Here is a 1,153,433-nt window from a genome sequence, read left to right as displayed (position 1 = left end):
TGAATACACCAAAGGTGAAGTTCGTCATGAAAAAAATACTTGCATTAGCCGGGATTCGAATCTGGATCTCCCAATTGCAGATCAGGGTTAGAATCCCGGAAAAGTGAAATATTTTTTCATATCGATCTACATCCTTGGTGTATTTAACTATGCACCCGTACGCGTGAACAGTGGCGCAGCGAGGGGGGGTTTGGGGGATAAACCCCCCCCCCAGAGTTCAGATAAATTTTAAGTTTAATCCATTTTACTTAATTGGATTGATATTACTAATAGAATAGCGTAAGGATTAATAAAATATACCTCAGAAAGCCGTAAAACTAACAATTTTTTCTTAAAATTCCGTAATTTATCAACCTCGCACCTACCGCTGCTCCTGGTGGGTATTCCATACCCGGACACACTCCGGTATTACTTGCACCTAAAACCCCCCCAGCCTTAATTCCTAGCTGCGCCCCTGCGCGTGACTGCGTACAAATTCACTATTTTCATGCAGTGCTAAAGCTCTGTGAGCCGAAACACGTCGCTCGCATTAAATAATTATGGAAAAAAGAAAATATCTTTTATTTCTGTTCATCTCCTTGCGTGAAAAATTGAACGGTATGGTATTTTAGTCTGATTAAATCACGCCTGATGGGAGGCGGAATGTGCCCAAGACCTACGCTCGTCTTAGGCCACAGGAAGAAGAGGATTTAGTTAGTTAATCAAGTCCAACCACATTTTATTTCAATATGTCGGCCATCCAATATATCACGCCTGAATAGATTACCTTACTGGGGATATAGCTTATGTCGCAATAATGAAATACGAAAATGAAGTACAATATTTTTCGCTGAAGTTCGATATATTAGAACATTATCTATCCTTGTGATACATTCAAGTGTTTCTCAAAAGACGGCTACCATTCGTAAGCTGAAGGAACTAAGCAGGGAGAAATCTAATCAAAAAGGGGCAAGACCAAAAGATCGAAGTCCTAAATCTGCCGAGAAATTTTTAGAAAATCGTATTGATGAGGATATTAGTCACTTCCTCACGCGTGATAAATCATTTTTCAAAGTTATCGATCACTATAATTAAATGGATCTCGATTTAGATACAGAACACGGATAAATACAACACAACAGCATTAGTGAATAAACCAATATTGTCGACTTTTATCCACATTCGTAGGGTTAAAATATAGTTTTAATTGCCACCTTATGGGCATTTTGAAATTTTAGAACATATTAACATCAGATTTTCCGCAAAATATCTAACCGCTGAATCATCATTAGTAATCATCTTTTAATCGCAGAATCCACAAATTCCCCCTATCGACCTTCTTTATGACATCCCAATCATTCTTGCGACGGAAAAAATCATCAAGCTTTCGTAAATTATGGAATCTAACAACTGCGCCCCTACATCCCTTAGAGGATCGCTATGGAACACAGAAATTTTTGCTCTGTTTCCCTTTTTTGGGAGTAAAAGTCTTTGGAGTATTCTCCATTTCCTCACAATTATCTCAATCTTACCTTCGATAACAGAGCAGCAAGAGCAACAGACCATCCCTGAGGCAGTGATTATTCTTTCGCCCGCTAGTTGTCGCATCATTCAGCTTCAGGTTGGACCAATATGGGTCACATTAAATCCAGGGAAAATGAAACTTAAACCAAGAAGTCTGTATGCATTAACTACAAAACACGGCCTTCTTTTTTCCAATCATTTCATTTTATTATCACCCACGCCGCAGCCTCCATAAGCACGAGTTGAGTATCAGCGCCATAATCCCATGTACTCGGCGCTCGCCTCCATGACTCAATCACCTGCCATCAAAAAACTAGAGCAAAAAGTGCACCAATATCTAAACGATCAATTTAGCGACGAGTTTAACTTTAATTTTAAAAAAACTCAAAACTCTTCTTTTGCCCTTTTTCCTTATCATCCTCATCCCCCCACTTTTAAGCGCTGTACTACAATAGGGTGGTTTCCTTTATTTTTTATTTCCTAAATCGGAAGATCATTACTCCTGGAGTACGTATCTCACGCTTTCAGATTTTTAAATGTCGATATATATTTTTCGCGATTAAAAGAAAAGTGAAAATTTTCAAGCGCGCGAAAACACGACGGCTAAGTATGAATGCTGGGAAAAGCCCGACGTGACTTCATTCTGGTTTCGGCTGCCGCCGTGTGAGATGACCTTGGTGCGAGGCTATGAGCGCCGCTACGATGCAGGCTACTAGCAGTTAGAGCTTGGCTTAAATAAGGATTATTAATACCCTATCAAACTAAGGAAACTTTCCGACCACAGGCAATTTTAAAAGGTGATTATTAAGAAATTTTTACCTGAGCTCTTTGCCTCATGCATGCATTGGTAATCTCATACGATGTAAAACTACTATCTACTCGTATGGAAACTAGGTCCCTGTGACTTCACGTGGAGTGGCATCGCATGGGTGCCAATCTGGCCTTTTTCAAGTGAGGTTAAAATTGACCACTAACATTCGTCTGAACTGGGATTTCTAAAACCAAATAATTTGTATATTATGAATACACTAATGGTGGGTAACGAATTGCAATCAATGCCTTTCGTTTTCTTTGATGAACAACCCTATTCAGATTCTTCACCAGCCATTTCTTTACACTCTTCTCCAATTATCATTTCATCAGAACTTACCTCTTCATTAACCCCTACAAAATTATCTCATTAGTGCCCTATATAGTAATACTACTTTGCAAATTAGGCTGAAACAATTGAAGTAAGTAAGACAAAAAAATTTAGCCGTCAACAAAAAAAGTATTTCACACCAAATCTATTTGAACAGAAAACCCTTCCATTATGTGTAAGTATATTTCTTAAAAGGTTTTGAGCAGCGTGAAAATCACTCAATAAGAATTACAAGACCAAAATATATCTTTAATTATCCGTTGAATGGTTAATAACTTAAAACCTTCCCCGGCTGATACACTTTTCTTTTACCTCGAGCATTTTCGTCAGCATGAAATTCTCAAGGGAAAAAAATATCCTCCCGGATAGAGTTGTCGTACAACTGGTGTTTGACTTTCCGAGCCAGCGATTTCATTTTGCCCCTTATATTGGTAAACCCAACCTGTTCTTTGCTTGCCGATGCTATTCAGTGGTTCCCTCTCGATTTCAGTGACATTGTGCCCTTTCGAAAGCTTATTTACCTACTCTCTTGAGCAAACAGTCTACGCCAGAGGTGTTGTAGTTTGTTTTTTTATTTATTTTGGCCGAACGTTGCGTATATTTCAAACCGTAATTTTTTAATAAATTTACTGTAATATTTGAGTGAAATCGGGTAGGATTTTTCCTACAGAGTTGCAGTCGTGGTGGACTTCGTAATTCCAGAAAAATGGACGTCATATACGCCAACATACTACGGTAGATCAGATCATGTAAATATAATCCGGGAGATAGACTCTAGAATAGATGGATTCAGAATGTCGTTTTTTCCACGATCAATAACAGACTACAACGGTAGCGTCAGAACTCACAAATATATAATCGAAGTCTTGTTGTGTAGCCTACTAACTTATGTAGTAATCTTTAATGCATGTTTATAAATTTTCTTATTATTATTTCCATAAGCATGTTTTGTGTGTGGTCTAGCTTTATTGGCAGATAACCTTAATGAGCAGTTGGCATGTTTTTCCTCTGAATGAAAGTGGTGGTATAATTTCTTAGTATGCGTAATGGTTTTTGGACCGTGTGGTGTGACTGTGGGAATCCCATTGCATACTGGTGATCGATCACCCCCTGCCAAACACCCTAGAGGTGGCTCGCAGAGTATACGTAGATGATATCTTACCATGCCAATTTCAGTGAAAGGAGCATTTAGTAAGCTGAGAGATAAGCGAAAATATAGTCTGATGTCTGTAGACGCACAAGTAAGCGGAAGGCCTATAAACCTATCGGAAGACTTCATTCCATGGACAGTATCAGGATTTTAGAGCTTAAAGGCCTCTTTTGTGTAAATAATCGTCTCCCATAATTTTCTATAGAAAGAATTAGCCCAAATAAGTAATTTTATGTTATCATACCCAGTGGCGCAGTGAGGGGCGTTTTGGGAGATAAACCCCCCCCCCCCTCAGAGCTCAGAGACATTGCTAACATTAATCCATTTTACTTGATTGGATTGATATTGCTAATAGAATAGCGTAAGGATTAATAAAATATCCCTCAGAAAGCCATAAAACTCACCATTTTGAGCCATTCATCTTAAAATTCCATAATTTATTAACCTCGCACCTACCGCTTATCCTGGTGGGTATTCCACACCCCCGCTATTAGTTGCAGGAAAACCTCCCCCAGCCTTTATTCCTAGCTGCGCCCCTGGTCATGTCTATTTCCTTTAACTGTCTCGATTTGCGATAAAAGCAACTCGGCTAATTATACTACACCGATTCACTCCGTACGTGTGCACACAGGTACCCTTATTCTCCGTCTCAGATTCCCTAATTTCATTTCATTCTCTGGTACCTAAATACTACTTTTTCTGCGTCACAAGTTGTTGAATTTGATGCCTCTGAGGTTTAAGATGTCGCTGCACGTGAGCAACGCATGAAATTCAATTCTTCCTCGCACCAAGAACCATATTCCTCGAAATAGGTTCTGCGCTGCGGTTTAGACCAAGGACACAGAGGTAAGAGTGTGTGGGATTGAAAAAATTGACGAGCTCTTTCTGCACTGTCCTCAATGGCCTCGTTAGAGGAAATGTCTTTTCAATGCTTTCTTGTTCCTTCGCCGTAATCCGCGCCCTGAAGGCATCCCCGTAAATCTTTTTTATATATAAAAGAGAAGGTCTGTTTGTATGTTCGCTATGCGTTTCCATACGGTTGCATGGATTGCGGCCAAAGTTAGTACCTACGCGTATCTCATGCTCCTTAATCCCTTAGTGCTACTTTCGGTTGCGTCTAACACGTATTTTGCGTCGTTTTCTCATTTCCGTTTGTTACGTCACGTCATTCATCTTCTGCGGTTGAATATCCTGCCGGGTAGGCACATATCTTGACACGATCAAGGAAAAAGCATGAAAAATCCTTAATGATCATGAAATCATGAAATCCAAGTTTCCCATTTTCTTGGTACTGTTCTTCCCGAGCAAAGCCGGGTGGCCTGCTAGTTTATCATATTCTTCCCCATCATCTTCTGCGCGACATCTCTCAATATGGAGACGGGGAATGTTAGTGATCCTTGGAGGTGCTGGGTCGGTGAAAATTCAGGTCAGAGAAATGTTGCACGAAGAATAAATAGCGATTGGTATTTTTCAATCCGCGTGGGTGAGCACTACTCCTTTTTATATCTACTTACTTTCCGAATGCAATTATTTTGTCACCGCTCGGTTTTGTTTGCTGTACTATTTTAGAGAAAACTACGGAGGTAGTTTGTTCTGTGGGAAGGGTGCTATCGAAGTTCTAAATTTGATTTCATGGACATAAATGACAATGGACTCGCGGGTTATCTACCAATTCGTACATCGTCCATTTATTCAACTCAAAGGCTCAATCCACCCTTTGAGTTGAATAACTGAATGAATGAGTGCATACGTTGATTCACCGCGCGTCATAAGTGTGATTTTTTAATTAAACTATATACACGATTTCTACTCAATATTTAACTCAAGCGAAGTACGTTTCCATTGATTTTTGAATTAAACTATGCACACGATTTCAACTCAGCATTTAAGTCAAGCGAAGTACGTTTCCATTGCAAAGTAAGAGATATTTAGATAAAATCTTCTCGGATTATCACCAGGTTTCACTGTTTATCACTAATTTAATTAAACCGGGACTAGCCACGGTGATAACTTTACGGGAGTCACCCGCAATGCAGAAATTGTGCGAAAATTGTGGATTTTTCGCACTGTTTATCACTATTTAAGGCCAACGTTTCGACGAGAAACTTCCTCATCGTCGTCAGGGCTAATACTGACTTCCGAGTTTGATCCACGCCGGGTTTTTATACTAATAAGCTGCCTACTAACTATACTATACTAACAAGCTGTCTACTAACTAACAAATACAAACAAACTGTCAACGAAGGAAGGTTGAGACATATTGTAGGCTAGCCGATTTAAATTTGGCTCAGGGCGTTTGGAATTTGAATTGTGTCCGGATAAAAATGTATTAAAAAACCCGTCGTGGTCCAAACTCAGCGGTCAGTCTTAGCGCTCATGACGTTGAGGGAATTTCTCATCAAAATGTTGGCGTGATTAACAGCGCTGGCAAAAAAAAAACAAATGTGATTAGACACATTGGGCCATAGATTGATTTGACTGTTAAACCTTACTTAAATTTGAGTTGAATGAATCTTAAATAGATGGTGCCTGGTGCCAAATCCGAGAATGTGTTATCTACAACTATCAGACCACCCGACGTTGCTCGGGAAGGATAAGTACCCAGAGGAGTGAGAAACTTTGAACTAGGATTTCAGGATCATATAGGATATTTATGTTTTCTGTTTGAGGATGTAAAGAGGTGTGCCTACACGGCAGCATGCCAAGGCGCAGAAGCATGATGTGACGTAACGAAGGGTAATGAGAAAACGACGCATAGGACACGTTGAACGCAACCGAAAATAGCATTATGAGGTTTGGGAGAATATACACCTACTATATACAAACTTAAGTCGCAATCCTTGCAGCCAAATGGAAATTTGATGCGGACAGACACACATACTTCCTCTTTTGCATACATAGATATTTTCCGGGAAAGTCTACGTTCTTTTAATCTAAATTTAAACAAGGTTTAATAATTAAATCAACCTGAGGCTTAAAGTATACGATCCCATTGGTTTATTTTTATTTTGCCATCGCTGTCTGTCACGATTGCTTCCGCTGGGAATGAATGAAGCCGCACTTCCCACTAGCCGGGTATTGCGTGGGCGGGGACCGAAGATGTTCCCTTGAAGCACTTGAACATGTCAGCATAGGCATCATTTCGGACCTTCCCACCGGATGCCGCCACGATGACCTCGTTTGGGTCAGCTGCACCCTGCTCTGAAACCCCTCCATCAAACTCCCTCCGTGTGCTACCAGCCCTTCGTCACTTACCCTACTTGCCAACTGAACCTTCATGCGGCCATTTTCGGATCACTGGTGATTAATTATCGTTCAACTATTTTTGTTATCCTCTCAGTGGGAACTAATTCATCGATATTCGAGGAGTCGGAAAATTTCATTTGAAGTTTTGAACATACCTACCTGTTGCTGCGAACTTTTCCTGCAGGGTTACTTGTATACTATGGATAACACATGCATCTTCGCACTTTATCAGGTCAACCTGAAGCTGTTTAAAAACTGAATTAATTTGATGAATGGACTACATTAGGCTGCTTTCAAAGATTCAGAACCAATTTTAAAGCGAACACATTAATTTTTGGAATCAACATGGAAAGTTACTGTCCACCAGAAAGAAAAAATGAATCGAGATAGAACTTTTTAATAAAAATATTCTCTATTTTCTCGCCAAGTATTTGCTTCTATTTAGAATATTGCATATTTTAAATAATACGATTACATAAGTTGCAAGCATTTAATGCATTAAAAATTCCAAGTCAAGACGTTGTATTGCCTGTGGTATGGCCACCTATATTTGAATTATTGCTGGTTTTTGTGGGTAGGAATCCTATATATATGTTACGTAGTTTATGAGTGTTAATCATAGTTTTCAAAGGTAAGAAACAATTTTCACTGGAGTTCTCAATTATGTATCTACTCTTTACTCTTTCCTTTCATTTTTTTATTGCAGAATACGTTTTTGCGAAAGATTTATGCAGAGATGATCATGAATAAAACGAATTAGTTTGTTTAGTTTTCTCCTCCTGCTCATGTAGATATTTATACTGGAAATGAAAATAGTAATATTAGACATTTTCAACAAAAGTAGAGCGTTATAACCGGTTGAATTGCAAAAATATTTCAGCAAAGCCTCCTTTCTATAATTCGCAAATTATTGTATCCACTGGGCTTAGCTAGCATGGGAATGATGCAACTATTGATCCCATGTAAAAGTTCTAGGTGGAAATTTAAACATGGATGTATGGAAAAAAATTATCAGAACTTGAGTATGCTTATCCACAGAAGTGAGGCATGGACAGTGACAGCAGTGGAGAATTCGAGGGTAGAGATCTTCGAAATATGGTGGTACCTACAGAAGAATGATGATGGATGGACCGAGTTAGTAATGAGGAAGTCCCAAGAAGAGAAAGAGAGAAGAGATCCCCCATGAAAACCTTGACAAGAAGACGAAACAACATTTTTGGCCATATCTTGAGACATGATGGCCCATTCAAGACAATCGTCGAAGCACAAGTAGATGACAAGAAAGGGAAAGGAAGGCCTCGACAAAATATATGGAAAAGGTAAAGAAGAGAAGAAATACGCATGAACAGATTAGCTGATGTAGGAATTGGGTGGAGAGCTGCGTTAAACCAAATTTAGCATTTTGGACCACTGGTGATGATAATATATTTTTAAATACCATTAGCTAATTGCATCAAATCCCATAAAGCGAGTGGGCATATCACAATTAGCTTAGCAAATCAATCTAATTAATCATTAAGCTTCTATAAAGCAGCGGTTTACCACGGACAGTGGCGAACTACAAAATTGATTTTATGTGATAAAGCTGTATGGAAAACCAAGCGGCAATCAGACAAAAAATTCGCTTCAATGGAATTTATTAATACAAGTATACATTTGGTGATGACCGTGATAGATTTATATTCATATTTTGGAATAAATATTGATTTTACAAACATTTGCTTCCCACCTGCTGAATTTCCCTTTGGCAAAGCTGGATGGAATTGCATGCTTTATTGTTCCCCGTATCACTTAATGTTTCGCTGCAAAATGAAATATGAGCCGTTAGGACAAGATTCGTGGCTAATTTGCGGAATTAATAAGCCTGAAGTTCTAGAGGCAAAGTATTGAATATCAGAGTAGGATTTAAACTTTCCCTTAGCTTTTTTGTTCATTAACAGATCAAAGCTCCTCTATCGCTATCGATCCAAAGTCCAGAATCCTTTCAGAGCCGAAAATAATGGTCTCTTCCCATAATTGTTTTTGATCAGTGATGAATATATGGCCGCATGAAGGTTCAGTTGGCAAGTAGGGTAAGTGACGAAGGGCTGGTAGCACACGGAGGGAGTTTGATGGAGGGGTTTCAGAGCAGGGTGCAGCTGACCCAAACGAGGTCAACGTGGCGGCATCTGGTGGGAAGGTCCGAAATGATGCCAATACTGACATGTTTATGCATTAAAACTGATAAAAATCGATAGTATTTTTTAAAAAATACTCGGACGTGTGTGCAGATCAAGATGGCATCTTAAATGTGCGGCCTAGTGAGGGTAATTTACAACTTCTAGTTTAACCTTGTGGCTTAGTACTACAGCTTTTGGCTAATTATACATTTTCAGCGATCAGTTCATTAATAAAATATTCCCAGAAGATTTCCGGTAAAATCTTTCACAGATAAGCCTTTTCCCTATTTTCCGGTGATTCCTAAAGCGGAAATTCCAGTCGAGGCGCCCACTCATTTCCATTTCACAATATACGAAAGGAAAAAGAATCATTCGTGATATTGCTGTTATAGAAAATAGTGGAAACATTCTTCACGTGCCGCGATCGGTTCTATCTCTGCTCGTGAAAACTTGTTAGTTACCCTACTTCGGAATACGTAAGTATTAAAAGCCTGATTGTTTGTCTGGTTTTCAAATAGGAGTTTTCCAGCCATCTTCCTATGTATTTTATATCTTTCCAGCAGAAAAAAAATCTCCCTAAATTGGCTTGATGAAGAATTAGCCCGTACATTAGTCCACTGTTCCCCGCCCCTGCACTTGCCATTGATTGGGTCTTTCGATTATATTATGTCTTAGAGATATTTTACAACTGATTGAAACAATGACCAAAGATACCCTTGTAGGATAAGTATGGTGCATCTCTAATAAGTCTTCATGAACCAAGTCTTGAATTAAGAGAGACATTTTACCCGTATTCAAAGTGGATTTGAAGTTATGCACGAAAAAGTCATCTTCGAAATTTCTAAACATTTAATTCGTTTACGATGATATGAGAAAATCGAAAACATTTTCTGGTAGAACTTCACCTGAGGAGCTATGGGATATATTTAGGATTCTTTTTGGCTTTATTTCTAACATTTAAATTAAATATTTGATAATTTCAAAAAATTATTTTACCAAGTGTGAGATAAATCTCTAAGAAAAACATGCTGAGAGGTTTGACACTCATATATTTGTCAAATAATATCAGTTATATTAAGCAAGTACAAAAATGTTGCAAAAAAATCGAATTACCTTCGTATTTTGCTCAAAAATGAAGTCGTGAAGGAATGTACTCCATTAGCCACGAATGGTTGCTAGACGCATTACTACGCTAACCATTGCTAAAATCTGTGCTGTAGAATACATGATGATGCTTAAGTCTAGGTTTCTTCGTTACCAAAATTATTTAACCCTTACTCGGTACGCATTTGCCTTGATAGTTTTATTTAAAAAAAACATTTTTCGTTAATATTAGGTTCCAATATAAAATTATTATAAATCAAATTTGCAAACTTCACTTGGTGAAACCACATACCTATAGTGGGAAATAATTCACTTAGTAATTATTCACAAAAACTTTTATTGTTCCGACCCAGGGTTTCGACAAGTGTATATATACCTGATACCTTGTATTAACTTTACACCTAGCATATGCACTTGACATACATGCTACCTTGATAATAACTAAAAATTTGCCAAAATTCTGTGTCGGAACAATAAAAGTTTTTGTAATAATCAATTACATAACTTTTCCATAGCATACAATTATGATATTCCAGCAATCAGTACCTATTTTTATGGGGGTAATGAGAAACATCAATCCGCACAAATATGTCCCTCCATTCAAAGTCAATCAAGCACCAAGTATTATCGATTTCCATCACAAACCACATGAGCGCCTAGATTCATAATAAGGAATTCTCAAAATTTCCAATTATTGCTAAAAGTCTCGCCATCAAAGGGTTTATTTCAGTCCCTGGAATACGGCTTCTGTTGGATCAACCAATCGTTAATGAACTCTGCGGTTACTGTATCCAGACGGATTATTTGTCCAATTTTCAAGCTCTACGATAGCAGGCCATAATTTGGCCTGTTGGTAAATGCTGCCCGCTGGGTGTTTTTTTCCATTTTTAAATATCAGAATTTTAAAAAAAGGCCTCGAGGAGAATAATTAGCCTACAGTAACATTTACTAAAGGGGCAAAAAATGATGAAAAACCTATTTTAATTTTACTCACATGGTAAAAAAAGATAAGCCTTTCTTTAAACCTGGAATCACAGAGAAAATCTGTGCTGACTCTATATTCATTGATTAATGATTTTGTTACAAAGAATACCACATTCAATTGTCCAGCTCAGAAAACCTGATTTTTTCCTTTGAAATTTAGCTATTTAGAACGGCATTCCATCCTCATTTGCCTCTATACCCATTCAAGGGGTAAGTAAACCCTAGCTCTTTTAATACGATGTCTTGATTGGACCACTAATTATGAAAGGAAGTTATGTACTAGGATCAAAGAAGGCTGACAAAAATGAAGCCAACGCCATACATGCGATCCCCCCATCATTAACTGAGGATTCATACGTATTACTTTTCCATTAAAAAAAAATAATGCAGCGAATGAAACCTTTGAGTGAAAAGGTCGCTGGGGTCACCAACTAAATTCAACATTTCTGCGCGCACGAAAGAAATGAGTTTCATCAACAACAACGGTGAAGACACCACATTCAGTACCTCAAAAGCAATTACGAAGCCGAAAAAGGACTGAATTCGATGCTTTAAAGAATTCTTAATTATACAATCACCATTGACTTCTAAAACATCGTGAAATTAATATTAAATTAAAATTAAATTACGAACGACGAAGCCATAGAATAACCGATACCTTATTAAGTATCCATCGCAAAGTATAGAATTACAAAGTTCCTTAATTTCATTAGGCACAGCAAAAGCCGTCTTGACCATTATGCTTACGAGAACAGGGGAAATTCCCCGCATAATTTAAAGACGGCATTTCTCCGCAAAAGGGCCCCTTGACTCCAGTGGCTGACATAAATCGATACTAATGACAGTATAGTGGGATCATTTATTCTCAACCTAGAAATGCAAGATCACTAACGACCCTTTCGAGTTGCCAGAATGTTCCATCTTTGCATCCCGAGGTCTCACAAAGACGAGTAGCGTAAGAATTACGTACTAAGCAGTTTCTGGCTAACCTATACCCCAAAGCGTTGAAGTGTACAAAAAAATGCCAACTATACGGCTTATTTCTTTGTTCGAGTCACGAAAATCAAATATTCCACAGATCATGCAAAGAAGAAAAACATTAGGTACTTATTGTTGGAAAATGCTGCTTAAAAACTATTAAAAGTAAAAATATTTATTCACGTAAACGTAGTAATACCTCAACGAACAGTGGTTTTCTGAGCACTCTGAGCCATCCCACTAACCTTACTATGCACGCTTAAGTAAATCTCACTAGCTGATAAGAGGGAAACACACCCACAAATATAAATTGATAATTAATCTAAGAGAAGTATGGAACTGTACTTAAAAGTAAATAATTAAAATTGAGATTCACTATACCCCGCGAGATATTAATTTAATTGGGTATGCATTTCTGCTGACAATTTAACCATCAACATCACTTTAAACATGGAAATAAGTTGAATCCCGATAATAGTGGGGGCTATAATAAATATATTAAGTGATATCATCAAGTCCTTGATGGCGAGAAAATAACAGCAAGAGAGGCAATTGAAGAAAACGAAAATAAGATGGGCACGTGGGACAAATCCTCGTAAACCTGAATGTGAGTGTGCCTGTGACCTACGCAGAAATGTGCTCTTATGTGCAAGGAAATATTTCGAAGGCTAAGCAGCTCTTGTTCAGAGGGCACAAACAGACGAATAAAACTGTTAAAATTAAAAGATATAGAATTAATAAAATTGACTGAGGAGGGCAAAATTTAGTGGAAAGAATGCATATTGGTCGAAGGAAACAATATTGCACTTTTTCCACAAGTTTTAATTTGGTACTACGCAGTTCAACCACTCGGTTATCATCAGGCAACACCAAAGTAAAACTCGTAGAGAAAGTACTGTCTTGTTTTCTTCAACCAAATAGAATGAAGGCAAAAACAGATAATTAATTTGAAGAAAAGTAGTTTTTAAAATGAATTTGAAATAGCCTACCGCTTTGAGACGGAGAAGAATGGAACTGTGCATTCATTTCCTTGTCCCGGGTATCAAAGCTCCAGCAAACAAGTCAGGTGAACCTTAAAGTTATTCGCCAAAAAAGCTGATTCTGCCTCCCTGCCTTCATCACGATAACTTTAACACTTACAAGTGCTGACCTAAGTACTGTAGATCTGTACCCCAATGCGGGCCATTTTCAATACTTATTTCTTAATAACCAACCTTTAATGCGAGGAATAGGGGTTTAGAATCGTTTTAAAGAATGGATTTTGCATTTATTTTTTGTTTATATAAAGGTTCGATTTAGAGTTTTAACGCTTTGTTTAAAAAAAATTGTCAACTACAATTTTTCAAAAGACTAATTGCGTAACATTACGCCCACAGCATGCAAAGTGCTAATCACGTCAGGAGCAAGCAGACACTTAAAGCAGTTACCGCAACGCACACGACTCCACGGGGCAGACCACGATGGTGTGAAATGGCTAACTTCCTCGCTGAAACTAGAGGGGTGAACCATTATCCCATATGCAGCGCGGGCTTAACTCACGTGAGCCCCTTGACCGGTCAAACTCCTCGAGTCGGACAACCTCCAACCCCCAACCTCACCCCCGCACTCTTCCTTTCCCCGGCCACCGGTGAACTCAACCGCGGCTGCCGGGACCCATAGCGCACGGGGTCCTTCTCACACCCACACTGAACCAAAGCTTAGCTCGAGTTTAAATTAAAATGAAGCGCCCAAGTTGATACTAGATTTTTCGACACCATCGAATTCATAATTCATTCAATTAAAGGAATCATCAGGCGTTGATTGGCCAGTCAACGATGCGAGGAACATGGCATTTACATCTAAATCTACATTTACGTATCACCCTGTGATCCACCACCTCTAGGTTGTTTGGCAGGGGGTGATGAATCGTCAGCATGTAGCATGAAAGATGACCGCCACATGAACACCACACGGTCATAGAAACATTACGCATAACAGCAAAATATACCTACATATTCTTGCAAAAACAAAAATCTCCAGCGGTTAGTAATTCCTATAGCAAATCCAAGCAGGATTAGAACGATAGCAGAAGAAGAAAAACATGCAGTGATTCGTCCTGGCGAGTAATGCGATTAATTATATTCATTGAGAATCCGTTGTAATCTTTAATAGTACGAAGAAAGAATGACATTTTAAATCTCCCAGTTTTGCAGTCTATTTCTTTTATTTTCTTCTCGTGATCACATATACTACAGTACCACGGTAAGTGTAGGATATGTTTCATGTCGTCTGAGAAAATATCTTCTCCGAATTGACTAGGTAAATTCAGCCTATACTTCGATTTACGTTCCTGTAAAGATTGCCATCCAAACTCGCGTAACATTTAGGAAACGCTGCACATTTTATCATAACAACTCATCACAAATCTGGCCGCCCTACAATGTAATCCATTTAACTCAGCTTGAGGCATGAGGATTAATCAGAAGAGACCAAGTTTTTGCTGTTTTTTAAGTATCGCTTGCATGACACTAGAAGTTAAAAACAAGGTTAAACTTGAGCAGGTAGACTAATTCAACTATTTGGGCAGCACGTTAGAAGAAAACGGATACAGCAGTAACGACATCATGAAGAGAATAGTCTTAAAATGGAGGCGTACATGAAGAGGAAGGAGCTTATGATAGGATCGAGTTTAAAGAAAAGGTTAGTGAACTGAACTGAAAAGGTTAGGAGTCTGATCTTGAGGATAGCGCTTAACCATGCGGAAACATGGACACTTACGAAGAAGGAGGATAGAATACTGGATACTTTCGAGATACGGGTCTGGAAAATAATGGAGAAGGTGTACTGGACGGAGAAGAGGAGGAAAGATGAAGTGTTGACCATGGTGGGCTAGGAGAGGCAGCTTGTATATGAGATACGGAGGGGACAGAAGGTATGGATGGAGAGAGTACTTAGCGGGGAGGGGATGTTGAAAACAGTGTTAGCGAGTAGAATGTTGGGTAAACGAGAAAAAGGAAGAAAGAGAATAGGATTTTTAGACGGAATGAAAGGGAGTAAACCTTATTTTGAAATTAAGAGAGAATTCCATGAAGGGAGGGAAGACTGGCAAAATACTTCTTAAATACTCCATACAAATTTACCTTAATCGGTAGAATACTTTAATAAAATACCGATTTTAGAACTTTTAAAAGACGTGCAGTAGGACATCAAGTCAAAAACAAAAAGAACAATAAAACACGTAGGACAAATTCTCGTATACCTGATTGTGTTAGTGCATGTGACCCATTCAGAAATTTGTTTCTTTAAGCGAATCTATGAGGGTGTGTGAGTAAGTGAGCGTATGAGCGTGATTATTCTTCTGTTATTTAGGTATTTTTCCTTGGCACAATTGTGGTCACTACCAATAACAAATAAAAACTATAAAACACGTAGGAAAAATGTTCGCAAACCTGATTGTGTGAGTGCATGCGACCTATTAAGAAATTTTATTCCTATGAGCGAATCTGTGAGGTGGGTGAGTGATTTCATGAGTTCAATTTTTCTTCTGTTTTTTAGGCATTTTTCCTTGGTACAAATGTGGTCAATGCCGCAGGGCAAATCGTCGCAAATCTGAGTGTTTGAAACCTACGCGGAGATTTGTTCGTGACTACTATTCTTCTTTGTGAAAACTTTTTTGTGTGTTTTCTTTCCATATAATTTAATGAATGAGTGTTTTACGCATTGTTTTTCTTCTTCCCCTTCCTTTACCAAAATCATTCCTTTTATTGCCCACTTAGTAAATTCCTTGGCTTGCCCACTAAAAAAGAGAATTTATTTTCTTCAAATTCACAGAAAACAAAAACTTATTATATTATCAAATATATATTTGGACGCCTTCGTGTGATTATCTAGGGTAAACTGAAATCCAAATGGGTAAATTTACATTAAACATGAAAGAAGGGTGATGTACTTGGGAAAACGTTGGGAAGTTGAGTGGAGATTAAATAGTAGGGAGAAGGAAGGAATGTGTAGAAGTCCCAGTAGGAGACATGCATTTTAAAGGTGGAATACACACATTATACTATAATGGCACAATATTTTCAGGGCCGATAAAAATTATATAATTGAGACATATTTTGCAGAACGAAAAGGTAGAGGAATTAATTTTTTCGAAACAAAAAAGGATTTCAATAAATGCTAGATCGAATTCAGGTAGTAAAATACTTCTCAACATACCCCAAACACCGTCGAATTCTTGTGCACCTAGTGCCCAAGAATCACCAGCTACACGTCTATCGCGGCGGTTTGCGGAGTAGTATGTATATGTACAAGGGCGTACCCAGGATCGAAACTAGGGGGGGCAAGCCATGGTTGTTCAAGTTGTAGGCAAGATTTAAGCATGGAAATGGTGAATAAAATCAACATTTTAAGGATACTGTAACAGCTCTTTATTAGTTCTTAAAATTATTTAATATTATTTTCCTTTAAGACATTTGCGATTTTTGCTTCTAGGGGGGGAGCAGCTGCCCCCTTCTGCCCCTCGCTGGGTACGCCCATTTCTATGTAGATGGTAAAGTGGGCACAGATTAACAGTTCCAATGTTATTTAATACTTCTCCAATCCTAAAGCTTAAACATATCCACTCTTTCCCTTTTGTAATTCATATGTAAAATTTCATCCGAGCATTGGACTTTTGATCGATGTATAAATTAGACCCTATATGTCTATTAATCCTGAAATTATTGGGATGCAAATTCAATTCCGTATAATCTGAAGTTTCCAAACTAATTGTAGCCCATTAAGTTGTCGACTTTAAATACATCCAGCCGACTACCTTCCGTCTGGCTCGCAACCTTTCACCTATCTAGCATGGGTGGTCCTACTGGGAGTAATTGACAATTGATGCCACCAGTGCAGCACTAGGGATCATAGGAAAGCGCACGCCTTTACACCGCGTCAAGGTTGTAGGCCAAGGGAAAAGGCGAAACTAATAATTAAAATTACTATTTGCTTTATGGAGTTTTCATCCATAAGACACATAAGTAATTAACGAAAGTGGGTCTGCTAGTTTCAGTCAGGCATTAATGTAAACTTTTCATTTTTCAATTCAATAATAATAAATTCCAACCACCAACAACTAAGCCATTCATTTTACCGAAAATAAGTTTGCCGATGCATCAGCAAGTGTACGGTAGAATTTTCTACGTAAATATGAGAGCATACGGCGCGGTGGCTTCCGAAGTCATCCAATCTGCGGTACATTTCGGATTTAGGTAGAAACCTCTCTACTTAATCAATCCCGCAATGCGACTCTACCAGTAGAGATCCCATTTAGCATAGCCAACGGAGCCATTGGGGATTCTGAGTCATGTTAGGTGGTTGTAGTGGGCCATCCATCGGATGGATGCCCGGATGAGCAGGTTTCCCGTGAACCTAGCCCAAGATATGCCCGTCGGCGGTGGAGGTGTTAGCATCCCACAAGAGTGATTAATTTAAGCGAGAGGCCTGACAAACAATACACAAGCCCACCTGTTCCTCGACCAGACCTCTAAAAGCCCATGCTGCGCTTGCGCGGACACGCAAGAGGATGAGAAGGGTTAAAGGAAAGACAATGGGATCTCTTTTAAAACAGACGGGCAGAACATCACTCGGAGCTATAAATGCGGGCTCGGAGTGGTTCCTTGTAATGTTGTTTTTTACTCCCTCTCTCTTTTTCGCAAGGATTAATCGCGGTCATTAAGGAGGTGGGATGTACCTTGAGACAAGAATAAGCCGGCTGAATAACACAAATTAGCCGATTGTTCGGATGCTTTTTTTTCTTAAAGGGTCCGCCATCAATTTTGCGTGCCACACTAAATGAGGTGAGGATTGCGGAATGACTTTCCAAGCAAAACGAAATGAAAAATTGTGGTGAGTGACGGAGATCTTCCCCAGCGTAAATGATACTTCTGGCTTACTTTTTTTATAGTCCTCTTACGACACTACTGAAGCGGAAATAGCAAGAGATGAATATGGTAAAGAAAATTTTAGGCGTGAATATAAGTAGTACCTGAAATTGTTCGAACGTATATGTATATATGGATACAAAAATAGGGATTATTTCATTTATGCCAGTTTGTGAATAAAAAAAGAATACATGTATTTTATAATGCGTCAATCGCTATAACAAAACACTTATCACGGTTAGTTACAATGTGAAAATATAAAATGAGTGATAAATCTAATACAAAACTTCGATTTCATTTATGGACAGTATCCATTCCTTTAGGAGCTTTAGATTTTTTCCTTTTGTTTTCTGAAATTAAAAAAGAAAAATGTACCGATATGATAGAAATACGGTTTGACCTATCACACACAAAAAGATATTACACTGTGTCACTAATCACTGTGTCACTGTGTCAAGTGAATTATTACACTGAAAATTTGTCTTTTGAATATTACATTCTATGTATTTCATGGATCTACAAAAGATTCTGTTGCTCCAACATCCTCAAAGACGGGGACAAAATATGATAGGTACACATATAGTCACCTTTTCGGAAAAGAAGAATGCTCAAGATTGAGAATGCTTTGATTATTCACAAAAGATATAAATTCCAAAATTTCCTGAAAATCCACCAATTTCAGATTTCACCTCGTACAAAATTTAAGGTATCACAAGATTTACGCCCGTGAACAACGGATTCGGAATATTTATCACCCGACCACAGCTAATTATTATCCCTCAGAGTGACAAATGACGAGATTTAGGTTAAAAACCATAATTTTATAAATTAAGAATCACAAATTTTTCCGGCACAAATATCCATGTAACTACGGAGGCCATCAATGAGATAAAAATCACACAAAATTCCACCGCGAACAGCTCCTCCGCTGGTTGTTTCCTTCAAAATTCGCTAGTTCACTTTGCAAACTCGCTCAACACGGAAGTAGCCACCTACGCGGAAGGCATTCCAGCAAATTTAGAAATAAACATCCCATGTCCCACATTCACCCGCTCCTGCGAGCGTATTTATCCGTCACTTCGTTTCCAACCTTCCTCCGATAACTTTCCGTAAACATTGACTGGATTCAAGAGTTGGAGATCCATCTATACTCACGCGACTTCCAAACTGCCGGGACGCACTGCACTGAAAGAGTGGGATGCATGTGTACATTTCATTCGTGAACGGGAGCGCAGTCTTAATTTGGCGAAAATTCCAGAGCTCCTCGAGTTTGAATTACGTAAATGACAACTTCGATAGAACACCAACGAGTCCTAAAATTAGATTAAGAACTTTTCCTGCAACTTCCTCAATCAAATATGAAATCACCCACAATATTCCATTCATCTTTACCGTGCATCTTTCCAGTTTGATTTTATATAACTATTTCCCTTGTTAATGTCCAAATACATGCCGCATATATTTAATCGGCATGCCAGCTGGGCGTTGATAATTTTTATGTCCGTGTGGTGTGCATGTGGGAACCCTCTAGCATGGTGCATGCTGGTGATTGATCACCCTTTCAAACAGCTTAGAGGTGTGAAATATGACTTGATGCTTTCCGGGCGAATAATGTGGGTAAAGTCTTCTCGGGATTCCCACCGGGTTAATTTATCAATAACGGCAAACGTTTCAAGCTCCGACACGAGGCTCATCCTCAGGGCTGAATAGTGCGTTTGTGCTCGAGAAGAGTTTACCCACCCCAGAGGCGGCTTGCAGGGTATTTTGTAGATGTAAAAATACGATTTATTTATGAATTTGCACCTTTTAGGACTTAATAAATGCCTGCAAATTATGCATCGCACTATCACCGCTTTTTACTCTAACTTGAGTGTATACCTGGACGACTTGACTGTAGAATAATGGTTTTCACGCTCGCATAATGATTAGGCGGAAAATACCTCAGCATGTGTCCTTTGCCCTCGTGAATTTACTTGTTTGTGCCCGGTATAATGTAATAAAATCTAAGGCTCAATTTATCTCGATATTATGATTAAATGCCAATTTGCACTAGTTCTTTAAGAAATACTTTTCCCAGTAATGGTTTGAATCTTAGTATTTTGATCAAGAAGCATCATTTCAAAGAATTAAACATCCAGATAACTTTATATATTTACTTTTGCGTGAAGCAGTTTGACCTAGATGCAAGACTATCTTAAATCGCCAACAATTTTCTATTCATGTTTAACGTATCTCCCTCTAGTTAGATTTTATATTTTTCCCTTGTTTATGCCTAAATATACGCCGCATCTATTTTAATGGGCGTACGTTCTGTGCGTTAAATATTCGAAAAACAAAAAAATGAAAAAAAGCCGTTGAAGCACATAGGTACTGCAGGGTATTCCTTTCGCGTAAGCTAAATGTTTGGGTTACCAACAGAGTCAAATTGACTGAAGGACCGAGTAATTCGCGAGTACTGGTGCATACCTCGACCGTGCCCCAACGAATGAATCATTTCACCAATTAAACTACCATACGCATTTTCTCTTTATCATCCTCATTTCTGGGTGAACCAACCTCCTTTATAAAGATGCAGCTGACAATAGTGCTTGCGCAATATTTTCTTGCATTTAAAACTATGAGGAGCGCCGAAAACCGCAGCTCAACGCTAAACCACAACTCATGGATCACGGAGATCGAAAAGTATTCGCCGTGTAAAAAAGAGAAAACTTGGGGAACGGTGGAGGTAAAAAAAACAAATGGAAATGAACATAAAGATAGAGGAAAAGATTTCCACGGGTGCCTTTAATGACAGCCTGCCGAGAACCGCAGACCAGAGCGCCATTACGCAGCCAATTTGGCGGGTCACGACGCCCGAGGTAGGCAGTAGGTATGCAACGTGAAAACACTCCCTTGGAGAGACATAAAAAACAAAAAGAAATTTGGATCCAGTAGCTTTGTTATTCTGTTTTCCACTCACCAAGACAAAGCAGTTTTTCACTTTTTTTGTATTGTTTATCCGAAGTTCCCCGCCAGATGGCTGGCTCCTAGGTGTTACCGGAGAATTTGGATTTGTGACGTAGGGATCTATCAATATACAAGATGTTTCAAAAACGACTTTACAACTTTGAAATTTCATTTCGATTTATTTAAAAAAGGTATATTTCTGGTTTTTGTGTTGATTTAAAGGGATTCGCATCAATTTTTGACTCGCCTAGTTTGCTACTGCAGAATTGCGACGCAACAAGCGCTGCCGGCATTTACGCTAAAGATGGGTGCCATGAACATTGTTCATAATGGCTGCCTTCATTGCACCCGAGCGTGCTAGTTGTGTGTTTTGGTTTGAGGAATCGAAGTCGGCGACAACAGTTCAGCGTAATTTTTGTACCTATAGACCACGCTAAAGATCCTCCATGTAGGCCAACAATTTAAGAGTGGCATAAATGCATTGTATTGGGTGATCAATAAAACATAAAATAATATCAGGTCGTCCAAGCATATCTGACGAAGTCGTTGAGCAAGTGAGACAAATTTATATCAATAGCCCCACGAAATTGACTTGGCGTGCATTTCGTGAGCTGCAAATTCCACATATACAACGGTTTAGCGTGAGTTAAGAATTTGATTTTGAATTTGATTTTTCTGTTTTCAACTCCTATTTGTAACACCTTCCATATATAAACAAATAAATTCATAGGTAAGGAAAGAAAGGGATAGGAATATATAATGAAAAAATGACGAGGACAACTGCGTTGTGGTAGATGGAAAAAAAGCCAGAAATCAGAGGGTAAAAATGCGGCCTGACTGGGACTCGAACCCAGGACCTCCTGGTTGCCGGCCAGGTGATCTACTAAGATGTCTGTTTGTTTGTCCGCTATGCGTTTCCATACTACTGCACAGATGGAAACAAAAGCTAGTACATACGTGCACCTCATGCTCTTTCAGTCTTTAGTGATACTTCTGGTTGTGTCCAATGCGTCCTTTGCGTCGTTTTCTCATTACCGTTTATTACGTCACATTATACCACATCCGCGGTTGGACATCCTGCCTGATAGGCGAACCTCTTGACACGCCGAAAGGGAAAGCATAACCCAAAGGACACTTATTTATTAATCCTCCTGGAGCAAACCTTTTTGTTCGAGTAAGCGTTCACAGGAATTTTTTGGCCCACCCACGTACGGACACGCATAACGATCAATTTTGTGCAGCAAGGTATTGGCTGATCCCGTGCGTGTTGTACTGAATGATTTTTTCCATCCTTTGCTGATATATACGTCGTCATCATCGTACCTGCTTTGTTCCTTTACCAAAAAAGCCTGCCATATGACAGTGCATTCTAAGTCCAAAGTTTCCACTTCTCTGGGTACTTTCCTTCTCGAGCAACTGCTAGTACTCACTAAATGTTTTACTCACACATTTATAAGCTCTGAGTGACGACGCGACGACGCTTCGGTGAATTTGTTGGTGGTAAGCGTTCACGCGAACCGGTATCTATCACTTCGAGAGAGAGAGAGAGTCGAGCCCACTTCGGTTGCAGCACGCGGACTCAGTAATTGCGGTCGCTCTGTTCGCATTGTGAGGGGCTGACGTAGGTATAATAATTATGTCTAGCGCAGGAAAAAAATTTTACTCGGGTTGTATAAAAGCAGTAACCACATCTCAAAAGTGGATTGGCCAACGTAATGACGCTCTCTAATTTTAGACCCTTCGCAACGCGGGCGCGATTGGGTCAAGACGGGATGGTGTCATTCGAAAGCGTCGCTGACTCCCTATATTTCGCAAAATAGCACATGATTTCGATAGGCTGATTTACTGCCTCCTTCAATTTCTACCCCGGCAAGCCTCCTCTAGAGGCACATAAGGAGATTTTTCAAAGATCGATAAGACATAATTTCGGCAGGTATAGGACTTACTAATAGAATAGTTAACTTTTAGTGTGGCCTACTACCTTATGTATTCCTTAATGCGTATTTCTGAATTTTCCTAGTATTTCTAACAGCATGTTTTTCATGTTTCAGCTTGCCGACTACTCATGTTGGCTTGGCATTGGTTGCCTTCATGAGTTGACGGCAAGTTTTGCCTAAGCATGAATGTGTATATATAATTTGTTAGTATGCGTAATATTTTTATCACCGTGTGCTGCGCGTTTGGTAATCCTCTTGCATGTTGCATGCTGATGATTAATCACCCACTCCCAAACACCCTAGAGATGGCTCGCAAGGTATTATGAAAATGTAGATTACGACGGGCAACAATCGTGTATCACACTATAAAGTAATCATTTATCGCAAATGGCGATATGTATACATAACGTGGTCGTGATAAAACTTTTTAATAGTCTTAAGAGAACGCATCACTTCTGTCCGACTGATCTTTTTTTCGATTCATATAACATCTTAAAAGCATACGCTATCGTCTAAAAATATTCAGGGCATAGGTACCAAGTGGATCCTTGCCAAAATTTACCTTTGTCTCATCTTCGGAAAATTTACCTCGGTATTGCTTCACATCAGAAAGGTGGATACAGATAGGGGCTAGGGTGGACTATAGCCCCCCTTGTGATTTCCAATTAACATTAGATAAAATGGTAATTTTGTTCTGACCCCCACAATTACCCCTCAGCCCCACTTTTCCCGAAATTGGATCCACCACTGCTTCAGATGTTAATTTTTAATAGTTCAGATAACGGAAAATGTTGAAAAACGTCCTCTCTACACCTACACTGAAATTTTCAGATGATAACCTGAGAATTAAGGTAGTAAAATAGAGCCGGTCACTGGGGAGTGGTCCGTTCTTTTTGGGACATAGTGTTAAAACACAGGATGATAATTTTTTTAATTGGACTTCTATTTCCTCTTTAAAGCACATCGTTCAAATCACAAAATTATGCTGCGCTTCTAAAACTGTCCTATTGGATTGGATAAGAAGAGAGGGGTTAAAGGCCGTTTAACACTAGGAAAGATCTTGCAACAAGGTCATGTAATGATGCGTTGGATATTAAGGCACCATGGGCATCGTGAGCAAGATTATTTCAGGTAAATAGAAATCGTTCCATATTTAATCTCAATGCGGGAGCGAGAGTCCGTTTAGATGGTTTGAAACTAAAATCAAGAAAATAAATAAAATTAAATTCATTTTCCTCCAGTTAACCCAGTCAAGGAATAGAGAAAAAATATTTTCACGCTATTTCAATGAAAAAAAAACTAGAAAATCACTACAAGCATTCAAAGTTCACACATGAATTGAAAAATTCACAAAACAGACTAAAATTCCTCCATCTTATCAACAGACGGCATTTGCGCATTTTTTTCTAGAATCATTAATCTCAATAAATTCACTGCATAAAATGGCTCCAAAAATATCGTAAAATGAGGTAATCAAATTAATAGAAGGTAGATTAATCCGGTTAGAGCTGTATTAAACCTCTTCGTGAAAGATATGAAACTGAGGGTTAACTCTTGACATTATTTCATCAAAATAAATGGTTTTTTCAATTAAGCTAATATTACATGAAGATGATTTTCAAAGTATATTACAACGATTCCGCCATAGTTTCCCATTTAGTACGCAGACAGTTTTCGATGGCCCAGCGAGCAAAAAGTTTTCAAACATCATTCTTTAAAAAATCTGCGTAGTCAAATATTAATAAGTGAATCATGAATAAATAATGTGGATTACATAGCAATCAATCTCTCACGAAGCTTATACTATGAAGGAGGACGAAAATTTCTTCATCTTGTCCATTGAATCAGGCTCCTAATTATCTGTTAAAATGATTCAAATGGAGCAGGCAATTATTTTCGAAAAAGAAGGTAATCTTTGTGACTGGGATCATTAAAGTACGTAGAATCGCTTATTTACGTATCACAGATGGGTCAGGGGAGCCAAAAGTCTTCGTCTTACTCTATTTATTCGTATATAGTTTATTCGTCTTTACTCTCTCAATACCAAGTAATACCTTATGAAAAAAAGTTATTTTAGAGTTGCCAATGGTTACCTAAATCACAATATGTAACAGTCAAATGCAGCTATTATTGCGATGAGATGAACAAAGGCGAAAGTTTGAGCTGAGCTTTTCTCTTTAAAACTTCAAAATCACCGCAATCGAAGTAATAAATATGTTCTAAAAATCAAATGGAATCTAATTTCATGTTTATGACGCTTGCGCTATGATATAACCGACTGCTTCAGGGATGACGCCCCCTGACCTGCAATTAAAGGCCGCTCAATAAATTTCATCGACAAACTCGCTGCCTCAGATGCACAGACAACCTGTCCTGGTCTGGAGAGCGATAAATTACCATGTGAAGCTAATTAGTAGTCTCCATTTTAAGAAAGATCGATGACACTAATCAACTATTGATGATGAAAACTTCTCGGTATAAATAATGAAATATTCATAAAAATGAAATTTAATTGGAATATGACCCCAAAATCAAGCTTTCATACCATCTTCTCTAAAAAAAATTATAGTTTTTTCCGGCCATTGACAAAGATATAGTATTTTGATTCTTTAATATCTTAATAAGCAACGAGGAAAAGAAGTATGAATCGTGCTCCATACGCTTTTATTTTTATATTTAATTCGCATATGCAATTAATTTAATATTTGCGGCTCACAAAAATTCATGGACACACTCATATGCGGCGGACGGGATTCAAATCCCAAAATAACAATTATTTCACACATAGTCACGAAACTAGTCAAGAGAAAGTCATTGAGCTGATCTGTCAAGTGATTATAAGATGCTTTATATCCATATTAACTCTCTTTCTTGATATCACCCTGTATTACGTTTAAATTTCTATAACACCTTCTGAAATATTTCTTACATGCAAGAAAATACAATTATTCAATGATTCATAGTCGCTTGAATACACGCATTTTAAATCTGATATCGTCGGTGTTGGGCTTACTTCATATTTGAGAACTTATTACACGTATTCTCAGAGGAAATTAACGATTGCAAGTTTTATTATATCCACGTACTCCTCGCGCATAGATCCAATAACGTGACCTCTGACATTGGTTCGCCAAAAAGAAGCTAATACCGTGCTCATGAATATTTCAGAGACCACTCGAGGAGAGTTTTTTCACAAGTAGGATTCATACGTGCAAGAAACTTCAATAAATATCTTCATCCGTACGTGATCCACACCTGAGAAACGCCTATGGAAGAGGAAACGTATGCCAATAAATCAAAATTATCAGTTCACCGTTTGCTGCACCAGAGGTAGCAATTAACTCGCTATAAAATGCGATCAAGATGTTAGGAGGTGTCAGGCTAAGGCCCATAAAATGGAATTACACTTTCAAAAACGCTATCCACTTAACTCGCCTGGCGTATTTTCAGATGAAATAAGCCAATAGGAACTTTCAGAAAAAACATTCTGTCATGGTGGAAAAATTACAAGCTCAAGAGCTTGTCAAAAAATAATTGTTTCTTACATTTAAAATGGGAATAGTATGATCAATATCCATTGAAAAGCATGTATAAGACCTCCCATGGATTACACATCCAACAAAATTGCCATACCAAAGGATATCATATCTATAGAAAACCATCATTTTCATATTCGTCAAAATATTGATGGATATCTACGTCCTAATTTTTCAATATGATGTTAAGCCTTTATAAAGCAAATCGTACTGATCTGAGTCAGTAGTTAACCTTATAATCGTTTTCATTGTTCTTGGCTCTTTTTAAGGAAAATACTTCTCTCGTAGGTTTAATTTCGTCATATTTTAGGAAGCGACGTTGACATATTCTTCTTAATATTGCATTCCATTCTCAAAACTACTCATTCAAATAAATTCTACCAACGCGTATAAGTTAACATGACGTTTGCATGGAATTTCATGGAAGGTATTGACAGCACTGCATACTTAGTTTTGAAAAACCATGACTTGCTATAATTAGCAGCAAATGCACACACAAATGCAGGAAAACAGAAATTCAACAGACTACAAGGTAGAATACAATGATTCGTAGTCACTTGAATAGTCATTTGTACTTTTAGACCGTCGGTTTCGGGCATGCTTCATATCTGAGAACGTATAACACATATTTACGGAGGAAATTAACGATTACAACTTTTCATATTATCGCCTATTGCTCCCACCAGAACGGTTTTCCATATTTAAAAAATCGCTATCAATATATACTTCCTATAATTTAACACTCGGAAAATAGGTAATCTCGAATATTTATGGTAACTCAATAAACATTTACCGTAGCAGCACAAAAATATACGAAACGGGTTAACGGAAGTTAAACGGGTGATTTCATAAGGAAAATATCTCACATTTTCCAGGAAGTAGGTCCTTCCCAACCCACCAAAGATCTGAAAAAACCTTAATTTTCGAACGGCAGCTTCCATTAATCATTCCGCAGAGACAAGACCAAAACTGAGAGCAGACGAGAAGTTATATTAAACGCATTGATCCAATGTCTTCCTTCCGATTAATTGATGGGTCAAAGCCTCTCTGAGAATAAAGTGGGTACATTTGGAGGAGAAATTTTGTACGTGACAACATGCAATAAACACCCTTTCCTGATATGAAATGGAGGATAAGGAGACATAATTTCCAGATTGAAATACATAAAGAACATCTTCAAAATATGAAATTTTACACCTTCTATGACATTCGTTACCATTTCATTGAAACCATCAAGATTACATTCATCTAATTATTCAGAAAAGTCTCTGATGCTTTGAAAAAAGTAAGTTTGTAGAGTTTCAGAATTTTAATATTGCTTACCAGATTGAAATACATAAAGAACATCTTCAAAATATGAAATTTTACACCTTCTATGACATTCGTTACCATTTCATTGAAACCATCAAGATTACATTCATCTAATTATTCAGAAAAGTCTCTGATGCTTTGAAAAAAGTAAGTTTGTAGAGTTTCAGCATTGTAGTATTTCAGAGTAGCATTGAAATGTAGCATTGTAGAGTAAAATTATTGAAGGAAACACCAAAACTTTTTAGCGACAGGCAATTAAATAAAATACGGAGAGTATAATTGAGATTTTCAACTGCGGGCCTTTTCTTCCTTTCTGGGTGAAATTTCCACGTCAAAATAAAAAGGCCGAAAAGTTTTGACCAGGAAATTTTCACAATGAAATTCAGGTAAGTATCCTTCTACAATTTACAACATCCCAAGAACAAATAATATTCCGCATTATTATTCACCGTCCAACAGGTGCATTAAATTCCCTTTCGTTTATCATTTTCCAAGACCAAACCAGAAAAAAAGTATTATTTAGTTACGAAACAGGCAAACAGGAAATTACAGTTTTATTCCTTATCTTCAAATCCGGGAATAAATGAGATAACTTAATATAAAAACGAAATCTGTATGAAAATAAAAATAGTCACCCCTGTAAAAAATCATTTCACTGAAAATATGTCTACCTTCAATTAATCAAATAGGTATGTATGTTTTTCAATCTGCATATCATCTATCTCTTTATGCTGGATTCCATGTTGGTAAAGTATGTTTATTCTGTGTTGTCACTTAGAAAAAGCTCTGTCACGAAATTTCTCATCCTTTTACCGATCATATCTTAATCGCAGCCCTCAAATCGACACGCATTAAAGCCTGCGCGCAGCGTACGGTCCTAGCAAAAGCATGCTCCCTCTAGATGCCTCTAAATGGTGGGAGGTGAAATGTGTGGGAGGTAAAGGGCGAGATACGAAGAGGAAAGTGAACGCATAGGTAGGAGCACGAATATTACAATGTAGAATCATTAAGTCGGCCTCTAAAATTGTTGTCAACCACCGCGCATTTAAATGGGTTTACAGAAGTCGCCACTCGTATCGCTGACGGACAAATTGATCCGAGTTTCACAGAGAAATAAGGTATAAATAGGGGTGTCAACCGAAATTTACATTCATGATTATGTGATTTCTCAAATTCATAACTCTTCAATGATATCCTTCGCATGACAAACATGATAATGTATAATATTGGAAAAAGTGGATCGCATTGCCTTCATCGCCGCGCCGCGGACATTTTTGGAACCCGATTGAAATGCGACCGAAGTGGCAACAGAAATCAGCCTTCTATGGGATGGAATTGGGCCTCCTCTCTGCAGTCCCCTTTGGTAGAAGAATGACCAACAAAGCGCCTAAAGTGTAGCTGTGGAATTCCGAGTCGTAATGGATAACTCGACCCGTGGAGGAGCGTGAAGCGTGCATCTGACATTTTCCCACAGTTCCATCACGAAAGAGAAAAATTCCAATCTATAACTAACTGCGGCGAATCTCTGGGGACATTGAATTTCATTGAAATCGAAATTTCAAAGTTGGCAAAGGTCATTGGCGTCATGAGGGAGGGGTATGGAAGGAAGGGAGGAGAGAAACCCGGCGTCAGCATTAGCTTGATCTCAACGAAAGGCGCCTAGTGGACCACAGCTTAACGTCCTATCCGACGGACGGAGTGCTGCGCTTGAAATGTCCTCCACACAACATTCAAGCAGGGATCGGGCAGTCTCTCAAAATTTTCTGCCACCGCCGGGATTTGAGCCTGAGCCCACAGGGTGAGAAGCCAACGCTGTAGCCACCACACTAACCCGATCCCTTGTTGGCGATGAATAATCGTAAACAAGAGCTGGGCGTGCTTTGGTCTTCCCGCCCATGACAACCGGTTTTTTTACAAAATTTTAGATTCCTTTACAAAATTAGATATTCCTAGTCTCAAAATCGTCAACCACGCAACACCGAAGGCTTTCGATAGGGCTGAAGTATGTAAAATGAGGCAAAAATTCCTTAAATATTTGGATACATTACCACTCTTTACGCAAACTGAATAACGAACGTCAAAGCAAACTGACCAACAATTTGAACGCCACGCTTGGAAATGCTTCCGCTAGGCATCGCCACTTGCCCGCGAATGGATACGCTGCCTTTCACGGTCAAAAAATGTTACCCTTCCGTCTCGTCCCGCAGTAGAAAGAAATAATAGATATGTATTTTTTCTCAATCAAACGGATTCGTATAGGTACATACATGTGTAGGGGTCGCAACCTGTTGTTCCTTCATGCAAATGGAAGGGATCGCCAGCGCTCTCGCAGAGTTATGACCGGGCAATAAGTATCCTCTCCTGGGGACGTGGAGACGCAGAGAGATTGCAATATATGCGTACCTACGTGTACATATATATCCCTGAAGGTAGCTCCGTGAGTGCGGGATCGGAGCGGTTACACGCCGCCCACTCGAGGCGTCCGTCCGCCCGCCATTCCTCCCTCTCTCTCCCGGGAACTCCTCCATCCCTCGGGCGGGTCGACCGCCCGTCACTTCGTGACTCCTTTTCCCGGGCTGACCCTCCTCAACTCCCGCCCACTTCTCCCTCGCTCGCTCCCTCGATTATCATCTACCCCATCCTCCTCCCTCCCCGTTCGGTACAGAATCTCGCTGTCCCTTTAAGGTGCATGGAGTGACTTCATTTTTACAGAGCATACCCATGCAAAACTTAAATACACCAAGTTCTATTTTATCACGAGTGTCCTACCATCCAGACATTTAAAAAATGCAATGCGAAAAATAAAATAGAATTTTTTTAATGCTTAAAATTTTTTGTTGCTCCTCTTGTCTTTTTTCCCAAAGAAATTGACTCACTATATACTACACCCAACTCCTTCAATGCGAATGTACCAGATGATGACGTGGTATTACCTACGTATTAACTGTTTGAGTTTATGTGGAATTACTTAGTTTTTTAACATTTCATTATGTTAACTAGCTTCTTTAGAGCAGACTGTGCATACTCAGCTCCGGCTTGTAGCCCAAAGGATCTTTTTCTAATTTAAACTACTGAATAAAGCAATGTTCTTAAAATTAGCCTCGCATCAATTAATTCATACAGTGAAGCCATTTATTTACCAAAAAATCCTTTACGTGACTTAAAGAGGAGTAGCGGTGACATTTTTTCTCAAATTTTCTTTTTACCTTCACATGAACGATGATGCAAGTTAATTTTAACATATCTATTATACACCAGTTAATTTAATGAACAACACATTTAATTTCCTCGTGAAAAAGAAACTTTTTAATTAATTGAAAATTTTTCAAAAAAGAAAAATTGGTTAAGTGAATGTCATCCACAAGAAATAGCATAGTGCATGTGAAAAAAGGCTTTTGCAGCGTTCGATATAATCAGGATGTATATTTAAATAATCCATCACATTTGTTTGATTTTAAAACTACCACTTCACCCTCAGCTACAAAAATAGTGTAGTAAATATAAATCAAACTGTCCGATCAAGTGAAAAATGGCAGCAAAATGTGGTAATAAATAAACGGTTCGCTTTTAAAACCTTGCCTCTTAAGAGTTAAAATGGTTATTTAACGTAATAAAATTATATTCGAGATAATAAAAGTATTTAACTTTTTACAAAGTGCATTATTTTCCACACATATTTCCGATAGTGTAGAGATTAACATCTTTTTAAGCGCAAAGGTGTTAGTAGAACTTTTTCAAACGTTTGGGTTGTACTTGATCACCATTTCCCCCAACCTTTACGTTCAATAGAGACTTGAACTCCGAGAAACAGAGGGAGAAGAACATTAGAACACATGAAAAGAGAAAGGCAAAGAACCGAAGTTCGTCGCTGCCTCCCGTATATGTCATTACCTCGATAATTGGCTATTGAAACCACGAATAATATTGATGCTCAACAGCGTCAATGAGGTAGGACTGAAGCGTATTCCATTCGAGCTTAGAATTCAACCTTCTGCATTCTTATAAAGGTTATTCAGCAAATTATAACTCCATATTAATCTTAAGGCCATAATTATGATATGCTCAGATAGCTCTGCGAGCACACGACGAAAGATGGCGAAGTCATGAGAAAAAGGAAAAGGGCAAAAGCAAAAGGCAACATGGTGAAGTGGTATGTCTATAAAATCAACCGCAACTTCAGAGTCAATTGAGAGATTTATTGCACGGCATTGCTTATTATGGGTTTTTCGGGGACTTAAGTTATATCTCACGACGGTAACTCCGTCAACGCAACAGTCAGGAAAGTAATTTGTAGTTTCCTACCTAAAATACGGCTGTTTTCAGGGCTCCCGCAACGGCTATCGGAAATTATTCTAATCGTATCACGCAGAATGTCACATCCTGCACGATTTCCCATGAATATTCTATGTATACGAATGCGTTGCATCATTTCGTGGAAACTGGGGACAACTTACTCGTCATATCAATTCGCAAAGCATAGGGATACAGCTCGTGATGTGATTGAGGTTGGGTCTACAGCGTGATTGGCTCTCAATGGTGTGCATGATAGAGGAAAACCTCTAACCAATGGAAATATATTCTAGTACAGATAAAATTTTATGACCTATCATTGCATCAACCGTTTCCTCATTTAATTTGATAAAATTCATGTACATACAACAACTATCCTAATATCTCATTTTCATACCTAAGATTCATCTTTTCTATTTTTAATCCCACTACCTACCACCTTAGAGACGAAATGAATCAAAATAAATCGCAACAGATACCTGTAAGGGTTTTTGAAAAATATGTTCTTGACATAACATTGGAATGAGGTGGCCTTCACGCCAATAATTCTGCCCGCAAGCAATTTCCTCTCTATAAGAATACATTTTCCCCACCTGAGTGTTTTTTTTTTTTAAGAAAAAACTAGCTTGGATACTGGATAAAACGTGGAAAAATCTGCTTCATAGCAGTAATGGCTCTGATTTATGGATCTGGGACGGGGTAGGCTTTGAATTATCTCCAAAATTATCATACTCGACTGAAAACTGATACAGGATTTTTACACCGTTCCAATTATAATTTTATATACACTTTAACAAGGATATAAACAACGAAATTGTGAACAGTGATTTTTTACATAACACGTGAGCTAATTCGAGCGTGTATTGAAAATTGTTTATAAATAATAATCCTTTCAAATTACTTTTCGTGGATTTTCAATGCTAATTACAAATAAAATTGCTAATATCCACTGTCAAAGGCAGATTATTAATCTCTAGATAATAAACAGAGCCCACTATTTTAAAACAGCTCAAGAGCGGCACCTGAACATTAATAAAAAACGAGCTCTTTAGTAATTTGAATAAATACCATAAGTTAAAAGTTAATGAATGCTTAAATCAAACCCTAGGATGTAGGCATTACTAAGCGGACTTGGCATAAAAAATTTGATCAGAAATTTTAGTAGAACATAAAAAAATCATGAAAGATGGCATCAGGATTAACTCATTCTACATTGTAATTGATAGTTAATATCAGTGTATATGAATTTTTCCATACAATTTTCGATTTTAAAAAATTATATCAATATACCATAAACTAACTAATGTCATATGTAAATAATTTCTTTTTTACAGAAAACCCAGCACTTCGGGGTCAGGAAGAAAACAACCCCCCGTCATGGTTGATTATACTCCAATAATCTCATCGCTCCCATTTACATATTGATACGAAATTTGAACGCCACCGTGGGCAATAATTGAGAAAATAAAAGAACATCAAATTCATTATGAGTGAGACCTACAGTCCCAGAACTAGGGCGGGGCATAGGCGGCACGTGCCCCAGGTATTATTTTAAAAAATATTTAATTTTTCTCATTATATTAATCGAAAATAATTATTAATTTATAAATTTTTGAAACTTCTTTAATAGCAAACATACGGGGTGTAATTTCAACTACCGCATCTCAATTAAATGGCTTATGGATTTTTTGTATCTAAGTGGTGGGGAGGGGAGGAAAGGATCAGGGGAGGGTGGAGGAAAACTGATTTTCACCCGCCCCTCTCCCCCGTGAAAAAACTCCTAGTCCTGGCCCTGGGCACCTGCGACTCCTACCGTATTTCACATTGTAATAACCAGCTGAAATAGGCGCAGTTGTCCGAGATTTCAAGTCACAAGTGTCGAATAAACTAAGCTTCAAACAAGACAAGTGAGGGCGCCTCCCACCGTTGCATTCGGTGGCGTCATAATGAACTGATCTCAGAGCATAATGCGGCTGAATGCGCCCATTATTCCATCTCCATCGTCTTTCACGGCACCAAATGCGTGAAAGAAGAAATAATCGAAGTATAGTATCTACCTTCCTGGAACTTTTACTTAAACAGAGGAATAAGTCGGAAACCAACATGAAGGAACGGCAAGGGAACTGATTTGCTACACCCAAGAATTTATGTTCTTGTAACTCTAGAGGCCGGCAATTCTTAGTACAACCACAATCCGGCAGAAGGAACGAAGATACTAGCGATTTTCCCAAGAAACGCGTAAACTCTTTACAGGATCTAAGTGGATTAATTCCCACCAAAACTTTTAAGTTCAATAAAAATTAAGTACAATTAATACCCTGGTATTTTGATGTTAGAATTATTCTCCAGGTTTAGAATAAAATTATATCCTCCTACTTTGATGACACTCACTTTTCATTAATTGAATTACATCTTCACCACAAAATATATCATTATCAACACTGTGATCAGTGCCTGAGAGCAAGCGTAACTATTAAATCTGTGGCTTAGCCTCTGATAACACCGATGAAAAAAGATCCTAGAATAGAACACGTAGCATCCAAAATGTGGCATGCAGCGTAGCGCGTTCAGTTCCATCTAGAAAAAAGTTGCAGAAAATATTGTTTTTTTCCATTTCACGTTAGAGGTGCATGTATATTAGTGTATTAACATTATATATTATTATATAGTATATTATATTATTATTAGTATATTATTACACAAACAACTTCCAAGAAAGGAATGACTGAGAGAAAATAAAGAGGTTTAAAACAACTTCAAATTCTCAACTATGAATAATTCTCCAGGATTGAATGCACGGAAATTTAAACAATGTGAACCAAAATTACGGTTGATTTTTCTCTATAGCTTTCTGATATATTTCAGGGCCAGAATTATACAACAATTAAAGCAAAAATTTTAAATTTTCAGATCAATTTGAGGGTTAAATATAATGCGTGAAAGTACTTCAGGCTAACAAGAGCGTTAACAAGGACGAAATCTTTTTTTTCATCCCGTTTTCAATCGTCTTGAAATTTAATGAACTTCAATTCCATTGATGTAACATGAGCTATCAAATTCATGAGACAGTGCGGAACCAGGAAAAAGGGAGAATATATAGATATTGGCTTAAACAAAGGAACAAAAGGGATTACGAGTTCCTCGCATTATTGCAATTTGAAAGTTCAATAGACCAATGGCATTCAGAGCGCCTCATATAAGAGAGTGAAATGAACTTGACGAAATTCTTCACCGCCACGTGGAAGCAGAAAAGAGTGTTCGCATCAAAGATACACCCCTCGAGAAGAACGAGTTTTCCAAAGAACGAGGAAAGGTCTAATTTCCCAAGTTCTTAAGGGCCATTCGCCCATCCGTCACGATCTAATGATTACCTTAATTATATCTCCCGTAGCAAGGAAATGGCTTCCGGATCCAGAGGATAATAAGACCACGACAAAACATTTCCACCCACCCAACACCAGAAGTCCCGCCTTAAAGCTTTTGTCTCACAATTCAACGTCTTAGGAACAGTACGTTCGTATTCCGTGTACACTTTAACATGCATATATTTTTTTTAACATTTAATCAGCATATAAATAAATGATCTCCGGCAAAGATATCTGAAATCAATGCGGCAAAGATATCAGAAAATATACTCCAAGAAACCTACAAACATATTTTCTATTCAAACTTAGTTTCCAATTAATTTTTAAAAGTGTTATCACCTAAGCACATTTTCCTGCTCGTTGACGCATGAATGCGCAAAACAATTATCTATTCTGCCTTGAATTATGAATCCATGATAACAGACTAGAATATAAAATCCAAAATAGGTATCTTTGCCTACATACACACAGGCACATCCCTTGTAAAATATTTTAAAAACCAAATCCACGGCAGACAGCGCAAGTGACATGACTGATTTTGAAAATATTTAACTAATAATTAATTTTTTATAACCAATTTTAAGGTTGAACAATTTAGGCCACTACTGAATTGCATTTTAACGCGAAATTATGACAAAATAAAGAGCGTGCCCGTTTTCTTCGTGAGTTTTACTTTCTGCCATTCGTGTTCCATCTTATCATCCTCAATTCGTGAGGAGAAATTATACCTGAGGCTGAAAATATAAATATATTTCATCCCAGGGAATATTTACAAAAAGACGCGCTCAAAACCGTTGAATGAGAGAACATGATTTCAATTTTGATTTCAATTTGCAATCCTAATAATAGAATACTGCAACCCTCCATCTCTCCTTTTCTCGAGCTACTGTCTGTAAAAAAAAGCAAGACACCCGAGTTTGAGGAGCTACATCGTATAAACAAAGTATTCAATTTCGATTCAACAAAAACCTTACCAAACAGAGCTTGTTTCTACATTGGATCATTTACTTTTAAAATATTCGGATTCATAGAATTTCCTGTAGTTAATATTTTCTCAAAAAATACCCATTTTTGTGCGTTAAATCAATTTGCCCAACTTTGAGCGCTTATTATTTCAATATTAGTTCTTACGCTATTCTTTCTGGTATCTTCCTTTTTTTCTGAAATATTTTCTCTTATACCTCCAGGAAATTTCTTTGTAGAACGGACTTATTGAGAAAAAATAAATACGCGGTATGTTCAGAAAATAACGAGGAGTGGATGTTTAAATTTTTCGCGAATTTGAAGAGTCAGATTGTCAATTTTTTTATCATTTTGTTATATATGCCCCTGAATTTTGATAAAATTTTCAACTGCATTCACTGCTTACTTTGTAAGTGGAGGCCGTTATGTTAAAACGTATTTTTATGAGTTCGGCGATTTACGGATCATACTTAAATGCTTCATCGTGAATTTTTGCCCAAAAACAATACTGTAAAAAACAATACTGGACCCAGGCTCCAAATCCGTCAGACATGGCTTCGTGTGATTTTAACATATTTCCAAAAATAAAAAGAGCCTTAAGGGGTCGTCGTTTTACCAACGTAGATGATTTTTGATGAAATCGCTGGCAAAGCTATCGCAAAGATTGAGTTTGAGCTTTTTGAAGATTCGCTCGAAATGGCATATTATCTAATGGGCACTATCTTGAAGGAGACAACGTTGACGCAAAACGAGTAAATATTTTTTTTCAAAACACTAAAATTCCCTTCATTCTTCACACACCTTGTATAGAGCAACCAGTTGAAGTTAGACTAGTTGAATTCCAAATTGAATTTAATTCTTAAATTAAGTTGAACGAAAAAAGAAAGAAATTTGAACTCAATTCTTCAACTGCTAGCAAAACTTTCAGTTAAAGTTATAATCTTAAGAAAAAGTAAATCGACGATTTTTTATTTAATTAGTCCCGATAAAATCCAAATCCTGGTCTTGCCAAAAATCACTGCACGTGTGGTTCCCTCGGATTAATCCAAACACAAATGAGAACCCCTACTTTATCCCAACACGTGTCGTATTCATATTTACACGTTCTATTTCCCGTAATATCCTCCAAGAAGCCTTGGTGGAGGCAGAAACTTAGACGCAAGTATAACGGTTGGAGAACGGCAAACTCAGAGTGGCTAAACGGAAACCACAAAAATTGTAATTTTAAGCTCATAAAATTACTTTTAAAATCTATTCTTTACCAAACCTTTGCGCGCAAGAGAGAAGCACCAACTTGGACATTGTTTCGTCGAAGCAATTAATCCATTTCTGCATTAGGATAATTTCTATTCCAGATCTCGAATGCTCATTTAACATCCTTCATATTTTCAATTTCAGGAAATGAATTAATAAGATTAATACCACTAAAAGAGTTTTAATAAAAGTTGTTTTTTCGTGCGGCGCGCGTTGAATAATCATTTTTACCACCTTTATCCAGCTCAAGTCTTCGTCGCACTCATAAAACCAATTTTGTACCTCCACTTCCCTGCGTTTTCAATTCCTTACCTGTGTTAGGGATAAAACATCCCCTCGGCACATAATAAATCCTCAACCTCTTTTCTGACGCCTCCTGCAAAGGCTATTATCCTCTCGCAGTTTTCCGAGGAAATAATTACCAAGCTTTGATTTTCATCACACCCTCGTTATTAAAAAAAAGAAAATTTTCCTTCAATAGGTAAGAAATTGGCGAAATAATCCCAATGAACCTGACACTTGTGCTGAGTATTTCTTGTAAATTCCATTGCGATATATTTTCTAAATATGAGGAAAAGATCTTGATATAGCCATTTTTCAAAATAATCTTACATTTTACCTACACGATCAAAAGGATAAACCACTACAATGAGGTGTTTGAGTGTTGATTCTCCCCTAAAAGTAAATACTAACAACATCGAGGTTTCAATTGATATCGTGAATCAGGTAGATACTGACGTAATCATCATAATGACGTATTGACGTAGATTGTTTTACTAGATTAGATTAGTAGATTATTTTAAACATAATGACGTAGATTACGTCATTATGTTTAAAATATTTTCACTTAAATGAAAGCTTCTGGTACTATGAGGGAGTGCAGATTAATATAGCTGTTTTAAGTGTTTATCATCACTATTAAAAATAAATAGTGTGATTTTCATTTTGAAAGTTAGCGAAGGTAGACATGCAATGTATTACATAGTACAGAAGATCGTTGAAGAGAGAAGACTAAAGTTGCGTGAATACACTTTTTCTATGACATTAACTCGTTCTGTTACGCCAATGGTGTATGAAATATGTTACTACAGTATTTCGCAGTCACGGGCATGGATGCAGAGGTATTAAAAATGTTCGGTAGTGCTAATAGTAGCATACCTTACCAGTTATCGGGATTGGACATAGTTTGGATACGAAACCAGTTTTTCGTTTCCAAAACAAATTTCTATAAAAACAGAATATTTATTCCCTCTCTTCAAAACGATTTTTCGCTCCAAGTAATAACTTTGTTCCTAAAGAGGTTTACATTTTGCCGTCCCGTTCTTTTGGACCGAACTCATACATAATAGGTTTTTGGAACGAAATTTCGTAAGTTTACGTTCCCGTTTGAAATAATGAGTCCAATGACATTGCCCGCTTTCTCCATTGGAACGTTTTGGATTATGCGTTAACTAACATTTTGAGGCCTGCGATCCAGAGCTTAATTTCGGCCGGAACGGCGCGGCGCGGGTGTTCCGGCACCTATCAGGGAAAATTGGACTCTATAATTCCGCGCAGCGAAGTGGGAAAGTTTGATGAAAACAGCATTTTACTTTGGAGGGGTAAAGGTTGTCGATCGGAAACGGTCGAAAGGTTGTACGAAATGATCGATGGATTCTTCTGATTATAGAACAATCCTCCAGTTTCGTTGGCATATCAATGGTTGTACTAGGTTTCGCTAGTAGTAGCCCCGTCGTCTTTAATGGCGGCGCACAGTGGTCCCAAATCGATAAAAGCTGGCCAAAAGTCATTTTTTCGACTTTTTACGAGGAAGTTTTGAATTATGTATTCGGATTCTGCAGGATATGGCCTATAATATTTTGTACCTGATAGGTCTATGTGATTATTATGTTGACCTGTGTAACCCGTCAAACATGGGCATGTTCAGCCTACAACGCCCGAGGCGTAGAAATAGTCGATTCAACTTAATAAATGACTATTTTAATTTCATGGGATTCATCTGTCAATTTTAATACGGTAAGTTTGCATATTTTTTCACAATATTATAGTATTTTTTGTTCGTTTCAGAATTTATTATAACTATATTTAATTATTTATAATGTTAGCTATTTTTGGGCCTATTTTTAGTCAAATGTGTCAATATAGTTTCGTGCCCCTCCGTGCCCCTCAAAGATTCCTATGCTTAATCCTTAGGAAGAGTATGTACAACAAGATGGAGAAAAAAAATCTTGCCTATACTTGCCTATCCGACATCTAGAGGGTTTTAAGTTGAGCGGTGCACCGCTCCGCTGAGGGCGGCTGGCCGGCGGCCGCCGGGAGACAGTGGCATTATCGCTCAAATATTCCTGTATCGGTAGTCAAACTTGCATGGTGTATACTTAGCATAATTCTACATCCTGTACGATTACATAAATCAAGTGCTTCACGCCTATCGTATGCACACTTCTCGTTTGTGCTCTCACCTTCAAATATTCATGAAACCAATGAGGGCCGGTTTTCATGCTCTTAATGAGAAACATTATGAGTGATCAAAAGTGACTACTCAAGTCCTCATGCGAGAACCTTACAGTAACCACAAGATGCTTTTCTCTGCAAAACTTTCCTCATATTTTTATAGAGAAGAGATCCCTTGCATGCTTTACAGCGTTGTCAGCACGTTATTCCGAAATAAGGTATTGGCGCTAAGAGAAATAAATGCTCCCTAATGCCAAGAATTATTCACAGAATCATTTCAACAGCTCATAGACGTAGATAGGATTGAATTCGGAGGGGAAATTTCGTCTAAACCCACCAATGGAGCGTGAATCTTGCTCGTGCATTTTTTAATAATAATGGAATGAGGATGACGGCCTCCCTCACCATAGCCATTGCATGGATGTGGTGAACATTTCCCACTCAGTTTTACTTAACGATTTTCTATGTGAACAAGTGCTGTGCTCCGAACTGTGTTAACACGGCTAACTCGAGAAACTTCTCCTGTCCAGATAATTAAAGCACTTGGTTTGCCAATATTTGGCATTCAAATTACAGGATACGCCGGAAACTCAGAGGCAAGTCTATATAAGCTTTATATCTTTTATTTAATGTCAAATCATAATTCCCGTTTATTATTGGTTAAAAATATGCAACTTATAGAAATCACATTCATCGTTTCAGCCGTAAATACTCCTGTTAAATTTGAATTATGGGTGCCGCAAATTTTTTCGTACCTTGCAGTGTACAATAAAAATACAGAGAGGAAAGAATAGTCATAAGCGAAGAAGAAGGAATATGTCTTGGAATATTTGGAAACAAGATTTCGACTGAATTTAATCAAGCATGCAAAACATATTCTGACGCGTTTTGTGCGAAGAATGTTTTCTCGAAATACCTGAGAAAGTGGAATCAAAGCTCGAGGACAGATGAGCATTGCAAAGAAATGTTCAAAAGCTGGTTGCAGAAGGAAATGAAATTCCCTCCAGAAGCATATTAATATCTCCTTCTCGCATCTAGTGAGTGCAAATGATTACCGTGTATGCACAGTCGGTGAATATGTGCAGTGTATAAAAATAATCACTTGTTAATCTCAATCATCATATTTTTAAAAGTGAAGTTTTGATTCAGGATTTCATTTCAGACAAGATGAAATTACGTGTAAATATAAAATTATAATCAATAAGTAAGAAATATTGGACCCGTTTCTATAATTTTGAAAAATCTACGAATAAATGCTTTATGTGTATGAAATGTAATTATTAATGTGATTTGTAATTTTCACGACGGGTATCGATGAAAGACTTATTCATAGACTTTCAGTGATATTAAAATCTCTGTCCTGCGGCTATGAGATAAATAATGAAGCCTTCAGCCAGTATTGCATTGAAATAGCTGAGCTGTGCATCAATTATGCTTGGTATTATATTCTGCTCATGGTAAATAAAGTGCTGATAAATGGAACAGCAATTTCCAAAGAATCTTTTCTTACAATTGAAGTTTTAACGGAGGAAGCATTGGAGGCCAGGAACATAGACATGAGGAAATTCCGAGAGCATTGTACAAGAAAATACCCAAGAATGTTAAATTATGAAGATATCTTTCGAAGACTCCTGCAAATATTTGAATCATACATTTTAATCACATCAGGAGTTACAAAAAAACGAGGTCAGCCTAGCAGGTGAGGTGAAAATTTGCTAATTTTAAGTGATTCGCAGAACGACAATGAGTCCGATGGTGTGACATCGGGAGACGATTATTTTTAAATTTGTTCTTTGTGATACATGAAAGCCGTTTTATTGCAATTCGAACATTATTTCCCTCAATGTTCTTAATACCAGTCATTTTATTTCATCTTATGTGACTTATCAAATATATGGAAGCCAAAAATGAGTGAGTGTGAGCACTTTTTCCGATTTTGGTATCTCACCAACTATGCTGATGGTCGCGGGTTCGAATCTCACCAATTTCATGTCGTAAATTCTATAATGGGTTTTAATAACAATTTATACATCTTTTACCTTAAAATTACACTAATTTAAACTCTCCATGAACACCATGTTATCACCAATCGCAATGACATCTATATTGAGATTTTCTAAAAATTGTTTAAATAATAACAGCTCAAATTATGATAAAATGAAGAGACATCGTAAAAATAATGCCAAAATCAGATTCAGACGATCAAAATCAGTGGGAGATATCCACTTTTGTTGCTGTTTTAGCTAAAATTACGACGTTATTAATTTTGGCCAGCTTTTTTCGATATGGGACCACTGTGCGGCGTGAGTTTCTCCATATCCTATCCCTTCCACTCCTATCCTCTCCCCGGAGACGTCGATGTGCTCCTATCGCGGCGGCGCACAGTGGTCCCAAATCGAAAAAAGCTGGCCAAAATTAATAACGTCGTAATTTTACCTAAATTAGAAACAAAAATTAAAGTTATTTATTGATTTTGATCACCTAAATCTGATTTTGGCATTATTTTTACGCTATCTATTCATTTTAGCATTTTTTGAGCTGTTATTATTTAAACAATTTTTAGAAAATCTCGATATACCTACATGTCATTGCGATTGGCGATAACGTGCTGTTAATGGAGAACTTAAAACAGTATAATTTTAAAGTAAAAGATACATAAATTGTAGTTAAAAGCCATGATAGAACTTACGACATGAAATTGACGAGATTCGAACCCGCGACCATCAGCATAGTCGGCGTGATACCGAAATCGGAAAACTACGCACATTTATACATTTTAGGCTTCCATGTATTTGAAAAGTCACATTAGATTAAATGAATTGACTGATATTAAGGAAATTGAGGAGAATAATGTTTTACTTTCAATAAAATTACTTTTACGTGTCCCAAAAAACGAATTTTAAAAGAATCGTCGTCTGATGTCACCCCAGCTGACTCTGTGTTGCTCTGCGAATCACTCAAAATTAGCAGATTTTCACCTCACCTCATAGGCTGACCTCGTTTTTTGGAACTTCTGATATAATTAAAATGTATATTTCAGATATTAAAAGGAGTCTTTGAAAGATATCTTTATTATTTAACACTCTTGAGGATTTTCTTGCACGGTGCTCTCGGAATTTCCTCATGTCTATGTTCCGGGCCTTCAATGCTTCATCCGTTAAAACTCCAATTGGAAGAAAGTATTCTTTGCCGATTTCTGTTCCATGTATCAGTACTTTATGTACTATGCATCAGTATGTTTATGTACTACACACCAGCCACATAGCTCGGTGTACAGCTCAGCTGTTTACAAGCAATATTGGCTGAAGGCTTCATTATTTATCTCATAGTCACAGTATAGGGTTTAAATATCACTGAAAGTCGAAGGATAAGTCTTTAATCGATACCTGTAATGAAAATTACAAATCACATTAATAGTTGCATTTCATGCATAAAAGCATCTGTTCGTGGATTTTTCCAAATCATGGAAACGCGTCCCATATTTCTTACTTATTGATTATAATTCTATATTTACATGTAATTTCATCTTGTCTGAAATGAAATCCTGAATTAAAACTCCACTTTTAAAAATATGATGATTGAGATTAATGAATGATTATTTTTACACACTGCATATATATGTCGAAATTGCATGCACGGTAATCATTTGCACTCACTAGATGTGAGAGGGAGGTATTGATATACTTCTGGAGGGAATTTAAATTCCTTCTGCAACCAGCTTTTGAAAGTCTCTTTGAAATGTTCATCTGTCCTCGAGCTTTGTATTTTGGGAAAACATTTCTTCGCATAAAGCGCGTCAGAATATTTTGGGCATGCTTGATTTCATTCAGTCGAAATCTTGTTCACTAATATTCCACGACAAATTTTCTTGTTCTTCGTTTATGAATACTCTTTTTCTCTGTACCGCAAGGTACGAAAAATTTGCGACGGACATAATTCAAATTTAACTGGTATATTTACGGCTGAAACGATGAATTTGATTTCAAATAGTTGTCTATTTTTAACTAAAAAATGAAAATCATGAATTGATATTGAATAAAAGATGTAAAATCTTATATATACTTGCCTATGAGTTTCCGGCGTATCCTGAAATTTGAATGTCAAGCATGGGCAAACCAAGTGCTTTAATTATCTGGTCAGGAGAGGTTTCTCGATTAAGCAGTATTAACACAGTTCGGAGCACAGCACTTGTTCACTAAGAAAATCATTAAGTAAAACTGAGTGGGAAATATTCACCACATCCTTGCAATGGTCATGGTGAGGGAGGCGTCATCCTCATTTCGTTATTGTAAGAGAAAAAAATGCACTTGCAAGATGCACGCACCGTTGGTGGGTTTAGACGAATTTTTCCCCCCGCATTCCATCCTATCTACATCTACGGGCTGTTGAAATGATCCTGTGAATAATTCTTGGGGGCACTGGGGCGGCAAGGGGATTAGGGAGCATTTATTTCTCTTAACGCCAAGACCTTATTGTTGAATGACGTGCTGACAACGCTGTACAGCATGTAAGGGATCTATTCTCCTTAAAAATATGAAGAAATATGAAGAAAGTTGTGCAGAAAAAAACATCTAGCGGTTACTGTAAGTTTCTCGCATAGTGACATATGTAGTCGCTTTTGATCACTCGTAATTTTTCTCATTAAGAGCATGAAAACCGGCCCTCGTCGTTTTCATGAATATTTGAAGGTGCACAAACGCACAAACGAGAAGTGTGCATACGATAAGCGTGAAACACTTGATGTATGCAATCTCACAGGATGTAATATTATGTTAAGTATACACAATGTGAGTTCAACCACCGATGCAGGAATATTTGAACGATAATGCCATTCGGTCTTCCCCGGCCAGCCGTCCTCAGCGTAGCGGTGCACCGCTCAACTTAAAACTCTCCAGATGTCGGATAGGCAAGTATAGGTAAGATTTTTTTCTCCATCTTGTTGTGTATACTCTTCCCAAGGATTCTGCATAGGAATCTTCGAGAATCACGGAGGAGCACAAAACTATATCGACACATTTTACTAAAAATAGGCCCAAAAATAGCTAACATTATAAATAATTATATATTGTTATAAGAAATTCTGAAACGAATTAAAATTACCATAATATTGTGCAAAAATATGGAAACTTCCCGTATTAAAATAGACAGATGAATACCATGAAATTAAAATAGTCATTTATTAAGTTGAACTTCCCTAAAATCGACTATTTCTACGCGTAGGGCGTTTTAGGCTGAACATGCCCATTTTTGACGGGTTACACAGATCAACATATTAATCACTCAGACCTATTAGGCACGAAATATATTGTAGGCCATATCCTGTAGAATCCGAATACCTAATTCAAAACTTCCTCGTAAAAAGCCGGAAAAATCACTTTTGGCCAGCTTTTTTCGATTTGGGACCACTGTGCGGCGCCTAATTCCATTTTCCTCCCATTCCCCGGGTGACAGGGCGAATCAGTTTTTGGTACTGGGTCCCGTCCGCAGTGTGTTTTATCCTTGAGAGGGTCCCCCTTAAACCCCCATTCCATGTACTTTGGAGGTATTTTTCCTCATCCAAGTCCGACTCAACATAGTTTTTTTTAAAGCGAATGGTTGAAGTAAAGTTGATACGATTTGTCTTCATTTGTGAGTACAGTATATAACAAAATAATCAAAATTTCATTTTTTATTTTATATTTGGTGAAACATGATTCCTCGTTGTAACTATTATTACAAGTCTAAAAAACTCGGAAGTTTTAGGGGCAGGGGCTTATATATATAAGCCATATGTGGATCAAATGTGTGGTAATGCGTGTCGGTACCTGAAATTTTAGAAATTAATCACTGCTGCAATCCACGGCTACCGCTCCTCCCATCTACCGATTTATCTTCTCGCCGCCAAGTTCACTATCGCGTGTGACCCATAATTTGGGAGCCGAGTAGGCTGTAAGGGAGCAGAGTAGCCTTGTCAGATGCCCGTTCTCAAGGTCTGGCCCTCCTCTCTATCGGAGCGATAGTCTGAGAGACGAGGGAACAGAGCTGCACGGGGCGGATTTGGACTCCTTCGGCTGGCTACCGAACGCCCCAGGCGAGTCGGAAGCCGTCGCAGCCGAAGTGTGTTCCAATACCTCCTCCTTCCAAACCTCTTCCTGCTCCACTTCTGCTTTTACTGCAGTACTGACGCATTTCTCGAGAAAGACTGCGTTCGAGGAAAGCGGCGAGAAACTCCACTACCAGTATGTTCGGTTTCAATTGAGAATATACAGTCACTTTTCGATAGTAATAATAGTAATGATAATGAGGTTAATAATTTGTAGTATGATTGTTACAGGTCCAGTGGTAAAGGTTGTAGTTATGTTATGTGTAATACATAATTCTGTATATTTTATTTTTTTAAAGTATGCAGAACTTATGGAAAGAAAGCATTTGGTTGCACTGGTAGCTTGCATTACATCACTAATGGTGCTACGCAAAAAAGTCCTTCGCCGCTTTACAAAGAGCGACTAAGGTGCTAAAAAAGATTATCTAATAACTTTAGGAACTATTCCCATTGCATACAACTTTTGCAAACTTTTTCATGCCATTTACGTATTTAGGACTGAATTTGTTAATATTTTATCTAATCACCATGAATTTTCTCCCTTTCATCAAATATACCTACTGATGACTTGTTGGATATTTTGAGCCACGAAGATGTTAAAATTACTGCAAGCCCAAATTCCCGGATTTAATGTTGGGCTCATTACCAGGGATTAATCTAAAAACACCTTCTATTTCGATTGATGAGAGTTTATCTAGAAAAATCAACTTAAAGCTATAACATGCAATTTCAAAGGAAAAGTTTTGAATGTAAAATACATGCGCTGATCCCAAAATTAACTAAATTTGCACTTGCTCGTTCCAATTTTATTTATTTTTCCGCCTATTCCGGTAACTTGTTGACAAAAAAATTGTCCAAAGCAAAATTTAACATTTTGCCAGGTAAAATTTAAGTAAAAAAATACAAATTTTATTTTTTGGAGTAGATGCCATGCTGATTTCTTTTCAGGGCTAACATTAAACTTTCTATCTAGAGTTGGAACCCTAATTGCTTTTCCAACGTCAACTTGGCTCACGCACATTAAAGTTTCATGAGTACGGAAAGGGAAATTTGAGTTGAAAAATGAGGGAGCGGAATATATATAATAGGGTGGTTTCCTATTATTTTTTATTGCCTATATCGGAAGATTATTATTACTCCTGGAGTACGTATTTCACGCTTTTAGATTTTTAAATGACGATATCTATTTTTCGCAATTAAATGAAAAGTGAAAATTTTCAAGCGCGCGAAAACGCGACGGGTAAGGAAATCTCTCCGTGTGACGGATTTCTGGTTCCCCCTCCCGCCTTGTCAGGTGACCTTGGTCGAGGATCTGAGCGCTGATAGGACGCAGGATGCTAGAGGGTAGCTGAGTACCTTGCTGTCTGGTAGCGCTTGGCTTAAAAAAGGTTTATTAATACCTTATCAAACGAAGAAAACTTTCCGACCTTAGCCAGTTTTAATAGGTAATTATTAAGACATGTTTCCCTGAGCTCTGCGCCTCATGCATGCATTGGTAATCTCAGACGATGTATAACTCCTATCTTCTCCTATAGAAACTAGGTCCCTGTGACGTCACGTGGAGTGGCATCGCATGGGCGCCAATCTGGCCCTTTTCAAATGAGGATAAAAATGGACCATTGCCATTCGTCTAAACCGGTATTTCTAAAACGAAATAATTTGTATATTATGAATACAGTAATTGTGGGTAACAAATCGCTATCAATGCCTTTCAGTTTCTTTGATGAAGGAAACTACCCTATTGTAAATATTTCCTCCACAGCAGTCACTCGTATGATAAATATTTGAAAGTGAGAGGATTCATCGTAAAAACACACCGGATGAGATAAATCGGTGTTACATGATTTCAGCACGCTTTTGTACCATTATAAGTAAATTAGCAGTCGATTCCATGCGTATAAGATTCTCGTAAGATACGTCTTTCTTAAATCTTCACATCGCAAAGATGCCTCAAATTAAACAACATTGGCAGAATAAATTACGGGTACCAAATTAATAACTTCACTGAAAACACTCTACGAAGCATAAAATCTAAAGTCGATAGTAAATATTCACCCTGCTATAAGACTACTTACTATCATCCTCACTGATCAACTATCCCACGATTGGTTTGAGGCAACTGTCCACTCATTTCTTCTGTAAGATAATCTTTTCACAACTCATTTCTTCTCTTTCATAACCATACCTGTTCCATGTGTCTCATTCGAGGGTTTACTTTTTCCGTTCTTGCCATCTACTTGTTCCTTGACTATTGTCTTCATCAGGCCTTCATGTCTCAAGATTTTTTATTTTTTTATCTCAATTACCCCCGAAAACAGCACAATGTGGCCTTTACATTGGGAGTTTCAATAATCAACAACAGACAATCACACACGCCCATGTGCTGGAAGGGGAAAACTTTCCATGCGGGACTCGAACCCGGGACCTTCAGTATTGTAGGCGAGGACTTATCCCCGTCGCCACCGAGGCCGACAAATACATATGACGTATAAGGTTGTGCCGTCATCTTGTCAAGTGTCCCCAGTAAGTCAGTGATCCAAAAAGAGCAATAATAATAGCGTAGCAGTGTATCCCTTTCGACCTTATAGTTAAGAAATAAAAACGGGGATGTGATTTATCTAAGAATAATGACCACAGAGATTCAACCCCAATACCCAAGTCCACTTCAACATGCCAAACTTCACTAGAGTATTATGCCAAGGGCCGATATTTTGGCCCGCATTATCTTAAAATATGAGTAAAATTGTTAATTTCAATTACCATTAGCAAACATAAATAATGCATTTGATTCATTATTTAACCCCCCAAGCCTAAATAACACGAAAAAAATGAATAAATACATATTAAACCTGTTTCATTATAAAATATTAACTACCACGTAAGAGCCCGAAATTAGTAATGTCATCCGCCGTATAGACTACCTGATGTGGGATGGCACTACCACGGGCTAAAACTGAAATGTTATTAACCTCAAAAATAACTAAAACCTAACTAACGAAATTTCAAACAATTTACGCATGCCCGAAATGTCAAAAATATGGTAATTAAGTCCCATTAAACAGACAAAAAGCAAGTAATACCTAGGGTATATATAGGTAGGATTATAATAAGCAATACCATATCCAAGTCGCCAAGAGCCTATCAAGTCTATAGCGATATAAACACTAATGTTCAGTGGTTACACAGTGCGGCCACTTATATTTTATGTAGTGAAATTACAGAGTATGAGGAGGATGAACCTAATAAAATCACGACTTCGATGGTAGCACCTCTCGCATCTCAGTAAACTGAATTATCTTCCGAGAAAACTATTTCCTATGGCCCCGAGGCATGATTCCTAATCTCCTCATGCCAGCACCATTATGTGTGCTATAAGGAAATCCGTGATCATGGATTCACCCGAGGACATTAACAGCTGTGTAGATCCTTTCAGGACAGCGGAGATATTTCTCGTGATTTCCACTCACGCTCAACCGTTCATTACGTGCGCATAGGTAGAACGTCATTTTACTTGAGCGGGATAGGGAGGCATTCTCTCATTTCACACTTCATCGCAGCCAACGATTCGACCTCCCCTTCCCGGCTCCATTACTCACCCCCACACAAAAGCGGGCACTTTTAGAGGTCACATTGGAAAAACAACTCACGGCAGCATGCAGACGGACTGCACCTTCGTTCGATATCAGATGTACTTTTCCGATGCCCACGGCTGAGTTGAACAATCTCCAGGCTTCGCAACGAAAGCGATTATTATTGTAAGTATTCTATCGATAGAGGTTGTAGATTTAAAGGATGTTTTTAAGAAGTATTCTGATGGTTTTCCCTCCCTTCATAAAGGAATAAAATTTCTTAATAGGTCACATGCTCTCAGACAATCAGGTATACGGGAATTTGTCCTTTTATTTTTTATTGCTTTTGACTTGATGTCCTACTGCACGACTTTCGAGCGCTCTTTGATCGGTAAATTATTAAAGTATTCTATAGATTAAGGTAGATTTGCATGGAGTATTTAAGTATTCTGCCAGTCTTCCCTTCCTTCATGGAATTCCATCTGAAATTCAAAATAAGGCCTACTCCCTTTCATTCCGTTTAAAAATCCTATTCTCTTTCTCATTTACCCAACATTCTACCCGCTAACACTGTTTTCAACATCCCCTTCCCGCTAAGTACTCTCTCCATCCATACCTTCTGTCTTCTTCGTATCTCATATACAAGCTGCCTCTCCTCACCCACTACGTTCAACACTTCTTCTTTCCTCCTCTTCTCCGTCCACTCCACCTTCTCCATTCTTCTCCTCACCCACTTCTCAAATTCCGCCAGCCTCCTCTCATTCTCCTTCCTAAGTGTCCATGTTTCCGCACCGTAAAGCGTAACACTCCATGTCAGAATCTTCACTAATTCTTTAAAACTGTTTCATGATGATCCTCTCATAAGCTCCCTTCTGTTCATGAGCGCCTCCTTTGGTAACGCAATTCTCTTCCTGATGCCCTTACTTATACGCGTTTACCTCTACTGTGCTGCCCAAAGCGCTGAATTGATCTACTGCTCAAGTTTTTCCCCATAACTTTTACCTTGAGCCTCACATGCAGAGCTCGTGCTGCTTTACAAAGCCGCATAACCTTGGTCTTCTTGTGATTAATCCTCATGCAATACTCCTCGCAGCGCTTGTCATAGCCAAAGAAAGCGGACTCTACCCCAAAACTTACCTACATCTAATAAAATAGGAACGAGCGTGCTGCGCCCGCTCCCAGCGGGCTTCCCCCGCTCTTTTCAATGCAGGTCCACAGAGGGATAGGCGCGTTTCTAATTTTAAAATGTAGAAAAAAAGGCAGGGTGTTATGTACAAATTAAATTGGAATATTCATGTATAAATTGAGGTCAGAGGACCTCTTTAAACACAACATTGGAAGTAATTACACTATCCTCTGTTAAACGCACATGATGACTCATACTTACGTATCAATAGGAGACTTGAATGTGGAATCAGCCGCATTTTGATAAAAGTTATTTAAAGAATGCGAGATATTGTTGCAAATGAACAAATGTATCAGTTTGTGCGCCGTTAACGCCAGGAATATTTACCGGTTTTTGTTTTTTTTTATTATTTAAAAACCAATTTTAGGAGACAATAGCAATGTTTAGGAAGTAAGATATGCCGTCGCATGTTCTCTGATAAATTCTGTGCATTTTGGAACCTCATTTGTAGAGTTTGGTTGCGTATAAGTTGAGAAAAAGGTATCTATACAGTAGAAATAATATAGAAGATACATAGAATGCTGATTCCTTCTCAAGTCACTCGACACTAAAAAGCCTTTTTACAAGTATATCGGATAACGATTTTAATTTGCAAAGGCAGACAAGATTCATAGGCTGGAAACCTGGGGCGTACCCAAAACCTAACAAAATGCCATTTTACAAGACTTGGCAAGAATGGCATCGCACAAGACTTACTGAATATTATATTTTCTCATTAACTATTTTCACGTATTCTTCATGAAATTAACATGTCGCGTACGAGGGTACTTAAACGTGGAGGAACGACATACCTGGATAGAGGTGTTGAGGTTGAAAATATATGCTAATTTGGGCTACTTGCCTTTGGTTTAAACATGGTTAAAAAAACTAATGTTTGAAATATAATGTTACCTAATCAAAAGTTACGATACATCCATTCATAGTAAGTAATAACAACTGAAAACGTATTACTAAAAACATATCGATGGCTAAGTTCTAACAACACGTATAGTATCTCAAAAATAGCAAATTTTTCGAAGAGCAACAAAAACGATTAATATTTTTAATTGTACACTGAAATTAAAAACCAGAAGTTCATAAAACTCATTAAGAAGCATTCATTTACAAACAAAGAGTTGTTATTTGCTTGTATTTTATTTTTTTAATGTAATTACACTTTGTTTAAGATACCTATCTCAAACCGGCCGAATTTCAGATACGTGTTGTTACCATCGATATGTATGCTTTAAAATTGTTTAAGTTAACGTGCCTAAATGAGGAGAATTTTCGCCATCCGTACGCAACGTGTTAAGACGGTAAACCAATCACAGTTAACCTGAAAATTTGATAACATACCTACTCATTTTATGATATTTATAATTTTTTTCATGAATACTCATATATATCATCCCGATTAACAATTAGACAATATATGGTATTTTTATGGTATTTGAAGGAGACGACCGAAAGCTAAGGTCATTTGCGCCATGAGGGGAGGATATGGAAGGAAAGGTGGAGAGAAACCAGAAGTCGATATTAGCCTACTCCTAACGGAAGGCGCAAAGAGGACCACGGCTTAACGCCCATCCGACCCACGCGTTTTACAAAGCACACAAGCAAGCACCGGGCAATCTCTGAAAAATCTCTGCCGGTATTTGATCCCGGACCAACCGGGTGGGAAGCCAAGACTATAATCACACCAACTCGAACCATAGTTAGTTAATAAGATTACGCCAATCTACAATTGATCTTATGGTACTCGAGATAAATATGTAATCCCATCCTCTATATCTTCAGTGATCTCTCCGAGCACTTCTCAATGAGCTAAAAGAAGAGCTAATCCTTTTAAATGTGTACCTAACAATACTTAGAAGCGATAACATATTTTCGAAGTCAAGCATATAAATCCTCATAAAAAAAACAATTTTGCTAATGAGTTCTGCGATAATTCGTATGTGCTCAACATTGATGATATATAATTCCAGTAAATGTACAATTTACACGTAAAAAACATTTCCATCACATATATTATTTTCAATTTTACAGTAAAGCGTCTTATCAGTGATAGAATAACACAAGCAATAATTTGAATTACCAAGGCTTTTAAAACATCTCGCAAATAATTTTCAAAGCAAAAATTAATTGATGATAAGTATACTTATAGATGGAAATAGAGGATTAAATCAATAAGCAGGCCAAATCATTTAAGCTGCAATAGCAATAATTAAATGTGTTAATGTACCGTGTAATGAGGCCTTTAGGATTGCTGACCAGTGATGACATTAGCGTAACTAAGGGGGGGAATGAGGGGATAGATCCCCACCAAAGCCTCAGAGAAAAAAATATTTAAAACTATAGCCTAGTTTTGACATTCAAGAACCAAATCTGCTTTAAGTTTAATTTTTAGTGCCAAAATGATGAAAATGTATTTCCTGGCATGTCATCTTTCTTAAATTTTCCCAGACCCCTGGCTGCCTGGGGCGGTCACCATCCCAGGCAGTCCTATCCCCCCAAAGCATATTCCTAGTTACGCCGCTGATTGATGGCGTTGAATAAAAAAAAACATGAATGCGAAGAGATTCTGAGAGTATCATCAAGTAATCTCCCATTAAAGTCTTCTGAGTGGTTTTCATTAATAGTAAAAGGAAAAACACAACATTAGTCTACCAAAATAATACACGAAGAGTTTGAAAGAGAGAGAAAACTCGCGATACAATACTTCTTTCATTTTGTTTAGCATTTGTCATTTAGTTTAACATTTATTTTGCCCATTCCTGGGAGAAACCACCTATTGCGGTAGAGGCTTCCTTTTAATTAACTCATAACATACGTGTTTGCACTTGAAAATGCACACATCCCTCGTTAACCTTCGGGCACAGGCTTTCAACACGTGAAGAATCTTTAACGTCCCTCGTTAAAATTTCACTTGGATGCGTGTACCCACGTACAAGGTTAAAAGGGCAAGCCTCAACATCAGTACATGATTCCAGGTTGAAAATATATACGGCAGGCAAGGATCTATTAGCACTCCCCATTGAAGAAAGTCGATTAGTTTATCCAACCTTGCAACCTTCACTGAGCACGCGCGGAAAGCGTAGTTTACCGTCCGTCGGAAAACTTCAGAAGCCACCGGCGAGCTCTAAAAAGGTAAACAAGAGTGTGCATACGTGGGATTTCTTTCCGATAGGATGGTACCTAAACCTAATTGATCGGAGCGATGAGGTAGAGGGTCTGGAAGGGATGAGGGAGGAGACATAGCGACGCATATGAAACTCCCATAATAGGACTACGATCCGAGATTAGAATAGGACGTGGACGGGTTGGCTCGATGTGGTAAATCCAACCTCCGGAGGAAGGTCGCGGGAGGGGTCTTGCTTTGCACGTGCTGTGTGTTGGGGAGCCTTGCAGTTTTGGGTTGAGTGCGCCCTTACGCCCACCCTGCAGCACGTGTTGCGAAATATACCATATGCGATGAATGTAAAATATCATTGTGCGCGCCGATTCTGCAGTTCTACAAACACAACCAGTATCTCGGATTACGCTAGAATAATTTAAGGATTGGTATTCTGTGGTTGAGGTAATCGAAATGAAATTCGTCGTTTCACTTAATTAAATAACAACTATATTTGTGGTATTACGATACAAGCTCACAAAGCAACACAACGAAAGAGTCTTGAACATGTGACCGGATCGACGCCTTCTCCGTCGGAGTAGTCAAGGTCACAGGTATCTCTCTCGCTCCGCACAACGTTATACCATAGAGTAAAGATATACTTACTCTATGGTTTGACACGGAGCGAACGTAAGCGAGTGAGATGATGGTCAGTCTGTCTGCCGCCGAGCAGCATATGACGTTGCCCGAAGACAGTTGAGCAGCGATATTCGAACAAACATCTTTAGCCCCTTTCGCTGAAGTGACGAGTTTAGCTCGTCATGAATATCCAATGCCAAATAGTGCAATGATGAGTGTAGGCCGTCATCAGGTTTTCAAAATTTTAGCACTGTTTAAGGAAAAATTTTAAATATTTTGAAAGTTTAACAATGTTTAAACATAAATAATTTACATATAGAACTCAATTTCATTAAATATGATGTACTGGAAGGAAAAAAATGATTTTATACGAGTAGCGATAGCTGTGTTATCGATGTTTAATAATAACTTTTAATTTCACAATTCTACGTTGATTAAGAACAACAAAATATAATTTTATTGCCTACCATTCCATTTTGAAAAACCACAGTAAGAATAAATAGAGGATAGGATCACGATATTCAGAAAACAAATTCATGTGGAAGGGGTTAAATAAATACACTTTTGACAAACATGTTTCTCTTAACCCATTGATATGTACATGAGAAATAATCGTTTCTCTTCAATCGTTCAGTATCTAGGAGGAGCCGAAATCAATTCGTCGAAATGGATCGTCAATTGAGTCCCGCTGTCCTGCGGCTCGACCGCGGAAACGATTGAATTCTTCCTATTCAAAAATTATTACATAAAATAATTATATTTTCCAAAAAAAATATTAAAAACTTTTTGAATTGTACATAGGCGCTACTATTTTATTATTATTTACACATGTATTCTTAAATTTAATCACTTTCTAAATCGAAGCGATGATAGCAGTAGAACCCATTATCTCTTGCACAGCCATTTTCTTAATAAACAAATGACTACACCAGCCCTTCGACTCAATTAGCATGTTATATACATCCAAAATAATTCTGTTCGTCAATTATTTGCACAGAAAATGAGTAAATAGATTCAACATAAACATTTTTTTAAATTTTGTTTATTGCTAAATTGTTCAAAGGAATTCAGGGATTTTATTTGGGAAATTTAAACAATCTCTGGAGGTATTCAGAGTAAAAATTTGTCTCCTTCAGCTATTTAATTTTAATACGAATTTCACTTAACACGAATTGGGCTTAGACTTCCTGGTGCGAAACGAGTAAATACTTCTTTGAAAAGTTTGAAAGTGAACATCGTTGAAATTTTAAACCGTTTTGATAGCCGTGTGAAATGCTGCTCAGTCTCACGGTATTCATTGACAACCCTTTTCCTCGCGCACATGAATAATTGACGACTACGCAAACACTCAAATGCATATTAGCATTCTCTATCAAGAGTGTGGACACTATGGAGTGCCCTTAGTCGGATGGCAACGCAGGTACTTGAAATGACTCTCATAAGTGCAGACGCATGTTAGCAATCCACAAGTGACTCCACCATGAGTTTCACCCATATGAGTCCCGTCCGAAGATGCTGAGAGCTATTGCTGACCCACGCTTTTGCGTTATGGCTGCCATTCTCGAGAGGAAAAGGCTTATTACAAACTTAACTCCAATGAAATTTACAAGGATGATTTTTTGATGCATTTTTTTGGGGGAATAAATATCTGTAAGGTAGAAGACAGTGGCGCCGACTCCATGGGGCCTGAGGGGGCCCGAGCCCCTTCAAAATTAGTTATGGGTGTGAGGAAAAAATGTGTCAGGCTTGTCGATTTTCCCCGGAGTATATCTAGCGATTTGATCGATGGATTTTTCTTTCTTATAGGAAAACCCACTAAAATCGCTGGCACATTAATTGCGTAAGCTTGGTTTCGCTAATAGTAGGGCCCTCTTCGCTTCTACAGCGTTGAGGTGTCGTTCCCTCGTCCCGTCCCTTCCTTCCCTTTCCTTTCCCAGAGGCGTCGATTGGCTCCTATCGCGGCGGCGCCTCTATCCTTTTTCCTTCCTTTCCTTCCCCTCCCCGGGTGTCTGGGCGTATAAGCCACGGGCTTGGTTCCCAGCCACGGTGTGTTGTATCCTGGAAGGGCTCCCCTGAGCCCTCATTGGTTGTTTCCCCGGAGTGTCCAAATATCGAGATTCGAGTTATCAGGGTTCTAATGTTGATCACATGACACATCTAAAATTCTTAAAAAACTTAAAACTTACCACTTGTACAATTTCCCGGGACAAGATCCCCGGTTGCCCCCCCCCCTAATATTTTTTATAAGTCGGCATCCCTGACAGAAGATTCATATTAATCTAGGTAAGTGTTCTTTTGAAGGAGAAAAATATTAGAATCTGAGCGATAAGAATATAAAAATAGCTTAACGTATTCCTCAGGTTGAAGCAATAGAAATTTGCAGATAGTGCGTTGAAGTCAAGTCATACGGATAGAAATTCCCCTTATAAAATAGTCTATCTGCGATTAATACATGAAAAGTTACTCTCTACAAAGTTGCTAATTAAAATCCCTATCGTTTAAAGGAAGCCGTAACATAAGGCAACGTCACGTTTCGCTAAGTTAGGTTAATTGTAATTGGCACAAACAATAACGGAAACGATACATGCTCACATTTGAAGATTGCGACATAAATTAGCAATTGTTCCAGAGTATTACGTCCCAGCTAGCATACGATTAATACTTGTAAAATGTTTTAGAAAATACACACGTACCTCCACAGCCGTAGGAAAATGAACGTTTCAAAAGACGAAATAATGCCTCGAGAAAACAGAAATAATGAGTAGAAATTGAAAAATAAAGTGATTTGGTATTAAAAGCACGTCATGTCCAACCTAAGGTTAAATGGAAATTCGAACGATACGTGCGGCGGCGCAGCGAAATATGTGATCAGGTCTTAACGATGTGACGGCACTCAAAGTCACCTTCATGCTTTGAGAGTAATTAACCTCTTGCGTGGGAATATAGATGGCCCACGACGCAGTCACACTGATGAATCCCTGCGCATCAGAGGTTTCTTACAAGCACCGCCACTCATGGTGGTCTTAGCATTAAATCATCACATAACAGAAGCTTACTCAACGCATCCTCCATTCTAATACAATCACAGTCAGACTATTCCTGCGACATAAGCCCTCTATGCACGCCTATAGTATTCATGAATATTACACAGCTCGTGAAACTCAAAGCGGGTTTTCAAGTTCCGGGAAATAACAATCCCATTAGTCATACAGTTGCTCTTCAGTGACGGAACTTTTGCCAGATCAACCGAAATTTCTGATCCCCAAAAAATAGATAACGGACATCAATCAATGATTTAGAAGTAATTTTGACAAGTTAAGCAAATTTACCAACCGATCTAGAACCCCGATGAATGGAATAACCAACATAACCGCTTAGGTTACTTCCGAACGTATAACATGGATTGAAAATGAGAATTTAACAAGCAAAGGGGTTCATCTTTTGAATGTTTTCCTAGTACGGAGAGGTAAAACAATAGGTCATGACAAACGCCACAATTTACCATGATGCTCACTTTTCAAGACTCTGAATAACCTTCATACCTTTTCGTTCGTTGCGTCCAGGGATTCACTTTAAAAATTTGTGTTCTCGGAAAAATGATGCATCCATTTATTAGTGGACGGATCAGTTATGTCATACATTATAAATTGTACAACAGGAGTCCGATGCATTCGATCAAACTCTGACATTCATAGGCGGATTTACCTTCCCCAGTCCCCACCCCACCCAACGCTTAAAAATAGACAAGAATTTTAATGCCGTTATCATCACGTTCATTTTTATTTTTGTATTACGGAGCCTCGAACAATTAATATCATATTGATAACGTTCCTATTGAAATAAAGAGAATATTTCGTAAAGTAATTGTTGTACCTGTGTTGTTTTTAAACTCAAATACGAGAAGACCGTTTGCCAGTCAGACCCTAGTGACCCGCCCAGAAAAAAATCCTGGATCCGCCCTTGCTAACATTATGTCATCACTGGTGAAACACAACATAAAAACTTTTAGTGACTACTTCTTGCAGAGTGGTTACAACCAAGTGAATTTTGGGAGGAAGAATGAACACACGAATGATGAGTGAAACTAGCCTGATATGAAATGTATCAAAAGAAGTAGGTAATTACCGATAAAATCATATGGAATCAACTATTCAATTACGTTAAAATTTTATATTTGGCTCTTCGGAACGATATCATGATTCATGCTGATGAGGAGGTATTTCACCGATGCTTTAAATGCACAATAACTATTGAGAGAAATGCATATATTGAGATATCATAAAGGGAGTCAAGGAGTCGCATAGAATGCCAGAAATCGATGCCATTTCGGCTGTCATTCAATGTAATTTAATGGCATTAATATATAATCTGCCACTGATATAAGTAGGTATCGCAAGAAGGTAAGAAATAATCAGAAATTCAGGCATTTTTATCAACACCTAAATTACAATACTGACGGACTATAGACTCAAAAATTAAATGAAATTGATAAATAAAAAGCGTACACTCTTCCTTAAAGTCAATCTTTCACATATCTTCAACACTGATATAACGATAAAAACCGGTATTGCGATGCGACCAGGAATATCCAGAGCGGTGGAACGAGTTCCTACCACGAATGGCGTGGACTTTCTTACTAAAGTTCGATTATAATACATTCGAAATATTTTCTCAAGCCATTTTCCACACTTGAAACTTGTTAATTATTACTTTCGTCAAATTTTCAAGTTATTTTTTACCAGGGGAAATGCCCATCAACTCCATGAAATATAGACCTGCATGACAACCCACTCCTCACAAAGTTATTTATCGCTAGCTAGTCTCCCTCATCGATGAGCAAAAGTCCCTTTCTGACCTTGTATTGAGAAGCCCTTAACCCATAAAAACACATACATAACGGGAGAAGGCGAATGATTCTAAAGATTTTTGTTCAAGCCACGCGGAGATTTGTTTCTGGCTTCTGCAAGAATTTATCACCGTAAAGTTTCGACGAGGAAAAAAGGAGACCTCTACCACTTAGCTGAAGGATTTTTGAGGATACCAGTGCAGAAAACTCACATGGGAGCTAATTTTCTCCGCAGCAATTTACCTGTCTGGTGGTATCCGCGGATTGAATACAAACGAGGACGTGAAAGATTGAAAAGCGGGACGAGAAAGAAAGGGATGCCGCGTTGGCTTGCAGATGAGGCAGCCGATTAGGCGAGGGCATAATTCAACCACCGTCGATGAGATGGCTGACGTCTTCATTCGGCCTCCGGCCGCGGAAGTAAGAAAACACACCGCGGGACCGCGAGCAGGTAGGCATCTTGACGTTTTCGTTTACTGCCACCCAGATTCAAAAGGCATCGGTTATGTAAGAGAGAACATTTATCTTAGCAAAACGGAAATCTTTTATCTCAATCTACTTTCGAATTTGCGCAAGGATTGCAAGTCCTTGAAATAGACTTTAAATTACCAATCAAGCTTTACCTTTTGGATCATAATCGTGAGGATATTATACTTAAAAATTTTGGTCGGGAAAAATAAAGCGTTGAATGCACGCACGAAGCGGCTTTTGTTTTTTCATCGGTAAGGAAGGGTATTGCGTAAGCAAAGGTGGTAAGTCAGGAACAGGAAGGAGCTTATGAGAGGATTGTTGTTTTAGAGTTTAAGGAAAAGGTTAGTGAAGAGTTTGATACGGAGTGTAGCGCGTTATGTTGCGGAAACATGGGCACTTAGGAAGGAGCAGGGGCGTAGCTAGGAATTAACGCTAGGGGGGGGGGGGGTTTAGGCTCAACTAATACTGGGGAGCTAGGGGGTATGGAATACCCACCAGGGGAAGCTGGAGGTGCGGGGCCCTTCCCCAGAAAAATTTTAAGATAAATGGTTCAAGATGGTGAGTTTTACGGCCTTTTGAGGGATATTTTTATAATCCTTACATTATTCTATTAGTAATATTAATTTAATTAAGTAAAATGGATTAAACTTAAAAATTTCTCTGAGCTCTGGGGGGGGTTTTGGGGGTTTATCCCCCAAAACCCCCTCTCACTGCGCCACTGGGAAGGAGGTCGATAGAAGACAGGAGGCGTTCGAGATGAGGAAGTGGAGAAGAATGGAGAAGGTGAAGTAGACGGAAAAGATGAGGAACGACGAAGTGCTGGACATAGTGGGTGAGAAGAGACAGCTTCTAGAGGAGATACGGAGGAGACAGAAGGTATGGATAGAGCGAGTACTTAGCGGGAAAGGGATGTTGAAAACAGTATTAGAGGGTAGAATGTTGGGTAAACGAAGGATAGGAAGGAAGAGAATAATGTTCTTGGATAGAATGAAAGAGAGTGGGCCTTATTGTTAATTGAGAAGGAAATGAGATGAAAGAAAGGGTGGCTGCCAAATTACTTCATGAGTAGGAACTCCATGCAAACCTACATTAATCGTTAGAATACTTTAATGTTAATAATTCCTTCAACTGAGTCACAGAATGGACTGAATAAAGCCTCATTACAGTTGGTGTTCTGTGACACATACTCACAGGATGCAATAAGATAAACTTCACAATATCAACAATGTAGTACCAGTAATCTTTAAGTTTCCAATTGCACCAAGAAGTAATGTCTATATCACACTCAGGCTGAAAAAAAAACATTACAATCGCGGAAGATGCGAACTCAAGTTAATGAACTCTGATTGTTTCGTATTTAAGCTACTGGCATTTGTGGGGTAAAATTATTCAACATCACCGAAAAGGCAAGCGAAATGTACAAAAAGAAAATCAAAACACCTTTTATGTAACTCTCTATTGCTTCTATTAAGTTTCATTCAGTAACATCTATTAAAGATCCATTCCACTGCCGATTTTTTCCCCATTTAAGCGTTTTAATTCTATTTCCAAGTCACATAAATTTTGTTTTTAAACTCTTTCCATTTTCCTAATATCATTTCCGATTACAGGGTTTATCTAAATCATTTATAACAATACCATCAGCTTGCCATACGCTTCATTGCTTCTCTTTCCAACAATATACCTAGCACTCTACAAGGAAAGAGGTATGTGCATATACATGGATGTACTTGGCATAAGTATATTGAGATAAAGCGGCGATAAAATGGGATCATCGCCTTCATATAGAAAAAGAAATGAAATAACAACGCTTCGAGGGAAGATAAGGATTCGGCACTGTCTCGGGGAGGAAAGGGTATGTAACCCTACCCAGAAAGTATTACGGGCTTAAATCAACACCCTTTAATGCCTTTTATTCTTACTGGTGGTTGACCGTTGAAATAATGATCACTATGTGCGTCACGTACGCGAGGATGCTAGGAACACTCAGCTCCCGACAACAATTCCACCCTTCAAAAACTCAAAAACCGCTTCACTCCCAACTTTTCCTCGCTCTATATCACCCGATCATTCCGGCGCCACCTTTAAGCGAGCAATAACTTAGGGGATGATCCCTTCTGCAAAGGGAAAAAGGCATCGGCGGACCATAAACTTCGCACTACGATTCCACTACAACTCTTCTTCCTACCAGACCGCGTACCCCATAACGTCACGCGCAGCACTTTTGAGGGAGAGAAAACACAAGGTGAAAACAGGAAGCCTTTCCGAAACCCAAAAGAAAAAAAAAGTCTATCGACAATATAAAGCCGTATAAACCTCAGTTCCCTTTATTTTTCCGGAGACCCTGGCTGGGGTGATGATACCCTCTCAAACACACACATCCTCAAAGTGGTGAGCCGAAAACTATTTTATCTCTCCTCTCCCAATTCCGCGAAGTAAAGGGCGCCATCGCCTTCACCCCTTGCGACCTCTATGAAAACCTTCCAGCAGCATCTGCCTGAAAGACTGATTTAAGAGGCGCCGGGAAGCCCTAATCCTCCGCCAATGTTCACGTATGTCTCCCTACGTTTCGCCATCTTACTTTCCTCCTCACACACATTGTATAACCTCTAAGGAAACAAAGAGAAAACATCTCCACGAAAAAGTCCTCGGTCGTCTCCCCTTTCTACGCGAAAGAAATTTATCATTAGTTCTAAATTTTTGCCCCGGGTCGTGACCGGAAATCTCATCGAACATTTACCGCCACCGCGCCAAAGATCGAGTTCAATCTTGGAATGGAGCTTGGCGATATTTCTAGTCACCTACCCACTCTTTACTGCCGCCAAAATGTAAGGAATCCTATAAAAAAACGTCGCAGAAAGTTCATTTTGAAAAAGGTTCCGCCACGGCTGCGTGAATATAAGCTAATAAGTAATAACACCTGATTTTCCTTACGAACGTTCAAAACATGCCAAAAACATCCACGGCATCCTTTCATGTTATGAAGCAAAATAAAGCTACATAAGATACAAATTATGTACAATTCAGGAGGAATTTTCAATACTTAAGGAGGTAGTAGGGCAGACAATTTTAAGCATTTTTGTTCACAAACATGGGGTCGCAACTACTTAGTGAGCTATGGCAACGCAAACATGTTGTTGAATACACTTTGCAGTTACCATGACAACTGTTTTATTGGGTATCCAACGTTTCTGACATTTCATTTAATACTCTGCTTTTCAAAGATATTAAATATGTAACTACGGTTGGACGAAAATGCGCGATTACAATTGCCTGATAAAATTAATCTCAAAATGGGTCAGATTGCGCTTTCGTGTTGTTGATGCTCGCTCAGAGTTCTCATTTAATTAAGGTCAAAGATTAATTGTTTCAGGCAATTATAATCGTATAATTAGACCCCCTGTTTATGGATAAAGAATGCTTAAAATTGTTTCCCCTACCACCTCCTGAAATATTACAGATTCCTCTTGACACAATCTGTGTTCGCGCCAAACCTACGCTATAATCGCCACCCACTTGGTTTGTTGTTTGTTGGGCGCCCGTGTGGGCGAGGGTATGATAGTTGAAAGTTGTTGTTTTCGCTGTTGTTGGTCATGAACGGACGGGTAGTTATTCTGCCGTCGAGTTAGAATTGTCTCGAGCCGACGCTGCCCAAAGAAAGTCATCGACAGGAGCCCGACATTCAGGGTCGGCGTCAAAATGATGTGCCGCTGTGCTTTGCGGATTTATATGTGGGCTTCAGTCCATACTATAATAATGAATAATGCGTCCTTTTACATAAAATTTTAGTCTAAATTCTGATTTATTTATTCTGATTTATAATACTAACTCATAGCGTAGACATACCTTACCTTGTTATGCGTTGTCAGCATAACAAATCATACTGATTGTTCGAGACACTGCACATTAGAGTTCTCTAGATTGCACTCTCAACACTACTCACTTACAATGACGTTATTATACGGATATATAGAGGACTCTGCTGCACATTGAAACTTAATGCCATTTAGTGTAATTTTTCCGGAACCAGCAGCTTTCGCTCTTTCACGCCACATCTTCGTTTTTAAAAAGGGCCAGTTCTTCAATGCCGCATTAGAAATAATCATCTCAACCGTTTTCGTAAACTATTCATTCATTATTTTTCCACTTTTCCACCAAAATGTGCCAAAAAGCATCTTGTCGTCTTAGCTATACATGGTTTGTGCAATGAGCATTAGAACGAATCCGCTGGGAAAAAATACTCAAATAATCATATAGGCGATTAAAAATAACACCAACATTTTTAATCGCCTATAGGTAATAACCGCAAGCACTCATAGTGTAATTCAATAGGGTGGTTTCCTATTCTTTTTTTACCGCCTAAATCGAAAGATTATTACACCTGAAGTACGTATTTCACGTTTTTAGATTTTTAAATGACGATATCTATTTTTCGCATTTAAATGAAAAGTGAAAAATTTCAAGCGCGCGAAAACGCGACGGCTAAGTATGAATGCTGGGAATAGCCCGACGTGACTTCATTCTGGTTCCGGCTGCCGCCGTGTGAGGTGACCTTAGGGTGAGGCTTTGAACGCTGACACGACGCAGGATGCCAGCAGGTAGCAGAGTACCCTGCTAGCAGGTAGCGCTTGGATTAAATAAGGATTATTAATGCTTAATCAAACGAAGGAAACTTTCCGACCATAGGCAGTTTTAATAGGTGATTATTAAGAGACGTTTCCCTGAGCTCTGCGCCTCATGCATGCATTGGTACTCTCAAACGATGTAAAACTCCTATCTACTCGTATAGAAACTAGGTCCCTGTGACGTCACGTGGAGTGGCATCGCATGTGCGCCAATTTGGCCTTTTTCAAATGCGGTTAAAATTGACCATTGCCATTCGCCTAAACTGGGATTTCTAAAACCAAATAATTTGTATATTATGAATACATTAATGGTGGGTAACGAATCGCAATTAATGCCTTTCGTTTGCTTTGATGAAGGAAACTACCTTATTCTCTGCTGCGATCGGAGGAGGAGGAGTCACTTCGAAGGGGCTTTTGAAGGTATAAATAGGGGGGATATGTTGTTGAGCGCCCAAAAGGGGGGGGGGCGCAGGGGTTGCTCCGGTTGACAGTGAGCTTGTAATCCGCAGGGTTGTGATACGACTGATAAGCGTGGTTGATGGTGACGTGCGAGCGCACGACTTTCGCGAAAGAAAATCACGATGGTGTGCCCGCGGGTAAGGTGGTAAGGGGACACAGTACAATCTCGTCGAATTAAGTTTAATTTTCACAAGACAAAATTTCGAACCTTCGTAAGACATTTATCGAACATGAGACAAAGAAAAAACAATGCGTGGTCATTGAAAGTTAGGCTTTTACACAGTAACTTAGTTGAAAAAAAAACACCGGGAAATAGTCTCGCATAGACACTTCCAAACAACAGGAGGGGAATAATCCAATTCTATACCTACTCCTAAACTAGCATAAGATACAACAAAAGAAATTGAAATGAAGAATAATGTGGCTGAAGGCTGTGGTATCAAATGGAGTACTTAAGTTTAAAAGGAAATTAAATTAACTTTACAGGTGTTTGTGAGGGAAATTGAGTGCAACCTCATGAGTCTGTACTATTTTCGTGGTGGGGTCTGACAGTCGTAATAAAATACTTAAACCGCGGGAAATTTTGGGGCAAAGCTAGGGCTATGACGGATATGGTGCAAGTTCACTTGGCACCGACTCTTCTGGGAATTTCTCCTGGGAGGATCAGAGGTAGGGAATTTCGCGAGCAGAACTTGGACAGTACCTACTTATCGTTACTTGAAGATTGGTGACGATGACTACGACTCCCTTCCGCTTCTTAGTTTCACCATCTCCTCCACGTCTGGACGGCTGCTGCCACGAATATTTCCCCTTGGCTGCTGCAAACCATGAGCGACGTATGTGCGCGGACGGCTGTCGATCAAGCAAATTCTTCTTTCGGGTGTAACGGCAGCGCCTCGCATGCAGTCGGAACACGAATAGGAGGGTGAGGGGGGTTTGTGGAATGCATGTCCACTTAGGATAAGCCCTATTTGAATCCGGCGAAACCTTCGCTGGAGGACGGTTGTGAAGGGTGGGGAGCACATCACCGGGTTTCTTCGCATGCACTAAGCCTCACAGCGGGGAGGGGGAGGGAGAAAAACACTCGTCTAAACAGTGGGGGGAGATGAATGGGGGAATGAAAGGAAATGGTCGGGAAAGCACTCACAAACCTGATCACAAACTCTTCGGTTGATTCATACACAATGCTTCCTTCGCCACTCTGAATGAACTTTTGAATTTTGTAGCCCGTCCAATTGGGAACGGCTACAATAGCAGCAACGAAAACTAAACAGTATGACCTTCAGGCTAAGAAACTTACAGATGATTCTACCAGCCCAGTAGCGTAACTAGGAACGTGCTTTGAGGGGATCTCCCTCAGGCAACGGGGGATCGCGGAAGATTTTTGAAAAATTACATGCCTGGAAATACATTTTACATCATTGTAGCACTTAAAATTGAACTTTAAGCAGATGCAGTTTTTATGCGTCAAAACTAGACAATTTAAAATATATTTAATTTCTCTGAGGCTTCAATGGGGGATTCATCCCCCACATCTCCTTATACCCTCCCCCATGGTTACGCCATTGTATTGGCGATTGAACCTTTCAGACATATGAATATGAGTCGCGGCTTGCATACCGGTATGCACTGAACGAGGTCAAAAATACATTTCCAATTTTCCGCACCCAAGTGGCATTTTCTAGTAGAATTTCGATGAAGGAAAGGGAAAAGCATTGATCAAAGGACCTACTGTGAGAGGCGGTGTGTTGGGGACAGTGGCGTAGTGAGGGAAGAGGTCCTGGGGGTCCGGAACCCCCCCCCCCCCCCCGAAATATATAAATACAGCTACTTTGCTTCATAAAAGAAAAAAAAATGAAAAATAATGAATTTCCAAAAATTTCTAAGACAAATGAAGTTTTTCCGATTATTAAAAGTGATAAAATTAGTTTAAAACCCTCTACTTATTATTCTGTTTTTCAAAACTTTTTCCCTCTAGTTTTCGATCAACCCCCCCAAGCGAAATTCCTGGCCTAGCCACCGGATGGGGAACAGGCTCAACGAATGGAGGGGACTTCGTGGAGTGGCGGTGGTTGTTCATTTGGGTAGACTGGCAAGGTGCATTCTCCAATGTAGTAGGCAATGCAGAAATCCCTAATGCACATCCTTTAATGCCGTATACCGACTATCCTGCAATTTCTGCCCTGCCAACTACATTGCAGAATGCACCACGCCAGTCTCTATCCGAATGAACAACCACCGCCACTCCATTCATTGCCCTCCATTCCAAGTCCCCTCCATTCATTGAACCTGTTCCCCAACACGCCGCTTTCCACAATAGTTCCTTTGACCAATGCTTTCCCCTTTCCTTCATCAAAATTCTACCAAAAAATGCCATCAGCACTGAATTGAGAGCCTATGAATAGGCACACAACTGGTTGGAAAAAGCATTTAAAATACCCGGGCTGAACATGGCTCACTAGCCACCAGTCAATCCCTCTCCTCCGCCTACCCCTTCAAACCCCCCCCCCCCCCAAACCTCCACAGAAGACACCAGCAGCCCTCTTTCACTCACTGAGAATGATTGGTTACCCCACCGAAACGTCTGTGAAAAACATTTTGTGGCTATCCCTTTTTCTGTGTTACCACGTGTAGTCCTCTACTTATTAATTTATTTAACTTAAGTGTTACCGCAAGAAACATTTTCCTCAAGACGATGTACATGTACACATAATTACTGACACCTCGGAAGCTTAACTGGCTAAAGCACTTGGCTGAAATCGAGGGATCTGGGTTCGAATTCCGTTCAAGGTAAATGATTTTTTCTCTGTGGATTTTTCGCAAGGCAGAAGTCTTGCATAATAATTATTAGATGCATGTGAAGAACTCCTAATAGAATTATAGCTGTGTCAACTTAAAAAATAATCTTTGTTCATCTTCCATTGTTTGCATTGAGCCCTTGGGTCCATTTGCGTTTCGTGCACGACAGCCATTACAGAATTTAACTTTTTTTCTTTCGTAGTTTGGCTCCCCTACCATTCCCTCTCTCTCTCTGCCTTGCTTTCTTCCTCTCTGTCCATTCCATTCACCCCTTCCACTGCTACCTACCCTACCTCTCATGCAGCCTTGTTCTTTTGCAAGAGCAATACCTATTGTTGGTTTCCAGAAAACACATCGCATAGAAACTGATTCTTAAAAAAATGATAGCTGGTTGACCAGAATGACAAAGAATACATATATTTGCATTTTTCAAAAACGACTTTTAATTAATTATACAGATGCTATTTCACCTAATTATACAATGAAGACGACACATCTATTGAGCTGACCACCTGCTCCTATCCTTCTTCCCTTATTTTACTCCATTGCACAGTTCGGCATTAGGTCAATTATTATTCATTCTATCAACGTACCCCGCATTCATCCTTGCCCATCTCCATTTCATCAAATGTCATACTCTTTCTTGCAATTTTCATCAGCCCCTTCCTCCTCTATACTTGCTACTTTTAAGGCCTTATCTCCTCTAGCAGTTTCCTTTTCTAACCTAACATGTCTAACACTCACTTAATCCTTTTCCTCTGTTTTTTTTCAACATTTTCCTACATAACCACACATTCTGAATATCTTAAAACCATTCTGTTCCTCCTTCCTCAGCATTCATCTATGCCATTCCAATGCATAGACCCAATTGTCACAATTATTTTCATCTGTGTCCACCCTACCCAGGGAATGTTTCAAGTTTTAGGGAGTGTTTCAAAATAACGATTCATCAAATATTGTTAAGTTCTTTCAAACATTCACCAGAGGCCCTTTTGTGACTTATTACTTATACTGTTGGTATCACTGCTGCTATCTCATTTTAAAATAAAAACTTAAAATGACTCACATAATAAAGTCATAAATCTGCTAAAATAATTGCTTGAAAAAAATTAAGTATGATGATATTACAAATTCATGCTTTCCTCTAACCCATGCCTATTATCTTCATAATAATCATTAGGTTTACTCATTTCTCTTTAGTGACAGCCTTTTTTTTCTCAAAATCCATGAATCTAGCCAATACTCAAGCATCAGATGATATCCATCAGATACCAAAATAAGGTTGATATATCCAAAACATGATGTTATTATATTATGGACATTTTGAAAACATTACATAGATATCCCATTTTTAACATCTACGAGTTGTAAAAATAACATCAGATAGATATTCATGTTGTAATATCTGTGATATTGAAAGGATGTTATTCCAAACAGCATCCATAGGTAACATATGTTCTGTATAGAATTGGAGAGTGTGAAAAAATTGAAGAGTGAGAAAAGCCCAAATGTTTTGTCTGTATATCAGGGGATTTCCAAAAATCATCATAACCACACCCATTATCTACTCCTTAAATGAAGATATCTCAGAAATGCTGTAATATGGATCTCCATGTCCATTGCTGCAACGTTATGTATTTTACGCATTGTCTTTAGTAATAGACTAATCATAATAATCCAGGTTTCCTGGTCTACTCAAATTAACGCCATCACCTATTCGTGATTTGCAATGGATCTGAAAATCTTTACCGGCTAATTATAGCTCACTTGGGGGCTTGTTGTCTGGTGGGTTCTTAGGATATTTGACAGATATCCATACAACGGTAATGGGATTGAAAGGACATCATATGTTAACGTCAACAATGTTGTTTGGATGTTGCTGGGATATTGATCGTGGCTTGGGAAAAGAATAGGAGAAGAAAGGGAATACTGGATCACCATACACCATAGAAAGATCCGCTGGGTAGGTCATGTAATAGCAATTACGGGAGCAAGAAAAAGGAGAGAAAAATTGAAGGAAAACACTCCCGAGGAAGAACCTGAGATAAGTACTTGGAACTGATGAATAAGGGCACAAGGAAAAAGAACATCAGGTAACTGAAATAACAATTGTACAATTGTGGGAAAGGGAGAAATGGAGGTCTACAGGATACTAATCTTACGATTAAGAGACTGAAAAGCATCCATACCGTATATTATTTTGCCATAAATAACATCATCATACCTGCTAGGCTAGATGCTAATTTACCAATCTGCATTGCGTAGTTCAGCTTTAGTTGGTTAGTGGTGCTTATCAAGTCCCACTAGATCTTTGCTTCTTTACCTCTCAATCTTTCAACATTCACACTTAAAATTCTTGGACATTCATTTTACTACTATCCCCAGTGAACTTGAATTGGATCTCTACTGGATTCAACCCTCTTAGAAAGTGACTCCACATTATAAGGGTGTCCTTGAATCACAAGATACTTTAATAGGTCTTTTGTTTGGCTGACACAGTTTTGGTTGGATGGACACAGTCTAAAACCATTTCCTTTTCCTCAGTGACCATTTCAAGTTCTCCATTCTTCTCCATGCCCATATCTCAGCTCAAGCACTGCTTCTCAAGCTTATTCTCATATTTACTTTGAAACCATATTTTCATCCCCCAAAGTACTACTCCACACTACTTCACAACCCTTGATAGCCTTCTCTATATTCATACATGGTGATCTTTCTTTTTACTCTTTCATACCCATAAATTCCTCCTTTTTATTGATACTTTCTCACAGTCTTATTGCTGGAGATGGTCATTGACATAAGCAGGTGAAACAATATACATAACTATTTGGACAGCTCATTCGAGGAAAAAAGACTTTTAGCAATAAGACTGTGAGAGATCCTCGAATGAGCTGTCCAAATAGTTATGTATATTGTTTCACCTGCTCATGTCTGTGGCCATCTCCATAATTTTATCTTGATTCTGATTCACTCATGAATCTGACTTAAACATTTATTTCTCAACTACCTCTTTCTCCATTTGTACTTCTATATTTCAATTTGTATCACATTTCTCTTTCCATTTACTATCCATGCATGCTAAGTACCAAGGCAAGCAGTGAACATCCTTGTATTACATCGCACTTAATGCTTGCACACTGTTATTCTCTGTACACTATGCTCAGTTGTGCAGCCTGAACCATATTCAGATTTAGACTGGATTTTTCAAAAAATGCCCATAGTATTTCCTAATTTCCTCCATCAAATCCTTCTAAAAACTATTCATCACACACAAACGCCTTGGTAATAATGTAGGCTGGTCTTGATTTTATAGTACTCATTACTGCAATGGAATTACTGGTTGATATTCCATCCTGAATCTGAACTAATCAATACCCAAGTAATCACCCTCACCTCTTTTGGTCTATCAATTATCTTAAGCATTTTTATAACACATGAGACATTAGGTTGACTGTCCCATAGTCCCCACATTCAACGACTTTCTTCTTTTTCGGAAGTGGTATTAGAACTTTCTTACTGCATTCATATGTCCTCAGGAGTAGTTGGAAAACCTTTCTTCACTCAACCTTCCCTAAATTCTGCAGAAGCTTTGACAGCATTTTAGCCATACCTACCACTTTCTTTGCCTTCCTATCCAAGAGGCTCCCTTATTTTCATTTTTTTTATCAAAGGAGTTTATCATCATGAGCCAATTTTTGTTTCCCTTTGTTCAATCTCTCTGGTCTATTCTTGCGGTAATACAGATCCTCTACCTACTTTTTAGTCTATTAATGTGAGGTGGTTTTTCCGGTTTTTGGGCTCCCCCCTCCACCCTAAGTGAGATATCATGAGATTCGGCTCGACCCCATAACCCCCTCCCATTAATCTCATGTGATATCGTTCAAAATACATATTTTCCATGAAAATAGGTTAACCTGTGCTTCCTTGCATTGGATTTTTTTTAAATAAACAATTTGTTCCATTTTTATTTAATATGAATTAGGAATACTATTTAAGATTACTGAGATCGCAATTACACACTGTTTCTTGAGGAAACAAATTACGTGATATTTGCCAGACTCCCAAGTGAGATTGGGTGAGAATCGGCTTGACCTCCTCTTCCTCTTAAACGCCTCTCACCAATGACACAGCAAGGGATGTTTTTGGGGGAATAAGAGAGCTCAGAGAAATTTTTAAGTTTAATCTATTTTACGTAGTTGGATTAATGTTACTTATAGAATAGTGCAAGGATTAATAAAATATCCCTCACAAAGCTGTAAAACTCACCATTTAGAACCATTTGTCTTAGAAATTTTCTAGGGAAGGACCTCCTGCTTACCCTAGCAAGTACTCCATAGCCCCCAACCCCCTGCATTAGTTGCGCCTAAAACTCCCCTTAGCCTTAATTCCTAGCTGCGCCCCTGCCTCACGTAATTAATGGATACCCCCTAAAGCCTAATGTGAACCTCTATCTATCCCATTAATATTCCTTCATTATCAAATTTTCAAATCCTGATTCAATTTTCAGGTGGTGGGTTAATTCAATGATGAAATAACAATTCTTTCCTCTGGCAAGAATCATGATGGTGATGAACTACAACATTTATCATGCTTCTAATACTTGCTTGAATGAACTTGAATCCCAGCAGTCCCTACAGATTATGAATTAAAAACATCCATTAACTGAAACAATTCATTCAGCTTATTGGTAAATATAACAAATTTGAATATGCTCAAAATCTTTTATTGTGATTTCAACAATGTAAGAAAACATTTTACAAGAGAAAGAGGTTTAGTATTCTTCCAATGTTGTTTGTAAATATGTTGCCATTCCTGAAACTTGTGTCTTCAAAAAAAAAGATAAATTAAAAATTACCTAAGTCACAAATTTCAGCCATTCTTTGAATACAACATGAGCCTGGACCCCTTAAAAATGTGTTCAATACTGAAAGCTACAAATGATCATTTTTTAAAGTGCACAGGCTAGTAATTAAGTAAGTTACTTTCTCACAACTAATCACCTCACATGCAATCAGTCAAGCTGCATTTGCGCAAACATATGAGCTCAACCTAAGGTCACTAATACAATAATCTTTCATTGACGTTCTCCAACTCCGATGTACTCCAACATGATTAACTTCTCAAAAACCTGTACATTTGAAAATTTTTTTGGAATCTACTGCCATAAATAAATATCAGTCTTATTTAAGAAAACATTAAAAGCAAAGAATTTCCAAAATTCCATTTCTTAGTTTAGAATTAACACATTCTCCTAATTATTCAAGGTAATGCATTGATGCTAACAAATGAGATTCTTAATTAAATATATGTAATACAATAACAAAGACTATTTTATTACCCTTAACTGCTTAAGATAATGAGATCATTCCACTATATCAACATGAAAGTAACAGAAGCAGGTAAAATATAGTGGAATGACATCCTGTAAGTATTAAAAGAACAGAGAGATGGCACTTTTCCACAGGTTTATTGAAGGTACGATGCATTTCAACCGTTAGGTCATAATCAAGTACAATTTTTCTGTTTTGAATGCATTCCAGCTTTTCTAGAGCAACTTTTCCTCAACTCCGTACTTTCATTCGAAAATTATCCTCTTCCTCTGGAGTTCTCAAATAATATTTCAGAGAACCTAAGGTACGTGCAGATATCTATTCCGTTCTGTCATCAGCCTGACAGACTTACCACTGGACGAAGCCACCAACGCTGTACTCTCCAAAGGCCTAAACTTTCCTTTGGCCCCTAAAGACATACCGACGGAGCAAATCATCACCGATGTTGAATCCGCTATCAGAAGACTACCGAAGACAGAGGCGGATGCCATCAGGGAGGACGTAGCGGCTACATTGCGAAAAGCTCGACCGCCCAAACAGAACATGATGGGAGCCAAAAGGATGGCATTGAGGAAACTGAAAGAGAATACCAACATTCTGGTATTACCCGCAGACAAAGGGGAATGCCACAGTCGTCATGAAGAGAGAAGAATACGAGAGCAAAGTCAGAGCTCTCCTCCAGGAAGCAACTTACAGAGTGCTGAGGACGGACCCAACGGCCAAAACAATTCGGGAGGCGAAAGAAATTATCAAGAAATCCTCCATCCCCCGTGAGGAGCAACGTACCCTCCTTCTGTCCGCTCAGAAACCACCAAGGTTTTACGGGTTACCTAAAGTCCACAAAGAAGGCATCCCGTTAAGGCCCATTGTGAGTCAAATAGACGCACCTACATATCATCTCGCCAGATATCTCGCTAGGCATCTACAGCCACACGTGGGGAAGACATCATCGCACGTGAAGAATTCAGCGCATTTTTTCGTCGAAATACTTCAAGGAGTGACGATGGATGACAATGACATCATGGTCAGCTTCGACGTTGAATCTCTTTTTACAAACGTGCCCATAAACGAGTCGTTGGAAATAATATGAGGACTACAAAAAAAGGGTTCCCGGAAGACTACACTGACTTAGTGGAATTCTGCCTAAGAAAAACTTACATCACCTGGAACAGACAAATATATGAACAAGCAGAGGGGGCGAGCATGGGTTCCACAACATCACCAGTGGTGGCTAATTTATTTATGGAGAAATTTGAAGCGGAAGCCATGGACAGCAATAGTAAGAAACCTAAACTGTGTCAAAGATATGTGGATGACACCTTTGTTATCTGGCCGCATGGAGAGCAATGCCTACAAGACTACCTCCGACATCTAAACGGCCAACATCCTGCTATCAAGTTTACGATGGAAGTAGAGGACAACAACCAGCTCCCATTTTTGGCTCCAATTTCAGCTCTCCGCCATTGCAGAGCATGCTTGGAGTGAACCCGGACACCAGATACTGCTTGACGAAGCAACAGTTGTTGCAAAAGAAAATAGATATTATCCCAGGCTAGTAAAGGAGGCTATCTAAATATTCAAGACACTAGAAAACATGAGTAGAGAAGATGGCTACCCTCTCCACAACTCCTGGAAGAGGGTCATACGATAAAAAAGGAGGTGGACCAATCAGCCTTCAGCATGAAAAATTGGTGCCAAGAATGCACTACATAAGTCACCAAAAATTGACTCCCGACATCGATCTGAAGACGAAGGTTGGAATACCGGAGAAACTGTTGTCGCAAAGAAAATCCATGTGGTGAAACCCAGAAGCATGGACACATCATCTAGACAACGCCAGGGAAAACTACGCATCAACTTTACACACAGATAATTGTACTTGATAATGACCTAACGGTTGAAATGTGTCGTACCTTCAATAAACCTGTGGAAAAGTGCCATCTCTCTCTTCTTTTAATACTTGTATCAACAAGAAAGCTCTAATGGTTCAAATAACAGTAAATTTTATGTCAGCCAACATAATTCCCAAGCCACCAACTGTATATTTGAACCACTGGCCTTGGAGATAAATACCAAACAGAACAGTACAGTCCTACCATCTCAATAAATTACCCCCCAATGAAGCCAGTCAAGCTAGTAGCATGTAGCATAAGTAGTAGCCTCAATGCATAGAAATCCAGAAAAATCTTTACATTCATGCTTAGGAGCTCAAATTTATGGGTTATTGTACAGTGTAACCATAAAGGGTGTAGATATATAGAGGCAGATCAAGGTGTCTGAACTCATTCAAGGCCAGGAATAAGTAAAGGAAGAAAGGAAATAAACGAATTACTTGTTGGTTAATATAAACGTCACTAAGGGCTAAACCCCCTACCCCTAAAGAAATTATCTCCCTCCCTGGGTGTTATAATACTGCTTTCATTGAGTAAGGATCTTTTAATAGATCTTTTAAGCCATTTGAAAAAATGGCATGCAATTAAAAAGCAAAGGTTATGTTTAGTCCATATTATGGAGGAACATGCACATATCCAAATAATATTTCCCTTTATTGTTTACCGAAAAGAGCTGATTTCCAAGAAACTGTAAGTGATTTTTTGCAGTAACTGGTAATTGAGCATGAAGACACAATTTTCACTTTCATTATGTGGTTTCAAAATTTCAACCATAAAGGTGTACACTTACAGCTCACGCGGAAATTTCAGCGGTAAACATCAACGATAGAAGGATGTATTTTTCCAAACATTGCTAGAGATTAATGAAAAAGTCATCAAAATGATATTGTAATTCATTTTATTTGGATCAGCAGCTTTACCAAAAAATAGTAGGAGAACTTTAATGCTTGCCTCCTCTTTGCAGCATGGGCAAAGCCATTGTGCTCCTGCATAATAACCTAAGTCCCCTAAAGCAAAATGAGTCTGCTTGCGATTCAATGACTAGGTGAAAGCTTTTTGATGAGTGTGGGCACTAACTGGGTAACATTACTATGATATCTTTCTGCAGCCCCATTTTTGTTCTACGACAATGTTACATAATAACTCATTGTTCTGCTTAATGGCAGAAGTAAAGTACAGCAAATATATATGTAAATAAAAAAACTATGAAAAAAATAAAAACTGAAGGTAGAAAACCATTACCTCCAATTAAAATTTTCAAAATGATAGCAAGACACATTTATGCACTCTATCGTATGAACATACCATAAAAGATACCTTTCAATAAGTCCACAAAAAAGTCAATATTTAAGGAAATAATTCCCATGAGTATCATGTCAAGGTTATATCTAAGGCTTGCGTGAGTTCTCACGATCAAATGCATGCAAGACGTAAAAGCTATAGCAGAACTGTACATAGCTCATTGTATTAGACATTAAATAACCATACCAGCACCATAATTCTTAACAATGCTATAAATGACTAGAAGTTAAGTCATTGGACAATAAAACCTTCTTAAAATTCAAAAATTGTTATTTGATAACATGCCAGCGAGTAAAAAAGAGGCCTAGGACCCATCCCCAATAGTGCTTTGGTACCTCACAACCAGGGTACTAGTATACCCACAGTAAGTCTTCTTATTGTTGAAAAACTGAAAATAAATACTCAGCAGTTCTCTGGACTGATTACTTTCCACCAGTTATCAGGATAGTGATATTTTTGTATTTCTAATCCTTCAAATGGCACAGGCAATGAAAAACTGCCAAATGACGCCATTGGTAAACTAGCCTTTGGAGGGTTGCTACTCCCAGGCCTATGAAAACAGAATAGAGGAGGATCAAGGTTAATTTATACACACTGTGCTATAAAAATTATGATATACAGAGTAAATTTTACCATTACTTACTTAATCCTTTTGGAATTTGACTTGAAATTCAATTCAACAACTATTTGTTTAGTTGGTGATTGTTTTTCGGGTTCATTCCACGTTCACTCATATTTTGCAAGCCTCTGTAACAACTATTTGTTTACTTTAATACTAGAGATGGGTCAAATAGTATTTTTCTCAAATTTGAATATGAATACCTAATTTTTTTCCCAAACACCTCACTCGAATATCGAATACATACTGAATACGCATTTTTCCACCAATTTTTTTTATACAAATGACAATTAAAATAAAAAATGCTAAACACTCTGCTTGCCATTCTACTTCAGCACAGCTCCTAAATCCTGTTGCAACTGTCACCCACAATTTTGTCAAACTTGCGCTCATAGAGCACTGCCATTATTCTCATTTTTATTAAATGCATGGAGAAGGTCACATTATCAGTAATGTTTCACCTCATTCATTTCAAACCATAAATTATAATGATGAATTCACAATTAATATAAAATTAGAATATGCAAAAAGTAAATTTCACATGCAACGGGAGTGCGAGATGGAAGTCAATCTTGTGTGTATTTGAAAGTATACACATTCTTATAAGTGTTGTTCCCAAGGAGTCATCAGCATTACACATATTTTAATGTTTAATTTCAGTGATAAGTTTTGTAAAAATATTACTAAAGAATTGAACCAACAAAATGTGCAAACCTTCATATAATACCCAAACATTGTCAATGGATTTAAAGAGAATCATGGACGATCTATACTGTGTATTTGAAATTCGAATAATATATTACTTTAAGTCATCAAATATCAAATATTGTAAAAAGCCCATTATTTGAGGTATTTGGTGATTCGACCATTCAAATATCCTATCCCTATTCAATTCGTAACTGCTTTATCATAATATTAACTACTTTTATAAGGCATAATACTGCTTCAGATATTTTTAAAATATTAGAGAATCCAGACAGCTAATAACCAAAAATTAACAAGAGAAAGCCACAAAAATGTAGCAATATAAATTAAATTCTCGTTAAAAATGGACATCTCACTGCCACAAGTAAGACATTAATTCACACCACCATATCAAATTATCAATGGCTGGTTTTGCTGGTCAATTTTTTCAGTTAAATGAAAAAAAATACTAATGAATAGTCTCGTCGACTACGCCACTATTGCTACTCTGTTAATTACTAACTATGCAGTTCATAAATGACTTAAAAAAGAGATGAGAAAGAAATGATCAAATCATGTTTGCTTTGTAGGAATTCCATATGACATTGAAATCACATCACCCATCTCGCAGCTGTAGCTATGCAGATTTAGCAATGAATTTTCTTTGTGGTTCCATGATACTCACACAGCTTCTTCTGAAGATGCCAGGATCAGTCTCTCAGGGAAGCACTGCAGGAGAGTGTTGAGGCCAGCACAATCTGGAGGCAAGAGACGTCTTTTCCAACCGACTCTCCTCCTCACTGGGCCCGTCATGCCACCTTCCCAACCCCACCCTGCCCCTTGATCCCTCGCATCTTTTTCAAATGCATATAGCTGGATCGAGGGTTCAAGCTGAACAGGTTCTGTAAATAAAGCAATAGTGTTGTACTCAGAAGATATCGAGATTATGAGTTAAGTTCAAGCACAACTAGATTTAAAAATTCAATAGTAGCTCAAAAAGAAAGTGGTCATGTCGTGTGTCATGACCACTTTCTTTCTGAGCTATACTCCAGTACTCCAGAAGAAATGGGACTAAATATAATCCTTAGCAAAAGTACTTGAAATTGATAGGGAATGAGTGATGGTAGAATCCACCAGCAGTAGGCTTAAATAATTTAATAAGAATAATAATAATAATAAGAGCAGAAGAATTCCTGGATGAGGACCAATTCGGATTTAGGAAAAGCAGGGACACAAGGGAAGCAATGTTGGCTCTTAGGATGATCATAGAGAAGAGAATGGAGAAAAATAAACCAACCTTCATAGCATTTGTCGATTTAGAGAAGGCCTTTGATAACGTGGAATGGAATTCAATGCTTAGAATTTTGAAAGGAATCGGCGTACTCTACAATGATCGTAGAATTATTCATAGTTTGTATAAAAACCAAGTAGCTGTGATCAAATGTGGACCAAACGGTGCAGAAGCGATAATAAGAAAAGGGGTGAGACAAGGTTGTGCGCATTCCCCCTTAATTTTTAATGTTTACATAGAGAAAGCCATCAACGAAATCAAGCAGAAAGCTTCGGGTGTCAATATCCACGGAGAAAAAATTAGTATGCTGCGATTTGCTGACGACATAGCAGTCATAGCCGAGACAGAGAAGGATTTGAAGAAGACGTTGACAAACATGGAAAGGACAATGGCCAGATATCAGCTGAAAATCAACAAAAAGAAGACTAAGATATTAGTTTGCAGCAAAAGAGAGGAGGCTAAAACAAACATCAACCTAGGAAAGCATAAGCTTGAAGAGGTGAACGAGTTCTCTTACCTGGGAAGCCGAATTACCAGCGATGGACGGAGCAAGAAAGAAATACACAGTAGAATAGCACAGGCGAAGAGGGCTTTCTACAAAAAGAAGATCTTCTTACAGCTGAAAATACCAGCATAGAAGTAAGGAAAAAATTCATCAGATGCTACATATGGAGTATGTTTCTCTATGGAAGCGAGGCTTGGACGTTGACAGCAGCAGAGAAGTCAAGAGTGGAAGCATTCGAAATGTGGTGCTACCGAAGAATGATGAAGATAAAATGGATTGACCGTGTGAGTAACCATGAAGTGCTAAGGAGAGTAGGAGAAAAGAGAAGCCTCCTAAAAACATTAAGCAGAAGAAGGGACAACTTAGTTGGTCACATTTTGAGGCACGATGGTCTGATGAAGACAATCGTTGAAGGACAAGTGGAAGGGAAAAAGGGCAAGGGACGGCCCCGAATGAGCTATATCGGACAGGTTATAAAGGATGTAAAAGAGAATAAATATGTAGCTATGAAGAGATTAGCGGATAGGAGAGAGAAATGGAGAGCTGCGTCAAACCAATCTTAGGATTGTTGACTAATGATGATGATGATGAATAATAATAGCAATAATAACTTCATTCCACCATTGGCACTACATACATCCGCATAAAGAAAGCAAACTACAAATCTTAGCCTACTATAGTCTAGTCCTTCATAAATTCTGTCCATCTCTTGCTTTACGTGAGTAAACTACATAATTATGATGAATACTTCTGACATCACTTTGTGGAAGTCATACATTTGAAAAATAAGAATAGTTCCTTGAAAATGGAATTGAAGTATTGAAACCTAATACATATATAGGGTAATAAAATAACTGTGGAATATTAATGGTCTATTTTGCAAGTAAAAATGTGTAAACTACATGACTCTTCAAGCTATATCAACACTTCACCTTCCTTTTCAGCCTGATTAGTCTACACAAGTCACCCAGCCCCACAAGCATTGCTCATACATAGTTACATATCCTTTAATCCAACTTTCGGCACTTCCAAATGACTGAACTATCTTTAACTATCCACTTAACTTCACCTTCACAGGACAAGTTGAATAATACAGATGTAATTTTATGGCAAAATGGCCATACATTTTGATGGGTTAATTTTATAATTCATGGCAACGGCAATGAATGAAATCTTATGAAACTACAGTTTTGATATTCTTGCATTTTACAAAATTATAAGCTTTTCTTATTCTCAAATACATTATACCATTTTAACACCGGAGTAACAATAGGCAGTAAGAACATTTCAAACACCAGAAAGTTGGGAAATTATTATTATTAAAGTTTTCTACCAATAGAAAGGATTACACTACCATATATTATGTTTAATTTAGAATCCAAAGCGCCCCGCACCCTGGAATTTGAATCCCACTACCTACCACTTCTGAGGAAACATCTCTAACTTCAACCCCTCATATCTTGCAAACTATGAGAGTGATAGGGGAAATATTTTAAACGGTTCATTAAATAGGTGATAGCAGCTAGTGACAAAAATTTCATTAAAATCCGAGTTGGTGTCATTTTGAAATCTTCTCGGTGATTTGACGTGGAATGACTCAGAGTGTAAATTAGGCTCTCACCGAGTTTCACCCTTGAGCACCGAATAATTTTGCCTCTACAGCTGTTTGAAGTTTCAACTTAAATTCCGTGCAAAAAACGTATTTCTTGTTGATAACGTGTGAACCTCATGATCATATAAGGAGAAAAAGTGGGTTTGCATTGAGCATTTAAGAAGTATTTAGGTAGTCTCCCCCCCTTAATGAACTTCCCTCTTCATTTCATTACAAGGCCAACTCTCCTTTAACCTAACTAACAATCCTATTCTCTTCCTTCCTATGCTTCGTTTACCAAACATTCTACCCAACAATACTGTTTTCAACATCCCCTCCCCGCAAAGTACTCACTCCATCAATAACTTCTGTATCCTCTGTGCCTAACCTAGTTGCTGCCTCTCCTCACAAACCATATCCAGCACTTTGTCATTCCTCCTCCTCTCCGTCCACTTCACTTTCTCCATTCTTCTCCACATCCACATCTTTAATGCCTCAAGTCTTTTCTCATCCTCCTTCCTAAGTGTCTATGTTTCCGCACTGTAAAGCACTACACTCCAGATCAGACTCTTCACTAACCTATTCTTTTAACTCTTACATAATAATCCTCTCATTAGCTCCTTCCTGTTCGTGAATGCTCCTTTGCAATTACACCAAGGTAAAGAATAGACAGTAATAGGGACAGCAAACAAGGAAGTGAGAGAGAAAGTTTGAAAGCGAAAGAGAGCAGTCATGCCTAACACAATGGGAGATAAAAAAAGATAAACAAGTTACAAGAAAGAGAGACGTAAGACAAAAAAGAAATGTAATACAAAGAAGAGAAGAGGATTTAAGAAAGATTAACAGGAACCTAAGGTGCAAGGGAGAGGATCAGGTTGGCAGAGTAGCAGTGGAGACAAAAGGTGGGGAAGGAAAGTAGAGATGTGAAGGTACACTCAGACTCAGCTTTGAGAATGGAGATCCAGATAGGTAGCAAGGACATCTATACCAATATAGGTTACCAGATTGCGATAAACAGAAAATTACAACACATAAAAGGAACTTAAAAATTTCTTGTAAGGTTTAAAGAATTTACCCCATTCCAGTCAAATTACCTGTTTATAAATATGTGTAATAAATTATTTATTTGAATGAATATCCTAAAATTACATTTGCAAATGAATAAGATAATCAATACATATTTGACTATTGAATTGAAATGCCTTGCCTCTGATATATATGCGTTTTGCCTTTGAAAGATTGTCAATAAGGTAAGATTAATTAAGGTAATGGGTAGGATGGCAACATTCCCAAGACACAGTTTTCAAATTTAGATTAGTACTTCACTCAAGTCACCTCAAAAATGGATACTCTACAACTGTATTGACACAGGGGTTCCGACTTACTAAAAATATTGGGGGGCCCAAACCGGGGACCTTGCCCCGTTAAATTTTATAAGTAGTGAATTTTAGTTTTTTAAGCATTTTAGAAGAGTCGTATGATCAACATTAGAACCCTCATCACTCAAATTTCGATATCTGGACACTCCAGGGAAAATTGACTAGCCTGACACATTTTTTCCTCACATCTGTAACTAATTTTTGGGGGGGCTCAGGCCCCCTCAGGCCTCATGGACTCGGCGCCACTGTATTAACAACACTAATTATTAATTTATCAAATACAAAATGCCTTTCAATAAAGCTAAATTGAACCGGGCAAATCCATGTGTAGCTCCATTTTCTTGAATAGTTTTTGATATTTAGTCATTAGCATCAAATGTTAAGTGAGTATAATTTCTGGTAAGAAAGTTGTTCACAATATATCTAAACATAGTTCCCCATCCCAGAGGAAGAGGGGGCCCGATTGTGGCCTCATCTGGGCCAGGTAAAATATACAAGTAAATCAAATCAAATAAATCATCCATTGCTTGAAGTACACGATCACATTGCCACATACACAACCGTAGGTGGATTTGGGGGGCAGGGGGGGCACATTGGCACGTGGCCCCTTCCTCCCAAGACGCCTAAAAAATAGACAAGATTTTTAATACGGTTATCATTACATGCATTTTACTTTGTGTATTAATCGCTTCATTTAATATTAATAACTTTCCTATCGAAGTAAAGGATATTTTCTACAGTAATTTTTTAATGTATTTTGATTTTAATCTAGAATATGAGAAGCCCAGTCAGACACTTGTGACCTCCCCAAAATAAAATCCTGGATCCACCCTTGTATACAACTTCAAATTAAGAGTAATGTAAGTAATATGCAAAAGATATACTGGCACAAAAGTTCTTCTCTAAGTGACAAATAATGTATTTAGAATGAAGAGTTCTCCTGTTACGAATTGGACATTTTTTATAGTTTTAAAATTTCTAAACAACCAGGAATAACCTTGGGGATAGTGATTTCCGTTGGTTATGAGCCTTATGAACTCATATGTAGAATAATTTGGTGATAAAACAAGAGAAAATTAATCAAGTGGCGAAATATTCGTAATATTAAGCAAAAGAAATCATTTATAAATACCAGAATTGGTGACAGGCAATTCCACAACATCGTTGATAGCTGTGTAGACCCCATCAGCTGGATCATATGACAGATAAATACCATTTCTTCTGAAAGCCTTCAATAACACAGCTTCACCCAAATCTGCCAATTCCTCATCCAGTAGACAGAAAGTACCATGAGATGACCAAGGAAATATTTTACCGATTCGAATCTGTTAAAGAAAAGTTGAAGATAGCTCTATTTCCTAACTTCAAGTGATATTTTAGCAATTCAGTAAACTAAAATCCTCACCTGAGCCCAAAGACTTCCATAGCAAAGGAAGTGAGTGAGGGCTAAGGAAGACAGGACTATGTGAGTCCGTTGCATAAGGTCATGTAATCTATCCTGGAATTCATCAGGATATTTACATATGGAAAGGCTCTCTCTACCCGTCCCTGCCACTCGTCTACCTTTAGGAAGCCAAACGTCAGCTCCTCCACTCAGCTGACGAATTATACACCAAAAAACAGCTAACATTGCCATGACACACAGGCTCCATAATATTCGGGTAGGCGTCAAACGCATAGTGCTCAAGTATCTAGAAAAATAAGCATACACATTGAATAAAAGAATCATTGACCTTAGGATAACCAGTTGACGAAAAAAAATGTATGTACTTCAGTTTGAATTTCAATCATCGCCACTAATGTACACGTGTTAGACTGCTTCACGATTATAAAGCTTCTTTGTTTACCACATTATTATGTTGTTTTAGAAAAGTTTTCTTCAATTTTTCAATAGCTCATTTTAAGGGAAACCTTTGCTTGCTACGAGTAAAAGCAGGGTTTAGCAGGATTCCAAAAGAAAAACGAAGTCTCCTGCCAAAGTTTCTCTGGGAGACAAAAAACTAATTACCCGTTAAATAACTAAGAAATAATGCAGTAAGTGATGTTCAAATTTTATACCAAATAATTAAATACCACGTTACCTTCAATCTCAGCGAAAAACCTTCGATCACCGTGGAAAAGAACGAAACCGTCGCCAAAGCATGTTTTCAAAGTTTTTTAAAACTTATCATTTAAACCTTATAATGAAATGAGATAAAATGAATGTATAACTCTGGATGATTACTTCGATCGAGAGCACAATTCGCTCAAAACTAAGTATCCACACATCATATTCTCCTTACTCATTCATAAGTCGCTTGAAAACTTGAAATTTTCCTTCTGCTCTGTTTATTACCTTCATTTGTTTGTGCGTACGACAGATAGCGACATCGTCCGACAAAATGTCGAACTTATTATAATCGGACGACGTAATATGTCGGAGGGAAGCTCAAAAAAGTGCTAAATGAATCCACACCCGTAGGTGTTATCTCAGTGCCATTAAACTACAATACAGCAATTATCACCGTATTATAAGTTATCATATGCGTATTTAGCTCTAGCTTACCGCAGGTACGAAGTGATCTGACGTTCCATGCTCCTATCCGTAACATTCTATCTCGTTTGACCGATATACCCTCTCGAGTAGTCCCGGCCCGGAGATCCGAATGGGGGACTAGTTTACCTCCGGAATATTTTACAAGAGAGAATTCCATCATGGAATTATATAAATTGAGTGGAGTAGCTGTGACTCCTCGGAATGATAATGCACTTGAAGGTGGAGATGCGAAGAATGAACCTCGATGTATTAGGCATCAGCGAAATGAAGTGACCCCAGGAAGGAGACTTTTGGAGTGGAAGCTACAGAATGATACACACGGGATCGCTAAATGGTAATGCTGGAGTAGGCATAATGCTTAGAAAGAGCGCCGGGATGCGTGTTAAAAGCTACCTGCAGTTTAATGAAAGGATAGTAACGGTGAAGATAGATACTAAGCCCGTAGCTACTGTAGTGGTACAGGTTTACATGCCTACGTCAGATTATGAAGACGAAGAGGTAGAAAATGTCTACCAAGATATTGCGGAAGTTATCAAGCAGATAAGAGGGGAAGAAAATCTTATTATTTTAGGTGACTGGAACGCCGTCGTCGGCGAAGGTCAAGACGGAATAATAACTAGGAAATATGGGTTGGGTAACCGAAATGAAAGAGGAGAAAGGCTACTTGAATTCTGCACGGAGCACTGGCTAGTGGTTGCCAACACTTTATTCAAAAATCCCCTGCGAAGATGATACACGTGGAAGATGCCAGGAGACCGTAGAAGATTCCAAATCGACTACATTCTAGTGAAACAAAGATTCAGGAACCATGAGGTGAAGGACTGCAAAAGTTATCCAGGGGCAGATGTTGATAGTGACCATAATCTAGTTATGATGAAATGCCACCTAAAATTTAAAAAGTTGAAGAAAGCCGTGAAAAACATATGGCAGGTTGAAAAATTGAGGGAGGTTCAGCATCAACAGGCTTTTAAAGAGGCTGTAGAAAATAAAATAGGGGAGGATACGACCAACAAACCAATGGAAGAGAGTTGGAAAACCATTAGAAGTGGTCTGGAGGCGGCAGCTGAGGAAGTTCTTGGTAAAAGAAGAGTCGTTATGAAAAAACCATGGATCACGCAGGAAGTATATTAGATCTCATTGAAGAAAGAAGAAAATACAAGGCTGCGAAAACAAAGGAAGGACAGAATCATTACAAGAGAATAAGGAATGAAATATGTCGTAAAGCGCGGAAGGCTAGAGAAACGTGGATGAAAAGCATTTGCGAAGACGTGCAAAACAATCTTAAACATGGAAAAGTAGAGGCCGGTTATTGGATAGTGAGGTACCACTTTAAGGAAAGGGGCGTAAGATGTAATACCCTTAGTGTCAAAAACGGAGAACTATTGATTGAAAACGAAGAAAAAGGGAAGAGATGGAAGGAATATTTGGAAGATTTGTACAAAGGAAGTCGCCTCAGAACAAATGCTATCGAAAACGAGAGGGAAGTGGATGCCGATGACCCAAGATTGGGAGCCCCAATTTTAAGATCGGAATCTGATGCTGCTATAAGAGACCTCAGGATAAATAAAGCGTCTGGCATTGATGACATTCCTGCAGAACTAATTAAAAATTCAGGAGAGAAGATGTTGAACCAGCTATACAAAATCATTAGTGAAATGTATACGACAGGTGAGATGTACCAAAGGATTTCGAGAGGAACATTATAATCCCTATTCCTAAGAAGAAAAGAGCGGAGAAGTGCGAAGATTTTAGGACCATTAGCCTTACTACACATGCATCAAAGATACTGACAAGGATCATCTATAGAAGAATAGAACGAAAAGCAGAAGAGTACGTACTTGGATGAGGACCAATTTGGATTCAGAAAAAACAAAGGCACAAGGGAAGCAATATTGGCCCTAAGACTGCTCATAGAGAAGAGAATGGAAAAGAACAAGCCAACATTCGTTGCGTTTGTGGACTTAGAGAAAGCATTTGACAACGTGGATTGGAGCACGTACAATGCTTGGAATCCTAAAGGAAATTGGGGTTCTTTATAATGACAGAAGAATCAACCAAAGTTTATACAAAAACCAAGTAGCTGTGATAAAATCAGGGCTCAGCTGTGAAGAAGCAAGAATTAGGAAAGGGGTGCGACAAGGCTGTACATTGTCACCCGTAATTTTCAATGTTTACATTGAAAAAGCCATTAATGAAATCAAAGAAAAGGCATTGGGAGTGAATATCCATGGAGAAAAAATTAGCATGCTAAGATTTGCCGATGACATAGCCGTTATAGCAGAAACAGAGAAGGATTTGAAAAATATTCTGGTTAATATGGGTAGGGTAATGAGTAGATATCAACTGAAAATCAGCACGAAGAAAACCAAGATCTTAGTATGCAGCAGAAGAGAAGAAGTCAAGACTAACATTAAAATAGGGAGGCAAAAACTGACAGAGGTGGATGAATTCTGTTATTTGGGAAGCAAGATAACTAGTGACGGGAGAAGCAAGAAAGAAATTATCAGCAGAATAGCCCAGGCGAAGAGAGCATTCCACCAAAAGAGAGACCTGCTTACAGCGGGAAACTTAAATATGGAAGTAAAGAAACATTTTATAAGAACCTACATCTGGAGTATGCTCCTATACGGAAGTGAGGCATGGACAATGACCGCAGCGGAGAAAGCAAGGATAGAGGCCTTTGAAATGTGGTGCTACAGAAGAATGATGAAAATCAAATGGATCGACCGAGTTAGTAACGAGGAAGTCCTAAGAAGAGTAGGAGAGAAGAGAAGCCTCATGAAAACCTTAATAAGAAGACGGAACAACCATATAGGCCACATCTTGAGACATGATGGCCTGATGAAGACAATCGTCGAGGGACAAGTGGAAGGTAAGAACGGAAAAGGAATACCTAGAACAAAATATATGGAACAAGTAAAGAGAGATGTGAAAGAGAAGAAATACGTAGGTGTGAAAAGATTAGCTGATAGGAGAACTGAGTGGAGAGCTGCGTCAAACCAATCCTAGGATTGTTGACCAGTGATGATGATGATATGCGTACATATTAAGTTCACTAACTTCAAATACTCACTTTTCGTTATTTTCCCATCTAATCCTACAAATCGACATTTAAGGAAGACAAAGAGCAAATAAGGTAATCTCGCCATTAAATAATTTATTTCTGTATTATAAAAATCAATACATATAAATCACCACATTGGCTATACTTCCGACAATAAAGTTATATATTCAGTGGTAGATCCCCCTGAATCATATACTTTATAAGAGTACAATCTTTAAACCACAATTGAGTTCTTAACAATTTAAAATTTCATTTTGGGCAACACTTGAAGTCAAATGTGAAACCAAACTGCTTTATATTTAGCAATGAATAAGACTAGTAATATGACTAATTGCAGTTTTCCTACCTCTAATTCTGTGCTGGTTAGAATTTCTGGTGTATAAATTTAACTATAGTTAATTGTAATATTTCTCCTCCTCTTTTGGTTATAAGCCTTCATTGCATATCTTGTAAATGAAAAGCATTGGAGAATTATAAACCGTTAACGTCAAGAATTTCATCCAACCCACATGTATTTTTCACTGCTAAGTGCCTTGGCTTAACACATTTGCAGTGAATAACAGGGATGAGATTTTCTGATCATATGATTTTAACCCGGGAAAGGGCATGCGGGGAGTAAAGGACACCCCATGGTTCTTCATTGACACATGGTATGTCCATCGTTGTATCAACAGTGTTGTTAGCTCTTTACCTTCAAGTCTCATTATACATTTTGACAAAATAAGTACTGCCAGTATCCCATAAAATTTTCATTCCGTTTCAGGACCAGAATGAGTTAAAGTGCCCTGGGGTGTCACCCACACCCCATGCGCCCTTCCACATTCCTCTTCTGAGTCATCGGACTTCCCCCAAGCTTTTTTTATTGCATGAGAGCAAATTATTTCTTTCTCTTTTAGAACATATGTAGAAAATTGTATTCAGCACACTTAATAAAATAGTATTTCATGCCTTGAAACATGATTTTGTAAAGTTCCTAGATAACACAACAATAATGGCCACATGTGGCCGAATTGTGGTTTACCCACGGCAAATATGGCTAAGGCTAGCCACTGAGCTTTCGCCGTAGTTTGGCTTGCCAAACACATTCGCAACTTTGGCCACACTTTGGATTGTCTCAGGAAGGCCGCAGATTGGCAAACCAAACATTTGTAAGCATTACAGTTGCTATTGATACAGGTGTGTTGGTGAGTTATTAAAATGGAAGTTTGTTCATTCTATTGTTATGAAGAAAGTATACTATCCATACTTAAGCCACATTATGGTGGGCCACACATTGCCAAAATATGGCCAGGGGTCAAAACCATTATGGGGCCATAATGGCAACCCACTATGGCCACATTGTTGCCATAATTGCTGTGTTGACAGGGTTAACATCAAATATATTACCGAATGTCAAATAACCAGCATAGAAAACTTCTGTTAAATACTTTTTTCTTCCATTATAAATTTTATGGTATTACATAGTGTAAAAGTAAATAGTTGGTATGAATTTCATTCGGTTGACCAATTTTAAAAAAAAGAACACAACATAGCCATATCATTCCAAGGAAATAAAAAAAAATTTCTTTGGGGTGCCTATCGAACACCCCATGCACCTTCTAACATTACATTTTGCTGCATGCCCTCTCTAGAGTTAAAGGTGATTTGCATGTCATACAAATATTCCTGCATGGCATCACCTACCCAGGATTTATTTTGCTTCCCTCCTCACTCTCACATATTATAGGATTGGGGCAGGACACTCAGTATATAGTATACATCACCTAACCAATAAAATGGGAATGTTATGTACTAACAAAAGTTTCCTGATGGAGGAACAGCTATCCTCTCCCTCTATCCACCTCAGCTTTACACATTTTTAAGGTAATAGCTGCAATAATCATATTTAATTTGGTAGGAAGTATGATGATTGATGTTCAAAATTCAAAATTTTCATTTTTAATGTCATATGGTTGCTTTAATATTCTGATGTCCATCAAAACGTAAAGAAGGCAGAATGTATAAGAAATATCCTGCACTCATGCAATCATGAATTAGTGCAAACTCAGAGTAAGGATTGAAAAGAGCATTAAGTTTTGGTTGCACATCTAGCCAAAATTGGGAGAGAAACTCTGAAATGATATGATTCTCTGCTCCACCATCCAGCCCTAATTATGTTGAGGAAAATGAAGTCCTTCATCATATCTGATACCTCATTCATGATTTTTTTACTCTATTTTTTCCTATGCTATCAAGTCAACTGATATTGAGGATGTTTCAATTGTCAATGCCCATTTCATGAATATACATTTATTTTCATGTATACTTAAGATATTCATTTATAGTGACTCTTTTAGCTCTTGCCTATCGTGGATATTGATAGGAGGTGAAGGAATAGGAGCTTTCTCCCATAGTTAAATATACAGTGCACTGAGATATTGCCATAAATCCCAGGACTTCTCCATTGGAAATAGCATAGTCTCAAGCTCTATGGAAATTTGTTTGATGCCCTTGGTAGAACTTCAGAATCTCCATAAGACATTTCCCATATCTCATGAGATATTTTATGGGTCCTTGCTGTATGGTCCAGGGGACCTTTACTCCAAGCCCCAGCCTGGTTAGAATGGTCTGACACTATGACCAGTTTCATGAACTATTGCTATATGATCTTGATCCAGCATAATATCTGATATGCTTGCAGGTAATGCCTAGTAACACAGTCTTTTGGACCAACGCTGTTTTTTGGTAGACCCAACAATGCCTCGTTGGGCCAACAAACTGTGTCACTAGGGTGGGTAGCAAATGCTTATGTCATTGTGATTAGAGCTGTTATGGTAGATTTTTAAAATGATTATTGAGTTTATGTTAATAAGAACATAATGGTGTTATTTTCTGATAGAGATGCCATAAATGAAAACGCTGAAAATTGAGTAGTTTGTAAAACACTAACTTGGTATTTCTAATGGCTATTGGGTCGTATAGGAAGGTAGTATCAAAATGGGACTGCATAAATTATGAATACTTGAAGCTCAGTAAGTGTAAAATCCACTCTAAGGCTTGCTGATTCTCTTCCATACATTATGTAAGTACATGAAAGCTGTCATGCCAGCAAGTATCTGAAATCTTGTTATTGACAAGTCTTATAGCCAAAGGATTTGAATAAAGATGGAAGTATAAAATTTAATTGATATAAAATAGAAATTCAAATCCTGCCAATAGGAAACTAATCTAAGTTGTAATACATATTTGTGTTGGTTTGCCTTACTCTCAAATTAGCGGTCATTTCATCTCTAATTGTGTATATTGGATTGAGTTCATGACAAATAGATATGCATGAGCTTGTCTTAATAATTGATGCCAATGTTGAATGGGAAGAGAAAATGGAATGGAAACAAGGGAGGCGAAAAATTTTATCTCCAATTAACTCAAGTCAAATGTTGGCCCTACTTTGTGGATGGTCATGACTTAGGCTATTTACATTCTTAAATACCTATATAACCGATTTGAGATAGAAATCATAGTGTCTATGTACTGTATGAGTTTGACTGGATTTTTTTCGGAGATGCGTCGTCCACAAATTTCTCTTAAGCAATTGCCATGAAATACTTAAGGGAGTGAAAAACTTCAATGCTAGTGTCAGAAAGATATTTTCAATTATCCATATCCTACGTTGTTCTATGAATATCAGGTAATTCTGGTTTTCCTTGGCTAAAATGAAAACCAGGGATAAGGACATAATGTAAAATACCTTCAGGATATTTCCACTGGAGTCAACATTTCCCTTAAATACCATTTAAGAAGACTAATGTGAATTAGTGTACTACATATCTCATTTTCAGTTTTTAGATGAACATCTAATTGATCATCCAGCTGTTGAAATTATCAATAAAATAATATTTGAAGTAATGACATTTTGTACCAATTGAATTAGTCTTGAAAATACATAGTTGACTTAGCAATCACACATGAATACCACGTAGCAAATTACCAGGATGTTAGCTACATATAAGGTCATTAAGACTTCATCTGAATAAAGCATCTATGCAAATTCCTTGACTTGACGTTTCCAACCATACACAGTTTTTTGTGCTAAGTTGTCATTTGAAATTAGTTTTCTCCTAAGAATACTTTCCCATCATTGTATAGACCAATGGTGGATCCCGAGAGAGGCTAGGGGGGTTATAGCACCCCAACCCCTTTAGGTATCCAATTTACATTACATAAAATGGTAATTTTGTTCAGCTGCCGAATATATACATGAGAGGAGAACCCCCTATCTCTCCCTTGTCTCTATCCTGGATCCACTGCTGGTGTAGTCTGTTGGTAAATTGGAGTTATAGCAATATTTATAGCAGGATTGATTTTTCAGACACTTAAAGTGTTCACTGCTGCTCAAGCTACCTATGTACCTCAAAATATGCACAAGAAATTAAGTTCACTGTTACACTATGCTTCACTGAGGCTTTGATACTAATTTTAAACCCATGATGCAAAGTTTTCCTCTGTTGCACTTAGTTATGGAATAGATCACCTGAGCACTTCACAACTTCTTCACAATCTTTTCCAATTTCACTTTAGTTTTGACAGGTCAATCACATCTGCCGGTAGATGTCCAAAGTGAGGAAGCATGCAATGCGAGGACGAAGACATCTCATGAATAGATGAGGGATGAAGAAGCGGTTGTGATGATGACCATCCATCTAGTGGTCCTTCATTATAAAGGCCAACTCCACGGGGTTGCCTCATGATGCCATCATATGGTAAAGCACTTTGAGGAGGAACAACGAACTTCACTGGCATGGTGAGGGGGAGCCTTGTGCAATAATACTGGTAGTCACTAGAAAAACATATCAGAAATATTTTATTAACTTTCACACGTTAATATGTAGGAGTTATTTAATTTTTAATTCATGAATGAATATCCAAGCTAGTTCCTTTAGGAAACAGATAAACTGAGTGCTGCATTGTACCAATCTTAGAATTTTAGTGCATGAATAAATTAGAAATAGAAATTTAAAATTAGCCAGCAAATATTGACATCATCCTGACATCATTGATAGTCAAATTATATTAATATCCCGACAGATGCATTCCATGGGTAGTCAGCCATTTCTCAGCAAATTTCAGTTGACGGCAGAATTTCGTAAGGCTGATGTTAACATGTTGCGTACCGGGGTTTTTAAATTCCAAGGAATGCCGATTTGGAAATATGTGCCTAATAGGGCGTGATGCTTTTGGTATAAACATGGTTAAAAAGCTAATGTTTAGAATATAACTTTACCCAATCAAACGTTACGATGCATCAATTCATTATGAATAACGAATAACAACTGCTAACGTACTAACGAATACATATTGTACGATAAACGATTTAAGTTTTTCCTAATGAATACTTCTGACAAATATTTCTCGGGTTTGCATCCAGGTTAAAGCTTTTATGCAAGCCGACGTTTCGGAAGACGACTTGTCTTCCATCCTTAAGGCTGTGCTAAGAAACACAGCCTTGAGGATGGAAGACAAGTTATCTTCCGAAACGTCGGCTTGCATAAAAGCTTTAACCTGGATGCAAACCCGAGAAATATTTGTCAGACATTTTGTATGCTTTAAAATTGTTTAGGTTGACGCGCCTAAATGACGAGAATTTTCGTCATCCGTCCGGAACGTTCGGGAAAAAAATGACGAGAATTCTCGCCATCCGTCCGGAACGTTCGGGAAAAAAATGACGAGAATTCTCGCCATCCGTACGCAACGTGTTAATAGACAGTGAAGAAATTCAGGATGAAATCAATGGTGGCAAACTCCAAGTACCAGCCCAAATCATCTGAAAACTTTCTGTATCAGATTTTTCTTCCTCCAAGAAAATTTATGATTTATTATGCATTCATCCGATCTTTAAACACTATGTTAGACAGGTTCAAATGGTTTCCAATACAATATTTTTCAATATTTCCAGGATGGCGAAGAATATTGCATGAGCTATTCATATTTGATCATTTTGGAACATCCTTTTTCAATAACAGCTGGTGATTTTATTTTTTTACCTATTTTTGATTTATGTTCATCTGGAAAATGTTGCTCACCCCTTTGAAAATCATTATGTTAGAAGCAATTTTACTCTTTCATTGTTTTCATTTGCACAGTGGGCCTTTGGGCCTAAATCAATATCTCTCTATTTTTCTCTCTTCCTACCAATTCATTCTTTAAATCTGGATTCTCTCCATTTCTCTCCTTAATTAACACTCTACCTTCATTACAGAAGATCTTACCTGGGTGATGGAAATCCTGGGATTTGAGGTGGTTGCATGTGGAGGCGATGTTGGGCATCGGAGAAATGGCTGCAGTGTAATGCCATTGGTGGAGGCGGAGATGGAAATGCCATTGGGCCCTGTCGGCACTCCTCCAAGACATCCCTAAGGAACAAAATAAAAACACGTTACATTTTAAATAAGCAGGCACACTTTATCTATTTTAAGTGATTCATACCATTACATACCAATCTTTGAATATTGCAAAGAGAAAATAACTTGGAGGAGTGAGTTATTTTGGGAGAGGAAATTCACCACTAGTCAGCAGTTCTGTGAGATATGCACTGAAACAGGGGCTAAGTGGAATATCTCTAAAAAAAATTAATGGACAAGATACACATGCCAATTTCATAAGCATTTTATTTTGAACTTCTGAAAGAAATATTAGCATCAGGAAACCACATTAAGTACTCATTTTGTAATAAATTTTGTACATTTTTGTACTTACTAATTGTACCTCAATCATTTAATTTAATATTAATAACTATCATATAAAAATAAATAGAATATTTATACAGTAATTGTTGCATTTTATTTTCAATCTCAAATATGAAAAGATATGTGAAACCCTTGTGCCCCCCACCCTCAGGAAAAAGTTCCTGGATCCGCCCCTGGTTGCTATGCTGGTGTCTTTTCTTGTCAAATTGTGATTGCGATGTTTTATACAGACCTGACAATGAGAATGCAGATGTCCTTAGCAGGTTGCTCCTGGAAAAGGAAGGAGAATAGGGTGGTTTCCTATTATTTTTTATTACCTAAATCGAAAGATTATTACTCCTGGAGTACGCATTTAACGCTTTTAGATTTTTAAATCACGATATCTATTTTTTACGATTAAACGAAAAGTGAAAATTTTCAAGCATGGGAAAACGTGACGGCTATGTAGGAATGCTGGGAAAAATACTGATGACGTATTTCTGGTTCCAGCTATCGTCGTGTGAAGTGACCTTGGGGCGAGGCTTTGAGCGCTGATACGACGCAGGCTGCTGACAGGTAGCAGAGTACCCTGCTAGCAGGTAGCACTTGGCGTAAATAAGTATTATTATTACCCTATCAAACGAAGGAAACTTTCCGACCTTAGCCAGTTTTAATAGGTGATTATTAAGACATTTTCCCTGAGCTCTGTGCCTCATGCATGCATTGGTAATCTCAGACGATGTAAAACTCCTATCTACTGGTAGGAGTAGACTAGTAAACTAGGTCCCTGTGACGTCACGTGGAGTGGCATCGCATGGGTGCCAATCTGGCCATTTTCAGATGCAGTTAAAATTGACCATTGCCATTCGTCTAAACTGGGATTTCTAAAGCCAAATAATTTGTATATTATGAATACACTAATGGTGGGTAACGAATCGCAATCAATGCTTTTCGTTTTATTTGATGAAGGAAACTACCCTATTATTCCCTGTCTTAGCAGGTGTCCCTTTACATTTGTACACTTTTGTACCTACTAATTGTACATCAATCATTTAATCTAATATTAATAACTATCATATAAAAATAAATAGAACATTTTCACAGTAATTTTTACAGGCTACAATACCAAGGCGAGAGCCTGCAGCACATCATTTCCCACTGACATCTGAAGCCATCACAGAAGCCATGTGGAAGGATCCTATGGTGTTGAATGTCCTGTGTGGAGTCCCACATGGCAGGGATTTCTCAAAAAATCACCCTGAGGTGCAGTGGTACCTGAAGGGTCCTCCTGATTCCTTATCCTTGATGAAGGGTTTTTTTCTTATAGGCAACCAGGTGATAATTCCTCCCACATATCGCTCACAAGAGTTACGAACTACAGGGTTGGCCAGGAGTTATGCATGGTGGCCTAGGATCGACGAGGACATTGAGTCCTTAATTAAATCTTGCCCCCAATGTTTTTTGCTGCAAATTAATCCACCTAAGGCACCCACCAGTCCATGAAGAGTACCTACCTACTTAACAATGGTCTAGATTTCATACTGATTTTGCAGGCCCAATATTGAGTAACACATTTTTGATTCTTGTCGATGCCATGTCCAAATGGATGGAGGTAGCTTTCACACGGGGTTCACTATCATCACAGACTACAATAGCAAATTTTCACTGCTGGTTTGCCACTCATGGCCTACCAGATGGGATTGTCACTGACAATGGACCTGCCTTCAGGCCTGCGGAGATGTCAGAATTTATCTGCAGAAGTGGTATTTTTCATTAAAAAAACTCCTCCTTTCAACCCTGTGTCTAATGGACTGGCAGAAAGGATGATGCAGAAGTTAAAAGTTTACATGTTGAATTGATAGCCAATGAATGGTAGGGAAAGCAAAGAATTACATGATGAAATGATGGTTGAAATGAGACATGAAGATGCGTTTCGGGGCACACTGAACCCAGGTGAAATAAGCCAATTAGCCCATACACTACTTCATCCATTCACTTGGTGCCATCCAGTGGTGCAGCGAGGGGAGGATTTTGGGGGATAAACCCCCACCCAAGGCTCACAGAAATTTTTAAGTTAAATCTATTTTACTTAATCGGATTAATATTACTTATGGAATAGTGCTATAATTAATAAAATATCCCTCAGAAGGCCGTAAAAATCACCATTTTGAGCCATTTATCTGAATTTTTTCCGGCAGAAGGCCTCTGCACCTCCTGCTTACCCTGGCGGGTATGCAATACCCCAAGCACCCCTGTATTAGTTGCGCCTGTAACCCCCCCTAGCCTTAATTCCTAGCTACGCCCCTGGTGCCGTCAAGGTAATCATATAAATTCACAGAAGGAAAAATAAAGAGGTAGGAACTCATAAAATGGGCAAATAAAATGGTGTTGTGGTTATCATGTTGCAGTAGGAAATCCCATTATAGGTGGGCTGATGAGAAGTGGGTAAGAAGACGGAGTTAAATCTCCTCCAGGCATACATTTTCTCCCCCTCAACCCTGAGATTACACTGCGGATTTTTAAACTCATAAATAAGGCTCATTAAATAAATGTATCCCTTGATATTGATATTATGAGGAGATTTACTACTGCCAAGGTAATTTTGCCATTTGTTTTGTAAGGGAAGGGTAGTAAAGGAATGGAGAGGAACCAAGGGTGAGTATTAGTTCATCACACAGATAGTCTGTAGTTCTGTTAGAAGTGCCCACAGGGATAAATCTGGGATCAGGCTACCTCTAAATGCAAAAATGGGGGTTGAGCTTCTACGGCCTCGGAAGATTAAAGAAAAGAAAATTCTCAATTGGCCGTATAATTACACGGCCAATTGAGAATTTACTTTTCTTTAAGGCTACCTCTACCTACAATGTTCTACCACCATCTGGGTTTGAACCCAGGCTAATGGGCAAGGGCGCCGACTTATAAAAAATATTGGGGGGGCCCATATCGGAGGTCTTTCCCCGGGAAGAGGTTAAATTCAAAGTTTGTCGCAGCACCCAAACACTACCATGATTCACACTACTAATTCAGTTAACCTGCTTAACCTTATAATTATTTGTTTCAACACACATTGTTGAATTTATTTAAAAGGTAACTATCGTCAAACATGGGAAATAAAAATTACCAATATATTTTTGTGATTTCACAAAGCATAACATAACTTAATTATTTTCTTGAATTATTGAGGGGGCTCCGCCCCCCCAAACGAATCTTTGAGGGGGCTCGGGCCCCCTCAGGCCCCATGGAGTCGGCGCCACTGCTAATGGGGTGGTAGGACAACATCCAACCAACCTCTTCAACTTAATGTATTTATAATTTTCTTCTTTCCCGGTAAACATCACGGAACGGCCTTTACAAGGGGGGTTTCAACATGTAAAAAGCACAACACAAACATCCATGCCCTCGATAGGGACCACCTACCCAGGTGGGATTCGAACCCGCGACCTGCAGGCGAGGACTTTATCCCACCGTCACCCAGGCCGGCCGGTATCTTTTCATCTGCTTCCACAAAAGTTTTACTGATTCCTTTACATATTCTCAAATCTGCTAATATGCACTAAAATAATATTATCCGATGAGATTATCTTGAAATAATGGTTTCCAAGTAAGAATGAGATGTTGAGTTACCCTTAAACGTCAAGAACTCATTTAAAACCGCCATAAATCTTAAGGCTCAATCTTGGACGCAATCTGGTAGCAGCACCATCCCATACTATCGTTCACAATATTAATGTAGATATTCCACTCCGATTGTCTGTATTTCCATCTTGGATTCCCACCCATTCGGGTGACGCTCTTTCAAAGACGCGCTCATAATTTTTTCGGTGCTAACCCGCGAGGTTACATAAATTGTCTTCGCCCTTTCTCCATCTCTCTCCTATGCACGCTTACATCATCTCCATTCATAAGCAGCACGAATATTAATACGCTTCGCTCGAAAAAAATACTCGGCGGCAAACCATCGTATCACCCCGGTTTCATGCCGGGAATCGGGTGGAATAAACGAGAACGACAGGTTTGCGTGTCACGTTTATCCTTAAAAAAAGGACAGCAGATATGATCGCGTTTGGTAAAGTAGAAGTTTTACTGAATGCGGGGGCGAAAACTAATTCCGAAACTCTGAAATGATTTTTTTAATACTTTTTTCTCTTCCTGAGAAATTTGTGACGTTTTTTTCCGCTTTAAATCCCTTTCTGTCGGCGGAAAAACAGGTGCCTCCGTAAATTGGAAAGGTTCTCCGCACGGGTGACGGAGGTCGTTTTTTTTTGGGGTGGGGATCAGAAAGGAAAGGTTTTCATGTTAAATCAGTTCGCGCGGTCCCAACTTGATCAAAAGATTAAGTTTTTCGGGCTCCCTCCCCACATAGAGACAGTCGGTGCATTACCGTGTCGATTGAATTAAGATAGGACTGCAGTGTGTGGGTCGCGAAGATGAAGGCATAGGGTTTAGGGTCCTGCTTAATCTGCTTCGTGGAGTAATTTAGATGCTTGGAAAAATCTTCTAGTAGCGTGCGCAATGGGAGTTTCATTTTCAAAAATGGAAATAAAATGAGCTATAAAATTCTAATTCCTTGAGTTTCCACGATAACTTCCTTTGAAAACCACGGAATGGCATGAGATATATTCCATTTCAATGCAATGGGGAAACTTTTTTGAATCCCTGATTCTATCGCGCCTCCTTCGTCTCATAATAAGCTTTAACAGCGTCGTAACGCGTCAATTTATTCCTAAGACGATGATACGTAACTAACGTACCTACTTCGTTTCTGGCGGCATATCTCGGCAAGGAAATCTTCAGACAAAATTGCTGTTTAGCCGATCAACTGCTTCCTCATGTGTAGCCAAAGTCGTTTCCTGGCGATCGCGAATCAAGCACGACATTTCACTCCTACATTCGCTGAAACTTAGATTTTGAGGATCACGCGCCATCCGAGCGTCAAAAGGTAACCTCGTTGATTGGATTTTCATCTCGGTGTGGACAGGGATTTGACGGGAAACCATGAAATTACCTATGACGAGAAAGTAGGTGATTGATATCGGCTTGTACCGGATTTAGCACAAGGCGAGGAAAGACGCTTTGAGGCCACGCAGGCTCAAGAAAAAAATCGAAAAATAATAAGAAAAATTATAGTTAAAGCGACTTTTCTAATGCCTTAAAACTCTACTTGGATGGTGATGGGGCAGGACAAATTACAAATTTTTACTATAAGTAATCTGGGAGCGCAGGATGATGGGGGGTGGGGGGGTGCAGAAGTTTGGCTGGATGGAGTGGCTAAAGATTTGTTTTGGGGCGGCCTCTTTGTCTATCTTACTTTGAGGCATTGAGGTTCTAAATCCGGAAGTGGATATCGCTCTTGCATTATTACCCTTGGTTTTGTGCTTTAATTAAAGGCCAAAGTGTGAATATCTTTTATATCATGGGTGGATTTAGGTCACTGCTATGGATGGAGGCATTCGCAATTTTCTGAAAACCTTGGTGGTATGCAACACGATTAAACAAAGGCGGAATAAGTAGGTATTTAGGATCTCCATTGAGGGATTAACTGACGTGAAATGTATATGCATTACGTTTGAACAGATGAAATGAATGACGGCGATCAGGGACGGATCCAGGATTTTTTATGAGGGGGGGGGCACAAGGGTCTGATAGGTCTTCTCATTTTTCAGATTAAGAATAAAATACAACTATTACTGTATAAAATATTATCTTTATTTTGATATGAAAGTTATTAATATTAAATTAAATGATTGAGGCACCGTAATACACAAAATTAAACGAACGTAATCATAACCGTATTAAAAACCTTGCCTATTTTTTAAGCGTCTGGGGAGGGCACCAGCCCCTGTGCCCCCCTCCTAAATCTGCCTATGACGGTGGTAGTAAACTACGCTTATGATTACGATTTTTCAATTTTCCCTCGAATTACGCGGGTGTAAAGAGCAGTCACCTGAGTAAATCTTTTTGTGGTGACAGGAATGGACTCGGTTGATTTTAACCAGAGTGGTTGCATTCACTCCATATTATTAATTTTTGTAGGCGTCACTCGATGTAAACAGTGCATGCTGAATGTTTCACTGTTGGAAGAATATTTAAAGCCTCATCACAAGTAGTGCTGATAAATCCGACTCACGGATAACTTCTGGAGAGAATTTCATTCATAAATACTGACCACTCCTTCATTCTTTGTCTTCAGATATAATATGTAGTACATTCATTTCTATATTGGGACCATTTTTCTCTCGTTTATTACTTCATTAATTTAAAAATCCCAGTCGGGAAATGATTGTACCTTCACTGGCCGAGAAACAGTCATACAAAAATGCCTTCAGATATATCATGATGTCAGCAAATTTCAACCACAAGTACACAGTTATTATCAATTTTACTTAAACGTTCCTCTGCAGTCCTCCGCAATGTGGACTTAGCAATCCTAGGTGAGTTTCAGCCACTTCATCAGTATCATTAATTAAACTCCTACCGTGACACCGCGTTTGTTTGAACGCAATCAAACAAACGCGGTGTAACGGTATTGTACAATGTATTCACCAAATACTTCAGAAAATTTCAATTGTCGTTTTACATTACGCCGATTACTTTTTTAACGAATGCCTATTCACTTGATGAATATTTAGAGAATATCAGCCTTTCTTCCTGTTAATTTTGCTCCTGTAATAAATTTGAGTGTATTGGGACGCCTTTTTTAATCAATTTAATCAGCCAAGAGGATTCACTCACCGATTTCTCGAAGCCTCGCGGAAGCCCTTAGCAAAAGGATTGCTCGCTATCTTCAGCCTGGTAATCTGTAAGAAAAAAAACTGTTTTAATTATTTGCATATAGTAAATTGCACAATTTACTTGAATGAAACTTGGTTAATCACGGAATCACATCTGAATAATTTTCCTTGAAAATCTCTCAGACCTTATTTTTTAACTACGTAAATGCCTCTTTCTCGCATTGTCTTCATTCGGTAAATGGCATTAACCCGTGTTTGGTGGATTAAGAGGTGGACTAATGTGAGGTCCCACTTTTCCTAATGATGTCCCCCGGAGAGAGGAAGAAACGTTGAATTTAAATCCACCAATCGCGGGATAACCAAAAGTTTTATCCATTAACTACGAGCTCCCTTACCCTGAGCGTGTAAAAATTCACCCGCACTTTGGCTAACTCCGGGGTGAGGTCTACTCTTACCTATCCTAAATAATCTTCGGCTTGGATCGTGAGAGAGAGTCCATGTCAAGTTGCACTAAATCGGGTGAAGCCTTAAGACATCCCTTAATAACAATGGCAGATCTACGGGGAAGGGGGTCAGGGGGCTATAGCCCCTCCCCATTGGATCGAAATATACACTAGATAAAATCGAAATTTTTGGAGATTTGGGGAGATTTACCACAAAAATATTTAGTTTTATTTTCGGGTAAATTTTACTGCCATAACGAATGGAAGTACGAATAAGTTTTAATTAAAAGCATATATGTATGCATCTTTGTCAAAGAATAAGCCCGTAACAGCTGTTTTGGAGCCTTGAAAATCCCAAATTTACAAAATTTCCGAACCCGTTGGCGGGGAGGAGTTCCCCAGACTCCCAGTTTGCCCCGGATACCCTACCCCTGTACGAGTGAAAATTCACTCGTTCTTTGGCTTAATTCGGGGTATGGTCTACCCCACCTATCCTGAATAATCTTCGGCTTGAAACGATGAGAGAGAATCCATGTCAAGTTGCACTTACATCGAAGTGTAGTTTTATTTGATGGCTAAGCATGCCTGCCTTTTCTGCCTCCCTCACCTCGTCCTCACACCTGTCTTCTCCGTAATTTCTCACTTCCAATTTCCTTCCGTGCCCGCGCCCCTCCCACCACCTTGCCGGCTCCGATCTTTTTACCCCATCGGAAGAAAAAAACCCTTTCCCACGCAAGCCGTCCACGGACCACTTTGGTCACTCAACAACGAACCCTCACTCGACACGCCTCCCGCCCCTGACCCTATAGCTTCTCTTTCTTTTCGCAATCTAATCACTGACCTCCACGCCTTTCTCTCTTTCTCGCCAGTGTGACTTGCCGTTAATGTCCCTTTCACATGCTTTCCACTCTTCCCGTTTTCCTCACACCGAAAATACACACGCGGGCGATATACGGTAGTGCGCTCGAAATAAATTGGGTGCGAGGCTGCCTGGTGGGGTGGAGAATGGGTTCGCAAACTCGCCACATCCTCTATCAGTTGAACCTCTCACTCACAGTCAGCGAGAATGAATATTCGGGTTTTATACCGGCTTCATGTCTCCAGACGTTTCGAAGAACGACTTGCTCTTCTTCCTCAGGGATTCTTATGAAGATGAAGAGCAACTCCTTGTTTCCTCCCTTATTATAAATATTTCTCCCTAGATATCCTTTCTCTCTTGACGACACATTGATATAATAATAATAATTTCATTTGCCATACTAGGCTATCCATGTGAGTCCAATTCTGGTAGTTGAAGTATATCAACCCACCCCCACAAGATAATGGGATGTCTGTATTGATTAAACCTAAGGATCGATTGCGGATAAAGTGGAACAGTCTCTGTAAAACAATACACTGTAACTATATATTTTTCCATTATTTAACGTTTTTGCACAAATAATATTTACAGAAAAGTTTCTCGGGTTTTCCACCGGTTAATTTCTTCGTGTCTCCCGACGTTTGGAGGAGCGACTTGCTCTTTATCGTCAGAGGATCTAATGAATGAAATTCAGAAGATCCCCTGAAGATGAACAGCAAGTCCCTGCTCGAAACGCCAGGAGTCATGAAGTCAATTACCCGCTAGAAAACCGTGAGTCCTTTCTGCATTTGATTCCGGGAAAATCTAAGATCGTACCCCTCTCACTCAGTGGATGATTTGGACAGTTGAGGATAGAGTTCTTTTAGTGATGGAAAAATCGATTTAGATTAAAATTGGAAATCGATTTTAAACAGTCAAAGATCGAGAAAATCGAGATCGAGTCTTGATCCTCGAGCTTCGATCTAAACTCGATTTTTCAACTTCGATCTTTGCCATTTAGTTTGATCCCAGCAGCGTCACTACCTGCCATGATAGCGTCATCCGTCCAATGCGAAAGACTTTACTCTAAGGTCGGTAAAATTGGAAAGGCACGCCCGCGATCATCATGAAAGCATCTCAACCAGTTGATCTTCTTCAAAAATTTTAATGAAGCCTAATGGTTCCCTGCGGTGATCTCAAAAATTTAATTTGTGTGCATTTGTAAATTTTTCCTTCTAGTAATTAAAACATTTATACCATGTAGATTTTTTGGGGAATTTTTTCTGCTACCAATGTGTTTATTTTGAGAGTTTTTGGAATGAATAATAAACATGTTGTTCGTACAAACTGTATTTTTATTAAAAAAAAGGACCGTCGAGTTTTTAATTTTTAAAGAGATTAATCGATCTTTTGCTTCAAAATTCGATTCCTGTTGAAAATTTGAGCCTTTCATTTTGATTAAAAATCGACTGCTTGAAAAATCGATATTTTTCCATTACTAAGTCTATCCCTCACCTATTCACAGGATCGTATTTTCGTAAGTTCGTATTTTCATTCATAGGATCGTACACTTAGACCCGAAATCGCGCCGTTGAAATGATTTGGTTGATGAAAGAGAAAGATAAGTTACGAAAAGGAAAATTTTCATTCGGCTATTCTTTCAGAAGTTAAAAAAATACTAACAAAACGCGGAAGATACCACCCACTTCTCATTAGTTGATGACGTCATCGGAGTTCCGGTTCATCGTCTCGTTCAGGGAGAACCTATTATTAAGCAAATGGAAGGTCAGATGATTGCAAACAATAAAGAATCATGCGAGGCCGATGCAAGGAGGAGAGGAGTAGCTGCGAACCGCTCCGTAGGAGTGCTTGACGTCATAAAATTTTTATCGAAATAGTTAAGTCCGTCTATTTTTAGGCCGCGAATGGCTGGAGAGTAGCCAACGGATTGTAAAAATGGAAAAATACGGGTTTCTTTTTCTTTTAAATCTATACTTAATCATCACAAAATAAATTAATAATAAAACGTTATTGTACTTTTCCACACGATTTAATTAATACGACCGGTTTCGTCGCAGAGGCGACATCATCAGGTACATAATCCGTTATAATAACAGTTATTTTGTATAATAAAATAACTGTTAAAAAATGTACAAAATAACTGTTATTATAACGGATTATGTACCTGATGATGTCGCCTCTGCGACGAAACCGGTCGTATTAATTAAATCGTGTGGAAAAGTACAATAACGTTTTATTATTAAGAATGGATTTTCACAAAGTAAAGCCAGAAACAATCAAGTTTACAAAATAAATTTCCTATGAGCCCACTTTACAATTTTTGCACCAAAGTACAGGATTCTCCGTAGGCTTCAGTCGTAAATGTTTCTTTCTAATGGAAGCCAAATATAATCATACATTTATACGTACTATTTTTTATCAAATAACTTTTTTTTCTAGTTATCGATCAAATATTAAATTGATAGTTTTATTGTGTTTTTGTCCATGTTCATCATTAAAAGCGTTTCATTTAGTAGATAAAATTATTCATATCATTATACCATTTTTAGCTTTACCTAAACCAGAATATACTGCGTACCAGAAAAAAAACAAGTGAGAACAACAGGCTACTTGTTCCTCTTTCTGTTTATCCTCTGATTTACCTCTGTTAGCACCTCCTGCTCATTCAAGAACTGCTGAGAACAAGATTCCTTTCCCCTTGTTATTTTTTATGCCCCTTCTCGTGTTGTGGGCATTCACTTGAAGTCTGCATGAACTTGTTAGGTTATCTTCCCACACGTTAAATTACATCTTTGCCTTTTAGATCATGCAACCTGTGCATGAAGAAGTGGTAATAATATATAAATGCTCACGAAAAGGCGTGTCTTTCCGTCCAAACCTATTAAACTTCATGAGTACATTATGTGGGTATTTGCGTGCTTCTGAAGGTGAAAGAAGGAATGGTGCATAAAGATATAAGATTGGGCTACATCGATCTACACCTCTTGGTATGCCTAACTATGGTTGATCAGCTACAACTACCGATTCTATTACTGAAAACTTTCCGGGTAATTATCTCATAGCAAAAAAGAATTGTGCCAATTAACGTCTTTGCGCGGTGGATTATCATAGATAACGTGAATCTGACGGATTCACATGGATGAGTTAGAATTTTGTTATTACGTAAAATTTGTTAAAAACTTTTTTAGTGGTGGGATGAACTTCATTAAATGAGTGAAATTATTGATTTCACAAAATGTACCAATTTTATCAAAGTATCATGATTTTAGGTATTGATAATTTGAAATATTTAAATACTGACACGTGAATTCATTCGCATGAATTTCCATGATAAAAAATTTCCTCGACTAGGAATCGAACCACGGACCTTTAGCTATCCGAGCCACTGCGCTGACCAGAACTGAACTGCGCAGTGGCCCGGAAAGTCTAAGATCCCTTGTTGGGTCCCGGTTAATTACCATCCACTTAAACAGAAAAAATGCATATATTGGTCATAATTGAAATATCTTGAGAATACTTGGCGCGGTGAGTTTGTCATTGCATCTATTTCATCAGGATATTTTCGTGAAGATATATTTTATTGGCATAGTTTTGTGATATGGATTAGATACATGAATTTAGGGATGGTTGGGATGCAATGGAATTTGCGTACCTAATTTTTTCTTCGGGATGATGCTCATGATAGGAATACCGCGATACGACATGATGGTAACACTAAAAATAATTCACCTAAACGATTTTTACTATCATCAAAATCTCACCTACTAACCTCTACAACTTGCAGGATTATATGAATGCATGGCGACAATGCCATCATCATTTATAACTTTTGTTACCTGCTAATCGAATATCTTATAATGGTCATAACTCCATATGATTGATATGTTAAGAACACTTCGCCATTTTGCCATCCGAAACAAATTAATTCTTCTAATTCTATTTGCATGAACATGCGAAATACGGACAATCCGCCGAATTTTCCATTTTACTCTGCAAATGATGTTTATTCACGTCATAGTTTGAATGGCCATACATGAAAAAGGCCAAAATACTCTTTTTGATGCAACATCAACTACCATTGGAAAGTTTTCCACCATCATTTTTTCGGTTTCCTATTTCACTCAAATTATATTCGACTCTAGAAATTTTCTCTTTGAGATAGTCAATTTTTTTTTACTTTCATTGGTATGATATAGGGTTGATCATGGCATTCATCATTCATCATACGCCACCATATCATATATAGTATGTGATATCTAGAAATGACTAAATTTATTACTGTGGGGTTATCGAAATATGTAAATAAATTTTAAGCTCATATTATTGTATCATCAACTGCGGTCGAGCAACATAAGAGATGTTCGAACGACATGCGTAAGTCTCGTTGCATGTTTTAGGTTGCTTGATATGAACATCATCTGCGATTGAATACTATTAACATCAATAATTAGATTTTCTTTTTCCTCTTATCTTGACCTCATTTAATAAATGATAAAATAATTCCTGGAGTATAGGTCATAAATATAATGCAAAAACGTTTTTAGCCAATGGAAAAAGAAATTTCACGAGAAAAATTAATTAATTTAATAATTTGAGAAAAAGACTTTTCAAAGAAATGTTCACATATCTAAATCAATTAACAGCTGTATTGAAAAAACAGACATTGAAAACCTTAGCAAAATTTATTTTGATTTAATCAATAAAAATTAATGTTAAATAGGTTTGGTAATAGCTTATTTACCTACTATCAATAAACAAATATGTGCAAAATTAAGGTATGTCAAAATATTTGTGTATTCTCTTCTTATTTGTTTATTATATTATTGTAAAAAAACTCTTTGCAACATTTATTTATGCAAAAATATTGTATATTATTGTATTTTATTGTGTTCTCTCGTTTTCATTCATAGCTCTGATGAAGGTTTTAATAAATTGAGACTTGGGCTAACAACTTTTTTGCATCATATATATGACCTATGCTCCAGGAATTATTTTATCATTAATAACATCAATATCATGTCAGCGATAAAAAGCAAATTAGGAGCAGTTTATTGGCGAGGATTTCCAATCATTTATGCATTTATTTTGCAAAATATGAATCACGCCTGAAACTTTACATTTTTTGAGCCTCCTTAAAGTTTATGCTTTTGTTTTCTTCTTGCGCGGACAATTCGAGGGGATGGTGATTATTTAGAGACGCAATTATTCTCGTAAATCGAAAAGAGAGGAGAGATTCCCTGGAGAAAAGGCGTGCGAAAAAAGCTGAAGGCGATAGAGGTCAGTGGAAAACAATGGCGAAGGGTGCTGCCGCGTGCGCTTGATCCTGAATCACACCCACTTTTCCATCGGAGCCGCTCCTTCACGGAGATAGTCGGTGAGATCAGATATAAAAACGCCAGTGGCGTTGAAAACCTTTTGGTCGAGGCGAGTGGATAAATCACCGGGTGTGCCGGGTAAAAGGGTGCTAGCGTGCCATTATAAAAAAAAAGAAACAGGAAAATCGCCACCAGTCGACGCCACTTAGTAAAATAATGACAAGCCGCTCCTGTGGCCGGTTCAAGAGTTCTCCTTACCCTGCCACGTAATCTTGTTTTCAAGAGCAACAAACGGAAGAAAATACGTTTATTTTTGAGTCGGCGCGACGGAGTGTTTAGAAACAGTGGATTTTTTTTATAATATTGATATTTTTCTTATTTTAGATCTAAATTGAATGAATAATTCCATGAAATTTTTTGTTATTGTCATTCACAGAGAATTGGGAACGTATATTTTTGAGTCGGCGCGACGGAGTGTTTAGAAAGTGGATTTTTTTTATGATATTGATATTTTTCTTATTTTAGATCTAAATTGAATGAATAATTCCATGAATTTTTTTGTTATTGTCAACCGCAGAGAATTGATAACGTTTATTTTTGAGTCGGCGCGACGGAGTGTTCAGAAACAGTGGATTTTTTTTATAATATTGATATTTTTCATATTTTACATCTAAATTGAATGAGTAATTCCATGAAATGTTTTTTTGTTGTCAATCACGGAGAATTGAGAATTTTTAAAAGTAGCTATCTGAACGTATTTCCTTTTGTCCGTGTTGATTTTTTATTCCTTTTTTTCATCGAAATTTGCAATTTAGTCTTTAAATTCGATCCCCTCCATTAGCTAGTCTTGTGTGAGCGAGGCATTGACGTTTCATTGCGTTCAATTTCCTTTTGAAGATATTTTTTTTGGAGTATTTCTTCACGAGTCCATTTCTGTGCTCTCCTTTTTGAGGTCAGGTTTCTAATTCTATGGATTTATTTTCCTTACTCGACCATTCACCATCAGCTATCTACCATTCATTCTGGTGTCATTTTCCGGTGTCCTCCGGCTCCTCCACTAAACCTTTAATGCTATTTGATCAAACCGCTGCCTAGACATAATGTATTTTGTCTAGTTATTCTTCAAAACTTAACGCAACTAAACGTTTGAAGGCTTGACACCAAAATATCGTTTTAGCCCTCACGAGTCAAATCTCCGTTACTGAATGAAATATGAGTCGAAGCTTGATATGAGCAACGAGTCGTCCTATGTTCTAAGTGGATATTAAATATCCTCAGTAGAAAAAATTAACTAAAGGCAATCGATTATTTACTAAATGCTATCTCTGGTCAATAATTTCTCTAAGTCGATACTCATCCCGCCATAATACTTAAAGAGTTGCCTCGCACCAAAATTCGCGCTCTGTTGTTCCCTTGCATTCCAATTTAAGCTTGATAATGCTATTATTTCCATTTATTTTCAAGTCGTGAAAGCCTTAGTCCATTAAAAAAATATTTTAATTGAATAGTGTTGCTAGGTGCCATCTGACATATACATGGTAAAGTTTGACATTTTTCCATTATAGGTACCCAGAATGTTTTGACGAGCGAGCACTATTTATTTATTTTATTTTATCTATTTCACACACCACCGAAAACAGCACTGTTTGGCCTTTACATCGGGGTTGATAACATTTAACAATCACATTTGTGTTGTTTATAGTAAGTTGAAAATTTCATCTCAGTAAAAAATGGAATTTACTCGTGAGAATTTTCATGCGATGATTTACTACGACTTTCGACTTGGATTTTCTCAAAAACAGTTCATCAATCAACTCAGTTCGGCTTTTGGCTTCAGAATGGTACATCACAAATTTTTTCCAGAAGTATTTGAAGAAATATGAAAGACAACCAGCAACATAGGAATATTCTTCACCATGACAATGCGAGCCCTCACACATCGGCCCAAAAACTAAATATTTAAACGGTTAAAACATTGAATTGATGGGCGATCCACCGTACGGACCTAATTTGTCACCCATTGACTTCTTTTTGTTTACGTCCGTGAAAAAAATTGCGTGATTAACGATTTTCGACGCCAGAAGAGGCTGTTGATGCGCTCAAAATGCACGTTTTAGAGATACCTCAAAAATTAGTTCAAACGTAAGCAAAGTTGTATCGATTATCGCGGAGAATATTTTGAAAAGCAATAAAAATATTTTCAATGAAAAATATTTGGTTTTATTTATAATTCCGGTTACATAAACATCAGCCCTCGCATCGCGTGAGTTGATTATGTTAACTTTGGGCCACGATGGTCTTCGGATCGGTCTTAGAATTTTAAGAAAGCGTGCCACGTCAACACTATAATGATCATTATCATGCTGATACAGTTTCTATAAATTGGTAGAAATGTCTTAGCTGACCGTATCAATCGGCTGAAATCATGAACCCGAGGGAGATTTCTTCAACAGGTAATGCCGTGATTTTTGATAGTGTCTGGCCCAAACAACTCGTTGCCGCTTTCGTATTCCGTAGTATAACAATGTCATGTTTGTGGCTTCCGGGGCCTGTCGATCATATCGAATCTGTTATTCACTCTTCAATTCATCTCCTGAGAAGGTGTATATCCCAGTTTCAAAGCTCGGTGGGCCCGCAGACTAATTCGAATGTTTATTTTATTTTCCTCCCCGTCATCGATTCTCTTTTTCGCTTTGATTCCCAGCTCCTAGAGTCATTCTCCGGATCTAAGACCTTATTCGTGACTCGGAAGAGTTAGAAAGTGTTCTCGGGGCCGTAATAGCGCGCTCCCAGCGTTGGGAATCGATCAAGTTAGGTTCATAGGTGGTAAAACGAGGGTTCTGAGTGCCTCACTTCGACGCCCATCACCTCGGGAAAAGGGGTATTCGTGCGATAATAAGGGTCTCGTTACCAACCCCCGACGATGCTGAGGTGCCTCGAAATATTGTGTCTCATTGTGTGGTTCTATGGAGCGTTAACAGCGGTAAGTCATTAGCGCCTGGGAGTTAAACGGAGGCCAAAAAAAAAAAATTCAAGCGGGTTTGGGGGCGGTGAGGTAATTTTTCAATCGCACGCGGTTAACTTTGGAGGTCGACACGTGAAGTGTTTTTTATAAGGGCTATGTTTTAACGTCTCTTGAACGAGGCATATCACCATAAATAAGGGAAATAATTCACCATAAATAAGGGAAGTAATTCACCCTAAAAAGGCTCCCAACCCGCAATATTTCAAGTATGCTTACGTAATGAAGTGAGTCATGGACAATGCCAGCCGTGTAGAAATCTAGGGTAGAGGTCTTCGAAATTTGGTGCAACAGAACAATGGTGAGGATCAAATGGATCGACTGAGTTAGAAATGAGGAAGTCTTAAGATTAAATGGAGAGAAGGGAGGCCTCATGAAAATCTTGACAAGAAGGCGGAACAACCTCATAGGTTGAGACATGATAGGCAGATGAAGACAATCGTCAAGGGACAAGTAGATGATCAGAACAGAAAAGGAAGACCTCGAATGAAATATATGGAACAGGTAAAGAAAGATATGAAAGAGAAAAAATACGTTGGTGTGAAAAGATTTGCAGATAGGACAATTGAGTGGAGAGCTGCGTCAAACCAATCTTAGGATTGTTGACCTGTGATGATGATGCTGAAAGGCTCATTTGGTTGGTGCTTGTAAATTAAGAAATTAATTGCTTGCAATTTTTATGATCCTCACATGTCTTTATATATTTCCACGTACCACGAAAACAGCTGGCAACCGCACTTATATCGAAGATCCCAACAATTAACTACTGTAATAGCACGAACACCGATGATCTTGTAACTTACCCAGGTGGGACTCGGACCCGAAGCCTTTGGATTAACAGGCGAGTATGATCTGTACGTGAAGTCTATGGTGTATTTGAGGTTTGTAAATTTACAAGAAAAAATCTATCCAAGAGAAGCAAAACACTAGACGAGGTGATAAAGACGAGCTTAAAGCTATTTACTAGACTTAACCGAGCTTGGAGGCAGTCAGGGGTTGAATGATAACGAATGCGTGTTTGCGTAAAATTCAAGGGCAATGAACGGCAAAGCATGACGAATTTTCTGCAAATACTTAATGTCAGAATTTTTTTTAACTTTGGATGCAGCAGTACATTAACCCTCAATTACATTGGAATTTGAGATCTTTATGTCCGAATAGGTATGGTTTTCCACTGCGCCACTGCAACTATAACCCATTGTGAGAAGTTGCATGTCAAGTGTATCTGCTTTCTTAGTAGAGTGCTTTCGGACAGTGTCCTCTATCATTACCTCGCATTCTCCTCCTTGCCAATATTTTCATGATTTGCTTTAAATCTTGGCCCACATATTTCTCACAGCTGACTATTTTAATTGCCATTATTAACTATCGAAACCAGAGGCCATGATTGCGTGGAGAGCGGTAACAAGTATGTAGTTGTTTTTAAAAAGTTTCAGCCACGAATGACGAAATATTTAATTATTTTACGTATATAGTCTGCCATATTCGTTCTCTGTCTTAGCAATGTGCAGAGGCAGTCACTCACTTGGCGATTTATCACGAAGTTTGGTTAGGATAGGTGAGGCTAGAGCTCACCCCAAACCAAGCCACAGGTGTGTGAATATCACGCATTCAAGGTGGAGGCCCAGTTCCTTTCCTTGGGCACTTTGAGGATTTTGTTTGGGGTGTCCAAAGGCTTCTATCGGTACCTGAACGCGGAACCCATCAATCAACAACCAAAGGCCACCTACTAGGCTACATCGCTCCCCTTGAAGGCAGTACTTAGTGGCAACTGTTGGTTAAATATCACGCTTTGCTGTAGTTTGGTCAAGGTATGATATTTAGAGGTGATGATCGATAGCTGAGGTCATTGGGAGTGGGTGGCAATAATCCGGTCACCACACCAATCTGAGCCCGATGTTTCACCAAGTATGGATATAACACTTCTAGGCGAGTTTTGCGATCAGAAATCACGATCAACCAATTCAAATTATTTTTGGGCGTTATTGAGAGTTTTATTTGATTTCTCTTACGATTGCCGCTTTAATTTTTTTGGAGAGAATTTATTAGAATTGTGACCTATTGGTAAATTTTTTTTCTCAAATTCCAATTAAAGGAAATTTTCCCTTGGATTTAGCAATTTCCTAAGTATTCATTTATATTCTTAGGAACAATAGATTTCCTGAAAATACTTGTTCTCAAAATGAAGGTTAGAACTTTCATATTCAATCAAAAACAATTTAAGTGCAAAATGCTAACTAATGTGCTATTCGCAGAAAAAACAATAATGACCTGAGTTACTAGAGTATGATTATGAGTAAAACTATCTTCCAAAGGTAGTTAATATTATTTTTACGTAATATTTCTTTGATCGAGGTCGCAGGAGAAGATGAAACTCGGCAAAGAATTGGCCACAGTCAACCTTAGATAGTAAGAAAGCTCCAAAAATGCCTTTTCGGCTTATCTTATTGGAAAAAAATCTCATGATCGGTAACGTCTGGCCATATTTTTTTACTCTTTTCGATGAAAATGAGAGTGAACTCGAATTACAAAAAAAAATTAACCGTGGAAGTGATTCGATTTCCAGATATCTTCCAGGGACGTCTGATTTGCTATTTTATCTCGCAAATTCTGTACTCAGTAAATGCATGTTATCGTGAATTGAATTGGAGATTCGAACAATCAAGAGAAAGAATCGCAAATTTTTCGATGAAATTACAATTTTTGAGCTAAAAATGGGCATGCGAATATCCCCAAAGCGTTGCTTGGGGAGATTGGTGGAAAACAATTTCGGTTTCTCCTTGATCAAGAAAGCTCATGATAAGTGAGCAATATTCGCAAAGTCATTAGGAGTGACTTAATAATATGCTATCGATGGTGAGAATGAATTTGACGATATTGACGATTTTGCGATTACTCTTACAATATCGATATAGCGTTCATGTCCAACAGCAATCCATTAGGTCGTGTAATGATTTCGTGAACACCGATTGACCTGTCATCCAAATTCTCCTTTTTTTGCCAATCGAGTTTATTGCGCATCATTATATTCATTAAATTAAATGCCTGTACTTTCACTTCCATATCGATTTGCGAAACGATGCAATTTCCGTAAACAGTGGGAATCTAAAAAATATTTCTTTGGGTGAGAAATCAAGAAAATCAATAAAAATTAAGCGAATACCCCGTGCATTATTCGCGTAAGTGGCAAATTTCATTCCAAAATGACTTTTTTAGAGAGAAGTTGTTACTTGGCTTTCGCAAATCCCCTTGGTTTATTATACATTGCGTATCCTATTAACAATCGTTTTAACGTAATTCTGTGAATATGAAACGCGGTTGAGGGCATGATTGTTTTTAACAATTTGAGTTTAGATTTGATAATCACCTAGTTCCTGGGCAAAATTTAATTTCAAATTCACCGATTGCTGTTACCTCTTCTGTTTGATCGTCTGTTACATCTTAGTAATGACCTGAAAATGTTGAAATCTGTAGAGGTTTTAATAAATACTGTGTGGAATATAGCAAAGTTTATTTTTGATTTCATCACCTATTGAGTATCTAATTTGGGGATGCATGAGATATACGAGAACTTAGATGAGTGATTAAGGTATTACTCTGACTAATTTCGTCCATTTCTTTGTTTGGTCTCGGTAGATGAATACCTTGCACTGAATGACAGAAAACACGACACTTTAATGCGTGAAACCATCACTTGAAGCTCGTATTACAACTCATTCTGAGTATTTTTTTTTTAATTTGTAATTATGTTTTTTCGCTAAGTTCGGAATACCAAAAGTTTGACATGAAACTGGGGAAGCGAATGTAGTCTTTCCTCTAATCTGCCTAGAACCTACAAGCAGAAGTTCTCTGACTCATCTTCAAACCGTTTGCATAGCGCTATATAGCCAACACTATTGTGGCTATACATTTGAAAAGTACTATTTGAAAAGTTCTAATACTATCAACGATCTAGTCGCTTCATTTGTGGGCAAAAACTCTGAGGATAGCAATTGTATTTGGAAAGTGCGGCTGTCAGTATCATTTACGTCATGAAGTAAAGGTAGGAAAGAAAGGAGTGACACTCGGAATCGGTATTAACCTGCCCTTAATGAAAGGAGCCACCACCTAACGCCCCATCTCACGGACTTATTATAACATTTGAAGTGTTCCTCACTCAACAAAGAAAACTTCTGAAAACCTTAGGCAAGCCGTGGGAAAATATATTTTTTAATTCATTTCTGCCAAATTTCACCCCAAACTTACGTGGTGGTAAGCTTACACACTAACCTGATCCTTGCGCCATGCAGTATGTTTTTTTCTGTTTCTTTTTTCCCTTCTCCATCCCCTATGATAAAATTACGGAACACGCAAGAATTCAAAATAACTACAAGGTTTTAAATGAATTAATACGAACATTTTGCTATTATAAATAAATATATTATTTACTATATCTGCGACCGGATTAGACTTATTAGGTCGTGCTCAGGCTAATTACATCATTTTCAGCTGGCACAATCAACTGCCTGGCTGTTCCATAATTAATTTTTACATAAGCTCCGTTTACACTTTAAGGCGTCACCTCCAGTGGTGCACTTGACGTATTGGGTCGTATTTAATTGTGGAATAGCTTAGTTAATTTCACTAAGTAGCGGCTGAAACCATTTAAAGGAATTAGGAAAAATTGAGGTCGGCCAGCTACCGTTTCAGCTATTAACCCAGTGAATTTCATGAAAATTGTCTCTTCTCTATCAACCATTGCACGATTTGGCAATATAATTGGATCATTCATCATCCCACTCATCTTCTTAAGATAACATTCACGAGTGTTTTTCTGTCATTCGATGATAAATTTGAGTTTCTTTTCTAAGCCTATAATTGGCCACAACGTGTTCGCTGATTTAACGTGTGAGAAACCAAAATGATGATTTTTATTACGTTAATTATTTTTCATTTGGACAATTTTAAATTTCAATCTTTAGTCATTTTCCTACTTATTGTGATTAGATAATAAAATAGCATTTTCTCTTAGGAGAAATATTCCGACAGAAATTTATGAAAAAAATCAATGTAAATGGAAAAGCATTGCTTGAAATACACAAACTCAGTCGTTCATACATCATGACATTGGTAACCTGAAGAGGTAGCTACTACCATTAAGCGTTTTTTTGAAACTGCTGTAAATGCTTTTTCGATCATATCTGTCGTTGAGTAATTCGTTACTTTTATATCGAGCCCTTTCAACTTGAATTGTAATAATTGCCATCTTGGAATTATATCCAGAAAATCGATCGATGCGATTATAAGGTCAGTCTGTTTCCAGTCGTGATAATTTCCTTCTATCAACTACTGGTCCTTACAATCAGTTATTATGAAGCAATGTGTTGGGAGTTGTCAACAGATTGTGTTACAGTTATTTGAAAAAATTATGGTGTTTGGTGGGATATTATCTTACTCCAGATAAGACCGAAAGGAGTGAAACGATGGCGCACCCAATATAATGTTATCAATCGAGTAAATTGGATAAATTTCAAGGGTTTGAATAATCTGATGGTGTTTTTTAATTTCAGATAAGTCGCCAGGTCAAATTTCAAGGCATGAATAAAAGTTTTATGTTAAGGTATATCATCAGTCAATCTTCATAGGACTATCACTTCGAGACACTTGAGGTTCTTATTTTCGCCAACCACTTCAAATCCAGTTTTCAACGCAGCAGTGATATTACAAAGAGATTGCTTTAGTTTTCAAAGAGAGCAATGCATGCACTTTTTTGATTTTATACACTTGGACATTTTTTCCTCTTCTTATCGCGTGGTTTCGTAATTCTGATGATTTTTTTTTCAAATCAATTACTAGAGAAAATTCATTATGAGATACAGGGCGATCAATTGAATCGTATTATCGGCAATGAAATGCTAAATCTGAAAATTGTTTCAGTACAAGGGCTGGGGTTTTTTTTCTCTATCAAGGCGTGAATGTCAATCAGCGAGGGCGTTGATTTCAGATTACGGGGAGCCCGTTTTTTCAGCCGTATCCTAATGTAATTTTAATTATCGCCGTCGTTTTAAAATGATCTCCATGAAGTAGGGTTAATAAAGATCGCCTTCTTTTCTGATACTGGCTATTTTTTGATATGCTCAACCATTTACAGAGTTAAGTTTATGATTTTTCATAACCTTATCGATCAAAGTGTATTACATATCATATTTTGAAATACCCTAAAATAATCGAATGGTTAGGGCGCTGAATTAACAATTTCTCACATCACAAAAAGCTTTTTGTCACTCATTAAAAATATTGTATACAATATTTTACTAAATATTGAAACGTGGTCGCATATTTTTAATTGATGATGAAAATACAGAGAGAAAGAAACATTTTTTTATCATTAAAATCTGCCAAAAAAATTATAATCTGAACTATCCTATTATTTTGGAAAACAAAAATTGCACTCTACCAGATTACAAAAAAAGAGACTGGTAATTCAATTAAATGCTAGTCACTCAACCGGTTTTAATGTTGATTGAAATTCTTTAAGATAGGTAGCTGAAACATATTTTAATGGATTGTGTAGGTAAAATGTGGGGAAAAGTTTCAGGCCTTTATTGATAAAATAAAAATAAGGATACAAATTCAATAAAACTACGTAAATGAGAACCAAAATTGCTTGTCAGAAAGACATTTTCTTTATCGAATCTACATAGGGTGAATCGGAGCACGTTTACGCGGATTTTTTTCAACAAATTTTCTTACGTTTTAGCTTAAGAAATTTTGGGCATTGTGGTTTAATAAAGCAGTTCATGAAATAAAAATTATACGCATTCAGTCGTTGGCTATTTGCGTTATTAGCTGTAAAAAAATGTTTTTAGGTCCAAGTCTGTTGCATACACTTGGCCCATTCAGGGGGCAGGTTGACACGACCCCAGACCGACGCTTGCTCAAAATCGTGCAAGAAAAGCCCCTATGAAGCAGCATTCGCATTAAATGACTTAAGGCGCGCCAGTTTTAGTATCTCTGTTTGGAAAAAATGCACTGCGTAAACGTACTGCATGCGTAAACGCACCACGGTGAGCCCTACACATTCGGGTTTAATGTCTTGCGTCAAGCACCTTCTGAGAAACAACAGTTTTTGTTTTGTTATCAGGCGCAAGATGAAGCGGATGAAGCTAAATAAATATAGCGAAGCAAAGCAGTGACGCAGCGAGGGGAGGTTTTGGGGGATAAACCCCCCCCCCCCCCAAGAGCTTAGAGAACTTTTTTATGAAAGATTATGTTATTAATATTAGGGGGACAGATGACTAACAAACAAAACATATTTAACTATTCACACAGCCACAAAACCCACTATTTTGAACCATTTATCTTAAAAAATGTCTGGGGGAAGTGCCCCCACACTTCCCGCTCACCTTAGCGAGTTTTCTATACCCTACAGACCCGTGGTATTAGCTGCACCCAAAACCCCCTATCCTAGCTACGCACTTGAAGCGAAGGAAGAAATACAGAGGATGGTTTATCAACTCGTGAACATAGCACGCTAAATTGACCATGAGAAAATCATGGGTTTTCATTAGCACATGAGCACAAACAACACAAAAACTGAAAGAATGACCATGCGATTTTTTAATCGTTATCACGAATGCAACACGAATTGTAAATTGAATACGTTTTAGCTCAAAAGGGCATATGAGTTGAGATCATGGAATCTACGGAATGAGGACTTCCTAACCTTTGAATTTTCCTTTGAGTAAAGTTGCGTGAATCACATTCATCACCAATTTTTTTAATGACCAAACACGTTCCGTTGGATAGTTATGGTTGGTTTAGGCTTCGAAAGATCATGAGCACAGAAACTACATTTATCTGTAAATCGTGCCTTGGTAAGCCAGGTACGTCCAAGGACTTAAAATATTCAGATAGATATTTGGTGATTTCGTCTTCGTTTGTTACACATTTAAAAGATCGAATCCATGCAGAGTACGAACTATTTGAATTTACCTCGTTTTAGTCATCCACATCTTCGTTCTTGCTCGCTAAATCAACCATCTTTGTTTCTTTTGGTGATCAATCATATTCTGGAACTCTTTGTTGATGAGCTCACTGAAACTTATTTGCAATCATTCCAAGGAAATGAGTTAAAACTACCTGATTCCTCGGCAGGAACACGGACATTACCGTTTGTCAACAATTGCTTGGAGATTTGTTTACAAACACGGTAGTGAAGTGTCAACTCGAGCTGGGCCACGGCTGGGCTTACAATCAGCTCGAATTAAATTTTAAAAATGTAATTTCAATTTAATTAATATTTTGAATATATTTAGTAATTAAAATGTTACATTACACGCCTACATTTCTTAGATAACAGTGAGTGCTTGTAATTTAATATGAACTTAATATAATAGCAATAAAGCTCAAATTGATTCTACGTTTTAGTTAGAAAACGTTTGTATGTGAAAAAGAAAAGGGCTGTTTTTAGGGTTTTCCCGGCAATTATTCGATTTTTTCTCGCCGTAAGAACCATCCTTGGACTTCAACGAACATTTAAAAAAAAGAATTGGCCAAATTGGTCCAGGCGTTGTTGAGTTATGCGCTTACCAACACATTTTGCGATTCATTTTTATATATAAGAGAAGATATGTAAAATCGTATATTCAATTATATATAATTTTGGAATAGTGCAACTACCTTTTATGTCAACATATCGAACTTCCATTATATCACGCCTGCGTTGGTTGACTTAATTGAAAATAGTATAAGAATTTCTCTTTAAAAATTGTGGTGAGATTCCATACCACAAATACATATGATATGTGTTCTTGAAGTCAGGGCATTCCAGCCGAAAGGTAGATCATATCGTCATAAGGGTTCCATGCCATACAAGTCAGAATGGACTATATGCGCCTCATTGTGCTCGCTAATAGTTGAGTTTCCGTCGTTGACAAGTATTTAAAAAAAATAATCTCATAATGCTCCAAGTTGCTACTCGCAATGAAAAAAATAAGGAAATGGAAAAAGAAGAAAAATCATAAAAACTGTAAAAAAGAAAATTTTTCTGATCTGATTTTCAGTGTACCAATTTTTTCAAATGTTTTCAGTTTAGTGTTTCAGTTTCTTTTAGCACGAACGACACACCACGCAAACATTTGCGCATAATATTTATTGTTATTGTAAACTGGCTGGTGGTCGTGAACTTGGGAACTGAATGACGTGCGGACCCTCAAATATTAGAGATATTATATTCGGAAGTGACAAATTATGAATTTCATGTAGCTTAACATATAGAGCCGTATTTATCTCGTGAAGCAAGTGCGCCATTCAATCCCCTCATATTAAGCCATAAATATTACGTGCGCGGTGAAATGCAGCCGAACTGACGACATGAAAACTTGGAAAAAATACGTCACCGTTGATAAGACTCGATTACGATAAGAAAGCGGGTGGACGGTGAGTTGGGGTTGAAGTGTGAGGCGTTAAGAGAGTAGGGTGGTGGGGCGGAAATGGTGTGAGACAGTACGTGAAGACGGGAGGGAGGGGATCTAGGAGGAGGCGGCGACCCCAATTATCGCTACGAGCCAAAGATTTCAATCTTGTCCCCCACACTCCGCCTCGTGTTCCAAAGGGGGCAACCCTTTTTCCAGTTACCCGAACGCCCTCCCCCCCGATTCCCTTTTTTCAGCATAACCCGGTGTTTTACTCTCTGATCTGCTCTCCAGCAATTAGGCCGCGAGTTAACTGGCTCCCTTCTGTTCTCTACCTCATTCACTCCATCGGTGGTAAGTTTTTATCGTACTTGGACCGGAATCCAAAAACGACTTAGTGAAAACAGGACGAGAAATTTAAAAAATGTTATTTTTTTATTAAAATCTGTCACCAAAATTCATAATTTGAAGTAGCCTATTATTTTGGTGAACACAAACTGCACCCTACCAAATTACATTAACATTGAATGGTAACTCGAGCACGTGCTCTTACTTTAGCTAGGTACCCAAAAAACATTTATGTCGATTTATATTCTAGTCAGCCTCTCAATGAAAAAAATTCTGGTTCCACTTACCAAGGGCAGCAAAGTCGGTTACAGTATGGTGATCACTGTGCTTTTTAATGAAGCCTTGACCTTTATTTTTCTTCCCAAATAACATCATTACAGTATTTATTTCTTCCCAACGAAATCTGAGGTACGTGTCAATTCAGCCATACGTCGGGGAACAAGGCAAAATACGACCGGCAGAAATCTTTAGTGAGGTTTTCACCTTGTATCCATTGGCCTTTCCTACCTCCATGTTTCTTTACATTCCTGTTATTTCCCCTCTCACCCCACCAAAGTTCTAACGTCTAATTGGCCGGAGAGGAGCTGCTGAATTCGCGGGTATTGAGGAGGTGTAAGCGAAATTTGGAGATAGAATGCCCTACTGCTCCCGTACACTGGTCATCAGTACTACAAAATGTGAACCTTCCTTCACTTTCCCTTGGATTTCTGATTGGGTACGTCACGGATTCATCAAGTGGGCGCCATGCATAGGATTTTCCAGTAATGTGTGAGTGAATCAATCATCATCACGGATCAACAATTCCTAAGTTTGAATGTAACAAGTGACTTTGTACGCAGTCATTCGCACGGGTGTAAATTTGTATATCATACTTAGCTGGGATACTGGTTAAACCAAATATTTTTTCATGCCAAAATCCATTCCTGATGTATATAAATCCTCAGTTTGGTTTTGACAGAGCTCTCCACTCAATTCTCCCATCAGCTAATCTTTCACACCTACGTACAACGTGTGATCAGTGGCGCCGACTCCATGGGGCCCGAGCCCCCTCTAAAATTTGTTATTGATGTGAGGAAAAATGTGTCAGGCTTGCCGATTTTCCTCGGAGTGTCCAGATATCGAGATTCGAGTTATTAGGGTTCTAATGTTGATCACATGACTCTTCTAAAATGCTTAAAAAAACTTAAAACTCATTACTTATACAATTTTCCAAGGTGAGATCCCCGGTAAGGATCCCCCAATATTTTTTGTAAGTCGGCATCCCTGCGTGTGATCAAAAAAAAAGACCGGACTTATTTTATTATGCGCAAATCATTCAACGGATCGAAACCAAACAAAAAGCGCCAGCTTGGGAAACATCTGACGGCAAAAACGAGAGGTGTTGCTCTTGTTTACGTCGTGTGTTACTTGGCAGCAGCAGTATACGACTTAAACTGTTCGTCGCCGCGTGCAACGGCAGCAAAGAAGGAGCCAGAGGAACGGCGTGTGTGCATGAAAGTTTGTTTCAAACTTGGAAAAAGTGTTACGGAGACATTTGAAATGACTAAGCAAGCCTTTTTTAATGAAGCAATTAGTCAAAGGATAGAGTAAGTATCGTATATACTTACTCTATGGTCAAAGTCATTGTTGTGAGTGGTACAGCCGTTTTAAATAGGACAGAATCTCGACAGATGAAGATTCGCGAACGGGTCGGCCTTCCACATCAACCGTCTCCAACTATGTCAAACTGGTGAACGGTTTGTCGTAGGAACATTGCCGCTTAAATGTTAGGGAGGTAGTCTAAAAAGTGAACATTAGTTTTGATTCCTGTCAGGCATTTTTGATAAACGCTTTGGGCATGACGCGCGTCGCATCAAAATTCGTTCCTTATGATGGCGTTTCCACCACGATAACGCGCCGGCTCAAATGACGACCATGACCGAGTTTTTCTCCAAAACAGAACTTCCGTGATCTCGCGGCCACTCTACTCTCCAGAAGAGTCTCCATCACACTTTATTTTGTTTCCAAAGTCAAAATCAATCTTGAGAAGGCACCAATTCGACTCTATTGCGGACATTAAAATTAATTGTACGGTATGACATGAATAGGATCCTTGAGGTGGCTTACCAGGCAGGGTTGAGAGCTGGAAGAAACATTGGCAAAGGTGTGCCGTCAGTCAAGGCATGTACTTTGAGGGTAATAAGTTTGATTAAGCTGCAGCCGTCGAAATAAACAAGTTATAAAATCATTCCGGTCTTTTTTAATTACACCTTGTATTTATTCTCTTTCACACCCTTCTTTACCTGTTCCATATATTTTATTCGAGGTCTTCCTCTTCCGTTCTTTTCATCTACTTGACCTTCGACGATTGTCTTCATCATGTCTCAGGGTACCTATGGCCTTATAAGGTTGTTCCGTCTTCTTATTAAGGTTTTCGTGTGATTTCTCTTCTCTCCTACTTTTCTTAGGACCTCCTCATTACTAACTCGGTCGATCCATTTGATCATCGTGATTCTTCTGTGGCACCACATTTCAGAGCACTCTACCAATAATTTCTCCGTGGCTTTCATTGTCCGTACCTCACTTCAGATGAGAAGCATAGTCCAAATTTAAGGTTTGAAAAACTGTTTCCTTACTTCTACAAAAAATTTCCCGCAGTAAGTAGATCACGTTTGAAATGCTTGGCTTGCGTTGCGTGCGTTTCTGTAGCTTAAAAATTGTGCGTTTTCGACCTAAGTAATTGGTAAATTTGGCTCTCACTGGCATCCACGGTTATAAATTCGTGACAAATTTTTTCTACGCCCTGAATATGGTTTGGGTAAAACTGAAATTTAACTTTCCTCAGCGTGGTACGAACCCAGGTACTCGGGATGGGAGACTAACAACTTAACAGCCTCACTAACCCGATCTCTGCTTACCGTTCCATCACCCCGAGCGTGTTTCCCCTCGATCCCTCCATCCCAGCGTGGAGGAGGGGCCTCACACCCTGTGCTTTCCCTTTTGAGATTGAGATCGCACGAAGAGAGGAGTGTGGCTGTACGTGACGGGCGATCGTTTCCTTTGGTGTCCAACCGCGAATCGCGTGCTCTATTCAATACCGCTTCCACCACCTCCTTTCCCGAGAAACTTGCGCGTTTGACTTCGATGAGGAGAAATTTCTCGCGTTAAGAGCTGAGATCTCGAACGGAAACGTCTTCAAAGTAACAATTCTCATCCGCACCAAAGCAATGGTACGGAGGGCTGGTTGTAAATGAGCGGCTAAAAACTAATCCTCATTTTCAAATGTTCGTAGTTTTACAAATCCTGTTTTCACACGTGACACAATTCGACGTAAAAAATAAAAGTTAAGCTAGTTTTAGATTTAGATAAGATATTTGTAGTTCAAGGACTCTTGTCCTCTAAGAACAAATACAATTTACTCATACAAATTCATAGAGTAGACTTAAACATAGAATTGATTAAACATAAAATAATGAAATCAACTCAACTTACTCATTTTGAGCGATAAACTAACCGGAAAATTTAACAAAATAGTTCCGTAATACGAAGAAATTGTATCATCTCTACACTACAACAACATTATACAAAGAAAAACATATGATACACAATGTTCCAGTGACAAATCACAGAACCAACGAGCAATAAGTAACGTGAAGAAAAGAACAAACAACCAAAGCTACGTAAGTATCATTGACGGAATCTAAGTTTTCAATTATTCAGCTTGATTAATGATAAAACATAATAAACAAATTGTAATTTCCACTCTTCATTATGTATCTCCACTACCGACAATGGTTTCGACATTCTATATCATTCCTAAGGAGATAAAGCAGACACTCTCTTATGTATTTATACCAGAGCCAAGGTAAAAGGAGGAGGTATATGAAAGTGGCGTGAGGGGGGAAGGGGGAACATTTCACTTACCTCCTCCTCTACCCTGGTTCTGGTATAAATACACGAGATAGTGCCTTTTCAATCACCTTGAAAATGGTGAAGTGTCGGCACCATGGTCGGTAGTGAGTTACACAGGGTGGAGAAAAATTGCGTAGAGAAATTTGAACCCTAGATAGCTGATGCTAGTGGGAACCAAAAATACCAATGATGTTTAAGTCGAAAAGGCACCATTTTAAACGAAAGGAACTTTGCTGTCTCGGGGTCTTCCGTGGCGTACAGAATTTGTGGATTTCTCCATTTTCCGGGTTATCGCCGCGTTTCGTGGTCAGAGGTGACGACAGTTTCGCCATGATTCCACCAGGCGTCTTCAGGTCGTAGTGGTGCTTTCGGTGTTTTTGCCGCGTATATATAGCTCTCCCTCCTCGCGGCCGCGGTGTGGTTGGCCGGTTACCCTTGCTGCTGCGCCGTTTGGTTGGATTTCTAAACATCATCAAAACGCCCAAAAATTTCAAAAGAGAAGACGGATACAATATAACCAACGCCTGGAAGAGAGTGTTTAGAAATCCAACCAATCACGGCGCAGCAGCAAAGGTAACCGGCCAACCACACCGCGGCCGCGAGGAGGGAGAGCTATATATACGCGGCAAAAACACGCGGCGATAACCCGGAAAATGGAGAAAAATACAGGAAGCGCCAAGTGCTCCGATCGGCCGCGAGTTTGCCCCGTTGCCGGATGCTCTGGACAAGTCATGAATACGAATGCTTTGTTTGCCAGAGATCGCGATGTATCCAAGGCAACCGGCAACAGAGAAAAGTCAAGGCCAGTCGGAACTCGTAATGTTTCGGAGAAGATTGTCCGTTGCCTTTTTCTCAGCCCATAGCATACTCTTTGGGCGTTTAATATTAGTCAACGAATGCAACATATCCATCCACGCTTTATTTCAGTGCTTTTGCGATCTTTGTCGCAATGAAAGCTCATAAAATTCTTTTACGGTTTCCTTAGTCAGCCGACCATTCGTGTCGGCAAAATGTAAAAAAAATAAATGGCGTCAGCTGTGTAACAGTCGTTCTAACCTCGTAAAACAACTCATCATCTTTCGCTATCTTTTGATGAAGGAGGAGTGATTTTTTTCCTTCCAGAATGAATGCTATCATATAAATGGTTCTTTTTGTCCGGCTTGCGCGTTAAAGAGCTGATCTTTGGCCGACAAGATGAAATCTCGTCCCATTTAAATACCTTCTCCGTAAATGCGTCAGAAACTCTGTTATGAGGCAAAGATTTTTTGGGACAGCCGTGATTGGTGCTATTTAAAGCATGCAGTGAGAGTAGATGTTTCCATTTTACCCGTCTACTATTCCCATTTCCACAACTAGTACATCTATGGTAGAAACTCTCAGCTTTGACTAGAATTATGATTAATTACAGTTATGAGTAGAATTTATAAATAACTAGAATTCTAGTCAAAACCAGATCTTATATACGGAAAGACTCGAACACGACTGCATGGTAACTCATCAGGCTTGGGTTAACTGCATAAGTCTTCTATCATGGTAACTTAACCTAGTTTCTTGATTAATTTGAATTATCTGTATTCATAGGGAACGCAGGTAGTTATGTATAACAAAGTTACTTGGGTAGGAGTGATGGTAAAGGAACCGGGACGTTGCCGTGAGAGTTGTCGTTTGTGATACTAAGGATTAGAACGAGAACAAAAATAAATATACCTCTGATGTGAAGTGAAATCTTCTTCTAGTACTTTATCAATGGCTTTCCGAGATTTTTTGTAAAACTTATTATTTTTTCCTAAGTAAGCAGAAAGGGCTGCATTGTCCCTGGGTATCATTGATGATGAACTCAAATTAAACGTAGTAATATTACTTTGAGGTTAGTAACTTGGGAGCCATAATACTTAATACTGCTAAGGAATATGTATTCGTCCTAAGTACCTATATGGAATATATATATACTGGTATATATTATTGAAAATGGTATTTCTGTGGATTTACTTAGAGTGACGAAATTATCTAAATGATACAGAGAAGGATTTAAAGCTTAAGACGTTCCATAATAATTATGACTATTGATATCCATTTTTTTCGGCTGCACCGCGTCGATTGTTGCCATTAACAATAGTTTCCTCTGTGATCCTCCTAACGTCTTCAGGTCTATGGTGCTGCTTCATGGTATTGAATAGTCCTAATTCACCTCATTATTAGTCTATCTGACCGTTTGTTGGTTGCCTCTCTAAGCGCCCTCTTAGGAGAGCAACCCCTCTTGGTTCATGTTTTTTTTTGTACTTTGGATCTCAATAGCTTCTTGTCTCAATCTCTTCAACTTGGGGTAAAGATTTTCACTCGATGCAATATTTGCGCCTCCTCGAAGATAATGTTCCCCTGAATAATCACTGGCGAAACTGTTATCAACGACAATAGTGGACGCGGTGCAACCGAAAACAATGGGAAATCATCATTGACTCCGCGGAGACGTGAGAAGTAATGATGAGTGATAATGAAACCACATATGGTAGAATTTAAGTAATTATTTTATTTAATCGAGCTATTGTATGACCTAGTATTCGCATGCTTGTCGAATTTTTATCCACACACGTATTAATATAATTTGGCCATTGTATTAAAGCTGTTATTAACTATTTAAATCCTTTTATTTCTAAGGTATCTATCGCAATTGAACAATTCTATGAATAGATTTCGTCATAACTCAAAAAAATAGGATGATGACATTCAGTTTTTTATCATGATTTTATGCCATGACGCACCATGTATTTTTGTTTTATCAAAACTATTTTATATTCCAGTTCCATTCAACCATTTAACTTCGCTTACACATGTTATGCCATTAGAATATTTACATTTTTTTAAAATTGAGATTCAATTTCCCGAAAATATAGCCTTCAAATCCCATTATTTATTAATTCTCACATTTTATTATTCTTTTACTGACTGCCGGTAAAATATAAAATAAGTGCATTGTTAGAATTTTTCATTGAAATAACATTCACCTTAGTTTCCCAGTAGACTGTCTTGGAAATCAAGGCCGTAGCCAGGGGAGGGATCAAGGGGGATTGATCCCCCCCGAAATGATAAAATTAAATAGATACTTTATGCTCGCTTGGTGCTCACACGACGATATTTTATAGCGGCGCAGGGACATCTAGTAGTCCAATGCGACTGTCAAGTCAATAATTATCTAAGCGAATTCGTAGGTGCAGTGTGTGTAGTTGTAGTGCAGCGAGTGAAATAATAGTGCTGTGATTTAGTAGAGATGTGAGTGACTTATGAGCCTCCTGAGGGACCGCAGAATTGACATCTACACCGAGGAGTTAATTCATTTGGTCGCGGCAAAAAAAAGCTAGAAAGCTAAATTCAATTTTATAATAATATTTTTATATTTTCCTTTAAGGGTTTATAATAAATATGTATATTTAACCGTATACGCTATTTTATTTATCTCATAAAAATAATTTTATGTTTGTCTACTATTCCATAACCCCCCCCCCCCCCCCCCCGAAAATATTTTCTGGCTACGGCCTTGTTGGAAATGTTTCGAAGAACAAACTTAGGATAGCATCTATTATACTTATCCTAATGTTGTAGCGCCCGCACTATGGAGACCTGTGGAGAGTCCAAAATATAAGAATCAATTGCGTACACGTACACACATTAGTGTTGTGCGTCAAATCTTTTCACTTCCCTTCTCTTTCATGCGGCTTCGCGAGGATCAAGAAAAAGATTCGCTGGCTCGTTTGCTCGAGGATCGATATACTCTTGGGTGAGGTGGAAGGGCCAGTTTTTTTTTCAACATAAGAACTCCTGGACACCCATATCTGATTTGCTTCAACGCTTTTATTGGCCACCGTTGGAAGATCATAATCGGTCTCATAAACGAGTGTGTTAATGTTCTCGTGTTTTTTAAAAGGTTCGCCGTTTAGGATCTCCAGCTAAAGGACCCTTCTTCCCCCAACACGCACTTGCGTCTTCTCAAGCCGCCACTTAGCTCAACGATTTTCCGTTTTCTCCGTTGCATATAGCGTTACCCGTCATTACATGACCTTGCGAACGTATTGTAGCGCTAATATCGCTTGCTATGAGTTCATCGAATGGCACTCGTAGCGAGAGAGGATTGGTTTGCATAATTTGTTTAAATGAAGAATTTTTTGCTTCATTTTTTGCTTTTGCAGTGATTGTGAGATTATCAGTTTCTATAAAATTATGCGTTTATTTTTCGAACAACACACCAAAAAATTTCGTGTAATCAATGAAATGATAATTTATTATTCTTGGTTAATGATAATTATAATAATGATTCTATAGAGTCAGTTATGGACGTAGGAGTCGTCACAATAATTTCTTTTTGAGATATTTATTTCGTATTTGAATTAAACATTTCCCTTTGAACGCAGTACATTTACAGTTCGTGTTAGCCTCTGTAATTAATAATTTTGAGCTCCAAATTGTCGAGTAATTCATGGGGTTTGGGGTCATTATAGCATATAGTTTTCACTAGTTCAAACCCTTTGATTTAATTTATATAAACCAACAAATGGGGTGAATATTCATTCAAATCTAGAGGCATCGTAAAACTAAACTGAGTTATATCCGCTTTTTAGTTTTATCTCGTGAATACAGGTAATAATTCAAAATTACCTCAATAAAAGATCGAATTAAAACATAACACTTTAAATACCATTAGAATTACAATATGAATCAACAACTCAAAGTAGGATCATCTGTAAGGGCTGATAGGGCCCCACTTACGTCAGGCTTCCTGAAGTACTATAATTGTTAGCTCCGTTAAGACAATGTGAGTCAACATTCAGGGGCCGTAGCTAGCAAAAAAAACTCCCGGACGTTCTCTTGGAGAAGGGGTAAATTTCAAGTGATTTAATTTAGAGAGGTATTGAAATAAAATAATTATAAAAATTATTGCGACATAGGTTTCGATGATACTACAATGATGTAGTAAAATCGAAACTTTGATTGTTATAAATTTTATAATCGTGGAAAATTGCAAACATTTATTTCGATGTGGAAAAAGTAATTACATTCCATTGGGATTTTATTCGTTTAATAGGGGCTAAGACCGTACCTCCGACTCATTTTTGAAGGGATTTGGACCCCTATAGACCATCTCACCCGCACGATACGGCCTTGTAGACATTCCTTTAAGGCCGTTTTACACGGTACACTGAATTGCGCAATCTGACGTACGTGCGAAGGCGCGATCAAAATTGCGTCGTGTAAAGTGGTGAATTGCTAGAACACATGCGAGGATGCGTGGATGCGAGACGGCAAAATAGCCCCTGTTCTAATTTCGTTCATGCAATTCCACTCCATTTTAGAAATTAATGCAGCTCTAACCTGCGCAATTCCGTGCCCCGTGTGAAACGGCCTTTAACACTCTGATTCATTTTCCTACCTGTTGGTTCTGGTATGCGGTGACGGTGGTGAACGTCGTCTCCGGGAATGAGAAGACGGAGTGTCGTCTCCGGATGCGCCTCAGCCGCTTGGGGTGCACCGGGGGGCGTTGCCTCCTCTCTCCTCCCTCCCCCGACTCACCTCGCCCCTCCTCCGACTCCAGCGCCTCCAGCGCTTGCACCTCCGCGGGGGTCTCTAAATCTTCCGTCCGCAGCACGTGCACCCTTGGGATGTATTTGTGCATGGAATGCAGCGACACCTGGGGAATTATGACGGAAATGCTATGAGCCTATTTCCCAGGAATAATCATGTGATGAATTTTAGCATCATTTTTTGTCCCCCATTAGTGACGGAAAAGTCTTCGGTTTCGATTAAAATCGAAAATAGAATTTTAATGGTCAAAGATAGAGGAAATCGATATCGAGCCAAGAACTTAGAGTTTCGATCGAATTTTGCTTTTTTAACTCCGATCTTGACCATATCGTTTGATTTCAGCGGCGTAACGGCCTATGATAACGTAATCCTTCCCGTGTGCACTACTTTCCCATGAGGTTGGTAAAATTGTCATAATTTTTTATTGATAATTATTGGGCCCCCATTAGTGATGGAAAAGTCGGTTTGGTTTAAAATCGAAAATAGAGTTTTGATGGTGAAAGAGAGAGGAAATCGAAATCGAGCCTTGAACTTAAGAGTTTAGATCAAAGCTCGCTTTTTTAACTTCGATTTTGATAATTCGTTTGATTTCAGCAGCGTCAACAGCCCTATGATAACGTCATCCGTCCCGTGTGAATTACTCTCCTCTAAGGTCGATAAAATAAGAAAGGAATGCCCTCGATCACCCACAAAATATCTCAATCAGTTAATCTTTTTTAAAGATATTAGTGAATCCGAATGGTTCCATGCGGTATTCCCTAAACTTTAATGAGCGTGCAAATGTAAATTTTTACTACTAATAATTCCGGAATGTATTCTACTACGAGATTTTTTCTGTTACTAAAATGTGTATTTTGAGTGTTTTTCGAATTAATAATGAAACAAGTTTTTGCAAGAGTTATTTTTAAAAACCGTCTATTTTTTCGATTGATCGATCTTTTGGTTCAAATTTCGATTCGATTGTTGAAAATCCCACCTTTCCATTTCGATTAAAAATTGATTGCTCGTAAACTCTATTTCGACCGACATTTCTCCATTACTATCCCCCATCTTCGTCTTGATATTTGGTACCATTTTATTATTTCCCAACTCCCTCGCTCCTCAGGGAAGGGTTTTACGTCGATTTTTATTGAAGGAAAGATTTAAAGGGACATAATTTTATAGCACAAATAGTATCATTTTGATAAAAGATCGTAGGCTTTCCCGGCGAATACAATTGACGAAATCTTCTCCAGTATGGCACCGGGCAAGACTGTTTAGGGAAAACGTTTTGATGAGAAACACCCTCATCATCATCAGGGCTGAGATTGACTGCCTAGTTTGGTCCACGACGGGTTTTTACACGAAATATATATATTTAAAAAATATATTCCGGCATTAAAACTCAGTGTGGACCAAATTCCGTGGCCTGTCTTCGCCTTAACCGATGCCAAACCCGAGAATATTTTATCAAGGTATTATTTTGTAAAATTAATTCAATAGGGAACAAGCCAATAGTTTTGTGTGAATTGTATTGACTTCTGTTTGTAATATTACAGGCATATCATTGGTGGAAGTTATACTTATTCTTTTCCGTCGCCTCTTCTAAAATTAAATATCCCCCACAGTATGTGCCCCCGTATAAAATTATTTTAACGCATGTTGGACTCCTGCATTAAAAGGGGAAAAATTGAATTTAGAAATGACACCAAATGGAATCCGGTGATATCAATTACCGTGTGTCTATAGTGTGTTGAGTTAATCTGCGTAACGCATTAGTAAGCCTGTTCAATTTCATATAAATTGAAGAATCAACAGAAAAAATTGCCACTTCGGAAGCGGGATACTTTTAGCAATGTTGGAGTTTGTTCCCTTTTCCAAGATTATTCAGTCCAACCCTCTTGTCGCCTTCCTCTAGTTTCTCTGTGCCTATTTCATTTGAGGTTCACCAGGAAAAAATGTGCCAACGAACCAATAAAATCCGTTGCTGTTTCTGCGTAAAACAGATTTCAAGTTATCCTATTTTTTGTAACTGGACTTTACGGGATCCAAAAATATCCACCAGGAAAAGAAATGTAAGCCCCGAAAAAAATGTGGATCTGGGAGATAAATTTGAAGAATGTTTACTCTCGAAATCAGTATCTTCTATTTGTGAATTGGTTTGACAAACTCCGCAAGGCTTTTTTATCTCCAATGTTAAATAAGATAGCCATCATCCATCACATGTGGTGAGTTCTCGCTTCTCATCGTGTTACACCCTACCCTTTGATGATGGGAACTCCTACTGTGAGCAAAGAATTCGATTATATTATTAGAAAAAACACTTCAATAAGCTATGTATCCAATAGAGGTAGAGTTTATATAATACGTCATCACAATATAGGAATAACTTTTACTCCCGTAAAGTGTAAGTCTGGTGGAAGTTAGCAAAGAAAACATCAAATCACTCTAATGAGTTGAATTTTCAATGACCCAGCGTCTGCAGCAGAATTTAGAGATAGCCTTACGCTTCAAAGCATAGTTACATTGTCAGGTCAGTCAGTCATCAAACCTATAGGAAGATTAACTATGCTATGAAACCCGGGTAGTGCTTCATCAAATATATAAGTGAACCTAACGAAGTTTATTCTTTCGTTCTCTATAATGAAAAGGTTTCACACGGTCAAGCCTAAAGTCAACGGTTATAGCCTTACGTATTTAGAGATATGAAATATGGAAGGGTATTTGACTGGATTCGATCTAATGCGGCGATATTTTTGGCTTTCGACGCGTTGAGTAGATTAGCAGGTACTGCAAGAAAACCTAGAAGATTGAGCTAAGATACGCAGTATCCCATTTCTTAGACACATAGACCTGCGGTTTTATCATGCGTGATATTGACCTCAGAATCCGTAAAAAAAACTCTTCAAATCGTGCAGATAACTTTCCTTGTCCCCAATATCTAATTGATTCCATTGCAAAAAAATCTAAATTCATTCTCAAAGGATAAGAGGGCTTCATACATTTCTTTAGAGATTCTCTCTATTTGGAAAAAGCCGCCCTCTCGGAAGAACTTGTCGACTAACATATTTCGATTTTCTTCAAAATATCGCTCTTGAAACTTCGCAGTGTTTTCTTCCATTCGTCAGACCTTAAAGGCAATCGCTGACGTCACAGGGGAAAGAGATATCCTTCTTACGACTGGCTTGCATCACACTCATTAGAATGAACAAAAATTAACCTTCGGATTGAAAACTGAGCGAGCGATCCGCATAGCCTTTAGGGGGACCCTCACCTAATACTTACTCTCGTAGTAAAATTAAGGTCGTGGAAGGTTTACCGTCTTCGTCGATCCTCAAATTTGATCGAGTTATATATACCCGTGGATGGTCCAGCTACCGGTAAGTATATATACCACCTCTTCAGCCGCGATGATTGTACGCAAAGGGCGTACGCGGGACAATTTTGACATTACAAGTGTAAAAGGCCCATATTCTTTGTCCTGTATCTCATTAATCCTTCTTAGCTTTTATTAAATGAGCAAAAAATAACTAAAAAGCCCGCAAATCCACTTCTTTCAGGCAGAGAGCCAAGGGATTATTCGATCTCAACCCCAAATATGCCTCTACTTCAAACGTAATCCAAAGATCATAAGGCCGGCTCAATTTCGAGTACAGGATTATCTTCAGTATACATTGCCTTGATAGTTATCGTTACACGCAGTGCGACATCTGTCGTTTACTTTTCGTTCCAATTTGGTGCCGATGGAATAAGAGCGATAAGAATGACTAACCTCTCAACGCACAAATCAGTCCGTTTCCTCTCGATATTTATCATTTTTTTAAAATTAGGTAAGCCAAAAAATTAAACTTCAAAAAAGGTATCCTAATCCTTTAAGATTTCCTAACATTATCGCTGTCTTTCACAAGTCATTTACGATGACATATCAACAGATTCACAAATTAGATACGGTATAGGTAATCATTGCCTAGATTTGCTTAAAGCGTTACTGAGAAAAAAAGGTGGATACATCTACTTAATGGCCTCTTACATTTGATTACATATGATATGAGTGATCCAGTGCAACGTAATGATTATTTCTACTTTTAAATCGAGCTTATGGTAATGAATATAATCGGAGGATCAAAATTAGCCTTCTTAAATCCACACTGATTGCCTAGATCTATCGATGCAGTTAGCGAGTCTATTATATCTGTGTAATTTCATACAGCTCAACAATCCCAGCTAATTTCATACATCTCATTTCATCAACGATTAAGGTGGGTTTACATCAAGCATTATTGGAATGAACCCCGTCATTCCCGCTTTGCTTATTAAACTTGCCTCTTCAATTCCCAATAAGGCCTATTCCCTTTCAGTCTATTCAGGTTGGAGAAAAATTGTGTAACGAAATTTTATCCCTGGATAGCTGATGTCAATAGGAACAAAAATGTCTAATGGTGCTTCGGCCAGAACGAAACCCTTTTTAAATTGCAGAAACTTTGCACCAAGCTTGCCGATTGGCCACGAGTTTGCCCTGTTGCCGGAGGCTCTGGTGACTCATGAACTCTAATTGGCATGCGCTACTCCATGGAGGAGGTCCGATTTCATCCAATAGAAGGCTGACTTCTGCTGCCACTTCGGTTGCATTTTAATCTGTTTTGAAAAATATCCGCGGCGCGGTGATCAGTTCAATGCGATCCACTTTTTTCCAATATTTTAAAAAATTTGGTTTTAAATTCTGAGGAATGGCATTGAAAAGTTATGAATTTGATAAATTTCATCATCATGTATATAACTTTCGGTTAATACCCATAATTATACCTTATTTCCCCGTGAAACTCGGATTATTTTTCCATCGGTGACAAGATTGGCGACTTTTGTCAACCCATTTAAATGCGCGGTGGGTGAAAACACATTTAGAGGCCGACTCGAGGATTCACTTTTGTAATATTCGTGGCGCTACCACTGTGCTAGCGAGCTGCCTCCGATATACAGCGATCTCCGGCAGGCAAAGCTCAGAGCATCCGGCAACAGGGCAAACTCGCGAGCAATCGGAACGCTTAGCGCAAAGTTTCTGTAGTTTAAGAAAGATGCGTTTTCTGCCTAAGCACCATTGGCAATTTTGGTTCATACTGGAATCAGCTATCCTGGGTTAATATTTTGTGACACAATTTTTCTCACAACTGCATACTGCTCCCATTCTCTTTCTCCCGCTTCATCGCTCACCTAGCAGTCTTCCTTGTAACGCGGATCTTAATATCCACTTCCCACTCATCACTCGCTCCATTTGAACACTTTTATCTCTTTATCTCATCATGACAATTCATCTCCTCATCCATATTTTAACACTGTGCCGTCCCTTTTCATCTCCGTCCTCTTCACCTTCTCTTATCTCCCTCTTACCAACATCTCCAATGCTCCACTCTTTTCTCTTTTTCTTTTCTTAACGCCCTCAAGTCCGCACCGTATCCAGACATGACTCTTCACTTGCCTTTTCCTGAAGCCTTTTCCTTACGCAGCAATCATGTCATCAACTTTTTCCTAGACATTATCTCCTTTGCTTACGCAATTCTCTTCTCGATATCCGTTCTTCTTTGTCCATTATCTTGTAATGCGCTGCCCAAATAGTTGGGCTGCACCACTTTCTTTAGTTTTCGCCCATTTTATCCTCCCCACTTACTCACTTTCTGAGTGTCATTCACGCCAAAATTTACGAACGCAATTGTTTAATTCCCTTGAGAAGAAAGTTCCTTCCCCTTACCACCCTTCAGTTCAGTCCTCTTACCACCATTCTCCTATTGGCATGCTTCCCATAGCATAGTCATGTCTAGCGGAATCAAATTGCGAGGGGAAATGACCGTAGCATTTGTCGCTGCAAGTGGAACGGATCAGGATCGCTAAGCCAAGCGACTAAATAAATAGTCGTAACAGCAGTCTTTGGTGAATATAAAAAAATGGGAAATGTAAGCGAGCGAGTAATTGGCTATTTATTCATGTCCAATCATCCCCTTCCGACCCCTCCTCGCCACATCGCAAGCACACTAACGCAAGCATTTGACTTCCTCCTCCCCTCACTTCCATATACTACTTCCTTCCCTGCTACCAGTCCCTTACTCCACCTCGCCTGCTGGAATTTCTCCGCAGCGGAAGGGAAGCGGAGACCGGGAATGGGTGACCATGGTTATCCTCTGCGAGGAGAGAAATGGGGTGGTCGAAGGTGGTTGGGGGGCTTATGGGAAACGATAATCGGATGGGTGTGTAGCCGTTATTGGCGCTATTATATCGGCGCTCCCCAGGATGTAGGTTGGTAGGAGGAAATGATTCCCAGATGTCGGGCCGTGTGGTGGTGTTTATAACCCCTCCCACTCTTCTTTACTCCCTCTCCTCTCACAATAGAAATTGAGGTTCACTTGCTAGCTTACTACAGCTCAAGGGAACTGCATAGAGGAGGCCCAATTCCATCTCAAAGAAGGCTGATTTAAGCTGCCACCTCGGTCGCATTTTAATCTGTTTTCAATAATGTCCGCGGCGCGGTGACTCTTAATTACAATATTTTGCTGAATAATGTTTGTTATTGCGAGGAATAGCATTGAAAAGCAATGAATTTTATAGATCACATCATCATGAACATAAATTTCGGGGGTCTTGCCCCAGGAAATTTTATTAATAGTGAGTTTTAAAGTTTTTATCTTTTTTTTAGAAGAGTCATATGATCAACATTAGAGCCCTGAAAACTCGACTCTCGATTACTGGACAGTCCGGGGAAAATCGACAAGCCTGACACATTTTTTCTTCACCCCATAACGAATTTTCGAGGGAATTCGGGCACCCTCAGGTCCCATGGAGTCGGCGCCACTGGTCAGGGACACGAATGGCGACTTTTGTAATCCCGTTTTATTGCGCGGTGGGAGACAACACATCTTGTGGTAGACTTGAAGATCCTCTATTGTAATATTCGTGCTCTACCTATAGATTCTACGGTGCCAGACGAGATGTTGTGAAACATGTTGCGAGGATTAATCAAGAAAAGATTTTGCAATGCCCACTTAGACATTTAATTGAGGATATAAATTCTACCTTTTAAAAACCAGTGTACCTGTTGATGACGCAGTAGCGTTTAAACGCGTTGCACTTAATCAAAAGTCTATGTGGACATTGCAAATTTCTTTATTAGATACTGCTAATATATTTATTTTTTTATTTATCTTCACTGCCCCGTAAACAGCATATTTTTGACCTTTGACAACGAGGAATCAACTATCAAAAAAGAAGGACTTTCACAAGCGTCCGTGCCCTGGTGAGAGCAACTTACCCAGGCGGGACTCGAACCCGCGACCATAGGTCAGGCAGGCGAGGACTTTACCCCACCGCCATCGAGGCCGACGAATTAAACTAGCTACTCGTAAAAATAATTACTATAGCTACCCATAAATTAAAGGATCGAAGAGCAATAACGTAGGAAGATAGTGTCTCCGAGTATGTGTCTCTGGTCCAGGGCCACTGGTCACAGATAGTTCACAAAATGATATCTAGCACTGAAGAGGACGCATCAATCCCTTCCGTACGGTCTTGTTTTTTTCTTATTTCGCAACTAATTACTCGTTAGTTATTTATTTTACAATCGCGTCATTTCAGAGAACATGAGAGGACCATTACCGACATTTTCCTGTATCTCAAGTACAAAACATTTACTCACAAGAAGATACAGAGGTAAAATTTTCGCATTTAATAGGTAGGAAAATGTTGAAGAGGGTACATTCAAAATACCCATAAATTTTCAAGATTACTGCATAAGTTTGGAGCAAGTAATGCGTCAAAAAATGATCGGTTCAGGAGTGATGCACCGTCTTAATTCGTTGGAGGATCATCTAAATTGATATTTACTAACCTGTTGCTTCTTATGTTCAATAGAAGAAAAACATTGCAAATTCCTTCGCGCCGTAAAATAACTTTACTATTGGGACTATTCAAAGTCATTCAGCTTCAATATTCGGCTTATGAAACTAGATGATGATATTAAATTGACTATAGTGAATGCTTATAACATTTCTATTATATTCGATTTTATGACAAATAATGAAATTTTTCATTGTGATTAAGGGTCTTCATTTTTTTAATATGTCTCATTCCGTAAACCAGATTTAAAATGATTAGATGTTGCATTCAAACGTCTATCTATCATGTCTAAACATATTTATCTATAATTCATAACTTTTTAAATGTATGAATGGATATATGTATTCAATAGTTGTTTATAGACTATTCTTGTAAATTTTGTAAGTTATTGTTAATCGAGAGTAGGAGTTAAACCAAAGATGAATGACACTTAGTGAAAATTCTGTGGAAATTGGCTCACCCCTTGAAAATGGCGCTAAGTCGTTCAAATCGCTCAGGAGACGTATAAAAAGCTGTGAGGGAAGTACGAAGTTGTTTTGTTTTTCACCGTCAGAGTAAAAGCCGCGTAAATGAAATAGTTAATTTTCAGGTTTTTAGTCGGAATAGAAGCAGAATCATAGGAATTATATAGTTTTGCGTATGTACTTTCCCTTTCATATTTCCTCTCTGGTAGTGGCTTGGATACTCTAATAAACTAGTAAGAACCAAATTCAAGCCTCGAAACATCTCACTTGATGTAGATTGGGAAACGAAAACAAATTGCCAAATTTTTTACTAAGCTCATTCTAATTTGGCACGATCAACAAATCTGTTGCATACATTTTTATATGGCCACTTTGAAATCAGGTCCTTTAGTTTCACGTTGTTAATGCTGATCCAAAGTAGTTATCACAACGCGCCTTCGCTCTTTGAGTATGTTAATTGGCATTGGCAGGTATGAAAATTTGCATCATGTTTTCCTCCGGTCTAGTTTCTTGATACCTATGAGAGGAATACGTGTAATGTAGCATGCATAGCCATTTTCCCTTGTGCCATATTAGTAGGGATACTGAGAAGATGGCAACAGGGGCGGGTTCAGGATTTTTTCAGGGGGGGTCACAAATGCCTCACAAGATTCTGACAGGTTATCTCATATTTGAGATTAAAAACAACGTACAACAATTATTGTAAAAATATTCTCTTAATTTAAATATGAAAGTTATGAATACAAATTAAATGATTGAGGCTCCGTAATACATAAGATAAAATGAACGTAATGATAACCGTATTAAAATATTGTCTATTTTGAAGCGTCTGGGGGGTGGGGAGGGCTCGGGTGCCCGTTCCCCCCCCCCCCCCCCCCCCATAAATTCGCCCATGGATGCCATGCTGAACGGCTTCCTCGCTTTTCAACTTGCTTCATATAATTTGCCAAGGCTCTGAATTAATACAATTTTGCATGATTTCTACTATAGATATCTCCTGCTGCACTAATTGCATCACCCTTCCTGACGTAACAGCGCGAAGAAATAACAATGAAGCACGAGGGGCTGGCTCTGACAACTGCGTGATTGAGTTGGCCTTAATCTCCGGGAGGTTTCCTCCATAGTTTCTTTCCGCAGCGTCTCAGGAAAGCGAGTAAAGTGAGGGACCGCCTGGTTCCCCGTTAGCGTCATCTGTTCCGCACCAACCGGGTTCAACCTTGACGAGGGAAGATGTTCTCAAAATTAAAAAAAAAAAAAAACTGAGACGGAAGGCTAAACGCTTAACCTCAAGTGGAAGCATCGGCTGGCCTGAGTATGGAATGAGCTCGTTGAGAGCTGTGAAATTTTTTCTGCTTTTGAATGGTTGTAATACATATGAACGGAAAACTGTGGAAGGGGAGAGTGTGTTGGATTTGTGAGCCAGAGGGGGAAAAGATCGTCGCCGATTGCAAGGCAAAGCTAATCATAGCCATTATAGAGTAGCTCGCGTGGCAGATGCCATGTGTCTTGTCTGCGTGCTGTCTTGAGATGTTTCTCGTGATCCATATAGATCAGCAGTGACACAGAGAAGGAAGGTATAACGTAAACGGGGAAAAAAACTAGAGAAAAGGTGGACAAAAAGAGATGATCTATGGAATAGCATTTCATCCGGGATAGTTTCAGGGTTAATTGTACGTTTGATTTATTTTCCCACTTTGGCAACTATTTTAATACAAGATTTTAATTTCGTTGATTGATATAACATCATTCTGCTCAATCTGAGAAATTGCACTCGGTGGTTTGACGTATAATTTAACATTAATTAAATAGATTCGATTATAAAATTAGGAATAATTCAAGTGTCCAATTTCAAGGTATTTTATCTATTTTAGGGTGAATAAATAAGTACAATATGTATATATTTTAATGAGTTGTTATAAAAATAAGGATGTAGCAAGTTGTCAGCGATCTGGAATAATTTATTTTAAAATACATCTTGAAAAACTGGTGCAAGTGAGAATTATAATGAAAGATATTTTGTCATAGAAATTGATTTTTTTTGAGACGGTCACTAAAATTAGTATATCTGACGTAGGAATGATGAATAATTGGCGTGAACCTCACAGAAAACATATACAAGAGGTCTCAAGGTGGCTGCACGTTAACCATAAGATGATTGTGAGGCAATCATTGGACCACCAACTTGTTGGACCACCAACTTCTGCTGTACGTACTGAGGAAGCTAAGCTTCCTAATCCCCTCAGAACATCTCAAGTCCATTTACTATGCTCTTTTCAACAGTCACTTGAGTTATGGGCTAGAGATCTGGGGTAATGCCCCAGCTACAAAACCTGTTTTTCAGTTACAGAAAAAAGCCATAAGAATAATAACTCATTCTCCCTCTACTGAACATAGTAGGCCATTATTCAGGAAACTGAACATACAGTCTACAGTCTGTTTGTATATAGAGTACTTGTACATACGAAAGACAATCCCGAGTCTTTCACAATTAGATCCGACATACATGACCACGACACTAGAAGAAAGAATCACCTATTTGCAGGTCAAATGAGACTAAATATAACACAAAATCCCTTCTCAAACATGGGTATTAAGCTCTTCAATCACTTACCTGCGTCTGCAAGAGGAAGCGACAGTACTAAATTTAAATCTGTTGTACACTCCTGGTTAGCATCTAAAGCACTGTACTCCGTAAATGAGTTTTTTACTCAGGATACGAAGCAGATATTGTTTTCTGAATAATCCTGTTCTTTATTTAAGTATGCAAACTGCAATTATATGTATGTAACACTGAACTGACGAGGTCAAGTGTAAATTATTTACTTAACGACCAATAAATCTATTATTATTATTCTTATTATTACCATGGGGAATTGAAAAAGTTAGCCAATAAAATACTTAAAAATAGATGTATAAAATTCTACAAACTTCCCTCTCTCCTCGAGTACCAAATGTTCGGAATGAAAATTTACAATCGAAATATACTCCATGAGAACAAGCACTGTTGTCATACTCAACCAGTCAGTCCCATCACATTATCTCAGCGATTGTCATTCCAATCATGTTCAGGCGCACAGAAGCTGAAAATCGCGCTAGTTTATATTTTTTCCGAATTATGGACATGCCTATAAACAAGGACGATATGCTAGAGTGCGCATTGGTTTATGCGCATGGGTAAAAGATTGAATTGCCAGAAACCTATACATCTCATGATTCTATCTGATGGGATGATTGGTTGATTACGATGATATTGTTTTTTTTTCATGGTGTATAATTCAATTTGTGATTATAATTCCAATAAATTTTATGCTTACGAAGAAAGGGAGTTTGAGTATTTCCCAAAACCATTCTAAAGTCGGGGTTTCATCATTGCTCTCAGATTTTGGTTCCAGTGCAGGCTACATTCGCACTATTTTACATATGTATATATTTCCTCGTAGAATAGTATTCACCCTCTATAACTGACCTGTCCACGCACCAGCGGCCTCCGGTTGTTGGTGAGCTTGAGTTTGTCAAAGGAGACGACCCCTTGAGCCATCCAAAGCTGGCCCGGCGCCGGTGAGTCTGGGTGCACGAAAAGGCGAGCCGTCCGGGAGGTAGTTGCCCCTGCGGTGGAGCCGGTCGCCGCGGCACTCGACGGCGCTGCCGGTGGGGCCGCGAGGCTTTCGGCGGCGGGAGTCCCCGATGAGGAGGAGTATTGGGGCACGGGGGAGTGGGAAGGTGGGCGATTATTCGAGGTAGACGGAGAGGGAGTGGTCCGCGTTTGGGAGGGCGAGGACGGAGGATCCCCTGGGCCAGCCACCATCCACTGCGAACTGCGAGGACGAAAAAAAACACATTTGAATTTAAAAGGATAAGCGGAGTTTTATTTGCTAGAGGAGAAATGTCCCTTGCAATATTGAAAGACCGACAAACACTTAACTTAGAGACTCCTTATTTCTTTACACGATACATATAAGTTCAAAGTTTTTTTTAGTTTGCAGCGACGTAAGAAAAGATTAAGAAGGGGGACCACGTACCTTGGCAAACCTTTTTCAATACCATATTCTGTATGGCATTCGGAATACGGAACTAGTCTCAGAACTGGTAGTGATTTCATTGAGTGGGCCCTAGTTTGGCTGTAATTAAATATTTTTCTCGAGATACTGTTAACGAGCGTTATATTGTTCCAAAATAAAATATACCGACATGATGGAGCCCTTGTACCCTGGTCCTCGCCGTAGGAGTTAACGATGCCAACCACTACACCAACTGACACGCATGTATAATGGACAGATACTTTGGAATAATTTAAGACATGTTACAAGTACCGCATGGAAAATAACTAATCACAGGCAAATTAAGGCCCATTAGATTATACCACCACCAGTTCCGAAATACGCTCGGTATTTCGAATGCCATAAAAAATATGGCAATGAAAAAGGCGAAGCAAGGTACGTGGTCTCCCCTTGTTAGTTAGACAAACTCACACAAACGCACGAGACAATTTTTTTTACAGCAACACAACGTCAGAGCCAGCATTTTGAGTATTCATTCAGAATTGGAATCCTAATACATATTGCTATTCTACAGCTCTCCTTTTCTCCATTTCCCCAGCATAGTTCCTTCAATTCCCTGATCTTAATCTTCCTAAAGTCTTTTGATAAATAAGACTACAAAAAAGGCTATTAAAACACAAAAACATCTCCTGTGCTACATTAATAAAATCGTCATCATCTACCATCATAACATCGTCATCAAAACATGTCTTCTTGAACTGTTCTCTTTTTTATTTAAACCATATCACTCCTAATATAAAAGTGGATTTGTTTTGATATTTTCACCCATCAAGGAGAAGTATTAAGGTATAAATTCAGCAGTGATTGTGTCTCGTTGATGTAAATAGGTTGAGCAAAGTGGTCCAGCCATACAATATCACGGGTGAAGAGATCCGCTGGACTCCACAAGAGATTACCAGTTTCATGACAACTATTGCCGTAAAAATTGGACATTAAGGTGATAGTTAGGCTGAAATCAATGGATTGAACATCCAATCTCCAGGTTATTGGCGTCATATTCCAATTCAGCACCGCGGATCATTCTTCTCGTTTCAATTCCCTATATTTTGATGTCGTGTTATGGATACTCTCCTTGCATTCAATAGTTTTGAAATGAATTTCAGTTGTAGATACCTAAAATATTTTATTTCACGCTGAGTTTTTTAAAACTTTTGTCCCTAATTTTAAGTGTGCTTCTGTCAGGTCTAGTGAACTTAAAACAAATGCAAGTGCGTTCAAGCTGCTCTCTGGGTAGAGATGTAAAGATAGCATGAGAACCGATAAAATAATTGTCCATGTTGCTGGAAATTACATCACAAATATGTCTCAAGGTACCTTTCCTTTTTTATTGTTAGTAGTTGAACACCCATCAGCTTTTTTTCTTGTTCTTAAAGGAATATAAATGAGAATCTTAAGATTTTTATCGATTGTATTCTTGCCTGTTTTCCTGGTTCTTTTTTTCTGCCACGAAAAAACTTGCTTGGACATTTTATGATGATAGGTTCAGCAGCATTGTCTATTTTTTCTAAAAAAAAACAATTCCCTTATTCTTTTCTCTTTTATCACTCTTAATTAAATTGAATCGTTTTACGGAAGATAAATTCTCACGGTTTTGTTCCGATAAGAATCTATTACCTACTGTGATTTGAATGTCACTTTTGAAACAAGATTATCTGCTTTCAATGAAATTATTTTCGGCCGATTGGCGCCAATCTTCTCGAAATCATTATAAAATGCTGAGATTTATCAAGTACTTGGAGGTAATGGTGACGAGATTCAATTTAATTTCCCCGCAGAGCTCAGATTCTTATCAATGAATGCGAGGTCCGCCTCCAAATCTAAAGGTTCGAGATTGGTGATTAGCGCTCAAATTTGTACGGATGACACCTCGTCCTTGGGTACATGTTCTAATGAAAAAGATAACGCAAGTGCCGAGTAATTGAAGTTGAAAGCAACATTTTTCTCCTCAATTATTACACGGTGATAAAATAGTTTAACATATTTTGAATGAGAAAAACAATGACTTTGACCTCAATTGCATGATTAAGACTAATATCATGTAATAATTACGAGACAGATGAGGGATATCGCAGAACGGAACTGCTAAACTAACATGAATGTCTCATCACCGCTCCTCCCCTTGTCATGAACGTGTTGATTAAACGATATCATACATGTGTATCCACTTTATTTGCACATCTTCCAATGGTTTTCTCTTTAAGAGGACTTGTGATTCATAATCTTTCCTGTCTTTACCTTTTTGGTTTTGTGGCAAAACATTCGTTGAAGAGTTATTGAAGTGTTACGTTTTCTATTCCCAGGACGTAGTTCGTTATTCATAAAATAATGACTAAGTGATCCATCTAATCTACGGCCAAATGTATGACGTTAGTCAAAAATTGTAGTTTCCGATCCGACTGGAATTAAAATATTTACTTTACTTAACCATTAGCGTAGTAGTCAATTACACGTTAGACCATCACTAAGATGCGCTCAGTGATTTTTAAAGTTAATTATTTTTGGGGGATGGAAAATATCATATAATCGTATTTAATAGTTGATATTGGAATGCCTAACACGGAAGTATTTCTTATTAACCTACTTCAACTGAAATATTTCTTCGGAACCTCTTTTTTTAATTGTAATCCTTCGCCTGTTTTGCTGCCGAGGTATACGTTTTATTCTTGATAATGAAAATTATTTGGTGATAAAACTAAATTTTCAGTCATCAGCCACATAAAATTTTCCTATGTATCTACTAAAATTGAAAAATTGATGAAATACTTGCAAGAAGAGAGGTAAAATATGTTGAAATATAGGAGGAAATTGTACAAGGCCTAATTAAAGAAGCGGATTCCAGCAGTCACAAATATTTCCCAGTTCAAATATTTGTCTGGATCCATTACGTTACTAAAATGGTCCAGTTTCCTCAAAGGATTAAACTCTTTTAGTTAGCGTGGATTTTTAAGTGGTGGGAGAATGAGGATCGGTGACTTATAGCTATAAACGTTTCATTTCGGATCATAGATTCATCGCGAGTTTTTGTTTCTTTCTGTGAGATTCATGTTGATTCTGTTCCGAGAATATCAATTAATCTCAATTATGGTCTCCGTGTAATACTCAGTTTAACATTTGTGATCTTTCCTTATTTCTCTTAGCCCGCATCTATGCCTCGTTGGCTTCTCTGTAATTATTTTCCCTAGATTGAGTTAATTATTTTAATAAGTCACTCGTAGAACTTCGAAATTGGGCCCTTTTATGTGAACCAAATTGAGAGAAATTTTAACTTATATCTTTTAGAAAAGTTGAGGAATTCTGGAAGAGAAATTTTTTATGTTATTAATCTCGATTCACGTGGTGAAGTCAATATGTCTACTGCGCAATACTAAGAAACCACCTGAGAAAATGGAGGATTTTTTCGTGAGATTCTGAGTATGCGATATTTTTTAACTCAAGTACCTGCAACGTTTTGGCTCCTAATATCTGAAACATAAAATAACTGACAAATCTCCGACCGTGAATACTCTCTGACATCCACTTATCCCATTCTTGTAACCTTGCTTTAGAGGCTGAGGACCTTCGTTTTTATGAGCCTTTTCTTCTCGTAATGCCAACCAGACGTGTATTCTGAGACTAACTTTTCAAGTTGCCTCCATAATATCCTATTTAAGCGTGCATCATCTCACAAGAAACATCTCGTATGAAATGAAAAATTCGTACACACCATCACTTATAACTGCGCCAGCTTATAATTCAACTTCCTAATGGGAAGTAAATTAGATTCTTGCCACAAAAGTGATGAAAAAGTCATCTAATTTACAAATAAATGAAGAGATAAAAATATTATTCATGTAAAGAATAATATATCTAAAAACGTCTAATCGTTAGATGTAAATTTTGCGATTGAGCTCTGTGTTTTTTATTAATTAATTTTATCAAAAATCGCGAAAATATTGAACAAAATCGTAAATAAAAACCTTTTACCGTAGTCATAGAACTGAGCACTAAAAACGATATGGAGAAATTCATTCATCATTGAGGCGGTATTTAAGTGAGCGTACTTAGGCTTTTTTCTCATGGAATTGCCTTGCATAGAAAAAGTTTTAAAGTTTCACCATTGAAGGAAAATTGAAAAATGACAGACAAGCACTCTTAAGTCACAACCAGGTAGAAGCAAAGTGGATTTAAAACTTATTGTGCGCCACTCACAAAAGCTTCATATTCAAAATGCAGAGGAAAGTCTTTTGACGTCGATTCGTGCTATTAAATGTGAAATTTTCCTCAGGTACCAGTCCATACATCTTGAAAGTTTCGTGACGGCAGCGCAAATTTTAATCAAGTAATTCCATAACAAAAAAGGCCGCTCCAGCGAGAGTGACGCTTCCTTTTAACACTTACCGTGCTGATCTTAGTACTGTATATCCGTACCCCAGTGCAGGCATTTTACATTACTTTTGTGTCATTTCTTAACAAATAACCTTTGATACGAGAAATAAGATTTGGTATCATTTTAAAGAGTGAATTTTGCTTTTGTTTTTTTTTCATTTGTTTATTTAGAGGTTGAACACTTTGTTAAAAAACAAAGGAAAATGACGAATTTCAAAAGACGGATGGAGTAATATTACGCCCGTAGCAAAATCGAACCTTTTTACGTGGCGTAATATTTTAATTACTTCTGTGCTATTTCTTAACAGTCAACCTTAGATGCGAGAAATGCGCAATTAGATTCATTATAAAGAATGAATTTGACTTTTGTTTTTTTGTTCAATTTTTTGTTTAGAGTTTAGTACCACTTTGTTAAAAAAATGGCTAACTATAATTTTTCAAAAAAGACGGATGGGGTAATATCACACTCGTAGCAAAAGGATTTCGCGTGGCGTAATATTATGCCCATAGCAAGCCAAGTGTTAAGGACTATTTTTCCACAACTAGTCATATTCATCCCAGTGCACTATTTCCGCTCCTCTCCGGAAGCTAGTGCGGTTGCCGCGTCACCCACCTACTATGCTCATGCCTTGGGTGATGGGCACACTGGGGAGTTGGGGAAGTGGAGTTGGGGGATGAGGAAAGTCTCTCAGCGAAGGTGTGTAGGGAGGGAAGTCGGGTAGGAGCGAGGCGAAGGCGGTTGAGTTAGTGGAAGGGTAATAAAAGTGTTCCGGGATGGGTTTCGGGTTTGGTGGTTGCCAGAGAGAAACGTAACTCTTTCACTCCTTCCGTTGCATTAAATACTGCTCTGTCGTAGAGTGGAGGTGAGGCGATAGGGGAAGTGGCAGGAGCCGTGTGCATATGTGCTGCGCTACTTTTCCCTCGCCCCCTCCTCTTCTCCTACTTAGTTTTCCGACAAAAAGCATGCTTTGCCTTCATGTTCTTAACTCTTTCATGGATTAGTACACGGAGCAACATGTTCTCTAACCGAATGTGTCTAAATTGTAGTTTTCTTAGAATTAAGGATGAGTCGATTCCAAACGTCGATTTTCGATTCCATCGATTCTCGGTCACAGAATTGGAGAAGTCGATTTCGATTCCATCGATTCCAGGGAGATAAATATTTTGAAAATAGACCATAAGCTTGGGGCATAATGCTAAGGTATAGAAGTAATTGAAATTTTAAGTAAAAGGCTTGTACCTGATTCATATAAAAATATTACTTCATCGTTTCTTCCAATTAATTATTTTAATTATTTCAAAGACGATTCGTTTTCTAAGCCAAATCTGTATGAAATACCAAACCTAATTAATATACAGGGTAGAGAAAAATTGCGTCAAAAATTTTAACCCTGGATAGCTGATGCCAGTAGGAACCAATAATTAATTACTGACGATGTATAGGCTGATAACGAGCCATTTTTAGACCACAACATCTTTGAGCAAAGTACTCCAATTGCCCGCGAGTTTGCTCTGTTGCCGGATGCTTTTCATTCATCGCGATCTCAAGGTGCGTTTACACTACCTATGTAACATGTTATATAAAACAAGTTAGATGCGGGAAACCAAAAACTTGTTGTATAACACGAACGTTTATTTTTAAACACAATGTTACATGTAACAAGTTACAAGGATTTGTATATCTCTCGTAAAACATGTTATATGTAACTTGTTTTATATAAAATGTTACACAGTGTAAATAAACATTGGCAGGCAAAGCATTTGAAGTAGGTAATGAGTTGTCCAAAGCAGTGGTTAACAGGGAAAACTCATGGCCAATAGCAGCGCTTGGCTCAAAGTTTCTGTAGTTTAAAATGGTACGTTTTCGAAATAAACATCATCATTAATTTTGATACCTAATGGCATCAGCTATCCAGGGTTCAAATTTCGTAACACAATTTTTCTCTTCCCTGTAAGAGCGTGAAAAAAATGTTTCTCGATTTTTTTCAAGTAGAAGTTTCGAAAAGACCAATTTGTAATCCCTCTATATCGCCCAAGTGTGTGATCTTGTGCATGCATTAGGGGCGGTGCGATGAGGCGTTGGGACGACCTATGACCGGGAAAACAAGCAATATGGGTCACTTTTATGGTTGGACGTGAGTTGACTGATTGTAATGGCCCACGCGAGAGATATGCACGTAGGTTGGGAGAATTGACACTTGCCCGTCCTGCCTACAAGTCCACGTCACGTGTTATCTTGTATAAAAGCGTTTAATTTTAAATTTGTCGGATAAGGTTAAGGTATAAGTGAATGTCAAAATTGAAAATATTTTTATTTAAAATTTACAACTGTTTTTTCATCTACCTCCACATACAATAAATAGGAGCAGTTTTTCGTCCACTGGAACTAATACGACGGAACAGGCACCGAGGTGCCTGTTCCGTCTCGAGTTGTTGTGCGCGGAGTGATTCAATTTCTTCATGCCCGTGGTTTCAAATCGGTTGAAATTCATTAACAGCTTCTTTCTGTGTATGGAGAGGGTGTAATGAGTGAATCAATGGTGAGGAGATGGGTTCGTGAATTTAAGGCGGGAAGACATTCACTTGAGGACGAAAGTGGAAGAGGCAGACCCTCAGTTGTCACGGACCAACTTGTGGCAAAAGTCGACAGTGCTGTACGCGGAGATCGCCGTTCCACTGTGGACGAATTTCATGAGTGTTTCCCTGAGATCTCACGATCCTTTATTCATGAGATTGTCTCAGATAAACTCGATTTTCGAAAAGTTTGCGCCCGATGGGTTCCGAAAGAGCTGACGCCCGAACACAAGTCACAACGAGAGGCTGCAGCTCGTGAATTTTTGGGCTGCTACAGAATGGAAGGGGATCCTTTTCTCAAGTCCATAGTCACTGGAGATGAAACCTGGGTATCACACTATACCCCAGAGAACAAAAGACAATCCATACAGTGGAAACACACCACCTCCCCAAGTGCGAAAAAATTCAAAGTTGTCAAGTCCACCAGGAAGATCATGACCTCTGTTTTCTGAGACCAAAAACGGATACTCCTGATTTATTTCTTGCCTCAAGGAGAAACAATTAACGCCTCCCGGTATTGTGAGACTCTGAAGAAGCTTCGTCGAGCAATCCAAAACAAGAGAAGAGGAATGCTGACCTCTGGTGTGTGCCTTCTCCACGACAACGCAAGGCCTCACGTCGCTCGATCCACTACGGAACTTTTGGATCAGTTCGGTTGGGATGTTCTGACCCATTCACCTTACAGTCCCGACTTGGCCCCTTCAGACTTTCATCTGTTCACCAAAATGAAGGAGGGATTAGCCGGAGAACGTTTCACAAGTGACGAGGAAGTGAAAGAAGCAGTCACCAACTGGACCAAGGTGGTGGCGGGAAGCTTCTATGAGGAGGGGATTTCAAAGCTGATTTCTCCGTATACGAAGTGTATCGAGGTCTTTGGAGATTATGTGGAAAAATAATGCATATTGTCAAAAACGTTTCCTGCAAGTTTGAATTTTTTTCAATAAAAACTCGATTTAAAAAAGAAAAACGGAACTTATTTTCCGGATGACCCTCGTATATCCCCTCAACAACGTCATAAATTCATGGATATCTTTTTTTGATGCATTTTCTCCCCACTGTGTCGTTGTACTTATTTCATGTCGTATTCCATGTTTCACGCGGTGAATGTGGTAACACTAGTAAAATTCCCGTTGTTGTAGAGGCACATATGTTAGACAGAGAATTAGAAGATAATAATAAGGTTTATGCTGAATGATAAGTTAGCGTATCTCCGCGTATTGATGTGGAAATTACTGGAAAGCGATTGATTTGTGAGGGAGATGTACGAAAAAATGGTGGTGGATTCCTTTTCTTTGAAAGATCAAGGGATTGAAAATTTTAATAATACAATAATTACAAATACCAATTTGCAATTTTATGAAGTAGCGATGCATGATTGATGGAATTTGAATCTAGATCAGCAGATTCGTGTCTCTGATAGTCCATATTTTTCAGATTTCTATTCCAACAACTTTTTATTTGAACTGGAATGGAGCATCACATTGATGTGCGTCTGAATCCGCATCTGCCGCTGGAATACAGAGATATTTCCCTGTGCTACTGCTATCATATTCCTATTTTCATAATATGGACAATGTTTTATCTCCTTGTACATTTTGGACTATACCATTTCGCTCCCTTCCGTTTGTTAAATATAAGCTAAATCCTTAGTATTTTAATGATGATTTTGTGCTGTCTTAAATATATTTGGTTCCTGCGATGGAAAGGCATATTTCACATAATGAAAGCACATGTCTATTTCCACTCTTCTTTATTTCTACCTACCTACGTTTCGGCAAATAATGTCATTTTCAGTATGTTAAATATCAAAGATTTCCACCGAATTACACCGGTAATTGTACCTTTAATCCAAAGGCGTATTCCTTCTGAGAAAGGTTAGTTTGTTTACCTTTGTTGCTTTCTCAATATTTCTGCACAATACTGCTGGATGAGTTTGAGTTGTATTCCGGAAATTATTCTCGTTCATATCAAAAATGGAAGTAACGAAGAGGTCACACATGAGCCAAATATTTTTCTACAAGCTGGAGTAGAACTTGGAAATTTAATATAACGTGATATTGTAATATGTTTTGATTTTTCCAACGCTTAATTTCGAAGTTAATGCTGCTTCCTTTGTTGTGTTTCAATGTGGTTTGAAGTACTCTATTCGTGATACAGTTGAAATGATGTGACGAAAGGAAATACTGAGAGACTTAAACGCTAGTCATTGCCCAAACAAAGAGAGTCGTCGGAAAATTGGAAACAATCCCCGCACTTACGAAAAAGGGTCAACTGTGGACAAAAACGTTAAAGTATCACATGCAAGTATTTGTGTGAAAGCGTAAAATTAAAATTAGGAAATAAAAAAGAAAGCCAAATCTGGTTAAAATTAGCGATTATTTATGACCATATTTACTCCAATATTCTTCTTCAGTACAAAAATATGGTGACGATTAGAATTTCAACAGGATGAATAACAGTTTCTGTAGCAAGAATTTTTATGAATCGATTTCGTCATTGTGAAATCATTTTCTTCCTTCGGCAATAGGATTTTTTTGCACTAGCTACAATCCCTCACCTCAGATACTAGGAAATTATAGAAAATTTAGTGTTGAAATTAGAACAATTATTCCTGTTCGACAATAATCACGGCTGTTTTTCTGGTGCAAACCTTTATGTAAAAATACGCTTAATAATTGCCATCTAAACTTAAAAATAACTATTACCTAAATATTCTTTTGTTAATAGAGTTTTTCATTGGCATCAATGAAATTGCTAAAGAGAAACAACAATTTAAGTCGACGGTATCAATATAACTTGTACGAAATTATTATTTTTCTTAGGCATATTAAATTGATTGTCTTCACACTTACTGAGCTTTATTTCCGATAAGTTGAGAAATGATTAACCAGTTAGCGTTAGAAATGGTTAGTTTTCTGCTACTTCCTTTTCTGTGTATCAATATTGACAATCCGGTTTGAAGGACTGTATTTGTGTGGCAGTGGAAACGATGAGAGGAAAGATCTTATTGCGAGACTTCAACGTTAGTCATTGCCCAAGCGAAGAGAGTCGTCAGAAAATTGGCACTGCCCGTGACAGAATCGTTTTCTAGGTATATTTTTTGCAAATAAGTTAGATATTTTTACCTGATCTGATATTACACCTATATCTGCCACTGAGGGCGTTGTTGTGATGACTGTGTACACCATACAGTGAAATGTGTATTTGTTTTGGATGAACCTAATTTTTTGAATAATTTTCACACTCTCGTTCCTTCGGGTTAAGGTGACAAATCTCACTTCGCATTATTATCACAGAGTTATTTATTGTAAAACCGAGTAAAAAAACTATTGATGCGTAGAAGAAACGCTAAAGTTATTTTTACATACGAAGACACATTTTCTTATGATTTTTTTCATTTAATTGGTATTTATGAATTAGCTATCGAGATGCAGCACTTCTAACTGGAGAGTCTCTTACTATTTCACGGATAAGTACTATTCGTTCTTCACCTTTGAGAAAAGGAGACGGATGACATTGGGAAATTGGAAGCAGCGTTGCTGCCCCACCGCCCGAGTGCTTCGCACGAAGACGGCAAAGCGTCACAAGTGAAGGGGCTTAGTTACCCTCGGTAACGCCTCCACGAAATGGAATGAGCCAGGGAAGGCGTTTATTACGGCGGCGGCCGCGTCCTCGGAAACGACCGCGGCAGCGGAGCAAGGCAGTACTGCTCCCCCATCTCCCTTTGAAGGACCCGACGAGGTTACGAATGTTTTCCGCCACTTGTCCGAATCCTTCGGGGTTTAGTAATTGCTGAATAGGGGTGGCAAAGAGCAAGATGGGATGCGAGAAAGGCGGCATGTGGTGAGGGAGAAGAGCAAAACATTGACACGGCAAGGAATAGTTACATGAGCACTTAGAGCAAAAAAATTAGATTCGATTAAAGTGAGATGAGCATAGTGACATATAATGGTCTCTAAAATGGTTTCCTAAACCAAGTTCTTTCATTCAGGACAAATTCTTAGTTTCAGGATATGGTAAAAAAGAGAGAACTTCACATTAATGTGAGAAATTCTTTTTCTATTGTCTTAATTTTTTTTGTGATATTTTACATAATCATGTTGCCATGCGTGATATAAAGTTTTCATCTTCAATCGCTTTATTATAATAAAAAATTAGAGCCATGACTGTCAAACCAAGACCGCCTCTCCTCCAAATCCAGTTTAGAGTATATCCCTATTTCATTGCGAGAAGCATCGCGCCATTTTGTTTTCAAATTGTCATTCATCTTTCAGCCTCAAATTGGCAGTCTGATATAGCCTCTTCATAGGTATTCATCTTTGCGAAATATTAGGTAAATATCTATCTTAATAAAGACTAAGTCAAGTGGTGATAAAAAATCTCAAGGCGTTCTGATTATCTTACAGTCAGTAAAAATATTACTTCAAAACAGCTGTAAAATAAAAGGTTTAGGTGACAGCTTACCTGTGGTAGACGTATCGATAGCGCTTGTCATCGACGGGTACGACGTCCAGGAACAGTATGTAGGATGCCTCTGGATCAAGACCTGAGATCCGGACCTTTACCGTCGGAAACATTCTCCTGAAAGAGCAGGAGCAATTGTCAGATAAACCAGATTATACAACATTTTTGATGCTTAGAAAATTAACTCAAAAACAATATTTATTTTAGAGATTATTCCCGATAGTTGTAATAATTGTTATTTTTATACTTGTTTTAATCATATTCACATAATTTATCATTTTTATGTAACCCAATGTAAAGAAATATATAGGGCCTAGTGTAAAAGGCCTTAGTGCTGTATATGGTACTAAATAAATAACTAAAACCCTGGAAAGGTTACAACTATAATACATAGTTTACATTTGATGTATTTTTTTCAGCAGTCCGAATTGAGGTTCTAAAAACTTTATCATCACCAATGTAAATTGTTTGTTACGGTGGAGATGATTCTATGATTCATTTTGAAAACATACTGTCATAAGGTATGAGTTACGTAATATAATTTTACAGTATAAAGTCACATTATTGGCCATTTCTGCAGCTTATTTGTTTATTTATTTGTGTTCTTTGTTTGTGATGCATTGAGGGGAGTTTTATTTTGCAATACTTGTGTATTTTACGAATTTTCTACGGGTAATGTAATTTCTAGTGCAAAATGTTATTCCATAAGCAGTGTTCAGTTTAATTTTTACATTCAAGCAGTTTTTCACTAGATACTTAGAGTGCGTCTGTATAGCCTTTCCCCTAAGTACCGGCCAACGGTATCACCGAGATTGAATTCCAGTCACAGCCCGCGACATTCTTCGCGATCGACCCCGTAACAGACGGAGCGAGTGAAGTCGAGAGTTTCGTTCGATTTTTTTTCACGGTCCCATTGCTTTGCGAGAGAGATCCGCTCTTTCCGCGAAGATATTAAAGAGGAGAAAAGCGAGACCCTCAATTTCGCGCCGACGAGAAGGTTTTTTAATCGCTCCTAATACCTTCCGTTCTGGCACCTTCTCTCTCTCCAACCTCACGCCGAATGAGCGGTCCATTCGTGTGGACCTATAAACGTTAAGCGTTGGTCTCTCCTCCGACGTTCTCCCATCGGTGCTACCCAAAAGCTTTTTCGCCTTTCCATCCCCGCTCTCAATAACTACCCCCCCATGCCTTACACACTACCGTGGAGCTAACAGCCCGCTGTTAAAAAAATCTCGCGGGTACCCAATAATGAGAGAGTCGGCATCCATCATTTTGGAGCCGATGAGCTGGAGAAGGCGTGTCGATACCCATCTTTTAGTGAGATGATTATTGCCGCGCGTAATTTTTATTTCGTCGAATTTAATGTTTGCGGTAATCTTGGGTTGTTGAGTGCACATACAAAAAAAAGTTTCAAATAAGTGGAAAAAACGTATGACTACCTTTCTTGTAAGTAGAACTGCTTTTATCTGTCTACGTATAAAATTTTTCGTTTATAAAATTTTTCGTTTCGTAATAAAATCGTTTCAGGCTCGACGTGCTGGAATATATCCATAATAATATATAAACATTAATATCACCACACTTTAACATATAACTCCTCTACCGACCATGGTTTCGACACACAACGTCATTTTCAAGGTAAGCAACATAGTGTCGAAACCACAGTTGGTGGTGGAGCTCTATATTAAAGTGTGGAGATTACCGTTTACTATTAATATTTTATCATGGACTTGCCTCTTTTCCCTGATGACAATGCTATATGTATTGAGAAGAGACCCGTATTAAAAAAATTATACTTCATTTTATTGGGTTAGTTAATGCATGAAAAGACTTATCAAACTTGTGTCGTGGTAAGCAATATAGTAGTTCTTTTGAATACGAATAATATATAAGGTACTACTTTAAAACGTTAGTTTCATTAAAAATATTTTACAATTCATTTTACACTGTGCTTTTCTTGTTACATTCCCAACAGAAAAGTTTTAAAGTTCACTAATTTAATTTTTAACTTGGTCGTTAAGAACTGCGCAAGAGATCTTGAAAAGTTTCAGTGCGCAAAAATGAAAAAAGTTTTCCTTCTCCCAATTTTTTAGTCAGGAATATATTGTGATATTTTATTCAGTTTTCAGTGAGGCTAGAGTTAATTTTTTTATTTAAGGGAAACATTAGAACTTATTTCCTAGAATTTTAAATAATAATCTTTTCTCACATGGAAGGAGTTTGTTGCGCAGTCTCTGAAAAAAATCTCGACCACCGCCGCCCGTATTTGAAACCAGACCTCTAACTACTCTCTAACTACCACATCAAGGCTATGCCGCATTCGGGTTCACGTTAAAAATTTATTATTGAATTTCTAGTTAATGTCTTCAAGACGGATTTTTTTTCTATATTATTCCCAGATATCACTAAAATGAATGCGTAAAGCATGACTCACAAGTCAGTGCGTGGCAATAAAACTCTTCAATAGATATTTAAAATACTTTATTCTCCGTTTTAATTGCGTAATTTTCTCTCATCATCTGCAAGTATTTCGCATGTTGTCGACCCGAAGGACCTTGCCTACCTCGCTGCCGTGAACGACACCCGCCCTTTGCGGACGGGTCCCGTTCGATGAGATTCCAAGGATCATTTGGTTATACTCAGGTTTGTTTTCAGGGAAGAGATAGTTGGTAAGGGTTTCCCACTTCCATTCCAACAGTGTTTTTTATAGGAAGCCATCACGTGGACTACATTTCGTCTGGCTACTACCCTTCGATCTATCTGGAATGAGTGGCCCTACCGGGCATAATTTAGAATTAATCCTAAATGATTGTGTTCCTTTTTTCCTTTTCTACGTCGATTAACAAGATCGTAATTCCATCAAAGGAAGTATCGAGTAAACAAAACTGTGAGATATCACGATGTTTTCACTGCAGTCCGCAGAACATATAACTAACCGATGAAGCGTTAACAATCCCAACGTACTATTACTCAGCTCCATCCTCCGCAATGAATGGTTTCGCCATTACATTCACTTATTTTAAATTATTTTTATACATATGAGAAAGACTGCTTGAAAGAATAATAAAAATTCGACGGGTTAAGGTCCGGCGAGAGAAGATGCGGGCTGCCATTCTCTGTGCGACTCTAATACTTACGGTTGAGCAATAATATAGATAGTAATAATTTGTATTTTGTCCTAAATGCGAACTAAATCAGTATATACTCTAGGTCTATCGATATTACATAGAGGACTTTCAAAAATTAATAACCATTGACAAGTAAAGATCAAAGGAATCGACGAAAATGTGTACACAAAAAAATCGATGAATCTACGAAAATCCACAATCAACTTTCGATGCCCAATATCGAAAACGGAGAACATGGATTGTTTCAGCCATTAAATCTCCATTATGTAAATTGCCAATCGGTTGTCGACGGCCATCACCACTGTAAGACCATCTAGCGCTTTCAAAAATCAATAATTATTGAGCTAAAAATCTATGCAATCGACAATCGAAGAAAATGTATATACGATGAGCATCGAAAATCCATTCTCATCATTCGATGCCCAAAATTAACAACGGAGAACGTATATTGTTTCATTCGTTGAACTCACATTATGTAAATTGCCAATCCGACGAGCCAACTGCAACTTTGTTTTTAGTGAGAGGAGGTAGAGCCTAAGGGGAAGGAGGGTGGTGGAAGGTAAGGAAGGAAGGTCCCTCTCCAGATGGGTAATATACCTGGGGGAGCGGCGGCTCAGGAGGAGGAGGAGCAATACCTTTCATAGCTGTCCTTTCCTCTGGCATTGCCGCCTCTCTCTCTCTCTCTTTCTCTCTCCGAGGCGAGCCATGAATTTTGTTAAGGTGTCAGCAAGACGCTAATGAAGACGCAGGTGGGGAAGAGCGGAGCAAAAGGGAAGAAGCCGGAGAGGGTTGGGCACCCCCTTGCGGCAAACTTCCCCACCGGGTGGGTGCGAGAAAGTGTGGTGAGGAAGTAGAAGGTGGGCTCTTAAGGTTAGAGAAGAACGGCGGAAGTCGGGGGTAGATACACAAGGAGGTAGGAGGTGTGGCTTTTACATGGGCACGAGTTGAAGACACGTTTTGATGCTTGGAGTGGGACAATAAAGCGCCCAATTTAATCCAAACAAATCCATTAATTTCTAAAATCAAAATAAAAATGTAATCATACTTGGCATGATAAAAAACTTTACGACCATGGGCGGAGTTAAAAGTTGGGAGGGTCAGCAATCCTTTTTTTCAAGGAGTACAAGGGTTGTTGAATATCCCCAGTGAAATGGAGGGGGTCCCCGGGGAGTTCCCCTGGAAAATTTGTTTTAATTATCCTCGAAAAACAGCATTTCAAGTACCATGTAAAGCCGAAATAATTTGGCATTTCTACAGGTTTCGTACTTTTCACGTACAAATTACCGCCTAAGTTGGGGGGAGGGAGGGAGAGCTCCCCTAGGTTCCCCCAAAACTTCGCCTGTGGTTACGACGCAGCAGGTAATTTTATTAGAGCGTAGTAAGGAGTGCTCCTCATGCATCCATATCAGTTGGAAAATAGTCGAATCCCAACACGGAATCTGGCATTAAAAATAGGGCATATCTGAGTAATATAATTCCTCGCTAAAATTAAAATTATTCTCACTTCTCAAATGATGACAAGGTCATGTTCTAATAGATTGGATTATATGAAAAGAAGTGAAAACAAATGTTGAGTAGTATCGTAAGGTGTGAAAGTATAATAACTAGAAAGTAATAAAAATATGTAATGTCCAATATTTTATTTCAGGATCAATTACGTCCGACACATCAGTACTTATAACCATCTCATGAGTATACGATGATGTCACCAATACACCGATACTAGCGATATCTAAAACGAAATCAGTGTTGTAAAAAATAGCTTCCCTCTCTGAACATGACGTTGAATTTCAAAGCGCAGACAAGAGAATCATACACTATGTTTGAGAATATCTTCTTTATCTCATTCGGGGTCGTCCTAACCCTTCTTCCCTTCCTGTTGTCCGTCTACAGTTGTTTTCATTACGTCATCATGTCTCATAATGTGGCCTACTAAATTGTCCCATAATCTGCTAAAGGTTTTTAGAAGACTTCTCTTTTCTCTCACTCTTCTCAGCACTTCCACATTACTTACATTGTCGATCCATTTTATCTTCAACATTCTATGGTAGCACCACATTTCATCTCTTGACTTCTCTGCTGCTGTCAACGTCCGAGACTCGCTTCCACAGAGAAGCAAGCGCCATGTTTAGCATCTGACGATTTGTTTCCTTACTTCTATGCTTGTGTTCTCAGTCGTAAGAAGATTTTTCTTTTTGTAGAAAGTCCTTCTCGCTGGCGCTATTCTACTGACTACTTTTTGCTTAGTCTATCGTGGGCAATTCGGCTACTTAGATACAAAAATTCTTTCTCTTCTTCAAGTTTTTTTCTACTGAATTATTTTCATAAATTGGTATTTTGAATCTAAGTGAGCGACCCTATTGCCATCAAAAATGAGTAAACTATTGACGTATGACAGGCAATTATATTATGATAAGATAAAGGATGTTTGAGATTCCTGCAATCGCAATTTCAATGGCTGTGTCAATGGTTTTATACGTCGAATAATACTACTCCCTCTCGTGTTCCCAAGGTCCACCTGCCTCCCTGTGCGGGGGAATCTACCTACCTTTCAAGGCGTGAATGCGGCCGGCCTTAAGGGTCTTTAAAAGGCGTCGTGTGGCCTATAATTACCAGGCATTTATTATGCAAATGAATCCCTTAATGATTGCCACTGGACACCTCCCTCTCGCCTTTTCTTTGTGCCATTTCTCACGTGGTGTGTGGCACACGGGAGAGCCTCCCCCAGGCCACCCACACTCCCTTCTTCCAAGTCCCTCCCACAAGCACTGCAGATATTCCTTCCCTTCCTCTCCTCATGCACCTCCCATGTAAAGGGGTTATACCTATCGCCGCAGTAGCCAGGATGAGCGACGCTCGCTGAACGAATCATGCTATCTTCTAGCTGGGTCCGGATTCGAATATAAGCATAACGGAAAATGGTAGGAGTAGGAAAGTGGGGTAAGATGACGAACTTTAGCTTCAGATTTTTTTCCTCGGCTTATTTAGAGGTTTAAATTTCTGAACTTTGATAGGACAATTTGTTTAATGAAACCTTTTAACCTTATGTTTAATGAAACTTATTTACGAATTCCTAAGATGAATTACGAGAACTATTTCACCAAAATAAAATAAAAAATTTAGGGAGCAATTTTAAGTCATCATACTCCATCTCATGGGTAAGATGACGCACAGATAAAATTAGTACGTTAAGATAGAAATATTTTATTTTAAAATACAGAAAAATACGTAGCTTTCTAAAATGTGGAATGAGGTAAAAATAGTCAATTTAAAGAAAAAATCAAGAACCGGTTGATCAGAATGAAGGAAAACATTTAAAAATTTGGAACAACAAAAATTTTGAAAAATATCAGTAACTAGACAATTTAATTTACACACAAAAATCACATTTCCAGTGCGCTTCTTTCGCTTCCCTATTACTCCAGCCATATCATGCAGCAACTCATCATCTCAAGTTCGATTCAGCTTACCCTACGTAGTCATTATGGTTATAAGTTATTTGCAATAACCCTAGATTATCTTAAAAACCTACCGCAGACATGGTTATTTACATGACGAGTTATATTCTGAGATTATCTCAGAAAAGAGTGAAAACAGAATACCGTAATCGAGTAATTCCTTTCGCTAGGAACTGCAAAAATTACAATTGCACGGGGAAAAAAACATGTCTTTCTCGCAACTGCTCGCAAAACAATCTGGCCCGCCGTCCTTTGCGGTGAATTTCGTTACAAGTCGCCTGTGTGCCATGAAGAGCCACAATTCACTTGCCTACTGCACGCTGATGATTGATCGACCCATGCCAAACACCCTAGACGTGGCAGGGTATTATGTATATGTAGAAGTAGACATTGGCGGATTTAGTGGGAGTAACGGGGGCACGTGCCCCCAGTTGCTCAAAAAAAAATTTTTAGCAACTTTAATTTTAGAGCGAGAATTTTAATACGGTTATCATTACATTCGTTTTATTTTGTGAATTACGGAGCCTCAACCGTTTAATTTAATATTAATATTATAACCTTCATACCAAAATAAAGAGAACAGTTTCCATAGTAATTGCTGTATTTTGTTTTTAATCTCAAATATGAGAAGACCTGTCAGATCCTTGTGCCCCCCCAGGAAAAATCCTAGAGCCACCCCTGGATGTAGAAGAGCTAGGACTCATCTTACCATTTATGAAACCGATTACGTCATCTTACCCGCTTCGTTATTGTCCAGGACTTTTCCTTACGTTGTTGTCGATGTGGATGAAATAAAGAGCGGCAGCTGCTTGTGTTTGTTGAACATCTTTCTTTAATATACTGTCAATGGGAGGACCGGAATCTTGTGCTTGGGTTGGGTTCTTAAATTTGCTCGAGAATGATAGATAAGAAGGTACATGCAAGAGGAGACCGACAGCTTAGATCCTTTGCGCCACAGGGAAGGAAGGGAAGAGAGGAGAGAAACCCGGCGTCGACATTAGACTATTGCTGAATAAAGGTGCCAAGTGGACCGAAACTTAGCGTCCCATCCGACGGACGGAGTGCTACATTTGAATTTCCTTCAAAATTGCAGGATTTCAGAGATCGTACGATCTCTGAAGTCTCCAGAATTTGAACCCGGGCCCAAAGGAATGGGAAGCCAATACTCGAGCCACCATATCAACCCGAACCTCCTCGATAATGATTCCCTCACACAGCGATCCCGAACGCACATTAAATCAATATTGGGTGAGCCCATAGTTACGCACCGGAACTAATCTCGAACGATTAAATTGCTCCCCTTCCCTGGAAAATCTGGCCGTGATCTCAAAACTTTAAGGAGCGTGCATTTATCAATTCTTAATACTAATAATTCAATCATGCTTTCGTGATAGATTTTTCGAGATTTTTTTCAACCACTCAAATGCGTATTTTGAGTTTCTAATGGAATGAATAGCCTTTTTGCATGAACCGTTTTTTTTTAACCGTCGATTATTTTCGATTAATTGATATTTCGGCTCAAATCTACATTTTTACTGAAAATTCGAGCTTTTCATTTCAATTAAAAATCGATTGCTCGAAGTTTCTTTTATGACCGACATTTTTCTAATACTACCCCTGCGTTTTTTTCTATCATTTCCTCATTTTCCCCTTCTCCGATTAGCCACCCATTGGGCTTCCGAGTGGGCCTACCCTGTCCCATCTTCCTTTCCCCATCTCTTTTCCTCGTCTCCCTCGGCGATTCTGAATATTCCCTCCCACGCCTCCGTTTCCTCTCAGTCAGCGCCATCGTTCATGAGGATTTGCGGTTTCCACCCCTCTCCACGTTCCTCTCCAACCTCGTCCTTTATTTTGCTCACTATGTAGCTGCCAGACCGGGACGATTTGAATCGCTCGCCCAAGTGCTGTTCTCACGAAGGTGTAGAATGGAAAGAATGAATGAATGATAGGAAGTTTTTCAGAGTGAGGCCCGGAAAAGAAGGGGCGTAAAGTCATTGAGTAGGGTACGTCAAAATATTCAACGTGACTTCTCGTGTGTGAGTAGGAAGGAGATGAAACAGGGAAGCCTTTGTTAGCTGGAATGTTTTCGCGTTTTATAGTCTTGAAAAGCGTTGTACCAAGAGCCATTCCAGGCCAGAGGCACCAGAGCTAATACTTTCCCGCTATAACTAGTACGTTCCAAAGGAAATGAGGAAAATTAAGTTTTCAAAGCGAATCCTGCGTCCGTGATAAAATAAAAACATATGGTAATATCCGCACTTTGGTACCTATATAACTCCACTACCCACCATGGTTTGGACACTCTATGTGATTTTCAATATTGTTGTTTATATTTCATCATGGATATATTGAATTTCCACCACGTTAAACCTGAAATGATTTCATAAAAATCCTGCGGTAGTTAATGATTATTATCTGACGACATGGTAGCTTTTAATTCCAATATGAAGTGTCTGATGCCATAATTTTGACAGACTATGGTGGTGGGTTGCAAGAATGGGATTTATGAGATTTTTGTGGAGAGTTTGTCCATTTTCTGGCACTGAAGACTGCATTTTTTAAGTATTTATTACACTTCATTACACTTTAGGTCTCGAAGTCTCTATGATGTCAGCTTTTTGGGCATTGTTTTGAATTAGGTATCAGTGAACGAAGCTGTAAATTGTTAGTAATGAAAAACACTTTGTTACTTCCACAACATTCGATTTAATCTGTAAATTGTTCTTTATTCTCCTAGTATTATGACTAGATGAAATTTGTTTTAAAATGTATCGCACCTCATATAATTATATAGAAGGCAATCATTAACTAAAATTTAATTCTTTGGTTAAGCATAACTTTACCCTAAGTGGTGAAATACCCATCCTTGTGGGATTCTAAAGCGCTTCTTCCAGTTTAGCAAACGAAGAATTAACCACGCCGTCACTGAAACTGCGTAGCGTAGTAATCTCCTCAGTGATCCGGGAAAGTCAAAGGGTCGCCGTTCGATTCTCTGTCTAGAGGATTTTTTTCTCGCGGCATCTTGTTTTCATTGCCCCCCGGAATCGACGTTTACTTAATGAATTCGAATGATTGATTATAAAATAATTTGCCACTGAAAATAATCATTCCCCGTGCAGATACTCAGTCGTGAATTAAAGATAATATCCGTGAAAGTCAGTGACGCCATATCATCTCTGATTCAGTTACCCATTCGATCGCTGGAAAGCGATGATAGAGATTTCCAGCGAGCCTTCATAATCTTTTCCTATTTATTTCCTAATACTGATGTTCTGCGCATGCCCAAAGTGAGTCGGAGCGGAGGAATGGAAAAAAAAGGTAAATAGTCCAGAGTAATTGTGCGTTAGGAGCCAATGACGTCAGTAACTTCTCGATATCCTTTCCGTAAATGCGTTTTAACTTAAAATGTTCCCTCATCGACTTCTCGTAGAGCAAGAAACAGGTCAAAATACACTATTTTACGGACCCTATAATTCGGCAAGCGGAAAAGATTGTGCAGGTAGGTGAGCGAATATTTCTTTCTTTCAAAATATCTTTATCTTAACGATCGATACATGAAGCCCCTTACTGGCAAATGATTTTTGGTGTTTGCTCCCGACTAACCTGCGATCCCACACCACGAAACATTTTTGTTCCTTTCTCATTTGTTGTTTAAATTCCTTTCATCAGGTAACTTTTCTTGACCCTCTGTGGGTAGGATTAATGTTAAAAGTGGCATTTTTAACACAAAAACATGCGCTTATTTTAGTTTAAAATTAGTGAAACACGAGCCCTTGAATAAGAAGCGACCCTTCTCAAGGCAATTAATGTGAAGCGAGAGATAATGCTTCCATTCTTTGAGATCCGACTCCTTCACTCTCTTTGGGTAATTCATGTAAAAAGTGGAATTTTTAACACAAAGTATACGCGAGAAGTTTAAAGTTTGCGCGAATGAGCCCTCTTGAATGAGTAACGACTGACCTCAAGGCAATTAATGTAGAGCGAGAGATAATGCTTCCACTCTTAACATATTCGATTCTTGCGTCATTTCGCGGATAGGTACGCCAGAGGGGGCGGAGCCTCTCTCTTTGGGAAGAGGAGTAGAAGGGGAGGGGGGGTTCGGTGGCGAGAAAGGACTCGGGGGAAGTGGGTGTCGTGGAGTAGCGGGAAGAAGAAGAAGAAGAGCAGAGGTGGGCGGGGACGAGCCGAAGGTGGAGTGAGAATTGGAAGGGAAGGGCCACGTTTTTACGGCCACTGGCCGGGGGCGCCGGCGCGCTGAAAGGGAGGCGGTGTGAAAATAGATCTCGAGAGAAAATGAGAGCTTGCGGGGAATTGCAGAGGGAACGGTGAAGGTGGGAAAGGATTGAGACGGGAAGGGTGGCGGAGGGAAGTAATGGGGGAGTTACACGTTCCCTGGTAGTGAACACTTTTCGGGTCCCACACCGGGTATGGTCCTCCATGTATCCTTCCGACGTTCAGGGCCGAATTTACCCGAATTTACGCTGTATGCACCTCTCCATTGAGCGTCCCTCCTCACTTAAGCACCCCCCTCCCCGATTTTTATGATGAGGCATAGTCACTCGCATGAGGTAAGGTTCGGAAGAAAGGAATATACAGATATATGGCTGACAGTATAAGTTTATGCTTGAATTTTTACGCAGAGAAAACATAGAAAATTCAATTAAATAAAAGCATTGTAATTGTATTGTAGTAACATTATAATAAAATTGGAGTAAAACTACATGAAACAGTTTAACTTTTATGCAACTAAAACACTTTATGAATACCCTTTCCAAAATAATGTCTAGCCTTAATTCATACAACAAAAAGAAGGGTAAATTCAAAAATAAAAACATTACGGACTGCTGTAACTGAATGAACTGCAGCCCTTGGACTCCGACGCCCCTAGGCACGAGCATATTTTACCTTACGGTAAATCCGGCCCTGCCGACGTTTCGATATGCAACTCGCCCACCGTCTTAAGTGATTCAGGAATCCAACGATTCGTTGGTAAATATTGTGCCGTACCTACGGAAATATTCAGCTTCACAAAAAAATTTAAGAAAGATCAACGGATGGAGATGCTTCCTTTACGGTCAAAGGCGTGCCTTTCTAATTTTACTGGCATTAGAGAAAAAGACTTTCACATGGTATGGATTACGCTATCATAGGCCGGTGGTGGCAATGCAGAGGTCAAACGAAATGGCCAAGGTCGAAATTGAAAAAGCGAGTTTGGATCAAAAATCGAAGTTATGGGCTTGAAATTGATTTACTAGATCTTTGAAAATTAAAACTCGATTTTAAATTTTTATCGAAATCGATGTATCAAGCACTATGTGCGACATGCAGATTTAATATAAAGTGAAATTGTAATATGTTTTGCTTTTTCCAATGTTTTATTTTGACGTTATTGCTGCTTCTGTTGTTGTGTTTCAATATTGACGATCCGGTTTGTAGAACTGTATTCGTGTTACTGTGGTTACGCTGCAGATATCAAAGGAAATCGCCAAAATCGAAGTTGAAAAATCGAGTTTTGATCGAAACTCGAAATTCATGGCTCGACATCGATCTATGACTATTAAAAGTTCAATTTCCGAATTCAGGTTTGATATGGTATTTGGAGGAGGCAACCGACAGCTAATCTCATTTGCGCCATGAGGAAAAGCTAGGGAGGGAAGGGTGGAGAAAAACTCGTTGTCGGCATTAGCCTATTCTTAGCAAAAGGCGCCTAGAAGACTACTGTTTAACGTCCCATCCGACAGCCGGAGTGTTGCAGTTGAAGTGCCCTCCGCAAAGCACTCGAGTAGGGATCGGGCAGCCTCTGAAAAATCTCTGCCACTGCTGGGATAAAAACCCGGACCCGGAAAAATGTAGATGGGAAGCCAGCACAGGCTCTAGCCACCATACCATCCCGATACCCCGCGGAATTCTATTAAGGGCTGAGCAAAATACAACTTGACCCTATATTATCCAGATAAACTCAAAATTTAATTGAGTTTTCATTCAGCACGCTCTGAAAATGAGACGAAATCCGGAAATATGAATATGTGTTCCGCTAACCCTCTGTCGCTATTCGTTTTACATAGGAAAATAAGGCTGTTAATATTTTTCGTCTATATTTTCTCTTGATTCATTGGACTCCTAAATTCCTGAGGACGATGGGCGAGTTGTACATCGAAACGTCGGAAGGAGATATGGATGTTCATACCCAGAGTGAGACCCGAGAAATCTTCGCTTCCATTTTTCGCCGAGAGAAAAACCAGACATTACATCATACGTTCCTTGTGGAATGGAAAAGGTGTAGAATAAAACCTATCTCAGATCACGGGGGTTAACTATAGTAGCAAGAGACAAAATAAAGATGAAATATATTATCAGGCTTATTTCATTAAAACGAATAGCGAAAGAGGTTTAGTGGGAAAAATATTCATGTTTGGGGGTTTCGTCACATTTTCTCAGAGTATTGAATAAAAACCAAATTAAGTTTTGAATTTGCATGAATTAAATTAGAAAATTTCTAATTCTTTTAGCCATTAATAAAATTCCGAATACTAGGGTAAAATTTTCTGTGAGGCACTTTACCATGCAATTTACGGCAAAAGATGAGCGGGAAAATATGCCGAGGCCAGACGATTTTACAGACAAGACAAGAAAAGATAAATTTCTTTTCTGGTCCGTATAAATATCTGATAAATATCTCTTCTTTTCTTTCCTGTACATATGCACGCGCCCTTTTTACAGTTTTGCCATCATAACTCTCCTGACCTAAAAAAAATAAAGTAAAACGGCCGAGGTAAAGCTTGTATTCTCGGTTGAAAAATGGCTTAAAATTGTATTTAGTATTATTTGAATGAGCACCAAGAAATCTACCAAGCAATCGTCATCCTTTTTTTCTCCCCTCGTGATCCACACCTCACCTTCCCTTGGTTATAGCCACGGTGTTTCCAGAGAGAGAGAGATTTCCCCATTCATTCCTTCCGTCTGCCAACTCCTCCCACTCTTGTTTATCTATTCTTGTTGTTATGCGGCCCTTTCTCACTTCTCGTCTCTGACCACTTCAAAGCACGCAAGTTTCACACTCTCCCAGCCGAATTGAGAGAGAAAGAGAAATACAGGGTGGAATTCAGAGGGTGAATTTAGAGGAGGCTCACAAAATCACCCTCGTCCTCTGTTATACGCGCTCTCGTTATTCATTTCTGCCTCGTTCGTGAGATATTCAAAGGAATCCTTCGCCTCCGAATCGAGATTTATCGCGGAGTGTAATCGCTCGACGAAAGCCGAAATTGTTTCCTATCACGTGTAACGTAGTCTATTTTACGCGACGGCTCCCTCTGGATTCGTCGGTGGACTCTCATTCTGGGGCTGAATGCAGTCATTTCTCGTCCGATGTTGCTGATGCATTAACACTTTGCGTACTATGGCGTAATATTACGCCGCGTAATATCCTGTGGTTTTTGCTACGGGTGTAATATTACGACATCCGTATGTTGAAAGATTGCAGTTTACAATATTTTTTAACAAAGTGGTACTAACCTCTAAATAAAAAAAATGAAAAAAATTAAAACAAAATCATTCTTTAAAATGATATCAAACACCTACTCCTCGTATCGAAGGTTAGTTGTTGATAAATAGCGAAAAAGTAATGAAAGTGGCCAGCACTGATCTAAAGTACTGAAGTCAGCGCGGTGTTAAAGGGATGACTACTCTCTTCTTTATTGCTTCCAAGTCTAAATATCACATATTTTCAGATTAAATAAAATCACATGAGGGCGCAAATTCCCATCACCAATCGTAGATAATATTTAGGGCTGCGTGTTATCTTGTGGTATTCTAATTGTCTAAATTTTCGAATAAGTCGGAGCTTTTTTAACGGCGTTTATTACCTCATATAGTAATTACAAAAATTTTGGAGTTCTCCATAGTAGTTTTGAATACGCAGTTGTAACCGAATTTTCATTAACCGGGACTAGGTCATAATGCTATTATTCCAGGCGATACATGGAAATATAGGGAAGGAAAAAAAACATTTTGATGAGTACCACGTTACCTGATACTATTATACTCAGACTGAGGTTGGAGATGAATGATGACTGTCAGCGAATTGGATAAAATAATCAGTGAAAAGATTACACCGACCTGATGATACTCGGTCGCACTAAACCCTCCAGCACGTGAATAGTGATGGGAAAATGTCGGTAAAAATTTCGATTTTTCGAGCAATCGATTTTTAATCGAAATGAAAAGCTCGACCTTTCGACAAAAATTACATTTTTAACCGAAAGGACCGTTAATCGAAAAAACGACGGTTCTTTTAATTGAGTTTTCATAAAGATGTTTCCTGTTCATTCGAAAAATAATCTACATTCACATTTGAGTTTTATAAAAATATCTACTCAGAATGCTTACTTGAATTATAAGTAGAAAAAATTAATTACAAATGCAAGCAATTAAAGTTTTTGGACCACCGCCTGGAACTATTTAGCTTCACTAATAATTTTAAGAAAGATCATCTAATGGAGATGCTTTCTTGATGGTCGAGGGCGTACCTTTCTCATTTTACTGGCCTTAGAGAAAAAACTTTCACATGGTATGGATTACGCTATCATAGGCCGGTGGTGACGCTGCAGAGGTCAAACGAAATGGCAAAAGTCGAAGTTGAAAAAGCGACTTTGGATCTCAACTCGAAGTTTTTTGCTTAATCGCGATTTCCGCAATCTTGGACTATTAAAATTCGATTTTCAATTTTTATCGAAATTGATTTATCAAGCACCTTGAGCGACATGTAGATTTAATATGAAGTGAAATTGTGATATTTTTTGCTTTTTCCAACGTTTGATTTTGACGTCATTGCTGCTTCCGTTGTTGTGTTTCAATATTGATGACCCGGTTTGAAGAACTGTATTCGTGTTACTGTGGTGACGCTGCACATATATAAAACGAAATGGCCAAAATCGAAGTCGAAAAATCGAGTTTGAATCGAAACTCGAAATTCATGGCTCGATATCGATTTCTTCGATCATTCACTATTAAAACTCCATTTTCGATTTTAATCTAAATCGATTTTTCCATCACTGCAGGTGAAGCTGAAACCATTTTAAGGCGCATTGGTAAACGTAGTTGCATTCGACCCCTTTACTAACAGTCAGGGAAACTTTAGTTTTCCGATTCATCCCTCATTAAGTTACCTTGCAATTATTCGTGTCCGAGAGAGGACCCCGCAATGTTTTGAAGAAGGGCTGTGGAAAAAGCGAGCATAAATATCCCCCTTACTCCCGGTGTCAAAGCGCGCAAAAAAAATCGGTGAATTTCTCGCGGCACAAAAGCGCCGAACAGAGAGCTATAAATTCACTTTCCAATCAGATCCTTCTTTCAAATTGATAACTCCTCGGCCGCGTTAAGGAAAGCCATTAACTAAAAGCCTACTTAATTTACGAGGACAGATCTTCCCGGGGCCGCCTCGTAGTGAGAGAAGAAAAGCTCTCGCGGAAAGGCTTCCTCCTAAATGGACCGTAGCACGCCAACCGCGAGTGTTTTATTCTCACCTCCTTTCCCCTCCGCTCGAGCGAATCAAGATGGACGCCTCACGCCTAAACTCGATCGCCTTAAATCAAAAATGAAGCACCCTTTCTCCAACTCATTCACTCCATAGGTTTCAACCACTCTCTTTCTCCTTGACGCTTACAACTGCTATCCAAGCGGCTACAAGATCATTCCAATTATGCTAGTACGCTCAAAGCCGAAATCGTAGTTCACCGAACCAAAAATTCATCTACATACTACCCATCAAGCCGCTTCAATATACGTATGGTGGGGGGGGGGGGGAGTGCTAGGCCATTTACACATAAGAAGTAAATGCTCTATGGAAATTATACTTAGCATTTTATTAAGTCCTTTATGGATCGGGGAAAAAACGAATTCCCATATCTATCCGTTCGGCAAAACCTCTCTTTAATTATCGTTTCCGTCCGACCTGGAAATGTAGAGGGGTTTCAGTTTAATGTTCTCTGAGTTGCTCTTTAAGATATTGAGTTGCTCTTTAAGATATCTCTTTTCAATTACTCAAGCAATCTAAGCGTATTGCGAAGTCTCCGAGTCTCTAGCGGTTCCCAACCTAATTCGTTCAACATTTGTACAACGCATTCTGTTCGCATGGGTATTTAAATAAATCTTGTCTTCGAAGTTATTTCCCAAATTTTATTATTTTGTGTTTTTTGCTTTTTTTATTTTCCCGCAATAAGCTGATTTTATCATCTAATAAATGAATAAGGTATCTGATTTTAAGTGTGAATAACTAACATAGCATTCGATGACACTGGTAAACACTCGTTTTGGTGCCAGCGTTTTTCAAACTCACAATAGGTGTAATTGACCTCCTGAATCTTAATCTGGCACTATTTTTTGTATAAAAGCTGTAATTTTTTACGTATTTGACTATTTTTGATAAATTTGGCTCTTGACCTTACGAATGGGAAGGTGCCAAAGGCATATGAAATAAAAATTCAGCAGTTTCTAATACTCTTATATTTTTATCTATGTCTGTAATGGTTATTGGAGTCTATAATTATATTTAAACAGATATATTATCTTCAATTAATTGAGAAATCGGGCATCTCTTTCTGTTCCATCGGGGCCTCTTATTCCTCGAAGGTTATAATTTATTTCTCATTCCCCTTCTCTTAGGTGCCCCTCCCATCTCTCTCTTTCCTATCGAGTATGTATAAATTTCGCTTCCCGTCGGATATGATCCATTCCCTAATAATCATCACTCTTTTCATCTTAGCGTCATATCTTTTGTTTCACTTGGCGGCAAAGACCCGTCCCACCGCTCTCTCTCTCCCATTTTTAACGTTAACCCTCACGATTCTTCCCAAACCTCACCTCCTCACTCATTTGTGCCTCTAACTGCCGCCTTCCACTCCATCTTTCCTTTCCTATTCTTCCGCCAAACTCCACCAAAACGGAAGCTCAGCATATATATTCCACAAATAATTTCTTTTCGCGCCATATAACGTGTTTATAATAATCAATAGCTGAGCATTCTCCACGTCGACGGCATGGGAGTGAGAATGGTATGTTTATCGCGTGTTAATCGTTTGCTACGATTTTGGGATTCCACGGCTACTGGCGTGTCTTCTAAATAGTTCTATGGTTAATAGCACTTGTCCTTGCTGAGTAGTAGTACGAAATATGAACTAAAATTAGACCAGTTGGTGATTACTCGACGACATTGAGACTGGTTATCTGTGCCATTTTATCCCAGCTGCTAACATTTATACTTTCAATTGGAACACTGAGATGCTGTTGTGCTAGTACGAACAAATGAACAACACGGGCAGTAAATCATAGCATACTTAAATTTCTAGAAGGTTAAATCTCAAGAAACGGTAATTAAAAAATATCTTGGATAAAATTGGAATTTAAAATGCGATGGTGGTTAGCGTAACATGGTGGAACTCCTTCATGATGCACAAAGGTTAAGAAAAAGACTTCGCTGTTCCATAAAATATATTTGGCCAGATGATGATACGTTGTATCGAAACCGGTCGCAAATATATTTTATGGAACAGCGAAGTCTTTTTCTTAACCTTTGTGCATTGGAATTTTAAGCTAAATTGCACTGAACAAAGAATCGCCAATAAATGCCATTGTCTTGCCCGCCCTTTTATGCTCTTTCAGCCTAGTTTCTATCTTCAGTTTAGCCTTTCCAATGTAACTATATAGACCCACACGAGCACCGAACCTCAAATATCCTCTCCGTTTGGAACGGGGGGATAGCATCCATGGTTTATTGATGCTAGGACGTTCCCAGCTGAAGGGGCGAAACGTTGAGCCTAGATATTAAGAGTTACCGTCTAGATATTTTTTTTCTAATTCCCATTGATCATATATTAGACAAGCAATTTCATTTCATGAGGATAGCGATCATAAGATAATCATAGAATATCATGTAATTCATTCACACTTCAGAAATCTGATGTAAATGTGGCAAAGCCCTCATACCTGAGATAAATCGCCTTATTTTTTGAATGAAATCCATTACTATTTCCGCTATTTAATACATAACACAATGCTTCATTCATAAGTGTACCGTGTTAAGTTCATCTTTTTTTTTTGGTAAAATATTAAGTACATTCTTCTGTTCTGGACGACTTGAGGCAAGAACTGTATATGGTCATGCTTTTAAATCAGCCAAAATGCCTGTTTTTAAATGTATTTCTCTGTTGAATACAGCATAGTTTTTTTTAACGCCGCGCCGTTTTGAGAATGAAAAGCTCCAGTTGAAAGTAAAAAAGTGGAATCAGTCTCGACTTCTCTTTTGTTGCAAACTAATGTCTTGGTTTTCTTCGTGCTTTAATTGTTTTTATCTCAATACTCGTGCTTTATTGGATGAAGGATATGTGCAGCGAATCAAAAAACTAGCTTCTTCGATTTCATTTTATTTATTATCTTGTAATTAAAGTGCAGGAATTCCAGACATAGACGTTTCTTCGAGCAAAGAAGGGATGTACAAGGAAATGAAGGAAGATATTTCTTAGAGAGGAAATAGGTTTTCAGGCGGTTTAAGATTAGGTCAAAGGCTAAAAAATAGCTGCAAAGAGCATGTACTGCAGATGTTCAAAGAAATGTTCCAAAAGCAGGAATTGGAACAAAAGCCACGAGGAAAAAAAGTGTTGGAAGACCAAGAATGAGATTGTGATTTGAAGCCGGAACAGACTTAAGCCTAATCCTGGAAAGAAGGCTTTCGAAGAAATTCTTCACAGGAAAAAAAATCATTAATCTTGGACTGAGCTCAATTCAGGATGCTCCAAATCTGTGTCTAGTTCTTGAAGCAATAGTTTCTTAAATTCCGAGAAGGAAGCGATACCTCAATTCACTTTAACTTTTCCGATTACGCGCCCGTTTCTTTCACCAAATGTATGCAGTCCTTGCTGATTCGAGAGAATATTGCTTTGATCCAGGCAAAAGCAAATTATATATTATTTCCGAAGTTTTCGCACTTCGACTGCACTTGATGGTGACTTCGTCAAGTTTCACCGCTAGACGGTACGCGGTTATTTTCGAGAGCCAGTAAAATTGAATTACTAAATCGTTACCTTGCATGTAATTAATAATTTATGGTAATTCACTTCTCACCCACAGAAAAAGCCATTAATATTGATCCTTCAACCCAATGTAAGTAGATCTTTCTTTTGGCGCAATGGTCTCTTCGCCTGTACCACTCTGCTGATAATTTATTTTTTGCTTCTCTTATCCATAGATATCCTGCTTCCTGAATAACAGAATTCATCCACTTTTTCCAGTTTTTGTTCCCTATTTTAACATTTTGAATTAATAGCTAAATTTTCTTTTTCCGCAGTATTTTTTATTAAATCACGACCATGGTTTCGACGGTATTCTTCATTTCCTGCTGATGTTTCCAGACCATTATATGACGTTAACCGTTGAAATCATGACCATGATTTAATAAAAAAGTTCAATGGAGCAAGAAAGTTTAAGTAATTCATTCAAAATGTTCAGCAAATTCCACAAAGTATCACCGGAAACCACCTATTCCCCATTTTGTATCCTAGTCTTGACTTATTCTCTTCTACGGCGTGCTAATATCTTCGTTTTCTTTGTGTTTACATAGGGAATTGTTCGTTGGACTCAGCCCGTAGAAGCATTGAACAAAACCATTCGGTGTTCAAAACGCACCTACTCGTCAGCTTATTTCTTGCTTTGCGGGGAACGATTCCCACAAAAGCCGCCCCCGCATCCAGTCCAGAGAGAGCGTAGCAATGTTTGAAATATTCCCGAGCATCCCCTGCCCAACACCTCCCTCCACCACTGCCCTTCTCAGGCAGTGCACCCCTACCACTCCTGCTGTACACCTCACCCCTCCCCCACCCCTTCCACCCGGCCCATTTCTCTTCTCTCCAGCCGTGTCGGTCACTTCTTTCCTCCTATCGAGCCGAGAAATCTCGGCTCACAACAGAACCACACAAATTACGTCACAATGGACCACGCCCACTTTCCTCCATCATCACCTCCGACTTCCTACCAAGCCGCGCCATCCCTTCCCCTCCTCCTCCCTCTCCTTTCACCCCTATTAGTTCACCCTCGAGTCTCCAAGAATTTCTTTCTCCCATTTTTCCGTTTACTTTTGGACTCTCTCTATCCCTCTTTTGCTTCGTCATCTTCGCTTCCCGGTTTTTATTCATCTTCCGGTGGAATTCCAACATTGTTTTTGGGTAAAATATGTCACGAAAAGAAGTTTTCATCGATTTAGGTTCCTATTTTTTTAATAAAAGATACATTTTCCGGCGTAATTCGGTGGAAGTCTTTGATATTTTTATTTGCTTAACTGGAAAACAAGCGGTAAAATGTTTTTTTTTTCATTCCTGAGTGTTAGAATAATTTTTACCTATTTCAAAGGTGATTGGGTAGTTTTAACCCAGCTTATTAATAAACAAAATTACATTTAATGTCAAATCGTTAGTTCTTTATTATTACCATACCACCAAAAATTTTTAATATTTCACTTCGCCAATGGTCGCGATGAGAGCACACACCATAAATACATATGAGGCGGTGAGAAGCCAAGAGATACAAATTATTTTTTACTTAACATAGTTAGGTACAGAAATCAGGTAAAGAAATCCAACGAGATAAACTAGATGTAAAGTAGTGCATTTGATTGTTCACACGATGCCAGCAAAGAACAGAGACTAACTCGTATCTCTTGCACACCAAGTTTTTGTATATTTCTTCAATCAATTTTTGTACCTATCTCTGTTCAGAAAAAAAATCACTTGTACCCCTTAGCTTCTCATCCCCTCATATATAATCGGTAGGGTATAGGGCACTTGTATAAAAATTTTCGCATCCGATATGTAATTATATTGATTGGATGGATATTTTATAAGAAACAACGAATTTCCTTTCTATCTTCCTTCCAACCATTTCTCCTCGTTTCCTTGTTTCTCTATCGCTCTCTTTCTCACACCTTTCTTCCCTTATCTTCCTTCCCTCTCCCCTCGAAATTCTCCACAGGAGGGAAGGATAAGGGGAGTGGGAAAAATTATACGGTGTAAAAAAAAATTGAAAGAGGCCGGCCGCTCCCTTCATTTGCACCTCCTCCGCTCAAAATCCGCTCCCTTTCAACTTTTGCCGACGAACATCCCTTCCCCCTCCTCTCCCTTCTTCGTTTCTCCCTCTTTCGTCTCCCTCACGTGCTTCCTCTTCCCTTTCCCAAAACACCTCCCCCCACTCCTCACTCTCCTTCGTTCCCCTTCCACCTCCTCGCTTGTTCTCGGTTTGGTGTGCAAGATTGTACACGATTCCTTCCACCCACTCCCATAATGTCCGCGAAGAGTTTCTGCGATGTGCACTACGTTTTGTGAGTTCCCTGGCCAGCGTCTAAGTCACCAGTAATGTATTTTCTGTGTCCAGAGGCGTATACTGAGTGTTTCAGGGGGAATCTGTTATATTTCAGGAGGTGATAGGGGAGATAATTTTAACATTTTTACCCATATTTTACAGTTTCTTTACAAATCATACTTCAGATTGATCTTCCTTCGGGCTACCGGTTACCGGCGGTGCTGGGTAGGACTCGACTGAGCGATCGAAAAATAAACGTGAAACGCAAATGGTCTAATAAATTATATCCTACTTTACATGGAAGATTCGGGTTTTTAAATTTATCTTCTAGAAGCTATGTGATTTTATAAAATATTTTCCCACATATATCGTCGAATTTACTTATTTAGGTTCAATCACGTTGTTCAGAGATTACTTGAAGAAATTGAGTTGGGACATTTTCTTGGGGAACCTATTGCTTCTAGGGCTGTTTTTTAATCAGAAATTAATTAATAATACAGGATGTTTCAGTAGGAGTCTGCAATACTTCAGAAGATGGTAGGAGAGGTAATTTAAGTATTTTTTTCCATTAATATGGGGTTGCAACTCCTTCGTTACTGAGCCAAGGCAACGCAAACATTTTTTTAGACGCACTTTTAAGTTAGGTACCATGAAAACAGTTTTTCTTGAGCAACCATCATTTTCGACATTTTATTTAATACCTTGGATTTTAAGAACATTAACCCCTTAGCTACATGCGCCCGCGAGGATAGCGCCTGCGTACGCTTGTGGCTTTTTTGTCGCTCTTTAATATTTTTGGTTTTCTTAAATATACATTTTAGGGTATTTTAACGCATTTGGATAACTACTAATATTTAAAAGCACTTAAAATATTTTTCACTTTCATTAACAAACGTAATAAATCATATTAATATGCAAGTTTCGGGGTAAATACTTTGAAATTGTTTTCTTTAGGAATTGCAGATGATAATGTTCTTGGTCGAGGAAAACACGCAGAAATAGAATACAAAGTGTGCCAACAATGACCTATAGGTAGATAGTACACGCGCTATTTAGAATTTTCTAAAAATGCGGCAAAGACCTGCTTAGCGTGTAACTAAGGGTAAAATAGTTAAGGTTGCGAGGGCGTACCAAGGATCAAAACTAGGGGGGCAGGCCATGGTTGTGCAAGTTGTAGGTAACATTTAAGCATTGAAAAGGTGAATGAAATCGACATTTTAAGGAAACTGAAACAGCTCTTTATTAGTTTTTAAAATTATTTGCATAAAAAAATATTCTTTTCCTTAAAGGCATTTGCGATTTTTGCTTCTAGGGGTGGGGCAGCTGCCCCCTCCTGCCCCTCGCTGGGTACGCCCATGTAAAGTTGGATGAAAATATGCGATTATAATTTTCTGAAACAATTGATCTCAAAATGAGTGAGATTGCGCAATCGTATTGTTAAACCACCAAGCCCAACCTCGCCCTCTCCACTTTCCATCGTTATCCTTCCAATACCTCGCTTGTTCTCCGTTTGGTGCGCCAGGATGTACTCGATGCCTTCCACCCACTCCCGTAACGTCCGCGAAGAGTTTCTGCAAAGAGGTGCATTACGTTTTGCGAGCTCCGTGGCCGCAAGGCCATATTTGGAGGCCCCAAAGCAAGACAGGCAATGAGGCCCTCCAAACAAACCTTTAACCCCTCCATCCCGCCAAACTTATCCCCCCCCCCCCCACCTTACCTAATCATCCTGTGTTCCCAGATCACTTTTAATGAAAAGTTTTACTCTAAAACGGTAAAACTTAAATATAAACTGCAATATTTTTTTGCGTTTTAAACGGAAATGAGTTTGAAATAATTTCAATAGGAACGTAAACAAACCATTTATTTTATTAAAAACAGATTTCTTATTATTTCAAATTAAATTTCTTTTTTTCTTGAGCCTGCGAGGGCCCTTTCTAGGGCGAGACCCCAAAGCAGCCTCATTTCTCGCCTAGAAGAGCTAAATGCGGCTCTGCGTGGCCGACATGTAAGTTACGAGTAATATGCAACCAAGCAAGCCCTAAGGCAATGGTTAATGCATATTGCCCGCATGATTCAGTCAAACGCTTACACCACGTTTCAATGTTGGGATTGTTTCAATTGATTCCGCAGCATATGTAAAGAGTTCTTCCTCTTGCTGTCAGACGGGAATTTTTCATTTATTTTTAAGGAACACAAATTGGCGTAAAACGGTAGTATCTCTGTGGAGAATCAATGCTAAGTTTATTGAACTAATTTAATATGACACTTCACGATATTTTGTATTAAAATTTGCAAAAAAATTATAATATATAAGACATAGGGTCACCGTATGCCGCGGCCATGCTCTCGTGCGTGATTTAAATAAATTTATCCAGGCAGCGGTACGCAATTTCGTTTGATTCTCCTCATATTGGGGGTGAAGGCAGGTTTCCTCATATAGGTACAGATTGTTACAGCAGGAATCGGCAATACTTCAGGAGGTGGTATGGGAGACAATTTTGAGCATTTCTGTCCATAAATATGAAGTCGCAACTCATTAGTTATTGAACTATGGCAAAGAAAAGGTTTATTTAGTTGCACGTTGCAATTACGTTGTGGTAATCCAGCCTTTTCGACATTTTATTTGATACTCGGGGTTTTAAGGACATTAAATAATTAAGGTTGGGCAAAAAAGTGCGATTACAATTGCCTGGAACAATTAATCTTTGAGCTTAATTAAGCATTAATGAATGAAATCTTCGGACTTAAATTCTCAGTGCGTTCTAAATGTTCATTGTAATTTTTGTTTGACATTCTGGGTGTTTCATTTTAACATCCGAAGTACAGTCTTAAATTAGCCACTTCAGCAACCGCACTGTTCTTTAAGGTGATCGTCTGTTAAGAAATAAAAATGGGTCATTCAATGTGATTTCATCGCACCACTCATCGCGAACTTTTCCGATTCCATTGAACTTTCGGCATACTTAGTTAGCAACCATAGTAAGTAACGACGAAAATGTCAATTTTTTGAGTCTTACAAGAATTAACAAGAAAGATACAGGAAACCAAAGTTGAGGATTTTTGTGATACTCGAGCGTGCCTACACGTCTATTAATATGAAATAAAGGCACAACATTTGTACACATATTATAGAAATGGAAATAAATAGATCTTTGAGCTTGTACCCAACGTATTTTTAATGCCATTTTGTTTGGATTTCCAAACCAAAGGTAATTAGTTTTAAAATTTGATTTTAAATATATCAAACATCATACATAACAATAATAACAAATCAACATTCGTTTTTTTATCTATTGTATTGCTCCAGTAAAATGCTACATTCTCTAAAAATTTCAGTAGGGCTAATTAGTGGCATAACCTTAAATTAATTCACAACATTATCGCTTTCGCAACCATTTATTAGTAACTTTTTTTACTTGTTCCGTGGACCTCCCCTGGACCACCGGTTGAGAACCACCGGTCGAAAGCCATTCACACGTCCCTTGTGCCGTTGCGGCACGCTCTCGTCTTTCTGTCTAGGCCCGAACAAAAGGCCCGCCTCGCATCCGTGAGAGATTATGGGTCCTTCGAGAACACGTTCCGCTTTTTATTTGCAGCCATCGGGCGTTGTAAATAAATCATCGCTCAAATGGAATGAGGCTTTATCCGCCGCCTTCATCGCTATCCGAAATCTTTTATCGTGCGCGGTGAGATAGATTCTAGCCCTCGGCCAAAGAAAGACGTACGAAAGAGTCGAAGTAAGGGTTTGAGGAATCGAAGACCTCTTCCGAAAAGTTTTAATATTCATCATCCAGATGCATTGACTCCTCAGGTTCTGTGACTGTATCGCCATTCTGTATTCATAGCCGGAGGGCAACGCTTAATTGTTCGGTTTAGTTCTGTAATTAAACGCTATTTAATTATACTGTTCTGAGAACGCTGCGTGGATAAAATTTAGGCAAAAAAATACCCATCAATTTTGTATTGATCAGCGGTAGATCTTTACGGAAAAAAGTCAATCATCATATTGCATGTCGACTTAACGTGTTGAGGATCTATATTTCAGCCAGGGTAATGAAAAATTCATGAATTTTTCGGGGGGTAAGAAAGCGATTACGAGGTAATAAAACCGCTTTTGTTGATCATAAGAAGACAGTCTTATCTACATATGTACACCTTAAAGCCTAATTAGATGAGAAACATTCTACTATTTCCCTTGTGCTGGTATAAATCCAGCACTGGTGCAATCAATTTGTCACAAATGGGGCGCGATTGTTATCCGAGGCGTTTGAGCAGATCTCCGCCAGCTGGCTCAAGAAAATTAAGTCACGATAATAAAAAAAGGATATACAAGAGGGTAGCATCCCTTCCACCTATTTCTACTTACATAAATGTACGTATTCGTAATTATCATTGAATGAACTGAAATTATTTTGAAATGCTAAACTTTTTCTCTATACTGCGGTACGATAATATTATTCTACGAACAAAGTGTAGGTAAATATTAAAATTTGGCGTCATACAATTCTACTTAATTTTGAAAATAACCATTTTTTCTAAATCATTCTCATTAATTTAGTAACGTAATAACCTAAAAGTGGCTCCAAATTCAATTCCAGTAATAACATTTTAAATGGAAGAGTTTCTATCATTTGAAAGACATTTTTGAGTTTACGATATATATTTATGTTATTCCTATCACTCATACCATTAAACTCAACTCATATTATATACTGTATTGTATGAATATACCTCTGTATAATCATATAATACAATATATAATATGTATCTCACCAAATGTAACACACGAATATACCAGTGCATATTCATATAGGTATGAATTACATTTTGTGAGACTTTAAAGAATTCAAAGTGTTATACATCTTCGATTTGTAACACATTTTGATTGCAAAAATTATTTGATATTGAAACTTGTTGCTACACGTCTTTTCAGACCCTTGTTATATAAATATCAAGATAATACTGATGAAAACGGCTTCATCGGGGTAATATCGAGATTAGAAAGTTCGTCATTCTATCTAACTTCTCGTCATTCAATAATCGTTACAAGGTTTAGTTTATAAACATTGCCAGTTTAAATTATTTTATGAAAATGACTCTTAAACACAAAGGAAAATAAAATAATTTATTACCTAAGAAACATTGAAACGTATCAAAACGGCATAATAGTATAGATCAAAAAAAATTTTAACACAAACAAAAATTAAAAATTAAAAAAAAAATGTTTGCATTTTTTGAGAAATTCATTGCATTTTTAATATACCATTCTGGATTTCACAATGAAAAGTCATCATGTAGTCCAACCTGGCGTTACCCAGCTCTAATGCTAGGGCATAACATGGCGTTAGACTTTTTCGATGGTTTTATAATTTGAAGTCCTGAAAGATGTTTTACTGAACTAAATGGGAAAATTTGGAAAAATAGAATGCGAGTGACTTGATTTTTGGGATGCGTAACTTGCCATGAAATACCATCCAAATCGTGATTCAATTCTACCTACATGTTCCAAGAGAAAGTTTTTAAAATATGTATTCGCTTCCTCTTGTTTGATTTTGTTTGTTCCCATTGTTTACCTGAGGTAATTTTTTGCTTCTGGTGTATTGTTTTTGCTTTTTTCCGCAAAAAGAATAGCGGCAGGTGTATTTTTTATTCATGCTCTTTGATCATAAATTTTCGCATTTTGTATTTGCTCTTTCGAGGAAACCCAAAGCATTAATTAACTTTCATTCATTATTCATTTCTAACGTATTCTAACGTAGCACCATGCTCAGAGGTAATTTCTCGGAGGTGCATTTTTTGGCTTCACTCGAAGATGTGCTATCCTCAATCCATTGTATGGAGTGCAGTGGGAATAATGCAATATCAAAATTAGCGTGTAAGAGTGCGTTTCGCGTGTTCTCTTGAGGGAATGTAGAGAGCGCGGAGGTAAAAGAGTCAGATGATGAGAGGGGCGTGGGCAGTTAAGTGGTGGTTGGAAACGTTTTAATGTGAAGGACAGGAAGTGGGAATTTTTACGGAAAATGGCGGCCGAACGTGCGAGAATGGGAGGAAGTGGTAATGCTGGAAAACAATTGCGGGAAGGGAATAGATGGACGACCGCAAAGGAGTGATGGGTGGGTGGGAGGCCGGCCGGTGGCCATGTTAGAGCCTCCTTCCGACCCAACGGCTCGATATGATAGGTAGCACCAGATGGCTATCCAAGCAACTGCATTCATTTCACTTTTACGTCCTTTTTGAGAAGCTTACCTTTTGAGAGTGCCACGTCATGCTGTGCTTCCCTCTTTTCTTGCATGCACATTCAGTGTTGCTAAATTTAATTATGATTTCAAGAGAGTAAGTATATATGTATAGAGGGCTCAACACACGTACAAAAATCTTATACGTTTTTGGTGTAGTTCTGGAACAATTAATCAGATAGCTAGGAACAATTTTTTCCGATTTTTTTTAATTTACTCGTTACGCAGGTCTAAAAATATATTCTGAAGCATAAAGGGTTGCTACGTTTAGTGGAGACATTAATTATTCGATTTTGTTTATAACAATTGTAATAAAAAATATTTTCTCGAATTTTGGCTAGTTACTAGACTTTTCCGAGTTTATATCCCTAATCCATTTTCCGGCAGACTGTTCTTAGTATAAAGTTGAAACTCGCAGGAAACGTTTATTGCACATTTTTTTCCATACTGGTAAACTTTAATTTGTTCATAACAGTTTCAACGTTGTTATGTGTGTTTATATATCTTTCGGACGAAAAATCTATACTTACTCTATGATTTCACTTACAATCTACTTAGTCACCACGTACACTTACATCGTAGTTGGGTAAAGGGCAAAAGAAGTGTCAATTTGATTTACATAACACTGTCAAATGATAGAGGGGTAGAGGAGCAGGATCAAATTAGATACAATTCGTGGTAAGTATAGATTATTAATTCCCAAATCGATTTACTCCATACGAGCATTAGGAATGAAGCAATGGATTGCGGCATAATAAGTTGACTACAAAAGGCTATCATTCTTAGTATGGAGAGACTGTATACTTCAAACTTAATTTACAGCGTGCTTATATTAGGGATAAAGTCATGAATTTCAGCTTAAGTTGATGAGAAATGCGAGAAAAAAGGTGTACCCCAAAATATAACCGAATTTTGCAGTTGAATTCTGTCCATTCGATTATTAGGAAATGAGTTTTCGGATATAAAGTTTTCCTAGCGAATGGTGTCCACGTAGGTCTCCTAAGTTTACTTCCAGGCTAATTACGTAATCCGGAACGCATCGGAGATGTCTCCACCGAGGAGCCTATCTTCATCATAATAGAGACGTGCAGCTTAGAAATAGGGAATGACAGTAGTTTTGTCAGTTAGACTAAGGGAAGGTGAGACGACAGTTTACGAGGAAAAAGGACATAAAACGTGAAATGATGGAAACAGGAGACAGAAAAAAACGAAAGCGATGGACTAGCTTCTGGAGACACATTAACAACTCCGACAGAAAACAACGGTATATGTGTAAGTGTGTGAGAGAGAGAGAGAGAACTGAAGGACGACAAACAATTAATTCGTTCGCAACGTTTACGATACTTAAAAAGGTTCGTGTCGGTGTGAAGTTTCCCTGACCACGGTCTCAAATGAGTCGGTTATAAAGGTGTCAACGTTTGATTTGTGGGCTGGTTGGCGTCCGCTCTGGGGACGCAGGAGAACGGGGTAAATAATTCAAAGCGATTGTTCCGATCCTTTCAGACACCAAATGAGAGAATGAAGTCGCGTTTGGACACGCGGCAATGCGGCTAAACGAAACGCTTTTGTTGAAATGGATTGAGCAATGAAACACGCCCATATTAGAGGCTCGCTTTAACAACGTTTCTGCGTCCGCTCGCAGTCTCGGCGCAGTCGTACGTATTATGCTCTCGATAATTAATGAACGTGCATTCGTATTTGCTGCGCAATACGCCCTAGTGCCCTTGCTGAGATGGTGTATGCTGCTCGCTCTTCTTTCTTGAATTTAATGCAAATTATATTATTGTCCTTTTCTTAGGAATCGTGCCATGTGTTCCCATCCATTATCCGATACTACGAAAGGTATGCATAAATTGAGGACCTACCATTGTTGAAATTAGGTTCCTCATACCATGCCCACCTAATTTATTTTTATGTTATACATACAACGCCTTTAAAGTAACATATATATGAATATTTTCTATATATTATAACATAATTATTATTCTGGTCACTCCTAATTTCATCAATAATGCAATATGAAGAATAAACTTCAAAATTTCTGTATTATGTCGAAATATCAATACTATTACCCGAGGTCCTTCCCTTTTTCCTGATTAGAAAAAAGATTTTGTTGTCTCCTTTGAAATTAACAATTTCAACTGTGGTGACTATATTGTTGCTAATGATTTAAATTTCGGGGATATGCCTGTAAAGTAAAAAGTTCTTCTAGGTACAACTAATTGATTATTTTATACCATGCAACCCCTTTGTATAGGTAAACATTTTGGCTTGAGTATCATTACAAACTTCTTAACAATTGGTATGAATTTTCCTGAACATCAATTCGCAATAATCTTTTACACCTTTAACTAACTCTCCACCGTGCAAGTGTCTATTTATATACGTAGTGCGAATAGTATAACTGAAGATGAAAATTTTCATTAAAATACTGAAGCCCTTATGAGGATCTACTTCGAGCCGTATTATATGCATGATATAATCATATTTTTACTAGTAAACCTGCGATAGAAAATCTATTAATTAGTAATGTGAGAGCATATATATATAAATTATTGTTTGTTCAAGCCATCGAGCCATACCACCTTGTCCGGTATAGTCCACTTTCCACAGGGGAGAATGACGCCTCAGTAGCTTAACTGACTAAAGCACTCGGCCGGAAATCGAGGGATCCGGGTTCGAATCCCGGTCAAGGCGAATTATTTTTCCTCTGTGGATTTTTCGCACAAATATATTTAAGCTAAATAGGGATGAATTATGAATAGAAAGTCTTCTGCAAAGGGAAAAATGTAATTCCTACGATTTCTATACTACCCTAAGTATTATTTTGTACTACCCAGTTGTATTTCAACGGATTACCGTTAAAAATGGTAACTAAATAACAGCAAAAAAATCCTGGAAATGACGATTATCTCTTGGGACTAGATCGGTGGTATGAATAAATACTGTGGGGGTAAATAGTACTAGCATGAAATATTTCAAACTTAAAAGTATTTTCTATCTACACGGTATATCTATAGATTTTTAACCTTATTTTTGCGAACCGTAATTATTTCATCACTCTCAACGGAATTCATGCAGTTGCTGTGGTAGTAACCCATGGCTGAATATTCGAGGTCCACCCAATATTCTACATTTTCGGTGTAAATGACTTCAGATTTATATGGTTATTGGCAAATTTTTGTTTTTTGGCCACTGTTTCGTGAATTATGTTATCTCAAAAACCTTGGTCCCATACCCTTTTAACGTGTTTAAGTGAAATAAAGTGAGTTATTTCTCTTTTTTCTGCCGGTGAGGATTATTTTATATGGTTTACTTCGTAATCTAGTAACAGAAAAGGCTCTTTATGAATGTGGCTTATCTGGAATCGAAATTCACTTCGAACTTTTATTCAAATAAGTCTTCACGGCTCTAAATGGCATAATTATGATGGAGTATAGACGCAGCCCTTTCAGAGCATACCGTTAACTTAGCACCAACCTAATTTCCTGTTCACTTCAAATTAGCTCAGTATATCCACAGGTGAGATCCGGAAGGTATTACTTTCCCAAAATGAAATGAATGGAGCAATGAAGCGGCCCGGCCATATGGTAATAATAATGGCAGCCGAATTCGGTCATCGTTGAGTGGGTGACTTCAACGCCTGGTGCCGTGGGAACTGGCGATTAAGCCAATAGAAGAGTCAAATTGGATGAGTACGTTTTTCGCTTTTAATGGAGGGTGGAATCGTGATCGTTTGAGAAAATTGGAGAGGTGGGGGGGCAAACGTATGCACTCGGCGTCCGTCTAGTCCTCCCTCCCACCCACCCATCAGCTTGTTATGACTCCCTCCGCCAAACCGATCCCCACCCACCTCTCACTGCAGACGCTTCCGTGTGTCGGGGGTCGAGGGTTGGCCGACCGCGATCGCATTATACGGTCCGTGAGGATGAATAAGGTGAAGATATTTCACCGCAAGGCGTCAGTGACCTTATATCAACGTGTCTCTACGTCCCTTGTCAACTTTCCTTAACGTGACGCATCAATCTCGCTCGTGCGGCAATTTTAGCAAGGTGTTACTTGTTTAAAACGAAAGTTTACCATCATTTTGAAATTTTTAGAGTCCATAGAGTAGACCTGGTCCGTGAAGATGAATTAGGTGAAGATATTTTAACAGAAGGCATCAGTGATATGTCTGTAGTTAAAAATGCTTTCTGCATAAAATTAAATGATTGTTTATATCATACAGCGCTTGTGTACAGTTATACATTTTGGCTTGAGTCTTATTAGAAACTGGTTAAAAATAATAATTTCCCTGCAGATCATTTTACAAATATCTTTGACACCTTTTCCTAACACTCCAACGTGCAATTGTTTATTATGTAGCTGTAATGAATTAAATATTTCCAAATATATACAACCTGTAGAGTTCAAATTTCTTTTATTCCGTGTAAAATGCTATTATTTATGGAAAATCGCATGACGTTATTTTCTCTTCTTTTATTCTTTGACCATATTATATGTGCTCTAAGGGTTTTCCAATCCGGCTCGACGCCTAAATCTCATCTTTGATGCCTGTAACTTCTTGAACGCTCTTTCTTTAGTGTCAATTAAGCATTCTTTAATGACTGTTTTCAATTATCTTTGATATAGTTTGACGTTCAGTGTCCATACTCAACCTTACTAGTAAAAGAAACATTGAGAAATGTGTGACAGGAAATATGTTCGAGACTGAATTGCGGAAACTAATATTTTGTAATTTTAAAATCTATTAATTTAGTACTTCACCAAGACCCCTCACTTTACGCTCTTCTGTTTTCTCCCTTCTCGCTTAATTTCATTTATAAATATCCTTAATTCCCTAGACTCATTTAACGCTCTTAGTACCACAGTACTAAGTTACCATTAGTAAAATTTAAAAAAATACATTGATATCCAACACATTTGTAGTATCATATTGTGTTTTTTCAAAAAAAGTAAAAAAATTCTTAAATTTACGCTGGCACTTTTCGCTAATACCACCACATTTATGTGGCACTTAGCATATCCAGGTATATCCACGCCTACTCTTGTATTTTCTCATCTCACTCCTGAACTCTGTTCTAGCTACCACCGTCCATTTTGTCTGTTTCTCTTGTTACCAATGCAAGCGGATCGAAACTTGTCGGCCGTTAATGAAGGTTTGCTCCCGAGGTGGGAGAAACACACGCCCCTTTAGCAAACGGAAGGGTCGCCCGCTATCGCCGAAGGAGCCGCAAATTCCCGCGATAATGTGTCAGAATAGTTGACCCAAGAGGGACCACGCTCTTTCCGTGACGGTATGATGGTGAAAAATCGCTTTGCGAATGCTCCAGAGACAAGTGTAAAGTACCGCTTCACTCTGAGTCCCGCTCTCTATTGCAAAAAAAGTCTCAAAAATTTTTTTCTTAATGATTATTACACTTAACATAAATTCAGAAAAAATTATTGAATGTACAAAAATTTATAAACGTCACATTGTCACTAAAAATGACATTTATAAGGGGGTTAGTGAAGTTGGTAATACAAGTAGATATATTTATTATTACTATGATACAGTTTTTGGCCAAAGCTTTTATTTTTGTGGCTTGGAAAGATCATCTAAACCTTTCCGGGAGGACTTTGGAGCTAAGAGCTGCAGAAATGCTATTTTTTCACAATAACTTGGCGGTCAAAGCACAAAAATGAGCAAGTTATAAACCAAGACCAAGTGATCTTAACTTGCTCTTATTTTCTATACATAAATTGCATCTAAAAATTCGTGAAACGGACCTTAAACATTATCTTCCACACTTTGCTTTAAATCCTCCCATTATTTAATGTCAGTATTATCAAAATAAAATAAGAATCTTCTTTAATAAGACAATGACAAAGTAAGGGTTTTCTCTTCGATGCGACAACTGCTTTTTAAGCGCGACTACCGTCTCCTGTGAAGTAAAGCTTGGAGGTACAACTGGTACCATATCTGATCAGCAATTGAGTAACCTGAGTTTGAATCCCAACCAACTCCTAGGCTTTTTTATCCTGAAGTGTTTTTATGAATTTTATTCTGAGTAAAAATATATTTCTACCCAGATAATGGCCTTTCCGCCTCTGATGATTGATTCAAACTCACCTGTCGAAGTTAAATACGTTGGTGTGAAAAAATGATCTGATAGGAAAATTGTGAAGAGAGCGGAATTAAACCAATCTTAGAATTGTTGACCAGTGATGATAATGATGTTTGAAGAACTTTTGCATTCACTCCACCCGTTTTTTCTGCCTTCCGGTTATTTTATCTGCTCAAAATTTATTCCTGCCACAATCTAAAACTACGCAGTTTGCGGTACTGCAACATGTGAATGGGAAGATGTCATCGAGGTTTTCAACGGCGGTGAGGCGGAGGTATAATTGGAGAGGAAAGGCCGAGTGTTGGATTTGATGGTGAATGGGTGGCGGTAAAGGAAGAGATAGTCTCGGGTGAAGAAGATGACTGGGCACCACAAATCGATGCTGGTGCAATATTATGGGTGTGTTGTATCGTGAAAGAAACAGAGTTGGGAGGGAATGTTAGGGAGATTCAATCAATCAGCGCGGCGCCAGCAACCTAGCCGCCGTGGTGCGCTGCTACATCCATATAATACCCTGCTAGGAAACTCTAGAGTGTTTGGTAGAAGGAGACATTCGATATGCAATAGAGTAGTGTATTCATTTTATACAAAATTTTTGGCTTTAGAAATACCGATTTATACGAATGGCAACGGTCAATTTTATCCTCATTTGAAAAAGGCTAGATTGGCGCCCATGCTATGCCCCTCCACGTGACGTCACAGGGACCTAGTTTCTATACGAGTAGATAGGAGTTTTACATCGTCTGAGATTACCAATGCACGCGTGAGGCACATACTTCAAGGAAACATTTCTTAATAATCACCAATTAAAATTGTATATGGTCGAAAAGTTTTCTTCGTTTGATAAGGCATTAATAATCCTAATTCAAGCCAAGCGCTACCAGCTAGCAGGGTACTCTGCTACCTGCTAGCATCCTGCGTCGTATCAGCGCTCAGAGCCTCGCCCCAAGGTCACCTCACTTGCGGCAGCCGGAACCAGAACGACGTCATACGGAGATTTCCCGGAATCATACTTAGCCGTCGCGTTTTCGCGCGCTTGAAATTTTTCACTTTACATTTTATCGCGAAAAATAGATATCGTCATTTAAAAATCTAAAAGCGTGAAATACGCACTCCAGGAGTAATAATCTTTCGATTAAGGCAATAAAAAAATAAAAGGAAACCACCCTATTGATGATGTTCTTTCTGACATAGCCGTCATGACAGAGACAGAGAAGGATTAGAAAAATATTCTGAAATATCAGCTGAAAATAAGCAAAAATAAGATCAAGATATCAGTATGCAGCAGAAGAGAAGAATTCAAGACTAGCATCAAAATACGGAAACAAAAACTGATAGAGGTGGGTGAATTATGTTATTTAGGAAACAGGATCTTCAATGAGGGGAGAAGCAAGAAATAAATTATCAGCAGAACAGCCCAGGCGAGGAGAGCATTCCACGAAAAGAAAAAGCTACTTACCGCGGGAAATTTAAACATAAAAGTAAGGTAACAGTTTATCAGAACATACATTTGGAGTATGCTTCTCTACGGAAGAGAGGCATGAACAATGAAGGCTGCAGACAAATCGAGGGTAGAAGTCTTCGAAATGTGGTGCTACAGAAGAATGATGAGAATCAAATGGATCGACCAAGTAAGTAATGTGGAAATTCTAAGACGCGCAAGAGAGAATAGAAGCCTCAAGAAAACCAAGACAATAAGACGGAACAACTTTACAGGCCACATCTTGAGACATGATGGCCTGACGAAGACAATCGTCGAGGAACAAATAGATGGCAAGAACAAAAAAAGATATATGGAACAGGTAAAGAAGGATGTGGAAGAGAAGAAATATGTAGGTGTGAAAAGATTAGTCGAAAGGAGAATTGAGGGGAGAGCGTCGTCGAACTAATCTTAGAATTGTTGACCAGTAATCATGATGATTCTTCATCCATTCCTCCTTCATTGAGGTGGGCTAATTTGGGCTGTGAAGCATTTTTGATGGATTCCTAAAATACATTCTTTATGCTGATGCTACCGAAGATTGGTGAAGATAAAATGGATCTGCCGAATAAAGTATGAGGAAGTAATGAGAAGAGTAGAATAATGGAAAACTCTTCTAAAAATCAGGACAACTTAGTTGGCCATACTATGAGGCCTGATGAGAACAATCGTAGCAGGGCGGGTGGAAGGGAAGAAGGGAAAGGGAAGAGCCCCGAGTTAGTTAGTTTGTTTGTTTTTTTTTGTGCGTCGATAGCAAAGGTCACTTTGCACCGCAACCGTCCTTATGTAAAACAAATTTTGAGTGCTTAATGACACATTATTTAGGGTATTAATATTTAAAATAAAAAATATGTATACATCTGTTTAAATTAATTTACAGTATCTTAACTTCATCCCCCAATGAGTTACATAGGAGAGATAATGAAAGAAGTGAAAGAGAAGAAATACGTTGGTGTGAAAAGGCTGGTGGATAAGAGAGAGGGATGGAGAGCTGCGTTTTGTTGTCCCAGCTTGTGTTTTTGTTTTTTCAATTGTGCTTTAAGCATTTATATAAGAGACCATAGCGTAAGACTATACTCGATATCAATACGCTTATAATCGTTTGTTAATATTTTTTGCAGAGTTTTGATCTAATGCGATTGAAAAGATCAATAAATCTATGTCTTTGCCATGGTTTCTCTTTCCCGAATGCTAAATTCTCATATACGAATTTCGCAAACGTTTCTCCTTTGAAAATTCACCGATATTTCGCAGAATTCCTTTTCAATGTGGCCGACCCGATTTTACATAATCCCGCACCCGTGCAGCAGCTATTCAAAAGGTATCACCTCTGTTACATCTCTCTTCTGTTTCACATGCCTCCAAATCAAATGCCGAATCGTCGATAGCCCAGCCATTCCTGGTAATTTGGAAAGATCGAACTTTAAAACAGGTCACTGCGCTTCTAGCGTTCATAAGTTTCCGTAGGTATGAGAATAGAAAATGTGTACGAAGAGGTCAGAAAACGCCTGATCCATAATATATTTTTATTACTCCTTAATCATTTTAAAAATACATAGATACAAAACTCGGCTGGATACATAGGTGACCCCATAAGCTTTTGACATCTAGTGAGACCACCTTCAGAAAAAATCTTAATAAGTTATATATTTGAATTACAAATATTCTTATAGATACATAAATATAACATTAGATACATAAATAATATAAAGTAGTGATATCTCGGCCGCTTGCTTTCAAATACGCTGCTCTGCTTGTTCCTAATATGGCCGCAGCATCATCAGGCTTTTAGGCTGAGATTGTTTGAACAATTGAGAATTGATATCTTTAAAAGCTACACGGGGAACATCATTCTAGAACCCCACTATATTTCCAGGTCCGCCAGAAGCAATAAATTAAGAGAGATATTTTGCCGAACGGATAGATATGGGTTTTTCCCCCGAAACATAAAGGTCTTTAATAAATGATATAAGTAATTTTGTTTGAGCATTTGCTTTTCATATGTAGACGGCTGATATCTTAATACCCCCTGCCACACGCCTTTATGGGCAGCTTGCGGGATAGTATGGAGATGTAGATGAAATACTGCCTACTCTGCTTGTTACTAATATGGCCACCGCATCATCAGGATACAATGGCAAAGCCCGTGTTCCTCCTTACTCCCCCTCCGTGGTACGGGTGTGAGTGCTATATGAATTGGCGAGGGAGTTGGTCGGCAGGTGGTGCTGGAGGTAAAGGTCTCTGTGGGTGGAGAGGGATGAGGGAGTGTAGACTAAACGCGGGAGTGGCTTCCGAGGAAGTAAGGTGCGGTTGGGATGAAAAAACAGGGCACGTTTTTCTTTCGCCCATGGAGGGGATAAATGAGGGGGAAATTCGTAGGTGGGAGGGAACCACGCAAGCTCCGATAGCTTCCACCGCACCGCTATTCCCAAGGTTGGGAATTAATATGATTCCTAACTCTGAAATTCAAGTTAGTTTCCGTTAGTCGAACCAATTCAACGATCAATTGATGACTCAAATTGTGGTAAACGCTTGCTGATATTTCAACCCAATTTGAAGAGTCATTCTTCTTAATAGGCATACAAGCTCACCTAGCCCATACAGGAGAAATTATGCCAAGTTCATAAAATGGATCAAGTAAATTTCGCATCTCATCCTGCCTTACCTCCATCTACTACTTCATATGGAACATTCCACGAAAATTGGGACAAAACTAGCCTCAATTAAAATAACTAATATACTTATGAATTAAACGATTATTTTTTATTTTATTAAAGTTCAAAAGACAGATCGCATGGAAAGAATTTGACTCTATTCAATTTTGGTTCACTGTAATATGCTTCTCAATTAAGGTATTACGAAATTATTTATACCTGAACCACTGTTTAATCTAATACAATTTTTCTACTCATAGTTATGTTCTAGTTATGATGGATATTCTCGATGATTCTAATTTCATTAACAGTCTTTGATGATCTATCTAAATTATGATCTAAACTGCGGTGGCAAATTTTCACTATTAAAGGGATAATGTAAAGAATTTTTGGATGCCGCTTGTGAAATCAATTTCCTCATATGATGACACAAATTTCGCGAGAATCATTATTTCCCAATGGGTTAAGGCTACTTTAAAAGAGATTAAACATTCCTTTGTATGGAATTATTGTTAGTCGCGTACAACATAAGCATCCCCCAAGAGCACTTGCCATTTCGCAAACCGAGTCAACAAAATATGTTGGACATAGTTGATGCGAAACTGTAGCTTAGCGCGAACGTTGAAAGGGCCCGCCCATGGTCCTCATCCCCTGTAGGTTAGCCCTCCTATTATTAGTGATAGTCCAGCAAAAAATACTGGTATTTTTTTGATCGCGCTCCGCAGTAGACCGACAGTAAAATCTTGATATTCAGTTTAGCATATCAATAACCAATTAAGAGTAGTTTTTTTATTAATATCAAAGCGCCTACCGGATGACCTATGCCTTTTTTAATGTATTTTGGGGACCGCAACCATGCAGGTGATAAATGCAAGGCTGCTGGTGTTGAGAAAATGTATTTGCTGTTGTATGTGGAGAATGATGGAAGGGGTAGCCTTGGGCGAGGCGAAGAAAATGGCGGTCGGTTCGAGGGAGTTGTCTCTTTCTCTCGATATTCTTCGGTCGAAGACAAAGTAGGTGAAATCACCGCTCAGCCGATGCATTGCTGCGGCGCACAATGCCTTTCTGAGGTCGACAAAGCCATCCGCTTATACGTGATTAAACGGTTATCGCAGCCAGCCACCGAGAGTTTGGGGAACTACTCCTGCGGCCATGAACATAGAAAGAGAGGACGATCATCCAGCGATTTGACTGCGAGTCCAAAACGTCTGCATTGAGGTAGGCGAGGCAACTACTAACGATTGGCAAGCATCTCCGCGGGCTGAAGTGGAACCGCATTTATAGACATGGCTTCAAATGTCGTTCTTTTGATCACGTCAGAAGAAAGCAATGCTGAAATATTCTTCCACCGGGCGGTACATAGTCGACAGTGCTGTCACTGAAGACGTGAAATGCGGAATTTTGGTATTTCGTCCCGTTATGGAGGCTACACGGGCCTGCTCACTGGATTTCAGTGGCTAAAGGTAAATTTTTATTAGGAATGAATGCCTAGTTTTATCATCATTTCAAAAAGTCGAACTTCCACTATATCACACCTGAATCAGTAGACCTCATTACACTGCATACGAATTTCGGTATTGCGTCCCATACCATCGGCCGGACAATCGTCCATATTCTATCCTCGTGCCTTGCACACTGAAATAAAGACATCTACGTTTCTCGCACCTTGAACTAAGTCGAAATTATACTCATGAAAGATGAAAAAACATTCTATTATTGCCCATTACATGGCCGGAATTGTCTCTAGAAAATGCATAACGGCTGCGCATATCTCGATCTGATATACTTAATTAAATTTGGTGAAAAAGAGGTTTGGATTACGACATGGCCTCTCTCACTTATGGAGGGCACCCTTCAGGAAGAAAAATCAACGAAATCAATCAAAAGAAAATTTGAGGATAGTGAAAATAAACAAGTAGAATTTCAAAAAGCACAGTAATAAATGAATTTCACGATATATTAAGAATAACAAACTTAGACATTTTGCATATTAGGTGTACGTGTTTTTCTCACCATTACATGACAATCACCGCCATCGAATTTTAGACGGTTACATAGCTGCAAAAGTTACTCTTTCCCTGCCGAAGGTACTTCCAATGGGGAACATGCACAATTTTTTTAAAGTACTGGAATAAGAAGGCCTCTACCTCAAATGTACGCGTCGAAAATTTCGCGTATGAATAATGCTTTTTAGCTGAGTTATGAGACTTTAAAAATTGATCTTCATCGGCTGATTGAAAACACGACGTCATCGGAGCGTGACGTCACGGAACGGCATCCACTGATGACAGACTGAGGAAGTGGATAGAAAATCGATCTACGAGGGCTCAAATGCAAATTTGGCGATAGTAATTGCAATTTTTACTTTAAATATCTTGCATTCAAGCCTCTAACACTCTACTCTCTTTGCGAAGTGAATGGTGTTCCGTGCGATGACGTCAGATGGCGTTTCAGATCACGTGACTTCAAGCGATATTCGAGCATTTTTAAATAGCATTTATTGACGTTTGTGGAGTACCAGGAGAGTTTTGGCTTATATATTTGGACTCGTGAGAAAATTTTCTATTCAATGAGACTAACTAGGATGATGAACAAATTCCATGCATGTTCCCCATTGGTATTTGGAGGGCCGGAGCAACTGTCAATTCGCGATCAGAACGTCTTGATGACATCCACGTGTTATCTCATCACTTCAATCGCCCAACTACCATCCGACGCCCCGAACAAGATTTCCGTTGGGCGTTTCTCCGCTAGAAAGCATCCTCTTCGCCTCCCTCCTCCGAGTAGGCTTCGTCTTCAGCCGACCGAAAATGAACCCTATTTGAGCTCCGGCCGAACAATGAGCTATAACGTCGCTGGGTCATTTCTTGCGCTTGATGACTCTTCGCGGCAATAATCGAGATTTTCTCCTCCCTCTCTCGATGGCTCACCGTCTTTCCCGGAGCCATGTCGACGGGGATTGTGGGAAGGTTTTTGGTGGGAGACATATCGTAGGAGGCGTCGAAAGAGACGGATGTCGTCCCTCAAGACTTTTAATTTCGCGGTCGAGTGCCCTGATGGCGAGGTGGAGGAATATCGTTCAAGGCGGAAGGGAGTGGCGGGGTTAACCCACTCCCTTCTATCTAGGGTGGCGACGGCGAGGGGTTTCTCATACGGTGGATGTGCTATGTCCCTTTCCGAGGGCAACTTGGTAGTCGAGAGTCTGTCGACACCTTCACCATCCGTCTCCGCCGGGGGAATCGGGAAGGTATTGCCTACGAAGGCGTTTCCCCACTATCCAACTAGGTGTCCAAGAGACAAGGCGCGTCCCGAGCTGATACAGGGTGAAGAAAAATTGTCACGAAATTTAAACCTTGTATAGCTGATGCCAGTAGCAGGCTAAAATTACCAATGATGTTTAGATACTAATAGCGAAAGTCTCGGATACTGGTGGTTTTAATTCTTAATTCATTGCAATTTAGCTTAAAACTCTCTACATAAAATATGTCTTTCTTACCTCATATTTAGATTTTTACATCCTAGAAATCTTAATTAGGCTCGTATTACTGCTTGTGTTGTTCATTGATTCGTACTCGCACAACAACATCTTAGCGTTCCAATGCAAAACATAGTCGTTTACAACTGGGATAAAATGATTATATGCTTGGTGGAGAAAAATTATGTCACGAAATTCAAACGCAGGATAGCTGATGCCAGTAGGAACCAAAATTGCTAATGGTGCTTAGGCCGAAAACCGTTTGTAAACTAAAGAACCTTTGAGCCAAGCGCTGATTGGCCGCGAGTTTGCTCTGTTGCCGGATGATCTGGACAAAGGCAAAGCCAAATAAGCATTCGAAGTCATGAGTTGTCCAGAGAATTCGGCAACAGGACAAACTCGCGGCCAATCGGAGCGCTGGACTCAAAGTTTCTGTGGTTAACAAATGGTGCGTTTTCGACCTAAACATCATTGGTGATTTTCGTTCCACATGCCAGCTATGAAGGGTTAAAATTTCGTGGCACAAATGTTTATCCCCTCTGTATTTTGAATGAGCGCTGAAATAAAAGAGTGGTTGAATCCACTCCGAATGGGTGGTCGTAAACAACTCGTGATAATGGCATTTTAGTATACCCTCTAATTTCTTTGATATTGCCATTATTTTACATAAGCAAACTATTACCAACACCTTGATCTTTCGTTAAATCATAAACTCATGCAACTATAAACTGAAGAGTGAGTTTCAAATGTCGTTTCCCCACTCATTTATTATTAGCCGTTTTTTTTTAAGGCGTTAAATTCATAACCTCCAACTCAATCTTATTTGCAACTACCAACGTCAAGAATTTCATTTAAACTCCTTAAATCTCACACAAAATATGAGTAAAAATTTTAGCAAGGGTGTGATACCCTCAATAAATTACAACCAATAATACTGATGATCGACGATCATCGGGCTTGATACTGAAGAAAGGTGTAATTCGGAATTGAATCTTACTTTCCACGACTAGGGAAGGGATTAAAACGGCTGCTCCTTCCCTCCCAGGTTTTTTAAATATTACATTTGTTGCCAATTTTGGTTGCATGTTTTATCGAGGAAGAGCACTTTGATTTATTTGGAATAGCCTTGCGTTTGTTCTCTTGCAGATGAGCATATTAGGACAAACTGGCTGATTAGTGTAACAGAACGGTCGTATTTGATTCAGCATGACTAATATTTACGGATGAGAGTCATAAGGCATTTCACTTGCCATATAATCTTATTATTTCGAGCAATGCATATGCTGTTGTACTTTTAGTGTGTTGTGTGAAATTCTACTCGTTAATTTTCACTATCCAACTGAAATAATTATATAAATTAACGCTCGATATCTTTCAGTTTGTTTATAAAAACATATGTTACTATAAAATTTAAAATTTTGGCGTCCATCTATTAGGCGAATATGTCTATCAAAGTTTAAAATAATTCTCTCTTTTACGAATGATAGTAAACGTGCTTCAAAGGCCATCCAAAATTAATTTTTTGCTACCTTTGGTGATCTCGCATAGCATTTGTGGGCGTGCGGGATACAGGTGGAAATCCAGGGCTAATTATTGCAGAAAAACTTACGGTGCGCCATCAAATCAGAATCAGTATACTTAATGAATAGTTCTGAAAATTACATCTTGTTTTTATACCTATTCATCCTTTTGGCAAAAATATTGTCTAAAATAAGGCCTGCTAATTAAATATCAGTGACTAAAGGAGAATGTTTATTAGGTATAAATGCCCTGTTTTATCATCATTTAAAGAGCATGCAGGGGAGGGTTTAAGTTAGCATTGTTTTCTTCTGTGAATTTCATGAGAAATATTGTTATAATTGCTATTTTCGCACAGAATATGAGATTATTTACGGGAAAGAGTACGCAATGGCTACAGATACATGATTCTTTCATAACACCTACACTCAGTTGTACAAAATTATAGTCATAAGCTGAATTTATGCGATGATTACAGCTTTATGATTCAAAAGTTGGGAAAAAACTGGGAGTTGTGCCGGCATATCATCACTATCCATTTCAAATATAATGGCTAAATTTCAATACAGAAAAGTGATGTTACCTCATAGGTATTACTTTAGAATATTAGCACTCATGTTTAAAGTTAAAATAAAAGTATCTCCTTTAATATCTACCTTTTATTGTAAATATCTTATCATTATCAATAATGTCTCACAAACTTAATCTCCTTTTACAGATTTTAAATTTTTACTCAGAAAGCAAAGCATCTTCACTCAGTCAGGATCAAGCCTGTTGCGTTTTACATCACATATTTTTCCTGGCGAACTAAAAAGTTTTTCACTGAACGCAGTGGATGGCGGTGTGACAAGAAACTTTTTCGCTACTGCTTTCAGCCTTGGGTAGGAGATGCAAGTCTTCCAGTATTTCCCAGGGAAGGAATTTGGTGGTGCATTCATCTCTGATAAAAGAGCTTCCTTTTCAGCTTCAACAGTGTTTGCTACGGTGACATTGGGTGCTTTTCCAAATGCATCACTGTATCTTGACCAAATACCTGTCACAGACTCCCTAGTCTGCATTTGCTCCTCCGGAAGTGGTGTGCCACTTAGAATCCATATGTAATATGTTTTGTTATTACGAATACGTGGCTCGAAAATTCAAATGACTGTTGGAAACGCAGTCGTACATAAATTTGTGGTTTGAAGTACATACTACTGGAATCGGAATCGATTTTTCACCTTGGCAAGTACTCATTTTCGATTCCAGTTCTTGGCCAAGAATCGAGGAATCGAAGAATCGAACCCATCTCTAGTTATACCAAAAGGACCTTATTCCAAGACATATATAAATTTGGTAAAGTTAGTAGCGCACGTATTGCGTTGGCCAATGTATAAATTTTAGGTTTACTAAGAAAGGCTAAAAAATCTGTTCTTTTTAGTTAATACAATAATATCTATATTCAACTACATAGTAAGGTAAAAACTTTTCAACCGTATTAATCAATGTACAATATAACTAGGTATGTAATGGTATCAATAAAGAGTATGAGGGTTCAAGGGGAATCCCTTCAGGGATACAACACACCGGGGCCAGGAACCAAGCCCCTGGCTTATACGCCCGAATACCCGGGGAGAGGCTGGAGAGGAAGGGAAAAGGAAAGAGGCGCCGCAGCGATAGGAGCCCGTCGACGCCTCTGGGATAGGATAGGAGCGGAAGGAATGGTATGGGGAAAAACACCTCAACGCTAGAGAAGCGAGGAGGGCCCAACTAAATAGCGAAACCAGGCAAAGCCATTAATGTTCTAACGATCTTGGAGGATTATTCTATGAGAAAGAATAATTCAACGATCAAATCGTTAGGTAAATCAATTGATATCAATATAATTAAATTAGATTAAAGGATATAGTTTTGAAACTAGAGTCTATTTACTTTTTGTAGGGACAGTAGGTAGCGAGTTCCCTTTAGACGCTAGTAAAGAGTATTTGGTGGCTTCATACTCACCTCCCAGCTTTGGTGATGATCATCTCAGTACCTAATGAGTGAAACTTCCTCCAAAGTTCCTTGGAGCAGAGGTCAACACGTACGCTCTCGGGGCTATCACAACCAGAGCTTCCTTTGACGTCTCCTGAAGGTCCAACACTTTCTTTCCATCCAATTCCAGCACTTGGCCCAGCCAGAGTCCCACTTGTGAAATCATCTGTCAAGAATAGAAAATATTTTCTTGGAGTTTAAGTGAAATTATTGACGGTGGAAGTTGCAAATAAGGCGAATGATTTTTCTCAGAAAAATTTGCGCAGAATTTGTGCATTGCAGGTGACTCCGTAAAGTTATCACCGTAGCTAGTGTTGGTGTACTGAAATTATGTAATGTCGTCTTTATTTTACAAGTGAATTTAGGACTATATAGTCCTCTCTCACAATTAACTTGTTTGACAATCACATACATCCATGCCCTGGATGGTGGTCAAACCACCCAGGCGGGATTCGAACCCGCGACCTTTAGGTTAGCAGTCGGGGACTTTACCCCGGCGCCACCCAGTGGAGTTGAAGGTAGTGAATTTAAGGTCTTACAAAATAAATGAGATGGTAAACACTGTATGGAGATTAAAAAAACGGAGATTTGAAGAGATTATCCTTGGAGAGCAGATATTTAGTAAAAACTTTGTTAAGCTACTATGAAAGGAGACGGGTATTGAGGTGTGTTTAATGTAGGTAAACAAAAAAGGGAGAAAAATGGCAGTTGGTTACCAATGAAGAAGATTTGTAATGAGATACTAAAGGAAATTATTCACATGCTCGCAACAATATTAGGAAAAAATTGAATTCTCCATTGAGGATGAGCTGAAAGTTGCTAAAGATTGCTTTTTATACTGGTGAATTTAATTGCCGATGGTAGTTGTAACAAAATTATATACATAGCTTAAGATTCCAAACTTAGTCGAAAACGAATTCGGTTCCTTATTTCCTCATGAACTAAGGCTTACCATTCCCCTTTTCTCGTACATATCTAACCATCGCCACACTTTCCGATAAATAATTTCATATTCCGTAATGGAATGATTGATTCGTTTATTGATGGTTAAAAGGTTAGTGATTCATTACTTGTTTTCAAGTAAGATTAATATATACGCTACACGATTAAAGGATCGGAAGTTTTTGATCGCTTATGTTTAGTCTTTCATAATTTTTATGGCACTGCTTATTGCGTGTGTATTAATTCGGATCGAGGTTTTTTTTGCTTCGGCAGTGATTATGGTTCGTCCATTTTCTAAAATAAGCCACGGCAAATTTGAAAAAGTGCTAAGAAAAACATTTCTAGCATGTAGTGATATTTTAATCGACCATTTTTCGCTTATCACTTACAAATAAAACATTTATCTAACTTTCGCGAATGTCAAGTAAATCAAAAACCTAATTTAAAAAGTCAAAATCAGAATTTATGTTTAACCTCAATGAAATTAAAATGATAGTTACCGTGAAATCACTTTAACCTTGTCCACAATAGCTCAGCGTGACTTAACATGGCGTAATTATGAAGTTGAAAATTAAAAAGTGTTTCTTGGTTCGTAACATTTGCGTAACTCGACCATAGATGCTTCGTTAAATTGAATTTGATAGGAGTTTATATCAGTTATTTGGCTCATGATAAGTGTAATTAATTCAAGTTTATACGATGTGAACGGGGGATTTTAGGACTTTCCATTTTGTTTTCAATCGCAATCGTGCCCACCAATCAAAATACTCGTTTCTTAGGACTCATCGTGACAAAAAGTGCGTTGCATGGAAGATTCAAACTGAAGAGTGAAGAATGAAAAATTCATGAAGACAGTAACAAAAGTTAAACGAAAAAGTCGTGGCAGTGGAGTAAACAATGATACGATATGAATAAGTGTCTATCCGTAATGGTAATTTTTTACCATTGAGTCGCCTCAAGCTTCCGTTTCACTCGAATTTCTGAGTGAGTCATCCTCAGTGGGTCGCTCCGTATCTTTCTCCCACCCTGTATTTTTCCCTCTTAAGTTTAGAGCCAGAGAAATTAGGTTTAGTGCTTTTAACGCAAATTCTCTATTTTAATGATTTGGTTTCGCCTTAGGAATTTAGGCAGTTGATGGCGCAGAGCAAAAGGAAAAAAATAGTATTGAAAAACAGTGAATTTTTCATGTTTATTTGGCTGGAGCATTTCTTTACTTGTTTAGTTAAGAATACGTGACTTTAATTTATGCTTGTATCAAGTCAGGCTTGGCGCATACTTCCATTTGCCGGTTTTTACTTGGATATTATGCATTTGCTATGCTTGGTTATGTCATGAAATGGAATAACATTATGCAGAGAAATTTCAGTTTATTATCATTATAATCATTTATCTTGTATTTAATGCGCAATAAAACTGTCATTTATTAATGAAATATAATTTTATTTTTGTTCTTTTGGAATTTTTTCTGAACAATAAATCTTTTTCCAACTACCTAAAGAGAAATCAGAATTTTATGTCTTCACAAGGGAATTTTGTTTTAAATAAAATTGCTCTTCGTGTATTCATGTAGATTTTAAACCGTCTTTATTTGTCTATAAGATACTTCACAATTATTTATCAGTCGCGTCCACCGCATTCGAAAGGGAGACTTCGAAGATTTCTCGCAACTCTTTCCTTGGCTAAGCATCCTGCCACGCGTGGCTGTTTGAAAAAAGTTGGCAATCTCAGTTGCCCTTGTACAACAGCCTTCTTTACGTCTGCTAACTTGCTATCTTGTGTTGTCATATCTCTAACTTTTTCGTTTACTCTTCTCTTACTCTTTGCTTACTTTTCGTCACTTCGACATGGATCTTATCTTCATATTTCGTGAGAAATGGTGGTGAGACCTCCGAAAATGTTAGCTTCAGTTAAATATATATCGTGTGGGTGCTAAGCCTTAAGTCAACACAATGCTTAAATTCGTAAAAAATGGGTGAGCTCCTTAGTTAGCTTTGGAAGGGTAGAGAAGATTTTCCTCTAAAACTAGTTTAACTCCAGGATAGCACTGTATTTTTTATGGTCGCAAGCGCATTCACAATTTTTTGACTTCACAGGATAAACGTTTAAATCTAAAATTCGGAAAAAAATACTTTTAAAATGCCCTATTAAGTCATCGCAACAAAGATCATTTGAAATTCTGGCTAACTTTACAACTATTTTCAGAATGATATGCTAGTGCACAAATTTTATTTCTAATTAATTTCAATGGTGATTGGGGTGAACGTTGCATTTCCGATTGCTCAACTTATGCATTCAGCGCATAAATTTTCATGCAATGTTTACAAAAGGCCACAACTCTCATGATTTCGTGACATTTTCAAAGTTCTCATCTCAAGTGCCTTGTTTTTGCTTTGATGATGAATTAATTGTGCACATAACCTTTTCATTTATCATTTTCGATTTCTGAGCCAACGTTACAAAAATATATATTAACACCTAACCCAAATGGAGATGTCTCAGGTAAATTTTCTCAACGCTTACATTGTTGTCAAAACAACTGTTTCCTTTAGGCTTTCTAATTTTCCACCTTTTTCTTTCGATATACTTTGTAAGAATCGGCATTTGATAACTGAGCATACGCCAGGGAAAATTCTTTGACCATTAACACCAGGCCGCCTCCTTTCTGGAGTGTTGGTAAGGTATAGATCATTTCACTTCAGGATAATTCCAACGTTTCGGTTAACTTATTCACCTTCATCATCCTAACAAGGATAATTGGGGAAGCTGCCGCTGAGTAACTTTACACTTATTTTCACCACGTTAAGTAAGAGCACAAATTTTATTTCTCATTGATTTAAATGGTTATTGATGTGAACGTATCATATCCTATCACTCAACTTATACATTTGATTCGTAAATGCTCATGAAATTTCCGCAATAGCCCATTGAATCTCAGTTTCCTATGACAGCGTAACATATTTCGACATTTTTACATTCATCAGGACTCATTCAGGTGTTTTACGATGAATGCATTGAATAACTGTGAGCAATATATCTGTCGTTTGAAATGAAAAATAACGAAAAAGTGAAAATAATAATAAATAAGAGTATTTTTCATTTCAAAATTAATTTAGATTTTTTCACAGTAGTTCAATGATTTTATAATAAATATACCTGTATTGTGTGCCTTGATGAAGGTGAAAAGTTACTGAAACGTAGGCATTGTTCTAAAATGATAAAGACAATTTCATGACCAGCTCTGCGTTTCCCGACCGACAGCATTTCGCATTAAAACTCATTATTGATTGTGCACACAGTTTTGTAAGCAATTAAGCGTTGGTTATACTTATGCTTCGGCATACTTATACTTATACTTATGACAGCCGCACTTTTTGCAAAGGAAGCATGAGCGTGACTTATTTCCATGAACTCCAAAATCGAGCTGCCCCTTAGCTTTACTGTGAGGTATGGAGACATGAAAATTGATGGTACTCGGTAATATTTTCTTCTAAGCGTAGATGAAAATGTTTTTTGTTATTATGTAACTGAGAAATTTTTAAACGTTAAGCACAGCTAATTTTTGCCAATCGCTTCGAAATAGAAAAAAAGCTCATAGGACACCTTGGAACACTGACAAAGATCTAATTGCATTAATGCAAAAAGAAACCCAGCCACCTTTTGCTAATTCGAACATAATATCAGTCTTTCCAACACGCGATCGAATCTATCTTCACTGTGTAGGTGACATATTCTTGAAAATATCTTTTAATGACCCGGAAATATATTCTGTCGTTTTATAATACGACAGTTTTCGCCACGCGGCTGTGTTGAGGCAGAAAGTGTATGCGCGGCGGTATAAGTTGTAAGCTGGTAACCTCAAAACAGTGGCGGATACATATGGGAGGCGCGGGGGGGCGCGCCCCTCCCTTGCGGGTCCGCCCGTAATGCCAAGATTGCAGAACCACAATTGTGACCTTTTCTAATAATGAGATGGCATTGTCTTTCATATATGTATAATCACTTTAGTTAAAATTTTCTTTCACTCTACCTGTGACTTGATTATTTTTTATTGCGATAAAAGTAAAAGCAAACTCTAGATATCTTTTGCGCCCCCCCTTTGAGTGTTTTCTGTATCCGCTACTGCCTCAAAATGCATTTATCCCGTAGAAAAATTGGTAATCGTTTTCCCTTATGCTGCACTTATCATTAAAACGGAAAATTAAAGTACTGGATGTGGTCATTCTGTTTCTTAAGGCCTGTTTACAAGATAAATTAACCCGTACAATTTAATGCCTAAATGTATGGACGCGAGAATGAACGCCAAAATGCACCGTGTAACCAGCGATCTTGTGCGAATGCATGAAAATAAAATAGAACCTCTTCTTATTTGATTGATGCATTTGTACATGATCCGTTCCGGTCCACAAAAACCGTTCACGCAATCATTAATTAACTCGTACGTGTTAATTTATCGTATAAAGAGGACTTTACTCTTAGTCGCACGGTCATGGTATCAGTATAATAATGGCGGCCTTCAATGCCTTGACGAACCAATTCATGGAAGAGGGCGAGGGATTGATCACGGTCTGGGTAGCACATCTCACCGAGCATGAGAGAGAAAAAGGCGTGTCTTTGGTTTACGGCTGCGAGAGGAAGAAGACGGCTATGATATCGCCTTTTAAGGTGAAAAAACTGCATTTTACGTGTACGTAAATTTAAGGCTTACTTGAGTTAATGTAATAAAAACTTTCACCCAGAGTCATTGTTCAAATCAGATTGTTTTGGAAGTATTTCCTATTTCTCTTTGCTTTTTTCTTTTTATTGCGGAAGAGAAATTCATTTCCACTGAACGGCTCTCCATGATTACCCTGCTGTTAATATTCACTTGTGACTGCGAATCTGGCCGCTCTCTAGGCAGCATAGTGCATTTTATTTTTCAAAAATTAGTAAAGTTTCATTACTCAAAATATTCATTTTGATATGAAAATAGGTCAACTGTGATTGAAACATTTTGTTTTTCAGATAATTTCCCTGCCTAGTTGACATGTTCTTGAAAATATCTTTTAATGACCAGGAAATATATTCTGTGGTAGGTATTATAAAACGACAATTTTCGCCGCGCGGCTGTGTTGAGGCAGAAAGTGTAGGCGCGGCGGTATAAGCTGTAACGTACTCGGTCCAGGACCCTTCCAGAGAAACCACTTAATCTGCCATTTACAATAATTCTTATTGTAAACTCTTATTGTATTGCCTCAAAGCAAAATTTGCTGTATATATACAAAAATTGATTTGTAAAATGCATTGGAAAAGGTTTTGAGTGGAAATTCCGAAGAAAATCAAAGCCCAATGTGTATAAATCCTGAGTGCATAGGCAAAATATCCTCGGCGATGCCTGTAAGACCTATGAGAAAGTCAATAATGGGAGGACCTCCTCGGACACTACCCTGTATGATTTAAAAGAAGTAAATTTTACCAAAAAATCATACTTTCATTCATATTCCTTCCGTCTATATTCCAATTTTACATGGAAGATTCGGGTTACATAATTTCTCCCCGAGAAATATTGTGATTTCATGAAGTCTATTTCCACGCATATCGTCGAATTTTACTTATTTAGGATCAATTACTCTGTTCAGATATTACTTGAATAAATTGAGTGTGGACCTATTTTGAGGACTCTATTGTTACGATGGCTGTTTTTCATGCATAGATGAATTAAAAATACAGGGTATTTGAGGAGGAATCCGCAATAGTTCAGGAGTGGTGGGGGAAACAATTTCAAGCTTATTGTTAAAATAAGACATTGCAATATTTCAATTGAGTTTTATTAATACACAACGCGTTTCGTCGTTACGAACAACATTATCAAGTGTGACGTTGTTGTAATGTTGTTTGTAGCGACGAAACGCGTTGTGTAATAATAAAACTCAGTGGAAATACTGCAATTTCTTATTTTAACAATAATAAGAACTTCCACCATATCTTTCCCAACATCATACAAAACAATTAAAATCATTTTTTATCCATGAACAAGGGGTCGTAATTCCGTAGTTACTGAGCTATGGAAACGCAAACATGTTTTTGGATGTCCGTTGCAGTTAGATTGAACACGGTTTTTTTGAGTATCCAGCCTTTTCGACACTTTATTTAATACTACGGATTACTAAGGACAATTAATAATTTAGTTCAGACAAAATTTTGCTATTATAATTGTCTTAACCTTTGAGCTAAATTGAACGAGAGCTTCGAGCGAGTATCAATAATCCATTGCGTAATCCCACCAATTTTGAGATTGCATTCCGAGTACATAAATCTCGGGTATCCGTTATACTTATTGAAGAAATAATAAAGAAATAGGCGGAATGAAGGCATTCCATGTGAAAATAAGGTCCTGTTATCAAAAACTTTTAGTTGCTACTAGTAGAATTTATTCGGCACTTTTAGAGCAGAGCATGCATCTGGATATAAATACAAATATTTTTATCGACGAACAGTACGGAATCCTCAAGATTTTACATCGTCATGACGATGCGATTTTAATATAAATACGTTTTCTATTAGAGAATTTATTTAATCTTAAAACCATCAAATTATTATTAACTTGATTAGCATATTCAATGTAACGGTGCTGCTCCTTCCATGCTATTGGACTCCCCAACAATAAAATTATTTCATGTTGAAAGTATTGTAAAAACTCACAAAGTATTGATTTAAATCGTTTTAATATCCTTTATATTCCCATTCCCTCATATTTTACCGCTCAATCAATGATTGATGCAAAAGATGAGGAAGTTTTTTTAGGTTTTTCCATTAAGAAGAATTTGAATCACATAATTTTTCATCATGAATTACATAAATTTTTAAATCAGAAATCATATCTCTATATCATCATTTATGGTGACCCAGCCTGCTTTTAAAGCTTATCGTGAGGAATTTTGGCTAATAGTTGGCGCGCACCTTAAAAATATTCATATACAATTCTTAAAAATGCCAACTTTTTTGTTGTGCCTCCAAGGCTTTCGTACGGAATTGGTTTGAGTCCGCGTCTTCAAATTCCTGTGGGTCTACGTCATTTTCATTACTTCACATCTCCAAGCCTATCAATAAAGCCTAAGTAAAAACCGTCGCTTCGACTTTTCCCCATGAATTCATAATTATATATTTAAATGATTCTTTAAAGTCAAAGCAACATCTAAAAAGCCTTAAAAAGAAACACAAAAACTATTCATTCCAAAATCCCGCCAGGTTGAATTAGTTCCTAGTTGAATACTTACGGCCGTTATGTAGTTCATCCTTCAATTGGAGAATACATTTTTTCAGGGATGGATACTGCGCATTTGTTTATCTTACTAATTTCAGTCATGTAGTAGCCATTCATTAATGTATTTTGGTTATATTTTCTTCGCTTTAGGTTTGGTCAGATTTGGCAAGAACAAAAACTAGGGTGGATCGACGAACGTATTGACCAATATTTATATCGCTGTATACCACTTTACCATTATATTGTAAATCACTATATGTATTGCATTTTACTAAGACCCTTTTTACAGTTGACCGGTACTACATATCCCTACCCAAAACACCAGAAATTTTTGATGGCTCCCAACGCAATAAGTGGGGGGAAAACAGCCTTTCTTTTTCATTCTTAAGTTGTAATTTGGGAAAATGCCGTATACTCTTCGTAGGCATGGCCGATTTTTTTAATGATCGATAACTTAAGTTTTTTGGTTTCAGAAAAATTTGTAAATTATTTAATTTTGTATCCAAATTCCGTCAGGTTTGCATTTGTTGTTACCTTGGTCGATGGCCGCTGAGGAGCCCATCAAACTGACTTGAAGCCGAGCACCGAATTTGGTGGGAGCAGTGCATGACTACGACGCGTCAAGAAAGAACTACGTGCGTTGTTTTATATCCAGCTGTAGGAAACTGAGCAGTTACAGTGAACTGCATAATGCCAATTTTTGAAATTAAGGTGTCCCTCTGGTAAAAACAGTTAATGCACAGCGTTATGACAATAAAGTAATGTAACTCTCCTCATGAAATTTAGCGTCCTAAGTACTCGACCATTATTCTCTCAATAGACAACGCCGAGCACATATTATTACACAAATTAGATATTTCATATGAAATAACAGTGCTGTATACTATCAGTAAGAGTTTATTGGCTTCCTCTGCTGATTTCTCGGTAAGAAACGCCATAAGCAAAAACGTATGAATGGGCTCATTTATTGCGAGCTTCAATCAAGGAAAGAAACTACATGATTGTGATGACTGAATTTGGTTTCTCACTTAAACCAACCTTGGCAGAAAGTCATCCTTCAGCGTGCGTTTCCGAAGCAGGTAAAAACCCTGTTTTTTCCTCTTTTTAATAATTGTCAAAAAATTTTCAGCTCCTTAGGATTACAAATGTACATAGATTAACGTATAGAATATGAGAATTCTGGGCTGCCACTCCCCTAGAAAACCTTGAAATCCAAGGAATTTCATGGAAAATGAAGAAAAAGTTTAGAAAAATCATGTAAGTCTAGCTCTTAAACCAGTTATTCCCCAATGGGATGTAGCACCATTGGTTGCCTAGAGAAATAATAAAGCTAGTTAAATGAACAGATCTTATAAGCTATTATTGAAGTCACAAGTGTGGGCAGTGTTAAAATAAAAAAGGTGCCGATATACAGTTCCGCTGTTCTTCACGGAAAGTAAAATGATCGAAGTCAATAGGGAGCATTGATGCATATTGGAAAGTGTTTGATTACTGGGTGACGGTGTTTCCAGGGGGTCAAGTCAGGGTGAATCCTGTGAATTACATAAAATTCCTTTCTGTTCCTTGTTGCCCAAATATAGTCACTTGCCACCATATTCTGCGTATATATGTCACTACTTACTATATCTTAGGTTGAGTACCACCCTCAACTATCATAGCAACTTTTAACTTAAAGCACTGTATTATTGTAATAAATATCAGCTATAGAGTCTGTCTCAATGCAATAGGTGAGGCACTATATACGGAAAACATTCCACGCCTGTTTCACATTAAGAGAGCATTTTGGGACAGAGGCTAGAGCGTTAGGCTTGTGATCGTAGTGTCCCGGTTCCAAATCCGGGGTGCAGCCCTCAGGGACACCCTTACCAGAAATCCCATTAGAGCGGTGTAGCCCAGGGAAATGTCTCCATATCCTGAATGGGTAAAAATTCAAACGCCAATGAATTAGTCTGAAGTGAGCTATACTTTGAAAACCAACCTCCAGGGGGGATTGTGTGATCACTGTGTGAGTCATGGACAACAAATTGGTTCATTACCCTTTTGGTTTTCCATACTGAAAATGGATATAGTTTCATCAACACACTAACCCGCAAGCCTCCACAATAAGTGTGTGGCGGGGGATATTAAAAACACCAGCTGTTTACACAAAAAAGGAAATGCTCTGAAAGCATTAAGCCTAGCATTTATCAAGTACTTTATCGTGCGGGGAAAAACGAATTCCCATATCTATCCGTTCGGAAAAATATCTCTCTTAATTTATAGTTACTGTCGGACTTGGAAATGTAGTGGGGTTCTAAAATGACGTACTTCGTGCCGCTCTTTAAGATATCCATTCTCAATTGCCCAAGCAATCTAAGCCTAGAGTTTAGGTCGATCCCCTTCTGTATCTATGTTTGTTAATGGCAATGTTAACGCCGGCACCGGTGGTGGCAGGATAAGGTCCTCGCCTGCCAAACCGAAGGTCGCGGGTTCGAGTCCCGCCTGGGTAGGTTGTCCCTATCTAGGGCATGGATATTCGAGTACGTTTAATTATTAAGTGTTATGAATAACCCGATGTGAAAGGCCAAATAGCACTGTTTTCGGTGGTTTGTTATGAAAGGAAATATCGCTTTCATAAAATGTGCATCACCATTTATAACTGCTTTAAGAAATGGTCTGCAGCAAGTTCAGAATTAACTCTCCCCTCTCCTATCCAAACCAATCTTAGAGTTGAATCACTGTATGATTGAGTTTCAAACAAAAGCGTCGTTCGTTTTGGCAATTTAGATGTCCAGCTGATATCGAGAAATCGCTATACCACCGCCAATCTAAATTACCTTCGCGTGGGCTTAGTGAGTGAGTGAATCTATAACAAGCAGGTATTTACCCTTTTGGTCACTTTGCTGAGTAGCTCGTTCCAAGTCCGCCGGTGTGTCATCCACCGTCGTCCGGTGTCTGCCCACTTCCACAGTCTCCTCCTCCTCTTCCCTCCTGCTCTTCTTGCCGATCAAGGCCTCCACGCAGAAGGCCCGGGCGCGGCTGCTCATCGACTCGGGCGCCTCCCTCTTCAGCGTCATCTCGGCTTGACTTGGCCTACGGCAGCGCTCACTTTGCAAGCCCACGAACTGCCGGCGAAACTTGCGCGGATTCAACTTCTTCAAGCGCGCGGACGCATCTTAGTTCACCCCCCACTTTGAAGTGATCTAAAGGGTTTTGTCCAGTCCCAGGCCACTCAGTACTTGTCACAATAAGTCGCAAAGAGATGGCGAACTTTTTCTTAGTGATCGAAATTAGCACGCGGGTGTATTATCATCACTTTGAGAGTTCTCTTGCGGAGGTAACTCGAACTTTTAAACATTTGACAGGTCCTTTGTTGGTGAGAACAGACGGTAAGCTTGGTAGCTTGCACTTCTGGGAACACTTGACGAGTAGTTCGCGGTCGAGAGACGATCCCTAAGTAATGACCGAGTCAATATTATTTGAGATGTGGCTCATTTGAAATTCCGTAAATTGACGTTTGGGATCGGTAGGAATTTTGAGGAACAATAACCAAGTGGCGCCTTTGCTATTTGTGTTTTCATAGCAACTCTCCCTCACAATTCCTCAGCCTGGCGGTGACCGTGACTCTCCTTCCCGTGTTCGTGAGCAGGAACAGTTCGCTCCGCGATCACGTGCGAACGGCGGAAGCGCGGTGCCGACAGTGAAAGGCGGTCTCAACAAGCATTCTACAGCACACCTACCACCCCGGACTCCTCGTGATCCACCTCCACCTCCTCAGCGTCCACATGTCTGGTTCGACCTCCACCTACCCGGAGCGGAAGCTCCGCCCAGTTTTAGGAGGAGGTTATCCTCTCAGAAGTACCCGTCATCACGTCCCGCCAATTAAACTCCTTAAGTAGGTAGGATTGTCGGCGCGGAGTCGGCCTCTCCCGTGCTGCTGCTTCGCGGGATAGGTGAGAAGCGGTGGCGATGTGGAATGTGTAGTGTTGCGTGGGTGGGGGGGTGAAGCTTGGGGGGTCGTTACCTCCTTCCCTCCTCCGCAGCCCACCTTCCGTTTCGATTAATTGAAGAGGTAGAGGGAGGGATTTTCCGCCCCTACTCCCACAAGGAAACTCCCTTCCCAAGAGTGTATTCACTGGGCGAATCGAAAAGCCCGCTTTATATCTCGTTTTCCGCGGAGAGGGGAGTTGTCCAATCGTGGAACGCCGAGGTGGCGCGGGCGACGCCCACTGCCGAGAAAGGGGCGCGGTTCAGGTGAGAGAGATGGCGGCTTTCTCGAAGGGTTATCATACATGCAACAGTGCTGTTGCTTTCACCAAAGGCAGTGACGGATTAAGTGGGGGATTCAGAGGGGAAGAGGGCGGCCGCGACACCGTAATTTCAGGAATAAATGTTAAAACGGCAATACATAAGGTGGCTCTCCAGCGAAAGTTTTTATTTTACCCACTGAACGAACAAAATTTAAAAATTAATTGTAAGTAACTAGAAGCCACCTTTCAACGTACGTCAGAACTCAGCCGCAATATTGGTGTGCTATATTTGAAGTGATTCCGGGAGGTTGGATTTAGACGCAAAGACCGCGGAATAATGATTTAAGGCCGTTTTATATTTACAACTAATTTGTACGACGGTATTAATGAAAGGCAGCATTAATATAAATTTAATAGTTGTATTTGAAAATGAATTGCTTGTTAATAAAAGCATAATGTCACAAAAATGGCTGAAATTACTTACTTGGCGAAAAATTATGCTGCGGTGATGTATCCAACACAATAGGCTGGCCATGTTAGTGCCATGTAGCGAAAACCTTTCATTGTTAGTGGCGGCAAAATTGACGAAAACCTCATTGTTTATTTTTTTATAATAATTTATTAGTATACAAAAGCCACTTTTCAACGCATATCAGACCTCAGACGCATTATTGCTTAGATATGTTGCATATCGTCATGCGCTTTGGAAAGTAATGAGCCGCCCTCCAAAATACAACGACCTTAATTAGCACCAGATCAATGATTTTGAGAAGAGAGTAGTAATAATTGTGCTTATGATTTATTTTGAACATAATGATTAACTTGCTTAATTGAAAATTAATGGAAAATCCTAGCTTCAACTTTTTATTTAAACCAATAAAATGGCGTAAATGTAAAGTAATGGAGATCACGGGCAAAAGCTATGGGAGTGGTTCACGGGGGATCGGGTTGGTATGGTGGCTATGGCTTCCCACTTCATGGGTATTTCATGCGGAACACTCCGTTCGTCGGATGGGAGGTATAGCTTGATGAAGTAAAGCCTGTATCACACGATCATTTATTCCATCCCTTTCGAGGGACAACTCCAGCGATAGCTCCAATGATAGCGAGCGATACCGTTTCTCGCCATCATTTTCCGCGATGGGTCCAGGGATAGAAATCCTATCCCTTTTTCCGTCACTCGGCACGTCCCTTTTTCCGTAGCTGAAACCACAGCTGGCACGCACGGCCGTTAACAGCGTTTATAATGCCACGCTTAGATTTTTATTGAACGGAAATGAAGAAAGCGAAGAAAAAAGGAATGGCTACGACCTTGTCATTTGGAAAAATGGGTCGGGAAATGATGGGTCGAGCGATCACCTCTGTGGTCCCTAAAAAGTTATGGCAGGATTACTCGATAGGGATGGAAAAGAATGAACGCATGATTCAAGCTTAACTTAGTTCACAGGGTACTCTTTGTTCTTTAATAAAATTGATGCTCGAAAATGTTTCTAACTAGAGAAGTCCTTATGTATCCGTGGACGCTTCGTTTATATTATGCATATCGATATAAACCACCCGAAAATCCCCCTAGAGAAAAACATTTCACAATCAGAATTTTCCGCGAGGGTTTGGAAATTTAATAATCCAGAGAAAACTTCAATAGAGACAACGGACAGAAGATAAGCGAAACGTGTCTCTCAGTCATTTTTTTAAAAAGAAAGACGTCTAGTGAATTCTCTGTCAGCACGCACCACCTATAAATTGATGCTCAATAAAGCCAACGCGATCGCTTGCCCTGATGAAGTCTCCAGCATAGGAGAGGAAATGTTGGTTACTCCCAAAACCCATTAATATTGACAATAATGGACCACAAAAGTTATAGTTATCTTGTAGTTTTTCAATTAATCTTATATCGGCGTAATTGAATTTGATAACATTGCACATTTCTCTTTGTAATAGACATTAGCAACGAAGGTGGTGATGACTATGCTGGTGATCGACGGTCATGTGGTCCATCTTAATTCATCTTCGTTAGATTTCAGGTTTGGTACCCGTTTATGGAATGCTATTTTTAGAAAAAAATGTGTATTTATATGATATTAATTTACTTTACTCCGTTTTTGTGAACAGGACATATACCTCCAAACCCTGGCCATCTTCTTTGGTGATTTAGCTCCATGATCTTGTGTCCTAAATCATCTTCTCAAAATGCTTAAGTTCTAGCACGTAGCCTCACAATCAGCTGTTATTATCATCCCAATCCCTATAAAAGTTGTGTAATGCTCTCTGTTCGTTCGTTGTGGTATTTAAACGTATCCCACCGCTTTCATTTGCTGTTGTATTTCTTTGTGTGTCTCCGATATGCTTGCTCAGGGAATCTTCAAGGGAATTTTGCAGATCTCTGAACGCCTTCACAACGTCATATCCACCCTCATTTCCTAAATTGAGTCCCATTTACACTCCCAAATTTGCGTCATCAATTTGGTCCAGCATACCACCCAGGGTTGTAGTATAATCTTCTTTTTTCCCTAACCTTGAGGTTCCAAACCTGTAATTCTGTCGATTATAGCTTACTACTTTAATTTCAGTATTGATAGTATTTTTTATTCTGATCATAAAACAGCAATACTTTCCTCTCATTCTATCTTCTTTCCTACCCCAATCCAGTTACTTTAGTTTCCCGAGGTTCTTCTTCCTCTTGTATTTATTGATCTGCCACAAATACTTCCCTGTTGGCCTCCGTTGAGGGATTTTTCTTCAATTTTTCCCACCATTACGTATCTCAATAAATAAGGTATCTCACACTCTCAATTTATTTCTGTCATCTATTAGGATGTTAATCGTTATGACTAAATATTCCGAAGATTGGTCTGACGCAGCTGTCAACTCCGTTCCCCTATCTGCTAGTATTTTCATACCTTGGATATATCTTATCATATACATCCTTAATTACTTATCGTTTGCGACTCATTCGGTGCCGTCCTTTGCCTCACATCTCGTCCAATCGTCGTTCCACCGTTGTCTTCATTAGGACATCGTGTCTCTTGATATAATCGAATAGGGTAGTTTCCTTCAATGAAGGAAACGAAAGGCATTGATTGCGATTCGTTACCCACCATTAGTGTGTTCATAATATAAAAATTATTTGGTTTTCGAAATCTCAGTTCAGACGAATGTTAGTGGTCAATTTTAACCTCATTTGGAAAAGGTGCGCATGGTGCGATTGGTGCCCACGCGATGCCACTCCACGTGACGTCACAGGGACCCAGATGCTATACGAAAAGTCAGGAGTCTGAGATTACCAATGCATGCCTGCGGTACAGAGCTCAGGGAAACACCTCTTAATAATCACTTATTACGAAATTATTACTCGTAAATTGCCTATGGTCGGTAAGTTTCCTTCATTTGATAGGGTATTAATAATCCTTATTTAAGCCAAGTGCTACCTGCTAGCAGGGTACCTACTCTGCTACCTGCCAGCAACCTGCATCGTAGCGGCGCTCATATTCTCGCACCAAGGTGGCCTCATACAGCGGAAGCCGGAACTAGAACAACATCACACGGGCTTTTCCCAGCATTCATGCATAGCGGTCGCGTTTTCGCGCGCTTAAAAATTTTCACTTTTCATTTAATCACGAAAAATAGACATCGTCATTTAAAAATCTAAAAGCGTGAAATACATACTCCAGGACTAATAATCTTTCGATTTAGGCAATAAAAAAGAAATAGGAAACCACCCTATTCAGTTCTCTTGTCTTCTAGGGGTTTTAAAGGCTATTCTTTTCTCCAACTCTTCATAGCACTTCCTCGTTACTTACTAGGTCAATATTTTTAATTGTCTTCATTCTTATGTTGCACCACGTTATGTCTCCACTCTTGGCATCGTATTTCACAAATTCTACTTAAAATATGGTACTACCTCGTACATCATGAGACAATTTATCGGAGAGGTATCTGGAAAATAAGGATTTTTTCATCTCCTACCTTTTAATCGGAAAGGAGCACCATCAAGGCAGCCAGTGATCAATCGCTTTGAACTCAACTTTCAATGTTTTGAAGAATAATTTTTTTGCAATTAACTTACTACGAAGGAACAAGAAATCATGATCGAAACTCAAATCTGTCCTTCTATCATGATCTTAATCAAATCACAAATTGATTCATTATTTATTTTTTACCTCTGATGTCTTATTTGTGACAATATTTTATATAAATTTATATTGATTTTTATTGAGCACGGTAGTCGCGTTCTTCACTATATTTTCTGCAAAGGAAACATAAATAACACATGGGATCTATTAAATTACATACCGCATTATCTTTTTCTATAAACCACAAAACTAATTTTTTTTCACAATCTTTTACAAATATGATGAAAAAACTTTCTGTCAATGCAAAATAATCACGTGTCATGAAAAGCTTTGAAAATTGAATTATGACCAGCCAAAAGTTGAACAATGTAAATATGTAAGTGGCAGTTGAACACGTCCCTCATATTCTTGAATTTTCCGCATTACAGAAACCGTATTAGTTAATTAAAATAACGACAGCACGTCAAAAATATTAAAATCATATTTAAATAGAAGATACTAGCATGAAGTGGCAATCAATAGTTCATGCATGACTTTAATGTATTAGGTAATTAATTCTGGTATTCATCGACAATTTCAAAATTAACTTAAAAATTACAATTTCATTATTTCATGTATTTCAGGTTGAACAAAGGAAACTGCATGCCTGGCAACAAAGATCGTGTAGTTATTTGAAGTATTATGAATGCTGACAGAATGAAGTATTCGCAACGAAAGAGATAAAATATGCATCTTCAACTATGGAAGGCGTGTTTGCAGCAGGTGGATTTTCTACCAAATTGGGTTTGCAGCGATGCGCAGGACTCTCCAAATCGCTGAGGGTGTTTTTTTTATATAAGTAATTCAGTGATTCCTACCATAAATATTTTGCGTTTTCCCTTCCCTCTCCCTTCCCCCTCCCCCAAGGGTCATCCGCTGAAAAACTCAGGAGTATGGTATATACCGAGGTATGAACGAAGGTCTCTCTTTGATAAGAGTGTTTCGAGAGTCAACGTGATTATATGAAATAAGGTTTATGGTGATAACCAAAATGGTATAGACTCGTAAATTGGGTCTTTCTATGAGATATTTCGTGAACTAAAAGTTCACAAATAAACCTGGTAAAAAGAGCATGCATGGAATATTCCATACATTGGCCAAAAAAATAAAAGGTACAAATACAAGAACAATTAAGCCCAAAAATGCAAATAATGAAGCCGGCATAAGGTAATCAAAAATGCATGCTCGAAGGTACTGTATTGAGCTAATTGATGTGTACGAATACGATTTCTTTCATTTTTCGATGTCTTACCGGGTAACTAACTAAATTGTATATAAAAGTCATATGTACTAACCCACTCTATTACAGGTTAACGTAGAAGTAAGGAGACAGAGATTAGCGCAAAAAGAATAATAAAAATAGAGATATGCGTATAAACCTAGCGTTTATCCGATTAGCACGATGGTCGAGTGAAAATTACCAATTGAACGTACGAACCGACGAAAGCATGCGTGTGATTCGTGTGACCTCCAACTTTGGGGGGAGAAGAAAGAATACACCAGGAGAAGAGGATTACACGAAGAAGAAAGCGAGTGAATTAGCTTTGCTTTGGGCCCTTAAGCCTGTAATCAATGCGTCGAGTAAGGCTAGGTTTTTTATCTTGCGTGAATTTCAGTTTTTTTTGTCGAACAAAGGTTTGGCATGCGCTGTATACCATTGCAGTGTACGGGGATGAAACTGTGTCACTTGGACGGTAAAGTGGTATTTCCTGCTGGTGTCATTGTGATTTCCCGTGTACTGTAATGGGGCGTATGCAATTCCTTGGGGGAAGAGTCATTAATCTTTTTTTCGTGTACTAACCCGCTCTCTTCCTAGTCTGGAGTAATTCCCTTGGCCGAAGAAATGAAGATTTCTAAACTTTGATACCATGAAACAACTAATTAAGGGTCGTCTCAATATAGAAAATCTTCTTGTTGAATACGGGAAGAACTGAGTTTTAATACATTTTCCACTGGCTCTTTTTGTTTATTTTTTTTTCGATTTTTTATCTTCAATCCTACTATTAGGATGATGGAATTTAATTTGGTAGATGAGAAGAATCAAATGTCCCCCCGTCTACTTATTTGGTCCTCACCTTTCTATGCATCTTAGTTTCGATGTTTCTCTATTACCTCCTCTGAATACTACTAAAACATGATTCACCGTCAACATAGATGTTTTTTATAATATTTTTTTAAATATTTTTTACATTTAGAGTTATAATCAGTATTAGTTCACGGTAACCATTTTCAATTTTCTTTTATTTTGAATCACTTTTTCCTTTTAATCCAATATTTTACTAAACCCGAATGTTTTTTTTTAATTCGTGATGTAAATCCTACCATTTAGTTCATCTAACTTATTTTTAGCCTTTTTTCTGCAAGTATTGCGTATATTACCGTATTTATTTGCTCATTTTTTTCTTTATAGAAGACATCATTATATTTCTGTTTTACAAATAAATTTACATTCATTATTTAAGTATTAAGATCTCTTTGCCAAGCATCACTCGTACACGTCATGGTAATTGGATGTAATCAGTCTCTTTTCGTTTATATTTATTTGTTTCTGAATTTCTAAGCTCTGTATAAATTCATAGTATCCATAATTCATATTCGTGATATTTTTCCATTCGTCATTTATGAATTCAATTTGTTCCCAAAAAATTTGCAGAAGTTTTTTTTTCAAAATAGAACATTCTTATGCGAATACCTACGTTCAATTTATTTTCTCGCAGGTGAAATCTTTTTAACCAATACTTACGCTCGATAGCATGTAATTTTCGTCTTTCTGTAAAAATTTTATTTGTTGATAAAATTTATGGTGAATAATTTTTGTTTCGGAACATCAGTTCTTAAGAATGTCCATATTTGTTAAGCATAAATACTTCTGTAATTTCCTTGCCAATGGAAGATGCCCCCTCCATTTTATCAATTTATTCCGAAAAAATACTTGATTTATTTAGCTTACACTCAAGCTCTAGCCTCCATGGTGACTCATAAGTAGTAAATTATATTTTTTACGAAATCAATCAAATTTAAACAGCAGTAAAGCATACGGATGAGATATCTTCAGGTTTGAGATCACCATGTGTCTATAGCTTAGCTAACCAATTTATAGAAATTCCCTGCAACGTTCTAAATGAAATTTTTAATTAGATTTTCATGCGTTACAGTAGAAATGAAAAAAATTCAACTTTTCGTGCAGAGGTAAGACTTTGCCTTTGTATGTCATTAAAATTTGAGCTTGACCGCATACGTAGTGATTACTCATGTCGTAGTGAATATCAGTGTACTGACATGAAATATATGTAATTCCAAGAGGACAATTCAATTTATGGATTTTTTTCTCCTCAGCAGCGAGTCATATCGGAGGATGTGGTCTGGAAGCTGGTGGAAATCAGAGAGCTAATCCAGATTCTGTCGGAGCACCTACCACGCAAAACGGTAAGAAAATCATTTCATTGCGTCTTTATGTCGTTCCGGACATTATTTAAAAAGTATGTTATAATTAGTTTTAAAAAAAGAATTATAACATCTTATGTGTATATCAAGAGTATTTAACGTTTGAATAAGTGCTAGTAAGTTAGTGGGATGACAGTATATTTTTAGTTTGAATATGGGAATGAAATTGAGTGTGATGGATGTTGTTTTGTGTGAATTAAAGAATGAAGTATCATGAAAAATGAATGCATGCATGGTAATGAGATGGGAGAATATTTTTCATGCGAATAAAAGTGTGTATGTGTAATTTAGTGTGTATAAGCCAATGTAATTTGGTAAGATGTGCACGTATTGTTTAGTGTGGATCAGGGTATGTAAGGTATCGTGATTTAGGTACGTTGTTCGGTGTGAATGAGATAATGTAATTTTGTGGGAATGAGGATGTGTAAATTAGTAAAAGGGAGGTTTTCCTAGTTATTTGTATGTGTAAATTTATAATTAAGTGCAATGGCGTGGAGTAAATTTACAAATGGAAAATTGCCTGGAGTTAAGCGAAAAACGTAAGTATAAATCTAAAAATCTCGGAAATCGTTTTGATCCAGGTGATCCGAAAAGAGGTCTACAATCACAAAAGTTGTAGAAAAAATCGTTTTCGTATAGTGGTTAATAATTTAAAATGTTTGGGTGGGAAAAAGTTATAGTATCATTGTGTGATGTCCACAGGTTATGAAATTCGGTACTTATCAACGATATCTGTAGATTTTACTTATTTTGCAAAAGAAATTAGTAATGTAAGCGTGAATCGCGCGATCACTTTTCCATAATCACCGATAGGTTATCATGGACCAAATTAGTGACCGCTCATTGTCACATCATTTTGTTAATCACACGGTCCTACGCCGCCTCTTTTTCCATCACTTCTTCGGGCGCTTTTCGTGTCTAAAACTGTCATTCCATCAAAAGCCAAATAGGACGATACAATTGCTAGTAGCGGCTGATATTACTTTTGATTGACTGAATTCAGGTTTCAGCAATGGTTTCAGCGACCCAAAATGTGACATACTGGAAAATGCGGTGGGATTTCCATGCCTGGAGCCACGGCGGGAAATGACCGCGTGAAGCAATCATTTATCATCGGTCATCATTGGACCGATCACTGCAGCTATCACTCGAAACGGACGAAAAAAAAACATATTATGATCCACGCTTTCTTTAATGATACCAAGGACATGTCCGATGAATTTGTCTCTCACACTAAAACTGTTTTTTATGCTATATTTTTCCTTTTGCTCTGCGCCATCAACTGCTAAAATTCCTAAGGCGAAACCAAATCATTGAGATAGATAATTTGCGTTAAATGCACTAAACCTAATTTCTCTGGCTCTAAACTTAAGAGGGAAATAAAGAGTACCTAAGTACCTAAAAGGTGATTCGACCAGAGCTTTGGCGCGGAAATCGAGCACCGTAACTACTAATTCACAGTGGCATATATTCACATGTCGTTCTGAAGGCAATACATTTCGCTTGCACATGTTTAAATGGGGAACATGCATGAAATTTGTTCATCATGCTAGTAAGTCTCACTGAATAGACAATATCCTCACGAATCCAAATATATAAACCAAAACTCTCCTAGTATTCCACAAACGTCATTAAATGCTGATTAAAAGTGCTCGAATATAGCTTGAAGTCACGTGACCTAAAACGCCCTCTGACGTCAACGGACGGTACACTATTCACTTCACTAAGAGAGTAGAGCGGTAGAGCCTTAAATTCAAGATATCGAAATAAAAATAGCAATTATTTTCGCCAAATTTGCGCTTGAGCCCCTGCATTGACCGATTTTCTATCCACTTCTTCAGTCTGTCATCAGTGGATACCGTGCCGTGACGTCACGCTCCGATGACGTCGTCGTATTTTTTGAGCACTTGCGATGTCTGATGTTTTCCCATTTTTTCACACAGAAGCTTCCTTTGAATTATGTATTTCATTTCCGAATCGCAACACGACGCATTTTTAAGGTATACATGCATTTTGTTTCCTTTTAGGTTGCAATTTAATATTGTGGCCTTATTCTTACAATTCATGCCTAGGTTTAGAAGTCGGATTTCGTTATTAGTTGAAGTTTCAACACCCTGCGGAATAGGAAAAACATAACCGGGAAGCTGTAATCTTTACAAAAAATGATAATTCTCTTGATGAAGAAGTAAAAGCAAAGTTTACCGCCAAGACGCTTCTGTGGAATCTCTTGTTACAGAGGGCTTTTATTCAGATGAGTGGACGCTTGCTGAAAAGATCGTCCCTAACTCCGGATGAAGAGCCCATTCCCCTTAGCTCACCCTCTCTGAATTTCAACGACTCTTTTTCAACTATTCGAAAACTAGACTTGAATTGTAAGAGTCCATAGTACCGTATTGCAACATAAAAGGAATGAATGTGTGTATCTCAAGTATTCGTCGTGTTGCGACAAGGAAGCAAAATAATTTAAAACAAAGAGTGAACAATAGTGGTCGGAAATCATGTTTGGCGACCTTTCCGCTTGTGTGCTGATAGTCTGATTCTGCAGATTCTGCACGTGGCGTTTGTTTCAAAGTATTTTACTACGGTATTTCTAGTTTAATTAAACCCTCAGAAAGAGGGTGCTGTGTCACCATTTTAATGGCATCTAGTTTAAAGTATTGCATTTACTTACGTTTGCCATTTTCCGTGATGAATTTGGAGGTTTCAAGATAGTCCTCAGTTTTTTGCTTCTGCTCATGCACTGAGTTTCATTACTGCAGGGAGGACAGCACTCTCGGCTAATAATGTGGTTCACCGTGGACGCCGCCAGAACTCGATTGAGAATGATAGCAGATTGTTTGGCGGACTGTGCTCCGCAGCCCCCCATTCGATTCTGGGCACTTCCCTCCACCAGTCAAGTCTCTCTCATATCGCCATCGAGTATGGATATCCCTACCCATAACACACCTTTGTGGCATAGTCCCCCTCCCCTCCATTATCATTCCTTTCCGACTTCTCCCCTCTTTCCGTACTCTCTTCCCCTCCTTCGCCTCTCTGAATTTCGCGCGGTCGGACCCGCAGCTGAGAGACCGCGGTCCTGCGGTCATTGTTATGGCTTTGTGTAATCACGCTCGTGTTTCATAGTGATCGGGTTAGTTTAATCATTTTCCTGTTTCCTGAATTACATTTTCTTGTGTTTAGTGCTGATGTTGATCGAGGTTGTTACTGTAGCTGAACGCTTAAACTCGGATATCCATGGTGAGTAATATTTAATGAAATCAAACGATGAATTGAACACAATTTTTAGCTTCCTTGCTACATGGCGATCGAAAAGCTTCGTGACAGTAGCCCACTGTGGTTGTTTCATGGGACGATCAATGAATCAACAAAAATATAAATTCTTTTCGGAGCTGAAGGGATTCTGTATTGAAATCAATCATCCACCTCCTAGATGGAATGCTGTCATTTGAGATTGCCTTCTAGCGTTGGACAACCGGCAAATGTTTTTCGAGGCATTTTTCGTATTATCAATTCCAACTATTTACATTATTATTCCGGTAGCCAAATTTAGGATCTAGTTGGCTTAACCAGTTGTGCGTGCACTTGGAATTTTAGGACGTACGGAAAAACTCCTCGGTGAAGCGGGGGTCCCAAGTTCATAGTGAAGGCTCTCCTGCGATTCAGGGTAGGGGCACTACAAAATCCCTCCCCCCCAATCGTGGGGGGGTAACGCCCCTCTCTGCCCTCATCCAGATAGCGAGGCCAGGGATGCCAACTTACAAAAAATACTGGGGGGGCCCAAACCGGGAATCCGGCCGAGGGAAATTTTATAAGTAGTGAGTTTTAAGTTTTTTAAGCATTTTATAAGAGTCATATGATGAACATTAAAACCTTGATATCTCGAATCTCGATATCTGGACACTCCGGGGAAAATCGACAAGCCTGACACATTTTTCCCCACACCCATAACGAATTTTTGAGAGGGCTCGGGCCCCCTCAGGCCCCATGGAGTCGGCGCCACTGAGCATGGCAAATTGGAATCAAGCTTGATTTCCACATGACCAAACAGGACAATCAGGCTTGAATCAAGCTGGACAATTCAAGCCGGAAAGCTGGATTCAAGCTTTAATCATATGGACTAATCTTTGCCGTACAAGTTTGACAATAAGCTGGAATCGAGCCTACCAATTGAGATGTTTGAATTTGGCACCAAAATTCATGCTGAGGGCAAACTGGCCACTAGAGCGCAGAACTGACTTTTATATTTCACTCGGCTAAAGGGAAGCTGCAGAGGCCTGGCTAATCTTGCCGAACTAGCAACCTTGACTCAAATTTGAATCAACCTTACCAATACGGCTTGGATCATGCTTTCCAATTCAAACTTGAATCAAGCAAGCTAATAAACTTGAGTCTCAAGGGAGAGCCAAGTTGGACGTAAGCTTATATGCTATCTGGGCTTGTTAATGCGCCCTTGGATCATTTAAGTAAGTGGAAAAGTTTTTCCTGAACTATCTTCCATATAATGGGGTGGGGAATTGAGTTTCAAATTCTCCTTATAAAATGTTGCCTAGCCTTCAAGTCAGAGCGGAGTGGCTATTATATGGATGAGGGCACAAACAATTTTGTTAATCGGGCTGTTTACATGAAAGAGTGAGTACAATCTCTGATTTCTGGGTAGGGAGGGTGCCAGCCCACCCTGACCTTGCTACCAGTAGGCTCATAAAGCAACTGTTAATTTTACTTTTAGTGACTGATATTATTATTTTTCACTGTACAGAGGTTTCAATGGCTAATAAACCCAGGCCTAAGTCATTTTTGTTACTTAAAAGAAAGGATCAATCCAAGAGTAGTTACATAGTCGACTTAATGCTTTATCATAACTAATACCTTTGACAGGTAATAATGTTGCACAGCTGTGAATTTGTGCATCCACCCACTGTCCACACCCAGGTGGTTGGTGAACCACTATTTCTATCCAGTTCCTAACTGCAAGAAGGTTTAATGCAATAAAACCATTCTTTCTGAAAGGATGTTTTAGCTAGCAGTATGTAACAATGTTACGGGTGATATTTGTTTAAAATAAACCACTTTTAATTCCTTTTATTCGAAAAGCATTCTTTCAATCTTAACAACCCCCTTTGCTCTGCACAATTGAATCAAAATTTACTTCAGAAAAATATACGTCGAGATAGGATTATAAAACCTACAGAATACAGTAGAATCCTGATTTAAGGTTTTTCAGGGGGGACAAAATTTAAAACACTAAATGCGGACAAACACTAAATGAGGACCTGCCATTTTTTTCAGATTTTAGGGTCTGTAATGATTGGAATGGCTTTTTATGAATAAAAAATATTATTTTAAGTAACTGAAAGGTGCTGAATGCAGCAAAAAATTCGGAATTCTGCTAAAAAAAATGGGTAGTAAAAATAAGTAATGAGAGGATGACAATTGTTTTAATGAAATATTTTAAGAAAATTCTAATAAACCTCAACTCAAAAGCATTCCCACACGGATTATTATGTGGACATTAGTGATTCCATTTTTATGCATATTTCAGTGATCTCGATGAAATTTAGAATTTTTTCTGTAAAAGTGACCTGTAGGTGACTATAGCATTTCTAATATAATAAGAAAAGGTGTAAGTAGGTACTCGAAAAATCATGAGGAATGAGTGAAATAAAGGGACAGCAGAAGATCGCTAATCCCGAATTCTCAACTACCGAATATCTAGTAAAAGGGAGGTTTTCTGGAATTTTGCCAACTTAACGTTTTCTGTTGCCTCGGCGAAACAAGGGATTTATGAGCCTTTAAAAAGCCTCCTATGCGCACATTTTGGATTTCGAGGTCATCCAAAAAAGCAGAATCTTAAATGAGCGTAGTTTTTCCCGGCGAATCGAATGAATAAAATCTTCTCGGGTTAAGCACCGGGTCAGGCTTTTTGAGGCCAACGTTTCAATGAGTACCTCACTCATCGTCTTCAGGGCTGAGACTGAATGCCGAGCTTGGTCTACGCCAGATATTTATAGCGAGCTAGCCAACGGACGGTTGAGGCCCATTGTTGACCAGCCGATTCAAATTTGGCTCAAGGGTTTTGGAGTCTGAATTGTGACCGCGACCGTTGTATTTTATTTATCAGCGGTCTCCATATTTGGCTGATGTTCTGCCCATAGTCTCGGTTAAGCCTTTTGTCTTCGAGACGTATTTCAATTCCCTCCTTCACAATTCGATCCCAGTACCCATCAGAACGGCAAAGGATTTTGGTGCCGTCAAAATTTATGGAGTGCGCCATATCGAGGCTATGTTCTGCCAAGGCCGATTTTTCTGGTTGACAAAGTCTTATGTGCCTCTTATGTTCTTTTATTCTTGCTTCTACCGTACGAGAGGTCTCTCCAACGTAGGCAAGGCCACACTCACAAGGGATGTGATACACTCCAGGCACCCTGAGCCCAAGGTCGTCCTTAACTCTCACGAGCCCATCCCGAATTTTCTTCGGAGGTCTATGGATCACCTGTAGATTGTGCCGAAGTAAAATTCTCCCGATTTTCCCCGAAATGGTGGATACATAGGGAATACAGGCTCTTCCTAATGGCTTTTCATTATCTTCATCCGTTGGTTTACGGGGTCTGATGGTTCTTCCCAAGGCCAAACGAAAATCTCTGTCACTGTATCCGTTACGTTTGAACGTAGTTTTTAAATTTTTAATTTCAGCGGGGAGATTTTCTGCATCAGCGACTATTTTGGCTCGGTGTATTAAGGTGGTCAAGACGCCTTGCTTTTGGGAGGGATGGTGGTGGCTTCTCCCATTAAGGTAAAGATTAGTGTGGGTAGGTTTTCTATACACACTATGCCCAAGAGTCCCATCAGGTTTCCTTTGAATTAGGATGTCGAGGAAAGGAATGCAGTAGTTATTTTCCTCCTCCATGGTAAATTTGATGTTAGGATGCTGTTGATTCCTGTGACTTAAAAAGTCATCAAGTGTATTCCGTCCATGTTGCCAAATGACGAAAGTGTCGTCCACGTACCGGAAGAAATACCTCGGTCGAAGTGAAGCCGATTGCAGAGCTTTTTCTTCAAAATCCTCCATGAAGAGGTTGGCAATAGCTGGAGAAAGAGGAGATCCCATAGGAACTCCATCCATCTGCTCATAATATTTTCCTCCATAAAGGAAATAGGTTGATTTTAGGACATGTCGGAACAGTCTAACTGTCATCTCGTCAAATTTACTTTCCAGGATGTTAAATGTGTCTTCCAATGGAACTCTTGTGAACAAGGAAACTACATCAAGGCTCACCATGATGTCTGAAGGTTTAAGCCGTATACCTCCAAGTGTCTTCACAAACTCGGCCGAGTTTTTAATATGATGTACGCAATGCCCAACTATAGGCGACAACACGGAAGAGAGATACCTTGCCAGATTGTACGTTGGGGCGTTGATAGCACTCACGATGGGCCTGAGTGGAATGCCATTCTTGTGAACCTTAGGTAGACCATAGAACCTTGGTGGAACGGCTCCCCGCACCGTAAGGTTGGATTTTGATTCCGGCTCCATCTTCGTGTCTTTGATGAGTGCGGAAGTCTTCCTCACGATAGCATCCGTAGGATCTCTGTCGAGGACTCTGTAGGACCCATCTTGAAGAATCTCATTCACTTTTTTGTGATACTCTTCAGTGGACATCAAAACTGTTGCGTTCCCTTTGTCAGCGGGTAAAACAACGATTTTAGGATCCCTTCGGATGGCGTGTAGTGCATTTCTTTCCTCTCTTGTGAGGTTAGGCTTCGGTGGAACTGCCCTTTTTAGCGTCATTACGACGTCACTTCTAATCTCATCGGCTGCCTCAACCGGAAGCTTCCGAATTGCCTGCTCAACTCCTCCAATGAAGTCCAAAAAAGGAATTGATTTTGGAGCCGGGGCAAAATTGAGGCCCTTGGAAAGCACTGACGTTTTTGCCGAATCAAGAGGTTTCCCCGTTAGGTTAATCACCACACGATTACAATCCAAAGAGGATGTGAACTCTGACCTGCTCGATAGGCGTTCGAACTTTCCCTTCTGTCTTCGCGTGTCGTTTTGGAGCTGAAGTTCTCCTTGAGCCATAGAAACACCTCATAATATTTTCCTCCATAAAGGAAATAGGTTGATTTTAGGACATGTCGGAACAGTCTAACTGTCATCTCGTCAAATTTACTTTCCAGCTCGTTTTAAAACGAGCGAGTTTTGCTCTCATCCGAGAGCGGATCCATCAGAAGAGGAGTGCCTTGGATGCCAACGCCAAGGAGCTATTGGGTCTACATCTCAGCTTATCCGTTACTCTCTCGCCGCTGGATTGGGAGTATGTTGATCGGGTGACTATATATACTAACACCAGATTCGTTGTCATATATCCGCGGCCTTATGCAGGTCAAATGGAGCCGGGAGAAGTTGCTTACGCGGCGCGCTGATCACCTTGACTCCGACTCGCCTTGTTTCTCGGCAAGTTTTAATAAAATTTGGTTGGACCTTGAATGACGATTAGCTAAACTCTGTTAAGTGAAAAGGTTTGATCTTCAACAGAACTGGATTTCATCCGAAAAATTGTCAGTGCCTCTGGAGTTTGGCGATTTCGTCAGGGTTATGATGTCGAAGTCAACCACCAAGGGATACCTGCCGGATTTTCGTATTTTTCCGCGCTCATCTATTCTACCGTGAGTATGCGGTGATTTTTTTCCAGCATGAGCGATTTATTTAGAGTCATGGACCGTGATAGTTCGTCAAAACTCCGATTGTCATTATCTTTTGACATTAATTAGCACAAGATAGATATTTTTGAATCGACATCGATATCAACCAGGCGCATGTCGATAAATTGGCTCCGGGATATCTAAATTACGATGTAAAATAATGTTGTTCCGTTGGGAAAGAATGCTCTCACTCACGGTCATGACAGGGGAAACACTTCCTCTGTTCTTTCGCTGTTCCTCCGTGGAAAGTGACCTTGGAATGGATATTAGAAAGAATCTTCTAGTGAACTGCGCAATTGATATTGGGCCTCCTCTTTTGAAAAGAGAAAGTAGCCGACTGAAAAAATATTGGGCTAATAATCGACTGCCCGTAGGTAGTAGAGTTGAAAGGGGCATAAGCCATCAATTGAAAACATAACGAGAAAACCATTATTGTAGCGGCCCTCGGAGGATAACTCGTGTCATCAGTCGTCACGTATCATCGAAGTCAAGTTCAAGAAGTGAAGGATAAGGTAGTTCGAGGTTATTAAGGGATGACTTTGCTCCATTAGATCGGATCTGATACAAAAAGTGCCTGGTGTTTGGATCAGAAGGGGAGCGAAACATTACGAGAAGACAAATCACCCAGCTTGCGAGTTGAAGGTCGCAGCGCTGCGCTCGCGGAAGAAAGCAGTTGAAGAAGCGTTCCCCGGTAGATTCTATCGACTCTTGGTAAACTTTCATGAGACTGTTCTCGTTGATGAGCATAAATTCGAAGATTTGGATGAACCGTCATAAAAAAACGTTAAATCGGCCAAAAAAATCTTGAGCGGGACAAATTTTTACGACCATAAATGCGGAAAAACGCAAAATGCGGAAACACTAAATACGGATAATTTTTACATTGTCCTAATAAGGAATGAATCGGGACCCAAAAAAATAAACGCTAAATGCGGAAAAACGTTAAATGCGAAGACGTTAAATCCGGATCCGACTGTATTGTAGAAATTACTAGTAGTTAGAGTTACCACCAACAGTTTTTGTGCCTACTTGGACATTTTTGATTACCTGCCTTTCTGTTCCATAATTTTAACAAAGGAGGGCTATCTTTCGGAGTGTTCTGTAGCGAGCAAGAGATAAACAAACTAGAATACATAAGGGCAAGATTATCAGAATAAACAATGCTGATATTCCACCCTGGGGCGCAGCTAGGAATTAAGGCAGGGGGGCGTTTAGGACCAACTAATACCGGGGTGTGTGGAGGTATGGAATACCCACCAGGATATGCGGTAGGTGCAAGATTAATAATTTGCGGAATTTTAAGATGAATGGTTGAAAATGGTGAGTTTTACGGCTTTCTGAGGGATATTTTATTAATCCTTACACTATTCTATTAGTAATATCAATCCAATTAAGTAAAATGCATTAAACTTAAAAATTTCTCTGAGCTCCGGGGGGGATTTTATCCCCCAAAGCCCCCCTTGCTGTGCCACTCACTAATTCCACCAACCTCTACTACCAGAATCCTATCAAATACCGGATCTATTACTGCTATTTTCTTACCCATCTTCCCGTTTGATACTAACGTTACCCCTCGTTGACTTTCCTCCCCACTACTACATATAATCTTACACCCATTACTACAGTAGTAGCCACCACCCTTCAACCTCACTTCACATATTCCTAAGTTATCTATCGTCATTTTTCTCCATTTTCCCATATTATATTTTCTAGTCTCCCTGCTCTCATCATTTTCCACACATTCCACGTCCCTACATTTATTGCTGCCTTCTTCTTTTCCATCCTCTTGGTCTTCTTTTCTTCTTTCTTCATTGCTGCTGCTGATGATTATAAGTCACAGCAAGGATTTCGCATGTTGATGACCCCGAGGACCTTTGCCAACCCCATTACCGTTAAAAACACCCATCCTTTGGGACAGGTCCCATTTGATGAGTTTCCGAGGTTCATTTTATTGTAATCCATTTTTTCAGGGAAGAGATAGTTGATAGGGTATCCCATTTCCATTCCATAAGTGTTTTTTACATGACTCCACTACCACTACTTACACTTCGCACTACCATTCATTTGGCTCCTGCACTTCGACCTATCAGTGATGGGTGGCCCTACCATGAGTAATTAAACTTTAATGCTACCAGTGCAGCTCTAGGGGTCATGGGAAGGCACAAGCCTTTCCACCATGCCAAGGCTGTAGCCCAGGAAAGGGAAGGATTCATGGTGTTATAAAACTTATGAGGAGGATTTCTTATTTGAATGTTACAACTTTCAGGTGAGACTTCGGAAGCTCCTATGATCAAAAGAATCTAGCTGCTGGTTATTGTTGAGGCTTCTTGCTTCAATGGTAAGTGCCATTTTCTTCAAACTGTGTGTTTAAAAATTGAATTTGCCCATTTTATGAATTATTTGGCATGTGGTCAGCTTAATTTAAGAGAGGGCATCTGTTTGGAAATGTTCACAAACCTTAAAATTTTATTATAATGGTTTCTTTTTGATGAGTGAAGCCAGTGGGGTAGCCAGGAAGAATTTTGTTCTGGGGAAGAAAGGGGGAAGGGGAGGGCCCAAAACCAAAAGGAAAATTAAAAAAAAAAACAGGGTATGAAGTAGGGGTTCTTTTAAATAATTTAAATTTTTTTTGTAATCTAAAATCTTCATTTTTCAAAGAAGTATATTTTAAGTGGTATTTTTTTGTATTTTGTTTTCATTTATGAAGCAAATTAACTGTGTTTTATAGTTTGGGGGAGGGAGAAGATTTCCAGAGTGCTGCTCAAGAATCCATTGTTTCCATAAAAAGCTGTTACTGATGAAATTACCTACCTCATTTTTGGCTGTGCTTATTTTGCAGAGGAAAATGAGTAAAGTTCCCACCTCAAGTCAAGTAAAATTTATTCTTGCCTCTTAACAAACATATCACAACAATACTTTCATTTTCAATTTAAATTAATTTTCTTAACATCAGCCGACTTGAGAATTTTACAAAAATTGTCTTTTCTCATAAAAAAGAGCAGAAATCTCTAATGTCAGCATGTAAAAAGTCATTTGTAAAAAACATAATGCCAACTTTTAAGAATGGAGTACATAGTAAATGTATTCTTTCAGAATTCTCACAATTCTTCACAGATTTCATTCAAATGAGTCATGTTGTTTCAAATCCAGAATCAGATTTGAAGGATTTTTTAAGTGTCTTCTCATGATATAACTGAATAAAATTAATGTCAAATTTAACTTCAGGGTATTTTGGAAGCACTTTGGATTATCAATTTGAGCAAATGCTGTATCATAGGCTCCTTTGGAAATGAGAAGGCAGTTGTGGATTTGCGTCTGCTTCCTATCACTCGATGCCAGTGATAAAAATAAATTTCTGATGGTCTGGGTCTCTTTGCAATCTTTCGGTATTACAATCCTTTTTAGTACGAAATTGATGATAAATTTAATTTATAAAATGTTCCTCCATGGCCTACGCCTGAAACTTTGGCTTATACATATTCCATTTGTTACACTTGAAACTATGCAACTTAATCCAGTCGCTGTTCATGTTCTACATCATTTATTCAGTAGCCTTTATCGTGGACTTGGAATATTAATGGTGATGCATATGATGCTTCAAATAATTTATACACTTGAAAACCATTCCATGGTTTGGTGAAGTCTAATATACAAGTCTCATAGATTTTTCACTGCCATCTTTCATGCTGATGCAACAACAGTTCTTTTCAATTTAGTTATCATTTCAATTTCTTAAGGACGTACAGAAATGCAGCCAAAACTGCCGTCCAAAATAGTAATGCATGGTGGAAATCCAAGAGATATGATTTTTCAAAAGTACTATTTCATGCCAAATATAAAAGGGTGAAACCATCAGAAGGGTTTTTTTAATTCTTTCATTTCTACATGAGAAAAATAATGGATACCTATTTTAGAAGACATGAACTTCAATTTCTTACACCTCTTTATGATTTTCCATTTTTTTTATGATATATTTAAAAAATGTAAATGCTGGTCACAGCCAAGGAGATATTTACTTCAATAGTGGCTCGCCAGTTTTGGGAGACCTTGGTGGCTTGCTTAAATTTTCAGTGCTTGGATATTTGCCTGGCTGGTCATTGTGGAAAGCCATCCACAAAATTCAAGAATTTTTTCAAAGGCTTTCTTAGTTTAATGTGAAGTCAATCTTTGATTTTTCATATTAAATGTAGTCAAGTAAAATAAGTAATATCTAATGACCAATGTAAGGAGTTACTGTTTAAAAGTCAAACTATGTTGAGGACTGTGAAGCCAAGCATTAGTGGTTATTATCACAGTTCGCTAACACCCAAGACAGATATACATATCAAGTCTTCAGAATGACTCTCGATCATGTGCTCATCTTTCTGCTAGATATCAGTTTTCCATGATTTAGTTGGAGTGGAAACTTTTCTTGTTTCCTAAGCTTGTTTTTATGTGAGAAATCTGTAGTCATCCACTTTAATCATCTGATCCATCTCTATACTGATGTACACTCTGAATGTATCGCCACTTAACAGAAAGATCTTGTTGGAACTTAAGATTTAATGATTCCATCATCTGCAACAGTTGACACACCCCTCTTATCACATATAAAGGCTTCCCCATCGTAATCACCGGACGGTAGGCGCTGCTGACAACGCAGGCAACGGGGCTCAGCAAAAATCATAGAAACTTGCACAGGGTCAAGACCTTTGGTTTCTGGTAAACGAGCATTCAAGAATAATGCTAAGGCAGCAGTGGTCACAACAAATGGAGCAAATGCCCATGGTCCAAGCCATTGCTGAAGGAGGGGGAATGTCATGCCAACAGTAAAGTTTCCTCCCCAGTTAGCCATACTTCCCAGAGACATAGCAGCCGGGCGAGGCCCAATCTCAAACAATTCTGCAAAAAATATACATAAATCAATTATCTTAATAGGGTAGTTTCCTTCATCAAAGAAAACGAAAGGCATTGATTGCGATTCCTTACCCACCATTAGTGTATTCATAATATACAAATTATTTGATCTTAGAAATCCCAGTTTAGACGAATGGCTACGGTCAATTTTAACCTCATTTAAAAAAGGCCAGATTGCCACCAATGCGATTTCACTCCATGTGACGTCACAGGGACCTAGTTTCTATACGAGTAGATAGGAGTTTTACATTGTCTGAGATTACTAATGCATGCATAAGGCACATAGCTCAGGGAAACATCTCTTAATAATCACACATTAAAAATACCTAAGTTTGGAAAGTTTCCTTCGTTGATAGGGGAATAATAATCCTTATTTAAGCCAAGCGCTACCTGCTAGCAGCCTGCGTCGTATCAGCTCTCAAGCCTCGCCCCAAGGTCACCTCACAAGGCAGCAGGGGGAACCAGAAATACATCACACGGACATTTCCCATCATTCCTACTTGGCCGTCGCGTTTTCGCATGCTTAAAAATTTTCACTTTTCATTTAATCGCAAAAAATAGATATCATCATTTAAAAATCTAAAAGTGTGAAATTCGTACTCCAGGAGTAATAATCTTTCGATTCAGGCAATGAAAAAATAATAGGAAACCACCCTATTCTGTTAATTTTTTTAAATTCCTAGTATTAACACTTTCGAGACGGTGGAGATTTCCTATTAGCACGACTGCTGTACTGAGCCGCAAGAGACTTCTTTCCCCTGGTATGGAGCATTTTTGCGAGACATTCGTTAAGAAGGATCTCGCAGGTAATCAAAAGCTCTCAGCTCAAACCTTTTTCGACCTCTCCCACCGGGGACTCCGAGAGTAGTTGTACTCCCTCCTTTCCGGGTTTACGACCCTACCTGCGGCATTGGTTCGCGGTCAACTTATGGATTGCTTATAGGTACTTGTCGCATGGATAATTTTTGCTTGCACGTAAATTGCAGACTTTGAATTGGTTCCTCATTTTTTTTACGATTGTCAAATTTTAAACGAAGCTCTAATGTCAATATTAATGCATTTAATGCAGCAACAATTTCCATGTTGATGTTTATAGAGACTTTGAGATATAAGCTAATATTTATCGTAGAATTTTGTTTAAAAATATGTAGTAAACGCTGCTGAAATGACAAAGAATTCAATTCTTAGTTTATATTTCTTGAGAAAAGAAGAAATATTTATTTCGAAAACTGAATGGATAAACAATGTATGGCCATGGTCCCTTACCGCTAAGAGGGGTAATATATGTAAGACGAGGGTTCTGGGTACCTGCTCTCGGATTTAAAGGGTATAGCCTAAAACCCGCAGTGTTGGGTCCCAAAACAAAGACGTCTTACACCCCCGACCCTCATAAATAGGGGAGAGCTAGCAAATGTATATATATTCGGCATTCATTTATTTACATAAGAAAACCTCTAACTAATATATGCAGCTTTCGTCTTGGGTCGCGATACGTCCACACGTAGATTTTTGTCTATAGTAGGGTAAAGGTTAATATTGGGCCTCGCTATTGCACATCATAGCTTTTCATGCAACCATGTGATAGAAGTCATTTACAGAAATGCTTCATTCATTTTAGAAAGTCAAATTTTTCATGAGACATTGATTTGCATAAAAATGCATATTAATTTTTTTGTGTAATATGTACTAAATTTCTGTAACTCACTGATTTTTTTTATAAATAAAGGCTCTTCAACTTATAGACATTCAACTGGAATACCCATACATTAATAAAACTTAAAATTAGTATAGACTTATAAAAAAACTATTCATTACCTGAGCCTATAAAGAAAGGAATGGGCCCCAGCCCAAATGCAAAGCAGACTACATACGCAAGTACTGCAAAAATGGAAAGGTAAGGCATCCACCAGAAAGCATCCTGAAAAAAATCAAAGTTCCTTTAATGCACCTTAAAATAAAACTTTCATGCTTATGGTGGTACCTTTAATCCTCGTTGATCATGTGCAGTGTAACTGTTTAGGGGCATTTTAAATTGGGGTATGTAATTGCCCAATCTGGCGTGTGTATGAAGGCATTGTCAAAATTGCATCGTGTACAGTGATGAATTGTTAGAATGTATAGAAGTGAGATGGAAAAATAACCCATGTTCTTGATAATCTCTATCGTAACAGGCTCAACTTTGTGGAGGTTCATTCTAATAAATAAAAGCGAACAAACTATGTATAAATCCACCAATTTATTTTTGTGGTACTACTAGTTTCGATGCAGCGGCGTCATCATCAGGAACAAAGGCTACAAAGAAACAAACATCCTTATATATCATGTGGTATCGGGAGGAAGAAGGTAGGTGGAAGGGGTGGCTGGGAAATCTGAGGTGTGTGATTGGGCGTTGTGGGAGGGTGGTGAGAGTTGGAGAGGGGTGGGGTGTGGAAGACCATTGGTCGGGAGTAACGGAAGGTTTTTGGTGACTAAGGCAATGACGGGGGTGTCCGTGGGAGTGGGGGAAGGGGAAGGATTATGGGTTGTTGGTTTTTCCGTGAGGTTCAGGGAGGCTATTAGGAGGGGGGAAAGGTTCTCAAAAAGGATATCATTAAGAAGGGGACGTTTCTTGATGAGTCTTCTAATCTCCAACTCTTCTAGCTTGTTCATTCTTCTGCCTTTTTCCTCCCTGTGTAAAATTCTACACCCCCGTCATTACCTTAGTCACCAAAAACCTTCCTTTACTCCCGACCAACAGTCTTCCACACCCCACCCCTCTCCAACTCTCACCACCCTCCCACAACGCCCAATCACACACCTCAGATTTCCCAGCCACCCCTTCCACCTACCTTCTTCCTCCCGATACCACATGATATATAAGGATGTTTGTTTCTTTGTAGCCTTTGTACCTGATGATGACGCCGCTGCGTCGAAACTAGTAGTACCACAAAAATAAATTGGTGGATTTATACATAGTTTGTTCGCTTTTATTTATTAACCCATGTTCTAATTTAGTTTGTGCATTCCAACAATCCATGCCATATGAAAGAACTGCAGTTCTAACCTACACAATTTCATGCCCTGTGTAAAACGACCTAAAGGAAATGTCCTCATTCAGGCAAAGAACAGCTCCCGAGTTACTCAGGTTAATTTAATGGATTTCTCTGAGCAGGGGCGGATTCAGCAGCAAATTTGGGAGGGGGGGGGGTAATGAATACCCCTTGGGAGGACTGAATGTCTGGCTATTTTGCATAGTTATTCTCTCAGTACTTACTATGTAAACAATCACAAAAATGAGTAAAATAAGACAGCTTGCAGCAGAGATACAGCTTGCCAAAATCAGTCCTCTTCTGGTAAATGAACCAACTAATTTTAAGGCCAGAAATGCCATAGCCAAGTTGACTGCTCCAGCTGCAACACTTGCCATTTCACTGCCTGACTTTCCCAGACCTGCTTGCTCAAATATTGTCATAGAATAATAGAATACCTGAAAATAAGATGAAGATTGAATATATAAAGAAGCATGTAAAAAATATGTGTGCTTTAAAACAGCTTGACTTTGAGCACATCAATGCTTAGTGAATTGAATAGAAAGGATGCAAACTCTTCATTTCTCACAAACATTTTATCGTTAACTTAGTGCAGCAGTTCCCCACCTTTACTTCCTCCCCTATTCATTTACATGTTCGTAACTAATACTCTACCTCCAAAAATGTAATGTGCAGATTTCATTGCATAATTTCACAATGAGTAGGTGACACTTTTAATTATAAAAAATTTTATGAATCGAAACTTTGTTTTAAATACCCCATACAAATTGTATACATATTTCCTGGTTAAGACTTACAGTCCACCAATGTTGCCAGGCTACTATTAGAGAATGTAGCATCGGACATTACCGATTATTTTTGGCATACCCTTGACTGGTTAGTGGTGTACCCCTTGGGGGTATGCGTGCCACTGGTTGGGAACCACTGACTTACAATTAGTGTATTCTGCTGGCTTTCATTTGATGAAATTCTGAACACAAAATTCTGTTTTTCAGTTTGTTAACACATTCAGCGTGGAGCATGTCAATTGATGTGGTCCCGTCCAAGCCAAGATACGGAGCACGTCAATTCACGTGCTCTGCCGGTCAGGCCAGGGGTCCTTTCTCCGCCTCCGTACGTGACTAATATTAATTTCAATTTATTTATTATCGTGGGCCATTTGGCCCATGAGGTAATTTACAGGTTTACAACAATTCAGAAAACATCATTTGACAAAGGTTCAAAGAAAAAAAACACTACATCAAGACTCAGTAAATGCAAAAAATAGAGAAAAAATAAAACTGAAAACAAAAACAAAATATAAACCTATGCAAGCGTATACATACAATTGCATCCCGAATTCGGATACCCGGGTGTCTAGCCCCACAACATTTTCAGACATTTTAAATACATTTGAAACAGTATCACAATTTATTCAAAGAAAAATATTCAGGTGTAATAGAAAAATGTCAGACGAATAGAAAATTATATCATGAATACAGATACCCGGGTATCTAGCCACACAACATTTCGGAGTCTTCCGATCGTGTGCATGGCCTTCAGCAAGCTTTCCTCTTTTGACCCGTGTGCACCATTTGTAAACAGTAGTACACATTTGAATGGAAGTTATGGCGCAAAAACCTCCCTCTATATTTCTTTCTTATTTTAACGGCCGATTCTGACAACTTTCCAGAAAATCGGGCTCGCATTGAATGTGTTAAAATGGGAAAAATAATCTTTAGTGAATTTAATGTAACATCAATGGTTAATTATCTTAAATATTTTAACCTATAAAAATCTTAAATACTTACTGCATTGATTCCACTCAACTGCTGTCCAAGTTGCATTAACACTACCAGTGAAAGTGGGAGCCTCAGTTGCGGAGACTTAATAAGCTGTGCGATACCAAACTGTTTGCCAATTTTGTTCTCTTCTTGATGAGCCTTCTCACGAAATAATTCTTCTAAATCATCCTTTAATTCATCACACCTTTTATTTCTTAGTCGAACCAGTTCTTTAAAAAGGATACAAGGTTAGATGTAAGCTTTCATTTACCATCAGATATATATAGATTTCCAGAAAATCTTTGTATTTAAAGATAAAATGTCAGCGTGAAGTTTAAGTAATTGAAATAAAAAAATTCTAGTTGGGTCATTGTGAGTGATTCCCAGAGAAACTGAAGTACAGTCGAGGACCTCAAATCCGGAAAGCTTGGGACCAAAGGGTTTCTGGATTTCTGGTTTTGGTCTTCAGCACACAGAAAAAGTGTTACACTTTTTTTTGAGAATTTTAATGCAATAAAAAAATAACTCAGAAATTAGCTACATATGAAAGTGTGGATGGTCTGTTGAACAACCCCTAGAAGAATATTCATCACCTTAGATGGATTCACATACACTACATTGAAGGAGGCAAAAAACTTGCTGAACAAGTCGTCAAATCACGACTGTAGCTTCCGCAGCGTAAACTATATGTGTTTAATGCTGGATAAAAAGGTGCAATAAATACATCTTTTCCTTCATGCTCAATAGCTTTTGCTGGCAGACGTTATGATATAGATCATTACCTTCCTTAGTCGGACAGTAAATCTGTGCAAATGCTTCTATATTTTGTTAATTAATTAATTTATAAATGCATTCAGGCTTGATTGTGCTAGATATTTGATATTCCTACGTTTCCCTGCCTAGGTTGTTAGCATATGTTCATAGGATGTGCTAACTTCCTACTTGTCATAGCACAAGACTCGTAGAGTGGTGCCGTGAGGTGGCAAGTTGAAACACTACACAGAGGAATTTTCATACATTCCGGATTTCTGGTTTTCCGGGTTTCTGAATTCTGGATTTGAGGTCCTCAACTTTATATAATTTGACCACTAGACTAATAATGCCCATGACAGCTGAATTTATTATAATTAATCCAATATCTAATAAATTTTACTTCCAAGAACATAACTTTTTCACTTACCACAAAGTCCTTCGTCTTTGAGTCCCTTTACTACAAATAAATACTTAGGGCTTTCAGGTAGATAATAGAACAAGATGATGGATGGAATGGTCAGAAGAATATATAATCCTATTAAATAGTGCCATGATGATTCATTGCCTAAAATATAAGAAATAATGTTGTGATGTATTAATATCAATATTTATTAGATGTTGTGAAGTCCACATACATTTCCTCTGACTCAAAACCAAAAAGTTAATTTTTAAGATTAAAAATTACTTCAAATAAGAGAGGATTAAAAGATGAGAGATGTCATGTCCCTCCCTTTTTACTGGTAACATTGCCAGCAAAGCAGTTTGTTTACACCGAGATCATTGGTGGCTAGTCGCCTGAAAATGTCTGCAGCAATTTCAATGGTATTTCAATGGCACACAAAATCATAATTGTTAAAATATTTTCTTGATTATCTTTTAGTAGTTACATGATGCACATAAAATTTGTCTTGGTATGTTAACGCTAGTCGTTATCCAGCATTTTAAATTAAAGGAGAAAATATTCAAGAAATTTAATAGGAATACTCTGACTGAAATGATATCATTTTTCATTTTTTTTTTTCAGGGGGATGGGATGGCGACCCCTCCCACCCCCCCCGGGCAAAATCTGGTGAAACTTTTGAAATATATATGATATGCCTGGAAATACATTTTAAATCATTTTGTTAGTATATATTTCAAAACTAGACAATAGTTTTAGATATTTTTTTTATTTCGCTGAGACTTTGGGGGGATCTATCTCCTCATCCCCTCTCATAGTTACGCCACTGGTGGAAACCTTTTCACGGTGAATTATTAAAGCCCAGAGAAGAGTTGTCATACGTAATATAAATACCACATGAGCAACTCCCGAATTTTATAATCTTTCTGTGCATTATGATGAAAACTTACCCAGCATGAAACTGAATCCAAAAACCTGTGCCACAAGAACACCTGCACTGAGACCCAAAGGGCAGAGCACTCCCATGAATCCTCTCAAGCCAATTGGTGCTATTTCAGTCAAGTAAAGTGGTGCAACCCCAGTCACCAAACCTTTCAGAAAGATTAGGAATATGTTCATGATTGGGGAAATGAAAAGTTCATAATTAGGAATATATGTGCAAACATGGTTGCTAAATATTTGCATGCGTGCACTCTATGTGAGTTATGAGTTGATCATGTTCACTAAACAGATGAGAACTTTCCTGAAAATATGAAAGGGACAAATATACATGATATCATGAATTCCCTTACATTTACCATTTTAGGGGTGTCTGGAAGAGATTTCGTGGAACTGTGAGCCATCAGCAGCTTATTTGGGGGGGAGGGGAAAAAATGTCTTTAAAAGGATGACAGAAATAATGGTAATAAAATAAATGCATTGATAATAATATCCCTAAATAAAAAAGAATTAACGTTACTTGCTTCATTGTTACTTTTCATTTTAAGACCTTACATCAGCTGCTTTTGGTATAGGTAGGTAGTCAAGCTGGGATGTAGTGACTATTTGCAACAATTTGGCTATCATTTTAGTGGGTGATACAACTTTCAACTCTTCTATATCACTCAACCCTTAATTAACTTCTATATTTCAACTCTTCATATCCATTTAATATCAGTATGAGTCTTTGATAGTATTCACGGAATTTTGATGTGTGATTCTTTTCAATTTTTTCAAAATAGAAGCACGTAAAGCCAATTAATGTGTGGTATGTGAATGCATAATGGTGTGAATTGAATAGGAAAAGAGAGAGTTAACTCTATTGCCTAATTACTTAAATAATGCCGACAGTTTACAGTGGGCATTTTAGCTATGCAAAGTATACAAAACAGGATTTTCACTAATGATACTACAACATTTCACCACAACTTATCACCTAAAATGGGAAAAGATTCTAGTAGTATGTTCATATATCTTACTTAGTAGTCATACCTTGCACCCTAGGTATCTGAAGTTTACCAAGTAGTTTGGAAAAAAAAAGATTTATTTACAGCTGGTGCTGTTGAGTTAGATACTCTTGAATTGGAGAATTAGTTTTAATTTTTTCTTCCCACATTTTATGTGTTACTCTTTTTACTTTTATCAGTGCATAGCTTGTAGATATTCATGCACTTCTGTGATTTATATGTATCCATTTCATTATTATGAAAAGCATGCATACATTTTGGCATGAATGATTCTACTGTGATTAAATTGATGACTAGATATTTTTGGTGGGTAAGCTGAACTAGAAAATAGAATAGCAAAACCTTTCAGTTATGAAGCAAATGTGCATACTTTTTGCATTTCCATTTCAGTTCCCGGAAAGAATCCTATTATATTCCATTGTTTTTCTGACATGACATCCTTAGCTATGGAAGACAGGCCTAAAATTTGTGTGGAGGAAGTAGGTGAAAGATTCTTAGCATATACCTTTATCAAGACCATTTATTTAGATCTATTGTGCAATATGTGATCTATAGTGTCTCAAAAATTCTATTTCTCTCAGAATCCTATGCAAGAGCTACCTTAATCTTATTGGTATGTTGTCAGGCATCCAATCTCAAAAATTGCACTACTGCAAATGCACTACTTTATCGTCTCTGTAACAGTCTCTCATAATGTATGATTTAACACTTTCCCGGCGAACAACATGTAAAAACTCTTCTCAGTATACTGCGCGGGTAAGATTATATGAGAGCGCCGACGTTTCGGGTACCGACTCGCTACCCATTCTCATGGCTTTTGACAGAAAATATGAAGTGACTGCTGAAGCTCAGCATTAGGAGGGGCCGGATTGTTCGAGTCCGAATTGTTGTCGCAAAGGACCGTGGACCAGCATAGACTTAGCTCTGGCAAGCATAACTCTTTTAAGGGTTTTAATCCAAGAGCTGCTGATCAAAAATCCGGTGTCTCTGTTGCATTCTTATTCTCAAGTCTTATTTCAATAGCCTCTTTAGTTAAACAATCCCAGAATTGATTTGATCGCCATAAAACTCTGGTGTCATCCTACCGTATTGGGATGGAGATGGAGAGAACCAAAGAGGCTATTGAAATAAGACTTGAGAATAAGAATGTAAACAGATACACTGGATTTTCGATCAGCAGCTCTTGGAATAGAACCCTTAAAAGAGTTATGCTAGCCAGAGCTAAGTCTATGCTGGTCCACGGTCCTCCGCGACAACAATCTGGCCCCTCCTAATGCTGAGCTTCAACAGTCACTTCAAATTTTCTGTCAGTAGCTGTGGGAATGGGTAGCGAGTCGGTACCCGAGACGTTGGCGCTCTCATATAATCTTACCCACGCGGTATTCCGAGAAGTCTCTCATGAACTTCTCTTCCGGTATAACTTTCTACTTATCCTCATTCTTCCTCTCCATGGAAATCTATTTCCTCTCCTGTTTTAGAACTCTTTTTTCCTCTTTTTATGACAAAGTCTTTATTTTACTAACTATAACCTTTTTAAGTAGATTTCATGATTTGATATTCAATATTATTCTTCTTTATACTGAACCAACTGTCTCCAGCCATCATATAAGATACTACCATCCTATGGTGCATATTACAGAAACGCTTGACATTGTGGGTAAACTCCACCCACACTTGGAAGGGGAGGGGTGCTAGTTTGAGGGCAGGAATAATTAAATTTTAGTTTAGTGATTCTCTCAGAGTAGGTAGCGACATACAACTACTCACTGGTTCATACACCTGTTCATCACTGAGAATCAGGAGAGGACGGGAAACAGGACAGGGTGATGAAAGAGGAAAAAATGAAGGAAGTAGAAATACTTGGGCTCTCATGAACCTCGAATGCTGCAAACCCAAACGACGAAGTCCGACTCCAAAAATCCCGACACCGGCTGACTAACTGACATCTCCTATCATCCTACCTACTGGAGGTAGGTCGATAGGAGATGTCAGGTAGTCTCTCCTCCTCTGGCGGTCAACTGAGGTAACGCAAATAAAAAGAAACAGGGGGCACTCCCTAGAGCCAGCATAAAAACGTCACAACTTATCAATCCCCTTCAGTATTCTTTAACACATTCCCTGCCATGGATTTTTAGACAAATTCACCCATTGCGCCTAATGCCATTATTTTTCCTTTTGCTTTAAAACTCGGATCCTTTCCATTTGACTTTCGGTATTCTGCGTCGTCGGTCACGTCAAATATGTGGCACTAACATAACTATGAGAGGTCAAAAAAGTGACTCATTCTTCGGTCATTATGACCAAAGCGGAGGTGAACATGTTAATATTTGAGAGGAGCGTGAAGTTTTTTGTACAGCAGATTGCATTGAATTTTCCTCCTCCTGTGATGCAATTATTCTAAGAGTAACCCCTTCCCAACACAATTTAAATGTAGTTTTAGAGTGAAAATGGGGATTCTTTAGATTTCTCAAATGTTTGATAATACGGTCCTAATGTTGGATTCTAACCTTCTATCATATAAAAGACGGTAGACAAGTGGTCAGGGCAAAATACTGGTTCCAACATGGAAGTTTTACCATGAGGAATCATGAGGAGTTTGCTCTAGACCACTAGCGTTGCAATCCTTACAAGTCGCTCTGCACCAACACATTTGGAAAAACTACCTCAAAGCCATGTAATGAATGGGCTCCTCAGAGGAAAATATATATGTAATAGTGTGACCTTAGTGGTAAGGGTTATTGTGACTGACTGCCTCTATGGTAAAGTGCTTATAGGGGCCTATCTGTTAACATATTTGATTTGAGACCCAAACTGCTCCTCTTGTAAGGAGTTTCCCTCACTGGCAGTGGAGTTATATCCCTTTCCACCCTGAACATTTTTTTTGCTCCTCAAAATACCGATGTTTACATGATCCTGCTACCATCTGTAGGTCACTGAGGGAAACGAAAAAAAAAGAGAGAAGCTTAGACCAGAACTTACCACGATCATTACAGTCAGGTTTGATGAACAAAAGTAATCTGAATTGACCGGGGTTAATTTTTAAACAAACCCGCACGATCGTGTGGGGTCAGGTAGAAAGGGTTATAGGCTATTACTAGTTTTATTGAATTCCTCCTATTCCTTTAATAACGGCCTGTCCCCCAGTTATCACTGTGATTGAACAATATGATTGCATTCAAATATTCACTATTTAAGAGGCTTTGCTATCATTTCAAGGGTGAAGTGATGGCTTGTTCAATACAAAACGTACATACTGAAATCAAAATATGTACATGCACAAGTGATAACAAAGCATAAACCAAAGCAAGCATTTAGGGCTGACTAGGATATACATTTATGCATGACAGAAAATAATTCCATCTCCTCAGCATACCTTAGGTTACATCAAATTCCTCTTGATGCACCTCCAATACGTTATGCTAAGTAAACAGACAGCCACTGACAGCACCGTCATGCGAAGCGGAATCATATTCAAATCAATTACTTAAGTGGGTAATGGCTTCAGTAGATTTCCTGCGTACAGAAAAATGTAAAGAGACAAAGTATCTCTATTGTCTCCCTTAAAAATTCACTATTGCTACTTAAAGAAGTTTTCTCCAATGGCTTAAAAATCCTTCGTTTGGGACTCATTGGAAAATCTGCAATTGGAGTGAAGATAGGTATTCGTTTTTGTCACATTTGAAGCCATTCACTTTCTTTGATCTCTCACCATTGTGAGCAAGGGCGGATCTAGGATTTTTTTCTGGGTTGGGTGAGTTACCAATATTTTCATATTTATACATTTTAGGATAACTGTGGTGAAAGAGGAGGGAAAACTGTTGGAAGAGAAGACAAGGAGGATAGAATTAGTGTTGATAAAGTTAGTGCAAAGCAGAGTGTGACTGTTAAAATCTGAGATAAAGGGATAAAGTTTGGACGGGAGAGGGATATATTTGTTCAAATAAAATATTTCTATAGGCTTATTTAACAATTCTTTTCCCTGCTGGGAAAAATTGATGATCTCAACTAAAATATGAATGTAATTTTGACAGACAGCTGACATAGTATTTGCAAAAATTTTCGGTCCTACATTATTTCTCTATCACTTTATTTCACTAATTGCTTAAATGGGACAACTTAAAATTAATAATCAATTGAAATAAAATGGGAATTAATGAAAATAAGAGGAGGCCAGATATTTCACTCACACACACTCAAGGTTTTTAAGAAGGGGAGGGATTAGGGTGTCCCAAAAAAACCGAAAGTTTGAAAGTTGAGGGGGCATTTCCATTTTCCTATGCGAATGCATGAAAAAACATCCCATAAAAATTTTCAGCTCAATCGGACAATATTTGACCCTGCCGAAACGCATTCAAAGTTTGAATTTTTGAGTTTTCCAAATTTCATGCAATGTTGCCTAGCTCTAAGGGTCTTGGGGGATTTAAATTAGAAACCTCTGAAAGAAAATGCTCTCTTATTATTATACTGTCACAATGCGGATACAAATGCACACTGAACAACAAGCAATATGAAAAACTAGAGTTTTTTGCTACTTTTTTCATACATTTTCCTATGCCGCCTAACAACTAGTAACAGATGTTGCCTCTGAGCCTCATCATTTGTCAATTTTTTCTTGACTATAAAATATTTTATTAATTGAACTCCTCTCTCTGCAGTATCATTAACAACCTTAAGGTGTTAAACTATAGATAGGCCCTTCTGATAGTCTACGTCACTTTTCCATTTGCACGGATCTCGCAACAAAAATGTCGGCGAAATACCAATAATTTTGAAAAAATTCACAGAATTTTTCGAAGCGAAGTCAGCGAGAGTCAGCTCACTAATAAGTCGATTAGACGGAAGAGTAACCCGAGGTGCGTCATCATCAGACCCCTCATTGTCTCTGATTACTTCACGCTCATTCTGGCCACCGCCGAAACAGCCTCGACCTCGAACCACACGACAATACCTCTCGGTCTCAGTTAGTGCACAACACTAAATTCCACGAGTGACTGATAGACTAAGCCGGGATACTTTAAACATAAACAGAGCGATGTACTGAAAGCGCATAACTCGAATCTCAACGCGACACGGCGGGGCAATATGCACTCGACTGGCGCCTGGCGGCCGCATCGGCGAGCGGGACTTGTAAACACACCGAGTTGTGGCTATGAAGCTCATTTTGACTCAAGTGTTGCTGTCAACGACTATAGAGCTAGAGGAGATGATTTGAACTTAAAATTGGTTGTTTTGTAACTCTCGAGCCTCCTGCAGGGTAGGCAACATTGCATGAAATTTGGAAAACTCAAAAATTCAAACTTTGAATGCGTTTCGGCAGGGTCAAATATTGTCCGATTGAGCTGAAAATTTTTATGGGATGTTTTTTCATGCATTCGCATAGGAAAATGGAAATGCCCCCTCAACTTTCAAACTTTCGGTTTTTTTGGGACACCCTAGGGAGGGATACATACAATGGTGTACTGGAGTAGTTACAATTCAAATCATATTTCATCTTCACTCATTCATGCAGGTAAAAATACTAAGTGCATAAGTACAACATAGGGCTACTACTGGTTGCACCCTGAGATTCCAATGGAATTTTAATTCATTTTGAGTCCTTTTGATTAAATTTTAGATCTTTCTCGGGCTGTGGCCATGACAACTGATTTTTGAAAGTGACTTTACGTCATAAAAGTTTAGCACTACCTCAACAAAAATAACTTGCAAATGCATGAATTTTACTTCTTTGATGCTTTATAGAATCCTATTGAGGGATTTTCAATGCTTGCAATCATTATGTGGTGGACTCAAATTTTATCTAATTGGTGAAATTGGTACTTTGAAAATCATTCCTCATTAAATATTTTTAGCCTGCAGTCTTGAAACTCACATTACTTAGGAAATATGGTCTGGAAAATAATTTAAGAATAAAAATTTCATACCTCCAGCATAACCGAGCAGAAGTCTTGCCAAAAGAATCATTTCGATCGAGTAAGCCCATCTTGAACATGTTAAGAAAACAGCAGCCACGGTTCCAATTACTAAGCTCAAGAGAAGTGTTTGTTTTCTGGAATGGAAAAATTGTTATCATAATCATTCTTTGTCAATCTATTGCTTGCATGCTCATGACTACATAAAAACAAAATGGCCATTGGACTAAGGGTAGGAATTTGAGCATAAATATTCGAATTTGGAACATTAAATTGATTTTACAGAGTTGTATTTTGGAGTAATAGGCAACTCATCCCCTGTTAGAAGGTGGAATAAAATAAAATGCATTGTGTCTTCTTTATGCAAAAAATTCCTCTGTTGCATTCTATCAAGTTGCCTACTATACACAGGCTCATTTTGCGAGGTGTGAACCAAATATACACAATGTTCAATACTGTTAAGTTTTACCCACCACTGGTTGAAAGTTATTCACGTACACCATTCTAACACATTATTGTGGCATTGGCCAGCTGCTAAGAGTCGCTCACATTGTTAAATTATGTCTGTTTGTGTTCAATGGCATTCAATAATTGTCTGGTGTCAACATAATTAATTGCATAGTGAGTAGCCAGTGTTTCATTTAAAATTCTTAACGCCAAATTTGTATTTCAATAATCTCCTTCATTAGGCATTACCAGGTTCCATAGGAATTATTGATCATCTCGGTGCCTTCAGCAGTTATGGTGATATTGTATTAGAAAGCATGATCAGTTCTTGTTTTATTTCACCCTTAATCTCAGCTCATGATTGGTAGGAGTCACTAATTAGTCGCTTAAGCGAGTTGCCTCTTAATGAGTTTGTATTTTCCATCCCTGATCCTCCCTCTCAAAGGCCTCCAAGCTGTCTGATAGCATTTTGAGATTATAAATATTATATTTTAACATTTTTACCGGCATGAGTTATCCCTGTGGTCTGAATGACTACTGAGAGATTCTAGGTTCACCAACCATGTTCATTGTGTAGTGCTTCCATCTTCAACTCAAAGGTGAGATGAATGAATTTTCATTGCAAATATACAGTGCTGGTCGTACTTCCATTGGTTGTTAATAGGTTTAAAATCTTCCATACATTAGGTACTGATTAGATAGCCATTGTCTCTGTTGAAGTTGTTCTTTTTCTAAGGCTTCCCCATCTGTCTAGGTGAGCTGGCAGCCATTTTTGCCTTCCAAAATTAAATTTGTGTCCTGTCTCACACCATTCATTCTCTGCAATGATGGACAAGTTGAACTATTTCTTGTTGCAGGCCCTTATACATCTTCAGTTGAACATGCTCTCCACCTTGGTGGCTCCTCTCAGGACTATCCGATGATTTTAGCCATTCTTTCATAGTGAATTGACCAAGATTCTTGGAAATTTCTTCTTGGAATCCAATTAGTCAGAATCAAAAATGGTTGAGTCATGGTAGAATAGAGTGGTAATAATGAAGATCTTTTGGGATGGATGGTTGTTTGATGTGTTATTGAGATATCAGTCCATATGAGTTCCCATCCTAAACATTGCATGTCTGAATGTGACAATAACTTTTCTTTCCATCAATACGTCTACGAAGGGAAATTTGCCTTCCTTCATCTTTTACATTGTAATTCAAATGTCCAGATGTTGCATGTATAGGTGTGTGGTTGGTCCTTCCAATTCCTTTACACCCTATGGCCAGATGGTGAATGTATCAACAACATCCCTCATCCATAACTTGCGAGTTGCTTTTTGTAGTATTCACAAGTGATTTTTTGTCTTTCAACTTTATTTTAATTGTGAAGCCCATTATTTTGCCAATCCCAACCCCACTTCACTCACTCACAAACCTTGACATTGTCACGTCAAGCTGATTAGTATGCCGATTGTGACAGAAATTTTGGTGAGAGAGGGTGTGGGAATAAAATTTATTGGTATTATAATTAATATGCATCATGCGTTTTTATCATCATGCTTCTGTGAAATTATGTATAACTACTATGGAATTTTTATTGATTCCAGCCTATATTTAAAAGTTGTTCATAAAGTATCATTTCAGGATCTGAATGCAAATAAGGCATTGCTCAAAGTAAGCTATTATGTATATCTTCACTCACTTTCTCAGTGTTTCCACTGGATTGGTTTGGATCAATGAGGGTTGAGTTATCGCTGACTAAGTCAATGATGTATGAATACCACACATATGGAATAGAATAGTTCCATTCCCTGGTTCATCAATAATTGATCAAGAATTGACCTTGTTAACCTTCAATAAGTAGTAAAGCACTATTCAATAGGTCACCATTTGTGAACTAGGACTCATGAATTTTAAAATGTGTAAATAAGAGTGCTTTGTTCCATGCATATAAATAAGGAATACCCACCGGCCATATTTGTCAGCAAGGCAGCTACAAGATAAAGATCCTACCACTCCACTTACAAGGGAAATGGATACAATGGCTGACCATAGGACATTCATTTCAGATAAACCCATTACTATGCCATATCTGTATTGAGCTGTTGAATTACAAAAGTCACGAATGATCTGAAATATCAAACAAATAATGCTCTTTGAAATAATCAAAATACGACAAGGGAAATTTACTTTTGGAAAATGACAAAGTATCATAAATGATCTGATAAATTTGAAAATGGTGAAAGCAAGTTTAGTGAGAAAGTGAACATTTTATAGAGATTGGTGTTTATATTTTCAATTCATTCCACCAACTAAGGATTTTAATGATCAATTTTATTCTAATGTGTACTATGCCACTTTGAGACAATATCTATGTATCGTGGCTGGGGTACTGAGGCCGTAAAAGTATGCATTACTTCATCCCAATTACAATTGTGTATTATGCATTACTTCATCCAAATCCCAAAGGGGTAGGGAATAGATGTGAGTGTTTATTCATGCTTACAGGACAAAACACAAGGACATTTGCTTCATCCCCATGGTAGGTTACTCATTTGTTGAGGTAGTTGAGAATGGGCACTTCAAAAATTATAACCTGAAGGTAGCTGCTTGCAAAAAAAGCTAATTATGTGTACATCATTTAAGTCAGTGCTCAGTGATATTTTAGACATGCATTAATCCATTTTCATGCATGTGGGTATCTACTCACATTAAGTGCTAAGGAAAATTGTAGATGGTGAGACTCAAAATTTCAGCCAATATTGATTGGTCAAATCACATTAAATATGTAATTTGATTTTCAAAGCAATATCTCTCAAATCATTTAGCTTTTTACTTATTAACCCTTTCTCTGCGGCAACCTCTACGGAAACCTACCCATTACCTGCAGCAAAAGTGCTAAGCTAAAGCATGGCAGGTGGAAAGAAAAGGTTCATTCACAGCAGCTTGCCGTGCGAGCATACGAGGTACATTATCGCAGCCCTGAAAGGGTTAAATTAGTGATCAGTTTCCTGGTATTCATCCCTCTCTAGTGCCTGATGTTTCTTTGTGGAAATATATCATCCACGGGACACTGAAGAGCCAGGCAGAGGTTCAAAATGTTTTCTCCAGCTTTAAGACTGAAAATTTTTCTCTGAACCCAAAAATTTCAAGTCTTCATCATTTGAGTGAAATTATTTATGCCTTTGATGTTTAAATGGATAAAAATACCATGCATTACATTCACTCATTTTCTGTGAATTCCAAATTTTATTTAAAACTAAAGGCAACACTTGCACATTATCACTGAACATAAGACACATATTTGCTTGTTGAGATTTCAACAACTTTTGTGATGATAGTATACATTTGGCACCATTTTCCTATGTAATTATTGCACCTCTTAGTCATTCTTGATTTCATTTAATCAAAGATTAGCTATCAGTGTGATCAAGGAAGAAGAGAAAACTTGATTGCATATAATGGCATTTTTGAGCTGTAATTAAAATAATATGGACTTATATTAGCAGTAGTTTTAATTGCAAATGACTTAAATCAGTTTTTACCAAGAAATATTTGCTACTTGAGTCAAGTTTCTTGGGTATGGCCCTGGATAAGGTTTCATATACATTTCGATGAGTGATTCACTCATCTTCACCCACTTATTTCCTAACCAGTTTAAACATGGTTATAGCCAGTTGAGAGCAGTTGTAAACCCATTGCTGACTGGCTAATTTATTATGGTCGAGGTCGTTTGAATTGTAATTGTTTTCTGCAACTGTTTACTTATCAAGCAATGGCCTTCGTATCTCTTTGCAGGCTGCGGTGGCGGTTCTTGCCTTCCACAGAATAGGTCATGGGTTCCAGTCCCACCTGGGTAGGCTGGCCCTATACAGGATATGTGTATTCATGTGGTATGTTTAATCGTTAAGCTAAAAACCCCAATGTAAAAGGCAAATGGTACTGTTTTCAGCTGTACAGGGATAAATAAATATATGGCTGATGCTCTGCTCTGCTCTTCTTATCCATTTTTATTTGAACAGCTTCTTTCTTTAGATGATCCCATTATCCAAATAATTTGCAGTAGATTTTGGCATAATTTGAGTCACATTTTTAGACCACATAGAGGCTATGCTCCACCAAAGTAAATTTTTGGTTGATACGGTGATGCATGTCTTGTATCACTCTTTCATTCCATTTGCTGGGCCTACAATCTTTCATCTTCGCAACATGTTTGTTGATAATCCATAACAGTGGCGCCGACTCCATTGGGCCTGAGGTGGCCCAAGCCCCCTCAAAAATTCTTTATGGGTGTGGAGAAAAAATGTGCCAGGCTTGTCGATTTTCCCCGGAGTGTCCAGATATCAAGATTTGAGTTATCAGGGTTCTAATGATGATCATATGACTCTGACTCTTCTAAAATGCTTAAAATACTTTAAACTCACTACTTACTTATAAAATTTGGCGGGGCAAGATCCCCAGTTTGTAAGTCAGCATCCCTGATCCATAATGGTTCAGATTATATAATCTTGATTTTAAAAATCACCAGATGATGATAAATCTGGCCACTTTCAGCATTTTATGCTCACAGGGTCTTAACATAAGCTTTGTACCTCTGGGGAAAAAACTTTATTCATAATAAGCAATAGAGCTCTAGGCTGCACCCTTGTGTAACAGCTAAGCAGTTACTTGCATTTTAATTAATACCTGTTAAAAATCTATGATGTGGGAATAACAATAAGCCACATTTTTGCGAATTTAAATGTAAACCATCCATGAGTGGACCCTACGTCATGCCTCAATTGCCCTGGCTGTAGCAGGCCTTCGATGACCAATATTTGTGCTGTGGCATTGTTGGAAATAATATTTGACTCCCTTCCTTTTATAAATTTACTCTGATTATCCTTAAATAGCTCTGAGTATTCATTTTCAGCTCAATTTTAATTGATTTTTTTCTTTAGTAAGTGAAGTAAATTTGAAAGTGCATGCAAAAAATTGAAAGAACCACTGGTGCATGATTATACGAATGAAATATTACTTAACTATTGCTAATCTTCGTGTAAGTCTCCCAACCTTTTCCTAGAACTGAGTGGGTGTAAACCTAGTGATAGATAAAAGGCAGAGGCCGATTTGCTGCTCGTTGTTATGCAACCCAACAAACGCTGTAGTGTTGTGGGGTAATCTAACTCCGAGTTACGGAGGAGGCGATGGAAATCCGTAACATCCATACGCTTCATTAAAAAAAGCGTGTTTTTTGTCCTGATACCACCGTAGGTTTTTTTGGACCGCAGGATATTTATAAAGCAATACTTACTGCTTGCGGTGTGTTCAATACCCCAATAGAATATCCAATAGGTATGCAGGCTCCGACGTTGGTAACGAATCCACACAAAAATAGCATGAAGGTCCATTCTTCGTTCCTCTAGAAAAGAAAAATTAAAATTTATTTCAAAAGTGCGGATAGTTTGAATAAAAAAAATCGCCATATGGTGATCTAATCACTGACAACATTTTTTTTCACAGGGTCGTGACTTAAGCTTTGTGCCTCTGGGAAAAAAATTATTCATAATAGGCAATGGAATTATTAATGAAAATGCAAGTGCCTGGTCAGCTGTTAAATAAGGGTGCAGTATATAGTCGAATAGCAATTGCGAAAAAAGTTTTACTCCAGAAGCACATCGTTTAAGCTACGACCCTGTGAGCATTAAATGTTGTCAGCGGCCACATGTATCACTATCTGGTAATTTTTTGATTAGTGTTTCGTATATTAATGTCAATTCAAGTTTCTGATTCTAACCGTAGCAGATTTGAAGTTGGAGAAACTTCATGAATGAACCGCGGAATTAAACCGAATAGTTTTACAGCGCTGAAATGTACACCTGGGGATTGTATTCTTAGTAGGTACTCATTAGCTCACCTTTGTTTGCGAGATCAATGTTTTCCCTGGTCCAGATGCGCGCAAAGGGTCCGCGGTATTTTTCGTAACGCCTATTTTGCCTTCGTTATCCAATAAAAACTGTTGATGGAACGTTCCCAACGATCCGTTTTTGGCTCCCTTCCCGTCCACTTGCGATGGAAACGTCGACGAAGGCATTCTTGTGCCGATAGACCCTAGGTTGTGCGTGAAATACTTGAGCAGGCGGTCGGATGGAACGAACAAGTGCGTTTCTGAGCCCCTTCCCGGTGTTGTTCCCCGGCGAAGTGATGAAAATCGCCTATTCTTTCGTCTCCGGACACCCTGTCATGCCTTCATGTTGGCGAGCGACCTGCGCTCAAGTGCGCCTGCGCGATCATTAATAAGTATGCGCAGCCGCTTGCCTCACCTCGACGAATTCAAAGTAAAATTCCGCATACCTCAGTCCGGAACACCAACCTTCCATTGAATTCCAGACAATCAGCCCGTCCCAGTAATAATTTAGGCGCTTCACGTCCGGCAAGGAAAGAATAAAGATGATTTTTTTTCAACGGCGCGTGCATTACCGCACCCGCGGAAAATCATTATCATCGTAAAAAGCCTCGGGGTACTCCTATTTTTTACGAAACCTTGCTTGACTATTATGGGAGGCGATAAATTTTGCATGATTTAGCACTCACCGATCACCTATGCCTGCATTTCCACCTTGATAAAGACGCTCGCAGCCATAAACCCCAACTTGAACTTGCTGATAACGCCGCGAAAAAAATTCTCTCGTCCTTATGCTAGATACTCAGCATCTATGATCAGGATCTCGTTTAAATCACTCAAATCGTACAAAAGGAAAACAGTGAATTACGCGTCAGTACCCTGAAAGTCCTTGTTTAACCTACGTACCTACGAGCTGAGGATTGGGGTAGTAACCGTCGCAGTATTTATATTTTCCTTGTGATGATTTTACAGGTGCTGGAGAAGGACTTTTAAGATTACTTCTTTTGTGTAAGAATGGATAGGTCTAGTATTAGCATGTATGATTTTAACTTTAGATATTATTATTTTACACTCATTAGGAAGAATGTTTATGGATTATTCTTGATCATGATCATCCTTGCATATTTCACCAGATATATCTTATTACGTGTGAATAATTGTGTTTAATCTAAACTGACAACACTTTGAAACATGTTAGGGGAGGTCAGTGCTTATTTTGGGAAGCGATCTAAAGTACCTAAAATCTTTTAGGTGCACTTAATCAGCTTCTTAAATGTGCTTAATTTAACCCCATATTTTATAAATAAAAACATTTCCAATAGAAAATAAAATGAGACTCAAGGATTGCACTAACTTTTTGCTCTTTGCTTCTGCCAAAATTCAAATTGGGAAGGAAACCATCAGACATTGCGCAGGGATTGGGCCTTTCGAGCCTTTAGGTTTGGGATTTTATGTCAACCTTTGTCATATTTGTCAATTGAGTGTGACATTTATGAATAAAAGATAATAATGACAAAAATTCAAAAGCATGATTTAAAAAAATGCTAAAATATTGATAAGACATCAGAATAAAAATTATAAATAATAGTTCTTTCCAAATGAATCAAATTTAATTGTTGATCAAAGCAAAATGTGCCTTCCCCAATGACCATTTCCAATAGCCTATTATACTGTTGGCTACTCCCACCCAGTTTTCCATGATTTTTAAAATCAAGTTTTCATTTAAATTAAAATGTATCAAAGACTCATATTCAAAGTCAATTCGATTCATTTGACCCTATCAGCACTTCCTTATTGACTTCAATCTTATTTTGTGATGTAGCGGCTATCATATATAATCCTGTTTCACCATAAATTATCATTCTTCAATGTCCCATGCATGTACATACCTCAATGAAGTACTTCCTAATTGCACTACTTGTGTATCCAGATGTGAGCAAGGACTGAACAGGGACTTTAGTCAAGAGGGGGCAGAGATCAGTTTGCCGCCCCCGTCCATTTCTCTCTCCCTCCCCTGCCTGGTTGAGTTTGTGCCTATCTTAATTACTGTCAAGCCTAGAGTTTTCCACTCTTGAAGCTATGATAGTCAATGTGATGTAAACTTTGGTCATCTTCTGATTACGTAATATTTATGTTGCACAGTAGCGTATCCAGGAATTTCATTCGGGGGGGTTCCAAAACCAGGGGGGGAAATTTTTGAAAAACCGGGCACTAAGTAATGAGTTTTAAACTAATTTTAACACTTTTCATAATCGAAAAAACTTAATTTGTTAAAGAAACATTTTGTAAATTCCTGATTTTTCAATATTTTGTTTTCTTTTATGAAGGACAATAATTGTGTTTTTATATTTTGGGGGGGGGGGATGGGAGGGGTCCGGACCCCCCAGACTCACCCCCTGGCTACGCCACTGATGTTGTATCATATATTGCTCATCCACTAGAGTATTCAAGCCTTTCATCAACTGGCTAATCAGTAGCAAGGGTGATAGCTGAATTCATTGACTTAGACACTGCCCTCTGTGATGGTCTACTCTGCTTCTTTGTCAACTACCATCAATTGTGCCATCCAAGCCATGCACAGATTTGAAGGACTTGTCCAACCCATGCCAATTGAATAACCATTAGCTTTACCCAGTGCAGTCAATTGAATGCATTTTCAAAATTCACAAAGCTAACAAATAGTATGTATGTCAATGAAACATTCTTGGTCCCTTTCCACAATTACAATTACTGAAACAGTTATGAATATTTTACTTTGGAATCTGGGGTTAATGAGATCAGTGGTGTTATGGTTCCAGAACGTGCTGGAATGCCGTGGTTAACAAAAGACATAAGGGTCAAATAACACTTATCAATTTTGATACCATGCTGTAAAGAGATACACTCCCATTGTGACTCCTTTCTAGCCTTTTCCTTGTACTCTTATATTATGATCCTTGCATGAGCTCTCTTCTGCTCATGAATACCTCCTTTTCTAAGGCAATTCTTTCCCTGATATCCTGACTGCTGTATCTACTTTCCTCTAATGTGCTGCCCCTTTTAGTTGAATTGCTCCACCTACTCAAGTTTGTGATCAATTACTTTTATCTTGAGCCTCAAATTACTTGCTAGCAATGCTTAATGATACTTCATTAATTTGGTCCTCTTGCTAGAAATCTTCATACCACAATCCTTACACTGCTTTTGTAATGTGTCAACCAGTGCTTGCAACACTTTCGCTGACTGGTTAATCAATGCCTGATCATCCATAAACCTCACTGAACCAACAACAGTCCTCCCTCATCAACTTTCACCTCTATTTAAATCCACACTTATGTCATCATTTCCTTAGTAAACACAGTATTTAACAAAGGTAGAAGTGGGCAGCTTTGCTTCACAACTCAGCCAAGGCTTGCACATCCTGATTTGCTGTGGGTTGCCCACAATGGTGCACTTTGAACCATATTCAGACTAGAAATGATTTCCTTTCACTCCACACCTATTTTATTAAGAGTGCCCATGGGCGTACCCAGTGAGGGACAGGAGGGGGAAGCTGCCCCCCTCTAGAAGCGAAAAAGTCCTTAAGGAAAATCAGACTGAATTGAATCAAAAGTTTTCAACAATTTTTTAAAATACATATTAGTTTAAGACATGCAACTAAAATGTTTTTAAGCAAATAATTTTAAAAACTAATGAAGTGGTGTTATAATTGTCTTAAAATGTTGTTTTCATTCACCTTTTCCATGCTAAAATGTAAAATGGTACAGCTTGAATGACCATGGCTTGACCCCCCCTCCCTAGTTTTGATCCTGGGTACGCTCTTGAGAATGCCCACTGCCCATGAACTTAAGTCAGTCCGTTCTTTCAAATCCTTTCTCAGATTCACAAAGCAAGCACACTGGTCCAGGTTATATTTATGGTTCTTCGCCATTAGGGTCATAATTACCACTAGGAGTTGTCTTTCATGAAACTAAAGATCTATGCCCAGATAGTCATTTTCCATTGCAACTATTCATCTATTTATAACCCTCAGTACTCCTTTTGGCTTATGGCGGATGAGGACCCAGGGTGGCCCCTTTAAAGTTTACAACACACCAGGGGAATCAGTACCAGAACTGATTCGCCCAGTCGCCCGGGGAGGGGATTGGAGGAGAAGGAAAAAGGAAGGAAGAGCTGCCACGATTAGGAGCCCACCGACACCTCCAAGGGGAGGATAGGGATGGAAGGGTGGGGATAGGGAAAAAACTGCACTGCCATTGCGATGACAGTGCTAGGGAAACCATAATTTAATTTGCCAATGGAATGGAAAGATTATCCTATATTGAGAATAATCCATTGATAAATCTGTTGGCCTCTTGACTAACAGTCTTATTGTGTCTTTATGCTTTTCTTATTGTGTCTATATTGTGTTCTGCTTAGGGCAAGATGCATTCATGTAGATCATGCATACCAGTAGAAAAAACTTCACCTATCAGCCCTCGCTGAATGCTACAGAAACTCACATGGGATATTGAACAGTCCCACCACTCTTTTGCCTTTTTGCTGTAGAGGGTTCATACGGTTCTCCCTTCATCTTTTGCCTCTTGATAACCATGTTAACTTCAACAGCACACCTGCATCTCTTTCCTTTTGAAATTATTCCTACTCTTCCCACTGCCTTTCTCTCCAAAGCCCTCTTGCCTTCATTTTTTCTTCCCGTTACCTCTTGTGTATTTATTTATTGTGTTCAATATCTGCCCAACACATACATGATTATTGGGTGAACCATCCAAACGTTAAAGTACAAAAAAATAAAATTATTATAGCCCCAATATAATTAATATCAAGATTTAAAAAAATGAAAGTTCTTACTTAATATGTCACAGTTGCAAGAAACTCAACAATCAATCAAATTCACTTCGCAAACAGATTCTTAGCTTCTTTTAAAAAGTAGTATTTCCTTATGTAAAAGTCCATTTTGTTGAAATATTTGGTATATGTCACTCAAATCCTTTGTATTGACGAATTAGCACTATAATTGGTATACATCATTGGTATCTAAAGGTTATTTTCTACCTGCTATTAACATTAGGAACTACGATTGTTATTCCCAACAATAACTCATTAGATAGTCCCATATTGATGACATCATGAAGAAATAGCAGATCATTCACCCTTCTTCTGTTTCTTGGGGTCTGGATATCAAACTTTTTAAGACTTCATTATAAAAAACATAATTGTCAAAATGCAGATACACATTGTAAAATACAAAATATAAAAATCTTAAAAATTTATTTCCTTATACATCCTTTTAGCATGTTGCATGTCCAAATTTTTCCATCGATATCTTTCCTCCATTTTCCAAATCATTTTTTATGTTACCCGTGGTTTCTTTATCCTCATACTCTTCAAATATCCAATAAATGCTTTTATTAAAATATAAATCTTTTCTGCTTTGATCCTTCCTGTTTGCACTCTCTGCCAGCTTTCCTCTTCAGTATCCATATCCCTTATCTCTTGCATGACATTCTCCACTAGTTCCAGCAATTCCCTTCTCAGTCACCATCAGAGGTTCATTGTTAATTTCCTTGTCTATCTGATTTTTCTCATTCTTTTGAATCTTACATAGCATCTCATAAGCACTAGGTTATGATTTTTATTTGCAGTTGACGTAAGGAAGCAGTATGAGCTATTCGTACTATTCCTTCAAGCCTCTGTCATACCGAGATGCAATCTGCGATATCTCCCCATCCTCTGGATGCATCCATGGACAGCGGTGCAGCGAGGGGGGTTTTGGGGGATAAAACCCCCCCCAGAGACCAAAGAAATTTTAAGGTTTAATCCATTTTACTTGATTGGATTGATATTACTAATAGAATACATAAGGATGAATAAAATATCCCTCAGAAAGCCGTAAAACTTACCATTTACCTTTAAAATTCCGCAATTTATTAATCTCGCACCTACCGCTTATCCTGGTGGGTATTCCATACCCCCACACACCCCGGTATTAGTTGCACCTAAACCCCCCCAGTCTTAATTCCTAGCTGCGCCCCTGTCCATGGACTCCTATATCTCTGGACTCATCCATGTGTACCTTCTCCCTTAATAATGTGTTTGTGCTAAGTGAGTAATACATATTTATCATAGGCAAACATGATTTTGTTAGCCGTATTACTTCTCTTAGAAATTTCTAGTTTTTCATTGTTTCATCATTTATTGTCATTTAGCATTACATCTTACTTCCAAATTCATGAATTATTTTACGTCCTCGAAGATGCACCAATCAATTCTTGTTAAAGTGATTAGTTGACATTCTGCTCTAGTGCATGAAGTCGCTTTGTCACTTACTTTTAGAGCCACTCTTTAGTTTCATGATGTAGGATAGTTGTTTAAGCTGGTTCCATTTGTCTTCTGTGAAGAAAGTAATATTGTTGGCATATCATTATCAGCATCAAATCTGCAAAGACTTTCTCTATTTTCATGGAGGTACTTTCTCAGCCACTCCACATGATCTCCTATCTTATTTTGACATTTGCATCCCCTAACACTATCTTGAAGTCATATTTGGGGAGCTTATTCATTATTTGTACTAGCCTTTCTAAGGGAATGTCCTTCTCCACTCCATCATCATCCTCTGTCCACAATAAAATGCTTTAAACATTGTAATAGTTTTGGCTTTCCTTTGATCTTAATACTGTGCACTATTGAAAAATGAGATTATGGAATTAGCCATGTTTGGTCTCAGAAAACCTGTTACATGCATGAAATCTGTTCCCCTTAGTTAGCTTTGTAGAAAATGAAATAATTTTTCATGTTCATTTTTTATGTCAGTGGTCATTAATAGTGCTACAACATCCATTTTGGATTATGTCAGTATATTTGATTGCGTGTTGCTTGATACTAACGGTTCTACATTCCATGTGACAAAACTCAATATCCTTTTGGGCTCTTTCATAAACATTTACTCCTATCCACAATCTGAGGCATATTTATGGATTTAGATTCTAGTTCTAGTTCAGCTCTCTATAATCTAATCTAATAATTTAATTCTAGAGGAATTGACCCTTCCTTAACTGTATGATTATTATCATTTGAACACTTATTCATTCAAATCACTTGGGGTAATTCGTCTCAATCTCTTTGAGTATTTGATTCTTACAATGTGAAAGGTTGGATGAGGATAAATAAATGGAACACACTAGATAAGATTCTAACTCAAGAATTGTATGCATTGACAACCTATTTTGTACATATTGCACAATAATGTAATAACAACATTCATCTTGAAAAAGTACACAAGCATACCACACAACATACAATTTTTCATCAAGATATACAAAAAATATTCACACCCATTTCTATACACTATCCTTATTTACAATCTTCGTACACATGAAAACATTTGAACAAAAGTCAAATATAGGTGCAAAGGCTAATTGAAGATGTGATCATGCCAGCAACACTTGCATTTAGGTGGTGGGGAAACCTAAATGTGTGTGCAATTTGGGATGGTGTCATGGTCTTCATTTGGGATTTTTAAAATCATAAGTGTTATAATCAGTATAAAATACTTCAACACAATCGTGAGGTCTCATTGCATGACAGTAGGCATTAATGTATTTTGGTCATCAAAGGACATAAAGATTCAATTTTGGTCGTAAGGTATTCACTGTTTAATTTCGGGATGTTGATTAATAGATAGCACTCTGTAAATTAATGTTGGCTAACCATTATGGAAGTTAATATCTCAAGAAATTTTGAAACTACATCCATGTCCATGATTTGAAAGAGGTTTTTGAATTTATCTCTATGAAGGCTGAAATAATATTAACGCACATAACACAATAGTGAGTTTAAAATATCAAATGCTTGAGGCTAATTGCCAATGCAGCATTTTTCAATTAAATTCAGTATCACATTGAATGGGGCTTATTTACAGGCTGCAATGTTTCTTTATGTAACCTAATATAATTTCAATTGGTGTAAAAACCTTCCCTCTTGTTACTATTTACAGACCCAGGTACCCTAGTGAAAAAACATAGTATATCACACGTTATGATTCAGACATTTGAAATAAATACATCAGCACTTCTGGCAAAAGACACTTGTAAACTGCAGCACTGCATTTGGTAATGCTGCACATTAAAAAATATGTATTCTGCTTCCTCAGCAACAAGGATAGATGTGATAAACATGGTCAGCAATTTTAGTACATGGCAAAAAAACAACAATGCTCTTTTTTGTCAAAGGCAGCATTTTTTGGTGTGATTGTGGCTCCAGCACTGATGTTCATTGGAATAGCTGAATTTTAGAGGGGGTTTTTAGCTGTTTTTTTTACTGTTTTTTTAGTAATATTTATCAGTTTAATGAAACTCTCAGATTTTTTTATCAGATGACTTTTGGCAATTAAGTTTTCATGAATTTACAAGCTTTTCATTTGCATGAATAAAAATTTACAAATAGTACAAAACAAATCAGTTATACTGGTATCAGACATTAATTTACAAGTTTAAAAATCTTAAAAAGTGACAGGACTTAGGACAATATTAAGAACTTTGTTCTCAGGATAATTTAATAATATTATTGCTCATCTCATACATCATGAGAAAACTGGAGATAGATAGGTCAATAAAATTCCTCTGCTCTAAGAAAAAAGCAGGGACGTATCTATGGTGTTCATATAAAAGGTTCTTGTAAACAAAACAATAACTGCATTAATTAGGAAATCGGAAGCCAATGCTTCATGTAAATAAATCAATGTGTTGGCAGTGGTGTGTAGATGACAGTTTTTGTGCATTAATTTGCCTCTGAAAGGACAAATCAAGGACCACAATGAGTATGTTTGAACATTCCCTCATCACGAAATTGATGAAGAGAGTTGCTGAACATACAAAGATAGAGAAACACACACACATTGACAGCAAAAGAACAACACAACCTTAGGTCACAGACATCTTTGTGGGACAACTACAAGAAAAAAAGAGTTAAAACTACAGGTATCATGAAAATTTGTTGCACTTTTGATGATCATTTTTCAATAACACTAAAAAATTTAGAAAAACGGGGTAGTAATGTAGCTACAACATATAGGCAGTATCATGTGCTGCTCTGGTGTGTAATTGATGCAAATGAGTTCTCTGATGTTCAGAGAACTCTTTTTCACACCAAATAAAAATGCACCCAGGCCAACTTCACGTTTAACTTCTTAATAACAACAATTGGCAGCTACTTGAAATGGATGTCATAAATATTTTCAAAGGAATTTTTCATTACAACTTCTGGGACAGTGATGGCAGTGCAAGTACTTTCTGCTTCATACGACATTATCTCCAAAGGTATATCTCACAATTGATAAATGCATAGGTAAAATTCAAAACTTGCTGATTATTGAAGCCTTGACATCCTACATATTTAATGTTGAAATCAATATCATCCTCTCCCATCTATCAGCTTCAATTAGACAGGATGTAGATTTTGCCAGAGAAATTTTTCACGATGCGCACAATTCCTAGTCTTTTCTGATACCATAACATTGAGAAGAAATGAAAAAATTGAATCCAGCAAGCGGATGAAAGATTTGAGATTATATAGATTGTTTAAGGAACAATACAAGAAGAAAAATAATGAAACATACTGAGAATTTGTTCCTTGAATCATTCATTCTGAGAATTGCAACATTTACAAAGTTAGTCCTCATTTGCCCTGATCCCACTCATGCCACGTAAACATGGTCATACATATCTGCGAAACATTTCATTTGTTTTTTCCTCTCCTCTTTGCCATATACATAAATGCCCATGTACTCATGTTTAGTCCTTGCTGCTCTATTTGATCATGATTATTTCCCTTAACTGTTCTTCTTCCTGAAGATCCGTTATCAGAAAATAAAAAATATGACACATTCCAACATATATGTATTGTACAGGCATTCAATTAACCGTCCTCCAAACATGCAACCTTTGGAAAATGCATTATCTTCAATTTAAATCCTGTTGGGGAAATTAACATCCACTTTCTTGCGCACAAAAGTCCACGACACAGGTACACTATAACTCGTATTTCATTTCACATGCATTGTTTGGTCTTTATCACTATACACTATAATACAACAATTTGTTGATCAAATGAAGATTGCTACTCAGCCTCTATTTGCATGTTGTGAATTGAAATTTTTTCACCACATTTAATTCATATGCAGGTCTACCTGAATTGGAGGGGACGGTCGATTAAAAAATTTTCACATTAAAAAAACTTTCTCAACAGTCAAAATGAACCATACATGCACAAACAGCTTGTACGTTGAAGCAGCACCCATTTTCACATAGGGAATAATTCCTTATGTATATTTTCTCCTGCCTCAACCTCATTAGTCTTAAATGACAATCACTTTCAGCCTCCTTTCATTCTCTCTCTCCTGTACTAAAAAGTTGCATTTTCAGTTTAGTGGAGATAAAAATGCAACATCCAACCGAATTCATTGTTTTCAAAAGGCACCAAACTGTGTCCCAAGTTCAATGGTATTTCAAGTTGACTTCAATCAAAAGCTTTCTAATTATAACATTATTTCTGTATAAATAGGTCTCTGGAAAAAACAAAATTCAACAACAAATCAATTTTACATAATTTCCACTTTTACTATGGAAAACTTTATAATAGACTCTTCAATTTCTTAACTTTGTGTTTGCTTCTGATTGATCTTTCTCCAAATCCCATCTACCATTTTTTATGCCAAGAAATTGTTCATGTTTCACAGCCAGTGTTTTGGTGGAATAAAAATCAAGTATTCATTTGTTTTGATGGAAATATAATCACAACCTAATTTCCCCATCACTTCTGCATCATGCACTGCTGCACGTAAACAAACAGATGTAAATCAGAACTGCATGGGGATGACTCGAGTCTCCTTTTGACCATTCTAAAACAAATGCTTTAGAGCAGGCTTCATTGGTTGACAACATCTCCCTTGATTATAGGCAGAAAAGATAAAAGAGTAACTTAATTAATGCTGATGGGATTTTTGGATGATCCCAATAGTATCCCAACGGCCAAACCTTCACAAATGAAGAAAACACCATTGGTTCAGGAAAAGCCAAAGCATAAAATTATGTATGCTAAAACACCCTTTCAACTCAAAGTCTCTTTTAGGTTTCAAGGAAGAATTTCATGAGCCTTGATCATGCACATACTCATCTTCTTTCCACCACTAACGTCATTCAATAAATCCAACTGCGACACCACAGAGAGGAGTTAAATAAGGAGATATAGAATGGCTTATGAGCAATAGGAAATAAGCCACCACATCAAAGAGTCCTTGATTAAAGATGTAAAAAACACAGATGAAGGAAGGGCCATTTACTTTTAAAATGGCATCTTTGAATGACTCTTTTTGTGATGAACCATATCATACAGGAGGAGAGTTGAGTTTTTTCAAAGGCAGGGGATATTGTCACATGGAACACAGTTGCATGCTGCTTCACTTTCCATAGAAAAATCATCCTAGTCCCTGTCCAGCACATAAAAAATATATAAAACAATCGCAGTGCTTCCTCATTTTTTGGTTCCTGTAATTGATAGTCTCCTCTGGAGCAAGGATTTCACGGTATGACATCCCATATTTCGGCCAAGAAGGGAGGCAGTTTCTTGTTCTTGAGCTTGAGGGAGAAGCACATCTCTGAGTTTTGATTCCCGAGAGTTCGAAGCTCAGTCAGAACAGATAGTAATCTTGCAAAAATAGGACCCGACCGTAGTCTCCTTCGGTTGTCCACATATGCCCTTAGAGCTTCTAAGTATATTTCCTGTATTTTTTCCACCTTCCAGCCCTCTATCAAAGCTGGTCTTTCTGCAAGAATGAAAAAGAGAAAAAAATTAGTGATTAGTGGCACTTGGCATTTATTTCTATGCATATAGATTGTGTATCACCCCTAATATGAGGTTAAATAAAAATGATCTTAAAATATTTTGACTGAAGTAAAATCACATCTGGAAGGTGCTCAAGTGATATGGGGTGATTGCTGATCAAATAAAGAAATGTAATTATGAACAATGGGCCTGAGGTGATTGGACTACGTTTTTAGTCATATTTTCGTAGTTGATCTTTAACATAGTCCTAAAATGCACTCAATTTTTGCACATAAAACAATAATTTGATGGGTAATTTTTTATTAATAATGGTGGCATAAGGTTGATGGACTACTAAACATTCGGAAATGTTAACTTCTTGACTCATTTGAAAAATAGACGAATGGAGAGCGACATTAAACCAATCATAGGATTGTTGACTAGTGATGATGATGATGACTAGTTTTGGTTTTTTGAATTCCAGTATAGAAATGGGTAAAATTTTCATATGCTCATTTAGTAAATATGATAACGCTGATAATTTAACAGAAAATCATAATTACCTGAGAAGATAACGATGGCTGTGAGAAGGGCATATTCTGCATTATCGACTTTCATTGCATACATTTGACGACAAAAACGCAGCAAATCTTCAATAGTTTCTCCCATCCCTGCTAAGCTGTAGGAATCCCTTGAGTACGGCTGATTGTTGGCAAAAACAATGGAATCTGTTTGGACATCATACCTCCTTGCCATACGTAACATCATCACCTCACTGGAACATGCCTGAATACAAATGAAATGAAAACAATTTTATATTGACAGCTAATCTTAGAATCATGGAACAGCACATAACTTAGAATAACAGGGTAATTAGTGGCTAAGACTGTTTAGAATAGCAGGCAGGGCCGGCCTTAGGGCGGGGCGACCGCCCCGGGCCCCGCGCTTTGGGAAAAAAAATTAAAATATAGGATAGTTTTGAAAACGTAATTTCAGCTATTACTGCATTGTTAAGTCCGTGCTAGATAAAATCCGTGCTGAAAAAATAATATTATGAAAAAGGAATTATAATGCAGTAATTTTTATTGTGCAATTGCGTTTGTCACATACTTAGCCAGAGAGTGGTAGGGATTCAAAATGGTCGAATTTGTAGATGGGGTATAGATTTTAATATTTTAAGTGAAGGGCCCCGCACTGAAGGTTCGCCCCTAGCCCCACACCTGCTAGGGCCAGCTCTGATAGCATGTATACAGTTCAGGAAAAATGGGGGGAAATTAATATTCACATACAAACAGTAAAATGTTCTAAGTTCCACCTAATTTATCCAACTCTTGTCATTTTAACACTCTGTTTTGATCATATCTCTTTAATTTAGACCTCTCCGCTCAACTGTTTCAGAATACAAGAAAAAAAGTCATTTATGCTCAAAAATAGCCTCCAAATTACTTTCCAGCGGAAGATTTAGGGCAAAATTAGGGGGAATATGTTCATGAAAATAATATGACTGCATCTCTTAAACCAAGAATATTGGAAGAAGTAACAATAAAAAAAGTTGCAACAAAAAGAAAGTACATAAATGAAGGAATGATCCCAATAGTATTCTAACGGTAAAAACTTCACCAATGAAGAAAAAAACCATGGGTTTAGGGAAAGCCAAAGTATAAAATTATGTACGCTGAAACACCCCTTCAACTCAAAGTCTCTTTTAAGTTTCAAGGAAGGCTGTGTATGCAAACCTTAACATTAAAGACAGTCAAAACTGCCTCCCATCTCACAACTAATATGACCCAGGGACAAAGTTAAATTGCTAAGCAAGGATTCAGCACCCTGCAAGTCATCACCATTATTTGAAAAGAAACTTCCTCAAGTACAGTATCTTATTCAAGGAATGACAACTTAAGTCGATGGAGAAAACATTAAAGTATTTTCAGCACTGATCACCAACTTTCTTACCTTTAATAGTGCAATTTGATCTTCTCGGAGTAATTTGTCAAACCCTGGAAGCCGCTTTGCAAACTCGACAATCAACTGCACTGTCAAGATGGTGATTTCTGTGATATGCCTGAATCTAAGGTCACTAGCATCCTCTCCATCACTAGGTTGATTCTGGAAAAGGATGTAAGAAAATATTATTATTCGCATGTTACCTCGGCGATTGACCACGACTATAATTTCACATAATCAAGGCTTTAGCGAATTTGAAATTCTATTCAGATATTTGTCCCAGTTATCAACGTTTGGTAACTATTCTAGGCCTGAAAAGTCTCATGATTACATTTGGGTAACATAAAATTACTTTTAAAAGAGTACCATAATATATCCCCTCTAGATAAATAATTTACTGAATGCAAGGAATTGCTAGCATTTCCTTTTGCATTTACCTTTCTGCTTCCATTACACAGCCTAATGATTTTATTGAACACAGTTTTCCTAAAATCGTGGAAGCTTACTATGATAGATGGTCATTGTTCCACATTTAGCTGTTATTTGTACAAGACTAAATGCTACATTTGCTAGGCTCACAGCATTGTGGCCCACAGGAATTGGAAAAGATTTTAGTTTTCCCTTATGGTTATGAGGCTCTATTCTACTCTACAGAGGAAAAAGGACTCATCCCCTCAAAATTATTTCCGCATTAGTATCTTCAATCGCTTCTTGGAATGATCAAGGGAAGTACTGACTCTCCCCATAAAGAACTTCTGTCCATGGAAAATGTATTGTATGGCTGGACTCAAGACTGGACATTTCAACCATTTCTTTTCATCATCTAGTGTTATTTCACCCAGGAGGAAATAGCTGCCTGTTTATACACAGCCTATATTTATGAGATTTTCCACTAGAGCAATTGTTTCGCAAACTCCCATCTTCAAGGAGGTCCTTCCTTCATGGTGTCTTCTCCTTTAGGGCAGGCAGAATTTATCCTTCTGGAGATGAACATAGTAACTGTGATATTTCTGGAGTACTCTGCCAATCTGTTCTGCTATTCCCCCGATATGCTGGAGATGGAGATGTATGCAGAGAGGTTCTCTTTACTGATGTTCTCCTTCCAGCTCTACTCAGATCTGACAGTCCCTTAAGGACCAATGTTGAGGAATAGCCATTATGTATTCTGGGCATCTCTGTACGTTTCCCTTTCTAGGCTGGGTATGAGTTGCTATCAGCAATTTAGTACATTTTATGCAGAAGTGAATCAATTAATGCCTTTTTAGCGTAGGATCATGATGCAAATCTGTATTTGGTCACTGTTTGTGCATATTTCTTTGCGATATTAATGGATTTTCCCAATCAAAATGCTTCAGGCCTTTGTTCAACTTATCTCTTTCCATGAGGCCAATTAATTTTGGCATCGGCATACCTACCCAACTCTAAGGTTTCCTTACATAACTTTGCGTTCTAATTCATATAATTGCAGGAGTTGAAATTTTGCCATGCTATATGTTAGGAACAACGGGAGAGAGGGAAGATGTGATGACCATCCCTTTCTCTTGGTGGTATTGTTTCTCTGTTCAGAGAAAATAAGAATATTTGAAGAAAATCTCTGCTAGTTTTTCAGTAGCTATAGAAATTATTGAAATGACTTTCATTATAGGGTAGAATAATTCATCAATTGATACTAGGGTGAACTGGGATATTACATCTAAGCTTACTTTCATTGATGAGAGTACCTTTCAGGCCATGGATTAAGTGTGTTAGAGAGGGCAAACATGTGTCTGGTTGCTACGAGAATGCCTGTAGTGCTCTAAGAACATATTATGCATGCTAGATTGTTGGCTGGAGAGCCTATTTTTCTTGCAATTGACCACAACTGCATTCCATTCTTATAAACTTTAGCTAATCCACACATATACAGAGGAATTTTGGCAGCTAGCTATAGCTTCTTTTATTTTCAGCGTAGCGATGATTTCTTGAACTTCTCTTAAGAGAGATTCTCTAATGACCCACTTGGGTCCATTTCCATTTTAGAGCAGGTATGGCCTTCACTTTGAAGGAAATAAATATCATTGTCATTATTCTTCTCACAAATTTTACCAGCAGGCATTTTCCTTGTCTGCAGGTAGCTCAAGAAGACTTTCAGTGTACCAGAGGTCATTCAAGGATGTTTTGAGCCCAGCCCTAGCACAAAATTTGCAGATATGAACGTTCATGGAGGGTAGAGACGATATTTCCTTTGATCGATAGTAGAGGCTTTGATGTAACAAAATTTATAAATAATTGCAAGCAAGAGGATAGATATCTAACCTTGTGGTACATGAATAAGTGCATTAATTCCCATATGTGGAAACAAACATGGTGTAATGAGTCTCGTACACTAAAATTCAAAAAAGAAGGATGCCACTAATAAAGCACATATAACTACATTCCAAGAGTCAATCAACAATTTGATGCAAAGTTTTATAAAATTCAAATCAAAGGTAGGCAAACAAAATATAAGTTATCGAAGCCAAGGTGAATGAAAAATGAGTGGTTTGAAAAACAAGGAGGATTACTGTAGAAGGGTGGATTTTATGCAGTGAAATTTATACAGTGACAAAGTACATAATCTATGCAAAAGAATTTGGAATTGTGTTTAAGCAGGGATGCAAACTGGTCCCTCTTCCCTTTTAGGACAGAACGGAAATGGCACCTTATGAGGTCATCCCTTATTTGTGAAATCTTTATCATTGCCATATCATTAGAACACATGAAGCAGCACAAATTCCATTTTTAAAAAATACGCAATTACAAGCATTGAAAATGCTGCAATGGGCGAGAGATGCTCACCACGAGTCCCCCTTAAGCTTATCCAGCTTGGCTCACACACATGATCCCCAAACATACTTACAGTGATTCTTTTGAGATCTTCTTCCGATGGCTGCTCATATTCATTTTGGAAATAAACAAGTCTGTGAATGAGCTCTTCCTGTTCAGGACTCACAGGCTTCACCCCATTGACAGCAGCCGGAGAACCTGCCTGAGCTTGAGGCTTCTCATCCTGAAAATTAAGAAGGCAAATATTAATCAGAGATAGGAAACCAAACTTCAGGCCAAAACAAGGAGGCATCACCTCTTCAATTCCCAAGGCAAACTAAGAGGGCAAACTATTTTAGAAACTATAAAGATTTTTTATAATTGTCACAAAACATTTTGTAATCCTTAGACTAGTTTGGCACAGTTTTCCATGCTCTTTGTCTGAAAGTTTGTCATCCATTATTCCCCTCACATAGTCTTCATAAGGCCATAATGTTTCAAGATACAGCCAATAAGTCAGTGATGCTTTCTTTCTTCTTTAAAGGATTTTCATGAGAATTCTCATTTTCATAACTCTGTTTTGCACTTCCTTATTAGTCACTGAGTTGATCAACTAATTTGAATGGTTTTTAGTGTAACTGGTAAAATACTAGTAAAACTCATATCTGTGTGTGATAGCATGGCTCTTACTGAGTTTTCAATGAGATTGGCACATAAAAGGAGTTAAGTAAACTAGGGTAAGGTTAGGAAACTCCGGAGGTAAAATCATAGGCTTAAGATTAGAAACGGGTCATTCTGGGATAACTGAGTGACCTTCAGTCGCATGTAGCCAGAAGCAGCTAATGGGAGTCATGTTCCATGTCTCACGGATGGAATTCAATCTAACTTCTTTTCCTTAGGGAGACTTCCATCTCATCATTACCACTGACGGCTTATTCAATCACTAGCAAGAGATGGTCTCGAGTGAGAGTCTTACTCCTTTCCTTTAGCTTGCTTCTTCACCACTCATTACAGTTCCTTTGCTTTCATATTAACTGGGATTATTCTCAGGTAAGAATATAGTACGCCAATTTATTTCACAATTTGAAGGCTTTCCACCACCTATTAAATGCATGTTGGTTTTCCACTTCTATATTTTCTTCCTACTGGTAAACTTCAGACCTTAATTTGTATTTTTTATACATTCTCATTCGTAGAATCTGACTGGTCTTTATCATGGAACTTCTCTGCTTTGTGTTCTATTCTCTTGTAGATGACCCTTGCCAATTTTTTATGCATATTTAAAAGTATACATGGGGTGTTTTAATAGATGTCACCACTTCTTGGGGGTATTTAGAGCACGTTTTTTAAAGCAAGGTATGGCGCACGATGGAATAATGGGGCTGCATGCATATGTGTGGTACTGCATGTGTATGTGTGACTTAAGTGGAAATAAAGCTTTAAAAATACCATAAAAAATAAAACCTTATGAATAAAGTTGAAGAATGTTGAATCATCACCTTGTGCTATGTAATGATCAGTAATCAATCCCTTCATGAATTTTTAAAATGTTATCTATTTTTCCACATTGCTATTCTTGGATGGTGTATCAGATGTATCGTAGCCTTGGGCCCTAATTAAGAATGTAAAATTGCCTTGGAAATAGAATGGTCACACTTCAATGCTTTGAATTGTGGGGATTTTTTTGGATCGATGAAATACTTACAAAGATTCTCATTACCTTTGTCTCCGGGTCTTTCATTTCTGGTGAGCCATTAGTTGTTGAATTTGGCTTGTCTTTATCCTTTTGTGCCTTTTTCGCCTCCCTCTTCACTTGACACTGATACTCAGGTACTACACCTGTGTACACAGATACCAAACCATTACTAATTGAATAATAAGCTTTGAGTACAATTTTAGATTCTCAAATAATTATTGGTAATGATAATTCATCAGGCACTAAACAAGTCCAATGGCATGACTATTATTCCAATAACTTAAGAGTACCAAATTGGTTTGACTTAGTAGTTTCTCTAAGTAATTAATGAATTAACTAGAATATTTAGGCAAAACATCTAGACTACATGGGAAGTCCTGGATTGACTATTCATGGATTAGCTCATCCACATCCATAGTAAGAATTAGCCAGCATAAAAAAATGCCATTGAGTTGAGAATAATGGTATCACTGAAGTAAATGCTATAATGCTAAGAAATTAAAAATAGCAAAATTACCATGTTAAACCTTTTCAGGTACTACAGAAATAAAAATGAGCAAATTATAAATTTACTATACAACGATTAATAGGGATGATGTCAACATCCAAAGGTCAGAGTTGCAAACAATTCGACAACTAGGTCGACATACTTACATTCTGGTCTCATCCCAACGCTGAGACACTTCTTCAGTCGACATTCTTGACATTTTCTCCTCATATACATATCTATTTCACAATTATTCCCATATTTGCACTGGTAGACAGCATTTTTAGTAATACTTCTTCTAAAAAACCCTGCAAAGGACAATTTTTTGTGTCAAGGTAAATACAGGAAGGAATGGGCAGAAAAATACTATAGTGAAAATATTACATGACTGCTATCATACAAATGTATGAAACAACAGTTCATTTAGAAATGATTCGTTTCCCAACAAAGGCCATTGGATTATGTAAATTATAATTGTATCTTGTGTAGTTTGTTGCTTCGGATGATTCCAAGATCCATGCATGATATACAAATTTAACATGCACATGTTGTTTGAAAATATGAAAAATGAGGGCATATAACACAATTTGAGGATTTTCCTTTTTTATGATTTTGCTGAAAACTTTTAAATATATTCTTGGCACCTATGGTGTCTAATTACCGGCTACAAGGACTTAGATTAGCGGGCTGTTACAAATGTGACGGCTATTCAGCCATATGCTTAGTTTAAAGATGAGATGAGTAATGAATTTGGTAATAGTAATCACTAATAAAATCCAAGGCCAACAAAACTTTATTTTCCAATTTCTGACATCACCCGTTTGTACTATTTTGGAATTTTTGATTTTGTGAAATAAAAATTTGAAAACTCCGTATCCATTATTTTATTTCCATCTTCCCCATAAACAGCACAAAACAGCCTTTACAACGGGGGATCCAACATAAACCAAGCACAACACAAGCATCCATGCCCTAGATAGGGACCACCTACTCAGGGGTTCGAACCCACGACCTACGGTTAGGCAGGCGTGGACTTTACCCCACCGCCACCGAGGGCAGCATTTCGCGGCCGGTCGGTATCCACTTTAATTGCTTTATCTGAGCCTTTATCCTCAAATTTTCACCGGTTGCGTTCTCCCAATCCTCGAGTACTGCTCCGTTATTTACTCCACTGCCAGTCCTTCCAACCTTAAAATTCTTGAACGCCCAGTTAATTTCTTTTTTTCAGTAGTCCGACACCGTGTTCCCCACCTCCGTAATTCTTCTCGCTCTGAAGTAATGTCTGCCCTGTCATTGGTCCTCAGATATGATGCCTTTCTTTTCACTCCACATTCCCACCCGCTCCTTCCGTAATAACCACCTACTACACCAACCTAAATTCCGTCTTTCTCTCTCTCAGAGATCACTTTTTTACAGACTCCCTACCTCCTTCAATGCCATTTCGAGTACTCACCCTTCCCTGGATCTTTCAATGCCCATAAGATTATTCAAGAGGCAGCTTCGAAAAGCCATCTACTGAATCCCTTTTTTTTCTTTTTATATCCTTTTTATAGTTTTTTTATAGTTTACATTTGTTAAAGCTGCATATTTTATGTTTTGTATTCAATGTAAAGGCCATTTTGGCTGTGTTTGAATAATTTAATAAATAAATAAATTAATAAAAAAAATGTCATAATCCGATCGTCTCCGAGGCAGGAGCGGATTTGGGGAGTTCACATGAGTAACAAATTTTTATTTGTTTTATAGTTTTTGTATACTGGCATAGGATTAAAATGATGCATGCAAATACATGGTCACAAGTCCCAAACGCGACAGAAGTTTGAATTGTACTTATCGTACAGCAATGCATTCCCTACTGTGAAAACGCCCCTCTTTCCGAGGGGGAATTCCATACTCCCCGAACCCAGGTCAAATTTGATGCTGAATCCGAGTCCCAAAGAATGATGAGCAATAGACGCTGCAATCGTCGACACGCGTACCTTTGCATCCTTCGCAGGTGAGGGCGTTGTAGTGGTATCCCGACGCCCTGTCCCCGCACACGAGACACAGCTCCTCCTGCTGCCTAGGCGCCGGGCCCTTCTTGGCGCCCGCGCCACCCATGGACATTCCGATGCTGCCGCCCATCGACGAGCTCTTGCTGCCTCGCCCCACGCCTCCATCCCCCGAACAGCTGTCCACGCTGTACCCGTTCAAGCTGCTCGGCGGAGAGAGGTCTTCGCGACCTAAGGCGGAGAAAAGAGAGAGAGGAAGTTAAACAAAGTGTTTAGTAATAAACTGAAACCTTGATATGCATACATATTATTGCTCCAGATGACTCCAAGATCCAAAAATGGTACGCAAATTTAACATGTACATGTTATTTGAAATTATTAAAAAAATCAGGGATTATAATATAATATGAAAAATTTCATTTTTGTGATTTAGTTGATAACTTTTAAATCTCCTATCGGGAGATGAGAGAACCGAGGGCTATCCATATCCCGTGACTTCGTGAATGGTGCTTATGAAGAAACGACAACACGCGAATGGTTGTGTTGAATTTGTACGCACATTTTTCCCTATTTTTTTAAATTTCATGTTCTACAGCTTTATTAGTCCGTTCATCCAAATTTTGAGACAAACACTTTTTCTGTATAACATCAAACCTAATAAATGCATCTTGACTAGCACCTTAAGACACCTCACAGGGCAGCGAAACATTGTATCAATCACACAGTGTCCAAGGAGAGCAGAAGGTTTGCTTTGAATGCCACTGTTTTTATCTGATATTACCTATGTATAATATCACTATACTTTAGGACATAAGTACTAACGGTTCATTAATATAGCGTCCAATAAGTATTGAATGTGAAGTATTGACGGTGAGCATTAACCTCTTCATGATGTTTCGGTGCGGTGAAACTAGTCGTGAGTATAAAAAACCACTAAAAATTGATTCCAAAATTATATTTTAAACTGCTGAGATCAGACAGGTTCTTGTATGATATATTCCCAAAAAATCTTTTTTTACATTGACTTATATTCAACTCTTGAGAACAAAATATTCATAACCCGTAATCTACAACCTTGCGTCTTATTTCGCAATTTTTTCCGTGGCACATGATCATTCGCCAATGTCATACTTGCGGCGAATAGGCTCGTATGGCCTTCGAGGTAGGGAAATAAGATGATAACTATTTAAATAATAACGATACGTTGAAAAGAAGTCACTTTCATGAATTCTACTTTCAACAAGTACATAAATTGCTCCTTCTCCTTTTCACAATCCTAATTTGCAAGTAAACGCAGAACACACAGACAATATCGCCAAACCAGCAGCTTCTCAAGTCACGCCACATTCTTCACCCCGCTCGTCATTGCAGACGAGGAAGTGTCAACATAGGCTAATGACGAAATAAAAGGGACGCAGTTTAACGGGGTTGACATCCTCATGCGCTCCTACTCAAACATTCACCTCTCAGAATCACAGCTATGCTTTGTGCTTAGCGAAGAAAAACATTTCCATGGTAGCAATCCGTTTATGAAATCCAACCTGGGGTTGCTTACGGTGAAATACGCTCGCAAGCCCATCTCTTATGTTGAGATTTCAAAATACACCGGGTGTATGGGCATTGAATCAATGAATGAGTTTTACACCCACTACATGAAACCTCATAAAGGCGTCGATTACTACCGCAGGGATCTCCGAAGCGATAAAGTTATAACGATACTACTTTCTACCTGCATTATCAACTGTTACAAGTATATACTAAGTAGTACTGATAGTCGGATTTAGGGGGGCGACAGGGGCACGTGCCCCCATCCCCCCAGACGCTTAAAAAAATAGACAAGATTTTATACGGTTATCATTAAGTTCGTTTTATTTTGTGCATTACGGAGCCTCAGTCGTTTTATTTAATAATTAATAACTTTCAAATCAAATAAGATAATATATATTACATTGCTACAGTAATTGTTATATTTTTTTCTAATCTCAAATATGAGAAGACCTGACAGACCCTTGTGCCAGAAAAAAATATTGTTTCCACCCCTGGTATTACGTACTCTTCACGTGCTCTCACCCGCACGACATAATGCTAATTACTCTCACAAGCTCTCGGCGAAGAAATGTATCATAGGCTATTAGATAAGGAATGTTTCCAAAATCTTAATCCCTGATTTTTCTATATAGTGGGCGATTCGCGACAACAGTCATTTGTGCCAGTTAAGTGAACTGATTTTGATCTATGAAAAAAAAACGGATTTGAGGTAGTAGCTGTCCGACGAAGATAGGTACCTAACCCAACGCTCATTTATTACCCATTATCTTAATTTATTAATTATATATTTGATGGGAAACAGCTCTATTTCTTTACATATTCATAGCAGCTTTCCTCTTACGGGGTCCTCCTTTTTTACGGGCGGAAACATTACATGCGAATGTTTTACTGCTGCAACATACTTATTTTTACCAGTTATTCAAAGGGTAATGACAAGTTAAATATCTAAGCATAGTCGTGCATGTAAAGGCTTAATTTCATCCATATGATTATTTTAGAAGCAAAGTGCCATACTTTGATGTTAGAAGCTTGGAATAGTTGCCATAACAGAAACTTATTTTTATTATTAAACGATTTTACACAACTTTATTTAATAATGCTCCTCAACCTTCCACTCTCTACTCATCGGAACTGTGTAAATACAGCTCCTGATTTAAACAATTTCACATTGTAATTGAGAATGACCCGACAGTCGAAACGCGACGTACATTATTAAAGAAAATTGTGAAAAATTACCATCTCCCTTTTTCATTAAATAGACATTCGTCTTCCTAGAATGTGGCCGAAAATATGAAAATTACCAATACAATTTTACGCGTCTGCATTAAAACTATGTATTATTGAAGGCCAGAATTTTTCCGCGAATTTTCTTGAACTTCCATAAAGTCGTGGAAAATGTCACGTCCTGATTTATTCATCATCATTCCACGAACCGATGTCCCTTTCAACGGCGCAATGTAAAACTGCGTTTAGAAGTGCCTCGCCGACTTGAGGAGCAGGGACTCCCGGGGTGCATTCATCCTTCGCATCCGCCGGAACGACTTCCCAGTTTAGCGATTCTTTAAGAATGAGCTTCCTCCCCCCCAACACTGCCCGCGACCAGTTCGCCACCGGCCGCCCACTCCGGGGGACCTCCCACCCGACCGCCCTGCGACTGCACCTGCTAGCACCAGGCACCATTGGCCAACGATGCGCCCCCATCTGCATTCCGGGCACACATCAACTCGAGAGGGGAGAAGTGAGAGATCCGTGGGCAATCCATATTCCGCGACTTCGCGAATGGCGTTGATGAAGAAACGACACTGCGATAATAGGTGTGTTGCATATGTACTTTAGTACTGCAGAAGTACCAAGAAGAGTGGAAAAAAAGAAGTCTTCTAAAACCTAAGTACGAGACAACTTGTAGCCACTTTATGAGGCATGATAGCCTGATGATGACATTCGTAGAAGGACAGGTGGAAGGGAAGGAGGGCAAGACGCGGCCCCGAAATGAATTACATAGGACAGGTTATAAAGGATGTAAAAGAGAAGAAATACGTCAGTGTGAAAAGGTTAGCGGATAGGTGAGAGGAGTGGGGAGCTACGGCAAACCAAATTAGGGTTGTTGACTAACTATGACGATGATGATGCATTTGTATGCATATATTTCATTTCCCCGTCTTTTTTCATTTCTTGTCTTCCTGGCACTGCCAATAATGTCTTGACGTGAAAAGGCAAAGTGAAAATCCATAATCACACACCATTCTTAAGGTCCAAGTAAAAACTTATCTGCCGGAAGTCTTACCTTCTGGAGAATAGGTTGTATCATTCGTTCAACACATCGTCCTTGTGCATATTTTTTTCCTTTTAATGATATACCATGATTCTTCGGTAAAGTAAAAATTTTCGACTATTAATGAAATTTGAAATACTCTGCAATTTTCTGAAATGAATAAATACCACATGTAAACCTTAATTGCGGCTATCTTCTGTGAAGAGATTTTTTGCTTAATGCACGTGTATTTTTCTGAAATATCGTATAGCGGAGATTACATTACATTTAGATATACCAATTAGTGCTCTGTTGGTAATCTCTTATGGTTAGTTCCGTAAAACTGTGACGGACCACGGGCCGCAAAATGCGATCCTTTTTCATCTATTTCTATGGGATAGATATTTAAGGTTAACTACCCGTTATTTGTCTCAAACGTCTTATTATGCTAGTCGTCATAAGTTTAACCGATTCAGGCATGATACAATGGAAGTTTAATTCATTGAAATGAATGGTAGGTAGTTGTGGAAATAACTTTCATTTCAATGCGCCGAACTTCCAGTATATCACTCCTGAATCGGTTGAACTTAGAAAGACTAGCATAATAAGAGGTTTGAGACAACGCTTAAAACAGGTGGCTAGCCTTAAATATCATTTCCATGGAATCTGATGAAACGGAAACAATAATTGTGGAAAAGTGCAACCATCTTTCATTTCAATGCAACTAGTGAGATTGTACTACAATAGTACAATCAGTAGCGTAACTAGGAATATGCTTTGGGGGGAAAGAGATGGCCTGGGGTGGCGACTCCCCCTCCCAGGCAACGAGGTCTGGTAACATTTTTGAAAAATGACATGCCTGGATATACATTTTGCATCATTTTGGCTATAAAAATTTAACTTTAAGCAAATACAGCTATTATATCAAAACTAGACAAAAGTTTTAAATAATTTTTTTATTTCCCTGAGGTTTTGGGGGGGGGGGATCTATCCCTTTATCCCCCCCATAGTTACGGCACTGGTGGTCATATTTCGATTGAATTCGAGCAGGATAGCGCATACGCTTCGAAAGTCAGAAGCAACAATCTCCTGACATTGCGTGACGACGGGAAACAAGGTGAACAAAGGAGAGGGAGAGCTTTCTCCTTTTCCTCCGCCTCCTCTCCTACGTCATCTCTCCCCGCCCCTCTTCCCGCTATCACTCTCACCATTCCCAACCCGCATCTTTCTTCCATCGAAGACCGCCTTCCCCTCATTCTTCCTCCACTCCCCTCTCCGCGCCATTCCCCCCCCATACCCTCCGGACTCTGCCAACCCTCCCTCCTTTACCCTCCCCTATTATATTTCCTCCCCCACCCTCCCGATCGCCACGTAGAAAGTCAAGGTCGCACACTGCTCCCAGCAGCGAAGTAGCTTAGGCGGCTGCGAAGCGCGCTCCTCCTCCTCCTTCGTCGAGGAAAATGTGGTTCTTCTCTCTCTCCTCTTTCTAGGCAGTAGACTTTGCCGCAAGGTGTGCGTTGTTGCTTGAAAGGGTTAAGAGGTGGGGGAAAAGGAGGAGGAGAGAGAATTGCGAAGTGGAGGGAAAAAAAGTCGCTGCTAACTCCCGTCCCTCCCCCGGTCTTCTTTCGCGCCAACATGGCCGACGAGTGTGTTGCACTGGGACGGCGAAGAAGCGGGGTACGAAATGCACAGCACAGTGCACCGACTTCTCCAGAAATAAACGAAAGCAAACTCTTTAACTCCTCTCATTTATGCACGTTTCCGCGCTTTTCCAGATACCCATCGAGGATTCCATGCTAAACAGGGGGAAATAAACAACTTTCATTCAGAATTGCTTAGGAAGCAGTATCTATAACCCTAAATCTTGTGTACCGTTTATCCGAAAAATGTTTACTTGACAAATAATTTGACATACTTAATTTAAAAAAGAAGTAAATTTTCAGAAGAGTGCTTAAGAGGCTGGCAGACTGTACACGACAGTGCTGCTGGTATTATCCTCAATGCGCGAACTACGTGGTTAATACATACAGTCAACCTCTATTCAATTAGGTGCCATTTCAGCCAAGAAAATTTAAAACCCGTCTAAAATATGTTGTAATGTCGATAGGTTAATAATTGATCGATAGGCACGTACTTGAGTAGTAACTTTCGATCACCTCTAAATAGGGATGATTTCTACCTTTAAAGATAAATCGTCCCCAGGAACAGGTCGGTAGATGCTTTACCTTCGGTATGCAAACAACTCTTGATCCGAATTAAAAGAATTTAAGCCAAGATTAACGTGGTGCTTACTGATTCCCTTTTCAGAACTGAGATGAACCCAATTATAAAGGGATACTGAGATATTTCTGGACGGCCCGAATGTAACATTTCGTCATTTGCTGCTTAGATACGAGTCCGTTTCTCGAGATTACGTGAGGTGAAGGAGAATCACCACATGCATGACTAAACTGCCTCCGCGATTGGAGGGAGGGCGGCTGGCAGCCATCTTGTGTGCGATGGCGCAATGCTTGCTTCGGAGGACCGCGAACGAAGGGCGTCTGCGAGTCGAGCGCGCGTTCAAGTCATCGGCTCAATGCACTGCGCCTAAGCTGGCGATGCACAGATACGCATGCTAATATCACGCCGCTTCCCAGAACGTAACGCTGCCTTCCGCTTAGCAGAACGATACTAAAGCCAGTCTTATGTTAATTTATGCCATAACCATTCGCTCTTAATCGGTTTCTTAAGTCTCAATTAAAGCACTCGAGGTTAATTATAAATGACTATATACTTCGAGTACAGGTCAAGGCAAAAGATGTTTCCTTATGACACAACAAAGGCGGCTTTCGAGAAGAAGTAGTGTTATGATTTAAGTGTAAAACACATGATCTATGGACAGGTTTTAGAGTTAGACCCGTGTTCGCATATTCAACATTTTCGACGTTCCCGATTTTCCTATTTCCAGCTGCGGTGCTGTAGGTCAGACTGAACTAAGTGTTTTCGGAGCAGGGTAAATGAGGGTGAAACGTCGTCAGAGTCAAGGTGCCGACGCGGAAGAAATACGAAAAAAAACCTGTCCGACAGATCGCTATGGCACCACGAAAAAAACTTCTAAAATACACTTGATAACATTGGATAATTGAGCATATCACCTGTATTGATGGTTAAGTACCTTCAATACTTCCGTTTACCATAAGGATGTGCATTATCTAGTATATCTTTAAGATATAGATGCGAGTAATAACCACGATAAGGCCACAGTACTTATCTCCGCGGGAATCACGAAATGAGTGGGCTGGTCTACGCTATGCTTCCATAGAGGCTGGCGCAAAAGCTGAAACGATGGGTTAAACTGAAACTTAGGCCTATCGTTTGATAGTATTGTAGATTCCTGAATATAGCGTACCTGTAATCCTCATTCGGATTTCAATTAACTATACAGTTGATTCGCAACTATTGAGAAAGCATTAGTATTTATTAATAGTCGACGCCTTTTGAAAAACTGCTGCTTACAGCTCTGTTTTAGCTGGAGTGCTGTTCGCTATCAACTCTAATACAACAAAATTACTGGGCTGCAATAGAAGATAACTGGCAAAGACCATCCTGAAACTAGAAAACCAGCTTTGACGTTAAATACTCAATGACTAGATACACAGCCGCTGTGTCAGGCTGCTTAGCTAGTTTACACTCCAAGACAGAGAATATTTCAAGAACTTCCACATTCAGAAGAAAAAAATGCAATTGTGCATGAATGAAAGTAGAGAAGCAGAGCAGTAAACCGTGGTACAGCACGACGAAAATAATTTTCTGGAAAGGTGGCTGGATTCACTTTCTCGGAGTAGAAACCGTTATGCTTCGATAGCAAATCTTTTCTCAAAATCCGGAGGAAGAGTGGGTTTAATTTTCACAAGGAAACTAGGAGGGAATACTCATTGCGCATACAAACGAAAAGACACAAAAAGCGAAGGAATTAATTGAACATTAGCCTTCACGGTTCCACGAAAATCCGAACATTTGAACGAACAGAATGGCACCACATGAGACAAACTTGAGCGCTGGTAAATAGTAACTAATGGAGTTAAAATAACATAATAATAATAATTATACCTAGTGATCAAAACACGGATATTTTTTCTCAAAACTGAGCCGTCTTAGTGCAATGAATCGTAATGCCAATTCAGTAGTCATCACAGTACCTTAAAGGGTCAAAGAAAGAAATATTGAAAATGACGCCTATTCTATGACCACTAACTTCCAAACGCCTAGTCCATGACCATTGACAGTGGAATGAATGGACCGAAAAAGTTTAATACAAGGGCGACATGTCTCCGAGAAATTCCAAGGTATTAAAGTGAATTAAGGATAGCTGCGTGGTATAGAAAGACTAAGGACCGCGGTTCTGTTCTCACGACTACTTTAAGCCCCCCGTCGCATCACCCAAACCATTTTTCTCTCCTTACTGCAACATCTCTGACCCTACCTTATTTGTCCTTCTCAAATAAAGTAAAATTTGTAGTGAATTTCCAACCAACGTATTTGCAAAACATTTTAACACCATTGATCTAAGTTTCGGCACATAGTATCATTATCAATTTCCACCATGGAAAATGGAAGAATAAACTTCCTTAGGTTCATTTATACATTTGAAAAAGCAAGACCCAGGTTTCATAAAAGAGTTACATTGTATTGCAACCTGACGGTGCAACTATGTAATGAAACCCGGGTCGTGATTCCCCAAATATATTAGTGAACCTAACAAAGGTTATTCTATCATTTTCCATAATGGAAAGGTTTCACACAGTCTGAAGCATGAAGTTAACAGTTATAAATGTCCACAAAGTTAAGCTCGATACGCTTTTATTTGTCCCGTGCCTCTGACTGCAATACTGCTTTCATGAGGCTCGCTAGGACCTAGTTTTGATCGGACAAGAGCACAGACGAAGTGATCGACGGATCAGCGGCGAACCACCGTGATCGTTGGAAGAGAGGGAGATTTACGAAGGGGACGAAGCCGTGGAATTGATGGATGAACTCTCGAGGAGAACGAAAGAGAGAGAGAGAGGGAGAGGATGTGAGGGCGTCCGAAACCCATCCTCTTAGCTGCCAGTGCAATCATTTTCGCTTCCATCGGACCATCCCCTCCCTCCACCTGCCCTTGGCGGCTTTTGAAGGCGAACTCCGTCGTGATAGCCCGGGAGGTGTGCGCTGAAGGGATGGAGGCTACGCGGCGGCACAATAGGGACTATCCTTCTCACGGGCCAATCGGGGGAGTGTGGAATGATGTTCGGGGCCGGAGTTAGTGCGGAGAGTGTGTGGCGAGACAATGAAAAGGCTTGGAGGACGCGCGCGGCTCCGTGACCAGCCACGTCACGAAGCGGAGAACCCCTCGTGATAATCCCCCCCTTAGTCTTTTTGCTCTCTTCCTCGCTCTCTGCCATTACCGCCAGAATGTTTCATCCCCCCCTCTCCCACAACTATAAAGACGATCTTTTCCTCTTCCGCCTACGAGGATGCATCCAAAAGAAATAACTTCTGCTGATCTGAGAATACTTGAGGGTATTCGTCGGCATGTGTCGGTTTATTGACAGCAGTTTTGCTAACTATTCATTCTGCCAAAGCTTTCAAGTCGGAGCGGTCAGGATCCGGTTAGGAGTGATCAGTGAAAACGGTTGACCGACAACTTCGACTCGAAGACGCTGACAGGATGGTTAGCGAAATATACGCGAACTAAAACTAGAGAAGCGACCCGAAGTTGCAGAGACCTTCGACATAACATAATTATGTCATCAATTGGAAGGCTAAATAGTTGAATCCGAAAAAATTTATTTCCGCTCCCTAGCCTTGAAAAATTCAACATTTATTTAATATATAAGGAGCTTATGAGAGGATCGCTATGTCAGCGTTTCGAAAAAAGGCTAGCGAAGAATTTGGAGTGTAGCACTTTGCGGTGCGGAAATATGGACACTAAGGAAGGAATAGATAAGACCGGAGGCGTTCGAGATGTGGGTGTGGAGAGAGATGGAGATAGTTAAGTGGAGGGGGAACGACGAAGTGCTGCATTTGGTGGGTGAGGAGAGGCAGCTTCTCGATGAGAGACGGAGGAGATTGAAGGCATGGATGGAGCACATGATTCGTGGGGAGGGGATGTTGAAAACAGTGTTAGAGGGTAGAAAGTTGGGTAAGCGAGGGAGAGGAAAGAATATAATAAGATTTAAGATGAACTGAAAGGGAGTAGCCCTTATTGTGAGTTAAAGAGGAAAGTCCATAAAGGGAAGGAAAACTGCCACAATGCTCTTCAATTCTCCATGCATGCCTACCTTAATCGGTAGAATACTTAAATAAAAATAATAATGGAAATAATGCAATGCTAGCATCAGGCGTTACTTATTTTTTAACCGGTAGCTTTAGCACTCTCAACTAGAGACTGAATATCGTTAAAATTTTCTGTAAAGCATTAAACTCGTAACTGTCACCGAAGCAATACACCGCGACCTCATTTCTCTTAGAAATCTCCTCGTTACGTTACGTTTCCCACAACTCCCTTTCCCCGCTTCACTTACGCCATTTATCTCATAAAGCCGATCAAAGGGTTGTTTATATCAGGAATATTTATGATTCCTCGACTTTTTCGGCCATACTGCTGGGGGAACCTTTATTTTCGTCAAAAAAAGACGAAGACATGATACTTTAAAGCAAAAATTATTTGACGCAGATTAAATGGTCAGCTGATGCCTAGGGTTCATTTTAAAATTTCCATTCGTTCAAATCTCTCGTTATCATTCTTGTAACATGCGTTAAAATCTCACATCAAGAATAGAGCGTAGTAAAATAATTTCGCAGTTAATTCGACCATGCTTGCGTTCTTAAATTCCACAATGGCGATATAAATACTGATGATAGGAGTTACAACTTTACCTTATTACAATTAGATGACAAAAGTATTATACCATTGACTCATAGTTTATTGAAAATGATTTGATTACAAACTGCTAAAAATAATGTACATCGATAGAATGTGCAGCGTCAATACAATTCCGATCATGTCATCAACAATGCTTTTCTGGGAAAAGTGATGAGTCATACATCTCCTATAAATGCTGCATCGAATCGTTAATCGTTAACAAAGTAGCTGTGATGACGGCATAATTTCAGAAAATAAAATCTTTAATAATGCACAACGTGGAGACTTTATTGTCTTGTGATAGCTCTTGAGGTACTCCATGTAATTATACAAATGCAAACTTATTTTTAGCCCAGCAATATTTTGAGCAGGCTTTAGAAACCAACATGAGAAGCGTCGACTATCGTTAAAGTCTCCACCGAGCTATAAAAAAATAAGCCTGTGGTGACTGCGAGCTGAGCGAGCAAGCGAGATTCCATCGTCCCATTTGCCGGCGAAGAGAAATGGAACAGGTTCGCAAGTTGCGACCGAGTTGGCAGGGCGAAGGAGGTATCGGCGAGAGGCGGAGTCATCGAATGATTCGACCCCACGACTGCTTAGTATCTCTCTAACTAACAAGAGTCGGGAGAGGAGGGGCGGGCGGGGAGGAGAGAGTGTGGGTGAACAAGCCGCCGAACGAGTCGTCTGCAAATGCCAGGGTTACCTAAGTTTTCAGGTAGCGACTGCTCAATGGAAAGTCCCTTGAGGGGAAAGTCAACTGAAACGCGTCTACCGGCAAGCATACTCAACACCACTCCCCGCAAGTGAACCGACTGGAAGCCAAGAAGGAAAAGCTATCTCTCTCACGACATTGTAACGCTTTGAACTGTCCCACTTGCAAATAAATTTGGAGATTATTAGTGGAGCTATTGACGGAGAATTGAATTTCTGCTCGAACAAAAGTTTTTGCACTACAACGGTCCATGCGGCCTTGGTCACCGCTAAAATACACATCCTCCTTGCCACGCCAATAAGACAAGTTATGTATTTTTACGACAGATATAAAAATACAATGCTGTCAAGCAGAAAAACACACAAACACCGAGACGTAAGCCTCAGCACCCAGTTGTTAGTAAACTTCAGCAGCAGGTAGAACTTATTTCATTCCATCATTCAGATTAATCGACAAAGAAAGCCATTAATTACTAACTTGCACTCCCTACTATATTATATAGATTCGCTTAATCATTTTCAGATCATTAAAAACATTTTTAGGTACCAGCGATTTATAAAAAAACAGCGCTTGCAAGGAATAGTTAAAATTTCTTACGAGTAGAGGAGCAACAATGGTAGCAGACCACAAAGGCGAAATCGCTATAATCGTGCATTGTCCTTAGAGATGATACTCATCAGCACTGACCAAATGACTGTAATGATCGAAAAGTAAACCCAGTGTCACGTAAACGAATTCGAATTCCAGGAGTGAGTTCACTACAGTTACAAGCATCCACTCCATAAATAAGGGAAGATTGAAAAATCACTACGGAGCGCACCCATTTAAAGATGTCATTCTGGTACATTTAGGCCAAGAATTTCGACCCTTCACCCTGAAAATCAACTTATAAGTACTTATGTCAAAGCAAGCTTTCGGATTTGAAGCTGTTTAATGGTCAACCGTCTCACGCCGCAATATCTAGGGCAAAACGTCCTCTCCCTTTCTCTCCTGCAGTTAGAAACGGGCCAAGCGCCTCACTGTTATGGCCAGCGGCGCTCCCGCTAAGACCACTTGCTGACAACTCACCGATAATCTTCATTCGTACTCCTAAAATAGATCGATTTTAAGGTCGACAAATCCGTCACGCTGTGTATGCAATACGGGAAGGGGGAAATCCAAAATTTAGTTTACGACTAAACGTGCAACATTAGCGATTTAATAACGAGGGATAAAACTACACCAAAGTATAATAATAATGATGACGTAATTATTTCACAAGCGAATTTAGGACTAGATAGTCCTCTCTTACAATTAACTTGTATGACAATCACATACATCCATGCCCTGGATGGAGGTCAAACCACGCAGGCGGGATTCGAACCCGCGACCTCTGGGTTAGCAGTCGGGGGCTTTACCCCGGCGCCACCAAGGCCGGCGTATGATAATAATACAAAAGTATGAGGATAATACAAATTCAATCAAGTGGACTGCTCTGTTTGTGCTCCGAGACTTTGTTAGTATCAAATTCCTTTGGACATCTCGAATTTAGAATATCTCCGGAATTGACTATTTTACTACACCATCGATTGTGATAGCCAGGTATTTGATTAGGAACTTAATTGAGTCTGCTAGATAATCCCCACGCTGCTATGTACAATTTCACCTATGAAACTCGCAAATCATTTCGCCCTGACAGAATGCCTTACCTAAATGTCTCAAAAACAATACGACACGATTTATACATGGGGGCATAGATTTCTATTTTATTTGAAGAAACACGGAGTTTCAGGGCAAGATTAAGCGTATACATAATGAATACAATATCAAATCCCAATAAACTGCGTTTTCACCCACAGATGTCAGGAGTAAACTGTACTGCTTAATGAAAATTGATCTAAGCTTCAGATAATCCACAAAATATACACATACCCAATGGGCCAAAGGAGAGCGAGAAAAAGAAAACAGGTGTTGAAAACCATTTATAAAGAACATTTATCAAGTGCTTTACTTTAAAAAAATAAAATTTAACGAAGTTTTAAAGTTGAATTCGTCGCAAATGAGAAGCAGATATTCGATGAGTTGGTTGCACTGATTGCGACTCTGATCCAGTTCTTTTCGTCTCACATGAGTGTGCGCTGAACAAGTGGTGGATTTCGGATTTGAGTTTCCTCATAGGATCTCGGGCATTACGGCCAGTTCTCACCTCCCCTCTTTAAAATTTCGGTCGCAGAATGCAAGGCACTCACGGCAGACCCAAAACCCGTTCCCACAGCTGACCACAGGAGCACTTTAACCCCATGTAAGAACTCTTGTCCAGTTTTCGTCGGGACTCCATAGAGCGTAACGGCGAGGATCCCCAGCCAAACACCCCGGTGGTGACTCGAAGGGTGTGATAGACATATAACTGATTCTTTATTAGATGCCACCGACTCCACTGCACCCTGTTCGGAGTCACACGTGAAGTCACTGCGCAAGTTAACAAGATATAAAAATGGAAAAGACCATTTTGTATACTGGTAGCATAAAGTAAACAAAAAAACAGCAAAAAGTAAACTTGGTATCGGTAGGGTTAATAAAAAAATGGTATCTGCAGGCTCAGGAATCAGTTTCATTCTTAGAACGTCGTTATGACTTCGAATTTTTTGATTTATGGCAATAGAAGTTGGTCAAAAGCAATGGTATGACGAGTTATCTAAGCAGCTTGTAGTGTGTTATGTGGTCCTTCAACAACGAATCTATCGCTCCCTACTTTAAATTAAATTATTAAGATTTTAACTCTTATCCCCTGAGTTTCTCTACAAATGATGCCCCGTTACGTGTCGTGAAATGGACGCGGACTAATAACATTCGCTCTTTTTCTTTTATACGCCATAGCTTATGATTGCGCACCACAATCCTGCTTCTACAAGTGGGGGCTATGATGGAAAATTAATTAGCGAATTCAACTAATGGGGGATGAAATTTTTCATGACTCTTAGGGCTCGTAGAAGTAAAGATTTATTAGTGAACTTGACTGAATGGCGAAAGAAATTTCTATCGCCATTGCACTTCTGGCCAAATAGTGCACAATCGGTTAGAAGAAACACCAATATAAGCATTTTTTCGCCTCCGCGATCCCATCCCCTCCCCTTTCCTTTCCTCAACCGCCTCCGCATAACCATACAACTCGACGCCGCAAATACAGGCAGGCGCTCATTGCGGGGTCACGTGACCCAGGTTGCCTCACCGCGCCACGCCATAGCGGTGGACAACGATCGACTTGGCGCCGCAGCGGCTTAAAAGGGGCAATAGGCGACCGAGATAATATCCACGGGTAGCAGTCAGTTGTTTCGAAGAGATATGCGGACGAAAACGATCAAATATAAGTATCACAATATACCTATTACTTTAACCAAGCGCAACCAAATATTTAAACTCCAGTCATCCTCACATTACGCACAAATTGGCTGCCAAGATATGACTAATATATATAAATATAAGTAAAGGGCAGTAATACTTTTTTCTGCCACTCGACGTTTTTAGAACAAGCAGTAGCTGCCGTTTACTCTTTTTGCATGTTTCTACGCATGGTTTCATGTTACTCATTAACTATATTACTTCTATAATGAAGTAAGTGTTAAATTATAATTGCCTGGATGGAATAAGGCCGGCTTTATTCCCAGCACGGGCAAACAGTCCATTTTCATTCAGCCCGCATCAACTTCGACACTATTTGCCGTTTCACACGGTGCATGCAATTTCACTTACACAGGGGTCCAACTCAGAATTTGTGACTAACAAACAAACCATATGAAGTAGCCTTCAGAATATACCGATATCATTAATAACTGTTACTACATGGTACCTACTTAACGTCCCTACAGCCATTTTTTGAAGTATAGCATTATGTATGAATGACTCCTTCAGCTCACCGTTCAGTTAGGGAACATTTGAAAAGCTGTAGAAAGAGTAAAATTCTGAAGAATCTTCTAGTTTATAAACTATATCATTTAACTAAATTGTACACGGTAAAGTGATTCTTAGCGAATCGAAAGTAAGCATTAATCTGGAGAGAAGAAAATTGCAGGCAAATTTATGACAAAACGTTTTCCTAATATTTACCTCAAAAACTGGAATAATCATATACAGTTATGGTAAAACAATATCTGGCATTCATATTAAGGTAATTTGTAGCTAGATACAGAGTTTTATGTTTGACAGCAGAATAAAATTGAATAATACGTTGGAGGGGAATGCAGTATTGTCCTAAGCCTAGCCCGACCTCAACATAGATCGAAGAGCTTCTATGTTTCTCAACAAAACGTTTCCATTCATCGGTATGCTACGGGGGAAAATGTAAAAGAGAGACAATGTTAATGACGTGAAAAATATTTGTGATGCGTTAACATTTCGAGGGATGTTTCCCGTCAACATTACAAAAAACATATTTTATACTGGGGACTCGGCAAAACAGCACCCAATGTTTTAGACAAAAAATAAGCTTAAGTGTTTCCTGATTACGTGATGCGGTGAGAATGCACTGATAGACGGGAATTACTTTACGTTTCACACGTAACGAGAAGTCCCTGGAATGGGTCAACTGACTAGATTCACAGCTCGAACGTTGACTGCTATTGCGCCGGAGGAGTTCTGAAAGGCCAAGGATAACAACAATCGCTGAATTTCCCAAAGAATATGAGTTTTACATTAATCCCAAGGTCGATTTCTTCAAACGTTTTGTATTCGAGTAAAGAAAAGCAGTTAAGCGCTTAATGAAGGGCAGAAGATCCCAGCTGGACGGTCAATCAGACGAATGTGGCTTATTTTGAGGTGATCTTTACCCTAACCTATCCAAGTCAACCTCCAGGTTGAATAACAGAGTGAGGGAGTGGTACAAAAATCAAATTCAATGCCCAAGCAGCTGCTGAATATTAAATCGAAATTTAAAGAGATGAGGAATTAAATCAGGCGATCTTATTAAATAAAATCACAGCCATATCATGACAAACAATGGGGGCATCAATCAAGAAATTCAGATGGAAACAAAATGATTAAAAATTTGAACGTAACATTGGATACTCGGCGTCTGACACAAAGCCAGTTGAAGTACCATAGCTACAACAATATAAAAACATTTTTTAATAAATGAGTACCCTGCAGTGCATGAGCATTTTCGAAGATCAGGCCTCCCTTCAAGTTTCTTTTTTATTAGCCGCTATCACACCACTCGACAGATTCATTTCCAAACCTCAGCTGTCGAAGGCTCATTGATGTTTGGGAATGAGGATGCTTTGACGTGCCCAGTGCCATATATGTGAGCGCGAAAAACTCGAAATGGGCAGAAAGAAAAGCGTTTTTCGCGAGAAAACGACGCGTAGCCGACGGCGGTATCGACTCCGGAAAGTGTAGGGCATGGCAGAGAAATATGCCTACCGCTTATGCGAAAAATCATCGACTCAATTAGCGCGACCCGCTCAGGTAAGGAGAGAAGGAACGGATGGTGCTAATCACGGCTCTGTCCCAAGGAAGCCACTTTTCCGAATCCTACATAACTGAGCCGTGCGCGCCATTCCGACTACGGTTCATATTTTTCGCGAATTCTCTCAACACATCCGCGACCCCCTTTTGGCTAAAAAAAAAAAAGAGTGGCGACTTATAGAGAACAAACAACTTCTTAAAGGCCCTCCGTGTGCGAAGAGAGCACACACATCAGCGACGCTAATTGAACAGTCATCGAACGATAACTGTATTTTTCGCCAGCCATATCGATGCTTCCTATACCTTGCTCAACCGTGTGAGGTCGGTCCCAACAGAATACAAACTTCCTTGTTTTTTTTAATTTCACTCCATTCCCCCCTCGCTACACCATTAGGGGGCCACCGGGCCACATTCGCGCACGACCCAGCATCAGGGGATGAGTATTAGTGCGTCGCAAAGGACCCCGAAAAAAATCGTTGAATGAGGCTCACTCTGCATGCTAATGCCATCGATTGTTCGCACCCTTATTAAAAACCAGTCGCTGGAAATTAGCGAGATTCGAATGGAAATTCAGCGCCAAGAATGAGAATGTGTCACCAACACCTCCTGCGGCTTCGCGAAACACGACCTTACTTATATCCAGACCGCTACGAATAATCTAGTCTGATGAGACTTGCGAAATGATGCTTATTACAAGGTTTTGATCATGGCGGTTGAACTTAGGTAACAATGAAACGACCTTAAGGCAAAATTGATATCACCTCACTTGCGACCATTAGAGTACCTGTATGCAAAAGTATGTAAAAATGCAGATTATTTGGATAGACATCGCCATCCCAAAATAGCTAAGCTTACAATAGCATGAATGTGATGATGCATGCACTATCATGGATATGTTAAAGTACTTGCTCACTGATTCAACTGCGATTTTTAACATGAAATAATTATTTTTCCCTGTCTTTTGCTCGTAAGAATTTTTATTTTCCTGCCATTTGGCTCGTAAGATTTTACCTTCCGCCAATTAAGGCTTGGTTCGAAATCTGGAACAAAACACACACGACTACTTATAGTCGCCCTGTAGCAAGAACAGCGGCGATTTAATGTATTTTGAGAATTTGCGAAATTGTGGAATTATAAACCACGTACACTTAACACAAAATTTAAATATTACGACCGAAAACATTACAATAACATCAGTACGGTTTAGCTGCGAAATTGCATCATTAACGCAAGGCAACTGTGTAGTGGTCAGTGAGGCAGTGCGTAAGAAAGAAAACATAAGCCTTTGTAACCCAATGCGTCGGTGGTGGTATATTCGAGCCATCGTGATAACAGGTTCCCGATGAGAAATTCATGCCAAGAGGTGAGAGACAGAAGCAGCAATATGCAATCATCGATAGCGGAGACTTTGCGAGGCAGAGTAACGCACCCAGAGTGGGGAGGGCAGCTGCTTTGAGAATATGCCGGCGGACATAGCCATCGCCTAATAGCCCCCTTCCACGAGAAACGCCGGGAGCGCGAGTGAAAAATTTGCACCAATTGACGCAGTCGCGAAATGTATGCACGAGGAGAGCACATGACACCCTATCCAGGTCATCACGGGACTTCCTAAACATACAGGCAAAAATCGAACATCAACGCATCACGGTAAGAAATAATTGGCTGACGAGGTCGACGCCCGTACCGTTTCCCAATTGGGACATCGGAGCTATTTTTCTATATCGAAATCCAATCCTAAAGCCGTAAGAGCTCAAAATCGCTCGGAGACTCCCTATGTACGATGACCGTATGATAAATAAGAGTTATTTGTTAACACCAAATGACCCTATTTAACGATTATAAGGAAATGTTTATGATATTTTGCAAAGAGTGGTTGAATGAATATATGAATAGGAAAGGAAGCTTCATAGCCAATTGAAGAAGATTTTTAAAAAATACCCGAGTCAGCGTAAATAATAAGACAGCAAACTTCGTATGCCGCAAGGCAAAAGCTTGCATGAACTCAATCGATTTTTACTACGCTGAAAATCATAAATTTTTAGCATTACAGCACCTAAGCTAACGTCTTTTCCTAAATAATTTATCATAAACATATAAGAAATAGAAAAAAAAAAAATATATATATATATATAATACCAACGTGAAAACACATACGGTTGTGAAAATACCATATATATATATAATCCCAAGTGATAATGCTGAAATTTACTTTTTTGCGTATGAATATACATACAATATAAGGCAGTAGTTCTCACACGCCACAGTGACAATAATAGGGAAAAAGGCGAGGTTTAACAGCGAACTGGGCTAAAATTCGCCTTGGGAGCCGATGAATTCAACGACAAGAGCAGTCACCATAGAAAACCCAACAAAGAGCATAGTAATCGACCGAACTATCCCTGGCGCTCATCTAACACCTTGAAATTGACGTCATTCAGTTCAACGACCCACCAACGGGGTTCTAATTAGAACGAGAGGCAGCGAGTCTCTTTTCTTCTGCTCTCAGTTGATGGTGACACACGCTTTTCTTGCTCCAGGAAGAGCGCAGAAATATAATGGTTTATTCAAATGCGATGCTCCGAATGAAAAAGCATTCTTCACTCCTTAACTATAATCATCTCCATAACGCACAAACGCCCTCAACGCTTCGGAGGAAGAGGGTGACTATTCATGAGTATTTAATGTCACCATGAGCTTTCACCTTTCAATCTTTCCAAAATCTTCCCGACTGACGCGCTCTGATTGTACCCAATGCGAAATTCTTTTTCCGTAAACAAACATATCTACTGAACGGATCGTATGGTTTGATTGATGACGATATCATAGTCCACAATGCTCTTTAAATAGCATTACAGACCTTAATAGATCAATAATTTAACGTGAAGGAATGAGGAATGGGTACGAAAATTATTTAGTATCATCTTCCAACACTGCTTACCCATTCGTTAAATGTGTTGGTTTAATATGAAGAGACTAACGGGTTCGGATAAAATGGGTAAACCTGTGGTTGTGATGAAATTGCCGAAATGTGTATTAGTTATGAAAAAAGTTTTAAAATCTCAAATAATAATTATTAAAATCTAAAATATTAAATTATCGTCGAGAATCATCTTCGTGAAGGGAATGAAAATATAACTTTAGTTCGAAAGAACCGCTAAAACAAGTTTGACCACGTAGACTCATTTTGGATTACGACGACGACCAAATTCACGGACGCGCGTCGGACTGATGGCAACTGCTAATACGTACGTACGGCAACAATTAATCATTCATAACACACCATGACAACATAGGATAATAATCAATCAGATAATAGAAATACTACAAGAGTGGAAAAAAAATAAAATATGGATCAGAAAGATAACTGAAAATTATAGATTTTTAGAGCCTATGAACACTTTAGATCAATTTGAGAAATTTCCCAGACAAACGTAAAAATATTGCTTGTTTATTCACCTCTAAGCAACTGGATTGGATAAGAAACAATTTTATCTCGAAAGGCGCGAAAGGGAAACACCGAGATAACAGCAAAATTTCAAAACTATTCCACATTTCAGTCATTAAATCTGCGACAAGACTGAGCTGCAAACGACAACCGATCCCCTTAAGGAATTTGCAAAGTTTCCCTTGAGAGAGTCGCTCCCAATTTAAGAAAAGACTGACTGATGGAATGGAAAACAAGCATCAACTTGTACTGCTGACTTTAGAGAAAACGCGAGAAATTCCAAACATAAAGCGCATTGCAGATGGGGTTAGTCAATCGTGACGCCGATGAGAGGAGAAACCCTTGAGTTCAAAATAAGCATTCGTAATACCCCTTTCTCAAAAGGCAGGTGGCTGCCAGCATCATTATCGTATGTGCCATCACCTACCTTTATTACGAATTTAACATACCAAGCGAAAAGTTGAGGAGACACAAAATATTAGCAAGTTACGTTAACAAAAATGTTGAAAATAGATTTATCTGTCCTAATTTTTTATTCCACATTCTGATTTGTTGCCACGGTTTAGATAGAGAAATCTTCCACTTTTAAAATAACGACAATATTCTGACTTGGTGAATTACGAGTTACAAGGGGAAACATATGCGTTCGCATACACTAGACATTACTACCGTTTTGGTTACGTATCAAAATCGTAGGAGCAATTTTCTTGGCAATCATAGCGACCATGCATATTCCAAAGACAACTTTTTCACGTATTTCAATGGCAGCCCCATGCCAATTGAGTAATTATCATAGCTAACAATTAAGAACTAACGGAAATAACTGGGTTACGAATTGTAAGATAACATATACCCATAATACATGCAGCAAGAGATAGACAATAAGTTAAGGATTTCCCTTTTTCTATGGCAATAAGTGATCGTGATGACGGTTTTTAATAAGTGATAGTACTCTTAATTTATAAAAAGCAGAGGTTAAGAACAACAACACGGTTTTGGACATAATTTCTAATGAAAATTCTGAAGCGACACTAGCGCAGTAGCATAGTTAGAATATTTAAACAGTATTGAAAAAGATGGCTTATTTCGCTGGCAGAGAATTAGTAATTGATCCTTTCGTTACCTTTAGGAAAAAGACGTAAAATTAACAGACGTTGACAGAATCATTAGAAATTTATGAAGCTAACTTATTAAAATCAGATGGGATAAAATTCCGAATGGATAATCATAAGGGGAAGAAAAAACCCAAAAATCATGCTAAATAGGCTTTCTCCAACTATCGAGGATTATCGCTCAACTTGAATTACTTGAATGCAATTGCGGTTGACATAGGAATAAAATTAATCGCGACCATGTTCTGTGCAATACCACCGAATTGCTATTCGGGAAAGTGACCTTACTTTTATTAGTATTTTCATGTTGAAATACATATGGAAAAATTCTACACCATTGGGGCTTGAATCTTCGGATTCATTCATTAGTATTGATTTGCAAGTGAATCAGGCAGGAAGTGTTGCCTTTTTAAATATTTGCTTCTTAGTTATTAAGCTTATAATTCCAGGTTTCATTTTAAAGACGATTCTTATTAAACTGAGCACGTTGAGTCTAAACTACTACTAGTAATTCAAAAACCTGAAAAGATAATAATAATAATAATCGACATTTGAACTTGTAGCCACAGAAACTTACAGAGTGTTTCTATTTTTTAAGTGTAATTTCAAGATAACATTGAAAAAAACAGTGTGTTTTATCGTCAGTCATTTAAGTAGAAAAAAAAAGAAAATATATCTTTTCAATATTCACGAAAATTCACTTTCTTCGTCCCGCGGTGGGACCTCTTCAGGTATGACGTGAGCGCGGAAAAATGTCATTCCACTGGGTAAGAGGGGAGAGCAAAAAGTAGTATGGTGTCCGTTTCGGCTCCGCCCAATCCAAGGGCGCATGGATACCAGAGATAGGGCGTTGTTGGGAGTGAGAACGAGGTGGTGAGGAGGGAGGAGGTGACGGTGCGCGGCAGACAGGTCCCGGGGAGGTTTTGAGAGACGCCGCCGAGAGAGGGGAGGGATTGCACCCCTCCAAAACTCCAGCCCACTTTCCCTCCCGCGAACCATCAGCACCACTTCAACCCGTCCCACCTGTCCCCTGGCTCGGTGGCCGATTTTTTTGGCGCGTTTCGGAGGTCCCACTGAGAGACAATGTAATTGTGATTTACGCGAAAATTATAAAAAAGATTCCCTTCGGTTTGAGAATTTGTCGCCGGCCTCGGTGGCGGCGAGGTAACGTTCTCGCCTGCCAAACAAGAGGTCGCGGGTTCGAGTCCCGCCTGAGTACATTTATGTACGTTAAATTGTTACATTTGTTGAACACCCTGGTGTAAAATGGCCAATAAAAGCTGTGTACGGTGGTTTGAAAAAAAATAATACTCGTACTTATCGTCTATCAATCAACATAAGCATGGACATACCCGCGCTCCATAATTTGGAAATCGACACACTCATTAAATGACTGAAAGCTCGTCTCCTGATTGTGAGGGATTTGCTTGCATTTCAGCAATCTACCACCAGCAATACAAGCTCACAATTAATTCGCTAAAAACCGTTGGTTAACACAAATTATGCTGTTCTAAAACAATTGAACCTAATCTCCCGTATTTTTACGTTGGACTTCGATTCGATGATTATTCGTGCTCAGTTGGAATGTAGAATGCCGTTAAATCACGAAATGATACAACGTGCATACAAAAAAAGACAATCATAATATAACGAAACGTAAGCGCCTTAAAAAAACTTCTTCCCAAAAGTTATTACCTGGGCAGAGGGCAAAATTTGGCGAAAATGTGGCAACTGAAAAATACATTCGTTGAATAAATATCCGTGCATTGACACCGGACTTCGATTTTAATATCAAAGACGGTACAGTTGAAAGAAGATTTAAAAAAAACACTATCCGAGAAGTTGGACGGAAGCATTTGCTTTGAATCGCAGAGGAACATCCTTAATAGATTCCCGCCACTTCCCACGAGCGATCAAGGACGGAACATACGCCTCAATCTTCGATGGGACAATCTGACGTCCTCGTCCGTACGAAAATGAGCTAGGCTCACTGTATGCATGATGGATTACGACAGTCAAGTTTCTCTACCAAGAATGGATTCACCTCTGAAAGCGTCCCTAACTTCCTTCAATACACAGCATGAGTATCCGTATAAGTCGTTGGCGTGACTATATAGATTCCACAATCACTCTCCTTAACCCTTCTCTTCAGTTAAGTTATTTTTAATTGTCCTATCTTTCCCAATATTACACAACATTCCGGCATAATTCGTGAAAAGCAATGATGTCGAATTCATGCCCATTCGAATTTACTCTAATACAATTTGGACAAAAAAGCGGGACTACTGTACCATAGTATCACTCGGGAAAGAAACTTATTAAATGACTGAAAGCTATCTTCCGATTATGAGGAATGTACTTGCATTATAGCAATCTACCAGATAAAATTGCGCCACAAGAAATTCCAGCTCCCAACGTATTCACTTAGAAACTGTTGATATACATTACTCATTCAGTTCTAAGAAATTCAAGGGTAGGCCGTTACGTTGATCAGCAATCCAACATCCCGCGAAAACATTTCTAGGGACCTGATTGCAATTTCAGAGACCGATTCCCAACAAAATGAATCGTCAATGTGCCTTTCAGATTAAGAAATCAGCATTACATATTGATGAAGCCATCAAATTTGAATCTCGTGACGTAGTCAAAGATTCGACACCCAGTGAATGGATTATACCGCGTTCGAGCCTTTTCAAACATGTACCCGTACGTATTGTGGACATTAACAACATGCGATAGAAGTTGTCATGGTAATTCTTTATGAATTCGAGGAAGAATATTTTCTAATGTCATCAGTAACATCCCCATTAATTAGAGTGGCTTTAAGATTTCTATTAGACAGCCAAATGGATTTCAATTCAAACTTCCCCTTTATGACAACAAAACAAAATCGGGCATCTATTGAAAAGCATTAATCGGAGAGGAATACGATTAAAGTACTAAAAACATGGTAAGTAATTGAATAGTAATGCGAGTTGCCCGCGAGTCTGCGCACGCCAGTGGGTAATATATAGCTAAAAAACGAATGCATAGTAAAATATAAAAACAAGAAATAAACATTTTGAAAATTTTCAAGCTGACTAAACGGTCCATTGGAGTAAACAAGTCTTCAAACAATTTAAAATAGCAGGCACACACTATGCAATTTTTATATAAACGGCCAATGCAATGTATGGAAAAGTTTAGACTGCCTAATATTTGTCTTCTCCCTCATTCGTCTTTCCTACCTCATGTTTGAAGAGAAAACATAAAGTTACTAAGTATGTGATCGATGGAGATTCGAAAAATATAAATAAACCAGAGCTTGAATCAGAATTAAACAAGCCACGACACGCCGTGATGAGGCATTTGATGGGAAAGTTATTTCATCAGGTGTAAAGGTTCTACTGAGCGAATACTAGTTGTCTTGTGATTTTCGACGAAATTACCTTCAGAACGAAAAAAGAGCCAAGAATTTCTCCCACTACACATCGCAAGACAGTAAATTTAATACGAAATATACCTTCATTGTATTATATCCAAAAATTTCCATTTAAAAATAACTAACGGTAACTTAAACTCTACCCACGGATAACAATTCCACAACTTCACGCCACTTAGTCGGAGCGTTTCTAGCCTTCTTTTCGGCCTTCATCATGCTAATCTGGAGGGTCAGAACCAACTCCCCGGTCGAAAGCAAAAATATTATCCTCGTTAGCAAGTTTTCTACCTACGAACAAGTTCCTACTAAGCGGTTTGAATTAACATACGACTATGTAATTAAGGTTTTCAAAGCTCAATCTAAGCTTCAAGTTTCTCGAAAAAATATAAAACGATTCCCCGCTGACGAGCTCGAAGGCTTCCCTAAATTTAAGTACTGGCAACCTCGGACCAACCATGCACGTCAGCAGATATCAAAAAGGGTCGTCGACTCCCAGACGCAACGATTTTTTCGATGAAAAGAGGATGACATTATTTTGACAACAATAGGAATTATTAAAGATTAAAATAATTGCAGTGAAGATTTCTAGGGCCTCACACCGGGCAGAGTCCTGCATATCTCCTTCCGAGGATTCGTTTTACAACTCGCCCATCATCCTCATGGATTCAGGAATCCAAATTCGAATTCATTGGATTCCTGAATCCCTGCGGACGATTGGCGAGTTACATATCGGAACGTCGGAAGGAGATGTGGAAGACTTCACCCGGTGTGAGACTCGAGAAATCTTCACCGCCATTGATCGCCGGGAAAAAAGCAGACATTACAGTCTAAGCAAATGATACCTACAACTCGGGTAGTAGATAATTTGGAGGAAAAACATGTGGGATTCTGTCCCATTGGAAACCAAAAGAAATAAACACTGAGCGGACGGCGAAATGCGGGTGGCAAAAACAAAAACACGAGAACGGCGCGCGACCTCTGGTGAACTTGAGGGGTGAATGTGGTCTCGGGCCATAAACAGTGGGGAAGGGGGAGAGTGGGGTGGGGGCGCGCTGGGGCAGAAGGGAAGAGGGGTTGGGGCGGGGTCATGGATCTCACGCGTCGCTCCAAGGACATAACATGACATCGGGGAGAGGAGCCGTTGCGATCGCGAATCGCATGATGCGCCGCAAATGACACGCGGGTCCACTACCTCAACCCTTCGCCGCGGTACGCGATCGAAACTTTGATTCTCCACCAAAATTATTTTCACACTACTTCATTTATCCTCTCTTTAAAAACCGCGCGTCTCACCGCATACTACTCCGTTAAAAAATAATGGTGAAGAATTTTATAAAAATCCCGTTGACGCAGGACAACCTGATTAAAATCCAAACAGGGCAATTCCCTCATTATAAACCATAAAGGCATGGTTGTTCGGGGAAAGGAATAGGTCACTGAATCTAAGTGCGGGTGGAACTCACACGCCTACGACCAAGGAACGAGCTAGTTTTATCCTAATAATCAAATCAATAATCCCATTGAAATACAGGGTGGCATGAAATTTGATTCCAATACGAATTAGAAATAATATGACGGAATATCACGCAAGTTCGCACCGTAAAAAGTCATCGCAAATTGAGGTAGCTCCTTCACATAACAGATAAATATCAAATACAGACAGACTTATTGTAATATTTATAAAAATGCTACCCTTCACTCTTCCAAATCCTATAATTTATAGCATAAGAAAAACTAAAAGCGAGAGCGCTGTAAAAATTTTGGTTATGCAAGAGACAGCGCATCGAAGTAACGGGTTTAGCTGTCGGCAAAGGACGCACCCATCCATACGGGTCAATTATTTATGTTTGCAAACATTAGTTTCATTTTTAAATCCCTAAAATCACTCCTGGACTCCCATCCAGCTCCCTCCTATTTCCTTCCGCTATAGAAATTCCTTCTATTAAATGTTTGGTAAATTTTAGGAATAAATTGGTATGTACGAATATACAATTTCACCAGACAAGAAGTGTGTCCTAATACAGCCACATTCCAGAGGCTAAGTGTGATGTGAGAGGCTTTAAATCTGCAATGATAGGTGAGATTACATGTCTTAGATCTTACATGTGATAAAGGTTTTTCATGCCATATACTTATCAATCAAACGACGAGGCAAGATACGCAGTAGACGATCGACTTGATTTAATTAAATCCAGGGCCGTTAAGTACAAAGGACGCTTTTAAAAGAAGAAAAAAACAAAGAGTCAATATATTATTGAATCAAATCGTGCATTGGGCGGTGGTAAATCTTAGCATTAACAGATCACCAAAATATACTGTGGAGAAAAACCAATACCGAAACTTAGTCCTCATTTTAACACTCACACATAGTCAACTTAAACTATGATAGAGGACAGACTTCGCACAAGGCTCAAATAGAATTTCATACTCAAAATGCATCACAACTATCATCCAAAATAGATGTTTTTGGTTTGTGTTTACCATTTTTAAATCTGATATTCAACAGGGGCTATAAAGAAATCGGTACTGATTAAGAATCGAAATCGTAAGAGAAAACGATGTCATTAATTGCAGGAAAAGCTAGTGTAAAATGAATAAACAACTTATTCGGAAATAAATTTTCTATGGTTTCAATGGACCCTTTCAGGTACAAAAAAGGTTTTTTAAATTATTTCCATCATCTAGCTTTGCTATACATGCCGACTGATGCATGAAAACCTAGCACTTTCAATGAAGTCTATACGAATTTTTAACCAACCGATAATAAAATATTATTTTTATGTATGTATCAAGGAATTTTCAATGAAATACACCATAAAAAATTCAATGCAATACTCATACGGCTTGTCTTAATGTTATGTCGATAAAAAAATTAATAGGTAAAGAAATAAATGATACAAATTTCCAAGGTTGATGTGGTGGAACTGTTCCTCCAGTAACTTTTGAATTAATTACCAATTTCCAAATTGTTAAACAATTTAATGAGTACACTATTTTCAAAACTCTATCATTTTCGAAAATTCTATGCTAAAAATAGTGGAAAATGTTAATTCATTCAAGGTACAATAAATAATACATATGATGATAATTAAACGAAAAATATTTCTGTTGAAGAATACATTCTCAAGACATGAATGACGACATTTTTAACAAAACAGTTGAACAGCAGAATGATCCTAAATAATTTATACTCTTGAGCATATGGATAGTATTTTACACATATATTTACTTCCCTCGCTTGCATGCATCTTGAGTAGCATATTGAGGAATAATTACGATAATCGTATGATGTGACTTGAAAAAATCTTGGAGAAGGATGGAAATTCGCATGTTTGACTCACTCAGACTATATTAATATATAAATAAATACAGCTCATATTTTGTCAATAATTTCTTATCGATGGGCTGTTATATTTTTTTTTATTTTGAAAAAGAAAGAGATAACCTAAGTCAGTACAGTGGAATACGACACTTTCGTACAGAATGCGTATATTTCGTCAGGCGAGGCCATTGAAATTTGTACCTCTACTCCCTCTACTGCAGTCGCCAACCAACGTCAATACTTCGGCATCCTTAAGACAACCAAAAAAACCCTTTATCATAAACAAAACCAGCTTCTTCGAGAGCCAAAAACTTATAAATAAAGGCTACCTAGGTGTCAAGTACTGCAGGAATGAATAAAAGGATAGTTTTAACATAAAAAGTTGAGGCTACAGTTGAACGAAATTTCCGGCAGAAAAACATAGCTACCGTCATAGTCTCAAAGACGCGCCTCAAGGGCGTGAGGCAGGGGAGTACAGGCTGCGTTCATCTACCTGAGATGGATTCGTTGCTCGTGTCAGAAGAAGACGTCCTCCTCAACCTCCTCTGTCTCCTTGCGGCCGCGAGTCCCACCGCACCCGAGCTACCCACACTACTTGCACTGCTGCTGCTAAATCTCCTGGGCACCATGGACACGGGCGTCGGAGGCATCGTGATCGTCAGATGCGCTGGATGCATCCCGGACGGCGTCAAGCCAACACCCCCGCCCATCATCACGTTCTGTCCGTTCAAGTCTAAGTCCCACAGTTCGAGGTCCACCTCGCTGATGTCGGCGACAGTGGCGGTGGCTGGGGCCGTGGTTGAGGCGGCCGCGGCGAGGATGGGCGGCGGGGGCAGGATGGTACCGGCGGTGGTCATGAGCGGGGGCGGCGGGGGCAAGGGGGACGCTGGCCCCAGCAGGATAACGCCGCCCCTCACCTTGGCGGACGCGGAGGTCGGCGTGGTCGAGGAGGTCACCTCTTCGTCGCCCTCATCGCCCAGCTGCATCGCGGACGCCGGGTAGGCGCGCATAAAGGCCGGCAGCGCGGCCACCGCGCCCAGGGACGCGTCCTCGTCGCCGGCGCCCGCCGCCTGCTCCGGCCGGCACTTCAGACGGTGCTCGGGCCGGATGGGCCCATGCCTGACGCCCAGGGCGCTCTCGCGGGTCGGGAAGATCGGACCCAGGGTGACGGGTTTTGTGGGACGTTCGAGCACCAACAGGTATGGTTATTGGTTGGGGATGGTCCCTTTTCGGGACAGGCAACCGCTGCGCAAGGTCACCTTGGGTCCAGAGGAGCGGCTATCAACATCCAAGGGACTCCCACGTTGGGTGGCACGATGTTTTAGCACTCCAAGGGATGGATAGAGGTCTCTCACCTCTCGCTCCAGGAAAAGTCAACGTCCGTCCTTAATAACAAAACACACCGAAGCGACACTGGTGGTCTACGCGCTGATAAAACAAAAAGCCCACTCCACTTCCTAATGGAAGCACTTTACTCGCCAGGTTAATGGCCACTTCGGTGGGATACAAAAGCACGCAATCACTAATGGAGCACCAAATATTATCGCCAAACAAATCCTGAGATGAGAAATCACAGCGGAGGAGGCAAGGCACTCCGATGGAATGCCGTGAGGAAACTAAAAGAGGTGACTAAAACTTTGCGATGAATCGACGCGCGGAAAATCCAAGAAAAGTCCGCCGCGAGGATTCGCAAGAATTGAAACGGTGCCGTCCACGATACGCGAAGCAGAGAACTTGACCGGGATTACCCAACAATGCTCGTCGATGACGACACAAAATATGCACGTTCAAGCGAGCCGTCGCTCAAGCGTTCTTGGCTCACCCCCGTCTCCTAGAGAGGCATGCACTAATGTCGGGCGTTGAAGTCTCTCGCCGCGTAATCCTCGTAAGATCGCTAAATTCGGATCCTAACTCGGCCGTGACAACGCGGGACACAAAACAGCGATCGGGCACTCCTGATATCAGTTTCCCATTCCATAGAACTGAGCACAACACACGGTTCGGTCACCGAAGAAGTCACTCAACAATAAGTGTCACCTTGGATGGATGGCAGATCCACACGTCGGAGATCACTGGACGAAAAAATCCCAGCCTTGTCCTCACGAAGCACCACTGCGGAGCACCAGAACGACCTCCTCCCGCAACCGGCGAACAACTTTCACTGCCGACGAACTTTTTCAATGTCAAAGCCCCTCTCTTCACTCGCGGAGTCATCCCCCCTCCTTGCCTTCCAACTAGAGGCCCTCTTCCGAGCGCATTTGCCTCCTGCCCCTATCCACCGCACTACACTTGCCCCTCCCCTCCCCTGAATGTCCGACTCCTACGTCACCGAACAGCAAAGCAACCTGAGGCTCCCTCACACACAAACCTACACCGCATCGCCACACACGCCGTCCTGCCCGCCGCCTACCGTCCAGAGTCGAAAGCTCGACGACGGGCCGGTGTGTGCCTCTCGGCCGGAGGAGGAAAGCCAAAGCAGGCTAAAGCCAAAGGATACCTTTTTCTCTCTCTCCAGAGGAATCTTCCCTACCCACTCAACAACCTCCATCCTCCCCTTCGGACCTTCCCCTCCAGCGGTCAAACACTCCCCTACCCCCGACAGACCACCTCCTCCCCTCTACAGGATGACGATCACTTCTGGCCGACTACACCGTTTGTAGAAATCACGGTTTCGCTTCTCCGTGCCTCACACCTGAGGCTCCGCTCTCTGGACGACCGATATTCTACGTGCCGTTTACGGAATACATGAAAAATGTAATTCAGGATTTGTGATGACGGTTTAGTTCGGATAGTTTACTTATATCTACTCACCAGGTAATATGATTACTGATATTTGATTTAAGAGAGAAAAGGAGATTGTAGTTCATTAATCCCGGGCGCGATTAATTTCATTTAAATGGAAATGAAAAAAAAAGTTCAGGATAATATTTTCGTTGCTGATTCAATGCCGGTTATCACTAGCTTCTAGAAGGGCAATGATTCTGTAATAGAACACTGTGTTAAAAGCAACATTTTAATTTCCATGCGATTATAACAATAAGACCGTATGTAGTTGCTCGGAAGGCTGGTTTCCATATCACGGAAATAAAATCATTGTGCTAATTAATTAGCCTAATCATTGCTTAGTATTCAATATTTCTAAAAATGTAAGCAAATGTGAGTTTTTCGGGTGAAACTTCATATTAAAGACGTCTCATTTATTCCTCTCAGCATAAAGATAGAGCCATTTTGAAAACAAAATAGTGATTAAGCAGTATTGAGTCGATTTTAGTGTCTATAATACGTTCATTAGTAAGTCTTAAGCAAAAACAGTTCAAAAAATGAAAATTGTGGAAGGGTAGAACGAAGATAGAGCATATGGTACAGTATGACAGCGTTTTAAAAATGAGTTTTGATTACGGGGATATTATATGTTGCAGATTCACTATTAGATATTTTAAAAACGGAATTAATAATGACCGTTCAATAGTTCTATGAGTATTCTATGAAACTCCCATTTCCACCCGAGGTTTTCCATGGCAAATGAGGCCATGAATAGCACGAAAAATCCACGAATGGAAAGCCAGAATACTGAAGCGAATTAAAAATTCTTTGGTGGAAGTTTCAATCAGTCAATACCTGATAAAGCATAATACTTTGAGATGTACAAAAGCATCCATTACCTCACGTTGGTACATTTGGGACGTGATGAGATACGCTGGGCGTTATAAAAACATTACCGGCGAGCACAACACCAGATCTCAATCCGTTATTATCTTAGCATACCATTAAAGCGCAGCGTTATCCGTCACGCGCATCGCGGCTCATTTAGCCGCTGGGAATCACTTTCCAATGGATTTGCTTCACTTTTGGGTTGGCACCGCGTTTTCAATTTCTTCGCCTGCGAACAGGTTCATCATCTTCTCCCTTTCTGTTCATCCTTTCTCCCGCCACCTCTCTCAACCCCTTATCCTACGACACTCCTTTTCGCAACTTGGCAGCCCCGCCCTCTCCACTGTACTAAACGCTGATTGGCTGGCCATGACGCAAGCGCGCAGACGACTGGTAGGTAGGTAGGTAGGTGCCCTGCTTCGACTAAAGCCGTGTCCCAATTGACCATTTGGCTATGCCAATTCCAGGATTTAGCCATGACGCCATCTTGGAAGGATGTCCCAACTCGTTAGCCAGCATAAGGGAGGGAATTTAGGCAGCTAACGCGGCCGCCAGATTTAGGCATCGAGGAGTGCATCCTTCGCCCCACTTTTCCCATGATTCAAAGCGTGCAAAGCGTCTTCAGGAGAAAGGGCATCATGGCTGTCAACAACGGATAGTACTTGTTTGCAAGTAGTGTTGATATTTTGAGACTTGTTCGAATAATTATTAATTTTTATTTTGTTTATAATAATGAAATTGCGTTAATGGAAGTGTAATAATTACGGAGAAATTAGTTAAAGAGAAGGCGGCGTTAATTTTAATGCTAATTAATGTTTATATGCTTCTTGTGTATGTATATGTTATTTTATAACTTTTTATACCGATCACATGTTATCTTTTGCTACCGTTTACTTTTCTAACGTGTTAAATAATGCTTATTGATGTTTATATGCTTCTAATATATTCTTAATTATGTAACACTATGTCTAAATTCTTATTTAACACTTTTTGTACATTAGGTTAACACCCGTAAGAATAAACAATTATTATTATATGTTATTGGACAAAGTCCCGAAATTGGAATCGGAATAAGTAACAAAAATTAAAATGTATGGTGATTAAAAGATGATACCGAAACCTGATTTTTGTACGTAAACCATACTTCAAATAAATTTTGAAAATAAATCCCAAATCAGACGGTAACCGTTTGAATAGACTAAATAGACCTGTTCTAATAATACAAAACTAAAAATTAAATTGCTAAAATATAAGGAATTCAAAAAAGTACTTGGTTGAGAGACTATTTAAATATTTCAAACCAATTAAAAGGGATATACGTTAACATTTCGCCACCAACTTAGCTAAAACCTCTTTAACAAAACCATACGGAACTAAAAATACGAATTTGAAAGTATACCCCTACTTTACTATTACAAAAAGGTTGTCTAAGATACTAAAATTATGATTAAATACTCTTCTCCGACATCTAATACTCAAAATCACATTTTAACAATTTAGGGTGGGTTTTGTTCATCATTTGTTCAAATCATTCCGATTATCTCTTGTTTTGCATTGGCTTAGTGCCCAGTAGATGGCAGCACCTCCGTAAGGATGTCCCAATTCATGCTCCCTTGTGGTTGGCTGCCCAGAATCTGGCTGGCTAAATACATGATGCCTAATGGCTAACGAGTTGGGACACGGCTTAAACCAGTAACACCGCCGGCCAATATCCTTCCCCTTCACCGCTCTAGGAATACCCAAAAATGGGTCGTCGCTAGTTATACAGGATACCGTTCCAGAAAAAATTCACGGCGCATGAATAATTCCGTCTTATTTTACAATTCCCGCGATGTTATGAAGTGATGCGCACTCATTTGACTTCATTTCGTTGCTGCGACACGATCGAGATTGCGGAGGCGCCATTGTATCTCAGAAATGGTCCACCGACAAACGCATTTTCTAATGCGTTATGTGTATGTGTTAATGAGAAACAATTGCTTGAGCCACACTCTTTTAGAATTAGGGGGTAATTATATTTTTGTTAAACGATAGCGTTCGCCAAATACGCAATGATCAGATGCAGCCAGCCTAAACGTATATGTGAACCCACAGAAATTCCTTAAAAGCGGAAAATTGAATAAATTTCCTTCGTTTTAATTCACACAGCACCCTACAAGAAATCAATTTTTCTACGATTTCGTACGACATTAATGCCCATTGTGCATAAGTCTACCAGTAATTGCACAGTAAAAGCATACAAACGCAAGGAGTAGCTTTGACCTAATTAGATAGCCTTTTGTTTATCTGTGATTGCATTTCACATTGACGATTATTTATTTGATCGTCATTGTAACAGCGGAACTAATAAAACTGTACCTCACAATTTTTTCGATTACAAGTGAGCCATTTAATTTATTTCTTCGATTGTGAAACATTAATTACATGTAATCTTTCCTTTCGGTTACCCCGGATTGCCTATCAAGAAAAGACCAATGACTGCCGAGGCTCGTAAAATGACATTCCTTTCGGTTAGGTGATGTTTCTTCACAACATACCATTTCAAAGTCACGTACTTCAACACCAAAAGAAGGAGGAATAGGTCACCTGCGAGTAGACTGCAGATATTTCATTACTTAGGATTCAGAAGGGAATAATTAAAGCCGTTGCATTAGTTGGGTGGATTGATCACTATTTTTGGCAGCACCTGGAGGACTTTCAACATACTCGAATATATGCGCACGAAAACAACGCTTATGATTACCACTTTTCTACTTCTACAGTAATTTTATGTGGATCGGTCTAACCCCATTTAATAGGCTAGCGGGATTCATAAATTCTCAGCAGCGGATGAACTATAACTCTAAGTTACTTAGACGCCTCTTTGGCTACTAAACCGAGAATAAAACAATAATTCACCGGGCATTAAAGCGCTATTGATAGATATTAACTGAAGGACCCTGATTCCCATTGAAAAATTTATTTTTCTACAGCGTTTAAGAAAGGTGACGATTAAACTTCCAATAATTATTGAATAGTCTTCATACTTTTGACAATAATGACAAACTTAAGCTCTCCTCGAATTGAAAATGCTGCCCAGTTGTTGAACAATAACGCTGCAGTATCGTGGATCAAAGCCTCCCGAAAAATTGAGAAACTATTGGACGAATCTTTTGATCTGCAGCGTGAATGCGACTATTCACAAAGTCTGGCATGATCAACATTCAATATTTCCAATAACTTGAGCCTCGTATCCCTCTGCACGACGTAGGGTTGTCAAGGGACCATCTGATGGAATCTCAACACTTTCCAAAGCCCATAAATGCCTACCACATGCTTCACAATCACGTTCTAAGACTTTAATAATCATAAAAGCCATTTGCGCAAACAATCATTCAAATATGAGCCCGGTAGGCTTGCTCGTGACTGCTAACTCAGCTTTTGTGGCGATGAATAACTGGGGGAAAATATGAGTAGATATTCCCTTATATAATCATTTGAAACTGAATCTTTTAGCAACAACATGAAACCTACGAAAATCAAACGACCGTATGGGAGTAATGGCATCACATCTCTAAGGACAGATGCAAGCCCCAGGGATTGAATCAATCTTCTCGCAGATAATTACCAGTAATTATTTTCCACATCACGCTGTAAAGAATAAATCACCTAAAACGTGTCCCTCATATGAGTTATTACATTGAATGATTCATTTTTCCCCACAAGTAGAGCTACTCAACTATATAATTTCTGCTGCCATGATAGGATATGCCTTTTATCAAAGAAAAGGAAACCCACCAGTAATTACCTAAGTCCCACAACATTCAACTCTACTGAATTAACGGAAACGAGAAATTCTGAGTGAATGTCACATGTTACGAACACACAGGCATGCAATTTCGTTGAGAGCTTATCAATTAAATCTAAAATTCAAAAGTAGTGATGAGCGAGAAAACAGTGAAGAAGTTAAACAAATATTAGAGATCAAATGAATATCTGAGCGCTCATAACGATAATACTTATGGCATTGATGTTTGCATAGAACCTAATTGCGAATTTCCATTGCAATTTTCCAATTTGATTATTTGAACTATTTATTCAGGATAGCCTCCACCTACTACGAATTGCTGTGACTATAGTAGGAATAATTTAAATTGTTACCTTGGATAAACCAATCTATATTATCACCCGACCGAATGGTCGACGTGTAACTTTATTATTAATGATAATATTATCAGAAAGATTTCCCGCTGACGGAATGAAATGAATCCAAACCATCGGCACACTATTGGAGGGACGCCTGCCGTGGAAATGCGGTAAACTCATTACTGCGCTTGTCTTAAAATCGTTGCCGACGAATTGGCGCTTGAGAGCAAGAGACCTAAAGAGAGGGAATACGTGTTAGCCGCCAAAAGAGGATAGGACGCCTCTAATCACAAGAAATACCTGAAAGTGGGTCAAAGGAGAGAGGAGAAGGGAGGTTAGTCGGAGTGGAGGGGACTGGAAGGCGAAAACGAAGACACCGAGGGGAGAGGAATTAAGATGCGACCTCATTTGTTTTCGGTCACGACCGTGACCCGCCCATATCACTCCGGCATTCAAAATTCCCCCGGCCGCCTCTAGCCTCTGTGGACCCGAGGAAACGTGAGAACTGCGCACGACAAATCGACGTCAGCGGGGCAGTCAGTCAGCATCTACATTTACATAGTATCCCGCTAGCCAATCATGGTGCCTTGGGCTGGGATGATTCAGCCGATTAGTCATAAACATACCCATGCCCACGAAATATATTTTCGAATGTTTCACTTTTAGCCACCTTTCGGGAAAACGTTTGGCTGAGGGAATTTTATACCCAACACGCACTCAGATTCCTCAAGAGTCACAATGCTTTGTTTTACATCACCACAGCACATAACGGTTAGATATCAGCTTCCAACTTGGGTGAGTCTCTCTGCCCTTAGTAAAGGATTACTACATTTATCGTGATTCTTATTCTACCGCGAGCGGTAAAAATTTATATTTCACATATTAACAAATTTTTCACGCTTAACTCGATGTTGAGAATGAGTGTTACACTTAGGAACCTAGGACGGGGTAAGTGTGATTAAAGTGCGTAAAGTTACAAGAGTTTGCCTGAGTTCTACCATCAGGAGATTTTGCTGTATCATCCGTCGACAGCATTACGTTGGGTCTTTCAAAAGTCTTGATAAAGTTGTCGAAAAATATTTCACTTTATTTTTCATTTCAAAGTTTAATCTAGGGCTCCAATTGCAGTATGACTTCAGGCTCCATCCCTTTGATTGCCAAAGACTTGCATTATTAACATGAACAAAAAGTGAATACTCGGAACACAAAATCCATCCTTTACCGATCTCACATTATAGATTTATGAATTTCATATACGTCTTTTCATAAACAAGGAGAAATTTGCATTCTTAAAGTAAATAATTTCTCCAGCGTGAATGCTCAAACTTGTACCTCTCTACGAATGTTGTGGCTTGGTGCTTTTCGGGGAAATATTAGACTTCGATCTTCAGTACAGAGTCGATAACTGTACACCCACTGATAGCTCACATCTTACTGATGACAGCAACGCCTAGAAAAATAAGGTAAACCTTAGCAAGATAATGTTTATTACTTGAAGTCTTATGATAATTTCAAGGAAACAGCAAATTATGACTAGGATTCTTAGAATTCAGGTCATCAGAGCGATATGATAAATAGGAAACTATTAGTTACTTTCGCGATTTCTACCAGTTTTATCCCCATTGTTATCAACGTTTCAATGCAAGAGGCGGGCATCGGGAAAGCTCACGGTCAAATTTTACGGAAATCGCTCCTTTTTACCATTTATATCAAGTATAGTTATGATATAAGTCCAAGTGGTGGTACAACAAGCCTGCTTAACATTTCTACATTTCCAAGGTTGTAGTTCAGTTATCTTCATCAGTTACTTTCATTGGCGTCGAATCGTAACCACAGAATTCCCTTTCATTACAAAAGGTATGCACGGTTGTCAGGCTGGACCCAGCTACTACAACTCTAAAGTTTTGAATCAAGTCTGGCACGATTAGCAGTGATTGCTTTAGACCTCAGCTCAGATATCGACATTAAACTTCATCGGTCAATGCACCCATCCACTAAAAAAAGGCTTCTTACACCCTTTCGTCATATTTTCGTTGCTTATCTTAAATTCTACAATTGCAGCATTGCAATGCTGCTGCTCCTCAAAACCGCGGAAAAGTTTCGGCAAGGAAATAAACTTAAAATCAAGTCATACTAGTGGTCTCAAAGTAGAGAATTGAAAAATCTTTCATCCTTTTACAGGCCTCCATCAAAAAAATAAACGCCGATGAGGTTTCTTCTGCATTACCCAATTTTCCCTCAACTTCCCAACCCATGGAAGAACTTGGCCGTCAAGAATGCCCAAAGGCCGCATCTCCCTCTCATCACGCGGCCGTGGAAGTCTCCAGCGAAAGCGGCAGCGGCTCCTCCGCAGCTTGGGTGACTTGGGCAGTTGCGCAACTACCCATTCGCTTCCAGGAGAGAGAGAGAGAGAGAGAGAGAGAGAGAGAGAGAGAAATATGTATATACATACAGAAAGAGAGGGGAGGAGAGGAAGAAAGATACCTATACAAAGAGAGAGACGCCAGCTTGCCTCTCGCTTCTTCCACAGAACCTTGAAATCACTCTCCACGCGTGGGTTGAGGCGTTCTCACCACGTGACTTTCTCCCCACCCCTCCCCATCATCCAGAAGATACTCCCCACCTCCCTCCAACCCATTTCCCATGACGTCTTCCTCTACATTTCTCTCTCTGCCTCTCCAACAGAACATCTCCCACTCTATAAAGGTACATGTCCACCGCTCCGTCTCTCCGGGCCTGGAGAAGTAGAGTGGGCATACCACCAAGTCGCCTTCCCTCCCAACATATATTTAAGGATCGATTTGTTCGAGGTGAAGGTAAAGGATCGCGGCAAGGCGGGATTCAGCCTCCCACGCGAGAGACCGCGACAACTTGCACTATTACAGTAAAATAAAGAAGAGCAAGCCCGATGCGCAGTTAACCAAATCTGAAGAAATATTAATACTGCGAAACATCAGAATTATATTTTGTCAATATTTTGATGGTAACTGGAAGAATTAATAATAAAAGCTATTTGAAAAAAGGTTGCTAAAATAATTATATAATTCTCTGTTTAATAGAGCCTAAAGATAAAAGATAGTTGCTATTATTCTCAAATAAAGAAGTTGTCAATATCGAGAGAATAATCGAAGTAGTCTCTGTCGAGAACAGGTGGAGAGGACTAAGTTACACTTATTCGGAGTTCTCTGTACTGGTACCATTAGCAGAAGCCGATCAATGATTGCTATTACCTTATTTCAATATGAATCTGTGCCTATTCGAATGAACCTGAGTAAAGCCCCTCCGAGTGACTACATTTCATAGCGATAAATACATAAGTTATAAACCAAATTCACACATTACCGTTTTCAGCTAGAGAAAATTTAAGAGCATTAAAACTATGAAACAGTAAGTTTTGTATTCAGGTTAATATATGTCACATGCGCTAAAGCGTGGGAAACTTTTTTGAAAATCCACCTGCTTTACTTCTAATTGACTGGTTTCATACAACAACAGTTATTTACGTAATATGATGTCTTCGGGAGGATTTTAATACTAATATTAGCGTATGCCATGATGCTCTACTGTTCTAATTATTAATACTTGTTTCACATTTATGAGACAAGCATCAGAATACAAACATGTAAACTAGCCTCCATGCCTAGCATGCTAACAACCTGAACCATACATGCTCGAGATGGCTGCAAACTTATTCAATTGGTTGGTATATATTTTAGCTTTCGATGCAACAGAGTACGATGATGCATAATTACTATAAATCCCATTTTTATCAATTTTTCTCTTTTAAAGTAGTTTTTAAATTTTTTTTCTATCGCAATGAGCAATTTTCATAATATCATTTTTCTCTCTTCTTATTTTTTCATATTTTACATTTTTGGACACTTTTTAACAGAAATAATAAAACAATTGAAATTTATCAAAACCATCCATAGGCATTGAGTGTACACCAACACATTCTGATAGGTAAACAAACGTTCATGACTTAGTCCCCAGGCCAACAATCAGAGAGCTGGAATGTATATTCCAACACGCCCGTCTTCCTGCCTTTTCGCGCCTTGTTTGCTCAAGTGAGATCTTCGGAGTCCATCGTCGTGGCGGTGATACTCCTCCGGCGGAAGGTTTCTCTTGAGGCAACTGGACTGCTGTTTCTTCCTAAGACGTCAATATTGTGACCAGGAGGTGGACGATCGGGGAATGTCACCACCGTGCTACCCATCGAGCAGCACAAAAGATACGCCATTAAAGTTGGAATGTGAGATTGGCCAGCAGCTTAATGCGCTGAAATAGACGTCCAGGAAGCATAGCAGAGGTTTCTCGAAGAAACCAAGAAAACGTCGCACTCGTGAAAATGCGAGGATATTTAAATCTACTCTACCGACTACCGTGTGAAACAAATGGGCCTAAGAGTCATGATGAAATATAGTGTAAGCATTATACTAAAATACTTACTTTTCATTAGTAAATTAATGCCGCAATTGAAGTAAAAAAACAGGCATTACTTGAAAATGGCATTATTTCGCCTGAAACGATGTGAAAAAGTGTTCATTTAAAAATCATGGATTGAATTTTCCACAACAAACCTATGTTTCCTTTCCCTTGAGGCACAACCTTCTTGATGAGATAATGAGGAGACAGAAGGAATGGATGGAGCGAGTGGTTAACGGGAAGGGGATGTTGATAGCATTGTTGGAATGTTGGGTAAACGAGGGAGAGGTAGAATACTTGAATAATAATAACAAAATATGGTTTTTGACATTCTAGCTGAAAGAAATGAAGCCCGCTACATGATGCCCTCCATGAAAAATCGCAGCTCCTTCTCGCCCTTTGGCCTCTCCGATCCTCTTCCTCGTCCTTCCTCCTCCAATTGCCCTTCACCTCACTCTTCCACTCTTTTTCGGAGGACTCTCCAATCTGCGCCCCCTCCTACACTCCTCGGCTCAACCCCTTCCCAAGCTTTTTGGCGTTCCTCTCCAGACGTTTTCACGGACACCGCATTCTATTCGTCACGCTCCGTATGACACGCGTTCTCAGAAATTCGTCCGGAGGCTGAAAAAACTATAGAAAACTCTTTCCATTGCATCATACTGATAATTTTTAACAAATTTGTTAAGCCTTTTTTTTCGAGTTACTGTAGTATTGCATTTATATTACAGGTTGGCGTTCTCGATTTGTTACAACTAATTCCAAAAATTCTGGTGATTCTGGCGATCTTCTGTAAATGGCCCTTTATCGAACTGAAAATAATACGTCCCAAGATTTTACAAGAAATGGAAAAGAAATAAATCTGTAATTACTAGGCTTTTCCCTGACCCCATCCTTAAATAAAGGCCTGACGTTCGCGGTTTTCCAATCTTCAGGGACAAAGTGTTCTGTTAAAGATTTTTCAAACACTATCTTCAAGCAAGGACCCGATTCCTTATATACACAAGCTGGAATGAGATCAGTTCCTGGAAATATCTTCAGATTTATGGATTTGAGATGTTTCTCTAAACCAGAGAGCAAAGAAAGCAAAAAAATGCGAAAGACAGCAAAGTATTAAGGGACTACAACTATGGGGTTCGAGTAGGGTCAGTCTGCTTCTTGCTTTCTTTCACTTCGTTTTCGAGAAAGTCGCGCTTTCGTTGCCGCAGCAACAGAGTAACAGTTTCTGAAGAAAGAAATGCATTTCAACAGAGGTATGTTATGGTTGGACAGCTTAAAGTACCCTACGAGATGGAATTTGACGCGATAACAAGGAAATACCTCGACCGGGCGATGAGGAAAAACCTAGTGCCCCGTTGTTAAATTTCTCTTAGACACAAAAAAGCAACTAGGACGAGCTCATTTTAATTGCTCAGAATACAGGATCGAGTGGGACGCGGAAAAATGGACAGTTTTTCAGGAGGGAAACATCGTAAAATAGTATAGGAGCAACCAGGAAGGGAAGAGCCAGTCCAGGCCGGAAGAGAACAGAGGATGAAAGAGTAGTGCCGACGAAAACCGTGCCGTATCGGGACTGTGAGTTGTAAAAGCGAAGAGGGTCCGAAAAGCGAGGGATAAGGATATAGTATGAGCAGTGGGGGAGTAGGCCAGGGACCTTTCTTTCCCTTCCTACGCCCACAATCACACTTGCGTCCGAATGGCTCTATTGAGGTCCCCGGAAGGGATGTTCAAAACATCGCACCCGCTAACACCACCACCACCTACCGACGTTTCCCTGCACATGCTCTGGGGCTTGTCCTTGCCCACTGCGAGATGGTGCAGGTGGTGCAGGTCTACAGGTCCCAAGGAGGTTCGCGGCTGTGTTGCGAGGGGGAAGAGGAGAGGATTTTGGGGTCGGGGGGCCAAGGATGTCCGCGTTGTTGTGTCTACCTGAGATCGGAAGATGGGCAAGGACGAAGGGTAGTAAGGAAGAGGCTAAAGATACGCTTCGGAATGACTGTCATCTGGTTGCAAGGAAGAGGGAAGGGAAGGAGCAAAGGCCTCTCCCTTAATAATGTATACCTCCAGTCGCCGATCCCATTTCGGCTCTTTCCTTGAGGGACGCCCACGAAAACCGGCAACCCTAGGTTAGTGATCCATACGTTCACACATTATTTATTAGTTTCTGGAAAAGACATTCTCAGATGGGCATAATAATAATGTAGCGCGATGTTTAGACGGCAGAGAAATGTTAAATTGCAAACGAAAGGTGAGACACACACAAATGTCACCTTGTAAACCCTTCACCCCACTTGAAAAATTTATAAAAAAATTTTTATGAGAAGTAAATGCTTACGTACAGATGAGGTACATCGGTTCCTGATAGATTCAAGATAAGTGAATTCACTATCGATCCGCAATTTAAATTGTACCACATATCTTGACGATTTTTCTAAGATTTCCTTGATTCCCCTTACGGGTAAATTATTCCCTGAAAAAAATTACCTTGCTAGTTACATCTGCATATTACCACTGCTCTCGCATAAATTTTACACACTAGCATTGCACTAAAACTGATCTTCCCATCATCTCATCACACCATCTGACCAAGCAGCTAAAGTAAGCTACAGTATGTACACGCTTAATTACAACGAAAAACGCCTATGATGAGGAGAGAGATCCTATTAAGCAAACATCAGTCTAAGCTCCCCGTAGAACTAGAGGACAGTAATCTACACTCACTCCCCTAGCATTTCGCCTAGATGGGGTGAAATTCCTGTTTCTAGGCCACCTTGAGTCGTGAGGAAATCGTTAGGGGGTGTTCGAAGGCCTCACCATGGATTTGAGCCAAAGACTTATCAATCGCACTCCGTAACGTCGGTAAAATTCAATAGTCTGTAAACCACTATTTCTTTCAACTCGTTCAGAATCGATGCAAAACAGCATCCTTCATTTTTCTACAACAATCCACTTCCAAAAATATACACGCCAAAACGAACCTTGAGCCCAATATTCAAAACTAAAATCTTTTCAAATATCGTATTTAAATACACAGAAACAAATAAATACAATGAATTCGTTTAATAAATAAAGCATTTTGTTAAATGTCAATCCAAACCCTCTATCTCAGACCCGTTAACAAAAATATCGCCGTAGTAAATCAAGAAAACTGAGAGTCTACAACCATAGAAAGACCATTAATACATCTACATCTACATCTACAAATTACCCTGCGAGCCACCTCTAGGGTGTTTGGCAGGGGGTGATCAATCACCAGCATGCAGCATGCATTTGGACTCCCACATGCACACCACACCGTCCAAGAAACGTCCCGTATAATAACAAACTATACTACTATATGCTGTTAGAAATAGAATATAGAATAGAAATTCAGAAACATGCAGTAAGTTTTACATAGGTTAGTAGGCTACACTACAAGTCATGCAATCTATTTACGCGTTCTATTGCTGCCGTTATAATCTCTTATTGATCGTGGAAAAAATGACATTCGGAATCTGTCTGTTCTGCAATCTATCTCTCTTATTTTATTTATATGATCTGATCTTCCGTAGTACGTTGGCGTCCGCAAGATATGGTTAACTTCGTCAGAAAAGACACTGCTCTTGAATTTATCTAAAAGGTTTAGTCTATTTTTCAATCTACGGTCCGACAGAGATTCCCATCCGAGTTTATGTAAGAGGTCAGTTACACTAACAAGACTATCGTAACGACCTTTCACATACCTGGCAGCTCTTCTTTGCACGCGTTCTAACTCTGTTATTAAGCCTTTTTCATGAGGGTCCCAAACACTGGCAGCGTATTCCAAATGTGGTCTAACGAGGGAAAAGTAGCTAATTTCTCTCACTTTGTCGTCGCACTTTCCTAATATTCTTTTAACAAAACCCATTTTACGATTAGCTTGACCGGTTATTTCTCGAATATATTTATTCCACGATAGATCATTATTGAGTCTAACCCCTAGATATTTCACAGATTCAACTGCCTTTAACTGCGCGCCCCGAATGACATAGTTACGCTGTAGGGAGTTATTCTTCTTCCAGATGAGATGAAATATTTTTATGACTGTGGTTTCCATTAGGGGATCCTCTCGCATGCTAGTCATTGATCACCCCCTGCCAAAAACCCTGGAGATGGCTCACAGGGTATAATGTAGATGTAAGGAACAAGCTGGGACAGGCAAACTGGTAATGAATGGCGAACGGCCCGCGCAAATTACGCTTACTGGCCCCCAAATGGAGAATCCGAAAGAGTTGGAATCGGACAAAGGAGAGACAGCGGAGTCGAATATTGGCAGGTAGGAAGGAAGAGTGTCTCAGCGGGAGGGAGAGGAGGAGGAAGAATGTGGGAGGGGAGGCGACACACAGTCAGGGGACAGGAATGCAGGAGGGAGGGATGTTCGAGGCCCACGGACGCGGAGGAGACGGAAATGCTTCCTCAGGGAACTACGAAAGAAGCGTGGAGGGCGGAAGGGCATCGGGGGTGAGCTGCTGCGGATGGACCATGGGTTCATAGCAAAAAAAAATAGAATCAGCATCTTGATGCTTTTTGTGAGCATATTTTTCAATGTCCACCTTAGGTTTTTACAACCGAAGTAGTGTCCATTTGCATTACTGCCGGGACCAATTCTTTCCCGGCCTCGGTGGCGGCGGGGTCAAGTCATTCCCTGCCAAACAAGAGGTTGGGGGTTCGAGTCCCACCTGGCTTATCCCCAACAAAGGGCATAATTTTTCATGCGTGTATTATTGATGAATTTGGCGAAAACCCCGAGTTAAAACGCTAATATATGCTGTTTAAGGTGGTGTGAAAATGAGTAAATAATTGCAGCCCCTAACTACCTAACTAGGCGTGAGTGAAAGGGTGCACTAAGGGGAGGAGTCTTGTAACAAATTTGGATGCGCGAAAATAATAAAATTATAAACGATTTTAATTTTTCCGGGTGAATACTACTGACGAATATTCCTCGGGTTCTCAGCCAGGTTAATGCTTTAATATAAGCTGACGTTTCGGGAGACGACTTGTCTCCCATCCCATCGTGATGATAGGTGCCTTTTTAAATATTCTAAAATTTTACACACGAGAAGGAATTTGATTTTTTACTAAGCTATATCATTATATTGACTTAGAAATTTTCACCCATAATAAGAATCCGTCCAAGATTTTTACAATTGAAAATTTTCATGTGTAGTTCATACATGATTGCCCTGCCCTGCGCATACGTAAATAATGTAAAAACATAAAGAGGGATTTTGCTGCGATGCTTAGGTAGCTTTAAAAAAAGGCGTTTGAGTAACATGAACAAAATTGAAGCATGAAGAATAATTTTCAATAAGGACACAGTTCACATTTGGAGACTTCAACGCACGTGAAGCAAATTAAAAGGGAGCAATTATAGAATTCGACTTTTAAAGTTCTAAACTCGTTTTAACTTTTCCAAACGATGTAATCGTTCTATACTATCCCAGTTATCTTTATTTGTAGTATAATACACAAAAGTAAATAATCATGCACGCAAAATCAATGCTATTCTAAAACACATATTTTATATCATTCTTAATTTCATTATAATCGACGTAAAAATAGATAATGTTAGCATTTAAGCTTGTGAGATCAGTTAGGTAAAATAAAAACAAGAATAATTTTACTACGTTCATTGAATGGAGGGAAAAAAGAGTGCGCCGACAAAATTCACTGTTTGTTAGAAACAGCAAAATTTGGGACGATACTGCGTAATACCACATGCTGTAAGAGAAAAAAAACCGCGGAAAAATACTGAAACGTCCTTTTAAGATGAATAAGAAACTACCATATATACATTTTGAGCTTTGTGATTCTCATGGTTCCAGCTCTCGGTCGATAAATTGGAAGAATTAAGTTAGAAATACATTCTGTTCCTATGAGGACCGGCCTTATGAGGGGAACTCGACGTTATAAGCACCTATTCGACAAATGAACACCGAACCACCTAATTACAGAAGACATTTCCGCACTGCAGATAACTGCAATCACCTTTCTTCCCTTCCCAGAAGTACGGAATTGTGAAAGCTGAGACCCTTTCTTTAACAACGGGGCAATAACGACTCCAAAACCTAAGCAAACCATAATACCTCATCTTTCTGGGAAGGTATGAGAAGGTAGGCCCTTGGACGAGAGCGTGAATGGTCAAGTTAATTGAGATTGCAGCAGGAACGTGCTTCATTATTTGAGTTTGCCATATCCACTCCACTCAATACCGGCTGTTTTCCAGCTAATACCTTAGAAAAATTTTCCTTTCGCTATTGTTGTTGCCCTTTGCAAATAAAAATCCAAATTGGCACAAACTTTTTAAGTAAAAGGCAGTGAAAAGGTATACAAAACGGTTACTACTTCCTAATCGTGGTTATCAAAACTAATGTTTCCAAAATCTCACTCCACCCCGAGATACGGTATTATTTTCCTTAAATCAGCTACAAAATAATTTTAAATAGCGTTAGCACTGTTTGCCATATGAGTGGTACATTTCTGTTCATGCATGTCATTCACCCCATAAATAGTAAAAATAAATGGGGGCACTGACAATTAACTAAAATCGACATTAAGGTTGAGATGCATATTTTACGAGTAAATCACCATTTTCCCTTCAAGGACACAGAGGTGCATAATAATAATGATGTATCTCGTAACACCTTTTACCCCTCACAATTGCCTCTAGAGCGTCCCCGAGCCATCGGTAGCACTCACGTGCATGGTTGTTGGGCTGCGGGCCGAGGTAGTTTCCGTGTCTCGACATGTAACCCGATCGAAGAAGCCTTGGACAGACTACCGCGTTCAGCGTCGCCTTACCAGAGGCTCGCTGACGCCCAAATGACGGCATAATGCAGGGTTTTGGCTGCTAGGTGGGGTCCCAAGACGGGGGAGGCAGAAGTGATGGTCGTCTGCGGAGGGCACATGGCTATAGGGACCCCTTTCTTCGGTCCAATAATCAAGACGTTGAAGGGCTACGGGTGGCAGAGGTCTGTGGAATAGGCATGGAGTGCTATGCGGAATGAGTGAGCAAATAGGTCCTTGCTACTGAGTTGCTTTACCGAAAAGAAAATTCCTCGCTGAAGAAAGATTCCCTTCTCACGTGCAACCGAAGTTTACCCCGTCTTTTTGGCGAAGTGAGGCAAAACAAATTGCTTAGCGTGAAAACGGACAATTACAGTTCATCAAATTCATTCAAATCTAGCCTTCAGAAGTTTGCAAACTCCCAACTTTAATACAACCATTAACTGCGAAAAAAGTGATTTCCGTGAAAATAGATTGATGTAACAGCTTCATTGAATTTTGATTCATCCGTCAAAAATTCATCGATTTTTATAATGTATTTTGTAACTTTTCTGAAGCAGATCGACGATGAGCGAATGCATTAATATTAAAAGTACTGCTCTTATATAATTTCTGATTCCACTAACTCAGTGTCTCTCGTGGAGAAACAATGCCCCAACTATGGAGGAATTACGAGGCCGAATGAGCACCACTACCGAATTTGAACTGAAAATGGTGATGAACACGTATACAATAGTGGATACGTGCACAATGCATTATTATGCATTTGAGACTAACCCTCTCCCGATCCGTTTAACATACAGTTTAAATACTTTGTACCTGATATATCCTCCCCTTATTAATTGCTATCTGAATTATGTTTTCTCCAGTAATTGCAACAATATGTGCTGTGCATATCGATAGAATTTAGCGGCGGGTAGCTAGCTATGCAGGTCTGAGCATAGGTGATAGATAAAGCTCCAAAACTGTAAAGAAAAATCTTGCAGCTAATACCTCCTCAAACAAGTACGTGTTATTTTATTACTGTATTTATTTAACGACCATGAAGTGAGAAGATGGTTGTTGTGATATTTATAGCTGGCTACATGCTGGTGATTAATCACCTCCGACCAAACATCCTGCAGAAGGCTTGGAGGGTATTATGAATATGTAGATCAGAGATAAAACGTGAGATAAAAGAGATAATCAATTTAATGCTACAGTGGATTACTTAGGAAGACGTTTGGAGAGATAATTTAGGATAGTAAAATATATAAGGAGAAGAAGAGATTTGAGCATGTGATCCCATTAAATATCGAATAATGAAAATCAGAGATGAAACTAAAGGGATTATATTTTGACTAAGGGTTTAAGAGTTGATGACAGACTAATGGTTAAATAGACTTGATCACGGCACTTCTTTGAAAATTTTTCAAATGTTAGAGTAAATAAGAAAAGTTACAATTCTTTGCCCCCTTCCGAACACAAAAAATTACGCGTAGTTTTCAAATTTAGTTTTCAAGTTTAGAAATTCACGTAGTTTGCAAATCCATGGCAAAGAATTTATACCTACCTTTGGACTGGGGATGACTTGTTCCCGCCAGAAAAGTTATGCAACGAACCACATTCTACATCGATGTGGATTACCCGTGGAATAAATTTAAAGGGAACTCCTATGTCAAAATTAAATTTCATAAAACTCCTCGCTGACCCCTGAAACCTGCTGGACCCAAAGCTTAACCAAACGGTCGTTGGTTCCGCAAAACCGTTTGCAACAAAATAATTCAAGTCTGGATTATGGGGGACACCAGCGAACTATTTAAATCACACGCCGGAAGCTGCGAAAAAAACATGAAAGGGAACCTAAAAGAGGAATAACTCCTCCTGAGAGCAAGATAACTAACCGGTCCACTACAACTCTGCAGGACCTCGTCCGCCCTGCAATCTGCGCGCTCGCAGCGCACTGCACCCGACATTCAAATTATAAGCAGAACTCTCTGTGCGGGGGAATTCTTACACATCCCCTCCCTAGTGGAGACCACTCCCATCTGTTTGCGTGTGTGAACCCGACGTTAATCGACCCTTCTCGACACTGACCTACACCTACGTCCCCTCGTCAAGAAAGGGAAGGAAGCAGAAAGGGATAAAAGGAAGGGTCGTTTTACTCTCCCTCGGACCGCGAAAGGGGGGAGGGAATGGTGTGAGCTGGGGGGAAGTGACGACACGGCATGGGCAGGGAATCTCGGGCTCTCGAGAAGGAGTTAGGTGCACCTGCCGGAGGCCATGAGGTGGGGCAGTGGCGTATGACGAGGGGACAAAAGTCCAGACAAAAGAAGGTCGAGCTGCGAAGAGGATGGGGGAGTGGAGGCTGCAATGGCAATGGGGGGAGGGGAGGGGGCGTTTCCATGTGTCTCCGTGATTATGCGGAGGGGGGATTGACTCCGCCGGCTGAGTTCCTCTCCGGATGTGGGAAAGGGTTGGACATCCCACCGTTGAAATCTCCGCGAATCGCGGGATTTTATTAGAGTTATCGAGAGAGAGAGGAAAAAAACTGACGGATAAATACGTTTGGATTTCAAAGAAATAACCACAAGAAAGGAGTTCTAAACAACTTTTGGATAGGAGGGTTAGTGAGGGAATATTGAGATAACAATGGAAAGCTATTTCCACAACTAAAATCTAGAGACAAGTGACATTCAATCTCTCAATAGATGAAATTCATTTATCAAATAAAATCTTTATATATCAAAGACCAGCAAACCAACATTGTATCTTGTTTTGTAATTGCGACGTTACGTCAACTGGAGATGATTTTCTATTTCATAATTCAAGGCCTTAGAGCTCACCTTACCCGTTCTAAATTCATGTTTCTCTTATCATCATAGTTTTACCGTCGATATTTGCTTTCAATGAACTTTAAAGAACTGGGGACCGCTTGAATTTAAAATATTGACTACGTACAACACATTATAATATGCTACTTGGAAGCCATATTCAATAAATAAACTACTGTACATCTATTTATCAAAACTCTCATGGTCCAAACTCCGCCGCAAAAAAAACACTTTCTATGAAAAAATGTTTATAATTCATTCGAAAAACATTATAAAGACACATTTTAGTAATAGAAAAAATCTACTCAGAATAGATGCTTCAATCATTAGAAGTATAATTAGCAATTATCATCAATAGCACGCACATTAAAATTTTGGGATAAACGCCAGGAACCATTCGGCTTCATAAAAATGTTTACGAAGTACCAACTAAATGAGATTCTTTCTTGATTATCGAGGGCGTGCCTTTTTAATTTTGCCGGAAGAAGTCTTTCACATGGGATGGATTTATTTATCATAGGCCGGTATTGACGCTGCTGGAATGGTTAAGATCGACGCTGAAAATCAAGTTTGAATCGAAAATTTAAGATCATTCTCGATCGAGCGAAGAAAATTGATGCTCGATCTCTATTTCCTCGATTTTTGACCATTGAACCTTAATTTTCCCTTTTAATCGAAATCGATTTTTCTATCACTTTTCCATCCAGCGCACACCACTGCATGGGATTCGAGATGCGAATGGGGAGAAGTGCGTATGCAGCTGGATGGGAAAATGAAGGGAAAGGCGCGTTAGTAGGAATAAGAATGGGACGAAGGGGTTGCGAAGCGAGGCGCGCGATACAGACTCGCGGGCGTTCGTTTTCACTTGGCCGGTTTCGCCGGCGATGGCTGCCACAGTCCAACTGCAAAGCTCATGCGTGCGTCACAGTCCTGTGCTCGCTTCCCGACGACTTCAAGGGCAGAGGGAGGCTTAATCCAGCCCGCCATTCTTCCCTCCGACAGCGCACAAGAGAAAGGGGAACGCTTCATTGCGAAGGTCTTTTGTGTTGTACCTTCCTTGAAAGAACAGACGCACATCTTTTACCTCCGCGGACCAATGTCTTTCCTTTCAGTTTCTCAGATTTCATATATTTCCGGGATTAAAAAAAAAATTCCAGTTTCTTTTGACTGGCTTGAATACCGGTAGACTATCACTATTGATTCGCCCTCCAAACTATTCGGTGAAGGACCAATTTAAACATTTAGACACACACGCGGCCTCCGTCGGGCTCACTGTCGTCTAGGGAGGAATGTTATACACTAACTATTTTACACATAAAATGTTCTCTGTTAATTTTAAACTTAAAAGCAGAGCTGAAAACTTTCAAGCATCTTTCAGCGCCGGCAGTGAAGCAAAATCAAAGACAAAAGTTGAATCTTTGCAACAATTTAACTCTAAGCTTATCAAGTGATTATTTCCTAGCAACTCTGAAATTGCATTGAATTGTTGAGGCTTTAACCTAGTACAATTCCGTTTTAAGTTAGAAGAAATAACAAACTTCTCTCTCTCATTCTTAACTCTACTATTCTTTATAGTCCAAAATACAGCCATATTCTTTTCTTCTATCCTCACCTTCGATGCACCCTAATCCGTGAGAAAACTCGCTCTTGGCGGAAGTCGTCGAGGACAGCTACTTTCCCGCCTTAATGCACTTTTGATAAGCAGTCAGCCACCACACACCGGGTAACCCGCCGCTTAATTTGAAGCTTCCCACACGGACGCAGTGAGCGAATGAGATTTTCTCCAGATACCTCCGCTAAGCTTAGAAAAAACGCTACCGGTCATCTCTTTGCCAATGCTCGGCTATACAGTGAACATTCTTCCGATTAACAAATTACTCATGCGACACAATTCAAGAAAAATACTCAGGTGATATTACCACCGTGGCTTTAGGTTAAAAAAATGGTGCCGATCGGGCAGAAAATGGCTACCAATCCAGGAGTACAGACTCGGAGACCATCATAAACATTACATCCGAGAACTTTAAGCAGAATATTATACAAAGACTAGAAAATCTGCAATCAATATTATAAACCCGGCTACATCCAAAGGAACTTAGCCACAAAAATCTCACGCATTCGTCAACACTGAAGGTGTTTTTTTCTTCATTTGGTGAGGAGAAAAAAGATTTTTCTCACAAAAGGAGACAGTAATTTTGTTGACGCGTCCGTCCGATTATTCTTGACATGCCGCAACAGTTCGATCAGCTCTCCCGATCTGTTTTTTCCAGGAACTATGATAATCATTTCATTTTACCTAGCATCCGCAGGTATCATCGTGAGAGAGACCAAACCCATGAGCTTCCTCTTGGTTCGCCATGAAAGGGAGACAGAATCGTAGAAAAGGGCCGACGGATATATTAATCCGTGAAAAACACAAACCAAATATATTTAGTTTTTATTCTCGCGCATGACATGGGCAAAAGTGAATGACCAGAATGAGTACCTCAGCAAGGAACATTAAGGGCCGATTAAGATGGGAACAAGGAATCTCAGGGGTGTTTTGGAAATTACAAAGTTGACTTTCCTTATTATGAAAATAACACACCTTTTGCGCAGCTAATAATGCAGACGACCAACGTAATAGGCATGGTTAAAAATTTCCAGCAATATTGCTCCAGCATTGAACATTTAGTAGACGTTTTAAATTGTACAAATGGCCAACTGTTACATTAGGAGATTGCAATGAAGAAGAAATCGCTATAAACAATACTTATCTATACTCCTGCCTCAATATAGAAGTATTCCTTGGATTACTCTAGCGGACACTCACCTGAAAGAAAGAAAGACAAAATCAATAAAACATACACTCAGAATTTCTTTGGCACGAATAATAATGAATAAGGTACTATGATTTGGGACGAAGTCATAAAATCAACGAGATTACATACATTGTGAAGATGAGAAATTAATCAAAATACTTGAGATTGGGATAATAAATTCAAACAAATAACTACATGAAAGACACATTGACAATAAGTGAAATCACATAGCAATAAAAATAGTAGATATTTAAAATATATTAGAAAGTAAATATTTAATTTTTTTAATTTATGCTTTTAATAAAATCTTGCAACCAGACGAATTCCTCTATTTTGCTCAGCGAAATAATCGGCAGAGGTTGGATGGCAACCTAATTATGGGGTTAGAAACCCCATTTTCAATGTTCATGAGGAAAATATAATTATTAAATGAAAAATATATGTCCGACGAGAGTACTTTTGATACAAGATACACGTTAAGTACACGCTTTGAGGCTACCAGCATCATTGCTTTTTATAGCTTTATATAACTGTACTCTCATCCCACGACAACCCATCATAAAGATATCGTAGCGAAGTGATGAGAGTATAATGTTATTAAGTTATAAAAAAGCCAACAGGAAATAACATGAATTAGAAATATATTTTGAAAAGGTTCATGGAAGCAGCTGATTCGACGAATATTGGGAAGCACTAAGATACTTGTATTCGCCTACGGAAAGGTAAATAATTATTAATAAAAAATACGCTTGAGTCTGAAAGAAACAATAAAGGCGGATATGAGTTCAAAATAACATTATTTCGCTATGAATGCATTGATTGCTGATGTTAAATAAGTACTTTATTTCATGCCACGGCAACTATTTAATGATGTATTTTATTATTGTACTGTTAAAAATTGCACATTCTATTTAAAACACAGCAGTATTTTCTCTTGTGTTACGTATCACACATTCTGTCTCCTCGCAAAGCAGTCAAAGGGGAACAGGTTCCTGACCCGTCTCACCGGTTCTTGGACGAGACGAGTGATAGCAGAAAATGAGCTCTAAAATTAACTTCTTTCCAATACTGATTTTTGCCGGACGAATTTTGAAAGTCAGGTTGCTAAAAATTTGAATACCGAATAATATTAATCACGAAAAACACTCAAACGATTTCTTTAAATATACTTCATAAATTTTTGCTTATTACAGAAATCGGATACAATTATATTGAATTTATGAGAAAAATCGAAGGCAACTTAAACATTCCAAGAGTTTCCTTAAGAGAATAGCTGTTTCTGTCCAAAATGTACCTGCACAAAGAGCGTTGCTGCACAATTCAGAAATGATACTTCGAAAAAAGTCCTTCAAAATTTAATAATCGAAGAATAAAAACATGATTTTTATTCTTTTCTATAAAACATGACTTACACTTTACTGATGATCGTGAAAAGTTAGCTGATATAGAGCTCGGATTTTGCTATATGCTGATAAATGTCACCGAGCCAATGAAATTTTTCCTATCCTAGGGTCACCTCACACGTCGAGAGAGGATTTTGGGGAGTTCGAAGGATTGAAACCCAGCCCGTCAACCCGAAGCCAGATGCTAAACCCCCAAGGCTAGACGCTTCAAATATTCACGTGATCATCGTTATCACCACTGATCGATAGTCTAACGATTGTCTTGACGGACCTCTCAACAAAATTCTCCGATTATCTTATCCTTTCGCGCTTAGGGAGAATTTTAAATCCTTCATCACAAAATAATCTTCTAATTTGTCCATGTTTAAAACAATATATAACTGGAATATATAACTTTGTCGGTCTCGGTGGCGGTGGCTAAAGTCCTCCCCTACTAAATCGGGGGCCGCCTGAACGGGTTGCTGCTATCCAGGGCATGGATGTTTTATTGTATAAATACTATGAAAATCCCGAAGTAAAGGCAAAGTTCCGCTGTTTTCGGTGGTGTGGCAATAATTAAAATAAATTATTCAATTCATTTTCATTGGCGGATTTTTCCCTAAAAATACATCCACAATCCCTCCGCCAAATTGTGATCAAAGTACAACGCGATGTACATAAACGCGATGCAAGGAGCCTATACCAGGCGAAAATAGTTTCCCATGACTGTTGGAGACGAGGCCATATCGCGTTTCACACGGGCCGTGGCGGTTATTTACATAAATAAGCAATTCATAAAGAACGTCGGAGACCTTGACAACGAACTATTTAGAGGCGAGTGTATCAGAAGAGGGGGTGGGGTGGGAGGAGGAATGAAGAAGCAGTCACTCACTCGCTTCCTTTGTTACAATGCAGAAAACGGACGGCTATTTACGACCACAAACGCCTTGGCCGTCGAGTCAAGCGTTGAAAAAAGGCCGACTAATAAAAGAATAAACATTATTCAAGGGCTTGAAAATGGAAAACGGCATGAAACGACTCGGGAGGAAGTAGTAATTATTTCAAGTGAATATGAGTATTCACACACCATGAACCCTCAAGGTTTTGAGTTGTGGAATAAATACTTCATCTACACTGCTAGGTACGAAACTTTTCTCGGAGTAGTTATTTTTAACTTTTTCGTAAGAATTACGCGGAAACTTATGTGGAATCAATCGTTATGCTCGATCATTTTTCGATAAAGTACGAGGTTATTTTGGCTGTAAATAATTTGCTAATTTATTTCACAGTATTAAAAGTTCGCCATTCTATTGGCATAGACGGTTAATATATTTTAAATACATTCAATACAATAGCGTACATATTGAAAAATTACGACATAGATATTTTACAATTAGAATATAAAAGTAGAGCGGAAGATAACTAATGTAAGCTCTTCATTTCTTAAAAATGACAACAACGTATGGTAGACCAGGCAAATTCTCGAACGAATCATAATTAGCCAGCAATATGTTCTATGTTTGAGGAACGTGATACAGCGCGGCATAAAGACAAGAAAAAACGTAAATACGAGCGAAAAACGCACAGAGACAAGCTTATAGTCAACTCGCAAATGAGTAACACTGAAATACAACTATATTCTCTGCATGGCCACCGCCGAAATATGCAGGATAATATTTGAGGGTAAAAGTTCCACTGGCCGTCCTCAGAATCCGATATCTTCGTCTTTTTTTCGACGACACTGATGTAATAAGGGGGACCGTGGAAAAAGATAGCCGTCCACTTCCCACAAACACTAACGAGAAGACAGGCTAGTGGCCGATATATATTCCGGAGATCGTTCCGTTTCCTTTCCTTCCCTTAGGGCTCTCTCTCTCTACAACCACACCTTCCCCAAAAAGGCTACGGTCCACGATCCTAATACACTCCTGCCGGGAGAGAAAGATGCGTCTGTCCACTCCTACCGCATTCTCACGTCCCTTCCTCAGCCTCCCGCCTATAACCCGGTCCCATTTTGACTGTGGTCACGGTGACACACGAGCAGGGAAAAAAAGGGAAGCTTCTACTTTTGTCTCCGGTCCCGTCTGTGACCGTCCCTCCCGAAACACGAGGAGGCGTCATTAACCTCTTCCTCCTTTTTCTCCGGCGAGCGACCTCGTCCGGAATTCCCACAAGGTTCATTATTTGAGGCTTAATCACTTTTCAAGGAGAGTGAGCGAGAGCACCGGAAGTCAAGAGCGCGACTTGAAAGGTCTCATACACGCCGCAACGTATGAACACATAGCGTTATCATCACGCCTCTCTTTGTAATCCAAATAATTTAAGCAGCACATCAACGGCGAGGTCAAACCATGGTTACGTATGATGGATGCACCATGATAAAGATTACTTAATTGCTTAGTTCATAAGTGCGTAACGGAGAAGCGACTACGTTAAACAGTTCACCATGACATATTTTATTTTTAATGCAAAACAGCACTGGGAAGAAAATTTATATTACCCATTGAAAATTTTCCTCTAATACGTAGCGGAGTATTTATGCGTCATTGCCCTTCGAACTTGCTGAAGACAAACATACAACTCCTTCCCCTCTTTGTTTAGTTCAACATTCACATTCTTCTATACAGTCCGAAAGCGGCCTCCAACATATCATTGGTCCTTTTAGGTAAAGCTCCGCTATATCAATTGATTTCTCTTCGATTTCTGTCCGGTGGCTAATTCGCTAATTGATACCAGACCGTCCTTCGCTGAGAGTTGTTAAACACCTCTCTGTAAATATACTTTTCATGGCACTCAATTACTATCCCTTCAATGGTACCAATTAGAGACCCTGTCAGGCGCTAGTAAATATTTCGCTGCTCGTTAATCTTAGCCCTATTTCTCAACAAGGCATCATAAAATAGGCCATTCCGTAATTGGAGTAGCTATCTAGAGAGTCTCTTTTGCAGTTACAATCACTGCTATCAATATTTAGTGCGATGTCTATTAATCATGCATCGTCTTCGAGGAAATTATTTCCGACATTCGTTCATGATTCTTTTACCGATGACCTATTTCCCCAGACGAATATAACCATATTAACAAACTCATGAGCGAACATCTGGGTTTATAATAGAGACTACAACATTTTGTCTTATATTCTCCAAACGTGTCCGAACCTGCTATGCAAATTATAAAATGCTCACCTATTCATTTTTTTTTCAAACTATCTCGTTAGTAAAGCAATAGTATGTAACATATTATGTGCTAGAGCAGTAAACCAAGTACAAAGGAAGCTCACACCTTCCAGAAACGCTAGCAGCAGCGTTCGGTACGGCCGGTTAAGCCAGCTATCTAGAGTATTCTGAAAATAATTTCCAAATTGCCAGTACAACATGAAAGCATTCACGAGGGCATTTAGATGATTTTTTTCATGAAAGTTAAATAATTAGCACTCAAGTATTAAATTTACAAACAGGATTCAGTTCACACAGTAGAGAAAATTGGTGCAAGTATTTATTACCTCGTCTAAGATCATATAACTATGTTTATTTTCAGTTTAAAAGGCATCACAGCAGCATAACTCACTTCCTACAGCTCATACTAAATTGCTAGTTAATTTTAGGGCTAAGAAAGCTGCATTAATAAAGAAATGCATCCAACGCTAGGTTAAAGCCAAGTCATACTCATTGAAGAGCAACCACATTCATCACCGTCAAGATTGCGGTCTTCAGAGGTAAACACGTTCCGGAGATACAGGCAATGAATCTCTAACACTTCCGCATATTTATCTTCATTTTTTGCAACGCTTGGAGACCAAAACTTCTCATTAATAAAGCTAATTTTCCAGGCAACTAAAATTAGCTTGAATAATGGAAAACATTTTTACTGAAGAGTACGAAAATTAAATGTCAGAGGAGAAAACACACAGAGCACGCAAATTTTCTCTGGTGCATTCCTTTTCGAAAACGGAAGCTCCATAACTTTAATCAGTATGAACTACGGTTGTACGGAACATTTGTGATAGTGAGCTGTTTCTAAAGAGCGTTTGATTGAAACTGCTATTACAGTGAATAAGCCAGCAAATGTTTTCAACCGCCAGCTTTGACTATGATCAATTTTTGCGTTTGGACCAGCAATTCTGAAACAGGTGACCGCCCGTATATAAATCAGGTGATGATGAAATTAATAATTGCATTAAGATATAAATATATAAAACTGAGTATATTATTTGATGACTACAATATCATTGCATAAAAGTAAATGTGATAGTACCGTGCAATGCACCCATGTAATCTTTATTCTGTACGCAACAAGAAACTCACTCTAAAAATAGACACGTTGCGACGCGTTGCATCGAAATTCTTCATTATCCGCATGTAATATAAAGCCGCTCGAAAGAAACTAAAGCGGTGATAACAGCCGAGAGCATGAGAGACAAACATGCCCTGAAAGAACCTCCAACAAGACATCACGATTAAACCGAGAGCACACTATATGGATTTCCAACGCCCTTCTCGAAGAGTCACAGATGACGAAACACGCAACCAGAAACCAGAATCATTCCGTTTCCCGTAAAAAAAAACCCACGGATGGCTCGGAAGGAGGGGGGGAAGGCATGGGGAGGATGAAGGCCCTCAAAAGATTCGGGTGGAAACTGGAAAAGGCGGCGGTCGCAATCGGTGTGGGCGGGAGACAGGGAGAGGATATCCCGGAGGGTGAGAGGTGGGCCAATCGTTAACGGAGCTGGATGCGAGCAGGGTTAACCGTAAAAAAAAAATAGTTTCAAATTGGAGGGATGGGACTGGTGTGAAGGACCAGCCTAGAGGCGGAGAGGAGCGACAGGCTAAGAACCTCAACAGTTCCATCACGATCTATATATCCTTTGCTTGGGTGGCCCACAAGGGTCACCCACTCCTCCACTACCTTCACACCTGAGCCCAAACACGAAGCCCTTGGAGGTGAGCGAGAAGCTGCTGGTTCCTTTCGGATTCGATTGTACGACAGCTGAAGCCACTAATGCCATTGAATTTTATAGTTTTGTGCATTGGTGAGGGTTTGAACGGTCGATGAAGTTCATCAATCCACCTCAAGCTAGCTTGTTATGCTACTTTTGACGGATTGTCAAAGTGATGTGAATACTGAGAAGTATAATAAGAAATCAAACGCTTTGAAGGTTGATCGGATATTCTTCAGGGCGCAAAACTCAATGTCGTTTCAATGATACTCATGTAACTGCGGTACATAGTAGTCAATTTCATACCCAGTAACGCACTGGTTTTTAGAACACAGAAACAGAAATCTTGAGCATAAATTCTGTTTTAAGCGATTTTAAGCTAAACAAAACGTGAAAATTGACTAAAAATGAGAGATTTTGTGAGGCAAAAAATCCGCTGACGCAACGACGCAAACGGATATAGTAGAATGCGTCTCATGAAGCGTACATGACGCGTACTTGTCTTGACGGACACCTACGGCAGTGTTTGGCCATCACCAACATGCACCAGAGGATTAAAATTTACTTCGACTAAATTCACTACGCAATCCTCTTTAGGGGGTGAAATTTTATCACCCGGAAAGAAACTCGAAAATTATTTATTAATATAATTCGCCGAGAAAAAAGATACCTTATACTACTTCTTTGGGTGGCTTTCAGGGTAATATGTAGATGTAATAAATGAATATGACATAAATTTCCGAAAGAATCCAGGCGTCGACCGAACCCAATCCCTACGGCGGCATGACCAGCGGCTGGTCCAGCGGCTAGTGATGGTCAAAGCAGGGAAGGAGTGGACATCCAAGATGGCGGGCGATGAGTGGGAAGAGGGCAAGATCCTCTGCGCCCCTTTACCTCTATAGTGTATACCCTTCGTGGGGCCCTTAAACACCTCACGGGGCCCCTACCCCACTCCAAAGCATCCTTCTCGTCCATCCACTCCGACAGCACAGGGGGAGGAGGGGGGCACAAACATCCCGGCCCCAGCGCAGCAACCCTTTCTCAACCCCATTCCTGTGGACCCCTGCTTCTAGACACACAGCTGGCTCGCACGGAAAGGAAGGGGGTGAAAAAGAAAATAAGGGAAAAATTCCTCACCGGACGCTCCTCTCTCTCTCCTGCCAGACGATTCAACCCTCCCCACCCGAGCGACTCACTTCCTTTTTACCACCGCTCATCGACCCAACCACCCCCTTTACAACAACGGCTCTTTCCACCCTTGCCCCGTAGAAGAGGCCACCCTTAAGGCTTTTATATGCGCCATAGATCATGGATGTTTCACCTCAAAATAGCTTGTACATGCATATTTTTTCGTATAAGGACTGCTGGTACAAAACCCTGCTTGAGGTTATCACCTAGGCATTTATGAATTATGCCTTACTAACTCATTTTCCCTCCAGAAATTTACCGTTAGGTTCAACAGTTTTGAAGACATGTAATAGGAATTGATAAGGCAGTTTAATGCCTGATAGAAGGTAGCACTTACATCACTCGCAGCCGTTGCAAAAAAATGGTCCTTGTTATGAAGTATTAAACAAACGATAATTCAATACTACAGCTGGACTTGAGTCTACATAAATGTCTCCGTTCCTTGCCGTAATAATGAGCTAGCTCAATGGTAGGGCATTGATATTGGCTCCGAGAGACAGATATCCAAACATTTGTAAGTGCTCTCTGCGTTTAGCGAGAATATTTTGTATTTACTTTTGGTTTACACTACCTATTTATTATATTTTTTCATAACTCAATCGATATTTGGGTAGTCATAACAGCAGGTTTAGCGGAAGAAACGGCGTCGAACACGATGGCAGTAGGTACTACAAAGTGACATAAATAATCCTTTGAAATATAATAATAAAAATACGAATAAATTAATTTCTGACTCACATTAGGAAAATTATAGGTATTTGATGCGGAAATTGTAATAATTGTACATTTAAAGTCTCAGTAACTAATCTTCCATTCCTACGGCATATAATCGGGAAAATTGAGGGATTCACTTTTGCTTGGTAGGCCTTTTAAAGACTTAAAAATATGAATATGCCTTAAAGAATTAAAGATATGATACTTATGCCTCTGAATATAGTACGCTTCAATAATTTATTATAATTTTCCGCAGCGCATGCGAATTTCTCTCGCTTTTAGGGGTTGCATAGATTATTCAGCCAAAAATAACTAATGGAATCCTCAAACCTCGGCTAAAATCATTTATTCCATCTTCTATCTGTGACACTCACAGACTCACTCTCATTAACCTAGGTTACGTAGACACGCGAGTAGGACATCAGTTTCTCATTTCTCGACTGCTTCGAATATTTCCATTAAGGACGCCAAGTCTAAGCGAAAAGTCAAATGATTCAAAGATTTATAGGAAGAGGTAGGAAGTCCATAGTAAATGATAATGAAAATGAATTTTAGAAGAGGGCGGCTGGTGAAATAACCGATGTAGGATCTAATACATGGAGCCCAAGCAATGAGTCGAAATGTTTCAATTATTTCGGCTTTTCAGTTTTGTTGTGGTGACTCAGAAATATATGACTGTCAACTAAAGCTTTTACGGCCTCGGAATTTCTCTGTTTACAGAGGCCCAAGAAGCTTAATTGTATTGCACTCGCACGTATTTTCAAAGGCAAAAACTACACGTCCCCGTCTCAACTCCCTATACGGACGAAATTAAGCCACAAACCAACGTGACTCTTCATAAGCTTGAAAAAATAAGTGGAGCGTCACGTAGAAGTGGGTGACCAAACTCCTAGACCAAAACGTGACCGCAGATGCTCCTGGAGCAATGGGCGACGCCGGTGGGTGTAACTCAAGACCACACGAAAGATGACCTAGGAAAATCACCTGAAATCACGGCGTTGGGGCAAGGGCACGCCACTAACAGACGCAACCACACATGCTCTATGGAATATGAGATGACGGGGGAGGCAGATGGCTGGACGCTTATTCTAACAAGGCGATCCTTATGGCTCCAACCCTTTAAACAACGGTGAGTTCCAAATGCGGCCGTGAACCATGAAGGTGGGGTAAAAAAAGCTCTCGCCGCGAGAGAGGAAGTAGCCGCCAAGGGAAGGATGCTCTAGACAGCTGAGTTCATTTTCGTCCCCAATAATGGGATGGTAGAGAAAGGGAAGGTATTGAGCACACATGCAACAAGCAAGTGCAGTCGGCGCGGAAGTGAGGGATTTCAAGAACTGTATGCATAAGACAGCGTGATGCCGTAGAGGGCAGACCCTCTGGCTACCAACGGAGGAGTCCCGGATACCCGTCCTCCAGGAAGCCTTCAGTCACTCCCAAAAATTCTCAAACTTGGAGTAAACATCTCTTCCATGAATAAGTGAACTTTGCCTGCAACGAGTTCCGCCCTGACCTATCCAAACTAACCTTCGGGTTGAAAAACAGTTTGAGAGGGATAAATTAAAACACAAATATATGCAAGAGATCCGAGTGATATAAATAATTTAAACATCAATAATTTAAACACCTGAGATAACTTACGCATAAAAATGTAGCTGTAACGAGAGAAAAACTATAAAGAGGGATCTATCATAGCTGTCATTTTTAAAAAGAGTCATCTCCAATTCCGATGAATAATTGAAGACCAAAGGAAGATTTTTGGTTATAAAGTTGAATGCCGAAATAGCAAATATATTAGGTAGATATGGAAAAAGCGAAAATAATCCTCAGCTGGTCATTAAGAAGTCTTGAACATTAGAGAAATATCCACCGTCGGACACCTAAATTCTATGTAAAGGAGATTCTATGTTGAAAGCAACCGTCAGATACTCGAAGATAGTCATTGCAACTACCAATAAGATAGAATAGACCATATTATAAGTATTTTGCTTTCCTATTTGAAGCGTACGCCCTTCGAGATTACCTCTCCAACTTAATTTTTACCCTTTTCAATTGCATTAATTAACTAACTGGAAAGAAAATAAAAATTCAATGGCATCCATGCGAGCATCTTCCATTATATCACAACTGATTCATCCACTTCCATTTTCCCAACCTCTCATCATTTTGCCACCATATCCGCTGAGAAGAATTAAAAAGTAACTCTTTCATGACAACAGCAATTTAGATTTATTTTTGAAGCAACTCCCCGTCGTTTTACAATTACATTAAGTACTTACTGTAAGCATTATTTTTTCTTCATTCATGTAAAGGATGCTGATTTTCGTGGGACTTCTATAACTCTCTAGGTGCTGTATCATTTAGCCATATCTGCCGCCTTAACCATCAAGAAGCACTTCATTGTAATACGCTCGCAGACGCTTCTAAAATAGGAGAGTTAATGATGGTAGCATCAGAAGTGAAACATGCCTACCTATTTCCACACTCAATTAAACGACGTGCGGTCAGGAGAGACGCTAATAGAGTCGAAGGAGAGAGACAACCGCATTTACTATCCTAGACTAGCGATGAAAGTCAAAACTGCGCACGGTTGGCCGGAAAGATATTTATGACCCAATGAGTCTTCCTTTCTTTCTTTTCTTTAGAAATGCTCGCAGAGTCAAAGAGGCATCGGGGCTCTTTCCCGGAAGGGACGACACACAGCGGGCAATAAAAAATTAAGCCGCCCTTTTCGTTGTGACCACTGGGTTGTCCCACTTCGGCTCGACGCTTGCACATACATACATACACACATCCGCAGGGAGTCTTGCTACGGGCGACGATGCCAAACAATTTGTTTTCTGTACTCGAACAGGATTTATGGCGAGGCCCGCGTCACCGTGGCGATCCAGTGGACCAAAATATTGCCGCTCGAGTGCATTATGCGTCTGAAAAGCGCTGGGGAAAATATAACGAACGCGTCCCCTTGGCGCTCGATTGCTTTATAGCACAGGCCATTAGGGCGGTGCAAGACATTCTGTGCGGTCACAACATTCTGCCACGCGTGAAAAAATTACCTCCCCGGCGTTGTGGAAAGGAGGAGGCGAGAAAACTAGGCAGGTGGTTAGAATTATCGATATACTATTTTGAACTTAAATTGGAAATGTGTTTCGCAACCAATACATCCACAATTATTTTCGGGGCACATCAATATACAATCTGTTAGTTCATTCGCAATTTCATTGAAAACGCCAATACCGAGGGAAGTTAGAAGATAGAGCGAGTATTATATAAAAAACTTTAAAATTTAATTCATTAAATAAGTAAACGCTAAAATGAGCCCTGTTTGAATAATAAAATCGCCCATTTATATAAGTTCTCAATGACCATTAAAAGATGTACCGAGTTTACATGTGATATTCTGTAAACATTATTCCTCTATTAAAGTAAATTTGTATCACAAGGTTTCATAGAGACTATCATCTATAAATCCGTCTAATGGTACATCTAACAACTTGATATCACCCGAAAACCAATTATTCCATAATTTCGTTCCGTAATTTAGCTACGTAGGATATTATAATAAAATTATCCAACAAAAAACAGAAACACCTAACGATTTACTTTTCAATGAGTGAATTTTCGTATCCGTCTCCTATTTATATGGTTCCGTTAATTTTTAAATGCTATAAACTACTGCACGATACAGAGGACTATTAAAATATTATTACGAAAAATCTACAATTTTAGGAATTCCCATAGGAATCAATTATATTGGGAGGGCAGCATAGGACTCGAAAATTAGTCCGGGATAAAGAAGCGATTCGGTTGCAAACGCGCACCAGCGACTTCGAAGAGGTTTCGTCACTAACTTGGGCATCACAAAGAGGATATTACCACTATCAAAAGACCGTCCTACAGCAGGAAATACCAGATGCCGTACATTTACCGTTATGTTCGGATTCTGGGAAACCCCGCGCCGACTCCTCTTCCCAAAACTGAGTCAGAGGAATAAAGGAAGGGACTGTGAAGGTCGAAATGATGGGATCTTTCGCGTAGGACTCGGGTACAAAGGGTGAGGGCGGAATGATAATCGACCCTTTCGTCCACGGGTGGTTTCCCCCTCGTAGATCCGGAAAAAATACTCGTCGTTACGTGATGCAGGAGAACTGAAGACTCACCAAAAGGACTGCGAATACGTCCTTATTAGTTCCACGTAACCCCTTAGTTAGCCAGCAGCGGATGATGCTGAAGTGACGTATTTCGAAGGAAAAACGGAAAATATCCGGAAGATAGAAATGCCATAGACGCCCGTTATTGCCTTATAACACCCTAAATAGAAGTTCTCATGAGTTTCAGAGAACTTTTTGAGAGTGAATTAATAAACGAATTCCACGAAAAGACTTTGAATAGGATGTCTACATAGCTGTAATTCGACGGATCAATGCAAGTTTTTAAATACGAGTTTTTAATCGTACGATTTCAACAGATGTTGAAACAGTTTGGAATGTGAACCCGTTGATGCAACCATAATTATTTCAAGCAAAAATGTCACGAAAGCGTTTGAAATTAATTGCCCACAAGTTTGAAATTTGCAATACGTGATTTTGATTATTTTCCCTTCAAACCCCTTCCCAACCACTGGATAAATAACTAAGAATTTTTCACATCTATCCATACGGATGTTGTAATTCTATCCAAGAACTGGGATTCGGCAATCCTCCATACTTCACAATCACACGCTAGTTCATTTACTCTACAGTGGTTCTTTTCCTAATGCCTTTCATGACTATCCCTTAGTACCTGCAGCATTGTCGTCTGGCATTCCTCTGAGAACAAATCCATCATTTTAGCTCCGCTATGCTTCAAACGCAATTTCTCTGTCCCTATGCAAGCGTACCTTCCATTAGTTTATTTACGGATTTAGTCAGCTTTTATGTTTATATTTTTCTAAATCGCACCCTTTCCCACGAAGCAATTGTTCTTCACCACGGCCCAGGTCCCTCTATTCTTTCAATGAGCCTTGATTTCTTCCTCCTCTTCCCCCGCTCATTCAACTTCCCTCCCTTTATCGTTATTCCCTCTCTTCTTAGTACATACTCCGTTACACCCTCTCTTTCTCCTCACATCGTAAAACCATCTAGCAGTTACCTCTACTTGCCCTTGCCCCACATCTATCCATGACAATCACATAAATGAACATGTATTCAAAGTTTCACGAAAAAGTCTATGCAGAAATATATTCGCTAAGGTGGGTGAGGAGAGACAGCTTCTACTCAGAGGAGACAATACAAACGAAGGGGACAGTGTGTATGGATGGAGAGAGTACTTCTGGGGTAGGGGATGTTGAAAACAAAGGTAGAAGGTAGAATGTTGGCTCAACGAGGGAGGTGTAGGAAGAGAATAAGATTTTTGGACGGAATGAAAGGAATTGGACCTTATTGTGATTTGAATAGGGAACTCTATGGAGAGTAGACTACCAGAATACTTCTTAAAAACTTTATGCAAACCTATCTTAATCGGTAGAATACTTTAATACAAAATATCAATAATAATAGATTCTTGATAGAACGCAATACTCCCACTCAACCATTCGCTAGCATGACGTATTATACTATTAAAACCAAAGCTCTCATCTTGAAATGTTTAGGGTATACCATCAAGGATATTACCTAAATATCGAATTTGAATCTTTCGCTAGTTATTTCCTCAAATGTTAAATTTTTATGCTTGATATAGAGGCTAATATAGGTAAAAGTCTGCACAATATCAGACTCCCCTGAAGCTTTCCAAGTATTTAACAGGTAATACGTGACGAAAAAAGAAAAGATGCAATCAAATATTATTCGGTCCCTTCCGGGTGGAAAGCCCCCCTACTCCCGGCAGTCCACTACGCCCCTCGATCATCAACTCTGGAGAGCGGGCGGGTGTGGAGAGTTGTCGCGGTGAGATCTCCTTCGCCGGGGGAGAAATCGGGAGAACCCCGTTCTTTGTCTGCAGCCTTCTCCCTCTGTTGCATCGGTCGCGCTCTCTTTAGCAGCGCGCCCGTTGCATAAGCGTCGAGGTCGACATCTCAGGCGCACAATGGGCGGCGTCGGACGGTGCGAGTCTCCCGTCGACTCCCGGTCGGGGGCGGAGGCGAGACACCGCGAAACCTTCTCAACCTGTCTTTAACCCGCGAGACAAAACACAGCGGATATTGTTGGGAGAAATGCTTTCGCGGCTTTATCGTGTGCCAGGACTAGTCATCGAGGTACGCGAGGGGGAAGAGCAGTAAAACCTAAGCACGCGGATAGACGTGTACGGTGTACGATGAAGCTGATTCATGGCGATGGAATTTAGCGGAATTTTTATCTAAGATGAAATAAAGAACGCGATTTGCCATACTTATTAATAGTCCTCAAACTGCTTCGGCACCACCATTGTGTTGATAAATGCAGATTTTATGGTAGGTTTACATGAAAAGTTTAACTAATCACCTGGGTCCGTCCCCCTTCCACATAAAATTTCTCTCATCAAAAGCAATGAGGTTGAACACCATTCAATAACTGAATCCTGTTCCCCTGCTCCCCTGTTCCCGCTTATAATATCCTTCCCTGAGTCATTATTTTTAGCATCTAATCTTCGCTTAGTATCTTCTCCACACATTCTGTATCTTTCCTCTGACAAGTTTCTGTCTTTGCCAACCATGCATTGAGCTTCCTTTTCCTCTCCGTCCGTTTCGTCACCTTCCTGTACATCTCGAACGCCTCATGCCAATTCTTACCCTCCTTCCTCAGCATTTGTCCACGTAAATCACTACATTTCATAGCAGACGCTTCGCAATTAAAAATTGTTTATTACGGTCTGTTATCCGAGTGTTCCCGAATATCTATCGCAGGAATGAACAAAACGCTACCTATCTAGACAAATCATTTTCATCAGGCCTCAACATAATGGAATCATACAACTTATTTTCACGAAACAGTGTAATTTCAAAAGGCAATAAATATTCCTCCCACTGGGCAGACGCATGCCTATTATTGACCGACGTTAATCGCGGGAGAGGATAACGGCGTTTTAAGAAATTATTAGTATTAATTAATCTTCTATTTATACTCCTCCACAACGCACCTTTCATCAGCTATTTGCCTCTCACATTTACTTCGAATATTAATGGGGTTCATGCCCGTATAGCATTGAGGACCTCTCAGAATGAATGATGAATTTCCTCTTGTCAACAAAGCTTTCACTCTAGTTTATTTCTATAGGCCCTTGGATTTCATAAAAATATCGTTGGTAACTCCGCTTGATACAACTTAATAATGATCATTTTTTCTCTAAGAAAGGAAATGAAAAATTAACGCCAAAATAGAAGTAAAATGAAGTGCCACTGTCGGCAATGTAATGCACCTTGGATGTTCGTTTCACTTTTCACAAATTACCAAAAATCTCGAAACGAGAGTGATATTAGTGTTGACATACTTCTTTTCAAATTCCGTGAAGAGAGATACTCTTTTCTTTTCATTCAGTTGTATCATAGTATCATCTCTTCAATTACAGGCATTATGATATATTATAGGTATTTTACTAACCACCTGAATCAGAATGACAACCCAGAGCATCTACTGTATTTTTATCACAAAGAGATTTTACTGAACTCGAAACACACGCGTGACGGTGACTGAACATAGTATCATTTTTGAATCAGAAGCACAGATAATATCACTTTTTCATTCCTCTCGTAAAATTTGTGTCACACGAAATTCTATTGAGAATGCTACAATTTAACGCCATTATTACAAGAATATGCTCATTAGTACTCAACATTTTACTTTTATGGGTACCAGCTAGTAAAATTCACTGCAGGAAAGTAACCATTTGAGCCTCAAATGCATACAAGTTACCCAAGATAAACAGGGCTTCACGAATGGACTTACTGGGGACACTTGATATTTTAACAGGTTTAGCAGATAAGCAAATAAGCAGTTTGCTTGGCTTGATACTGCATTGCTGACGATGGGCAAGTTTATGTTGTTATACGCACGTAACTCGATAACTCATGGGCTTAACGAGAAAACCGTTCACGGGACGCATTTCCTTGACCTGGAAATTATCGAGAGGAAGGAGGCTATCGCGACCGCTTCCACTAAATCAGCCCTAGATTCCATGCGGCAAAAACTTGACATAATTTTGCGATTGAATAAAGGAAACACTTTGGTATCTGCATCCATGGTGAATTAAGCTTGAGTTTTCACACAGCTGCGATAATGCCAATTAAAAACCAATTACCGATAAGCAATAGCAGAGGGCCCATACGGCAAAATCATAATTCAAGTTTTAGTCGATTTCTTTTTACGTTCTCGCGTTAAAGCATAATATATCTTATTCTTTTAATGTACGAGGGTCGTTCAATAAGTAATGCCCCTTATTTTTTTCACAGAAAATATTTATTGCAAACCGTCAGAATTTGTTGAGAATATGAATAAGTATGTCTTGTCCATTCCATATTTTTCTGCATAGTACCCATAACGTCCCAAGGCCGTGCGCCAACATTTTAGGGGAGCTTGTACTCCCTGGTGGTAAAAGCTCTTGTAGGCATTGCCATGCCGAGCGTGGCTGATCATGGACCTGTCTGTTTCTGCATCTCCTGAGACTGCAACTTTCTTTGCCCATCGCCCAACTGCAGCGTCGCCATACACTGCACACAAATGTTTATGGATGTTCACCAAGGTTTCTTTTTCTGCACCCAAAAGTTCAATAACAGCAGCTGATTTTAACGTGAGTCGTATTTAGGTGCCATTTTGACGCTGTACTACGGTTCTGCCATCTGCTGGAACGGTGTCAAACTTCATCAGCGTAGAGAACAAACGTCAAATGTGAAGCACCAACAAGGACATTGATATGTGTATTAGAATAGCTTTATAAAAAAATGTGGGGCATAACTTATCGTACGACCCTCGTACATTATATCATTGGAGCCACCTAAATATGCATTACGGAGGTTAAAACCCCCGTAATACTTTAACGCAGTTAAATTATCTTGCTGGAAGAAAGGTACTGGACCAGTCCAAGCTTATTCTAGATTTATAATAAGGCTTTTGAGGCATAAGTACATAAATCAGAGGGGTTTTCCCATAAAATGACGAAATACCTGGTCTGCTATGCGAGTATTTCCGAATAGCTATCGGTAGTATGGAATAAACGCTACCTTACTACTTCGAATCGTCACCTTCATCATACCTCGACATAATGGAATCATACAGCTACATTTTCACGGAACGGCGTAATTTCAAAAGGCAATAAATATCCCTTCCGTTGGGTAAACGCATACCTGTTACTGACCTACTTTAATCGCGTGAGTGGATGACGGGGTTTCTAGAAATACGCACTCGGCTCTATACGGGCGATGGCTATGGAGATGTGAAATAACGTGAATCACGACGTTGCCCTTCCTTGCAGAGTTTTTTTTTCTCCTTCGATCGTCTCGCAGAACGGGAAGAAGAAAGTCTTCGGATCGCCTCTCGCCAGCTGACTGACTGTAAGGGGGGGGGTTGGGCGAACGGAAGCCGGAGGGCAGGGGGTAATTGGTAGTACCAGGGAGGGTAGACTGGGCGGAGGCGTAGTATCATACTTCCCAACCACCTGTAATTTCTTGCCCTCTTCCATTACTAGAATTGATCCATGGCAGGACTTCCATATACCTCTCCGTTCAAAGTAGCTTTTTTAAATCATAACGCGCGACATGGAATTCTATTATCAATATCACGATGCATTAATGTATAACATATTTATTGCTCCTTAAAAATTGTAAATATTTAAGTATCATAGATACAAAACCAATTACGGAGCTTTAGGTGACCCCACATGCTATTACCTGTTGGGGGGATCACCTTCATACTTACAATCCTAATACTGTACATATTGTTGCTTACACAAATGCTTTCGGGATGAAATTTTGATACATAAATATTATACAAAAAATTTATCAGTCTATTGAAGAAATGGCATAAATAATCTAGCAGTAATCAACATTTTTCATCGCCTTAGACAGGTATAGCCATGAGAACTGGAGTAAAAATACGGATTTTCTCATGTGAATTCCGAAAATATAAAACAATAATTCTTTTTTTAGCGGACGCTTGCCGATAAGGGAAAATTAGAGGGAGGCATTTTGAAATCGTCACGAGAATAACATGCACCTCGCCCCTCGGACTTCTTAAATACCGCGGCAAGTGATAGTAGTAGGAGCCAGGCATCAGTTGACACGGGAGGGTTGGTCTTGAGGGTGGGCCTTGCAAGGAGAGGGAAAAAAGAAAGCTCCTCACCCCGGCTAGAGGTCTCTCTTGAGAGGAGGAGACCGGAGTAGGGGTTGCGTACTGAATAAAGAAGGGCCGGAAGAAAACTTTTAAGGGGGCGTTCGTTAGGGGGGGTTCACGGATTTTAAAAGGCCCTTGTGGCGGGGGAGGGGTTGAAGGTGGTTCCCTGTTGGGGCCATAAACGGCACGGGTATGTGGGAGCGTGGCGGATCGCCGTTGACCTAATTGACGCTCCTCACTCCGGGTCGTGAAGGGAGCAGCCGGGAAGAGCTATTACGGCCACGAGCGGCCAAAATTTGAGCGTGTGAGTTACAACAAACGGTGTGAGATATGGGACGGCACGCTCCTTAGATGCTGCCACGGCACGGAAGACTTTAGGCCTACCGACGTCCTACTTTTGACAAGAGGAAGCGTCGCCACGTCTTATTTGCTCCGATTCGATTGAACAGTCAGAAATAGGCGTTAAGAGTTTTATGTTGGGGGGCCAGCATTCATGGAAAATTCTTAAAAATTAGCCCCTGAAAATAGCATTGGAAGTACTATCCAAGTATATTATTTATTTAAACACTCAATTTTTTGTTTTCATTGTACTTGATTGTGCAAGTTTCGTACTTTTTTCGAATAAATTACCATTTAAGTCGGGGGCGGGGGGCAGGCTCCCCCTGGCATACCAAAAACTCCGCCCATGTATTCTTCCAACCCCATATCATTCATCACCTGTTTTTCACATCTTCTTCTAAGTGGGGGCCCTAAAAATGTGAGACATGAAGGACGTTATGTACTCATGATACCATATCACATCTTTTATACCACTCTTGATAAAATCGATTCACTTGGCAAAAAGAGAACATTATCAAAGGACGAGCGAACTTGAAGAGCAGCTAAGGAAATCTTCGAATGAGATGCGAGAAACAGGTGATTAATGATATGAGGTTGGAAGAATACATACATATGAAAACTTTACATTTTATGTCCCCTGGACAAATTTGGGTATCGGCGTAATTTTAACTAAATTTTTCTTCTCGTTGTAGCATCTATGTTTAGGAGTAAATAAGGCATATAATCAGGAAGATGACGTTTAGTTTCAATGAATATTAGCTCATTACAGTATTTGCTTAAAAAAACATTGTCTCTAACATTTTGAGGGGAAATTATCCCTTCCCCCAATCCTTGATCTGCCACCGGTCGCAAAGATGCAATCGCACCCGCGATTATTTCAATGATTAATGAGCATGACAACCCCAATAGGGGTGGTGATCATACTAAGAGGAAGGCTTAGCGTTTAAGCTGAACGTGAATACGGAGGAGATGAGCAGAAGAAATGAAGAGAGGAAGAGTGACAGTTCCCTTGGGACGAACGGTGGCATCTTTCAAGGTGAACTTTTTCCCACCGCTGGAGACTTCAAGGAACTTTAAAGGAGTTTCTGGTCAATAAGACTGCTTTTGAAAGTGAATTCGTTCCAAGAAAAAGTGAAGAAAATACTGCCACCATTGGAGCATGTTATCGAGCCACCAGGCAAACACAGCACCGTTGAGGGAGCTTTCGGGTGAAGAGAGCCATGTCGGTTGAAAAAGGGAGGATATTATCTTCGGCCTCACTGAGAACTTGTCTCAAATCTCTTTTCGCACTGGAAATCCCACTTCTAGTCTTTCTCCCTTTCCAGTGCTTTTTCCTCTCGTTGAACACCTTCCACAGCACACCCTTTACCAGTTAGTTAACATTTATAAATAACGATATCAGTGCGATATTGTCTTTGAGGCAGTGAAATTATAAGTGGCAGAAATGGTGTTATCCTAGCTATGAGACTAAAGTCATATTCACGAATTATAGAGAGGCAGAAGCCTATCGCGACCGCTTCCAGTAAATCAGCCCTAGATTCTATGTGGTAAAAACTTGACAAAATGTTTGCGATTAAAGAAAATAAACAGTTAAGTATGTGCGTCCATTATGGACCATAATTGAGTTTATACGCAGCTTAAATAAGGCCTATTAAAATCAATAACTAATAAGCAATACGAAATGGGCGAATATGGCAAAATTGCAATTCAAATTTTATACCGTAATATAATCTGATTGAATAAATAATTTCCGTTTCATGTTATCACATTTTGCGATTTTAGGTAACTACAATAAAAATCATTAATTACTGCTTTTTTTTTGGCTAAATCGCCAATAACACATTATCATAGGTATACGTGATCTTAAAATCTCTTATTGGGCATCGATTCGATCTGGTCTTCCCCAACGATTCTAAAAGCTCTCTAGTCGTTGCTTTCTTCAGAGTCAATAGCAGGTGGCCTGAAGCATATTCTGGATTTCGCCAGTAATTTAGAAGATTACGAGTCTCATAATGCCTATTAGGTAGTTTGAAGAATGTGAACGCTTCATCAAATTTTCCGCTACTTTGTTTCCATATCGTTTTTATCAATCGAACGACACACTTCAATTTCGTCTGAAATGTCGAAGCCTGAAAAGTACTTGCTCTCATTAAAATTCCGTTCCGGATTATCACTCATGCACTTTGATGTCTATGACTATAAGTACAAAATTTTAATCAAAATAAATTGAAAATCGTAATACGGACTTAAGTGTGCCCATCATACAATAAGAAACGAGACACTTTAGTGTGGGGACGAATTGAGAAAACGCAGATTTATTTTTGAGCTTGAAAAACGACGGCAAATACAACATTTCAAAGGTAGCAGATGCGAAGGCCGCCGAAAGGTGGACAAGTCATTGAAACTTCGGTGAAGCGGAACAGTTCCAGGGACGTGAACCGGGAAATGATTTCGAGACATTTTGGGCACACGTCACGCAAGGTCGTCTGATACATATTAAGCACGAAATTACTCAGAAAAATAACACGGAGAGCGTTTTCCATTCACTTCATCCCATTTTTTCAGCAGGCCTTCGATACCTTGGCACGAACATTAGGCTATCATTGTTTTTGCTTGAGAGCCATCCAGTCACCAGCAGACCCCTCTCGTCATAAAGTATGCAATGATAACATTAGAGCCGCCATTGGGCCACTAGTAGTCCTATATATGTAACTGGAAATAATAACACCCCAAAAAGTATTGAAATTGTATTTGCGATAATGTAAACTGTCTTGATGATATGGATATGAGCTAGCAATAAGGGTGGGAACATGAGTAGGTGAAAATGAGTAATCACCTTCACCCATGCGTACCCAATTCCTAATTCTAGTAATATTAGGGAGTGTACACCGTCTGCATGGTGTAGAGGTTGAAGGGGTCCCACGGTGGCTGAAATACTGGTAAACTAGTCTAACATTTATTTTCACTGTATGGGGCCAACTAGAGGCTCCGTGACGGACAGTGAATGCGGACTTGGGTATTCCTTACAAGCAAAGACCCAAACGTTAACACTACCCATTCTTATGGGAAAACGATTTTCAGGGATGGCAAGACTAATGCACAAAGGGAACTCAGCAAAACGGAAAAAGTGCCGAGCATTTGGTCAGCGGAGCGAAATGGCATTGGGGACGACCCTGGTTGTAAAAGTAAGAGTCATTTCAAAAGTGTCCTGAAAAAAGATGCAAAAGAAATCAATGAAAAAAATACCTTAGATGAGAGGAGAAGTGATATATGGCATGTTAGAGCACGATTAACTTTGCAACAAAATCAGAGGCATCAATGACCATACAAATAAAAGTAACTCATAGCGCCGACAAAAATTTTAGTCGCTAATCATTACAGGGCTCACAAATATATAGCTAAGTTTTGCACAATTGACTTCTTCTGGTAAAACTAAATTATCATTTGTGCATTGCAATATAATTATTCAAATAGTAATTATTACACTGATCGGTCATAAACAAATATAATTGAAAGTTACCGACTGAAATCGATTATTATCGGACGGTATACGAAATTATCGAGTTTCATTGCTAATTGAAAAAAATGAATCAAGTCGATGTTTCTCTTTTTCGATAAATACTTATGTAATCAATGAAGCCAATACAAAACTGCCTGCCGCCGCAGAAAAAGTGAAACGTATTGGTTTCATCAACACATTATATATACATCAGTTTAATACCAAGAAGTTTATGACTTCAGCCGGAGAACACCTCAACATAAAGCAAAGAGTTGGCTACGCGAAGAAATCTTAGACGTTTCGGGTAATGAATTAAGAGGGGAAATGAGGAATGGAGGTAAAGATGGGGGGGGGGGGGGGTTTCACGAGGGTGAGGAGGGGAAAGCGCGAGACTGCGAGCGAGAACGAATTTTCGATTCGCGAGAAATGGGGTCGACCGAGAGCAGCGCGGAGAGCGAGTCTGCCGCACGCACTACACGCGGCTCTGACCCACTCTCCCTCTCGAATAAAGGTCCCCCCGACTCCATTTATCCAACACAGATAGATAGATAGACCTGTGCGCCAACGACTGAAAGAATCGACGGCGGCGGCGACCACGTTTCTATTTTGCAGCGTCGGGCAGCGCGCCGCACCGGCTTCCACGCCGACAGCATTGGTACATAGATCATGAACACCCTTATTTTCGAGTTAATTTAATTCCTTTTTGATTTTAATAATCAAGAAATAGTGTTTTTACCACGACCAAGTCCATTTATCATTGCATGCAGCGTGAATAGTCCGCGTTCGCGTATTTTTTACGCATATTTTTAAACACAGGAGCCCTCGATTTTCAACTAAATTTATATTAATTAAGTAAGTAATTACGATTATTTTATGGTTTTGAAGAATTGCCATACGCGCGCTCGTGCGCTTATTCCTTCAATGAGAAAAGACGAGGAGACATTTTCATAGTCTGAAAATTCTGAATGAACGTCAATTTTATCATGACGGCGGTCAAGCCGATGAGAATACGTTTACGGCGCCGCATATTAGCCAGCGGCAGCAGCGTCGCGCGGCGGCGCACAGGTCGACTCACTACCAACCGCCATGCCGCACCCTACACTGCGACTCGATCAAACTTTTTATATGCCCCCACTCTCCACGCCAATATATCCCGCACCATCACTTTAAAAACGTCCGTTCTTCCTTTGCGCGCAGCAAAAAAATGCGTGTGCAAGGATGAAAAAAAGACAACTCGACGAAATAAACTGTAGCATAAAACCTTATGGCACATTATATGGGTGAATTGGTGCCAAAAACACTTTCCTTAATGGAAATTTTATGGCTGTGTGTGTTAAACGCTGATAAACATAAAATAACATTTACTACTGCAATCCTGTCGACTTGAGGATCATCTCTGATAGACAATCACAATGGCTGTCTGCAGGAAAGAAGGCACCAACAACAAAGGATTGGAGAGAATTACGTACATTCCTCTCAGGAAAATTCGTCCCCATTTACTAGCAAGAGAACATTGATACCTCGAATTTGCGTCTTGTCGTTTGCGAAATTAAGCCACCACTGCATCCTTTCTAAAAATTAGAAAAACACTCGTGGAAAAAGGATGCTTGTTTGTTTAAAGCACCCTTCGCGAATTTCTTGAGATACTGGACTTGTAATTAGGAAGGACTACACCTGGGGAATCCTTGGAATTTCTATGAGCGAGACGAACTCTTAACTTTATAAAGTGCATTTCTTTGCATTTTGAAGGACCAGACGTCACTTTCGCGGATCGAAAGGTTCGTGAACTGACAGAATAGAGTTCTTGGTTGCAGTGCAGGTCAAGGAGATTAATATTACTACCACAGAATTATCGCATTTACAACAAGTACACAGATCTGCATCCCCGTTCTACTTCGCAAGCCACCTGAATATGCATGCGGCAGTTCGTGGTGTACGTGGAGTCAATCTGGCATTTATGAAAGGGTTTTACTATTCGGGGTAAAAATAACTATCTATATCCATCCACTAGGCAATATAGCCCCTCTTAGTTGATACTTTCTGTCATGCCTGGAAATAAAGCGTTGTTTTAATACATGCCATCCGTATCGCTAGGAAAAATATGAGCTCTTAATTGAACACGGATTCAAAGCCAAAAGCACTCAGCCTAGGAGTTACCAGCCAAATTCTTGTTAAATATGTTCCAAGAAAGACTTAGGCAAAAGATACGTTATTGTTGAAACGAGAAGTACTACTCACTATTCCCTTTTTTATGACTCACAGATCGTGTCGCATCGCACGCACCGGAGGTGGCTAACGTGATATTTCGCCGATGCACCCGGACGAAAAAAGTGTCTCATCCTTCCAAAACATTAAAGGTCGCAGAGGAGGAGATTATTTCCCCCAGCCCCCTCTAACCTCCCACCGCCAGCAATCTTCACCCACTTTTGCGCCTCCCCCCCCCCCCACCACTTCCCAGAACACCCCCTCACTCCACTGGCATGCACCACAAACGTGTGTTTGAACGCATTTCCCCCACCTCTCCGATACCTCCCCACCTCCTTTCTCGAAACCCTCTCACTTTCCCACTGACCTCCATTACTCGCCCGACCCGATCTCGCTTTTTCTCGCGTTACCAACGCACCAATGTAAGACCGCTCGCTCCCCTTCCCCCACAACACATCTCTAAGGCCTCCGAATGAAACCTACAATTATCCAAGATACTTACCGCAAAAGGCGAGTGCAACGCGAACGCTAGGAGAAAATCTATTCTGCGAGTGAAAGTAATCGCGCACCATTTTTCGTTTCGTCGATGCATTCTCGTGGATGATAGTACGCCCCTGAAAATTGTATGCATGGGTCCCGGGTGAGTCCCAGATGATTCCCAAGTTCAGATAAGGTTGAAGCATTCAGTAATATATTTATACATTGGTCTGGATTAAAGGGGTTTGTTCCTTATGCATTATTGACACGCTTCGTATCTTATGCTATAAAAAAATGCATACAGACTGCTTCAATAGAGCCTTTATTTACATCAAACTGTTACATGAAATTACCTCACGGTCCTCGATGGATTTTGTCAAGCGCCACCTCTCCAGGCAAAATGATGTCATAAATACAACAAGCGAATACACATGTATTCATTCAGGTAATACTTCACCCAAAAAACGAATCAATTGCACTAGGTTTTAATGCATGGCCGAGGAGATAGCAGAAAAGTGGGTGGAGCTAATGGTTGGTTACAGGTTATGGGTGAACCAATCAAAGAGTAGTAACCATTTTTATGGAGTGAAGGGCTATCTTTTAGACCTATGGACGAGAGAGAAGCTTTTCTGACTTGTATCAATTTCCATTCGTAAGAAACTTCGAGCACAAATCCTCGCCAAGTGTTCGGATGCTCTGACATAACAAAACGCTTCACAAGGACAGTAACGCAGTGCGATTTCAAACAACCTGTAAATCTCCAGCGGAATAATTGATGCAAATCAGTGGTACCCCTCGTTATGCAGACCGTGCAGATGTGTATCATACGCGTTGGCTTCCTTCCAATACTGAGAATTTCCTGAATCGCACGGCGTGGCTTGGCGTAAGTGAAGCAAATCGTAGGTTTCCACCTACCCACTATAATACACTCCTTTAGGCTGGCATAGTCCGTGGATATGGATTGTGAGGTAAATGCGTGACCTAAATTCGCGATGGCATACGTTTCGTTCACTTTCGTTTTCAAGATTTTTGAGCGTTTGAGGGATGATTGCATTAATTTTTAGCATACAAAAGGCGTATTTTTTAACAAAAAATTACACAATTCGGTTTAATGTTTTCATGGATCCAAAAATGATAGGTGCTACAAAGTTAGTACGATTTTATGGGAATGGAAGACATTAATTCGATTGGCATACTGCCATTTTTTTATTTAATAAGAAGGAGAAAAAATTTCAGTATCTCATTCTTAAGGAAAAGTCGAGGCGCGTAATTTTAGGCAATGTCTTCTATTTCTGGTGAATAAAAATGTCTCTTTTTCATTTCATCATTCAATGAACTAAGTCCAATTAAGCTACTTGGAACCTGGTCAATGTATGACTCAAGCCTTCAACTTCAGTACTCGTTGATTGGAAACATATGAGCATTTAAATCACAAATTACATAAGATTTCACCACGTCGTAAAACTGAAAGAAAACGGATGAATAATCATTATGAACAAAATTAACACCGACGATAGAGATCAAGCTTATTCATCTCTTAAAACCAAATAGACGAGAAATCAAGAAAAGCACAGTAATAAGTGTCACTGGGAGCATTTTTTGATGATAACATTTATTTAAAATAACGTCATTTAACTAAACTCATTATAAACACGACCAAAAGTAACGCCAAGGATAGAGATCAAACTTAAATATATGGTTAAACCGAATAGACGCAAAATAAAGAAAAGCACGGTAATAAGGGTCACTAGGTGCATTTTGTGGAGATGATAACTTGTGTTATTTTTTGCAAAGGCAAAGAAGAACCATTTTCCGACAAATCACAATAAATCAATGCCTTTTTTCCCTAACCCGAGCACAAGCACAGGGGCACACTTCGAACAACATTCGCCAGCCCCGTCTTCAGTGACCACATTAAGGAGTAGTTGGTGGGGAGGAGGGGAGGTGGAGGAGGGGAAAGAACGGTCACGCTCTTTGGACCATATTTCAAGGGCTGTGGGTCGCAGACTGCAAATGCCACAGGGGCTGTCCCATCCGTCAACCCTTTTTCCATCTAGTCTCCAGGGATACGGGAGGAAAAGGAAGGCAGGTGGACAGCAGAAGGGTTTGCAAAGCAAAGCGAAAAATCCCGTTAGGACCCCTCCCTTTTTTTAAAAGAAGAGGAAATTCGGGCACGGCATCACCCATTGAAAATGCACCCAGAGTTTTCGGGGGGGAGCAGTAAAAATGAAAGTTACACACGCGCTCCCCTTCCGAGGGATGGGGGTGTCTCAATTTTCCATACTTTTCCCTCAAACACTCTCACCAAAATGTCTCTCGCATTTTTCCCACTCTAGTAGGAGTACTCCCGAAACGGTTCCTTTTCATTTTTTTTCGCAACGCTCTTCTTTTCTTTCCCATATTGGGGGTGCTAGTAACTCACTCGCTCACTCACTCCCGTCCTCTTTAGAGAGCTCCTCACCTTTCTCTCAAGTTACATGAATGAGTCGGTGTGAGCCACATTCATCCGACGACCTAGATCCCGTCTCGAAAGTTGTCTCTGAAAAATCATCTTTCTGGTCACGTTACGCAACCCAAGCATTGTTGTATACCACGGCCTGAGAAGGGCAATTTAAAGGAAGGAATTTCACTGCGCGATGGAATTAGTCGTTCGCTGTTATTTTGTTCGGCAATGATCACAAAACTCATTTTTCGACTAGTTGCGACAACTCATCAGGTACCATGCCAAAAAAGGCAAGAAAAAAGAAAAAATATATATTATAATAGAGCTAAAAACAGTCGTAAGAAGAGATTATCTCGACAAAATACGCTCATGTGTTGCTTACCTCCATGTTTTATCATCCACTTATGCTAGCGGATGAAATTACAAGGAAATAACTCACATCAGGGCAAGAACATGACGCGGGCAGGGCAAGAATTGTACATCGATTTTAATGCTGTCATATGATTCCATGTCAATTTTCATTTAGGTGAAATGCATATCCACCCCTTCTATGCGTTTGCATCACTATCACGATCTTGCGCATGAATGTCCCAAATTGCTGTTACTTCTGTACAATGCACTTACGTGGACGATTTTGAGTGAAGATAAACCACTTCGCACCCTCTAAAAAGATTACAACCCGCGGATAATATTATCGAGAAAATTTTTCTATTAAATCACACAAAATCTCACGGTCAAAATAAAAAAAAAGAGCTTAAACACGATAATACAGATTTTTTTCTTCGCAGTGGGCCAAATCAAACAGGGAGAGGGTTTTCCTTAAAAAACTGAATTCATGAAAGTAAAATTTCGCGTATCGCGCATTGAGTTTGCGATTCGTTTAAATAACAACAAGAATAGGAAAACTAAAAATTTGGAAGAACCTAACTTCGTCATTACCAGCGAGAACGTACTATAATAACGATTTGCCACTTATCAGCAGCATAAAGATATATTTAGGAACTAGCAAGAAAATGAAAGACTGATGAGGTTGGTAAAACAGAGAAGTTTCACAGGCGTCTTCGGTGAATTAAAAAAAATACTATTTACCTTTCCGAGCCTTGCTGAGAAACCCTAATATGAATAAATGGAATAAGCGAACGTGTATTAATAACCCGGGTTCCAACCTTTCACATCTTCTGGTTTAAAATAGTCAATCAGTTTCGAACTTTTCTATAAACTTAATTTAACGAGAGCTTTGAGCGAGTATCAAAAATACGAGTGAGCAATCTCACACATTTTGAGATTATTTCAGACAATAGGGTGGTTTCCTATTCTTTTTTTATTCCCTAAATTGAAAGATTACTACTCCTGGAGTACGTATTTCACGCTTTTAGATTTTTAAATGACGATATCTATTTTTCGCGATTAAATGAAAAGTGAAAATTTTCAAGCGCGCGAAAACGCGACGCGTAAGTAGGAATGATGGGAAAAAGTCCGTGCGACGCATTTCTGGTTCCCCCTCCCGCCTTGTGAGGTGACCTTGATCGAGGCTCTGAGCGCTGATAGGACGCAGGATGCTAGCGGGTAGATGAGTACCTTGCTGGCTGGTAGCGCTTGGCTTAAAAAGGTTTATTAAAACCTTATCAAACGAAGAAAACTTTCCGACCTAAGCCAGTTTTAATAGGTGATTATTAAGACATGTTTCCCTGAGCTCTGTGCCTCATGCATACATTGGTAACCTCAGACGATGTATAACTCCTATCCTCTCGTGTAGAAACTAGGTCCCTGTGACGTCACGTGGAGTGGAATCGCATGGGCGCCAATCTGGCCTTTTTCAAATGAGGATAAAATTTGACCCTTGCCATTCGTCAAAACCGGTATTTCAAAAACCAAATAATTTGTCTATTATGAATACACTAATGGTGGGTAACGAATCGCAATCAATTCCTTTCGTTTTCTTTGATGAAGGAAACTACCCTATTGTAACGCACAATTTCGTCCAACCTTAATTATTTAATGTCCTTAAAAATCCAGAGAATCAAATAAAACATCTATTAGGCTGGATAATCATTCACGGCGATAACTGCAAGGAGCCAAGTGGAACTAATGGTAAAGAATATGGGAGGGGGAATATTAGCATTTACTCGAGAACCGTGTTAAGGCCGTTTTACACGTAATTGCGCAGGTTTGAACAGAATTAATGTCTCATTATTGCATCTACGCGATAGCAATAGCGCGAATTGACGAAATTAGAACAGAAGATATTATGCCATTACACTCCATGCATTTTCACTTGCGTTCTAGCCACTCGCCGCTTTACACGACGCAATTTTGACTGTCACTACGTGCATACATCAGATTGTGCCATTACGTGCCCTTTAAAAATCCTGTCGTCATTATTTGTTTATTTCATGCCCTTAAAAATCGTTAAAAATTCAACGCCCAAAAATCCAGTGTGTTAAATAATATGTATAAATGCCTGGATACCAAGAAAAATTTTTTTCATGGTAAATATAAAAATGTGTGAGATTACGCAATCGTATTGTTTCTACTCGCTCAAAGCTCTCAATTAATTGAGCTCAAAGATAATTTAAAAAAATCATAATCGTATATTTTCTTCCAAACTTAATTATTTAATGTCTTCAAAAATCCAGAGTATTGAGTTAAATGTCGAAAAGGTTGTATACTAAAGAAAACCGTTTTCATGATAACTACAAAGTGCATGCCAAAAATACTTGCGTTCCCATAGCTCAGTAACAAAGGAGTTGGGACCCCATGTTTATGTACTGAATATGCTAATAATTTTTTCCTCTACCAACTCCTGAAGTATTGCACATTCCTCCTGAAAAACCCTGTACAATGCGAGTTTCTAAAGTCTTTTATTTTTATTCTTATAAGTAAAGAGAGAGAACTTCTACCATTATTCTCCAGACGTCTTTGGAGGAAAAAAGTGATTAGATTACTAGTGCTAGATGATGATGTCAATAGATGAGATCCTGTCAGGGAGGTTGCCGGAGAAAAAAAGACGATAAAAAGTGAACAAAAATGAGAGGCGTAAAGGGCAAAGACTATCACGAAGAAAAAAAAGGCGTCTGGACGGAGTCTCCACCGCTTTGGACGAACGTGCAGCAGCTCTGAAGAAAGCGAAATTCAAACGATGTAAGAGATGCGAGAGAGAGAGAGGGGTGAGGGGGCGGGAGGTTTATAAAAGACTCCTACTCTCTCCTCTCCGCCCTAGACTGACAAAGCACCTAGAGAGGGGGGGAGGGTAAAGACAGAGAGAGTGATAGGGGAGGAAGGAGATAAAAGGGGCGGTGGTGGAGTAGTAGTAGGTGGGGAGCATTAGGCAGAGAGATCGTGCCACGGCGAGAAAAGAGGACAGTGGGACACACGGGTTACACCGCCAACCCCCTTCCCCTCCTGAACACTCTCTCTCTCTCGCCTCCCACCCCGCGATATCCACCTCCTCCACAACCTCCCATACCGGGAACCGCGGCCAAAAAACAATTGATCCGCCAATGGAGAGGGAGAGTTGGTTTTGAGTCGCGAGAGCGCGAAATGTCGGTCACAGCCAAACGAACCACCACAAAGATAGAAGCACTTGATTCGCGGACTTCGGATTGCGAATCGTGAGCCCCGATGGTATTATAATACTATAATATCATCGGGGCTAAGACTGACGAAGTCAGTTTTGACGACGATGGAGTTTATCAATGAAACGTTGACCTTAAACAGCCTCTGTCAAACTCGAGAAGATTTTATCTATTATAATACTGCGCACCGTTGTGAGCCCATGCATACCTAATGCCCCTATGAAACTTTCAGCCATGAATTTCGAATTATAAACAAAAAGTATCATAGGGAATTATAAATACCTTAAATATCATAAAAAATGCATTACAGTCAATCCTCTGGGTACTTGGTGCTATCAACTCGATGGGAGTCTAGCATCTTGCATTCTAAGTTGCATAGTAATAGCGGCGATTACGGGGAGGCGATGACGGGATGGTAACTATTATAACTGAGTTGATGATAATGAAAGGCCTAGCCAAAAAATTCGAGAAAATGTTGTTAAGAGAAGTCACAATAAAAATACTACTTGATCCTCTGAACTCTATGTGGTACCGCATCCAAAATATTTTCCTTATGAATTATTTCCTCCACAATTCCAACTCCCAATCGCCGTTTACTGTAATTCCGCCATATGAAAAGACAACACCAGAAATCATCTTCACCTGCTACGGATATATTGTTTTGGGGGAACCATACGGAAAATACGATAAAATGAAAACTATTTACCAAAAGGGAAAGTACGAGAGTAAGAGCGAATTCTGAGAAGAAAGGTGAGCGTCAGTGGAGCAGTGAGCGTTTTTCCCGTCCCGAGGCGTGATTAAATGGGACGATGAGATGACGACGGAAAGCATTATCTCCATCAATCGAGACAAATTTCAACTTTCCCATTATTACATGAAAGAGTCGCATTGGAAAGCGCTTCCTCAGCAACAGAGAGCATTAGCAACATGCGTCGTCTCGAGAGAGTAATACACGTCATAGTAAACAGCTACTTCTAATTTGTGGCAATATGCGGTCGGTAATACTTTAAGAACAAAAGATAATATCGATACAATGACATTTAACGGTGGAATTGAGCTCGGGACCCGCTATGAAGTCACCCTTTGTTCGCCATTGTTCCAGTTAAGTACTCGATAAAAATCCCTTTTGAAGTATAAATCGACTCAAATAATGTTCGCAATTGCTTTTTTACAAAAAATATGAGGTGTGTAATCAAACGAAAAAAATCATTCTGATTAAAATGCAGCATAGTCATAATAATAATGCTTACAGAAATAGTAGAAAATAAATGCTGTAGCAGCAGTCAAAATATGTTACAGGAATTAAATTAGTGACGCCTGAAATTGAAGGAAAAAATTTCGATAGGAAAATCTAGAGCCTATTCTGTACGTCATGTAGCCTTAATTTTTGTTATGAACATCGATGGATCACGTGATCTAGTAAAATTTTCTACATTCACTATTAGCATCGGTAATCAGGCGATTAAGGAAGTCCCGACTATTCGCTCCACTCTAAGCCATGAGCCTACTCGCGTGCAGGCGCACAGTTAACAAAATTCACTGTCGTCGTCGAAAGGCAAAGAAAAATCTATTAGCCTGGTACTTAAAAAAAATGGTATAATTATTGGATAATTCTATCACTATGACCTCATCGTCAATAGCGGTGGCTTGGTAAAAATATTAGCCTATTTATTCAGAGGTTTCTAGACCCAACTTGGCATTTCTCGGCTCAGACATGCACTTCAAAATATCACACCTCTATGAAAAGTCAGGCGAGAAAAATAAGAAAATCCGGATGAGAAACAAATGTTTACTTGCTAACTAAAAATAAATTTTTCGTCTGCCAAGTTTAGACCACTGAGCAGAATGAAAATACTATCCAACAAAATTGGTATAATTGAGATGGGTATTATGCTGGTACGTTCGCAAGACGAGCGTGACGCAACAGACAACAGGTAATACTTTTCTGAGATCAAAACCAAAACTGTCTCCGACGTGGTCCGACCTAAATTCAACATTCGGCGGGCGGATAAGAATGGAGAGAATGCATTATCCCCAACTGAAGGACCACACCCACACGAGCTCTAAATGCGGGCTCAGAATCAAAAGGCCAACGAGAATAATACGTAATAAGTAGAACAACGTCGGAATCGTACCCAGAGACGAACTTTACGTGGACCTATGTATTTTTTATTTTTTTTGTTCTCATTCATCTATTGTCCTTCCTTCGAGCAAATTCATTTGAAAATGCACAAAAAAACCATCACCCAGGAACAGTTTAAACTACTCCTGCGGTAAATAAACCCACGGCCAATGGTGAGGTCTCTACCCCACCAATACCAAGGCCTTTTCATGTCGACAACCTGAATGATTTCAGTAACTAATGCATCATTAGAAGAAGCTCACATATTTTACGGATTAAGTACTTTACAAGAAACTCAAATTAAAGATCATGACATTGTCACCGAAGGGCACCTGATGTTGGTATTAGGAAGGAGGAAGATCTTCTTCAACAAAAAGAAATATGTTTAAAGAACCATTCCGAAGCATGTACACTTTTTACTCTAAGAAAGTATTTCTCAAGAAAATATGAATGACTAAATTGAAAAATAATAATGCCAACGACAACTAGCATAATTATTTTTCATAAATTTCGTTGGGATTTTTAATTACATTATCTCGGGAAAAGGTTTAATCCAGAATTATTTTGGAGGATAAACGCGAAAAGAGTTGTATTTCAGAAGAGTTTTACGAGGAGTACATTTGGAGTGGGTATACCTGACTATATCTTCCAAAATATTTCGAGGGGGGAGAGATGAAGGGTTAGATCTTCTATAACCCCCTCCCAGCTCGTTACTGATCCAGAAACGTCGATTACAATGGGCCAAATGACCGAGTTAATACCAAAGAAAAATTAAATAAGTTACCTGGATGAAGAACTAATTTGAAATGCCATTATCTCTTCCAAAACATTAATTCCGGGCCTACTAATAATGGTGACCCATGGGGACTAACACGCAGCACGTGGGGAAACAGACGGACGCCATCTCGAGAGAACGCACGTCTCCCGAGAGAAGAGGAGGAGAACATAGTCAAAAATTAAAATCCGAAGAGGGGAGAGAGCAAAGAACCGGACAAGAAAGAATGGACTCAAGGTAAGCAAAGCAATCTGGGCAGGCAGGCGAGTTCTCAGAAGAGAACTCTCCTGTTTCTCCGCCATACATCGCCCGACGAGCAACGTAAGCTTGTTCCATGGTTTCATTCACCAATTTTACAAAGAGGTTTCTGCAGTCGGTGCTGTAACTTAAATACTTTATACACTGGGTAATAAAGTTGCCAGAGATGTTCAGGAGCCTGGATAGCGTAGTGGTCTGCGCAGTGGCCCGAAAAGTTCCATGGTTCGATTCCCGATCAAGGGAAATTTTTTCCTCATTGCAATTCACGTACATTTGGTTGGTAGATACATTGATTGGATTTAACTGTCGACTTTGGCGACGCTGACAGCAGAGCAATAAATATATCTCGGAGAAATAAGCAAAAATTCGGGCTGTCAACGAAAAACTAATAACCGAGATAATAAAATTCATCGAATTCATAGCTTTTCAATACTCGAGAGATAATACTCTATTGGAAGCATTTGGAATAAATGGATCGCTCTGAGGTCATAGTTGGGCATTTTTTTGATAACCCATTAAATAGCGAACGAAGTGGCAGGATGAATTAAGGTTCCACGGGACGAACTACGGCTATGCAGTCCCCTTTGAGTGTTCGATGATTTCAATCATCAAAACCATGGTCAATTGTTTAGATTGATTTTATGCTTCAACCATGTGACGGTGACCTTCAAGATCGGTTATAAGCTATGGTTTTGGTCCCGTCCAAGTTGTACCACTACATGTTGCGTCATGCTTGTAGTCTGCGCGTTTCACCAGTTGACACCACTTCGGAGTTGGTGCGCTAGTTTTTTCATACCGATAAAGTTTTTAGAGATACGAGTATCCAAATTAATATCCTAATTTCCTGTTTTTCAATACCTTGATCTACATGCTCACTCCTAAAATTATTGTCAACTTTAATTTCTATAGCAATTCTTCCTTGAAAATTTTTAACTTGAAATTATCAATATTTACACTTAATTTCGATGATAATATAGAAAATGATCAACTGATTGTCAACAATGGACCAATTTGGACTGGTTTTCGTAGATCGATCCATTGTTGATCGAAAATCGAAGACCGGTAGTCGACGAATATCGAAAATCGATTAATATGGACTTACGCATGGATATTGCAGACCTGATTCTAAGAGTATTAACTCTATGAACTTTTACATGACGTTTAAACCCGATAAGTCGATCTATGACGGCTCACGTTTCGAGGTCCTTGTCGTTCATCATCAGAGCAAAGCATTTCCCTTACTCTGCATTTACCTTAGTGATGAGGATAGATCCAAATATCTAAAAAAAACGTTGCTTACGACTGGCCAAATAACATGGTTAAGAAACCGAGAAAAATCATCCAGGCACGAGCAGGCTATCATCGGCTACATAGACAATCGATTTCCATCATTTTATATCCAACACCGACGGTGGAGCATATCGAGTGTTTTCCGATAGATATCGAATTTTAAGGTATAAAATCGCCCACGGAACGAGTCTAACCCGGCGGATGAGGGGAGGGGTGTCGACGTGGCATGGCGGCGCTGCCACCGAAAGAGAGAGCCACTTTCACCCCCTGGAGCGGGGGCTGGCATCACTTTTATGGGAAGGGGAAGGTTGGGAGGGAGGGTGGGGGAGAAATTGGTGGTAAAACTTGAATTCATAAAGCGGAAAGCCTCTGAGAGACCCGTGGCCCAAGACTCCTATGAGACGGGAATTCCCAAAATGTGTGTGACGGGATGAGCGCCGCTGTGGTACCTCTTATGCTATCCTCGACATTAAATTTCTAAAGGCACAAATGAAACATAACGCTTTGTATTTTTGCATAACGCTTAACGCATGAAAACCCATACGCTTTTTTATCAATATTTCTCCCTAAATAGGTTCCACTACGGATTATAATTAAAAAAATATAGACCAGTTAAGGAAGGTTTCCCGTCAGATTATACGAATCATCCCGGCCTGTCTCCATTCCCACACTGAATTCACTCTTTAATTTAATTAATACCTAAATGGGCCTTATGCAAAAAAGAATCATTCAAAGAGGTTATAAGGCCGAAAAAGGTTTGTAAGTAAAATACTATTCCTGTTGGGTACTATCCCTGAGTTAGTTTCCAAGCCATATGGTAGCATATGATTAGAGTATAACTTCAATAGGACTTGATAAAAATTATATGATATATGATTTTTGTAGTAAACCTTATCTTAAAGCTGATAAATATACATAAGGATTGTATGAAAAGGAACAACATATCGTTATTAGAAGCGAAAGAATACCTACCATTGATCCAAAAATCGTAACAATTTAGCCTATCATATAAAAATTTTAAGTCATATCATTAAATTCTAAATTTTCGAGCCAATAGCGTGTGCAATATTGCTAAGGAAAGAAACCTATGAGAACAAGTAAATAGCAAAGCACGACATATGTAGCTAGCTGATGTACTCTAAGGCTAAACATTTTGGAGTATTATTTGAGCATGCGTTTGAGAAAATATATACATATTCTGTTAGATCAGCGACCAAGCAGCACGAAATATAGGCATTTCTCTGGCCGTTGAAAATCATAGCTTAACTGAAGAAGGGAATGATTCAAGACTCATGGATGACTGAGAAGACTAGAACATATGAGCGCAAGAGAGGTGACTTCAAAGGCGAAAGGGAAAGGATGACCTCCAAGAGATACAAGTCTCTCCCGTTTTATCGCCTTTTACGGACGAGAAAAACTCGGCGAGGGACTGTTGAGGTCTCGCTTGCCGGGAGGAAGAAATAGACTTGAGAGGTGATCCTGGGAATAAAGATAGAATATTTCTAGGAGGGACGGTCTGAGAGGATATTCTGGATACCCAAAGATCCCTTAAATTCAAGGCGTACAAACGGCCAGCGTGTAGGGACGTAAGATGAATTGATGGCTAGACGGTGATACCACACAGCAAGCTGTAAAAAAGAACGACGGGCGAGATTGCCGTATGATGATCAAAATTAACCGTGATATTTGAGTCTTCAAGACTTAATCGTGAACGTTATAACGGAGAAGTCAACGGGTTGGAAATAATAGAATGAGTTAACTTTAACTTTATATAAAAATCCCTTTTTATTCTTATCTTTCAAACATTAGGATAAAAGAGGTAAAATCAAGCATCTCTGCGATGTTTCTTCTCCCATATTTTCGCAGCACAAATATTTCTTGAAGGTTAATAATATTTTACCCTTACACAGGCAACGCAAAATAAATACTTTTAGGTGAGGATAACTACCACAGAGTCTAGAGTGTCCCTACATGCAATCAAGAGTCTAAAAAAATGCTTAGTTTGTTGGATACACTCAAAAACGTTTGTTACACACCGCAGGTAGGCATAAAAAGAGATGTTTCAACATCTTGATTGGCACAAAAACTTCGTTTTCCAACAATTTTTATGATATGAATGGTCCTTCAAGTGAATTAAGTTAATAACCCATTGAAAGAGCCAGTAGTCATTTCCGTTATCAAGCCCCAAGAAAAAACGACAACGAAAGATGGAATTGAGGAAGAGGGTGAGAGGGACGCTCCTCAGCAGGCCGGGATAAGGGAGAAAGGGGAAGGAGAGAGGGAGGATTTACGACAGATGAGAGAGGAGGCATCGAAACAAGTGAAACGGGGAGACAAAATAAGGGTGTCGTACTTCGGATCGAGTCGGGAGATTATGGGGATGAAGACGAATGGCAGATGGTGTGAGCCAATAGGGAGTAGATATTAAGAGTTAGAAATAGGAGGGCATAATCTCATTTATACATATTGCATAGATCGACTGCCAGAAACGTAAGGATTTAAAGAGTATAATTAAAGCTTGGTTCACAATCAAGCCACTTGATCAATTTTGAGCCGAACTTATAAATGATCTGCCTATCCCTTCAATCACAGCAGAATCGCGTCAATCGTGGAAACGAATTTTCGATGACTTTCCCTAATTAAAATGGCTCTAGATGGACATAACTTTTTCTTTTCGTTAATTTTGAAAGATATTTGAGCTTTACTAAACTACGGACTTTTCTAAGTCGAGCTACGCCGTTTGAAGATACTGTAACATAAGGACGGTCTTTTTGAGCATTAAACTCCATACTTATGCCAAGCTAAATTAATTTAAGTTTAGAAGAATAGCTGTTTGTTTCAAGCCACTTAATGTGCCTCGATTAAACTTTATATTCTCGTATTTTCAATCAAAAATATTTGCTATCAATATAATCATATAATGCATTCACATTAAAATCATATTGTACATTGCGACTCTTCCTTGAAGTGCCCCAATGTTTCTAAAAATCCTCTGAGTCGAAACGTATTGGCTATTCCCCATATAAGCTCTACTTCTTCCTTGTCTAAAGCACGGAAGACCTATATTAAATATTTTTCCGTAAAAAGATAAGTAGGAGAGAGATAGTGCAAAAACTAATGATAAAATTCGAGGAATCAAGCGAGATGGAGTGGAATTGATTCATAATGAAACAATGACTTGCAATTTTCCACAATGCTTCCCATTCTGATGGACTCAACTTCTGACAGAAATGGAGATTTTTTCTGAAGAAGTCCCGATCCCAACTTCTAAGCTATGTAGTACAACACTACAAGGGTACGCCTGTCGGATGTGCGCAACGTATACACCACCCCTGTGCCGTTCTTCAACGCCGATTTTTCTGAACCATTCCTTATTCAACAGCGCCAATGCCTTTCGCTTTCGGTTAATACCTTCTAATTTGAATACCAATGCCAGTAAATAGGCGTATAATAACGAAGGATAGAGGAGAGGATAAATGAAAAAAGAGCATAGAACCTCAGTGTTTGCTTCAGCATGCTGAGAATGGTCCCATTTTTCAAGATACCGTCCCAACATCTGATGATTCCACATCATCCCTTAAAGGTCATAGTTTCCACCTGAAGGTATCAACCACTCCTTCAATTCGAACTTTAAGAAGGAAGGTATTATTTCAGCCATTTCATTAACTCGATACCTATTCCTGTTCAGATTCGTAGGCGACAAACAAACTTCACTAACTAAGCAACGTTTTTTTCTCTCTACTTCCCTCCTGTCCTCAAATAGGATTGGGTATTTTCTTTAGTCTCTTGTAATTGTCCTCTCGTGGTCAGTTTCTCACAAACCCTCCCTACCCATGCCGCAAGCTTCCTATCCTCCAGTCTACCTAGTATCACGCATAAAATAAACCTCGAGTAAATGTTTTGTTAAACTCTTTCCCTGTTTCCCTACTTACATGCTATTCATTATAGTCCTCTGTTCCTAGAAGAATGTTTGTCCATCCGTGGGGAAAAAGAACATGAGGGGTAATTGGACAGGAGAGTAAGGGATTGCGGCGCGATAAAGTACGTCTTACAGTGAAGAATGTGACAGATCCTTGAATGGAACGACGACGGCACAAGAACAGAAAAGGGGTTCCAATGTTAGGGTCCACGATGGCTCAAAACAAAATGTTTAACCAGTGATAAATTTCTCACTTCCCTTTTATCAGTTCGGGGCGGAGTGATTGTAACACAACCCTTAAAATACACGTCAATTATTTTAAGATAAAATTAATTACCTAATCAGTAGGATAAGTTGTGATGTAAAATGACGAAAACATTTTAAGATCAGACGAGATTTCACGAAGTCACGAGCGGTAGAAGGAAGACTATGGACTCTTTGAGCAAATATATTGCTCTTTGCAGGCAAAGAAAAGGTTTAGTTCCCATTTTGTTGAAAGTTAGGTTAACAAATCGCTTAATAATAATAAAAAAATCCTGAGCTAGTGGCTAAGATAAAGGAAATGCTACCTAATCCTGCAGCAGATGATAGCTAGTCCCACGAAAACTTATCCATTGCTAGTTATCTTTTTAATATTAACTGTAATTTATTGGATTACCGCGTGATGAAATCATTGGCTCAGACGGAGGAGGTGGGGGTTGGGTGTTTTAAGTTAAAATTTAAAACCACCAAGAGTAACACGAATTTATTATCCGATTTTATAAAAAATGTAAAGGGGTTCGATTGAGCACAAATATATCTTGTTTGAAAAATATTAAAAATTACTCGATTATTATGCATTTACTTCCATCATAATTTATAATATTTATGAGTTCTTTGCTTAATTTTAGCATAAGGCCCCATTCCAAAATCCGCAGTCACTATACGTCTGCGCTAGAGGTAAATTTTCACGTAAATTAATTGAAATTATAAACTCGATCACAGAAAAACAGATCGTAATACTGCACAAATTAGCTGATTACTATTTTCGAGATTTTCCCTATTGCCACCTCTCAAGCGCAATTTAATGTCATTGGAATACGGAGGATAGAAGATTATCGCTTGGCTACGTCATCCCAATAACCGTCCTTCAACTTCCACCATTCCATCTCGCATTCTTCCCACCTTTCCCTTTTCCCGAAGTTTTTCAATCCTCACCTTCAGATTCTTCCGTCTCAACCTCTCTCCCCACTCCCTTTTAAACGCAGCAGCTGTGGACGAGAAACTCGATTCCTTTTGAAGCTTCCGTCCCACTGCCACGAAGACCGATTAAAGAAACCAAAACGGAGAGGCAAACTGCTACTGTCAATACGGAATGCTCAATACAGGAAAATAACCTATTGCCAAGAGAATCAAGTTTCCCCATACTCCAGCTAAATTATTTATTTCTATTTTTACTTGAAATAATTTCATGAAACAAATGCGAGAGAAGATCAACAGTAGAAACATTTAAGCAAGGGATTCTGGGAGAATGAGATTAGTTTCATATTGGCAAAAAGTGTTTCTGTCGTAGACTTTCAATTATCCTTATCAGTGCTTGTAGGTATCAAAAGGAGATACATTAGCATAGAATGGTACGATAAAACCAAGGTTGACTCATGACGAATATTTTTTATTTTATTTTAATAATTGACTATCTCGGTCATAGAAGAAACTCTCATCAAAAATACATATAAGCATACAGAGTCGTTAATGGGTTACACGGAGCTCACAAAATTTTTGAGGTGACAGAGAAATAGCCATAAAACTGAGTCGACAAAGGAGAAAACATGAAAAAGCTATGATTACATGCGTCAAAACGTCAAATAATCCGCACTTAATAAAGTCACTGCAATGCAACATATTTTTGCTAGATAAAAATCTTTGTAACAGCTACATGCCACATAAAAGGACGTATACAGCATTGCGATGTTTCTATTGCTCCTTTCCTATTATGGCGTACACTTAGTTTTTTTCGCCACCAGAAGTTGTTTTTAGTTTCATAAATCTTGCTATAGATGATAGTCGGGAGAGCTCGACTGCCAAGTCAAAAACAGCAGAAATCTTACGACCAGAAAATCTCGTAACCTAGTGGAGTAGTCAACACAAGAAAAGCAAACAATATTCCACACTTATCAGAATGATTTGAACGATCCTTAATGGTTAACCATTGTCAGCACATCTTGATAATACGGTACAATGCCAAAATGACGTGACTAATAGAATTGAACAATCAAGATACGAAATGATATCATTGATTCATTTTCATCTAATTGTAAATACTCCGTTATCTAATATTTTAATGACACTGAAAAAAAAGTAACGCAGATACATATGGGAAAATTTCTATCATACATGCAGTGGAAATACATTTCTATTAATATTTGAAAGTACTTTGAAAGGACACTCTTTTCTTGTAAATGAAATATGAAAAAGTATTAATACCTAGCATAAATAGTCGTAATTATTATGATCCTAATAAACATGTAAGCTACCACTGTCATCAGAGTTTACGATTCGGAAATATTCAAAACTCAGAAATATCTCAGTCACAAAACTTCTGGGTCATTAGTCCTAACTGCGCTTAATATAAGGATTCTTATTCACTAGCGCCAATATACAATTCTCTCCTTGTCAGCCTTTGATGGCGGTTCGCTGGGCACTAGGAGTCAAAGTGGGACGGGACACGGAAGAGAGAGAATGCACCTTGGTCAGGAGAAGGCATTGGAGAAAGAGCGGGTCGCGGAGGCCATCGGAAGAATAATGGGGAACATCCCACAGAGCAGTGTCGACCAAACGAGACATCACGAGAGGGGGCCGGAGGGTCTTATGACAGGGAAGAAACGAGGGGTATGTGGGTACCAGGAAAGGGGCGCGCCCAAAATACCTCGTTACCGTCTCCACCAACCCTGTCCTACTATGGGAAATCACTCGTCTAACCGACTTATCTTGATCTCAGGATCCACCTTACGGTAAATCATTCGTTTATAGAAGCGGGCACTTGGTTCAACCGATAATTCAAACCCATTAATAGACAAGTTTTATTTGATTCCCTTTACTATTGCAGCCAAAAATCACAAACCTGAGCAACGAATATGAACTAAAAGAATGTGACATACTACGTTCGCTCCCACAAGGAACTTGTTAATATAAAAAAAAACGTACCACAAAAAAACATAAAATGACAAAATTAACCAAAAATGACGAACTACGCAAAAATTCATGTATGCACACTGGCAGCATAGAACATAAACCTTCGTTCATTTGAAGTGTAAAATAACCATCAATTATAATATTGGGCCTCGGGTACTAAACCAAGAAAAAAGTATTAGTATTACGCAGTTGACTTCGATTAATTTCATCGAGGTAACATATAGTAAAGGAATTTAATTTCAGATGGAAGACACCTATAGGAATACGCTATCAATGACGAAACTGATGGAAATGCTCAAAATATTTATACTTCTACAAAAAATATTAATACCCTAGTAAATATCATTATAATCACATACAAAGATATGCTCCTTCAGTATCGTAGAAAAATATTAATTAGCATGGAGAGGGTAGCCATGGAATACATACGGATGTTGGAAACGGGGTTAAAGGGTCCGAAGAGGGAAAAACTAGGGAAGGATGAGGAAGAGTGCGGGGATGCGTGAGAAGGGCTCGTAAAAACACTAGAGTCGGGGGTTGCAGTGGGGCATCGGGGGCGACGGACGCTGGCTGCTTCCCTTCCAACCACTCCGGCGCAGAAGAAGATATCTAGCATTTCTTCTCCCTTCCTGAGAGGGTTTTTTTCTACCTCGGGGGATGTCTCAGGACCCAGAGTAAATTGGGACTCGGCAAGGATGGATAACCACTGGGGATGAGTTTAAGATTTTTTTTAAAGGTGCTAGAAGAAGGATGGGGCAGGTTGATATTTTCGTAGCCTGTTAGGGAGACCATCGATACTGTCCTAAGGGTTCAATATATTAATATAGAAGGTAATATGACTCGCACCAGAGGCGTATTTAGAGGGGTCACAGGGGCCAAACCCCCCTTAAATTTATCAAACATTTTTAATTTTTATAAGTTTAATAGTTTTTGTATCCTAAAATGTCTACAATTGTTCAGTTTCATCAATTTTTAACAGTTAAAATTAAATTTTGGGCTCCAAAATGCGTAATCAATGCTTATTTTAAAAACATTTACACGGGAGAACGCCCCACTCTCTTGGGGGTATTCCATACTCCCCGGTCACAACCGCCCCCCAAATTTGATGCTGAATCCACCTCTAACTCGTACAGCATCCAAAGACGCGAGACAGTACTTACTTTTGCAAGGATAGCGTGGGATACATTGAGTTACGCTTGTCTTAAAATTTAAATAATCTGTTACTATCGATGATCAGAATGATTAAAATGGAAGATTAAATGAATGTAGATATGATTTTTCCTCCCTTTGAACTAGCCATGTTAAGGGCTACACGACTCTTAAAGAAACCCGTATCAGTTTTTCATTCATTCCATTCCATAAATATACCATTTTCCATCAATTTCTTTGATTAGCGAAGATATTTTTTTTTATTAATAACGAAACAAAATTTTTCCGCTCTAGCATTTGTTTTCCACTGGCTCTTGTTTTTCATGATTACCTCCCGGATTTCCTCAGACTTCCTGAATTCCTCGGCGTTCTCTCAACTCAACTTCAATTTATCAGACCTTCATGGCGGGCCGCCTCATTTTCCTCTGTCTCTATATCTTTACGCTCCAAGAATTCCTCTTCCACTCTAAAGTATATTTTTTCCACGAATTCCATATGCATTCTAAAAAAAAGGTTAAATTCTTCAGTTACTTTCATCCAAATGAAGTTGAATTTACGAGGCCAAATTTTATTCACACGAAACAGAATGATGACAGCATCGATCATTTCAAAAAATTCTTGCATTAATAAAAGGCTTTTTATTCGTACAGCCGTACGTGATTTCTATATTTTATAAAATTAAAAATACAAAGAAACAAAATAAGTTTAGGCTAAACAGATGGAAACTCATCTTTTAGTACCAAACAAAGAAGCTAGCATGAAAAACGTCGCTTATAACTTCAAATTTTAATATAACAATAATGGTACGAATAAACGGTAACAGCTAGTGCGATTCAAAAGAAGCCACATGTGCCACAGTTCCAAGAAGGAGAGAATATAGCCTGCCGATTATGAAGGGAATATTTGTATTCAAATGCGGTTTGCCAAATCTATACGTTGCTGTCCAAAAAAATTGAGACTTACTATTACAAGTAAAGAATGTAATAAATGCTCTCAGTTGTATTTCTCACTCAACAATACTGCTTTTGAAAAGTCTTAAGGCCATATACGGAAGCCAGTATGATAAATTTACCGCCCAAATTATCGCAAAATTATTCCCTAGACTTCTCGAAAAGCACTTGAGGGCCATAAACAATTATTGGCACATAAATATGCAGACAAATCATTGGTTCCATTTAAAAAATAACTATATTCAGACTTAATTGATAAGAAGGCTCTTGAGACACATCCGGTTACCTACGCATTGAATGAACAGATTGAATGATTGAATATGTCATTTTTTTGAGAGTAATTTGAAGGTCACACTGCCAAATAATGTTGAAGGACACGCTTCAATTGTTTTATAAAATTGAACTGTAACGCTATTATATAAATTAATTCCTGCATATTAGAAGATACTTTTCAGGAAGTATAAAAACCTTAGAATCTTGTAGAACAAGAATTACATGGAACGATCAGAATAAATGAATTTCTTCTATTTAAATTTGAAAAAGAAAAAAGAAAATTGGAAGTACATGCTTCGAATTACCCCAATCCTTCTGGGTGTGAGCGTTGAGAAATAGTCTATTGAGCAATATTAGAGTTTGATGATGTAGATCATTTAACGCATAGAGAGACAGAAATCTGTTCTAGTGTGTAGAGAAGACTGATTCACTTTTCCACGACAGAGCTAAGCTTGGAGAAGGATCGTAAAGTAACCGCCTTCGCGGATAGAGAAAAGAGATACAGAGCGATAGGGGAGAAGTAGCTGGGTCTGGATTGCTGACCATGGTCCCAGCGCTTCCGTGGCATTTACGACTCACCACGGTGTAGGGGCAGTAAAGATAAAGAGAGGAAGAAGGCTGCAGCTATTGGCTGGTTCACGATTGGAGGACCAGATAACCACTAAAATAAATTATATATATACTATCCGTATTACCGGATGGCCAGACTTTGAAAAAAATTAACAACGAAGATACATTAATACGCTTTTTATACCAATTGAGAGTAATTACTGTCACCAACGGCTTTAAAATTTATATGATAAAAAACTAATAAAGAGTACAAGAAAAATATTCCCACATTTTATCAAGCGTGTGGAAGTAACATCCAAAAACGGAAGTTTTAGCTTCGCAGTTTAACGATTATCATCTATGTAGCGTTACTATGCGTTGTCATTTCTTTTCCTATAGTCTAGTGCTTTCAGAAAAGAATTACGATTGGGTAATATATGAAAATGAAAAAGTAGTACATAAAGCAAACCAATTTCACTGCCAAACTTAAATTGGTGCAGGTTTATGATTTTGAAAGACAAAACTAATTTCACGAAGAGGTTTCTTAAAGAATGAGTAGAACATTTAAAAGAATACAAAAGAGATAATGCAATCGGCGTAAGAAATAAATCCACAAATTAATATTTACTGCTGTTTTGAAAACCTCTCGTTAATATTCACGTTCCTAACTACCAGCAGAATTCAGAAATAATGCGTGCAAGACCATTCTTACGTAAGATTGACGTTTTCTATATTCCTAGCAGACAAGAAGGTTTCATAGTGCCCTTGAATTTCCGATATGGGAGAACACACAATTCACCCAAATAAGCTACATCGGATATGGCTTTTCCCCTAAGGAAAACATTACCATTTTTGTCTCTTCAGTTTCTTGGATTCGAATCCGCAGTTTCTAAAACGTATATTCATTTATTTACGATGTTCTGTAACACTAATCAGTGTAATGAGTATTCAAATGAGGATTAGGATTAGAAATAAAAGCAGAGCATTGGGTATAGTAGTATGTTATCTCGAAATAATAGTCGTTCAATGTCACAGTGTTTCTAGAAGCCGAGACATAACATTGGCCTCTTACGGGTGAGAAAGGTCTAACAATTGTCAACAAAATTTTCTGGTATAAGCTATATCTGGTAGAAGGAGGTATAGAGAAAAGCTGGCAGACAAGAGGAAATACGTAAACGGCGGTCGACGTACGAGACGAGGAAGAGGCGTTGTTTTGACCCCCACACAAATCCCCAGCGATCGAGAGAAGGAAAAACAAGGAAGACGAAGAATAATTTGCAATTGTCCAAGTTGTGCGCAGAAATGACAGCGCAGGGTTGGAATCTCAAACTGCCACTTTCCTGCACCGAGAGGATTTCTTTCCCGAGACGCCTGAACCCTAGACCCTAGGGATAAAGATCGCCCGCGACGTGGGATAGCAGTCGAGGGTTAAAAAAGGAACAAATCGCTGCTTCCAAGTTTCCGTCGAAACGGAACCACCAAAAATCGGGATGCGGGATCTGTGTAATGCGTACAAGTTAAAAGGAATACCAGTACCGCTCTACCAGTCTTTTTTCATGACATATTATTCCTTTAAAATGAAACAAAATTGGGTGAAGATTGTGCAATATTTTCATTAAGGAAAAATGAAGATTTGCTTAGTAAATTACACTCTCCAATTCATTCGTAATGATTCCGGTTTCGACGCTCGCATATAAAGATTGTCTTTTAACACTCAAAAGCCTCAGCCTCTTTCCTATACATTAACATTTTGAAACTCAGAGATTCGTGGACGTAGCGGCATGAATTTATGACCCATTTCTAATGCTAGAAAAATAGAAGAAAATAGCGACCAGACAAGGGAGAAAATATCGCAATTTTTACAGTTTTTATCGAGGGAATTAATTTTTTTCACCTTCGTTATCATCATAGAAAAACTTACTGATCTCAAAAGTGACATACTGGCCATTAATGTACTAAATTTCGCACCTATTCCTATATATTTAGGATTGATAATAAAAATATGTGATACAATATGTCAACAAGAGTCGACGAACGCGCTATAAACAAAGAATTTTAGAAGAAATGACGACTCAAGTCAATGCAGTTATTTCTGAGCATTGCTGCTATTTCCTACGATTCCCAGAAAATTCATTCTAACTTTGAAAATTGTTCTACAATATTTTCACTTAAATAACTTCCCTGAAAGACAAAAAAAACTAATCCCCTAAATGTCCACTTTTGTGTTCAAATACCTGTAATTTCGAGTCATCTATACCACTAAACATTTATGAAAGAGTGAACACAGTCATCCGCCAGTGTATCAGATAAAAGTTTTTTTCGTGACAAGTAAAAAGGGAAAGAAAAAATAAAACATAACAAATGGCTTTTTTTTTAGCTTGCAACGCCCAAATTGAATTATCGTTTTCCGACTTAACATTTACCTCACTTCGTCCCAAAGCATACAAACAGTCTCTCTTCTGGTTCTTTCGGCCACCTCAAGCAGGTTTATGTTGAGCTAGGCTGTGTTCGCGACAGGATTAGGCGCGCGCGGACCCGCCTATAAGCGGCTCTAGCAGAGCAACGGGAAGCTTCAAAAATGCTGCTCCGAAACATGCCGGCGCTCTTTTGCGCGGGCGTTACGTCAGGAGCTGGCGGCTCTCCTCTACCAGAGGCAAACCTACCCCAATGCTCCCAACAGAATAAATGGAATTAACTCCCTAACAAAAGCGATCGGTTACACTTTACATGCTTGTAGCGCTAAACTGAACGCCATGGTAATTTTATTTTTAACCTTCACATATTAACTGCTTAGGCACTGCAGTTGGACACAAAGGCAGAAGCCGAGTGAATGGCCATTAGGAGTAAATACAACAAAACCTGGCCTCGGTGGCGGTGGGGCTGTCTTCACCTGCCAAACAAGAGGTCCCGGGTTCGAGTCCCGCCGGGGTAGGTTGCCCCTATCTAGGCCATGGTTATTCGTGCATTCGAACTATTAAATTAGTAAAAAAACTTCTATGTCAAAGTGTATGCAAATATGTGAAATCACCATGCCATACCTGGTAAATACGTTTCATAAATAATACTTGAAAACCACTAAAACATAAATTACCATATGTTATTATGTTCTTTTTTTACGGCATAGACCAGACAGAGAGCATACACATTGGCAATTAAATTTCATATTAAGGGTATAAATTTTACTTTATGGACTTAGATAAATCTTTTTAAACACGCACGTACCGCTTGACGTCGACGATCAACGCAACCAGTTTCACGAGGTCGACAGCAAAATGAGCATACATTCGCTTTCGTGTAAGCGGGTAAGAAGTCACGCGTTCTTTGCGTCTTGTTGAAAACATCAATTATGAATAAAAGATGCAAAAGCATTAATTTCTCAAAAAATGCCTCAACAAGAGCACTGCGTGAATTAAAACGTCAAAAAAATGCCTACAAGACACTGGCCGCAATCGGGAGAGTTAAAACATGACGCCACTCATAAGAGTACAAAACAAAAAGAAAAAAATAATAGCATACACGCAACAAGGAGCAAAATTTTTCCGAGCAGGTAATATAAAGAATATGGTCGTTACGTACGATGATGGATAAACCTGTTTGGTCTCGCATGGAATCGCATGAGACAGCGGAAGTTATGGAAGACAGGCGATTGCAGAGCACATACTTCCACACTTGAAATTGTACTCCCAGCGACTCAGGGCGATGGGAGCGTGGAATGACTGATGAAGACTGTCCACCACAAAAATAATTGCTCAATTTTATCCGTGTACTCATACCATGATATTCTGTCTTCGATGGAAAATAAAAAAAACCTTAATGGCTACTAATAAAACATGAGACAGGATAAAAAAACTTCAAAAAATCATGAGTCCTCAGGGTACTTTGAATTGAGGCTCAGAAAATTACTCCACTTTCCAATGCGAGCAAAGATTAGTACATTTGCTTAAACACACCAGCAATATTTCCAATACCTAGATCCACAGTCACAACAGAAATGCTGCACTTACGACTGACCAATTTTTATTAGATGGATATAAAAGAGGCATGATAGAGCAGCATAAGAAATCATGCCTGGGGTAAGAATTGCATCACTACCCGTCAAAGCCAAGAAGCCTTTTGTTCTCAGGGAATACCTTCTTTCTCATTGATTTCACAGCAAAATTTGAACAGACTATTTAAATGAACCAACTACAAAAGAGAACTATAACGTTGATTCTCATCAGAATGTAAAAAAAAATCATACCCTAATATCTGAAAATCGCTAATAAGCGTACTAAAATTCTCCAAATGCAACACTAATTATTCTCGCTTCATATTCATTTTGTTCAGATTTTGAGTACTAGGTAAATTATAAAATCATATCTTGGGAAAACAAGACTGTAAGAGCTACAAAATTTAAAAATACCCAGAAAATTCATAGAAAATGCATTTCCGAACACGAAAACTAGTTTCGATAGGCTAAGGTAGAGCAGATCCCGAACGAAGCCAATGACGCACTAATTCATGAAGGAGAGCTAGTCTCTATCCGTGTAAAAACTGCGATTTGAAAAGAAATTCCGTCGAGTAGAATTTTATGAGAGTACGAAATGAAAAAAACTAGAAAAGCCAGCACGCAACAAGGAGCAAAATTTTTCCGAGTATATTTTGGCGTCATTGGCCCAAAGGCTTTGGACAGAATGAACTCCGGACCATTGAATCGGAGGCCCAACGCTCTATCCACTAAGCTCTCACACTCCCTGCCCTGGGATGGGATGATAAGGCCATATAACCTCAAGATAATGGGATTTAAGCGCTTGGGAATAAAACCAAGGGAAACAAAAGACTAGTGGGTGCGGTGCCTCGCAGACTGATCGCTTTAAAGCGGTAGAGATACACCGAAATTTTTGAGCGCAAGATTATCCTCACCGGGCAACCTCCAATCGGTGAACAGCAAACTTCCCAACCTCGGGGCGATAGAAGCGGAGACCTACCCGCTTATTACAAAAAATTTGAATTTTTCGCAGTTCCTTCCGAGGATCCTCGTGAAGGGCCTCTGTTCCACCCAATACCACTAGATGGCCATGGAGAACGCTTAAAATCCCCAGACACACCTATTCCTTTCCTCTCGGCAAACGAGGAAAATAATACACACTGACCACATCGCCCCATCCCGCGCGGGTTGGTTTCCGTAACGCGGTGGCGTGACTGGCGGTATTTGGAGGGAGGGGGGCTTTGGATGGATGACGATGCGATTATTATGCACCTTCCGCTCTCGCCGTGTGCCTGTGTGGCCGGGTGTGGGAGGAAGGGTTGGCCGTATGGCATATGGAGGAAGGATGATGGCGACAGAGAACGAGGGAGATGAGTTGGATTGATATAATAAAAGAGACGACAAATGCAATTGTATATGAAATATAGAGCAGCTTCGGAGATAATAAAATATACACTTTGCCATGACATGAAGAGGTTTTCTCATAGAACTAGATAGGTATCCAATGAGGACCTTAGTGCGTAGTAAACGGAAGCATCTTTGAGGAAAAGTAAGGGTATGGAACAGGCCGAATGACAAAAAATATTAAACGGACCGAGGGATTAATTCACTTTTATATACCAAAATTTAAATAAGCTTCTAATCATAACTACCGCGAATCAATAGCTGCAAAATACTTACGGAAAATATTTCCAGAAACATAGGTGGTGGCTGTAAAATCACGTAACAATATCATAATATTTCCTGAGAAGCAAATTGAATGCACCTAAAATCATTTTCCTGTTTTCTAGGCGGCTCAAATGAACTTTTGGTACAAAGATTTAAGGCATGGAAAGGTGAAGAGTCACAGCTATGTAATGAAACTCCTCTACGAATCACGCCGAGACGACAAAGGACCGGACGTGTTACTGGACAGGCAAATTAATGTACTCGCACGTAGCAGCACCTGAGTGGAGAACGTACAGGAAAAAGGTATGTCCCAGCATGTACCAGCCGAAACACTAATCCAGGGTCTTATCCAAACAAATTATACCACCACGCTTCATCATCATCACTGGTCAACAATCCTAGGATTGGTTTGACGCAGCTCTCCACTCAGTTCTCCTATCAGCTAATCTTTTCACACCCACTTATTTCTTCTCTTTCACATCATTCTTTACTTGTTCCATATATTTTGTTCTAGGTATTCCTTTTCCGTTCTCACCTTCCACTTGTCCCTCGACGATCGTCTTCATCAGGCCATCATGTCTCAGGATGTGGCCTACAAGGTTGTTCCGTCTTCTTGTTAAGGTTTCCATGAGGCTTCTCCTCTCTCCTACTCTTCTTAGGACTTCCTTGTTACTAACTCGGTCGATCCATTTGATCTTCATCATTCTTCTGTAGCACCACATTTCGAATGCCTCTATCCTCGCTTTCTCTGCTTCGGTCATTGTCAATGCCTCACTTCCGTATAGGAGGATACTCCATATGTAGGTTCTTATAAATTGTTTCTTTACTTCCATACTTAAGTTTCCCGCTGTAAGCAGGTCTTTCTTTTGGTGGAATGCTCTCTTCTCCTGGGCTATTGTGCTGATCATTTCTTTCTTGCTTCTCCCGTCACTAGTTATCTTGCTTCCCAAAAAACCGAATTCATCTACCTCTATCAGTTTTTGCTTCCCAATTTTAATGCTAGTCTTGACTTCTATTCTTCTGCTGCATACTAAAATCTTGGTTTTCTTCGTGCTTAGGTAGACAAATTTCAAGAAAGGGAATACTGCAGAGTGTAATATATACGCAATACATAATTAGGTTGTACATGCAGATTTCTTATCAACGGTGACATCTATTGTCAGTGATTCCACTCCTCCTGACGTTGGCACTGACCACCTTTCATGTCATTATTCGACATTATCATCAGTCAAAAATCTTGTGATTAGTTCCACGCCACCCTCATCCCTCTTCTTCCCTCATCTACGCTCTTTTTCTATTCTACTTATTTCATAACCTGATGCATTAGTGTCATCCGAGAACTTCCTCTGCCGTTATACCCGTCCATTTGCTCCCCCATTTTTATTGCACACTAATCGCTTCTTACTGACAATCTTGTCATAAATCAAAGCCACGCAAAAAATCTAACTCAAATATTACTCTTAGTTATATAAAACCACCAGGATATGAAACCCAGCCCTGGGTAAGTACGCTTGTACAATCATGGCACAATAGGCATATTGAACTAAAACATGATAACACTCGAGGCTTTTTTCATTGGGTTACAACCTTGCCGCGGTGGAAAGTTTAGCGCGTTCCAATGACCCTTAGAGCTGAACTGGTGGGATTAATTCTCAATTACTCCCGGTATGACCACCATGCCACTAACGTCGAAGGGCAAGACCCAGAAGAATGATAGTCCACGCGATGCTGTCACATAAAAAATAATGTTGGAATGCAAATGGAAACCCCACCAACTACCCCTCCCTGAAAACATGGAGTATAAAAAATAATAAAAACACTTGAGGCTCAAACCGACCGTCATAGTGAGCTCAAACGGCTGGACCCCTTAGCGTAAGAAACCCTCTTTGCGTCCACTCTGCTAAGAAGACTGCAGGTTGAGAGTCGGAAGGAGGCATGGGAGCAGCGGGCCGCCATTCCCAACCCCATCGCCATCACTTTTCCGCGGCAGAGGAAAAGAGGGGAAAGGGGGGGGGACAAAAAGCAGCCGCGGGGTGAGGGAAATGTTATAGCAAGGGTTGAGAGAAGAAGGGGGAGGGGAGAAACGAATGGGATTTAGAAAGGCGGGGGTGGGGCGGACATGATCAGGGAAAGGAAGAGTGGTGTGGGGAGATGGGAGGAGAGGAAAGGGGTAGCGGAGGAGGGGTGAAGTCAGAGCGGATGGCCTTGGACAAATGCCGGATCATCAAGATGGCGTGAGCGATCGGCATCGGAAGCAGAGAAGGCGAGTGGAACGAAAGCAGAGCGGAGGGCACACACTATTCCTATACTCTGCTCGCCCTCCCCCCTCGGGGATTATTGCGGATCCACGGGACAAGGGATGTTCGGAATGTATGGGGCCTGGAGTATAAGGGGAGACGGAATTGTGACTGGAGGGCTATTACAGTTGTTTCCGCGGAATGATGGAATAAAACAAAAAGACGGTATCTAAATTGATGAGAGGTTCCATGGATAAAATTCGACCTAATAAAATACGCCCACGTCAAATTCCCAGTGACTTCATGTGAACACACTAATTAAATGTTTCGCATTCCACACCACTGGTCAAACTGTTTAAGCACCGGGGAGGAGACGAAATTTAAATGCAAATGGCATATCATAAACAGCAGATATTGCACTGAAGTTTTTGGAATTAAAAAATACAAAAAAATCTTAAATTAATTAACAGAAAACCTTCAAGATTCTATACATACATTAAGCAAAATAAACCAGGCTTTAACTGTGGGCAACCCGTAAGACTTACTCAAAAAAATAAATACTCAAAAATTGGAAAGTAATCGCGCAATATGTAAACATAAGTCTTAAAAATTAAAATAAATTAAAATTAGAGAAATGGGTCTGCCGAAAAATGTCAAAAGTTGGTAAAAATTGGAAATTAAAACCAAACCTTAGCTGTATAGTTGTGCAGACGCTGCTGCAAAAAGATGAAAATAAATTAAAAATACAAGATTTAAAATAAGATTATGAACAAGAAGACAGGAAGGTTATTCTAATTATTCAAAATTATTCTAATCATTACCAATAAGGCCGCAAACATCTCAACTAACACGAGTACGGCAAAGAAATAATTTCAGCTATATTCTGAGACGTTAATGGGAGGAAGGACGATTACGAGAATTATTTTTCCCCGAGTGAGGCTTCATTTCCTCCTCAACCCCGGTACATAATCACTTGAGTGGAAAAATATTGAAGTTAAAAACAATCTTCACAATAGAAAATTACCTTAGAGCTAACAGTTCTAAAAGTTTAAAAATAATCTCTGAGTAAAGCGATTGCTAAATCTGCAAACTTGACCGCGTTTCATGTGTTTGCATTAAACCGATACGAAGACAGAAAGAAATGATAAAAGAAGAGAGAAGGGAAAAGTGAAAGAGATGAAAAAAAAACCTCGCCGCAACACTAACGTTTTTACGCATTTTAGCGTCGCATCTTCATCCTAACGTTTTCGCGGGAAAGTTCAAGTTTTGGATGCCTTATAACACCTCACAAACATTCCAGTGGATGTCCTCTGTAACAATGACTAGCAAAAATGCCTCGACTAACAACGGAAAAATAATGAAAATGGAAGCCACGATGCTCTATAGGGTGCAAGATGGGAAAAAAGGCACAGTAACTCTTTATTGTATGCATATTCAAGGATATTCGTGATGTTTATAGCCTTGCTCGCTAAACGTCATCCAAATAATCTATGTAATGTATGGGAAAGGCAGAGAGTAATTTTGGATACGAAGGAGTTTAAGTACAGCAGGCTTACTAACACAGTAGTGACAGGTAAAGCTTTTACTTTTTACTACCCACAGTCTACAGGCATTAGTAGGTGCACATTAGTAAAAAGTGGGTAGTTTACAAATTGGCCTAAAATTCAAATAGCCATATTTTTGTGATGAATGGTGCTGTGAAATTTTAGGTAACATTAGCCATTCTTTCAATAATTTCCGTGATTTTTTCCTCGAGATAATGTCCCTACAGAACTCAACTGCGTTTATTGCTTACAAATTGTGCACTCATAATCTCAGAGTTAAGGTTGCGGTTCGCGTGGAACTGACAAATAAGCAATCTTAGCCTACATTCCAGGATAGAATGACCAGTAATAGTCCTTATGTCGATCTACAGATGAGCTTAATGAGGAAAGGGGGACAGGACTAGATGAACAGAAAATTTTTCCGCGCAAACGTACACTAATCGGTAGACCTAGACGTAATCTTTGATGACGAAACAAAACAACAAAAAACCGAGTCAACATGTAAAATGTAATGTACCTTTCTCTGAGTACATAGAAATTTGCAAGAAAACACGACATTTTCAATCGTATCAATTTTATGTTTACGACTTCATTATGCCTTATCGATCACTGACTTTTTTTAATAACCCGCTTGCATCCTCAGGTGACACCAAGGGGTTGACCGACCGATGGGGTTGTGAAACGATCGTAATATCTATTTATCATCATCAACCATTTTTGTTCTATCAATCTTATACTTCTTGCAGTGTTTTCCTCGCAACGCCACCGAAGATTCGGTCAGAGAATTAATTTTCGCTCTGATTTATTCGAAGGGCAGTTTTGGCGGAGTGGGTGGAGCAGTGATTACGTTGCCAACGGCATGTGGGTCTCGAGAAATTGATTACAAAGATGATTTTTTTCCCGAATGGAAACTTGTCACTTCAATACATTTAAAATTCAAATAGCGCCCTCCGTCATCGTTCATTCCTCCATTTGAAGAAGGTTAATTACACCCCTTCATCATTTTTATCTATTCAATGTAAATTTATCACACGCTTGGAGGTCACTTCACATGCCCCTCTTTTAACTTCCGACTTAATTGAAGTAATTATTTCAGACTATAAACTTCCTCGAATGGTTAGCTCTTAATTACTACCCGTCACCATGGTTCTATTGAAAGTAAATAAATTATAATAATAAATACTCGCAGAGAGGAAGAAAATAGGACGTATCGTTGACTGATAGCATTAATTAAAAGAAATATTAGCAGACTACAAGTCAGCTAGGGACTAGATGCGCTAGCTTTATAGACGGCTATCGTTCAACTATCAAGTAGATTAACTTCTAATTGAGAAGGATAACTCATATTTCCTGAAGAACCTACAATAAATGTTATCAACGTACTAAAGTACTTATCTTGTAAGAATGAATTACTAGAATTAATAGAATATTTCATAAAATTACACCAGTAGACGAGTAGGATTCGACATAGCTTTCGATATCACCAGTTGACACTTCATAGTTATAGATTATTACAGAATTGCTCGTAAATTAACACAATGATACCTTGGCGTGTATATGCGCTCTCTCAATATGTTCACATAAAATACTGCGCAAATGTACATAATTCATCAAAAAAGCACCTCGTATTTTTTTTATATTGCCATTGCAAGAGATAATCACGTAGGTACACTAATAGGCCCTAGGGTGCTACTTAATGTTATACAAGTTCATAAAATACAAATTATAATGAGAGCTTCAAGTATTTGTTGTGTATTTACTGTTGCTTAGCTATCACCAATCTTAGTGCAATGTGGGCTTAGTGTCAAATTAATTTTGAAATATTAAAAATTACTAACGCTTAAAACACATTCATCCATGTATAACTTTTATTCTGTTTCAAGACATTACTTTTTTCGTCCTTTTAGTCGACCTAAACTGCAGGAAATGTTTGGAATTAAAATTGCAAGGCCTTCAAATCCTCACGAGGTGTACATTGGGTGAATCCTCCTTAAGAACATCGGCGACCACTTTCATCCTACCCCATTTTCCTCCCCAGTTCATCTCGTCCCATGATGCCTTGCTCCTCCTCCTCCCTCATTCCCCGCCATCTCACCTCGGCGCCTCCTTTCTGCACGCGAGGACATGAAGCATGACGGGACGCGGGGGAGGGCGAGTCGGCGGCGGCCTTTGGAGCAAAGAACCGGCGGGAAGTGGATGATGTGCGGGGAATCGACGAGGGAGAAAGGACACGAGGAGGAGGAGGAGGAGGATTGGAAGTAGAGCGTGCATATGAGGATGGATCGGATACCGGGACCATCGGAAAATAGCAAGTGTACATATATGTGTATAGCCCATAGTTACTAGCGGGGATCGGGCTTGGTAGCTAAGGCGTTGGCTTCCTGCTCTGCGGGATCAGGTTCAAATCCTGGCGGTGGCAGAATACTTTCAGAGACTGCCCGATCCCTGCTTGAATTATGTGGCGTGTGGAGAACATTTTAAGCGTAACACTCCGTCCGTCGGATTGGACGTTAAGCCGTGGTCCCCTTGGCGCCTTTCGTTAAAAAAGCAGGCATATCAACTAGAATTTTGATTCGGGTGAGGGGAAGGCAAAGTCTAATGTAACTTCTAAAAACAAGTCTTTGTCGAAAAAAGCAAGCATTAGGGGATAAGCATCTCTGGGCTATTGCTCTCCTTCGCGAACATACAGCGTGCGGTCTCCGCAAAGGGAAAATTCCGGGGAGCTGAAGTCCCCCAAAGCCTCTCTCCTTCCCCAGATGTGCCTGATCCCTTGCAGCACCGGAAGACTAAATTGCGTAGTTTAGAGCTTTTGAAAACCCTGAACGCAGCAGTTCAATCATTCAAAATCGCACTTCAGGCACGCAAATGAAGCTTGAGACAGTTCTCTTACATATTTTTACCGTCTTTGAATAAATTTTTACCTTCTTGAAGAAAGATTAAATATCGCCTTTAAGTCTTACATGGATTAATTATATGTTAATATTGAGAGTAGATTAAAACACTGAGATAGCTACTGATTCTGGTATTCTTAAAACTTATGCCAGAAAAACCATTGTGATTTAAGGACTAGTAACCATAAAAACTTCACTGGAATGTGAATGAAACATATGAGCACGATTTTGGCCATTAAATGTTGCCGAAGGGGGTGTCTAGAGATATTTAGAAGACCGAAGATTGGGGGTGGATTCATAGGGTGGAGGAGATTTGCAGTGTGGGGAGTGGAGAAAACCACTTAATCCCGGCTCCTAATCATAGTGGCGGGAAGCGATAACAGGGGCAGCGAAAAGAGCTCGAAAAAAATGTAAAACAGCACGGGGGATGAGAAGCAGTAAAAGCTGTTTATCCGGTGTTGGGGGAAGAGAGAGATACAAAGAGAAGGGGTCGGATCAGTGAGAAACCAGAGAATGTAATCGTGTGCGTAAGAACGCAATCAGGCTGTCCAGCCAATCAAATAAGAAAACTTCAAGCATAATTCCAGGTATTCCAGGGAAATTTTACAATATTCCTGGTTAATCTTAAATTATCACTGCGATAGATAAGAATTTTTAAAGGCCCAAAATTACTTCAATACTTCTCAATTATATTCATGCATAACTTTCCGTTCCTAATTTCATTTCTTACACTTAGTAATACACATTTTACTCTTAATTCATGAATGCCTCACTTGGCCACTCAAAAAATTCGTCAAAATTTTGCAGAGTTATATGGATAAATATATGTTTCCAAAAATAACAATTTAAAATGTAATCAATACATTGTAAAGACTACATGTACATAAAATAAGCCATAAAATGGGCGTGAAACAGGCAACATTTTATGTGAAATTAATATTAATATAAAAGATATCGAAATTCCAGATTGAAGCAAAAATTCACGCAAAATTATGCATAATTTAAGGGACTAAAAATTCTCGCACAATTCCCGATTCTCACGGTTTTGCCGGTCACTCGGCACCCTGGAAATCTTCCACATCTCGTCGAAGATACAACACCGAAATCACTCCCCGAGCTAATTAACAATCCTAGTTCTCTCTAGGACGACAGAATTCTCGAGAGCCTTTTTCCGGGACGTTTTGTGACGTATGTTGACGTAGGCGATCCGGAGTATTGCAGTCAGCGCCAGCATCCAAGAATTCTCGATGACTGCTAATTTTCGGGTTCTCCAGCCGCGTCTGTCGTTTATGGTTGACAACAGTTTCGGAAGCCATCCTGCTTCCGTCTTCAGGTCCTTCGACCTGCTTCCGTCTTCAGGTCCTTCGACCTGAAGAAGGAAGCAGGATGGCTCCCGAAACTGTTGTCAACCATAAACGACAGACGCGGCTGGAGAACCCGAAAATTAGCAGTCATCGTTAACAACGCTGCGGAAACCTACGCACAAATTTCATCCAAGAATTCTGTACGATACTGTAACTAAATATTTTTAAAAAATTAAAAAAACTGGATCTTACTCCAATGATATGAATATTTTTATTAGCGTGGCTGACTTTTGTTTAATTTCTTAAGTATAACTGGGAACATTTGGCGCCATTTTTACAAAAGCCTATTTTTTATATACTTACCGAATACATTCAGATTACTAATACTTAATCATAGAGCGCAAAGAACCAGAATGGAAACAATATTCAAAACAAAAATTATAAAAATAATATACCTCTACTTGCACGACCAATTGTACTAAATTCAGTTGTATCCTATACTGCAACTATTTTTTTTACAAGTACGGAAAATTAAAGAAATGACTGAATGAAAGCCGATTAAATAATCCAGTACCTAGGGCCCTGGTAGTATATTTTCGTTTGAGACGCAACCTAGGTTATCTCGTCAACCAAGGTATCCATACGAAAGTACTTTATCAGAAAAAAAATATACCTAGAAGCGAGACACAGGCGTCTTTCCTGGAATACAACCGAGTTGCTTTCACATCGAGAAGGACCCCGAAATTAATAAGTCGAGCGCGTCACCAAAGAGTAGAATATCCACTAAGGTCACTCCCACTAGTAGTATCTATATGAGCGAAGATATTTCAAACTACATTGACTCGTCATCAACTACGAGAATTTCGAGTCACGGACTTATTTCTCACCTCAACAAAACAGGAACAGATCCGGATGATTTAGCGAGTGTTTTTCTTGGAAACCCATCCACAACTTGTATATAATTTGATATTCGAATCGAATCTCAACTTAGGCATTCAAATCTAGTCGAGTCCGAGTCGAAATGGAAGGTTGAAGGTGCGTGGCCTGGAATGCTTAAAAGATCGCATAAAAAAGGCACACCAAGGCCGCGATGGCTCTGACCTCAAAATGGCGGCCAAAAAAATGAAGAAGTTGGAGGGGAAGACGCAGTTCGGCTCGCGATTTTCGTTCCCATAGGCCATCGCCAGAATACAAAGCGAAACGACAGCCCACTCCCTTCAATCTGCTCACTTTCACGGACCACGGAATTCTGTAATCGCCCAAATGAGAACGCTTAGGTTTCCGAGGAAGATTCTCTCACGGTTTCACGCGTTTCAAACTTGAAAAATGCAATTGGAGTATTAACTTCCAAACCAGCTACAACCCAATACATTTTTGAGTCTCTGCCAATTAAAGTTCTCTATCCTGCTTTTGTAGTTAATTATCCTCATAAAAATAATGTGCCGATAAAGGTACTAGTAAAAAAAAAATTTCGATCGTAATTCTACGAACAAAGTGCACACCTCCCTTGTGCACCCATTAAATTGAAACAATCGCCGAGGGACAAATAGATGGCACGAACGGAAAAAGAAGACCTCGAATGAAATACATGAAACAGGTAAGGAAGGACGTGAAAGAGAAAAAATATGCAGGTGTGAAAAGAATAGCAGACAGGAGAACTGGATGGATATCTGCGGTAAACCAATCTTAGAATTGTTCACCAGTGATGATGATAACAGTATGTATTAATTTCATGGATTGAAGAAAAAATATTTATTCGTACAGCTTACGTATCACCTGTTTCCCTTCTATTTGGTTCGATCACATCAAATGAAATGAGTTTTTTAAGCCGAGATTCTGTGCTTACAAATCACCCCTGTTCAAAACCTAGCCCTCAATTTATAAAATTGCGACCATCTTTTTTTCACGCGGACGATCCTCCCGCGAGACGCGAGGCTACGGAAGTAACTCATTAGCGAAAAGCTGAATGCACCCATTTCAGCAACGCAAGCCATTCATTTATGCCGACTCAAAAGTCTATTTCGCCGGCACGTTTAACCGAGCACGAGGAATTTTCCCACTTCCGACTCATCGACATCGGGGAGTCTTAAAAGAGACAATGCCTTTGCGTCCACAAAGCTTATCGCCGCTGTTTGGTACGAAGGTTACTCGCAAAGCAGCGGTCGCGAATGCTTTCTTTCCTTCCCGGCCTCGAGACGAAGACTGGTCCCACGTGCCGACCATTTAAATACTTAGAATTCATGCAACATGCGGACGCAAACCTGTCAAACCATCGGAAGAAAACAATTCCATCACAAAATCACGCAAACGATTCCGCAGTGAGTAACATTTGTTACAATATCCTTCATAATGTGGCCGTTGTATTAAGTAGTAGTCTCTAAATTAGAAAAAAACTAGCACGTGGGCAAATGTGCGACATCAAGGTAACAAAAACGGATGGGGAATAGCGTCTGATACGCTGGATTCACAATTTACGATCGTTTCCATATTTTTAATACATTAATAACTACACCATAAGATAAGGTCAATAATTTGATGTACTCACATTGAAAGAAAAACCTCGCAAGATATTCTTTAACACACCATTAGACCCGGAAGAAGACTTACCTGAAATAGAATGAAAAATTACATCAATAACAATTTATTGTAAAACAATTAACATACAATTTTTTATTAAAAGCTAATTACTTATTTAAGGCATCTATTACCTATGCAATATTACAATAAAAAAGGCTTAGACAATTCACGGAACTTCTGAAAATCTAGAAACAGACGATCTAAAACATCAAAACCGCTAAAGCACCAAATATACTGGCTGATTATGCAAAACCCCTTTCATAATTATCTATAAGGTATAGATTTCTACATTCACTCTAGGAGTACTGAGGCCTATAGAATATGCCACACCAAGAAAATAAAGAGTGAATTTTGGATTATTCACTAATAAGTAGTGGCCCGAGGGAGCAAGTGGTTTGGTGGTTACAAAACGCAAACAAGTAAATGAAAAGAGAAATTGAAAATTTGATGGGAATATTGTGAGTTTTTCATTGAAACTCATGATTTTATTACTGCCACTTTTTATACATGGAAAAAATAATTTTTTGTCCGCATCGGTTCGGAAATTAGATCTTCCTCACTACATCGTTTTTAAGGACCAAGAGCTACCATGTGGCAGTCGCGTCATTGCCCAGGGCTCTCTAAGAAAAAAAGGCCTCAAAAAGCAAAGATAAGATTTTTTAGCACGGCATACGCGTAATATGAAAGTTCATTCATTACGGTTCGAAGCTGGAGAACATTTCAAAGTAGTATTGTTGGTACATTTACAGTGTTTCATTCAAATTCACGCAAGCCTTCATGAAAATGAAATTACAACCATTAAAAATAGACCAAAATGATCATTAAAGGGAGCTAGGAGAAAACACTTTTACCCTCAATAAAAGCAATAAATGAATTTATAACAATAAAAATAAACAAAATGCCCATTTTGGTGAGCTAGGGGAGGGTATTTCTCTTTTTTCCCTAAAAAAAATATGAAACGAGCAATCAATATTATAAAAATACCATATTCTGAAAGAAGAATAAATCGAGGTCTCAAGTCGGGTATCTCCCCAAGTACTCCCAAAACATAACTACACCACTTACAACTTGCGATTACATTCGTAATCGCACACCGGAGATTTAGCAACTTTCATAGGGTAAGCATGACGTGAGTTTCGGACCAAGTCAGCACATCCTCCTTCGGAAGGACATCCAGCGGCACAAAGGACGACCACCTCTGGAAAAGAACAACTGCCCCTCAGTGTTGCCAACCGGGCTCCCTTTCCAGAAATATAACGACCATTCCACCTGCTTCGAGTCACCATTTTATGTTCGTCCGCATTCGGAATTCAATTAGTTCCCATCCCTCTTTCTGATGCGTTTGACATCTCCCAAAACGCTCGAAAATGGAACAAGACAGTCGTCACTGTCACAATATATGTAATTTCAAACGAATTCGGCAAACTCTTCTCGGGATTCCCTCCGGGTTAAATTATCCATATTAGCCAACGCATCAAGCTCCGACTCGGGACTCATCGTTAGGGCTGCTAAAAGCATCAAATCATATTTCAAACGAATTGCTGGCGGAAAATTTGTCGCACTGACTTAAGGATGCTGAGGAGTCATAAAAACTCGGATGATGTGCAATAAATATGAAGAGAAAGAGGATCCATTCATGGAGGAAAATGGGAAAAACATGAGGATGCAAATGCTTCCACCGCATAATATCACGTTTATTGAATCCACTCATTGTCAGCGATTTTTGCCTGACGATCGAGTCTGCAAGTTGTAACGGAGGAGAGAGTTTTTTCATCGATTTCTAATTTATAGCTCAAACACTGCGTGATAGGGTATATATGCCTTCGTCCTCATTTTATGCAATATTCGATATAACCCCGAAATATAAAATTCAACGGTGCAACATGTAACGCTTCCTACTAACTCTTAGGAAAGCGTTTACACAGCCTTCCATCAATCATCAAAATGTACCGGACATAAAAGACTTTCACCTGATAGTCACTCACGTAATATTTGTAAAATGTTAGCATTTCTTTTCTCAATGCCATCCCAATGTAATGTACATATTATGCCGAAGCACTACTCGTTATTGCCAAGCAGGGAATTTCTTCAATACGAAACCTCGTTCCTCGATGCAATAGAGAAATCGTGGGTGGCTCTTTCCAATCCCATCTTCATGAGTTCGTTTGATTGCGAAAGCAGGAAAATGAAAAATCCTCACCCGCATGACAAACATACCGTCGAGTGGAGCAGCGCCAGCACAATTATCGCGTGGAGTTTACAGTAAACCCACGATAGAGGGCACGGTGCGTGAAGGCATTTAGGAGCAAAGTTCAACGGTTATAAGTGAGCAAATCACTTTCACCATTCGCGACTCGAGCAACTAGAAACAGGTTGAGTGCACAGAAAATGAGTGGAAACAGGTTCTCTCGAGCGCGCAATCATTCTGTTTATAACTTCAGCACGGGAAACTAGGCAAATTCTTAGCAGAGCTCACCTTCGCAACGTTTGTAAGATTTAAGAGTGGAAGGAGGAAATTCCGATTTAACCAATGGATATTCCAGTATATCTATCTCTCTCAAAGACCTTACGTAACGACCAATCAAGTAAGAAACTGGATCATACTATTTTCACTTGATCCCGAAAAATTCGCTCCACGTTCCAAGAAAAGCATGAATGAAATAATCAAATCAGCCACCGTGTTAAGCTGAGTGTTGAGAGACTCTCAATTAATTATGGAGAAAAATCGTATGTTTATTACGGTTTTAACTTTTCTGAAGGATAAATACTTTTATAGCAACTTTATAGGAGAAAATATCACGTTAATTGCGAGGAGGTACGTGTCTGATGTCCCTGCAAAAATTAAGAACTTAAACACAGGATACTTCAACCGATAATAAACATGTAAGTATGCATGAATAAGACCGTAGTCGACTCATAAAGGCTATAACAAACATATTTGATGAAAGTAGCTGGTTCGTAAAGGTAATTTCCGGATATTCCTAGAACATATATAAACGTTGATGGCCACTTAAATAATGACAGCGACCGACTAAAAATGAGTGCCAAGATCGCACATTATGAAGACACTCGAGCTGAAAATAAACTGTCAACAATAATGATACAATTAAATCCGGAGATTAAAATAGGAGTCATCATAAAAAGCGTATTTCCAGATAATAAAATTCTCATACAAAGAAAATATTCTCTAATTCACTGTTCAAAAGTAAACTTATACGGTAAGAAGAAGCAATAAAAATGATTCATAATATTTAAATTGCTTAGGACCTATGAAAAAGTGCCACTTGAAGCGACTACAGCATAACACTATTATTTTCCACGGTTGTACGTCAATAGCTATATTTGTTTTGCTGATTATTGATTTTCGTACTCAATACTTGCAATGACAAACATAAAATATCATTACAGAATTCGCCTTGATAAAAACGATAAAAATATAGGAGCCAACTCGGGTTAATGCTTAGCGGTTTCCTAAAAGTTTCGATTCGCTGCATAGTAGGCATGTTTCATATTTTATTACAAACGATAAGAAAAGCAAAACTGATCGGATCAAAAGTTTTGCCCCTGGCCAGATGGGCCCCAGCCAGCAAAGCAGCAACTAGATTTTAACTCCATAGACATTCCCTCGTAGCGCATTAAAGGATGCGAAGAGGAAAAAAGATTCCGATCGCCGAGTGCACCTGAAACGCATCCGGTTTTAATGCAAGCGGCTAGGGGCTCGGACGGGGGAGGCGGACACGAAGGTTAAGTGCTTCGCGACCATGGCCTATTATGGTAACGGCGGGATGTGGACCGGGTTTAGATACGCGACTCTGGGGGGAGGGGGGGGGGACAACCTCGGTTTTCCTTCCAGAGAGACCATTGTGCGCATCCTTCCCTGAAACTAGGTACCAGAATTTAATAATACATACCTTCCTTACTTTTTGGAATGGTACATGTTATTTTACTAACATGAAGCTAATGATATCCGACTCGTAATTATGAACACCCATCCACAATGCATGAAACCTTAACGGTAATTAATCTTATGAAAATCTTAATCTTATTCTCAGAGAAATATCATAACGCGATATTTAATGCTTAGTTAAATTTAAGATAGGGTTATGCTTCCAACAGAAAGTTAGCGACAATAGGAGAGATTACAAAAAAACGGCATGAAAAAAATAAATGACTGAATCATTAAATTTATCGTTGGGATATCACTATTAACATTTATTAGGTTATCTGACAGCTGCGGTAGGCTTACATGGGACTAATGGCATCCATTGTAATAAGCACCCTCTCTTTTTCCCATTCCCCAGCGTTTTTTTCTCTTAAGTTCGGTAAAGAGCAATTGCTCCTCAGTCTATTCCTGTTCTCTTCTTACCTCTGTCCTCAGTGATCCAGCATCATTCCCTCTACTCTATGACACCCATTTATCTCTCTAGTAATTTCTCCTCGTCAGTCGTCCTGCATGAAGCTTAGTTACCAAACACTGATTCAATATTATCAGCTATCGTGTATTTCTTCAACAATGCAAGCTTTTGTTTTACTTAGAAGGCCAAGATATAAGTGCGATGACTGCATAAAGGAAGATATCATCTTTATTAATGTCACCTTTATTACAAGTGAATTTAGGACTACTATTTTTTTCTTATACAGGGTGGGCAAAAGTACGAACGGGTATTCGGTAGTAGCGAGTGCTTTTGATTTTTTAATCCAGGAGTGACCGTCTTGAAATCGGCACCACTAAAGCCACCGGTGCTGAGCAGCCCTGAATCCTGAAATTCTAAGTAAAACGAAAGCTTGCATTGTTGAAGAAATACGCGATGGTTGATAATACTTCGTAGTGAATCAGTGTTTGGGAAGGAGGATTCAGGAACGCAGAACCATAGGGAAGAGAAGGAACAGATAGGAAGCAATGAAGGAGTGTTGTCACTTTATATTTCCTTGTATTCAATGTTATGCTCCACGAGTGATGTAGCGAACTTTTGGTAGTGACTCCAACAGGGTGGGCGAAAGTACGAACGGGTATTCGGTAGTAGCGAGTGCTTCTGATTTATTAATCCCGGAGTGACCGTCTTGAAAAAGGGCACTTCTAAAGCCACTGGTGCTGAATCAGCCCTGAATCCTGAAATTCTAAGTAAAACAAAAGCTTGCACTGTTGAAGAAATACGCGATGGTTGATGACACTTCGTAGTGAATCAGTGTTTGGGAAGGAGGATTCAGGAACGCAGAACTATAGGGAAGAGAAGGAAGAGATAGGAAGCAATGGAGGAGTGTAGTAACCCAATCCCAGGATTGCGATGCGACGCACGGCGGACTGGAGCGGTGGCCAAGGAGGTGGCGCGTAAATAAATTGAGGCGAGAGGGGTGGGTGGCGGGCGGGTGGAAAAAGCGAACCAAATAAAACAGGGGATGACGGTGGAAAGAAGGGATGGACGAGGCGAGCGAATCGCACGCCAACCGGAGAAGACTTTCTCCCTCCCCTGCTCCTTTCGTCAGTCTCCGGCGGAGGCGAATGAGGAAAAGAGGAGAACCGGTCAAGGAGGAAGAAGGCAGACAACAGTAGGCCTCTCTCGAAAAGGAATGGCAGAGGAGCAGCGGAGAAACGAGGGAAAACAAAGGAATGGGAGTAACGATACTTATAAGCGATGATAGGGTGAGCTCACTAGCCTCAGATGCAGCCATATACGACTGCTACGCTATTTTTGTATGTTCCACATTTTTTTAAAATGCTTGACCTAGGTTTCGACATTATGTCATTCTGAAACAGCCTTTCATGATCTATAATTATATTTCCTGTTACACAGTTACACCAAGTATCGCCATCGTTGATTTCTCTGAGGTAGTTATCAAAATATTTCTCATCGCGGAGCAGAACGAAAGGCAGCCAAATGACTGAGAATTCAAAATAAATGCTTCCCTCCAATTCCATAGTTTATGATTTTAGAGGAAAACCTTAATGATTATGAAAATATCAGACTCTTAAACGAAATTTCAAGAAATAAAATGGCACTGAAAACCAATTTCAATTAAATTGACATTCAGAGACAGAAGAGCATGAAGTGGACTTTACTTATGGAGATAGCATTTTCTTCCCAAGCAAAAACTTATGTTCTTCAAACATTTACACACAAAATTACAGCGTAATTACAAGTTTAGTACTGTTCATTTTTGTTCTTCCTTAAGGAATTTATTTATAATATTCAAATAGTGCAGTGATTCCTTCAACTAATCTCTCTGAAGCCCCCGTTCTATTTCCTCGGATGAATTTCCGTCACTTTATTAGAGCTTAAAAATGTTTTCCCCAGGCAAAGGGACCGCTGCGTAGAATTGCGATAGGCAAGGAAGAATCTGCGAAATGAGGGGACGAAGATAAAGGGCCGAGATTGAGAAAGGTGTGGATGGACCTCGCTGGGAAGGGAAAGAAGGTGAGCGAAGCGAGATAGAGGGCGTGGAGAATCTCTTTGGGCCGAGGCGACCGTTCCCACTACGACCGGAGAACTCAAAAGACACACCACCCGCAACTTCCCACACGATCGCCCGCCCGCCGGCCCACCCACTTGTTGTGTGTTGTCCTCTCCTCCTCCTCGGCCGGCGCTCCGGCGACGAACGAGAGAGACGCAGAGGGAGTCTGACAATGTAGAGAAGAAGCGGAGCAAAACTGTTTGCGGGGCCAACGGCCTCTACATCGCAAAAAGGAAGGGAGAATGGGGAAGGGGAGGGGGGGAATCCCTTATACTCAGTCCGTCCTACCTCCCTTCGCGTGTTTCAAATTTTTATCAAGTCTTCCTCCTCCCTCTATCCATTCTCTCTCTTCTGCCCAGACGGTGAGCCACGGTCTTTTGTCCGGCCCATGTTCGCTGCTCCCCCTGCACGCCGAGATGGGATAAGTCTTTTAATCGTTTTGTGGAAAGGGGGAGGCGCCGGGAACGATCAGGAGAGACCGCGGAGGAAGTTTCCGCGCGTGAAAAGCTGTTATAGAAAGGGAAATTAGCCGGCAAGACGAAGGAGGAGGAAAATTGGGCTTAAATATCGGGTCCAAATATGTACCACCAAACAGGCTAGTGCCCGCGAAAAACAAAAACATGAGTGAAATAATGAGCGGATAACTCCCATTACCAAACCATAGGGTCAGATAAGTCCATGGAAGAACCACTTAAGCGGCTAAATTCCCGTCAATGATAAGCTCCCTCAAATTAAGACAATTTTACTGGGCATGGGACCAACAGTATTTTCAACCGGTTCCTTGTTTCTTCTTTTCCAACACGGATTTTACAACACTCTTTCTAATGTTATTAGATGGAAATGAACAACAGCAGTGGTCTTAAGAGACACTATGGGTAAGCTATAGTGAGTGTGAAACGTGTCGTTGCGTAGAAATGTGTCGCAAGCCTAGTTACAAAGGGAATAGTTACACGAGTCATATTAGATATTTTTAAAGGTAACCAATGAGATTTTGAAAAGTGTAAAAGTAGGATAAAAAAATATATATGAAGTGGTAGTTATTATATATAATATAAATATTTTTAATGGGTTGCGAAATTTACAATAGGTCTTAACCGCGATATGATTGATGGTGTTGAGTCACAATCAGCGATGAGATACATTTAAGGACACTGATAAATTTATCTAACATGCTGATGAAATTGGTGATATATACGGAAGGAGAGTCTCCGTTCATTATTCAATTTCGCACTAAAAATTAAATACTCCTCTGATCAAATTGAGTCCAATGTCCTTCCATCTAAGAGCTTTTTTTCCTCGTCTTACCATCATCCTAGCCAGTAAAACACTGTACCTTCTCACCAATAAAAAAAGGAAAGTTTTTCAACGTTTATTATCATAATTATCTTTCTACTACATGAGCTTTACAGCAAGAAAATCAAACTCAGGACGCTGAAAAAATGTAATTAGATAATCGAGTTACCTCGAAAGAAATTGCGATGGAGCAAAAAGGAGCCCTTTGGGGAAGAAATACAATCTGAGCGGCTGTATTTGTAGATTGGTTTTGAGAGTCATGGTGTGCAGACACAAAACAAGAGGACCGGGATAGGGAGGAGGTAGAAGAGGGACAAAAAGGAATCTGCCCGTGCCACTATCGTCCTCGACGCATCAATCACACACAAAGATAGGGACAAACAGAGACCTGAACAAATGGCAACGCAAATACTCCCAGAAGGGACAGAGATTCGCTGAAGTACGAATGTACTTCTGCGGAGGAAAAAATTCTGCCGTCGATGCATAATTGCCAAAGGGACACCGCGCGGCCCTTAACTACTCGAAGAGCGCGACCGACGTAATATCCACCCACGCAAAGGGTAAATCCTCGCACCCAGAAGCAACGTGACGCAGCTTAGCGTAAAATTTTAATGTTAGATTTACGCGAATTAACTGTCGGGTTTCGATACAATAAATAAATTCTACACGCCATACGATCTTCACTTTCTTGGAGACTTTAACGACCGATGATATTCACCATGCAATGAATTCGAGGCAAAAATGTTTCTAGCAAAAAATTAATCAATAGTAGGACACTTTTCCCGTAAATTATGAGGAAAAGAGATAAAAAGTGTGATACAGGACTTTCATATTTAGTCTTAAAATTGATTGGAAAGATTTTTTACGCTGTAATAAAATTGATATACGAATAGATTTTTTCTCACTCAAAAAGTAATGAAAAACTTGAAACAGAGAATAATGAGAGAATCGAACTAACGCAAAAGAAATATTTTAGGGAATAGAAAATACCTTAGTTCGTAAATTAGCTGATTTGGACAGTGGGAGTGCATCAAGACATATTTTACTTGTTTAATTTCTATTATTATTAATCTACTTAAAATAATTTCTAAAAAATATTTTCATCGTGTACTTCATTAAATCTAGTTCATCACATACTTCTTGAAATATATCACAAATTAACTTCTACACTTTTGTTTACCATTATAACACAATGACTGAATATACATAAACTAGGCGGAATCTGTAGCGCGAGTACCTACTATTGAAGAAAAGTAATTCATCCTTTCCACCCACCCAAGATGAGGCTAGCACAAATCTATTATAAGGAAGATAAAATATTTGTGTAAAAACTATGCTGGAAATTGCATTGAGATTTGAATGTCGCTTACCCTCAGAAAATATTGCTTCAATGTTCATTAGAATTGATACATTCTTGGTCACCTTTTGCCGATATATAAAGCCTACATCAATAACTGACATGAAATTTCATTCAGGATAATTCCGAAAATTTTTAATCTATCAATATGTCACGACAATGTCTATTCGTTGAGTTTTTGCTAAGCTCATTCACTTCAATCTGTGATAAATCAGAACCTTCCTGCCACCATGAATATACTTCCTATCATCATCATAGGTATTACAACAGTTATGTTAAGTTTACATGGGCAATTTTCTGACCATTTCGAACTGTTCCCATTCCTATATGAAATTTATTTGTTGAATTTGGCATGGTGTCTACTAACCTTTATTCTATCCCAGAGCCCTTTTCCTCACCCTACGAATGGAGGAAGGATATGAGCTTCAAAAGATACGAAAGCATCAGTCCACTCACTAAGAGTAGGTAAGCCCTTTTCCTCGCCCTACGAATGGAGATAGGATATGAGCTTCAAAAGATACGAAAACATCAGTAAACACACCAAGAGTACACAAGAACCATCTAAAACATAGAACATAGAAAAAAATTAACGAACAGACGGCTTACTTAGAGTTATATCAGATCTTTAAATATTCAATCAAAAAAATTTCACTTGACAAAATTGAAACCGACAATCTAGCATTCTTCCCACTCTCACTGCCATTCCCTCAATACCTACCGCAATACCTCTGACACAGCCGACAACTCCCCCCACGTTTCCCTCGTCCTACCATTCTTCTCCCCCGGGATCCAGCCAAATACACATCCACGATCACACACGTCCCACGCCTCATTAAGAGCGACGCTTTATACAGTCGGACGGACGCTGCAACCAAACTCCCCCGAGTGAGTGCACTCGCTAGCTCGTGCTCTTACCCATGAGTCGCACCAATTCGAATCATCGCATGTTCTCTCCACACTCTGATGAGCATTCCCCCATTTTCACTGCTGCACAACTGGCGCACAAAATTATAAGCGAACGCAATTTCGCGAACCCGAGCGAGAATGACCCGAGGAAACAAAAAACGTAGCCAATTATAAGGAAAGTATATACTTTATAGTCGCAAAAAGAAGGCAAAAGAGTCCCAAAATCCTCTCCAATTGTACGCTATGCTATTGAGAGAAGGCTTTTATTTAGTGTGGAAAATTCCAAAATGAAACTCACATCACGGTATTATAATGAGCATGTACGACACGCTAATGATGTAGATAAGCGAGTCGGCAAAGAAGGACAAAAATAAGAACATTTTTTTAATAAAAAGGTATTATAGGTTAAGCAGGTATATAAATAAGCTAGACCCTGTAGCAACTTATTAATTAGGCCATCATCATTAGGTTTCAAAGGTATGAAGAGTTAACATGGCCAACTTTTATCCAATCGCCAGATATGGCGAAAGTTATGTTTACAATAGAACAATTATGAGCTTGCTAAAATTAGTCGAAAGAAAGAAGGTCGCCGTGATATGGCTAATTAGATAAGACTGCCATTACTACTGAATTATTTTTAGGGTACTAAGAAATGTCACCGTAAGATTGTAAGGAGGAGAATAACTAAATTTCGACACCTCTTTGCTGTTTCGGTAGCATAAATAAATAGTAATATAGAACACTATCAAAGGTTGGAATAAATATATCCCTGTAGATAATTAAAAAAGAGTTACACAAATACGTCTACAATTTCTATAGGAAAACTTCCGTCACTTTCCCGATGGAATTCAAAGAAGTAACTGCTAATGGTGAATTTGCGCTGCGATCAAAAAGACGATCCATGGAACAACGATTGGTTATTTTCTGCAGTCCACCAGGAATAGGGACGGCTCACGGCGAGGGAATGGAGAAGAGCCAAATAGCAACACCGTGAAATTGAAGAACAATTGCTTTACCAGGAAACGCGGCAGAAAATTTATCCCCGCCGAGCGCTCTCGGAGATTCCTTTGTTTGGTACGCAATACAAGAGTACGATCGCGTTTGCAGTACTCGTCCCTCCGCATAGACAAATCCGACATTCTGTAGGTCGCACGAACGCAAGACACCCGTCGCTTTTGTCGAAACGCAATTAGATCGTTTTATAACTTGATTATTCGCGCGTGCAAAGGGATCGTAACAATTTCTGCAACCTGCTGTTCTTGGAATCAGGCGAAAGAGAGCAGCACATGCTTCCTGAGAAATGCGATTAGAATTTTATGAAGATAATTCATATCGTTATACACCGGTTCTAAGAAACGATTGAACCCCTATCGCCATCCTGATCGAAGCCACTGCCTCACGCATCAACGCTCTTCTCCTCCTCCATGGGAGAAAAACTAGGCAGCTTAGTGAATGTAAGTAAACGGAAAATATTGCAAAGACAATACCGATTAGGAATAATAAAAAATATCGCTAAAGAGAGAAATATTAAAGAGCCAGTGGGATGGAATATGAAAATATTCTGCTAAATTGATTGAAGTACATTGATTGAGCCGAGGGGGCTGCATCCCCAAATAAAAATATCGCTAAAGAGAGAAATATTAAAGAGCCAGTGGGATGGAATATGAAAATATTCTTCTAAACGGTACATTGATTGAGCCGAGGGGGCTGCATCCCCAAATCCTTATCATTCGGTTATTGTAATAGCTCAGTTAAAAAAAAACACCAGCCCCCCTTTCTTAACATGTAGCCAGTAATGCTTCAGTCATACCCCTGACAGAGGTATTTAAACAAGAAATTAGATGTCAAACTCTTGACGGATAATATGCCAGTGTCATGTAGAAAATTAACAATTGGTTCGATTTATTATTACTCATTCCTTTAATTCTTTCACTCGTATTGTCATTCACTTAAGGGATCAATCTTACTGTACCAGTTTGGTGGTCGCTTAAGACAGATTTCACTGTATTACACTCGTGAAACGCATATTTGATAATAATATACAAGTTCCACGTGCATGGGAGCCCTCTACCCCTCCTAACTATTCCATTTAAGCAGTCGACAGACGTTTATCGCCGAAGCATCGCGGAGGGCATCCATCAGATAGCGATGGGTTTCAGAACGGGGATCACCGCCCGCAGTTCAAACGACGATTCCCCGAAGCCTTGAGAGGGGGCGTCGTGCTCTCAGCCCGCTTGGGGTCCCTGCCCACTTAATAAACGGCGAAAGTACACAAATGAGTCGGACAGCACCTTGAGCCCGCAGGAAGGGCGGGCGGGAGGGGAGGGATAAACAGGAAGAGAGGGAGAGGAGGGGGCGAATGGTGTGGGACGGAGTGTGCGAGTCATTATCATGGAAAAACGAAAGGAAGGCGCACCTATACGAGATGAGAGACAACTCACAGCGAGATTACTCGGTTTCCCATCGGGCTCTAATTTCGTCGAGCACCAAAATTTCGAGGACCGGCTATCGTTTTCAGTATAGAGTTATTAATGCTAAGCAGATATATAAATAAGCTAGACCTTATTGCACCTACATAATTCGGCCATCATCATTGGGTTTCAAAGGTACAGAGAGTTTAGCGAAGTCAACTTTTATCCATTCGGCTGAGTATGGTGTAATTTACGTTCCGACTTCCTCAGTACACCCCACACTGGAGACGATGGCGAACTAACAAGCCAACGAAAAGTCGGCTTCAACCGGTTAGGAACCCGAGAAAACTTCCTACCAATCATACACTGGGAAAACTAATTTTTCCGCTAAATACCGCTAATATCTTTTACCTATTTTTCATGACCTAGAAAACTGAGCATGTCTGCAAAAAAAATATTCCCGAATTCTGTTAGAAGAAATGGATATGGTCCTCACTGGTACTTCAGATAACAATGGCGGTCACCTATAGGGAGGATAATATAAAAGAACAAGCAATTGAGCAAGATAATAACCAGTAAGTAGTCAGAGTAGCATTTTCATACCGTTCCCGAGAGTACAAAGGACATTATTACCACTACATACACAGACTCTTTATTACGTCAAAATCGAGTCATCGCTAGCCTAGTTCTAAAATTAATCACCTAGAAATTCACTACATCCTTTTGATATAATTAGCGTGTAGTTATAGAAGATAACATCTTTGGAATTTTTGAAAACGGCCTAAGTCTTCGCACTCGCATAAAAGATTTTTAGTTTCCCTAGAATAATGGGATAATCGATTTTCGTAAAAAAAAAATGATTCTACTTTGATTTGATCTTCACGTTAAATTCTCTAATCAAAAGACAGAATCAACAACAATCAATCTACACAATCTATGAGGTAATATGAACAAATGTGGATATTCCCAAGGTGATGTTGAATTCCATCATGCACAAATCCAGCCAATGATTTAAGGTAAGTATGGATAAGAACCAAATGTATATATTCACGATCCTTTTGACTGCCACAACAGTTAAAAGGTCAAGAATTTCCCTGTGATGATCTGCAAAGCTAAACCGTCAATAGCAGCATTGCGGTACGCCCAACCTCAATTACGAACTTGGGGAGCGTTGTATCAGTTGCGGAGGAAACATGAAACACGAGGAGACAAACATTTGCTAACGATACCCTCATTAACAGAGCACAATCATAACTTCCACCAGCGTTAAATCCTCATATCACAACTTCGACTCACCTAAAGGAATCCTATTCGCGGGCAAGGTGATAGGGGAATCTATTCCGAATTAAGGGGACAAATTACCCCGCCTCGATCTCATTTGACCGTGCAGCAAGCCTTGCGATACATCTACATAATAACCTGCGAGCCACCTCTAGGTGGCAGGGGTGACGAAACACCTGCATGCACGGGGATTCCCAAATGCACACCACACGGTCATAAAAATGTTACGCATACTAACTAATTATACCTCCACATAAAGCAAAACTTGGCAACTACTCATTAAGGGAATCTGCCTAAGAAGCTTAAATATAAAAAACATGCTGTCATAATTACTAGGAAAATTCATAAACATGCAGTAAGGAATATACAAGTTAGTTAGAAAATCCGAATATTCAGGCGTGATGGAGAGGAATTTTTCCATTTGAAATATATACATACAATTTTCCACGATTGTATAATTCATTACGACCAAGTTTTAATGTTGCTACACCTTGAAGATGATGTAGTAACATTGAAAGGTTGGTCGTAATGAATTTTTATAATCGTGGAAAATTGCAAGAATTTATTTAAATACGTGAATTAGTAGGCTGCACTGCAAGTCAACAAATCTATTTGTAAGTCCTAAAATTATTTGCGGCCGAAACTCATCTGACGAGAGGGGATCAATAAACTGGGAGGGAACTGCAACGAGAGAAAAATGCAAAGGACAGTACGAGAGAGAGAGAGAAGGAAACGAACAAATATGCGGATGGTGAGAGAGGAAGGGGTCGGCAGGGGGAGCAGGCAGGCGCTACGTGAAAATTGGACTCGTGCAGTCTACGTGCCGCACTTATTGCTACACCCTCGCTCCCATCGACGCTAACAACGAGCACTACAGAGGGGTGTAGAGGAGGGGTTGGGGAAGATGGAGGGAGGAGAGGAGGAGGAGAGGGGGTTGGTAAGCGTGACGTGACCGGGGAGGGAGGAGAGGAATACGCTCGTTCACGCATTGCCAAAGTATCAGGTGGAAACGGGGAAGCAGTGGTGCCAACCTCTAGGCGACGGATGTGGACGAGCTGATTTGCTGGCGGGCAGACCTAGGCTTCGTTGATGGTTTCATTCATCGGAAAAGTAAACGGTAGCAGTAGACGACGACAACGTGATTATTATGACTAAACTATTCTAGCGATTAAGTCATGTTTGCATGGAGTATTTACGAAATATTGTAGCAGTCTCCCCTCCCTTCATGGACTTCCCACTTCAATACATAAAAGGCCTACTACCTTTCATTCTATCTAAAACTCGTGTCCCCTTCCTTCCTCTCCCTCGTTTACCCAACATTCTACCTTCTAACACTGTTTTTCAACATCCCCTCCCCGCTAAGTACACGCTCCATCCATTCTTTCTATCTCGTCCGTATCTCATGTAGAAGCTGCCTCTCCTCACCCGCCATGCCCAGCACTTCGTCATTCCTCCTCCTTTCCGTCCACTTCACCTTCCCCATTCATCTCCACACCCACAGTAATAGCAACATTCAATATCAAGGGGCGGAATCGACGACGTGTTGCATGTCGTACACTTTCCATTTTCTTTGCCGACCGTCATCGCTTGCAGATGGTTGTCGAATGTATTCATTCGATGAATCGAATAATTCAGCGGCTTCGATGGAAGAGGGATACAACCCTTATCTACCAACCTGAGGGTCGTAGATATATGCAAGACCTATCCAGTTGTGCTCCTCCATCATGAGAGTCAACCCTGGTTCTGCAGCCCTATCCAATGGAAGAATGTTTCTTGTGACTTATTTTGTCTGAGTTATTTATGTATTTACTTTCTGAATACACTGTAACAACAATATCAACGGCACGCGAAACATAGTCAAGTCACACGTTATCAATTTTGGTGCGTCATAATTTCTATTATATACATTCGTCACCGAAACAAAATTTTTGTAATAAAATGTAAATAATATCTTGTAATAAAAACACTTAGAGTGACTAGAGTATCACTTGTATAAAAAGTTAAGGAAAGTGCGCTCCGGCACTGCTAATTTTGTCATGACACCACAGTACTGGAAGTGCTCTTTTTTTGCTGACAATCGTCTCGCAAGCGTTAAATATGTTGTTTGTATGTTTTATTGGCTCAGTTACATATTACTGCGTCGTATTCGCTCGTGAAAAGTGGATATCGATGACTGTTAGCGCCACGAGTGGCGATTTTGTAAAGCTGATTTTAGCGCGGAGCGACAAAAATTCTAGCGGCGGACTTAAGAATCATCTAATGTAATATTCGTGGTCACGAGTTGGATGTGCAGGGAAGCGAGAAGCTAGCCTGAGAAATGCCTCGGGTGAAGCAGCGTTTATAGCGCAGAGGGAAACGGCAGAAGAGTAGGTAGTTCAGGGAATAAGAGAATGCTAAATAGGGAGGCTAGCACAAAGGGACTGAGGCAATGCTTAGATCGCGCAACCAGATTAAGAAACAAGCCAAAAAACACGAGATAGCAGGGGTCGATGGCAGGGATTGCTTCCGTTCAATGCTCAACCCACAGCGTCAATTCACTCAGGAACACTCGTAGGAGTTTAATTCGATCATAAAAATGTTAAGTCTATTACCAAGACGTTCTCACAATTCGCAGAAAACAAAGGTGGTTCCACAGAGAGAAGAAATCGGTTCAGCATTTGCACTCAATGCGGTTTTTAAAGATTGTACTACTTCGATTAAAAAGATCGAATCAGTTATCACCAAATAAAAAAGTCGGGATATCTCGAACTGAGAGAATCAAAATACCTAGGAATCGTCTTCAACATATAAAAGGAAGAAAGATGAGCGTACGGCGCAAACATTAAAATGCATAATAGGTTATGCTGCAAAGATAATTCACCAAATATTTTCAATGCCCGTGATTCCTACATTTAATAAAATATAACTTTCAGGGATTCAATGGACATTGGTCTTAGGCATAAGGCTATACTTATTAGGAATCTAGGAAATGCAAGGAATCACGATTTTTTTTACAAAATGCAGGTACACGCAAGATAACGCTGTAACACAGACACAAATAGAAAGGGGCATTATAAGCATAATCAGAGCCAGAACGATAGTGCGGGCAGGGGTAAGAAGTCTAGTAGGAGTGTTTTTTCGCACTCATAAATGCTGAAGTTCATCGGCCGTTCAAAATAAAATGAGAAGACTATATTCCATCCATGGGGGTATGTTGAAACTGTCATTAATGCGATCAACTTTTTCATTGCGATTTCCAGACTTACATTGAAGCAAATACTTTTGCAGAAATGCATTCTATTTCACCAAGGTATAACTTAAGGAAATCATTTTGTTTCGTCAGACACAAAACACGTTCACATCGATATTTGGAACCCAGGAGACCACGTATTTCAGCACTACCACCGTGAGAAAACCACGGGAAGACACGCTTGACCTTGACCTCTGAAAACATTGAAGGAGCGATACGCTTTATCCTCCTTAGTCCGAAGAGAAAGTGCAACGGAAGATGACGTTCACCTATCCCAGTCAAGAGCTGCCCTCCGAAACTGCACTGAAATGCTCCTCTAAACTTGTACTATCGACAGTCCTGGCATTCATTCTTCGAGACAGTTTTTTTCACAATATAGATGTTCACATTCGAATGTTCACGTGCACAATGCGAACTCTTGCTTAATTCACAGCCATCAAAGCAATTACGGAAGAAAAGGTATTCATTTATTTCATCGAGGTAAAGAAATACAGAATATTTTTGAGAGCAGAATACACCTCGAACATATGTTTTATTGCGAAATTACAAAATTCGTGAGAAGACATCAGCAAACAGTAAGTATTTCCACGTTTCTTACTCGCCAAAAAAGGGTCAATTACATTACTGATTTTGAGGAGAACAGTAGGAGGGACGCGTGGGGTGTAAACTTGTAGTTTACTATACGTATCTGAAGCATTGCCTCCACAATGCTTGAAGTTTTGTTGCCATTATATTGCTCACATTTCAATCTCCTTACGAAATAAGTCGCGACCAAGCCACAAAACAGCAGTCTAAAATGTGACATTGAAGAAGGATTACGGAGATAGGTGAGAGCAAGCTATTTTTACTAGCTGATGTAATATTTTTTAATTTTAAGTTTCATTCGTAGAGATAACGTCACATTTCGGAGTTGATGGAGGTCTTGTGAAAATACCACCGTCGAAAAAGGAGAGAGGAGATAAACCCCGACAACGGATGTGAAGTTATTCACGATCCCATAGTCGGCGCTGAATTTACAGTGCAGCGACCGGTGCCTACGTTCGTGTTTTCCTGACGTCTCGCTATCATTTTCTTCATTGCACGGGCGTTAAATTTCAGAGCCGCATCTCTCCCCGAAAGATGGAAAGTCCTTCCTTATCCTTCCCCTGAATCCCAGACGGACCTAAAACTTTCGCCGAACATCTTTTTACGGAGCCGGTTGCCAAGGCGGGACGGGGCAAGTGCATCCGCGGATGGCATGAGGGGGGGGGGGCGGTCGCCAAGATAACCCTTCCTCCCTCTTTCGCTGCAAGCGGGCGGGGACTTTTTCGCGCAAACGGACAACTGCAGACGCAGTACAGGAATTCCTCTTCCTCTTGAGCGGTGCCAACGGCATGGCCGAGGACCACTCTTTTGGAACACGAAATAAAAAAATAACTCAAAGAACCCCCACTTCTTACCTCTCTTCCTTCCCTCCTAACCTTTTCGCTGGGGTGGGAACATAACTCCGAGTCCCGAGGTAGGCAGCAGGAATGACTCAAGAGAACTGCATGCGGCGAATGCAAACGTGATCAAATGGGGGGGCGAAAAAAATAAACAAATGACGTGCGGAATCTCAAGCAAGGATGAGAGAAACCAAGCGATGTGGAATGGGAAAGGGAAAAAAAAGGAAATACCGGAGATTGCGAGCACCGCAGATGTTTTGCTAACTCGAGTTAATTTCTGAAGTAGGGAAAAGAATTATGTCCCCGGCAAAGCATAAAGGGTCAACGAATTGAAAATTTATAATTGGAGGGGAAAAAATGCATGGATATTTGGTGGAATTCCATCAAGTGCAAGCGTAAATCAAGCTGCAGTCCAAATAAAAATTCGAAATCGTAAGTTTACTTTTTCTGCTATTATGCTTGTAACTCTCCGTTTTGTTTGGAGATGTCTCACAGCAGCGAAACCGGTCTCGGTGCATTCACGCACAGAGATTTAACAAGAAAAGAGATGAGGTTTCCTTGGGAAGAAATTAGTAAGGAGGAAACGGTCACACCTTTATTCGGCTAATATTTTACCTGAGGCAACTGTGCCGAGTTAGCCGCACATTTACCTTCTAACCCACTCATTCCAGACACGAAATAGCAGCCACTTGCCATGCCGCGGTCATTGAATTCCATACTGTGAGGGATTGGATGGGCAAGGGTAGGCCTGAAAGCTGTATAAGCTACGCCTTTATTCCTGTGATGAAATGAAAGGCTAGTTTGAGAATTGAGTGGACAACTGCGTCAATCCATTCTCACGATAACTGGCGTAAGCTATCACACAACCGAAAGATTTTCCGAGGCCTGTTCCTTGAAATAAATAGGGAAAATTAAAGGTTTAGAAGTTATTGCAAATAAAACGGAAATATCTGATAAAATTAACGGAACACAGCGACACAAAGGTCAGCTACCCGCGGCCCGCCAAGCCGCTTCTAGACCTGCACAATTAATAGTTGTTGCTGATCACCATCATTTAGAGGACAGAACTGCTTTGCGGAATTGCATGCATGGCTTAAATTTAGTACATTTATCATTCTTTCATTTTCATAAACACTAATTTATCAATTAACCGCGTCAATTTGAATATATCGCGCATAGGTATCAATACACTGCCGGCGACAGTGGAGCAATTTGTACGACCACACGCTGCTTTGGGAATAGCACTCTTAAAACACAATCCTCCGCCAACTCATGAAGCTTTCCAGTCAGAAAGAAATAAAGAAAAACTGGTAGTACGAAATGGGATGAAGACGTTAGCGGAGCGAAGGACTCGCAGCAAATTGAATGCGCGGAGACACACACCACCGAAAAGGGAAATGGCAAGCTGCAGCCAACCGAGGCGAAAATTTCGCTCGTATGCTCAGAGAGGGCATAACGCACAGCGTTAGTTCCCTCAGCTTTCGCCACCAGAGGGGAGCACTGCTGGCCGGATGAGACGACAGGTGTTCCTTTGCTTGCGGGGCGGATAGCTGGAAATATGCTGGTCATAGATAATGATGAGGCTCGTGCTCAGCTCCCTTGTAACAGAATACAACATTCTCCGAAATGATAACGCGAGCAGAGTTGATTAATCGCGTCCGGCGGCGTGTTTATTCCCGATGGAAAGAGTTTTAATTTTATTCACGAGATTATGCATTCAAAGGTCAATTATTAATATAATGCCCTCTTATCATTTACTGCTTGAATTACAGAGCATCGTTTGCATTGCAGTCAGTGCAAAGTAATTTATTCGCATCAATTTCGAGAAGAAATTATTATAGTCTTGTCCTAATTAATGGAGTAAAGAATAAGGAATTCTAAGAGAGACCAGCCAGAAATTAATTGAGCGAATTGAATGCAAACAGCCCGTAACGATCGTTAATCTTAAGAGCGTCCGCAAGGGCAAATTGCGCTCTCCGAATTAAAGCATTAGAATGCGAAGGTAAAGCGAAAACCCTATTGCTTACTGGTATATATAAATAAGTTCAACATTTCTATTTACAATTTACAACCAGATCCACGTCTGTGATCGGGAATAACTATTCACTAACGGAGCTTCCTAGTTTTAAGTCATACCTAGTTTTAAAAGAAAAAACATAGCTCAATGTCAGCGATCGCAGCTTGGAGCCGCAGTTAGATTTTACATCGTAAAACGAAGCATGAACCACAATATCCATGAGAATTGGATAACTGCGACGAAGACAATGAATTTCTTGAGCGCCTTAAAAATGAACAGAGCGAAAAATTTGGGATTTCAAAAACAAGTGGAATGTTGACAGATATAATTACCAAATTATTCATAATTTGACTGAACAAAGAGAAAAACAGTTCATATGGAAAACCTATGTACGGAACAATCCAAAGACCACCATGAGACAATCATAATTTGATGGAATGAAACAAATAATATCAAAAGATAACGACGCGTGCCTCAGGTTAGATTTTTTGGACTCCTTTGTTCTCCTTCGGTGTTGCTGACGATTCACCCCCTGACCGTAGGTGGCTTGCAGGGTTATGTGTAGATATAGATGAATAATATTTTCTGCGCAAAGATACTCTGAATTAAGGGTAATATGACGCAAATTAAAGTAGAATTAATGCTTGATATTCGAAGAATTCCAATGCTCGTTCTCCATATTCAGCACATATATTTGAAACGATTACGAATACAAACAGAAAATATCTTTTTACGTTAACTAGGCTGGTAAATTCGATATATTAGATATAAAAGTTTTCCATGGGGACGCAAAAAGAGAATTATAAAAGTGCAACAAAATCTTTCCAGATAGATCTAAGATCTCAGGCCAGTAAGGGAAAGTGGGCTGACTCAGCTGGCTTCACAGGTCGCAGTGGCCAGGCCGCCGCTGCGTTCACTAATTCGAGATGAACAAGGTAAAGAGTGTGATCACACTTCACTTACACTAGTGAACGAGCGGTTGATTCCGAGTGGTGGTCAAGGCGGTTAAAAATTGGTATGCTCGAGATTTTTCACTCAGACGACGAGATGAGCCCTCGTAGCTAGTCGTCGGGGTGAATATTTTTAGACGCGCCCAAGTCCGATTGCACTCACTTGAAATCAACTGCTCGTGAAGAGAACGCATGGATCAGAAAAATTCCGATTAGTGCCAAGAATTAAAAATGTAGGACGCTTTTCATTCATCTTTCGCTATTTTCGCATTTTTCAAATTAGCGTTCGCTTTAAAAGAATCGAAAAATATCGATTTTTACGACGATTTTTATTCGTTTTTCTCATCTGGTTAGCTAATGTAAGCAGTATGTAAACTTCAGCGACGAAAAAAGCGGTACATGCGCCCTGGGTTAGCCAGAGCGCTTTAACCCTCACCGACCCATAGCTTCTTCTAGGAGAAGTAAATTTTATAACTTCTCATTTTAAAAATGTGAAAATTTTCTACTCAATCACTGCGGCAGCTACACTTTTCGCCATTTACTTTGCAGCACAAAACAACATTTAGTTTATATCTTTCCTGAAAAGAGCTGAAAATGTATACATTTTTGATGTTACTTAGAAGCAATATTGGGTTACTATGGATTAACTGTCGGCGGGTGTGCAGGAAACTGCTCAGTAAAGCGGCATCGCTGTGAGGCACGGGATGGTTTATGCAGCCAAGGACGCGGGACGTCGCCGAGACGTTACGCGGTTGTAAGGGGAGGAGGGGCGCGTGCAGAGCACGTCTTGGTCTCGATTCGCCATCCACATCACGTTGCAGGGCGACGCTTTCAAAAGAGTTTCGCAAGAGTGGCAAGGGTGGGACTGAAGCAGCAGCCATAGCAGGCAGAGCAGAGAGGAGTGAGAGAGGGAGAGGGAGCTTCTGCTGCTGCCACTGCCGTCTTCGTTTGCGAAGCGGGAGCGGTGCCTACGTGCGGACTGGATGTGGGCGTCGGGTTTTGCACTGGTTGGCGATCGCGATGGGATGGGGGCCAGGGAGCAGCGCACATAGTAGCTAGCGGCTGGAAACGAACCGATCGGGAGAGAGAGAGAGAAGAGGAGTGTCTCGGATTCACGCGACTGTGTTAAGGTCACCTCTCGCGATATTGCCAAACGGTCGCGAAAGGATGAAGCTCAACCCCTTAGCGAGGAAACAGGATGAACTGCATGCTGGCTGGTAACTGGTGAGGGCAGCGGCTCTCAGATGTAAGGTCTCACATTTTAGGTCGACCGGAGGCTATCGGTTTCAGAAATATGGACAATTACCAGGGCCGTATCCAGGATTTTGTTCTAGGAGGGGCACAAGGATACCTCGTAATACAAAACGAACGCAATGATAATGGAATCGTATTAAAAATCTTGCATATTTTGAAGGGTCGTGGGGGGGGGGCACGTGCTCCGTGCCCCCCCCCCCCCCTGGATCCGCCTATGACAATCACCATTGCAGCTGTAAATATCTCTCGGGCTTCCCAAAGGGTAAGGCTCTCCATTTCTGCTGACGCTTCGATGAAATCCTTTTTCATTGTCCTCAGAGATGGTTGATGAAAACGTATTCCAGCGAAACGTCGGCAGACATGGAGTGCCAAACCCGGTGGGAAGCCCAAGAGACATTCACAGCCACCATTTTCCTAGGAAAGAAGCAAATCCAAAATGAAAATTGTAGTAGAAGAGGTGGAAGTGCTACAAAGGTAGGAGGTGAAAGATTCCGAGGGGGATCAACGGTGTCAGAAATGAGGCAGGATGGTGAAGAATAGACGTAAATGATAGATTAGGGAGGCTGCACAAGGATCCAGATCATGCAAATGATGCAAAATGCTAGGCTGCTGACCGAGGGGTCCCAGGTTCAAATCCTGGTGAAGCCTCCGGATACCTCAAAACAAAATCCTCCAAAATTAAAAAGTTTGAAGTGGCTCAGGGAAGGAAGCTGGCTCCCCTACTCTGAATGAGTGAAATTCACACGCTTGTGGCTTAGTCAGGGGTGAGCGCAACCCTCACCTATCCAAACCAAACCTTCATGTTCGATCACGGAGAGAGCAAAATGAGGAAGGATCAATTAGGCAGGAAATTCACTGAGAATGCCTGAAATTGAACCTTTGAAACATTTATTGGCGGGTGTAAACGGGCAGACGATACCCAGTGAAGATAGCCCAAGAAAATGAACTCAGCGATATACCTGAGAGGACTTACAGCAAGAAGAAGGAGAACAAAGGCTAGGAAAAGAGGTTTGCGAGTGAATAACTCCGGAGAATCAGCCTCCTCGAGAACTAAGATACCCAAAGTCTATGGCTAGGTACACTATGGACGGTGGCTATCGTGTATCCAGCTATCTTAAAATAAAATACCACCATACTAGTAGGGTAGTAGGTACAAGGAACTAGCTCAATCTTTAATGACAACGTTCCATGAAAAAATAAATCACCCCATGGATAAAAGGTGTCTGTGCTCTTCATGCTGATTGTCAGCAAAAGGGACATCTTTTTGACGTGGAGCCCTTGTGGAGGAAACAGTCAGGGGTACGGACGCAATAAATTAATTTGGAGAAACATCACGGCAAAATAACTCATAATATGGGGGCACCAATAATGATCCGGATCCCGTCCTCATCCCAACTCCACGTCAAATTTTACATCGCAGAAAACACCTCTGAAGGCATATTTCTGCAAAAGAATACGAATTGGTTGCGCCACGAAAATATCCTGCGACCTCATTGTTAAATTAATTAACTAAAAGTTACCACAAAATCCCTCACCGTAGCTTATAAAATAGCCACGAAAAATAAGAAAATTCCACATGCGAGAGCACGAAATAGCTTAAATAGTTCCTCGAAATGCATGGGGACTTGCGGTGCAGAAATGGCTAGAGTTGTCACGCTCGAACACTTACAAAACGACGAGGCGTTGTTTCGTGTGGAGTTGGTGGATGGGTGAAGGTGAAGGGGAGGCAGATCAAGGCCGAAGTGAGTTCACGTGGGAGTGGAAAAGCCAACACATTTCACAGAAAAACGATATAGATGTACCTTACACCTATCGAAGGAATGCTGCTTCAAGAAAACAAAAAACGAACGAAACCAAGGGAGAACAATACGTTGAACTTACAGATAACAGGTAGATGCGTCAGTGTAACCATAAGGAATTGGAAGATAGCCAAACAACGCCTCTCCCAAGGGTAGCAAAGACGTCACTGCGAAAAAGGCGTAAATAACTCGGAGAGACTCAAATCTGGTTTAATGACGAGAAAAGAATAACATACGCACTGGAAAATATACGTTTTACGTCACGTCATTGCGATTAAATAGAAAAAATAAATTGTGCATCATCAAGGGGTCTGATTATACATTTTTTTAAACCATACAACTCATAGAAAAATAGAGACTCATAAAACCTATCAGAAATATGTTTTATAGAAATAAAGAGCAATAACTACAAAGAAATAAATCGTTCCACGGAAAAATTTCAAAGGAAATATTATGTTTATACGAGAATAAAACAATATATTACTAAAGAAAAGAAATCATAAAACCTGGGATGATGTTTACAAATGAAACAATTGGTGTTGCATGAATTAGGAATTTCAAGTGTTTCAAATGGAATATGATTTAGACTCGAAAATTTTTCTATCCGACACAAAACGAAATACGAACAATTTTTCTAGCCAGTAAGACATTGAACTAAGGAGATTAATTCGTTGACGAGTCAAATTCGATTTGCAATAAAATTTCAAATCATGTTTACGAATTGTAAGAGTTGAAATATTTAATTAACAGTTTGGGAAATTTCTAAGTGCTTGGGAAATCAAGTCATTCCATTATCTGATGAATTGCATGGAATTTTTCCTGTTATTAGCCAGTTATATTTTTAAAATTTCCTCACTATTCCTGTAACTCATAGTTTTCATGCAAAACAGTTGGGTGTTTCAAGCAAAGGAGAAGATGGAAGTCGTTTATGAGACAATGTTCCGCTGCCTTTCATAACGCTTGAATGCATGCAATACTCATCATCTATGCAGTGGATTTCGAGAATCTTCGAAAATGACTGTATATTGAAAGTCTGCGCGACACGCATGAATACTATACAATGATCTCGCGGGACAATAACTTATTTTAAAGCAAAATAACTACTTGTAAAACTTATACACCATCTTCTATATTTATTCTAGAAATGGTTAATATTAATTGCCTCTAACGCCAATGGAACTCAAAGAATTATACATCCATGGTCAAGGGTACTCTTTCATATTATCATACAATCCCAAATTCGTCGCTGCTTGATACGGTGTTAGGGTCAGCGGCCTTATAGAATCCAGAAAAGAGCTCACGCCTTTATGTAGCGGACTAAGTGGGACGGAAGTGACCAGGGAGGCTTGTTAGAAAATCGAATGACATACGCCTACCCCAGTGATGGGAGATGCAAATGAATCGATCCAGAGCGGAGTGCGATAAGCGATCAGAAAGAGCGCGAAGCTTCGAGAGATCGACTAGGCGGGATACACGCTCCAAGAATCCTATGCCGAACAAAAGAGAAAGCTCTATTATTTTTTTTATTTTCACGTTCACGCAACCCAATCGCCACACGCTCGAAAGCGAAGGTCTCTCTCTCTCTCTCCCTTCTTTTGTTCTTCTCTCTCACACGCCGCTTTTGTTTTCTTTTTTTTTTTGTTTCACTTCATTCCGACACACACACGGGAGCAACAGCCATGCGCTTCGAATGGCGCATGCGCGTGCGCTGAGGACGAGGAGAGCGAAGGGGAGGGGACCGGAAGTACTCGGCAGAGAAGACTGGGAATTTCCAGTCCAAATGAGCCCGGCACCCGTGACCGTGAAATTGGGGGGAGGAAGAGAAGGGGTTGCAGGAGGGAGGAGGGGGGCGTTGGCGAGGAAGGGAGGTGTGGTAGAAGGGGGGAGGAAGATTGCGTGAAGGGGAAGGAGGGGGATAGGAGGTTTGCGACCCTCGTACGGAAAGGGTTGAGAGAGAGAGCGTCTTTCTTTTTGGAGGATTAAGGTAATACATAAGAGAAGGGGACGGATTATGATTTGAGGGATTAATTTTTCCTGATTTCCACAGCATTCCAAATGAAAATCTGCGGTCATTACACCTTGACGCAACATAACGTGGTTTAGGTCTTGAGAACGTGATAAGAGGGTCTCCTAGTTCACTACACAAGTGATGTAACATCCTCGCAGTGCCATAAGTTAACCAAAGCTCCAGCTTTTCTCATTTATAGCCATCTAGCGTATAGAAAATAAATTATTGATGTCTATTTATTTTTAAGTATCCTACCTATTGAGTTATGTTTTCATGGCGTATTTAAGTAGCATTCGGGCAGTCTCACCTCCCTTCATGGATTTCCCTCCTCAATCCACAATAAGGCCTACTCCCTTTCATTCTATCTTAAAGTCCTATTCTCTTCCTTCCTCTCCCTCGTTTATCCAACATTCTACCCTCTCACTCTATTTTCCACATCCCCTCCAACAAAGCATGTAATCCATCCATACCTTCTGTCTTCTCCGTATTTCATCTAGATGCTCTGGTAGTCTCCCCTCCACGAAGGGAGGATGGACTATCAGAAACCTTCTTAAATATTCCATGCAAACCTATTTTTAATCGGTAGAATAATTTAATGATAATGTTGCATACTCTTCCCCCCTCAAAAAAAGTTTCGAACCTTACCTCTGGCATACCTAAAATACGTAAGCTCACAGATATCGCACGTCTGTGAGAAATCAAGAGTGCTTTCCGAAGGGGCGAACATCGCGTGCTCGGAGACCATGAAGAAAGGGGTGAGAGTGCTATTTCCGTGCGGGGCGGGTGCGGGCTGTCCGCTGAGAAAAATTTCGGGGATGAATGCAAGTGCGTGGCCAACGTGTGATTGGCCTGCCACATCCGACACACTCCTGCAATTCGAGAATTCGGCGAAAGGAGGGGGTGAAAGCGAATCACTTACGTAATTGCCCCAGCGTAATGGTCTCCATCACTTTCCTCGCTTTTTCTTCACCTATGCTTTTCGCTTCGTACAGTGCAAGATAACGCAATCAGGGTGACGTTCCGTAAGTTAAAAGATATTAGATAGACAAAATTGTATTGCGAAAAAATATTTCGCACATATAAAAATAGTTTAGATAAAAACAAAAAAAACGAATCAGGGCGAAAAACATGCAGACCCTAACCCAGTTGGAAACCCGAGAAGAATTAATCCAACTCATTCACTGGAAAACTCAGATTCTTCAGTTTAGTTAATTTTGCGTTTACAAAAGAAATAGATCCAAAAGGATTGCCAGTGTAATTTTTGACACATCAGATGTTATCACATAAGACCATATCTTTCGGTTAAACCAATGAGTAGGAGTAATTAATCCCATATTACAATCTACCACGATAGGAAGAGCATAACTTCATCAGTGTGAGCAAAAGGAATTCGTTCGATACTTCAGAAGAGGGAATAACACCCGCGTAGGAGATGACTCCGTCCAGATGAAAAAAAATTAAATGCTAGAGAGATAAACTGAAAATTATTTATTCGACCCGTAAAAGATCAATTACTCTCAATAATGTATTTATGGCTTACAACTTACGTTAAATAACGGGTAATAAAATTTTCATTATGATAACAAAAATCACGCAATTCGCGACCTTCATTATTAGGAAATAATAATAACGGCATCAATTCCCAGCATTGCATACTTCGTTACAGGTCCAAAATCGTCATTTTCGTGATATAATAATCGCAAAAGTTCATTAAAATTTGATAAAAATTTCATGGCAATGAATTTTAGAAATGTGCATATAAAAGACTTAAAAACGGGCATCATGTATTACTCGCAAACGTTACATATTTATCGGGTAATGGAACTTTGCCGAGTCACTTGAATCATGCGAGGCAACACGAAAATCAGTATTTAAAAATGATAAGATATGCATCGTAGACGAAAAATTCTATCTTCGAAAACGAATACTATTCTTCACCAAAACCTCCAACCCTAAATATATACTTCGGCCGGTCGCAGGAGTACTAGCACCAAAAAGTTACATTGTGGGACTGCAAAAAATTATTTCCCCCGAGGCGAGGGTTAAACAACCAAAATCACTCAGCATCTTATGAGCCTTCGATTACCGACGCAAAAATTGCCAAACAAGTGCCACTAGCTTTAACCACTTGAGGCATTAAAACCTCCAAGAACAAGTCAAACCAGGTAGCCGAGCAATAAAATCAAGCTCCGTCTCAAAGGCAAGTAATTTACAGGGAACGGACGCAGCAGGGGTAAAGAAAAGAGGGGCCAATGAAAAGTCTACGAAGCTGAACGTAGCGAACCGCAAAACACCTAGGGGAAGGGAAAAAATAATAATTTAGACTTGGAGGCAATGAGGAGAGAAGCTTAAGGAAAAGAAGAGAGGGGTACTCATCCTCAAGGAGACAAGTGCGAATTTAAGGGAGTTTTCCTTTATTTCAGAGCGTAATATCTTTATTGTTATATCTAAGTTTAGGCCGCTTTGACGTCTTCTGGCCAGACCGGGAACTTCCTACTACAACGAAGCCGTAAGGTCGTCATAATTATGAAGAAATCGAAGGTAAACATCCTCAAAAAACTCATCAATTCGAAATAAAGTAAGACGGCTGCGGAAAAAAGGCTAATATGCCGCCATCAAAATTTAGCACTTTAAAATACAGAAAAACTATCCGAGAGAGAAACTTTAAGCATCTACATCGCCATGCTACTCAACAAGCCGCCTTAATAAGGGTGGTGGGGAGGTATAAATGAGTCTATCCGATAGCATGTAAGGGAATACAAAAAACATGTAACAAAAACAAGGCACACGTTGTGGGATTTGAAAGTTTGAGATCAACCCAAAAATTATTACTGGGGGAAGCGCACTCCTTTATCAATCCATTCGGCAAAATATCTCTTTTAATCGGTCGTTTGTGTTGGGCATAGGAATATATTGCATGAATTATTCTGAACAGAATACAAGGCAACTGCAACTTGTCAAAACTTTGCCGTCAACTCAACTCCAGCTCTATGTGCATCAAGGATTAAGTTCGCCGTAAAAAATACTCGAACCTGGACCTCCAAAGAGATCCTGGTTCGAATCATAGCTAAGCCAAATATTTTTTCATGGCGAACTTCACCATTGATATATTTAAATTTGCACCCGCCCGCATGACTGCGTACAAATTCATTCGTTTCATGTACTGCCTACCAACTCAAACTCCTTCGTAAATTCGACGCTGCGAGAGCCTACAGGAGAAAGACCTGTTGCGAGTCGTAATACCTCTGCGATCTTTTCGCGTTCGAAGGAGTGTATGCGAGTATGTAAAGAAGAACCAGGAGGATGGCGATTCCGGCGGCGGGATGAAGGGAAGCCGGGGGAAGAGAAGCAAGAGGAGGGAAGGGGGGAACTCTACAACAACTGTCTGTATCGCAGCGGGCTGATCTCTTGTGGGGGGTGGGTGGGAAAATGTGGAGAACATGGAGTGGCAGAAGCGAGAGGGGTATCCAGGGAGAATTCTAGCTTTTGAACGCCGTTGGTGGAGAGGGAGGAATGGAAGCGATGTACCGAAGCCATTCATAAGGAGAGCATCAGATAACGAAGTCGAAAATAAAGTCCAAAAAAAAAGGCACAAAAGCAGGGAGCGAGTCTCCCCCGCAGAACCAAGTCACCGTAACGCACGCAAGGCGGACAAAAGGAAACGCCACATTCTTTCGCGGGTGGCTGCGTCGTAAAATTAAGGAGAACACAATTTTATTCCCGCGAGCATTTATATAGTTATATTTTTTTCTGCGAGGCCCACCGCGGGTGGACCTTTTGTTGGCTCCTTTCGGGCCCCGGCCGGACGATGTCGTTCCCACGCCGATAGCTATATGGTTCGCTCGTAACCGCCCCCCCGCCCTTTTCCATCCTTAGAACGAAGTATCATGCGTGATTTCTGCTCAGTCGACATCTTCGCCACAATTCAATCCCATATTTTTACGCGACGACTTCGCCCGATTCTCTCATTTTTTTTCTCGCCTCTCCATCACTCAACTTCATTTTCACCGAAATTTTGCCTTGTACTGAGAGACAGAAAGAAAAGCGCCAGTAATTTGCTGTTTTTTACACGTTCGGAAATAATAATTATGTAATAATTAGAAATAGGGAAGTGAGCATCGCAAATGAAAGGAAAAACTTAAGTTTATTATACTTAGTTATATTCCATCGATTAATTTTCAGGTGCAACTAGTTTCGACGCAGCGGCGTCATCCACCAAAGCTTGCAATATATGCCATCCTCAAAATATAAAAAAAAAATTACTAAGTATTCTATACCGAGTGTCGTTCAAGTGTTTTTGGACTATTCAAAATACTATTTTTGTAAATGAAAGCAGAAAACCCACATTTGTCGGTATTCTCTCATGGAAACACTTTTTCATGCTTGGAGAAATGAATTGCCACAGTGTAATTATTTTAGGTCAAAAAAACGAAACAAAGTACATACAATATGACTTAAGTCTATAGAAATAAGTATGGATTCCATTGTCTATAAATTCTGAGTTATCAGTAGAGTTTTACCATGACTGAAATCACAATAGGTTAGTTGATTAAAAAAAGACTCCAACAACAACTCGAACTTCTCAAAAGGGATTAAGTTAATAACATATTTTTCAAATTTTGTGAATGGTATGAAGGGTAACTAAATGCTCTGTGAGAGTGGAATTTTTCAGATTTTACTCTAGAGATTTTGTGGAGAAGCAACTGCTTTCTTTAATCACATAGTGGCTAGCGGTGGATCATCTTAAAAGAGATTCCCACTTTGCCTTTCGGCATGAGCAAACCCTTTCGCCTTCATATCTCATCTCGCGAAATGAAACGAGCTCCGGATGGAACTAATGGCGGCCGAGTCCTTGCTTTTCATTTTCAAGGGTGCATTTGCTCATGCAAGCGGAGCTGCGTCGATTGTTTCTTCTGCTTCTGCTGCTGAAGATCAAGGGCATCGGCGAGAGCGGGATGTAGTGCCAGCGGTCTGCCTCTCTATTATGGAGTAGGGAAATTCTGCGTGGGGGAGGGAGGAGGAGGGGAGCGAGGGGAAGGCGTGGAATCCGGTCTCTGCGGGGGAGGGCGTTAGATAAGAGGAGAAGGAGTGGGAGGTGGGGGTGCGTGGGAGGAGGGGGAGGAAGTGAGAGGTGCGGGAAAAGGTTGCAAGAGGATTAGGGGGTGGGAACCTCCACTCCCACTTCGAAACAACACACAGGGCGACGGGCCGCTTCTAGAGCTGAGAATAGTCCTTGCAAATCATCCAGCAGTTGAATTTTTTGAAATCAGGTTTTTCTTGTTTATACTCAACTGACCGATTAATAGAAAAAATATCAATGGTAACCATTGGCATTTTTTTGCTCATTCAACTAATACACACCAAAATCCTGTGGATAAAAAGTAATTGGTACTTGTACCTTCAAGGCTGCCTACAGCTACGAATTATTTATGCTAAAATAATGTAAACAGTTATGGAGTAAATATGCATTACAGTACATTGCTTTATTAATCCAGGATTGTTGGCCATCAATGACGTTATTGTAACTGAGATGATAACAGATATTAAATTATTAATATCTGTTATCATCTCGCAACTGTCTATGGTTGAAGGTTGAATGCTGAAACAGTTATAGTCGGTATATTTCAGTTGTTTATGAAAAGTTAAGGATTATCGAATACCATCGTTTGTTGACGATCGTCAGCTATGAGCTACATGATATTTGATATTAATAGATCATATATATTATATATGATCTTTCACAGTCAACAATTGTTTATGGTAGATAGTCAATAATTAAAAACTCAATGCTCCCTGCAGTTCAAAAAATGAATATGAACTGAAACAATTGACGGCCCTCGGAAACAAGCGACCTTGGACAATCGATGGTCGATTAAAGGAAATAGGATAGCTTTGGGTTCCCATCGAACGGGCTCGGTTTCAAATCCCGGGAGGGTTGCACAGAGATCACTTTAAGTATAACACTCCGTCCGCCGGATTGATCCCTAAAACATTACGCCTATCGTTAACAGCATACCAACGTCGGATTTCCCTCCATTCTTCCTTCCGCACCCTTCTCCAAATGCACAAATATCTTTAGAGCCAGTCGCCTACACCGCCTACACCTAAAACCATATACTACTGAAAATTGAGGGCAATGGGTAATAAAAGATAATCTGAAACACTCACTCACTATTCATATTCTCCAATGTCGTCTCGTATTCCACAACCTCTTCTTACATTTGCACGATTCGCATCCGTGCCACACAAACTTTCTCAGGGAGGAAATGGAAATTTTTGGACGCATAGAAGAGGAAATCAAAGTAAATAAAAAAACGTAAGTTACGAGAAGGGCAGGAGAATAGTCATTAAAAGAGTGCGAACTGAATGGAAAACGAAAGAAGGATGGCAAAGTAAAGATCCCAGTAAGATATTTAGATCAAGTTATGAGGATAAACATTCTCAGAATCGTCAACGGATGATGATGGTGAACTTTATAGGAGCCGCCAACATTTTCACTTCGCTGGAAGTTGTTAAATAAATGAATAAAAATGTTTGAAATACTACGGAAGAGGCAACGTAATATTCTGTCATTTAGTCGGCGAGAAAATGCCAAATTCACCATGGAAAAGAAATATTCACCTCGACCTTAAGTATAGATCCATCGAAAAGTTTTTAACCTAAATCCAGCACAAGTTTGGCATGGCCATCTGAGATTTAAAAACGGCTTCACAGGGAGACCCGAATAGACTACTTCTCTCGAGAGTTAAAGTCTCCCATATTCTCACATGGACTATTGCGGAAATAAGTATGTAATCATGAATATGAATGGCATTATTACGACCACCAAGATGATTGAGGAATTCTGCTTCCATGACACGCATTCGAAGCTTAATACCGGTATCTATATTATACAGTTACAAACGTTTTAACGAGGTAATGGACTTAAGATACAATTTGGGACAAGGGCTTATTAAAATAGTATAGTACCTTTCTGTTTGATGGATTCATTTTATACGTTCTTTAAAGTAAAAATAAAGTTCACAAGTACTTTCGCAGACTTTTTCAGGTTATATAGTAAGATATTCGAAGCTTACACAGAAAAACATAATGCGTTCAAATTTGGCAAATTATGTGCAAAAAAATTGGCATTCAAGATAATGATTCGTCGATATCTTTGTATTCATCAACAACTGAGGTAAGACCAAGTTTGATAATCCTAGGTATTTCAGCTCCATTCACTAATACCATTAGATAAAAGAATCAAAGTATTGAATTTTGTGCTTCGAAGGTACTTTAGAAAACGATATTATAAATACATAAGTTAATAACACTGAGTTTATAAATGCACAAACAGAGAGGCATCTTGATAAAGTCAATATATTATCTTTGTCTTATTTACCATAAATATTAGATTCTAACATTAAGTACTGACTATTAATAGAGAAAACGATATCAGTAAAATAGTATATAAATAGGGCTGCCTCACGAAATTTCCAAGAAAAATTTTTCAGATAACTGCAAAGTCATAATCGGTAGGCGTTAAACTTTTCATGATGGAAGAAAGCACACGATTAAATCGCGGAGACGTACACGCCTACTATTTCACAATCCTCAGCGAGGTGAATCACACACTGGGCAGAGTCATTTTCTTCGTGTCCACCAAACTCATAAGACTCACAAGAACCTATTAACTTCAGCTATTCCGTGGGAGATCTGGCATGGCTGGAGCTTAATGAGCTTCTAGTGACCGGAAAGATAAAAATCGACTTGCGCACATTTTTCTTGGAAAACTAAGATCGTTGCTCCACTTAACATTTGCGACAGATAGACGAATAAACCCAAAAAGAGTGGTAGAAAAAGAAGCAAGAAAGAAAACAATAGATGGACTTATATTTAAAACAAAATCCCAGTAGTAAATTGATGAAATTTTCATGGCTCTTAATAGATGGAGAGAACAGGTGAAGAGTCAGCAGGCGACAAAAGAAAATTTGTTTTACAAGATATAACCTTCGACTTTAAAGTAAACAAACCGTTCATCAGCGATATATATCTCTCCTCATTATTTTCCCCGTCACATTAAGAAACTTTCACTCTGAGAAACAACTTAGGTAACCTCAACTATTAACCTTCATCTATCCCGCAACCCGGCGCCTAGATAGGAGAGGATATTAGGACACCAGACGTAAACTTACGAGAATAAAAACAAAAGGAAGGAGAAAGTATAGATAAGACTGCCTGAGTTTGACTTAGCATTAACATAAGACCTTAATAGCTCGGGTAAAAATTAGTTCCTATACCTATCCGTTCGGCGAAATAAGGTCCAATCGATAGGACACAATAACGACACTTCTAGGACTCTTCCATTGCCCTCAGAGCAGAAATCATTATTGCCCCAAGGACAATGGAAAAGTGTTCCGTTGAAAAAAGGCAGCCGAAATTTTACTTATTCTTTTGGAAACCGGGTAATTATTTATCAAGATAGTTACCTGAGAAAAAAACTAAATCTTAAAATACATGCCATGCACGAAAAATAAACACACGAGAGCCTTATTTTGGTGTTTTGACCCGCCCTCTCCCCACGCGGGTGAAGTAGTCACCCGGGCCCCCCAGGTCGGACACCCCGAGGAAGACTTCACTTTTTGAGAGGACCGAGGAGTGGGTTTTCGGGTGAGGAGGGAGGAAGTGAGGGAGAGCGGAGAAAGGTGGGAGGGAGAGGAGATTACCAAGATTATATCGAGGCCCTCCGCAGAAGAGTGAGAGCGCTGTGCTTCGCGACCTTGGATGGAAGCGAGAGAGAGGTTTGGGAGGAATTGGGAGGGCCGGGAATGGCTAAAAAATGAGAAGGAGCAAGAGGAAGGAGAGGGAATGATGGGAAGGAGAGGGTGAGGGAACGAAAATTTTCCAGAGGAATGAAGAGAGCGGAGGCGATTGATGAAGAGAAGAGGGGCCGCGAGACTATTTGGGAGGGCGACTCGAAAACTACGGCTATCGGTGCATTTGGAGGGCAGGTTGCAGAGTCTATTCATCATAAACCATTTGGGAAAAAAAATTCAAATATTTGAGAACGGAGATTTCCGCGGTGTCCGACGAAGTTCTTGATTTCCGGTTACTACCGCGTCGGTTGTTGTGGCGATGACAACAATTTCGTTGGCACTAATGCATCAGTTTGTTTAACGCACATTTAAGAGGACTTTTGTGAATATTTCTCAGAAATGACTCTCAGTTTGCTTAAAAATGGAATCAACTTACAGAGGACCCTCATAGCCGTAGCGATAACAACCCATCGACCTGTTTTATTCGGAAAAATATATATGCATATATTAACTTCACAATTAGAAGAGAATTTGGAAAAATACTCTCACGAATCTCCCCACTTAGCACATTGGAGGGTAAGTTGTTGAGTCAGATGTCTATCCATGACAAACCCTTTGGAGAAAATATAAAAAAAATGTACGAATGCATGCGTTTATTGCATACAGGCACGTTGCCGGAAATGTCGCTCCCACCCAGCACTACCAAAAACATCAGAGCGCCCTATTTTATTCAGTCTTAAAACATTTCACCTGATAAATTTACAATTTCAAGGTCATATTTTGAAAAATTGTCGAAAATGAGCACCACCAACAACAACAGTGAGCGGCCTGATAAGTGTGATTCCGCAAAAATGAGAGGAAACAGCGTGGACATTGAAAGAAAGATCGACAGGTATAAGTAGAAGTGGGATGTTTGGTGTGGGGGATCTTCATGATAGACGGGGGGGCTGGGTGTCCGCGGACCGAGCGGCCGCTGGTGCGGGGTGTCCGGCGCGGATGAGGAAGGGGAATGGGGGATTCCGCCGCGTTGGAGGGGGGGAGGGTGAGCAAGGGGGCGATGACACTTGCACGGGCGCCACAAGAAGCGAGAGCGTATCGTCTCGCTCGGCCTTGAAAAGAACCTCTCCTTCTCTCACTCCCCACACCATTCTTCTCCCCCACCCCCTCTACTCCGCGCTCGCCTCATAACCACCGCTCCCTCCACAGGTGACTTCATTCCCCCTTTCCCCAATTCTCCACCGCACCCACAACACACGCTAGAATAGCAACAGACAGCTAAAAAAAAACTGTTGATATTACAAAATTTGGTTCTTTTCCGTGCGATCAGCATTAAGTTCTCTAGGGGACTCCCAACTATTGAAAATTGTAATTATTAGCCAACGTTTAAGCGTATTTTGTGTTCAACTAAGGAGCACAGGCATGCTAGCTAAAACTTATCATCATCATCATCATTAGTCAACAATCCTAAGATTGGTTTGACGCAGCTATCCATTCCGCTCTCTCATTCGCTTGCCTTTTTATTGCGACGTATATCCTCTCATTTACATTCTTTACAACCTGTCTTTTGGAACTCATTCGGGGCCCTTCCTCCACCTTTGTATTTCTATGGTTGCTTTCATTATGCCTCATAATATGGCCGACTAAGTTTTCCCGTCTTCTTAAAACAAATGTATAGAAAGATTCCTTCAAATAAATAGAAATATTTTTAAAATGCCAAAAGGCTTAATGATTTATAGAATGGAAATTGAACTAAAAACACTGCAATTCCACAAATATCATTATCCCCAGTTTCTCCACTGCATAGTATCATTTCGTGACCTGACACAGTTATGCTTCGAAATTATCAATGATCATTTGATCGAATACACACTACGAAAGTCCCATAAAGGGACTTAACGATTCTTAACTAAATAATGAAAAAAAACCGACTGAAATGCAGGAGCGCAAAGGATTCATTTGCAAAAATACTCTCGCATTATTAAATTAAATACAAATTTCTAAAACTCCTTCTCATTACTTTGTATTATAGGCACCACAGCAATCTTAAATTAGTTGCATGTTGGTATTTAAAACAAAGATTAAAAAAAATCCGTGTATCTGAAATTTTAGACACAATGCGAGAAACAATCTCCATTTTGTACTTTCCACGCCAGTTACAAGAGTAATTTTTATCCATTCACTACTTATGTCGAGCCACCTTTTTACGAGCAGACGCTGGTTGCTTAATTATTTAATATAGCGGGTTATTCAATACAGCATTAGAGAATGAGGGGGCGAATTCAATGGAGTTCAAAGGCCTGCGCTTGCCTCTCGCTTTGGCAATCACCTTCATCGGATGCCTCTTTAAACTTCCACGGCTTGGTGACTCGCGCACCCACCTCCTCCGCGCGCGATCCCAGCACCACCTGAGCGGCCGGAAGAGGAAGGAAGAAATACCCCATTCCTCCCTCTCCTTTTCCCCCGCTTCTTCCACAACTTCCTCCCAGCGCCCCCTTCCACCGCCTCGGGAGATAAAAGAGGGCGACCCCACCCACCTCTCCCTCCTCCTATCCCACCTGCTGAATCCAACCTACGAAGCCTATCACGCGCACATTGACACCACTTTCATCAAATCTTGTCAATAGGGTAGTTTCCTTCACCAAAGAAAACGAAAGGCATTGATTGCGATTCGTTACCCACCATTAGTGTACTCATAATATACAAATTATTTGGTTTTAGAAATACCGGTATACACGAATGGAAATGGTCAATTTTATCCTCAATTGAAAAAGGCCAGATTGACGCCCATGCGATTCCACTCCACGTGACGTCACAGGGACCTAGTTTCTATACGAGTAGATTGGAGTTTTACATCGTCTGAGATTACCAATGCATGCATGAGGCACAGAGCTCAGGGAAACATCTCTTAATAATCACACATTAAAAATACCTAAGTTCGGAAAGTTTCCTCCGTTTGATAAGGTATTAATAATCCTTATTTAAGCCAAGCGCTACCAGCTAGCAGGGTACTCTGCTACCTGCTAGCATCCTGCGTCGTATCAGCGCTAAAAGCCTCGCCCCAAGGTCACCTCACTTGGGACAGCGGGAACCAGAACGACGTCACACGGAGTTTTCCCAGCATTTATACTTAACCGTCGCGTTTTCGCGCGCTTGAAATTTTTCACTTTTCATTTAATCGCGAAAAATAGATATCGTCATTAAAAAATCTAAAAGCGTGAAATACGTACTCCAGGAGTAATAATCTTTCGATTTAGGCAATTAAATAATAGAAAACCACCCTATTGTGATAAAAGGGTGGAGAAAAACTGCCACACGAAATTTTAATTCTGGATAGCTGATGCCAGTATGAACCCAGGGCTGGTATAAGCGGTAATCAAAGTACGCGGCTACGTAGGACGCCGAGCGAAAGGGGGCCTGAACGCTCAGTCTAATATATATACAATTGGTTTTTAAGCTCTAAAAATATCACATTCCATATTTAAGAGCAAGCACGTTTAAAGTTCACGCTGATATTTAAGTCTCAACCCTTATTCCCTAAGTATTTGTACTTATTTTAAAATGTATTCAGAGAGAATCACTACAACCCCTCAGGTAATTTTTGAGCTTGAGGCGGAATATTGATCGCTTGCACTGGAAAAATGTCTAAAACCGGCCCTGTATGAACCAAAAATTACTTATAATGTTCAGGTCAAAATCGCACCATTTTTAAACTAAACCTACTTTGAGCCAAGCGCTCTGATTTTCCGCGAGTTTGCCCTGTTTCTAGATGCTAACGAGATGGACAATCTGAAAAAAAATCGGTAGCCTTAAGTTCAATTCCCATCGAAATCGTTTATCAGCTACTTACAACCCTTTCGTAGATAAGTTGATGACATCACGCACATCTGCAGAGCGTGTCACCGACTCTCGCCTACTCCTCGACCTCGCGCTTCTGGTTCAAGTAATTAGTAATTGTTCCTTCTCTTTTGGGTGATTTATGCTCTCAATTACTTGCCTTGAAGGATTTTAAAGGTTATCACTCACCTAGGTGGCAAAGACACAGACAATTTACGCAGGATAATAAATGAACAGAACACAGCGAGGACCATCACAAATAGGGGCAATGTAAGTAATATATGTTTCACAGCGAGAGTTGGTTATTTTCCGATGAATAATTAAGCTCTTTCATCATTATTAGCTTCTCATAATTGTCCAATTTATCTCATTATTGTCGTCGTATTTTCTAGCCCTCTTCACTCTGTAACCATCTCTTACCATTTACCTTCCTACGCAGTATTCTTTGTCAACCATTAAATCTCCATTCCATAGAGAGTTAAGAGGAGAAACAACTATTGAAATCTAAACGCAGATGAATTTTTAGGCAGGTATTATAACGACTTTTAAACTACTAGCATATTTAAAACGCCAACAAAATTACTAAGTTTTTGCCACACTTTAAAGTAACGACTCAAAGATAGAATATTAAAAGTACTTCAAAGACTAATGTTATGCTGATAGTTAAGGACTATCTAGTATCTCGTTGAATATAGAGTGTTAATCATTTTAACCCATCATGAACAATTTCACCGATAGACGCCATACATACTTCTTGAGTTTAGAAGTATTAAACGCCTTAGTATAGGAAAAGGGTATAATTACAAGTAATTATGTGGTTGAAACTAGAATATCACTTAGTGTATACTGATAATTTGTTCAATCTACGGAGAGAGATAAAAAGCATTTATTAACTATTTCATTGCTACAAAATTGGCACTAATTGAAAGAAAATTTCTTGAGAAATCTCTATCGAGTTCATTCTTAATATTACCAACTAGCATTGCGCAACAGAGCAAAAAACGAGTTTACAACAATGACGCTGGGAAACTTGACGAGGAAAAGTTATAATTTGTCACCATTTCCACTATCGAGTGAAATACGCTATCCCCTAACTTCAAGGTCCTCTCACCGAGAAAAGCGCAACAGTGGTTCCGAGCCACTAATAGAATCGGGACTTGACGACCCGATTTACATTTCCTTGAATGGAAGACGTAAGTGCTCTTAGAACTCGTTCAACTTCCGAAACACGGAGATAGCAAGTCGGAGGGGACGGCAGCAATCTGGGGTGGAAGTATCCCAAAACCTGCAACGAGTGGGATTTCTGTTTCACTAACTGCAACCGTTTCGAGTCATTCGACCACATCATTGCTTAATTTCGGCCGCAACGCATCGGAACGACGTTTTTATACTTGGTAAAACCTGATTTCTCATTACAACTAAAATTAAAAGTTACATAACATCATAAATTAAAAAATTAAAAAACAATGTTTTTCTCTCAACGGCTTCGTTTGAACCACCAGAAATAAATTCGATCTAGTCGAAATAATTTAATAATGAAAATATGATTTCACGATCTTGAAAGAATTAAAATTAAAAGAAGAGAATTAACAACACAATGAAAATTAAAATATATTTGCATTTATCATTTTATATGCGCTTCTAGACTAAAAAACAATGAAACATGCCCATTATTGAAATTCAACGGTTAACATAAATGCCGCTCCTCCAATTAAGATACATTACACGTAAACTGGAAGAGCGTCATAATAATTGTATGAAAATATCCGCTAGTTCTGTCGTCAGGGAAACAAATTATTAATCACCAAATCTAATAATTAAGATATAGTAAGAGCAAACCCATGCGAGAGCACGGAGATGCAATTATCGACTTCTATCATCAAATATCAAAACTAAAAAAAAACGCGAGTCGAAAACATCCAAAACATGAGAACAGAATTAAGTTTCCATTTCTACAGGGGTATACCAATTCTCACGCAACGTGTCCTAAAAAAAGCCTTTAGGCGCGGTAGGAAGAGCTAAACACCGTCTTCCTCTCGACTCCACCCCGAATTAAATGGCGGCTTTCCCACCTGACGATCAAGGTCCCGCGATAATCAATACAGGCAGCGATTAATTTCCTCCAATACCCCTTTCACTCTCGATTTCCGAGAGAGTCGAATTCCGTCGCCATGTGAACCGACAACAGGTTTCAGCGGCAAGATCTCCCGTTCTACGTTCGATTTATCCCTTCTTTCAAGGAGGTTGGCCCGAGACATAAATTGTATGCCATTTTCGTGAAAATTTTAAAATCACTCTTCAAAGTGTACTGCACTGACTCACGGACACAAAAAACGCTCTCCATGTAATGTTCTAGTGATTGCATTTCAAAACCCGCATGTTCATACGAGTTTTTATGGTAGCGCTAGTCGAATCATTGGAAAAATGTTGACAATATCCGAATATATATGTCGTTTTATCAGTATCTTATGTTTCTAAAAACTAACGAATAATGATAAATATTATAATTATGAATGGTTACCGCACCTCTTTCTGGGAAAATTAATTCTGTGACTACTTAAATTATTGCTGACTGGGAGAACCTGTGAGAACCTTGGAGACATCAACAAGAGGCGAAAGGCATTAAACCAGACCCTTTCATATCGACCTAGCATTTATATGCTAGATCGCCGTGAGAGGGGATTTATTAGGAAAAATAACTAAATGTTAACAAGGGACAAAGGAAGGTAAGGTATAAAATATGTAAGACAAGTTATTAAGGATGCGAAATAGAATGAATACGTAATTATGAAAAGTTGCGCTGATAGGAGAACTGGTGAGCCATGTCAAGCCTATCTCAGGATCAAAGGCCATCAACACCAATATAATGTCCCGTCGTCGCCCAACACACATCTGCTCCAATCCGGCTGATCATGAGAGGGTTTCGCGAGGCGCGGAAGAGACAGCGTCGCGAGAGAGTATTTTACAGCTCCCCCATTTAATTGCCCGTTTGTCGGCGTCGCGGGATCTCAGGCGAAGAGGTTACTTGGGCACGCGATGACACGGTGAGAATTGCGCGTGAATTACCGCACTCGATCGTCTCTCTTATTTACCGCGTGTTTACGAGCATTTAATGTCCATTTTCCCATCCACCTCTCCTAACGAGCTCCGTGCGTTTAATCTTCGCGGCGGAACAGAAATGCGCGATGAGTCGCATAACAAGTAAGCCTCGAGGCATTAGAAAAATTACATTAAAATTAGATGAAATAAACACTTCGTCGAATCGTCCAAAAGATACCTCCGTTTCTTCATTAATGCACAATCGCTGCTTACGGATAGGACGACATTGGAAAAAAACCGGACAAAGAATATGGATTAATAGTCACGAGCAGTTATGGGTACTGTAAGAGGAGTTTGTTTCTTCAACAAAGGGGAATTATGACGTTGAGGGTGAATCACTACCTACAATAATCTAACTAGTTTCACGTTTAAATGTTTGTAAATATCATCTTCATGTACACAAATCGAGCAAATACGCACGAATTACGCATATATTCATGTGGTTCCATCTTTACTTGCTCGGTACTAAGGCAAAAAAAAAATTAATGGACAATTAACGTGCGATAAAAAATTATACAAAACCTTTCAAAGATAACTATTACATAATACAACAAACCCATGTCATAAACATCTACAGCAATAATAATGATCAAAAGTAAATAATGAGACAAATGTTACTACAGCACGATAAAAAACGACATTTTATCGCAAAAAATGTAAATATAAAAATACTTAGTTGTCACGAAATTAAACGAGTTAAATCGGATACATAACAACAGCCACAAAGAGAGCAAAATTCTACCCTCTGACAAATTTCACAGGGAACAATTAGGAAAATGAGTACATGCTCTGCATGAGTCCGTCTTATAACCAGCAGCCTAATTTTCGCCCGGAAAAACAATATTTGGATCATTTTTCAACGTTGATTCGCCCGGATGAGAGAGGAAAGAGGTGGGGGAGGAGGAAAAAATAAAAACGATAGAATTACGGCAATCAATTAGTTTCACCCGACAGATACCGACAAAGCTCAAAGAGAATGAAAGTCCATGAAAGCGCACTTTATCACTTCCGTTTGGGAACGAATCCAGACCGAAATCGAGTAGGGTAGATAATTTAACTCGCAAGCCGATATTTACAACGAACAAAAAATGCTATCGGCAGCGGTGAGTTCTTCCCCCGCGCACTCTGCGATGACTACCCTTGCAGAGAAGGTTCAAGGGCGCCGCGTTGCTCCGATACTCGACTTCTTGTGGCGACTGGGTTTTAAATTAGCGCCGCCTCCTCGACTGCTACACTCTTGTAAGTAAATGAGAAATTCCTTATCTTATACTTTATAGCCGGTCGAGAAAATTACGTCTTTCACTTAGAGGATTCCCCTGGTAATTGAATTTAGACCAGAACCACTAAGTATTCTAAATAAGCGATCGTTTCCACTTTTCCCATTGATATCCTATTCCGCCAGTCTGGAGAGAGAATTTAAATCCATGAAGAATCGGTAAAACTCTGCCTCCACGACTCTGTAATAAATGACTTTATAATTCATGACTGATTATGAACGTAAGGTTGGCTGATGTGTTCACTAGGATACTATCGTTTATTTCGAAGTAAGTAATACACTTTGCGTACCACTTATTCCGAAACTTAGCGCAAAAAGTAAGAATGAAAACATGTTTTTCTAATTGAAAGAAATATTATGTTCCATGCATGAAAATAATGCTTTGATACTATTCTACTGATGGTGCGACTCACGACATTGTTGGGATAATTAGAGCATATTCTCAGCTGAGAATCAAGGAATACATGTTTAAATAATGGCATTTGATTCCCCAGTTAATTTCCGGAATATAATTTCAGCACTTTCAACTCCGCTGTAATAAAGATAATCCTCATCATTAATGTTTCAGGCTTAATCAATTTCCCAGAATAATTCAATAAAAACCAGTCTCGCACATTGCATAGTAGAGGCGGTTTGATGCAGCCACGAATATTATAATAGAGTATTCTCCGGCAGTGGCGTAATTAGGAATAGGCTTTGGGGGGGGGGGATGAGAGGGCTTAGGGGAATGAGGGGACTTTGGGGGGGGATGAGGAGGGTTATTGGGAGCTATGCCCCAAGGAAACTGAGAGTTCAGGAAAAATTTTGAAAAATAACAAGCCTGAAAATGCATTCTACATCATTCTGGCACTTAAATTTCAACTTTAAGCAGATGCAGTTTTTATATATCAAATATAGACGAGATTTTTAATTTTTTTTAAATTCATCTGAGGCTTTGGGGGGGGGGGAGGGGATACATCCCCTCATCTCCCTCCATAGTTACGCCACTGTTCTCCGGTAAGCATCAGGATGAGCTGTCAATCACGGCGCAACTCAATGGGTTTAAATTGATACGCGACGCGAAAAGTAGAGCGATCCGAAGTATGATATTTGGAGAATACGAGCGACAGCTAAAGTCATTCGCGCCATGAGGGAAGGGTTGGAAGGAAAGGGTGGAGAGAAACCAGAGGTCAGCATAAGCCTACTCCTGACGCAAAGTCCTGACGAAAAGTGTCAATTGGATCACGGCTTAACATCCCATCCGACGGACGGAGTGCTTCACTTGAAGTGCCCTACACAAACCACTCAATCAGTGATCGGACTCTTTCTTATACCACCGTCGGAAATTGAACCCGGATCACCTAGGTGAGAAGCCAGAACTCCATTTACCATAACAACCCGATTCCCGAGCCATCATTTCACGGAGAAAAAAATTAGGGCAGTTTACAGGAATTTATTTGCAGGATGATAAATTCTCTCCTATCGATTCCACGCTATTCCTTGCAAATGCAAAAACTCTATTGCAAACATTAGAAATAAATGGATCGCTCTGAGCTCATAGCCGCGATGCGCATATTTTTGCAAAAGCGATTACAAAGCAAGCCAAGTGTTAGCATAAAGCAAGCTTGTATGGCACTTACTCTGGCCTCCTCTATTTAGTTTGAGCAATGCTAACGGATATAATCCCAAAGGCTTCCTTCATTCTACTCTAAGAAATGGAAAAAATATGGATGATGAAACGAACGAGATGGCGGAAGAAGACGAATGCGACCATCTTCATTTCCGCACCAAAAACACGAGTCGGAGTGGAAATTGGCCCCATGGGTGTCGGGCGGCGAAATCTTCCTCTCAGCTCACTGGCCAATGCCGATCGTGGGAGCCACTTTGAGACGGGTGAGTGAATAGCCGCCCTCGCCGAGGCAGAACGAGCAGAGGAGAGAAAATGCATGGGAAGAATGGGAGGAGAGGCAATAATAGGGGAATCGAATGGGATGTGGAAAAAAGTGGATAGAAAAAGGCGATAATGTAAGGAGCCAAGCACAACTGATGATAAAGAATATGGGAGGGGACATATAGGTATTTACTGGAGAACCGTGGTAAGGCCGTTTCACACGGAATTGCGCATGTTTTAACTGAATTAAATTTCTCATTATTGCATCTACAATTGCGCGAATGCACTAACGAAATTAGAACATGGACTATTTTGCCACTTCATTCCATCCATTCTAGCAATTCGCCACTTCACACGACGCAATGTTGACTGCAACTTCGTGCACACGTCAGATTGTGCAATTACGTACCCGTTAAAAATCCTGTCGTTCTTACATGTTTACTTTATGTCCTAAAAATTCCTTAAAAACTGAACGTCCAAAAAATCCAAAGTATTGAATAATACGTAGAAATGACTGGATACCCAAGAAAAACCGTTGTCATGGTAAATATCAAAATAGGTGAGATTGCGCCATCGTATTTTGCTACTCGCTCTAAGCTCTCGCTTAATTGAGCTCCAAGATAATTTTTTTCAGACCATTATAATCGCGCATTTTCGTCCAAACTTAATTATTTAATGTCCTCAAAATCCAGAGTATTGAATTAACTATCGAAAAGGTTGTTTACTAAAGAAAACAGTTTTCATGGTAACTGCAAAGCGCATCCAAGAAAATGTTTACAGGACAAAAAATGCTTAACATTTTCTCCTCTACCACCTACTGAAGTGTTGCAGATTCCTCCACAAACACCCTGTACTGTATCTAAACTACTGTACTCGTAAATGTGGTCAAGGGATTCTTAAACTTGAGGGCGTTGAATAAAGTGTAAGATGTGGATGAAGATGGCCGCCACGCGCAGTTCAACCTTCCCATTGACACGGATCTTCACCTCCGAGGGCGTTTCTCTGTTTCTTTCCCTCCTCACCACATGCACCATGCGCACTTGTTGCGTAACGCATGCACTCCACGACTGCCCACCCCCCCTGTCGCTTCCCGTGCACTTCACACCTCGCAAATGCCACCACGCCCCTTCCCCCACCATCGACCTCCACGAACATACTTTCGTACTGAAAACATAAGACATTTAAAAAAACAGCGGCGTGACCTTGAGGAACCTCTTCCAATAAATAAAAAACATTGAAGATGCGTCAAAGACATATTGAAGCCTGGGAATTAGTGAAATCAATTTTTTTGTGGAATAAAAAAAAGTTGCAAGTGTTCCATTTAAGACGGATATCTATTTAACAAAAGTATCCCGCATTGAAAAATTAACCGAAAATAATTGAGAACTAAACGCATTCCATCGGTAATTCAATGAAATTCCATTTTAATGAAACTGTCGCACTATACTCTACTGATGGCATAGGTTATCGACAGCAGTCAAAAAAAAAAAAAAAAAACTTTATACGGCATTTTTATTGGGGGTCAAGTTTCAAAAAGTCAAAGGTTCACTAGATATTATGAGGATGCTTGTCTATGAAGTAGCTATTACGAAGAAACCCGTCTTGAAAAGTTAATATATCTTTTAGAAATTTAACAACAGCTAATTTCAACTTCAATTAGGAAGAACTTTAATTGGCCCATTTGATTGAAGGACAAAAATACCACAGGAGCAATCACACTTCTGAATTTAAGCAGCATCTTTACGATACGGTCAATTCATCATGCTCTACCACTCAATGCCAACGTGTCTCAATCCTGTCGCAACAGCCAACAATCGTCCCTCTCCCGACAACACCTCCATGCTCGCTGTTGCATCGCATTGTCTCACACCCTTTTCATCTTCATTCCTCAGCCATTCACCAGATGTTTTGACCGATAGCTCTTACTCCTTTCTCAACATCGATTCTTCTCCTTCTTGAGCGAGCAAAGAATCGCCTCTCTTACGTCACCTTCTCCCGTCAACACGTGTACGAATATTAGTAAAACCTGCGAACAGTACCACGGGCAAAGCAGAGAGGCCCTTCCCATACATATTAACTACGCTCAGTGTGGTTTACTGGGAGGGAGAACTAGGGCTCAGTCAGTCATAAAAATCTCCATGACCTTATGGCTGCTATACACGGTGAATGTATTAGCGAATGATCATGTTGAATGATCACGTGATCATTCACAGGATCATGCGAGAAAAATAGAACATGTTCTAATTTTCACTGAATGATCATGCGCATGAAGGTTCATTCACGAATTGTTCCGCCATACACAGTGAATGATCATGCTGAATGATCATGCGAATGAAATCATTCGCCGTGTATAGCGGCGAATATATTTACAGGTCTGCGGGATAACTCCTTGGAACGCCTCGATAATAGAATGAGTTGATGAACATGAGAACAAAACTATGAAGGAAGTCGTATTGTAATTGTGATATCTACACGATGTGCTGAATGACATTTTCCTTCCCCACACCATTCACTGAAATGACCGGTCTCAATGTTAATCAAATTATCATAATAGTTACAAATATAAAATACATACATAGGGTATGATATTCTACAAGAAGAGCGAAGATTTGTAGCATCCTTGTCTCTCATCCTTGAGAGATAGAACCCCTTTATGCTCTTTCTAATCCCAAAACATGGGAAAGACACTCGATAGAAAGGTTCACTTGGAAAATGGACACATTTTCCGAGCTCTTACCGGATGAAGATCATTTGCAATTGCGCCACCACTTTTTTAGCCAATTAAAGTCAGAACCTATCATAGAAGGTACTATAACATATTTACGTAAAAATAATCACGAAAATGCAGCCGACAAGCTAAATCATGCCTTCATGGACAGAAATGGAGACACGCCAAGGGGACTTTTTTTACTTAATACTACCGAATAATGTGCCCTGTCAAATTTATAAAGTAGTTGAATACTTAGCAGTTCTTGCATCCTCAAAGTTTTTCACGTCAGTATATTTGGGCTTCGATACTGCCGTAGCGAGTGGAATGAATAAGGAAAGCTTGAGCCAACTCCTATCGCATTATTGAAAGTGCCATTCTGGCAGCACCAACAGGTAGCTGAGAGAATGTTGGGCGACATCACCCCATGCCATACACCACGGAGGTAGCTCGCAGGGTATCATATAGATGTAGATGAGGACAGAAGGAAAATAAATAATCGTACGACTCAGGCATTATATGCGAACAGGAAGCAAGGGGCCCCATCATTCGAATCAAGTCGGTCGCTAATTTTCCAGCCACGTTCGTGGGAGGAGCAAAGAGGGTATCGGCCGCACTGGGTGGGCCCCGTCCCAACCCCGCGAGTACGAACAATACATTCGTAGTTATAACGAGGCGATGACGACACGGCACACAGCATCTCGTCGACTCGTCCCGCGAAAAAACAACTCGCTACTTCCTCCTGCGGCTCATGCACCCAACACCACCAAGCGATTCTATATTCCGCCACGCTTATGCCCCATCAATGACGTCTTCCCCCAACCCGGCACGCACCTCTCGCATCCATTCCCCATCGATCAACAGCCGACTATTCACAGTCGTCAACACTCGCCCACTCACCTTACTCCACCCCGCCTTCCTTCCTTCCTATCCAACACCCCAGTCACCCCATTCATTTATACACCGTTCTCTCCACGCCGCGTCGTTTGGAACGTGGTCGCGTGATATGACACGGCTTCGAACCCACCTGTCTCGCCACCCGACGAACGAAATGGTGACTGACGGAGTCTGTATCCTGTATACGGCATTTTAGTATCCGCGGTGACTGCTACAGTCCTCTCCGAGTCGGAAGTTGGCAAGAGAGCTATTGGATGCACAAACACACAAAACGCGTGTGAGTCTCATTGATCGACGCTGAGCAGCGAAACCCAGCAAATGAGTATATCGAGTTCCAAACTTTGGGTAAATGTAAAGGGAAAATTCCGAGACCTAATAAAAATTTCGCTTTAACACATGAGGTTAAGAAAAATAAAGTAATTTAAGCTGAATGATAAGTCGGTGGCATTATTGGTGACTTGATTCAAATCATGCACTTACATGCGAAAAAACAACTATCCGAAGAGTACAGAAACATTAATTACAAAGAACCTAAACACAGAAATAAAGCATTCGAAGCAGTCGTCATAAGGCCTACAGACTTCCGAGACTGTAGACTCATTCTTAAACTAATTCGATGGGTAAAAGCTCTCTATTGAAAACAACTCACTCATCGCCTTTTCATTGGCTGCGTATAAGCAAGAAAAATATATTCATGTGTAGATGAATTCATGCGGAAGTACAAATGTATTGCAATCTTAACGATAGGTAAATTCAACGAGACACGCCTGATACTACAACATTGTTCAATTTTGGTGTTTACCAAGAATTATTATCTTTTCAATATAATCTGGGAATACACAGGATAATGTACCGTCACACACCTTAAAAACCTCTGAAAGGGAATTTAAATCCGAACGAACCAGTTTCACTGGAGGCCGATGAACAGACTCACAACAAAGAATTTCTTTCCTTGCTCCTTCGCTCGCTCTGCCTTTCCCAGCAGACTTATCATTCCCTCCCAGCCCGCTGACTTCACTCCTCCTCCAACTCCTTCTCGCGCCATTCCGTTGACCCCTTCTCCGGAAAGTATACGTGCCTCCACTTACTCCTCCTCTCCACCCCTTCTCCATTCTGCCGCTAATTCCTTCTCCTCTTTTCTTCACCCACCGCTTCTTCCTCCTCACCTCCTCCTCCTCCCACTCACTCGCCGGCGAAGAGCGAGAACCTGCGCAGGAAAACAAAACGACGCATCCCCTACTAACCTCCTGCTTCCCTCCCCTCTATTCCTAGTCCCTCAATTCCTTCCTTTCTCTCTGTCTCTCGCCTTCCCACCACTCTTCAACCACTCGAGTCTGACACGATCACGAAAACTCCCATCGAAAACAAAAATATGAAGGCAAAAACTAGTGGAATGACGTCGAGATTCTCACATGGCGTTGGGTGACATGGAAGACTAGCACTAAACCATTTACAGGATTTTAACATAAGGAAAAATTTTGCCTTATGTTATTCCTTGCCTAATTTCGTCATTATCACAAAATATAAATCACGAGTTACATAAGGCTAACATATCATACTTTTACATACTATTACGAACAATTTATAATTCTTTTACTATGATAAAATACGACCCATAGGAGACTTTTATATGGGAGGAATCTGACGAGAAATAAATTTAAGTGGTTTTACGTGTTTATCGTGGGAGCTACTGCTCATAATTTCAGTATGAAAAAATGAGAAATTATAGATAACATATACAATGGAATATTAGGCTCCCATCTTTTATGCCAATATATAATAAACAGGCGTAATGTAGTTCACGTATTTTATCAATCATTTAATGTACATATTTAAGTTTGGTTCTCAAGAAAAGAATTCTTTTTTCCATTCGGTCGAATAACGATTGAAAGGATAACTTACTGTCGTTTCCTGCAAAGAAAGAGTAAAAGAAAACACGGCTATGAATCCACCAAAACACTCATTCATTTAATGACTGCATACTAAAAATGTGATCTAAAGCTAAAGTTTTAAATAACTCAAAGTAAGAATAGTTGGAGAGTAACAAGGACGGATCGTGTTATTTCTTCTCTAAATCCAGAATAATCGTACCATGCGCTCGTTGGAATCTCCAAACATTTTAGAAGCATCGCAGAAGTATTACTTTACCCATTTTTCTCTATTCTTCTAACTTCCTCTGTAGCTTTCATTCTTAAAGTAACTTTTATATTCCACCTACATCTCCAATACATGGTTGGTGCTGATCTAGGAGTACAGTTAGGATCCTGAGTAAATCGGAAGGAATGCATATTCCAAGCGCTGAGTCTAATCAGAATTCTGGCGACGATTTCCGGCAGACATTGCAGCGCCATACTGAATGTTCGGCTCTAACGGAGAAATTCAGCTGAAAGGTAGTCGCAAAGCCTTTGGGGCACGCGCACTGTATTGAGAGATGCAAACCATAGCGAAGAGAAGAGAAGGATAAGTAAACATGTAAATAATCAATTACATCGGCGAAAAGGCCGACGAAACACATAGCGTTGAGTGACATGGAAGTACTTCAATTTTGCATATACATACGAAATTGAAGAACAGAAATAAATTATTAAAAGAGTAAAAAGTAGTGGTAAAAACTGAATCGCGTAACTTCGCAGGAGTTGTAGTCCTACAAGGTCATTACGTCACACGAGTGATAAAATTGCTTGCTCCTGCTTTTAAACTTCAAACCAAGATTTTCAATTGGCTACCAACAAGGCCGCATAGAGCTGGGGGAGGTCCAAGGGGTTTTAACCCCGTCAATAAAATTTTTGAAAGATAAGTCGTAAGTGTACCCCTTCGAAATAAACCCACCCACGAAATTCATACCCCCCACAAGTAAATCCCCCTCCTCCCCCGACATTTTTTCTGGCTTCGGCCTTAACTGAAAAATATACCATTTCCCAGCCAGGGAGGGAAACAGTTAATTCAAATTCAAATTATTTATCTAAAATTGCTATAATACACCATAATTTACGCAATCACACAGGGAAAAATGAGCGGTAGGTAATAATCCAAGCGAACACCGAAACATATGAGTACCATCCATTAAAACCCAACCTGATCAGCGGTAAGACAATTAGTTTTGATAAGTATTAGGAAATCACGTATTTTACATTAAAAGAGAAAAATAAAGGGCTCATTCACCCTTATAATCAAATAATATATTAATATAAATACTCAAACATCACTCACAATATGCTATAGGTACACAAGAGATACGATTGTGTTACTACTAGATGAAAACAGCCATGCGAGCTACGATAAATTTCCTCAAACGCAGTTTGAACAGGAAAGAAATCCAAAATTGAATCGAAAATAACATTAAGTAAGAAAATTTCAAATCGTAATTAGACAAAGCCTCAATAAGGGAGCGACGGGAAGACCCATAGAGATATAATCCTAATGAATGAGCGAGAAATCGAATCCAACTTCCACGCCATCTCTGAGCTGCAAATGTAACTCGGCGCCCAACCTCTGCGCGCGGGTGATTTAAAATTGCTACGAAGGCCTTTCGGTAAGTATGGGCTACAACTCCTGTCATCAAATGGATGTTCAACGCATTTTATTTGTAGATGTACTACATGCAAAGCAATAAAAATTATTCAGATCGTATCGGTACTTCACTCACATCGATGTAAAGAATTTTGAGCTATATGACAGATAGTTTGAATAAAATTATAACCAGGACAAATAAAATGTATAAAGCAACAAATAGGGGAATTTTTTGAAAGATTGTGACCGTCATTTGCGGAAAGAGAAGCTAAAATTTACACAGTGATGCTAAGGCATATGTATTTTCTTAGCAATGTCCATAAAAATCCCACCAAAATACAAAAGGAAAATAACAGAAATCGAAGTAGAGGTGAGAGCCATTAGGCAACCGGAACAGAACTGCAAAAACGATTACATGCAAGAGCACACCGCATATAATACACCCGCAAAGGAAACATGTTGAGCTACTAATTCGATAACAGGGTTATTACCCAGAGTCATTAAGGTAAAAGAGAGAATAATATAAATAATAATAACTCGTGTTTTTTTGGGCGAGATTGGAACTATAAAGTCCGATCTTCCATCTAATCGTAAGCCTCGCCATACATTAAATATTTTCAGAGGACTACATTTTCAAGTTACTCTTGAAACTGAATGCAGTCAAATTATGACAAAAGAGACATAGAAGTATGATTTTAAAAAACAACAAAAAATGAAAACTGAAAAAATTACATTAAACAGGTGTAAAAAGACGTATATGAACATGGTAAAAACCTAAATAAGCAGTAATAAGAAAATATTAATAATAAAGGCATAATAGACTACTGACAACATTTGACTTGTTTTGGGCATTTTATTCACTCGGTGGCCATATGGGAAGTATTTCCACTGTTCCCTGGCCAACGAAGAAAGTCGCGGGTGCGGCCGGCGAAAGAAGACAAATGGGAGAGAGGAGGGAAAAAGAAACGTTGGACGGGACGCAACTGAAATCGAGATCTGCTCGGATAGCCACCTCGCATGTGATGCGAATATGCGACAGAGGCCAATGGGAAGGGGAGCTCTACTCCCTCGGAGCGGAACCGGACGGGAGTCAGGTTCGGTGCGTGCCCATCCGAGATAGCCCAGCGATGGGCAGTCGCTAACAACGAAACCAATAGATCAGGCCTCCAACCAAGTGCCAGAAGCGAATGGTCTTTGCACGTGACACACGTCGGGATACGGGGGAGAGGTCATCAAGTTTAATCCCCATTCCCCCACCCTATTCTCATGAAAATAGTAACAAATAAGCACATATGATAAGATAGATATTGAAATATACTTTCTAAACTCACCTTTTGGTGATAAAATTAGTATTTTTGCTTCCTATCTGTTGTGTGCAATGACTGGCTCAATGAGGCATGCTTTTTATTTGTATGCATTTCATAAAGAAAGATTGATGTATTCGCCTCTTGGAGCTCTGTTCTCTTATTTACTGTGACAAATAATAAAACGCTGTTAATTACACACTAAAAATATGAAAACTTTGATACATCAATAGGTAATTATTTCCTGCACTATTTATTTATTTACAATATATTCGAAAACAGACTAGAAGACCTTTTATATTGGATTTATGAACAAAGGGTTAAATGTTAAAGAGCAACAAGAAATAACGATACACATTTAATACACTATGCACACATTAAATACACTCTGAAATCACGTATTATTTCACTTACATACGCTGCCCCACCTATTATTTCACTGCTCCATCACGCAAAAATTTTGGTATTACAAAATAGCAACCCCTAAAGGTAGGTTTACATCGAAAAAAATAGCCATGTAATTCTTAGGTACTGTTTTTAACATCTATTGCCCCTCAATAGCTCCTAAAACCATCCACTCAGTGGGAATAATTAAACACCAATATTTCACGTAGGCTATGCTCCTAATAAATCAACAAATGACTGCGATGCAAGAATGTCCAAACGAAAATTCTTCAATCACAAGAGTTTTTCATGCATTTTTACCATAAGTAGGATGCAAAGAAACTGAAAATACTTCGACAAAAAAATCGTGCATCCAAATATCCTAGCACTGGACGAGAACACTGGGGAACACCAGGGAAAAAATTAAACGGCTTCTTACTGGTGATTTGGTTGGACCCCTATGTTTCAACCGCAGTACAACACCCGCGGGACATTTTCCACCAATGCTACAAGACTATTTTGTCTCAACAGACGCAGTTGAATGCCATTTTCGGCTCTGAATGCAACTGGAATGGTGCACAGAAGCTATGACTCAATTTAAAACTGAAATAAAAACGAACTGCCGAAACCGATACCCATGCATTCTAGTGCTAAATCGCGCAGGTGAGAAAGAGGAGGGACACGCTCAGCTGGGTTTCAGCTGCCTTGTATTCCTGGTACAAAATCGTTCCGGAAAATCGTTTGTGGCACAAGGGAAGAAACTAGCTAGCCATCCCGTGTGAATTTCACCCTTCGATGGGCTTGGAACTTGGCGCAGTTTAATATCAATTTTTCATCGCTGGCATCCGGTTTTATGTCAAAGTTTGGTACGTGAACAACTTTCGAGCAGGCTTCTACAACGGGCCACGACCGGGCGGAAAAATCAGAGCCATATAATACCCACCACACCAGACTTCCATACGTAAAAGTTCTTTCAATTTAGCTCATTCAAAAATATAGAAATCTCTTCAGAAAAAATTTGAAGACGCAGAATCCCATAATCAAAATTTACAATAACCAAAGAGCTATACGAATACATAGATAAAATAAGCAAATGAGGTGCGCGTCATAAATTATTTCATGTACCAATTATCCAAAACAAAACTTTTTTATTTATTTAATAGTTTTTTTTTCTCTTTCAGTAACGATGTAAAAATCAATTAAATATTTTATAAATTTATTATTATATATTTATATAATAATAAATATATATATTTAATATAATAATAAATATATATGGATATTTTCACCGCGAATTATTACTGCACTGGACATGGATATCTTACCAAAATATTATTGGCCCATTATTTAAATGGACAATGCATGAACCAATAGAAAAACTTATCAGAATAAAATAAAGCCTAACACAGCTAATGCCGACGGAGGATGAGACAGATTTGATGGCGAATAATGCGAGACACGAGTCGACACATTTAACGAAGAGATAGAGAAGGAAGGGAACTTTGGAGCACTATATGCCAAAAAGAGCATTGGTTATGTCATGAAATAGTACTTCGGTGGCAAGCATATGAAAAGAAAGAAAGTCAAGGGAGGGTTCCCCAAGGAAGACCAAGGGACAAGTTCTGTGGGCAAGTGAAAAAGAATAAGGTATGGCATTTTGAGGTGGCGACCGACAGCTGAGGTCATTTGCGCCATGAGGGAAAAGCATGGAAGGAAGGGTGGAGAGAAACCCGACGCCGGCATTAGCTTGTACTTAACGAAAGGCGCCAAGGAGTCCACAGCATAGCGTCCCATCCGACGGACGGACTTTTGCGCTTGAAATGTCCTCCAGACAGCATTGAAGCAGGGATATGACTGGAAAGTCTCTTCCGCCGCCAGGATTTGAGCAATATCAGTTCTTTCAATTCTCTATGGTTCTTATTCTTTATTGGGGATCGAGTTGTTGTGGTGGCTACAGTGCTATATCCCGTGATTTGAACCCGAGCCCACGGGGTATGAAGTCAACACTCTAGCCACCATCGACCCGTTATCCAAAAAAAATAAGAAAAACAACCACAGGAAAGTGAAAGAACTGATATTGTTTCGGAATAATGGAAGGCTATAGTGTACCAATATCATGATTGTCATACTATATGGATAAATCTAGTAGCAGTGGTCAATCAGAGAAAAAATATATTCCATTGTATTTTAATTTAATATTCGACTAATTCCAGTATTGCATAATGAAATATTGATATCATAATCTATTTTCCTCCAACATATATTGAGTTATGGTGGTTAGAAGCAGCGCTCAGCGGGGCAAGCATTCATAGAAGTGGGTGCTAACGGAAACAGACGAGGAGGGTTCGGAGGAGTGGGGGGAGAGAGGACCGAGTACGAGCTGTGAATTCCGCGATGAAGTTCTCGGTAAGACCACTAATAGACTGTTCCCGTGAAATGCTGCGGTAGCGGATGAGAAAGCGAGGGGAAGCGGAGAGTTCTGCCGGCGCAAAGAGAGTGCGTCGCTTTGAAACTCCAAGGAGGGACTCTCCTGGGGAAACTTCAACGGCGAATCCTTCCGCCCCAGCGTAGGACTCGTACTCCGCGGACACTAGTGCATTGAGGACTTATCTCATATTTACGGAGAGCCCATTTCGTGATGTCATCTTGGCGACAAATACGCGGGCAATAGGTGAACAGGAGCAAAATTCTTGGGCAAGGTAGGCAAAGCGAAACGATGACAGAATCTTAGTCACGGGCACTGCTCACTGCTAAGGGCGCACAGAAAGCTTTACACAGATGTTAAACGAATTAGGTTGGGAGCCGCTAGAGAATTGGAGGCAACACGCTAGGCTTAGACTGCTTGAGAAATTGACACTGGATGTCTTTAAGGGCGACATGGATAACATCGTATTAAAATCCCACCACATTTCCAGGTCTAACAAAAACGATAAACTAAGACAGATATTTTGCCGAACGGATAGGAGTGGGAATTCGTTTTTCCCCTGAATGATAAAAGACTTCAATAAACGCTAGGCGTAATTTCGTCTGAGAATTTCCTTTTTCTAATTAAACGGCTGATGTTCTAATACCTCCTGCCACACGCCTATTGAGGCGGCTTGCGGTGTAGCATTTACATGTAGACTCCAACAACATAGAAAAAATGCGTACTTATAAACGCATAGAGCACAAAAAATTAAATATTAAATGAGAATGGCCATCTCTAGAGACCAGTGGTGTACGGACACTATGAAACACACATATCATTGAAGCCATGAAGGCTGCTACAAACATCCACCATGAGGAGATGAATTTTCCGTGCTCTGGTCCGTGGACGAACATCTTTGAGCCCCAGGTGATGCTGGATGGCCTGCATGGAGGCAGAGATTTGCAGTGGAAAAGAAGCCACTCACTTGGTGATGGAAAAATAGATTTAGATCAAAATCGAATACCGAGTTTTGATAGTCAAAGATCGAGGAAAATAAAATAGAGGATTGATCTTCGAGTTTCGATCCAAACTTGATTTTTCAACTTCGATCTTCGTTAGATCTAAGCAGCGTCACTATAGGCCTATGATAACGTGATCCGTTCCTTATGAAATACTTTTTTCTTTTAGCAGGTAACATTGGATAGACATGCCCTTGATCATCAAGAAAGCATCTCAATTAGTTGCTCTTTCTTAAAAATCACAGAGTAGGTGAACGGTTCCAAGTGGTGACCCCAGAAGTTTAATGTGCGTACATTTGTCAATTTTTACTACTAATAATTCAAGCATGTGTAGTAAGTAATTTTTTACTTCTCTTGTAATGTGCATTTTAAATGTTTTACGAATGGCTAGATGATAAAAAGTTGAGTTTAACACTTAAAAAAAAAGAATCATAGATGTTTTCATTTAATCGACCTCTTGGTTCCAATTTTGATTCGTTGAAAAGTCGAGCTTTTCATTTCGATTCTAAATCGATGGCTCGAAAAATCAATTTCGACCGATATTTTTCCATATCTACACTCACTCACGCGTGCATCTACTTTCAGCACGGATAAATAGGGCACAGGCTCGAAATCACGCACGATGCACCTTCCGCAAGGGTGCACCTACCAACGAGGGTGCAGCGTTTTGTCGGGAGTTGGAAACTAGCGAAGCTTAGTGAGATTGAGGACCCCATCTCTAGGAGACTTACTTGGCGGAAACTTCGCGAGACAAAAAAAAGACACCATCTCCCTAAACGCCAAATGATTTTCGGTTGGGTGAATAGGTAACCCATCTTGGATAAGATCCGAAGAATGTTAGAGCGACGTGGATTATTCATAGAAATACTCGAAACTGGAATTAGACAAAGTGAACCCAGCAATTTAATACCGTCTAGGACGATTGAATTGGTCATACCATGCATAGATTCAGTTGCCAGCATGGTAAGCTCTAACACAAGTAACGTCCTCTTAAATTGCTACGAAATTCTATTCATTCAACGTAACACGAGAAAACCATAAGTACCCCAAAAAATATCATAAAATAAGTACTGTTAAAGTTCACATAAATAATATTAAACATACAAAATAACGCTAGAATTTACTATTAAAACTAAAATTTATTGTTAATTAAATTCTTATTCTAAATCCAACATCCATAAACCACGTAACCAATGGTGTCTTCAAATTTTTAATAAATAAATTCGTAACTAAAACAAAAATTTATTTTAAAAATGCAGACGTAACTTGTGATAAAAATACACACAGAATAATATTTAGCTTGTAAATAAGTTAAGGAAACTGCGTTCCGGGACTGCTAATTTTTCCATGACACCACTGCACGTAACGGATCAGCTTTGTTATAGAATATTTGTGGTGTGAAAATTGTGATAGCCCTTCAAGTTTGCAGCTGTATCGGTAATAAACCCCCAATTTCAGGCTTAAGGGCTTTTATCGCCTGATATTTCACAAGATCTCGATAAACGATGCATTAACCCAGGCGATTCTCTTGCAAATCCTTCAAAACAGGGATCATTTCCAGTCAAAATCATGTTGTAAATAATCCAATGACGATAACCATTACCCTTTCAGACTCTATCATCACTAAGAATTATAGTGAAGAGGTTATTAAACATCAGAATTGAGAAGGAATTATTGACGATAACTTCCGAATTCAATTTCCCGAAATGGATCTAATTTCCTATCGGCATTACTATCGTTACACTTACTCTATATTCCAGGCATTTTTACCTGAGGAAATCCTGGAAGCTTATGGAAATGAAAAGCTTTTAAAGCCAATCCTGCTTACAGTCGATACGTAGTGTCGATTATATCGGCCTAAGTCGCTCAGTAACCATAATGAAGGGAAATAAAATTCAATAGGATGACTATTTTAGCGTTCACTTGGACTTATTGATCATCTACATCGAATTTTCACGGATATAAGAACTAAGGAAGAACTATAAACTAAAAGGAAGAAGAGAAAATTATCCTACAAAAAAATTACCTGTTCGAATCCACTAAAATGGGAAAAAGTTTAAGTCACCTAACCCAACGAACCATCTAATCACAAGCCTTTGCTTTAACCCATAAACAAACGCATGTATAGTGAGGAAGAATGTGGTACACGTGATGAAGGAAGTAAACATAATAATTATTTTATTGGGAAAAGATAAGCTGATAGGAGAAATGGGTGTCGTGCTGTGTTAAATCAATCCCTGAATAATTGACGGACGATGATAGTCATGATGAACCTTTCATATCACTGATATTAATGATTATCACAGTAAATATCATAGCAAATACAGGTTTCATCAAAATTTATAACGCAAAAATGGGATAGGTCAAAATGCAAATAAAATTAAAATTTAACAATAAAAATTCCCCAAGAAGTATTATTAATCAATAATAAAAACATACTCAAAAATAGACTTTGAAAACTACTATTTTAGTGACTTAAGAACATAACGTTGTATTTAAACGAAAACAAACACTTACTGAAAATTCCGCAATCAACGGAAGAGATTTAAATAAGAAAATATATGATATTTTTATAAATAGAAAAGTTATTACCACATCAGAAATACTACATTTCTTCAACGAGATGTTGCCTCGTACATACACTTTGCGTACATATTAAATTTTACCATGGATAGTTTCAAAGGCTTAATTAAACACCTGGGTCGCACATAGAGCATACATTCTCAAGAAGAATATCCCAAAAGCCCAAAAATTCACGAGATACGCAACAGAAGTGTTGCCGGAAAAACTAATGTGAGAGACTGGTTTATTCAGGAAGATAAAGCTGTACCTTGAGAATAACTTCACATTGAAACCGGTCTGATAAGAGGTTTGATAGATTACACAGTGGCTTCCTTTGCAGTGTGCACAATAAAACATGTTCCTCAAACCCGGGACAAGTATAAAATATTAGAAGTGGTATGTGATGTTAGAATAGTAAACTTCGTGGGTTTCTTCAAGAGGCCTTTTCCATAAACACTTAAAAAAATAATTTATAGTCGGAAAAGGTTGGTCACGGTAATTGAGGAAAATTATTAAATCGGTTGTCTCCGTAACACCTACGCCAATAATCCACACTGCAAATCAAAACAAAAAGTGATGCGGCATATTTTGCGGCAAAAACTTTGAGTCCGGATCTAAGGATGCAATTTTCCGGCTATTGAACTCAGTCATCTTTGTTAGACTTGTGCAGTGTGTTCCAAATGTTTTGTCTTCCATTCGTCTGCTGTGTGGTACACATTATAGGCGATGGGGACGTTCTCACGGTAGAAGTACGGTGCTCAGCGGTTCGCTACTGCAATGCAAGCAACTCAAGCGAAGAGTTCATCACATTTCCCCATCATAAACTTGGCTCATTAATCGCTAACATTTCCATAGTTAATGAAAGACGCTCCTCGTATCGGCAGTAATTATTGAAAGGCTTACTGAACCAAGATGGCCTCTTTCATTTACCTCGAGCATCAAAATTAGGTCTTTCCGATGGCAATCAATGTATTACATAGATTCCATGCACTAAAAATTTTCGGAATATCTGATACATGGTTGTTTTTAGGCAACTTTTATACTCTATCTGCAAGCCCAAGAAAACCTGAGGATACTTAAAGGACGGGAGGAGAATGTGTGGACATTTTCACGAAAGATTGGAATAAGTCGCGAAAATTACAAAATTATCTTTATTATAATACAAGAAATACTGAACAATTCAAGTTTTATAATGTGTCCGCTTTTATTGAAAAAAGGGTAGATTTCAATAGAAACCTCTACTTGAAGAGCTTATTGAATTATGGAATTGTGATATGAAAATGAACAAGATATAACGACCATCGCACAGCTGAATTTCAACATGAGCCTTATAAGTATTCTGATGATGTAGTTTGAGGATGGTAGAGATCACTATTGTTAAATTTAGGGAAATGTTAAGCACTTCTTTCTTTAACAGGCGAGTCTCACAAAAATTAGGATATTGCTATTTGATCAAACGAAATTATGCTTTAATAATTCATCATGATTGATGATAACAACGTGAAACCCATATACAGCTACTTAACGCTGAGGACATTTCAGAAAAAAACTACGGGATAGTATTAGAAAACGAAATGAAATTATTTGATAATGACTTTAACCGACTCAAAATTCATTAAAAATCCGTACCGATCACAACTGTAACTTCATCTCACCAGAAATTTATTTTCGCTCGCTCAATATAGCCTGAAAGAATAGGATGTATATTAGGCGAGAGTCGGAATGTACAATCATACAACAACAGTGCATCAGAGATGAGGAGCAGCGAGATAAACACCACACGTTTTAAATGACCAAGAGATTCAATGAAACCACGCGGCGGAAACGGAGGTTTTACAAGCTCGGCACAGGTGTAGGAACACCAAAACAAACTCGGCATGCTAATCAGCGGCATCGAGAACCGGAAACTCATAACGCGCGGTGGCCATGGATCTGGCGACGTCATATCGGAGGTGCGGAAATTCATCCCCAGTGGTCAGCAGCGCGGGGGCGGGGGGAGGAAGGGGAGAGGGGTACAGGGGAAGGAATATTGGTAAAGTGGTGTGGGCCAACCGATGATAGGTAGGCGAGAGTGGCGAAAACGTAGAGGGCCAGGGGGTGGGGAGACCGCAGGATAGACGAGCCCGTCGAACATCCTCTTTGTAATTGTGACCGTGAGCCAGTCCTGTGCTTCCGGGCCAACGAGGCGATTAGCAACGAGTGTTTCAACATTGTTATCGGCAGTTGACAACAATTCCACCCGCCTAAAGCCTCTTTCTCTCAACTTAAGGCCACTAAAAGTCAGAACTCCGAGATTGAACAAGGATCGAGTTATTGGCATGAGAATTGTACATTGGATGGGGAATTTCCAAACCAATTGCAACGAGTAATCGGAGAAGGCATCCATTAATTTATTATTTAATAATATAAAGGGTTATTGCATAATTTCCGTTGATTTGGGAAGTATATGACCTGATATTTCAGCTTTTCACGCAAACTTTCTAAATCTATAAAATATGCAGAAAGCCTGAATATGTTTACTTAAAATTAAATTTGGACAACCAAGGTTTCCCTGAACAGGCGATTTTACTATGCAATGATAACCGGGTAATGGGAATTTAATAAGATTATCACTACACTTCAAGATGGGTAGTCTTCATTTTCCGTCAATAAATCTATAGAATTGTGGGGAAAGGTCAATTAATTACGTGACCGCGAACAAAAATTGCAGAAATAATTTTCAATAATTATGTAAATAATAAATGTATTCGAATTATTTTAATAGTAACTGTCACCATTAATAGATACCACTCAAGAATGAAACATGCACGCATACAACGAAAGTGAACATTTTAGCGTACGAAGACCGTCTTCAAAAGCGGCGTAACTGATCACAAATACATTGATTAATCTTGTGCATTATCCCATCTAGCTTTATGGGTAACATAATTAAAAAGTCGCTGTTAATGTAAGATAAAAAGGAGTAAATCTTTCTTCCCGCAACGAAAAGTAACATAGTAATTACAACTAACTTAGGCGAATTTATCAAGACAATGACTCTACTAGGACTTCGTAGAGACAGTCGAACTAGGCCAATGAGCACCAGAGAAATCATTGAAGCCCAGGACTAAATACTGTTATACTTCACACCATATAAACACTGATTTAACCTTTTAAAGTCCGAACTAACTAGCCAACTGATTTTTATGATTCTTTGCGTATCATAATTATTTTACTACTAATTAAGAGATATTACTAAAGAAAACCAAAACAAAATTTTTTAAATGCGTTTCAAGTAAGTATGTTCCCAAATAGAAACACGCCGCAAAATTTTGCTATTGCTTGAAAAATAAATACACTATTGACCAAAAACTATGTTTAACATTGTAATACATATTGATATTTTGAATAAATGAGCATTTGTTTCTGGAAAGCGAGTGTAAGGGAAAATATCGAATAACCGCATACTCACTACAGAGGAGATAAAAAAACTAATTTTGAAAAGGTAAAATTACCGACCAATTTACATAAAAGTCATGCAATTCACTTAAAAAAATACTTCCATACTTTATTTACATAAAAAAGCTATAAAAGTAATCACAGATACTGAATATAATTTTCATGAATTTTTATAAAACTGTACCCAAATTGGAGCATTGGTCTGTAAGTGGTTAAAAAATGATACCATTAGACGTCGTCTGATAAGGACAATAATGGATACCTCAAGTTCAGGGACAGCGTACTTGATCTTGGGAGGATCGAAGATCGCTTCGTGGGAGAAAATAGGGATTAGTATTTTTCTTTCCTCCGCGCCTACCTCCCACTATTGACTTCTCGACCACCCCCGTTCCTTTTCCTCCCCCCGAGAGCCTCCTCCCGCGGGTCACCGCGAATAATTAAGCATTCGCGTCTCGCCCGGCGTGCCTTCCGTCGACGGCGGCGGAACCTCGGGATATCGCGGCGGTGGCGACAATGGCGGCTTCCTGTCGCCATTGAGACAGGGGACGATTCAGAACTAGGGACGTGTGTGTAACGCGTGAGCATAACCACTGATCCAAGGAGAAGAAGAGACACAACCACCAACGGAGCAAAGTAACCGTGGACTCAAGGAGGGCCTGTGCTGTCACGGCACCCACGCACAAGAGGAACCAAATTTCACCTCGCATTTGACGAAATTTTTACTACGACTTGAAAAAATCTACGCGCAACATTCAGAGATGATAAAGACAACTTTTTTCAGTTTATTATCCACAGTGTATTGTTCCTAATGTGTTAAAAATTTCATGATTAATCTCGTGTAAGCATGAATGCCATATGCTATTCTGATAGGTCATGGGTTTAAGATAGCGCATTACGTTCATTCATTCATACACGCGGAAATTCTTCTATCAGCCCTCAGCAGCAGTAAGGACTCAATTCAAGATAATTCACACGTTAAACTCATGCTCTGGATCGTCAATGGGCATGCTAAATACAATATTTAAAATACATATCCAGTGAGGTAAAAGATACATGTATACACCCCTTAATAATAGGACTAGAATACCGGATATTTTCCCGGACAGTAACTTTAAAGCGCCTCGTTGACAGACAACAGGACCATGGGAGACACAAAGAAACCGATTTTGTTTCAGTTTACCTATGAGTATAACATAGAATTGTCAATTATCTTCAAATAAAACAACTCTTACTGTACGGCCTACTTCATTTTTACAAGCATCAGGGAACATAATTCACCCCAGGTAGAGACGGAGTGGGAAAAGAACCCGGTCGAAAGCGTCTTGTTGACAGACAAGAGGACTACGAGTCCAAATGGGGTACAAAGAAACCGATTTTCTTTAACTTTACCTTTCATTATAATATTAAATCGCCCATTCCCTTCAAATAAAACAACCCTTATTGCACGGCCTACTTCATTTTCACAGATGTCAGGGAACAGAATTTACCCTACGGAAAGGACGAAGTGAGAAAAGACGCTGAAGGCATTTTCTCTCGCCATTTCACTATATACCTGATAATTAGTGAGCCGCCATGTATCTTCTTGAAATGTTCATGGACATCTCTTGTTCGCTCGTCAACCTCAATGGAACTTGTAACTGACCCATGACGTGTCCAGTAACAAGGAAACACTAAAATTTACCGAGCTTTTAACACTAAATCCACCGAGGTGAAAAGAGAGCCCATCCCAGGAAAGTCCCATGCTCTTTATTGCCGGCAATGCGAAAGGTGAGGGGCGGGTCCCACGCATGTCGCCTAGGGTGCTATACGGCAAAAGGTTTAAGGTCACCACGATAGTGACCATCGTTATGACGAGAGTGAAGGGGAAAACCCCGCGTCGCGGAATCTTCCCATGAGTGCCAGTCATCTTCGCAAAGGGCCAAGACGAACCGGAAATCGATAAATTAAATGGCATGACGGATGAATGCGATATAAATCGGCAGATCGTGAGATTGCCGAAACCCTTCTCCACGGTACGGAGCGGTCCGCAGTAATTTTATTTATTTCTATCACTTGGATTTTAGTCTTTGTTCACTTTTTTTAACGGACCAGTCAAAGACCGATGGAACACCAGAAAAGCCTGCCGTGCTGAAAAAATATAGAAACGCGTTAAAACGGAAGTGATAGAAGTACACCATTGTCAGCAATTAGCGACTTGCAATGATAAAGGCTCCTTTATCCTATATTGCCAACGAGATATTATTGAAAATACCTTTCATTTAACTGTTCATAGCCAAAACGTCGGGAAAAGAAACTCATTTTCTTATAAGGCATTTCTAACAGCATACTACCTCTGATATGCCAAACTATACATGTGTTCTTAATTGTGCACAGCGACAACGAGCCATATCACCAAAACTAATGAGCTGGTGCCGTTATTTTGCGTAAAAGCAACTTCTCTATTAAAAAAATGCAGTAGCTATATGTAATTGCAAAAATCCATTTCTTCCATAGATAATGGGCACGACGCCTAAATGAGATGAAACGCTTGTCTCGACAGTAACGAATTAATTACATGAGGATCAGAGGAAAAAGTCGATAATAAAAAGGCACTTTGTTAGATATCGCGGCCATTACACCGAATTGAAAGGAACAAGACTGTGATTAGATTACAGAAGATAATGGGGATAAAGGATACTCACAGATGGGTGGGCATTTTTGTCGGTCATCACTGCAGAGCAAAGGAATCGTTAAAGAGGGGAGGCCAAGTAGCATTGGTACTCACCTAGAAAATAAAAATAAAAAAATAAATCAACAGTAAATCACATAGAAAATACTAAATTTAAGTAACAATAATTCACTGCTTAATAAGGCTTTCTTGCAAGGTTTTTGTTATTTTTAATTCAATTATTTTTGACCGAGGAAAATATCTTTTTATTTGCAAGATAAAAAATATTTTACACCACTATTTCCCTATAATTTTCCAATCACATGGCCAGACAAAAACTTCATCATTAATGAATTTACAAGATGAGTTAAATAAAGAAAGATTCTTTGTACTATGAAAACAAGAAAAAGCTCTTTGCAGCGTTTCCTAAAAATCAAATAACTTAAAACTGATACAAAGACAGCATATTTTAAAGGAAAAACTATTTGCTGATATGATAAATTTTCAATTAATAGCTAATATTAGTAAGTTGAAATTTACAGGAACATAGAAAAATAAGACCCAACCTTTTATCTCACACAAAGGCAACTTGTATTTGAATTTGAAGAATTAAAAAAAATAAATAAAATATCACGAACGTTAGAGGCATAAAACCGTTCATCCAATAGTTGACGAGATGTGTGATTCGTTTCCATTAGCATCTTAGGCACTGCAACGTAACTATTGATTTGAGGAAACAAACCTCACACATGATGATCGTGGGGATAATTTCCCTTCGCTTTATTCCTAAATTTTACTATAAATTATAAAATGAACATAAAAATTCACGTTTTCATTCGAAAAACGTGGGCTTTCAATTAATGTTTTAGTTTATAGTAACATTTTTTAAATTTTATTTTAAAATGAAATATGTTTTTAGAATAATTATTAATTTATCAAGCAGCTTTGTAACAAACCGCTGCTCATGTTAATACATTTTTATAAAGTTTGCTTAAAATCATAACTTTTTGCAAAACCTACTACACTCGATTGCTTACATTGGCTCAACGCCGATTAGTCGTAAACAGTTTTGAATAATCGCAAAGCGTAAAAAAATATACTGCAGCTGAGCAATAAATACAAATGATAATTTGAAAAATGATGACTCATAATGCCTAAGAAGAACAAAAACAAGCGTAATAATACAATGCCATCTGATTCTGATCTGCACCGAAATTTTTAAGTCGGGAAGAGTGTCAAATTTGAGCAGCAAGATTTTACCCGGAAGGGCAGAAAAGCAAGCAAAAATGAGATAAATTGAATTAATAAAAGCGAGGTAAAAGGAATTAAATCCCCCTCTTTTCATTTTACCACCTCCTTTCAAACAACGCTAGTAAATTTATTCTATGTTCATTGGATAACTTAGAGCTAATTGCGATAACGTCTACTTAACACTAAGAAGACGTTACCGGAAGAAATTCGAGTGAACAAGGGTTCCTGGACTAGAATCCAGACTCTTTCCTTCAGCATGAGAGCACACCAGTCACCACTCCAGTATGTGGGAATAAGGTGAGAGGGAGAAGAGTGATATGCGAAGCATTGAGTAACCTCAGGGGGTTGTGTTCAGCGCTATTGTTCCCTCACTCTTCCATCAGCAAAAGTGATTCTCGGAATGAAAAAGGAAGGGGAGAAACATTTTTTCAAGCAAGTATCGGCAAGCGTGATTGGACCATTACGTGAAACTCATCCATCGCGGAGGGGCTTCCTTTGACGTTAAAGATAATAAGGAGGAGGCTGGAGGCTGGGGAGAAAAGGGGAGGATATAAAAGGTTGCTATGTGGATACAATGGATTACTTGAAGGAAACAACAGTAAAGGCCATAGAAAAGTATTAGGTGTGGGTGAAAAGCGAGACATTTTCCGGTAACAGGAAGGGTAAAGGATACCAAGCAACTTAAAACGGAAAGAGAAATAATGGCTCGTATGTTATTTATGATTTTCGCTTGTTCTTTAAGAGACGAAAAGATGGCGATAAAAAAATATGCACATTTCTTTAAATTCGAAGAACGATCGATTAAAAAAAAAGATACCCCATCGGTGTTTTATTCCAGTAAGCGATATCCTTTGATGGCCCAAAAAAAAGGACAGGGGTGGCGAAAAATAAACCCGGTAGTAAAAGAATCCGCTTTGGCATGGCCTTTACAGGAAACTACAATAAAACAGGTGCCTTCATCCCTTTCTTGGAGATGCGGACCTTCGGAGAAGAACCTCCGAGTGACTAGCTTGATGAATGCAGCCGTAAAAAAGCTGCCTTTAGGGGAAGAACACAAAGATATTCCGAGATCAGTGGGTCAGCTCTTTCAGTTGTCACGAAATCAGCAACATCATGCTCACCAGAAGGTTAAATGGGACACATAAAAACAATAGGGCGTGGACGAGGGCTCATAGTGAACCCAGGAAATACGACGTCACAATTCTATCTTCAAAACGATCAGAAAATTAAGATTTTCATGCGGAGAAGCCCCATCGAAAGAAACAGCCAAGCCACAACAGACCAATTCATTCAACCATGAATTTGGGATCGATCCAACAAAAATCGATTAATTTATCATGCTAACAACGTTCTTTTCAAGTAGACATAATATTCTTCACCAAATTATTTAACAGTACATTACAACGGAGAATGGCTAAGTACGGCATAAAAGCTTATTTTCCAAAGAAACCTACACAATGACCGCTGTTTAATATCCAACAGTCAAGGTTACGGTATAGACTGGGAGCATTATATTAAAGAAGGCTGCGAGTTCCACAAAGAATTAGTCATTGAATTGACATCGAACTCCACAGAGTCACGCAAAACGCACACCAATTAGTTTTTACGTGAAAATGGACCAATCATTGATGTTTAAAATTTTTACAACTAGGGATTTTAAGAAATCAAACCAACGTTATAAGAAGCAAAAAAATCACAAAAATATACATTTGAAGCGGTAAAAACTATGTAACCACATAAAAATATGACTCGAAATATACGTGCAAAACCAAAAAACAAAAATTTCAAGTCGAAACTCGCAAGAAATGAGGCCAGGAATTTAAAAACTGCTCCTCCCCTGTTCAATGGATAGCCACCCAACAAATTACGTACAAGACTGGAGATACAAGATTATTACGGGAGTTTTAAAAGAATGCGCGGTACAGCCCTTTGCAATCTCCCCAGGCACGGTCGGCGAGCGACTGATATCGTATTCCGAAAAGCGTATCTCCGAAGCGAGGTAAATGCGAAAAGCCCCCCATAGTCTAGGCTTAAGAAACTGGAAATATTTACGACAAAATAACTCATGGAAGGAACTCCTTTAAAATGCAAAAAAGTATCCCCGAGAAAGAGGGACGCAACGTCTTGGGAACGATAGAGCAAGGTAGTCAGAGACGGGGGCGGAGGGAAAAAGAATTTAAAAAATGAGTATCGCGGAGCGCATTATTGTTTTTATTTTTTCTCGGAGAATAATAACCCTTACGGAAGATGTAGTTAGAGTTTGCGTTACGGAGAAGGGGATCCTATTTACGAGAGGAAGTGAGGGGGCGCTCAAGCATTGAAAAGCACTTTTTGAGAGTACTTTGAGAGACGCGCGAATACGGGGAGAGTAAAGCCAGGAAAGATTCGGAAATAAAAATGGTGCATGTGTATTATACGAGAGAGGCCTTTGAAATCAAACGAGAAAAAATCTTCGAAAGGAAAGTAGGGAAGATATGCGATGCACAGAGATGGCACTGAGCTCGGCAAGAGATAAAGTCAAAACGAGCGCGACTTCGTGGGGAGGAGTGCTACGAGATGGAGGAAGCTAGCTGCGACTTGGGAGGGCGAGGAGGAAGAAAAAAGAGCACGGCGGAAAAATTCCGTGGATTCAAATTGGAGAGAAAAAGAACACAATATGAAATATAAAATGTACGTGCAAACCTTAGAGAGAGGGATACGGGGATGGGATGCGATTCACAAAACAGTCACGCAATGATGGTCTGACACGGGGTCGTAGATTCTTTCGTCCCCGCCTTTGGTAAGCCTTCGTGCGGAGGATTCAAAAATTATTTAGCTTCGCGCAATGCAACTGGCGCTTTTATTCCGCCTAGCTATTCAATTTGTAAGTTAACTGGGGGAGATAAACATGAAGCCACGAAGAACTGTTTTTACTCATCCTAACGAACCGTGCATGCTAAATCCTACAACATTAGTCCTCCGCTTTCTCAAGTAACATCGTCAAATACTCTCTGGGTAAGGAAAAAAGCGAATACCTACACCCACAGATATTATTTAAAAGGAATGAACGCCTCACCCATCCGATTTTTGCAAGGCATATCTTTTTACCTGCATTAATTGGTCTCCTCTGTTAACACATCACTGTTTAAGTGTTTCACGAGAGCATATAATAGCAAGAACAACTCTAAAAGTGCGCCAAAATTTCCGCATCGGCCTAATTTACACACGAAGTTCTCCTTTCGGTGCACAAATTACAGTCTTACAAGAAATGTAATAACTTGAAGGAGGACCTGTAGCTAAGTATTCAGAGAATGGAGGGTACTCGATAAAATTCATGGCGATTTCGCACTCAATATTTTCAAATATAATTTGTTAGTTAATTTTTTTTATTTCTGGGAATTTGCACGTAAAAATTAATTATTTTCATAATTTATGAACTTATGTGAGCCAAACGTTCGGCTATCAATGAAATCGTGAAAGTAGTAGGATTCCAATGTACCAACTTACATGCACCACGAATGTCCAAAATTTATGTCATGCATATTTATTTTACTTTTTTAACATTATAAATAGGATAGGAACTTGGCGTTCACTGCAAGCACTTCAAGTTAATGTGATATTTTCATTCTCTTCCCATTCCGTCGAAATCCTAATGCGGGGGAAAGATTTCGTGAACAGCAGTGCAAACAGCCTCGTTGACAACAGAAAACTCTCTTAAAAATTTTGCACGTCTTCGCCACGGGGCATGGCTCGCTTCTGCTTTCGAGTCTTCGCAAACACTAGCACGACATAGAGAACGGACACACAAGAAGAATTTAGATGCACTAGGATGACATTCACTTCGTCTTTTTTTCTTCCCTCAGCGTCCCGCTTCAACAGAGCGCCGCTGCGGGTGGAAAATAGATTTCTCTGTCCGTCTGATTTCTTCCGACGAGCTCGACACATCCAAGGCGAGAAGGTGTTTCAGCGAGCCTGTCAAACAACATAGCATCTCCTTGCTCCAGAAGGCACACGTCCCGTGCACCTTTGTTGGCGAATTCACCAACGCCGCGAAAACCTAAAAATTCGCCCGGTTTTGGTGGGTATTGTGCCACGAAAATAAAAATATTTTCCCCCTCCCCTAGAAAGGAGGAAGATTCCACCCTAAAAAGACCTCCGTTGAAGACCTTCCGTTCCGAAGACGCTAAGAAGACAAAGCCAATCCGCAGACATTGGGAGCTAGACTAAAAGAACTGCCTTAATACCGCACGGAACCTTGAGTCGGAAAATGCGATTCGAAACAAGCGGAAACACATTATTAAGGGGAAGACGCATTTTTGTACCCGAAAGGCAACGTATATATAAAATAATATCGGCTTTACGAGAAATATTTTTATTCCCCATTAAAAAAATAAATTTATCGGAAATTCCAGCTGCTGGTTCGCCGCCAGGTTAGAACGGGAACTCTTTTTTTTCGAGATGGCTCATTTGGGACCATAATAGAATAATGCTCCCAAATGGACGTCCTTTGCAGACGACACGAAAAATAAATTCACCAAAGGCTTTAGCGGCGGAACGGCGATCATCACAGACGTGCACTTATGACAGAAAAGAAAAGGTAGCAAAGGTGTCCCTCAGGTTTGCGCCGCCATGGCTAGGATTTCGTTCCCAAGATATGGAACAATGTGAGAAAGATGTGAGAACACGCCACCTTTCATATTGGAAATGAGGAATGTTGGTGAGTCGGTTCAAGTCATACCTTCCCTCACGCAAGCCTCGGATTATAATTTCGGATAATACCGGGAAATTTGTTGATACCCCAATTTTTTATTTAGAATAATTAAATGCCATAACCATTGCTAAACTTCAGCTTCTCCACAAGAGTGAAAAAAAGCATTCATTTGTAACGATCATTTCGGGTTATAAGAAACCCAATCTTGTAAGGTCAATGAAAAAGTGGTATTGAAATTTGAAAGAAAACAGCAAGCCCAAAATGGTACTAGAATCTTGGTCTCCCAGGATCTTAGACCAGTAAAATCAACATGCACACAGCCTACGATTCATCTATGGTGGTACTAAATAAGTCGAAAAACTGAATGCTACCTTCGATTTAAACTGAAAAAATGATCAATTTTTAGCCTTCAATAAAAATGGGCAGTTACTGGCGGATAAAATCTCATAGTAATTTCCATTGCATCTCAAAATCTAAAATTATTACACAGCATTATTAACAAGTTAAAAATATAACTACAATTTTAAAGCTTCAATTTAGTCCGGAATAGAAAGATATGGAGGAAAGTACCTTGATTGAGAAACATGATAAACATCCACTTAATATAGAAATTATTTCCTTCAAAAACTTAGTAGCATTATTACAAAAACATTATTAACACACATATTATTAACATAAAGGTTACTGCAAGAAAGGGAATCCAGAAGTTGAAGTGCCAATTCTTAAGCAGACATTTCGTTTGGATAGGTTTATCCTGAAATATAAGATATGCTACTCGAAAAAAGGGAGGAAATAGAGAGTTCAATTGAGGATTTCGACACTTCATTTTCCGCCCCACACATAGATATTCAGGCACTTTCACTGCCGTCATCTGCTTAAGAGATGACAAAGATGAAGGCCTCAGGTAAACACATCAAAATAGGTACACAGAAAATCAGAATGTTTTTCAAATTATTGGAATCAAAAGTGTTTTCGTAAACAGTAGTTGGTAATAAAGCATTTTTTACATTATTTGTTCAGCTATTTTGCTATATAAAATTGAGCTTTTACTCTTCCACAGAAATTTGAAGAAAGGGATTATTTCCGCAGCTATTTTCATCGAGTGAAATAACTGTTCCGATTCCAATACACATATAGATATGAAAAAAGGTTAAAAAAAATTCTAAGCACGTTCAAGTAATGCAAGAAAAAAAATGCTATTGTTGGAATCCGATTAATAAATATAAATTTTGCCAGTATAATATACTTTATTGAAACGGTATTACAAATGGCGCATCAGTCTTATATTTCAAGAGATTGAATGAAATTCTAAAAATTTATTTTGTATTTCATAGAGGAAATGGAGTAGCTGAACGCAAGGAATGCGGATACTCCCTCTCAATGACGCTAAATGCTCGGGTCAGTGGGCTTCTCTGAATGATGAAAAATTCCTTCGAGGAAAAATTGAACTGGGAGGAGTGGGAGGATCACGGAAAGGAAGTCTAGCCCCGGGATAAAGGAAAAGAATTTGAGAGACACGAGATTGAAAGGCATCAGTCCATCTAAGGCCATCATTTCCCCAAAATCACAATGACCGAAGAAAACGTTTTTGTATCATGATTTCGAATTATGCAAAATCCAAAGAAAGGCAAGTTGATGCAATGACGATGCATCATTGAGTATTATAGTGTACCATTGACTACGGAAACTCTTGTATGGAACAAGTACCTTCAATCGATCATAAAATATAAACTACAAATGGTAATTTCCACACTTCTAAATAAACTCCACTAACGACCATGGTTTCAACATTCCATGTCATTTTAAAGGGCATAGAATGTCGAAACCATAGATTAAAATTTTAGGTAAAATTTTATTATGGATACAACTAATTTTCACCACGTAAATCTCGAAATAATTTCAAACGTCATTACCTTCAGCTAAGAAGAAATTACCGATCGATTAGTTTACAGATACATATAGCATGAAAATATTGCCAGTAACGGCATTTTTCGGTCCACTTTCTCCAAAAATGTTATGAAAAATATTAAGTGAAATCTAAATGCCGAAATACAAATATAATGGTCATTCAGGAAAATTATTCTCCACCTATTAGAATAAGTACTAATTTTGAGCTAACATGTATGATTTTGCAAATAGATCGACAGCCAAGAGATAACTTGAATGGAAAAGATCCTCATGATAGAAAACGGGCATTTTTTGTTTCAAATTAATTAATATTTCCGTGATGGCATGAGTAGAACAAGTAAATTGTTCGTTTCCTAAATGTGTGAAGTCGAGATGGAGACGAGACATGAGAAAGGACGCTAAGGTATCTTTGGACTGTGTCAGGAATAGGGTCTCCGACGCGACGACTGTGATAGCTTGGGAGATGGAATAGAGACGACGTAGAGGGATATTACTCTGAGGGAGAATGGAAGCAGAAGACCCACTCTGTAGATTAAGGCGGCCATGTGTCCGGACGCGGGCTTCCCGGTGCGAGGAACTCAGCCTGTTGAGAGAACCTTGACAAATTTGCAGAGGATACCTATCTTGAGTGGGGAAACAGAATGAAGGGAGTTCAAAGTAGAAATGACAATCGTTCTATGAGTCCGTTGTTAAAAATCTATATAATAATAAGCATATTTTCAACATTTTATCTTGGATTTATTTAAGGAAAACTACTATCACAGAATAAGTGAATACGCTTTCTAGCAATAATTTTTACTCCAGAGATGCTCCGAGAGCAAAATGAAGCAAAACTAAGCAAAATACCTACCCTATAAAATAAATACAGCAAGTTGGGGTGGAAACAGAATAAAAACTTGAAACTGGGCAAGATATTGTGCCTCAAGAAATGAAAAATAAATTTTTCTGAGAAACGTTTTAAAAGATGAGGGATACTCGAAGTGTATCATCAAAAAACAAATTTTCTCTGAGCTGAAGTCAGCTCAATTTGAAAGTAATTTGGTATCAACATGATGCAAGATTACTAGGACACGGTGTAGCAAAATTCCATTCGTTACCTACATGTAGATGCTAACATCGAATATCAATCTATATATAACCTATAACAGGAAATGAATTTTAAAAGTTCCTCGGATTACAAGGCAAGAAACTTGGATCAAATCCTGACATGATTGCGCAACAATTCCTCCATGACTTTATTGCAATATTTGTTAGTGTAACACACGTTTGTATTGATATATAATCAACTCAAAAAGTACGGGCAAAACACTGACCTGCTATTATGAAACCTCTATAGTATTTTCAGTCAAATGATTTAACCATAAGACGAAATTTTCTTTTTACTTTTCGATAGAAGACAGAAAAAAAGAAGTTTTGAAAAAGACAGTAAAAGGAAAGGAATTTACGGTTGAAAAATAGCCAGTTAAAAGAAATACAACAACCTCCCACGCAAACCATCGGTCAAAACCCCGAGACTTAAGAGAATTATCCGGTTTTAGGACAGAAGGGAGAAGAGGAGGGTGAGGAAAGAGGAAACAAGAGAAGAAAACAGGGCGATGTCCCCATGTTCTCCCCGTGGTTGAATGTTTATCTTCGGTGATGGGACGCCCCCCACTGAGGCGTGTCAAAGGAAAAGACCGAGGCGATGAGATAGCGCGCAGATCTTATTTTAAGGAAGGTAGAACTATGACTACGTGAATTCAGATATAGAATGAGATCGTTCGCTCTAATCCCTAACTGAATTTCACTAATTAGTCCACCCGATCAGAAAATGGATTGTTGGTGAAAAAAAAAGTTTTCTGCAAAAACCCACTCACTCCTGATAAAAAAAACGCGTAATTTGGCACCCATTTGAAAACCTCTTGATGTCATTCTTGCCCTGATAGGCTACCTGAAAAGCTAGTAAAGGGAAACGCAGCGTATTTCTATGGCCACCGTAATCAATTTCTCTAGAGAGAGAAACCATTGGTGGAGGAGAAAAAGAAATAGAACAGAATGACTTGATGTCAAGGATTCGAGGGCAGATGCTGAATTGACGGCTGGTAGGCATCCAAAAAGAAAAGAAGAGAGAAGCATACAGACTGAAAGTGACAAAGAAGCCATAGTCCTCTCCTTCTCGGGTTATTTCAATCGTAAATGTGACGTTTTCACTACGTCTTTCTTAAAAAAAATATATTCCCCTCTCGTGAAGAAGAGATATCTACAGCGTAAAAAACTGCACATAGCTCATTATACATGATACATCTATATGAGAATGAAGGTAATACACTATTGCCTGATCGTTAATGGGATTAATAGCCTACTTGAAGCAAAATATTACGATAAAATCAACAAAAGCTCAATTCAAGTACAATTTTTATAAAATGATAACTTAATTAGCTATCTGGTTTACTTAATTGCTAAGAGATATCCTTTATCAGAGGGAAGAAGTGGCTCACAAGGGAGTTAACAACAAGAAGCCAAGCTAAGGCATAACACGAAGCCGAGGAACGGTTGAAAAGCGGAGACCCTCTGGCATGAGCTCGTGACGTCATCAACTTACATGCGAGAGGGTTTATGCGAATAACATGAGAAGTAATTAAAAAACGAAAAAAAAACATCTCTTTAATACCCAAACTCTAACACGATCGGGAATTTACAACTAGCGACGAGACGATTAATTGAAAAAATATTCGTGCGAAGGAGTAAAATCGATGCACGGAGACTGAAAAGGACGTTGAAGTCGACAACAGCCAATGCCTCTACCATCCCTTTTCCCTCATATAGGACACCACCGAAGCGTCATTCACGCGTCGTGCGGGTGGCCCATCGCACGGCGCTGACTCCTATTTCCTTACCTCATAACCTTGTTCCGCCCCACGTCGCAAAGGGATCCGCTCGATCGGACAGAAACGTGGGCGCCGATGTGGGGATGAGTTTGGGACGACCCACCCACACCACCAAAGCACACGCGTAAAGCAGGGGAGGAGAAAGGGAAAGTGGAGCATCGTCTCACAGACGAGTACGGGGCTCTCACAATCAGTGATCTCTCCCCCTTTTTTCTGTCCCAGGGGACCTTTACCGATATCAGGCCGCTGATGCACGGCCACAAATCGATTATTTTGCTTCGACATTCGATATCTCAATGGCAGACATAAATCCACTACGCACTCGTTCACTTAATTTTTCTCATTGCTGAGGGCGATAAAATAAATTGATATGTAAGTTGAATAATTTAGTTTTCCCAAGTTTTAAGGAAAATTTATCAGGCTTCCATCGGGTTGTAATGTCGTTATGTAACGACGTTTAGAGAGCGAGAGAGAACCAGCGTCTTCAGAGTAGATTGAGCATCTCATTTTACCTTGAAGATGATAGTAGAATTAGCACGCATTCACTTCTTTACCCAACGACGTTACCTTTTCCGGGAGCTCTCAAAGTTATAAGTCCAGGTTCCTTCGGACCACCTCGGTCAAACTCATCTCTAATGGAATGAATGTGAAAGCTAGTGGTAATACCAGCTACTAGTACCAGTTTTCCTGTTAATTATAAGCCGAATGCCGACAAGAAATGAATAACTAACAGCAAAAATCCACTACATTTGAAAGAGCATTACTAGGGTAAAAGGGATAGCTTTAACTTCAAGTTCAAAGTAGGCATATTAATTTAAATATGTTTAATACTTTTAAATGAAATTAGCTAAAAACTGAGAGAGTAAGTCGTGGTTAAAGCGTTGTTTCAATCGCTCACATCTAAAATAAGAGAAATTGCCTCGTTTCAATAACACTGCACCATTCAAAACCATACAAAACCTTCACCTAACCTTTAAAAAATTTAGTTTCTTATCTGTAACATAAATCTGAATTACAGGCATTATGATAAATAAATACGAACAAACACTTATCTGTACGGAGTCATTTCCCGGCTACTCAAGCGATCTATACAGGTACCTCTATACGGCACCGAAAATTGAATCACTCTCTCTATTACGGTCCCCAAGCCACCGTGCATCCCATTCTGTGGAACACCCACGTATCCTGCACGTGCGACCATCCGAGTCAATTAGACGGAGACTCCCCCCAACCCACCAGAGGGTAGTGACGAGGATAAGGGGGGCAAAGGGGGTGCGTTTGGGCAGGGAGGTCTCGTCTCGCATCTCACCCTGCCACACGACCTCAAACATCTTCTCTTTATTCCTCATTTTTTGTCACTTTCCTTTACCCGCCTCTCTCTGCAACTTTCGGCAAAGAAGACGAAGAAGAGTGAGGAGCTCATCTTGCGAGTCATCCCTCATCTCGAGTTCGCGTCTGGACGTGAAATCATCCTTGAACCGACCCGTGGCTGTCGTTAACACCTTCTCCCGAGCCATTTTGTGCGCAGTTTTCGCTCCATCCTCCATTAATATTCCCCGAAAAATTAAGGTCATCGGATTAAGTAACACGCATTATGAAGGAAAACAAAACAGGGACGCCAGAATTCATCTTCTCAAACTCTGCCTCGTTCAAAAATCGCCATTGCTATTTTTATTTCCAGTTTATACATAAATTGAAAATCGCTTATTGAGTGACGCCTGAAACACTTACCGACTAAGTTGTTATATCGCCGGAATTCATTGCAGTGGTCACATCATACTCTCAGAAAGAAAATAAATCGAGGTAATATAATATTTTTTTTAATGCAAGGAGATATTAAGGAGCTCAACGTAAGCAAAAAATAACTACTGAGAAAATTGGAAGAGAATACAACCGAGAAAAAAATCTCATATAAAGCAAGAACTTCCACAATGCTTAATCTTCCAATTCAAAGTTTAAGATCCATACGGTAAAATAGTTTACACATATTTATGCACAATAGTTTTATGTACCTTTAAGTAGTCTATTTATAAAATCTTTCTAGTTAATAATGCAAGCACAGAGGAAAAGTATAACCACTTTGACTGTTTCTCGAGTAAGTATGAGGGAAATAGGGTTTGTAATTGGATACCTCCGAGTTAAAATTTTGTCCAGATGTTCGTGTAAGCCATTTTTTTCAACGTAAACCTGGCATAAACGTTAAGACTACCCCTAGGTTATATAAATACTCATGATGATGGCACTATGTGCGGAAATAATCGATTATATTTTTATAATTTATTCCCTGAAACATACTAAAAATTTACCAAGTAGTTTCTCCAAAGTCATAGGGCAGAAATTTAGTTAACTCCCATTGAAACAGAAAAACAAGTTCTAAATGTAACCTGCTCCTAGTCCGTGTTCAGTGAGCAGAACATTTCAGGGCACTGGCTACTCACTTCAAACTTCTATCTCCAAGAACCCCAGAAGTGACTTGCGTCCCCCGGGATGAGCACTCCAGGGACAGGGGTATCGGAAGTGATTGGGGTCAGTGTGCGACGGTAGCGGACATCTCATCAACGAGACAAATATGTTCGAGGGAGGAAATGGGGCGAACGAAGAGGGAGATGGGAGGAGGCCTCTCACGGGGAGGCGGCACGTGGATAACAGACACCACGGGGCGAAAAACAGAAGCGAGGAAACCACGCCTACGATTCCGTTTGATAAAATCGCCTTCGAGTTTCTGAAATTACATTTATCCATTGGGAACGACGACGGAGTTCATTCGTCCATTCTCTAACTCCTGAAATAAAATTTAAGCACCGTATTCCAGAACTTGATCCCGACTCGAACTCGACTCGGTTGCTATGTTGGTAATTCAAGATCTCACTCAACTCCAACCTCAAATGCAGTCGCCTCAAATTTAGTACCAAATTGTCCGCCGCTATTACCTCGCGTTTTTTAAATTAAATATCCCACGTAAAATACTTGTACGTGTGATATTTTACTCCAGTAATGCTAGTTTTTTAATGAGCAGGAGACGATAAAATGAAAATAGTCAAGGAACACGCATTACTTTGTAAATTTTACCGCAGTCAACCTAGCTCATCTGAGTTGAGTTTTCTAAAATACAAACTCCAACTCAAAACTCAACTTGAGTGTGAGATCTGACCCACCGAGGTAGAGTGAGGGTTTACGATTGAGTCAGGTTCTGGAATAAGGTCTTTAGTCTTTGAATGAGGAAAATGGGTGAGAAATGAAGTTTCAACCGAAAAATGAACTTCAGTCAGCAAATCAAAATGAAATTAAAGAAAAAATAACCAAGAGGATCGGAAATTACGCAGTCTTTAGTTCATTCATATATTAGAAAAGTACGCAGTTTTTAGTTCCAAAGACCAGTTCCAATTCGATTGCTAGACAGCGAGGGTCGGGAATTCAGCGTAGTGCATAACTTGATTGGACGGATGCGGCCAGTGACGTAATTAATTTTCCAAGACCCTGCTATTGAAGGGTGGAGTACTAGAATATTTAACCGCTATCACCGCTAATAATATATCCGCTAATCCGAATATCACCGCTAATAACTTGAAAATTATAAAGTTCTACACAAGGAGATTATGTGTTTTTTTTAATTTTCAAACTGTGTACGATTCAGTGAATCAGCTGAAGTAAACGTTTTACAAAACAGGCAATGGGACCCGAAATCATGTAAATTTCAACTCTTAATTTAAAAAAATAATATATAATTTACAAGAAAACAATAATTTTTAAGCCTAGGATAAATACGCTAAAATGTTGGTAGACGAGTAATCAAGTTGATGATCCGAAATTAAGATGGATTGCGTATTACCAGCCCACCGCACACCATTGAAATTTGAATTTCGTGAACAATTCCCTTCCACACCACTAAAGTCATTTCTTAATTTACGGTTACTGTACTTGCATGCGACAGTTAAAGGCCCATTTTACACCCTGACACTATCGAGATATTTTAGAGGGATGAAATTGAGGAATGGACGAAGGATGAAAATATGAACAGCATCTATATTCCACGCATTGTGAGAACAACAGCATGGCAAAAGTTAAGACCTCCCAATAAACCGTAAGTAATTAACTATCAAGAGCTCATACGTTCCAATTCGAGGGAAAAGTTACTACCTTCGAAGAGGAGAGGTGGAGCTCATGGCAACTAAAATTCAACGAGATGATGGTTGATGATGAAAAGGTGAGAGTGAAAAAAAGTTTTTAACAACACTTGAGTAAATTTTGTACCGAGGGTGACTTTAAAAAGGAACAGGAAGTGACAACCAAAAATATAAAAAACATCGTGACATATTGCAATATAATAAAGCTGTGTCTTTTAAGACGAAAGAGAAAATATTCGAATAATAATATAAAAAGGACACAATTTCGCTCTATAACAAGAGTATTATTGTCCATAATACTTCCATGTCACCAAAAAATTTAATGTCTAAAAATATTAGTAATATATTATGAATAAATTAACGACTAATGGGAATAGAAAATTCAATCACTTATAAAATTAATTAAAATGAACCAGAATTTTTTTTTTCAAATTATTCCAGTTTTACTTCTGCTGGATTAACAAATACCTAAGAATTCGTGAGACACAATAAAATAGTAATATGTGGCATATGCGTAAAGCATGGAAGTGAGGGACAATCTTACCTTTAAAAAGCTAAGAAATGAATACGAGCTTAGGTATAAAGTACTCATAAAACACATTCTCATAGTAGGTACTTCATATTTCTAATATTCGTTTCTTCCACACATGCAAACTCCCTATACGCGCAAAATCTACTGCTGGCATGTGTGAACTTCATCAAACAAAGTCTCTCAGAAATAATAATGTAAATGAATCACAAGAATTATTCACAATCGCCAATGACTTGAAGGCGGGAAAAGCTGCCTCACCTCACCCTTCCTTCTCTAGTGCGTTATTGGAATGCGTGGGCTGACGCCAAAAACATTAGCTCAGTTTTCTATCTTGGAAGCAATCCAGGGGGCCGAAATACCACCGGGATAACTGAGAAGGCCATGGGTATTCAACTCTCCCCGCATTCAACAGCCCGATTTTGGAACAAAGAAAAGAGAAAGGTTATTCGCGGCAAAGAAAGATGTGCGCCAAATACAACTAGGTGGGGCAAAATATCGATGACTAACGGACAACACCTGAAGAAGCTGTAACATAAAAGTAATCAAAAACGTAAATATAGATAAAAGGTATAACTGATAACTTCAGGCTTTACTTTGTGAAACCTCTCCATATTTGGAAATAAAGAAATAAAACTTTGTAAGGTTTACTATTATTCACTAATGTTCACTATAAGGCCTGACGATGTAACCACGTTACGAAACCCGGTTCGTACCCATAGTAAAATAATAGTGAACCTTACAGAGTTTTATTTCTTTATTTCTAATAGATAAAAGGCTTTTCAAGTACAAAATCCAACAACAAAGGGACCAGATACAGAAGATTAACTAACGCAGATGCATCCGAAAAACGGTCAAATAAATCACGAATACTAAATATTACGCGAAGAAGTAACAATTAAGCAGAAGAATCGCGTTTTCTGAAAAAATTCTCGTATTCTGATCAAGAAAACATTCTGAGCTCCTTACTCCTCACCAAATACCTGCAGTGCATCAGAATTAGAAGTGATTGAACTGTTGATCAAAATGAACACTGATATTGAAAATAAAAATATTTCCTGCCACCAAATAGAAGAATAACGTTGTATCAAGCTACAGAAAATATACCAAATGCCTTCGAAAAAAAATACATACTATGCGAAAACTCTACGAAAACTCATGGCTCATTATTCAGCAGTTCATATAAGTAGCAAAATCTTATGCTACAATCAATCAATTAAATCAGCCTTATATATTTAACTTCAATAACGAAGACCCTATAAAGCATGTTAAAATGCTGCCTTAGTGATTAATAAGTCATTCATTAGGCGATTCCCGACATCAGAGCATTCTTTTAGCACCAGAGGACGTTTATTTACTATTATATAATACCAATATTACTTTAACTATTTCTTCCGAGGATATGTTAGAGAAAAATTAATGATAAAAATCCCAGAGACGGTGATGAACACGCTTCTGGATATAAGATCTAATGAGTCTGGACGAGCTTGCGACCCCGCGGATGAGTTTCACCGGCCGCTTTCGAGGCGGCAGTAAGAAAACTTTCGGCAGGAGAGAAAATAAAGGTCTTGCGAAGAGTCAGAGGATCTCTATAAAGAGGAATACAAAAAATCAACAAAGAGGAAAAAGGGAGGGGTAAAAAATGTTGAGGGAAACACCAGAAAAAGGCCCCGCTAATAGTAGCAATTAATTTTTGGGGACGAAGATAATGATGATAACTGAGCAGCGACGACGGAGACGGGGGAAAACAAGAATAATTAAAGAATGTTTCCACGTCGAGCAGTTTCACGACGCGCTGAAAAAAATCTCGTTTTTTTTCGGAAGGGAGCGGAAAAAAGCAGATCGGTTAGGAGCGTTTGTAAATACGAGCTGAACGAAGCTCCAACACGAATGACACTCCGAACGCAAGTTTTCCAACCACTTTATCCTTTACCACGACACAGAGATTTCAGCTGAGAGCCGCTTATAGCAAAAAAAAAAACTACTTAAAAGAGGCAGCGAGGTTACAAAATGATTAAAGCTCCAAGAAACAGCGCTAATTACTCTATATTTACCATACATAAGTAAGTGGGACAAGCACCCGCAGATATCGCATTCGTTACAAACTTATTTAAGCCGGAAATACTTAGAATTAGCTTTTAATTGCTCCCATTCGAGACGGCGTACTACCGTTAGCGAGTTCCTTTTACTTAGGTACTGTAATTTTTATTTTTCGAAAACTTGAGTGTTTCAGCTGTCATAAATGGAAACAAGAATATTTGAACTATGAAACGAGCAGTTAGAATGGCGTCAAAGGCAAACTTCAAACATGAGACTGTTCATTCCAACACGTAAATAATTAACAGGAACAGCCCTTTAAATAAAAAAATCCAAACTCTTCTCTTCAAGTACTACATTTTCAGAATACTTTGGAGATCGGAATGTATACTCTAATATAAAGAGTTGGTCCTTTCTGAAAAGTGAGCCTAAAATATGCTCCAATTATGAAAGGGCAACCGAACGACAAATTGACCTGTTTTCCACCACCTTCCCAAAAATACTCAGTTTTCCTCGGAAAACGCGACGGAATGGATGGATGCGGATTGATGGAAAAAGGTCACATTATAATTACCACCCAGGGTACACGGGACAATGATCCAAGGACGAGAGTAATCAAGGATAATTTCAGGCCATTCGACATGAGTCAAAGAATACGACTGTCCAGGGCCACGACGACAACGTCAGAAAATACTCAGCAAAATTGGCAACCAAAATTAATCCAACAACCCTCAACGAAACCGAGAAGGAAGACAACATATTTCGGCCCGGGATACTTAGGGTTAGCAAAAGCGTCGTTAAGGGGGTTGGGGAGACGCGGAACGAGGCAATAGGCCCGTCAACAACGATCAAATTACCCTTTCGTATGGATAGTGAGGAAGAGGCGGGCTGAAGAAGGGGATGGAGACGAGGAGCCGAGGAGAGTGTGGGAAGCCCAAAAGTTAGACATCATCTTCGCAGTAGTCCGTCTGCGGACCACGAGAAGACCATTCATGGAGACATTCATCCTCTTTCTAAGAGTAAGAACCAAGAAAAGTTACTTGGAGGACATGGTAAAGGCAGAGATGCCACGTTTTCAACATTCAGGACATTAGTTCCCATACGCAAACACGGGGACGTTAGAAGAAATTCCTATAGAACTGTTTCCACAAATAGCGGCGTCACTACGGAGTCACAGAAGACGACCGTATGACAAGACGCCGAAATGCAAAATATGCTGAATTTTGTTTTTAATAATTCTACATGTTTGTATAAATATTGTTATTCACCAAGAGACTGCAAATGCATTTCGCACTATAAAAAATTGTAATAGATTTGTTCCACTTTGAAGAATAAAGTCTTGATTTAGATATAAATCTCCATAGTAAAATGGTTAGAAATAAAGAAACTTGTAATAATTTTGGTATATAATCAATCCTACACAAAGTAAGAGTGTTATTGCCCATGGTGACCCTTGTGACGCTAATGGCAATGTAAAATATAAATTCCCAGTGGCTACAGTTTATTTTAAGTTACTTGTAATATACAATACCCGTGAAACATGATTGTAGTAACTCAGCAAGAAGCGTTAATAACAGCCGATTACCTTTGATGAAATTTGATGAATAATAGAGAATCATACATATATTAACTAATTTTTCATCCATTTATTCACACAGAGAACGAATTTTCACTTTGAATCACTGACACCCACGCACATCGGCCAAATTACCTATTTGAGACGAAAAATAATGTACTTAAGTCGTACATTTTGTAAAGGTAGTCTATATAATTATGAACTAAAGAGAGTGAATAGAATTCCAATTTTACGGAAAGAAAGAACAAATTTCCCCTGAAATCAAACTACGATGTACGCCATGAAGGGGGTACACGAAGTAAAACTGTTTTTGCCAGTTAATTTCGGTGGATGTCAATGAATTCGGGTGGACCGGACAACTATCACGAACGGGATAAAGAGCAGGGGGAGCGAAATGATCGCGCAGAGTCGCCTCGCACAACAACGTTGAGGAAATAAAGCGAGAGAGTAAGGGGAGAAGATAGTGGAAAGGGGCAATGGGGGCCCTAATGAAGGCAGGACCTGGGATGCCCAAGCAATGCCGCGCAGACAGTCTTTTGCGTCACAAATCACGCGCCCCGATAGCCGGGGGGCCACCTCAACCCCCAAGACCCCGTGTCTCCCTGTCACTTTTGGGACGCCGATGAAGAGACGACTTGATTAACAGACGAGCCGAACCTCCTTTATTCGCTTTTTTTTCGTGGAAGGTCCTTTGCCACTCCACGGGACTCCCTCTCTCCCATTTTCCCCTAAAGATAAACACAAATTCGTTCATTTGGACACAGGAATTTTGTCGAAATAAACACGGGTTCGTGCTGCCACAGTAACATAATTTATGCAGATGATGATTAAGTCATTTATGAGGCATTTATAGAGACAAAAATGTGAAATATGATTCTTTCATTATTTACTTCCAACACAACGAATAGGTAATGTTTCACCGTGTCTAATTTTTTTAGAATAAATAATATTTATGGCAAATAAATGAGTTCAGGATGATCATTCTGACAGAATTCATAACAAAAATGAAAAAAATGATATGAATTACATAAAAATTACTTTAACAAAATAGTGTGCAATCTTTCGTCAGATAATAATTTCTCATTCACTCTATTTCACCTTATTACCTAGCCTTCTAATGACATGATCTTAGGGTTGTAAGATACTTAGAGGAAATCCAACTAAACTGTACTGAAGTAAAATGAAATTTATGGACTCATTAGAAAAAATAGTAAAACGGTAACTCAAAGTACACACGATCGTCTTTCCAATCATGGCCGCCGAATCCAGCCCCAGAGTCGGTAGCTGGAATAATTTCTCCCAACTTCTTCTGCGTCCTACTTTCAGAATAAATGCGGGCGTAGCGTGGAACCTCAAACAGACCAAAATTCAAACACACCCGCACCAATGGTGAGATCACCCCCGCCGGGGGCTTCTTCCAGCAGGGATGTGAGGTTGGGTGCGAGAAAATCGGAAGCCCCAATCGACCGATCTTGGCGGCCTCCTTCCGTCGACGCGGAAACCCCAGTCTTCGTGAGACGCTCAAATATTGAGTGGCGGGAGTTAATTGAAGAAGAGGGCGAGTAATTTGATGAGAGAGTAAATTGGGAGCAGGGAAAAACCGACGGAGGCACTGACTTGTAAGGAAGAGAGTCCTCTGACGGGTGAAATGAAGTCAAAACGAGTGGCCAAACGTCAAAAAAGGAAACATATGATTTTTTAAAGTACGGGTTTATATCGTCAATAGATATAAGCACCAAACGAAAAAGGCAACATGGAACGATAATCTAGACTTACCTTTTAAGAGAGTTCCGAATATGTATCGCAACATAGCGCATTTTTCCATAGCTGAGAGTGTAAATTTTAATTTTCTACTTGCAACTTTGTTTTCCTCGCTAATAAAATGGAATTTCACGTGCTCTGTTCTTTAAACAATCACCCAAATCTCAACGGTGTTAATCTGTATAGCCTTCAAAATAATGGAGTTGAAATTTCACTTTTTTGCAGATTTTTCTGACCACTTGATTAAAATATAACAATTCTCGTATGCATGCAATAGTGACAGCTGAGCATATCATATTTCAACCAGCTAAATTGAAGCTAACTACACCATAATGTTCAAGCGAACTTTTGTGTACAAAAAATAAATTCCGATTTCTTACAGCCGGCATGAAGAAAACTAATAACATTCCAACCATTTCTCACATATTATTTATATCAATTGATCGATTTTTCATACACCTCCATCGGCATAAAAAACACGACATAATAGCTTGACTCCATTCATTTCGGCGTGGCTTCCTGGAATGTTGAGATATTCATGGTGGAAAAAAAACAGTACTTGCCCCTGACCTAATAGCTTGCCCGTGAAATCTCAGGCAGTAAACAAGACTTCCCTGAGGATCACAAAAAAATATTGAGAGTCATTTCAAGGAAAGAATCACGAAGGTATTGTCCGTCAGTAGCAGCAGCTTGCTCTTGGTGTCCAGGCGACGAGCTTCAGGCGCCAAGTGCAACGAATGCATCGCGAGCGCCAGAGGCGCCAACCTCGCTGACGCCGTCTCGTCGCCAAGTGCGCGCGCCAAGAAGCGACATCTAGCCATCTCCCGCGGATGGAGATGCCATGGGAGGAAGAAGGAAGGAACGGGGCTAAGAGAAAAAGAGGGGGCGACTACACATGAGCAAGGGAAGGGATAACTTATAGATGACGGGATAACGCAATCCAACGGTAACAGTGCCTGTTAAGGGATATTAGTCAAAATATCATATGGGAGGACTATCATCTACGTTGAGACAAAAGATGGTCCAAAATCCCCTTTCAAAATGCATATAGCTACATTAACAAAACCTTTCATTTTTCGCGCCTGTTTCTACTTATTATTGTTTTTATAGTGACGACTCTCTAACTCAAATCTTTAAAACAATCTTACAAAATTATCCTTGCCGAGCCAAACGAGAAGCTCTAAGCCTTCAAAGATTTCCTTTATTTAGTCCAGATCCTTCCGAATGTAACTCTAACGGCAAGGATTCATTAATAACAACGATGGAAATATCTTTTCACTCCTCAAGATATTAATGCAAGTTTGCCTGATAAAAAAGACTCTCTTCCTAACTCAAAAGGCAACAACATAAGTTATTTACTGGATTGCACAGTGAAGTTTCAGAAACCCATAGTAAAACACCTAACGGGATCAGTCATTTCCGCTCAAAAATTACAATACAAAACCGCTTCACGTATTTTACTATTGCCAATTTACGAAAATAATTAACTGATACTTCAGCTATTACGCTCGTAAATGTAGTTGATATTAAGCCTAACATTACTTTTCTACTCTTCTCCTTGATAAGTATTGAAAATAGAAGCCTGAAAAATTGCGTTGTTACGCGCCAAAATGGGCAACGTGGTGTATTAAACCAAGATAAGAGCCCAACGGATGCAGGTGTTTTATGCACAGCTAAAAATAAAACTTCAGGGAAAGCGTTCTTAGAATATTAAGTAGAGGAATCATGGAAGAAAAATATCCACTGAGCGGTGGAGTACCATGCAATTCTTTGGGCGTGATTGAATTTCCTAAATCAGCATTCATCCATCCTCATCTCTAGTCTTCGGGTGTCGGTGAGAGCAAAGCATTGCTGATAATGCAGGGAGGTTTCTCCGTTCTCGACGGATGAGACGATGGAAGCGGAGAGGGACTTATTGGTAGTGGCACTGGAAGTTTAGGGAACAGTGCCAAAGATGAGATCGCGTCATAAATAATTAGGCACCGGAATAAGCAGCCATACGACCGTAAGAGTTCAAACATCTATGAGTCGCCATTTCTTCTTCTTGACTGGAGGGAACGCTATTTATGAGATTATCAGACGTGGATCACGGGTGGAAAAGAACAGCATTCACACGCATTATGCAGAAAGATTTTTCAACCAAAGATGCAGCGAACTTTTCATACGGTTTTAAAATAATAAAATTCCCTGCTCAGAAAATTACGTCGAATGATGTGAAAACCGTTTTACTTCTTTGAAGGTTTTAAACTAAAGGAAAAATGTTAACCGAAAAACTAAGTTATCGAAATCATAAAATATCTCACTGGATACTTGATGAATTAAAAGAAGTTATATAAGCAGCACTAGTAACGAAATAATCTTTTGCGATTAAATGGAAAAACATTTTGACACTGTTAACAGGTAATTACGCCACAAAAATCCGCCTTGGGCAGAAATTAGGGGCTAGCACAAACACAGACTTTTACATGAAACACTTTTATATTAAAGAATTTTTGCCGCAAATAATCGACTTTAGGATGATCATCTGACTGTATCGTAAGTAAAATAAAAGAAAAGAGATGAATTACCTATAAATTACTTTATCTTTATTACCAGCAATCTTTTGACGCAGAAAAATTTCTTATACACTCTACTTTCCGTGAGTAAATAGCCTTCAAATGACATGATTATAAAGGATTCTATGAAATAATACGCATTTCTCTGTGTACCAGCGTAATGGGGAGTTTCACAGCACACGTACGGATACCAATAAATGATTTTAACCTCAAAGCTTGGGAATAATGCATTAAAATGCCATACATCGGCATCTTTTGTTTCGCAGCTTATCATCATGGCAAACCACGGGCTTCCAAAACCGTGTTGGAAAATCAAAGAGATGAACTAACCGCAGTTGGTCCGAGCAACAACAACTCACGAACTTAGGACGATGTTTTGTTGTCACATGGCGCCTAAAACAGCCCTCGCTCCCAGCGCAAGGTTCCACAGAGAAATCCTTAGAAGTGCACTACCCACCAACCCCACCATTCCCCGTCCACAACCCCCAGACGCCCTGGCGTCAGGGAAGCCCCGAATACACGAAGCGCGTTCCATTTGCGAGTAGGGGAAGGGAGTTGAGGTGAGGTATAGAGAACTATATACGTGGTCAAAGTAGAGGCTGCAATACAAACCACGACCAACTCCCAAGACCACGAAGTCCGACGAACACCAAATTTATGAGTCTGTTTCTAGAGAGTTAATTGAAACCCATTATTTCGATGAGGTTGTATTTCTCAATGCAATACTAATTTGTTTCCAAACATTTGGATTCCTTTATAATTCAAGAAAAGTAGAGGATTTTTCTACATCAAAACTTAGAGGGAATTTAACAAGCTTCAATTAAAAAATGATAGTGACAAATAAAAGGGGTAAGTAGCGAAGTCTCATTTTCAATAAAAATTACCAGATAAAACAATCTCGTATAACCATGCACACCTTACCGCATTAGTAGATGAAGCAACAAATAAAATTTGAAACAAATTAAATCCTCAAAAATGGATCAGTAATCTTTCACTGCGAAGTTAACGCCATTTTCCGCTATACTATTTCATGATTCACAGATGTTTTGGAGAAGAGCATGTTCTCAAAGTGTACGAATTGCGAGTTCCTTCATTCTCAGATTAAAAACATTCACATTTTGAATTTTCAATTGTGCCCGACCTGCCCAAAACAACAAATTCATTCATAGACGATTTCCTTGATACTAGCGCAATATGCCACACAAGCTAGTATTAACACTCGATGATTTGAAAGATATTAAAACTGCAATTTCTTCAATAGATTACGCACGCACAGATACAAAAAAAATATACCTTTATAACACAGGTTAACGAAATAGGTTAAAAATTCCCATAGTACAAGCCCTAGAGTCACGGAGCAGCAAAGGAACAAGCGATAAGGCACAATGCACACTCCTTGACCTAACCCACGGAGCATGCAAAGAGTCCTGACCGCATCGTTCGCTTTTACGACCCTCAACGCTCGTTCCCGGGCGATTCCGAACAGGCGGGCGCGACGTTAAAGTCATATTCCTGCGGGGGGTCGTAAATTGAGCAGCGGGAGAAGGGTTGGGCACGGGTTCATGCGGTGCATCGTGCACTCAATGGGAGCTCCAAGTCCTTCCTCCGTGCGCGGGATCAACAGGAAGAGCGCGCGGAAGAAACGGGGCCGACACTGCAAGTCGTACGGCCGGCACGGACCGAAAATGGAGAGATTTCGAAAGAGGCTACGAGGGGCAGAGAGTTTTAAGGGATTTGGGAAAGAGAGCGAGGCGAAGGGGCAACAAAATCCGCGTTGACCGTGGTCATGGATTTAAAAAAAATAAATAAATATCCTCTTCGCGAGGAAGAAGCCCCTGATCGACCGGAGAAGAGAGAGCCGGTACATTTTTGCGTGCCTCCTCGTATTTCTTTAATGGACTCCCCTTTTTTGAGGATTGCCGTCACAAAAAGAGGAGTTTAACATAATAGTTGGGATGATAGACGTTAAAGCAAGGACGATATTCGCTAGGACATACATTCGGGGCATGATTCTGTACGGAAGTGAGGCATGGACGATGACATCAGCAGAGAAAACAAGAATATGAAGCAAAGATACTTTTTACTTTTTCAGATAAATATTAATTTAAAAAGGAATTCACATGTTTCACAGCAATGCAGCATCATCAGGATTCCTTCAGACTCATTTTAAACAAATATTTATGCGCAAAAGTGCGTACATATTTACTTCATATACTACAATGGATTTCCGCAAATTATAAGCCTCCACCATTCATTTCCTCAGAGACAACAAGACTAGATGCTTTCAAAATGTTGTTTTACAGAAGAAAAATGACGATCAAATGGATATATCGCGTTATTTATGTTGAAGTCTTAAGTAGTGTTGAAGAGACACATTTTGGAAACCATGGGAAGAAGAAGGAGAAATATAATGAGCCAAAACATTAAACACGATCGCATAGTGAAAATAATCGTTAAACAACAGGTGCGAGACAAAACAATAAAGGAAGGCCTCGGGTGAAGTGCAGAGAGTGATTGATGAAGGAAGTAAAATTTAAGAATAATGTTAGCGTTAGAAGACTAGCTGTTAAGAAAATTGGGTGGAGATCTGCAGACTGATGTAGGAAATTATCTCCTTATTCCTCGCAGCTAAGTTTAAAACCACCGAATGCGTCCACCGGGTAGCGGAAGACGGGTATCCCTATTCACATGTAGGTTAGCTGCAAGATAAGCGAGTTGACTATACGAATAAAAAGTCGCTGACAAAAAGCAAAGGCAGTCGAATGTGATACTGCTCACTTTCTGGGTAACGACCATTTGCATGATACACAAACTATTTGATGATGACAAGAAGACGAGGTGCCGTCAATAATTATAATTATCCTTCTTATCACCCAGAGGAGAAGTTTGCCGCTCTTCATAGAAGTGAATGTGGAGGTCAACGTCGTTGAGGAAAGATTTTCTTTAATTATTGTAGCACTGTGACGTGGAAAGCAAAGTGAAACCACCATATTACCATCGAAAGGGGTCACCGCTCCTTAACTCATGTTTGTAATATCAGACCTGATGGAATTCTATCAAGTAAAATGTTTCTCCTATTTCAAGTAGAGTTGGGCTCGAATAGAGGAAGGCAAGTGACAGGTGCGTGTTATGGAGGAGAGGATTTGAGGTGTGCGGTGGACCAACAAATACTTTGAACGCTACTATGAACGTCATGGTTTCAACTTTACGACAAGATGTCCGCGAGCCATAAAAAGGAGAAGGAGATTCCATCTGAATGCGTAATGGATGTGCTAACCGTTGAAATTCAACGAGAAGGCAAGAGAGGATGCAACAAAGTTTTGTTACGAAATAAATATTGAAAATGCATTGTCGAGGATTCCATGTACGATAGACAAAGATTAGGATTGGTATGAAAACAGCTAAGAATAGGTGTGATACGCAACATTGGCTTAATAGAATAAAATTAAATTTCTTAATTACATTAATATGTTTCGAACAGCTATAGCCTAACTGGGCGCTCAATCCTAAACAAGTTTCTTAACATTAAGAACGTACACATTTTTGCTTATAGAAGAGGTCTCTCAATTAGGATTGCAGCATTATATGCGATATTTTAAACTAGGCCAAGAGAGAAAATTTTATTCTCTTTTATCGATAAATACCAAATATAAAACAACTATGATACCCAAAAAAAATACTACCTTTCCGGGACGAAAATCATGGAATATAACATCAGAGAGGTTCAAAGTCAATTTAGTATCACATGCATCGATTTAATGAGTAATTACTCATTTGAACCATTCCGCAACAGGGTTAAGCGACATTAGCAATAAATATCGTAAAATAGGCACCCCTGCAAACGATGATGTAATGTGTGTTGCTCGTGACAATATTTTTCTGTTAGCGATGCAAACTGCAGTAGGCGAAGAGGAACCACGAGAGAGAGAATTCCATGCTATCTAGAAGATCGAGCGGCTGGAATAAGAGGTTCATTGCTCCTCAGTCAACGTAATTAATATCTATATTATCCACTGGGAGAATTAGTACGCGAACCGTGAACGTGCTTTAGAGAGAGATAGAGAGTAGCTAGGGTACTGGGCCTGGAAAACTATTATCCGTCGCGAATTCGTAACAAACCCGCAGAAACAAAAACAAGACAAAAGACCCTCTATCCAATTACGACGGATCGTTGAATCGGCTAAAACGAGGAGAATATAAGAATCGAGAGCACGTAAGCCTGCATTGCGCGGAGCAATTTGTCAAGGAGCTAAACACCTCGAAGGACTCATGCATCATCCGAGCAGGAGGAGGCACGAGGATTAAAAGGACGCCATTTGCATGGAGAACAGATGCGCCCGATTTCGCTCGGCGTACGTAGTAGCTATTGCCGGCTACGATGAGGAGGCGGGATGGGTGCTCAGACGAGACCCACAGGGTGCCTTCTCAGTGATCCCACCTGGATTAGTGTAAGAATTTGCGGCAAAATGCACCAATCCCATTCCAGCAGCCTTCTCTGATAATAAAATGCGCAAATCATAGAAGAGATTTCGAAGAACGCGATTTTTACGAACTTTCACGCATTTCCGAAAAGGGTCCCAGAGTTATGGGAGTAAAGAGCATATCAGGAGAGGCCCTCTCACGAAAAAATGCGAAATAAATTCACACCGTCTATGCGAAAGTCTTTGGGTTAAATGGCGACTTTCGAGCGTATTTGCATCCGATTATAAATTAAAACATTCCGGAAATTAAAAATTTATTTGCACAGACTGAAGGTCGTTTCACTATAGTTTTATTCAAAAGGTTATTTTTAGTGAATGCTAAACGTCTCCCAATTCAGATAGGAATCAAAGGGCCCCACTTCCTCCTTTTCCTCAAAGGGTTAACTTGCGACAAAAGTTATGATAAAAAACGTCAATACAGCCGGCGGCGATACAGAACTCTAATCAGAAATCAAAAAGATTTTGCCTTGTAACATAAAAGTGGTTTTCGAAGTTAAAATTGGAGCCTGCTACCCATGTCTGGCTGCAGAATTTCGAGATCGCGCATGAAAATTTAGATATTCTGAACTAACGGCGAAAAAAGCCATTTCATGGTGTTCTCAGAGTCAAGTGCGGTTCGAAGAAATCTTCTAAGCCGAAACCAAACTCTTACTCTTCGGAGATTCCGCTTTTAATACCTGGGACAGGATGTTTACGCCGATGTACAAAATACGATAAAGATATGTTTTCTCTAACGACGAAGATATTTTAGACACACCTTTCCGATATTTCTTAACTTAACAGCCTAATATTTTTTCAAATAAGATAACTTATGTGTATGAACTAGTTTCAAAAACAAATTTAACCCTTATATTATTATATGCATTTTACATATTTGAGCACCTACGATGCGCTCGAAGATAATTTTGGCGGTCACTAAAAGGCAAAAAATGATTTCTTTTGACGCTTACACGAATATATGCTTTTGGGGGAAGTTTTTTTTAAATTAACCCAGGTAAGTTGATCTCTGTACGATGTTTCGATGGTATTGATGATTTCAATGACTTTTCCCAAAATGAATTCATTCAAATCGTACACCAGGAAAGCGTTGTTTCTTAATGTTACACTTTATTATTTATAAGCTTATTCCATAAATGTTTCATAATCTGGTTATTTATAATTTGATGCACTCAATAATTACTGGTATTTCAAAGGAAAAAAACCTTTTTCAACAATTCCTCTCAATATACCGAACGCGTCCTTTGTAATTCAGAAAATTTTTCACAATTTTTTTCTATGGTATAAATTTCACCATGAATCCCAAATGTGAGCGCCACTGTTCGTGCTAAACCACGGATTTACGCACGATTTTTGTTACGTGCCTGACAAGGCCAAAAGAAAACGATGGTCCAAAGGGACGAGATGATAGAAGTCGCCTACCCCTTGAAATAATTTACTAATAATGACACATTTTCAGCCATAATTAGCACAGTATCATCAAGAATTAAATCCAAAAGATAATAAGATGGAAATTCTGACTAAATTACTGATTTCACGAGGAATGTATCGACAAAAATGAGAAAAGCCATTGCCACTTTGAGTACATAAATTGTGAACACTGGTTGAGGGAGTCCAAACTACGATCGTGTACAATATTATCGCCGACAACCGCTATTTAAAGTTTTAGATCGCGCAAGCACTGCATAAAAAACAAGAAACACCTCCACGTTAGAATGCATACTGAGTTGAGAACTTTCACGGCCTCCAGTGCTTTCAGACGAGCTATCGGAGGGGAAGTGAGCGAGCGACAAGTTTGGCCATCTATCGGCGGAACGACGAAGCCGTTAGTGCCGAGTTCAGGAGGTTGAGGCGCAGCCAATCTAGGACGTTCTCGTATCCTCTCATTTTGAACGGAATTCGCGCCACTATTCACTTTTAAAATATCCCAACTTCACGATAGAGGTATTTCTAAATAAGAATATTGAAATATAACCACAGTTTATATGCACAGCTGTATTTAGAGACAGTGGTATGTTCGTTACTCAAGTAGCTTTCTCTCACGTATTTCCAATATACATCAAAGTTAGATATTCGTAAGATATTTCGATGATATTATCTCACTCCTGAATATTAACGATAGCAGCTTAATCGTGATGACCAACTGAACGATTCAATACTATTACGGTTTTCAAGTACCCGATCCTCACCGCTAAATGGGTAGTACCAGCCAATACAACGAGACCATAATTATTTATCCACGACTTAGGAATTGGTAATAGCCACTGCTTTCTGGTGATACATTCCACGAAGTGGATTGGTCACATCTTAACAAAATGATAAATTCTTCGCCATACTGGAGAAACACGTCGTATAAAATGAACAATTGTTGAACTTAGATAAGGAATCAGCCATTCTAACTACATTTTATGTTCATATGAAATTAATTTTTAACGCTTTGAAATTACTACTGAGGGATTAAAAATAAAATATAAAATCTGAACTGACACCCACAAAACTGCAAAAGCTAGTGGCTATGGTGATGACCCATACAGTTATTTTCAGCTCAGTTATCAATAAATGCAAGATGAAAATTAAAAAATGAGAATCCATCTCAATTTTATGAATTTTAACAAATTAATACCAAGAAAATGTAATACATGTAAGGATATCTTCCTATATCAGCTTTCAATTTCCTAGAACTTCAAGTTCATAATGAGCATCGCGTTACATGCTTTGAATTATTGCAAGAGATGAACGTAAGCCATCCGATTATCGACTTCAAAGCAAAGAGACATGATCTCTATGCACCCAGCTAAAAGACTACAACGCTAGGCACTACGTCATCCTATGAGAGTGAGAGTGGTTCCATTCACTTGCGCAGTTTTTGCCGTCCCGCGAGATACGCGGGAAAATAAGTCATCGGCGCCGCCACGCGGAAAAAGACTTGACGACGACAAGAAAGCGCGGGCGCGCAAACAAAAGACTATCGATCAATTTTCAGCCATACTTGTCCCCACCCTCGTCTCTCTCTTCCGAAGCGGTGGCGTCGTTTAAGCCACTAAAGGCGTAGAATCTATTTTCGAGAGAGGCAACGGCGGTGTAGGGAAAGTAGAGCAATTGAATGTTAGCAGGGCCACGAGAAGGGCTTTGATCCCACCAGCTACTACCCACGCATCCGTAATTGAAGACTGAGGAAGAGGAAACGAAGACGAGGACGAACGGACGGGTTATGAGATAGGCTAGGAGGGATAACGGAATGGGGGTGGTGCCGTAATCACAACTACTGATTATTTATACATTTTGGGCGTGCCGCCAGCGAATATATTAGAATAAACTATAGTGACAGTAATTCACGGGTCGTAAGTTGCATCCGGTGAGCCAATGGGACGGTTGGGGTCTTTTAATCATACGATTTCATACAAACAATAATAAATAATAACACTGTTCAATCACAATCAGCGACACCACATGCACGCGCGGGTATTTACAAAAAAATTGGAATTTCCTGGAATTTGATCACGCACCTTTTCTCTCCTGTTTTTTATTATGAGAAACGGCCCTGAGTTTTGTTTCCGGATATTCTTGTTTATATAAATTATTCTATGTTAATATACATTTTCTGTAAATAATCCAAGAATCCGTTTTACGGGATGTGTAATAATATAATGTGTATGATTATTTGTGGTTCTCTAATAATAATAACTAATTAAAGAATTTTTTCAAAATCATAGTTAAGTTTACGGAAAGTCGGCAATAACTTTCAATGTGCATTTGCAGATAAATCTCAGTTTTTATGTGAAACTGAAAGCATTTAACATATTTTATCATAAAAATAACCGGCACAGGATGTTAATTTTGAAGTCAAACGCAATGACTGTAAACTTTTGTACGACTGATAAGGAGGGATGAAATGGAAATTCACCACTAGAAAAATAACACGTGCATCTTGCGTCCCTCAAAGATTACTTTCGCTATTATGAAGGCCGCGCATAGGAACTTATCCACTAAAAATTATAAGAAGAACCATTAATTCTGATTCTTGAGATAGTGAGACTGTTGGCCATTTTCAAATAACATAAAATCAAATTCACATACTATCCGTAGTTTATTTTTTTGCTATTATTCAAAGTTAGTTGTACGATCAGCTAATATGAGACCATGCATTGTGCAATAAATACTTACTAAGAATACGAGGAGAAAATTGAAAATAACACAAGTAAAATAAACCATCAATAATGGGAATATTTTAATACAAAATGCCTTCGATTATACTCAAAGACCTTACTTAGCTGTAGTAAAATACAGAGTTGCAATTTATAGCACCTTTGTGAATAAGAATATTTCATTTACACTTTTTAGGAGCATTGGAACAAGGCTGCGAGGATATCTACAATTTTGCGTCGAAGTATTCAAAGTACCCTACCCCACGAAGCGGTACCCGAGGCTACAAAGGATATGAGATTAGGGAAACGATTTCGTACGATTGCAATGCACGGCGTAAGCATCCCAAGGCGTTCATAAAGGAAAGGGTAGGTTGAAACGCATAAAGCGACGCCCGAAGGCTCCAAAAAAGGGAAGATTGAGCAAGCCCCGGACATCAGCCGCAGACAGTAGAAATTCACGACTGGAAAAAGGGAACGGGTGATTGTAAAACCAAAATCGCCGAAGGCCATATCATGATCCCGCAGCCCGCATGTCAATTGTTCGGGCGTGCACGTGACACAGTCAACCGAGCAGCAGGAGGCCACAGCTGCCGGAGACGGCGGCCGGCAAAAAAATATTCTCTTGAAGCACAGTGGAATAAGGGATGCACTTATTATAAAGCCTCAGGAATAATGCAACAGCGTATGCTTCCGAGAATTCAGACACAGTCAAAACCATTCACTGCGAACGAAATAAGCTAACCCCCATATAACCATGAACATATATATAAGGAAAGGACAACCTCCACTGCAAAGGAATTCATAAAGAGGGACGCAAGAATATGAGCTAAAGCCTTGTAGCTCTAAGGAATAAAGCATATATTACTATCGTTTAACACTGGCACGATAAACTTGGCCGTGGATCAAAAAGAGGACCACAGAATAGAGAGAGCAATAATCGGGTTAAAATATTAATTACATGACCGAGCAAACTCAACTGTCACTTCAAGGTATTTAGAGTTACCACCCAGATGAGAGCATTTGCGTTTGCATTGCTCTTAAATATTTATTGAGAACAAAATTCCATCCGAGTGAAACATGATCGACAGTCTGTCACGGCGTATCTTGATGGATATAGAGAGAGGTAGGAAAGAAGAATCACAGTACGGACAAGCGTCAACTATATTGGTCACCTAATTAAAGTCTTCGGCTAGGATACAACCCTTTAGCCAATAAATGCATTTCGGAACGCATTCAGGCTTAATAAAAATAAATTGCTTTTTCATAATATATATATATATTTTTTTTTAACAGGGTGCAGGTATGACACACGAAATATTATTTTTTAAATACTACATCCTATCATCTATTTATGGGCTTCAAATTGCACAGCTAAAGCAATAAAATGTACAAATGAACTGATATAGCAGTCGAAGCACTAAATTGGGCGAATGAATGTATATGCCAGCCTAAGGGAACCAAAAATATGGGCAGAACTCTGAGGCATATTAAAACATCACATTTTGAAGCTAAAGGAGGCTTAAAGCGAGAAAATTGTAATTGTTTTGATACATTAGCTCATTGAATTTACAAACTATATTCACATCCTACTCCAGTCAAAAAGCTTTGCGAGGAATTAAAACGGTAAATAGTAACTAGTATAATGCAATTCTCTGTGAAAGAAGTCTTGTTCCAAAAATAAAAACGATAAATTATAAATTTATTCTTGATAAATAAAAAAAGATACTCCCAGTAGTCGCACATACAATTATTTTAGTTCCCTGCCCTTGTAACGTAAGAGGCACCTAAGAGGACTAATAACTTCTGCTCAATAAATCATTTTTAGTGACCCTAGTCAGCCTAAAATGGTACCTAAATACGAAGATTTTATCTCATTGCAAAATATTCTTACATGAGATGCAGCAAAATTTTACTTTTTATATTCGAAAAATTACCAGATGATAGATCAAGTCTCAAGCCAGTAATGAAGAATATAATTAGAATGAACGACGTCACTTTTATGCATGTTTTTATATACGTTTCCATTCTGTTTATGTGTTTCATTTTCTGAAGTTCATTTGTTGTTTGTAGTGTTTGCCTTTTGATATTTTGGTGTTTTTTGTAGAGTTGGCACCTCGGCTACCGAGAGGAAAACAATGGATTTTTGTGAAGGAATCCATACGTGAGGAATTAAGAAGGATAAAATTGTGCCAAGTGATATTAAAGTTTATCTTTTATATCATCGCTTTGACAAATTAGGAATAAAGTTACGAATGAAGAAAACAAATACGACTGATCGAGCGGAGTAATATTTCCTCTTAAGTCACCAGCGAATAAACAACAAAGAGCGGCAGCAGAAATGTGCGAGACCATCATCGTAACAGAAGCACACGGGGAGCAAATTCTGGAAATCGCATGTCAAACTCCAATGACGGCTAGTGAAAGGAAAACAGCGGCGGGAGGAGGGGAGGATAATTGTTCACCGGGGCCTCGATAGGAGGCCAGTGGGACCGGAGAAGTTTTGATGAAGAGAACGGGAGAAAATGACCTCGTTCTGACCAAAGCGAGGCGACCCAATCCCGCTGGGAGGCTGCCGGAGGGATGAAAATACACAGAAGAGGAAAAGGAGATACGGGAATGAAAGGGAAAATGGGGGTTGGACATCGACGAGGAAACAATCACACGAAGAGATAGTAAATGATGCCCACGTGCAAAAGCTCAGGCAAATGATGGCGAGGAAGAAGACAGGGTTTTTCACAAAAAATATACATAGACATAAATTGCGATTTGGGGGGAGTACACAAAGGGTGACTGATTGTGCGATTCGTTGAAAGCCAACCAACGAGCCGCCAAACATGGAAATCAACTCAAATATAGTCAATTGAATCAGGATAAGAGACAACTACGTGTTTGGCCCCCACAAAAAATTTAATTGACCTGGAGCGGCGCACGTACGCAAGCGGCAGAGAGGATAGAAACTATGCCCGAGGTCACCCGCACCAAAGGTAATATTCAGGCTTTCCTTGGAAATAAACGCCCGATTTGCGGATGAGAGTTTGGAAATTGAGAAAAACAGAAAAATATGAAAATGACTGCTTACGCAGGGACGCACAAACAATATGACCTTTTTTGAAAATTATCACAGCACACATTAGGGCGGAGTGCCAACACAAATAGATGTATAGCAATACTAAACTAATTACTTTCATTTTTCATTGCTTTTTCTGCACGCCGAAAAAGAAAATATAAAAAATGTTTTTTTATTTCTAGAATAAAATTTTCCATAAACATAGTGTATTTTAAATTCAAGACTTTAGCTTTCCCCATAATATCAAAAAGTAAAAGTAGTGATTCAGAATTTACATTAAAGTTAGAGCGAGTAGAAACACCGCGGTTGTAAGCTGAGAAACTGTCCAAGATAAATAAAGGATGCATGCTGAATAAGCACATAATTCCCCGTTCTGAAATCTTTTCTTCATTGTTTCGGTGAGAACACCAGGAGCCCAGAAATATTTATCGCACAAAATATAACAATCGGAAGAATTTTGATGTAAATTTCCAAAAACATGACGCAAACACGTTGACTGAGGGAAAAAACAAAGGAAATACAAGACGCGGAATCCAGTCATCGTCAAATAGTTTTCCCCGCCAACAGAACACAGTATTTTGATCAAATTCTAAAGTATTACTCCACATTCCCCTCGCCTAAACACTGTTCAATAAAAATTAACTAACTTAGCCATCCATATCCTTTGCCATTCAATCTCTGAACGTGGAAACCTGGAAATGAAATTTCCACAAATCGAAAATTGCTCTTCCAGGACAGTTTGAATGGAATTACAACATGACGTAAATAAATGGTTTTAAAGCAAAAGGTGAAACAAAATCTAAAGAAAATAGCTAAAAGTCAAAATATATTTTGAAGGGTGGTGACATGCTGACAAAATGGCTAGAAGTGAATCACCTTTCAGTCATCAGTGCCCTCCCTATAAGATTTGCAAAGTAATCTGCAAATTTTACGCGATGCAAAACGAAAATTTTGCATTTTCGGTAGCGTTAGGCAGTAAGCAGTTGGGTACGCTATATCTACTACGTTGTGATGATACCATGATGTAATTAAAGGATAAAACAATTAAGAACTTCCAGAACAATTGAAACCGAAAGCTAAATTTTGGAAGGGTCACAGGGGCTGTAGTGATTCGCAAATTTTCCAAAAAAAGCTACAATAAAAACTGTTTATTACCTGTGGTAAAGTATTAAGTAAGTAAACGAAAAGCCAAAATCATTGATACACAAGCTAGCCCAAAATACGAGACGTTAATTTTAAAAAGGAAAGGAAATATTAATTACAATAGAAATTAATCATAATAGCACACAAACTCATCCACAAGGCTTCGGGAACATTGACTTGCACCATCTTTTTCCCCCTTGATGGGAGGGGAATAATACGCGTAATAACGGCGCGGCGATCAGACTTTTTTTTGTCAACGAGCCAGCCTAATTCTGAGAGGCAGTCGGAAATGCCTATTCCACGAGAACGAGGGAGACCAGACTGATGAAGGGAAGGAGGGAGGGAAGAAAATTAAGCGAAAGGAAGTGTCGCTTATAAGTGTTTACGTGTGTACCGGAGAGGGCGTTATCATGAAGGAGGGGAGGAATAGTGTGACGCCAGGCAGAGGGAAAAGTCAAGGGCAAGGAGAAGAGAAGGCGGCGAAGGAAAGAACTGAAGGCAGGGGGAGGAAAAGGGCGGATATATTAAGGGCGAGGGTGAGAAAGCAAGGAAGAAAATATGAACGCACGTCGAGAGAGAAGAAGTGGTGGAAGGAAGGAAGACAATGGGCTCTACGCTCGACATAAAAGGGTAAACAAGCACCACCCACACTCAAACCTCGACCCGACGCCGAACGGTGAAGAGGGAAAAGTATTAAAAAAACACACGAAGGTTTTCTTTTTATTCATTCGAATCGAGAATGAAGGAGGAGAGTCCCTACCGCCAAAAAAAAGGTTAAAAAAAATCTATCGCGGGTGGGTCTTGAGGACGAGACGCGGCGAACTTGGACCACAGGTTCGACTTCACGGTCGGTTCGAATGAGTTTGACACCCGGCTTTACTACTTTAAACCTGCGCATTGCATTAGCATTGATCATAACATTGGAATAGTACAGGTCGATCATTGACAGGTGAAAAGAATTTTCTTCTCGTAATTTTTCTATGCAGAGGCATGGAATTTAGTTCAATTCCCCTCGATCCATGTGCCAAATAGTAATTATTCTTATATTTAACGCACACAACTAACACATACCTAGGAAGCATTAAACCATTTCTTACTCAACGAGAAGAGTTTTCACATCGACGCTTTTTATGTCTTTCATTTCACACTCTTATGGTTTTCCAACGAAAAACAAAGCATTCAAAACTAATTAAAAAAATGTTTGGAGCATTTTTCTCTGCACACCAATTTTTGTATTCCAACCAACTCTATAGCCATTTAAGCAATCGTATCGCAATGAAATTATGTTTCAGTAACGAGAAAGGCAGACGAAATATATTAATGAATGCACTGAACAGAAAGGAATAACGTCTTCTTTGAATTTGGCTTCTATTTCTGAGCTAGAGCGTAATCTATTTAATTAAACTGGCCTTAAATATCCTATGTGAAACGCGGAATGAATATATTGGGAGCTCACAAGCACTTAACATAATGGGGAATATGGAAGAAGCAAAACATGATCCCTATTCAATTTAATCAAGACTCGGAATACCATTAGGAAGATCCACTATCATTTCCATCGCACAGCAAGAACCGGCCTTTCGTTCCATTCGCCATAGTCTCCCATGTCCTATCCTTCGCCCAAAAGAAAAATCCAGGAATCCAAAACGAGATCGCCAGCGTCGCAGCCACCCTTCCGAGAATTAATTTCATTATACCCCATAGAGGAAAAAAATACATCGGCGGGAGGGGGAGGCGGTCGCCTTGATTTTCAGAAATGGTCCACCATCAGTCGGTTTTCTTTCTTTAATGCCTGTTCCTCTTCCGTTCGAATGCGATGAAGGGAAGAGGGGCGGAAGGGAGACGGAATTAGAAACGGGGGAAGTGACAAGTCAAGAGGGATGCAATCCGGCCGCCCTTTTGAAGGACTTGATGCCACTCGTTCGCCTGCAAGGCGGGAAAATTACCACGGTATCCGAGGAGAAAAGATGCTTCGAACATTGAAAACACGACGCGCGATCGACTTGAAAACGCACTCTCATTTAGGGAAACGGAGGAATTCGTCGATCAGGGCGAGCGCGAATTTGAACACGTGAACATCCAGCGGGCTGGAAGCTTAGTAACGTACAATATTCACCAACTTGGACCACGCGGCAGATAATATCCCATGGGAATGTCAAAGAAGTATTTATAAACAATAATCACAATATGAGCCACTTACTAAATTGGAGGGGAAAAGAGAAAAATCAAGGAGGAATAACGAAAAAATACACACCACTATTGAAAGATGAATTTTATGCGATAAAATTGCAAACACCGACACAAAAAAAGTTTAAGTTCTTAGGTCGATATGGTGAACATTCGTGAATAAAAAAACGATTTCCCCTTTTAATATTAACTAATAAACTAGACTACCGATTTCGTAGAAAAAGATACTGTATTGAAAGCGGTCGCCTAATAAAATGGTTACGTAATGAGTAGGCGAGAAACACGAAAGTATGCATCAAAATGTTGAATTAAGCAAATAAGTTCACTTCCCCAGACGCGTCTCGCCCTAAAGTGTGTCCGCTCCTTCCTTCACCCACACATGTAGAAGTTAAAGGTCAAGAGTATCTTACTGACAAAATATTTTCTGCCTTAGATACACAAGTTCATAGGAAATACATTGTAATGCCCGCCTTCTACAGTAGATCTGAAACTTTCCCAACATCAAGGATGTTTACTGTATACATTACTGGAACAAATCTAATATGGCGGGCCCTAATAACCTACTTTGCAAATTTAATCGGCAATAATATAAATTGAGGTACAATCGGTACCACAGTATTTAATTCGCATTAGAACCCAAAAGAAAAGTTCGAAATTAGAACAATAAATGAAGTTAAAAAAACAGAAATTCCAAATTCAAAACAATGTGCATAATGACACATGACCAGGAAGGAATCTTCTGTAAGTCATCCACAAACTGGTATCAATTTAATTACTAAATGACGATGAAAAGATACGCAAGACCTTGAGTAAACCCAGTCGCACCACCAAAGCGTTACTTTACTTATTTAATTCCAGGCACGAACAGCTATAAAAACGACCGGAAATCATTTATAGCCCCGGGAATTCCGAGACGAATCCAATGCTCCTCCAACTTTCCCGGAAAAACAAGTCAACTACTCTAATGCTACCCCAGAATATCGAAGTTTTTCCGCTACTTAGCTGCATACCTACAAATCTGTCGTTTCACGTCAAGTTCGGCCACAAATTTAGCGGATAAAGTACACACATCTACGATTATGACTTGGGGCAAAATTTCTCATTTGACAGAACTACGCGGGCAAGTTATGCTTCGAAAAAGAAGCCTCCGTTTAACTTAATGTGACCCATAAAGCATGAAGCCCCCAATAAAACGGACGTTTTCCCCGAATATCTCCAACGCCTTCAGGCATTAACTTTGTTCGTGCTGAGCGTGAATGACTCTCACAAAAGGGAAATAAACCTTATGGTCCAGCCTCTTATTAAAACTTTAAGAGCTGAATCAGAAGCAAGGTATATACAACGTTTCTTTTTTGCGGCATTAAGAAAGGGGTCAAAACAGGTCAGAAGAATAAAGGATAGAAGTAATCAGCATAAATTTTCTGTTCCCAAGAAAAATTTACTGATATTCGCTAGGCGGATGAGGCCTGGGGATTACAAGTGATTATATTAAGAAAAAAAAACATGTTCGACATCATTTGAGAAATTTTATCGTAAAAAAATGTATTGAGAGGAGCCACGGCACTAAAATGGCTATAAAAGGGAAGAAAATGGCTAGGGCGCGTAGGTTATAGGGCACAATGTGCATTTATTTCAAACTATGTAACGTTTTATTAGAAAATTTTGTAGGTAATAGCAACTTACTCTGCTAAATTGGTTTAGTAGACCGTAAGAATAATTTTCTTACAGGAAATAATGAGCAAGTGACTGCTCTAACACTTTGCACTATTCCTCAAGAGAATAAACCATGAGGCAATATTCATAAAAGCACTCAAGAATAATTGAGTCGACCGAAATATTTTACAGCCTCTACGCTCTAGCACTAAACTACATACTCGTGAAGATGTCATTAAAACGCGGTGAAAGAGTTCGAACTACAAAATGTAAAGGTGCTATTTTTTGACAAAGCGTGGTTCTTCTCTCGAAGGAATAAATAATCACTACTTTGTTTCAGTATAATAAGCATTAAAATACGTACAATTTACGCGCCAGAGAAAAATACAAAATATTATAAAACACGACAAATGAGTGATCACGTTGTTAGTCAATAGTCTATTGAACAACGTAAATAGAAAAAGTTCGTAGAAAAACGGAAAATCACAGAATGGAAGTTTATCCACCAGAAAAAGAGGTTGATGACCGAAAAACCATTTAGGAGGGAATTTAACAGTCATGGAGACTATACTCAATTCGTTTCACTCAGCAGCTGAATGCTCGATGGCTAATTTGAAGGAAGTTTCTAAGCAATATAATGAAAAATGGAGATTGAAATTATAAAATGTTGCCAACTTAACGACAAAGAAAGCACTGAAAGATTTCTTTTTTTAAGTATGCCCATTAGATAAATGCACTTCGGTGAGGACTTGAGATCGTAAACCTTTTTAAGTGTACCCTCAAAAACAACTACGCCCGTAGTCCTTCCGCTTATAGATTTCACGGGTTTTTAAACGAAAGACTTTTGACTATGGGGGAAGTTGAGAATTATAAATTTTTTACTATCTCATGTCATTCACAGTTTACGATGGTATGTGAACTGAACTGAAAACGCTTGGCCTAAGAATAATCTGAGTGATTTTCTGAGTAATTTTGCCTCCAAATTTCACGTTGATTTCTAAATAACGACTAAATTGAATAAAAACATCAGATTAATGGAAGAAAGAAGGCGTAGAATAAAAAAATTAAAGCCGTAAAACAAATGCCCCAAAATTCTCAAGAGAGTAATAAATTAGCAAAATAATTAACTGGAGCGTGCGTACATGAAAATTTGAGCAGCATAAACTTCCCGAGAGCAAACATAGAATAAACTCAAGAACAACCTTTCTTCTGAATTTTCAAGCACCAAGTAAAGGGCGACAAATTGTTTTTTTACAAGTTTACAAATTTACTTTCAGTGAACACTTTCAGAGTTAGCATGAAAACTCGAGGGGCACAATTTTACCGAGTTCATTCAATTAAATAACTCCGTAGAGGCTGATGAGGAACAATGTATGTAATTTTACCTCAGTCAATACTCCGGGGAGTACCGGTTTAGCCATGACCCGAGATGCCGGCGTTTCATCTAAGAAAGCCGAGGAAGGGTTGCCGATTACGACCGTCGCGACCTCGAGTCCCTCCAAATCCTGAACTATCATTATAATAGTTCCAAAAAACAAATTTAACCCAATTTTGTCCATTTCATTGATCGATATGCCCAGGGATAAAACAGGTTCCCTGGCATTTATTTTACACCCTTCTCGGTCTAATGCGCCAATCCCAGGTTTTCCCCGCCTGCCACATGCAGAAAGCAGACCAGAAAAAGGACTGAATGATCACCCGTCCCACCTTCGACCGGATCAAAGCATAAGTTGAGCTACGCTTAACTTAAGCTTCGATCATCCCGGAAATAACGCGACAATTAAGTGATAATATAAGGTTTTTCCACAAGAGAAATGCAAGATTTAGCCAAAAAAATTGGTGAACCTGAGAAATTGCAATAAAATCTAGCAAGAGTTTCACAATAACTTCACAATAACATGATATTCAAATGAAGTTATCCCCAGCTATAATTTCTCAAAAAGGTAAAAGCAATGGAACACTCACCAATTTTTCCGTTGGGGCTGTAGGGGTCGTAGCTCCCGGACGACATGGGCGAGGCGTATCCGTTGGACATGGTCGTGTTGCTGTACGGGTGGCCGTTAACGCTGCTGCCCCCGCCGCCCCCAGGGGGGTGCACCCCGCCCCCGGGTCCCGACGACGGCGACATGGGGTCCACGATGGAGGCCTGCCCCGGCGACGGTAGCCACTCCTCGTGGAGGCGCGGCCTCTTGCCGCCGCCGGACCCAGTGCCCGACGACGGCGTCGAGTAGGACGAGGGGCTGAGCAGCTGCGCCGTCGTCTCGATGCAGAGCGGGGGAGGTACGGGCCCGGAGGCCGAGAGCTGCGGAGCCGCGTCGCACGGACTGTGCAGCCGCGGCTCCGTCTTCACGGGCAGCAAGAGTCTCGCGGAAGCCGGCTCGCTTGCCGCCTCCATCTTGTCCAGTAAGGTGGCGTGGGATGAGGGGGCGTATACCAGAGGCGGGCAGCTATCCTGCTCCCCGTCCATCGCACACACGCACTTCTCTTTCGTTTATTCGTAAAAAATAAAAACAAAACACCACAACTTAAAAAAAAACACGCGCACTTGATGTAAAAAAGATGAACCTTGTCCGATTCACACGGTGATTAAAAATTTTCAGCGCACGAAAAAAGTACGAGAATTATCTTTCAATTAAAAATTGTTTTTTCTTTGTATATATTTATATATATTTTTTCGGCAAACACTTTTGAGATGGGCGACTATGGAATGATGGGCAGTGTGAGGGTTTTTTTTTCCTTTGCGAGTTAGCTCACTGTTATGAAGATCTCTTCTTTACGATGGGCACTCTTTAGACGTCTTAACAATGACTTTTGCGGGCGCGCCGCCGCGCTACCTTTCCCTTAGCCCACGCGGGGGCCGCATTATTCCTGCCCTCCAACCCCCGCAGCCACGGGGGCAAGGCTCGCGTTTAAGTCTCCACACCCTCGAGGGGGGCCGGGAAAACCCTCCCCCTTGCGGAAAACAGCAAACCTCCCTCCTCGAAGCACACCGTCTCTCTTCCGAAACGTCACCCACCGCAATGTTCTGCCGTGGTTCCTGCAAGTGTTCGGTGAAAAAAAATAAACCCCCCAATGGAAAATGTCCCCTAGTGCCCTTGGTGTAGGGACCTCTATCCCTTCGAGATAAGGGACCGGCGGGGGAATAAAAACACACTCACTCGGTGGAGAACGCAAGAGGTGGGGCTATTCGGGGGGTCCTCGGGGTCGGGGTTGAAGATCGGGAGCAGTGAGTAAAGGATGTCCGCCCACAGGCTCGGGGGATTGAAAAGACAGCACCTGTTAGAGAGAGAAAAGAGGAAAAAGTGTTAGAATTTCTAAAAATAATCAGAATTGCATTCGACTATTCTAGCGTAGTACACATGAAAATGGCATACTTGTAAAACTACAGCTACTTTTCGACAAGAAAAAAATGTAGTTCTGTGCACAAAAACGATTCTAAATACAGGAGAAAAGTCTTATGTGATACGCAGCACGATGTGGTGGAAGTTCTTAAAATTATTTAAATGAGGCATTGCAAAATTTCATTTCATTAATAAAAAGCGGAAAATCCAATGAATGATTTGCACACGTGGGAATGCAAATCGCTGAAAGAAGTAAATTTAAATGTGCTAAGCTATGTGCTATTTTTTCAATTTTTTAAATCGTATCCTACCTTCTGGCATTAAAATATAAAAACTCAATTGTACGTGCATAACGATTTTTAATACCATCTATGCTGACATCACCATACTAGTCCAAGTGAGTACGTGGAGTAACCAGCTAATATTCGGGAACGCAAAATATCACATAGTAATCACGAGATAGTTTTAACTTGAGGGCAAAGCAGTAGGGGCATCAGTTCTGGAAACCGTTCGCTTATATGCGTATAGAATCCTCCGTAATCACACCCGCATTCATTTTGATGAGCAAGGTCATTTTAATTGATATTTTTAACAGTTGTAAAAAATTTCTGAGCATTGATTGGATGATTGAAATTATGCCGTTTCGGGAAGCAGAAGCACGTGAGAAAAATGAAGAAAATGGATACCCAATTTCATTAATCCACAATACGCACGCAAGTGTCCTAATAAACAGATAAATTTACTAATTAACCAGCATCACTAGCTATGAGAAATCGCCATTTTATTCGTAATTGAATAGATAAATTGTTTTGATAAATCTGTCACCTGAGCCAGAATGAAGGTAACAACAGCAAAATACAAACTCCAACGGACAGAATGGGATGAGTTTAATTAATTGGCGTACCATATTATGAGAGGATTTCAGTCACCTATTAATTCAACTGAGAAAATGACATGCATAATCCGATTTCCCTTTCCAACGCAATGCTTCCGCAACTAGATTTCTGTCAGCAGTCCACTATTCTTAATGACTACCCTAGCCGGGAATACTCTATGCTCTAATTAAATAATTACCTCTTCTAAAACATCACCGTGTAATAGCAACTGAATTTAAACCATTCTCACGTTCAAAGGACGTACAGCGAGAATATGACCTAAAACTGCCATTTGAAACCTCACCATGATCCTCTTTGCGGCAGATATTTTAGTTCATAATTTACTAAGCATATTCACATTAATGATGAACTAATTAAAGCCAAAACGCACATTCAGCAAAGAGATAAACGTTTGCTTTAAAATGTGTAAGGCAGTACAAAAAATGCTGTTCTTTTAACCTTACGACCACGTAACTTTCTCTAATATTCATTTTTCAATTTAAAAATTCTCAGCTTTAACTCCTCCGCATTCATATTTCTACAATTTCTCATAGGCTCAAATAATCCACACAACATCTACGTTTTCAATGGTATTTACGTCACTGGCACATTCTGCAAGTAAGTGATTCTGTCTTCTTTTCTCAATTCTAATTGCCAGCTTATTTTGGGGCTAGCAATATTTAATTCTACCACAGCACTATGCGCAGCAAGGGACTGTGGCCATAATATAGCAGAAAAAGTATGCAACAAAAATTGAAACATAGAAGACATGTTTTACAACAAAGATAACTTTAACCTACAGTGGTTATTATCATATAATAATTAAAGGAAAAAACGTTTCCTTCATTTCCATATTTTTGTTACCAGATGGTTTAAAATTGGTATCATCGTGAGAAACTTATGATAATTGCAAATTTAAACGCTTGATTTGTACTAAGTGTATTTGGTTCTGTTGCATACATAACGACTAATTGTTCGCACAAACGTAAAGGTGGCAGCCCGTAGTACGCTACATATTGAATACACATAATTGTTGAGATAAAGGAATTCATTCAACATCAGATCCAACTTGGGATGCACCGACCAATGAAAGCCCAACCTTCATCATAAACGCACCCACTAGTGACGCACAACCTCTTCGGCCCCAAACAATTATTGCACCTTGAGGTCGTATTCCGGGGAATTTTTCAAATGTATATTTTAGTCACTATATGGTTTCAAAATTATTTCATGGTATCTTTGTGAGAAACATATGAAAATTGTAAATTTATACGTTAGATTTCTGCTGAATGTAGTTATTTCTGGTACATGCACCATGGCTACTTGTTTGCACAAACTTAAGGTTAGCTGCTCTTATTAAGATACAAATTGAATAAACATAAGTTTTCCTGGATATACACATTACTTAAACCACTTCTTTTTATCAGAGCGCGGCCCGGGATTCAATGAATTATCATCATCTTCAGGCGCATATTATGATAAAAATTAAATTATGATTATTATGACTATTTTAAAATCATAATTTGCGCCTGAAGATAGTGATAATTCATTGAAACCCGGGCCGCACTCTGATAAAAAATAAGTGGTATAAGTAGTTGTGTACATCCAGGAAAACTTATAATGAAATACCACAAATTAAAGCCAGAGTTAGTGAATTTTGAATAAACATAACTGTTGAGATAAAGTAATCCATTAAATTTAAGACCAAATCCAACTTGGGAGAGGCACCGAACCAATAAAAGCCAAACTTCCATCATAAACGCACACTCTGACGACTCACAACCTCTTCGGTCCCAAGCGATCACTGCAGCTTGACGTCGTATTCCGGGGAATGACCACGTACAACTTTGACGTGGGTAATTGCATCCATCGAGAGGGCAGACGAGACGCGCCCGAATCGAGTTTGAAGGACCCGTCGTCCTCCCGAGATTGCAGCCAGCGACCCACCACGCCTCAGTGTCCCTTGCAGTCTCGCTACACATTGAACGTCGCAACCCGCACACGTCCAAGTTGCAGTCCTAATCTTCCGACCCTCCCCCAAACATCCCAAAACTTCAAAGGACGCAGCCAAGTATCTCTAAAGCGACCTGAGGTAAAACACTACGGAGAGAGAGGTCGTTCCTATGCCCCCATCAAGGACGCGTATTACTGTCCTCCTAGCAATATTAACCGTTCGCTTCGGCAAGCCATGTTGAGTGAACGAGGGGGAGGAAGAAAGAGAATATGGTGTTTAGACAGAATGAATGGGAGTAGACGTTATGTATTGCAGAGGGAAGTCCATGAAGGGAGAGGAGACAGCAAGAATACTTCTTAAATACTTCATTCAAACCTACCATAATCGGTAGAATACTTATATAATAATGACAGCAAGCCAGAAATCCGAGTTAGTACTACGCTTACGGCCTCCGCATGCCTCACCACCACATGAAATCGGCAGCCCTCGATAATCAACGATTAAATGTAAAGAAATCTTCACTATGGTTAAAAAAAATAATTCTCCGAATTAGTGGATGAAGGTTCTCAATTTCAAAAAGTCGCATTTGGGACTTCAACGGGTAGAATTACATTTATACCGGAATGGGTGAAAGCTCCTTAACTTTTACACGGAAAATTTACTTTTACCGGACAAATAGTCGAGTATTTATCGGTATTGTTTGCGGCACATAAAATCTATTCATTATTATCTCATCGGATCCCAAATATCTCTCTCCTTTCTAAATTTTTATGACTCTTCGAAGAGCAAACTGTTTCCACGCAAGTATCTACAGAGTAATCCTCGTATATTAATTATAATCTAAAGAAAACCACTCGGAATTTTTCATCAGGGCAGGCCCTTTACAGAGCAGACCATCCTTACGTACACTTCTAGCCGAAGAAGCAAACGAACGCAACAATTAAAAAGAGTCCACGGCGCTACGTCTACCACGACCAATGCTAAGAGCTTCAAACTCCTCCCGATAGATGGCCACTCTCACCTCGCCCACCGAACGCGACCGCGACTAAATCGCAATCAGACGAGATTGAGCCCTTCCTATCCACAACAGTCGACTTGTCTAAGCAAACCCGCTAAGAGAGATACAGGCAGATATCCCGCAGCCACTTAAGGTTGCACACAATCTGCATACATGGTCATAAGATAGGGTAGTGTAGCTAATACCGAAGAAAATACTACTCCACTCAGAAATGCAATACGACACGATTTATATGACGCATCTCTACCATTTGATCAGAAGTATTTAATATTTTTTCGAGACGTTTTTGTCGTTGAAAACTTATGCTATTATTTTGAAATTTACAGAGTTCAGGGAGAAAACCCTCGAAAATATTTGCCAGTGTCTCCAATGCAGACAATCGAGAAATTACTAGGGCAGTGCGAGAACTCGAAAATTCGAGTCGAGTCGAGTAGTTGGTACTCGAGTCGAGTGTTTCGAGCAGCATTACGAATGTCGAGTCGAATAGTTTCGGTTACACAGCTGTCGAGGCAAGTAAGTTCATAAATCTACATCTACATCTACATAATACCCCGCAAGCCGCCTAAAAGGCGTGTGGCAGGGGGTGTTAGGACACCAGCCGTTTACAGCTATTAAAAAAAAAAAGAAGTGCTCTAACGAGGTTGGGACAAGCGTTTATTAAAGTCCTTTATTGTTCGGGGGAAAAACGAATTCTTATATCTATCCGTTCGGCTAAAAATCTCTCTTAATTTATCGCTTCTGTCGGACCTGGAAATATAGTGTGGCTCTAAGATTATGTTCTCTGTGTCGCTCTTAAATATATCCATTCTTAATTGTTCAAGCAATCTAAGCCTAGCGCGCAGCCTCCGAGTCTCCAACGGCTCCCAGCCTAATTCGCTTAACATCTGGGTAACACTGTCTGTACGCCCGTAGCGGTTTTTGACGAAACGCGCAGCCTTCCTTTGTATCTTATTCAGCTCGCAGATTAAGTCTTTCTGTACTGGATCCCATACACTCGCTGCATATTCAAGGTGCGGTCGGACGAGAGCGAAATAGCACCTTTCTTTTACTTTCTCATCCGAAAATCTTCCCACAATACGCTTGACGAATCCTAATTTCTTCAGGGCTATACCGCAAATATTCTTTATATGAGTTCCCCACGTGAGGTTCGAGGTTATCGTAACTCCCAGGTACTTCACTTCGTCTGTTGCCTTTATGTTAATGCCATCCACTGCATAAACATTGTTAGTGTTGGACGAATTCCGCAAAAAATGTACCGCCATGCATTTGCTCAGATTAAGTTCGAGTCCCCACTCTTGACTCCACAAATGAACGTTGTTTAAGTCCGATGATAGATTTCCATAGTCAGAGTGATCACTAATTTCGCGATAGATGACAGCGTCGTCAGCAAATAAACGTATTTTACTGCTAATGCGGGAGCACAGATCGTTAATGTATATAATGAACAACAGGGGGCCGATTACGCTACCTTGTGGAACACCTGATGTAACTTTTACAACATCAGAGCTAAATCTGCTGACAGGAGGCGCTAACAGGAAACTAATGTGATCAGATCGTTTTTAAAGTCGATAAGTCGTTTTAGTCTCTTGACCTAGGAGTTTCAGCTTGTTGCATACGTAGTAGACAACCACTATAGTAGTTGACACGGGCCCCAAATACCTTTCCGTCTGCCGCGCCGTCTTCCGACCCGGCGGCATATTCGGAGTCCCGGTTCTTCGCTCATACTTTCTTACGCGATACTTTTATACCCTACCCCATTTAATTTACTCAAACTCTGAGAAAATACGTAAAATTGTTAAGATTTCTATGGAAAAAATGCAACTTTAAGGTTTTAGCAGACAATGCCGATTTCCTTCTTGAACTTACAATATAAGAGTTGCTGTGGTTGATTAAATGAAGTAAGAAATAAAGAAAACATTTTTTGGTCTACAAAGCTAAAGCTAACTTCTATAGTTTGTTCGCTTCGTCCACTAAATAACATGAAGATTCAGGATCCATAAAAATCGCTCACACAACTTTTAATAAAAATTCCTTCGGTTCCCAAATCTTGCAACTTCGGAAAGAAAGTACTTGTCCAGCAACACAAGTGTGCTGCAAAAGACAATTTTCTGCAGGTAATACTGGAACACGTAGACGTCAAAACCTGCTGCCTGAGCACGTAGAACAAACGTTTTTCTGGATGAGAATTTGTAAGGATCAAATATTACATGATTCATTCACGTGTATAATCTGAGTAAAATTATGCAAATGCATATACTGAGGGCTCTTCTGTGTAGTTTGGATACATATATTAATTAAATTGATAAAATATTATTACAGGTTAATTCATTTCAATTGTGCTCATGGAACTGTTTAAAACACATTCATTTTCATTCACCTCCTAATTCTGATACAATTTACATCAACGTTCCTCGTTACCTTTTCCATATTACGTTAAGGTAAGCATTCAGAATAGAAAATTGGGTATATGAAAAATGAGAATATGTTGGAGCATGCATTGCTGTATTGCCTGGTTCAAAATTGCCATACTCGACTCGACTCGACTCGATACTCGACTTGAGATCAAAAAGCACTACTCGCACATCCCTAGAAATTACTGAATAAAATTTATCTACAAGCTAATATTAAATTCGGTCCAATCAATGCACTGCTAAATTTTCTAGACGGCAGCGTTAGTATTGATCTACAAACACTTTACGAAAAAAGGCCGACAGAGCTGCAGTTATGCGTCCACTTAATGGTGCAGCGCAGTGGAATACTTGGTATAGTGAAAATACTGCAATTCATTGACTACAGCAACCAAAAATTTTCTCGGTATTACGCACCTTTGAAAAAAAATCGACAGAGTAAAATATTATTGCCTAGATAGAGACTAGGGTTAAAATCCTCCAAATAAGCACCAGGCGTTTTTATAAATTACGCTTCATAAACTTATGAAATCGTTTCCGGCTTGACGTGGTGGTAATGCGATATATTCATGACAAAATTTAAAAAACAAATTGTTATTTCCACACTTTGGTATATAACTCCACTACCGACCATGGTTTCGACACACTGTATTATTTTCAAGGTCCTTAAATATTAAGTGGAGTTATATGTTAAACTGTCAAATGACCATTTGTGGTGTATATTTTAACATGGATACACCATATCTTATTTTTCCCATTTGTGAAGGTTTTCTCTTCATGGATACCCATTATCCTTCCAACCAAGATTATAAAGCAAACTAGGTAAGTATCATTTATATTTCTGGCCTCACTTCTGTCCCCAGCTCCCCGTTATCTTCGCTGTCCTCGTTCCCAGGTGAGTGGCGAGCTCTTCCCGTCTCCCCCCCCCTAAAGAGCAATATCATCCACCCGCATACGCCGACTTTCCACTCGTCCCCCAAACTTTTTCAGATAATGACTCTTACCCTTTTCCAACCTGACTGAAATGAAAAGAAGAGCTCTTGCGCTCAACATCCAGGTTTCACGCCTTTCACCGGTGATATTTTTCTGGAGGCTTAAATATTTCGGTGCTCGGACTTTCGAATGTTTGGGGAGGGAGTCTGGAAACGCCAGTATTCCACAGCAAATACACGCAGTACTTTCACAGAGGAGGCACAAACCTATACGAATAACTGTTAACACAATTTTTAACGAATACACTCTGTGATCAAACGACTGTTTCAAAGCAAATAGTTACGTTACTATGAGGGAAAGCTCAAGTTGAGAAATGGTTATACTTCTTCATACTCCAAGAACAAGAAAGTCACATACAAGAACTCCCATATTTACTGTGCTATGCCTCCACAAATAAGATATACATCTTCACTTCTTAACGGAGATATCGAGATACCTCAACGCTTTGATATCACATTTTCCAGGATATAAGACGCCAACGACTTTCAGGATAGCAAAACACAGCCGGAATAAAGGGAGACTAGCAAACAATTCGAAGAAATTTCCCCGGGGAGAGCAAACCTACAATTTGCTCTAGGGGTTCCACTCGTTTTGGCGAGAACTTCTTTGCATAGAGGAAACCTTTGGCAAATAGGTGACTTGTTTGCAAAAGAGAAGGTTGGAAAATTGAGTAAGTGGCACGACATATGAAGCTGGAAAGTGGGATAAGAAAAAACATAAAAAGGGAACGAAAAATTTAAACCTTGACGAAAGTAGTTAGGAGACTGACAATGATACAATTTTCAGTCGCTGCCTCGATGCTATCTTGTCTTAGGTATACCTGTGAAATGGAAAATAATTTTCTATACGCATTTCATGGGGAAGGAGGACGAAAGAAGACTGGATGCGTTTGAGATGTAGTTGCAGGGAAGAATGGAGAAGGTGAAGTGGACGGAGAGGGGAATGAACGACGAAGTGGTGGACATGGTGGGTGAGGAGAGGCAGCTTCGAGACGAGATACGGAGGAGACAGAAGGTATGAATGGAGCTATTACTTAGCAGTAAGGGCATATAGGAAACAGTGTCAGAGGGTGCAATGTAGGGTAAATGAGGGAAAAGAAGAAAGAGAATAGGAATTTTAGATAGAATTAAAGGGAGTAGGTCTTATTGTGAATTGAAGAGGGAAGCGCATTAAAGAAGGATAGGTTGCCAAAAAGCTTCTTAAGTACTCCACTGAAACCTACCTTAACCGGTAGAATACTTTAATAATAATAGGTATTTTAGACACTATGAAACCTCTTAGCGTTTTCTGTAACTGATAGGAGACCTATACCTACTGTAAAAACTACTAAGGTAATTTTTATTTCAGCCATGTGCAAATTATCACATTCATTTGTAACTATCTCTTGGCCTTCTCACTTAATTCAGACTTTTTTATTCATGAAATGCGTTATTCAATACGAGATACGGGAATTTCCAACACGTTTACAGGTTTCACTTCGTGGAATCACAGAACCTTTCTATGCCTTGGCTTCAGGCCTATTATGTTCTGCATAAGACGGCTCGCGATGAAATATTGTCCCCTTGATAATTATCGCTTAAGTTGAAACATATAGGTCGGTGAAATAAATCTCATTGTAACTTTACAAGCGACTATATTTTTGAATGACGGTAGTATTCGACTTCTGGTAAGAGTTTGAGTCGGTATACACACGGCGCGCCGCGGCGGCTGAGATTTCTTAATATCATTCATTTTCTAATTTAAGAGTCTGCTATGGGGTACAGTACAGTACCAAATTAACTCCTAGACAACGGATATGAATGAATGCGGCCCTGAAAATGCACAATGGAAGCGACCAAAAGGCAGACGTGGCGGCGAGCGATTCACAGCAATCTACGGTCGTCTCCACCCCGCCCGGATATCCACTAGATGTAGGGGAGGGGGGGGGTCTGTTCAGAGAACTGAAGAGACGAACCCCGGAGGCCAAGGGAGAGGGCGGACAGGAGAAAGGGAGGGGAGAGGAAGAGAGAAAAGGCGAAGAAGCACAATGGGGTGAGAGGGGTATGGTGGAGAAGAACGTTCGGGGAAAACTTAATCAGAAGACGAAGCTATTTGGGACAAAATCTAAACACACAATCCGTCAAATTATTAGTGCTGAATAAGTAATTAGGTTCTATCAGATGTATAAGGTTCAATCACAAGTGATTGGGCTCAATCGCAGTCACTTCAATCAAAAGTTAATTCATTGCAAATTTTAAATACCTAAAGGCAAAGCAATTGACTACAAGCAGATTAAAAACACGATCGTCAAACGGATAGATAAAGGGATTCGCTCATCGGGCAATGAAGGGGCAGGATACTTCTTTAGGGTTCTTCCCCACGTTCATACACATTTGTTCAATTCTAACCCAAACAATTAGGTAGAAACACCTTCCAACACAGAAGAAAAGCCGGAAGACTCATGCCTTTCAGGTATTCCACACGCCTTTTTCCAACAACAGAGTAAAATAATTAAAATATAATACCATTGTTAAAATACTAAAATAGCACATATTTTTTAACACTACAGACATTCTTACAGGTAAACGTGTTTTCATCTAACTACCCGCCACGCAATTATTGAGACAGCGGGGTAGAATGTCGAAGCGTATTTGACGAGATAAATATTCCGATATGGAATTCAAAATCGATCAAACTTAGGAATCCATCTACCTCAAAAAATAACGCACCAGGTGAAAGTGTATTTTCTTCACCCGAATTTCAATGGATAACTAAGAAACGCAGCCCAATATTTAGATATTTAGACGGTCAATTTTTATCAAACGCGTTGCTTAAAGGAAATTATGAAGTATACACCTCCATCGAGAGTCGGAAAGGATTCCAGTATGGTTAACATATTCATCGCCTTACGTACTGCGTTCTAGCGACAAATTTGAACATATTGCTTAAATAAATAATAAGAATTATTCCAATTTTTTTCATATGAGTGGACATTTAGGATAGCTAAATTCCCAGGTATCTATTTAGCGGTACAAATGTGTATGTGTATTTATATATGTATATAATTTTTTCATTGCTTTTCCCTTTTTTGTAGTTATACTAATTGAACCTTATTGTCACTTTTTCATTCTATTTTTATTCATTTCCCTGTACTGTAATATTATTGTAAAACCTCTCGTGGGCCAGAAAGTCCCACGATCATAAACCTATTGAAATTGATACTATCGACATAGCATACGGCTTGGGGCTGGATATACCCAAAGAAAACGGCTATGAATGCAGCAGCCATATCCGCCGCGGTTGCATCGTATCGGCAAGGGGCGGGAGGGAAGCAGAGGACTCGAGAAGTCGCCGCACGCTCACGGGAATCCGAAATGGGAGGATTGGGGGGGCGGGGAACCTTATCGAGTCACACTGCCGCGTGGGCGGGTGGGTAATTTTTTGTTGTTCAGCGGGGGGGGGGGGGGGGGGGGGGGGGGGGAAGAAGAGAAAAAAAAGGAGCAGGGTAAAGGGAAAAACAAAAAAAAAACACGCGTGCATAGCGGAAGTCCGCGCACGTGCGTACAGACTGCATTTCGGCGACGGTCAAAGTCGATTGGAGGTTGGATTGATAGGAGGATGGGGGAAGGAGGTAGGACCTATCATAGCGCTCGTGTTCAGTGCACGGATGAATGAATGGAGAAGTTACAATCTCGTCCGCCTCTCACCACTCCTCCAACTCCAATCGCTATCTCTCTCCCTCATCCTCCCCAAGCCCCCTTCCCTTGAAGGTATGGTATGAACGAGATGAATGAATGGATAAGAATTCATCAATGTTCTGGGTTTCCCCATATGAGCAAATAAAAACACATACAACACTTTCTGCTCAAACAACAAAAATAAAATACACCCGGCACAATTCTATTTGCTACGAGAATCAAAACAAAATACAACGAAGCAAAAATTACCCCAAGTAAACGACGAGATCATACAGAAACGAACAAGAGGAAGAGAAAAACCAGAAGAAAAAACTTCAGATAACTTGTGTCAGAAGACCATTGAAATAAATATAATTTACCGAAGAAAGTTCTCTCGGAGATAATAATTAAAAAGACTTTCTTTGAAAATGAATAGAGACGGAAGAGAGGAGAAAAACCCGGTGTCAACGGAAGCATGTTCTTAAGAGTTATCAAAGATACCTTATCATTATCAATACGCATTGCTGGGTCTTAAAAAGTGGCGCATTACAAGTTATAACCTACTCTATCATCTTAAAAAATACAGGGCACATAGAGTAGACCAACGTCACATATGCTCAATGAAATGAAAGGTGGAGACCGATACTTTGTGAAAGTCTATTGTAGATTATGAAGTAAAGAAACTTCGCAGTCTACCACATATATGTTTATTTAAAAATGAGTCATGTTTCACTGCAATGAATCATCATCAGGAGACATCAATCAGCACTTATTCCCATGATCTTAATATTTTCAGTCATATAGAGAATATCCCAGCCAACATTCGCCTGTTTCTGAAAAATTAAAGTTTCTTCTCGGTATTTTCTCGCAGGCGTATATATATTCTTTAAATATTTCTGATACAAGCAAATGGTTACAATGGGTTAATCTATTACCCTTGAAGATTTGAAGATGACAGCGTGTTTTCAATGAGTAAAGCGTAAAAATATGCTTCGAAGAAAACTAATAAGCTATTGTATAATGCTTATATTAATGCTTCAATATCCGAATGTCGTAGATATATTCATCTCTTTTTGTCCCATGGTCACTTCAATTCCGAATTCGATGACAGAAAACGATTAACTTGGATATCAATGATGGGCATTGAAAAATCAATTACTCAATCGAAGGTCATCTTTTCATTTGATATTAGTCTCCCACTCATCCCTAGACTCCTTCCCTCACTGAGGACTCATTAATATATTCGGCACCTCCAGACCTTCTATAATGTTTTTCGACGAACAAACGTATGAAAACAGTTCTTCGTTTCAGGGTAGAAATGCGCTACATAAGATTATAAGCTGAAAGTGTGTCCTATCGCAAATGAGGCACCAATTTTATTTGAGTAGTTATTCAAAACATTTTTCTCCCTTTCTTTCTTCAAAGCTACAATACAGCGAAACCAGAATCCTCAATTCGCACAGAAAAATTTAAAGTTTGATCTTGCCTAAGTGGAGAGACAAAAAATGAAAAAAACCTGTTCATCGGTGATAGATTTACTTAAACTCTTGATCGGAAGGTTCCTTTAATTAGCGTCAGATAACCATTGTTTTGATGATTTCAAAGGACAAATGTCAACCAGGAGGCTTTCGGAAGGTCAACGTAAAAATATCGAAGAAACCTTACCCCAAAGCTCTTCTTAACAAAGTATTCTCAGATGCAATATGATACATAAGACATAAAGAAAAGATAAAAAGGCGTTAAAATTTGGAAACTTAGTATGCTACGGCAACATCATAAAGACGTTTATGATTTCACACAATCGACGCGAAAGTGATGATTGCAGAGGGAGAAAATAATGCAAATTACCAAAGAATTGAAGCCAAAACACGGTGATTGAATCAAAATAACAAAAGGCATCACGTATATGAATTTGGGACGCGGGTGGGGAGAGAAGTCTCCCACGAAATGGAGCTGAGGGGGTGGGCGTGGTTAGAGATCAATCTTCGGAGTCGAAGACGAAAGCTGCTGGCTTCCTATTGTGGATTCAAAACAGACCTTTTAAGAGTCGAAGGTAAAACTCATTGTGGAACGACGCCATCGCAACGGAAGAAATGAAGAAAAAAATAAGCGTAGGACGAGGCAGGAGGCAAAGGGCGATGGCTATTCAAGAAATTCACGCAGGCTTTTTCTTTTTCCTTATAGCGGTCAGCAGTCCAATAATAATTCTCCGATTCCCCAATAACGGGACATGCGAAACGATGATGAAAAATTAAACGCTGATTTCAATGCGTTGACCTAAAAATATGACTAAATAGACGGGCGGAAAATTTTCCGAATACATGTTAATCTTCCTCATGTGTTTTCATTACGTACAATTTACATCCATCAACACCAGAGCAGCGGGATTCCATTAACACAGGTCATTTTTTGCACTGCACGAGATTTCACTTCAATGGTTCCTTTAAAGTTTACTGAAATCTAAAATAATATGTCCGCGTGAATTTTGCTCTCTTGTGCCACACTATATGGTTGAAAAACAATTTTATAATGCTATCTACCGTCTCCCCTCAGTTAATGAGGCGGAGATTACGAATAATATTCGATTATAAAAAAGTAAGAATACAATTTTAGACAAAATTATAAAAGTATAAGGATTTTAATGAAGAACGAAATTTTACAAGGCCAAGTTGATTAACGCGTGAGAAACAGCTGTCAAATGAAAGTACTTCAAAATTTTTTTTATTCATTCTATTCAGTGATATAGCTTTGGACAGAATAGAAGAGATGAATCATTGTTTCACTTTGTTAGGTAATTACTCGAGTCTAGCGAAGTCAGCGATCCTAGGAGTATTACGCAAGCTTAACGAAGATTATCGAGAGAAACGCAACTTCAGCATTCACGGCCAAAACACGAAACAAAGGGTAATGCCTCCAAACGAGAGGGGCAGTGGACTCCCTTGTGGCCAAAGCAAACTGTAGCAGCTGAGAAAATGACTGCACCTGGTAATGGGAAGTAAATATAGACGATGCCGGAGGTGATTAGAGAGGCAGCATAATCCGTAATAGCCTTCTCTTCGACAAAACTAACGTGATATCCAACGCTTGCTTACACAACACATCTTTAATCAGCTAAAATTTAACGATTTTGGATAAATTGAAATATAATTAGCTCGAAAATTTTACAAAACTAAAATGTACGCGGCATAAGAATAATATGGATATTCCTTTGATCAAGTTTTACTTGCTCGTACTTAATCACTAATATCAATACCTAGGAGTCATTAAATTAATTGGCTGTATTCTTTCCGTACATTCCTATAAGAGCTGATTTGCCTCGTAACATTGGCTACGCTTTCCAAATTAAAAAACCTCGAAAATTTAACAATAAGAATACCAATCTCGCATCACCTTATTACAAATCATCATTATTTCCAAAACTAGTAGAAAGCGCAGAAAAACATTATCTCGACTACTTGCAATATATAGTCGTTTCCTCACACAATTTAGAGATAATTAACTTTTAGATTCTATCGGAATGCATTTAAAAGTTCACATAGCAAAAAATGAAAAAAAGGAGAGATAGAGAGGAAAAGAGGAAAGAGGGCTGTGAGGTGATTTTCGTTGAGAAATGAGCCCCACGATCGTCAATTGTTTCCACCTTGAATGTCGTTAAGTAACAATGGTTTTCGAGAGGAGAAAAAATTCAAAGTTTGACCCCTCCGCGGACAACTCACTCGATTCCTTACCTTGCACCACGCCACTCCTCCCCCACCCAGGGTATTGACCCCACCCTTCCTGACATAGGGGGTAATTTAAGCCAAGTGCGCTCATGCATGAATTGCGCCAAGTCTTGATTATTAACTAAAAGCCGAGTGCATAATGGCAAACGTGCTGATACGGAAAAGCACAGTAGGCCGCTGCCTTTACATCTGTGAAATTAGACGAGAGGAATATAGGTATGATACTGCCGCGCCAGAGAGAAGAGAAACAACTGTGACGGTTAAGGTCAAGAGTCTTCAAGATTGCTAAAAAAAAGTTTTACGACTCGCTTCCAATAAGAAAAAGTAGACACTAACCATTTCAGGGATCGATATTGGGGTAAGCTCATCAAGTTCCAGTTGTGAAAAGTATATAGATCTGTAAAGCGGAATTAGCGGTAACGTGAACTAGTTAAGATACGATTAGCATGTTCCGCATATTTAAAAAAAGTAATAGTTACCCACTCCTTAGTCAATGCGAATCATCGCCTCAATACGTTTACTGTTAGCTTTAACAAATTGTATCCATGATTATGAAAATTTTAACTACAAATAATTCAAGCATGTCTTTCTAAGTGGATGATTTTCTACTACTCAAATGTTTATTAGGGAGTTTTTCAAATAAATATTAAACATTTTTTTCACAAGCTGTTTTTTTTTAACCGTCGATTTTTTTCAATTAATCGATATTTTGGTTCAAATTTCGATTTTTGTTGACACGTCGAGCTATTCACTTGAATTTAAAAAATCGATTACCTGAAAAATCCATTTTTCCATCACTAGCCTTGAGAGGTATTTGGAATGGGAGAATCCCGACGCCGTCATTGATGCGACCCAGTCTACCAGCGAAACTGAATTTTCTGTACTTAAATAAATGGACGATTATCCTAGGGTAAAAATGAACGTTAGATTTTTATCTAGATAACTGAGTGGGCCACCTAGTTTGGCGCATAGCCGCCACGAACCCTCCTCCACCTCCCAAGATTTCAAGTTTTACTAATTTCGTGGAGGCCGCTTTTCCTTATTAGCCTTTTTCATGTACCCCGATAATTTTTGTGCGTTTGTGATTTTGATTACCCCGGTTTTTGTCGGGCTATCAGCCTCCATCGCTTGCCGCTACATGTGGCGAGGTTATTGGGAATCGGCTTTCTTAGTCTATTCTGGTGTATTACCAATTTATTCTGCTTGCGCTTGGTTTTTCTCGATAACTAAACTTCTGGTCATTGATTATTTAGTGATTAATGGTCTTTATAACTTTTGCACTTACTCATCATTTCTGTTTAGGAAAGTCATTTTTAATAAATTCATTCTTTAGGCCATTTCTCATCAATTCCACCTGACAGCAAATGCCATGCGGTCTCATCCTAAATGCTGCAAAATGCTGCAGTTATGTTTCCTTGAGTCTAAATGAGAGGGCCATAGAGATTGTAACGGAGGTAAATAGAACCTTTCAGAAGAATAGGGTAGTTTCCTTCATCAAAGAAAACAAAAGGCATAGATTGCGATTCGTTACCCACCATTAGTGTATTCATTTTATACAAATTATTTTGTTTTAGAAATCCCAGTTTAGACGAATGGCAATGGTCAATTTTAACCGCATTTGAAAAAGGCCAGATTGGCGCCCATGCGATGCCACTCCACGTGACGTTACAGGGACCTAGTTTCCATACGAGTAGATAAGATCGTCTGAGAGTACCAATACATGTAAGAGGCACAGAGCTCAGGGAAACATGTCTTAATAATCACCTATTAAAACTGGCTAAGGCCGGAAAGTTTTCTTCGTTTGATAAGGTATTAATAATCCTTATTTAAGCCAAGCGCTACCAGCTAGCAGGGTACTCCGCTACCTGCTAGCATCCTGTGTCGTATCAGCGCTCAAAGCCTCGCCCCAAGGTCACCTCACTTGCGGAAGCGGGAACCAGAACGACGTCACACGGAGTTTTCCTAGCATTCATACTTAGCCGTCGCGTTTTCGCGCGCTTGAAATTTTTCACTTTTCATGTAATCGCGAAAAATAGATATCGTCATTTAAAAATCTAAAAGCGTGAAATACGCACTCCAGGAGTAATAATCTTTCGATTTAGGCAGTATACAAATATTAGGAAACCACCCTATTCGTCCAAGCGAATGTGGATAAAAAAGGGAACCCCGCGGCGACGGCCATAGACGCGCAACGTTGGGCAACCTCGATTCCACGGGAGGAGGCCCTCCGCCGCCAAGCCGTCCCCGGGCAGATGAAGATAAATTCATCGCGTCCACGAGACGATGTGATCCCGCCCAGCATCCGTCCTCCCAAGGCAGATACTAAGCGCCACGCACGGGGACGCGACGGAAATATATCCCCGCGCGTGAGCGTGCCTCCGTATTCCGCGCGGACTCTTTCGACCCGGACGCTGGTGGCTTGTCAGCATTGCGACCACGCACGGGGAGCCAGGTGCCCCCGCTTACATTTCAATTTCCACACCCTCGTCTCGAGAAAGTGTCGCAGAAATAAACCCGAGTGCTCGCTAGAAGCGGCTCCGAAAACAATGCGGGATGATTCCCAACTCCTCGTCTCTTAGTTTTAGTGGTGCGGATCGAATAACGAGTCCAATTGGATATTTCGCGAAAACCTTCCAAGACACTTCTTTGCAATAAACTTAGTTTGGGGGACTCCGTCGGTACGCTTTGGACTGCGACTCAATGTATGAAGTAAGGAATCTTAGAAGTGAAATTTCATTTTTTTAAATTGAAATTCAAAAGGAGGACATCATAATTGTGTATTTTTTTATTTACATCGATGAATTTTCGAAGCTTCATGTACTAACTTTCGGAATTTAAGTCATCAACCGAATATGTTTTTAGAGTGTGTAAAAGTATAACGAAACATAATTCAATGACGGATAACTTTGTGGTGATTTCTTCAACATCTGTATTCAATGTATTTATTTAGTGGCTGAACAATGAACAATTCAGTACTCTCACAATAAATCTGAACAATAAATCTAAGCTATTCAAAGCAATAATCGCTACCGCCAAGTATCAGAATATCCCACCAAGAATACAGAGTGTAGATAACAAGTATTTTTACAGTCAAATATTAATTTTGTTCTACAATTTATAACATAATATTTACCAACACTGTTTTCAACAATCGCAGGAATAATTTTTACGTGAAAACCCATATTATAACGTTGAAATATGAGATTCCATACAATTAAAATTATAAAAAGGAGAAGATAAAGTAAGAAATAGCGTATTTTGCAATATTAGATAACATTCGCGTGCGTAGGCAATTCTCAAATTTGCCTATTTAACAGAACTAAAGCAGTCAAGCATGATACGGTTCCACTTTGAAAGAACGCGACACGACGGTATGACAATAGTAAGCACCTACGGATCCCGTCAATAAAGCGCATTTTTCACTCATCGGATAAGATGAGGTTGCCAAGTCATCTCCTTAGCTATAGCTGGCGTTGCGGTTTCACAAATGTTTTCTTTAACTACGCAAAAACCGTCACTACAGGTCTCCTTACGTCCCACATTATGCCATTCACAAGAACGTTCTCTGGAGCATACCGATAAAACTTGCCTTTTCTCATGTGCCTTAAATAAGTACATCAAAAAGACTGTAGACCAAACAAACTAAATTAAATCAAGGAGATCCACGATGAGGAAAAAACATTATTTTCAGGGCAATGTACAAACAACATTTGTTTTAATGAGGAAAGTGGATATGCCTCTGCAGAACAAAGCATTATGCACTATCCTCAAAAATAAAGCACTCGCAAAATATTGGTATTTAATACGGGAGGGGGTACAAATTCCTCAGTTTTTCTCACAAAACCCTCCATTGTTTTCCTTGATATAGAAGTCAATCAGTGTTCATATTCCTTTAACAGAGATGTAGGAATCAACATCAATTAATCTGGAATTTTATATTTCAAATTAGCTTATAAGAACGTAAGCATCGTAACGCAAAAGATGTCATAATTACTAAAGATTATAAGTCGGAATGCCTAGGGGTGGAGGATATTGTCTTAGAAACTGACAATGAGAGCCATAAGGCAGATTGGAGATCAAGAGACATTAAACCATCAAGGAATGCCATAAAAATATTAATGGCCTCAACAAGAAGAAATCTGAAGTACTTAAGGAAGAAGAAACGGAAGGGATAAACCGTTGCGATATAACCAGAACCATCGGGAGGGAGAGTTTCATCTGCTAGCTCCTATCTCGCGAAAAATGGTCTCGGCTTGGGACGTCATTTGGTGATAATTTGTGAAAGACATGGCTGAATAGCGAATAGAACATAGGAGAAAGAAGGGGGAAGAAAATATCTTTACAAAGGAACAAATGAAGTGTGAATACAGAAATGGGCAGGAAGTGGAAAATAAAAAGGTAGGGGCGTTGTTTCGCCCGAAAATCATTGACGGAGCGATTCATACGGAACGAGGCCGCTGAGATAAGAATAGAAAAAAATAAAGAGGAATTGAGTCGTTCCGATTTTCCATTTCATAGATAAAGAACACCATCGGATGAATAAATCAGAGAAAATATTGAGAAATATGGTGATGAAAGGACAACGCACTTCTGAAAATGGGTGAGATTGCGCAATCGTATTGTCGATAATCGCTCAAAGCTCTCGTTTAATTAAGCTCAAATATTCACTGTTTCAGACAATTATAATCGTACATTTCCGTCAAACTTTAATTATTTAATGTTTTTAAAAATCCAGAGTTTAAAATATAATTTCGAAAAGGCTGGATACCCAAGAAAAACCGCTTCCATGGTAACTGCAGAGTGCAACCAAAAAAAATGTCTGCCTTGCCATAACTCAGTTACTAAGGAGTTACGGCACAATGTTTATTGGACAAAAATGCTTATAATCGTCGGCCCTACCACCTTCTGAAGTAACCCTATGCATGAAACATAGAAAAATGATTGATTCATTATTAACTTCACATGAAGAGGACATCAATGGCTGCAGGAAAAGCTTAGAAACGCACCAATTATTTAAATAGCCCATCATACTGGCTGCCTTGGTAATTCAACCGTTACATTGACAGCACTGAATTATTTACGAATGGACGGAATGATAATACATTTGCGACGGAGGATAGCCTGATATTGCTGTTATTCAAAGTTTTATGAGGCATTTTAAACTGCAGGAGGCACATCATTCGCGCAATAATAGCGGAGATTAGAATTAATATAACTAGTCAATACTTTCAGGTGTTATTCGGTGAAATTGCTTCATATTACACAAAATCATATAGCTAAAATATTCCGCCAGTATTCGTTGGTCCTAACTTGCATTCCTATATTGTCACCTTTCACAAAGAGCAGACTGACGTGGCCCCGGGTTTCCTCCATCCATTCTATCAATGAGTCCGCCTTATCCAAATAACACACCAATTTAAGAAGTATAATGCGAGGAGGATGGGAATATGAGGCTCAGAGTAAATATGAACAAGAGAGATAATCGGCTTCTGCACATGCGAGATTGAAATGTCAAAATCCGAGATCACTTAATAGTCCTTACGGCTCTGATTGGCTGATTCCATCGACATTTATTGTTTCCATGTTGTTCATTTCCATCGGAAATTTTATTCTCATTAAATGAAAAACTCACAAATAAGGAGAGGTGTCGGTATTTAAATTAAATACTTCCGAGAGTATTTCATTTACAGAATTTTTCCATTTCCCATAGTAATAATAGTGGCACTGAAGTTTGGGTTGTTCATGTTGAACTCAGATTTTCATTTTTTGCGCAGCCACCTCCAGCTTTTTAGTGCATTAATATATACTTATCCGTTTTCTAGCCGAGCACGAAAATTTTTGGCTAACGTTTCAATGGAACACTTGTCTGCATTTGAATTAATGACATGACGTCACCATAATTTTAATTATTTTTGAAACTAACTTTAACTGATATTCTCCGACAGCTGCAAAGCTGGGAACTTGATTACTTATAAAACAACAGCGATATTTCAGTGTAGCGTAGCGTGGAACACTTGTCCATCGTCCTCAGAGATTAACATTTGAATTGCAGGTCCTCCTTCCTGCGCTTATATCTTCATTCAATCCGGGGGGCATTTTTGTCTCCTTCTTTGCGATATTTTTCGAATTAATGGCTTCCATTCCCTACCCAGTTCATAGCTGGAGTCGCGATTTAGGCCGTTCTTCTTCTCCAGCCTGATATCAAGCAAGACCTGCAATTCGTTACAACTCTGAGGACAATGGAGAGACCTTGAACATCCGATGAATAGCTCAACAAGCATCCTATGATAAGTAAGTAATTATAAGGTATTAGAGTAAGGTAAAAATATATTCCCTATTCAGAAAACTTTAAAAAATTCCCCGAGATTTTAAGGCCGCTGGATACCCTGGCAAACATACTGGATACCAACATTAAAGTTTCAGTAATAGGAAAAATAAATTGGTAAACCTGGCAAAAATACAATTCAAAAGGCAGTCTAGTTTATCTTCACGGTGATGTTGGTAAATTTGGCAACAACCCAGTGTTGAAACACTGTTATTCTATCTCTCGAAAAATACAAGCTACACTTTACGAGTGAAAACAAAAGAATGCCCTAGGACAAAATAAATTTCATAATTCATTCCTAGGATAATATCGTGTACCGTGTAAATTATCCTCCATAGACACTCCCAATCCCATGCTTACGCACTACTTCCATAATATTGGCTAATAAGCATAATATTGGGTCAGATAAAGGAACTTGTAAAACTTTATTTCGTAACATTCTAAAATTCCAACATTAGATACATAGAGAGTCCATATTCCACTGCAGGATTTCACTGACGAAATAAAGCTTTTAACCGATAAAATTTCACGTTGCTGACGGGCAGGAGGGAACAGTTGAGATCTAGTGGGTAAGGCACTCAGTCATTCATCATAGGGCACAGGATTCAAATCCCAGGTGAAACCTTCAAATCGCGGGGTGGCCCATCAAAAGGAACTTGCCACTCTCACCCTGAGTCAATTTCATAATTTATGCCAAGGACAATAAATTATATCTTTGGTCAACTCTTACTGAACGCGGCTACGAAATGTCGTCACTTATTTAACACGCACCTTCAAAGAAAGCAGTGCGGTAGGTAGTTTACCCGACAAAAAAATGGATTGAGCATAGTGTAAATAATCCTCCATAGACTCTCCCATCCCCAGGTTTACCCACTATTACCATATTATTGGCCAATAAGAATAACCTTGGATCAACTACGTCGACTCGACTCGTAAAACTTTATTTTGTAAAATCCTAAAATCAAGGAAAAAAAACTTCAATGAGAGCCAAAAGAATTGACGCATTTTATCACCCTTCCATTCTATTTTTACGCAAGTAAAGTTTTCTGCATCCACAAATTGACTGCACTAAAAGGGAGGTTACAATGTCATGATGGTCAGGGATTAAATTCATTGTTATCCGCGTTATAAGCGTACACCGCGAGAAAACACTATTTTGGCACCCCTTCAGTGAGAAAATAGGTCATGAGCGTGTTTTCCGACCACTAGTTTGTGGGACAATATCCGCGAAAAGATCTGGCAAAATTCCATGTCGCTCAGCTTGACGTTATCTATGTGGGTAAATAAAATGGGAGGAAAAAAAGTGGAATGCTCTACAGGGTAGAATAAAAGCGTAGAGTAAATTAAATGCAAAAACTCATTTTGTAAGCGCAGTAAAAAAGAGAAATCACCTAGGTGCATACGATGCGTGCATGAACTCTCATTGTGCAGCAGAATAGTACGGTTGGTGAAACGTTTTTGGGAAGATGCATTTGATTTGAGGTATTTTAATGATCTCGATGGTGAGTCCTGCATTGATCATTATATCGAAACAGTGTCGACTCCTTCGATGCGAATGTCACTGGACACCGCTTCCATTACTATTCACTCAGCAGCGATTCGATAGCATTCTTCTCCCACCTCTCTCAATATTTATGGCAGATATCGCAAACTTCAGCGAAAATTCATGAATTATTTCAGGAAACGAGACAAGTAGTTCTCCACTAATGCGTGCCTATGCTGAAGAAAACCGATCAACCTTCTCATGAATGCAAAAAATAGAAATTACATGGAAACTATGTTATATTCCCATTCTTCATAAGCTTCCGAAAAAAGTAGCAGAAGCCTTCTTGGCCAAAATTTATCTCTGTTAGAAGTGATATATCTCAGTGAAAGCACATAATTACTGTTTGAACTTTTCCCATTGAAAGTTTCGAATAGAATGTACCACCACGAATACAAGTCGACCTTCAGTAAAGTTCACCTCGGATGGCTGGGACTATGCTACGGATGAAAAAGTCACATCTTTTTAGCGTATCTTCCTCCAAGAAAGGTGCCTTCTAACTCATTGATAATAAACACGCTGAGACGTAAGCCATTGCTAAAAATAATAACCCATAGTAAAGGCAGAAAATCCACCAAACATTTTGCAAGGTTAAAAACGTTTAATCCCTTGCATCAGCGCCGTAGGTAAAATATGTGCGAGAAATAATGGGAGCAATTACCGATGGCTGGGATATTAATGAATCAGCAGCATTTGAAAGCTGAATGCAAAAACAAAATATCTCGATCAAAGGGTTATAGGTTAGCTTGTACCACTAGCAGTTTACAAAGGCAACGTAAATATGATTTTACATTGAATGGAGACTATGGGGACTGAACCGTGCAACATGAAATACATTGATATTCCATATTTCACCGCAGGATTTCTTTCCACTGACGAACTAATACTTTTAACTGATAAAATTTTGTGTTTCCGACAGCCAGGAGGAAACTATAGAGGCCTAGTGGGTGAAGCACTTAGCCACTCATCGTGGAGTACCGCATTCAAATCCCAGGTGAAACCTTGGACACCCTTACCAAAAAGCCTCAAATCGCGGGATGAACTATGGAAAGGAACTTGCCACCCTCACCCTGAATTGATGCAATTGATGTAATTCAGGGTGAGGGTGGCAAGTTCCTTTTCATAATTCACCCGCCCACTGTCCTTTTTTTCTAAAATACTCGAGTTGAAGCAATACATACTGCTACGTTCCGGCCTGGGAAGTTTATGCTACTGTATAGATAGACTTTTTAAAAAGTTATTCTTGTATTTTGAACCTGAAGATAGAGCTATCTGTCAGTAGTTCAAGCAGTGATTCACGAAACGTGCTCTGAAGAATTAAATAGTGGATCTATTGCATTAAATTACCTTAACCAATCCCCAAAAACTCTGCACTAGCCCAATTTTAGTATATGTGACAAATCCGAAATAAATGAAAAATCACGACGCTCAATGACCAGGAAAACAGTCGATTTCAATACCTCTGGTGGCACGAGCCTTGAGGAGGAAAGAGAGGCGTAAAATATCTTCCTCGGGGAATCGACCAATGGGTGAAGAGGACCTTTTAAAAAATATACATGGCTGAGAGTGGAGCGTCGACCGGAGGAGGAAATGGTATCTCTCCGAAGCGACCAGCTCCGTCTTCAGGTACCCACACGAGATATGGAGAGTCCAGCAGTGCTCGGGAGGCGGGAATGCCGAGTGGCAGGAGGCGTGGGAGGAGAGCGGACCGACGTGACTCGGGGATTCTGCCTACTTCACATCGAATGGACAAATGGGTGCAGAGTGTGAGGGCGTATATAATACACGGCGTGTGAGAGGGAGTACGTAGAGGGGAGTGGTGGGCGCGGGAGGAATTCCAAGATCGCCTTCACTTCTCATTGCTAGGGCGGCCGACGACGTCTTCGACAACGGTGACCTCGACGGGCGACCGCGGCAAAGAGAGTCTTTACTTCAATTCCACGAATGAAGGCTCCCAAATTACGTACGCACAATTTTATTAACATCCGCTGGACAGTTTTTCACAAAATCGAGAGATATAATAATAAATAAACAAGTGGGGAACGAAAATAAAATTTAGTACATTTTTAGGAAACAATCGCTGAATAGACCTCAAAGCAAATACCTAAAGCAACAGGCGTGTGAATGTCACACTTTCAGGATAATGGGGCCAATCCCTTTTCCTGGACCACCTCGCACATTGAGGATTCATGTTTGAGGTTAGAGGGCTTCACCCGAGATATGAACCAGGGGCCCCTCGATCAACCGCCAAACGCTACACCCACGAAAATTCTACGCACCCCCATACTTACATGAGATATAAAATGATCTGATGATGATAAATTTTATAAAAATCATGATTCCTCTCCTACTTCGTGAGCATTAAATTTAGTGAAATAAAATTTCTAATGGATTTAAATAACATGAAAACAAACTCTATCGTCGTAGTCAGCCAATCATAAGTCTCTGATCTTTGTCATTTTAATCTTGGCCGAGCACGCAATAGCTGAAAATCGCTCTTGTTTATATTTATCCTCATCTCCGCATCCCCTCGTGCGTAAACTTCAATTAACTTCCTTTCGGAGGACAGGGAGGAGCATGAGTAGTGGCAGGAAAAGTCGATTTCAATTTAAATTGAAAATCGAGTTTTAATAATCAAAGGTAGAGGACATCAAGATCGAATCATGATCTTCAAGTATCGATTCAAACTCGATGTTTCAACTTTGATCCGGACCATTTCGTTTGATCTCAGCAGCGTCACTACCACTGGTCCATGATTACGTCATCGCTATCCGTCGTGTGAAAGAATTTTCTCTAAGGCCGTTGAATTTGGGAAGGCACGCCCAAAATCATCATGAAAGCATCCCATTCACTTGATCTTTCTTAAAAAATCAGGATAGCCGAATGGATCCAAGCACCTGTGATCCCAAATGTGCTTGGGATCACAGCCCACCAGGCTGTGATCCCAAAACTAAAATGTGCTTGCATATGTAAATTTTTACTGCTTTTACTAATTCAGTCATCTATTCTAATAAGATTTTTCCTACAACTCAATTGTGTACTTCCGAGTGTTTTTCGTATAAATAATAAGCATGTTTTTGTACAAACTTTTTTTAAAGACCGTCATTTCTTTAATTACTTCATCAAGGTTTAGATTTAAACTTAGATTTTTGTTCAAAAGTCGATTTTTTCATTTCGATTGAAAATCGATTGCTCGAAATATCGATTTCGATCGACATTTTACCATCTCTAAGCATGAGTGGCTCGCTGTGAGGGAGAGAGACGACCAGTCCCATTCCTCTTCAAACTCACTTTCTCCTTTAGGTCCGATGAGGTCACCGCCGAAAGCAGAGCTAACATTTCCCTCACGACCTCAGCACCGGTCTCCCCGCCCGCTTAACGACCGGACAATTACACTCATATTCACGACCACAACATGCCTTCCTCCCTTGCCAACGTACATGCGCACAAAAATTCCAGTTCAGGAACGTTCACACGGCACCTATTTTTTTGGGGATAGAAAGAACGCTCTCGTCCGACAAAAGAGTCGTGACGACGAAAGAGGATGGAACCATTAAGAAATCTTCAGCAGTTATTTTAATATCAATGACGGTAGGATGTTGGGCAGGAGAGTTAAGGAGAGGAAATGACTGGGTTGATGGATTGAATGAATGTAATACGTAAGTATGAGAACGAAATAAGGAATGGAATTCAGGGACGCAATTGGGACAGGCAGAAAGGAATCGTGAAGTTGCAGGGTTTTCCATGTGAATCTATTGTTACCGGTAGGTTGCCAGAATTAATTCTTATTGCATACAATGTCCAAGTGCAATTTTAACCATTAAGTAACATATTTGAGCGATCATCTGAGGACACTAGAGTATCGATAATTTGGCGATGATCAATTAGTCTAGCCTGTTAAGGTAGAACCTCATGGTTTCAAGCCTAGTCAAGAAGGCAACCCAGTCAAAAAGGAAACTATACGGCATCCAATGCCTCAATTTCTTCTAGCACATCTTCTTAATACAAAAAGGCAGATTAACTCTTTAAAATGTATTAAATTTTTCTTTTTTTATTTCTTATTCATTCGTTAAATTTCAACTTCAACATTAATCACCAGATGCGACATCAATGATACTCAACCCTCCTATTACTCATATTAGTCTCACACGCATACCGATATTTATCCTCTTCAGGTCCCGACATTGCATCGCAGCATTAAAAATTGGTAAAATATGTAATGGTAAAAAATGCTTCATAAAGCAACCCTGAGATACATGACCCCTTGTTTAAGGAAGCGAGATAACGACATGGCCTTCCAAAAATTAGAGGGATTATATACCACAAAAAAGTGAATCAACCCTGAAGTGAAAAAAGCGATTCTATTCCATCCCATTTCCGTTCCTCTGCTGTCGAAATCGATTTTTTATTGACACCCGTTTCTTAAGGATGATGAATACGTGGATGCGGATGAAAGTGGGACCAAGTTTTTAAGAAAAAGAAACTTTTGAAGTCAGCTAAAATAATTGTAAATTTGTTCTGTAAGACCAAATGTTGAGGAAGATTCTCTAATTCAAATTTAACCATAAACATGGACTGAGAAAACATGGATCAAAAGAAGTGATAATAAAAAAGATATTTTCTTTGAATTGACCACAGAGACCCGACACAATGGGGAGAGGGCGTAAAGAGTCACGTCTAGAATACATTCCGTGAAAGTAGAAAAATTAAATTATATATTACGTTTTTAGTTCGACAAAAGCCTTATCCATTACGATAGATTTGATGACTTAAAGCACTATTTTGGCAAATGAAATCCTGTGCTCAATGATTCATAACCTGCGTTGTTAATTTGAAACCAAATAAGTTATAGCTGACTGATTAATGAAGTATAATTGAGAAAGAAGGCTAGACATATTATTTAAAATAACTTTCTCTGAGTGTAAATTCGGCAATCAAGTTTCCACGGGATAAATGTTGCGTCGTAGTACCAAGAAGAAACAGGAGTGGGAGTTTTATGGGGACATTAATTAAAAAACCACTTTCCTTGATGAAGAATGGTTAAATATTAGGGATCTATCTCGTTTGGAAAGATATTTTATGAACTATAACGGGAAACCAAACGTCAATTGAGGGGCCCGTGACATGCGTCACGAATAAAAGAATTGCAAATTCAGTGGCATCAAAACTTATTATAGATACACTAGCGAATACTCTTTTGCGAGTGTGTACAATAAGGTCTAATTCGAGCACTTCTCGTAAAATAAAATATCCACCCAAGTGTCATTATTCCTTTGCCGAAGGTAGAATTATGTGTCTCTTTTTGTGACGGATGGAAATGCGCGGAAGAACGATAATTTTCCACGGTGGATGCGCTCCGTAGCTACGCTAAAGAAAATACAGCGGCAATTTCAAACAAGATGATGAGACATTGACCCGAAATTGAGAAAAATAAACTAGAACTACACAAAAGACAAGAAAGGCCAAAGTAAAAGAGAGAAGAAAAACTACTGCCGCACTTTTCAAAGGATGGGATGATGCCTTCGAAATGTGGTGCTACAGATGAATGATGAGAGTCAAAAGGATCGACCGAGTAAGTAACGAGGAAGTCCTAAAATGAGGAGGATAGAAGAGAAGCTTCATGAAAACTTGATGACTGAAAAAGCTATAGGTCATATATTGAGACATGGTGGTATGATGAAAACAATCGTCGATGGATAATTAGATGGCAAGAACGGAAAAGGTAGACCTCGAATGAAATATATTGAACTGATAAAGAAGGATGTGAAAGAGAATAAATGCGTAGATGTGAAAGTATTAGCTGTTAGGGGAATTGAGTGGAGAGCTGCGTCAAACCAATCTTAGGATTGGCCACAAAGATTTCTCGGGTCTCACACTGGTTAAAGGTGCTCCATACCTCCTTCCGACGTTTCGATGTGCAACTCGCCAATCATCGGTTACCTGAATCGCTGAGGACGATCGGCAAGTTGCACATTGAAACGTGGAAAGGAGGGCCTTATCCAACGTGAGACCCGAGAAATCTTCACCACCATTGTTCGCCGGGAAAAAAACAGACATTACATCAATCTTAGGATTGTTGACTACAGTTCATTTCGAATACCTTTGCGGCTTAGAGGCAAGCCCCAAGTTTTCTATAAAGTAAGGGCGGAGGGCATGCGACTTCCTGATAACAAACCAAAATGCGATAGGCGGAGCCTGGCCTCCGTGAAATTCAGTCACCTTTAGACCTCCGTGGTGTACGCTTCGCAAGTAACTTAACTGTGTTGTCTAGAAGGAAGAGGGTTTTTGAGACAGTATTTTGTTTCAATACACTAAGTCTCTTGAGAAAACATGGCAACGCCCGTCTCTCTATCTCCCCATCCCACATCCCTAGTATCGCATGTCCCGCCTTCCGCTGCGACGCCGCTCGAAATATTCCGAGCTAGCACGATTGGGCCAGTCGCAAAGATATCTGAAAAGGATCATAGTGGTGACGATGATGGGATGAAGAAACTGAGTCGAGAAATCGTAAGGCGAAGGGCTCGGGAAGCAGATGGGAAAAGCGAAGAATGAAACGGGGGGATGAAACCGGAAAGGAGAAAAAGAAAGACGTGGAATTAGGAGGATGACGCCGAGTTAAAAGGTGTGGATAGGTGAAAAATAGTCGGGAGGGTTGACGCTATATAGAGGGGGCTGTGCAGACTTCGAGTCGAGTGGAGGGAGCGAATGGAGGGAGGGCGAAAGAGTTAATGGCGGTGGTGGTGGACATGGGGAGGAAGAGAAAGGGGAGGGAGGAGGTAGAGGGAGGGGGGTGAGAGGGGGAGGGGGGCACACTTGTGCATCCGGATGGCTGGCGTGAAGGGCATGGAAGGTCGCGGAAGCTGCGGAAGGGGGGAGTGTGGGGAGGAAGAAGTTGAGGTAGCATGCGATTGGCAACGAGAGAGGTAAGGGCAGGGTGGGAAAATACAAATCAACAATAGATGTGGTATGATCTCCAAATGTTAATCACTCGATGGCATGAACACGAGATTACATGTTGAATATTAATATCATAATTAGAAAATTCAGCAATGGAAGCTATAACGTTAGAGGTTAAAACAAATTAACATCAGGCGTAGTAAGATATCCAAATAGTAATCACACTATGGCATTTGCACGTGATAACAAATTGAATATTAATAGTATAATTAGAAAATTCAGCTATGGAAGCTGTAACTTTAGATATTAAAACAAATTAACATCAGGTTCAGTAACATCTCCAAATATTAATCACACTATGACACTGAAACGAGATAACATATTGAATATTAATAGCATACTTAGGAAATTCAGCTATGGATGCTGTAACTTTTGATATCCAAATACTGATGATGTTTAAAGAATACTTATATCTAATGTTGCTAGGGAGTTGTTGATGGAAAGAGTGGGAAATTGCTGAGGAGAGAAAATGAGGGGAGGACTTGATCAGAGGACAGTTCAGCACAGTTCCACCCAGTTTCAATACGGTTAAATCAAAATAACTATTAAAGCATTCTACCGATTCAGGTAGGTTTGCATGGATTATTTAAGAAGAATTCTGTCAATCTTCCCTCCCTTCATGGACTTCCCTCTTCAATTCATATTACGGCTTACTCCCTTCAATTCTATCTAAGAACCCTATTCTCTTCCTTCCTCTCCCTCGTTTACCCAACATTCAACACTCTAACACTGTTTTCAACATAACGTCCCCGTTCAACATTCACCGCATCCATACCTTCTGTCTCATTCGTATCTCATCCAGAAACTGCCTCTCTATAGAGAGGTACTCTATGTATACACCCACCATAACCAGCACTTTGTGGTTTCTTCTCCTATCCGTCAACCTCACCTTCTCCTTTCTCCTCCACACCCACATCTTGAACCCCCAAGTCTTCTCTCATCCTCCTTCATAGGTGTCCACGTTTCCGCACCGTAAAACGCTACACTCAAGATCAGATTGTTCATTAAACTTTTCTTTAAACTCTTACGTAAAGATCCTGTCATAAGCTCCACAATATCAACCGAAATTCATGATAGTTAAGACAAAAATCTCTTCACTGAGATTGGTAGAACGACCGCGTTTAGTGCATGGGAGGACGAGAGGCCAGCCCAAGGGGTCAAGAAGGACTACGGGGGTCATAGGAAAGTTAGGGGCGGGAGGGTCAAGAGAGATGGTTACTGATCCGACGGGGGAGACTATGGCCGCAGACAGCAGCCTGGCAAAGAAAAGGAGTTATGGCGTCGGGGAAAAAAGACGACTATCGCGAAATAAAATGAAAAGACGCCCGCCCTCTTCTCCGCTGATTGCAACGAATCTCCGGACGAAAAAGACGTTCGGTGAGATTAAGGGAATCTCGGAGAGATGAGAACAAGGAGGAAGTGTCTCTTTTTTTACACCCGACGAGGCAATTAGGTAAAAAGTGTGCAAAACAATGCCCGGAGCGGTTTTGTGGCGTGTAGGCAATAATGGAGTTCTTCGACGAAATAGGGTGAAACGATAGGTGAGGGGCTTTAGAGCATTTAATCCGGCGGATACTACTGCGGTTATGCTTCCATATATCCAATAATGCAACCCATCCATGCGCAAAATATTGAACGAGTTAAAGGTAGTGCTTGAAGTGGAGCCCATATTCTGACCACACCAGTTCATCAGCTTTGAGGTTTTGTAGCCATTATTATATTCATAAAAATGCAGCATCCAGTTTTTTTCCCGTAAATTTCCTGAACTTATTTTTGAATGCCTAAAATGCGATTCTATTTTTCAAAAATCGCACCACACAGTGATAATCTATTCAAATTTTTAAAAAAATATCAACATCAATGAGTACCTACCTTCAATCTTGATTCCACTAAATCACGGAACAGCCACCAATACCACAAGGAACCAACCCTAATCGCCCTCATGCTGTCCGCCAGGCATCAAGATTGTCATCGGGACAACTTCGGCACAAGTTGTTCTCAAGTTGTAGTAAGCCAACAAACGAACATTATGAAGAGATAAAATCGATTCAGGTATCGTTTCGCAGGGATTATAATAATATGAATCGGTTCAGAAAAATACTCTTTAAGCAAACATTAACTACGAGTTCTCTACACAATTTACTGTATCCATTATTTCAATTCAACATGTTACTACGTCATCGAGTTGATAATACAATCTATCTTTCACAGATTTTATAAACCGAAAACATATTATACGGCTGAATTGCTATCCACTCGATGTTGAGGCAAACTATTTCCTAACACGAATTGAAATATTTCCAAATCTTGATTAATTTAATTATTGCAAATGTAACATACACAGCCTTTAAGAGAATCAGCGTAATCAGCCTCTTAAAGCATGAAGTATAACAAAAAAGGACAAGGTCTCCAGGTTCAAACATTGACGAGCGCGGACGAGACAGCAAGAGTAATTAGAAAGCTCAGCGTAATATCCTTCAAGGACTGCGAAGGCCATTCAACAGAATATGCCCCGGATGAAGTTAATCCTGCAAAGTAGATTCCCAGGAGGCAGCAATTGTTTTTTTTCTCTCTCCCCTCTCTTTACGCTACCAACCGGACGTCGAGTCACTCAGATTAACGTCCGCAGAGAAGCCTAACCGCCTCGACACCATCCCAACCGCCCCCGTTGCGGCGCGGCTCTAACCGTAAGTCCACATTAGCGAGTTCATTTGAGACAATACGAAGGTGTTCAGAGGGCTCGTCGGCTGCACATAAATCGCCCTGAGAATGATGATGGAATGGGTCGATAGGGGAAAGGGAGTAGGCTGGTAGGAGGGGATTAAAGGGAAGCCTCCTCATCCTTCGTGATTGCCAGGGGGGGCACTCCCCTCTCTCTGTAGGGATGAATCGAGAGGGCGGGGGCGGAGGAGGCGTGACCTCGGGGAAACCAAGCATTATTCAATCCTTCAACTATCCTCCCACTCCAGCTTTCATTTTCCTTGGTAGGCTAAATTTTTGGCGGCAAAGCTAAGGTTGCCGGCGCTTTATTGGGCGAAGATAACAAACATTCAATGGATTTTTCAGAACAAATTTAGATTGTTTTGCCGGCCTCGATGGCAGCGGGGTAGAGTCCCCGCTTGCCGAACCGAAAGGTCAATGGTTCCAGTCCCACCTGGGTAGGTTGCCCCTATTCAAAACATGGACTTTGTGCGAAAAAATCATTCGCCTTGACCGGGATTCGAACCCGGATCCCTCGATTTCCGGCCAAGTGCTTTAGCCAGTTAAGCACTAAAGCTAGTTGGCTAAAGCACTCGGCCGGAAATCGAGGGATCCGGGTTCGACTCCCGGTCAAGGCGAATGATTTTTTTCTCTGTGGATTTTTCGCACAATTGTGCATTGCGGGTGACTCCCGTAAAGTTATCACCGTGGCTAGTCCCGGTATACTTAAATACATGGACTTTCTTGAACGTTTGTTAGATGCAATGAAAACCCCAATAAAAAGGCGAAAAAGCGCATTTGTCGGTGATGTAGCAATAATATAAAAATAAAGCTTAAAACTGGGTAAGGTCCACACTCCACAGGTTACCTGAAGATTCCTTAACGGTAAAACCTATCGTAAGAACAAATTTTTCTAAGAGGATTGTATAAACGTTTTTAATAAGTTTTAATATTTTAATAAAGGCAACATTCAACAAAAATGCCTGAGAATGTATATTTTATTTCATGAAAAAATTTATAACGATTTTTCAATAATTTTAAGAGTTTTTCCTCGATATATATGCAACTTAATCAGGTAAAAATCATCATTTACTTAAATGGAAAATAAAGATCTAGTCCATTATCAATTCACTCCTCGGATAGTGATAGTTAATTTAAAATTGATAAGAAGAAAATGAAGCAAATGAGATGCATGAAAATGGATGGAATGAACGGAAAATAAAAAAAAAGGATTAATACAAAGAATAAAGGTAGAAAGAAATAAAATGAAGAGTATTCCACGCTACCCGAGGAGTGATAGTGCTTTTCTCTGCGAACTGAGATATAGATGATAAATTGGTAAATTATTGAAAGGTCAAGAAGTAAGGAACACCACAGAGGATAAGAAATTAAAAAGGAAATACATAAAAGGTATTCACCGTCAAAACTGTCATTCTTTCTAACGTTTACTCTTAACCAGTGATAGCAGTTAAAAATTGAGTAATAACTGCAGCGCGGAACCTTACTGGGCATATTATCCTCGCCAGAGATCGAGCATTTGTTTGCCATTATGTCTACATGCTTTGCTGAACCGAGAAATGTTTTGCTCACATCCAACAAAAATTTTAGAAATGATATTTACCCCTAAGCGTTAGCTTAGGTTTTAGGTTTTCGTATAAATTGGCTCTCACGCGACACTGTTCCTTTAGTATATCGTCACAGGCATTATATACTAGCTTACGTAAATAAGGAAAAAGATGAGTTACTATTCCTCACTTCTTAACTTAAAAATGTCTGTATTTCTATCGTGCTCGATGAAGAAGACACTTCTATCTTTATGCGGAATCCATAAGCTTATATTTTTTTATTATAGTATTATTCCTACTCAGTTTCTTTTCCTTCTTTCATTCTCCAAATAATAACTATGAAGGAAGGTATCTTCCACAACGCATTTCATTCTTAAGAATCACCTCACAGAAATGTGGCCCTGCCCACGTCCTAAACTTTAAATACCGTCGAGCTATTCGCTGAGATCGTCGTTCATCCTCGTCTTACGTACTGGCGTTCTACTTGACGACCAACTTCCTCGCTCGAAATAAACTGATTTTACTCGAGGCTCTAATTCCTGCATGAGAAATTCCTGGGCCGGAAGTGCAGATAAACTTAGTCCACAAAATTTTACAATCTTAAAAATAGAAAAATGCAAGGAATGGTGAAGGAAACTAGCGGTTCTTTATATGAAGTGTTAACAGTTGAGCTAGATTCCTACTCAGAAAAATAATAAAATAACTCGATAATGGAGATTTTTTCAATCAAAACTACAGTGTGGTAAAAGAACATAGGAATAAATACAATGAATAATACTGATTGAGCATTTTTAAATTAAAAGACCCAGTCAAATTGTTATTGATTAAAAAGATGCAAATAGTAATTTTAGGCCGCTTTTCTTTCGCTGCACTGACAAGTTTCGTTCCAAAAATTCATAAGAAAATTGCCTATTTTACAGTAACACGCATGAAAGATAATTAGTAGATTCCATCAAGATACTTTCTTTGTGGAGCAAAAGAGGAGTTTCTTCTGTCCATAAATACTAACAGTATGGGGAAAAGGGAGAGAAAATGGGGTAAAAACGTCAGGTTTTGACTTAAGTTTCCAAACGAAATATGGAAAGGATCTATAATATAATATTATGGAATGATTTCAACCTATCTCACCTGAAATATTCAGTCTTTTCGCTCAGTAATATATTCTGTTCCATAATGTTTATTCTCCTGCTCCATATATGGAGCCCAAAAATGTCTGATTTTACCGCCGTCGACATGTGAATAACACATATTCATGGTAGGTTTCCATCCCTTAGTCGTGAAATTCATCGATTTTATTGAAAGTAATGTAGCCAAATGCTAATACAAGAAGAATAGAATGAAAGAAAGGAATAGCTAAGGCCGATAGAATGTTTTCTACTGCAGATAACTTACGCTTGTGGCACCAAAGGCAATGTTATTCGTCTTCGGCAATTAATGTTCACCTACTATCACTTTCAACTAGACGAGGCATTTAATTACGAATAAAAGAGAGTGAAAAGAAATAAAACTCACTCTTTGAAGAGTTCTAAAGCGAGGTTGGTTTGGACGCAGAGAGTTGAGCCTGGACTTAGCTACTGGCGTGTGAATAGCATATATTCAGGGTGATATTTGTGATAACTCACTTCTATTAAAACTTATTAAGTGAAAACAATCGTTCTCAATCACACAAGGTCACCATGGTGTTGTAGTTAAAAGTACAAATATAGTACAAATTACACATACAGTATAAAAGTATAGATTACACATTCTTCCTAGGTTAGGTACTCTCATTTGAGCACCAGTGTCAAAAACAACATATTATTTTCCTTTTCTTTGGCTATCTCACACCTAAGGATTTTTCGATCATCCAGAGTAACAGATCTAAATCCGTAGTCAAGGCCCACTCAGAACGCGAGTTTTTTCCAAGGTACCTGAAGGTGTGTTTCATCCTGATTAATACCGGAACCCCTAGATCAGTTGTCCAAAGCACTATCCACTGAGCTACCTCGATCCCGCTTGGTGAAAGAAAACTGGCGAACAGTGGTGTGAGGGGAGGAGACCGAACATGGCTTCAGAGAATGCCTGACCTCAGGAGGACAAAACGTTTTTACGAAGCCAGGAGATAAAGAAGTCAGTTGCCAAGTCGCTAAAGGTCACCTACGAGGGACTCTTCTTTCAATTGAAGTTCCGGGTCAACCAGGAAAAGTTATCTGATGAGTATATCTCTCCGAAACGTATTATTCATTTTAAAAAATTAAACGAAAAATGGATGTCAATCATAATTTTCATATTATCATAACATTAACAGCCAAAGAGAAAATTCACCCCGTAATAATTCACTTTCTACACACCGTATCAAGGCATAATACTCGTTCTCAAATACAAAAAGTCGCCAGGGTCTTAACAAAACCAAATTCCAAAAGAAATGAGCCAAAATTACATTATACATATAAGAATGCATAACATAAAAGTACATATTACAGACATTTCCTAGGTTATTCTCATTTGTGTACTAATGCCTAAAATAGAAGACAATTTCTTTAATATAAAAAATTATTTTCCGGTTCTTAAGCTCTTGTCATACCATCAATATTCTAAAATTAAAACTTATGCTACCGTTCTAGTATCTAGAACCACTGCTCACTAGCTCGCATCCGGTGGTTTATTCCTAAGTGGACATTGGTGGTTCTCATAGCTTCCGAAAGATAAAGATGCAATTACATCTGAAGTGTACTTGAATATATCTTTCCTACTATTCTTGAAAATGCATCGCTAACATTGTCTAAAATAACACAAGAAATGAATCAAAAAGATGACGAAATTCCAAAAAGAAACTAATTGTAAATCCAAAGAAACTATAAAAAATCCCATTGCATTGAAGCGGAATGGAAGCACTCCGATGACATGAAAATATATCAACCGAAAAGAAAATGTCTTCGGTAAATATGATGAAAGTCATCCCGTATACCACCTTCAACATCCTAAAATTTTCCCAACGCAAAAACAAATTACATCACCCACAAATTCATTTCTAATGAAGTGTTTCACAAATCCGTGGAGATGATTTTTATCCCTCACAAAAGGCTACTATGCAGATAACAACACGTCTCCCACGAACTGAAGGGAACTAGCAGTAGAAATGACCTCTCAGATGAAAAGGGTAATCAATATGAATTGTGAATTTCCTTCACTAATTATAATCAGCATACTGTTTTTTTAAACCTCTATATAATACATTTTCTGTCCTTGAACATACCAAACAAAATATGGGCTTGATTAATAATGATATAGTCTCAGTGACCTTACCTAAGAAATAAATAGCAAGAGATTACGTAGCGGTAATACCAACCATTTGGTTCGACAGTAAATGAGACGCCTATTAAGAAAAAGTAACAATACATTAAAAGAGGAAACACAAATTTCCAAGGATAAATTATCTTTATTAACCTATGTAACTTGAATTCAAATTTCCAAGAAAGTAAATAGACGCGTCATGGATTAACAAAGAAGAACAATCTGAAGAAAACGACAAGGAAAGAGGAAAATCAACTTCTTTCAACACACCTCGGGTAGAATTTCATCCCTGATGGCAAACATGTTTTCGTAAACTAATTTAAAATCAAACATTGGAAAGGAAATCTGCAAAGTAAAATGGGCTAAGAAAACACAAGTATCAACCTTTTCTAAATATAAGAAGATAAATTTGTAATGATCTTTAATAACGCTTAGCAAGCTGTTTCTGAGCTACAAGAAACTCAAATTTTCAGTTTCGTATTACATAAAAACTTCAACAAAGGATATCACAATAAAGGCATTAAATTAATGGCTTGAACGCAATGATCAATTTTCCAACTCTACTAATAGTATTCAAAGAATGCGTATCAAGATATCTTAGTCACAGCCAGAGGCAGATTCATCATTAAAATGGGGGGGGGGGGGGGTGTCATGAACTAATACCAAACGAGTGGGCACACAGCTTATTTTATTTTTGAGCTTGTTTTCTACAGAAGAGAGTGCTACACTCTACGATAGATACAGCTCAAACATCTCTCACACGTGGGACTTGTAGCTATGCATTTCCATAAACACTCCCTTAACACCTTAATAAGGATACAAACACTATAAAACCAATAAAAAATTAAAAATTTTAAATAAAATTTGGGGGGTCATGACTATGCCCCCCCTAAAACCACCCGTGGTCAAAGCCATGCATGAAATTCAGCTATCGACAATTACTGAAGAAAATCGATACTTAATACGACTGCAGTTACTTAATACGGCTCCGTTTTCAGAGGCGGGCCAATTCTAATTTCCATTACTAAAAAGGGGAATTCCAACTGTTTTCAAGTAATCCCTTTTTGTGTATGGCTTATTAATACGCTGAAATAGCGTCCGTCATCACAGGTCATAGTTATAACCAGGATCCCAAGTATTTTTCATTAGATGCAGGGTATTTTTTCGTCTTCCAAGTCTAAACCGAAGAGAAAACCTTCCCATAAAAGTAAATACTAGGAGGTCATGATAATGGCATTTTCAGACATTCAAACGGCACTTGCACAAGAAAATGGACGAAAAATTGTTAATCAGGGAAGAGAGCAGGAAAGGAATTCATAATATCGAAATATAAAAAAGCAAAAAATTAATGATAAAACCAAGAAAAAAAGGGCTAAAAGAAAAGCTCAACATGCAAAGACGAGCAACGCGCGAATGTAAAGAAGATCATGTGGTAAAAGACAAGCACGAAATGTAAGACATAAACGAGTTTTGAACGATATGTTGTCTCAGATATCATAAGGCAGTTAATAACAGAAAATGGACAAGCCTATGGCTCAAGTACGAAAAAGTAATAAAAGAAAATGATACGTGATATCGTCCACAGACTATCGATTAGTAGATTGGAAACCCGCATCATGATCTGTCACCATGAGACAAAAGAAAACCAAAAGGCGCTTATCACTGGTAAAATGAACCACTGATTCAACTTTGCGTCCGCTACCACTCTCATAGAGTGTATGCTAGGACTCAATTTTCCACGTTTTTAGACACCCATAAGGTGAACGCACTTCCCCAATCCATTATCGGAGCAGTATTTCGAAAGAAAGCGTCTCATCGGTAAAAAAATGATCCCTCCTAGAAAGGGTGCTCTGCTTCCAACATTACTTTTCTTTCACGGGAGGTGGATTTCATTCCGTCCTCGAGCAAGGCTTTCGAGAGCACCTTTTTGCAGCTCACGCATTGCTATCGACAAACCTTCCCTCCCCGCCGGAGGCCAATCGGAAAAAATCGCGACTCTCCAACTCCACGGAGGAGACTCGCGAAACAAGAGAATGTACCAGGAAAATTGACTTTACCGCAAGCGTTTGTCTGGAGCATTTTTCGGAAATATAATCAATCCACGCAAAGCGATGAAACACCTTGATTGTGACACACAGCTTGTGGAAACCCGGATCGACCAAATAAAACAATGGAAATGACAAACGCGTCCTAGTTTGTGACTATGTTACCTCACCTCACGTAGTTTGTGTGACTAATGCAGAATGCGTTCTCCGTCGAGATTTTCATCTACACCTACACCTACGATGTACCGTGCAAGCCACCATGATGGTGTGTGGTACGGGGTGATTCCACACCAGGCATGCAGCACTCATCCTAGCCTCAATCGCGCATTCGTGCTCGATTGCCGGACACAGTCTAAGCAAACAGGACAGCGAGATGCGGTCAGACCAGAAACTAGGAGAGTGATAAGGACTTAATGGATGGATTAAATCTTAGAACACTGTACACGGCGTTAGTCGTTGTCGATTCCTAAAAACGGCTTTTATAGATAATAAGGAATTCCATCATCCTATAAAGCATCCACAAATATTGTTCAAAGTAACAGCGAATCCTTCGAATAAAGTTCTTACAATCCTTGCCATAAATGTGCAATAAATTTTATTATTTTTTCTGAATCTTTAACAATTCCACATTAACGCTAGCTAAGTAATGTTGGTTGTGCTAACATGAAACTAAAAACACTAGACAATTCTTTTAACTTAGCCTTGTAGCTGAAATCTTGTGCTACACGGGTAGATCTTAGCGAAACCGCTTACAAGATATAACAAGCGAATTTATCGGGGTAAATATCGTACTGTTCGGTACCTACCTGGCCACTGGAAGAAATACAGGCTACGCGAAGTTAAATATTAAGCGCAACAAACAAGGTGGAAGAAAACAATACACCCGGGCAAAAAAAATCAAAGCGCTCAAATCGACCCGATTAATTACGAACTAGCGAATCATCAGGCCTGGGGGATAAACCAGAAGGGATTATACGAACCAACTCCGGGTCTATGGCCGGCAAACTTGAAAGGATACGAGAGGAAAAAAGTAAAGGGAGATACCTCATTCCTCTCGCCGCGCTTAAAGTAATGGGAATCGGAAAATATTTTAAGTGAGGACGACGGTGTTGAGACGCTTGCGGAATCCACAAGGTGCTATTCCATTTCCGCGCGCTGGAAATCTGAGGATTGGGTTCTTGTGCCGAGGGAACGACCGCTGAGAGGAGAGAGGGAGAGAGAGAGAAAGAGAGGAATCTAATTTTTCAGCCCGCTTTTGTACTCAACGCGGAGTTAAAGAAGCTCAGTGTGCGAACACCAAGGAACTCCTCGCGGGGTCTCCGTAATTACTCGACTACTGAGGTAGAAATGAGTATGGGGGAGGGGGGGAATGGACGCATACGATAGAAACTAGCTCCGAAGGTGAGCTCACACAACTCTTCTTACAGACTACCCCAATGCGACGCTATTACTTCCAGGTTAGCTCCCGGGCGAACAAAAGATTCCGAACGAAACGGTTAGTTGTTCGTTCGCCTTTGCCACGTCGACGCCGGCAAAACGAGGATTTACGGAGGTTGGAGGCAATCTCATCCAAAACGGAATTTGCGAAACCATTGCATTTTCTCGAGGATGAGGGAGAATCTCGGAATGCTGTGCCCCATTGATTCACACCTTTTGTGAGATTCAAGTCAAGATGGGAATAAAAACACAACCCGATCGGGAGCATCAAAAACATACGGTAAAAAGAGATTGATTACCTACTTGATCTCGATGCAAGTATCTAAGGGTTATCTCAAAAGTAGAGAGAGGTCTCTTAAACCACATGTGATTTTGCTAGGAAACAAACACACACAATTGCATAAAAACACCTCGATAATTGCATTAGAATGGCAACCAAACTTCCGGACAGAGCATTGGGTCATCTCAATTTTAATTCTTGAAGTTCAAGCCCACTAGTACATTACATTGATAAAACTGAAACGATTGCAACAGGTGCTGAAGCCGCTGCAAGAGAAAAACCTGGGTATTCTTAAATCACATTATGTTGGACCTTACTCTTATCAGGTCAATGGTCAACGAGTTTAGTAACAAGTTACTCTTATATTAATAAGGATATAGCATCATTTATCCCTAAAAAAAATACTAATTACGATTAAAATAAATCTTCATTATATACTTTATATAATCAACAGCCGTTCGTTCCAGTGCGCGAGATATTTTTTTTAATATTTCACCAAATGTTCACAAATTCTAAATGCATTCATACGCTAAAAACATTGGGGATGAAGACATTCACGAATGGTGAGCAGCATATAAGTGTTAACTTTCGCGCGACCCAAATCTTTCACATGCAATGTGACTGTATGTTATGCGTAAGCAGCGTAATTTTAATATAAATAGTAGATACAATGCATGAATACAATTTGTGAACTTGAAGGAATAAATAATAAATCCCATCAAAACTTGGTTAGCAATACTAATTTTACAATTTTATGAGTAAATAATAATGTTACCGCATTCACTTCACAATGCTACACAAAATCCACAAAGTTTCACCATACACACAAAGCGACCCTATCTCATTTCACTGGTGAAAGCAAATAAGCCAATTTACAACGAATTATTTGCTTAAAAATAAAAGAAGTAAGGAATGAGAGAACTATACAGATTAACACTGGATTGATCGGGGGCGAAAGGAGAGAAAAGAGGGGTGACTCTTCATCAATTATTGTAGATTTGCACGATCAGTCGACAACAATCTTTGGCGACGCGACGCATCCAGGGGAGACTAGGTGGGTGGACAGGGTAGAAAGGTGAGGCGATTGCGAATTGAAAAGGAAGATAGAATATCGAGAGACAGAGAGAGAGAGAGTGATAAAAGATTGGATCGCGAGGAAAAGAAATGATTTGGAGAGATTCCAAGTCGCGTGCAGACATCTGGCCTCAAACGCAGGCAACACTTTCCCATGCACAGCACCGTGGCTGCGAGAGAAAAGGAGGAGTCGGACGACGAGACTCGAGTTTACGATTGCCATATAGCGAGAGCACTGAAGAATAGTGCAAGAGAGAAATGGGAGCTGCATCTTTGGATAAGAATGACACATTAATGAAGGTGACTGGAATTCACTGCAACAAAATCAAATTTTGAAGTGAATAATGAAAATTACGACGCATGAGCAAGCAGTGCCTCCCGGAGCTTCGGTACAATTATAACTGGATTTATGATGCGGTACAGGTAGTGCAGCTAATTGGACAACGATTTAACCACAGAACCCCTAATAATGTCCCGTGGAGTACGAAAGGTTGATGAGCATGAAATCCCGCCACGCCTTGGTTACGAGCAGTAGGCAGAGTTTCATTACGTTTGTATCAAAATGAATAGTGCACTCCTGATGAAGGGTATCTACAAACGCAGTCAGCTAAATATAACCACAGACGGAAGGAGTTAGATTAGACTAATCTATTAGATTAATTTTCTTTCGAGTTATTATATACTACACCGAAATAACTCAGAGAACATATAATACACCATCGAGTCCTGATAAAGATGGTGATGTAAATAAACATAGACGCGTCACAAGTACACAAACTATTCCAATGAATACACAAAAAAGGAAATAAGACAATCAGGAGACCACTTCATGGAGCATGTATTTAGGTATCAGAGAATCTTATAACACAAACTAGAGGAATATACGAACGTTAAAGGGCCTTAAGAAATACGGCTGAAATAGATAGATAAAGTTGGATGAGTTTGGAGTTGAGATTTTCTCAACTAGTGGCACCGCAAAGTCGACTTACTAGTCGTCCATTTGGTATCAAATAGACGAAATTACAAAAGCACTGTTTTGAATTAAATCAATTTGAAGGCTTTGTGATGATAATTGACTACTTTCTAATAGTTTTCTTTTTTCACAATTCTCAATTAGAAAGTACTCGGTTATTATCACAAAGCCTTAAAATTGATTTATCTCAAAACATTGATTTTGTAGTTACGCCTGTTTGATCCTAAATGGACTAAGTGGTGAAATAAGTAGAAGACACTCCTTAAAAATACTCAACTTCGGACTCCGAAGTTCGGAGTCACGCATCAAGCTAAACCTCTCCGAACGAGTCCATACTCTGTCATCACAAATCCCTCTCGAAGACCTTCACAAAAATCCCAGCAGTCTAAATGAAGATGAGTTTGGGGGACGGTGACCTCGTAACTTGCTCTTTGCAACGCGACGTCCAGACGAAAGGGAAAGTGTAAGTTGATGAAGGTAGCAGCTCCGAGCCGCAGTGCCTCGTCGGGGCGAAGGCCGGGTGATGGGTCCAGCGAAATTCACACCCGTCCCCAAAAACACCACCATCCCCAACCCGCTACCTAGCCACCCACGCGCCCCGCTTCCCGTGTCCTCCTTTCCCAGACCCTCTGCCATCTTAGGAGACGACGGCGCGTGGGAGAAGGGAGGAGACAGGCCTCCCCGTTACACAGAGTTACGTCGTCTTTCCCCGTCGCTCTTCCTCCCCTGGATCGCTCTCGCTTTCGTGGTGTGCTCCACTTATTCCATCAGGGATCTTACGCGAACATTCTCACACCTGAAATTATGGTTAACACCATGATAAAATATAAACAACTTACGGTAATATTCAGCTTTAATATATAGCTCCACTACCGATCATGGTTTAAACACACTATGCCATTTTCAATATCAAAATCATGATAGCAAGGACGAATGCCAATAGCAATATTTAATTTACATCGAGCTGAAACTGGGAATGTTCATTTTGGAACTTGTTCTTAGGGACTGAAGTGAAAAATATCATTAAAAATATAAGGGTGGTTGAGCCCAAAGAAATGAAAGAAGTTTACTGTAAAACTTTGAAGTTCAATATGAACCATTCAAACAACTCATATGCATTACTAAAATTTACAATTCTACCCATTTTTACATAAGACCGTGATACCACATGGAACTAATTTAACTCATGTAGTTATTTCAAAGCCATTTGAAACTCATAAAATACTTCATTTGATATTTTTAACTTTTGGAGGTAATATCCACACTCGAATATATAAATACACAATTAAACATGTTTTCGACACCCTGTGTCATTTTCTCTTTTTCCACCACGTCAAGCCTGAAACGAATTCATACGGGGTAAAAACTTTTAAATAGGTTCCGCTAAGAAAGGAATTGTCTCAATCGTTCAAAATTCAAAATAAGTATGAACTAAAAATCGTGGTATGAGATCGCCGAGGGAGGGAGGGAAAAGTAGTACATTGATCACACATACCAATGCTGGCTTCAGGTCAACATCATATTGAAAATTTCCCAAGCCTGAAAGTCGGCCGCTTATTTCACCAATACTTTACCACACACAGGCGCCACCTACATGCGAAGTATAAGTAAGTCACCTTGATTTAAATTTCAAGTCTTCCTAAAAGAACTTAAACAGCTGACGATAAAAAATTGGAATTACTGGCCTTGTCTACTAAAGATATTTGGAAATTTTATTAAAATAAGAAATCCGTTGGTTAAAATTATTCTCATTCCGGTCATTGTTAAAGCTAGGCGATTGTTTAACCTAAAAACTAGGGTACGAATTTCGCATTAAAAATGAAGGGCATCAAAACATTTCAGCCACGTAAATATAAAATACAAGCGCCTCATTGCATTCGTCAAATAACTAAAACTTTCGTGGCTCATGTTAATCAATTTTAATGGAGTTTAGGGGTAACACACGTCAAGACTTTAAATTGGCCAACGTTTCCTCTACAATGCGAGAGACCTTACCAGGGAAAAAGATCGCTATGCAAAATAACTAATGTAACTAAGCAATGATTATTGCCTCATTATATTATTTTTCGAATAATTAGCATATCACTGATGTCAATGCCGTCAAAATACACGATTGTATGACCATGGTTCCACAACGATTCGAGCAGCAGGAATTCGTAAAACTTGAACAAAATACTCACCGACTAATCTTCATGGTAATTAATTAATCATGAGTCGGAACGATTCCCTATCCAACTCGCCACCCCTGGAGCACTCTCGCTTTCCAACTTCGTCCCAATTACTCCCCGTTGCCACGAATATTCTCACAGAACGACAGAGGCCCCTATTTCTCTACGCCTCGCTCGTCCTCCGTATCCCTCTCGCCGCTTGGCTCCTTTCCCTTTCAGCCCACTTCCTTCTCCTCCCTCGAGCCACACTTAAAACACTTATCGCGCTTCCAAGTCGTCAAGTTGGCGACTCAGGGTGACGGCGATCGACGTGAAACTGGAAGGGCTGTTTATCTCTTCCACCACTGCCTCCCTCACCTGCGGAAAAGGAGGATAGAGGTTCCGGCATGGATACCTCACGACCAACGGGATAACACAAGGGAATTTGTTATTGAATCTACCAATCATCATTATTACGCATAATCTAGTGAAAATTAGGAAGGGTTGGCTGCACAGCAACGCCGTCGTTCCCCCAAACCCGAAAGGGCGATTCAATGAAAGAATGCGGTCGACGGAACGGACATGTAAGTTAGGACGAAAAAATCTACATTCAGCCCATCCCTCAAAAGTTTGAAGGGAAAGGCTGCCACTTTTCAAGAAGCGATGACGTCATTAGAGATACGATTCATTCAATCTCTCTGGGAGAACCACTCATTGAGAGAAGGAAAGGGAAAATATGGACCGCTTTATTTTTCAAGCTCCAGCACAATCAAAACGAAAATCAAAATATGTAAATAATGTAAAAATCCTATTCTGTCCTTCTTAATTAATTTACAACTGATTTATTTTTCATTTAGTTTATTATTGTACTTTTTAATAAATTTACAACTGATTTCTTTTTCTATTTTTATTTCCTTATTGTAAAAAACACCGTTATAATTTTTTAAGTCTTTAATGCATCAAAACTATGCACTAATATTCGTTAAAAGCCCTGATAAAGGTGTATAAATATCCCGAAATGTTGTCAAAAATTTGCATTTAAAATTCTTCAAGACTTATACTCCAAGATATCTTCAAAAGTTGATATCATATGATGATCATACGATGTGCATGACGATGAGACGATCATATGATGTGCAAAAAAAATATAATTGAACGAGCCAATTTCACCATCAACACCGCCAATCTACTACCACAAACACATGTTGTCTGGAATCGAAAAGAAAATACTATTCCATGAAAGGAACGTACTCGATGAACCGTAGAAGCCTCAAGCGTCATCAATCATCGAAGCACCTCAGGCCAAGCCAACCAATCTCATCGGAAGCACAAAACTTTCGAAAGGAAAAACTTGGTGAATGTTGAGTACAACAGCGGGATGTCGCGTCGCTTCTTTCTGGAATGTTATGCACCTACGTGTCTATTTTAACACGAGAATTCAATTTTCCGGAACGAATCCGGCAAGTCGTAGTATCAAGAGCATGAAATGAAAGCCGTTTGTATACGGTGGCAGAACTTTTACAAATAATTTAACAATTTAAGCAAAAATAGTAAGACAAAACTGAAGGAATAGACTTATCATGGATTCAAGTCCATGTAAACTCCTGGCTAAGAGGCTTGAGAATAGCAAGAAATCTTGCTTCAGTTCGAAATATCTGCCTTGATTCTATGAGTTACTGGTTCTATCGAAATTCGACCAATTCTGAACGAAAATAAATTTCAAGAACTGTAATTGAGAGGAGGATGACACACAATATAACCAATACGCAGGTCAATAAAAAAACTGAAGTTGAGCTTCCCCTACAGCGGGTCGCTGTCTCCAAACCAAGTTTAGAATGGATTTTTAACTCCGGGTATTCAACACTTCAAATCTGAAGACGTTTGCTTAAAAGAAAAGAGAAGAGTCGTCAGACAAATGGTTAGAATAAATCGATTAAATTACAAAGACTTTCCTCAATTTTATGAACTCGCTGGTAAAACGTAACAATTAATTATAAAAGAATCTTTAACTGGTGATATATCTCCATAAATCTAAAGGCCTTCATATGAATTTGATCATCAATACACGAAATAATCATTGATAAAAGATAACTTGAAAATCAGTGAAACACAGAGGTATAAAAATTCTACAAAACCAATTCAAGCTCATGGCATAAAAATTCAAAATTCACGCTATCAAATAGGAAGACCACTTCCACCATTTACGAATGAAACCACAAAAAATGCAATCATGAATAAAGCAATGGCGAATGCATGCTAACATGCTTTTTCGCCGAAGAATCCACCTAAAATAAAATAAAAAAGTAAATCGTTGGCTAGGGATGACGTTTAACGTTTCACTCCCATTTGAAAAAACTAAAACAAACTTAACGTATTTGATCAACACATCAAGGTTCCGTTTGCCTTTATAATTCGTAGTACCTTGTTTGTCAAACCAGGTTTTTTGCCATAAATACGACGAAAATGTACCTTTAGTCAACATTTTTTTTCTACGACTAGAGCAGCGTCACCATAAGGGTTGAAGAAACGATAACATTCTGATATAAAAACGCCATTCCCAGAATATTTATTAGGCATAAATCACATTTTATATAATCAGTCGATGATGTACAATTAGAAGAGCGTAAGAAAAGAAACCTTGCTTCGAGCATTGCACACTTTACTTTTACCGACCATGGACACCTTACCTTATGTGTATTTATCATAATTTAACCTTGATAATGACGCAATATATCGGAACTCACAGGCAGTAAAAACTACGTGTGGAATGTATGAAGCGAAGTTTCTTTTCCTTTTCAGCGATTCCAGCCAAGTAAAGTACGAAAACATTTAACTGAGGTAGAAAAGTGAATTTCCGAATTTTCATAAAAATAAAATTTCCCTCGTTTCTCGCCGAAAATCTTCTATAATGAGGGGTAGTCCTAAAACTGAAATATAAACTACAGAACATCTGACTGCGGAATCTAAAAACGGCTTAGCCATGATGAAAAGGGAATATCCCCCCGCACGGCTCAAACTTTCCAACTCCAGCACAACGCGCTTCCAAGCTCGGTAATCTGCGACTGCCATTGAACTAGACTTCCTTTCCGCAGTGTCGGCGGCAAGACCGGAAGAAGCGGCCTTTTTACGGAGAGCGCGGGGGTGGGGAGGATAAAAAATATGTCGAACGCTTGAGGTCACGGGAAGGTCAAATCGTGCCGGTCAAGGTCCACGAGGCGTAAATCAAAGCGATTCGCCAACAAAACAAGGAGAAAAGGCAGGGGAAACTTTCATGGAGGCGCGGTGCCGTCTCCTGCAACCGTGACGAGGGATAAACAGCGCGCTGCAATCGTTGCCTTGGTTACCGAGGTACGGAGTCACGCGAGCTCGGAGAGAGGGAGAGATCACGTTGGAGTACTTATTGAAGCTATCCTGGCAGTGTGCCGAAGACCTTAATGGCTGAACTAAATGCGCGATTACGTTCACGAGAACTATGTCTACCTCCTAAAATATTGTGCTCGAAGAGATAACTATATCTGACATCGAAATAAACGAGAATAACCATAGGTAAAAGACGATTGAATGGATTAAATATTCAATATAAGAACCTATAAAAGGGTTACACACACTCCATTCTTGTGTAAGTCCCTATAGCTGCATAAATTATCCCGTAGTTTTCCGCTACGTCTAGGATCAGCGTCCATCTTCCGGGTATACGTCGCATCAGTTGACATTTCGGGATAATAGTTTCGTGCGCTGTCCTGGAGATGTCCTCGGGTCGAGTCTCGCGTTTAGGCCTAAACTTATTTAGTGACTGGTAGTCCTCAAACTAAAATATCACATAAAAAACACCCGACTGCGGAATTTAAAAACGTCTCAGCGCTTATGCGGTTAGTCTCGACATCTCAACTCGATGACGTCTCTAGAGCAGGGGATGAAAATCTTATCGCGAAAAGTCAACTGACGCGACGTGTACCCGGAAGATGGAAGCTGATATCTTTTAGCTGCTATCGAATTAAGACTTGGCTACGATAGATACTAATCCCGGAATCATGTAAATTTTGATATAACCTTACATAACGCTTCTGTGGTTCATTAATATTTATACAATGTCGATGGAAAAAAATTCCACCTTCATATCAAAGTAGAATATCGTCAATATCAATGGTAACTCAAACGATGATTTAACAGCACTTCCCGAATAATTATCAATCGATTAATAGACTTGATCGAAAGTTATAGAGTGCCCAGCTTCTGCACAAACTGGCCGCCATTAGATAAAGTAAAGCGCACTCCAAGGAAAGAAAAATTATCAACGCATGTGCATAAACGTGGGGGAGAAGTACATGACAATGTAAGAAAAAAAAGAGCTGAAAGGGAATGGCTTTTAATTCTTTATTTCGGGATCAGATAACCTTCAGTTTCGCATTCGCAGCCGAGACTGCGGGAACGAAAATAATGACCCCAAGGCACCTGAATGGAAGGATTTATTTGCCGCTTGATCCAGCGACATTGGAGTGCTTTCTAGGGATTTGAGGAGGATGGGTTAGGAAGAGGGAATCCCGTGCAAACTCCCTACCCACAACCACCCTTTGAGGCCAGCTTTATATTTTAAAGAAGGAAGACCATGATGTACAGAGACGCACATTTTATCACGATAAAAAAGTCCAAAAGACACAACGAACTAAAATTTTCTTCCATTCTTTCTTCCATTCGAGAAGGGCAGGTTTCTTTCTCCGACGATCGCGACGAAGTGGAGGAGAAGAGTGTGCCATTAGGATCGAGGGGAGGGATATTCAAATGAATTATTACGCAGGAGAGGCAAATCTGCAACGAGATGTCCACGCATGGTGACATTTCAAAATACATGAGAGCCTGGTTCGGGGAGATTTGGTGTCATAAAAATGCACGAGTTGACTATAGACGACCATAACTTGATTGTAAACGCAGAAATAAATTTGAAATGATTGAAGATAAATATATGATTTTGTAAATTTATGAAACCTCACCTATGGTTACTCAGTTTCAGCTACGCCTCAATAGGCAGAAAAAAAGAACGAAAAAACGGTATTTTCCATGTCACAAATAGGCGTTCATCTATCAGCATACATAACTTAATTATTTTTGGTCTCAATTTGTTTATTTTATAGTACATCAACCCGTTGGAATTTAATTTTACGGAGAAAAATATAGAAAATTATTAAAATGATCAACCATGGCTGCTGTTCAATTATTTTATCGGAACAACTATTGCTGAAAGTTAAGAATTATTATGAACGCACATGTAAATTTCTTTCAGAATAGAAGCTTTGACTGTGACAGAAAGGAAGTAATTTAAAAAAGCACTATGTTTATAAGTCAAATCGAAACGCTAAAAAAAGAGAGATTGTAAGTAAATTTTACTCACGGACAGAAAAAGGACCACAAAAAAACAGGATGCGATCTAATGCACGCCTTATATTTTATACTTTCCATCCCAAATTAAGAATACGCATCATTCCCGCTCGACCATTTGTATATTCTCTTTTCACGTGCCTTATGGTACTACTCGTATAAAATAGATGTTTCCAATTTTTTCAAGGTACAACAACGTGCCTCCACCAATTTTGCCGCACTTCACATAACAACAATACATTTTATTTTAGATTCAAAATTACATACGAGTGGGTTGTAAGCCAAGGGATACAAGTATTTCTCTTTTCTATACAGAGTTAGGTATAGAAATTAGGTAAAGAAAACAAACGAGATCAATTAGATACTTAGCAGTGCATTTGATTTTCCACTGGATGTCAGCACAGAACTGAGACTCACTTGTATCCCTTGGCAACCAGGTTTTTGTGTATTTATTCTAACAATTAACTTTACCTAACTCTGTACAGGAAAAAATCACTTACACCTTGGCTTCTAACCCACGTATATACAGTTACGATTACATACACTACGTACTGTGAGATTTTAAAGTTTGGGATTGAGGAAAATGCTGACAAGGGAACAATCTACAATATCTTGAACTTTAAAAAACGATTTTATAAATTTTAAATAATCTATACGCCACTAAAAAAGCCCGGGCGAGGGGGAGATACGCTTCTTCTTAACGGCTGGCGTCCTTAACTCCTCCCGCCACACGCCCGTTGTGACGGCTTGCTACATGGCAGCACGTAAACTACATTTCGAGAGGTGAGGGAAATGGAATGGGTCCCCATGAATGTCGAATGCATTAGTAATCCATAACGTCATGCAGATGCGCATAATTTCAATGAAACAAGAGAGGCAACGCAGCGAGGGGCGCCATTCTGCGATGTGGATCACCCGCGGCGCGAGAGAGCCAACACACGCCAACGCGCACCAAGGAGGGAAGAATGCGACGCTGCGCGGACATCGATCACTTCCACGCCCTTCCCACAGAGCAATGAATGAATGGCTTCCTTCCCGCCGCCGTAGTACCTCAACTCACATGGACACACACGCAACACACACCAAGGGGCTATGCGGCACCGCTCAAGCAAACGTGGGTCGCCGCCGACAGCTCAGCGCATGTAACTCTTTTACCCGCTAACTCACTCCGTGATTCAATCCGAAGGTTGGTTTTGATAGGTGAGGGTAAAGCTCTCCCCACACTTGGCCACAGGCGTAAGTTTATCACAAAATGAAGACGGGGCGGGCAGTTAATTTCCCTGCGCCACCTCGCACTTCCATAATTTTATTCGTGTTGTCCATTGAACCAGAAAATGGCAACAGAAAGCAACCTTCTACAGCACGGACATGTACATCTACATACTACGCCGAAAGTAGCCTAAAAAGGCGTGTGGCAGGGAGTGTTAGGATACCAGCCTTCTACATATGAAAATCAGATGCTCAAACAAACATTATTTACTACCATTTATTAAAGTCCTTTATGGCTCGGGGGAAAAACGAATTCCCATGTCTATCTGTACGGCAAAATTTCTCTCTTAAATTATCGCTTCTGGCCGACCTGGAAATATAGTGGGGGCTCTAATACGATGTTTTCCGCGTCGCTCTTGAAGATATCTATATTCAATTGCTCAAGCAATCTAAGCCTAGCGCACAGCCTCATAGTCTCTAGTTTCTCCTAGACTAATTCGCTTGACATCTGGGTGGGAGAACCCTCTATGGAGCCCCCTTGTTATCATCTACCGGAGCTTTAGGCGCTGAAGCCACTTAAATAATTGTATCTAGTAGGTCTGGGTGTACTTAATTATATATTTAATGTAATTTACACATATATTTAACTACTCCTTCGCGCCGACGGGGCGCGGCGAGGGCCGCGAGCGTCTCTCTCGCCGGTGGGCCGCAGAATCTCTTCTCCACGCACGGGATGCCACCATCCATTAAATGAAAGGCACACACACAGTACTGGCCGTCCGACGGACGAGCAGCCGAGCCAAGAGGTGAACAGCACGTTAATCAAGTTTACGCGTGGGTCGGGTTTCGCCGTTGCATAGGTGGTCCCCTCCGCTTCCCCCACCCTCACACCCTTACTCCTTCCCAGAGAGTAAATAAACACAAAGACAACGATTAGAATTACTCGCAAGGAAGGGTGAACAAAACCTGCATTCCTCCCCTCCCCTTACTACGGCTTGGGCCATCAGCACAGCAGGAATATGACCACGGGGGAGGGGGGATTTTACGAATGATAATTGAAAGTTTTCTCTATTATGGCCATTTAATTCCATCATCAATATCACAGGGTTAGAATCCTAATGTCAATTTGACGCATCTCTCCACTCAATTCGCCTATCAACCAATCTTTTCACACCGTGACGTATTTTGTTTTCTTTCAAATACTTCTTTACCTGTTCCATATATTTCATTCGAGGCCTTCGTTTTCCGTTCTTGCTATCTACGAGTCCGTCGACAATTGTCTTAATCAGGCCATCATGATTGTATTTCATTCAGCATATTTTCAAATACCGTATTATAATTACTTAAGTGATAGCTGATGATGGTATGTTCACCGGGATCATTTTGGAAATAATAAGGCACGATGACAACACCCAATAATTTAGGCTTCCCTTTTCAATGAGATCTGCTCCCTTTCATTCCAGCTACAAGTCTAATTCTCTTCCCTCCTGAACAAATGTGACACTCAATAAGTAAAAAGTTTCTTCAAAATAAAAACTGCTACTACTCAATGAAAATATAAAATTGATGACGCCAATGTTGTTTAGTGAAAAATGGATCGGCCATTTTCAATTAAATTCAAACCCTGTAACATATATTGACTGTTAACTGCATTCATAACATTAATGAATAGTCATCAAAGAGACTCTGTGTACTAAAAACGTTTTCATGAAATAAATTGTGATATGACAATGGAACTATGAAAAATTATCCGGTATCCCAAAACGGTAACAGGTAAAAATAAAATAATTATCAGAAACATTAAGTTAGCGTGAAGAAATGATTTCGAACTTATTAATAAAAATCGTACTTAAAAGAACACGAAGGATAATTTCGACGCCATTCTGTGAGTAGAAAGCATCGTTCCAACAGCGCAGTGATAAAACTATTAACCGTCTCCGTCAGTAAACTTGAGAGGCAAGAGTGGGCGTATCATACCGCGGCAGTCACTTATTTACCTCTGAGGAATACGCCCACAGAGTTGGGCGTGGGGATAAAAGAAAAACAGGGTATAAAAGAAAGTGAAGGGTGAAATGAGAATGAAAGTGATTATAGTACTTCATCAACCAAATTAAGATCTCTTTCCCTTGCGCACTAAAGAAAAAACTGGAGAAAAATGATCATTTACTCCAGGAGCACCGGCTTGTCTGCATAACAGCCAGAATGATATATTCTCATACAAATGTTATATTGGTCATTGATGCATAATGGCGTTAATATATGCAATATTTCAGCAAAAGAATACTTAAATTAAATACATAAGCCAACAACCATATAGAATGGAAAATTAAAGAAAAAACTTTGTTAGGTTCAATAATTTTGAATAATCATTTGAAAAAGTACGATTTGGGTTTAATTGGATAGTTACATACGAAACACGGGTCGTGATTTTTCAAATATATTAGTGAACCTAACAAAGTTTTAGCTTTCATTTTCCATGATGGAAAGATTTCACACCATTAAACCAGCAGTCTTTAGTAACATTCATAAGTTATTTATGCAATAAGAAGCTCTTCCAATTAAATGTGACGGGAATTACCTATATGCGTTCAGAGAAAATACTGAACGAAAATAATAGCGCAAAATGGTTGATATGAAATCGAGAATTAGTGACTCCTGATAGAAAAATTAGCTCCTTTTGCCATTTACATATGGGAAAAAGCGACCAACTACAGACAACCACCGACAAAATAGTCGTTAGTGAAAAATGCGTCCATAGTGGAAGCATATTCCACAGGAGCAGAAAACTTTACAATTACAAAAGTAGAAAAAAGGCAGCAAGAAAAAATAAGGACGGCATAACGGAGTTGATAAATAAAATACACTGTGTATAATGATAATATGTATATAATGTGTATAATATATAATAATGTGTATAATAAATAATAAGTGTGATAATTATCCATATGTAATCCGATTCTGATAGTTCAGGTGTAAAACCATCGTCATATTTTCCATTATGCCCCCTGCATTAAAAAAATAACATCGGCAGACTAAAGCTAAAACATTATTTCTTTCAATCTATTAACGTACAATTATAAAGTTCATTAATTAAGAATCAAATAAATACAATAAGGTCAAATCTAGCGATAAAACGTAGCCACTAGTTTTCCACATGCATGAAAAAGGACGATAACTTTTACCAAGGAAAAATATGTCAGTTATAAAGTAAACTCACGAAATCGCTGTTAGTTTCGTTGACCAAAACATTCGGTATTTTTGGATACTTTACAGGAAATGAGCTCACCTGAAACAGAAAGAAAATTATGGTCAGCAAAGGAAAATATTGACGAAGTAGTACCCAAATATTAGCAACACAAAGAATTGATTAGGAAGAAATCAAATGCATATTTCACCTAATGCTATTATTTAAGATGTAATATATCAAGGGGCAAGGTAACAAGGAGACAAAATTAAAAAAAATACATTTGGCAAATAAATCCGGTCAACTGCGAATATGACGAAGCACAGCTAATTTGATTTCTTGGTCAGATTTCATGGAGGGTGAAGTTGGAGTGAAGGGACGTCGAAGTAAGCCTTTTGAGACTGAGTTCAAAGCCATAGGATTCACTTCAGCAAACTTTCAAGATACATTAGGAAAACGTGATCGCTCAACGATCGAAGGGTTTACGGAAATCAAACAGAACTTGAACTCAGCAAAAGTAGCTGAAATGAAGCACTCACAAAGCAAACGCCAAGAACAAAAGAAAACAGGACCATGTACATAGATATTGAACGGCTTTGAATTATGGGCTACATAACAGGCCAAAAAAAGCTGGCCATATTAAAAATGATTAAGTTTAGAAACTGAATTTATGCATCAAAGACAATTATTTGCCACAGTCGCTCCAAAATCCAATCATCAAAAAACCTACATAAAATTGCGCATTATTCGAATGATGCTTATATTAAATAGATACTTATGCTTCCTTGCTTTATTTCCTCTAGTAATAAATCAATTTTAGCGGGTGAAAAAAAATCTCGCTTACCCTACGCACATGACCTGGATGTGTCATTTGCAGCGGAATTGGATAGCCCTTTATTGGTTTCACTTTTCCGAAACGCCGATAAGGAAAAAAGGGGTATGATAGATGGCGACATTATTGTGGATATGCATCACAGCCATATTGGCTCATGAAAAAAAATTAGCAAATGGCAAAAAAATGAGAGAGGAGACGCCTGAGGATTTTTTCAAATACTAATGAAATTGCGGAAACTTCAATAACACCCAGCGATAAATTAACACGAAACGCTATCATCTCAGATATTTTTGTTGAGACAGAAAATTACTGATAACTTAAAAAACAGCCATAAATTTCAAATGCTTTTTCTAAGTTTCGGATAAGAGCCACGATGCCACTGGAGTCTTTCAAGATATAAAACGCTGCAAAACGAAAAGTGAGTATGCATAACGAGTTGAATGTCACAAACATAAATTTACATACAGATCAACAGAAAAGCTACATACATCCTGAAACATAAATTTTGCGCTAATGGAAGGCTGATATACGCCCACAGCAATATTCGTGAGGTTTCCATTGGTAATGGGTCTATTCTATTCTCGATCAGGAATCGGATTCACTGGCTTAACAAGGTGAAAAATCGATTCTACTAATATTTTAAATCATGAGCATATTTTCAATGACTTCATCGTATATATTGCGTATTTTATAACCATTCACTTGCGTGAATAAAACGACGGTGAACGGAAATAGCTCGAAAAACATGATAAATATTTTATTAACGTCACCCACATTTAGCCTGTTTTTAACAGAGCTGTAACTTTTTGATCCAAAATAATTCTCATTATAAATGATTTCTTTCTGAAATTAAAGCACTCACGTAATTTAACACGATCTAAAGTAAACACCTATGCTAATTTGTTTAAATATTACCTGAGCAGGTTAATCCATCATTTGTAGCTATTTTTGGATAGAGGATAGGAATTATTTTTTGGAATCCCTGGCGCATGAATCAGAGAAATAGAAACAGAATGAGAAAACCGAAATCGGTAAAAATACACGACCAATCAATCTCAATAGTTTCAATCGAATTTCTCAAAATGCTTACTACACTTCCGGGGGCGATTCACGGATCCAATGACGCGGAAATCAAAAGAAATTGGAGAGGACTAGGGTTGAGCAAAAAAGATGGATGCATCAAGAGCTGCGGAAACTACAGTAATGAAGGAGATTGTCACATAGGATTAAAATTCTCTCCGTCCTAGCTACGTTGATTAGGTACGAAGACAGGGTTGGGACTGTCCCACTTTTATAGATTATTTCCGGATGGAGGGAATCTAGCAGACGTGCACGTCTATCTCGAGATAGAACTGCGGCCAAATTAAATTCAAGAACTTCAGGGATAGGGCGCCCGACGTGTAGTGAGGCATTTCAGAAAGATCGTAAGAAGAAGGAGACCAAGCGAGTGAAAATACGATGAGCCACCGATGGAGAAGGAAGAGACATCGATCAACATCGGGATTAAGCCGCGAACGAATAAAGCAGCTAAGCGCCTTAAGGAAGTTAAAGAGAACCCCCTCCAGAGGGCACTTTAAGATGAAGATATTGCGGGAGACAACGGCTGGATGAAGTAGGTACGGGAAGATGCTACGACCTTTCCATGGAAAGGCGTCATTCAGAACTATTCCCAGCAAAGGACTAATCAGACTTTTCGGCTTTGTAAAATCATTTTAACGTTTATCTACACATAAAGGTAATAAATATATCGCGATGACTAAAAAATTATTATAATATTTACCTTTTGTCGTTCTACACCAATAAGAATGCTATAACCATCCAAAAAATTACAAGGGTCACCAATGAATGAGTAGAAAGGTTAATGTACCATTTTTTAATTTTTATTTTTTTTAGGAAAACCAAAAAATAATGTTAGTATTATTACTTTCTTAATCTAACGAAATTGATTAATTTCTTAACCAAAGAAATCGCGAGCATATCGACTGCGTAAGAATGGAATACTTGTGGTTGCTCTGGATCAGCCAATGCGAACGCAACTGAACTATAGACTGAAAAAGATGGAATACACAACTTTTGAAAGTTACTTTTTATTACATTAAATTTTAAATTGAGATTTTTTCTCTTCATATGTACCAGTTTTTTTAGAGACGGATATAATGCTGAACAACTACCGTAATTACAGAACTTAAAGGGTTTATGATGCCATCTGAAGCAACCAAGGACAAAAATACATACTCCATGACTGGAAATAGGTTATACAATGAATTGGTGACCAAATATTTGCCAGTGAGCGACATTCTTGGCCAGACTTTTTCTTGTAACCAAATTATTTTTATTTCGATTAAATTTTAGACGCATTCTGCTTCCCTAAATAGTATTTAAGTACGTCTTTAATTGAAAATAATGCATTAGTATCAAAATAGAAAAGTTTCACTTACGGTAAGATATTAGGTTTTCTTTAACTAGGAGCTCAATCGGACACTACTTTAACCCGAAGTTTAGTTTGAAACGATGAGGGTAGACATCTCCACCGTCTCGTGAATTTTACACATTCGAGGAGTGCAAATTCGCTTACCTGCGTCACCTCACTGTGCGTGGATTTTTGAAACTAAGATAAGAATTTTCTAGAGAGTAAAACTACACGAAAAGATTAAAGATAGAATTTTTTAAACATTAATTTTCGCACAAAATTCTCACGTCTTGTGGACAAAATTGAACTGGGGACGGATAAGGTAAGAGGAGAGTGTAGGCTAAGGAAAACTTTGGGCATGGTGCACGTGGCTAGACGCCATGCTCCTTTCGCTTCCCCTGGGTCATCAAAAGGACAGTGTGGAAGGAGGAGGGGCGGGAGGAGGGTGCGTTGAGGGCGTTATGAGTTTGGCGAACGACGACCCCTATCAAAAGGCCCAAACTTAATAAGAGAGGGCCCAGGGAAGGGAAGTTTCGCATCATCCCCTCAAACTTTTTTTTTAAAGATCGGTTAAAATGAAGGGCTGAAACAAACGCATACGTCCAAGCGGTCTCCATGGCATCCACAAAGACTCTTTTGTCGCCATAGGATAGCAAAAAAAAATGTAAAGGAAAAAGCACTGTTGTTTTTACTTTACGTCGAGGTTTGGTCAATAAAAGAGTATTTAGCTCTTTACTAACTTTTAACAACTATGGCAGCGGGGTTAAAACCTCGCCTGCCACACCAAAGGTCGTGCTGCCGGGATAAACTGTCTCATTCCAAGTCATTGGTTGTAATCGTTCTAAGTTTTTACACGTAATATTCCCCGCTGTAAAGACCTTCAAAGAGCTGGTTTCGGTGCGATGAATTTCGATAAATATTGTACTCTACGGGGCTTACAATATATTTTAGTAACTCGCAGATTATATTTAATATATTTTAGAGACACGCAGAACTATTTAAGTGCGAAATTTTAGAACAATACCATGGAAAAATTATTCGACATAAACAGATACATAAAAATAGTAAGACAGAATATGACGAATTTTAATATTCTTAAAACGTGAATCTCAATTAAGGTGTATTTATAGACATAATACATTTCTTAACACAGAAAATTTTAAATTATTTAATCGTTATCAACAAAACGAAGTCGTAATTACAGCCAACCAAGTGTTTCCACTCCTAAAGAAGATTTGCCAACATTCTCGCAGCCAAGACGGCATATAAATTCACCACCGACTTTTATGCTCGCAGTTATAGTCGAAGAGAGTTAAAAGGGAACTGTTAAATCAACTTTGTAGCTGAGGCGAGGGAAGGGTAATTAGGACTGCTGAGAGCATGTCGGAAGGGGCGAAGCGAAAATTTTCATGTTCTCGTTTAAAACGGGCCCAAAATAGAAGGGTATCGTCAAAGTAAACGGCCAGACGATTACTCGACTTTTAAAGCATCACCACTGATCCATCAATTGACTAAGTGATTTCATACCGAAAAAAAAAACTCCCACAGGCGATTAAAAACAAATATTTAATCCACTGAACATTAATTATATCAAAGGAAAGAAAACCTAATTTTCTCTTTTTCATGACAAAAAATTCCAAATTATCTATTATGGCTACGCCATGGTAATATTTCATCAACTAAATTTATAGCTTTGCCTTTGTGTCCTCCATAACCTGAATGATCATTGCCATTATCTTAGAATGCAAGAGATGAGTCAATTTCACTTGCATTTGGAAATGACAATGGGAAAGTTGACGATGGCAGCAAAATAAATTTTAAAACTCCCAACAATGACGTAGATATGGCCGTAAATTCACAAAGATTTCAACCAGGAATTCGATCACCATCATTCTCGAACGAGAAAAATCAAACATATAAAAATTAAATAAAATCAGAAGATTAAAGCGTGATGGAGTGGAAGTTTTCCCTAATGAATTGAATACTTGCAACTTTCCTGGATAGAAAAATTATTACGGCTTAGGTTTCAATGTCACTACATCATCTTCGAGAAATTTCATGATCGCGAAAAATTGCAAGTCTGCTACATATTTATTTAAATGCATAAAAATTGCATCATCTACATTATGCAAGCATATCATAACCGATGGCATGAATACCACCAGGTGGAGAGACCAAGCATTATATTATTTCCATTAAAAGTATCCGAGAGAGGCGAGAAGCAGCATTCTTGGGTGGAATGACATAAGAGAATCCTTCCACACAGCATCACAACGGAAATTGGAACAGGGGATTGAAAGGTCAAAAGAGCACAAGGGAATTACTTTAAGTCTTCGGAGATCAAGGCACGAGTCACAAAATGGGGAGAAGAGCACGTAAAAAGTTTACTGCAAGATAATAAAATCCTCCAAGAACCTCTATTTACCTCACGATCCCTTAAAATAGTATGAATTCATCTTCTACAATGAGTCGTTCGCGGCAATCATAAAAATCAAAAGTAATATCTTCAGGGGTAACTAGTTTCTAAAAAAATCCTCAATTATTCCTGAGAGAAAAGCTATTCCGATATTCATTGACACTTAACATGCTGACCTTAGTAATGTATATCCTTACCCAGTGCTAGCCATTTTCAATACTTTGGTGTTATTTCTCAAAAATTAACTTTTTACGCGAGGATTAAGTGTTTGGTATCATTTAAAAGAATGAATTTTGCTTTTGCTTTTATTCATTTAGAGGTTAGTACCACTTCGTTAAAAAATGGCGAACTACGACTTTTCAAAAAACTGTTGGCGTAATAGCCCGTAGCAAAACTCGAATAATTTCACGTTGCGTAATATTACGCCCATAGCACGCAAAAAGTTAAGTACACAGTAAGGGTTGCGATCATTAGGCATTGCTCATTCCGAAATCATTCTTGGGAAACATGTCTGGAGGACCTTATTTGCACCTGGTGTGACGCAACATAAGCACAAAACGAAGACTATGGTTCTAAAATAAGTGATCCCGACCTCAGTGTTAGGTATCAGGGACAGAAAATCAACGCAATGAACCGAAAACTACTAGTGTTCTCAAGTTACCACCTTCGCCACATTGAATCAGGCAACTCAACCCTTAGCATCTAAACTCAACGGTGAAACTCAACTTCTCATTATGATTCTCTTCCGCTCTTGCCTTCAGCACAGCGAACATTATCCATGCTTCCACGCAGGCCTCAGTGAAATTCTCGTCACGAAGGTCCGGATCAAGCTCATGACATGGTCCGCATCCCACGGGGAATACACTCGGAAAGATGGGAGTGGCAAAAAGAATTCCGGGGATCAAAAGCATAAAACGAATTATCTTTAGAGCATTCGCAAGTGAACGTATTCCCACGAAAATTTGTCAATTAGCAAGCAGTATTCCGACCTGATGCAAGTCGCGATATAAATGAGAAAAAAGTATTTAATCTTATTATTCATCGATTTTTTCAGGCAAAAATAGCATTAGTGGTCAGTAAAATTTAAGCTTCAAATAATTAATGAGAGGCAATAAGTGAATTAAACATCCAGAATTAATCGAAACAAGAAAGTTGTCATGGAAGCTCCCATCGCGTATAAAACTCCATACATTTCAGTTAAGTGTAAACCTTCAAGGGAGGAATTTTAGTGATTATGACTCACAGGGAAAGGCAAAGACTAAGAAACAGGTGAATTTCTGAAACGTCCAAAATGCTTGAATACGATTGGAATTGAAGACTATTAGGACATTCCTAAAAAGGATATTTTTAACCGGGGAAAATCATAAAACTTTTTCCAGTATTTATTTACAACTACTCATAGAGTTCTGGATGTTGAGGATGAGAAACAGATCTTGTTTTCTCCAATTTAGTTCATCTGCTGGCTGATATTTAATTGTCGCATTTAAAAACTAATCAGAGCAGTGAAAATTCACAGCAACAGTAATATAATAATGATTTCTTAAATTCAGTAAATTTAAGGTAAACTTTACAACGAGTCCAGCATTGTAGTAAATTTAATACGGTAAAAGCATGAATGAATACCTCTCTTTCACTTAGCCAGCTGTGACCTAATATAGAGGTCCCATGAGGAGGAGGCAAACCAATGACCCAGAGTGCCTTTAAAAACACGAAAACTGCCATCCTGAAAACGGGCTACCATCCGCGGAATTAAACAGGGCTGAAACAGGTCGATGGAGAGAGAGTAGTAAGGCACGGTTAGCCGCCTCTTCCCTTTGATTAAATTGCCTCGTCGTAGATTGATGGATAGCAAGGGCTGAGCTGGTTAAAGACGGGTCGCAGGGAAAGAGAGATTGAGAGAAATTTAGACTGGAGTCGGCGATTGTGGAAGAAAGCCAGTCGAAAGAAAATGGCACCAAAGTTCGAAGGGTTCTTTTTTTCTTTAACACTCAGGCGCCGATCACGCCAGAGGGTGAACGAAAGCAAGGCGAAGTCATCCAAATGAAAGCTAAATGAAGATATCCGATAATGGCCAGCAAGCTCACTCTCTTTCATCCTTGTCGCTTGAAAGTAAAAGTGCTTAGTCAATGAAGCTGATTGATCGAAAATGGAATAAAACACTCAACAGAATTGCCATCCTGCCATTAAAAGGCTAAAATACTTCTTCCAGACGAAAAATCCACATAGGAAAAATCATTCGCCTTGCCCGGGATTCGAACCCGGATCCCTCGATTTCCGGCCGAATGCTTTAGCCAGGTAAGCTACCGAGGTGTCATTCTCCCCTGTGGTCCGGGTTCGAATCCCGGTCAATGATTTTTCCTTTGTGGATTTTTCGCACAATTTGTGCATTGCGGGTGACTCCGTAAAAGTTATCACCGTGGCTAGTCCCGGTATACTTGAATACTTCTTCCGGAACCCTCGGAAATATTAACATGTTGATAGTAAACAAGCTTAAGGTTTACGTTGAGAATAGATTTTTGGCAAACTTTTATACGGCTCATTGAGGAGCGCACAGGGTTCTAGATCACAATCATAGTCCGCAAGAAAATTTCCATTAAAAATTTAACGGGAACATAAATATATCGAGATCGATAGCTTTTCTCCGACGCAATTGCATACTTTTTCACATACGAGCATTTAACAGTTAACCCTACCCACACAATTAAATCAAATTCCAACTATTTTCGGATTATACTTTATCCTTTGAGATACCTAGACGATAACTACAACAAACAAGAGACCAAATGAAGATCAAAACTGAGAGTTCCAGGGATCATACAAAATCCAAACGCCAGTGAGCGTAGAACAGCAATCTTATCCTTTCATTTCGCCTGAACGGCAAATTATTCTATTTCGTTACTTTTAGTGATGCAAATCCTATCCCCTCACTTGATGTCACTTGCTTTAGGGTTTTGGGCAATATGGTTAATGCACGACCCCCAAACCTCCTTGGCATACCCTCTAAAGCATGCGAAAGAGAGTCAGAAAATGAGTATCTCTAGTCGAGCTGATCACACAGAGACACGAGGGAAACAGGAAGGCTGGATATAGGGCGCAGAGAGACGAGGCTTGTGGGGCGATGGTGAGACTGAAAAGAGTAAGAGTGAAGAGGAGATGTTGGAAATTGCGTCGAACGACCCCATTTGACTCCACCCCCACCACCCACCGCCGTAGGCACCCCTCCACTCCTCCCACGGGCGAGCCCGCGACGGAGGGGAGAGTGGAAAGGAGGGAAGGGGGATTGGGGTTTCCCCCTCCACCCTCACACCCCCATCAAGCACTCCCCCTCATCAAGCGACACACCCACCTTTGCCAACCGGGTTCCATTCCACCCAAACGAGAACAGTAACCACCCAGACGCCTGCCTTCCCCGCAACGTCCCCACAACCTCCCTCTGCAACCTTCCCTCAACGTCAGCGACACAGGGGCTTGCGGGGGAGTTGAGGTAGGAGGGGCAGGGCTGGAGCGACGCAACAGCACGCAAGCTAAGCATGCGTGAGGTAAGGGAATCATTGTCTGGGTAGAGCAGAGAAGGAAGGACGACGCAGATGAGACAGGTAATATCCTCCACCATGGGCGAGGAAACGCGTGGTACAGAAACGTAATTGGAGAGCCAAAATGAAAGGCATTAATCTGAACATACCACACAACATTTCATGCCAGAGTAAAATAAGAGTAAAGGTGCACGGATATTATGTAATCAATCAAGTTTGCGAGCTGCAGTCTACCTTCGAGTACATAATTCGTAATCCGTCGTTATTCTAGTGCATTAAGGTCGATTTTTCAACATAACGAAGAACATTTTTCTTCTAAACGCAACTAACTCCACGCTGAATGCCATGCCAAATCTGCAGAATAAAGCTTTTTCTGCTTGTCTACTCACTTCGATTACGTTTCAAAAGTAATTTATCTGTCACGCATTTCAAATATAAAAATTATTATGTATTCTAAATGAAAACAATAAGCGAATCCATATGTTTTCGCTTTTCGGTTCGTATTTTCTTCTTAAACTAGATCTGCCTAAGTCATCGAGCCATGCGGTAAAGCTAACCCGTGGGTTTTCATTTCGTAGGGGCTGTGAAATAGCTGAATGACTTGCAAAGATGTTTTTCTAGGTGGGAAACAAAAATCGCAGTTAATACTACAAATTAAGAGAAAATGCCAGAAAATAAACCGAGGAAGAGACGCAGCCGCTCGGACCATTTTCTATAAATAAATATTTTTTGTACATTTCATCCTACCGTTAATGCCAAGTCAAAGTTTAAAGATAAATCTTTATTAACAGTATTAGCAATAAGTGACGAATAAAGGTAGCCACAGGTAAGTTAAGCCTTATAAATGCTATCTTCCCTCAAGTACACAAAGTTATAATTTCGTGACGTGACTTTCCTATACCCTCTATAATTGCCCACCCCATCAAGATGGACGGTCCACCCTCTCGAAATTTTAAATCCTGGATACCTGATTCCAGTATGATGTTTAGGTTGAAAACGCACAGTTTTTACTCTACAGAAACTTTGAGCCAAGCGCTTCGATTGGCCCGGAGTTCGCCCTGTTACCGGATGCTCTGGACAACTCACGACTGCTTTACCTGCACTTGCCTTTACCTTTTCCCAGAGCATCCGGCAACAGGGCAAACTCGCGGCCAATTGGGGCGCCTGGCTCTAAGTTTCTGTAGCTTAAAAATGGTGCGTTTACGACCTAAACATAATTGGTACTTTTGGTTCCAACTGGCATCTATCCAGAGTAAAATTTTCGCGAAAAAATTTTTCTCCAATCTGTATACCCCTGCGCATGGTATACTTAACTGTCCCCAACCTTTCTATTCTCTAATAAAACATGGGAGTCACGGCGAGAAGGGCAAGAACCACACAGGTGCTACATCAACGGTATAACTACATAACCAACACACCTCTGCCCTTCACGCACACTGTACAGCCGACTTTTCCTACCGCTCTCACTATCGCACGCATTCTACACATCCCACACCTTCTCTTCACACGACACACGTCGCATCCGTCACACCATCTCCCCTCCCCAGCCGATTTACGCGCTGGCCCCATTTTCCCTCCGTGGCGAGGCGGTCCCAAAGCGCTGGTGAGCAGGGCGGCGGCAGCGGTGCCAACCAGCGCCACGGCCACTAAAGGAGAGGATCATCACCGCTGAGGTGGAAAACGAAAGGAGGATTCTAGGTGGAGACTGCACCTGTTGATAGCCGGCCGGACATTTCGGCGAAGCAGGATTCAGTTCACAGCGAAGTTTCATAGATTCTAGTGATACAGGTCTAAGATAGGAAACCGAGATAACATACTTGCTTGGTGCATACCTAGGCGCAGCGAGGGGGGTTTTGGGAGTTAAACCCCCCTCCAGAGCTCAGAGAAATATTTAAATTTAATCCATTTTACTTAATAGGATTGATCTTACTAATAGAATAGTGCAAGGAATAATAAAATGTCCCTCAGAAAGACGTAAAACTCATCATTTCGAACCGTTTATTTTAAAATTCCGCAATTTATTAATCTCGCACCTACCGCTTATCCTGGTGGGTATTCCATACCAACACACACCCCGGTATTAGTTGCACCTAAACCCCCCCCCCCCAGCCTTAATTCCTGGCTGCGCCCCCGCATACGAATACTCTCGCTTCAAAAAGGAACGACCTAATTACCTGATTACCAGATAATGAAAAGGGTCTCCAATTTCCGTAAAATTTTACTTCCATTGAAATTTATGTGGAATTAAAAAGTTTTTACATTTCATTGCATTAAGTCGATTCCATGAAGTCAGGCCCGAAACAACGAATTAAATTAGCATACTGTAGCCCACTATTTTTCCCTGTTTCCTAAGCTAATTGTATGATTTAGAAGGCGGTTCTAGGTTCGGTATGGAATGACATTTCTTAAAACACATGATGATGCCCAGGTCTCGAATCCACTACCTTATCCTGAGGATTTGTTTGATTACGTAAGATGATTTTTTTTGCGATTTTCACGATTTAAAAAAATTAAGTTTAGATAATTTTATTTATCTCGTTTTTGTCCTTTTGACCTTTTTCTTCTTCATTCTCTGCCCCGAGTACTAAGTGTGCCGCCTCCTGGCCCTCCTATGGGTCTTTTTCTTCTATTTATCACACCATTATGCTTCTTAAGAGGCCACAGTATCATATAAGACCACAGTGCCCTTGCCCACCGTGTCCTTTTCTGGTGTATGGTGGTCCACAACTCCTTTGTTTCTCCTATTCTTTAGTAAACCTCTTCGTTTATCACCCTCTCTATGTGTTTGATCTTTTTGACACCCGCCGCCACCACCAGGTCTCGAAAGGTTCCATTCTATTTCAACTTTTTTGAGGAGCTGGGAACTTAAGCCGAGCAATCGCGATCAAAACCGAAATACTCATATATTCAGTGAACACCAGTTTAGGCTAAATAGTAAACTGAAATGCTGAAATGCCATAGAAGGAAATTCAGACGCGCTAGGTATATGTTCGAACCAGAACCCTGAAAACGCTAACCGAGGTCCATAACAAATTTAATTAGCCCAAGAATTACTGGTAGAATCATCCAAAACGAAAAAGGAAGAATACCTTTACAGACCATATCAAGGCGAACTATTTTTTATCCGTAGAATGTCCGCACTACACGAACTACATTCACGGGTATCTCCGCTTAGTTCAACCGCAGGATACACCGTTGCTGTTTCGGAGCATATTTCGGAGATATCTTAAGAGAATGAGCGCGCAAAACCTTACGTGGGATATGATATTTCTCACCCAGGGAGTATAAATAATGACCCAGTAGAAACGAAATATCTGGACAGCCCTCGGGAGTGGGAGGGACATCCGAAACGGGTTTCTTACATAATACAAGCGGTCTTTTGTGACAGCGGAATTCTCGCTCGGCGAAGTTGCCAAATGTTTACAGTGGTAAAGGGCGCGAGAAGGACTGACTTGTGAAGAGCTGATGAGAAGTTCGAAAATAGTTTCTTTCTTCCACATTTTCAAGTTTGAAGCCGTTAAATTATTTTTATTACATTAATTACACATATGGTCGCCACTTAACTATAACTCAGAGGTAAGAGCGATTTGTATATTCTATTACCCGAAATTTCAACGTGTGGGGAACTATACCGAAGATAACACCCGAATTATTTCCATCCTATCGCATTACTTCCCTTTGGTGGTAATGGTATTTCGGTCATTTGATACATTTCTGCCTTGCTTCCAGATCACGAGACATTGACCAAAACCTGGGATTACACGAAGCATGAAAATATAAAAACACCTTTAACTATTGACCGTATTACACAACCAAAAGCAAATGTAGCCTCTAAGACACCATGTACTACCCTCCGAAAAGATTACATCCTCCAAACTGTCTCTAGAGCTGGATAATTCTTATGGTTGATAGCTTCAAGTAAATCTATATGGTTCATCAATATATGTATTTTATACATACTGTAGCATATATGCATTAGTCAGTGCCCCACTACATCAAAGAGGTCATTGATCCGAAGAAATACCGAAGTATCGAAGCCCTTCGCCCAATAGAAACATCAATAAAACTTTCTCTGATAAAGATGTGACATGTAAGCACAAATCATACTTTAAGGAGATATTTCAGGGGGAGTAAGCACAAATCATACTTACATATTTTAGGGAGATATTTCTTTCTAACCATTTCCGAATCCAATATGGCCTTCGATTAGCCCCTGCGTAACAGAAAGTGACGACATATTTTCATTTCATAATAACTTGAGTATAAAAACACCTTGCCTGCATTTACTGACAAAAGTAAAATGAAATTCAGGTACATCAAAGCTAGAAATGATACATCAGGAGAATAAAGGACGGTGAGCCGTAGGACCTCCATGACTTTTGACGAGAATTCTAATTCAAATGAAAACTGAGACGTCCAAATATAAATTCAATTCATACATATATAATGGTGCTGTATCGTTAGCATTTCATTGGGCACCGATTGATAGATAACGTTTTTCTCCGTGAATGGTACGGATGCATTACTTTCACGAACGTCCCTCTTTAGATATATAGGACAAATAGCTCCAACCATCCCCACCGATTTATCTTCCCAAATGCAAATCGAATTTAGGAGTGCAAACATGCCATGAAAACTTAATTCACCCAGCAGTCGGGATTATGACGCCTTTGATAGATCAGACGGGTAGGCTATTGGAACAGATCCAGAGAAGCGCCTGCCCACAACATGCATTGAGGTCGTGAATCTTTTACAGCGCCTGAGGCAGCGGTGTAACCGCAGCTTTTGCGGATGACATTTTTTCGGGAAGCACCGAAAGGAAACGAATGACTAAGTCAAGAGGTTATATAAGGATTATTTGTTCAAACAACGCCATTTTTTTAGGAACCTGGTGGCGCACAAGGGCGGAGCGTTGACCAATCAGGACTGAGGGTCTCGGGTTCAAATCTGCAACTAAGCTTTCGGACGCCCCACACACACATAATGCTACGAAAAGGAACTGCCCCCCTACAATAATTAGCTCAGGCCTGCGGCTCAGTCTGTGATGAACCCTACTTTATCAACTCAAACCAACCAACAGGTTAAATTAAAGAGTGAGTGAAAAATTCCAATTGTTTTATGGGACACTTGAAAATACGCAATTTTAAAATATTTAATTTCCAGAGATATTAAAAGTCAGTTTGGAGGCAGGTAAATGACTTGCGTTGGTGGGCGATTTTTGTGACATCAATTATGCATACCATTACCCAGAACCGTCTTCTGTCACGGCAAAAATTGAGGAAATAACCTCGCTACTAATAAGGACGTTTTCCGTCGACAGGTAAATTTCTATTTTTTGCGGTTAAACGATTAACCTAATTGACTATAAAAAAATCTTGTGGGCAACGTTAAAAATGGCTACAATTTATTCCCATCGTTTACCACATAAAATTCGGTGCACATTTTTCATGACAAACCCCCATTCATACACACAGATGCATAAGCCTCGTCCCCTTTCCACTGCACCATAGTTCTTCCCACTGTTCTCTCGTCTCGGAGTCAACTCGTCCCTCTACTGCGACCGAGTGCCGGTAATCTAAACATTGCATAATGCGAGGGCACGGCCTCGATGCGGGCAGGGAGACAAATATGATAAAAGCAAAGAAGCGAGTAAAGACCCGAGATATTGGCTGGCAACATCATCATCATCGGCACCGTCTCACTATTGGGGGCAAATGCACACAGCCGGGCCAGTCGTCTACAAGCCATCAATAGGCACCTGGACAATGGCCTCTTGTACCGGCAGCTATACACGGTCCATTCCGATCCTCTGTCCACGTCGAGAGGGTATTGTCTTCCGGGACGGCAATGACTCCCGATCCATTCAACCCGCCCTCCCCTCTATACCAGCAAGTCGTGAGTAAAAAAAAGAAAGAGACTGCCCAAAAATTAAAAATATAATCGGTTAAAAAAATATTTTTTTTATCGGTCATTTATTCTCGTTTGTCGTCGGTCGGTCGGCATTCCAGCCTGGTCGTGCCCCAAATCCTTCCCATCCCTCTCCACCGCTTTCTTTAAAAAAGAGATCTGTCGCTCTCACTTATCGGACAGCGAGCCCGCAACCCAAGTCAGCCGCAGACTGACAAGAAGGAGAAAAAAAAGACACATTCCGACACTCGTCGCTCGGCCGCTGAGTGGCGACACTGATCAAGCGAGCTGCATGTGATTCACCAGCGTCGGAGTGGAAAGGATTCCTTCACGTGGACAAGACTTAGAGTCTTATTATAAAAATCGCTCAATAGTATGAGAAAAATAGACATTTTGAAATGCTATTTATTGTTATTTTATCGATTCCAAACTTAATATTTTCCGTTAGTTACCTCTTCGTTATGTGTCTTGATAATTAAAAAGATAATTAATCAATTAGCCGGGGTCTTTAAGTACCAGGATACTTGTATGTATAGATAATCCAAGTAGCTTCAAAATTGTTCAAATATCAGAGAATACAATTTATGCGAAAAATTTTTCAATAGATGCATGAAATCTCATTTCTACCTTTCACGATGGGGCAACGAGACAAATTTTATTTCAGTAAACAAGGCAGGCTTTCAAAACTGAATCTTAAATTGCCCGCCATGATTCTACAAAACTAACGCCATTTCATTGGATGCACGGGACTGAGGAACAAAGAACAGTTACGAGATAAGGACAGCAATGTTCACCCTACCCAAAACCCCGAAGCACTTATTAGCACTTATATCATTTCTTTTAATTTTCTTTACCCACTCTAGTACCAATAGAGGCCAGGAAATGTTGAAATTTGATTGAAAACAAAACACGTTAAAATTCGGGCTTACATAGAGCCCGTAATGTAAAATGAAGAATTCAAGATAGCCAAACTTCAAAGGTAAAAGTATGTTTCAATGTTCATCGCGCAGCACAAGCATAATGTACGTAACGGGTAAAGTGAAGTCCACACTTAATACTAGAGTCATTAAATCCTCTTCGAATTGTGTCCTGCCTAGTAAGATGACCAAAGAATAAGCCGTTTCCTTACACTGTAACAGTATCAGAATCGACTTTTTCTCCGGTATCTCGCGGACCAAAACTTTCAGGCACGACTGATGCTCCATCAACAGCACATCCTTCATCTTATTCCCTTAAGTGTCACCACCAAAGAAACATTAGTGGCTCTATTAATACATGAGTAATCCATTATTCACTTCTCCTCTGGCACTCTGAGCCGTGCTTTCAAGAGAAGAATTCTACGAGATCAATTATCCTAAGTTTCAATTATTTTTAGTTCCCTATTCCGTGATAAGATGGATTTTAAACCCTTCTAATTACGGAATATTGCCATAAAATAATGTAATACAATTCTAATCTAAATTTCATACACCATCGCAAGATATACTAATGATAATTTCGGGACGTTTAATGTCATGAGGCCATAAGATTCCTTACAAAATTCTAGTTATACATGCATTCTCCAAGCACGCAGGGGATACCTTACTAAACACAGTTCTTTACAATTCAGAGGACTATCCAACTTTAAACGTTAGTAAGTTGAGGCAGGAAAAACTGAAAGACTTTCGAACTTTCATGGGAAAAAAAATTCGCGTTGTAAAAGGTCAGACCATACAATATTTTTGGAAAATTGTGAGACCAAAATAATATAATATGGGGAAGTTGTTTTCTTTTCAAGATCAACAATGGGCTCCTTTCAAGAGCACCTTAGGCTATATCATTACATCGGCGTTCATGAGAGGATTCACGTTGAATTGGAGTAATATATATCATAATCATAAAAAAAACTTATTACCTACCTATTTTTCATAAACTCGAGCTTCCTCTCGAATAATAACATTCCCAGAATGAGCATGGCAATAGCAAGAGAAGGCAAAAAATGTGTAACACCAATAGAACACGAGGAAAGGTAATAAATTTACTGAAAGCAAAAGCGATGGATTAAAATGCGCCCAGAGATAATGACCATACAAAAACCACCATTACACAAGATCATAATAGGCGGAGAAAGGAGAAAAAATATATTAACGCAGGGAGTAGCAAAGCAGCCATCTACGAGGAAATAATTAAATATGTTATTGAATTAGGGAAATATACCCGAATTCTAAGACGCGACAGATTTTTTTTCAACATCTTGCCATGGAAGTTAAAGAGATTGTATAACTCACTGGAAAAAATAATTTTATGCTACGGCGAATGCCTGAATATGGAATTTAGGAGAGAGAAGCTCGTCGATGAATATTACTTTTAGCAAAAATCATCTCCATATTAAAGCTTAATAGGCGTTTTATGAACGACGGAATATTTTTGCATAATATTCAAGTTCCTGTGAAGTCAATACAAGGTCGAATTCACGGTCATGTATAAGATTTTTTACGAAAGAAAGCAAACATGAGTGCAGGGAGAATTTCGAATTAAAATGGGAAGTCGAATTAAATTCAAACTCTTAACTAAACTTCAAACCGTCACTCGCCCCAACCGCTGCTTTCAAATTCAATAGGAGTTTCTCCCCTCTACACACCTAAGTTCTCACGGATAGGGTTGACTTCGCAAAGCGTTTCCGGCCACTAAGTGAAAGATCCCTCGAGTGATAGCAGCTAGCAACATTCGCAAATTAGGCATAGGTGGAACACATGTCTTCGCTAGAAGAGGTGAATACCCCTAACAACTGTATTAGACACCTCTAAAATCAACTTAAAAGCGAATAGTTTCATATGCTACCCAACACAATAGAGCGGCAAATAACGGACAGTTGGAACACCGTTGAGTATTGAAAACAGCACCAAAATTATGCTAATGTAACAAATGTTCAACTTTAACCAAGAAAGTGCAAATTTTCTTACAACAGTCCATGAATTTTACGTAGCTTTTCACTGAGAAAGGAAAAAAAACGAGAGAAGGAGCAACACACGATAACTACTTATCCGTTATTTTATTCCATTTTTCTGTCATAAAGCGGCACCATATTAATCGAGTTAGAGATGCTCTAGGAACGAATTCAGCATTAAAATAGAAAAGAAGTAAATTAATATATCACTACCTTACCACGCAGGATGTCTGCAAACTCCAGCATACATAACAATTACCTATTTACTATTTCAGCACTTTCAACGGTAAAAATGCTTACAGAGAAAGTGCACCATTTAAATTTGATCTATCATTTTACAACTATATCTATTAAAATTCCAGAATTACCGCCATATGCAGCCATGTGGATTTCAGCATATGAAATGCTATAGTGAGCTAAAGCTGTAGTATACTTTTAATACAGTACAACTGCACAGGAGAAAACTATTTTTATCAAGAAATATTTCCACGGAGAGAAATTTGGACATGATAGATAACATAATGAGAGAAGCATTTCGACCCGAACTTTAGAGGCATAATCTAAAAAACTTGACATAATATTTTACGGATAATCTTTTTAACCCACATCAGTTCGTTCACGACCTAATTTAATGAGGTCAACATTTAGCGGCGAAAACACTAAGTATCATGAAAGAAGCACCTTAGCGTCGAATATTAGCGGACTCATAAATCAGTAATAATGGATACGCACGAAAACAAAAATTAGTATGCAGCACGCCTTTATGGATACAGATGATAGAACACACCCATAATGGCTTTCGTGCGAGTATTACAATGGAACGGATTCAGGCACAAACCAGCAAGATTTAAAAAAGAAATAAAATCCTTCCAACACGGCTTGGCCTCTTATGAGGGGGGAGGGGAAATTTTGCAACCCTCGAATGGTAATCATAACTTTCTCGACCGGGATCCAGTTGCGGTAAGGAATAAATTGGTCCGCGAGACCAGTGACGAAGGAGACAGCGAACACGACATTCTATCAGTTGAGTGACACTTGGTGGTGCAACAGTCCCTTACGCATATATGCATATCCGAATGAGCAAGAGCCTTTCTCGTCGCGGAGAGATTATTTATAGGTTTGCGTGTCACCCATTCCCAGCGCGGGAACAGGTGTAGCTTCGCACTCATGGGTTGACGTGACAGCAGAGAATGACAATACCTCCGGGGGACAACGTTCGCACATAATAAAATTGAGAGAAACAAAGTTATTGGCATTAAGGAATCTCAGGAGAAGAAGGCAAATGGGCTAGTTCACTATTTTTACCTACGTCGATTGTGATATTACATGATAAAAGCCCCGTATTTTTCCGTTTTTCGATCCTTCGACTACTTATCGATTCACTAGTGGTGGTAAATCGACGGCTTTAATCCTTTCACTGACAAGTTGATGGCGTCACAAACTCGTGCCGGGCATGGCATTGCTTCCCATGTACTCCTCCGGCCTTATGCACAAGCTTCGCGCGGTACGTTGTTGTTTATGCTCTTGCAAGGGGTTCCTTCCCAATGAAAGGTTCTCCCTACATGATATAATAAATTGAAACTCTAGTAACGCCACAAACTGATGAAAAGTGAGAGGTAACTTTTGCGCTTTCTCATTTTAAAGTGTTGATACAGAATAGCTGAATGGAGAAGGAGTACTTTTTTCGCCAAAACTCATCTTTCGATTCTCTTTACCGAATCCGCTTGATGAATCGCCGGCCTCGGTGGCGGCGGAGTAAGTCCTTGCCTGCCACATAAGAGTTCGCGGGTTCGAGTCCCTCCGGGGTAGGTCCCACTGTCCAGGGGAGGGATGTCCGTGTATATTTGATTGTTAAATTAAATAAAAACACCCGATGTAAAACGCCAACGGTACCGTATTCGATGGTGGAAGAATAAATAAATAAAACGCGATTTCGTGTCTGAGCGGATGACCTCATTCTGCTAACCAGAAGTTTACACGAAAAATTTACATTTTCGTAAAAAATGAAATTAGGAACGAAAATTAGAATGGTCCAAATCGTCAAGCTGGAAAAGAGGAGTCAACAAAGTACAATTACGCAATATTCCAACCCGAATGGCTGTAGAAGTAATTGAAGGTAGGCCCACCCTGGATTAAGCAGCACCGATTGGTCGATTCCTCGAGGAAGCTTTTTGACACTTCCGTTTTCTCGTCCAAGCCCGATCAAAACTTTTCAAATGTAGAAATTTTAGTACTCCACTTATTCATTATTTTTCTACTCCTTTTCCATTAAATAATAACGCGGGAAAATCAATGGTTTAGAACTGACACTTCGGAAAATAATATTCACGTCGACTGCTACTCCTCTATAAGGATTAGTTTTCGAAATAAATACGGTCATGTTGCAATGATTTAGAAAGCTGACTTCGAAGTACGAATGAGCTAGGTAAACCTCAAATGGCCATAAGCATGGTAACCCTCTATGGAGAAACGCACTCGAGAATGCACTTATTAAATTCACCTTATCGATATTTGCAGCGTAAATTAGAGGACAATGCCGCACGTATGACAGAACCATGCATCAATTTTCTAAGCGAAGGTCCCTGAGGAATATATATCTTCACCCAGGATGTGCTTGCAACCGATTTCGTGAGCCCGCGCCAAGAAAAAAATAATAATATAAAGCCTTTCAGAGGAGGATAAATTAAGCCAACGGGAGAACGAAAATGACCCTACGCGACCGATGCGCCGGGAGACTTCCGAGCTCGTAGAGGGAGGGGAGAGAAACAAAAACAAAAGCGAATCGTATAATCCGAGCCTAAATAAAGAGGGGGGAGTAAGGGGAGACGACCGGACGGAAGGGAATTCTCGTCCCCGACCTATGCGAACTGCTGCAAAAACAAAAGAGGGTGAAAAACGGGCCCAGTCATCTCGAAAGTGGAGGGAAAGGGGATTAGGTGTGATATATTTACCGCATCATATCAAACGGGTAGACGCATGCATTGGTGCGACACCACGCCGTCTCCACTCTCAATCAGATCTTTTCGCTCTACACCGGAGAGAGAGACTTGATTTTCTATTTTCTAGGTCAGATTTGGCGAGGACGCCAAAACGATGGAAATGGCTCTAACGGCGCCGGATCATTCAACTTACTTCTCGGACAGACCCTGTATGTGAGGGTGGAAGAGCGGTAGAAGTAGTTGAGGATAAAGTCGAACCTGGACTAAGCATCACCTATGGTCGATTCCTCGAGGGAGCTATTTGACACCTCCCTTTCTCCTGCCTCTCCCTCCAACCCAGTTTCTCATTTGCAAATTTAATCAGTAACAATAGTAAACAAAGTTATTCTAGGTACATTAAAATATGAGAAAAGGGCATAGATTAAATTAGTTTGTAAAAGTTCTGCACCCAATTTTTTTTTATTTGTAGGCAGAGAATCATCAAAATGCAATGAGTAAGGACAATAATTTTGAAGGCTGTATTTTTTTCAATAATTAAAATAATTCAAATAAGATGAAATCATTATCATAATTTCGCCCTGCGAACAAAAATACTATGAAACATCACATGCTTAGAGTAGCGTGCGAGGACAGTAGAAACAAGCAATAATGGGTAACTTCACACCGAGTAACACAGTTCTTCCTGGTACCGGAGCATGGACACGATCCCGGTTGTTTCCAAGGTGACCATGTAGAGGAGGCCCGAATATGTCCCATCGAAGCTTTATTTATACTGCCCACTCGGACCCATTTTTAATGGTTCTTAAAAATACTCGCAGCGGGGCAATGAGCGCAGAACGATCTATTTATTCTCAATATCTGCAGTATTGGATTGTATTACTGTAAGTAATAGCGTTGAAAAGTTACGAATTAGACAGAATGCGTCATCAATAAAACAAATTTCAGAGAAAAACGCTAATTATGATTTACTATCCCGTGAAAATCTGCATTTCTGTTCGTACTATCCTTCAGAGACACGAATGGCGAATAGTGTTTATTCCATTTACATACGTGGCTTATGGAAGCACATTCAGCAGCCGTCAAGAAAATGCTCTATTATAATAACCGTGGCCCTTCTCACACATTGTTGATACAAATGCTCGAACTTCCACCTTTTTTGCTCCAGTCTTTGATATATTCACAGCCTTCGATGCTAATGTACCAGCCAATGTAAGTGCCACATCGAAACCTATGTCCCTTTTTTACATTTTTAATGTTGGGTAGGTTCCATGAAGTCAACAGACAACGCCCGATACAGCGGACCCAACTTGAGTGTTTTGTAAAGGGCACTTCAATTGCAGCACTCGGTCCGTCGGATGGGACGTTAGGCCGTGGTCTCCTAGGCGCCTTTCTTAAAATGTCGTCCCACGTCGAAACTTAGATCGTACAGTATTACATGTATGTGGAATTAAAAAGTTTTTAACATTTCAATACTCCAGTAGGGATCGAGCAGCCTCTTCTGCCACCGACGGGATTTGGACCCGGACCATCTGGATGGGAAGCCAGCACTTCATCTACATCTACATAATACCCCGCAAGCCGCCTAAAAGGCGTGTGGCAGATAGCGTTAGGACACCAGCCGTTCACGCATAAAAATGAAGTGCTCTAACGAAGTTGGGACTAGCGTTTATTAAAGTCCTTTATGGTTCGGGGAAAAACCGAATTCCCATATCTATCCGTTCGGCAAAACATCTCTCTTAATTTATCGCTTCTATCGGACCAGGAAATATAGTGTGGCTCTAATATTATGATCTCCGTGTCGCTCTTAAAGATATTCATTCCCAATTGTCCAAGCAATCTACGCCTTGCGCGCAGCATCTGAGTCTCCAGCGGCTCCCAGCCTAATTCGCTTAACATCGGGGAAACGCTGTCTGTACGCCCGCAGCAGTTTATGACGAACCGCGCAGCCTTCCTTTGTATTTTATTCAGTTCGCAGGTTAAGTCTTTCTTAACTTAAACCACCATACCGACCCGATCCCATCGCCAGGCATGAAGGAAATCGGGATCGACGGGACGAGAAAGCGAGAGATACAGGTACATTGGGGATGAGGACCACGGCGATAAATAAATCGCTAAGAAAAGCAGGGAACAACAAAGGGGAGGGATGAAGCCACCGCGGCCGACGTCTGAGTCCATTGGAATGCACCCAGTCGCGTACACCAACACACCCGAAAGGCGAGTGAGGCGCCTCCGAACGGCATGACGCAGAATCAGGAGTGAGAGAGAATGAGAACTCGACGAACTGGACTGGCCGAAAAAAAAAATAAAACATGACTCTGTGGGAGGATGGGCGAACCGATAAAAAGAGCATCTAGAGAGACAGAAAGAGAGAGAGAGAAAATAGCGCTTCCATTCTGCGCTGCGTTCAGGATGCGGAAAATGTGTAACGTTCGAGCACCGGCAGGCGATGCAACGTGAAAAAAATAAATCTCACCGCTAATCCAGCTTCCCAAAAAATTCAAGTGGCAACAAAATTAAAAAAAAATAAAGGGAGTGAGAACTAGCCCTTAGTGGGAAAACATACAAAAAAATCACGAATTGAACACGATTTGAGCGGGACGAAATAAAAAGTATTTTTCATCCAAATCGGAAATTAGAATGTTCACAGGGCCAAAATTCCCACGATATGGCTGAGACATAACCCCAAACCCAGCATCCCAAAGAGTTCAATAGCACGTAATGACGGGAGGAAAAAAATATACAGCGTCCGATCATCGGAAGAGGTTTTATCCACCCTCTCAACCGTGAAAATTGCCCTCTTCGCACACTCAGGTTTTCCTCATAATCCCCGACATCAATTTACCACCGTTGATGAGGGAATCTGGATTCCTAGGCAGAAAATAGGCCGCGGAAACGCAAGGGTGAGCTAGTATCACCCCAAAAATAAGAACCGTGTGAAAAAAAATTGGAAAGTCGACCGTGCAAATGCATCGGAGCACTGAAATGGAGGATTCCATGGAAATAGAGCACCTAAAGTTGGTAGAAGGCCAACCAACGCAGGCTGCATAAAAAAAGACTGCAGCAAATTAAGTAGGAGGAAGATAGAAATTTCGGAGATGCAGAGAGGCTACAGATATGACTCATATGACCCGTGACATATTGACACAATCTGACCGGTGCAAAAGTTCTATTTCCCGGAGAAATGTTTCAAAAAGAAGAATCCAGGAAGCAATCTAAATTTCTCGAGCCGCCTAGTTCACAAAAGCCAAAGGATAGATAATAGGTAGTAGGAATTGATGTAAATGCGACTTTTAAGGACCAGTATTCCTCTAGAAAAATGGGTTGGGACTATCCATATTTATCCTCACACACAATCTATGTTTCTGTAGAAATATTCTATTTTCACTCATTGATCCAATCCGAAGGTTGGTTTGGTTGGGTGACAGTAGACTTCACCCCGGACTTGACGAAATGCGTGTGAACTTCACACGTTCAGGGTAGGGTGGGGCGTTCTTTTCCCTGGGACACTTGGCACTTATATAATTTCTTTGATTTAAGATGTCCAAAGGCTTAAACCGAGATTGACACCTATCGATCAGCAACCAAGAGCTCTACCCAGTGGGCTCCAACGCTCCCTATGCAGAAGAAAGTTTTTGAATCCAAGAGTTTCACCAAGTCAAATCAACGAACGGTACTTTCGAAAGATTAACCACCAAATTTGGCCGCATTAGTTAATAACCGACTGCCAAAGGAGATTCGTAATGAGAAACGTAGGGGGAGGTCAAATAAACGCCGAGAGCACTGCAACCAGAGGTAAGTATAGGGAGGGAGAAAGAGAGGGCCGAAAATTAACGGGGAGAAAACAACCCGGAGAGCGACAAGTGGTTCAAGTAAGTTCTTAAGACTAAAAAGGAAGAGTGAAGACTGAGAACACCACGGAGCGAGAATTGAGAAAAGGGGAAAATTATGAGGGGAGGGAGGAGGAATAAAAACTTAATATTAAAATAAGGGACCACTAAAACTGAGGGAAGACTACAGAGGTGGGAGGGAGCGTGGGAAAGAAAGAGCTTTAAGCAGAGGGAAAGGACGACGAAGGCTCAAGAGTCGAGTGGCCTCGATGGTGCGAGAAATAAAAGAGCTTGATGATGGAGTGGAGAAGAAAAAATGACGGGCGAAAATGAAGCAGAAAAAAAACGCGTTTAGACCATAGAGGAAATTTAAATACGATCACGTAACAACTTCAGCTTTTGCGTACGGGACTAAGATGGAAATGGTAAAAAAAACCTAGATCACTTGTCGCATCTGATTGGCTGATCACAACAGAAGCGTTTGTTTTAATTTTTTAAAATTTTTATTTATCTCAATTACCCCCGAAAACAGCACAGTGAGGCTACTTCATCCGGGGCTTCAAAAACTAGCAATGGAAAATTACATACACCTGTGTCCTGGATAGAGGCAACCTATCCAGGTGGGACTCGAACCCGCGACCTTCGGTCTATTAGATTATGTATTTCCATTAAATTTACTATTGACGCGGGTAGAAGTACAGAGAATCACACGTTCACATTGTTCCAACGAAAATCTAAAGTTAGTGCACCAAGGAAACGAGTATGGGCGCACCAAATAGCCAGTTTATAGAATGAAGATGGGGCTAGCCATTTGATCGGTTAAGAAAATTTATGGGGCAACCATTTAAGCAGAAATGAATACCAAATCATGGAAAAAATAGTTCAATTAGTGGTAGAGGCGGAGAATGTCACGTATTCGCTTAAGACAAAGTAATAATTACAGATGATGCTAATGAGTGGTATAGCCACTCAACTGATTAGCTCCCTTTTCAAAGCCATTTCTCAATATTTGATCCAGCATTAGAAGAAATAAGCACCGATGTTGATTCTTTATCATTCACATTACGACCATTCTCCGATCGATTACATGACAAAATTTCATAAAACATCAAACGCAAAAACTTTTTTACCCAAAACCATAGCAAAATACATTTTTACTGAGTCATAATGATCTAAAATGTATTTTTTTAAACAAATGAAAACAATAACTTAGTAGCTGCAAACAAATTTATTTTCGTCCGGTTTCGACTTGTCAAGTAATTTACATCTTCTTGCCATGTTATTGCTATAATTTATTCAAAGTTTTAAAAAAATTTCAGTAAGAATCGCCTCACAAATCATTTATTTTGTTCTCATTTAAATCTGTAGTTGATTTACAAGAAAAATGATTTTAAATAGCATTTCTTTCGGACAATATTCTATTGAATTCCTATATTTCTGAATCCTATTTCATTAAAAAATTTACATTCTCCATCATAACCAAACAGAACCTACGATACTCGACCTAATAATAAAGTAATCATCTTCTTAACTTTGGGATGGTTTTATGCATCGGAATTCGAATCGAAGTCTCGCAACTACCCCATATTTAAAAGAATCACTGAACTGGTTAGGCACGGGCTTTTTATGGATGGAGGCGTGTTTACTGGTGGAAAATAAATCAATGGAAACATAAGTCATAATCTCGATTATGCATAAACTTACACAATTCGACTCAATTTTCAAAGCCTATCCCATTAACCTTAAACACAAATCAAGGTTCCAAATTCCCTTCGTGGATGCTTCAGTTACATAGCGGTGACACGAATACCATTCCCTAACATACCCACATTTCCTAAGGATGTGAGAGATAGGTAAATACGTGTTTTTGGAACATTTAAAACCCCGACGCGAAAAGAAACGAGGGTAGATTTGGGGAATCTGAAGGGGAGCGTTGAAGTGAGTTGAGGCAGAAAGGGGCGGAGGGGGGATGAGGAATACGTGGGGCAGATCGCAGGGAGTAATTGACATTTAAAGAGTGAAGCCACCCGGAGAGAGAGAGAGAGGGAAAGAGTTTACCGGTTACGAAGAGGGTGGGAGTGAAGAGGAGGAGGAGAAGGAAGGGAAAGTACGCAGCAAGACGGAAAAGGGTTTGGGAAAAGGAGACTGAAGGTCAACTACGTCTCGCACTAAGGTTAAAGCCAAAAATGCCACACGTGGATGTGTGAAGAAGGAGCGGGAAAGAGAGAGAGACGAAAAGTCGTTAATTCAAGGGAAATCGATCCACGACCTTCAAATTCCGAGAGAGAGGAGAAGCCACTCTCTGAAGAGTAGAAACGGGATGATGGAGCACGAAAATGAAAATAAACGCCGTTTTAAACGAGTAACGTAATTGCGCATGTTATAACTGCATTAATATCTCATTATAGTGATCAATTTCGCGAATGCACGAACGAAATGAAAAAAGGGGCTATATTGCCATCACACGTCCCTGCATTCTCGCAAGCGTTCTGGCAATTCACCGCTTCACAACGAAACTTTAACTGCGCCTTCATTTACATGTAAGGTGTCCCATGTAAAATGGACTTTAGACGGTATGGAACAACATGCGAGGTCAACTCACGGATATATCCTTCTTTATTAGAAGAAAAAAAAACAATTCTAGTTACTATCACAGAGATGAAACGGTGGATAAATAAACTACGTCCCACGCGACCATCATTATTTCAAACAATAAAAAAATCACTAATTCCCAATTAATTTTGATTAAAATGTAAACAATTCGACGGAAATTGTTATTATTAATAAACATCTCTCAGCTTATGGGTAGTATGCGATATTTTGTGGAACTGTGAGACGGGTTTCATAATCACAGATACCCTTTTGCATTGTCCTCAGATTTTTATTTGCCGACCCAGATTTCGGACATCATTATCAAGATCATAGTTTGTCGCTACTTAGGACGGTAAACAAAAAAATGTGGACATAATAGTGGGTCCTTGATTATACTACCTCTCAAATATACGGTTCAATATGCTAGTTTAAAAATAATTTGATAACAGAAAAAGTACTGAGAGCGAGAGAGTGTAATCAAAATTTCATATCACGAAATAGCACCACAAAGCCGCATTGACAGGGTTTGTTACTATCCTAAAGAAAGAATGGCAACCATGAAGAAGTACAGTTTCATGAATACTAGGAGTATTTGTCCTTTTTCCATCGCAAGTTTTTCCAAGTCATTCATTAAAATATTCTAAAGAACAATGAAGACTCTTCTGGCAATGGATTTAAAAAATAGTACCACCATGTACAATGGCAACTGAAGCCGGAAAATTCAACAAAAACAAAAAAATTAATATCTGATGTTTCCAGTGACGTGCTGCTGGTGACAGATCCAATTCTCCACTGGATGATCCTGCAAAACGATACAGTCCACACCTAAGTCAAATTACCCACGTAATGCAGAGCATAACCTAAGTAAAACACAAATTCATCAACCATAACTTCAGATTTCTAGATATCCCATAAACATATCGCAATGAATCCTGAAGGCTTGCCTTAAACTCGGTGAGTTAATTACTAAAGAAACAAGTGATAGACTGTAACTTAAATATTCTACACTTAATAAATTCTACTAAAATTAAACCCGATGACAGAAAATTCTCACGTTCAGCAAAATTTTTTTGCATAATGAGAGAGGTCCGAATTATACAAGTAGTTAAGCTTAGGTAAAAAAATATCACGAGTAAAGGGTAACCTCTCCACCGCTTAACAATGATCACACAACCGACGGCTTAACATTTCAATACTATACTGCAAAGACTATACAGCATGGGACAATTGCTACGGAAAATGAAATAATTGGACAAAATCTTACACCATGAACTCCAAAAATATCCCACTCTTCAAAACTTTAATACCACAAAGTAACTTGATAATTTTGATTAAGGCAGTTGGGGAAGATAAAAATGGTCTCCAGGGGAGAGACAACTTCCACGAGGCAAGAAAGAGATTAAATTAATAAATTACAGCTTAAAGGATTAGTCCCCGCGACACAGCCACCACAGTCCCGCTTGCTTGCTTCGGCGGATAAAACGCTCGAGGGGGAGAGCCGTTTATGCCTTAACCCTCACCACGCTTTCTTCTCCCCAACCCTTCACTCCCACTCCAACCAGACGCGAGCCCTTCAACCACGCTCGCGAATATATATATATGCTTGAGGCAGTATTCTCCACTCTCCCCCTTCTCTTAATTTGATGATTAAAGATGGCACGATGGCGGCCGAGGCCATAACTCTACCTTCGCGAGCACATTCATTCTCGCGCCGAGGACTAGCGTGGTGGCTTTGGCGGTGCTATACCAGTCCGGTCCCTCCGTCGCCTCGGCTAGGTCGTTATTCTTCACGGGGGGGGGTAGCACGGGCACTCACTTCCTCCGGGATAAAACGAAGGAAAACCAGGGCTTTCGAAGACCTGAATTTCAACAAGGCGAGCCAACCAAAACCACCATCCATCACCGGGAGGTAAACTAGAGGTATCACAAAAATCTCTTATTTTTCTTTTTAGCTGACAGCTATCCATTGCTTCAGTTTCCACAAATAAAATCTCATCAATTCATAAAAATCCATGGGTTAACCCAGTCAGTGATTCATTTAAAGAATGGAGTACATACGAGACTTCACGCGGATTTCCAATACATAAAACTATTCCGAAGTTTTGAATTAATTCCGAAGTTTTGAATTAATCAGAAAATGTGGTAGATCATCATGAATTGAATTTTGACAGTTGCTGAAACCATTAAACTTAAAAGAAACAATCATTTTGATTCTTAAATACCCCAATTATAAGGCTTATAGGATGTATAAGTAGGACTCCGATTTCAATCACAGGCATCATTCATTTCTGGAACACAAATTAACATTATGTATAAACTGTGCAATCGTATGTAAATGACAAGAAAAAAAACTAAAAATGCTTCTTCTATTTATTCGCCGCCCATTTCAATCCTGCGGCAAAACAGAGTTCAATCTATTCTCGCATTGTCGGCTCCAAGGGCAAGTTATCTCAAAATAATGGTGGAAACCTTCATGCTGCATTGAAATTGCTATATTACGCCGAAAGTCGTGATGGCAGATCTTGTCTGTTCTTCATACCTTCAGAAAAAAGGATATTCTATACCATCAGAAACAAGTATTTTTGTGTAACTACGTGAAACTAGGCTTGATTACGATTTGAGTTCATCAGCACAACCTTCACGTCAAAACTTACAGAAAATTCGAAAGAGTTTCTAAGCTTTCACCTCCGAATTAAATGAAAATAATTGCGCGAAGATATAATTAGATTCGAGAGGGCGAATAATTAAGCTATTCCCCCCCCCCCCCCAAAAAAAACGCACGATTAATTAAGCGTTTCCAATCTCAAAGGACATTTTTAGGACCTCAAGACATTTAGTGAGTCATAGAGAAACTGACTTCTCGAAACGTAAGAGAAGCAAAAATCATGTCAGTAAATTAACCTCAATTTATACTTACCGCAATAAAAAAAATACAAAAAAATTCCATCCAAGCATTCTCATAATTCATCTCGAACCGGAAATTATAATGAATATATTAATTCAAGCAAGTAGAGAAAGTTATGGATCGGAAAATATAACAAAAAACGGCATTTTAGTGATTTAACGCAACATATGAGTTAATGACGACAATTAAGAACTCACGTAACAAATAATACATAATAAAAATTTGAAAAGAGATGGTTATAGTATAGATTGATACAAAAACTTGAGGTAAAAACAGTCTTCGGTAAATTGACCACCAACAATAGAAGAAACATAGGAAACGAAACCTCAAGGACAATATTTACGTGCATAAAAAAAACAAAAAAATTAACAACTCACGTAGATTATTTACGGATCAAGTCTGTTCAGCAGCAATCTGAACAGGAACATTACCTAGAATGAAAGAAAGTCACCATTAGTATAAGAATAAAACATGGGAAAGAACATGTGATTAAAACAAGAAAATTTAGTTCAAACAGTACAACACTTATTTGGCTTCCTTAGTTCCCAGCCAGACCTTCCGACTGACTAAAGCACAGACTACGCTTTTAGACTTAATGACCATTAATATTCGTCAGAATTTCGGGTAATACGCCGGGATAAAACATTTACATTATAAGCATGATTATTCATGTATATGTCATCAATTCAATATTTAACAGAGATATTACCTAACTTTACCCCATTGCACCAACTAGAATGGTCTTAAAAAATTGAAAAAGACACTAGAAATGCGAATAAGAAATTCAAAAATCTTGACAGTTCTCCTTCCGAATATTTCCGTGTCCAACCTAATGACATGAATTTAGGCCTTAAAGAGAGGTGAGGGTAAGTAGGTTCAAGTAACCAATATTTTTGGGAGATACTTTCTTAATTGTACACCTTCAAATGAGCCCCTCTTTCCCTGAAACCCATTACCACAACAAGGAAAACCCGAATCCGAAAAATTTCACTGGCCACGTGCCGCGCTGGGAATGTTACCCCAAAAAGAGCCACATGAACCGCGAAAAAATAACACAAATGACGGGGTGAGAAGCCAAGGGGTACACATGATTTTTTTCAAAATAGAGTTGGGTATAGAAATTAGGTAAAGAAAACAAACGAGGTTAACTAGATATTTAATAGTGCATTTTATTCACTACTCGATGTTACCCCAGAACAAAGACTCACTCGTACCCTAAGTCACGAAGTTTTAGTATATGTCTTATATCAACACCGAACTGTTTAGAAAAGAAGTCACTTGTACCCTTTCGCTTCTCACGCCCTTATTTTTAACACAGTCTACTGCCCAAATTTTCTTTTAAAAAGGAGATGGGATACGTCAAAATATAAAAAGGGTATTTCACCCCAACTCCCTAAAAATAATACCTATTCATTACTCGTCGTTTCAGCTGCTTCCGAGAACTTCCCACGTAATTCTTGCCCCAAATTTTATTCCATGCAGTCCTTCTACCCATCTTGAATACGCAATTGAGACGGAACACAATTAAAGCACGCGACTGTCATCGTTATTATTTCAAACGTAGAGACTCCCACGTCCTAGAGCACAATGAAGAGGGGGTGACAAGAGCAGGAAAGCTCATCCGCACCAATTTATTACGAATCTAGCTGACTAATTGGTGCACTTAATTAAAACCCCCTTCCACCACCACCCTCACAAAAACTAACACTGAGCCCTGCGCTGTGCGAGAAAACAAAAAAAATAAATTAGGGCTCACGGATCATGAAACGTCCGGTCGTGTTGGCACTCGGCGCCTAAAGAAGAGGGAGATTTTCCTCCAGAGGAGAATACGCAGTCAAATCTCAAATTCACTCCCCCATGTCGCGTCGGATGCACTGCTCAAGGAAGAGAGAGAGGGCTTCATAAAAAGACTCCACAAAGATGATAGACTCCGTGGAAGGGGAGGACAGGATCCATGGCGACATCATCGGGGCGCAAATGTAAAAATAACAAAATAATTGAGATTGATGAGGGAATAGGATGAGAGAGACGTTCTGAGGGTACATGAGGGCCGCGCGATAGAGGACTCGAAGGCCCTGTTTTGGAAAGACTCAAGGATAGAGAGCTTGGTGGTACAGATAAAATAAATAGCAAGATTTTCATTTTTTTCTCGGTACGATTGCCACCAACTAGCCGAAAAACCACTCGGTAAAAGATATTGAAGCACCAGGATACCACTAAAGCTGTGTTAGCTACTTTAGCCAGGATACCACTAAAGCTGTGTTAGCTACTTTAATTCATGCAGGTAATTACTTAAATCCTGCTCCATCAACATCTTTGGCCAATGAGAATTGGGTGATGCCTTCCCATGGAAAGAGGGGCGTGAGTAGGGGCCCTCCTATTGGGGGTTGCAGGAGATTGACCTCAAGTGTAAAAATCGGGCCCAAAAGAATACGAAGACCCCTGCTCACGCCCTTCATCCCACCCCACTATTATGCGGCCGCACGATATTCCCATTAGCCAAAAATATTCAAGAAAGAGTATTTAAGTATTGCCTTAATTCATTCTGGTAATCAATACAAGTTTTAAGTTATCCTGATAATGGTAAAACCTGATCGTAGAATCGGCAAGCTCAACCCTTCAACCAACCCTCCAAGATGCGGCCTCACTCTTTACTTCAGCTCATTTGCGAGGATGGAAAATTCCATTCTTATAACATCAAGTTTCAGGAAGAGAGATGAGCACTGAAATGGCATGAGAGAGAAACGAGGGTTAACAAGGACCACCAAAGGACGAAAGAGGACGCGAAGGCCCAAGCACTGAGGAGACCAAATGACGGGAGAGCGGGTGGATAGAAAAATAAATAGGGAGAAGTAGGAGGAAGGCGATGATGACGACAGCATCGTTTCCTTGAGAGGGCGTTTACCTTGGGCAAACGAATTCGGAGTACGAAGACCTCGGGAATGAGAAATAGAGTAAAGGGAAGGGGGGGGGGGTAGTCCCCATCCTCTATAACTGGTGGGAGGGAAAGATGGGACACACTGCATCGCATCGCGCACTCACCCCCCCCCCCCCATCCAACCCTCTAGTCGCTCGAGTGACCCCTTTATTCGGAAGCAAAAGAGGAGATGTAGGAGATCTCGGAAAAATTTTCTGGAGGGGAGGGTATATTGGCCACTAAAACAAAGGCGCCCCATTAAACGTGTCCTCTCCTCCTCAGTCCGGGGACTTTGTTTTCATGTAAGAGGACGCGTCGCTGCATTTTTTTGACGACCCTGGCTAAAAGAGATGGTGCTGAATTTATTAGATCGGCGGCTCAAAAAAGTGGGCAGAAATCGTTTGATCTGCGGTGGGTATTCAAATGCTGGAGTTCGAAGTTGTACCGTTGGAAGGCACACACAAAACAACCGCTGAGTTCCGGGTAATTTATTCCTTAAAGTTCGTAAGAGCTCCGCGCCGAAAATAGCCAATGAATGATTCATACCAAACAAAGCAATGCGGGTTTAAGTTTAAAAAAAAGATTTTCAATCAACCTCAAGAAAGCAATGTAATTTTCGATGAGAAAATGACAGGCACACACCGAGTCGAAACAAATTAAAAGCCTCCAATGGCAACTGCCAATACTGAAATCCTTAAATTCAATTTACCTCGTAAAATGTGTTTACTTTCCTCGTAGCATAGTTACGTGAATCGAGATTTGGGATACGGGGAAAATATATTTCGACACGCAATTCCTAGAAACGTTAATAAGCCCAATAAACAGAATTGTAAATGCCAGCTTGAAGAAGGTGGATAAATTGGGAGGTAAGGAATACCACATATTGGCAGATTTAATCATCAATAGGGCTGCGGAAGGGTCAAAAAACAAGGGAGTAGTGACCTAAGTCTTCCTTTAAGAGAAAAAGTATTTTTCTATCGGTGCATGTGTAGAATGAATCACGTTATGCAACTAACTTGCGTTCGAAAATGTGGCCGAACTTTAAATCAGGTATTACTTTTATATTTTTCCTTCCTATGGTGCCGCCTCAATTTTTGACACATTAGCAACAGAATGTTGTTGCAGGTTCAAAATGCCACTGAAGCTCTAACTGGCTGCCTGAATGAATGCAGCCACTTCACAGAACAAGAAACGATATTGCTGGTAGGAAACATTATTCAAATCAATCAAATAGAATTAAGTAATTTAGCATATAAGTTTGGACACTACCCCAAAACATACAATTTTTCCCTTAAGCACGTTGAGAAGTAAAAGAGGCACCAACGAAATGCAAATGCTTGCAATTTAAAGAGAGAAACAGTACGGTTTAAAGTACAACATCTGAGCGAAATACTCGATAAATTGAGCTGCTTACTGAATCAGTTTTTTTATTCATGTTAGATCAAATAGTTCGCCTATAAACATGAATTAGCCGAGGTAACCATATAATCACGGGCACAGTAGAGTATTGGCAAAACTATTATTGATGTGCTTCACCACAACGACTTCATACACCACTTTTCTCACTAAATGACGTCGCGTTTTGAATGGCTCCCACTCAAAAAATGAGACGAAAACATAACACCTTTCGATAAATGCATAAGAGGCTGAGTCCCTAACCTACCCTCGATCGAAAGGGAGCAACGTACTTCCTGCAATTAGAATTCACCATCTTCACCGAACATCATGAGATACCATCCACCTGGGAATATTGGTCCGGCTGCATACGAATGCAAGATCTCCGGCGTGGAAATTCAGATGATCGCCATGGCAACGTCCCCCGAAAAGGCGGGATGATAAGAAATAAAATTACAACTCTACGCCTGAGGAACTCCACCGTCTGCCTCGAAGGATTTGCATATTACTCAGGATTCCACGAGCCTCCGAGGATCATCATCTTCAGTCAAGAATCGAGAACTACGCGCCTGCAGAGACTTGGATTTGGTAATGTTGTCTAAATAATTCATAACACGAGGATATTTGCGATATTACATGGAGAGAAACCAAAAACCACCCCTCAGTGTCACACACAACGCTGCCTCATAAAAACATAAGAAAACTAGATTATTTCTCCCTTATTAAGCATTATAATGCTCCTATAATTATATATCGAAGTGGACTTTTAACTTAAAAATTCAATCAGATGAAAAAACTTGCCAAGCTCTCGGAATTTAAATACCCACCAGATAATCGGACTAATAATTTGAGGACCCGTACAATTTATTATCCTCAATCCAGAAAGCACAAAAAAACGCAGCAGAGTAAAACTGAAAATAAAACTGCAGGCAAAAACACAATTAGATAAAACTGCGATAAGATAAAAACTATTCCCTTCATTAGCTCATGCGACATTAGCATAAATTAAAGTGTGCCTTCAGGCACGATGTGAATTTCATTAAGTGAAATGTAACTATCCTTTTCTCTCTTCGCACACCTTCGCACTATACTGTTTATCATTTTCCTTCGTCTAACCGGTGGACTTCCAGGCGTCTAAAAAAGTCGTGACGTTAAGTCTAATCAGTGACCAGTTTTGAGGTGATCCAACGGTAGACGGAGCTACGCAGATTGCACCCTTCTCCCCATCCAAGTCTTGACAAAAAATATAGTTCGTCCCCGCCTAAATGCAGGTCTTTTCCAGCCTTCCCTGAAGTACCAAGAAGAATGTGAAATGGCCACTTCCGACAGATGCAGAGCCAGGAACGTGGGAATCTGAGGTGCAGACGGCCAGACCTCCTCTTCACACACTGCTCTTAAGAACTAGGAACTCGAGAGACGACTCGAGGGTAATGGGTCTATAAAGCTATGGCATTGCATTACATCCCCAAAGAACGCTTGTTTTCACTGCCGCTGGAGGCTAATTACTCCACAAATCAAAATTTGAGCAAGAGTAGACCAACTGCTAATTTTAATAAGCACTTTGGCATGAAAAAGAGAAGAAAAGCGCATATTTTCGATGTAAAAACTAAAATATAATAATTAACATAAAAAACCCCAGGTTGGGCAGAATCACAGTACACAAAAGATAAAAAACGCTCATGGTAAGTACTAAATTTTCGGTGGCGTATTACCACCTTCCTCAGAGTTAGGTAGGAGAATTTATAATAAATATAATAATTTTCATTTAGTCATATTAACTCACTAACTTGCTGTATATCTCACTAATTAACCCATTTCATAAAATTTGCGGAGAGAAGGTTTTATTCCCTGCTGCCAATTTTTGTAACTCAAGAACCTAAGAATGCACGTAACAGCGATAAGACGCAGCAGACTAATCAACTTAAGATGCTGAGAATATGAATGTTTTAATTATGCTTCAAGTTTGTCTGGTGATGACAGCAGAACATTTCCATCTAAGTTATACGCCAGGTATATCAAGGGTTTACAACGAAAACAATCGGGCAGAAAATCAATACAAGCGAGCAAAGTACGAGTGTAGAGAGAATTTAGCACATATTTAATTCAAATTCTATACGGTAGAAAAAAATTGATAACTCAAACACAAGAACGCTTAAAGTACATCACAAACATGACTTGCATCTGCATATGGTTAAGCACAATATCTCATTCCTACCGGAATTTTGCAATTACCATTACGTCTAAAGTAGTATATTTAGTGCAATTAAATTGATAATTGCTAAAAACAATTACCTCACCGGTGTGCGTGACACTTTCCCGGAACTTCACTTTAAAACTGCGTACCCATGAAAAAATTCTGCTACAATAAAATAAGGATTCGATACATTAAAAGCTACCATCAATTATCTATAAATAAAATCACAGCGCTCATGTGACATGGGAAAAACACATGTACAGTCTCACAGAATTATACGACATGAAACTAATAGCTACAAAGAAATTAAATTTATGCAAAGAGAGAAGTAAGTAAGGAAGACACTCACACTCAATGATGAGAAATGTGATGCTAGTATTACAGAGGACAGCGTGTCCTATTGATAACATGGAAACTTGAGACTCCACACAATGATGAATTCTTCCATGAGAAAATAGGGCCGTGCGATTTAGTCTTCGCAAATATGGAGCGTCATGTAATGGGCCAACGCTTAGCGTTGAATGTCAGTGGAAATAGAATAAAAGGAAAATCTAAAAGTAGAAAGACAAGGAGAAGGAAGAGTCTCGTAGTGATGAAATGGTATTTATTAAAGGCATTCTTCAAGTTAAGGTATTTTTACCGGTTAAGGTAGATTTACCGCAAGATATTTAAGATCCGACCTAGCCTTTCCCCCTCCCTTATTGAACTACCATTTTTAATGCTCAGTGAGTCCTATTTTCTTTCACCTTATCGCATCATCATTACCATTATCACTTGTCAACAATCCTAAGATTGGTTCGACGCAGCTCTCCTATCAATTCTCCTATCAGCTTATCTTTTCTCACCTACGTATTTCTTCTCTTTCACATCTTTATTTACCTGTTCCATATATTTCATTCGAGGTATCGCTTTTCCGTTCTTGCCATCCACTTGCCCCTCGACGATTGTCTTCATCAGGCCATCATGTCTCAAAATGTGGCCTTTAAGGTTGTTCCGTATTCTTATCAACATTTTCACGAGGCTTCTCTTCTCTCCTACTCTTCTTAGCACTTCCTCATTACTAACTCGGTCGATTCATTTGATCTTCATCTTACTTCCGTAGCACCACATTTCGAAGACCTCTGTCCCTCCTCTCCTCTATCACTTTATCTATAAATTTTATTCTCTTTCACCCCTCATCTAACATTCTTCTCCCACTCCAGTCCATTCATTCTTCTCCCTAATTACCCTCTCCCCGCTTCGAACTCGCTCCATAAAAACCTTCTGTCTCTATCGTATCTCATCTACAAATTACCTCTCCTCGCATAGAGTCTCAAGCTATTTGGCAATCCATTTAGTCTCCGTACACAAGAACTAAAAACAAGACACCCAACGAGGCAACGAAAACGCTTCAATCAAAATGACAGGAGATGAAACAGAAGGAAATCATTTTCTCCCCCCAGAACTACGGGTATGAATCGCTCAGTTAAAGAGATAATGAGCCTATGAGCAATTCCACACCACAAATCCCAAGGCCGGAAATACTGATACTAACGTCAGAAGATCCCACAGCACTTGTGGATCATAACTGAAAATTGGATGAACGTACACTAGTAACTTCATTGCTGACTTCGCGGTATTCCATCAAATAATATTTTAGAGTGATTAATACTGAGATAGCTATAAATATAAATAGTAAATAGTTCACTCTATCGTCTTAGGCTCAGCCTTGTGGAAGTTAATTTCATCGTAAATAAAAATAAAAGCTTGTGTTATATTCCACCAAATCATTTTCAAGTACAACTAGTTCCGACGCAGCGGCGCGCCGCTGTGTCGACACTACTGGTACCGGAAAATAAAGTGGTTGAATATAGAAATTTTTTCTTTTCATTCAGGATAAAAATAGTACATCAAACTCATAGGTTAAAGTCTAAAACAAAATGGTAATCGTAAATATTATTAATTATACATGGAATCCCATTACGTATTCATCCTGCCCAATTACGAGCAATGATATATTAGATCTGACCTAATCTAGTAGAAGCCACAATATCCATTGAGTATATATATATATGTCTACTATAGTAATAATGTACATATATTATAAATAAATGTCATAAATTCAAATGGCCAATAACCTCCAACGGAATCACTTTTACCACGTTTTTATGATGCCACTTTTTGTTTGTCCGTCCGGGAAAAAATTTTGCAAAGTTGCAAGATAGCAAAGTTGCATAGTTATATATTGTTACCCACTTCCTGAAGAGCAACTGACTAAATTTTCAGTAAACGCCAGAACCAGATGAGTTCTTACACCATCATCGGTTTTTTATTGGCAGTATGAGCCACAGTTTCCGACAGTTACCATTTGGAGTGATCACTCAGCAGTTTGCTAACATAACTTTCAACGATTTAATTCTTCACTGAGAGCTGCACAAATTAGATAGTTATCTATGCCCTTCGACGTTGCCTTCGAAGAAAAACTTTTTCAACCAACAAAACTGAAGAGGCAATACCTTTTAGGAAAAAATAAATATCCACAATTTATACTAACACAAATTATTTCCACAGAATATCATTATCTCAGCGCAGCGAAGATCACAAACAAAAATCGGAGAGTAAATTTTGTCAACAGAATTTTCATCTCTAATCGAAATGGTTCCAATTTCATTGTCCACCGAATTGATCCAAATACCTAATTCTGCCCATCGTTCAAGTTAAATACAAATTAAAATACGAATGTTCAAAACCCATCCTTTTCATTTAAGCTGGCCCATGTTCATTCTTTTAATTTCTGAAATGCTTCTGCAGCCTCCGCATTCACGAGTGTACCTAATGGGAAGGTTAAGGTCGGCGTATGTAATAATAATGATAAACATTTATTGTCGTGGAATCATTGGTCCTTAATACATTGATAAATGAACAACCAGAAATATGTTAACATAATCAACAAATAAATAAAACAATGAAAATAAACTCTATACTTACAGGCTAAACTTTGTACCTGAGGATGACGCCGCTGCGTCGAAAATAGTCGTACCGCATACATAAATTGGTGGATTAATACAAAGCTTGTTCGTTTTATTCATTGAAATGAAAATAAAACTCAAAAATCCTGAATGAATTTGTGCATAATATTACAGAGTGAAAGAGCAAGTGTACATATGTAGAACTTATTTACATACTTAGAACCTAGAAAGACGAGACAGCGTTTTTAAAGATGAAATGCGGTGCATTGTGGCTGGTAGAGAAAACATGTGGTGCACAAAGCATTGGCCAAGACGAGAGTATGGAGGTCAGGAACACCGTCACCCCAAATGACAAGAGTGTAAATTTCAATTCCAAGCCACAACAAGCACCATTCTCCACGGCGACCTCAAAGAGCCATCCACCTTCCCCGCCCAGACGACTTTGTGGGCGTCACGAAATAGGCATGAGGCCTCATTAGCGGAGCAATCGCGCATAACGCCCGACACACGACCGCATAGATTACGCCCGACTCGGGGCAGGAGGAGTTGCGGGAGACGCAGGTGGGCGAGGAAGGTGGTAACGGAATGCCTTGGACCCAAGTGGCGCCGACCCACGTGGACCAAATCCAAGTGAGTCAGTCAGCTCGGCTAGAGTCGGGTGCAAGGCCGCTCTAGGGCATTAACACCACTCCCATCACACACCGAGGAAAGGTAACAAGTTGAGCTACGAGAAAGGCGTTAAGACGTCCAAGACGCTGTCGGGGTGTTAAACAAATATTCTGCTGCTAAGCAACCTTGACGCTCATGATGATTCAATCATTAAGGGTGAATTTTTATCCCTTTCGATTAGCGCCATACTTTAAATCTTTAGGAGCCTTTCCCTTTCACAAAAAATATCCTTATGTAACCCATATTTCCACCACATATTACATTATTTTTCTAGTTCATGCTTCCTTAAAATACACACTCAAAACTCATCTAATTCTCTATAAATCCTGCTTGTATAATTAAGTACCACGTTTTACTCCCCTTCGCTTCAGCTACCGTCACTCTCTTCAATAACACATAATGACCAAATCACATTTCACTAAAAATTCGTTAGCATTGAATTTGACAAAATGAATGAAATGGAGTTCCTACAATGAAAGAATACGCATATAGAAGAGTACGCTCGGAAATGTAGCCCTCCATGGTGCGGAAATGTGGACGCTGAGGATGACGACAAGAAGAGACTAGAAACGTTCGAAATGTGGGCATGGAGGGGAAAGGAGATAGTAAAATGGACGAAGAGGAATGACCAAGTTTTAGACATGGTGGGCGAGAAAGGAGAAGGTGAAGTGGACGAAAAGAATGAAGCAGTTCCAGACATGGTGAGCGAGGAAAGGAAAATTGTAGAGTGTGTAAGATACGGGAGTAGCGAGTATTAAGTAAAATCACGATACAGGAGAGAATGTTAAGTTAGCGGGTAAGGCGGAGGAAGACAATGTTGGAGGTTCAATTTGGACTGCAGCCACTGAAGATCAGACGTGATATGTCCGACTTGATGTTCTTATTTAAAAATGAATGGTATTATAGACTACCCTGATCTTCTGGTGAAGGTTGATATCAAGATGCATGCAGAATATGTTCCAGGAGAATCTTTACCAGAAAATACCAACCTGTCCTCCTTGCTTATAACAGTGACTCCTCAAGACTCTTCTCAAATCTTGGTGAAGATGCAGCATCACATGTAAACGTTTTCGGAATTAGTGCTGTCAAGTTCAAGGGTGAAATTCTTAAATTATTGGATTTATATTGATCGGTTGCATGTATATTTAAACCACCAATTTATTTTATTACTATTACATACAATTGTCATTTATGTAACGTGGTTATTGGTTGTTGAGTTCAGCTTTTTATTTATTTTGTTTGTGTTCTACCTACTGGATATATTTTGCATTTCCGTTATGTTTCTTATATTAGTATGATTTTTTGTAAATAGTGGATCCATATAAAAATAAATAAAGTTAGTAGGATTAATAGATAATTTGAAAGGAAGTATCCCTCATTCTGAAGTGAAAAGGGAAGTCTAACTTAGTAGAGGAAAAACTCTAGGTTACAGTCAAAATTCACCTGCTTGAACTGATAAATTACATTAATAAATATTACTAAGATACGATATTTGGTTCGCGCAATTAAATGATAAGCAACACGCATTTACTTAAATTATTTTTGAGAAAATTGCGAACAAATGATGAGCTACAAATTTGAAGCAACAGCGGTGATACTCTAGAAATATGAAGCTTCGACGATAAAATCGCGGGATAAAACATTGTGAGCAAAACTGACAAATGATCGGTATCGATTCACCAACATGAACAACGGAAAATACAATCCAAGGGAATGAGAAGAATAACCAGATTAGCTAAAAGATGAAACTCCCACAAATGAATTGGCACTCTGCTCTGTCCTCGGGGCGAAACACACAAATCAGTACCAATTTCAGCGATGGGGAAAAATATAAAAAATACGATTCCGTCATCCAATGGAATCTCATATTAGAAGCATTGGAAGCTCACTTATTTTTTTTTTTCATTCTCGGATTAAAGCTGAGGAAATGATTGGATTTGGAGGTTCGGGTCGCGCGGAAGCGGGCTCGTAGATTACGAAGAAAAAAAGAATAGAATTCCCAGCTATCAACTTTCGACGGAGAAAAACCTATGTAGACCACCACGCATTTTAGAGCTAATCGAGTACTTTTTTCATCCCTCTGGCCTTCCCCAGCAGTCGGTTCACCCTACGTTTTATCCAATTTCCTTTTTTTCCTGCTTTCAGTCGAATTGGGCGAGGATTATGGCCAACTAGAAAATGTTTTCAAATGCTTTCCGGGTTTGATCATCAAAAAAAGCTTCTGTGGGTTTGTTTCACAATTGGATTCTACTAGTATTACCTTACTAAAAATTTCTTGCAGCAGACAATTTTAAAATAAATGAAGTAGCATATGAAATCACAGTGGTTCAGTTTGAGTATATATTCATCTATTTTGGCTTAAGGTCACAAGCGATCAAATTTCATCTAATTTTCAGGTAGTAAGAAATTTTTGCAGAATATATTTTTCACGTGAATTCTTCGAAGTAGGTAAAGCATTAAAATACACATTACAACAATGTCATAACTTTCTTAGTATATTACATACGGAATAAACGATGAAACAGCGGGCTAAATGTAGTTTCAAAACAACAATTCGTGATTGATAGATTTGCAGTACCTGTGAATCCATTTCATACAAATAAATAAATGTTACCAAGTCCAATTAATCCGGAAAAAAAGATCTCATAAAAATGAGAGGAACAAGAATGTATTTCAGGACTATAATAACCCATGACGAAAGCTATCACAGAAGTGATCTCACCACTGGAACACGCAAACAACACCTCATCACCAAAGGCCCAAGTTTTTTTTAATCAAATCACAGCATATTTAGTTTCAAATATTCTTAGAGTGATATATCAAAAAAAGCAGACGAGATGCCTATGCCATGAGAAACGGGTGACTTCACTAAGCCGCCATACGAGATAAAGAGCGTGAATATACGGCGATGCCCATGCATACTATAGTAACAGATTTTTACACTGCATAAGTTCCCATTTTAACTGACATGCAGATGTGCGAAATACCTTCTAGACGCATTTTTATACTTTTAAATATATAGTAATTAATAAAAGAGGTAGAAAATGAAATTCAAAAATATTCAGCTTAGGAATGTAAATTGATGCACTTGATGTGGAATGAAATGTGAATAGGAAGATTCAGAATTCCTTAAAAAAGATGGATTTACATTGTAAACCGTTGTATCATTGTTTCCTGGCTCGAAGTTTAATAATTTCACAACAATTTCATGACAGCTCTGTTCGCTGCTCAATTCACTCCCTATAATTCTTATTCCCAAACTACTCAATCCAAATTAATACGGGATAGTGGTAGCAGTTTTAATTTTTAGCATCCGAGAGTTATTAGGCTACCCGAATAGAAAAAATTGGACGGCAAGGTGATAAAATTTCTGCTGCGCCCTCTTTTATTAGCGTGTTTCTGCCAAAAAATAATGAAAATTTCAACAGAGGACGCAGAATACAAGACCAATGGAACACGTCGTCGAGTCCGAGAGCAATTATGCATCCGCAGTCGCTGCGAAAGGGGAGATTGGATGACCCTCCTTCCTGACCCGCGCCTTCAAATCTCTCCTCGACCAGAAGCAGCCTCTCATTCAAGAGCCCCAAGGAGAGAGAGAGGTGGGGAGTTTTCTGCCACCACCGTCGCAGCCACAGGCAAGGAAAATTACGGCGCATCTTCAGAGAAAGGCAGAGACGCATTCGCGACCCGCACACACGCACGGCAAGTTCCCCGAAACTTGACGACTGACATTGACCGCTCGAGTGCGAAATTGATGCTGCTTTCCAGCCTCCTCATTCCCGTCAGACCTCGCTTCTTTCCTCCACACACTATATACTACACCAACCTCCTTCCCGGCACCACCGCACCTACTACAGCACACACCCTTTCCACCGATGCGTCTGTGACGCCGCCCACTCAACCCTCCGCCTTGCGGGATAGGAATTTCCGGTAGGGACATGACTTCCACACGGGGGGGTTAATGAACCCTGACCCGTGCCAGTGTGTGTGTGAGTAGGGGGAGAAAAATGGAGTCGTCGGAAAATGCGTCCGCACAGGAAGTTATGAGAGGAGAGGACTGCGTGATCAGGTGAGTGCGAGGAAAGAATAAGGCGAAATAGAGAGACTCTCAACAATGTCCGGAGGAGTAGGTAACCACCCCTTTTATACCTTCCCGAGTTTGTCATTACGGCTGTCCGATGGGAAACACCCACACATTTTGAGGAGGAAAGAGACGGAGGAATGGCGAAAGACTGGCGCGAACGCGGCCGCGTTCCTTCTTATTACGACTCGACATCGTCATCGCGCGGAGGAGGAAACTTTATATGCTTTTCTCGGCGCCGAAATGGGCTCCGGTTGCCATGGGGCGGAAAAGAAGACGTCAGGATAAAGGGGGAGGGGTATTCTGGGACGTGCTCATGCACCGGCTTCATTCTGTTGCACTCTCGCGATAAATAAATACGGAAATGGTTTTGCCGTGAGAAATACGACTCCCGCGACACAGCGCGCGATACTCATCGGCCTTTTCAGCTCGACAATGGAGGATAACAAGAAGTGGAAAGGATAGTTGGTAGACGGATTAATATTGTTGAAGGATGAATGGATCTCACCTAAATGGTTTACATCTGCATTTTACCCTCTTAGCAAGCCTCTATAATTACTCCAGATAGGTGAAAAAATTCGTCGCCGGTTGCCCTGGATGAAATCACCAAATGAGCTGGTAAATACTAGAATAAAAACACTTTCCCTTTCACAATGGCTAAAATTTTCAAAACTAATTTGGCTGTAAAGTTTTTTAGAACCACTTTTCATGAAGCCCGCGCCATTTGAACAATCCAACATAAATATGAAAAGAATGTCGACCCATGTTTCACTACAATTAATGAACTCAGGGGAGGAACTCCATGGAGATTCCTCATTATTTCGCAGAATAATGCAAGTATTTTTATTGCACAAACACGTCCACAGTTTACATTAGCTTTAAAAAGCAGGATCCCTACAATAAGGCCCCTCCCACTTGCAACTCATGTAGCAACGAGACCGCAGGATGTTAAGCTCCGCAATGGAGGCGCGATAAATAAAACCGAGTTTGGCCGAACATGAGGGCTGGAAACACTACCACGCTCCTCCTCCACCATCGCTGTCCCTCGACAACAACACGGCGAACATCCCCCGGGTTCCCTCAGTCCCTCCCCGCCCGTTTATCCTTCATCTCTGGCACTGGCCGCGGAAGAGGGTAGACGCTCTAGGAACTTCTACCGCTGAAAAAATTCCTTACCCCACAAATCTCGAGGGCCCCAAGCGAGGGGGAGAGGTTTCGACTTGACCCGGGATCGGCAAATGCCTCGCTCAGACCACCTCCAGCATACAAGAACTGTAGGATTTCCTCATATAGATGTTCCATCGTGGAAGGATGTGGATGTCCTTTCCATGAAAACTCAAAACTGTTGCTCTTTTGACCGTATTTATTCTCTTGACGATAAAAATTAGTCATAGAAACCCATGCTAAATGTTTCGTAAATTGACTCTACATCAATAAAGGGCAAACTCTCCCACTACCGAAACATACACAACATTCGGCATCGAGATAAAAATAACGAAAAAACAAAGCCACTCGCATAACATATATTTCTAGAATGGGCGAGTGAATTTGAATTACGCTCTAAACATTTGGGAACTCATTGTTTTAAGCATAGCTAATGAGGAAAAAAAGTTTACCAAACAAAATAATGCACGAGCATGCTGGCTCGACACAACAATTTACTACAAAACCTTAAACTATACAAGTAGGTAAGACAAATATAAGCTCACGATTTTCCATCGTGTGCGTTTCAGGGAGATGGTTAAGGATACAGCAGGACACAAAGAAAATATTGACAAATTAATTCCATTGAAAGGGAATAAATATTCAAAATAATAAAAAAATCTTGGCACAAAACTATAATTCCAGGAATGGAAAACCATGAGGAGCGATACCACGATTAATTGTTAATCACTTATACAATTTTACTGGTAATTGGTTACCAAATGATAGAGGCATCCATGGATTTGTGTTCTTCCAACGTAACCGCAACTAATACCGCCGATGTATGAATGGTTAAAGTGAGCCAAGAGGCGGCGGAATCCGATAAAACTCGCCACACCATTTCTTCCCTCAAAGGAAAAGAAGGCCCCATCCATGCAGCTACCCTCCTCCATCAAGCGCTGAAGGCCCATCCCTTTTATACGAGAACAATGCGGGGAATTTGGATGTTGAAGCCCGTTCATTTTTTTGCCAAGTGGATGAGATAGGCGTTGTAGGAAGGCGTCGACCAGACGAGGTTTGCTAAGGTCCAAGAGGTCGCCAGAAACGAAACACGATGGCAAAGGAGAGATCTGTTTTCAACAGGTGTATACGGGTTAACTTTTAACAGTCTATAACAATTCATTCCATCTTAAAGGAGCGATATATTAGCAATAATCTTTTAATTGAATTTTACGCGCCGAAGAAAAATATTGTAGACAATCTATGGAATGGACACGACGATATCTCGGGCTAATAATAGCTAAAAATATGTAAATGTCTTGTGGGATATTACGAACGACAAAATAATATTAAAAAAGGATTTTGAAACCTTCCCCATAATTGTGCATTAGTGTTGCATACAGAAACTGGTTTCATACCTAGGATTCTGTGATGAGATGGCGTAAAATCTCTCACTTGAGACACCTAGAGCAATAGTTCCTCTAAATCACACGAATATGGGTATTCATTATTATGTATAATTATCATTATGGCAAAGAGCTGGTAATTTTCATACGGTTCAAATTCCCACACAGTGAAACATTGCCAATTAATCAATTATTCGCACATTCTATTACACTTACAGGTCGGTACTATTGCATTAAAAATAGTACTCGCCATCGATCTACCAAATCTTGCAAAGGACTGCAACTAAAATATTACTTTAATTGATTTAATTTGTATGTTATATTAGATAAAGCCAGCTAATATAAGAAGGCACTTATAATTCCAATAAGGAGACACAATAAATAGAAAAAATACTACGGATATGAACTGTGAATAGCCGGTGAATAGTTATAATCAGTTACGAAGGTATTTAATGGGGGCGCTTGGTCCTTACCTACCTACAAAACCGATATTCCAAGATGCGCTAACCGAATACCAGTTTTTTTATTCATCCTCGGTCCGGAGACGCAAGAGGCTGCCACATCTTATGAGGAGCTAACACGAGTGGTTCGCGCGTTCTTTTCGCTTCCTTCTACCCTATGACCCTCGTCCCTAGACCCAACCACCCTCCTCCATGTAGGCAAAGCCAGAAGAGGGTGGAGAAGGTCAGGGAGGCAGGAAACAGAGGGGTGCAGGAGGGGTTCTGGAGGGAGAGAATGGCGAATGACCGGCCTCCTCGCAAGAGGAAAGGCCTCGACTCATTTAATGACTCTCGCCCGGAAAAGACTGGGATTGAAGCCATAAACACACACGGCTGTAAGGTTTTCATCACGATCAACGAGGCGATATCTTGCGGTATAATTGAAGAATTAAAATCTTTAATATGAGAGGGGAAGGATTGGATGGCATCCGAGCTCTTTAATTACGGACGCGTGCTCCAATATTTTCCCTCATTTCTGGTCATTTCACTGATGCCAAACAATAACGGGGATAACCATGATTAATGCAACTAAGAAGATCCTCACACCACCATTTAACGTACGGGGCTTTGAAGAAGGCAAGCAAGGACGAAAATGCCTCAGGCATTTCGACGTAGTTAGGATTTTAGGCCAACTCTGAAAACCCCCTGAACCGAAGAGAGAGAAATAGTTGAAAAAAATAGCAAAAAAAATATTTTTTTCCCCTCAAATGGTAATAATTCAACAACACGTTTCTACAGAAAAACGAAGATCTGAATTCAAAAAAGCCTGAAGTTATTCTAAGGGCTTCAGTGAAGATTAACGCGGATCGATTTTCATTTATTTAAAGCCATGATTGTGACATGAAAATGGGAAAAACAGATGAAAAGAATTATTGTAAAACCTAGTTATATAGGAAAAATATTCTAGTGAAACATGTAAAGGACAAATCAGAAACACCAAAATTTTGACGGTAATTATGATAATTGAGGATATTCACAAGTCCATGTCATGATGAGACAAGCAATATTTCATTCTTAGAGGAGCAGAGCATTGTTTGATAAACAAAGCAAAGACTCCAATAGTTTGAAAAAAAATAATGCACACTATCACTAAAGTTTTTGAAAAATCAATGAATGAATCTAATCATGCCCAAAATGGAGGAACGAAATCCGGTGAAGAACAAACCTTAAGTTGCCACTTTCGACTTCCTCTCTCGGGGAAACTTATCACATGGCAAGTCAAGGGACGACGGGAAAAATGAAAGCAAAAAAAGAACACCAATAAGACTGAAATTAGCCTCCCAATTACTTGGAAGGCTAAGTCGCCGGGTGTGTTTGACCAATAGTTTGTTAGTACAAGACGATACTTCAAGTAGAAGAAGAGAGAGATTGATAAATCGGAAGGAGAGAACGCAGACTTGAAGGACACGCGATAGCAGCGGGACGGATACAAATGAAAGATGCTGATGAGAGCGTGAAGGAGATAGGAGAAGAGAACCTTTCCGAGATTAGTTTAGAATGGCCGAAAAAGATGGGAGAGGGTTACGCTCGAGGAAAGCATGAAAGGAGACCTTTATGAAAACGCTGGAAGGAGGAGGAGAGATCAGAGTCCTGGCTGAAAGGGGGAGGGGAGAATTCAGTAAAAGGCAAAGGAGGGGAGGGGATGATCTGGGACGTTAGAGGGCGCGGATATGACACACACTTATCTCTGGTCCTGCGGGAAGAACGTACACACATCTCGGAAAAGGTCGGAGGGAGAGGTCAGAGGAGGAACGACAGACGGAGGAGATCTATAAACAAACGCCAATCACATCCCGCGAATTTCAACGCTCTTAATGGACCGTGGAGATAGGCTACAATGTCTCGAAAAAAAAACCTAGCACGAAGACACACTTTGTTCGTCTTGAATCAACAAACATATGAGGCGGACCGGCCGGCAACGTGAAGGACGACCTTTCACAGAGAGGGTATATCGGAGAGGATGAGAAGAAGGTCCGGCTTCCTGACCGCGAGTACAGAGCTCGACGGAGAAACAGAGGGTACTGGACGATCGTCTACAGTATAAACTATCAACGTCCCATTTCTTCCAAAGATTTGAAGTAAATAAAGCCATTGGCGTGTAGTCAGGAGTACCAGCGGGTAAAGGGAAGCGAATTCGAGAACCTCGGGGCCAAGTTAAGAGCTTTTCGCATGGATATATTCTAGATTTGCTCGAATAAAATCTCCCACGACTCATCACATGAAAAAATAGTTACTAATTTTGCTGGTCCTCTTTTAAACTGCTCAAAATATGATTAGCGATATAACTCTCGAAAGCTTTCCTAGGTAGAATTTTGCTTATAGATATCAATGTAAATATTCAATCAAAAAGCATTTCTTTCACATGAGACATCGTTCAAAGTCAAAAATGTAAAATTAGTGTATCTGGCTGGGTGATGATTAAATGGATGAAATTAGAAAATTTGTAGCTCCTTCACCTGATTAAATTTCATTATAAGCACGTCTTTTGACTTCAAATACAGACACAAAATATGAAGAAATAGTAAAATATTAAAGATCTTATTCATTGATATAATTAATACCAGAGCATACATCTACTTTTTTTAATCCTACTCATATGTTTATCATGTTGCTTCTTAACACGTTGGAAAGCGTTGATGTATGAGCAAGCATCTATCACAGAAAATGTTTGGTAAAAATATTAACCATATGGGAGAGAGATTTCCACATACGTAAATGTGGTGGTCATTTTTATGCTGCATAAAGATGTGAAAATCTCTGGACTATACCATTTCATTCCTCTTTACAGTGAGTGCACGATTCCGAAGATTTGCACCTACCGAGGTCGAAAGAATCTCAAGTACACTTCAGCAACATGTACGTCAAACTTAAAATACGAACGCGAGGTTCATCTGAGGCCATAATTTTAACTCTGAAGGACTTTGGGGGAACCATTCACTCGCGATACCACGCCGCTGCGCAGTCTTCGCTGCCCCGCATATCGCTGGACGCATATCTGAATTCAACGGACGCGTAGCCTAGCAGTCGGCCGTGACACAATTCCTCGGCCACGTTTTTGGGTGAGCACGAAATAACCGTCTGTCCACTTTCCTCCCATAGCGTGCCGTACGTTCCCGCCACCCAAGCAGCCGGATATCAACTAACAGTTGAACCAGCATTGGCTGTCTGACTGAACGAATAACCGTGAACTTAGTGGATAAAACAAACGAAAGCTGCGCGATTCCTCTAAAACCGGAACGGGCGCACAGAAAGCGAAACACAGATGTTAACAGAATTAAGGTGGAAGCCGCTAGAGACTCGGGAGGCTGCGCGCTAAGCTTATATTGCTTGAGCAATTGAAAATAAATATCTTTAATTGCGGCACGGAGAAAATCACATTGGAACTCCACTGAATTCCAGATCAGACAGAAACATTAAATTAAGAAAGATATTTTGCCGAACAGACAGGTGTGAGAATTCGTTTTTACCCCGAACAATAAAAGATTTTAAGGTATGCTAGGCGTCATTTCGTTAGAGCATTTCCTTTTTTAGGTGCCCTAGCATTCCCCACCACACGCCCAATGAAGCGGTTGGCGGGGTAGATGTAGATGGTTGACTGGTAACTGGATTCCATCGTTATCGTGCGATGCGATGTACAAAGTGGACGCATAGAAGAGAGATGCTGTCTCAGATGGCATATCATTCCACAGTAGGCAACACCACCGTTGAGACGTAGGTTCAAATCTCTCAAAACATGTAACAACATTAAAGTCGAAATTGATTTCCACAAGGCCATTTCTACATTTCTTTTACGACGATCTTTAAAAATCGGAATTACCAAGGCTGATAATTTCCATGAGTTCAAAGTGATAAAAAAGCGAAATTATAAACATAGGCTAAATGTTAAAATACCGTGAAAGAAAACATTTTTGATATAGGAGGAGTATAAATATCACAAAAATTAACAAATTTGAAATAAAACAAAGAGAAAATATTAAAGATGAAAAATATGATAATTGACAAAGGAGTAGGATAGGAAATAGGCTGGAGAGCTGTCATTCAACTCGGTCATTATTGCATCAAATGTTTTAGGTATTCAGCAGAAACCGAGGGATATTTTAGATATCAGACACTTCGTTCACATGCAAAATTAATCGCTCAACTAAACTAAGGAATTCCACACACATTTCCCTGGGACTTTTCGTACGCAAGTCTGGGCTTCTCTACGTCTCCTCTTCCATTCCCCAAACTTCTCTACTGCACAACTACCTACTTCTCAGAGGGGTCGACGACCTCGGTTGTCAGTAGCTTCCTCGATAACCAACATTATGATTTGCTGGTTGAACAAGAGGGTGCGAGCTTTTGAACAGGTAGTTTATCTAGACCGGATAACCAAGGAACCACGAACAATAATCACGAATGGTTTGGGATTGTAAAACCACTCGGAACCATGCAACAAAGGCCCCTGATAGGGCTTCCTTCCTTGAATTTATGTCAACCGGTTTGAAACGTACCCACCTGGACTTTATTATAGGGTAACTAACGATAATATCACTCAATTCCGCGAAATACTAGCATCAATTATAACTGATACATTCCAAGCATGACGTTCTGATGCTATTTTAACTAGAAAGAACCGGTGTAGTGGAACGTATACCGCGAATAACACAGCATGACTACCACCCAATATACCCAGTTACTCAAAGTGGTGAGCCTCGCCATGCGCTGGATTCGGCGATAAACCACAGAGTGAAATCGTGGGCGAAAAAATTTGAAGCGATAATGAAGGACAAAGGCGGATGAAATTACGACCACTTGCGCGGCCTCTCTTCAAGGGCGCAGACAATTTTTCGGACTTGGCCATACACCTGCAATCGCAGTTTTTTTCCTTGATCAATCATGAAAAGGAAAGGAAGCCACAGGTATTTTATTATCACTGAAAAATTATTTCTAGATCTCAACTTGGATAGGTAAATTGCAGTTTCTGCGCGACGGGTCGAAATCAGCAAGAATGAAAGGGTAGCAATAAGCAACGTAATAAGTATCGACCAAAGTATCGTAATAATGATGTCGAAGGATATGTAAGGCATGACGGCTACGCTACTAATCGGAGAAAGAAGATACGGCATCCCAAGAATTGTATTAACACAAACGAGAACATTAAGAGCGAACAAAGCTGAGGATAATGTGCCACAATGCTACCGAAATTTTGTAGGAAAAATATTTCCGCAAATGACTCGATGGTTGTGAATAAGAAAGCAATTGCAGTAAGCGTATCGTAACTAGCAGTGCGGAATACATTGGATATCCATTATAAAGCCGAAATCCATGTAATTGAAGATAAAAAGTGTCTATTGGTAACGTTTCTACTGAAAGGGATTTGATAATTAGAAATTTCTCGATTGAAATCCACACTACTTATCACCTCGGGTCATACTTAAGCTTCAAAATTAGCCCTCACATTGATACCAAAGGGACTTCGACCGAGCATATGTTGGTCCCTATGCGTTGTACTAGAGAGGTGGGATGGGAGAAATTTGGCGGGAAAATCCTCTACGTGGCACGCGCGAGCGGATGGTATACGGAAGAGGGGAAAGGGACAGATGGGGGAAGAGGGAGACTCGAAAGAGGGGAAGAGATCCAGCTGTTCAAGTGAATTGGCGGGCTCCACATGAGGACGCTACATTAAAGTGAATAAATATCTCAAATCTCCAAGATCTGTTCATAAAACTGATAAAACCAGCCACAGGTAATACCACTTCAAAAACTAACACTAATTGTAAGTATGACTTGTATCACAAAACAAAATAAGGTAAAGTATACCTTATTATGTTGAATGATCACGAAAATTGTAGGAGGGTAGAAAAATGAAGCAAGACACGAAAAGACGCATTAAAAATAGTAAAAACTATTTCCTTCTTACATTAGATACTATGACCAAACAAGACAGAGCTATGATGTAATCAGAAAGAGGAATGTATTTTAAATCACATAACATTCCATCACCCAACAACTGCCCGGCTAGCTCAGTCGGTAGAGCATGAGACTCTTAATCTCAGGGTCGTGGGTTCGAGCCCCACGTTGGGCGAAATTTTTAGTCAATGCATTGCAATGCATTTTTAATGCATAGTTAATAACGAATTTTTCATCTAGGGATTTCTGATGCACAACAAATCAATTCTTTTAGATACTATTTCTGATCACAATTATCCCTCAAAACTGGCCCTCACAAATATCGAGCGGCAACTGACAGAAATTCTCATATTTTTCACTGAAGAGCTTTTCAGGAGCCCAAAAATATATTAAGATGCCCTTTTCCAAGCGCCACAATATCAGGAAGTAAGGAAATAAAACTTTGTAAGGTTCACTGTTATTTAACTATGGGCACGACCCGGGTTTCGTAATTTGGTTACATCGTCAGGTGACTGATCTTGCACGCATCATACATTTATACACTAAGTACACAAGTTTTATTTCCTTACTTCCAGTATGGAGAGGTTTCACAAAAGTAAAGCCTGAAGTTATTAGCCACAATATCACTTACATTTATTTCCTGAGTTCACATGAAACATTTCCGTCACGTACCCAAGGACAAATTCCTTGGAGAAAAATACTCTCCATGCGATACAATCTGTAGTGACTACAAGTTACGAACAGTAAGCTGTGATGAAAACGTAATCACAATCCTCTGCCAAGAAATAAATTGTTATTAAGAAAATATCATTTTCTCCATTTTTATTTCACCAACAGATCAATTCAATCTAAAGTAATTAAAAATGGGTATTGTATTTGTTAACCAACCCCAGGATCCAGGGTACGAGTCCTGAGCGAAGAATTTATACACCCCTACTAAAATCTTGATTGTGCGAGGACCAACGAGGTCAGTAAAGGGCATTATACCCTGGAGATGGCAAACTCACTCTCCTTTGGCTTTGTAAGGGGTAAGATTTACCTTATCCTATCCACACTAACAACTACGCTAATGACAAAATAATCGTAATTTTGAAGAATATTTGTTCAGCTTCGAAAAACCTTTATACATTTCGCTTGCCTTGTACCAGGCAACCTTAACTTGTCCCATGTTAATGGGGGAGACTAGAATGGCCTTTTTCAAAACCCAAGAGTGTCAAATCAGTGCTATTTCTTACTATTCAAAACCACGACTTCATATGTCCCACGTTAAATAATATTGTATTCTACGAGTAGAGAATTCTAACCCCATTTTTCACATGACCCTAAGTTATATTTAAATTGCACTTTTTCAGTGCAAAAAGGGAGTAATTTCCGACTATAACCATTACACTCTTTCACTTCTCCTTAAAACCAAATCCCTCTTGATACTTCTACGCCAACATTTAAGCGCCAAATGTTTTCAGTAAAAGAGCAGTCACGATTCCTCCATTTCTCGAACTTTCCTTAATGCCTCAGGCACAGAATAATTTCCTCAAGTAGGAACCCTTGAAAATATTACCAGAATGCCTCGAAAATTGCTTGTCCCAAATTCCTAGTGTTTTAAGGATAATTTAACGCCAGGGCAATATGACACTACCACACGCCATGGAAACGATGCAAGAAAAGCCAATGGGGAAATAATTTAAATGCAAAATATCTCAGGAAAAAGATAAATTATATTATACTCTTCACATACTATTGAAATAGGGTGGTTTCCTATTATTTTTTTATTGCCTAAATCGAAAGATTATTACTCCTGGAGTACGTATTTCACGCTTTTAGATTTTTAAATGACGATATCTATTTTTCGCTATTAAATGAAAAGTGAAAATTTTGGGCTGCTAGCGGGTAGCTGAGTACCCTGCTGGCTGGTAGCGCTTGGCTAAAATAAGGATTATTATTACCTTATCAAATGAAGAAAACTTTCCGACGTTAGCCAGTTTTAATAAGTGATTATTAAGACATGTTTCCCTGAGCTCTGCGCCTCATGCATGCATTGGTAACCTCAGACAATGTATAACTCCTATCTTCTCGTATAGAAACTAGGTCCCTGTGACGTCACGTGGAGTGGCATCGCATGGGCGCCAATCTGGCCCTTTTCAAATGAGGATAAAAATGGACCATTGCCATTCGTCTAAACCGGTATTTCTAAAACGAAATAATTTGTATATTATGAATACAGTAATGCTGGGTAACGAATCGCAATCAATGCCTTTCGTTTTCTTTGATGAAGGAATCTACCCTATTATGCACCATTTTCACTTGAACATAATTTTACGCAAGAAGAACTTGTGCAGCAGCTAATCATGTATATTCATCGCTCATTAAAAATGAACCATATTCCACTAGTGGGCTTTCTTAAAAGGTCAGGTTTCACTCCCATATGTCAATGCTGGCCGCAAAATGTTTTATAAACTTACCCTAGATCCTGCTCCCAATCCTGCGATCACATATATGGGTACATCCTTCTCTTGCCAATAATAAACCCAAGTCAAGCCCCTACCCAAAAAAAGAGCCGTAACGGCCATCGCCGTCTACCTCGGTCTGGCGTAACGCTTTCAGCTCAATCAAACGAGATACGACGAACGGCTTCGCGTGCCCCTTATTGCAGGACTCGAAAGAGCATTCATTCCGAGCGAAGCTCGACCTCGAAGCCGAGGCTGTAATCTGAAGTCCAGTCAGACGGGAATTTCAGAGGGGGGTGGGAAGGAAGGCGGCATAATAATAACCAACACGATAAGCCCGAGATTCCTTCGCGTTACGAGGCGCCGTTTGAGAAAAGGTGAAGGACGCCAAAGAACAGTGCTCGTCTTACACGGATAGGTATTCTCTCTCCTCCCATTCTGCCTCCTCGACGCCCGACGTTAAGCCATTGGGGGTGGTGGGGTGGGTAAGGAGTATCGTGGACGAGAGGAGGAATATCAACAGCCTACACCGCTGCGCTCTCTCGTGTAATCGAGATAAGGATTGCTTCCCCTTCGCCGGATGCTGCCGCGAGATCCAAGGACGATACCTTGCCAACGAGGAAAGTTATTTAAGGGGTGAGGAGGGAAGCCATGACAAAGGACCGGGAAATACATGTTGTCGTCGTAATTGTAAAGGACTGAGTACATTGACGATCTACCGCGGCGACAATGGCAACTTGTGCGATTCCTTAAACTTCGATATAAATTGAATAACTGGGAAGTCCGCGATTGTTTCCACACATTAATGCGCACCAACCAGAATACTGGATTCAGAAATTTTGGGACTTCTGTTTAGCAGATGTCGATTTCATGAAGGTAATCTATTGAAAAGCTAAATAGAGCACCATCAATATAAAAGAAGTTCGATTTTATCGAGTTATAATGAACTTTTTTATGAATAAATACAACATAGCTAAATAGCAAAGTCCTGTAGGCTCTGTATGATTTATCAACATTGTAGTTCTTAGAAAAATAAACTTATTACTATGGCATCTATACATGCAATTGACTGTTACATCATGTAAAAGCATCATTCCTTAACTTGATCCAATGAGATTTACAGTATAAATTATAATCATTATTCTATGAATTGAAATTGATTTTCTTAACTTATACTATAAAAATTCACTAATTCTAACCTTTTTTTATTCATCAACGTATAATATAGGCCATTCCAAATGATTTATCCAGATGAAACAGGCTTCACAAACTCTATTAACATGAAGCTAAAATGATAGCCTAGACAACAAAAGCCGCGAATACCACTCCTAATTAGTTCATTTTACATTTTACAAGTTTCATATTCGTAACAAAATGTGAGAACATTATAAAAATTAACAACATTTTTTACAACTATACTTCTTTCTTTCTAGTAACTATTTTTCCAGTATATTCGCACATTCGACTCACCATTCACACAATGAAATGGAAATCTTGAGCATAGATATCGACAAGTATACGTCTTCATGGTGAAACAACTCAGTGCTATTCCACAAACTTTGAACATGAACATTTTATCGTTCCACCGAGTAACGCCCGAATCAGTTGATTTTAAGTATATGTCTTTTACGAACAGTCACTTTCAACCGGCAACAAAAGCCTAATTTCCTTATTTCAACGGTAGCTCATGAAAAAAAGTCATGCCCGCAACAACGAACGGATCATAAGCCTATTTTCGTCTAAAACGAAGCCCTGGCTATAGCCAACAGTTGGCGCACGGGATCCTTCAATTCCGTCGTTTTATAGCTCCATTTCGATTCCGGCTGCGGTGGAAAAAAAACAGAGGTGAGACGCGATGATAGGCTGTTCCCGTTTACGTCCTTTATACCAATCGGGTTTGTAAAGGACCGAAAAGAAATTCTAGAAGGGAACAGGCTACGATATCACATGAGGATAATCAGGCAAGACGAAAAGTTTGTCAAATGGAGTGAAAAACAGAATGGCGGACATTTGGATCGAAAACAATAGATAGACCGGAGCGATTTAGCGTACGATAGATCTATTTTTCCCAAAAAAATTATGCACTCACTCAGGAATAACCTATTGTTCCAGGGACGTTATGCTTTTTTTGGCATGATTACCAGAGCTACCTTTAAACAAACTTCACCGACTCCAAAAAATTAATGAGGGATAAGTTTTCAACTCCATTCGCGAATTTTTTACAACCATGGAGCAGTTGAGAAGCGAATAGATAGAATAGAATATAAATCAGTCAACATAAAACATTTATTTTTAAACAATGAACCAATGATAGTGCTCGCCACTTGAAATCAAAGCAATTTGTGACAGAAAAACAGTCGGAGTTGAACATATGATACGACTTGCTCGGCCACAAACTAGCGACCTGTTTTGCTGTATAGTGATTATAATGAGGAGGGTAAAAGAGTACAAAATGTGTTTATGGGAAACCATTAACACTTGACTTTCCACTATTTATTAAATATTGAACAAATAAATTGAATGAATATGATAATTTTAATAAGAATTGTATTGAATGGTTTGGAATGTTCTATTACTTTACAACAACGTAAATGCATTAACCTACGGGGGAAGAGATTACTAAAACTGACGATACGATGCATATTAAAGGGATTCATAAAATTATTACGATATATCGTTCAAGGAGGACAAATTCAACAGTTCCAACCCTTGAAAAAAATTGAATAGGCCAATAAATAGTGTCCATTTTTTCCACTTCGATGATTCTTTTCCTTGTCCGCCATTACAAGATAAAGACGATCACACAGGTTTCGTGCCGCTCTAACCTTGGAGCTAAGGCTATGCAGGGGATAGATTTCGGCATCTATTTCGGTTAATTCTAGGCGGTAACCCTCAATAACACCGAGATTTATTCACACAATCCATGCGATCTGAGTATATTACTCCTTCACATTGAAATCATTCAAAGAATATCAAAATATAGACATCAAATTTTCAAATTAAAGGTTTTATTCAAATAAATGTTTGGTAGAGTGAGCATAAAATAGCTTATTTTTGAGACGCAAATAAATGCTTCCTTTTCTACACCATATACCAGCGACAACCGCCTTCTCCGCAAATTCTTAAACTATTCGAGTTATGCAAGCTATCATTTGTCACATAGACAATTTTAGGGAAATGAAAACGTATTACCGAGACAATGACTAAAATTCAACAAAATGAAGATGGTAGCCTTACAATAATGAAAACGACAGCCTAAAACCTTTATGAATCTGTGTTTTAAATTCGCGACTCATCTAAATAAAATGTGACGTTCAGAGTGAGCACTGACATGAACCTCGAGAAGTAATGACGCGACGCACGGGAAAAAGAGGAGGACCAGCGTGAGTGCTGCCCCACACCGGCGCCAACCGTAACTACTATTTCCTGAGCACCGGCACCAAGCGTGAAAGAAAAGATGAAAATAGGAAACGAAAATAAATAAGGATTTTACAGCCTTTCTTTAACATAAATACGTCTTTACTACCCACGCATGCAGTCCGCTACACCAAAGTCAGACGTGACGCTCATCAACAGATTGTGATGGCAGTCCTGCCGTTACCACCACGTAGAAGGGGATAACATATCATAACACTTAAGGACGTACAGCTGCCTTTTCCAAGAGGAGACGAGAAGAGAACGCGACGACTAGCGAAACGCACGATGATGCCTTTCGGCCGTTAAAATGAAAGTAAGAGCGTAAAACGGGAATGAGATTTGCAGGGGATATAAAGACGGCGAAATTGAATGAAGCCAGCGTTTTTGCAGAGCTCGCAGTTAAAAGGAAGGGTTAATGGCGAAAAATACTCGATGAGATGGAAACGAGTTTCAGCACTGAGAGAAATGCGGGACAAATGAAACTGCAAGGGAACAACTTGCTCACGATGGGACTGTGACCACAAAGTGCGCTCTAACGATGCCTCAAAATGCACTCCTGAGATTCATGTGCGATAAAGGTGCAAGAAATAGAGAACAAAATCTCAATTCAGATAGGAACGATGTCGAACAGAAATGACATTGACGCGTTGGAATTTATAATTCAGATACGTAAACATGATTATGCTTGTTGCTTCTCATATACAACCATTTTTCAGGAAATAATTTATACTTCAGCACGGTTTAAGAGTTCACACATCATTTTCAGGACTTACAGGTGACACATTCAATGAAACCAGGATCAGAAATCAAGTTTACATCTCTTTGAATGCTAATTGATATTACGGATGAATTACGAGAAACTTCGCATGAATCTTCGGACACTCAACGTCTCAAATGCACGATCAACATTGCAAATCAGTAACGATATTTTCGATGGCTATAGATTTTGAGCCTTGCATGGAGTTCAAAAATGACTTTCAAAAATAACTCCGAGCCAATGCTGCCAATATAACTGTGAAATAAAAATAAAAGGAATAGGTACCAAGGAAGGACATGACAGCGCCAAATATATATTCACGAGCACGTAGTTACCAAACGTAGGGAAAAACCTGATAGAGGTCATACAACACATCGAATTGTTTGCGACAGATGAATCTTACTCCTCAACCGCTACATCGCTTGTGCCACTGAACATGTTGTTTGTATATTATCATCAGGGCAGAGTAACTACGTTTTATTTCGGGTAAAGGTATTTCATTTCAGAAAATGGATGCACACGACCCGTGAAAGCTAAAATAATTTACTTTTAGCTAAAAGTACGCTAGGATAACCAAGAGAGGATGGAGAAAAGTGCTCCCTCATTCCCGAGGTCCGGACCACTGAGGTCGATTTTGATTGATTGCGGTTAAGCAGAGATCAGACAAACAGGGATACAACAAACATAAGCTGAAGTCAAGTACCATTGACGACGAACCACGCGATTTTTGTCTGATATCACAACAGATCAGTTAAATACCAAGGTAAATACTATCACTGACAAATATTAAGCTATTTTTAGTATTTGAATCATTTTAGCTGAGTGGAAATGGTAATAGCTGAAATTGATTTATTTTTATAAAACCGAGAACATCTAACAATAAAGATTCACGAGCATTCACTGGACAGGCCGAACCTCCATAGACGGCATTCGAACCCATGACCTTCAGTTTGATATGTGAGGACTTCGCTCCGCCACCAAGAATTTTCCAAAGAGATGTAGGTGGGTGAAAATATTAAGAACAAAAAAATAATTAAAAATTGACTGAGATATACGACAATTTTCATCATCAAGTTTACCGCTGCACACACCAAATTTTTACCTTTTGGCCCAAATTGCTTGAACACCCAACACCAAAAACCTTTATAAAACCTCACTGCTTGATATCCTTATTCTGATGTACCACATAGGAAATTCACACATTATCGACTATAATGCTGAAATTTGTTAGTCTTCTGAGAATGCTAAACAGACGCTGAAACCTGTGGCATTAAATCAGAACTCTTGAATAGTACAAAAGTATATTTTTATCGAATTTGAAAGAACTTTATTCAAATATTTCCGTTTTATGTTCCATCTGAGATACAAACGAGACACTAGGTATGGATAGATCGAGCACTTTGTTTGAGGGTAGAATGAAAAGTGTTAAGAGGGTGGAATGCTAGGTAAACGAAGGAGAAGAGGGAAAAGAATAGGATTTTTCAATGGAATGAAAAGGAAAGGACTGGGAATTATTGTTCATTGAAGAGGGAAGTCCTAGAAGGAAGGGGAGGCTGCCACAATACTTCTTCAGTACTCCATGGAAACCTCAATCGGTACTAGGAATAAATGAAATAAAAACTTGGCTATTTCCACATGGTATTTTATCGTGATGGACCATGGTTTCGTTACAGCGTAACATTATCAAGGTAATCATTATCAGCCTAACATTATCAACTTGATAATGTTACTCCGTAACAAAACCATGGTCGGTCACAATAAAATACCATGTGGAAATAGTCAAGTTTTTATTTCATCTATTCCTACTATAAAGGATTTCCACAAAGTCACGCCCGCTACTATTAATTATAACTTAATCGGTAGAATACTTTAATATTTATAATGTTACATGCTTTCTATACCCTACAGACTCGTGAGAATGAAACGAGGAGATAAACGCTGATAAATAAAGCAGAGCAGAACGGATGACAGGCGAGAAGTATGAGGATGTCAAAGCATCGGATGTGTGTGGAAACTCGACGGACACCAAAGTGTGGTTCGGTGTAGGTGTGCATCAGAGCAAAGGAAGGGAGAAGGAAGTCGAGATGGGAAAGTGGACGGGGACATGAGTGGAGTTCGCGTGGGAGATTTGTGAAGAGGGTGTCCTCCGTCGAGAGAGGAGGTGATTGAGAGGCGGCGGCCGATGGGACGGCGCCCCGTACGCAGCACCCGGCTGGCGCCACCGCGCACTCAAACAAGTGCCTGCGCGCGCACGCCTGAATGCAGCTATAATGGGAATCGTACGCACTTAGTTACCTGGATTATGTGCTCGGATTGGTTTAACGACCGTGCAACCCTCCTCATAAGTTTGCGACACATACCGTGTACCACTACGTAGAGATAAGTACCGGCACCACCGAATGAAGCACGATGTTAGCGGAGTCTTAGAAACAATCCACGGTGATTTCCCAAATACTCTTGCCATATTATTTGCCTTTCGTAATTGGGAAACGATGACGATGTTATCAGAAACTCAACTTTTTTAAGAAATCATGCATGCTTGTTCATGTGCGTAACATAACAGCTACGATAGATGCAATAACTCTTTTTCTTCGGGTAACGAATAATAAATCAAGAAGGACTAGTGTTCCTGAAAATTTTGTGAAAACGGGACGTTTGATACGGTATGAGACCTGAATTGCACTCATGGATGTAATACGCCAGGAAAGCTTCAGATCATTCCCTACACTTAACTGAGGCCCGTGGCTCCGATTAGAATTCCGCCACGGACAGAACTATTCGATATTGAACCCGTGCACCCAAAAACGAAAGCAATTTGAACTGGACTTCCTATTCCCTAAATTGATGCTAGGCCCATAGTCGATGAAAGGATAGCCCTAGCGCCAGACGCGCAGCGGCATCAAAAATCGGTCATTTTTTGAATTGGTGATCGACAGCCTCGTGTTTCCCGACTATACCAAAATCCAAATGTGAAAAAAGTGCCTTATCCAACTCATCACTGTTTCCCCGTCTACGAGCCGCGGTGACTGACATTCTTGGGCCATCTGTTCAACGAACCAACGTCTTATATCTAAACAACGCACAAACACACTCCCCAGTCGTCCCGATTCCTCGACTCACATTTTTTTTGTCAGCAACTGAGTCGCCAGTATATATTCCATCGATGCGACACACTATCCGAAAGCGCATTCGGGTACTTCCAAGTATTCTCGAGAGCTTTTACATTCCAATGAGTCAACAAGAAAATAGGTTCCATGAATTATCTTATCGGTCAAAAAGCGTGTCATATACTGTTGCGCCATGCTCGCACCCTCGAAGGAAACCCATGAATGTTGTAGGGCAACAACTTTTTTGAATGATTGTCTTCCGAGGTGTCTTTTAACCCCATTTTTCGTTTCTGTGGAGGAGATAAGGGCGACAAAGATGATGCGACTATTGCTGGAAGAGGGAGAGGCTGGAAATAGCCGCCAGATAACGTGTACAAATGCCTCAAAAATAGACAGAAATAAATCCAAAAGTCAGCGATTCGATGTTGACTGTAGTTGAACGTGATAAATAATAATTACCCTGATCTTGCTATCCGCCAGAAAAGCTACAAATCATTATTTATACTTAACTAAGGCCTCTGGCCCAGTGTTCAAATTCAGCCATAAAGTGGAGGATTTGAATATTGAACCAATACCCCTGAAAAAGAAAACAATGTGAATTGGAATTTTTACTGTGGACCACCAAAACTAATCCCTCAGTGATTAAGTCCTAAGTTTGGTTTCGTTTGGTGAGGGTATAGCTCACCCCAGATTTTGCCACAGGCGTGTAAATTCAACGCACATTCAGGGTAGAGGGGCAGTTCCTTTCCCTGGGACACCTCGCACATCGAGGACTTTCTTTGGGGTAGTCCGAAAGCTCGAACTGGGGATTGGAAACAGGAACCTTCGATCAACAGCCTATCGCTCTCCCCACTAGACTACCACGATACTCTATTCTCGTCCCGTTATTTGTCACCCTATGACAAACAATGCGGCGAAAACCCAATATACGGAAAGATCAACGGATGAAGAACGCCATGGAAGACAGCACACTCTTTATTTTAGAAATCTGAATGATTATTGGACATAGATGATTTAAAAAAAATCATTTCCGAACTATACATACATACATCCATCCAAACTATTCGAATAACTTGGCGATATTTTCGGTGTTCACACAGCAGAGAGAACTCCTAGTTCGGAGATAGGATAGCTAAGAGGAAAGACAAACAGACGGGGTGGAACTAGGGGAATGATGGATAGTGGACGGGAGGGAAAAAAAGGAATGAGCAACCGGGGCCGATTTCAGTGACTCGTGGAAGGACACAAGGAGGCCATTTTGATTGCGTAACTCATTTCTCTCTCGCTAGAGGCAGTCAGCCAGCCAGCAGGCCCCGCGCGCGAGCGGCCCGGCAAGGGCACCGGGAGCAATTTCATCACGCGTGCTTCCATTCAGCCACTCATGCACTCACTTGCTCCCTAACGACTGCCCTTCCCAACGTGCACGGAACACGCCAGCGTAGCTTGCTTAAATTACCCCGCACGCTCGTGTCTTCTTACTGAACGAACTCTGATTAATAACATAAGGGTCCGCAAAAAGCGACGGTATTCCAACGTGTTATTGGTCCATCTAAGGATACATAAGCCATTTAAACTGTCGTTAATAACCCAAACATTTGGTCGTTTATTTCCAATACGAGTAAAATCAATGAATGCTGCACACATGATGATTAGTTGGAATGATTGGTCCACATTATCATCATGGACCAAAAATCAGATCCACCAGTGGCGTAACTAGGAATATGCTTTGTGGGGGGATGAGAGGGGATGGGGAAGGGCGACCTCCCACCCCCACCTCCCTTTGTGGGAAAATTTTGGAAAAATGGCATGCCTGGAAATACATTTTACATAATTTTAGCTCTTAAAATTTGGGTTTCATTAAAAGGTTACGCAAAAATTTATTATGCGTCAAAACTAGACAATAGTTTTTAATATTATTTCTCTGAGGCTTTTGGAGGGGATATATCCCCCTCATCCCCCCATAATTACGCCACTGAGATACACTCTGCAAAAAAAATCAACGACAGCTCTGCCACATGGAATAATGAGCCCAAAAATATTGATGAGCTCCGTCGTTAACCATATTCAAGAGAAAAATCTTTAGAGACATGAAAGACAAATCGGTTGGTCTAAAATTATTTAACAGGTAAATCCTCAGCCATTGTCGCATGACAATTTGTACCCGCTGATACTGATTATGCATTATCACTTTTTATACATGTGATTTCATGTTTGCCAATTTTCATCCTATTCATCCAGATTTCCTTATCGTTAATATTTTTTTTCATTATTATTGTAACCTGAGAGTTATTGATATTGACATTTTAAAAGTTTACAATGGATGTCAATTTTCAAGGAAATTAATAAAAATTATAATTACTGCTCAAGTGATATAAAAACCCGAGGTTGCGCGATCCATGATTCACCCGCCTTACTTCGCTAGGTCCGAGGAGCACAACATAACTGGCCCCTATAGCCCTCAAGTCTCGCGACACGGTCAACATGAAGTCTTCTCCCTCTTAAAATCCTTCCAAATCGGACACCGCGATGCAGCGAACACCACAGAGCCGGTAAAATAGCCCAACCTCCCCCCACTCCCCACCCCGCACGACCAAGATCGGTTGTGGCGATAACAATCTCTTTTGGAGGGAAACTGAGGTGCAACCGGTGTGGAGGCAGAGAGGAATCAAGAGGACTATTGCACAGAGGGAGGGAATGACAGGAAGAGGTTAATGATGAAAACAGCTTGGGAAAAGGTAGCATACAGCAATGTGGAGGAAACAAGAGGTAGCTGAATGAGGGATCCAAGCGATTGCTATTAAAGGTCGTATCTTCTGGGGTTTCCAACAGTGCTCGTTGATTATAGAGACGACCGTTTCTCAAGTCAAATCCACTTCCGACCTGAGGAAGACTGCTGGAACGCAAGCGAAACTGTTGTCACTATAAACAACTAATACTGTTGGAAACCCCAGAATATGCTACCAATCATCAAGGCTACACCGTGGAAGCCTTCGCACCTACTATTGCAAGTGTTCTGCCCAAAAGATTGATTTTTATCGAACATGACAGCAAGTTTAAAAATCACCCCCCCCCCCTGTTTTATACTACCAACTTTGATTTCCGTATTCAGTCGGGGCTATTTTCGGCCTTCGGGTCTAATAATTATTCATAATATCCATGAATCCCGTTCTCTTCCCAATCCTTCCCCGCTAACCCAAAATCAATTTCTCCATCACGGATTTCAGCATATTCTATTCTTGTATTCCGAATAAAATTGACATTGCCGAGGCAGGCGAGATTTAGTGGTGTTCATTGATCACCCCCCGCCAAACACTCTCGAGGTGTCTTGCAGGGCATTATGTATATGTAGAGGTTTTATACAAGTTATCTTACCGATTTTAATAACCCTTCCATCAATTTTATCACAAGCATGGTGAGAGAAAGGTGTCGACGGCTACATAAGAGGACATGCTAACAAACATGTGGCTCAAGTTATATCCGTTATTTATGTTTTTATGCTGCATGCTAGCTGGCTCGATGGGTGAAAGGATGTAAGCGAGTGGAAACTGGAGAGGAGAGACAGATGGGAGGGAGGGTTAGGGAGGGAGCAGACGCCATTGAAACGGCGACCTTGAACTGAGACATAGGAGGAGAGTGCAGGAAGGGGGGGAGGAGAGGAGGAGGAGGCAAGTGCAGACTGGCAACGAGGAAACAATAGACGAGAGGGAACGCGCAGTCGGTCTAGCGCGGATCTAATGGCAAAATAGGTGCCGCGGGGGCGGTGGAGAGTGACGAAGCCACCAGGTTGGGAATGGAGTGGGTGGTGTCCACTGATTCAAGTCGAGCGACCTCGAAATTATTGAGTTATAGTGAATCGAGCGATTCTTAGCTATCAAAGTTTACACTTTAAAAAACGACACTAACGACGACAAAATTCAACATAAATGATAGAATGAGCAGCAATTTATGTAGCACCAAAAAGAGCACTAAGGCCTTTAAATTGGGTCATTTAATAATAAATATATAATTTAATTATGATAAAAACAAGTAAAAAATAAAATCATAAATAACAAATATGTTTAACAAATGCAATATTTAAAAAATGTGGGTATTATACTGAAAGGCTAGGCAGTTGACTGTAGAAACTGGTGCGGGAGGCAAAGAGGTCAAGTGAAGAAGTATTCGAGAGGGAATTGAAAACGGAATGTAAAATGTAGAAAAGGGATCTTTGGGAAATTGACAGTCGGAATTTGGGCTGGTGTTAAATTTCTGTATTGAGGGTCGTACGTTCTGGAATATGGAGCGAAAAAAATGAGAGGAGATCAATGCATCTCTTGTTGGAATCCGACGGCTTTCTCACAAAAAGCTAATCCTGGGCGATAACACTGATATTAGGTGAATCAAGGTTTTTCAAATTAGGTATATTCCCACCCTAACATTACGCGTACTACTATTTCTGCGACAAACATTTCTTAATAATAAGATATAAATACCCATTGGTGTCGGCGACTGATTTAATTAAAAAACTCCACCTCGAAAGCTATCGAGCGATTCATCAAATTCAAAGTTTACCTTTTAACAAACGACGCGCCAATTCATTCATTTAACATAAATGATAGAATGAACTCAAATAGAATCCGGGGGCTTCCTAACAATTCCTGGGCGATAACACTGGTCTCGGTGAAATGTGATTTTTAAAAGTAGGTAAATTTCCACTGTAATATTACGCGTACAGCTATTTCTTGCAACAAGCACTTCTATAAACCCGGATAACTATGATATTCTGCCAACTATGGTGACAAAATTTCATCAAGTACCCCGCCTTACATAGAAGATGGTTGGAAAGGGTTTTTTTTAACTACACAAATAAGCCGCTGCTCAACCGAATAAGGAGCGATTTAGGTTTTCATATCGAATAGAAACTATTTAAATCTCACCAATCGAAGTGACTGAAGCGCGGATGAGAGAAAGAGAGATAAACGGCGAAAACAAGCCTATAAAGGAGACGAAAAGGTCATGTGTCGGAACAGGCGCTTTAAAAAAATTCTCGAACGGGCGAGGAGGGCGTAGCGAAAAACGGCGCGGCTTTAATCTCGCGAATGGAGACGAAATAAAAAAGGAAGGATTGAGAGGAAGGAACGTGGAAAATGTGGCCTAAGGAAGGAGGAGGAAAGGGAGAGAGGATGAAGGTCGATTCAAGGGCTCGATCGAGTCTTCTCAGGAAGGAAAAGTGAAGAAGAGAGAGAAGGAAGACTCGTTTTGAGAGCCGCGCAGAAAAAAAATGACGCAAGGACATTCCCAAAGGCTTGGTCAAGGAGCGAGCGACAGACTGGTCGGGGCTAGACATAACCTGGTCTTCAGCATGTGGCATTCAACCTACCGTTAACTAAAGCAGACAAATAGAAACTGGATTCCCCGATACCCACGAAACACGTATGGAATGGAACTGGAAGGATAGAACCGACACCTAAGGCCACGTGCGCATTGATGGAAGGTTGGGGGGAATCCTGGCGACGGTATTACCTTATTCTTGATGGAAGTCCGAATTTGCTATCCGATGTACGAAGTTCTGTTCATGGAACGCCCTTCCGACAATAACAACACCAAAGGAGAGATAGAGCTTCTTCCAGAAAATCTCCACGACCTCATGGATATGAAACCGTGCCCTCAGGGTGGAAAGCCAAAAAACTAACTACCAAGACAACACTCCCAAGGAACATACCATACAGTAAATTTTCCATGACATATTACGACAGACACATATGGTTCGGTAAGGAAGACCAAATAGTTGACTAAACTATATTCATCGGCAACAGCTTTTTCCGAAATGCCTGTCAAACTTGTATTTGTACAATCCGATGTCCATAAAAGCAAAAAATGGTAAGTAAATATCTATCAAACTCCGAATTTTTTTCTCAAATAAAAAGTGATTTCACTCATTTTTCACGAACGTGCAAGGATGCAGTAACGTGTAGCTTGGCTAAACGTGTTCTTTTCACTAATTACGTATGCAGGGATAGAGATTTTTGCACGATTAGAAATGTATCTCTGAGCACACCAAATGTTGCGAGATTAAAATTATTTTCCATACAAAGCCATTCCCAGTAATGAAATTTCCATAATCATATCCCCACCGAAAAATTGTATTTGCTCTCAAGGGCCAGCAATTATCAATAAAATTGTAAACTAAACCTTTGAAAAGAAACTCACAACTGAAACCAAATGCGATTGCGGGCACGGTATATTCTACTTATTCACTAGGAACTCCCGCGCACAATTTCTTAAATTCTCAGTTATGTAAACCCATGACTCAACCAAAAAACGAAGTGGAAGGCAGTTAAAGACTAGTCGAAATACTTGGTTACTCTACGAGATAACAAAAGTAATTGAAAGTTGTCCATACACTTTTAGAAAAAATAGTTAAGAATAATATATAAAAACGCTAAATACGTTGAAACGAAATCTTTTACTCCAAATTTTCTATGACTTCGGCACAGCCGTTAGTACAATTGTAATACACTACTCAGTACACTGTCGAACAAGGTATGCTTAGAAAAAATATTTCCATTGACAACCAAGATGATAGAAAGTCATTAACATCGAAAATTACTTTAAAAAATCACGAAAACTCCTTTGCGTCACCAGTTCTATACGCCTTAAAGTGCCACGTGAAGTCAGACTGCCACAACTTATACATGACCGTTAAACCAGAAGAATAATACTGCACAACTTCTTTCAAACATATATTTTGTACCATTACTTCCACACACTGCAAACGGCATTGCGCATTAGCTAATGTGCCCACGCACGAAAAAAAATGTCTTTAAGTAGGAACACTTTTCTCCCATAGTTGTTGACCAATGGGCGTTGTCCAGGAGGACTCAAAAGCGAGCCGTGGTGGACCACACCCTCCAAACGACGAAGTCACGTTCTTGGGCGCGTATCTGATTTTCGTCACTTTTGTTTTTCTTCGTTCCATGCCGCGTGTGGCGCTATCGAGGCGGAGGAGAAGGGAAGCGACCAACGAGGAATCGGAAAAGGCGAGGCTTGATACCTACACTCGCACTCCGCACGCATATTTTTCGAGCCGCGTGCCCGGAATGCAAGAGGAGCGGAATACCAGGAATACCCAGGGAAGAAGAATCGCTCGAAAGGGAAGCAATTAACGACGGAATACACGGGAATAACACCACGAATAGGGGATTCACATCTCGACAAATGAGCCTCTGCGGGGCGAATAACGTCGACAGACCTTCGCGTGTGGACGGCTACTCCTGGAGTTGGGGGTATCTGAGTGTACGAGAGGAATAAACAAGCATTGAATTCCTCTCGAGAGGAAGTCGAACTGTGAACAGGTGAACAATTGAAACACACAACTTTAACCGCCGCATTACATTGTATCGATCACAAACCAAAACGCGAAATGATAAAGATATCATCATAATCATCATCGTCATTAGTCAACAATAGATAAGTTTGACGCAACTCTCCATTTGTCTCTCCTATCCGCTAGCCTTTTAATAGCGACGTATTTCTTCTCTTTCACGTCCTTTATAACCTGTCCTACTCATTCGGGGCCGTCCCTTGTTCTTCTTTCCTTCCACTTGTCCTAAGAGCGTGATATTCTCTCCCCCTCTCAAAAGAAGGCAGTAAACCAGATTTTTACGGATCTTTTCGACAGCTATTGAGAAATTCTCACAGTTTACGGTAAATGCGTTCGTCAGTCGAATGTAACCAATCAAAAACTGGCCTTCTGATGAACTGAGCCCTCAACGAGCCATCAGAATGGTAAATAAAACATTTCCAACGAGATTATTGAAATAAATAATATATATTATATCTTCAATTTATCACAATTATTAAGTTCATTGTACATTACATTTGTACCTAATAATATATTTCAATGGCACAAGAGTCAAAAGAGTGCTCATTGAATGCATGTAGTTTTAAAGAAATTTGTAGAAAAAATATTTAAAAATTTAAATATTGGCATATTGAAGTTCAATTTTTAATCAATTACAGCAGTTAAAAAGTAAAAACGAAGCGATTTTATTGTTACTTTCTTAATTATAAAAAGAGAAAGAAATCTCCGGAGGAGGATCCATAATTTCTTCTACAAGAAAGCATACGGAGATAATATTGGTAAAAAAAATTATTGGCACACGCCAAGACAAATTCCTACCACATACTTGAAACCACTAATCTCTTTCTCATATCAATCAATTGAAACTGCCCTAAGCACATGGAAAGTCGCCACTCAGCGCAATGACTAGTAATGACCCAAACTGCTTTCCCAAAAAAAAATATCTCGTATGGAAACTCAGAGGAGAAACTCAACCTACACATGATGACAGACACTCTGAAAATGCCCACCGCAAAAATTCCCTAATGTACAAAATGACCACCACACGCTTAATAAATGGAGGAGAAAACTTTTCGCATCCGATTGGAAAGCCCCCTCCTTACGGGCACAAAACGATGAACGGTCGTGATTTCACGACTCCCAGGCATGAACAAGAAAAGAGGAGAGCCGAAGAACATCCCGCAGCGACGAGAAGCCACAAAATTAACAACAGCGCGGCGAAAAAAATCCTAAACGCGCAGAAGTGGGCCAAGTTGGGAGGGAAAGACGGAGCCGGAGCGCACAACCTCCAGAATACCGCCCGACGCGACGGGCCAAGCAGTGACGCAACCACGGGACCATGCTTGGGCCGTTCACAACGCGGTTCCTTCTCTGCTTTTCGTGCGGGCGCGCTGCTCGCAATCAAGTTTGCAAAAACTTTCCCCGGTGGGAGGATTGGCAAATTCCTTTTTCACAAGTGGGCCAAACGAGAACTGCGGCCATGGAAAACTCAGTGAAGTCTCCCGCATCGTGGAGGGACACTGACGAGATTTACTAATAGGGCTCCAGTATAAACTGCGTAATGGTTTTCGGCATTTTTCACCCACACCCCTGCTTTAGTCAACGGATCCAAGTTGGCTTAAAATATAAAAATAACTGTTTTCGCGAGAAAAAATGACAAATTTACGCCGGTTGACGATAAATTTAAAGAAATTAATTTGGTTCTGACTTCACAAACCAAAGGCCTCGCGCCTCGATTGGTAGCCCTATTTCAGTGCATTGATGTTCGTGAACGTCTGTAGTTGGATTGTTACGAAACCCAGATGTAGGATACCTATATAGTGCTGCCTTAGTTGGTATGGAAATAGATGAATATGAGGCCCGATGATAATAATAAAACACCTGGGTACTGAAACTATAAAAATATTTTATGATGACTTAGGTGCAACACCCTCCCGACTCTGAGAATTAATTTCCGTCACAACATGATAAATTTTTCCAATATAACCTTTGATATAACACTCGATGCTAAAATATCGTCCAAAACACTGGTTAACTGAAACGACCAGAGGTAAACACTAGAATTCGCTCCGTAATTAAATAAACCACTGGCTACCGTAATGATTTCAGTCGCAAGATATAATCCTCCCTGGAATCACAGCTTTATCTTTCAAATTGCAGACAGTGCAAAAAACTGTAAAGTACTGTGAGCATGATATAAAAAATGAACAGCTAAGTCACGTACTTTCAAACATTCGTTTAAGCAATTATTGGCCATTGAAAAGAATCCCATGACATTTGCAATTAATTAAAGTATTAAATGGTATTATTTCTCCTGGCACAGGGCATAAGACACTCACAAATCTCTTCTTTAGTTCATTCTCGTTTGGTTCCCACTATGTATTGAACTGAACCAGTTTCCCAACTTTCAAATGATGGAAGAAAGTGATCTCCACTGCCAAACCTATCACGTCAAACCTGAGGCTATCGTAATTACTTCAAAATGAATGAAGCGGGGAACGCTCAAAGGTGACTCGTCAAAAATAATAAATAATTGATCAACACTAAAGCTTAAGTACGTAGGCACTTCCACATGTTTACGATACTATCTTCCAGCCGTAAACGTCGGGTGAAGATGAAGTAAGGCGCTTCCTCACTGAGAAGAGGTCGATTTATTTAAGAAAAATAAACATAGAAACACAGAAAATACTAAACATAATCAATTATGAGCAGGCAAGTATCAACCAAAATGCAATATCCTCATATAATTATTTCACAATAGGGCCATTGACCGCGATAGCTTTCTGCAACAGACATACATACAACGTTGAACGAGCGAATTCATGTTTTTTATCGCCCATATTGGTATCAAGGGGAGCATAGTGCCGCGTGGCTGCTGATCGAATGGTCTCGGGATCAAATCTTGAAGCCTTCTCACCTCAAGCATCAATCCCCTGTGTTCGAGATGGCCCAGAGAAAGGAGTGTACTCTATGTGTGAAATACACACGCCTGTGGCCAAGTTCGGGGTGATCTCTACCCTTGGGAACATATCCACACACCAACCTTCAAGTTGATACTCTTGAGTGACTGGTACCAAACTCATACATAAGCCTTATAACGCCAAGAATGAAATTCACGATTGTTACAATCAGGAGCGGATCCATAATAGCGAGCAAAAATTTCCATTTTATCTAGGGTAAATTGGATGCCCAAGGGGGGGAGGGGGGATATAGCCCCTATAGCCCTCCCATACAGGTTACTTTAGTAAGTAAGTTTATTAGTAATAAGATTAAACATAATGAGCGTAAAACTGGTTTCGCGAAGTTTTGCCAACACTAACAAATGCACTCATATTTTCTGCGAAATTCACAATAAAAAAATTCATTAGGCTTAGCCGCCGGGATATCCAAATCACCTTCTCTAAAAGCTGTTTCCCGAATTATTACCGTGTTATTAATGATCACCGATCAAAGTGCTTTTAATTTTCACACGAGCCATGATTCCCACTTACATCCAAACCGAGGAGGACGAGATGCAAAGAAAGGGAATACTTGAAGCGTTGTAACGAGAAAGTCGAGGCATGACTCATTAGTTTCAGTGAGGCCGTGACGAAGTAAAAACACGACAACAATCAAAAGAAAGACAAGGCAAGGAGCGCTGCTCTTTCAGCTCGCTGGCTGTTTTCTCTCTTCCTTTCGCCCGTTTTTTGGCGGCCGACGCATTCAAAAGCAATTGGACTGAACACAACTGACCCACTTTAATACCCAAAGGTCATCTGCCAAAGGTTTTTACCCCGTCTGCTTCGCGGAGCCGAGTGGATATTTATGCCACCAGAGAATAACCACGAGAAGCAAGACCCCAAATCAAGATCAAGCAAGTGAACATCGACATCCTGGCCTTCGTAACTTAAATCGATTAAGAGAGAGTTTGTTTTAAATATTATGTTGAAGTCCAAAAACTTTGAGAAGGTGAAGAACAGAAAAAATGTAAGGCAATAACTTTGTTTCAGAACGAGACAGTCAGCCTTAAAATTATGCATGAGTCATTTGTTGAGCACTAAAAGATGATGAAAGACAGGGTGAAAATGATTAAATTATTCATCCCTATAATAACCACCGCAAAACTAAAAAAAACACTGAAATAAGTAAAAAGAACGCATTTCGCTTCACTGTTTCCTCACGTAAAACACTCAAAATTAAATCATTACGAAGATAATATTTCATTAAAAATATTCGGTATCCAACCCCTAAAGTGTATACTTTTATATATAAAAGGGATTGAGACTGGGGTAAAACTATCCCCATGTCTTAGGTAAAAAAATGTCTTTCAAAACCACAAGGACTTATAAAGGGACCTATAAATATCACAGAAATAAATATGAAGGCTAAGGATCTACAGCATTAGTTCTATTCTGTACGTTTCTAAGTCTTTTATTATACAGCTCTTGGTAAAATAAACAAGCCAAGCTGTACGAGTAACTAAAGGAAAAATTGAACATGATTCACCATTAAAAACTATTCCCGAAGCGGACGAAAGAACGAAAACAATAACCTTTTTAGATGGAGGAATGATGACTTCAAGCCGTTTTAATAATGGAAGCGATTATATCACGTAAGGTATAGTATAGTCTTTTTTCCTAACTTCACAACAAGGGGTCACTGGGGGTCTCAAGGGAACACAATGGCATAGACGGCGAACATACACACGCTAAATAATAAAACGAATGCATCCCTCAAAGGAAATAACAGAACTCGTGGGAAGTATGATTCAGGCGGACAGATCGTAAACAAAAAAGTTAAAGACACAACGGATTAGATCGGCAATTTTTCTTCTAAATGAGAAATTGTCTTCTTTCGAAAAAAAAAGCGAGGGAAATCAAGCTAACGGACATGAAATTTTGTTTTGTAATTATAAGCAAAGACTTCCGGCTTCTAAAGCAACAGATGCAGCAGGCTAACAATCTCTGGTCGTAAAGAACGCTTGTGACGCGCATCTGAATCAATTTCGGCCTGCCACGCCTGAGTTGAGATTTCATAGACCTATCACCATCGACACAAAATCCCATCTCAAAGAGTGTAAGAGTGTTTGAATGAACAAATTATAATTATCAATAAAAGTACAAATTCGCTTAGCGACCACTCGTTCAATTCGTGATTTGCGACCAAGGGGGTCTGTACGTTTCTAAGTCTTTTATAATACAGCAGGGGGATAGAATACAGTAGAGGGATACTTTCAAAAATACTTCGTGGCACATGGCCTTTAGGCGGTTTGCTTTGTGTTGTACGACGCTAAATGGAATGTAAATGACTCACGTCAAGACAGGAGAGCGAGTCATTTGCTCTTCGCGACGCCAAAACCTGTTCGGCCGTACTGAGAGTGACAAAGCGCCGATCGAAGCCCGATCGTGGGACGAAGGAGATATTGAAAGAGAGGCCGAGGAGCGGGGAGAGAAGTGGGCGGGCAGAGGGAGACGCTGCCGGCGGGCAACCCACGCTCCCAGTGCCATCCGCGGACGACGTGGACCAACCGCAAGATAGAGGCCCCGAGAACAGTCGCCTTCCATCGCTCGCCTCCATCGCAAATCACAACAACACGTCACATACGTCCACGTGCACTCGGTCCAACAAGCTACCCAAATGATGCCTACCAGGGAGTAAATTTCTACATTTAACGTTAAGCCATTTGAAATGAAACATTTTATTCGAGAGGCCGGGGATTTAAGACGAGCACGGTATGTAACTTCCCGAAATACGATAAGGAAGGAAAAACTCAAATAGCTGTATAATATCTCCCAATACTCGTGCACCTTGCAAAAATTAGCCAATGTGTACATGAGCGGGAAGGACGAGAGATTCACTGCAGGAACCAAACCTCAGCCCCGAAATACGAGTTAAATTAGTGGAGCTCTATCGAAGCCATTGTGTTATTCAGAAGAGAAAAGTATTTTTTTATGTAGAAAATTCAAAATGGTTTCAATGGAGGACAATTTCCTTTGAGCCCCTTCAACGCTTCCTCACCTAAACTTCACTAAATGCTACATAGAGCAAAATCCCAAAGATCAAAAACCCTAATTATGGGTACGGCTATCTGCATGGCCAGGGTAAATAGTCAAAGCAACTGGAAAATTTTGCGTGCTGGATATCCATGAGCTATCCATGGACGTAACCGATTGTAATATTTACTTTCCATTTTCCAGCTTGGCTGGGGCAAAATCGGCTTCAAACAGATGTATCGTTCATTTTTAGTTTAAATATTTCAGTCTGATTTAACTTAGACTCAATGATTTCTAAAGGTTAGAATCGCCACCTGAACTCATCTTTAGTTTGATGAAAATGACTAATAGGAAAATGAACCACCCTCCTAATAAAGGTAAATGGTACTACACAGATATAGGCTTCGCCAAAAGTTAAATAGAAATTATTATGCGGGGACTAATAATCACTTTCCGCCACCAGTTTGGCGTAAATTTTAAACCTATTTCTTGTATTAGGCAGATGATATGAACAAAATTTTGCGAACTACCTTGTACGGCAAACATTAACACGATCACGTGCAGACTCCTTTGAAATCAGGCAATTGTCGTTGATCACAGGCAGGGCAGGAAAGCGTACTATCGGCGCAGTTACACATACCTGAAACGAGAGAGAGAGAAAACAAGATAAAGCAAAGAGAAACGGAGTGCCAAGGACGACCACCTTTACAAAAAGGTTTTTTTTCCAACGGCTATAAAAGGTGGGCTGCCGCGCCATTTGAGCACTGAGCGTCCGGTAAAAACAGAAACGGAAGATATTCCAACAAGATCTGCCCTCCCTGGACCCAGTCCGCCGAGACGGGAGGCAATAAAAATGGGAGTGAAATGCTGAGGAATACTCACGGCAAGACAAGTCAGCAATACATTAAATTACATTAAGACGAGACGAAAAATAGTTACCAGCGAAAATCTTAGACCTATTGGCGGTAGGTCAGAGGACGTATCTGATTGGTTGGGGTAAAAATTATCTTTTAGAAATGTGCAAGGATGGAAAAGGAACTCGGGTGTGACTAATCGTCATCCGTCATTCCTACTTCAATCGTCACAACAAATCAAGATGTTTCTGTACCACTTGATGGATAGAATGCAACGGATGACATGCTTCCCACAAGTCAGGAAATAAGGGCCAGGGATTCCTATAAAAAAGACAAACCTCAACAATACGTATTAGAGGTAAACTCGAATTCGCTAGATTTCGACCAGACATAGAGGACCGACTAAAGTTCAAAACGTAGGAATCTTACCACGCCCAACGTTAATCATGATACTAAATGTAGGATACCGAGAATAGATACCGAAAGAAGAAAATCCGGCTCTCTATAGATTTTAATGCTTAAAAACAAAATTTCTCAAATCTACAAAATAGCCACCTTGAAGCCGTAGGAAGCTTTCCCTCTTAATTCAAAAGAGAAATGAGCATGCATATTTATTGTGAATCAACCTCAGCAAACTTGCACATTTGAGTAATTCACTACATTCTTTGCCCATCTTAAACTGCTTCATTAGACATTATGGGGTTTCGGGGTTTGGAGGGACTTTTTTCGAGGTTTTGCACCTTTACGCACTCATTTTCAATATTCTGACTGCATTTTCTTAATAAACGTGTTAAATCAATTTTTAGCTACACGAGAGAGCACAACAGACATGGGTTTCCCGGAGAATTAACACGATCAATCACCCTTTGCTCCCGCATCAACGTATTCCCGGCTTGTAAAGTCATAAAGTTTGAAGTGGGGCGGGAAGACGGAAGTTGATATCAGATATACTCGATAACAGGAATCAATGGATAATATTCTTATCGCACACCTCTCCATCAAAAGCATCACATATAACAAGGCCAGTCACTTGCACGAATTCTTTATCTTCTTAAGGAAATTACATACAAATAGAGCATTAAGGAGACAAAATATAATTAACAAAGCCATTCGGTTATTTTTCTACTTCCTATAGTTTACACATGCCACGAATATACTAAACCGCTCGGTCAAAACCACCAAATAGAGTAAAATAAGTTACCTCAAACCTATCAACCAATCAAGCACTTTGCCCTCGGCAATAAGCGGTAGAAAATTTGAAGATTCTATATCGCTTTCAGGGCCATTTACTGCACATCTACTAAAAAATTTAACTGATTTCAGGAAACTTGACCAGCGATTTTCCATATTTGAGCTTGAAATATGGCAAGGCAAAACCTTTACGTTGAATCACGACGATATTTCCGCTGATTACCACTAAATTCGGAATACATCAAGATAAATCCGCGGCGATAAATCAAATTATACGCGATGGATATGCGATGAAATGAACAGAAAGACGCCAGCTAACGATGCAAAAGGTAAGATATCACAAGATCGGAGCTTGAAAGTCACGTTGCGAACATGCAAGTTGAATTAAAACAAGAAATTAGGTAATTAGTAAACTCATCTGCATATTTCTACGAGGAAAAACCAAATGGATTGTAATTTATGAAAATACTTCTGGAATTCATTTATGCATCAAAATTTTCACGTTAATAGTCCATTATTCCCTATTTATTGTTATGATCCATAGTAACAATGAGAACAGAGCTCTAAAAGACCAAACCATCAATTATATTTAAGAAATGCATTAAACACCTTGAATGAAAGAGAATTAAGGAAAATTCATGTAGAAGAATAGTTCAAATAAGAAATCATCCCCTCTCACGCCACAAATCGCATTGCAAATAATGCCCTGGCGGCGTGCTGTTAACCCTGCAGCTGAATATCATAACACAGAGGGGTGAATAGGCCACAATTGGAGCCGAAGACAAAGTTATATGATGCATTTAACGCACTGGACATTTTTTATGAATTTTATCAATAGCGAATTTTCTTACTCTCAGAGCATGACTAAACCGTGAAGCGGGAAACACACATATCCACGGCCTACCTGAAGGCTAAAGAAAGTAGGAAAAAAGAAAGGTATTTTCGATATTCCCATCTACGTTGCCTTACAATGAAATCAATTACGACATTTTTCTACAAAATAAATGTCAACATGTAAAAATTCTTAAACTGGTTAATTAACGTACCAATGTCTAAACTACGGTTCGGAATAAAGCATTACAGTGAAATTTATAAAGTGAACACGTATTACATAAGTCTAAATGTTCATTAGAGCACAACTTTGACTAAAGCCGTTACAAGCGAAATATAGTAACGTCTGTATTGTCTGAAAGTGAAATATAGCATGCTAGGATGACGGAGAAAAACCTGAAAATGTTAGCTATTAAAAACGAATTTCTAAAATACGGTAGAAAAAAAATCCTGAATTGAAATTTAATTCACTCAAACAAAAGCATTGAATACAGGACTTCACTGTGTAAGTCGCGGCTCTACTTCGAGGCTTTCATATGAGGCCGATATATTTCCTACGACTGGTCATTTCGTTATGTAGGTTGATGGACTAAACTTCCATCACAAAAGAGTGGAGTGACAAAATGTGGGACACCTTATCTTATCGCGCGTGTTTTCCTCCGACCTCCGATTTGAAATTCTTTGTGACGAAGACATTGCCCGTTCCTCCCCAAAGTGATAGAACTGCCCTCCTTCCCAATCTTATGACTCGCAGCGTGAGGTTGAAACAGCGCTTTCGTTCGGAAATAGATCCCGATGCACAAGAATAATTCCACGAAACTCGCGACCGGCTTGATCATCTCTTGCATGCACTTTTGACTAGCTAATCGGATTCGACATACTGATCTCCTGCGCCATATTCTTTAACTGATATGAAAGACTACGCAAGAAGACTGTTATGAACACACATTATGATCGATTCGGTGAAGACAGTTAAAACACAGTTAACCTTATACAGATACGGAATAATTTGAAAAGAAAAAATAGGAAAGAAAGGAGGAGCTGGATTAATTATTGAAGCAGGGAAGAAAACATTAAATAAACAGTTCTCAAATGAAATGCCAGTTTTTGCTTCGGTAATATACTCAGGAACTTATAAAATAAACTCGAAACGATACTTAAAAGGACTTTAATTATTAAAATAAATAAAGATAAAAACAATGCTCGGTAAGCCCTTAAGTCGGATTAATTCATCAAGGTTGCTGACGTTTCGGAACTCGACGACTAAAGTAAGAGAAAATTAACCTCTAGAGAATACCAAAAAGTCGTTGATTAAATAGCATAGTGGAGTGGCACGAGATCATACAATACACGAAATATTTTGTAAAATATTTGTGGAGAAGATGTTTTGTATAATATCGGCAAAGAAAATATGTCCGATTATACCTACACCGTACACATCTCAAAAGAGGAAATTACAACTCAAATCATTACACCCACTAATTCCTTTCATTGAGTGCCCAACTCACTTGAAGTATCGAAGGGAATCAACCAGTAATTTTACCAGGATTAAAGTGTCAAGATAAGAGTCTCAAGAGGGATCTAATAGAATGTCTATCGTAGAACACAACAAGTCCAATCACGATAGTTACCCAAGACGACGAAATACCACGGTTGGGAAAAGTATAGACAATGATTGAAGAAAATTCTATTATAATTCAATATTTGTTATTCTACTGGCCTATAATTAAAACTTTTATCCAAAAGAACCTAACAACAATGCGATTTCCTAAAGAAACATTCGCATTGTCATCCAGATTAGCAAAATTCAGTGCTATAGAGAAACCGCATTTTGCTTCCAGCGGGGTAAAGATCTATTAACGCTACGAAAACATAATCACATCTCCAGGATGATTGATATTTTTTCACAGCGGTGAGATATAGTTAAGTAAAAGTTGAAGAAATTGGTTTCTTCGGTAATAAACGGATGATTTTGAATGATTGTATGAATATACATCTGTTCTTTCACCTCCTTACCGTAATGGTGATTTTCACGGTAATCACGCTTAGTCAACTTATCACAATAGTACACTATTTGAAAAATATTATAAGATATTTTAGCCGCGGTATGTAGGAGTTTAAAGAACACGAGAGGTTTGTTAGGTACTTTGTCAACAATATATTTAACAGATAAGGTACAGTAAAGAGGCAATTAGGACCCTTATGATCCATTGCTCCATCTTCCATATTTATTTTCCCACGACTGCACCACACAGAAAACCCAACTGTTCTCACTATGCTTCTTCATTCAAATCTTCGAATCTTAAGAGGACATAAAACTGGGAGGGGAGGAGAATACGATTAGTTCTTCTAGATCATCAGTGAGGAGCGGGTAGGCCGTCTGGCTCCTTCTTTGAATCTCCCGGGTTTAAATCTTAGTGATTCCTTTGAACACTCCCAAATAATTCTCGCTGTGTCCACGATCCACGTAAAAAAAAACTTCCCCCATCCCCAAGCCCTCTTGATATATTTATTTAATTGATACACGCAACTGATATTAGTCTACATCTACAAAATACCCCGACGAGAGCGACAAGTTTAGATGCTCTTTGTGAAAGATCGAACTGCATCAGTTCGACCCAACATTTTTTCATTGTTCGGGGAAAAACAAATTGCTATACATATCCGTTCGGTAAGCCCTCATCTTTTATATGCAAAATCTCTTATATCTTTTTCATCGCTATTATCGACCCTTTGATTCGTAGAAAAACGCCTCACGTATTCCCTAGAGATAATAAGAGATTAAGTAGGAATGTATTTCTGAAAAATAAATTCCATTACTGGGTAAACACCTCGCCCCTAAAACATAATCTACTTGATACACAATAAAGCTAAAATTAAATTCCAGCAAACGGGTTATGGCATCTGAAGTTTGAAGAAAGGCAGTAGAAAAGAGATGAAGAGAAAGGAGAGTCGAGGGACGAGCTCAACAGCATTTTATCACACGCGAGGGGTAATTGTCACCAGCATCGACGAGAGGTAACACAAGCGTCGACGGAATTGTCGCGGGGGCGTCGAGGCGGGGCATAGAATATTATTATTTGATATCGATAAGTGAAAGAAACATTGAATACGTATTGAAACGTTTTTATAAATGACATTTAGCTACGTATAAATTTTTCGGTATATTTCATGAATAAAATTAGAATCAGCAGAGTGTTTTCTAATGTGAACTTACTATAAAACTGAGAATAAATTCAGCTAGAAATTTGTGTGTGTATCTTGATAGTTAATCGATGCCTCAGGACTATTTTGCAGGTGCGAGTGGGCTTGGTGAGAGCTTATCCTAGCAGGCTTGCAAAATTTATATATCTGTGCCTCTGAGGTAAAGGACACCATGTCTGTTTTCCTAATTTCTCAGGATAGCAGTTTTAATTTTTTTTAATTCAACCAATAATTACTAGAAGGTTACGTAGTCAGAACTACACCTATATCCTTGGGTATAATTTTTTTGTAAACTGTTTCCTAACCTTCTAGTAATTACTGGTTAGATTTTTAAAAAAATCTTAAAATGCTCTCCTAACAAATTAGGAAAAAGGACCGAGTGTTCTTTAGCGCCGAGGTAGAGACATAATTCGTCTTTAATAGGCGAGAATGTGACTAGGAAGTCCCATCTAAACCCTCGTCATACGAGTTCAACAGCATTTTATCACATGCAAGAGGTGTTGCACAAGCACCGCATCGACGGGATTGTTGTGAGGGCGCAGACGATGGGCTTGGAGGACGTGGTCATGAGAGAGAGAGAGGTTGAAAGGTGCGGGCGGGTAGAAAATGGAAGGGAGGATACAGAAGCGGAGGGAGGGACGAGGTGCAGGGGGTGTTACACGGGAGGGATGGTCAAGAGTGAGAGGCAAGATGGAAAGGTTAGAGGGCGGGTAGGACCAAGAGAGAGGACGAGTGAGAATTTGCGTGGGCTTTTTCAAAAGAGGGAGGGAGGGGATGGAGGTGAAGTGGCGAGCAGTGGGAATGCACGCGTAGTCAGAGCGTGTTAAAAGAGAAGGCTTTTAGGACATGAGGGCCTTGCTCTCACCCACTCACTCACTCACTCCGAAGGATTTTTATATAAAACATATACATTTTGCCTCGGCGGCGGTGGGGTTAGGTCCTCGACCGCCTAACCGTAGATTGTGGGTTCGAATTCCGCCTAGGTAGTTCTATCTATCCAGGGCATGGATGATTGTGTTGTGTTTATTTTTTGCTTTTGCTGAAATGTTTTGCTGAAATTTGTAAATGCTGAAACCCCAGTTGTAAAGGCAGTTATCGGCGCCTTATATGTAAAACCTCGAGAATCAATAATTTCATTGTTGTAATACATTACATTGTTGTAATAATTTCATAAGAATTAGACTTTTATGCTGTTTGCTGTAAAAATACGTAATTCGTATAATACAGCTGAGAAAAGTTCTATTTGCAATTGAATTTAATGAATTTAAAAATGATGAGAGTTATTTAAATGTTGTATGGCAAGAAAAATAAACAATTTTTGTTACTACATACTGTAAATTTTGATATTTTTGATTTACGAAGTTTTACATTTAAGGTGACGTTATGTATTGTTCACGGGGAAGTGGGAAATGAATAAAATAAATAAATATGCACCTATACATACACACAAACTCCCAGTCTGCGTAAGGCTCGTGCTCGTTCCTTCCTCCATTCTCTTCCTTCCCGAGACAAATAGAAAGAAGAGTAGCGGTACGGAGAACTGTGCGAGTCTGGTGTTGTTTTTTTTTTTAATTCGTTTCACTTCGCTTTGAACGCCCAGTTTTTAGTGCATTCGAAATGTTCGCCCTGCCAGCGTGGTGGTCTCTCCGACTCCAGTGGTCGTTTGTTTACTGTGTACTGCAGTGGCAGGAACTCCCGAGGGTCGAGTCTGAAAAGTACCTACAGTGCGGGTGGTGATTTTTTTCCGAAATCTCCGCCATTGTCTCTCGGTAACGACCGCTCTAACTCTGAATGAGCGCTATTTAAAGTTCTTAGGAAAAGATGGCGAAACATAAAATGTGTAATTTACTGCCTTTGATGAAGGATCGTGCAAACTAGTAAATATAAGAAGTGCTTCCCTAGTAGAAGCATTCTTCAGCAAGACCAGAGCAAGTATATTCTTGACCGTGCCTCATTTGCAACGCTTTATTACAAATACTGGTCTGAAATTGAAACCTTTACAGGAGTTTAGAAAATAATATTAATTTATTGAATTAATTCGTACCGGATATATATTAATAAAAATCAATAAATTTATAATAAAGTATATTTATGTGACTGGTAGATTTTCAGCACAGGGAAATGTAGTCAACTATATGTCATCTACTTGCCTGGTACCAGCAATGATGGAAGTCATTGGGGATTGATTCAAGGCGAAGATAAAATATAAAGTAGAAAGCGGGATTAATTTTGCAGAGGAACACTCGACACTGCCAACATTCTGTACAAAAATGTTCATTCTGAGGTTCACTAATGCGTAAAGAAAAGAGTAAGATAACATTTTATTGAAACAGATCAAGGATAGTAAAAAGAAATAGTTAAGACTTAGCTATAAAATTACCGATGGCATATAATGAATTGCAAGGTGAACAATTGATGACAGATAATCACGATTAATAAAAACGAGATTCTCCGGGGGTCACCACATCAAACAGTTTAGCATATGTAATGTGCACTTAGTCCTTAGCTTCACGGAAATGATAGAATACGCCATTATTCGTCACTGGCATAGAAACGGCAGCATTATGGGATTACTCAACCAAGGCCATTACTAAGCTTACAGAAATTGTGGTGGGGAGAATTCTACGCGAATAACAAATGCAAACAGGGGTCAACACACTGATGGACGACACAGAGAAATGATAATGGAGAAAAAAGCTCTTAGGAGGACCTAAACGCGGTGAAGCGCGACTCGATGCACACATGCATTAGCATCACAACCTGCAAGTCAGCATTTAAGGTGGGTGTCTCCAAAGATGCCTCCTCGTTAAACATAATTTCCAAGCTTTCCCACTTAAGATTCCAATCCTCCGAATACCCTTTCTTTCAGGAAGTCGTTTTGTGCACACCATCACGATCTTTAGAACTCAAGTCTGCTGCTCATTATGGTCATCAAAAACAATCTGTTATGGGATGTTATCATCACTGGTCGTTCAATTCAGAGATTGGTTGACTGCATCCCTCCATTCCACCATATCTAATCCTAGTAGGCTTATTACTCGTATCTTCGTAATTTATTCTCTATTTATTTTATGTACTCTTCCCTTGGCCTTCCTCTAGGGGAATTTCCATAGTTTTCTTTCAGCATTCTTCACGAGTCCATTGTGCCTCAGGGCGTGAAAAATCAATCTCGTTCCCCTTTTCTTTATATTATACTTTTCCATTTGATTCATTCTTCTTCTACTCTAGTTTAAGCATCTCCGTTACTAATTTTATGCATCGATTCCAACGCCGTAGCCCTCATTCCCTTCTCCAACCACTGCGTTCCTCTCTTCCAGTATGATGAGATTCCCCATCTCCTTCACCTCAATGAGGTGTTCTTACATTTGTTAGTACACTCCTATTTCTTATGGCTAAAGGTTGGCATGTAGACCTGCATTACCACGATGTCCGAAGGTTCTCCTTCCAGCTTCACCATCAGAATCATTTCGCTGTACGGCCAGACTAATTTCGCTTCCTTTCCCCATTCTTTCATCTGTATGATTCCTACACATTCGATCCTTTGGTTGTCTCCACAGTAAATCACTCGATATCCGTTGCCTTAGTAGTCGTCTGGGTTGTAATACTCCACACGAATTCACTTCAATTACAAAAAAGGTACGAGATTGACATTGCAAGGTATGGTCAAAAAGGGTGTTCCATAGGCTACTAAAAATTTGACAACCGTAACACCGACGGTTTCATGAATAGTTTCCGTCATCGGTCGATGGGAATTTTAAACACCTTCTTCATTCCAAAGCTATTCGAATTTTAATGAGTTATAATGCATAACACACACAAAATTTTGCCGCCTTAGAGTTTACAAAGTCACTAGTATTAATTACTCAGACCGCTTACAAAATAACACTTTTTTTTTGAGAGAGAGTACAAACAGGCGTTGCTCACGCATTAAGTGTAAATACAGCCGAGAAGCTTCATCCCTCTCATTAGAAAAAAAATTGTAAAGAAAAATCACTTAGAGCATGTTCTAAAGAAAAAAAAACAAATCACAATCCCGAAGCATTAATAGAAGATCGTGAAGATCATCGCACGGATATCTTCGCATACGACAAGAAGAGACACAGCACATTCCTTGTTCCTCCACGATCGGAATCGCACATGATTCGGGACGAGTCATCCACCAGTCAACGGAGCATTACAACCGTTTCAATCCTTTCTGTGCATTTTCCACGTGGAAGAGAGGGAAAAAAACAAATATTCTCCTGAAAAAAGTTGACCTATGAATACAAACTAGCCCCTCCAGATTCCTGGAAGCCAAGGAGACGGAGAGAAGGAGTCGAGACGAGAATGCAAAGGAGACACGCGGGGCGGTGGATGCAAGCAGAAGGAGAGGGAGGGGGCGGGGGAAGAAGAACGGGCGCGTGACCAGAATATCGGTTAATGAGGGAAGGAAGGAGAGACGCAAGGGTTTTGAGATGGGCGGAAGATATTGAGTCGTAAAGTCGCAGAGGACTGAGAGAGAGAGAGAGCGGGGGAGGGAGGGGGGATTAGGCGGGGATAGGGCGAGAACAAGGTGGGGACGGAGCGGAAATGAGGTGAGGATTCAGCAGGGATAGGGTGAAGATATATTAGGGATATTGTAGTGATACAATGGAGATAGGGTGAGGATGTGGTAGGAATAGGGTGGCAGGGATGGGTGGGGATAGGGTGTGGATATGGTGGGGATATTGAGGTTATATAGCGAGGATAGGGTGAGGAACAGGTAGGGACAGGGTGGAGGGTGGTGATATTGTAGTAATATATTGGGGATATGGTAAGGATAGGGTGGGAATATTGTAGCAATACAGTGCGGAAACGGTGAGGACAGGCTAAAGCTATGGTGGAGATACTGTGGGTAATACGGTGGGGAGAGGGTGAGGATATGATGGGGATAATGTGGTACTACAGTAGGATTAGGATGTGGATATTGTGGCAATATAATGGGGATAGGGCGGACATGTGGTGGGGATAGGGTGAGGATATAGAAAGGATAAGGTGAGGCTCGAGTGGGTATAAAATAGAGTCAGAATGGGGACATACTCGAGGAGGGGATGATGCAAGGTGGGGACAAATGACAGCCACCAGTTATACGCCGCGCCGACGCCGCCGTTACGCTCACGAGATGGGAATGGCGCGTTCTTGCGCGGAGGGACGGATCGGAGGAATTTCCTCCTCCTCTGAGTCACGCACTCACAATAGCTTCACACATCGTGCCTCGGTCCCTCGAAATGAAGACTCGGGGCCCTTAGGAGAGGGTGGGATGAGGTGGTGGAGAGGAGTCGTCGGTCGGAATCACTCAAAAACGAATCACTGGAACTCGGCAGTGGGAGGAGAAGAATCCCTCCCTTGGGAAGCAATCACGTGCTGAGGCGAAGAGGGAGGAGGTCTGCGATCGGCACGAGAGACTGAGGGGGGTTGCGGGGCAAAATCACCACGGATTCTACTGGAGATACATTTTGAGGTCTCGCTGACATCTGTAAAAAAACGTATTGAAATGAAAGGCAGTTGCACTCCCACCGTTTGTATTAGTAAATGAAAGAATAAATATTTGAGAATACGTTTTGATATATCTTTTTATAAAGGACACCTAAAAGTAGCTACGTTAAACTGTTTCGAACATTTGATTAATAAAATTAGAATAAGTAGTGCGTTTTATACTGTGATCTCATTACAAAACTGAGAAGAAATTAATTAGTAGGTTAAAGCACCACAAAAGAAATGATTTAATTCATACGACGCATAGGCTCACAGAGCCATCATTTGGTACAAGAGTTGTCACATGAGACAAGTACAAGACAGAGCTATCGTATTGGGCTAGATGATGGCTCTGTGAGCCGAAACCGCGAGACAAGCATTAAATAATAGAGAAAAAGTGCAAATACCTTTAATTTAAAAACGTTGAAATTCTACTATATCACGCCTGAATCGGTTGAACTTAATCTTCGCAATACGTAGCTGTAAAATCCGACCTAACATCAGCAACGGGTACGGTAGGGGTGAAACTTCAAAAACTCAACGCACACCATTTAAATTTTTAATGGGAAGAAAAATTCTTACTATAGGGCTTCAAAATTCAAACAAAATTAGTGATTTGAAATTATGAAAACCTCATTTCACGCAACTTAGATAAACACCTGAATCTGCTATAATATTTATGATATTTTTTGAATTTATGATATTTTACAGCAATTATGAGCGGTTATTCACATTAACGCGTGTTCCCCCAACAACGACATGCTTCAGATCCTAGTCACCGCTGTATATCAGTTAAATTGAAACTGATCACGCGATGCTGAGCGACAGGCAGTGACAGAAAAAAACTCGGGCAGCTCGAACCCATACGAAGAAGGCAGGCATTATCATCGCCCCGCGACAGTCCCTCGAGATTTCAGCGATGACCCCGCGCTTCCTTCCTCCCTATAAGCATTTGAATCTGGGTTGAAGTCTGCAGATGGTACTTCGACCCCTTGGAAAGAGAAGAGGCCACCAAGAGATAAGTGTCATGACCGCAAAAAGGGAGAGTTGGGCGATGGGGTGGGAGGAGGAGGCATATAAAGTTCATCACCAGCTTAATCACAAGATGAGAGAAAGAGAGGAAAAAAACTCGAGGGAGATAATCGCAGTCGCGGGAGCGGGGCCTCGGATTTCGGTTCCGAAGCCCTCCCCATTGCTCCGAGTGTTGCGCAAGGGTGGAAGCTCAAGTTATTGACTGATGACGCGCGTTTACTTCAACCCGTTACACACCCATATGGTTACTAAATTTCCCTCTCCACTTATTGAGTCCTTATCGGGGTGATCAATCAGAATTATGGCAGAGAGGCAGACATAAATTCAAGTAATCTCAACGGCTCTTCCATTACAGCTCCGTAAATAAGAAATTTTATTTCTGCTATTCTTGTCTTGAACTTCTTCACCAGAGCTGGACAAAGAACTGTTAACATCCAAAATGTGATAACGTTAACTTTCCTTTCGAAGTGAATTTTACGGCATTAAAATTATGTTCTCCAATAGTTAAAAGCTCATTTGTAAGTGGAACAATCAGAGGTGTGATCAGAAACGTTAATTCAATAAAAACTGCAAGTAATAAAATACTTTCTCGATTGAAAATCAATTTCATTGCCTATAGTTTTATTCTATATAATAAGAAATATATAGAAGTAATTGACGCAGTTTCAACTATTCTGGTAACAATACATCCCCATTCGGACTTACATTCTCGAGTAATTGAACTTTTTCTTTAAACTTTCAAGTAGACTGACAAATGAAAGCCAACAAAGCCGGTGTTTCATGCAAGGGACATGGAGTACAATTAATGATGTACTCTAATGAACACTGTAATTACGCGAACAACTTACAGGGAACGTTGGAACGGAATGTATTTCAGAAAAAAACTATCTCGTAACACGACTCCTACACAAATTTATGATCGGTTAAAAATGCTTGGAAAGCTATTTAACCTTAGAAAGGTTGGAAAAGAAACAACGAACCAGTCTGCAGCGTTTACGCGGACGAGACCTCAAGAGATTACCCAGCCGCATCTCCCAAGCAGTCAGTCACTCACCTCCCACCATTGCAGTAGTACCTTAACCGCCTCTCGCATTATCAGCCGCGAGAGAGGGTAGGGGGGGGGGGGCAGGGGAGCACAAACACTTGGCAAAACGCAAAAAAAAATCCCCTCAGACTCTCCGCCGCGGAAATTCACACCTTGGTTTAACGCCTCGGGAGAGGTGTCGCTTTGGGAGCTCGATCTGTGAGTGATGGGACGACGCGAAAAAAATGAAGAGAGGAGGAAAAGAGCTACAGGCTAGAAAAAGAGCGAGAAATAGAGGAAACCTTCATGGGAATATACTCAGCGGGAGAGGACATGTAAAATACCACTGGAGTGTAGCAGAAGTGTGAGGAAGGAGAGGCTTTCACGAACGTCGGGCCTCAGAAGATTCAGTGAGCTTTTGTGCTCGCCGAAGACGCACCAGAGAGAAAAAGTCCCCAGTGTGTACATCTACTTTTTAAGGCATACTCAGGGAGTTGTCACAAGGGTATCCAGTAGAAGTTAAGACGTCGGGTAAGGACTAAAACGAAAAATGAGTTTGAGAGGCTGAGAATAGTGTGTATAACGGAATCTTGTCTTCCTCAAAAGATCCCGTTTTATTTATGCTGCAGTGAAAAAAACATTTCTCCAGAAATGAATAAATGGAGTTAATTTAAAAGAAGACTTCGGTAGAACCTAAGGCGTAACACTAAATTTGATGCCTATATGAGTCCTGGAGATTTAATCAGAGGGTGAAATGATGCGTCCCATACCATTTCGTAACTATATTTTTGGCCGTCACATATCTCTTATTTAAAACTAGAATTAAATCAATGTGAGTTAAGACAGAAATAGAAAGCTACAGTTTAACAAACTCTTTTCTTCCGGATAGACACATGTGTTCCAAGAATAACATCCAAGAATCTGATCGATTTTTGACGAGTTCACTTTCTGGAAATTCATTGTGATAAGATACAGACAGCTGTATTAATTTTCCACACAACTTTATTCGTTCAATCGGTTTCAACGTTTAAGCGTCACTAGCAGAGAGTTGCCTGAATAAAGAGCAGCTAGCCTTGTGTACATACTGCTGGGAGTTGTAGGTAGGTTTTAATTTTTTTTTTAACTACAGCTGTTTGTATCTTATTACGTTCAAGAATATTTTTTCTCCCATTCTCCTCCCCAGCTCGCAAATGTATACTTCCAGCGGTGGGTGTAGCACCAAAAGCTCTCGTCTGCACCCGAAACGCAGCGTCGAACATTGCTGAGAAATGACGCAAAGGGAGTAGGAGGGGGAACGAGGAAAAAGGCATGAAAATATGAAGTGCCGTTGCGGAAAGAATCTCAGGTAAAGCTTTAAGGTAAATGCACTCCTTTGCGTTACACACAACGGCACAGGGTGAGAGGGGGGAAGTGCGGAGATGGTTTGAAGAGCATGGGAGGGAGGTTCCATTAGCACATCCTCGCGAATCATCTCCTTGGGGAGTCGGCGGTGGCGGCGGACGGATAGCCAAGACGCTGAGAGAAGAGTGAGTGGGCGGTGGAGGAAGAAAGGAAGGAAGCATCTACCCTTTACCGGGAACGCGTTAAAGCGACCAAGACGACGATGTCCTGGGGAAATGGAGATGGTCACGCCGCCCGCCCCCTTCGCTTACAACGCAACCACCCACTCTATACCTCAGTCCAAAGGATCCCGATGCATTATCACTCCGTGCGGAAAGCCCAGGAGGGAAGGGGTGTAGAGGAGGCCACGGGAAAAGAGAACCACGGGTTTGCAATTAGATTAGCAATTCTAGAAATAAATTTTCGAAGTTCGACACTATCTAACGAACATAAAAGGATGGAAAATTACTGTGTGCTAGTTACGTCACCGACTCATAGAAATTTCACGACAGCTTTCACATTTTCTAACTACTATTTCTAATTCATTTTTCATGCATAACTGTTCTGATTTTTTTCCCACAATAATCCTCTGGATGTTTTTTTCTTTAGGCAATGTGTACTTTTGGTTCTGTTTTTTTTTATTTCCCCATTCTAAGAATTTGATGTTAGCCTAATTACAGGATTATTGCCTCACAGGCTACCGTACTTCCCTGAATGGAAATAATGACCTTTCTGAACATAGGTATGGAAGAAAAAAATGCATATAATATTTTCCAATTTTTTCACGCTGTCGATTGAGATAGAACCTGAAAAATGAAGATAACGATATTTATTTCGTTTTTCGTCAACTACTGCTCGAGTAGTTCGGGAAAAAATTGACAGCCTTAACTGTTTAGATGACGTCACGAGATCACATGCCGAGCTAACCACTGCATCTCGGCTACGTTTCACTTCCTCGCACTGTCTTCGCGTGGATCATTGTGGCTTACACTCTTGCGAGCAATACGTTCCCTTAATTAAAGATTCTCACGGAGGGATTAAATTAACAATAACTTTAATGATTTCACCAACCCATGAAAAGCTTTCGATAACTTTCGCGTTCTCTAATTTTACGGTAGAATGGCAGAATAAAGGGATAATTTTCCTCGTAGGGTATTTTGGCTTTCCATTTACCGAATTTTTAAAATAAATTTTGCAAAATGTGCTAACGAATCCCTGGCTTACAAAATTAACTAGTCACTGCTGAACAATTATCCCTGCGTACTGAGATTTATGGTACTGAGGTGAGCGAAACGGAAGTAACCGAGGCTACGGGGAGGGAGCGACGATAACCTACAGATCATTGATTCTTGAAGTAATATGCCGAATGCTACAGTTTGATACAAGGTCAACATAGATTATGGTGATTTGAGAGGAATAATGAACGCCTTTCTACGGATTTCGAAGGCGAAGACGCTCTAAAAATATCTATTTGCAAAAAAACAACTTATAAAGTACTTAAATGATGTGCCGTTTCATTTCAATCATTCCTGCTACAGGCACGTCGAACTAAATATTATTTTTATTTCGTATAAACTAAATTTAAGACCTAGTTTTGACCAAATTTTCCCCTACATAAACAGCATCGATTGCATGCGGGCTCCCCAGCACTCATTACGGGAGCAGCATCGACACTCCGTTGAACGGGGCGAAATAAATCGCCTGGAACATCCAGTGAACACGACCCAAGATCTTATAATGCCCAGATGAGTTTTTTCACGCTCTTTTGCTCAATCCGTCCATCACACCCTCCCCGTCCTAATATCAACCTCCCCTCAAACAACAACCACCCAGAAAACCCAAGCATAAAAGAAGAGGAATTTCCTCACCATGGCAACGGAATATCGGTCGTTCAACCGTTGCCAACGGCGCTATAGGGAGGGGAGACGGGGGTCGGGCAACAGAACGCCATTGCCTTCCACAACAAAGGCCATAAATTGCAAATGACAACCATCCCCCCCTCTCTCTACCCTGCAATACGCCCTCTCTACTCCTATACCCCATACGCTCTCCATACACACGCGTTTACTACTCGCAGCAATGTGCTCTAGAACGTTGCGTAACTCGGCTGGGCGGCGCATATGAGCTTACAGAAAGGGGGGGGGACAAGAATTGGAGATCTGATCTATATTTTATGACGTCCCACTTGCGAGGAGAGGCAATTTTCGACTAAAGGGGGACAGGAGCTCCTGCTGACGAGCGTAAACACTGGAATCTTAAAAGGAATGGACAAAAAAAAGAACAAGAAAAGTGTTTCAAGCGTTTCAGATAGATTTGAACACGCATCATCTAGGGCATCGCTAGCCAAATCTCTCGTCAGCCACATAGTGATGGAGAAATATCGGTTAAAATGGTTTTTTTTTTTCATCAATCGATTTTTAATCGAAACGAAATCTTCAATTTTTCTACAAAAATCGAAATTTGAACCATAAGATCAATCACTCGAAAAAATCGACGGTTCTTTTTTAATAAAGTACAAAAAAATGTTTATCAATCATTATATAAACACACATAATACACATGTAAGTGATCGAAAAAATTCCCAAAGAATCTGCTTAGCATACGAGCTGGAAATTTTAGCAGGAAAAATTTATGAACGTACGAATATAAAGGTTTTGTGGATCACCGTTTGGATCCATTCTGCATCACTAAAATTTTTGAGAAAGATCAACTGATTGAGATGCTTCCTTGATGATGGAAGCTGTGCCTTTTCAATTTTATTGGCCTTAGAGAAAAGTCTTCCACAAAGGACGAATGACTTCATCATAGGCCAATAGTGATTCTGCTGAGTTCAAACGTAATGTTCAAGATCTATGTTCAAGATCTAAGTTCAAGAATCAAGTTTGTATTGAAACTCAATGATCATGGGTCGATCTAGATCTCATCGATGATTGGTTACTAAAACTCGATTTCCGATTTTAATCGAAATCGATTTTTTCACCACTACACCCACCACTTCTCTTCGCGTTACATTAAGGCCTCCTAGAAGTCCACTCATGCGGCTATCGTGATTATGTGAGATACCATCTTCCGGAAATGCGATCACCGTCTTGCCTCAAGTTTGTATCCTTAAGACGTAAAGATAGAGAAAGAAATACATGTTTTGGGGCGGTCATAGAAGCAGGCCGTTCCTCTAAACTATTAAGAAATGCATACCTTATCAGGATAATTGAGGTATTTCCAGCCACTGAACGTCAAATTCATAGGTTCCGATGGTGTGAGAAATAAGAAATTCTGAAGCAAAATCTGAAAGCGAAGCAACCGTCTTAAAAAAACGCTCAAGAGTTCGTATTATATTTAGTGCGCTAAAAAAGCATTCATTCACTACCTAGGAGCTAATTAACGACAATCACATTAATAGGTGACGCTAAAGACCACGCAGCACTACTTAATCGACATGTGAATTCCACACATTCAGGCCAGTTTCTCTGCCTCTCCCAAATACAATTTTCAATGATATTCCAGAGACAAAAAATCGTACCACGAGATATTCATCTGAGCTCAGGAGCTCAGCTCGGCTCTGAGTCTACCTATACATCACGTCCTTATAAAATCGCGTTGTTTTTAATGTGGTATATGATTATGACTACTGAAAGGCTCAATAAATGTTCAGATAGAAGCATTTAAAAATTCATCACGGCTACACCCAGACCGATACCTTGTTGGATATACTCAGTGAAATCAAATCTTTTCGCGAATAAGCACCATAACTCCTCATTTACAACATCTACGAATTTTATTCAGCCATATGATTCCCCGGCATAAACAGGCGTATTATCGATCTACCCACATTGCCAAAATGAGGGCAAAATATTTAATTGCTCTCCCTCATTTCCACTCCAGTCAACATTTCCCGCATAAAATCCCTCACAAGTGATAAGTTCCCCACTTCCACTTTTTCCCAGAACTTAATTTAATATTGAATAATAACAAGCATGCCTTTCGATAAAGAAAAGTCCTTGAGAATGAAGTTGAAAGGAAATACCTGCCTGATTTGAAAGAGTGTGACTACTGGGGAAGTAATTTTTCAATGCAGTAAATGACAGCTGTGAGAGTAAATCCAATGACCAGCCACCAAGCACAACTGAATTTATGCATTACTGACAATAAGAACTTGGATACGTAGATTTTAACACAGAAAATAGATTATATTTTAACAATCAGCCAGTTTTCATCTCTAAGGGCCATTGCCAATTAAATAATACAAAATCACGTTCATGATGAGCTTTAATATTCAAAGGCAAAAAAGACATAAAATAAATTTGAGTTGGATAAGAAGCATATTTTGGAAGTGCTTGCAAACTAGAATTCGTCCCGTTATCAAACTGGACCAAACCGCATTGGTGAGGGACTCAAATCAGGAGAGCATACAATAGAACGTCACCCCCCAGGATTCCTTCGACAACAAGACGGAATCCATCGCGATTACGAAAAAATAATGAGGAAAAGAAGGACAAACAACAGGTGATGACCAGCTTGCGGCGAAAGGACGCAGATACGCATACTCTACCTTCGCCGCAGAGACAAATATTTATTTTCCATGACTCACCTACTTCGAAAGCAATGAACTCCCGCACAAACACCCAAACAACTATAGTGAACCAACGCAACATTGCATAGAGCATAGCCGGCAGGAGATTAGACGCATTTCCTTAACGGGTGGTAAAGAATAAAGCGCGGCGAATATAAAGAGATTGCCAACCGTCGCGGTTAGAAGACGAAAAAAGCCAATCCGTTTATTTCCAAGGTTCCCTCTCTAAGAGTACGACACCCTCACACGTTACTCATTGATCATCACGGCGTCGTTAAATGTGTTGCGCAAGTGAGCGGGGACGTCAATCAACTCGACACGCAAACAGAAAAACACCACTGGAGCTCCCTCCCCACTCTGGAGAGGTCGAAGCACTTTCCCTCCCCTGAAACGGCGAAAAAAAATTACATATTCACTCCTGGCGCCTTAGACTTCCCCGCTAGACACGCCATCGACGCATCGAGGCATAATCGAACATTTCTAAGCTGCACGGCACGACGCGAGGGAGCGATACATGGCCTTCACAGCACCGACCGAGACCAGTATGACACTAGTGGGATGGATCTCGACCCACATACAGGACGTTTCAGGAGGAATCTGCAGTACTTCAGGAGGTGGTAGGGGACACAATTTGAAGCATATTTTTGAAGAATTACAGATTCTACGGAATTACGGAAAATTCGAATGAAAGACAATGAAAATTTACGCAAACTTATAGTCAATAGTCTCGTAAACTACCATCCAAATTACACCAAAATTAGGTTAAGTTATCATACTAAAAGAAGTAATGCTTATTTTCATATTTTTATACATATATTGCGCCTAATCAAAGGAAATGAAAAATTGGTACTTCCAATAGCTAATCCTAAGTACACATACGTTGAAGTGGAGAAGTATAATCTATTACACTCAAACAGATGCAGGGATTCCTTTAAAGCACTCGCGTAAGTAACCTTGCTAACTTGTTGACTACAGACAATCTATAACCATACATATCACATTAGTGGTGACGTAAGTATTACCGAAAGATTGATAAGCATGCAACAGTGTCACTTCAGTTAAGAAATAAATGAAAACTTCAAGGAGATCTAAAATAATACCCATGAGACAATATCAGAAAAGGTTACGAGACAAATCATTATTAGTACATCAGAATTGACCAGTCGAAAATGAAATATCTACTATTGAGATAACACCAGGGCTCTGAAAAAAAATATAGGGGAACTCGGGGTAGAACGGGGGCCGGGTCAGAATGAGGTTCGGGGTTTTTTGCGTCTAATTGTAAGAGGGGCTGTCATCTATTAAAGAGTATTGGAAACACATTAACCTGTTATTGCTCATCTTCTGCTGCCATGTTGGTTACGTTAATTGAGTGTTATCACGTGAAATGTGAGATGCGTGAATTTTTGCTGTTGTTTTCTAACTTCAAAAGATTTTTATCGACGATAAGTCATGTTTTAGCGCTTAAATTACAGAATTTCTTGATATCTATTTGAAGTACGTCTAATTATCGTTAATTTCGTATAACTGAACGTCTGACTAAACGTTGTTTTCGGGTGTCAGTTCCTAGGTAAGCGTAAACGTGTTCTTGGGGCAGAACGGGTGGGGCGGAACGGCGAAGTAAGAAAGAATAAATGGAAAAAAGTATGATGGGATGAAGAGACAACTCTAGGTTTATACTGCGGCGATTTCCATCCAAAATCAAATGATGGATGGATCGTTTGTTCCACTTGCAAGAAATTGACTCACAATTCGTGAGCAGGAGTGGAAATCGAGGCAGATGATTCTGTACTTGTGAGTGAATGTTGCGATCAGGCTTCAAAAAGACTAAGTAAAAGTGTGGTGCACCTAAAAATTCATTCAAATTAAAAGAAAAGAGAATACAAGTTGAGTTTTCCTTTTGTTTGACGTACTTAATTTGTTTTTGTAATTCATTGCCACACTACCTCACTCCGCCCCGTACCTGGGGCAGAACGGGGGGAATGACATAATTTTTTGTTTATGAGAAAAAAATATAATTAAAAAATTTCCACTAAATTATTATATTTTTGTGTTAAATACATTTCAAAATGTCTATTAAAATTAGAGGTAATTTTACTAAACAAAGAAGTACTTGTTTTTTAATGTTTTGAACTTGATACCCCATTCGCCCCCGGGTTCCCCTACCTATTCGGGTAGTAGGCAGGCCTCGGGATGGTGACATTCATGGCACACGGGATGCAATCTGTACTGCCAGAGAGTTAAAGGGATACGTGGAGCAGACGAGGGGCCAAGCCATGAGGGTCATTACTCCAAGAGAAGAAGATCAAGGTAGCCAAATTGGTTGCTCAGTAGACACAAGGGAAGGAGGTCACCGGGAGAGAATAGAGGTGACTTCGTGGCGGGGTTAGTAAGAATAGCGACTCCAAGGACAAATACCTAAGTCTTCAAAAGGAAATATAATCACAGACACATTGTGCGTTCTACAAATATTTTAATGGTCTGACCCAGGTTGCGACACTACATACTGCGACATCCTCAAAGGTGAAAAAAGGTCTTTAAACACACACGCCATAGTGTATAGTATCGTAGCCTGGGTCAGACAATTAAAAAAATTGTGGAACATACAATATCAGTGTAATTGTGATTATTATATATGATTTCCTGTGACACAGTTCCAACAAATATTGCCCTCCACCCTTAAGTTTGCCTAAATCCGTATTTTACGAAAGAACATCTAATCCAATTTAACTCCATACTTGAATACTTACATTTTATTAAAATCTGAATCAACTATTTCTGGACCCATGAATCCAAAAAATTAAATTCTATCCGCATTGAATAAAAGATAACTTTAGCATCTACAAAAGCCTTCTGCATGGTTTTCACGCCTACCACATTTTCTCGGCTTTAGGTGCATACCTAGTAATAATAATCGTGGAAATATTGATCGTCATTTTCTTAAACACGTAACGTTGGAGATACCAACTGTAAAGCGAAATTCAAGGAAATATTTTAACCGATGGAAAAGGTTAAGCTATACACACTGGACTCTCAACGTCTCACCCTGTATCCAAGTTATTTAAGGGAGTGGAAAAAGTACGCTAACAATTTATACCAAGAGGAGGGTTGATTGGTTGGCGAGGAGGGGGAATGGCAGAAGAGAAGTATAAAGAGAGGGACTGCAGCCACCAGCTAACCCTTCCTCAACTGGGTCTCTGTTAAGCATAAAAAAGGGATATTTTGGTCTCTAAGGGAACAAGACCCCAGACGAATTCCTTCCTCCCATACCAGTGGACGCAAATCCAAAGACGACGCGGCGGGAAGGCAACACAACGCAGGAAGAAGAGCGATAGAGAAGTCTCCGTGGCTACTTGAAAAAAAACTAAAACCAGAATGCTGTGTTTTCGATCTTGATTGGAAAAATCGATCATAATTCCATAGAAGGAATAGATTTCATAGAGAGCGCGGGCATGGAGAAGAAATTTTACTTTATGACAGCAATACTTGAGAGATGTGAGGAAAGCACTAGAATAAGCCATGGTCTTCCTGGCGCCTTTATCACACGGAAGCTAGAGCTGTGAGAAATGAAATCAATAATAAAACCAACTACATACTTCATACTTGAGTTCTGAGTTCGTATGACATCACAACCATCCGTTGATGTAAATATAAAGCACTATAACATAAAAGGCCAATATCAGCTACGAAACTTTCAAGAACTCGATTAATTTCTACCTTTCTTAAGTATATCTTCAACACTCCATCATCGTAATAAGAATTTATTACCTCGATATGCACAAAAAATGACATGATTTCTGAGTGAGGATTCGAAGATTTCCGTGGCGTTGATCAGATGATTTCTGCATTTTCTTCGGGATCTCACCACGTCCGTTGATTTTTGTTGACAACAGTTCCGCTGGCATTCCAGTCAGCGTCTTCAGGTCGAAGGTCATTCAGTCATAGCATTCAGCGAAACTGTTGTCAATAAAAGCCAACAGACGCGGTGAGAACCCGAAGAAAATGCAGAAATCATACGATTTCTGGCTCTCGGAAAACGGTAGGTCCACTTTGAACGCTAATTCTTCAAACACTTCTCCGTGAATAGTGAGTTAATAGCGAGAACTGTCGAACCCCCTGCACTAAAAACAAATGCACGTATGTACGCAGACTGAGAGCCAAGAGAGAGGGGGAGGGGAGGGACAAAGACGGGAATACGCGAGAGACAGACAATGGGATGTCGCGGAGGCATGGTCGGGTTCGCTAAAAGGGGGGGATAAGACGGGCGGCTGGCAACGAAGGGGATAAGAGAAAAAGTAGGGGAGGAGGGAAAGGGAGAATGCCTTACGTGTCGCCCTGCATCGGAGAGAAAAAGAACTAAAGAGAGAGAAGGAGAGAGAGAGAGTGTATGTGTTTTTGTTGGTTGGCAGCGAAGCGGATTAAAATAAAGATGAGCAGAGAGGAGGAGGAGACGGGAGGATTGGCCGAAGGAAGAGTGGGGGGAATGGGGAGAAAGCAGCAAGCAAGCACGCCCCCCTTCTCCCGTACAGCAGCAGCAGCACCTCGCTCACTGGGGGAGTGAGTTAGTGAGTGAGTGAGCAAAGCGTCGGGAGCCAGCGAACCAGCTCCTCCTCTGCCGCGTTGTCTAGGTCAGGGATGCGGTGGGTGCCTATTATGGCTTCCCCGCTCCCCACCACCCACTCCTTAAGCCCGTCTGCTGGTGTACAGATAGACCAACCGTGGGGGGAGAGTTAAAGGTCGCTGCATCCCTGCCTTCGTTTGCCGTCGCTCTCGCTTCCTGCACCCCACACACACACCCACACCCAGAACTCCAGACTGGAAAGTTCCTGGAGATTTATTTTTTTGTCTGGCGGAGACAAAAAAATCGCTATCCTATTTCTCTTCCCTCTCTTCGTCCTCCTCCGTAGAAAAACGTACACAACACGACGACACGCAACCTCGTCTTTTAAAACCCTCTCCCCCTCATCTATGTCCCTTTCTTCTTCGCTTTCGCTAAAACCCTCGCTCAGACACCAAAGAGAACGATACAGAGAGCGTTCCCCTGCACGTATTACAAGGCTAAAGGTACTGTGGCACATGGCTCAACAACATGCGTAGATCTATTTTCCACAATATTCTTTACAAAAAGTTAGCTATTTATGAATATTTTAATTCATAATAAGCAATTCGGAGCTCATAATCGATCATTAGTCAGATACCCGAGACTGGAAAATGGCCTCACAAGATATTTCATATCCATATTTGATGAAATATTGCGGGTATTTCAGTAGGAATCTGTAAAACTACAATACAATTTTTTAAATGTTTGTGCTGCCATTTCTCAGTAACTAAGGAGTTGCAACTCCATGTTTACGGAAAGACAGGCCAAAAAATGTCTCCTCTGGAACATTCTGAAGTATTGCAGATTCCTCATTCGAATGAAATAAATCACATAGAAATCAGACATATTGGAGACTGAGTACGCTAGAGAATTACGCCTGACTGAATTCAAAGAACTCTTGATGAACGACAATGGAAAATGAAGAACAAACTCTTAAAAAATGCAACAGAACATTTTCTCCTTATTTTCCCCACAAGGAAAAATAATCATTAGGTAAAATATTGAAGGTCAACCCTAACTTAGCGTTTGGTTCTAAAATATTGCGGATCAAAAAATTTAATTTTCCAAGGAAAAATACTCTGGAGGAAAAAACAAACGCTAAAATACTCGGAGACATCCCAAGAATTTACGAATAACGGATTTTTTAATTTATCCCTTCATTTTCTCTAACTTGCAGGGGAAACTTCAACAAAAATTCTCCATCATATCAAATTGCAAATTAGAAACGAAGAATTTCCATACTGTACTTTCCGACTAGGGAAAAACAATACACTGTTGGCGACCTGATACCGTACGTGCCGGCTATTCGACGAACAAGGCACGAGTAGACAAAATACTTTCTCCGACTCTTCCTTTCCACATTCATTCCATCCGCGGGCAAAACTGGAACTACGGCACGCGACCACGTTCCTCTTAACACATCCCAACCTCCTGACCGCTCTCCGCTAAGGCATCTTTCTTGGCTCGTCCTCCACATTCCCCGCTTCCATACCCCTACGACAGCAGGGGAACAAATAGCCACACCCTAGAGCTGCACCTTCCAATACCGGCGGCTGAATCCTCTTGAGAACCTAACAATCGTCGCCGGTTACTATGAGGCCAAGTTGCAGACAAAATGTGTTAGATTAAATTAGAGGGGCGAAATTAATTTGACTAAGTCGGGATGCAAAGTGAATGATGACGACTACAACTTTTCCAGATGCCTCGCAATCGTCCAAACGGGTGGTAGAGTGGATTGATCAATATTCATTATAATACAAAGTGTTATCATTCTCGGTGCATCTTTGCTGACTAGACACTACGAAATTAGAAAAAAATGTAGTCTGACATTAAGAAAAAACTTGGGAAATTCAGATGCATCATATATCACAGAATATAAATACAATATTTACGGTTTTTTTCATTTCAGCAAGATGCATTTTCAGAAATGACTCCGGAATCTAACAATTTAAAAAATGCTAGTTTTTACCTCAAGTATAAATATGTAAAATAAAATTTCTTCTGATAATAAACATACGAACGAATTTTCTTGAACAATCGTTAATTTTCGATTTTCCTATAACACATAAATATACTAATCATTCAACATTACGATTGAAATAGCCAATAATTTATGGAAATACATGTAGGTCAATCCATTAATAGCTAAAGGAAAAGATGCCATTATGGACTGTGATATATGAAAGTAAAATTTAGACATAATGCATAACTGAACAGAGATTAAATGAAATACCTCTTCAAACATAATTGTTCAGTTAAAATCACACGTTCGTAAAATATGGCTAATGAATGATAGATCCAATCAAGAAAGAGCTGAGATTTAACATAATTTCACCGTTACGGCTTTTGGAGCAATTTCACAAAGTGACGCCGCAACCTAATGATTTAAAAAATTAATGTTTTTACCTCAAGTATCATTAAGTAAAATCAAATTTCATTAAACCATTCGTATTCAAGACCGTAGACATTACAATTACTCATTCTGCCAGAACTCAAATTTCACGGTCGAGAAATGTGTGAACTCATTTTTTCGTTTCTCACGTATCTCCCTAATTTTAGGGCTATTTTCTGCCGTTATTCTAGTTAACTATAGCATAGTAAGTCGAGTTATTCCATCACTGCCTTGTATTATATCAGAACTCATGCGTAAAAATATCACCCTGGGGAAGGATAGCACCCAGAGAAGTGGAAAACCTGGAACTTGGATTTCTGTGTTTTCTCTTGGAGCATGTCAAGAGGTGTGCCGACACGACAGGATGTCCAACCGTGGAAGTTGTACGACGTGACGTATCAAATGGTAATGAGAAAACGACGCAAAGGACGCAACCAAAAGTAGCATTACGGGGTTTTGGAGCATGAGATGCACCCATGCACTAACTTAGGTTGAAATCCTTGCATCCGTAAGGAAACGCATAGCGGACAGACAAACAGACATCCTCTTTTATGTACATAGAGAGGTTTGGCTTGGAGTCCTGAATTCACTGTCTCTAACACAAGTTGTTGGAAGGAATAGATGAGAGGACGATGGAGAAGGAGAGCCAGTCGGGGGAACAGGCCATTAAAAAATGGGATCCACGCCGAGCTACCACAAAGCGGGGAAAATCCAATTGAGAGAGAGTTCGCTAGGGTAGTGGGGAGAGAGAAAAAAATTGGAAAATCGAAAACTGGCGCGAAGTCGAGGGTGGAAAGGACTGAGCGGAACAAATAAGAGAGCAAAGGGGTCCGTGAGTTCTTTCTCGGCGTCTGGAGGTCGAGGGAAGAATCGAGAAATTCCTTCGCCCGCCGTGCGCAATAAACACATTGGAAAAGGTCCTTGGGAGATTGAACCACTCCGCCGAGACTCCTCCAGGCTAGCAGCGCTAAGCCCGCGCAAACACGCAAAGTTATTCCGTTTCTCACGCGGGGTATACAACATCTCAGTCTTATTTCCTCGCCGGATAGCAATCGTTCCGCTTCCTTGGCATTGATGCTTGGAGAAAATGATGAGACCACTTTAAAGTGGGGACATTACCTCAGCGGAAGGCATTATGAAAAAAATTCTCTTATATTAATTATTTAAAAATGTTCTATTCACACCGCTCGAGAAACAGAGCAACGATTGGTCCGCCATTTATTATGGAAACTCTATGAAAAACTTTAATAAAAGTGCAACAAATAAATTAATTATTATCTTGCTCCATAAGACTGCATGTTAAAATGTCAACAAATGTACATACAAAAATTAAGGCAATGAAAAGTATTTTATCGCTGTTATCCTGCGAAATCACAAAAAAGAAATATATAAGCTAAGTTTCATACAAACCTGGACATCGTCATAAAAACACCTCGGCCACCACAAAAAAATACCTCCATCAGCAGGGAAACGTCGACGAATGACAATTGAGAGTGGTAAGAGGGTTATTCAAACGTTATAACAAGAATCCGACAAATTCATGCAATAATATCAAATTTGATTCGCAAGCACGGGAAGCTGGGTCATAAATCCTTACTGTCTGTTAAGACCTATCAATAACATTCCCCATACTCCATGTCTTTGGCTTGAATGCAATCCTCTGGAGGACATCTAACTTCAAAATACAATACCCGGTAGCAGGAAAGAACTGGGGAAATTGAAAAAAAGAGATTAGATGGACAAACTATCCACAAATTTCTTTCGCTTTCGAGAAACGGAACACAATGGCGGGGAGATAAGTATAAAACTGCATTTGAGAGCCAGCGAAAAAGTTTTCTGCCGCATTCCGGCAGACAATAGGATATGGAGGAGGAGGATAGGAGAAAGACACAGCGTGCAAGCCACGTCGCTCTTGAAGGACCGTTCCGCATGGAAATCTTCATCCCAAGACCACCCCCACCACTTTGTCATGCATTCCCCCCTACCACTTACTTCCCCTACAACACCCCCACCTCTTTCCACCACCCTCACTTTGATCCCCCTTCCCCATCTCTCAGGCTTTCCGATCCCCCCCCCCCCTCATCTTCCCTCAGAGTCAGTCTTACACTCAAGGCCAGAGTAGTCGCAAGAAGTCTCCTCGCCGTAATAATGGAATGCACAGAGAGAGAGGAAAGCCAGCGTGAGGCTGCAGACTTGCATTCCCCGACGTCCGTGGAACGAATTCTACCAGTCGCTCGTCCCGTGGTTTCAGTCCCGTGACTCTTGACAACGCCTTCGTATATACATCGACTGTGCTCCTTCAATTTATCGAAATGATCACGGGTACGATCAATCGAAAAATTTGACTATGCATAAACGATTCCGCTGCAGGCACAAATGTATGCGATAGATTTTTGACGGTGGGCCATGGGGAATCCCGAAACTTGCCTATCATATGACGAAATTTATTTTATTTTTATCACAATTTTGCTAATAGTAGGCTATTTACTAGAGGCCGCATGGGATTTAAATAAATGAATGAGAAGTCTCACTATCTAAGAACAAAGTAAAGTACTAACAAATGAAGTTTGAACCAAATAACCCAATTTCCAAATCTCCATTAAAAAAATCACAATGACATCAACCAAGAATCGATGAACACTTGCTCTTAAAAATTGTAGCATTTGCGGGGAATTCTTAAAAATATTTTCAGGTAGGTCGTTCCCTCCGTTATATCCCAATGTAATATCGTTGTGATCGCAACGCCGCCAATACGGCATTAAGTCGTCAGAGTGTATTTGTGCCTAAGTGTGAAACGGTTATTGACTTCAAGACCGCCAAAGTTGCTCATTCTTCACACTGCTCTTTTTCCCTGCTCTGTTGTTTTAGTTCTTTTCATTTCCCACCCACTAAACGAAGCTCATTCAAACAAATGACAGGAGGGGCGCGAAGGCTGCGTCGCACTCGTGATTGCCACTTCGTTTTTTATACCCAAACAATGATTATATGATTCTCTACTTACGCTAACGTTTTTGACCTGAAACTGACTGAAGTGCCCTCTTGAGACGAATTGCATGGTAATATTCAACTAGATATTTAAATAAAAATAACTAAAAATAGCCTTTCACCAAATGAAAAATTACGAAATACATAATAAATTAATCCCTACGTTTACTAATTGCGTAATGGAATTTGGATTCAATACGGTTCACGAGGAATACGGAGAGCGGATATTGCAACAGCCTGATTGGCAATTGAAGCACCGTAAGTCGCTCAAGCAAGACGGACATACATAAGGGCACAGCTGAGAGCCAAAGCGATGCAGGCTGAGAAGTAAAAGAGACCTGGACAAAGGGAATCAATGGGTTACGTGACACATAACACAATCAAATACGTAACTAGACCATGAAGTAGAGCATGCCACGCCAATGCTTGTGATTCAAACACATAATTATAACTTCGAATAGTTTACCGCAACCAAAAAGGATAGAGGGATAACCAAGTATTCAAGAACAACCAAACATGCGTCAGAATAGTTCTAGGGATTCCCACCGCGTGAGGTGATCTAACTCTAAATGCAAATCATACCATCAATTTCGGAGACCCATAAATATAATAAAATATAAAATGGAATGTTAAATACCTTTTAATAATAATTTAATGACCTGTAAATTTTTCACATCCCTAAATACATTCAATTTATTTCCGAAGAAGTAGAAAAAGATAAAATAATTAGTAGTAGTACTAAGAAGTAGTATTTCAATGGCCGCAGGAAAAAACTATGCGCGCGGACCAATTTCGACCACAGCTAAATAAATGATAGCATGAGTTAAATCGAAACTTGAAGCACGTACGTGGTGGGAGGGCTCCATATTAATAATGAAACACATTTTGTTTATTCCACAAGTTTATAAAAAAAATAGATTTTATAAACTTGTGGAGGAAACAGTGTCTTTCATTATTAATATAATAGCATGATACGAAAAATCAAACGAGATCATCATCAAAAGACAATGAGTTCCATCAGAGATCATACTCAAAGGTTCGAACACGTCCAATCAAAGAGCAAACAATAGAATCGGAAGATGAGTGGCTTAATGTCGACGTAACCACCACTGAATGAGCAAGATAACCATATTTCCCTTTCTGTTTACAGAAGGTACTCCCAAAGTTTTACCAATTAAAGTTAGGAAGTGGTAGGCCTATGACTCACCATTCATCAAGGATCGGATTCAAATCTGACTGGAAAACGAAACTCTAGTCAGTTCCTACGCAAAAAGGACGCCGGCCGTTGATTTGGCTAGAGGGCAACGTCCCTTGGTCAATCAGCGGACGACCTGATACGCCACCATCACGGACGAACTTGAGCACTACCCCTTTAATATAAGGATACGTCGACGCGAGTCCACAAGCCAGTGGCACTAGAAGCTAGGAAAAAATAAGCGCGGTCAACGAAGGACGACGCAAGGTTGAGGCCGACGGAGAAAAAAGACAAGGAGAAAGGGAACAGCTAGATACGATGAGATGGAAATCCGGAAACACTGGATTGGAGCTCAAATTTATATAATCACGCGCGTAATTACGTAGTCAATTACGTATTTAGGAGGCGTGATAAGATATCTTGCTGTAAATAAAACAAATAGCAGGAATTTGTACGTATCAAAGCGAGAACAAGTGGAAAATAAAAACCATCTTAAAAATTATTTGGAACGCTTAATGGAAATTTGGTGAGAAGGTCATCCTCTGCCACGCGCTCTTTATATCTTTGGGTGGCGGTGAATTACCTTGCGGGTGTTCAGATTGAGGTTTCATTTGCTCCTTGCAAAGGCGACCGATTCAAAAAAGGATCGTTCGCAACACACAGCACATGAGTGGGATAGGTCAGTATGAGAACCTTACGTCTGAGGGTAAACATTGTAGAAGATAGACTTGCGCTGGATGCCCTGATCGACAAATCGCGCGAAGTTATAGGTATTCAAAGTTGGAAATTTTTATTTCACAGATAAGGCCCTTTCACCACTAGGCACCTTGCCTTAAAAGTACCAAATCACAGATAGGGGTCCTAACAAAAAACTTACCATATCACCGAGATTCTAACCCATTCTACTCGACTGGAAGTCTAGAGTTCCCATTATCCCAACTCGATTCCCCAGAGCAATGGTACCTGTCTAGAACTAAAGAACCACATTTTAACTGCACCATGTAAGGCATTGAAAATGGTCGCATGGCGTAATTTCTTTCACAATCAATGATTTTATTCACAACCACGACAAAAACCGAAGGTGGCAACTATGATTAAAAAACCCGCAATACATTATAGGGACTGTGACATGAATTGGAATCAAGCTTTGGTATTGTCATTTGACGCAGATAAGTTAAAATGGAAGCTTGAGGCAGCCAATTTCTCAGATAAAATTCGCATGCTTGGCGTAAAAAATCAGAAAATATATTACTGCGACAATTAAGAGGGCAATAGACGAAAATAAAAGCATTTCTCCACTCACTTCATAGCGTTCACTAGTTGACGTCACGCGAGAGGATGAGCTTTAGGATACATGACGCAACCTACCGCAAGCAGTAGCATCGTGACTACGACGACGACACTAAAAAGGAGTTAAGCATATGCTCGCCAAACTAGGGTCGGAGGCATGGCATTGTTATTCGACGTTGAGAAGTGTATATGACATTGTGAGACACCAAACTTCTAGTACAAAAATGCGCATGTTTGGCGAGCAATTCAGCAGAACTTCACGGCGACAAGTGAAAAGAACACTAGATGAAAATAAATACATTTCTCGGCTCATTTTCTACCGTAGACTTACTACCGCGAAGCGAAAAGTATTTCCTCTCGTCAGTTCGCCAGTTGACGTCACGCGAGAAAATGCTGAGAGGGGAGGATGCACTTTGGGACACACGACGCGACCCACCCCAAGTAACATCATTGTGGACCAGAAGACATCACTAAAGACTACGTAAGCATATGCTCTCCAAACCAGGGTATGGCATTGCTATTCGACTTTAAGAAGTATTCAGGAAATGTTGAGACACCGAACTTCCCCGACAAGAATTGCAAAATTCAGCGGAACATCACAAAGACACTAGATGAAAGTAAAAGTATTTCTTCGCTCATTTTCGACAGTTGACACACTACCGGGAGGCGAGAAGTACGGTATTTCATGTCATAAAGTTCACCAGTTGACGTCACACGAGAAAATGCGCAGAGGGGATGCGCTACGGGACACATGACGCGACCTACCCCAAGTAGTATAATAGTGGACCAGACGACGACGATGAAAAGTAGGAAAGCATGGACACAAGGCAAACCACGGTCGGCGGCGACGGAGCAAGGTTGAGGCCGACACGGCGGAGAACGAAGACTGAAGGTAAGAGCGGAGGAAAAATGTGGGGTGGGAGAGTGGAGAGGAAGAGGAAGGAAAGGCCTCTGAACGACGAAGGGAGATGAGGAGATGCTCATTGGAAGATGGAAGGGAGGGCGATATAGGGGGACGTCACACAGAGTGACATTAAAATTGCATGCGATGGCTCAGCAGTGACGGTGGATTTGAAAAAAAAAAAACAAAACTATAATTCGAGTCCCACAACAGGAGAAAAGTAATAGGGATGAGCTTTATTACGCGAAGGGGCCTCCCGCTAGAGAGAGAGAGAAGATGAGGGAGAGAGAGAGAGAGAGAGAGAGAGCAAAGGGGGCATCGACCCCGGCGAGCCAAAAATAATGGCAGTGCGCAATACACATACACAGTGGAGGCGGAGAAAGAGAGAAACAGAGAGAGAGAGAGCGCTTGTGGCATAGCAGACGGGAGATGGCCACACAGTGGACGGTGGGCTGCCTATCTTCTCAGGCGCTGAGAACCCGTAGCACCGTGAGAGAGGTTGCGATTTCGAGATCCCGGAATAAAATGAACATGAATCCCAAAAAAAAAGGGATTGGAAGAAAAAAATTCCAGATTTTGGGACAGCTCAGGCCGAGGAATATGATTTTTATCGCGCTTCGAGAGCACTTATAGCTTACTCCGTAAAGTTACACTGCAACCTGTTCTACAGTAGTTCATTAAACCTAGGGGCCGTAATTATTTGACGTCACATAATTATCTTTTAATAACTGAAAATTGAAAATTGATGAATATTGCCTTGGCAGGCGCTGAGAACCCGTAGCCCTGCGACAGGATTGGTTGCAATCTCAGGACCTCGAAATAAAATGAACATGAATCCCGATAAGGGGGATAGGGAAAGAAAAAAAACTCGAGATTTTGCGACAGCCCATGTCGAAGAATACGATTTTTCTCGGCGCAATATTCGTGCTTAAAGAGCACCAGCACTCGACTCCGTAAAGTTACACCGCAACCTGTTCTACTCTTGTTCATTAAACCAAGGGATTGAAAATGTTTGACAACACCTATAATTATTTTTTATTTAATGAAAATCGATGCCACAGTAATTTCAATAATAGTTTGCCAATAGTTAACTCGTTTCCACATTTTTACAAATTTCAAGCGTTGTAATCATCGAGGTCAGTCAAGCGTGTCCACCATCATTAGTGATAAATCCTCGGTCGGATAACTGTAGTTCTCCGTTTGATTCTCAAAAGCCAGCTAATTCACTAATTTTTCGTTCTTGACTTGTACTACATACTTGAATCACAAAAAGCACGTGCAACACACATTCTCTGCGCCGGAAGAGTACTCAAGCGGCAGTCGAAACCGTGAGTCTAAATGCAATTCCGTACCGAAAGATACTTCAAGTAGGTATGGAGCACATTCGTTCAAATAGGAGGCGAAAAAAATATTAAAAAATGAATACTATAAAACGCTTAAAGGTTACCCTCGTAACAAGTGTTGCAATAGAAAGAAGGCTCACGGTGATATATGGCCAAGATATACCTACGCAACCTGTCCAGGCGTAACCCGCCACTATTCGATTTGCTGGAGTCCTGCAGACGCCAAGGTGGGCATTATTATTATTATAGTATTCTACCAATTAAGGCAGGTTTCCATGGAGTACTGAAGAAGTGATTTGGGAGCCTCCCTTTCCTTCCAGCGCTACCTTCTTCAATTCACCGTAAAGCCTACTCCCTTTCAATCCATCTAAAAATCCTATTCTTTTCCTTCCCCTCCCTCGTTTCCCTAACATTCTACCCTCTAACACCATTTTCAACATCCCCTCCCCGCTAAGTACTCGCTCCATCCATACATTCTGTCTCCTCCGCACCTCATCTAAAAGCTGCCTCTCCTAGCAAACCATATCCAGCACTTCGTCGTTCCTTTTCCTCTCCGTCAATTTCACCTTCTCCATTCTTCTCCATACCCACACCTCGAATCACCACTCTTCTCTCGTCTTCTTTCCTCAGTGTCCACGTTTCTGCACCGTAGAGAGCTACACTCCAGATCAAACTCTTAATTAACCTTTTCTTTAAACTCTTACAAAACGATTCTCTGAGAATCTCTTTCCTGTTCATGAACGCCTTCTTTGGTCATGCAATTCTCTTCTTAATGTCCTTACTACTGTATCCGTTTTCCTCCAACGTACTGCCTAAGTAGTTGAACTGCTCAACCTGCTTAAGTTTTTCACCACCCACCTTTATCTTGAGTCTCACATTCCTCGCTCGTGATGCTTTACAAATCCGCATAACCTAGGTCTTCCTGTGATCAATCCTCATCCCATACCTACTCCTCGCAACGCTCATATAACGCCTCCACTAGAGCCTGAAGCCCCCTCGCTGACTGGCTAATCAATGCCTTATCATCCGCGAATCTCACTGATTTGAACATCATTCCTGCCACTTTTATTCCAGCTTCTAACTCATCCCATGCTTCCCTTACCATCTCTTAAGCGTACACGTTAAAGAGCAGCAGCGATAGAGGACAGCCTTGCCTCACTCCTCGGTCCACGCTTGCCCACCCAGATTCTCCGTCCGCTACCCTCACTTGCGCAGTCTGGGACATATACAGATTACGAAAGGTGGGCATAAAGCTCATTAAAGAATAGCACACAAAACACTTCATTCCTGCTTATTTCATATTAATTATTTTAGTTCTTACTGCATAGACGAATAGTGATCTCCATTTCACTTTGATCATGTGAATAAATAATAAAGCTAATACTTTTACCGATAGGAGCGTTGTAGCCTTCTAACTGCATCGTTCTGTCGCTGATCGAAGAGTCACTGGTTCCTTTCCCGGGTGAAATCTTTGTAAACTCACAAAGAAAAATTCCCGAAGCGCAAGTCAGCCCAGGGAAAGGAACTGGCTGCTATACCATTAATATGGGATTGACACACCCGAGGCTTATCAGGGTCATCTCTACCCTCACCCAACCAAAACTAATCCCTCACTAATCCCATTCTCGACACAACTTCTGCGGGAAGTTATGGCATCCTGGAAAAAAAAAGTAATTTATACTCGTTTCCATGTATTCGATAAGGTGAAACTTTCCACTCGGTTCCAATGGTGTTTACCTGGCACATCAAAGATCTTACGTACGAACGACGTATCTTTGGTGTATCAGGTATGTATCAATCGAATGCAATAAAAACAACCCAACTAGCGAAAACCTAATATCCAGAAAATATCTCTGAGTACGTGATCAAATAATTTCATACCTAATTACTTTTACAAGTGGCATTCTAAAATCGTCGAATTAATATGTAATTATTTTCACATTTCCTGGATATTCAGAATGTATTAACATTATCTTTACATATTTCCCTCTATTTCATCCCCGGGATTCCAGGATTCAGGAAATTACAATCCCGTAATTCCGGCACTGAATAATTCCTGCGGATTTGCGATCCCTGGCCCTTCTATATCCCTGCTCTACACGAGCGCCACCGTGCGGGGCAGTTCATTAGTCAAGCAAGCGGAGGAAGCGCACGGAAGGAGGAGTCGCAGGGTTCCGAGAAATTCACGACTCCCTGTCCGTACGGTGCAGAAAATAGAAGGAAACGCGGCGGCGGTGGCGGCGGCTTCCGGTGCGGGAGCCGAGTTTACAGCACTTTATGACTCCCTTTAATGAAGTCAACGGAACATCGAGGACGAGAGGAGAGAGTCGCTACACATGCTCTCCCACGAAATTTTTCCAAACCAAGCGTATCGCCCAACTTCGCAGAGTTTCTGGAATTGCCGCCTCGCCAGCGGGTTCGTATGGTGGGTTTTACCAAAGCAGAATTATGGAACATGCAAATGGAGCATTATACATTATGAATCAATTAATATTATTACGTAAAAAAAAGAGAAGGAACGAATTAAAAAATGTAGAAAATCACTCAGTGTGTCAACCAAAATGTAGGTTTTCATATTCAAAAGAATTTTTAAAGCCTTTTCTTCAACAGAGCCGTATGTGCCTTCCAGTCCATACAAGGCTTGCATCTCACGCGCATCACTAATTTTATCAAGCTCTACCACCAATGCCTCAAAAAACTACATCCTTTCAGGCCTACTGTCTCACATAAACGTCACAAACTTTTGAAAGGACCAATTACTCAGAGCAAACGTGCCTCTATCACGTTTGCTGGTTTTATGGCCATCAGTTCTTAAGAATGTAAACCTACCATCATTTTGAAACTTAAGAAAGAATAACGTGAATTCGTGAATCATCGGGGCGAAAAAACTAGTGAATTTAGACGAAGTACAGCAGCGGGAGCTTTCCTCACCTCGATGTCACTACATATGTCTAATAGACTACAGCAAATAATGCAGCATCATTCTCAAGTGTAAAATCTATTGCCAGTTACAAGATAAAACTACTCCTATGCACGTTTAAAATAATCGAAGATGATGAACAACACACCACTACAATGGGTCAATACTTACATGAATACCTAATTCCAAATTTTTCAAATCTATACATTGCAGAAATTAAAAACTCATTTTAGGCCATTATTCGAAGATTTTTTTGAAGAGACTGCCGTTCTTTTCCCATCCTGTTACCTTCCTGTATGGAATTCTTTTAGGATGAAGTTGAAAAGAGACTCTAGATTCCCACAATATAATTGATTTATGTCATAAGGCAGGTACATGCATCATGGAATCTTATGGCGCTATACTTTAAATAAAATGTGTATCTACCACACTATATCACTGGAAAAAGGTTTTAAAAAATCGATCGTATCATCTTCAGCCCTGGGTGGCGTTGCAATAACGGTGGTCAAGGTCATTTTATGGAAACTTTCCTCCGCGGGAGGGGGAAAGTGTGAGCTAACTTGCAATCGAACGTGCCAATTTCACGCCTACCATAATGACTGACGACCCAGAAAAATATATTATCAGTTCAATATAATATGTATCCCAATATTTCAAATCAGAAGTTCATATTCAACAATTTCCTAGTAACCATCATATGTCCACCTCCCTAGTCTTTTCAACGAATTCCTAACTTAGTCTAGAATTACTCTTATGCTACTGAATTCCTGGCATCTTATCATTTTACGACCACTAATAACACTGATATAACGCCATGATCAGTTCGTTGAACTTAAAAACTGAAAGAGTAGCGTCCACTTTACTGTCACCAGGCCTCGTACAAGCCTGAAGAGACCATCAGAGGTTAGTTGGACGTCGTTTATGACGAAAAAATAACGTTACAACACGACCAAGCGGAGAAAAAAAAGGAGTCAATCGACTGAATTAGATGACCATTTATTGGCATTGACGTCCGTCAATAAATGTAAATTCAAAAAATTAAATTAAAAAAAATAAAAGACGAAAAAAGAAGGAGAGGATGAAAAGAGATAGAGATTCAAGTTCGCAGATTAACATTTTCCGAGGGCACATTCTCTCGAATGCAATCAAGTACCCGATGAAATGTGCACTGGAAAAATCGAACGATGGTTCAAGGCTATGTGCAGCGAGCCAATAATCCGAACGCCCGGAGGAAGACGGGGGGTGGGAAGAGGAGAGGGGGGGGGGAGGTTACGAGCGGGCGGTCGTATGAAAAACGGGAGGAGCGGACGCAAAGGGAAGCTAACCGAGCACAAGGGGTTGGCGCACTGTACAGCAGGCATATTCCTGACCTTGACAACTGGCAAATGGTAAAGGGTTATGAACCCGTCGTGGCAGAACAAAAGAACGGCGCGGAGAGCGGACGGAACAGATAAACAGTGGAGGAGGAGGAGAAGGAGGCGGGGGCGGTGGTGAGAGCATTTTGAGAAGGGGTGGGGGTGGAAGAGCGTGAGGGGTGGAGTGGAAGAGTTGAGCAGAGAGGAAAAGCAAGGCAACCAGATGGGGACGTACTCAGGGTGGAGGGGGGGGGAGGGGCCGGGAGAGACGTTTATCATTCACGTTCAGACTCAAAAAGTAGTTTACGTAACTACTTTTTGACTTGTTTAGCACGGCCCGAGAGGGAGAGAAAGAAGATGCCCAGCTTTCAAGGAACATTAAGCCTTCTTTCCTCCCTCCTCTTCATCCGTTGCTCTTTGTCTTCGAAACGCAATGCGGTTATAGTTGGCTATTTTCGTCAGCGAGATATAATGACGGAGATGACAACTTCAATTTTCTTCTCCAGCTGCACGGTTCAGTTCAAAAGGATAGGCAACGAAAGGCATGCATTCCACTCGGCTCGAGGGATAGTCACTAAATCGAGCTTGGGGTAATTATTCATGAAAAATTCAAAGAACAGCAAAAAACGGATGAAAAAAATGGCGATATGTTAGAAGGGTAATTCTAAAAGCCAAAGCGAAATGAAATTTTCTAAAAATATTTTTCGACAAACTAACGTCAAACACAAGGATTTGAAACTCATTACAGGCCATGCGTGTCAAATTTTTGGGTGATTGACAATGGGTGCCAAATTTTACGAAATGATTGAATACACTGTAGGCTTACGTGCCTACGCATAGAAGAATATAGATTAAGGTATTTTTTTACATCAAAGATGCATTTCTATAATCTGGGTCTTATGATTCCTCTTAACTACCTTAGGGATGGTCTGCTTTTGCAATAAAAACAGTAGGAAACATTTTTAGGACAGCATGCTATGTACGCCTTATAAACCTTTCTAAACTCATTGCGCCAACAACGAAAGATTAATATCCGGCCGATAGGATTAGCAATGCGGGACAGAAAAAAATAAGCAAACCGTTTGATGGAAAAAATATCGAGAACGTAATTCAACATGGCAATGCAGCAACAAACGCCATATTTTTTCATTCGACAGCATTCTTGCCCAAGGGAGGCGAAAAACTTTTTGCCCGTCGAGCAAGACAGTCTATATAATGGGAATCACTACTTAAAATGCTTCTCACATAGGGTGATCGCATCAACAGAGGACTACCACCCATGGAACGTGTTAATAAAAATCACGATGAAAAAAAGATGAGTACTCTTAAAAAAAAACTTAAAATAACTACTGCACAATCTTCAATCATATCACGAGAGCTCATACAGGTATTCAGTTATAGACAGCAAAATGTAGGCAGCCTTCAATGAGCCGTAGTTCTTCACGAGGTTTCCGGAATTCAAATTCAGAATAATCCCCTGACTAGGTGTTCGACGTTCTCTTGAAACCCCATGCGACTTAATCGGCGAAAAACTCCTCGTAAAAAAAACACGCAGTTGCAACGGTAGCAATTGGAGTCGTTGGAATTACAACAATGACCAATTAGTCCATCCAGTTAAAGTAAAAAAAAAACTCAACTACCTTATGTTGACATCACATCACTCAAATAGGGAGGAGATAACTCGAGACAAAGATCTGGGGAAAGTTAAATATACCGCGATGATCGCAGAAATAAGAAAACAACACGTAAAGATGAGCATTTCAAGGACTCGGACGCACGGAGACATGCGGAAAGCACGCTAAAAATTCTGGGAATGAAACACGAGAATGTAACAAGCGCCACGGTATTAATGGGTAAATCAAACGTCCGAGGCATGGAAAAAGAGAATCTATTTTAGAGCACTGAGCCTTATCGCACCCGGATAGAACGGCGAGGAACTTCCCATACCGGTGGCTGATTCCTCTTGAGGTAACCCTGCAAACGTCGTCGGTAACTATGAGGCCAAGTTAAAGAGATGATGTGTTAGATTAAATTAGAGGCGACATAAATTTGCTTGAGTCAGGATGCAAAGTGAATAATGACGGCTGCAACATCTCCGGATGGATTCCTATCGGCCAAACAAGTGGTAGCGTGAATTGGTAAAGATAAATAATAAAAAAAGAGTGTTGTTATTCGCTGTGTATGCGTGTGATTACTCGACTCGGAGGAAAAAGAAAATAATTCATGCTGATATGAAAAAAAAACTTCTTAACTTTCATATCCATCAATTTTCACAGAATATAAATACAAGAATTACTGTTTTATCTTCATAGTTCACAGTGTCCGGCGATATATAGTGGAAATGTTTTATATTCATGAGGATAAAATAAAATGGTTAACTTCCACACACTTTTTTATTAACAAACTACCGACCCGGTTTCGACACGTAGTGTCATCGAAACCGGGTCGGTAGTTTGTTAATAAAAAAGTGTGTGGAAGTTAACCATTTTATTTTATCCTCATGAATACTGTTTTATCATTCCAGCATGATGCAATTCTCAAACTGACGCTGGAAACTAATGATTAAAAAAAAGACATGTTTTAGCCACAAGCATAATTTAGTAAAATGCAAATTTCTCTGATACAAAACATAAACGCGATTTTTCTTTAACAAACATTAAATTCCTTATTTCGTATCTCATTCAAACGTCCGAGGCATGGAAAAAGAGTATCTATTTTAGAGCACTGAGCCTTATCGCACCCGGGTGGAACCGCGAGGACACCACCAGGGCCCTTCAAACGATAATATTTAACGGAGTGCATTCCTAATGTCAAATCTTTCACCCAGCAATAACGCTATTAATGGTAAAAAAATATCTCGTCCCCTGTGGTATGAAGATAGACGAGAAGGATACAATTCCACATACATTTGGCATCGAATGATGTGCAGCAACAAACAATATTAAGAAAAGCGTTTGAATTCGTCACTTTGAAGAATCGCTAAAAACTTTAATGAAGTGCATCTCATTGGCATTATTTCTCTAAATTCTGTTGTAGTGTCATTAGAATATAAAAACAAATGATTTTTTTTATTTTTACTCTTTTTTTCGATTGCATATGATCCAATTTTGTCGAATTATCCACGAAAATGGCTCGCTCAAGCTAAGTGATGTGCAAAAAGCTACGTACCAGCATCTTCAAAAACGCTATGGCCACCACAACAACACCATTATTGGACATTAATGCGATAATAAAAAAATAGGGTGAGATTTCAATGGTATGATAGAAAATGTATACTTCTCAGGGTATTTTTACCGATCAAGTTTGTTGTTTTAAGCTTTCGCACGGATCGAATCGAACAAAAAGTGAGCAGAAACCACAGGGTAACAATTTCATTTTAATAACACGAAATTCACTAAGTTATTACGCTTGACGCCATTAATTTTATGACGAGAGGAATCGTAATTATGGATCCTTGTCGCAGTGAAGACTGCAACCATGACAAGGGACCGTAATGAGGGCCGTAAGCCGGGTAAGGGTAAGGTTACACAAGCCTCAAGCGCAGAAAATTCAGTATGAGAAGGGGGTGGAAATGAGTTAGGCGGGTAGGGCGTAGTAGAAGTGCAGCGAACAATTACAGGAGGCTGGAGGGGGAAAGTAAAGTGGAGAGGGGGAGAGGAAACGAGACCAGAGTATACACAGAGAGAGAGGGTACGAAGGGGAAGTGGAAAGGGTCACAAATGACATTGAGTACGGGAAGAAACATTTTCGAGTGGAGAGTAGAGTAAGGGGTTTCCTACCATAAAAAAGCGGGTTCGAATCCCGGCAGCAACGGATATCTTTAATTGAGAGCTCGACTTTTACTCTGAAGCAATGGGGGAATAACTTGATAGGAAATACCCGTACGTATATTTTGGATTGGTAAATATTCTTATCCGCCGATACTTCTTCCTAAAAATATCACTATTTCTTCGATAGGTTACTACCTCCCATCATATCAAACATTATGCAATAAAAAGATGTCTAAGACAATCAGGTCAAATTTCTTATCAATTAACATTTTATTGCACTCCCAAAATCGAAATTGAAGACGTAGATTAATGCTTCGTTGAAAAAAAACACCCCAGGGTGGCTAGAGACTCACCGAATGATTAATAGCGGTCGTATAATTATGATGATTTTTTTATGACATAAATAAGTAAAACTAACATCGTCAATATGCCAACTGAAGAATTTACTGCAGCTCATTGCACGGACATAATACCTCCACTTCGTGCGCTTGAGCTGCGATTAATTATTTTATACAAAAAATTGAATTTGAACATCAATTTCTCCGCAAGGATGAAAATGTTGTGACAAGGAATAAATAGATTCCTACCTTAAAACACATTTACATACAGCAATAAATACAGAGCATATTCTAAGCCGCAAGAAGACTTCCTGAGTAATCATCGAAGAAGGGAATCCTTGGATTGAAGGCTAACAAACTATGCATCGTTTCCATGACGCAGTTCCCACGCATTCCATAGCTCACTCGGTCAAATATTAACAAATAATTGCAGACGGCGCGCCACGGCAGTTGCTACCGAGAGATGAGAAAGTGATGCACATCTTACTCTTCTATCGATTTATTTACCGGTGACAAGGAACATTTCCTTATCGAATTGAAATACACATTGCCTATAGGTGGAAATAAGATTCACCCCCTATCGTAGTAGAAGAATTGAGAATTTGGGTGCGTCGACGGCTAGGTCATCTTGCACCCATTCCCATTTATTAAATTCAAAATCGTATGTTGTAAATCGATAATAATAATAATAATAAAGGTACTGTACACTTTAATTGAATAAAATTGGCGGGTCTGCTTATTTTATTAAAAAGACTTATGACTCTTTGACAAACAAAATGGTATTGTTTAAATTAATAGGGTGGTTTCCTGGAAGGCATTAAGGTCTCCCAATATATATTGAACCGTTTCCGCGCGTCATGGTATTTTTCCCACACTGCCAGGATATGCCGAATACTTAAAGGGCACCTACACTCAGGAGGAAATTAGATTCATTCCCTAACGTAGAAGAAGAATTTTAATAAAAGACTTATTTCCTTGAGGAACAACATGGCATTACTTAAAAGAGTAGGGTGATTGAAATACACATGTAGGTACTTTTAAAATCATGTGTATAACTTCCTATCACTTCAACTTTATCACTCGCTTGATTTTCGCGATAACACATCGACGGCTTCGAAACTACGCGAAACAGGTAACACACTCAATCGCGTGTGGAGGATCGTCATTTCGACGGCTTCGAATGCGTGCGTCTCCGTTCCCCGCCGCGGTGCCACATCCGTGCCGCTTGGCTCCATCCTATTCCCTTTCTTTAAACTATGGATCGGGGGAAAAGACTAGAGGGTAGGTCGGGGACGGGCAATATGGCGGTCTCGGCTTGGAAGCGGCATGCGTTTCGGTGTGGTGAGGAGGGGGGGAGGAAGGGAGATAGGGGTAGGGAGGATTAAAAGGAATGGAATTGGGATGGAGGAGGGGGGAGGGAGGGAGAAGGTATGGAGGGGAAGGCGGTCTCGGGGTATTTGCACGCGTGTGAAAGCAAACATGGCAGAGGGGTGGGGGAGGAGTTAGACGGAGGGGAATGCGAAAGTGGATAGGGGAGGGAGTTGGAGGGGAGGGAAAGGAAGGGTTGGGGCGGACTCCCTCCTCCTCTGGGTCTCAATCGCCCGCACCCCAAGCTGTGGGCACAGTCATGAAGCAGACGCCAGGAGTAGATTCCCCACACACATATACTTTTCAAATGCATACATACGTTGATTAGTGCCATCGAGTTCAGGGCTTTCAGTATTAAATGCAAAATTTTTGCACAACGTTTCAGTTTATTTTATACCTCCTTTAGGGTTTTTCTGCAATGAATATGAGCAAAACATGATTAGGCTATGTTCACTGCAATAAAGCCCTAAAGAAGGTGTAAGCGTATACCGAAACGTTGGCAAAATATTTTGCATTTGGTTTACAATGAATATAATTTGTTCATATTCATTGAAAAAAAAATTAAGAAGGTAGAAACATATACTAAAACGTTGGCCAAATATTTTGCATTTGGTTTGCTATGAATATAATTTGTTAATATTCATTCTATAAAAGCCATGAAGAAGGTATAATAAAAATATACCGAATAGATGGTCAAAACATTTTGCATTTCATTCTTAAAGACAAACATTCCATGGCACTAATCAATGTTAAAATTGAGGTTGAGAGAAAGAAAAAAACTCAATGCATGTATACCTAAAAACTGTGTACGAATTGAAATGAAAGCTAGTAGCACTTTTCCACAGTAAATTTAATGCGTTCAAAGTGGAACTATCTTCATTTTCAATAAGTCGAAATTCCAATGTATCGCGTCAGAATCAGTTGAGCTTAGACTAAATCAGTTGAACTATGTACGAATATACATATTTAAAAAAAAACACGAAAGTTTTCCATACGAATAATAGACGTTTGGGGGCGGGTGCAGGCGGTGGTATGGTTGGGAGATTAAGGGGTGGCGAGAGTGTGGGAGCGTTGGTGAGAGATGTGTGGGACCAATGGCTCCGCCAAGCGGCAGACTGGGGAAGCGGGCGGCGGCACGGCGCGGCGTGGCGTGGCGCGGTGGTGGAAAAGCCACCCACCGACCCACGGTCGATACGCGATATCAGAATATCGATTCCGATATTCCTATGAAATGCATATTTTTCAGCGGCGAGCAAAAATGGATATCGGATTAGGATATGTTTTTTTCGCGACACCACCTAACCTTTTCTCATATGGTATTACCTAAGATATCGAAGATATTGTAGCTGTTTATGCATGATGACAATCTTTGCATAAAAGCTACAGCGATGGAGCAAACGTAGCAATGGATAAAAACTTGGGACATCATATTGCTCAAAGTTTTACCAAATGAAAACAAGGCCAAGCATCTTTACGTATGAAATTGATCAGATTGATACCAAACTTGTTCGAAGAAAAATCTACACAAAATTTACCGTCAACATTTAAGGAGACTGCACAGGATATTCAAGGTCGAATAAAATATTCGAAGCCATAGTAGACTACGATGAAAACTACCATATGCCTTCAACTATCGGATTTATCCATATTCTTTTGCTAAAATTTTCTCACATGCATCAGCATGACCTATCCCCAAAACCTTATGGATTTTTAAGCAGCTATAAAACTCAATTTATCTTCGCATAGTATCCGAAGTCATCGTGAAAATGCTCGTAGGCTTCCCCGGTGAATTGTATCGTGAATGTTTATTCCGGATTTCCTTCGGGTCAGGTTCTCCATCTCGGCTGATGTCTCGATGAACGAGTCTTCCACCGTCACCAGGGAATGATGCTCATTGTCCTCATTTCGATGGATGACTCGTTCATCGAAACGTCGGCCATAATGGAGAACATGATCCGGTGGCAATCCCGCATAGCCTTCCACGATAAACATCTACATAATGCCCTCCGAGCCACCTGTAGGGTGTTTGGCACGGGGTTATAATAAATCACCAGCATGCAAGAAGATTCCCAAATTCACACTACAGTGTCATAAAAATGTTACGCATACTAACTAATTATACTTCCACATTCATGCGAAATCAAAACTTGTCAAATACTTTTGAAGGTAATCTACTTGTTTGAAGTCTTTGTATTCCAGTTTGAATTCCCAAGGTTATTCGTTATTCTTTTGTTCAGAGTAAGTCAAATTTGTGTTGAATAAGTAAGTCAAATTGTGTAACTGCCCCCACGTGTTCCGGTGCCGTGGGCAGGCAGTCAGCTCTTAGTCGCCAGACAGAACGATTGTACTTAAGATTTCTTCTTGTTATATTTTTTGGCATAAATTATCTATTTGACACATTGCCTTTTCAATTATCTAAACCGCCTGGTCCTTCGGAACATTATCTTCATAACTATCGCGTACACAACTTATGAAGCTAGATAGAGTCACTGTGCATCGCCCGTCATTTCAGTACCATGGTGCTTGACAAATGGATAAGATATAACCAACAGTCGCATCGCAATATCGCACGTTCTCCTGGGAACAACTCGCAAGATTATGAATTCATGGCGGATGGGAATGATGGAGAAGCAGAGGCAACATGAGGAGACGGCGAAGAGAGAGAGACTGTATGGGAAGAGAGAGAAGGAAACGGTTGGCAGAGGAGAAGCCAATGGGACGCGACAGGAGGAGGAAAGGATGAGCGGGCACACTGCACAAATAATTCACGCTAATCCCCAGGATTTGAGCATTGAACCCCTTTTAAAGCCTGCAAAGTCCGCGACGACGAAATTGATTGTTCAACGAGGGCGCCGCGATTGAAAATTTCATTGGCATCCCCCCACATATCCCTCGTGGAAAGAAAGACAAAAGAGAAAAATGAAAACGTACGATTGAGAGAATGGCCATAAAACGTAGGTATATACCACTAAAAAGGTTTTTTTTCGTGACCTCGTGAAAGGGCCATGAGGGTGAATAAAATAACACACCGCGATTCCACGGAAAATACCGCAGATTAATACGGTTATTTTTCCACGGTTACAATTCAGGATACGAAAATGAAATGGATAACAACGACGAATACTCTTCGTTTCATTAGCTACTGCATGACTCAACATCGCAGTAAATCTATCAAACACCAATGTTTCCTATACTAAGGTCAGTGATCTAGTGGTTGCTTGAAAATTAAAATTGTGAGAACGATCTTGATTCGCTTAATGATCGGCTCAATGTCGCAGTAATTCTTCCTTAATACCTTCCGTAAGTTCCACACGTACGTGTTATGGGATGGTAAATTATTAATGTCAGCGGAGTGCGAATACAAATGAGGAGATCATGTCGTGAAGTTACTTAATATATTACTTCTTATTTAATTCAGCGAGAAAAAAATCACATCTCTATCCTCTTGGTAGAAAAAAATAATGGACCCTTCCAAAATTAATAAAATACTTACTCATAACCTCCCCTACTTCACCCAACAATAACCGACAACTTAGCCCGTAATTCAAACCTCGAAATAGCTCAAGCTCAAAGATACGGACTCAAAATAGAGGAGACCTAATAAGGACGCTCGACTGGTGTCAAAGCTTGAGTATTATCCAGCCCCAGGAGCGACATTGCTCGAGTTACATCAGAGAGCGGAATCACAGCAGCCATTAACATAGAGAAACGTTGAAAGAAGCTGACAAGGCAAAGTGTGAACTCGAAGCATTGGCCGCAGATAATTGTGCCCAAGGATAGACGCACATCGAAGACGACCGCCCATTACACCACAAGTTAACGCCCCATCTCAAATGAGTACATCACGCGCCGTTGCTAAGCGAAGCTAGAAACAGACAGGCAGAGCGGTGAACTATCATCGCGTCACGCGGATACGTGGGAGGTTGGATCACGTACCTATTCAAGGCGATTCCACAAACGTGAATGAACCCAACAATAAATAAATAAATAAGCAAAAACAATAACTAAACTGAAGAGATGCCTGAGAAATGGTATTCTGTTTTGCGTGTCATAGTATACACTAAAAGTATACATGTATATGCCAATAACGCTCTTTCTCCGAAGGTTCAAGCCTCGGAAAAATGGTAATAAAGATAAAACGGGTGTCTCACTATGGCCATGAAGAAAGTAGTAGTAAATAGTACGTTTAACGGAAAAAATAATTCCGAAATCAGCCATAACAGTAATCATTTTCTCTAATGCCTATTTTTCACAATAAATGATCAAAAAATGAGCGTACCTGCATACACGAATAAATATGAAGGATTAAACTACGGATTTGATTCTCTCTCGGAAAATGGTGGCTGTGAATGTTTCTAAGGCTTCCCACCGGGTCAGGCAGTATTTATCGTCCTGAGGGGTGGTTGAGTATCAATCAGCCCTAAGAACGATGAATAAGTATTTCATCGAGACGTCTGCAGAAATATAGTGCCAAACCCGGAGGGAAGCCCGAAATAAATTCACAGGCAGGAGAAAATATACTTTACTCTAAAAGTAACCGCAGGCCTAATACCTTTCAAGAGTGCGTCATGTACCCCACCCTTCACCGCCCGCAATCCGGTTTTACAAGAATAAATACCCCACACGTTCCCAGAATGTTTACTTTCCTGTCCACGACCACTTCAAACTCCCACATTATTCTCTCTTCCTTGCCCAAATAAAACCTTCACGTCATGCGAAACATTCACGAGGAAAAAGAAAATAAGTGTCATTGGCACTGGGTGCAGTGTATCACAACGGGCCTTGCGTGCTTCCCTGGTGTAATACACTCCCGGCCGTGCAGCTCCGACGAAAAACTGCGCTCTGGAAACGAAAAAGACACAGCGATAATGGCTGGGATGCAGCAGTCTGCCGGGAAACAAATACTTTCGAGAGAGGAAGAGGAGGAGGACAGACAAACAGGCGGATGGGAATGCTGTGCATACGGACGGGGCAATAATGCACATTGCACATGAATCGGTGTGGTCTAATCAGACTTAGGAGGATGATGGGAAGGGAAGACGTGCTTAACATGACACACCATTCTCGCTCGAACTGTGTTTTTTTCAGTACGCATTGCCCGCTTCAAACTTACTCTCTCTTTTTAAAATTATTGTAGTATATAATCATAAAAAGGTATACCAAGGCTTACTCATTATACTCATGAAATTTTTAGATGATTTGAATATTTTTAATGAGTAATTCAACGCAAAATTAAAACAAATGCGAACAATAATGAGGGAGTGATCAATCACATTCGGACGTTCCCCCGCAACTGCTGGACTCAAAAAATACTAAAATCTGAAGTCAGTAAATTGATTGCCAGCTACTACATTCTAACGGAAGAGTATCGGATTCAAAATTCGGTTGAAGCCTTCGTACACGAGGCGTACACGAGTTAAACATGAGGCCTCGAAGCGCGAGGTGGCCCAGGGAAAGTAAGTGGTCCCCAAACCTTGTGTGCCATTCACATACCTGAGTATTAGTTTGGGGTGAACTTCACCTTTCCAAAGGAACTCTCAAGTTGAAAGAATGATTACGATTGACATTTACCCAGACCAGATTGCACGATAAATCGAAAATTGAAACTTTGTCCTCTATTGAGCCAAATGTAGCGCCATTGTCATTTCGCAAACGTACATTGACTTTTTTAACGGAACTAATTCAACAGTAACTCGAAAACTGGTCCGATGCACTACATGCGTTATATTTTGACCAATAATTTGATATTATGCAGCGATTTCGACCAATTTATAGTCAAAATGTCATTTATATCTTGACAAAGTCGTTATTCGTGAGGCTAGCCTAAGCCTACTAGACAATTTTCACGACATCAACACTTTTTTTGAATCTCAAATTGATAAAGTGGAATGAATGTAGCATGAGTTACCCCAGGCACATGACGTTGTGGCAGCAACAAACACACTATGTAGCACTTTGCATGGTGCATTAGGGATAGAAGTACTTCCTCCCGCCATATACCCTTGAAGAGGCTTGGTATGATGATGATTTTCTTCATATTGATGGAAACCCAAGTGTAGTTCGCATCTTGAGCAATGATGTAATTTTTTATACAGTTTATCCATCATGCAGGGAACATTACAGTTTAGAGATTAAAAATTCACTCTTTGTAGTCCCACACTCGAGGATGCTCCACGGGTAGATGTACTTTGCGTACGTAGGACCGTGAGAGAGAGAGAGCATATACGTACATGGGGAGTTCTATGAGGGGAAAGAGTTGGAATTACTCCCCATGGGGCGAGGATGTGATGTGGTAGGGGGGGAGGAAGTAACGACCACTCTCACGGCACATCGCGTTGAGGTAGGGAAGGGTGGACGGAGGAAGCGAGCGCAGCACCGTATAATGGATGACTTGGGGAGGAGTGGCCACAGGAGAGGCCGGGGGATAATGGAGGAGAAGAGGGGGTTGAAGGGGGGGAAAAGGATGAGGGCATGGAGTGCCGCCGCGGGTAGTTAACGTGGACAGATTGAAAGGAGGAGAAAGAGAGAGGTGGGGAGAAAATTAAAAATAATGATAAAAAAGCATTGGGGGCGTAGCATGAGGCTCAGAGAACAAAAAACTGCGGACAAGCTTCGATGGGGCATTATTTCAACCGCTAGGTTTTCAATACTTTCAGTCATTCAACTAAATGTGCGCGACGACGCTGAAAATTCGATGCCGGAGCGTCCACGTCGAGAGTCACCACGGCGCGAATTAATCATTATCGACTAAAAATTGAACTCCAAGAATTAAAGAGGAGCATAAATATGAGTTAATATTAAGTATGGTGAGTATTTAAAGTAAAGAAAAAAAACATTGTAAGGTTCACTATTATTTTTATCACCACATAATAATAGTGAACAAAGTTTCATTTCTTTATTTTCAATATGGAGAGGTTTCACGGAGTAAAGCCTGAAGTTATCAGTTATATGGTGAGTATATTATACCTAATATGTATTACTATAGGTAACTCTTGTGGGCCAAAGCAAAGAGGGTTTTCTGTGCATAAATCCCCGTCGAAATCATCGAGGTTCTGGGTTCGAGTCCCAGTCAGGCCATACTTTAACCCTCTGATTTCCGACTATTTCCATCTACCTCAGCATGTTGTCCTAGTCACTTTTCAGTTATTTGTGGCCATCCAATTATTTGTTATTCCATGAATTTATTTGTATATTTGCGCTCGTGGCGTCGTGTGAATATAGGAAGGAATTCTAAGCATTAATACATCGTAATTCTGAGTATATTCTTAGAGAATCATAATCTTCTGCACTGCAGGCTTTGGGGCGGCACCGAGGCGAGCCCTATTTCTCATTTATTTCGTTTCAGTTACTTCTTTCTTCTTGGACAAAGAGTGAGAATAAGAGAAAGAGGAAGCGAAGCGAGGGGGGAAGCTTTTAAAGGGGGCAGGAGACATTTATTAATTGAACAATGGCACGCAATTAAGGAGCGGGGACTAGGATGAAGGGCAATTCACGCATGGAACCTTCACGGTTCACGAAGCATCGCTTCCAAACATAATTGGAATAACTAAATGGCAAGAAAATCGTGAGGAAAACTGGTACGTTCACTCTTGATCCAACAGTATCAAGTTATAAGAATTAATTTTACTAGATAAGAACGTTTTATGACCTGATGATCTCTCCATGCAATTCTAGGGCATCACAAGATCACCAAGGACAACGAACTACAACCTTGAACAAGCCATTACCTGTTGCCAGTGCAAACTAAATTGGAACTCCAACTCCCTAACTGACTTTAACAATTAAAATACATGAAAATATATTATAGTCTGAGTAGCTATTTGAAATGTTCTTTATATCGAGTCGTGATGGGCCTATAGTTTCCTATTTTCTTCTCTAAGCACGTGGAACTCTATCACCAAAATTTCATTTGTATGTTTTGTAGAGTATTACAACGCTGTTAACATTGCTTTATTGAATTTTAATGGCAAATACTTCTGCGGCTCGATCCCCGATATAAAATATTTACTGTCTGGTTACATTTTAAGGACATTCTATCGGTTAAATTCCATCGCAACCTGGCATTTATCAGTCTAATTAATGGCAAATGGTTGTTTGACATAGTAAGTTTCTAAGTTCATCGATGAGAAAATACCAGCAGCTCATTCCACAAGATGAGAGAGAAAAAATATTGCCGACACTGGGACTCGAACCCGGTACACCCACTCTAGGTTAGAGAACTAGTGCGAACTATAAACGATAGATAATGCATAAGCGAAGACTAACAATCAACATAAAAGTGATGAAATGTAATAGCCAAATCTTCGATGAATAATATTAACGCATGGGCATTGCATATTTACGACAAGAAAAATAAAGTGTCTGAAAGAAACTCTCTACATGCAAAAAAATCTTGAACGAAAAATGCTCCAAGAATTCATGCAAGTAAAGCTACAATGCAGGAAACTTTCCAAACGAAAAAATAAAAAAAGGCCAAACAGGGGTGCGGAATGGAAACTCGGGGATTGAAAACGGATTGGGAATTAATATGCTGCAGTAAGGAGGGAGTCGGGTTTGAATCATAGGTCTGGCATGGGTCTTCTTCGCAATGACAAATATCACATCGGATAAATATCCACGGCATTGAAACCAAGAAGAGCATTTGGCTGACGAGGCATTGAGAGATACGCCAAGCGCCAATATTCGTTTCATTCGTACAGAGTGAAAACGTTCCATTTGCGATTGCCTAATAGCGTCCTAATGGGAAAGTTCATGCGAACTGAGCTCGGAACTCTTGGAAATTGGAATGCAGCATTCCAATGGTTAAAAAGAGTTCCGAAATTCTAAATGGAATGACAACATCATGTAACGTATAAAATAATTTCACGCTTGATTCGGAGGAAGTTCGACATTTGTTGAAACCATGCTCGGTAGTTGACTATTGCAAAAGTGTGGAAATTACCATTTGAATTTTTTATCATGAATCATCATTTAAGCTCAACGGTAATGACAAAATACTAATAAAACGCTTACTCAAACAAAAAATAATTTTTTGGAAAACAAAATAAAATTTCCGTGATTAAAAACAAGATTATAAGAGCAATGGTTTCAATACTTTGATATTTTATAAGTTTTCTGCAAATGGAAAATATCGCTATTCATAAGATTTTATGCAGCATCACATACGTTCTTCAATCCGGAGTCCTCTAATATACCACTAGGACTTAATTAGATACGATTACAGAATTTGAGGCTCATACCGATTTTTACTCATTAATTGGACGGAAACATAACAGTCTCCGTCCGTGAAATGACAATATTTAATTCTAATAGACGAAAACATTACTTGCAATGATATAGAGACTAATTTCATACATATTTTACTTCCTTTGCATCCCATCAAGCTGACGCAATGTAAGCGGTGCGATAGTTTTCTTCAAAGAATCGGTTTGGTAAAGAGTGTAAAATTCCTGAAACAGGATTTTATCTCAAGCAAGCAAGCAAGCGACACACTTAATTAACACTTAAACCTATTACAATACCCTTCGTTGATTATCATAAATGGTGAAAATATTACAATACAATGGGATATGTGAAATAAGTGATTTCCCTTCTTCCGACACGGTAAAAAAATACAGGTGTTCCACTTCCAAACTGCGGCGAAAATTTATAGCTATATTTTTGTAGATATGACTGTAAATGAAAACAAAATTTCTTTTGGCAGGAAATGCCCCAAGGATACATCACCACAGTCACATATCATCGTTCGGAATCCGTGCCCTTATATCATTAGGTATTCCTCCTCCTCAAGAGAGAGAGAGAACCCAGCTGGCTATAAATGCGCCCGGCTGGAGATGGAGGAAGAAAGCAAAACCATGCAATGGCACGACTGCATCCAACGGCGGGGAGAGGGGACGGAGCAGTCGACGTGAATAAATAGACCAAAGGAAGGTCAAGGAGAGTCAAAGAGTGAAAACAAGTGAAGCGGGAATGGCGAAGGAAAGACGGAAGACAAATGCGCTCGACACGCACACCGAGGTATAAACGATGAGAAATGGAATGGTGGGGTGGGAGGAAAAAGACATTAGAGAGAGATAAAGCAAGGCGTATAGAGAAAGGAGATAGTTTGAGAGAATTAATTCGTGTTTTAATGCTGGACATAAAAAGTTTTATTCTGGCCACAAGGACGGGATTAATTTAAAATGGAAGGGGATTCATAAAAAAATAGAATAGGGATCTTTCTATTTCTTAGATGTGAAATTTTCTTTTGAGAAATTGTACCAAATATTTAGGAAAAAATCTTACGACTGGCAATTACCTCAGGGATGGGAGCTATGGAATAAAGGTAGGAAACGCAAAATTATTTTTGAATGATATCAAGAATTTCACAAGATTTTCTGCACCGAATGTTCGCTAAGTTGACAGATGACTCTTCACATTAGGCTTTATTCCTCGTCTCAAAGCTACGCCTTGGCAGTAAGCACCATGGGGACTGAATGTTTTACGTTCCAATCGACAACGCAATATTGCACGTTGTGCCTATCATGCAGTATCAAGCAGCGAATGAAAAGTAGCTCGAGAAATCTCTGCTGACGGGAGTAGAGCCCGAGCCTTCAAGATGGAAGGTCAGCAATGAAAATACAGATCACAAAATGGGCCTTGCGTCCTTTCTCTACCCTATTCTCCACAGCTTCTGTGCAAACAATCCCTAGCACATACGCACTTCCAACAGTGGCGCCGATTCCATGGGGCCTGAGGGGGCCCGAGCCCCCCCAAAAATTCGTTACAGATGTGAGGAAAAAATGTGTCAGGCTAGTCAATTTTCCCCGGAGTGTCCAGATATCGAGATTCGAGTGATCAGGGTTCTAATGTTGATCATATGACTCTTCTAAAATGCTTAAAAACTTAAAATACTCTACTTATAAAATTTACCGGGGTAAGGTCCCCGGTTTGGGCCCCCCAATATTTTTTGTAAGTCGGCACCCCTGACTTCTTAAGACTTTATAAGTGACACTGTGCACAAGAATACGTACTCGGCCAGCGTGCCGCTATGGGCGGTATGGGGCGTTGGAATTGTTTTAATCTCGCGTCACCGCTCGCAACCGAGCAAGCATGCATGTTCTATGCTGATGACTGAGGTCACGTCTTGATGATCAATCACGAGAGTCGGGCTTTTTTTACGACGACGACGCCGGTAAATGACGACATCGCCAGCGACTGGCAAGGGTGGAGCGATGAACCGAGCTCCACGCTCAAAAGAAGAGGAAATAAACGAAGAAAGTATTGCGTAAATTGCTTTTGTAGGATGCGTATTCCTTATAAATACGAGAGTGCATAAGATCTCGCTGGCAGTAAGTTATGAGAAACACGTGTAACCACTCGTGGGGATGAATGCTCCGCGCTCCTATCTTTCAATTGAGATTCGCTCAAAGTTATTCTAAGTTTCCCCATAAGTTTCACGGGGTGTGTTGCACTGTTGCACGGAACAAGAGTTATATGCGAATCTAGCTGTTGGAATGACGTGTGATAACGAGATATAGCAGAGGTAAGAGGGAATTCATCCATTCCGTGTCATCATAATCTACCTTCAAACGAGCAAAACTATGCATACAACTTACAGAAAGTTTTCTTATGTCCTAGCAGGAACTGTTCACTGGAAAAATCACATGCGAAGCATACCTGTGAAGAGAGAAAGAAATTGTTAATTATGTAGCTGAAAATAGACCTATAACAAAGGGGGACAGGGAATCAAAAATCCCTAAACAAAAAACATGATTTTTTTAATCATTAAAAATTGTAGTTTGTGTTCAAACGAAGGTAATTTAATCTCAAACTTAAGTTTTTAAACAAAAAATTAGCTATGTATGATCGAAGAACTTTTACATTCAATCGAGAACGAACCACTAGTGGATTATGACAGTGTAATTCAGTAGATTTTAACGCGAACACATGAAACTGCATATATAAACAGTACCATTTAATTCAACTTCAGGACACAGGCATAATGCCTAATTTGATACATAGCTTCGTGAACTAATACAATTTTGAAATAATGAAGATTTTTGTACGTTTCTCTGAAGGAGACCCCGCCAAAATTTTCCAGCTCGTAAAATCAGAAAAGATGTTAGAATAATATAAAAATGCTTTCACTCATTTGCACCACAGACAATGCAGTGGCTACGAATCGTTTAGTTGTAATAAGAACCTATCGATAGAGTAACATGGAAATTCAGAAAAAAAACAGATCAATCTATATTAATTAATAGATAATAGATACATTGGCCGCAACGTATTAATGTGGAAGTCGAGGCCTTTGAAAATTACGAGACTTCAATGGGGAAAAAAATAACGGCAGCAGCACTCGCTCCGTGATTTCGGCTGTGACGCAGTCTCCAAACGGTTGAGCTGCGGACGGCAAGGCAATGGAATCATTTTATGCGATCAAGCATGTCCGAGATAACCATTTTTCATGCAATAAATTTCATAATCCGATACACATACCATTAAATAAACACCAATTCAAATCAACACGTACAAAGAGCATCGATCTGGATTGGATTTTCGTCCATTTCTGGGAATGGAGCTAATCCCACGGCATTTCGGATCGGCAATATTAACGTTCCCAAACTGGAATGACCGGGTCGACACATATTCCTTCCACAGCATGGGGTCCAAACTACATCCTGACCAAATATATTCTGAAATTAATTCGTTCCCGGTCCAGCTAGCGCGGCCGGTCAATTTGAATTCCACAGTGGGTCAACTCTCGCAACCTCTCCTCGGCTTTTGACGCCTCTCTTGGCATTAAAAGCAGAAAAACGGGGTCGATCACAGCGGGACTTGAATGGACCACTACTGCTGGGCCTCGCTTCCTGACCACGATTTCTCCGTGTCAACAACTCCTCATGGCATACGACCCACCAGGGGCCCTACCACAGCTAACCAGCTCCCGCATATCTTTTCTCATACGTATGCAGAAGAAATACTCCTCTTGAAACTTCCCCAATCCTCCATTCGGGTCCAAGAACAGGCCTTATTCGTCAACAATAACAAAAAATATAGAGGAAATAATTTCTAATCCAGCATTTCTGTTACCGATAATTTGACCGTTTAATAAGATTCCGCACTCATTTTCCATGTTTTTCCTCATTTCACGTTACGATCCGAGCATAGGCGGATTTAGACTTAAAAAATAAGACAAGATTTTTAATACTGTTATTATTGCGTTAGTTTTATCTCGTGAATTACAAAGCCTCAATAATTTTATATTATATTTAAAACTTTCATATTAAAATAAAGATAATATTTCGTGCAGTAATTTTTGTACGTTGTTTTTAATCTCAAATATGAGGAGATCGTTTGCCCGCCAGACCCTTGGGTTCTTTTCTTGGAAAGTTGCCCCAAACTAGCGTTTACTCCAAAAATCCGGTAGCCCATGTAGCAAGAATCTTCTGTAGTTGAACTAGAAATTGGACGGTTTGGTAAAATTGAAGGATACGTCTTGAACAAAGAGTGAGCAGAGGAACCATGACGCCTTTTTGGTCACAGGGGGATGAGAGAACTTTTAAGAAGAAACGGGGGTGTCGGACGGAATGGGTGGCATTCCACAGGGAGAGGGGTTGAAGGGTGATTAGTAAGTATTGGGGAAAACCCACGGTTATGTGGCCCCTTTAAACAACTTTCTGTCACAGCCAACTGGAGAAAGGTCTACGTAAATCTTCGATTGGGTTCTTTTCCACGAGATTTGTCCCAAGTGAGCTGCCTCCCCTAATATCCGGTAGTCTAATTAGCCAGAACCTAGTGTAGTTGAACTAGAAATTAGACGATTTGGTAAAATTGAAAGATACGTCTCGAACAAAGTGTAGAGAGGGGATTATTCGGGAGACCGTGACATCTTTTTGGTCGCGAGGGGATGAAAGACGCTTTCAGAAGAAACAGAAGTGGGTGGCACGGTCCACAGGAAGAGAGAGGGGTGAGGAGTGATGTGTGTGCGTTTGGAGCCGCAAAAGAGTGAGACGTATGGGTGAGAGGGAGGCAGGATAGGAGGGAGAGGAGGGAGACTGCTCTATAAGGGCCGAATTCAATGTCTGGATCACGATCGGCTCAGGGGCTCAAGGGATATCGGGGAGAGAACGCGGTGGCGCGCCGGCGAAAGACATTGGGGGGGGGGGGGCGGAGTGAGGGGAGGGACGATTAACTTATCGGTTAAGGCCGCAGCGAGAGGGAGAGAGAAGCATACATATCCCAGCCGGTCGCCAAAAGCCTTTTAAAGCCGTTCTCACGAATGAATGGCTCCGCGGAATCCCTCTATACGGTGAGGGAGAGGCAGCTTTAAGGGTTGAGGGGAGGATATAAATAAAGGAGGAGGCGCCTGACTCGACGGAGAGAGGCGATATTTAAGTGCATAAAATACAAGAATAATGAAAATTAAATGTTTCATCGAGGGAGCCGCGAAGCACGAGCTGCGAATAAGAAGACCAGAATGGACCCCCGGCAAGTAATGTCCCGCTCGAATAAGGGAATGGAGGCGGAGTGAAGGCGATGAACGATGAAGGGGACATAAATATCCAGTCGGGGGAAAAGGAATGCGCAACACGGAGACGTGATAGGCGGGGAAGCTGCCTTGATGCCATGATGCGAATTGAGATATCAAAAGATATTTCTCTCTTATCTACTTAAGGAGTCTCAATACCACAAACCGGGCACAGTCATGTTGATGTACTTAATGTGCAAGGATAGCGACGGTAATTCAACAAGCTAATAAAGAGCCATTATACCGCAACTATATATTTTCTAAAAATCAAAATACCGCTCGCCGTTTAAAAAAATCCAGATTCGTTTACACTATTTTAGTACATTAAAGTTTAATAGAGAACGTGTAAATTACGCATAAGCACTTTCATCTCTCTCTACAGTATAAAAGCGATTTTCTTAGCTTGCGCCGTATACACTAGCATATGCTATGGACAAAATTTTAACTTGTCTGAATTAATACTTTTCATCAATTTATTTTAAATATTTTACATTAATCACTTAAAACACCGCGTATCACCTTAAGATCCAAGCACAAAATTTACCAAATGAAAGAGAAGAAATAAACAATTAGGGTGAAAAGACGCGGTGAGAAACGTTCTTACCTGAGGCATAGGAAGAAAGTTTTGCTGCGCCATGATTGCTGCCGCATCACGAGAACCACAGACTTCCTAGAAATTTGAATAAACCCACCGGGGAACACAATGAGGAAATCCATCACCCATGACGGCGATTTCGGTAACCACAGAATAAATGCACGGCCACGATGGCCACTAAATCAGATGCAGTACAAAACCTGACTCGGGGCAAATAATTTCCTCCGCTAATGATCCGTGCATAATGATTAACAGCGGATCGTTTACCCCATTTTTACGAAAGATGGGACGATGGACTCAAGGCGCTCTCGAAGAGGTGAAATATAGTACCGAGCGTCTTCGAGAAGCACGGATCGACCTGATTTGGGTTAATCGACGCCGCCGATTTTCACGGCAGACGCGAACCGAATTCGCTCTTAGGGATAAAGTCGATACCATTTTATGAGAAGAGCACGAGGATCGTGATCCGAAAGTATACGACCCTATTAGGGACTGGAAGCCAATTTACGACGAGGCAATCTTTAAATAGAGTTTCTCCTTTCCTTCTCGCATGCCTCAAAAAGTGTACAATTCGAGCCTGCAAATGTGTCTCTGCATTTCCGATTATGTTCCTCGGCGTCATTTCCTACAACAACAATCGCGAATACACAGCTTTTATTTCTATACGACCCTTGCCTGCAACTCACCGAGTAATGAGTTAATTCAGGATATCTAACCAGCCCACTACAGTTAGGGTTGAAAAAATCATAGGAAAGTTGACCACGAGGAATAAATTTGAAACTAATATATGTATCAAGAATCCACATTATCCATATTTAAATTGAGATAGGATGAGGTAGGTACTAATTTTAAAATTAAGTTGATCATGTTTTCTTCTCCCAAAAGACAATTGATTGGTCTAAAATGCATCACTCACACTTCTTATATCCTAAGACTTCAGGTTACTATTTGCTCTACACAAAAGAAGAATGAAAATTGTATGATACTTTTAACCTTATTTCTTCCCTGCATGCCGGGAAAAACAACCACAGAAAAATAAAAAACGGCCATGAATCAGTTATATGTTCTTTGTAACATTCTCTGTGCTAAAAAATGCGGTTGAAAAAATGCACGATTTCCCGCCTAATCCATTGCACTATCCAAGTAATTCTGACGAGTACACATACTAACAAATTTTCTTTCCTTCTTTTATGTCAACATCACTCCCTCAACTGCATTCACTGACCAATTAGGATCCCCATTTTCTCGTATAACGAGAAGGTTATTTTAAAGTGCTGACCTCTGTAGACTACACAAGTTAGAATGTTAAGAAAGACATAAAACTGTGCAAAAGGTAATACGAATTGTATCACTTGAAGTACATTTACGTTCAAAGCTGGGGGAAACACAATTACACCATTATTTGGAAAGACTCCTTTCGTCTCATTCCAGTTAGCCATCGCTCTCGTCTAACGCTAGATAAAAACCTGATATATGAATGGCATAGCAACAGATATGAGGGTAGTTTTCGGGATGGAGAGCCAGCATTGTACACCAATTCATTAGCATAGCTTGTCAGAGCGAGGGAGGTTCAAGGTATAATTTCAAGAACCTAAATCGGAAAGAACACATTATTAAAGATAGGTAGACATTTACGGTGCTTTTTTCCTTTAAGATGCGTTAAGGATCAAATGTGAGGTATTTCCGGTAGTCATTTAAAAAAAATCGATTACAATGAGTAATTTTATAAAAACTGTTGGTCGTGTACCACAAACGCCTAAATTCTCACGTAAAAGGGAAACGCTCAGGAAACAAAGTATAGAAGGAAACTATATTGGTATTTTAAAATAAATAAAAAAGATAATAGAACCAACTTATTTAAATTTTTAAAGAATTTAGGCTCATGTTTTTTTTGTGAATATATAAAATCAATTCTGAAGAAGTAACGGTTTCATGGCCGAGAAATATTAGTTGATAGCTCCATCTACGGCACTGATGATTTCTTATTCATTAACATTGGTGAGAATGAAAAGCAGCCCACGAATTATGTACTAAGAGCACTGAATAAAGAAAAGCTCAACAAAATAGTGGGAAAACAGCACATTAATATAAATACCTACACATTACTGGCATGAGATTTCAACCAATTCAACGGTAAAAATAAGATTCTAATTGAAAATTAAAGCCCACGATGAAAGTACGAAAGAATGAGTTAATGACGCGGACGTAAGAAGAGTCAATAACTCCCACGAAGAACCTAGCTACCATGTACGGCTTGGTGTTTTCGCCACGGACTAAGTTGCACAGAGGGATAATTTCGATGATCAATATGATGATTAATCATTAAATTATTCCCAAAGTCGCTCATTCGCGTGCACGAAAATTTACACCTGAAATGGCCGAGGTCATGGGTCAACAAAAATATATACCGCGATTGAACTTTAGGCCGCATTGATACTCCAAGAGATGGAGAGAGATTTGGATAGCAGTCAAAAGCACCACCACGAACGTCTGCGATAAATCTTTCAACTTCGGCTATATTCAGGGAGAAGGGAGCGATGGGTCTCTCATATGCACAGAGTGCTATTCTCTGCAGGCATCAAGGACTTTCCAAGCGACTCGAGCACATCATCGCGGCCTTCAATTAGACTCGAACATCGAGGGCGGGCGGCATCGATAAAAAAAAACGAAGCGTCTGCAAATGCTTTCGAACGCATAACTATCGCAGCAGGAAAGGGATGTTCAAAACGGAAAGAAGACCATGTGCCAGTCCAAATGCAGATTTCAAGCTAGAGTAGAACTCCGGCAATCCCTATCAATAGATACCGGAACTTAAAACAGAGCTGGAGAAAATGAAAACTCCTACAACGTGTTCTCCTTCGTGTAGTATATACCGTTTAAGAATCTCCATGAATATTTTGGGTGACGCGGTGGTTAACATTAGATACTTAAATTTAAAATTTCAATATTTCCATGGAATTAATTCGAACACGACGCGTTTCGTCGCTACAACAACTGATAATGTTGTTATGACAACGAAACGAGTCGAATTCGAATAAATCCAGTGGAAATCTTACAATTTTACATTTAACAAAGAAAATCTCTTTTAAAATTATTTCCCAGTCAGCTTGATCCAAGCAGTGCTCTCGAGAAAAAAAATGAATTCGTTTTTTTTAAATTGAGTCTTCTTTTCAAATGTGATCCGAAAAATACTCTATCGTCTTCACGCAGTTAAGATGTTTTTCATTCCAATAATAGTACAGGTGTAAATAGAGAAGAAAAATACCCAAAAATGGGCGAAAAAAATTAGTTGAAAAGGTAATTCCGATTATAGGCATAAAAAATTAATAAATGAAATCTACAAACGCGAAATCCAAGGAGTAACACTTAATTTTTGGAGGCCTAGTGACAATGCGAGGAGAGGGTTTCGCTATTAGTTCAAGGTTGACGGCTTCCAATCAGAATGAAACGAAGGAACTGACCAATCTACCTTGAGTTAGAGTAACTCTTAGCATATGGCTCAGTCCAGTAGACCTCCTCCTCACAAACTTTCAGGCCGAAGCACCTAATGAGTAACTCAATTGCTGAAGGTAATAATTGCAAAAGGATCGAGGCTTATAATTTTTACTATTACTATAATTACGTGCGTCGTTACTTTTTATATTTACCATACATACCTTTTATTACATATTTTTCAGTCAATAAACTTTTTTGGGTTCAGGATTACAAAAATTAAGAGGTGCTCCTTCCCCTAAAACATGATTCCAATACTTGAAAGTTTGATAAGATAAAGTTCAAGATCAGCTTTTCTCGATTTGGCAATTCCAGTTCGGGAATGGGCACAAAATCACACACTTTCAATAATTTTGTGGGCTTAGAACTCAAAGAAGCATTGACGATTCACTAGAACCATACATAACCGGTAAGAAGGCACTTAAATAATTCTTATCAAATATCTCTCATTACAACTTCCAGGAATTATGGATGAGGTATGTTTAGCGTTTGTTAAATTTTTCGTAAGATAGTAGTGGTAAAAAATTTCACGCTCGAAAGTGAATTGTTCCCGAGGAGCTAATGCGAAGCAGAATAATTAAAACGAGTCACTTCAAAAATTAGTCACTTCAATGGAAAAGAAGAAAATTAAATAACCACAAAAGTTAATATTCCAGCCCTACGAAATTCGCAAATTTGCTACCGCATTTTGGAACCCACCCCATGAGAGGGTAGCGAAATGTACGCCAGAAGAACCTCTCCCCCCGGAGACCGTGACGCGAATAAAGACGAGACATACTTACCACTCTTCCCCCGAGAGAAACTTCTTGAAACATTTATTCCCGCTGCCACTCGACGGTACACCGCGATATCTCGGAATAACTCTCCTAATAAAAATCTCCGACACGCACTCCATACAGTCACGGCGGACGGGACGTAAACAGAAAAAGAAAAAAAACGTGGTGGAGAGTGCGAAATACAGATGTAGAGAGAGAGAAAGAGGTACGCTTAACCGAGGAGGAGTTCTTACCCCTTTTCTTCCCAACTAAGAACGAACCGACCGGCTGACGTCGCGGTCCCCAACATAAGCGCGTGCACTATTGTGGCAGCGGCTCTGGCCGTAAAAGTCTCGCGCACGAATAAAATATTTCACTTTTTTTAAGAGGACGACAATCGGAGCCGGCGGAAGTGCAGGTTATGGAGGGAAGAAAAGACGCTTCGGGATTGGACCATTTGAATGAAAGAGATGGGCGAGGCAATAGCGTACTGTGCAGAGAGAGGGGCGCCTACCATATTCCAACGCCGTTTCCGACTGCAAAAATAAACTTGGGTGCGAGTGAGTACTCCCTCTTGCCCTACCTCCTCTCTGCCTTCAGTGCCTCGCCGTCGGTGGCGAGGAAGCAACAATGAGATTCTCATCCTCGGGAGACGACGCTCTTTTACGATCGAGTGAATAAAAAAACAAACGACGCGAGCCATGCGAAGCGAAGAGTGTGTGGTCCGGACGACCCTCTCGCGCCGCCGCCGCGGCCCCTTGAAACTCCGACTCGCGTGCACGCACGCCCATATTCCTTTCACGAGAGCAGAAACCGCGAGTACGATCTCTAACCACACGGAGAGAAAGAATGCGAGGGACATACGTGGCAGGTGGGAAGTTGGTTGGTCGGTTGGTTGTTGAGAGGCGCTAGTATCGTCCGCGGCTAGACCACCCAGTGTAGTTCCCGAGTCGAAATGCGGTATAAAAAAGTTTAAAGTACACATTTGAATCAGCATCTATCAAATTTTCAATTTCGATAGAAAAGAAAAAAATAGGAGATATATTTCGCCGAACAGGTAGGAATAGAAATTCATTTTCCACTTTAAGAAAAACAGGCTGCAATAAATGCGTGGTCGAAATCAGGTAGTTAAATCTCTTACAACATGCACCTAAAATTTATTGTATATGGTTAATTGCTGCTGATTTCACCTCCCAACTGCTAGTTCAAGTAGCTTGTGCGGCAGTAACTAGATACAGTTAACAGACAACGTTGCACTTCTCTATTTACATTTTTTATAAAGAAAATCGAAGCTCACAGTCAATCCAAAGTAAAAATGACAACAAAAACTATAGAAGTTAAACTACAACACTTTGTGGACCAATACTTCATTCATCTCGATTATGGATCGCTTATGATGTCTTTAATGAGTGATAAACAAGTGGACACTGAAATTAAAGCAGCTAAAATTCACAATCAATTATCCCCTTTCAACGTTGTAAGGCATCGTGAGGCAAAAATTATTCCCAAGCTTAGAGTTCAGAAAAGACACAGCAAAGGTGTAAAAAAAGAGGGTGATAGTGCATTTATTGTCAACTACATCGAAAACATATATGTTATGCTTCACAATAAGAAGGAATAAAATTCCAAAAACACTATAAGCGATTGACTTCACGAAAACTCGGTCTTGTCGGCATCTTTCGACACACCTAAAACTAACAGACGAGACCACCTGGGTGGGATATAAAAATTAAAATAATCGCTGACGGTATAAGGGGTGAATGAAGAATGAGAGACGTGAGCCGTGTGAGCCGTGTCGATATTGCGTAAAGGCACAAACTAGGCGGGCACCGAAACAGGCCCACGGACAGGTGAATGTAAAAGCGAATTCAGCCCCCTTCCGTCTCCACCTGGGAGTTCATTATTCATTGAAACGAAAGGGTCCCGAACACACGGTTTCGAGGATCCACGCATCGTTGGAAAGGCATCCCCATTTTGCTTGCACTCGCGAGACGGAGACACCACTTCCATCAATATATTCCTATTGGGATAATTCAACAATCGATTAAACAACGAGTAGGTATAACAATAATTTTATATAATAGAGCATAATCTTTTCCACTTCAATCTAATATTTTGGGAGGCATACTCCGTAGAGGTTAGAGAATTCACCTCACAACCCAAGGGTCCCGGGATATAATACCGCGTGAAAAAATAGGACACACCGCAAAAGTGTTGCTCAAAAACGCTGCTAACGGAAGGAAACATGTTTCCAAACGCTCAACGTGCGAAGTTCTCATGCTTGTGGCTTTAACTCTTAAGAGCTCTGGCAGTATCGTTGAAGTGATGACTGAGTGCTTTAAGATTTATAAATTTTTTATACGCGAATGACATTCATTTACGCCTAAATTTAATAAATATTAACGCCTAATTTTTATCCGATCAGTTTAATCAGAGAATTGTCAGAATCGCCATTATCACTCGCGACCTGCAATCAGAAATTTAAGTAAATCATTGAAGGGAAAAACATGATCACTTCCTAACAACAATGGACCATTCTGCGAAGACCAAAAGGAAAAAAATCGATTAGTAAAAAAGAAGCTCACACACTTGGTAGCAAGCAGATTCATTTCACCCCATTAAGGACCACATGTGAACGCTGGCGATCAAGCGAGTGCTTAAGCATGTGGACAGCACATTCCGCGTTCGACGACCATCGGTGCGATTGTCCCGAAAGATCAAGGAGACCTCAAATGGAGCGTGGAGAGGTTAAATCGAGTGTCCCTTCTGCACATGAAGAGAACTCGACGAAATAGCACAGAGGGAGAGGTAATTCCAGCGAATTCGCCATGTTGGCGTCATGAGACTACCTCCTGTAGTTATAATGAAGAACGAGGTTGAAAATTGCCATCATCGATAAAAAAAATAATTTCTGAGAGCCACCAAAGCTTAGGATTCAAAACAAATAAATGCAGATAAGATATTGAAGACAGTAGTAAAGCACATGTAAGGTAAGGGACGAGTTCATATTATTCATAATCACTGTTTCTTAGAAAGAAGGATGCCTAGTAATTGTAATACACTTTGGTTGAGAATTTACATACAATTTATAATTCACGTTAATGATGTTTTCCGCAAATAGAGGGGATAAATTCAAAAAAAACAATAACTGTTCGCATCCCTTACACACTAATCACGTAACATTTATGTTTCATTCATATTGCACTTTGCCAACGATTTGAATTCTTCCACTTTCCCACAGTATAATCTACTTTCAAATATTGAGCATGAGTGTTACCAGATTATCACCTCAAAAAACAACCCCTTTTCAAAGACAGTTCACCATGCCATATAGAATAATGAAAAAAGGAAAATAAGACTTTCTGGAGTAAATAATGATTAACCTATGTAGTTTCTAAATAAATAGATAAATATCACTTGCGAAGGGTTAAACAAGATCGAGAGGACAGTCATGAGAAATGGGACAGGAAGTGCAGTCACTTAGAGAAAGAACGTCGAAGAAGAAACACAAAGAAATTTATAAGACGAAAAGGTGTTACTCGCAAAGGGGGGAGCAAACGGGGGAGGAGCAAGAGTTAAGCTGCAACGGATTTAGACGTGAGTAGAAGTAATGATGGCCCATGGAAAAAGGGTCAGGTTGAAATGGTAGAGAGAAGAAAAAATATAAAGAAGGATGTCAGAGGTGACAGAGTTGGTCCGCAAGACCCCAACCTAGCTTTCTCAATTATCCTGGGATTTTTTCCTAAGCTATCGTCGTATTACGTCCTGAATAAGTTAATCGTCCATTCCAATGCAGAGAAATTTTTTAAAAATTAACAGAATTCCTAATTCTGGGAACAAATTTTGCTATACCATGATATAACCAGCTTCAAAAAATTAATTATGGAAGCATATTTACTAAGATACCTATCATTAGTATGGTAATTTAATTCATACACATACCGGAGCATGGTTCGAATGAGTGGTCGGACAGAATCAAGGAGAAAGACACTTGCAATATCCTGAGAGGAGAAGGTAAAGGACTGAAGGGCGAACTCTTTTATACTCCGTGACTGGGTCGAACTCCGAAGACCAGAGACGAGGGGTGGAAAAGAGACGGGTAAGGTTACCCCACGCTTCAGCGACGAAAATTTTTGAGGCATCACACGGAGAAGTTCGTTTACTTCGTTACATACTGCCTTCGGAGTCAGGAGGTGATGCGCCAGCAATAGACGATGGGAGAGCCCGTAAAAAGGTGAAGGATGGATATATACATGCCGTGACCCGATTCGCTTCGCAGAGCGGGAGAGCTATTAAGAGTTACACTATCGACGGATAGGGGCGGAAGGAATTCAATTCAATTGGGTGAGCGGAAGTGGAAAGAGTTTGAACGGGCCGACTTGGGTGGAATGACAAGGGAAAGCTTTTGGAGAGAACTTCCACTGGATTGAAGGAATACACGAGATGACAAAGAGGGGATAACTCCCGTAAGCTGGTGAGGAGATGAAACTACCTCCACGAATATCGTTTTCCACTTAAGCTGACGCGTCTGCGAAGACTCATTGCTGCGCACGGATATATCAACGCCTTAAATTCTCTCTGGGAAAAATTTAAACTTGTGATTGCAACATATAGTATAGCATAGGAGCCTAAATATCCAATAATCCTTTAACTAAGAGTACCTTATCTACCCCGAGAATATCAAGGTGATTATTTATGTTCTAAACAAATAGTTCTCCGCAAAAAAGAAACAAATACGACCGTTTCAGAGAGATATGTCATCTTAAATTAAAAACTAAACACAATAAGGCATAGGCGCACAAGGAGAGGGTAACAATGATAAGTGCTCATCCGCAATTGGTCGTGTCTTTTTCACTAGATAAATAGATTGAGCATGAAAAATGCTTAATTAAACAATTCAATACTTTCCTTCATGATTTCAAGATCAAGTACAAGCAGCGCACTGGAGTAATTTAAAAAATTGGCATCAGAGTGATCTATAAATGTAGGAAAACTGATGACGTCATTGACCAAAACTTGAGCACTAAAACCAAAACCTACAAATGGTGTGTGCATATTTCGGTCAGTTAAATTAGAGCACATAAAACGCAGCCCAATTAAATGAAGGGAGGGGAAACATTTCAACACATCCGCCTCTCCCGTGGAAGGAGAGACGATAATTAGTTCCATAATTTAATGATTTCAAGATCCAAAGCAGATAACCTAAGTAATTTGAAAAATTAGCATCAGGGATATCTAGAAATGCAGAAGAACTGAATGCACATATACATTACCTCTTCTCAGTATATCTTCCTACAGTTTGCAATTTTCCACCATTAAAATATCGATTTGCATGTCAACAGTTCAACACATGTGCATCTCCCATGGAAGGAGAGAGAGACGTCACAAATAAATCATCCTCTAAATATCTCGTACCTTCGCCTCGTTTCAATTTGGAGCGACCCCTCTATAGAAGCAGCAATTTTCGACCCACACATACACTTTCCCTTACAATTTCTCTCCTTTGGGTTACGACCGAGCACTCGCGCTGCTAAAGGGGAGTGCATGCATGTGTGGGTGCGGCGTTTTATAAGCGACGACCTCGGGGACGTCACATGTCGAAGATTTATGTGAGTTGCATGCACGGTCGTAAGAGGAAGGACTGGCGAAGAGGGGAGGTGCAGAATACCCGACGAGTAGTAGTAGTAGTGGAAGAAGAACAATGGCGAGTCGGCGGAAGGGGGCGTTGCTAGGGAATCGCGGGTGAGGGCCGAGATGAGGAAGGATTACGACCGATTAAGGCGGTGCGAAGCTCCCAATGCCCGCGGAGGGCCCCACGAGCTCTCGCGAGGGTAAGTTCCGGACCTCCCCCGCACACAAACCTCCGACGGGGTCACTTCTGGTCGAAACTCACAAACTGGTTGAAGTGGTAAACGCTTGTCTCACATAGAGCTCATATAAATAAGTTTTACGAAGTCCTCCGCCGATAAAATATTAGATCCGCATTGCAAATGAGAAAGTGATAAGCCAAGGGGTACAAGTGATTTTTTTCTAAATATATTTACTCTAACCCTATAGAGTTAGGTAGAGTAATTCAAAAAGGAAATATACATAAACTTGGTGCCCATGGGATACGATGAGTCTCTGTTCTGTGCTGACAACGAGTGGAAAATCAAATGCACAACTAAATATCTTATTGATCTCGCATTTTTCAACTTTACATAATTTCGATCCCTAGCTCTTCTTAGAAAAAAGATCGCTTGAACCCTTTAGCTTCTCACCCCCTCATTATAATAAGATACCCCGGCCGTATTACAGCATAACAGGCAAGCATAACATGGCCAGAATATTCTCACAGCAACTACAGACAAGGAGTACTCGTGTTTTAAATTTATATTTTATTTTTGTTTTAAATTTATATTTTTCTTCTCACATACTCAATAAAATCGCAGAAAAGAAAGCGACAAAATTGCATAGCCAGAAAACTTTTCCCCTCTATGAAACGTGGTAAGAATTATCTATTGTTCATGGTGACAATAAACATTTAAATATCTCTTTTGGATACCTGCAATAGGAGATATCATTCATTTTCCTTGGGAACATTTACATTCGTTTTCACGTATTTCACTGCTTAAAGAAGATTTCACTCTTTTTTAATAATTTAATTATACAGCGATAAATACCATATTCTTACTCTGACACATTCGATAAACTCAGACACATTCGACAGAACAGCGCGACGGGGTACTCAAAAAGCCTTGTGCTACCGGCACTAATAAAAGATCCCTTTTCTCCATCCTTTTATAAGCTCTTAAACTCTCGTCGCTAACATTTCCCATTGCAAGACATGTTTCGGACGGATTTCCCTCCGTGGATGTCCACCTATTTAATGCACCCTGCGCGCAGAAGAGCAACAATAAAAAGGAAATCCGTGGAAAGGGAGGCAGAATGGGAGGAAAGGGGTTGGGGCTGACACCGTGAGTGCCAGAGGGAGGGAAAGGTCGTGGGACGGTTCGCTTTAACGACGGAATAAATCCACGGTCAAAGATCACGCCCACAACTGCTAAAGGCACGCAAATTTTTTCCGATCACGCGGGGTCGTAATTCGCGGGAAGAGAATATGTATGCCTTGCATATTCTTGAAACTAAAACTGTCGTGGTAACCGCAACTTTGCTATGAACGAAGGCGGTTCACTCGAATAGCCACCATCGGGTCGAGAAAAAACTGCATAGTAGCGAACCAAATTTTTTGGCGGACAGGGTGAAGGACTCCATAAATTTCAAATTTCTTGCACCAGCGAAGTAAAAAATCTAAGTTATCTCAATTTGTCCGGGAAAAATGATAATTCATCCGTAGAATTTTCGTATTTTACATGCACTTGCGGGTGGCATGGTAAAGATATACCGCTCGTAGTCCGTAGTTATTTCTTTGAATATTATGATACTTCACTCGAGATTACCACGTTCTCCAACAGTGGCTGATAGAGCGTTTGAATGAATGTCGTTTAAATATTCAAATTATCCTACAATTCCCAACGAATAAAAAGGATACATTATGTCTTAAAAATATATTATTGAGAGGACTGTGCCAAAAAGGATGTCTTAGTAAAATGAGAAAATTTTAACACTAAATTTAAGTAAAAATCAAAAATTATTTTTCTAAAGCCGTACCCAATCATAATTTTATTATAAAATTTTTCAAATATTTTATTGGTTGGAATAGATGCCCTGCTACAGGCCTACCCAACAATCGTTATTGACTGCAAGGAAATCAAAATTGCTTAATACAATGGATGTAATGCATCCATAAATGATCAGAACTTAACCACCAAACAATCCAAAAGAATTTAACAAAGCTTCACTTCCATCCTCTAAATTAATTATCGAAACGGAGGACAAAACTCAGTTAAACCGATAACCTGAAGATGCTATGGATATTACTGGTATACGAATACGCTGAAAGGAGGGAGAAATATCACAGAGCAAAGGGACAGCATGGATCACGATTCACTGACTTCGCGTCGACTTTATGGAACAAGAGAAGAGGAGCGGGCCACTTAAAACGAAGAGAAATAGGGTCGCGGGGGAGATAGTGCAACAAAGACTTTAATCGGTAGAGGAAACAGCTCGGCCTCCTTATCAACCAATGACAAGCTAAATGGATGACCCCAGGTGCGGAGTGCCTCTGGTGATTGGGCGGTAGGCCGAGGTAAGGACGCTATAGGGGTCTTGGTTTTTGATGCGAGCGGAGTTGCTATGAGCACGGAACGCTTCAGGAAAGCTAAGGGCACTCGTTTTTAAGAACTACCTCACCATGCTAGCGATCGTTCCCTTACATCTCTTGACAAAAATCTAATATTAGGGGAAAATAGCGGCTCGGACACGAGAGTATAACCAACTGCGGCGTGATATCTTAATAAAATTTACGTTAGCCGGCAGGTATCCGGGTGGCAGTGTCATGATCTGGATCCGGGGAGTATGGAATACTCACGACAAAGTTGTTCTCCCGCGTTAATTTTTTACTAAATACTTATTTTTTACCCATTATGGAGGCCAAAATTTAATTTTTATTCTTAACAACCGATGAAACTGAACAATTAGAGACATTTATGGATACAAAAACTATTAAGCTCATAAAAATTTATAAAATTTGTTGGGGTCATTACCCCTGCGACGCCCCCTGAATTCCCACCAGGCCAGAGGGGAATATAGAGGGTATACTGGTACAGTAACCTTTAAAAAAATTCCAGCTTCTAATTAATCTATCAATCGACACTTTGGTGTCATCAATAGGTACCTGTAATTATTAATTTTATTTCCTACATGGTAATTTAATGTTTTAGACCCTTTGCATGGCAAATTTAATGTTGAGACTAATGTTTGGGATTGGAAGTAATTCTCGCATAACATAACAAGCTACTGTTTCATTTTCGATTAAATTTAGGTTGATGTAGTGGGTGGTTATTACGAGGGCGGGGGTTGGCATATGAAGTGAAAAGAATGGGAGTATTTCAGATGATCGGTAGTTACCATTTAAGGCATTGTAAATAAAAGAAAACAAATAAATCAAGAGCCAAAGAGTTGCATTCTACGCAACGACAAGCTGAAATAAAATGGTCAATAATCTGCTGGCCGAATTTCCGACACCAACCCACTGCCTTCTTCGATTTCAGCTTTCACTTTCTCGGGCCACGGAGTCAAGAGTTCATAAACCAGATCACGTTTAAAATTGAGTAAATACGACCCGACCGGCTTTATCTCGCACGAAACGAGGCTGCGGAAATTTATTTTTCCAGGCTACTACGGCGTTAACACCCGAAAAATGAGAGAATCGATATTCGCTGAATATTTTACGAGATAAGATTTCAAGGCTATTAACACACGGAGTAGGGTAGACATCGATCCTTCAAAAAGACGAAGTGTTCGAGTTTATAGCGGGTCAGCGCCCTCGGCATATCTGAAGGACACCCAAGGGTCAAAAATATTCTCCATTAAAAAAAAACACGTTAATTTGCGTAAAATAAAAAAATACAAACACACCCAATTTTCTTCTAAATTGAAACTGTTTCTTAATTTCATAAACAAAACAGAACAACGACTTATCAACAGGGGTCACACCTAATTTTAAGAAGCAGACCGAAGTACCGTAATGGATAATCCTGCGTAAAACAAGTTATTCTTGAAGAAAAGCTCATTTCATACAAGAAAATACCAATAATATCGAAAAAAACATCCATATTAAAAAAATTTGAAGTAAGAAATAATAAAATATGAATAGAAGTTATAACTCAACGACCGGTTTTTTTATTTATTACGTAAATTACCATCTAAGCTTATTGAAAGGATAGAAAATGCGATAGGAAGAAGAAATTTGAAAAGTAAGATGCGTCGCACCAAAATTCCATTTATTACAACGGTATCCATCCCGAAAGAGAATTTCTGGACAAATATGGGCCTTCTTATGCCGGTGAAATTTTTTGTGAAGTATAAGTTAGGAAAAGCATAATTGCACGATTATCCCGTAGAAGATTTGAAAAGGACGAGAATGGGAAAATGGTAAACCATCAGGGGAATAACATTACATCATTTCCTAAGTGTGAGCCACTTTGCGTGCAGCATACCAAAGGATAGAGCCTGATACGGTATGGGCTGGAATCTGTGGCTTCTAGACAGAAAAACAGTTACTACAGTACAGTAACTATCCTACCACTTGATTTCCCATAGGATTTGGGGCACATATAATCGACACACAACTACGTGCGGATAGTCAGCCATTTTGGGTGGGTACGGACTTCAGGGAGAAGAGAAGATATGGAATTTAGGAATGAAACCTTGGAGTAAGTGATTCAATCGCGAGCAGCAGTTACTTTGGATTTCAAATTGAGAATTTCTTAATTAACTTGGATTTCTACACAAACAGATAAGAACGTTATTTTTCCTGCAAGTATCCAATAAGTACAGACTTCACCCAGATTATGATCTTCTCTACTTGGACATATACCGCGTGCCATCTATACACATATGAATCTCGGTTTTACCATTTTATACTCTAAATCAGACGATGCAAATTTTTTTCTCTTGGATTGAAGGCGAGGATTTCCTTCGGTCCCCTCTCGTGGGTCTGGCACTGAATTCAAAACCTCTCCAGTCATGCTATCACACCGACAGCACTAATAAGAGAAAAATTCGCAACATCCATGAAAGTCCAAAATACACAGAGAGCACTTTAAACAAAGGCATGCCACGATAATCACTAAGTAAGCGGAGGGTGGCAAGAAACCACTAATCTTCTCCTCATCAGACAATTAGCCTTAGGTTGGAGAAAGGAGACCTGGTAGGGTCTGGCCATCTTCTCCAAGATACCGCATCGCGTGGTCAACGCTCGCCACTCATCTTGCCCTGCGGCAGAGGCGGCGGTTTTAGAGGCAGACCTGCGGGGGTGGAGGGAGACAAGGGTTTGGGAAAAAATTTAGCCGAACCCTGAAACCCCTGTTCCCATTTATCCCTCACCAAATCACCTTGCCCTATAAACAACCTTCCCCTCCCGGCAACAGAATTTTCTTCTACCTCCTCCTTCATGACATTCTCTGTATTCATATCATATAGAAATCGCAAACATTAGCTTCCCTATTCTATGTGGGCTCAAGTGGCAAAGGCTTTAATGCACTAGGTACGAATTTATAAATTTGACATAATTAAACAGAAAACAGAAAATATTATAGAACATTGCAGCAGTGTTACCTATTTCTACAAGTTTACTGATGCGGAACAATCAAGTAGTTTGGTGATTAAAATAGATTCATGTTGAGAAAATTAAACGTTTCCAATTCCAATTGTTATCATAAAGTATCCCAAATTCGAAAGGGTAAATCAATCAGCAAGCAAACGTGGGTCTATTAGATATGTACATATTTCACGATTAGATACTGAAATTGGCGAAAAATATTTCCTTAGTTACTGATGACGATAACGAAATATTTCATACTTTCTACACAATAACCTTATCACTACAAAGCTATTTAAACAACAATACCCAAAAATCCAGCACATAAATCGCAAATCATGAGTTCATAAAATGAACGGTTATTTTTATTATGACCTTAGAATAGGATCCGTTCTTTTCTCTATCCCCTCCATAACACCAAGGAAAAATCGCGAGCATGGTTGAACTATAGGCGCCAGGGCAATGCCCCACCCTACCATCATTAAAACGACCGTGACGATTATCTTCATGGCTCGACAGCAATTCTCCACTGAGTGAAGAATGATTCCATTTGCAAGCAAGTGCACTAAGCTCATTTTTTCCCCGGGCTGGAAATCTTATCGATAAGTCCCTTCCCGGGTCAAATAGTTGGGAGCATGTTCCAGAAGCTTTCCTTTATGATTTTCCGCGCACGTAATGACGGCAAAGGTAAGGGTACCTCGGGAGTCTATGAACTGGACATCTTTATCTCCTTGCTAAATCGGTCCAACCTCTAGAAAAAGGACCGGAAAATCGGGACGAAACAAAACCGTGGAGTGAGAGAGAGAAACTGGATTCATATAGCAATGGCGTGACTACGAAGGCGAGGTGACCGAAGAGAGAGGGAGGGAGAGAAACAGAGGGCAAGGGACGGGAGAGAAGGTAGAAAAACTGCAAATTAACAGAGGGTAGGTACGGGACAGGACACAAAAGCAAATGAGGCCAACCTAAGGGGATATTTTATATTCTTACCATTTCATCATTCCTTTGCTTAAGATACGCGTCCATTAATCCATCGCATGCCAACATTTCTACGTCCGAACAGGAGAGTATTCAACTCGGGACACCCACTAACTAACCTAAAAAATGAGCTTTAATAACAGCTGCGAGACAAACCTTCATATTACGCAGCGGGGTAGGAACCACTCCAGTACATTAGAACGATGTTAACATCAAATAAGTCAATCTGTTTTCTGCTAATTAAAGTTCTTTACGCAGCACTAATTTCCACAGAAGGGAGATGAATGTCAGTGAAAATTAATATGAGAGGATAGACGAAATATGAGATGCAAACTACCAAAATATTATGCAGGAGTTGCAAATTATTATTATTATGGGTTTATGGTTTTATTATATAGGATTATGCAAATATTTGCCCCGGGTAACAGTCATGGAAATCGAAATAACTTGATTGGGTCAAACATATTTCTAGTATAAAATTAGGGAGAATGGACTCAAGCAGTAAAATTGAGAATCGATCAATTACTCTGGTATGAAAACTTCGGAGACACAACAAAAACAAAAGCCGGGGAACAATCACGCGACAAAAAAGAGTAATGAAGAAAAATTTAATTGGCATTATGCATCTCGTTGATAACTGCCACAAAGCAATTTTTCTGTCACCATCGTACTATATAATTATCAGTAAAGGAGATTGAAAATTATATACTTAGACGAAAGATGAGAAAGAAGATATTACTTTACATGGTTCCTGCTCATAAGTGTGAACTGAAGGATGCAATAGTTAAGAGGCGGACGACCACTTTATTACACTAAGAGATATGTACTCCATCGAGGATCCCAAAAAAAACACTCAACAGGAAGCAATTTGCAAAAATAAGCCGCAACGAAGCAAATTAAAAATTAACAGTAAAACTGAGAATATTTTTTTCCACGGAAGATAGCACAAAAACCGAATCCTAGACGACCGTGTCCGGAGTTCAAAGTCAACACCAGCTTCATTTGAGTTGGGACAAGAAATATGCTATAGCACTCACTAATAAATTTCAATGCTTCTTGATAAATGAATTTCAGAATCACAAACCTCAAAGTAGCATCTAATATTTTGTCGCAAAAAAGAAAAAATAAGGTACTACCGGGACTTTAAAAGGAACGCATTAAGAAACGATTTATGAACACAATCAAAGATCAACCGACCACACACCACGCCACGTTTAAAACTCGCTTATCTCCACGCCAAGTAAGAAAAAAACACAAGCCCCGTTGCAAGTTACTAAGACTCCCATTAATGGCACTTCAACAGCATACGAGCGAGAAAGGTCGACCTCCAGATCCCCCAACCTGTCCTTAAAAAAACGCCAAAAGCAGAGGAGACGATAAAAAAATAAAACAATTACGTACGCCAAAAATCGGCAGGCCTTTTAAAAAGGAGGACGCATTCGAAACTGTTCCCATGACAGCTTGTCTACCAGTAAGGAGGGTGGAGAGAGCCGGGACATTGTTGAGGGAGGGGATAGAGGGGTTTAGATTAGGACTTCGCGTGAAGTAGCGTGAGCAGTGCGGGGTGGTAATGATGGAGGTGGGAGGAGTTGGAGATTAGGGGTGGGGGAAACCTTTTCCACTCCACAGCACCAAATGGCGCCCGAATGACGTCACACGCCCCCCTCGCATAAAAGAGACACTCTCTCCCTTCTCTCCTATTCCCACTGCGGCCATCGAGACTAATAGACGCCTTCTCGACCACCCACTCCTCACCCAACTTGGGCATGAATTAGGGTATGGAGCAATAAAACAAAAAAACATGAAACACCAGCAGAAATACCCGTCGATTTTAACAGGAAGAAAATATTAATAACTCATTGCAAAAAATATCTGAAAAAGTTCCATTTCCGGTTCCGCATAGTTGGCTTTCGCATGATTGAACAACAAATATATGAAGAAAAGAGTACCTATAGTGTTGAAAATTTGCATTCGTGGCTGACACAGTGATTTTATATAGCTTTCAACCAAATTTGTACGTTTACTTGATGAGAGTTCACAAATTTTCAATGACGACAAAATTCAACCTTCATCAGGGAAGTAAAAAGTTTTCAATTTTTAAATGACAGAAGCAATAAGAAATTCACTGCAAAGAAACCAAAATCACGTAAGATGGTGCAATTAACATAGTAACTAAACCTTCCTACATTGAGAACATTAACAGTGAAGATGCTATCCTGAATCAAAACGTTTGAAACTGATGATGGCCTAGTTGGGCTATGGCGGTGGTGTTCGGGAAAAATGAGAAGACGACGCTGCATTGAAACTGTCTTCACTCCTATTTTCTAGTAGGTTCCTCTCTATACAAGTATAACTCCATATGCCCAACATTAAAATCTCCGCTACCCTTTCCTGTAAAATCTACCCAACGATCGTCTAATTAATCTTTCTTGTACACCCTTTTTCAACCCTTTCCTCTCCCTGATACTCAGAACTGACTCGCCAGTTTTCATATAATCCCCGGACATAGTGGTTAAATTGTTCCCCCTCCTCAAGTTCGTGTCCATCTACTGATATGTATTTTGAGCCTCCAGCCAGGGCCGTGACTAGCGCGGGGGATCTAGTGGTTCAAATCCCCAAGAAATGATTGGGATATACAATCTTGAGCTTATCTCCGGTAATTGAACCTCTCCCCCCTCCCTCATCACATACCCTTCCCTGACGAACCCAACCTACCTCCCGGAAAGGTGTCTCATGACGGCCTCGATTACTTGATTAAATACGCATTTAATTAAAACCCACAAATTTTCCATCTTGGCTTATGAAATTTTTCCTACGATCTGCATTCGGGACTACAATCACCGATGACAGCGCTGACGTAATTTGACAATACGGCCGACGCATCGAGGAAAATGTTGTAATGATAAAATTGGTGCAAAGGAGAAATCGGAAGCCACTGCTAAAAAATAAGTAGAAAATGTCAAAGAAGATTTTTGAGGAGGCATTTCGATACTTCCATCACAGTAAATGATGACTTGTAGCCATGAATGGCAACTGGCAGCCTTGATAAATAAATACGAATGCATAAAAGGTATTACTTACGACGCTAAGATAGCTTAATACCCACAAAATAACAAGATAACTAAGAAAAAAATCACAATGCTAATGCTTTCTCAACGGGGTTTCCTAAGAAATTTATTGGCGTCCTAAGATCTCTACTTCCGAAAATTCGGCCGATAGTTGGCGACTCACTTGCCTGGATTCTCGAATAACCCAAGGATTTTGACGACGGTGACGACGGATAAGGCAATACTAACGATGTGTTTCGAAAAAACAAACGCAACGCGGACCCAGAAACGGGAAACCAGAATTGGCCGTGACGACAGCTGCTCCGACGACGGGTGCACAATGAACAGAAACGGAAAAGGATTGAGCGAGGGGAGTTTAAAAGTGAGAAAAGAGAACGCATAAGAGGAATGGCGGGGCGTTGGAGAGGATCGGAGCCACGTGTTTAGCGCACTAGGCGCGAAAGGGGTGGGCGAAAATAAGTGTCTGAGGAGGGAAAAAATGGAGGCGAGAATAAGTATGGAGAGATGCGGGAAAAAGAGTGCAGCCATCGCATAGGGCTCTAACGCTGCGTCGGTGAAAAAAAAGAAATACGACTTGCGGCGAGGAGAGCGGGAAGTTGTGTGGAAGAATTGAATAGCAATTGAATGAGAAGCGAAAAGGTGGACTTTCCCGCATCACATTTCAACGGACATAAACTTTCTGAAAACAGCTGACGATGTTGCCATATCATTGTCTCGGCCATTTTCACCTCATATCCGGTCTCCACTTGTTGTAGGGGCGGGAGGAGCCAAAGGTGTAACGTCCACACCTGACAAAGGCCGCCCTACTCCGACGAGAAAAGACAAATCATACACGCATATCGAGTGAAGGTGCCAAACTGGACATGAAATCGATTCCATTGCATATCTTTACTGGACCCTGACGGGTATTATGCCACGGGCCGATGACAGTCATACTGGATCAGGGAATGAAAGCATAGCCCTTGCAAAATGCAAATAACGGAGTTAACGGTCCAATGGACAGTACTCATTCAAAAAGAGAAACTGCAGAGGGAGATCAGTCAACAATACCAAAAATGTAAATAACAAAACCAGGCATCAACCAATTCATCACTGCCTATTTTACGCAAACTACCGAGGAGATTTATAACGGCTAGTATTCCGATTAGTATAGTAGATTCCACTCACTAAGGTGGGTTTGGATAGCTGAGAGTAACGCTCGCTCACCCGGGACTTCGCCACGGCCCGTCAAGTTCACGCATTAAGGGTAAGGGCCTCACCTCCTTTCCCTGGGCCACCGCCGGCTTTCAGAATTTTTGCTTGGGGGTTTCCATCTCTTAGTCTTTCCATGCTGATAGGAGAACTGAGTGGAGAGCTGCGTCAAACCAATCCTAGGATTGTTGACCAGTGATGATGATGAGTCTTTCCATCTCCAAGCAAACTATTTTAAGTATTAGATTATTTTCTGGTTTAATTATTTGTCAATTTCATAACTATTTTATCTATTATGGGAACTTCTGCCATATTTCTATTTTTTCACTTATTTACTGATATTTATTTATTTCCTAACATCTAACATAAAGTACGTAACCTGTCCTTCGGATGCTGGCGATGGAGGGTGGGAGTACGCGCCTGTGTGACTTTTATCGGCCTGCGCGCCTAAAACTTGCATTAAATACAAAACCTGAAATATCTGAAACTCTGCAAAAGAGCCCTGGGGCCGTATTCTGTAACTCCAAACCGATCGGTGCGGCACCGATTCGTCGGGTGCGACGTCACACCGACTCCCGGTAAGAAGTCGTGCGATTCTGTACGAACCCGGTCGGTGCGGCACCGACGAGAGGACGGGAGATCGTCGGTAGCCGTACCGACAGCAAAGAGGTGTCGGTACGGCCACCGACTAGTGGGTTTCATGAATTCCCCGGATCGCATTGTACGTTTTATTTTGTTTTTACCTCATCACCGAGTAAATAATGAGGTTTTCTCCAATGTTATCTTTTTCTGCCCCTTCGAATACGCCTCTATAATTCACTGTGTCATCATCTATATTAATTACCTTGACAGAAATATAAGATAATGGTTAATAAAAATGAGGTTTGCTAACATATAACGACTTTCTCTCATTTATGTTACCGCACTTTCACTCGCTTGTAATAGGCTTTATTTCTCTCTATCATCATTTATTTGCTCCTTTGACATAAAAAAGATATTTTTGATTAAATATGATTTTTGCCGCAATGTTATCACTTTATATCACTCTGAATAGGCGACTGTATTTTCACTCGATCATCAATTTGGCGTTTCTCTCGGCATAGAAATAAGATCTTTTTATTTAAGTATGAAGTTTGCCACAACGGTATCAGTTTCTTTCATTTGTAACGGGCAACTATATTTCATTTCATCGTCAGCCATTGATTCCCTTGACGATAAAAGAAGATATTTGTTAATAAGTGTGAGGTTTACCGCAATATTATCATTTTCTCTCACTTGGAATGCGCAACTTATACATATGTATTTCACCCAATCACAATTTATTTACTTCCTCGTCATTACACTTCTTTTAATTGCACCCAGCTCCATATTTTTATAACAATTTCCTAACTTGTTCCTCTAATATTACATTTGCATTTGAATCCTACGTTCACGTTCCATGGTATGCTATTTTCGTCTGCTACGGTGCCAATGGCAAAACCTTCCGTTGATAACATTTATACGGAACTTACTTAATGGCAACTATATTACCAAATCATGAATAAATAGCATTATACGGAACCAATATTTAAAAAAAGAAACTACGATCTCAAGGATAGTTTCAATAATTCATTCCAGCAACAACAATCTCCATCACATACAAACTTTATTGTGATGTTGTAATATTGTTTCCTTCGATTCTGTAGGTACAGCATTACTACCACACATTATATAAGCATTGTTAACAACTTATCCAATATCGTTTATCTTAATCTAGCAATAAGTCGTAATTTCCGCAAATAAAAAGATTGAGAATGACGACAACAAACTGTGCCAATGAGTCTTCTCTTGTTTTTACCCTTCTTTCATTGGTGGAGACACGTGAAACTTCGGATATAGTCGGATTTTCCCTGTTTGGGAAGGAGAGGGAATCGTACCGACTGGTTTGAAACCGACGACCTTACAGAATTGCTGAAAGTGTCGTCGTCGGTGCGGAATCCGTTGTCGGTACGGTTTGATGTCCAGTCGGTGGGCTTGAAAGGGAAACCGACCGGTGCGGCACCGACGAAATACAGAATACGGCCCCTGGTCCATGAGAATAGGGGAAGTCAAGGCTGAAGGCTTTAGTCAGGATTAAAACTCGGTATCCTTCGAACAGTATCCCGACTCCTCATTAATGCTTCCTCTTTCTCGCCATATAATTAAACAACTTCGTTACATTGACATTACAGTCTTGACCTCTTTCTTTTGTTTAGAAAAATATAACTTGAGAACCAATTCGGCTCCTGAAAAATAGATACGAAATTAGATATACAATTACTATTGAAATATTAATTTAGTATAAAAAATCTCACCACCTTTCACGCCTTTGTGCTCAATTTTCACACTACCAAACACTCTTGGGCTCAATATACATATACGCCCTGATGAACCCCTGTGTAATCCAAATTTATTCTAGGAGGATGAAATAATCAATGGCAAAATCGATAAATGCACCTCAATCATAACTTTCTGGCGAATTGAATGCCGCACGTATCAATTTCATTATTAATGGCAGTGATTGTACACGCTATCATTTATTTATTTAACTTCACCGCACACAAAAAAGCTCATTTATAGCCTTCACAGCGGTGGATGGAACGAATACAACATGAGAGGATCAGAAACACCATTCCCTGGCTAGAGCAACTTACCCAGGCGGGACTCGAACCCGTGAACCTTCGGTTTGGCAGATGAGGACTTTACCCCGCGTAATTATCACACCGTGAACTCGCATATGGGTCAGGTATTAACAGCCTAACGAATTCTCAGTCATGCTTGTACCATTACGTACTCAAAGGTACCAAACGTACCATTCCCTTGTGTACGTCCCAAGTATGACCGAAAAGAACATCGAGCAACACTGCATGGAGATTCAGATAAGCCAACATACATCAGACTGATAAACAAAAAAGACACTCGCGGCGTTAAGGTACTAATTTAGACAAATTGAGGACACGGATGAAACATTTTTCAGGCACCTGAGCCCTTTGAAACAGAAAACAGGTAAACTGGTATAATAATGGTACCAGCAGCAGGAACAACCCGCACGTCAACAATTCTCCGCAGCACTTTCCACGAAAAAAAAGAAGGCGAGTTAAGATTGCGCAATAAAGAGTGAGAGAACGTCAGAGAGAGGGAGGGAGAAGGTGGGGAGATGACACGATAGCACAAAACGGGAGGGAAGGGAGGTAAGACAGTAGGAAGAGATGAGACTAAGCAAGTAAATGGAATAGGCAAGTTCCTCGAGTTATGATAACGATGTGGCTATACAGTAACTGAAAATTGGGGCCACTTGACGTTCGCATTATTCCGATATTTTGTCATGCTAGGTATCTTTCGGTTTACGGCCGCGTGCATATTTTCCGTGCTTACAGACGAGCATGTGCGAGGCAGTAACCCCAAAGATGCCTGCTTGACAATCGATACAGCGTCGCATAAATTTGACACTACACGAGCCGATATTTTGAGAAAAACTAAATAAAAGCATTGTAAACAATCAAGATACCTACTCTTCAATGTTCTTAACTCTTGTAAATACTACTTCGATGGTTATGAAATTTTTAATCGGAATACATGAACTGGCTGTTAGAAATCATATTAAGACATAGTTGAAATCAGCGTTTTCACCTAGTTACAAGTGGTGGGGTAAGAAATGCAAAACTCTCGGAGATATCAAATCTCTATCGCATGGTAAAATACAAAAAATCACTCTCCAATATCAACTCTGACAATGCATGGCAATGAGCAGGAGAGGGAAGAAAGAAATCCTTCAAAATCATCCGTCGCGATATACTATTCAAAACTAATACTTTCATTTTCAAAATCAATTTTTTATGAAACATTAAATGCAAATATTTATTTTCAATTACTCATCCTTCCATTCTGGAAAGTGACAGCATGTTCGTAAAACTTAATTTTCAAACCTCACTTTTTTCAGTAATTTGAGCCGAATGTTGGGCCGCTTTCACTATATTCTTCGGTTGCATCATTAATTTTACCATAAGTACGACAGAAGATTGGTCCCACAGTTACGTTTTATTAACTACTAGCGTGGTTGTTATGAATTAAATAAAACTTTTTTGGTAGTCTTTTTGGCTATAATGCACTTTTCATCAGAATATTGCCAAAATAACACTCATAATTCCTATGTATATTTTATGATCGCAAAATGAAGGCAAAACAAAATAATTAATGGATTTTTAAGGATGAAAAAAAACTGAAGAGTGGATAGCGCATTTTCGTATCCACCGTCGACGAAGTACCAACAGTCCGGCAGAGCAGCATTGGAAAATTTCCTACTACCGACCTTCACTTCCTTTCCAAGTATTAGGTACCTTCCTCAACGTTTTTGAAGGGAGAGAAGAACAAATGAGGAAGATGTTGCGCGGATGGAGGTCGTTGACTCTGAAGCTCGTACATTTGCAATAGATGACGAGAAAAGAGAGAGAGAGAGGAGGAGAGGTAAGGGGAGAGAAGGGAAGAAAGGAAAAGAGAAGGATTGATTGACAAGCATAAGGTGGGCGAAAGGTGGGAGTGAGGGGAGCGGGAGCTGACGGAGAAGGGACTGACGCTCTCGCGACAAAGAGAGAACACGCCATTGAGCAAGGCGGGACTGGTTAGAGCGAAGAGGAGGAAGAGCAAATGGTAGAAGGCACGCTAGGCCTCGACAGCAGTGCAGTGCCGCGATACATCGACCGCTCATTATTCCACCAAGGTCATTACTATCAATACATATTTCAAAAGTTTGCTTCGCTTTTAAGTAACACTTAAAATAGAAATTGCAAATATTCTCTACGAAGGCTTCAACATTAAATAGCATGTTAAAATTCATCATCATCACAGGTCAACAATTCTAAGATTGGTTTGACGCAGCTCTCCACTCCTATCAGTTAATCTTTGTACGCCTGCGTATTTCTTCTCTTTCACATCCTTATTTACCTGTTACATATATTCAATTAGAGGTCTTCCTTTTCCGTTCTTACCATCCACCTTTCCCTCGACGAATTGTCTTCATCAGGCCGTCATATCTCAAGATATGGCCTCTAAGGTTGTTTTGTCGTCTAGTCAAGATTTTCATGAGGCTTCTCTACTCTCCCACTCTTCAAAAAACTTCCTCATTCCTTCCTAACTCGGTCGATCCATTTGATCATCAACATTCTTCTGTAGCACCACATTTCGTAGGTCGCAATTTATGCCATATTTTATTTATTACCTTAATAGCGAGCTTGTTTAGACGCGCTTTAATCTGCAAGAGGATTTTGAATTTTTCAACGATCTAATTTCTCTATGGTGCAATTCACCCGTCAAATTGTCCACAAATCTTCACTCTCACCATGGAGGCATGAGATAGGGCCAAGGGTATCACAAAATAGTACGTACTATTATCAAAAATAATGCACTCAACTCCACAAAAGGAAAGATAGTACCTTTTCTTAGAGCGATTCGGTACACGGGTAGTGTATTACCAGTTAGGCAGAAGATGAATAATTTTTTGCTGATATTTCAGATTTTCGCATTTTAGAAAAAAATGTCAGCCTTAAATAAAAATGTTAAACAAAATCATCACTTTCAAAGTTAACACTAAACAACTGGCTTACTTAACCATAAAATATACGACTGGTACTATATTGTCAATACAGGCGTCACGCGAAGTCAGATTCTTCTCATAGCCTTCAAACAGGTGTTCTAGTTCTACAAACGTTAGTTCATAATAGTTTTTCTAACAGTCATAATAGTTTTTTACATTGCAAAATATCCACTTTGACAGGGTAAGAGACGAAGGAGGCGGCAAAGCTAAATGCATATAGAAGGCATAATAACACAATATCTCGGTTTTCTAACGACTTCAAATTCTTATGCAGTAATGTCACCTTGTTTCCAAGGTCTTCGTCCTTGAAGTTACTCCTTCGCGGAGATTCTAGAATCTCATATAGCTGCCAAGTAATGTCAAGGCCGAGGAAAGGAATCAAAAACGCAAAGCTTGCGTGGTAGGGTAAATAATGTACACGCCCAACACCACTACCAATTCAACATTTATAACAATTCGTGTATAAAAGCGGATAAACCACACCAATATGCATATTAAAAGCATTTATACACCACTGAATGAGAATTATATACTTCGTAAATAACATTTTCTCAATTTTATTACAACATTCGCCAACGAGCAAGTCATAAGGTAATAAAAAACCGATTAGGCGGAACCACTATTCAACATAAAATGAGCAATTGTTTCATAATTGACGAATAACATACAGCACGACCTGCCTAGACTTCATCTTCAACTATTTCATTCAAGTCGGTGAATGATGAATGAACAACTTGCCAATGGAATAAGAATTTATCTTGCAAAAGAAAATAAGAATTCCTACACACGCCATAAGCAGGCAGAAATAAAAGCAAAACTTTGGCCACAAACTTGTTACGTTCGTGAGAAAAACGATTCAAACCCCCGATGGGACATCAAATGATAATGGATGGTGGAAAAGGTAACGTGTCAATGTCTGCGAAATGGATTGACTTGCATGGACTGCGACGGATATTCCCCGCCAGAATTCTATTGGGAAAAGGACGTCACACCAGTAAAAGGTTACAGGACACCATCTGTAGATTTGAGTTTTAGGTTACAAGAACCAAAACAATACAGCATTAAACACATACCTACCAACGATAAATATTCAGATAGTTAATTCCTCATACCTTGAGAAATTCGAGGTAAAAGCTAAATAAAATATTTTTGTACGCAGATACATAATATCACAGCGATATGACCCAGTCACCTTTCGGGTTCATTCACTAACAAGACCTGTCGGCCCATAGCAAAACCTATAACGAATGTCATTTCTCTCATTTAACTCTTTTAAAAATTTGACACTCTTTCATCTGGAGAATTTTTAATAATGACGATCAAGGAAAACACACAGAAGAAGAACTTGAATACTAATTGATAAATTTTAATTAAATAACGACGTAAAGATATTTGAATCCTCTCATAGTGAATACCGACCAGGGAAGAATTCGTGCTCGCAACTTAATCATCTTGGGTAGCACGTTATAAATTTTGTTTTTAAAGAAAGGCATATCCACAAAGAGCACAGGTGACCACAATGATGAGGGGGAGAGAGAAAGCAAAGGTGCAAAATTAATATTTAATTACGGCGAAAGTAAAGAAATGTAATTCGAATGACAATTCATGTTAATTTTTGTTTGAACAATGGTGAATTGTTATACAACTACTATAATTGTTTTCCTCGAATGAGATTTATCTTATTATATGGAATATAATGTTATATTCAGTTGGAATGGAATAAAAAACATAGTTTATCTAATAAATAGTGATACAGGTGGAAGCCAAAATCTCAGAGTTATTCTTTTTTCACTTTTATTGACATACACTAACTCGTCTCAAAAAGAACCTGTGATCCCGAGTAGCATGATAATGCTGTATTGTCTAAAAATGATATTTATGAAAAAAATTTAAATTTTTATAACATCCGCATGGAAACCTATTTTTCCAAATTAAGATAAATCTTCCAGACAATTCCTTTTACTACAGTTCTAATTCGCCATCATCATTCAATATTTCTTTTCGGTAATGATGGCTGGAAACAGTGCCAAGCCAAGGTTCACTTAGATAAACGACCCAGCTTGGGCAATACTTTTCACCATAGCCCAGAGAGCGGTGAGTTGGGGGTCGAGAAGTAAGTGTAGTAAGTGAATAACACCTAGAAATAACCCACCTCCTCTTAAGCATCACATGTGACATATCAACTGACCCATTAAACTCATCAAACACATAAGATATCGAAAGCACTGACTTCATACATTCTATCATAACACACCCAAGGAAAGTAATTGCAGCGTTTACCGAAAAGAGATATGATTAATATTTAGCTCATCTATGACTGAAATGCTTGGTATAAGTGAGGCAAAATCATAAAAAAAAGTCATCGAAATCGAGCGATGAAAGTATTCAAAATCGTCCGGTGACCTGGTGGGAGTTTCCCGCTATATTTCCACAAAAAATCGATCACTTTCTCCCTTTTCCAAAGAAAAATAATTTGATATCGACTCATGTTATTGATTTGGTTTCGTTATCCCTTTGGTGGACAAAATACCCCAGGCGATAAAAGAAGAAATACTATGCTTAATGGACGAATCGAAAAGGTTGTAAGATAAACCTCGATGGTGATGAAGTGGAGGAAAAGGGACTCGAAGGCACACGACCGGTCAACTTATGTTGACTTGAATTCAGCTCTTTCACGTAGAATGAATCGAAGAACGGTTCCAGGAAACGAAAATTTGTAAAAAAAACACGAGGCTAGACTGCGGTAGCATTAAATTGCACTACATCATTCGTGATCCATCAATACCAATACTGACGGCGAAATATATTTCAATACCAAATAAACATAGTGGGATTCATAACTACATTAACTACACTACACCAGGTCTAAATTATTTCAGGTTTTCTATTCCTACTCGAAAATATAATACTTACAGACCGAACTGTAAATTGTACACAACCGTAGAGGACATCGAAGACATGAGAATGCAATAGAGAGCGTAGGAAGAGTGAGAAAAAGTTATTAAAGGGAGGAGAGAAAAAGGTGATATGCGCAAACTTCGTGAGGAGAATGGAGTCAATAGTGTTATATCCTGCATTATCGGCTATTAACGATGAATGTGATGGAGAGAGAACTAATTGTAAGATGCATGGCTACTCAAACCTATTCACAATACGTAGCATATGAACACAAGTAATAGCTAAAATTGCTATTTTTTTAAAGTTATAATTAAAACATTTAATTTTTGCGCGCTCTTTGCCCAACCTGGGAACAATATTCGCTTGAATACTTGCCCTCATCGAGATAAAATTTCATCAAATTATACATACATTAAATTGTCAATAAATGTTTGGGTTCAAAAAATATATGACTTGAAAAGTTTTGACCACGGATGGAGAAAGAAAATTGTCACTCGGACAGCTTTGATTGATAGCTTAGTGTCTTCACATTACTCGACGAGTATCAGATAGTGAAACTATGCTATGAAGAGATATGATTCACTAATGAAGTAATTAGGCACAGATACAATTATGGCCACTTGAGGATAAAAATACCAGTTTTGGATGACTACCAAGTTCGAAGTTTATGACTCATAAATGAGCTGTGGCTAATGAGAATAACTCATAAGGTGTGGTTAATGAGAATCCACACCACAAAAATACGCGTTACAACAATAATACAATGGGAAAATTGACATTTTTTTCCGTTTTGTACATCCTTTAGTATTCTACGTCATTAGCATCTTGGTGGGAACAAGCGTGAAGCGAGGTAAATCTGGTGTAGCGACGGCCTTCGCTTGGAAATTTAGTTCGATCCCTTGAGAGGACGGATTCGTCTGGCTTCCGTGCGACCCACTTACCACCCGTCGATAAGGAGAAGGGCGAGATGATGGTGACAGACCGAAAAGGAAGCAAAAATACAGAGCGGCATATTCACGTTGACGGACGGGTACTTTTATATCTCGGGATATTGATGTCATCAGGATAATTCCACAGCACTTACTAAATGCGATTGATGGTCAAATTAAAATTTGGTGACCCAACTTTAGATATAAATGGTAATAATATTACTTTAAAATTTACGGACACGAATTTCATTATTTTAGCAATATGGGATGCATTAAAACCTAGACGTACGTCTCACAAAAAGTTTACATTTATCAACGATTTAAGCAGTAAACAATTTTTAATAATCTCAAATTATATCGGAAAGATATTTTCAGTCGCCAAGGAAAATAAGTAGAAAACGCATGGGTAAATTTTAATACTGATTTATGACAAAGATTAGGGTAGCGAGGGGTGACAAAGTTTTTTTCTTGTTTAGTTGTTGAAAATGAGTAATAAAAGTTTTAATAACATGAAAATAGAAATACAACTATAAATACTTAAATGGATTTCAAAAGATCTACTTCCAGGTAATAAATTGTTAAGAAATGCAACGAAAACTCTAACAGCACCACTTTTACAGAACTGACATCATGAATAATGCACTGAGCGTCTAACAAAAAAGATCTGGAGAAGTTTGATACAGATCACACCAAAAAAACAAACCGTTGAAAGGCCACCAACAATGAAGAGGTAGATTTTAGCACAGCAGGAACTAATGAATTAAATTAATCTTCAATGACGTTAAAAGATGATCAAGATAGTATTATAAATATTGAAAAGGAGAAAATCGATAAGTTCCCGAAATAACTTTGTTATTATAGACAGTTTCTCATTTTGGTGAAATATGTCTCAATTATGGAGATCTTTCTTTGGATCTCTACTCCATATAGGCGGCATTTATGAGAAGTTTAAATAAAATGAAGCACGACTTTCGAAGCTGGTATCTCTACTGAGCATAACCATTTTTTCGCACACAATAATTTTTATCACAAAAATTATAATTCAACATCAGCATAACGAAACAAAATGACAGCACTGACGAAACAAAAGATAATGTAAAGCAATAGTCACCTGCTCAGCGATCATCGGAATGCACGTAACAAAAAACACATACGCCAGATAAGTAGATCAACGCCGCAGACACGCCAGATCGAAAAATAGAACCTAGAAAACTTAAGCACGCTTCCGTTTATTTTCCTTTTAACTTGACCTGAAACATTCATATGACCGCAACCCGCCTTCGTTAAAGCGGCGCGACACGATAAAAAAAATAAAGAGTTGAAATAAAACAATAAGAGGAGAAAAATTAAAAATGAAGTGTATGAAGTCAGATGAGAATATAACAAACGACATTCTTTCTTTCTTTAAATTTTTAATGCCCATGGATATTTTTTCGTTTATACCCTCGAACTCCCACTCCCACCACGCGGCTCTAAATTTGCATACTCTCGGCGGGCGAGGGTCGGGAGGGGGGGGGGGGGGGCAGTGGAAGGGGTCGAAGTCCAAGCGGTCCGGTCACGAAATCTTGACGCACTCGGAAGGGTTGGGAAGAGGTGCAAGCGGTCTGGGAGTGGGGAAGCTATATGTTAACTCAGAGCAGGAGAGAGGGAGAGAGAGGGAGAGAGAGGCAAGTGGCGGCACGCGATATAACCAACCAGCCCAGCGTCCAGGGGAGGAGAGAGAACACACAGTTTCGCTCACATCAGAACACCCTACACTCCCCCTTCCCACTTCTGCACCCTTCTTATCTACCCTCTTCATTCCAAGCACCTCACCAAAGACAGGGAGAGAGAGAGAGGGAGAGAGAGAGACACAGAGAGAGAGAGAGAGAGGAGGGGGAGGACTCATAGTGGATATGGAGGGAGGAAGGGGGTTCTCAATTTTCTCCTTCTGGCAGAGCACGCGACTATACGAAACATTGATTTACACGACGACGGGCAAGAGGTAAAATAATAGCGAGGGTGGAGGGGCGGATTTTTACATCCCTTTTCACGAATGCAACGATAAAATGATAAGAGAGGAGGAAGGGAAGGGAGGAATTGTGAGCGAGAGAAATCGCACTGAGTTCGTGTGCGCCGGTCTTAATGCCCAGGGAAATGTTTCGCGGAATCTTGGCGACTAGGTTCCCAGGGGCTAGAGAGACACCAGAGGGGAGGGGGCGTTGGTGACAATACGAGGGAAATTGGGTTACGAAATCTGGTCCCTTAGACCACAGAGGAATATATAACACTAGAGGTGTCTGTACGAATATCACCAAAACAAAACGATTGCGATTAAGGGGTAAATAACTACCTCTTCACCAGACCATCCGACAAAGGGACGCTCGTGCTAAGCTTGCGGTGGCAAAAATCACTTTAATATTAAATAATGAACTTAATTTCAATAATTTTAAATAACCAAAGACTTTATGAGGTGAATTATTACGCTAAAATAAAAAAGGGAGCTCACTCATTACGTGATCCATGAGCATCCGCAAATGTAATCTACGAAGTTATTCTTAATACAAACATACTGTTAATTGTTCCATTTAATGAATCACTCTAGGTCAAGGGTCATTTTAGGAACACTGTGAAGTCATCACTATAAGCTCTACCAGGATCAAGCAATATATAAACTCGAAGAGAAGAATTATATCTTCTTCTGTTTTAAAAGATATCCAAGTTCCCAATAATAATAGAATTAATAATAATAGAATTTGCACAGATTTGAAACAGCAATAGAGTTTTTTAATCTTGAAAGACTTATATGGAAAAGGAATATTTATATAAAGTAAAACAAGTACGAAGAATTAATGTTCGTAGGACCTGAAATGTTACATTCACTTTAATAATTAAAATTAAGTTTACTTAATTTAAGGCACTAAATTTCGCAGTTAATAAAAAAATAATCATGACGGAAGTGACCCAAGGTGTAAGAAAAAGAAAACTAGCGGATGTAAAACACGTCAAAAAAAACTATGGGGAAATCGGAGGTGCAATAAAACGATCACCTTGGAAACGTTCACTTTCCGAAAGATAAGAAACCCTGCTTCCGTAATAACTACCATTCCCGAACAACAAGACTTGGAATAGTACGGTTGTCCGCATAAAATTAAAACCGCAGTACTGGAAATCCAAATAAAACCTCGATCAAATGCGGCCGCCAGATAAAAAAGAAACTGAAGCCTTGGAGGTTCGCGCAAAATTCGACAGTTATTAGGACACGAGTCGACGAGTAATTCCAAAACGAGAGTAGCTGGATTCTCAAGCCTTGGGAAAGAAAGAGAAGGAAAATAAAAAAATGAAGAAGAAAAACATTTGAACCCGAAAGTTCTCTCTCGGAGGAAAATATCACACGGACCAATAGAGCCGGGTGAAGCCCGCAAATAGAGCGCGCAGAAGTCGGCTCGCAAACGGAGGAGATCCCCGAGAGTCAGCACGCACGACTTACATCTCGGGGGTGGTCTGTCGATAGAGACGGTGGAAGGGATTCCACAATTCCGAAAATTGGTTATTTTTTCCTCGGAGGAGGCGAAGGGATGAATGGAAAGGAGAACGGTCTCCTCCCTGCCTCTCGCGGTGTTGTTGACGGAAGAGAGGAGGAAAGCCCACGGAACTATCCCCGGTCCGTGGGGAGGCCCAGACGCCGCCCCGTCAAACTCCCATCACGGTGAGAGAGAGAGAGAGCAAGCACTTCCTTCCGCCAATAGAACCCAATCTACTCAGACGACGGACGGGGGTACGGCTCCGACCCAGAAATCTCCACACTCGAATCCGCGAGGAAAGAGGATACGAGTAGAGATGGGAGCTTAGCGATCGAAAAACATGAAGAAAAAGTCAGGGAAAGACCTCAAGACCTTTATCGGATATCCATCGAGAGATATTGAACAGGGCGAATCCAAGGTGGTGCTGGAGGCAGACGACTCGGGGGTTGAAAACTACGCGCGATTCGGTCTATCGAGGTTCATGGGGGAAAAAAACTCGGGTCGGATGAGCGAGAAAGGTGATGTTCTCAGGTGAGAATTCGCGGCTTGAGGGATATTTCCAGATATCACACCTCCTCCGAGAAGCCAGCGGAGATTTTCGCAGGGCTTGGAGGAATAGAACTTCAACCAGACACTCAGGCATTCCCAATGAGATGAGGCTACTTTCCGTAGAAGAACTGAGGCGAAGAATTGCTCACATTATGCACGGGAATTAAAAGAATTAGAAATGCATTTAGATAAAATTTCGAGTAGAGAGCTATTCTCAAGTTTTGAGCACAAATTCTCAAAAGTAATTGGGTCGCTCAAACGGATAAAAGTAAGTCAAAATTTCTGCTTAGGTTCTGATCCGAATATCATTATTTATAAAGCAGTTGCGAGGGCGACGTAGCATCACATGGCGAAATCAAAAGATTAAAGGGACATCATAAATGATGAAATGATTAGTAAGAAGAAATAAAGTATATACGTTAAACGATTTGAATAAAAAATTAATAAAAGTGAAGTAGGGCTAGGTTAAATTTACAGACTGCACGAGTCAATCAAAAAGTGTGATTTTCAATACGCCTCAACAGTCCCATGAGTGAGAGAGAGGTAGTTCAATGGAGGTTATTTAGGGACCTAAATATTAATAATAATGATGACGATCAGAGTAGTACTTGAATGAATATCACGAAGAAATAGGGAGTTAATGAAAATGTACGGTTTTAATCAGAAATACGGACAATTCAAACAGGACCCCTCGGGAAGGAGGATTAAAGTGACATGGGAAATATGGTGAGAAATGGATTAAAATGGGATGGATAATCCGACAATGGTGTAATTTTAGTCTCACAATAAAAGCTAATTCAATAGGAAACTCTCTGCATGAAAATGATGACCAGCGAAAACGTTAGGATTCTTAAATTAAGCAGCGCTGGTCTAGTATGCTCAAGAGGGGCCTAACGTCGGATTCCTTGACGACTAAGAGAACCAAAATTACTCAAACGTGAAACAGTTGACTCTCCATTTGGATCGAACAGTAAGTAGAAATAACGAAAATTAAAATATGCTCCTTTGTAGTTCTCACGGTTGTGAATAGAAATTAATAAATTAGGAATAACAAAATAAACCCTAGTTCAGTCAGTGTGATAATTATTCTCCAAAACCTTAAAAACGAAATATGATTAGAGAAAATAAACTTCCTGTTCCTACGATTAAAATTCCTTAAACACTACCTTTCCTCATTAAATTCAATAATATTCCCTGAAGTCCAAATATATGAATACACAATGGCTTTAAAAGAAAATTTCAACTTCGCTGAACTGATTCTGAAATGCCATTATTAAATTTTCACAAAAAGATGATGTCACACATTCATAAGAAACTATTTATACCATACAATCTTCAGACCTATAAAATATACTTCCATTTAGGGTAGCTAATAATACTTCTAACACAAATACAAAGCAGTCTTTATTACAACATATACCTGCTTTGTAAAAATGCAGTATATTACTACAAAAAGCCTATCTAGAAATTAATTATTATCTTCTTTCAACACAAATGATACAAAATTTCAGATTCATGAGAATTAAGATAAAAAAAGATTAAGTACTTGCCCATACAATTATTCTGTGAAATGCAAAAAGGTGTCTACTGAGAAACATCATCACCAACCTGGAAATAAGAGAAGAAGTATTCTATCATTATTTTTAATTTTTTGAAAGAACTGTAAAGATAGAATAAGAATGCCATTATTTTATCAGTAAGCAAACCCCAATTGTTTTTTTGAAAAATACTAGCAGCAAAAAACCTAATTCAAGGACAACAAAATCGCAAAAAATCATTTACGAATCAAAAGAAATCACTTTGAATCCATTACTCTAATGTAAAATTTATATCGAAAACTGAAAGCACAGCAACTTATACTTAGTGAAAACTATAGCCGAATTAGCGACAAAAAGTTTATTTAAATTAACAATTACATAAACAGGAGTTTAGAAAACAAGAGTGTAAGGTGCTTCGAACGGAATTAACCGAAGTAAGAGGCTGATGAAATATGATAATAACACAAAACGCTACGCAGGTAACTACAGGAATAGTGATTTTTGAGAAACAAGAAGTAATGTAAAAAATATCTATTCTAGCTTCTCATAAATTGAATTCTTGCTAGAATATTTATGCTAATACTTTTTATCAAAGTGAGCGAGTATTTAAGATAAATTGCCTTTTAATTATCCAGACATTACGTGAGAGACTGACAAGAAGCATGAACTATAGTTCTCAATGACAGGGAACAAAATAGCAAAATTAACAGGCAAATGAATCAACTTTTGAGATATTTCGAAAAAAATTAATAAAAATATTAAAACATATTATAAATTCCAACAAAAAAGTAAATTAATGCACCATAAATTTTACAAAGTAAAATATATGGTGCATTAAAATATATATATACAAATATAAAATTTACCATTTACAAAGTTTTTCATCCCTCGAAGAATTAAGCGAGGGTGGTGATTAGGTTTATTATAAATGCGTGTAGAAGAGCCCGACAGTACTGAAATGAAAATATTTATATTTACTCAGAAGCCGAGCAATCATTCCAAATGTTAATTATCGAAAAAAGGTGGCAAATACTGCCTCTGAAGGCCTAGGAATAGTTTAAGAATGGGGATCGGGTTGGTGTGGTGGCTAGAGTGTTGGCTTCCCACCCCGTGAGCTCGGGTTCAAATCCCGGCGGTGGCAGATAGTTTTCAGAGACAGCCCCTTCCCTGCTTGAATGTTGTGTGGAGGATATTTCAAGCGCAACATTCCGTCCGTCGGATGGGACGTTAAGTCGTGGTCCCCTTGGCGCTTTCGTTAGGAGCAGGTTAATGCCGACGCCGGGTTTCTCTCCTCCCTTCCTTACCTACCCTTCCCTCGTGACGCAAATGACCTAAGCTGTCGGTCGCCTCCTCCAAATACCATAGCATATGTATTCAACGGTGTTCGGCGAGATGTTGTGTAATATTGCTGTGATAAATGAAAAAAAAAAACTGTGTACCTATGTCCACCGTTTTTATTAAAGTACGACGCGTTTCAGCGAATCGACTTCGCTATCATCAGGTTTCTGTATCTGATGATGGCGAAGCTAATTCACTGAAACGCGTTGTACGCTAATAAAAACTGTGCACGTACACAAAGTTTTCTTCGTTTATCAATGCCATTCCATATTTTAAGAAATTATTGTCATCTGGTCCTGATCTGTACTGAAAAAGGGGGGTGGGTCAAAAATCAATTACAAGATTCCATTAATGTAACTTAAAGTCGAAGTAAATTACAAAAAACGGGCGTAACACCTGATAAGATGTAGCATCAAATACCACTAGGATAAAATTCAGATGAAACGGATCCCTGAAACATCTGCCCCGGTGTCCCAGCACCTCATTCGTTGCCATCCCGGCCACACATTTTTTCACACGGCGAACTTCATCCTTGGTGCATATTCCTCCCCATTTTTTCGTTTTATTCGTGAAGGACGGGAGCATCGGCTATGCACGGATCGACCGACGGGAACAAAACCAAAACGGACGAAGAAAAGCGGACACACTCCCCCCACCCACTCCGTGACGACCTCCCTCATTTCTACATTCGTCCAACGAACCCTTGGCTGTTGAACTAGCGCGCGAATCGATAAAATCGACCCTTTGAGAGAGACCCTTTTTTGTTTAAGGTTTAAGGTGAGGACAGCGGGGAGGGATGTGTGTGTGTGGGCTAAAGCGGAGCAGTCCGGTCCGCCCGCATTAACCTTAAAACGAGAAGAGGGAGAAAATGTAAAAAAGAAAAGAAGAAACTTATTTTAAAAAACGAAGAAAAAGTCGTATCAGGAGGCCAGCAAAAACGACCCAGTGGCGATAATGGCGAAAGAGGAATAAAGTTGAAAAATAAAATAATAATAACATAAAGGAGAAACGGCTGTCAAGTGGGACGCTTGGAACGAAATACGGCGAATCACGCACCTCACGTGACCTGACCTCCCGCGATCCCTTATAGAACGTTGCCCTGCTATCCCCCCCATTGCCACCACAACACATACCTGACTCTCATCACACAACCAGCGGATCACTCACAAGTTAAAATAGGAGGTGGGCTAATAAATTCGAATAAACATAACATTTAAGAAAACGGATTCCCCTTCTATCCAGTCGAATTACTAGCCTTAAATAGGGATACATTAAATGAAAATAAACAAAAATAAATCCTCATCACTGAGAAATATCGATACAGTTTCATTGGTATCAAAACATCACTGAAAATTTTCCGTAAAGCCTGAAAAGTTTTCGGAGAGAAATTACTTTTTGTAGTTGCCATTTCGTTCATGTGTGCACAGAGTGTCGATTTAATATTTTAAATAAAATGACTCTTCTAGGATTTCCAGGCCAGCAATAATATTTCTAAGTCGGAAGGTAATTTTAAACCATACACAAATATGAAATTAATAAAAAAAAACCTAAGGCTTAAGTCTTGCCCACGGTTGCCTTAATATTCGATCGGAGTGGATGGTTTTAACGCAAAATGAAGAAGAACAATATTTCATCCATTTTCGATATCCGAGATGGAACAGTATACTTGTATCCTATAACACTTATAGCGAGCACAATATATTCAGGACTTTACCATGAATTACATTTTTCTCCAAATTTTTTGGCGAAATAAATTCCAAGATCTAACCTCATGCAGGCATTATCGCAAAAGTGCGTTATGGGGATCGTGAGCTGCGTTCCGTCGCATTTTGCTCGAAATTTAAGTGACATTAGGGCGAGGTATGTCAGTATTTCAGAAATTGAAGAAATTCCTCGATATCCTCGGATGCCATTGGTTTACGATGTCAAATGACGCCCTGGTTCCACGCCACCCCTTCGTCCCAAAACCCTTCCATCGCTCCCTAGCGAATACAGTGACCTATCGGCCCAGTGACTTTGAGGGGGCACCGTGCCCTTTACTCATGGGCACGGTCGGCCGCTCTCACACATTCACCACGGGGCTTGGGCGGAGTTTAATCCATTTAACCACATTTCACGTAGGTACACAAAGAAGTAGTTTTGAATAAACGAGGAAAACGAAACGGATCAATGGGATACGCAGGAAATAAGAAGGACAAACGGCAAGAAAACGATTGATGAGTGGCTGCAGTAGGAGACGAGGTTGAGGCATAGAACTAGCACCCAAATAATACAAAATAATCATACAAATTCAAATTTGCATACCAGGCTCAGAGTATGGGGAGATTAGTGATCTAGTGGGAGGAATGCTTGGCTACTGATCGAAAGGTCCTGGTTTCAAATCCCGAGGGAAGCCTTCGGACAAATGCTTAAGTAGCCCGGGGAAAGAATCTGATCCCATTACCCTATTTGTGAGAATGTCACACGCTTAGGTCCGAGACCGAACTTAACTCTCTCGAATCCAAACCACCCTTATTACTGAATGATTCAGTAAGCGTAAATCACATCGAAATTGATCCCAACAAAACCAAATCGATATTACAAACAAATACATTATATTATCATAGAGCCATTTCAGCACAAGCGAAAAAATACACCACTATCACATTATGAGACAGCATAACAGTATACTGTGATAAATAAAAATCGGAATACCACATATGAGGAGGGAAAATTTTCTTCTAAAGGCGACTCTCAACGTCGATTTCATTTCTCCTGTGCCATATCACGGAAATCTTCATATGACGCGTTGTGGAGATTCAAACTCATTACCGTTACTCAAGGACACCGCATCATTAATATTCCATCTGACCTAATTTTAAGAAAGCGGACGAGTAAAGATAAATGACTCCTTAGGATATGCAACTTAAAAAATCACAAGGTTCATAACGTGGTGCTAAACCATCATATAAGCCACATCCGATTCAACAGTGAGTGAAATAACTATTTCTAAGGTCAGCGCTAATCTTTTGTATACTTCAATCACCTCTTTCACGTCACTTGATCCCTCATCAACTTATTGAGGCCTCCTCAAGATGGAAAATCACCACGCAATGGCATAAAAAATACACCAGCCAACTCCGCCGCTGGAAAACATTGGGAAAGAGAGAGAGGAATGAGAATGGAAGAGAGGGAAGTGACCCCGTTGGAATAGAGCGTCGATGACATGCAGATGAGGTAGTTCCTGCTTTCGCCGCACTACCCGCCACGATCGCCGCCGTCCCCTTCCATGTTACATAGCGGCTAAGGCCCCACCCCGTGCCCCTGACAATGGGTCACCATGGCAACGTGGTAAACCATAGCCGGCCGAATTTCTCTACCACCGCATTGGCCAAATCAAGCGACTGTGAGTCATTTGCGAGGTGAAGGAGAAAAATGGCCAAAACATAAATGAATGGCCATATACCACTCATTGTTTCATATAAATTGTTATACCATTCATCTTGAAATTCAGCCGATTGAAATTTATAAAAAAACTATAAAAAAGCGTGCTTTTAATTGTAATCGACCAATTCCGGGCATCATTTCCTCTGATACGTTTTCCCTTTGATGAACAAAAATGGCTGAAACAGGTCTGGTCACATTAAAAGTCTCTTAAATCAGCTAAGTATTATTTTAAAGGTTTCTTACTTCCATTAAAACTCCTCGCAGACCAATCTCTCTAACCCTTACAGACTCCACCACATCCCACAATTCCATCCTACACAATTACTTCGGGAAAGAATACAACTAAAACGTACGTTCACCCAACACTTGGTGCTAACAAAAATATGCATTTAATAGCTATAAGAAAAACACACCGCTAATACACCACTCAAGCACTCAATAGGAAAATCAATTTCCAATTAATTGCCTCTATGATTAAGCCTCTGACATGAGCCATTTATTTCCTATACTAAGAATAAAGTATAGGAAATTTAATAATAATGAAGGGCACTTTGTTCCTTCCACAAGTTTATAAGCATTTATAATTGTATACATAGACTTGGGGAAGAAACAAAGTGCCCTTCATTATTATTATTATGGAGCCCTTCCACCACGTACGAGCTTCAAGTTTCAATTTATTATAGGAAATTTTATTACTGCTAATAACAGACTAAAGGGAGATAAATATATAATCATGATATTGAAATTACCACGTCAGCACAAATAAATTCCATTAAGGTAAAAACTCATCCTATGAATAATAATGTTTGTCAATTGAAAATAATATAAATAAAAATTACCTCCGAGGAATTCACCTCAATGAAAAAAGTAATTCCCCTAGTATAAAAAATACTGAGTAATAATCATCCATCACACGGACAAAAAATGGTAAGTATATTTCATGGAGACCACATTATTTGCCAAGGCTCATCTAGTGCCCGGTGGCGATTAATTTTCTTGAGCAGATAAATGATTCAAGCGCTTCTGCAATTGACGTGTTTTATTACCCTGCATTCCCCCCTAAACTCACGCACTCCTAGGAATTCTCCACTTAATGCCAATAATATCCGTTCACTCTAACCCATTCATTCATGTAAGACGATGTGGAAAGGGAGATAGATGCGCTAGGATGGAATCGCCGATACCTCGAGGATAGATACTGCAGCTATATTCAACGACAGTCCATAGAAAATCCTTTCCCAATCAATCACGAAAAGATAATACGACTGCTTTCCCGACTATATAGCACTAATAAAAGTTGAGAGCGGAAAATTATGCTTTCTTTTAAAACGATAATTGAATTCGGGGTGGCCAAAGTAAGCCATAAGTTCATCTCCGTTCTAATGATTAATGTTCTTTTGTTTTTATACCTGATAAGCAAAGACTCCTTTAGGCCTATAGCTTATCCTGAAGAAGTCCAATCAAATAACGCATTATTATGATACGGCTATTGCTAGGCCCAAAATAGGACACTATAAAAGCGTTTACTCTTCTTTATTAAACGGTAATTAACTTCAGGGCTGTTTGAATATAATACAATCCCACTAATACGTTTTTATGATTGCTACCAGATAGTAGCTGCTAGCAGTAGTTGCTATAAAATAGTAGGTATTTCTTCCATCCACCAGCTCGGTGAATTTTACTTCATAAAAATCCTCTAGATGCTACGAGAGCCTTGGAGATCTCACATTATTTATCGTTCCCGCTGTACACCGGTAAAATACGTTTACCACAACCAGCCAGTAAACAAATTAATAATTATTTTGCGCATACATTTGACTTGTATGGGTAGTGTGTTGTTTGTGTTATCAGAAGCTTAAATACAAATCCACTAATACAGAGAATAGGAAAATAATTCCAATTTGTCCATTTTTTATTCATTTCAGTAATTTATATTTTTTGTACTGTGAGACTTTTACAAAAGTTGAAGGCCCCTCGTCCGAAGAGTGTCCAGTGTTTATATTCGCGCATATCAGACAGCCCTGAGGTTGGACGCAAGCCGGACGAATACAGCTGGACGGAGGATGGCCTCCTCGTACGTTCTCATGTGGGACGAAGTCGGGTCTCCTTCCCTCCTTCGACCCCATGCATTGTATGACTTATGCACTTGCGAGAGGGGGCGGGAGGGTGTGTGTCGGCAGTCCGGGTCAAGTGCGGGCGATGATCTGCTATTAAGCCGTCGAACGGTGTGACGCGATCGCCATCCCCATCCCCTCCATCACTTGGCCACCCCACCTTCCCACACTCCTTCCCGAACCCGTCGACACCCATCCTCTCTGCCTCATACGTCACGGACATGTGGAGTCGTAAAAAAAAGTCGAGGAGAATAGAGGGCGACGCTGGTGACATTTTGACTTATTTGCTAGGTGGCGGGCGCTCTCTCTCGGGCGTGTGAGGGCTGTGAACGAACGGGTGGACACACGTAGAGGTGCGGAAGTGAGGAAATAGCATGAGATGGGGTGGAATTAACGATGGATTATGGCCCAGTGGGAACTTTGGGGAGTTAAAGATGAAGGAATGCTTTAGCTTGGAGGTTAAGAGGATGGAAAGGTGCGAGAAAATTCGATTCAGGCTTCTTTCAACTTATTTTTCTCCACATAAAAATATAAATAGTCAGGAAAATTGGATTTTTAAAAAATGTTTTGCTTGGCACACAAGGTGATTGACGGAATGAAATTTTTATCGGGTGCCAAGGTACAGTTTGATCATCATCAGCCCTGAAGATGTAGGGAAATTCTCCCAACGAAACGTCGGCCAACAACATCCAGACCCTAGCGTGGTTGGAAACCTGAGAAGAATTCATTGAAGTCATTCACAGGGAAAAACTCATTATTCGTCGGTGTTGAACGAAGTCTATTTTTGATAATTATGAGTGAAATGGACACAAATAGAGAAGGAAGTGAGAACTAAGGGAACGAGATAAATATTTACGATCAACCCTTTACATTCGATGACAGCTCGACAAAAAAACGGCCTAACTTTAAAAATAATAGGAACGTTTAGGTCCTACTCTATCAAACTAAAAATCAAGAAGAGGATTTAGAAGGCACACGCCACTTGCTTGTCTCCATATGTTTACACAGCCAACAATAAAGACGAGGGCAGATCTTTTGTGCTTCTCTCCCAAGACCTCCTTCCCTTGTTTACCGCTTTGGGGCTGCCGTGGTCGGAATCGATTTGGAAGTTCGACCTCTCCACTATATCCACCCAACATTCAAATTGTCCCCCTCCTCCCAACCCCTACTCACCCGCTCCGACCCATTTAACGATCTACTTCCGAAAAATCCGACCCGACCCTCCATGCGGCCCCTTCAACCCGAATATCTTCCGCTATAATCATCCGCAGGGCTCCAATCAATGACGAATATCAAATCCTCACACCAGACACCTTGCTCCCTCATACATGGCCCAGGCCCTTCTTCGCTCGGTCACGCTTCCAACATTAGCTCTCTTTCCTTACTCTCAACCGACAACAACGATAATTCCATTACCGACGATGGCTTTTTCCCAATGAAACAAAGTAAATCTTTAAGCCAAGGTTTCTCAATGCAAGTACTGGCGCATTTAGGTGCTCTTGTTATCTTGGACATTGTATCATGACAACACTAAAATTTGTCGCTTTTTTCAGTTTTTTCCTCAATGAAAAAGAATGCCCGTCAATTGTTTGCGATACGTAGTGATATTAGAAGAAAAAACATAAATTTTTCCTGCACAAAATTAGACCAGACAAGACTAAAATTACCTTCCTTAGATCATGCACTAAGGGAACGAGTGCTAAGGGTTATTAACTACGCACAAACATGACCTCAAGGGACAAGACAGAAAGGTCACATCATCGATGAAAAAATGAAAGTAGGTATATACAGCAAAATCTGGTTCGATTGTGATTTTCATTATAAATGACACGCATCTATCTAAAGTTTTAGTCACTCGGGCAAAAATAATGGACTGCATTTATTGCTGAAAATTATAAAATTTGAGGAAAATATGATAAAATAATAAATAAATGAAACATTTCCATGCACATTATCGAGAAATTATCATGCGTGCAAGGTGAATGATACGTACTCGCAGCATGGAGCGATGAAAATGAGCAACTTTCCCCAGTAATCATGGCAAGCGTTTTTTTGCAAATCATCGCTACCTCCTAGGTATTTATGAGGCCTAAGAAATATGCCATACAGCCTACATCTAAAATTTACAGTAAAATATCCAAGGTATTAACCATTATCCATTTCATGAAAGGCTATATACATTCCTCCATCATTTAACGGATGATTCTGGGCAATACGTCAATGCATACATGCGTACGTAATGCATACGTACGTAATTTATGCATGCAAACTCCTTTCCCCTGATTCCGCGAAAAATAAAGACGCCACAAATTTAACTTCAGATGTGAACGAGAAGCATTAAGGGAAAACAATGAGGAGCTTCTCCCTCCAGGAATCTTTAAATATGTTTTTCTGCGCATCATCATTACCTCCCACGCACCTTAAAGGTCGGCTTATTGTGGTGCCGAGTCATTCACTAGAGTCGCTTCAGAAGGAACTATCAGTGATGTGTAATAAACTAGAATCAGTGGAAGCCGAGAATAGACGTCTTCAAAAGAAAATATGTGACCTTGAAGTTAAAATTAACAAAAACGAACAAGACTGTAAAAGAAACGTTCTTGAAATTCGTGGCGTCCCGGTTAACACCGGTGACAGTTTAACCGGTACAATCCTAAAGCTAGGATCGGTATTAGGTGTCCAAATGAAACCTGAAGATATCGACCAAGTTTTCAGACCGCGCCCCTCTCACAATCCGGAAGGTCTCACCAGAATCCCTCCTATTGTTGTTCGTTTCACAAGACAACTTATTAGAGATGAGTTAATAAACAAGCGACGAACACGCAGGGATCTCAATACCCGAGACCTTGGCATGGACTCCTCCAGCCCAATATACGTAGATGAGTCACTCACAATGGTCAACAAAAAGCTGTTTGCGTTGACGAGAGATTTGAAGAAAGCTGGAAAAATCAAGTTTGCCTGGGTTAGGGGTGGGAATATTCTGGCAAGGAAAGAGACGGGATCCCCCGCAAAAGTTATTTGTAAAGAGGAAGATCTTGATCATTTTTTATAGATACTCAAATAAGGGTACCAGTACAATTACCAGTAACATCCACCTCGCATGAGGAAATGAGAATTTCTCATGTCAACGCCCAGTCATTGATTGCTCACATCGATGATTTCAGACATTACTATTGTACAAACACTTTTCATGTAATCGGTGTGAGTGAAACGTGGTTAAACGAATCAATTGACTCTGTAATGGTTTCCTTACCTGGGTTTGTACTATACCGAAATGATCGTGAAGGAAAACGAGGAGGAGGGGTCGGCATATATGTACACTCATCATTAAAAGTCAAAGATTTGGGTCGATCTGCTAATGTAATTGATAATCAACTGGAGTATATCTCTCTTGAAATTAGCGGTCCATTTTCAAAATTATTAGCGACTGTTGTATACAGACCACCAAAGACAAATGGGTTGCCCGAACTCGAAAGTTTTCTTGTTAATACTGTTCCTAGTTATGTAAATCGAGTTGTCATGGGTGACTTCAACATCAATCTTTTAAAAGAAACAGCTGATAAAGATGCCTTCCTTAACCTATTACAAGTGTGTGGTTTGAATATTGTGCCAACTATGCCAACCTGTCATACGAAGAGCTGCAGCTCTCTCCTAGATATTATCTGTGTTGATGACCTTAATAAAATTACGTCCTCTGGTCAAACACCGGATCCGCCACTCTCATGCCACGACCAAGTCTTTGTTACCTACAAAATGTTAATTCCATCATTTACGCCAAAAATTGTAACCTTCAGAGACTTCAAAAATTTTGACGAGGAAAAGTTCATCACCGATCTATGCCAGATTAACTGGTTTTCCATCAGTAGACTGATTTCTGTGGACGACAAAGTTAACGAGCTAAACTCCCTCCTACTCAACACACTGGACTCGCATGCTCCAATCCGAAGTGTACGTGTCACCCATCCCCCGACACCATGGCTCACACCAGAAATTAAACTGAAGATAAAGGAAAGAAATATTACTCGAGCAATGTTCCGGCGATATAAAGTTCCGGCTACTCTCACTAGATACAAAACCATACGTAACCAAGTGAAGAGTATGATACGCAATGCAAAAAAAAATTATTTCAAACGCACTCTAGGAAAAAAGGGTGATCCTAAATCTATGTGGAAATCCATTCGTAATCTTGGAATTTTACCTCCTAAAACCAATAGCAATATCTTAAATATCCATCCAGATGTTCTCAATAATCACTTTGTCAAAAGTGAACCGCAAATCTCTCTCGAACCTCATATCCCACCTCCAGCGAATCATAATCAGTTCTTCTTCTCACATGTCTCATCGTCCTCAGTTTTTAGCGCGTGCAAAAAAATCACCTCCAATGCCAAAGGACATGATAAAATTCCCATTTCTTGCATTAAGAAGGCTCTACCTGTCATTTTGCCCTCGCTCCTAAATATAATAGATGCCTCACTTCAAACAGCACACTATCCTGCGACCTGGAAGCACTCCCTTATACACCCAATTGCTAAATGCCCCCAGCCCTCTACACCTGATGACTTCAGACCGATAGGAATTTTATGTGTTTTTGCCAAGATATTTGAGCGGATTGTATTTCAGCAATTAAGCTCATATACATCCACTGCTAACTTACTAAACCCCTTGCAGTCTGGCTTCCGTGGTCGACATAGCACTCAAACTGCACTCTTAAAAATTACCGAGGACATTCGTGAGGCAATGGACAAACGCCAGGTGACGATCTTAGTATTATTCGATTTCACCAAGGCTTTCGACTCCGTTTGCCATGAATTGCTCCTCCGCAAGCTGAGTACCCTAAATTTCTCAAAGAGTGCTGTTGACTGGCTTAGATCTTACCTCAGCGGTCGCACTCAAGCAGTGGTGGTCAGTAGTAACCTACAGTCAAACTGGATCCCTAATCCCGTGGGGATGGTACAAGGCTCAGTTCTTAGCCCACTTCTTTTTTCTCTCTTTATAAACGACCTCCCTGATGTCCTCATGCATTGTGACTACCACCTTTACGCCGACGATTTTCAAATTTATCGTCATTCATCGCCGTCCAATATTATTAATTCAATCGCACTTATCAATGAGGACATCGAGAGAATTAACAGTTGGGCGCAGGCTAATCATTTGGTTCTCAATGACAAGAAAACAACAGCAATAATTATAGGGAGCAATTATTTCTTTTCCCAATTAGACCATGAAAATCTACCTAAAATAAGACTCGGTAGCCACAATATACCTTATGAGGAAACAGTAAAAAACCTTGGAGTCATATTCGATCGAACCCTTAGTTGGAAGCCTCAAACAAACTATGCGAGGCGTAAAATTTTGGGATCACTACATCAACTTGTCAGAGCCAGAGAAATACTTACACCCGACATACGAATTTCATTAGTTAAAACACTAGTCTTCCCTCACTTGGATTATTGCGCAGCCTTATTCACTAACCAAGACGACGCAAACAATAATAAACTCCAATTGGCCATGAATTCAGCTGTAAGGTTTATTTACGATTTAAAAAAATGGGACCATATCAGTAACTATTACATTCACCTCAACTGGCTTAAGTATAAAGAGCGTCGCACCCTTCACATAATAACTCTAGCCTTCAGTATCTTAACGACCGGTTATCCGCCATACTTGTATGAGAAATTCATTAGAAAATCTGAGGTTCATGATATACCTACCCGAAATCATAACATTGACCTCCATATTCCAAAACATCACACGCTACATATGAACAAATCATTCATAGTAACCGCCTCACAAATATGGAACTCTCTCCCAGCCCAAATAAGAAGCAGTACAAATGTCAATAGGTTCAAACACAGCACATATGGGTTTCTGAAGAATGCCTCCTTATCCCCAAGTTAAATTTCTTTTGTTTATATTCACTTTCTTATGTTCATATTTCTTGTTTATATTCACTTTCTTATGTTCATATTTCTTGTTTATATTCACTTTCTTATGCTCATATTTCTTGTTTATATTCACTTTCTTATGTTCATATTTCTTGTTTATATTCACTTTCTTATGTTCATATCTCTTGTTCATATTTCTTTTGTTTGTCACCTTTAATTTTGTAATTAGTGTGTTATATCGAAGTGCGATTATTTATTATTTTTTTTTTGTCGAAAATATTGTATTGTTTCTTTCATGTACTAGGCGATATGCACTGTTCAAATTTGACTGTATATGTATATATATTTATTTACTTTTTATTTTATTTATCTATCTCAATGTGAAATGTAGAAAGATGTACTTATATTTTCTTATGGGCCCCAGTGCCTACGAAAATAAACGATATTATTATTATTATTATTATTATTATTCACGCCGTCCTCACCCTCCCTCATGCAACCACCCTTCCTCGGAGAATCGATTTTCCTCCCCTGCCCCTTTTCACCCTTTCTCCTCTTCTTTTCTTTTCCACTTTTCCGGTCGGCGTGAAAAACCTTGAACTCTCGTCGTCCCACTGGACAACGACCCACCGCGGAGTTATCCTTTCCCTCTCTCACACATCCCCCACAATCACTAATGTTTATTTCGTACTCGAGTTCCTTGAAAACGAACTGTTTCTCTCTTTCACCAGTGATTACCTTTACGCAGGGCCTCACTGCCACACGGGGTAGCGATAATGGTTATAAGTTTGTTTTATTTGTGACAATACAAGCCAATATGAGGTTGCAACATAAGGCAATAGCATGGGGAAAACGTTTTGTGATGGGTAACTGATAAATTAACAAAGCAGAAATCGAATTCTAATACGTCTTAAACGTAAAAGAAAGTGGAAAAATTGGGAAAAAATGAATTAATTAACCATAGCAATGATTACAACAACCAGGAATAAAACTACAGAAAAAGACGATGAAATTTTCCCTAAATGACAACTTTTATATGAGGAAACCTGTGAATCATCCCGGAAGTCGTGAATTGATAAAAAATAAATAGAATGAATATAATTCAGATGTTATCTGAGATTAAATCGCAAAACTTTTCTGAAAGATTTATAAACCAAAATTCAGCTTCTCTGCCAGCATTGCCAACAAGAAAACCATGACGCCTTGATAATAGTAATACTTATAATGAAACCTTGGTCAGTATAATGACTTCAAGTTAAGATTAAAATGTCTTTGTGTAATTAATTTACTAACCGCAAACTTCAAAAAATTATCGCAACAACAAATCCAAGTTTATTATGACTCCTTTGGTATCCTCAGCGAGATCGAGATTAATTTATTTTCACTACGCTTTAACTACTTGAAATCTATGTTTTTAACCCCGAAATACTCTCCTTATTTAGGTAATTATGTCGGTTTCGCCTTCAATACACTTCAGGTTGTGATAGAAGCATGCCACTTGACATCGATGCCCAGAAAGCTACTATACCATTTACATGGCACCATTTGTGATTTAGACAAAAAAAATCATCTTTTGCCTCTAAGGATACTAAATGACGGTCAACAACCAATATGATCCTTTACGAGGTTTTTGTTCTTTTTAAAAAATATAGACATTCAAGGCGTCTCTATCCCCAATATTTGGGAACACAATGACGACATTTAAATTGACCTAAGGCGCGTAATTTGTTCAAAGTTCAAAAATTTTGAAAAAAATGCGTTATGTTCTCAAATTAGTTCGGAATTGCGATGGCTTAGGACCAAGTCCGTTGAAAATGGGAGCGCGTTACGCCACACGAGTACGCACCTACATGGCTGAACCTAAGTGGGAGTGGAGGGTAGAGTGTGAGGGGCAAAATGGCTATGATGAAGTTTCCTTCCGACGCGGCGATGGAGAGGAAAAAAATATCCTCGGCTCTCCACTCCATAAATCTCTCGCTTCGCCGACACTTCGAGGAGGGAGGAAGTCGATCCGCACCTTTCTTCGGAGAAGCAGCGGGGGAGTGCGCGACCGAGGGATGAGGGAATTCGTTCGCAACGGAATAACCTTAGATAGGACGTCGATACTCGTGAAGCTAGTCCATGTTGTAATCTGTATTGGTCACAGTTCAGCGTGTGACGAGTGATGTTCAATACAACAGCGCACATGCCTACAACATTGAACCCATGGCCAGTAAATTTCACTTTTTTAATCCATTTACGATGATACATAATCGAAATTAGCGATATTTTGCACAGATAAGAGCAATTCCCATCATCATTATGTAATATAAATGTGAAAAAATATATGCTAAGAAATTTTTCACGAATATCATAAAAAACCGATTGGTTTCACACACTGAGAATATAATCAGATATAATCGAGATCAGAAGGTCTTTGATGGATGATAGTCAAAAATTTTAAACAGCTGCTCACGATCGCTTGCATTGAAAAGGAGATTTTCACAAGAAATTATTAGTACTCAAGTCCGTAAAACATATTCTATGAATCCACAGCCATTTACTTTAAATTTTTTATTCATTTAATACGATATAATCGAAAATAGAGATATTTTTGTACTGATAGGAGCAATTAACTTCATAATGCACAATATCATGCACAAGCCGGTAGCGAAAATCTTAAAAACAACGATTTTTCAAAAATTTACAACTTTATTCTGAATACAGCAAGAGAAGCGTCATTTAGTCAACGGTAATATATAAGGTATCACTTGTCTTCAACACAGAGTAAGCGTTCCTAAATTCAAGGCATCATTCCGGCCTTTGCAATGATTCATATTGCTTCCCCTTACTTCCGAAAAACCTCCGAGAGATCCAACACTTCCGTAAATTATTCCGATAGCTATTCTCAATATAGAGATTTTTAAAAATGTCAGACAACTCAGCGTTGCGAAGATTTTTTTTGGGGAATAAACATTCCTTTAGCAAGAAGCCAATACGATAACACGAACATCCAAAGGGACCTCAGAAGATGCATAATTTAAAGGTTATTGGGGTCACAGGGTATAAGAAGTACCACAGAGGCGGCCATCACACGCAAATTATGATTAAAAACTGAACAATCATATCCACTGTGAGTCCAGAAAATCTGCCTACCGTCCTTCTAGCGAACTGCTAGCAGCGAACGCGAACTCTGTCGATCTTAAAGTCCTTCTTGATGGACAACTAGCAAACCACAGCCTAACCGGCAATTTTTTCTTACTTTACATTCAGAGTGCTTGTAAATTTTCGATTTCCCTTAACTCCATCACATCGTGGCTGAATAAAAATAGACGCACATCATAAACACAAAAACTCAATTAAACGGCAATAGTGGTTGAAATCATTCCTGCAGTCGTTCACTTTGTTCAAACATTTCCATAGTCAGAAGGAGACTTCATTAATCAACACCTGCATACTATCCCGCAATCCGCATCAATACACTTGTGGAGGGAAACGACGTTAATCTTTAAGATAAAACAAAAGGCCTAGACATAGCATTTATTAGAAGATGTTCACTTTTAGGAAAAAACCTGTCTATTAATTGCTTCTGTCTGACCTACATAGTCCTGATCGAAGATTATATTCTCTGTGATACTCTCATTAATACATGTTCCTACAGCCCATGCAATGAGCCTAGCACGTAGCCTTCGATACTGTAGCGGCTTCCAGCTAAATTAGTGTAAAAGTTGAATAAAGACGAATTTAATAACGAATCGCAGCTTTCGAAGAGTCAAGCAGCTTTCCTTTCATCCTCATTTCCCGAAAAAATAAACATTCCGTCATTCTGTTGCAAAGCAACCTGGATGAAAGTGTGAATATGCACTTGAGAGACGCCCACAGCGACAACAGTCACCTCGCTTCTCATTGTGCAGGTTGCGACCTTAAAGACGGGGGCAAGTCCTAAGGGGATACGAAAGGGTGGTTGTGGAGGGTGGTAAGCGAATAAAAAGAGGTCCACCATATAATGCAAAAAAATAGTGGCGTTGCGAGGCGGTAAAAGGATCTGAGAGCGTCTTAAGCGCCTAGGGACGCGGGTGGAGGTGTAAAGGAGTGGATGAGGAGTTTATGACACTGCGGTGGGCGGAGAAGAAGAAAATAAGGGGAATGGAAGTTTCGCAGCGGTATGCGCAGAGAATGAGAGACGAATGAGAATAAGAACGTGGTCCAGGGGTAGTTCCAGCGAACGATATACGAAGAGAGAGGGAACGAAAAACGAGGGGAGATTGGGCATAGCGCTTCGAACAATAAAGAGAGGTTAGGGGCCGTGGATTTTAAGGGGTGGCAGGGGGTGTTTCCACGTAGATGAAAGAGCGGCCACCCCACCCGCCCCTGGAATACAGCGTCCCACCCCCCATAAGGTGAGAAAAATACAGCGAAATGCTCTCCCGGATTCGAAGAGGAAAAAAATAACATCGCGCGGAGCAGCCGACAAGGTGCATAAATGGTTAATAATGCGGAAAACTAAAAAAAAAAAGTTATATGGAAGCATTTACGACCGAAAGAAAGGAGCACTTTTAAGAGGGATCAAATAATGAATCGTTAAGCTGCGGCGTATCTACCTACTGATCACGAGAGCAGATACATAAAAATTCATTACACTCAATGGAAAAAAAAATTCTTAAAAGAAGTATAGTAGATACTCCGGCAGAATGAAAACGGTAATGGGTACGTTAGTGAATGGGGTAATGTGAGAGGAATATGAGTGAATAACATTTTAGTCCCACACAAGTGTACCTCCATCTCAATTTCAGCGAAAAGCTTATAAAATAAACTTTCTCCGCAAGAAGAATGTATAAGAGAAGTTAGTATGCATCAAGTTCTTAAAACCACTAATTGAAAAAAATCACCGGACCAAAAATGTTTCGACTCTAGTCGTAGTGTTAAATACGGAGCTATAAAGATTAATAATCACAAACATCTAATGGAACTTCAAGAAACAGCAAAAATAGTTTGCACGTATCATTAATAGAGGAACAAATCTCATACAAGCAAGCATTAATAGACTGAAAGGAAGGATTAATTATACTCCTTCCAAATTGCAAAGGTACCGCTTCAATCTTTCTTTATTATAGCTAGCACATGACGTGAAATTATCAAATGCACCCTATCAAATATATAGCAGCTTGCAATATTCGTCGCCCTTCATGAACTACGAATATCTACCGATTACAAGAGCATTGCATTACATTATAAGAGGCAAATTAATATTTCTTTTTTAAAAATCCAGGAATATATTTTTATAGCTTTCTCGTGATCGCCAACGCAGGGTTAACTGCCAATAGAATATAATTTGATTTCTATATACGCCAACAACACGACAGAAACAACAGGTGCTACAATCAAAGCAGAAACGAAGGATAAAACGTAGTGAATGGCGATGGATGACGTAATTTTTCACTCGTGCATCGACATTAATTATAGCTGATTGTATTTTTAATTAATTTAAATAAAGCAGAAAATAGTACTACAACACAGCAGCGGATGCAGGATAGCGACAATGGGGGCTAGGGGGCTCTCCTGTATATATCCGACAATAGAACAAAATTGCCATTTCAGCCCCACTCTGTATCCGCCACTGACAACCCAACACCTTAAAGGAAGAAACCTATGTTGCAAACTTAATCTACTATTGTCATTCTCACAACCCACGATTCACTCCTAAACCAGCTTGCTATCTCCTCGGTTAGTGGGCATACGCACTTCCGGCGATAGTTGTGACGAGTTTTCGATGTCATTTCCGACATATCCTGTCTCCCAATACAGTTAAGGTAACACCTGATGGCAGTTTCGGGAACTGATAAAAGATTAAAACGCAATCCATGCGTGCAGCTGAGACGGGACCCGTAAACAACAGGGCAGAAAAACAGACTCACAAAACCATATGGATACGACAACGCCTATTGAGCCGAGTAACGTAGGTTATCTTTCCTCGTTTCGCGTAGAAGAGTTCCGCTACAAAACACGAGTCGGTGGCGAACCAGCCTTACGTCAAAAATATGCGAAGATGCAAGTATAAAAAACGTTCATTTTCCTTCCAAGACAGTAAACACGGTCGTGCTAAGGAATTGACGCTTTTGTCGAGACATCTTACAAATGTAATTCCTCACGCACGCAGTACGAACAAATAGCCTGGCACTTTGAACGAGCCTCGTCACCACGTGCTGTGGAGTACTTCTCACTTCCTCTCTGAAATATTTGAAGCGAACGACGATGCTGAAACGAGTTACAGGCAGTTAAACGCAAGACACGCACACACACACAACACACACCACGCACGAGAATGCGTGTGAGGTAACCGCCGGTGAGCGAACCTCTTTTTGAGACGGGCGGTTGCGAGCGAGGAACGGCGCCAAAATACTTTAGCCGTGCCTTCACCCTCGTAATACCCCACCCCCAACCCCCACCTTTCGCTTATTCCACTCGATGGCCTACGCCCACGCCCAGAGGCATGCGACAACGCACCCAACGCACTTCCCGGAACGATTTCAAATCACGTGCCGTAACGAGAAAGAGAGAAGGAAAGAGAACACCCACGGGTAGAGTGCATGCATGCATCCATCCAATGGTTGCAAGGCGAGATGTGGTGGAACGCGCTGATAACCTAGATGTCTACCGCCAACACTCTGCAACTTTATGAAGGACGATTTGCATGAATGGTATTCTTCGACAAGACTTCATACGTTTCACGCCATATGGAAAACACTAAATCAGATTTACGATTTTGGTGAAATCTTCTCGGCTTTTCCACCGGGTGAGTTGCTTAAATGCCGACGTTTCGATGGCTATCTCTGACATCATCTTCAGGGCATGACAATCTGGCAACAGGGAAAATCCGTTGCCAATCGGAGCGATTGGTTTAAGTTTCCGTAGTTTTAAAATGGTGCGTTTTCGACACAAAAATCATCAATAATTTTGATTCCTATGACCATCAGCTATTCAGGGTTAAAATTTCGTGACATAATTTTTCTCCACCCTGCATAATAGCTCAAATCATTTATTTTTCGTCGAAAGATTATAATTCCCTTGTATCTACCGAAATATTTTAATGATTTTCGATTTCTGGTCTTAGTGAAAGACCTCGTTCCGAATGAAAAAGCATATTACGGTCATAATACTTACTTTCCATTGATTTCATGGTGTTCAATTTTCTTCTCATTTCAGGGAATAAAGATTCACTATCACAGGCATAAAAGAGGAGGAGAAGTATCGAAGGAAAATAAATGCCAAACATTATCGTTCGTCCGTTCAAGATCATTCTAGCCAATTCAAGTTAGGAACCTCGTTTGGATGGGCAATCGTCGACTGAAATATACGTCAGAAGATAAAAGAATAAAACAAACTACGTTAAATATGATTAATTAGGCAATTAGCTCCCCATTCGAATGGAATTTAGATTAAAGCAAGGAAGAAATAGGCCGAGGGCGGATTAAATACTCAGGTATCCAGCGAGAGGGCTGGATTTTTATATGAGAACACCGTCACGAGAGAACAGTTGAAGAGGCTGGAGCCAAAAATAAGAAGAATTCGGCTAAGCCATGGCGGTGAACACAAAGAACAAGGCGCAAAAAGGCGAAAGATTTGATCGAATATAGACTAGCAATATTTAATACTTGAGCAATCTCCCATCTCATTAATGTCCAAATTCTCGGAGAATCCGATGCACGCCAAATTTTTCGCCTTAAGCCGATTACGTTATTAAGGAATTTTTTATACGTCACAACCAGCTTCGAATCATCAAGTTCTCAAATTGTTTCCTTTGTTGCAATTAAAATTCAGAGGAAATTAAATCGCTATAAATGATGCACAATAGTACACAGGAAGAAGCTAAATCAACATTACATACATACTTTTTTATTTATGTTCACTTGTTAAATTTATTTTTGTTCACAGTTTTATATCTACTTCCAGGTGCGAAGAACTCACTGGGTAAACGACTCTTGACTCTGCCATCCACATCAATTCGCATTCATGAGCTGTCACTCATAGCAAAAAAATAAACGCAATCTCATAAATCTGGGATTTTGAGGAAACATCCCAGAAATACATCCATGACATTTTTGCTTTATGAATCATTATATGCTTTATGAATCATTATATACCCATAAACTTCATTTAATTTATAGGACTAATCGAAGAAAGAGAGCTTGGTGAATACAGAAAACATTGAATACAGAAAACATTAAAAAGGACCAAATACAAGAGCGATGGTTCCCAGTTTTATTAGTGCTGTTCTGTAATTTTTGCTGTCCTAGACTATACTACTAAGTACAGCCGCGAACCAGTTATTAAACTCCCCCGCAAGCCAACATGATTCAATCCATTCAACAGTAAGCGTTCTAAACCGGCTAGCACCATCAGAACGACGCAATTCAAACGGCAACTTGAAATTTCAGGAAGGACGCAAAATCACCGAACCGCGACATTATCAAGGCTGTGACGTCAAAGCCTTGAAGGAATCCCCATTTCTGGTTGCCAAAATCGCCAATCCTCAAGGTCGTTGCTTGAAAAGTTTCTTGTGGAGGGCCGACGAAATGTAGTCGTTAACGCGGTCGGTCAAGAAATAAATATTTAAGATACACTAATTAAAATTAGAGCCTTGAAAACACCATAAAAATGTTCACTACCGACAATTTTAAACCTTGCGGATCATCTACAGGAATAAATATATCAGTTCTACGCTTTAGGTCCGCTTATTTTGGAAAAATTTAATAGAATACTTACATATTTTTACTTCTAATATTGTCTTTAAAGAAGTTTTGTGAATTTTGTGCTATTATTCAGTAACAGACGACATGATTGTGCCTACCGGAAGCAAACTCTCTTGCCTGTATTGTATTCATATGTTTTGCATCATTTTGCACGAGAAGACGTATAAAGAAATTACGTTACACCATCTCCATTTAAAACTAAATTAAACCGTTTCCTTAACATATTTATCCCTTGATAGCGTGAAAGGGCAAAATTTTCGCACGAATTGCCCAGTATGGATTTAATGGTACTAACGGCGAATACTCTCACGGGTGGGGAATAAGCGAGATGAGCGAGCGAAGGGTAAACGCGGGCGGGAGAGGAAAGGGGGGCCGAAAGGCGCACCTGTGGGTCACCGGCAGAGAAAACGGGCCACGAATCCACGCGCAAGGCCGCCGCCGGTCTCCAGCCGCATAGACATTCTCCGGCACACTGCGCGCAAACAGAGAAGAGAGAGGGAGGAAGGGGGATTCCAAGGGGAACGCGCTCACTTTCTCGCTAAGGCCTTCTCTCTCTCTCTCTCTCTCTTGGGCGATGGGAGAAAGGAGAGAGAGGGAGAATGCTTTTGCTCCAATGGGTGCTCCCATCTAAATACACGAACCGAGGGCGCCTACATTCATACATGGATATTATTGCAATCCTAAGATTACTATACTTCACCCCTTTATTTCTCACTAATCCGTCGGCCTCGGTGATTGCCGGCCTCGGTGGCGCCGGGGTAAAGTCCCCGACTGCCAACCTAGAGGTCGCGGGTTCGAATCCCGCCTGGGTGGCCTGACCACCATCCAGGGCATGGATGTTTGTGAATGTCTAACAAGTTAATTGTAAGAGAGGACAACTCTGTCCTAAATTCGCTTGTATAATAAGGCAAATTATTATTATTGCGGGGTTCAGTCCTATTCCAGGGGTCGCGGGTTTCAATCCCGCCTGGGTGAATTCGCTCCCAACTAGAGCATTGATGTATGCACATAGATGCGTGCCCATCAACTTAATTCTAAGTGAGGACTATATAGCGCCCTAAATTCAGTTGATATAGGACGATTTATATATAAAGACGATTTTGTAATTATTTTAATACCAACCAAATTCCTTTACCTCCCTGAGGCTTGTATCCCTGTATCCTTGCTGATCTGTCCTAGGCACTTGAACCTTGGCTTTTGAGCACTTGAACTTGAACCCCAAGGGACTTTTCAATCAATTTTTCATTGCGTTATGTTTCCCACGTAAATATAATGTCTCACAACGTAGCCATGGCCAATCCACCGTGTTCTTCTTTGGCGTAAAGTGATCCATAGTGCTCTTTCTTCTACAAACCGCCTTATTTCTCGCTTTATTAGTCCATTTTATCTTCAGCATCCTCCTCCAACACCGGGCCTCGGAGGTCTTAATTATTTTGTAATGGTTTTTATTTACGAGGGCGACTATAGTGCTTTATTTCAACTACCATATAATATAATTCTACTTAAGAGGAAGAAGCATCACTTCCGCTCGACCGGTCATTTTTTCGATTTCCAGTTAAAAATTTAAGCTATCATTTTCAATGTTTAAGCCTGAATAATTTAGAATATTTTTCTACATTTGTCTCCATTCCAAATTTGAAACTTCTACCTCAAATATTTATTAGATACATTTTTAAATTGAACACACAAGTAGCTACATGTTGAAAAAAAGTTTATACTCTGTACCCTGAAATCTAAAGATTTTTAGATTTAAAGATAACGTTAGGTTTTCAACTAGCAAATAGAAGCGGAAAACGACTAAACACGACATTTATGTAAATCAGTCAAGGCCGCTCGATAGGTATTTTACAAGACGTAACACAGTAGAGGGTAGCAATCTTTAAGAACGGGTTGAGAGTAAGTGATGGGTCCTATGAAACTGCTTCCCCCAAGAAAAGAGGTCAATGTCATCTAAAAGAAAATTTGAAATTATGTTCATCTAACCTCACATACTTTCCCGAGCGTTAAACCGAGAGATTGGGATTTCCATCTAAAAATTTTCAGACATTTCATTTGAATTTCTGTAGTTTCGCATGGGCACAATTAACATGGTGTAAAAGGTTGGATGTAACTCAAATTAAAACTAGAACACAAATGTCGTGATTACAAAAAACAAAAGTAAAATACATCATAAAAAACAATTCTGTTTAATTATTAATGTGAATGATCTGGAAACATTACTCCTGGAACCTAAGCTGGGCCTATATGGATTGCTCGAAATATTTTTATTCCATGAAATATTTTGCGTGCTATAGCCTCCATAAAAAAACAGCATGACAGCAAGCAGCAAGGCTGAGGGACGGTGATAAAACCAGCAGAATATATTCTCGACGAATTTATAACGAAATCGCCCATTTCAATTTAGATAGCCGAATCATAACATCATGTTTAATGCTGCTCTACCGCCTATCTTTGAGAACGCTTTCCGCCATTATTTATCATTTGGCCTTTGGGTCGAGGCCGCAGTCCTTCAGGATCAGGCCCATGTGGCCATGCGCAGAATATATCAGTCGACGGGGCGCACATCGACACGTAGACGGGTAGGACTGCCAAATAAACAGAGAGGAAAGAAATAGAGGTCGTTTGAAGAAGTATTTTTGGAAGGAGATTCCCCAGCACCTCGAGCTCTTGGAGGTTTCCGTACACCTGGAACGCGGGAGAAATACCACACACACATCACATAGCGGCTAGGAGGATATTTTTCAATGACAAGCTCGTTCAAAGGACTTCGTATGCACGTGATTTATCAAATAAGCAATTTAAATTATTCAACCAACAGTAATTAATATATGAATGTTATTGGCAAAAAAATACAATTGAGGTAATAAACAGAGTTCCTATCATCGAAGACACCCAATATTTCTTATTCAAAACGTGGAAGTACCAAATGATAATTAGGTTTAAGCAATGACAAAAATAATTCCTTCCTCTACCTGCTTGCAATGAAAATTCACAGCGGGCGATCGTCATTGATAATTCATCACATAGCCCTCATATAGTCTTCTTAACTAAGTTTCAGTGGCTATGCACGCATTCTTCGCCTAAACATATAGTTGTAACCGTCAGGGAAATAGTTTTTATTGAAAATGATTTGGAATTAAAGCAACTGAACAAACTGAAAACTAATTAAAGAAAGCTGGTATTGTAGCTTAAATTGGATAAAATAATGAAGTATTGAATACACAAGACATAATTTACAGAAAACGGGCATCACTACCCAATCACGCATCCAGGGAACTTAACTGAAGTTATTTCTAATAATAAGACATTCAAAATTATCACAGAAACTAAAGGATGAAGGAAGTAAATCCCATCCTATTAAATCACGTGTGGGCCACAGAACCTTAGGACTGCCTTCAGCCAACGCAATACTTCGCCACGAGAGAAGAGGTAGGCAAAGAGCAAAGATACGATTCCGATGAAGATAAATTTTTAACATGAAACGGATTCTTTCCTCGTCGACAGCAATGGGGAGGCGAGTAGAGTGTTGGAGGCTTTGGCGGTAACCATGGCATTCCGAGGGAAGATCAAAGACCACACCGCGAGGATGACATCATGCACGGGCACACTCGTTGACTTGTTGATACGCGACAATTGAGCCGTGAGAAAAAATGAACTTTAAACGCTCATCTCCCACATGATGCACCGTGGGTTGGAGAAATAAATAAAGAGGTCGACCACACGGCTCGCGGGTGCGGATACGAGAGGGACAGAGACTTCAACTTCAAATGTGCCACTACACGAGGGAATGCGACGTCGCGGAAACAACGCGGGTAAGTCAGGAATCTCGCAGATTTTGGTATTCGAGCCTACATCCATGTAATATATGCTAAAAACGTGAGTGAATGGCTACAGCATTGAGCCGAAAGTTAAAGACATGCAGTAAAAATAGAAATTTTTTTCATTTTGTTTTCCACCGCAAGAGAATTCTCAAGAAGTGAGTAAATATATTTACCAATTTTTTGTGATTCATTTTTCAAATATGTAACATACAAATAATTTATAAATGGAGATCGAACTAGTTCGCGGTGAGAATATCACTTAAAAATGAAACTCCAGCTCTCCACTAATGTATTACACTTAAGTATGACCTAGCCGTTCTAGTATTCGGCGGAATTATAATAATAACAACAAAAAAGCACAAAACATATTGGTTCTAAGTATAATCATGAAGGGACCACATTTATAAATATGGCCCAATATTTATCGCCTGGATAAATCCTTTAAACCATCCGATGTAGTTTAATTCTTTATGAAGGAGTAATTACGTTTTTTCACAAGTATTTTATCAAAATTTACATCACGACGATAGATTGGGAAATTTGTGGATAATATGACTCTTATTCAAATAGACAAAAAAATAGCAATTCATCGCCATCACAGGCCGGATTAGTGAGTTCGAAGAACTCATGGATGATTATATTTTCCAAGAACGGGAGCGAAAGCGCTCAATTATGCATCAACAGTTGGTTTTGCTTTTAATAACTTAAAAAAGGACTTTATCGACGTATTCGAGTCCAAGACCAGGGAAGAAAAGGAAAGCTTGAGGCGAATCCACTTCGGCATCACGCGGGCAATAAACGAACAGGAGCACGACGGCTTTCGAAAAACTCAAAAATAGGTTAGATGGTGGACAGATTGCGTTACCGCTGCCGCGTATTTCCGCGTTAGAAAGTTCAATCATGGCATTTCGGTAGGGCTTCCCTCAATGAATGGGAGGAAATCAGGTCAAGCGTATTCTCTCTCCCTCACTTGTACGCATGGGCAACGATTAAGTCATTACAAATACTGTAAGAAGGGTAAGGGACGGAAAACTTCTACGACTGAAATTTTTTAAAGCTAAAGAGATACTAAAGACTACGAGTTAAGGAAAAGCCATGCAAAAATGCCGAAAATAAAACACTTTAGGTGCATATTCAACTTGCGATATTGCCCCAAAATATGATTTTTTGCTGCCGTCCATGATTTCCCCGCCAAAACGTAAGTGTAAAATGACCGTGTGGTCAGTCGAACCAACCCCCAGTAACTCAAATGGAATCCATGCATAATGAAATAAGAGTAAAAAAATAATTGTCATTCTATAGTATGCAAGGACAATCCAGTGTATTTTTGTCGCTGTTCTGACATGCGTCTTCATGTTTTAGACTCTTCCGCTGAACACATTCCATCTTTACCTTTTATCGGTGATTAATAACCACTTGAACACCGTTTTCAGGAGAATCAAGGGCATCATAATGACTTTAATAATTATTTCGTCTCCTTTTTCTAAGAGATGCACAGAAACTGATTATACCCCCAGTTAAAAAATAAATAGTTATGGTACTTTTTCACATGACTTATTCAAGACGACCGGTTTCGTCGCAAAGGCGACAGAAACCGTTATTTTGTAAAAATAACGATTTCTGTACCTGATGATGTCGCCTCTGCGACGAAACCGGTCGTCTTGAATAAATCGTGTGAAAAATTACCATAACTACTTATTGTTTACAATGGATTTTCACAAAGTAAAGCCAGAAACAATCGAGTTTATATCCCCAGTTGCTTGTAAAAGAAATTCAGCAATCTCTGATTATTCAGTTTTACTTTACTTAACGTCAAATATAGATACTTTTCGCATATACCTTTACTCTACGACTGACTTCCCCCGGCTGGCTTCACTTACATGCAATTAAAATCCCGTCAGATCTCATGTATACGGTAAGCAAGCATGTTCTTGGAGCTGCGTCATTTTCTCCAAGCCAGTCCCGCTCACCTTTTCTACACGGCGCCCGATCGCTCGTACAATCGATCATTTTCGGGACTGGACCCAGTCTAAATAAGGAGAACTCTTGACAAAGTGGGTTGTCGCCCTGAATGAGCAAATGCCAGCACACACATTCGAGGATCAACCAACATCCCTCTAGCCTTTCAAAAGGAGCACGAAACAGTTTCCTTTTTTAGAAACCACCAGCCAGTGCGAGATCCTCTGGGAAGTGGGCCAAAAAAAAAGAAGAGCAGCAGATTCCGCGAGACGAAGCGTGAGGCTTACAAACTAAATATCACCCCGGAAACTCTTGCGCCCCCACGAGCTAAAATTGAACAAGATTAAACTATAATTTCGGTTAAAATCTAAAATGAGCATGGTCCGATAAACACTGGTTGGTAAGAGACATAATTTCGATGTAAGTCCGTGAGTGACTTGCAGGCAGAAAAAAATATATCATTGTTCCTCTGGGGAAAAGTTTACATTTAACTTTTAAAGGGAACAAGAGGATAAGTTTATTTCACAACCGTAAAATTAAAACCCAAGAAACCAGCGGAAACCTTACTAACCAGGCTAAGTACTAGTATAATTTGAACCTCAGGAGTGCCCATATAACTTATACGCCCCAGTTAGTAGAAGTTGTCCCTCATGACAAAAAATGCTTTAACTTTGATAGCAGGTGGAAAATACAGTGTGGGAAGTACCAGGGTGTCTATTTCTAGGGCATAAACCATGAATGAGCTTTAATTAACCATGACATCGAATGCCTTCCCGATGTAGCCAATCGATGAAGATTTCTCTTGCTGTTCGCCGGGATAGATTGACTCGGCGACGAATCATCTACAATAATGGACCAATTAAACCGGCATGAAACCCGAATAGTCACGCTGGTGATTTCCATGATTTTCACTGACTTTAAGACCGCGCAGTTCGAAATAATTAGCCTTCACCGGCATTCGAACCAAGATACCCCGATTTCCGGTCAAGTGCTTTAGTCAGGTAAGTAGGCGTCATTCCCCTCTGAAATAGGGAGATCCGCATTCGAATCCCGGGCAAGGTGAGTGATTTTTTCTCTATAGAATTTTCACACAATTTGTGCATTGCGGGTGACTACGAGAAGTTATCACCGTGGCTTGACGCGGTATACTTAAAATATTTCCTCTGATATTGGCACCAATATTTTCTCCAAGCAATACATCAACAGTTTACATGATCGGAGTGACTACCACCAAAACAAAACACTCTCGCCCTCCCATGAGCGGCGTTGCCCTCTCATTGTCAGAAGGCGATTAGAAAAACCCGTTCGCTTTCACTCGCCTCAGAACGAGAAGGGGGCAGGAGAACTCGAAGAGAGGGAGTGAGATATAGAGAGAGAAGTGAAGAGAGGGAGAAAGGGGAGGGAGGGTGAAGGAGAAGGGGGAGTTTTGACCTACATACAAATTTGGCCGGGCCTCCCATTTTCGGGTCGGTTGGCAGGGGGACGCGATTGAGGATTGGCTCGCCGTATCAACGAAACCCCGCAGCTCTCCCGAAAAAAAAATATACATAGTAAAAAAAAAACAAACGGAGCTGACGTAAAGGACCAAAGAATTGAGGATAACAAATTAATTTCTAAATGAAAAGATAGTAAGAATGATCAAATTATTTTAAATATGATGCAAATAGGACACGTTCGACCGGGTTCCTAGCCGGGTGAGAGAATCCATTGCATCCGACGTTTCAATGTCCGTCACGTTCCATTGACCTCAGGTGATGATTATCATTCCCAGCTCGAAACGCCAAATGCGATGGATTCTCCACCTCGATGGTGGACAATGGCGGCTCAATGGTGAGTTTGTACATGGGCATATCTGTTTACTTACAAAATGAAGGGTCGTGCATTCGATCACGTGAACAGTAGCTACGTTGCTAAGGCAAGATATTGGTCCCACCATCAACCATTTTTTGTGTGAAGTCGTGAAGGACTTGATCTAAAACACTATTGGGAACCCGGGAGACATTTTTCAGTTGATTCGCCTGGAGCGCAATGCATCTTTCACAATGACATGAAAAGTAAAGCTATCACAACAGTTATTACGAGAAATACCTTAATTGTGTTTTATTATTAGACAATATTGCCCAGGCGATGTTGTTGGGATTGCTGCAATAGACTCGGTACACCAACCTGGAAAGAAAAGATATCCTTAATTAGTTTCATTCATTATTGCAATATTGTTAAGAAATGGTCATTAATAGCACTCATAAATTAACCGAATCATCGGCAATGAAATTATTACCAGCTTAAATGACCAACATGAAGCCACAGCTCAATCACCACGAACTAGCAAAAATAGGGGAAGGTTATCCAGGCAGTGCTGGCACAATCCCACTTCAATATTGAAAACATTCCATTTTCTATTTTTCAACAGAGTATATCATTACTTAGGGTATATTTAAAATACTTTAATTGCAACATCCTATTTTAAAACCGTAGCAAGTAACTAAGAGAAAAATAAAGAAAGAATTATTTATTTTTCAGAGCCACTATTCCATAAAGTGTAGCCAAATATTTCGAGTGCCTATTGAAGAGATAAATGACCGATGTGCAGGAGCATAGAGGTGAACGGCAACGTTCGAGGCCACTATTTCATTTTAAGTTCACAGCGTCCATTGAGAGCCTTCATAAACTTCAGAATGCACTGAATGAAAGTGGCGAGGTGTGGGTCGGGCGCCCCTACGAAGATGATGCCAAGGATAGAGCGTTTAAAGGGTAGGGACCAACTATTTATAAGGACTGCAGAATCAAAATTACGTCACACACATTATGCGAGCCAATGAGACGGAGGAGAAATCTCCCTCGAAGAGCCAGGAGAGACAACGACACTGGGTTGGGAAACACTCGAGGAAGGGAGAGGGAAATCTTTCGAGCGACAGAGGGAAGATATTATGAAGGTAGCTAAGCTTCCAGCCATGAGTGCAATGCACAACTTGCTTTCTTCTCCATGCAAGCGACACGAAACATTTCCGATGAAATGCCTTTAAGAAAGATTTGCGAAGGGACTATTCGTGTTGCCACAAGTTATCTTAAAACGATCGACGAAAGTGAATTTTTCCTTTATGGGTGAGGCACCGGTTCAACAACGCAATCATAGCGATACTTCCAGTACGCGGCTCACCCATCGTAATCAATGCTCATGTTGGCGACTGAGCTGTGACGCTGCGATGTTAGCTTAACAAAAATAAGCATGAACCATACAGATACGTAACAGTGATGGGAATGAACATCAGTGGCATACAACAAGATTCCTCTGATAAATACTTGTGGTTTAAAAGAAAATGCCACTCTTAAGAGCATAATTAATGGACGCCAGATATTACGCAGGATGTCGATAAAATACATAGGAGTTCAAAAACTGTTACAAATACATAACTAACCCTTGACATCGCCATCATAATAACGGTCAAGTTCATTAAATTACGATTTTGAAGGTAAAAATTAACCATCATTTTTGGAAAAATATGTACGAAACTATGAATATATTTAAAAAATAAAAATCAGTTTCAGTATAAGCACAATTATTTCTCACCCATAAAAAACGTACAACATAAGAAGGATAAAAAGAGCAGGATGCATGTAAATAATATTAAGGTTATCCCTGCTAAAATCCAATAAGTTCAGTTACGAATCGCTACTAAACTTATTGGATTATAAACTTACGACCCCCAAGGGAGGCTAAAAATGAAATAAAGAGAAGTCGACGAAGCTGAACTTCATTCCACTCGAATCCTTCTGCTGTTTACACTACGTATTTTTTTCTCATTTCACTTGCAATCCGGTGTCTCACCAAACAGGATCGACCTTTACGACGAAAAGTTTCATAGGTATTCAGGGGCCATCAGAATGTCAAAACGAAACATATCATTTTATTGTGCACACGTACAGCTGATGATGAGAAAACTCGTAATTTCCCTTTGAAATTATGACGAAATGAACTTCGAATTTAAATCACGGAGTAGTAATGTGCAAAATTATGACACTATGTACCTGACGATGACCTCGCGGTTGAAATGCGCAGTGCCAAAGTAAAAATTTTACGGGAAAAGGGCTATGGTATTTTCTTCAACCAATCACGGAGTAGTACTTCTAAAAGCAATAAGACGATACGAGAACCACTGAAGAGGATCACCGCCGTGGAAGGATATCACAAGTTGAAGAACCTTTTTAACCGAAGGATGTCTGCCCTTGATTCAATTCCATCGAACAATGCTACTGGAGCGATCTCAGTGGATGTGGCGGCTTTCCTCCCCCCTGCAATAACAATCCTCACGGAAAACAATGGCATGGGGTCATTTGGCGTGCTAAAAGGGCTCCGCCCATCTTATGTGGGTCATCGCCGAGCACATTTGGGAGCGAGTCTGGGTTGGAGAGAGACGACTGGCATGGAGCGGTGGATGTGGCTGGCTGCTCCAAAAAAAATGAAAGGCCTTTCCTCTCAACGCGCGGAGGGAAGGTGAAAATCATAGCGGGAACGTACTCGCACAAAATCTCAAGGAAAGAAACCAGGAGCACGACTTTTTTAAATTATAGGTAGAGTTCGGGGAAAAATACGAAAAAATTAAGCGAAACGCGCGAGAACGAGATATTTCCCATTTTATAATCACTGATGTTTTAAGGATTTCAATCTAATTGGAAGGAATTGAGTTGGAATTTTAAGGTTCACCAGAGCTGTTGTATTAGCTCGTCCAAAACGAATATTTTTAAGTATTCTTCAACCGGGTCGTAAACATATCATAATCATCACATTAGCCAGCGGATAATTATCGTTGACGGATAGGTAGAATAGAAGAACGCCAGACGTAGACAATGTTTCAATGATTACTGCAAAGACTATGGAAAATTAGTCACCAAATATATAGCAGGGTATATAATAAAACTATACCCATTCACAGATACAATTATCACTGGCCTACAAAGAAATGCATCAGTAAGTGACTACAATAACTTGTCTCAATATGCGGAATCATTCAATCTAATACTGCAGCCGAGTAAACACTTCAAAGCACATTAACACAGACGCCAAGCTTGGTGAAAACACTGTTTGAAAAAAATAATAATAAATCCTTTGTTCGGAGGCCCTCGAAACATAAAAATTACTTCTTTAATGCTGGTGACCTGATAATTAATGAAGTCTTACGATCTGTTGATCATGAGGAAAACTTCATTGATAAACAATTAAGTTCAACCAGGACACAGATAGGATATAGGACACGCATTCAAGGAAACCTTGTTTAAGTCATATTAAACAACTTCGATTGAGATCCTTATCAGTTAAATTTACAACGTCCATACCACAACAACCTACGGAATGAAAAGCTATACACTGAGTTAACACATCCACCGACATCACTCCGGTAAAATTTTCAATGAAAGCGAAAGAAAGGCAGACACACTTCCAAAGTAAAGGGTCTTTAGCTTCTGATATCCTCCCGTGGGCATGATCCTCTACAGCCTATAACCTACAGCAGATAACCTATCGCCTTATGCCGCTAATTATGGTAAAATCCCGGGATTTGAAATGTTATATCATTTGGTCATAACTTCAAGTGAAAATTCCGACAGTTTTCTCATGAACACAAGTGTAAATGTCTTCCGAACGAAAATGCAACGCACCGAATGCTGTTCACTATTGTGCTACCCCGTAATTAGAAATGTAATCTCATTTCGTCATAATTTCATGAAATTTTCAAGTTTATTCATCAACACTTCATGCTAATATCTTCAGAAATAAAATGCAAAGCACCGAAAGCTGCTCACTATCGTACAACCCCGTGATCCGAAATGTAATATCATTTAGTGATAATTTCAAGGGAAAATTCCGACACTTTCCTCATGAACACTAGTGTATTATATTCAGAAATAAAATGCAACCCACTGAGATCTCGTCTGGGATCTCCAAGAAACGCCGTAAACTTTGCACCACGAAAGGAAGAGTACCTGGGGTAGGAGGAGAGGGGGTTGGGTACGAGTCTATTATAAAAGGAGATGGTGGAAGGAAGAAGACGAAGGACAATAGCAGCTGTATAGGAAAGTCTCATGACCTGGGTGGCAAAAAAAAAAAGAGCAGAGCTTTCGCGGAGATGGGAATGAGGATTGCATAGTGCTGGCGAGACGTGAGGGGGGGGGGAGCGGGGAGAAGGGAGAGAGTGCCGCTGACGTCACTCGAGTCTGCATCTGAAAAGCGTGCGGCGAGCCATCTGAGAAGCTCTGCTTTCCGCTGATTTTTTTCCTTACTCTACTTCCATTTCTTCTCTTTTTTGCCTCAGATTGCACTTTTAGCGCGGATGCACACGTCTCGAGAGTGAGAGACTAAGATTTTGAGGGTCGACAAGGATCAGACAGGTTTGTGAGAATGGACGCGAGCGGCCCGTACACAAAGACGGAAAAACGAAGGCCGAGGGCGAAAGGAGGGGGGAAGAATATGCATGCATGCATGCACTCGCATCTCATCGATATGTGAGATCTGCGCCGCTCCGACTCCGGAAACTTAAGGCGACGGCGCGCGGGAAATTTCCGAGGAAAATACGTGTTTTTTCGAGCTTGCAAGGCAAACTTTCCGAATGAAACTGCCAGAACTTATTCGCATCCGGTAGAAACGAGCCATTTTACGGCAAAGAAAAATGATCCAGGGAAGACAAAACCGATTCTCCCAAAAAAATACGACGAAACGTGAACTAACTTGTAGGGAGGTGAGCTGAGCAGGATATCAAGTGTCGCATGCATGAAAATATGGATTAGTCCATGGAAAAAAGGAGCCAATAGGAGGGAATATGCATGAAACCAACTAAGTATTCGTGACCATTGATTATGATTCTACGTCAATGTATTTAATACATTTCTTTCTTATGGTAAGCAAGAATAAAAAAATTCACGATTGTAGTATAGAAAATCCACCATTGCAATTTAGGACCACACGGAATTTAAGGATTTTCATAAGCAAGTTGCATCATCGTAAATATTTCTGCATTGTAATAAAATCTGACGCCTTCCTGACGATTCAAGTGGGTAAACTTTTCTCTGGATTTCTCTAGCGGGTGACTCCGTAAAGCTATCACCGTGGCTAGTCCCGGTATACTTATATTAGTCTAGAGCAGGGGTTCCCAAACTAGGGGGCGCGCCCCCCTCGGGGGGGCGTGGAGAAAGTCCATGGGGGGCGTGACATCCAAATGAAATAAATAAAAAAATTACAAAAATAATTTCCTCAGATCTTTGAAATAAATTATTTCTAAGTTTTCATAATTGTAATCTTTCCATTCTGCGTTACCGCATTCAATAGTGAACAAAAAAATCTACCTACTCACCGTATCAAGTAGGCACATACTTGTACGAGTACAAGTACTTTGCAAGTAGGAGTTGGTATGTACGGCACCGTGGAAATAGGGTATTGCAAAATGGAAAGCTGATATGCGTAGCGGGGGGGGGGGGGGGGCGTGGTACAAAAAAGTTTGGGAACCCCTGGTCTAGAGCGAACACCTCTTGTTCAAAATTCGGGCTTTTCTCTCCGGCTATGGCGCCGTTCGCACGACATCGACTGCAGTTCACATCACCTTGTCCGGTATAGTCCGCAGGGAAGAATGTCACCTCGGTCGCTAACTGGCTAAAGCACTCGGTCGGATATCGAGGGATCCGGTTTCGAATCCCAGTCAAGACTTTTTTTCTCCGCTGATTTTTCGCAATATTTGTGCATTTTAAGTGACTCAGTAAATTTATCACTGTGGCTAATCCCGGTGTACTTAAATTAATTTCCTCTTGATTCCCACCGGATTTCCACGATTCGAGCCCTGAGTAGGCTGAAATGGAGTGGTGGTTACCCGGTGCAGAAAACTTTACTCATATAGTTTGAAATTATTTACATACTTACCCTCCTAAAGTATGAGACGAGATCGGATGAGACTTTTAAGCACACGCTACGCTACATGATTCAAAATAAAATTGGGTTAATGTTTACTGATATGTGGCAAAAATACGAAAACCAATTTAATAGTTATGAATGAGTTAAACATCCATCTCGACTTCAAAAACTAGATAACCACTTTATAAGAAAATTTTAATGTTTTCCAAAAACTAATTTAGGTCATACCGTTGAATGGCGGAAAGACAGTGTCTAGCCTGAGAAAGATTCAAAATTCAACACTGAGCTCTATTTTTTTGCAATGAATTGGATTTGCTTATTGATGGTAACCAAGCTAACTCATTCATAGTTACCTATCAATAAAAAAAATTATGATTAATTTTGCCTAAATTTTTAATGTCTGATCTTTCATTGTAACTATTTTTGTTTTTGGAAATATGTATCATTTCTTTGAATAATCTTTTCGCTAAATTCCTTTCAGCAAGTCATTTATGCATTTTCGAAGTCAAAAGTATGGCTATTGTTTATTGACTGTGGTTAGCAAGGGGCTGATAAAGCACTGACCAAGGCAGGCTTGAAGACTTCTGAAAGGACCCACTGCACTCTGGCCACAAATATGCCACACCGGCGTCCGTCTCCATGACTACGGGCGTGACGTCGAAATTCGAGAGCAGCAAGGAAGCGGAGGGGGAGGAGGAAAGGAAAAGAGGAGAGGGAAAGGAGTTGAAAGTGTGTGTTTTGGTGCGTGCTTGTTTGCTCCCAGGCGCCCGCGTCCACTGCTCGCACGACGCAGTCTTCGGGCTTAGTAGCGATTTATTGAAAGTGAAATGCGATCACTGACTCCCCTCCCGATGATGGAATAACCATATCGGAGGGAAGTCGGAAAGTTGCGTATCAACACGATACCGATATCAGCCAGGATCTAATGGTTTAAATTGCGGTGCAACAGAGAAAAATATGATAGAGCAATCGAGTAATTCTCGACATGGCTAACGTCATCATGATTCAAAAACCATTTCAGATCATCTTCTAGTGTTTCAAATGCAATTTTACAATTTTTGTAATGATTCTTAGAGATATTAAGTTACAAGTGTAAGATATTAAGTGTAAAATTGTAAATTTCACACCAGTAGATTATGAAAATTATCCAAAACATCGATCTAAGAACCCTAACATCAAATAGGATAAGGGAAACACAGGAATCATTTCCCGCAGTTTTAAACTGTTAGCCCTTACTATCAAATCAAATCATACGTTACATGTTGCTGGGATAATGACGTCAAAAAGCGTAACTATCATCACCATCAGCGCCGGATCCAGGCCTGGGAGGAAACCTCCAAACAGTAGGGGGTTCAAAGAAAATGAACATTTTATCTAGTGCAAAGTATCCCAAAGGGGTGGGAGGGCTATAGCCCCTCTCTGTATCCCCCAATGATCACGATACCCTTTCGTTTCCCACACATCCTATTACCTATCCGTAAACGCCCACTCCTCCCAAAATACTCACCGAATTCGCCTAAAACTTCGACAAAAAATTGCCCGAAGTAGCAGCCAACTTGTAAAGTTTTACATCGCCAGAAAGGATTAGGTTCCATACCCATTTTACTCGTGAAAGGATGGTCGCTCATACTCAGGAACAAAACAGATCAAAAAGCGAACAAAATGTGAGGTTTTAATTTTGCGAATCGGTTCAGATTCGCGGCAACAAATATTTTACCAAACTTCCCGTTCTCCTAATCAACATATGTATACAATTGTTAAGATTGACAACAGCATCAAACATAATGTAAAATATGTCTACAATAATAGGCGAAACTATGCATGAAAAAAAGTTAACGAGCAACTCAATCATCTCCTACGTACTACCAAGTGCATTCCCCAACCATTGACAGCTCCCACTCGCAAGAACGCACTCACAGAATGAACGCGTGCTCCCGTGGCTTGGAAAGAGGGTTCCGCGGGCAAAACGCTCCAAGAAACCCGCGACAACGTGGACGAGAAACACGGCATTTTTTTGTGCCGAGTAACGCATAAAAATTAAGAAATAAAATGCAAGGAGAGGGGGGCTTGGGGATGGGAGGAAGGGAGAAGAAAAAAAAACTTGCAGACTCGCAGGCGACGGGAAAAATCAAGTCACGCCACTCCTCCCCTTCTCTTCCGCGCGCACAGTCCACACAATCACGCACGCGCAGAGCTCAACTATTTCGCCCATTTCGCCGAGGAAATGGGGAAGGAAGGAAGCGGAGAGGAGGCGGGGAGAGAGGCGAAGAAAAATGCGTACGCCATGAAGAATATGTACTCACTCCATCTACCCTCGCTCGTCCCAAACCGTGGACGCGAAGCAAAAAAAATATTCACTTTTCTGCAAGTCGGAGCTGTAAGCGGACGCCTTCAGAACAGACCGACACGTGTGACACCATCTTCTGTAATGTCATCATCCACTTTGAGCGAAAACCTAAGGGTAACGGATACCTTTTTTCTCTTCAGAATAGGTGCATTTTTAAAGGCAATAGGTAAAAATTAAAATAAAGCGGTGCTTAAGGAATAAAAAAATCGTTAAGAAAAGGTGGATTAATTTAAATGTACCACAAAATTAATCGGCGTCATTTGAAATTTCAGAAACGACAGTGGAATACACACCGCTGAGCTCTCACATATTTCTTTTTTCTTTCCATTACTGACCCTTACCGATAACGAAACAATCAAGCCTAGCCAATCATTGTTTTATGATCTTAAATAAAGCAATCATATTCCTTTCACATCGCCTTTGCATTCTGATACACTGCAAATGCTCAGAAATTGCCTCAGTATATGAATGGAAAGGAACTTGTGAATAATGACTGAAGAGTGAATTCCACTCTGTGTTGACCTGTGTATTCATGCATACATCAATCCAAGAGATTCAATACAAAGTGAGGTGCACAAGTGCAATTTGTGAGTTGATCGGTCATACGGGTAAACCAAGTATTAGGCATATGGAAATCTCTAAGTCATTGTGTCTAAAAAAATCATTCTCGACAATAAAGATATAGTTTTATCTCTGCATCTATGAAAACATTTTAAGTTTACATGGCAGTAACGCTTGAACATAAAGCTTCGCCATTGTTGATTCCAAGAGCAATAACGCAGACCTTCTCGCCGTTTGCATTAACTCGACCTCTATACTCAAATAGTAGGGATGAAGGCCGGCTGTGAATGAATTCTATTGCTTCGCGCTTAGAGACCCCCGATATTATCTCCAGCCTACGCTTACCAAGCGATGGTTTACTTTACCCACGCACGAATAGCTAGTAAGACTAAAAAGGGCGTCGTTATGTCCTGTGGATATCGAACTTGGACTGTGAAGGGAACTGAGAGTGGAGTGAGAACGAGCGTTAGTAATTAATCCATCGGAGCGTGCGACACCTGGAAGTCGTCAGGAGAAACGTCCCCTTTATAGCACTCCGGACCGAACGAATTTCTTCAGCGCCATAACTCTGGCAGTTTTTTTCTCAAAGCGCCTACGGTGGGCGTCTTAATCTACTTAGTTATTCACTGGATGGGTTCAAATGCTCTAAGGGAGGAGAGCGGCAACGTGTTTTAGGAGGGTAATATCCCGTGAAATCCAGGTTTAAAGGGAACAAACCGGACTAACTGCAGGAGATCAAGGCCGCGCGATGGGATATCACAAGACAGCGCTTTGTAAAGCTTCCGACTCTACCTCTAAACTGCTGGCTAATAAATTTCACGAGTGTTACATGTTCGTTTCGTGCGATTGGAGCGGTTTCGTGCTAGATATTAAGCGCGTTAATAAGGTAATAATAACTCTTTATACGCCAAATGTTTAGATACATTGATAGATTCGCTGACTAAGTTCGAAAATCCACGGCATCTTGGGATGCACAATAAAAATATCCCAAAAGGTGACTGTTTTAAAGTTTTTAAACAAGAACACGAACTATAAAATTCTACAAATTAAACAAGCCACATAAAAAATGAACACAAAACACTGAGGTTATTTTTAACCCCAAATTGTGTTTGAAAAAACTATTGAGGTCGCATTTCAATACCGAAGAGTGGGCGCTTAGTGCCGATTGCCCGTTATAACTTCATCTTTCACCCTTCAACAGCTAACACTCAACAAACATTCCCTGCAAAATGCCCTAATCACCGCTTGAGCGGTAAAGAATGCCCACGAAGACAATCCAAAACTTAAACCTGGCTCTTGACCTATTTTCACGATAGGACACTCTTGGAACGGGGGCTCAAGATGATTCAACAGAGAGGGAGCTCCCCCCCCCCCCCAAAAACCCCAAAAGAACTTCTTAGTTCACACAAAGAAGAAGCGTAGGTGATGGACAACCTGGCCTCATCTCAGGTGCAGTATCCTCAGTAGAACGGGAGGAGAGGGGAAGGAGAAGATGGCGACAGGTAAAAGGAATGGAATGAATTAGAAACCAGAATGGAGCCAAGTCGAGAGAGGAGGAAGGAGAGTTACATTTCGGAACCTTCTGGAAGCACTCGACAATTCAAAGCACTCTCTCGCAGCTGATCTCAAGACGAAGCGTCTCCTTAGGATGTAATGGCCAAAAGCTCTCAATTCCGATATCAACAATGTGTCTCGAAAGACCCGAGACGTTGGAGCGGGAGACGTATGAGGATGTCCGACTTGATTTACCTGCGATTCGGAGCGACGTTAAATCAAGCTGAGCGTCTCCCGGCATACTGAGTGAACACGTTAAATCGAGCTATCGCATTCACAGCCGTCGCGCTCGCGCGCCGGAAGACTAGGATTAAGCCTGACGACTTTTCAATTGGATGGAACTGATCGACCGGAGAGAAAGTTCATGATAGAAATAAAAATAAGGATAATTTTTTAAACTAGGTACTGGTAACGTAGGTTAAATAAACAGATTTTAAACCATACTTCCGCAAAGCATAACATTTGGCAGAATAGAGCATATTTTTTTCTGTGTTTCCTCAGAAATACAATTAAAAGATTATCGAGTTCGTTTATAGGCATGAGGTTCCAACAATTGCTGAATTAACTATGACTAAATTCTGATTTAATATAAAAGTACTAAGTGTGAAGCGCATAAATACATACTGAGGATTAGTTAATATGAAATCATGAAACTATTCAGCATAAAAAATAAAAATGAAGTCATAACAAGTTTCGCATTCGAATGAAATTAGAGAAAAGTTTTCTCCTACGTTGTTTGGTGAAAATTTTCAACTATTTTCATAACATTATGAATATATTGGTCCTGGAGCAATCGGCACTGATTTTACTCCGTTCTGTATTCATCCCATATGAGTTAAGCATCCCGTTTTCCCTTACTGCACAGTGGCTTCTCGGGGTAATGACGACCTAGCAAATGGGACAGTCATTAAGGTCAAGTTCCGATAATGGTAATCAGCACACCATGCCTGATCTTTTCTCCATTGGAAAGCAGCTTCAACCCCACTACCTTGAATCGGCGAAGACACTGCTCACTATTTCCAAAGAAACGATTAATTGTAGATTCGCTGAGAAGATAATGACGGAAAATTTCTTGACCGTAGGATGAGGATAAGCACCGAACAAAATCCTCAATTGTGGGAGACAAACGTTGAAAACAAACGAGGCGTTCAATATAACTGCGACACGTTTCAGCGTTATAAACATTCAAGGCACAAGTGAGCATTAGTACAGAAAATTCCGAGTCAAAATTTCATTTGAAGTAATCATTCGGATTTCATGAAGATAATTACATATGGCTGAGGTATTCATCAAAATTTGAAATATGAATTGCATAACAAAAACCAAAATTCTAACCGTTCCTGTTAAGCATGGAATGGCTAATGAATTCCTGACTTACCAGCAGACCAGAGGAGAAATTATTCGAACTTAGTTTATTGTTTTAAACCACATTGCGAGTCTTACTTCTAATTAGCACTTTTTATTTTGCAAGATAGCAATAAATTACTGCATTGATTCTCCGTCGGTTGTATCAAAATTAATACTAGTACAATATTTATCTCACTGTTTAAATAAGGACAAAGAAGTTTTGTGTTCTTGAAGCTCCTAAGTTACGCTGGAGACGGTAAGAAAGTGGAGAGGAACTCCCCTTGGCTCGATCAGCTTTAACTGAAAAGAATATTAGCTTAATTCAATTGTTCCAATAGAACAGCGCGCTGTGACAGTGATTGTAACTGCACGTGAACGTCTAATCACCCTACACAGTGGCGGATCCAGGATAGGGACAAGGGGGTGGGCTAAGTAGGGGGTAACCTCCCAGCAGTATTGCGGGTCCGAACAAAATTACCTTTCTATATAGTGCTAAATGGATATTCAAGGGGGGAACCCCCTTAGCTCCCCCCAATGATCCGCCACTGACCCTACATCTACCTAACCTGCCTAACGCTTCCAGCAGATATCACTAAGGCTATAACTATTCGGCCCTGCTGGTACGATAAGAAATTACCTAAAAAAGACGAGAAATTACCTAAAAACAATACAATTTTCGGGAATGGAATAAAGTAAACCACTTCAATTTTTCTGCGATATGAATTCGCTGGCGAGAACAGGCCGAATATGCAAGTGGGAATCCCAGAAGTCGACCACTCCCGCACTAAAGAAATCCCCTCGCAAAGAGACCGGCCACACGATCCCCCTTTCCATCTCCAACCTACCACCTTCTCTCCTCCACCACCGCCGTCCAATAGGTGTCAACACAGAGAGGAGGACGCCACCCCAGACGCCACCAACACCACAGCGAGACACTCCCCGAGAGACCGTTAAAAAAAATTCACGAACCCCGCGACGACAAAGGAGGTCAGCGACACCGTAAATTCGACATTCATTTGTCTGCGTAAAACGTCTCCCGCGCGGCGAGAGGAGGAGGGTGGGGAAGGCGATGAGAGGCGATTGCGCGGGAATATCAATGTGGCGAGGAAGAGGAAGGAGGAATATTTAGAAGGGAGAGGACTATAAGAGGGGAGTGAATGTCGAGGAAGGGTTGGGAAATATGGGTTCTAGGAGGAAGGGAAGTGCATGACGGCGGAAATAATAGGATGACGGCCGTGGGGGAAGAATATGGAGAGGTTTTTCTACATAAACATACTGCCCCGCGAGGCCCTCTGTGGACATTTGGCTCTGGTGGGGGGAGGGGTAAGGACACCTGCCATGGATGCGTGAAATGGAAGCGAAACGAGATGGAAAACGAAAAACATGGCACATACATGACGAACAGCGTGACTTTAATGCGAAAGAAAGGCCAAATGATTTCTCTATCAGCAATCACATTCTACTCATATTTCGCATATCAAAATAAATATAAAAATAAAAACAATTGGAGTAATTGAAACAGAGAACATCATCTTAGAATTGAACTATCTTTCCAGGTTCGACAGAAAAGATAGCAAAAATGCCAGTTATTTTGCAACACGGATAGGCATCGGGATCCGTTTCGACCCTGAGCAATAACGAGCTTTAATTACATCTAGTTTGAACCAAGGCAGTCAAATCTCACCACGCGCACCGCATTATTTCAGTATTGTCGCACATATTAATAGCTAATTTCTTAACACCTCCTGAAACTCCAAATAAGGGGGTTGCTAGCGAGTCATTATGTGGACGTATATTCTATTTTTATTCCATTAATATCTTATTTTCGGAGATAAAACACCCAAAGATTACAACGGGTCATCGACGAACAAGGCAATGGAAGCAAATCTTCATGTGCAGTCTGTCTTGATTTCTGATAGAATATACCTACCACTGACAACTTCAGGCTAAACTATGTGAAACCTTTCCATTATGTAAAATCAAATAAAAAAAACTTTATTAGACTCACTAGTATATTTAATTAGATACGACCTAGGTTTCATATCACGTTTACATCTTTAGGTAAATAACCTGACAATGTAACCATATTACATCTTCATTGACCTAAAGATGTAACCATGTTATGAAACCCGGGTCGTGCCTATTTAAATATAGCAGTGAACCTAACGAAGTACCCAGGAACACCCCCACTGTATTGGTCATTTCCATAAGCTTTTGGCCGGTTATTCCGTGTGGTGGACGATCGCCCCATATCCTTGGGGTGACATTGCTACGAGTTTAATGTCGTCTGAGCGGAGGCGTAATCTCATGTAATGAAGGCGACGGCAGTTCAAGGCAAGGAAACAGAGAGAGCGGGAGATGGAGGGAGGGGGAGGAAGAGAGAAGATTTTGGCAAGCACCGTCGAGGAGCGGAATTGTGGGAGGGAAGGCCGCGTGGGAGGAGGGGATCGCGAGGGGAGAATATACATCTCGAGAGGAAAAGAGAGGGCGATATTCCAAAGGTTGAGGTAGACGCACTGGCTACTTGTATCCGACTGCGAGTGAACAAGATTAACCCGCTTACTGTTAGTGTAAAGGCCGTTTTAAACGGGGCACGGAATTGCCCAGGTTAGAGGTGCATTAATTTTTAAAATGGCGTGGAATTGCGCGAATGCATGAATGAAATTAGAACAGGGGCTATTTTGCCGTCTCGCATCCACGCTTTCTCGCATGTGTTCTAGCAATTCACCGCTTTACACGACGCAATTTTGATTGCGCCTTCGCACGTACGTCAGATTGCGCAATGCCGTGTACCGTGTAAAACAGCCTTAAGGGGCCGATTCTTCGGCTTTTGCTCCACGGGCGAAGAGTACCACGAGCCGATACAAGAATTCGATTGTAGATCGGATTTAAGAAGGAAAAATGAAGAGTAAAAATTACGCCCAGCAAATGAAAATGAACAAGAACTCTAACGTTGTCACCGACTTATGATAGGTGGGCGGCAATTCGGTGGACGACAAGCACAAGGAATGAAAATAATCAACTGAGGGAGCATCAAAGGCCAACAATAACTCCATCTCACAAGAGTAGAACGAAGCCAAAATGATTACCATCACCGAGACATCACAGAATTTTAACTGGGTAAGATATCCCTCGGAGAAGCCGAGGAAAATCAAAATCTCAAGCCAATGAGAGGAATCGAGCCCTTGAGAGAAGCCACATCTAATGAGTTAAATTGAATACTCTCGGCCTCAACTTTGAAACCATTACTGGCTGATTTTTAAAATCGACTTGTTCACAGTATTCACTGCAATTTGCCTTCGATAGAGGGTAGATTTCACCCAGAAACCGGACGCCATCAGGTCTAGGTTCTAAGGAAAATCCTGATAAAGCCCACTGCTGAATGAAATCAATCCTCCATTATGGACAGAATTTTCGAGAAAATTGAGAACATTTTTTTTTATTATCATCAAAATAGTTGATCAATTTTTCATACTCTTTAAGCTGTTTACTTCTGTGTATGTTCAATTCTTTTAAATAAAAAAGAAGAAAATTGATACCCTTCGAATAATATCTCACTTGAACCTTTGTATAGGGCAGGTAAAATATTTTTCGGTCGCTATTTATTTCACAGTGCTCTCACTACGCCATTTCAAAATCGTCAGAGGTTGAAAGAAGCGAAGAAGAAATGTGGAGGGATGGAAATAGAACGAGAATAAGGGAAGGAGGACGAAAAGCAGAGGAGGAGGAGGAGTAGAACGGGTAACCCATTTAAATTTATAAAAGGAGTATGTTTATTTGGGTCCAATGCGGCGGCGGACACCAAACTCAAGCATAACTGCCCAAAAATAAAACAGAGACAGGAGGGAAAATAAACAGCGATTTATGCACGATCCTATGCTGATGGAAATATAATTAAGGGAAAGTGGTTTTGCGCGTAAATGAGGCTAAGGCTTTAAACCTAATAGAAATAAAAAATTAGAGAAAAATAATTCCCACCATGTTAGTAATAAGTTTCAACCGCATTAATGGACATAAGTCAATAAAAAAATAAGTTTCCAACAATAGAAGTGCACATTAGATCACAAAAAATTAAGTTTCCCGTAAGTTAAGCGATGATGCAAGGATAACAATCCTAGTCACTCACATAAAATCTGGGTCAATTAAAGCATTTTCCTGCTCAAAGCGATTTTACAACGGCTCAGTAACTAGTATATGATCCGACAATAAAATATGAAGTCAAGAAAATATCAAGAATAAGACTTTCACTACTAGGTCATCAAGGAAACGCGTATGAGGAGGTTATGGCGCTGCCACATAATATTTATGTTATTAATTAATTGAAATAATATTAAAATAGCTTAGCCACAAATTTACTGCAAAAGTACAATAAAGAGGAAAAGGAGTAAAAAGACGGCGATTTACGGTATTTATTATAAATATTCTGCATGGATAGTAAAAATTATTTAATATCTGCAAACTAATGCTAATAACGACACAACCGGCGCATACTCCCCTTATTAAGTTGTCGTTGATCACATGCCAAAATAAAATTAAAAATATCTTTTAGAAGGAAACGGCAGAGATGTTGACTTCAAATAATTTGAGTTTTGCCTTCTGTTTTGTGTTTCCCAAACCCATGTTACCCAAGTGACCTTGCCTTCCCAGAAACAGATATATATGAACGGAACATTCACTAAAAGGACAACAAAGAGGGAAGAAAATACGGATGAGACAGTTAGTTGAGGTAGGAGGGAAACATTCCAACAATAGATGATCACATTCCGTTCTAACGGGCTATACAACCAACAAATTGAGTAAACTAAATGCGTAATAGCGTATAATCCCGGCCACATAAAATACCACCCCAAATTGGATCCATTAACACATACGGTCCCTTTGAAATATTAAACAAAAATAGGAAGACAACACACAATCTGGGTACATACAACGTTACACACGAGGGGAAAACAATAATAATAGATCAATAATACGAGAAACTTAACATTAAAAACAAAATGAAAATGAATGAACTCCTCTCGGATAAAAACGCGGGTCAGAAAAATTGAAGCATCCAATACTTCTGACCCGCGCGAAAAACCGAAAGATGTTTTAGTTTTAAGGTTTTCGCAGCGATTAGATGCACTATTATAATCCATTTTCGGGTGTACGTCTGCGTGCTTAATATTTGTCTCAACGTTTCATTCCACTTACTGGGAACCTGACGACGTTCCCAGTAAGTGGAATGAAACGTTGAGACAAATATTAAGCACGCAGACGTACACCCGAAAATGGATTATAATAGTGCACCGAAAGATGTTTATTCATTGTATTCGTAGGGAAACTGTTAAATCAAACATAAAATCAAAATGGTAGGTGAGATAAAATTTGCAAATAATACAAAATTTTGAACAAAAATCAAATCCTTTAAGAAAGTTAAACAACGCTCTTTTTCCAATACCCACGAAGAAAGTCAACGCCATCGGGCACGCGGAGAAGCCGAAACACCGTTCCATCCATTACGACTCCACGCTCTTGAACATCAACAACAAATATCCCTCGAAAAGAGGAGACTCATTTGCCGGAACGCTACACTAAGGAACACAGGGTGCACGGTAGGGGGTGAACTTGATGGGTGATAAAGACGGAGAATAAGGAGGCGAATGGAAAGAGCGGAAGAAAACGGGAGAGGGCAAAAGGGAGGAGGAGACTGTATTGGGGGTGGTGGTGGTGGTGTCGGGAGATGAGTCAAAAGGACGAAAAGGAAAAATTGGCCGTGGGAGGAGGAGGCGCTGGAAGACTTCCAAAGGAGATGAGTGGAAGGAGGAAGATTGGGGGGGAAGAAAAAGTGAGAGGAGAGAGACGGAGAAAGTTAAAAAAGGATGGAATAATTGAAGGAAGGAAAAAAGGGGATGAGGAAGGGTTTGCATGTTAAAGCATCTATATATATATTCTCATTTGCCGGAATAAATTAAGTCGAACATACGGTTTCTCTTGACACTGATTAAATGGAGGACGATTGCCAAATATCTATCGGGAATGACTTCAAAATGAACAGGAAATGAGCAATTATTTATATATTGATGAGGGCAATGATTGAGGCAATTGACTACATTCCAAGTTTTGTGTGAATGTCTATTGCCCTCGAGAAATCAGCCAATAACATTTTAAAGGTCATCTATCTATCATTCTATCATTGCCGTGTAGATATATCTCTTCCATTTTATGAATAATGTCGTGAATCTTTGGAAACTTTCAAATGTTTCAAAGAGATTTAACTTACTTCCTCCAAATAATCTTTATATCTTTTAAATGAACCCGTTCTGATTGCTGCTCGCCCCATTGACAACACCGGCCTCCTGTTGAAGCACGGAAGAATTATCAATTCTTCTAAGTAATGTGAGAAAAATATTATTCAAAGAGGATGGATCCCAAAGTAAATATGAGCATGAGCGATTGTGGACTATCCGCCTGCAACCGAGAATGAAATGGCAAAACCTGATAACAAATGATTCCCATGTCTCCCTTCCCACTTACGGACATGAAGATATATGAAAATTAATAAAAAGTAATTGCTAAATGTTTCACTATTTTTTACAAGAACAATATTGAACTAGAGCGTTTAATTCTGGGCCTTAGCTTTAGACTGCAACGCAGCCACCTTGAACGCTCGTGAATGTATTTAATCCGAGGGATACAGAACGAATACTTCATTCCATAAGCTGCAAGCATTATTCATTCCGGCGTGGTCCCCGCTCGCGCGTTGATAACGACGGAAAGTGAATGGGGCGACTAGTCTCACTCTCTACTAGTACCATCCGAAGGAAGAGCAGGAAAGCATTCATTGCTCTCCAATTACGTCGCTTAAACGTGCGCCTAAATTGCACCCTTCTGTTGCGGTGCTTCACTAATTCGCTCACGAGGAAACTCCGTGGTGGCCAAGAGGTGCAATTATCATCCATGGTGTGTAAGAGACGCGGGCATGCAGCGCCTGCAACGGGAGGAGGTGGTCTGTCGGCCTTCCTCTGCGCGAAGGTCGCTCGTACAGAGCACAGCGGCCGGTCTCGGGAAGGAAGCAAATGAATGCAATTAACCATCGGCGAGACAAGCTGCGAGAGGCAGATGACGGGAAAAAATCGTATCGTTAGTGCATACATCTTCAAGTCTCTTGAAGGCCACTGTAAACACAATGTCCATTCCGGTTACAAAAATCGAACTGAACTGTAAAAGGCACGAAGAGGACCGCGTAAAAGGTGAGATTTCATCCAACCGCAGACAATTATTCGAAGATCAACCAAAAGAAATAAAGTATGATATGAAATGCCAATCCAGTTTTTTTGGTAAAAGCGTATGATTTAGCATCTGAGTAATTTGCGCACACGCGCATAACTCCGTGAAATTTTATAGTAAACTAGTGCGCAGTTACTTGATAACATTGACAATGAGTTCCCATGTTTGCCAGTAGCACAGACAATAGTGCCGATACCAGCCTTAGAATATAATTGAACGTATCTTTATAAAATGAAAGTAATTTTTATATAAAGAGAGGAGCTGTAGGTATAACACCCACTTCATCCAAAATAATCCGCAATGAATTGATATCATTTAAATTGGCTGACAAAAACGAAGTTTAACTAGGTGGGATCGAGTGATAATGATATAGAAGTCATAAGAACATAGAATCTACAGAGGAAAAGACAGAGGTTCAAAACAGGAAGAGGGGTTCTTTTAATGCGGCTAAATATCGTCCAATGAAAAATCTACATGTCCCCTTAGAGCAGCGGTTCCCAAAGTGGGGGTCGCGACCCCCAAGGGGGTCGTAGGCCGTTCGGAAAGGGGTCGCGAGATACTAATAATATGGTGAACAATGTACTTAAACTTGGACGACCATTTTTAGGGGGTCGCGGCTAAAAAGAATGAGCTAAAATGGGTCGCGGAAAGAAAAAGTTTGGGAACCGCTGCCTTAGAGCAAGTAAAAGTTAGTTGCAATTATACTAAGGTGGCGCCACTCAGCACAATTTTGAGGATCGCATGAGAAAAGGCTCTGAAAGATCGAAATAGTCCCGTTAGGTTATGAGTTTTCTACAATGGATTTAATATTGGTATTTGCGTAAAACGGCCTAAAAATCAATCGAGAAAATTGTGTTACCTAGAATGAACGAAATTTAGGCATAAATTATTACAAAAAACCTTGAGGAAATAAACATTGAGCATAATGTCCTTGGTAGCAGCCGAAACGGCGAGGAATTTTCGAGCGGAATCTCGCTTGCCTCGCTCCGCGATAAATCTCACGGTCAACAGGAAAGCTCCGAAGAGAGCGTCTTCAGCATTGGGCAACGGTGTGGGATGTGTACGACTTAAAATCGAGCAAATAGTGACCGTCACCGAAAGCGATCAGTAACCAATGCTCAGGTCGAGATCCCAACACTCAGTGTAACACTCCACAGGTAGGGCGGGACAGAGGAAACCAAAAAGAAACCGCCGACATGAACTTTAACACGAATTTGGAATTAATTAGCCAACGTTAACAGTCCTGCACGATAACATATAACTGATGATTTCAGGCTTAACTATTTGAAACCTTTCCATTATGGAGAATGAAAGAATAAACTTTGTTAGGGTCACTAATTATTTGAAACAGCACGACGATTTCAAAACATACCTGACGAAGTAGCTATGTTATAAAACCCGAATCGTGCTATTTCAAATATATTACTGAACCTAACGAAGTTTATTCTGTAATTTCCACACTGTACGATGGCATTCGACACCCGTGACTTGAGAACACTGATGCTTGAGGAAACTGCTTTCAAGAAAAGTGTTATAGATAGTGACCGAGGTGAATTACCGTCTTTTTAGCACGCTTGAATATAATTGATAATTAGTAACACATAAACCTTCAATTTTTCCATTGCTAACTTTTTCTCTATCGCGATCTTTAATGCAGGGATGATGAACACTTACACAGTTATTGTTTAATTATGTTGATTGCTAAAAACGTACTAATAAAAAACGGATACTATCCTTCATCTACCTCACATACATTTAACTACGTAATTTAATTTCTTTCTTCACTTATGAATGCCCCATTGATAAACACTTTCAAAATACCCCCTTGAAGATCGCAACTGGTTCATGGCACGCCAGTGAACAGTAGAAACTGGCTGGCATGATGATACGGATCTTGAGGGTAGAAATATTGACGGTCCTAACCACCCAACCCAATCATATATAAGAGAGTAACATAGTAACTAATGTTAATTTTACATTTCTCGATTTACTACATGAGATTTTGACATGTTTATGAACGCAACGGGGAGAAAGTTCAACCGATTCAAGCGTGACATAGTGGAAGCTCGACATTGAAATTGATAGGTAGGTGCACTTTCCACTATTGTTTAATGCGTACGACGCGTTGCGGCTCACAGAGTCACCACCTGGTACAAAACATATGGTGCGAAACGTGTCGTACGCAATAAATAACTGTGGAAAATACAACTAACTTTCATTTCCATAGCAACTGGGAGCGTTGTATTCTAGTGGGCAGAGCATCGGTCTATTTGATCGGAAAGCCCTAAGTCCAAAAGAAGCCTTCGGTCACTCACCAACAAAATCTTCTTGCGGCCAACGTAAAGAGGGACCCCCCTATCTTGAACGCGTAACTATCGCACGCCCACGAGGCAATTTTATTTATTTATTTTATTTTTATTCTCAAACCACCGAATACAGCTCATTTTGGCCATTTTACATCGGGGTTTTCAACAATTTTATCAAGTGAACGTTCACAAATAACCATGCTCTGGACAGGGGTAACATACCCAGGCGGGACTCGAACCGCGACCTCTAGTTTGGCAAGCGAAGACGTTGCCCCGCTGCCACCAAGGCTGCCAAGATCTGGAGTGAGCTGAAACCTCACCTATCAGCCCAAATCCACCTATGGGTTGAATCTCTGAGACAGTGATGAACGCAAATTGAGGCGAGAGGAGTATAAGATATTTTTCAGTGAAACGTGGGTGCCTCCACCGGGAAGGAAAAGAAGAAGATGGCTCGCAGCGGCTTTGGAAGCAGGGCGCGTATTACAAGGCTGTGGAGGGGGGTCTCAGAGTTTTCCCAAGGAGGAGGAGGGAGGGGCAAACAGCACACGCCACGTCTAAAACTGAAGCAACCCCCTTGCGCTCAAAATAGAAGTCGCGCGCTCTCTCTCTCTCTCTCTTACACGAGACGTTCCGTCCATAGAGGATCACACACGCACACATGCGGGCGGTGTTCCTTCTAGACCGCCCTAGCCACCACTAGAGGATGTAGTCTTCAAAAGATTGGGGGGAAGCAAGGGTTCTCCCGGGAGTGCCACGTGCGCATTGGACCCCTCCTCCTCCCTCTCCCCCAAGAATCGGGTGGGCGACAGTGAATGATAGGGAAAAATATAGAGGCGGGGAAAGGGGAGGCGCCACCACGCATGCATCCACCGAAACTGTAAACGAAAAGATCGCCTGCGGAAGATATCAGTCGCTTCTTTTTTACCAGGCGAAGGCCCATGGCAACGCTGCTTCAACTCCCTCGTGTGATGCATCCCTCTTTTTACCGCTCACCTCCTGAGATATGCCAGTCTCAACGCACAAATTCTCGAGGGGAGCCCTACTTTCCACCACCGACAAGGTGGACCAACCCAAGTATGATGATAAAACCCCACTGCACATATTATGTGGAAAGTCTCCAAGAATCAAAATTGGCCGGCATATTATTTTTCCTCTTTCCATTTTTAACAGTATGTTTTGCATGTTCGAACTTCATAGCCAGATTGTCTTCGTGAGTAGTTGGCAAGTTTTGCCTTCGCATGAAGGTGGAAGTACCATTTGTTACTATTCTTAAAATTCTTATGACCTTGTGGTGTGGTGTGCATGTTGGTATCCTCTTGATTCCTGCATGCTAGTGATTGATCACCACCTGCCAAACACCCTAGAGGTGGATTGCAGGGTAATATGTAGACGCAATGTTTCTTTTAATACTCCGAAATTTTTCAGTTATTTAGCTGCTAGGCTCATTTTTCCACCGTTTGACTCATGTTGATAGTTTTGCTATCATACTCAACTGATGTTTTCATTCAAAAAATTTAATTATTTCTTATCGAGTCCCCTAAATACTTTCATGAAATACAACCCCTGAAAATTTCAATGGTGAACTCAGACCCACTAGAGTACCCCATTAACACTTCTGATATGACCGACGTACATAGTAAGGAAGTTATTACGAGTGGATTTGGTTCATTCATTATACATTTACTCAAGTCTTTTTTGTCATGAACTACTAAATTAGTGAGCCCTGGCAACACCTACGTAGTGTACAGGCATTCGAAATTTCCACAAAAATGTAGAAAATTAGGAACCTAAAAATTGAATTTCATCAATAAATTGATTAAATAAATTTTACAAATAAAAAGTAAATCGTTTTCTTTCTCTAAATTTCTTAAGTTTTATTAGCAGCCAATGTTAAGATGCTATGGAGCAAGCATTCTGGGAAAATATATGATTTAGTTAGTTTCTTCACTATGAGTAGTGACACAGCATTTTTGGAGATAAGCGTAGGGAATTGTATACAAACTTTACAAAGGGGGCATAACGCTATTTACAATCGTCATTAACCGCTAAAAATATAACTTTAGAGAAAGCAATCCATCGGCTTGTTCATAAGGAGACCCCCAATGAACGGTACTGGTAATCAAAAAGCATTAAAAATTCCGTTTCTCACGTAGAAAAGTAAAATTTCAAGAGTTTCTGGCGTTTCAAATGTAATCACAAAATATATTTTTGAACCTGTTTGCGTAACCACGGCTCGATACCAAAGGAATTCTAAAACAATATTCCTCGGACAAAAGCGCCAAATAAATTGCCTCCCCCATCACTTAATGAAGAGTTCCCTAAGAGAAGAATCTTCCCTGAATCATCCAACCTAAGGAAATGCCTTTCTGATTTTCTACAACGAACTTATCTTCTATTTTCGTTCGGTTCAGTACTCCTAGAGCGAAAATGGCACCCGATACCCACATCTTGTTAATGGCTGGGGGGGTCATCGGCTGCACCGTTGATTGACGACTCGAGAAAGAGATCCAACGAGCCAACAAGACTGGCGCAAGGGCGTTGTGAGGGAGGAGGAGGAGGCAACAGGGGAGAGTCCATTAGCGAGAGAGTGGGTGAAGAAGAAGGCACTCTTACGAAACAACGCAGGAGGCAGGAGGTGGCGCTTCTCTCTCTCCCACGCGCCCATACGAGTCACACTCGGCGGCACACCTGGAAGGTCCCCGACTCTCGCACACGATGGTCGTCAATACGGCGCAGTGTTTTCTCAGGGTTCGAATGAGGATGCTACCGCATGCTCCGTCGCCAGCACCGAGGCGAGCCAAAAATCCCACCGCCCGGGATGACGGAAATCACGCACAAACACCACCAACTAGGGCGTGAATACTGGGTCCAAAAGATTTATCATGTCACCCTATTCGTACGGAACGTGTAAACGCCCCTTCATCACCATCATTAGTAAAAAAATCCTAGGATTGGTTTGACGCAACTCTCCATTTCTCTCTTCTATCCGCTAACCTTTTCATTGCTACATGTTTCTTCTCTTTTACATCCTTTACGACCTGTCCTATGTAACTCAATCGGGGCCGTCCCTTGCCCTTTTGTCTTTCCACTTGTCCTTCAACGATTGTCTCCATCGGACCATCGTGCCTCAAAATGTGGCCCCTTCATCATTGGTATTATTATAAACGGTATTCTACCACTCAAGGTATATTGAGATGGTGCATCTTAGGAAACCTCCCAATCTCCCATTTCACTAAAAATTTAATTTTTGGCTCGGCTTGATCATCAACAAATCACCAATTAACGGTAGGTACTGGCATTCACAGAGCACACGAGTTCCTATGTCTCACGTAGAAAAGTAAAATTTCACATTCCACGACTTTATGAAGTTTAAATTGCAATATCAAAATTTATTTTTGAACATGTTTGCGTTACCACAGCTCGGTAACTAAGGGGATGTCGAACAATATTCAATTATTTTAACTGAGCTTACGTCTTCTATTTCGATACATGATATCAAGGTATTCCCACTCAATCTACATATCTGTATTTCACTGTATTCAAATAAGACCGATATAAGTATTTTTAGATATCATTCAAATGCGTGGTATGAATGTAAAAATTTAAAATGAGATATAATTAAGCATAAGTTGTCTAAAAAATTGAGAAATTCAATGAAGACATGTGTTAGAGGGTTGTCCTAAATGAAAATTAATCGTTTTCAGTTAGGTATAGAAAAATAAATGATACGACTGTCATCTTCAACAAAATACGGTACCCTAGAAGAAAGTCAAAAGCAGGCACAAAATACTCATGAAAGAAAAGAGGTTAAAAGTTATTGGATATTCACATAGGCCAAGTAGACAAAATAATAATTAAGGGAGAAATTAACAGTATGAATTGAGAAGAAAGATCCCATAAAGAGGGTATGAGTTTTGAGTTTTGATGATATACAATGCACTCCAAATGTACGTTCAACGAAACGAAACGGATAGAATAGCACAGGAATGAATAGAGCCTGCTGACAAAAGCATTAAGATTAAAACGGAAGATGGTAAGGATGTCCTTGCTGGTGGACTTGTAGGAGCTTAGAGGTACCTATAGAAACTCAATCGAAAATATTGCGTATGGGCAATGAAATACGCAATAAAAAACGCGATATAAAGTATCTTCGAAATCACTTGAAGAGTCACAACGAGAAAAAGCTTGGCAACCGAAATTCAGAGTCCCTGAACGAGTAATAAAGAGACAATTTCATTCCTTACTTAACAAAACAGATAAATCATTTCTCCTCGCCTGATGTTTTCGTATATATCATATTCAAGGAATAACTCTGGGGTTTATGCAAGTAAGCCGGGCAATTACAGGCAAAGAACATTTGAGAATAAGGAAACGACCCAGAAATATAAATGAAAAGGCATGAATTAAGCGGACAAAGACAATTCAGTCCTTAAGCAAACGAGTTCCTAACCCAATAGCTCACATGACTGAGCAGCCTAAAAAAGACCTCTCTTTCGACACACGAGGTCCAAAATTAAAAAAAAATATACATCTATGTTTGAACAACGATGGTGAAACAACTCATAAATAAAAAGGACAAAAGCCGTTTCCCATATTTAACTCGCTTCCGCTCCCAATCTACGTCGATCTCGGGTCAATACAAATATTTCCCCCACCAAAACACCTGCGGGGTGGGGTGGGTGGGCTCTCGGATCCAGGCTTGTGCCGCGATAAAGGCGCGTAGATATGGAGCAACGACCGATAATGGAACTCAACACACGAAGGAAGAGGCCGTGTGCGGGAGGCAGGCGGGCAACACGCTCCAATTTGACATATATTGCGCCCTTTCACGTCGTCGGGACCGATTGAGTTCACGCACGATTTTACGACAGAGGCGAAAAAAATTAGACAAAGAGAGGGACAAATCTATCGAATCGTGCGGAAATGATCCCGGACACCCAGAAGAACTCGGTTCCCACCGCCAGCGAGACTTCTGGTCCATTCCAGATTGTGATCTAATAATCGGGAAATGAGACAGGAGGGAGGTCGTTCGATGCCCCCATACACAGCTCCTCTCTCGACTGTTTGCGCTAGCACGTTGCGCGGAGAGATAAGGATTCACCCAGAGTCAGAGCGCTGAAATGAGGCCAACAATAATGTTCCCGACTCCAGCGTTTCAAACTTAAAGACGCATGCGTAGATGGGTGAAAAAGAATCGACAAACCTCGACGCGGGTTATTTTCGTATCCACCATTAACGTTCATAGATACAAATCATGGAGAACTACTTCGTCGCATTAGAATTGCTTCCTAACAACTCATGCCGACTCGATTTCGTCCTTCTTTGATCTGTCACTCATAAAACGGCAGAGGCGGGGAGTTAATGAGGCGAGGTTTCAGATATCCGAAATGGGTTCTCAATGTTGGTCTCCATAGAGTCAGTAAGGTCTTGGTTACACGATACATCAACACGTTCGAGTTAATGTCTAAATGAATGAACGAGTGAATGAACACGAAAATGCATCGTGTAACCACCCAACTTGTGCGACCGCGTGAACAAAAAAATAGAACCTGTTCTAATTTGGTTCATGCCCACCAAAATCGTTCATGCATTCGAGCATTAACTCATACGTTTTAATGCGTGTAACGTGTAGCCATGCATGTATACCAGAGTTTCTAACTAATATTTACGAGCACAAAGAAGAAAGTTTCAAGAAATTTTTTCCTAGGAAATTAACAACAATTACAAAAACTGAGCTGCAATCTCGTCACCACCGCTTTCTTACAACTCACTCGCATCTAGTCCCAACCCTCCGATACACACGCCCATGAAACGGCTCGAGGGGGAGTTTATAAATAAAAATACGAGCAAATTAACGGGGATCTTCCAATCGAGTCTCATTTTCAGAGAAAGTGCAAGTTACATCATGCTCTGGCGAAAACAATCCTCGTTTGGGTTCGCAACATGCGCGAGTTTGCCGGCACACGCCTTACTGGAATGCACAGCCAAGGGCGTCGTACACGCGCGACAATAGCCTCGCAGCTAGTCAGTTCCTCTCTTGCATGCCAGCGACTTCATGACACCGCGGCCAAACCGAGCCCAACACCCGGCAGAGAGGACCGTTCCTTCGCCTACTGCCGCAAAGCGAACATTCCGCGACGCTACCCCAAAAATAAATGCGGTAGTGGAATGGAAGTAAACATGGAGAGGGGGAGATGGACACCTTGAATGTGACGAGGGACGGAATAGTCACTGGAATCTGGAGAGACGATAGAGATGTACGAGAAGAGGAAGCAGGACTGAAAAAGTCGTCCAACGAGGACATTTAATGCAGACGTTTTTGAAACCTGCGATAAGGCCGGAGTTCACTGCTGAAGACAAGAACACACGACATTCAGGAGGTGATAAAATCAGGTTTCACACGATTTGGGCCAAATTCTTGCCCGGGACTGCAAGATTTCACCTACCATATTTGTCCAATTATCAAACTGTTGACCCATAAATTATCCTGCGATGAAATGCATTCAAATAGCAACACATCACGTTAAGGACCATCAATTTCCACAAATAAAACATACCCTAATCATTATAAGCTCACTTTCCAATTTTGCAATTTCGGCATCAAATTACCAGAGCATTAATACTCGCTGCCCAAATCCTACAGGAAAATTCAAAGTGCTTTGGATATTATCAGATAACACACAAAAATGTTTAAAAAAACTAATGAGGAATTAAGCATCAAAGAAAAAACACTCAATCGGTACATATTTATGCAATATTTAGCAAACAAGAGACGAATTCCATGTAAAATAAATTGATAAAAATGTTTTTCACTAGACATATGACCTTAGGATTATAGGCAGCTGCATTTTAATTTCATTAATTAAAGACGGAATAAAAATATTCACTAGACGACGATAAAATATTCAGTTACTTAACTTCGTGGTCTTAATGAACTAACACTTCAAAAACCACGCAGACAATTGCAAAATAAAAATATATTAAGAATAGTGTACTCCGTATATTAACATGTATATGAAAAATATTTCATTCACACGTCTACTATGTATTTCACTCGAATAATATGAAAGTGCCAGTCAATTCTAAAATAAATACCATGAAATATTACAAGTTAACTAAGTACCTACTGTATATGAACTAAATATTGTGCTGCACTGTATACAATCAAATATTTTTATGTGTATTCATACACTGTCTTCCTGTTAAATATTTTGTTAAATATTACTTCTGATTCTGCGATATTGATACATCATGTAAATCTTCCTATTGCATGCACTACTTGTTGCTTCTAAGATATGTTTAAGCATGTATGTGCGAGCGGGCGTGGAAGTGGAAAGAAACATCTGCGATAGAAAACACACTCAATCGCACATAATAGCTCAACACCTAAGACTCACTTGTCCCGGATTAATAAATTTCATTTTCTAATAAGTCAAGATGAAAATGAATTAATTTAATTCGCGACTGCATGGTTTTCATTAGGACCAACCCACTTGACATTGACGGGGTGTCCTTTTCCGCAGGACGACTCAGGACAGCGACGAAACGACTAGCCGCTACAAGCGTGACGGCGCTATTTTTCACATACATCCCTCGCCACTCAGGCTGATTGCATCGCGAGATGGAAGAGAAGCAAAAAAGGAGGCAAGCGTGCAAGTGCAGAGACACACGATGGAAAACAGACGGGACGAGAGGAATGAAGGCGAGCGGGCGTGGAAGTGGAAAGAAACATCTGCGATAGAAAACACACTCAATCGCACATAATAGCTCAACACGCACGTAACCCGAAATAAATATTGAACTATATCGACTTACGAACAGATTCCGCTAATAACTCATAAGCGGGGTCACAATGGAGGACTCTAGATCAAGGGACGGGCCTAAAAGGTAGAATGTGCTTAACAGAATAGAACTCAGTTTTACATTTCCATCAATACATCATCATCATCACTGGTCAACAATCCTAGGATTGGTTTGACGCAGCTCTCCACTCAGTTCTCATATCAGCTAATCTTTTCACTCCTACGTATTTCTTCTCTTTCACATCTCTCTTTACTCGTTCCATATATTTTGTTCGAGGTCTTCCTTTTCCATTCTTGCCTTCCACCTGTCCTTCGACGATTGTCTTCATCAGGCCATCATGTCTCAAGATGTGGCCTATAAGGTTGTTCCGTCTTCTTATTAAGGTTTTCATGAGGCTTCTCTTCTCTCCTACCCTTCTTAGGACTTCCTCGTTACTAACTCGGTCGATCCATTTGATTTTCATCATTCTTCTGTAGCACCACATTTCAAAGGCCTCTATCCTTGCTTTCTCCGCTGCGGTCATTGTCCATGCCTCACTTCCGTATAGGAGCATACTCCAGATGTAGGTTCTTGTAAATTGTTTCTTTACTTCCATGTTTAAGTTTCCCGCTGTAAGCAGGTCTCTCTTTTGCATAACTAACAAACAAATGAGCGTAAATAACATGTCTTATTACAAAAGCCTCTATGACCTAAAATTTTTTACTTTTTTTAAGATATAGAAAGTAAATTTCGATATCTCACTCAGTTTTTTGGTTATAGAATCGAAAACGCGATTCATTCGCGCGGCAAGCAAAAACAAAATGGGCTGAAATTCCTCATCTGAACGCACAGTAAACTTATTACTACCATAAAAATAGCTTGCATGGCATCAGCAAACGCAGAAATAAACAAGCTTTAATTTGATGTTCTTGGTTTTAAAATAGAACCAGCGGTCATTGAGATAATGGTCTTCAAACTCGGTACGGAGAATTTAGCGAGGGATGACAGAGTAGGTAGGACTGATGTGAAGGATTATAGGATAGGCGGTCGCGGTTGATTGGGCAAGCGAGGATGCACCGCACTCGCGTGCAAAGAGGGCCAGGGTCAAAACCCGACGGGGCGCACAGCATTAAATTATGCAGGTACCGATCGGGAGGACGGGGTTTGGGGGAGGGAAGATAGTCGGGTGACGTCATCCGGCGGGCGACGCTAGCCGGAGACAGGCCGCGAAGGACGTCACGACAATACATTGGGGAGAGGAAAGTTAGCGCATACCAAAGCCTCTCTGTAGAAACGAACTCACTCGCGGAGAGCGACGGAAGTCGAGAAACGCTCCCGGAATGCCGATAGACGATTCCAATCACAAGGCTTGAATGACACTCCACAACTGCGAGGAGGTATAGAGACTAAAGAGGGAGCAAACTAAATGGAACTATGGAACGCACCTTAATATTGTTTATACCGGATACATTCCATTATATACAAACCGTGCATATTAAATTATACTGACCTACTGAGGGCATTAATACGCGCTTCAGACCAAAGAAAACTTGAAGATTCCATGAAATATGAAGATTCTTAAAGTAGGAAAATGATTGTAATCTCTTGCATCTTATGATTGCAATTCAAACTTCTGTGACTTCCTTCCGTGCGAGATTTCAGCTATCCAAACAAACATTCTGTTTGAGGAGCTCAGCGAATGAATTGAAAATGAGAGCACAGGGAATAACTCGAAATTGAAACGAATCCGTTAAATAAGGATTCTACTTACCACCGTCTCATACGGAGTCAATTACTGAAGATTTGATACATTAAAATTTACTGATTTCATCTTAGAATCATAATACGCATCAGGAACAATTTAAATGTTCAATCGGACAAAATTTCCCCTTCCAGATTGCCTGACAGAGGTTGATCTTTCACTATGACCCGGATTTTAAGCTCTCTTTGATTGTAATTTGATTATGAAATAAATCCATGCAGCTGGAATTAAATTTCATCTAAAATGTACAGAAGTCGCTGCTTTTTCATTCTCAAAATGTTTAAATAAACTGCTAGGTGAAAATTACTGCTATTACACATAGTAGGGGGAATTAGAAATGATACCACAATCCGATCATATTAATATGTTTCTAAAGGGCAATGGTACTGGGTAAACAAAAACAACCGTAGGTACTTAGATAACGCACAACTAAAAGTCATGTTAAATGAGAGCATTGTGCCGTAAATATCAGTATTATATTTACGACATCTAACGTGGTTTCTTTAAGAAAAATCAGAGTTGAAGCACTTTTCCAAATAAGAATACAAAATGTTCCTGAGATGAAATCTTAAGTCTAAATGTATAACCTTCGCTGTTGAAAGCACCTTGACCGAATTAGACCCCGGATTCTCCGCCAAGGTAGGGATGTCCCGCGTTTGATAAGCAGAGGGACTACTTTTGAAGTGCATTCCTCCAAACCCGATAGTGGTTTAAGCGGACCTATCTCATATCACTTTTCAAAGCCGATCAGGATATATACGTGACGTGAACAATTGCTCCTTAAAAGGAATTCCATCAAGGAACAAGCATGACATAGGTAGCTTATGAGAAAATACTGAAAGAAAACGCTAGGCATATCACAGGCATGCACAGATACGATGAAACACCAAAGTCTACTTAAAAAAGATAGACTCATGACACTTCTACCTCTTAAATAAGACTTGGTAATATCAGCAATAACAAAAACACTTCACATTACAAAGGCAAGAAATTTACGGAGCACACTGTAAGCACACAATAATCACATTTTCTAACGAATCTAATGCGAATAATGTTCTAAATAAATACATTTATGTATTATCAACTAAATATAGCCATGATTTCCAGACAATAGTATAAAGGAATTCTCAACGGCATAGGCACTTAATCCGAGAAATGAAAAAATGTATCCTGGAGTGAGAATCGTATCCATACCCAAAACATAATGGAGAGAGCTCTTCTTCCGTTCTCGGTGACATCAAAGAACGAGGAAAAGCGAACAAAAAATATTTGGCGGCAGCAGAATACTCTCACGTCCGCCGCATAAGCAAGATTTGCCGAGGAGGCAGTTAAGCCAACCAGAGCGACTGCCGAGGAGTAAAAAGTGTCGCGATGAGACAAAAGGACGAAAAATGATAACGAAACCTGAAAATTTGGGGCAGAAACCAAAGGGCCTAAACCATAGCACTAACTAGTAGCGAGGGATGTAATAATTTAAATCGCCTCTACTTTTCCAGTCTTCAGATATCAAAGTCCCCAAGTAGCTGTAGGTTCTCACATTCTGTATTTCACCTTCTTTTGTCGCCACCCTCATACCACCTACATTTCTCACTTTTATCACTTTAGTCTTCTAAACGTTTATTTTCATTCCATATGCTTCCATTCCTTCCTCCAACCCTGTTACCAATATCTACAATGTCTCTGTATCCTCGGTTAAAACCACCATATCATCAGCAAATCTAATGCATATTATTTTTACTCCACCAATACTTATTCCCTCTTCTCTTTCATCCAATGTTACACTTATCATGTCTCCAACATACATATTGAATAGAGTTGGTGACAAACAACATCCTTGCCTAACCCCTCTACCTAGCTCCACCCATTCAGTCATGTTTTCATTCACTTTCCCTGCTGCCTTTTTTCCCAAATACAATTCACTTATTAATCTTCTTTTCTTCCAGTCTACATCCTTCATCTTCATAATTTCAATCAGTTTCTTCCAATTTACCCTATGTAAGGCCTTTTCCAAATCTATAAAACACAGACTTATTCCTTTTCCTCATTCCATATATCTCTCACCAACCATCCTCTGTAGTACTATGGCATCTCTCGTTCCTCTTCCTTGCCTGAAACCAAACTGCTCCTCACCAGCATTTTCTTGCGTTATACTTTTTAACCTTCGATTTAGCACTCTTCACAGGATTTTAGCTGCATGCGAAATTAAGCTGATCGTTCTATACTCTAAATTTTTTTGTTCCAGCCTTTTTTGGAATTGGTATCATCACAATCTTTAAGAGGTCTTTCCGGCCATTTCCCAGTATTATATATTTTGTTGCACAAATCCACTATCGGATTCAATCCCTCTTCTGTCACACATTTGAAAAATTCTATTGGAAGTTCATCCACTCCAGTAGCACTTTCTATATCCAATGCTTCAGGTTTTTCATCTGTTGCATAAATCTCCTCTACATATTCTTTCCATCTTTTTCTTACTTCCACTTGTTCGCATATCACTTTACCTTCCTTATTAAGAGATCAAAATATTAAGCAGTTGGTGACGAATGGTTGGGCGAACACTAAACACAATAAGTAAATAAAAAGAGAAAATTCACAAAAGACGGTGAAATGTTCCAAAATATATTTTAGTTGGAAGAAAATTGTCAATATCTCGCAAACGTGAACAGAGAGACAAAATATAGGCAATAAGGAGGAAAGAAAGCAATTTTTACAAACAGCGAGCTAGGATGGTATAAATGCGTACAAACAAGATTTCGCGTCGTCGTCGCCGACAAGAAAACGAGCCAGATTTAGATACGAGTGGCCACTGGCACGGCCGTCGGCACAAAACTTCTTTCGGGTCGGCCTTGAGACGGCCTCGCATTCAGCCCCAGATCCGTGCGAAATTAATGTGGGCCGACGGGGGCGCCGCATTTCCATTCTAATTATAATCGTAAAGGTGATTCGATCAACGCAAATGCGTGAGCGTGGAGCCGGAATAAGAGGGCCGCGGAGAGATATGAACTCCTGGATGTAAACAGATGGAACAGTCAACGTCCGTTCTAAAGATAAGCGCTCTCTTCTCAACCCATCTATTTCACGCAACATGTGCGTAGTATCAAAGGGCAAAGAGCTCTCATATGAAATATGGACGACCCGAAAATATCCAGCGATCACTACCAGTATTGTTGTACGAATAGTTATTGATAACATATGGATGAGATATTCATATCCTGACTCAAAGAGACGGCGTAAGTCCCAATAAAACAAAAATATAAACACGCTCAAAAAATCTACAAAGTAGCACTCGTAACATATAACGCTAAAACTACACTAACTTCTTCAAATTATTCTCTTCATAAAAATTTAAGAAAATATCATTAAGAAGTTATTGATTTCTCAGGAAAATACGGTAACAGAAAAGAAAATTCAAGCATGAGATCACGATGGACAAGAGATTTTAGGACACGACAGTTTCTTCTTTTTTTATTTAGAAAACTTCATTATTACCCACATCATTTATCAACAAAATGAAAATTTTACCAAATGACAAAAAACCAACGTAGCTGCGGCAGAAATTGTTATGGCTACAATATTGTCAGTTCAAATATTCTACACGGCGTCCGAGAAATGTTTTCCACGCAAATAAATACGTAGTAAACAATACCTCGTCACCTCCCGCTAGGTGACCTAAGTTTCATTCATATAATATAGATTGCAATGAGCTCATAGTACTTATCAATTATATTCATTACATGGTAAGAAAAAAATCAGCAAAACGTATAAAAAATATACGACAGCCATAAATCTTTGTGCTTGCAATGTCGACCACATACACACTATGCATTGTGCTGAGGGGCGCAAATTATAAATATATACGTGCATGCGTAGTAGTCAGAATAACGGCCCCGACAAGTGTTTCCATCTTTGAGTCACTTTTTATTGAATTTAATTCGGCATTAGCATTCAAATACGAATAATATTTTGCATGAATTATTTTGATTACCATTTTTATTAACCCTAACCCTAATAACTAAACTGAAAGCGGTAATTATACCATCCACGTAACAAAAACTTCTACGTCCGAAGGCTGGATGCAACCAATCTCACGTTTGATATCTCATCATTGTCGACAGGAGTTGGAACCCGTCCTGATTCCAAACTCCAATCTCACTCACAGTCGGGCGCCATCTTTTCCCCAAACACATTCGGGAGAGAAAAGAAAGAAGAGCTCCCCGACCCGCCTCCTCCATCCCTTCCCCCAACCAAACACACACTCCAAGTGCAAGAAGAAGAGGAGAGAGGAGGAGGGAGTGAAAGAGGAGCCCACACGTGGGCACTGACCTACCCCAAAACGGCTTCGTCGCCCGATAACCCAGTGCGCCACAGAGCTCGCACGCTGCTCTTCTTCCCTCGCTGCTGCCGCTTCCCCTGGCGGACCGACAACCTCTCTCTCCTCGGCGACCCTTCGTCCCCTCCCCTCTCTCTCTATATATCCCTTCCAACACGAGCGGCATAGCGCCCGGCAGCACGCAGCTGCCGCTCCAACTACTTCTCTCCTCTCCCCTCCCTGTGAAGTCCAAATAACTCGTCCTCTCTCATCTTTCCCTAGCTGCCTCCCGATCCTCTAACATTCTTTCTCCCTTACTTAAAATGCCCAGCACGCACTGATGCGTATTTTAACGTTGAAAATCGCTGACTGGCTGATAACAAACTATCAAGGGTATTGAAATAGTTTGTCTACATCTACATATTACCCCGCAAGCCGCCTAAAATGGTGTGTGGCAAGGGGTGTTAGGACACCAACCGTTTACAAATAAAAACAAATGCTCCAACAAAATGACAATTAGTATTTATAAAAGTCCTCTATGGTTCGGGGGAAAAACTAATTCCGATATCTATCCGTTCGGCAAAACATCTGTCTTAATTTATCTTTTCTGTCGGACCTGGAAATACATTGGGGCTCTAATATTATGTTCTCTGTGTCGCTCTTTGTTGAGGCGAGTTGAAAAGGTGGAGGGCATTGGTCTTTACAATACAAAGGAAATACTCCCGCATCAGCTATTCCCGATTTTTCTCTTTAAATGTTCAATCACAGCTATAATCCTATGGTTTAGAATGTCTAATGACGAGTAGCTCACAACCGAAGCTATAAAAGGAATGTATTATCACCTCACAAATGCGCACAAATGAGATGGGTAAGGGTTTTCTATAATTTACTAGGCAGACTACAGAAATATAGGTACTAATCGCAAAATTAACGTCTTTATTTCTAACTGGCAAAAAGCAAGCAATGGACAAGGTTGTAGACCAAGAATACCACCGTTAGACTAAATAGAATAAATAGAATAGAAACAATAAAATTACGCCTTCACCACCGAAACATTCAATTTACTTTAACATGTCAGCCATCACAAGTGTAGTTTGAACATTAATAACTTTTAATCAATTTAAGATAGAACGCTGACTAGTCATAAAGGTAATTAAAATAAAAGAGATACAAGCAGAAACTTATATAATATATTTACCATAGTGTTACAGCTAATGTCAATGACCTCCAATGACCTCACATTCTTTTCTGTCCGAGGGTTGAATCATATGCTTTATAAGCAGTACGAATCAAAATTTACACGCGCAAGGCATTATCTCAAATAAGGATGTCACTTACCAGTGTCCTACCAACGCAATGGAGGCTGATTTTCTTCGTCATTTCATCAAGTAATTTGCATTGTACCACTGAAAACAAGATTTCAGTATTTAAAAAATTAAAGCATCAAAAATGAAAGCATTCCTTATTGGCCCTAAAATCTCTCCAGCCATATATCAGCGGGGAGCCGGAATGGGAAGGAATTCGCAAGCACTACACTTTCATGCTTTCCGATAAAAATCAATAGGATGCATGAGAAAATGCCAACTCTCCCAACATCAAAGCATCCCTAAAACGCCATGGGTAAGGGATGAACGCATCCACGGCAACAGACCCTCTGCTCGGAAAAGGGTCGCTACGCTAGAAAAGGGAGGAAAAAAAAACGATCATAACCGGCCGGCCCTCAGGGTCGATCCCAAACGGGCGCGTTGGCCTGGAGAGAGAAATGGGAATCAGGGCCGGCTCTGAAGAAAAAAGGCAGCAAGATAGAGAGAGGGCATAGGTTTCGGAAAAGGGAAGCGAGGAGAGGGATAGATGGAGTGTTTGTTGTCGCTAGAGGGGAGTAGTTTATGTTCCAAGGGCTTTCGGCGCCTGAGCTGCGCCTGTGTATTTTAAACCGCGAGACAGAGAGAGAAGCCCAAAGCGAATGGAATACAATTACCGCCTACGCCCTGCATCGCAGACGATTTGGTGCGGGGTACTTGACCCCGAAAGATTCCCTTTTTCACTGCCACGGCGGGAAATGCGAGGGTTTCGAGCCATCACCGAACGGCGTTGAAAGCGCTTTCGACAAAAACAACTCGTTTTCCGAGAGCCGAGAGGAAGACTGCCGAAAGTCGATTTCAACATCCACGATTCAAATATTAATGCAGTAATATTTAAAAAATAGGAGATCAGAGAAGCCTCATGAAAAACTACATACGAATACGGAACAACCTTATAGGTAATACCTCTAGATATGAAGGCCTGATGAAGGCAATCGTCGAGGGACAAGTAGATGGCAAGAAATGATAAGAAAGACCTCGAATGAAATACATGGAACACGTAAAGAAGGACTTGAAAAAGAAGAAATACGTAGATGTGAATAGATTAGCTGATTGGAAAATTGAGTGGAGAGGTGTACCAATATTAGGAATGCTGACCAGTGATGATGAATAATAATATAAATTTATACCAGATTTCATCACTAAATAGAAAAAATATTTTGTACAAGCCCTTAAATAGCAATAAAAGCTTTGTAATCAAACACATTACCATCGATCTACAGAAGGAAAGGATTAATACATCCAATTTACTTTTGACCCCTATATTTTAATTCGAGGATAAATCTTCCAACTCACGCAAAAAGGTGTCAACGCAGAGAAAGTGAAAACTGAACACGCAAGCCAAAGAAACTGATCCGGAGGAATCAATGCCAATTGTTACCTTTAGTACGTCCATAGTATGAATTAAAAAAAAACACTACCAGAACATGAAAACACATGATAAACATAAATACCACCTCCTGGTCATTTTGATCGTAAGACGTTGCAAAGAATTTGTAAACCGCCATGTTATACGGTAATTGTTCACTTTCATACATCTATATCTCAGACAATACAACTATTGCAGTTGGTCAAGCATATTACTGAGATGAAGTAAAACCTAATCAAAGTTAGAGCGCAAACTCTTCATGTTATAATGTAAGATGGGAAAATTACAACCATTGAAAATGTTTGCATCACAGTCAGCCATTACCGTTCTTTCGAAAAAGAAAATGAATGATCAATTTTATATATCAGACATGCTGATAAATGCAATGACAGGTTCTTTTTCCACCTTCCTCATCATATGTCTCTGCTTCTTATCCACAGATATGCGTTCGTTTTTTCTCCAGTTCATGAGCTGCATTGTAAACTCTGCATATTCCATGACACTAATATATTAATTGATCACAAAGGCAAGAAACCGCTAATGAAATGATATTGACAAATCACGTTTCTTTGAAAACTTTTGTAGTAACTTTGGTAGTGACACCAGATAGGGGACATCGTTAAAAATGGTTTATGTATAAAAATTAAAACATTAATAAATATGATAAATAGTAACGTTTTCAAAATACCGAGCTTTTAACATGATGCCATTCAGACAGTTTTTGAAAATTTATAATAGGGCAACGTGAAAATTGGAGTTTCGTCGAAGTTGAGACAACGTGCCCGAGAAAAATTCAAAGGCCCTTGACTTCTAATTAATGCTCAAATGATAACTATTGTTATTTACACATAAGTCTCAACTAGCATTGATAATGGAAGGAGGAGGTGAAAGGCAAGAAAGTAACGACCATCAAATCGACTTGGGTACAGTAGGCGGGTGCTCTGTATCTAAATTCACTGATTTAACGAAAGATCGTGCACTGAACCAAAGCAAAATCGCGGAACATAAATGTGGAGTTGCTGCGCGGCGAAAAGAAAAAGATAGCAGACACTAATGAATTCCCACGCTCAATGAACTCAGATAACTTTATCCGCTCGCTCTCTCACGTTATCTCATGACGGAACGTATGCAACGAATATTCTCGTTATTCCGGCAAGAATTGACCCAGTTTGAAATTATTTATCGTGCGGCAAATAGGTCTCGATTAGAGCAAAAAACTCAGGCAAACCAAGTATAAGCCCCCACTACTTTTTGAATGATTGATTTGTAGACTGATGGGAGACATACAAACGGTTTAAACAGTTTAAACGGGGTTTAACATGGGATGCGTTTACGCTTCAGTCATCATCTTAAATCACCTTTCTGAGTGAAATATCGGAACATCACCTAGTCTGACGCAGCGCACTTGTGCCCAATGGTTTTAAAATTTTATTTCAAGGGGGAATACCATTCTTGCCAATCAGCCTCCTATATTGTGGTCTGTTATGCTACCTATTTCATATCCTTTTGTTCACGTTCATTCGATTAACACGATAATTCTTTAATGAAGGAGATGAGCCTTTTCGAAAATACTCATATTTCTTGTCAAATACTGCGGCCGAAAGGGTTTCCCAGTTCCATAGGCTAATATTTTCCCAAGCTCATCCAAAGTAGCCACACATATCCATCAAATTCATCCACCCCATGCTGATGCAGTTTTAGCCGATTTTTTCACCCTTCGACCTAGAGACACACTATCATTTCATTTATTTGAGTAAGAAACATTAAGGTTTTATAAATAATAATGAGATTACTATACGATAAATGGAAAAGAAGTTCGATGTTTCCTCCGGGAGAAAATAATTTATGCTCTAGCATTCGCGGATCAAATATTTTTCCAGTAAACACTTTAGTCAATTCATATAAATCACTTCAACATCCTCACATTAGAAGTATTTTCAATTACCAGTCTCTAGATAGGACATCCAAATAATTAATAAAAATTGCGAATTTAATTTTTACGGCTAAAAACGACAAAAAAAATATACAAAATATGAAGCTTCTGTTCTAAGCATTAAGAACGCGAAAGTATTAGGTATAGACAGTGTACATCGACCCTCATAATATTGTCGATCAAAAATATATATCAAAGGAGAAATTAAACTTTGAGCAGTTACTCTAGCTCATGTACGTTGTTTGGATATCAAAATCGCGACAAAAAGCCAATGACCTACTTTGGAGCGATGCACGAGAAAAGCACAACGTCACATTCCTGGTCTCTTATCGCTTTTAAAACCACACAAGCCTTCCGTTTCTCGCTATAAAACACACTTGCCTTTCACAATATACCGACTTATTCAGCAGGAGAGTAAAGGAACACATTCAATTAATTCATCCTTGCATGGACTTGCTCCCTAATCACCATCCAAAGCATCAAAAAATGTTATTTTTTTTTTAATAGAGAAAATATTTATAAGGAAAAGCGGAAAAATCCGACACCATGTGTCTCGCTTAAGGCTATGGTGATGAGAATTACAGAGTGGAAAAATTGATAGCCAATTACAAAACATAAGATAAATAGTTTAGTAAGCTATTCCCGCAACATACTTCCCCGGGTAAAATAGGAATATTAGATCAAATACCAAACTTAGTGGGAATCATGAAGAGTAAATATTAACAATCCAATGGTTTTTAATTCACGAACACGTTTCCTAATGAAAGAAGCGTCGCGGAAATGGTGACCAAGGTCTGAAAAAACACGTTGGATGAATTCTCTTTCAGTAAAATGAGTTTAAAAAAATCAACTAATAATGACAATGGGTACGAAGAAAATGGGTATGAATACGAAGAATCCAGAGAATAATGAATTAAGCATTCCACGAAAGACCACGCCGGAACTTACTGATTTGTCATCGACCTAGAATTACATGGAAAGTAAACGGCCCCCAGGATAACTATCCCAGTAAAAAAAAGCGCCTGTAAAAGGAGACGAATGTACGTACTTCATCATATACACCGAACAACTCTCAAAATTACTGCGTAACTACTTCCAGCGTAGTAACGTAATTATATTGATTTAGTTTGACGTTACATCAAATGCACCACAAACTCAATCCCAAAAAACTTTTCAAGACATACACTCAAATTGATCATCTACCAAGAATTAATGACGAACTAATCGTCTGCCTTTTTCTTCAAACATGAATACATTTGGGCAACGGATAACATCTGCAGAATACCTTTATTCAATAGATTTAGCTATGTAGTAGCCATCGCAATACGTACGAGCAGTGGCCTAACTAGGAATATTCTTTGGGGGGATGAGGGGGCCTAGGGTGGGCAACGGGGGAACAGGAAATTTAAAAAAAATGATATGCCTGGAAATACATTTTACATAATTTTGGCCAATAATATTTAAATTTAAGCAGATGCAATTATTGTATGCCAAAACTAGACAATAGTTTTAAATATTTTTTTATTTCTCTGAGGCTTTGGGGGGGGGGCACCTATCCCCTAATCCCCCCCATAATTACACCACTACGAAAGTGCACGTTAAGACCGCAAAGGAATACACCAAAAACTAGTGGCCTGACATCTCTAGATCTATGATTCTCGCCGACTTTTTTCCCCGTAGCGTCCACGACAACCATAAAAACGATACATTTCCAACATATCTAGATGACAAATTTTATAGATACCTCTTGACAAGTATTCCTTTCCAACTTGCCCCATCCAGTATTTCATACTCTTTCCATCTGTCATGGCTAACGGCTGCTGAAGAAATCGTAGCCCAGGGTCAACAATAGACTCAACTAACCTGTTTGAGGCACGAGTTACATTTTCACAAATCCGTCGCTATAACACTAGCCGCACCCTAAAGAGTGGTCTGGATGGTCCAAATCTTAATACCAGCTTCGTAATACCGGGGAATACCACGAGTAAAGAGGACCAGCCGAAAAATGCACAGCGCTTAGAAGAAGAATGCCAAGAAATATATCCCCATTACAGGACTGGTTTCTGAATCAAACTGCTCCTGAACGGTAAGCATCTCATGTGCGGCGAAAATCAACGGAGCAATACAGGTCGCCATATCCTTTCTCTCAACTAGATATGAATTGAAAGGACTCAAAGACTTTTCTCTTGAACTTGAGCGGCTGTCCATGATTTATCGCGCATTGCAGCTGGCGCGGAAAAAGTATTTAACCAATGTTCCACGAGAGGGAGGGGAATATAACACAAGAGTGACCCCGTGGATGTGGCAGAAATGGTAGTTGAAGAGACTCAGTTTCCCACGCCCAAGTGCCCGGGTATGGATTGAGGAAATGGTGCATTAGAATTTTTAAGGAATCCCTACTTGGGAATAATGAAGATTATCAACCAATTCACTCAAAATTGAAGTCATTGCCCCTGTAATTCGATACAAACTATTGATTGGGCATTTTACATAAAAAGACGTAAATAGAAACTCCTCTAAATTAATATTTCCCTACCGTTCAGAATGTATTCAACTCCAACTAACCTCCTCAATATCGTAAATAATTACGATGGGACAAAATACGTAAACCTTCGTTATGAGCAAGCTAACTTGGACGCCTAGTCTCTTCTCTCATTTCTTCCTTTCCCACAAAATCCTTACCTCATTGGCCTCACCTGAAGAGACAAATTTGGACATTCCCACAATAGTAATGGTGAGCATCGAGCTATGACCGTTGGCTGTTGATGATCATCGGATTTTGATCTACTACGATTGCTTATGGTCTTACACTTTCAAGAGCAACCTTCACCATCGATGGCTTTCTACTTCCCACAGCCAACAAATCATGAAAAAAACCTCCTTCGATATTCGCGTTTATCGAAACAAATCAATAAATCTCACCATCAAACGAACTGACACTTATTCGCCAATGCTTTCCGGCACATGGACCTCCACCGGTTACCACCCCCACTTAAAAAAAAATAATTCTTACCAATATGATTATTTTAACCCTTGACATCTATTGCCACCAAGAACGAATATGACTTCAAAAGTTTTGGTCGCAAACAAACCATTTTTAAACTACAGAAACGTTTTGAGCCAAGCACCTCGATTGGCCGCGAGTTTGCCCTGTTCAATGGCTTGGATACTTTACGATCTCCGGCAGGTAAAGTATTCCAATTTATGAATTGCCCAAAGCGTTCGGCAACAGAGAAACCTCGCGGCCAATCGGAACACTTGGCTCAAAGTTTCTGTGATTTAAAAACGGTGCGTTTTCGACCTAGAGGTCATGCGTGATTTTGGTTCCTACTGGCATCAGCAGGAATCCAGGGTTATAATTTCGTGACACAATTTTTCTCCACCCAGTATAAATATCACCAACCCACCCGCCGTGGAAACACAGCTTCACGCAGAGACTTATCTGGCCCGAGACATTTGGCAACGCTGAAAAAAGGGGATTCATCAAGAGAGCGAAGGATCTCCCTCTCACACTATCTCTCTCTCTCTGTCTCTCCCTCTCTCTCTCCATACCATTTCCTCACTCCCCTCAATCTGACTCGCTAGAGTTACCTCCTCTCATCCCCCCCCCCCCGCCCCCTTCCAACCCTCTCCAACCTATCTGGTCTCTTTCCCCGCTAACACGCGCATCTAGGACACGCCACGAGAACGTTCTCCACTGCCAGCAGCCAGTTTATTATAAGGCCGCGGAGAGGAGAACCGCGGGAGATGCAGGGAGGGAGGTAGTCGCAGGGAAAGAGAGAGAGAGAGGAATAGCGCTAAGATGGTATGAGGAGGGAGATAGGAGAGCAAAGAACAACTACGATGAGAATAATCAATATCAGTCCGCGTTCCGGCATCAATACTTACGGATGGTTTTTACGACCGATGCTTAATGCTAAACAGCCGCTTCAAGAGATAAATACCCTAAGAGCCGACCATGAATCCCACTCGAACCCATCATGAAATATAACTACCCTGAATTTCAATAGCAAGATGAGGAAAACTTTATTCCAAACCAAGCAGCGCATAATATTGAAAATTACTTTAACAGTTTTTCTAACACGCATATGCCTCTAAACGTTCCATTTCAATGAGTCACCAATACACGATTACCTTTAATTATGAAAGAAATTTACCGTTCAAGGTAATTATCTTTCACAATTAAAGATAAGATAATTAATATTCAAGGTAGATACATTGGATACTTATGGGGCGAATATGATTACAACTGCAAGTGGATGAGGAAGAAGAAATATAAAGATTAGGATGAGAGATACTAGATGATGAGCATGCAGATCGAGATGACACAAGATGAAGAGTATCTGATCTAAAGGAGGAACTTTCTTTTAAGTCGTTACTCTTCTATATCCTTTTGACTAGAGCATTCCGTAAATTATGAATATTTAAGAATTACATTTTCTAATATAAAGTTCGAGGTTTCTAAAATAATGTATCATTTTTGCCAAGTTCAAAAGGGGACAAGGTCAAGAACTTGTTCCGTGAACAATTAGGGATGAGAATGTCTACCGCTATCCGCGAATCGCTTAAGGTCAGTTTGGAGAACCAGAAATAATTTGCATTAACATCAAGCTTATCAAAAACATGTAAAAAACGGCAATCAACCGAAAACAATCCTTTCCTAGGCATTTATAGTGCAGAGGATATATAGATTAAAATTTGGTGACAACCAGCCCAGGGTCGCGCACGTTGCACGGTGAATTATCAGCGTGCAGCCGTGGTTGAAGTAATGGTTCAGTTTACTCTCGAAAGAGGCGAGAGTGAGAGATGCTCCCGAATCACTGGGACGTAAATCATGTCAAGAGGGAGTTGCAATAGGGACGATAGCTCTCCACTTTCCTTTTCCAGTGAAAGGCGGCGGGTGGAAATCAGCCAAGCAGAAGCAGCAGTATGCCGCGACGAACACATTCTGTGTGCATGCATACATACACACTCTCTCTCTCTCCCTTGAAGTTTCGACTCCATGACCTAACGCGAAATCAGGAAGGCCTTCTAGACATTACGTGTTCCACTCATGCAGTCGCCGGCATCGCCCACGCAGGAAGCGGCGCGGTAAATACATGTATGTATACATGAGGCGTATAAATGTCAAGGGCGGTTAGAAAATTCTAACGCGAACGCGGGACCAATACGCTCCTAAGTGCAACAACCCTCATTGCCTGATGCAAATGCATACATACAACAAATTTTTTCTGGCATCAATGTGAATTGGCAGTAGGTAATGTACGAATTTAATCCACAATGAACACCGCAAGATACTTACTTCATGCCGGAAGGGGAAAACTTGGCAAAACAGTAATAGATACTAGGGACGGAATACTTGTTGATTGGACGCCATGCATGGATGAAGGGGGAGGGACAGAATCATCCCACCCCGAAGATAAGACGTACACTGACGACGTACCTGACAGCTATATTCCTTTTCAAATATCTTTGCCCCTGGCTCAGTCTTGCAACCTCGACAGGCTTCGCGGTAGGAGGTGGGACCTGCGACACTAGGACTGAGGGATGGCGAGAGAGAGAGAGGCGGGGTTTTCCAATGTTTCCTTGAAAGACTTTGCCAGTGAATGGAAACTAAATACTGTCTCAAAAATCCTCTGCTCACTCGACAACATAGCTAATTTACTCACGAAGCGTACACCACGAAGGTCTGAAAGTGCTCCTCCTCCTCCATTATCGCCCCCAAAAAACTTGGGCCTGCCACTCAGTCGCAAAGATATTTGAAATGAAGCCTAGGTAGGTATTTTGGAAGAGACGACCGATAGCTTAAGTCATCTGGGCAATAGGAAGGGGGTGAAAGAAGGGTGGAGAGAGTGTTCTTGTGAAGAAGTAGCGGCATAAGCGGTATTTTTTAATGGAGTGGTTGTGAAAAAATTCCCGGAACATTGATTCAACCATGTTTCTTCAAACAATTAAATTCACAAACGATCTAATTCAATATCTCGCTGTGTTTTAGGAATAATGTATGGCCTGATGAACACGTATACTTACAAAAATTTGTTCTGCCATCAACTTTAAGCGATATTTGGTAATATCCTTTACAACAGGCGAACACGAACCCACAACGAACACCGCTATGAGCGAGTAAGAGTAAACTAATTTTTTTTCTTTAGGCTAGATGCAAACCTGGTATCCTGAACTGGTGTACAACAGTCTACCATCAAACGTATACAGGGCCATAAACAGAAATAAGGTCTATCAAAAGAGAATAGCCCATGCAGAAGCATAATTCAGCAATAAAATGCTTGGGAGGTACTTTCATGGGATCGATTTCAAAGAACTTTTAACATAGATTTAACTACCACAGCAGAATAGGAAGTTCATCGACCTACTGCCTAAGAATTTACCTTACATAAGGGATCCTACAGAGATTGCCTCAAAACAGCTTCAATTTAAGACGTACTCAAACGTGCCCTCAACTCATAAAAACGAAGACTGTTTCCAAGAGAAAGAGTACTCGCTTAGTCGTTCAGCTCATGACGGAGCACACAGCACTAGTATAATAAAACTCAGAATAGAGAAGGCTCGAAGATTTTCGACGATCTAAAATGAGCAAAGTTTTCCTTGTGTGCGCCGCAAACTTGTTTGCAGAAATGATGCTTTATTACGATAGCTCTAACAGAACTCTAGAGGAATGTTGCACCCGAGCAAGCACTTTTGGCTAGTATACCATTCCGAAAATTGCCACTTGATGGGAGCGAATTAGATAAATAAGCTTACTGAAAACCAATAAGAATATGCTAGTAGATAAATCGCTATATATACATAAATATTTCAGCAAATAAAATGGATAAAATGATTTACGGCACTTATGCAATTGGTTCAAAAAGGAATCGTCACTGGCGGCATTTACATGTAATTAAATCTGAATATAATATCATTACATATAGGGAAACGAACTTGCACAAAATAAGCAAATCTTTTGACTCCATGTAGTTAACGTTACTTCGAATATTATGTGGTAAAGTCTCCGCCATTCATTAATGGTTTAAAAGGGAATTTCAGTCGCGAACACGAAGACTTTGACACGAATACATAAAACCACAAACGAAACAGGATGTTCTCTCTTTAAAATTCTCGACGTGAAATTAACATGACCTCCAAAATGAGCTTAGTCCACCCGGGAGCGATTTCTCGCTATCCATTGGCCTATCCAGCTCGGGTAAACTTAGTACGGTGAACTTCATAATGACAGCGATGTTGACACATCAAGACACACAAGGACAACCACGCAGTTTTGAAAGGCAACATCAATACTTGGTAGCATGGTTGCGGGCGAATCGCTTTTCATGCTTATAACGAGCTAAAAGCGAATGCTGGTCCAAATGAAATCCTAGAGCTTCTTTAAAATCCAAATAATTTAGACATAGACAGATGAACAAGCTTATCAAAACACTCGTTGATAAAATCATATTCCTCAACCGCAGACACTAAAATGATACGGTGATATTGAGATTTATTTGTAAGATAAATCATTTGCTCATAAATACTATCATATAACCATGGCTTTCTAATCATCCCATATAAGCAAGATAACAGCACCAGCAAAGAATGAGACGAAGCACCCGTATTTACTGAAAATGAAGTTGCCATCACAAAATGACGATAACTTCACATCCACTTCTCAATTCTCTCCAACATGTAAGGTAGTGTTTATAAGTGAGGTTGGCACAAAAGAGAATACCCAAGGGCATTAAATGTTATTCTTATATCATTTTACAACAATCCCATCCTTCTACACGGCAGGCCTCGGCAAAGGGGAAGAAAAGAACACTAACTTAAACTCACATCCACATATAAAGTTTCCCTTACCAATCATTCAGACTAAATTCGAGACGTAACACCAAACACAATGCTCTAATATTGATCGAGTATAATGCTGCAAGAAGAACCCACTCCAATCGGAAAAAAACTTATAAGGCATTGAATTACTTGCATTACTAACTAGAAGCGACTACCCTTCCCAGCATGACGGATGAAAATTACATGAATAAAAAAACCTCGGTTAAAAGAGGAAGAGACAGAGGGGAGGGTGAAAACGGGGGATAGGGGGGGGGGAGTGCGGGAGGATCTGGAGTACTATGGAGCGAAGAGTATCAGACGAGAGAGGTATCAGCGGGACGGATTCGAAGCAGAGGATGGGGTAGTTTGAGGGTAGTTTGGGGGCCGGGAGTGGGTTAAGGGGTGGTTTAGTAGAAACCCCTTGTGGACGTGTGGACGCTGAGGGAGGAGAGGAGAGAAAATGGCGTGTGGAGTTAAAACCAGCGCTATGCACACACCATACACAGATAGACTGGAGGAAACGGAGACAGCACCAGGGGACGAAGGGAGGTGGTAAACACACGAAGAACGTATCGATCCGGCGAAGGAAAAAGAGGGGTAGAGACGTGTTCCACGCGAGCCTACACCTACGACACGCTCTGTCTGGGCGGGAAAAAAGTACTCCGCGCCACCTGAGATCGATATATGTACATAGAATGCGATACTTATAGCCGTTGGGAACGACAATATTCACTGAATTGTCATTTTTCAACCAAAATTGTTGGATTTTCGATCCATTTGGAATTATTACTACTGAAGGTTAAGTTAACATTATTATCATGCCGATCAAGGTATAATTCTCTTAATTCTGCAATCACCGCGCCTGCCTCTAGGCCAAAAGTGAACTTCCACATGCAATTATCAGTAACGCGTATTCTCTTTCATTCCATCAATTAATCCTATTCTCTTCCTTTCTAACAAAATTCTCTCTAGCGCGGACTTAAGCATCCCCTCTCCGCTTCATACTCGCTCCATCCAAACCTTCTGCCTCCACTCGGTCATCTTGTTTAGTACTTCGTCTTTCTTCTCCCTATCCATCCATTTCATTCCCAACACCCACATCTCGAACGCCTTCTGTCATTTGTCGTTTTCTTTCCTCAGTGACCAAGTACCCGCATCGAAAAGCGCAACACTTCATATCAGACTCTTCAATAGCCTTTTATTAAATAATCTTAAACTCCCACGAAGTGAAGCCCGAGATGATTCTCATCACCACCACCATCACGATTTGAACATATCACTACTACCTCAAAGACAAGGCCATCGACTATTTCTTCAAGGGAAAACGATAGGTAATGATTACAATCACAGTTTTTTCCTTAAACCAAACCTAATTTTCCCCTTATAGATTAATTTTAGAACATCAATTTTCTATACTTTGTTGATTAAATAAATTTCTGCGATAATACTAAAGAAATGCTTACTTGCTACACACTGTGCATGTTTCTCTATGGACGCGAGGCTTGGACGTTGACTGCAGCAGAGAAGGCAAGAGAGGAAGCATTAGAAAAGTTGTGCAACCGAATAATGAAGAAGACAAAATGGATAGACCGAGTAAGTAATAAGGGAGTGCTGAGACGAGTCGGAGAAATGAGAACTCTAAAAACCTTAAGGAGAAGACTGGACAGCTTCGTTGGCCACACTGTGAGACATGATGGCCTGATGAAAACAATCGCAGAAGGACAGGTGGAAGGGAAGACAGCCCCATACATGAGTTACATAAGACACGTCCCAAGGATGTAAAAGAGAAAAAATACATCGGAAGGAAATAGCAGAACTAATAGGATTGTTGATTAATGATGGTGATGAATGGTAAAGAAATATTTTGACAAATTAGCGCCTTTGATTACCTAAAATTTGAAGGTAACAACTGAAATGTGCATAAAATTGAGGAACATTTCAGCGAGAAGGAACAGAGGTACGTGACGAGGCGATGGACGGTGAAGAACAGTTAGGAGTAGGCGGACGACGGAAAGCTGACGAGGCAGACAAAGACTCGCAGGCAGACCAAATGCTACCACCCGTTCGTGGAAGAGTGGGGGGAATCGATGGATGAAGCATTCGATTGATACAACCCCCGCCATTTATGAACCATTAGCCAACGGGATGGGCGGTGGGGCAATAGGGGAAGATGCGGGAAGGAGGGGGTAAACGGACAGAGTACGTACGATTAACGTGAGAAGGGGTGATGCACAGCCTCGCCAAGCAACATAGAAAATCTATAGGCAATCAACAGCATGGACGAATAATAGACGACAAATTATGTGTTGCCGAATAATTATCCAATGCATTGGTTATATTATACATTTTAATAATATTTTGTCATAGGTGGTGGAAGGTTTCAAATTAATACTGATCCTACCACAATCACGAAACTCCAAAGCAAGTATTAGTGTGTATTTATAAGAAGATCTACGGTAAACAATTAGAACTTAATAATAAATAGCATGGAATTGGATACAGTAATTAGATCCTCAAGTTTTCCCTCAGATTTCCGAACTCATTCAGGTGGAAGTCACTTTAAGCCAAACTACATGAACGCAAAAACCGAAAAATTTCCGGGCATCCGCATTAAGATTTTTCTGCCCACTTAGGCAACATAAAAGATAGAGATTATTAATTGCCAACCACTATGATCGTGAGATTCAATAAGATACGATGGCCACACCCGGTTTAGTATTGATGTGACCGCCGGTGGCTAAGGTTGCATCGTTTTAAGAACAAACAACTCTAAAATTAAAAAAAAAGATGTAAAAGATCGGTAGACCGGACAAAAAACACACCACAGAAAACCCTTAAAGTTCGCACAGGGAAGATGGAAATTAAGACAGCGAACGGAGAAGCTAAGTCGTGGACATGGCGAAGACGAAAGAGAACGGCAGGGGGGAAAGGAAGTAAGAGAGAGCTCTACTAGAAACTTAAGGGGATAGGGCCGTGAAGGAGCAAGATTACTCGTCTACTTCTTCGTTCCAAAAAAATGAAAATAAAGACCCCAGCCCCTATAACTCCTCCTCCTTTTCTCATCCTTCGCTTTCATTACTAAGACGACCCCTCCCTACCCATTCCGGAGGAATAGCACCATCAGCATAGGGACAGGGGTGGGAAAGACTCAACTCGAGCTACATCCTTAATACTGCACGAGACATCCCGAGCGAGCGAGCAACCACGGGTTACGCTTCGCAACACCCGCCCTACTCCTACCCACCCCGCTTTTCATGCAACACACCACTACCACCAACACCACCGTCTCGACCGCACAAAAGGAAGAGGAGGAATGGAGGGAAGCGCATATAAGGGGTCTGTATGAGACTCCTGCGAGAGGGGTTCGGACTACCTCCCCCCACTTCACTAATTCTCTCACCCCACTGCACCAATATATCCACCCAACAAACGACGACTCCCCGCTTCCACGAACATCCACGTAGGCTCCCAGCATCGAAAAACTCTTTGGCCGTAACTGACCTATCTCGTGGCGACAAGCATTGGGGCTGGCTCTTCGTCGTCTGAGCACTTACGTAAAAGGCTGTGGCGAATGTTTTGCAGAACCACCGTCTCTCAATATAAATTCCCCCCGTGAGCACGTTACGAACTGCTCTCCCATTATAGCCACAGAGAGAAGGGAGACACGTCAGTTTATCTTCTCCAGTCAATTTTTTAAATATAAAAAACACTAGGCCGTAAATACTACGATGTGCGGCGCGCGGGCACCTTCCGTGAACGTAGATTATTCAGAAGCGTCCTTGATTATCATGGAGCACGGGGAAGAGACAAGGTGATCCCACGCCCATAAAAAGATGACGCTACCCTTCTATCCGGGGGTAGTCGCTCTGTTATGCGACCTGTTCAGTTACGTAACGGTGAGAAAAAACTTCAGTGCACTCAAGTATTACAAACTTCTCTGAGAATAGGTGACCACTATAGTATGCCATCAAATGTACATTAATATCCGGCCCACGAAAAAACGTGTAACTTCTAATGCAGAAATAACAACTAATGATCAACTTCTGGCATTCTTGTTCCAGCCACACAACGACCTCTATTTTACAATATAATAATACATTATTTCAATTTTATACTTGTATACTTGAGTACTTGTAACTTGAGTTTTTTCATAAGCCGATGGTGTAAATATGCTGTCATCAAGGCAAGAATTGAATGAATAAATTGGAAATAAACCCAAAATATTAAATAACAATAATCCATTAATTGGAAAACGATACAATGTGACCAGGTCTATATCTCCGACTACTATTGAACTCCTGGACATTTTTATTTGAGGGAGCCATTTCACTTATATGCAAAGCGCAAAAAAACTATGACTACGCTTTAAAAATGTATCTGACGAAAAAAAATCAAATAGGGTCCAAAGTTCTAATTCTTACAAGTGTCATAACTGCCTAGTTCAATTTTAACAAAGCAAAATGTTTGATAACTTCAAATATTACAATAATTTTCACAAAGAAACATATGAAAAATCTCTTCGGCAATTACTGGGAAAATCGGAGACAAAAATGCGGGAAAAGCTAATAAAATTTCCAGATACAACCCCCTGATTAACACTTAGTTCAATACGTCCATTAGGACGACGTTATTGCGTATTTCAAATATGACAGCTACCCAACTCGGCAATAACCACGCCGTAACCACTAATTTCAAGAACTAAAGGCGTGCTGGAGACCCTCAGACCGGTTTCATATAAGGCTTCTGCGCGGGATCGTAGTTCCACCTACTTTTACGTAATAGAGCGCACACCGTAGGGCGGCGAAGAGCGAGTGGTAGTTGAGGTTATATATCTCCGAGGCAACGCCCGGAAATGGTGGCGGGGGTGGAGGGGCTGAGGCGGGGGCGTCATCATCAAACATGCTCCTCGTTCCCGAGGCAACCCAGCTGGAAGCGTTAAAAACAGTCGAGTGATCCCAGCCACCGTCGATACCCCTGGCGGCAACAAAACGCTCGAAAAGAGGGACTGCACCCTCATGGACCAAAAAACTGTCCAGCATCCAGCCCTCGTTCGCCCAATCCACTCCACACTCTCCTCGACATTTGCCAGTGCATGGCTAAAGAACACCGAACGCCATCCAAAAACGAGAGAATTCTCGCAACATAGAAACGTTATTGCTGGTGGCTGTTTACTTTGATTATTAATTTCTGTACCACCGAAAACAGCACTTCCTTCCTTTGGCCTTCAACATCAAGAATTTAACAGTCAAACGAATGCACGAACCTGCGACCTCTAGTGTAAAAAGCCAGCCCTTTACTGCGCCGCCACCGAGGCCAGCAATATGAGCTAGTGGATGGTCATTCCAGGGCAATACTTTGCAGCTTTCTCCATAAATACGCTCGCCATTTCGGCTACAATTGTCCGAAAGGTAGTCCACGAGTGTATGACACCAAATTGCGAATCACACGTTCTCTTTTGATGATGAGGTGACTTTGAATACCTTCAGTAGGTCTAAGGCCTCGCACCGTACATCATAATCGTAACTACTTCACCATTGAATAAACCTTTCACTAATACAACTGTCAGTAGGAAATTTAACGAATAAATGGAATTTACACAAAGAGATCAGGACTCCTAGGTGGGTCCTCTGTTGCAGTGGCGTAACTATGGGGGGGATGAGGGGATAGATCCCCCCAAGGCATCAGAGAAATAAAAAAGTTATTTAAAATTATTGCCTAGTTTTGAAATATAATAACTGCATCTGCTTAAATTTAAATTTTTAGTGCCAAAATTACGTAAAATGTATATTCAGTAATGTCTTTTTTCAAAAATTTTCTCGCCCGAGGCCATCTCATCCCCCCCAAAGCATATTCCTAGTTGCGCCACTGCTCTGCTCTGACACGTCCCCGAAAACTTATACGTCCGCGCTCCCTGAGAGGGATTTGGATGGGAAGGAACAAAGAAAGAAGCGCCGCCGCGATAGGAGCTCGTCGACGCCTCTGGAGTAGGGATAGGGTTGGAATGGAAGGGACGGGGTAATTACCGCTATAGATGCGGAAAGGGCTCACTTACTAGCTAAACCCGGCATCAGCCATTAATGTGCCAACGATTTTGAAGGATTTTCCTATTTAAGAGAAAAACTCAGCGATCAAATCGTTGGATATGGAATTTATACAGAGATTAAAACGCAAAGGGGCCGGGAACCAAGTCAGAGACTTATACGCCCACGCTCCCGGGGAGGGGTTTGGATGGGAAGGAAAAAGGAAAGAGGCTCCGCTGCGATAGGAGCCCGACAACGCCTCTGGGATAGGGATAGGGAAGGAAGGGTGGGACGAGAAAACCCTCGCCGCTATAGAAGCGACCAGGGTCCACTACTAGCTAAACCCGGCATCAGCCATTAATGTGCCAACGATTTTGAAGGATTTTCCTATAATTAAGAAAAGCCCATCGATCAAATCGTTGGATATGGAATTTATACAGTGTAAGGTTGTATATTCGTGTACTCGAATCATCAAATAAACAAAAAAATATGGCGGAATAATGTAAAATTTTCGTGGAAGTACGCCAGTTTCTCGGGTTAGATTTCACTCACTGTGATCGAAGTTACTGTAGAAGACCTGCTGATACAATATATCTGAGATGATTTCGATATAGTTCTGGATATTCATTACCCCTCACTCGTTCAGCCATTCATCCCACGATTGGTTTGGGGATGTAAACCCATAAGAAGGGTGAAAAAGTCCCACACCTACCATACAAACCTACGATAGGTGCTAACAATAAGAACGAGGCATACATAATCACTAGCCCTTTATTAAGATATGTTAACGATGCTATGAAAGTAATATGTTAACGTCTTGCCAGAGGGTCAGGGTAAGGTAATTGTTCAAATTTTTGCCATGAGAAGAACGTGAAAATAGCAGCACAATACTATTTCAAAACGGGAATAAATCCTCTAAAAGCTTCACCAAAAATGTAAACGTCAACTAAACTGGTGGCCCTTGTGCATTGACTTTTTTCAATTGACAAGATGAAAGAAGTTCAAATCGGATTAGCAAAAATGATACCAAAATTAATATTAGAAAAAATTGCTGGCCGAAGATGCGCAGGGACGATGCACCTCCAAGGAAGCTCGCATCGGTTTGCGTATGCATTGAACTGAAGGAATAAAAACTTAGGTATTTCCGCATGGTGGTTTATTTTTTCCGACCATGGCTTCGTTACAAAGTAACATTTTCAAAGGTTTCACCGATTTTTTCACCGACATTATCACGAAAACATGGTCGGAGAAAATAAATCATCATTTAGAAATGGCAAAGTTTTTAATACTTACCTCAACTCCTACGATAAATGATTTCCACCATATTACGCCCACTACAATTACGTAAACTAAGGCTGTCGTTTGATGTGAATGAACATCGAGATATCCACTACGGACATTTCAGAAGGCAAAGAAAGAACGGTCACCAGGCATAGTATCGCGATGTGTGGCGGGCTAAACGCAGGACCAAAGCATGTACCCACTACGGGTGCGTGAGTTCTCAAGAGCGGCGGGTTCGTCGGTGGGTTTTATCGACCAACTCGCATGGTTTTGGATCCCTACGCTCCCACGGCAGGAAGGGGGAAAAAATATATATATATTGGGGTAGATAAGAGGGGTTCAGAGAGAGGTGAGAGTAAGCCAGGATATCGTAGACTGGAACGACGAATAAAATAAGAAGGAAGCAGAGATTATAGAATGGATACAAGCCAAGACGACAATTAAGGTAATGTATGCATTCTCAATAAATAATGTCGCTGAAAAATTTTGTTCCACCAGAGTTTTTTCGGCGAGTAAATAATTATTGGAGGTAAACATATTGATGCGTACTAAGTATGTTGCTATTAAATCTTATTTCAATCCCAAAACTTCTGTAGAATTCCACAAACTCCTAAAGACAAAAACCTGTAAAGTCGTATGTACCTTTTAAACATTATTTTATTCCCAGCACTTTTGTAGCTACCTACATAGTTTTGTAGTACCTACAATTCCACTAGCTACTCGAGACAATAGCCTAATAACTTGTCCATGTTTCATCAATCATGGTTAACAGAACGAATAATAAGTGGAGAGAACTATACACGTTCTTTAAAGTCCACGTGAAATGAACTAGATTAAGGCTTCTTTCCTAGTCGTTCCGGTTATTTACATATTTACTTCCAAAAAAAGATAGTCACGCACATATCATAAAATCATTAATATCGATCAGGCCTGGGCATTTTTCTAGCAGTTGTTAAAAACGAAAGTCAAGGAGAGGGACGCGACCGCGAAGCGCCGCCACACGTCCAACGGTGGCGCAGTGCTGCCATCGGGAGGGATTGCGGACGACAACGAAATGAAAATGCATTCCGTTCCTCATTCGCGCAGGAGAGGAATAATTCACTCTTGTGGGCCATGGCGATGCCAGTATTGCAGTAACTCCACGTCATGCATGAGATAAGGCAGGCGCGCGGGACGAATGTTTCCGCAGCCAACCTTGGGACAATTCTCTCAGAGCCGCGATTAGTGAACCAAGAAACTCGTTTGAAAAGGGGCAGTCAGTAGTGACGACGCCCTGCATCGGGGATAAAAACCGTCGCAAACAAGGACGAGCATGGCGGCGACATATCAACGCGTTTTTCCGACAAAGACGACGAAATAACAGCTCCCATCAGATGATGACTTCACATGCTCTCAAGCATATTTTCTCGCATCCCTCCAGCTTCAATTCAAACTCGGCGATTGGACAAATTTTCGACTACAGTTCTGAGAAATTAGTAGGTTAACAACGAGATTTCATCATACTTTCCCCTCTCCTAGCAATGCTTTTTTTCAGAACCCGAATATGCAGTATGAATAGAATATTCTGTAGAGTAGAATATTCTGCAGAGTAGAATATTCTGAGATACGTCAAAATAGCTATTCGTTACATTTCTACACCTTATAAGGCTGGAATAAGTAAACAAAGAACGGACGAGTCAAAAAATAATTTCCTATTCTGTACATATCCATTAAAATTACGGATACACATCCACGACTGTAATGTACCAACAGTAAGGTCTTATTCATTATGCGTCCAAATTTTTTAGAATTATTTATAAACCAGCACATTCCGTATTGACCCATCATTTAATTCAAGTTGCAAGTCTGTAGGAATTTGAAATAATAGGAAAAAATGCAAAAAAAATTGTTCGGAAAGCTTTCCAAAGTGAAGAAAGGAAATATGCACCCATTTATTTTAAAACTCTACTATCACGACCAAATTATCAGACCAGACACAGGAAGCCAAAATCGAGAAGAGAAGGGGATAAGTAACGGAAACGGAGAACGATATTAAATCGGAGGAGTGAGGATCACGGACAAGAAAAGGTGGGCAGATACCCAAAATAAAAAAGGAACGAGCCCGCAAACACACACGCAGAACTTTGAGAAAAATTAATGCGGTCGCCAGACCCAGATAGACGTGAAAGACGAATAAAAAAAGCGAGAAAAAAAGAACAAAGGGGATAAAAAACGACGGCCGCCATTTTCGCGGTCATAGTGTCCGTCACGGGGTCACCGTTTTCCACGATCCAGAGTCGAGGCTACAATCACTGCACACGTAGAACGGCGGGAGGGGAGGAGAAGTGAAGCACGGAGGGGAGGTATACGAGAGAGAGGGAGAGGGAGGAAGCCAAGGGGAAGTAGGGGAAACTGACGAGGTGGGAGGGGGAGAAGGAGTATTGCACGTGGTGCAGTCCGACGTGCATTCATAGGTACGATAGTTCCGTGGTAAGACGAGATTCTGCGGCTACAAAGTGGTTTACGCTTCGAAATTGACTGCCATAGCAGTCTACAATTACGCTACTCTCGTAGTACGTGATAACCGTGACTAGGAAGTGCAAATTAGTCTCTCCGTTGCCAACTTCGACCTATAATTCGTTGTCTCGGGCGTGACTGTATGGAATCGACTAAACATAATGAAACGTAAAAATCTTTATGTTTCCACATTCATTTGTTACTGTTCAACCTAGGTTTTGATCCAGATGATGATGTGCCGCGTCGACTTTAATGTTGTGAAATTAATTATATTCGACCGGTAAAACAGGCTTAAGAAAAAGCAATCACATTCGATGACGATGGAACACATTTTTTGAAGATTGTACCATTCTCGGTGGGGGGGGGAGAAGAATTCATATTCCTATTCGTTAGACCTATACCTATCCCTCTTATTTTATCGTTTCTATCGTTGGATGGATGCGAATTGTTATGTACGTCGCCCCTTCTTCTAGCTGTAAGTAACTGGGTGGAAACTGTCATGGTACTTTATGGGTTCTTGGAGGCTGGCGTGGGAGCGCTTGAGGGTCCACGCTTAGAGTGAAGGGTAGATTTTTAAGGTCCGGCTTTATGTAATTTCAAGTACATTACTTTAACGAAGGGTTCTCCAAACCGATATAGCGATAGAACGATCCCGACCACCCAATCCTTTCGTGGAGCTAGGATACAGAACGGGATATTGCACATGGCGGTGCATTCGGTTTGGGAGCGGCCGTACATTCATAGTTCCATAGAGCATTTTAAAGGGACGAAGGGCATAGAGAGAGTTTCATGGGGGAGTATAGAGTCGACGGTGGGAAGCGGAACGGGCCGGGGAAGGGTGGGTAGAGGGGGTAGGGACCACCCCTAGGGGGTGGGGGAAGGGGGAGGGATTGAGGGAATGATGAGAAGGGAGGGAGTCGGATCAATACGCGAGAAAAGGGGACGACGAACCACGAGAGAGAGAGGAAGAGAGGCGAGGGAGGCAAAACACGCCGATAGGGGGGGCTGTGTGCACATTGCACTTACACAGGGAGAGAGAGACACACAGGCAAGGAAAAGTGAGGACACTCCAGGGGGAGTGGAGGGGAGATAGGAGGGCGACGGAGAGTAAGTAGGAATGGTTGCGGAGCGGGAGAGCCGTACCGTAGCAGACGCGAGTGAGTGCGTACCACCGAGTTGGAGGACGAAGCGATGACGGTCGTGCCGATCACGGCCAAGGCGAAGTCTGGGGATCTAGGGATCACTACTACTACTACAACACACCCGTGATTTTGGCGCATGAACTTGTCCTACAATCAGTATAGCCGGCAGAGGGGATCGGTGGTGGGGATACTAAACTTCTCAACGACTGAAATGGATCTTCAACCGAGGCCGTTATTGAGATTGCATCGAAGGAAATGTCTTCGATCATCCACAAAAACCTAAACGAGAGTATAAGCAAGTCGAACGGGATTGATTAAAATAAATTACTCAAAAAACTGCATACTTCCTAACGTAACTTGGTTACTGATCATGGCTAAGACTGAGGATCAAGATATCACCACCACCGCTACTGCTACAACACATCCGTGATTTTGGCCCATGAACATGTCCTACAATCAGTATAGCCGGCATCTAAATCCGCTAATGCCTGCATAGCTAAAAGCATTTATGGAACCTAAAGGACACAAAAAAATTGCAAAGCCCTGCAATGAACCTACTTACACGCATGGAGTTTAAAACACAGTGGGCGTGTTTTAATATACTTACGGTTATTTCACAATGAAGTCTTTCCCGGTGGTTTGATCGGAGGGAATGAAATAAAAGAAAACATGAGATTGGCCTTGCTCTGGTTTTTACTAAAAAGGACTACAGGTTCATTTGAATATATGATATTGAATTGCACAAAACATTTAGGTCCTCAGGAATTCGAATATTTGAAGAAAACCCTGCTCCCATTTCCTTACGCAAAACATCCTCATAAGCTCTCTCTCTCTCCTAAGAAATAATGGCCTTCATGACAGAAAAATAGCACGACAGTATGTACATGAAAGAAGCTTGTCCCAAACGACGAACAGGAGAAATCATGGAGTCTTTGGCACGGCTAACAAGCAATCTCAGCATTGAACGCAGCTCCCTGAATCGACCCAGTATTTTTCAAATTGATATGATTGTCCAAGCCATTATCACTGACTTCGAGAGAGGAAAATATAATGCCTTTTGGCCTGTCATATCTGAAATATCAACTACTAACGCCGCGGCGCGCCGCCAATATAAAACGTTAACGCAAGCCTTAGATGCCGCCCATCACTTTCTGAATGGATGGAGATGATTACATCCTACACAACACAGAAACCCCGAGACAGACCAATGAACCGCGGAGGACGTGGACAGGAGTTCGGCCAGAGAAGTAAGGAGTCCTCCCACGCAGAAGGGTGGCATCGGGGCGCGTGCGCAGTGGGAGTGGAGTTGGTAGGGAAGCGATGCAGGAGGTGGGTGGGTATACATACGATGCACAAACTCACGCACAATCGAATGGAGGGGATTTCGACAGGGGAAGGAGAGGGCAGTGAAAACATCCCAACCCCCCCCTCCCTCACCCGTCGCAAAAAGGAAATGTCGACGAACTCTATCCCCCTCCCTCCCGCAGTGTGTGTACTTGCGTCGGTGCGTATACATCTATTCTACGCAATAAAGTCCTCCTCCACGCCCCCCTCCTCCTCCTCCGATCCCCTCACGCCTCTTATCCTCCCTCCCGACCCATTCCTCCTCCCTCCAACTCATGACATTTTTGGGTTGCATCCTCGGCGCGACGATAATAGCTGTTACGGAAACTGGATTACAGCCTTGAGTCGTGAAATAAAAAGGAAGAGGAACGAACCCAAAAAAAAAACTTTATCGCGTATCCTGAAGAATATATTATTTCACACAATTGGAGCGACGTGGTGCAGTGAATCATTAAGTGACAAACTGACATTAGGGTCTAGACCGACTTTGGACAATTCGTTCAATCACAGGCATACAAATACCAAATGTCCAACCAAAAATTACATTCGTGCAACATACAAAAAAAACTTTGCTTCGCAGACATGATTAATCACTACTCTACCTTACCAAAGACTAAAATGAAATTTTTACCATTTTTAAAACGTTGATTCGTGAACAAAAAAATCCAATTCAAACGAATCGATCCGCAAAAATGAATTTCTCATGTGGACTGTAGTCATAACGAAGGAAAGAATGCCTAAATATTATATCAATTTAAATGCAAGTTTGTCTTCTCTATATTTCAGACGAAAAAATATGAATACATCTCGAAGCATATGCACTCTGAATTTCCTCTGTAACGCATAACATACAACGGCACGGTATAAAGAGTAAGGAATAATTAAAAAACGTTACTAATGGATGGGTAAGGCATAGGACAATATAAAAACATTAACATGGAATCTTATTTCCCATACGAAGCACGTAAACCCAAAAAAAGATGAAGTCCGGGATGTAATACACCTTACCCTTTTTTAAATAAAGAAAAAAGCTAGTGTAATACACCTTTTACACTTAAACAGTCCTAAGGGAAACAATTACAACGACAAACAAAATCACCGATCATAATATTCGACTTATATAAATAATATTCGACTTTCCGTTCCCTACAGACGCAAGACTAAGTCAGCCCCTCTGGCTAGAAGGATTTCGCGAAGACGAAAAGAATGCGAGTGAAAGTTTTCGCGAGAGCCAAAAAACCGGCACACCCACCGGACCCGTAAAAGAACGCCAAGGAAAGCCAATCACAAATGAGGACTGAAAAGATTGATTTATTCCCGGCATAACAATTCATTAATAAGGCAAAGTATACATACCCATGCGCAGCCCCTCATCAAACAGACATGCTCTTGATTGCTCATGCTGAATATTGAAGGACATGCTCATAATTCAATAATCCAATACTGCCTATTTTAAGCATCATCGCAACACGCCGATAGATGCTGTACACTATTGAAGTAGACCTCAGACCTGGCAAAAATGCCCTAAGATTGTTTATTATTTACAACTACTATTCCTCAGGACTGGAAGCATCAAGAACGGTCCACTCTTTATTCGTGTACTTATCCTTGATCATCGTATCGAACTAACTATTTCTCTTTCTTGCCTACTTAGCGATACCTCCAAAGCGTCCCAAGGTGACAGAATACTAACCTATGTAAAAATTAATGCATGTTTCTTAATTCAATTATTATTATTAACAGCATATAGTAGTGTAGTTTGTTAGTATACGGGACGTTTTTTGGACGGTGTGGTGTGCACGTGGGAGTCCTTATGCATGCTGCATGCTGGTGATTGATCACCCCCTGCCAAACACCCTAGAGGTGGCTCGCAGGGTATTATGTAGATGTAGATGAATATCCGTAAACTCACCTAACTCAGTTTTATATCCCAAACGAATTTTCTTCCGCCTACCTTAACCCACAGAAAATTGAAACAACAGTTTCCATTGGTCATTCCTTTCCCTCTATGGAATTCATCAACAGGAATTAAATCCTTGACATGTACATTCGTTCCCCATTTCTTTGCCCCGCAATACAAACCTGCTGCTAAAAATTTTACTATCACTACGTTACCTTTTTCAAGTTCTATAATACGGAAATTCAGAGATTCACGTCTAGTTAAGCGTTTCTCCATCATGGAAAATTGTAGTCGATTTTACCAGATGGAACTTTTATTTCTACCGTCGCCGTCACACCATGCCAGTACAATGTGTATCTGAATTTAAAATCCCCTTTCAGGAAAAGAGACGGGGTATATTTAGGTTGGAAAGTTGTGAAATCAAGCAGAAAGCAGAAGAAGAGGAGGCGGTGCGAATTTGAGCGAAGAAGGGATGGAAGCCTGAAGGAACGCCCTCTGTGTTTACGAGGCTATTCGGGGAAAAATGCTGTCAATGTTGTGGATGGGCGGGATGATTGAAACTATCGATTGATAAACGGGAATGGGGGAAGAGTGACAGGACGTCGGAAGGACGTGGGCAGGTGCGCGAAATTCCTGACACATTGACGAAATCAGGTCGATGCCCCCAGGACTCATTCAGTCTGAAAAACCTGACGCCACACACACCAACCCAACCGCCTCAAGATAAAATACTTCTAGGAGACAGTAACACGAGCTAACATAAAATTAAACGAAATGAAAAATTAATTAAAACATAATGAAAGTCATTGACTTTTTCCACACTTATTTATTTCATCCTAGCCCGGTTTCGGCACGTAATGCCGTTTTCAAGGTGAAAGGTGAAAATGGCATTACATGCGGAATCCTGCTTTGACTGAAATAAGTAAGAGTGGAGATAGATAATGACTTCCATTATGTTACATATCAAATATTTCCACCGAATTACGCCGGAAACTAAACCTTTCATAACAAATGAATTCAACTGTAACGGGCGAGACGACAAACAAAACACCTTCTATTGATGAAGGAAGAATAGAAAAAGTACTGCACAAAACGGTATAATATGCACGCGTTTTAACGCCTGGGCGACGTCTTCGTAATTAGTGCAAACGGTTCAAGTAGCACAAACACGCCTTTTAATACACGGAACGTGTTTTTTTTAATTGAGAGAGGCTTCAAAATGGAGCTTATTTAAGTTAATTAAGTAAATTCCTACGGAATGATCTTCGAAATTTAGGAAAACATTAATAGCTAGCATATGGTCCTAAGGAAACATTGACCTTTTTCATATTGCGCCATAAAACACTAGAAAGCATGGCAGTAAAAAAAGGAGCAGATGCATTGTTCGTGATGATGATGATCATGATCCGTTGCAAGGAGAGATAGCTTTATTAGAATGATTAACAATGAAATTCAAAGAAACAAAACTAATAAGGTTGCTGTACAAGAGAAGACTTCGCCGATAATGATAAAATATACCACAAGAAAGGAATTAAGTCTTAAGGAACACATTCTGATGGAAATTATAATGAAAAGATACTTTAACGATTAGTTCGATGAGAAAAACCGCGGTGTAAATGCGGCAATTCACTAAAGGAATATGGACAAAAGAGAGGAAATAGGCTATGATAATCATTTCACACAAAGGAGAATGACTTAGAAATTTAAGGAAGCAAAAAGACCTACCTAGAGATGATTATTCATCATTTTAAAGGTTCAATAAGCCACGACCTGCCCCTTCGAACAGCCCCAGGTTCGCAGAACGTGCGATGAAAATTGCCACCACTTGAGGATATTTACTCAGCAACGCAAAACGACTTCGAGAGGAATGACATAAAATTTGGATATTAAAAGCAAACACCGTTCCGTTTACTCTTAAATAACGTCTTCTTCGACAAATTATTCCTGACATTAGCTCGCTCCTCGCTCGCAAGGCACCTCCTACATTCCAACTCTGCCTCAGGTTATGCCAAGCAAAACAACCGCAAGAATGCCATATGCATACCATTTAAAGAACACAAAACGGGTGGAAAAGTCAACTCTTAATGTGAAAAACACATCTCCAAAACTTTCCATTTGCGTGATTCGACCTTTCCTGCCTCAAGGGAGCCAAAATGCCTGATAAATGAATTGAGACGAAACGCATAAGAGGACGCATAATTCCCATAAAACAGACCGTACGTACTCCGCTTCTTTTTCACGACAAATTACCCGCAAAACACTTACGTTGCCTACTTTAAATTTTCAGGATTAATAACCTAGACATGTTATTATTATTAAACTGTTACAAGTAGGCCACTGGCTTGGTGGTAACATGAACATACGGCGAAAACAATTGAAAACATTTTATGCGTGAAACCTACTTCTTTAACCGATTTTTAAAACTACATTTTTTTAAAAGCATTTAACTGCATATAAGATTAAAAATTTTTACGTCAGAGAAAGCAAAGAAGTAAATTTTTCCATTTTGAGATAGAGACAAATATTAACCAGTTATTATAAAACCTGAATTTTGAAAATGATAGCATAAGTTTTGAATGAGAGATTCATCGTAAAAAAAAAATAAGACTGGCTGTGCGTGAGTGATGCGAACCCTCTCAAGATTCCATAGGGAGGCTTTAAAAATATCGAGAGAATTAATAGACGAATGGGGTATGTGCGTTTCGCAATCTAGTTCAATCTCGTCCCGCCTGCCGCGGGCGTCTCTCCAATGGGAATCATGTGAACGTCCGCGGGGGAGCGGAGGAGCCTTGAGGTCGGGGAGTGCACTTCAACACTGAATGGATGGACGACGGACCTTCCCTATTCATACCCCTGGGGGGCACACGGAATTAGCCGCGCATCCTGTATTCAGTATTAGTGCACAGAGTCGAGGCCATTAAGCGAGCATCATGAAAGGGGATTACCTCAAAAACGCATCCGCGAATGAGGTTACGACATGAGTTTAATGTCGCGTGCAACTATAACGTGAACAGCCCATTTTTCGAGGAAATAACCGCGGAATAGCCAACGGTATAAAACTATACGACGTCACCCAAAAGAGCACAAGCACAGCAGAATATTCAACGAAGGTAAATTCATCTAAAAAATCCAGGGGGATGTACAAGTTTAGGTAGCTAAATTATGGTAAAATTAGTAAGCGCGAATTTGGAATATCCTGGTATGACTCTTGGTCAAGGCGAATGATTTTCTTCGGAGCACATTTCGTGTCATTAGCCAAAAAATCCTCACTAGCCCCGATGATGTGCTAGAGCGACGCGGTCAGCGAAAAGATAGCAATAATGCAGTGCCCAACCCAGTGGGGGAACCATTTAGAAAATATTACGACTAATTGAAGCCACTGCTTGATGGAAATGCTACATTCCTCTGCAAACAAAAGAGTGCCATCAAAAAATTGAAATAAAGGAATTTCCTCGGCCAGAGGTGGCGCACCTTTTGGCGGATGAGTGCCGAAGTTCATAAAATGCAGAGTGTAATAGCTTTATTCGCGAGCGAACTCAACCATCGCCTCAAGCAGCCTCGAAGCAATGCGTGCCGAAATAGTAGCTCCGCGTGCAACTTTGGACACGTGTGACAAAGGTTACCACTCACGTTTTAGGAAGTCGAGAGTTATGAAGATTTTGGATAAATTATGGCATATTAGCGGAACACTTCAAATTATTATTTATCAAAATATTACTGACCATATATAACTTTTTCGAGCTCATGGAAAGCATTGCAAGATTAAGGAAATGTCTTGATCGTTTTCGGATGTAATTACACAAAACTCCCTCGTTTGAATCACGTCGCAAAAGAAAACCGAGATAGCGTTTTCACACCAGGACAGAAGGATATTTAACGTCGGATTCGCCGATGCAAAACGAGCACAAATCTTCCACTGCCAATCTCACCTATCCAAAAAATACCTTACCTAGCAACCGGAATGCGAAAAAATGAGAACATGAAGAGGTCCTGATGGAGACGAAAGAAGAATTTACGCTCCAGAGGCGATGAGAGTGACATCTGGCGGGCGAAATCGAAAACTAACGGCAGAAAGTAAAATGTGAGGCATTTTGTCTGCCTCTGCAGCGATGATTTTCGGGAAAGAGGAGGCGAGAAGTGAGGGGAGGAGGAAGCGAACCCTGAAGATGATTGGTGGGGGGAGGGAGGATATATGAAACTACAGCAAAAGAGAGATTGTGGATCTACGTATCGGGGTGAATATTTCTTGTACGACCAACAACTACCCCGAACATGCGCTATAGATATAAAAAGTTAGCTAAAAGCTAAAGCATTATTGAGCCAAGGAATACCATACAAAAGTGTTATTGACCATGGTAATCAGTCGCATAAGAATAGATAATCTCGAACACCTTAAAATATAGGTTCCAAAATGCGTTCTACTTATCGTCAACGCTATCCTTGCAAAGCAAGCGAAAGATATTGCACCAAAACAATGTACATAAGTCGTCCAATACTTTATAAATAACTTCGAACTAAGCAAACCAGGAACCGAGAACAGTTACAGAGGGAACAGAGCAACAATGGAATTACACAACCAAAATTCCTTTGCGATAATTCGTCGAATGACTGCAATCGCGCCCCAAATTTACATCTGTAACGTTTACCTCACGGGTAAAAGTACTTAGGAAGTTCACAGTAACTATCTGGTATATAGGTACCTCAGACCACCAAGGCGAAGGGCACGTAAGAATAAAAAAAAAACCTGAAAAATAAATATGTAATCTTGTCCGCGAAAATCCGCGAACAAAAGACGTCGGAGAAGGGCGAGGGACATGCAAAAGGGCGATAGGGGAGATGTGCGAAAACCGGGGGGACGCCGAAAAGGATCGTTCATTCCCCCCTGGACCACCGTGAGGGGCGGTTGAGGGGGTCGTGCACGGAGAGTGAGGGTGGGAGGGGGAAGGCTCCGAGAGAGATGCACGCGCGCAGTCTCCGCTGCCGACCTACCGCAACAACAACAAGAGCGAGTGCCGCCGGAGGCAGCAGCAGCTGCCGCCCCTTTCCACTCGCACATCTCCGCACGACGGAATGAACGAACGCATCGGATCACATCGGACGCGGGAGAAGTGCAGCGGCATTGCGCAGGGCAGTTTCGGCACGCAGCAGCACGCCGGGGAATCAAGCGGCCGTCTCCCCCCTCCCTCCCTTCTGAGCGAGACCTTTTGATCAATGGGAGGCAGAGCATGGGGTGCGCAAAACGTAGCAATGCTTGCAAAAAGGAGCAATGATGCCCAAGGTCTAATTGATGAATTTAGGACCTAAAAAAGGCAGACAAAATGAGGGGAGGAGACGATTTTCTCATTCAGGCCTGACGAATAAGAACTATGCAAAGAAAATGTACTTTTAAATTAAAATGAACGATGCAATAAACATTTTTTATTTGCGGAATTATTCTTCGAAATACCTTTATTTACTTAAGCTAATACTATTCCAATAAAATTCTGCCGATGGCACTTTTAAACCTCAAACAGGAATGATACGGTGATGCTTGTAAAATTTTTCCCGAAAAAAAACGACCTTCAAAACATGGGTGGCAATAGATGTAGACACAGGTAAATTGACAGTAAGTACCTAATTATAAAACGTAATACATTTAGCTTTAACAAAAACACACAAATTCTCCTTCATTGAATAAAAATACACTAACGTAACATTGGAGAATCGGGAATTTAAGCATATGAGGCAAAATATGAACATTTCTCGGGCCCCGGTATTTTTAAGTAAATGTGACTAAATACTAAAACTGAAACGTAAAATCTAGCAAAAACTCGAATGTTTCCTTACCATAAATACCAGTCCTAATCATACCCATTCACTATACTAATGGATAATGACAGGAAAATTTTAATTTAGGCTGAAAATTCGGCAATACGTTTTTTCCTGGATAGGATTGTTATGGCAAATAAACATAAATAGAACATTATGAGCTCTTACGAAAAAATATACTTATATTAAAAATGATGTTTAGGAATTCATTACCACAACACTAAGAGAAAAAAACTATGTGACTCACCTGATAAATTCGGGTGTTGGCGGTGCTCCTCCCAGCATCCAGGTCTCCGAGGTGGTATCGCTGCCCTAGCCGCTGACAGTTCAAGTATCCACAAGGCATGTCAGTTTCAACACAACACTTAAAGATGGGATTCTGTGGGTCCCGACGACTTCTTCTTAAGAGGGAACGCGGGACTTCTTTTTCTTCCGATGACGAAACAATGAGATGCCTCCTGCACGTTTACAATCACTCAAGATTGCTCAAGGGGGGGGATAATGTTGCAGTACTGGGAGGAAGACGAGGATAACAATATGGTGGAGCAATATGTTTTTAAAAAATATATTAAAAAAACAACACCACACTAAGTCGCTGCACGTTTTGGAGAAAGTTATCCTTGCCCGAGCGCTGGCGAGAAGACGAGGCGTGAGGCAGCAGTCACGTTATGTTTCTAAGTCGCGGGCATCAGCGCAAACATCCTTAGAGACGAAATGCCACTTCTGCCTTGGGAAGGTCACTCTCACATAACACACGGAAGGGTTGGGGGGGGGGGGTACAGTCTGAGGGGTAATGGGGTGGGGGATATAGGGGGGCGTGTCTCGGTGCCTCAACACGTGACGTCACCACTTCACCCCTCTCCGCAGGAGACTCCCAGGGGGGGCGGCATCATCGCCACCACCAGCATCTGGGGCTATCGGCCCTTATAGCCGCCGAGGGGAAGACACGTGGACCAATGATGCGGCTCGACAATGATCCCTTCCTCGATTCAAAAACCCCTCGCAATCACACACACCGGCACCAAAATCCAATTCCTCCTCGATTCCTTTCTTTTTTATATATCTCTCCGGACGACCAAGAAATTTTCCTCTTCCTTCCAAACGATTGGTACTCAATGACCCGAATTCACCCCAGCAGCGAGTTGAGATAGAGAGAAAAATAGAGATATATCTTTTCGACAACGAAGTATCCTCTTCTCAAACTCCCGTTTGACCCCTTTGCCAGGCCTCGAAGAGAAGGAGGATGAGACTACAACAACGATGAGGTAATAATAAGAGATTGTATTCGGGGGAGGAGAGATGGCTTTAATTCCGATTAACAAGAAAGGGCATACGAACTGCCAGACTCAACCGCGGGCGGGGGATGAGGGACACTTCTTTCCCGAACTGCCACGCAACTGGCCGAGAGAAAAAGATGGGTCAGAGGGCAGAGAGGTTCTTGGGTCTCTTGAGGGGAGGAAGGCACTCGACTCAATTGGGAAGAATGGAGAGGGGGTTTTGAGGGGGAGGGAACGAACCGTGGAGGGTCAGAGTACCCGCGCGCATGTATTCAAAGTCCCGGGGAGGGAAAAGAAAGAGAAGGAATGGTATTTTGGGCTGATTGGAAGCCGCCTGCCGCGGACCAAGAGGGATAGGCCGTCACACAGTCAGTCCTCCCAAGGAGGGCGGCAGCAGCCCACTTGGTATCGAGCGACCCACTTAAGGGAAGAGAGCCGGCAGGCAGCGCGTGCAAGCTTTGTATGGGAGGAGGAAAGGGGGCGTGGTGGAAAAAGGGGGTGGCGGAGGAGGTTGGTGGAGGGAGGAAGATCCCCTTCGCCTCGAGGAGCAGGAACTCGCTGGAACACAGAGCAGCCTCAGCAAAACCTCTCGCTATTCCTGTTCCACACACAACAACAACAACAGCCCAAACCCGAAACGGCCTCCCGAAATGCGCGCGTATTTATTCAAGGACCGCGTATAGCCTTCCCCGCGAAAACCTAAAGGCCACGCGTGAAGGGCTTGAACTTCGCGCGAAACGCGGGAATCTGTCTCTCAGTGCCGGATGAACGGCCTTGGCAGTGCGCTGTCTCGCTCTTCCTCTCTCTGGGGAACACTGTTTACATTCACCTCGCCCACTGAGAGAGATTCTTTCACAGCAAAAAAAGATATGGCAGCATACAAAAAATATTCACGATGGTAATCTCCCTCGATCCCGCCAAATAATCCTCCTCCCGTTTTTTAACGTGCCACCCTTTTCCAACAAAAATATGCAACAAACCACCCGATGTATCTTTTTCTCAGATTCCCCCTCTCCCTGTTTCGCCGACAGAGATCTCTATTCAGGGGACCTATGGAAGATCAACGCGAAGGGGGGCGAACGCGAGTGGTTACACCCACGCAACAAATTTTTGTCCCCCTCCCTTCGAAGATGTTCTGCTCTCGCCTTTTTTTGTCGTAGGGTGAGGGATGAAGTGTACCAGACAACGCTCCTCAGGGCACAAGGCGAGACAAGTGCGGCCGATCTCACCCTTGGCTTTGAAAGGATAGGAGCAGCCCCCAGCAGAGGAACCTCTCCAACCCACCGAAAAACTGCGTAACAAGAGGAGGACTGTGCTAAGGTTTTACGAGAGACAACAGGTGACGCGGGGTGGGTCTCCCTTTCCTATTATACTTCCGCACACAAAACACGCACTGAGCAGGTGGGGAAATCCTCAAAAGGGACCTCTCCTTCCTCCTTCGGCTGGTCGGTCCCCCTTATCCTCCCTCTCCCACTCCTTACGAGGTTCCCCTGAGAGGGAAGCGTTGGGCGGCGCGTTCTTGAAAGGATCAGCTTCTCCGCAGAGGGACCTTGCGAGGCCTTCCTCCTCTGGCCTGCGTTGTTTTGGGTGGGAGGAACGAGGTGGACGACCCTAAACACAAACTATCAGCGAGCCGAGAGGGTGAAGATGATGGTGCAACAGCAGCAGGAAAACCCACAAAAAAATAGGACAGAGGACGGTGATTATGATCCTCTAGCTTTAACAATGCACTTCCTCTTTAGGACACTGGGACACCCTGAGGTTTCTGACTCTTCCTTCACCTTTCACCTGTAAGGAGAACAAAACAGAGAAAAGGAGTTGAGAACAAGATTGAGACAATTACCACAACAATGAGTAGCAAGTATATAGGTTTGTCATTTTGGAGGAGGAGACCGGCAGATAAAGACAAGTCTTGACGTCCTATCCAACGGGCAGTGTACTGCGCGCGAAGCCAACTACTTACAACTTTCTACAGTTCCTCTAAATTTTATTAGTCATTAATTGAGGTTTCGGAGGTCGAGAAGTAATACACAAGAACAAAGAACACGACAGATTACGGTGATTTTAAAATGGTCATTTCCATTTTTACATGATCACATTCAATTTGATACATCGAAGTTTATTGGTGACTTGATAATACTTAGATTTGAAACGTTGAGAAGTAACATAAAACCACAGAGTAGACCCAAGACTCGGGTCACAAAATGACCATGAGCAATTTTCAAATGATAACCATTTGAATGGATCTCACAAATTTTACTAGCAGCTTATCACTACTGGTTGTTTCGAAGGTTAGGAAGTAATACAATACGAGGGCAAGGGTGACGTTTACTGATTACTTTACAATGAAAACACGCAAGCACAAGATAAAAGTCCCAGTAAAAAAACATGAACTTCGAAAAAAGAGTGGGAGAGGCATGTAAAGCAAGCACACATACACAAGAAGGCTAACAGCCTCGCTGCGCGGACAGTGACGTCACCAGACGTCTGAGAGATCTTGGAGGGGTAAAACGATGTTAATGGGAGCGAGGGTGCTCCCTAGACCATAGCGGAAAAGTCTGCCTTTTTATTTCGAAACCAGGAAAAAATCTTCCAGCTAGAAAACTTTATACATGGAAAGCCAATAATTATCACGCTTTCAATAACTCCATTCAAATGTCGAGGCGATTCCCCGAAACATGAGTTTCTAGAGGATATGCCAAAGGGTATACAAAGTACATTTTCCAGGAGGTTAAATAAGTTTCTTTTCGAACGCAACCGAAAAAACAATATGATCCAGGAAGAATTGAAAGTATAGCTTTTTCTAGTCGATGAATAAGATAAATTGCAAGTATGAGAAACGCTTGAACAAGAAAGGCAACTCATTTGGACTTATTTAAGTAATCAATAACAGGAAAATGCCAAAACAAATAAATAAATCTAGAAAATCAAACCGATTTAGTAGAGCATTGAACAGCGAACAAAAAATCACCGACGCACGCGAAAAAATAAAAGAGAAACTGATGCCCCATGAGATAATGACGGGCCATAAATATGACTTGGGTATTTACCTTGCCTCCTTACCTCCCCCAACGTCTTGCCAAGAAAGAACGAAAGGAGACCGGATTATTTATGGTCCATCACGCGCTCTCGCACTAATTGGACACCTCGAAAACGAGTTCCCGACCGTCTTCAGCATCCCAATTCCGCCAAGGCGATTCGCGGGAAAACTTATGATAACACGATTCCAATGGTCTGAACATGTAGGTGGACATGAGAAAGGGGGTCCTTCTCTGGAATAATGGCAAAGGAGATTCGGTTTGGTAATTTTACTTCCATTTCCCCATGCCGATTGACTGGTTTCGAAGACACAGGTGATCTTCAATTATTTTTTAGCGGATATCCACAATCACTTCATGCAAATAAATAAGTCAGGCATAGCTATAAAAATCTGAACGAAAACGTGAATTTCTATGAATATGAATTATCTACAAAGACACCACGAAACATAGACGGTAAGAGGAAAAGGAGCGTTACCGTGTACATAGTTTATATAACTACAAAATCATATTTTAACATGTTCACGTAAATATTTCGTGGTATTGACATAAAAATGTTTTGGAGAATGCTAAAGATTCGGATCCTACGAGGCCTTCCTGAAATGAAGCCTCTAACTTCACTATAAACTCAACAATAGGTAAGACTAATTCCATATAAAATTATATCATGTACAACGATGCATCAATTACTGTTCCACAATCCTGGATACTAAAGTTCATTTCGCTTATATAACCTCGGTAGCTGCTAGTCTCCCAGCAAGATCCCACAAATATCATTAGGTGTGAGCATGTCAACACATTTTTACGGGACCACAACGCTCTTTTAGCGATTCCCGCGCTTCGGACGGAGAGGAGCCGGCTTTCAAGCCGCTGACCGCGTTTACTGAAGTCGAGGGCGAGGAGCGAGGCTGAGTATCTCTCTCTCTCTCGAGTTACGCCCGCTCCTCTCTCTCTCTCCTCGCCTCCTCAGCCAAGCTAACTGGCCCAGTCGCCACCGACGCGATGGCACACTTTCACCGCCAGGTTACGATAGCCGCGAGCGCACGAACCGGCCGCGTTCAATTCCCACCGGCATAGCAGCTCGCTGCTCTTAGACAACTCCGCTAAGATTCAGCCTCCTACCATTACTACAAATAGCCGAAACGCACGTACAACTCAGCCCCACAACCTAACTCTCGCCCCCCCCCCCCAAGGCAAGACTCACTCTCGTATAAGAAAAGACCTTATATTCCCCGCGAGAAGCATGCATGCAGTAACACTTTCAATATTTGTCAAGAAGGTGACGGAACACGTGCGCCTAAATTCCAAAACATACGATGCATCACATTTGAATGAAAACGTCGAAACGATAACCAAGGCGACAGCGCGAGTTATCGGATAACAATCAAATCTGACGATTTCTTAAATTAGCCCAATCAAAAAAAATACATTATGGTGGACGAAATATCATAAAAATTACACGAGAATGCTACACGCCATACCATCCGCCGAAAGTAAGGGTAATTCAATCAGTATGAGTGGATACTACTAATGAATGAAGTATATATTAACAGAGGCATATTTGTCAGTATATGAAATGCTCCGCAGAACAAGCGATGTTTTGGGGGAAGGCTAATGCCATGTGCCCGTAGCGAAGCCACAGATTCATAGGATGTCACGAAATAATCGGTCAATTTCGAGAGAATCTAGGAAGATTTCAGGGAAAACACGCTGTCTCTAGTCGCGAAGAAAGATAACACGACCATGTTTCCCGAAAGCATGCCTGCGGAAGATGGAGTAACACATGTCGAACGTTCACGTGGTAAAGGCAATAATTGGACCACGGGCAACGACACAATCAATTGAATGAGGCAACAGACCGCATGCCAATCGCATCTGTCCGAGTTCGGCCATTCCCGAAGACACAAAATTAAAGCCGGACGCGGTTATTTACGTTCCCGTCACCATACAAGTCGACAATAAGAGGATAGGCCACACATTTGAAACGAGCGGGTTGCCCACAAAATATACCACGGGCAAAGTGACACAAAAGAAACAGAAAACACGCCGAGCGGGTCAAATGATCAGAGCGAGAAGGCAAGGAATAAACCGATGATTCAGTGGTTGAGCAATACCCACTGCCAGGCCAGTGAAGTGGGCCGGCGTTTCACTAGCATACCTCAGGAATGTAAGACGGCAAGAGAGGCACAAGTACATAAATACGCATGATTCGACCGGCGCGGGAAATGCACACATGCAAGAAATATAAACAAAAAAGGAGCTCCGCCCATTAACCGAAGACGTAGGGAATGTTATTTACATCAGAGATCACTCACTCTTCTCCGAAATCCTTCGTCAACACGATATCTCCTTAATGGGCTGCTGCGCGCGCGAAGATCACTCCCAAAACAAGTGCCACTGTACAACTCACTTGATAAAAACTTTTCGCCTTTTGCGGCGCGATGTTTGGTGACGGTGATACTGTATGTTCACTTCAATCCACCACAAACTCCGGCGCGAAGACACGAACAAAAACAACAACAGCAGCAAGCAGTAGGACAAGCAAAGCGGGCTCTTTGAACGAAATATCAAGAGCGATGGGGCCAACCAGCAATACGTGCGATTCAACACAAAAACAGAGGCGCACTCGAGTAGGTAAACTTGAGGGTACACACACAGAAACGCGGTTTGTGTTGTCGTCGAGATTACAAAGAGCAGTCAGAAATCGCTCACACACGAACAACGGAGGCCCCCCAAACACACAGACGTTCGCCCGCTGACGGTCTTGGCCAGACTACCGGCTCAAAGGGGAGAATGGCTGGCAGGGGGGGAGGGGAAGGCGGGGAGAAAGGGGGAGGGTAAAATGAGGGGAAGGCGTCAGGGGGAGAGAAGGGAGGGGAGGGTGCAAGAGAGATAGAGAGAGTATGAGGGAGAAAGAGAGAGAAAGAGAGGGAACGTCTGAGTCGGTGGGGAGAAGAGGAGAAGGCCGTGACTCTGCGAGGGGAATATTGAGGGGAGGGAGGGAACCGCGAGGGGGATGGGGAGGTGGCACGCCGCCGCGGGTTCGGAGGGGGAGGACGGAAAAGCATCGTAGGGGAAGTCTCATGCGGGAGAAGGGGAAAAGACCTTGAGAGTCCTGAGGGAGGGGTAGGCATCGTTATGAAGAGGGAGCGTGGAGTGAGGAGGAGGGGTGGGCAAGTTTTGGGAGGGGAAGGGATAAAATGGTCGGAGCATGCGTGCAGAGCTGCGGCAAGCCCCACGGGTTGAGAGAAAGACAGAGAGAGGGAGGAGGTGGGGGAGTCAGGAGAGGGATACGGGGAAGGGAAGGGGTTAAGGAGAGTTAAGAGAAGTGTGACTGACTTGATAAGAGTGGGGGGCGGAGGGAGAGGAGGAAGTGGGGGGGGGTTACAAATAAGATGAAGAGAAAAAGGAAGATCAAGGGTGCTTGCTGCTAGCGTGTATGCAAGTGTACGTGGGTGTGCGTTGCCTATAGTGTGTTCTCCTATGACTTGGCGTGCAGTAGGGAGTTGAACGGTCCTCCGTCGCTATGCCACGGCTGTTCGCAAAAAAAGAGGGTTGGAGTTTTTAGGATAACCCAAGTCCAACGGTCGTAATATCATGGATATGTGTTTCAAGGGCTAAGGGCCTGGCTGAAAGAATAACATTATAGGAGACTGGTTAGGGACTCAGAATTGTGCGCAAATCCGTCTTCTGAGTACAGATTATCGCGGTCAAGAATACTCGGAGGAATTGAGGAGCAAATACGTGTTCGACACCAACGATAATTTTTTCTAACACACTTGGCAGGAGATTCACAGTGCGTTTCTCACACAAACACGCTTATACACTGCGCGCTACGTGCGCTACATGATTTTGCATTGCCACTGCACTAAAAATATTAGCTACATGAATAGAGTCATTCTCGCATTAACAAATTATACTCTCAGGATTAATTTAGGAAGTGACTAACCCACTTAGTTCTATCGCCAAACACGAGAAGTAACAGCTGACTTCTCATGCATGTAAGGAAATAGAATTGTAGTTTACGAATAACAGAGTTCAACGCTGAGCGCGTTTGCAATATAGCAAAAAAAATATGACCCAGACCCTCAATACAATGACATGATTATGTACAGGTTCTATCACTGGACACAAAAAGATTTCTTGAATTCAAGAACGTATTCACTCCAAATAGTTCCCAGACAAATAAGATATGATATGACTAGTAATCGTAAGGGAGAGCAGGGATACCCGTAAGTAAATCACTGCAGCGAAAACCGTTCGTAATGCCATTCAGAAGAGCAAAAAGCGCTGAGGCAAAGGAAATGAAATACTGAAAATGAATCTCTTTCTGATTCAGAGCTGTAAACCCATTGGAGATCAAATGCCGTCACGAACTCTGTGAAATTCCTTTATAACAACCTGGGTATTTAAGATTCAATTGATGATTATGCACAGTTATTGTTACGATATTATAAATACACCACCCTAGAGTAAATAATGGAGACCAACAGATGATTAAAACCACTGGTGCTTTAGAAGCCCTAAATCCGTCAATCCACCAGATAGAAAATTCATTTTTAAGACAATTTATGCGAGAGTTACTTCTGAGTTTCATGGACATGACTTTCCCATATACAGTTAATAAAGGTCATAAACTATATATTTAAGGAAAAAAAGCCAGCGTCCGTAGAAATTCGAAGTCATTCGGGCAACTTAATTCGGGAGAAGGTCATTTCCCTTGCTACACAAACACAATTTATGAAACGATTCAAATGATTTTGCTAGAATTGCCTCCCGTAGTGAATGAAGTTTATCGTAGGTGATGGACTCTACCAACTTTTGGGACCTCCTAACCATCAATCGGAGTCAATATTCAAGCTAAGTAAGGGCGAAAGCCGGCAAAAGTACTATCTACATGCAAGGCCAGGATTACCAGCTCTAATAACAAAACACTAACGAGCGGAAGCAAATTTTGTAGGGGAAAGAATTTGGGAAGCCTATGTTACGATTTTTACACCAAAAAGAGAGTAAGACATTATAATTCGTATTACAGCAAGTACTAGAAAGAAGAATATCACCCATATTGCACGTAGGACCGGAGGTGTTTGAAAACAAAACTCGATAGGCATTATAAGGGTATTAACAAATACAGTGCTTGTTGAAAAATATTTTGCTGTTTAAATAAATACAAATTATGCAATTACTGATTCAATTGTTGTCCTCCATTACATTCCTACCAATCAATTTTACTTGGTTTAAAAAAAATCGAGCCAAACATTGTTATGCGAACACTAACGTTATATGCAGCAGAGCGTGAAACTAAATATATTACGTAAACGCCAACTATACTTATACTGAAAAGAAATTCTTTATAATTTTTCGAATAATTTTACTGCCATGAGAAATACGCATTGATATTTACTAATAAATACCAAATTTTTGAAGGAATATTCAATTATTCAAATAGTGATAGGTTTTATTGCATCAGATCTTAGATTTTACAGCTCGAAAATACCACTTTAAGTAGTCTTCTAGCAGTAGCGGATCCAGGATAGGGGCAAGGGGGGGGGGGGGGCTAAGTATGGGGTAAAATCCCAGAAGTATTGCGGGTCCGAGCAAAAATTGCCATTCTATCTACTGTAAATTGGATATTCAAGGGGGAGATATAGCCTCCTTAGCCCCCCCCCCCCCCCCAATAGATCCGCCACTCTCTTCTAGTATCTCACAAATTAACATTCTTTGCATGAAATATTATCATCCCTAATGAATAAATAAAACTATCAAATAATGCTGAAATGATTGTCTAATCGTGAACTTTTCGGTATTTCAACATGACAAATACTGATGCCAAGTTTGTACGATTTCAATTGGATGACCAAAGTGACGAAAATACTCGATGGATTTCGAATGCTATCATGGTTGACATACAAGCTTTTTAAAATAAAAAATATATATGTCCTAAATTCTATTTTCTAGCATCCATACTTGAAAATACGATCTTCGCACGATTAACAAGTCGTGTTATCGTTGAACCCCATTATATGTTTATTGAACCGCCTTTCAACCATCGACAGCAAAAACACGATGTGTAAACTCCAATAATTGAGTGTTAGATAAAAAATTTAAAAATGACAGGCAATTCGATAAATTTATTTACACACTACTTCTCATATTTTATTAGACTTCATTTCGTTCTAACCACCAATATACAATGCTCCGATTGTGTAACCCTTGGTGAAAGTGCCATGTACAGTGGACATCTAATTATTATTACTCACTACCTCTCCAAAATAAATTTTTACTTCTAACTACCAGGGAGTTTTAAATGATCTAAATCATGGTTTAAACAATGCAGAGAGGATAAACTCCTTTCACCGAAATGTATCTGAATCACTAAGATTTAGAACACTAATATAGGACTCGAAAATAATTTAAAACTTTTCTTGTTATTCAATTTTGCACCTTACTTCTCATGAGAACAGGAAATTCATCCTTCTAAAAGTTCCACCGTCTTACTGCCACGAGTTTGCGGCCTCATTGCGTGAGTCTTATATGAGTTCAGTGCACATATTTCGAAAGTTTCGTTCGGTCAGCCGTACTCAAGCAAATATTTACCGGTCTTCACAGCGTTGAAAAATTTGCATAGTGCTCACGCAAAGGGCCAAAACTCGTGTTCTGAGGGCCGACACAACCATTTCTAGTTCAGCAAGACTTATAATGGTGTTTTGATACGCACTGTGGGCGTCCGTGTCAATTTGACCGCATAAACTTCTTCCAAAGATAATTGATTCCCTATGCAAGATCATAAAGGTTGAATAATCGCTCATACCACACACTATTACGAGCGTAAAGTGGGCATGATGAAAAAAGATTCAAACTTTATTGCGACACTAATTGATATAAAAAATAATATAAATTGGTATACATATGAAGTAGCTTTTCCCTTCTAACCCGATGGACAATGAACAATTATCATAAATATTTACTGATTTCCTTTATAAAGGAAAAATAACTATAACTCAATTTCCTTTCAAGATACCTACATACTTGTAAATGAAAACCACAAGGACATATTTTTGCAATAAAATTTGCATGAAAAAACTAATTTGTGGAGTACAAACCTTTCCGCACTACTTTTCAACATAATGAAGGCGATATATGAAATAACAAAACATACAGGTAATCAGATCTTAAAAATATACGAAGGGAATTATAACCTTGATTCTAATAGAAAGAGCCCAATGATAATTGATAAAAAAGCAGTAATGGTATTATTAATTCTATTGTAAGATTTTTCATTTAATATGGCAGGGAAATTAGCGCAAACCTCATATACTTCTGCGTGTACCAAGCTGAGGAACTAATTGAAAAATCCCGTCTTTAAACTTTTACCCTCGATCATTTGATCACCACGGATTTCAATCTAACGAGACATTTTATGCTAAAATATGCTATCCTAAAACATTATCTAAATAGCCACATAGCCAATGAATGGATGAAGACACAATATCCTAGGATGAAAGAAGATTAAATCAATTATTAGGGATTCTTACACACAAAAAGAGAATAACTACTGATAAATTCTAGAAGATGACCTTCAGAAAATATATATTTTAAATGACGGCTGTTGATTATTACGATGATAGTTTAAAAATTAATTTTACAGAAGTCCTCCGTTATTTTTTTATAGATAACGGCGCAGATGAAATAACTTCACCATCACTCTGCATAGACTCTCGCCGGACATTTAAAAAAATCGTTGATAAAAATATCGGAAATCTTAGTCCTCGCAATCCGGTTTCACTGAGTATTTTTAAAAAATTGGAAGTAAATAATAAAGAGGAAGAGCAATTTCTCCGGATACAAAGGCAGTAGCCAATAAAAGGAAGAGGAACACGCACGAGCGAAAAATAATAGGTACGTATAGGCCACAGGAAGGTTTAAAAGAGACGGGCAAAAAAAACGAAGTTTTCGCCGTAATATGCCGAGGGTGGTGTAAAAATCTCAAGGCAGCACTGCAAGGATGGAGTATAAAAGAAAATGTTATCGCGCTGAAGCCGAAACGAAAGGAGGGTAAAAAAATAGCTAGCTAGACGGCGACGTCTTGGGGCATCCAAACCAATGTTACGATGAGAGCAGACGCAAGGATAGGAGAGTCGACTTAACGAAAAATGTCATGTTCCTCAGCAGGCACCCCTAGAGTTAGAAGTCGACGCCGGTGAGACGTGCGAGGCACGTCTACCCATAATGCATTGCGCCCTGAAAGGAGATGGATATTCGATTCCCTGATGAAGGAAGACAGCACTAGATCCTGTGAGAAGGCGAGCAATAATTCGGGGAACGCGTAAATAAAAGTGAACCTATTATGCCTGAACGAAAAACCACGTACATCTGAGCGACGGTGCTCCACCATAAGGCCTATCAAAGGCCACACTTTTTAATCTTGAAGCTTACTCCAACACTTGGGAGATTGTGGTGGCCCAAGTGGTTATACTGCATAGTGGCTGTTCCTGATAGCGATGGATTTTGGGTTCAAATCCGGGTGAAGACTTTGAACACCCTAAATAAAAATCCGCAAGGTGCGTGGTTACCCAGGGAAAACGGTAGGGAACTGACTTACATAACCTAAATATATGAATTCCTCGGCACCATATATTTAGAATTTAATTTTTTTTATTACCCACAGGTGAGCTCCAACCTCATAAATTTAAGTAAATCTAAGTATAATTAAACACTGGGAGTGTCTTGCTGCTGGTATAACAACATGGTTTTTAACTGAAGACGTAAGCAATATTGTTACTAAAAATAATTTAAGTTTTTCCTAATAAAGGCACTTGAGTTGATGCATCTACCTAGACGTTTTCAATTATCGTATTTAAAGAAAAATCTTGAATCAAGGGCTCCATGACTTCTTAAGTTACGTCACTTAATTTGGTTGTGCACAGAAATCTAATTCATTCAGAAAGTATTGTTACGGGAAAAATCAGTGATTAAAGTAAATTTATTTGAAGGACAACATATGAGATCCATGGATGATTCCCAAAATCGTTATGTAAAAAATTTCATGGTCAAATATACTAACTGGAAATAAATAGAATAGATATGCAGTGAAGAAATACATACCTCCCCATGTCGCGACTTTCCATTACCCAAGGGATATTCCAAAGGCAGCGATACTCCGTTTATACCGTAGTCGATTTCGCAATTAAACTGAATTGAAAATGACACAGCATACGCTATCGGGACTTTAAATTACTTCGAGAAAATGACCTTGAGCAATTGCGCTCATTACAGGCCAGTACCCACTTACAGACGGTGTTAAACATTAGTTTGCAATAAATCGCCCAAGATATGGGAAACGTGAGCGTGCATACAAAAATTAGGGAGAAATATACTTCTCAACGCATTACACAGTCATGCTTAATAATGAAACTTCCAAATACAGCTGAATATATGGCGCCTTCTGACGCTCACGATATCATTGACTATAAAAATAAATGGATAGGCAAAACTGAAAGTAAATGATGATAATTTATTGCCATACCTTACGGTAGCATGATTTACCTAATACGATACTCTCACGTATATGCAAGTACTAATGAGGCATTATTAGATAACATACCATCATCCTTGTTCTAACCAAACAAGTTCACAAGGTGCAACCAAAAATTATTTGCTTTTCATTCTCTAAGACTAATGTCACAGGTTGAAAATGCATTTTATCAAGACTAAATGTGTTGTGACTGCGAAGTTTTTTAAACAATGATTCAAATTTAACACGTGTTAAAGTAATAATACCGCGGAATTTTCTGAAGAGATAAAATTAATTGCGACAGTGGATATACAAATAGAACTTGACCAATTACAGACGACTGTACCGATAGGAATAATTAAATATTACACTTTATCTAAATACATTTCATAAAGAAGTTTAATGTAAAAGAATAGGAAAACATTACGAAAAAATCAATATTTATCGAGGCAAAAAGTAAGGAGACGTAAATTAATTCCCTAGGACGGCGATATAAATTATATCCACCTAATTGTTAATAGAATAAAGCATGCATTTTTAAAGCACAAATTAAAGAATTGTTTTCATTCCATTCATAGAAATATAAAAAATACTAATATAAAACCCAACCATATAGTGAATTATGAATGAAATATAGTGAATTATTCCAACCATAATTGGAATAACTCACTGCATTACATTTACATCACAATTTACGTACCAAAAATTGATAAAATAAATTTAGATCCAGTATTGTAGGTAAATATACAACGAGCGACCAATAAAATCAATTAATAAGTTATTATATTTCCACTATCTATTCACTCCCAACGTTAAGGGGCTTCCTCCTTTTATGCTATTTTTACAAGCGTTTTAATTAATCATAAAATACATGCAATTTTTCAGAGTATGCTATACCAAATAAATCTTTCATCTTTTAACTGTATCTTTTCAAGAGATATTAATCATTGTGGCGCAAATAAATTACAAACAACATTTGATTTCAATTATAAAGCAAATTAATCCCCCTCCAACATATTCTCTCGCTGTTGGCTACAATTTTTCTTACTCTTGGAGACTGCGGTGAAGATACCCCGCGGAGTCACGATGTGGAGTGAATAATAATCAAATAGGAAAAAATAATTTTGTCTCGCTAATGACTCCCAGTCAACCTTTCAAAGCTAGTATCCAGTAGAAGTGGCACGGATTTTTTCCGGGTAGTACATATGAATTATTGAGTTCATTAGAGCATGTATTCATAGTAAAATTCGAGGTTATGAAAGTAATTATTGCTTGGTTTTAGCACAAGCACGATGAATTCATTGCACACCACCAACTTTATATTCATTTACCCCCCATAAAATTTATCCGCATATGAAAACTTCCTTTCTGGAGTAAAGATCTCTCCCAAGGACCCGCATGTATAGCAAATTAATGAACTTGAAAATTGCGTAGTAGTTTACTCACGGAATTATCTTAGGAGAACTATAAATTACCCGCACGAAACTATGAACCAGGAAGTACCTACTACGAAGGTCATAAACACAGCAAAAAAAGGTTACCAACAGAATCTTCCAAACAAATTCATAAAAAAACTGTTCTACCTCAGCCTGTATATCCCCACAGGTAATTAAGTAGCTAAATCGCTCAATTCCTCATTATTAATACAGATAATATAGCTACCAGTTGTAAAATATACTAAGATAACACGCAGCCATCGACGTCAGTAAAATATGACTGCTCATAAGATTGATTTTTCCGACTAGCCCGGTGTAGTCTATGAACTACTAGGATGGAAGGAAAATACTGCAGCTAAAATAGTTTAAGACTGCGACATCATCGAGGGACATTTTTCAAAATTGATATGCGGGCAAATGTCGACAATTTTCTACTTCACAGAATTAAAAAAAGCCAAAATTATTGCATAATTTTTAAAGGAGTAATATGCCGCGAAAAAGCACGCGTCAAGCGGGAGTAATCGGTCCTCATATAACACGTGCCAGGAAGTTATTACTCTTAAAGTTATTCGCGTAATAAAAGCAAGGCCGTCGGATTTCTTTATGGCAAGAACTTACGGAGGCTACTACGAGAAACGAAGTAAATGCCATTTTCGTGAATATTTAATAATATGCGCTTCTAATTATATCACAACCAATGGCGGTGACAAAAATAGGCATTCAAGCTATAATCTCCGAAAATGTCATTTGATCATCAGAGTTTTCATACTGGTTAATGTGGCGGTGCACGTCAAGCGGCAGGAAAAATGTGGATTATTACTGGAATGGACACGTCGATTTGATAAAAAAACAGATATAATACTCGCAATGCCACAATAATCATGAAGAATACAAAATGTAGAACGCCCTTGTACAACTTTATTATTTAATTGCAAAAGAATGTTGTACAAAAAGTCAAATCACGTTACATGAAAAGAGCACAAAGGTTGGCTCAAATATCCGGAGAAGTACGAATTTTGAATAGCTCAATGGTTGTCATCGAGTTGAGTAAGTACTCATAGTCAACTTCGAGATAAGTAATAAAAGTATCTATTGCTTGCTTTAAGCACGAGCACGATGAATTCATTACACACTACCGAATTCATATTCATACACCCTTCATGAATTTTAGCCGAAAATTAAAATATCGAAATAAAAGGTAGTTTCTATGTTCTGTAAGTATTTAATGCGTGCGTCGCGTTTCGGCTTACAGAGCCATCATCTGGTACAAAACCAGATGATTTTGTACTAGACCATCTGGTATTGTACCAAATGATAGCTGTACGAGACGATACGCGTCATACGCGTTAACTACTTACGTAAGTTCAACTAACTTTTACTTCAATATGTATATCTTCCACCATGACACGCCTGAATCAGTTAAGCTTATTCGAAAATGAAAACCAACACTCATGAGTAAAAAAACACTTTTTTCGATAGCATACACGAAAAGTAGATTTGATTTGGATCGCGTAGCCGCAAACCTACCTCCTTACGGTCGTACGCACTCACGGCGAGAGGAATGTGTGAGCGCTGGAGAGTAATGAGAGGGTGTGAGGCAGGGGAAACGAACGCGGGGGAGAATTGGGGGAAGGAGGAAGTGTGGAGAAGTGACGGCGGATAGAAGGACCCCCTGGGCGACTGACGAGGTCAGCCAAGGCGAGGTTACACAACGCCTCGCGAATACACCGAAAAAACGAGAAATAATTCGGCCGTCGAGTCGGCTCGGCGGCGGTTCCTAGGCAGCCAAAAGGAAGAGGGGGGTGCGGGGAGGAGAGGGGGTGTCTTGAGGAGAAGTAGGAAGTAGGTAGGGGTGGGAAGCGGAGGAGAGAGAACGGAAAGACAACGGAGCACGAAAATAAAAAGAAAAAATAAACAAAAGTGAAACGAAGGGCAATGAATCAAATTGATCCCTTCCCCCAATCTCGGAAGGTGTCGCAGATTTTTCACACCTCTTGGCCGGGCTGTTTTTTTCCTTAAGTGAATTGCTTTCGTCAAGGATATCACCCTCCTATCCTTGCTTTCCCAAAATGCGGACATATCAATCCATTTTATTTGCCGAGATCCTCCCATTCCGATTTGTGGAACCGCAAAGGATAGACAAGTACACTTGCACCGAGGATAAAAAAGAGAAAAAAGCGCAAAAACCAGCATCTAATTCGGCTCAGGACTTTTTTCAAGGCCATTAGTTTCTAACATTTTCAAAAAAACTGTAAATCAATTTCACAACTAACTTAGACGTTTTTTTTCCATTCGATTATTCGTCGTGTATTTTTTTTCGATTAAAGCGCCATGCCTGAAGTTGAGAGAGTTAATTATAAGTTATGAGATACGAGTTATAGATGAGGATGATAGGATTAGGAGTTATAAATGAATAAAAGAATTACTATTTAGAGAAAGAAAGGGAAATTATGGGGGCGAATAAAGCCACACCAACATCATCATTCCCTCCCACCTCTGACCATTACCACTCTTTCGGCCCACCCCCCTTTCCCTCCACTTTTCTTTCTCTCTCACCTCACTGTTTGGTCGGGAAAAGTGGGCCACTAGGTCGCCCCGAAGGGTGAGGAGATTGCCCGGGTGGCGGGGTGGGAGGAGACATGAGGGGTATAAGTGTACGTGTGTGTGTAAGTGAGCTTTGGTGGCGATGGAATGGGAAGAAGAATCAAGGATAATAGGGACCACTGCGCATGCGCAGTCGATCAAAAGAAAAGATGGTACCCATTTTTTAAAGGAGGGTTGGGTCGGAGAAGGGTTAGGAGATCCTTTCCACCTCCCGGGGAAGGAAACGGACGGGCAAAGGTTGGGGTCAACTCGCGGTGAAAAATTATACGAATAGTGCTTTTTTTTCATTCCTCCTCCCATCTTATGACGACCCAGCACTCCTCAAAAAAAATATATATAAAATACTCATTCCTTCGGGCACCCTGATGAACACTTTTTTATTCTCTGTGAGTGTCGCCCTCAATTCACGCCCCGTGATGAACGGGAGGTCAGAGACATTGCTGAAAAGGCCCAGTATCAATATTAGCTCTGACTAGCCTACATGAAGCCGGAGACCTTGGAGAAGTTGGAGAATAACTCTCGAACTTGGAGACGTTGGCTCAAAAATATGAGCCTAAATATTATTGGTAAATTTCACCTTTCTCAGACACTTTTGTAAAAAATATTATCTAAATAAATTATAGAAAATACATCAATTTAATTAACAAATTTAATAATTATTACTAGGATATGAAAATGAGTTGTTGAATCCGAATATGAGGCACATAATCTATAGGACAAAATGTGTCTGTAACATTTAAAAAAAATATCTGAATCAAGCTCTAACCTATACCTGCATTGAGTTATCAAGGTTGTATTCACGGTAAATATCTTCACAAGCTCCAAATCCAATAATTCGGTTTAATCCTTTCAGTGCCAGCCTATTTTTCCCTGTATGCTGAAGAATGCCAGGGCTTTTTTGGGGCGAATTTGTCGGTTTGCGCAAAAAAAACTTACATAAAGCCTAATATGCATTTTCAGAAACTTTTTTTTTTTAATTTGCTCCCAAAACTTACGGGTGTGTTTAACCATGACAGACACTAAAAATAGTTACCAAAGCGACAGGAAACACCAAAAATAAAAGGCGTGAGTGTAAAAAAATCCCGGCCGATAGATCGGCCCTTGGCTCTCTTCGTACATACCCCCAGGGCCGACGGATAGGCCCGCTGGCACTATAAGGGTTGCGTGAATTATAATATTCTGTGGACTTTAAACAACCGTTATCATAATTGGCATAAATTCCTGTACAGAAAATGCTTTTAAATAACTTTATCCGTAACAATAACAAAAATGAGGTAGGTACTCTCTCTTGTGGAATGCCTAGAAGATATTCTTTTGTACATAAATTGCATCACTACTAATATGTATGGTATACATATAGTACTAATTTTTTAAAGGGGATATTGATACAGTATATGGCACTTTCAGTTCTAGACTTCGGCGCAACTTATGAAGTTCCTTTTACGAAAAATGCCTTTCGAGCGGAACAGAAGCTACATGCGCTAGCAGACATGAACAGTTTCCTGAAATCCACATTATGGCAGCTCTAACGAATCGGAGTTCAATCGCTTTTTCGATATAAAGCTTCTTACTGAAAAACAACATGTCAGATAACATAGATACATATAATGATACATATAATGTAGGGTATTTAAGAACCGAGCTAAGGCAGATATATACTTTTAAACATGCCTACATCCATGACATGTAGCTGAAATTGTAGAGAAAGAAAGGTACCATTTTATTTCTTTTTCGGCGAAAACAGAACAGCGTTAACGATGAAAAATAGGGAAACTTTCCCAACCTAGCTCTTACATCTCTCCATATATCACCGAGAGATTTTTGCGTCGACTAAGCCACCCTGGAATATTCGAGGACTCGAGCAATCCAGCGTAACATGATGGAAAGCTTCCGCTAATTACGGAGAGATAGTTCGCCAATTATTGCGACCTGTAACCCGGCCGCGTCGGAGAGGACCGCCTTCAAAAGCGATGAATGTATTAAATTTCGTTCGCACAAGCCTGTTATTGCGGGGCGTCACTACACCTATTCGGTAATGAATCCTCCTTTGTAGAACCCGGAAAGCGAAGCAGAATGTAGAGAACGTTCAAGGGGAAAGTGCGACTGTTGTATCGCTAGTTTAAAGAATGGAATTTGACGCAGGTTCAGAAAAAAAGTTGAATACTTTAAACTAAGAATTTTAAATATTTGCAGACAAATGGGAATATTTTTACAATTTCGAGAATCTTTGAAGGATATTTTGAAGGAATATTTTACGCATTAAAAATCCGATGGAATTCAACAACAAAAATGTTACGAATACGATCATTATCACCGAACATTTAAGACTATGTCTCCACAATCGCCCCCGCTTGTATCAACAATGGAGAATATGATCAAATGACTAAATTTCCTACTTGAAGAAGATACCAACGAAAGACCGAGAAAAGACAAAAATTTAGGCATGTAAAAGTTGCAGAAAGGCAATGAGGTACTATTATTGAAGATAAAAATTTACAAAAAAGTAGTAAATAAAAAAAACTTGTGGTCCCCAACTAGTTTATAATATTACAATAATCAGCAACATGAGCCAAGAAAGCTCTCTTATTGTTATCACAATACATAGCCTATTAAGTTTATGAAATAACTATCAGCTTGACCCTCCAATAATCCTTATGAGGAAACAAGCATAAAAACCTCAACATTATCCAAAACATATTTCCTAGAAAGTCTTGTGCATCAATAACAACATGAAATTTAGACGTGCCGAAATACGCTTTAGTACAATAAAAAATAATTCAATGAAGAGCAAAGAACGGAGAATGTAGAAAAGAGCACAGGGAAGGCATGTCCAGGATTATTGAGTTTAATCTGATTTACTGCTCACAAGCAGAATCTAACGTCTTTTCATGCCGGCATGGGAAGACTCGACTACATCGATTCTTTTCAAAGGAGTCGTATCAATTTAGCATATACCGGCTGCTATCCTAAATATCACGAATCGCGTGATTGAATTCCGTTCCCCTTTTTGGTAAAGGTAGGTTTACACAGTCAACGACATGCCTTGTCCAAACACGTACGTTCAAAGACTTTTATCAAAGCAGGATATTTGATATCTTTATATACTTTTCGTCTAGAACATGCAGGCGAGCAATGAACTAAATGTATTTCCACACCAACAGATCTACGAACAAGGTAGAATCTACCTTCAGGCTATTCTATAAAAGAGCCAGTATGATCTCCTCTCACACTGAGCTTTTATTTTGAACTTCTTCAGTCAAAGAGGATAGATAATAGTTTTGGGTAATTTGGAGGTTTTCATTCATGTTTACCCAGTTAGATTATTGAAGGGTCGATCTGCTAGTTCATTCATTGGCGATAGTTAGCTAAATATCGTGATAACAATCAAGAATTGATATTTGGAAACTTATAAGAATTTTGGTGAATTTTAAAATAAATATAAAACAAATGCACTACGATGAAAAAAGTTCTACGTTGGTTCCTTTTATAAATTTACGATACTAGTAATTTGGTTAATCAATTATAATTGAAGTATTCTAACCATTGAAGCATATTCACATGGAGAATTCAGGATAAAATTTTAACTCTATCCCTGTATCTCCTCCTAAGTTCGACTTCCCCCTCTATCACAATAAAGGTAGCTCACTTTCATTCTACCTGTAAATCCTACACTTATCCTTCCATTCCTCTGTTGTCTAGCATTCTTCCCTACTACGATGTTTCTCACAGCCCACTGAACACTCACGCCATCAAAACTCCCTCTTCTCAGGATTTCTCCTCTACAATTTTCCATGGATAATGTTTTTGAAACGTATGGTTATGAAACATTATGTGAAGTGTCTCAAAATATTTTATGTATATTATGCTTAATTTCATGTGTTGTTCCTTCTGCATTGTTATTCATTTTACAGTCACTGCAGTTTTGAATTTTTTAGCGCACAAAATCCTTTAATTTTTTTCTTTGTGTAATGAGTATTTTTAGGTTTATATTTTTTTCATTTCGGCATTAAGAATATTTTAAGCTAGCCTAAGTACAGGCTTTTTTCCTTACAGGGCACCTTACTTACCGGAATGGAATTAATTTATTGAATGTACATATGTATGGAAAAATATATTACCATTTATGATGGCCCGGTATTTTAAGTTCAAAAAAAAGAAAAAAAGGCATTAAAAAACGGTATTGAAGGGATCTAAAGAAGGATGACGCGGGAGCTATAGGTACAAGATATTTGAGGTGAAATGGCTACATATCATGATTGAGATCGGATATTTTACGTGCTAGAGAAGATAATTCAGAACTCGAAGTAACAAACACGATATAGGTCTTGCAAATAATCCTTATTGCAGAAGTGTATAGCCCCTCGATCATTTCTCCACCTACATTGGCAGCTTTCGAGGTCTTTTTACCTTCATTCCTATCTCCAAAAACACGCATATAATATTCTTCGATTATATTTCTAAAGAGTACGTGCTGTATCACGAGATAGAAGTGTGTTTCAGTATTTCCTTCATTGATATTACTTTCTTTGCACATTAGCAATTTTTATTTCTTCTCATTCTTAAACGTCTGATGTCCCCATTGGTTTAATTACTATTAATAATGATAATAATTATTATTATAAAAAAATTGTTACAGTTCAACCATTCCGTCGGGTGGAATTATGGATCGGTTTTTCCCGAGTTAATACAAGATTTTGAAAGGGAAAAACACATTAAAATGGAGAAACGCATACACAAATAATAAAATGTAAAATTTACCTTTAGCATTTTAAGCATACAAAAATGAAAGAGACCCTTATAATTCAATTTCATTTAATTGTCATAAAGGTGTTTAGTTTCCGCGGAAAGGGTCCAAAAACTACCTTTGTTAAACCATCCCTTCTCCCCCAAAAGAATATTTCACAGTGTTTGAAAACTGTTTCAGAGGGTCTAATTTGTGCTTGTGATATTTTCTTAAGGGGTAGTCCAGCTCTTTAAATCTCTTTGCTATTTCTATCCACGCAGTATCACAAACATAGTATTTGAAAACACCTTTAAACCGTGCTATCTTTTTCCGTTATTCAAGAGATTCCCATAGTAGTACGTTAATCACCTCCACTACACTGACCTTCCTTTTAAAATTCCCAATCAAGATTCTGGTAGTAAAACGCTGAACTTTTGACAGTTGTTTTATATCCTGTCACACGTAAGGATCCCAAACTGACCCCACATTCTAAAATAGGTCTTACGTATGTCTCCATAGCTTTTGCTTTACGATAGTACATAAATATATAGCCAAAGGGATGGAATGGGCGATACATTGTACGGAACGTGACACATTCCGATGTATTTGCGTTTTATTAACCACGGAGATGATTTGATACCTTTAGTGAATACCGCAGCTGAAATCACCAAAACTGTAAATCTAAACGCGACATTTATTGCTTGGCGAATTGCCAAGAACCGCGGTCAAGAATGGAGGAAAACGAGGATAACTATAGTCGCATAGCTGCTCCATGGGAACAGATGTCCACAGTTCAAAGCTTCAACACGGCTCTACTCACTCTCCGACATAAATGAAAATGAAAAATAAAGAAAAAATCCCATCCCTCTCTCGAACGTGTGAGGAGAGTAAAAATGCTGTTCGAGTGAAGCGTCAACGCAGGGCAGGAAGGTACGTGCAGCATTTATTGCGGCTTCGCTGTATCCCACGCCGTCAACACCAAAAGAAACACATCAGAATATAGCAAAGGTGGGAGGGAGGCTGCCCAAAGCATATCAACATTAGAGGAGGTGGAATAAGGAGAAGGGGCAGGATGTAATTTGGAGAACAGCAGCGGCAATATGCTAGGCAAAGAGAGCGTAGTCTATTGTGCCTCAGCGGCCGCGCGTAAACAAATCCCTTTGGGAAGCGCGCGCAGAAAATGCTGAATTGCAGTCAAATAAACTGGCGTGCGACCAACAATAACCAACGCAGAGTCTTCCGAGAATTTTGTTAGCCATGAGTTAGCCGTGCAGCAGCGCGTACTTTCCCCCTGTTCCAGAACTGTTTAATACCAGGGGTAATTTTTTGCATTTTATTGCTTGGAAACACTACAATACTGCGTGAAACTTAAATGTTGATGCAGGCAATTACGAATGGTCCCTTATATTTTTCAAGAAAAAAAGTCCTTCTACAGCACAAAGCCATACCGAAAGAGGTACGTCAAGAGGTTTAAAACCCTCGGAAATACATGGGAAATAAGTCTTACAGCTTACAACTTCCAACTGAACTCTCCTACAACTCCCGGAAAAATTATTTTCTATCAATGGTATTGCTTCAGCGGTTGTTTAATAATGCACCCTTGTAGGTAAAATTACAAAACCCACAAAGCTGAGTCTCCCAAAACTAGTTTTTCTTACATCCCCCTCATCGAGGAATCCTGTCATTAAAACTAGCCTCAATCATTCTCTAACACTCAACCATTGGAACCAACCCGCTACCTCTATTCGTTGTCATTTACAAGACACCGATGTCATACACGAACATGAGACAGAAAAGGTTCTAATGATGGAATGAATCGGGAAATATGTGAGCTTTTCAATGGTGTTCTCCACAGAGGAATAACGGTTTGCATTCAGCGGTACAAGGTTTTCATTTCGGTGGAGGAAAAGGGAGGATACGTCACCTAGGTGATCTCAAGGTCGCTAACTAATTATCCTGCCGCAAGAATCACTCAACCGCCACGGTTTCCGCTCACTCACGGACAAAAAGTTGAAATTTGAAAATAATATCCCTCCCAACAGCCGTTTCCGGGGCTGCGACCACGAATTGATCATTCAAAGAAACGTATACACTCCCAGTTCTCTATTATTCTCGTTATAATCGCTTAAAAATAACACAATCGCATTAAAAATGATTCCTAAGAGGTCATTCATGGCAATTTATGTCACAACTGAAAAAAGACTACCAAAACACAAAAATTAAAACGCTAAATGTATTCAATAACCGATTCTTTGATCATGAGCAAGAAATTATGAATTTCGTATTAGACGTCATATTTAATAAATCCTTAATAGCAGTATAGTATATTAAAACTGGACTCAGTTCACATCGCTTCAACTAAACTAGCGTGTATTTGACTATTTCCACCATCTATAACTAGTTTGCTTTAACTGATGATACCATCTAGGCAATTTTTTCATGGTTTATACAGAAACCTCTGTCAAGAATAATCTGTTCCTCAATTGTAACAAATATACCCCTGAAACGTTTCTGAAATAGATTTTCACATTTGAAATGTAAGAAAATAATGGCCTAATAATACCCCGAAAATCTGAAGATGATACCATCAATTGCATGTAAGATCCTAAAGAAGAATAATAATCCATATCTCAATAAAAAAATACACCTCCGAGAAATTGCTGAAATAGGTTTTCATATTTAAAATGCAGGCAAATGATGACCTTGCATACACCGACAATCTGAAGATGATAGCGTTAAACAGAATCAAGTCACGAAATAACACCGGTCTAGTGGGAGTGATGCGTTCTTATACAGGGACGGTTACGTGGGCGGTCTAATGGTTGAGGAATATGGGGGTGGGGGGTAAGGCTGTCGTCCGCCGCATCTCGCCGGTGGGTGCATTCGCGAGTGGGAAAGCAATGCTGCGTCATTCGACGTGAACTCAACAACGAGAGTGACTTCATCTGACAAGGTCATGCACTGCCGGTTTGCTCACTGTGAAAGTGAACGAGAGCATTCCATGCACAATGCAATGCCGCTGGAGGAGGGGGAGGGATGAAGTAAAAAAAGAATAGCGTTGGCGCGCATACTCCGCTCTCTATTAGGGGGCCTCTCTCAAGGGCAAGGGGAGTGAGCTCTTCGAGTCACACACGGCTATTCGCGATCTTTTCTCAGAGATTCAAGGCGGTCGTTAGAGGGATGATAATTTGAGCTGCAATGACAAGGTGATTGCGTAATGATGGGAGAATAGGAAAGATCTTTAGAGGAAATTTTAAGGCTAGCCTCGCGTTGGCGGGACTTCATTAGTAAACAAAGAAGCGACAATACAACGCCACAGAATCGCAAAGACATGTTCCTAATAACATGTAGAAAATTGCGACATGTTTATCATATAATCTACCACTATTGACCCTGAAATACAATGAGCACTGGCGATAGTAATGAAATGATACACATAGTAACTCATTAGTTGCCTTTCTACTACCGATAAATTACTTCTGAGACAAATTTGCGTGATCTCCGGAACGAAGGAAATAAAAAGCAATGCCTTGGAAACACCTACGGATGTTTGATACTCTTGAGTAAAACATTAACTTTTCTTTACCATTTACCGTGACACTCAGCTCTTAATGAGGATTACCAAAATACATGATTTAATTAATCATAACTATTGTAGACTATCGTTCTACTTGCTGAGTTTACGGAACTGCTCCGCATTTGAGCGACAATAACCATAGAAAATCTCTTCCGGGTAAAAACCTGCCAAGAATTCATTCTACGCTGAAATTAATCATGCAAGTACCAATTCCATGAGACTAGTGTCTGAAAAGTGAGCTAATCCACAAACTCCAGAAAAATATCTTCCACTTTCCATTGCTTTTTACCATAATTTATTTTGAATTTTTGTGATAGCAAATATGGTCATATTTATATGCATAAACACATGCTTAGTGAATCCTTCAGAGCCACATCTATACTCAAGTAAGCTTTACTGGATGGTAGAGATGCTTATCAAAAATGTATGCATAGATCAATCTAAAATACACTTTAAACATCAGTCATCAATTCAACCGCTGAGGCAAGTCATTACCAAAGTGAATATCATTTAAATATTGAGATATTGAATATTAATTTTCAAGGTTAAAGCTGATCCGTATTCACCAGCGCCTTTAAAATTGTATGGTAGGTTTACTTTTCTCACACAATTCGTGCAGGTCACTGAACGTCGAAGAGTAAAATTCTTTTACGTAACATCACAAAATGGAGTTTTAGGGTTTCGTAGCAAGAAGATAGCTGATTGGAAATATGAATAAAATGCAACAAATACTATAGAGGATGATCTACAACGTTCTCCGAGAATTACACTCACAACTAGTTGCCCGGAAAGTCACGAATGAATGTATCAGCAAAATGGGTTTAGTTATTATTCATACTTAAAAACACCGGTCAGATAACTTCTTATAGAAGATACAGTCACGTAAGATGGGTGAAAGAAAACCATTGTGATTGCTCATGAATATAAAATATTTTGGGCATGATGCAGAAAATCCTCCGGTGGAATACTCATGCGATTAACCCCATGATATCCTAAAAATGTAGAAACGCCACTACTTAACAAAAAGCCTAATCCCCGTGAAAAGAGTACAGTAACCTGATTTTTAAAATTCAGATGTTGGATTGCTCACTTTAGACATTAACATTTAGCATTAGAAATTTTTCTTACCGCACTAAAACAAAAATATAAATGTCTTCAAGAATACCACCAAAAGTATATTATTTACCATTATATTTCCATATCTTACTCAAGAAAGATCAGCCATCGCAGTTCCCGCATTAGATTAACCCGAACAGTCAAAGAATTAAAAAATAAATTATGAAGAACATACATAACAAGTCAAAAATAGGGAACAATACGATGCATGTATCATAGTAACAGAGTTCGCTTTTGCTGAATACATGCAAGGAAATTTTGGAGAGACAGTACCTAATAACGCAGAATATAGTATTAACCATATTGTATTGCCATTAAGTATATTTCGTATGGCTATTTAGTTGTCAGGGACGAGAAACGGCGAGACGGACGATGAAGGTCGATTTCACTTCACCTAGCCCTTGAAATAGGAGCAGGGCTCTACAGAGACTTTGTTCGATCAAGGTCCAAGAGATACAGAGGTAAAATTTGTACGTGTGATAAACAGTAAAATACTGACAACGGTTCGCTCTACATATTCAGAAATTTTTAAGATCATAGGGAAAAGTTTCGAACATGAAAACAGCATACAACCAGACAAAATACGACGGGATGATCGGAAGCAATGAGTTTTCTGAAGTCAATGGTAAAAATAAAAAAAGGAATTCAGTACGTCTTGCCTCGCAGTTACTTTCGTGGACTATTGCTATACCTCATCAAATATTTCCACGACGAATGAAATATCCGATTAATTCACGCACACAAATCCAACCAGAGTCAAGGGACTTCGCGAGACGCAAATGACAGGCACACCACCGCTATTGAATCGTCCAAGGCCACGAAAGAATGCAGCAGGGGAAAACAAATCAAGCGAATAATTCTACCCGACCAATAGCAGCAAATGACGAGAGAGTCGCTTGCCTCCACTCTCCCGCGTCCCCGGGACACTGTCATGAGACAGCAGCAGGCGAGAGGTGGGGAGGAGGAGAAGAAAACGTCCAACAGTGACTACTGCTTACGCCGTTTATACCTAAATTAAATGAGTGATTGCAAAAAATGTGTCAATACTTAAACGAAAAATCTAAGAAGTGAGTTGGAACGTACATTCGTTATTACCGCTGCCAATGATTTCGAAAGTTACGGCAATTTCAACGTTTAATTAACTTTTAATTTGAGAGTATTTCTGTTCGTAAGGGCTTCCTCCCCAGTATTGCTACTTGAGTGGTCGAGGCAGCAGAATAGGTTCGTGTACATCCCTATCAATGTCCGCTGGGATCGAAAGCGCAGACAACCATGATTTTCACGATTCACACTGAATCCTTTCTTTCACATCATCAGCAATCATTGGAGAAAGTCTAATTGATTTTATACCAGTTGTTGCAATTCCAAGGAATTATGCATGGTATGCTTATACGATGATTTGATGTTAAATTTGGATAATAAAGGCATATATTTTCACAAAATTTTATATCGAATTGCTATCCAGCTGAATGTTAGGCAGATGATGAAGGCTGAGTTCGCATTACGTAGCCCTTGATATACGAGCAAGGTTCTATGGACATTTTGAACGATCAAGCCCCAAGAAGAAAATAAAAAGATAGAAATCTGCATTATTAAATAAAATAAAAATGATGCAAAAGAATGCTTTTAAGGCGGAAAGATTGCAATAAAATAATCTCCACACCAAGATAACCCCCTACCGTCTATTGCACCTTTCAGGGCATCTCCGCGATCTTGCGACTGTTCCCGATTCCACCGGCCAATAGTAGAGGCTACTTAGAACCATATTATTTTGCAACACATGATGCGGTCTTGTTCAACTCCGATTGACCTATGAGCCTTAAAATCCGGCTTTCGCCTGTAAACTGAAGATTTCACTGCACACTTATGTCCGTTTCTATCCACTGCATCCGTTTCTGAGGCATGGATGTTCTTACTAAAAATTAGCAAACGTTTACATTTGCTGGTGGGGTAGAGTTGCAGGCTCAGCCGAGTTAGGCTTAGCGTAATAAATTTTTATATCATATGCGTCACTAACTAACTTAGAAACTATAATAAAATATTATTTCCAACCCATCGCACTTCTGGGTCGGTATTTAAACTGTTTTTTACTATAAAAAATAGAATCAGAAATATCTGGCATTATTGTAGTATATTTTCATTGCTCCTATGTATTTCATGAATATAAATCAGCATCAAACATTACTCCATCAAGAAGGACTTTGGTACAGTCTATAAAAAACCACGTCGTACAGTTAACTTCAATATATACATATCATTGTATAGCTATTTTTCTACAAAAATCAAAGGCAAACGTTTACATTTCTTGGTGACGTAGAGCTTTCTTAAACAATTTTTACATTAAAAAAGTAAAAGTAAAAATACAATTAAAACGAATGAATTTAATTGCTACACTATCGGAATTGCTCCTAAGAAGTGTCCGACTGATAAACAATTTCGGAAGTGTAAGATTTCACTTTTTCCCGGCGTATGATGGCGGTGAATTCTTCTCGGGTTTCCATCCGGGTGAGCTCCATCTCCATCGCTGCCGACGTTTCGATAGAATCGGCGATGGAGATGGAGCTCACCCGGATGGAAACCCGAGAAGAATTCACCGCCAATTTCGGAAGTGAACTGAATAAAAATCCGTACTTGAGCGATCCATGCAATCCTTCCATCTATTCTATAATGCTTCTATTTCCATCGGGGCTGCATCGTAAATGCGATATAACAATAACTTGCAGGAGGCGCGTCACTTTAAAATTCGAGATTGTAGCGTCCGAAATGTACCTGGCAGAGAACTTTGCATATAGATCGATGGGAATGGATTAAGTTACCGTGCCTAAGTGAGCACGTTCGCTGAGGAAGGCGTCTCTAGGAAAGAAGTACCGGAAATAAAACCGGAGAAACTACCCCAGTGAGCGCAAAGTGAGGAAATGCGTCGGAAATTTAATTTACGAGGAAATAAATACGATTCGCTGTCGGTAGCGAAAATGGCTACCTGTCAAAACCTAATATTCAACGGATGAAGTACTACGCTCATAGATTTGGTGCGAAATGAACTTCAGCATTCGAATGGGACAGAACGTCGAGGCGAATTGACAAAGTTACCCAACCAGTCGGTTGAATTAACTCCCTCAGGAAACGGAAAAATGCTCTTTCTAGAGTTAGGTAACCTAACACTATTTCGAAGCTAGCTGACGGAATCGTTATAAATTGACGGTCAGGCAGAATTTCATTTTTTCAGCTGGCTGGAACAGATATGCAGTTTATAACCACTTACAGATTATCACTCGCATGCCTACAGCACTTGGAAAATTGTAAAGCGTTATAAAGCCTCTTTCTATTCTGCTATTCTCAAGGTCAGAACTTCAAAGCTCAACGAAGCTAATTTGCGATCAGCTTTTGTGATTGTCACAAAAGAATTGATATGCATAGAGGCATAACAAACCTGATATCTCAATCTTAATGGTGTGAAAATATAATTCGGGCACAAACGTCACAATTTCTAAAAAATAAGGTAAATTCAAGGTCAAGCCGAGTCACAAAATAAACGAGCCAAGCTGGAAGTCTTGATTAATATGCATCAAAATATATGCAAAGCAAGAATTTACATCTATCTCTGCGCGTATTTGAATTGAGATGAATGAACCTCAAGGTCGTGATACCATATTCATAAAGATACAGAGGTAATACAGCAGGAATGCAGCGGGATTTTTTTCTGGGGTTACTACAATAGGCGAAATGAGTCTTTTATACTTGAATTACAGTCGTAAGAATCACTACTAGTTCATATTATTTCCTCATACTATTACGATTCTAAGTCTTAATACTGATAATCTCTTGAAATAATGTCAACCACGAGTGAGAGGGGCATACACGATAACACATGCTTAGATTTCTTACAATTTACAACACACACGTCGAATTAATTGTACGTTTCAGGGACTTTTACCACTCAATACCATAAATTCACGTTTAAATAAATTCCTTGCATTCCAATGTAAAATACACTTGTAATAATTAGCAATTACCCCATCAAATTCACGGAACGATGGTCGTATAATTACATTTCGAACTGGTAAAAGCGCAAAAATGCTTCCTGATGCAGGACTGGCATTTATGAGACCCTCGATGATCGCAGAGCTTAATGCAACAGTGAAATAATCCATGTAAAATAAATGAAATTAGATTAGATAATTCATACCTCGAGGCTTACTCACGAAGAGCAACAGAAATTCGGAAATGATTTTTCCTTTTTTTGTACGTTTTTTATTACGAAGTTCAATGTATGGTAAAGAGTTGAGTCACTAATGAGTCCAGAAATTACTTCCAGGGAAACATTATAATTTTGAAAAATAAAATAACACTTGTCTAAATAGGGTGTACTTAGTCACTAAAGGTTTCGACACATGCTTAAAATAAGCGCCGAAAAGGACTATTCTCACTCAAAATGATCAGAGGGAATCAGATGATTAATTATTATTCTAACGAAGGGAATGATCCTTGTAAGGAACGAAGCAAGAGAAAGATAAAAAACAGGTACTCCAGAATTTATACCCACAGCATCAACATGAAAAGAAGGTATATTGCGGAACATATCTTTGTACAGCTTCTTACAGCTTTGCTAAAAGTAGGACGGCACGAAATAACAAACAAATTGCAATAATATCTCTACCATCATACACAGAAAAATAATAAACATTTGCCATAGATAAACCTGTTGAGAAATTCAATGGTTTCCAGCTCAACTTTGTGGAAGTTGAAGTTCACAAATGGCCTCTTAAGGTTGAAACATGTTGCACCAAAAAAAATTAATCTGTGGAAGAAAATGAAGTCGTTTTGTCATTTCTGTTACAAATTACTAATTATGGCCTGAATTACATTTATTTTCCGATAATCATAGGCGATAATGAGTATGGAGAGGTTCCTTAGAGGTTTCAAGACAAGACACGTTCGCCAACGTGACTAATCAAAAACAATAAAGCATAACGGCAAAGTTCAGAAAAGGCTAGACATTTCTATAAGAAATAAATAGAAAACAGACGCAGAATATAAAAGAATACAAAGCACGACACATGTAATCGTGTAAATTTGTTATTTCATCATTCACGGTTCAATATGAGTAAAACACACCTTTTTCGCTTCGGAGATTGGAAAAAATCGATCGTTCGTACTTCAAGCCTAGATTACCAAATGAAACCCTTCCTACACGATATTTTTTTCAGTTTACAGAATTTATCTGGCGGGTAAAAGTTCAGTTAACACAAAAAAAACTGTACTGACAGAAGGAGAATAATAATGGAGGATCTATGCTGTTTGTACACCAGAAAATAAAAATAATAACAAAATGCCAAATCCAAGGCGATATTGACTTCCACAGGAAGAATACTAAGAAATTGAACGCTCCCCAAAAGGAAGGCTCTTACAATATTGCGCTTGGCAGGGATTCATTGAACTCTCAGGTTTTTCCTCCTGCTTTCGGATGGGCTCACTGAGAAGAGGAAGAAAGGAAGAGCAATCCTTTCTATACGCAGGAAAGAAAACTCGCGGTGCACTGAAGCCTTTTCCACACCTCGAGGCGGACGAAATGGCGATAATTTGAGACTCCGCCTCGCAGTAAAAACGGCCCGTGAGCGCCAGTTTTATGCGCCCGCCGTGGAGCCGACGTTCATAAGAGCTACGAAATGCGAAATCCTGAAGGACGACGTGCCGGTTGGGAAGGAGGAGAATGCGGTGTGAATCAAGGTGCGAATATGCGGTGGAGTGCAAGGTATTGTTATAAACATCTAGCTTCCAAGGCCTAAGACAAATTATTTATACCTATAAATTCCTTCCACGATTGATATGGTGACGGAAAAATGTCAGTCAAAATAGATTTTCGAGCAATCTTATTCTAATCGAGATGAAAAGCTCGACTTTTCAACAAAAATCGAAATTTGAAACAAGATCGATCAATCGAAAATATCGAATGTTCTTTTCTGACAAAATTACAGTTCGTACAAAACGTGTTTATTAAAAATACGAAAAAATGTCGATTATTCATGCATTTAAACAGTAGAAAAAATCCCAAAAATCTACTCGAAATACACGATTGAATGTTTCGGTAAAAATCAATAAATTCACGTGTACAAAATGTTTTGGGATCACCGCTTGGAATCATTCGGCTCTACTAAAATTTTCAAGAAAGATCAAGTGATTGTATTTTTATTGATGATTGAAGGCGTGCCTTTCCAATTTAACGGCCCTTTGACACAATTCTTTAACTCGAGACCAATGACGTTATCATAGGCTGGTATTGACGCTGCTGAGATCAAACGAAATGGTCACGATCGGAGTTGAAAAATATAGTTCGGATCGAAAATCGAAGATCATGGCTCGATCTCGATTTTTCCATCACTTGACTGAGAGAGGCATTAAAGTATGACAAATGGTAGTAAAAATAAATAAAAGCAGGAACAAATATCAAAAAATTTAACATACTGCATTAAAAAAACGCATAATACGATTCAATTAAAATATTTTGCTTATCAGAGTCGCTGAAAGATTTAAACTATATGCCTACAAGACAAGAAGAAATTATTCCATTCCTGCAAAGCAATTTTCATTGAAGCACTTTAAGAGCACTTTGAGGAGCGTCCACCTCTGCAAGAGAATTCTCAGATCAGGAAACCTGAATAAATGCAGACATAGCAAAGCCATAGTAAACAATTTCATTCAAAAATTTGTTAACGCGATTATTACTTGAGACTTCATGCCGTCGTCAAAGATGCCAGCGGCAGTTTTATGCGCTCAATACGATTCCGACGATGAAAAGACGCACGAAATCCGCGATTCTGAGGAGAGATGGCGGTGGGAGAGTAAAACTCCAAGTCATTATGCACGTGAAACGGTGAGCGAGAGGAAAAATGGCTCGAGGAATGCGGATTCCTATCTCATCTCAAGAATATGGTCTTAGCAATCCAGCACGCACGCGAATTTCATGGAGGAGATTTGAGAATTTCGGGGATGAGGGGGCGCGAGAAGAAGAGGGGGGTACAAGGTTATCATATAAGAAAGGTGCGGTATCAGAATTTCATAGGAAGACAGTAAGGATAGGGGGGCAGAGATTTTTCAGTGGCTGCCCGATCCCTACTTGAGTGCCTTGAGGAGGGCACTTCGAGTTCGTCCGTAAGCCCCTCCGCGCCTTTCGTTAGGAGTAGGCTAATGTCGACTCGGGGTTTCTCTCTTGTCGAGCGACTAAGGGCAGACGTATTGAAATTTATTTATGATGTAAAAAAAATGCTGGAGACGAAAATTCGAAAAAGATAAAAAAACATACGCATTAAGTAATCCTAATTTCATTAAAAACATCTTCAAAACCACCCATTCTTTTATGGTAACCTTTTACAAAATATTGTGACGCTATTGTTCGATATATTTACCTGTCACACACAAACATACCATTGTGAAGGAAAACGCGAATACGTCAAAATGTATATTTTTATTCAATTTCGCTCAAAGTAAGTCAAAGGCGTCACCAAGACTCGAAATGGTAATATCTTTAAAAAATTCAGGGGAGCAATCGTGAAAAATATCAGTCGCGAAAGATAATAACTTCCACATTCAGCAAATCCCCCGAAAATTAAATAAAAATACTCATGAGAGCTTATCCCCCTCAAAAAAACTAATTGTAAGTAGCGTCATCAGATCTAACTGGCAGGCAAGGGTGGTCCTGAACTGCTGCGAAGGTCGTTGTACGAGATCGGCGTGTGACATGATTAGACCAAGTCATTTTGCGTTGAGCGATGGAGAAATTCTAAAATTCGTCGTATTTCACTCGAAAAAATAGGCAAATTGTACGTGATCAGTTTTTGGGAGATTCCTGTTTGAACCCCCGTCAAATCAATTGTTTTTTACTGAAAATTGTATTTCAGGATTCTTAAGTTACTGCAAATAAATTCATTGTATTGCTTTTGTGGTAGCAAACGCATTCAGAGTCAAAGCACCATACCGACTGGATTTACGACGCAAGGAAAAAAGACTCAAAAGGAGAGAAAGAAAGAATAGAATTCGAGGGAGGATTTACCGTATAGAGAGAGAAAAATATAAGGCTGCTCCAAGATATCTGAAATCTTTGACGTTTGCGTTCTCCCGAGAACATATGAATAAGCCGAGATGAGAATTTTTATTCTTTCTTTAAGCACAATAAAGTCAATAGCGCATTATTCGATGCACCGGAAATGACAAAAAGATTTCGAAGTCCTCCAGAAATAAAGGGAGAATATGAGTATTGGGGAAGTATATATGCATAAAAATAAAAAAAACTCCGGATGCAGCCAACGCATCTTCCATTTCAAAATCATTCACTCCGCTCAGTTGATTAAGGAAGTTGTTCATAGACCTGACTATTGTTGCATAGTTAATTATACCGAGGTCAGGTCAACTACATCACCATCGTGATAAAGCATCTTTGAACAAAATAGTATTTTCGGAATATTAAACAGTTATAAGAATTGCACATTGATTCGCCACGCGGAACTGGTAAGCTCCGCTTTTATTCCTGAATTTCTAAAAATTTAGATCATTTCAATTCATTGACGATACTCATTTAGCCTCTGCCTCCGGATATTCAATATTTTTCGGTAGCGGTGAGAACGACGATACATCAGAGCGTAGTCATTACTAAGCATTATCCCGCAATCAAAGACGCACGTTGGAACATGGCTGACTCGGGTACGAACTGAACATCAGTACCAAAAAACAGGCGAGGTATTTGTGAGGCGAGATATTATGGAACATAATGGTGTAAAATAAAAGATGCAAGGGATGCAATATACGTCCACTTCACTGTTGACTCGAAAAATTATTTTCGGCACATTCATGCGTCATCTTCGGGTACCTGTGCTTCATTTCCTCGGGTTGTGGGAGTTTTCACACCTGGAGTAAGCATAAACAGAGGGAAGAGTGACGAGGGGAGAACTAAGGCAGAGGACTAGTATCGGGGAATGTGTTTGTGGTTCAATGTCACACACCGTGACATTTGTGGTTCAATGTCTTTTTTCCTCCTTTAGGCGATTTCCCACAGTTCGAGGGCGTCCAACCGTCACGACGCTATATTCCGAATTAACGACAACGAAAACTGTAATATTCCAGATTTAATGCAGATTATACGATATTTACCTATTATGACCACCTTTTAAGTATTTGACCTCACTCTTCGTCGTCTTTTTCATGTCTTGAATTCACCCTTCCCTTTTTTTTTTGCTTGCGCCAGATATAAAACTCCCACAACCCTGAACCATGAAGAGTACCCAAAGATGACGCATGAATGCGTCGAAACTAGTGGTAAGAGTCGGCCTTAAATTAGGCATATATTGCACACATACCATCATCTTTCGTTCTACATCAGTCCCTACTTGGTGAGTGTGACAGGGATGCTGTTTGAGTTGTGCAAACAAAATTTTCAGCAGACGTTATTATCCACGTAATCAATACGACAAACGGTTCTAGCAACCGCTAAACCAAAGATTAATTGCGCTCAGAGCGATAATGGAAGCAATAATAATTATCATCGACTCCATACGTCAATCGCTGGATGAATATAGCTATCAAGTCGAGAGATGCCGCTCGTTTGTTAAATCATAGAGCCTCAGTCTTTGGCGACTGGACTAACGATCACCTTGGCGTCGTAGAAATCTATGAAGATGAGCTCAGGAAAGGAAAGAAAAAGGTCTGAAGTCTTCGAGTGGCAAAAAACACTTAAATACGCGAAAAAGACCTAAATATACTCGATCAAAATGATCAGAGGGAATCAGTAAATTAATTACAACTGTGCTAACAAAAGGAGCCTAACCCTAAGCCTTGTAAGGGACGAAGCAAGAACAAGGTAAAAAACAGGTAGTCCAGCACTGCGGAATGTATCTTAGCACGACATATATATCGCCGGTGTAAATATTAAAAAGAGAGCATGAAACAACATATAAATGACAATAAAACCTGCAACATGATTTACAGAAAAAGTAATAGAAATTTGCCATAGATAAAACAGTTGATTAATTAAGAATGTGAATCTAGATTATTTTTATTTTCCGACAGTCATAGGCGACAATGAGCCCGAATAAACCGAAAAGGCATCTTCGCCAACGTAACTAATTCAAAATAATAAAGATATAATAATAACTTTCTCTCCCTGAAAATTTTTCTTTCCTCTCCTTCCCACCTCCCTGAAGGAGGGTGGAGAGAGGGGAAAGAGAGAGAAAGGGGGGAACAAGACGAGAAAATCTAGGGGAAGGGAGGGAGGGAGGGTGTGGCTGGTGGGAAGAGAGAAGGGAGACGAAGACATATGGAGGTGCTGGAATGCAAAGAGGAAGGAAGAAACGAGTCGCAGAGAGGAGGCGGGGGAAAGGAGTGGGGAGGTAAAAAGGGAGGGAGAAGAAAAGGAGAACGTAAACGTTGGGGAGAAGGATAAACACAACGAGGACCAGAGTAGAACTGCACGCAGTAAGAGAAGAGGAATAGAATATCAGAAAAGGGACTGGAGACTAGAGATAGAAATTCATTTTTATTAAAAGTAAAGCACATGAAACGCGGTAAATACGGTAGTGAATCTCCTAGAATATACTCAGAATCGCCATATAATAATAATGAGTATAATATATTCAGTAAACTTAACATAATATCTTAGTTTTAATGGAAAACTTGAAATATTAGGATGTCCTACGTATATTCATCATCGGACGACGTAATGTAACAATTTCCTTTTCCTCGTCGTCATTTTCCGATTCCTCGATCTTAACGGGCGGTATTAACCACGCCCTCTCCTCAAAATACACCCCATTACACTGAACTACTTTCAATCTACGAAAAGGAGCGTCACCATAAATTTTCAACGCATTACCTACAAATAACACTGGTTTTTGCCATGTAACAACTTGACCAGAAGTGAATTTCTGTGGAGCCCGAAATGAAAATCCGTCTAACAATATTTTAAACATACTAATGCAATGGTAATGAGAATCAAATTCTTTCAAAACAATTACTTTATGAAAGTCAACATCACCGAAAGTAAATTTTTCCGGCATTTGGTTTCCCCCTCGCTTTCAATAAGGCACAGATGACCTTAGCTGTCGGAGGTCGCTTACTTCAAAATATCACACCACGAAGGGAGGGTGAAGAGCAGGAGGTGGATAACAGAAAAGGAAGAGGAGGAAGGAGTCGTGACAGAGAGAGGGGGGAAAAAGAGAAAGGATGGATGGAGAAAAGAGGGAGTGAGATGTAGAATAAGGAGGGGAACAGCGAGGGGAGGGGGAGGAAATTTTTCCAGGAAGCGGCGGGAGGGTGGGGAGGCCGGGATAAACGAACTCGGATGGAGAGAGATAGAGAGAGGGAGAGAGGAATGAGCGAACCGAACCTACCCGAACATAACCCAGTGACTCCGAAAGGGGTCTGCGAGAACGGAAAGATGGGTTGCTTGTTTCATCCGTTTACATTCAAGAAAGGCGTGAAACCGAGATGGGGGGGATAGGTGGAATGCAAACGGCCTGCGTACCCCCGCCATGACTGGCTGAAAGACGAACGGGAGCGCCGGCCCCCCCTGCTCATACAACGTTCTCCTTGAACGCGGGCGTGGGTGAAATAAATTCGTAATGACAGTCGAATAAACCACCCAAGGATTTAAAAGTTCCAAGCCTCCGAAAGCGAGCACACTGTGCAATACTCAATGTCATTCGGGTCAGTCACTAGGGGCCACACTGAACCAAAAGCATCAGCGTAAGATTTCGCTCCCAAATATGTATGTATATATCTAAGAAAACCAAGAACACTCACGGCATTATTAATAATTAAATTAAATTATTAAGAACAACATTTAATTACTGGAAACTATATTATGCAGATTTCTTTGGAAATCCCCGCAGACTAGCATCCAATGTGGATGAATGGACTCAATAAATAGAAAAAATTGCAGGGCAAAGATGATGCAATGGAATACATCAAATGCCGGTCGATCAGAGGAATATTAAATGGATAAAAGAGACAGGTACGATACTTACATCAATATCACTAGCTTGTAATTATAGGATTGGTATGAGATCTAATCCCTACTAACTCTCCTAACGGATAGGACACCGCTATTTCAATAGAATATGATTAACTTAAATCGCGCAGTTAACTTCTCGCCAATGCCATTTTCAAAAGCAGGCAATGTAACTCTACTCACAGCTCATTTTGTATTACGTTTTATATATGATTTATGTGATGTACAAATTTCACCTTCATAAAAGAATGAATAATACCTGAAATCACTTTAATGATATTCACCATAAAATGAATAACTAATCACTGTTCTTTATGGAACGGCACAGCCAAATAGATTCCCCAGATGAGTACATAACTTTGCGGAGTATAAATAAACCTCTTTTTAACAGTAAATCAATTTTCGTAAGAAGTATCTTCAACGGCATTGGGATAGTTTCCGAAACAAATACTTAATATCTAATAGGAGATTAAAGCTGACGAAAGCACGTTGAGCAAATGTTAGTAACTTAACCACGGTATTATGATATTACAAGTAAAATCTCTATGTAAAAAAAATATTCCTGAATATTTATTTGTCGATATCAATTAAATTGAAATAACATGACGACTGAATATATAGCAAAGACTTATAATATATATATTTCACATCTCTCATCAGACATAAAAAGGAATGAGGAATTGTTAGACATGATATATGAAGATAGACGGCTTGGATGAAGCGTGTATACTAAATAGGTGACCCTGAAAGTAATGATAGAAGTAAGAATTCTTGGCTGGAGAAGAAGAGGGGAAAAACCAAATCCAGAGATACAATGAAGAGCCTTTAAGATGAAATTAAAAAGGAAATTCAATGTTTTAAGGAGTCTGGGTGATTAGAGACATGTTCTCAGTAGACCTATATTGATTACTTGATTACCTGATGAATGTCATGATGAACAGTCAAGTCATGACGATAAATACGGTTACAGTTACGCAATAAATGCAAGACTGTGCGTTGTTACGGCGAAATACGAATATATCGAGCGAAAAAGAAGTGAAAGAAGAAATAAGGCAACCCAGAATGTTGAAGCAATGTAATGATTACAAGCAGCGCTCAAATAATTACCAAAATGGAATGCTGTATAATCGCAAGCTGATGTTATTCATCATCGGTTCATATTTGCAGCTTCCAGCATAATCAGAAGGGAATGAGGCCCATTGATATTTAAGTAAACACAGCTTTTCATATTAATCATGCAGCGAGAAAAATAGAATTTTCTTCGACCAAACAAAGTTAATTGGGAATTGAGACACTAACGCTCACAAGCTGATAGTATAATCGTATTTATTTTTTTCTTTGATTTGGCATAGAAATACCGGAAATGAGAAATATAGGCAATTTTTCCGCTAATAAACGGTGATCGGAAAAGTTTTCTTTCAATTTTATTTCTTGCTGCTGTAACTCTTATCCGAGTTGACGAGATAATTAGACGGGATCAGCGGTGCTTAATTACCAACAATGCTTCGAGATAGACATTTTGATAGAACTAAAAATACATAAGGAGGGATGAGGAATGGCCATGTATTTTATAATCCTTAACGCAGTAAAAAAAAAAACCTATTTATTTACATAATTCTTGCTACAACAAAACTAGAGATAGACAGTAAATAAGCCTAATTAGATAGCTCCAATAATAGAAGAATGAGGCTTTTGATTATTCATCCTCTTACCCAATTTAAAAAGTCTCAATATATTCCAAAATAGGAGATGCAAAAAAGAAAGCACTGAATAACGTGAACAAAGGGTGACGAACGACGGAGAAGTATCTACAAGACCATTTTGAAATTTCCAAAAGATTTTTTTTGTCGAAATACAAATTTCAAAGTGCCACAGAAAAATAAATTGATCTTTTTCACGGTATTGACAGGTTAAATAAGTGGCCTTTGACTTTACATGGGCACGAGCAACACGAAAACTAATGATGGACACACAACTTGATTCAATAAAAAAAAGGAACACGAATGTGCAAAAGAAATTAACCAGTACCACTGGACACGTAGGGGGAACACAGAGGGTACATTTCTTTCAGGTCTAAAGTTAAAGGACAATAATAGTAAGCAGATATCACGGACAGAAAGGCAATTCATTCACGGGATCATCCACGACTTAACTATATTTCATGAGTAATCCCACGACTCCAATTTACCCAGGAGTCGGTTACCACGCGATAATTAACAAATTTATCCCTAGACAAGGTGGGTGCGTCAATTCTCTCTACATCATTTGCTTTTGTCATCGCTCGAGTAGCACTAAACGATAATAACAACGTAGCGCAAGATAGAAGATTACTTCCGGCACCCACCAACGGGATACTGTTTCCACCGAACACCATTGGAACTGCCACTGAAGTCATATAAAAGATAGATAAACCTCCCACGCATGCAATATACTTGGAATCGAATTGAAGGAAAGATATTGAAAGGGGGATTACATCAGTGGCGCAAAGGGGCTTACGGGCAATGCTCCCCGCAATTTGAACATTATTTACGAGGTGAAAAATTGAAATAAAGCCCTACATCAAGCAAGAACAAATAGACGGCTCGTTCGCTGCATCCGACGGATGGAAAATTAATAATAGGGGGATCCTGAAGACCTAGCAGACAACATGATTACACCTGCAGTACGACCCAATCGATCAAAATATCGATGAGCACAAATTTACAAGCCCGCAGATAACTTACGTCGTGGCATGGTAAGAAAAAGATCTTTTGCGGGGGAGACATAGTGAAGCCACACGGGCAACACAGGGAATCCCCGGATAAGTTGTCGCAACATCACGTCAACGCCATTCGCTCGAAAATTAAAGTCATAAATAACATCGTAGAGAGAGTATGACGGAGGGGTATACGAGCACGGGGCCGAAATGAGGAGATGAAAAAAATGGACTCAAAATAAGGAGACACAATAAGGACAGGGTGGAATGCATTGAGGCTCCTTCCTAAATTGAGGATAAAAAATGCCTCTGGTACGATGCGCTCCACAAAAGATTCGGTGGAAAGCAAGCAATGCACACATGCATCAGACTATACGCCTAACTAGACGACTACAGTGTAACAAGGTCGTTGACCGCATGAATTTCTCAGCTGATTGAATTTAAAACGATTATTAACAACGTATTTTCCGTTTTTTTAATAAGTTGCCTTTATTTCGATTTACCATCGATGGTGCTACGTAGTTCTTCAGCTTGGCCTTTTCATGATTCATGGTGTTTCAGGAGGAATCTGCATAACAATTCATGAGGTGGTAAGGGAGACATTTTAAAAGTATTTTTTGTCCATAAACAGGGCTGCAACTTCTAAGTCACTGAGGAATGGCAACCCAAACACTTTTTTGGATGCAATTTCCAGTTACCATGAAAGTGTTTTTCTTGGCTATCCAGCCTTTTTGACATTTTATCAAATGTTTTGGATTTATAAGGACATCAAATAATAAGATTGGACGAAAAAAGTTTATCATAATTGTCTGAAACAATTGATCTCAAAATGGGCGTAATTGCGTAATTTTATTGTTTATTCTCGCTCAAATCTCTCGTTTAATTAAGCTATTAAGACTAATTGCTTCGAAAATTATCCATGATGAGTCCAAAACGTTCACTTGGGTGCCAACACATGGGTCAATTGGCAGGGCAAGATCATACACAACTAAATAATGAGTATTAATAAATTTATATGTAAGATAATTATAATGAGGGCAAAGGTACTGGAGAGATTAACATCAAGTTGGTGAATCTGCATTGCTATGGAAAAAAGGAGTTAGAGCAAAAAATCGGTATCGGCAAGGGCTTTGTATGAATATATTGATGAAAGAGATCCGCGGATTTGCCAAATGCTATCTAGCTGAGTCACATATACCTATGGTGGCGATCCAAACCAATCGTTGGATTTAAGCTCTGAGTTAGTGAGTACGTGATAAACATTCTAATACGTAAATACACTTTTATCGGACCAGTAATTCAATTTCTTTCTTATGTACATAAATATTTCCTCGTTCGCGTAGGGGGTCAGGCTACTAACAAACTCCTTCCCGCTCCGCACAAATATACGCCGCTGCCTTTTAGTCATACAGCACCAGAATATTCCAGCAGTCAAATCGTCACTGCAATCGTATTTCTTAGGTAAGGATCTGAGAGAGACGGAGATGGAGAGAAAATCAAGAGACAGGAGAGAAGAAATGGGGTATGACTTTCAGGATGCTGGGGGCTGGAAACACTAGGGTGGATGGAACAGGGAGGGGCTCGCGAAAAGAGGAGGCGAAGGAAGGATGAACCCTTTCGGTCCCACCTTAAAGCCTTCTCCACATGTTAATGTGCGTGGGCACGGGTGTGAGTGTGTGTTTGCCTGGTTGGGAAATCGATCCGAAAGGAAGAGACAGGAACCGATCTTGGCAAAGGAGAGACTTGACGGTTTTAAAATAGGAGGGCGAAACGGTGTGGCTTCGGTGTTGCTGCGGAGAGGTGGTAGAAAGAGAATAGTTGAAGGAAGAGGGAAAGAAAGGGTGAGTATGAGTAGTAGGAGAGACGAAAAGAGGAGGAAGCAAGAACGAGGAGGAGAGAGAGAGAGGCAGTGATTAAGTAGGAATTCAAGAAGATGGCTGTTGGGGGACATGGGGCGATTGCTCTACAGTTTGTGTACACATAGGCGCGCACGCATCCCTAAATACGTAATTGACTAATAGCACACCTCATCGGCGGGTTGGCTTTTTGGATATAGGTGAACGACCACTTAGGGTTCTTGCGCCACAGTGGATGGGTAAGTAAATTGGATGGTGAGGTACTGAAAGGTGTACGAGGAATGGAGAAATAACAACCGGGGTGACAACTTAGGAGTAACCTCAATGTAATACGACGTGAGGATGATGGCTTGTCGTCCAGCGAAATAATTTCCCAACTTTCCAAACGTTTGCTAAAATGATGGATTCCCGGGAAAAATGTATTTAAAGTGGGAAAACATATCCGCAAAGATTGCGGAATTTCTACATCTAACTTAGGACCACCATTATCAAAGGAGGAATGTAGAATTCATGTCTGAGCACTGTTATATGAAAACGTTAACGACTGAACATAATAAGAAAGCAACAACCTAATGATGCGAGGAAAAATTGACACTCATATCAAGTTAAAAAATTATTAACATCATACAAAGCGTAATTTATGTCATGTCCCACTTGGAAATCAGTACACTTAGTAGACTTACACACGGTATCAGCGTTAATAAGTACTGAAGATGCTAATTAAAACCAATAACATGATCAATATGATGGGTGACTAGAGTTTTTACGAAATATCGCCAGAATTTGCTATTCTCTCACGGCCAAATTACCAATATTTATGCTTTTCCTCCGATAAAATAACTTCACGGTAAAAGGTTTTGTACGTACAAAATCGTTTCAGGCTTGATTTTGTGGAATTTTGCTATACCCATGATAAAAACACAAATGGTAATTTCCACACTATTTAATACAACACTCAACGACCGACCATGGTTTCAACACTCTGTGTCATTTTCAAGGTAGTGTGCCTTTGTGTAATTTTTGCTCCTTTTTGTACATCTTTTATGTAAAGAAATAACACAAGTACTTAGAGCATAATAATTGGCAATTTTAGTAAAAATTAAAAACAGGTTAAAAAAATGCTTTCCTAATTCATTAGAAATCGGTCGTTCCCACTTTAGAGGTAAAAGAACAAACTTGTAAATTTTCATCATTGTTCATCATCAGTGAACAAAAGCCAACTAAAAATAACAATGCCTTTCTTTACCTCTTATGCCGGCATTATTTTTCCACGGCTATGTGTCTATTTTTTCTTTCAAATTAATTATGGCCTGCCTGGTAATATGAACGCAATTTCCAACATACAATAGACAAAGACAATAGGCGTTTGAGCACTCATTTGACTACCGAGTGCAGTCGGGTCAAAAGGAGTCAAGCTCAAGGGAAGACTGGAGCAAGGAGGAGAAAGAGCCAGAGATCACGCAGAAACCAGGAGGACAACTGCGTCGGGGAAAATTGAGTCTGGCTCGAGGAAGGCGAAACAATTGTTGAGATCCCTGTAAGATAGTGACCGCTACCTTACCGCGCACAATCTACGCTCCACTGGATTAACGCTCACCCCGAACCGTAGCTCCGAACAGGGCATACGTGCTGCACAGTCGCCCGGTGCAAAGGGCACAGACAGAATTTGGCAAAAATGCTCAGCCTCGGCTTAACTACCCGGGATCCTCCGGATATAGCAGGGGGTGTGGATTCGCAAGGATTTCCGACCATAGCACGGCCTCGTCCTATTGTGTCCTGAATTAAGGAGAACACTGTTCACCTTGCAAGCCGTCTCGCAATCCCCAATCCAAGCAGGGTTCAGCTTCCTCCGAAGGATAAGACCCATCTCCTAGTACACAGTTTTTCCAAGGATTACTACGGAATTTCGATCTTTATGTTGTGACCTGTCTATATTTCATAAGCTGGGTAATAAACAAATTCATGAGAGACAGTGGCAGCTATTATGGCGTGGGGATTCGAATTTCAACATTGACGTTTAACTAATGACAATATATTTCTTGTTGATTTAGTGACTTGGAGCATAGGTCTTAAAGAATATTAAATACAAATTTTTGCCAACGTTTTGGTATATTTATGCACCTTCATCAGGGCTAAAAATTCAGCAATATAAAAATTCTAGTCTCTTCTGTTTAATTAATTTGCAACTGAATTCTTTTAATTTTATCATTTTAAAGGCATTTTTATAATCTTTAATTCCTTTAATGCACCAAAATTATGTACTCATATTCTTTCTTAGCCCTAATGAAGGCACATAAATATACCGAAATATTGGCAAAATTTTGCATGTGAAATTCTTCAAGACCTATCCTCCAAGACACTGAATCAACATTAAACATAGAGGTCAAGAGAAAGAAAAAAAATCAATTTATATATTTCTTCTTCAAACAAACTCTAAGAAATTAAGATTCATTTTGGTACGTCTACAAGCCAAAAAAACTTTCCAGCAAATTAAGAGTTTCCTCATTCGCAATAAATTATTTTGATTTTGCCCACATTCTCCCACTCTCTTCTCTTAAACACTTCTAAATACCAATCACCATTTCTGATGACGAGCATGCCATTTTACGAAAGCTTCTATTTGAAATTATGATTTAATGCTCACATCCTATTTTTATGCAGGAACTTAACATAATCATAGAGCGGAAACTAGGAAAAAATTCAGAGGTCTTTTTGAGAAGTAAGGCATCGATGAGAAAAATAAGTATAATAATAATATTAAATACGATAAATAAGCAATAAAACTGCCAAAATTTTGAATAAGTCACACCTAAAACTTTTTTTTGCAAAATTGTTCTTTCAATGGATATAAAAATCCTGCAACAGAATAATTAATGCAGAATCTAAAATTACTCATCTCGAAATAAAGAGTTCAATATCTGTTGAATTTGCTGGATTTTGGTTCCGTAGGAATGCACTGAAACTATTTTCATAGAAGTCCGATAATCGCGTTCGATAACCTGTCGCAGAGGAAATATGTTTCTACAGCGATGAGACTCTCAAAGTTCCTGAGGGAGACACCGAAGTGTTCTTCGCCAAAACAGCCAAGGCCTCTCACGCTGGCAGGTGATGGTGATGCAAACCGTCGCGCTTGCCACAAATGTCAATGTCTTCTTAGTTAATTACGCGGCCCACCTTTCTTAACCCGTCTCTCCACACTGTCATCCGTGACGATTTTTTTTTCAACCACCTCCACATTTAGCTTAGCAAATTTAGACCATGAGACCACATGGCCAAAGACACCTTTGTTAAATCTGCTTTAGTTCAAAGATAAAACCATTTTTATATCACTTTGACTAATAGTATTGGACGGTTTTGCGGGAAAACGCAAACACCGTTAGATGTACCAAAAAGGGTTACATTCAAATACTAATCCACAGGATGTAAATCAATCCGTTAACAGGATGTATAATATTACATGAACGATATAAATAAATGTTCCTAATTTTCCAATTTTTTTTTAACGTCCCAGGACGTCTGAACCACCCAAAGGTACTTCTACGCATAACTTCTGCCGCAAACGTCGTCTCAGTATCCAAGCAAGTTTTTAATGAGTAAAGAGTAAATGTATAGATTCAATTAAATTAAATTCAAAACGCATATGAAATAAAGCAAGACAAACCATGCAAAAAAAGCAAAGTACCGCCATTTTTTTAATAAAATAAACACTTTTTCTTGTCAGAATAATCTCTCCATCCCCTACACCAGGTAGCATTTTCTTCGATCTGACGACCGATTTCCGATCTCTAGACAGTTCAAAATAAAAATGTCAACGAAATCAAATATTTGGATAGGTTACGAGCGCTCGGAAAGAATTGATGCCAGACGTGTGATGCGTCGTAAGAAGTGGAGCGTTGTAAGAAGAAAGTTAGGTGCTATTAGAGGTAACGAGAATTCTCATTAGTGGTGTGATTTCGGAAAAAGAAACCAGAGTGGATCCCAACCTTTAAAGTGGGGATCCCACTTTGTATCCTCAGAAGATAGAAGCGCTCTCAGCTTCTTCGCGAAGGCGAGGAAACACCTACCACCCCTCCATTCAAATGCTTCCGAATAAATAAAGCTCCCCGGGAGTGAATATTTGTCCCGCTCCTCCAAGTCCCTCGGGGAATTACAGGGAGGTCGGAAATTCGCGCCCCGGATATCTGCGACTGGAGTTCGCGGCGTCACTGAGGAAGGAAATCTCAGGTCACCGCCCCCTCTCTCTCTCTCGGTTACCCCGAAGAGACCTTCAAATTTTACCGAGAAATTGATGTAATTGAAACGAGCCGAGAGGAGGGAAGCCTTTTGAGACATCCCCCAGCGTCGAGTCCTCATGAAGACTGCGATTTTGTTTACCGATGATGTGCTTGGTAAAATATTGCCGATGACGACACGGAGACTCATCACTAGTATATTTGATATAACAGTAGTTTGCGTAACAAAGGAGAAGGACTACTTACTGTAAAGTAAGTTCAAAAATACGAGCGTGCAGCGCCCGCTCCCAGCGGGCTTCCCCCGCTCTTTTAAATGCAGGTCCACAGAGGGATAGGCGTGTTTCTAATTTTGAAATGTAGAAAAAAAGGCCGGGTCTTATGTACAAATTTAATTGGAATGTTCATGTACAAATTGAGGTCAGAGGACCTCTTTAAACACAACATTGGAAGTAATTACACTATCCTCTGTTAAACGCACATGATGACTCATACTTAGGTACGTATCAACAGGAGACTTGAATGTGGAATCAGCCGCTTTTGATAAAAGTTATTTAAAGCAAGCGAGATATTGTTGCAAATGAACAAATGTGTCAGTTTGTGCGCTGTTAACGTCAGGAATATTTACCGGTTTTTTTTTGTTTTTTTTTTTTTGCTTTTTTTTAATTATTTAAAAACCACTTTTAGGATACAATAGCAATATTTAGGAAGTAATATATGCCGTCGCATGATTTCTGATAAATTCTGTGCATTTTGGTACCTCATTTGTAGAGTTTGGTTGCGTATAAGTTGAGAAAAAGGTATCTATACAGTAGAAATAATATAGAAGATGGCAATGGATTCGCATAGACAGTCAACGAAGTAAACAGGAAAAAAAATATCCGCCTTTGCCGGAAAGAACTCTTTTATCACCTTCCTCGTCAACTATTTAAACGAAAATACATTCGTGAGCCAAGTAAGCTCCCTTCCACTCATCTATTTCCTTGAGTTCCTCTCTTTCACAGCCATAATAGGCACTAAGTCCATAATGATCTTCCACTCTACTCCGTTGAACTACTACGTTACTTTTCTGAGGAGTTTGGGAAAAGTTTTGGCCTTCATATATATACTTAAGAATAAAATGTGCTGTTTCAGTGGGCAGAATGGAATTTTCCATACTCATAAAAAAAACGGAAATAATTGTTTCAAAATCTTCAGAGTACTTCCTCAACAATGGAACTGGACATTAGCCACACTGTGCAATAGCTACGAGATACATACAACAACAACATACGCTAACTCGTATCCTAAGATTGGTGTGACGCAGCTCTCCATTCCTCTCTCCTATCCACTAGTCTTTTCATGGCGACGTATTTCTTCTCTTTTACATCCTTCATAACCTGTCCTATGTAACTCATTCGGGGCCATCCCTAGCCCTTCTTCCCTTCCACCTGTCCTTCAGCGATTGTCTTCATTAGGCCATCATGCCCCAACAGACCGAAAAATACAGGTAGAGAACTTTTTCTAGCCTGATGAAGACGATTTCAAAAAGAAGAGCGAAACGATGAATAACAAAATAAATATCCAATCAGTAGATATCCGTCAATGATTGTCATGTAACCATCGATGTCATCTCACAGATATTTACTCCTTCGTATTTTTCTTGCAATGGCAACTGCTTGTCGTCATTACACCTAAATTTAAAAAAATTGACCCTTAGAGTCTTACATTTAAATCAAAATTTAATGCATGTACATTTACTGCACCGTAATTTCCCAAGAAAATTTTACGAGATAAGGGTATTTTTGTGAATAATTAGCCCTTTTATTTTACAATTAATCAGAAAAATTACTTTAAAAATATGAATCTTTACCTAGATATCTCTCATCCCGATAATGGTTTTTGACTTAAATTAAACTGGTTATAATACAAAAATTAAAAGTTTTGGCTTTGAACATTTTATACCAATGTAACCTCCACTCGATGAAGGTGAACAGACTTTGTAAGTTTCCACAGAAGGTTAATTATCACATTATTATAAATTTTGTTTATCCTCATTCAGCATGAATTTCACCAAGTGAAAGCCTAATCTATCGATTTCGTAACTACTACTACTTATATCCCCAAATTGTATCGCGGTGCAATGGCTTAAATAGAATATTTGGAATAACAAAACATCATCAGCCTCCGGGTTATCCTTTTAGAATGGCTCGGAGAATAATGTAGAATGGTGCATTGAACAATTTAAATTTTTTCGGAGGACGCAAATCCGGAAATGATTGGAGTAAATCTACGGAATCTTCTAAGGGCAATGAGGCACTTGACTTTTCCTAGAACAGATAATCTACGGATTGCTTCCTCCAAAATTGTCCACTTTTAAGAATCACATCAACCTTCCTAAGGAAAATCCTCACCGAGAACGTCACATCTACACGTCGGCACCACTGCAACTCTCGGCGCCGAAGAACCTCACGCAGATCCGCGAAAATCGAGGAAACTGTGGCCGAAGGGAAAGAAAGAAGCGAGAGAGAGAGAGGGAGAGAGTATTGAGAACACCCAATGCTAGCGACATTCTGGTGTGAGGAACCTCGCGTCCTTCAGAGAGGGCGAAATGGAGCACAATTTATTTTTATGTCCAACTCTGAAAGGGATTTCCGCTGGAATTTCTTCAGCACCGCGCAATCCCCTCCTCTCTCTCCCCACACCACTCCCCTACCCCCCTCCCGCACTTTCCCCCACCCCTGACACATTCCTTCCACTGCCTCCACCCATCCCACTTTCCATGTCCAACCCTTTCCATCCCCCAAGGCAGGCAACGCCTCAATCCTCTTTTCTCTCTCCTCCCTTCCATCCATCCCCGTCCACATTCTCCCGATGGAATAGCTATGGGTGCTCCCCAAGGAAACTCCCAAACATTTTTCCTCCCTACCCACACCAGCGACAACGGCCGAATCGAAGGAGGACGCGGAAATACCGCCAATAGGCGAGAAAAATGCCTCCTGTCATTATTTCCATGGGTAGGGAAAATGCTCGGTAATATTCCATATAATGCCTACTCCCTTCCCAATGAGAACAATGCTCTCGTATCGTCATTAGGATTTTTTTCGACCCTGACGTGACCCTTACTTAACTGATATCGCTAGAGTTGATTCCATTTACTTACTCAAATATTCAACCCGCACAAAAAGTTATATAATGACTTTAGACCAATAAATAACCTTGATGATGAATGTAGAGCAGTCAAAAATCTAGCTCGTTATTTAAAATAGGTAAAAATATAAAATTTTAATTATTTAGGATTTTAACTGGACTTCAGCTTAGTAAAAACAATTGTCTGTTTCCACACACTTTTATATAAACCGACCATGGTATCGGATATCAAAGATTTCCACCGTATCACGCCGGACACAGTGTCTTTTATTTTAACTGGGCTGTCAAAAGGATGTGGATACCAAGCCATTCGATGGCCAGCAAAGAGCAGTAAAAGCCACGACGCTCTCCACGACCGAGAAAGAGTTTAAGGAATCAAAAGGATCGCATTTTTCAAATTTTTGAACGGATTTGAACATCTTGATTTGCCAATGGCGAAACGCCCAGCTAATTTTGAACCAATAAACGAGAAAAGGGGTGTGAAAAGTAGTTGATGTCACTTGCTACTCCCTTCCACTCAAAATCGACGAAGTTTAGAATTCCCCTTCCTATCCTTTCTATTGCGCGAATCGTGCTATCAACCGGAACTCTTTTTACGCATAAAAAATTTCAAACGGCAGTTAATGTAGCAGATATAATATTAAATTTTCAAGCGAGAGCCTGTACTATATTTTGAACAAAAATGTTTCCCAAACCGACTCAATCGTAAAACTTTAGTTTTGGATCGGACGATTTTCGTGAATCAGATGAAAATACGAGTACGTCGAAACCGACAGGAAGAGATTATTTACAATTGACAAGACAAATTTATTAAAAATGAATCAAGTACCGAACCTCACTTTTGTTGAATGCCGTACATTTGAAGCAATATAGAGAAAAAATGAAAAAAAGATAAAATCTCCTTGATAAAAAAGTATTTTTCCATCCGAAAAGATTCCGTTCCCAAGTCGTTAATTTATGGAGATGCATTACACGTGAAAAGTAAATGATATACGCCAGAGTCATTATATCAACGTTGAGAAATGCGTTTTCAGGGTCCATTAGTGCATAGAAGTCTACGGTTTACAGCAGTAATGATAAAGCAACCTGAGGTTGAAAACGCACAATCACCACGGACATTAAATTCGTCGAGGGACTTTAGTCGAGAAGACGCCTGTTTTGGAAAAAAAAACATTTTTGCAAAAATGGATTTTTTCATTCACGATCTTTAGAGGAATAACATATCATGCTGCAAATAAAAAATGCTGGTGTGAGATATGACTGATCACAGGATTAGTTTGACTGTAAAAGATCTTACACAGCCAACCTTCAGGCTGCAGGGTCAAAATAACCACTCTTAAATATCCAGTAGATGAAATTTGTCACATAGAACTAGAAATTATTCGGTTAAAAATGAACTGTGACAGAGGAATGTTTTAAATTTTTTTCACGGAGCTTAATGCAACCAAGTAAAATGGCTGGTCCTTACGCGACTTTACGTCTCTCTTCATAATAGGCACTACTCATGAGGCACGCGAGAGAAATGTTTCCGCCGGCGTAGAATGCGTCTAGCATCCGAAAAAGTCGCATTTTCCGGTTCCCTTACGCTGAACGGAACACTAGGAACGTGCATTACAAACATTTGTCTCCCGTTTTCATTTCCGCAAACAATCATTGGAGATATCATGGTTTCTTTAAGAGAGTTGAGCTATCTAATACAAGCAAATGATTCATTCACGTCTAAAATAATGGCTATGAAGCACTAACAATATTTTGCAGCCACAGTGGTCTGCTCATTGGCGCTTCAAACCTGATTTCCGGGTTTGACTACCAGTCACTTCAAACGATTATTGTCACGGAAAACTACACATAGGCTCCCACGACGCTCATTTAAGTGTTCAACACATTAAAGGCAGAAAATCTCTATATTTCTCTCTGTAAAAAACATTTGGCGACCGTTGGGAAAAATTCAACTATCTTCTATATCATTTCTACTGTATAGATACCTTTTTCTCAACTTATACCCAACCAAACTCTACAAATGAGGTACCAAAATGCACATAATTTATCAGAAAACATGCGACGGCATATCTTACTTCCTAAATATTGCTATTGTTTCCCGAAATTGGTTTTTATATAATAAAAAAACGGTAAATATTCCTGACGTTAACGGCGCAAAAGCTGATACATTTGTTCATTTGCTACAATATCTCGTATTCTTTAAATAACTTTTATCAAAATGCGGCTGATTCCACGTTCAAGTCTTCTGTTTATACGTAAGTATGAGTCATCATGTGCGTTTAACGGAGGATAGTGTAATTACTTCCAATGCTGTGTTTAAAGAGGTCTTCTGACCTCAATTTGTACATGAACATTCCAATTAAATTTGTACATAAGACCCTGCCTTTTTTTCTACATTTTAAAATTAGAAACGCGCCTATCCCTCAGTGGACCTGCATTGAAAACAGCGGGGGAAGCCCGCTGGAAGCGGGCGCATCACGCTCGTAAAGCCTTAATTCTGCTGAAATTCTGATGATTTTTAATCTAAAAAAGATAAGATACCACCAAAGTTTCTAATAAATTCCAAATATGTACCCGTAAAGATGCATAATGTGACAAAGCTGAAAAATTATGGACGAAAGACGTCCTAAATCTGAGCAACTCGGGGTTGCGATCAATAAATGAAATAGGGCGCCGGATACTAGAGTTAAAGAATTCACCAATTTTCAAAACAGGAATTCTGAATATTTTTTAGCATGATTACCTACGCAAGTACCCTGAAGCATCTCAAAACCTAAAATAACCACATAAATAGAAAAGGAAAAAATTTCCTTCGACCTCAAATCGCAGGACTAAAATTTGACTTTCCGGTCCATTGCACACACAATATCGTTAGCCGGAATCCTTGATTCTCACGGAAATTTTACGCTTGATTGTACTCGACTTAGTTCACCGCAGTTAACGAGGCTATTTCGAAATATTTGTAATAAAAAAATGATAAGTTACCGCCAAATATGTACCTATAAAGGTGCATAATGTTACAAAGCTGAAAAATTACGGACGAGAGACTTCCTAAATCTGAGCAACTCAGGGTGGTGATCGACAAATAAAAAAGGGCTTAGGATACTAAAGTTCAAGCAAAAACAGGAATTTATGCATTTGATTACCTACTATATGCAGTTTCGACAGACACTCTGCAGACGTAGCGAATTTTAGTGCTCTCCGTAGCACGTGGGCGAGAAAGGTTATTACGTGGGCAGAGGTATCAGTGAACTCCCAAAGGATTCCCTCTCCTAATTAATTTATTTCGCATGATTGTTTCCCATGAAATGGAAAGGGAAGCTAACACTACAAACCAATCCCATTTGAATATATATCGACTCATCCATTAAAGCAATAATATAAGTCGTTTTTCAATCTTGTGAGTACAAATATTTCCAAGCTGCTCCCCATCCTCATTCATAAATCATATCGGTAAAATATACGTCCTTCTAAAAGTTAACTTTGCATCAAAATAATAATTTTATTTAACTTGATGTAATATTCCAATAAAAGAATCAAAGAAACGTGAATGCTACAGACCACGCAGAGAGAATAAAATGGCTTTAGATGAGCAACGTTTCCAGTACTAATAGGACATAGAAATTTTTAACACAAATTTGGAATACAATTAAAATAATAAAAAATATATTGGAAATATTTTCTCTATAGGGCCTATAGAGAAAATATTTCACGCCAATAATGGTAATTTTTTTATTTAAAATTTCAATTTTCAAAGCATTAATTTATACTCTTATCCAATATTGATATTATTTAATTTGTGGAGGTTTTTGCGTTACATAAAACCGATCTATTCTCAACGGCCGACACTCATTCCATTAGATCGATCAACTGTTCACTAGGATCCCAAAGATTCAGTTTTCCAAAATATTTCCAGCCTCCTCTTCATAAAAAATTACGAAGTTATTCAAACATAATTAAAGAGTAAACCAGTGCGTCCCGATAAATGCCTAGAACCATGATAACAATACACTGCAAACATACTTTATTAACCTGAGCAGTGGTCTGCCTTCCACAAGCACGATTATCCTGCGAGAGCAAACATTCACTGTAACCCTATGGGATTAAGGTACATTGCAATGCAAGCATTCGCATCGCCGAAAATTCTTTACTTAGCAAGCAATCAAGTAATATATTGATCGCTTCTTCCCACAAAAAAATCTTATTTGCGGCGCCTACAAACTCTTGATACAAAACCGACTTCGAGTGTTCCTTGGCCTCTCCTGAGGCAGCAGCAATTCCGTTTGCATGCAGGCCTCTATGATCCGATTACGAAATTCACGCATGACTAGTGACCATGCCCACATCGCATAGCGGCGTATACCTATACGCACGAGAACTGGAGCTGTTATCCCAAGACGCGAACGGCAAAGGGTCGATACACTGAGTTTAGGCAAGCGGAAGTATTTGGGAATATCTCCAAAAGGAGAGAAAGATGGAATAAACTTTTAGTGTTCACGAGAGCGGGTAAGACGCACGAAATACTTTGCCTAGGATAGAAGGAGGACGGTATGGGATTCGAGGAGAAGAGCAGTAATAGAAAAGCAGGCACGCTAAGCCTCGAAAACGGAGCGCAACGAAAGAATCGACATTTTTATCTATTACCGCATACACAGAGGTTCGCGGTAGAATAATCACTAGAGCACTCGCTTCTGATCGGATGAACTAGGTTTCAAATCAAAACAGGAAACCCCAAAATAAAAATCCTATAAGAGCGAGGAGGCCCAGGGAAGGAACTGGTACCTTACCCTTGCATGTATGATAATAAAAAAAAGCCATTTGTTTAATCTGAGGTGAACTCCACCATCACCAATGCAAACCGAATGAATGAGTGAGCGAATATATATATATGCAGGCAAAGATGAATTTATTGGGTAGGTTCTGGCAAGAGTGACCGGATTTGGGGGAATCTGAGTTCGACTACAGTTGCGTGAAGTGATTTCTTTAGTGAGAATATATTTTAGTTCACATATTTACGATGAGGTGACATCAAAAATCAAGGTTAAATAGCTCGGCAATGCCATAATCAAAATTGATACAACCATTAATACAATAGGAAACATACCAAATCTGAATAGTAGCAGACTATTCAGATTTGGTATGAGGAATAAAAAAAGAAATTATTTTATTTACTAGATCGAATTTAAATATACCTGCCTTTTTTGAATTTTAATCCTGATGCTTGGCAAATAAATTTTACTTTCACCATTGTTTAGTCAAATTAACGTTTTGTACAAAGTTACCGTTAATATCTAGATTCTTTTAGGCTTATTGGAATGCCAATATTGAATATGCCCAAAATGTGTCAACGAATTTACGGTGATTTGGCACTGCTTAAAGGTTTTTATAAAATAGTTTCATCAAACCATGGTAATGATAAATATGATAATACAATAAATAATTAATTTCATCATTAACCAGCTGACAAAAATGATGAGCAAATCTTTCTAGGGGTAAAGCTAAAAAAAAAGACTTCAAACGCTAAAAAATTCCATTGACAACCCTGCCTCTTTAATTCCATAGTAATCTACGTTAGTTTACACGATCTCCTAAACTTGCTTCCCTACTCTGCAAAGCACACGTCATACCTACCTCCACTGTCTCAAAAATCATTTTTTAACGTCTCTCCAAATGACTTTCAGTATTCCTACTCTTCGAAAGTTGTTCCAGGCACCAATTTTGGCTCCTCTCTATTTCCTCTAGCAGCAGCCATTCCCAATTATGCTAAGTACTATTCAGTTTGTCTTTCCTTCCGTTTACCTTACGCACACTGGTGTGGTGCTCACCTCAAAGTACATAGACATACTCAATAGTCAATTCTCCTCAACATTTCCTCCCCAGTAGTCTCCAGTTTTGTTACTCTTAAGAGTTATCAACTTGCCACAATCATCATGGAATTTTCTTCGGTGCCATCCTATATAGCACATCAATTGGTAAAAAATTGTAGACCAAAATGAAACTGTTATCCAATTTCTTCACATAAAGTCCCTTGCAGTTCAAAATGCCACCAAAAATTTCCAATTCCTATGCAACACGATTTTTGAAGTAGTCCGAATATCAATGACAATAATGAAGTAGCCTGAATATCAATGGCAACGGCAAGTCTAATAAGCATAAGTATTATTTGGTTATTGTTACCATCTCTTCTAGTAATTTTATGTTGTATATTTTGAGTTGCTGTTAGTTTTATAATATTTATTATGGTTATTGTTTTCCTCGCATGTTATGTAAAACTTTGTCAAGCAGCCATGTACTGTTAACAATTGTTATGAAATGGTGTCGACCGTTTAATAAATAAATAAAAACAACATGGACGAAGGGGAAATAATCTTCTCCGTCAAATCAAATACAACCAGCAGGGAACATATCCTCCACGCTAAGCTTTCACGACAGATTTTAGATTAGATGTGGAGAAAACTAAAATTCCCCTTGTTATAATTGCCCTTCGTACCCAGTTCCCTCTCCTGTCGTCAGGGAGGTCACAAACTCTATTAGTAAATACCACGAGCCCTCCCATTACCGATGATGTAGCAGCTACACTGCCAATGGAATAGGAAGGCTGTAAAACCTTTCAATAGGCTTAATCATCTCAAATTATACAACCCGTATCTCCCCAAATCTATCCACTACACTGGACAGCATTGACTGGATCAGACACATTCAGGTGAGACACATTCAAGTGAGCCACAAAACGTATTCCTACTCTTTCATCCGCCAGTCTTTAGTCCCTTTGTCTTTTATTTCTAGCGCTATCTGTTTATTAGTCATATAAATACTGGATATTGACTGTAAAATGAAACTTAACACCTAAAAACTCAATCCAGGTTTGGAATAAAATGAGAACGCTTACAGAGGCCAAATTTTGGCATTTGACAAACATTAAGAACATTAAAAAATGGGCTAAGGAGTATACTATACAAAAAAACTTAAACATATTCGTTAATTGACTACAAAATATACGTTCTAAAAATACACCAAAGCCATTTAATTTTTCTCAATTAATCGTTGTAACTTATAGTGGAAGATGAATACCTATTGTAGACGCGGTAGTTTCCTTATGCTGAATTCCAAAGTTCATGAAGTTGACAAAACGGCTAATTGTACGGTGCGCGACGTCATTTCTTGGACTGTCGCGACTACATTTTTGAAAAAAATTAATCAGGATTTGGAATAAAATTTTCTTTGAAATGTCATATTGCTTATTATTGCATGCACATATGCATATATTATTGCATGCATATTAGCATGCACACAAGCCCAGATATAAATGCGCAAAGTACAGCGGCCCTTCATTTCGACGCCGACTGCAATGTGAATGTTAACAATGTAAGGCTCTCCCGTGTTAGACACCTTCGAGGTTGTTCTCTGGCCAAAACTCCTTTGATTATGCAAACAGTGGATGCGTTGCGAGGGCAATATACTGGTCCCACGATTAAAATTGTTCCATGAGTAGCCATGAGAAGCTTGCCCAGGACCACTAACGTTGCACGCCTCATGAGTCCCACTGCGCATCCGCAACCCGAAACTATTTTCTGAAATGAATGGAATCATCAGGTGGACGTAAAACCCGCACGACGCAAGTGGCCATGACTGACGTTGGAAAAAACAGACTCAATAGTAAAGCATATAAAAGGGAGTATCTGCCTGCATATATAATAGAATTTGAAATCAGGGAACGAAAGAATGGAAGGGACCTCTGTGTATCCAATATTTATGCATAAAGGAGGCAAAAGACAATGAAAAGACGAGTTGAGAAAAAGAGTTGAGAGATGAGAAAGGAGAGAAAAGACGGAGTGGTATGAACACTAAGCCCCTAAAGCTAGATAGAGTGAAGACATTTTTGAGAAATAAAAAAGTGAATTGCAAGTTGTAGGCAAAGGCAAGAAGAGGCGAAAAATACAGCTTACTTTTATCAGGGAGGAAGATTAAAAACATCATAGGAGAAAAGCAACAGTCATTAATGATTGAATAAAGGCCACTTAGGCTCTGCGTTTAAGAAAAAATCATAGAGATTTCATGGGCCTTCAAGAGTGAAACAGCAGGAGAAATATATCTCCCATTTTTCATTCAACCCACTCCCACCATTAGATGATTTAGGAGAAAATCATAAGAGAACTTCCAAAAAGTAAATCTCACCGACCGAGCACAATCATTACCAACTTCATTTAAATCGAGACAAACCTGATTCTTATGGATACTCCCCAGCACATTTGGGTATAGATCTCCGCACATTATCAGGGGATCTGACGCTCGATATATCCCAACAAATGTTTCCATACCAAGAGACTATGCTAATACCCTTCACAATTATTATTATTATTTTTTTTCCACCGAATTTAAACTCTAAATATTTGCTCCTCCATGCTAGATCTCTAAATTATTAGGCCACCAATGCCACAGCGGCATACTTTACGTATCGGCATGCTCTCAAGAGATTAACATTTATTCTCTCGTTTCATGTATGTCCTTTTCAATAATCTCAATGGAATCCTAATAGGAATGGAGTACAAGATCTGACTCTGAAGAGCAAAAGCCCCTTCCTGCAAGGACTGTTTCACATCATTAAATTTCAGTTATACAAGAAATTCTGAGTTCAAAAAGATGAGCCGAAGAGAAGATGTATCTGGACAGCTGTTCAAAAATTCTTGATATCAAGTACTTGATAAAATTTTCAGATGAAAAAAAAACGTCGAATGTGAGATTGAAACGTACGAGCCGAATAGGCAATTAAAACAAGAAATGGATAAGCAAAAGCAAACCGACAATGCATTTACATTTACGGTCTCTGAAGCACAAAAAGGGGAATTCCATGTAGGAAAGACGCAAAAATTAGTTGCGAAGCTTCAAATTAATGATTAGAAGCGTTTTTGAGCGGCTCGTCAACATATTTTGAATTGTTGCGGTGACGAGTTTTTGCTCATTTTTGATGGAGAGTTTTACCGCAGTTGAATTTATAACTCAGGTTGGAGAAGTATCAGGCTATGGTATTTTCAGGGTATTTTTCGGGTTTTGCTGTGTCGTTGGATTGTATAGTGATCACGACGTTTCGTAGCCAATTGGACTTTCAAGGCCACATCTAACACGCAACGATGTGACAGTGCACGAAAAACATGGAGATACCGTCATAACATCCCTTAAAAACAGCCGAAAGAAGAAAGCTAACAAAATTATGATGAAAAACATTTTTGTGAAGCTTCACGTTGTGAGCTTTCACAAACTTATTCCAGTTCCCCACGACGACGTCGGCGTTTTTCATAGGTGGGGAGGTTTCCATACTGGGCACAGCTATCTTTTTCTACACCGCTAAGATAAAAGAAAAGCTTGGAGCAGTGCTTTCATTCAAAAGAAATATACAAAAACAGTAAAAAATTCATAAGAACTCATCCCTACGTTCTATTGATCCCACACCATCGGACAGAGATACATCATAGATCGTTCATAATGCCAATTTCTCGCAGATGGAATTCACTGCCTTATGGTGTTAAAATACGTAGATCCATCGCAAGCTATAAAAGTTTTCAATTAGTTAAATTCCAAAATTTTAAAATGAAAGGAGAAATTTTCTGTTGTATCTTTTCGGTTATAGTCTATTATGTGATATCATGTACACATTCTCATTCACTCTATGTAATATTATATACACATTTATTCAGGATCTTTGAGTTGTATTTTTTTATATTATGCTTTATTTATATGGTTACAAGGCTACTGCATTTTCATTAATTGTTAATTTATCAATGTCTTAAGGACCAATGAGTACATGAAAATAAATGTTTACTATCAATTAAGTTATTGAGTAGTTATGCTATTTCTGATCCCCTCCACGCAAGGATGGAAAGCAAGATAAAATACAAACAATCCTCCAAATAAAAAACTTCACCCATCTAGTAAAAGGGTACAGACATACAGATAAACAAGTAAGACCGCTTCCCGGGAATCCCGTCGCGGAGCAAACGCGTGGGCGGCGAGGCAGACGGGAGAAGCCGGAAGTGGAGGGGAAACAGTAGCAATAAGGGAAGTCATCAAAAATTAAACGGGCTACGAGAGCGGTCAAAATTTCATAAAGAAGACCTGCTATGTGGTGCTAATATTTTATGGAGGCTGTGGGCACGTTCCTCGACTTGAAAGATGTTTATTAATTTTTGATTGCGTGTTTTTATGGAGTGGTAACATATTTTGCTGCACCGACCAAAGTGAATTCTTTCGCTTCATGGTTAAAAAGTGTGGGAATATATTTTTTCTTATTCGCCTCGTCTTGACTCTCAGTCTTGCGTCTAAAATGAAGTATGTAAAGTGATACCATGGGTTGTTAACCAAAAATGGTTACCCACTGATGCAACTTCATAGCCGCTAAACAAATGGAATTCGCTATGCCTTATTTTACCTGGTTTAATGGTTTGATATAGCGTTTCTCTAATGGACCCAAATGTACTCGCAGACTTTTGATGACGATAATGGTTTGAAATTGGTATCTTACTGCCATTATGATGATATTTAGATATTTTATTATCAAATGATAATTTCTACAAGCATTAAAACATTTTAAAATTTACCCCTCACTAAGTCTTTCATATACTTTTACAAAGGTAATGATAGATTTCTAAACAAATAAAGCTATCTTAAAAGGTAGTCGCCAGGAAAAATAGGTTTTGAAACATTGATTAAGAATAATAATAAAATACTCCAGATAAAGAACAGTAAGCTTGGTTGCTAAGGTAGTAAATTTTTTTAAAAACATGGGTGACGATACATAAAATTACAGCTAAAAAGAAAATGAATGAAAAGAAACAGAAGGATATGTATGTACATGAAAATATAATGTGCTAAAAGTAATCACCTCATGACCAAAACGATAGAACTGTTTCATAATGCAGGGAGAATACATTACATACGATTATGTTTACATGTCAATTAAACATAGATTGAAAATAAACAAATTGAATAGTCAATTTAATTGAACTTTGGATAAATTTTAGGTTGATGATTAATTTCTTCTTTTTTCCAATAGGCCTCTTCCAAAAATTAAAAAAAAAATTCTCTCCATACATTCATATTTTTCACACATTTCTGATAATTAAAATAACGATTTGGCTACATCAATACATAACGAGTAAGGTGTCCATTCACAGACTAAGTGCTCAGTAGATACGTGCAAAGACTTCACAGACACTAAAATAAATGAGTAACGAGGCCGACTCGTACTTGAACGCAGGGAGCAAAGAGCTGTCAAGACGGGGTGGCTAATGACACTCCTCATTATAAATTTAAATACATTAGCTTAACATCCCACTCTAATGGAATATGGAAAATTAAATCACAATGGAACCTTTAAATAAAAGTAAAAAAAAATCAAGGGCTGTATTCGCAGTCGGCTCAAAATCGGTTGGAATGAAATCGCCGTCACGGCTACCAAACATAACCTCCTTTCTCTAAGGCCATCGGTCGAATCTCGTCACGGTCACGACCATGAATATGGACCTCGAACGGCCTTTGTGCCGGGGCGAGGTTAAGTGGTCGGCTGCCAATTCTGGCTGGAGTGGAGGGCTAACGCCTCGACGGGGTAAGGATTTTTCAGAATGCAAGGTTTTATTTCGGTGCGGCGACAGCTCGTTGGTCTCTAGGAGACAATATTTAAAACCAATAAAATAAAATACAAGACACACGTTTCGCGTCACTTTTGACTTTCTTACCTCGTAGCATTGGGAGACACACATGAATGTCATTCCATGTTTATAAAAATCGGAGTACAATGAAATGAAAATATAATTTGCAATATATAATAATTTTTCAGAGTAATCTTTAGCACAATATTTAATCGCTTTAAACTTAGAAAAAAAACTTGATCCATGAAATTGAATTTTACATAAACTTTAGGAAGATTGCACAAGATTAAGAATGGAAATTAAGTGTACCACTAATAAAACAAGTTCAACAACATTAATTATCATCACTTATAACCTAGGAAGCCTGAAAAAGCGAGCAAAGTTTTATTCGGTCTGTTATTTAGCAAAAAGGCACTCCAGGAACCTTAAAAAGCATCAATAAAAAAACTAAATTAATCTGCTTCAACTCTAAATATACCTGAAACGAATGATAAAACGAGTATTGAGAGGATTGAAGTGTATATTTATGAAATAATCCAAAATGGTATAGAGAACACGTGCCTCAATTTGTAGAGAATTTCTGACTGTAATATTTATTAAATAACAAGAGAAATCATTATGCTTCATTAACCGAAATTGCTCTTCTAAAAAGCAATCAAACAAAAATTTTTAAATGATAACGACCTTAATTGAGATGCACTGCCGGAAAAAACAAATTAGACAATTCCAATAGATTTTACGCACCAGTAATTCTTCGTCAATGTAATTCTAAAAGTGTTTTGTTTTCCCTTAGAAAGTAAAATCGCAATTTATCTGGACGCATCTGTCATCGTCAGATGGTACGCTAATCGATATCACATTGAATTCCGGGAGAATGCTGACCTTGTGTATTAAATGCATAACAGAGGCCAACTCCAGCATACACTAGGCACATCACACCGGAGCTCCATTGCAACTTGCAAACCGTGTTTAGGCCATCCCCACTAAATGCTACGATTTTTCTTTTAAAAAATATCCGCAACTTTCAACTTATTCCAAAGCTACCTCAAAAAATTTAAAACTTAAGAAACGATCTCTTCACGAGCCAGAATATGTCGAGCGCCTAAAATGGTCAAATTTAAAAGGAGGAAAAGGTAGGCATCAATATAAGGCCTACGTATGATTATGTAAGCATAATCCGATTTTTATTAGACAGCAGTTTCAATAGCTATGTTTCCAGCGTCTTTATATTTGACGCAAATATGCAGGAACCATCAATTGTTTTCATTTTATACCTGCAACCTAAATTTTGAAAATTTCCAAAAACCCTTTCAGACAAGAGAGAGTATCGATAAAAAAATTCCTCAGTAGTTCGCAAGTATACAAAGACGCATCCTCTCCCTCTCTCTAACAAAACTGCAAGCCTAAAAATGCCATTGAAAAGCTGGCGAATCTCATGTCTACAATGCAACGGATGCATGACTACAAACCCAGACAACTCACCTGCAAAGCAAAGCCTCTGAACACAGAGAAACTATTTAAAAAATAAGACGATATGATAACTGGTATGGAGAAATGACGAATGAAGTGACAGGAAAATGCCCATTATAAGGCGAATACTAAACAAAGAAGGCCGATATGCGTGAGAGAAAAGACAAGGAGTAGTTCATAGCGAAAGAGAAATATTGGTAAGAAATTTTAATGAATGATGAAAGAGGAAATTTAAGATGATGGGGAGGGAAAAATAAAATACCTTGATAATCTCATAAATTTTTACTATCAACTACCCCCTCCCTGATTTTCCCCACTTACTTCACCACTCACACAGAATGTCTTCGCTGTAAGCTAGACTAACAGATAAGGCCGCGATTCAGGATTGAACTAAATGCAAACCACCGTGAGCTGTCTGGTTGGGTAAATTGCGGCTAAAAAGGAGGTATACAACGGGATTACACGAGATGAGAGGGACAACAAATAGAAGAGAAGGGAGAGACAAAGATGAGATAGAGAGAGAGACGGAGAATTGAAGAATGGGGAGCAGGATGGTTGCACCGTGAGTCACATGATTTGGGATAGATAGGTAGTCTAAGACATTAGGGTGAATATAATAAGTCAATTTCATTCGGGCAAGATTGAGGCAGTGCTACTATCCAACTTTGAATTACCATAAATGTATCAGTTTTATCTTCTTTAATCACAGCTTGCACAAAATTGAAAAGGTGATGCGAACATGAACAAAAAGATATTATATTTGAATTGAAAAAAAAGAATCATTCATAATTCGAGAGAAAATACTTAAAATCATAGGAAATAAATCCTTCAAGAAAATAACTGCTACAATAAAAGTTGTAATTATTCACCAAAATTTGAAAACCCACTTTATCGAGAAATAGAACCTTAGAAAAGAACGTGCACATAAAAGAATGCACACACATTGGTCCTGTACGAGATAAAATTCACGCAAAGTAGAGAGCAAAGCAAGAGATGGAAGATAACGATATGGATAGAAAAATCGGGCCCTCCAGTCAAATTTGAACATGGAGGTTATGTCACTAAACTTAATCACATATGCAATAACATTATATGTTCCACAAAATTTGTGGAGCATACAATATTAGTGTTTCTGTGATTATATTTTCTGCTACAGAGTTCCATCAAATATCGCCAACCATTTCGGTCATTTATTCCCTTACCACAGAATAAAGCACATATTGGCCATATCATAACGGGGTGTTAAACAAATGTATCAATCACACGAGCACCAACAACGATTCCCTAGAAGGGGGAACCTACCCACACGAGACTCGAACCCGCGATCTCTTGTTTGGCAGGCGAGGACTTTTACCACTTACGTCACTAAATTGCGAAAATATTGCCCCCTGCATTTGCGGGAAAATAACGAGAGGGTAATGGTAAGTACACACCCTCTCTTTAATAGGATAAAAATCTGCTTCAGGGAGAGAAAGGCGAAAGAGGACCGAGAGGAGGAAGAGAAAAGAGAATAATAGAGTTGCGCGCAAAGTGGGATACAGCGGCGGCGGCAGCAACACGGTGTTCCTTGGGATAGGGCGTGGTCCTTCCCCTCCCTTCCCCCACCCCTCCGCGCGGCCTCCCTCCCCTCGTCTAAACCTGGCCGAATTGGGGTAAAGGCCCTCAGCCTGTCCGCCCACCCACGCGCAGCGCCGTCGCCGCCGCCGCCCAATTCCCTCCTCCCACTCCCTTCCCCAGCATCGGCAGGAGGAGCAGCAGCATCAGCCGAACTGCTGCTGCCAGCGCCGCCATCTCCCGCCCGTCGATACTCGGAAGCTCCCACATCTCGCCAGCACTCGGAAGAGGCGCGGTTGCGGTCGAACCCCCATTTCTCCTCCCCCCCCCCCCAGTATTTCTTCCCCCCCCCCTCTGGTGGCGTCGGCGTCAGACGGAGGAGGAGGTTGGGGGGGGGGGGGGCGGAAGTGGGAACAATAAGCGAGGACTGAGCAATGCACTCACTCACTCTCCCTGCGCATTTCGCTCGCACTCCCTCTTCAAGTGTGCGTGTCCCGCAAATTTGTCGACCGTGCTCTTGTGGACGACGCGACGACTCGCTTTGGAAGCGCGGCAATTGTTTCGGCGTGTCTACGCGTAAGGTGTCCGCTACTGTGGACATTCTGAATTTCGGAACTTTTAAGGACTTTTTTTTTAAGGAAAAAGCTAACAAAAAACTTTTCCCCGGTCGCCTTGAATTAACTGTTACGTATTTCTTCAACTAAAAGGTTCCGAAAAGCTATCATGGTCGATCTCAGTTTTACTCAACGGCCTACGTGAATAAGAAATACTATTCATCTTGCTCTGCGCTCGTTGGTTCGGAGGAAACATGGTAACCCATGTTTAAGATGATAAATATCCTAACTATTTATTTATTTTTATGACGAAGTGACTGAATTCCAATATATATTTAAGCCTGAATCACACAAACCTTGTTTCCGTCCATTTTGAGCGATAGCTGCAGTGATCGCTCCTATAATGAAGGGAAATTGACTGTTTCACGCGATCATTCTCCACAATACCTTCAGGGATGGGAATTCCGTCCCTTTTTCCATCAGTCATCACGTCCCTTTTTCCGTCTCTGAAGCCATCGTTGGCACTATCTTTCAGCAAATCAGAACGCACGACTACTGACAAAGATTGTATGACTCGTTTGACTTTTAATGCAGTTGATGTTTTAAACATTAACCACTACGGAAAAACTTATGGAAAAACGGAGCAAGATGACCGAGTGATTCAGAAAATGATGGATGGAGCGATCCCTTATATGTTCCCTGAAATGCTAATAATTAATACTCTTATAAAGTTTTACTATCAACTACCCAACCATTTTCAGGTCGTGTGATACTTAACATTCATAAGCGAAATTTGCAAGTTTTGTTTTATTTCCATCGAAGACAAATTTCACAATATTACCTCTGAGATAGTTTGATTTATTAACAGGTTATAAAGGTTAGTTCCTCTACCTGTGCAACCTCGTAAATCCAACATTTTCGCTTGGGTTGTGTCCCACGGCTTCAACTGATATTTGAACCCGAGACCCGACTAATAGTAACTACAAGGTCACTAGGCTCCTTCATAAATAATGCCAGAGCACCTATAAAAGTAACAATGATTTGATTGAGACTCTGTGTGTTCTTGAACTCCCTCTCAACAATCTGGGAAATAGCATCAGAAATAAGAAATTAAAAGAATGACCTCATCGTAAAACCTCCATAACTTCTACAGCTTCCATCCAATATTTCATATTTTAATTGTGTCAGAAAAGTATGATAAGGCACTTCTAGTGAATGAAAATAGAGGAATTGGCTCGATGATATTTTTCTTAAGACATTTCTTCAACTACAAGGTGCCAACAAATAACCATGATCGATCTAAGTTTGACTCGTGAATAAGAAACAGAATGGGTATTGCACTATGCACGTTGGTTAGGAGGAAAAATGATAACCCAAATATCATATGATGAATATGCTACGAATTAATTTATCTTTATGACGACGCGTTTGCATTCCGACAACATCTTCAACTCCAATAATGACATTTTCCCCCTCCAAACCGTTGTGTTGAGAACGATCTGATGACGGACTGCATGAAGACGTGTATGAAGAAGTTTCCAGCTCCTACGGTAAATATTACATCAAACACGGCACACTAGTAACACCAAAGGGCAACCAAGAACAAGCAAATCAGAGCGTCCACAATAGCAGAGAACCTGGATGGAGTAAACCAGTACACTCAGTCATTGCTGAGGAAGCCAAGGTCATCGCGAGGGAAAGAGATACTTCCCCAGGCTAACTACTAACAACGCGGCGAGAACCCGAAAGATGGAGAGATCATCGAAGCAAGAACGCCACGGAAGACTACGAGATCACTTCCCCAGGCTAATTAAGCAGGCTACTGAAATACGAAAAACACCCAAAAACCTCTATGGAAAATGTACCCAACCCTGGATCTGGAGTTTGGGAACGACTGCTACACTTCCCACGCAAAAATAATGTAGCACCAGGATACGCCAGCAATTTCGCGTAGTCTGGCGTCCGCAAGCTTTCATAAGATCGAGAGAAATGCTTCCTCATATGATTCTTCTCCTAAAGGTGAGAGCAAGAAGGCTGGCGAAACTATTGCACCAAGTTACACATACGCGGAAACAACGCTACCGCCTGAGAAGACACTGCAATACTGTCCCAGAAACCTAAGTAAAACATGAGCTGATAGCAATCATATTGTGGTACGAGCAAAATGGTAGATTTCAGCATTAAATCATGCTAAAATCTATCAATTTGCTCGTACATACTTGTGTTAGGAATCCCGACCTGGTTGGCGCCAAGTTGACCTATATGAAAGTAGTCCTCCGTGGCGTTCTTGCTTCGATGATCTCTCCATCTTTTGGGTTCTCGTACATATTTGCATTAGGAATCGCGACCTGATTGGCGACAAGTTGACCTATAGGACCTAGGATTCATGCACCGAGATTTGGATACAAATGAAATTAGGTTAAGTTCAAAGGACGGATACGAAAAAAAACTAGAAACTAAAAAACTTCTGAACGAGATGTGACGGACGGGCAGCAAGTGGTTGAAATAGGTTTTAACAATCGATGGGATGTATACTGAAGTCCGATGTTAAGAGAAAGAAAGACGATAAGAAACTGAGTAAAGGAAAAAAAACAGGTATCAGATGAATAGGAAGAACCTCTCGAGATGGTTCAATAAATATTTTTACTTGTATAGAGAAAATTTTAAAAGTACCTGGAAAATGGAAATAATTGACGATAAATGCAAAATATTGAAAAAAAGGATTTGATATTAGTATCTAAGCAAGAATTTTTTTTCCTGCGAGTGACGTCTCAAAGTAAATAAATTAGATACTAATCCAATGACTCACAAAAAGAAAATGTGACAAAAATGGAGCCAAAGCGGGAGATACAAAAAAATGACAACGTAATATTCTTGCAGGCAATATTAACCGAAAAAATAATGAGACCCTCCAAAACACACAAAACGCGCACAAAATCTCTGCCACAGCCCGTTCAATGGAAATAATACAAAGCAACAAAGGGATCTCAGATACGAATCCCTTGAATCGGAATTTTTGCTTTGGTAAATATCCACAAAGGTCCTCCGGACCATATTGCTATTAAAATAAAAAAATTGAATTCTCCCTTTCATGTAAGTCACAGATTTTCTTTGCTTTGATCGTGTTTTTAAGACTGCCGTGCAATACCATGCAAAGAGTGAGACAAGGTGATCAATAAGTAGTCCTTCACGAGGAACATCGAGATTTTGATTATCACTATTAAAAACATATTACGAATACACAGATTTCGTCAAAAACTATTCCAACAAAATTAATGAAATATGAAATAATGTTTATTAATGTGGTGCTAATATACAAACAGTTAGACATAATTTAAACGAACAGTCGGTCACCACGAAAAACATCTACTAATTCATAGTTTTCACCTAAACTTGGGAAACCATTTCATTTTCATTGCTGTCGCATTTGATTTCACGAACAATACTACTAATGGTAAGCTAGGGGATCAACTAAAAATTGTCAACTTTTTTTCCTCATCACTATTTGTCATGTAAAGTATATGTCACCATATCGCTTCATAATACCAAAAATATCAATTTCAAACATTTACCCTATATCTAGCGTATGCCCATCATAAATATAAAAAGGAGTCAGGTGATGTCCCAGGATCTGGCTGCTGTAGGGACCACGGTCCAGTAAGGCGAAGGCGAAGGATGGTTATCAACGTACCTTGAGGCAAATATGGACCGTGAATCCTCAATGACTCTAAGAATGAATGATCAGTCCACTAATGGTGAAGAGTGTGAGTGGAATGAAATTGGCTCTTGATCTAAATACACGTCCTTCCAAGTATTATTCATGTCCTATGTTATCTATTAAAGGCCGGAAATTAACTGGAATCGCATTAAATGGAAAATGACTGCTGCAACCTCAAATTGAGAATATTTGAAAGTTAAAGTAACGAAATTCGCACAATTCAAATTTTCCGCTTGTAATTTCAGCAATAATTATTTCAAAAGTAATAGATGAACTTCGTCAGTCAAATATTGTAAGGTGAATCGCTGGCAACTTTTGAATCACTGATTGGAATTCAAGAAATTTATCTTTTGAATTTAAGGGAATCGGTTAATTTCCTTAATTTCCAGGACGTTAATTAATTGCATAAATTCATTCATGGATCCAGCCGATATTAAGCAGCATTTATCTTCAATATAATGGGAGAATACATTAATTTCTGGTTCATGATGGACCAGAATAAAAGAAAGCACGCGAGAAACATTAAGCCCACTGTAATTGTAAAACGTCGAGGATCTTGCCCTTCGACGTTTTTCCCTTATATTGCATGCACATAAAAACCATAAAGGTAAAAAGGGCGCACGATTAATGAAGACAAATAAAAGTACCCATCAATGATTTCAATTTGAGAGATATTTTGACAAAGGTAAAGTAGAAAATTTCTCAAGGCGAAAGGAAAAACGCTTTTTCCCTCGGAGGAGAGATTTTATTTCATCTTGAATTTCATATTTTCCGTGACGTGTATAGTCCGTTGCGCTAAACGCTTTTAAGACCTCAGGGGATGAATTTGGAGGGAGTATCTGTTTTTCTGCCTTTGTCCCAGTTGTAGAGAAGCTCTCGCCCGATTTGAAAGGGCGCTCAAGTGAATAGGTCCATGCGAACGAAATCGTTCTTTTTTCGCACCACCCTGGCGTTCCTTAGACTCTTGTGTTTAAAATACTCATCATGCAGATGGATGGAAATAAATTCTAAACTCCAACAAACCACGCCACTGAACACGGAAGAGTACCTCAGATGTTGAAATTAACATTAAATTTCTATCCAAATTTCGAATTTTTGTTTTTTCTTTGGGATCAATTCTGAAAAGGAGATATTTTTATAGCAGTCCTATTTGAGATATGAGCTCCTGAAAAAGGGAATCAAGTTATTCATTTGATGCCCAAGAAGAATTCTTTCCATGTGCAAACGTAAAATTTCATTTTGCATGAATGCAATTCTTTAACATTAAAACTAAAACGATTCAAAGGAACTCACGCACCCATTAATGTACGATGAACTCATGCATAGTTACGTATGGAAATATGAATTTTTAAATGCTACATATAAATGAAGGGGATACATTTACATCTTCACTTTTTATTTGATCGTTAGATAGAACCTAGTTTGCTGCCAGATACACGGAAGTGTTTTAGAGTGTTTCATTGCGACTTTACTGATAAGGCATATTTTTTAACCACTGATACTCAAGAATGTTATAGGAATGAAGGACCACGTACGGACGGTTCGCGGATCATATCTTCCATAGCACGCGTCATGGCTAGCAAAAGATAAAAGCAAATTCTGCACAATGGTAAATTATTCAAAATGGTAAAAATATTCTAATAAATCATACTAACATACATAATAAAGTAAACTCATCATATAAACAAACCTACAAGGAAATATACGCTCTCCAAATATAAGCATTATTACCTCCCACTGGCGGTGATGATAATCCTCGAATCAATCTGCCAATGGAGCAATCTTTCTGTTCGTAGGTTGCTGATTGAGGCGCTAGCACATAATTAACATAGTCTCTAAGAGCATGGCGTGGCAAATGAAATGAAATATTGCTTTACAATGTCTTCACGTCTAATAAGTATGCAGAGGTAAGAACAAAAAATTCTGTAAAAACCTAGCATTAAAGCAATTTGATATAAAAACAAGGAATAACAGTCAAACCTCTATACTCGCCTAAATTCCTAATCTAGCAAAACTAGTACAAAATTGCGATGCGATATGATCAAGCGGAAAATAATTCTGCTACGTATTTATGGTAATGTGTCTTTTGACTAATGCCTAAAATTGTAACAGATAAAGCGGAACAATGATAAAATTTTACGAAACTCATTTAACGAAAATTGCAGACGGCGATTACTTGAGTAAAGAGGTTGAAAAGTGCTAACCTTCCCATCTTACATTTATTTTATTAAAAAACTTATGAAGGAGTGCTTGAAACTCATTTTGATAAAAAAAATACATTTTGTTCGTGAAATATTGGTATTCTGATTATTTGGACCAACAAGAGAGAGTAGAGGTCATTTAAGGATATTTATTAAACGGCTAACATATCTGGACTAATCAAATTCTCAGATGCTAGATGCTCTTTTCTCCGAGGAACCAGTAAGACTTCCAAGGATATAATTCCAACATTCCATCATCAGCTGAATAACTTGAAACGTCAAACAAGGGTCTTGTAATCGAGCGCGGAAAGTTCCCAAAAGTGTATCAGGCCTGACGATCAAAGACAAGCACGTAAGATAAACTAACTCGATTGGCATTTCTGTCGGAATGATACATTCGACGATGGACAAGCTGAACATGCATTTTTGGCAACCACAAAGATCCGGGGCGTGATCCATAAGGATGAGGCCGACGCAAATAAATGAAAGGGGGAACAAAATACAGGAGAAAAATATAACGATGAAAATATTTGAGAGCGAATGAAAAGGAGGTAAGAACTGGTAGAATTTTCTCCGCGGAATTTTTTCAAAGAGACACACTCAAAGAGTTTTCCCTCTTTCGGAACGCCGGCAATGGGATAAAATGAGGTATGAAGGCGAGACAAGGTGGTTAAATGAACTGGACAGAAAGGATCCAGAATGGGTGAGTTGCGGGCACCAGGGATTGCCGTCCAAGCTCACGATTTTGGCTGAAATTTTTTCTACCTAGATGACTCCCTACTCACAGACCGGCAAATTCTTACTGCCCCCAACTAGACGAGGCCGAAGTAAATGGTCCCTAGGTTTCGAACTGCTGGCTTAGGTTTTCAATTTTGTATGAGGACAGAATTTTCTGTGCCCGCAACGCCTTTGAGAGGATTTTGCCAGCATGGGATTCGCATGATAAAAGTTTGAGCTCAAAAGGCTAGAGGAAAGTTACCTCTGAAATATTTTTGCAATTTTTTCACGATTTTATTTTTTATTATTATTTATATTTATATTATTTTCTCCTTATCTGTTGGTTAATAGTAAGTTCCGTTTCAAAGGCAGAGCCATAATCAAGGTAAGGATATTAGGAGAATGGAGAACTAGTTCAAACATTGTGGTTAGGGAGAGCGGAACTTACTAATAACCAATAGATAGGGAGAGCTTCTCCAATACAAAATTGTTAGCGTGAGAAAAAATAGCAAATATATTTTAGAGATAATTTTTCTCCAACCTTTTAAGGTAATTTTTTGTCATGCGAATTAACCTGAAGGGTTTCAATGATATCAAACCAATGATAAATATTTTTCGGGTTTGCAAACAGGTTAAAGCTTTTATGTAAGCCGACGTTTCGGAAGACGACTTGTCTTCCATCCTCAAGGCTGTGTTACTTGAATGAAGTTCAATTTCACACTGAACAGGATCGACCGTTTACGGAAACAACAATACGGCTCAGGTGTCGTCCGATTGGCTGTAGGTCTTTTGAAATTCTTCACGTTTAACCCTTATGTTTTTCATACAGCTGAATACAGGTCTCCATGTAGTGCTTAGATGAAAGCCGGTGTCTCGATTGAAATTTTTGGGATTGAGGCGGATCTCTATTGCTTCCTTAACTACGCGGTCCCAGTAACGTTGAGCATGGCAAAGGATTTTGGTGTCGTCCCATTTAATAACATGGTCTTCATTAATGCTGTGTTCCGCCACGGCCGACTTTTCTGGTTGCGCTAATCTGAAAAATCTCCGGTGTTCTTTCAGCCTCGTCTCAATCGTTCGGCCTGTCTCCCCCACATACATTTTACCACATTCACAAGGTATTCCATAAACCCCTGGTGTCTTCAACCCAATCGGATCTTTCACCCTAACCAAGCGGTGCCTTAATTTAGGTGGTGGCAGATGGACAGTTTTGATATTATACCGTCGTAGAATGCGGTGGATCTTACCAGATATGGTTGACACATATGGGATTAAGGCTGTTGATAGCGGTTTTTCAGGCGGCTCATCCGGGCAACTCTTTTGTTTTATGTTGAGTCTGCTTAGGGCCTTAAAAATCTCTTGTTTTCCATAGCCATTCCGTAAAAATGTTGTCTTAAGGTGGTCTAACTCGGCTGAGATGCTTGTATTATCTGATATTAACTTGGCTCTATGGACCAAGGTAGATAATACAGCGGCCTTCTGCGATGGATGGTGGTGGCTCTGTCCGTTGAGATACAGGTCAGTATGCGTTGGCTTCCTATAAACGGAATGACCTAGGCTCCCATCTTCTTTCCTATGTATTAGGATGTCCAGGAAAGGAAGTCGCCCATTCTCTTCTACCTCCATGGTAAATGTGATGCTCGGGTGTTGGTTGTTCATATGTATCAAAAATTCCTGCAATGCAGCTGTGCCATGTGGCCAAACTAAAAAAGAATCGTCCACATATCTGAAAAAACATTTTGGACGGCAGGGAGCGGTATCGAGGGCTTTTCTCTCAAAATCTTCCATGAAGAAATTAGCGATAGCCGGTGATATTGGTGAACCCATTGCGACACCATCCATTTGCTCATAAAAAATATCCTCAAAAGAAAAATAGGAGGAAGTGAGCACATGATGAAAAAGTTTGACCGTCTTCGTATCAAATTTACTCTCTAGCAGACTCAAGGTGTCAACAAGAGGGACCCGCGTGAAGAGAGACACCACATCCAAACTAACCATCAAATCGGTAGGATCTAAACGAATATCTTAACGTCGGCTTACATAAAAGCTTTAACCTGTTTGCAAACCCGAGAAATATTTGTCAGAAGTATTCACCAGGAAAAACTTAAATCGTTTATATCAAACCAATGATTACCATAAATAATGACGATGAAAACAGTCTCAAAAGATGACCTCATGAGGGCAAACGTTGAAATTAAAGAAGGTAAGACAATTAATTACATTGTAGCTGCTATAAAAACGTGAACAATTTTTTACATGTAAAAAATGTGAAAGCATAGGAGAAAAGGAGATATGTCATTTTCAACCCATTCAAAATCAATAAGACCATCGTAAATGATAGCATTTATTCTAAAAGATAGCCTTTGTTTCGGTTAAACACATTTCTGTCGTTTAAATCGGCAAAAAGGCGAATCATCCCCCTGAAGAGGGTTTCTTACACAAAGGCCTGACAAGTTCAAATGCGGTTCGGCAGGATCAAATAGTATGCCACGAAAGTGATTTGTTAAGCTCTGTTCATTAATTGTATATAATTCATCAGACTGAGTGTCTCCACTGATAACTCTAAATAATATTGACTCTAAAAAATATTGATTTTTTTCACCTTAGAGATGATTTACCCATCCCCGGCTTTTAAGCGAGGGAATTGACGATCCGCCGGACCCATGAACTGGATCTGTTGTGACGTCACTAATTTTTTTACAAAGCAGCGATTTCTGTTTTTTTTTCTTTCTGATTCACTAGCTAGTCGTTACATACAGAATTAAATTTTCGCCGAATTTCCCCTCCCATTCACCTCCCAATTTCAGCAATTAAATTGCAATTTCGGGTTAGAGTACACAACCCTTATATTGACGCGGAAGACGGGTAATTAGTGCGACGCGTTCCAAAAAGTCCATGCAGAATTTTTTCATTTTTTTCGCAAAAATAAACCATCCAGCGCTATTTCACGTACATTTTCTATTCCATAAACCAGGATGGAATAATTTGAGCACGGAGGGATATAAATTGGTAAATATTTTTAAAATCAAAGTTAAAAATCTATACTATAGATAAAATGAGAGCGCATATATCTTTTGCATTGAAAATTAAAAATCTTATAGAAAATCTATGGAAGTGATGGAAAAGCCGACCTAAGTCTTTTTAAACGTCTAAGCTCTTCCTAGAATTTCCACCCTAAAGCCATCGCCACATACAAGGAACAGATAAGTTTTTTTCAACTCCAAAGAAAGGTTTTGGTTTTAAGGTTTCCACAGCGATTACTTCTACAATCCATTTTCGGGTGTACTCTGCGTGCTTAATATTAAAACTCAACGATTTGTTCCTTCTGCTGGGAACGTCGTCAGGAGACTGACGATGTAAATATTTTTCCCCGTACCGTTGCAACGCGTTGGAATACTGGTACGTTGTTGTCAAGGGTTAAATAAAAATAAAAAAAAGTAAATAAAAATAAAATAAAACAATTTCTTTAAAACGTCAACTATAATAACGGGAGAGAGTATTGGAATATTGTTATTCAATTTTTGGAAAGATATCTCTTCAAAGCATGGCGTAAATTGTATCCATCATCCCTATTAAAATTTATAGCCTATTTAGAAATTTCTATCGCCTCTGTAATTAGTGCTCTCTTGCAGGTACACCCGAAAATTGATTGTAATTGTGCACCCAAAGAAAGGTTTCAATACGTTTTCTGTTAAAAATTCATCATCCGCTTAACTCCTTCGAAGAATCTCAGTACCCTTATAAGAAGTGTGCAATGTATCAACGAACTTCGTCAGCAGATACCTAAGAAGCGCAAAACTCCGCAAGTGCTCAACAAACCAATTCACAAAGCTTCATAGCAAGACCATCCCGAAAAAAAAGAACTTTCATTGCGCTCAATGAAGAGCGTAGTTGTTGGAAAACTCGGACTCCAAAACACACTCCTTCTATGACTTCCACGGAATCGCACAGAATAGGCATGGGAGAGCAACAACACACTGCCCCGTCAATAGGGAGAGGCGGCAGTACCTGGGAAACTAACCGAACGACGTAACTTTGACTCTACAACCAACCGACACGAATGGAAGGGAGAGAGAGGGAGACCGCGGTTAGCAAATTTGACGGCGAGAACTTGAGGACTGTGGAGGTAGGGGAGGACGAAAAACGCCTCTCAAAGCCGGGCGACGTGGAAAATTGAATCGGTATCAGCTCATAAGGTTCAAGCCTTTTTGCTCTAGGACCTCTCCGGGAGAGCGTAATGGGCTGGCCAGGAGTGTGGAAGACCAAGACCCCCTCGTCGAACTGTCAACAATGGAAGTCCACCACTACGAACACTATTCCCCTCCCACCCCCCGAAACAGAGAAGTTCCAAGAGTGCAGACGAGGCTCCGTGACAGGTCTCTACGGGGAGGGAGAGAGGGCGACCGCTCTCCTCTTGAATATGGCCGCTGGTAAGGATAAATGGAGTTAATTAAGGCTCCAGTGGGGAGGAGGACACGGATCAACCGTCCATCGGGGGGTTGCGGCGTTTTAAATTGTTGGGAGGGCGATGTACTCACCAATTTGGTGAGAGAGAGAGACCTTTTTGCGACAGCGGAAATGGTGTCGCATAGTAGGAAATATGAATCTGATAGCAGAGAGAAACATATTTTTTACGAGAGCATACCAATAATTTTTCTAAATGACCAACGACTATATCGTATTGCCCACAGTTTAATTCATAGAGTACTACACTTGTTTCAATAGTTATACAATCATTATCAGGAACTTACACAAACTTATTTTCTGTTATTATAGTATATCTGATGTTCGTTGATCATTAGTTATGTTGCTCCATGACATCTATCCACAAACAGTTGAATTTTTCGAAAGCTGTGATACGTTTTATGATGATCGTGAACATAAAATAATGGCGTGGAGAATGAACAACTTAAAAATTAAATAGTAGTTGAAAAGGAAAACCAATCTGAAGACCATCTTAGTTTCTCAGAGTTAACCAATTATTTAAAACGGTTACCAAATGCGTTCATTAAGGCTTCAAAATGGACGACATAAAACCTTCAGTCGGAGAATGGAGGCATTTTAAGTTTGTTGGAGAAATGATCCTACAGCAAGGGATGCGTGTCAGATTTGGCCCAGAGCAATGATTTTTACCGCAAGAATTATCCTAGTTTTTCAAAACCCGTGCATTGTTTTAAGATGATGAGAACATGAAGAATGTTCAATCCAAAGTGTCGAGGGATAGGTCACGGAATAAAATGAAATCTTTACTCATTCGTATCATAACGTTAAGCAATTGTAACACCTGCAATCAAATTGCTCAAGTTAATTCGTTCACCCAGTTGACCAAGACGAGTCGTACGTTTAAACGCTCATGATATACAACGATTTAAACCGGTGGAAATCCCAGAAAAGACTTCACAGAAATCAACAATTTTAGTGATTTATTATAAGCTCACAGTCGAAATTATTGATTTTCATGCTATATAAGGTAAAACAAAGTAAAGTTTTATAAAGTTTTCTCGCAAGCCAATATAAAGATCAAAATAAAATTTTAAAGTCAACCTGCAAACCGGTATCATTGCCTGACCTTTTGAATGTACGCATAAAAATAATTTTCTCAGATTTTTCACGCTATGCTGAAACGATTATTTATTAAGGAATATCCTAAAAGCTTTTTGACTACTGGGGGATTTATCTTCCATTAATTCAGCACATGTGAATGCGTCCAAATCCCAGATGGTGAACCGAATAATTACCACGTGAAGCGAAGGTCATTCAACCCAGTTATTTACACATTTCCCTTAGCCACGGGAAAGGTAACCACGACGTAAAAATTATCAACTATTCTTTCGTTATTAAGCAGTAATTTATGGAAAAAGGGTGATAGAATTTGAACACCGGCCGGGACAGCATTTATCCATTCAGCCAAAGCCAATATACCTCCACTAATACTGTCAATATCATCACGTCAGCCGTTCAGCTCGAGGAATGAGAATTAGGGGAGATAGAAATTTCCTGGGCAAACACCGGATGCTAACGAGATCCCTCATAACAATCGTCCCGAGACCAGTGGCCGCTCCGCGCTAAGTAACGAGGCGAAGCAAACGCCGCGCCGCCGCGCCGTGGCTCGTAACTCGCCAATAGCGCCGCCAGCACACCGGGTTGACGTGAATAATCCAGAGACTATACGAATCTTCTGAAGACTGGCTTCAGGGACGATAGAACTAGTAGCCATAGCAGCGGCAAAAATAGAGAGGCGCCGCTTTTAGAGAGCAAGCGACTTCCCTCTAGCGGACGGCGAGAAAACGAAACACGGCTGGCCAGAGAGAGATTTTCGTCCACGGCTCGGCTAGTCTCCTCGCCCGCTCGATCCTGTTACATCTTATTTTAACTGCTTTCCCGAGAGAGGGGAGAGAGAGAGAGGATGATGCATCCCCAGGTATTTCACGGAATAAAAAGTAAAGAGATGCTAGGCGAGTAGGAGGACGGAAGCAGGGCCCAACTGTCGGAAAAAGGATGTTAGGTACCTTGGCAGACCCGTATACAAGGAGTAAGCTAGTGAGGCAGTCGCACCTGGATCGACTTTCAGCAAAATAAAGAACCATAATGATACATCTGCATGTATTTGCAACGAACTATCCTCAGTAAGTTTGGAAAATGAAAACTTTTCCAACAAAATGAAAAAGCTTCCAACAAATTAACTTTAATCGCCGACTAGTTTCGATACACTACCATATTCAAGACTAATCTTTGTCCGGATCCGCTATTATTCCTCTATCTACCTACAAACATAACGTTTAAAGAGACAGATAAAAATTAATCATCATTAAGATTTGGCAAACTTTGCTTCTAGTCCAATATTATTCTTGAAGATGATACAGTGTACCAAAACAAGTAGACAATTGAAGTTAATTTGTAGAAAGCTAAGTTTTTTTATTTTAATAACTCATAATGGAATTCTACAAGGTAAAGGCCTCCACCATTTAGTGAAAATATTCTCATTTCACATTACACCCATAGACAACATTTAAAATCAAACCAATTCGTCCGATTCGAACTCAAATCCGTAGCGAAGTGCCTTAGGCCAACACGGAATGAAAATCAACAAAACCCCTAGGACTTAAGCAATAAACAAATCATCTATAAATAATGATGAAATTACTGAGTGCATAGCAGCATAAAAAACGGATTTTAGATGTAAAATATTTGCAGATTATGCCTATTATTTGGGAATTTGTTTTAACAGTTAATAACGTTCTCATCATATTTACTGCAGGTTGTCCGCCGGTAGACGTAGGTTGACAAGGAGAACATCATAAAATACCAATTCTACAATCCAACCCCGACCGTCTCCTTCCCACGCAGAATTTTATTTATGATTCCCGGATAATGCCCGCTATGAGGCCTCTTTCTACCCACAAAAATGACGTTTAAATGGAAAAGTACGCACTGTTCAAAGTAAAAAAGATAGAAAATGCAACCGCATTGGTTGGAAAAAAGAACAAAATAAATAAAAGAAATGAACAATAAAGTAAAAAAGCAAAGTAAAATATATAACTTTGAATTGGAATTCAATTGCATTGTTTAACACGTTGTTGCTGTCTTTGTTTACAATATATTGGATTTCAGTTTTCTTATTTCACAAAAACAACAAATGACACCGCCAACGATACACATGCGCTAATTTGTTAATTGCATTCGTCAACTGCTTGGTTGGGGTGAGTTTTTGACTCACCGGTACAGCCCAATATTTAAGATGATTATGTGAGACCGAAAAGTAAAAATAAAAAAAATCATAACTTAGATAAATGTGACTAAGAAAAATGTGTATTTCTCATTATGAAGGAAGAAGGCACCAAAATGTCTAAGGGTGTTTCACGGAGGCAGGGGAAGTCTGAAGACGGCTCTGCTCCTTATGAATGAATGGAGGAGGACTCGATATCCACAAGGATTTATACAGCACCCTACGCGCTGAGCCACCACAGCGTCTGTCTTTGAACGGCGAGAATTATAGTTCGAGGAAGGAAAGTGCTCTCGTGGATGCAGCCGAAAGATTTGCTCGCTCGGCCATCTTCCGCTACATGGCGCCGAAAGGCAGGGCACTTTAGCATGTTTCCTTTCGCACTTGCATGGGCACGATACATCCGCTGCATCTGGCATCCTCCGAAGTGATATGAAAGGAGTGGACGCTGGGACTTTTCGCACTTACATTCGAGAGGGAGGAAAGCTCGCACCCCGGAGTGGACGCAGAGGTAAATGTTGGATTCATGGAAACATCGCAGTTTGCGGCACCGATATGTGAGAAATGAAACGTACGGATAGCGAAGTTTCTGAATACTTACAATGTAATCCTTCACTACGTCAGCAACCGACGAGTAAAATAAATAATGGAGAAGGAATAAGTTACTTGCACTCTGAAATAAAGCACAGGAATTTTCCATACCGAACCAAGCATAGAAACTTAGATTATGCTCTGAAGTATAATTTAGAGCGATTAAATACACGCTATCCAGCAATCAGCAGCATCTTTATTTTAGTATAAGATAGCCTTCTACGTTTTCCCTAAACATTCAGAGCTTGGGTTGGGAAATACATAGCTAACTTCATTCCAAGAAAATAATTTACTACAGTCAAGAATCTGGGATTCGAAGCAGGATAAATGTGTACATAAAATTGCCAGAGAAAAATCTTAAACAATTCATAAACCTATTTCACCACTTTTCCGTTCATTAAGAGGAAAAATTAGAGTTTACAAACTAAGTTTCAACAGGCTTCAAAACGCAAAGAACCCGACATATTGATTCTTTCAGAGAGCATATATTTAGCAGTTGATAATTTCATTCCGTTGTCATTTTTTGTTATGAGTTCTGTGGTAGCAGGGGCCAGAATCGATATCCTGCATTTAAAAAATTGAAAATATGACATTAGAGAATCGGTAGTCGTAACTTGCACAGTTCAGGTGTAACTTAGTAACTTAAAAATTTAAACTCGCATTAAAAGCATGTAATACGTATTCCATTCGCATTTCATTGAAAATTTAATTCGATTTCCACAGAAGACGAAAATCTAAAGCTGGAAACACAATAATAAGAAAATAATACTTAATAAGGAAAGGAGGTGTCAACGCAGGCGACCGCTAAGTCGTGTCGAGGTACCTGCTTAGGGAACCTACACTCGTCGGACGTGATGTTAGGAAGTACCTCAATTCCAGGAACCTTCCCATTCGAGCCCACGGTCGGATGTTAAATTGTACGCGTCACTGCATAGAGCCATAGTGGTGACAAGTAGGTACTCACTCAGACATGTCTGTCTCCCTGGTGCATCTTCCTCCTTGGCGAGTTCGTCCTGGGAGCTGGATGGAAGTTGAACGACATCAGGTAGGACTTCTTTCAGGGGTGGCGACAGGGAGAGGAGAGGAGGGAGAAGGGGAGTGGAAGTGTGGGACACAGGGTCCAGGGAGGGACTCGAAACGGGTGATTCCTCGTGGGACGACCAATTGATCAACATTGGCAGTTCAGGACAACGGATGCAGAACGAGAGAATGCGGAACCAAATTTCTACGGGCTGCATTCGGAGTGGACGTCATTCTTTTCGAAGGGCGTTACGCTAGTGTCTAGCGCCATTGGCTGAGGCGAAGAGGAGATGACCATCTGGGAACGAGAACATAAAGTATGAGGCAATTTACTTTGAGAAATAATACTCAACAACTCATAAACTCACCACCGTTATCATACCAGCATATCCTTCCTCTCGAACCCTAACCTAAACACCCTTAAACTTTTTTAAGTATACCGGGACTGATCACGGTGATAACTTTACGGAATCACCCGCAATGCACAAATTGTGTGAAAATTCCACAAAGAAAAAAATCATTCGCCGCGACCAGGATTCGAACCCGGATCTCTCAAAATTCGGTCGAGTGCTTTGGCCAGTAAAGCTATAGAAGGGAATTTTACTGTAAGGGACAACTCCAGACTATTTTCCATTTTGGTCCACAAATTTACATAGGTAGAGGTATCGTAACTGGCTAAAGCACTCGACGGGAAATCGTAGGACCCGGATTCGAATACCGGTCAAAAAGAATCATTTTATTCTGTACGAAATTTTCGCACCCTAACTCATTGCAGAATTAAAACTTATATTTATAACGCTCCCAACTCCAACTCCGACTGCCCTGAATTGCCCTCCCGAAGAAACTTCCAAGCCATCCCCTCCATCAGCTCTCACCCTTTACTCCATATGCCTATTACCACACTTTCCACACCACAATAACCAAACGCTCTCTACCACTTCGTCCTTCCGCCTGTTCTTCATACCGAGCTCACTTCTCCCTCATATTGATCCCTTTGTCCTTCCAGTTAATAGCTCTATAACCCAGGTACTTTTGAATATGCCATCTGCATAGAATATCTCCCAAAGTAATTTTTTTTCTGTTATTAATATTATTTTTGCATTTAATATTAAATTTCCAGTGTAAATACCTAAAGCGCGTACTGTTAATTTTCCACTGCGATACGCCTTGGACATCCAATTTACACTAGATAGAATGCCAATTTTTTTTCGGACCCGCAATACTTCTGGGAGTTTACACCATACCTGTCCCCCCCTTGTCCCTATCATGGATACGCTACTGTCCCATAATAATTACAAGGATCGAGACAATAGATCATGCGAGTGATGTGGAAATCTTAGTAAGAGAAGGAAGTCACATGAAAAACTGAAGCACATCGTAGGTCAATTGAGTCGCTTACATCATGAGACACGATAGTACCAAAATCAAAACAATTGTGCGAGTAATTTCTTTTTTGTAATAGAAATATTTCAAGAAAAGCCATACATTCTAAAATAACTTTATGCGTGAACCAGCCGTGATAGGGACTCATTTGGTGATAAACCTTACCCTGTTGGTATTTCTCTTATTTATAGAAACCCTGAGGTTGCAAGTACGGGATTATCCCTTCCACCATTTTAAATGGCGCCCTTTCCTTAGAGCGTCAGAATCTCCTCTTCACCATTATTCCTCCTCACCTAAACAGTCTTCCGCTCCTCCAGGATGTCCTTCTCTCCCGTACGACTCTGCCTCGTCGGTTCGTCCCCTAAGATCCACCTTTCCCAATAGGGTAGTTTCCTTCATCAAAGAAAACGAAAGGCATTGATTGCGATTCGTTACCCACCATTAGTGTATTCATAATACACAAATTATTTGGTTTTTGAAATTCCGGTTTAGACGAATGGCAAGGGTCAAATTTTATCCTCATTTGAAAAAGGCCAGATTGGCGCCCATGCGATTCCACTCCACGTGACGTCACAGGGACCTAGTTTCTACACGAGAGGATAGGAGTTATACATCGTCTGAGGCTACCAATACATGCATGAGGCACAGAGCTCAGGGAAACATGTCTTAATAATCACCTATTAAAACTGGCTAAGGTCGGAAAGTTTTCTTCGTTTGATAAGGTATTAATAAACCTTTTTTAAGCCAAGCGCTACCAGCCAGCAAGGTACTCAGCTACCCGCTAGCATCCTGCGTACTATCAGCGCTCAGAGCCTCGATCAAGGTCACCTCACAAGGCGGGAGGGGGAACTAGAAATGCGTCGCACGGACTTTTTCCCATCATTCCTACTTACGCGTCGCGTTTTCCCGCGCTTGAAATTTTTCACTTTTCATTTAATCGCGAAAAATAGATATCGTCATTTAAAAATCTAAAAGCGTAAAATACGTACTCCAGGAGTAATAATCTTTCGATTTAGGCAATAAAAAAATAATAGGAAACCACCCTATTGAATGTGTGCACATTTCCCTTTATCCCAATGACAAACCAACAATAAAATATTTAAATAAGGTTTTTATGAAAGGTGTGGGCCATTATCATTTGGATTGGGGGAAAATTGGATGCTGCAGTCGAGCGTTGAGTTGTGTCAGATATCGAAATAAATTCCGTAAAAATATTGATTTTGTGCTTTTAAACTATTACTTTGTCTCCATTTTCCAAGGCTGAGATTAAGTTTGAAAATACATTGTTTCCTAAGGCTCTCTCCTTCCTTTAAAACTAGAGAAAAGTAGGAGAAAATTTCCCCTCTGGAGTCATGACTAGTAATTACTTCCAGCAATGCTGACTTCGCCTTTAATTATAAAAAGTTATGATAAAATAAAAATCGTAAAAGTCCCCATTTGGACAGGCGTATTCAAGTAGAGTATTCAAGGCATAAAAGCTTTTTTAAGTTAATGACACACAAGGTAGGGATGAAAACAAAATTTGAATTCTAAACTAAGCTAAATTAAAATCATCTTCAATAAAAATGGAGCCTCTGACGGAGTATGAAAAAATAAAAATGAGACGCTCTCCCGTATCTTGGTGTTTATTTGAGGAAATATTTTCATAAATCCATTAATATCGTGACAATATAGCTTTTGATAACTTCGTGCCTTTAACTAAATCTCATGAAATAATTGTTTATCCTTCCGTTACTACACAGTATTTTTTCCGGGGACCAAAAATTAAAGGTATTGCTTCAAAATATTTAATTAAAATGTTTACTATCAATATTTTTCCAATGAAACGAAATTAAAAATGAATAATTTTGATGCTTAACAGCAATTTCACTCAACTTACGATAGAGAAGTTAATTACCTTCTATATAATTCCAATGATTTTAATAATTTTGCGCGATGATGAACTGGAACGATAAAATTATGGTTATTCTCCTAGTACTTACTTCTGATTTAAGTATGCTCTTTCAATTTCCTGCTTGAAAACAATGAACGCGGATGTGAAGGTGAGGAAGAACACGGGAACGGTTCCTACTCTGGGGACCCATTTATGGGAGTGTAATATCACAGCGAAATGATTCTGGGCCACTAAGAGCAAGCTATCAATTTATTTTAACTCATTAAAGATTTAAAATATATGTTTTCTTTCTCGTGAAAAACTCATATAATATAAGTAAAAAATTAACTGAACAATTTCCATGCCAAGTTAACTCATTCTTCCCCGCACCGAGATAAATTGTTGGGAGACGTGTATAAAACCTTTCAAATACACAACACAGTACAAGTCACATTACTATTTAAAAATGAAAAACTTAAATCCTCCACCAACACTTTTTAAGTAATTAAATTCCTGGAAAGTCGTATTTCAACACAGAATACTCAATACGTTCCCAATTTGAACCAAAGGTTAATATTGGCATACTAGCTGTAAACCTGAGAGGGTACATCATATTTTTAGGCATAGCTTTGGAATGTTTTGGTATGTGTTTGAAAATATTTACTTCCCATTTTGTTGCTACTTCGATTATTCAGTCGATACATCTTACCGAGGTAGATAATGTAAAAGTAAAAAGCAGATACCATTATACTTCGTTTGAATTACAGAATAAAATAAAGTAACACAAACAACCTTAAATAAGTATTCACTTCTCAGTGGGACTTAGGGAACTAACTCGCCCCTGGTGTATTGTGCCTCAATGAATTTAGAAGTGTCTTGCTCAGATAGAAAGAAGGAATATAATCAACAAGAGAGCAGAATGAGAAAAGACACTACTAACGTGTAAAAATAAGTACCGTTAGTACGAATAGGGACGACTACATGTATTGGATTCATCTCCCAGGACAAAAATTAATTATGCACTAGCCACACTTCACACGAAAAAAATGATATGGTTGGGACTGAGTCTGCATATGCAAGCAAATGACTCACTGAGTATCCAATTAGGTGATTTAGAAGTAACCAAGAAAGGGAAACTCGCCAACACCTAGAAAAACGGTTCCTTAAGATACATACTTGACCTCTTGACCTGTCTTGTTTTGATGAAAATTGAAAATTTTGAAAAAAATATATATTTTACCTACTGAAATATAAAATACCACTTGAATAGTTTTTCAAAAATCAAAGAAACAGCTGAAACACCTGAACTATTGCATGCAAATAATATCGTACATTATACTATATTTGCACCCGAAACGCTTTATACTTTATTTTGCCGAAATAAATAGACCTTAAGATCGATAAGGGGATTAAAGATCGTCAAGGACAAAAGGTACACAGTCTGATAAAATTATTCGGTGTTCTCTCTCACATTTATTTCACTAAGGGACAATTCGCCGAAATTTGAGACGAATGCTACAGGGGATTTTAAGACCTGCATGGGGATGAGACTTTCTGTCCGCATTAACCTTAAGGCAATGGCCTCACTAACCCTCGGCATCCTTCACTACGCATTTCTTTCTTCCACACTTCAGTACCAGACAAAAATGTCAATCTACATTTGAAACATCCAGAGGAGTAACTTAAAGCTAATATTAAAATTAGAACGGAGAGAAAGAATTCACCATAATAGGAAAATACCTATTGAAAATTCTGAATAACCTAGGGCATTACGGCGGTAAAATATACATTAATTGCCGCGATATTAAACTCCCCGGGACCGAGAACAAAACCACGGACCTTTGGCTTTCCGGAACCTGGATAGCGAAGTAGTCTCCGCATTGGCCTGCAAAGTCAAAGGTTCGCGGTTGAATTCCCGGTCACGGGGGAATTTTTTTCTCATGGCAATTCATGCATAAACCTAGAACACCCGCATCGACGAACAACTATACCTAACCTTCTCCCATATCCCGGCAAGCAACTTTATATCCCATTCCTCCAGCGTTACATTACAGCGCATACGATAATAGGATAAAAATATACCAAAATCACATGATTATAAAGATGATGATAAATCGCCCAAAAACAGAGGTCGTGTGACAAAAATTTTCGTGGTTTCCTTCAAAGTTATTTGTCGTACAAATTGCATCCTCCAGCTCTCACATCCCTTTCCGTAATCTCTTTTCTCTTCAGGGACGTCCTACTCCGCCCCACGCAACATGACACGGCGAATAAAAAAGAAAATTTAGAGAGTCTGAGAGAGAGATGGCATGGAAAGGGGATGAGAATACGAGGAAAGAAAAAGGCTAGAGAGAGATGGAGGAACACTGCCACGTCGAAGCCTCAACCTACGACACTGGAGAAGAGAGTGAGGGTGCAAAGGAAAGGAGATTCCAAGGGGAGCAGAGAGGAAGATTGAGAGAGAAGGGCCTTTTCATCACTGAGAGCTTTCCTTCCTTCCGCGATCTCTTTCTCTCCTGTTCCTTTGGTACTCGAAACTCGTCATCCCACGCCGCCAACCCCACAGTTTTCAAGTCCCTCCGACTACTTCTCATCCCACTGTCGCTTGAGGTAGGGCGCAGCAGTCGCCCCCGTGACGCTATCCGTCGTATACTACAAGGAAAATATACACGAGAGCGATTTTTGTCTCCCGCGCATGCGACCAAGATTGAATTGGCAAAATCGGCGAACACGAACATTAGCCATCATGATAGACCCTTTAAAGCACCATATTAATAAGGAGATGAAAAAGTCTGAAAAATGAGTCCTAGTAAGAATTTCTATCGCAAATTATTTCTCAAAACGATAGTTTGAAAAATTCCTATAACGTCAGATGTTTTGGTCTGAATTCATTACAATCGGTAATCATCATTCAAATTACAGCACATTACACAAAGTAAATTTACTCCACAATCCAACACGAATAGAAACCGATGAAAGCACATAAAATCTCGAAGAAAGGCGCCTAGAGTTCCTAACGCAAAGGTTAGTGAACTTAAGCCCATATTCACGAAGGCGTAAAGAAATAGGAATTCATTATCTAGAACCTACATGCATCTTAGAATCTTATTATTCAATATTCCTCCCATACGTGGGAAATCAAGCAATAGACCCAGGACAAAGAACGATTTCCTGAAATTTAATGCAGCGATCAAACCTACACAAATATCTGGAGGGTGATTCCAAATTCAGGGCGGGCAAATAACGGGCTTCAAGCCATGGAATCAGGGTAAACGGATGCATGAATTCACATTTATTTTTATTCATGCCACTTAAGAAATGTATTTTTGCCCTAAACGACACGTTTAAATCCAGGCAAAAGACTCGGATAGATACGGCTAGCTCTGAAGTTTTGGAGAAAGATTCTGAAGATATTGAGATGTACGAGCACATAGCCATAAAAACAGAAAAATGGCAATGAATACAAGATTTTTCAAAACTAACTTTAATTCCATTTATTTAATGTATAATGCTTACTATTTTCGTGAATGTGTTCCAAGTGCATGAATATTTCCGAGGGAGATCCAATTGAACTTTCAGTCACTTATTTGATAGCCAATTCATTGGTAGGCTACCAGGCACCACGGAAAAACATTGAATCGCCTTTCTCCAAGACAATTATTTTAATCTGCCCCAACGATTTAATCCTCCCATACGAATTTAACGCCGTCAAGCATAGAAATCATAATCCGATTACACTCACGGATAAATGATACGTCAACTTATAAAGAGAAAAGGAATGAGATGATATGGGCGAGGAATTACGTCCACGATGAAATGGCATATGTTAGGTAGCCTGGGAAAACGTCCGACAACCAAGTAAAAAAAATATAAAAAACATAAACAGAAGTGATTTTCGGCTTCTGCGCAAGGGAATACTGACTTTCAGGAGGAAGAATAGAGATTTTTCACTTATATTTGCACTTAAAAAACTCAAAATACGCGTTAGTATATTTTATAGTGTACACTTGCGCATTAAAATGCAATGTTGCAAAGAGTAATCATTCCAAAATAGTGGACCAATCGTTGATATTACTTCCAGAGCGCTACGCTTTGCGATGAGTTAGTTTGCTCCCTTAATGAATCCGAAATAGAGGGCAGCAGGTATTGTGTTAGAGAGACAAAACAGAGGGGGAGAGAAAACGTTGGCTAAAAGAGGGTTTGGGGGTGGGGAGAAAGGAGAATGAGGTTGGGGTTAGGGCGGCAGAGATGGTTTTGGCCAGAGCCGGGAATTGAAGGCAGGAACGACCGAATGGAGAGAGAAGGAAAATGTAGCACGCCAGCCTTTTGCTTTGGCGTGGTCAGGGCTGCTTGAACGCTCAACGACACATGACGGAGTGCGCGCGGCTGCATCTTTCACCTTCCCTTCTTCCCTCTCCTTTCGTCCTTTCTATACGGGGTGAAGAAAAATTGTACCACGAAATTTTAACCCGGGATAACCGATGCCAGTAGGAACCAAAATTACCAATGACATTTAGGTCGAAAACGTACCATTAAAAAAACCTTACTACAGGAAATTATGAACGTACTACATTAACTTTGGGCAAAACGCTTCGATTGGCTGGAAGTTTGCCCTGCAGCCGGTTGCTCTAGATAACTCATGACTTTGAATGCTTTGCCTACCGCAGATCGCGATGTATCCAAAGCATCCGAAAATAGGACATATTTGCGGCCAATCGGAGTGTTTGACTCAAAGTTTCTGTAGTTCAAAAATGGTGCGTTTTCAACCGAAACATCACTAGTAATTTTGCTTCCTATTGGCATTAGATATCCAAGGTTAAAATTTTGTATAAAAATTTTTCTCCTCCCAGCATACTTCCCTCCTCTAGACCCTCTTTATATCCCATTTCCTCTCTATACACGTGCAGAAGCGGCGGTCCACAGGCGAATCGTTCCAAATCGTAAATTAAAGGGGAGATCCAAGTGCATAAATGGAGCAGAATCATTGTCATTTTTTTTTCGAAGAGAAAAATGATCCCGCCAACGTGTGGCTCTCGCATTTAAAAGTGTTCGGTGACGCTAAATAAAATGCCATTTTGTTAACTTTTTTCAGTATTTTTTTCACGTTATATTCGGAGCGTGCAGATAAATCGTCACAGTTTTACGAGAATTGGAATTCAAATATGACCCATTCATCACGGTCGACTAAACGTTTTTACTGCGTGGGCTCCGGTCACGAGTGGTTCAATCTATTCACCTTTTTGGTTGATTTATTTTTTCGAATTGCATTCAATGGAATTCCCCTACTCCGTGGGATCGATTCCGATTTCGATGCAATTTAAGATTTGTAATAGTCTTACCATCCGATTACCCACATTTTATGCACTAACTGCTATCGATATAAATTGTCCAAAAATGAAAATGAGGTACCACTGGGATGTTGATACGGATAATGTGACACCAAAAATAATAACAAAAACCGTGTGAAATAAGTCCATACGGAACAATTCATTTTGTTCCGAAGCTATGCGGGCTAAGCCAAGTAGAAGATAGGGCAATGAAACGATGATTTTTACATATATCCATGTTACGAGAGAAAAAGCGCAATTATAAAAAACATCATATTAAGGAAAACTAATAAATAATACGAGGAAAATTGTCACGATAAATAAAGGCAGGACGGAAAAGATTTAAAATGAAAAATGTTGTGATATGTTCCAACATACTGAATAAAATTTTAGGTTTAACATTAAAATTCTTACGCAAAATTAATTGAGAAGAAACTGGACGGAGTAGAAAATAATTCTAACAAACTACTATTGAGCTAGGGGTAGACAACTAAAACTTGGCGGGAATTTCATAGTACAAAAATGAACAACGGACCGTTGTAAGCTAGCTTAAAAGAAAAAAACAGTAAATGAATCAAAAATCAACCCTCGGATTGGAGTTTCTCAAAAGGCCGCTGGCCTAGATGTTTCATGCGTAGCAGACAAGCCCTAGATGAGGATGACTGGTTAAATGAAGAAGGGAAGGATTAAAAGTTCGCCAAGTCATTGAAGCTTACCACTCAAGCGAAACAAGATTTTTCAGCAATTACTTTAAATTCGGAGGATCACCCTGTAAGATTGATTCTTCGATAGACGGGAGGATGGAGGACAGTAGCTAAAACAAATTCTATCCTAACAAGTATTCAGCATTAGATAGCTCGTTGAGTATCAAAAATGAATCAATGAGGAAGAACGCAAAAAAAACGGAATATAAAAGCCTCGAAATGTCTTCATTTTACTACAGCGAGGAACGTATGGCTCAGAGATTCACGAAAAAAAAGTAAAAATAAAGTTGAGAAACTTATCATGCACTCGCTAAACCAAGGCAATCACGATAAAAATAAAACATTAACTCATCAGTGGCTCACTTTCATGGTCACCACCTTGTTAATGTTGTAATTGAAGTAAAATAATGTTAAATGCACGAAATTCAAGCAATGGTCGGCTCAAATTGATTTAAAAAGGGATACTATAAAAACTGCGGATTGAATTACCCTTTATCTGTGTAAACTCATTTTTCTTGTTATCCTTGATGGATGCTACATCTGAAGGCAATACTTTTTCAGTTAACATACGCGCAAAGAGTATTGTATCGCTTAGTCACGAACCTATCTCCTTAAGTAACGAATGCACTATTACAGCTGTCCCGTCTTCTCTTTCCTGCCCTGGCTCCGTAAAGAGCGTGGACGCGCCGTGACCCCAACGGCCGCCGACTGGACAAGGCTCTCGACTAAGGAGAAGGGACTCTTACAAGACGAAGCACTTGGTTACAAACCACACTCCTCTTTTCTCCGTCTCGGTTCGTTATACAAGCAAGAATATTCGCCCGCTGCACTTAAAAAAAAAGACTGCCCTACCTCTTACTCTTCGGGACGATGCCAGCGACCCTTGCCGATACCATGAAGAGGACCATTTTCCAAGTACGAAGTCCAAACGTCAAAACGTGAAACCACTATTCGTAACAACAGAAGTGCATTACGCGAATCGAACTGGGAAACTCTACCGAGCACTCTAAAGAGCCTCCTCCTCGCTATTCATCGAATATTCGTAATTAAGTTTGTTGATTTAATGGGCAGTGATACAGCGAAGACGGGGACACTGCTTTTAAAGAATGAGCGACACATAAAAAATTATTTCTATACAGCAGTATGAGACATGAAGAAAGATTTCGTGCTTCCCCGGCGAATGGACTTAGTGAAGAGTTCTCGGGATCGCCACCGGGTCAGGAACTGCATAACTGCCGACGTTTCGATGTCCGACTCGGTCATCGTCCTCAGGGCTGTGAGTGTCGAGTGAGAATTTTGACTTGCTTATATACAGTCACTCTGGTGGTCAGGTGACTGTATATAAGAAAGTCAAAATTCTCACTCGACACTCACAGCCCTGAGGATGATGACCGAGTCGGACATCGAAACGTCGGCAGCTATGGAGTTCCTGACCCAGTGGCGATCCCGAGAACTCTTCACTTGTATGACACATGGTTCGTTACAAAAACGTAGAACTAAAATCACGTTTATGAAACAAGATACGTATTCAAGTGCCAATTAATCTCCAGCATGAAATTGGCATGGATGGCGTTTAATCATACATGTATCTATGCATACAATAATTCGGAACCATCGGTAAGTAGATTAAAAACTGAGTTATTACGAAAGAAGTACATATGCGAATCATACAAAAAAATTCGAGGAATTTATTTATCAATGCGCGTTTTTCTTCGGACAAATCAGGAGAAAATATCTTTTTAAGTATTTATCTTGTTAGAGACGGAACACTGCATTGCCCATTTAAATATCGAGTAAATATCAAGCAGCTGTCACTTTAACCGCGAGACTCTCACATAACACGCCGCACTCGCCCAGAGTGGGAAGCAATGACTGGTGGCATCGTACCGTCAGATTCCTCGTCTCAACCGATATTCATGATAGCTCAAAATTCAAAGTTGGGCCATCAAGCTCCGCAAATTGATAAATGAATTTTGCCTTAGAACATTAAACGACGCGCAAATGAATTTTCGATATTAAGGGGAAAAATTCAATTGAGTTCCAGATTTGATAAACTTATCAACCCCCGAATGAAAATTTCTCGGGAAATATTAAAATTCTACACGCTATAAACTCCTAGATTGTGAATTGGAACGCATCCGAAATATTATCAAAAGTACCATCGATACATAAGTACCTATGTAGTTTTAATTTTCACATAATTTACCCATGCTACGTTCATAAAATATTCATGACACTAAATAACCAAGCCTAGCATATACTGTAAATCAACACAATTTTCATTTTTCAATACACTCTTACACTTACACGGACCGAACTCAGTATCAAGCCAAAACGGCGAAGGACGTAGGGCTGTTTATTTCTTATAAAAATGAACTCGTGTGACTAGAGTATCATAATCTTAATCAAATATAAAACCCAACAGCTATTGTAATTTGTTGAAATTAAACCCACGCCATAGTTTTAAGGTTACAAGAATATATTTGTTTATGTCAATTCAAAGGTTGCTAAAAATTCAAATTCGATAAAAGAGAAATACGATGTAAACGTAATTTTCGGTCACGTTTCATTCCAATATGATAACTGAATCATAAAATAATAATCTGCGTTATTTTATCCGTCCCAAGAAAACTACTTCATTTGGAATTTCTCTCAAGTCAAATAAATTAAATAATTAAAAAGCAAACCTTTGCAGCCAAAAGTAACAAAAGGAAGAGGAATACGAAAAAAGCAATTAAGCCATTGTTTTCCCTGTCAAAGTCTGTGTTTTTTCTGTTTAACTTCAACCTTAGAAACAGATTTTTATAGTTAACTTTGGTTAATTAGCAGGAAAATCCTAGATTATGACAAAAGACACAATTAATTTCGTTGAAGTTCACTAAGTTAAATAATACTCTTTAAAACAGAATTATTATTCTCGAAGAGAATCAACACGTGCATACAATTACACGCTAATGGAGCAACAGGAGGTAGGTGGCAACTCAACTGAGTTACGAGTAGTTTGCCCGTCAAGACAGATAAAAAAAGGTAAATTAAAATTTCGGTTAATTAGTGCACGGGCGAAATAAACTGGCGTAAACTCTCATTCGTAATAAAATCCAGTCCAGTTCGTCATAAATGGAGTAAAAAATATGAATATGCAAGTCAATTAAAAAGGAAATACCATGAAATATTACTCCAACTGAACTAAAGAAAACTAAATACTGTGATAAACTGTACAAATTCAGATGTTTTTTACGCCTGTAACAATAGCCTTCCAGTTAATTTTTTTAAAAACATAATGTTGAATTCTGTGATATTGATGCATCATAAAATCTTTCTTGAAATACTTGAGGACTCTGAGATATATGAGTGGGCTGGAAGCCAAGGGGTACAAGAGGTTTCTTTTTTTCTACACACATTTAGGTACAGAAATTTGGTATAGAAAACAAACGGAATCAACTAAATGTTTATCAGTGCATATGATTTTCCTCTCGATATCAGCACAGACATGTGATTCACTGAATCCCTTGGCAACCATTTTTTTGCCTCTCTTCTAACAATCAACTTTACCTAGCTCTGTTGAGAAAAAATCACTTGTACCCCTTGGCTTCTCACCATCTCATATAAGATCATCAGAACTTCAGTTCGTCATAAAATTGCAGGCAAGCTAAATTCACTTCATCACGAGAAATCTTTCAAGTTAGCCAATGAATTCTTCCTTTTACAAAAAATAAGCATCTGTCAACACGAGAGTTAGATGTGTGAGTTTCTAGTAGCTCTCGAGGATACATAGCTTATCCTATTCAGCGCCTATTTTTTAGAGGGGTATTAAAGGTTCTGAGAAAATAAATCGGTTAACGACTTATCGTGTCACATTACCAATGAGAATGGCCGCATAAAAATCGATACAAGAGCACTCGCGAACATATCGCCCCGCCCAAGCCAGTAGCCCTGCTGCAAATTCTCTGCCACGAGAGCCATTGCGTAACGCGCCGCGTCGCATGGATGGCTGGTACGCACCTGGAAGTGCTCTAGGCATTAAGTAATCGCGGCGGGAGGCAGTACATAAAACGCTCTCGTTCACGACTTTGTGCGACTTTACGGGGCACTTAAAAGACTTCGGTGGAGTGTCTCACGAGAGGAGAACGGTGGTCGCCGCGGCCAAATGACATGAATCCAACTTCCTCCGCGTGTACACAAACGACAGGGGAGTTGTGGTTACCGATCCTCACAATCGGCGACAGCCAAAGTAGTGAACGTTGAGAATGTGAAAACGTGCAGGCTAACCCACCTGAATGCGTAAACTCCTTGAGACGGTGTACACATCCTTTCAATCAAAGTTGGACAGAGAAATAGAAGGGGAACTACAATGACAGTATCTCTTTCATAAAAAAGGGAAATTTTCTTACCTGACGAGCAATTAGGTTTGAAATAAAATCCACAGCGAGAAAAATGCATTTCATAGGGTTTTCCGTCATAGAAAGTAACATTTATTCCTTAGGACACATCAATATTTCTTATCATCTCCTATCAGAGGCGTCTGAGCAAATTGAGATATGACATAGCAGTTAATTTCTGCTCTAATTAAACCTATTGTCCGTGAAGAATCGCTAATACAACCTACACAGTTGATAAAGATAGAAGACACTAAATTGAAAACAGCTCATTTAAAAAAAAGTCTTTTCCCTGATGCTGGAGCGAAAAGTGTATCAACAAGTAGGTTTGGATTATTTGTGACATAATGAAAATTAAACAATTTTTATATGAGATGCGCAGGAGACAGAAGATATAGATGGAGCGAGAACTGAGAGGGAAGGGGATTTAATCGAAACTTGAAGCAGGTATGTGGTGGAAGGGTGGAAGGGAAGGGCATATTAATAATGAAACACACTTTGTTTCTTCCACAAGTTTTAAATGGGAAGGGGAAGTTAAGATCCGCGTTTGAAGGAAGGATGTTAGAGTAGCAATGGTGGGAAATGGAGAGAATAAGGTTTTAAGATGCAATGAAACGGAGTTGGCTAAAATGTGAATGAAAGAGGGACTTTTCCACACGAATTTTAATGCGTACTGTACGCATTAAAAATTCTTGTGGAAAAGTGCAACGATCTTTTATTTATTTAAATATGTCTAACTTCCACCAATTGAAGCCTGAATCTGTTGAACTTATATAAAAATGCATTCCCATCCTTCTTCCATGTTCTGCATGATGCGTCCATCATAAATCCATTTCCATCCATTCTCCATCTTCCGTGTTCTCGCCGCGTTGGTTGTCAGAGGTCAGAGGAATGTTTCGCAGGGATTCCACCAGGCTTCTTCACGTCCAAGTGCCGGCATCGGCATTTTCGCTGCGTTCATATAGCCCTCGTTCCTCGCTGCTGCGCTTAAATTGGCCTGTTTCGGGAACACTCTCTTCCAGCGTTACTCATGTGGTATATTCCTCTTCCCAGTTGAAATTTTGTGATTTCAATTGCCTCCCTCATCAGCCAGGGACAATATCTTTTTTCTTTGGCGATGATTATGGCTACGTCAAATTTTATACCGTGTCCGTTTTCGATGCAGTCATGCTCAGCGACTGCTGATAGGCTGAATTTCTTCTTCTGTGTTGCTCTCTTGTGTTCTTGCAGGCGGATATTCTCGGACCTGCATGTGTCGACAAATAGTATTTTCCGCATGAGCATGACCCATTCGTGGAGATTTTGTGGAATCCTATCTTTGGGCCTCGGAATTAACTGGCTTATATTAGTCACGCAGTTGAATCTTGTAACGATGTACTTCTTCTTCAGGACTGGATATCTTTTCGCTAGTGCCAGTGACAATCAAAACGGAGAAAACCTGGAAGATTGAGAGATCCACGAATCCAAAACACCACACTGAAAAAACACTTCAAACAAAGAATCGTAGGTTTGGGAGTGACACTCAAACCTGAAGTGAAGGAAAGGACTTGCCTATACATTTGGATGTGTCATCCAAAGGGAATGGGTGATGAGGAGTTGGATATTCCAACTACTCCTTTGGTTGTTACATCCAAAGACGATGGACTAGTACTTTGGGTGCGAGAACCAAAGCGTTGGGTGGCTCATCAGAACAACGTTTGGATGCCGAATGAAAACTTTAGATCACCTGCCCAAAGGATTGCGCCCCTACCCCTTCCTCCCTCATTTTCAACCCCACTACACCTTAATGTTGTAATTTTTCAATCCATTTTGAAATATGCCACTAGGACAGTGCAACTAAAAAAATGAGAAAGCCTAGCTCTTTGGTTGTCATAACCTCCTGCTATGTCTCTCTTAGATGCTGATAGCTCACTAATAATTCAATAGTCAGTATTCACTTTATTTTAACATAAACTATTTTCTTTTAATTATAAAAATTACCTCATATTACCGAAAATTCGTCAAATGATACATTAAAAAAGTGAAACCACATAAAATAAAGATTTCTTAAAGTTTTTGAATATATACCTTTAGTTGTTTTTTAGACCTAATTTTTTTCCTAACCTACTGCAAAATCAGAAAAAATGCCTCGGCACTTTTAGCATAGTACCTGGAAAACCGGTTGGCACTCAAAGGGTTAAGGTCGGAAAAAAATGAGTGATAAAAATTGTCTTAATAACTCTCAAAATGGGCGAGATCGTGCTCTTTACACTCAATGAAAATGAAAAAGCAGGAGCGATTTCCACAATTTTACATTTATTAATACGACCGGTTTCGCTTTTCAGCATCATCAGGTACAAAAATATCAAGTGCGCTGTGCTTAAATAGGAAGGTAGGAGGGGGTGGTGGGCGGTAAGGCGGGGGAAGGGGATGGAGGGAGGGTGTACAGTCACGGGGCTTGGGAAAACTGAGGATGGGGTTAGAAAGGAGTATGACAAATACACGTTTCCACTCCATCTCGCCTGAAACCTCAGACTATACTCTTTACACTCGCTGAAAGCTCTCGTGTAATTAAGCTCAAATATCAATTGTTCCAAACAATTATAATCGCAAATTTTCGTCCAACTTTAATTAATTAACGTCCTTAAAAATTTCGAAAAGGCAGGATTTCCAAGAAAAATCGTTCTCATAGTAGTCGATTCCTTTTAATGGGTCCACCGGTTACTTGGGGCAGCCGATTAATCGGGGCAGATCTTGAAGAACAGAACACAATAGAGGAATATCCTAGGGTATTCTCCGCTTAATTGGGACAGAATGTCGCTTTATTGGGCCATGAGCAAGTGACATAGACTCTATACTCGCGATGAAATCAATTTTTTTTGTTTTCAGATTACTATTTTTTTTATATTTTCCTCCTTTGATTAACTCTTATTTTTCACAAATGTTCCTATTCTTGCCCTATTTTGAAAGCTCTTGTTGTTATACTATCCGCAAGAGGATAGGACTTTTCTTTAATAGGACTTAGTGAAAGACATTCATTCAGCGTCGCCCGAGTCTGTGAAAAATATTTTTCACTAAATTGTTATAATTCTTAAAAATGATAATAAATTAACTAAACTCACTGATTTATTAATCAAAATAACAGTTTGATAAACTTATGTTGCATTATAAACATTCTTTAGTCTTCTTTCTATCATTTTAACGTTTGTTTATGCCCATATATAGGATAGTTCGCCTAATTGGGGCAAAGTGCACAAGTCCCAATATGTCCCAATTAACCGGAATCTACTGTAACTGCAAAATGTAACCAAAAATAAATCCAAAAATGTTAACGTTGCCATAGCTCAGTAACTAAGGATATACAACACCCCATTTTTATGGACAAAAAAAATCTTTAAATTGTCTCCCCTACCACACATTATATTTCCCAACACAGCATACACGAGCGTCCTCACTCCCTTAGAGCCACCAGCACGTACGTTCGCGTTCCACACTGAGAGTGCTTTTAGGAGGAGACGTCTGCGGCAAATGTTCATCGAAGTAACATCGAGCATTAGTGGCTTCGAGTTGTTTCCTGCCGCAGCATTACATACATCCCATGTCGCAAGCGGTCCGTGCCGTGCTAGGGAAACATTCGAATTGAATGGTCTAAAAGCGAGGACTAGACAGTCCAACGCTAAAACGATGCGGTAGGGAAGGATAACAAGGCATCACTTCTGATTTCTCCCAATTAACGATTAGTTCAAAATATTCCAATCATGCTTAATAACAAATGAAGGGCCAGTGACAAAAAATTATATTATCGCTTTCCAATACACGATCGGTCATTTCAGGAAAATTTCAGGTAATTTCAATTTCAGGTAATCATAAATAAACGCTGGGACATTTTTAGCACATATACTACGTAAGAACAAAGTTTTCGATCGAAATCATTCAAAACTCCATTGTCGTGTATGGGCATTTCACTTTATTTTTCACATCAGATTCTCACTATTGAAATTTAATTTGTCCTAGTATATCAGGAAAGATAACGGCCATAAGCATTTTCCATTGCTATTGAAACAAACGTAGTCCACGAATTGCTATCAACATTAACACGAAAATGCTACCCATTTTCCTACACCACAATCTTGCTATGATCATATAAGCTTACAGTTTTTAAAATTACAACATTCCTTCACTAGCTAGGAATTAATTTATACTGTCAAGTTAATAGGCTCAGTTACTCCAAACAGATACTTTGGCTAAGAACTAAGGTACTTACAACACATACGACTAGAAAACGAGAACATCATTAAGTCAGTACTCAAAGAGAAGTCGGTTCAAAATATGATTTCCTGGATATTTCACATTTACTTATACCACTAATTTTTTGCATAACGCGACCCGGATTTCGACAAGTAATCATCATCTTCGACTCTAGAGAGCAGTAGGAAGTTTTAAAAATTATTGGTAGTCAGGAAAGTACTCTGATAAACGAATATTTTTACCCATCCTTTTCCTCTATTCTGGCGTCCGTTTTAAATTTCATATCTTTCTCCGCTAGGGGGAAAAAAGGTACATACTTACATTATAATTTACCAAATATATATATATAAGCCAACAAATTTTTGTATATTCACCTTGATAATGACAGTGTGTACTGCCGAAACCTGGGTCGGTATTAAAAACTCTTGTGGAACATACAAAAGTGTATCTCCATTATGTTTCCTATCATAATTTACGCCTGAGGATGATGATTACTCGTCGAAACCCGTGACGCGTTATGTAAAAAACTAGTAGTATAAGTAAAATCGAAATATCCAAGAAACCTTAAAATGGAACAGCACATAGTGAAGAATCAGTTAGTGAATTCGGTTCTAAATGTTATTTCTATTAATATACATCTCAAATGAGCGTTTACTACAGGAATGCGATCACAATTTCCGCAAGCAAAATCTCTGTTTCCTTTTAAATTTTACAAAAACGAACGTCAACGCTCATTCAAACGGAATTTTTTCAGATTAAATGGAAATAATATTGGTGCATTTCTATTTCCACAATTTGAAATTGGTCTTACGAATATTTTTGCTATGGAAAATATTCGAAATAAAAGTTTCAGCTGCAGGTTGCCGACCTTAATTTACAATGCACGATATCCAAAATTATTAGTTTTGAGTAAATTCTAGTTTGATGCAGGAATTGGTCCAATATTATGGAAAACCTTGCGTAAGACTGGAGAATAAGCAATGTGAACGCTTTCAGAAGCAGTAGAGAGACACCACCGAACTGCAAACGCAATATTGCAGAGCAGTGGTGGAAAGGACGCCAAGTGAACGCCATCTGTTATTAAAGTGAAAAAGAACGTCCACCGAAGTATGAGCTTTTCCAGCACTATCTACGGCTGAAAGCGTATTGCATTAAGGAGACAAAAAAATCTACAGAGCCATCGAGAGCGGAGAGAAAAAAAGGAAAATAATTTTTCGGTGACGGGAAAAGTTATTCTAGATAAGATTGAAAACGCACTTCATTCACTCCGAAATGAAACCCTCTTCTTCTTCCTCTCCGACGATTTATCCCCAACCGAATGTCTTTCGAGACGGTCGGAATCGTAAATAAGACAATTATGATTCCAAGGCAACGCCGACGAAAAATAATTCGGAAGACTAACATGTAGGCAGAATAAAATTAAGTTAGCCCAAAAACTCAGGCTGAAAAATGCATTAAGATATTTGTACATTATTAAAAAGTTAATAAAGGAAGCTATGTTCAAACCATTGGGCGACGACAATATTTTTCATTATAATGATTTCAATTTCTCACGTAATTTTATGCAATCATTTTTTTATTTAAAATAAATTTATAGAAATAATCAAGCGCACAAAGAAATAGCGAAAATTATAGAGAGGACAACAATGCATCGTCGTAAAACACATTTATTTGAGTATACATGAATATCATTACGAATTTCACTAGAGCAATCTGGGGTTATTAAAAGTGGGAAATGTAAAAGTATAAGTGACGTAAATGTATAGTGTAAGTTAATTCAAGAATCTATTCAATAGAGCCAAGCACACATTGCAATACCGATTCACTGCCTTTTGATAAATTTTACGATTAGACTCCTCAGAGTCCTAGAATTAGGATGCAGACATACTGATATGAATTCAACACCAATGCTTCTTATTTCTACCGAAGAACTTTGAAAGAAAGCTTAAGAAAAGGCTCATGAATACAAGCACAAACAGAAAAGAAATATCAGCGAATGATTATATAAAAACTTTGGCGGAGATACAACGTTTTTGCAAGTTAATATCACGAAGGGAAGTACCAGGAGGAAGTAAAACAGATAGCAAAGAGCAAAAAAATTGTAAAAACAGAGAGTTGCACTGCTAGTACAAGAAAGGAGGCAATTCGAGAAATCATAGCAGGGATACTCAAAAGAAAACATAGGAATTCCGTTATTTCAAGCTACTTCGGAATTTTTCCTTTAGGCTCTCCTTAAATAAACATCAACACAATTTCACCACAAATTGAATCCTTGAAAAGTTCTATAATACTCATCACTCTTGGATCACTCACTGACTTTTATTCAACTCACGGCTTTGAGGAAAATGAAACATTGTCACGTAAACATAAACGATTCTCTTTACAAAGCTTTGCGAGCTTTACGAAAAATACAACAGATCCTTTTAGATTAACAAAGCCTTTCTATCAACATGAATGCCATACGAAATTCAGCAATATTTTAGCATGAACATCAAAGAGAAACACGCTTGAATAAAACCAAGTGTAAGATTTAAAAATTTGCGCAAAAAATTATTAATTATTCTCAAGAATCCACCAAATAACGGAATCTATTATGCATTTAAGAAATCCTGCAGTAAATTAAATTCTATTGACTAATTCGAAGCTAAACTTCAATAATCTCAGACCTAGGGAAACAATCCTATTCATTGAGACTTCTATTATATGTTTAGAAAAGTACAAAATTTCCAATGCGCATTTTCTACTTCCCCCACGGATGAATTGCGTTTACAAGGAAGTATCACCAAAGCTTTGGGGTATGGATCTGTCTAATTTCCTAACGTAAGAGGTAATTAATACGACGGGATTATAACAAGTGACTAATGAAGGGAAATTAACATTGAAAATGATTACCAAAGAGGAGTAGGAGATAATTATAACAAGACTGTCAGCTAAAAGAGAATGAACGGCCATACTCATGAAATGGATCCATAAATTTGTGAAATGTCAATACCACATTCAAGTCGAAAAAATTGGACGGAGGGAATTTTACCCAGTAGATCAAGATCAAAGGCATCACTTTTCAAAAATCGTATAGAAGCCAAAGGCTTAGTTTCGCACACCAGTCCACCACGACACTTCAATATCCTTAGGATGTATGAAAAAATAAAATTAGAAAATATCCGAAGAAATTAGTCGATAACTTAATCATAGATAAGATAAAATAATAATCTTGAGAAATAACTCGAATACATGGTCGTAAATCGCAAACTTAAACGAGCAATAAAGCACCAATCAGGTTGAGACTGCACACATAAAACTGCAGGTTAATTAGACTGCAGAAGACTAAGATGACAAAGGGAGGCCTGCAACATAGACGAACGGATTCTTCAAAGAAATCCAGCCGGATAGTAGTGAAATATCAATATCAATCTCACACCGGAATAACCAAAATCTTACAGAGAGAATTACAGTTGAAGAAGTTCAAAGGCTTCAGCTGAAAAAAAAACTTTTCGAAGCCAGGAGTCCAAGGTTAAATGAAACAAGTAATTATCCGGAACAATTACACGATAACTTGATCGCGTATAGTAAACTTAGCGCAATAAAAGCTCGATATTGGGCAGAGACCAGAGGCTTAAGACTGCGGTTTGACGTGGACTAGAAAACAAGAAATTGTCCTCGGAAATAACAAGATAACTTGATCATAAATCATAAACACAGCGTCATTAAATAAATAGGGAGATGGAAATTTTTCCAAAAATCTATTTAAAAACGTACAAGTTTTGACCATCAGGTCGTTCTCAAGTACAATATGTACAACATGTTAATATTGTACCTGACTAAATTCATCAGTTTAATTTTTCTATTAAATTCATTAGGTCTAACCATAAGGTCATTCTCAAGTACAATGTGTACATCATTTACACCTGTACACATTGCAATTGAGAATGGCTGGACAGTAATAACGCGTCGTGCAATATTAAATAATTTCGAGGAAAAATTGTCATCACTTTTTTTCATTAAATCATGATGTCATTCCATTACATCTCGCCAGCCACAGTTAATTTTATGAACTAAGCGTATTAAAGCATCAATATTGGACAAATACTAAAGGCATACTGCTGCAGGTTAATGTGAACAGGAAATCAGGGTAACCATAGGCGAAAGGTTAATTCACTCCGATTGTGCGCTACACAACGGGGTGCTATGGGGTGATCCTCGTAAGTGAGTGGACCGGAGAGAGAGCGAGGGAAGGATCTGCTCACATTTCGACTGGGTGTGGGGATGATTGGACCGTGGACCAATTTTCACCCGTGTCTCTTCTCTGAAGGGTCCCTCTCTCGCTCACTTGGGCGAGGATCATCGACGACGGGAGAGGAAGCAGGAGTTGAACTCGAGAGCACACCCGAACCGTGACGACAGCCCCTCCGCGAAACCGAAGCTTACGCCTCCATACATATTCAGCAGCTTCCGATAAACGGATGCAAAGCGCTTACACCGACTGAGGAATCACGTCACTCCATAGTCGGTGCATTTCGAGCAACCCCGTCGCAATTCAACCAACCCCCTTGCATGCTGCTACTCCTTCGAGAACATTCTCCCTTGCACAACCTTAAGAAATTCCCGAAGACAGAATCTGATCGTTCACTTCCATGTGTACAATATGAAACGGCAAATAATTTCGGAAGTACACCACCTTTACCTCCGGATCCAATAGAACCGATATTACAATATGGTCATGCAGGTAGCAAAAATAAAAAATAAACGTTTTTCACACGAAAAATAATGCGACTAAATAAAAATTAGGATATTAAAAATATAAAAAACCGAGCGTATAAAACTAATAAACATTTAAAGATAGGTACGATCTTATGGCTAGTAAAAAATCATACTCAGACTCATAAATATATCAGTAGTAAAGTGTTTCTTCTTGATATCATCACATGATAGGCGGCCATAAAATATTTTTACTCGAAATTCAAATATCAACTTGTCACAAAATGTATCCCATTGCACCAAATGGAGGGAAATATATGTATATTTTAACAACTAAATGACATCTTAAGATGATACATAGGCCATCTTTGAATACATTAACCAACTACCCTAGCTTTTTCCGCTATTTTAATGTAATGAGGGAATTGATTCATGTAAATCTATACTCATCATGTTCGCTGTTCTCTATGTAATCTACAATAGCGTTATGAAATAAAAACGACAAATTTGTAATATAAATACTGTAGGGGAGGTGAAAATACAATATTATAAAATTAGTTTTGAAAAAAAACGATACAATTTGGATAAAAATAAAGCTTGGTAACCAGGCTGCAGTATATCAATTACGCTCACTCAGTCATTCAGCCCAATGTTTATTTTTGGAAAAGGGGCTACTGCAATAATTATTAATGTTTAAAAATTGTGATGAAAGGAAAGATAGAAAATTAAGAATACTAAGTCATTATGGAATATTATAGTAAAAATGGATTCATCTTATTCTTAATGTAGTAAATCCATGAATGGAATATATATGTTTTGATACATAATTATTATTGATAAATAGGATACAAATATTATATCTAATGCTCTTGATGAAATAAATACTAATCTCATTCTTAATATTCCATTCTATCTTTATTATTGTTAAAATATCAAATCAATGCTCAATTTTTTTTTTCGGCCAAAGGTGAGCTAAAGAAATAAGTAGAAACAGCGAATGAATGGGGGAGATAAGGATACACTTCAATGACAGAATGGAAAATAGCACTGCTATAGGTTTCGATGTGCCATTCCAGGATGTATAGGACAAAAAAAATGCCGGAAGAAAAATATGAGAGGAAACTATTTATGCAAACAGAGATAGGGAATCATGAAATGAAAAACATGATCAGGAAATGCGGCTGAGAATTAAAGAGGTTGGAACAGCGATTTGTTCTATAAGATGGAAGGCGATATTAAAAAATAAGAAACTATCCGAGGAAATTACCCGATAACTTGATCGTAGATCTATCCTCATACATTAGAAAAAATAATAACGGAATTCCTTAAAAATATAGAACGCAATCCTAAAAAATAGTGTGTTTCACATTTAGTTGAGAGTATGGGTTCTTATGGATGTATGGGTTCTTTCCCATGTTAATGATATAATCTCCGTAAGGCTGGGAGCGCGGTGTAGCCAATAGCAGCATGAAAATTAATATTGGCCTGTTCACTGCTTAACAATGCATTTTAATGCAAAAAGAAACGCTTTATTCACTGATGTCAAAATATTTTCGATAAAAATTCTAGAAAATACTATTCAAAAACATTTCCTTAACTTTCCGGTAAAAAAGGTATGTTGTTTTACTCTACCTTCTTCTCGCAATTGTCGACTAACCGTTATTTATATTGGATGGAATCTTATACACTAATTTCTTCATACAGCTTTCTCTTTAATGGTCTTCACCACAGCCATTGAGTTAAAATTTGGTTATTCTGATGTAAGCCCCTTTAGGATAAGAAATTTTGGATTTTTGCAAGGTGAAAATTAGTCGCCTACTAACTTACGTTTATTACGTTGTAGGTCGATATAGTGACAGGGACGGAGAAGGGAGGAGTAGGTATTGGGGAATAGGAGTTTCCAGACAGTCGGAATGCCGTCAGTTGGCTGAGCCTCTCATGTCATCCAGAATGGCGACCGTAGAATGTTTTTTCATTCCTCTTTTAAATCCAGCAGTCCGACGAGCGGGATCCACTTTAACGGCATAGAAAAATCGTTACGATTCATCAGTTTTGTACGCAAATGAGAATCATACGACGTATAACCCATTAATTCATCCTCGGAGAGATTTTGGAGCAAGTTTTTTGCACGTTTCTTTTTTTACCAATCCCAGAAGCTCTCGTTCGATCAAGCCCTTAACCAATCGAACGCAATATGTTAATGTGACTAGTGACGGGAGGTGAAATACTATGAGTAAGTACCTGCCATATCCAATACTTTTCCACGTCCACCGTAAGAAAAGGATGGGCATGAATTTGGAACTCTATATATTCGCCTATATGATCACCACAGTGAAAGTAAATGGGAAAAAGAATACGTTCGAAAGCGAGCACAAGGAAATAAATCAATTCAACCACGAACATTAATTTCGGCACGGATGCTCCTTCATTTCATTTTGTAATTGTTTCGGAAAACGTAAGTAATCAATAGGAAATAGTAGAGAATAATATTAAAGGCGTAATAACAAATATCACCATTTAGGGGATTATTGAGTGAAAACTTTCTATGAAGTAAATAACAAAACTCAAGTTATCAACAAATATATCACCTGCCAAATTTTAACCATAGAAAATGACCCCGGTTTGAAAAATTAGTATCATCTTCAAATGAATGATAGTAAGTATGAAACCTGGGTAAGGTTCTAATTAAAATGTACAAAGCAAGTTTTATATATTTCCAACATTAGAGCACTGATTTCACCCAAAAAAACACGCAGAAAATGTACATATTCTGTGAATTGGCTCTCAAAATTTAGGTGAAAAAAAGACAGATTCCAGTATAAGTGATATTTAGGATTAGTTCAACCAGTCAAATCAGCTGTAATGAACAAGTAAAACCTGAAGCCACATGTATTTTTAGGCCGCTGGAGGGGTAATACGTCGATGTAGATGAAGCAAAAATCTACACCAAAATTGCAAATATTCTTAATCAAAAGGGTCAAAAGGGATTGTTCTAGGTTGGGTAAAGAAGCAGTTGAATCGACACATTATAATGTTATTACTTAAAACTATTTCTTATTCACTAGGAATTCCGAGAAGAGTTTATACATATTATTCGCCAGGAAAGTGTATAATCTTACATAAAAACGCATTGTTTTCGTATGACTGAACTTCAGTTTAAGTTCAAAAGAGGTAATTTTACACTCGTGCTTGATGCCGGGGAAAATAATGTTGCTAGGATTAACTGTTTCAACAGACAAATCAAATATATATCTACGAATTAAATAAGCAGCGTGGAGGCCCAGTGGGTCTAACGCTAGGATATATACCGAAGGGTCTCGTGTTTACACAGAATTAAAGCCTTCGGACATGAAAAACAAAAATAATCAGCGTGAGAGGTGGCCATAGAGAAGGAACTGCCCCCGAATATGTGAAACTCACTCGCCTGTAGCTTTATACTCGAATAAAAATCAATCAATGTTAGTCACATCAGCCCCGAAGACGATACTCAACTAGAGTCGATGGTAAAAATGAATATTCAGACCTGATGTACCCGAGTACCTGCGGACGCACAGTCACTGGGAGAACATGAAATCTTTATACGGGGTGGAGAAAAATTATTCACGAAATTTTAATCTCTGCTTAGTTGATGCCAGTAGGAACCAAAGTGACTATGATATTTTGGTCGAAAACGCACCATTTTTAAACTACAGAAACGTTGAGCCAAGCGCTCCAATTGGCCACGAGTTTACCCTGTTGCAGGATGCCTAGAGTACATCGCGATCTGCGGTAGGCTAATCATTCGAAGTCGTGAGTTGTCCAGAGCATCCGGAATAGGGTAAACTCGCAGCCAATCGGATCGATTGGATCAAAGTTTCTGTAGTTTAACAATGGAGAGTTTTAGACCAAAAAATAATAGGTAATTTGGGTTCGTACTGGCATAAGCTATCCTGGGTTAAAATTTCTTTACTTTATATGGTGCGCTGTAGCATCGCCTATCCGAACTATAAACCTCGGTATGGTTTACATGGTATTTGGAGGAGGCGACCGACAGCTGAGGTCATTTGCGCCATGAGGGAAGGGTAGATGAGGAAGGATGGAGAGAAACCCGGCGTCGGCATTAGACTGCTCTTAACGAAAGGCACCAAGGGGACCACGGCTTAACGTCCCATCCGACGGACGGAGTGTTGCGCTTGAAATGTCCTCCACACAACATTCAAGCAAGGATCGGGCAGTCTCTGAAAATTCTCTGCCGCTGCCGGGATTTAAACCCGGGCCCGCCGGGTGGCAAGCCATCACCCTAGCCACCACACCGACCCGATCCCCTAAACCTTGGTTTGAAGTACTGAGTGAGTGAGCCTCCTCATGACGATGGGGGATGAAAAGTTATCCACTTCACTCGCTGTTTACATCTAATAACCGTAAGCAATGAATGAGCTCCCCAATCCTACTGCAATCCCCTATCCCCAAATTACAGCTATTGAGCGGCAATAATGGTAGAGGACGGATGGCGTTACCCAAAAGGAGACCAATATGATAAGGCGTGGTGATAGATAAATCAGAGTATCTCCACGTTTACATAATTAATTTATTGATGCTTACTAGGCAAGACCCTTTACATTCACTGACCACTGACTCAGGTACTTAAAAAATCATCCCAGCCTCCTTGGCACCAATACAAAATATGTTGGCACCACTTATGTTCGCCAAAAGGAGAATACGTCATTTAATGGTGAGATAAATTTGTGACACCATGCACAATATGACATGCTATAAGATCTTTCGTTTACGACCCGCCTGCCTCCGATTTAATGGCTAAATAATTACAGCGAGGAACGAAACCGAGCCAAACCACAAACTTTTTGAGCGAGGAAGCATTGGGGAGATTTTGCTTCTGCTTAAGAAGTGTAATTGAAGGTGATTAAAAAAGAGAAAATTTAATTTTCCTTTCATCGACGCGATCCCAGATGGCGTAAAAGCGATGCATCACTGCACTAGAAAAATTGGCAACTTCCCCTTGAAAAGTATTTTAACACACTACCGGCCTAGCTTGTAACAACATCAAGTGTTGGCGACGTAACAGAAAATACCTGTATAAGCTCATAAAAATAGTTTTCATGAGGAAGCTACCAATTATTTTTTAAGTGCAGGGCTTCAATCCCAATGGGTTCGTTCATTCAGACCCGAAATCACGATTAATAAAAAACATTGCCCACTTTTCATGTGTTGGTCACGTTACTAGATGCAGGTTTATTAACTCGTCCGGGGAAAGCCACTCACTGAGGGAATGAATTGATCAGAAGATTGTAAAAAACAACGAAGCGTAAGACGTAAGCGTAAACGCGAGGTCGCACAGCAGGTGAGAAGCATTGACCCACTCGTATAGAGTTGGTGATGTCATCAACTTAAGTGCGAAAGGGTTGAGGCCATAGATTTTTCACCGAAAATAGCTCTTGAAGCAGGCGACGGATCTAGAAACAGAAAAATACTGGTCTGTTAATATTTTAAAATCAATCACAATGGCCAACAAAGAATAATTTGGCGAACGAGCCCAATGATCGCTCAAAAAATTGAACGGTAACAAACGGGCTTTACGAGACCAGAGGACCACAAGTGATGGCGGTGGGTCCTCAACATGGTTCTCCCCCTCCCTCTTTCCCTGCACTTCCGTATTCTTCTCCAATGACTCCTGTGTACCCCACTCTCATGTATGCATGCGGGCCAACTGTGACTCGTCGAATGTGGCTGGCGCAGCGCGTTCGGAATTGAATAATACATCTTGCCTCCAGATTTCCCCGATGGCTGGCTAGCTACCTGCTCTCTCGCCTCATGGGCCGGGTTTTAAAAAACAGCGGAACAGAATACGCCCGCTCTGTAAGAAGGTCAGTGTGGGGATCTTTTGTTCAAGCGCCCGAACTATACACACTCACGAATGGGTCGCGGCTTGTGGTGAACATGGAAAACGAATCAATGGTGACGAAGAGTAACCACCCAGGCCAAGCCTCAGGTTGATGAGTGTAAAGAAGCATTACGATCACCAGCTCAGAATTGGCTCAAAATGTTATAGTATATTATTAACCAAATATGACAAACGCTATTTTCTCTTACTGCATTAGAACAATTTTCGATTACTATAATTATAGAATGTAATGGACCGTTAAATTTTTACATAAAACAAGACACACAAATGTACAAATCAACTCCCTAGTGTCAACAGCGTGGTCAATCCGGCCACGCGTATAGACCTAGATGAATGGGAATATTTTTACGTTAAACTTGACGTGTAAGTAAAAAAATCATCAAAAAGTCCTCGCTTAAGGAAACTATCACATTGGCTTACATGAATACAGCTCAAAATTAAATAAGAAAGTTCAATCATTATTTCATTGTCCACGAAATATTCATTCTTCCATTGTCGTTACGGTCAAAATTTTCATTTATTCGAACAAAGGAAAACAGCCTTATCGACACAGTTTTTAGGTAATAGCCAACCAGTTTTCAACTTCCACAGTCATTCCCAAGGCTAAAATGAATATTTAGGTCGAAACCTGAGTCACTAATGCGAGATACATTATAAATCATGCTAAGTTGTTTTCATTTTTTTCAAAATAATATTTCAAATATTCAAGATGTTTCGATCTAGCCGCTCTATTTCATTCATTTCTAATTTTTTAAATTTGAGGAGGAATTTAAATTTGATTTTGAAAGGTTTAATTTAATTTTAATACGAGCAAGGTGGGTTTCTCCGAGTTTTCTTAAAGGTTGTAAATACAGCTTTTCCCTTTGAAAAGTTGCGTGCACTCATACGCCAATTGTTGCAAAAGAAAAAAATCAATTTTAAAAGTATAATGCCAATTGCATTAAAATTTCTTAGTCTTAGCCAAAATCGAAATGATGAGCAGCACCGTATACTATGGCAATACCGGCCGGCCTCAGTGGCAGGTAGGATAAAGTCCTTGCCTGCCACACAAAAGGTCGTGGGTTCGAATACTGCCGGGGTAGTTTGCCCCAATATGGATTTTCGTGTACGTCTGATTGTTAAGTTAAAAAACCCCAATGTAAAACGCCAATATTGCTGTTTTCAGTAGTAGAGGAAGAAATAAATAAAGCATTGCATTTTTTACAGATGAGGAAGATTTCCCCACATTTCATTCCAGTAGAAAACAATAAAATGCTCATCTTCTGAGACAGCTTATCAAGGACGCAGAGAAAGATTTTTCCACTTTACACATTGGTTAAAGATTACATAACTTTGCAAAACTATTTTAGAAATGGGCCGAAAAAAGAAAATTTAACAGTTGAGGAAGCAATAATTCCATGCATTTTTATTAAATAAAGAACTTTAATTTCTCATTTCAAATTCCATGTCTTTTTAATGTAAATATATGACACCATACTACTCGGTGATAATGTCCTATCACTTCTTCATTCTTCTGCGTTACTAACATCGATGCAGCATGCTCACGGGTGGCCCATGGCCCTTGTACCGGATGCCGCGGGCAAAATTTCTTCCTCCGCACTAAGTTCAAACACTCCCGGTGGAATATTGCTGGAACACCATCGTGGAACATTGTTGCGCGCCGACGTATGTACCATTGTCTCCGATGTACTGGGAGCGGACACAGTGGCACAGTGGAGAGGAAGTGAAACACCGATGTCGAGAACCGGGTCGACTGAGGGAGCAGGCATTATCAATTCCGATGTATTTAGGAGCGACTGTTCAAGATACGACCACCGAGGAGGGAATACATTTCTTTCACAAGGCGGAGTGAAGCAACCATTGCTCACCAGGACAAACCTACTCACATGAAGCTCCATACTGCCCTTTGCGTATCGTCCTAAAATATGGATGGGAAGACAAATTCTATTGCAGCAAAGTGACGAAAAGGCTTAACAAAATCCCTTAAAAATTTCCGCATAGTATAAGATCTAGACTACAAAATTTTAATACTCCACAAAAATACATGGGAAAATTGCCACGTATTTCATATGGTTACGGGAAGAACAATCATTTACATGATAAAATAATTCGTTAATAATTTAAAATGTCTAATCCTAGTAGTTTAAATAAGTTTTCATTGGAGATTTTCCAAGAAATGTCCGAGAAATTTCTAAAAAATAGTAATTACTACCAAAATTCTACCACAAGTTGATAAATCTGAGTATTAAGAGTCTTAAGATCCTGGATACTGGAAATAAATCAAAATTAGCTTACTTTCATGGTGAAAGAAAGAATAGAGGAATGATAATCAGAAAAATTGCGAAACTGAACATAGCCACCCCACACTAAAAAAACTCCTACTTATATAAAAGTTTTGTGTTGAAAATGATTCCATCACATCGATGGATTTCGCGGCAATAGCTTATCCAGTCGTATTATTTACGGATAAGACCTTACTACTAATTTTCCCACATTATTGTCTAGAAAAATAATATGATGACAACGGGTTCAAAAATATAAACCTACTATGCGTTGCCATCATATCAATGCACCCCTTTTAACTAAGTCGGGAGATGGTTCCCTATATTTCCTCTTGAATAATTACGCGTCAAAATTTCCACCCAAATAGATAAGGAAGACGGGTCGTGCGACACTCACTTGTCTCCATCCATTTACTTGCACGATGAATCCATCCTCCGATGACATCGTATTTACGGTGTGTCTCCCACATTTTTTTTGCGCACTTAATTTTCCAAGGATGGCGGTGCGGCGGGTGAGCATTATGGATTCGAAGACGCTATCGAGAAAGTCAGTGCCTTCCTTGAGACGATCCCTCTCCCCGTTCCCTCTCCTTTGAAAGGAACAAATTACGCAACCACTATCCGTAATAAGGGGAATTCATCGCTTATTCATACAGCTCTATAATTTCCATAAGCCATGAAACATCCGATAAAACTCCTTCGAAACGCCCGGATCAAGTCGATATTTAAATATAGCCTTGAGACTTAAAAAGGGTCCACGCGCAAGAGACGCGGACCAGAGGGACGTCTGTATCGATAAAAGCGATTTAAGAAAAGCCGTCGTTGATTAACATGCCACGACACCTATTTCACTCATTTAACTCATTAAACCACAATTTTCCTCTACGTGAACGTATTAGGCATTATGCCGTATATTAAATAGTTCAACCCTTAGCGTAGCGTTTATAACGACCACGAAACATGACTACAAAGTAATGGAAATCATGGGGTAAAAATTGAAGCAATTTGACTCCAAAATAAAGCAGATATTATTCACGTAATATACCCAGTTGATACATGTAAGTTTAATCAAAACTTTTAATTCAAATGCCTAATCCTCTTCATGAGTCCGAAATTACATGTGAATAATATTAAAACGCGAAATAAAATTTAAACCTACAAATAAAACAATTCCATGGACTAAAACAGAACAGCAATTAAAGTTTGGGAGGGGGATCGAGTACAAAGGTTAGGATATTTCAATGTTTACAAAATTTAAAAACTCTCCGTTATATCCTTACTCTGAGGTATTTTACTAAAATGTACTCATTCTACTATGAGGTTACTCGTCGGCTGTTTCACTTCGAATATTTTCTTTTTACAAAAAATGCATTTTCGCGTTCCCCTACGAGCAGCCACAATGGGGACATTCCAATCACCCATAAAACTCAACTTATCTCATCGAGTCCGTTTTGGCTACCTACTTAATAACGCTTACATGTACCATTCATTCCTTTGACTAATATCCATCCTTTTATGATCCATGTACTTTAGTGAGCAACGGCAGGGAAATAAATTTCATTTCCATCCTTCAACTATGAATTTCATACGCTTTACGCTACAGACCACGCTTAGCATCTACCTACCAATGGCTTACCGATAGCCAATTAACAGATATTTTAATAGTTTGAAGGATTGCATACTTAATTTTGGAGGAAACTCAAGATCAAACTCGACTGTGGTCACAGCATGAAAAAGTAAAAGAAAAGGTAAAAATATCTACGGAAATATATTTTTGACTCCTCCTGAACGGCACGTATGCATGACAAGTAAGAGGGCCACATAAGGGATAAATAAGAGGGACTAAGGTGAAATAAAATTTGGCGATTGAGTAAATACACGAGCAAAAGAGGGAAATGAACCGACGTATCATAGGCAGAAAGAGAGGGCTGCCGTAAACCTGTTCTAGGATTTTAACACGAATAATAAAATAACATTTGAAGGTAAATTTGAGAGATGGATAAAGTCACAATAACTATTGAAGCTGATAAAAAAGGATACAGAAAATTATTCTTTCATTTTACTTTTTGACAATTTTATCAACACTATTTTCGGTTAATGTCGCTCTCGTGGGAACTACCGACGGTCAGTCCCTCTAATGAGGGTTAACCCTCGCCTCCGAGCATAATCCGACCCTTTCCAGAGGACCCAAGCTCACGACTGACGGACCCAAAACACAGGGAGGGCCCCCACCCATATGGGCCACATTTTTGCATTTTACAATTCTTTCAGTGCTACCTACAATTTATTGGCTCTATCGTCTTCTTGATCACACCAGAAATACAGGCGTATGAGCAGTGGGCAAGTTTTTCAAACTTGCCCACTGCTCATACGCCCAAATCAATTTTCAAATTACATCAACAAAAAGTTTGATGTAATTTTAACTTAAATGTCTCGAGGTGATTCGGTGATCCTTTTCTTATAATCCCAAATAAACACAAATTTTCGATGAAAAACGGAGTCCTCCAATTTGTATCGTACCGACAATAAATATCGCAAGACAGCAAATAAAGTAGGTTATATGAAATGTAAAATAAATGTAGCACTAAATAAATTAATCTTATACACAATTCAATCGCTAAAAGATTCACATTCAACGTCCGTCGAGCACGGTACTACCCGTGGCAAGCAGCTAGCTCCGAACTGTGCCGCACGTTCGAAAATTCGATCTTAATTTCGGCGTCGCAGGTGGTCGCAATTCTCCTTTAGATATCAGACTCTATAGGCTTTGTTGTATATGTAGTGAAAATATCTCGAGGTAACTCGGTGATCCTTTTGTTATACTCCTACATGAACACAAAATTTCGACGAAAAACAGGGTCCGCCATTTTGTATCATAAATAACACAACTGAGTCATGAAAGTTGCCAAGAAATAACAACAATAAAACGCATAATAATGTTGTAAATTTTTGTTTCTATTGAATAATTGCAGAAGGTGTAGCATTAGTTTTAACATGCTGAATATCGCAAAAAATTCAATGCTGGCAATTTTTGAAAAATTTGTTGAACTTTGAGGTCAAGTAATTTGTTTAAAAAAGTAGCCAATGAAAAACGTTTAGCGTCAAAAAATGCACAAATGTAATGACAAAAACTGTGAAAATTTTTAAATTCAGCACTTTAAAAAAATCGTTTTTGAGGTTTTGTCCAGCTTTTTTCGATTTCAGCCCACTGTGTGCCGTACAATATTAAATTTATGAGGAATAACAAAGGCTTTTTTTTACATATCATTATTCCACCAGAGTGTTCTGGAACCGGGAGGGGACGAATGGATCTCGGGTATAAAAACTAGGATATATGCATATCGCCCTCGAAGCGAAATGAAAATGAAAACTTCTCCCTGCCTCGACCGCCATCGCTCCAATTCCCCTCATTATGCAACACCATCACCACCCCCACTAGTCAGTCCCAGAGAGGGCCCACCCCACACAGCCAACAAGAAGAGAAAGAGGAGGAAGGGCAGGCCAGTAAATCTTACCACCCGCCAACATCGTCGAATTGGCAGGCCGCTGCGAATTCATTGTCCTACGGGTGACCCTGGAAAGTTGTGTCCGCCACGCGGATTTATATATATATGGGCTGTGGGGGGAGGGAAGAAGAGCGTGTGCCTTCAGTCAGGTGCGGAGCGCAGTTTAATTCACCAGTCGAAGGGATGCAGAGAGAGGGAGAGATCCGTAATGTATTCGGGAAAACTTAGGGCTCTTTGAAATGACCCAAGAGGCAGACTTCCCTCTCTACGTCCACGTGAAAGCGAGCACGATGACAATGGCTTCGAGGAGCTCTCAAGTTCCTTGAGGATGATACCAGAAACACCACTTCTATCGAGAATATAAACACTGGGTTTTTGTCGCAAGAGACGGCAAGGTGGCATACGAGTCAAAAAGGCCCCTGTTTGGCTCGAAGAGCAAGAAACTGGAGACAAGGAAACAGTCCACGAAAACAATGGGGAGGCGTGTAAGTAAAAGATCTGAACATTCATGTCTCTTTCTTGTGAGCCACAATTAACTTCCACCGCAGAATTTTTATGTTTAAAGAAATTAATTTATTTTATGTAATGGGAAGCACTCCAACTGCGGCTGGATAAAATTAAATCTGGGAAATGGAAAAATCCCATTTATTAAGCCTAACCTGACCATCTTTAATTGACCCTTCGATCAAGTGAGAGGGCTCATCTGAACCGAGTTCTCCTGAGTTCAGTTATCTAAAATAGCAGCCAGAAGAAATTAAAAAACGGGAAAATATCTTAAATACAGCCCAGTCACGGATACTAGCTGTGAAGGATATGAAAGATTTTTTTCGTTAACTTCAATTTTTTTACCTTTTAAAAATATTATAAGCTATTCTATATACACACTAAATTTGTGTATTGTATGACGCTAGCTGTACAATGTACAATTTTCTCCTTTGAGGCAACTCAAATTTATTCATCATTATTAATCAGTAATTCGATTCAATTTTTTAATATGCATTTGAAAGCAATAAATGAACCACGGTGTGACTCAGTATCACAAGCATGGATCATTAAAAACTGATAAGAAAAGACCTTGTATGAAAGTCTAAAAAAGTCTCTGAGACTTGAACAAAGAGAAAGGTGGACGGAAAAAGTGAAGAAAAAGTGCAGATCTGCAAAAGAAAGTGCACCCGAGAGGATTATATGCTAAACGAGGGCACATTGGGCATGGCGTATCATAAAAACATGTTCGAAGTAATAGGAAATAAAAAATTGAAGGGAAAGCGCCAAGATGAAGGGAAAATACAAGGGAGAACAACAGGATGATTGTTAGGGAAGTAAAAAACTGGGATGGGCTAGGCTCCCATGGAGGGCTACATATCCTACGTTAGTTATTCTACCTAAAGTATACATACATGCTGGCAGAAAGCGCTGAATATGAGAGGCATATTCCCAAAAGTTCTAACCTCTGTAGATACTCCCGAGGATCTCTAAGCATTTACAGGATTTAGTCTCACAGACAAACAAGCTCTGTTTAGCAGGCAGATTGAAAAATCATATCAGAAAACAGAAATAGGTACAAAACTTTTGGCAGGAGCACAAAAATGCTTTTTCTCAAGGCTCAAGACTTTCAGAAAGAGAAGTCAATACCAAAAACCATATCAGGGATACCATAAACCTAATATCGGACCATTAACAGCAAGTTGCATCATTCAATTTAAAATAAATTTATAAAACATCACTCAACGAAATGTTTCGAGAGCATTAGAGAATGAAAATATATTAGACGGACACCCGCGACGAAAGAGAAACAGCTACTTTCAGGAAAAGAAAAATATGCATCACAAATAATTTTATAAAAAGAAAGAAGGAGGTTCAGTAGAAGCACTATCATGATTAAAAATTCTGACAGACAAAATTCAAGGAACGAATAATATCAAACATTAAATAAAAACGAAAATGGTGAACCACGATGGAAATCTGGGAAATAATTCATAAGGGGCAGGATTGCTTCCAAGGACAGGAAGTTTGAATGCGCATGATTCATAAAGAAGATAAATGGAGAATAGAGTGAAACATACGGAAATTATCCTACCTTCCATTAAAATTTCCAATACGATGGTCCCAGTCATTCAAAAGCGACCTGGGGTTCGTGAAATCACCAGAGAATAACACAAAATAATACAGCGTGAAACATTTTTTTCCGCAATTCAGATACGGTACGATAGAAGACAAAAGAGGTGAAATCAGCACGTACTAATCACGCGACAGTCAGTATATGTGAATATAAGAACTAACTCGAACCTATTTTGATATTTTCTTAAGTGGCTGAATGTGGTAAATCCTTTTACAGATACTTAAAATAAAACGAGGGAAATGGAAGGAAATCGTAAAGAGCTGATGCCAACAATGTTACTCGTTACATTGGAGACGGCGAATCAAAACATAAACAAAACATAGCGAAAACTTTGAAGGTGTCTTTTTCCTTTCCTTCTCACCGGTGGTAATATGTGTAAGATGGCCATTTACATGGGCATCTTAACACCTGAGGAACGTTTGAATAACAGCCCAAGATTCTCATACATGAAGGACACACGCTTTGTTGATGGGAGCTGTGAATGCCAAGGATGTTAATAAACCAGCGGAATCAAAATCAGACGGTAAGACAATTAATTACAATTTTTGATTAATTATAAAACGACTACGCAGCGCATACAGTAAAAAAACCTAGAAAATATTTTAAGTGATATAATGAACGCAATAGGTTTGTGAGAAAATTTAAAGGATTTGCTGTCATATGTTTCCGTGGGGTAAATAAAATAGGGTCAGGAAGCGCACAGCACATATGCAGCTGAATGTAAAGAATAAAAATCACTGGTGCTACATTAAATTGTGTTACGCGTTTACTAGTTTCCAGGCCACTCATTAAAAAGTTCTAAAGTCACCCATTTCAAATGTTTATTCACATATTATTCGTGGCATGAACAAATTGTTTCATTGAAAAAAATATAAGTAAGAAAGTTTGGGAATATAAGAGCAAATTGTATCAGTCTTTTCAAGCAATAATTCAATTTATTAACAAGGAAAACCGAATAAAATGATAAGAAATCCCGTAAGATTAACTATGACAATCATACGATAGGATGACAGAATGATTTTAGACCTAAGAAAGAGTTCAAGGAATCTATATGCGTATAAAAGTGTCGGTGTTCGGCATCGTTTTCCTTCTAAAATTAATTTTCATAATCGGTCACGCATTTTTAACCACGTTAGCCGAAGATATACTGAGGAAGTTTTTAAATTTGATCTCCTTATTGCAGAGAGTAGCCACAATGAGAATTAATCAATCACTCGTCGATAAGGGCCGAATACACTAAAGTAGTCCATAATTAAGAAAAACGAAGTACTAAATCAAAGCTTATTTCTCATTTCGAATATTTCACGCATAAGCATAGTCATCTTCCAGCTCAAATGAAGATTTTGCCGATGTGATTTGGTCTGAATTATACAAACTTCAGATAATTAAATGCTCTATGAACAAATTGCGCGAATTTTTCCTCTCAGAAATGCACGCCTTACGCAGACTCTCGCAAAATGTAGAGTTTCCTCACTTTGTGAACAAAAGAACAAACAGAAATTGCAGAACCCTTGATTCGTCAAAATATAGTGCAAATAAATTAATTAAGAGAACTTAGAATAAACAATTACAACGGCAGAACGGTCCCATGCATACGAAAAGATAAATGCTTGTAAGGTGAGTGCTAGACAGTTTTACATTCATTGCATGTTCACTACATTAATACTACTAAAACAAGAGAGATTGGAACCAGTGAGAAATGACACGGTATTCGCATGTAAGCATTCAACATTAGAGCAAATTTTCATGATTCTACTTGATTATTAAATACTCTTTGTGCCTTTACGCAGAAGGGTGTAAAGAAGAGAGTACCAGCCATGGAGGTGAAAAAAAGGATGACGGCTCGCCTCAAGTCATATCTCAGGACAAAATGCCCCCGAAATGTCCCAAAACTGGAGGTATATTGGGATTTCCAGTGTCAAAAGTGGTGTTCTCTATCGGTACCATAGATGCAGAAGATACCAGGGAGCAGGAAAAGAAGGAGAAGCAACAAAGAGAGATGGAAAACCGGCAGAAGGAGAAAGAAGAAAAACCAATTGAATCGGAAAATACAACACCCATTCTAAGTAGACTCAATATAAAAAGGATGCTCGACGATAAAGTCAAAAAAGGTAAACTGCCACATTCCTCTATTACTTAGGACGCAGCGTCCTGTTTAAATTTTGGCGGGTTGTCTCAATTACACAAAAACAAATTACATTATGTAGATTTATTTCATTAAAATTATCAGAAAATGTAGTTTGATTGTACTTAAAAAGGAAGAAAATAACCTGATCCATTACGCAAACCAAATGAATGAAAGAATCAGTATCAGTAATGATTATCGTGAGCTAGGACCACTTTAATGCTAATAACGAGAAGAACATTTCACCTTGAATATTTCACTGATAACTGGGAAAGACTACATCAATAAACTAAGGGCTACAACAAGGGCTAAAAAGGTGCCGGCAACCAACGGCCCGCAGGCTTGAATTGGTGTTGCTGAAAAGGGCGACACAACTTGGTTTTTACGAAATATTTTAACTTGGTCAAGGTTACCGGCCCCGGAGCTAAACATTTCATACAGTTAAGAATTGAATTGAGATCAATTATTTATTTCAGGGAAAGAATCAAATACCAAATCCGGCCGCAAAAATGTGCAAAAGCACGAAGTTTCCGTTCAGACGGATGATGAAGTAAACAAATGCTCAAAGACTAGAATCAAGGAACTACGAATACGAATAGCCGATTCGTCAGAGGACAACCTGAATACCCCACTCAGCATCATGTGGGTGAAGGAAAAGGACTCTCGCGGCCAAATACACTACAGGAGGTGCAAGACGTGGAGCGATTCGGATGTGAGCAGATGGACGGATGGGAGTGACATAATGTTCCAAGGGAAAAAAACGAAACAGAGCACTCACGGCCTCGTCTTGTCGGGTATGAAAAACACCGCTATAAATAGTACCAGGAGAGTAAAATTCACGGGTGATAACTCCGAAGCGGAAAGTGAAGCCGAATCGAGGGACTCCGATGGGAAAAGTAAGTGGAGCATGTCACCGCGCAAATCCAACTGGTCACTCGATCTCCCGGAGTGTCTCAAGCGAAAAATAAAAAGAGTTGCCTCCATTAGATTGTTCTCAGCGCAACCTCCCAGGTCTGATGATGAAGACAGCGACTATTCCTCGGTGGTGATGGAGAACGACAGAGAGGAGGAAGAAAACAAGGGAAGATCAAGTGAAAGAAAAATGCAAATGGCACGCGTGGCGGAGGGAAATTCGATGAAGAGCAGCACCCAAGACGATAAAAGCGAAAGATCACAAGAAAATCCGAAGCAAATAGAAGAAGCGCGGTCCACTGAGTACGACGTTGAAAGCAAAAATACTCGCGGAAAAGTTAATCAAAAATTAAGGGAGAGATGCTGCTCAGACATGGGAATCAACAGTGAAAAGAATTTCGAGGGAAGCCATTCTACGATAAATTCTGGTAGCAAAAATGAGGAGAGGATTAATGGGCTAAAAGCAAACGGAGAATCTGCAAAAAGAAATTTCGCGCCACGGACTTCAATGGAGGGGAACGAAGAAGAGACAGATGAGGAATATAAGAGGGGAGAAAAGGAGGGAACAAATTTTCAAATTATACCTAAAGATGATAAACGCAGTTCAGAATCGGAGGGTAGGAGATCATATAAGTCGAGTGAGGAAGAAAATAAAGAAATTCCTGGGAGCCAAAGAAATTTTTCCGATAAAATCGACCAAAATCAACCCGATTCGGAGTCACAAGAGCAAGAAACCAATGTTGAGAATGAAAGAGACTCACGATTGGGGGATGAGCCACACAAAGATGCTTCTCGACACGAATCTGGCATTGGGCAAAGCAGCACAAAAGAAGTGGGGCAGTTTGATATAAGAGATCAAAGCGTAATGGCGCTGTTCAATATTGAATACTTCTTGAGGTCGAAATATTCCACCACGAACACCATTGGGAAGAAGTGTGGTGCCTCAGCAATCAATGAGAGAGAAAATATCGCACGCAGACCTAAAATACCATACTCGATATTCAAGAAAGATGAATATATACTGAAAGAAGAAAAATATGATGAAATAAAAACGGACGGCAAAAATTTCAGAGAAAACAGCACGTTTAATCAAAATCACCAAGACCTCAGGAGTAGAAATGATTTCCACGAAAATTTTCTAAACAATCACGTTGAGCGACAAAATTTTCCTACTTACGCCGAAAGTCTCGATAAAAAGTGCAGCATCAATAAATGCGAAGGAGGGGATACAATGAATGCATTGACCAGAAATGAATCTAATGCGTCTTCAACAGTCGACGCCGAGACGATGCAGAAGCTACCACAATTTACAGATCCTTGGTCACCAAAAATTACACCGAAGAAGAAAGGCAATATATTCGATAATCCTTTAACTATAACTTCTCCCCCAGTTTATTCGAGAAAGTGTGTTAACCATAAGTTTCATGCACACGCAAGCAAAAGTGTGATGGTAAGAGAACTAAATGAAGGGAAAGGAAATAAATTGACGAGTACGAATTGTTTCTCGGACTCCGAGACATTTGATAGAATAAAGAGGAGGAGACAGATCAACCAAGAGCGTAGACGAGGAGAAGGAACCAGAAAAGGCAATAGATATCAAGAATACCCAAGAGGAGGCAATATAATAGAGCGAAATTCTACTAGAGAAAGCCAAAGCAATCAAGGAATTGAGAATACGAGGGAGACATCTACATCGTTTAACGTACAATCGCATAACCTTGAGAGAGAAAAGGAAATTAGCACTGATACGTACAAAGATGAACTGAAAAGCATCAAAATCAACACACAATCATGTTCATGGGATGCTGTTCACAAAGTCCACAACTGGCAAAACCAGTGTGAAAAGAAAACACTGCCGGCCGAAAGTTCGCGCTACAAAGATGTGTGTACGTATGGAAAAGAAACCGCTACATCAACAAAAAATTTCACACAAAATAATTTTTTTCAAAAAAAATCCAAGAGCGAACCTAGTTATGATAGAAGCAGCGATAGCCAAAAGAATACTAGAGAAAATAGAATTTGGACCACATATAATGAAGATAAAAGTATGACCGCAACTTGCAACGTACATAATGCTTTATCTGACAGCAAAAATTTTCCACGCTGGAGTTGGAAAGAGGATGAAAACCTTGAAGAAAAAATAAAGAAGGCAGAAAAAGTAAATGGACATGAAAGCAATGTAGAGACATGGATGACCACTGAAAATCAAGAGCATGGGACGGAAACGTTTCCAAGAGCGCATGAAGGTGATGGAAGAGTATACAATCAAGAGAAATCCAGCCAAATTAACAAATTAGACTTGGAAATGAAAAACAGACAGGTCACAAATTATTGTGGTAACAAAGCGACACGAGAACGAAGAAATTCATTCTTGACTTTCGCATCTCTCATTAGCGCTGGTAAAAATCAAACGCCGAAAAATAATACAAAAATCGATTCAAAAAGAGGTTTAATGAAGAAAGGGAGGATTAACGTAAGCATGCAATGCAGAGATCGGAAGGGCTCATTTCCAAGCACAAGCACTTCGAAGTCACCAGGAGCCACGGCATCCGATTTTACTAAAGCTCACACAAAAAATTATCTCGAAAGAGCAAACACCAATTCGGATGATGGTGCCAGTAGTACCTCGATCAATTCATCTACGCAGAATAAACAGGGCACACAAGCTAGCCAAAAGGACGGAACAAAATATAACGAGGGCCTGCATTCCAAAAGTCCGAGCAGCCTTTTGAAAACCGATTACGCAATAAATGACGAAGGATTTAGCCAATTAAAACGACCGTCCAACTCAAAGGTGAGCTATAACTCAACGAGCGCGATAGTGAATGACGGAGCACCGATCGTCGAAAAGAAATCAAATCCCATCACACGCACATCCATGATTCCACGTCTTGTGCACCAACATGAATCACCAATGGACAAAGACGTTAAGCACGCAAAGGATGCAACCCAGGATGCCGGAAGCACAACTAGTTCGGCAGAGGCGAGGAAAATTCCACCGATAATGAAAAAAAGAACGCAATTTTCCCAAGTAGGTTATTCAAAACAAGGAAATAAAGCCATCCAATGTACTCCGCACAGGGTAAACATCAATAGGAGAAATAATAAACAAACAAAACCTGTGAATCGAGTTCAAAACCCCGAAACGGCCAAAAACTACGAAAAAAGGAATCATTCACTATCAAGAGACCATGGTGTTATAATGAAAACAATGATTAACAAAGAGCTTGAAAGGGATATGAAACTCTCTAGACAAAGCAAGCCCACCGATTCGATTCACGGAGAGTCTTCTCACAACGATATTAATAGACCTTATATAGGCGAACAAACACATAAGGTAACAGGAAAACCTCCAATCTGTGCCGCACCAAGGAAGCAAAGGGACCTGGAGTTGTTTCCAAGTGGGTTGGGTGTCACACAAGCTGCCATAAAAAAGGTAGAAGAATGGCAAGTGTTGGGGGCAGCTGTGGATGGATATTCAGAGGGCTATGAGCAAACGAACGAAAGGAAAACGAGGAAAGAGGGGGAATCGTCCAAGTCTGTCATGGAAAGCATAATAACTTCCAACCAAAAAGCTGTGTCAACTGGAGACGGAGCAGAATGCTTCAACTTTGCTCGAAGAACCAGCCTTGAAGGTAAGGATTGTAAAAATACTAAGTTGCATTGAACACGGAAATTTATAGCCCTAAGTTCATGGCAGCACAAACCTCTAAGAAAAAAACGACCAAATACATATTCTGTTACCAGTAACACATTGCAGCACCCAACGTAAACTACAAGAGTGAAATTAATTACAAATTTTTATAACTAATATTTCCCGTAATGCATTTTCTCTGATGCCCACCGGCATATTTTTGACTTAAGTAATTGTAGGGAGGCTATATTGCACGCTTAAAAGCCACATAATTTCCTAAAATTAGTTTAAATAAGTGAAACATTGAGAAATAACAAATTTTGATTGGTTTGTTCATAACTTTAATTTTATAAATAAATTTTTGATAAGCAAATAATTTAACGAAGAAAGATGCAAGAAAATGACATATGAGCAGTCAATACCAACCATTAGAATTACTACAGCAATCAAATAAGCATGAATTCAATTTAGAATACAATTAGTGTGTCTTCCATTTCAGACTAACAGCCTCCCAAAAACCAACACCATTGCTAGTTAACATTAAATTAATATTAATTCTAAAATTATTCCGCATATAAAAATTTTAATTCATCGTCTTTCAAAATATGATATAGCGAAGCGTTGAAAAGCGAGATGTGAATGTTAAAGTAAAATTTGATACTACCTTCAACAATCGGAAAGAAATAATTTTTAGGTACATTAAAGTAGGTTTTAAAGTTATCAACAATTAAAATATTACGGCTTAAAATAATGAACTTAAAATGACAAAGACTATTACAGAAACTGTAAACATTGCATACTTTCTAAATACTTCCACATTCCAAAAACATTAAACCAACAATTGCGCGATTTTCCAAAAAGAAATATTTTTTCCAGGTTTTTATAATGATAACCTCATAATTTTGTTGAGATATATTTTTAATGATCATTGATTTAATAATGAAATTGAAATATGAATTGAAATAAAAATTATAAATATGTTACCTCCAAATTTTAGGATGCGGCAATCAATCTAAGGAATATCCAAAAAGGGATAAGCTCCATATGAATAATTCCAGAGGGATGGAGGAAGAAATTTCTTTGACAAACGATAGTCTAGAAAGCCAATCAAGTAAAGAAGGAACAAGTACAGTAAAGAGCATGAAGATGAGCATGAGGGCAGTTAGCTGCAAGCTTTCAAAATTGATTGAAAATGTGTCAAAGTTAAAACTCCTTCATGGGAACAGAGCAGAATCAAAATCATTAAAAGTGGATTCAAATGTCGATACGCTGGTAAGATATGCTCTTTACTTAATTTTTAACCCTTAAGTAGGCGCGCGGGTTCTTTAAAGACCCCATGGGTGTAGCAAACGCAATATTTTATAACAAAAATTGCTTTCGAAGTTGACCTTTTTAGTACTTTCCTAGGACACCTACATACAGCTGATAAATAAAAACCTCTATTTTTTAATGGATCAATTTCACGCAAAATAATATTTTTAAGCATTCGGGTCTTTTTAGACCCCACGCGCCTACCAACGTTACAAATGTAGTGTACCAGGGACGCCAGGTGGTGCGTTCGTCTTCCTTGTACGCTACCCTCCTCTCATTTCTAACTTAAGTGCTGGTCATGAGATCCTTACTTAACCTAATAGTGGGTTCAAATTTAATTAAAATGTAAGCAATGTGACGCTACGAAGGCCTGCAACATTGAAGATGGAATGGTTAAGTTATATCCAGATCAAGTAGAATCTTGCGGAGTCAGAGGAACACCGCGCGCTCTTTCTCGTGTATTACAATTTATTAATCGAAGATTCAAAAGCGAGGAGGGATAAAATCAAACCGACACATTGTAGAAAATAGGTGCTTTACTTTGAAAGAATCCCCTCACCCTATCATTCCCTCCTAACCAACCGTAGGCTTTTAGATGACCCCCTCCTCCTCTGATTTAGTAAGGTAGTTTATGCTCGTACCCATAACTACTTCCTCTCTTACCGTGAAGAGAACGGTGCTTTGCAGGGGAAACACTTCTTGAGTGAACAAGAAAACTGTGACTGTAGTTGAAGCTTCCTCGGAGTATCTCGGGAACCCGCTGATTTTTCTTCTTCTATCCAGGGTATGTATATGAAGCGCTTGTACATTTATGGTACTCTTGATTAGATTAAATAATATTGGCAATTTCCACAAAGAAATCTTTACTACGACCGATTTCGAAGTGATACTTCATCATCAGGAAAGATTTATTTGTGGCAAATTGCCAGTATTATTTAATTATTTTATTTCACCACATCACGCCTGAAACGACTCTTTTTTACTCTTGATTAGACTCATTTCTTATTTGTGCTGTTTATTTGTTATCAGTTTCATGCCGGCATCGAATTCGACACATATCCTAAAAATATTTGAGTTTGCCCTTCGCGGACAAGGTGAATGAGCAAGAGGAAGGAGAAAGAAACCGCATCCTTGACCTTCTTCGGGATATCCCCTCCGAGGATGAAAGAGATTTTACTGCTTCGGAGGAAGAGGATCATCTTAGTGAGTCGGAACATGATACGGGGACAGAAGAAAGTGGTGCATCTGATGATGAGGTGTGTAGTGCCAACGACTCTCTCAATAGGTCATCCTCATTAGATTTTGTTGGAAAAGATAAGGTAACGCGTTGGAAAAAGCTTCCACCTTCACGCAGAGTTAGGACCCCACAAGTGAACATTGTGTCTAGTTCGTCGGGACCATTACTGCAGGCAAAAAAATGCAAAAACCCCTATCGAATGCTACAGACTATTTTTAGATGATGCTACTGTAAGTATAGTGACCATATGCACAAATATTTACATCTCAGAGATTGCTTTGCTATTCAGTAGAGATCGAGATGCAAAATTGACTGATGAAGAGGAGATGAAGGCTTTCATAGGTCTTCTTATTTTGTCAGGTTCAATTCGTTCTGGACATCAAAATATCCGTGATTTATGGGATAGAGACGGGTTTGGAATCGAAATATTTTATACTACAATGAGTATGAAAAGATTTTTGTTCCTATTGCGTTGCGTCCGCTTTGATGACGTAAAAAACAGACCACAAAGACGTGAGCATGACAAAGTCACTGCTTTCCGTAATGTTTTTGAAACTTTTACCTCTAACTGTGAAAAATATTACAATTTAGGAGAGCTAACTACAATTGATGAGCAATTGGTTCCATTTCGAGGTAAATGTCCCTTTCGTCAGTTCATCTCAAAGCAAGCCGGCAAAATATGGGATTAAAGTTTTTACTTTGACGGATGCCAGATCGATGTACACAAAGACTATGGAAGTTTATCTTGGAACACAACCAGAAGGACCTTTCCGCCTGTCAAATCGGCCATGCGATGTTGTGAAGCGTTTAGCGAAAACAATGGCAGGCACTGGACGAAATATTACAGCTGATAATTGGTTCAGCAGTATTCCCTTGGTACAAGACTTGTTAGAGAAAAGGATAACATACTTAGGTACCATGAGGAAAAACAAGGTTGAAATTCCGCCAGAATTATCTAACGCTAAGCAAAGAGCTGTAGGAACTAGCATTTTTGCCTTTCAGAAACACTTGACACTCTTATCTTACATTCCGAAGAAAAACCGGAACGCTATAATGATTTCTTCTATGCATCATGATGCTTCAATTGACGACAGATCAGGAGAAATGCGTAAGCCTGAAATCATTACTGACTATAATTATACCAAGTCAGGAGTGGACACTGTAGACGAAATGTGTGCGACGTACAGCACTGCGAGACGTTGCAAACGTTGGCCATTAGTTATGTTTTTTAGGATTCTAAATATCGCAGGCATCAACGCGCAAGTAATTTATATGTCCAATAATGCCGAACGTAAGTTGGTTCGGCGGTTATTTCTGAGAGAGGTTGGTCGAGAACTCGTTCATGCACAGATTAGGAAAAGAGCAGCATTCAATTCTTCGTGAGAAAGTTTTGAAACTTTCAGGGTCAACATCTTCGGGGCACAGTGAGTTTGATGTGCAAATAAGAGCTAGGTGCACCATTTGCCCTAGAAATATGGACAAAAAAACCAACCGCTGTTCAAAAACTATGTGTTTAAAACATATGAAAACTGTATGCCCTCATTGTTTTGATCATTTAAATGAAAATAATAAATGACTAACTTAAAATTTTTCATTGTTTTTGAAATTATTGCTGTAACCCTCCATATTAGTACAGAGTATAAAGTTTTATGTGCAGTATATAATTATATAAAGCCCTTCAAATTGCGATTTGAAAAAATATGTTCTAATAATTAAATAAATAAGAAAAAAATTGTTTACATATAACAAAATTCTGAACAATTGATATTTTGATTTGAATACATCTTTAGTCGATAATGAACTACTCCCTAGATGTTAAAGTATGATATTCAGAGATAAAAAAGTGAACATAATTCGACATAAACATTTGCTATATAATAACAATATAAATTATTTCTTTCAGCAAAAATTATTAAAATAATGTCTTTAGAGAAAAACATGTTGCATTAAAATGTTATGTACCATTTAAAACGTTTGTAAATGATAAAATACATGAGTTATGTACCCGCACATAGTGAAATAAGCAAATAGGGGAAAAGAGATCATATTAATTAGCTCAACTAATAGGAAATAATTAAAGGTACTTAAGTCGAATTATCCAACATTCAGCATCTATCGTAAAATATAGCATGTAAAATAAACAAATTTGGTGAAGTTATAAACAATTCCGCATGGGGTATTAAAAGACCCCACGCGCCCACTTACGTTACAAAGTGAGGTGCGCCTACTTAAGGGTTAAGCGCTTAAACAAAAGTTGACAGTAACCTACCGTTGAAATGCACAAGATAACTTAGTGCAAGTGTCTTGCTCTAACAATAAGTTAGTTTGTGACAGATCTTGAACCAGATGATGGCTCAGTGATTCGGATCGCGTCGTAGGAATTAAGTAATTGTGTAAAATAGTAACTACCTTTGACTTCAATATGTCGAACTTAACGCCTGAATCGATAGAAAGTTTGAAAAATATTAAAGTATGAGGGTTATTAAATTATATGCAAGAGCTATTCCGAAATTAGGAGGGTATAATTCATACAGAAAGATCATAAAAATATTGATTTAGAAAACTCATTCAAGGAACTAGTTTCACAGTCCAACACCCACGCTGGCCCAACAACAGGATGCTATGAGACAATATAAAGGCGGTTTTCGCCCTATCTGTCTCCGAGAACCTAAATTAATAATTTTTACAAATACGTCCAGAACATACGAAGTCTGTGTCACAAGTAAAACAAGAGAGTCTGGAGGACTCACTAATCTCGTGGCAATGATGTTCAAAAAAGATGAACACTAAATTCGTATCTTATTTAAAACATCATTTGAATAATAGCTTATACTAGAAATTATCGAAAACAATGTATAATGATTTATTTTCCCTAGGATATTATATACAGTAAAATGCGTTCATTTTTATTGCGAAAATGTGTATTTCACCTTGTGTATCTTGATCGCATAAGTATTTGTATGTTTAAAACTGCATTATGCCATTATGTAGCGTGATTGCCTGGTTTGCTAACGAGTTACTTTCTTGGCAGAGCATTGGGGAAATAAGCGGCTGGCAAAATGAAGAAGACGGATTACGACCCGAGGGAAGTGAGGCTCTCTCAGTTCAATTCCTACACAAACCCAGGCCACTGAGCTTCTCTCTGACGGCCCGTTCGAACACCAACACTCATGGTCATTCGGATGAGAGCACGAGCGATGGCACGGGGGCAGCTGGGGAGTTATCAACGACGTCGGGCGAGATTTCAATACGAACCGCCCAAAGACTCCAGGGACAGATAGACGTCCTCATGGAAAAATTTTTAACGTTACTGGATAACGTGGAGAGAATGCAAGAGGAACATGTTAAGAAGACTGGCCGGGAGGAAAGAGATGGTGAAAGAGAGATGAAAGTCAAAAGAGGTGCAGGAGGAAAGGTAATGTATAAAATATTGATAATTGGGAACACGTTACCTCAGTTTTCTCAGTCATTTTTCATGATCCGTGGACGCAAAAAATCATCCACAACCAATATTTTCCTCTGTCGAGATTCAAATTTTACTTTTTTACGATATTAAAAGATCACATCCATTCTATACAAAATGACAACCCCAGTGAGTAATAACCCAATCGAAATACTATTGAATAGGCCAGCTCGTCAATATACGAAAAAAATAACACTCCTAAAAGAGTAAAGTTTCAGTGGGTAGTAAAAACGTTATTTTATTCTTTGAAATAGGATTCACCTCAAGGTAACGCAGAAGTCAGCCAGATGATGACCATAAGTGGATCTCTTCCATACCAAGGCATGACTGGCATGCTAACATCAAGAGAACCGACGAAAACACAGGAAACAGCGGAGTGCAAACGGAGATTTACCCGCAACAGAGAGATGGCGCTGTACGAGATATCTAACTCTTCCAAGCTGGTCCGAAAGGAATCAAAATCAGGATCTTCAAGTTCAAGTACCTGGAGCAAGATGCGGACTAGAAGTAATAATTACATTTCTTTATACAATTTAATGCAAGAAATAAGAATAATTTGGTAACATAATTTGTTTCGAAAACTCATGACCGATCATGATAAAAAGCAGCTCTAAAATCCAAATTACAAAACGTTTTACTTCAAAGCGAAAATTATGGAAGCAGTTGTGAAGACGAATCTGCAAGTCACATCATGCTTCTTTCAACCTAGGGGTTTTAACTGTTGTGTAATCGCCCGAAGGGCGGATGGTGCAAGGTACCTTTTTTACCATGTGATTATATAATTATAATACCATTTAATAGTCACCATGAAAACGGTTTATCTTGGTTATCCAGCCTTTTCGACATTTTTTTTAATACTCTGATTTTAATGGCATAAAATAGTAAAGGTTGGACGAAAATATGCAATTATAATTGTCTGAAACCATAAATCTAAAAATGAGTGAAATTACGCAATCGTATCGTTGATACTAGCTTAAAAAGCTCTCGTTTGAGTAGACAAACTTTTTTTTGCTTCAGACAATTATAACCACACATTTTCATTCAGTCTTAATTATTTAATGTTCTTAAAAAATGCATGAGCATTACATAAAATGGCGAAAAGGCTGGATATCCGAGAAAACCCGTTTTCTCGGGAGCTACAAAGTTCATCAAAAAAAAAGGTTTGGACTGTCATAGCTCAGTAACTAAGTTGCTTGCTTATGAACAAAGATTCTTAAAATTGTCTCCCCCACCATCTCTTGAACCTTGCAGATTCCTCCTGAAACACCCTGCATAAAGTTTTGTGATCCCCTCAGTTTTTTCGTTTCTCTCAAAAACCAAACGTAAACTATCAGATTCGCAATAATCCTTTCCTTGATTTTCAAACGAACGCAGGCAGCGTGCTGGTTGGGTGCTTGAGCGGCAACGCGGGAGATGACTCGTCCGAGCAAATGAGCAGCGCCGACGAGCATGAAAAGGAGGACTTCTACGGAGACCTGATCATTGAGGAAAGCGACGAGCACCACCAAGTGAGAGCTGCTCCCTGGAGCGACCGAACCGGGAACGCCGCAAACGCACGAAGAGGGAAGAAGGAGAAGACGAAGACGTCCAAGAGGGGACTTTGGCCCAGGCGAAGTGGAAAGAGACAGGCGGACGGTTAGACAGCGGTGGAAGGTACAAGGAAGGGCCGACCACCATTTTGAGGGCCTGTATACTACGGAGACGCAATCGAGTTCTGATCCAGAGCGGAATCAAATCTCTTCCACCACAACGAACCGCACCGCGACGAACTCCGGACGAAGACGGAGAATATCAGTCATCGCGCTAACCACCTTAAATAAAAAAATGAGAATTTCGAAGGAGGCTTTTGCGAGCGAATAGGGCATTAATGAGGTCAGCTGAACTAGAGCTCCCAATGGGATAATTCTAAGGGTGATAAATCGTTGAAATAATACGTGGACAAATAAAAGAGGCTTCATTACTTATACACAGCGTAATTGGACTGCTTAAATAGTGGCATTTTAACATTTCCACGGGAATGAAACACTTATTTTTAGTACGTAAGTATAAAATTAATTATTTATGAATTTTTTACATGGAGTTACATTCGAAGAAGATGGGATTCATTCGTTAAAAATAAGGAAATTCATCAAATTCAGCAGAAAGCATCATGTCAGAGGGTTTACGCCAAACTATGATTAATAGTGTGCGTAATAACTATAAATCTAGGGAAACAAAGGATTATTTTATGCTCTTTCTGGAGTATTGGCCAGAGTTGGAAACAACAAAATACATTTTTTTAATAAGAAGTTGAACGTATTAAATATACGCAACATAGGATTCTACACGGGGGATCAATAACACCTAAATAAGGTCTTAATCTCAGAATAATGTATTCAGGCGAAAAAATATTGAATCGCGACATTTAGCTACTGAAATGTAAAAACTAATGCCATCTAATGTCAAACACTTCCCTTACAATTTTATTTGGCTGATTTAACCGTCATTGATCATGAAGGCTGCAGATACTTTCAGATAACTGAATCAACATATTTCAATTTTGAGCATTAAAAATAGAACTAAAACAAATCCACAACCATCTTCGTACACGCCGTAGTACACAGGGTACGTAATTGCGAAGTTTAGAACAGCAGTTTTTTCTCAATATGGCGTGCAATTGTAAGAATGCTTGAAAGAAATTGGGCCAGGGGCTACTTTGCCATCTTGAATCCAAGCATTCTAGCATGCGTTCTACAAATTCGCTGCTTTACTCGACGCAACTTTGATTACGCCTTCGTACACACGTTAGATTGTGCAATTACGTGCCCTGTGTAAAACGGTCTTATGAAAGGTACTGGGAAGCCAAACACAACGATCACAGGCATAAGGGCCTTGAAATGTTGGCAGATCACTTTTCAGAATAATGGCCTTAATACCCAAATCTCCTCAAAGGAGCTCTGAAAGGGAGGAAAATACATCGAAAACGACGCTAAGCGAATGCAACGAGTTCGTAATCAACCCGAGGCCTAAGCGGCAACATAGGTGGGTAGCTGGTCGGATGCCTTTGGCTCCAATAGATGGTGAAGGGCAATACTTCCGGCGTCGGCGCATTAAATGTGTCCTTGAAGACGTTCTTGCATTGGACGGGGATATAAGACTTGAAGAAACAGCGGCTTGGAGTTGAGCGTCTTTAATGCAAGGATGAGATGGAGAGGAAAGAGGAAGGTGCATAGGAAGTGCAGTGCTGATGGACACGGGGAGGTAAAAGTGAGAAAGGCTAAAGCACTCGGCTGAGATTACAGACGCTCAACAATCCCGACGGTTGGTTAGCCCAAACTTTAAAAAAATCGTCGAAAGTCACTCGAATGAGAAACTAGAAGTATTCACTAATGAGTGAACACAGAAGAGACTCCAACATTATAAACAAATTGGCACTTGTAACGGCAGAAATTTAAGTCGGAATGAGAATTCTTTGGCTCATTGAAAACGAAAATTGTTTCTATGGGCTCATGCTTAACACCAAATTCGATTATTGCATGACTATTCTTCAAATGTTTTACACATTTCACATCATAAAAAATCAAAAACACAAAAAATAGCCTCCCATTGCATTGTATATTCATGAAGCAGGATTTTGCTGAAGAGTATCCATATCTTACATATTCAACCAATCTTCGTTGAATTAGGAATGATATAATACAAAGAGATGGGTGTTTAATCATAATTAGACCTCAATGCAGGTAAAAATGATGGTTATCATGAGTTATTAGCTCTTCAGATCTCTGTAATTCGTGATTTCCCCGTAGAAAGATGGACACTTATCATAAAAAAAAACAGTCCAATAGAGTTCACCTTTCCCAAAGGATATAGCGAGTTCCGTAAACCAATCTTTAGACCGTTAGACCACAATTCGCATAGGAGTGGCATGCTCAATGGAACTGGCAAACTTAGAACATCCCAATCTATTAAAGAAGTCGGAGGGCAGCCAACTTGGGCTAATCGTTAATCACTCTGAACTACTAGTTGATGCAGTTGTGTAACTCATGCACGTGTACTCACTGCTACCCGCATAAACGTAAAACCCAAGCACCGCGAATGACAGAGGCGGAAAGGATTCTTCCGACCTAGCCAAACCGAAGCCATCGCAAGAGCCAAGGGTGCCAAACGGAAAAAATGCACATTAAATGCAGTCCATCCACTCTAGCTGTAGGGGGAATTGGGCATTGCCGCGCCCAAAAACGACTTTTTCGGAAACCGGCGCGGTAAACCTGATTTTGCGAAGTTACTCGCAATAGCACTAGAATTACGAGAATTCTACTCATGAAATATGTTGATCACCCTACCAGGCTAAAAAATAGTCTTTCGTATGGCGTATAGAAATTTAACCACTAGTTTTAAATTACTAAGCTTTTCCCTCCTCCGGATTTTGAAGTGCTATGCGATATGTTCATATCTTTTTTCGGAGGGGAAGATATGAACATATGGGTAAACATATGAAAGTCCATCAAACAACGATGATAATTTTATTTATTATTATTTTAAATTTTAATATATTTCAGACGACTGATTAACAAGAAAAGCACTAAAATCCAATGTTAAAGGCACGTAAAACAGAATTTTTTCGGCACTATTACTCGTCAATATACTAATTAGAAAATCCGAAGAAGAGAAATATTTTACGTGTAATCGTGGCTATTCTCGGCGCGTATTATCCAGGTTTTCGAGTCCAATCGAGAGGGAATATTTTTCCTCAGAAATCTCTTTCCTCCCTGTTGGGTGGATGGAAAATGGTGGGTTCCCTCTACCCAGCCGATAGTCGAGATCCCCAAGAAACCAACCATCGAGCAGTCGCAAGACGCTCGCTCCTTCTGCAGCCGTTTTGCGTCGTAAAGATGTAACGCTAGAAGAGGTCTGTAAGATCTCGTATCTCCTTTTCGCCTCCAAGGACAGCAGCGGCCAGGGAATGCAAGGAGGAGAGGAAGACTGCACTCTTCCGATTAACCTCACTCACTCTTCCTTGGTTACCCGGCGTCGCCTCCTCCTCCCGCAATCGCAGATCCTTTCCCCGAGGGGCTTCAATCTCCTGAGGAGCGCTGCCGTGCCGTTGCAAAACATGCCCACCCAACGCCGACTAGGCGCGCTTTCTGCCATTAGCACACTCTTCCCAATCACAAATTATATATGTATATAATGTAAGACAAAATTATAAGAAATAAGAAATGTGCGATTAGAAATTTCTGAAAAAATTAACCTCAAAATGGGTGATATTGCGCAATCGTATTGTTGAAATTCGCTCAAAGCTCTCGTTTAATTAAGCTCTAATATTAATTTTTTTAATTATTTAACATCATTATAATGCAGAGTATTAAATAAAATGTCGAAAAGGCTGGATACCAAAGAAAAACCGTTTTCATAGTAACTGCAAAGTGCATTAAAAATTATGTTGCAACCGATGTTTATGGAAAAAAATACTTCAAACTGTATCCCCAACACCTACTGAAGTATTGCAGCCTTCTATACAGGCACTGACTCAAGCTAAAGCCTTTGTGATGCTCGCATAAAATGTTGAAACGTTGAAAAGGCAATTAGATTTATTATTTGGCTAACCCCAAATACACTTCAAAGTAATTACATGGGGCTCAACAACAACCTCGACATAACAACTTTTCAAGGTATTCTACCAAACAAGTGGCGTTAACATGTTTTATTTTTAAATTATCCCGGCCAGTCCTCATTCATACAGGTAATTTCTACCTTTTTTTAAGAGTGAGGCCTATTATACTCCACATTCTATCCATGTACCCAACAATCAGCCTCCTCCCTCCTTTTTTACCCCATAACCCCATTTTTGTCATGGTTTCCAGCATCATTGACCATATATATTTATCGCCTTAAAACTAAAACCATCTCAAAATAAATCTACAAAAAACATCCAAATTTCACAGTTCCTACTCATATGGAACTAAAAAACTGCGATTTAGCTGATATATACAAGCAAACATAAACAACTCACAATGAAGATATTTGCCAATAAGTAAATAAATTAAATGGATATTTTATTTCTATTCTGAATACTATCACGCAATGGCTAGAAAAGTCTAGGAAAACTTGGTTTTTATTTTTGGATAACACACGTAGCAAAAAATTAAACTTGAGGTGACAGGGATAAAAATTGGATAAAAAATGTTTCCTTAGTAATATTATAAGTAGCGCACGTTATATAACTTCTAATTGTCGACAAAATACTATCCTCCCACCGCTCACTACGCGGTATGGAATTTTCGGCGAGAAAAGTTCGGTTCCATGCACATGCGCGTTCCACTGATTTTCGAACAGCAGAGGAAGTAAATTCCTCGACGACGCTTTATGTGAAAACATGTGGCTCCTAAGCAATCACGCTTGCTGACGCGGTGGGAGTTGGCGAACAAATAAATTGAGAGCCGTCGCGAAGGGCGGAAAAAAATCACGACACCATGAAGACATTAACCGTTATCTCGCCGCCATCTTTGGTGCATACAGGAAAAACTACCCATCCAACATCACAGGCGGCCAAGGTCACCCTTATAAAATGCCTCGTAATGGAAGTCTTGCCCGAAGCTGCGGCGGCTAAGGGAAGCAAGAGACTTCAATGTTTTCCCACAACTTCTGAAAAGAGGCTCCGAGAAAATTTTCATCGAAGCTTCGGAGTTAAAGACCAGCAAAGACGTTTTTGCACAAACGGAATGATTCCTAATCTCTATTCGAACAAATATGTCATAGAGGACCCGTAATATATTAACTAAGACGGCTAAGAGATAGACAAGGAAATCCAAACATGAGGTGCGCATTTTGCTGCCATGAAGATCTAGAAAATTTCACATTGCGAATGAGACTAAACAGAAAATCAAGCCATAAAGCTTAGAAATTAATTTATCAAAAATCTAGTGATATTAGGAATAAATGCATATTTTCTGTGCGGGATAGAAATGCTGCTCATAAGCTTCAGCTAAACATACCGGCAATAGAATAACAACGACTGTATAGCTAACCAAGTTTATGTTTAGGATGACATTCAGGGGAACTAATACTTCAAATTTCTCCAAATTAACTCCAAATAATGGCAAGAGCCAATACGTAAAGCAATTTGGAAGCAACGAGCACTTTGAAGAAGGCTATTTCCACATCATTCAACAAAATTACCAAAAATAATGACCCGAAGCGAAGTTATTTTCTATAATTTGTACGGCATTTTCAAACATGAGCCTTTCATTTTAGAAGAGATGAGATCTGAAGTAAATTTGAAACAGCTGATTGAAAATGACATAGTGCGTCAAATCCATGGTCTTAAGTGAAGTCATTTATTAAAATGTGGAAATAACCATTTTTTGTTTTATATTTTATCATGAATATTCACTAACTTATTCATCCTATGGAAAGATTCGAGGATACTTCAGATACACCTATTCTCAATCCATACCTTTGTGGGCACCGAGATAAAAAGCACTATAATGTAATACGAACTTTAAAATCTTTTTTCATTGTATCATTGTATTAAAAATTTCCAAGGATTCCACCCGTCAGGATCCATTGACGCAGAATTTAAGCCAAGACAGACACCCGAAAATGCACAAAACTGCCCAAAAAAAAGGAGGATTCGGTACGAGGGTACCTACAATTCTTTCTATCATAAAAATAACGTCTAACATAATAGCGATGGACAACCAGGGCCAAACACCCCCACACGCGTCTGCAGCTTAAGCGGGGGGAGGAGGGGAGCAAAGGGGGGAAGATTTTAAGTCCGGTAAATTGCGAGAGCAACAAGAGGAGCAAAAAGAAAATATAAAATTCCTCGCCCGTCCGTGGTATGAAACGCACGGTGCCTCAAACGTGGAGAGCCCCCCGAGCTGCAGTTAAGTTTCCTTATTCGTCGCTTTTATTGTGGGCAAAAGATGCTCCCAGTAGAAGGGAAGCTTTCGAGGAAGTAGGTAGAGCAATGGTGGCTTGAATGTAGGGAGGATTCAAACAAAAACGATACAAGAGAAAGGAGTAACATTTTCAAGAGAATTTAACCTCTGCCATTTTTGCAAAAAAATTGATGTCTTGACCATCACTCGTGATATTCTAAATTTGCAAGAAAATGGAAGCCATGATTCCAAAAGCGACTCGAGTCCATTTGTCAGAAATCTGATATGAACAGTTTTTCTTAATCGCTGTGGCTACTATAATATTTTTAATTTAATTTTCTGCGAATGGATAATGCATTAAGTAATATCTATCCACGGGTAAAATGTGCAACAATGCTTCCGGTAGCTATGAAATTCTACAGAGGAAGTGGTATTCCTCAAAGCGAGTGAATGGACCCGTGGTGTTTTGGAATTCGTGGATGCAATTTAACCAGATCAGCGAGCTTCTGACAAACTGAAGAGGGAACAAAGATTCCTACATAACCTAACTAGAAAAGAAAATCGGCACTGATTCCGAGGACCCTAGCGCGAGACCAATCCAATTCAATGTGAACAGGGAGGAAACAAAAAGGATACCCCGAAAGGGAGCGACACGATTTATATGCAAGTATGTAATCAATAAAGAAAAAACCGCGTGGGTTTGTTGGTGATGACAACAGTTTCGCTGGTACTGCTGCCAGCGTCTTCAGGTCGAAGATGATGCCGGTCCACGATTTTTGTCCTCCTTATATAGGGGGTCAGTCCCGCCAGTTGTGGCTGCCGCTCTCTTATTGGTCCGCCTAATGAGCCTCCTCCAATGGGCATCCAGATGGTAGCCGTCGTCTCTGTTAAAATTGTCCGTCCGGGCTATCTCAATGGATTCGCGGATGAGTCTGGGAAAATATCTGCCTTCTTTCACTATTATCTTGGCGTCGTCAAACTTAATGTCATCGTGAACAAAAATCGTGGACCGGCATCATCTTCGACCTGAAGACGCTGGCAGCAGTGCCAGCGAAACTGTTGTCATCACCAACAAACCCACGCGGTTGCACCGGAAACATGGAGAAATTGGAACCTGAACACCGTGGAAAACCTACGTAGTCACAATAAATAAAAAATATTGGAATGGAATGTGTATTCAAATAATTTCTGTTGCTGGGGCCTATGCTTTCTCAGGTTCACTGTTTCCCAGACATCATATGATGTGCATAACTACCTTTTATTTCAATACGTCAAACTTCCACTACATCACGCCTGAATCTGTTAAATGTTTTCGGAATGCTATCACTGTGTATCAGGCCAAACTGTACCTGGATTTGTCGGTGAAATCCCTTAAAGCTAAATAATTGTGGAAAAGTGCAACTAACCTTTATTTCAATATGTCGAACTTCCACCATATCGCGTCTGAATCAGTTGAATTTATGCATCATATGATGCGTGGGAGTACAACTAGACCGATTGGTTACACCATTGCTTGTTCTAGCAACCAATTGGTAACAATAAAATGATACGTTATTAAAAGATGGCGGTTGGGTTATGTTACAGCTTTCACCGCATGTCAACCCCTCCTAGCCCCTAGCTCAAAAATCATTCCATTCAAGCGTATCTTGAATTTCTAGTTCAGATAACCGTACGAGTAAAATTTGAGCCATATAATCTTACATAAAATGTTGTCTTTTGAGGACTGGTATTCTGACATACGATATTTAAGATACGATCATGTGGCTGAAATTTTACTCAAACGAATTTCTGTACCAGAAATTCAAGACACACCTAAATGGAATGATTTTTTTGAGAAACCTCTTTGCGGCTATGAGCGATCAAACGAGTCTTTATCAAACATCCTTACGCAATGTAGGAAGCTTTATAGGCGGCGAGGCGAATGGAGGAAGGGTTGACGGAGCAGGTGGTGAGGTAAGGGGAAGGGAAGGCCTCGAGAAGAATGCGCTCCCGAGTGGGATAGTCTCCTGGAGAGGTATGTACGGCCCATTCTCCCACACAATATTCCCACCGCCTCACTTTCAATACGCCTCCCTCCTCCTCCATCTCCACTACATCCTAACACACAAACACCAACCTTTTTTTACGTTACCTCCTCATCAATCATTAATACCTTTGGGTCAATCACATAAAAAGGACGTCACTGAAATCACCCTACATAAAATCACTACATTGTAACGAAAACTAGAGGCCATATCTTTAGACATGATGGCCTGATGAAGACAATCGTCGAGGGACAATTGTGTGGCAAGAACGGAAAAGGAAGACCTGAAACAAAATACATGAAACAGGTAGTGAATTATGTGAAAGGGAAGAAGCATGTTGGTGTGAAAAGATTAGCTGTATGTTTCGAATCCATGTCTTCCAGATCGAAATTGTTGTGATAATCCAGCAACTCCTGAGTCAATAACTAAAATACACCAGCAAAAGTGCTCTAATATGGTGAATTTGATTACGGTAGGTAAATATTAGATCAAAAAAAATTTCGCCTTAAACAGTCTCCATAACAGCTGAACGATTTTACTTCATTCTTGTAAACGATTATATTGAAATAAACAGTGAAACGAAAAAAAACTGGCAATTTTTTTCAGGGTAAATCACAGACGGCAAAAGAAACCGTGTTGACTGTATATGATTGAAATGTGGAGAGTTGTAGCCTTATTGGCATATAGCGCTTTGCTGCTGATCGAAGCGTTTTGGATTAAAATCCTGGGTGAAGCCTTCGGACACACCCATACAAAGGTCCCAGGGAAGGGAACAAGCCCATCAACCCCGAATGTGGATATGCACACATCTAAGGCTTAGTATGGGTTGATTTCTATCCTCATCAATCCAAGCCAACCCTCGGGTCGAAGCAATGGTTCAAACCTCGTTCACAGCATCTATACTTGACTTATCAAGACTCGATTTGTCGACTTCGATCTTGACCATTTCGTTTGATCTCAGCAACGTCACTACAGACCTATGATCATCATCGTCATCCGTATCGAATGAAAAACTTTTATTTAAGGCCAGTAAAATTGGAAAGCACAACCTCGATCGTAAAGAAAGCATCGCAATCAGTTGATCTTTCTAAGAAAAAATTACTGGTTCCAAGCGGTGCTAAAACTAAAACGTGGGTGCATTTGTAAATTTTTACTACCAATAATTCACACATGTATTCTAAGTATATTATTTGGGATGTTTTTTCGTCTTAAATGTATATTTTGAGTATTTTTAGAATATATTTTAAACATGTAAGATCTTAAATTTTCCCGGAGTATCAAGTAGTGATAGTGATTCAGTAGTGATTAGAGCAGTGATTCTCGGGTTCTCCATCGGATAATTGGCTCCATGTCTCCCGGAATGTCGAAGAACGATTCTCTCTTTATCCTGAGGGGATATTCTGAATGAGAGAAATACAGAAGATTCTTCAGATGATACCCTGAGGATGAAGAGCAGGTCGTTCTTCAAAGCGTCGGGAGACATGGAGCCAATTACTCGGTGAAAAAAAACGAAAATTCTTTACGTATTATCAACATGTTTCGTGCAAGCTGTTTCTAGAGAAAAGTTCCGTCGAGTTATCGAGTAATCGATCTTTCCGTTCAAATTTCGATTTTTGTTTAAAAGCCGAGCTTTTCATTTCGATTAAAAATCGATTGCTCGAAAAATCGATTTTGACCGACATATCCATCACTGCCTACAAAGTAATATTCATGGATGACGCGATAGGATAGGAGGGATCGCAAGGAGCTTCGAACAGTGCAAGTGCACCCCTTCCTTCTTCCCGTTCTTCCTCCCACCTGACCACACACACCACGATGCAGCATGCACTCACTCACTCACCTTGAACCGCTCTGCCTCTCCCCTTCGGCCGGACTCCGCCGCCCGCGGCCGCCGCCTTCATTTCTCTCGCCCGCAAGACGACGACGACGCTCCCGCCGCGAATTCCTCCACTTGTCCCTCTATTTCGTTTCGTTTCAACACGTCTTCCTTACAAACGAATCCCACACAAACCAACGACAGCAAAAGCCTCTCTTTTCTCTTCGACTTCCGCTCTTCGACCAGGATACTTCCCGCATCCATAAAGTAGTTTTTTTCAGTCTGTGCACGTCTCTCTTCTATTATATAACAGTGATTGCTTGGCCTGCAACACAAATGGAGAGGAATGAATACACTGATGATAAGCAGAGTTTTGGAAAGGGTTTTATACCGATCTCATGGGCATTTCATTATATCCCACGGACCATGTTGTCGGTATGATACGGGTATCATACCGTTATCTTGGCTCATGAGACTACCGTCATGGGAGAAATTTACTTCAAGCAGTATCACATAAAAAAGTGACGCTGGGATAGTTTGCAAGAGTTTATCCAATAGCTTCACTAAAAAAGAGAAATTTACAAAAACAACAATATTTATATATGACAGAGGAAAACAATACTGAGTAAATATCTATGATACCCACCCATTTATAGACATTTTTATTGACAATATCGACGTTTGACACTATAAACTCTCAGTTAAAGAAGTATTCAATCACAAATAACTTTGGATTTACAGGTGATTTAAATACAAAACAATCCCTCTGGAGACACCACTGCTTTGGATTTTACCCAGTTAAAACCAGTTACAGGTCCATCTTTTCTGTACCATTTAACCGACATATTTACAAATGAATTTGAGATGCTTTGAAAAGCGTTAACTATCATGACATAACGAAGTGTTAGCTTAAGAAAATTTATAACATTACCGCAGAAAATTCCTAAGAATACAACGACAGAACAAGCTTGAGGAAAAAAACATATTAAAAAGAGCTTAAATTAGTAGCGAGTAAGGATTAAATATTGCAATAACTTCAAATATTAACCATGAAATGGTCATATGAAATCAAAATGTAATGAAACTAACTGCAAATGCGAGAGCGCTAAAATAATAAAATAAAAATATATTTTTCTTAAAGACCATTGCATTGGTACCAAATCAAAGAAATTCAAAATATATTTCATACAATAATTTGCCATGTAAGCAAAGTACCCAACAACAAATTTAGAACCAACACTCGTGAGTTGAAAAAACTCGAACCATGGAATGCTCAACTGATAATGTCAGAAAAATAAAGCAATTCTGTCACTAAAATATCAAAGCTATATTCTGCACGGCATTTTTAAAAAAGGAAAAAATACCTGGGACGAAATTTGGTGGGATGAGAAAAAAATCAAAACGGTGATTTATTCTACTCTTTCTTCCTTCCCAACAGATACGGGAAGCTCATCATCGTGATAAAAATGTAAACACAAATATCGGATTTCAGAACCAGCTCCGACGTTGGATTTAAATTAACGTTGAGTTCCTTCAAAATCCCTAGGGAAATTCTATTCTTTACGTTTCTAAATTTTACGGCACTCTAGTTTCGTAGGTATATTGCATTGTAAATAGCTATGCATGTAAAAGATGACTCCTGACTTCGATATTTACTTTGAGCTTCAAGTACAAGACGTGATAACTCATTGTATCGTATGTCACTGCGAAAATGCACCCCTCTTATGTGATTCAATCTCAAAATGGCCTTTGCATCACTTGAAGAAAAACGAAAACTACTAAAAAAATAATTCCTTTGAGGAGGCAATCTGTAAAGTCATTTTAGTATCACAAAAATTTTTAGCGACAAGCCTTCAAAAAGTTTAAAAAGATATCAAGAGCCGATCAACAGAACATTTTTACGTAATTAAATGAATGACTTTTTCATGACAGAAGATATCAAAGGATAACAGGCATTTCACTTTATAGGCTGTGATAGTTTTTAGCAACAAAGACGGCGCGTGGCAAAAATAAAGAGGTGAGTAAGCAAACGATGGAGAAAACATGAAGGTCAACGCCTGGAAAACATTTCTGAAAGAATATTGGCAAATTCATAAATTACCTCCACCGTCCTTTCTCCGCTCATTCAAAAAGGTTACAAAAGGTTTTCTCGTGAAACGATGGAGATAAATATAAAGCCGCCACTGATGTGAAAGCAAGAAGGCAGAGACTGGTACAAGAGGTATAGCTTTAGAGGCTAGCGGCAAGCTGCCAACGATTTTCCGTCAATGTCACTGTCAAAAGCCGGAAATCTGAAATAATTCAAGGGAAGGGAAGCTTCCACGGAAAAATTCTCTTGCACGAGTCCAAGTTGCCACCGTGATGTGAAATATAAGCAAGCACAGCAGAAATGGGCTGATTTTACACGGTAAGTGGGAATTGTTACGCGGAGGATGTATGTATATGGAATCAGTTGAGGAATAAAAAGGCATGAATTATAATAATTTAAACAAAGATGAGTCCATAAAGATAAAATGTAACTTCGTACATTACAATTTTCACAGATAATGCGCGAGCATTTAAAAACTATGAACATTTTCAGGTTCTCATTTTTTTTATTTGAGTAACTTCCATAAAAATGTGCTAAATACTTCTAAGGTATTCTAAGAGGAAATCTTGATCGGAAGGTTACCGACACGCACAAATCTTTCCTCACTTCATTGATTTTTTTCGCCTATTCTACATTTTACTTTACCTTGTCAGCATGTCTAAGATAACAATCATAGTTGAGGATGAACATGAATTTATTACACAACACCGTAAATTAGGGGCACTGAACACAAAATTTCAAAGTAATTTCTTCCTATTCTAAAAGCAGGCAAAGATTTTATGCGTAAAGTTTGCTGGAAGGGGTACCTCATGATAACTAATAGCTTTGGTGCATGATTGTTGGGTGGACATGCATCGCTTTAGCTGGGACTAGCTGGGGACAGGCCCAGGACAGATCTTCACCCAAAGCAACTAAGCATGAAACACATCAGAAACAAGAGAGTACGTTTGCAGCGAGCCTTTCGCGGAAAAGAAACCAATCTTGGATGCTCAGCATCAAAGAAATTAACTTAAGTCATCATATTTCAGGATAAAACCCATCGCAACTTCAATTCGATTCTATTCCGAGGAGAGAGAACTGTAAAATACGAGTAACGCATAAAATAACAATCATTTTCACCACTCTCGCGGCTGCCATGTTAATGACCGCCGAAACGACAATAATCTCTCGCGAATCACGAGGGAAACCGACGCAGCTCCGACCGAGGACCAGCGAAGTGCGCAAGTGGAAGGAAAACAGAATTTACACGCCCTTTCGCCCTTCACTTTACGGCACACAGGCTACAAAATGTTAGCCCACGCCATCATTAAGCTGCCCCGACTCCGTGGGGATCTGATTTGAGAGGGCAAACAAGCCGGAACGAGGGTGGCGGCGGTGTCGGAGCAGCAGCATCGGCAAGAACGAACGGGCTTGGCTCCGGCCCTCTCTACGCGCGTCTGTCTACTAGTGCTGAAGGCAAGGCAGGGCGGGAGTCGCAGTCACTCTGGCGTGGCTGATGAGCTCCCTCCGAGGCCCAGGGAGTTGGGGAGGAGAGAGCGGGTACCGGAGTAGGGAAGGAGCCGACGACGGAGGATGTGCAAGCAAAGTGTGTTTTCCCAAGTCTCTCTCGCAACCCCATCTCTATCTACATCATCCCAAGGCAACCCTTCCTTCCTACCTCCTCCCCTGTTTGAATTATGAAAATGAATGAATTAAAGATGTCAAAAACGACTGAGCGACGTGATCGATCCCCAACGTCACTCGTCAAGGGATTTGCCGCTTTTTAAGATGAAGATCTTCGCCGAAAGTGCGCGCAGCTCGTCGTGAACTCAAGTAGATTCAACAAAAACGAATGGCGTGAAATTTAGTTTATTCTTGAGAAAAGTATATAAACAAACTAGGTCCTCAATTGCATATGGCAATTATTACTTTTGCTATTCCTGTACAGTAATTAATATCAAAGTAGTATACCTTTTGCGCACTAAATAATGCACGGAAAGGGAAACGCAATGTAGGGAAAGATTTAAATTTCCATCATATCCATTTCACATGCACAGCATAAAAATATTGAACTTAGTACGTAGAGTGTTCGGTACAGCCCTGGCTACTACTACTAGTGGGCTAATGGTCCCGGGTTCATCCCAGGTGAAGCCTTTTGACACTCCACACTCCAATTCTCGGAGTGCAAAGTGGTCAAAGTGAAAGGGACAGGTCCCACTATATTGAATGTGAGATATTCACACGTCTGTGCCATATCCCAGGATTGTCTCTCTCTATCCAAAACAGCAAACAAATTGAAACGAGTGAGTAAGCGCTTTAAAAAGTAACGATATTATGTTGAATATCATTGGAATTAATAATTGTAATGAAATTCGAAAGTGATTTTAACAGAATACATTGAATAGGATAATATGATTACTTTCGCACTTAATGAATAAACATGCTAATTATTAACAAGCGAAATTCAGCCTCTCTAGAGATTTTCGGGAAAAACTAATTCCTCTCGAGTACCCAAGCGAGGAGTTCTGCGTAATCAACTGAACCGGATTCTTGCGGTGGCTGACGTTCGAGATATATTATTTTGATCATCAGTCGACTCCAAACTCCCGTTAAATAAAACTTAGACCTTGAAAATCTTTAACAACTTTTGTTATCGAAAGACTTTAGCCCTAAATGTATCTTTGATTTCAACATTTACCTAGCCATCAGTAATTCCAAGTATTCAAACAGGAATAGAAGTTTTCATAAACACTGAAAAGAAGTAATTATTTGGAGATAAAATCGAGGTAAGTTTGCAAAATTATCTCTCAAAAGAACTTTACACTATAGGAATAATATTGCTGCGTTATAATTCAAATATTCACTGAAATGACACCGATTAGTTACTCAATCTTGTTTAATATGTGATCTTAGGAATTTATTATTTGATTTACGGGAGAATATTTTACGATCTTGACTCAATTCTGCCGTTGCACATCCATTAGCCACCCAGATCAAGTCGTGTTTTGCATATTTTTTTTTACGGATTGACTTTCTCATTTCTTTAAAGATGATGCGTTCGTCGCATCGAGAGAGATACGAGGGGTTGGTGCTCGATGTTCAGGCATCAAATACAATTCTCTTCAAACATCAATCCATTTGTCGCAGCCACCATTTACCTTGACGGAGAGATGGAATTCCAAGCGAAGATAGTGAATAATCGAGGCCTTCCCTTCGCATGCTCATTTAGCCTGATAAAATTGCATCGGCATAGCCGCGTCACGACGCAAGGGGAATTTGCATGATTTAATTATGCGTGGGTAGATATATAATGATGAGATCGCTTTCGCGATCGCTTTACACCACGAGACGCGAGTTCAACACTCGCTTTTGTGATTATTAAGGAGTGCGCTCTAATTCATACGGGTAGGGATTGTTAAAACAACCTACTCAATGAGACGGTTGTAATTAATCAACCTTGTGAGATAGCTTTGGTTCGAAATAAGTTTCCAACAAAGATTTCCCCATCAATTCCTAATTGCTAAAATTCCTTCACAATGGCTACGTCTTGGATTGAGATATTCTATCATAAATTTATTTTCTTTCAGATCATCATCGATATATACAGTGCTAAGCTTTAGTTTTCACGTCAATCAATCGTCATACTCGGTATTCATCAACGCATGGAACCATAAATCCCACGAAAGAATGCTATTTTTAGTGCAGATCGCACTCAGTAAACATAACCAGAACGCTCTTGATAGCTGTGCAAAGGCTTAAATCAAAGAACAATATTACAACCCATAACTTCAGTATTATAACGAAAACTGGAAAAAGAGTTAGTGAATCAAACAAAATTATACCCCCATGTAAATTTTGTTGAGTCCTCATACCTATTCTTCTTTTTGAGGATAAAATATAATGGAATCAAAATCTTTAATAGCGTCAAGAAACGTTTAAACAAACAATGTTACTACAATAAGCCAATCAGACGAATAAGGCATTACTTGATCTAGAATTTTGCCATTCCCATAATGGTCGCTGGCGCAGAAGCCGAAAATCGGTTTTGATTATACATATCTTGAGTATCAGCCTCCATGACATTACATTCATGGCTTAGGTCTTCAAAAGTCTCCCGAAAGCCGGAGATCAGTGCTTCGATCCCTGATCCATGTAAATTCTTTTTCCCGGTTACATACGTGAGTGCTTGGATCCTACCTACTACTGAGATGTTCACACTCTATCCATCCAAAACAACAAATAAATCGAATCGAGAGTGTAAGTGATTTCAAAAAATTATTGCAATTTGACAAGAGGACAGTTTTTAAAAAAGTATCGTTATTATGTTGAATACCATTGAAAGTAATAATTTTAACAAAATTATTACTTTCCATTCGCAAGTGGTTTTAGCATAACAGAATTTATTAGTGGTTATTACGAAAATTGTAAAATATTTAGTGGTTATAACAGGCCCACCCCAATTTGCGACGGACAGCCGTCCTTAAAAAGCAGCGGGCAGTGTGAGAGAAGAGGAAAGATAAACTTTCTTGCGAGGCAGTTGGTCTATAGAAGACGTGACGCAAGACTGTTGGGATGGATGTTTGTGGAAGGGCAGGAGAGTCGCAATGTATACAAGCAGTGGAGAGGGGTGTGGTAGTAGCCCATGCTGATACGGCCTACTCCCGTGGCACGACCTGCCCCCAGGAATCTTACCTTGACTCCTGTCTCGCGAGTACAATATCACGCATTGTCGCCGCTCACCTTGGAAAAGAGACGCTCGTCATGTTTCCACAGCGGAAAAGATCCCCCCGCAACGCTGTCGCGGCGAGATAGCGGGAGTTGCGGCTCGCAGACTGAAGGAAAAAAAGACCACACCCACCAAACCCCACGAACATCTCAATGATCATCAATGATTCCGTTGCTGATCTCCTCGACCTCCCACGAAGTCACTCACCACATCTGCCAAATACCCGGCAAATTTTCCAGTCCAGTCAAGTTACTAAGCATTATTTATTTATTCTTCTACCTCCGAAAACAGCATCATTGGTCTTTTATATCGTTTTTTTTTTACTTACCAACTAAACGTACACGAAAATCCATGCCCTGGATATGGGCGACCTACTCAAGCGAGACTCGAACCCGCGTCCTTTTGTGTGGTAGCAAGGACTTCAACCCGCCGCCACCGAGGCCGGCATTTATCATTAGTCTGAATTAAAAAGGAAATAAACGCAAAATTACAACTTGTTTGCATTCTCTAATACCGAATACTTCTCGATTTGGAAGGATAGAAGAAAACGTGCCTGCGAAAAACAAACCACATTGTACGAGCTTACAAAACCTATGGGTATCGAGTCGGTGTAGGGCTACAAATTGGCCTATAATGCTAAGCAATACTCTTATCGAAATATACATAGGAAGTTCAAGGCCGTAAATAGCAGGGAATTAACCAATTCGCTATCTTTGTTGCACGAATAAACTTAAAAAAACACTTACGTTTCCGCGAAGGCTAGAAATATGGTAGAGAAATTCGGTGCGTAATAGGGTACGGAATTGCGCAGGATAGAACTGCATTAATTTCTGAAATGGCGTGGAATTGCGGAAATGCACGAACGACATTAGAACGGGCTATTTTACCATCTAACGTCCACGCATTCTCGCATGTGTTCTTGCAATTCACCGCTTTACAAGACGTAATTTCGACTGCGCCTTCGTGCACACGTCAGATTTTGTAAGTACGTGCGCCGTGTAAAACGACCTTAAGAAATGGTAACTCGTCTCACGAGGTTGGACACAATTTTCCTCGAGAGGGGTGGAGGTAAAGAGAGGATTGTGGGGTGGGTGGCTGAATTGCGCCAGGTTTGGAGGACTCACATAGCAGCGGCCGGTGACCGATAAGATGAAGGCCTGACGCCAACACACGCGTTAATATCATCTCATTCACCGCCACCGCCCTCCCCCGCCGTACGTCAAAACCGAGGACGTAGGGACCCCTCCCCATTCGCATCACACGTAGATTACGCCCTATCCCGCCACCCCCTTCCCATGACCACGAACATACAAATCCACGCCGCGGTTGCGCATCATACACCCAACCGGCGAAATCCTACCTCAATTTTTCCCCCGTATCTCTTGTCACTGCCTCTCTCTCTCGCCGGTTGCGGGAAACCGACGCACATAAATATTCTTCCCACACGTTAATTTGGGAAGCGAGCGGTGGCGTGTTAGAGTCCCGGAAGGATTTGTCCTGGACGTCATGAAACAGCCGAATCGGATGAGGGCTTTCATTGGGACTCCAGGTGATGCCCACTCACTCGCATGTTCCCAACAAACCCAGCCAATCTTGTGGATGCTCGCTTTTGCGTCTATAGCCGCATTACTGGAAAGCTCTCCCCATCAATACAACTTTTTGTACCAATGGTAACTAAAAATTGAAAACGTTTTCGGTATAATAGAATGAGAAGAATAGTCACCGTGAAACCTTATCATTGACAACCAAGCATATTTAAATATTTATTTAATGGCAAAGATATTTAGAGGCAAGCGGTCGTAGTGGTTAAGTGCTGTGCTGCAAACCAAAGGGTTCAAAGCTGGAGAAATCTCATGATATCCATCTACAACACTTATTCTGCCACTTTCCGGCTTTAGAAATACTCCAAACATACATAGCTGGCAGCTCGAAGAAAGTAAATGGTATTCATGACCTCAGCATAAGAATCTGACCTGTTTAAGCAATAGCGTAATTACGACCAATTTGGTATTTCGGCCTCCATCAGGATTTAGGAAAGGGAGTGAATTTTCGCAAAACGAAAGAAATCAATGGATTGTAGAAATCAGCTCAACTATTTAACATTTTCATTAGCCATAGGTTATTCATCCATAGGCCTATTCAACTCCACTTGAATTCACAATTTTTTGGACAATTGAAATGGGAATAATGCGTCACTTCGTACATAATATGTAAGATATTATCGAATGGACCTTCATCAGATTACTCGGATAGACTTGCGAAACTAATATAGGATAAAGTCATGCCACAGTTTTTATAACGATAAGATGTATCAAGGAATCAAATAGTTTGCTTAAAAATCGATCTACTAATTAAAAAAAAACAACTAACACCACTCAGCGTATACAGTGCTTAAGTCCTATATTATTTCAGTCTTAGCGAATTATTATTTCTTTCATTCGCTCCACACAAAAATAAGTTACGTATTTGACATACTTATATAAATCTATCAGGTTTAGAAGTGCCCTTAAGAGCTCTCTTCAAGCCACGCAAGAGAGGAGCAGGGTTGCCAAAAGTCCTTGGTTTCCGAGGAATTAAGACCACAAGGATTAAAGAAAAGCGTTAGGTAGACTGAAGGCCCACTACCAATAGTAGTACTATGAGACCTCATTAGTCTTCTAAGGGACCCGGGCTCTGTTCACAGCGGCTCTAGCGACCAAAAACCAACAGGTAGATTAAATTACAATCGTATAGATTGGCTCTCTGAACTACCGCACCGTGTCTCTTTCATATGAAATTCGGCGAGGTTTAGTTAAACATTGCATCCACTGTATGGACAACCACGCTCGATCATATCGGTCAATGATTCCCACGAGAAAATTTCGCGTGGGTGTCGCATTTCCTCTACCCTCCAATTGCGGCCCCCCTAACCTCTCCCAATGCGAAATGCGGAGAGCCTTCCACCCCGTCCAAAGAGGCAGATTAGATAAAGCGAAAATCGGCTCTCGGGACAAACAAACACGATAAATGCTCCAAAGTCACCTTCATTCACGTTCATCACGAATTCAGCACGTCTCCTCGTCGCCAAATCTAGAATGCTCAGGTTATTTTTTTCTGAGCGACCATTACATTCAATTCAATTCATCAAGTTAATCATGTTATCATTACTAAACCGCATCGACTCAATAAATAGAATTGATTAGAAGGAGTGGTTCAACGAACGGATAAAACTGAACAAGAATAGGTTATATAAAATGGAGGATGATAACATGCCACGCAAAATTACAATGTGGGTAGTTACACATGTATTATCTTAATAATGAAACAAGAAAAATTTGTTAATTATTTGTGCAAATCATTATACGCTAATTTTAATACATTAATTTTATTTATCGATCTGAAAAACCAGTTGCTAAATAATAAGAGCAAATGAAAGACAAATAATTTGTCAATAAAATCGGCCTTAGCGAGAGACAGGATTCATTCTGTGTAAGATGATCTGACTTTTCATGAAAAAAGCGTACACGGAAGGTACACGGAAGAACAAGGTAACTAAAATTTAAGAAAATAAGGTTAAAAAAACCGAAAGGCATAAACAATTGCTGAATTCGATCCAGCTCAAAGTAAATAAAAATATGTTATAATATGCTACACAACACAACTTTGTTGGTATCCACGCGTAATTTGAAGCTGCTTGAATAACCTTAGTAAACTGTTCACTGATCATGGCTTAATGAAAACCTGTGTATCACTTATGCTATATTGCAAAAGTCTTCTGTAATATTTTTATCGTCAAAAATATTAGCTACTACATAGTAACAAATTGTTTTCCATCCAGTGTAATCCAGTTGCTTAAAGTTGGATAGGAATGACGTCATGCTTAAAAGCATTTAATCAAATCCCACGGTTCTAATCGAATGAAATCATTAAACAAGAGCCTTTAATTCCTTCCAAAAAAAAAAAACATCACAGAGCTCGATTCCTATGAGAAAGCCAGGGCAACGAACTCACAGCAGCTTTGATTCTCCCTTATTCACATTGTTTGAAGCCCCAAAGCGTTAGAAACTCATCCGAAATTCGAGCGTTCTATGTTTTGGAATTTATCTTGTCGCAAATGCTCTCGGACAGGAAAGCGAGGATTGTGCGCGCGAAAAATCTCACTGTGTATCAGACTCGCGGAAAAAATGATTTTATTCAGGAAAATACGAAGAAAACTACCACAGGGGAGATATATTAAGTCGGACGGAAGAAATAGACAAAGGAATACGATATGAAATAATCTCTTCTAATCCTTATTTCTTTTGAAAAAACTGAATTCACTCAAAGATTATGCTAAAAGTACGTTCAAAGCAGCCACCGGCATGATTCTTCTTATTTAATAACTAATCTAGCAGCAAGTATAAAAAAGTGCAACGCGTTCGTAATCCCTGCAAAATGTATTCAGAATGGAACGGTCAACCATCCGTTTCGGAAAATCCAAAGAAAGCCTTACAAGCAAAAACACACGAATAAAAATAGCTTTAAAATATCAGCATGGGTTTGAACAAGGATAAAAATCAATTTTTATGAATTCCGCCGGTTTGTGGTCTTACTATTCATAAGGACGAATGCTCTCTTCTAAGAATCAAGAACAACCTGCACTGCGAGAGAAATGGAAATATTAAGAATTTTTTTCAGCGAAAAACTGTAAAAAGACGTTGGGTTCATATTAAATCAGTTTAATCAAATTAAATAAGTTTTCAAGCGCTTACGTTTTTCATTACTAATTTTCATATCACACGATCGCTTTAATGGATGGAATCAAACAGTTTCCAGATTTATAGCACTTATTTTACTTGGAATCATACAAATTAAATTAAATTTAATCCTAAAGGGTCATTTCGTCATCGATACCTTTTGTTTCAAAGATTATCGATTTCAAATATTATTAATAAGAAATCGTCAATAGATTTGAAAGTCATGAAGTCGCTAGCGTAGCCTATAGCCTATACATACAAGCTAGGGCCATTCACGTGCCTATTTCCAAGCGGGGGAAATGTTTCTCTGAGCGCTCGACAGCAGAAAAAAATCCATCAGCAAATGCAGTCCTTCCACATTAAGATGCGATTTAAACATAGGAAAATAAAAACTCACATAAAATACTCGTGTTAATTTTAGGGCGTCTAATACTGGGAGTGTAATGCACACAGAAAACTATGGTAAGCTTCACATGATGGAACACCAAAGTAAAAGACCTACTGCTCATCGATAAATAAGAAAATGACCAAAATAATAGCATTTCCCACCGACATCACGAAACCACAGCCCGTGAATCGCCCAATTCAATTGTGGCACTGACAGGCATACAGCAGGATAAATACAAACCTTAAAAAAGAGGCAGAGATATTGTTTCGGTCGCCAACACCAGCATCTGCGTCACTAGAGGCGATAAACCTTTACTCCATTCTGGCCCGTCAGCGAGGAAATGACCATTGAAATATAGGAAAGTGCAGGAAGACAAGACAACAAGGAAAAAACATAGACATACTTCATGGAATTTTCGCACTTGCAGGAGACATCAGGAAGATGTTTCATTGCCGAGTCAACGGCTTCTTACAGAGAAGTTATTACCAAAATGAACGTAACGGCATTTTCATAAAAAATATCAGTACCTATGGTCCTCTTAATGGTACTTCATCGACTGGTGGCCAAAAGCAATAGACTTTCGGGGGAGAATATTCCGAAAATTGCACATGAAAATTCGCAATTTTATGCAGTTTCATACGCCGATATTTATATCTAAGTATAAAAAAATGTAGATTAATGCTAGAATAATCATTTAGTTACCATAAAAATTGGTATAATGCTCGTAATAACTTATAAAAATAATAGTAAAATAACATACGCTCGTCCTCGAACTATTTGCTCAGTTATTAATTAGCAAATGAATACTAAAACTGAAGTCAAATGCCGGAAGATACATGAAAATCCCGCTGGGGTTAGCTCAATAGCGGGAAAAAGAGTAAACTTAAAAATATAAGGATTTCATTCCCTAAATTCTCGTCTACTTTATTTTGCATTCTAACTTCCTGTTGGATGTCTTTTATGACAGAAAAAAATTTTTGGATAACGTACGATAAAAACTTTTGTTTTGGACCGCGCAGTCGCGAAACGACTGCAGTGCTATTTATGTGCAAGTGACACATTTTGAGAACGATTACGTAGTAAATCAACGAAAGCCAAAATGGAACAGCATGGGTGTCGTAAACCTTACATATATATCATGAGATAGCATTCCTCTCAGAGACTGTGAAGGTAACATTAATATCTGGTACATATCAAGGTCATAGATATAACCCGGGGTATCTATGGTCCACACACACATAAAATAAGTTGAAGCCTCTTCATCTAAAATGCATGCAAATGACACAACAATTATCGAAAAAATAATAATATGCAAACGTAGCAATTTATTTTCCATATTTACACCCACTTCACTTTTCATTCACATAGTCCAAGTGGAGCCTCGGGACGTTTGCACTAATTTATTGCCATTTAATTCATAATCTAATCTACAGCATGAAAAGGCCAGTTCAATTTACGAAAAATACTTAAATTTTAAGATAGAAAAGTTTTCTATGATTACACTATATTTTCCATATTTTTCCCCGCTCAATTCAGTTTTCACTTGCTCGGCCAAGGTACGACGGAAATATCAATGACTTTTACGAAATTTAGATCACCTAAAAATATATCCTCGTAAAACAATTACATACGAAGTAAAAATACAAAAACGCTGCTTGATATCTGTAACGAGGGGTACGATTGAATCCGTAAACTATGAGGTCTCCAAATAGAGAGATGACTATGGCGGCGCCATGGGAGAGTGAGCCATGTCTCCCTTTGAGAGAAAGAGAGATAGAGAGAGGTACGACAAGAATGGTATCTACGGAGGGAATGAAAAAAAGAAAAGGAACTAAATGTTTATTAAACCCAAATGAAATTCGCGAGATAAAGAGCGTATCGGGGATAAGAGCTTGAGTACTAGTGGGACAGGGAGGGGAGCAGGCGGGAGAGAGAATATAAAAAAAAGGTAATCAAAAGTAAACTCTCCATGGATGAGTGGGATGGGAGAGAGAGGAAACATCAGAGAGCCGCGGCACGCCACCACACGGAGAGGAGGTCAGTAAACCCAGAGGAGGGAAAGAGGAGGAGTGGGGAGGGAGGGAAGAGCAGTAGCAGAGAAAGATAGGGCCTCAACTAAGTGACGGTTGGGGTAGGCGCCAAAGCTCGGAGGAGACGATGAAGAGGGCGCGGGAAGGGGGAGAGAGGGAGCACTCGGACACCTGATGATCTCATCCGAGCCACGGGGTGGTTGTCGGGCGGAGGACACGCACATGCCGGGGGAAAGATTGGCGGACGGACGGTGAGAGAACGAGGCGACTGCTGCCCCTGCTGCAATAATTTTCGCCTCGCGGTCAGCCGGCGTAGTGAGCGGCTCACCTCCACACCGACGTGTTCACGCAAAAATTTCGACCTCCGAAAAAAATAAACCCATCAATTATGCGGGCCGGGAGCAGAAAAAAAATTTAAAAAAACATCACCCCTCACCGCAGAAGGGAGTCGCTGAAAAAAATGAGAACGCTGGACGTTGGAAACAAATAAATTTGCACCGCAGACGGTGACTAATGTTATGGGAAACGTATTTTTACGAAATATGGCCACCATTTCAGCACTTATTTCTTCTTTCGTATTCCAAAATAAATATAGTTAGATATTATATCTACAAACACACCACCATAGACAGGGAAACACGCTAAATAGAAAAACAGTACTTTATGTGAAAAAAATCGCATCCTATTTCACGCCCATTTTTACGATGCGAATTTCAAGACTGCTCAACATGTTGCGGTCTCCAGAAAAACGCAATAAATACTATCATAGTAACAATTTAGTTTTATATAAATCTTTTACATATAAAAGTAGTGCTGCTGGCAGAGGGAATTAAATCACGAAAACTTTACGCAACAACTATAATGAAATTACAGCAAAATTTCTTAACATAATTCGAGTTGAAAGGGTACGCAAGCGTATTACTAACGCTCAAGCTATATGGCACCCAAACGATGATTTAGCGATTGCTTTGCACCGTATCATAAAAGTAATCTTGCGTACTAAGCTACTAAAAGTAATCTTGCGTACATGCTTACTAAAAGCGTTCAGGTGAGGTTGTAAAATAAATTGAGCTCCTTTCTAACCAAGTTCGAATCTTATGGTGAACCATCGCTAGGCATAATTCCCTATGATTTTTTCATGTCCAATACCTTCATAGCCTGAGCCGGATCACATATTAGCCTTCAACAAATCCAAACGCGGTATCACTACTCTCAGATAAAGCGCAGAAGAAAACCCATTCCATGGGAGTTCCACAAGAAATACGAGGAATGAGATACAATGGATTGCTCATGAACGGTAAGGCGAGCCTTAATTAAGGGATTTCTAAAGGGGAAGAGGAGCAGTTTATCGCCTTGGGGTTTCAAGTTTTTTGAAAACGTTCGGGGAAGAGAAGATGAGAGTATCCATAAACGCCGAAGACCAATTGCAACACACTGGAGGGGGTTTTCAAACGAAAGGAAGAAATCTTAGCAGCGGAGAAATCGACGGTTTCATTATTCGAGCACTTTTAGTTCCACCGGGACCATAATTGCCACTGCAAATTCCGGTTAGGATATGAGAACAGGCCGTCGAACCATTTAATGCTGACACAGTCTTGGGGACATGTCACTGCGCAAATGCGCGCATAAAATTCACGTTATAATGGGAAATTGGGAACAGCCGTTGACCCCCTCTCCTGCATGGTGTGGTCGGGGAGAACTCTTGTATCCGAGCTAGCAACGCGGGCGAAATTGTTCTCCTCTTCGTAGAGGTGTGTTGCGGTCATTAAAAGTCGACTAGAAGACCAGAGAACCCGCGCCGGCAAAGAAGATATAGTACGTGAAATAAAAGTCAGGAGATTACGGCGCAAATAACTTTAGCTAGGGGCCACGCGGTTAAAAGATCTAATTTGGTCCGAGCATTTATGCGATCATAATACAGCCAAATAAGGAGACCACAACGCGGCACCCATAGCAGAATAATTACATCCAAAGGTTCATGAACCGCTTCATTTCGCACGGATGTGCGGAGTTTCCGCAGGGAAAATCAAAATTCAAAGAGCAGTTTCTGCGTCTTCAGAGATCCCACCAGAAGGGAGTTTTACAAAAGCTTATCCCATGTGGGGCGACCTAGAAGTCTGGATGAACAGAACTGATCCGCAGGGCACCCGCAAAAGTTTTTAACTCCTAAAACTATCAGTTTGCACTTTGCTTGTTTCCAAGATCATGCGCACGTTTTAATTAAAACTCTGCTAAGCAAGATTCAGCAGTTATGACGCAGTTCCTAGTTTCTGCAAGGAAGGTGCACCAACACACGGGTTTCTTACCTCACCCTATTATGGAAGCCCCTTCAATGTTATAATGTTCGGCTAGGCCGAAACGAAACTGACGCCAGAAACATCACAAAGGCGTATTTTAAAAAAATGCTCAGCGCATGAAAAAAATCAGGGCTCATCAAAGAGGGGGGGGGGGAAAAAACAAAATAGAGGTAGTCCCTCTAAAATTCACGTGAAATAATAAAAACCCAACTTTCGCGGAGGTCTGTGAATAATGGAAAGAAGAACGAAACTGAGGACTTGGAGCAAGACACGAAGACACCAAATGAGAAAGGCACGACGAAAATTTCGTCGAGAAAGTCTGGCGAAGATTGCGGCCATAAATCACGTTGATAAGCCATAAACCACACTTCGGTCTCGTATATGTTACAAAATGCACGTCTGACGCACGCTCAAGAAGATGCAAAAGTCAAGGACCTCATCCACCAAAATGTATTCTCTGTTCATCAAAGGGGAATTTCCATGCGGATTCTTTTTCGCCTTTTTTAACGCACTTCTATTTTTTCTCCAAAGTTTATTAACTCGAACGATAAAAATGGGCTTATCTAATCACGCTGGCGCTACCAAGAGGGCGCACAAGTCCAAGCATTATCTGATTCATTGTCCTCCGCAAGAGTGGCAAGGTTGTCCGAGACCACTCTGGCTATTACGAAACACAAGTATTCTCGAATAAATGAAAATATTTTAAAAATAATTCAGAGCATTACAATGATAATTTATAATTGCCATGACTACACTGTAAGGGGCTCTGAGACGTCATGCAAAAAGGGAAATAAAGTCAGGATCAGTTCAAATGGTAAATCATTATGGAAAAGTGAAGAAAAAAAAACAGTTACACCAAAACATAATTATATATAACGTTATCTTTCAGATGAATTCATAATTAGATACGCTGCTTTTTCTCTTGAAACATCTTATGGTTAAATATTCTTTAGTGAACTGTCTGATTTCACGCTATTCTTGATACAACATGGGCATTACCAAATAACTTATACGGGGCCTCCAAAAAAAGAAAATAAAATAAAAAATCTAAATTCTAAAAGTTCAGGGATCACATTAACTTAATATCAATCCTTAAAAGAGCCATGCACAGATAGTAATGCTAGAGACCAAATTAGAGATTTCGATATAGATTTTCTGCTTCCCAAAAGGCGAAATCCTCCCTTGAGCACCATAAGGATAGCAAAACAAATTCATTTATTACACAAAATATTCTAACACCATAGTATTAAATATTTTCAATTTTTCAATATAATATAAAACACATATAGTTGCTGTTTACCCTCAATAAATCCTCATTTATAACCATCTTCATGCGCAGATTGTTCCACAAAATCAGTTACCTATTAATTTTTCGAATGATCACAATTAAATAAAATGATAAATGTATTTTTCATTAGTGGTAACGACATGGAAACATGGCTTACAATTTTCCATGTAAGTACATGATTTTTTGCTTGCTTAGGGAGAATTCTTAACCAAGATGTCATTAGCATCATTATAAATGAAAGAGGTGGTGAAATTTGGAGAAAAGATCCGGTTTGGAAATCGCGAGAACGTAAATTCTCATTCTAAAACAATCACTGCTCCCAAATGTCTTGAGTTACTAAGAAATATAGTTTTCCTTAAATCACTATACCTCAATCTCAAATATCTTGGTGATGGAAAAAGGTGAATTAGTATGAGTAGATAAAAGTTACTGAATTCGATGCACCTTCAATTCATTTCAATAAGAGTTACTCAAACAAATATACATGCTTTATTTCAACGTATAGTATTACAATAATTCAAGGATAAGAGTGAAAAAATTTCATATTAAAATAATAAATAACATTGCCATTAAAGGATGCAAATTAAAACGGTTACTGCTGCGATACTGTTCGGCCTACAACATTACCTAATACGCCGATGATATAGAAAACACTAATTTATGTATCTACCGGCTTCAAATATATAGAATTGCCCTTAAGGGCATAGCACTTGACAAAGGCTCAAAGGGTCTTCAGTTCAAAATTGAGTCTAGCGTTTTGTTATCCCACCTAAAAATCACGGTGATTTTATTTTCAGATTGCAAGAAATTGTGTGATGGACGAGAATGAAATGGGCGAGAGCATAATTATTAAAATTCACATTTCAACAGCAGCCCAGATTTCTATCAGTACTGACAGTGGAAATCCATGCCCGGTAAATGGAAATTTAGGTAATGGTCAACTTAAATCGATCGAATAATCATATGATTCAGATCCAATACAGCGCATGACTGATAAATCAATATTTATTCATTACACGTATTATTAAATATTACATTCAGATTCAAACTTAATATTGATATCGAATTTATATCTCTTTACATCTATCCCTAATACGCACTTTCATTCTACAATTATATGCCCATTCCCGATCACCGGGGTTATCAGCTTCTTGATAGTATCATACGATGTAAATTCCATTAAAACCTAATTCTAATATCTAATACATAAGGGAAGATATTTCTTTGCATTTATTATTCCTATCAAGGTGGAACTATCAATCCATTCAGGGATGGAAGATTCAAAGTTTAAATTTACACTGGATCATAATAAATTACGGCATCTAATTATACTGAAATGCTTATTTTTAAAGAGAAAAATTATTATCACACATCATAAAAAAGTATCCTTCATTATTTCACATTTCAATGAAACCTTAACAGTGTTCCCAGCATACTTTACCAAAATGACTTGTGTAGGGTAGGAAAATACTCCCTTGCATGTGAACTGTACTTTTCTTTAGTACTTACTTTTACTCTACTTGTTTTAATTTAGGACTGTGGGCTGATTCAGAAAATATTTCACTAATTCAAACGCTTTAATTGATCATAACTTATCGTGCAAAATTCCACAGCAAGAGAAACAATATCGATCGCAACTCACCAAAAAATTTGTGGCATTTGCGTAAACAAAATAAAAACACTTATCCACACGAAAGCCAGAATAAAAGACCGTAAAAGAGCCACTTTTACTGATTAAAATGTTTTTTCGAAATAAATTCAAGCATTTTTTTCAAAGAGCAGAATGAAACTTCAAATAGAATTTATTCCGGAGCAGCTTGCAAGCGGAATTTACGAGTACTAAGCATTAATTGCTCCACACTCAAATCCGTAATGACCGACCAATTCTGAGTAATGGCCAAAGAGGCTTCGCATTCCGGAGGTTTCGGCCATTCACGCGCCAAGAGTTGCAAATTCTCCGCGTTACTTTGTTCCTGGCAAATCGCAGTAATGGGTGCGAACAACTATACCTCTCTGCAGTAAGTTACTCTTCCTTCTCCCCTCCCACCCTCCCTTCGGATGCAAATTTACATAGCAACTCATTAGGAGTGCTCGCTCATAAAAACCGATGGATATAGCGGGGCCTCTTCGCCCGGAGAACTCGTAGTTTAGCAGTCATTCCATTTTCATTCCCTCATTATGCCAAAGCATCGAGGATTCCGATCACTATAGGGGAGCGAGAACCTATCTTCATAAATCCACTAGGACTTCTCTATTTTGGGTACATGAGAATGGAACTGCGACTCGAAAAGCAAATAATTAACTCGCAGAGACGCTCGGGCTAATGGAATTTATCGCATACCTGTCGCGCGATATATGTGCACACAATTAGGCAATGGGCGTCATCACATCACCATTGTTACGTCATCTTCGATAAAAAGGGAAGCCGAAGATAGGAAGCCTTGGAAATATTTCAGAAGCCTACGGAAAACGCGGGCTAGGAAAAATAATGTGGACGAAAAAATAAGCAATAAAGTTGGTTTTCAAGACCAAATGCCAACTAATAGGTGAATAAAATACGTATTGAATCGTTTATAAATCGAATAGTACCGCCAATTCCGAGAATCTTCGTAACTATCACGAACGGGCGTATTATTACGATGTATAATCCATGCAAGAGTATCGATAAACATCATGCAAGAAACTTCCTAATACGGAACCATCCCGTACCAATCAATAAAGAGTCAAGTTCAGCATGCAAGCATTAAAATAGCTACCATAATGTACAAAGCAATATAAGATAAATAATAGAGCTAGAAGCGATTTTACTGCGCTTCATTAGGCTGGTAATATGCAAAATTTCATTCATTCGATCTGAAACAGCATGTGCAATCAGATGATGGCTAGCAAGAGCATTTTAGATTAGCTGCATGGCAACCAGATCCATTAATACCGAACTTCCGTAAATGAAAGTCAATGAATATAACATTTCCGAGGTTTTATCAGCATCACAAATAATAAAAGGCTCCTTTTCCCTAAAATGCATTTTAATCCCCTTAACTACTTATAATTGATCATTGAATTTTAACATCACAAACATTCAATAACATAACATTCATTGCAACTTAATAAATTATATTTACTAAAGAAAACACATTTTTGATGATGAAGAGTTTCACAAAAAATGGACCGAAGAGAAGTAATAAATGCTAATCACCGTTCTGGGAAGAACACGGAATAAAGACGAGAAAGTTCACGGTGACCAGTAAATAACAGCAATGAGAAATTGTATGTGCGCCTAATATATCAGGAAGAATTGGAAAGGTGAACTATGAAAACAATAAGAAAAAAATTAATAAAATAGAAGGAAGGTGGTAGTTACCCAAGATTCAAAGAAAATATTTCGAAGCTAATATAAGATGAAAGAATTTTCGCCATGCGTAGCTCAGCAACGAATTGAGAGGAATACTAAACATCTACAACTACGAGGAACCGTACAAGCCACCACTAGGATGGGTGGCATGGGGTGATTTCACACCAGGCATGCAGCATTCTCATCCTGGCCTTAATCAGACACGCGCTCGCTTGCTGGACACAGGCCAAGCACCTAGGACACCTAGATGCGGTTAGACTAGGAACTAGGAGAGTGCTAAGGACACTAACAAGCTACCATGCAAATAAAACTATTGGTTAGAAATAGAATTGGAAAAGTTAGCGTCGTAAGCGAATCATGCATGAGTTATTACATGCCAAGAAATCCAAGAGAATACTTAGAAATACAGTAGGCCATTACCCGTACATGTAAAGCCTATTTTATCTAGTCCGAGTCAAGCTAGCCTGGAGCTAGTATAGCTGGTATTATGGTCCCTTATTGTACGCGGAAAAAACGACACCATAAATCTATCGGTTCTGTATTCCTTTTTCCCTAATCTTATCCTTCTGATCGTTTCTACCATAATAAATATGTTCCCTTGAAATATCTTGGGCATCAGCCAAATTAGAAATTTCCGCAAAAACATTTGATTTAATTTTCCCTTCGATCGGTAAGGTTAATTTTTAATTCTAAATTCCTAATTAATTCAGTTACACTACTTTGTTTAACGTAAGAATGTTTAACATGAAAGAATGTAAAGACATGATTACACGACAGCTGACCTAACGGTTAAAAAAATTATATTATTCAGAAGAAGTTCTCCAGCAGTTATAGAATAGATCCAGCTGAAGGATAGAGCTAATTATAGCTCGTTCAGCTGCTCATTTTTCCATTTCCCTATGAAACGAATTGGTAATAACTTCAATTCAAAGAAGGATCGCGGACAAAATCAATTCATGATTAATTGGAGGTCGAAAAAAAACCATAAGTTTACCAAATTAAAGCTAGTATGATGGTGAATAGATGCGACGAGCTGATATATCTGCAAGAAGATTTGCAATTGCCTCCAAAAATTCATCACTATGATAAAAAAGTCGATCAAACAAGGTGAAGCTAACGATGAAGTTTAAAGACTAATGAATAATTACCGTACTTGGCAAAAACTTTAGAGCTATGGAAATTTTAAAAGAAAAAAACATTGCTCTACGCTTCTCACTGGACGAACTAAATGAAGGATCTTAAGGTTTCCCGGCTAACTAATTGCATGAAGGTTTCCTGCTCCTATCAACATTTCGACGGTTTCGGGTACCATCATTGCCAAATTTAAAGGGCCATTCAACCTGTCCGGCTGAGGACAAAAGTACTCTTGGAGCTATATTTTTGTTTTCCGAAGATGAAGACGTTTGCGGAAAATGGAGTATTTAAGCAAAATTTACGGAGGGAGTTCAACCACGGAGACGCCCACGGAGATTTATACAACTGAAAAAATATGCCGTGAATACATGAACGCTAATTCAATTTCATTATTTATCTCAGGAAAATGATATTGAACAGGATATCGAGAAACCCAAGTTTCTGCTTTTCTTTGCCATATAAAACTTCTTTTGTCCGAAAGAGTTTTTTTTTACGCGATAGGATATAGCGGTGCGATATCGAGAGATTTTCAGGAGAACTCGTGAATTGATGACGTACTTAATGACGCTTACTCTGTCAATGAAATAATATTCCAATGTAGACATTTAAGACCATATTCAACACATCATGGATTAAAATGCATAGGTTATATATTTATACCACGTAATTTTATCCAATAGTTTATTCTGATTACTATGATTGATGCATGCTTAACGTCAATTATACAGAAATGGACGAAGCCCTCATTAATTTAGGAATAAAAACATTTTATAAAAGTTATCTGAGCATTATAAACAGGAAATGCATTAAACTCACATTTAAATTGACATTTGCAAGCTAATGCATTATAATAGAGGGTTAACTTCCTATTTTCAGTCAACGAAGGCAAACACACCTCTGTCAACATTAATTACAGTTTCGGAGTGCTCCTCACCACAAATGAACCGTTGATATTAATGCCAAATTACACATGAAATGATACATATATATTCGATTATATCGAAAAAACATTTTTGCCATTCAAGTATCCTATACGACATTTACGCTATCATAATAGAGAAAATAATGCCTTGGAAAAATAATGAATGGATACGGAAAATTTCACATTATGGAAAAGGGATACCAGGAACGATGTGCATTGATAATAATAAGAGTTTAAACACCAAAACGAAGTGACTGAACTCCATAAAATCCACATACGAAGAGGCTCATACACAATAAGTTGAAAGGGGTAGTGTTGGAACACACATACAAGCTATTCATTATTGCCAACGATTATCTACGAATTTAACTAATCTATTAAAATCATTGCACAAGGAAATGAATATAGATAAAACCCAATAAAAATAACAGCAATTCATCTCCACAAAACTCTACTTTCGTAAGTGCTACCACCCGAAAGATGACTTGAAGGGGTGACGGTTGTCCTTACCTGAGACTAAAAAGGAAAGTCCTTCAAGAGTCACAATCAGATCTCGTTAAAAATATTTGTTAGGTGATAGTATATGGATACAAATGAGATATACGTTTGGTTTCAGCCGCCAACGCTCGAAACATTTCGAGGTATTAGCGCCGGGAAGTACCCAAAAAAAACCTAAATTTATGCAACACGCAGTCACAGTCGTATGAAATTGAAAACCTATTCTCGAGAAGTAGGGGCTATTTCCTTTCTATGCACAAAGTTTCGAGCTTTCTGTTTGGAAGTGTCTGAAAGATCCACACCGTATTTGGACTTGAAATCTTTCCGTATGAAGCCAAGCACCCTTCCCACTAGACTACCACGCTTCTCTATACCTATTCACGTTCCCGAAATACCCTTGCCAATATTCTAAACTTCGATTATGATTAATTCATTTTATGTTTTAGACCAAATAATTATCTAGATTTTCCTGTCGTTTAAAGTGACGATAAATCGGTTAAAGATATTTAATATATTTATATATTCTAATCACAAACTATCATAAGATCAACTTCATTCTTTTCATGCGTAAGAAATGTATGAAGAGTAAAACTTCATAATTTTCGGTGCGATACTTACTCCACCACCACAGTCGGGTTTTATTCTACACTTCCTCCATTACCTATCGCCAACTCGAAGTTATGCCATCGTAACAGCCCAAATAATGGGTCGCCCACACAGTCAGTCTAGCGGAGAGCTCTTCAAATCACAGAACTCTATCCGTAGAACTATGGATGCCTAGGAGCTTTTGGTTAAGAGGAGGATAATGGCGGCATTGAGCATACTTCACCCGAACTCGACTCCACACGTATACCTGACCTGACTGTCCTACTCGACTGACCTCATCAGCACGAACCTAAGTCGTGCCAAAGTTGCTCGCTGAAGGCCCAAATCACCAAATTAAATTACGTAAGCCAATGGGAAGCAGGCTCAGATCTGAGTTTTGCCGTTGTCACCAATTTAGCCGTTAGGTGAGATTAGTTAGATACTAAAGTATTCAGCAAGCACCTGGATATTTTTTCTTCCTTTTTAAGAAAATACTAACCTTATTTTTATAACACTGTACCAAAATTACCACACACATAAACGGTCCACACCCTGATGCATCAATTAAGATAATGCAATGAAAAACAAGAAGTTATCATATTTCGTGAAAATTCAGCCAAGGGTCTAGCCGGTTAAGATGGTGTAAAGTGCCCCCCGATGTTTTGAAAAATAAAAAATATTCACTTGAAGTGCATCAAAAAATATGCGTTTCCCCAAAGTTTCAGGCCTTAACAATGGATAATAACAACAACAAAATTGAAACACGATTTTTAGTTTTTTGACTGTATCTCCAGTTTTTATTTTTGTAAAATCGTTAACTTGATTTTAAAATGTAAATACAATTACCTTCTACCACCCTGATTTTTTTTCAAAATTTTTAGACCGAAAAATAAAATTTTACATAAGTTTGAAATATTCAAAATTAAATTAAAAAATGTAGGAAACAATAGACACGCCGAAAAAAATATATGTTGTTACCCCGACATCAAAGTATATTCCTAATTTTTTTCAGATTTTTAAAATTGGTGGAACACTGTCAAAAACACGAATAACTGCTTTCCGTCATTTGCATCTATGTATTCCAGGAGGATATTTGAATTGATTGTTGAGAGCAACGATTGTTGATCAGTTTGTAATATTATTGATGAAGGCTACAGATTAGCATAGACAATTCCGATCACATTTAGATTAGTCGTAATTATTGGTTATAACCATACTGCTATGCTTTAATTTCGTCTTTCAGCTTCGAGAAATACAATTACTGCCGCAAATATAATAATAAAATATCTACCTAGTACTGGCGTTTGCCTGGAAATATTGCAATCATAATCATTATCAATCTAGAAAGTGATGGTTTGAAATCAGTGGTTACAACACACCGCAAGATGTCCAAGGAAAAGGTCTTTCAACGGTCCGGTTACTCTCTGAATGAGGTCTCATTGAAAGCGTATAGACTAGCGGTCAATGCAAATGTCCCATCCTGTGTTTTCCTTTCCTCGATCACTCTTGCCCAAACTACGAATAAATAATTCACGACGGAAAACTCCACCGTCACATTTTCACTTCCGTAGCACAAATAATTCCCGAAAGAATTTCTCCAGTAGGTATGCATATATAGTTAGATAAAAACTTTATACCGACAATTGATTTGATAAAGATATAGGTCCGATTACATCGAAAATTACATCACCCTCGAAATAATGACTTTACATTTCATACGGGGCTTAAAAATTTAATTTACACAAGAAACTATCATTTTCACTGCTTCATGTAAGGAGACGAAGCTGAAAGAGAGATATCAGCTATAACTCTATCACGAGAAATCATTTTAATAAAATAAGAAAATTTTAAAAGTAGCCATGGCATTTTCAATGATAAATAAGATAAAAGACCGCCAAAAGGAACGAATCTTATTCGGTATTAGTAGACCGTTTTTTAAGAATGCTACCAAACATTTACAAAACAGCTTTACACGCTCAAAAAAAACCCAAGCCCAAAAAATAAAATTTCAAGACCAGGAGCAATTCGAGCAGAGCAAAAGCCAAAAATTTTGCGATATGGTAATTTTCTTGGGAAAGAAAACGAGAAATAGGTACGCCGCCAAAGTTTGATAGTGAAGAGATAATCCACAGAAAAATACGGAAATATACGTAAGGTAACTAACTAACAAAAAATTTCACAAAAAGAATTTGTTAACTTATTCCTTCAATTTAAAAAGGTTTTGTATCAAACGCTTGTTAACTCATTTGTTGATTGGAATACAGAGACGGCAGAAGTAATGCGCGAAGACGAAAATTTTTCGTAGCAATGAACAATTTTCAGAGGAAGTCATAAAGGAATGGTAAATCACACGCTTCTGTTGAAGTCAAGCAACATAAAAAATATACATGTACTTAACGCGTTACAAAGAGATACTTTAATGCACCTACTGCGATTGTAGCACCTCCATTGGATTTAAGTGGCCATTTTTTGAACTCCACATTTAATTTTTACTTCGGAATATTACTTGAGATACTCATCAAATCGTGGTAAAAGTGTATGAATCTTGGATTGTCATCCAGTTCTGATCTATTCTGAAAATTTCAGCGCTCTAGTTAATCAGGTAGAGGTCGAAATTTGAGTTACAAGATTTGGCCCGGAAGTACAAAAAAGAAAGCGAGTATAATAAAACGTGGTATAAATAATAATAAAAATAGAGTAAGCCAAGTAGTTTTATTTTTTAGTTCAAGCAAAATAAGCTAAAAATTTAATGACATGGAAAGAATATGCTCCTTGAATGCCGAGCAAGTCTTCTTTCGTAGACTTAAAACTTAGCTTAATCTTTCCGCCAAACTTTTTCCGAGCAGATAGTAGAAACGAGTACATAAAATCCGTGCTGCAGTTATACCTCCACTCCTAAGAAGCTTCAAGGAGACGTTATCTTCATATGGAGCGTTCCTTGCGTTCATTTTCCATCTTGCTTACGAGGATTCTTGGACTCGGATCTTGTACACATCGTGTCCCTATTCCAAGTCTGGGAAGGTAGGTCTACTTAATCTTCATCATTATTTCCTCCAGGTATTCATTTCACCTATCTTTTATCTCATCGAAATGGTTGGAAGACGAGTCCTTCCTAAAAAGGAAATGCTCCTTTTCTTTCTGCAGATCCACAGAGAGTATTTTTATCTTATGCATGAGCCTATCGAATATTAAAAATTCTCAAGCCTATTCTTTCAAACAATGCTTCTTACAGTCTTAGCTGACGACATACGTGTTACAGACATAGGTGTAACACACTGTTACACCTATGAGTTCATTCAATATTCTTTACCAGCGCAACCACAAAGAACCTCAACGGCTAACTTGAATTTGAAAGATAAATACATTAAACATTGCGCCACTATCACACTGAAATATTAATTTTATACAACTAAACCAATTTATAGCTATTGTTTATTGCGTATGAACAGCTGAATAGGAAATTAAGTTGGGAATATAAATAGGAAATTTCCGTTAATTCCTATAGAAACTTGGACTGAATTATACTTTTCTACGAATAAAACGGATTGCCCGGAGTATTAAAAGATCATTGAAAAAGAACATTTAATTTATGAGTCTACAATTTACATCGTAAGGGTAATCTTACATACTATGTAGGCATAGCAAAAAATACGATATTACTTAAATTAATTACTAACACAAAACTCTCTCGTACCCTGTACGTTAAAAACAACCACGACGTTTATATAAAAATGATCATCTATTCTTCGAGGATCAATCACTTTTATTTGACATATTAGGAGTAATAGACGTACTAGAGAATGTAAATGTAGGTAATTTGAGGCGATTCGAGCCCCTCAAAGCACAGCTAGAGCCATCATATTGTATTGTGCTGTATGTATGGTTCCACCTACTAGCGTGCATCGAAACACCACTGGCATTGACTATTCATGAGAAAGCTGCCTCTGCCCATTATCTCGGCCTCGGCGTTGAAATATGCCGCCGAGAAATTGAGTCCCTGCCGAAAGTGTACAACCGAAATTACATTTATACAAGGGAATAGAGTTTCGCAGCTAAAACAGATTGTTTCAAAGGCGATCCGGCGAAAGAGACAAAAGTAAAATTCTTCTTGAAAAAAATTCCACTATCTGAATATGTGCCGAATCATAGAAGATAACCGACTTAACTTTGACTAAGAATTGGGCTGTGGTACTACCTACTAACTACCGCTGTCAAAGCAAATTCATTCTGCAGAATATTTGCAATAAATCCATTCACTGTTTAAATAGGGTAAACTTGACTTACCCAATACTTACGTATAAAAATCTGACGGGTATCTAAGAAGAAAACATATGAGTGACCTCGGTTTTCCTTCGTTTAACTTCCTTTCCACTTACATGCTAACGCATACCCCCAATTTTCAACAATTGAACATTAAATTTTGTGATAGAGAGATCATTGGAGAAATAATCACGGTTCATATTTCATGAAAAACTTGTAAAATATTTAAGGTTGATATAGTAATAGTCCAATAGCTAAAATATAGTCCAATCATGAAGTTAGTGAAATGATCTTTCTTTAAAAAAAAAGTGTTTAGATGCAATAATGAGAATACACTCACAACTGAGTATTGTTTAGGGAGATGTTCCCAAGAGCAAATCCTATCTATCCTACACTCTTCTCTTCTTTTACATCTCTTACTAAACAGCCATTCCAAATTCGATTCCACCTCCTCCCTTTTTAGTCCAATGAGGCATTTACCTCAAGTGTTTGTTTCCAATTGGAAATGAAATACAAAGATCCCTACACTGGGCATTCCTAAATCCCATAAGAAAATAACGCAACTCAAACGCATCCACGTTTGACCTTATCGCACTTAACAATAAAAACAAGAACAGTTTGAAATACTACCACAAAGAAAATACAAGTGGCATGTATAATATTTAATACATAATGTATTATACATAATACATAATGCATATGTATATGCCCTATAAATAAGCGGAGTCCAAAACTATGGATTAACCCGAAAAATAAGATCAATCTAAAAATAAATTAAATGAATATATCAAATTAATCACTCATGAGGTCAAATTATAACAAGAGGGCGGAAAAGAGCATACAATTAAGGTACTCGCCGATTAATCATTTTAATTACTGCCTTTGACTCCAATATACCTATACTTTATTAACACTTTCGGCTAAAAAGAGAATCAGAAACGACACATGTATGCATTTCATTAGCTCATTCCAAAAGCCCAAACGAATCAATCACGTGGGAATCAAGCTAACATACGAACGTACTTACTTAAAATCACGTTGAAGGAATTTTTTTAGGAGCAAAAAAGATCATTTGGACTAAAAATGAAGCCCAAAAAAATAACATAGAAAACTGTCTCCGAAAGGCAAAGGTACGTTATGAAAACTCATTTGAAATTAAAATGAAGAACTAACATACAGAGAGAGAGGGAGAGAAAGACAGGTGAGCAGGTATACAGAGAATCGAGAAATATCAAACTTATCTGCGTCAATGTTTGGACATGATTTCGGCCATGAAAGGGCAACAACCGGTGTTCGAACTTTATTCAACCTGAAAATTCAGGTATCGTATCTGTATATAGCTCGCGGGCCCAGGACCCCGAACGTCAAACGAGGACACGCACTGCTACCCCTCCACAGTTGCAGCAGCCTTTCGTCCCTCCAGATGATCCACGCCCACGACTATGCCTCTGGAGGGAGGGAAAGAGACCTGGCGTTGACCTTTACCCTTCCGAAATTTCCTCTCCGAGGCACGGGAAGGGAAAAGTACCGCGACGAGGAGACGATGCTGCACTATTTTCTCGAGATTCCACTTCCGTGTTTATCGCCCAGTTCATAAAGAGCAGTGAGGACCGCAGTCTGTGGGCGTAAAGATGATGCCTTTTACCCTCTCATATTCGGGCAAAATTTTTCCGTGGGGTCGCCCCCAAAAAATAGTGTCTGAGATGCGTAGTCTGAGGAAAATGCATGAGCGTGGGCTGAGTAGCTAATAAGAAAAAAGTTGTGGGCGGTAGATATGGTATATCTGTAAAGATGATACGAAGGGAAAATGCAGTCACGCTGAGTGGGAAATGTAACGATACGAAATGAATGAATGAAATTCAAGGTAAAGGTGCCTAATTTCGTCCTTCTATACTTCTCTATTCTGACGGTAGGGGCGCCATCGGTGATATTTTTCGTTAGTTGTGCTCATGGCCACCAGTTAGTAGCAAAAGGCTCATGTGCCCAGTCCGCTGCGTTCCCGTGAGAAAACTTATTCTGATTATTAAAAATCTGAGACGTCGAAAGACAATTTGTAAGGGCTCTTTTTGAATTATTGTAATATGTTTATTCAGCTGTATTTGGCATACTTGTTTAGGGTAAGATATAAACTGAATGATCTGAGCGTTTTGCCGTGTTTGGTTTACCTCAAGCAGTGTAGGAAGCCGCCATATTGGCAAGCGGGATGTTCCTATTTTCATGCCCCCATTTGCTCATAATTTCGTTCAGGAGACTAAATTTAGAACATACTTTTTGTTGTTGTTTCAGCTGCCACCTAGGAAGAAGAGGGACAGAGAGAATATAGTTAGAATACCAGTTAGAATACAGTCGAGCAAGATATGAAGGGAGAGAATACAGGAGGATTGTGTTTGAACCGCATCCTCGACATTAAACCAAGCGAGAGAGCTCGATCAAGGAGGACTCAAATACGTTGTTTGAAGCCCATAAATCTCTCAGTCACATTACAGATCGAATATATCTCGCTCAAAATTATCTCTAACGGCTAAAACATTAATTTCCATGGCCCAATTCGTTACAACGCCAAACATTAAGATGCCAATGAACACCAACTTTTTTCGTCCAATGTCACGTGGGCTAAATTAAGCATACCATGCATCCATCTTCATGCATACCATTCTAGGGTCATTTTTCACGAGTCGTACATGGAGTATAAGACTAATACGGGAGAGATAAAATATTAGATTCTTAATCTATCCCTTTTTTGGCATTGCCATAGCGAAGTTTTGGATATTTGCATTTTTTGACAATGCATTAATATCGGACTCAGTAAAATAGACGAGTAAAAAAAAGTCCGAGAGGGTTCTGATTCATCCACCAGCTCAACATGATATCAAATGACAGATTCAGAAAAAATAAACCTCATAAAATAACACTACGTAATTGTAACATTGTTGTAAAATAACTCTCATATTCTCAATAAAAGTTTCCATGACCTAGGAGACGATTACACAAGTGAGTTTCCGAAAATCTAAACATTTTACATGAGGCTGGTTAAAAATTATCGAAATGAAATCGGAAAAACGTAAGAAAATAGTTGAGAAAGTTGGAAATCAAAGGATAAAAATCGAAGTGATATATTCCTGAAGCTTCACTTGATTGCTTCTCGTCTAGAATTAGAGGATTTTCTATGAACACCAGTGACAAATATTGAACAGAATCATAATGAGTGAACTGATTTTCCGAACGCTCTATCGACAGGGCAACCATGGCCTCCTATGGTAGGTACCAAAAAATTTTATTTTCTGAACAAATTTAATTTTAAAATTAGCAAATAAATAAAGATTAATTATAATTAAAATAAACCAAATACAAAATACCTCTAACCTTTTCACTGAAATGACTAAAGAGTGACCAAGAACTAGCGAGCAAGTACATACATTGCCACCGCTAAGTTTCCCCAGTCGTGAAGAACCTCAACGCACGAAGCTAAGTCTCTCGTAACTCCGAAGACACATTTGCTGGCCACAACCAAGGAAATCTCCATATCTTTTCTGCTAAGTTTGCTCGAGTTTAAGCGAGGGTAGTAACATTAAAGTCCAGCCACTCTGTTCAGGCTGATCCTCGGCGGAAGTAGCTCATATGTTCTCAAGCTACACGAAACCTTTATGAGATTAACTTAAATTGAAATGAATTCATTTTTCCATCAAAGACTAAGGCGCAGATTTTTTCGAGAGACAAAAAATACTTTTGAAGTGGACTCGCGATTTATCTAATGTAAGACAAGAAATAAGAAATTTTTAATCAAACGGTAAATAAAAAGCCCACAATTATCATTTACGGAAATCAAACGCTAATTCAACATGAACTCCGTGAACTGTTGAGAATTTATAACTGCATTTCGGACAACAAGTTCTGACTTGATCATATCAAAAGACTTGACACTCAATTATATGGAAAGAAAAAAATAAAAGAAATTAAGGGTAGGAAAAACTATTCCGAAATTGCCAATTTATCTATGGCCATTACCAAATATCTTCACTTTCCTCAGCTGCACCAATTAACCAGATAGACAGCAGTCCAGTCATATCAACTCACCAAAGATTCTGCGATATATCATTCCTCTAAATCTACTCACGAGACGTTTTGCCCTAACTTCCACCAGCATACTTGATTAGAATATCTAGGATAACCTAAGGTACACGAACTTCGTTTGTGTCCTCAGGATTTTTTTAACCTAATGCCTCCTCAGAATTTTATAATGGAGCTAAGTACAAAGATCTCACTCAAAGTGGATGAATAATAAAAGGCAAGGGATAGGGATAATTAATTTATCCTTTTCCCGCTACAGATGGAAGTTTGCTCGGAGGAATACATCAACCCACCTGATATTCACGATGAAGATACTCGCTTCTTCAGAATGTAGATACGTAACGAATGCACGGCACGGTAAGTTATTCACGACTGGTAAAACGGCCATAAAAGCTATACCTTCTAAATGGAAAGACAAAAACTTCGCTGCCAAGAACTATGATACATCCTAAAGTTTGGCTCCATGATATGGGAGTCCTAAAACAAGTTAAAAATACGAAATGAATTTACTAGGAAACTATTTTCTACTACCTTTCTATTGAATTTTCGGTAATGACGAAATGAAAAGCTTTGAAAGTGACGAATAATATGCAAAACGTTAAAAATCACACCACTCAAAGAGAACAGTCCATTTTAACGTAAAGGCCATAGAAATAAAATCATCACAATAATTTTCACAGCGGTGTCAGCAAATTCAGAGATGACCACATTTTCAATGAAAAAAACACGTTTGCTGTGCTTAAAAACCTATTCTTAGTTTCCTGAACAACCCGAAACTTATAAAAAAATTAAAGTCTTTAACATTTTCACAATGAAAAAGTACTTGGGCTAATGATAATGCGTTGACAATCTGAAAGGTAAGTACGTATGTAGAGACCAGAACATAAACTTGATTTTCGATCCTTGATTAGCAGAAAAGGCCAAACAAAGAAGAACCCAAAACTGCGAAACAAATTCTTTTAAATATGAAGAAACCTTTGAACCGGCAAAATTAGGGGAACACATTCATCATCGGGGATGCAAATAAAACGAACAAAAAGTATGGAAACAGAGGAAAATAATGCGTTAAAATTTTCATTCTATGGAGTTTATGAAGTAAATAAATGCAAAACAACGTTCGTCGGGCGAAGTGAACTATTGGATGCGGAAGTAGAGGAAAATTTATCAGCAGTGAAACGTCAAATAAAGAAAGAGCAAAATAACTTATAATCGATGGCAAAATAATTTGGGAGGAGAAAAGAGAGAAATAGAGAGGCGTACAACATGGGATTGGACTTCCAGAGGAGCAAATGGAAAATCTCTCCCACACGGGAACACGCACTCATGCAAACGTAGAAACCCCTGAGGCGAAGCGGCGCCGAGGTAAAACGACCGAGCTCCAAGCGTCCCTAGTACTTTTTTCGCGTTTAGAAAGGATTCTGGCGAATTCAGAGGCTCCTTTATTTTACCCCAGCTTTCTTCCAGGTGTATTGTCCCGGACTTCCACCGCCTCATTAATTAGTTAATAGAGCAATTCACGTCAAATACTGAATAGTTTTCATATGGACAAGTGTTTGGTTCCCGGGGAAACTGAGGCTAAAAGGATAGGATAGCTGTTGAATACTGCATGTGAAGACCGACATCAAACGTACGTCCAATTCGACTGCTCAAAGAAGAATTGGGCAGAATGCATTCCGCAAGAAGGGAAAGATAATAGCGGTATAGTTCACAGGGACGGTATATGAATTCAAATTAAAAAATCCACTACTCAGAGATGGAACAAAGTAGGTGGATTTCGTTCGAATTGGGGATGAAAGACTTAAATTTCAAGACGCAAAGAAAAAAATTTCTAACGTCTTTGCTCCAAAAGAAGACAGTTATCCTTTAATGATATCTCATTTTATTTTACAACTTCCTTTTTCAAATTTAAATTAAAAAATTGATTTCAGGCCACTTTAGCTTAAACACTTTTCCATTAACTTCAAAGAAAAGGCATTATTTTACCAAAAAATAGTAAATCATCTTATACAAAGAGGAATTTATGAGGGTTAATTGGAAAAACTCCGAGTAATAAAGTAGGAGTAAAAACTTCATCAAGATATAGCAAAATCCGAAGAATTACGAAGATTCCCTACTCATAAGGTGACAGAAATGCTAAATTTTCATTTGACTATTCTATTACGGACGAAATAAAAGCGGGGAACATTTTTTTTTACTCGCGGCACTAGCATACCTACTCGAGAACGAAGTGCGGAGTTACGGGATAAATAAGAACCGGCGCATGAACACAACATAAAACCGGAGAGTGGAACCTAATTTGAATTTATATGGGTGCACATTTCATGCAACGTTCGGTGCATCGTAACCGGGAGACGAGAACAACGGTGCGCTACCGTTCCCATTAAAACACGGTGTCTTTGAAGATGATGCACGCGCGTGAGTGGTCGCTGGAAGTTTAATTAGCATACTGAAGGAGGAACATGACTTTATGATGACTTGGCGAGGCGAGTGGGAGAATGGCAATTACATACAGACTCCAGTAGTGGAGGGGCGGAACGCAGACTGAGCAAACTGACTGAAGGGGGAAAATAGTCGCAGGGATTCAACCCGACCTCGAAGACGGGACTCGCGATACGGCTACTCCAGTTGAAGCCAGCTATTCCCTTAACTGGCAGTGCGTATCCAGGAGAGAGGGAGGTAAATTGATCCCTACCTCGAATCCAAGAGAAGTATCCACAGTTTTTCGCCAGGATTAAATGTTTTACATGCTGCGAGAATTACAAAAAGGGAAAACATCCAACCAGTCACGAGAAATTTTTTTTCTACTATGGAATTTCAGTATCTTTTGCACTCTTGCGAGAGAATCCGTTGGGAGAATTGGGAGGCGAGTCATCACTCCTACATATCTGATCATATTTTGTTTTTTTTTCACCAATTATTTCTTGTTTAAAACTTGCGTTTTCATATTCAGAGTCCTATACAAAGTAAACCATTTTTAAGATACTCTAGTATTTTAAGAGTGATTTGTACCTTTTATTGCTAGTGAAAACATGATGATAGCGTAAGTTTTGTAAAATTAATATGTCTAATGAAGGTACTTTCCCGGAGAACAATGCGTGTGTGCGCAGTGATTTCCTAAAATACTAGTGATACTTATGATACAGGCTTAACTTATAAACATCGATTGAAAGAGCGCCTAATTCACCTCCACGTAGAAATGACTTTCTTTGAGATAACTCCTTAATTCCGTTCGATCGCCCTATTTGATGAAGTATTACTAGCAGAAAGTAGAACTTGCTGATTTCAAACGTGAGAGAGGCTGCATGGTTGCCCGTGTTTCGGGGGGCCTCTAGTTCTCCGTCATCAGGGCTGGTCAACCAACCCCGATACAGGAGAGCGAGTGGCTTCCTAAACGTCGGCAATCACCCGCTTGGAATCCCGAAAAGCCTTCATGCACGTTATTCACCGGAAAAACATCCACACCTTCATCAGATGCATAAATTGTACAAAACTTACGCTATCGTCATGTAATTAACTGGCAATAGAGAGTAAACCCTGGCAAATATTTGCCCGTTTCCCATTTCAAAATTGTGCCACGTTATTTTCTCAGTTGTCAAAACTTTCACATTTGAGATAGTGAGATATCTTGAAAATGTAGTCTGATATCTTAATTCATATAAAGCTTTCAGTATGAAAACGCATGCCTTAAACACGAAATAATTCGTGAAAAACGAAAAAATATGACCATTTATGGGGGCTTGATGACTTTCCTGAAGAAACGTACACATAATTTGCCAACCGGAGGGCAGAAAGCTCTTTATTTAACGGCTAATATTAAGATGGTATTCCATGTTACCAGCGCTCCCTTAGAGTATCCCCAACCCCGAAATTTATGCCTGGATACGCCTGTATTTGCGTGGCCGCAAGATCATCATCCGTTTGCCTCGCTACGAAGGGTCCGCCTCCGGAGATGCCGAAGAAACAAAGGAGGTTTTAGAGCGCCACATCAACTCACTGAAATTCTTCGAACAATGATCAAAATGGTTTAATTACGGGAAGACGAGCGCAATTCCGCGTTCTGAATTTATCGCTTTTGAGCGTCGAGATACTATGCGTGCCTAGAGAGGGAACGAACCTAATTAATTCCCACTCTGCACACGCAATTGGCAGACGGCACCTCGACAAAAATATTAGACCCTTACTTTAATGTATATTTGCTCCTCCCTCGGCAACATCTGGTGCACCTGAGATTCTGCTATTGTGGTCGTTCAACTCCTTTTCTCTTAATTGGGAATTCGACCCCAACTAGCGTAATCTTAATTACCCCTTCGGTCCACGAAAAAGATCACTTAGATCTCTCGGACCCTTGGAGATATATACCGTGGATTAATACAAGTAATTCCGTTTAGCAAGTTATAGACCTTCAGATGTTTCTCCTCACTATACGCCAGAGTATCTATGCATATATTTATATAGTGTCAATATCAAATCATAGAAGTTATGGAAATGACAATCTTAGCATAATTTCACATAAATAACTTTCAAGCGTAGCTAATTTGGTAGACCGAAATCAATAATTATTATTTCCTTCTGGGTGATGAAACAAAGCGACGAAATCTAATATTATAGAAATTTCAAATGGTTTCCAGCTCAATATTGAGCAATGTAAATAACTGAAGCCGCAAATAATCCATTTCAACATCATTTGGTTTTCATTGTATGCACTGTTCTCCTTATGTATTTCTATGAAAAATATGATCCCGAATTGTCTCCTATTAACTTTTTCACCTAATTCATCATTGACATAATATCCCGATTTGTGATTCGGAGGGATATCGACTTATATCCATTGAAATCATCTTTATAGTTTTCATGAACTGTATGCACTATGCACTTGTTTTTATTAAAATGCTTAAATATTCATGTATTTTCTTTATTGCTCTTACAGGGAAATCATAAGTCTGATAAACGCTCATTCATTCATCACTGCCTTCAACATGGCTCTACACCTGCATAACACTACCGAATTGCACTAATCCACATTTAAATTTATCTCCTACCTTGACAACCAAGGAACGCAGTCGCGCAATGCAGCTCTGTGGACTACGATTATCTCACCTTCTCTATCTCTCTCTTTCGCAACTCGACACAAACGCAGTCTCTCAAAATCTATCTTGCTTTCATTACAAATTCTACAGCCAGCTAAATCCTTCGCCTTCAAACATTCGCATATCTTTAATTTGTATCCTCTACGGCACTAAGGACAGAACTAAATGGTGTCACTCTCGGATTCGTAGTACTTCATCGAGAGCCTAATAAAACAGGTATGTACCATGAACAGAGGTACAAAGATTAGTTTTGATGCATTTAACTTCCTGACGACCAATCTCTTTCTAAATGGCAAGGCCTTTAAGATACGGAAAAAACCACAAACGTAAATAACGCGAGATATTGTTTTGCAATCGATAATAATGCACGTATAGGAAAACAAGTGGGGAATGCACTACGTTCGTAGATTTGAAATTATTGTTTATATTTTTATTATCTAATACAAAATCAAAATATCAAATCCTAAACATTTAAGTATATACCACGCTATTAACAGCAATCAGTCAAGAGTAATTTGCATTTCAGTCCATTATCCGCAAGGCGTTTTTTTTATGCCTTACCCGTTAAACAGTGTATATAAATGCGATAACCAAGATTGGTAATTATATGCTGCGTGGAAAAATCCTGGAAATTTCCTCGAAAATGAATTTTTGCTACATACGAAATACACAATAAAGATAAACTAAAGAAAAACAATGGAATTGAAATCAAATAAATGAAATTTAAAAATATGGTTTGAAAATATGTCTGTGATATATTCCATATTATAATGTTGTTGCAAAAAATCCAGAGTTTCACGTAGGTATACATGTTGTTACTCTTTGATTGTTTTTGGAAAATTGTTAGACTATTATTCTCAACTTGTTTTTACTAAAAATCTCCATTTCTGCATAATATAACCAGCCTAAAATTCACGGAAGAACTCGAAGACAGACGGACAAATCAAATACTGAATACGAACTTCATACCTTCAAGGCATGAAAGTAATAAAATCTAATCACTTCCACAGCTGTTGGTAACGAGTGACTCTATAATATTATTTCTGAAGAAGGCAGAATTAGATTATCTAGCGGGTGGATTGATGAGGGTTCTAAGATTACGGAAAATTTTCGAGACATGCAGCGGCACGGATAGATGGGAGGTGCTAAAGAAAGGGCCTGATTAATCAAACCCCAAGAATATTAGGATATGAGAACACTCGCTGATTCATCAACGAACTTGAGGCAGGGCAATGAGATAAATTGAACTACCTTGCTCTTTCCGAGCGATTATAACTGATTTCCAGGTAGCAGATCGTACGCGGCAACTTCGAAGATTGAAAAACTCTGGGAGAGATGAAAATATAATTTAACCCAAAGCTGGAGGTAGGAAAAAGAAAAAAGAATTGGAACAGAGCTTCCAACACTTAGACCTCTGATTGGATAGGATTTGAAGCGACGCAGCTCTGAAAAAGTTCAAAAGAAATATGCTCTCCAGGAAAACATTTCGGCGAACAGACTCGATTTAATTTAAATTTGAATAGGCGTAGGAATCCCATTCCGAAAGTTCAGAAAAAAAGCAGAAGAAAAGGCACATCATTCTCTTTTAGTTGCATGATTACATTTAAATCTGTGTGTGAATTACCAACAAATTGACAGGATTTACTGATTAATGGTTTGGGGAAATAAATAAGACTCGCCTGCCGTTTTACGAACATTTCAGTGATAATTAACGATTCAGTTTTTTAAATAAAGGAATCAACTAAACGCTAATAGCGTCGATCAACTACAAGACTAAGCCTAAAAGTAAATTGCGTCGTTCTTGGTTCCAATGGAATTCAATAGCTAAACGTTATGAATTCCAACTTTGAAATAACTATGTACATATGTTTTAGCACTGAATACGCCTGATTCCAAAAGATACCATTTCTTAGTCCATAATAGGTGAAAATAGTAAATATAATAACTAACATGATTTGATGCAAAAAAAATCCCTTAGCGGGGAAAATAATACCAAGAATATTATCCATCTAATTTCAGTATAGAGGGTGTAAAAGAAACATAAGAAGTGGCAGAAGCTATCCATAATACAGATAATAATGCAGCTTAATAAGTAATTAAAAGATATGGTCAACAAGGAAATTGAAATAACGGCACACGAATTTAACACGTAGGAAATATCTGTTGAACATCATATCGTATCATGAAAATTACCCCTTACTTTACCATACCCGTATATTAAGAGAAATCTTTAATCACCAATCGACATAGATCACTACCACTACACAGCATACGAAAAAATGCATAATATAAAAGGAATAAAGGTACGGAAGAGTCAAATATTCAACAGGTCATATTCAACGCTATAGGTAATGCTTGAAAGAGGCAGATAGCTATCAGCCGCATTCTTCCCTTTTAAAGATAAAGAGTACATCATGCGAGCGGAAAAGGGATGACTGCGTCGAGGAGAAATGCTCCATGGAAAGCATAAAAGAGGGGGAAGAAGGAAAAAGGTTCTACGACGCGGAGCTAAGGACTAAGACGCTCAGCAGTTCAACGCCCCCTATTTCCCTATCTTACACGGCTGCCAAGCACCAATCCCCCCCCCCACCCGCCCCACCATCGTTTCTCTATTTTATCAAAAGGTAACGAAAGCGTGCCTTTGACACAAGGAAAGTGCTGGAATAAGGCGCAGCAGATAATTTTCCGAAGCCATTCCGAGTATTCTGGAGATGACGAAGACAAAAAACTTCGTATCAATCTCTTTAGACACGCTATCTCACGACAGCGATTAGGCATTTATTAAACGACACCGGAGCTCTCTACTCAAGAAAGCGGATTACCTGACACAAAGTATAAAAGGACGTTCCAAGGAAGGCAGCAGCTCGAAACGACGTGTTAGCAGCGTAATGCAACGCTTTAATGGGAGAATTCCTCTACTCAACCCAAACCCAGTCACCAATGCGGAGAGAGCAGACTGATGAACGAACTTATCAAGTATTTTTTTATGAAAATATAAATAAGCACGATTCCCACGCGTGCACGAGTGTTCTGAAAGTGAAGTTGAATGATTAGGGACAGCAAAAAGTAAAGTGATGAGCGAAAAACCTAATGGGTGGTACATTTGATCACCCATAACGAATCCGCTAAAAACTATGTTTGATAATATTCACTTAGCGACAACTCTATTGTATGCTAGTAAAATGAAACAAAATTACGCAAAATAACCACAATATAATGATAAAAAGTTTGAATTTAAGATTGAGGGACTGAGTTTTACAGTCATAATATTCAAAAAGTAAACGAAACTAACTGTAGCATTAAAATTTAGCTTTAGATTTTCTAAATGCATGCATTCGAATATTTGATTTTCCTGAATACGCGCATTACGTTCTCACCAAAGACGTTGGTAGACCACGCCTATGAAATTTTGGCGTCCGCATCCAACTTCAACCGGCTGGGATCTCATGGAAACGTTTTGATCGACATTCGGTGCAGAAATATACGATTCAGAAAAGATAATACGGCCACTCGACCTTCGCTTGGCTGCATTCAAATTAACACTCAAAAATCAGGCAACGTAATCTCGACCTACATCAACGCAACCGAGTGCTGCGAACATCAAATCCTGATATCTTTTCCATTGGAATGACCGATATCAACTTTCTGAAAACAAACGAACCTACTGACTCATCCAATGTAGAAGATTGAAAAACCCTGGGAGATGTGAAAATATAATTTAACTCAAAGCTGGAGGAAGGGAAAGGAAAAAAGAATCGGAAGAGAGTTTCTAACACTTAGTGCTGATTGGAGAGGATGTGAAGCGACGCAGCTTTGAAAAAGTTCTAAAGAAATATTCTCTACAGGAAAAAAAAATCGGCGAACAGACTCGACTTAATTTAAATTTGAATTGGTGTAGGAATAGGATAACATAAATATGATACATTACAGAAGAAATAAACGCACAAGATCCCCTAAAAGAAAGAAATATCTCGATGCGGAGAGAAAACTTAGCAATTACTTTGAATGACTCACAAGAACTTTGGAGCTATTGGTAGAGCAAGTTATGGGTGATTACAAAATATGTTACTGCACGTTTCCTTGAGCTATCAAGATACATACTACGGTGCGGTAATCAGAACCCAAAATTAGATAAATGATAAAATTTGGAAGGATTAATGGAGAGCAAAAAGTACGCTATTTTAGCATAAAGACATTTAGAAATTACTGCATTCCTAGAAGCTAAGAGGACGGGGAAAATCGCATTAATTAACGGAAAAGTCGACGCTTTTGCATCTAAATGAGTGAAAATAAGTTCATGCAATCCTTTGAAGATGATATATCATCCTCAAGCGATTACCTATTTGAAGCTCAAAGGAATTAATAGCGGTATTTAGGCTAATATCACAGTAATGCGAGTACTCAAAAGAAGAAATAAGAAAAGCTAGAGGAAGGGATCCTCAGCGTTACCAACGCGTTCATGTGTAGCGTGAGATAGTTCCGTCCGTTGGACCGCAGTCATTTTCAAGAGAAGGTAAAGGAAAGCCTGTTTTAATCCCAAAGTGCTAAAATGCCCAAAGGCACTGATAGAGACTTAGAGTACCTGCGCCGAAATGTATTGCAGGATGTATAAAACGCAGTAAATGTGATAAAATTGGTAAATATAAAATTGAGGTTAATTCTGTCACGGTCGGAAAGAGTTATTCCAGCGACTTCTCAATTCTTTCGGATGGCATAACATAGATCACCCTAAATATTTACCTGATTACCAACAATAACCGCAGGCACTAGTTATTATGACAAGTTTCGCTTTATATCGCTAAAAACAGTTTCCTGGTATTTTTAATAAAATCTGCAGAGTTTCATTGAATTGTTCACACACATCTAAACATTCTGTAGCCTCTGTATATAATCCAGAAGATGTCTTTTTAGAGATTAAGGTTAAACATAAAAAGTTCCTAAACCCATTTTGATGATCTTAAAAATCACTATATTTTTACAAGTAACATCAGTTTACTGCTGTTTTACATATTTCTTATTTTACATTCAAAATTCGCGACGCAGAGTTCGGTCGATGAAAATAATTCGAACTGCGGGGATAGCCATGTCCGAAAGATAGAAGTTAGGAAAAATAGATGATACCAACTCCTTGCTGTCGTCAACCATGAGATGGAAAATGCTCTTGTTAAACATACTTTATATAAAGTACTACTGGGCCGATGTATCCTACACCATAAGATCAAGAGACGCACAGACCTCGCGATCTTACACGCCTAGACCAGCCAATGCTAAAATATTTTATTCCCGGGAAATGGTTGTGCTTAAGTAAAATATATATAAAATTCATAAAATTCTGTATTTTATTTTAAAATATACTGTATTTCTACATTTTACTTCTGGAAATGTTATGCTATCTACTCAAAAACCGTTTATGTACTTACGCCTACGGAAACTGGTACGGAAATATTAACTGTTGAGGCTGGTCTAGGCGTGTAAGATCGCAAGTTCTGTGCGTCTCTTGATCTTATGGTGAAGGATATATTAAACCTATCCTAAATCAATCCTTGTCTAAGAAAAAAACAAGTCTAATCCCCCCCTAACCTTCCCTCCCCCCGACAAATGAGTGCACCACTGATCAAAGTAACAGCATTGTAGGCATACCCTGATTATGAAGAAAATTATTTATACTGATGACCAACGCCTCGGGTTGCGAACGGACCGACCACGGAATGGATAGTTGGTCGACCCGAGGAGGAGGGAACGAGATCTGGGCAGAGACGACAACCCCCTTCCCTCCCGCATTCCACCCTGCGGGATGCAGCCTCGCAAAACCACTCCTCGGAGGCGGCAGAGGAGAAGGCGGAGGGCAGGCGGACGGGACACAAGGCCAGTGGGTCGGCTGCAGGGCGGGAGGAAGGAAGGCAGCGTCGTTGGCGGTTACAGGTAGAAGAGGGAAGGGAATGCCTTTTCCACTCCCTCTCTGATCTCTCCAATGGCTAGTGTTTGAATTCACCTGCTTACTCCACCTCACGCGGCGAAGGGGAAGTGTTGCGCTCGCATCTGTGCACTCTCCTACGGCCAGCAGAAGATGAAAAGTGCGAAGAAGTAGGAAATGCAGTTTAACCAAAATCGCAAGAACGATTTCGGTACCAATATCTTACCCTACACACGTAGCTACTGCTTCCGTGATCGAACATTAATTTCATCACCACCATTCAATTGACCAAACTTGTCTCGTAATGATCATTACTAATATCTTTGATCATGCATGTGAACATATACGTTCAATTATACACTTTTCCCATGGGGGAATATATCCCACAACGTCAACCAGGACTACAGACGTAAAACTTAATATTTTCACCCAATCTAATGGCATAGTTAGTAAGCTAGATAATTTCAACAGCTCATGAGAAGCGCAACTTATGCGGCTTGTGACGCTAGAGGTCCAGAGCCAACTCCTCCGTATTTTTCATGAAAACGTTCGTGATTACAGTACCAATATCCTACCCTAGAAACTAAACTTTTGCAATGTTGTTTTTAGGGTACATGAATCAAGGATTTTTTAAAGATGTTTTTTTCTTTGTAATAGTCAGCATTAAGCAAAAGCTTCAGGAGTTATCGATGGATTTATTTTTCTTTTCGATAGTTACCGTTATAAGAAAGCTTCAGGCTTTGATCAACAAAAAGCTCCTCAAATTTAAGCTACGCCGCTTCAAGTCATCGTGAACTGCAAGAATATTTTCTTAATTCTATATTCCATGTTTCCATTATGATCTACAAAAATGTTCCCAAGAAAAAATATTTGTATGAATACCAACAGGTCATCATTTATGCAGCCTTGTTCTGGTCCGGTTACAAATAAGTCCCCGTTTATCTTTTTCTTAGGGGTTGCGAGCATACTCACTCGGTAGATCATACAATGGCGTGAAAAATGCTATATTCTCTCGCGAATAATATTAACGGTGACCTTTGGACTTTTTCGTGGGCATTGCGGATATTTTCCACAGAAATTTGGGCACCTAGTTAATTATAAAAAAAACTATGAAGCAATCACTGAAAGAATAAAAAAAGCTCATTTTTTACACTAATAAAGATGCTCTGCTTCACAAGAGGACAAACCTTAAATATTAGACTAAAAAAGAAACTATGACCAAAAATAGGCACCCACTTGTTGTTAAAATATTTGCTCAAAAGACATCCAGTTTCCGTTTCCAAATGATTCCTTGATAATGTTAAATCCGTAAAAAAAAAGCGTAGGTGACATACGGCGTGAATATCCTCCTTAGTATTTCCATGAAAGCCATAATAATAATAATAATAAATTTATTCCAACCGTAATTTTAGAACTAATCATCGACAAATTTCATTCGCCCTTACAGGGAGGAAGGCATACTCTAAAATCTCATTCAGTCAAACGAATTTGAGCACAAGCGATACGTTTGGAACATAGGTGAACTAAGCTTAAAAATGCAACTATACAAACAGTGAAGCAACTGACACGATCACTCATCCGGGAAATAATTTTCAAGGAATGCCCTCAGGATTCCACTCTGAAACATCATTAGGAAAATTCCTTAACAGAAGAAAGTAACAAATGGAGTAAATAAAGTTCAGTCAGCCGCATTTAGTGAGCTTCCATTTTTTCAAAAGCACGACAGAGGAAAAGACAAGCACACACGTGTGACACACTTGATGCTAAGTCCACCAATACCCAAGCAGACGAACGGGCGACCGGAAGATGAATTCAAAAGGAAAAATTCAAGGTGAGGAACTGCGAAGTCCGGATTATATCGGAAGACATGATCATCATCAAAATCATCCCACGGATCACCAACGGGACGCCGCGAGGCAGAAGCGGCAATGGGTGGAACGGCTAGGTAGCAAGGGAGAGGAGGAAGAAGTAGGAACAAGGATCATCGGCTGGCAACGGTGACTGGAGGAAGAGATGGAGAGTGAGTAGGAGGGGGAGTGGAGTTGCCAATTACGGCGAAGCGGGGAAGCACTGGGCCGCGAGGATAAGACGTCCGTTATGGAGCGATGAAGGATGAGAATGTTGGTGGTTGTTGCGTGTAGCTTGCCAGAGAGGAATGGTACGGGCACACTCAAGGACGACTGGCTTTCGGGGTGGAGAAAGAAACAGCACGGCGACTATCGGTTAGCCAACGCGTAGAATTCTCGCGAAGGGACTGTGAAGAGAGAGAAAGTTGCAGAGCGGAGGAAGATGTCGATGCTGTAGAGAAATTAATTTTCTATCAAAGCCATTATGGACGCTTACGAAGATAACGCTAGTGAAGCTCACTATTAAGTAACAAATATATTTAATAAATGTAAAAGAGAAATAAGATATCACTAGTGATATTGCATTACGAAGATATCACCGGTGAATCTCACTTTTAAATAACAAGTATACACAATAGTGAGCTTCACTAGTTAAATCTTCTTAAATTATAGCTATACATCTGATGTTACGATGGTGCCATAATATATAAAAAATTAAATATTCCCAGAAAATATTGAAGAGGTACTTCAGGAACCGAAACTGTAATTACTGTCTATCAGGGAAAACCCGCATGAAATGCAAGATTCATCTTCCTCATTGAGAAGTATATTATTGGATTGCCAAGTACATTTTTTTCAATGATATTCAAAATATTACAACAGTAATCTCAGGAAAAAGTCTATAACAAATATTTAAGGTAAAATAATAGAAGTTTGGCAACATGTCTTGTGAGAATATGTACGACCGTTTCACTCAGAGGTTCTTTCAGTGTATAACACTCGGTCATTGAAGTCTCCACTTTAAATTTAGGGCAGGGACTTAGATTAGGTTTCGGACAATGCTTCTAAGCCCTTGAGGAGTATTCGGAAATAATGCAGTAACCAACCAAAATGGAAAAAAATAAAGCTAAAAATGTTAATTTCATTTCTTCAATGTATTCTTTCTGTCAATTTCATCTTTCCTTTGAACAGAAACAAGAAATAAATGAGTGTAGGTGTAAAATGATTGTAAAAACATAAAAAATACGTTTGGTCGCACGCTTAGGAATTTAAAATAATGTTCCAAATCAAATAGCTTCCATAAAGCCCGACTAAGTAAAAAAAGTAGAAATGCTACGTATACTTCTCGGTCATATAATAAGCCATATTTCATGTGAAGAAGAGGAAATTTAATGCAATGCACAATCGAGGTATAAATGATTATTCATGGATAAGCGAAGCGTAGATGGTATTAGATGCAGAGTGTAAATCTGCCGAACTTACACTTCACACGGTATAGCAACTGAACGCTACCACGACAAGCATAGGCGTACGAAAGAGGAAGAAAAAGAGGCAAACTTCCAACGATTTGATACAAATCTACATAGTGAAGATAGTGAACATCATTTCGGAAAATTCTGGGTCAGTTCGCAGAGAGGCATCACAAGTGGAAAAGAGGGGTTTAGGTGTAGCTGTTTTATGATTTCCATTCCAGCTTCATTTGAGGAATGACGAAATGTACCAAGGTATTCCACGGCGTAACATGTCTGTCTTAATACGCCTTAGCTTTGGCTAATCCCACAGCTACCCTTACAAAACTAATTCAGCCATGCTAATAAAAATAAAACAAAATCTGATGTCTTGCAAAGGTATAGCAACAAAACTCTAGGAAACCAATGGTCCGCATTTTTAAATTGCATTGTTTGGGGGAATTAAAAATGATCATTAACAAACACAAGGCCTGGAAAAAAACATTAATATACGGTAAAAATATCGGCGAATCGTACCAACGGCATTGATTGAATGCAGCTGAAAAAATGCGCGTCAAACATTAGAACCTCAGCGCTTCGAAAATAGTAATTAAAGCCAATAGCCAATTACAGAAAATAAACACAAAATCTATTTAAAATTAATGTCATCTAATATCAATCATTAGATAACCTGGAATACTGTAGATACATCTATAATTCACTCTCGTAATCATTTAGACATCATGGTGAAATGATAGAATAACGACAATGCATAGAATATGTCATGTGATCGAGCAAAATATGTATAAAAGAATGAGAATATCACTACACGAGATTTCCCTTAAATAAGGTAGTGAAATAATTATGATTACTACACGGTTCAGTTCATCCACTCTTTACACAATATTACTACTTCGTTACAATATTGGTTAACGGATATTTTTTTTTAATTTTGACGGTAGTACTGCGTTACTACTAGTGTATCTATTAACCGCCCCTTTGATAGTACTCATACAAAATTATACACGGTCATTCCTGAAAAAATATTGCAGGACAATTACGAGTGCCTCATAAATTCTACCTCGCATGAGTATCTTACGGCCTGTACGAAATATGATTACGTAACCCCAGGATAAAGAAGTATTTTATCTTAAGTAAGCAGTCTTCACGCTACAGCAACAATGGACTGAGAAAAAATAATGGAGACCTAATTTCCGCTCTGTCACGGAAATGAACTGAACGACTGGTACATCATTTTTGCGGGGAGATGTATCATATTGACAGATGATAAATGCACATTTAAATGATTAAAAAAATCTCGAAAGTTTTAAACTTCTAAACTAAGATCGCAGCCCTGCATGTTTACCGGTATTTTTAATAGCTTTAAGGTTGATAGTACAAATAATACACTGATCGGTGATTCCAAGTTCAGAAAAACAATTGCGCTGCTTTAACAAATTCCTCTTGGGAGGCATAATCACAGATACACTAACATAGTATAATCCACATTTTTTTAATGGCCCGATCCAGGTTTCAACATTATTTTATTCCTAAAGAACTTTCAAGAATGTCATAGTGTCGAAACCTGGGTCACGCTATTAAAAAATTCGCGGTACATACAACATTAGTTTATCAGTGATTACGTTTCCTGTTACACAGTTCCACCAGATATCGCCATCCTCCCTTATAATCCTCTTACTTCCATCCATAGATACCTCTGGTTAGGCTTCCGCTCTATTCACTGCAGAATTGCCAACGGAAGAGCCTCAGTCTCACTCGCACGTAACATTTTCCCTCCGCCTCCCTCACTCCTCCTCCGCCTCCCTCACTCCTCCTCCGCCACCTCCCCCTTCCTATCACAGCCAAGATACTTCCCCTTTCACCCCCTCTCCCTCTAACATTACATCCCTTTCGCTTTTTCTTTTTCTCAACCTAGCTCTCCTTCTGCATCCTTCTCTCTCTCTCTTCAAGGTTGGTTAGAGGACGATGGTAGCTCGAGGGTGGCCGCTGGTCGCTCGGCCGGAGTCTGCACGGACGAAGAGAGAGAGAGAGAGAGGAATATTTGCACGATTTTATTCTTCTTTTTTCCCCTTCCTTTCCTTTGGATCCGCCCGAACGGCTCTTTAGGATTTTTCAAGTCGAACGCCGCCGAACGACGAGACGGAAAGTCACAGCTGGCTGCATCTCCGGGCATGCAACCACGAACGCATTTAGGCGTTTTTTATTCCCATAATTAAGACGATAAATGCTTCAGACCACGGGAATGCAAGGCATTATTTCTTTGCATCTATGGAGTTTACCACAGATTTTTTTTTTTATAATTCAGGTGTCCAAAATAATCGACTCGAAACTTTAAATAAACAGTGGTTTCAATACATGAGGCCAATTCTCATCCCGGATTGAAAGACGGAGGTAATTTTTCAATTTCAGATGATACATTCAGGCTCATTAAATCTCTTAAATCTGGGCCCCCTCACAATATAATTTGCTGTTTACTTCTTCACGCTCTAAAAATCTACTGAAAGGAAACGTTAAGGTTGAAAAGATGAAGATGCAATGCTAAACCGAACCAGCCACTTGACCAAATTATTACTTCAAGGTATTATTTCTTTGCATCTGCGGATATCACCGCAGTGTTTTTCAAATTCTAGTTTCCACACTAATCAACTCAAAACTTTAAACCAACACCGGTTTGAATACATAAGTCCATCACGCAATAAACAACGGAGGTAATTTTACAAATTCAGTTGGTACCTCTCGCAATATCAGTTTTTTTTCTATATCTTTACGCTCTGAAAAATCTATTGAAAGGAAACCTTAAGGCTTAATAGGTGCACACAACCATGCACTGACTAACCAAATCAGCCACTTGAACGCATGATTGCGAGATTTTAGCGTTTATATTAGCATTTTATAATCAGTCTCAATGTAAATACAAATTATAATTCCATAAAAATTATTACCTATGCACCTTTTTATTTGTAGAAAATTTCTATTGTCTGGAGATAATGGCGCAAATCCAAAGAAACTACGTCTATAATTCCGCCTACACTACTAGTTGAATAAGAACAGAGAATGGAGGACTGATTTCAGCTCTGTCATAGAAATAAATTATGCACATAGCGCATAAAATTATAATGCATTAAGATGTTTCACAGAGAAAAATGCTAACAGGGGATCGGATTGGTGTGGCGGCTAGAGTGTTGGCTTCCCACCCGGTAGGCTCGGGTTGAAATCCCGACGGAGGCAGAGAATTTTCAGAAACTGCCCGATCCCTGCTTGAATGTTGTGAGGAGAACATTTCAAGTGCAATACTACGTCCGTCGGATGGGACGTTAAGCCGTGGTCCATCCCTCCACCCTTCCTTACCTACCCCATCCCTCATGGCGCAAATGACCTCAGCTGTCAGTAGCCTCCTCCAAATGCCATACCAAAATGTTAAAATTTTAAAGATAAACCGATGAATTTGTAGAAGAATAAAAACTTGTACATAAATTTTGGGGTAGATTCTGATACATATACTTGATATCCACCGGGAAGAGTGGTCTATGTTTTTAGACCTATATTGCGGAATTGTGGGTATGAGGAACACTAAATAGCGATACTAATGGGAATTATCGAAATATTTAGTCAGTAAAAAGATAAAACAGACAATTAAATATTATCGCAACATCAAATATCTACCCTTGAGGTTAAAGATTTGGAAAACGCAATAAATGAATCAATAAATATTAACCAATATGAAAAGCAAACACCAAGTCAAAATAATGCCCAAACAAGGAGAATTAAGCGAATAAAGCTCGAGAACCATAGATCGATATTCTTAACTCATAGATATTATAATCAAATGAAATACTTACGTAGGACGTACGGAGTAATTAACAAGTAGATGGATGGCACCACCTAGAATAGAGGAATAATAATTTAGATCCATACATCCAATAATCAAGTAAACAGAACCCTTCTCCCAGACAAACAACCAATGACTGTAAAATTGATACAAGTCAATGTATTATTTTCTATCAGTATTCTAAAATATAACACATTGCAAATGCAATAGTTATTTAGAATTATGAGTGTAAACATGCGCACAGGAACAGCATAAGTACTACTTTCAGTTTTCCTATAGCTCCATAATTCAAAAGGCCACAAGTCATACAGAAATTCAGAAATCCTTGGCCGTGAAGCATGCAACGTATTGAAGCCTTAGATAATTTTACAATCTCAATATCATTAATCATCTGCTGCCATTTACTTGATGCGTGCCCCTTAGTATTTTTTCCCTTATAAAGAGTACATAATGAAACTTTCAAACCATATAATTATTTGAAGATTTCCAAATTACAATGATCATTTTACTCCTGCTCTCAAAATAAACACGTCATAAACTCTGGGATAGGGTTGGTGAGGTTGTTAGAGTTGCCATCACAGCCCGTGAGCCCGGGTTCAAATCCCGGGAGCGGCAGATAATATTCAGTTGGTACTGCATCTCTGATAGAATGCTGTGCGGAAGGCACTTCAAGCACAGCATTCCGTCCGTCGGATAGGACGTATAGCCGCAGTCCCCTTTCCGCCTTTCATTAGTAGCAGGCTAATGCCGTCGCTGGGTTTCCCTCCGCCCTACATCCTTTACCCTTCCCTAAGGTGAAAAAGGCGTAAGAAGTCGATCGTCTCTTCCAAAAACCATACCAAGAACACTCCCATTGCCGATTCTTTTTATTAGAAATAAAGGCTTCCTTTGGCTTAAATGTTATCCGAAACCGAGGATAGAATGTTTCGTTGAGATTTCTTAATTTTCATCTTATATTGCAACAAAATCTCATCAAAATGAAAAGAATATTCCTCCAGTGTTCCACTTGAAATTTAAGTCATAAGCAATAAAAATATGAGATAGAAATATCAAATATTACTTTTAAGTACAAATAAATTTAGCACATCCTCGTAATTCGGTGTTTTATGGAACTATTAATTATGAACACAAAAAGCATGAAAACAAGCGAAAATAATACGTACACGAAAGATTTATTCTTTAAGGGTACAAATGCATTTCAGATGACGCAGAGTAACAAGAAAAATTAATTTATTATAATGCATTCCCATGATGAAGCTTAAACAAGAAAATGATCCCGATTAATAAAAGGTAATATTAAATGTACTTAAATGTTTTTCTATGAAAATAGTTGCGAGTTCCGATGACATTTAAAAATAGGGAAATCCACAACATCAAAATAATTACCCCGCACATTAACTTATTTTCGTTTCCGAAAAACATTTTCAATGTTTTCAATTTCAATTTCCCTCAAGGTATTTCATATTTTACCTTTCCTCCGGTTACACGGCTCTAATCAATGCTTTGAAGAAAACTCTATTACGCACGTTCCCAAACTTATCCTTCAAGTGATGGCATACCTCACCAGAATCATAAATAATCACAGCAAAGTTTCGCATTATTTCGAAATCTGCAGCCTGAACGGCGGTGAAATATACATGAATTATGAAAATGAATAAGAGTGAATATGAAAAAGAAATGAATATGAAAATATATGCCTTTATTTAAGAAAGATAGTTATCCTTGTGTAAATATTTGAAATATCATATTATAATAATGATTGCAATCGGTAAGATAACAAATAATTGAATGCAAAGAAATAAATTTACTTCTCAATTGTGCTAGCACCAGACCTGTGCAAAAAGTGGAAGATGATAGCCCCACAACTATTCATTAAGGGGTACCTATATATTCCATAATTATTTAAGTGTTTTCTTATGTAATATATTTGAATTTAAATAGAATAAAGTTATATTATTATTATTAATTTCTTCGTGAAAAAAGTAATTCATGCATACTGCAAATTTTATTCATTAAAAACTTAAACAAGTATCGTTAATAACACTTTTTGCGTCCACGTGACGCAAGAGAAATGGAAGGAACGACCTGGGCTAGGGAATTATGGCCGGCCTAGGAAAATGCTGCTGGAGAGGAGGCCTCTCGGTGTTGAAACAGAAGTGATGAGACGGACAAGCGAGAAAATATGCACGCATAGAAGGGGCGAGATAAAAGACGGGACGAGTAGGTAGGTATATTCATGAGTGCGGAGTAGAATCGGTATGGTCGCCGGCTTATAGGCGCTGGCGCCTAAATCGTACGCGACCCCAATACATCACATGCGACGCCCACATATCAACGAACCGTAAACGAAAAACACTGGCAAAACCGAAGGAGAAGAGGGAAGGGAGCCGCCGAATCTAACCCCGAATGCCCTTTCCACACGGGTGACGAGGCGAGGGAAATTTGCCTAATGTGCGTCTAGGAAATACGAGCGGTTGCATAGATAGATGCCCCGGCCAATGGGAGAAACTGGAATGCATGCTCGCGGAAGTGTGTCTTTATGAATGGGGACATGTTATTATGTCTCTCGGTGCTCGGAGTTCAATCCGAGTCCTAGAGGAGACACACTGCGACCCGCGACGAAGGAATACTCTTAAAAAAAAAGGCCGGACTAGCTCAGAAAACTATCCATAAAACATTCGGGAAAGGTCTATAGTATACGAAGAAGTATGTCGAAATTATCCGAAATGGACCCAAGAAATGCGTCACGTAGCTTTGGAACGCATTACATTTCCGAAAAGAAAGCGCTTATCTTGGATTTTCCCGCGACTTTCCCAAATAGATGACCACTAAGCAGCCCCGGCCTTAAAACACGCCAAACACAAAACGGCTGTTCATAAATACATATATTGCAATTCATAATCTGGAGTGTGTGAGTACACAGTGGTTATAAAAATAAATAGAAATTTAAACGAAATATGATGAAATAGAGACGCTCACTCGTAAGAAATTTTTAACTGGCGGATTCACCCTGTTCCTGGTTTTAGATGTTCATTCATAATATGTTTGGAACTGATGAAGTATTTTCACAGTCATTTATTGGTTTTAAAGTCATATAATTTTTATGTCATTGCTTAGAGATGCTCGCATAAAACGTTTATCCTTTCAACTGCTTGGATTATAACCTGTTCACTCATACATTACTGATATCCCACTACGTATTTCATGCCATATTGCCTCCATAAATCATTTATTTTTCCTTAAAGTACGCATAAATTACATGTTTATTTTGAAAAACGATTGACTTCAATTGTTTTTCAAATTTTTAACCACAAATAGTGAGCTAGATGCGGCAGAAACTTGGCGAATGTATTAGACTGAAATTGAAGCGACTAGCTCATTCGCTGTGAACTGTGAGAGCTTCAATGCATCGTAATACTGCACTGCTGAACACATTCCTTTCTTCCACATACAGCATGAAGTTCACACCTATACGAAAACAAGACCACTAAAATAATACCGCTGTGGAAGGGAGGGATAAGGAACAGGGTCAGGCGTAGCTTGAGATGAAAACAGCAACTCATCTTCTCGGAGAAAAAATTGAAATGGTGTTCGCTCCCCAGCTTATTCTATCAAAATATATTGTATCCTGATAAAGACCGTGATTTAAATAGTAATATGATATTTCTATATCCTAAAAATAAGTACTTATTAATAATAAAAAGTAAGCGATGAAAAATAAAAAATACAAAAAATTTCTGGAAAATCATATGAATATACTAATTTGCAAACATAAACGCAAAACACAGCCTTAAATAACCCATTTCTAGTTCCATCTACAGGAATTTACAAAGGAATGTAAGAGGAAGAATATCGAAGTTAGAGAAAGACAAAATCTTAGATGACATACAGTTTTTGCTCCCGGCTTACTCGTTTGAGAATTTGTTTTGGTTCCCTAAGCTTTGGCATTCCTTGTAATATCGATCAACCTAAGCCAAATTTCGATGAATGAATGTCATTTTAAAGTTCCCTGCACTTAATTGCCACTGAAAACAGGTGGATGCGTAATTCAGAGAGATTAAAAACAAATTCAATTGCCTAAACTCATGCTGCACAATTCTTTTAAATGCGTCCCTATAAAAACATGTTACACTTCACCACGCATGCAGAATTTACAGAGAAAACTATAATAAAATTGAAATTATTGGTCTTGAGAAAACGGGCATAAATTGAGCACTAGGATTATGCTTTCAGAGGCTACTTTTTTACGACTTAGACACGGTAGGCCGAGATCTTAAGTTCAAAGTAATGCAAAAATTCAGGAGGAAGTGGAAACAAACGCCTAATAAAAGAGACCAAGTTATTGTTACTAGAACCATTCCCGTGCTCGCTTTAAACGTAATATTTTAGCAGTACACCGAGATACATACAATGTATAGTACATATTTCCTTACAATTTGTTTTTCCTACGATGAGTGCGAATGGTAAACAAATATTAACCTCACAAAATCCTCAATGACAGATGACAAATGTTATAACTTGCTTCTAATAGACCATGTTTGCTATTAACTTAAAATCGTTAGGCGGACTTCGAATAATTAATTTTTTCGAAGACATCTCTTGGTCAGCACAAAACGAGGTTGCACTGCTTTTCTAAATTTCAATCGCAAGATGGTAAAAAGATTACTTACACAGAATTTTTACTTAAAACGCGCATTAGAACGAAAAGGAAATTCCCTGGAAACGCCGAGAAGCATACAAGAATGATATACACATCCATAATCTGTGCAGCAGGAACCTTTTTACGGATGCAGTTAGGAAGACGATTGAGGATAGTGGGTCACATGCAGTATGCAATCTGAAAAGCTCAAGATGGAGGTAAATAGGATATGGAAAATACAATTGTGAAACACTCGGAGCTTAAGATTCACAGGAAATGAGAAGCCTGTGCATACGCACGGACATTAAGCTAGTTATTTACATAAAAATGGCCTCCATATACCTACACAGAAAGAAAAATAGAAATTGCTGAAACATGACTCAATAGACTGATACATGAATCACCTGTACATAATAGAATCCACCAAATGTTTACATAATGTTGCGCACGAGTGTAAGTGTTCAGAAAATATGAAACAATCGTTTCTCTGAAGTCACTGGCCGCATATGACAAAGGAAAGAAATGAAGGAATCACATGCTACCCATAGTCAATCAATTAAATTATGGATGAGTCGATTCCGAATGTCGATTCTCGATTCCACCGAATCACGGGCAAGGAATCAGAATCGAGAATCGATCGCCTAAAGACAATTACAGCACCATCGATTCCAGGAAGATAAATATTTTGAGAAAATAACCTAGATACCAGAAATGAAAACGTTTCCCATTACTGGGAAAAAAAACTTTTTCTTGTGAGACTTAAAAATGTGGCATTTAAGTGCCTGTGTATTCCTCCTACCCCGGCGTGCTTAGTGAGAGACTATTCAGTACAGCAGGGAGTTTATGCGATGCAAAAATAAATAGAATCGATCCTGACAAAGTAAATATGCTTACTTTCTTAAACAAAAACATTGAATAGATTGTAATTTTCATTTAACAATGTCATCTAATTTTAACACTTACGTGTTGTATATCTCATATTTGTGTGTTTTTATAGTGCGCATTGGTAAATACTTAAAAAAATTACATTTGTGGTTAAGTAACATGCTAATTTAAAGTATTGTATTCCATGCTAAACACCAGAATGGCATCAGTAATGAAGGATAGTCACATAAATTTAATTAGATTAGCCACCGTGCATTATTACGTTAACAATTTATGTTTGAAACAGATAAAGTATTTATTATTTCCTTTAAGCCAAGAAAACATTTCTATTCCGCTATTTTTAATAAATGTACATTTTGGCCACTTAAATGTCTTTGTCATTTTATTCCATTCAATTCTCAACTTTTAATGACAGCAATGCTATTGACAAATCAATATCCCACCAGTTAGTGGGAATAAGAATAAGAATCGACGGAATCAGAATCGAGAATGGGGTATCGATTTGAAAGAATCGGAACTGGAATTGGAGTGGAATTGACTCATTCCTAAATCAAATATGTACTTAAAAAACACCATTCATGCTAGGAAATCATGTACATCACACATCCTTTACCAAAATGGCAAAAATAGTTGTAACTTTGGGATAAGCCCGTTTCTACGATAAGTTATAATAAGAGGAATTGAGAATACAAGCAGTTAAATTCTTCTCATGAGATAAGAAATAAATGAACGTATCTGGAGATTGACAATTTAGGAATGGCAGCGACACGCAGCGATTTCGGAATGCGACTAAACCCTGAGCAAACTACTTCGTTGTCAGAGTAGTTGGTTGAAAAACTTGCGAACAAATGAATACTCATTGACACAGCAATCAGAATGAGTTCCTTCCTGCATGAGACAACCCGACTGACGAAAAGCAATTTTCGCGCATTTCATCGACGTTATTTCACACGTTTTTGGGCAACTTCATTCCCAGGATTCATGATTGAACGTCCAAATACGAAATCTTGCTGAATTTGGTTACCCGGGCACAGATTGGCGCAGCTACAACGAGGTGCACAGGTGAAATGTCAATTCAAACTCTTTCTCCGAAATGCATTTTACGATCCTTGTGCAGCTAAGAGGCAAATTCACTCTGGAAGAATCATTATGACCCGTAAACATGATGGGAATTATGAACCTTGTCACTAAAGAAATCGCTACTGATATTTATTAGCATAATTTTCTGTTTAACCCAGACACTAAACTCGATAATACTTGTTTTTTGCCAAGAAAGCCGTGTGGCTGAGATGAAAATGCTGAGATGAGAAATACAAGAAGAGATACGATTAGGAATTAGATGATAAGGGAGATCTCAAGAAAGGTAGTATACAATGGTTCGGAAATATTTTAAGAAGGAATGAGGAGTAAATGGTCAACAGAATTCGAAATTTGCCAGTAGAAAGGAATACAACGAAGGATAGACTAAAGGGAAGATGCAAGGACTAGGTCGAGTTTGACTGAAAGGGACTTCGAGAGTTTGACTGAAAGGGATAACTAGGATCAAGTGACTTGGAGGCAACAAGTTAGGAATAGCGACCTCTTAAGAGGAATAACTGCAGAGAGAGGAGAAGAATGATTAGATTTTCAATTTCTTTCCGGTAATTATTAGGCAAAAAATGAAAAACATCAGCCCAGGCGACTTCAGCCAAGACTCAACATTTATTGTCTTAAAGAGGACACGACACTGCCGCTTAACCGCTCTCATTTTGTCTTTTTCCGTGTGGTACTGCTGGTTTCAAACTTGCGCTATCGATTTGGAATTTTTAGGGCTCTTTAGGAATAAAATACTGAGATTATATTTTCATGCCTCAGTTATAGGCAACTCAAATAGGAAAGTGAATTTAGGAAGAACAATTATAGCATTAAAAATTAATGTTAATCGAATAACTATCGGGGATCGGAGTGCAGCGAAGAGCACTATTCTAAAGCACAACACGATGATTGCACTTAGGTTTTCCGCATGCACTTGGTGTCAAGGTTCGACAATATTCCGATTTAATGACGGACGGTACTCGACTGAGGCATTCCACGCACATATGAGTTCGCTCGAGGGCCATGGCACAATAACCGGCTGTCATGATTCCTCCGCCCCTTTCACGAATCGCCCCGATGCACCCTGCTTCCTCACCCTCACCGCCCTCATAACCACCAACCCCTCTCCACTCAGAGCTGTAACTCGACTGACAGATGAAAGACCACCTGCAGACTACATCACGTTTCTCAGGGCCACGGCTTAATCGATACCGATGTGTATCCACTTGCCTGGTTTGACAACCGCTTTTGTCAGCCCGAGTGCGTCCTTACCGTAACGAGTCAACCCTCTGTATATATACTCAAAGATGGCGCAGCAGGAGATCACAGTTTGGGACAAGTATTTTTCTCGTGAGAAAATCATCATCTTTAGTCAACAATCTTCAGATTGGTTTTACGCAGCTTTCCATCCCTCTTTCCTACCCGCTGTCCTTTTCATATCGACGGTTTTCTTCTCTCTAACATCCTTAATAACCTATCCTATATAACTCATTCGGGACCACCCCTTTCCAACCTTCCCTTCCACCTGTCCTGCGATTTTTTTTCATCAGGCCATCATGTCTCATAATGTGGCCAACTAATTTGTACCGCTCCCTCCCTATCGTTTGAAAAAGACTTCTCTTTTCTCCCACTATTCTTAGCATTTACTCATCGGTCGATCCATTTTATCGTCATCATACTTCAGTAGCACCACTTTTCGAATGCTTCCACCCTTAACTTCTCTGCTGCCGTCAACGCCCAAGCCTCGCACTCACGGAGAATCGTGCTCCATATGCATCTGATGAATCGTTTCCTTAGAGAGAAAATGGGAACGGAAAAAGATAACACTACGACTCCAAATCATATTTTAATGAGACTTAACCACTTAAATGGTGTTAGAGGGTAGAATGTTAGGGAAACGAGGTAGGGGAAGGAAAATAATAGGATTTTTAGATAGATTGAAAGAGAGTAGGCCTTACAGTGAATTAAAGAAGGCAGTGCTGGAAGGAAAGGGAGACTCCCAGATCACTTCTTTAGTACTCCATGGAAACCTACCTTAATCGGTAGAATACTATAATCTAATCACTTTAAATCTCGGAATCTTTTTCGCGATGAATTTCTTCCTGTGGTGTACTTCATGCTTATCTTTGCTTCGGTCCGCGTTATTGCGTGCAAAGCATATTGCAGATGTAGGATCATCATCATCTATTTTCAACATGCCGACAGCAAAATGTTTCGACTAACGGCATTAGAATAAAATGAGATCTCCATGTAATGCGGTGACAGCATGTAAATAAAATTTTCATTTACGGATTTAATTTCGCTACCGATTAACTTATTACCATTATGCTAATTTTTTAGCCAACTATCCAATTTTATATTGCTAATGGCCAACCAATTACCGACTAATAGCGTGTAATTCAAAACATTGTAATTAAACTCAAACATCCGTTAAAGATTTCATTCTCCACGCCAATTTTTTCACTTGCTATCTTATTGTCTGTCTCTAATCATCAAACGTTTTAATTAAAATAGCTGATTCGCAACTAGCAGGGAGGGCACAAGAGATCATTGTACAGCACAAGCCCTCTTCATAATAATCATACTTGCCGTAACTTTTCTTTTTATGATCCATACAAATTAATTAATTTTTTTTAATCACGGCAAATAACATGCATCAATCATGAAATTAGTTTTAGAGGACTAACGACTGCTCAAAATAACTATTTTATATGCGACAAAGTTTTTACTCACGATAACGGACTTAAGATTCCTCTCTCGATTGAAAAAAATCATCTTTTTGCTATTGCTTGATTTCAAGAGATATTTCAGCTCTTTCAGCTAATGACTATCCTCCGTGGAATGCGCCATTTAAATTAGTAATTGGACCATCAGGCTACTTTTTAACTACCTTGATACGCCAATTTGAGCCAAGTAAGTAGTTTTGAACAAGGTTTAACACGTGGCGTGCTATGGGTGCAATATAACGTGAAATCCTTTGATTTTAGCTATGTGCGTAATATTACGCCATTCGTCTTTTGAAAAATCGTAGTTTGGCAATTTTCAACAAAGTGGTAAAACTCTAAATCTAACCTCTAAATAAACAAAAAAAAACAAAATTAAAAATTAATTCTTTAAAATGATACCAAAATTTATTCCTCACATCAAAGGTTTGTTGTTAAGAAATAATATAAAACATTGAAAATGGCAAAAAATGGCAAATTGAATATAAAAGAAAAACTCATTCTTTAAAATGATACCAAAATCTATTCCTTGCATCAACGGTAGGATGTTAGGAAATAACACCAAAGTATAGAAAATTGCCAGCTCTGGTGTACGGATCTACAGTACTAAGACAGCACCGTAAGTCTTAATGGTCACTTATTTGGCATGTCAGCGCTCACACAAGAAACACATGCTAATATATCAACAGACGACTTGAATTCGCGCTCGGACACGAGATGCTTGCACACGTGGCCTTCAGCACGGAAAGAAAAAAAGAAAGAGGATGAGGATAATGAATTATTCGTCTGGAGTCGGGCAGCCATTGAAGGGGTGATATGGAGGGGGTTTTTCGAAAACTGAAGCACACGACGCACTCCACTATCCTTGAAACGTCTGTGCTTTGACTTATTGTTCTGGGTACTGATGAATCAGCGACACAGGCCGACATCTCTTAACATTAAAATGGAGAAGAGACCGGTGACGGAAGATCCGTGTACACCGGAAGTCATTGCCGCCAAGAGCTGGGAAGCACTAGTCGTGCACACACCATTCACTCTTCATACAAAACACCAAGTATAATAGTAGGAAAATTTCGAGTTTTTTCCCGTTGAGTAGTATTTTGGAGTGTAAATCTTTAAGAACTAAAACGCAAAATTTTGGGCTAACGTTTCGGTATATTTTTAAACCTCCTTCAGAGCTATGAATAAATATGATTACATCAATTAGTTACATAAAGGCATGAAAGGTTATTACAATGTTTTACATAATAATAAAATTAGAAGAATTCAAGTGTAAATTAATTAAAAAGATGAGACAAGAATTTTGACAAACCTTTTTTGCAATGAATATGATTTGTTATTGATTGTAACTAAGCTAACACATGTCATCGTTACCAATCAATGTTAATTTATTCAATAAAAATAAATTTCGCTTACATTTTCGATGTAGGTAAGTAGGAACTATGCAAGGGATAACCGTAAAACTGAGCTAACACTACAAAACAGAATTTTCGCTTTGCCGCCGGGTAAAAATATAATCTTCCATGCAATTTTTTAGGCCTTTTATCTCATCATCATCATCATAAGTCAACAGCTTTAAGATTGGTTTAAATAATATTGAAAAAGTGACGCAGCTCTCCATTCCTCTCTCCTACCCGCTAGCCTTTTCACTGTCACGCATTTCTACACTTTTACATCCCTTATATCCTGTCCCATGTAACTCACTTGGAGCCATACCTGGCCCTTCTACACTACTGTTCTCATCAGACATCATGCCTCATAATGTCGCCAACTAAGTTGTCCCGTCTTCTACTTAAGGTTTTTAGAAGAACTTTCTCTCGCTCTTCTCAGCATTTCCTCATTACCAACTCAGTCGCCAATTTAAGGTACAACGCGATATAATTTGGTTTTAATACATCTGGATAAACATATTATTCCCATTGAAATTTGAACCCAACATACCTCTTTTATATTATAAAAACAATCTTACCAGAAATAACAAACTATATTCCCTAAAATCAGAAAATTACAACAATGGGAAAGGGAAAAAAGATATTAGCGAACGCAAGAGTAATATTTCTACAAAAAATTCTTAAATTTGAACCGAGGCCTTGATTATTGACCTCATTTCATTGTATCACGAAGTAATGTACTGCATTGCTTTGATATATTTAAATGCCTCTAAGCTACTTTTGAGAGCAAAATACACTACCTCATTTGTTTACTTGTACGCTTCGTTTTCTGCAAAGGTGAATGGAAATAATTAGCTTTTTAAAATCAAAATTCAGGAAAAACCGTACGCACAGAAAATAGAGCTCTAAAGATTTATTCAATCAAATCCTGGAAAAATGACCAGATATAACGAGAGAGACTTCAATCGAAAACTTGATTTTATAGAAGTACCAGTCCTTCGCGAAAATGTCCAATCGAGGCTTGACGCCAGGCTGAAAATAATTTCGGGGTAAGATACAGAGATGCAGAACAATTTTCGCTCTATATGCTAAAATGTCCTTCACAAAGCTATTCCATTCATAAAAGCTGAATTTACAGACCAAAAACGGGTTTTTATTCATGCGATTTTAAACCAGGAAGGAAGGAAAAAAATAGCAACAAAAAAAAAGCTGAAGCAAGAACTTCAAAGAGATATTAAACCTTACACCCGTCGTGAAAGAGAATGGAAGGTATTAAAAATATCAAATGGAGAGCAATGAAATCAAATTTCATGAACGCGACTTGTAATGGGATAATTCTACCAGCAATGGTGATTTCCTACACCAGTTTTCCTTTCGTGAGAAAAAAAACTTTGGCAAAAAAAGAAACTGGGTACAGTCGGAGATAGAGGAGGAAGAGGTTAAAACGTCCAGATGGTCCTCCACGTTTGATTAGAGCCACTGGAGATCGTGGGAACAAGGCGTGCGGCGAGGAATCAGGCTACCGGAGCGGAAGGGAAATGTGCAGGGGAATTAAAATGGAAAAGGGAGAGAAATGCCATAGTATACCTGCTGAAAAAATAAGGTTTTCATTATCTACCATAGTGAGTAAGGACATTATCTACCATAGTGAGTAAGGAAGGAAAAGAGAGATTCTTCTTCTTCAGAAAGGCTTCTGCGTATGCAAGTCCTCAGAGTAAATAAAGACGAGAGTGGTCACGGTGGCTGCGTAGAAAAGTTAAACTAGGCATGCATGCATCGCAAATTAAAGTAATTATCGATGACTTTGATGGTCTTTCGGGTTAGCCAAACGGCACTATAGTCGAAGCAATGCAATGGTAGGAAATGTATGCACAAAATTCACTGTGGATAAAAAATTGCACTCGCAGATTTTAGGTGATGAAATGTCGTCTCACATTGATGCGATGCATAGAAGCCGGTTACTTTTTAAGTTGACTGCTAGTGTATTTTTATTTTTTTGTACATGTAATTTCATGGGGAATTATGAAGTAAAATACGTAGTCTTGAAATAGTTAATACAAACCAATGCAGCCAGAGCCTTAAAGTTATAAACATTAAAATTAAGGCTCAAATGGGACAAAACATTTTTGTTAGCTGCAAATTATCAGAAATTAATGTTTTAGGGTACCGGAGGCTTAGTGTACCTAGATACATCGTTTTCAACTCGATATCAAGCTGTTGAAATTAAAAGCATGTTTTTTTTATTACCAAAAAAATGGTATAGGGGATGAAAATCATAACGATTAAAAGGATTATACCATTGCAATTAAGCTTTTGCACTAAGCACTCTGCAAATTGCTCCTGCTTGCCTCCACTCCCAATTGGAATTTCCAGCAGTAATTAATAATCACTCGATTCGTTCAATCCATAATCATATTTTTTTTCCTTCCGCTTACCTTAAATTCTTCCATCTTATTTGGTTTTCGTCATCCACTTCAAGCTTAATACTCGCTCCACTCAAACCCTCCGTCAACGTTTCTACTCTAAAAGTTTACTTTGTTCACTCAACAATACAAGCACTTTTTCATACTTTTTCTCTCGGTCCATCTCACCTTCTCTATTCTCCTCCATGATCACATCTCGAACGACAGCTGAGTAATTTTTGGTCCTTTTTCTTCAGCGTACACGCTCCATAAATGTAATCAACTTACACACTTTTAGTAATTATAAAAAAAGGATAGGTCAACGAAGTATTAAAAACCTAAGCAGATCTGGAGAAAGAGGGTGAGGGACGGTTGTTACTAAAAACAAGCAGATCTACGTAAAGGAGATGATTGGTCTTAATATGGAATTTCTACTTTCCGTTAAAAAATTAAAGCGACTCGAAAAAAACTGAATGAAGACAAGACGTGAATTGAAAATAATTTTGTTTCATTTTAAGTTAGATAGTTGAATATCATTTTTTCGTAACCTTAGCTACAGATGTCGCGTTAAGATTGAGGAAAAGAGCCTTGCTTTTGACCACGCGGCATAAGTACTAGGGAAAGAAGATTTTTGATCACGACAATGTCGTAGTTATTTCGTACAATAAAACACCCTTTTCAGGCAATAGGCGTTTTAGAATTTTTAATGGAATGAAAAAGATTCAACAGAATGTTTTGAATAAGCATGAAACAATGAGCAAAACAAAGTAATCTCCAAAACTGGCGTTTATTTCCACATGAAAATCCCTCTCCAATGATAGGACGATTTTAGTCACCTTATTTACCTTTTAAGATAATGATCAATACTGATTTTTTTACATTCATAAATCAGCATGACGCCGACACAGCAGTTTGTCTGAATCGGGGACCGGGAGCTGCGTCCTCAGGAACTTAGTCCACAGGGCCTCTCGCCCCAATTAATGCTGTCAGACAGCTTTGGGTGTAAGTACTAATGCCCGCTTATCAGTGCCACCAGTAATGAGCCGGCACTCTCCGGCGGCGGCGGCCCTGACTACGAATGACGTGGAAAATATTCACCATCAGCGCACGGGGGTGGCCAAGCTGTAAACAATCCCGCGCGTGGATGCGGGCCAGGAAGAGAAAGGTAGAAGGAACGTGGCAAGGGCAGAGCTGGGTACAAAGCCAACTCCGCAAGCAGCACGTGTGAACACTATACTATGCCACTTCCAAGCTGTCCAGCCTCTTTCCTCCTCCTACTGAGCGCCTCCTCCCCTTCGCCTCTACCAAACTTTCAACTAGCAAAATCCCCCTTTCCCTCCTAAATTTATTCAACAACTATCTACCCCTTAATTCAATACGCACGCAGCATCAATAAGGGCACCAAGATAATCAAACGGTTGGTTTATAAAAGGTTGATTTACACACATGCTCAACATCCTCATGACGACATAAAAAGCCCATGAATCATTGGTAAGCATGTATTAAGGGAAGAACTGCTCTCTGCTGCTCAACCAGACCTTGTTCGTTTTCCGAATTGATCTTTTAAAAGTTACAATTAGCTATCATCTAGAAATGTTTACGGCAATTAATGATTTGACTCTAATTAAAAATTTGAAAACTTTACCTCAGCATTTCATCAGAGGTAAAATAAAATTGGAAAATATCAAACTTTTTTATACATAGGTACATCGAAAATTTCAAGATGATAAAAATGTTTAATGAATTATTCGTCAAATATCTATACAAATACGACAGGTGGAGTAGTAGCAATGCGTTCTCTAAAGATTATTTAATTCCACTACCATTATTGCTCCAACTTCGCAAGGCATAGTGCACGTATCTCGTTTAGTAATTCTCAAAAATCAAGCTCGAATGAAGAGAAAATATTTTTATTGGCTATGGGAATTTGCTGAGAGGAAGGGATTTTAATGAATACTGAAAAAAATCACGTTTGGAGTTTCCTCTTCGTAGCAACCAAGTAGGGTTCAGGATTCCCTCGAAAATCGTCATAACTATCGCCGCGCGGTAAGGATTTAAAGTCACATTCTAGGTATGTAAAGCCAATGATCTAGCCACCTCAACAGTATCATCTCCATCGGTACCAGTAACTACTTTTCTCATAAGATGAGGAGAGAGATAAACATAGAGTATTAGATAAAAAAGCGTAAGTCCCTAAATAACCACATTTAAAACATATACTGTCGAGGAAAATTGCTAATTACTACGAGATAGAAGTACTATAAAAAAAGCGAAGCAGACGATCTATGCAGTTCATTAAGCTCATTGAAAGTAATATGTATTTTTACGAACAGGCAAAACTTTTTCTTAGTATTCCTCGGCCGAATTTCACGAAAGTGGACGGAATCAGCGAACGAAAAGGGAAGGATTCTGCTATCCCTATTGAGAAAGGGAAAGAATCAGTCCCAAAGGAGACATTCTTCTTGGGAGAGAATGGAAGCCTCTGATGGGATTCCTTGGATTTTATCCCCTCCCCCCTCACTAAGAAGTTATTAAGAAGTTTCTCGAGACGGGGAGGCCAGTTAGCATTATACGATGCCCAATTAGGGGATACGACTCGGCATACCGAAATATTCACCGGCAACTGCAATTATCCAAGACGCCCGCGAGATAATCGAGAAGGAAACGGGAAAATGAAAATATGCACGACTTGATGGTTACACAATCGTAGCAAAATACAATGAATAGCCCCCCTTGAAAGATAAATTTAATAAAGAAATTGATTGGAAATATTTTAATCAGAAAGCTTATGTTTTTCCATTGTTTCACGATTCGAGAAATGTCGCACTAAATGAATGCATATTATTTCTTATGGTAGGAAATTATGTTTTTGAAAAGAATATTCTCTAATTTAAGCACCAGAGAAATTTCATGCCCCGTAAATTGTTTTATTTTGCCTAATCGAAATTGTGCAAGCAAAAAAAAAGTGATTCACGAAATGATGAGTCAAGGAAAATTATCTTCAAGTTCAGTTGCTTTTGTGAGGCGGCATAAAAACAACCGATCATACTCATTGATATACACATACAGTTATTTCAATTTAATTTTACACAAAATGAAAGTTTTTAAAATGGAAATGTCGTATGGAAAATGGAAATGTCGTAGTGGAAAAATCGTACAATATGCAAAAAGCTGCAGTAGAATTCAAATGGAAAAACACAAGTTTCGATTTACAATGTCATACTTTAATCATTAGGAGCAGCAGAACTTCAAAAAGTAAAACTAAGGTTAAACAGATGGAAAACTGATGTTAATAAACTAAATTGACCAAGCAAAGTTCATTTTACATTTGCGATACAGAGAAGTTTCAGTCAAAAAAGCCATACATAATTATAAAGAAATGATAAATATGAAATTTCACACGCAAAAAAACGAATTCTCTCGCGCAATTACTTCCACTCTTCAGGTCGTTACACATTTTATCTCTCACCTTATCTTCCATAAAGAATAATGCTTAACCCTTCGCCAGCCAAATTTTTGCTAATTTTACTTTTTTTTCTATTACATTTTCCCTACTCATATTTCAGCCTTATATTACGCAAAACTCAACATCACATCACCTAACAACACTATCTACACCTCAATACTTACGCAGCCCACCACCTACGTTCACGAAACAACTAGAGAACAATCTTATTAGTTTTTTCTATCAATTTAATTTTACTTTTCGCACTTGGACACACGGAACGAACTCTCTTCCGCCTTCTACGACTCTAGCTTTACAGACAGCCCAAAGCAAATATGCTGCGCAGTTTTCCCAGAAATTCATCACAGGTTAAAATATAACTGAAACTAAAGACCGAGTACCAGGTATATAAAAAAAACCGTTAAGGGACAATGCATAATGGTCTTCTAAATTATTTTTTGAAAGGAGATGAAAATGATGCAATATAATAATGTTAATAAAGTCCATATTGAAATATTTCATGTTTTGTTGGCATTTTCATATTTTTACATATAGCAAATCGCAACCAAAGAGAGATAAAAAAAGGCAAAGCATTAGGCTGGCAAGTCATTTTGGAGCTATAAAAAATCTACTCCATTATTCAATCAAAAACTTATGCCGTTTTTTACCATTCCATATGAAATTTAAGCTTAAATGAAAAACATTTCATACCCAGATGGGTTGATCCGTGGGGTCAATAATTTGGCAAAGGATCGGTTGAAAGTGATCAAGGGCAATGAATAAGCACCACACGGTTATCCTAAATTATACCTACTTTTTAAAAGATGGATTCAATAAAGCACTTCCTCAAACCAGCTAACCTGATCCATACAGGTAAATGCATTCCTACTTATTATTTAATGCAGGTAGTTTAAAATTTTTGTCTTTTTTGCTTAAAGTAAAATTCAAACATTGCTAAAGAAAAATATCCACTTACATGGCCAACTACGTTGAAATGGTCATAGGTAGCCAAAATTGAAATGATGAGCAGCACCCAAGTGGTAATAACGGCCGGCCTCGGTGGCGGAGGATTGAAGCCCTAGACTGGGTAGGTTGTCCCTTTCCAGGACATGCATGTTCGTGTACGTTTAATTGTTAAATTTTATGAAAACCCCGATGTAAATGCTAAACAGCGCTGTTTTCGGTGGTGGGGAAATAATTAAAATGAATGAATAAAATTCAATTAACGCTTAATAACATCATCCACATTTATATACAGATTCACATCTTCGAACGCACCAACAAATAATTTACCCATCGAAGAGAAACGCATTTACGTGAGTTAAAGAAAAAATTCCACGAACCTCAATGACTTTGAAGCAATAGTGACTCCAATCCAAATCACGACACTTATTTAAATAGCATGACGGAAAATTTCTCCATGCAAGCTTACCGAACGCGTAGCGGCAACAAAGATTTGTTTAGCGAGACTGATAAAAGTTTCAAAGTTTAATGGCCTTTTCTTTTCTCGGCCAAGATTGGAAAGAAAAATAATCTTTTCAGCTACCCAAGTTCTTTACATTTGCTGATTACATTTTATCTCATTCGCGGATTTCTATGAATTTCACACACGGAAAAAGGGAGGTAACCAGACGCGAGGGAAATGAACTTTTAAAACGAATGCCTTCGCTTCACGAATAGGATATTTACTGGTTTAATACCAAGCAAATTGGATACGAAATTTTCTAAAATACATGCTATATGGCTGGCTTAAACCCTGCGGGCCTTTGAAATAAATTTCCGAGTGACAGATAAATCAAGTCTCCCTCACGATGAGCACGAAAAAAGCCAGCTCGGACGAGAGGAATTCCTGTCGTCACCGCATGGGTAGGCCTTTATTCAAGGCCTATTCCCTTTCATTTTATCTATAAATCATATTCTCTTCTTCCATCTCACTTGCTTACCGATCATAATTCCTTGTACACGGATTTTGACATCCCCCTCCTCGCAGAGTATTCGCTTCACCCAGACTCTCTGTCTCCGAGTCTCCCACATAAGTGTCCTCTCGTCACCCGTCATGTTCTGCACTTCATTCCTCTTCCTGTTGGTCCACTTCACCTTTTCTACCCTTCTCTACGCCCAAATCTCGAACGCCTTCCTCCTCATCTCTTTCTACTTGCTAAAGATATTCACCTTAGCACTTTCCTATTATCCCATGGCTACTCTCCATTCCTTCCATACCAAAAAAACTATCGCATAAGAGAGATTAATTACCAAAAAATGTCAACTGTATTGCTTGCTTATATTTTCTACAAAGAGAAAAATAATTAGAGTAATAATTACATGAACTAAAACTACTTCTAATGCAAAAGTTGTACCTCCGATAATACTTCTGAGAATGATTTTTAACACACCCAATAACATGTCCACAAAAAGGTATCATATACTCTAAGATGAATTAAAAACCACAAATTCAGAATTTTTCTCCTCCGTTCTTAAGAAATTTAGGGGATGAATGGTAATATGGGCATAGACCGTATTTAATTCTGAAAGATGTAATTAAAACGAGAATTTTTAAAAGGAGCATTCTTAAGAAAAATAATACCATAAAACAAAATAATATCCTCTAAAGGTAACAGCTATAGAATCAAGAACTCGAAATGACAAAATAAAAATAAAATATTTACCGTAAAGTGAAAGTTATTCATAAACATGGAAGAAAACTGCCTTCCATGCTCATCCGAGCCTTATAGTTCACTGAAATTTCTAATTAAAATAAGATAACCTTACTTTTTGACCTCGAATGATTCTTTTGCGCAGCTTTATTCTTTTATTTACTGATTTTATGAAAATCCCTTAGAGAGAGAAATGATAAATATTCATAATTCAATTTCATAACGGCATTAGGAGTGACTAGATAATTAACCTACAAGGAAAGTATCCACTCAATATGTTACAATTTCCTTTTAAAAAGGTAAACCAAATATAAATAAAGCCCATTCCAATTAATCACTTCAACCTTGTCACTCTAGCATTCGCCTTAGGGAAATAAAATACATAATTAATAGAAAGGACCTGACAAAAAGGACATGCATGAGGAACTTAATATATTTCGATATGAAGAGCATCGGAGTTGACGATATGGCTCAATTTAAATCTCAACAAGGAGACAAACCTGTAGACGAGTCAAAAAAAAGCATTGAATTGGAATAGCAAAATATGAAGATATGTTGGGATTCTACGTCCTTCTATTCGCACAAGTGGTGCTACAGATTTTTCGCACAATTTGTGCATTGCGGGTGACTCCGTAAAAGTTATCACCGTGGCTAGTCCCGGTATACTTAAATACTACAGATGTTTTACGGCAATACATGCTTTTCAGCAGATATCTTTAGTTTTAATGCAGACTACCGTTCTTATTACAGTGATAAATTAATGCATCAAACCCCAAAACTTGAGGAACATTAGCAGCGCGGAACGCAAGCTACCGGAAGATGGCAGAGTGATTCTCAGAAGGAAAATATGCAAAGAAAGTCATTATTATGCATAAGATCCGCTTCGTCGGCAGGGAATTGAAGTCACTAGGCAAAATAAAATCAACGAGGGAACTCACGGTCTACTTGCTCCCTGACGCAAATTTGATTACGAATGCGTCAGCGAAGAGGATGAATAACATGATGATTGGCGTTTAATTCGATGGTTCAGTAAATCGGCTAAGATCGCATGGGAAATTGAAGAAAACGTCTCTAACGTTCGGGATGGGTGAATGATATGCATTCTGGATTACTCAAGTCTATTGGAAACAAAGGAATGAATGAATGAATAAAAGAACAGCAGAATGCAAATGAAGATTTACATGGATTAAGAAGCATTTAGTCTCTGCAGATGAAGGAAACAGGCATCGCACAAGACCTCTGAGTAGACTCTAGACCAGAACTTCGATAATTTGTTCGAATTTCAGACTGAAACTCATCTACCGTGACAGCTAAGATCTTTGGGATCCACCATTTAAGAAGCTGCAGCAAATACATTCCACACAAGTAAGTCTCATTCCATTTGATAATAATTCATACATTGGAGTTTCTACTTCAACGAAGATCTTAGGGATCCACCATTTAACCCATTATAACCAAATGTTGCTCCTAAGCAACATTAAAATGTATACATTATATGTTCTGTTTAGGAAATATCTAAACTACTCATTATTTTGTGGTGTTAATTGTAATGACGAAATATTCAGCTGCCACGATAATTGTGATTGATTGCAAAATTTACAAGTTTTCATGATGAAAAATATTGAAATTTGAATTCTCCCAAAAGTAGCACTGGATTAGAAAGGGTTACGAGGCCGCAGCAAATACATTCTACAGAAGTAATTCTCATTCCATTTGGTAATAATTCATGCATTAGTAATTCTACTTCGATACCATAAATTGCGCTATTTCCCCGATTGAAAATAAAGTAAATTCATACAAATACCATTATTATTGTAAACAGACCAACATAACAGCAAAAATATGAGAGACCCTAGTGGAAAAATGAGAAAATGTTAAAAAAAACTTAAAAAGCTAAATTTTGATAAATATTCTCAGGGGTGTACGAACCGAAGATCTTAACTTTTTATAAAAATAAATTCGAATGCATTCATCCTATTCACGGTTTATACTCTAATCTATTTACGTATTTCCACTACCAATCACAAAATGTATACAGCCAAATGTAAATGTACTTAGTGCATGACTGACATGTAAATGTACTTAGTTTCCTTACAATTATCAATTCCATCGTAAAAGAGAAATAACAAGTAAAATATTAAATTCTTATCGATTAAATATTAAATGAATACAGCTAAAATTATGCTTTTACCTGCCCCGTAATTAGAATTGATAAATATAATAATATATATTTTCACAAAGAATTTCTCCAAATATACATTTAGTAATACACATATTTATGTCATAAATGGTTTATCCATCTTTCGACACAGCTGAAATAGCTTCAAGAGGTACAAACCTTCAACACCACTTAGCCAAAAATCACACTTCTTCATTACTTAACAGATTATATTATCCACTTTAACCCGTTCCACAACTCTGAGGACATAACGGTAAATAAAGTCAACCGTTTAGCGCTGACTCTTGTGGGTTCATCAGTTTCTTTTCTAGTAGTGTAAATGTAAATGCGGGAAATTTTCACAAAATTAATTCGCTAAAGACATAATGCATACAAAGGCTCAAATTTATTGGGTCTGAATAAAAGAGGAGCAAACAATGCATAGCCATGGGGTTCATTGACTGTATTCTCCAGCACCAAGATTGAAAACCATGGATGGCAATTTCGGAGAACACATAGAAGCACGAAAGATGGAAAAAATATGAAGACTCCATTTTTGCTACACCTCATGATGGCGCATTAGAAGTACAAGATATCAAATACGCGGGTTAAGTAAATGTAGGCTATTCCCCATTAAAAATTAAAATTTCCTTCACCATTCATTGGGATTTTTTTCAATCCAATATTCATTACACACGCATGTCATTAAATTCACATTACTCTGAAAATCTAATCCTATAAATTTACATAAAATTGGAAACAAAATCAACATATCAAATCTAAGGATACACAATTTGAAAGATGTAAACCATCGGTAAAAGTAATGAAAATAAAAAAATATCACCGCGTACAACAAACAAAAGATCTTTTCATAAAATGTAATGCTCAGTCGCAGTTGCCAAGGAAAAAATAAGATTATAGGATAGCATTTCAGAAAATTAATTCGAGTAAATAATAATTTTAGGATTCATCTTTTCTTTTCTGATTTAGCATTAAGAGTATTATTCAGTACAGACTACTTCAGTAGAGACATTCAGTCATGATGCAACAGTACTTCAATAATTATTTTTTAAGTTAATGTAATTAATTGAGTCACCTGTGTGAACTCTTTCCTCAAGTGAAATATATAAATTTAAAATAACCAAATTAAATATTTACGACGTATTCTTAGCAATCAAAACAAATGCAAGTTAATTCAGGAGAAAATATGTGAAACGGATAGAACATTGCTCACAATATTGGTCAAGAGAGATGATATCACGTAGGGGCATACGATCAACAGGAAAACCCACCAACAGAAATAGATATCTCTATGCAAGATAAAATAATCACCCGGCACAAATACAAGGAGAAATGACAGCATCAATTCATCGATCAACTACTCTCACAACCATCATGTGTATCATAAGAAAGAAGAACAAGAGAGAGATTGACCAATATCCTCGCAGGAAAATGGATACTAATACAAGACAATAAATAAGACAATCACACTGAAATTACGACCGCGGCCAACTTTAAAAGGAGGTAATATGACAGGCGAGAATAAGATAGCATACATGCCATATAACAAAGGCAAGCGAAAAAATTATCAATTAAATTGCCCAATCTTAATCACAAGAAGACCAATGTTGTGCGGTTTTTTAAGCATCTAGAGAGAGGAATGTGATACTTAAGATTAAGTTGGGTGGTGAAAAACTTGAGCAGGTTGAGCAGTTCAACTACTTAGGAAGTACGTTAGAGGAAAACGGATACAGTAGTAGGGACATTGGGAGGAGAATTGCAAAAGAGGCGCTCATGAACAGGAAGGAGCTTCTGAGAGGTTCGCTATGTAAGAATTTAAAGAAAAGGTTAGTGAAGAGTCTGATCTGGAGTGTAGCGCTTTACGATGTAGAAACGTGGACACTAAGGAAGGAGGGCGAGAGGAGACTCGAGGCATCCGAGATGTGGGTGCGGCGAAGAATGGAGAAAGTGAAATGGACGGAGAGGAGGAGGAACGACGAAGTGCAGGACATGAAGGGTGAGAAGAGGGAGCTTTTAGATGAGGTACGGAGGAGCAGAAAGTATGGATGGAGCGAGTACTTAGCGGGGATGGGATATTGAAAACAGTGTTAGAGGGTAGAATGTTAAATAAACGAGGGAGAGGAAGGAAAAGAATAGGATTTTTAGATAGAATGAAAGGGAGTAAGTCTCATTGTGAATTGAAGAGGGAAGTGCATGATGGAATGGTAGGCTCCCGAAATTCTCCTTAAGCACTCCTTGGGAACCTACCTTAATCGGTAGAAAAACTTTAATAGTTGCTCAAACACGACACAAAAAAGATTTTCAAGCCAAGGGGAATTATTAGGGACTCATTGGTAAGATCAAGGATAAAAATGAAATGGAGAAAGGAGTATACTGGATTAAATGTAAGACAAGCAAGATAGTCTACCTCGGAGCAACTCGGAGAACAATCAAAACTAGAGTCAAGGAACATCCAAGTGGCTTACGCAGAGAAATCGGCCGTCGCCGAGCACGCTGCAAAAGAACACGTCAATGACAACGAGAACCCCGCTATCCTCGCAGCACATAAATACTTAAAAAAACGCGTATTTGCAGAGAAGCTTTGGAGACAAAATAATATAAAAATAATTTTAATAGAGAAAACAAACAAAAGATCATGGACACCTGGCTTCATATAATTTCTAGAAGAAACAACGTCTGAAATATTCCATATTCACCCCTAGTGATTGTACATTGACGAACAACATGAATATGATAATTATACATATATTAGCAATGATAACAAATCGTAGAGCCCACAATTTATCTAATAAATTTACTAAGTAATTTTTAAAAAAATTGGAAGTCATGAAGTGTTATCATTGCGAATATGAAGCTCTTCCACCACGTTTAACGAGGTCTGCGGCAGAGGAGAAGAAACGTGGACCAGCTTTAATCATTGACGCGAGGAAAGCCAAAAGTAACTCTTTTTTATATTGGATATAAAATAATAAAAGAACCAGGCTTTCGACACCTTGTTTCGTGTAACTGATAAAATGCACGCATGAAAAAAGGCTGAAAGAGGCAATGTAGAAGATACTCACCGGCTACAACTTGAGGATAAACAGTCTAAACGAATCAGTCTCAAAAATCAGTCCAAAGTTCAGGTACATATCTGTAAGGAAAAAAATGGGTTAATAAAAAGAACCATAACTGTGGATTTTTATTTTATTTATATTTCATTTTTAAATAATCGAAGAATGAAAAACAACTCATATCTGCTTTTTCATTGATAATTCTGTACATTCAGTCGTAATGTTTTCCATGTTCAATTCATCAATCATAAAATGTGTAATTACTACCTACACGATAAATTGACGTGAAAAATGCGACCCAAAAATATTGAAAGCTGGCTGGCAAAAAACATATTGGGTCAAAGATAAAGCGAGAATAGCGATACTAGGTGCATTAGATATGATATCCATAATGACCAGGTTTCCCACGCTTATCATATCTCTGAGAGTGCTTCACAAACTCAAACTGGAGGGAAACAACAATCGTTGGATCGCCTCGGAGACTGAATCAAATACCAAGGCCTAGCCCCATTCAGTTGCATACAAAAACGGTCCTATTCCGTAAGTACATAAACAATTAGGCATCTTGTTATGTACCAATTACAAACGTAATCGTTAGAAATATTAATTATCGCTCGGCACATATAGAATTAGTCAACTTGATTACTTGGCAATTTACATGAGAGGAATCAAACCGCCAACAAGCATATCACGGGTTGATATATATAAAGATTCCATCGCAATATTAGGAGTAGGAAACCGAAGACACACTAAAGAGAAGCCGGGGCTCAATTTGCATGAGAATATTTAACACAAATTTCCATTGCACAAAAGCATAGTGAGCGAAAAGGCACCGCTCCATTAAATCGGTACTGACAGTGATATTACGGCATTTAAAGTTAAAAACAGTGGTGATGATGGATGACAAATGCTGGAAATCAGTTGAGAATCAGACAGTGGGTACTTTAGAAAATATTCTTATTAGGGATTTAAAAGAGAGTAGAAAGCATATTTATTACGGACGTAAACATGGAAAGTAGGTGACAGAGACTCTGACTTTAGAGGCTATGGAAATGATGTAGAGTTTGCAAGAAATTCAATTAAAAATACAAGGCTATCCAACACGGAAATACTAATACGAAATGTACGGCCATTTTCCTTAGGAAGATACGTTTCAAGCCGTTGCAGCGCTGCACTGTAGTGGTGATAATTCTGTCCCAAACCAAACCTCAAAAAAGGTATAATCCACGAAAATGTAATTCAAACTAAAAGTGAAAATTTCATCAGAGGTAAATTTTTTGGAGATTATGCAAAATTAAAACAATCGTAGTTTTCTCCACATTCTAAACTTATACTCCATGGAATGAACTATTTATATACTAAATAGAATATTACCATCTATTTAAACATATTTTCGTTTAAAAATGCACATAATCTGTATTTCGATACGCATCTTTTTTTAAAGCGGTTAATAGAAGAAGGTAAGCCACTCTTTCAATGGGAATGAACGCTATATGCTAGAACCACGCCAATTTATATCCCTTAAACACGATTTTTACGCCCACAAAATGCATTCTAAAAACTTTTGGCAGCTGGAAAGAGTGTTTCTCAGGCTTCCATGTTAACTTTCAACAAGATAGACCGTTTCGGATTTCTTCCTGCACGTGAAAGCTAAAGCCACACAGACGCGAGAGAAGTTCTTTCGGAACTACGGAAGGCTTAAATTACTTCTTCCAAACTCCAATTGCTTTCGCCATTTCTGGAATGATTCAATACATCCGGAAACTTCGTTTCCAGGCGCCTTTATAAAATGGCGCGAAAGCACTCGTGGAGAACACTAGAGAGAAAATAATAAGAGCATGTCACACAATGTGACAGATGCATCATTTCCAATACGGATGAAACACATTAACGCGCACACAGTTTCAAACTGTTTTGCAACAGAAGACACAGCTAGCATCGATGCTGAGGTATAAAATACACTTGAAGTTATCAAGTCTCATTACACCGCGGGAAAGTAAATATGTCATTAGTTTAAAATAATTAATGAACTTTATTCCGAATGGCACATGAATTAATGGAGCGCGTAATTCATATGCATACTAATGACATGCATGCATGTTGTAAGGCGCTTCAAACATGCGTATTGCCACGATGGTTCTGGGTATCTCAGGATAAAATTTTCTAAAAAAATTCGCTAACCATTCTAAAGCCATTAAACCATCATTCAATAGTTGCAGGGGTCGCGAATATTATTGCATTGGTAGGGTTTTCCCAGATTATGATTTTTCGAAACTTAACGATATAATATTACCGCCAAAGCGAGGCATTTTCATAAGTAATGGTTACGAATAGGTAAAAACTGAAAATATGAAAATAAAAATCAATAAAAATAATTTCGTCCTCGGCTGGAATTTCCTTTGGCAATAGTTTAACAGATTCAGGCTTCAATTGGTGGAAGTTAGACATATTTAAATAAATAAAAGATCGTAGCACTTTCCCACAAGATTTTTCTTGACAATCTTGTGGAAAAGTGCTACGATCTTTCATTTAATTAAATTTGGCAATAGTGGCTAATTCAGTGGCTAAAAACCATTTTAGGATAAGAGAGTCTAAATAACCAATGTATACAATAAAAACTTCATGCCATTAATACGGAGGCTCGAATTAAATCCCAGGTCTCTTTCTGGGATAAAAATACGTTGATCTGTAAATGGACACTGGTAATTGCAGCCGCAGTGACTCGTTCCGAAGAAGAGGATAGCCGTTGAATCGATTCCGGGAGAGATCGTACATATCTGTCGGGAGGGGAACATGCCTTTACAAGCAAGGAAAACCAGCGATTCAGGATAAAATTTCGTTCCGAGGCAGGTGTACCGAAGGGAATTGGAATGGATTAAATGGCTATGGAACACGATGCGTAAGTCTCAAATCTAATCGCCAATCAACAACGAATGTGCTTCATGGTGGCCATTTACACAGCTTTTTCATCCAACACTACCAACTTAACTACGTAACGGGGTTTTTAGGAAAATGGAATTCATTCGAATACTCAGATAGAAATGATAAAGTTAGAATCTTTTTGTATCCCACACATACCTAACGCAAAACCTCTCGGGAAATATTGTTTGTCTAAAGAATTCAAATATTAACTGACACCAGAATTATTAAATTACAATTATTATTCAATATAACCTGCTGTTATGCAAGAAAACGACAGCGGGAATATTTCTTTACGGGCTCCATCGTGGTACTGCCCTCCAAAACAGGCCGATATACTACACGTTTTTAATTTTATAAAACTAAGTATTATAAAGTTAGTTTAAAGAAATTTTTGGTAAAGGAATACATAATACATTCCTTCGTAGAGCTTCACAAATACTCCTTTGGTTATGCCACTACAATATATTATTTCGTGAAAGTTTTGCCTAAAAACGACTTCAGCCTCAGGGGGTATAAAGTAGGCATACCTATCGACACTGTAAAGAAGCACATTTCGTTGGCAATTTAAACCAACAAGATGGCTAGTAGGGAAAAAACACGAGATATTTCTGATACTTTGAATACGACTCAGTACAACTCATATATTTATAATTGTGCGATTGAAAATGCTACTTTGCAAGGATTTTAATTTACAAGAGTAATTATTGATGGTGACATCTAATTAAATTGTAGTAAATTAGAGCAGGTATGTATGTAATAAAAATATGCATCGATGGTAAGGAAACTAAGCATTTTAATTAAACTACTAAACGACTCAAATATTTCTTGTAGAACTTCATTCACAGGAGAGCCATTAAAGAAAGTTTTGTCGATAAAAGTAAGCCAAAATAAACAACATTTCCTGCAGCATTAACTGATAACAGAACGAATATTAGAAAGCATTAATAGAAGACATCAGTGCGAGTTATTGCAATTTGTAATTAGGTAGCTCTCAAGAAAACATAAGTTCGCTTCTCATGTCTAGTGAAAATAAGATGAAATACGTTACAACTCGGAAACATTGGCCATAATTAAGAATTTAGCTATAAATGACGAATCATGCACTTAAAAAGTGGGTACCTATTAATTTATCTAAGAGAGATGGGGACATTAAAATCATAAGTATCAGTTCAAATTTCTTCAATATCAATTAGTCACAGTACTTCCTAGACAGAAGCCTTCAAAAGCCCACGACGTAAAAAATGTGAGGCAGTATCTTAAAATATACGAGTATTCGAGGCATAAAGAAAATGAAATAAATTAACATAGGGAATGGATAAGGAATTCGCCAAAAATACATTCACTACTTGTTGAAACGGAGCTAGTATTCAGTTAGGACAACGACTGCCGTCTACATAAATGGCAACCCATATTCATATCCATCTTTATGATTATTTTATTCTTAGGACATACATAAAGAATTTTAATTAAAAAAGCCTATGAAATACAAGATCCAAGAAGATTAAATTTTGAGAAACAGCAAGGGATAAAACATGAATATTATTGCGGACTTTTATATACCACAACTGAATTGTATTTAGTACAAAAATTTACGTTTTAAAATGAAACCCAGCGGAAATTTTTCACGTGAGCCTATCTCTGTCAATTAAAACAATTACACAGTTTTTCAATAACCAAACATCTACGAGTCCTCTCGATTCACGAAATTATGTCTTCTTAATGGACTTAAGTTCCACTTGGGCTCAAAAAGATAACATGATCACGACATCGGCAGTCGGGAAATTCAGCTCTGAAAAAAGACATTGATAGCAAATAAATTAATTAAATAATTTGTAAAATATTAAACGAATCAAACTAACGATTTTCCAAATGTGCAGTCTAAAACAACCTAGTTGAAGGATACAAGAAATTGGTGTCCTTGGAGGCGTTACAAAGCATCTTTACAAAAAAGGTTCCTTATAGCTCTAAAATTATATTTATTAGAATAATGTGCTCCGGGCCTCCGGGTCAGGTGGGTTCTCTTGGGGAAATTTCGGCCATAAATATAGTGACAAACCTGTCGGAACAGATTCACGATAGCAAGGAAGGAGGGTATAACACGGCTAGACGATGGGTCTAGACAACTCAGGGCCGGGGTAAGAGATTCAATTTGCGTCGCTATCCTTACACGTAGCGATCCAATTTTACAGCGCATTAGGCGTTCATGCATGCGATAGGTTGTCTGAAAGCTGGGCATCGGTATAAGGAGCCAGGCAAGACAGAGGAGGTTGGGCTTGACGACAAGGTAAAAAGAAAAGCACAAGTAGATAGGAGAAAAAAGCAAAACGAACGACGAAATATGCAAAAAAAGAGATTGGAACGTGATTCCTAGCTACGCATAGCCACAGTTAATTGACACGGCAACTACATAAAAAATTTATCGATACGCTTCAGAGAATTTCCACAACGAGATGATAAAAACTGAATTTCCTGTAATATACGTGAGATTGTATAGGTATTCCAATAATAATTCAGTAATACCAACAATTAGTCCAACTATTTATAACATTAAACCACGAAATTGAGACTGGCTTGAATTTTTTTCCACAATGTCTTCCAGGAGACCAATTTATGCTATTAATAAAGGGTAAAATATCCAAAAGTTAACGAAATGAAACATCAAAAAGAATTATAATGCTTTGCCGAATTTTTTTGTCGTTGTCCCCCTTTTTCGAACTTTAATACTTGTAATGATTGCAAACTTATAAACCGGAAGACACAAAGCATTGAATGAAAAATTAGGAAATTCCATGAAAGAAGAAATAGCAAAACTTTTTTATAAGTATTATGCTAGCACAGCGAAATAAAAATTTTCTTACGTTTGAGAAGAGGGAACAGACGAAGTATATCGGAGTAAGTTTCAATAGAAGCAAATGTAACATGAACCAAAATGTATCCAGGCACTCTCCCAGAGTACTTTTCGGGTAATATTAGACTAAATGAAACGGCAATTCGCGTAACTCCGTAGGTAAGGTTATGACCGGAGGCGAAGTCAAGCCATAAAAGACATATGTCCCCGGAAAAAACGAATAATATGCATGCCACGTAATAAAATGAAAACTTTCGATGCCTGAATCTAAATCCCCTCCCAGAAGATACTCGCGATTCAATCAAATTGGCGAACGTGATGCAACGTTCCGAAAGGAATTAAAAGAGCAACGCGGGTGGAAACCGAAGTCTATTGAATCATGAAGAAAGAGCAGAAGTAAATATTGCCACTAAGTACTACAGAAGGTCTACGAGAAACAATTTCTTTAAAATCTCTCAATTATTTTCCTTGCATATTTGGATATTCTGAGTAGTCCAGGCGAAGTATCATGATCAAGAATTCTAAGAATGAAAAGAACGACCGTATGACAAGGCGTGATTACACAAACCCAGCCCGGATTATTCTCATACTCACTTCTTATTACTCGCATAGACTTATTACTATGAAAATTAATTTTATTGCTGTGCGAACTTTTTTAACAATACTTTATAGAACCAGAAGATTTTAACAAACATACTGCACGATATGAGGTGAAATTACACAAACTACAAGCTCGACAACTATCACCGGATAATTATTAGGTAACTTGCAGAATAAACATCTGATAACCCACCTGAAGAAAAGAATAAATCTCCGAATAAATATAAATTTAAGCAGATGTACCGGACTATTGGTTGGATCAATAATAATGAAACTCTCTTCGGTTTCACATTGAAAAATGCTATTATATTCGACTCCTCAATATTATAAGAAATTTAAATCGAAATTAATTCCACTCAACAAGAATCTTACAACCAACAAATGCAAACGACAGGTGAATATTACCAATGTCATCATCTCCTATCACTTAGTTACACATCATTTATGGTTTCCAACCGAAGTAGCTACGTCGAGTTTCCAGGTGCAAAAGCCATCCACTACGATCATCCGGTGTTCGCGGAGTCGATTCCGGCAAAGAGAGACCACTCAGGGTAGTGGTAATTACCATTTGCCCAAAATGATACGCCCACTTCAAAATGCCTCGTTTCCGGGAGGAGAGAGGGGTTGGAAGGAAAAGGACAAACCTCGTAGAATGAGAGAGGGCATGCATATGATGACGCTATTCACAGAAGAACGCCACAAACAGAGCTCGTTTTGAGCAAATGAGGGAAATACTAGGTTTTGCTATAGGCGGTTGGTCGGCCTCGATCGCAAATGCGCTAATTAATCCACAGTGTCACCTGCGAGAGGTATAGTTAGTTAATTCCTGTTTTCCACCGATTCCCCATCATTTCCTCTAAAATCATGCCGACGGCAGGCGAAATGCGTAAGAGGCCACGGAGATCCCTGAGAATTCCGGGAGGTCTGGTGTGAATGGGAGTCCATTTCACTATATTTGCTATATTCGGAGTCCTCTCGATGACTCGAACCACTGAAACTGGGGCACAAAAGTACTCACGCTAAAAGATTGGATCGCCATAAAAAGGAGCGCAACTGGGAGCCGTAAACGGGGAGGCGGAACTCATTGCAAAGCTTTCTGACACGCAAGGGATTCCGTTGGATTCAGGCAGAGCTCGGAAATTTTCACTTTATTTTACGATTTCGATAGTGGACTGTATTCGAATGATTTCAGGTTAATGTGAAAATGAAAGTCGGCGATACCATACATTTTATGAGTTTAACTTTAATACCTTCGAAATATTCTCATTTCACATCACGCAAATATTCTCGTTCAATAAATAGAAGAGGGTAATCTGGACGATTCCTAAAAATAGGAGAAAAAGAAGTCTCCCAGCACAAGTACACTGAATGAATAATTTATAAATACGAGTAGTAATAGTGATATGGTAGCTACATTTTTTAAGATGGAGATCTATGTCAATACGAAAACTGGCGCATTTTATTCCCCCTTCTCATCAGGTGAAATTTCGCCTGACTGTTATAAAATACGATGACGTAAACATTAAAGTGAAATTATAGAATTTACGACACATAAAAAAAATTATCTATAACGATTTCATATCTATAGGCGATGAAATCACACGATGAAAACAGTAAGATATGTAGACGAGTATCATAAGCTTACACTTATACCACGAGTTAAGCCCTTGGACGTGATTTAAGCAATAGGTTACGTGGAAGGTGAGCAAGTGAACTTAGGCACAAAAAGTCATTAATCCGGTAAATGAACAAATAACGTATGAATGACGAGCCTGATCGATTAATGCATAGGAGAGGACGGTTATTGAAAATTCAGTGTAGCAAACATAGGTATGTGTGACAGCTGGCATTGCATTTAATGACATTAATGATAAACGTGCATCCTAAATATAAATACTGGTTATACAACTTTTGAAGTTTTCACACTACCTGCCTGCCAGTTAGAGTAATATGCTTGCAGAACAAAAGAGAATAACAACACCACCACGAGAATAACAACACCATAGTTATGTATGGGCTTCTGAGGATTTTGGGATGTATCACCAAAGGATACACGGATGTAAGATTCTAACTGGAATAAATCCCTGTGTAATCTAGCCCGCATCACCGTAACTGCAACACCTTAATTTACAAATTAAATGTATAAAAAAATTTTCCGCGCAATGAATACATTACGAAATTTTCTTGCCACCTATTAAATTTACGACGTGGAAATTATATAGGTGGTAATAGCTGGAATAGGATGGATTAGAAATGGCGTAAGACGTGAGATATTTTAATACCAAGTTGGAAGAGCAATCGGCCAGAAAATAGGTTACATACTTCGGCATGAAAAAATTGACTCATGCCTTAATGAGCAATATCTCAATCTTATAATTGCAAAGCAAGAGAAAGCATTTGAAAACGTGGATTAGAGCACAATGCTTGGAATCCTAAAGGAAATTGGGGTTCTTTATAATGACAGAAGAATCATCCACAGTTTATACAAAAACCAAGTAGCCGTGATAAAATCAGGGCCCAGCTGTGAAGAAGCAAGAATTAAGAAAGGAGTGCGACAAGGCTGTTCATTGTCACCCGTAATTTTCAACGTTTACATTGAGAGAGCCATTAATGAAATCAAATAAAAGGAATTGGGAGTGAATATCCATGGAGAAAAAATTAGCATGCTAAGATTTGCCGATGACATAGCCGTTATAGCAGAAACAGAGAAGGATTTGAAAAATATTCTGGTTAATATGGGTAGGGTAATGAGTAGATATCAACTGAAAATAAGCGCGAAGAAAACCAAGATCTTAGCATGCAGCAGAAGAGAAGAAGTCAAGACCAACATTAAAATAGGGAGGCAAAAACTGATAGAGGTGGATGAATTCTGTTATTTGGGAAGCAAGATAACTAGTGACGGGAGAAGCAAGAAAGAAATTATCAGCAGAATAGCCCGGGCGAAGAGAGCATTCCACCAAAAGAGAGACCTGCTTACAGCGGGAAACTTAAGTATGGAAGTAAAGAAACAATTTATAAGAACCTACATCTGGAGTATGCTCCTATACGGAAGTGAGGCATGGACAATGACCGCAGCGGAGAAAGCAAGGATAGAGGCCTTTGAAATGTGGTGCTACGGAAGAATGATGAAAATCAAATGGATCGACCGAGTTAGTAACGAGGAAGTCCTAAGAAGGGTAGGAGAGAAGAGAAGCCTCATGAAAACCTTAATAAGAAGACGGAACAACCTTATAGGCCACATCTTGAGACATGATGGCCTGATGAAGACAATCGTCGAAGGACAAGTGGAAGGCAAGAATGGAAAAGGAAGACCTCGAACAAAATATATGGAACAAGTAAAGAGAGATGTGAAAGAGAAGAAATACGTAGGTGTGAAAAGATTAGCTGATAGGAGAACTGAGTGGAGAGCTGCGTCAAACCAATCCTAGGATTGTTGACCAGTGATGATGATGATCATTGCAATCATGACACGACAAAGACATCCTGCTTGCATGAAAATCCAGGTGACAATATAACTGAAAATCTTTTGACTTTCAATTACAATTTACAAAATGGCAATATTTTAGGAAAATATATTTGTTTACGAATGCTGCAGTGTTCATCCAGAATATTTAAATAAACAAAGAACGTGCTGTTTGCATTCACCTTAGGCGCAGCTAATTAATATTTATGCACAGGTTAAATTTTCGGCGAAAAGTTATATTTGCAAGCAAAAGATCTGACCGAGGACTAGAGGTAAGGGAAAATACGTTATTATCTTACCCTGCAAGAGAAGGGAGTTAATTAAACCGAGGGACAAAGACGAAGACTCATTTAATGATAACGGTAGGTTTTGACATATCGCATGAAGCCGTCCTTCCAGACGGGACGGAAAACGACAGAAATATACTTTTGAAGGTAAAAGAAAAATAAATTAACAGGAAATACTCTTTAATGATTAAAATTTATAGCCGAAGAGGATATCATGATTTCAATTCAATTTTTTGCCTCGTGAGCAACATGGAGTAACACATAAAACAGAAAGAATAATAGGAAATACATTTTGTGAAAAGAGACATCACAAGAACCATTATTCAAAAAATATAGCCAACTTCGACAGGGTCCTTATATTTCGAGTCACAAAATAACATCATTTTTCGCAATGAAATGGACCCTTTCAGATAACTATCACCATGTACCTGATTTTACGCAAGTATTAAAAATTATGCGACAACATTGCGTGCCAGATAGCAAAAAAAATTTAGGCGAAATGAGAACGGTTATCCAAATTATCCATGGTAATGTAAAAATTACTTAAAATTCACCATTAAAATTGAAGCAAAACTACGGCGCTTAGTGAAATTAGTGAGTATCCTATTTCATAAGGGCACAATGACCCTTCCCGTCTTACGCCAAGCCCATCAAAACAGAGAGATTAACTTCGATCAGATTTATAATGAAAACCCCTCGCGCAATTTTTTTCCATTATCCCGTTAGTTTTCACTGCGGTCTGAAACAGATTGCTAAGGATGAAGCTAAAAAAATTGAGTCAAATATAAGCCGTATTGATTAATCTCAAAACGTAATTTGACATGAAACGATGTGCTCTTGAGTCTGTTTTATCGAATTCTAAGTGAAATATCGCATTTTGTAAAACCAAGTGTTGAGTACAAATATGAGTTGGTCTTTCGAGAAGATAAATCCAATGCTCAAATGAAACATCCATCCGTCCAACGTGTAATTCGGCATGAAAAATTTATTTCGATAATTTGGATTATTGGCCCCAGTGAAAGAGAAACGATACGTTCCATTAACTTCGAATTCCAAATGTTTATAAAACTAAGCAAAACTGATTCTGATTTCTAAGTTATACATGGCAATGGTGGAAAAATAGGCATCGTAGAAAAGTAACACTCTTTGGCCTTGATATGATCCGGCATCAGAGTGTACTTCCCCTAGAAAAGATAATCACCCTGCTGATAGTATTAATTTCACTATGGGTGATAGTTTATAAAAAATATTTCATAATGTATTTCCAAAACATTTTGTTTAATAAATGAATTTGCATTAAGTCATGCCTGGAGGTGCGAAGAAAAATTATTTCACTAACTGATAAAATTAATTCGCCAAAACACCATAAGACTTGATCGAGTTTAGAGTCCGGATTACGCAATTTAGGGTTCTCGATCACTTACGTATAGATTTTCGCGTGGGTCAACCAGCGACACAACGGAATTGAGGATATTTTGATTCCAAGTCCTGTTAAGTGAAATTCTATTTTCATGACTAAATTCATCTTTTGGTTTTCATACCACTAAATAACTTACATTAACTTAAAAGCCTCCTAATTCCGGTGGATGTACATAAAAACAACTTGGAAATCGGAGAATAAATTTTATGCTAAATGTTTCTTGGACACAAATGCCGAATTTTAGAGCTCGTATCTCCAAAAATAACAACGCGAATAACACGAAATGAACGACATGAATATAAATGAAAATGTTAACATCTATTAATGGATCATACGGTATATTGATGGATGGATGAATCATATGGTGGCATACGTTTCTTTAGGCTTATGATGAGCAAATGCACGGCGCCGATATCCCATTCTTATATTCTCATTATCTTTTTAAATTATGCACAGCAACTTCCCGCTTCGCATCTCACTTTCATTAAGTCAGTCGGTCAACATTTTCCAAGCGCGATACGCCATAAATTACAGAAAGAACCAAACAAACGATCACCAGCGCAAATATTATTTGATAGTTTAACTAAGAAACTAGTCACAAAAAGGAGCAAAATACAATAGCCAATCAGAAATTGGTGAACAATGCAAAATCTCTAATAAGCTATCAAACTTTTTCGCAAATAGAAGGCACCAATCATGATTAATTTCCGTTGCAAGCGATAATAATTTATTTACAACTTCCTCGTAAAAAGCACAATCGAACTCTCACAACGGGTTTTTCCGATATAGACTATGCAAAACACAAACACCAAAGCGCTGGATAAGGACGACCTAAAGAGGCGGGATCTTCCCGTGGGATCCTCCCGGACTCGAACCCGCGATCTTAGGATCGGTAGCCGAGGACTTTACCCCACCGCCTCCGCGGCCGACAACAAGCACAATTTTGTCCTGGTACCTTATTTTATATGACACTATAAAATAGCAAAAAGTATCGAAACTTTTACAATATGCACATGTAATGCGCCTTATTAAATGAAAAGAGTTACTAGCAAATTTAGGTGTTGCTCCAAAGTGTGTGCAGTTCAATATATTTGTTTACGAATGCTGCAGTGTTCAGCCAGAATATACAAATAAGCAAGGACGTGCTGTTTGCATACAACTTCGCCGAAGCTAATTAATATTTATGCACAGGTTAAATTTTTTGACGAGAAGTTATATTAGCAAGCAAAATATCAGACCGAGGACTAGAGATACGGGAAAATATGTAATCGCCTTGTGCACTGGGATCCAACGGTGATAGCAGGGCGAAAACGCAGCAATTAGCACTCCAAACTCATGAGGGTTTCAGGAAGAAGGGGTCCTTGATAATAATGGGGTAAAGAGATGAGACGAGTTAAAACAACCGGTCTTGAGGACGACCTTCGGGCTATAAATAAAATAAAAACACTAAAAGATACGATGGCTCGTAAGGGAAGCGAAACGAAGCAAACAAAAGAGCGGGGGGTAGCGCAGAAGTTTCCCACTAAGCGGGAATCAACGAGACGTGTCGTCTGGACGGGAAGCGAGAAAAGCACTCCCACACTAACTACGTAACCGAGTGGCAGAGGACACGAAAGCACGCGAAGAGAGAGAGAGAGAGTGCAAGAAGGAGAAAATGTCAGAGCATGTAGCACTTGGTAGGGCCGACATGGAGGAGTCCTTCCAATGAATTGGGATTGTCGCACGAGCCATCTCCCTCTTCTGACGTCACCGCCGGTGAAGTGAACGTGAATGTCTCTTTTTATTGTCGCCCGATTCCAATTAGTTGACTTTTGCATATGATTCTCCACAGGTCCGGAATCAGGAGTTTTTTCAGTATGGCCAAAGATCAGTTTGACACCACTTTGCTCCCTCCCTCCCACTGCCCCACCACTAAAATATAATACATCAATACACTATTTTTATGGGATGCTATATTTTAAATTACACGCCGTATGTTTGCGAATAAGAAGAATTATAAATATTATTATTTAATAATTTATAAATTAATTGTTATTATTAAATAATTTAGTAATAACATTAAATAATGTTTTATATTAAATTTTCAAATTTTGCCGCCGCTTGGGGCACGTACCCCCTCTGCACCGCTCTAAGATTAGGTCTCCATACAAGTGGGAAGCTTGCCTTCTTTGACGCCATGCCTCGCGACGTTGTTCTGGAGACATTTGTCTGTCTAAATAGCGTATCTACGCTAAATATGGTGTGGAAGAATAACATTGTAGTTGAACTGAGATACATTTGACAGCTAAACAAATTATGCGAATAAATAAGAATATCAATTTAAAGGTTCTTTCAAACAAGAAAAAACGACTTAAATAACACTGGACCATGAAAATAACCCCGCTTGAATTTATAATTATTTCTAGCTGACACAGTAGAAGACTGCATTTAAAATAAATTTTTATAATTCAATAGTTTCACTAACTCATTCAGCTTCAAAAATTTCATCCCAATTAGGAGTGCGGAATTTGTGACATAAACATTAAAAACAAAGCTTAAGTGAGTAAGACAGGTACTTAAAATTTAGCAGCTTACACATATTTAATAATAAATGCATAATTACACTTTAAGCTTACAAGCGAAAAATATGTTCAAACAAAGTAAAAATAGTAAATTAAACAAAGATACATATTATTTGACAATACGTTGAACGATAAAATCTGATTATTTTAGTCCATCGTTAACATTATTAGAAGATGTACTTTCCCAGTAATTATGAGGTAAACAAATCAATTCATCTGCGCCTTCAGGTGGCATTAGTGAGGAGAGTCATTGGTGGAACTATGTAGACTTCTAAACAGTGTTATTGAGGAGGATAATATGTAAAAGTGATATTGCCGATTCTCTGATAATTCTAGAATGATGTTGCAGCTTAAGCACTAAAATCACGCCCCTGGGATGTTTTTCTTATCCCAGAAGTGGCGTTAATTTTACCGAGAGCTGCGACCGTTACTTTAGTGTCGTTACGAGAGCTCCTCACGCGCAACTCCTCCATCTATCGGACGGGGAGTTAAACTGTGGCCCGCAGTAACTATCAAGAACCTGAAAATGACCCTGCTAATATTCTCTCTCTCTTGCTGCACTTCAATGTCCACATCTCCATCTCACATAGCAACGGCATATCCCTAGTGACTCAGCATTGATCTTAGTTGCCAGGTGCCCTTTAAGTGACCAAAAATATAACATTACAAACGAGACAGCGGTAATTTATACGTATTGAAGATATTTTAGAGCAGCCTGGAACTAGCTACCGATGAACCTTCATAAAGTCTGATGAGCTGACGAAATGCGAAATTTGAACGAATGCAAAATTAAATTATTATGGCATTAAGAAACCATTCGCCTGGACTGGAACCGAATCAAACCCTTATAAATATACGCCGGGGTATTTCACCACTTCTGGATTTTGGATGGCTTTACTGGACGAGATGGTGTTTCTCCTCAGGCTATCTAATTAGCTAAAGTACTCATCACAAAGCATTCCGGGGATTCATACACGGAAATAGTTCAAGGAAACTGTAGAATCTAGCAACGAGTTCCAAATAATGATTTCATTACCTTCTCTTGACCAAGAAATGATCTCAAAAAATGTCGATGCACGTGATCAGCACAAAAAAATTCACAATAGTCATCTGGTGCGTGACATATGATCATTTCAAAATTGTGTGAAACAGCGGCAAACATCACCACACTAAAACATTTCAAGGGTTGAAAAGACACAAAACGCAAAGGACGAAACAAAAGAACAAGTGTCAAAGAGCTAGCAGGGTGGGGTGGCTTAATTTGGAGAATTTCTGAGGGGTGGGAGTGAAACAAAACAGCAGAGAGGAAGGACGAAGCTGCTAGAACTCTCAAGAGTGTAGGGAATGCGAAACATCTTCGTGCAAAGGGGTTGAGGAGGCACGCGGAGGGAATTGGTCGTCCGAATCGCACAGTCCAAATTGCCACAGAGCAGACGAACGAGCATTGCGGGGGATTCGAGGCAAAGGGGAGAAAAAACGGATGTCCCTTTGGAGGCAGAGAAGGACACAGGGGCAATGCACGGGATTAAAGCATAACTCTGAGGAGGCGAGATGCGACTGGCTCACGCATGACCTCCCACAACGTGGAAAACGTTCGGTCGTTTACGCCGGGTCGGGATCCGTCCGAACTCCCTTCATCATCACCGCACCATTTCTCCTTCACCGGTCCCTCTCCCACCCCCCACACCACTCCGCTCGGCCTTTCTTCATGTAATTCCTCCCTTAACAACCCATTCAAAATCCTTTGCTCTCTTGCGCACCTCTGGCTCGCATTCATTTCCTTCCCACGCCATATACCCTTCCGACATCCCTTCCCCTCAATTCCTCCCCGCCAACTTAACCGGAGCCGTTCTTCGGCACCTCAAGCAATCCCTTTTAATGAGGGGAACCTAGAGGAGTCTTAAAATTTTGAAGGAGGGATATATAACCCATTCCGCTCTCACCCCTCCCAACTTTCTTCTCCCCTTTCTCCACCTAAACGGCGTTAGAGTCGTACTCGTAGGAGGACGGGCTTTAAAGGACCAGTCCTCCTACCTCGTTTAAAGACGAAACTACCAACAGAGATTTTCTCTCCCCCTACTTACCAACCTCATTCCCAGCATGCATGGGATGGTTATTTGGGAAACCGGGGTCATTTGCGCAATCGAGGGTACATGAGGTAACACTGCAATCCAACTGACGTAAAGGTTCGGAGGGAAACCTGGCGTCAATAAGGGTGAATTATGCCCAGGGTATCGATAGGCGAGGGGGAATCGGGTTGGTATGGTAGAGTGCTGGCTTCCTATTCAGATGGTCCGGATTCAAATCCCCGCGGTGGCAGAGCCTGCCCGATCCCTACTTGAGTGCTTTGAGGAGGGTACTTAAAGTACAGCAATCCATCCGTCGGTTTGTAAGTTAAGCCGTGGTCGTCTTGGCGCCTTTCATTAAGAGTAGGCTAATGTCGACGCTGGGTTTCTCTCCATCTTTCCCTTGTACAAATACCATACCATACCATGGAATGGCGAGATTGATTTTGAATTCCGCACTATTCTGCCAGATATAAAAACCCCCAAACCACTTGATTTACCCGCAATCCAACGTTTCAGAGACAGGGAAGACCGCGTTACCCAATTTTACCATGGAGAGTAAGCATTGTTTGATCCTTGACGTTGAGGAGGCTGTAGAATCTGTAATCACATCACATCACATCTGTAATCATGTAAACACATCACATTCCTGGAGGCCAACTTTTAGTCTCCTAAGCCACCTTTGCCATTAAGGATGGGATTGGCTACCTGAAGTTTGAGTACTGGGGTTCAAAATCTTTCCCTCGGAAGAGGAACCAAACACCTTACTATTAGAGTTAAATACGGATTGGTAAACAGAAGTCCTCGATATCTCTCTGACCTACCCATTTTTACTTCCTTATGATTAGAGAGTCAAATATTTGGCGGTTTAAGAGTGCCATTGATACTTATATTATCATGAAAAGTGTGTATCCCAAAATAACAGCAAGTTCTAATGCATCCTCTTCTCTATGACCTTCTTGGCTTTCCACAAGTACTTGTCCCTAAAGTCAACTTTTTCTGGAGAGATACCGTGGAATAGCATATCATATGATAAATAAGCTCTTATAAAAAATTTTTTTTTTTAAACCAGCCTTTATATTTAGATTACAGGGGATGAGCAACGTTTATATATGACACAAAGCAAAAAAACTCAGTGACCCCGAAAAACCAAAAGTGACGTATTAAAAAAGTCACTATATTTATTAAATTTTCAGTGAATGGTAAGCCCCCTATGTTTCAAAATGCCACCCCTATGCATTTAAATGCCTACCCCTATGTTAAAAATGCCACCCCCCTATGTTAAAAATGCCACCCCGTACGTTTTATGTAACGGTAAAACAATATTCAAACATTTACAAAACCTTTCAATTGTTAATAAATATATTGGGAAATTTTATGGTGGATAACTTTTACTGTGGTCGCAAAACACGAAAATCGACCATTTGGTACTTCTTAGATCAAAAACATGTTTTGGGGGCTATAGGTTGACTGGGGGGTGGTTAAAGGGGGGTTGGAGAGAAAAAGTTATATTTTCATGTATTGTCATCGGAAATGAGGAAGTGTGCAAAATTTCAGCGTTTTTGCTTCACAGGAAGTGAGTCAAATTTGAGTTACAAGATTTGTACCAGACAAACAGACAAACAAACAGACAAACAGACAGGTTGGTGAGTTGATATAAAGGCTGGAAAAAGATGCCATACTGCCCATTTAAATTTATTTCACAGCTCCACAGGCAAGCAAGCCAATCGAAGCACGTGTAGCACAGCTGTGAAATAAATTTAAGTGGTCAGTAGGATATCTTTGCTTATCATTTACTTGTCTCTAGCTTTGCCTAAAAGGACTATTTTTTCCATCATTCCCCCACTATATTTGTACTGTGACCACTGTGCTTCATGTTCTGCGGTGGCTGGTAGTTATTGACAACGCACTCTCTTCTTCTTCAACGCCTTAGGTACACTAGACAAAGCAAAAGTCCGATACCTAAGCCATTACGGCTTTCTTCTTCCTTACGCATAATTCCACACACCCCCACTCCCTGCTCCCATTTACATTCACCTCCTCCACGTCGTCGACACTCACGAAAGCTTTTAAGACCAGACAGCCCTGAGAGACGAAACTACCACGGGAGATTTCAAGCCATACCCCACTCCCCTCTCCCTCGTCTATCCTAGAGATTTCCAGCCTCCTCCTACCCCTACCCCTCCTCTTTTCCTCGAAAAGCTCCCTCTGACGGATACCGTCGTCAACTCCCGAAACTCTTCCCAAACTACCTTGATCATCTCCCTCCCTTCCCGCACACCACCAATCCTTCCCGAAATTACGCCGTCGCTTAACCGTTTGACTCGACAACACTTCAACCTTAAGTCCCGAAGATGGAGGACCATCCAGAAGACATCTCTCTTCCGAGATGACGTGATTCTTTTTCCATTCATGAAGGGCATTAAACGGTCTTTGAGAGGAGCTGAGATTTTCGACGCCACTCATAGGGGACGGCTAATTGAAAATATCCTACGATCACAAAATGATGCAAGGATATAAGAAATACATTTTAGATCCTCGAATGATTGAATCCAACTCCCACAGGTTAACGCATAAATATACCGAGACGTATGAAATCTGGATCCAAAATAGACAGCACGTTGTTGGAGTGGCAAGCAGCAACACCGGCAGAAATGTATGCCATTAAAACACGAGAATTGGGATTAAATTAGTATCGTAAAGCGGTTACCTACCTTAAGAGATAAATGAATCAAGAGAAGGGCATATAACCAAACAAAGATCAAAAGAAAACCATGCATTTTTCTCTTTCTGAATTAGATCTATCCGATGTCACACTCAAAACGGCCGTGTGCTTCACTTTTGCTACAGTTGAGTCAGTAACATGTACGGTAATAAACTCCAATAATTCCCAATGTCAGCGCTTAATAAAGATACAGGGATATGAGAAATGGAAAACTCGAGCCTCATCATTCATAGCAATGCATGGTTCATTTGCAGTCACTTGAAATGAAAGGGCATCAATAAGTATGACTAATTAATAATTTCCAATGACTACATGCAATTGAAACTATAAGTGAATTTGTCCGTTGAGTTTCAAATACACATATTTACGAATGCATAGGTATAATTGTAACTATTCCCGAAAATAGACGCATAAAAGTTTGTTCAAAACCTGAATTTCGTCGTTAAATTCTAGTTGACAGTAGAGCATTGAACCTAATTCATTCGAGATAAGGATACTGAAATAAGATGACTAAAACAACTGAATTCTTCGATTCACGGTAAGATTAAAATGCTAGTTGCCTTCTAACCAGTCTGAATTCATTCAATTTCAAAGGCTTCCGAGTTCCAATATCCGATTTCTCGGCAATTAAAGGCGAAATTTCATTAAAATCTTCCCTTAAATGCTTAGGTAGCAAGAAATCCGGAATTTTACGAATTCATAATATTCCAATAGAAATTATCCGGGAAAAGTATATTCAAAGAAAAAACAATTACGAATTCTTTTGAATGGCTGCAGATGCGTTGCTGATCAGCGCAATTCAGAAATGAGTTCTCCCGCACTGGAATCGATAAATGGTATTAAATGTCGAACCCTCCTCCCATTCGGGAACAGCTATCCAGAAAATTCAATTTGATATCTTCACCTTGAGCATTCATAATAATTCAACTTTACTAGGCGAGATTGGGACTAGAACGCCCCATTTCCCACCAAACCCCTCATCTTACATTAAATATTTGCAGAGAGATGTATTGTCAAGTTAATTTAGAAATTAAATGAAGTCAAATTAGAACAGAAGGTACATAGAAGTGTGCTGTAAAAATAACAGCAAACAAAAATGCAAAGCGAACAAATTTTCATTTACCAAGTGTACAAAGATGTGAACAAACGAGGGAAAAACCTAAGGATAATGACTCTCGTCCTTATTGGAAAAAACCCACAGCAGGAAAACCCCCGCACGAGAAAGGGGCGTGAAAAACCTGCGAAAACCTACTGAGAAGATCATGAGGGAGGAATTAGAGAGAACGGTAATGAACCGTCTACTACGGAGTCATAAAATGACGGCAACAGACTTCAAGCATCCCAACCTGGCATCCTGATGGCGGAGGAGGATAAGGGGAATGTAAATGCGAACCAAATATTTATGGAACTTGACGAAACTTAGAAAACTTTCACCCCTTCCACTCCCTTCCCATCCTATACTTGGGTCCAGTCCTCCCAAGTTTTACTTCTAATCTCGAAACTGACAAGAAAGGAGAGAAATCCTATTTTGCCTTCATTACCCTCTTGCCGTCTTCCGCCAGGGCTTAATTTATTCCGCGTGCGGCCATATCTCTGGGATCAGGTGGTGAACGAGTTAGCTTTGAGTGCCTTTCACGCTAAAGGCATGGGTTAAAATCCCAAGGTTTTTGTCGACTCAGGTAGAGCCGCCCCCATCCAGCTTACAATATGCGCAAGCCGGGGTGAGGGAAGACGCCGCGAGCTGGGAGAAGAAGGCGGTAGTAGTACGCCTGATAACACACTCCTTCCCTACAGGCACATTTCTTCCGTACCTGGTAAACGTCAACTCCACATCTTCATCCACGAAGACTTCTTCCCCACTCCACGACCAGACGCTAATGATCTTAACTGTCGACGCACACGAAATAAAATTCGGAAAGTCACTGCAATCTTCTTAACCTGTCGTTGAACTTATTTTCTCTAACTACGAATCGACTCAATATGAATCCTCAAAACTTATTCGTATTGATTTAAAAAAACTTGCTGTTAAATTAGTTATTACTATGGCAAAGTTATAGAAAGTTCTCCAATTAAATTTTCACTTTTATAATAAACTTTCATTATATATCTGCACCGGTTGTTCCTAAAAATATTCGATTTCACTACACTTCGGTTAAATTTAAAAAGTTTTCGCTGATCCCAACATCAAGTACGGCATTTTACTCTATTTGGTTCTCATTCACTTAAATAATAAGAAGAAAAAATTCCATTGCGATGGAATTTAACATTCAGGTGCATGGACGACGTTTTGCCTAAAAGAATAAAAAATCAATTTACTATGCTTCCAAATACAGGAACTTCGGTTGCAGTATCCTCCATTTTTTACGTTCCAGGATCGTTTTTCTACGAATTTTCAGCCAGTTATAGAAGGGCATTAAGAAAAATTTAAGTTATAAAAAAATGGCATTGGAAATGAGGTGTACTGAAGATAAAAAGGAAAGGCGAAGTACGCAACGAGGAAATGCTAAGAAGAGAGAGAGAAGGATATGTCTTCAAAAAACCATAAGAAAAAGACCGGCACAACTTAATCGGCCACATATGAGGCATGTCGCTCAGATGAATAAAATCGTCGAAGAACAAGTGGACGAAAAGAAAGGCAATAGATGTCATAAAGTGAGGTGCATAGGAAAAGTTATTAAGCATGATAAAGAAAAGAAATCCGTAAATATGAAAAAGATTAGCAGGTAGGAGGGTATAGTGGAGAGGAGCGTCAAAACTTATTGATTACTTATGACGATAAATCCCAAAAAAATTGAAAATTTGATTTTGAAAGTCTCGTAAAATTATATAGGTGGGATATAGGGATATGCCTAAGTAAAAGGGTTAAGTAGAGAAATTCCTTAGCATCCACTGAAGGATGTACCAACAATCAACAAACTATCCCAATTTTAATTAAAAAATAATGCAATAATTCAATGATTTTTACATGCCCTGTCTCGATAAAAAAAGATGAAACAAAATAATTTCAAACTTAGATCTCCAAAGAGCCACTTTATTTTCTAGGTGACGATATCAATTCGATGACCAAAAAAACAAGAGATTATAAGTAAAGCTGAACATGAGTGAAAGAAGCGGGCCGTATTAGACCGCTGATAAGTCTATTTTCAGGAAGTAAATATCGGAACATTAAAATTCTGAAAATTTTTTGCAAAAAAAAATTCGCCAAAAAAGAAATCGCCGGCATCATCCAATCGTTACCATTATAAAGCGTTGCTGTGCTGGAGTTAGATGCTACATTATTGATAAGAGATATGAATGAAGTATTATGAAAAAAATAATAGACATATAATCTAAACACGTACAATTTTTCTCGTCAAGAATTTATAGCTGAATATATTCTTGGATTAAATTCAATTTAATTTTTTTTATTATCAAAGAATGGGTATGGGTATTTGAAACACTTCAAAAAGAGTGACGAAAAAAGGATTGATAGAGAAAAAATCCACACATCGAGGGTATGGGAACAAACGAACTAGGCAGGTGCCTATCGCAATAATTACCTAACGCCTAACGCCATTAATTCATCTTGATTATACACTAATATATCGTAATTTCCCAAGAGAATGCTTATTTCCACTTGGGCCTTGAATCGGATAAAAATGAGAGAGGAGGAGGATCACCAAAGCGAAAGAATTTTATGCACGTAACGACGCCTCGATGCTGTATGCGGTATTGAGTCAGATCTATTCCTTGAAGTACTTCACATCTATATACATTCATGCCCGTCGGTGTTCAACTCATTGCAGTCCCTAAACTGCAGCAGTATCCTACGATACTGATGCTTCCCCCGTGAATTCTCAAGTTTCTGGGAATGAACGACCACCTTCAGCAATCCGACAGCAACTAATGATGCGAAATCTATGAACCGGCAAAAAACGAAAACGAGGCGGTGCGGTGGTTGGATGCGAGAAGGTAAAAGCAGAAATTTATCCGGTGGAAAAAACGTCATTCGGTCTCACGGATCCCTTTCCTCGTCCTTAAAGTTTAATTGAAAACGCCGGCAGCCGATGAAGAGACGGAACGAAATAAAAAAAAGATGAATCACATGAGAGAGCAGATAAATACTCCAGAACCTTCGTCAATGAGCGAATACGGCGATGCATTCAGAGGATCAAGGTGAAATATTTTCCAAGATCTCGAGTTCCTCAACTATTGACTTTGGTTGGTATCCAAGCATTAGTTTTATTTCTATCGAATGCAATTAGTTGGAGATGTGTACGCTCGATTAGTAAACTTCGCACCAAAGATCCACTGCTCGTGTGAAGCTACTGAGCCCAACCAGGAATTTCGAATTTGCTTTACGGTAGGTTAAATCCCAGTCACACAAAAGTGAAACATCAAAGCCAGCTTTTTCCATGGACTGTGGCTTTAAGACAGGAAGATTATCTATGCATATGCTACGGATTTTAGCACGATTTGTAAAAGAACCAGATAAATGAAAATAAACATCTCGCTGTTTTTCATTTTAATTTCTTACTACCGGTACAAAAATCATACGTAAATATACCAGCAATTAGAATTGTTCCACCACTTGTTCAACAATTTATGTTACGGATAAGTCGCACAATCTAATGAGCATTATCAGAATGCCCAAAAATATATAAACTGATAGTATGAGGTAAGGAATGTTAACCAATAAAAAATTCAATCTCATAATTACCCATTACCATTGTTTCTTCATAAATATTAAACCGTCTTTTCTAACTCAATTTCTATTGATATAACAACCCTCAATAATAAAGCCTCCGGCTTCTTGTTGTGTGATATTATTATACTACGTCTCTGTTAGAAAAATTAAACACTTCAAGAAGAAATTAGGCAGAGAAAAATTGGAGGTAATTCAGATATAAGTGAAAGATTTCTATCCCTTAATCTAGCCAATACTTAAATTTAAAAGACGCCATTTAAGACAAGACTTCAATAAAGCACCTGGAAAGCATTTGGTCATGATCCATGGCTTGGGCCGAACTTTGGAAACTTTCGAAAAAGAAACGGGGTCAAATACAATCTTCCACCTATTTACTGGTCGCTTAACTTCAAATAATAATAAAACCAAACGAATGATTAGCATTTAACTGCGGCCACGGAAGAGACCACAGGGGACACATGGATCACGAACTTACTATTTTCGAAATCAGACGGTAAATTACCCATGAAGACGAAAATATAAAGGGAGTTTCAAAATTCTCACCCTGAGGGTCTTTAGTTCGCACAGCCAGTTGAATACATGCGCGCCTACGCCCTCCGATACCAGTCACCGCCACTGTCGCGCAGCCTTCCATGAAGGACGAAAGGCGACCGTGGGATCCAACGACCAGTGTTTCCCGCAGGAGAGTACACACAAAGGAATGAAAAAGACATGCTAAGCGGAAGAAATTACTAGTTGTGGTTTCCTTCTTATAGCATAGAGCCGAGTGTGTGAGAGAGAGAGACTCCAATGGGAAATTAGAAACGACTGGATTATAAACGCGAGGGAGACCGCAAAGAGACGTTATATTAATCGTCGTCGGTAACACGAACGTAAGAAATGAAGATGCATCATTAAATAGCAAAAGACGAACGTTATTATAGAGTGAATAATCAACTCATAGGAAACGTTATCTTAAGCCGTAAAAGAAAACCTACCTAGTCCCTCTGAATTATTTTCACGGTTCGAAGGCAAATGAAATTAACGAATTTAAAAAAGAGCCTAGATAAAAGATGCTTTAAGAATAACTTGAATAACAGAAGAAAACCTTTTTACTAACCAAATAGGTTCAGAGATAAGCTCGAGAGAAGATAATAATGCTTTTTAACTTCCTGCTCGCAGATTTTAACGACAGATTTATCATCAAATATTTATCATCTGCCATTGTAGTAAGCGATCAGAAAATTAAAACGAATTTATTAGTATCAGATCATGAGTGTAACCAAGAACCTTTTTTTAAGTCAAAATGTTTTTGATATTTAAAATTCCCATTTTTTCCACGCTCACGTTCTTCCCTATAATCGGAGAGCTATCAGTTTACTGACAAAGGAATAAGAGTTTTCTACACGTTAACATAAGAGTTTTCTACAGATCTGTAGGTAATTATTTTAGAATTGCGTATATTAGTTATGAGTTATTAAGAAAATTCAAAATTGAATTAATTAAGTGGTGCTCGGTGAGAAAATGCACTATCATATTCTGCCTGAATACATCATGCTTTTTTTTAGGTATATGCATGGACAAGTGTACTCGGGAGCACATGGGGAACGAATGTGATTCAAATACTGGCATGGTACAGGGAGAAATTGAGGGCTTTACCATAACAATCCTAGGATTTTATACTATCAATACAGAGGGCTTATGAGAATTTCTACAGACAATGAAAAATTCATTTCAACACACTTTCAATCTCCACGGAATATGAGTGATTGAAAATTTTAAGGATCAAAGAAATTATAGGTTTCTTCTCCCATCAACTTCGTCAAAAATAAAAATATTTGAAGCCAGGAAGCTATCTATTGCACTGTTCTTGAAGTCTGGGAATATTTTTGGGTTTCCCGAGGGGAAAATGTTTTTGATAGCGATTGTATCATATTTTTAAAATATGATTCTCGCAAAAAATAGTTTCCAACCAAATTTGAAAACTTGCATAAATTAAAATAAAGGATATTATTTCACTATGTTTTTAAAAATTCAAAATTTATGCTTCACGACCCCTTATTATATATATATATTTTTTTTAGATCACGAGATGTGGGTATTGACCCACATCTCGTGATCTAAAAAAAATATATACTATGTTTTTAGGAAATGAGGAAATGAATGACTCGAAAATTATTTTATCCTGGTCCTTTTACAAAAACTTATTACAATTTTTAGTCCAACATAAAAAAGAAAAGTTATATAGTTTAGTATACGTAGAAAGTGTTTAGATCTCTTAAATGACTGAATCCTACAAAAAAGACGCAAATTAAATACCAATAAATATACTCTAGAACAGCACCCTAACAACAACTTAGGAAACACAGGCGATCAAGTGACAGGCAAAGATAGTGAGCGCTGACAAAATCTACTATACTCGTTCAATATCAAGCCAAAAATATAGCATCACTGCTGGTGTCCGTTGCAAGCAGCCGTAGTTTATTTATTTTTCGAGAAAAATCAAAATCCTAGGAGTTTACATCGCTCTTCTGGTGGTAATTACCAAATAAACAGATAGCGACCCAAAGAGTGAATGTAAACGAATGACCGCATTTTATTACCGATGGCACAAAGACTTTCCTCGGACAAATGAGAATTTCCTTCGTTACCTTTGACGGTCATTTGTCCTGATTTTTCACGGAACATCAAGGCTGTGAATACCGAACTTTTCGCTTGACTCCACACGAGGTCAATCATTAGACTTAATCACTTAGCCTTCGGTAATCTTTTCCTTCCTCGTATTCAGCCAGGCGAGTAACGAGCCTCAAGGATAAGATGGCGTCGGAGGAATCATATTGAAATGGTAAATTTCGATACACATGATGAAAATAGAAACGCTACGATGTGATTTAACCTCCATAGCAAAAGGTAACTCCACGTGATGTAAAAATATTTAACGAAAAAGTATTCAGAAATGTTAATACACTGAATTGATTTACAAATAACAACCGAATGCATGTTTTGATAGCATCGCATCAAAACAGAAAATTATTTATATTAAGGCATTTAATGAGAAAGTAATTAAAATTTTGTATGCATAGAATTAAAAAATATATATTAAAATGTTTTGATTAAAAATATTAATATAATAAAATAACAATCGAATCATACTCACCAGAGGTAGTTGGGTCAAAGATTTCACATGGGTGAGTATTTATCTTTCGTACGGTATCTAGAAATAGAAAAAGAGAAATAAAAATAACAATTTCATAAAAAACTGACAATAAATTCATCTCTATTTTATAACATTTATTTATGAACATATTCACTTCGTAAAAAGTTTTTAAAATATTAAAATAATCAGACGAGCAACAATACATTTCTCATAATCACCTCTCATCACAGTACCGTTAAAAATTACAACATTTTATTACAAGGCTCGCATTTATTTTCAAAACCACATTCCGTCCGGGAAAAAATTCAAAAACTTATGCTCTAGGTACACAAAAACAAGATATTTCAAAATCTATTTGCATTCGAGAAAAAAATTCTTAATTTTATATCTACTTGCAAGGCTTAGGACATCTTCTGCTTCCTCGCAGCTAAAAACTGATGTATTACGCAAATGATCACTATCCGCCACCCGTTTCATAAAATTTCATTGTAGAAATCGATCATAATGCATGCAACATCAAGTTAAGATATCCCATTTGGAGAAAAGATTTGATATGAAAAACCATGATAGTTATATAAAATTCCTGAAAATCTACAATATATACATATTTTAGATTTTTCTATAATATACGAATATTAAGAACTGAAACGTAACAAAGCAAAAAAATAGGGCAGGCTATAAATATTTTGTTTATTTATAAAATATGGACTAGCAAATCGTCTGTAGCTGGCAGTGGCAAGTTTGAGTCATAAATCATTTCTAGTCCCTCTATATATGCACACTGCCTCTCTGAACTCAGGAGGACGCAATTTTCTAGTCACGGCACGAGAATAATAGGCATGCCTGCCACAGGCATAGATATAGGAAGTAATAAGGAATAGGACCTGTTGCTGGGATTTATTAAAACTAGACCGACAGTAATTAACGGTAAAGAGTTCAACAGCGTTCAAGAGTCCAACGGCTTAATTTGGTTTTTATCGTAACGTGGTCGCAAGATGTATGAGTAGGGATGACGGAGTACATATCCTAACAGTAATCACTTAGACCCTAGGCCTTAGGGCATGAATCAGTGGGGTGAAAATGACAGTAGATGAAACGCAGATTAAATTTCCCAGCTTGAGATATCGAAAACTCCACTTTATCCACTAATGAATCAACGTGGTCTAGTTTTCCAATCTTTCAATCCCTGTAATTAATTTTCCGGCGGAAACTGAATTCAGCTGACATGACAGTGACAAGTCTTTCAAACTGGATGACACGATTTTCGTCCGCAAAATTTGAAATTATGAAGCAATCGACAAAATTTTGACAATTAACAAAAACTCCTTAATTACACCTTTATTCAAGTTTGATTTTGTGTAGTACATTTTAAGGCTAGCTCAAAGATGTGGCCAAAAGAAGTAGGATTAACATTAAAAAAACGATGCTTCCTTTTGTTGAAGCAACAATGAATAATACGAAATCCCAAAAAGTAATACCTAAACCATTATTGTATGGAACTAAATTGAAAAATGATAGGAGTTAAATAACCAGAGTATAATAATACTACGAGAAAACCATAACCGAACAATGAAGCTATTTCAAAAAAAAATACAAGGGTGAAACTCACATGGCCTTTAAATATGATAAAGGACTATTATTAGTAGCACTAAAGAATCCATCGCAGTAGATCAAAAATATTTTTCCATTTTTGGATTTTACCAATAAATGTCTAAGGATGTTGATATTTAATCCTCAACCTCGTTTCCTCATATAAAAAGTAATTGAATCAACAGTAATTGGGCTACAGGCAGAAGCTTCTTTCCATTACTCTGATTGCGATTTAAGGAGTTTATTCTCTATAAAAAAAAAGCGATGTAATGCAAGAAAAGTAAAGCCAGGTCCAAGATTGGACAAGCTTTCCAAAGTCCTTCCAAGATAGGTCAGTGTATTACCTACCGTCACCACGTAAAACCACATGGGCGCGGTTTAGGTAGCCAAAATATTTGCCCAGAACCAATAAATCACACTCAATTGGAGAATTCCTAAAATAAAAACAAACATTTTCCAAAATCCAACGGCCAGCCTGGTCCTGAGCAATAATTCACGCCATGCAGTGCGCCCGAGCAGGAGCGGACTGCGCCACGCTTATGACTAGTGCGGGGAGATAGATGGTCGAATAGGAAATGCGGAGTGCAATCCCCTAAGTTCCCCACGGAACGCTCTCCATCTCTCGCACCTTCCCATTTCCCTTATATTTCACACACAGATATCCAGTTTTTTTGTCAATTTCTATAGAGAGGGCTGATTGCACAAGACAGGCTTAGCTGAAGAAAGCGCCAAGATTCTTATAATAACTAAAGAAATTGATTAAGCATTGAAATAGTATAGTCCTATTTCCCATCGATTATAAAAATCATCACAAATTGAGATGAAGGTGAATAACTAAAATTCAAGGAATGGTTTCTCTTCTAGCCAAAAAAGAAAACTTTGCTTACCATAGGCATGTGAATAAGCCTTGCCATTCTTTGGTATAGGAACTATAATTGGACTAATAATTACTAAATAGATAGATTATAATCTTCTAATTTTATAATCCCAAAAATTAATGCCGTTGACAACGGAAGAGACACTCGGAAGCCTCATGAACGCTATTAAAACTGATGACTAATAGCGAATGAATTGTAAAAATTGGTACGACTAGAAAAGGAGCACCGAAAAAGCGAAATGGAATTTTAGTGATTCCATGCTACTTTCATAAATTTCATGAAGATTTATTACTGCATCACTTTTAATAATAAGTAAATTCAAGTCTCCAGAGCCATCAATCTTTCATTGGACGGAATAACTGTTTTTTACGCGATGAAAATTTTTCTCTCTGGGCAACAAATGCACTGAAATGACATCGAAAAGCTTGAAACCTCATTTTGGCGTCCTCTAGCACTTTTATCATTCATTAAATAGACCCCATTATAGAATTATTGGACAGCCTAGCGTTCGATCAATGGTGAATGGTAGCCTATTTATGATAATTTCAAGCCAATTAATAAAATAACCTCGACACAAATGGAATTTTTAACACGGTGGGAATCGCGAAAAAAGTTTACCCGGATTTTGAAGTCCTTCACCCAGAAAATACTTTCCAAAAAGGAGAAATGTAATTGAGGCGGACGAGAAGTAGTGGAATGAATCCTGATTTATTGAAAAAGGCAGATGGCAATTTTGCACAAATTTATTTTATTACGCACGAAGAGTTTCGACCGTTAGGTCATTTTAAAGTACTTAATAATGACCTGAAGGTCGAAACGCGTCATACATTATTTAATTTGTTGAAATTTGTGGTAATTTGTGGAAAGCTGCCATCACTCTTTTCAATTTAATCGAATTTGACAAACAAGGGGGCGTCCATTATTTACGTGAGGTGATTTTGGCGATTTTTGGATCCCCTTAGAGAGATATGGCGAGATTTGGTTCGACGCCGACCCCTCCTCCCTCTAATCTCACGTAAGATTGTTCAAAATGCGTATTTTAAATGTAAATACATTATTATATGCTTCATTGCGTTGCTTATGTTAAATATCATCGTGTGGAATTTAGTCATACTTTAATAGATAAACGAATTTTGCTCAATTCAACCCAGTTTTCTCACAGTTTTACATGGTTTCTTACGGGAAAAAATCACGTGATACTTGCCAGAACCCCTTCACTCCCCCACGTGAGATTGGGGGAGAATCGGCTTGACCCCCTCACCCTCCTGAACGCCTTACGTAATTAACGGATGCTCCCTAATATAAAAAAAAGTTGATTCCTTAGTCAACAAGAACTTCGACGGGATTGGGCCTGTAAGACCTCCAGCCACCTCGAAACACGATCGCAAATGTCGCCTCCCACTCAAAAGCTCCTTCCGCCGCCCCTTCCCCACTTCCTCCCCATTTCATCATCCACTGCACACTCGCCACCTCCCTCTCACATCCGGATTAAATGCGTCCATTTATACTGGCCTTTTCTCTGTCGACGCGCACTACCCACACCATCGCTCCATATCCGGAGGAACAGTACCCGACACTACAGCATCCTTTCCTTGACGTCTCTGTTAAGCTGAACACGCCAGTGGCCTTCCAGCGGACGAAGAAAAAAAAAGGAAAGAAAAAAAAGAAGTTCCGTGCTGCGAACGCCGTTAGCACGCTTGCGCACCTACGCACGGCACGTCTTAGCCATTCCTTAAGCTCTGCTGCACGCGACAACCCCCCATCAATTCTTCCAAGAGAGTCAACTCGCGGGACGATTCGCCCTTTCTGCCAACACCCAAGCGGTGGCACGGCGGGGTGACTGATGTTAGTAAAGCGGATGGCCACACATTTGAATCCCGAAGAACAAAGCCCTATTTGGCGAAAAATAATTTTTATTACGCAGTGAGTGGAGAAGTGCTGGGCTTGGTGGGCGAGGAGAGACAGCTTCTAGATGAGATACGGAGGAGACTGAAGGTATGGATGGAGAGAGTACTTAGCTGGGAGGGGATGTTGAAAACAGTGTTAAAGGGTAGAATGTTGGATAAACGAGGGAGAAGAAGGAAGATAATAGGATTTTTGGATAGAATGAAAGGAAGAAGACCTAACGATGAATTGAAGAGGGAAATCCATGAAGGGATGGGAGACTGCCAGAATACTTCTTAAATACTCCATTCAAACCTACTTAATAGTAAAGAATAGTTTAATAATAATAACATATCAGAGTCTGGTTACTTGGGCCACCGGTGATTGGGGGTATTACCTGATATTTACGATAATATGTTCCATTTTTGAAGCAATAGAAAGCGATTTTGCAATTTCTCTCACTCTATATCGAACAAATCCTGAGCACGGCTCCTCTTCCATCGTCTCTATTACCATTTCTTGGGTTATAAACAAAAACTGATACCAAAGATTTTGATTACTATTTACATTGAAATCGACTTATTCTTCCTTCGGAAATCGTCACACGATGAATTAACTATTTACCTTTGATTTAAACAGCGGCCAAATTTGCAGACGACTACACTTCCCCGGGAGTCATGTGTTAATAACAAGAGAACACGGCATTGGGAACGCGGATTAGGAGCATACGTGCCCCCACGAGCGTTCATGAAATGCAGACACATCAACGGAGCATGGAAGGCTACCACAAGCCAGACGAAGGGAGACCACATCGCGTCAGGGCATAACAGACCCCTGCCGTCCAAGATGCCGAGAGAATTTTTCCCCACAAAGGTCCCCTTGAGTGCATGTGTGTGGCTCTCAGACTAGGTGGTATAGGAATAGATGGTGCTGCAAACCACCACACCTTATCTCTTCCACACACCTCCGATACCCACTCAACCTCTCCCTCAGCCCTTCCCAAATGGAGCAGGCGCCCCAGGCACGACGAAGAAAAGGTTAGACAAAGGCGGTAAGAAAGAGAGACCCCTGGGATAAATGTCAAGAGATGCATTTTAAAAAGCGGGGGTGGATGAAGAAGGCGAAGTGGAAGACGAAGTGGGCGGAGAAGAAACAGCGGACGGGTATTGCCCGCTGCGTCGCTTCCTTGCCATTTTCATCGTTTCTCCCACCTATTCCCATCCTTTCACTATCTTCGTGACTGCTATAAAGTACTGACTGCTACTGGAAGAATACAGTATCTTACGTAAGGAAAAATACATCGCAGATATTAAAAAAAACATATTAAAAGACTTATTTGGTACTATATTTCCTGCTGCCGATATCAGGAAACTAAGATTAACGACACTTTAAAACGAATCGGTTGTGATATTCATCCAACTCAGTGGAAAATAAAACCCTTGAGTAAGATATTTCAAGTATGAAATATTAATTAAATTTCCAACATGAGAATTCCTCGTAACACACATACATACATTCGAGCAATAAAAGATGCAAAGTTTGATTAATACACAAAATTATGCAACTCTTCTCCTGCACTCAATTATTATACATGCATTAATTCAAGCACGTAGTCACTGAACAGAGTATAAAAAAGGTATCATGGTAGATAAAAGTATCACACATAACCGATTATAGATTAGCGGTAATTCGCGTGACCTATAATTTGAACATTTCAACACACAAGACCTGCGAATAGCCATGAAATTATACGTTGTAATTACCCTCAATCTATGAAAAAATATTATGAAAAGACGGTAAAGTAAAGGAAGAGTGGATAAACGTGACCGTACACAGCAGAAAGTAAGGCAAAGAAAAAGAGAGGAGTGCAAAAAATTTCGATTACTATTTCAGAACTAAAGGGCTAGAGTTGATTATGCAAATGCTGTGGTCATTTCATAATTATTCGATTGATTTACTTAGAAAATCTTGTCCTGCAACCTGCGTCACCAAATTTAACCAGAAAATAAAGAAAAATTGCAGCAATACTCATCCCAGAATAAAATTCATAATTTTTTCTTTACATTCATAGGTAATACCTTTTTATCCAGTTATAGACATTTTATTACATAAATATTAAGTTACTCATTACAAGTTCCTAATCTAGCTTCAACATGATCGTGCTTTTGTTAATTTAGCGGGTAAACACTTACAGAGCGAACATGAGTGACAGTAAATGTAGGGTATGCTCCAAGAGGGCTTATTAAATGCATATTAAGTTATTACGATACGATAGAAGTTGTTTAAAATTTGTGCAAGGCATGAATCTTATATACATATATTAATTGTTTTTTACACGTATATTTTAGTTTTCGTGACCAACCCTCCCTCGGAGAGTGATGATATAAGAAGTCACATTTTGAGGAGCAAAGGGAGGTGTGCCTAAGTAGTAGGAAGGAGGGGGAAAAGAGCAGCAGCGACTGACCCCCAACACTGCGACGCCTCCATCCGTCAACCCCCACCCCCAACACCTCTCTCTTCCCCCTTTGCAACTTCGCCCACTGGATCTCCGGACAGGAAGAAAAGGGGCGTTTCAGGAGAGAGAGAGAGACGGAAAGAGAGAGAACAGGGGGCAAGGTGGTGACGAACGACCACCGAGGGACCGGCCATAAATAAAGGCGACGAGGAGGAGGAGGAGAGCGGAGTAATAGTGGTGTTGGCGAGGTGTTAGGAGGCACGAAAGAGCACGGGATCTCTCGCAAAGTAGGTAGAATAAGGCGGGAGAATTATAAAATAAAAAATGAAACAAGGATGGTAATAAGAGCGAGGCACCCGCCCACCTTCGGGCGTGGATTCGTCACCTCACCTCCACCTAGAAACACATACACACACACAGGCGCAGAAGACCCACATCCCTTTGGGTGGGTGACACTTAGCGCCAGTGACTGATTCCTCTCTCCCCGGCAAGGCAGAAGAGCAAACTGGCGGATAAGGCGCTTTTTCTCCCTGTCCCGGGGTAAGGTGGGAACAGAGTCCCCTCCACACGGAAAGGAGTCGCGATGCAAATATACGAGGAGAGTGCATCGGATGATGCCCCTACCGATCTGTCCTTGAGAGAAAAGAGAGTGCGTAGCGGACGGCGACACCTCACCTGAGACGCTGTGCCACAAGCGAAAAAGTGAATTCTCAAAAAACCGAGAAGGTTGAAATAAGCTGGATACGTAATCGAATAATCCCTTGTGTGGTCCAAAAATTATCAGTAAATAAAATTATAAAAAGGTTAAAAATAGAAGTCACATTGGTTTGATAAAACAAGATGGAGGAAAATTGTGCCGCGAAATTTTAACCATAGTTAGCTGATGCCAGAGATCAGGACCCAAAGTGGGTCCTCTGAGGGGTACAACGCACCGGGGCCGGGACCCAGCAACTTAAATGACACGCCCGCGCTCCCAGCGAGAGGTTTGGAAAGAAAGGAAAAAGGAAAGAGGCGCCGCCACGATGGGAGCCCGGGATAGGGATAGGGTTGGAAGGGAGGGAAGGGAGACCCTCGTCGCTTCTATAGGCCCACCACTAGGGAAACCTGGCTCAGCCATTAATGTGCCAACGATTTTGGAGGATTTTCCTAAAAATGAGAAAAACCCCTCGATCAAAACATAGCTGATGACAGTGGGTTCGGGTGTCCTAGGGCGGGCCCCGCAAAGGATACGCTCTCGAGGACCGGGAACCAAGTCTGAGACTTAAGCCGTGTCCCAACTCGTTAGCCATTAGGCATCATGTATTTAGCCAGCCAGATTCTGGGCAGCCAACCACAAGGGAGCATGAATTGGGACATCCTTACGCAGGTGCTGCCATCTACTGGGCACTAGGCCAATGCAAAACAAGAGATATTCGGAATGATTTGAACAAATGATGAACAAAACCCACCCAAAATTGTTAAAATGTGATGTGTCAAGTGATTTTGAGTATTAGATGCCGGAGAAGAGTATTTTATCATAATTTTAGTATCTTAGACAACCTTTTTGTAATAGTAAAGTAGGGGTATACTTTCAAATCCGTATTTTTAGTTCCGTATGGTTTTGTTAAAGAGGTTTTAGCTAAGTTTGTGGCGCAATGTTAGCGTATATTCCTTTTAATTGGTTTGTGATATTTCAATCGTCTCTCAACCAAGTACTTTTTCGAATTTCTTATATTTTAGCAATTTAATTTCTAGTTTTGTACTATTAAGAACAGGTCTAGGTATTTAGTCTATACAAACGGTTACCGTCTGACTTGGGCATTATTTTCAAAATCTATTTAAAGTATGGTTTACGTACATAAATCAAGTTTCGGTATCATCTTATAATCCCTAGGTATAGATTTTAATTTTTGTTACTTATTCCGATTCCAATTTCGGGAATTTGTCCAATAACATATTATAATAATTGTTTATTCTTACGGGTGTTAACCTAATGTACAAAAAAGTGTCACATAAATAAGAATTTAGACAGTGTTACATAATTAAGTATATATTAGAAGCATATAAACATCAAAAAGCATTATTTAACACGTTAAAAAAGTAACGGGTAGCAAAAGATAACATGTGATCGGTATAAAAAGTTATAAAATTACATATACGTATATGAGAAACATATAAACATTAATTGGTATTAAAATTAACGCCACCTTCTCTTTAACTAATTTCTCCGTAATTCTTTCACTTCTATTAACGCAATTTCATTATTATAAACAAAATAAAAATTAATAATTATTCCCACAAGTCTCAAAATATCAACACTACTTGCAAACAAGTACTATCCCTTGTTGACAGCCATGATGCCCTTTCCCTGATTTCTTCCTGAAGACTTCAGACGCTTTGCACGCTTTGAATCATGGGAAAAGTGGGGCGAAGGATGCACTCCTCGATGCCTAAATCTGGCGGCCGCGTTAGCTGCCTAAATTTCCTCCCTTATGCTGGCTAACGAGTTGGGACATCCTTCCAAGATGGCATCATGGCTAAATCCTGGAATTGGCATAGCCAAATGGCCAATTGGGACACGGCTTTATACGCCCGTGCATCTCGAGAGGGGGAGGTCAGAGGAAGGAAAAAGGAATGGAGGCATCGCCGCGATGAGAGCCCGACGACACCTCCAGGGGAAGGATAGGAAAGGAAGGGAGGGGACGAGGAATCCCGCACCGTCACAAAGGCGGGCGGGCCCTACTATAAGCGAAACCAAGCATACGCAATTAATATACTAACGACCTTGGAGGATTATTCTATGAGGAAGAATAATCCAACGATCAAATCGTTAGATCTGATGACAGTGGTAACCAAAATTAGTATAGATGTTTTGACCGAAAAAGCACCATCTTTAAACTACCGAAGTTTTGAGCCAAGCGCTATGATTGGCCGAGAGTTTTGTCCTGATGCCGGATGCAATGGACAACTGATGACTTCGAATGCTTTGGCTTCCGAGGTTCGTGATGTATCCATGGTATCCAGAGACAGGGAAAATTCGCGGCCATTCGGAGCGCATGGCCAAAAACTTCTGTGCTTTAATATTAGTGCGTTTACAACCTAAACATCATTGGTAATTTTGGTTCCCATTGGCATCAGCTACCCAGGGTTAAAATTCCGTGACGCAATTTTTCTCCATCCTGTATGTGTGGTCCCACTCCTTCACCCATAGCCACCCTGTACACTGCTGCTTACCTTGCAACCGTCAGCGAAGTCAAGGACATGATTACATTTGGAGTCAACTTGTAGGGGAAGGGTTCCCTACAGTGCCTCAGCTGATAAATAAGTTGATGTAAGAGTATATTATTGGAAAACTAAATCAACCACTTAGTCGTTTCGTGATGATCTTAGGAAAGCAATCGTGAAGGACAAGTGGAAGGGAAAAACGGCAAAGGGAGGCCTGGGATGAGAGATCTAGTGCATGTGATGAAGGATGTAAAACAGAAGGATTATGCTATATTGTGTTGGAAGACTAGCCGATAGGAGGATTGGCTGTATCAAACCAACCTTCGGATTGCTGACTCATGACAATGGTGAGGGGCATACTATTAAAGCATTCCATTCCGTTGAGCGACCAACTAAACAACTAGTAATTTTTGGCCGAAGTAGGCATGGAAGTACCAATTACACTCTCGAATAACAGTCACAAAAGAAATCCTGGCTAGGCTAGCATCTTTGTTCCCATTTCGTATGATAATACTCTCAATAAGACGTCCTGCTCAATACAGTACGAAAACCTATAATGAATAAGACTGTGTCGTTCAGAGGAGTAAAGAAAGATAAAAAGGCGGAATAACTTAATATACTTTTAATAGAAAGCTTTATTAATTTAGAAGACGGCGTGCATAAATAATGAAATCTACTCCAAAAAGGAAAAGGTAAGGAGACATTAATTAAAATTCGAAATATAAAGAGAAATAAAAAATATGCATAAAAAAAGATTAAAGAAGTTGGTGAGGAGCGGCTACCGTACGGCAAATCATGAGATTAATATCTTAATGGTAGAATAAGAAGCTGTTGAAGACGTTACAGCAGTCAAAGGGACATCCCAGAGTCAACATTCACACCTAAATGATTCAGGTAAAACTAAAATGAAAGAGTACTTATGCTGCATAATTTTCTAAAATTTAGATAATAAATCACTTAGCAATATCTTGATGAATATCAAAGCATGAACACTGGAAAGATACCTTTGATAAAATATACTTAAGGGAGTAGAACTGGAGTCTGCAATGCTGAAATTAAGTTATTTCTAAAAAATTGAACCTCTTAGTACACTTACGTTCACTGAAGCCCAACCTAATTTCATCAATAGAGAGCAAAAAATGATACCTACTTAGTAAAAAAATTTGTTTCCAAACTTCTCGTAAACATTATTCGAATGACAGAAATAAAACAACTACTTGAAGATAAAATATTCAGTAGTACCCATTAACAGAGTACGGAATACTATGCGCCGGTGTGAGTGTATCATGATAATAGTTGTCAAATCAGAAGTTCTCAAGCCATAGACCTCCTCTAAAACCTTGGGTATGAAGCGAAATTAGTTAGAAGTAGCAGTTCATCCACCAAAGGGAATCGGGAACAACCATTAAACTTTCAAGGAGACTGGTTCCTTTACTCTTCCACTTACAATCACATAAAAGGGTCACAAACCTCAGGAGCAACGGAACAAACCTACGTGCTACGCACAGTTTCGTTACTGTGACAGGAGATAAGATGCTTTCCACCTGCAATGGAAGCACATGCACTCTTAATAGTGCTTCAGGGCGTAATCCCTCGTCATCATCTGAAAGGCACGGAAAAGGCGGCGAATGCAAAAATGAAAAGGCAGGACTCCAGGCTTTTTGCAAAAATAAACATTCTCAGAGAAATACTAAGGAGAAAATTAAGATTCTTTCGAAAAGTAACAACTGCGAAACTTTTCTAGAATCCAATAGCAAGGAACAGTCTACCGGTGAAATAATTCAAATGAGATAAAAAGGTCGAACATGATTGAAAATGGAGAATTAAGAGATTAGAAGATAAGAAAAGAAAGGCGTTTAGAGGATAAGAAAAGTTCACTAAATGGCATTCTTTTCCAAGAATGTGTCCTCTTTTATATGAGGGGGTGAGAAGTCAAAGGGTACAAGCGTTTTTTTTCTTCTAAACAGAGGTAGGTAGAGAAACTGATAGAAGAAATATACAAAACTTGGAGGCAAAGGGATACGAGAGAGTCTCTGTTCTCTGCTGACATCGAGTGGAAAATTAAATGCACTACTAGATACCTCGATGATACCGCTGATTTTCTTTACCTAACTTCTGTACCTAACTCTGCTAAGAAAAGAATAACTTTTACCATTTGGAATTTCACCCCCTCATATTTGATATACAACTATCTCTGTGACTTGGAAGCGCAACATCAACTCCTTCATTTTCACTAACCAACCCGATCTCTTCCTTAATATTGGCCATCGACGTTGACCTGTACCCCGCAAACCCTTCCAAAAAACCACCCATCATGCAGCGCCTATTCCGTATACCCTACCCTCAAAGGCATGCACAAATTGTGATTTATGTATCGAAATAATTTTCCCCGAAATAAAATGCGATCAGAATATTTCACAAGCCTATTTTTTCATTGCTGAAACACCTAGCATCTCAGAAATTTAGTCTTCAAGAGTTCTTATCTATGTTTCATTTTTCGGTTAAACTGACATAAAGATGACCAGCACGGGGAAGTGGAAAGGGAACATGGAAAAAATAAAGTCACAAGTTATGTAAACTGTCAAGATGATTGTGGCTATGATTCATATTATTTGGAGTGTCCACATTCATCAAGGAAATGAATTTATGTAAATAAATATACATTGAAAGTGCAGCAGACACACGTACCAAAACAATACGGACCCCAGTGGGGGAAAATGGTGGTAAAAAGGGACTCTTCGGATGATTTGAGCATCTGAGTAACCTTTTTGATTCATTGTAGTCATAGTTTTGTCTTCCAATCCCAAGTACAGGGATATCCCAAGCCAGGGGAAGCATCCCAGTCCAGTGTTTAGTGGATAGCAGTGAAAACACCCTAACCCACGGATGGGGAGCTAGGTCGTGGTCATCAGGACACCTATAGTTAAGAGGAGGCCAACGCTCCAACGCTGACGCCAGAATCCCTCCATTGCTGCAAACTCCCACCCTTCCCTTGCGAGGCACCAATCTGCTCCGTCACCTCCTCCCAGCAACCAACCAAACAGCAGGGTCTGTTCCACTATAAGCGACTCACGACTCTGTGCTGAAAAGTGCCATCATGCTCTGCGATCCAAGATCCAGCGATAGCCAATAATTACTAAAATCTACCACCAAATTCTTAAAAACAAATCCAGGGATTATGCGTAATTAGGCAAAGCATTGCGAAGAAGAGCGTAAATCTTTCCGTCAATGATGAAAATGGAAGGAATATCGACGATGTTTCACGATACCACCGGCTCCTTAAGGATGCAAAGAAGTGCGCAATGAGGGGGAAATATCGGCTTAATCCAAGCATGACTGCACTTTAAGGACTAAGCCAAAAGAGGCCAGCCACTTTTCCGGTGAGCAAGCACAGCGTATTGCCGAGCACAGAAAAATTTATGATAAACATCGATCCTTCACGCGCCGGAATACTCACACACAACCACACAGATGCTCAAACGCCCTCCCACGGCATGTATCGGCGCAATCGTCCACGGGGTGCAGGAACGTGATAATCGGTTTCACACATGGATACACGACGGCAAATTCAAACAAACCGTAAACATTCTATCCGTTCTATCCGGCAACGAATCTTCGTAACTTTTGCAAGCCTGCCGATTTCGGGAAATCGCCACGTAATCTTGGGGGGTGCTAGTCGACTTTGATTTATTAGGGGGAGTAGGAGGAGGTGGTTGATACGGTTATTGCTTCAGGCCGGTAGTTCGACGAGAGCATGCCTAGGACGAGAGTGGATGTATGGCATAGAGTGGGGTTGTTGGAAACGGTTTGGCGCAAGGCTGCTGCAGCGATACACACTCCTCCGAGGAGAGCCACGTGGCTAATCTCGCACCGGTCTCGCGCGATCAATCAACAAACCATTAAGTCAGGAACATGGCCATTTGCCCCATTAGGACCAACGTGGAGAGAATTGGAGAAGGGAGAGGAGGGTGGTGCCAGGCGGGGTTTTTTGGTGTAACGGGCGCATCGAACAGGGAACAAAGGATTCATCCTCACATTCTTTTTCCGAGGAGAAGTCATTAGTGGAAACAACGGAAAAATGAGATTGCAAGCGTGCCATTTGGGAGGTATGGATGGATTGGTACGGAGAGGATGATTTGAGTGATGTAGGAAAAGCAGCGGGGTAGCAGGCTGAGTGCAGTGGTCTCGAATCGGAAAAAGCTTGCTTCCTGTTGTGACACAACTCGGCGACTACAATAGCTATCTCTCAATGATTTTGAAGGGATAGTATAATCCTAAAATAATTTTTTCGCTATTTCAGAATTTTAGCATTTTTTTGACCTAATGTAATTTTGCTGCCTAATCAAATCTTATCATCTTATGAGTCTGGGGATTGATAGCGCATTAGCTTAAAATAAGGAGCTTATAAAAGCATTATACTTCTGAAACAGATAAATATGCTGAGGTTAAAAACCATGAAAGTGGTACAGGTATGACATATTGATGGACCCGAGGCCATTAGCATAGCCGGTGAGCAACAAAAATCGGAAAGACTATGAATTTACTGTAGTTACCTTGGCTGTCTTGTGTTTAATGAGGTGCATTGGTCGAATATTGACTTAAATTAATGGTGATACAGAAAATGAAATACACTTTGAAACGTTTTCACTTTTATTAGACCATTAAAAATTAAAAAAATTAAATAATCGCACAAAATCACTGCATCTCACTCAGTGTCGCCGACTCGATGCTGCGGCGTCGCAGCAGCCAACTGTTAGAAAATAGCGATATTGGGCCAGCAATACAGCTCTATATCCTTATCTGAGAATGGGTGAGATTGCGCAATCGTCTTTTTGATACTCTCTGAAAACTAAAAGATTTATTTTTTCCAGCAATTATCATTGTATATTTTCGTCTTACCTTAATTATTTGAAGTCCTTGAAAATCCAAAGCAATAAATAAAATGTCGAAAAGGCAAACAACTGCAAAGAGCATCCAAAAATGTTTGCGTTGTCATAGCTCAGTAACTATTGAATTGCGATCCCATGTATATGGAAAAAAGAATGCCAAAAATTGCCTCCACCACCACATCCTGAGGTATTATATTCTTCCTGAAATACAATGCATATAATTGAATCCGCCACGACTATATGATACAGACACTGATTATTTTAACATATAATATGCAGCTAACCTGATGTATCGGGTAGTACAAGACGCGAATGCAACAGAAATGCACTTGCATCTCCATTCATCTAATTTGTCTTCTGATGCTTTTACCTCGAAAATATAGAGTATTAACATCCACAACGGCTTTATAGAAGCGATTTTATTTATACAGTGGGGCAGGATCGGCATCGTAGGTGTCGATATCATGATTATTAACAAATGCAGCATAATAGGAATTTTAATCAAGCGGTTAAAAATTCGTAAAACGTAAAAAACGTAAAATTGATTTCAAGGAAGTTCATCGTCCTAATCAAACAATTCCCTTTTCCGAGTACCCTCCCCATAAGGAAAAATAAAAAGGGAGCTAAGAAAAATGACAGAGAAAAAAATTCACTTCTATGAAACAATAATTGCGATAAGATTAAATTAGCAGCGCACCAAAAATTAGACAGGCTCTCATAAAAGGATTTACATCAAAACAACTATATTCCCCTTCAAAAAACACTGCTTCTCATCAACAGGGGCTTACTTCTTTTAAAGTGACCAAATAATTTTAATTGAAAAACGGAAGCTATCTAGGAAAATTCACGTTCTCATTCGAGCGAGAAATTATTTTCTAGCTTCCGCGTAACAGGGTGGAAAATGACATCTTAAGGATAGTTTTATTTTTTAACAGGTGTGCTGGGAAACAACATGTGCCTTGAATGAACTCTGAAACTACAACTTTCGTAAGGAAATACCGGCGTCACTCGTCACTTGTCATAGCTCGCGGAAAATCAGAGGAAGTTCAGCCATGGAGACCGCTGAAAGGTGTTCTAAACTGCGGGATTCCAACGGGATTTCAGTTGAAGGCAGAATCTGCATCCACGCCTACTTCGCACTACTCCATTCATTTACTTCCTTCATACGTCCCATTTGTCTTCCGCCTCACAATAATTATCCACCTGCGCAGCAAACGACCTCAGCTGTCAAGCGATTCCGCGAGTGACACGACCTAAGCCACAGGAGACGACAGATTTGTATGGCCCATATGGGAAACGGCACTGCAGGCTTAGGTGAGGAGATTTTTGCAGCCGAGTTCAGCAGATAAAAATGCATTTTCCTTTAGCTTCTCCCACATTTGAGAACAGGGAGTTAATTCCGATTCTTTCTACAGCGAAAGGTTACCTATAGCTAGCATTAGCCTGCTATTAAGTGAATAAATAAAAATATTAATTGTGTATAACAATGGTAGCTATATACATACAATTATTTTTATATATCTTACTTTTTATTCCTTCCCGGCGGTGTTAATAGCGGCCTTAAACTCTATCCACCTGCTGTCTCACTTCAATAGTGAACAAAAAACGTACACGAATGAAATCTGAGGTGCAAGATTGCATTTGATTTTTCTTTAAGCCGACAAATCGCAAAGAGGAATTATTATTTCACCGCATTAAGCGAACGAATTCCTGCAATTGACACCGCAAAGTATGTCAAGGCAACAAAAGCTGCATTTATGACAAACTTACAAGGTTACCAAGGTAGTTACACTGTTCATGGGCGCCGTATTCTTTACCTGTATTAATCGTATGAAACCCAAACTCAGAGCAAAGCAACGAAGAAAAGAAGCGAATATGAGGATAACGCAGACTTGGTGAAACTATTTTCGACTCTGAATTATCCTCGAAAATTTTACGGCACTCACCGGTGAAGTAAGCATATTGCCTTGAGATGAACGAAAAAACTAAATTGCGTTACCTTGGCTAACATGCTTGTACCGTCAAGAGTATACTCCACAGGATGGAAATTCAAAGAATTCGAATATAAAGAAAAACGAAGCCTTTATCTGGGACTAGAAGACTCCCGGGAAAATTCGAATTTCTAATTATTATGAAACTCCTCGTAAAATAAAATCACCTATTCCTGAAATTAAAAAAAAAGTTTTAAAAAAGCCACCACGGATCGCAGGGAAAACATAATAGCACTCATTAAAAAAAATTATAGCATAAAAAGATATCAACGATAAAAAGTCAAAGTGTCAAAAATAAATATAGTAGCTTAACCAACACAAATTTGTTACCCTGCGGAATTAAAGTGCAATTCCTTCCGGAAGTAAACAAGAAGAATCACTTTAATAATCAGTACCACACAAGATGCGTAGAGAAAAGGACGGAAACCCCTAATATATCTCAAATTTATAGCGGAATGAATTATAACAAGTGACGGCTAAGAATATAAGACGACCACTTACAAAAATATATACCACCCAAGATTAACAGCGAGAAAATCAAATTATTACTTTTACTATTTTTTAATATTTCAGAAAAAATCATTCAAATTATACGAGAATATTATATGGTGTATAAATGGAATCAAAGCTTAACGTCAGTCCTAATTCCATAATCCACTTTTTGCTCTCATGAAGAGGAGGGCCTCTCATGCACCCACTACCATTGTAACCATTTCTCCAATTATGGCGTCGAGCACACCCTTACACGAAAGTAACCCTTCAAATAACATACAGGTCAAGTTCTCTTCATTTCCATTCAAATGATTGGTACAATCATCATGCAATTTCAACTGATGAAATATTGAGGAAAGAGAATAATTTGCATACTTAGCGACAATAATTTGTTAAATTTCATTCTTGATCATCGCTTAGATTTGGATAACCTCATAATGTTATATCATGTTCTTATGCGGACTATGTCTGCAAAATATGGAATGTAATTTAATTAATTCAAATTAATCATTATAACACTATTACATTCGACAGAGCCACCCTTTTTCTTCAAGAGAAAATAGGGAAAGAAATATTGGTCATCAATGCATCTTTTACAACATAGAAATGTGAAACCATTAATCATTAAAAAAATGACGAATTTATCGACAGATGAGAATAAATGGCTAGGGGACAAATTTTTCAGAAACTTCCAAACTGCTCCACCCACTCCGCTAAAATATTAATGAATTTCCATGTTTCATTTCAATGTATCTATCCTCTCAAGTCAAAGAGTTAAAGAAAAAGCATCACGAGTATTGTTCTCTAGCCAGCCGACTCGATCAGTTATCAGACACCCTTTCAGCAAAGCAAAAGAAAGAAAAACACAAGCCAATGTAATAAAGATCACAGTAAAAACTTATTTTTGATGTATACCTGCTTTCATCACTTCACTTAAGTAGTCTTAACGGTTCGCATTAAGATGAATTACCGCAAGTTTTTGAGGAGGCAATAAATCTTAACCCTGCAACCCATGCTAGGAGCTGCGTATTAAGTCTAAGACAAAATACGCGTAAATTACCTCATATATCTACGAGTGATCCAATGATCGAATTAACATACCTACGACCCTATACGATAACGGGGCCCAAGCATCTAAAATAAATATTAATGTTCAATCTAACGATCTAGTTGAAGGTGACACAATTGAATGATGCCAGGGAAAATTACAGACTATCGAAAAAAAATAACTTCCCCATGCGTGCATACAGGTGCACTTTTATACGAAGGTGGATATTTACCGCACTCATCCAGAGAATCAATAAAAAACACAATAAGTATATTTATACAATTTTCTAAAAATACTATACAAAAAAAGGATATATTTCATATCCATCAAATACCTTTTTATCATATTAATACAACTTCAATTTAAATATATCACCAAGGCTAAAAACGAAACAATATTTGCACGAAGTATAAGAAAAAAATACAGGCAAATTTCAAATTCTGAAAAGATACGATGAATCTCCACTCACATACATGAAGCCAAAACATCCGGCTAAAAAAGTTCCACCAGGGTCACTTCTCAGCTCTTTGAAACGCAATAATTTAGCCCGCGAATATTTGGCATTCAGCTTTCACGTCTTGCGGATGTGTTTGGCATTTACATAGCAATCTAATACCTTTCAAGCGTTAGAGCATATTGGTTTCTAAGTGGTTACATTCATGCTCGTATTAATCCAAATACTCATAAAAATAAAATACGGCAGGCTAGGTTAAAAGTAAAACAACAGTTGCAAGCAGATAAGGAAGAAAATTCTGGCGCACGTCAAATTCTCGAAAGGTACGATAATTGTCCACACACTAATATGAAACCAAAACAACCGGCTAAAAACGTTTCACGAGGGCCACCTCCCAGCTCATTGAAACGCTATAATTTAGCCGGCGAATATTTGGCATTCAGCTTTCACGTCCTGCGGAGATGTTTGGTGAGACGGGTGAGGAATGGGCCGCCATGAAAAATAAGACCGAAACCTGAAGCGCGAAAAGCCTCTCCTCCCTTCTCCGTCCTCTCGCGCTCTACACCACTAAACACAACCACACATCCCACGTCTTCACGCTACCGTCGCCACGATCCTCGCAAACATGATTTTCAAGGGGATCAGTTTTTTCGGGGGAATCACTATCGCTACTTAGGCGCTCTCTGGAAGACCTATCTAGTACAGAAGGTGCTCCAACCGCCTTTTAGGATACGGAGTCGCAGTATAGAGGGGTAGAATAGGAAATTGCTGATCAAAACCTCTGCAGACGATCTTGATGCTAAATAAAAGCAAAACATATTTTGTTTCCAGATACTTTTGACCTGAGGAATCCAATTTCAGTGTTTTTCAATACTCCATTTCTATTATTCTGCGCACAGTCCCATTGCCCCTTTTTTCAGATAGACAAACACTGACTTTCTCGTTTTTCTCTTATGGAACCTAGAGAAGTTTACCAACCCCCAGCATTAATTATTTAAAAATACTGTTTTCCCGAATTTTTTTCTTTTAAATTGTAAAAATAAGTATATTTTTCATTGATGATTATTCTAGTTACGTTCGAAATCTTCGCATTTGCTAATAAAATAATTTTATGAAGTTTACTTTCAGTCAGATTCACCACAGAAGAGTTTTACACTAGAATTGCAATTTGATTTGACTAAATTGCATTGCACTAAGGTGCACTGTTTATTTTGTTTTTAAGCGACGAAAAAACCCTAATGTAATGGCATAATGCGCTGGAGAATGGGTAGTTTCTTTAAATAAACATTGGAATTAAACTAAGGAACACCTTCTTCTATTATGGAACGTAAATGTTTACACATAGAAATGCACGCTTGATAGATACATTCATGGCATTCACTCGGTAATTTCCATGGATTCATTCAGATCAATATTTACTATCTCTATTCGATTAGGGAACGTGTACCACAGACGGTTGCGATGACGAGGGAAGGATTTTCAAATGCGACTGGAGGGAAAAAAAACCTGGCTCTTCCCAAGCAAACTACCCGCACCCTCACCCACAACATTTCCGACATATGCTCCCTCCCGTCGACGCACGCACGCACCTTTCCACCTCTCCAGAGAAGAGACTCGAGTCAGCACACACAAGAGAGAGATCCCACGCATCGAATGGAATCGATTCAGTGGAGAGAGAGAACACGCAGGCTGGCAGGTACTCTCCATCCAAAAACCCCAACCCTCCTCCTCCTCCCCCCCCCACCCACACATACAGACACACACACTATCCGCACTACACTCCCACCCTCTGGGCGGGAAGTCAGCGAACCAGAGTGCGCTGCTCGTCGGGCTGCTGACGTCACACCGCCGACGATTGGGGTGGGGCATGGACCAGGAGTGAAGGACCCGGAGTGAAAGAGAGAAGGAATGAGAGAGAGAGAAGGAACAGAGAGAGAAGGTAAAAGCGGAGGGAGAAAGAGAGAGAGAGGATATATCCTTTCTGTTAAGGGAGAGAGAGGAAAATAAAATAATAGGGGTGTTGGTTTGGGTGGGTGGGTGCGACCGTGAAAGAGTGGGGAAGGGTGGTCTCTGTTGCCGAAATGTAAAACCCAGACTGTTCTGAGAGGGATACAGAGGGGGAGAGGGAGAAATGAGCCGAACAGTTAAAGTCTTTCTTCAGTTATATTCTTTCACGCGCTTCTTCACGATTCAACCGTTCACAAAGATAGAGACGAAGAATAACAGCTAGCTTTTCACCAATAGGGCGATGGCATGAGTGAGGAAAGAAACTTCGCAGAACAACAACGTTGAAACATGACAGAGAGGTTTAACATTGAACATGAAATGAATACAAAGGCATCTATCTCAGCCTCCTATCGCCCTTGTCTTTGAAAAGTAACAATAATAGCGCTTAACTTTTCTTACTTCTGGTCGATGGGATTTTAACTTACATTACGACGAGAGGGCAAGGCACGCAGATGCCAAAATGTAAGACCCAGACGCTATAGAAAGATACGGCAGGGATGATAAGAAAGAAAGGCAGTTAACAACACTTTCAAGTAAAAACTTAAACACTACGTTCCATAATGTCGAATTTCAACCTCATAGAAAGATGGGATATATACTTAGATTACGATAAATGGCAGTACGAAGGTAAAATATGAAAAAATATAAACGGTTTCGTTGTTTCAGGGGACTCATTTATGTTAAAATACAATTTAAAAAGTGTATGTATTGTGACCGAAGACGTCTCATACAAATGAGGACGATTAAAAATCGAATCAGTAGGAGCAATTAAAATATAAATTCTCGTCTATATTAAAAGCATGAAAAAGAAACCTTTGGACATTTTCTGAAAACATGAGTTTTACTGAGAGAAAATGGGATTTAAAACAAATAAGCAACGCATAAATGCAGAGAACAGTTCACAGAATTAATCATACCGATGATGCAAAAAAAATGGAAATGCGCATTTTCCTGATCAATTATAAGAAGAGATGTATAAAAGAAAACTCACAGTCAGACTATTTACTGCGGTCAAGTTATTTCGTTTCAGGGTCTAAAATAAAGATGTAGGATTAGAAATCTTCCACAGCCTCAGGCTAAGAGACGATGCACAGACATGGCGGATTGAGTCAGGGATTCTTGTCTCACTTTTCCCCGAGTCGACTTAGACTACTTCAATCGAGAAAAAGATGCTTCCTACCTCACTAGATTGCTCTACTCACAGGGAATAAAATCACCTGCATATATGCCTCACTGAAACGGCTCGCGATAGATAAGAAAGTCTCCTGCATAAAATTACTCAAGATGAAACCGTTGGGAAGGCGAATATATGGGGCAGGTAGATATGCATTATTTCTGGATTAATAAGCAGGATATTAATTGTACCCCTTCATGCACGCCATAAATACTGAAAATGCAACTATGTACCCTTATTATTTCAGATTAAAAGGCTATAAGGATTTTCTAACAATTATCTTTACACATTTGGAAATTGTGGAGACAATTTTTAGAAGAAAGGAAACCATCCAGGAGTAAGGTGAGGTGGGGTAAGTGCGACTGCGGGGTAAGTGCGACCCCCCTTCAGGAAAATCGTATTTCCGTTCTCGAAGCAGGTGGCGGTCGTGCAACATATTCTACACATAGCAATGAAACCAGAGCCAACGACTTTGTAATACTTATCCCTTAATTTCTCGTTCCACATGCTTAGGAAATATACCCGTCCGTTCATCTCGTAGTCTTAGTTGGTTGTGAGGAGAGGCTATACCGCAGTTTCCTCTGAATCAACGCATCGGAGGTATTAGGTAAGAACTATATCTTGTTTTCTCTTCTTCATGGATTGGTTTTCCTTGCTTTACTTTAAATTTAGGAACTCGGGTCATTATATTTAGTTTAGATGGGGGGTCGCACTTTCCCCGTCGTAATCATCCATTCCTACCTTCCGGGGCAAGTGCGACCCCGTTGCCTGGGGTAAGTGCGACCCCCTGTCGCACTTACCCCAGACTACGAGGTTGAAGAATGGATTTAATTTTTAGTTTCTGACTAACAGTTCTTGCGGTAAACTTTTAGTTTCTGTCTGGCAGTTCTTGCGTTAAACTTTCTTAAATAAATGTTGCAAAACACCGAAGTTTATAAAACTAGGTCTTTTAATTAGAGTCCTCTCATCAACTTTTATTTTGAAGGTTTATCTGATAAAGATAGCTTACTTCAGTTTGTTGATTGATTATGATAGGGCATTGGATATCATGTCTTCTGACGAGGAGGTTGTAGACGACATGGTATTGATGCCAGAAACAAGATAGCATGAGTCGAAAAAGCTTAACAAATTCGGTGACTAACATTCAAAGTGGAGATTGGATTCTGGCTAGATTCAGCAGCAAAAAGTCAGTTGCTCACTATGTAGGGAAAATTCTGGAGATTAATGAATAAGGTGATGCCGTGGTTTTCTTTTTGAGGATATTTTTTGGAACTGAATTAAGTTTCACCTGTCCACGGAATGAGGATTCCAGCGAAATACCTAGGGAAGATTTCTTCTTCTTCATCCTAGCGTTTGTCCCGCGCTATTGCAGGGTCCGCTGTTCTGCAAAGTCTTCTCCACTTGGCTCGATCCAGGGCGTCTACTGGCGTGACGTTGATGGTCTTCATGTCCGCCTTAATTTTGTCGAGCCAGCGCATCTTTGGTCGTCCTCGTGGTGGGCGTCCTTCAATACTCAGCTACATTACTGTTTTGGCCACGGAGTTCTCATCACTACGCGCCACATGCCCATACCACCGCAGTCGAGCCTCCCGCATCTTGTCTGTGATCGGTGCAACTCCCATTCTTTTCCGAATGTCTTCATTCTTGATGTGATTCAGGCGGGAGATGCCTAGGATCCATCGCAGCATCTTCATTTCCATGACTTGCATGGCCTGTTCTTGATTTGCTGTGGCTGGCCAACATTCTGCTCCATATAGGGCCACTGGGCGGACTACGGTCTTGCATAATTTGGCCCTGAATCGTTCGGGCGTTCGTCGGACGCACAATACGCCAGTCACTTGGCGCCATTTCAGCCATGTTGCATTAATTCGAGCTCGTGTGTTGGCGGTTGTGCTTCCATCGTTGCTGATGACAGAGCCCAAATATTTCAACTTCTCGACCTTTTCAAGGTCCTCGCCGTCGATGCTTATCGTGCCATCGGTTTGAGGTCCACACTCCATGTACTCAGTCTTCTTGGTGTTTAATCGCAACCCATAGTTGTCGAGTCGTACCTTCCATAGTTGAGTTCGCTGCTGTAATTCGGGTCTGGTGGTGCTGGCAAGGAAGACATCATCGGCGAACAGTAGTGACCAAGGATGTGATTCTTGGAGACAGGCCGTGAGTGTGTCCATGCACAGGATGAAAAGGAGCGGAGAGAGGGCCGATCCTTGGTGGACGCCAACAGTGATTGGGAAAGGCGGTGATATTCCTGATGGGCAACGGACCGTGCTGGTAGCATTGGTGTATAGAAGCTTCACCAATGGCACGTAGACTTCAGGGACGTCGTGAGATCTGAGGGCATGCCAGATAAGGTCGTGTGGCACGCGATCGAAGGCCTTCTCCAGATCAAGGAAAGACGTATGCAATGGCTTGTTCTTCTCTCAGTGCCTCTCCAAGAGCAGCCTAGCTGCGTGTATTGCATCTGTTGTGCCACTCCCCTTTACAAATCCACACTGGTTGGGTGTGATGTGAACAATGTGTCTGAGCCTAGCATCAATCACTCTTTCGAATATTTTCATGGCGTGGCAGAAAAGCCGGATCGGGCGGTAGTTGGAGTATTCTGCGACGTCGTCTTTACCCTTCCAGATGGGTACAGACACAGAGAAGATGTTGTAAAAATATAACCGAAGCCCTCTGTCGGCCGTCGAGGAAAGTTAATGTTTTGCCTATCTTTCTCGGGGTAAAACTTAAAATAAACAAATAAATATTCAATGTTCAATTGGTTGAAGACCATAAGTTTTTCTTCATTTTTCTTTTTCATATTAATAACGTAATTTACATTAGAGATGAAATTTTTTGTTCATTACAATCTAGTTTGTATTCAGATTTGTTGTCATATGCAAGATTTATAATTTTTTTATTTTTTTTTTATTTATTCGGCTTTAATGCACACTAGATATTTTAAATACACTTTTGAATTAATGTGTAACAGTTGAATACAGTTACTATCATTAAAAAAACACATTAAACAACAATTCCATACTGTGCCATAATTAACCAAAAAACGCGAAAAAAAATCTACTTACATTACCTAAGATAAAAGTTGATTTCTCAAGAACGGTTAAACATAATTTGGTACTTTAAAAAGCAATGTACAGCTGAATTTCGGGGCAAATCGCACTTACCCCATGTGCCGCGTAATGTATAAATATATTGCACAACAGCCATGGGACGCACTTGCCCCATGTACGGGGTAAGTGCGATCCCTCTACAAGATTGTAAGTAAAAATTTATAAAAATTACCACTTTACAGAGAGAGGATTTTTAATCTAATTATCATTTTCAGTGATTCACATACATATTAGACATTGAATCTCCTGTTTTTAGCTAGCCTAGAAAATTTTCCTAAGCCAGTTAAAGTTGATGTATGCTATTTAGGGGTCGCACTTACCCCACCTTACCTTATAAATACATGAAAACAACAAATTTTCATAATTAAAATTTCTAGTAATATTAATATTAAGGTTAAGATAGAAGTAATAAAAACCATTTTGTAGATAAACAATACGAGCCATACACCTACAAGAACGTGAGTATGGAATTAACTTCACTCCCTATATTTCCTCAGAGGAAAAAATCAACAGAAAAAACCGACACACAACTTAATTTACTGAGAAGCAAAGAAGACGGCTTGAAAAAAAAGTGAATAATTAGCTGCTCAGAGAGTACATCACTGTCGTAAATTGAAATCCCAACGCCAACGGTGAGAACAGCTTTGAAGCTATGGAAAGGCTATTGAAAAAAACGAAGCGAAAATAGCGAATGATTGCTTAGAAAAAATGCAAAAATACTGTAAAAGGCGCGGTCAACTTGGACTCAGCCTCAAACGAAGATCCTATCCGTTTTGCAGCCCTCAAGTAGGTTTGTTAGGTGAGCATAGATCTCTATCCAGGAAAGGACCACTAGGAAAATTTCTCACAAAGAGAAGGCCCCTAGTTCATATGCGATGTATTTTTTTCTGGAGCAGATTCATTTAAAAATTCTCCAAAAGTACATTATAAGAGCGAGTACCGATGATTCAGAAATTCGCAAACTGGACTACTCCCTAGAACAAGTCCGCAGAAAAAAATTAAAAGCAATGAAAACAAAAAGAAAACACGAAAGTAATACATTTACGGATTTCTTCGTGACGAGTAGGTACATCACAAAGAGATGAAAATATTTAGATGAAAAATATTTTCAAGCATTGTCCTTCAACCACATCCTTAAGCTCGGGCGTCAGTGGAAACATGAAACATAAAGGGGAAAACAAGGAGAGAAAGAAAAGGACGCCAACCTTGGAAAGATGAACCCAGGTCAGGGATAAAAGGGAGACATGGGAGGGAGCCGAAATAGAGAACAAAAAGTTTTGCTCAAATTCACCGAGGGGAGGAGGGGATGGGACGAAGGGGGAGGAAGAGGATTTGCGAAAGTTGAGGGTCATTCGCGCGGAGTGAAACGAATCTCGACGGAGGGAAGAACGGTGCTACGGAGTTGGAATGGAGAGGGCTCAGAGAGAAAGGATTAGGGAGGAAAAAAGGGAGAAAATTAAGAGAGAGAGAAATAGGAGGGATGTATAAAGTGGAAAGGATACTGAGCATGAAGATGACACGATAACCAAAAAAGAGACACGGTGTGCGACGAAGAATACAGAGTGGAAATTTAAAACCGTTATTACAGCACAACGCAGTCCTACAGAGATGCCTTTTAACCACGGAAAAACAAAGCTATCAAATATCTCTCACTCGTCGAGCGCTAAGGGTAGAAGCTGAAGGTAAACGACATTTCTGTACGTACGCTAGAACCATTTCGCAAGTAATAGTAACGAAGCTACTAAATACGGTAGAGCTCATCACTTACGTGCGCGTTAACGATGCTACCACAACTCACGGCGTATTTATTTTGAAATTTCTAACGTATAATCGTAATCGCGATTCGTGCATGAAAAAATTAAATTGGCACAACTGAGACAGCAAACTCGTGGGTATCATAACGGTAACGAAGATATAAATTCGATGGAGATCATGTATTAACACACGCGTCAACTATGCTAGTTAAAGTCGCGACGTATCGGTTTGAAATTCGTGACCGATAAAAGTATGAGCGATTTTCGTATTTAATTCATATTTAGTAAAGTCGCCACAACCAACTCCATTGCAGAGGGATTTCGAGAAAGGAAGCTCCTAGTCCCGAGTCTAAGGCCCCGTTTTCAGCAACGTAGGACCCCAGATTTGGTGTTTTCCATAATTATTCATCTGAATGACAAAAACCGTGAACACACAATTAGTGATGGAAAAATGTTGGCCAAAATTGATTTTTCGATTGAAAACTCGATGTTTCCACAAAAATCGAAATTTGAACCGAAAGATCGATCAATCGAAAGAGTCGACACTTATTCTCTGAAAATATGCGGTTCGGCTATAAAAGCGTTTATTATTCATTCGAAAAACACTCAAAATACACATTTGAGCAGCAGAAAAAAATCCAAAAAATCTACTCAGAACACATAATTCAATTATTAGTAGAAAATTTTTCAAAGCACGCACATAAAAGTTTTGGGATCACAACTTGGAACTACTCGGCTCCATTAAAATTTTTAAGAAATATAACATTATTGAGATGCTTTCTTGTTCATCGAGGGCGTGTCTTTCCAATTTTTCCGGCCTTCGACAAAAGTCTTTCACTCGGGAAGGATGACGTTATCACAGGCCGTTGGTAGTGACGCTGATGAGATCAAACGAAATGGCCAAGATCGAAGAAAAATGTCGAGTTTAGGTCGAAACTCGAAGATCATAGCTCGATCTCGATTTCCTAAATCTTTAACTATTCAAGTTCGATTTTTATCGAAATCAATTTTACCATCATAAAACATAACAGGCACCTAGTTCAATAGAACCACAATACTAAGTCATGCAACAATTTTAATAAAGGCCTGGTTACACGGTACATTAGAATGTACAAGATTCTGTACGTTTTTCTGAATGGTTTTCTGAACAGATTCTTGTACATTCTCATGGACAAGATCCACGAGTAGGTGGTTACACGGTACATTTTTTCGGACATTTTTTCGTACATTTTGAAATGCGCAACAAATTATTTCAACTTTAAATATAAACCAATGGAGAACATGCAAACTTTTTTAAAAGCACTAGAACAATAAGATACTTACCTCAAATGTACTTGCCGAAAATTTCGCGGATGAATAATGTTTTACAGCTGAGATATGAGTCATAACCTTCATCGACTGTTTGAAAACACGTGACGGAGCGTGCGCACGTTACATCACGGCACGGTATCCACTGATGACAGGCCTAGGAAGTGGATAGAAAAACGATAGATGATAGAAAGAAGATAGATGTGGGGCCTCAAACGCATATTTGGCGAATATAATTGCTGTTTTAACGTCAAACTTCGGATTGTGAATATTTTGGGTTGCCAAGGCGTTGTTGAAATAAATAAAGGCGATTGTTTGGGGAGCTTTGGAAAGATTAAATCCAAATAAGTTGATTGCAGATTGTGATCTACGTTACACACCTACACCATTTGCTTAATGCAGTAAGTGTATTGCAGCAGGGACCTTCAATAGAAAAACGTGTGAAAACCATATAAATCGTGTATCCCATAAACCATATAAAGTGCTCCGTCGTCTAGTACCTCTATTTACTCGCCGGAGAAGTTTTTTGCTTGTGTTCGAAAGGACAAAAATAAGAGGAATAAGTGGTTTATGATTCACAGAATGGAGTCAAATACATTATCTATCTTGTCAACGGGATATCCTCAACGTAAGTACACTCTTAAATCATGGTTACCGCAGGATTTTATCAAGTTACTTATTCCACTTTGTAAACAACTCTATAAATGTACCTATCATTCTACCCATTGTAGGATCAAATTATAAGGAAAGTGGCTGTTAACGAGAATAAATACTGATTACGCTTAAACCACGGAGAAAAATAAGGAATGTAATGGGCGGCCGGCCTCTCGTCGAAAGGAGCCCCTAACAAGGAATATTCACGAAGTGTCTTTCGCCGATATCGTTCAAATTTTGTTGGATAGTAGTGTTCCATAATAAAAGCACATTTTAAAATTTTCAGTTGAATTTTAGTCTTGAAAGCGAGTGTGTCGTAATTTCCCTCCATCCTTCTACTGTGAATCGGCGCAAGCTACAGGAGTATACAAGAAATATGAGTCTTTTGGCAAGGTAAATTCAATATTTATTACTGCGATGCCCATAGCGTTCGCTACATGTCAACGCAACACCTAAAATTTCGACTCGTTTTGCAGTCGGTCCTGATTCAAAAACAGGAACTTGAGTAAATACAGCGTAAATAGTACTTGAAACTTATTTCTTTGCCTATCACATGCTATTTTAGGGCCTTTTAACGATCATTTGGATCTCATTCTTGGACAATTCTCGCGGATCATACATTAATGGCCTTTCCATCTGATCCTTCCTTTTACCCATCCCCTTTTCTTGTGTTCCATTCTTTCGCTACCCATATCCAATCAGTGAGATATCCAAGTCAAGCAAGATCATATCAAATCCAAATAACTATCGGGGCCGTACGTAAACAAAGAAGTCGCCTATACAAGCCAGATGAAATGAATGTGTCGTTTTCGTAGTCTGCCACCAGGTGACTCTGAGTTCAAATTGTATGATTGTCTGAACGAAATTAGAGCAGGCGTTCAGAAATTCATACATTCTTACATTTTGCGTGGTTACACGGTGCATTTTCGCGTTCATTCTGAGATTCAGACATTCTCACATTTTCTTGTACATTCTCATGTACCGTGTAACCAGGCCTTTAATACACAGAATCTATTGCCGGAATTCTTTATGCTAACGGCAAATATGTACAAGGAACAAAAAGGTTTCCACCGAATGACCGACGGAGATTCATATTAAAAGATCGACATGCTTTCACGATTAAAAAAATGGTTAATATGGACTTTGAAACTTTTAAAAAGATGCAAAATCCTTAAACCCCCTTTATGTACAGCACGACAAAAGATCATGCGTGACATCAGGTGAATATTTCAATTGCGGCCGATACTAATATCGTCCCAACTCCAACCGAAATAGTGCATGGGCTTGGTGGACGGGAGGGCCTCTGAATTCTCAGTTCTAGGGACGAATTCATTGAAATATACACATGATAGGATGACGCAGCGCACCTTACTTACTTTGAGAGGTGTTAAGCACGAATTTGATAAGGCGCAAGTACGGCTCTATATCACATTCTCACCAACTGCAAAGATGATGATGGTAGAGGCGATGGTTTTAATGCATTTATATAACTTTGAACATAAGAAATTCTTTTTCTTCTTTCAAAATACTAATTCACAATCCTACCCATAGGCATTAAGGCGGCCATGCCAACACAAAATGGAAATAAAACTTTAGGATTTTCCAAACCTAAAACCATAATTTCATACATTTGACGGGATGAACGTGTAATATGTGTTTTTAATTATAGACAGAAAAATTTACAAAAATGTTATGAATCATTTCACAGTTACTCGTGCCATGCGCCTAAACCTTGACAATTTTATTTATCCATTAAATATATTGTAATTGAATGAAATTAGACACCCTAAAAAAAGCTATAAATGACGCAGTGGCATTGAAACGCGTCGTACTTATTAAGTAGTGAGAGCAAAGGGTAATATTCAAACTCACTTTCATGACATTTCCCTATAATATTAACGCTCAAATGGTGGTAAATAATTATAAGTATATTTAACAGATAATAAATTTAATTACTCGGAAAATAAACACAAAGCTAATGCACACATTTTCTGAAATCCTAGAGGAAAATTCTTCCGCAAAACAATATTCACTTAAGTAACTAAGGAAAACAAACGAAAATGTACTAAGTTCGTACGCGAGAAAATCTCGACAGTGATATCAGATAGTTAAAGGGGAATTATTCAAGCTCAATGTGGTTTAGCATATTGCAAGAGCAAAAAAACAAGATTTAAAATAAATTAAGCGGGAAATGCGCAGAAAATATGCCGATCGGAGATAGATTAGAAATATATAAAGAGTATAATAATTAGAGCAAACCACGATCAGAGATGAAAATCAATTCCAGAATTTTAACAATAGTACTTCAGTTTTTCCTTTCCTGAATCGCTATACCTTTTTAATGAACTTCATCATTAAAATATTTCCAATTGAGATACTATCAGTTTGAAATAATCGGAAGTAATGGAAACATACACATCCACTTCATGATTTGTAGCTTAATTTCATCCATGACATCGGTAAACAAATAGTAAACCATTAACACGAAAACTTTTTCCCGAGAGAATAGAAAAACTTCCCCCCTTCTCAAGACCTTTTGCGTAGTAATCCAATTTTACATTCATAATATGTTCCACAAAAAAACCTCGGAGCTTGCTTGAAAATAAAAATCAATATCAGTAAAATCATCACTCCATGATCTTATCGTAATCAAAAATTCCGTAGCAGATCAATAGAAAAACTCCTTTACTTTTCTTTCGAACAAATGACAAACAAAAATTTAATAGTGTAGTTTGTTCAACAAGTGTAGAGCTCATTGCAGATGACACTGTTGGAAGTTAAATATTCACAACAGAGAGAATTAGTGACTCGCACACTCACGCTAAAGGAGGAGTTTTTATAAAAAAAGACATCCTTGCTATCTTTTTACCGACTACCTCAAGACTATCTGGATGATGAGAAAGCTGAAAGGTTAGCGAGTACAAAAAAAGCTGCTCTCGTCGAAAATTCACCTCTTCAAAATCATTAATGACCGGCACATTTCAACTTTAGATAAGAGCCCACAGCTTAGAGCAAGTTACTGGCTGAATTTCATTCTTGTAAATAACACCACCTACAGTAAGTTTTGTCTATTATGGTGCGTAGAGAATGTATACTTCTGTTTCAGAGAAACTTTCCAAGACTTTTGCAATTATTTACTTTTCAATTAACTATGATTTAGTCTCCTTTTTGAGTTAATTTTGCGTCCCCTGATGCTTTTCTATTTTACTTTTCTCACAGTCTTTGTTTTTGTCTCTCAAAATCCCACAAGGCACCAAGACAGTCGAAAATTTTCTGCAGAGTAATCATCATAGATCTATTCAATGGTAGATGTTTTTGCTCAAGCCATTTGAGAATATAAGTGGCAACTTCACGAACTAGTTTCCTCTTTACAAGTCGTCCTCAAAGTTTAATGTACTTCTCGCCTCTATTATAAACTCGCAAACGTTAATAGCAGAAGTGAATACAGAAACGTGACTACTTACACGATTAGCAACCCTTGAAACGATATATAGGAACCTTTAAAAGCTGCTTGAATCCCCCATTTTAACAAGTAAAGTCATCTTTCAGTAAGATCCAGGTGTGAAGGAGGCATAATCGTTGAGAGCGCACAGCAGTTCTCTGCGTAGGAGTTCCTCAAGTTGTATCGCGCAACAATGAGACCACTCATCTCAACAATGAATGAGACAGCTCCTACGGGATGAATAGAATGAAGTAGCAATAATGGACTGAGCAAATAGTTCAGATAACTACCGAAATGGAATAGCATGTCAAATGTATCACTTAGAGCTATGAAATCAACTAATTGGCATAGAAATGATGAGAGGAAATATTTCTAGGTATTGGTTACCTCATCTGGCTTCATATACTAAGCTAAAATAAAAAAATATTATAATTTAAAAAATTTAAAAACAACGTTTTGCTCGCAAACTAAAAAGAAGAAAATACATTCCTCTGTCCATATCTGGGTCTCGATACGAATTCTTACATAAATGGTGACATACTTTATGACAATCATTACGACCAAAACGGAAAACGTTGGGCGCATGCAAGGTTAAATTTAGTGTTTGCAATAAATATTAATTTGGATTACTAACATTTACAGTTGGGTTTGCCATAGTTATGTAAATTGATAGTATCTGCTACTAATTAATACTATCTTCTATATTATTTCTACTATATAGATACCTTTTCCTCAACTTATACCCAACCAAACTCTACAAATGAGGTACCAAAATGCACAGAATTTATCAGAGAACATGCGACGGCATATCTTACTTCCTAAATATTGCTATTGTTTCCTAAAATTGGTTTTTAGGTAATCAGAGAAAAAAAACAAAAAAACAACAAAAAAAAACAACAAAAAAACAAAAAATAAACAAAAACCGTTAAATATTCCCAACAATATCTCGCATTTTTTAAATAACTTTTATCAAAATGCGGCTGATTCCACATTCAAGTCTCCTGTTGATACTGAAGTATGTGTCATCATGTGCGTTTAATAGAGGATAGTGTAACTTCCAATGTTGTGTTTAAAGAGGTCCTCTGACCTCAATTTGTACTTGAACATTCCAATTAAATTTGCACGTAAGACCCAGCCTTTTTTTTCTACATTATAAAATTAGAAACGCGCCTATCCCTCTGTGGACCTGCATTGAAAAGAGCGGGGGAAGCCCGCTGGGAGCGGGCGCAGCACGCTCGTTCACTATTATTAAGGTTATTTAAAATTCAGTTTATATTGAATGAGAAGGTAATGCTCAGTACTTACACCTGAGCGTATTAGAAATTAGCACCTAATGAGTTGATCTGAGCGTTTTTTATCCTGTTTTAGTTCTCAAAGATCAGTTAAGCGTTCAACCATGCGAATGGGTTGATTTTGGAAAATAATATGGTTGGCAAATCAAATCGCAGTTTAGTAAGAATTTATTAAGAGTAATTTCACCCACTGCAAATACTAAATGTAATGTTACATGCGCCCAACGTTTTTCATTTTGGTCGTAATGATTATCATAAAGTATGTCACCATTTGAATAAAAATACATATCGAGACTCAGATATGGACAGAGAAATTGATTTTCTTCTTCTTGGTTGGCGAGAAAAACGTTGTTTTTAATTTCCCTACTTTATAATATTATTTTCACCTTTTAATTTTTAAATTATTTTCTTCTTCCTTTCTCTCTCTTCCCTTATATCACTATCATTCAACTAACTTAATAATTTATAGATTTGAATGCACTAAAGCAAGTCATTTCACTTTATTGATTTTAAAATTTAAGTTTTATAAAATTTTAATTTTTTCATAAAATTCTTCTTAAAAATGCGCTTATATGTTGCACAACATTCAACATGTAACACAACAAATTCGCTGAAATGTGATTGCAGCGCCATCGGTGGCAAAATTTGGAATTAATTTTCCATACCAAATTAAGTTTTTAAATATTTTTTTTTAATCTGGCCAGAATCATGACATAAAGCATATAAATATGCAATGCCATCAAGATCTGAGCTACATATAAAGTTTCAATGCTCCATATCGTCGTTAAGTGTGTTAAAATTGAGTAACAAAATTCCACCGTAACAAACAGACATACACGAAAGTAAGTTGAGAAAAACGTTGTAAAAAGGAATGGTGAATTGCAGGCTTCCATTGAAGATAAACAACAAAAATTTCATGCAGCAATAAACAATTTTCAGGCCAAACCAGAAAAGGAGCAGCAAATCACAGGCTTCTATTAAAGATAAATAACAAAAATATGATAAAAAAACTCTTTCCCAGAGTCTCAAAATATGCTAAATATGAATTAAGTAGGTACTTGCCAAAAATCGTGTTTTTTTAACTCGCTGCGTCATTTCGGTTTTTTTTAATTTGTGAATGCTTTATCATCAACGGTAGCATGCAGATGCAGATCAGAGTTTTACTAATTCATACAATTATGCTATCTGTACCAAATTCCTTCCCATTGGATCTCGAATTTAGAATTCTTCGATTGTACCTATCGAGTTTATAATACATATTTTATAGTATATATCTATTTTATTTTATGCTTAACTTGACAAAATAATATTAAAAGATAGCAAGCGGTGTCATGAATTTCAATAATCACTAACAGCACCACATTCACACATACTTGATAAATGGGAGCCCGAGAAAGGCACTCATTCCCACGCGACCATAAACACTTGAATAACATGATGCGTAAACAGACGCTAACATTATCACCTTGAGGAAAACACTCACGCGTTACGCGAAACCTTACCAGACACAAAAGCAAACATCCTGCTCCGGCCCTGGTCCATTGAATAAGGTCGCCTCGAGATCAAAGAGAATAAGAAGCTCCCTGGAAGACGATCTTAAGGGGGTTATAAAAAGAAAAGAAAAAACACAGGGACAAGGAGAGAAGGAGAGAGAGAGAGAGCGCGCAGAAATGGGAAGAAGACGGCGGATCGCCGACAGAGGTGCATCGTTCGTTCGGAAAAGTAAGCAAGGAAGTAGAGAAAATTGGGAGCGAATCGAATCGAAGAGAGACATAGAGAGAGAGAGGTATTTCCGCCCTTCCCGTGGCGGAAGAGGCGGCCGGTGATATTCGATATGAGTGAGACAATCGCACGTCGAGAGGAGCGGAAATAAAAGAGGATGAAGGGGGAAAAAAACATATAGATCCAGGGAAACATCCGGTGAGGAATTCGTTTCGTAAGTCTCTGGGAAAGAACTAACACACACACACACACACACACGCAAGCAAGCATCGACGCAGTTCAGGCAGCCCCAGGCAAAGGAAGGAGGATCGCGTGGAATGCTTTCTTCGGAACAGCCATTGCCGAGGGAAATCGAGCGTGAAAGACTTACATTCCCGGAGGGGATAAACGATCAAATAAAACCCGTCAAGTGTATGGTTACGGAACGAACATTGGAGACGTTACTCCTCACCTGCTGTACGGCATGAGTGAACATGAATGAAGGAGGCTAGCTAGATCCGTCAACAAGATCACTGGTAAATAAATCGATAATTCGGATAACATTTCTCTCAAGGCATTGAGATCCCCAAAATATTCGATTTTCTAAGAAAAATAAAATAATATATTTTTAAGCGTGACTGTATTACTTGGGCTGTTCCAAACCTAGCAAGGCTAAATAAATATTTATTACATCATTGTAAACAATATCTTCAAAAAACGTATTAACGTGGTAATCACTCTAAGTAGCTAAGCAAATTTTCATTTTATATCCACGCAAATAATGTAAGAGGTATTTTAACTCCACGTAAACATAAAATATGAAATATCAAAATACAATTACGATAAATCAAGCTTTTCATTCATTGAACTCCACGAAATAATATCCCGTAGATTAAAGATGACTCTCTCAACCGTAAATTGATAGGTCATCATGCTTCGAGTATGAGAGTTTAAACATATCAATGTTATGGTTAGTTGCGGAATTTTGCAAATTGAAATACTTAACATCTACATCGAAACTCAAGCAAAAAAATAAAAATTATTTGTTCCCTTATGACTTTAACAGTTCATTATCGACGTCCAATTCACATATTTCAAGCATTAAATATCCAATATAGTAGAGTATACTAGTTACAGCTGAACTAAAATTGCATCAATTAGGATGAACTGAATATTTGCATGATTTGAACTGTAATTTTAGCAACGTTAATTGAAGATCTCTTCTTCAACGTTCACGATCGTTGAAGCCCAATCATTTTTCATATTCTCCGTGATTTGCGGTGTCAATACCACGATAACGACCGAAAAATTCATCCAAATAGAACAAATGTTACTGCAGGTAAGATTAAAAAGTTTCAAGCGCTCGATTATGCTTTGTTGAGCAGCTTCGCGAAAACGATGACTATCGAACAATATTAAAAACGGGTTGAACGGAAACAACAACGCAATCTCGTTTAATGGAGCAAAAAATAACCCGTTGGTAATCCTCTTTCCTGCTCAAATAATCATTAAAGGAGCGGGAAAACTGCTATTCAAAGGTTTGCACATGAGTTTGCATCGAAGTTTTCCATTGCAGAGAGAGAGAGATAGAACCTTTTAAGGTCAACGTGAAATGAGGTAACAACACGGAGGTATTCCACTTCTACGTCCGGTTGGTAACTCAGCGTGCCGAAAATATCCGAAGTTAGAACGATGAACTTTCGTTAACCAGAAAAGGCTACGCATTCACTAAGTGATTGCGCAAGAGGCAAATTGGTATCGTGAAACTACGACTAACTCCAACAGGAATAGCGCCATTGTAATCGACCGTAACTCCTAGTTAAGCTCCTCGCTACGATGGAGTGCAAAAAAGTACCAAATGCTTTAGTTAGAAACGCTGTGATGCTTGATCGGTATCAACACTGATAACTATGAATCGATAGAGGCAGGAACGAGTATTTAAAATAATAATAGTTCTCATCTTGATAAGCGTTATTAAAAAATAACCGAGTAGCAAAATAATGTTACACATACCAAAAATCGTAAAATTTTCAACGTCACTAAAACGCCGTTTAGTCACTTCACGTATCATACTCATGCATTGCAAAATTTTTGTTTATTTATTTTTTTAAATTTATAAAACCTTTATTAAAAGCAAAAAGTATTTAAGATTTTCGGTAGTAGGTACCTAATGATCTTTATTATGGGCTAATAAGAAAAAAATAAGTATTTTCACTTCCAAGAAAGAGACGAGGTAAAAGACTGGGGAGCCATGGGATATTTCAGCTCTGGCGACATAAAATATCTAGGGAAATTTGTGGGACATATAAAATCTCCAATAATGAAGTCTTAAAAAGTCAAGGAATATTCTACTTAATGGGAGAACCTGAAACTAAATGTTTTGTTTAATGCCGATGGTTAAGAAACCAGATTAGAATCCAAATACAGCCATTTCATTCACTATCGGAAAAAATATTGCTCTGCCTAAAGTGACTAATTTTTAGTAAATACTTGAGAAAGTCTGTTACAGCTACATAGTATACATAAATGAAACGTCTTCTAAATCAGCCAGCATGATACTGATATTAAATTATAACTAACAAAAAAAATAGCGGTAGAGTATTATTCCAGATTACAGGAAAAACTATAAAACTACAAATCAAGCTAAATCACCTCTTCATATAATAAATAATATGCATCACAAAATTAACATGGAAAAAGAATAAAAAATTATGAAATTATAATTAACATGATATAATTATCTTGGAGTCTAATTAGTTAAAATGAAACGAAAGTCTCTAATGAATGTTTGTTTTGAGATTTAATGAAATTCAAACTATGACAAATTTTGCGAGGAAATTTCTGTTCTAACCCACCACTGTAAAAGCTTAGCTGAATAGCATATATTTTTAAATATTTCTAACTCATTATTTCAGTTTTAAATTGTTTTCAACGCCGGATTTCTTGCACTTTTGGGACAAAAATTACGAGTAAGAAAACTATACATAAGTAATAATTAATATAAATGGTAATAAATAATAAAATCCTATATAGAATACAGGTAATTAATTATTTTCCAAAATTGAACATCATTCTATCAGGAAAGCTTAGATCACAAAATATTTCCGGCCATGAAATTATTGTGAATCAATTCCATTTGATGAAATAATTGTTACGCCGCACTCAAGAATTCATTTTGTGCTTATAATGTACACCTCTGGGCTCTGAATTGATACTGAAATATAAAATGTGAGCACATATTGTAACACCTAGTCAAATTTTATCGTACCCATACGTCAATTTCAAGGTTAAGGACGTAATCTCAAAATTAACACCTCAAAAGATGGCTAAAATTAACATTTCAATGGCGCTCAACACTTCAGAGAAAGGGCGAATGAGAATGGTCGCAGAGAGAGGGTTGGATATGAGCCATTCGACACTCGGGAAACAACCATCGCCAACCCTGGATGGCCTTGACCCCATGGCTCCGACCTCTAACCTCTTAATGTCTTTGCCGCCACCCTCTTTGCCTGGATAACCCCGAGACGATGGCCTAGTTCCCCGTTTCGGCGCTTCCCGCGCTCGCCACCCCAAACCCCAGGTTCCAACCACCACATATACTACCCTCCACCAACCCCTTCCTCGGCAGAAGCGGGAGATCCTCAATTGGGTCTCCAACCCGTCTACTACACATACAAATACATACCGACACTCATGCGCGGCACCGATTTTATCAATCACTAGGCGGCAGTTGGTGGTCGCTGGAAAGGACCTATTCGAAAAGGTCGATATTGAGCGTTGGCTATTTCTCCGGGTATTCACATCTTTCCCTTCTTAAGAGTATTTTTACATTATCAATATCACGAAAGAGTTGAATAACAAGAATAATTCTACGCTAAGGTTCCTGGCCTAATAATTGTTTGCTCAGAGATGTGCCAGCATTTTAATAATTTTCCAATTTCTAAAAAATTAATTTAGAATCAATTTTATTCTTAAAATTAATTTAATCGATTTTATTTATTTCTGAACACCTTCGCCTCTAAAAAGAGTGTAAATCTATAATAATGCGAAACGTTTAAACTCTTTCGTCTAAAATGAGCCAAGAAAATATCGATAAAAAACTTAATCCATTCTACTTCCGCAGTAAAAAAAAACTCATCCCCTAAATTTGTATAATTGTCAGGATAACTATATTCTGCAAACGGATCGAAAATTAATACGACAATTCAATGACTGATATCATTATTACTCTTTCACATAATGAAATAAATGAATTAAATAATATTAATAAGATTTTACTATTTCCGATTTCGGAAACTAGTAAGACGATACAGCTGGATACAAACATACGGAACATACATGCATATATATGGATCCGCGCACTTGACCGATTTCATGAATCACACTGTGGCTATGGGTCATGGGAGAGAACCTTTCGAAGGTCGAATCAAGCTTCTGAAATTCTCTGGGATAGTATTTTACCCTTTTGTTAGATTGTTTGTAAATTATCAAAATTAGGAAACAGTTGAGATATAAAAACGCCCTCCGCTAAGGTGCCTGGCGCAGTAATAGTTAGTTATTAAGTTTGCCGACATGAAACAATATGCCCCAGACCAAAAATAAAAAAGAAGCAATTTTATCTAAGCACGATTCTTGATACGCTGAAATTCATCTCGAATTAATCGATCTCAGGCAAGAATTATATTTAACATTTCTACTTGCGCCTAACATATATACTCATTGACCAAAAAACCTTGAAGACACTCACATAAAACTGCTATGAAAACTTTTCACTTTAAATATTTACTACGTGATATTATATGGTAGCTCAGCGAACTAAAAAAATGTTAAGCCATGAGAATTTTGTAAATCATCCAGTTCAAAGTTTCCAGTTCAAACAACAAAATACATTGTTTATATGTTTGGTGATCGCAAAGAACAACGATATTTTTAGACGAGGAAAATTGCGTTAAATATCAGTTTTCAAATCCTTTGCACGCCAATATTCCAAAAACATTGTTACCACCGTTGTAACTTCCAAAAACAATTAGCAGCATAAAAATGAAATGCGTGCATAACTGATCGAACCATGATCAAATACAACTAGGTCTTAAATGCGGCCATTATTACGACAAAAAATTACCAAAATGTGACAGAAAGGTACAACAAAAGGTACTAGCGTGACAAAAAGGTAATTCAACACGAGAATTTCCGTAACCCGGTTTCAAAAATAAAATCAATGATTCGTAAAAATTCAGCAAAACAATTTATAACAAATACCGTTTCTTGAGACATACTAATCGTTGAACGTCACTGAAGGCGTTGGGAAAGATAACACAAGACTTCTCTCTCAGTAATTTAATATCTTCGAGAGGGAAAAAGAGATGAAATCCAAGCCCTTTAAATCAATTAAAAGTTTGATGAAGATACGACAGGAATCTCAAGAGGCCTTCAACTTGGCAAACTTCGTGTCAACTCTAGGCACATTCGCTTAGTAATTACCTCTATGACCGTCGATAATCCAATGTTACATTTGAGGGTACTGGGGTAATAATCTCCTACTATGTGCCATTTTTATTATACCAGGGCCCTCTTCGCATCAAGAAATATACAGCATCTCTCGTAACATTTTGACCTCTTCAGCAAAGTGAAAATTTATGAAGTGAATCGTTAACACGCGTGGGAAAAAAGCAAAGAGAATTCGAATAAAGGCGTAATCAATTCTTCTAATACTGACACAAATTCGTCTGAATTAAAGCCATGATAAATACATACATATTACATGAAGAAAGGTCTGAGGTTTTCCTGGCGTATAATGATGTTGAAGTTGTTTCGAGTTTCCCACCGGGTGAGGTCCTCCATCGGTTCAGAGATGGATAACCTCACCCGGTGGAAAACCCGATATAACTTCAAAAACATATTAAATGAAATATCAACACGCTATATTCAACTTCCTAGGACAAAACAAACAAAATAACCCACGCTATTTCCAGTGGTAATGAAGGCAACCAGGATTTGATTTACACAGAATTGAGAAGAACTTTATTTTAGAAACAATATACTTGGCAAAGTTAAATGATATTGGATTTCTAGCCACAATTATCCACAAATGAGGAAATCATCGATAGTGATGCAAAATTATTTTGGAAGAACTGAGATAAGATACCTAGATATTAATACATCTTACTCTCCTACTGCTCCTCCATTTTACTTTTCTCCGCGCCAATTATTACAAGACCAAAATGAACTATAAAATAATCCCCCGAGGTTTGCAAACTTTCTGTGATTTACAAACTCCTAGCGCGATAAAATTTACTGCACTAGGCTGAATATGGTGAAAATATTGGATACTCTTGCTTGAATAAGTAAACTTTGTAATTTCCGCAGATTTATTTAAGGTTCGCACAACTCGTTTCAATATAGTGAGGCGATGCGAGTCTGAAATAACTCTATGGAAATCACAAAGTTTACTAATTCAATCATGAATAACCAAGCACGGGAATATTTATCCACTCATTAAAATAGCACCGCGAAGGCATTATAAACATAATAACAGCAATAAAGGAAACAATTTCAATTTGTAAAGCATTAAGTATCGAAAACTTTTTAGTAAAATGCTTGCTTTTAAAATTAATGAAGCTGAATTTTCGTAGTACGCGCGAGAATAAAATGTGTGAATGAGGCAGCTTAAAATACATAGAAACTGCAGATATATATCACAAGAAATGAGTAAAAATGAGATCTCATGATAAATAGTGATCTAAAACATATCAGCACAGAACGCAGAAGGTGTTTGAAATCCGCTGTAAAGTTATCTATCCTCTATGAAAACTTCAGAATTTTAAGCACATTGTACTTGAATTGGCCATGGAAAAAATAATTATGATTAGATGTTTTAAAATGATAGAAAAAACCGTCAAATATTTTAGCAACCCAAAAATATGAAAAATCTTAAGAGGTTAGCCAAAAAAAGTACGTAATAATTAATGATGCAGCGTTTAACACGAATTGAAATTCATATTTACGATCCTCAACGAAATAAAAATCCGTATATAATTATTTTATACACTAATAAAAATACGCCCTCAGAAATCGTAGAAATATTGAAAATATTGAGGAGTGTCTTTTCGGAAAATTTTCAGGAGACGTCAATGGTTGCTTCCCATTGCTTGTCATTATTTTAATTCCACTACGTCGAGACTCCACGAAGACTTTTTTCCTCATACTCTCCCTCCCATTGTTTGCAGCCGAAGAACAATCGTAGGGGTGGTGGAGAATCTCTTTCCCGTTCGCGAGAAGACGTTCCATTCCACGATGGTGGCGCCCAGAGCGAAAATCCATTCCGATTCGGCCGTAAAATCGCTTAAATACGAGCTTGGGGTTTTATCAGGAAAAGAAAAACAAAACAATGCCGAATCATCTCTCTAGTAATGTAATTTCAGACTCCCAACGAAAAAAAAAGAAGACACATCAAATAAGCCCAAGGGAAGAAAAAAAAGTAGTAGTCGTGGGATGAATACGAAGGGAGAAATTTTCCAATATGGTGGCGCTCCGATCTCTATAACATCATCATCATTAATATTTTTTAGAGAGAACAGAGTAAATGAACTGAAATATGAGCAGACGTAAAAATATAATAGTGGTAGCTCATCTGAGGAGCAGGAAGAACATTTTTAAAAGTCGAGAGAGAGGGAGGAGACGAGGTACAAGGGAGATAGGACAACGAGTATACGTGCCGCTACGAATTCGCAGTTCACGCCGCATTTTTCATCTTTACCAGACTAGACTCGCCCGCAGTGGGTAATGGCAAAAAAAGGAGTCTCTCTTCGCAACGCGTTTCTATTCCCATAAATAGGATTTTGGTTGATTAATTAAAATGAAGAGAGAGGAACCCCGAAATCACATCTTCACTCCATCCCACCGCAAACCCTTTTCGGCTAGGCCCACCTTCCCGGCGCGTAGCGCCCGCAGAGTCCAATTATGGCTCCGCTATTCCAAAATTGCGACAGCTTTGCGTGGCAGAAAAACTGCGCATCGAAAAACAAATTGGTACTTGACGATCGCGTTGCGTCAGACCTTTTAAATATCGTATTACATCCACAGTTTTTAATATGTAATTTCACACGAAATCGGAAATTTAAAATATCGATGATGTAACATAACACCAAGTTATCCTATGAAAAAAGTTTGCATTCGGTATATTGATATCTATAACGCATTTAGGGCTCGATTTAGTTTAAAAGTCAACACATCTCGATTTCACAGCTATTACTACAATCTTGATTATTTTTCAAGTATTCTACCGATTAAGGTAAGTTAAGATGGGATATTTAAGAAGCACTCTGGTAGTCTCCCCTCCCTTCATGGGTTTCTCTCTTCAATTCACAATAAGATCCGCTCCCAAAGAGTTCTATCTAAAAATCCTATTCTATTCATTTCTCTCCCTCGTTTACCCAATATTCTACCTTTTAACACTGTATTCAACGTCCCCTCCCCGCTAGCACTCTTACTTAAGTATTCTCTTCCACCGTGCCCTCTTTCTCCTCCGTATCTCAACTAGAAACAATCTTGACTACATTAAAAAAATCCTAGACCAAAAGCGCATTCTGTAAACCGATTCTATGGATTGCGATAATATCGTTTCCATTAGAAGCCGGGTTTTAAATTCGAGGTAGGTTGCTGTGGCAGCGGCTCGAGAACAAAATCTCGCTAATGTTACCAAAACAGAAATGTCACAAGAGTGCCAATACGCTTTGTGATGGAATAAATAAAACGACAAAAGAAGTGGCAGTTGCGAAGAAGAAATAATTTCATCTCCTTTTGTTCGCGAAAATATATTTTTGCTCATCCTTCGTCCATATTTTTATCATTATTTCCATTATTCCTCCCAGAAATCGCATTCTTTTAGAAAACATTAGAAAATCCACAATTTACTGCGAGGAGCCTCCCCTCCCTTAGTTCCTAGCAAGGAAAACTAGTCTACTTCAGAGATACGATGCAACAATTGAGGCTTGATAAATATCCAGTAAAATAGCAACTATAACCTGATATTCTTCAGTCATCAGTAAATGGCATTTGTCCATAATGAAGGTAAGTAAAAATTCACGAAGTGAGACATTCCGCGGTTGTCAGGAAGAATCATATCATCGTCAATTTCTATCATAATTCCATTTAAATGAATTAAATGCAATATGGAAATAACGTGTCGATTAGTCATAATATCAAGCAATTATTAATTAATGAAATATAGAATAGAATAATATTTTTCCTTAAAACGGTATCAAGAATATTTCCAGAACACGTACTTTATCTTAGGAAAACGTGCGTAGGCTCCATATCCTTGGAATGCAAAGTATCTATATGTCGTTACGTTTTTCGTAACTCTTTTCCTTCGAGTATTTCCAGTGAAACTAATGCTATATGTGCGCAAAGGTATACTCACATGATCTGAGTGAAATGAAATCAGTCGCCTTTTACAGATATTGCTAACGTTCTACGGAACACATGGTACACAATCAGTCAGCAAGGTCGTACAGAATTCTTTTTCACGGAACATGACCCCGTTTTCTTTGAAAAAACTTAGAAAAGGAACTTCGAATGCTTTTCTACGAAACAAATTATGCGGTAACGGTCAATGAGAGACGCCATGTTTATTCCACAGAAATTATTTCTAAAGCATCTGAAATGAACGTGAGCCAGTTTACCTTAGAGCTTCTTAGAATAGGAGCGCGGTCCACGGCACCGAAGGCGTTTTTCATCGAATAAGGTTAGTTCTTTGGAAAATATTCGAAAAAAATTTCAAGCAGGGGCAAGGTTATGTCTTTTAATTATTATAACAGAAGTCAAATTCAGCGTGTAAGCCTAGCTTTAGGTTGATGCGTCAGTAAGGCTGGAAGAGAATGATGATAGAAGTAAAAAAATCGCATGCATATCGAGGAATGAATTCATGAAACGTGACCGCTTCGTTAAAATATCGCGCAGACCTTTTCAGTACCAGCGTGGAAGGGCCCTCCACCACAAAAAGGTTCTATCAGAGCCCACAGATTATCTTCAATTTTAAATAAGTGTTGTCACATATGCGCCCATTTCTATAATTTCCCTCGTATCCCACAGCTCGTATAATAATTGAAATGAATTGACCCGCGCGCGCATCGAAAATGAATATCTAAAATCGCAACCGACGCGTCGAAATGAATCGTGCTATCCCTATTTGAGTGCCAGCGTAAACTTAACATACTATATACACCACTGTTTCTCAAGCCGCTCGTCAGTGACATCGCGTCGGACACGTATATGACATCGCATACTACACTAAATTTAGTTAAGAAAAGAGTTATGAAAGGTGATTCCAAGGCATTAAGAGGCATCACATTAAAACTTCAGTCAAGCGCTCTCTCGATTTCACGAATTGCACTCATGCCAAACTCGACGACATTGCTCTATTCCAAAAGGAAATGCATCTCTGAATCCCATCTTTAATAAGCTGTGGAGTCGCTAAATATATTCAATCGACACTCACCACACTCCAAATCGATACGTCGCAAAATGAGTTTCAAGAGCGTCACTCTGCTCCGACACGCATCGATAATTACCGAGGAGCCATAAGGAATGCATTCTGAATTTCACCTCCACCGAATTTCATCATGATTCATCATCCCCTGTACATACCATTAATGCACTGAATTATATTTCTTCGACACACACGAGTCCGATAAAGAATGCATCACTGAATCCGCACGATGATAATTATCGCAACGCAATGACTCGCGCGCGCATCGAAAGAGCGGCATATCGAGCAAAACCGCGACCGATGAATATCGCGCAATCTCTCCCGAGTCCCTGCGTATCCTTGCCAACGTCATAAACCCCCACTCCCTCCCCCCCCCCCCCCCGTCTCTCTCTGTTTCTCTAAAGCCTCACTCCCCCCCTTCTTCCACCCTCATCTGACGCGTTCCTCGCCCACCCCACCACTCAAAAACTCCTCGAACCCACCCTACCTCCTCCACACCCCCCGCTAAAACTCCCGACAGCACCCTCTCTAACCTCCCCTCCCGGGCCTCGCCTCCCCCACCCTCGCCTCCGATCCTCCTTCGACCCACTCAGAGGACACCGACCTGACCCAACCCTCCAAGTGCGAGGGGAAGGACCTCGCCATCGCCCTCTCTCTCTGCACGCGTATCTATATCCCTCTCCCGCATTCCCTTCACCCCCTCAACCCCCTCTCCCATCTCCCTCACGGCTCACCCCCCTCCCCCACCCCACTTCGCCTTGTGCCTTGCATCCAGCAGCGAGCAGTCTTCTCTCTCTTTCTCTCGCCCCTGCGCGTCCTTCCCGACTCCTACGCATCGCTACGAAGGACGCCCATCAAAAAGCGACCGAGTTTCCCTATTCTCTCCACCGGGGGGTGGCGGGAGGGGATTAGGAGGGAGTGTTGTCTCGTCGCTCCCTCCTTTTCCTCGCTCGTTCGCTATGCGTGGGGTGGTGGTGGGTGTAGTCGCGAAAGGGTCTCTTTTTTTTTCAACCCCTTCTTCCAAAACACCCCGCCACTAACCACCCCACCCCACAATCCTCCCTCATCTCTCCCCCGTTCCTTAACTCCCAACTTCCCACTTTTTCACGAATGCGTTTTTCAACCCCCCGTAAAGATGGTGACGCACATTCGTGGGGGCCGCGGCACTAATTTGGATCACTGAAAAGAGCCGTTGTTGTTTGGAGAACGAGGAGGAAAAAGAGTAGACGAGAAACTATTATAATTCGACATAATGTCTCGTACTTCAAAAAAATGGTGTGGACATTTGATACAAAGCAAAGTTAAAGAAAGCTATTAGTATATAAAATAACCTGACCATTAGGAGATAGAATTAATTGAATTTTTGCAAAAGGCAAAATGTGGAAAATGTATTGAATAAAAGGTTAAGAGGCAATCCATGGTTAAAGAAAAATGCCAGGGTGAAAAAAATTAAAGCGACAATAGGAAATATAGCGAGCAAACTCCGAGGACAGGAAGCATAAATATAACTAATTACAGAGTAAATATAAATTAGTGGATAAATACATGTGGTTAATTAGTTACGTGGTATGGCACCTGGAAAGTGAAGCCGAAAAGGATTGCAAAGAAAAAAGGTGCTAAAATGCACCAATTTTAACCTTGAAATAATTATGATGACAACACAAAATTACACCAACTCAGCCTCTGCTTTTCAACACATGGTATGCCTAGGTCACCATTCGAAAAACAGCACCCAAAAAATTTCCCATACCATTCACAATTTGGAGGATAATATACACAATCTACGCCGGAGCCATGATCTCCTCACCACAAAAACTCGCGACCATTCCAGACGCAACCAATTTCGTGCCCTTTAATTGGACAAAATACCCTGTCTTCTCCACCTCCTTTTCTTCCCTTTCGTCCCCATTTCTTCGCCTCGGAAAATCGTTAAAGTTTTACGATAATTATTTCAAGTTTAAGAGTGCATTTTTTGGAAGGAGTGAAGGGAAGAATGATTGTGTATGTTGACTGGGAGAGAGAAAAGAGGGATAAATAAATATAAAACTTGAAAACACATATATTCGGGACACCATTCTTATTTGTTCGCACTATTGCCTTTCTTTCTCGACAGTCATATCGATTTTTCGATTGCCGACTCGCGCGTGAGACACTGCGGCAAAGCTTTCGTCATTTTATTTTCATGTTGACCATTTATTCAATACATACATATCCCCACGGCAACAAAACACATTTCTCCCGCACCCTATATGCGTTGCGCACTCCGACGATTGGACGCGTCAGGTTGAACAGTGCTTCATTCCGTCGCGAAGGTGGGCGATGGAGCTTGAGGGTGGTATTTGACGCGTAAATAACAACTGGACGCGAGGAGGGAAATATCGTCGAAACGGCATCCGAGGAAACTTCCCAGCGATACGCTGGCGAAATAAAAACTCAAAAAATAAATAAAAATGACCGCAATATTTGCGGTAATATAAATAAAAGGCTTTCCCGGGTTCTTTTCGGGTTATCTCTCTCTATTCGGCCGACGTTTCGGAAGCTGAGTCGCGTTCCATCATCAGGGCTAACTGACTCAGGTTCCGAGAAGTCGGCCGAATGGAAATAGATAACCCAGCTGGAAGCCCGAATAGCTTTTTTTTACTATGTTCGCCGGGAAAGTATTAGATCTTACTTTACTTTAAGTTATCATCCAAACTCAACGAACATGGCATGTAACTGTTTTTAATATATAAATGACGCATTTCAGAAGAAAGGACCCCTTACTTCTTGGAAAAGCAATAGATCGATTCCGATCACGAGAAATCTTTCATCAGTACAATTAACGATAACACGGACAATCTGATAAATTTGGCGTTTGCATCGAATACTCACCATTCTTTTTTTTTAATTACTCGCCCCCATAGTACAAATACAGCTCCACTTGATACGCTGAAAGCCATCACAAATTGTATGACAAAGACACTTCAATGTCACCTCAAAGTTTTTCGGACCGGGTTGTATCAACGTTTTAATAATCGACATTGCAAATAAAACAAAAATCGAATACCAATCGGAGACACATAATTGTGGATAGAATAGAGGCGTAAGAAGACGGAAATGTGATGATAAAATGATGCGGGTGACTCCGTAAAGTAATCACCGTGGCTAGTCCCGGTATACTTAAATTAGGGATGATAATAATAATAATAATTATTATTATTATTGTAAGCTGAGGTTTTTAATATCATCCGTTCACGGCGTTCATAAATAACTGTATTGCAATAAAAATAGATAATTTTTTGCGCGTGAACTAAATTTTCTTCAAACTAACGACTAATGTTGAAGGAGTGCTGACTATAAACTCTTTTTAAGGCTTATATTTTCCAGTTTCCATAATATACTGGCATTATTCCGATTCAATGCATTTTTAATGCACCCCTAAGCTTGTTTTCTAAGCAACCAAGTCAAGAGACCTTTTATATTAGATAATTACACTTTCCATTCGATGTACCGAGTTGCACGATGTCTCATTTCGCATCGACAGAGATGGTGTTTTGGAGACTCAAGAAAGAAAAAGCGACACGAGGCACTGTAAGCACGCGAGGTTGGAGAGAGAGAGAGAAATGGTGGGAGATAGTCAACCCTCATTTTGCTTCGTCTGCTCTCTCACTGGCGTCCAAATTCCGTCGTAATTTCCACTCCGTCACGACTGAATTGCAATTCCTCAGAGACAAGAGGGAGCAGTATATGAAATCCTTATCCTCGCGCGTAAGGAGAGATGGGAGATTATAATCAGAAAACATCATCAGCCATCAATGGAACGAGATAAGGCCCGGACACAAAATTCACCACCACGCATGACAAACGACTATATACTAAATTATTATGCCCCGTGGAGTTTCGGGAAAGATGTTCAGAGGGAAAACTAATTAGATTCCGATGAGCATAGTTCAACAGTTGAGAACTTTTTGGCTACTCTCGCTACCCATTGAAAAAGCAGAAAATGACTTGGTAATGTAATCCTAAGGCTGTTTAACAAAATAATTCAAAGTTAATGTTGTTGAACATCTAAATACAAAAAACTATCACTTACATTATTGGCATAATATTAAAAGATATTATTTATTTATTTCATTCACTGAATGAAATGTAGCTCTGTCAATGAAATGTTATGTTGAGTTTGCAAGTTTGGATTTACAATAAATATCAGTAATCTATCGGTCAAGGAAGATCAAAATAGAAAAAATATAGAACTTCAACGAATTACCCAAGCCTGCCCCCACCTATACCATATTTCATCTCTTTGAATTTACGTAAGGTCTGTCACCCTCCAATCCTCCATCGTATCCGTTAAATCTATTCTCTTCATCTCCACTCTTCGCTTACTGTCCCTGCATCATGGAGAATAGCATCTCCTTACCCCTTATCGAACTCTGTATCCAATCCTTCTTTCATCTATATACCACATTTGACGGTTTTCAATCCACACCAGCAAAGTCAACAGCGTCCTCGTTCTTTTTCCTCACTTCTGTACGAACATTTTTAACAGCACTCAAAACTCAGAGAACATAATGTTATAAACGTTATTCTATTAAAATAAAATACCTTATGTGCTCCAATAACTTAAATCAGCACATGAGTTGTTAAATCAGGAATTCTGAAGCTGGCGAAGTTTAAAATCGTTCAAAAGTATGGAGAGAATTTAAAACATTCCTGAGTTTTTTTCCAAAAAGGACACAACCGCGTACAAAGAAATAAATAACACATGCAACCTTAACTTGGCCAAAACGAATACAAGAAACCTAAACAATAAACTATAATAATCACGTAATTAGAAATTATACACATCTATCCGTAGCCAAGAGTAAATGAGACTCTAAGAAAATGTGTAACGAGAAACAGAAAATTTTAAGTTCTACAGTGACAATTGTCTCCTTTACAGACCTTGAATGAAGTAAAAACAAACTAAGTGAGCAAAATAATAATAAATGAAAGGAAAGCGGAGTCGTCAGGTATAAAAGGTATGAATACGTGGGTGCATAGAGAGCAATATACAGCAAGTGAAATATCAAACAAATTGTTTTGCAGTAAATTTTCATAACCTTTGATGAAAACACACGCAGTTAAGGAGCAAACTCAAATGTAAACATGACATATATGAAACCCTGTGTTTGTACTACTGGGTCCTCAGTAAACGTAAACTTCATGTCCGAATGATAACACACTTTTCTCTTGGATGCAAATGTCACACCTACGATCTACATACGCGGGTAAGGTAATTTTAATGTGCGTCGCAACAACTAAGCCGATTCGATGACTAAACTTAAACGATATACGAGGTACTTCCTCGAAATAAGCCGCCTCATTTAATCTGAATTGGTATACGCAAAGAATGCCATGGGTTTTCAAAATACTTATTTGCACGATTTTAATCATAATTTTGAAAAATTAAACAAGAATGCATTAATGCTATTTTTATTTCTTACACTTAATTTATCAATCAAAATGTTCACGAATGTTGCTATCCCTTCTGCACAAGTTGGGAATAATAATGAATTAATTTTTTTTAAACACACGGCCGATACATCCGCCGGCTGGCACTTAAAGGACTAGCGAAATACCTCAAAAATTCCATCAAAATAAACTCTAAACTACTACCACTATTGAGCTCTGCATCATATAATTTAATTCATGGTGTTAAAATAATTTATTGGAGATAGAAACGGATCACATTAGTTGATTTCTTTCAATTACATTTCAACTGAGTACTAAAACCGTATACTAAATCACAGTGCAGTTTATTCCTGATCCTACTTTACTTCTCAGGATTGCTGTAGGCAATAAATAATAATGAGAGCATCTTCCATCCAATCCGGTCCCCAGGACCGTATTTTAATACGACGGGAAGTAACGAGAACACAGATAATCCGATGAACTTCGCATCCGCATCGAACTCTCGCCATTTTATTTTCTTAAACACTTAAAACCCCGGCTCAGTCGTTAATTTTGCTCAATCATTGGCGAAGCTACGAGGGAATTTCTGGATCGCCTTTGGGCGCCTTACATTCGTGCTCTCGACCGCCGAAAGGAGACCCTTTCCTCATTTCAGTTCCCTTTTTCGGGCAGAAATGCCTTTTCGCCCTTGTTTTCCCCGCAGCATCACTATGTACCCCCCTCCAACCACCCTTTCCCTCACTTCACATCCCCCCTTCACCTCCTCTTCAAGCCAAAAACACCGCTCTCTTCCTAACGCCTCCATATATACCCCCACCTCCCAATCTACCAATTTCGGATTCCAGGGATGCCTCTTCCATGCAGCAGCCCACCTAGCGCACCTAGACTGTTAACCCCCTTCCCAATCTCCCCATACCCTTCTCTCCCCATCCCTCTCCTTATTCCCCGCACCTCCGCGCCGAAATGCGGTAAGTTTCGCACGTAGAGCGCACTCAAAATTCTCGAAATGTCAGCCGTCACCGTTGGTTGGAGTGGAAGGCGGAGAAGGCGGGGGGAAATGACGGAGGAATCGCTTAAAAATCACAGTTTCTTCCTGTCTCCTTCAAAATGGGACGTTGCGCATCATATCCATCTTTCTTCGAGCCTCGTCTTCACTCAACGCACGGGCAGGTTTCCGCACAGAAATAGTTAACCCATCGAGGACATTCGCGCCGTGGCATGGGGAAAATTGCGCGCACTTACGCAAAAGACATGTTACCGCAGGAATAAGAGAGAGTAGAGAATTCTGAAATCTATCGATACGTGTCAGTGACTTCTAAAGACAGAAAATGCAACAAGAATATGAATTGAAACAGTCTTCCAGTATTCCGTCACCTAACGCTACCTGAATCAGTTTTAATTAAGGCCACAATTCCGTAAGCGTACTACTTAACAGATATTCTAAAGTTTCTTGATACAACTTATAATTCAGTCGTGCTGCGGATATAGGTATGATTGACACTGACACCTATGGGGTTAAATCAAGAAGTTGGTGAAACTGAAACCTTAATTTACACAATCATTACCATCTATTAGAGCAATTAATTTCACGCATGCTATTGAACTAATATACAGCGAAAGAAATATGACGACATAAAACAAAAATGGTAGAACTTATGTGAAAAGAAGGAACATGCATAAAAAGAATAAAATTTCAGACAAACTGGTTTCACAAATAAAAAGTCTTTATGCATCATAAATTGACACTAATAAATTCCAGCGTTCATTGCTAAACAAATTGTTTGTTCATTGCAATGACAAACTGAGAGACACTTTTGATGGCAATGACGCCACTATTGAGACACGAAAAATAAGAGATTATTCTTATTAATGCTCATTTTTTTAACCGTCCCAGTAAATTATAGACACCGAATGAGATAGGTTTACAACCTCTACGGTCTTGGACATGAGACACTCACACCTAGATACACGCAGCCGTTTTCCGTATCGACTCACATAGCTCGGTATGCTCATTAGTTTGAAAGCTAGAAAAGAATCTCCTCATCCTGTCCGTCTCTAAAGACACCTTAATCATTCCATCATCCGGTCTATTAGAAGACCAAGTCAGGGAGCGGCGGATTAAAAGGATTTGGTGAGCGGGGAAAGAGAACGGGGGAGACGCCCTAATGGAGAGGCCTGCATGAATACCTTTGACCGCATTAACGAATATCTTTTGGGTGGAAAAAACCTTTACTCGCAACTCTATTTTCCTAGGATGATTTTATTACGGAGCATTGACACAGGAAAGCTTTCAAGGCACTCCGGAAGAGGGTGAATAGTAAATTGATTCGCCAAGAGTCGCAAAATCTTAATGCAAATCATCAACCAAAACAAATCGCACTTTCTCCAGGACATAAAGGAAATAATTTCAATGATTATCATAATAATAATAATAATTAAATTTTTGAGACAGTAAGATAACCAGTGAAAAAGTACTTGAAATATTCCGAGAAGCTCATTAATCATCCTGGTGTGTACTTAAATCTTCAACGTTGAAAACGTAGAAAAAAATGTGAATGGAAAATTAGGAAAATATATAATAGTAGACTACAAAAACAAAAATGTAGTTCATTGAGTCAAGAAATACTTTACACGAAAAAAATCAAAAGGTACAATAATTCGAAAAATCATGCATTATTTCGGAACTTCTTCACTTCATGCGATAAAAATTAGAGACTCACACAAGAGAAAAATAGCTCCATAAGCTTTTTTCCTCTAATGATATCCGAAAAGTAAAAATGTTTACCTATATAGTACACGAATGCATCAGAAAAACGTCTTTCCTCCTGTCGAATTATTTGTTTGTCTTTATTTTCAAACTCTGGGATTTTTATTAATATTTTTTTTCAAATACGGCATAACTAATTCCAATCTCAGAACCAGAATATGCACGGTTCTACTCGTCGTATCATAAATAATAAATAAAATTCTTCCAAAAATTTTCCCCGCCCTCAATCTGCCAGGCACGGAATGCCTCACCAAGGGTTAGCTTTCCGTTCCAGCAAGGGTCTAACATAATTTCCGGTTCCAAGGAACCAAAAATTCTGGCCTCAGCAATATAATAGCAACCTATACTACGGTTCCTATCACGCTACGCATCGCATGCCAGTTTCATAAATTAAAAACATTTGAAAATCATTCATCTTCATATAAACCTTATTTTATTTTCTGTTCGTAATCATTTTCTTTCAAATTCATTAATGCTTTAACAGCAAAACATTTGCCAGCGGTAACACATAAGCAATATTTTAACTTGCATTCAAGACATATACATACTTGCATACAAGATACAATAATGCCGATATTTAGTATTAGCTATGAACTCGTCACTTCTTTCGCAATTCTGTTTTATCAACTGCTATCTAAAGGCTTAATTAAGTAAATATAAAGTGTCATTTGCGTAATAAGAACTGAAAGGATTTATGCATTCAGAGTTATCGAAACGTTTAGTTTACAAAAATCGCAAAATAATTTTTTAAATAGCGATGAAAACACAAAAAACAGTATACATGAACCATATGATTTAATATATCAGTTTTCCAAGAGGATTACGTGTTCCACTGAGTTTCAAATTAATATTTTCATTTTTTTTACAATGCTTTGAGATATTAGCGTAAACCGAGTCCGTTACGCCACTCATTCAAGTAGCAAATAACATAATCAAATACTTTTTAGTATAAGGCGATCGTACACTGGTCATAAAAACATAATAAGTATTATTAAATCCAATGATAATTCCATTGATCATAAATTTACCTTATATTATTCCATGATTCGCATTATAAAATAGTATTCTACTTACTTTATCATTTTTATTTATTTCTTACAAAACTCTAGGATCATCAAAAGTCTTTTTCAGCTGTGCTTTTGGGGTTTTGAAATGAGCACTAAGCAGTGCTCATTTCAAAACCCCAAACCATATATGCATAGTTTCACTCGACCCACCATAAAGCCATTGCATTAGGATACTGAGTAAAATTACGAGGAAGGATACGATGTCACTTCAGTAAAAAATTCCAGCTGCCATTTCACGCTTCTCAGACTTCCCAAGAACCGTAAATATAAGTTCAACTAAAGAGTACTATAAGAAATTGGATTTAGAAATACCCCGCCAAAACTTTTAATAGGGTTTCAGATCTTCGACCTCCGGCATTTCGTGACGTCCTTATCCATCGCACCTTCTTTCCAAGTCCAATATTTATTCACAAACGCAATCACTCAGTGATGTAACACGTGACGGCTAAAAGGCACGGTTTCATGGCCCAGGATAGAAGTATATTTGACACGATATCCATAAGCATTCCTGTTATAAATAACATGCGTTTTGGAAACAACGTAAATAATTTACAGTTTCGCACAGCGCCAGTAGAAAAAATACATTGAGACAAAAATAAATTTCAAATGTGCAGAAACCTTTGATCCTTGTTGATTGAACTGAGAATTGTTTGCATAAGACTGGATTATATCGGTTGATTAAACTACTCCTACTTGTAAATCAATCCGGCAAGCTCCGTACAAAAGAAAAAAATGGATGATTATTTTAAGACATGGGAGGAACAGGAGGGGAATGTATCAAACCATTTTCGTAATTGACGCATCACCATCTAATTGTAAACACAATCCCACGAGTCCTCAAAATCTTTCAACTATCCAATTTCGAATTTATAATAAAAAAATATTTTTTATTCAAAGTAAACCTTTCAACGCAGCATAGCATGGTAAACTACCTCCCCCAGGAAGTCAAGTTTTCCGTTTACTACTCAAATAAACGTCGTGCTATTGTGACTACGGAAATCAATTTTTAAACTTCATTCTAACATTTTATATCTCTCCATTAATTTAAAGCTTAACATTTCTATCATAGACAATATTAAAGGAATTGAAATAATGTATGTAATTTCCACATGAAGCAATTTTTTTTCCTCTATATTTTTAATGACGACTTGTCCTAGCCAACTTAGACGACTAAATCGCCACTTTTATGGAAGTGACATTAGAATGACTACTGAAATACATCAATGGTAGATAAAATTTTATCATACGATGCTTTCCTAATCTTGTGCTTAACTCTAGTAAATCCCAGTTTGTGTACAGAAAATAAAGCGTACTTCTCGTATTCTGCTGATGACCACGAACAATATTTTTGGCTTCTGTAGAAGAAAATTATATTAATTTCTTTTCACCGTGATAACTCTTTAGTTCGTATTATCCCCACATACTTCCTTATACTTGCATCCGCAGTAATTTCATTATTCTTTGCCGAAACTACCTGCATGATCTTATAGGAGCGCAAAACGCGGAAGAGAGTGCATCAAGAATATCTACTGAAGTTCCTCGCGACTGAAAGTCAGTTCCACGCACTGCTAGCTGCATTTCCTTTGTCCTTCAACGTTCCCGCTCTGCAAGTCCCAAATAAAATTCTCACAAGAACTTCGCCTCCGGCCTCCCTTTACCCCAAACCCCGCTCCATTTTCTTTATTCGCATTATTATTTTCACGATTTTGTCCTTCGATTCGTTCAATTTCCTCTTCGGGAGTCATGACTTGAGCCAGAGGGATATATAGAGAAAGACCACTCTTTTCATGTAAGTCGGAGAGCTCAAACTCGATGGGAGAGTGAGAGAGAGCACAAAAGAAAGAAGGAGGAGGACGACGCACTTTTTCAATACGACCCAGCCATGAATTCAGACGGAGGGACAGTGGTTCATAGACGCACAGCAATTTCGCGCTTCGTCGCACAGAGACTGGAAATAGCCAGGCAAGAAAACGAGATAGACACTAGAGGAGGGGGGAGAGTGTGGAAGGGGGAAAATAGAGATGGAGCTAGAGCTTTTGAGTTGATTAGCTAATCCAGATGACGACTTGGGGAGAGACGTACACACAAACGCGCAGCTCTCAAAACTACTACTTTTTTCGGGCACTACCGGACGAAGCAACGAGACAGTACCACCGTTTACCCTTCCGAACGGAACTAAAGAGGAATAAGGAGACAAAAATTGTTTTTAATAGGAAAGCAAAATAGATCGCGACGATCCACCGTGATTTCCGTGGGATGATAAAAAATTATAAACGTCAAAAAAGCAAGAGCAAACATTCCTCTCAAGGCGACGGGAATCTAGCGACGACGGCGCCAGCAACACCACCGCTGCCGCCTGACGCCCCCTATTCTTGATTTTCAAAAACATTCTCCAAGCTGCATCGCAGGAAAGGTAGAGGTCGCGTCTCAACGTCGTCTCAGGAGAGCCCGCGAAAATAAGAGTAAAATGAAAGAGATTTAGAGAAAAAATGGGGAGAGGCAAAAGAGAGCATGGTAAAAGGAAAGATATGTATATATAACGCTATAAGGAGTAGTGGAGGTGAAAGACAGACAAGACGAGAGACTAGTGAGATGAGACGATATGAAATGAGTACGTGAGAAGGGGGTAATGCACGAGGGTGGAAAAAAATTGAAAGAATATTGCCAACTAAAGGGTGGAGACGGGGAATACAGCGGGAGTAAGGGTGGGCCTTGAATTCATCAAGGAGTGTATTATAGAGTTAAGCTGGCAATAGCTATTTAATTTCTACATACAGATTTGCATTAAACTCTGGGCACGAGAGATCTATTTAGCGCAGTATTCGGATAGACGTAAAAAAATAATATCTTACTGCATTATTTCTCCAGAAATTCATTCGAGAAGCCTAAGACTGATGTAGCACAGAAACATTTTATTTATTTATTTATTTAACACAAAAAACAGCACTAAGGCATTTGCATTGGGCTTTAAAAACAAAATAAATTATGTAAATATAATCAATTACAGGTATGAAAATAATCAAATAAATTATAATAATAATAATTTTTAACATTTACAATGCATACAAAAGGTGGGTATAAAAATGGTGGGTATCATTGCAATTGGCAAATGAAATTGGTGCGGGAGACCAAGAGGCCAGAGAAGAAGTATTAGAGATGGAATTGTAAATAGAAGGTAGGCGGTAAAAAAGGATCTTTGGTGTTTTGACAGTCGGAATTTTCGATCGGCGGTGGGTGGGGTGTAATAAGCTAGGTGAGTGTAGTATTGCATACTTTATCTTTAAACCATTACGTTTCTTTTTGTCCACCAATACTTTCTCATGAACGTCAAATATGAGAAAAAAATATTCCTGTAATAAATTTACACAGTATTACAGCAATTCACGGCTCAGACAACAGGCAAAGCAGTGACATGATGAGGGTTTTGGGCTCCTAAATCACGGGTCGAGGGTTCGATATCAGGTCTAGGTGAACTTTTACTATCCCCAAGTAATTTAAAGTAACAAATGGTGAACACAATTATGAACCTGAAACTTCGTACAAAAAACTGAATCAGGACTACGTACAAGTTTAGTCACCGCCACGATACCGCCCTCGAGATGGGAATCCGATACAATAGCTAGCATACCAGGGTTTCCACAAAAGATGAAATATTAAATTTATGATGCAATTAAAAATTTTCGAGGCTAAATGAAAAATACAGGGTTATGATGGTGAGGTTCTTATATAAGCTAGGGTGATATATTTCAAGTTTAATTTCGACCATGAATTGTTCAACATAAGGCGTAACATAATAAAAATGAACAAGTTAGTAAACTAGATGTATTTGAGTAAATAGGAGGTATATCAAAGTAATTAAAATGGCAGTTTTCTAGGCAGTGAGCTGGAAAATACATTGACCCAAGCTAAGATTCGGGCTTCATTTCCATAGTTTATTCATCCATAACACCAAAACATAATCCATTCAATTATGTACATTATCAAATATCAGATAAAAATATCTTACAGTATTTGAAATTGATGTAATTGATAAAATAATATTTTTTGCGAATTTGGACTGGAAATTTTATTTCTAGGTTTACCATATTCAGTGGACACCATGCGATACCAAAACAAATCACAGAAGATTCAAACTAGCGGACGTAAAAGCATGGACGAGAGCAAAGCTGAGCTGAGAGGGATGGGAGCAAGAACGGGGGCTAGGGGAGAGGAAGTGGGGGAAGAAGTTGAGGAAGGTTAGGTTGCAAGGACATAAAAGGGATGGACGGAAAGAAAGGGCGCAGTAGCAGAGAGAGAGAACGGAAAGAATGGAAGGGGTGCTGTGGTCGGATCGATGACAATGCGACGGCCGGAGCGAATATGGGCGACGACGGGAGATGTTGGAAGAGAGGGGAGGTAGATAACAACACCGAAATGTGAGAGGGTGACTTCACGGGAGTGGGATCTGCAAATGTGGGTGTGACCGGATGATTCGCAAACCATAGGGCCAAACTCTAAAAGGTTGAGGTAGGCAATGGAGGAAAGAAAAGGCCTGAAGAGAAGGAGAACGCAAGCCTTAAGAGAAAAAGTACGAAAACAACCAGGAATCGAGTTGGTGTAATTTGTTGAGAGCTAGGCTTAGATTGCTTGAGCAATTGAGAATGGACATCTTTAAGAGCGACACAGAGAACATAATATTAGAGCCACACTATGTTTCCAGGTCCGATAGAAGCGATCAATTAAGAGAGATGCTTTGCCGAACGGATAGATATGGGAATTCGTTTTTCCCCCAAACCATAAAGGACTTTAATAAACGCTACTCCCAACCTCGTTAGAGCGCTTCATTTTTTTTAAAGCTGTAAATGGCTGGTGTCCTAACACCCCCTGCCACACGCCTTTTAGGGGTATTATGTAGATCTAGATGAGTGTTGCCTTTCCACCCGGTGTGCTCGGGTTCAAGTCTCTCCGGTGGCAGAGAATTTTCACACTGCCATATCCCTGCTTGGATGATGCGTGGAGGATATATCAAGCGAATGATTCCGTCCTTCGGATGGGACATTAAGCCGTGGTTCCCTTTGCGCCCTTCGTTCAAAGCTAGCTAATGCCGACGCCGGGTTTCCCTCCACTCTTCCTTGCCTACCCTTTCCCCATGGATCAAATTACCTCAGCTTTCGGACGGCTTCTCCAAATACCATACCTCGAAAAGGAATTAGAAGCACATACGAGTGCGAAAACTCTTCAAAAGAAAATGAAATAAGCTCTTATAAAAAAAAATTTTTTTTTTAAACCAGCCTTTATATTTAGATTACAGGGGATGAGCAACGTTTATATATGACACAAAGCAAAAAAACTCAGTGACCCCGAAAAACCAAAAGTGACGTATTAAAAAAGTCACTATATTTATTAAATTTTCAGTGAATGGTAAGCCCCCTATGTTTCAAAATGCCACCCCTATGCTTTTAAATGCCTACCCCTATGTTAAAAATGCCACCCCCCTATGTTAAAAATGCCACCCCGTACGTTTTATGTAACGGTAAAACAATATTCAAACATTTACAAAACCTTACAATTGTTAATAAATATATGAAGATCATAATTAGCTGTTGTACAGTTTTCACAAATTAAATGTATATGTGGATAAATGAGAAAATTGTAAAGATTCGTGTAGTGTGTACAAAAATAAATATAAATGTTTTGGGGGGCTATAGGTTGACTGGGGGGTGGTTAAAGGGGGGTTGGTGAGAAAAAGTTATATTTTCATGTATTGTCATCGGAAATGAAGAAGTGTGCAAAATTTCAGCGTTTTTGCTTCACAGGAAGTGAGTCAAATTTCAGTTACAAGATTTGTACCAGACAAACAGACAAACAAACAGACAGGTTGGTGAGTTGATATAAAGGCTGGAAAAAATCAGTCCTCCGAAAAAAAAATCAGGTTTTGGCCTCCCACCCAGTGGGTTCGGGATTAAACATCCTGGTTGCAAAGACGTTTCAGAGATTACCCAATCCCAATTTGCGTTCTTAGTAGAGGGAAGTACAACATTTCATCTTACGGATGGGACAATAAGACGTGTTGACATTGCCGACCTTCATTAAGATCAGGCTAATGCCGACGTCGAGTTTCTCTCCACTTTTCCACAACGCGAGTGACCTCAATTGCCGGTCGCCTCCTTCAAATACCGTAACAAAACAGAACTCAGAAAAATAGTAAACAATCTCCCGGTAGGAGACCCTCAGATATGTCTCAACTAATGAAAGATATGGTTGCACGTCAATTATATCATTAACAAGCATTGTTGTCAAGCCGTAAAGATAAAAGATTTGCACAACAAACTTCATAGATTTAATGGATAGTTTAAAAAATCTTAACCGCTAAGAGAAGGGAAATAAATAAGAAAGAATTGGAAAAAAAATAAAAAAATCAACCTTCAAATTAGGCCGATTATAATTTTCTTTAAATACATTTAAACTATTGGTTCAAAATCCTGTCCTCGTAAATTTTTATCGGATGCTTAGACCTTGATTTATAATGCATCTCTAACAAGGTTATTCTTCTCTCTGCATGATAATTAATTATTCATTCATATTATCCGAAAAATAAAACATCTACATGATTTTAAACATCATTAGTACTGAAATCACCATTTAGAATGATAATTTCAACATTTGATTGCGTGCTCCTCTATATTTTACTATGCTATATAACGAAGATACAATAATATTTTCCTCGCGTACTGTAAGAAAATAAAACTGTTCAAATATATCGGTCACACTGTGATGCTTTGTGGTCTTCACTCTTTTATAAAGGCCTGGTTACACGATACATTAACACGTACGGGTTAATGTCTAAATGTATGAACGCGAGAATGAACGCCAAAATGCACCGTATAACCACCCAACTTGTGCGAATGCATGAACGGAAAATAGAACCTGTTCTAATTTGGTTCATGCATTCGTACATGTTCCGTTCCGGTCCGCCAAAATCATTCACGCAAACGTACTTACATTAACTTGTACGTGTTAATGTACCGTGTAACCAGGCCTTAACTTCCTATTCAGCTGAATGAACAAAGTCTATTTCTCACGATATCCTGACTCAACCAGATAACAAAAGTGTGTTGCGTTTGAAAAGTGATCCACACATCATTCAAGAAATGATCGGGCAGTCTCTGAAAATTCTGTGCCACCGCCGAGATTAGAACCAGAGCCCACGGGATGGGAAGTCAATACTTCTGCCACCACACTAACGCGATCCCCACTTATTCAATTTCATCATAACGCTTAAGTGGTTTTAGTAAATACATACCCTTTAAAATACAATGATCATTTTAAATTAACCAATCAATTCGATGCATTTAAACTACCAAAATAGTATACCTTAAACGTAAAGGTTTGGCAGTTATGAGCGCGAGAGAATATATGTTTCACATTCCAGCGAGGGAAGGCCCATAGTCATACAAACCGAGGGAGAAAATAATGCAGCCGAGAGGATTGAATTTCGAGAATTCGAAAAAGAGGGCGTTTTTTGAGGGGGCGATAAATGACGAGAAAAAAAAATAGAAGGAGCGGCGAGCTTTTTGGAAAACTCTTTAGCCTCTCCGTTGGATTATTGAAGATACGTCGAAATAATGGCTCGGACGACCGGGCTCGCAGAGTATACACATGATAACAAAACGAAACGAAAATATCGCCGACATGCAATTGAATGGAAAACACCAATGCGTCCACCCTTTTATGCCATTTGGCGAGATAGCGGCGGGAAAGATAGAGCGACCTGGGCGTATCTGGGTCCGCATCGACAAAACAACGAGATGCGGAAACCTAAACGAATGAAAGCCAATGAGCTTCCCGCCGTCATTGCAATCAGCGCGGCCGGAGACTCAATAAGCTCGTGCGGGTCACAAAAGGAAAACGCCAAGCGATGACACTCAGCGGTTGTCACGGATCATTTTGAATTTAGTTAGGTACTTATCCACAACAAAAAAATGGCACATCAGCGAACCGCGCCAATTCAGCGGAAAATTTACTAAAAACTCTCAAACGATTAATACCGTTATTTGCGATGCAATTTTAATGTCAGCATCATAGCTAATTTATTAGCCGATATTTGACGCGTTTATTTGAATACCCCATTACGATTTAATAGCGCTCAAAGGCAACAAATGCCACGTTAATGTGAGAAAAGCATTTTTTTAATAAAAGGTCCAGTATTTAGAAAAACAAAGTTATCGACCTAACAAATTAATCAAAAAATTATATGATACGCCGACTCCGACCTGAATTAAACTACCAGGAATAAAGAAGAATAAAGATTAAAAGTTTCGGTGACACACTTTAGAATCAGGAACAAAGAACTTACTGTTGATTGGATGTCTTTAGGAAACAGCCAGATTTTCGGCAAAAAAGAAATAAGAATAAATATCAAAGGAACGAATAACAAAGGTCAATTAGTGAAATTATATAAGATGCTAAAATAAAGACTCGTGACTGAAAGAAGCAGTAAATCAAAAGGAGAATGGAGGTTAGATCTGCAGCAAAATAATCTTCGCATTGATGGCTGCTCATGAATACTGACCTACTTCGTTTGGAAGCCATAGCATAAGACTTCTTGATGGGTTGGTACACAAAGAATGGTGCAAATGACAGTCCATAGATTATCAGAGCCGTGTTTTACCACTGATTTTAAAAAGAACCCAATGGTTTTTATTATCATAAAATACTCCTCGGAGGGAGAAAATGTGGATAATGAAGATAGTATTTCAATGATAAATCTATTTCATTCAGTGGTACCCATTATTGATACTTTTTCCACCCACATTTTCAGACCGCTAGACTCATCGTAAAGAATGTACGAAATTCTCGCGTAAAAATACCAAGTAGCGAACGGCTTTTGTTCCGCAAATTTGATTCCCAGATCAGCATAATATTGATGTAGGATCCCATTGCGTTAAGCTTACGTCGATTAATGTCACGTACACTCTTAGGAAGTAAATTATTAGCATTGCGTCAGGTAATAAACTGAAAATACTGTCGGTGAAATATCCGAACTATTGCTCACCAAGAAAGCGATAAGTATAATGAACAAAGCATATCACCAAGAAACGCATAAAATTGAGATTCTAAAAAATAAGGCCGAAGGCTAATGCCCCTTGAGGCCCAGATTACAGAACGCCGTAAAATAACAACAGGCCGTGCAATAACACGAAAAGCATCAATTCGCCGTTCACATTACTGCTCTGAGAAATAGCTCAAATGAGGCCATGTTAGCAGTAAGTCCCTACCATTACTCATTTTCACAGCCGAATATTACTTCATATGAAATCAAAGAGGTATACCTGAAATACGTATCTTCGAAATATCTTGAAATAGAGAATATCGATGAAGAATCTCTCATTAAAGGAAAATAATGCAAATATAAGCTGCAGGTGGAAAGATCAATACACCGAAACATTTTTCAAAGTATATCAGCATCGGAAAACATTTGAAATCAAACAAGGGAAGATTTAGAGAGCATATAAACTCTGGCAAAGACAATCCTGTTTTTTGATATACACTAGATTACTATAATATGAGACCAGATTCCGGTAATGTTATTATTGAGACAGCAGTAGCGATCAGAAAGTTAAAAAGGAAAAGAATATGAGATATGTACGCATTAGGCCGAGATGGTAACATCTCACGTGCTAAAATACAAAATGACTTTAAAAAATACATTAGCCAACATTATTTTCATAAGCGTTAGGCATCGGAAAATTAACTGGCTTTGATAAAATTCTGATACCATCTGACCGATTGGACAATTGCAACTGTACCGGTTGGTGTAATGGGTGTAATCGATCCACCTCCTATTTGTTCAAATTCTGGCTCTATTATCGAATTTCATTATGACTGCTAATTTTCGGGTTCTCCAGCCGCGTCTGTCGTTTATGGTTGACAACAGTTTCGGGAGCCATCCTGCTTCCGTCTTCAGGTCGAAGGTGAGAAGTTTTCTTTTTTTGCCGTCTTATATAGCACTGGCCGATCTCCTCCTGTGCGCTGATTGGTCAGAACTCTCTTCCAAACGTTGCTGATTGGGTAGCCGTTGTCCCTGTTGATATTTTGTGTTTTGTGAATGTCAATTGCTTCCCTGATTTGCCTTGGGTAGTACCGACTCTCTTTTGCCACTATCTTCGCTTTTTCGAATTCAATGTTATGGCCCGCCTCACTCCAAACATGCTCTGCAATGGCTGACAAGTGCAGTACGCACGAATTTCATCGAATTTCATTGTTCGCATCGATTTACACCCAGCATTAGCATAGTTGTTCAACACAACAACCTATTATTCCCCCTACTTCTCAATAATTCAGGGGTAGACCGTCAGCTATCTCTCCGCTGTATTTCTCTAACACGCGAGTTTAAAGCACCCACTCATCCATATCTAGGTTAGTATCCCCAAATAAGTACACTCTACGACCTTGGGCCATCGATATATACAAACACGAACGATTAGACGACGTGCTTACAAGTTGGTAAGCATGAATGGCAATCCCAAGTTTAGGCGCAAACACATTACTGCTCACAGACAGAGAAAACAACACTCGGGAAAAAGAGGCTATAAACTCATTTCGTCGTTCACAGCAGCTATAAAAGAGCGTCGTTTATCTTGAGCGTCGCGATGGGGACATGAAGAGAATGTCGATGACATTTTCCCCTTAGGATTTCTTTTAGCTCTGATGTTTCGAGCGAAGTATTTGATTTAATCCTGAACATAACCCCATAGCGCTATAATTGCAAGATTACCCCAAGACGTCCAGTGTACTGACACCCCCTGTAGCATGCCGATCCATTGAGACGGCCTCCATAGTCGTTTTTAACGTAAAAGGGAAGAATTTTCATATTAAGAAAATGCCAAAATAAAATAAGCGAAAATTATTCGCACAAATTAAGGACCAGTGCGGTAGATTCGTAATATTTTCCACTGCATTCTGACTTTCCATCAGAATAAGCATAAATGGGAACTGATATCGATATCAACAGATGATAAGCCTACAAAGGCATAATGCAAGAAATTGGTTTATGATTGAACTGAAAGACACAACTGTTAAAGACAAAACGAAATAAAATTGCAAACAATAAGTGTCTCCCGTAAGATATAAAAATATATTCGTGTTATTAGAACATGGTTGATTTTATAAGCATTTCGAATAAGGTAGTTAGATTAAAAAAAAGGATTAAATTAGTAATTATTCATTAAATACGAAGAAAATGTAAGATTTAGGGAAAATCACTACCTATATTAGCGTGGAGGGGAAGGAATTTACAAGCGTCTGGAAATAAGGTACGTGGCGTTCAATTTCACGAGGCATAGACGAGTTGCTCAACTGGAAGGAATTACTAACGACGATATACCACTACCCCCATTTTCCTCTGACACGAGTTCAAATGTACAGGCTGACAGTGGCAAATAGTTAAGAGCACATTCTTACAAAAAATGTTCATCACAAACTCCACAAACAGCTCAAAAAAAATAAATCTGAGTGCATGTATAGTACCGCCCCACCAAAAAAAGAAATGTATCTTAACAACCAACTTCCTTGACAGCCAAGTTTTTGAAACTGCAAAGAGAAATAACCCATCCCTTTCCGAGGAACTTTTTCAGCAAATTGCCTGGAAATAGAATATGTGCATGTTTGCCTATTCCCATGCCCATGACGGAACTAGGAGAGAAAAATTCGTCCGCGTGTGAAAGGGAAGAAAATATTTACACGGCGTTGAGTAGTCACGTGAAAATTTATGCAGAGGCCGGCCACAAAACAAAGTGACGTGTTAGAGAGGGAGTAGATGGAGGAATGCCTTAGGTGGCTTAGAATGCGCACATAAACTAACTTACAGTTTTCGGCCTTTTTTCATTCACCTTTTTACGCCAGTCTCGTTTATAACAGCCGCATTCATCCCTCGTCTATTCCTCGTAAAAAAATTATATTACCAAGCCCCTGGAAATGCAATTTAATTTTCCAAAATATTTCGTAAATTTTTCCCACCGCTTCTTTTTAAATAAATTACTGTTTGGGACAAGTGACGGTTGAAATAAACGCACGCATTTTTAATAGGAAAATCGCAAAATTGGCAGAGAAGAAAACTAGGATAGAAGAAATTTTCTATGAGCCTGATCTTAGGATGCCGTAGCATTGATGATACGATATGAACCAGTAAGAGCTATAAATAGGCGCGTACGTACAAGAAATTTGACTTTAAGGGACGCCTCTCTGATATATTTATATTCATGCACATACTTTTACTGTACCACCCTGTTTATGTGTAAAACCGTCAGTTTCACAGACGTCTTACTTAGGCGTCTTACTTAGGTACTTTCGAATGTTTGCTATTTCTTTCACAGTTGATCAAGCTATTCCATAAAAATTTTCAGAGCATAAAATAAAATTAAAAATAAGAAAAATAATTATGCGTACACAATATAATATGTAAGAGTAATTGGAATTGTCATTAAAATATTCAACAAAGAAGAGAACGTACTCATTATTGGGTGGGCAGGATACATTAGAACGCTACACTTTCGTTTCATGAATTAACTCGGATAGAAGAGTAGAGGTCGTAAGAACAGATATTATTTGTTAACACGATATTTAGTAAGTATCAAAGGTAGCAATGGAGTATATTCGGAAACATTCTATGGTACCTAAAGAAGCCACAATGCGATGAAACTGACGGTTGTCCACAAATAAAAACTGTAGAATAATAGCACTAATATCAACATAGGAAAATATTAAAGGCTTCCACGGAGTTACTCTTATTGTAGTTGAATATATCGTCATCTTTATTTATGCCTGAATAAGCAGAAGGGAAAAGATATATAAATACTGCTAGAAAGAGCACGGAAGTGATGGTGGAAACCTATGAGATATCTTTTTTTCGTGGGATGAAAATGAATGAGAAAATAAAGGCCAAAGTGCACCTGATAATATTCTAGGTCACCGAGTGGCGACTTAGTGTTGTACCCTCGTAAAGGCGAATAGCTGTCCGAAGCGGTGGGATTTACTCAAAGAGTGTATACGTGCTAGAGAGCGATGGCTCGTGCCCCCCAATCCCCCACCGGAGGCTTTGCTGCAAAGAAGCCTTATTCGAATACGAGTGCGCTCCACCGTCTTAACCCCTGGACTTTCGATCAGTCGCCCAGTTCCTCCGGAACAAGAACATGTGAGGAGGGAGAAAACAAAGGTGCTATCGTCGCCGTGGTTATTTTAGTAAAAAAATGTGGAATTGGGAAGCATAGTACGGTAAAAACTACATGCCTTTTTGAGGAGTAAGGGTCAGAAAGAGATGGACCACAAGGAGAATAATATCGAGGCAATGCATTGAGGAGCCGAATCGATGACGCGGGAAAAAATTCGAGTTTGAGATATTGCGGGAAGAACGGAGACAAGGGTCACGGGGAAGGAGGGGTCCGATCCAAGCAAGTAGGGTGTCTGCGTGTAGGAAAGGATGCGATAGATGAGTCGTGAGATGTGTAGTGGAAGTTGGGAGTGGAAGGAAAAAAATTGGCATAGAATGAGATCATGGAGCTGAAAGGTGGTAGTAATGCGACAGACGGAGAAAAAGGAGAGAGAGGGAGGACTTAACTGCAGGTCTAGACAAGAGGACCTGTCCATTTTTCCTCGATAGAAAGGGATTTATGTTTAAAAGAAAAAGAATTTTCGGAGAGAGATAATGCCCTCCGGCAGGGTCATTAGTGGAGAGGACGGAATAAAAGCCATCATCCATGGACGGAGAAAATATGAGATGAAAGGGACTAAAAGACTTCAGAGTTGACCGCTATGACATTGGTAAGGAGATCGGGGAGGGCATTTGCCTCAAAGCCGTATTGAATAAATGGAATTGTAAGTCTCCATCTATTTGACCTCCAGATCTTTTTATGGTGCATTCAGGCGCAAAATTTTATTTTCAATGCACCAACACAGAAATCTAGTCCAAAAGCATTTACAAGCTAATAGAAACGCTCACATTCACATGACTCTGAATTTTCTGAAATATTACCTTTATGACATTCAGATATATTCATTCACTGCAATTACTTTTCACTAATTTTCTCTCACCCGTACTTGAATCTATAATCTTTTGCTACTGGTAACAGCTACGGTAGGAAATTGGATCGTGACCACTAAAACCAAGTCATCAAAACTTCATTAGGAATCAATTGTGGGTAGAGCGCATGAAAAAATATATTTTTGGCAACAAAAACAATGTCTTTAAGATTTTGCTCTTAATAACTAACCAGTGCTCATTTCAGTAAGTATTGGAACTTTCCGGCACATCGGTGCCCACACAGTCGGGTTTACAATACATTATATAAATTGGTCGTCGAAATAAACTTACGTTCATGTTTATTAATTGATTTTTCACATCAAAGACATGCAGAAAACGAGAGATTATTCTAATGTATTCATTCACCTACAAATAGCTGCAAATACTTCGAATGAGACAATGCCAGCTACAGACCGTTTAAGGAAGCAAACCATTTGAGGAATCCATTGCAATATTTATCATACATTCGAGAGAAAATTCGTTATGGAATAAGAATTTTCAGCGAAGGAGGATTTCTATGCCAGGTCGTTAAAACAGCAGAAATTGCAGGGGGCAGAAACGGTTGAAAACGTGATTAAATGTTTAAAAAATAATATGCAATCATATACATAAGGGGATTAACCAATTGGTAAAATTCAAAACTTCGGTAAGAGGCAAATTAACATCCATTCTATTCACGAACCCAGTTCTCCACTCAACCCCACAGGGCTAACCCAGCAACCATCGCTCAGTCACGATTTTCAGTATCCCCTCCTCGCCAGCTAAAACACGCTCCATCACACCTTCTGTGTTCTCATCTCCTCAGGCAGTTTTGTTCCCTCCCCGACCCTCTCTAAAACTGCCTATTTCCTCTTCGTACACCTCTATCTCACCTTCTTCATCCACATCCATATTCATATCCCAAACGCCCCCAGCCTTTTCTCGTCCTCCTTCCTCAACGCCCACGTTTCCGCACGTTCAGCCCCAGGCTTTGTAGAGCACTCTCCGCTGGAATTGTTTTTTTTTTACACTTTTACGCAACGACCTTCTCACGAAATGTTTCCTATTCAAAAATACCTTTTTGGCAACGTTGTTCTCTTAACTGATTTCCTTACATATTTCTTTTTTCTTCTCACATTCTACCCCAATAGTTAAATTGATCAATTTGATCGAGTTTTTGGCCATGAACGTCAACTTTGGAGCACATCTGACCTACTTTAAAAGATTTACAAAAGCACGGTCTTCTCATTATTGCTCACACTTTCTTTCAAGAATCCAAATACTTCCCATAGGCTAATCAATGTCTGATTTTCTCCGAATATGCCTGACCTAAACAACAATACGACCACATAAATCCCACCTCTTCATCTACTAATGTCTTCCTTACCATTTCCTCGGCATACGTTAAATTGATCAATTTGATCGAGTTTTTGGCCATGAACGTCAACTTTGGAGCACATCTGACCTACTTTAAAAGATTTACAAAAGCACGGTCTTCTCATTATTGCTCACACTTTCTTTCAAGAATCCAAATACTTCCCATAGGCTAATCAATGTCTGATTTTCTCCGAATATGCCTGACCTAAACAACAATACGACCACATAAATCCCACCTCTTCATCTACTAATGTCTTCCTTACCATTTCGTCGGCATACACGTTAAACGACAATAGTTTCACCTTAAATCCTGGCCTATTAAAAACCTATCTGTAACTACGAGTACATGAAAATTACTGATCACTCAGTGCTGTAGTTGGGCCGGTACGGCGTGTCCCTTAAAATCCACTCGTTATAAGCGTACCGGTTAAATTACCTTTTTAAATCTGTAAAAAATAGCTCTCCTGTATATATTCCAATGGATTTCAGAAAGAAAAATCGGAAATGATTATTTACTTATTCAGAGTTATCTTGTGGCACAACTTGGAACTAATATAAGAGTTGGAGTTTGACATTTCTATCGCGGCCGGATGTATAATACATGTTCAGCTGGTGGCATTTTCGGTGGGTACCGCCTAAATTTTTTTCCCAACTACAGCACTGTGATCACTCAACATTTAGCTCAAAAAGCAATGAAAATGTGCTGTCCTTTCTTACAAGGCAGGGTTATTAATCCATGTTGCTTAAAAGGTTACAAGGCAAGTTTGATATAGATGAAAATTTACAATCGATTCTGACTTTAGCGATTACAGCTAGTGTATCACTATCTTTACCGCCAATAAACTCATTTAAGCGCTCACAAATACCCATTACATAATAGACATAAGAGGTAGAATCTACCTTAGCTGCACGGAAGGTAGAAAAAATATTATTAAAACAGTCTAGTAGACCACGGGGAGAAATAGGGTTGGCGAGATGGAAAGCGAGAGGTAGGTTGGCAACCATGGAGACATGGTCGAGGAAAGGGGGTGAGAGATATATAGGTACGCATACGTCCGTAGTAGTACGAGAGCGAGCGAGGAGAGAGAAAATCCGTGGGTCGGTCGGTAGCACAGGGAGGGAAAGAGAAAGGTAGGGCAGGGAAGCGGATCGAAGAGATGAGAACAAGCGGGGAGAAGGAGGAACAGAGAGGAGCAAAAGAGAGAGGGAGAAATGGAGGGGCACGCGAATGCACGAAAGGGGTGTGAGCGACTAAAGCCAGACGTGGAAGGGGGGTTGTTCACCCTGAACACATGCATACATACACACTATCTCGAGCTCACACACAAGACTCACACTGGTGTGGAGAGGGGCGAGGATGGGATGGAAAGGAGGAGAAAGGGAGGCGAAGGAGGACTGCTTCTCTCTCCCCAACCTTCCTCAACATCATCCTTCTCTCCTTTCTCCCCAGGCCACACCCCCCACACCACTCGTCCCGAGAGGAGCTGCAAAGAGCGAGCCCGAAACCCACCACCAGCACTCTCTCCCTCATGGCTACGTGCAAAAAAAAGGAAGCAGAAAAGAGAGCCCTCTCTCTCCTTCCTTCTCCAGCAGTGAGGGGGAGCAGCACCAAACCCACCCCTTTCTTCGCTGCCACCCACCCGCGCCCCTGCCCTTCCTCACAGTGGCCTCGACACCGTGCGCGCTGCTCTGGGGAGGAAGAAGGGGGACTCTGCGAGAGAGACAAACCGGGGACCAAGAGAGGAGGAGAGAGGGCTTATATGTGCTTACGTGTGTGTGTGTGTGTTTGTAGCCGGAGGAGGGTGAAAGGTATTGAGCAGAGCGGCAGCAGCAGCGGAGAAGGGGAAGGGAGGTTTGGGTGTTTGCATGACAGGAGATATTGCGAAGAGGGGAAGGAGAGGAGAGAAATCCAGTGCTTCATGTGTACACCACTCTCCTCCTCTCGGGGGGAGAGGGGGGGACGGAGTCTTGCTCGATCCCAGACGAGGCAGCATGTGGCATTACCGCGCGCAGGGGTCAAGGCCTTTGGCGCAAAGCCCCTTCAAAACTCGACTCCCGACTAACGCCTCGAACTCCTCCTCTCCCACTACTAACTCTCTCTCTCCCTATATATCCCCCCGCTCTCTCCCTTCACACTCTCATAGGCCTCGGTGTGAAGGTACAAAAAAACGTAAAAAAAGAACGAAACAAAGAGAGGAAGGGGGACATAATCCTCCTTCACTCCGACGTTCCTTCGTTCCTACCCCAATGCATTCACTCTTCCTACCACCCCGGGATTCTTTTGTCTTCTCCTACATTTTCTTCTGCATTATTTTCGCATTGTTTTTTTTTCCTTTTCTAATTTTTCCTTCCTTCTAAACCCCGCTCGCTTTTCAAACCATGCGTTGGAAGAAGGGAGGTTAGGGTCGAATCGGGACAGACACATTTTTCAGCGTAGACCGTTTCGTTTTTCCTTTCGTTTTAATTCGTCGTAGCATCTGTTTTTTATACCTCCTTACTTCCACTAATTCAAGTTCTAGACACCCCCAGGTCCCTACCGCATGCCCCAGTGCAGTCTGGTTCGCTCAGCTCGCGCTGCGTGCTGCATACTTTCCCACAATCTCTTGTGCAATCCAACAACATACTCGTCGAGCTCCGTCACAAACGTCGATAGTCTGGTTCTCCCTCCTCCCTTTTTGCCCCTCGATAAAAAAAATCCTATCGAGATATGCTTATTTAATCGCTCGGGCGGGAGAATATTATTCAGTGTACAAGCTCCACCAGGTTCCGTAATAGCAGAACATATATCTTAGAAGCTACACCGTGCAAAATTAACTCGCATCTATATGGGAAAAGACGAGAGGTCGTAAAGTGGCGTGAGGTGAGGCTCAATTTCACGCATCCTGCACTTCTTAAACCTCAATCCCTTCAGATGCAATTCTTGCCATCCACTGTTCAGAACAAGGAATGTGAGAGGAGTGATTTTAATTTACAACTTACGAGCGATTACGTCCATTTGGACGCTTGAAGGGACATACTAGACGTCCGACAAATAATTTGGTGAAATTTCGCGAAAAGGATATCCAAAGCCATTTTCAAAATAGTTCTGTATTCTTATACTACAAAAATATGGACAACTCCAAACTTTGAAATAACTGTGATGGACGCATGTTGTTTCACAAGAACGGAGCATATATTCATTGCAAACCCGAGTGAGAAGACATTGAATTCAAAATAAAATAAAATAACTCGTTTAGCTGGAGTAAATCCACTATATTTTGATGACACTGTGAGACGAAAAGACGCGCAGAGTTTTGCTTAAACATAAAAACCTTACACCTCGCATTCCTTCGAGTCTCAAATTTATTTGGATGCGCGAAACAAAGAAGAAGCAAAAGCCGCAAAATGAAAGCACGTCCCACGATAATATCATTTATAAACACGCTACGGGTATGGAGACTAATGCACGTCCCAGTTACTTCGAAAACACACCAGGTATCCAACAGAAAGGACACCATGAGAGGGAAAGCCACGAGCCTCTAAAAATGAATCGCTAGAGGAAATAGAGGAAAAAGAGAGAGGCTCCTACCGTTCAAAAAATAAAATCGAGCGACAAAAAAAATATTTTTTCTTTATTTTCGCCGGACTAACGAAAATTTGAATGAAATCACTCCGTAAAGAGAGGGAAGGCGATGAGACACACACATTGTAGACGAGGTGGAGGACATTTTTAAAAATAGAGAAGATCTCTCTCTCTCTGACGACGAGGCGAAAAAAATATGACAAACGTTGGCCGTCGGGAGAAAAAAGTAGGGAGACGAAAAGAGAGAGAGAGGGAGGAGACTAAAGAGATGAAGAAAAATAAAAACAAGGAAATCGACCAAAAATTGCGCGCGCACGGCAGCCCGCAGCGCCACAGACGCCCGTTCGCGCCAACAACACCACGCCACACGGACCCCGAGCGTCGACCTTGCATCCATCCCACTCCGCCTACCCTTGCGCTCTTACCCCCTCCCTCGAATCTTCCAACACCCCCCTCTCCATTCCCCACCCACATAATTCCACGCCTCCCTCCCATCTGCGATTTCCCATCCTCCATTCTCCACGGTTGCGGGAGGTGAAAGGGAGGAAGGAAATAAAGAAAGAGAGATTTCTTTATTTCTTTCTTGCTTGCTTCCACCCACAAACCCTGTTCCAGACCCCTGGACCAGCAGCACTCGCTGGACAAAAAAGATGGCCACGGAAGGAAGTCTGGGAGGAAATAATTGTGGAGTATATGAGATAAGGCAAAGATGAATTTTCTTCCCCACTTGAAGAAAAAAATACGGTTAAATACATTTTAATAATAGACCATTCTATAGATTCAAAGAAAGTGGTGGCCTAGTTGCGGAAACTGATATAAGGATGCCGAGTACAAATCCTGGTTATTAATTTTGGACATAACAAAAAATCGCGTTGCGGGTTAGCTCAGCGAAAAAACTAACTTTCTCGACTAATTCTGGGATGAGCTTGACCCTCACCTGTCCACAATGAAGCCACGGGTTAAGGAACAGAGTAAGTAATATTTAAAGTTTTACACTATTTTAAGAGCAACCAGCACTGAATTGAGATACTACTATAAAATACGCATATTGGCTTTTTAAAAAATTAATATTAACACTATATTAAAATGTTCCAGAAAAATATGTACGCAAACTTGGAGCGAGCAAGAATAGTTTGCAGGAGTAGTCATGGAAATAAAATATAAATTGAAAATAATAAATCGGGTTAAAGTTTACAAAAGAATAGAGTTAACACTGGGGGGATTATAATTCATTCATTATTGATAACATGGAAGTTTCGCAATGACAGATGTGAAAAATACAAAATAAAGACGCTAGCGAATGAGAAACAGTTGCTTCTCCTCTTATTTTCGAGCAAATACAATTAAATGTTGACTTACCATTGATTAAATGTTGACTTTCCTAAGCAATAAATTGGAAAAAAATCAAGCTACTAATAAATCCCTCGCCTACAGTTTGTCGCTGGTGATAGATTTATAAACATCAATCAGTACTGCAGTCAATTTTGCATTGCTTCAAATTAGCTAATGAATCGAATCACGATCGACCACGTCCTCAATCGATTCTTAATCTTCGCAGTCACTGATGATAATTACGAGTCCGAGGTAACAATCAACTGCAATAACAGTCAACTTCTTTACCAGGTTTTAAGGACACTAAATGATACATTTTTATTTCATAGTTTTTGAGTCGATTTTTCAAATTCAACCCACAACAATCACAAATTCATATGAGTAAATACAGAGAGGAGAAAAATTGTGTCACGAAATTTTAACCCTTTATACTTGGATATGCGAGTAGGAACGAAAATTACTGATGATGTTTAGGCCGTAAACGCACCGTTTTTAAACCAAACAAACTTTGAGACAGATTGGTCGCGAGTTTGCCCTATTGCCGGATGTTCTGGACAACTCATCACATCTAATGCTTTGCCCGCTGGAGGTCGCTTTGTATTCATGACATCCGGCAACAGAGCAAACTCGAGTCCAAACGGACCGCTTGGCTCTAAGTTTCTATAGTTTAAAAATTGTGCTTTTTCTGTAATTTTGGTTCCTTCTGCCATCAGCTATCCAGAGTTGAAATTTCGTGACACAATTTTTTTCCACCCAGTACAGCTCCAAAGGTGGGAACGGATTTGAGAAAGAAATAGAGAAATAGAGAGGAGGAAGAGGAGAAGGAGGGGGTGGAGCAAAACAGGGACATACGAGGAGGGCAATGCATCCCCAGCGAAGGGAGTTTTCCTCGGAAAAGAGAGAGAGAGAGGCACATACTACACACATTGCGCCTACCATCACTCACTCCACCCCTTTTTACACACCACAATCTCTCTCGCTCCAACCCGTTCGCGTCAATACAGAGGGAGCCGCGCCCTAGTTACACCGTCTCGCACCGCCTCGGAGAAAAATCGGAGAGAGAGAGCGTAAAAGGAAATGGAGAAAAAAGGGTGGGAAGGAGAAGGAAAGGAGGAGGAGACGAAGAAAAAAATAACCGAGCGGTACTCCTCCTTATTCTTCTTCTTAGAAAACCTTCATTCCTTCCCACGCAAAGCGACGGAAACCGCACCGCACACACGGCCTTCGAATATTCAATACCACCCCCTCCACACACATATATGTACTCCCTTTTTTTTCGTTCCCCTTCCTCACGGCGCCCTCTCCCCACAACCGGGCGGTGAGAGCCTTAACCCCTTTCAATAACACCCGCAGAGGGGAGGCGGCGGAGGAAGCCCACACACCCCCAGAGCTGGGTCACAATCCTCTCTCTATCTACCTCTTTCTATCCTTGGGTGCCCACCCCTCACTACTCCTCCCCTTTGAACTCTCTCCCTCCATTTCCCTGATCCTTCCCCTCCGCTCCTCTCACCCGCTTTAAAAGGAGATCACTGCGTTATATACGGACCCTGCTCCTGACCTTTCCCTAGCCGCCATTCCTTAACGAGCGAGTCTCAGTCGTTTCATTTTTTTCGCTATCGCCATATATATGTGTTGTTTACCTAAAGAAAATTAAACCAAAGAAAAAACAAGAGGCCTGTGCGATTAAATATTTATGGATTTGAGAATTTTGATGACCTAACTTCTGAACAAATAAAAGGAATTTCCAAACCCTTAGAGAAAATTTGCAACTATTTCTACCCCGAGACTTTCTGCGTTCAAAGTGTCATTGCTTCAGGTTAGGTAATGGATCGAATAATTAGCTCTTGCCATGAAATGTATTGCTCACCTCAAGAAAATTAACCCAAAGAAACAAGTCTATAGTCAACTCTTGTAACATAGCAAAAATATACATATGGATTTGAGAATTTCAATGATATAACTTCTGAAAATATTAAGGAATTTCCAATCCCACAGTGAAAAAAAATTACCACTTTCTACCCTATGATTTTTGCGGATGTCGTTTTCATTTTTTTGTAAGGCATACATATTTATACAATAATAAAGTTATTAATGAACTTGAGAGATTTGAATTTCACTTCAGGCAGATTGTCAACAAATTCACATGTATGTTTGAAGATTTTCGCGGCGTTGGTTAGATGATCTTTCCATTCTATTCGGGTTTTTTCACCGCGTTTGTTGTCTTTAAAATACAACAAACGCGGTGAAAAAAATGGGGAAAAGAAACACTCCAATGGCCGTAACAAGGGACCTCGTCACAGGTATAAACAAAACACTGTGTGGTATGCTGGAACGGGAAAATTCGCAGCAGTGACCAACCCCAGCCTCTCAACCGGAAACCCTTCACTAACACACGATCAGCAGTGTAGAAACCTTCGCGAGGGTTGTGGGACCTCGCTAAGGCTGCTCACGTTGAAACCAATCACTCGCTTAACTATGAATTTGTATTTCTATAATTTTAACTATGAATAACCCCATTTGACCTTGAGGCCGTAGAGCTCAACTTTTTATCTAGCGGTGAAAAAACCCGAATAGAATGAAAAGATCAACAAATTCACATGCCTGACAACGTAAGAGCACAAATTTCTATCTCGTGAGTTCCCAGCGATTTCATGTTTGAATTATCATCTATTATCATATAGAAATAGTATTGAATTACAGAAGGGAGTTCAACGCGTCGAAGGGGGACAGGCGGAGATGAATGCCCATGTAAATCTACTTTCAACGGTAGAACACCTACATTTAAATACCAATGCATCTTGAAATAATACTAATTTCACACTTAAGAATGTTAGTCAATTTGATCGATCCAAGGATTTGGATTGATGTACTAAAATTTCAGACTATCGTGTTACCCTCATTGAACAGAATCCGGTAGCTTCTAGGTTTTATTTAAATCCACAGCAGTCATTGTTCAAACGATTGTTTCATAGTAATCCCTACCTATGACGCCCCTCCTCTTTGAACTCTCTCCAAATTCCTCCCCTCGTCTCACCCGCTTTAAAAGGAGATCACTGCTTTATATACAGACCCTGCTCCTGACCTTTCCCTAGCCACCATCTCTTAACGAGCGATCCCGAAAGCTCCGCCCGCGTGTCATTTCTACATACCTATTCCTTCTCTTCTCCCTCTGTAATGACGTCACCGTCGGGCGGAGGCGCCGCTGCTGCCACCCGGCGCTGCTAACGGCACTATCGCCAAACCGCGAGAAGAGAGATATCAGGAGGTGGAATGCCTGAGTCATTATGGCCCTCGATAATGATGCTTGTGTCTGTGGTTAATCTGAGATATTGCAGTAAAGAGGTTTCACCGAAAAATGGAATTCATTTATTTCAATTATAAATGCTCTCGATAATATTTCTTAGAAACTATATATTTGTGAGAGTATTCATTTATTTTTGCAGTTTTACTATTTTTACTAGGTATAATAATTAATTAATTTCTTCATGCTTGCACTAAATTTTAAAAAACGTTGTGTTTACCTAAAAACGGTTTTAAAATCCCTGCCTCCCCCTGATTTACTTCACACCTAATGGCCTGAGGTTATATTGGATTTAGAAAGAAAAAAAATAGAAAAGGGATAATTATAGATATATTTAACCAAAGAAGACAACATTTCAATGATAACTCTCAGGACAATGAATGATATTCTACTAACTAGAGAAGTTATAAATTTTGGGGACTTAAGCACGTATTTATGGTCCGTATACCGTAGAGTGGCGAACGGGCCCGCCAGCTACCTGAGTTAGTCCTTTCCTCCCCCGAGCGCTCGCGGCTCAGGTAGCTGGCGGTCCCGTGCGCCACCCTGCGGTATACAGACTATAAATTATGCTCAGAGCTATCAGAAATTCACAAAAAATTTCAGGTTCAAAATTTGCTGGCTTTGAGTGCATGGTACTTCAATCGAGTAATCTGCTTGCATATAGTTCTCAAATTATGTCTAAATCTAATGTTTTGGTGTCGAAAATACATAGAAAAAAATGCATTCAATATTAATGAATAATTCAAACGAAGGGTAAGAAAAGAGCATGTTAAATGTAATACACAAAGAGAACATGGTTTCACTACTACTAGGTTGCCTAAAAGTCACCTCAAAAGTGGCTATAGGCGAATCATGACGGAGAATAGCTTATCTGCCCGTGAGTTTTCCAATTACATACTACGCTCCACAATGATCTAGACTGTACCACATATAGGTAGGCATGCACAGGAGTTAAGATAACTCTCCCGACCAAGTGTCCGTTATTTCGTTCAATTGAAAAATCATTGGGACTGCCTTACAACATTTTGAGTTAAAATAAGACTGCCTACAGACCGAAAGATCGCAGGTTCAGATTCGAATCAGAATGCCACAGTACATGGCAACTAACGCAGGGAAACGATTTCATTTATAAAGAGAGGTAGCCAGATTCACCAGCCAACGGCTGTTTCCAGGGTAGGGCGAGCACCTTTCAAAACCAACCTCCGAGGTGAAAACACTGCAAAGATGCGTGCGAACAATTATCAAATAATCTAGGCTAAAATTTTTTCGAAACTAACGTCATACACATATTGGTTTCTTGGCTATATATGCACAGTGGTTAAAAGCTGCTAGAGACACGGAGACTCGCTAGTTGTTGAAATAGTTGAGAAGAGATATCTTTCATAGTGACCAGGTTCAATAGAAACTATAAAAACAAGAGAGATACTTCCAAACGAATAGGTATATGAATTCTTTTTTTTCGAGAACAAATAAAGGTTCATTATCATTATAATATCCACCAATGGGGCCCTTATATCTACCACCATACGCCTACTGTCATGGCAAGCAGGGAAATACGTCCACGCTAGATGCAAACATTCGGGTTGGGGACCATCTAATGATTTTGACGAGAAAGAATAGAGATGTAGATCCAATACTACACAACAGGACTGACAAGGGTCTCGAGATCCCAAGGAATATCGGAAGGAAACCTATCACAGTATGCGGTATGCATTCACTCTGAGAATAAAAAAAAAGAAAATATACGCAGCTACAACACGCAAAAAAGGCATACGAAAAAATGGCCTTTTCTAATGACGGAGAAATGATTGGGCAAGGGATCGGTCCTGGGCCCTAAAAAGGCCTCATCAATTAAACGTAGTATCGGGAATCTTGAATTCTTCTACAGAACCTTAGACAGAATACAGCAAGTTTTTCACTAATTAGATAATAGTTTTTTTAATTCAATAATAAACGGAATAGATAATTAATAAACAAATATAAATCCACTTGTAAAATTATTTATGTTTCCTTTCCTGTACATCTTTTTATGCCTCTTTGTATTGCCATTTTCCCATACACGCTAATTGCTAGCTTTCCTGTGTTTCACAGGCAAGGAGTGTGTTTTAAATATTTACTAGGATCCATATAATTCACGAGATCCACTAATTACGAAGAGATCACGAAACAGCACTCTAAGCTTCCTCGAGTCATTCTAAATATGGAATTATAGAGAGAAAGGCTATGTAAATGAATAAAGAGATGCACTCAAGAAATTGAATATTGATGGGAAAAAACAGTTAATCGGTAGTAGAGAGGTAGAGATAAAAATCCCTATTAACATAGAGGGTAAAAATTTAGCTCACAAAATCCTCCAGAAAAAAACACGCGGAGGACATAGTAAAGCCGACAGCAGTAGGTACTAGTGTGATTGGATGAAACGCTAAAATGGAAAAGACACCCTCATTAAATTATCTGTTAAATTCAAGAATTTTTACGAGGAAATTTTTATGCAAATATTTGTCGTGCTTGATAGGTAGATATAATTTAATCAAGGAGGTTTTAAAAACACCTCCTTGACATTTACAACCTCCTTGAATGTAATACACAACCTAACATAGAGGTGGCCGAAAACAACACGACAAATAATGTAATTCGCGCAGCATGTAATTATGTCAAACTAAACTACATATACATGAGCCCTCATTTAAAATTCGCAAACTCGGTCGTAATGATAATAATATCATTAATTCCTTACCCCTGTCTGCCTCTCTGCGAGAAAATACCTCACCGTTTTTCGTATCAGAATATAAAATATGGAATATTACAAACCCTACCCTTCCTATACTGGATACGCTTCATTTCCGACGCATGATATAGATGAAATTCTCCAGTGATGGCATACGGATGAAGAATAGCTAGCCATAAACTTCGGCTGCTGAAATACAGGTTCAGCTGCCATTCCACGACAAACATCCTTTCAGCAATACATGATTAAAAATTTCCCCGACGAATTGAATACAAACACGTTTCCCAGGTTTCGCGTCGGGTGTTGTTTTCTAACGTTCGCCGACGTTTTGACAGACCTCTCGTAAATCTTCTTCTTAGCGTGTTCTTAATGCCGTGCCAGAATTCACTTTGAAACGTTCTTGCATCCTTGCTGTAGATATACTGTTCCCGGTTTCCTATAATACTTAACTTCGTGAAGCCAAGATACTGGTAAGTAAATAAAATTAACTTTGTACATTCCACACATATTTGATAACCGATAATGGTTTTGACATGATCAAGGTTACGATCAATCATTAACTTTCGATCATTGCCTTAATAATAAAACCATGGTTGAAAATGTGTCCTGTTGTTTTCTGCTACCTGGACGTGAGACTAGTATATTAATTTATATCTACCCATCACCCATGACGAGTATTTGCTCAAATTTTCCTCGTAAAAAATCCTTGGCATTGAAAGATAATCCATTTTAGCGTTTCATCCAATCACACCAGTACTACTTTATTTGTGGAACGTACGCACAAAGTGAATTTTCTTTTCTTATCCTTTCAGTAGTAGTAGTATTCTACATTATGAAGAACTGTACCAAAGAGATAGGGGAATTGGATAGGGCACATTTTAAGACAGAAGGGGATTTTTAATGTAGCAGTCGAGGGCACAGTGGAAGGAGAAAAGAGAAGAGGAAGAAGAAGGCTGAAGATGACAGACGAAGTGAGGTTAAAAAGAAGGTATAAGGAAACCAAAGAGGAGGCCTTGGACAGAAGGAGGTGTTTGGGACTTCAGTGTGTGGGACCGGCCTGTGAAAGGCAGAGAACCAGTTGATGATGTCGATCAAGTGGATTGTATAGAGGAGGCCCCATTCCATCCAATAGAAGGCTGATTTCTGTTGCCACTTCTGTCACCTTTTAATCGGGTTTCAAAATAGTACGCGGCGCGGCGATGAGTTCAATGCGATCCACTTTTATCCAATACTTCGCACTATAATATTCGTAGTATTGAAAAGTAATTAATTAGATAGATCACATCATCATATGTATAAATTACGGTTAATACCCCTAATTATACCTTATTTCCCTATAAAACTCGAATCAATTTGTCCGCCAGCGAAACGAGTGGTGACTTTCGAAAACCCATTTAAATACGCGGTAGGAGGCAACACATTTAGAGGCCTACTTGAAGATCATCTTTTGCAATATTCGTGATGTCGATGATGTTTCTTCCCCATTCAGGTCCCAGAAATCGGTCGCTAACATCCGCCGTTAATGTGGACGACACGCACACTTGTGAGTAAACAGCAGTTACCATAGCTTTTTCTGGTTACTAAACAATAATGATTGTAGCATAACTTCCCCCCACTCCCCCATATCCCTCTCTCCGGGCAAATGCCTCCGCAGCAGTCGCAGAGCGAGAACGAGCTTCGCTGCTGCAGCCACTTCATTCCTCTCATTCGCCTCACACTCGTCTCTTTTTTTTTCTTTTTCATTCCTTTTTCTTCCCGCTCTCTCTCATTGTCACGGCAGCACTCTCGCATTTTCCCCACGCCACTCTTCCACGCGGCCTTACCATCGTCTCCTCCTCTCACTCCCACTTCATCACGCGTCTCTTTCATTCCAGCTCACTAATCCATCTGTCTCCCCTCCCCATTTCTCTCGCCTCCACGACAACTTCTCATCTCTAGGCATGAAGAGATATTCTTCTCCTCCCACCCCACTATCCCTTCGCATTCTAGCACTTCTCCGCTTCCCTCTTCATCACCCTCGGTTCGCGAAAGTAATACTGAGGGAGTCATGGAAAGTGTTACCTCCGCGTAAAAAATAATACCTTTTGTAAAATTCTATTCGGTACGGAGAGAGAAGTTTGTGCTCTTGGAGGGGGGGAGAGAACTAAATAAGTTTAAAAAAAGGTACAGTCCCAGCGAAACGAACTGCACTGCGCAGTAGAGTATTTTGGCACAAGAAAAGTCTAGCCTCTAAAAACCGGCTTGGAGGAAAACGATTTTCGTGGCCAGCTTTTAAATTTTCTGCAAGATTTCATTGGATTTCAATATCCCCAAAGTGTATTTAGAAAAGGTTGTTTGCCCTTCCTTGACGGAGCTGGGTTAAGAAAGCCGGGGAGACGTTGGCCACATGCTTCAAGCTCCATTGTAAGTGGAATTGTACATTACGGCTCGGAATTTCACTACTACGCTTCGGCGCTACGTCAGTTACCCTGCCTATGATCCTTTTCAAATATCTTTGCGACTGACCCAGTCGTACAAGTTCGGAATGCTCCGAGTGACGTCACGGTAAGAGGAAGGACCTGCGACACTAGGGATGTGGGATGGGGAGAGAGAGAGAGGCGACTGCTCTATGAAATTGGTGATGCTCTATTTATAGTGCATGAGTCAATGTCCATCAAATAAAAAAAATTAACAAAGAGTGCAGGTGGGGTATAACCAAGCCAAAACCAAACCTTACTAAAGCCTTGGTAAGGTGGATAAAACTAAACCTTGAAATGTATTAGTTCAGGCTGGATTATTCTTTTGGTGGAAAATTTGTACCAACAGCTGTGAGACTTTCTCTACCACATCTCGAAATCCGCCGGCACCCTGACATTTTTCTGCTGTGTTCCTTACAAAAAAACCCGTAAGCGTAAAGGAGGGTTACGCTTACATATTTTGATCACACTTTTTTCTTCACATTTACACGGGAAGTCATGATAAAATAACATATTTTACGGTCAAATTCTTCTAGAGAGATCCAACATTATGCTCAAACAAACACCAATCATTAACGAGATAGTTTTCTCTTCAACATTCATGAATTCCCAATAATATTCGCTCAGAGTCGTGATCCGCCTCACCACCGCAGATTACATCCTTACTTGATCAACCAAAACCTATTTTTAGAGACCACCCGCAGCTCACGCCATTCTTACACAAACCAAATCGGAATTATATCCTCTCATCGTCCGCATCTCGCGTTCCCTGAGGCATGAACCGAAATATGCTCGCCTCAATGACATACTATACATCACATAAAGCCATGAATTGTAAATTACCCATCCACATTTCTCATTAAACACGGACATGAAGAGTACAGGGCATTTCCCATGATGACGATTTAGCGTTTGCCATCGAGTATATGCAAGTAATGACACACAGGCGGTGAGTTAAAGCCCTTGTGCCAGCGTTGATAACAGAAGATTTTGATCTACAGGCGATTGTAATTCAAACGGTCAAAATGTACGAATAAAAATCATGTTGACCAGAGGCGGATCCAGGATAGCGACAAGGGGGTGCTAAGTGGGGGTTAAAATTCCAGTGGTAGTGGGGGTAGGAAAAATTTACCATTCTATCTAGCGTAAATTGGATATCCAAGGGAATGCCTATGGGGATGGCTAAGGGGCTAGAGCCCCGCATCCGCCCATAGATCCGCCACTGATGTTGACTACATTAATGAAAAACAAAAACTAAATAAAAACAAATTTCAGTAGCTTTCCAAAGTACTCTCACTCAACGTTCTAACTTTATTTCAAACCGGGAAAATATATAATACGATTAATAATGTATACGATTAATTTAATTAACTACACTTGTTGTTATCGTAATATTGAGCATAGGAGGTTATCGGGTCTAAGGTAAAGTTCGCTTTAAAGTAATTTCAGGGATAAAACATAGTAAATATTAATAGAGAGACATTTTTGAGGACAATTTTCAATGGGTGGCTATTTTAAATATTTTAAGTATTTCAGTATTTTCAATAAGGAATCATATCGTAGAAAACAACTTTCGAGCTACTTATCACCTTTTTTACTCCAAAAATCGAAAAATAGCTACCGTAAAAAGCTTAACGCCATATAACGATATTTAAGACCTAAAAATCGTTAAACTGGCTTATGTTATAGATAAAATCTCTTTCATAAACAGAATCTACGACGTATTTCACTGAATATATCGTAAAAATTATCGTTATAAAATACATTCCGAATAAAATCGACAACGTGCCCATACACTGAAACGAGCAGCGAATTTAGCCTTTTTCTAAGAAATGTAAGGAGAATAACTTAGTAAAATTAGTAGCCTTATAAAAAGTCTAATATAATTTTAAAGTATTTCCGTCAGACCCAGCATTGCCATTATTCTGACCATTTCTTTAATATCCACAGCTCCATTCCGCCGTTAAGAGGAATCGTGAAGTTTCTCTAATTTCCTCACGAAGGAGGTCATGGCTCTGATTCTCACGGTCAAATGATAAAATGCTCTTCCTGGGGTTTGGATCAATTCCAAGAACACATAACTCATCCCTCAAGTTCCGTAATTACAGCAATTAGTTAAAAGTGACATCCAATGGGATCCGAAGATTACACTCACAAACTTCCATTGATAAAGAGGTCCCATTTCTTACATCAATCGCTCGAGACCTTTAGCATTCAGGGAAAAATGAGATCTCCATGTAAAATTTACCACATCAGTTCAAGCGCAAAAATTCTGTTGTATTTACTCAATAAGACAAACTGCAAAAAGATAACCTTCCACCGAATTATTTTCTCTACATTCGGAGATAATTGATCAAATCTAAATACTTTATAGGCATTTAATTTGATAAATTGGTTACCATAACGTTTTTTGACAACAATAATACTTGCGCAATTTTTGCAAGACTACCCTCACAAGTAGTTATTATTTCCGCAACAAGGCACTTATTCATCAGTGCCCCAATTTATTCCTCTGAGGCGGATCAATGGCTGCATCGCAGTTTTATTTACAAACACTCACTTGAATTGTAAGGCAACTGTAAATTCCCCATGTCATAAGTATATTAAATTGAACTTACATCCTGTTTTATTTCAAAGGTTTCGCTTACCCACTAATTTTTATTCGTACCAAATCGGTATAATTTTCAGGTTCTCGCGAGGACAACCACCAAAAATACGTTTTACCAAAGTTTACTTCCCCTTACAGGTTTAAGACCTTAATTATCATTAATTATTCGTTGAATGAGACGTAAACTACAGAAAACACAGTAAATGATTAAAAGTTTCAAATATAAGACTATTGACACTGTATGTATATCTATTGATAACGAAACGATAATGTAAATAAAATAACACAAGATTAAAATATATGTAACTTAGAACGAAGAGATACCTTTATGCAGCCAAAAAAATACATATTGTAACTTATAATCCCTCTACAAATGTAGAAAATACAGTTCTCAGCTCGATACCAAATTTCTAGAAAGGCGTTCTGCAAAAAAACTTAGGAACGATCAAAGAATTCGACGCCATAGAGCTGTGGCGTTGAGACTGATGGAAAAAAAGGGCTAGAGAATTCCCATTCTTTTCACTCCTCAAATAAAAATCTTCAGTGCCGAGCAAATGGGATAAAACTCTTCGCCGTTTTATTAAAAAAAAAAGAGGTACCTGCGGTGATTTCGAGAAAAAATATTCATCCTCCAGCATTACTTGACGTAAGGCAAGCAAATGACAGGGGAGACAGATAATGGATCATGAAGAATATCTTACGTAAATTCAGATTGAGGGTAATGGAAATTCTGTCTGGTGGACAAAAGTAGTTTGATCTGAGGAAATTCAATATACTAGTATCGACAAATTGCACTGTGATCACAAGAAATGGCGAATCGAGCCATGACTTCTGAGCCATTAATGACGGAGAGACAGCCAATACAAAATGGATTTCATCGACTCACCTTTTTCAGTCGAGCGATTTTAAGGAACATGTTTTTGCATGCCATGTCACAGGTTTTCCGGCTGGTACATCATCCCTCACATCCTCCACTTCTTTCGGTCACTTCCGCCGTCTCCTGATTACGCCCAAGATGACTGAAGGATAATAACATCACGCCAGGGGATGACAGTTGTGCGTCTCCAGGGAATCACTTAAAGAAGAAGCAAAACAAAATTTTATGCATTAACTATCCGGGAAAATGAGTTGATACTGTGTTTTACAAGGAAAATTTTCCAAGAACTGTAATTGCAATCTATAGTGGCACCTAATACCTGAGAGACAATTTTGAAGTCAACAACAATTTAAACCGAGAGAAAAAAAGAATTGAACAAATTAAACAACCTCAATATTAAATGATTTTGCGAAAGATTGAGATGATATACCACTTATCTTGTAGATACGGACGGCGGGTAATTGGTGAATGTAAGTAGCGTTCAAT

The 1,153,433-nt window shown here is 39.4% G+C and overlaps 6 protein-coding genes, 1 long non-coding RNA gene and 1 other non-coding gene across 12 annotated transcripts; 2 read left to right on the top strand and 6 right to left on the bottom strand.

Annotated features, from left to right (window-relative positions):
- Positions 1 to 75,925: 75,925 nt before the first annotated feature.
- LOC124159840 lies at positions 75,926 to 84,927 on the bottom strand. The gene is made up of 6 exons (XM_046535744.1): positions 84,867 to 84,927; positions 84,666 to 84,761; positions 83,990 to 84,275; positions 83,717 to 83,909; positions 78,504 to 78,720; positions 75,926 to 77,065 (listed from the first exon to the last, which is right to left on the bottom strand). The coding sequence occupies exons 3-6, from the start codon at positions 84,260 to 84,262 to the stop codon at positions 76,918 to 76,920; spliced, it is 831 nt and encodes a 276-aa protein (XP_046391700.1). The 5' UTR covers positions 84,263 to 84,275; positions 84,666 to 84,761; positions 84,867 to 84,927; the 3' UTR covers positions 75,926 to 76,917.
- A 3,341-nt stretch (positions 84,928 to 88,268) lies between these two features.
- LOC124159038 (T-box transcription factor TBX20-like) lies at positions 88,269 to 211,513 on the bottom strand. The gene is made up of 8 exons (XM_046534528.1): positions 210,696 to 211,513; positions 199,618 to 199,813; positions 154,243 to 154,359; positions 142,248 to 142,596; positions 130,309 to 130,566; positions 101,618 to 101,682; positions 94,430 to 94,573; positions 88,269 to 93,000 (listed from the first exon to the last, which is right to left on the bottom strand). Exons 1-8 carry the CDS (start codon positions 210,883 to 210,885, stop codon positions 92,733 to 92,735), a joined length of 1,587 nt encoding a protein of 528 aa, XP_046390484.1. The 5' UTR covers positions 210,886 to 211,513; the 3' UTR covers positions 88,269 to 92,732.
- Positions 211,514 to 225,678: 14,165 nt separating this feature from the next.
- Positions 225,679 to 227,688, bottom strand: LOC124159715. The gene has a single exon (XM_046535625.1). The coding sequence runs from the start codon at positions 227,686 to 227,688 to the stop codon at positions 225,679 to 225,681; it is 2,010 nt and encodes a 669-aa protein (XP_046391581.1).
- A 3,486-nt stretch (positions 227,689 to 231,174) lies between these two features.
- Positions 231,175 to 253,739, bottom strand: LOC124159037 (solute carrier family 2, facilitated glucose transporter member 1-like). The gene is made up of 10 exons (XM_046534527.1): positions 253,332 to 253,739; positions 252,729 to 252,836; positions 249,405 to 249,565; positions 247,020 to 247,144; positions 240,103 to 240,243; positions 239,180 to 239,317; positions 238,027 to 238,229; positions 236,461 to 236,673; positions 235,023 to 235,125; positions 231,175 to 233,192 (listed from the first exon to the last, which is right to left on the bottom strand). Exons 1-10 carry the CDS (start codon positions 253,506 to 253,508, stop codon positions 232,846 to 232,848), a joined length of 1,716 nt encoding a protein of 571 aa, XP_046390483.1. The 5' UTR covers positions 253,509 to 253,739; the 3' UTR covers positions 231,175 to 232,845.
- Positions 253,740 to 260,483: 6,744 nt separating this feature from the next.
- On the bottom strand, positions 260,484 to 827,873 carry LOC124159035 (ecdysone receptor). 4 transcript variants are annotated; one of them, XM_046534526.1, is made up of 10 exons: positions 827,412 to 827,873; positions 821,045 to 823,862; positions 496,510 to 497,820; positions 274,009 to 274,251; positions 272,197 to 272,337; positions 271,552 to 271,685; positions 269,941 to 270,090; positions 267,072 to 267,224; positions 265,682 to 265,904; positions 260,484 to 265,119 (listed from the first exon to the last, which is right to left on the bottom strand). In XM_046534526.1, exons 3-10 carry the CDS (start codon positions 497,009 to 497,011, stop codon positions 264,875 to 264,877), a joined length of 1,791 nt encoding a protein of 596 aa, XP_046390482.1. In that variant the 5' UTR covers positions 497,012 to 497,820; positions 821,045 to 823,862; positions 827,412 to 827,873; the 3' UTR covers positions 260,484 to 264,874. The 4 variants fall into 4 exon arrangements, with proteins under 4 accessions (XP_046390482.1, XP_046390481.1, XP_046390480.1 ...); XM_046534525.1 differs by having other exon boundaries at positions 827,428 to 827,873; XM_046534524.1 differs by lacking the exons at positions 496,510 to 497,820; positions 821,045 to 823,862; positions 827,412 to 827,873 and adding an exon at positions 302,647 to 304,424 and having other exon boundaries at positions 271,567 to 271,685.
- Trnak-cuu lies at positions 606,134 to 606,206 on the top strand. The gene has a single exon. It is a non-coding gene; the product is annotated as a tRNA-Lys (tRNA).
- Positions 827,874 to 903,140: 75,267 nt separating the features above from the next.
- On the bottom strand, positions 903,141 to 1,153,140 carry LOC124159034. The gene is made up of 6 exons (XR_006864896.1): positions 1,152,957 to 1,153,140; positions 1,065,589 to 1,065,645; positions 1,038,883 to 1,038,953; positions 1,014,439 to 1,014,481; positions 963,976 to 964,276; positions 903,141 to 903,474 (listed from the first exon to the last, which is right to left on the bottom strand). It is a non-coding gene; the product is annotated as an uncharacterized LOC124159034 (long non-coding RNA).
- On the top strand, positions 939,881 to 954,211 carry LOC124159033. 2 transcript variants are annotated; one of them, XM_046534521.1, is made up of 7 exons: positions 939,881 to 940,090; positions 941,358 to 941,678; positions 942,169 to 946,239; positions 947,236 to 947,510; positions 951,818 to 952,201; positions 952,504 to 952,756; positions 953,624 to 954,211. In XM_046534521.1, the coding sequence occupies exons 1-7, from the start codon at positions 940,036 to 940,038 to the stop codon at positions 953,887 to 953,889; spliced, it is 5,625 nt and encodes a 1,874-aa protein (XP_046390477.1). In that variant the 5' UTR covers positions 939,881 to 940,035; the 3' UTR covers positions 953,890 to 954,211. The 2 variants fall into 2 exon arrangements, with proteins under 2 accessions (XP_046390477.1, XP_046390478.1); XM_046534522.1 differs by lacking the exon at positions 953,624 to 954,211 and adding an exon at positions 952,894 to 952,983.
- Positions 1,153,141 to 1,153,433: the final 293 nt, after the last annotated feature.

Source organism: Ischnura elegans, chromosome 5 (genome assembly GCF_921293095.1).
Source record: "Ischnura elegans chromosome 5, ioIscEleg1.1, whole genome shotgun sequence".
NCBI lineage: Eukaryota > Metazoa > Arthropoda > Insecta > Odonata > Coenagrionidae > Ischnura > Ischnura elegans.
The sequence above is the reverse complement of the archived record's forward strand: the minus strand, read 5'-3'. Positions and strand labels throughout refer to the sequence as shown.

What these genes read in the sequence shown, in the direction of transcription:
- LOC124159840 (XM_046535744.1), bottom strand. Translation starts at nt 84,262, where the DNA reads ATGCGTTTGACGCCTACCCGAATATTATGGAGCCTGTGTGTCATGGCA. An exon ending in ATGGAAGTCTTTGGGCTCAG is followed by an intron (nt 83,910 to 83,989) that starts GTGAGGATTTTA and finishes TTTCTTTAACAG; the next exon opens with ATTCGAATCGGTAAAATATT. An exon ending in ATTGCCTGTCACCAATTCTG is followed by an intron (nt 78,721 to 83,716) that starts GTATTTATAAAT and finishes CTTTATTTACAG; the next exon opens with AACCTGTTCAGCTTGAACCC.
- LOC124159038 (XM_046534528.1), bottom strand. Translation starts at nt 210,885, where the DNA reads ATGACGCTGAAGAGGGAGGCGCCCGAGTCGATGAGCAGCCGCGCCCGG. An exon ending in TATCGATACGTCTACCACAG is followed by an intron (nt 142,597 to 154,242) that starts GTAAGCTGTCAC and finishes TCGTCCTCGCAG; the next exon opens with TTCGCAGTGGATGGTGGCTG. An exon ending in GGCCGCTGGTGCGTGGACAG is followed by an intron (nt 130,567 to 142,247) that starts GTCAGTTATAGA and finishes ATAATTCCCCAG; the next exon opens with GTGTCGCTGCATTCCATGCA.
- LOC124159715 (XM_046535625.1), bottom strand. Translation starts at nt 227,688, where the DNA reads ATGGCTCAAGGAGAACTTCAGCTCCAAAACGACACGCGAAGACAGAAG.
- LOC124159037 (XM_046534527.1), bottom strand. Translation starts at nt 253,508, where the DNA reads ATGCCTTCGTCGACGTTTCCATCGCAAGTGGACGGGAAGGGAGCCAAA. An exon ending in TATTGAACACACCGCAAGCA is followed by an intron (nt 249,566 to 252,728) that starts GTAAGTATTGCT and finishes TTGATATTTCAG; the next exon opens with ATCATTCGTGACTTTTGTAA. An exon ending in TTTTTGTGATTGTTTACATA is followed by an intron (nt 235,126 to 236,460) that starts GTAAGTACTGAG and finishes GATTTTTTTCAG; the next exon opens with GATGCTTTCTGGTGGATGCC.
- LOC124159035 (XM_046534523.1), bottom strand. Translation starts at nt 303,163, where the DNA reads ATGCGCGCCTACCCGGCGTCCGCGATGCAGCTGGGCGATGAGGGCGAC. An exon ending in CGTTGGGATGAGACCAGAAT is followed by an intron (nt 271,686 to 272,196) that starts GTAAGTATGTCG and finishes CTGTGTACACAG; the next exon opens with GTGTAGTACCTGAGTATCAG. An exon ending in ATCAAATTGCACTATTAAAG is followed by an intron (nt 265,905 to 267,071) that starts GTAAGAAAGTTG and finishes ATTTGTATTCAG; the next exon opens with GCATGTTCCAGTGAGGTGAT.
- LOC124159033 (XM_046534521.1), top strand. Translation starts at nt 940,036, where the DNA reads ATGGGAGCTGTGAATGCCAAGGATGTTAATAAACCAGCGGAATCAAAA. An exon ending in TCGAAGAACCAGCCTTGAAG is followed by an intron (nt 946,240 to 947,235) that starts GTAAGGATTGTA and finishes TCCAAATTTTAG; the next exon opens with GATGCGGCAATCAATCTAAG. An exon ending in AAAGAGGTGCAGGAGGAAAG is followed by an intron (nt 952,202 to 952,503) that starts GTAATGTATAAA and finishes TCTTTGAAATAG; the next exon opens with GATTCACCTCAAGGTAACGC.